At 39.7% G+C, this 981886-nt stretch overlaps 12 protein-coding genes across 40 annotated transcripts; 4 read left to right on the top strand and 8 right to left on the bottom strand.

The window, feature by feature from the left end:
* Positions 1-123280: 123280 nt before the first annotated feature.
* LOC141923446 (poly(rC)-binding protein 3-like) lies at positions 123281-671157 on the top strand. Of its 18 annotated transcripts, none has more exons than XM_074824648.1 (17): positions 123281-123818; positions 232304-232441; positions 333517-333573; positions 426758-426858; positions 474881-474981; positions 603138-603284; positions 617233-617256; positions 617354-617386; positions 620579-620695; positions 626842-626973; positions 630882-631010; positions 633183-633326; positions 638198-638254; positions 638744-638819; positions 640618-640670; positions 650454-650623; positions 656393-659359. In XM_074824648.1, the coding sequence occupies exons 6-17, from the start codon at positions 603207-603209 to the stop codon at positions 656739-656741; spliced, it is 1362 nt and encodes a 453-aa protein (XP_074680749.1). In that variant the 5' UTR covers positions 123281-123818; positions 232304-232441; positions 333517-333573; positions 426758-426858; positions 474881-474981; positions 603138-603206; the 3' UTR covers positions 656742-659359. The 18 variants fall into 18 exon arrangements, with proteins under 18 accessions (XP_074680749.1, XP_074680771.1, XP_074680779.1 ...); XM_074824670.1 differs by lacking the exon at positions 426758-426858 and adding an exon at positions 334013-334083; XM_074824678.1 differs by lacking the exon at positions 426758-426858 and having other exon boundaries at positions 333517-333569.
* Positions 666088-678040, bottom strand: ZNF830 (zinc finger protein 830). The gene is made up of 10 exons (XM_074824808.1): positions 677882-678040; positions 677616-677715; positions 676366-676486; positions 675791-675824; positions 674207-674424; positions 673773-673863; positions 673029-673092; positions 669849-669929; positions 668432-668508; positions 666088-666504 (listed from the first exon to the last, which is right to left on the bottom strand). Exons 1-10 carry the CDS (start codon positions 678001-678003, stop codon positions 666321-666323), a joined length of 1092 nt encoding a protein of 363 aa, XP_074680909.1. The 5' UTR covers positions 678004-678040; the 3' UTR covers positions 666088-666320.
* Positions 678041-678692: 652 nt separating this feature from the next.
* Positions 678693-701337, bottom strand: BAG1 (BAG cochaperone 1). 6 transcript variants are annotated; one of them, XR_012623295.1, is made up of 9 exons: positions 701126-701324; positions 697631-697759; positions 697398-697480; positions 696580-696693; positions 695965-696072; positions 695668-695805; positions 690487-690552; positions 683047-683109; positions 682012-682080 (listed from the first exon to the last, which is right to left on the bottom strand). XR_012623295.1 is itself a non-coding variant. In XM_074824593.1 (7 exons), the coding sequence occupies exons 1-7, from the start codon at positions 701166-701168 to the stop codon at positions 681991-681993; spliced, it is 630 nt and encodes a 209-aa protein (XP_074680694.1). In that variant the 5' UTR covers positions 701169-701325; the 3' UTR covers positions 678693-681990. The 6 variants fall into 6 exon arrangements, 3 of the variants coding, with proteins under 3 accessions (XP_074680694.1, XP_074680725.1, XP_074680703.1); XM_074824593.1 differs by lacking the exons at positions 690487-690552; positions 695668-695805 and having other exon boundaries at positions 678693-682080; positions 701126-701325; XR_012623297.1 differs by lacking the exons at positions 682012-682080; positions 690487-690552 and having other exon boundaries at positions 683082-683109.
* Positions 701338-701777: 440 nt separating this feature from the next.
* Positions 701778-709643, bottom strand: CHMP5 (charged multivesicular body protein 5). The gene is made up of 8 exons (XM_074824580.1): positions 709489-709643; positions 706680-706784; positions 705899-705945; positions 704712-704805; positions 704560-704631; positions 703393-703501; positions 702895-703007; positions 701778-702376 (listed from the first exon to the last, which is right to left on the bottom strand). The coding sequence occupies exons 1-8, from the start codon at positions 709555-709557 to the stop codon at positions 702326-702328; spliced, it is 660 nt and encodes a 219-aa protein (XP_074680681.1). The 5' UTR covers positions 709558-709643; the 3' UTR covers positions 701778-702325.
* A 310-nt stretch (positions 709644-709953) lies between these two features.
* FH (fumarate hydratase) lies at positions 709954-727189 on the bottom strand. Of its 2 annotated transcripts, XM_074824534.1 has the most exons (10): positions 727031-727189; positions 721595-721729; positions 720711-720821; positions 717981-718157; positions 716935-717117; positions 715776-715941; positions 713782-713985; positions 712479-712606; positions 710726-710879; positions 709954-710160 (listed from the first exon to the last, which is right to left on the bottom strand). In XM_074824534.1, exons 1-10 carry the CDS (start codon positions 727157-727159, stop codon positions 710018-710020), a joined length of 1530 nt encoding a protein of 509 aa, XP_074680635.1. In that variant the 5' UTR covers positions 727160-727189; the 3' UTR covers positions 709954-710017. The 2 variants fall into 2 exon arrangements, with proteins under 2 accessions (XP_074680635.1, XP_074680643.1); XM_074824542.1 differs by lacking the exon at positions 720711-720821.
* A 1150-nt stretch (positions 727190-728339) lies between these two features.
* On the bottom strand, positions 728340-743875 carry SDHA (succinate dehydrogenase complex flavoprotein subunit A). The gene is made up of 15 exons (XM_074824521.1): positions 743766-743875; positions 740454-740540; positions 739819-739980; positions 739259-739402; positions 738950-739114; positions 737831-737979; positions 736571-736695; positions 735141-735309; positions 734354-734549; positions 733378-733549; positions 731943-732061; positions 731465-731576; positions 730189-730319; positions 729560-729673; positions 728340-728681 (listed from the first exon to the last, which is right to left on the bottom strand). Exons 1-15 carry the CDS (start codon positions 743829-743831, stop codon positions 728595-728597), a joined length of 1998 nt encoding a protein of 665 aa, XP_074680622.1. The 5' UTR covers positions 743832-743875; the 3' UTR covers positions 728340-728594.
* A 37-nt stretch (positions 743876-743912) lies between these two features.
* Positions 743913-749023, top strand: CCDC127 (coiled-coil domain containing 127). 2 transcript variants are annotated; one of them, XM_074824565.1, is made up of 3 exons: positions 743913-743957; positions 744587-744714; positions 745381-749023. In XM_074824565.1, the coding sequence occupies exons 2-3, from the start codon at positions 744594-744596 to the stop codon at positions 746049-746051; spliced, it is 792 nt and encodes a 263-aa protein (XP_074680666.1). In that variant the 5' UTR covers positions 743913-743957; positions 744587-744593; the 3' UTR covers positions 746052-749023. The 2 variants fall into 2 exon arrangements, with proteins under 2 accessions (XP_074680666.1, XP_074680655.1); XM_074824554.1 differs by lacking the exon at positions 743913-743957 and adding an exon at positions 744115-744201.
* Positions 749024-761212: 12189 nt separating this feature from the next.
* SLC6A19 (solute carrier family 6 member 19) lies at positions 761213-784933 on the top strand. Its single transcript, XM_074824421.1, has 12 exons — positions 761213-761470; positions 769546-769686; positions 771238-771375; positions 772648-772829; positions 773626-773736; positions 774490-774602; positions 776883-777011; positions 778544-778700; positions 779399-779603; positions 780412-780571; positions 782844-783006; positions 784240-784933. The coding sequence occupies exons 1-12, from the start codon at positions 761269-761271 to the stop codon at positions 784447-784449; spliced, it is 1911 nt and encodes a 636-aa protein (XP_074680522.1). The 5' UTR covers positions 761213-761268; the 3' UTR covers positions 784450-784933.
* A 2112-nt stretch (positions 784934-787045) lies between these two features.
* LOC141923379 (sodium-dependent neutral amino acid transporter B(0)AT3-like) lies at positions 787046-818836 on the top strand. 2 transcript variants are annotated; one of them, XM_074824434.1, is made up of 12 exons: positions 787046-787204; positions 797149-797289; positions 798852-798989; positions 803470-803651; positions 804052-804162; positions 810180-810292; positions 810575-810703; positions 811161-811317; positions 812969-813173; positions 814796-814955; positions 816719-816881; positions 817996-818836. In XM_074824434.1, the coding sequence occupies exons 1-12, from the start codon at positions 787048-787050 to the stop codon at positions 818206-818208; spliced, it is 1869 nt and encodes a 622-aa protein (XP_074680535.1). In that variant the 5' UTR covers positions 787046-787047; the 3' UTR covers positions 818209-818836. The 2 variants fall into 2 exon arrangements, with proteins under 2 accessions (XP_074680535.1, XP_074680545.1); XM_074824444.1 differs by lacking the exon at positions 798852-798989.
* Positions 818837-824262: 5426 nt separating this feature from the next.
* On the bottom strand, positions 824263-860500 carry TERT (telomerase reverse transcriptase). The gene is made up of 16 exons (XM_074824409.1): positions 859848-860500; positions 856801-858706; positions 853941-854136; positions 849512-849701; positions 845954-846136; positions 844476-844637; positions 844001-844096; positions 841911-841996; positions 839068-839181; positions 836243-836314; positions 834194-834379; positions 832626-832752; positions 832256-832317; positions 830382-830506; positions 829882-830019; positions 824263-824760 (listed from the first exon to the last, which is right to left on the bottom strand). The coding sequence occupies exons 1-16, from the start codon at positions 860073-860075 to the stop codon at positions 824657-824659; spliced, it is 3975 nt and encodes a 1324-aa protein (XP_074680510.1). The 5' UTR covers positions 860076-860500; the 3' UTR covers positions 824263-824656.
* Positions 860501-871867: 11367 nt separating this feature from the next.
* CLPTM1L (CLPTM1 like) lies at positions 871868-904514 on the bottom strand. Its single transcript, XM_074824396.1, has 17 exons — positions 904252-904514; positions 903415-903515; positions 901288-901477; positions 899967-900109; positions 897866-897944; positions 891579-891696; positions 888762-888856; positions 887181-887265; positions 885396-885499; positions 882829-882894; positions 881651-881701; positions 880913-880995; positions 879056-879090; positions 878702-878757; positions 878576-878620; positions 875170-875285; positions 871868-874198 (listed from the first exon to the last, which is right to left on the bottom strand). The coding sequence occupies exons 1-17, from the start codon at positions 904423-904425 to the stop codon at positions 874114-874116; spliced, it is 1626 nt and encodes a 541-aa protein (XP_074680497.1). The 5' UTR covers positions 904426-904514; the 3' UTR covers positions 871868-874113.
* Positions 904515-906853: 2339 nt separating this feature from the next.
* LPCAT1 (lysophosphatidylcholine acyltransferase 1) lies at positions 906854-980549 on the bottom strand. 4 transcript variants are annotated; one of them, XM_074824351.1, is made up of 14 exons: positions 980277-980549; positions 973465-973607; positions 971712-971926; positions 961668-961780; positions 960101-960161; positions 957520-957578; positions 951793-951827; positions 949128-949182; positions 945356-945438; positions 933405-933530; positions 926351-926504; positions 925363-925461; positions 921952-922090; positions 906854-916088 (listed from the first exon to the last, which is right to left on the bottom strand). In XM_074824351.1, exons 1-14 carry the CDS (start codon positions 980391-980393, stop codon positions 915904-915906), a joined length of 1584 nt encoding a protein of 527 aa, XP_074680452.1. In that variant the 5' UTR covers positions 980394-980549; the 3' UTR covers positions 906854-915903. The 4 variants fall into 4 exon arrangements, with proteins under 4 accessions (XP_074680452.1, XP_074680461.1, XP_074680471.1 ...); XM_074824360.1 differs by lacking the exon at positions 980277-980549 and adding an exon at positions 976581-976849; XM_074824370.1 differs by lacking the exons at positions 945356-945438; positions 949128-949182.
* Between the last annotated feature and the right edge of the window lie 1337 nt (positions 980550-981886).

The following is a 981886-nucleotide window of genomic DNA, read 5'->3' as shown; positions in this document are numbered from 1 at the left end:
GGTCGTCCGAGAGGGGCCCCGGCCCTGGCACCGCTGCAACCGGCGGCCGCTCGGCAGCGGAGCCCTCCCCTGCCCACGCTCGCCCTCCGGACTCGGGCACGGGTGCAGGCAGATGCCCAGGCCCGCGCAGCCGGGTAGAGGCACCCCGACGGGAAGTTTCCTGAAGCACAGGGATGTGGCCTTTGGGGTCACAGTACCTCTGCTCACATCCCCTCCTCTGGAGGTACACTGTTTAAAATAAGGGTAGCTCATAGAAATCTTTTTTTCCCTAAAATCTGCAAAGGCGATGCACAAATTTTTGATGATGCCTCTTCCACTGCCGCTAATAGGTGGTGGAAGTCTCTTTCTCACACCTATTTGGTGTAGGATACTCACGCATCCCGCTTAACCAGCTCTATGGGCCACCGATGCCAAGTGGTCAGTGCGTAGGACCATGGCTGGCCAAAAGCCTAAGGAGTGAGTGGTACGGGCTGGGCGTCGGGTAGAAAGAACAGCAGCCATTCATGTAAAAGCTTTTGCTTTGTAGGCTAAACTATAGCCATACACATATACAAAAAATAATAGCCAAAGAAATGTTGGGGGGTGGAGGCTGGGGGTTGGGTTTTGTTTTGTTGTTTTTACTATTTGCAATGCATGTTTCTACTTACAGCTCTGCAATCTGCAGAGTGTTAAATGAGCCCCCTGGTCCAGTACTAAAATAAAACTGCACATGTTAGGATGGATCTGCATCCAAATCCTGGTAAATCAAACTCTTTCGTTAGATTGATTGAAGTACCATCAATTGGTCATCAGTGAAATGAGAAACTACCAAGAACAAACTTCAGGCCAAATTGAGCCTTACGAAGCAGTACTGAATAAAAGCTATATAAGAAATTAAAATATAAGTCTGACATGAAATACCATGCTAATATGCTCCCTACTTTATATATTAAGAATTTTTGCCCAGTTTAAACACATGGCCCTGGCTACAAGGTGTTGAGGAATATTTCTATAACTCTGTAAGAACACGTTTGTTCTTGACTCTGTGTTCATGATCATGGCAGGTATATAGTATTGCATCTCATTCCCAGATGTGGTAGTACATTTTTTGGCCTAGTTGATGATCTCACTGAAACTAATTACCAAATGAACTATACCTTATGCATTTTCTTCCAGATGAGCAAATCACCTCTGACAAAAAAGAACAGTTGCCATCAAGTGGAAGAATGTTTTCAGCTGATCTCCTCAAGTCACTTTTTTTAAAAAACAGAACCCTGCACAAAATACCTTTTTTTACTTTAATTTATGCATTGCAATTTAGAAGTACCTATACCATTTACTATGACTTTTTTTTTACTGCAAGTATATGTAGAAAATACATGGATTTTCCCTCATATTTCTAGCTTCCTGTTACCAATTTCCAGACCAGTTTATTTATATTGATTGTTATGCATAGTTCCCTCACCATTTTCATATATTATGTCAAATAGTTGTTTCCACTTCCTTATTGAGCCAAGACTAGTTTTCCCCACCAAAGCAGTCCTTTTCTTGATGACAGCATGCAGCTTTCTGATCTTACAATAAATTCATCTTAAGGATCTAATTTCCATTCAAATTTTCATATAAAAATTGTTCCTCACAATCGATTTCCATCTTTTTTTCCCCTCCTGATTTTGGAAGGTTAGCCCTTTGGAAGCAACACACGCATGGATATAGTATTAATTGGCAATGTGCTTTGTTTGCATGTAACCTGGTGATGATCACTGAGAAGCTACCAGTAGTTCATCTGTCATAAAGTCTGACCAGAATCTTCTAAACAACAAGAGATGTTAAGGTCACTCTGTGTCAGTATAGATGTTTTTGTGTTTGAGAATTAGCAGAACTTGTAAAAACTAACTAGCTTTTACTACTGACTATTTCTGAGGCAAAAGCTGGAGATTTCATGGAATTTCCACATGAAACCATAGTTTTTTATCTGCACATTGCAGATTCATAGTTATAGAGTAGCTTTTCCTCTTTGGTTTATGAGTAAAGTCAGGGGATCAATCCGTGTAAGCACATTAATTATATACATTGGCGGACAGGTATGCCTAGAGTGTCATGTTCACAAAACTGTAAAGTGATAAAATGCTGTTAGCAAAAGGATCACTGTGCATATGTATCAGGCAAACAAATTGCATGCATTAACCCCCCACCCATGCACACACACACAGAGTTTTGCAGGTTCTTTCCTTCATGGAGGCTCAGTAGCAGAAACAGAGCAATTTAACTTGCTCTTTCCAAGTTACAGCAGAGCGAAATAATGTTTCCAGGTGATCTAGTTAGTAGGTTTCTTGATTTGTAAATGTTGATGTGTAACGCTACTGTTCCTTGGAAGATGTTAAAGAACAGAGAAAGGGTTTTTTTTAATCCCTTCACTGCACTGTGACAACAGGTTTTTTTTTTTTTTTCTCTCTAGCAACTATTCAAAAGCACTGTAAGAAACAAGAAAAAACACTTTGCAAACAACTAAAAAACCGATATGCTTCTCTATAATGCAGTTGCGCTGTCCTCTTGCAGCTCTATAGAAGAGTGATGGGACTGCAGTATTGGTTCTTTATGGTCTATTTCAATGCAAATAATGAACAATCATAACACAACTATGCGATGGTAGGGTATAGAGAAGTTGGTACTTGGTGGAAGGACAACAGACAATGGACACAAGATAGAACAAGGGAAATTCTGACTAGATATTAGTTTAAAAAAAAAATTTTCCCACGACAGTGGTCAGACACCAAAGTACATTCCTCAGAGACGCTGTGGAGTCTCCTTAGTTTCAGAACCCACAAGGGACATGGCCCTGAGCTGCCTCCTCCAGCTGATCCTACTTTGAGAAGGACTTTGGACAGGAGACCTCCAGGGGTCCCTTCCAACCTCTGTGGTTCTATAATAATTAATTCCGATGATCAGCAAAATATTTCTAGGTAATTAGTGTTTGACTGTTAGCACCAGGTCTCAGATAGCTTGGCAAACAAGAAAAGGTTGTCCTGGGGCAGGAGCATGGATCACACAACCTTTCTCTGTCCGCTCCAGCATATTTGGTGACTGTCTTTATAAGACACCCTACCTGTATACAAACCAACTGAACAGACCTCTACCAGTTGCAAATGTGCAGTAAAGGTGATTCTGCTCAAAGAGAAAAAATAATATCCTGCCTGTTTGGCTTATTAGACCAAGCAATGGGTTATTCATATTGCCCAAATTATTTAAGAAACAGAGTTATAGAATAGTTGAGGTTGAAAGGGACCTCTGCAAGTCACCTGTTCCAACCACCCCAGTCCACTTATTTGTGGTTACTCTCTGTTATGCCACTGGTCTCCCATAACAATCATGTCTTTATAACGATGACAGCAACTGACACTACTATACAAAAACACTGCACATCACATTAAGTCCAGTCATCATGAATTTCCAGTTCTGAACCCTGTCACACCCAGCTTGCCTTACCATTGCATAACTATCCAAAGACACATCTTACAGTCGCCCCCTTTGACAAAGCTTCACTGACAAGGCTAGTATAAAATACATAGACTAGTGCTGTAGAAGGCCATGGCCTTGGGCACTGGCTCTGCTACTGGTCTACTGTATGACCAGGAGAGGTTATCCCTTTCTTGTAGTAGCCTTCGGTATAAATGAATGAAAACTATGAATCAGAGCTTGCAGACACGATTGGGTATGTATTAAAGGGTTAAGCAGTTTGGAATTATGTAACACAAAGCATGCAGAGTATTAAGAACCAACATAATGCGGTATATGTGAAAACTGCAAGAAAGGTCTTAGAAGGGAGAGGTTTTGCGCTCAGGCAGGATTTTTGCCAAAAGCCAGATTCTGCTCTGATCCTCCACTGACACTGAAAGCATTAGTGGAAATGAATGCCACAGCCATTAAGTGATTGCACAGAGGTCAGCACAGGCACAGCCTTGCCTATGTGGTTGTATGTTAGGAAAAGCACTACTAGCTCATTGCAGCCCAGACCACACTTGCTACACATTTAGGTGTGATGTAACCCTTCTCATTTGCTCATTATACACAAAATTAATTTTCACCCTGCTATATTCTTTTTCATGTTGTGTCATGAAACAATAAATAGTCTTTATTTTGCTCATTGCAGAGACATCCCGATGTGTGCACACACTGCTCCAATCTCCAATTATTTAACTGGTTGATCTGAAGAGATGTGCAGTATCAGGAACTCCAGTACAGTTGCATACTGACTCTAAACAGTTATTTATTGACTATAAGGAAAACTTTGTCTAATTCACCCTATGTTTACAATTAGTTACAAGAAATACACTTACATGGCCCTCTGAGCCTACCAGTTATAAAAAGCTGCTAGTGCATGTATGGCAAAAGTAAGATTACAACTTCTAGTTTATCCCTGTTCACATTCAAAAACAATCCATTATACACAAGAAAAAAACCCTGGTTATTTTTTCACTGACATCTGATATTGTTTTGCACATGGATTGTTGTCTTTAGTAATAAAAATGGCCATATTTCTCCTCAAAATTAGGGCTGATAATTGTGAACTGTTTAAACTGTTGGTCTGTGGCAATTTTCCACTTGGGGGAAAAAAAAACCCAAAACATCCTTTACATACACAAACCCTCAGCAATTATACTCCAGTTGTAGCAGAAGCAAGCATTAAAATACAGTTTTGCTGGCTTAAGTGGAAGGAGGCTATTGATTCAAATCACAGAAGATGCTTCAGCACTCAAAAGACTAACTCCAGCTCTGAAGCAGGTTGGCAAGAGCATTGCCATAGGCATCACTGGGACTTGGGATTTGTTTCTAAATAACTTATTAGCAGAAGAATCACTGAGACAGCTGTCCCTGCTTGCTGGCTCACTGCATATCCCCAGACGCTGTCAGGACTGTGACTAATGGCACCCATTAGGTGCTTAGTGCCACCTCAATAGCTGAGAAGCATTTTAGGAAGGGAACATGAGAGCAGACAGGGAAGCAACCCCTCACACAACTGCGGGGTGCAGTGGGAAAGATGCAACCCTGGCAGAGTCATAACCCTATAAACCTCTGCGTCTTCCAGCCCATTGTGGTCAGCTACTTTCAAGACAGTACAGCCACGTGGCGTACCACCATAGTGCTTAATCCTTCCCCGACGAGGGCCAACATTTCTAAACAAACCCAGATCAGCAGGTTGAGAACACTTCTGAACCAGCAGAGCAAGCAGCTTGAGCAGAAACACAGATACTGCGGTGATTTGGTAGGATCAGCCGTGCAGCCAGCAGGACAGGTCGCAAATCAGTTCCCTGCCCTTTTTACCCTCCCATTCCACTAATGCTTACCATTTCTTTGTAGCTTTGGTCTGTGTGTGCTATCCCCTTCCTCCTCCTCTCAATTTGCAGCACAACTTCTCTTCTAGTTGTCTTTAAATTTGGCTAAACTTGCCTGCCAACAGTGAATCCTGAGACAGAGACCTGTACCTTAAAAAAATAACAACTATCATGAGATGGGAAAGAAATCTCTTAATGGCATGGCTTGTGCATTCTGCCCCATTTCCACGCCCATTTTCAGACCTGTGTTTTAAACTGTAAACTCTGGGACAGAAACCCTTTTTTCTACTATTACCGAATGCATTTGTTCAGTGTTAGATGCAATCAGCCCCTGTTCCAAAGCAAACCCCAATCCCCACCTTAGGTTTAGGCCATAAGCTTCGATGCTCAATGAAAGTATTTAATTCCTGAAAGTGTTACTACTAAACTTTATGTTCAAAGGGTTTAACAGTTATTAAAATATGATGTATTGCAACAGCATGACAAAGCTTTGTGTTGCTAACAAGAATCTGGTTCAAAGGAAGACTTGATCACATAAACCTCTGCTTTTGAGAGGCTATGTTACAAATATGACATGTATGAGTTTGACAAACAGTAGCTAGGCCATCTCTCATTAAGTCATTCTGGCTAAAGCAGATTTCAGTGGCAAGTCAGTCACCCTGAGTTGGGCAGGGAGCATGGGATGGAGGTGTGGGGAAAACTGAAGGAAACAAAACCAAAAGTTATTTTAACAAGAGGGACCAAACCCAACATGTTTGAAGAACATCATACCCCATATGGAGACCAGAAGTGAGTATGGTTTGGGATTCAGGTTTTACTGCTTGTCCTCACCCATATCACCTGTGCAGACAGGACAGTTTTATCATGATATGCCTGTTACAAATCAATACTGCACATAAAAATCAACATGAGTGATAATGCAGGGCTGGGTTTAAAATGATAGGTTTCATGTCATAGCACATCCACTATGACTAGAATTTGTAAATTCATGCAGCATACTAACGCTTTTTACTTTTAATATAATGTATCCAGAAAATATAAACACTTTCGATCTCTGACAGGGCTACAACTGTCACAAAGATATTTCACACTGAATTATTAATGTGGATTGGAGAGTCATAATCTTGCTGGTTGAGGTTTAGTGGTACTGACTTTAAATGGCAAACAGCATTTTACAGTTACGAAATCTAAGATGTTTCGTATATCCACATGCAGAAATGCAGAGATTTCTGTACTGCATAATAGATGCAACACATCCACATATGTGTTGTTTATAACCATGAAATTTACAATTTATACCTGTTATCACAAGCTACCAAAAAACATTCCCAGCAGTTCAGCTTTAACATGCTGGCAACTTTGTCAAAAATTTAATTCTCTCTGTCTTTGAAATAGCTTTGCAGACTTAAATATGTACCTAAATATGCAATAATGTTTCTCATCCCACTTCCCCTTCCTAAAGGCTTTCCATTATCATTTGATAATGTTCAGCTTGAAAAATTCAGACTCCTTTGTGCAGAATAAAAAACAATATGAAACAAGTATACAGTGAGCTACTGTTACCAGTTGAGCTTCATTATTTTCAATATATTGCTCTGAATTATTTTTTATTTTTTAAGGTACTCACTATGTCTGTTAGATGATATATTTGACATCTTTCTTCAAACACAAAGCTAAAGTGTATTTGATGCTGACCAGTTTTGCCAGTTCTGGTAGCACACTGAGGTACTATGAGAAATTTTTGCTATACAAAATCTTCCACATAAAAATATTCATTTCCAAACACAAGAGCTTTCACTTTGAAGACACCTTTACCCTTAGTTTATGATGTCCAAATGGGTGGTGGGGTAAATGAAGACCACCTTTGTTAATTTAAAATAACCCTGTTCTTAGTGAGTTTTGACAGTCTTTTCTGTGATTGCAAGATGGGTTCCAAGCTATAACTGACAGTTCACTATGGTAAAAGTACTTACTATGTCTACACAGAGAATTTGACACAAGATCTAGATGTTAATTATTTTCTTGAAAACGCATTGTAAGAAGAGATTGCCTCCGGCTTGGGACTAGAACCTTTAATGAAGTGATTATTGGTGGTCTTTTTATTTTAGGCCTTTTCCAAAGTGTTTTCTACTAGCCTGCAATTAAATAAAAAATAAACATATTAGGCCTTCTCTTTGGTGCAGTCTCATCTACCTGAAATTCTTCTATATTAAATTCTGAAAGGCACTGCAGTCGTCATTCATGGCTTTAGAAATATGCTTAGGAGTCTTACTTTATGACAATAATATATGCCATCAGCAATGATCAGTAAGTTAGGTATGATACACTAACCAGTGGCCAGGGTTTCACACACTTGAAAGCAATCTATTAGGTAAAACTGAACTGGGAGAAAGAAAACACAGAATATTAGTATGTATCTGTAATTTTCCAGTACAGTGCAATAAATCGTACCCGAGAAGGCAGAGAGGTACCTGGGCTTGACAGAGTAATTATAAGAATGGAACAGGGAAGGTCCTGGGTTTCAAATATTTGAATACCCGTATTTCCCATGGATTACACATTTAACCCTTGAGCACCTCTGAAAATGCAGACCTCCATGATTCATGTTTTGTAAATGCATTGAGAAAAGCACATGGGAGTTTTGAGTTTCTAAATACATGGTAAGTCTTTCAGAGTAGACTTTTGCAGAAAACAGTCTCAGTTACCCTGCTGTTTTGTGCAGAGGAGGCGTTTGAAAGCTGATGAAGAAGAGCAGCCGTGCAAATGCCAGTCTCCACTCAGATTTTCCATTGACCATGACATTTAACTTCAGCTGACTAGATCAGCACAACAGTTTATAAAATTGCTAAGGAGAAGCAGTGGTCTAACTCACTAGTGAAGCTTCAGACAACTCATTTAGGCCTGGCACAAAGGCTCAGCTCCCACGGGCATTTCAACACGAGACAATGTGGCATCTCGGGCTTCTGCCACTTAGAGGCAGTGTCGTCTCCAGAGATGCCCACGGGCTCTTTCCTGTAACCCATGGGCAGAATTAAGGAAGGAGCCACAGAAATCAACTCCGTCTCCAGATTATCTGCTTGCTTCAAGTCTGGTTGGAAAGATACTGCTTTCTCCAGCTGGTGTTGTGAACAAGTACACTGGCAAGCGATAAACCCTGAAAGTTAGTGCTTATAGGGTTACAGTGCAGTGTCCAAATCCCTAATTCAAAACAGGGACTTGAAACCATACTGCACAGGGCTGCTGTAAACACCAAGTTCCCCTGGGTCTTCTGCAGTAGAGGTTCCCTTAGTATTTATAATCTGGTGGCAGATTACATACCACAGAAAAATATTTAATCTCAGTGGACTGAATTAAACCTGGCAAATTTGACTCCAGAGTATTGTGTTCTTGAACCTTCTTCCAGCTTTATATTCGCTATCAAACACATTTTTAACTTTGTACATTATCTATTTATGGATAGAAAAGGACTGTACCATTTATAACAAAAGAGCTGAGTCCCAAGATCACTGGCATCCGTGAGGGTCATTAGAAGCACTTTCTTGAACTCTGTCTAATGACTTCAGAATTTGATTCAAGTCTGTGGTTTGTAATAGTCAAGAGCTACACTGCCTAGACAAGGAGAGGAATAATCATCTCATGTTGAGTCTGAGAAGATATATGATGGAAATGAGATTAAATTACTGCACAATGAAACTCATACCAATTTTCAGGTTAGGGTTTAGAGTTAGATGTGCTGCAACAACACTCCAAACCTCCTTATATTTCAAGCTATACCCTTTAAAAGTTTTCATTTAAATTTTTTATGCTTCTCTTTATGAAAAATTAAAAGAAAGACAGTTTTCCTGCAATTAAGAAGCACTCGGTGTACTTTTAGAAGGGGCTGCATTTTTTAAAATGTTGGGAGGTAGCACTCTGTAATTGGAGTTGACACTTGGCAAAGTGAACATGCATACTTGACCCTGCCAGGATGTCTCTCATCTTGTCTCCGTGCATGTGGACACATCCTTCTACAGCATCTGACTGGCAGGCAGCAGCCCTCAGTCGGCTCTTCAGCTTGCTGAAATATCCGGGTAGAGCACTGGAAACAGTCAGACAATATTTATAGTACACAACAAAGAATCAGGGGATTTGTGAAAAGGAAATGAAAGAGGAGCAATTTCTGGCTTCCTTCAAATTCATAGAAAATAATAATAGCATAAGGAAATAAAAGAATTTGGCATAAAAGTGAAAGGCCAGAGAAAAACACAAAGCAAGCTCCCTTTTAAACAATAGAGACATCTACCTGCCAACTGTCACGTAAGCAAAAGGAGTTAACATCAGACCTTGACAGGCAAGTCTGAGAAATTTGTTATGCTGATAGTGCTCAGATTTTTTTTTTTTTTTTGGTCTTTACAAGGCCCTTTTAGACAATAGCAAATGAAGAAATAGAAGGAAAGGGAAGCCTTGTAAATAAGACAAAGAGGGGAAATCAAGTCAATCTCATAAAGGTTATGACATGAATATAATGAATATAAATGGAAACCTATTACCCACAGGAACAAGAAGTTACTTCTGGGATTTCTTTGAATAAAAGAAATCATACCTGAGACTATCTCAGCTTTTCCACAGCTAGCCAAAACTGTGCATAGATAAATATCTCTGTGCTGGCAATCTTGGCGTGTTTGCTGCATGGGTCTGGCAGCAGTGCTCACAGCCTTGTGCGGACAACATAAAAAGCCAACCGTTTCTAAGAATCAGACATTCTTGAATTTCTAATGAGAAGTTACTGTCACTTTGGAAAAATGGTTGCCATACAGCTTCACATCAAATTTTTCAGCAGCCAAGTCACTGAAAGTCGCTCTATATATATGATGTGAGTTCTTCAGTCAGCAATTTGTGGTCAGGCACTGACTAAGATGATCTACTTCACTTGATGAGATGCAACCAAGGCCTTTTGTGTTTGTACTCTAAAAAATTCTTGATAGCAGCAACTATGCGGTAGTTAATGTTAATAAAAGCATTGATACATCCCCCTGTACCTAATCAGAACTAACACCATGCAAATACTATAAATTATAACAGGCTACATTTTTGTTCATTAAAACTGTGTGTAAATAAAGAAAATGTCACTCATCCACATTACAATTTTTAGCATGGTTAATAGAGACATTAGCTTGCAGCAAGAGAGACAGCACCATGCCAATGTTTGCAAAACTGTTATTGGCAAAGAAAATAATTTATTTGCGATTACACATTCTGTACATTTTTGACTCTGGATGCATATCCAAAAGTTGAAGAAAAAAATGCAAAGTAATTCAATTTATTTATGAAATATGTATGATTAGAAGCTTGATTCTAATTAGGTCACACAATTACAATAACTCTCTTTGAATCAAGACCTTGCCTTTGAGAACAATGAACAAGCTTCCAAGCATAAAGCACAACAAAAAAATTATGAAAGCAACTACTGATTTTTTTTAACCATTTCTTGCTAAGAAAGGCAATCACTTCCAAACTACTGTGAACTGCATTGGTGTACACCACTTATGTATAGATCATAAAGACATAACAGCATCACTGGCCTTGTATGCAGGAATTCAAGGAATGATTCAGCCTTAGTAGATCCAGACCTCCAACCATCTGTCCTGGCCTGTTGTTTCTCATGCTATGCACCTACCATACAAGAGATTACTTTTCCTAAACCTAAGTCTCTTTCTTTGCAGGCCAGCAGAGATTAGGAGTACTACAAAAATATATGAGGGCTTTCAGGAATTTTAAAAAAGGGGTCGTGGAAGACAAAAAAAAAATCTCTTGGCAGTCTTAGCAAACTTAAGCAAGCTAAAAGGGAAGAATTAAAAGGGCTATTGCCTCTTTCATAAGAATGTGCAAATTTATAGGATTCAGAGGTGGGGAGGGAATCAAGATCAGGACCATGCCATTTCCACTAAGTCAACGGTAAAGTTGACATTCAAGAGCAGGACAGGCTGTATCACAGGAGGGATATGCATATTTTTGTGACTCTTAATAGCATATTGATGGGTTAGCAGATATATGCTTTGTTCTAATTTTACAAACTTCCATTTAGCTTATGAATAGTTAAAAACAAATAACCTTACACAAAGAGACAAAATTCTATGCAATGCAGAACCAGTATTTATCTGAGAATTTGAAATTCCTGCATCAGTTTACTCATTGGTAAGATCAGGTAGGACAATGTGACAAAATACAAGCTTAGGATCCTTATTGTTACACAAGACAGCAAGAAAAGGTTAAAAAAATATATTTCAAGGGTCAGAGACAGCTTCATGGTAGCAACAGATAAAGCCAACCTCTTTCTTCACATGCTGTGAGAGACGAGAAACCAGGCCTGTGAGAAACTAAGAAAAACAGCCTGAGAAAGCAAAAGTTGAGGCTGATCGAAGAAATGCCTCAAACACTCGCAAGACAAAACTATGAGTCACAGGGTGGATAGTGTGGAGGTCGAAGCTGATAAGGCTGCCCGAATAACACAAGATGGGAGTGGAGGAGGGAGCACTGTGAAGACAGGACGGCTCTGCTCTGGTGCACCTGGCCAAAACTTCAAGGGCCATATGTCGGGTGAATGACCTTTGCTTCATTATCCATGAAATGTATATTGAAGTTAACACCCCTCAATATGCTAACGAGGGCTAACATGATCATGCTAATTACATCATCCCATGAAACACCTCACCCCTCCCCGTACATGGGATACGTAGGTATGTGGGTCGACCTAGGGGATGGACCCAAGGAAAGTGGGTATAAATCAAGAAGGGGGGGGGGCGTGGCCCGGGAGAGAGAGAGTGCAGTGAAGCGAAGAAGACGGATGTCTCCTGTGCCTCCCAGAACCCTCGTCGGCAGGATCAGCGCAGAAACCCAGACCGGTGATCTGTATTTCCCCATTCCCTCTATCTCCCTCTTTTCCCTTTCCTATTAAGCAATGCAAGGCATATTATATCGCTTGCCACAACTTGCTATATACTTAGGCAACTATCGTGTGTTCAATTAGTACATTTGAGTAGTTAATAAATGTTTAGACTTGGAGACTTGTTGTCCGCTCCACTGGGGATTTGCGAATCTGAGTCGCTTGTCCCCCTCATCTGAGCGGGACGTGACACATGCTTTCTCCCTTTCTACTGGGGAGAAAGAGATAGTTGCACTTTTCTCAGGGATACAGAAGGAAATCTCTTTTATGCTGTAAGAACTTGAAAAGTGAAATTCTTGAAATGTATATTTCTGCAAACAACACTTGGAAAAATAAAAAAACCTCCAAGCCTGTCATTCCAGGTTGTGCAAACCCTGCTAGACCTATGGCTGCCAACCCTTTCCCCCCTCCCCCCCCCAGGTATTTATATTTCTCAACATCTATGAGTACTGTATAATAAAGCAATTAATAATAATAATACTTTGGCTTATATAGTGCTTCTCAACTGAAGTTATCAAAATACTGCACAAAGCTTAACATTCAGAAGGGATTTAAAGCCTCAGTACCCCATGGCATGAACCAGTCTTAATATGAGGCAAAAAGAACATCGGGGGAAATTTCAAATTCCTTCGCTTTAGAATTCTTGCTCCTTTCTCTGAAGCATATATTACTGATCTTTCTTAAGGACTAAACAGTGTTTTGGTCAATAAGATAGTGATTTTTGTTCCTACTCTGTTTTTTAGACAGGAAAGCCATGAGGTATGGCTGAGATACCATTGTATATAACCAAACTGCCTTTGAGTTGATCAGATAGAATGATTTAGACACCACCACACACACAGACCTACAGTATAAATATCCCTTTTCTCAGTCCTGTGCTTTGACCAGTAGATCACACTCATGCTCCCTAAAGCCTAATGCCATTCAGCAGTTTCACAGCTGTGGTGTAAAATATTGTAACTGGGGCTATTTGTAGCATAGAAAGAAATGAAGTGTTACTACTTATATACCTCAAAGATCTGTATATTATTCTTTTTTATGATAATCTTTTATAACGTAACTAGTGTGCTTCTTTCTATTGCTGTGTACTGAAACAGGTTCCATTCTTAAAGTAGAAAACCAAGCAAAAAGGTTGGGTTTATATTTCATATGACACTTTCTGGAATTCGAAAAATACCCATTTTTAAGTTACTGATGTTCATTTTTGCACTGCAAAAAAAATGAAGGATTAAGAAGGTTTGTCATTTTTATTAAGAACTAAATCTGTTCAAATAACAAAAGGGACCTAGTTGTCACAGTATTTGTCATAACTATCATGCTACTTTCTAACAGAATAATGAAAAACAATCATCCTTGGCTTGCACACATGCAATAATCATCACTGAAAGTTTTCCAAATCCTGGTGCAGGTTATGTCAATAGAAAGGATCAGAAAGTTATGGGTGATGCTAGGAGATGCAGAGAGACAGACAGAGGATGTTTTGAACAGAACTTTATCCCCACAAGGCTCTGTGTTAGGTTTCCAAACTACGTACTGCAGCCATGATAAGGCCACTGATTTAGGAAATGTTGCAGAAAATGCGAACGTTGTGGGAAAACTCCTTTTGTAGATCCACTATCCCTAGAGCCACAGCCAGGACTCTAAATCTTGGGTGAGTCTTGGCATTCATAAGCCAACAATATTAGTACACGTGCTATTACGTGTAGCTGCTATAATAAATATCATAATATCAATTTAGTGAATATGACTCCATTCCCCATTCATAGTTTAACAGCAAAGTTAGTGTCATAATACTAAGCAAGTGTCATAATACCTGCTGTTGAGTAAGCTACTTAATTTAGGTTTTTAAACAAGCTGGGGAAGCAACTCTCGTTGGCAGAATCTGTTTTTCTCTCTTTTTAATGTTTTTTGTTCTTATATTAAAGCACAACTCCAGCCACTCTGAACTGCTCTCATTCCTGACGCACAGCTCCCCTGACCTGCAAGCCATTGCTTTCCTTCAGGAGGTGCTTACCATCCACGTAGAACCTTGCAACAGATTTGGGGTTCCTTTCATTTACTAGGATGAGGAATGGACTAGGACAAGGATGCTGACATCACTTCCAATGAGATGTATGTAAAACAGAAGGCTTGATCCTTACTCAGCAAGGCCTCCATAGCCTGAAGCAGAAAGCAAAAATCAGGTCTGGAAGAACAAAATTCAAAACCAGAAAAGCCTCAATAACGTTTGTTTCATTATACACTAAATATTTATAAGATTGACAAAATCAGCAATCTACAGCATGCACTGCCTTGTGCTGGGAAAATTAATCGATAATACTAGAAGACAGAGAGAAATTAGCCAAGCAACAAAGGCTATGTCTGTAGTACATCCTCCGTGTCAGTCTGCTAGCAAAGCTGCCAATGCTGTCACACTGGAGAACATTGCCCACTGCATACTCTAACACATGTCCCCTCCTGTCAGAAGAGCTGGGTGACCTGGTGACAGAAAGCACCAATTGCTTGGCCTCCACAAGCAACACCTATGGGGGAAAGGGCTTCTATACTGAGTGATGTGTGTATATAACCTAGAAGAAAGCTTTTACTTTTTTAGTAGCCTGAGTTTCTCGTGCACAGCCTGAAGATGTCATTACCAGTTCTCCTGAACTCATCTGTACTGAATCGTAGAAAATGGTTCGACATTTTTGCATTTCTGTCTGACATTAATCGGGGTTAATTGATGATAATGGTAAGGGTAATTAGTTTTAACAGACACTAAGTCCCATACCCCAAGCCTCTTATGACTGAAATAGAACAGCAGTCAAAATGTGGCATGAAAAATAACATGGCAATATCCAGTTATTTGCAAATGTATGGGGGGTGGAGATTACATATTCATTTGTATGCAGTTGAATATGTCTGTGTGTATCAAACTGCTTTAGAAACAGTGAAGTCTTGTCCAGCGTGCAATTCATTACTTTCTTGTTATTCATGTTGGCTGAAATGCAGCAAGCTGAGACTTGCCAACAAACACTCCAGCATCAGGTTGGGAAGTTGCACCATTTCATCTAGGAAGAAGCAATTCCTTGAACTATCATTTAAAATTATACGAAACTGTGAGTTCCAAGTTTGTAAAGCTTAGTTAAATCTTGTAGAGTTGTTTGGGTTTTTTTCAAGTTGTGTGAAACATCCCGTTTGAGAATGGAAGAGATCATCAAGTCAAAAGCAGAAGTTACAGTTCATCTGGGTAGTGCAGTGGCTTGAAACCTGAGGCAGGAGCTGTCACACTAAGAACTGAGATGGCAACATGCAAAAATTAAAATACTCTGTGTTTCACTTGGTCTTCCCACACGCCCCTCCCATCTCCTTTCCCATCAAAGGTTTCCTCATTGCAAGCCTGGCAACCCTTGGGTTAGTATCAGGCTGTCTAGTCCTTGTCTCCCGAACAGTGCATTCAGGGGACTCACAGCAGCTGTACCAACCAACCATCACCCATGTTCCTGCTGATCAGCTGAGATCAGCTGAGACTGGCCTACACACTGTTCTGGGACCTAGGTTTCCACACATTATTAAAATTACTGTTTTATTGAAATATCAGACAAGAAATTACCAAGAATCAGTGTTAGCCCAGTTTTACCTGCAAGCACAGTAAAACACAAAAGATGGGTGAAACTATTGGTCTGTGAAGTTCAGCAGTACACAGAAAATCACATACCCTGTTTGGGCCTTACGAGCAATCACCTCATACTGACATTAATGCAATTCACGTTTATAAAGTCAGCTTGTCCCAGAAAGACTGGCAAACATTTGAGATAGAAACAAATATTTGGAGAAGACAGGAGATGGTCTTCTCAGGATGAAGGGAAGATGACCCTTCCCAGGACTACAGCATAACAGTAACTGTTGTGACTCCTGTGGCTGATGTGATCACAGTGTGACAAGGAAAGTTAATGGTTGGATGACATAAAAGCCTGATGCTAAATTTTCTTAAAGTCTTTAAAGCAGATATTAAAATAGTAATGCAGGCAGAAAGCACTTGTAATCCCACTGAGTTCAATTACTTCTGAATGTGCTCAGCACTTTTGAACACTAAGCTATTTATTTACTTGTCTATAAGTATGTACAGACATACATTTCCATATCTTGTTTTAGACAAGCAAACTTGACAACACAGGGTTTACTCTTTCCACTATCTTAACCTAAAATGCTATTACAGCTCCTTTAAAAGGAATAGTCTCCCTTCACTTCTGTTTTCATGGGAGTAATTTAGGTTTTAGACACCAATAGCAAGACAAACCAGAGAAGGCATTTTACAATTTCATTATCACCTACTTGAGCCTGGAGCATGAAAGCTGGGATGGCCACTTCACTCACAGTTGCATTACAGAGCCAACATGAGTGAAAGGTGATTATAATTCCAGTTTAGGTTTGCGAGTGAGAAATTAGGTGACTGTTAGCAAGGTGTCCTATCCCTCACCAGCTTTCTGTGCATTTTTTCCAAACAGCTTTCAGTCTACTGATAACTCCACATAACTAAGCTGTATCACTCACAACTAAATTATACCACTCCCCTATTTACAGGAACACACAATCCAACCCAAGGATTTTTATATGTTTTATGAATGCTGGCACTATGAACATCATCACAACTACCCTGTGAGAGGAATTGGACATTACTACTGTATAACACATTTCAGAGTCACCAGGAAACTTTTTGGGAGGTCTGGGCATACTGCCAATTGTATAGGTTTATCTAATACACTGTAAATTAATAGGTCATGAGACCAAAAGTAACTGGCTATGATCCCATAGCCAGACTGTCCAATGCAGGCCAGAGGAATCCCCTGAATTAATTCCTTTTCTGTCTAAAGAACACCTTTTTGGGGGAAAAAGAAAACCAAACACAATTTTGATATGGCAACTTCCAGTTATGGCAAATCTACAACAACCTTTGGGAAGTTGTTACAGTTTCCAATAATCTCATGCTTAAAAACTAAAGAAGAGATCAGCTCTAGCATAATAGAATATAGTCAAGTATTATCACTCTTTTCCAAAACACACAGAGTAATATTAGGATCCTAATTTAACAGACAAAATTTCTACGTCTGAAGAAGTCTCCTGATCTCTAAAACATCATTTTCTAATGAAGACATCCTAAACACAAAGCTCTGTTGAATACTGATGAGATACTCTCTACATAGCTTAGTGTCACTTAAACGCTGTAGACAAGATCTTTAGCCATATTGCTTGTGAAAAACCACACGTGAACAATCAGAATCCTTAGAAAATGTCATCTTTGATGCTGCCTCTGTTATCATCCCATCTAGCACAGCATTTGTCTTTCAGTTCGCTTTAGACAGTGCTTCATAACAAATATTTTCTAGAAGTTATGTGGATAGAAGATATTATAAAATATTGACTCCATTAATATTTATGATTCCAGTAAACCTGTATCAGAAGAGGTTTCCAAATTAAGCCCAATGTATCCTTGAACCAGGCATCAGGAACATCAGCAGAAATGTTAATATGAACCACTGCCAGTGAAGCACCTTCATGAACCCATAGGTCTGGTTTGAAGAGAGTGAGCTCTTTTAACATACCTAGGAATATATAATGTTCCAAGTTTAAAACCAATAGTCCTTTCTCCTTGATATAATAACAGACTCTTTCCTTTTGCTAATTATTTCTCAGTTTGAATCTGGGGAGGTACATCCCTCCAACCTCAGTGTTTTTCTGAGCCTTCAGGAGCTAGAAGACTTAATTTTTATCACAAGCTCCTAACACTGCTTGGCAGCACGCATCTGCAGTGATGAGCTCTCTAGCAGAACAGACCTACAGCACCCAAGTTCTTCTTTGGATCTCCATTCTTGAGGGCCAACTTTATGTTAAAGTAGAAAGTCATTTAAAAACTAAGTAGAAGAGACTTACTTCCTCTGGGAATAATTCAGGTCTACAAGTGTCCTTAAAAGGAATTATTGATGCATTTTTACTAAATACCTGCTCTTAGATAGTTTTATTCCAGAAGCCTTATATTTCCTCATGTCCTTTGAATTATTTGTGAGGGTAAAGCAGGATGCTAAGATGGGGTGGGTGGGGAAAGGCAAAGAGAACACCAATACTGATAAGAGATCAAGTTCTCTGATTTTGATGAGACAAGCACTCACTGTGCAGAGAAGGATGTAAAGAAACTGAAAACATTTATAGTACACTATTTCATCTGTGAGCTGATTAAACAACTTCCAGGGAAGTAGTTTTCTACTGAAAGATGCCAAGTCAATGAAATTTAGATGTGTATCATGTAGTAGTATTATAAAGTGCTGACAAAAAGTTATCACAGCATCTTGATACAGTTGGAATGGTTTGTTTTTAACCACACAGAGAAGTCAAGTGCACATTTACTTACAACAACACATTTTCACTATGGATAGCATTAAACTTCTCATCCTGATCTGGGAAGAAATTAAATTTTGATAAATCCTGCCATTTCCTAAAGAAGGGACATTCTGTTCTTTGACTAGCTCTGTTTAGTATATCTCCATAAATGCATTGCAGACTTGTTTGGTTTGAAAATAATCTCTCCTTGCTTTTTTCCTTATTTAATTCTTCATAATCCTGCTGGATTCTTTTTCAAGAATATTCATTAGTCATAAACGTTTTTTTGCCAAATCTCGTCCTGAGGTACTCCTGCATAGCCTCAAGGTTTCTGATTGTGCTTTCCATGACAGTTATCCTCTTTGCCTTTGATATGTTATGTGAATTGTTCTTAACAAACAATTCTGTTGATAAAGTACAAGAAAAAGAAATCAAAGCGTCTCTCAGCAGTGGTACCTCTGCAGGGCAAATAGGAATAAAGCACAGTAAAAGTGTATTTGTGTCACTCAAATTAGCAGATGGGAGTCTGAAAGTACTCTGCAAGAGATATGGTGAGAAAAGCCACAACTTTAATGTAGGTTCATTTCAGAAAAGCACCACACTTTAGGAGAAATAACTCTATCCCACTAGAAGTGTTTTTCAAGATCTAAATGACTATCTTTAGGCTTATGAAAGTTACTCTTACACTAACAGATTGCAATTTTTTTAAGGACAGGTAGAAGTACAGAAAAAATAGAAACATGGATACACGATTTCTCTGAACAGCGTTTGCGTTGATACTAAATACTGCAAATACAAGTATTTCTGGAGTTCATAGTTACCTTTTTTGAAAAGCATAGTCAATATGAGGAAAAATTCAGGGCCATTAGCTTTGAGACCTCTACGTGCTACTATAAAACAATGATGTTAAATGTGGCATCAGCATCCTACTTGGTATAAAAATTTGAACTCTGTCACAACAACATTAGGTTAAAGAGGGAGAAGTAGTCTAGTTCAACATTCTGGCAGAAGTGGAATGGAGGATAATCTGAGTTTGTTATCTCTGAAAGATCTTTTTGCTTGCTAACTCTCCTTGCCTCTTCATGTTATTTAAAATCAGGAAGAAATGCTTAAGTTCATTGCCAGCATCATCACAGCAGTCCTGGGAAACATCTGGACAGGTGTTTGAAAACAAGCATGCTAAAGAAACTTAACTAGAATAATTTTAATCAGTACTATTTCAGATATAAACTATCTTAATATAGGATTTAAAAAAATAGGAAAATAGAGGAATTGAATGACGTTCACCTGCACTCAAAACTACTCCAGTTAGTCTTCAGATTTGAATATTGTGTGATTTAACACATCTGATACCATTGATGTATCTGTTGTGCCTCAAAGACAATACACAAGCAGTATTTTAACTGACTCTGATGTCAACTCTAGATTGTAAATTGGCTGCACCACAAGTTTGAAGGAGGAAAAAAAAATATCAATAGTTTGATGCTGAGCTGATGGTTAAGAAGCAGAGTGTGCCACAGGTAAGTAGTAGGGCCCATTTTGTTCAGTATCTTCATCAGCAGATTTGATAGCAACAGAGCATACCCTCAGTAGATCCATAAGGAGGTTCAGTCTAGAACAACCTTGAGGAACTTGGGGACTGAGCCAACAGGAGCCTTAAGAAGCTCAGCAGAAAGCATGAAGTATTGCATTGGGGATGAAGTGACCCCCTGTGTCAGCACAGCTGGAAGACTACTGCCCAAGGACCAGCCCTGCTAAAAAGGACCTGGGGGTTGCAGTGAACACTAAGTCAAACATGAGCCAACTCTGTGCTGTCACTGTCAATGCAGAAAACTGGTGCTGGGCTACAGGAGGTGAAGCTTTGCTCTCATTGCTGTTGAGACTGCAGTTGGAATATTATGTCCTGATTTTGGCCTCCCAGTTCAGGGAAGATGCTGAGAAACTGGACAGGATCCAATAGGTTGCTATTAAGATGGCTGAGTCCTAGAGCTGCTCTTTGGAAGCTGTGTGCTAAGACAGCTTGACTTACTCTGATGAAGAGAAAACTAAGGGGTAACTTGCTAATAGCCTACAACTGCATGAAAGAAAGGCAATGGAACCACTCTCTTCTCAGCAATGGCAAGGAGTATAAAATAAGGGGAGGTGGCTAAAACCTGCAGCTCAAGAAGTTCCAACAACACAACAGGAAAAATTTCTTCACTAGGAGAGTAGCCCAGCACTAGAATAAGTTATTTTTGGAGATGACGGCAATTTTTGGAGGGTTTTCTTACTTGGCTGCATAAAACCACTGCTAAAATCTCCTCCAGTGTTGGAGACACATGCTTTTAAGTGATTGAAGTAGATGGTACTTTGGCAGTGGTTGACGTAGACAACCTCCAGAATCCCTAACAATCAACACTTCTACTGTGTCATCAGTTGCTGATGGTCTGTCTGCAGCTCTTATCAAGGACACAGAGGTGGCTTAACCCAGTTCTCCCTCTTTTCCAGTTGAAAGAACTGTCATAACAGACAAGTCTTCTTTCATCTCTCAAGACATCTAATTTTTCCCCACACTTAACACCAACCTACTTTGGAAGCATGTGAGGCAACAGTAATGGAGTGCGTTAAAGCAATCCCTGAAAAGCTCCCAGTCAGCAAAACAACAGCGCATCTATTTCTACCATCCTCATTAATATGCTCTAGATTTAGTAAATTCTTGCTGATTTTAACAGGACTGTTCATCATAGATCTAGGGTAATAGGGAGGCCTTAATATAGATGGCCTCTATTTCCACCTCCAGAAAAAGTACGTGAAGGTTTTTACATATATAGCATTTAAATGTCATAATAAAGACTGCTTTAGAACGCTCATGTTAGGATAGAATTTAAGAGCATCTTCAGTTCTGCGCAGCTTTAATTTTCACATGCCCTGGGCAATTCTTATTGGTCATGAAAAATATTTTGGAGAAAAACTTTGTTTCTTTAAAAGTTTCAAACTTCCCAAGTGTGCTTTTTGGACACTTGCCTAGGTAATAAATTTCCATACTAGGAAAGCAAAGGGGGATTAATACACACTAAAGAGAAATTTTCACTTCAAAATATAAAATAATTTATATTTTTGAAGAAGTTTTCCTTTATTTCTCATAGGGCTGACAACAAAAGAAAGGATTGAACTTAACATAGATGTTTCAGGTGATCCGTCCTGAAGTGTTCTCACTGGATGGAAATTTTAGACATTGACTTTTGCTTACCAATATGGGACAAGGATGTCTTTCAATTTGAAAGTTATCCTCACATGAGGAAATTATATCCTGCTTCATTCCACTTCAAGCTAATGCTGTATGTGCAACTAAATTTATGCACAGCAATACACAGTTCCCAATTATTAGGAAATATAAAGGCTTTACTATAATTATTTTTGGTTTTTCTAGAGTCATTTATATTCCATAGGTTTTTTTCATATATGTCTGATTAGGAGTGGAAACATACAGTGTAAGCAATGCCAATACTCCTTCTTCCTATTTTGACAGCTGACCTCACTCCTTGAGGTCAGAGAAACCTGACAGCCTTATGTCATATCCACCATGTGTGTGATGCAAAGCAGTCTGTCACCTGCCTTCTGCAAGTATTTACCATACAGTTCTACAAACCAGAAGGAAAAAAATAAATCCAGTTAGTCACTGTGCTTAATCTGAGAAATGGCTCATGAGGTAACAAATTTAAAATATGAATCAGCCTTAGTTTCATGAGGAATTTAGGGTACCTCACAAAAATATTTATGAAAAATTTTCAGATGTGGAACTAGACATCAGCTCATCTGGTAGAGGACATCAGTTACTGAAAGTTTGAGCAGTTACTGTGTTCTTTTTTTTCCACTCTTCTTCCACCCCATGCTTTTCTACTAAAAGTATCCTGAAAAGGGGAAGTGGGACCTCCAAGTGTGCTGATACAGTAATTTGCCCTTTTTTTTTTTTAATTATACTTGCTCACATGAAAGTAGAATTAGGTTTTCCCATAAAAATGTTTAACAGCTCGCCCTGTTTTCAGGGGATAAAAAGTCAAAAGAATTACATCCACAAAGTGTTCCTTTGCCCTCCAGAACATCTCTCAGTCTGCTGCAGCACATATCAAGTGGAGCCACAGTGTCTGCTGATGCTCAGTGTCTGCTCTGGGTGGGGAACTTCAGAGCCTGGCAGGGAGCTTATGCTGTTGCCATGCAGAAGCAGAGGGGAACATTTGATCAACTGTTATTTCAGTTCTGCAACTACCTTCTGCTAAGCCTGGTATGTGTATGATAAAGTTATTTTAATCTGTTGTTTATTCCTTTGTTTCTTGTTTTATTTTTAGCTATATAAAAGAAAAATGTTTGAAGTAATAAAGGCCAGCTGCTGTAGTATTACTTACTTGTTAGGACAGTATTTCAAATGCATGTTGTATTCCTTTATCTGCATTTACAATACCTTGCGGAGCCTCAGTTGCTGCAGCACAAACCTATAATTATGATCGTTCAGTCAATATTATAGATTTAAAAAATAAGTAGCTTTTCTTCTGTTCTTTATCTTGTAATCAGAGTAACATTAAAATTGTATATACAGACATGCTCTTGGCATCTGTGAGGTTTTTCTTCCTCCTTTCAATACTGCATGCCAGAATCATCACAGAATCATTCCAGTTTCATTCAAGGTGGGAAAATGCCTACCTCATTAGGAAAAAATAATCCAGAAAACCCAAACCAATTAACTGAGTCACCGGAAAAAGCAATCTATCAAAGCCCAGCTAGGAGCAGCACAAAACAGCTTTCAGCCCCCATGATACTGTGGGGGCAGTTGCCTTGAGCAGTGCAGGCTTCAGGCACCAAAGAGTAAAATGTATATATGCTCTTAGCAGTATTCATCCCACTTCTGTGGGAAAATACACCTTGTTCCCAAGCAGATTTATATCTCCTCCACATCAGCATAACACAGCCCCTTCACACCTCACAAAGCCATGGTTCTCCTTCCCTGTCACCCACAGGTCCCTTGTCTCACACTGAGACAAGAGCCCTCATAAGAGCCCTATACCAGGCAGTGAAAGTGTTGTCCAGTTCCTGAGGCTGCTTCCCCCTGTTTCTTAAACTAGAGATTGCATTTGCTATATCCAGCATAAGAGCAGGCTGTTGCTAATCAGAAGGGCCATCCCTGTAATCAGGAAGGAAAGGCAAAAGCTTCCACCATGACCCAAGTAGGACACAAAGTAATTCAGTGGGCAATGAAGGTGCCTAGTCTCATACATATCTGTTTCTCAGGATGAGAATCTTAAGCACCTAAAGGTGCAAGATTTAGCAGGAGTTTTTTTGCTGTGACTAGTGTCCTTCCCTTACGGAGCGGCACACACACACACATATCACAGCTGCAATAGAGAAGAGTTTATATTTCAATTTTTCCTTTCCGAGGGACTACAGTAGAGCCCTCAGTCCGGCCACCTCTTTTTTGAAGCTTGTTAATACTAAAACTTTAAGACAACTATCCTCCAATAAGTTTGATTGAAATAGGCCACTAAGCTTAATAGCTTATGTAGCTAGAGAACTATATAGTCTCTTTAGACAGATGAGGAATTGACTGGCAAAAGGAAAAGTCTCCACTATTGCTAGTTTATCATCACCTCCCTTGAAGACAGAGTTGCGAGCAGATGAAACAGTAATACAGCTTGACCAGCTTGCTTGTCCTGGCTGAAAGTAATTCACCACTATCCAAGCCTGCCTCCAATGACAATTGCACTATGCTTTCTACCTTCCCTGCCTCCATTTAAATGCAGTGCATTGCTGTGGTATCTCAACCACTGCATGTTTGAATGTCATTGGCACAAGTAGTCTCAGGGTGCATGTAAGTACTTTGCCTATGAACTTTGAGATTGTCTATGATCTGCTGTATAAGATATGCAAACTCCTGGTCAAGACTGTATGTCTACCAAGCTGGAAGCCAAAATGAAAGTTGAACCTCCCCTCTAACAGCTTGCTCTCCCTCCTCTGTAGCTTTCCTAAGGATTCCTCTCCTCTTGGTTGGTACCTCAGGAACTATAGAGCTTCTCCTCTCCTCCTTCACTGTGCTTTCATCACTGATAAGACCACTTGGGCAAGAAAGAAAAACCTGGGTGAAGACAACTGTCTTACGAAGTGCTGAGGTAGATTCTCTGCTGGGATAAACAGGCATAGCTCTGTGTGGTCTGTTAGAGCTACATTCATTTGCAACATCTACAGATACATCTGCAGCCTTCAGAGAGTGAAAAAGTTTGTCTCAAATGAAAAGAAGATAAAGGCCATGGCCAGTGGACTGAACCTCTCTCCCTTCTGCCCAGCTAGGTGACAGATTCCTTTTGTCTCCACACCTTAAGCTGTCCATTGTGAAATGTTATTTGAGATTCTAGTACAATACCTATTATTCTGTTATTGAATCATACTTAGCACATCAGAATTAGGACAACCAGGAAAGGGAGGTGATATCAAGAGGGAAGCAACTTGACAGGATGAGGGTCAGGAGCTGTGCACCAAAAACTAGAATCTGCCGAGAGTTTTTTAGCCCAGTCTGGCTGCAGATCAAGTTAAATCTGGCTTTGTGAAAAGTATTTTTCGTCAATTATGTAAGTGATCCTGTGTCATACAGATGTTTGTTTGGTAAGCAACATTTACTAGGGTGGTACTTATTTCTTTATCATCATTATCATCTGTGTACTCATAAACCCAGAATGGTACCATAAAAGGAGGATTTTAATGCTGATGGAAACACAGTTGGATGTCAAGATTATGTAGGGAAGTTCCAATATACATGGATTACACTTTCTCATTGAACAGAAGGTAGCTACTTTTGAAACTCTGAAACAAATAGGGACGCCCTACTGTAGCTTGAAATTATGAAGTAATGGGATAAATCTAAGATATCGCCCCTAACTAAAGGGTAATACAGTGCTCTTCGCATAAATGGGAATTTTGCGTAGGCAACTGAATGGATAAAATATTTAGGGATGGGAATAAAAAGAAACCTGGATAAGAGCCAAATTTAATTTAGAATCATGGATAAGTATGGTAAAAATGGATATAGGCAGATGGAACAGACTGAAACATCTCTCTAGGGAAAGGTTAATATTGTTAAGATGAATATCCTAAACTACTGTATATTTTTAGGTCCTTAGCAGTATATACATCATATCATTTCCAGTAAGGTGGTGCTGTTGGTTTACTCTCAAAGTTAAGTTTCTTTTAAAGACTTTACAAGATCTAGCATTACCAAGAGTGTGTTCCATCTCAGAAAATGAGTAGGGATTGCTTCATTTGTATCAAAATCATTCCTCACAATGTTTGCAATCCAGAGAGTACAGCACCATTAAAGGATAGAAATTATAGGTAAAGTAACTAGAAAACTAAGTGAAAGAAAAATAAGTGTGGGTTTGTTTTGTTTTGGTTTGGTTTTTTTTTTTTTTCCCATTCTCTTCACTGGGTGAGGCATCTAGCCATTAAAAAATAGTTAACAAGTACAAAAAGTAATCAGTAGCAGTGGTGCAAGGCAGTATTAGAATTTACTGATTTTGTTGTTTTGAGTAAGTTTTAGTAACACTGGTAAGAATGTCTGCATTTTGTATTCAGCCACTCTAGGCATTGTCTGTAACACAGCATAAAAGCCTTTCAAAAAGACAGTGTAAGAGACCTAACTGTTTGGGAGGTGAAGTGCAGCTCCTAACTGAAAGCTGGGGGAAAAGAGGTCTGCAGAAAAGCCTAAAGAATAGGCTGACTCCTGACAACAGTCTTGTCTTTGTTTCTCAAAGGCACCAAATTCTGCCACCATGCCATCATACTTAGTGTTTCTCCATCAGGGCTTTTAGCAAGTTCTCCAAATGTTGCATCTGGCTCTGCTGGGCATAACTAATGCAGGCAGAGCCTCTGGCATGACCTTTTCAGCACACTTTGTCTGTATTCTGAGTAAGCAGGTTTTCCTTCTTTTCCTGATGCTTTATGGTAGAATAGGCAAAGGATTTATTCCTTTGACTCAAGAAGCCTAAAATGTGTTTAGTGGAAACTCGACGGCTGATATCCCTGACATACCCAATGTGGCCTTACTCAAACCAGGGTTTTTTGGATCCTGCTCTAAAATTCCATAAATCTAAGGCTTCTCCTGCTGTGGTTCCAGTGACTAGGGCTTCTGTTCAGCAAAGCCACTCTGAAGGTAAATATGTGCCTAAAGGTAAATTTGTCCTTAAATGCTTTCTTGACTGGGGAAGGCAAATAGAAGCATGGAAATGCAAAGGCTTCTTTGATGAAGTGGAAGCTCACAGAAAACACCTGATTTTGATCTCTAATACTAGAATCCATGGATTCATCCAGCTGTATTTGTGAGAAATTATTCCTGATTTACACCCGTGCATAGTCTTAAAACAGATCCCAAACCAGGTATAGAAACTGTGGGCCCAGTTCACCCCTGTACTACTATATTTTGACATCTGTATCAGCCTACTGACAACAAGAGACTAAGGTGGGCACAATGGGCAAACACCCTAATTAAGCTCTTGGATGCTGACTTAGCTGTTCCTCCTCATTTGTGGTTGTCTTAGAGAAAAAACAGACTAATGAAGTTTGAGACTGTCCAGCTCCTTGAAGTCTGGAGGAGATTCTGTTTTCGTCTGCCTATATTTTAAGTTTCAGTTTTGCTTTCCTCATAATATGTGAGAATAAGTTCTTGAACAGGCAAATAAAGGTTTTGCCTCTACTTCCAGTGCTGTCCCCCATCCTCCCTATCCTGCCCACCGTTCGCAATCAAAGAAATAACCTGCAATCACTGATCTCCTTATACGGTTATAGATTATAGTCTGGTTTTATATAACACTACTTTTTACCTCTTGGTAATACAATTCTGCATTGAGTTGAGTGAACCAGACAGCAAATATCATCGTGACCACCCAAATGTGTTACTGCCTGTCTGGAGGAATAGTTATCAGTACCTACCAAAAGATCACACTTCATTAAGTACATGTATAATGCACTAAAAATTATATAAACATGCACCTATAGTAGGAGACTTCTAAATACTCAGAGAAAATGCACACATACCTAGAGAGACAACCAAAATTATCTTCTGCTTGCAATAAAATTGTGTTTAAAACTAACAGCAATACGCCAAAATCACCTGCTGCACCAAGTAAGAAGTGCACGAACTCTATATTGCTCAAATTACCACAGGATAAAATGTAGTCTTTTTCTAACCTGTCCTTTGCTAAACATCTTTCTCTCGCCCTCCAGGGTGGAACAACAGACTTTGCCAGTTGTCCTGACAGAGCTTTACCAGAGGATCGTTCTCACGTCTTAGATTTCATCGAGACAAGCTCAGAATGAACCTGCTGACCGCACACTTGTGCCCAAGGTAAAGAAAAGGCAGACAGACTTCACATTCACAAAGCCACTGTACAAGGGCGTTCGGATCTTTCTGACGCTCTTAATTTCCTGATGAAGAAATGCAGTCATTTCACTGAAGGCTAAGGAAAACACAAGGTGTATCTTATCTCAGGTATCACTGGGATAAATATGATAAAGTTAATTACTTGGCCACCTGAATTCAATGCATAAATCATAAAATAGCTTAGTTGACTTGTGATTGGTAATCTATTATAAACACATTTATTTATTCATATTTATGTCACTAAGAAGTGTGCATGTCTTTGGGAGAAAAAATTCATACTTGGGTTTAGTTACTCTTATTTATACTAATATATGCAGATTTAAACAGTTTATGTGGAATTTAAAGACAAATTGCACCAGGTTCTCCAGATGCTGGAAATAACTTACTTTTCCTGTCCTGCAGCATTACAGTTTGTTTATCATTTCAAAGTTCACAAGGTAATTGCCTCATTATCTGTTCATCTAATTTTGCAGAGAAATGACAATCCCTAGCTGCTGAGGTCATGGCCCATCAAAAATTATACTGTCTCTAATTTTATATCCGATCTCTGGTAGATCATAATTTGCTTATCTCAGTTCTCATATATCGACTAAATTGCTGAATTCTATTAAAATCTCCACCAGCTGCCCAAGATTTAAGACTGAACTACTGAATTGAGACTTATTGAATTAAGACATTATTGCCAATGTAAGCCAGTAAAACAATAATTAAAATATACAAGATTAATATTCCCTTTCATTTCCTGTATACCATTTGAGTTCAGTCTGAATGTAGCTCTGTACACACATGCATAAAATATCCTATCACATCAACATGACAAAAACACGTCTCTAGAGTTTTTTTGCTTTATACCGTTACACTGACCTCAGCTGCAAGAGCTTTGAGAAAAAAAGGTAATATTAAAACCATTGTGCAAGATTTCTTAGGTGGATAGCGTAAGATTTTTCAAGTTGTATTTTCCTATATAATTCTTCAAACTGAACCCTCTGAAATGTTATTCTGCTGTACATACCGAATTAGCTTCCTACTCTAATCTCCAAGTGTGTCCACATTATCTACACAAAGAGAATGGCAGATACTCTGGTGATGGTCACTCTTGGAGGCAGGGTTTCCATTTTTGGCATTGCTGCCATGTTTCTGTTGCTGGAAGAGGGCAGGAGTTTGCACAAGCAGACAAAACCAGTATTTAATAAATCCTTACTGACCCTTAAGAAATCCCACTTGAATATATATCTCCCCAAAAGTATTATCTTAGCACTGTGATACGGTAGCAGAGTAAGTGGTATACTTTTCTACTGCTTCTCTTTCCACAAATCTTTCTTCTGATAGCAGTTGCATCGCTGCCACCATTGGGATCCCAGCAGTTAAAAAGACTATCAGCATAAGTGAGAGGCACTAGTAGTTGCTGCATCTTCTTCACTACTCACAAATCTCCAAATTTTGAGACAAGTGTGTTGCAGCTAGATTTGTGGTCCCAGTGCCTATTGACCAGCACCTCTGCTTCATTACTTTGTCACAACAAAACTAAGCTAAAGCATATATCTGTAGAAGATAATTTCCTTTCTGAAGAGTAGGTTCCCAAGGTGACATGCAGCCTTATCATCTCCTACTAGAGCACAAAGGTAGTCTCTAAGTGAAAGATGTAATAGAGAAAACAGATCTAAATATGCCCAAAAAGACTGATTCTTCACTGGAAGAAAGATTTAACTTCTCATTACCATTCTTCTTACATGGTAGAAATACACTCAAAGTCAAAGAATTTTATAGCATTCATCACCAAAGGGGGAAAAAACAAAAGACAAGAGATGCTTACCAGCACCTCCCACAGTGCTGCTAACTGGGTGTGCATGGAAGTCAAGAGATGATTAATCACAGGGCTGAAAGATCAGGTTTTCATAAGCTGTTTTAGATATCCTTGGTACTTCATCATCAGCTTGTGCAATAGAAAGGAAAGTCAGACATCAGAATCAACACACCCTGAGGTCACTTGCCCCTCATGCCTTGCTGGAGGTGGAACTTTGATTGTTTTTATTTTTGTAAGTCATTTGGCAGTTTGTTCAAAATCTGACACTATCCCTTTGTCTGTGACTTCTCTTGTGCATCCCTCCAGTCATAGCCTCAGAAGTGCCCTGTTATGATGCTTCACATTCAGAGTTTTCTGAAGCTTGGCCTGTTTCAAGAAAGTGAGGAGATCTTGCTACATGCTGGCTTGAGGGGGCCAGGAGGGAAAAATATAACACTTTGCCTCAGCAGTATTTATATCGCGTGTTGGCGCTCTGGGTAAGGAACAGAAATACTGTCACTGGCTATAGAGTAGGAAGGAACACAAAAGGAAACAGTCCATCTGCAAAGGGTAGAAACTAATGTGGAAAGGCACATGGGAGGTTACTGAAATAGCACATGGTACAATCACATCAAGGATGCACTGAAACTGTGTGGTGAACTTGCTGGGGTTTTAGATAGGATATGCTGTATGCCAGGTTTTGTAGTGTTCTGCATATAAAAGCCTTAAGCATGACCCTAATAAGCTTTGTACAAGGTATAACAACTATATTCCCCCCTTTTCCTTGCTCCCGCAGTTTGGACCAGACCTAACATGAAGATAAACCAAGCATTTCAGGGAATCATGAGAGAAGTCTCAAATAAAATTTGCATCCCACAAAGCAGAATACATGTAGAGAGCTTATCCATAAATCATTTTAACCTTCAAGTTTTCCTCTTGGGTCTATTCTTCAGCTATGTAACATGGCTCATAATTAAAGCAAAGAAAAACAATTCCACCTGGCATTTGTACTTCACCCTTATAACAAGAAAAAGAGGTTCTTGGCCTCATGGAAGTCTCATTCATTTGTTCTTGAAGCTACACCATGCAGGGCAATGTGTTCAAATATAAAGCTGTTTTTATTTTAGTCACAGAATTATAGAATGGTTTGGGTTGGAAGGGTCCTCAAAGATCATCTAGGTCCAACCCCCATGCCATGTGCAGGGACACCTTCCACTAGACCAGGTTGCTCAAAGCCCCGTCCAACCTGGCCTTGAGCACTTCCAGGGAGGGGGCAGCCACAGCCTCTCTGGGCAACCTGTTCCAGTGTCTCACCATCCTCACAGTAAAGAATTTCTTCCTTCTATCTAATCTGAATCTGCCCTTACCCCTTATCCTATCCCTACACTCCCTGAGAAAGAGTCCCTCCCCATCTTTTCTGTAGGTCCCCTTTAAGTACACTATAAGGTCTCCCCAGAGCCTTCTCTTATCCAGGCTGAACAACCCCAACTGTCTCAGCCTGTCCTCATAGGGGAGGTGCTCCAATCCTCTGATCATCTTCTTGGCCCTCCTCTAGACTCACTCCAAGAGGTCTGTGTCCTTCTTGTGTTGGGGGCCCCAGAGCTGGACACAGTACTCCAGGTGGGGTCTCATGAGAGCAGAGGGGGAGAATCACCTCCCTTGATCTGCTGGTCACAGTTCTTTTGATGCGGCCAAGGATATGGTTGGCTTTCTGGGCTGTAAATGCACATTGCTGGGTCATATTAAGCTTCTTGTCAACCAACACCCCCAAGTCCTTCTCCACAGGGCTGCTCTCAATCCACTCATCATCCAGCCTGTATATGTGCATGGGATTGCCTCAACCCATGTGCAGGACCTTGCAGTTGGCCTTGTTGAACTTCATGAGGTTTGCATGGGCCCACCTCTCAAGCCTGTCCAGGTCCCTCTGGATGGCATCCCTTCCCTCCAGCACGTCAACCTCACCACACAGCTTCATGTCATTGGCAAACTGGCCGAGGGTACACTCGATCCCACTGTCTGTGTCACCAATAAAAATGTTAAACAGCGCTGGTCCCAACACTGACCCCTGAGGAATGCCACTCATCACTGGTCTCCACTTGGACATTAAGCCGTTGACTGCAACTTTGAGTGCGACCATCCAGCCAATTCCTTATCCACCAAGTGGTCCATCTGTCAAATCCTTATCTCTCCAATTTAGAGACAAGGATGTCATGTGGGACAGTATCAAATGCTTTGCAGGAGTCCAGGTAGATGACATCAGTTGCTCTTCCTTTATCCACCCGACTTACTTTTAAAAGCTTTTCTTGTCCTTGACATCCCTGGCCAGATTTAATTCTATCAGGGCTTTAGATTTCTTAACCTGATCCCTGGCTACTTGGACAATTTATCTGTGTTCCTCCCAGGCTATCTGTCCTTGCTTCCACCCTCTGTAGGCTTCTTTTTTGTGTCTGAGTTTGTCTAGGAGCAAATTGTTCATTCCCATGGGCCTCCTGGTGTTTTTGTCTGACTTCCTCTTTGTTGAGATGCACCACTGCTGAGATTGGAGGTGATCCTTGAATATTAACCAGCTTTCTTGGGCCCCTCTTGTCTCTAGGACTTTATCCAATGTTACTTTGCCAAGCAGATCTCGGAAAAGGCCAAAGTCTGCTCTCCTGAAGTCCAGAGTAGCAAGCTTGCTGCGCACCCTCCTTGCTGCCTTAAGGTCTTGAACTCCACCATTTTGTTGACACTGCAGCCAAGGCTTCCCTCGAGCTTCACATTCCCCACCAGTCCCTCCTTGTTGGTGAGAACAAGGTCCAGTGTAGCACCTCTCCTCGTTGGCTCCTCTATCACGTGGAGAAATAAGTTATCATCAACGCATTCCAGGAACCTCTTGGATTGCTTATACACTGCAGTGTTGTTTCTCTAACAGATATTGGGGTGTTTCAAGTGCCCCATGAGGACCAGGTTTTGTGAACATGAGGCTTGTCCTACCTGTTTACAGAGGGCCTCATCCTCTTGGTCTTCCTGGTCAGGTGGCCTGTAGCAGGCCTCCACTATAACATCACCCATCCCTGCCTTCCCTTTAATCCTGACCCATAAGCTCTCAGTCAGCTCCTCATCCATCCCCAGGCAGAGCTCCATGCACTCCAGCTGGTCATTGACATAGACAGTGACACCCCCTCCTCATCTCCCCTGTCTGTCCTTACTAAAGAGCCTGTATCCTTCCACTCCAACTCTCCAGTCATAGGAGCCATCCCACCACCTCTCTATGATACCAATAAGATCATAGCCCTGAAGGCATGCACACATGTCTAGCTCTTCTTGCTTATTCCCTGCGTTACATGCATTTGTTTTCACGAACACCATCTTCCAGGACATCTAACAAAAGAATCATTCCATAAGAGTACTTAAAACTACATGAATATATATTGACTGGGAATCAATTTCTTCTTTTGCTTCAAACTGTTTATGAGCAAGTACTCATTTCTGTTAACATATTCCTTAATGGAAGGTATTTGCCAACTAGTTTGGACATACTATTTTGGATGTCAGCAAACTGTTCCATTTGGTCTGCTTGCTCTTCAATGTTCATAACCAGTCCTAAGTTACCACACAATATTTGTGCTTCCTAATTAAATATATGAAACTTTTTAAACAAAAGACAACAAAGCAATAAATAGCAAATACTGAATTAATGAATAACAAAAGCCACACTTATAGTAAGAAGCTTTTGATGAAAAATCACCTACACCAAGGAATCATGAATCATTGAGAAGTCATGAACATTTTCAAGAATATCTGGCAGTTGTTACAAACAACAAATAATACAGCCACAGAATGAAGCAAGCCTATTTATTCAGAATTGTATTGATGAACCTACATTTCCTTCATCCAGTATTTATTGTCCCATAAGGATCTTCCTCCCCACTGCTACAAAAACTTTTGAAATATCTTCTTTCCTCTCACTGTGGCCTCAGACAATTACAAACATGATGTTAAGCCTAGCACAACACAATTATTCAGAATCTGCTTTTGTGTTACATGAATAATGTGGAACAGGTCTTCTCAGCAATGTGCACTTTCTTTACTGAGATGATGAGTCTGTCTGGCTGCTACCTCAGCAACCTGCTAGTTACAGTTTAAGTAGACTGCTGTTTGTATCAGGGGTCCTGGCTAGCAGGTTGATGAAACACCTTTGATTATATTGGGAACTTGAAGAAGCAGGCATGCAAGTCCAGGGCCTGTTGTCCTGTTGCCTCTTCCTTACTTCACCTTTACCTTCTATTTCACAATGTCTGGTTGCCCTTTTGCTCTCCCAGTTTAATAGACTGTGAGAAGACACAGAGACTGCATGTTATAGAGATTTGTTTGCTCTTTCTCGAAATTTTCCCTTCTTTTGACAACGTAACAGGATTTTCTGCCCTGAAATTCTGTTTTGGAAATCAGTGATCATAAGAATACATAAAAACGTAAGAAAACCCATACTGAGTTAGATAAAAGGTCTATGTAGCCATGCACTTGCCTCCAGTCTTATGCTAATAGCTTATGTTCAAGGAAGAATTAAGGGAGGCACATAGCAACACTGACCCAGCATCCTCTCCTAACTTCAGATGCTACCTGCTTTAAGGGCTTCCTGAAGCAGAGATGGTGCCTTAAATATTTAATAATCTTAATTAGTGTTTTGTCCAATAACATGCCCAATTCCTTTTTAAACTTTGAGAACTTTAGGGTCCATTGCACCCTATGGCCAGGCATTCCACAACTGAACCACAAGCTGTGACATGGGACAATTCTGTTTTGTTTGAACCTGGTCCATGCTAGTTTTATTTGATGCCCTGTAGCCCTCATATGCACAAACCTTTTATTCCTGTAAAAATAAATATTGGCTGACTTTATATAACAATATCAGATCACAATGCATGTTGTCAGTGAGATCATTGTCATCTCTGTATTATCAAAGGCAAACAGACAGTACAAGAATAGGCTGGGCGGAGGTGATAGCAGGGCTACAGCAGAGAACCTGCCCCATGCTCTAACGTGAGGACTGTGACTATCGCTTTTCAGTATTAGTCATGCTTACCGCCAAAGACAGTCTCCCTAACATTGCCTCTTCCCTCAAAGCATACAAATTCCAAACCTCATTAAAATAACAACATTCATTTATCTGCCCAGGAGGAGGCCAGGCTGTCTCGAGTCCTCTCAGGATTACTCTGGATGCCTTGCAGACTGAAAAGCACTGCAGAGGCACAGTGTGCTCCTTGCAGAGGAGACAGAGCAAAGACGCCCAAGCCCACTTACGTGTGGGCACAGATCCATCTGTCAAACCTGCTGGGCAGCAAAGCTGATGAAGACCAGATCCTGTGCTGCCATTACAGGTTAAAACATCAGCTATGAAGCAGTCCAGATCCTGAAAAGACTTCCCTAGGACTGTTCAACTAAGTGAAGGTAGTCTGTGCGCAGGGCTCTCATCTATCAGAGCCTGAATATGTGTGAAATCTTCAGGGCTGCATCAGCATACCCCTCCTTGTTTGAAGGCTGTCAGACAATGTCCTCTGACAATATAAAGTAGCAACTAAGGTTATTCAGCCTTAGATCTGACTGGAAAATTTCCAAGAATAAATTCTTCAAAATCTGCAAAGTGCCATTGTTTGAAATGAAACATCTCACAAAAACATAGAGCTGGTTGCAGCATATTCAGGATGCTGTCAATGGCCAGAGCAAAAGAGGTTAAGCAAAAAACCCCACCACAAAAGAGGCAGTAATCTTATGATCAGGCCACAGGAAAGACCTAGGCATTTGCCCCAGTCTGAATTGGGGAAGAGATTTTAACCAGCATTTCCTTAGTAGCCAGCATATTGCCTACTCTGTGAACCAAAGCTCTGTTGCTGGCAATTGCTTTTCATGAGATGCTGAGAAGATTTGCCTCAAAGGACAGCAAGTGGGCCAAGAGTGAGTGAGAAAATCCAGTAATAACTGGCACATGCATAAAGTCATTCAGGCTTAAATACTTTCCCTGTTCCTGCGAAAAAAATGAAGACTTTTCTGTGTAGGTTTTAACCAGTTAATTGTAAGTCAAAGGAAGATGTTCATAATTAAACACAAGTCATGCCAGTCTTAATGTGGTATATTAAATAAAACAGTTCCCACTGTGTAGTATTGCTGAAAGACTGTCAAGGGATGGAGATCCTACCAAATATTGTTATATGCCCTTGATGAGGTGTCTCCTATTTAATTTCTCTAGGATCCTGCTGCCGGAAATGTTATTGCTCTGATTAGGCCTGTTTACGTGTTAACCATTTTCTGCAGATCCAAAGAGGAACATGTTTTGGAAATCCGTGATTAAAGCTATTTGCTTTAACTTAGATGTTGATACTACTTGTGATGTAGTGCCTGCCATAATTCTAAGGTATTCCCTGCAGTGATAAATCTGGAGGAAATGAGTATTTTATCCAGAGCTTGCCATGGAAAATTACAAATGCATAAAAATCAATCTTTGTAGCTTAAACTATATGAACAGTGCAGCATCCTAATTCTATACAGTTGTGTGGAATTTGTTTTTATGTAGATTGCACTTCATCTCGTTAACTACCATCATATAAACAACATCATTAGTATTCTGAAAGATTGTCTTAATAAAACAAGTATATAATATTGTGTTGCTTTATCTGTGCTCAGAAATCACTATCATTTTAATTTTATATGGGAGTGCAACTATTGCTGCCTTATTATTATACTTGGACCAGATTCTGCTGCTGCCTTGCCCTTGAAAACAGTCCCACTAGCCTGGCTGCAAATCGCAAAGAAAGGATTTTGCACTTGGACAAATATCACTTTGGTCAGAAGGAAACAATAACTACATTTTTTACTACAGTCTCTGAAGCTAAAAGGCACTTTAGTGCCCAGGCAAGTGCTTCTGCTCTTTGGGGCAGGTGGAACCAGATAAATCAATTGCATAAATTCAGCAGCTCTTCTCAGCCAATTCACATGAGCAAGGTCCATCCCACTAACTGGAAGCTGAAAAATCCTGCCTATGTCTGCACAGAACTAATTGGTTTGCAGCAAGTTTCATGCATTTTTCATTTTAAACAAATCTCTGAAGTCTCATAAATCTAGGTTTACCATGTTTATAAAGCTACAGACCTCCCAATTTGTACTCTAATTATGTTTTGTTATTGTTATTATCAGCTTATTCTTGCTATGAATGTTTTTGTATCACTTGAAATTGATGCTAATACTCCCTGACATACAGCCTGACATATATTAAGAATGCAGAAAATGAAATGACAGAACTAATTAAAAATCCATCTGTTCAGTTAATTTAGAGGTGTGCCAAACAGTTCAAATGAGACTTGGTCAGCAGCAAATTGCATCCACCTGTACCATTTGCTTAGCAGTTACTGTCCTGAGTAATGTTATTTCCTTAGAAACACTCCTACTATTCAGTTCAGAGAGTGCACACTGAGCGGTGAGAGCATGAAAAACACAGCTATTACTCTTGAACAGAAATAGTACACGTAAAAATGTAGTATGAGCCTACTAAATGAAAAAAGACATACGACAAAATGCTGTATATCATGTTGACTCACTCCATTAATTGTAATGACTGTGCCTCCAAGACACGGAACAATCACATCAGTATTACCTATAGAGATATTGCAGCTCTCTATCCAGGAAAAATTTCCCCCTTAATGTCAATGGTCTGTGCTTTTCTCTCCTGTAAGCCCATCAAAGTTAATAGAGTTGTACCAAGAATACATTTGGTCCCATCTGATTATGGCACACTGAACATGTTATCTTATAGCCTGGCTGCTGTGTTATTGCTTTACATGCAAAAAACATAATAATTCAAAAAGCATTCAACTGGCAGGCTAGATCTTTTTTCTTTTAAAAAGAAAGGCAAATAAGCATGTCTCAGTCTGGTGAGCAGCAGTCTGTCATGTGGCAGACCTATATTATCACAGATTAGGTTTATTTCCTCTGTACCAAAGAAATTTTGCTAGAATAAGAAAAGCATCTATATGTAAAATAAGCTGCTCAGCATTTTCTTCCTGCTTGTTCTGCAGTCAGCTTCCATCCAGCAGGTACGATTTGATTTGTATTCCAGACTCCAGAGAAGGCAGAGCGTGCACACTGCCATGTACAGAGGGACTCCCTTAGTTGGTCACTTCGACTTTTGAAAGCTGCAACCAGTGGACAACTTTAAAGAGTTTAAAGCAGACAGCTTCAATGGGAGGCAAAGCAGACAACAGGCACCTGCTTTTAGCATGAAACTATCAAAACAGCCTTTAAGGAACAACAAAACAGCAGTTTCAATGACACGAGACAAGTATTTCTCACCAGCAAAAACTTTCACCGTTTCCTGTACTCAGCATGGTTTCAGGTCAGTATTTTTATTACTGTTCCTCAACTTCTAATCTTTGTTTACACAAAGTGTCATTCTGGTACGCTCAGGAATCTAACAAGGAATGAACAAAAGAATGAGCAAGTGCAATGACACTGCAAGCTGCAATAGAGCCAGAAAGGGGAAGCCCGCTAGAATCTCAGGGTACCAGCTTCCATGGACAGGGATAGACAACTTGCATATTTTCTCCGTAAACAGGGACATTAGGAAGGATGTCCATGGACGCACTCCCTTTGGCATGCTTTTCTACATTGCTACAATGAAAAGAATGAGCACCACATCAGAGAAGCAGTGGGGAAGGGGAAGGCAGAGAGCAGAGCTGGCTGAGGGCCACAGTGTCAGTGTGGGCAGACACAACCCAGAAGGCCTGGGAGAGGGATGGAAGAACACTTTTACTGAAAGAGAGATCTGGGGACTTTAAAACTCATGACTTAGCAATGGCAGGGAAGACATTAAGAGAAAAGTGAGCAAGAGAGATGAGCAAGAAGGGTTAGACAAGCTAAAGTAGGCAGAGTGATGAGAAGCAGGACCCTAGCAAGGCCCCTGAAGAACACATCTGCTGGCAGTCCTTCAGCTGCAGTGAGACTACTTCTCTCCTGTTTATTCCAAAAATCACCAAGGGGATCATATATCTCTAGCTATATTAAGCCTGCAAAACTGTGATGTCCTATTCTATAAAGGTGTGTATTAGAGAGTGTTCATTTCAGAAGCATTCACTGAGCAAGGAAGCTACGCGCAAGAAACCATATTTCACTAATTCACTGGGATACTGGTTATTGTATGTTCAACTGGTGTCTGGAATAGCAGGAAGCTGACTATGCACAGAGGTGTAAAAGACAGGCTAGTGAGAAATGCTGTATTGATCCCAGGATGTGGGATCTGATTAGCACTTCAGTTATCTTCTATTGTCAACAGAAATAATCATTTATCATCCTTTTCAGTGACAGAAACTCATTGAGACACAAAAAAAAAAAAAGTCTCACAACTGATTTATATCTCTCACTAGAATAAATCTAAACTCCAGCAATCATCGGGGGGGGGGGGGGGGGGGGCATCACTATTATTGACTAACAAAGGACAGGCTGCTAAAACTCTAGGTTCCAAAAAATGTAATGATCTGTCAGTCATCTGAAAAATAGCATCTCAGTTTGCCCTCTGTGTGTAGTGTGGCTCTTTGGATTGAAAGGGACAGATTTACTAGATTCTGCTGCCTTTGGGACCATTTTCTTAGACAGTCCTATGGGAATCTCATCTGAAGTTACAGCTACAGCTTGGTGTTTCTGGTCCAAGCCATAGCTCCTACTATATAGTCAAGTATCCTTAGGATTTCCATGGTAAAAGAGATAAGGTTGTGATACTGAATAATCTTTTCTGGGCTTTCTCTGCACAATTTTGTGGCAGAGCTGACCCCAGCCTGTTCTTACGCACCCACACCAAGTGCCACCTGTGAGAGCACATGGCTGGGCTGTGGGAGACTTCATTTTAGAGCAGGGTCTTCACCCTAAGCACTGAAAATCAGAGAACCATGAGGAAACAGGGAGAGCACTAAGTTTGCGCTCTGTCCCCAGTGTGGAAGACTTCCCTCTTCATATAGCAAGTCAATGAGCTTAAGTGGAAAAAAACCAGGCTGATTCTGTTTTAGCCAGTGGGGTAGATCCAGGCTCCCAGCATCTGACCCAGTAAGTATTTTGCTCAAAATGGAAGAGCTTCAGTAGAAGCGACCAAGTCCCTGGGATCTTGTTGGGGGAATCCAGCCAGATGATCAGGGTGTAAATAGATGGTTGTCTTAGATTCAGATCCCAGATGGAGATTAAAAAGAAGGACAACACAGGAGCTTGCTCTCCTACATTGTGGATGGACACTTCACCTGGGAGGCCCTGTTTTGTCCTCACTGGGCTTTGTGCAAGGTTCACACCAGTAACTGTGCTCCCACTCAGACCTCACAGGTGACACCAGCACAGCGCTGCCCTGTTTGAGGATCTCAATATAAATTTAACTGCCAAGCTGTTTGGTGCCAGCCGGGCTGATTATGTCCAGCAGCAAATGTGGAGAAATATGGGCACTTCAGGATTCAGGCTGACTCCAGGCTTTGGAGCTGGAAGTAGTGGTAGCTACCAGCCTATCTGACTCTAAAGCCTTGTCAAGGCACAGGACGGATGGGGAAAATAATTTTATATTTTAGAAGATAAAATAATTAGTAGAGGTGTAAGGGTAAAGTGAAAACTCCATTTATAGAAGAGAGGATGGGACAGCTCAGTCAAGATCTAGGTGATGATCACTGACCTTCATTAAGAAGTGTTCAGTTACATTTCTGTGATACCATCTTCCAAAAAAATTCTCCCCTCCCCCCAGCCAAAAATACAGTCAGTAAGCAATATGTCCTGCTTTCTGACAATATTATCACTTTTGTCATTTCTCATCAACTCTAGGAAAAGGTTTGCATGATGACAAATCTATAGTGTCTATGTCCCCTGGGGAAATTAGCATGCCATTATGATTTGTGTTACTATTTGGTTTATTTCTCAAACATTTGCTGGATTTTTTTTTTTAACATGTGGAGTAAATCAATCAAATCAATAATATGAGTGCTGAATTGTTTTGTTGCTTTCAGATATCTTCCTTGATAACTTCTGTAATCAAGAAATCCTGTGTTTGAAATACCAATATTACAAAGTTGTGAAGCTGAAGGGCTGTACTCATAACAGTCCCAGTTTCAAGATCCCTTGAGCTCAGTGTTATGCAGGGAATTGATGTCTGATGTAACTTGAATGTTTCCCTCATACAAAAGCAACATCTGTATTCACTGCTAGGAAAAGACTCCACTCAGTGAGCCAGTACTCCAGGAAAGTTATCAAAGATTTAGTTCTATCTTAGAGCATTCTCTGAGAATATTTCCTGCAATCACAGTTAGGTCAAGGCTATCCACACTCATTGGCTCATCTGATCTCAAATGCCATTTGCAAGGGTTTCCAGGTTTGCATGCCAACACCACTGAATTCTGACATCATCTGAAACCCACTTAGAGAAGCCCCAAGACTGAGGAAGATGCAACCATCACTATTTTAGCCCAGACAACATGGGTGGATTTATAGAGTGGTTGCAAACCCATGAAACATTCTGAAAAGACAGATTCATGCGAACTGAATGAAGAATTGAGCTTGGGGTTCATTTAGGATATTATTCCCTGCAAATTGTTTCAACATTTTTTAAATATCCAGGAAAAGTTACTTCCCCTAAATTGCTGGGAAGCACCTTGCGTTTTTGAAGCACAGGTGTACAGTATGCATATCTTTATCCTTGTACATTTTTGACATTGCTTCACATTTCTGCACCCTGCAATGGACTGAAATCCAAGTTCCTCATTTTGTGTCTCAATATATTTATACTGCACAGTCTAAAAAATCTTGACGTTACTGTTATTAAATGTTAGATCCAATTTAACATTTACTCTCTGAAACATATTTATAGCAGCAAATAGGTTTTTTTCTCTTCATTTATGCAACATTTTGCCTAATGAGCTAAAACTTACTGATTCATTCTATTTTACTGAATGAAGATATTCATATGCAATGAGAGTCATCTTGTTAAAAGGGTAATCTTGGTGACCAAGATTCACTGAGCCAAGAACTAAAGGCTATGTGCATAGCACTGTAATTTAGCATTCAATCAATGGATATATGGTCAAAGCAAGTTACCTATCACAGGCAGCAAAGAGTGGTGATGCAGGAAAAACAGTGCTGCATATGTTAACTTACACCTTCCTATGTTTCTTTGCTAGCACCTACATTCCTGTCTGTAGGACATAGTGTATATTGAATTGTAACCAGAAAGCTATCATTCCTTGTTTTAAAATTCTCTCTCCAATTCTAGTGTCCATTTGCTAAAAAGCATAATGAAAAATTTAGGACAGAGAAGCACAAAAAATACTGAAGGACCAGAGAAAATGCCCTTCAGTGAAAGAACTCCATCAATTAACACTATCAGAAAGAAACATAAAACATGGCTTCACAACACAATCTTATCTCCTTTGCAAGGAAAGTAAAGAGTTAAGGAGGTGGTTCTTAATCAGATAAGAAAAGGCCAATACCTGGAAGCTGATATTCAACAAATTTGTGTGTGAACTAAGATGTTCCTTGAAAACTGATCAACTATTGGAACAAATTTCAAGGGGAGGTGACTTGACTCTCACTTGTTATCACTGTCAAGAACATTATTGCTCAGAGGGATGCCTGGAGGCACCCCACAGTGCCCACCACCCTCCTGAGAGCATGCAGGCCAGCTCCACACTACATGCTGCTGCCCTAGAAGCACACCTCAGTATTCTGCTGCTGTGGGGCAGACTCACCTACAACAGTTTCAAAGCACATGTAAAGCAAACTCCAGCCTGCTGCTCAACAAAGCAACATATCTTTCATCAAACGCAAGTTACTCAGCTGAGTACAGCAAAAGGAAACTAGACAAAATATAACACTCCTATTCAAAGGTCAGGCAGCAGGGCTTCCCGTCAGCCTCAGTGCACAGCTAATACCTACCATATGCTAGCTCCTTCACAGAAGTGTGCCCTCTGGTACAGCAAAATATTTATGTCACCCACCACTTCCATGCTGGAGTATTGTCCAAGGTTTTCTGATGCTTCATAAACCATAGCTAAGCAACAGAAGGGTTATACAGATTTCACGGGCTGCAGAACAGTTGAGTAGGTTGCCCAAAGTCATAGATGTCTAAACAGAGAATTTATAAGAAAGCATCCTAATTCCAATGTGGAAAAGTCAACCCTAAAATTACAATGTCCTGATTATAATATAGAAACACTAAACATGCAGAGGGGAGGAGCAAGCCAATTTCCTTGGGGCTCATATGCTGAGGCTTTCCCCTCTGGGTGTTTCTGCCCAATTCTTTCTGCTCCATAGACTATTTAAGTGGAAGCTGGCATATTTCCAGGGAGAACCTGACTGCAAACAGATTTTATTTTTTTTAAAAAGTGATGGAAAATTAAGAGCTTGAGAACACTGTGCCAGATTCGTAAGGGGTGAAAGTCTGCTATAATTGCTGATTTGGAGAGCTAAATTGTAGACAAAGTGAAGTCTAATGTGGGGGCTTTTTCAATTTACTACAATTTGAAAAAGGCAATTTGTTTATTGGGCTAAGGAGACATTCAACTCTGTCTCTGATAGTTTGCTTCTTTGCAAAAACCCAGAATAAACTGGCCTAACCACAGCCAGGTGCAAACTCTGCACTATCCTGTAACATTTGAGTTCCAGGATTTGACACAATGGAAGGGGATGACTAACCAAACTTGGATCTTGCTTCCAGATGAAACAACATTGTGTTTAAGTTTGAGCAAGACACTTGAAACTTGAAAATGTTGGTCCTTGGTAGCTAAGCTAGACTTCTAATCGGTTTCCTGTGGTTTCAAAGTTAGACCTAAACCCAAACTAATACTGGTTTTTATTTTAAGTAACACATTATAGAGCTTAAAGATTTTGTGGATTGGAATCTCAGATAGTATTTACTTAAAGTATTCTGGAATCCTCAGTCAATTGGCACCAGGGAAGCATACCATATCACTCTTTACTCCCATCTTGGCAATATTTAAGCTTACATTCATTTTACGCTATTTAAAAATATATAACCACTGATGCTTTTATTGTTAAATATTCAGCCCAATTGAATATTCCTTAGACAGATAATTGATCATTTTACAGTACTGTGTTTAGATCAGCAAAATTAACAACATCAAATGGCACCCCGAAGTGATTTATACATTTGAATTCCTGACCATATTCAAGACTATTACAGGGACAGATTTGATCACCCTCCTGTTTCTCTTCTGTAAAAATACATATTTATTTTTTGTTTTACTGGAAGTTTTCACCAAGAAGCAACACTCTTCAACCGGGGTTTCCCAATCATTAGACCAATGGACATCTGTTTACCCTCACAATGCCCCATGGACCACAATGGAGCCTCATCATCTAAATTTTAGTTAAAAAAAAATTTTTTTTCAGTTCTGTGTGTTTCCATAAGCCATGTTACCACAGCCTGCTGACTCTGTTGGGGAGACAGCACTACGAGTAAGATCAGTAGCATTAGTGTTCATGACAGCTTTCAGGTTTTTGTTCCTAAAAAAGGGGGAGAGCAGGTTTTCACCATACAGGGTGGTTTTCCCTGTTCTGATGCTCCATTCTCATGCTGGTCCTTGTGCTCCTTTCCTTGTTCCTCTCCCTTATCTTTTTTCCAACAAATACAGCAAAAAGCTACACAGCAATGATACCCTACCAAAAATGTTGCCCATGCAAAAGTCTGGAGTTACACTGTAGATACCTCCCCCACCCTTTTTTCCTCTTGCCAATTATGATGTACTTAAGATTAAAGTGAGATTTTTTTTCTTTGAAGAAGAGATGAATGTGTTTTCCCACTTTACTAATTACAACATGATATATGAGGCAGAAAGCCTTGCAAGAGGTAGCACAGCATGCAAGTGCAGATGAATAATAATTAGGCTCACATGTTTTAGAAATTAAAATTTTTATTAGAAGGCTGTTATTTGAAAGTTTTAGTGCTGTGCACTAAGTGCAGTTAATATAAGTGGGCTTTTTGTTTTTTTAAATCCAATCAACCAAGTCCTGCTTATAATGTAGGGGCCTCAACTAACTCTCAGTAAATTCAAAGACTTCCACTGACTTCAAAGAGAGTTGACTCAAGCCCTAGAAAAAGGATTTGTAAAAGTGATTAGTGTCAGGGCTTTGTTTTAGAGCTAAATTGTAACTAGCCACAAAAAATAGTTTTATTATAAAGATTTAATGTGCATCTGGGTGGGAATAAGAATTTCTATTCTAGTTATTGTAAGATACCCAACACAAAGGGAGAAAGGAGAGTTTATCACTTTGTTACAACCCACTCTTTCTTCAGTGTTGTTAAGTTTGTGCTGTCTTTCAACAAAACAACATCATAACAGAACAGTGTTTGTGTTACCAAAATGTACATCTCCATGGACATACTGGGAGTGAAACCCTAGAAAGATGACTAACCTGATTATGCAAACCTGTCTTTTCCAGCAGGGCATAGGACAACATGAACCCTTAGCTTCACTCACCCAACCTTAAAAAAAATATTGCTATCTCCAGCTGAAGTCCCTATAATAAATCCCCTCTATTCCTACAGCCCAGTATTTACTTGAATTATGAAGCTATTCAGCATGGCAGAAGGTTGATTACACCAACTAGGAGCACTGGATACTCTTTGGCTGTACCAATCCAAATTGCCCTTTTGGCTTTAACCTGCCAATTGTAAAAGTTACTCCATCTGACCGGAGTTCCTCAGGTATGAACAGTATCCTCACCATACTCATTTCAGGCACTGCATCTCTTACCTCCCTATTCTCCTTCAGTCTTGTATAGATCCAGCTCAAGCCCCACTATTAATTTAATCCCTTTATCTTGCACCCAGATCTGTACCCACAGGGAACCATACAGGTGTCCATAAAGATTGCAAGGTCCACCAACACTGAGCAGATTCTAGGACTAGGGACTCCAATATTATTCATTGCTTTAAGCCATGCATACCTTTTAGCATTAAAGGAATGGTTACCTGTCAGTTTCTTAACAAGAAGACCTTGAGAAACATAGAAGATTTAAAAAAATGTTGTACAAAACAAGCAAGCAAGACAGCATTTGTGATTATGGAAAGTTCACAAGTTATGATTTATGGGTGTAACCAGTGAAAATTTAAATTGTCAGTATGGACATACTCAGTCTGCAACCCATGGAGGAAACTCCTTCAAGCCTTGTATACCAACCCAAGTGAACTTTAAACTAAGGAGGTCAGGCACTGATACTGGTGTAATAGTAGCAACACAGACTTCCCTCAGTGCTCTTCGCAGACCACAGAGAAGCCTGGGCTGAGACACGCAGTGTTACAAGCATCCACTCTAGTTTAAAAGTAGGTATGGGCACACAGCACCTTTCACAGTAGTACAGGTATGGCAGGTGGCAACATATGAAAAAGTGCAGCTCTAAGTGCTTTATGTATACTGTGAACATTTCCAAGTATTTAGGTCTTTAAGTGTAAAAAAAGACTGGAAGAAAAAAGAAACAGCAAAAATGATAGATATGTGCTTAAACTACTATGTTCAAGTCCAGGTTCAAGCCTTCTCAAAATCTCAACATCTCAGTCTGGGATTTGGGTTCAGTTTAAAGATGAGAAGTGACAGCATGGGGAGCTGCCCAGAGACCTGTAGCCACAGCATAGGAGCCACCATACGCCTTGTAATGCTGTGCAGCAGGCATGCTAAAACATCTGCACTTGAACCTGAAAATGCTGGTGATGCCCACAGCTTTGAGTACACTTTTGTTGTAAAATCAGATTAGCATAGTAGTCCTCAAATGCATTTCTTCCTAATAACATCTCCAGAATCAGCATGACACTGACAAGTATGCTGACATACAAGAGCTTTCTACCCACCACTCCTTCAAAAGGAGATATTTAACTCTGTTGGGAATCAAGGGCTTCTCCATAGCTGTTTGCAGTAAGTTAACTATTGATTTTAACTTCTTAAAGTTTAACAGAGCCTTAGTAAATTTCATATTGATCTATTAAACTTAATCATTATTGGGTTTATGGGTTCTGTTAAAACATATAGTGGCCAGGTGTCCCAGTCAATACCTATACTGTTTTCAATTAACTCACTTCAGGGGAAAAAAAGTCCATGGAACTTATCACTGGATATTTATTTTGTTAGTCCATGTCTTGACTGCTTATGCAACTGACCAAATCAATTTTTAAAACAATGTAACAGATGCAAACTAGCATTGAAATTCAGGAGGAGTCTTCTAGTATTAACTGCTTAAGGTTGCACTAAACATACAAAGCAATGCAAACACCAATAATCTGTTTCAGTTCATTCCCAGTTTCATTTTCTCAAAAGATTATGGTGTACACATATTTGTTTGCACTGCATTGTGGCTCCTTCATAAAAAGGGTTCTGAGCTTACCAGAAGGAATTAAAAAATGGTGTTATACATTGCAGCAGCTCTGCCAATAACAGGAAAGCAAAGATCAGTTCAGTGTATGAGATGTCTGCATGGCATGAGGGAAAGAAATCTTAATTTTAAAAGATTCAGTTCCAAAGTATTTTTTTTTTTTTAAGATACCACATTTCTTTGCTAGTTTTCATGGAAATTATTCTCCTTTGTTACAAAGATAGGAAAAAACATCCCTTTCTCTCATTCAGAACCACACTGGTATTGTCAAAGATCTTTCTTATGGTTTATTTCAGCCAATGAAAGTGTGGCCTGCCAGTTTCACATCAAGCTTATCACAACCAGTACAAATCATTCCTGTCCATCACAGCTGCAATATACCTCAGTCATCCCCTGAAATCTAGAGAGAATGCTTTAATCATTTTACTGACTTCTGCTGGTGTTCTGGCTCTGCAGAACTATTAAGAAAAGGAAAAGTTCTACAACTAGGTCAGATGCATTGTTGGCATAATAAATCAGTTTGTTTAAAACCTGGTTGTATTCTACTTTTCAGTTTTGGAAAGTGCTAATGGTACATACTTCAAACTTCAGTATTTAAAAAGTAACTCATTTTTCTCATTTCCTTTCCTTTTGCCAGATCATACGTGTTTTGAGTTCCATGATGCAAATCCCCGTAGGCTGCTTCATAATTGGATAACATAGCTATTCCAAAGAGTTATGTGGACAATTGTAGTGGACAAAATCTAACATAACCCTAACCTAGATTTTAAAATAACTAGTTTCCAGAACTATTGTATTCACAGGTAAAGTGGGCAATACGTTTAATTTAGTTTATGTCTTCTGTACTTGCCAACACTATTTATCTATTCAAGTTTTGCGAATGGCATTTTTAATCGCATGAATAAAAGAAATCCAATTTTGTACCTACAGTGCATTTTGCAAATGAAAGAAGTGCCAATTTGGTTTATAAACCTGGGGGTAAATGTTACCCCAATTAAAACACAGCTAGAAAATGTACTTGTGTAAGTTACATGGAAAGGTTTGTGTTGCCAGCATAAGAAAGAAACTATCACGGAATATCCATTTCTTCAGTAAGTCAAGGAAAGAAAGAAGTGAAGAAGTGAAGATCCACAGATCTGACAGTAAATCCTGTAAAGCAGGATTTAGCAAAGATCTCCCCCACACCTTTTTGGTTTTTTTAAGAGATGAGTTACTAGGATTTTGATGGCAAATACATCAGACACATATTCCAGTAAATCCATTTTGCCTAACTTCCATAGTAAGAAAATGGACAAAACAAGAGCTAGCTCAACTAAAAGTCCCCTTTAATTCTCTAAAGGTGTGATTTCTCTTTCTTATTATGTTTTGTGTACATTTTATAGTATCTGTTCTGCAGCTGGCTTTCTTAGCTGTTGTGTTACATTTTTATGTTCATTTAATGAGGGGCTAAAGTGAATGAAATTATAAAAGTCCCATTCCCCCATATTTTCTGTAGGAAGAAATTGACCATACTACACAGATCAGAAAGCCAAAGTAATAAAACAGCCATCATCATTCAAAGCTTGGTCAGTCAGGTTTTTTAATTGACTTTCATCTTGAACAAAAACTCAGTTCTCTTATTAGCTTCTGAGGAGATCAGAATGGATGTAGGTTTGTCTGTAGCTTGAAAACCACTCACAATGTCCTAAAAATGTGGAAGTTGCTTATCTGAAAAGGACTACAGATTTCCATGGCAGATCCAGGAAGCCATAAGATATCACTGCATTAACTCCTGTTAATTTAGGACACCAGTTATTAACACAGCACAGCCTACTGGTTTCATGATAATGAAACATTTGCAATGTTCTTTCAGTTTGATTTTCACAATTTTACAACTAAACCATTCATTTTGCTAAGTGTATGAAGCACAGCTTTAAATTAATATTCCTAAATAAACAAACAGGAGGGTTACCAGAGGAAAACAAAGCATAATAGAGTTGACTAATATGGAAAAAAGGACCAAATTCTTTATTTGGGAGGGTTCCACTTTGAAAGAAGCTGATTATATCTGAATTTAGAAAACCCCTATTGGAGCTGAATGTGAAGGATGTCAACTGTTTGTTGTGGTAAGAAACTTGAATTTACAACCATGACGGACTACTTATGTCTTTCTCAAAGAAAAAACTTCCAAACTTCATGATACTTGTGGGGTTTTTTATTTGTTTACAAAAAACCCACCCAAACATCAAACCCCTCATGATATACCTATCAACGTCATAGAAGTTATTGGAGGAAACATGTAACAGGCTAAAGAAGTTTGAGGAAAGACTCCTGAGAAATTTTTATGATGGGTTTCTTTGACAAAAAATCCAGTTCTACACACAAACCTTTTTAGGTAAAGACAATCACAGGGCTACAATAAATAGATGAGGTAGAGGATGCTTAACTGATGACATGTCAGAATTTTAAGCCAGGCTGAGACTCTAACTCCCCTTATAAAAGAAAACCAGACTGCAGGTACAAGAAAAATGACTGTCAGCAATGGAAAAGATGACTCATTGACAAGCTTTTACAAATAAACTATTGAATTAACAGGCTTTCTCTTTTCACTTATTCCTATGGCTAGTTAAATTTTGAATACACATCAACAGATGTACATTTTTAATTTTTTTTTTTTTTCAAAAAAAGCAGGACATGTAACAATAAGCTCCCCTTTCCCCCCCTTCCACCTGTTCTGATCCCATCATAAAAAAATATCACATACTCTTTTAATGGTGCAACCAATTCCAGGAATCAAAATGTTTGCTCAGAACTGAGACAAGATCATGCATATTTTCTCCGGCAGCCCAAGTTTTAAAGGGTTTTAAAGACAGCCAGATGGAAGATCAGGCATATAAATTAGATGATCTTTGGCCTATTTCAAAAAACAGTGACTCAATCTATCATAGAGCAACTCTCCAGATTATTTATTGCGATGCTTGTCTCCCAACACAAATGTCAGCAAACTTCTAATTGTGTTAGGTTCAGTTAAAAGGAAGTTCCAGGTTGGCTGGAGTGAAAGCAGCTGAAGCCTGCTGTGCATTTAGCAACCATGAACCACAAAAGAAAAATATGTGCTTACATCTCTCTCCCAAGAGAGGAGAAAATGCTTTAGCCACTATTAATGCATATTACCCCACTCTTTAAGGAGGCACTGCTTACAGCAAATTAAGTTGACGTGCTTATTACCTAAGGTGGGTTCCCTCCATGTCCCTGCTGCGGGGCAGTGCCATCTCTCCAAAAGAGGGCATGCCACCCTTCTTGTGCACTGATACAGACCTTCGTTTCAAGCTCCCTGGAAGCCAGGCCAGCCTCCCTCATCACAGCAGGTCACAGCAGCCTGGTAAATCTGGTGCATGAGTTGGGGGTGTGGGACAGGCACCTTGCTGCTGTGCACCTACTGGGGCTGCATCACCTACGTGGAGAGGCTGAACTCAAGGGAGCCTTGCTGCAAGGTACAGTCCACTCCTGCAACCTGGCATCACCCCTGATACCCATCCCGTGGTCTCCATCGTGCACTAATCAAAAAACAAATGCTATGAGACTGTTGAAGTATTGAGTTATGCATCAGATATGCTCATTAAGTAATCAGCAATAAGTGAAAGAAATACTTCGTCTGCAGAACACAAAAACCTCTCTCCAGCATTATCGACAACTGTTTAAATCCCACCCCTCTCCCCAAATAAACCAGGTGAATTTTTTCCAGTATGAAAATGTACAAGAGACAAGCATAAATATTGCCTTCAAGTCCCTAACATGCTGAGAGTAGCTCTTGGGACTATGAGCAGCTCGTATTGTGCTGCCCAAATAAACTGAGTCATCCTCTCTCTAGACACTGTTACCTAATTCAGCCTGCATGATTTGACCTTGGAGTTCATAAAAGTACATTGGAAAAGAAAAGATCTCAGAGAGTCCATAAACCTAACAGAAAGTTTCTGAGAGTTTTGAAGAGAAATTGCCTTTTTATCTCTGGAGAAGAAATAGATCAGTTTGTAGGAGTCCAGTGTTTGCACAACTGTCATCACACTAACTTTTCACTTTACTTATGGATGTACACTTGCATGTGTACAGTATGTTTTACTAGTGAACAGCACTATGTCTTAAGTATGCTGACCCTGCCTGCAGCACTAAACTCTTGACACAGCAGTAGGTACGAGGTGGTTTAAGACTGAAAGGGTGGGCAGATCACTGGAGGGGTGCCAAGGCTGAGCACATGGTGTACAACACCACAAGATTCAAAACATTTATTTGCAATCAAAAAATGCTTCCTTCAGCATGAAAGATTTATCCCTTAATTCAATTTATGAAATGGTTAATTCTCTGCATAACCTCTAGTAGCTTGTTTTTAAATCTCTCTACAGCTGAAATACCCAGCCATCTGATTAGGTAAATCCACATTCATTCCTACTCACCACAAACCTCATCACCTGTTTACCCCTGCTCCTCCTACCTTCAATTCAAAGGGCAATAGGGTTCAGTTGGAAGGGGGCCTATAACATCTTTAGGGCATTAACATTTTGTGACTCTCTTCTACCCTTAGAGAATTTATGTTCTGTCCTGTTGTAGCTGGTTGCAACTGCATAGCCCTAAAGCACCATATGTTATCTGACTCAAAGTTTCAAGCCTAAGTAAAACAAAAATCTAGACAGAGAGCTTGTTTTCCATAATGACATGAAAGGATGAGACAGGACAGTGTTATATACCATTCAGTATACATATAAGCCCTTTGTTTTAACTTGGCACAGACCAGACTTCTATGTTTTGAGAAATATGCAGAGATAAACCAGCAAGACTTTGTACTAACTAGCTAAGAGTTTGTAGCTGGTTTAAACAAGAGCACATCCCACCTGGTTTGGATTAGCTTTTTGGTAAACAAGCTTTCAATGCACAGGGAAAACATAAGGGATATCTAGAATCCTGTGAATAACTTACACAAAAGCTATTAAACAATTCCTCTGTTGGTGTGCTTCATAAGTTGCTATATATATTTAAATGTTAGCATCACATTTATACCTGTATTTTTTGCTTCTATAAGAGCACTTTTCTCTCTATACCTCTTTCAGAAGTTGTATCTGAACCTTAGAAGCGTGACAATAATATACAGCATGGATCACTTCACTTAAGCAGAATCAGAAAACTTGAAGTCATGTACAAAGACAGTATTACCCTTTTCCTGTAAGTCTATTGAAATCAGGTCATAATGAACAAGGGACAAAAATAATTGGGAGGAGGGTTATTACCTTCTGAAGGAGGATAGAATCCCAGCAGTAAACCAAACATTATCCAGATGGGTAGCTGCTGTACTGAGGAAATCTAGAGTAACACTTTCATCCAAGTAATGAAACTATCAAAATATAACACCAGACCCACAGAGCTAGGGAAGTAGAAGAGAACACCACCAGCATTTATAATGTTCTCTCAGGCATCTGCATTTTATTAAAGCTCAGAGGATGGTCAGGTGTGATCTATCAAGTAGGTTGCCTGTAGTTAAACCCCATTAAGCAACTTCAGGAATTGCTATTGGGCATGTCCATTAACTGCTGAGTGTTCTTTTTGAATGTTTATGGAGTTTCCTATTTATGTGAATTTCACTGGTCTCTACATATCCATAGAGAGAATATTCTAATTTCTTTAAACCTCACAAATCCAAACACTTAATCCTATGCTAAAAGAGCTTGTGGTTTACATTAAGACAAAAACTCAAGACGGGTTACTTGTGAGAATTATTGATGCGAACCTTTTGAAAAAGGACTGGGGTTTGGATGGTCCTCCTAAAGGGCAGGTATGATTTAGTTCTTAACTGACATTAAATAGATGAGGGTCTCTCGCCTGACCTTGAGCTTCTGGTATGATAGCAATTCTGCAGTCTTTCCTGACAGTTTGTTCTGTGTCAATTTTGCTTTGCATTGGAAAGTTTTCCTTAATATCAAAGTTACATTTTCCCTCTCAGTTTGAAGCCTTTGGCTTCTTATCTTCCTCTGTAGATTAATCATCCATGACTGTAACATGCTTAATGTAGAAATTATATCTCCCCTTGATCTTCTTATTTCTTGACTGGACATGCCCAACTCTGATTTTTTCCTTGTACATTCTTATTTTCCAGACCATTTACTAATGCTTTGCTATTTCTAAATGTTCTTCAATTTGTCTGCCTTTCAAAAAATGTGGCACCCATAATCAAGTGAGGAAGTCTGTGAGAGAAATGAGTTCTTACTTGTAAAATTGACAGTATGGCATAATATCACTCTTGCTTTTCATAGTATGCTGACACAGTATTCATGTGTTGTTTTGATCCATTATCATCCTCACTGCTCAAACATCTTTTCACTGTACATCTTATGTCTGACTGAAACTCAAAAGGTATCAAATGTGCACTGTAGGTAGAGCTGTCAGAGCAACTTGTTGTCAGGATTTGATTCTAGAGAGAGCATGCTGTCTCTATCTTATAAATGAACAGAAAGGGTGATGGAAAAAGTAAGGTAGTTCATCAAGAGCCATGAAGGTGTGGGAGACCTGCTAGCTATGAGATTATTTAGGAAGGAAGTAGAAAACTGAAGAAGGAAGGGAAAAAACAAATAGAAAGGGCAAAGTTTAAATAAATCTAAACCACATAAAAATTCACATTTAATCTAGGAGATAAGATACAAATTGTATGGGCTTATTAGGTTGATTAGTTACCTCTTCCACAGAACTTCTATCCAAATATGCCAACATCCCTGCTCACTCATGTTGTATTTACTTATGTTAAGTAGGTATGATTGTTCCTCTGGAGTTCAGAGTACAGGTGTTTGTAAAATAAACCTCAAACATGGCATGGGAGACATTCATGTTTATTTTATCTCATTTCCTATATTTTAGGTTCTCATATTATTGATATTAAATCCCAGTCTTGTAAATTCAACCAGCTTCTGAGTGTTCTAACCAAGGAACTTAAGGTTCTCTGGAATAAATTGAGATGCCTGCTATATCCACAGAGCCTCCATTGTCTTCAAGTTATGTTCTCAGTGACACTGAGCAAAATTTACAGCTGCAACTAAGTTAATAAGTCTTGTTGATGTGCAGTAGAGCCCAGCCCTACTAGAATATATGGAGAATAAAGCAAGCATTTTTATTTTTTTTTCTTAGTGAAGTTAGCAGACAGAGACTTCAGTGCAAAGATTTGCACTCAGATCAAGGGAAGAAGAGAGAGCATGTTAGGCTCCCATTTTTCCAAACAAAAATGCACTTGAAGATTTCATTTTACTAAATCTTACAATCTTTAAGTCTTTCTCCCAAAGCATGCTAAACTCCACCTTGATTTGCATTCTGTCTGAATTCAGTCCTCATTCTGTTCTCCAACTTTGTATTTCAGCAAGATGCTGCTGAAATTCAGACACCATGGGTTATTTTCGAAATATTTTCTCTTCCACTTCAGTATTGTTTAAACAGACAGGTATGCATGCCTGCTGCTGTTTAAAGAGATTCAGTGTCTTATTTTTATGGGATAGCTCAAAATCATGTGCACAAATCTTCAATGTTCTAAGAATTAGTTGCAGAAAGTTTTTGCATCTTCTTTCAAAAGTTATATTGGCACACGTAAGTGACTATAGTCATCATCTGCTCTAATGCAGGATCAAGTGTGACAGGTTTGCAGTCAGATTATACTACTTTTCTTCTGCCAGAGTGTTCTACACAGCACTCCTGGAGGCAAGGTCTTTTCTCTGATGAGCAACAGAAGCTTCAAGCTCTCAGGTGTCCCACGTGTCCCCAGGTGTCATTTCTTCCCTCAGAGGCAAACCACCACTGATCCGGGGACTGACAGTTGCTGATATCCATAAGACACAGTCTTGTTTAGGATCAATAACAGTCACTATTAATTTGTGTAGGGTTAATTGTTATCCCTCTGATGATGCTAAACAAAAAGAAGAGAGAGCTCATTTTCTGTTGTTTTTGCACTCTTTAGGCTGCTCAGTGGATGTGAGAGCATCTGGGCCCTCTGCTTGCTGCTCAGATGTGTTGACGTGGAGAATCACACCTCAGATCTTTTGGCCATCCCCTGCATACGTTTAGGTGATAGTGTTTCCTGCACGTAAAGTCACAGGTACAGACTGTTGGCATGTGAAGATTCACCATCTTGTACAGCATGGAGTTATCTGGGTCAGCAAGAAGAGAATTAGTAAAAGCAGCTCTTTTTTGAATTCAGGTTTATTGGAAATATCATCTCCATGAAATTCATGACAGCTTCAACACACGAGGGAGAGATTTAGACCTATGTTTTTATTTCAGTTTCTTGTTATGAATCATTTGTCATGACCAGCTAAAGGGAACTATTGTCTCATATAGTGCTTTACTGTGGCTAAAGGCTTTACTTCAACTGTCAAACATATCCCTGTTGAGCTTCTTTGCCAGCTTTTGGACATAATGTCAATGTTTTACTGATATTTACTAGACTTGCTCAGAGAAGAGACAGATTTTAAGGGACCACACTCAGCATCCCATTTCACCTTAGCAGGAATGATTCAAATGTCACTTGCTTGTGCCATTATATTTGAGACAACTGTTTTTGTTTGCTTCCTTTTGTCTTAAGGACTACCTTTCCCCAGGTACCTCTGTCTGGGCAGTACTTCACTAGGGTATTAATGCCCAGTTTGGGCTGTATTGTCACTCTGCGAACAGCACAATGAAAAGACACTGAAAGCAGTTTTCAGAAATGACTGAGACCACGAAAGAGCTGGAAGTGACAGGATTTTTGAGAAAGTTTCCATCCCTAGCCTGAGCAGATTCAGGCCTGTTATTGCTACCAATGCAGGTTGAATCAGTTGAAAAATTGTCAGTGGCTTTTTGGAAGAGGCATGTATTTCTGTGACTTTGTTAGAAATCTTGGAAACAGGCTCACAGCATGTTATTGCGTGTACCTGTTCTTTTCATGGTCTTGAGAGGAGAAGTTGGAAGTTACAAAAGAGGAAAGTTATTTTTGCCCCCCATTAGAACTTCTTTTTGGAAACAACTCAGCCTCTGATTAGGAAGGTTAGGAGCTCATTGCACCTGTGCTGTTCTCATTAAAAAACTTTTCACTGCCTCCAGTGGGCTAAAGATTGGGCCATAAATCAAAAATAGTGTTGAAACATGGGTAAGTGATGTGGACACTGTTGATAAACTGGTCACTGGGGCTTTGATGAAAACTTACTACAAATCTTTAACTCTATAACTGTCCTTTGCATCCTCCTGTTTTAGTTGTATCATCACATGCAAAGGAAATATCCTTTATAGGCTACTCAAACGATCATAGTAATTTAGCTGAAAATACACTGTGAGGTCTGTAAGCAGTTGGTAGTGAGGGTGAGTCATTTACTACACATTCCCCTCCCCACATGGATATAAAAATAAATGTTCTGCATTGGAGTACTTGGCATGTACAATTATGTTATTTACTCAAGTCTGCTCTGTCTTGCAGTAGCAACTGCTAGCCATTGTTCTCTTGATGGTTCCTTCAGTACATTCATCTTTCTCTAAAAACTGTTTTCAGGCTTGCAGTTGTGGACACTCTTTTCCTCCTTCAAATATTCTGGTCAAGATTTTTAAGAGCTGTTTAGGGATCAGGCCCCCGGTATAAGAAGTGAGGACAACTGCATACCTTACTTTCTTAAGCACAGTTGAAAATCCCACTCTTCACTTATGCAAGGTCAGGACTAAAGGTTAAAAATTATTTACTTTCAGGCCATAATCTTGCAAGTATTTGTGTACACAAGTTGATTTAGGCATGTGCAGAAGCATTTGCAGTATGTGGATTTAAATGGATATTTGATTAGAAAAAGACCTTTATATATTCAAGAAAATGCCATTTTGAAGGAACATTTTAATACACTACTGTGTCTGGGTTTCCTAGATATTTAGCAAAGGAAAAGGCCAAACTTTTTAGCTCTGGTATAGCTTTGGATTAGCAAGCAAGTCCTGCACACACATTGTATTTTATACACCGTGAACAGTTTCCTCTTTATTAATCCAACATGCAGGGCTTTCATTTCTTACTGAGGCCCATCTTTTTATTTCTTGCAGATTTTAAAATCTGTTGTGTTGGCACTTTACTTCTTGGAGACCACTGGTGTCATTTTCTTCAAATTGTTAGCGTAAACAGTCTGTAACTTGAGTAAGCCAAATGTGGGTGTATTAATCTTCCTAGTGCCAGCTAAGCAAGCCTGGCAAGGCACAGTTTAATTCTGATATCAAAAAAGTAGTAAATAATAATCTTTTTTCTTTTTTTCCCCTTTTTAGTGCTGAAAGACCCGGATCCTTGTAAGTATATTTGGCTCTTGTAAGTTAAAAGATGAATAGAAGATGAAGGAAATTCTTTTTATAATCATATACAGGAGCAAGGATGAGCAAGTTAGGAGAGGAAAAGAACAGTGTGGAATATTTTAAATAGTGGTCAAAAAGGAGACTGGCATATCCAGACAGCTGGCATCATCAGCGTGAGCTAAAGGCTGGCTCCATTACATCAGATAAAGCAACACATGACCTAATGAGTGTTCTGCAAGATTAGTAAGCTAAAATCTGACTACTGTTAGACATCATTCAAGATATCTGCCGCTCTCCTTAACGGAGAAGTCTGCCTCACAAGCCACTACATCAACTTCAGCATATGGTTGCATTGCAAGATGTCCTCCTGTACTGTGACCATGGGGTAGTCCAGGTCAGCTTCCTGTGGGATGCTCAAACCTGACTTTCAGGACTGAGAGTGTAATTCAAGTCTCAAAGCTTTCTCTGTATTAGCAGAAGGTGTGGTGGCAGATTTCCCACTCCTCGAGTTGAATGTCAGGAGCTGTTACTTCCACAGCAATGTTTCCCCTTCCCCTGCAGCCCACAGATAGAGCTCACTGGGTTTCTGGATCAGGGTAGATGGCACAGAGACACAGAGATGCAGGAGAGCAGGAGGCAGGGTAATGCCAAGGGAAGGATCCAAACTGTCCTGGCAGCTGTGTGCTTCAAACAAGAAAATATGAAGAGCCTCAGACAGTCAGTAATGCCGTATTTGCAAGGACATTGCTGGGTCTTCAGGAATGTAAATGAACAACTTGCTACCCCCAAAACATTTGAAACATCGAGGGAGATTATCAGCACTCTGGAGCTGATTTCATGCTTTCTTCTAGGAGGGTAAATATCTCTCTTTGCATTTATCACTGGGGAGCAGAGAGAAGATCCCTTCTCATGCCATTCCAGCAAAGCTCACATGTAATCTGAATCCCTGTGGAATTATTAAGGCAAGCCCTGTGTTTATGGGCTTTATGTTCATACTCCACACTGTGCTTAACTGCTTTGCTGGGAGGGGGCTGGAGCTCCCTGCCAACTGAGCATGGGTTACCAGGGAAAGGACAGCCTAACATAACACCAGCTTTAGCCTCATAAAAACGTCATGGATCAATTCACCTACAGGCTTCAGAATGACCTCAAATAAATCACTTGAGACCCCAAGCTTTTGAGATCCAAGCATGTTTAATTACTCTTCATGTGAACAGGGTGAAACGGGTTGCTCAGTGCCCTACCATCCCCAAAGTTTCAGTATTTACATCTATTGAAGGGGTTTGCAGACACACAGAGCCCTGGATTTCTGTAATATGTTCTCCTTGACAGGAGATGATAAAATTTCTCGAGAAAATAAGGTTGAGTAATCTGTCCCTGAAGCTTTACACATAATAATAATTTACTACTGTGCTTTCAGGCTTCTCAGACACACACAGTCTTCCACCCTGTGGAAGAGTACTGATGCACTCTGTCAGAGCTCTGGTGTCACCATACGAGGTCAACAGCACATTTCAGAAAGGCTCTGAAATCTTTGCTCTGCTTTGTTGTTTTATTCTGTGAGAGGGAAGATCCTCCCTGATCTGCAGTGGCTGTTCTCTTCGTAGCAGAACAAAATCCAGGTCCTTCCTTCCAAACCTAGACAGCCAGCTTAAACCTACTGCTTTCTGCTCCACACTAGCAGCAGAAAATGCCATAGCTGTTGCTTTTCTCTGGGCAACAGAGAGAAGAGTGTGAGGGATGCTGCTGAATCCTAGAAAAAGCATTTCTGGCTTTGTGCAGATAGGCAGACACACATTTTTAAATTTTTAAAGTAAAATTTACTATAGCTGCAAAGATGTTTGCTTTTAAAAGAAAGCATTGCCGCCTTCTGCTTGAAATCAATAATTAACATTGCATTTTCTCTGACATTCCTGAAATGAATGCAAATAATCATATATACACAAACAACAATGATCTGTCAATTGCAGTCCATCACTACTTGTTCTAGAAGTGGACAAGGCCAAAACATGGGACAAGAGCCAGTAAGAAAAATAATACTGCAGGAAGCTTTAATGCTTACTGTAACCACAGCCTGAAGCATCAGCATTACAGATATCAATAATTTACAGGAATAGATAATGACAATAGCTTGGTTCAATTTCTCATATGCCCCACAGGAAATAAATTGAGTCATGTAACTGGAGATACACTGCAGTGAGTTCTAAAATACCAAATTCTGTAAATTTGGGTCTAGTACTGTTTCTGACGCTGCTAACAGATGTGAGGGTTGGGCTCAAGTCTGTTGATGTAAGGGAGAGTCTTGACATTTATTTCAAGAGGCTTTTCAATGAGGCCCTTCATGGCAGTTCTCAAGAGGCTTAAAGTACTAAACCAAATCATGAGCTTAGTCTTCAAAGAGGAAATGCTTCACTTTGTCCATTCACAAAAATTTAGACACCTCTGGGATGTCAGGGAGCAAACATTAAAATCAGGAGACATTATTGTCCCACTGAAATAAATGGGCATTTCATCATTAGTTCTGAGACTAATTTCCTATGATGGCAACATACAGACGCAAAAACAAAAGGAGGAGGATCTGCAGGTGATTTAAGGAAAGTCTATACGCCCTGTTCTTAAGTGAAAAGTAAAACCTACTTTAAAATTGAGAAATTTTAACATTGAGACAGAAGTACAGCAGCAGGAAGCTAATGTAATTGCCTTTTCCTACAATGGCCATGTATTTTTAAATATCTTCAATTCTTTTTCTTTTAAATAAAATACGGTGAAATACTAGAACAAGAACAAAATGCTATCAAATTATAACGAAACCAGATACTTTAATCCACAGGTGACAGAACCAATACCACCTTCATACTTTATTGAAATGTGTTATAGATGGGCTCAATTTCCTTATTCCCTCTGCTTCAGCACAGTTCACTGTTTAAGACTGAGAAACAACAGCACAGTACAGGTTGGATTGGTACTAGGCAAAGGAAAATCATTAGAACAAGCAAGAAGCTGAATGATAAAGAATCTATATAACGTCTTTGTTTTCCATGTCTGATGTATGTGGCACTTTTTACTAATCTAATATCTATGTTCTCATCACTTTGAACCAAACTTATTTCTAACTCCCAGGTCTCTTTTCTATGGATTTGTGTGGCACCTTTTTCAGGCTCCAAGTGTGTGCATTCAAATGCCAAGAGATTCAAATCAGTCGGGAGATAATTTTTGAAATCAGGAGAATCTAAATCAAATCAGACAGTATATTTACTCTCAGTTTTTGTGACTTCTGAATGTTAGTTTTCAATATCTGTCTGGAGCTGTGACAGCTAGAAAGTCTTTCAGAATTGAAGCAGACATTTGTATGCACTCGTGTGAGTATTGATGCTTTATGAAACACAAGCAATATGATGAAACATGAGCAACATCACGAAGCACGTAACACAAGTTAATAAGACAAGGCCTGTTGTGAGAGAATTCCTGTCTAAACAAAACCACTCTGCCTGTTTGGGGGTTTTGAACTAGATCTTAACATTTTTCTGTCCAAAACTAATAGCTTTTCTGGTTCTTATTTAAGATATGTTCATATGTTTATTAATAAACAGGTATTTACAGTAAAAGATCAGAGAAAACCTTAAGAAGGCAGGATAGACTTTTTGACATTGTAAAATTTCACTAATTTTTGTTTCTGGACTGAAGCCATTGCCACTATGGTACTGCTGCCGGTACATAGCTGATGGAAGAAGAGGAGGGGACAAGGCAGCCCTTGAAAGCCTGAGTAAGGCCTTTCCCAACCACAGCCCTTGTGGTATGAAGGGGACTGATCTCATCATACTTCTTTGGAGTGGACTACCTATATACCCCAGCCTTCTCAAAGGTAGCTGTTATCCCACCAGGTTCCTGACACATGAGAGTCACACCAGGAGGGAATGTGTCTCCCAGACCCTCTTTGGGCTTTTTGCTTCTCACTCCTCTGCCCCATGGCTAAAGCACAGATGCTCAAAGGTGCCTGGATGCCCTTCCATGGCTTTGACTGCCATCAAGCTGAAAGTAACTCAAGAACAGCCACACGGACCAGCAACACACCTGACCCATTGGTCTAACTTGAATCACAGGCTGTATGTGCCCCTGTTACACACAGGGGACACGTACCCCATAGGCATGCCCACCCATTTGTGATAAATGCAGGTGGTCCACATGTACATGGGCAGCCTGAAATGGAGAGGGCTGTGCTCCTGACCAGTTTGGAGATCACTCTCTTTGAGTGATGTAGAAGTAATCATCAGTTGTTTTGGCTCCACTAGGGATGTAGGCTAAATTATTACAATCTACCATTTTTGCCAGATTTTCATTGTCTGTGGTCAGGTTGGGTAACTAAAAGCATCCAGCTGCAAATTAACCACTGCAGTTGTTACCGGGTGACAAATTCATTTGGAAAACAAGGAAAAAGAGGCAGGCTACAGAGCTCAATAAAGCAAAGATGTGCATCCTTAGGGCTAGTAAACACCTTCCTAACCATGCTTGTTCCCATCTCCATGTGTAGTCTGCCACCACAATTGAAAGCAATGAGATTGAAGCACCTGTGAAGGAGCAGCTCTCTCTTAGGCATTCAGATAAGCTTTGAAATACTTTGAAAATCTGTCTCTAAAAAAGAGTACAAGTCCTTTGAAAATCTGATGTAAAATAAATAAGGATCTCTGTCTCTCAGCCTCTCCATGGAAGAAGTCGAAAAAATGGGGTGGGGAACAGAGGTTTCACCCAGCCATTTATTATCAATCAAAAAGATATTTTCTAATAAATCATCAACTTAGTTCAAACATGCTGAATTTACATTTCACTTAATTTCCTTTAAAAATTGTTACAGGTAATATAACAACATGGTCATTGTTTTAACTCTACAGGAATGTTGTCAAGGCAGTATATTACACCATATGAAGTCAAAAAAGCCATGTTGCCAAATTTATATTATTATGTAATTTAGTTCCCAGTGCCATAAATTTCAGGTGGCAAGTTTAGTATTTTGAGCAATACATCTGAAAAAGTGACAGTATATTTATTTCTACCTTATTTCTCCTCTGAGTTCACATAATAGAAGTAACTGGAAAGCTATAGCGGACCTGCAATGTAATAAATACAGCCCTGCATAAGATATTTGGAAGTCTGTGACAAGGCAAAACCATAAATGTAGTCCTCAATAAATCTCAGGTTTGGTATAATACCTGTTGACCAATGCCATTTCCTCTGCTTAAACATTGTGCAAATGAGTTCTGGGGCAGATTTACTGGGGAAGGGAGAGAATTGAGAAAGGGTTTTTAGTCCCAACCATTAATCTCAGTGGTGCAATGCCCTCTCTCTTTTTCAGATGACTCAGGGTAAATCCAAAGCTACTTTACCAGTTACACTGGGGCTCTACCTGCCTCTGGCATGTAATGTGCATCATGGATTTATATATCATAGGCACATTATTCAATGGCAGCTCTTGTTTGTGATAAATGCAGGTGGTGCACTTATATATTCAGTACTTTTTGCTGATTGGCATAAGCTGACCCTCAGTAATTTTTTATTATGAAACTCCAGCTTCACAGCATTGACATTATGACACCCATAATATTTTCATAATCTGTGAAGGCTAATAAGTGTTATTATGGAGTAAGCACTTCTGTCTTTTCATGAAGTGCTTGATAGAATTGGGCCTTCTCTAGAGGTAGGATATGATTAATATAACCTCACCCCCAGATCTAAGAATACTTTGATTATTTGCCCAGATAATTAAAGCTGTTTACTTGTGCCATGAAAGGCCAATTTAAACAGATTGTGAACCTTAGTCTAGGGAGCATTCGAGATTTCTGCAGCTTGTTACTGGCAAAGGATGAATTTTAATACTAACATAATTATTTCATCATTATGAACATACTGAGGTTGGTACAGATGCTTCCTAAAAATGGGATTATGATCTAAGTGTGCTGCACATATACAGAAAGCTGTCAGCTATTTCATGAGCCTGCCTCAAGGCTAGAAGTAAATTATTCTTTAAGGAAATGTGGAACACTAACTATAACCTTTAAACAGCTAAGGGAATTATGTTAACAAATATAAATATGTACATGTATGCAGTTTAGCAGAATGATCAAGTTACTATAATGTGGGAAATCCAAACACACATTAAGCAATATGATTTCTTTCCCTACAGGTTCTGATATCAGTTTTCTTTCTTAATACTAAGTTCATCAGTATTCTCTTAGGCCTCATGGAAGAATGAATTATTAGAGGTAGGAATGATAGCCAAAAGGCATGGGGTGTAAAATCTTTGCAGAGGGCTGGCAGGAGAAGAAGAGTATGTGTTATAGGGCCATGTCTATGTTGGGAGGTTACACCTTTATCAGGTACAATGGAAATTTAGCTTGCATTATTTCTGTTGCTTTAACTCTCTCTGTGGGTGTTCATATTCAGAAGTAAGAGATCATTTTTTGGCTCAGGGATTAACCAGAAGGGCTGCTGGGGAGCAAGGAGTAGTGATATCAGCAGCCACTGCTTCTGAGAAGGATGCTATGAGTTGCAGGGATGACTTGCATTAACAGACTGAGTGGGCGCTCTTTATCCTCTTTAGTGCAATTGCCAAGATTAGATAAAGCAACTGGTAAGCAACCTCTCCTGTCTTCACTTGGGTCACAGATTCAAGGTTTTCTGCATGCATGTGGAAGTAGTGATTGTCTTAAAATAAATAAGTAAAAAAGTGAATAAATAAATATTGATGTGGGACTGTGGAGAGGTTCTCTCTGTGCACTCAAACCTCTGCATGCTTCTTGCACCCTTTCAGGAACCCTGTTTTTCACTGGCAGTGAAGGTCAATAGATTTTATATGGAAGGTTTTTCCTTCCAGTTTACATTTTGTTATAGAACTAGATGATACAGACAAACATCAAACTGATTTTGTTTTAAAGGCAAGAAAAGGGATGGAGGGAATCCAGACTAGTAGTCCACTTGCAGTTCCAATAAGAACTCTCATTTTCCCCCTCTAATTGTTGGCATAACCTTCAAAATGGAATGTCACTACTGCCCAGTGGCAGGGAAAGGTTTTCTGTGAAACAATATACTCCCATAGAGGGCAATTACATAGATAAAGAAAAAGGAAGATGGAAACAGTACTCAGTTAATGAGATATAAAATAGCGGAAAGGTAGCAAAAATACATTTGAAGGGGAATGTGTGAATTCATGTGGGGCCTATTTGGTCTGGTTTACACATCCACTGATATTTTAACAGGATGTACTGCTGGTCCACTCTTAAAATACCAAATTCCACCAATTATCACATAGATTTATTATTTTTCACACAAAAATACTTTGCAGGAAATACTTTTAAAATGTTCCTCAATTCAGGACACTAAATTTGGTCTTTGAAAATGTTATGAATGAACTTGCTAAGGTAGTATTTTGCCCCTCTTACTATGTCTGCCTCTATTTTGTTCAGCAGGGTACAGGTTCGATGAAGCAGAGTGGGCTACATTTTTTGTATTCTTGACAGCAGGAAACAAAACAGCAGGGAAAGAAACAAAACAAAAACCTGAGCTGTTAGGAAAATCAAGAAATCTCTGCTAAATGAGTCAGCAAGGTCTAGATCCTTGCTTTCACAATCATGTGCAGAAGTAACTCTGTCACAAGAAATCCTTTTAAAGAATTACATTTTTAGGCAGAAGCACGAAAATCAAAAATAGGGTTTTAACACCATTTGATCTCTTCTCCAGCATACTCTAATGCTTCGCTAGAAAGCACTGACATGCTGGGATGCAAGCCCCTTTGATTTTAAGGTAAATAGTAAATGAGAAAAACAACAAAAAGCATCCCTAACCTCTAATTGCAAAATCGACTTTTCCTTTTGTTCAGTTTAGTTAACAAAAATGTAAAAATCACAGTGAACTTCTGATACATGAAATGTATTAATTAGAGTAAGCTAAGGAGGTATCTGTCCTCAGAAGACCATATGGCTTAGAAGTAAGTAATTCCACATCACTGGTTTGCTGGCAATAATGGAGTGAGGCGGAAGAATGAATTAATTTTAAATCACATCCATAAGGGAATGGATTGTTCAGAATGTTCTTTGTGCCACACAATGACTGTAATTTTAAACTGCTAATACCTTACAATGAGACCCATAAATGGGTTATTTCTTGCCTTTCATGGGGCCAAATTCTGCTCTTTTGATGTTCTTGTGTAGCTGCTATTAAGATCAGTGGAAGTCGAGCCAACTTTTACAAGTGTGGGATTTTTTTAAAGTCTGTTTGGACATGGTCCAATAAAGCTGGGCTGCCCAGCTCATCTGTTCCTCCCCATGTGCCACAATGTGCATGTAGTATTGGGATGTGCAAACAGGATGCTCTTGTCTAACTATCCCTCTTCCCATCCATAAGCAGTCTATTGGGTCAGGGGTTTGTCTTCACTTTGTTATTTGCCATCCTGGTTAGCTCAATGGCTCTCTCTATCACAGGTTGCCAGTGCTGAGGCCAACATGGCTGATAAGCAACTTCTCTGGAAAATGTAAAGTGTGCGTCTTTGAAGCATAGGATGCATCTGACAAAGCTGAAAATACAATTATTAATTTAAATAGTTCAAAGATTGCACATCATTACCTGGAAAAGAAAGCCATTTTTGTTGTTGCATTTTATGCATTGTGCAGCCAAGGCAGAGGCCTTGATCTGTGGGATCAATAGGAGATTAAAATCCCCACTATGTCAGGAGTTATGTTATTCAACAGCAGCATCTCCCACGTTGGCTGATACTGGCTGATATAGGAGCACGGATCTGGGTACTTAATTAAATACAACTGAATTACAATGACCATACCTTTGAAAGACTGAAACTTAAATGATAGTTGTCACGTCTTCGGTATTTGCTTCCTAGTTTCAAGCCTCCCTGGCCAGAGAGGCACCACATTGCTTTCCCAAGGGCTGCTGAGCAGTGTGTGCGCTGTGACACAAGTAGGGTCAAGCTGCCCTGACATGATGACTGCCTACAACCTTGGTAAGGCATAGCCCACCCCTGGGACTACAGCCCAAATATGCAAAAGTAGTTACATGTCCTAAGCCTTGCTGGTGTCACCAATGGGCAAGCCTCTCAAGGTCTAGATGCTGTTTAATCCACAAAAGGGTCTGCCAAACTAGCAAAGGAGCACCTACAGCCATAACTGAAGCTCCACACACTCTGCTTAACTTGTCAGCTCACCCTGAAGACACCTGAAGCCCAGAGGTGCTCAAATTCTCATTGCCAGAGGTCCCACAAATCCACCAATTATGCCCTGAGCAGTTGTAGTCTGCAAGCCAGGTGCTGCCTTGCCAATCCTGCCTGATCAGCTAGGCTCAATACAAAATGAGAAGGGATGTGAAGCAGCCCTCAGTTTTCAGGAAACAGCTTTACGGCTAGAAAATGGGATGTAGGAGACCTGGGTTAAATTCAGTCCTCTTTCTAAAGGGATCTGAGTCCTCCTCTAGGCAACTGCTAGCCATTATAACATATAGTAGCCAGCCATGAAGCATTGGTCATCTTCCCTGGTGGGACTGCTCCCTTTTGTGTGACATATCTAAAATATCTAGACCATAATGCATGCTGTTTTAACTCTGAAAGCTACACTATTTCACTTAGTATTAAACTAAATAAAGCATTTACTGGTGTGGGTAATGGCATTCAGGTTTCCCTGATCCACATTACTAAATAACAGAGCCAGGCCCAAGCCTCTTTGTAAGATGAATATTTAACTTTTCCATGCTAGGCACAGGAGCTCCAACGAGAAGAACTCAGAGGAAATCACCTACTGTCAGAGGGCAGAGTAATTCCTTTTGCACCACTGCAGAAAAATCTTTCAGGGGGTGGTACTCTGGCTAAGCCCTGATAATGAATCAGCTGCACCTCTGTGGAGGTATGGCCTTGAGATCTCTACTCTCTTCTACAAAAGATAAATGTGAGATCAGGATTATTAACTGTATTAATGTAGAGAAGCGGACAGAGAAAGACAGTATGATCTAGAGGGGGTCCATAGGAAACTGGAAGGAATTATACTGATGTTTTCTCACATCATTAATTTTTGTATTCAGGTGTATTCTCCTCTGAAGGCATTCATCAGCAATCATATACCATGAAAATGTGAGGTTTTTTTCTTATATGGAATCAGAAAACATGCACCTGCACATTTATTCTCCCTGTATTGTTTTCCATGAAGTTCATTTGTAAAAGAGTAGAATTGACTCGAAGAGCTCCATGATGGTGTTAGTTCAGAGATAAGCACCCTACTCAATTCATTTCTGTAGCTAGAAGTGTCAAAATGATGGAAAGAGGCAGAAGAACAGTGGCAGAAATAGAAGTTTGATGGGGTAAAGAAACAGAACAGAAAAATTGGAAGAGGCTAAAAAAGTCTTTAATGATCTTTGCATATATGTAGGCAGCTTAGAAAACATTGTCCTAGTTGGAATATATCCACTGCAGTCTAATCAGCCCCTGAAATTCTATTAACAGCCCAGAACAACAGCAGATCATAAGAAATGAGATCAGCTCAATTTTTCAGGGTTCTCACTGAGGCTGAAAGTTCAGCTCATGTCTCACAAGCTGAAGAACATAAACTATAATGGGGAACTGCTCAAAAATGAGCAAGACTTCTCTGTGTACAAACAGTAAGCTTCACCAAGGATTTTAAACAAGTAGCTCTCCAGAAGAGGATCGCAAACACATTTACAGCATAGCTCAGTTGCAGGGGGAATGGGTGCCAGGGTAGATGAATGAGAGCCTGGTGTATTGGGAGCAAGTTCAACTCACAGAACAGCACTTACCTTCTGCTTAGGAATGACTGACCTCAATCCCACTGGTGTTGTGGGGTTACCCTCCTTTCTCTGTTTTCTGCTTTCACATCTCCTATGCAAAGCCAATGAGAGATAAAGCATTGAGGTCTGAAGCAGCTACTTTTTGGGTCAGTTGGTGTAAATTGCCAAAGGAGAAGGCAACTTCTGGATCCTCTGTTTCTCCCTCACCTATCTCTGCTTCACTGACTTCTTAGTTTTCCTTATAAATGTAAAAAGATTCCTCTTAGTGATCATGTCCAGCCATTTCACCAGCAGAGAACCCTTCAGTTGCCCGTTGCCTTTGTAAAGAAATTTCCTCAGCCGTACCAAAATATGTGGGCAAAATAAGAATAACTTGCTCTTTCTTTGTTCACAGTGAGATGACTACAGAGCCCTCTTTTCTTGGCATGGCATCCCTACTTCTTTTCCAGCGTCATTGAGGCACATGAAGGCTCTCCACAAAAAAGTGAGAGATGAAAAATGAGTCATGAAGGGACTGTTGTGGACAGAGGTGATGGCCCTAATTCTCATTTGCCCTGAGGTTGCTTTATGTTCTTCTGCACGTGTGAATGGACGTCAGAGTGTACCTGCAAAAATTAAATCTGTTCATACCTCTCTGGAACTGTTAGGATTATGCAGTGGGTCACAGTATGAACTGAAACAGACGGTCTGTCTTTCAGCTGGGACTTGCACTGTGTTTTGCTTTTAATGGGTACAGGCAGTCCTAATGGAAGAAAATTTTAACAAGATTGCACTAAGCATTTCACGGAGAAACACAGACACCCCCCCCCCCACCCCGGAAAGGGAGCAAAAAGTCTCAAGTCTGGCTCTCAGAGATGCATCCTGTATTCTCTGTCAGTGCTTACTTGATAGAAAAACTGCCAACCATAGCGGTCAAATGTGCAATATTTTGTCTTGCAGAATCTGTTGCTGCCACACTCTGCAAACACACTCTCCCCAGGCAGCAATTGCAATAGGTATTGTATCAACGTAGCAGCCAGCCTTAACAAACTTTTTTTTTTTTTCCCAGACACACTTATTCAGCTGTCTTTGTTTGCTCCACTGTAGTTTTACATAAGACCACCACAGAGAAGTCCAAATCCTCTGAAACTAGCCAGTGATAGAGTGATGTGATGGTAAATAAAAGTGATGTCTGTTGGGCAACCTTGATTCTGTCCCAGACCTTGACATATTTTGGGACTGTACACAAGTCATTTTATCACCTTGTGCATTTTCTGCATGCAGACTCTGCCTTTGGGCTGCTTAGATGCTCCTCTTTCCAAATGAGTCTGCATCTATGGATTCTTGTTAAAACCACACGATAACTAAACAAACAACAGTAATAAATGACATTTCTTAAAAAGTGTCTTAGAAACACAGAAGCAGATTGGATAAAACAAGAGCGCTCCTGTGCACTTTTACCAGGGGAGCAGTATGTATAAGCTAAGATGGATGTCATCCTCCCACTTGGTGAATCAGGATGGGTGCATCATGTAAGAAAGGACTAGCAATCTGTGCAGCTCTCTGACCACGCTGCAACACTAGCCAGCCCTGGAGATGATGGGGAGACTATTTAATAGCACTGTGCTTCAACAGGCTGAGAGAGGTAAACACTTCTAGGGTAAAGTGCTGCTGCCACATGGTCCACTCCTAGCTGATGAGAGTTGAAGAATGGACCATTATTGTTGCTCTAGGTAACACGGCTGCTCCGAGTTATTACTAATCTTTACATGGTACCAGGAGTGCTGACACAAATCCAAAAGAAATTTTTAAAAGGCAGCCACAAAGCAGAAGAAAAAGATAAGGGCTGGGAGCTAAGTCAGAAGCAATCAAGCCTCCAGCTTCATTGCTTACTGCAGAAAATATGGACTGTAATTGGAAAAGTTTTAAGCTGTATCTCACAGCAATTTGTGCAACTGAGAAGCCTGATAAACAAAATTAGCCTTGCTTCTTACAATTTCAGAGTCATTATTGATAGTTTTAATGCATTACACAGATAGAATAAGAAGAAAAATGATGGCAACAGCATTTGGTATATAAATATATATTTTTTTATCAACCCACAGAAGCTTTTATTTGCTGGGAAATACAACGTTGAAATGTTTTCTCATATTTCAGGTTTACATTTTCTCAGAGAGCAGACTCTAATTTCCCTTTGTTAGACATCTGAAAGGTTCTTACTTCATATTTAAGTTAAATATTTTACTCACAGAGCTCTTGCAATTTTGTCTTTATGCATGTATACATCTAATTGGAGAATAAAGGTCATAAGTGTTAGTCATTCATGGAGAATGATTAACAATTACGCAATAGATCCACATATCTATTCTTAATATTCCTGTAAATTTATTCATTTTATAGTAAATTTAAGAAGCATCTATATTGCATTACATTTTTTATAGATAAATGCTCTATAAACAGCTGAGACTATAAAGCTAGCTGAAGTCTGCACTGTTTGGTCTCAAAAATTCAATACACTGCAGTAAGCGGGAAAGATTAAGTGACTTGAGTTCAGTAGTTTAAAAATATTTTCCAAGTCTCCTCTGTGAGAGGCTCGAGATTGTTCACATGACTTTCTCCCACAGAATTATGATCATAGAAAGAAAGCAATTACTCTTTCATACTCAGTCCAGAAAAGAAAACTCGCATTGAAAGAAAACTGCTGAAGTTGTGTGGTTCAGCACTCCAGCAATTAGAGATATCACATTTGCCACCCATTAGCACCACTTTATCAGTATCACTGGTTTACAGATGGGAAATCCTAACACAGAGAGATTAAGGTAAAAAGTACCCACTAATTCTGGTTGCTCTGTTTGAAATAGCTTGGACCTACTTTTTTAAAGGATTTAGTGTATATAGTAGCTAGTGTGTCAAAAGACAGTTTCCATGGATTTCAACAGCATTTGAAACTTATCACTATTTCTGCAAATGAGACCCTGAGGTATCAAATCAGATATCCAGAAAATGAAGAAAATACGGTAAAAAGACCACCTGTGAAATACCTGCTTTATATGATTTTCTTTCCGCAGTGCTTTTTCCTGCATTTTCTTTCTGCAATGCCTTTTTTCATTACCTGCACCTCTTCCAAATCCTCCATGTCTCCCAAATTCTGTGTCTGGTATCCTACAGAAAAGCAAGCCTCATTCATAAAAAATTGCACACCACCAGTAAACTGAAAATTGAAACTAAAACTAGTTGATCCTTTCCTATATGAAAATTTTTGTCTTGTAAATTGGTGATGTACATAAAGCAAATAATTTTGAGGAATGTACTGGCTTGAGTGCTCTGAATTTATTTACTTTTTGTTTAACTATGAAATGTTAGATTATCATAGTTTCAGAATAATACAGTTATACATGTAATTCAAAATTACTTCTTTTTGATGTATTTTATTTTATGGTGTAACGATGTTTAAATGGATAAATGTCAAAACTATATCCTACTTTTTGAACATTATGAGTGAGAAACTTGTCACCTGGTGACTTTTTTTTCACAATTTAGTCTGAAAAGTGATTTTTTTTCCAATTCTTTGGTTTTCTTTGCCTTTTCAGTACATTCCCTCCAGCCCCAATCATGTAATTTCAGAATGTCCTACAAACTGGAAAGCCTTGTCTTGCAAATGTCACAAGGCAATTTAACACACATATACAAAGTCTATTTTTAAAATTGGGCAGTCTGGGTTCTTTTTCCTGCTTCTTTGCTCATCAATTTCCATTTTCCTCACTGTATCCTAAGACCTTGCTGTATTTATTGTCCAGCCTTCTTCACCTTCTTCATCCAGTTCTGCTGGTCCTTATTCTGTCTTTGTTCCCATCCTACCCATGACATCTTTTTTTTTTAAAATATTGCTTGCCAGCCTCCTCCCCTCTTTCTCTTTCCTAAGGAGCTCCTTGACAAAATTCCCTTTTCTCCACAGGCTGGGTTTCTTCTTCTCTTGCTTACAGATGAAGCAGATTTTTATTCTGATGTCCAACATAACAACATGGAAAGCTCAGAAACAGTCTTGTGACTCATAGTCCAGTTGGCCAAATGAAGCCAATATGCTGATGGTTACAGCTCTACTTGCTGGCAGATGTTGTACAGCATCAAATTGGATTGTGTTCACCACAGATAGGAAGTTTGGGGAATCTTACCTGTTAACGATGACCATATTTAAACAGCCATTTTTAATCAGCTTACTCCTTGTTCAAATACAATATGTACCTCCCTGTCACAATAGTCTCTCCCCACCAGAGTTCTTGACCTTACTTCAGGTAATGAGGAAAAGAAAATAAAAATTACTGGTGCTTAAAGAAAGACTGTCAAGTACCATTTTGTTTTTCACCTTTTGTCAAATAACTTTCTTGGGCATTATTCTTCAAAACAGCTGGAATGTATTGAAAATAAATACCTAAATAAACCCTACAAGAATAGTCAGAGGCAGGCTCCTTATCAGCATGAAAATTTTAAACATTAGTAGCTAAAAGCTTGATAAAGTTATAAGAAACTGAGGGGAGTTTCAAGGGCAACATCCACCAATTTTAATAATAGGCAGTGCTATCCGCTCCACTGATAATAAAATACAAAGTGAAATAACCCATGAGTAAAGCAATATGTTAGCAATGGTGTTAGCAGATATTAGTCTCCCTCTGGTCAAACCCTCTGGCCCAACATTAAATCTACGGGCTAGTAGAAAACAGTTGACAACATGCTTTGGGATTGAATTAGAGGCTTCTAGTTTCTAAAGTTACCTTGCCCTTTTTTTTCTCAAATCACAAAAGCATGTGCTTGAGTTTCCACTGGTAATAGGAACCCTGCTTGAACCTGAGCCAGCTAAAATGCCTAGGTATTTTTGTTACAATTTATAAAGAAAATCCAGATAAAACACCCACGGAGATGAAGGAACTGGCTATACCAACACTAGCAGTGAGCAGGACATACTACAAAATAATTTCTGTTACATGGCATTCCGGACAGTGTTCCTGAAGGATGCTTTAAAAGGTGCCAACATTGTCTCTCTCCTCATCAATTATTAAAAAAAAAAAAAAAAAAAAAAAAAAAGACGGAAAAGTTGTGGCTAGGTATATTTTGCATGAGGTTTGCTGAGAATATTCCCTCTCAACAGAATAACAGTGACTGATAATGACTGAAATCTCATTTCTTTAGTAGCAGCATTTGGCTTTATTTGCATCAATCATGAGAGTTCATTCAGTCTTTTTTATTAGGTTGGGATGTAACAAATACAGAATGGCTGGCAGAAAACTTGGTCTGCTCTGGAGGAACAAACTGTGTGGGCTGAGTCTCATCAAAGCCATTGTGCTGATCATGGTTATGCAGATAATGGTTAATATCTGTTCAGGAAAAAAAACTTTCTTTTGATTCCTTTTTGGTTTTTATTTTTAAGGAGGAGTGAATGTCTCCTGACTCTGCTTAATCCTCTATTCACTTGTTTAAAAAAAAGTCCTATTTTAAGGCTTAAGAGGGATATAATGGGGTTCACTGGATAAGATGAGGCTCTTGATCTCTACTCCTCACACTGAGCTAATTACAGATCTTGGACAACTTTTAACACACTATTTGACTGTGGACTAGTGCAGTCATTAGTGCCTGTGCTCTTAAGTCCAGTGAGGTGTGTGGTTTGGGATGTCAGTGAGTTTTGACAAAGTGGTCCATCCTCTCCGAAGCCAATTTGTGCGCTGTACACAAATCCGTGCATGAAGCAGCAGCAGTCCAGACTCTGGCCCCAGCTCCAGCCTCAGCTAATATTAGTTGCATGGTCTGACATTGACTGCTTACAGATTGCCACCAATAATTAGCTAACATGCTCAATGGAGGGAGAAAAGCATCATGAAACAAGACAAAAGGTGTCAAATTACAAAATGCAACACCATATTAACATGCTAATGCATCTAGAATTTGCCACAGATACAACAGACTCTTGGAAGTCATTCAGGCAAGAATTTGTTTTCTTCTAAAAGGAGATGAAACTATGGAAAGGCATAGTGAGATGAAGGTCTATATCTATCTTAATATGTTGGGCCAAACAAATTATATTTGCGGGATCCAGTGCACATGTTTCACTCAGCAGCTTAAAGCTTAGTGAAAGAGAACAAGCCATGACACATACAGAAAATACTCCACTCCTAGAAAGGATGACTTGTTTGCAAGATAATTGGCTTCATATGTGAAATCAAAAAGGGAGAAATTTTTGAAGCATTTATAGCAGACTTCAGTTCGGCAAGTCTGACATGCTGTTTGGAGGGTTTGTATAGTCTCTAATGTAAGATCAGACTGTAATGGGCCTCAGAGACATGGAACAGAGATAAAAAATACTTTTGAAAACAGGCTTAAAGATAACAGAATAAGCAACTGAAATTTGCCAGCCTGCAGAATATACTCAGATCAGATTACAAGTTTTGATTTCTCTTTTTTCTCCTCCTCAGTGCCACAGTGGACTAGGTTTAAAAGCAAAATAAAACAAAACCCAGGAATATGCAGAAGCTAAATAAAGGTGAATCTGCAAGAGAAAAGTGTTTTCCAGATTGGAACAAAGAATGTGAAGAGGACGAAGATAAGCACAGAACTGAGCACTAACCTGCATTTGGCAGAGTTGTTCTCTCTGCAAAGAAAAAAAGCCATTAGTGCCCACCCTCACTGACAGCACCTAAGGAGAAAAAAAGCTATACATATGTAAGGAAATAGATTAGTTAGCTGTAGGAATTGCTCAAAACAAAGTCACATTCACTGACTGGAATACTACCTGGAAGCTTCAACACTCAGAAGATCTCACAAGTGAGCATCATATCTGAAGTCTGAGTGAAAGGTTTGCGGAGAAAACATAGGCATAAGGAAAGATATAACAATGATACATTTCAGAAATTATTCCCAGAGTGGGTGGATGTGAACGGGGCATAAAGGTAAGATACAGTCTTGAAAACAGAAAGTTTGGAATTGTTTCAAAAATTCTAGAGCTGAATACATATCAGATACTGAATACCAATTACAGTTTATTTTATAGAAGAACACTCAGCCAAGAAGGTAGCGAACATGGAGATTCAATTAAAAAAAAGGAAAGAGTAGCCATGGTTTCAGCAAGTAGCCAAATAAGGGAAGAAATCTTTCTCAGTTTTTATAAAGCTTGGTAACAAAGTAAAATGTATAGAACTGTGTGAAAAGGAAAAGATATAAAAAGTATCATTTTAAGACTATTCATCTAAATAAAACCAAAAAAATATTGGTTGGTACCAGGTTGCTTTAGATCTCGCAACAGTTGTGAACCATTTCTCAATTCATAGTCCTATTACACAGAAATAGGCCTGACTTCCCATATGTTTTCTCATCTATATAACCAAGAATCATATTAGGGCTTTTTAGACACAGAATTTTTCAGGAACTTTTTATTGAATACTCATCCACTGGGACCATTACACCTTTTGCAAAGTTTCTGCTTTTAAATTCTCATGTGTTTTCGTTGGCCTTTCACCTTCCTCTAGACTAAGTGTGGGGACTGCATTTGGGAGACAAGATTTTTTGGAAACAGTCTGCCTTACTAAACAGTAAAAAATTTCTGTTGGGCTGGCACCACCTAATCGTTACTTTTCACTTCAAATACTTGTGCCACCTTAAAATGTCATCAGTGACATTTATATTAATTACTAGATCGCAGATGAGAAGGATTGTTTTGCCTCTAGACACAAAATGCCTGTTGGCCCCTACAAATCCTGAAAATGTTACATTATTTTATGAAAGAAAAGGAGGACACAAAGAAGACAGAAAAAAATAACACTTCTAATCTTCAATCAGCTACTCAAATTCATTAATGGACAAATGCAAGTGCATGGAATTTATCTCAATCTCAAGAGGGAGCATACTCCATACAAACAAAGCCTCTGGAAAAATCCTAGTATTCACTGAGAATGTATAACTGGCCTTTTTTAAATGCTTATAACTTGGTTAATATGAGCAGATTTTCACAGAAATGGCATAAGAAAAAGCTATAAGCAACAAATGTCAGGGATCTACTTGTGAGGAACACTGGGCAATTTCTGGTAAAGCAAGATACAGTACAACTAGTAACTGTTATTGAGGAAACAGATATTAAGCACAACTTTGAGGTGGATCTGCTTTCGTCTCAGATGAACTCTCCCTTCCTCCAAGACAAAAAGCTTTAAAGTCAGAGAAGCCAGGTTTTACTGTAGTATTAACTAAGATCCTTAACTTTTTCTGAAGAGAGAAAATCCAAAGTGATTATGCCAGCTGGAGTATAAATATCAACAATTAAATTAAAAGGTTCATAAATAACTCCTCCTTCCCACTGTGTCCTTGCAGGTGAGTCATTTCCTCAAACTTACTTTCAATGACAATTCAGAGACTCTCTGAATTGAAGCAAAATCTGCCTAGCAACTCCTGGTCCCCAGAATGTTTTTCAGGAGGACTTGTCTGTCTGCTGCCTGAACAACCTGCGGGCTCCCAGCTCTGTACTTGCATCTTCCTTTCTGGCACATAGAGCAGGCCCAAACATTTTGGCCCCAGAGGCATACTCAGTTCCTCACCACACTGGATCAATCTCCCCTCCTTCCTGGGAATTTCACTAAATCCAGACTTTCTAAAGAAACATAACACTATTGCAAATATATATATATATATAAAATTGATAATAGTGCATCACTGATGTAACTGGGATCATGAAACAAAGTTCATAGGAGCTTGATATAAACAAACCAGAGGAGGTAGCTCTTCACACAGAATGCAGCAGAGTCCTCAGACTCTTTCCCAAAAGATATTTTGGATGTCAAAAGTTTTACATGAGTACAAGGGGAGGCTGAACAAGTATTTGGAAAAAAAACTGCACTGAAGGTTACCAAGCTCAAGAAATCTTCAGAGCTGCAGATAGTTAGATGCTGGGAGAACATGAGGGTAAGTATCATGCACTTGCCCTGTTCTTTTCCCTAGGAGTCAATTTATGGCCACTGCTGGGACAGAATACTGGACTAGCACTTTGGTCTGAACCAGCACAGCTCTTCATATGTTTTTGCATAACAAAGAAAAACTCACAATGTATTCACATTCCAAACTAAAGATATGGATGCTTCCAAGCTCAGCACACAGTGTGTCTTGTGCTTCTCAGCACACATATCTCGGTAGGATTTTGTTGATACAGTACAAACCACGAACACATGACTACAGCAGATTCTTAGTTTTCCTCCAGTTAAAGGTTGCTTCACATAAAAGCAGACTGGAAACATATCATTTTTAGATGAGCCACCTGGATATTATCATTGCTGTTGTCATTTCCCACTTCAGTATCATTGCATTTCTTTCTTTACCAGATGTTTACAAAGTCTCTGTGGACCATATTTCTTACCATTTGCTGAGAGCTTGAGCACCAAACTCCAGTTTAATTATTTTTGGGCTGGTCACTTCTTTTTTCACTAGCACATTAGAAAATAGTCAACCCATAGGGATGGCTTCTCAATCTGGGAGACTGACCTTTCTCTCAGTGACTCAGCAATTACACATTACGGTTGGGCCCCAAAGAGGGAAGGAAACCTTGTGCATAATGAAATGAATGTTATTTTGAAAATTCTCTACATGTTTCATAAATATTATGATGGGGAAGTTTCACTGTAATGTCCAACAAAACATAGACTAATGAAATGTAATGTAAATGTAACGTAAAAAACATAGGCTAATGTAATGTACAACAAAACTTCTGCTATGTTTTTTGGGGGTTTTTTTGGTTTTGTTTCTTAAATCTACCTATCTCTCACTAGCCTGTGAAGTGTGTAGCTCAGAGTGACATGCCAAGATCCTGACAGCCTTGCGGAGACACCAGTCTGCGTGACAAGAAGAAGGAGTTGGTGGTGGCTGGACCATCAGCACCCACTACCAATACCAGGAACTACACGAAACCAGAAAGCAAGCCAAAGGAATGGCTAGTACTCAAATACCAGGAGATTAAATCAACACTGCAGGATCCAGGACAAGTGGCAAACACCAAATCAGGGGCAAATTTGCAATCTAAAGGTACAATGAGCATCAACTAGGCAGTTGGATCAGGTTTACCTACACTTAGTTGTTAGGGAATAAGACAGTGAAGGCTTGCTACTGCCAGCCCCAAAGAACTAGTGACCTAGGTGCATAAACTATTGATCTAAGACTCCTCTTGAGGTACCAACTACAGAAACTTCCAAATCCCAAACAGACCAGATAGTCCAAAAGCAGTACTGCTGTAATTGCTGTTTGTTGCAGATTTTTGAATAGAGCTCAAACCACATAGGCCTTGTAAGCTAGTATAATTAAGTTGTGCAAATAGTACAAATACTGAATTTCACCAAATTCTGTCTTTTGTTGCACTGAAGTAACTCATTATGATCAGCAGATTGAAGTATATAAGCAGTGGAGATATTTAGTGTCTCCTAACTACCTAACTGTGACAGAAGCCAAAGTCAGCCAAAGTTTTGCAATGGAACTGCCTAGACCTTTTCTTTATAATGAGATCCCCAAAGAAGACCGAAACTCAGAATGCAATGTTTTATTAGAGCTTGAACCAAAACAAAAAAAAATTGAATAGAAAAAGCTCAAAATGACCAATTCAAGCAGAATAGAAAGAAAAAGGTTTCCTAAACATGTCTTTCTCAGTTACAGGCTTGGTTTTGGTCAACTCAGTCACTTTCTAAGTTTGTCAGCAAACTTCACTAATCCCCCCTGATCCCTAAGAAGTCCTTTCCACCAGCCTCTGAAGTCTGTTTGTCTGCTTCTCCTGAGCTGCAGGCTCCCAGCTCTATGCTGTAACTCTTCTATGTGCTACACTCAGCTGTCTTGAAAAGTTTTTCTACCCACGTATGCCCAGCTGCTGGATAGACAGGAACCATCTGCTTTACTCTCCAAGGTGCTGCACCTGACCTAGCCTTCATAAAGGGACATCCTACAATTGTGAACAAAGGAGTAAAAAAAATTAATTCCCATCCACTATGCAAATCTTCAACAATGTAATGATAACCTGTTTATGGATTTTAGTATGAAGGGAAATGCTAACCCTAATAGATGCAGCACCACCCTAAAATTAGTTTTTCTGAAATATAACACTTTGACAAAACAGCACTGTTACTATCCATATCCATATATATTTGACAGTAAGAATGAATATGTTAACCATAGCCTTTGTAAACACCTGATAAAGGAGGAGGGGGTGTAGCACAACAGCAATTAGAATTTACATTGTGAAGCTGGTGCAACACAAAGTCAGATGTATTCTTTAAATATTAAAACACAGTAAACTCATAAATGTCTCAGCTGCCACCATTGTGGAACTGGAACAGAAAGGGATACCTGAATGAAATATCTTAGCACAAGACACTGATACATTGGGAGAGGAAAGCAGTGTAAAGTTTTGAATATGGGTATAAGGTGGCTATGTGGAAGGGTCAGAAAAGTGAGGTTGATGGCTGAATGTATGCTAACCATGGCAGTTTCTCTGGTTCAGCCAAGGTATGAAGGATGAGAGCTCTACAAAAGCATAGAAAAGCATGGACATGGGAGATAAAGAAGGGGAAAAGGACCTGGTTCTCATACAGAACCAGACCCAAGAAGCCTGCACGTGCCTTATGCAAAGGAGTTATTGGGCATATATTCAAGGTCAGTGCTGAAAATACACAGCATAAACCAGTCTGTCAGACTCTTCATGGGATTTTACAGATCTGATGTTAATAGGAAGGCTGGGTGCCTTCCCACTGCATGATGGCTTCTGTGATCAGGGTGGCTCAGGCCTGAAGAAAGCAGGGAGATGAGCTATGACCTGGTATGCTTCTACCTCTTGCATACCCTTTAGCTTTAGCTTGGGGGAAGCTAAAAGGAAAATGCAACATTATGCAACAGCCAACATTATATGAGCTAACAACACAACTGTCAGGAGTGGGAAATGAGTGGGCACAAATGGCAAGGATCCAAAGAAACAGCTAAAGGCCATTTATTTACCTGTCTTATACAAATTAAACCATTAAAATGATGTTTCAACTTAAATAGTATCAAGCTATTTTATTTCAGTTTCACTAAGTAAATTAAACAGTCAAAAATTTAAAATCATGCCACAGTATAAAAGAAATCAGTAGTTCCATAAGCTCAAATTTGAAATCACCAAACCAGTATAACATGTATTTATATTCACGACAACAGTTTCATTTTTATAAAGGAAAACTCTAACTTGGCACAGGCAGCACCCCTTAAAAGTGGGTACTTTTGCAATGTAATGTAAATGACAGTATCCCTACATGAGGTTGGAGTAGACTAGTAAGATGCAAACATTTGAAGATAGGGTTCTCCGTAGTCAGTAAAGATTTGGCAATAATATGGAATTAAACATGCCTTGCACTTGGCCTACTGAGAACATTTCATTTCAGCAGAATTGCAATGTTCACTAATGACTGAGACCTTACTATTTTTGTTAAAATTGTCTAGTATTTGGCTTTATTTGCTTCAGTCGTGGGAGTTCATTCAGTCTTTCTTTTTTATTAGTTTGGGATATAAGGGCTAGCAAAAGCTCTGTCAGCTCTGGAGGAACAAACTGTGTGGGCTGAATCTCATCAAATTCACTGATGTTATGCTGATCATGTTTAATATCTGTTCAGGGATGTAAAAACTTTTTTTCAGGAGTGAAATTGTACTGACTCTGCCCAGTACCCATGAAAGGAAGCTAATCTAAGGGCAACTGAGGGAATACTATTCACTTGTTAAAAATTCCTATTTTAAACAGATTCTAAAGTTGGCTCTAAGCAAAGACACTTTTTCCAGATTAATAACCCTCTCCTTTCTCAGAATCCTGAGCAGATTTACATAGAGCCCTAAAGTCAGTTCATAAAATGTGTTTAAACTGGCAAAAGAGAATTTTATGGTAGAAAAAAGTTCACTCTTTGAACATATACAAAAATGTACTCAATATTTCCATTATATAAGGGAGACCAAACCTATGGATGTGTTTATTATTTACTACCTCCTTTCTGTTATAATATATTTTTAAATGCAGCCCTCCCTTATTCTCAAATTATTCAATTTCATATCAAAGTGCTGAAAGAGATGCCTCTTTTTGAACTTCTCCTTTAAAGAAAATAAATCAAGAGGCTAGAAGAGCATCGTATAGCAATTTATTCACAGCTCTGACTTTCCAAAAGACGTAAAATCAAAATGAGCCTGAGACTCGCATGTGCAGGTCCCTGAAGAAGTGAGACAATCTTTAAACCTGCTTTCTCCTTTTCAGGTGCTTGCAGAGCTCCTCTGCTGTTCCTCTGCCTGATCTTCTCCCTCTGAGATTTCAAGATGGCAGTCCCCCTCCTTTCATTTCTTTGCCTCTCTGTGGTACATGTGTATCTCCACCGCTTCTCTGCCACGACTTTTCTTGCATCTGCCATGGATCTTTTTTGTTTTCAGGCATCCCCTCAGCTGCTGCAGAGCCCTCCCTTTTACACCTGCAGTAGCCCAACTACCCCGGCAAGCTCCTGGGAGTGGGGGACTGAGGGCTGCTGAGGGGCACTCAGCCATGCTAACTAGGTATGAGTCTTCCCAAGTTCCCACCGAGCCTCTTCTGTTCCCTGAGTGTCAATAAGAAAATGCCTTCTGGATACTTCAGGAGGAAGGCTGGACTGTCAGTGAGGCATGAGGGAGCAAAAGATCTGATTTCCAAGACCCCAAATGCTCCTCATGAGGCATAGGATGCCCTTGTTAAGCACTGCCTTCTATGGGACCTTGACTGTGTTCAGTAACTTTTTGGGTCAGATATATACTGCAGCTAAAATTTCTGGGCCTGTTGAGTTAACACACTTAGCAGAACTAGAATCCCAAGTGATAAGTTTTCTGAGGAAAATCTACTGAAATATTCTGTGTCACATTCCTCCTATCCTTTAATCTATAGGCAGTGCCTTGAAAACTTATATGGAGGTAATTTGAATTTAAAAGAGGAAATAAATCCACCCAAATCATCCCAACAGCAGCTGACTTCACCAATCAAGAAAGATTTTTACATAGCTGGGGATCTTTCATCAAAGACATCATGAAACCTTCAGTGGAGTCACTCAGGACTTTGCAGGATATTATAAACCATCTTTCATGCAAGCTCTGTCTAAAATTCATTATTAAACTAAGAGTGTCAGAAAATGAGGATGAGGTTGGGCAAATCTTGCATGAACGTAAGGGGGTGTGGTCTTGCACAGAGCCTCAAACAATTCCAGCACCCATACTGCACCTTGACATCCCCCATGGGCAACCCTGGAGGACAGAGCCTGCTGCCCTCAGCCATGTTCAGCCCTACTTACCTGCTACGTGGCACAAACGCTCTTGTGAGCACTGTGAGGTGTCATGTTTGTTCTTACCACCTGATTTTCATACCCATAATATTCAATTTATGAACTAAAAGGCTGTCTCAGTTGACATTTTCTGTTTGGTTTTGATTTTGGAATTTTTCTCTGTGACAGACCTGCCTCAATTCCTAGAGTAAAATCTCAGAGACATCTCACTGAGTGGGAGGATTTTAGCTTGATCTACTACTGAAATAAGGCTTGTTTCATTGCTCATTCTGCATGTGTAGGTACAAGCTGGTCTCTTGCTTTCTAATCCATTGCTAAATTTCAGTCAAATTTGACAAAGATTCTGTGAGTTGGTGAAAACAAGGCAACAAGCTAAAGGGCCATTAGTTCCCCACTGTGAAAAAGACAAATAAGATCGCAGTCTTATTCTTCTTAGGTAATCAGAGACTCAAACAGTTGAAAGAGAGAAGGAGAGTAACAGAGATATGTTGAAAGCCAGGCTTTTTGCTTCTTCTGCCCAAGGAACTAGCTCCATTGTTTCTTTCTATTCCTCAAGCCAGGATCCCCATCATTCCTGCCACACCAAGCATCACAATTACATGTGTTTTATAGGGAACACAGTGCCTTCTGGTTTCCAAAACTTTGTTTTGATTTATTTTTATTTCTTTATTTTTTTATAGTTGGAGAAAAATCTGTGGAGGAAGCAAGAGCTGAGAGAAAGAGAGCCTGTTACTGCTTATGAACTGAAATGATGGGATTTTGCTGAAGTTGTCCTGGTGATATCTTATGTCCGCGGTCACTACTGGGTGAATTATTGACAGTTACTGCTCTGCATTATTTTGTTGCCATCCATTGGCTCTGTAAATAGTGCGGCAGGTGACGAACTGCACAGTTCAATGCTCAGCTCTTACTGACCAAAGGGCTTCCAGGAAACACTGAGTTGCTCAGAGACCTAGCTGTGAGGCAAGCACGAATCATGTTTGACAAAAAAGAAAAACCTTGATTAAAAGAACAAATGTGAATCTTTTCTGCTTATGGTTTAGGGTAATCCTTTATGTCCTTGAATTAGGAAGGCCAATGTCATGCCAGCTGTATTGGCATGCTTGAAAATTCAGCCCTTAGCACAGAATAATGATGAAACTTGGCTTTATAGGAGAAAATCTGATTGAGTTCCAAAGATGAAAATATACCCCCCCAAAATAGAAATAATGTTAGTAATTAGCTAAAAAAGGGTGAGATTCAATGACTTAATAGTACCATTCAAAGAGTTTTAAGCTCTTTATAATTAAGAAAAAGTTTAGAAGAACAGAATATGAACTCTCCTGTTATGAATGGAGGTAGTTTGCTAGGGGTGTTTTGGCAGCAAAGTAATTCCCAAAATAGAGTACTGGATTCACTCCCAGCTAAAAGGAGCAAAACTTGCAGATGTTGCTAATGCAGACAAAAACCAGAACATATATATGTGACCAGATGCAGCAGTTCTAAGAATTGCATCTGGCACAGAACGTGTGGCTGTTTTAGCATCACACCAAGAAGTGTTACTCAGTACTTATGTACCATATCTTTCAGAAGGCCCTGATTCAGCAAACAATTTAAATACATGCTTAACTTAAATATGTAGTAGTCCCAGTGGGATTACTCATATGCAGAGGGACATGTTTAAGCAACTTGCTGAATCAAATAATAAAACGCCTAACAATCTGATCTGACTATGAGTCAACTAACAAGATTCACCATTTTTTTCCTGGAGACAAAAGCTCTTTTATTTTTCTGTACTTTATTTGCTGCACTCTATTTCCTTCAGATTTATTTATTCTCTTGAGTTTTGGTTTGCCTGCTTCCTATTGTTATTGTTCATCAAATATTTCATATACAAGTGCTTTCCAAAACAAGGCAATCAATCCATAGCAACATATTGCAGTAATATATAATTAACTGAGTATTTTTCTGTCATGCAATGGCTGTAGGATTTACAAAATTATTTTCTGCATGCATTTGTGCTGATAAGCTAGAAAAGTAAATAAAATTTCATGCAAAAACCTAAAGAGAGCAATAGATGATAGTTATTTGGTCTCTATGTATAACTACATTTTCGATTTTCAGTTATATTCACAACATGATGAGGATTCTTTAGGAAATTATCCACTTCACTACTTTCTTCTTTTTTCAGCTCTGGACTGTCCCATCTGTCTTGCATTCATGAATTTTCTGTCTGAGGACTACCAGTGATAGTGTAATGCAAAGGCTTGAGGGCACTGATTGATCATGGGAAATCAGCAGATATTAATGTTTCCTTAAATTAAAAAAAAGTACCACACATGACTTTCTGCTTCTAACAAAGGAGATAAGAGACCTGCTGGTCAGGTATTATAATAATCCTTTCCTTTTTTTGTTATTACTTTATTTCCCTTTTCTCCATGATTCTTTTCAACACTTAAGACCGCTCAACCCCATTAGTGTAAAGGAAGTGATACAAAAGCATCACTTGTTCCCATTGACACAAAGGAGAACTGACTGAGAGACACATTCAGAAGGGCCATCGTCTTCCTGTCCACCACTGGCCCTGCCTTCCTCACTCCCTGGCCTCTCTTCTGACTGCCCAGGTCTCCCTTGTGCCAGCTCTGGCACTCCTCACTTTTCCATGAGCCAGTTTAACATACAAACACAGCAGTTAGCTAGCCACAGTTGTCACTGCTTTTACTTTCTGCTGTCAGGGAGGTCCATGGCAGTTCACAGACCAGTCTAGCAATCACCAGAGCCAGCCCAAGACAAGTGGTGGGAATACGTAGCTGTGAGCAGGGTGGCCAGTGGGAGGGGAAGTGGGAAATCCTGCACTGAACAGCATGCAGCTCGTCAACTGATCCACAAAACCGTATACTTAAGATGATGCAGGTTTCCCAAAGAATTTGAAGAAGAGCCACTGGCAGTATCCAGTCTTGCTGGATAAAATTTCCATATATGGTCAAGGGATCAAATAGTGCTATGTCTCCTAAGGAAGAACACCAGAGCCCCCACTTCCACAGGTTCTGCAAATAGTACAGCTGATAGCTGGGGACTGGAGGAAACTAAAACATCACAGTGGGTTGGCAATACCTTACATGCAAAAAGGCGTTTAATTCTTTAAACTGTTGGTAGTGAGTTATTTACCTAGCTCTAATGCTTTACCTACAAGAACATTACAAGGATTAGCTGATGTTTGTGAAGTGCTTTATGGATGAAAGTACTAAGTGTCCAGGACAGAGGCTACTGACACCAATTGCTTTCTGGCATTCTGCATTATATATGCAAGGGAAGCAATGAATTTAAACAGGTTTACTAAAACCCATTTGAGTAGAAATCACTCGTGAAAATGCTCGAAGGCAAAGCTCTTCACAGGGAAAAAGGACAGTCCATTCCCTCATTCTGGTGCAGTAGGACACAGTATCCCTTGCCATCTAAATAACATGCCTTAAATCTGCTAGGTGTGTGAGAAAACTCATTCAGCAGACATAGAAATGCTGTGAAATTCTTCCCCTGAGAACTAAAAAGCAGCAGATTGCAGTTAAGGATTTCATGATGCATCCTGGAAGACAGCCCTTTCAAAGCTGAGCAGAGGGGTCACTAAGCCATATGCCCTGGGAGCAGGTCACCCAATTAATCTCCATTTAGGAGAGCAGAATAATTGGCCTCTGAAGTAAAAGGTGCTCATTCGGAGAAAATCTAGATGTTGTAAACTTTGAGATTTACCTATTACTAGTTATTAACCTTCATCAGATCTAATTAAGCCCTGTGGGTAAAGCGCAAGCAGTGAGAGATTTTATACCCATGTCATATTTTCTAAAGGGAGGCTAAAAGTACAATGTCCTCTACCCTTTTTGCTTTGCTGAGTGGGAATTCTGTCATCCAGTGTTTTCCTGTAAACAGTGGAGAACATCTAAGAGTACTCTATCTAGAGCAACTTACATTTCTGTGGTTCATATGGAACATTAAGCATCAATGCTTACTTCAGGAACCCTAGTTATTTAAAGTCTGTTTACATTAATTCTTCCGTATAATTCCTCATCAGCACTAAATATGTGACCAAGTGTGAGAAGCTCCCTACTTTAGAGAGGGAGCTTATTTTGTTCAGTGTCCTCAGCAAGCAGAGCACCTCTGTATATCGAAAGTTTATCTATCTGGATATCCACTATCCATTGATATATAGGATATATAGCACTGATTGATACCGAAGTTACTGGCATGATAGAGTCATACATGACCTAAACTTCAATAACACAGCATTTTGCAATCAATTAGATTATTTTATTGAAAAGATGTTTAAAAAAAGGACCTGACCCTTTAAGACTCACAACTGAGTCAGACATAGCTGAAGTGACGCTGATGTGAGAGGATCATATTCCGAGCTTCTTATTGGGAAGCTCAGCTCCAAGAAAAATCTATAAGGGCTGTAGATTGTTTGTCTATACAAAAATAGGGAAACATTTTTGAAGTAAGTTTATCAATTTGAGGAGCATTGTACCATGCCATAAAACCAGTAGAGAACGTAAAATGACAGAGTATGTGATTTTTTTATTGCTGCATTCCCTGCCTAGATTTCTCCAGTCCCTGGAGGTTTTACTGTTCTTCAGTGATTCATTTACAAGTCCCGTGCTTGCAAGTGGCAGGAATGCAGTATTAAAACCTACAGTGGTGATTTGCAAACTGTTGTCTTTTTCCTCTGCAGGGAGCCGAGCAGCTCCATGACACTGCTGGCAAGAATGCCTTAAAGCATGGAACTGGAACTGCCGCTGCTGAGACTGCTACATTAGAAAGAACCATCCTCAAACCCAGCAGGCAGAAGCATCACCAGGAATACAAGAAGATGGGAGTAGAAAGGGAACTACTGCTGCTGTAGAAATAGCCACTGAATAGGACTTGTCATCCTCACCATGAGAGTGGAAAAAAGATCGACCATTACTGTGGTCTAAGGCTACTCGTAATGAGATCTGCTACCCATTTCATGAGACTCCTGAAATGTTTGGGAGGGATGATTTTGAGAGGACTGTAGGAGGCTATGAGGGAGGGTAACAAGGTCTCTCTCTGCAGCTCACCTTTCCCTTTCCTGAGATGTCTATTTGTCCTATCACATGCAGTTACCCTATCTTCATCTCCTGCAAGGCACAGTGTGTGGTCCCTGAACAGCTACTATTTAACATGATGTGCCTCCCCAGCATTGCAAATGGGGGGGGAGGAAGGTGCAGACCAAAGAAAGAAAGGGGTTGTTGGACTTTTTGCCTGATACATCCCCTTCACAGACCCCAACAGGAGCACAATCAGTGCAAAATGGAGGTAGTTCTTTCAGCAGGAGCACTAACCTCTTATTGCATAAGCGAGGGAGTCATTCTGCCACTTAAGGCCAGAAGGCAGAGCTGCATGCAAGGATGAATGGGTGAAAGCTTCAAAACCTCTCTGAGATGGGAAGAAAACCACACGTTTTTGCTGAAAATGTCAGCCTTCCAGAGCTTCCTTCCCCTGAGGTTCAATGTAACCTCACTTAGTGCATGCCAAACAAAACAGGGAACTTTGTTCACTGAGTGGGAAGTTAGAAATGTTTCCAGGAGCACTGTCATCACTATCATCTTCACCCACAGGTTCAGAGATGACTCAGTGCATCTGAGGATGCCACTTTTGGAAACCAAGCTGAGCCTGCTGCTCCTGTCAGAGACAGGGCTGAGGTCAGGTTTGCTAAACAGGCATAGACTTAGCATCATCAGTCATATACTAGTTCTAGGTGTTGGGGTTATTTGACTTCATTAGCTGAAGAAAAAGGGGGCCCACGTGTCATAGTTCTGCTGATAAAGTCATTACAAGTTAGCCTAACTGGATCTGGCCATTAATAAATGGTCAGAAATTGTCTAGGTATATCATTCAAATTATGTGAATGCATCATGGGTCTGTGTTTGAATGATCATGTACTTTATTTTCAAAGACTGATATGTGAAATCTTTGCAGCTTCTTCAGACTTCAGTAAGGAACGCTAGCTACATCTTTTTCTTTGAATGCTGTACTGTTTCCATTGTCAAGCTGGCACTCTCTCAAGGAAGGAAAATTGTACTTCTTTGAGCTTATTTGACCTCATATGTTTTATACTGTTAAAGATATCTGCTATTTCTAATAATTGTTAATGACCATACTTAAAAATATCTGGAACTCAAGTCCATTTTTAAACAAAACCATTTTTTTTGTGATTGTATCTCAAATGCTAGTTCTGTGATAAAGACAGGAAAAAGCAGCATGAACTGCTCCCCTGAAGCAGCAGAAGAAAAGAAATCGCCTAGGCAAGATTTGCTAATACCAGATTGGGTGGCATGGTACGTTCCAAGTGTTTAAAAATAACAGTATGACATTAGTGTATCAATGGTGCAAAATCAGAGGACTGCTGTCCTGGTTGGTAGGTCAGAAGTCTGGCATACACTGCTATTTTAAGTGGTAGTAAAGTCTGTGCAGTGACAGTATAACCAAGAAAACACTACTAGAAAAATTGTTGCTCTCTTACACTAGTGACTGATAGAAAATTTTAGTCACAAGGCTGGCTGTGCATTGCAGGTTGAATCTGTCCTACTTGCCATGTATTTATTCCAGGAAAAAAATGCACATGTAACTGTTCACAAGCAACGTGGACATGATGAAGGATGTACAGGTACTTGAGTAAACTCCATTAGTCTGAGCAAGGTAGCATGCCTGCATCTAGTTATTATCACTTGGCTCTGGGGGCAAAGTGAGATGATCGTGGAATTGGCTGCCATAGTAATTATTCTATATTTGTCACTGCATTTGTGACTTCCATGCTAATACCAATGGAAAAAAAAATGCTTATAAAAGTAGGAGCTTGCTCTGTCAAGCATAGAGATATCTGAATGTGAAGTCCATGCAGTTTTATATTTTTTCTCACATATATATCAAATCACTCAGATTTTTCAAAGGTAAAGAAATCCATCACCCATCTTCAAAAGTCTTAACCTAAATTTTAAAAGTCTTATTTCCTTGATTCCCAGTAAAATGGACAAATTTCTCTCATTAAGAGACTTTGACATCAGAATTTTGTGAACAGTGTGAATTTTCTGTTAAAGTTTTGCCATTAGTTAAATATAGAAAAGGCAGAGTAACTCTCAGAGTGGATCATTTTAAGTCTTCTAAGAGGATTAAAATATCTGATTCAGAGACACAACCATTAGATGGATGACTTTTCAGAGTGAAGCAAAGCTCAGTCCTGCTCTGATGTTTATCCTGAAACTTCTATACTTATTAAAGTTTACTTTGAAGGTATGTTGCCAGTGTGTTGACTGTATTTCAGCAATACTGAATGTGATTGTTCATCCTTAAAGTGGCTTTTACTTTATTCAGTTAGACATATGAAGCTATAAATAAGGAATGGGATTTTTTTAGCTATGATCCCTATTGACTTAAGTTTACTGGGACCTGTGAAAGCCTTTGCTGATGCTCTGCTTCAGGATTAGACTGGGAAAATAACCAGACTTTTTCACATTCTAGACCTAAAATCCTAATGCCAAAAGGAAGAATGTATTACTGCTGCTGTTCATATGTCATTGCTACCTGCAGCTCAGACCTGACCCTTGTGCCCTACACATTGCAAAGCCTCAGTATAACATGTCTTTCACCTAACAACTCATCTTGTCTAGAAAAGAGATGATGTATCTAAGTAACATCTGTCATTTACATATCTTCCCCAGTGGTGATAGCCATCATTTTGCCCAAACTCTTCATTGATGATACATCAATTACCAAAAAAAAGAGGTAGAGAACCTTGAATTACTCCTAACTGGTAGCAAGCTAAATCAGCTGTTGAGCTTCCAGTGTTATTTCCACTTCAACAATAAACTGCAGCATATTGTCCTCCTGAACTGTATTATATGTCCTTTTGTAGAGAGAAAAATAGTCATAGAAAAATAGCTTCATGTGGTTATAAGCATCATTCCAGAATTTGTGCTGAGATACAACCAATGTATGTCAGCATGATTATGCTACGTCTGTCTGCTTCAATCTTTGCATAAATTAAAGCAAGTGAGTAAAACCTAAGTATGTGAGACAGAATTGGACATCCTTAGTCACCTGTGACTCAGCACTAAACTAGACTCTGATCCAAATCCAGGCAGAGCTCCAACAGTCATAACAAGCTCCTTGCTAAAGTTCCATTGAATCAGGATAGAAGTTTTTAGGTTCTGGCCTGAAGTACAGCCTAAATGAAAATCATGGCAAAATTTATGATTAAAAGAAACAAATGAGCAGTCACTCCTCTTGAACTGATTGGGCATGAATTATTGTCTTCTTGGAAGCGACAGCTGGAAAAAAGTCTTCAGGCTCTGCTCAGACCATAACATGCTCTCCATGGCTTTCTGTGGAGATGTGGCAACACAGTTCAGAGAATGAGTTGTTCACACTAACTGTACTGTGTTAACACAGGAGACTACTATTTATAGTGGACATCTGGAACTGGAAAGTACTTCATGGTGCTGCAACCACACTGATACCATTTGTCTCATTCTGGATCTGTATTTCTTTCTTTTTATTGCAGATCCTTTTATCTTAGAGAATCACAACCTCAAGAGTGCATGGGTCTTCAGCAGAAGATGCTTAATCCAACACTGTCTTGTCTTGTAATTTTCTCAAAAGCAGTCTAACAAGAAATAGAGTTGAAGTGCTGAGGTGAATTTACTAAGCTACGCTACCACTGCATTTATACTCATTCATTCATTCATTCATTCATCTCTTCAAGTTACTAAGTTATTTGCACAAGTCTCAGTAATTTAGTTTATAAGCATAGCATCAGACAAAGTTTACCAGCTACTCAGAAAAAAGGGTTTGATCTCTTAGAGTGTCTCATATTTTAAAATCTCTGCTGTCTGTTTTGTGCTTGAGACTGAAAAGCTATTTTCAAGCCTCAAACAGCAGAAATTACTTTTGTGCATTCCTTTCTTAGAGGACGTAGATGGAAATGAGATTTTTTTTTTTTTTTTTTTTGCTTAAGTATGTTTTCTAGCTGGCCAAGGGCCAAGCTATGTGTTGTAAAAGCTTTCACACCCTGGAAGCATATCTTGAAGAAGATGCTTAGGATCCAGTCCTTGAAGATGAAGTTTGGTTCTGTAAGACACGTGCATGTCTGTGAGCCCACCTGTCTCTCCTTGCTCTATTTCTTTTCAGGACTTTTCAAAAGGAGATTCATCGAGTATTGAAGGAAGAAAGGGAGAGTCCCTCCATCTTGTCACTAACTTCCTGAATTACTACTGCTTCCCCCACTCAAACCTGGCAATATGTGTTGGATGGACAATGAAACAGATCTTCAACTGCTAAAAACAGCCAGTGACGACATTTTACTGATAGACACGTTGAGAGTCTGTTCCACTCTGGTAGGTGTCTGGTGATGTATGTTGCAGAGTGATTGTATGTGAATCTGTCTGCAATTTACATGTAAAACATGTTGGTAAAGCTTGCTTTCTCGTCTCCATCTTTTTATAGCTTATGGCATGCATTAACCACTTTGTTCATATGAATCAGAAGCATTGAGAGTGACTGAGTTATTGAAAGCTTTTGTCTGAACATCACTGTATTAAACAGCCAGATGCATGTGATGCTCTGTTTTGTTTAACACATCCCTGTTTATTCCCATAGAAAAGTCAAGACACCTCTTCTAGAATTGTAACCTAATCTCCGACATAACACAGCCCCCACGATTTCCAAGGTATTAAAGTTGCACACTTTTCCCTGATACAATATTAAGTAGTTAGGTTCAAGTTAATTAGCATTAAAAATATAGACCCATATTAAAAGCAAGAAAATGAGAGCATTAAAAAAGAAATCGAAGTATATCGCCAATTCAGTATCGCCATCCTCAAACATTCCCCTTTGCACTGAAATTTATATATTGAAGTATGGGGTTCATGTTTACTGTTTTCTTGGAAAAACAGAAAAATTTTGACAAAAATAAGCAGAATTCCACAATGGTTAATTGTATTTCCATACCACATGTGACTACAAAGAGAGTGGTAGAGATAAGGGTATTCCCTTGACATGACTACATATTCCACCTCATACTCTTCAATAACCATTCTTTAAACAGTGGGATACTCACAGGGTTTAATTTCCCAAACTCAACCTATCTATTCACAGAATAGAAGTAGTGTTTAATTTTTCAAAAGTCTTTGTTAAAGGCTTCACTGTTGAAAAATTATGCAGTAGGAATGATAATGCAAAACATGATTGTTGCTGTTGTCTTTATAATGTTTTCTCTTCGAAGTATTAGATTTCACCAATGGATGTGTCTAAACACTAAGAAGAAATTGTCACCTGTTGAGCTGAACATCACATTTTTTTGAACTGAGAAACAAATATTGCCAGAATTGAAATTTTTGCCAACAATGACCTTGTAAGAATACAAGTTTTTATGTTGACAAGTCATCATATGCATAGCATTTTTTAATGCATTTTGTTATTGTTTTTGTAACATTGAATAACTAAAAGTTTGTGCAACAGAACAACAGATTGTAGCAAGGAAGAGGGCATACCACCCCTTCCAGAAAGCAGTGATCAGATGTCCCAGGCCACACCTGGGGATGGTCCTGGCATGACGGTATTTTGACCTGAATTTTAATGCACAACAGGAAACAGAGAAAATAGCAATCATGGCTGTAGCAAATTACTAAGCACCAGAGCCACAGACAGCGAGCAGAAGACAATTCCCCAGATGCTCTTCCCATCCAGTTTTCTGTGCCTTTGGCACTGTCTGTAACTACTTATGCTGAATCTCATGACCTAAATGCACAGGGGGTACCTTTTTTTTTTTATTGTCTAGCTGTAGAAGGAAGACTTGGTTTAAAACAGCACAACCCAGTGCCAGGAATAAGAAATTTTAGGAAACTATCTTGCCTCTTGGTGATGTCAATAACAAAACTAGTGTTCTGATCTTAAACCACTGAATACTGTAGCTATAAAAATATAAAATAAGGAGAGGGAGCAACCCAGGAAATTCTGTATTACAAAGCATTGCCAAGCTACATGGATTTAGTACGCAGGCATAAATACTCAGGGCAAGGCAGGGCAGGGCAAGCTACTTGCAGAAACCTTACTCAATTTTGCATTCAGCTTTCAGGCTGAAAGCAACTAAACAGATTTGAGCTGGTTAGCACAGGTCACACTAATGAAGATATGGGTTAGCAAGCAAAGTGCAAGTTTAATTTTCCCAGGGGATTTATATTTAGTTTGCCATCCCACAGAGCAAACCCTCCCAATATATTGTTACTACTATTACCTGCATTCCCTGGAACAGAGGTCATATGTGCATATATACTTGCCATGCAATCGCACCTTTATTTCCTATACTTAAGATGAATCTTGAAAGATAAATCACAAAGGAAAAGAAACAGATCAGATGTCTCTGTGGTTTCCTAACATTTTGTCCTTCCTCCCCTCTATATTTAAGGCCTTATTAAATAAATTCATTCACATATCTGCAGGACTGTGCCTCAAGTTATGCTTGTGCCACTCTTAGGATATCACTTATACTCACTGATATCCCACCTTTGGTAACAGTCTTTAATAATAAGCACTACCCTGGGCACCCTATGGTATTCTGTTATCCTTTAATGTCACACTGATGACCACACTTTATTCCTTTCTGTGCTAAGCCTCATGACAAATGTCTGTTGTATGTCTCCTTTTAGTGTGCATAAAAGCAGCAATGGTTTTGATTTGCCCTTTGATCCTTTGAGTTTTATTTTGCTTTAATCAAAGGCTCACAAAGCATTCTAACAAGACTGCATGAGAGTAGGTGTCCAGGAGAAACACCCGTGTACAGTGTGCCCTCTGTATTAAGCAGTATCAAAGTAGTGTCTCTCTCCAAAATGAAGATAAGTTTGAAGCAAAAAGATAAGAGATAGAGCCTTTTTCATGTAAAATGGGGACATCCATAATGTTTCTCTAAGCACAGAAAGGTAATATGGGTGCCTATAGCAACTAGCTATTCCCATTCTGCATTCTGCTCCAGGTAATCATTTAGAAAAATTAAAACTGTCTCGCATAAGTATGTGGAGATTACTAAAATGGTAGGCAACAGTGCAAGGATAGAAATAGAACTAAAATAAAATTATTTTAAAATACACCCTCTATGCAAGATGTCAAGCCCTAGTCAGATTATAAAAGGGATTAAATAACTTCAAAGGAAATTTAATACATAAAGTTGATTCTAATATCAGAACCTGGTCTGCCTGAGCACAAATGTTATAGTTCCTTCAGATCTCAAAAACGTTAATTTCATTTTGCCTACTACCAGCCCAAATTGCCTTGCTGGATGAAGGAGAAATGCCCATCAAGTAATTTGTCAGTTTTTGCCTAGTTAAATCTCTGTGTTTCTTTACAAGACGGAAAGTATAAGGAAGGTAGATGCTGACATATGATAACCTGTCATCATTTTACTAGAGATATTCAATAATTCTCCTGTGGCTATTTATAGTCATGCTGAATTTAGGAAGATTTACCAACCTGCTGATACTGCCTGCCCCGTGGAAAAAAAATAAACCTCTTTACATGTCTCAAATGTTTTTTAAAGCAGTGAATAAAAATGCAATAAGAAATGAATGTTCAGAATTTTTATAGCATCTTTTTATCCCTCCAATTATTTGGTTTTTATATTTTAATATCAGACATTTTATGTTGCAGTAGGTTTGTGTTTTCTGAATACAATTCTGAACTAAATTGCAGCTAGCCTTATTCTTTCCCAGACTTCATCCATTTTGGATCATCTATGGAACTTAACTGCCCCATGAAAACTGTGCGGTTTTTAGTTAAGTTTATTTTAGGAGCCCCAAACTAAGGACACAGTATAGTGCTAAAGAAATCTAAACATTAAATAGTGCAAATAAAAGCTAGAGCATTTTAGTGGCATTTTTGCTTTGAAACAAAATAGGATCAGAACGCCCAACTCTCTTAGCCTTGAAGGAAATCTTATCCTGAACTAATATAATTATAATTAAGTTAAAAACAAACTGATACTTTCCACAGTTCTTTAATTAGACCAGAATTAACTGAGAGTTATTTTTCCTATAGAATATTTTCCCCAGACTCTAGGACTTTTTCAGAGCATCCTGACTTCAGAGCAACTGAAACAACTATTCAGTATGCCACTACAGGATTTTTACCGTTAATTTCTAATGTAAGTCTCCTGTTAGCTTTTGTTGTTACTTACTATCACCCAGATATATCTTTTTAATCATGAGAATTGTAGCGACAGTTGTGTTCACCAGTTGGGACAGGATAACAAGGACTCTCGGCCAGATCTCTGGGATTAAGGGTGATAATAAATTGTGTTAGATGTAGACCTGTAGTACAGCATGAAGCAACATGGCGTTCCACAGATATTTTGTGTCAACAGAGGAATGGCAGGACTAGGAATCACTGGTTCCTTTCTGGGCTCTGAGGAGAACTGGTCTACGTTGGCCACAGCCTATTATTTCTGTCTTGCTCCCTGTTTCTTTTCCACCTCTGGTTCTTTGTTCACAGTTCTTTTCTTTCTTTGGGTTGCTTATCCACATCGTCATTGCATACAACCAGTATCCTCAACCTCATCTCAGTCTTTCTCTAGACTTCCAAGATCCGGCCCTCCATGTATTGTTGCCTCTATCCATGCACCTCCTTCTATTACTTAGCCTTGCCAGCACCTCACAGCAATATCCCTTTTAAGTCTCGTGAGAAGTCCTTGCCTCCCCAGACCTTATCTTGATGCCCAGTCCCAAACTAGGTGTCCTGTAGGATCTTACATCTTGTCTTCCCACAGGAACAGAGGGATGGGATCTTACTGCCCAGATGCCTTTCTTTTTTACCGTAGGAAACTACTTCCTAAACCAGATCAAACTCCAGACAAAAATTAAATATTGTCTGTTCCAGACCTTCTTTAACTTCCAGACCAAACTTCACCAGATTCATTTTATACCCTTTCCTTTGTGCCAATTTTGTCCACACACCATGTTAACTAATTTACTTACAGACAGCAAGCATGTTCTCTTTTTTATTTTTACTAAACTAAATAAACTATGCTCTTCTAATTTCCCTCCTCTAGGTAAAATTTTCCATTACCCTTTTATTTTAATCCTCCTGCTCTGCCCCTGTTCAAGTCTGGATTCATCTTCATTAAACATAACCATCCAGTATAGAATAAAATATTGCAGACACGGTCTTAGACATTAGCAATAATACTTTCCTTTCTGTACTGGAGATGCTACATCTTATGCTTTCACATATATTTTTGAGGCTATGTATGCCAGACTGATGTTTCATATATTCCCATAATAGACTAATACTCATGGTTTCTTTATCCTCATCAATTTTGAAGAGTTGACAAATTCCAAATTTATTGATGAAATTTGTGTTATTCATGCCTAATCCCACTTTCAGCTACTGTACTGAACCCTATTTGTGCCACTCCACTTGTCAGTGATATTCTGAAGTGTACCCTGAATGATATTCTAACTCTTCTTGAATATTGTCAGTGCCTCACAACTGCTTGTTATCAGCACATTTAGCACACTGCCATTTTTGGTGTCAAGGTCATTAATAAAAATATTTAATGAGTTCTGTCTCAAGACTGATCTTTGAGGAGTAATCACTCTACAGTCAGATGCTCTTTCAGCACAATCTGGAGCTCCCTCTCTAGTTTTTTCCTTACTAATCTTACAATTCTATAAAAACTGCATCTTCTACAGTTTAACTAATAGTTTCCTATGTGACATCAGGCTCAAGAAAAAGACAGACTAAGAAAATGCAGTATCTCTAATCTGTAAAATCAATTCCCTAACAAAGAAGGGTGTGAATTCAGTATACTGTGAGGCATCTTCAGCAGAATCAAGTTATATTTTATTCTATTTTTTACTTACTTTATTCTTTTAGTTATTCTTCCCACAAACATTTCTGTGAAGACATACCATACCTAGGAAGCCAAACACATGAACCTCGTTATAGCACCCATCCCCCTACCACACACTGGTCTCAAAGATTTTTATTGTGTTTGTTATTTTGTCATGCAGCCCAAGCCCACAACATAATAGCTCTGCTCAAAGTCCTTGCTACAAATCTTACAGACTCATGTGTCAATTCTTTCTGTATTCTGTCTGGTGCATCTGACCAGAGTGGCTCAAGTACACTGTGCTCTTTGTATGCTGCTTCTAGTTCAGATGAGCTTATTTCCAGTTCTGAACTCTCATGTCCTTTACACACCCTGCCTTCGACCCTGTACTAAACATCCCATCCTCCTTATAGAGGCCGGTATCTATTAGCTAGCTCTGCAGATGTTCAAAATCAACAATCACTGATTCAGTTGCAATAACAAATATTCAGCACATCTGCAAACCGGATCCCACAGGCTGAAGTAGGATCTGAAATGGGGAGTGACACCCAGCTGTCAAATATTTGCCTCACTTCACAGAGGAGGAGAGAGAACCCCACTCCCAAGGCCAGAGAATTCAATTATTCAATTTCTCCTTAACCCACAATTCTCAGTCCAAGTCTACGTGTGTGCCCAGATGGTCCTGTTCTTCTGCTAGCCTTGCCTGTTGTTATTCCCTCATGTGAACTGGCTCCAGGGCTTCCAACAGGTTAGCTACATCCAGCGTACCACTGATTTTCTGTGCAAAGGAAGGGCTTGCAGGGATGTTTTCAATGCAAGTGGCAGTCGGGCTAGCAGCAATGCAGCTGGGAAGGACATGGCTCACAGCTCTGGCTCTTAGGCTGGATCTCTAGCTCACACTCAGATGAAACTGAGGACAAGATCATGGTTCTGAAAAGTGAGTTTAAGGCAACATGATACATCTTCCTTCTGAAGCTGGGATTTAAGGACACACCAGTGCTACCATTTTAATCTGGGGCCAGAACACAAACTGGAGCGCCAACCTGCTGAGCACACACAGTGTTTACCTGCTGATGTGTAATCTAGCATGTGTCAGCTGGGTCTCCAAGCAAGGGAGTTTACATGCAGGGATGGGGGATGCCTCCAGTCTGAAAGCTGCACTGACAAGAAGTTGGCACTGGCCATGCTCAGAATGACTCATCACCCAGTCTTCAAAGGGTGTCCCAGCAGGCTTGGCCCCTGATTCCATACCATCCCACTCTTAGCATCTCACCACAAAAATGAGATCACTGTATTGGAATAAACTGAGCTAGTCAAGAATGCTATTGGGCCCTGTCACAGGAGAAGAAGGGTCTCAGAGACTTACGCTGCTTGGGACAGTGGTGTAGACAAGACTGGATAGGACCCCACCTGAACTAGACCAGACATCTTGCATGCCAGTTGCTCGAGCAACTGAAGAAACTCAAGCCCACCTTCCTGCACAGCCATCAAAGGTATATCACATAACCCTGGACTCCTTTAAAACCACAAAGTGTCAAAACAGTGGAGGAATCTTGGCCACTGTGAACAAGTACAGCAGGATCTATTAATGGTTTGTTCAAAGTCAAGTAGGAAACCTGTTGGCACAAAAAGGAAGAAAACTTAGTTTTTCCAAATTTCAGAGATAATTTCAGCCATATTTGTTCACACTTTAAAAGAAAAATTAAAGCTTACAGTTGAAGATGGATGAACTATTCATAGCAAATAATGTAGCCATCAAACATAGACTTTTAGTCACTTGACGTATTATCAATGAATAGCCTGATTTTTATGAATATGCTCATTAGTTGTAATTGTTTAACAAATGATCTATCTGAAAAAGTTTCATCCCCTGAGTTGTCTCTGATCTACTTGTTCTTTGATTATTCACTAGATGTGGTACATGATTACTTTGCTCCCTCATAGAATAAGTGAAATATTATCAGTATCTGTGAACACTTGCAGCATGAATATTCATTTGTGAATGTACATGTTATATGACTTGTCATTAAAGGCATCCATTATACTACTATGAAGAGTAGTTTGACTCTTTTTTAAAATAAATGTAATTTATTGTGGCATCTATTCATTAAAAAGGGTACTTTAAAAATATAACTAAATAATTACCTTTAAATGTTAATTCATCCCCTGCTGCAAATATTTTTCCTTTTAAATACACATCTAAAATGCTGCTATAAACACAGAAATGAGCTTCTTAACTCTTGCACAGCTGAACACACCTTTTAGCATGGGTTATCTTCAGAGAATGAGCACGTCTACACTGAAACCCAGTGGTACGATAACAGTTTGCATTCATATATACTATGTCTTCCTGAAGGAATTTATGCTGTAAGAGACTGAGAAAAGTGGTGCCCAGAAATTAAAGAGAAAAAAACAAAATCAGAGAGAAATTGTAGACAATCACAGGAAAAACTAAATTCCCTGGGAAACAGAAAAATCCCATAAAGAAAACAGGGTGAAGTTCTGTGGAACAGTTAAAAAACTTCACAGCAAAGAAAAGCTTGTAACATTAACTGACTAAAGAGAGAAGGACACTGAAGCTGGAAACTCTGCTTGTAATTCAGGAATATTAAAGGAAACTTCAGTTCTGTGTAAAAGGCTGGCATTAATTTGTTTGTTTACACTGGAAAATATTACACATGGTTTTGAAATTAATTTTTTCTTTATCCTGAAATAGCACTCTGAGCACCACTTCTGTGCTGTTTCAATTGCTTCTCACATGTAAAATCAATATCTGCTAATGTGGCATACCAAGTGAGGTAGTGACAAATAATGGACCACAATATGATTTGTTAAGAGTGTTTCTGATATTCTGCTAAAGGATATGGTTTTAAACACTCCAGTGTCTGGGAGTGAACTGCCCTCATAATAGCTGTGCTAAAATTTTTAAAAAACAAAATTTCAAATCCCATAGAAAGAAATTCAGATCCCTGCTTGGTGCCACAGAATTTCAGGGAGTGGTTATAATAATTCCATAAAATACTTTCATACAGTTCAGTAGGATGTTGAGAGTCTCTTATGTAGTCACTATTGCTAATGAGAGTATAGAAATTTTTTATTAACCATGAGAAAATGAAACAGATTCTGTGATAAAAGGTAACGTAAGTTAAAGCTTTTTCATCCGTAAAACAGTGAATATAAAAAGAATAGCAAAACATGGGTGCAAATGGCAAGTGCTTCTTTGGAAGATGTTACCTGCTCACTTACTGCAGCAATTAGTAAGTAGAGGTAGATCAGCAGGAGAAATAGAAGGCCTTCTCAGATAGGTCTCCAAAGGAAGGAAGAAAAAACACTGCACTCTAAGTCTACAAACAGCAAATCAGAATGGGCCAAAAAGGACCCGGTGGATCAGACACCATCAGGGAATGAACTGCATAAAACTGTCCAGAAACTAAAACCTGTGACCTATTGTGAAGGAATACAGTATGGAAGAGACTGACTCAGACTGCTGTGTTGCAAGTACTGCATATCTTCCATCAGGAAGATGGAGATATTTGTCAAAGCAGGCATTTAGAGCTTGGGCTTGGCATCCATGGGGAATCCTAACAGAAGTCTCACTCTTGCTCTTTGCTTTTTAGCTTTAGCTCTAAGATTATGGAGATATCTCATCCATGGGCTTCAACAGAAAATGTTCATTATCTGCCACTGGAGAACTACACTTGGCACCTGGAAACAGAAAAACAGAAGAAAAGGTGATACAAGAACAGCTGGAGCAACTAAGGAATCTGGAGTGTTTAGAGTACCCACAACTGCACGAGTAAACAGGGAAAGGTCCAAACAAGAATTTGATATCTAAGTGAAGCTGGGTAGAGCCACAGGAAAGAATGATGACAATTTTTAAATACACAGAGTGAAAAATAGAGCAGACACATAGTGTGGAAGCAAATGCGGACCAAAACAGTAACCAGCTTTTGGACAGAGTTGCTGTATTTGGCGGGGGGGGGGGGGGAAAAAAAAAAATCAAAATCATGTTCCAAAAGGATGTAAACAAGAATAAAATGGACTGATAAGAACAGAAGTGTATAAATTCTCCAGAAAGAAAAGGATTAAGCAACAATCAAGATCATTATAATAGCATCACTAAGGATTTTCTAGTGGAAGAATTAGGTCCAGCAACTTGAACAGTAGCTTGAGTATAAATGGAGCACGTGATAATTTTAAATTGGACAGTAGACATCAGGTCCAGTTGCACATCGAAAGTACAATTAAAAATAAAGCCTAGTCATGTGGAACACAGGTGGTAAATCTAACATTTTACATTGAAAAGCCTAATTCTAGTGTGAATATTTGTGAGTTGGTTATTAAGAAAAGCAAAATCCTGAAAGAGTATTTAAACTGGCTCTGGTCATCCTTCCCATGCTCCACTCTATGTAACTGAGCTTGATTTTAGGACTAATATCTTGAAAATTATGTTGCATATGAAGATTAGCATACCAAAGTTAAACCAAGGTATTTGAATGTCTCACTGTAAATTACTCCTGTCTGGTTCTTCTGTCCTAATATAGATGTTTGAAATTTTCAAAATATAACTGAAGCTATGCTGCCTATGCCCATCTTTTTATCAATATATTATTCATACAACACAGATTGAAGACAAATTGCCTCAATAAATTGTGTTATTTCATGCAACAGTGGGTATAACATTGTTGTTCTCATCGTGTTGGCATCATTGGAAAGATATTTGATTGTTGTAATGTCATAGAGATTTTTTTTTTCCAGTTAAGCACCATGCAGTTTATTGCTTTTAGCTGATGTTTTGGTTTTTGTTCCCCTGCCATCAGATATCCCATTTAAAAATCATAATCATATGACTTCCTTTATGGTGAATGAATACTACTTTGTAAAAATCCCTAATAGAATTTAATTGAATTCATTGGAGTTTTCAGCAGTTCATTCTATCCTGAAATAAGAATAGATACAAATTTCTCCTTCTCTAAAAAAGTGGTGAAAACATGTTCATTATAATATGAGACTTATGAATAGAAGATATTCTTAGATTCTCACTTGGAATACTGTACAATCAGTTACTGGAATCTTACTGGCTTAAAAAATTTTGAAGGCATGATGTAGTTGCTGAAGGTACAGGAGCCAGCAGGAAAACCCAAATCCCAGTACTTGCTCCTCAGGTTTAAGAAAATCTTAGCTGAAGCCTGACTGGTTTATTAATTGATTGGTTTTCGCCAAATTGGCAATGCAATTGAAGAATTGTATGAGGAAAATTGGGAATTTTCTGTATTTTTTATAAATATCTTCATAAATATTGTAACTCTAGCCAGGGTGTTGGGTATCTATTCACTGATACGATTATTCTGTGTGGATAGAGTTTAATGAACAGGATTCAAAAAGCAATAATATTTCAAGATTTGAAAGCACTGAGGCAACTTGTACTATTTTCTCCAAGTGTCAGGATACAACCCAAAATGGATGGCGACACCCTCTCTCTAAAATAATTTCTTGTCTTTCTTGTGAGTTTCCAAATATATGACAAAAGACAGTGAGAAAAAAAGAGACAAATATAGATGCTGATAATTATAGAAAAAGCCTTCTGGCACGTCCAGAAATAGAATGCAAACTTCTGACTCATAGGTCTGCATCCTGGCCGCCGCACCACACTGCATTTCCCAGAGACTTATTTTTATTGAGTAGATGCATATTTCATAAATATTAAGATTGAAATGTATTGTAAAATTGTCACCAAAATCTCATTTTGATTACTGTTAAGAGTTTACTGTGTTTATACACATTTTAAAATAATGCCCCACAAGAAAGCTCCCAGACTGCAAGATCTTACATAATTTCATTAATAATGCTTAATATTTTGTAAATCATCAATGTTAATCATAGCTAGGCTATGAAAATCTTTGAAGTATAAGTAATTGGAATTTTGAAAGGATCTTTATTTTATTAGGAAATACAAAAATGCCAAATGATTAAGGTGTTTTCATGAACAGAGACAGTTCATGCTATTGTGAATGAAATTAGTTTTGGCTTAGCATTTTGTCAACATAGAGGAAAGCTGTGTGTGTCCCTGATCTTCATTATCCACTCTTTCCAACTTCATTGCATTTAGGAACGCATTTTGTAAACGGTTTGAAGGAGCTTTTAATTAAATAAGCCTTAATAGAAAACATTCTGTTTTCTAAGAAAAATATGGGTTTGGTGTCCTAAATGTGTGCCCCATGTAGAAAATACCATTGAGTTCTAGATGCTCATTTGGCAATTTTTGCATACAGGTATCACCCTGTTCCTTGGATACATAAATTATAAGGAGAGAATACAAGTTTGGGAAGTACAAGAAATACAGATCTAGAGTCCCACATGTATGCAGGTTTGTAGAAAAAATATACATATATACAAACATTCTTTATATGTTATGGCTTATTTTGGGGAAAAAAACAGCATGGTCTTATATTTTAACTGATTTTAATATATGAGAAAGTAGAAGGTTTGGGATCTGTGGAACATTTGTTTTCCCTTCTGTGAGCACAGACAACCAAGCAGTCTGGACGATCTACTCGGCACAGAGGAAACTGATCTTCAGGAGAAGGCTATAGCCAGTGACAGTAAATGGGCAACAAAAGGAAACAGAAAAAATCTGCTCCTATTTAGTTCAAAATCTAAATGTTGGGAACAAAATGAATCAAAATACCAGAAGACAACTCTTTATATGCTGATGTATGGGCAACAGGTGAGAGATACTCAGACTGCTTACTTACAAGCACACATTTCACTTATTCACTGAAGCGGGAAGGGGTCATATTAATCAAATGTTTAAAAACTTGATATATTAGAAGGAGTGAAGCAGCAAAAGCCATGGAGGAAGAGTGTTCTTGCTCATTCACCACTCCCAAGTCATTGACTGCCTGGGACCAAAAGGTCTTAAATTGTCATGTACCACCATTCCAACAGAAAAATCACAATATGGGTACAATGGGCACGTTCTTCCTTCCATCAAATCCAGGCGCAGAGTAAGCTCCAAAAGTACTCTTTAATAACATGCCAGGGGGAAAATTAATTAGTGTGGGGCCTTTCTCTCCATCTGACACGTTTCAGCAAAAACTACGCTTCTGCCCTTGGAACTTGTAAAACTACAGATGAATATTTCCTGACCTGTAAGGTGTTTGACCTGGGGGCATTGTGTACCACAGAAAGTGCTTGATTATCAGACTAGTGGTACCTAATTCAATGGAAGTGATGCAGTCTGATTTACATTTCTTATGCGGAAACAATCAAATATATAACTGTGTAACCAGTATGTTCTAGACTCGGTGCTTTAATAGGGCCAACTTAGAAATGCTGAAAATAATTATGAATCAAATCAGTCAAGAGAAAAAGTATAAACAGAAGCATCTGAGAGATGACTGGAACTATTTCACGTTATATTCAAAATGCACAGTCCAAAAAAGTGGAAAAATATCCACACTGCCTAAAATGCAACTCGGTAAAGGAAAAAACCAGGTACAAGATTATATTCACTCTATGTAAGTATGTATATATATTTTTAAAATGGAACAGAAGGAATATATCCATAACTACTCAGAGTATTCTGACTGTGGTTCATTATTTTAAAATGTGTATAAACACGGGGTTAAACTCTCAACATAGTGCTCATAATAAGATTTTGATGAGAATACTGTTCATTCCTCTGTTTAATATTTATGAAATAAGCATTTACTTAGTGAAAGTAAGCCTTTAAGTGAAGCAGTGTGGTTCTATGACCAGAATGAAATGAATATAAATAATATAAGTTAAAAACTAAGAGCTCTAGAAAATATATAAAAGGAGAAAAAAGGAACACGATGGAAAATCTCTAGTCAGCAGAGTAAAAAACAACGCAGATGAGACTTTTAAGTAAACAAGGAACAAAAGAAATTCTGAAAACATTGTCAGTCCACTGCTTTTTAGATAGAAATTCTGTTCTCTATCTGGGCTCAAGTCAGAATTACACTGTGACAACGATGCAGTCTCAGTGCAGGGGCAAGGTGGTAAACTTACACTGCTTAATGCAGGAAAGGAAAAGTGGTCTGTCAGAAATGTACTTTTCCAGCAGCGGCATGATGCAGCTAAGCCCCGTAGTGATGAGGGTGCTGCGATAGTTCCCACACTACCAATACTCTGGTCACTGCTGCTTAACTGCTTCCTGAAGTCTGGTGTTTCTAAAAGGGCGTGTCCATGTAACTTGTATTTTAGACAGGAGCTGATTTTGTTGTCTTGAGCTTCCTACTGGGAGCTAGGTCTCAACCTTTTGTTTGTTTGTTTTCTCTGAAGACTTCCTGGCAGGCTGTGTGGAGAGGATCTCTGTAAGGTCTTGCATTCCCACTTCACCTATAGCACACCAACAAGACAGCTGGAAAAGAGCTGCCTTGTTAACCTTCCAGCAAAATGGTGGAGAGCCAGAAACCTAGAATTTCAAAGAGTACTGACCTGCAGACTAAGTGCCTGGCTCCTTAGCAATCCAAATTCTCATGTGATTATGGGGAAACAAGCCAGTACTAAGGAGCTAGGAACACCAAGGGCCACAGGGTCTTCAGTTATGGGTCAGAGAGTCACATGAATTTCCCCAGAGTCATTATTCTTGGCCTTTCCTTTTCCAAGAGGATTTCTTGATCTGGCAGGACTTGATTACATACTCAAAAGTGAATGCGTGGCAAATCCTGTGCAAAAAAACTGTCTACACAGGTTCTGACATCAGCTAGAGGAAGAGGTAGACTGGGAGACTGTTACTTTAATGGAGATGACTTAAGATCTAGCTTCTGTATTGAGGAGAATGGAAAAAAAAAAATCCCAGCACAGGGCACAAAGAAGTTTTAGGTAGTGTAAGGTAGAAGAAAACAGCACATCATCATCAGGAGTGTGTCACTGCAGATTGGAAAATACAGTGGGAATGGTATCACTAGTCCCACAGACACAGACACCTAAAGATGTTCATGCACTCATCCAGTGCCACTATGTCCCAGACAATGATTTGGTCAGGCTGGGGCTTGCAGGTCAACTGTTGGATCATCAGTATGGCAGTAGAAAGGGGAAGTCAGAGGAATCTCTGTAGGATTTGTAGCCAGAGGAAGGCATTGCCTGGAATTCCTGGATGGAGACTTAGGAGCAGGTCTCAGAGCCATCACAGTCTCTGTCATACCTTGTACCTATCAACATGGTCTTCAGACCTACCTTCAGTCCCACAATACCAAGGTCTAGAGATCTTGTTCCATTTTGACAGACACTACAAATACATAAAGGGTAGAAGAACTTGCCTGCCCAGAGTAGTTTGGTAGACACAAGAAAAATCATTTTTAAACAACCATCAAATAGAAGCAAATTATTTTTCATGTGCTTTCTGGTCCACAAAGAGTACAGGACTTTTTAAACAATTTGCATGTAAGCTGTCTGTTCCTTCTCCTAAACAGTCTATTGTTGACCCAGGTTACCTATAGTCTTGCTTAGTGCCATCTCAGAGTTTTAGTTCCTCAGCTAGTGTGATGTTCATCTACACGCATCTACAGGCAACCTTTCACCTGATTTGGGAATTCTCAGCACTTTTTCAAGTCAAGTCCATTCTTTTGTCAGGACTTCTTCTGATCACACAAAGTTGATTGTCACACTGCTGTGAGTCCCATGTCAGCAGTAAGTTTCCAGCTCAGTTCCTCACAAGATGCCTGAACTAAAACCCACAGTACAGTCTTCCAAAAATGGCACCATCCCAGCTTTACTTTGTGGCATACTTAATTCTCTTAAAGCCCAGGGCATTTCAGTAATGTCGGACTGGAAAATCAATGCAGTTTTACACTGCATTGAAGGTCATGTCTGAAGGTCTTTTATATTAAGCAATCATAGGCCTGTGTTTCCAAAACTGACATGATTTTGGAGGTTTCAGTTTTATGGGTGCTTAATCAAAAAGGCTGTAAAGAATTCATTTTCTCTGAAACTACTGAGGATCTGCTTTAGAAATAAACTCTTACAGAGAGAAGACAACGATTTAAAAAAGAAAAAAAAGATGCAAATGGAAAAAGGAAGGGGGAACCAAAACTCTGGGGTGCTATAATTTCTCTCCCTTTTTTTTTTTTTTCCCCATTTTTTAAAACAAATAATTTTTTGGCGAATTAATCAAATTTCTCTTTTCTCTGTCTCTCTTGGAATATGCTATTTGAACAGTTACTTCAGACACATGTATTTTAATCTATTTACTTTAAATTGTGATTTGCATACTGCCAAGTATTCAAATGTAGTTGTAATTATGGTGGTTGGGAGTGACAGACAGCAGGAGACCATCTATCAAGCTAATTTATCTCCCTATCTGTATCAGTATCAATCCACTCACTGTTCTTTTACAGTATGAGATATAATATGGTATTTACAGCATTATATATTTGCCAGATGCATGTTAATTAAGGGATAGGAGATTTAAATGTGTCTTTGGCTGGTTTCTTCATTCAGCTGTCTTGAGAAATACTCAAAAGTAATTTCCATTAACTGCTGTGCTATTTACTGGTGAGTATAGAAATGGTCATTAGTGACTCCCTGCTGCTGAATGCAGCCCTCCACTTGTTCATCATAATTTTCAGGGAAGGTTTGCTTTTAAAATAGGAAAAGAACGCTAAAAGGAACTTTATGGATCATTGTTCCAAACCTGCTGCCTTGTTGCAAATGCCAGTATAGACTGACATTTATTTTTAAGCTTAGGATGCGAGTTTTAACAGTTGAAGCAAAATCCATACAGGAGCAAAAGGAACACATTTTCTAACAGAAACTTCAGGAAAAAGGGAAAAGAGCAGTCAAGGGTCCAACTAATTTGGTATTCTCTTAAAAACCTAGGCCTGGATTTTCAACATCTTAAATCAGAAGAAGTTTCTGGAAGATTTCTTTTACACCTTTTCTGTTTCCTTCTTTGTGCCAGTATGATGTACAGAACCGTCTGGAATAGGCTAGGCGTGGTGTCCCCCAGTTAAACATGGGGAAAGGACTTGCTGCTTACTCATGCCCTATGCCATCCTATGCTGTTTTGAAAAGCTTAGGCAAAGAGATCTGATGTGCTCGTTAAAGTAGCTGTCAGCATCTTAGCCTCCCTAGGGCTGAATTTATTTAACGAATCATTTTAGGACGTACTGATCTTGCTTGGTAGGCCTTCCTGGGTCATATTTTCACATAGATGAACTACTCTTGAACAGTCTCTCCATTCTGTAGGACAAAAATAGGCTTTTCTTTAACAGCAGATGAGTACTGTACATGTTCTTGTCCCACCTAGCTATTCCACAACCAGTATATTTACTGCACAACCAGTATATTTATTGTGGAAGTTGGGAGAAAATATCACTTCGCATTATTTTTATAGTTCCCATATTTTTCTCTCACAGTATCTCAAGGTTGTAGTGGAATACAGAGTCTTGTTACCCACCAACATTGTGATAAAAAAGCAATAAGTTGCATTTATTCTTTTTCTATAGTATTTTTTACTTTCCCCACAGTATTCTGGCTGTTCAGGAATGTGACAAACCCTATCTTTCTGGGAAGTAACTAGAGTATGGTTTTTTTATGGGAGTTCAGCCCTACTTAAGACATACAATGTGAATACACACGAGACAGCAGTTTTCAAATATAGTTATTAATGGGCTCAAAATCATCAATAAATTGATCCATGGAAATGAGTGGTATGGTAAAAAAGCAATACAAGCCATTTCCACAAATCACTGCACTTTTGGCAAATTCATGTGCTTAATTACTAGTGAGAGCTAGTAATTTTTTAGGCAGACTGTCTTGCAAAGGTACCAAATGATCTTTTCTTCCATGCAAAATTCCCTGTTAGTCTTTTAAATAGACTCTCCTCTCCAAAAGAGCATATGAAATATTCCTTTAAATATACAGACATCTAAAATCTACCCATAAATTGATGCTAACATGCATATCAAAGTTTTTCTGCGGAACTATATAGTGCCAGAAGCACTTTTCTTTTTCATAAAAATCTTAATGAAGCTTAAAACAGCAGCTTCTAACATCTTTACTTAGAGATATAGCACCTTGTAAGTTTTTTTAATAAATATGCTCACTGATTTCTTTAATTACATGCAAAAAAGTGTATAGGTTTATATACACATCAAATGAATAAAGTGATGTTATCTAGGCAAATGACATTCTAATGCATGGGGAAGGCTATTAAAATAGGAATGGGGCCCCATGCTGACTCCATGAACTCTGACTGCTCTGAGAGGATCAATGAGATTTATGACTTACTAAGTGAGCTGTCCTCTCCACCAAGAAACCTCCTCACATTCCAAAAAGCATCTAGTCTCTTCAGGAGTTTTTTGTTTTCTTTCTAATTTGGGGAAATTTTCATAATTTTTCAGCATTTTAGGTTAGGAAGTACTGGCCAGGTATGGGTTACAACCAACAACAACTAGAGAAAAACTCCATTTTACAATTGTGACCAGTGGGAAGACTTGTGGTTTGCAATATTAAAGGAAACACATAGTCTTTGCAAGTATAGGGTCTTAGTTATTTCCTTTCTTCAAGAAATGATAATGCAGTAAATCATACACCTATGAAGTTTTATTAAATATTTATCATAAAGACTTACCAGCCTTATTAGTTTCACCTCTGCCAGCAGTGGAGCTTTCACAGAATGGAATGTGATTTCTATTTTCCACTTCTCAGCCTTTGACTACAATGCATTAAGACAATACAATGATTTATTTTTCCAGATGTGTTTTTCTTTCTTTGAGCATAATTTTCTTCCTGGTTTTGTTTAATTTTACACTTGACTGAGGTGTATAAACTGAAGGAGCTGAGGTAGTTTTGGGAAAATACATATGTGGGTTACAAAATGCTTGAATCATCATTTTGAAAAAAACATTTGCAGCTATAAGATAATTATCTGGAGTCTGAATACAATTTATTTTAAAAAAACCCCTATGATTCATAGCATTGAAACAGCAGTGGTGTAAGACACACTTCTCCCAGCTTAGATGAAGCGATGGACTCTGGAGATATGTGTTCCATTTGTAAATTGACTTCAGGCTTTCTGACTGATGTAAGACAGAAATGACCAGACAAGTGCACAGGGAGGAAACTAGGATGCAAACATTGTTTGGGTTAAAGCAGACTCTTTCTTTGGTTGTCTACTACCCTGGTTTCCTAAGTGTTGTCACTTTATATAATCACACTCTATTGTGGTTATCGCCTTCACAGGAACCTCCTGTGGTTCCTCTTACTAACTTCTGAATGCACCAACCAATAGCAATTAAATCTGACAGAAATGTATACAAGTTGGAAAAAAAGTTTGTGCAAGCTTCACGTACATAAACAGCTGTCTAGAAAAGAAAGCCCCAAGGGAAAAAAACCCAGAATCACAGAACAGTTCAGGTTGGAAGGGCCCTCTGGAGGTCACCGAGTCCAAGACCCCTGCTCAAGCAGGTCCACCTAGACCTGGTTGCCCAGGACTGTGTCCAGGTGGCTTTTGAGTATCTCCAAGGATGGAGACTCCACAGCTTCTTTGGACACCCTGTTCCAGTGTTCAACCACCCCCAAATGAAAAAAAGCGTTTTCTGATGTTCAGGAGGATTTTCATGTCTTTCAATTTGTGCCCATTGCCTTTTGTCCTGGAACAAGGCAATGGGACCCTAAGGACAGTGGGACTTCACCCTCCATTCAACAATGAGAATCCAAATGAGAAAAAGAGATCTTAAAAATGCCTCAAGTTGCAACTATGTTAAATATGAAGTGAGAGCAATGAGTCAGAACTGGAGTTTGTATTGCCTTCATTATGCAAATAGTCAGTTTGTTATTTTAGGTCAATATCCTAGCTATCTAGTACTCTATGCAATGGGAGACCTGCTTTGTGCCTTGATCTGTCTGTCTCCCTCAAGCAGCCTAAGATTTCAGGCTTTTTTCAAGGCAGCAGTGCAAGTTTGCTGGGCACTTCTGGCATTTTTTTGAATTAAATCAGCACAGAATTGTTAACTAAAGCCATTCTTGAGGTTAATAACCTAAAAGATGGTCCCAGCACTTGCAAGTAGTACTTCCCACAATATTACATCTGACTGCTTTTGTTTGCTACGAATAAGTGTTCAGCAGTGATGCCTCCCAGTTAAGCATGTGCTGCCTCTGGGCTCCTCAGGTCCACGACTGTGTCTTCCATTGACTTGCTATAACATTGACCACAGGACTAGCTCCCGTCTGAGCCCAGGCAGACAAACCTGCTGAGTTTCCACAGACCCATTTGTAACTGGAAGGCCTGTGGCCTGAATCCCTCCTGTGTACAGGTCACAGCCTGAGGAATGTCTGTTGTCTCCTGACCTGAGACTACTGTGTGTTCTCCAAACCAGTGTGGTACTCCCACATCTGCTTAGGTATCAACTCCATCCTGTGGCAGCAATACAGGATGGAAGATTTAGACTAATACTAGGTAGCTGATATCCATATACACCTTCACTCCCATCTTGCTATTGTCCTGGCACTGACTCCTTCTGGGGTGGCCATAGGTCTGAAGCTTGATTTCAGATTGCATGAAAAAAATATTTTGGACTGTTTTGAATTCTTCACAGATTTTGTTATCCCACTATTTATAAAATTCTCTTCCTGATTAATACATTTCTTTGTAAAACTCCTGGAAAACAGCTTTAAAAGGTGTAAAACCCGCTAATTCTGCAAAAGAAAACAACTCTCTGACTAAGAAGGCCTATCTTCACTAAGACCTTATGCCATTGCCTGTACACTGAAGTAGCTATAAATATCCCCTCTTTCTAGGTCCCCCATTCTTCTGAAAGTCTGAGGAAGGAAGGAGCATGGAATGGATGTTCAGGAGGGGAGAATCAGCCCTGGTTGTGTCCATAGCCCCAAGAGAGGCATCCAGGTAAAGCTACTGATGCAGAGGTGGCAGAAGCTGCGAAAGCTTCCCTTACAATGACCTTGCTCACCTCCTGGCCTTGATTTGTGCTTCCTACTGCCCAGCCCTGTGCCCTGCCTTGGGCCTCATACTTGCCAAAGCAGGAACACTCCCACCCCAACTTCAGTAATTATCCAGTGACTCCCAAGTCTATGCCAAAGACCATGAGCTAGTATCAACCCAACTCAGGGTCACAGACTTTGAGCTGCTTTATTGCTGAAAGGGAAAAAAAAAGGGGGAAAAAAAAAAAGCAGTTTGCTGCTGTACAAAGACATTACAGGGCATGTGGGATATCTTGCTCAGAACTAGCTCAGGTATTGGTTGAGGAATTGGCTCTTTTTAACACAGGAGGACATATTAAGTTTCCTTTCTACTATTAAAATCTGTAAATTAATGAATTCAGTTAACCACATGTTCAGAAAACAAATTCACTTAGTGGTGTAATTCTGCCTCCCTAAGCCTTGAATTTTGCTTCCTTACCTTCTACCACCTATAGCTTTTCCTTCAGTTGGGAAGTAAATGTTTCTGACAGCTCATTAATTGGTCTCCTGTATTGCAGTTAGGAATACGAAATGTCCCATTTGCTTTCAGCTTGTACTGCTCTTGTGGTATTTATTTGTGAACACTCTCTTTGAGCTTTTCATGCCTTTACCCCTAAACCCTCCATTCCTTTAATGTTTTGGATTTTCTGCCATGTCCAGACTGCACACCATCCACAAAACAAAGGCTTGTATTATATCTTTTGCTTAGTAAATGCTATTTGCTTTTATCAAGCTTAATTGCCTCCTCCTTTCAAGATCTGTTCTCTTATCCAAGATACAGGTACTCAAAAATTGCAAGCCTAGCTCTTCAGCCTTGTATCAGTCAAAAAGTCCTCTATGTTTTTCTCTCCTTTATGTAATCTCTGTCAAAATGTATCTCTCTATATATGTATTCATACATTTTCAGATGAAACACAGTACTTCTCAGATTTCTGTGATACAGTTTCATAGTCAGCCTCCTCTGTCTGGGATATCTGAAAACTATGAAAAAACTTTGCTGCTTCAGAATCTGCTATTATCAGAAATAGAGCTACCTCCACCTGCCTTCTTCCTTACAGCCCCTACTTACAGATCCGGAGTGAAGTGCTGTTCTCCAGAGTTTCACTACTGGAGGACATTTTTCTAAATCTCCTTTATCTCTGGCACCACATGCTGTCCATCAATCACTCTGAGCCAAGGATTTTAACAAAGAAATATTTCTTACCGCATCCAAGTTCTGACAGACCAGAACAGTATACTATGGGTTTCTGAATAAAACAATGATCTGTTAACCAATTCATACCAGAAACTTCCAAGGCTCCCTACAAGCTTTGTAATAGTAGAGCTGCAGCATTTTTACTACTTTTTTTTTTTTTCTCTGAAACTATTCTGAATTGAGCTCTATGCTGTTTAGTGGTGGAGGTGTTTTTAAAGTGGTAAAAGAGCTTCATGCCAAATACCACTCTTTCTACTGATACCATTAATACCTTTCCTATGGGAAATGAAAAGGCATGGAAACTTCACAGAAAAATTGTGTCTTAAGAAAACGTTCAAATCAATTTTTCACTATTGCTTCCTTACGACGTTTATTCCCTTCTCCCTGTAATAACTTTCATGCAAATATTCACAAACTCCACAAAGGGTTCTTCCAGATAAGAAATTGTCACTCTACTCAATCCAAGTCTGAGGTGTTATGCATTCTCAGGAGCTTCTGATGTTTTCCCACCACTGAATTTCCCAAAGAAGGGATTGCCAACATCTCTTGTTTATTACCCCACACAGAGAAAAGAGAAAAAAATACACCTACCATTTCCTGAGCAAGGACTGAAGGCGAGCTCAAATGACAAATTTTCAAAGTTTTACCAACCTCAGTAGATGAAATGGTAATTATGGTTTATCTTTTTCTGTGGTGATTTTGAAGCTGTGTTGAGCTTTCTGCTGGTTACCATCTCTGAATCTGGGTGTCAAAATCTCCCAGAACAGACTTGGGAGAGTCAGGAGCCCTAGTACAATCTAAAGTAAGAGGAGTAGGAACCATCCCATTCTATCTGGAAGCCTGCACAAGTGCACTGTGCAAATGTACATTCACTTCTTCACAAGCAGCCTTCATCTTTAGACCCGTCTTTGTCAGAGAAGGAGGAAACTGCCCCTTGCTAACCCCCATTGTGTAGCAATGCCTCCCTATCAGGGGTTGCTACAGCCAGTAATCTGTAGGTGGAAAAGTTCCCTCACATGAAGGAAAATGCATTTAAACTCTTTACACTAACCCAGCTGATTTTGCCTGAAGCAAACGAGGGAATGCTCACCACAGCTGCTGGTGGCTGCTGCTGCTCCCACCCTGTCCCTAGGCACACTGCGACTGGGACAGACCACCAGCTGAAGGCCGCAGTGGAAAAAGTTTGGGACATGGTTGGAAGCCTGTATTTGTGTGCATGAGACTCTTGGAAGTGCTTCTAAATGATCCAGTCCCTGTCTCAAAAGATGCTGGACTTTTGAGTCATCTGCCTGAAGCACATTTGGGCTGAGGAGTCACAGGTGAAAACAATTGGTATTGAGTGCTGGCAAAAGCCTTCTGGAGAAGGTCAAATTGACAGCTAAAGGTTCTTGTGGAATGGGGCTCAGGATGGAAAGGCTCTTGAACTATTGATGGAACTTGATATGTCAGGTGGAAAACAAAAATAATTTTCATTGTTGGTTGAAGCAAAAATATGAAAGACTCTAGTTATTCACAGAAAGAATCTGCTCCTTCTTTGTTGACATAATCAAGTAATACAAACAAATACATACACTAATTCAATCCATTTGGCAAATTCCCTGTATACTCAATATTTAACAATTTCAAATAATAAATTCTTGTTGTTAAAATCAAAGTAACTTGAGTATGTGCCTCGCATTTCCATACTAAAGGACTACATCCTGTCTGTTCTTGTTATCACATACCAGAAATAGTAACACACCTTCTATATGTCAGTTTAAAAATAAAAAGACATGTTTTTCCTGACAACCTTTACATGAGACTTGATTTAAAATTTTAGGTCAATTACAGAAATCTGATGCTTCATACATTATTTTCTGAAAGGAGGAACTCATTATGATAACTTAGATTATCGAATCGGTCAGATCATGCATGAATTTAAATATAGGAGTGGGAGTAAATTAGATTATGGGTCAGATTTATAAGCATAAGGGTAAACTAGACTTAATACAACAGAACTTGACTCTGATTAATTCACACATAGCTCTCTCTTTTCAAGTACAGTCAGAAGTGACTGTCCATGCAGTGGACATGACGTAAGTGTGCAACCATTAATATGCATGTTCCATTGAGATATTTTTATTATGTTTCATGTTTTCACTTCACTTGTCCCGCTAAGTAACATTTTTGTTCATGCTGTGGTTCAATTATTTTGAAAGCAGGATGTGAAATTCAGTGCCAAAAGAATTTGCGATCAGAGCTAGGAATAATTTGTTCTGTTGTAAAGGACTTGATAAGTTTCTATTTTTTCTTAATATTCTGTTTATTAATTTGATTTAGCTCATGAATTACTAAAAAGGTACAATGATGTAAAATATTAAGGCACTGTCAGATATTTTAACACAACGGAGTAATAAGAATTTACATTTATCTTAAAATATACTTCTGAATGTGGAAGCATAAAATGATATTGCAATTGATTCTCATTTTGTGAAATTGCTCATTGGTCCAAGGTTGTCAAGGACAATGAGAATTGTGCCTAAATCTGTGATTAGGAAGCAGGAGGGAAATGACAGAGATAAAATCTGAGTTGACAGAAAAACAGATGACAGAAGAACTGATGATGGAAGGGCTGAAGATGCATGAAATGGGAAGTGGCATCATTAAGCCGAAAGAAACATTTTAAATTGAGTACATGGGTTGAGAAATTACTAGAGATAATTAATGATGATCTGATCTAAGCTGTTCTGGTGTAAAACCACACTCACATCACTGCAAGTAAGTTCAAAGTCTGATCCACTATAAATCAGTAGTCCCTCCTTAATAGAGTAAACAGTGATTATATACATACCTAAGTAAAGAGAGCAATATGCAGTCAACACTGGACCTGATCCTAGTTTGGCCGCAGGAAATTCTTGTCACAGCCCAGGGCACAGAAGTTGGAAAATAGGAGGTAGAAACAAAAGGAAAAATAGCCTTCTTTATAGGAAACCCTACAGACATCCACGGAAAGTAGAGACCCTTGCACCACAGAGGAGAATAAGAAGTAAAAAATGAAGGCAACTTGAAGGAGAGAACAAAGAGATGGAATATAATGACATAGCAAAATCTTCTTTTCCCTTTTTAGCAGAGTCATAAGAGCAAAGCTCCAGCTGCCCCCAAAATAGGTGACATAAACACATATATACTCCAGCTTTTTCCCTTATTTCCATAGAAGCCTTAGTATTCTGTAACTATATTGTTCTTACAGGAACCCCATGAGAACCCCTGCTCTGTCATGATGGATGTGCCCAGCAATCACTGAACTTGATCTTGTCCCTGACTCGCAGGTTGATTTCACAGCAAACTTGCCTGATAATCTGGACCCTTGCTTGAACCTGACCATGATTTCTAGGCCTGTTTTGTTCACCTCACTTGGGTGTTGTGGGATGAGTGCTGCAATGTTAGAAAGGGTTATATCCCTTGGCTCCTTGTTCCCTGGCCTTGAGGGAGCTGCTGGTCGTTGCTCCTCCTTGACACCTGGTCTTTCTTTTCTGACTAGTATCTTTGGGATGCAAAAATTTTAGAAGCTCACCAGAAAAACAAAACAAAACAAAACAACAAATGCTTCCTTAAGAAAATCCTGCTGATAGTTTTTACATGCACAATGTCAGAACAGGGGAAACTTTATGTCCTTCTGTCACAAGCATCAGAGACAAAGAAAGTAAGATCAAAAAGCGAAAGCTTGAGTACCTGTGAGTGGAGCAGCAGTCTGCTACATTTTGCTGTTCTATTTTACTGGCTTGATTCTGCCAATGGTGTCCTGTAGCACTTGATATGAGCTACTGTACATGTCTTTCAAAGTCAAGCAATCCTATTCTTATTGTCCACAACATATTTGCTATAAGTACTTGAGATGAGTTGTAAGCTCTGACCCACTGTATATGATGGGAAAGACACCTGACAAATGAAGAACGAGCTTTGACTTTTTTTCTGACAAATGAAGAACATGGACTGACAGCCAAATGAGAAATCCATTCTAGTCTCCTTTTAAAATGGATGAACCTGTCAGTAGTCTTCTTGGTCAGGTAAGAATTACCAATAACTCTGAACAGATAGCCTACCAAAGTTTAATAAATAAATGGGGGAAGAGCTAGTGTCATTCTGATACATTGGAAAGAGCTTGTAGAGGTCAGCCTTGTATGTATGGTACTAGGTGCCAAAAGAAGCAGCATGCTCACTTTTTAAAATGCAATTGTAATTTCAAAAATTATTGAAGTGGAATGTCATTTTGATAACTTGTTGATTGTTTTCTGGAAGACGTACATTGGGTGGTGGGAGACAAGTCACTTTGTATAGCTTCTGGCAAGTTTGTGACATAGCTGTTGAAACATAGAAAGTGAGCTTTTGCAAAATTCCATCAATTCTGGCCTGTGTGATGTCTTTGGAAGGACACAGGAAACAGACTGATGCTGTTACTCAATAGTACAAAGCAATTAATTGGGAAAAAAAACAAGTGCTCATCACTGTCATCTAGACATACGTATTTACCAAGTTATCCCACAAGGACTGTTCACGACTTAAGTGGCTGTAGTATAAATGAATGTTGACAAAGTTAGGTATGACATCCCTCCACAAAACCCCTTACAAGCTAACGTATCACAAGTAATCCTTAACGCTTTGAGCAGTTTTGACAGGAAGCAGACACTTCAATACAGCTGTGACTCTAGACAAGTGATCACAATAGGAATTTCTTCTGATAGAGAGTAGAAACTTTCACATTAATAGGGAACTTAAGGCAACAGCTGCTTCTCTGCTGAAGAAGGGATTTCCCTGCATAACTCCATCATTTGTCTGCCCGGTTTTCGGCTCAGCTAGTCTGCCTCAGCCTGGAACAAAAGATTTGCTCAGAAGTGCACATTATTAGCCTGGTTTATGTTAATTCAAATTGGTATGTAAAATTGTATCCAGATCTATCACAATGCTAATAATTTTAGAGGAAAAATATGATAATGCATATCATATTTCTATTAATATGTAGTTAGATATTTAAAATTGCTGTCAGTTGCATCAAACTGCAATCAAATAGCAAACACAACTCATTCAACATCACAAAGTATTAGGAATGTTTAGCATTTAAAGATGTGGAGGCTAGTATAATACAAACATTTTAAAAGAAGCCTTTGGTAATAACTGGCAAAACACATAAAATATTAACAAAACTATTGATAATATATAAGATCATAAGACTGTTCAGGTTGGTTATCTAGTCTGAAGTGTTTCATTTCAGTGTTTGTTTTAATTTTCAGTTCAAAAGCCTGTTTTATCTTTTATTTCCCATTCACATTTTTGGAATTCTAACATCACACACTTGCGAAATGCCTTCTTTCACAAATGTAGTAAATCATACTGTTAAAACCCATGGAACATATGTTGCTATCATGTTATACAATTGAAAATAAAGCTGCAAGGCTACACCCCTTACACAGTAATAGGTAACCAGGAGATCATTTCTTAAAAGGCATAGTGTGAAGCAATTGACATATCTGTGACCTCTGGGAACTTCCCAACCATCTTGTAGTAATATTTATTGCTGGCACATCCATACTAAATTTGAGAGTGCATATTAAATGGATGTTTTGACATACTCTGGGAAAAGTTCCCAAGAATGTCCAGAACCTGGGAATTGGTGAGTGGACTCCTGTCACACCTGGGCATGACTTATGGACTTTACCATTCTCAGGTGAAGCAGACAAAAGCCTAGACAAGAGGGACAGTCAGAGGAACCCAAATGGATTGAAACAATGAATACATTTCAATTTATGTGAGATAATATTATTATAAAAATCTACTTATTGGCCTGAAATTAACTTTCTAACTTACAGTAATAAAACCAGTGTCTGCATGTATCACTAGCAAGGACAGAAAGACTGGCATCATGCCCCTTTCAGACATATTACTAACATGCACCATTCAATTGATGCTTTGTGATTTAAATAGAACTTCTTCATTACGTCCCCACCCAGGCAAAGGAAGGGGAGGGGAGGGGAGGGGAGGGGAGGGGAGAGGAAACAGAATATTGCAGTTGGAAGGGACCTACAGCAATCATCTGGTCCACCTGCCTGACCAATTCAGGGCTGACCAAAAGTTAAAGCATGTTATTAAGGGCATTGTCCAAATGCCTCTTAAACACTGACAGACTTGGGGCATCTCTAGGAAGCCTGTTACAGTGTTTGACCACTCTCTTGGTAAAGAAATGCTTCCTCATATCTAGTCTGAACCTTCCCTGATGCAGCTTTGAACCATTCCCATGTGTCCTACCACTGGGTACCAGGGAGAAGAGCTCAGCACCTCCCTCTCCACATCCCCTCCTCAGGAAGCTGTAGAGAGCGATGAGGTCGCCCCTCAGACTCCTTTTCTCCAAACTAGACAAGCCCAAAGTCCTCAGCCGCTCCTCACAGGACATTCCTTCCAGCCCTTTCATCAGCTTTGTTGCCCTCCTCTGGACGCATTCAAGGATCTTAACATCCTTCTTGAAGTGTGGGGCCCAGAACTGCACACAGTACTCAAGGTGAGGCTGCACCAAAGGTTCACCTCAATTTGGCTATAGCGTGTCTTCGGGGGAATGGTACTAAGCAGCAGTGGAGATCTGCAGACATCTCCGCCAGGTTAAGAGGGAAGCAAGTTGCTCTTCAGCTGGGTCTACCCTGCAGCAGAAATTTTAAAGAGATACTGCTGGCAGGCAAGGGCCCATGGTGACCTGGTTCATACCTCTCAGCAGTATAAGAACATCAAATGCATTACCCAAACTGAAGTTTTTATCTCTGTGCCTCAAAGATTACTTTGCTGCTCTGTCAGCATACATGATTTGTGTGTTTCATAATGAACCAAACACAAAGCATGTCTTCCTCTGTACTGCCTGAATGAAAACCAGCAGAAAGCTGCCCAGCATTAACTGTTTGCAGCAACAGTGACACCCTGAAGGAACATAATGATCTTTGAGGAGTGGTTTTGTTTATGTCAATTTAGGTGCCCTGTCTTGTTCTCTCAAAACCTTCCTGACTACCTTTGGTTTTTGAGCAATTTAGACAATTATTTACAATGTATGTATACTGTCTTCTAGAAAAAGGATTTCTACAGGAGCTCTTTGCATAACAAAAATTTCTGATTTTAACCCTTGTCATGATTTCCATCCATTTAAATGTATGTTCAAGCCGTAAAACTGTTTCCTGGCATGCAAATGACTTCAGTGCCAAGTTATGCTTGTAAATCAGACATCAAATATGCAGATCCTGTGACATGGCAACTGAAACGTACATTTTAAAAAGATATGCTGGCGTTTAAGCATTTGTGTTTAGGTCTTCCCAAATGCCACCAGTGTGTGTGCTTTTCATAATCCAACTATAAAGCCATTCATCAAAGGGCTCTTTTTTCTGGAGAAGTGGAATTAAAAGTAATAGGTTTGTGCAAATTTGGGAAACTCACAGAGTTATAATAGACAGTAAAACCTACCCTGATATTACCGGGAACCGGTAATGGTCAGAGCCTCGCACTGCATACTGGACGGACCTGTGTTTTACAGTAAATTGGCACTTCTGCAACTGTACAAAATGATTCATAAATATTAGAAGCCAATGAGAGTTCATGTAAATACATGCTAACTGAGATGCAGTTTCTTGAAAATGAACTGAAATTAAAGAAAATATTTAATAACATCATGTATAAAACATTACCCCCACTTTAATGTATAAAACATTTTCCCAACTTACCCCACTTTAATGTATAAAACATTTTCCCAACTTACTTATTGCAGAAATCAAGGCTCCAAGCAGCACAGAGTTTATTTCCAGTGTCTTTACTCCCCTTTGTGTGGCTGTGAATAATTTTGTATATATTTGATTTTTTAAAAAGAGAGACATGATCCAAATCCTGTAAACTCTTGAGTTCAGTCATTAGACTGCTAAACAATTTGGTTCACAGAAGGAACCGGAGAAGAAAAGGGCAGAAGCTGAGCCTGCACTGAGATAGAAGAGGATCTTCCTCTGAGTCTTGTGAGAAGCTCACTAAAGGAACTATGTCCTCTTATTTTATTTCTACTTCATATGAGAGATTTGTAAAGCTCATTATTCCTCCAGTTCCTGTGCTGTAAACCTGTATGAAGCACCTCTTCCTCTGGAGGAGGAAAAAAGAATTCAAATACAGGATAATTATAATTGTTGTCTAGTTCTGAGAATGTCTTTTTCTATTTAATGAATTTAGCAAATTTAGCAAAGATGTTCCGGTTCCAACCAACACTTGGGTTCAAAATATTTTACCCATTTCCCTATTCCAGCTGATAGTGACTGGAAAGCCAGAGCACAGAGATAAACTGGTTTGTTCTTGAGAGCCCCTGTGGGGGTGCTCCAAAGGTGCCTGAAAGACCAGAGCCACTCTCTAACTGGAGAATGAAACTGGGCACTCCACATTCCCTGCCCTATTACACCAAGGAAATGGTATCAGGCAGTTGGGCCGTCATGACATGTTCAGCCAGGCTGCCAGCACTCCCCGTGTCAACAGCTGGTTCATGCACCATCCTCCCTGTGAGCACCAAGACCAGTATTTAGGAGCAACCATTATATACCCCAGTACCTCCACAACTCTCATTCCAGATGGCTTCATCTACTGCCAGGTACCAGCAAGCTTTTGACTAGTTTGACCAAGTGTCTTTCTTAGGATCAGTCTACATACTGGAGCATATCCCTCTACTATTTACTATATGCACTCCTGCTTATCTCTGTGTAACAGTGGTGCTGAAGCACAGTTTGTATACCAGTTGCAAGTTGTGGACCCAAGGGCTTGGCATTTGCTCTCATCATGCATGGGACAATGCCAATTCAAAATCACAAGTCATAAACAGACATGTTTACCTACAATTGTTAATAGCACTGTAGACAGAAAAACTACTTTTTAAAAGCTCATTTATTTCTCTGCACTTAAATTCTCCACTTTTTTTTTTTTTTTTTTTTTTCAATCTGGACAATGAAAATTCAAAAAGGTCTCCAAAGTTTTTAGATTTACTTGCTTAAGAACAACTTTCACAGGATCTATTTTTAGTTGCGGAATATTTCTGGGAGTGGTAAATCGGCAAGAAGCTTGCTTCCCTAACACCTAAATGTTTGCTGGATTTTGCCAGCTGTTTAAGACAAATGTGACCCTCTGACAGTCCTCATCAGCAAAATGCTGCTCGTAGCTTCCCTCTGGATCACGAACGAACATCATCTGCTGGCGCCGCTCTCCGTGACCGCGCTGCCGTGTGAAAGGCAAGGCTGGATGCAGTTTTACTACTTTTAATGAAAATAAGTACAGTCCTCAGCCTCCCAGCTTGTTGCTGCTGCTCTCCTCGCCGGCCCTGAGCGAACTCTCTTCACCCCCCGGGGGCCGTGCGAGGGCTGCGCTCCGCGGCGGGGCTCCGCAGCCACAGGGCGAGCCCGGGTCCCGCGGGGACACGCCTGGCAGGGACACCCGGGGCCCTCGGACCCCGCAGCTGCGCTGGTCCCTCTCGGCGGCCGGCACCGCTCGCTTCGCAGACGACCGCCACCGGCGGGGCCGTCGCCGACAGCCCGTCCGTGTCCCGTCTGTGCGTGTGTGTCCCCCGCGCCCCCAGCCCCGCTCCGCCGCGGCACCCCAGCCCGAGGCGCTGCTCCCCCCGCTGCCGCCCCGCCCCGCCCCGGCCCCGGAGCGTGCCCCCGCCCCGGCCCGCAGCGGCGGGCGGCGGGGGGCGCCCGCGGGCGGCGGCGGCGGGAGCGCGGGCGCGGGGGTGGCCGAGGAGCGGCGGCGGCGGCGTGAACGCGGCTGCAGAGCCCCAGCGAGCCGCGGGAGCGGGAGCGCCGCGCCCGCCGCAGCCGCCGCCGGAGCCGGAGCCGGGCGAGGAGCGATCCCGGCCGCCCGGAGCCGCCGGGGAGAGGGTGGCGGCCGCGGCAGCCCCGCGGGGAGGCAGCTAGGGGCCCCTCGCCGCAAGCGCGACCCCCCCCCTCCCCCCCCCCCCCCGACGCCTCCGCCCGCCCCCAGCGAAGAGAAACAAAACAAAACCCCGGCACCGCCACGCTCTCCCTCCTTCTCCTCTTGGCATTTGGTGGTCTTTTTTTATTTTTTCCTTTTTTTTTTTTTTTTTTTCCTTGGGATTCTCCTTTCTCCTGCCAGACTGACTTGCACCTTCTTGATAATTTCTCTTCCCCTCGTTTTTTTATACTCTTTTCCCTGCTTCCAAACCCTGTGTCTGTGTGTTTCAATACTATCACAACCTCTGCTAAAAATAGATCTTTTTATATACCCTTCCTCCTCTCTGACCCCATCCAACACCCCTTGTTAAGGTGAGTTGTGTCTTTTCATCACTTTTTTCCTTGTGTGTTGTTTTTTTTTGTTTTTGTTTTTCCCCCCCCCCCCCCCCCCCCCCCCCCTTTAGGGCAGGTTTAGGGAGGAGGGGATGTGGAGGAGAGAATTTCGTGGGGAGTCAGGCATGTTTGCAAAGCCTTATTTTCCCTTTTGCAGCCTCAGCATCATTCCGGACTGCTCCCTTTTATCCCAAGGATGTAGCTAGCTGACGAAAGTGGGGAACTACTCTTCCTTAGCACTGCATGCTTGGGAGCCACAGCAACAGCAGGAAAAAAAAAACCTGCTCTTTTTTCATTCGCCCCGTCCCCGTCCCCCCCCCCCGTCCACCCCCTTCCCTCCTCCTTTCTGTGTTTTGGGGTGGTTTTTTGTGGGGTGTTTTTTGTTTCGTTGGGGTTTTTTTTGGTCGGGTGTGTTGTGGTTTGTTTTTTTTTTTTTTCCTTTGGGGTGTGTGTGCGCTTGTTGTTTTTTTTTTTTTAAGCAATACACAGGGGACTTGGAAAGAATTGCATGTGATGTCAGGGGGAGCGAGTGTGCGTGTGCACGTGTGTCTTGAGTGTGTGTGTGTATGCGTGTGCGTATGTATGTGTGAAGTGCATTTGTATTTTGTGTTTCTGGGATGATGAGTGATAAAGCTTCCAAAAAGCCACTGTCCATAGAACGAGGAGCACGGCAGAGACTGCTGATGGAGAAATCGGTCAGGGATGCAGGAAAGCTACGGAGCTCTCCACAGTTTGGTCCCTTGTGCTCCAGGACATCTTTCCATAGATCATTACTGGCACCTTCAAGGTGATGGCTCTCATTCCTCTCCTGGCTTCTCAGTAGAGGAGTGCTGAGAGGGAAAACTTTAGGGCTAATGTGAATTGATAGCGTTTCTCTTCCTCCAGCAGCCCGAGACAAGTGTTATTCCAGGGATAAGTGGGGAAAATAGCGTTGTGATCCAGAGCAAATGGATCATTTGCTGTCACATATTAGTGTTCAGTGAGAAAAAGAGAGATGAAACATAATTTGTTTGGCCAGTCAGCAGAAGCATTGCAGCCCAGTTTACTTCTCAATTCCAAAGTTGTTTTAGACTGTTTTTCTTTCTTCAGCTCTTCAGCTAACGTTCCTATTGATGACAGAAATGTGTTTCTACAGTAAAACAGGCTATTACAAATCTGCCGGGGAACAATTTATTATTCGGAGGCAATCAAGTAATGTATCTGTTTCATGGATTTTCCCCCAGTCTTCTAGTGTGCTTTCAACTATGTATTTTACCTATGTGTGTGAAGTGGGGTAATATAGATATTAGTTGCATTTTAACAGGGAGTTGAGGCATAACTTGCAGGGTGCCATTTGCAAAGTGTCACTTAATATAAAGGAAAATAACAGCCCCGAGCTCTTTTTCATGGATTTTTCATATTTCCCTTGTTTGTTTCAAAACAAGCAGGTGATTTTGCTTAAGAACTTGGAAGGAAAACTGGCTTCACAATGATACACAGTTTCAGATATTCAGAGCTGGAAATTATTACACTTGTCTGACTATGAAACTTGAATTTGTTTATGAAATCTAGTGGCTCCAAAGTACATGAAAGAGCACTTTGTATACATAGTTTTCTAACAGGTTGAATCATTTTTGCATCTAAAAGTTTACAAATGCACTGAAAAGGTTGCTATCATCTGTGTTTGGAGGCCTTCATGCTGTATGGGTACAGGAACATTAATGTTACCTGTCTAGTTAATGCAATTCCAAAATAACCTATCTTTCCACATGCTGCGTAGATGACATTCAACAAAAATGAGCAGTCATGGAAGTAGTCTTGTGCTGTCAAGAGTCATTTCATCATTTCTGTTTCTTGTTAGCCTAAATTAAAATATTTTACACAAGTTTGCCTTGCGATTTTTTTTTTTTTTTTTTTTTCTGCTGTGGCTGGCTGATGTTGTGAAAGCAGGAAGCATGCTTTGAGTGAGTTGTGCCATTCCTAATGCTTGATAGCAGTGAGGGGAGAAACACCTGATGTGCTTTGTACATCATCCCTTAAGGTATGCAGGAGTGAGAAGGAGGGATGGAAAACCAGCACAGTGCACTAGCAGCTTAAATCAATAAATAAGGGTGATGCATGTTAGCTTGTCAGCTGCTATTCTGCTGAACCCTGACTACTGGCTAAACACATTTTCTTGGTAAGCACTGCGATGTGATACAATTTTTCTGATTTGATAGAGTTTGCTGTTAAAATCACATGTGGCACAGGAGAGCTCTTGTTCTGTTGATAAAAATCATGCCTCCTCGTTTTAATCCAGAGAAGGCTGAAATATCCACAACTCCTACTGAAGTCACGAGGAGTTATTTGTGTTCAGCACCCGTCAGGATTTTTTACGTCAATGTGTCAGGATTTAAGATGTTTCTAAAGGGTACAATTGCCAACAGATCTGTAATGTCTCATTTTGTTTAGATTTTACATTGAGTGCATATAGTATGTTTACAAGTAAATGTTTTCTTTTTCCACAGCAACACTAAAATGTGTCAGGAAACACAAAACTTTTAACATTGTTTTTCTCTTGGGCTTTTAAAGAGAATTCTCTTGGTTTCCTTTAGCTGTTTGTGAAAATGCAGTATTCACAAATCTACCCACTAAGTTCCTTACGCTGGTTGATTAGCTGTTGACATTGGTGAAGGAAAATAAAAAAAAGGGTGGAATGTTTGTACAAAAAAAAATAGCAAGTCATGTGGGTTTTTTTATCGTAACAACTGAAAGAGCAGAGTGCTTTCAGCTGGATACGAAAATGCTGAAGCAAGGTTAACGTTGAGTTTGATCTGGTGGTTGTTCCCATTGATGTGAGTGGCAGCACACCAACACTTCGGTTATTTTATGGCGTACTAACCTAGATTAAACATTACTTTAATTTATGTTTGGGAGCTTGTATAAAACCTGAAACCTTAGATATATTCACCTCTAAAGCCTTTTTTTTTCTTTTTTTTTTTTTCCTCTTGAAACAAGCCTTATAAATCTGTGAACTGCTATAAACAAAGTAATGGAGGAAGAGTTCAAAAGTCACTCTGACTTTGTGGACCTTATTGCTATAAAGGCAAGGTGGGATTTCTCTCTACTGTTAGAAAACTGAAATGATTTTCTTGTAGTATTGCATTTTATTATTCTGCAATATTGGTCTAAAATACATAGTCCAAGGAGTTTTTATTTGGTGGAGGTGGTGCTTCCACAAATGAAGAACGTGTATATTTGTCTTGTCCTAAACTACAGCTACCCATCAGTTTCAGTAGCATTTTGTTGCAGGGCAAAATTGCTGTTTCATTTGGACATAGTTATTGAGGAAGCTATACTGATCCCAGATTTTCTTTTTAACAAAGGAAACAAAAACTATCACAGTGTTGCCTGGGATTTTTGGAGATGGGGTGCAGTGGTATTATCTATATCCATGCAGAATGCAATCACAATATACATTAAAAAGCAGTAGCATAATCCATCTGAAAACAAATGAATCCATTTTTGTCTGTAAATCCCTCTTTCTTTAATAGTTTTAAATGGTACTATGTGTGTGTTTCAATCTGAGTGTATATTTGTAATTTTAAAATGTTCAGATGAATGAGGTTACTTTATGCGTTTTTCCTGCTAGAAATATACTTTTTGTAATAAAATAGATTTTTTTCTGCTGTGCTTGCTTACACGTAGAAGAAAATTAGTATTTTCCTCCTGGGAACCATGTGTAACTGATGAGCCAGGCACTGAACAGAGCTACAAGCAGTTACCTCCCCAGTCTTGGTGAATGTGGATGAGTGTCAAGGGTAACAAGGGCTTGGGCATGGCAGGGAAAGGAAGAGAGTGGCTCTTGGGAAAGCAGACTATCTAACTACAGCATGCTGGAGTGGCTGGGTGATTCAGGGCTAAAAGAGCAAGTCACTTCCTCTCCCTTAACAGTATTAGACTCCTCTATCTTGCGGTTTGCAGTCAGTGATCTGCTTGGTTTTCCCTTTGTATTAGAGTAAGTATGGAAGACTTAATTACAGTCTGGTAGAGCTAGCACAGCTCTCTGATGACAACTGTTTGTAGGAGGTCAAATGGAAAATATTTGTGGAGAGGAGTCTCCAGCTACAGTGTTTCTTCTTTGTGGTATGTTTTCATTTATGCCAGTTTTCCGTGGATTTGCATCCAGCTCTTATAACCTACTTGCCTCCATAAGCTGGAGGCTGCTTTGTATGGAGAAAGTGTTTGCAAGAAAGGGAGAAAGAATATTATTGTTAACTTTGGACAACACAATGTAACAGCTCCACCAACTCCACCAAATTCAAGAATAGCTGTGGCGCTGTTGGTAAAATGTTCGGAATTTGCTTGATATGAATACAAGATTTCATACTTCATGAGAGGAGACACATTTTTAAACATAATTCAAAGGGAATGCTCTTTTCAGAATGAGACTCAATATTAGTAAGTCCCCATCACCACTCCTGTCCTGCAGGATCTGTTTGGAGCAGCCCAATTAATTCCTGGTGGGGTGGGACCAGTTTGTCCCATTCAATCCACTACTGTAACTCCATGCTTGTAACTGGGTACCTATTCCAGCGCTGCAGTGGTATCAGTAACAAAATTTAAGCTTTGTTTATAGGGCAAAATATATAACGCACTATTGATTTCTGCTAACGGACAATGCTTTTAACTGGCTCTATGAATCCAGTCATTTTGATTATGGATCTGTTTACCTTGAAACATCTGTGACTTTCTCATCTTTGCATTAGATGTATTTAAAGGCTGTGGACACTTAATAGTCTATAGGGAAGCAAAATGCTTATCTTCTGTAAACGATAAAGTCCTTAATTTGTTCTTTCATTTGTTTTTATGGGGTGTGGATGCTTCAGGACTATACCTTATTTGATTAAAATTTGTCTCCTAGTTTGCTTAAAAATAGTTACAAAAGGATTTATTATTATTAATTTTAGGCAGTATCTTCTGTCTGCATTTAAAAAAATGTTTAGTTTCATAATGAGATTTTAGGGTAGGCCACTGAGGTGTGATGAGAACTTAGCCCTCTTAATGACTGGTTGCTATCATACTTTCATTAATATAAATTACATGTATAGTGACAAGGTCTTTTTCAAACTTACTGGCACTTTGCATACAACAATATCTTTTATAATGAGTCGTCTGGAGCTCCCATAATTTTTTTTTTTTCTTGATCTGCAGTGAAAGTGCAAAAATTTTAAGCAAATCAAAATAGTAGAGTTATTCGAGCTCTGGTAGAATAAACCAGGCATGGTTGCCTTATCAGTCATACCATTGCCATTTTTTCACCTGAGTGAGTTCAGTATAACAACTACAAGCCAGCCTTAGCAGTTTGGGGCAATACCTTTAGGTTGTGATGACTGCTTCAGTAATCTGGGTAGAGATACACCAGTACTCAATGACAGTATGGTGAAAGACGGGGCATCAGCTGGGAAGTAAATAGGTCCCTGAGTTGGGCTTAGAAAACCCCTCAGGAAAAACAAAAAAGTCTGCCTTTCTAGAGGAGAAGTCAGCACATGGCCATGATGTACTTCTAAGCTTCCTTGGACTTAAGGGCTGTTTCTATACATGACAAAATCCCAGTGGTTTACCGGCAGTGCAGAATCCTAATGAAATGTGTATAATCCAGCAGAGGCTGTAACAGGAACAGAAAGGAGGAATTTTGCAAGTTTAATACTTATATTTAGATAAGAATGTGAATGGTTCCTTCTCCTGTTGTGATACCAATGGAGAAGTGTGTTCTGTTTCATCTGTGTACCTTTTGAAAAGGTTTATACATTTTGACTTATAATAATGAGTGGGGAATGATTTAGACTAGAAAAAATATAGAAATTAAAAGTTAAGGCTTATCTTGCACTTAACCATTACAGAGGCATGGTCTATGTCTTGGGAGTTCATGCAGCTGTGACAAACATCTCCTAAAGTGGCACTGAATGTGGGGTTTCTGTGATGCTTTTCCTACCTGTAAAATGGGATAGTATAGCTAAGGCTAAATTAATCAATTCCTATTCATGTTAAATATGACTTCAGTGGGATTGTTTACCTAAGCAAGAGACTCAGAAACAGGCTCATAGAACAGTGACAACAGGGAAGGTGTGAAGCATCATCATTATTATCTCAGAGAAGCTTCTGTATGAGATGGTCATGTTCCAGGCAGTCTTCATCACTAGACCAAAATTCCTTGGCACTTTCCCTTGAGTTCCACAATGTGGCACTGCTCGATTCTGTGGCAGGGTGAAATAAATTGAAAGTCCTTTCTAAAATCTGAGGTCTAAATAAAGAACATATTAAATATAGGAACATTTTAAGTACATTAATTGTATATGATAGTTCAAATTTAATGTTTTACCTGTATGTTTCTGGATGTCCATCTATGTGCAAGAAATTATTTTGTCTATATTTGGATTTTCACCTAATATAAAAATACGAATTCTAGAGTCAGATAAATATTTCATAGGTAATTCTTTACATGTCAGAGATGAGACATTGGAACAGGTTGCCCAGAGAAGTTGTGGCTGCCCCCTCCCTGGAGGTGTTCCAGGCCAGGTTGGATGGGGCTTTGAGCAACCTGGTCTAGTGGAAGGTGTCCTTGCACAGGAAGGTGTCCTTGCACATGGCAGGGGGGTTGGTACTAGATGATCTTTAAAGGTTCCTTCCAACCCAAACCATTCTATGATTCTGTTTTATAGACAACAACTAATTAGCCATCACAGCAACCCTGCCTTAGGTTTTGTAGTACATAGACAAAATTTTAAGCAGCACTAGTAGTAAAATGAGAGACCAGGAGAGGATAATTTATTTTCCTTCTCTTTTCTTTTTATAGTTAGCTTTCAGTGGTAATGTGGGGTAGAGAGTAGAAAAGAATTGTACTTTGTTCCTAGCCACTGGCTTAGTTTTAAGACTCCTTACACTTTTTGAGTGGGAATCAGTGCTTGTATTAGCATTTGGGATTGGCAAGATTCCCCTGCCTGGCAAGATGGAAGAATCCCGGAAGGGGAGGATTTTGTGATTCTTTCAAGTCTGAAGGTAAAATCTGCAGTGCCATATGGATAATATCAGATCATCCACTCCTCTGAGATCTTTCAGTGCATATTGCAAAGGCAAGCTCAGGCTAGATCTTCAAGGCCAAAATCTTAAAAGCAACTTCTAAATGTGCACTCTTACACAGATTTTGCTTGTGTGTGGCACCTATATGTGCAACTGAGAAATGTAAGTGATAGGAGGCAGAATCGGGGATAGTAAAGTAGCTGGAATCAAAGAAAGGATTTAGCATAAGGGTACCAAAGTACATTTATAAGCAAAAATGCAAAAAGGTAAGTGTTGGGGAGTGCTTAACAGAGAGGATGAAAGGGGGAAAAGTTTTGCACAGAGATGGAATTAATAAGATTTAACAGAATACAAGAGATAAAAAGCAGAGACAAATATCAGAGATGAAGGCTGGATTGGAAGAAAGCACAACTAACAGTAGAAGGCAAAAGACAGGCTGAAAGGGAGCTGTACACTATCAATTTTAAATATAGTTTCAAGATAAGCTTAAGTTGTTCTGAATTCCAGCTGCTTCTGCAAAGGGAGTTCTGATACTCCTCCTCCCTTTCTCCAAATGATGTGCTACAACTGGTAATATGAAAAAAGAAAAATTCATCCAGATCCGATCCTTGATCCAGCTGACTAACTGCTCATATTAACATTACAGCTGCCTCAAGGCAAAGAGGTGGGGGGGCAGACATAAGAAAGGGCAGCATAAAATTGACTTACGCTGATGAAGGAACTGTGCTCTTGGTCTGAAAGTCCTGGTGAGATTCTAAGTTAGAAATTATTTAGAAGACAGGCTGGCTAGGAAGACTTGGTGTGGTAACACAAAGAAAGGAAGAAGCCACCTGGGACAGTATTTATAGTGAGCGGTTTAGACAGCAGCATGCAAAGGAAGAAAGATGCTCAAAATGGGAGGCAAAATCAAGCATTTTAAAGTTACAAAAAGCCAGTATTTATGTTGCCTGTGTATTTAATTTATAGGCATGCCTGCTGATGCAGTCTTTAATTACATGATCAAGTGGGGCTTTTTCCCTCAGGACAGCTTGTAGAGAGGCAGGGTGGCAGAGGCTCCAGGACTACCATACCCCTCACAAGTGGCCACTCTACACCTCATGACCCCTGTTGAGTAGAGTAGTGCCTGTGACTTGGGGCTTACTTCATCTCATTGGATCATGAATGACAAAGTCCAGTGCTCAGCAGTCCCACTGGTAGCTCTACGCTTCCCTCTCACAACCTTCATGAGCATCTTCTTCATGGGCCCCAGCGTATTTCATACTGACTTGTACTTGTATGCTTTTTTATTAATCCAGTGTCTATGGCTCCCAAACAAAACATCTTTTTGCCTCTTTTTGCCTCTGTTTGCCTCGTAGCTGCACCTGCAATGTGCTATACATGTGCAGCATGTGTTAAGCTTACTTTTAAATGGTAAAGTATGTTTTCAAGTTTCTCTTGGAATAAGAAGATACAATATAGAAAAATAAAAAAATTCATAATAAAATTGCTCAGAGGCAAAGGTTAGAATATGTTTTGTAATAAATGAAATATCAGGCTCTTAGGTCTCATTGTCTATATTTTTAATTATTTTTTTTTAAATACTAAATAAGGAAATTAGGTTATGTACAAATACACACACACACAAAATCACATTATGGATTCCACTCCTTGAAGGAAAAGGTTGAAAAAGACCAGTTTACCCAGCCCTGTGAGAAATAAGATGCTGGCAGATGATGTCATGCTGTCTAGACTAGAATAAAAGATGTATTTTAAAAAATCTTAGCTAACTTATTTAAATAAAATATTTTAGAATTCTAAGAAATTACAAGTGCTAGCTGATGGTCTTTGATTTTGCTTTGATCGTGTTCTATGGGTTCTGGTGTCTTTTTATAACATATTTTTAAAATGCTTCTTTTTCTCCCTTTAAGCATACCTATAGAGAATTGCATACTCATAAGAAGATATGACTGACTCTTCTGGGTTATCCTGTTCAGTCCCTTGCTCTTGCAGCCAAGATATCATATAATTCCTTTCATGTACTGATCAAACTCCTTACAACTATTTAGGAATTTTTTTTACTTCCCATACTACCATTTGGAGGCTGTTTCAGTATTCTGGTTTCTTTTCCTCTTCAATATGTTCATGGCCTGCTTATGTTACTTTGTTCTTGGTTTAGTCTTGTACTTGAGCTTCAGTGGTCTTTTCTGCACAGGGTTTACTGTGCCAAAGTATGGAGCAGTCAGTCCTGCTCGCTGTCTTGCTGTCCTAGGCTTAAAAAGCAAAGTTCTTGCTTGACAGATTTCAGCTCTGGTGAAGACTCCTAAATTTTTGTGGAGGATAGACAATAGTGTAAAGTTAGACACAATAGGGTTCTGGTCATGCTCCTTAATCATATGATGACTAATCTTAAACCAGTCTTCAGTACTGACCTTCAGAGAGTGAGTGATATGTCAAGTGCCTTACCCACATTTCTCTTTGGGGATAGGTTTGGTCTTCCAGTGCATAGCGCTCTATGGGGTTTTTGCAGACTCATTTTCATTTGGCTTAGTACTAGTTTCTTACTATAAATAGTTGAAGTAGGACAGAAGGAACCTTTGTTTATAGTTTGAAAAAAAATCCTGTTTCTCTTTTGGATTAAATTTCAATTGGTGAGAGTTGATACTTTAACATTTAAACAGATACAATATTCTAAGCATTAATCTTTCAAATAGGAGGTAGCTGTTATGTTCTAAGGAATTATTTTCAAATCAGACTATCTAATAGTCCTGATCAAGAATGCATTGGATTTCATGTGGATTTACCACTTGTACTTCATTTGGGAAGCTGGAAATTAGTAAGTTTTGATTCTGTACTTATTTTCTAATTTTAAAATTACTGGGAAAGGAATGTGTAATATTTTATTTTTGTTCCTGGAAGTAGAATGTAAACAGAGGATAAGAAATAGAAATGGCTTATTTTGAAAAGTGAAGGGCATCAACATTGTTGTGGCCTCTACCTTAATACCGTGTGCAGTTCTGGGTCACACAGTTCAAGATTGAATGCGTCCAGAGGAGGGCAACAAAGCTGGTGAAAGGGCTGGAAGGAATGTCCTGTGAGGAGCGGCTGAGGACTTTGGGCTTGTCTAGTTTGGAAGAAAGGGAGTCTGAGGGGCGACCTCATTGCTCTCTACAGCTTCCTGAGGAGGGGATGTGGAGAGGGAGGTGCTGAGCTCTTCTTCCTGGTACCCAGTGGTAGGACACGTGGGAATGGTTCAAAGCTGCATCAGGGAAGGTTCAGACTAGATATGAGGAAGTATTTCTTTACCAAGAGAGTGGTCAAACACTGTAACAGGCTTCCTAGAGATGCCCCAAGTCTGTCAGTGTTTAAGAGGCGTTTGGACAATGCCCTTAATAACATGCTTTAACTTTTGGTCAGCCCTGAATTGGTCAGGCAGGTGGACTAGATGATTGCTGTAGGTCCCTTCCAACTGAAATTATTCTATTCTATTCTATTCTATTCTATTCTATTCTATTCTATTCTATTCTATTCTATTCTATTCATTCATGATATTTTCAGTTTGCTTTTTCTGTTCTTTCTCAAAAACCAAGGAGTAAAGTTATGATATTGAAGCTTTTTAATTGTTTGCAACTTTAAAGTCATTACCGCTACGTGTAAAATATTTTAACCAACATTTCACAAGGAAGGGTGAATACTTTATAGTTAGATTGATATGACTATCACTGTCTTTATCAAGTTCATGGGTATACAAACTATACCTTACTATGTTATACAGGTAGGTTAGTATTTACCTAATATGGAATTATTGCATTTGCCATTAAAAAACCCCCCTGACTTCCTATATTACTTGTCATTAATCTGTCAGAAGATTAATATGGATGGATAAGATACAGTTCTGTTATTTATTAGATATTTAAAAATACCACAATAAGTAGTATCTAATAAGACAATGCTAGAATAATACTACAATAATATTAGCAATATCTAAAACAGTAAAATCCCACAGTGAACAAAGCAGCTGAAACTGTAACTCATATCAGCTGCCCAACACCAGACACTCTTTTCTGTTTTCTCCTGGGCCTGTTGACATTTGCCTCGCCTGCAGAATGACTATGCATGGTATCTGCAAGGTGTTAGTCCATTAGTAATGAGCAATCCTGGAGTAGATGTCCTCTTCATGGAAAAGGGTGTGTGTCACAGCATCAAGATTTATGTATAACTACATGGGCAAATAACTTCACTTACTGAATTTGTCCCATTTAACCTAGCGGGACTGCAATTTCTCATTTGAGTGTTTGTAGGAGTAAGCTCTGAGTCATATTTGTCCTGCAGACCTGGGCGTGGAAGGGATTCAAGGTCTGTGTAGGGGAATAGACTGCCAGTGTGTGCATGCAAAAAGATTGGGGCTGGGAAGAAGCCTGGAGCCCTTTGTACTAACACTATTCAGAAAATCAGAATGTTTATGCTGGCTGAAAAGAATGCAGCAATGCACACGGAAGTGTTGTTTATGTTGCTGTTATTTAAAAAAAAAAACCAACATTTTTTTTTTTTTAATTTAAAAATGAACTATTGATCTGGCAAAAAAAAATGCTATAATAATGTCATGGTGGTGTGTGATCAGTTTTCCTAGGATGCTTTGGATGCTTTTTGATTTTCAAATTTTTTTTCGACATGCTGTTGCTATGGTAAGAATCAGCACATCAGGAAGAGGTATTATAACAAGTAATATCATAATAAATAACCTGTTAGAGCTTTGCATTTCCTGGGACACAGTTTGGAGTTCCCACTGAAGCCCTGTAAAAAGATTTTTCAAACTGTAGGTGGTATCTCTCTTGTTATTCGTGGACTACTTTTGCGTGGCCAAAACAAACCAAGAAAGTCAACCTTTTTATCAGTAAGGTTATATTAACTACAAATGAATTCTCACCTCCTTGAGAAAATTTTAGGTGTTGCATAAATCAGGAGGGAGAATATAAAGACAAAAAACCAAGGAAGTGTGATGGGGTAATGGAGATGAAGCTAAGAAAAGCAAAATTAGAGATTTCCAGCTTTTGCAGGAGAGCAGGAAGGGAGGATGTAGCCTAAGGTTTACTCAATTTGACTTTTAGGCATCAAGTCATGATAAAATTGGATGAGTACAAGGACTTAGAAATACCAGCTGTGGCCTATAATGGCATGCCAAGCTCCTACATGGTAAAGATCGATCAAAGTATTTGAGTATTGAAAAACAGGTGGCATCTTCAGATGGTTCCAGACCTAATTGCTGCACTCCATTACCAAGAGTACTTGTGTACCACAGCCTGCTAAACACAGATCCTGTTGAAGAGGGTTTTGAATTTACTGAACAGAAGTTACCTACATTTCAAAATGTGATGAACTAAGCTTATCACATGAGATGAAGCTCTACGTGGTACACTTTTTAAATAGTAAGTGTAGTTACAGATTGATTATATGTATGGGAAGAGGTGGAGAGGGGATCGGAGACTCCAAGTTTGTCTGAGTAGCTGAAGCCACAGGAGATGACAGGCAGTGGCTCTGGTGGAAGATCAGGAGATCAAAGAAAGTCCTTATTTGTTGTTAGAAGAGACTGGGTTTGCCATGCAACAAGGCTAACTCCCATTCCTGCTGTGGGACGCCGGGGGAAGAATTTTGAGAGGACTGCTGGTCCCCTCCTGAGTTACAGACTTTGAATATAGAAGAATCCAGTCTGACCTCTGTCCATTAGATAGCCAGAACTAGGGAGATTGACTAAGAGAATTTAGTCCAAATATAATGTTTCTCACCACAACCCTGAGGGATTTTGTTATAAATGGTCCTATCAGTCCAGATGTTCCTCTAAACTATCACTTAAGTGCCACATAGAAGAATAGCTCTATAATATTAAACCATTTAAAATGGAAAGTATAAAAAAATGTTTAGTTAGAGGTTAAGTTCATTCTTCAGGCTACAATGCCTTCAGTTATTTTTGAAGCAAGCACCTCCTCAGTCGCAGTCATCGGCCTCATGCCGAGCCCAGCATCCCTTCGGAATCATGCAGAGTTTGCACTGCAGTAGTGTTTCCAGTGAGTGTTTTTAGCAATGTGGCAGGCTTACCTTCAAATGTCCTGGCTGCAGTTTGCTCACAGTAACCTTGTTCAGACCCACCTACATATTTCAAAGATTACCTTTCTGCTGTTTAGCCTGCTTAATATTTTGATCCAACGTACCAGATCTCACTTGCAGGTTGTTTTGCAAACTTCCTGAGTAGCAAAGTCATGGCGAAGGTGCCTCATTGGCAGTGGAGGGACTATATTCCTCCTGAGGGATGCTGCTGAAAGCCAGCAATCCTGGCCATCCTGAGCTTGGATGGTCCTCCTGCCTGCTAGCATAAGTAATTTCACGTAGTGTGAAGAGAGTGAAGTTCAATAATAACTAGAGCGAAGAAGCAGGGGGATCAGCTGGCTGAAAACTTAGGCCTCTTGAAAAATCCCCCTCTAACATGTTTCAGTCTCTAACTTTTGTCAATATTAAAAAAGATTTTATGCCAAGGACCTCTCTGAAAATCCTGCTAACCTTCTGTCTTTGTTGGTATTAGATGTGGATATTTTAAATCAGTGTGCGGAATTACTGTTATTTTTAGACTTTTTCTGAAAGGATGATGGAAGTCTGCTTCTTGCCATCCTCTTCTTGTCTCCAGTAATTCTTGTGTCTGATTGCCAGTATCAGCCACATCTGCCATGGGGCTGAAAATACAATCCATTCCCTAGAAGTCTTTTCCAAATATGTGCCTGGACAGATGAGGAGGACACTGACCCGAATGAGGACACTGCAGATTGTCCGTGATGGGCCCCAGGCAGACCTTTGACATACTCCAACCATAGAAGTCTGTCAATGGTTGGACCTTCTTAGGCAGCTAAGACACTTGAAATCAACATAGGTTTGTAGACAGCTAGGCTTCTTTAATGCCCGCTCTGTAATCCTTTTGTTCATAACTTTGACATACGGTAACTGTCCACATCTTTCATGGCTACGCTTGGCATTTAGAGATGCTTGGCACTGCATAGACCCTTGTTTTCTTCTGCAACTTTTGTTAGAATTGTGTTAATTTTCACTGTTGTTACAGCTTCTGGTGAGTTTTGAATAGTCATATATTTCACTAAATAGTTTATTTAAAATGCTTCTTTGAGAAAGGTGTTATTGTGAGGTTTAAAATGTGGAAGGTCTGAATGAAAAGTAACATTCTTCTTTGTAGCCCTGTTTTGAGGGTGTCTTCTGACACACGATACTTTCATTATACTTTAATTATTGATAGGAAGCATTTTCTTACCAGCATAGCACTTACACACAGTGAAATCACTTTTCAGGAGAAATTACTGAAAGCAATTTTTGGATGAGTTTCAGTTTTGCAAATTGCCTAGGTTTTTTTCCTTTGTTTTTTCTTAGTACCCCATAAATTAAAGCACAAATGATAAGCAAGATCATTATGCTGTCATGAATCACTCAAGATCTAATGGCCTAATGCACTAAGCCTTAATTAGTAATATTGTATTTTTAAAAAGGCAATATTGTGAATGAAATCTGAACATGCACTGTTTTATAACTGGGCTTCCCAGAAGATTTTAAATGGATTCATCTTCTTAGTACATTTTTTAAATAATTGATACGGCTACTTGAAGCCCTTAGTAGACAAACAAATTATTGGCTACTAGTGACAAAATTTGGTTTGGGCATAATAACTTCACAGAGACATGGCACTGCATACATCTGCTGCTCTAATTAGAAAGTTTGCCTAGGGTGCTTGTATCAGAAAGAGTGGGAAAAAATAGTGCTGCACAATCTGTTGTAACAGAGTGATTCCTGCAAAATGTGATTTATACAAGATTTCTGGTTAACGCTTTCATGTCTGCTGGAACACTCAGATGCCATTTCAGCAGATTTTATAAGGCAGTACTATATCGCCTTACCTGAATGGGCTGCCTGTTTGGAAATGCCACTGTTGTGTGCTAGATTTAGGGCCTGCAAGTACATTTGTCCATGGTGCAAAAGACCATTGCTACTCTGTCCTACAGAAGTTTGCTAACAGGCTTTTGAGCCACTCCATCCATAGAAAATAAGCCAGCAACTGCGGTTCCCTGGTGTTGTCTCCCTTCATTCCAGCTGGGCTTTCAATTTATACTTTTTTATGTAGTCAGTGAAAATCAGGAGTAACAGCATAAAAGGGGTTTTGGTAGTCCAGTAGCAGCCACACGTTTTCTGGGGGAAACTTGTCAAGCTGGGGCCAAAAGCCAATTGCTGTGGGATGATGATCAAGAGCATCTCATCTAACCGGGGAGCACACAGCACTTGAAACCAAGCCCTTCTTACTAAAGCACTTGTATCTCATCCAGTCAAACAACATTTGGGTCAAAATAAATAGCTGTGGTTATGGGGAGAATTAATCAGAAGTGTACATGTAAGAGCAGCTTTTGCTTGCTTGCTGACTTTAATTTACCAATTCACCGAATATTTCCTGGGAAAGAATCAGTTTCAACAAATACCTGTTTTTAAACACACAGCAGGTGTTTGTTGTCATGGAACTACAATTTATTGCAGCTTTCTGCAGAAACCTGGTGGGCTTGGTGAAGAGTATAGACATCCAGGTCCTGTTCACCTTAGACCTCATTTAAGTTAATAAATAATTCCAGTACAAGGCACCTTAATGACACTGCAAGTAAAGAAAAGTGGAATTTGATTTAAAGAAAAGGAATTATCCCAAAAATGTTTATGCCTTGGAGAAAGTGAAATGTGATCAGCCACATGAAATTCCCTCTTATCAACTAATCCGAATTTTTCAGAGAGCAGATAAATGTCTTAAAGGCAAGTAAAGGTGTTACAGGAGATGCAACTCTATTTTACATGTGAAATTATCTGTTCATACTATGGTATTGTGGAACAGCAAAGAGGCAAAGCAGCTCTTCAGATATGCTAATGAAATGTTTATAAAAGCAAAATCAGATATCAGAAATCAGAGAAATGTAGTAGCCTGATATGAGGGTGTACTTCTGAGTATCTGTTGTTCTTCTGAATTTTCCTTATCAATATCTTTAGGTAAAGAGTCAGAAAGGATGAAGCAGTATGATGCTGAGGGATCTCATGCATTTATAGAATGTCCTGCCTGACATACAGCTGGATTTGAATTTTTTTCTTTTACAGTTTTAGACTTTAGCTAATCCAAGTACTTAAGTATGTTGTTAACTCTATGGTCGGTGTAACTATTAAAGTATTTATATTTTTTCAAGGCCACAAATGATGATGGTAGAATGGTGTCTAGAATGTGTACACATTAATAAATTTGTGGATAAATAGCCTAAAGTCTTTATCTTATTTCCATAAAATACCAGAAATTTTCTAAATAATGAAAAAATAGTGGATTTCTGCCAGGTTGAGGGGAGGAATTAGAAGGGAAAGGAGGAGAGGAAGCCACAAATTGTTGTCATTTATTTGTTCCCACAGCAGCAAACACCTAAGAATCAAAGAAATTATGAGAGACTTTAGATCACCTGATGCTGAAGTTAAGTTTATTTTCCCTGTAAGGCATGCTTAAAGTGTTCTATTTATGGGTATTTGAGGGTTTTTAAAAATTTAATTTCCACTGAATTGAAATATATGGTTCTAGGGAGCATCTCATAAGGGAGGACTATATAAAATTCCTTTCTTATCCTTCTAAATGATTCTGCTTTTCAGTGGGTCATTAGCTTTTATGCAGTATGCTATGTTCATTTGTGGACTAACTTTTGACATATGTATTATTCATGTTGTGACTGTTATTCAAGTTTCATCAATGATTTCACTGTCCAAAAGAACATTAGAAAGAATGAAGAACATCGTTTTGAATGCCCTGGTACTCTACATACTTATTCATGTTGGGCATACACCAAGGCTTTTTACATATACTTTATAAATCACTCTTGATACACAAGTGAAATTGAATTATCCATCTTCAGCAAAGATGTGTTCGATTCTCATTTGTCCTGCTTGCCTCACCAGCACAAAAGACCATATATACAGGCAATTTCTTTTCTGACCTTCTCAAGTCCCCAGACAATGGTACAAGATGAAAAGGATAACAGGAGCCAGTTTTTATGCTCAAGTTCCTTCCCCCATTTCAGCAATAATCACTCTTCAAAAATGAACTGAAAATCAGAAGCTGATGATCAAAAAGTGCAAATGTGTCTAAAACCTAAAATGTGGCAGCTTGGAGATGTTTCCACGGTACCTTGTTTCCATGGCCTGAAGTTCAGGGGACTTACGTTTTTCTATGAACTTGACTTCCTGACCAACCTGTATTCTCTGGTATAAGGAACAGCCTTATTTCTTTTTTAGTGGATCATGGGAATCTGATGGCCAACAGCATCATGGAAGATCTAGTCAAGCCTGAAAAAGAAATGGGAGTATATAACATTACAAACCACATGTGGGAAACAGTTACTTCCAAGCTTTGACTAACATTGGAAAAGCTTTTCTGTCAGCCTTTGTCATGGGAAGCGAGTTTTTCTGCCAGAGTGGGGTGAATAAGGCAGGTGGAGACAGGCAGGGAGTATTATCTCCAAAGTATTTTTCTGTTTAAATGAATTTCTGATACAAGGTGTTCAATCTAGCCCTTGTGCCATAGCACCACATGAGCAGGATGAGAAGGGTGAGCAGCTAAAACCCTAGCTACACATTTTTTTTTGGCACTTCTTAGCAGACACCAAAGGTTCCTTGGATCTTCTCTGTAGCTGCAACAGAGGGCTGAAGGAATTACAATACTTGAGAACAATAAGGAAAAAAAATCTCTAAATATTTTGAGTGTAATAGAACTATATGCCAGCAAGTAGCAGAGGTTCACAGAATGTGATCCCTCATTAAGCTATTATATATGTATTCACACAAGTGGATATATGAAAAATAGAATATAAGAGCTTAGAAATTATGTGATGTTCTTACCGGAAAAGAGGACAACACTTGTTAAAAAAACCCAGTTAATTATTTTTTATGTCACATGACCTAAAGGTTTGCTGAAGAAAAATTAAAAAGTACTGGTAGGTGACTCTGAAAGGATCCTACAATAGCTGATTTATAGGTACACTTTTTTATCCAGTACCAATTTTGAAGGTTCGATTTTTGGTAATCGTTTGAAGGTGCCAAAGGTACAGTTCTCTATTAAAACGCTGTCACTTTGTTGCAGTGCAACTTATTGCAGGCTAAAGAGCTGGACTACAAACTGGAATAAACACTAAGAAAATGGCTGAGATGTCATTCTTAATAAAGTAGCTCTCAAATAGTAGACGAAAATGCAGAAAACTAGGCATCACTCAAAAAATGTAGTTGCATATCATTATTTACACCTGCTGATGCAAATGATACTGACACTGGCATTGGGAAAACAGATAAGAAGACACCCTGATCTCAGATATTTGTTGTGTAATAAGCGTAACACATGTAACAGCATGTAACACATGCGGGACAACCAGATGATCAGGCCCAGTCAGCATGGGTTTATGAAAGGTAGGTTGTGCTTGACAAACCTGATCTTCTACGACAGGGTGACCTGCTTATTGGATGAGGGAAAGGCTGTGGATGTTGTCTACCTTGACTTCAGTAAGGCCTTTGACGCCATTTCCCACAGCATTCTCCTGGTGAAACTGGCTGCTCGAGGGTTAGATGGGCATACACTTTGCTGGGTAAAAAACTGGCTGGATGGCCGAGCCCAAAGAGTTGTGGTGAACGGAGTTAAATCCAGTTGGCGGCCAGTCACGAGTGGTGTCCCCCAGGGCTCGGTTTTGGGGCCACTCCTGTTCAACATCTTTATTGATGATCTAGATGAGGGGATCGAGTGCACCCTCAGTAAGTTTGCAGATGACACCAAGTTGGGTGGGAGTGTTGATCTGCTCGAGGGTAGGGAGGCTCTGCAGAGAGATCTGGACAGGCTGGAGCGATGGGCTAAGGCCAACTGTAGGAGTTTCAATAAGGCCAAAGGCCGGGTGCTGCACTTGGGCCACAACAACCCCCAGCAGCGCTACAGGCTTGGGGAGGAGTGGCTGGAGAGCTGCCAGTCAGAGAGGGACCTGGGGGTGTTGATTGACAGCCAGCTGAACAGGAGCCAGCAATGTGCCCAGGTGGCCAAGAAGGCCAATGGCATCCTGGCTTGCATCAGAAATAGCGTGGCCAGCAGGGACAGGGAAGTGATCTTACCCCTGTACTCGGCACTGGTGAGGCCGCACCTCGATTACTGTGTTCAGTTTTGGGCCCCTCACTACAAAAAGGACATTGAATGACTCGAGCGTGTCCAGAGAAGGGCAACGAAGCTGGTGAAGGGTCTGGAGCACATGTCGTACGAGGAGCGGCTGAGGGAACTGGGGTTGTTTAGTCTGGAGAAGAGGAGGCTGAGGGGAGACCTCATCGCCCTCTACAGCTACCTGAAAGGAGGTTGCAGAGAGCTGGGGATGAGTCTCTTTAAGCAAGTAATGAGCGATAAGACAAGAGGTAATGGCCTCAAGTTGCACCAGGGAAGGTTTAGACTGGATATTAGGAAGTATTTCTTTACAGAACGGGTTGTTAGGTGTTGGAATGGATTGCCCAGGGAGGTGGTGGAGTCCCCATCCCTGGAGGTGTTTAGGAGTAGGGTCGACATAGCGCTTAGGGATATGGTGTAGTTGGAAACTGTCAGTGCTAGGTTAACGGTTGGACTAGATGATCTTCAAGGTCCTTTCCAACCTAGATGATTCTGTGATTCTGTGAAGCTATGTTATCTGCACTGTCCCTCCTCTTTTGGTATAAGACTACAGTTGGGTATGGGAGAGTGTAGGAGTCATCTCAATATATTTTCGTCAGCATTTCTTTCAAGGAGGGCTGCCATTCTGCCCGAATTTCTAGACATTCTCTCTAATACTTGAAGCATATTTTCTGATGGCTGGAGAGTAGGCTGGGTAGTCAAATTCATATGAATTGGGAACTTAATGAATAAGAGTGCCTCACATAGATGCTTAATGAAAATTCCTCCTCCTGAGCTTGCTCTTGTGAGATTTATTATGAGAAAGAATAATCCAGGCCAGTATTTGGTAATTGCTCAGTTACAACTGAGATTTATTCAATCTGCTGTCTGCCTAGATATTCACAGTTTTTGCAAAATTCAAGCTTGAGAAATGTACATACATGTACAGGCATTGTATGCTTTATTTTTCTGCAATGATGTTGCATAGAAATACAGTTGTATATTATGTGTAGAGAATCAGGCTTCCGTTTCCTTATTCAAACCCCAATGTAGTTATAGTCTTCTGTGGTTTTGATTTTCATTGTAGAACTTCTCACAGACAGCTTTACTGGGGTTTTATTATGAGTCATGGTAGTCTGCTAGTCTCATCTGTTTCTGCCTAATCTTATCTGTAAACTTTAAAGTAATATTTGGTTTCCTTTTTACTGAAATTTTAACCAGTGGGATAAAATATAAAGCATTAGTAAGATATTGCCATTCAGTGTTATTTAGTTTAGCTGATATCCTTGCTTTCAGTCCACCCTAGTAGATAACATGCAGAAGCACTGAGGTTTCTGACTGTGTGGGTAAGCTCAGTGTTGAAATCCCTCTTATTTGTTTCATCATTTTGAACACTTTAACATATTCCACCATAAGGTCTCTTGCTGCACAGAAATACTTTAAATGGCTCTGTTAGAGCAAGTTGAAAGGATGATCTCTCTGACATGCATTCTTCAAAGCAAGACTACATTTCTCCACAACAAAAAAATGTCTTACCTCTCCCCCTTCCTACTGTGAGTTGTGCCAGAGCTGTCATTTTTTCAGTAGGGATTGTTTATAAAAAGGACCTATATTCTGCTGTTCAGCACACTAGAAACACTTTAGTTTTCAGTTTCAGTGTATAAATATTGATTTTATACCTCACTGGTTTTGTTAGTTAACTCAAAGGTGATAGCATTTTTGTTGAATAAATGTCTTTAAGGAAATAAAATGCTGTATCTTCCTAAAAACTATGTGCTTGTTTCATAAAGTGACCATTTAATCCCAGCAGCTAACTGCAGTCTGTCTGGGGTGTTCTGGCTTGGATGTGAAAGGTTTTGTTATTTAAGAAAGCCACCCTCAAAAATGACTGTGGATGTCTGTTTATGATCAAGCTATGCAAAATTTACATGCAGATTCAAGTTAAAGTCAACAAAGTACTTGATTCTGTTGTTAGATATGTATAGCTATTCTTGATGCATCTCCTATAGCAGTTTACTCAATTATTTTAATGTAACTTTAGATTAAACATAAATATTATTGTTCATTAGAAGGCACTGGATTTTGCAAGGCCCACTCAGCTTCAAGATTTCTGTTTTCAGTATTTCAAGAAATTAGGAACAGAGGATGAGTTAGAACCGAGAAGGGTCCCATGCTTTGATCTAGTGAAAGTGCTGTTCATAAAAAGGCCTTAAAACTGATTATCCACAGAGAAACTGCACTTTGAACCTCAGGCTCAAGCTGTGGGATTTGATTCCTAGAAGCCACATTTGTGGCTCAGTCACCAACCTTCATTCCTGTTCCTGTGAACCCAACTTCAGAACTCCAGCCAGTTGGAAAACACTTCTGTAACCAGAATGAGAACAGCCTCAGGCTTGCAAAGATTACAGATAGAGGATACTTGGCAATATGAAAAATCAGCCTCACTGGTGTATATTTCAACACTTCTCTGAAAGCTCAGTTTTGCAGGTTGCTGAGCATTGCTCAGCCACCATCAATTCCTCCTGAAACCAGTGGACCAAACCCTCAGCTTCATAAGTCAGGGGAACTGGTACTGTCCCAAATATTTGATCACTACAGAAAAAAAAAATCACATCAAAGGTGTAGATGGTCTGAATTTTCAGGTCTGCATATTTTAATTCTGCAGTTTTACCCAACGCTATTTGGTACTAGGAAAAATTTTTGATCAAATGGGGTTTTTCTGGCTCATAGATTAGGAAATTCCTTTTTTTTTTTTGAGAGGGAGAGAGAGGGAGAGTAATTTTTTTCCTTTTCCTTGTAAGCACTGTGTGTCTCACTCTTCCATTGATTAGTCAGGTGTGGGAAAACCACCTCAGACTTACCAGCAATTCTTCTCTTCTTTCAAGTACATTCAGATGAGAGTTTATGAGTACCACCAGTCATACAATATAACCAGGCAGCAATATTTCAGCTACCCTCGGCAGGTATTCTCTGCCTCGGACTTGATGAATTGCAGACTTGATGGTGTTCTCCAGCAAATACAAGGAACAGATCGTCTTCATTGCATTGAGTTTTCCTAAGGGGTTGTGGAAAGAAGGTCAGGAAGAGTGAACACAGCAAGTCACGTAACCCAATAATATCTCCTGCTTTTGTTACTAAAACCACAAGTTTGACAAACACAGAAAAGAGCAAGGGGGAATGGGAAATGAAAGGGAAACAAGTATTCTTGTGTCTGCCCTTGTCCTCCTCCTCCAGCCTTCCAGAGAGTCTCACAAAGTGCTCCATGCCAAGTAAGGTTTTTCACCCTGTGAGCCCTGGAAGCTCATCCGGAGGGTTCCCCAGTAACTCCCACGGGCCTGCTTACCTGTAGAAAGCCAGCTCAAGGGTGTCAGAAAGTTCCTCATGCATTAGTGAATCCCAGTATTTCAGACTTGCAAGAAGGCACTCAAGACACCCTGCTCAGAGCCGCTACTTTCTTCGTGTTGTTCCTTTCATATTTATTCTTGAAGCTGTGCAACAGGGCATCTGCTCCTAGCTCTTTCCTTCCTCTGCCAAGCTTTCATGCCTTCCTGTTTCATTGTCATCATGAAGAAGGCATTTCACACTCACCTGCAGTGCCTGTGTGACTCAACTGCAGGCTTTGGGGCAGCAATCCAACTCTAGTTGTGCAAGCATGCCTTCACAGGTTCAGTGGTGGCAATTTTATCTACATTTTAGTCCATAGCTAGGAGAGAATGCCCTTGCTATGCTATTTATTTAGTCAGAATCTGGGTCTTACATCTTTCCCTTTGGATTGTACCTGGACATAAAGAAGGCTCGACTTTTCACAGCTCTTTTATAGTTTAATGTACTGCAGTTTCTTTGGTCACTGAAAGTGTCAACTTTACTCTAGGGAAGCAAAACCTTGCTAGCCATCTCAATGAAGATGAAGATATTGTCTCTCCACATCTGTCTTCCTAATCCTTTAAGCCTTTTCCAGATCAAATTCCTGTCAAATGCATAGAAATGCAAGAAATCTAGGATAACAACTTACAACAATTACCAATCCAATGTCTGAATAATGCAACAGTTATATAAGTATTGAAGTTAGGAGTCTACATTTCTTTTTGCATTATTTCTGTCAACTAACCCTTCAAGAAGCCAAGGGGTTCATATGTGAGAAGTGCTGCTAGCTTACTAACTTGTTGTGCTACTTGTTTTCATTGCAAATACTTGTGTGGTATAGACAAAAAATAATTGCAGCTAAAGATTCCATCCACTATCTATCAATTATTTAACTTTTTAATTGTCTTTTATTTGTGGCAAAATAGCTAGCAAAGAAGCTGCATCAGCATGTATTATTTGAGATAACTTTCTATTTTTGAAGGTAGGGGCTGTGTAAAAATGTTTTGAATAATGACCTTTGGGGTATGGCAGTACTGCACAAATCTTGCTGTCAATAGAGCTAGCAGGAAAAAAAACAATTGAGAGAGCACATTATCACGCCAAAGCACGTACTTTTAGTTCCACAAGAAAATACTTACTGAGCTGACAATGGGCAAGGTTTGCCTTGCTACAGTATGAGTGCAGCTTCTCATTCTCATTCTGAAACAATGTTTGCAATTAAATATCTAACCAAAATATATATATATAAAGCAGACTTACTGATATCTATTGGTTCAAACCTTCTCAGCATGTGTGCACTCCAGTCTCCTCCTTTCCAGAGTCTTTGCTTTGTACTGTTCAGCATCCATGTCCTGCTATGTATTGGTGGTCAACATCTGAGGGAATTAGGGGGAGAAAACACTTAGAAAAAGAAAGTGTGTTGCTCCCTTTTTTAAAAACAAAACTAATATGCTTAAACAAATGTAAAAAACCCAAAGAACCCAAACTTAAGAACTTAACCATGAATAGTTTGAGGCATGGGCCACTGATGAGGCTATAGCCTCTCATATTCTTGCTCTTGCTCTGTGCTCTTCCCAGATAAAAGCAAAGTTCACAAAGGATATGCCATAAGCAGTCAAGCAACCAGTTCTATAAGAGACTGATGTTCAACCATTAATATTCTTGATTAATTTTGAACCTTCTGAGACAAAATAAACTGCTTGTTATAATTAACATGATGCCTATAGAAATCTATGTGGAAATCTGTGTTGAACAGAACCCATGAGAGAAATGCAGATCTTTGCCCATTTAAAGTGACATAAAAAGATGCGTACAGAACATAAGCTCTCAAAGGCACAAAACTCACACAAACTTTTCTGTGAGCCTTCACCTAAATACCTTTGAGGATCTCAGTCTTGCCCTTGTGATAACCCAACCCGAATTCATGTACCTAAACCTTGAAGCAACCACTGCACTGAAATACTATTTTGTGAACCAACATCTAACACAATCAGGCTTCTTTTAGCATCAATGAGATATGCAGCTTAGGATGGGAAGCCTCTTCAGCCAACCATTGATTATGAATATCATGCATTTCGCTTCTTTAAGCTTTTGAGCACCTGCCTTAAGCACATCCGTTAGTCAATGTAGAGAGCTGGGAACTTCCAGAGGGCCATTCAGTTATTAAATGGATTGACTTACCCTCAGTTTTAAGAGGATCATAGCCCCCTGGTAACTGAAGTGTTTTAATTTGTCCTGCAGAGACTTAAGTAACATTTCTGTGGGAACATAAATAATAATTGTTACATGGATCACAATAGTTTTCTGATATGATTTTACAGACCCCCAGGCATCTATGGATTACTCCTAAGGGATCTGTGAAAGGTAATTAACAATAGCGATGCACTGGTAGAAAATTTTATTTTGTTATCTAGGGATCTATGAATTCATCAGAAAATTATTGGGGAATATAAACAGGAAAACATTGAAAAACACAGATTTGATTTTGAAGAAACATGCTAAATTATGATGCAAACAAAGATATTCCTTAAATATCTCAAAATGATAAGGTGTTCTGTTGACGTGTCTAGAGATGATAATGATCTTACACCACTTCCTCCTGGGAGCTCTACTTCCTATGTGACTACATTTTCACAGGGGAAGCTGTGTTTCTCCTAAAATCAATTGTCCTGAAGTAGGTTGGTATTTCTGAGTCAGTTCTTCCAGTCTTATATTTATGAGAGAGAAATGGGACATTTGAACTGTGGTGCTGCATATGTCTGTCTGTAGCATCTGATTGCCCAATGATAGGAGTGAAACCTTTCAAGAGGTTGATTCTTTGAGCTCATACTGTTCACACTGATGGCAATGAATACTAGTAGAAAGCCATGTAAAAAGACAGAAGCAGCTCAACTCAGAAGACCACAACCAGTGAAAGCAACAGGAACATTTAAACAGCTGTTGCAGTAGGTTTTGTTTTGAGGGCATACAGTCAGAGAGGGGACCACTGATTTTCCTTTATTTACTGCCCAACAGCATTTGGAGACTATTCCCCTTTCTTCTACTTGAATTAATCCAGATTTGTGCATAATTACCCTGCCTGAGGTTCTCAGAACTAACCAAGAGGGATAATTTACATTAGCAACTTTATAGAGAACTGTGTAGGTAGAGCGATGCAGGCAGTCAATTTATTTTATTGGCTGCATGAATTGGAAGAATAAGAAAAAATCACACAAAAGGATTTTGTTCAGAAAATGAAAATCTACAAATGAAAATAAAGCACCCACCCCAATATTTAGGTTAACCTGAAGTGAAAATTGTGCTTATGCAGAATTTTGGCTTTTAAACTGCTCAATAGAAATACAGCTAGTTTTACAAATAAAAATATGGTTCAAATACAGCTAGTTTTACTTAGAAACAAACATGAAAATGGTTAATTTACAACTGCCTAGATTTTTTTTTTCCATATACAGACCAAAAAAGCCAAGCCTTTGTACTGAATTCAGGCTGAATTTTGCCAGGGCAGGCCCGTGGACCAGATCCAGCATCTCCAGTGTTTGGTATGGCAAGTGCTGTTTGAAAAGGTCTGTGATTTTTTTTCCTTTTTTTTTTTGTTTTTCTTTAGGAGCATGAAAACATTTCTGTTGCAATTGCAGTTGTCTTAAGAGGTAAAATGTCTAGTAACTGGAAAATGGGATACGTTTGATATTGTAGTCTGAGTCAGGCCTTGTGTATGCTTTGTAAATGGCTGTTTAGTTGTATAGAAATAAATGGAGACCTTCAAATTCATATCTTGTCTTATTAGCATGTGGATATGCCATTCAAATTATGCAAAAAGACCAGAGTGCCTTGGCTGTGAAATGCTCTTGGGGTATGGTGATCTGTTAATAACCTAACACCATAGAGTAGTCTTATCATTTTTTATAAAACCTTATTAATTATGTGAGCAAAAGTATGTGGAGGAAGATGAGATTGGTCATTTGGAATGACTCCTCTTCAAGTTGTTAATCTCTTCCCTTAAATGTTGTTCAGCTACTCTGACTTCCTCAATGAAATCACTTTTGGGAGTAAATCCGCACTATGGGTATGTGTGTTGCAGGGTTTAAGTGCACATGGTCAGTTTTTCAAAGGAACTCAAGACCTAAAACCTCTTCATATGTCACAGACTAAGATCAGGGTTCACTTTGGTGAGCTTTTATAAAAAGCTGGACATAAAAGTAAGCAGTCAAACTAGGGTCTCACCTGGTATGAAAGCATGCTCCGTAGATTGATTCTGCAGAAATACACCCAGGAAAACCCTTAGGAGGCAGATACTTCCCTCTAGGGTGGCAGTTTGGCAACCCAGTAGATTTTCATAGAAGTGGTTTCTGTAAGCTATTAAATCACCGAACTGTTCTTGGCCAATTTCCCTTCTCAGTTCTCAGAGACCTCTCTCTGAGCATCAATATGTAATGCTAGAATAAAAAGAGAACAGTAGTCAGAGTTCATGTGGCTGACCTCTTCTATATCTCTATGTCTACAGATTATAAAATGTGACCTCTCTGCAGTCATTTGTTGTTCCCCCCAAAAGTTTCTGAAATCTACCTACTTGTGAGATTATTATTTAGTTCTCTATCCTAAACCTACAAAAACCTTTGGATAGCTGTGCTGCTACACTGAAGTGCTGTCAGGAAAAAAAAGGAAGTCAATCTTTCTGCTGCATGATGATGCTTACATAGTCAAGGAGTTCCACATTCAGGTTCAAGACTAAATCAGGGCTACTGGTCTTCAGCACTTATGGCAGCAACTGCAAGCTTTCAGGGTGTGTTTGTATACAGGTATTAAAAAAGTCAATGGACATCCTAAATGCCAAGTTTTTTCTTTCCTCTTCCAAATTGGTTTAACTTAAAGGGAAGGCACGCTGTAGACTAAACAGCTAATATGTGTATTTCAGTCAAGTGAGGCACTTCAGTAAGCAGTTCCAGGATCCACTGAATGAAAGTCATTGACAATGCTAATTAACATTAACCATTCTGAGCACTGAATCTTCCCACTTGTAGTGAAGTCCTTTATGAATCCATTGTGTTACATGTTTCATCATTAGAAGTTTTTAGGAGTGAATTATGACAGTGACAGCGCTGCTGCTTCTTTAGTGGATGGAGGGTGAATCAGGGATGTCTCATAAATAACCAGAGACAGTTTTGTGGTTCAGACCCTAAATTTTGGCTGATGTGATTACTGGTCTGAGGCCTACTCTTGTCACAGGTTTTTTTTCGTATGAGCATCATGTCTTAGTTTTCTAACAATAAAATAGTAATTGGCATTTTCTTCCTGAAAGGGTTATCAAGCACTGGGGAACAGGCTGCCCAGAGAAGTGGTTGAGTCACCAAACCTGCAGGTATTTAAAAGATGTGTCGATGTGACACTTAGGGACATGGTTTAGTGGTGGAGTTGGCAGCATTAGATTTATGGTTGGACTTAATGATCTTAAGGGTCTTTTCCAAACTAAATGATTCCATGATTCTATGATTTATTTTTAGGGGGAGTGGCTTAGATTACATGATTACGAGTAGTGTATCAGAACCTAGATAACTAATAACAGTAAGTTTAAGAAACCAATGAAACAAAACTGAATGGGGAAATTAATGAAGAAAGGGAGCATTTCAGTCCTTAGTTCTACATTTACATTGTAGAGATTTGTCTCCAAACACATTCAACACAATGTTTTAAAATAGAAAATTGTCTTCAGAAAATTATTACTCAATCATCATTATTCAATCGAATTCATGTTGGTTCTCATTTGATGCTTTCACACTTAATTTTCATTGTAGGTCATGAGAACCATGAAATTATTCTACTATTCTATTTCTGGTAGAATAAGCATATGGGAATAAGAATAACACCTAGACTTGCATACTTATTTAACATGTGTGGTGGTTTAGCCCCTGCCGGGGTCTGAGACCACGCGGCCGCTACCCCTCCCTCACAAAGCGAGTGAAATACAAAGCCCCAAGACTGAAATAAGGAAAGGTTTAATACAACAGTACAATAGCAACACAACAAACAACAACAATAACAATAACAGTAATAGTGATAGCAATGAACAGAGCAAAATAGCTACCAAATACAGCAGTGAGAGGAGCAGATGTACAAAACCACGAGTGCACCGCGCTCCCGCGCCAGGAAAATGTGACCTGCCAGGATGTGACGTCGGCATGGTATCTGAATAACCCGGCTAGAGCTCCCCCCCACTGCTGGGGAAACTTAACCCTATCCTGGTTAAACCAGGACAACATGTTACCTATAAATGCTTTCTTTGTTCCTTCATAGAATTCTGAAAAAAAAAAAAGTTACTGTAAATTCAAGAAGAGTGAATATTTTTGCACCATGAGATAGTGCACATACCCAACTGTAAAGTTTTGAAACTTTGTTTGGAGGGAAGGGCTAAAGCTTTTGTCTTGAAGTCTTCAAAGGATAATATGGAAAAGAGCTGAGAAAACATCTGGTTAAATAAGTTTTGAGGTGACCTATAGATAGATGTTTTTTTGATGCTTTGTTTGTTGGGGTTGGTTTTGGGGGTTTTTTTTGCTTCACATCAGAACATTAATCTTTCACATGTTCAACCCTGTGTAATCGAGATAGCTATGTTTGTGACGCACTGAAGCTGCATGTCCAGTCCTAAACTGTCAGTCAAGCTGATAAGTATGTGTCCTATTTACTGTTTCTATCAGAACAAAGGTGGTGATGGGAATCGTAATATTTTTTTGGCTATAAACATTTAAAAATGATTCATTGGCTTGAATAACATTTTTTTTCTGTTCATACACTTCTCATTTGTAACATCTTGAGAAGAGTCTAATTTGAATGAATGTAAATTTAAGTTGTTATTTCCCTTCCCAAACTAACCCTTCTGCAATGCTACATCATGGGCTTTCTCTTCCATCTTCCATACTACTATTACTGCTCTTACTTTCTTAGTAATAGTGACTTTCTCCTTGTACACCTGACTAGGTATTATTCTGTTCTGAATTTATGTCCACCCTCTGTTCAAAGGAGAAATATTTTTTCTCCATATTCTTACACTATTCCAAATCTTTAGGCAGTGTAACAGTTACAGAGTATATTAGGACACCACTTTGGCTATGAATAATTCATGCCAGCGTGCTTTATTTCAGTGTACATTTGGCTCAGTAGTGCAATTCAGTGATAGTGATGCTGAGGCTGTAGATTTTACTGGCAGTTCAAGAAGAGCTGTTAGATATGGCTTTTAGGGTTCTTACTCTCATTCAGTTTTATTTAACTTCTGGTCAGGTACCTCATTTGAGGTTTCACAACCTGTCTCCCTACTGTCTTAGTCTTGTGCTACCAGATACCATTTCAGTGACTCCAAAGAAGTTTTGCAGTGTACAGCAGATTAATGTAACGACATCAGGTCCAACTAAGTATGATATTTGAGATAAAGGGTAAAGACCTAGAGTGTCTTTATATTAAAAGGCTTTTCTTAATTATTTTTATGTGTAATACTGCTTTTATTGTTTTATTTGGTGTAGTAACAGTATCAGTTACCTAGGGTGGGTTTGTTGGTTAAGAATCAGCTTTTGCTGCGGTGCAGAGTTATGATCCATCTGAGTACTATGAAGTGATACTTTAGGTTGAGTGATTCATCCTGGAAAACCATATTTTAGGTGAACCAGAGGCGAGAACAGTGTAATGATAAATGAGCTGATTCACTAACCTTGTTCATGTGGCTAGCTAATAATACCTCTGTGTTGGTCTGCATTGACTCCCCTGGTGAATGCAGCCAGATAGGGTTACTACTGTCAAGTTTTTTTGGTTTGATTTTCTTCTTCTTTTTTTCATCTTCTTGTGAGAAATACTGAAAATTATATACTGGAGGTAAGACTTGTAAGAGGAAGTTGGTATCCTGCTTGTCAAGAATATAAAAGTTAACTATTAAATAGTTGGTTGAACCTCTGACACAAGCTTTGTCAAACTCATTCTTCCTGCCCACTGTCCTCAAGTTATTACTAATTACATGCTTTAAATGGCATAGAAAGAATGGCCTTTTCTTGAAGGAAGCCTTGTGTGAGACGTATTGTTAGATAGAGTTGTTGACCAATTTAGGAATTTCATTTCCACCCTTTCTCTGAAACCTTATTAATCTACTGAAATGAATGAATGAATATTAACCATAGCCCCACTGTAATCCTTCAACACCTATCTCTTTGCTTGTTGATGCTTTTTGCTCTTATTTGGAGCACTTCTTCATCTGCTATTCTGGGGAAGTCTTAACTCATCAGTGACAGTTTTGAAACTCAGGAGCATCACAGTGCAGTATAGTTAATAACAACACCTTCCTATCTATCTCATGGATTTAGTACTTTTACTGTAACCAGTAGCAACTTAATTTGCTAGGTGTATAGCATAACATGAAATCTATCTGCCTTTTGATTTGCCCAGAAATTAACATTGCCAGCTGGATTGATCAGGAGCATGCCCCAGTCCTTGATGTCACATGTGAGATCCACACATGACTCTGTCTTTGGAGATCTGAAGAGTATCCTGGGAGAGGAAGAGGAACAACACTGAATTCCTTCTTTGCTCTTCCTCTAAATGTTCAGTGTATTTAACTAAAGCATATCTTGATTTTGTATGTATTTCCTATTGCTAGAACATGGAATTATAGTTGGGTACAGTTTGTGCTATGGCCAGAACATTACACTAGTCATGTTTCCACTGTCTGGTTGGACTAAGGCTGGCCCATCAATCAGGGCATTTGGGTAACAGGGGCAAGAAGTGAGTTTTGGTTTTGCAGCACTCACTGTCTCACAAGGAGCAGAGGGAAAGGGTCTCCTCTATAGCACTGCCCTGCTGAAGGCAGTACATTCTACCCCATCTTTCACCAAAAACTCATCTCTCCTGCAGTTTGCCCTAGAGCACAACCCTTACTGCTGGCTCCTCTTACTTTGGTGTGCTCTACCTCCTGCCTCTCCAGCTGCCTGCCTGTGGCCACAGTAGGGCACTAACCCCAGCCTGGCTCCTAAATTGATAAGCCATGCAGCTTATTAATGCCTGTTCTGTTTCATGTGCCCCTTGCTGGCAACCTGGCTGCCCAGAGACATGTCTGGAGGATGTATGATTTATATGTATTGCACAGAACATGAAACTATTTTCCATTCCCATAATGGCTTTTTTGCTTTTCTTTTTGAAAACAATACTGCTGGTATTTTCCATGAAAAAGCTTCTGAAACACTTTTCCTCACACTTTGGTTTGTTTCAGAAGTAGAATTTTCTACAAAGTGTGAACACCAGCAGAAATCAATGTTCTTTTACTCCTTTTTTGCTTGCCTTTTTTTTTTTTTTTTTTTTTAAATAATGTATCTCCCTTCCCCCACAAACAAATCCAAATCCAAAAGTCAGGAAAATATTTTCAAGGGTTATTTTGTCACCATCATTTTCATGGTTACCTGTAACAAAAGTTTATATGATGGAATGTGTGGACTTGTCATTGGCTAACTAAATTTGAATAGGAAAAAGGTCTGTGGGAGAACCATTATAAAAGTTGGCATGTGCAGTGATTCTTTGTTGTTAAAATACTTTGGAAAATAACTACATGTTACCAGTAAAGTAATGGAACAGGAAGTGGATAAATATTGCCCTTATATAGCCCCTGATGTTTGAGGTCAACCTCATTGTTACTAGTGGAAAATGGGACATCTTCACAGCACCACAATGATAATTTCACTTCTCACTGTGACAAAGAGGAAAGGAAAAATTTTAGGGAGGTAAGATAAACAGGAAATTTCACTGCAGCATTAAGCACCAAGAATAGTGAGGTACTATTTTGAAGAAAAATGTTGCAAATACTATGATAACTGGCATTATATTTGAGTTAGTATTCATGAAGTTTATAATTAATTAGGATATGTTGTTACTGTTGCAGCTGAATTTTAACTCTATGGCATTTTAGCATGCTATTTTTTTCTTTGACCTAAATCCGTCTAATTTTTTGTCTTTGTTAAAAGCACAGAACAAAAACACTATTGTGTCTTAGGCTGTGCTCAAGTAGATCAAGGAAGTCTGCATTGCTAAGCAAAGCCATATACATTTGAGTCATCCCAGAAATCTTTGAACTCTACACAATTAAGTGAGACAAGTGTCCACGTGATGGAAATGTTAACTGTTTTTGCTTAAACCTGTTTGTAAAACAGACAGTCCAATGGGGGAACAAAAGAGGGGGAAAAAAATCTGAAAATGTAATCAGGCATAATAACACTTGAGCTTAGAGAAGAGAAAAGCATTTCATTTGTAGATGTAAATGAAATGTCATTACAATTCAGTGTCTTCAGGAAAGTTCTTAATTTATGTTGGTTAACATTAGCATTTCTTAAGGATGATTTAATATATATTTTAAAGCGCTTTTTTTTTGAACTAGGAGATTATTCAGAAGAGCATGGCTGCAGTTTTGCAGATATCGTACAATCAGCACTTCCCAGTCCTGTGATTAAGATTTCTATTCTAACCAGAAGAAAATGGAATATGATTTAACATGCTGTGAAAAATAACAGAATATCCTATGTGCTAACACATTCAAGACAGTGGCTCATGATGTTATTAGGTTCTGTTTTGTTATTTGAAAGTTTGTTCTATTTACTCTTTTTAAAAGACATGCTTTTGATTAAAAACATGCTGGGTTTTTTTCCCCCTGAAAGCAGAGATCTTTGATCTATTGATAGGACAGGATCACCAGCTGCTTCACAAGCTTTCACCCAGACATGCCTTGCTGATGCCTGATGACCCTAACTAAAAGAAATTGTTCTTGCAGCCCAGTGGGTCTGTCACTGTCTGCTCACAAGGCTTGTCCTCTGAATAAGCCATAAGCCTAAAGGCCATGTAATACCAAACCAGGAGGAGACACCTGCCTGCTAGGAATTGGGGTGGCCACCAATTATTTTTCAATATGGCTAATAGAGGTGGAATTTTAAGAGAAAGACTGATGTGAAGATTTGAGTGTTTCTCATCAGCAGTGTGAACCAAACAGGAGGAAAAGAATTAAATAAAAGTAGTTCTGAAGGCTTCAGAACAGACCAGATCCTGCAAACTACAGTGCCCATTGCAATCTTTATTGGCTGCTGGGTGCTTGAAGATCCTCTAGTCTCCTAGCACATACATAGACCTCTGGCTCACATCTTCTTTTGCAACATGCAACACTTAACTTTTCATATTTACAGAAGAATCTATCAGTAACATGTTTTAAAGTTTTCTAATAAGCTCAATTTTTTTTCTATCTTCAAAACTCATTTATGTACCTTTTCATGAAATGTTTTTCTACACTGGATCTACAATTCACTGTCAAATGTACATCCACCAACTACCTATAGAGTTTTTCTAAGAGTATCTGTAGCCACCAGACAGCTTGCTTCTGGGTTTCAATTGCTTGCTACCCTCCTACAGATAAACCTATGGACAAATAAAACATCTCTGAAATGCAATGAACATCTGAATGGAGAATTGTGCATAAGAACAATTGCACATACACAATCTTGCTGCAAAGAGAAGACATGACAAGCTGGAAGTCCTGCTCATGGTATCTTTCCTTCTCCCATCTGGATCTGTTTCTGTGGATTGAGATATGGAAGTGGAGAGTTCCTTCTATTTCCAGGAGAAGTATTTTCCAGGCAGATGTAAGGAAGATGAAACTCCAGACTGAACTTTCTGGTATCCTGGTTGTATGCACCAAGTGCTGTTGTAGCCATACCAGAGTGAATTCCATGAGGTGGATTATTTCTGAAGGTAGGCGAAAAGAAAGGAAGGTCTGCTCACCCTATTTCAGGATTGTTTTATCACATCTTTATTCCACAGTGAGGAATGTGTTTATACTCATACAATTTTAAACTGGTGACCCAGATAAAAAGAGGTACGTATCACATTGCAATACCTAAGCCACCCAGTCTCTTTCTCATCACTTTTGTTATTTTCTTGGACATTTTCCACCTCCCTCCATGACATCTCCTGGTTTTAGATGTTTTAGAGGCATGTTGTTTTTAGCATGGCTGGATTTCAGGTGTGCTGATGATCAGGTAGCCTAATATTAAATGTTGGGAGTGCTGTTTCAAATGTAATTGTATGATGTTTATTATGAATGTATGTTATTATGATTTCTATATTTTGTCCTTTTTTTAACTCTGAATTGTCTGATGGTTTTGTCATCTGACTGATATTTTTTTTTTTTTTTGGCTGGTCCCTGGAGTTTTTCTAGAGTTAGCTAAGCACGGTCACAGCTGACATCATCTTGTGTTAGTGATAGTCCTTGCTTTGAGTGGGAGGTTAGACTAGATGACCTCCAGAGGTTTTTTGCAACCATCATTTCTATGATTCATCATGTATTAGTCATTCATTTTCTGTGTATCAAAGGTATCCTTAACTTTATATGCTTCCTGTGACTTCTTAACAAGCTTGTGACAGTGGGGGAAGTCATTTTCTGCTGCTCAACAGCAAGTTGAGATACCCAAGAGACACAAACTTCTGTTAGTGGCAGGGAATGCCACGTTCAGATGGCATGTGCTGTTAGTAAAAATCTGAGTCCTTCTGTAGTTGGTGCCTGATTTTTCCCCCAGGGAAGAATCCTTGCACACTCACAGTGATGGGGGAGACCTGAGAAATTGTGCCTTCAGATCAATTTCGGTGGTTGTCTGAAAAGCATCACATTTTGTGCACAGATCTGTGAGAGCAGAGTTTGATCAGATGGATAAATAGCAGACAGGAAGAAAAGAAATTACCTAACTGGAGAGCAGGAGGTAGCAGTGGACAGTACATGTGGAACTTAATTCACTGGGGTTTCTCCTATACTATGCCAGCTGCAATGTTGACAAAGCAGTGGAGTTATCTGAGACTGGTAGGTGACCTGGACGCTTGGTATTTGTTTATAAAGAAGTCTGCAGAACTGTAAACATGTATTGCTCTATTTATTGGGCCAAGGTGTGGTATCACACTGAAACCACCTCTGGGAGATCCTGTACCCGTGCACTTTCATATGGCAAGAGATAAATAGATTGGTGGTGGGTGAAGGAAAAATGCGAATCAGTTGGGGACTGACGAAGGTTGTTTAATGAGCTGAAGATAAAAAATGAATAAAATTTAAATGCATATCTTGGCTAAGTGAGAGACAGATGGAAGAAATCTACAAATTTTGGGGGTGTGAAAGCTCTCCTGGAAAATGCAGCTCTGTTGAAATCAAAATACTTCACAAAAGCAGGTCAACTGCAGTAGACTTTTGTTTCAAAAAAAAAAAATAAAAAAGACTGCCAGACAGAACACATTTTAATGTTTCAGAATACATCTTTTTTAATTCTTAGTTTTGAAGTGAGTCTTTCAGTTTTTATCTATTTTGATTTCTTTAGAAATAAGTGCAACCAATAAGCAAATAAACAAAAAAGCCATGGAATTTTCCTTCCAAGATTATTTGAAGTGTTTCAGATTTGCTGTAATTTGGAGCAAAGCCAGAGTATAAAATCCTTGGAAATTGCTATCATCCATTCAGTTCCCAGGGGTTCTGAGAAGGACTCCTGTTCTGACTCGCACTACATCTAGTATCTCTTGAGATGCAGAAGCACCACTAATTGCCAGTAGCTCCGGATTGCAAGGGACTGAATGTGCAAGTGGTTTCAACATCCTGCTACGCCTGATGTCCAGCTGTAGTGGTACCACTTCTGCTGTCACACTGCACTGAAAAGTAGAAGCCTTGTTCTTTTTTTCCTTGCATGCTGCACCTAATCTCTTTCAGGATCAAAACAATTGTAAGGGAAGATTTTTGTATTGACACTTTCTGGGTACTATATAAGAGATTTAGTAGAGCTTTTCTTTCTCTGCCTTCCTTTTTCTGTAAGATCTATTACCAGATGACTGGGATAAGTGATGACTGGTATGTCTTGCAAGAAACAGCTCAGTTCTGCTATTGGCTATTAACTAATTGTTTTATGCCACCGAGAGACTCTTCGTGTGTTTGTACATGAAGGGTTCTGTGATACAATCTGGTGTTTGAGTTTTTAAGGTGTCATTTAGTGCTGAAGAAGTTATTGTTCTTGTAGGAATTCACAGAAAAAGTGTCTTGGAAAAATGCTTGCTGTCACTGTATACTTAACAGGGTCTATGATAAATCTTTTGCATTACAGTAAGTTGGTTTGGTTTTTTAACAGACAAATTTCATTGTCTTTCATTATGTCTTGTATGTAGGATATTTAAAGAAACACATAGTTAGGACCACATTTAGAAGTCAAGTAATTGAATGAGCTTTTGAATTGAACATGAAAACTGGAGAAAAAAAGGACTTGTAATTTTCATCCTGGTTCTGGTCTTGCAAAGCAACCTTTGGACTCGTGTGATATGAGAAATTTAGCATGATCCATTCAGCACCTTTCAGTTCACTTTGCTGCAGTGTTGTCATTACTGTGAAATCTATGTTCAGGGACTTTTTTCCTTTCAGGCATGCACATTGCTTCCACTGTGGAAAATTGGTTATGTATGGGTAGCATGGGAAGAAGACTTTTCTTAAGTGCTTGCAAAGACAACTGCTTTGCAGAACTGCAGTAAATAGCTCCTTTAGCAGTGGTTTTTAAAACTAATTTATGAGTTTGTCTTTTCTAGACATAGTGACATTTAAATTACAAATACAAATTGCTGTATGGTTTAAAGGCATCATATGGCATTTTGATGTGCTACTCAAGAGCATTGTGAGCTTTCAAGATCAGTGGCCAATTTACTTTGGGGGATGGAGGAGCTAGGTCCTCTACCTAGCTATCTTTACAGCAGACTCCTTACTAGAAAGGAAAGTAAATTTGTTCCTGTTAAAATTTTAGCTCTTCTGTTTCATTCTCTGTAAAACTAACTTTGCTCTGCACAATAGGTAGTGGCACCCCGGTCTGCATGACAGCTGGGGAAGCATGCTCAGAAGACCTTTGGATTTCTTGTACTGTGTGAAATGGAGACTGATGAGTCTCCAGAAATGCTTTTTTAAGATACTATCTAGGAAAAAGTACAGTTGTGCTTTGTGCCACTTTAACTGGGATTCACCGTGTGGTGAGCAAAAAAAATGTTTTTTTATCATAAACCATAAAGAGAATATTCTATTGTATTAGTGGGGTTAAATGTTTTGAAATTATAAAGTGCTTTTAAAATTCAAATAAATTACTTGGGGGTGCAGAAGCAAAAGAGAGATTTAACATTTCTATACAAATGTTAGGAAGGTGCTTAAGGGCTATTGTGCCTTTAACAGATAATTACCATACATAACATGGCAATTTGCAAAAGTTACAGACTGCATTACAGTCAAAGTCACAATTAGAACTACAACTGTAAATAGCACAAAAACCATCTTCAAAATGAGACATTATGAAGTTTAGAATTTTGGGGGTTTTTTGTTTTGTTTTGTTTTGTTACTGAAAAGGACCAAGATCCAGCTGGATATGAAATAGAAAGCATGTACAGAAAGCATCTAATAGCTTTACATAATATTTCCTGAGTGGATTGCTTATGTGCATCATATAAGCTACATTTTTTCAAACTTTAGCTCTTTGTGCATGACTAAGAGATTTTTCTAATAATAAATGCAAAGGAGTAGCTGGAAATCTATGCCAATCTAATGGGAAAGCAGGTTATGAACTCAGATTCATTTAGGACTGAGACCAATGTAATACCAAAATGAGGGCCATTAAAGTTTATTGAATTTGTCTAACAATATCAGCCAGAATTAGTTTAAAAAATACATGGATTATTTATGAAATATGTACAATCTGGAGCTAGTTTGCTTTCAAATCTCTCCTGTGAAAAGTAGTCCTTTATGATGATTTCATAAAGTTGTCATTAAATGGCTAGACCAAATGTATTTTAAAGTGCTTAAGGAGATATGCCATACAGCAGCAGGAAGCAATGTGAGTTCCTGTTGTGATGCTTTTACATGCATGAGAGAAAAATGTTCTTTTTTAATATGTAAATATTGAATTTGTAAAATATGTGTAGAAAAGCTCTAAGGAGATCCAGGAGCTCCAGTTCAAGGCTTAGCTCATAGAAATGTCTATATGATATGCAGATGAGCCCCTCTAAAACAGATAAGGCAGACAATTGCGGTTTGTCAAGCATGGTCATGAAGGAGGCTCTTAAAAGCAATGGAGATGAATGCCCCAGCCTCAGCCACCTTCTGACCAGTATGGTGTTTAACAGACATTTAGTTGTTCTGAAGGTTGACATCTGTGGTGGGAAGGACTCTTTCTTGGCAAGTGTTGCTGGGAAGGCCTACTGCTAGCTTGTCCTGGTTTAACCAGGATAGAGTTAAGTTTCCCCAGCAGTGGGGGGGAGCTCTAGCCGGGTTATTCAGATACCATGCCGACGTCACATCCTGGCAGGTCACATTTTTCCTGGCGCGGAGCGCGGTGCACTCGTGGTTTTGTACATCGTGCTTCAAACTGCTGTATTTGGTAGCTATTTTGCTCTGTTCATTGCTATCACTATTACTGTTATTGTTATTGTTGTTGTTGGTTGTGTTGCTATTGCACTGTTGTATTAAACCTTTCCTTATTTCAGTCTTGGGGCTTTGTATTTCACTCCCTTTGTGGAGGAGGGGCAGCGGCCGCGTGGTCTCAGACCCCCGCAGGGGCTAAACCACCACACAGCTGCCTTTGTCTTGGCTGACCACAGACCTGGGAGGTGGCTGTACTGGTTTCTCAGGGGAGGAAGGTCCAGGGCTGCTGGGTAATATGCAAAAGTCATAGCTGTTGGTCTTCTAGTACTAATTGGTCCTGATCTAAAAATGCTTCTCTGAGCAGGCCCAGATTACTCAGAGTAACATGGTTCCTCAATGATCAGAGCTTTTCTCAAGATGTATTTTAGTAAATTCATCAAACATGAGCCTCAGTTAGGCAGAGGCCATGTCTTCTTTTTTGCAAGTGGGCTGCAAATGTGACACTCACGATTGCTCACGATGTGGCCTTCAGAGAGCAAAGTGCCATGCTTATTCAGGTGTAGTCTCACCATGTACAACCACAGGCACACAAACACGTACACTGGAAGGTACAATGTGAAGGTGGAGATAAGTACTTAATTTAGATCTTCTCAAACATTTAAAAAAGCAATTAGTTCATGGCATTTTGACCATGTAGGGGACATAGAAAAAGATGTGTTCTCTTAGTAATTAAGGATTTTCATTTTTGAACCTATGTTCTGTATCTTTTGCTGATCTTTTCCATGAGTCACTTAATTGCTGCCTCACACAAGCCTTTCTGGAGTAAGCTGAAGCTGTGCAGCAGTCCTGAAGCCCATGGATAAGCAGAGGGAGCATGCTGAGAGGTTATAATAATAGAGGTACTGACTGCTCTGCTAAAAACCTTGGCTTGCCCCTAAGTCTGTTAAAGATTTCTGCAGTATCTTGCCTCCTTTCAGTACCCCTAGACAAGCCAGAGCCGTTGCGCTCAGTAAGCATCATTGCTCCTCAGAGTCTTACTAGTCTTTCACTGGTATTTTTGTACTAGAGAAACCCTAAAAGGAGTGTTCAGAATGTATTGATTCTCTTTTTTTTCCCTTTTCTTCAAAACATCCAGAAAGGTTTTATTTATATTTCAATATATTTAGTTAGTTAATCATATGGACAGAAATGCACTTTTCTGTCAGGGACATTTCCGGCTCAGTGGCCCATCTTGGAGAGTAGGAAAGTATGAAAATTGATTTACTGGAATCTATGCAAGTTGCACAAGCATCTACTCCCAGGGAATATATCCCATAATGTCTTCTTTATGGCTGTTTGTAGGTAAGCTACAGACATACTTGAGGCCTCATGCATGATGAAGACAGCACCATGGGGTGGAGGGATAGATAGCTTGTGCTACTTAAAAAATTTAAATATCACAATAATAGTAATATACCTTGCCGATTTTTTAATAAGTTTGAATATAGTACTTTTAGCTTATGTTCAGTAGTGTCCATGAATCAATGCTAATCAGTTGATGGGTTGACAGGGCTACAGTTTTCTGAATTTAAAAAAATGAATCATTAGTTAGAGGTAGAGTCAGCATTCTTTATGGAAGGAGTAACCTTTTATTCAAATTCAATTAATAAAGACAATATTGATTTAATTAAAGGGGGAACTTGCCATCCCTTGGATAGGATGGAATTCAGATCCTATTTCACTTTTTTCTTGTTAATTATGACATAAAGAAAACCCTAGAAACGTTAAGTTATAGTTTTACCAGAAGTACATAAAGCAGTAGTGGATCAAATTATTTTTGTTGATAGCTGGATGAGACTCATATGTGTTCTGATTTACAGACTCTTTAGCTGTTAAACTACTAGTTCAGAACAATTTTTTTCTTAAAGGTTTAATTCTTTTGTAGATGAGAGCATTACTAATATAACTTGTTGATCCTAAAACAAATGGACACATAAAACAAGTGGGGCATTCAAACAACTGCTTTTAGCAATACACTCTTTCAAAAGAAATAAAGCATAACCAAGTTACAATTGTATTAACAAAAAATCATAAAATTAAAATTAAATTCATTCAAAGTCTGTGAAGAAAAGCCACTCCCTGATGTACCAAAACCACTCATAAAAGTTAATAACAGTTATATAAGATACTTGAGCTTGCTTTAGTTTTACGAAGAGGCAACTATTCTTCACAGGATAAGGAGAATTCTTGTATTTTTACATACAGAATTGTCAGTTTTGAAAACCATACATAAGTAAAAGAAGTGGATGTGTGTGCCACAAGTAGAGAACATGTTGCAGACAGATTCTGTTAAAATACAGTGGTTTACTCTTGTCTACAGCTATTCCTCATTTTATTATTATGTTTACTTACTTCAGCTTGTATCATTCACACAATCTACAAGCTAGCTGTATGTAAGGAGTATGGTAGAGTATTGGTGACCTTTTCCGTAGGCTGGATGAAGAGAAATACAGAATGACCAGATAATATGAGAACACAGTAATCCTGACATACCGTTTATCATGGGTGTGACAGGGTGTTGTTTTCTTTAATTAATGTCAGATAAGTTTGTTGTCCTAAAAACGTCTATTAAAGCTCATGAAGGATATGTGGGTTTTTTGACAGGAACTATTCAGTTGTTCTGTATTAGTGTAGATGGTTCCTTCTAGGTTTTCGAGACTGCTTTAGGCTTTAAAACCTGTTTGTCAGAAATGCTATAAAAATGATAAGATGTTTTTCCTTACGTAACTTTCATTTTTCATACCTTACTATCTTAAAAACAATAGGAGAAAAAAAAAACCCACCCTAAAACAAAACAAATTGCCATGCAGCAAGATATATCCTAACCTATCAGTTTAAAAAATGAAGGATATGACTTTTTCTTACAAACCAAGGGGCAGCATCACTCCTACCTTAATTTTTATCACTCTTTCTGCACATGTCTCTGTTGCTGTGGCAGTAAATCTTTGCCCTTGTGGTCTGTCATGCTAGAGGTTATCTCCCCTAGCTTCTGGGATTTTGAAGCTTGTTGTCTTCCTTCATGATTCAGAGGACAGTGGGGCTTGCAGCAGTGAACAGAGCTCTTTCATAACTGGCCATCTGTGCTGAGTCGCTGCGGAGGGCAATACACACAATTCACCATCATCATGGGTGGATGACTAGGAGTGAATAGGAGTGAATAAGGATTACACAATCAATTTTTTTTTTTTCAGTCCTGTATGGTAGGTTTTTTGTTATTGAAGAGTCCTCACAGAAAGACATTTCCCTGGCTGACATACCCTGTCCTTCATTTCCAGGCAGCTTCACAACCGTTTCCAAGCTGGAGAGTTCCCATAGAGCGTAGTCTCTTTGCTCCGCTGTTCCTTTGAAAGCAGCGACGCTAGATCTGTAGTGCCTAAACAAACATACACTTGTTTACAAGAAGCATTTTTAAATGGGATGATTCCCATTTAGTCCCCATGGGACCACTGCCCAGCTATAGCAGCAATGAGGTTTATGGTTTTCATTTCCTGACTCCAGCAGCTGAGTAACATAAATAGCATTTGCCCTTTTCACTTAAAAGCTTTTTGGAAATCTGAAATTATGTTCTTTTTAGACTGGCTCCTGAATCCTTCCCTTTTTAAAAAAGATGTATCTCTCGTTGAAGTAATTTTTTTGAGGCAAAAACCACTCTGAAGACCTCCCAGTGTGTCCTCTTGCCAAGGAAGTTTTTTCTTCCAGATTGTGCGATCCTCAGGTTCCTGTGGGTCAGTTGCATCTTTGCTTTGTGAATTCTGATGGAAAAAAACAAAATGAGGTAATATTTTAAAAGTTTTTCTTTCTTCTTAGCTGCACATATGGATATTGTTTGTCAACATGTTCTAATCACTGTGGTTAGTCAATGTATACCAGTTGCAGAAATGGAATGACTAGACCCATCTAAGGTCCATGCAAAGCTACCCAGGACATTGCTCATTACATTTGCAGCAGGCATCCTGTAATCGCTCTGAAGTTGCACGGAACAGTTATTTTGAATTCAAAGCGTAGTCATGGTGTGGTGCTCACTCACATGAAAAAGATGTTTTGATAACTCTGGTTCTAGTCAAAGGTAGAGTACATAATAAACATAGCTCCAGAGGCAGATCTGGGGTTCCCTGCAGGATATTATCCTCAGGTTGGATCATTATAGCAGTTCTTCTCCTACAGTGAAAATTTCGGTCCTATCTAAAAGTTTTGTAACTACTGATCACACTGGGATGATGCAGTAAGAACTTGGTTAAACACTGCTGTCCTGGCACCGAAGCTTATAATACACGTTTTTCTCCCCAGGAGTATAATTGGACTGTAGGCTTTTGTAGCAAACTACAAAGTGGTCCAAACTTCTTCTCAGTGAATTTCTACTAAGGTTTTCATTTCACACAATGCCAAGAATATAGAACGTAACTAATAAGGCTACATGGTGCTACCTTCCCATGGAAAACAGCTGACTGTTGCCATCCAGACAGAGTTTTACTTTAACTGCATGCCTTTGAACGTTAGAGGTGCTAAGCCTTAGCATAACAGAGCTTCTCCAAAAATCTGTGAGATCTTTTGTGTACAGTACTGAATACTGAAGTAGACTGCTGTAGTAGTAGTGCTGTTTTGTATAAATCTTAAAACTACATATGTTGCTAAATATAAAGTATTCATAGATTTATAAACATAGCCCTGTAGGAATGTGACAGTACTTCTGATGTCTCTGAACACAGCATTTTTTTATTTGAAGTTTCTTTTCAGTTGACAGATAAATCAACTCAAAAGTAGCCAGACGGTTCCCGGTTGAATATGAATTTGAGAGGGCTGATGCACATTGCTTAGTCTAAAAGTCTAAAATAAGTTACTCTAAAGCTATTTGCTCTGAAGTTGCCAGACTTTACAGAATATACATAAATAACTTTGTGCAAAACTTAAATCCCCTCTCCAAGTTAAGCCATATGCCAGTTTCAAGATCTCCAGCACAACAGCATTAGACATATGGACCATCCCCTAATATTGCAGTGGAGCACATGTTTGATAGGAGGCTGCAGCTCATGCCTCCTGGGGGCTGAGTCAATGGAGTGACTTCTGTTCACCTCCATAGACTTTTGCTTAGGCACCATCTGTCTGGATTGTTCCCCATCTTGGAGGTAGACATCTGATTATCTGAGAACAGGATCAGGTCTTACATAATATTGTAGTGTGTCAAAGGAGTCATTAAAATATGCAGAGTAGAAGTGATTGTTTGGATAACAGTCTGAATAAAACAAAGAACTAAAAATGTTGCATTAAATTATCAGTAATGAAGGAGAAATTGTGTTTGCAAGCTGATTTCTCAGAGATAAGCATTTCATAAACAGATAAATCTTTCAGAAGAATGTAGGACTTGCTCATAAGGAAAAAATACTGGAAAACTCAAGGAATCTAAGAAAGGGGAATGAGAAAAAAGAAAACCTGTTTCCTTCCCCATTTGTTTTGACCAGAGAGACACTGTGAATCATATGCCTCTTGACACTTTTAGGAATGATCTTACTGTCCAAATGGCTTACAGAGAGCTTCACTAGTAAAGAAAATGATCAATAGGATGAGATATTAAAATGGGAATTTTTCCCCTACTTACTCCAGTCAGCACTGTCAACTGTCTATTGAATTTATGATCTACAGGAAATTAAACACTGACAGCATCACCAGCAAAGATAAGCATATATTGCTTAGGGTTAATGACTTACTAGATTCTCTAAATCAAGCTATGTATACATTAGTACCTCAAATTTTTATCAAGTGACTGTTGACAAGTAACTGTGGATAATGATAGCAAATGAAAATTCCTTTTATAAATGACAGAGCTGTGCTGTTAGATTTTAAGCTCTGGATTTCCAAATGTGTGCCTACTGTCCTGGCAGAACTCATTTACATGTGTGCAGTATTTTGTTTGAATAACATAATCGTTATGTCACCCACTTTTGCACACACTTACGGAGTCCTAAAAAAGGAATTAGAAATGCTGAAGCAGTTTACAGTCCAGCACATTTGGAACCATGTGCCCATGGTAGACTCCAAATTCATAATTAAGCATCTAAATTAATGGCTCTATTTGCAGTGATGCTGGGCTCCCAGGAGTTCCTTTATTTGCTTGAGATATACTGATCTTAAAATTAGGCACCAGCTCATGGTTTCTGCAGCTCTAATCAGATGTTTTTCTTAACTTTCCAACTTCTCCAGAGCTGCAGGCTCCTTTGAGCTTGAGGCATATACAGATTGATTGAGCCTGGGACTTTTTAGTTTGCTTCTGTTTTAAATCATGTAGTAGGGGCAGGCTGGTGGCAGGTTGGTATCTTTTTCTTTTCAGTGATATCAAAGACCTGTGCCTTTCAGGAGTTGCCTTGTTGACATACTGGAGGGAAGCTCCTTGATCACCAGGGCATGATGTCTTTTGTGAAAGCTACCCCACAAGACTGGTGATGATCAGTGGGAATTGGTTGATAAAACGCTGTTGTGATTGATACATACGCAGACAGAAGAGCATTGCTACTGTCGACATTTACATTATCTCTTCAGTCACTGGAAAAAAAAAGAAGCTCCATGCAAAATGTTCTGAATCTTCTGGAGGAGCCTGTGTATTTCCACTGGCCACGGGGAGCCTCATCTATCAATCTAAACTAAATATCTGAGGCTTGTGCAGCAATTCTCCAGTGTGGCTGGGTCAGACTTACTGTAGATATATGTTAACTTACTGCTGTCTGTATGCTACCTATGTGATCTATCCATTTTTCACTAAAATTGAAAGAGGGAGTTGCAAAGCAGGTGTTTGTTTGTTTGTTTGTTTTTTAATGAGGAAACAGAGAGGCAAAGAAAAAGCAGTTTTGCCAAAACTGCAGAAGGAATCTGCAGAGCAGAGAACATCTCCTTTGGGATGCATAATAATGGTACATACAACTCCTTTCCTTTTCTTCCTTTGAGGGCCTCTATTGAGGCCCTGGTCAGACGCAACCTTCTTTTGCTTGTGTGAGCTGAAAAGATTAAAACCTAGACTGGTTTGGTATGCTTGGTTGGTACTGATTTTATTTTATTTTTTTTTAACTGTATTACTTGAAGCCTCTGGGGGTGACACAACAGAAGAAGGAATAAAATCCAGGTCAAGTACATAATGTTAGAAAGCACTGGCACTGGATTATCAGGAGGAAAAAAAAAACCATAAACACAGTGTAGGAGTAAATTTTTGTTAGAAACCATACAAGAAAATAAGAATTTTTGTAATAAACTTTTTTCCCTCTTGATTCTTCATATTTGAGGCATTTTGTGTCTTTATCAGTGTTTTACAAACAAATTTACAACCATCCAAATAACATGGCAGACCAAATATAGTCAATACAGACTAGTAAATGAGAACAAATAGACCCTCCCTTTGTATGCCTCTCCCCCTCTCACAACTGCCATCCTCTCAAATTCCTATCAGTCAGAGCCACAGCCAACAAAATAACTCAGAGATAGGATTAAATAGAAAAAACATTATTCATTTCTGTCTTGAAGGGTGATGAAGGCTTGTTATGAAAGACGAATTCCATGACTGTAATACAGACGCAAGCACCCTTGTAGTAACAGCTTTCCCTACCCAAGAGTTAAACGGGTCCAAACCATTTTGGTTTATCATCCAGATGAGAAACCAAAGGAATTCACTTTGCCAAAAAGAAGAGTAGCAGTATAGCCCCCTCATGTTACCTATCTGTTAGTGAGCCTTTAAAAAACTCTCCTGTAAACTCAACGTTGGCGTAATTCCAATAGTGCAATTTGTCAGCATCACTGATAAGTGCACTTTGGCACAAACAAAAAAGGCGAATAATACTATATGAAAATTCATTAAATTTCAAAAGTCTATTACATGGGTCTTTAAGTGAAGAACAGAAGATGACTGAAACTCTATGAATGAACTGTATGTGGCAGATTCAAAGCAGGTGAAAAGCCAGTACTTTATCACAGTTGCAGGTTTTGGCGGCAGCTTGGGCCTTAGCAGTCTTCACAGAAGTCTTGAACCTCTATGGAAATATGACCATCAGAGTAACAATGGTACTAACAAGAAAAATATTTATAGGAATGCAAGCTCTCCTATCTCAGTCTTTGTTTTCCGTGTGGGTTTTGGTTGGGTTAACTAAGTATATTTCCATTGAGGAGCAATTCAGGTAATTTCTTTCTTAATAAATCAAAAGTACATGTTTGCTGGGTAAAAAAATTAGTCATCTTTCACATTAAATCTAGAATCCATGTAGCAAGTCAAAGACTGATGTGGTATTCTGATGCCTAAAAGCAAGGGCACTCAATTTCTAGTCTCACAGAAAAATCTCGAGAACGTAGAGGGCGGAAGAGGGTTGTTCTTTCAGTTATGGAAGAGATGCTTTCTTTTCTGCTCTAGCCCTGTGGGGTCAGGGCTCCCCTTGCTTCTGAGTAGTGGCTGTCGTAGCCCCCCCCACCCCATTTGCATGATGCAATCTTCAATGAAAGGCTTTCCTTTCAGACCACATACATTGTTGGAGAGAGAACTAATTTTTGTATTTCTGGTTACTGCATGCAACAGGCTGATCACTTGAAAACTGCACCTAATAAGCCTTGGATGACCAGGTTATGAAACACACTAGTGACAGGGAAAATTGCTATAGTGTACTTGAATGCATTAAAAAAAAAAGGATTTCAGAAAATATTTAGACAATGAAGGTTTTCCAGATGTTCAGGATCAGATTTTTAGATAGATTGGTGTTCACTGAGTTTGTACAGTTTAGGTTTGTGGAAAACCAACCTTTAAAAATTTGTTTGTAGAGAAACTTCAAGTTGCAACCAGTCAGACTGTAAGGATGTGTTAAATACCTACAGAAACCGGTAGACCCATAATGAGAATCCAAAAGTACAACAGCCACAGAATTTTGTCCAAGTTAGGTATCTAAGTACTGCTAAAAATTCTAGCAAGCACCTACATACTTCTTTTGGCAGAAATAAATGCCTCTTAAAATCATGCCAGAAATGACTAGGGAATGTTCTAAATGTATATCCTACTGTATTTTTATTAGTGACCTTAGGGGGGGGGAAAAAAAAAAAAGCCAACAGAGGAAATATGTCCCGATACTCTAAATTTGCAGAGATTAACAACAAAGAGAAAGATCCCAATATAGGAGGAAAATGGGATCACCTTAAGGGGTGAAGTAATATCAGTGGAATGGAATTTTACAGTGAGAATTGCAAGGTTATGCATTTAGGGCCTCATAAAAAGATGTGAATTTGTCTGGAAGAGATATTAGGCTAAGTGGCAGGAAAAAAAAGCTATTTTCTGTGGAGAGATTTAAAGAGCCTGGCTTCTTAATCTAGAAAAACAAAGGCTGAGAGCAGACATTATTATTCCCTGTTATAACATCAAGAAGGTAAACATTTGGGATGAATGAATTAAAGGACTGCACTGGCATAAAGAAAAGTAAGTATGAACAGGAAACAAATTTAAAGATTATTAGCTATCAGAGGAATGGGTTTCTGCAAATGTCTTCCAATATGAGCAGAAAAAACCCAACTAGTTTTAACACAAAGGTTATGGTCTTTGTAAAAGACTTGATCTGGTGGTACTGGGTGGAGCTGATGTCCCAGGAGGGGAGAAATAGGAGGTCTTCAGAGTTTTTAATTCTTGAGGTCTTTTTAATACTTTGTAGATACCATAGGCTTTAAAGTGTATAAATAAAATGAGTTCTTAGTAAAATTCTCCTTAAACACTAACCCATCTTAATTTTCAAAAAATTATGGACTTGTTCTGTTTGTGATGGTTGCTATTATTATTATTATTATTATTAAGGCAACATGGACAATCATAATGTGTGACAAATTTCAACCAATGTATGTTTTGAAAAAACTTCTAAGTGACAAAAATTAAATTATAGTATGTTAGTTTTATCACATTTGCAATTATTAAAGAGTGAATTTTTCTGAATTTGGTGAATGTCTGGATACATACTAATCACTAGAATCTCTATTTATAAAATTGATTTAGGACTACTGATCTCAAGGTTTATGCTTGTCTGTTGCATGATCATCTTCTACCAATTTCCCAGAAAAATGATTGATGTAATTCAGGCTTCCCTATTGTGTTCTGCTGGTATGTCCCATCCATGGTCTGTAAGTATTTTAGTCACTGATCAATCCAGTCATTACTCAGTACTTTTGTGATGGTTTAGCCCCTGCCGGGGTCTGAGACCACGCGGCCGCTGCCCCTCCCTCACAAAGGGAGTGAAATACAAAGCCCCGATCTGAGATAAGGAGAGGTTTAATACAACAGTGCAATAGCAACACAACAAACAGCAACAATAAGAATAACAGTGATAACAATGAACAGAGCAAAGTATATCTACCAATACAGGAGTGAGAGGAGCAGATGTATAAAACCACGCGCCCCGCGCTCCCGCGCCAAGATGTGACGCGCCAGGATGTGACGTCCGCATGGTATCTGAATAACCCGGCTAGAGCTCCCCCCCCACTGCTGGGGAAACTTAACCCTATCCTGGTTAAACCAGGACAACTTTCTACTGAAGAAACAATTTGGTGTTGGGCATGCTTGAAGTACCACTGGTAGGAGCCCTGCTGTGTTAGGTGCAACACAAAGAAGTTAGTCTGTTCATCAGCTAAAAGATGTTATAAGATCCAGCAGATCATTTTATCTGGTTATTGCTATGTCAGGATTTGGATCTGCCTTGGTCCTTTGTCTTGTAGTTGTTTGTTGACTACAGTTTCTAGATTATTTTTGCCTCCCCCCAATAAAATGTCATGTGTTTTCTCATTCTTTACCCATGTTTTTTCTTGTCCATCTTCCTGGATGCCTTGTTATTTATTCTCTTTCATTTATATGTTGGAAGTAAATAAATACTTTCTCAGGAGCTATCTTAACCCAGTGGCATTCCACACTGTATACCCCAGTTTTTTGCTACCTTTTGAGAAGTAAAAGGGCTTTGTTGATATAAACCAGCTTTCAACTACCGTTTGTAGATCAGAAAGACCTTATATAGTCCAAGAAAATTATAGCAATTTCACTTAAAGCTATCTTGGAAGGGGAATGAAATATGTTATGGTCATGTTATCCTTTAGATACTGTGGTCCACAGCTGAGCAACGATTTCAGAAGGAGGACTCAAATTCTGAAACTGTTTTCTGTTAAAAACTCTAGTAATTAGGGTTAATCTCATTCTCTTGGGAGTTACAACCCCTGCAGGTGTGAACAAACTGTGACAGAGAGGTGATTATTTTACTAAAAAAGGGAAACATGATAATACAAAATGGAATTCACATACTGGATATAGGTAAAAATGCTGTCATGATGATAGAACCAGAATTCAAAATCACCTACATGAATACTGAGGAAAATATGGAAAAACAATAATGCTTTGCAGTACTAAAAATCATACTATTGCTAGTTTTTAAAAAGATGCATCTAAAGAAAAGACAGGTCAGTGCTGTATGTGTGAGTATGAATACTTGCCATTCTTATTTTTCTTGACACTTCATTATACAAGTCCTGGATGAAAAGAATGAGTGAGATTGCTTTGCATCACTAATATTTGAGTTAGCATCTATTAAGAGAATTTAGGACATTCAGACTTCAAAGCAATTGTTCCAAAATTTCTGCAAATTTGAACAGTCATCACTACACCAGCCTCAGGGGGTGTGATTTAAAACGTATTTAATATTGTGGTTTGTTTTGGGGGTTTGTTTTTGGTTTTGTTTTTTTCAAAATGATGGAGCAGAGATACCTATCTAAACTCCAGCTAGTCCTTTTTTCATGTGCCTCCATAATAGTCTAGAGTATATTTGCTTTCTGGAATAAGCTGAAAAAATCCTTGTCATAAACTGTGTGTTTCATTATGTGTTTAAAAAAGAAACTTGTTTTATACTCCCAAGAAAAGCTGTAAAATGGGTAGATAAAATGAAAAGCACATAAAAAAGTTACCAGAGATAGCCTAAGCCTCAGATGTATGTTCTGCTGGATTGATGCTGATTTAGGAAGCATTCTTACTTATTTTGTTATGTTTAGAAGAGATCTGCAGAATTCCTGAGAGACAGCAGCCTGATGTTGAATTAGGTACATCCAGTAAGATAACATCCTAATGTATCACAAACAATAATAGCTAATATTACTCTTTGTGACATATAGTGGAACAGATTCTCTTACTTGCTGAATCATTAGATTATCTTGTAAAAGAAACACTGAGAATAATGACATAAATTAAATTCTGTATCCTGAAGTAAAAAAACATCTTTTCTAACAGTGTAAGGGCTGAATACTGAACACTTACGTTGTCATGTGCATAGAAGAGCATAAGATAAGGGGAGGTGAGGAAATACAACGGGGTCAAGAGAAACTGCCTTTGGAGGTCTCGTTCATGGCCATTGACTAGAAAGCCATGATAAGAGAGATTTTCTTTTGATTTCTGTTTCCAACCAGAAAATTTCAAAGGCAAAACATCACCTCAGCTCAGCCAGAAATTGCTTTGTTTCTGTTCTTTTTTTAACCCACCACTGGCGTAATAGGGAGAAAAAAAAAAATTTATTTCAATTCAAAACATTGTGTTTAATTAAACTGAATCAAACTGTAATTTTAAATACATTTGGCCCATGCCAAACAGCTTATTTTATCTGTTATATTCTGATTTTTTTCCCTCATTCTTACTGTGTTACAATTTTCCTGTCTGCAGCTTCTGTGAAGGTACTGCATTCTGTTTGTCTCCCACCTTCCTGTTGACAACACTGGTGTTTAAGTCCTGTAAACCAACATACTATTGTCATGTTTCATGATTTTTTCCTCTAACACCCATTGTAACTTCACCTTTCTTTAGAAAAAGCACAGTTCTAGCCATCCCTGTTACAGAAAAAAGCTTGGAAACCTGATTCCACATATATTTTTTTAAATGACCACAAAAATATCTATTAGATATTTTTAATGTTATTTTATGAAGTCAAAAATGTCTTTTACAGCTCAAAACATTATCTCATTTTCTTTGTCTTTTTGCTACTTTGGAAGTGTTATGTAGTGTCAAGGTGAATAATGTGTGAATCACAGTAATATCACCGCTGTATCTAGAAAGACAAAGGTCCATGGCATTTCTGTCTTATTTTGTGGTTTACTTGTGCTATGTAGTTATAGCAGTAGTCTGGGGTGTCATATGGTCCAGGAAAATAACCAGAGGTCTTTTCAGAAGTTGGTTTCATAGTAATAAATTGCTTTTTCTTTTTTTTTTAGTCACTGTTTTCCATAGCGACTCTGTTGAAATAGAGCAGAGCTTCTGATGAAAGTGTGGAAGGCTATGTCACACTCTCTTCCCCTCTCTTTGGCAGAAAGAGAAATTAGGACAGGGTATTTTATACTGCTTAAATTACACTGCTCTGTGCAGATAACCACTGCTCTGGGTTGTCGTGTAGAGCAGAAACTTAACTGGGTGACCAGCACAGTCCTCTGGAGAAGTGTCTCTGTCTCCATTAACTGTGGATGCCAGCTGAGAGAGAAAAGCCACCTTAAGCTTGGGTGTGTTTGATACCATCCTCATCTTTTCCTTCCTTCCTTCCTTCCTTCCTTCCTTCCTTCCTTCCTTCCTTCCTTCCTTCCTTCCTTCCTTCCTTCCTTCCTTCCTTCCTTCCTTCCTTCCTTCCTTCCTTCCTTCCTTCCTTCCTTCCTTCCTATCTTGGAAGTCGATGCAGATCCAGGTGGTGAATTACAGACCTATGTAAGAGACTATATATTTTTTACTATAGCCACCTCATCTGTTCATGTATTTCCAGTTCATCTTCCTCAGCACTAATTTCAGTATTCAGGACTTTGGAATTACTTCAGACCACCCATTTTATTTTCAAAATAGCAAGCAATCCAGCACGGTGCTGTTTCTTTTTATTTAAACCACAGCTGCTGCATCTATACTCAACAGCTACCCCAGGACACCATGTGCAAGTGATCTTATGTCCAGAAGTGAGGAAGGTTAGGCTGCCAGCACACACTGCACAGCTGGAAGGCTGCTGCACCACTGCTCAGAAACAACTCGCTTCCCCAGACAGTCAGCATCTTCTCATTCTCCTTCGTCACTCCACCTCATTGATTTCAAATCGCCAGTACCTTTCCAGAAATAGTCCAAGAGGGGATTTGCTACTTAGATGGAAAACTCATTGTATTAAATATCTTTACCATGTCATATCACTGTTTTTTAAGCAGACCTCTCCACTGATCTCACCGGGGAGTCTGCTTTAAACCAATGGCATAATTTGCCTCTTTAGCGGTAAGGTTTGTTCAAATAAGAACAATCTCTGTTACAGTCACAGGAATGCTTCCACACTGACGGAATCAACGTGCTTTCTATTTTAAACCTGACTTTGAATTGCCATCCTGCCCATCTCAAAATAAAAGTTTCAACAACTCCATATTTCTTATTGCATGCCTAACACATTTGAGTGTAACTGGGACAAGATAGCATTGAAATGCAAAAGCTTGAGAAAAGGAGATGATATTTTCTTTCTCAGAGTAACTGCAGCGTTCATGCTGAGAAACAGCTCTGTGCCCCACCATTAATCTCAGGAGATGGTACTGCAGCTCCATGTCATGAAGTCCTACATACGTCAGATAATTTGTGATTTAGCTCAGTCTTTAGACCACTATAAATACATGTAACAAAATCAGTGCGTTCAGGAGATGGTCTTCATTGTTTGTTCTCTTTCAGCACCCTGGCACTGTTATCTGTCTGCACATACACCAGATATCCCAGAGGCATAGAAAACAAAGCTTTGCTATGGGCGTTTGTTCCCAGGCCAAACAAGAGGAATTAAGTGCTTTACTAGACATACATACTTTCAAAGGCAATAATCATAAAGGGATCACCTAATTTTACATAGATGATGGCATGAAGTACTTCCAGCAGGACAAGTAAGAGCCAGTGCCGTTCCTGAGAGAAGGGTACAACATACGGCAGCATATTGGTGGAGCAGCAAGCAATCTGTTTGCAGCCTTATCTCAGCCCCAGCTCCTTATCAGGCTATCTTTCATAGACATGCAGATCCTGCAGAGAAAGGCATCAGTAGTGGCTGTAATTGCTTCTTATGCTGGAGTACACCATTTAAAGAAATACTGTATAGAAAATATAAACATCAGAGCTGCATTTGATGAAGAATGGTGACAACCAGAGACATCCTTATCAGTGTCCAGAGTGTGATTTTATGTTTAGATTATGGAAAAATCAGTAATGTTTTAAAACACATCTTTTCATGTATTAAGCAGTACATATTAAAGTAACTATTAGACAAGACAGAAAGATTCAACAATGATTATTTGTGGTTTTAATCTGTAATTTTACTGGGAAGTCCTGCCCCACCCATGTTTGGTTTTGTTTGTTTGTTTGTTTAATTATGTCTTCCCCTTGCAGTGGACTTGAAGGTCTGTTTAAATATTACTTATTAAAATGATGGGGTATTGAAATTTTCTGTTCAACCAACTTCCTACCACCAGTTTTTATTTTTATTTTTTTTTCCAAAATTCTAAGTCTCTTGGCTAGGTTAGCAAACACTTTAAAATATTCAATTTGTTCAGTTGAGATGTGGTTTAAAAGTGAGCATCAGTATCCAAATTGTCTGTTGGATAAACTTTGTCATTCTGTTTTACACAGTTTTGCAGATTCTAATATTGTCTCACAGGTATGATTTAAGATATTCACCCAAACACAGTGATAATTATAATAAGCGAGTACTTCCTTTGGAGGTACAGAGATAATTTTCCTCTTTTCTGTCAGTTAGCAAAATGCTATACATGTGCTACAGAATAAAACAGTGTAACATCTAGTATGCCTTTGATGGAGATCTTCAAAAGCCCAGGATTAGTCCTGCGCAACCTGCTGTAGGTGGCCCTGCTTGAGCAGGGGATTGGATCAGATGACCTCCAGAGGTCACTGCCAATCTCAACCATGCTGTGAGTCTGTGATTCTGTAATGGTCTAATATCATTCCTTTTATTTGTTAGTGAGCATGTCACCAGTTTACATTTAAAATGCGCTGGCCTGCTAAACCATGTATTGCATACTGTTGAAACATAAGGGTGGTTTGTTCGTGGGTTTTGGGTTTTTTTTTTTTTTTAATATTAAAACTACTACATTCTCTTATTTTAAATAGAGAACATAGATGTCTTCACTTTATAAGCACCTGATGCTGAGCTCAATCACACCAACATAGCTCAAGAGTAACTCACTAGTTTCTAGCATTACAGTAGCGTATAAACTGAAGGATGATGGAAAATCTTGCCTGCTGTACATATTTTTACCTGTGTCATAATTAAAAAAAAAAAAAAAAAAAGCTGTTTATTGCTGGGTAAATCAGACAAGACCCTACCATGGGGATTTTTTTTTCAGGTTTTCTGGGCTGCAAGGAAGATTGGTGTCCCTTGTTTATTTCATTTGTGAGTCCTCCTGTATAAAACAAGCAGATTACGCCTATAGTCTAGGGTGGGTTTTTTAGTGATTTTAAATAGTTATTTACTCACAGGTGCAAAAAATTGGTTTCTGTTGAGTAGCTGTACCTGTAAGGAAGAGCTTGATCTCTGTGAAGACCTGAGTACACATCTGTGCTATAGATTTTAGTGTTGTGCAGAGATACCAGAGTGAATTTTAAGTAGCTAGCTTGAATAGTCAATGCAGTCTTGTCACAAAAGCACAGAGCTCAGTTCAGGGTCATAACTCCATTTTCAGCATGTGTGGAGTTTTGTGCTGCTTAGTACAAATTCTTCTGATACTCAAAAAGCTCATTTAAAACAAAAATGTAGCTGCACCAGATCTTGTTATAGAAGTCAGTGTCACAACTGCTGACACCATTCCCCAAAGGGGGAGCAGCTGACAGCCATCCAAGGAACCTCTCCAAATGCAGTGATTTGGGGAGAGAGTGTCCTTTCCTGCAGTTCTCTGTTGCCATAGAGTGGCTGAGTAGGCTACTCATAAATCTAGCCCATGTGGTGATGTTTTTAGTGTGATGGAGCAAATTTTTGCTTCTTTAACAGGCCATGGAGCTGTATCTAAGAAAAAGAAAAAACATTTTAAAGTGTGTTATGAAAATTAAAGAACAGAAATATTTATGTTCTGGTCTTGTGAGTCAGAGTTGGATTTTGGCAGGAGGTCTCAGAATATGGTGGGTACGATGGCAGTATAGTAAGTGTGATTTTCAGCTGAGGAAAATTTAACACTGTCTTTGTAGCTGAGAATCAGATGGAAGTGTCGGTTTTCACTTACCTTTTTATCACAAAAGCAAAGCAAGGACGCATTTTTTAGAATGTGCCAAACTGGACACTCACTAGAGGTCAAAAAGAGAAGGATTCAGCAGTAAATATACTGGGCAGGATGGGACAGGAGAACAGAGTGGTGAGCGTATTTATAGAAGCCATAGATTATCATCGCTGGTACATCTGAGTCCAGCCGTATCAGTGGAGGTAGCCATGCGCTTCTGTATGCAGGCTGGCGGTACAGCGTCAGGTCAGAAAGACAACACTGTGCATAACCTGCTGCTCTTTCTGCATAAGCCTTCCCACAAGAGCTTTCCCAAATCTCCAAAGTATTTAGAGATACCAGCTTTGTATCTGTTAGCCATCAGTCAGTACCAATATTGAATGGCATGACAAGTCCCTGATACTTCTGACATTTAGGTGTGCCATCACACTTGTTCTGTGATTTTCTCTAGCTATTGCTTGAAGTTTTGAATTCTTTATGCTTACTTTATAACTAGTGTTTGCATTTTACCATGTCAGTCATTGCAAAACTCTAATGCAAAGGCAGATTTCAGCCCAGCAAACTTGCCATCCCCTTGATACAAGACATTTCACATTGTTTCTTCAGTATGGGCAAATGTGAATCAAAATTCTGGCTCCAAATATTTTTAAGTTCTGGAATAATTGACATCCAGATATTTCCTTTTGGGCTTGTTTATCCACTTTCACTTTGTGGGTCTCTTATGTGAGCAACAAGGGCTTTTTCAGACATCCGTGGGGCTTAGCAGGACAAGCAGGCTCCTAGTCACATCATAGAATCATAGAACACCAGGTTGGAAGGGACCTCAAAGATCATCTGGTCCAACCTTTCTTGGCAAAAGCAGGGTTTAGACAAGATGGCCCAGCACCCTGTCCAGCTGAATCTTAAAAGTGTCCAATGTTGGGGAATCCACCTCTTCCCTAGGGAGATTATTCCAGTGGCTGATTGTTCTCATTGTGAAATATATCCCCTAGTCCTAGGGGAACAGAAGAACCATGGGGCTGTGTGCCACCGTTCTTTTTTCATAAGGTGCTCCCCCTGCCCAGGACTAAGACTCCTCTTTGTCCATTCCTATCTCAAGCCTTTAAGGGAAATGACCTATCAGGTTTTTTTGCAGCTGCATTAAAAAAGAAGACTTTACTGTCTATCTGTCAGGAGGGGGGATTAGTAAAGTGAGAGCAACAGGGAGCTCAGCAAAACCCCCTGGCTAAAAAGGGAGTTAGTTCTTCATAACTTGAGGTAGCAGTACTCCTCTTTGTCCTGGCAGAAGTGTCTCCCGTTCCTGTCTCCTCTGTTTCAATATTATATTTAATGCAACACTATAGGGAAAGGCATGCCCTTGTTCCTTTTAATGACATTAAGTCACTACCTTTAGAAATAGTACAAGATCATCTGTGGAATTTCGAGGTGATGTTGTGAAACTGTAGAGTTGTAAATGCTGTGCCTCTAGACTTTCCTAAGGTAGAGTAGTAGGATTTCAGATGATTCAAGGTCCTAATTGTTTCTGGGTGGCACTCAAATATTTTACTGGGCTGTGGAAGTAAAATATCAGGCACTTCCTGTCTTGAGTGCTGTTGTAAACAGTAGCTCTTTTGCTCACTGGGAATGCACCGCAAATGCACTTCTCCTTCCTTACATTTTGAAATCACTTTAGAAATTATCCTGGAAATTCCTTGCACTGCAACTCCATTCTGGCAGATCACAAGTTCTGAGAAAATGGGAAAATTAACTTTTTGACCAAGGAGGAGCCTGAACTGTCTCAGTCCTACCAATAATTCCACATTTACTAAACTTTTAAACTTAGTAGTAATCATGCTCATCCAGGCAGAGGACTTTTCCTGTTTAACATTAGGTATATTGGAAAGTATTGGAGAATCAAGCCTGAACGAGCACTTAAGTGACCACAGAAGTGCCATCGGGAAGGTTCTGTTAATCCTTCTTTTCACTTGGCAGCAGACTCCTTAGATGTGATGGTATCCTGAGCATTTGTTGTTGAAAGGAGGAATGGAAAGGAGAGATCAGCTTTTGGACCAAGGCCCCTGTCCATTGCCTTTTAGACAACATAAGAACTGAGCTGGATTTTGTACGCTAGGCACTAATAGAAACCCTTCCCTCAGTGGATGATTTTTTGGGTTTTTTGGGTAGTCACTTCTTTCTGGGAGCACGTTATGGAGGGTTAGGTAATATATTGTAAATATGCCAGATGCCAGTAATGAATCCAGTGCTACTCCCATCAAAACAAATCAGTCTACTTCATCTGAAGATGGATTGAGCTTTAAAATTGTTTGAGAGGTGATGACTGTTCCTTTTTATGATTTTTTTTTTCTTATTACTCCCTCTTTTCCCTTTTCAGTGCTATTACCATATGGATTTAATCCTGTTCCATGTCCATTAGCCACTAGTGCTGCATTAATGTGAGCTGGCTATATAAGATCCTCCCTGGTGTGTGATCCTAGCTCCCATGGCATGTATAACAAAAGCAGCTTGGTTCCCCATGGCTTCTCTCATTCACTCCTAATGTATTTACCCACGCTGCCCACTTCTATCACTGGCTATATTAATGCTGACCCTGAATAATGACTGGAGTTGGAGATATGAAGTATTGAAAATTGACTCTGAAAAGACAAGAAACTGGAAACAGATGGAAAAACCTTGCTGAGGGTGGTGTGTTCTTCTTAAGAACTGTAATCTAGCACTATTCAATGATTTTAAATTATCTGATTACCAAAAAGAAGAAATGGAACTAATAACTGTATGTTTAAATGATCTTAAGAATCCTTTTTTTTTTCTCCCCAAGCACTGTAATTCATTGCATCTGTTTTGATTACTTTTGCAACCTGCTCTTTTGATTTGGTAGTTTTGCTGTACTTTGTGATTATAACAGTAATACTTTAGCTTGAATACTTTTTTTTAATTTGATGAAAACGAAGTATATGGTTTTCATTTTATGTTGGTCTACAGAATGCAATATAATATTTCCTCAGTATTCATATTGAAATTGTCAGATGTGTATGTGCACTGTCAAAATTATTGTAGAATGTTAAATAAATTGTGACATCTGTGTGCAGCCTAGAATGACAAAGAAGGATGACTACAAGTTTGTGGAGAATAAATGTAATGGCATGACGAATAGCCAAGGAAATATGTGAAATAATTTTAAGACATGCCCATTTTTCCCCCGTTCTGCACCATACACTCTTGCCCTCCAAAATGAGTTTCTGCATTTCAAGTAAGTTGTGTGTATGTGTGAATTTGTAAAATACAGAGCTGATGACAGTTTTTACTCAGGAAGGAGCTATTCCTTTCAAAACTTTCAAATTTCCAGAGAAAGGACAAAAATTTAAGAAGACTTTGCTTATGTAAATATGCACACTTATCTCAGGATCACCAGAGCCAGAGATGCATGTGTGTAGCCAGTTTACATGTTCGCTTCAGAGGAGACTGTACTAGCCCCCTCTGCTGAAGACCATGAGGTCAGAGACTGACAGTGGGAGATAAGGACTGAATCTGCCCAATGTCTGATTGGTCTTGGGCAGGTCCTTCACAGGCTGTCGGCCATCCATCTCTCTGCTGGGTTTGCATTGCTGCCCAGTGCTGACTACCACAACAGGAGCTCGCTAGAGAGCAGCGCAGGCTCTCAGCAAAAGGTCGTTCCACCCAAGGGCCTTGAGACAAACGAGCAGCTGGTGCCATCCTCCAGCAGTTCTCCAATTGTGGAGTTTACTGTTACATGTTAATGGAAATTAACCCAGTTGAGATGAGACTCACATGCATACATACAGTACATGTCCATCAAGAAAATAAACAGGGAATTCTGCAAGTTGCATTCAACAGAAAGCTTTAATTCAGGACACGTTGTTGTCCAAATCCAATGAGGAAACTGTTTTATACAGTTTATCCTTTTAGTAGCATTATCCTTCTAGAGGAACCCAGGGGAAAGCTAATATTAAAGCAATTCTAACAGGTGTTTTGTATAAAGATGTTTACTACTAAACCAAACAAATTTGATATATATATAATATAGCAGTTACTGTATTAAAGTTGCTTAATCTATGAACCACATTCTTTTTTATTTTATTGCTGGACAGGATCCTTCTGTTACCAGAATATTTAGTGGAATTTGTAACCCGTTAGGTTCCCAAGTTGTAAAATTTACCACATACCTACAGTAGGGGATAATACTGATTATTCATATATATATTTGTTTAACCTTCCCATATTTGTATGTAGTGCATCCATTACTGCATCAGGGGCATGGTTCTCTGTTGTTAATTTTCCCAAAATAAATGTTGCAATACTGTAACAAGTAATGATATGGGTAAATTCCATTTTGTTCATGCAAGTGAAATGATCATTGCATCTTGGAAAATCTCCAACTCATATTCTTCCATGGAAACAAAATCTTACCAAGGGGTAGAGAGTTCCACTAGGAATTTTAATACCAAAGAAAGTTAATATTTTTTTGTTTTGTTGCATGGGGGGAATGGATACTCCTAACTGTAGTATACTCTACTTGCAAACAAAAGACAGGCAAAAGAGTGTGACACTGAAAAGATAAAAATAAAACAAATTTCTTGCAGTCTGAAGCCATGATCTTATATGCAGAGGTAGGAACTATTTTTTTTTTTTCAAATGTGCAGAGTGATTGACTGGAGGCTAATAATAATTATTAAATCAAATTCCATTGTATTCTAACCATTGCAATCATTACACTCTTACAGGTGATATCCCAGCCACTGAAAACAAGGAAAAAAACCCGAACACTAAATGTCTTGAATGGGGCAAAATTATTCCCTGGGACTAATTTGATCTTGAACACCATTTTGTTCTCTGATACAAGATCTGGATCAAGTTATTACCTATACTGTCTAGATAATGCTATGAAAACCTGGAAATTTTTAACAACACTAGGTGTTTTTAGTAGTTAACAATGTGACCTTGAGCACTTTTACATGAATGGTAGAAAGCTGATATTTTCAGGCAGGTATTGATCAGACAGAATTTGGGCATACTTGTAGGAGGCTGTGGAAGAATAGTCTCTGCCAGGCAATGCCTCATGCAGCAGCCTGTTTGTTAAGGTTATGCTAGGCTTATTTTTATTTTATTTTACAAAAAATGACTCCCACTGTCACAAGGTCAGTTCCTTTGCAGTGCCATCTGCAATATAGTCAGCATTCCTTGCAGTCACCAAAATGCCTTCTCTGCCTGTTGCGCCTGAAAAATTAAAAAAAAAAAGGCTTTTCAGAATTTAAGCATGGCTTGGGAACCTCTGAAATATTTACATTTGATTCACTCAGCTCACGAATTACAGTTCTTGTTCTATCTTTTGCCTGTAAGACTTCTCAGCTGCATAACAGAGCTCCAGCATTGTGGATAGGGAACTGAAGATAGATGACATATAGGAAAAAAGTATAATTTTATATATGCCAGAAGGCAACAGAAGATTTGATGGAAATGTTCTCAATCAGATCTGAAGAGCAAAGTAAATGTGGAGGTTCAGCAGTATAAAGAAGTAATGAATAGCAAATTACACGTAGTTGTCATAAAGCAATGTTTAAAGTCTTCTACTAGCTGAAATAGGATTGTGTAAAATTAGTAAATGAAAATGCAGAATAATATCATTAAATTATATACCACTTTGCAAATTTCTGACACGGTCATTGCTTTACATTGCTCAGTCTGTGCTTACAAGTATGCTCAAATTCAGCCACCTTACAGATGGGCAGTAGGTAACAGTTTCATAGCATACTGCAAAACAGTTGGAAGGAGGGGGAATTTTGCCAAAGATATTGACATAACCCTCTAAAGAAAAATGCTGCAGAGCAAGCAAGAAATGCAGTTTTAAATACATATGGATGCATTCACACATGGGCAGGCTATATGTAATCTGTTTCATCTGTAGTAAGCTGGTAGGATGAAAAGCTATGATTTTACTGATTCTAGGCATCTTAGACCTGACGCATCTTCCTTTGTGGTGAAGCAGAGGCTTTAGAGAAAACTACGTTTAGGGCAAAGAGATTTTTAAAGGTTATGAATATGTAGCCTGGAAGGCTTAAATTTATAGATGAAACTATTATAGCTGGATATGGAAGAATAACCTGCAGACAAAAATAGTGCTCACAGCCTGGCATTTCAAACATATCACATTGCTGGTCATTTTTTCAACATGTGGGGCTATAGCCAAGTGTCAAGTTTAATTGCAGTCACTGTATATTATCAGTATGGGACTAGATGATGCACTTTTCACTCATGGTTGTGAGCAGTTAATAAACTGGTAAGTTGCATTTTCAGTGCATTCTCATGTATTTGTTTTAAACTTGCAGACCCTTAAAATTCTTCACTTTTTCAATTAGAAATAATGATGATGGCTTTTGTTCACTTATTCCCTTTTACCATGTCTCTTCCTTTTATCAGAGAAGAACAAGGTAATAAAAGAAAGGAAAAATGAAGAAACTTCCACTGACTTTTCATATTTTCAGTCATTTTTCAGTCATTCAGCTGAAATATAATAATCCAAGGATATTGTCCAGACCTTTTAAAGTAAGTCCTTTCTACTGAATAAAGAATTTAAAATTACTGTTTTCCCAAGCCCTGTCCATTGGTCTTCAATTGGTCTCACTGGCTTCAGTGCCACAGTGACTCCAGAAATGCCTGTAAGTCCTTTCCTGTAGTAGGTCATCAAAGACTGAAACATTGAGATAGGAATTGTTGATCATGTTTTTCTTCCATCTGATTTGGGTGGGATGATAATACATGCGTTAGAGACTTAAGAGGCTGCCTTAATACATAGCTTGGCATTTTGCCATGGAAATGGCCACAGACCAAATCTGCTGAATATTTGTACTGGTTTGTGGTGGTGGCAGTGGGTGATGGTATTATTTTGAGTGAGCAAAGGCTGAATATCTAATTAATTTTGTCTGGTTTGCTTGATTCTCAGTTGAATCAACAATGACACAGTAGCTTCAGTGTAACAATTGGGAGTTATTTCAGCATGCACTTTGGATGTGAATCTGTATTCAGAGTTAAATAATCAAGCTTTATATGGATCCTCTATGCAACTGAGAAGTTGAATACAGTCCTGACCTTATTCAGGTCCATGCCAAAGCCTGCACCAATTTCCTGAGGGCTGGGAACTGTCATCACATTGTATATAATGATAATTCTAAGGAATTGCCACTAACTCTTCCAGAGGGCATTTTTTAAGATCAGTTGCCTCTTTAAATATGGCATAGATATGTAAAAGACTTCACTGGAAAACATCACAACCATGTGTGGAAAAATTGACACACTTTTCTAACATTATCAGAACAAATAAAGCCATAGGCACATGCTTTCCTTGGCCTGACATAAAGCATCATAAAGGAAACATTGCATTCATATTAGAGAGTGGTAGGTGCAAGAACTTAATTTGGTCACCACAGGCAAGAGCATCTTTTTGGACTTTTTGGAGATGGCTAAGGAGTACTGCTTATTGCTTGGGGATAACCTGGCAACATGGTTCTGTTATGTAGAGCAAAGGTAAGATGCACTGTTGTAATGCACAGTCAGCTTATATGGTCACTGCTGACACCACTGTCTAGGATAAACAGTGATAGAATGCAAGGTTTCAGATGTTTCATATGGACTGATGGACATCTCAATAACTTCAAGCAGTACTTTTCCCTATTTTCAAGTATTAGTTCATGTAACATTAGAAATGAATTATGAACAGGATAAATTGGGTCAGTTCTTATATTTCCCCTTTAAATATGACCTCTTTTAAAAGAACCTGCTGTAATTATTTTATTTCATAGAATATTCAGATATTGACAATTGCAACTTAGAGTCTAATTCTGCTGTAGTTATGTTACTCTAAGTACCAGAGGTCAGATGAAATTCAAGGTCTTCTGTACATATTCCTGGAAATCTATTTCCAGGATAACAGAAAAAAATGCATTTACTGTCTCTGTAAATGCTCACTCAATACAAGGTGATGGTCAGGTAATTTTTAACTATTTGAACTTTTCCCTCTCTTTGTTCTGTTGCAATGAATAAGACAGATTGGAAAGGTTCTTAGAAATGTTGATTTTTTTCCCCTGCTATTTAAAAATAAGAAATGTCAGAAACACCTGTTCTGAATCTTATTTTTTTAATACTTACTAGAAACCTTAAAGATGTATATTCCAAGTTCTCAAACTTTAAGCTGAGAGACAAAGTGTTAGCCAAAAAATCTCTTCTCCAAAATGTCAGTCATTTGAGTTGCAGAATTTTTTAAAGAAACAAAAATTTGTGTGTCTAACAACAACAACAAATTATTTTATTTACCTTTTGTTTCCTGGTTTTCATACTGTCCTTTTTTTCATGAGTTGCCTTGTCATTGTAGTTTACTAAGGTAAACAAACTGAAGTTTGTATTAAGTGGAAAAAGGTAGGAAAGTAGAGCTCATTCCTCAGGGGAAAAAAAAAAAAAAAAGATTTTTCATCCTCCTTGATTTTTTACATGAGGCAAAGAAACAGTTTCACAATTACAGTTTCATCTCTGTAAATAAAGCCAGCTGTAACAACACATTCTTCTGTTCTTTCCCTGATTATCCTGCAACCCCAATTTTATTGGATATCAACCAGTTTTGCCCACTTACTCTGATCTTGCAGTAGTTTATTCAGATTGTGTATGTCATGCTCATCTTTTTCCTGTATTGTTCGTGTTTCTACAGCTCATTCCTTGTGTTTTGCTTTTTAAATAGCATGATTCATCTGTAGCTGTCACACCAGTTTACTAAGAATGACATTTTATCTTTAGAGAAAATAAGGCTTAGAGAAGTTGCATGATGTGGGGGTTAAAGACAGCAAGAGATTTCAGGTCTTTTAATTTGCATACACTGCCTACCCAGCCATGCTATTTAGATATTATATGTTATCCTCACAGTAACAGTGAAAATCTAGGGGAGAGATGAAAGAAAATCATCTAGCGTGTGTGTGTGTGTGTGTTCAGTAATTAGGAAAAGAGATGTACCCTCCTTTAACCTTTAATAGTTTGCAAATGATTTAATGGAGATACAGAATCACGGCAAAAGGATGGGGTTAAATTAGTTTGGGATGGAAGCGGTGTCATCGTGCATAGAGTTTTTATTAAAATTGTGGATGGAAGACACTAGTTGTGGCTACTTGTAACACAGCCAGGAACTGAGTGGAGTGTTTTTTTCTCACAACAGAATGCTAGCGCACCTCAGGTAGAACTGACCATAGCCACTATGGTATCACATTGAATGGTGATTTAAGGAATGAGTAAGAGCCCTGTAGGACTTGTTTTCAGATCACCAGTTGCTATTCTCTTCTGGCTGATATTGGAACTGGGGGCCACCTCATAAAAAGCAATCGATTACTGTCTGAGTCTGAATACTCTTAATTATTTAGGTTTGTGTTGTATCAGAAGACTATCTGAGTCAGAATATGCTTATGGATATTTTCTATATCTTTAGGGGAGGAGTTAATATGCTCTTGCCTAAATCAGCTATGTCTTATCCTTATACATCAGTTCAGCATCTACCAGCATCTCCAGAATAATTCCTTGTAGAAGCTGAAGTAATCTATAGCTTGACTGCAAAACAAATTTGAAACTAAGTTGGGTTTTATGTTTCATGCTTGTAATACTGGAGTGATTTCTTTTGTGTGCTAAATTTATTTACACCTCCAAGCTAAAGTACAGTTTTGCCCTTTTGGGTCTTTTGATAGGACCACTCACTAAAAATTATGAGATAGCTAGAAATGGGATTTATGGTCCACATTCACTCTGTTGGCTAATACATTTTTTTTCAGACCTATTCAGCTTATGCAAGCTCCATGTAATGTGCCATTCTATTCCCTGGCAGACAGACATAGAGAAATACTATAATTTTAAGAGACTTAGGTAGCCTACATTTTTATGAGAAATTTTTGTTTGTTTATATTTTGTATGAAATGAATAATATTCACTGTTATACACTGCATATGTTCTTAATTCTACATGCTCTACTCGGCCAAAATTTCCCATAGAGGACATTTTTGACTCATCAAGACTTGCAAGTCTAAGTCCTATGGATCTTAACCAATAAGAATATACCGCAGAACTTCACAAAATCATTAGTCAACGCTTTGCAGAATGCAGAAAAATGTCTCTGTTCCACTCAAAGCCTAATTATTGTATTGCAGAATTTTGAGACACTAATAAGGACGTATTGAGCTTTTGCAAGCCTATTGCCAGTAGGCAATTTATTATTCAATAAATCCTCCACCCATGACCAGATAGCTAATGGAAAGTGCTCCAGACTTGAAGTAACAGCATGTTCTTTCTCTATTAGCACAATGTTTGCATTAAAAAGATCAATCAGAATATTTATTAGCACAGTATCTACAGAAGAATATTCTGACTGACTCTGGATTGTTGGAAAAATATATATTTTACATCAGGCTTCAAAATAGTCCCCTGGGGTTTGGCCGTAGGCTAGTTTTTCTCATAGTTTTATCTTCAGGTCAAGAATTTTCTTTGTTTTTTCTGCATCTATTGTTAATGTATATTGAACTTCAACAATAAAAATCTGAAGTTTGTCCTTTACGTATTTCTTCCAGACATACACTGCTTTGCACAGTATCTCTCTATAGCTTCTTTAAGCTTCATCTCTGCCAGCTACCTTAGCTGTGGGGACAACTCTCACATGGTATTTCAGCAAGCGTATTGCCAAGACAGAGCTGGAGTCTGGGGCTGCTCTACAAAGATGTGTGTGACTCCCTTGAGGAGACAAATGCACAAGGATATCGTGATGTTGTTGAAATCAGGGCATTGTACCCAGAGATTTAGCATTCAGTTTGAACAGAGAAATGAGTAGATATATTGTTTTGATTTTTTTTCCCACTAAGCTTGAGCCCGCCATTTTATTAACAGAAGTACCATACAGCTCCAATTAATTAAATGTTAAAGCTTGTATTTCATTAGTCCTCATTGCATTGGCAATTTTAGGCCACATAAAATTGAGAACACAAATAAAAACACCTATTTGTTGTCCAGTTCTTTTGTTAGACATGGTTACTTTTTGCATGAATCTGCTTACTGAGTTGTGTCTCATCTTGCAGCAGGTAGCCCAGAAACAGACAAACCGGAGTCTAAAATTGCATTCAACTATTAATAAATAGTTTATATCTTAGCCTACAGCTAAGATTGCTTCTGTATGAGAAGTGTTGGATCTGCACGTGCTGCTAAATTACTGTGGTTTTTCCTCATTTCCTGTAAAGAAGATGTATACCTGTGCTGCCTTCTGAAAGTTGCCCTGAGTCACCACACAGTATTGCCAAATTATTTGTCAATCTGGAGAAATGGTGATCTTTTAGACAAGGTCCTAGGTATTTCCTAAGGAGTAGTCCCTCCAGAGTGTGCAGGACCCAGAATTTAGACTGGCTTGGGCAGTCCAGCGTCTACAGCATTTCTTTAAGTGTGCTGCAGTCTGCCTGCAGGTGGATTTTGGAGAACAACTAAGCTCCTTGCTACTTCTGAGACATAATTTAAGACTGTAACTGCCAACTGAGACTATAATTCCACTGTCATGGAAGGATGGTGACTTCTGGTGACTGGGGACAGATACTGACAAGGAGGTCCTCTCATACCAGTATGTGAAAGTTTTGCAGACACAAGAAAGGTGTGCTCCCAGGTTGCCAAACACAAAGAAAAATGCATGTTATTTGCTTACCCACTACTGATAATTTCAGATGCTTAATATGACAGGTTTCTAACATTTTGAGCTCTCCCTTATTTGTACATATTCATTCTTAAGAGACCTCTTAATGAATTCTCAGGAATAAGACAGAGTGGAAAAGAAGTGCAATGCTGACAAGTTAGTCCACGGCTTCATCATGAATAAATGAAAAAGACTTAAATGTTTGGGACCTGTTGTATTGCCAGATCTATAGGAAGTGTGGGAGAGAGTTTTACAAGGCTTCTCGACACCTGAGCACAAATCATCTTGAAAGTTTAGAGATAATAGACCTTGTATAGGATATCATCTGGTTTCCATATATCCTGCCAGGCACTTGGTTTTAGGATGTTAGGCATCACTGAGGGACATAAGGGTTCAAGTACACCTTGGAAAGAAGAGTTATTCATGTCTGGATAATAGCAGTCTTTTATTTCATTAGGGTGCACCAAGTATCCTCTTTTCTATCATCTCATTCGCCAGTTTTCAACATACCATTAATGCCAGTGCTGGTAACAATGTGTCCAGATTGCCTTGGAGATAGGGATGAGAACAAAAAGGAAAAAAGAAAGCAAAGATGAAAGTATGCAAGAGGAAGTAAATCTTTATTCTCATTGTGTTGCAACTCAGTGAGTCACTGGGCTTGAAATGAGATCCCTGGATTTTGCACTTCTCTCTCATGTCTTGCTCAGCTGAGATGTGAAAGCATCCCCAGCCTGAGTTAATTAAAGAGCTTCCATTAATGCAAATTTGTTTGAAATTAAGCTTCCATGCTGCATGCACAGGGAAGAAAAAGTTAGCAGATTTTAGTGGCACAAAACTGCACATGCATCTATGTGCATCTTTAGGGTCCTAAATCACCTTCGGAGTCCAGTTCTTACGCACATGTGAAAATCATCACTGAGATATAATTCTCTCCTGGAGTGCTCATTGTGGTGAGGTCCTGGCCTGCACATCCATAAAAGCTGCTTCTTCTTGGACATAGCAATTAATGCCGACTGCAGGAGATGTAATAATTTGCATTAGTTTGCTGCTAGTTTAATTTGTCCCTTGTGCAAGAACTTCTAAAACCACCTTGGTACTCTCTAAGACTGTATGGGTTGATTTCCTGCCAGACATTTCTCACTCCTAATTTAATCCTTTCATGCTCTGTATTAGACTACCAGGACAGGATTCTCCTGCTGCCCCACAGTATGTATTCCTGTGAGGATTTTGATACACTCCACCTCCATGAGTAAGTGTGGTGACTTTACCAGATATCCAGTGTCTTCAGTCAGTCAGAGATTCATTTTACAAGATATGCCAAGCCATGTACCAAGATGAGGTTACTTCTTATGTCATCAGAGGATAAGGTGAGATCCATAACACTGGTAAGAGGACTCTCAGACCTCTGTTTGGAAGCCATACCCTTTTTCATTCTCAGACTTAAATGGAGGGAAAGAAAGTAAGTGTCACTCAGATGAGGATACATCTGCCATGCATCTTTAACGACTGCACTGCTTTTGCTTCTGCCCTCCACTGTGTTGCTTTCTAGGGTACCTCTCCTGAATATATTGTGAGAATTATTTATGTTCACTGGGGGATATAAATTGCAAGCATACAGCTAACTGTGATGACCCAGATTGTTTTTCTGTGCAAGCAAGCTTCCCATTTAGGATTATCTGAATGTAAACCTGTGTCCTCTGATCAGAATAATGAAGACTTTGAAACTTCATTTATCTATCAGGTGTTAATGGAAACCCTACACCAGCTAGCCACCATGGGCCTCTAGTTCTTAGAAATTGATAGAGATTTTTCATCATTTACATTTTAAAGTACTCTCAGAGAGATTATACTGCACCAAAGGACTTGCAGTTAAGACATCAGTTGAGTAGAGTAATGCTACACAAAATCTTTGATTTTAAATCAAATTAGAAAAGGAAGTCATATATTTTCTCTAAACAAAAGTGAAAGGTAACACTTTGTAGATAGCCTTGCAGATATCAAACTGCTGGTCATGTTGACAAAATGCTGGGGAGAGCATGCCTTTCTTGTTGAACATAGCTCAAGGGTTTGTAAAAATGTGAAGGTAAATGGTCTGGTAGCTGAAAATGTTAACATTTTCACTCCTGTTTCTGGGCTTGACATACACCGTCTGTGCTTCCTATTAGCATTGCCTTCTGTGGCATGCACCTTCTCATCACTAGATGCGGATTAGGTTTTCATTTCTTCAGTACAGCCCCTGATCAATGTCATGACTGCCCTCAACCCTCGAAAATGTATTCCGTACCTAAGGAAAGAGAATACTTTTGACATGAAACGTGAACAAGCGAGCTTTGTTCTCCCCGCAGACCAGAGGAGTAAGTTTCAGTGGGTGTACAGTGACTGTAATGGAAGCAGAGTGAGGCCCTTTGCTTAAATGAAAGTGTCCTTCACACACATGCTCAGAAGAATTGATCTTGCTTTGGACTCCAGGAGCACGAAACGCAAGGTGCTAAGCTCTTCTGAAAAGTGGGCTACAGGATCTGACATAGTTCTTCCTGTTTCTAACATAGAGATACCCAGGCCACAGAAAGGGGATTACGTCTAGCACTAATTAGTTCCCTTGCTAGCCTTCTTGCTAGAACCTGTGAGCATCCTGTATGCTACAGGGCCTGAATTCTCCATGGTGCTCAGAGATGGGAGCCTAATTCCTCTTTGCTTTGGTGTTACCTGATTCTCTGGTATCTGACTCAAGTGTTTACATCTGTGCTAACAAATGGCTATAAAAAGTATAATTGAAAAGAATTTATCATTATTTTGCATAGATAAATGGTACATTGTTTGGTAAATGATGCCAAAAGGCAAAAGGCATAATTGAAACAGATATAGTTCTTACTGGATTTTGAGAGGTCACAGCCGTAGAGCAATCTGTTGCTGTTATTGCCCTTGATGTGTCCAGCATGGATAAAAAGAGGATGTCACACTGAACATTGATACAAAACCCAAACAGTGAGTTTTATTTACTGGGGCTTTCATACCAGCTTAGTTCATGATCATTACATTCATAAGCAATAAAAATAAGAAAAGTAAATTAATGGATTAGAGCAAGCGAGTGGAATATAATGCTTGAAAGACTGAATTATTTAAAAGAAAGTAGAAGATGAACTATGAAGGTTTTATTTTCATTTTTGAATCAAACTTCAAGATATTCTCTGAGCCACTAAATTAGACAGGCAGATTTATGTTTTGTTTCTTGAGTTTTTATGAGTGGCACAGCTACATGGGCATTGAACCACTTTGGAGACAGACAGAAAAAAAAGTACTGAATGACAAATGCCTTTATTTCTGCTGACTTGCTGAAAAATCAGCCAAAAAGAAAATAATACTTAGAATGTAACGAAGAAAGGTTGCAGTGCTATTTAACCAATAGGGTGTGGTATCCCAAAGAGGGTAAATGTATGAGCTTTTGTTATCATCCTTTGACTCATTTTTTTCTTTTCAATATACTCAATTGTTCCATGAATTCTCAGTAGTGCAGTACCCAACAGTACTTTTCAATTAAAACAGATGGACGTACTACTGAGGTTTCTCTGCAGCATAGCTTAAAGATACTATTTTTGCAACACAGTGTTTTCTTCATGTTGCAAATAAAAAAAAAAAAAAAGTCTTTCTAATGTGACGTCCTCATGTGGGCCATTAGGACCAATCAAATCATATTAAAAAACCAATTTTTTTTTTCTTTTTTCCCTTTGCCTTCCCCTGTACACCAGTTAGCCATCACACAATGCTCATACATTGCATTGAAACTTTTATCTTGGAAAAATCACTGTAATGTTTTGAGGAATATCTTTTATTTTCTTCAGTGGGTTGGTCTTTCATTCTGTCTAATAATAAAATAGCATATTTATATGCACACAGCCTTCCTTGTGTTTATAGTATTTTGGTTTTTTTTTTTTTTTTCACTGAATGTGAATAGTCTTTAGTGTCACATAGATAAGAAACAAGTCAGGTCCAAATACCCCTTTAAAAATAAAATATAAGGTTGGATGACTGAAAAAAAAGAGGATGCTAAGAGCTTAAGACTATTTGGTCTTGGGGTTGTCAGTGGGTCAGTGTGTTTGGCAGAGATTGGGAGAAATTTCAGTCAGTGTGAATTTGATGTGTCCTGTCAGCTTAGTTCATCTTGTAATTCTTTTTTCTTTTCTGAGGAGTCATAATTTCATGCTGATCTGTGCCAGCAGCAAACTAGATGTTCAAGAAAACACAGCCCCTCAAGAAGTTGGTAGAGAGCAAAGCACAATCCATTTGTCAGTACTTGCTCAAGCCTTTGCCAACAGATTGTTTCTTCCTCAAGCTGGGAGGCTTTTCCTCTTTTTTGAGGTATCAGCACAAACTGCTAGATACGATTGGTCCAGCTGTAGGTTTTTATGCTTAAGATGACAGATCTAATAAGGTCACAAGTGGATCAAGCTCTGCTGAATCTTGCTCCAGTGGTGTAAAAGGTTATAGCATCCTGTTGTCTGTGCCATCCATCTTCCAGTGGACAAGGGTCCTGGAACAGAAATAACAGAAGGGAACATGTGTCAGCTTCTCAGCCCCTGCAAATCACAATCCAATGGATCTGCTTCAAATGCTGTTGCATTAATATAGCAGGTTGTCAGCTGAAGCCTCTAAAGAAACAGGCAGCTTTGCTATGGGAAGATTAACATCCAGAAGTGGGAAAACAGTGTGTTCAACCTGTTGATGGTTGCATCTTAAATCTCTGTTGTTCATCTCTTCCTGAGCCATTGGTAAAAGCCCAAGACTAGAGTAAGCATGGTGCTGAAATTTAGTTGCGTAATTGATGTCCTGTTTCCTTTTCTTTTTTCTTTTTCTTTTATTTTTTTTCCCATTTGTAGCTTTTTCTTGTTTCTGCATGGGAAAGGCTGACTAACAGTTTTTGGGCTATCATGACTTCTGCTTGTTTGGTGAGCAAATTTAGTCCTACAAGAATCTTTTGCATTCTTCATAAATAGCTAAAGGACTACCGTCTTCTTTAAGGTTGCAGAATACACTCACCAGGAATAACTGAAAAGATTGTAGTATTTATCCAGAACAATAATTACCAAAAATTTAAAAACTGTTTAATAAAGCAACTTTAACAGACCTTTTACAATAGATAATCTGTATGTCCATCATGCTTTAAATACAGGGGAATTTAAAGGATAAAGCTGAATAAGGTGTCAATTGACATTTCTTTTCTCCCACTATCTGTCAGTCCAAGCACTATATCCAGCTTATATTTTTTGCAAAACATCAGATGTTAATGATATGATATGGCTTTGCTTAAATATTTTCTTAAATTTCCATCTTACCTGTATGGTATTATTCAATAAGTGTATGAGCACTTGAAGATCAGTTCTGGAAGTCTTACATTAGCCTTCAGGTTCAATGAATAATAGCCTGCTTGAGCAAAATGATAATGTAATGATGTTTTCACTGTCAAATTCACCAAAGACAGGTTTCTTTTTTTTTTTTTTTTTTCCCATTTTGGAAATACCAGCATGCTGATCTTTGTTCATGGATATTGACATCATGACAAAGTTTGTGAAAATGGTGCTTCTGAAACACTGCCAAGTGTTGTGAGTGCAAAGGTTCAGGGCCATATTTTCTGCCTTGAGTGATCTCAGAAACCTCAATAGAAAAATTATTGAATCCCTCACTTGTAATCATGGAAAAATTCCTCCATAGGAATACATTCAGATGGGATTTTTCAAGGAGTCTAAAGGAATTAAGTGCCTTGTTTATATATCTGTGTAAAATTACATTGTCAATCAGTACTTTCATCCCACAGCTGTTAGAGAAGATAGCAAAGCTCCCCTTTGATGCATAGATGCCCTGTAACTTAAATCACAGTTTGGGGGAACACATATGTCAGTCAGGCATGGCCGATCAAATTACTGAACACACAGGCTCTGTATGCATATTGCCTTTTTAAAGTTGTTATTAGGCAAACAAAAACTACGGCCTCTCCTTTTTTTATTTGCAGAATGAGAGTGAAAGGTGAAGGCTGCAGGAGAGAACTTCACTTGGAACTCAGCAGCCCTTGGATTTGGCGTGGGATGCTTTTTCACTGTGCTAATATTTTTTTAATAGAATACAAGTCAGTAAAACCTTGCGTGTGCTGGATTAGTAAGGCAGCCATGCATAGCCCTGCCAAAACAATCTCTTCTATGCGATTCTCTTGTTTCAGTCCCTTCTCTGTTTGCTCTGATGTTGCCAAGACAGAAATGCTGACAATGATGGGGAGTAGGAAAGGAGAGGTGGAAAAGGAGATAGGGGATTACAAAAAAAACTAACAAAACAGTGATCCTGAGAAGCTGATATAGTACAGAAAGATATTTAGTCCTGAAATTATTTAAACCACCTTGTAAAGCTCCATTTAAAATGTCCTGTTCCCATTTACATGAATGGAGAATGATGTTTTGCTGGTGTTCCATATCTTTGCTGTCCTGTTACACTGTTTTTCTCCTTTCCCTACTCATTTCATTACTGACTGATTGTCTGGAGGTCTTGCAAGCTAGTAGGTGTGGATGAGATGAGCACTGACAAGCGCGTGTAACTGGCCTTTTCATTTTTGCTTCTGAGTGCATGTGGATTAGCTGTCACTCTTTCTGGTATTTATACCACTGGCACTGATGAAGATACTAGGCTTACTGCTTGAAAGCCTTTCCATTTAGGGAAGACTTTTTTTTTTTTTTAACACTGTAACAACAATGCTGGTTTCTAGTAATAAAACAAGAAGCAAACAAGAACCTCAGTATTTACAGTACAAACAATAATCCAAAGGTAATTTATATTACTGTGTCCTCCCACTTTTGTGCTGCTAGATGGGCAAATTATTTGACTCCTGTGGTAATCCATATGAGCCAGAAGGCATCTTCCACTAAGCTCTACAGCGAGTATTTTGTCATGTTTGGACAGCTCTGGGAAAGAGGCAGGATGCTGGGGCCCCTGCAAACTAGCCAAATTGCCTTTATTTACACAGACAGCTTCTTGAGTGAAACGAGTCTTGTTGCGCAACTACAGCTCAATATATGAGTTAGAGAATCCAGCCCGTTCTGTAAATATTTAGAAGGACTGCCTGACTGCAGTATGTTAATTTTGGGTTTATCTTACCCAACTTTCAGTGTTTAGTCTAAGCCATTTATGTTCTCTCCAAATGAATATTTTTTGCTTTCTGTTGATTGCAGTCACACAGTGCAGCATGACACAATATGTATATGTTTATAAGTAGGTGGTTATCTCAGCTTGTATCTATATATAGGCATTCATAGATTATTGGAAAATTTAAGCATAAAATTTTCTGTATTTAATGATCATGTTTAATGTGGAGCTAACAAGTTTTATTTTTGAAGGGGCTATTTTAGTTTGTGATTTTTCCATGCATCAGCAAAGTGAAGCAGGTTAAATCTCTCCACTGAAATGAGATATGAGGATATATCAAATTGTTTAATTGCTTGTCTAATTTTAAGTGCAAAAACAGACTTGTCTTTTGCTTATGTCATTAAAAAAAAAAGGGAGTACTGAAGGACTTACCTGGCTTACAGCAGTGAACATACATACTTTTATTTCACAGAAACATTGAGGCTGAAAGGAACCTCCTGGGATCATCCAGTTCACCCCTTCTGCTCAAGCAGGCTCAGCCAGAGCAGGTTGCTCAAGACTCTGTCTAGTTGGGTTTTTAATATTTTTGAGACCCCACAACCTCTCTAGGCAATTGGTTTCAGTGTTTTTAGCAATTGCCTTTGCTATCAATTGTTAAATAATGTAGTACAACATACAGTAAGAGTGAGGCTACGGTATAAGGGGTTTTTATCAAACTTAAAAAATAATGTCTTCAGATGCATGCAAGATCACTTGATGGAAACTAGACATAAAAAACTGCACATCTGAACCTCACCTTGCTCTCAAAAAAGGGATTATAAAGTATAATAGTAGTACAGATCATCGTTTTCTTTTGCTTTGCTACATTCCCTGTCATTTCAGAGCTGGGGTTTTACTCCTGGCTGATAGACATAGTAGCTGTAGACATTCCTTTGAAAATAAAATGTGGGATTTAGAATGGGAGAAGGTTCTGTTTAACCTGTGTGAAGGTTTGTTTTTTTCCCCTAGAATTTACATTGGTTTTTCACATATCATATTTCTTTCACTATGTGAATAAACAATTTACATGAATGTCCTTACTGAAGTGTGCAATATAAGGAGTTCTTTGATGGCAAGCAGTTTTACGTATCCTTCAATTCCTATAGATGTCTGGATGTTTGGGAATGTTGTGAGAACGTTGTATGGATTTTTAACATTCCCTAGAGGTTGTAGGCCCATGAACTGTATCCACAAATATTTTTCTATGATAGATACATAGGCTATATTATTCTCATAGCAAATAAGAAAATGTAATTTAAAACAATTTAATTGATAATTTTAAGTTATACTTTGTGTCCATGTGTGAACATGTCAAGGTGGAAACTGATAACAAAAATATACATGGAATTTTGCAGGGTACCAGGTGTTTTTTGTGAGATGAAAAATAAGCACATATATACTGAAGAGAAACATGCTAAAACCAAACAATGAAGTATTTGTTTGGGCAGTAAATATTATAAGTGCAGATGGTAAAAGCTTTGCTAAAATAAAATATTTAATGATGGAACTATGCCTATAAAACTGGATTGCAACAGTCAACTAGGTTATGCAACAAGAAGAAAGAACCATCAGAAAATGTGAGGAGTTGCTAAGATAAAACCAGAAGTGTCTTAGCAACCAGGGAAAGTTCTTTCTCTCTAGAGGGGACAAAGGTGAACAAGCATGTGTTTCAAAAGCAGGCATTTTATTTTGTTCAGACTAGGTCTTTCAGGATTACGCAGGTGATCCGAGAAGATGCACATAGCTACAGGGTAACTTTGAAGGGAATTCATGGCCATACGCCAGCTATTAGGCAGGCAGTTTCAGATCCAAGGGCACTTAGCGCACCTATGCACTAGTCTGAGGGTATACAACCCAATACTTTTCAGTGGAAGTGGGAATAAACAGCCTCTGCATGCAGCTAAACAGTACTAGTTGAAGGCTTGATCTGAGGCTTTGGGCAGAATGAAATGCTAGCGAGAAACTACCCAGACTGGGCTTGTGCTTGATAGCAGAAATGCCAGCTGCAGGCTATAGAAGAAACTGGTCTGGGAATCTGTGAGTGTGACCCTGAAAAGAAGGAACAGGGCTTGTTGTAATAGAAAACCTGATCAGAAGAAAACCCTGCTTGTTTTTCTTCTTTTCTTTTTGCTGCATTTAGGGAAAAAGGACTTGTTGCCTTTTTAAATTTTTTTTCCCTTTGTGTGTGTGTGTAAGCAGCATTATGCAACCAAAATGCTTATAATCTGTTTCTTACTTTAATAGAAGCAACATTATAAAGGCCCCAGTTTTGGGTAATGTTCAAGCCAAGAAACCCATAACGACAATAGCAATAGTTCTGTTGCCACTGCACATCTCTGAAAATCTCTTCTATGGTCAGATCTGAATAGCCTACATTGAATGACATTAGAGTTTTATTGAAGAAAATTAAACCAGTCCTTTCTTCTAGGAGTGAGTCTCTGAAGTGAGGAACAGGAAGGTCTATACAATAGCTAAAACACAGGGCCTGCATTTGGAAAAATTTACTCTGGCTGAAAAATGTTGTCTTATAATAACCTCACTGAATTTAGATGTGAAATACGCTGCTCAATGAGTATAAATTAGCTAGTCTCTGGTCCAAAGTAGAAAAATTTGAGGAGCCAATATTTATTTGTTTATATCTCTAAGTGTCTTGAAGATATTCTTTAATCTTGCTGAATAATTAGAGTATAGATCTGTGCAGTGCATTGTGCTCCACTTTGAAAGGAATACATAGATAATAACAGAGTGCATCAGAGGAAAAATCCAGAGCTCTGTGGCTGTTAAATAGCAGCTCATAGCCCTGCAGATTGGTGTTGCCCAGGAAGGCACATGTTTCCCACCCTAGGGACCTTGACATGAAATGGTGTGATAAGGTAAGATGGCAAAAGATCATTCTTAAATCCTGCCAGGGTAATTTACCAATTCGGGCGTTGTGACGGCTTGGGAAAATGCAAGCAGATTTTTTTTTTTCATTCAGAAAAAGGAGCCAAAACAGAGAAATGCCCACCAATAGATATGCTGATACAATAGGGCTGGGCCGAGGACAGTCTGAAAAGACAGCATGCATTTGTATTGAGTAGAACTGGTGCCTTGAAAGGCAGGTACAGAAAATGAATAGTTTGAGGACAGTGCTTGTAAACCAGGAGGACTTTTGTTGTGTTCCTCTGGGGTGTCTGAGGACTCAAATTCAGTGGTTTTGTTCCTGTCAGACCATTGTAACTGGGAACCAAATCAATTCTTCTTTGTTTAAGAACAGTTCTGGGAATGCTTGATCAATATTCACTTCCCCTTTTGCCTCTTTACATGGCTAAGTGATTTGTACCTTTGCTGTGATATACAGCATTTGTTACTCACAGACCTCATTGTGCAGTGTTTATCACCTGAGAAGTTCAGGACTTAGAACACTTTACTTGATCTACATGGGACTGTCAACTAAAGGATGTATTTTTCTTCAGAGCAAGATCTAAAGTCTCATTTTACAAAACCACCTTGTTGAATTACACAGAGAAGAGACGGCCAATTTACCATTAACAAGTTAATCACAATTGAAATTTTTTTTTCCTGGAATGCAAACAAGATGGAAAGGACCATTCCCCCTCTTACGGGTGACAGTACAGGAAGCCTGTCACCTGTATTCTTGTCCATTCTTGGGTCGTTTAGGTAGCCTTTAGTCCTCAGCAATGATATGCCACTGTCTGTAATCCCCTTGAGTGGAAATATAAATAACTGTTGAAAATAACAGGGAGTTGTGAAAGCCACTCTCTAGCTACCCAAGTGCCAAATGGCACAGAACAAAGAGGATTCACTCCAACTTTCTCCATTCAAAAGTACAGAACAATTTAAGCTTTCCAAACCCCACAGGGTTTAGCAAGGAAGAGGTCTTGTGAGTCAAGTGTGTGTCGGCTAACAAGTTCCTGCACAATCGACACAGAGCCAAGATCTCCTATTGTCTTACCTTTGATGCTTTGAACACTCTGATAACACCTCTCACCCTTTCTCTGAGAAGAATCTTGTATGTTACTGAGACTTTAGCCTTGTAAAGGGATAATAATTCTCTTGAGGTGGCTACCAGTACAGCAAACCTGTCATGGGGCTACATTTATTGCCTGAATATACCTTGCCTCGCATGCTTAGTGAAAGGGTGACCAGTCTTTTCTCCCTCTGAGATTTCTTGGTTATGTAACACTCAGTAATTCAGTCATGGTCTCATTCAATGAGTGAATTCAGTGAAAATACTTAGCTCTTTTTAGTAACGGCCATTATTTTTTCCACCACATGTCAAAAAAAAAGTAATCTTGAGCTCCTGCACCTTGTTGCACCTCCCTGAAAAAAAGAGACTCTTAAAAGGTAAAAGACTCCTCTGTGTATTTCCATCTGGAATATATAGTGTTTATGGTGTTTGTATTTGTATTTACTTGACTGAAAGGATACCTCTGATAAATGTACCTGCAAAATTTCTTCCATTGATTATACATTCTTCCAGCACATAATGTACCATACATATTTTAAGATTAACTCTAGAGAGAAGAGGATTGGTTTCCAGAAATCATTTTACCATATTCCTTTTTATATTCCTTTTTTTTTTTTTGCTTTGGCTTCTTTGAAATTCATTCATGAACTTTTGGAGTTGCTTCCTCAGAATAGCTGAGGTCCCCTGCTAGGAATTCCAAACAAGATAAGCCTAAGCAGAGGTCTTGATCCAGTCCATCTTCTTTCAAAGTAATCTTTTCTGCAGTGGGATGCTTTGGTTCAGAGAAGCTCTCTTATACTACCTGTGCTTCTCAAATAAATGACTTTTGAGGCAGGGGGCAGATCATACAGTGAAAACTGCCTTTGAAATTTCACAGTTCCCAAGATTTTGAGGGGTAGAGTTACTCACGCAGAACAGTCATTCTGTCCACCTAGATGGTAATTTAGGGATGTGAAACAATCTCTCTCTAAAAGTAAGCCAGTGTCAAGGATTCAGGTGTTCATATAATAACCTTAATCTGGAACACAGAGGCCACACTCTAAAATGGACATTGCTCTTCACAGTGTTTTGAACCAAAGCCTTCTCTGGTTTAGCTACTGTGTCAGACTAAGAAATTCTTATGACAGGAGCAATTCCCTGTTGAAATCCTTCACAGCAGACTTCTTTACCTATGTGACTTGGCTGTTGATGCTCTCAATATGATAGCTTCATACATTGCATTTCTTATAAATCGTTATTTTCTAAGACTGTATATCTGTCTAAAGTCAGTATCACTTCTTGAAGGGAGCGGTTTAGTTATGCACCAGAAGATAAACACCGAAAATCTTTGAAAGGTAAGTTCTTTGCTAAAACAGAATAATGCAGTTCTTTTCCATAATTCTTCACATGCCACTTAAAACCTGTTTTTTGAAGTGGCCCAGCTGCAGTTCTGTTCTTTAGCTAGTGTGACTACAGGCATTTTCACTTACAGTTTTCAGAAGGTGTTGTCATAGGCAGTTTTATTTTCTACAAGATTATAAGGCCAGACATTATTCTCATTGGTGTGATCTAAAATACTTCCTACAGAAAATTATTTACTGACAAAGTCCAGAGAATTATTTTCTTTCTCCCGAGCAGAATTGTTTCATTCAAGTAAGTAGTGAGTCTTCTGGACTTTCAGTTATTTTTTTGCATTATCATGGGAGGTTTTCAAAGACAGAAAGATGAATTAGGCCTCTGTCTCTCTCTGATTTTCACTGAGTTGATGTTTCCAATGAATAGGCTCCTGAGTATCCTCTAGGTCTTTGAAAATCTTCCACATGATTCTTTTCATTCTTTGTGCATCCATTTCTCTGGCAGTGCTGCTTTTCAAGCCTCTATAGAAACACTCATGTGAACCTGGAGGAAATACGTGCTCTATAGTCAACTCCTAATTGCCCTACTGGGCCCATCTCATTAAATGTAATGTCTTATTATCCATCTATATCTTAGCCTTCAAACATAAAATGTGACCTTGGGCTGTGAACCTGCTACTAACTGTACAAGCTCAGATTTCACTACAGCTTGCACAAGAGATCTTCAAGGGGAAACTAAGGTATCTAAAAAAGGGTTTTAATGATTGAGTAGGTGACCTCAGTGAGCCACAGGATCAAAGCACCTGACATATACTATCTCACCATTTTGTGAAACAAATAGCTGCATTTTATACCACTTGTGACCATTAAAAGCTTGATGCATTTTTTCCCAAGAATCAGCGAACAAAGAACCTAAGCTTCATCTTTGCACATCAAAGCACTCAGACTCGCATGCAATTAACCCAATTGTCATTCTGCCCCTTCAGGATAAGTAAAGCCAGTGACTGGGTCCCATAATTGCTATGGTCTTGGCAATCATAAATCAGCAAAAATTATGAAGCATTTTCTGCTGGAAAAAAGTTCTTCCACAGGATAAACAGTACCCCAAAAGCCTTTGCGGACAGCAGCAGAAACCATTTCACCTTGGGTTTGGCCATATAAAGTGCTCAATACATGTACTTGTACACATACCATACTTTCTTTAAATGGTATTCTAATGAGTCTATATTTGGCTTCTGGAGACTTCAAATATGTAAAATTATGATTTAGGAAAAAGTCTGACTGTTTTTATCAAATACCTACTAATAAATAGTAAACCCCTCCTCCAAGTGACATATTAAAGACAATACTGTCCCTTTACACAAGTGACAAGAGTAATAGAGCTAGAAAAATGCCACCATTGTGACTAAGATTTCTATTCAAGAACATAATTTTAAACATCTGAAATACTACCATATGAAAAATCATATATTGATAATATCTGGTAATCTAGGCTAACAACACAAGTATTAAGAACAATATTTTTTTATATATAAATGCATACAGACCATACACACACTTATATAAACACAAAAGCTGTCAAAATGAAAACAAAATGAAGCAGTCAAACAGAAAATTGATGAGTAGGCACAGGGAATTAAGGGAAAAAGAATCACAAACCCGACTCGTTATGGTTGAAGAATAATGATTCAAGATACAATATTAAAAACTGAAGCCTTTCCTTTTCCTCTTGAATCGATTAGCCAGAACATATTGTTAAACCACAAACACGCCATTCATTAAAAATAATGCTCCAGGAAAGAAATATGCCTCTCAGCATAGCATGTAATAACAACAGAGGACAAAAGGATGGTATATGAAGTCTTATGGTAGATGATTCATTAATTCCTCCTGTGGTACTTGCAAAGCTGGAGACATACAGGAGAGAAGCATGTAAAGCTGGACTAGATTAACTGGATTTGGCCATGCATTTTGCATGGACTACTTCTTCCTCTATGGTGTGTAGGTCATGCACTTGCAGAAATCCTCAACAGTTTATTACACACTGTTATCCTCATGGATGACACGGTACAATTGCTTTTTTCTGTGCCTCTTAGATTTTTCTTCACTTAGTTACCTGTAAAGGTAAGAACTGACTCTGTCAGAAGTCATGCATTATAGAGAGAATTGCAAAATGTGTTAGTGAAGGGGTGGTGGGAAGGATCTGCTTGAAAGGTGAATGAAGCATTCTCTACAGTGGATACTTTACAGTAGGCTTCTTGAACTCAGCAAAGTAGGGGATGTTCCCAGAATAGCATATAGAGCTTAACAGATTCAATTGGTCCAATTCAGATGTGACATAAATGGGAGCAGACCAGAGGGAGTAAGCAACACTCTCTTGTGTTCATGCTAGAGAGTCTAAGGTGGTATCACTTGTGTAGCAAAGCGATTGGAAAACAGAGCTGAAACGGGAAAGCTGACTTGCAAGAGGAGAAATACAGAGCATAGTGCAGGACTCCTACTGTTTTTGGAAGACAGGCAGATGGGAAAGAAAATACGCACTAAGCAGGACAGAGGCTGAGCCTCGAAATTTTAGCCTTTTCAGTGAGTATCTCCATAGGTTCTTCCAACTTCAGCCTTATATAAGCAGTGATCTTATTCAATGGCACTATCTCATGGACCAAGTTTGTCTTATGGGCTACCACATAAAGAAGCCTGGCACAAGGACATGAGAATGTGTCTGTGTGTTACCTATATGGAGGTGCTTGTGGTGCCAGCCAGTGCTGCAGATAGTTGCAACCTACTTGCTTTCCTACTAGCATCCTACTAGCCTTCCCATTTTTCTGAGGAAGAAAGCCATGTTCTCTGAAACTCTACAACTGCTTCCAAATTTATTTATGCACATCACAGGTCACAAGTTGTACCCCCTGCTAAGTTAGGAACTTATAAACTATCTAGATGTAAAAAGAAAAAAATCAAAATTCTTCTTCAAAGGTAAGAAAGAATTTGCTCAAGTATTAGTTTAATTAATGTTATGCAATTAATTCTATCTGGAAGAATAAAAACTAGTAAAAAGAATTAAAGCAAATGCTACAGGTGAGCATGCAAGCCTCGGAAAAGCATATCCCTTGTAAATGGGAGACTTACCATGGGGGAATAGATAAATCACGGGTTCAGGTGAAGTTCTGTAAATCTTTTTCCTCAATGTATTATTTACTTTCCCACATAGGCTTGAGTATGTCAATAGAAACATTCCCACTAGTAAATGTAAGTGAATTATTCATATTGCAAGTTAAGTCCTTAAAACCTTACAATTTCTTACAAAATTTAAAGAACTTGAAGAAGTGTTATGTAGAGTTTGTTCTTAATCTCAGCTGCATAGCATTCATTATCATGCTTCAAAAATGCATGGAGGGATCTTTCATTTGGTGCAGTATTGCTTCTGACAGTGCAAATTAAATCTACCTACAGTGGATGTTGCCTGTTACCAGACGGAAACATTTGTTAGGTCTGGTATGTGCTGCTCCAGCAGACAATGAAAAAGATAAACAATTGATTGCAATCAAAAGACAAAACAAAAACATTGCAATAATGTTACTTATTTGCATAGTTATCAGTAATCCATGGAGGATATAAAAAATCACTTTTAATTCATATAGAGCTGTACAAGTGTCTGTGTGCTTTGAAATTAATATAAATGCATGTGTATTTAATCAATAACACATCTCACATCAAAACTGTCCAACTACATTTCTCCCAATGTATTTGTAGCATCAGAAGTCACATTCCTAAATAGTATCATGTATTAATTTATTTAGAAATAACATTTATGGAATAGTTTGTGAAAAACATTTACTATATAGTTACTTATAAATCACTTCTGGCATTTAGATCAAAAGATCACTGCAGGATGTCCTTGACTAGCCCCAATGTCCTTGCCCTACAAATCAGAGGTATGGGCTGGGTTGAGCCACATGTTTTGTAGAATTCCAGATCAGTGTTTCTACTTGTTTGCAGTTATAGGATACTATGTGGCAAAATCTAGTTCTTTCTCCTGCATCTATGAAGAGCCTCAGAGAAGCAGCAGCCAGAGAAGTACTTGTCCTCTAGCTGTTGTGGTTCAGAAATGCTAGCAGTGCAGCTGATGAGCCCTTCTGGAGCTATTCAGCAAGCACATACTTGCACCAAAATATGAGGCAGAGAGTTTTGTTGCCCTTTATATATGATGAGTTAAAGACAATACATGAAGTAATGAGTCTCAAATGAGAAAATAAAATGGTAGCACTAGAGCTTAGAGAGATGAATTCCCAGGCCATGCTTTTTCAGCTGTCCTTGACATAGTGAATGAATTTAAGCAAGGGGCCTGGGGGGAGAGATACCAAACACTATTAGACTGCACGGTGTCTCTTGGCCTCTTTTGTACTGTATATGAAAGTCATCCAGAGCCTGACAAAAAAGAAAGAGGAATCTTGATTTCAAGCTTGATGTTGAAGGGCAACTAGACTGCCTGCTTCTGGGTAAAAATTTCTGTTTGTTTTCAGATGAAGGTTTTGGTGGGGTTTCTATATGAAATTCTGCCTCTCTGAGAAAGATAAGAGTCTCTTTCCCCAGCATAAGTGACTGGCATTAACAGTCCAAGACAAAACCTTCATGGCAGTTATTCCTCTCTAGAACTCATCAGAAATTGTAATTTCCATTTCACCAGAAATTGTGATTCCAGTATTTTCCTTTCCTAAAGCCAATACAACACCGTGACAATTTGTCACTCTGTCTCTGAAACAAAGCTGATGGGGGAAAAGAGTGTACAGAGATATTAATATAAATAGATATTTAACATTTTTCAGTTCATGATCAGTTCTGGTTTTAGTGTGTACATGTCGTTGTATGTTGCTGTCCAATGGAAGTGCTCTGAGGAGCTGACCTCTTTCTACATGTATTCCTTAGGAGTAAAGAATCTAAGTCTGGAAATCTGAACCTGTCCTATCTCAATAATATATAAGTAGTTTTTTCTTCTACTGGAGTCTTTATTGGAACTCCCAATGGCTTCAGTGGAAGCAGCACTGAGACCTAAATTCCTTAAAATGTTAAAATTAAATGACACTCCAAGACAAATAGCCTTCCTCCTCCTGTTCCCCAAATGACCTAATACATTGATTTTGAATACATGGTTTGGAGAATCAATCACAAATTAAGTGGTTTTTTGAGGCAGGAATTAGAAGTATAGCAGTGGGAGAATGCTATAAATGAATTGTTTTTATTGTCTGCCAACAATGACTTGTTTTTGTAATTCAGCATTACTGATGTTGATAAATTAGAATTCTATATTGTAAAATGGCATGGTATCTGTTCTGTGGGGGCAGAGGAATGCTGATGTGAAAGCCCCTCTTAATGAGGAGCAGTTGATGTATGTGTGAGCACTTTTATAGTTTTGTCAAACAACACATAAGTGTTATTCTGGATTTACTAGCAGGAAATAAAATCCAAATTGAAATAAGATTTTTAAATGGCACAAAATCCCAACATTTTCATGTCACCAATAAAAAAATCACACATCCCACCAAATACGAAGCCTTAAAGTTGCAGTGCTATCTTGTATGCAAAATCAAGAATATTATTTACTCAAGCAAAACTCCTGTCTATGCTACTGCCACTGGAAAATGAATAAGTATTATACTCTGTATTGTCTTTGTTATAATTTAATTGCAATTATTAATAGAAACACTGATTTCACCATATCCTTTTAAGTATGTCTGTATGGGCTTAATCCTGACATCTTGTCTTGCCATACTCCCATCTTGAAACCTCAGTGAGGTTTTAGCTCAGTAAAAATTCACATGCAGTTTGAGGCAGTTTCAGGACACTCACATCTTTAGGGTTCAGATTTTAGAAGCATACTCCTGAATATTCTGAGTCAAGTTATGGTTATTGTCTTTTGAAATAGAGATGGTAAGTGTTGTTCCATTCTTTGCATTTGGAATGGAATATTTATGGCCAAACTCTACTTCTCCTTCTTATTTGAGACATTTCATGAACTTTAACAGAAAGCAACAGACAGGGTTTGGCCAGTGGGCACATCATGTTGAAAAACAGACAATTCCACCTTTATCAAGTTTCACATTTTTGCATCAATATCTGCAGGGCACTCAGTTGTTTTCAGTCAATTTTTGAGGTTCACCATTGCTTTTAGTTTCATATAGACCATTTTTTGTTCCTTTTGAAGACTAATCCATCTCTCTCAGGGCTGACACTGGCTCTTGTTTTAGGACAGAGGAAGGCAGTAACCTTTTCAGAAGCAGGTCTCCTTGTTTGGTGTGTTGCTTGTTTCTCTGTCTGTGGAAAAGTAAATCTACTTACAAATGTCTTCAAAGGAATAAAAGCCGTCTCTTCGTTCTCCTCATTAATATAAAATAGAACCTCTTAGCAGAACGTGAGGTGCTTGGGACAAGATAAATGATGTTTTTATTAAAATTAGTCAACCAAACTGTTTTCTATAGATTGCGTTGTATTAAAACATATTTTTCTTTCTAAAAGGCAAGTGCGATGACTGCCTAATCTAGAATTAAAATAATTCTAAGTATTATTGATAAACTGCCTACAGACAAAGAGACCTTGCTAGCCAACCTGTGAACAGAATCTGCAAGTAAGAAGGTGGGACCTGGTGGTCTCTGTCTGGCAAGCAGGAGCTCACAGACTTTAGCATGTAAATCAGCATGGTATAGTTGTTAACACTGATGAGGATCACCTCTTCTCTAGGAAGAAGAGCTCAGAATTACTGCAAAATGGGGTTACAATACAGTATATAGAGTTATCTATCTAAATCACATTCATAGGTATTCTTCTGCCCTTGAGCAACAAAACATTTAGAGGGAAGAGAGCGAAAGCCGAAGGCTGTATTTAGCCTACCACTGCTCTGCTGTTATTTCCCATATCCTGGGAGGCCTGTATCACAGAATCACAGAATCACAGAATCATCTAGGTTGGAAAGGACCTTGAAGATCATCTAGTCCAACCGTTAACCTAACACTGACAGTTCCCAACTACACCATATCGCTAAGTGCTATGTCGACCCACCTCTTGAACACCTCCAGGGATGGGGACTCCACCATCTCCCTGGGCAGCCCATTCCAACACCTAACAACCCATTCCATGAAGAAATACTTCCTAATATCTAGTCTAAACCTTCCCTGGAGCAACTTGAGGCCATTACCTTTTGTCCTATCACGTGTTACTTGGTTAAAGAGACTCATCCCCAGCTCTCTGCAACCTCCTTTCAGGTAGCTGTAGAGGGCGATGAGGTCTCCCCTCAGCCTCCTCTTCTCCAGACTAAACAACCCCAGTTCCCTCAGCCGCTCCTCGTACAACATGTGCTCCAGACTCTTCACCAGCTTTCTTGCCCTTCTCTGGACACGCTCGAGTCATTCAATGTCCTTTTTGTAGTGAGGGGCCCAAAACTGAACACAGTAATCGAGGTGCGGCCTCACCAGTGCCGAGTACAGGGGTAAGATCACTTCCCTGTCCCTGCTGGCCACACTATTTCTGATGCAAGCCAGGATGCCATTGGCCTGCTTGGCCACCTGGGCACACTGCTGGCTCCTGTTCAGCCAGCTGTCAATCAACACCCCCAGGTCCCTCTCTGACTGGCAGCTCTCCAGCCACTCCTCCCCAAGCCTGTAGCGCTGCTGGGGGTTGTATCCTGCTCTCCTTTCTGTCCCTTAATGCAGGAAGGAAGAAAATGAACATTTCTCTGGTGTTTCTCTCCTTCAGCTCTAGGAAGAGGGAATAAGTTCAGCCCATGGAAGGGTAGAACTGAATTGAGGTAGAAGCCAGGCATTGGCTTAGAGAGCATGACATGATGTGATTTGGGGTGAGGAAAAGCAGGGGTTTACACTCCAGAGCATTGTGTTATCTGTTATAAGGACTGGTAACCAAAAATGTATTTGTATCTGGAATATAGCAATACTGTGTGATCTGAAAACACAGTAAGGGCTGGCAGGCAAGAAAATCTGACCAGAACAATTTATTAGTATCTCAGGCAGTAGTCTGAGCCCAATCATGATTTTTGATAGCTGTGACCAGGTTGGCCTGTTGTCTTACTTCAACCTCATATTGCCAGAGAAGAGAAGTGCTGAAGAAAAAGCACAGTCAAAGAGCTAATGGTTTCTGGCCTGGGAGGTCTGGGGAACTGGGATATTTTCTATTCTAGGTTTGGAGAAGTGTTGCACTCCTGGCTGGTGTGCCATCATTTTATTTCATATGGTCATTTCTTGCTGTGCAGCAAGACTGGATTAAATTGTGCTAGAAACTGCAAAGAACCAGCACAGGAATCGGGGAAGCTCAGAGTGCTCCCGCTCAGGATATTTACTTCATTTGTTCCTCTGATTTATGGATGTAGTGGAGGATTAACCTTATCATGTTTGAAAACCTAAAGTCCCATAAGAAACGTCAGGATACTGAGTTACAAACAGGCCAGTTTGAAGTCGAAGTTTAGATACTGTAGATTTCTGTCCATGTGCAGGTAGGACCTGTCCTGAAAAGAGATTAGTTCCTCCGGTTACATTGAATAAAGGAACAGACCTAATGTATGTTATACGGCTTTTAACTTACACTGATCAGAATTTTAACAATTTGATATTGCAATTATGAATATAGAAATCTTTCAAAATTCACAATATCATGTCTTAGGTGATTTGTGGAAATAAAATACCTAGCAATCTTGCACATTAACTGCGCATACATTTTTATATGCTTTCATTTCAGGTCTGATAAACTGATTTGTGTATGATCTGAATGCACCCGTTGTTTTAGAGTAATCAAGCCTGATTATAATTTTCCCTTTTTAGTCTCCTTAAAAACAACCCTAAACCCAAACAAAAATAACAATTTTCTCATCTTCTGGGGTAACATGCAAATGAACTGCTGACTCATAAGTGCTTGTGTTTTGCACAGATTGCCAGCCTGGGAGAAAATGATGAGAGACTGCAACATTCTGTAGCTTTTGAATTTTGTGGCTGCCACTTGCTAATACATATGTGGGGTTTATGTCATGAAGGAGTCAGCATCCTCTAGGCCTTCCATTTAAAAAATTAACTTATGATTAATTTCTGCATGCTTCCATTGGTGCAATGTAGATGGATTTTAAAAGCCTTTTGATAAAAAGATGCACCTTGGGGTATTATAAATGCAGTAACTGTAGAGCACTCTGTAGTTTTATTTTGTATTTTTTTATATTCATAGTGATGGAAAAATCAACTTCAGTGAGGGTCACAGGATAAGAACATCACTTCTGTTCTTCACCAAAGTTTGATTTTCTGTTTGTGTTTAAGAAGCTTGACAACCATATCTGAAACTCATTGATTATCTGCTTATAATGGCTCATCGTCTTGATGGAACGGATCAACAAACCTTTTCCTCTTTGTTGAATGTATTCCAAATAGCAAGAAAATGGGGCCAAATATATTTGAAATTCAATTAGAATAATGATAATCTAATTTATTTGTTCTGAAAAAAACAAGTATTTAAAGAGTAACTTGTGATCCATTTAAATGGATCCTGATTTTAGATGAAATGAACTGTTCTCTTCACTGGTCTAAAGAGTGTATTTATCTGGGTGTTCTATCATTGCCTCATAGTTTTATTTGCTTTTTCTCATAAATGAGAGGAACATCTTAAAACAGTGCATGCATTCAATTAATGTTATATAATCTACTGAGTCTAAGGTTTTCTCTCCTAGATTTTTTTTAAAAATCATCCATTGCCCCACACCAATATTTCAGAGTTATCCACATAACTTGACGATTGCTACTTCCTCATTAAATCTCAACAGATTAGCATCATTACTCAAGTGGATGGGGTTGGATGGTTTCTTTTTAATTTGTATTCCGAAAAATCCAAATAATCTGCTGGGTATTCTTGTTCCAAATCTTGGCCTTCTAGTCTGTCCAAACATACCAGAAAACAGAAATGTATCCTTTCTATGGTGAAACCAAGGCAACCCAGAGAATGTCTCTGCTAAAGAACACAATTGACTGTCACAAATGAAAACAAATTGATAAATTACAGTTTGCAAATCACTGAAATAGGAAATTAGTGTAGTGGCTTGGAATAAAGCAGATTTCAGCACTTTTGGACAATTGCTTACCACTATCTGCAAAAGAGAATTTTGTTTCTTTGTCATTGAATATACAAAGATTTTTGTATAAACAGAATTGAATCCTTTCAAGAATCTGAATTTGATCACAAAAGAATGAAACGATACTTCACAATGGATCTGATAAATGAGGTATTTATGTATGAACGGGCCCACTGATTTACCTCTGATTTCTGAAGAACTTTCAAAAAGCAAAATGGAAAGAAATTTAATGCTCTGTTGTTTATTTTGGGAAGTGAGTGTTTGAGCCATGTGCTGTAAGTGACTCAAATCTGGATGTTTGAATTTCTTATCAATATTTTGACAGAATGGATGTAAAACAAGCCTTAAATTCAGTTAAAATGGTGGGCCAGGATGCATGTGAATATAGCTCAAAGATGTGCATCATCCTAGGATACTGTCGTTTGGTTTTGGTACCTGATCACAGCAAAAAACAGCAGTGAAATTTGTCTCCATCAGAAAAAGATTTTGTTTGAAGAAGTAATAATTTTAGTGTTCAGTCTTCTAATATTAGTAATGTGTAAAACCTAGAGGAATTTTGATTTCAGTATGTCTACACTTTAGTCCATATAGACACTTGGAATAGTAAATTATGGCTGAAATGAAACCAGTCGGCATTCTGACATTGATCCCACTGGAGATATATGTTACAGCTATTCCTGTCCTGTGCCCCTTTTGGTGTGCCTGGGCAACTTAGCTACCCTTAGCTACCTCTGAGTTTGTGTGACAGGGAAAATGAACTAACCAGGCCTCAGCTGTGATGAGGCAGCATTGCAGCATTGTGCTCTGAGAATGCTACCAAGAAAATGCATGGGACGTCATCTTTCACTTTTAAATGAGTCAGGTTTCCCTTGGAGCCTTTCGTTTAGAAGGAAGAAGTAAATACTTACCAAAGGCTACTGATAAAATCTACACTTTTTCTTCTTCTTCTTCTTTTTTTTTTTTTTTTTAAATAGGAGAATGTACATCCTTCCTTCTGGCAAAAAGATGTAAATTGTGAATTTTAAGAAACAAATCCTGCTGCACAGCAGGTTTAGACAGGCTGCTACAGTTGGGGCCTTAAGGCGTTCTGTGGCTTCCCTGTGGTAAGCCATGGTTCTCATTTGTAAAGCCAGGAGAATTCCCACTGTTGCTATAATCGTATGCATGATCCTTCTTCCATCTCAGTGCTCCCAGCATCAGTTAAAAAAGAAAAATAGGCCAAATGTTGGTTGTTATGTAGTCAGCTATCCAAAAGCTTAGAAACTTGGTATATTTTGTAGGGATTAATTTTGTCCTTACGAAAAAAATCGAACTTTTTAGTGGAAATCTTAAAAAAAATAAAAGGCAAAAAGAAAAAAAAAAAAAAAAAAGAAGTGAAGAGCCACTGAGCTGGTGAATGTTTTCCTGATTCAGACATGGCAGTAAAGGCATCAGAATTTATTTTTGTTGAGATTTTTTTTTTTTAGGTAAAACATTCTCATTCTCCCATGAACTCTAGTTTTCTAATTATGGAAAATCCTTCCATAAAGGTGTGAGTACATATCATGAAACTTGCCGTGGTATACTCTCCCATTTTCAGTCAGGTTGGCACTTGGAGACTTCCTGTCCAAAGTTTGATTCTGCATCTCTTCTATTAACAGGCCTTGATGGACTCATTTCAGCATGTCCTTTTGATTCCCTTTATTCTTTTGATACCCAGAAAATATAAGTTAGTGAGTTTCACAGGTCAGTTATGTTCTGTTGGTAAAAGTACTTTGGTTTCTTTCAAGTCTTCCCTTTGAAAATTTCATTTTATATTCACTCCTTCCTGTATTGTGAAAAAGATTGAATATCTGTTCCATACTTACCTTCTCTGGGTCTTTCATGATGCTGTTAACCTATGTCTTTCCCGTTTCTGTCCTCTGTCATTTCTTTTTCATTGTTAGAGTGATAGTCTGCTGCTTCTTGCCCTCTGTGGAAGCTGCTTCAGAAATTTCATTGTGCCTGCTGCCCTCCCGTGTAGAAGCAGGGAAAAGCCTAGATTGGAAGGGACCTCAGGATCATCTGAGCCCACCTACAGTTGACAGCAGGGGATTGGATTAGGTTATCCATTGATCCAACAAGTCCAGTCCTGAATTACTTACAGCAAGGGAGATTACACCACTTGTTTGGATAACCTGTTCCAATATTTGTTTGTTCTCACAGTGAAGAACTTTTTCATATAGACTGATGAAATTTCCTTTTGAAGCAACTGATGCCCATTGCTTCTTGTCCTGTCACAGTGTCCTTGTGAAAAGAGTACCTCCATCTTCTGTGTAACTACCTTCTAGGTATTGAGAGAATGTGATTAGACTCCCCTCTGCCCCTTCTCTTCTTTACGTTGAGTAAACTGAATTTCTTCAACCTTTCAACATGCATCAAGGGGTCTCCAACCCTCTAATTAACTTGATAGCCCTTCACTGAACCATCTCCAATATTTCAAAGTCTCTTTTGAAGTGGGGGTCCAAAACCAGACACGTTATTCCAAGTGTGACCTACAAATGCCAGATGAAACAGTGACAATCTTTCATCTGTTGGTTTTACTTTGGCTGATGCAGTGAAGGTCCCAGGTTGGTTTCATTGCTGCAAGGATGCACACCTGATCCAGTCAGTCCCTGGCCTGCACTGCTGCTTGGGATTATTGCATCCCAGATGCAGGATGTTACAATTATCTTTGTCAAACATCATTCAAATCAATGTTGGCCCAGTCTTCCAGCCTGTTGAGATGTATGGCGTAGTGTATAATATATACCTTGTTGTGTGTTACTCCATTCTTTCTCACAGGGTGTGGAGAAAAACTGTGCATCAGTGAAGGTATGAACCCACGCTAGTTTTGCACAGTTGCATGATAATAACAAATAATAACAATAATAGTAATAATAATTATGATTAATTATATTAATATGAAATAGTATTATTATTACTTGTCATTGTTTGGTTATTATTATTTGTTATTATTTGTTTTCTGTTTTAGTGTCTGTTCCTTTACTGGTTATCAATAATATTTGCCTTTTCAACCACCATTGCAGCTGACTGGATGTTTTCACAAAATTGTCCATGGTGATTCTGAGATCCATTTCCTCAACAGTAATAGCTAATTCAGACTCAGCAGTGTATTTGAATAGTAAGAGGGCATTTTCTTCTCCATGCATATTCCTTTAATTTGTCAACACTGAATATCATCTATTATTTTATTGCCTAGTTTTCAGCTTCGAAAAGAGACAACTGAGATGGGATGTAGTTAAATATGAAATGGTAATGTTAAACAAAAACAAACGTTCAGTGTTTCTCACAATGCAAGAAACAAGTCATCAAGAAGTTGCAGAATTTTTAAAACATAAGGAAATACTTTCCTTTCTACACTATTTTAGATGCTGAAAGTATGTATTATTATGATATACATTTGAAAAGTATATTTTAAAGTGATCTCTCAAGACTGATTAAGGACAAAATGGTCCAGGCTCAGAAAGTCCCAAACACAATGATTGCTAAAATTTCTTTGCTTAACTGATTCTTAACATTCTTTTTTACCATGGGTATCTGTTGTTAGCTGTTGTCAAAGGTAGAGTACTGGACTATATGTTGTGATCTAGTACAGCCATTTTGTGTTACACTTCTGAAGAAAACCTTCATCAACAGCTGAGTCCATCTTAGATTGAAGTTTCCTGAATAATTCTTTAACGTTTACTTCCTTTTGTTTCTAAAGGCCCTCGGGGACCTAAGTGTTGTTCTTAACTGTAAAACATAGCCCTAGAAAACTGAGGAATAGGATTGTAATCTATTTTGATGGAAATCATGGTGAGAAAGTTCATTGTAAATAGCCAAATGAATGTCCACAGAGCTGTGTTGGAAAGACTCATAAGCAGCTGCTCCTATATAAGGGCTGTAAGTGTAGTAGTGATCAGGATATGCATAAGGAGCAAGCTTTTCCAAACTCACTGAAGTTTGAGATGAAGATTAGATATTGATGCCGTTTTTTAAATAAACACTGGGGAAAGTCCACAGACTGTATTTCTGAGCAGTATGTGGCTGAAATAACTAGTGATGCTTACATGAGTTTATGTTTTACTTTTGGGATGTTGCACCTAGCAAATTCACACCCTGCATCTCCCTTTTTTGTTTACACAGAGCACCACTCCATTTTTAAAATTCACTTGCTTTTCCCAGACACCATTCCGTTTATTTACTAAATATTTGTTACTCATCCTTTGGTATACTTCCCTATTAGGAAGGCATGAATTCTAAAATTTTTGTTGCTAGAACTTCTGTCAAGTTGTCATATTTTCTTCTTTCACTAGTAAGCAATGGAAGTACACCCTTCGTTGGATGTTGCATCTAGTTCTGGGATGTAGAGTGAAGAGTCCTTCTGGTTTGGGGGTTCAGATATTGTCTCCTTCCTGCTTCCTTTTCTGCTTTTAGGAAAGAGGATGGAGATGAGATCAAGCACTTTAAACTTCTGCTGTCACTGAAGGAAATGATTCTGTCTCTTTGCACGCCACTGCTTTATTCCCTTGCCTATGTTCTCTCTGATGTTGCCACAAGTGTTTCTGGAAAGAACCAGCCTGGGTTAAACGCACAAAGACAGCAACATTAACAGAGAGATCCAGGACTACATTTGGTAGCAGCATCTGTTCATGCCAGTTTAAAGTGTTAACACTATAGCTTTAACAGGCTTTATTTGCTAATATTTGCAACTTCAATGAGCAGCTTTTACACTTCCAAATGGCTGTATAACAGGGTAATCACATGTATCTACTTCAGAACTAGTCACTTGAATTGGTACTGAATATCTAAACCTGTTAATTTTTGGCTCTCTTTTCCAATTTTTTGATAGAGAAATTAAAAAAATGTGGCTTTAGCAGTAGAGCCTGTAAGACCTCAAAAAGTAGTATATAAGAGGTTAATTTCTGATTTTTCCCCCATGAAGTTCCTTGAATGTTCCCCACTGAGCTACTTGTTAGTGTAGAAGTCAGCTTCTTACTAAATAAAATGGTATCAGTAAGTGCTTGTTAGCTGAGGAGATGGCCTGTAACTGCACATTTAAGTTAATTTTAGCAACTATTCAGACAAATTCTCACCTCCTCCCCTTCACAGATATGTTCTAATTCCCCAGGAAAAAGGCAGAAAAAAAGCCTGAAAAGGACGTTTCCAATTAGTGTAGCTTTCACATATTTAAATTTTGTCTCTCTCTACCAGATAATTGAATAAAATGTGATAGATTCTTTTGATCTTTGTCGAGATGATGTAGGCTGTAGATATTGTTTTGTTATACAGTTCATGTTGACATAGATAGTATTATGCCACTTACAGCTTCTTTGGCACAGCTCTGGAATCAAGTGTTCAGCAGTGATTAATGACCAAGAATACACAGACCTACTGTTGGGTCTAGGATCTCTCTAATCTCTGCTCCTATTCTTTCTCTCAATTCCAGCATTAGTTATTGCAGTTTCTGTGAACACAGCATTTCTGGTGACTTGTCATACAGCTTGTACTGCCAGCAGTTAGCATAGTGGTAGCATAGAGCTAATGATCATTAAAATCTCAGTTGTCTTAATTCTTGCTTGTTGCTGTATCTTTGATGCCTTTTCTCTGCCTTGCAATTCTTTATTTAGTGTTTAATACAGAAAAGACTTTAAAACCTGTGCTAGACTTTTTTTCAGTCCTTACACACTGTACAATCAATTAATACCCTTTGATATGTTATGCCAATTAAGTGATATGTGTGTTAACATAAATATTTAATTGTTAAAGGAGAGATCACTTTGTCCTAAAGCTTTAATTAAATTAGATGCTTTTCAAATGATTGTGAAGATGAAACAGTCCATTATGAACATTTGCCACTGCAGGAGGTTTCTGCTTATTGAAAGACAAAAGGGTAATTTCATCTAGAATTGTTGCAAACTGTACGAGTCCTTCATACTGATAAGGGAAATCTCCCTCTTTTAACCTTGATATGTACTGTAGTAATGAATTTATGAATCTTAAATTCAGTCACATCATTAAAGCGCGGATATGATGTTAGTGCTGTCAAGTAAATGATAAGGATGAAAATTTATCTACATAACAGTTAAAGAGATCAGAGTCAATACCAATTTGTCAATAATTACCACTGCTTTAAAAGGCAAAACTAACATGATAAAAGTAGGCAGCTATGGGTCTTTATTGCATACCAACTGGAGTTTGAATATTTCCAATGACAGTCTTCACATGGCAAACTGGAGTTTTAGGAAAACTAAATATCCTTGACACTGGGCTGCTGAGGCTCCTAAACTACAACTCCCATGAGATACTTTCATGGTAATATGGAATCCAAGTGTTTCATTATCATTCCAAAATATTTCTGGTTTGGGGCAAAATGTTCCTGTATTGCAGTTTTGTCTAATTATATGAACATCTTCCACAGATGAGAATCCTGGTTTTTGATATGCTGTAGATTCTGTAGTCATGTGTGTATCTCCCACTAAAACACGTCACAGCAGTTTCCTTTAAAATATAGTACAGCTATGCATAATGTATGATAAGACTAGAGAGATGTGCTATGTGAATCAAAGTTTTAATGTCCTAGTTTTCCAGATATTATTAACTATTCACTGTGTTTTTAAAGGAGGTCTGATTAAGAATCGTGTCAGCTGTGACAAGCCATAAAGCCAAGCAAGACTTTCAGTGAGAACCTGAAAAAAACTCTCTCTGAACATATTTTAATATTAAAATCAGTATTGGGGAACCTGGTTCTTATTTTGCCAGGGGGAGGAGGGTTGCATCAATAGAATCCTACTTGCTGACAAGTGTTGTCACTGAAGATCTTAGGGCAAGGAAATTCAAAGCACAATAATTTTTCTCTTTGTGTTGGACACAGCAGTTCTTATTCAAATGGTTGGTCTGTATTTGCTTCTTTGTACTTGTTGACCACGTCTCCAAAAGAGACAATGTGAAAATTCAACCCTTCTCATCACCTTGGGACATACTGCTAAGTAGCTGAACGCCTGGCTTGACTTAAAGTCTTATCTGCCTCCTTGCTTTGCAGAGCATACACATGTCAGCAAGGCTGTTAAAATAGAAAATAAACAGCTCAGCTTCACATCCGAGTGCAACCCTGTTGCGGGACTGAACTGTCTCAGGTTACCTGAAATACTTCCCTTCTCCAATACCAGACTACTGGAGTCTACTTGAAATTTTAGGCAAAATGTGGTTCTTACATAGGCTGCAACCTTGTGAATATTTCAGCCATATCCTCAGTTGCTTACTGTCCAGGGTACACACCTTGAAATAATCAACAGGGTGCCTTATGCTAAGGTTACATCTACACAGTGAGGGAAGTCCTAGATTAAAATGGAAGTGAAAATCAAACATTTTGCTATTTCTGCAGGAATATTGGGGAAGGGTTCTCTGAATAATGTGAGATCGTCTTCTGTTTTGCTGTAGGGCAAGATGTGACTGCTTAAGCAGGGATGAGGGATTTCTGTTGTTCCTAGGGTTGTGTCCAAGGAGACAGTGAAGGAACAGATTTGTGGAAGTGCTTTTAGGGTCCTAGACATGGAAGAAGTCTGAAACGAGTTATTCTAGGTACTGGGATAATTTTGTAGTCATGTTGTGTTCTTTAATAAAAACTATTTACTGATCAGTATATTATGCAGTGTATTTACTGAGCAGTAAACAAAATTTATTTTATAATTTCTCTATTTTTATAGTTGATGGTAGCTGCAAAAAAAGAGAGCAGTGCAAAACTGGCTTACATACTTTGAATGATTGAGAATTGATTCTGGTTTATTTAAGAATTTTAAATATCATTACAATAGTAAGCTAGAGAAGGTGCTGTTTGGCTGACTATCCACTGGCAAGGCAGCTGATAAATCCCTACTGAAAAATCATCTGAAAACTTAATACATGGGAAGAGTGCTTCCGGGATTATGGATGATCATTGTTCACTTTTCTAGCTGTATTTTTTTGCTGTACTGGGGACAGTAAAAGGAAAAAAGGAATGGTGGGACTACAAAAGCATGAGGGTAAGCACGAGGGTCAGATTGAGAAAGTGGGAAGAAATCAGACCAGTGAGGGGAAATGGATAGGTTTTCTTATAGATGTGAGCAGAGAGTCAGCATGATGTCTGCATAAACAACAAAGGAAACATGCACATTTTAAATGCATTCAAGGCTGACTTTTCAGTCTGAAGTTATTGCAGCTTTGCATAAACTGGCTGAAGGGAAGGAAGTTAACAAGTCACAAGACAGGCTAAAATAACATGAGTGGGTTTTTTTTCTGGAAAATCATCCTGATTTTGAGTGGGATTGTCTTTATGCTTTTGGATCTACTGAAGTTGAGAGTACTGGGTATCTAAGTCCTTTGCCCAGCCCAGAAAGGATGAATGGACAGACCAGTTACTCCTGAGGCTGCACTGGATCTCAGTGGATGCCACAACCCAGCTGCAGCCTGGGCAGAAGGGGTTGGCGACCAGGGGGCTGGGGAGCCCCTCTCCCACAGGGAGCACTGCAGTGCAAAGACATGGACATGGAGGACACTGCAGTGGGAGGTGTCTACAAAACAAAGGAGCAGATCCATGCACTGGGGAAGGATACTTGCTGCCCCATCTATGCCCTTGCCAAGTGGCAGTCCTGGAGCTGAGGCAGAATTGACAATAGTAAGACAGACAGGAAAACCTGTTCATTGCCTGCCCTCACAAATGGGAGTCAGGCTGGAGGGCAAGGCATTTCCATTCACTTGAGGAAGTGAACCTCACGTATCAAAGCACTCTGCAGCTGGTTTTGTCAGGGAAATTGCATTCAGTGGGAACTGAGCTGGGCAAGAGCGACCTAGAGTAGTCTCTGAGTCTCAGCGTAGACAGGACCACATTTGATGGCCTGCAGAGAAGATTGTCCAAGACCAATAAAAGAGCCATTAGCTTAGACATCTGCTTGACAGGTGACTTCAGCTGTTAACTGAGATACCCAGCTTTGAAGAGCTTCCCTGCCCATAGCATGTGAAAGGCTTCATGGGACCTGCAGTGGGACTGCTTTTGATGCCTTCTGCCAATGAAGGGGAAGGCACAGTGCACTCTCTGTTGTGTGCCACCTTGCCTTCCCTCTGCCCATGTCCTCATTCCTCTCCTTGCTGATGATGCTCAGCAAAGTATCATCAGAGTTAGACAAAGTGAGCTATCCTCACTGCCTCCAGACTGACTGAAAATGCTGCTACCCAGGGAAAATTCTGCACAGGAATGGCTGATGCCCTTCTTCCTCATGTCCTGGGGTTGTACAAAACAGCACAACACTCATACACTGCATTTAGCCAGCTGCAGAATCTAATGCTAATCATCCTTCACTGTATAATCATGAAATGTGGGGAAACCATAGTGTTTGCTGTGTTTTAAGAAAAAAAACCCTTTAAATTAGAACTTGAGCCTGCTGAAACAGGTGTCTTTTGTGATCCTAAAGCAATCAAGCATATCTACAATAGTGAACTAGAGTAAGTCCAGTAAAATCAAGAATACAACTGTGGGGAGACAGGATATTTGGTTTGTATAAACATTATTCTTGCATGTGCAGACTGGTGCCAACTTACCACATTGATAGGGTTTTGTGAATGCAGTCCTTGCAAATAACTGCACATGCAAACTCTTTGTTTGGAAATTTGGAAGTCAGCTGAAAATTGAGCCTTAAGCAAATTTCTTCATAGCTATGTACTAAAAAATGTCTGATGCCCTATATAATGCAATGAAGAAGCTCAGGGAGAACATTGATCTGCACTGACAGCATTTGTATTTTCTTATAGTTACCTCTATGCTGTCCCTGTGATCCAGTATGATGTGGGTGAGATGTTTGTACTAGTACACAGGAAACCTTTGAACATGGAAAATAGTACTTACTAAAATAGATCATGTTCCCAAGGGGGAAACAGCAAAATGACACGAGATTTGTAGAATAAGGAATAACTAAAATTGCCCAATTATTTAAACTGAGGTATTTTTCTATCAATATAAGATCTTGCTGAGCTTCCGGAGCATAATTTAGAGTAGGCATTTTGCCTGCAGTTCACAATATAAATATTTTATATGATCTCCCACACTATTAGAATAATAGAGGTAGTGTTATTTAATCCACTCCTGGCAAAGCAGATGCTTGCCAGAATGCATAAGACACTCAAGGAACTTTTTTTGTACTTGAAACTAGTTGGTAGAATGATTTATTGCCCGAAGAGTTGTGGTGAACAGAGTTAAATCAAGTTGGCGGCCGGTCATGAGTGGTGTCCCCCAGGGCTCGGTTTTGGGGCCACTCCTGTTTAACATCTTTATTGATGATCTAGACGAGGGGATCAAGTCTGCCCTCAGTAAGTTTGCAGATGACACCAAGTTGGGTGGGAGTGCTGATCTGCTCGAGGGTAGGGAGGCTCTGCAGAGAGATCTGGACAGGCTGGAGCGATGGGCTAAGGCCAACTGTAGGAGCTTCAATAAGGCCAAATGCCGGGTGCTGCACTTGGGCCACAACAACCCCCAGCAGCGCTACAGGCTTGGGGAGGAGTGGCTGGAAAGCTGCCAGTCAGAGAGGGACCTGGGGGTGTTGATTGACAGCCGGATGAACAGGAGCCAGCAGTGTGCCCAGGTGGCCAAGAAGGCCAATGGCATCCTGGCTTGCATCAGAAATAGCGTGGCCAGCAGGGACAAGGAAGTGATCTTACCCCTGTACTCGGCACTAGTGAGGCCGCACCTCGATTACTGTGTTCAGTTTTGGGCCCCTCACTACAAAAAGGACATTGAATTACTCGAGCGTGTCCAGAGAAGGGCAAGAAAGCTGGTGAAGAGTCTGGAGCACATGTCTACGAGGAGCGGCTGAGGGAACTGGGGTGGTTTAGTTTGGAGAAGAGGAGGCTGAGGGGAGACCTCATCGCCCTCTACAGCTACCTGAAAGGAGGTTGCAGAGAGCTGGGGATGAGTCTCTTTAACAAAGTAATAAGTGATAGGACAAGAGGTAATGGCCTCAAGTTGCACCAGGGAAGGTTTAGACTGGATATTAGGAAGTATTTCTTTACAGAACGGGTTGTTAGGTGTTGGAATGGGCTGCCCAGGGAGGTGGTGGAGTCCCCATCCCTGGAGGTGTTCAAGAGGCAGGTTGACATAGCACTTAGCGATATGGTGTAGTTGGGATCTGTCAGTGCTAGGTTAACAGTTGGACTAGATGATCTTCAAGGTTCTTTCCAACCTAGATGACTCTGTGAAATTCTGTGAAATCTGAAGTTAGATTCCTCACTGTGGAAGTGGATTTGATGATGCTTGTGAGACACAATTTAAGGTTGTGTTGAAGGCTCATAAAGAAAATACGTAGTTGATGGAAATGTTGTTAACAACAGAAGGATGAAAAAAATCTCCCTAAAAGGTAAACAGGTAAAGCAAGAGTCTTGGCTGGGTAGGAGGGCAAGAAGGGGGCTGGAAGAGACTCCAGTCTGTATATGATCATGGATAAGTGGAGTTGAATACCCCTTTAGGAAATCGACTGCAAGCATAGTAACTACATGCCTTAGCAGAGAGCATGCAAGTGCTGTAATTTCTGCATAGCGGTTCAGAAAGTGTGTTGCAACCCAGCAGGGATGGAGAAGTTCAAAGTTTAATAAAGCTTTTCCTAAAATTACAATCTCTGGAGTATATGTTAATACCTCTCATGACAGTCATTTTCTCCCTTATTGTTTACCTGCAGCCCACGTTTCAATTGCCTATAGCTGATATAATCTGACTATAGTCCTTGGATCTGAGGTGGGTATTCAGGTATCACAGGAGTTAGGATATGTGGTCCAAATATTCCTTTCTCTAGTTTCCATTTGTACAAAGTGAAAAGGAGATGAATATTGATTGCCAAGCACCATTATTTTGCACACTTGAGTCAGAGGTTAATAATCAGAATGACTTGTTTCTAAAACCATATGGAAGACATTTGATGATATACCCTTTTCCTCTGAGGAGATTGTGCCTAAAGCTGTTATGCATAGGGAATGATAAAAAGATGACCAGTTGTTGTGTGCATTTGTTATGTAATATACTGTGTTATTCAGCACTCTTCTGTTTATTTACACTTTGTTTTTCATGCTTATTGTAGCTTTTATTAATGTGTTTGATAACATGGCAGCAGCTGCAAGGCAGAAATGTTTACTCTGTTGGGGTTTTGTTAAACTTTTCAGTATAGATTAAAAAACTTCAGCAGGCCCTGGATGGATAGGCTTGAGTTGGAAATTTACGTGTGAGTAACAAATATTATAATGCAGATGAGCCAGACAGGAGAAAGGGAAATTTATAATAAGGGACTGCTCTGGTAGTATTAATCTGCCTCATGTAGACTGCGTGATGAATCATCCCACATAGCCACAAGGACTACTGCTGCTGCTGAGTTCTGCCAGCAAGTGGGACAATAAAAAGTGTGCATGGAAGGGTGGAGGGGAGGGCACATGTGAGGGATTAGGAAAGAGACAAAGAAAGAACAGCTATTTAAAACTGGACATCTCAAGCCTGGCCAGTAGTTCGTGTTATATATAATTCAGCCCATTCGTTGGGTAAATCATTTCATATGCTCCATGAAATGCAATTTGCTTCCATGGTCAAGCATGACAAAGGTTTCACAGAATTGCAGTTAGCAAAGAGCTCTTCCAAGGTAGTTAATTCAGGGCCTGTGAGATTGCTGAGGCGTCTTGTCAGAACATTAAATAATCACACAATGTCATGAGGGAATATCTAATTAAGAGCCCAATTTCTCAAGGGTCTGAGTACCTGTTTCAATGTGCTGAGAACCCTTAATTCCCACTGACAAGAGCAGCACTGTAGGGTGTTCCCAGCAGGCATTTAATAGGATTGTGCCCTTACTTCATTTGGCTGGGGTAAGTCCAGGCCAGTCAGCTGAAGCGACAGTAATCAAACAAGACAAGATAATGACAAATAGGGTTACATCCCAGCAGGAATGTTATTACTTGCAGATGATGGAACATATCCCATTGTGAAGCCCCTGTAAAAATTAGGGCCAGATGTAAGGGTGCACATCAGGGGTTAAATTTGTGCCTTTGAAAAGATCCACCTGTACTCATCCTGTGCAAAAGATCTGTAAAAGGCAACATGAATCCTTTATCAGCCCAGATTGTCATCCTGTAGGAACAAGTGACAGAGTTCCCATCCACAGTTTGGTCCCAAGGACTTCAGTGATTTAGATGACATCATGAGGGCTGTCTGCCTTACAAAGGCAGATGGTATTTTACCCAGTGTTTGGGAAGCATAAAGCTTGAGTAGAGTAATTTCAGGTAAATTTGGGTGCTTAAGTTCCTTGAGCTGCATTCTTGGTGTGACTCAAGAGATAGAACAAAATTTGAGGTGGACAGATGGAGAGTTATCAGTAAGACTTTTTCCCTTCTTATATACCTACAGCTATATAAAGAAGAATATTAGATGCAATCAGAAGAGAACAGACATTGTATTTTGGCTTATGATACTTCTCTTAGGCAGAGATGAAGGTAGAAATGGTGTTCTTTTTTTGGTATGAAGAAGCGTTACAAAAGGAGTAAATGAGAAAGGAGCATGGCATTATGTTAAGCACTTTTGGGAGAGTGAAAAGTTAAAATCAATCTCTGTGTTGTCAGGCTCTTAAGTGAGGAATGATGCATTAGACTACCTGATTTTATTTGATTTGTTGGGAAACCAGAGCTGCTGTGCTGTTTCTTGAACAGAATTACAGGCTTCATTTAAAGAGAGATGCAAAGCGCACACATCATTCTGGAAGAGATCAGCATAAGCGTTTTCTATATCATGAGTAATGTTTACTGGAAGAAATCAAATTACTGTTACACAGACCATCTGTTTTCTTTGCATGCAATCATGTAAGTGTTTTAGGACAAGCCATCCTTTTTAATCAGTTGTAAATCTCTTATGGGAAGTCACTGTTTTCTGTAATAAAATCTATTTTTATGATAAATGTAAGAGTTTTAAATACTGGTTTCTTCTGCATAAATATAGTGTACATATTGTTCATAACATAAAGAGTAGGGGTGTACAGCATTAGTTATTATCTGTCAAGAACCTAATTTTAGGGCTTTTTGGGTAGCCATTTTTGGATATTTGTGGGATTTGCAACTTGTTGGTGTTCAGCTGTTATAGCAAATAACATAATGAGTAATATGGTCCATTTATAGACTGGGAAGTTGCTTCCTACCTACATTTAGTAAATGTAGTGTACAGGGTCTCTATTTTGTAGCATGCCTGCTGTGATAAAAGTGAATACTGGGGAAGATGAATGTCCATTGTCTAAATGCTTCCACTTGGAAATACTGAAGAAAAAAGGCATGGCTTGTTGGAAAATGACCCTATGGAATGACATTAGAGAAACTTGAATTTGTGGTGTAAGAAGTCAATGATGGAGTGTGAGAAATATTTCATGTATAAGGGTAACACATTAGCTGTATATGGTCCCATTCATTTTAGTGGATGCTTAATTGAGCCTGCCATTTTATTTGTTTATCAGTCTGTCAGACTCCCTGATTTGTATATTGTCTTTAGGTGCACATAGGTTGCTCTTGAATTTAGAGGAAGCTGAAGTTTTGCATTTTAAGCAAAGTCTCCCCTGATTTCAAAAGATGCTGTGTGCACGCAATACCAGAAGTTGCACTCTGTTGTATCAAATGCCCCTGAAATAAAAAAAAAAGGAACAAGAACTGTAAGTAACACAATTGGAAATTCCCTGAGAAGATTGGCTGTCCTTCTCAATGAGGTTGGCAAGCCTGAATTTCATTTGTTCAGACACTTGCAAATCAATAGTATTTTGTCTGAATAATTAAGCTGCTTACGCAGGCTTGAAAAGTGTATGGTGCTAAATTCTTGCTTTTTCTTGGGTAAACATGAAGAGGCAAAGAGGGAGAAACAGATAGAGCATGCACCTGGAAAAATGGTAGTGCTTACACTCTGGTGCCATCCCATGGTACAGTGGAAGCTTTCTGCCCAGGGAAACATCAGGTGAAATGAAAGGCCCCTGTAAGTCCTTTTGTAAAGGCTGGACTCAAGATCTCCATGTCCTATCTATTCCCACTTATTATAGTATCACTTGTAAACTGACAGTATGTGACACGGGGAAAGCTGCCTACCAAACTGTGATAATCAGTCCTAGCATCTACCTAGACTTGGAGCTTACCTAGAACAGTCAAGAATCTGATGAGAACTACATTGTCACTTAAACTTTTATCGGTCTGCATTAATTCAGTGAAAGGAAAACAGCAGAACAAGGTGACTGGCTTACAAAATCATATAGGTAATAGAGAGTGAAAGATAAAATAAAACATAAAAATGCAATTAGTAGTGTTCTAACAGGTTTACCCTGTTCACAGTATTTTCTTTTCAAATTCAGCATCTCTTCTTTCAGAAAACTATTAAATACAAGATAAATTGTTACCTTTTTCTTTTTTTTTCTATTTTTACTTCCACACTTCTTTTATTAGAGGGAAAAAACTGCAGGCAAATTAAGTATTTCATAGAATCACAAAATTGCGTTGGTTAGAACAGACCTCTGGAGAGCATCAACGATGTCCTAGTCCAGGCAAGGGAAACTTAGATAACGTCGCTCAAGGACTTGTTCAGTTGAGTTTGGAGTATCTACAGGGATGAAGACTCACCAGCCTCTCCTAACTACCTGTTGCTCACTCTTTCTTTTCCTGCTGATGTTCCCCTAGAAGCTCATCTGGTTGCTCCTCATGTCCCTCACCAGCACCTGAGGTCTGGCTTCCCCAATTTCACCCAAGCAGGCCAGAACAAGGAGGTTCTATACTATTCCCAAGTAACCCTCCCAGCCTCTTCATTTTCTGACTGTTCATGCTGCCCTTCTGCTGTGCCTACATGACTTTCCACATGGCGAGCTGGGAAGTCATGGGCACTGGGGAGGCTGTACTCAGCAAGCAGTTTGCTCTTCTCGGCCCCTTTGCTGTCTTGATTTTCAGGGGACACATTTCAGTTTGAGCTGTCAAAAAAATTGATGTAGATGTTGGGTTTAGATTTTTCAGGTCATCCTTCTTATTCCTCACCCTTCCATTTTCACATTCCCAAATCTTTTTTAGCAAGATATAGCAGTGTCATCTGAAGGATATCAAAATGTTATATTTCCATAAGGGTTTTTTTTAGCATGATTTTTCATTTGTATGTGAGTAAATGTACTACAGATTTTTTTTTTTTTTTAGTGTTTGTTTAGAAGTTGCCAAGTATTTTGACTTTTTTTTTTTTTTTTTTTTTTTTTAAGTCAGAGCTTTGGAACAGTCACCTACAGTTCTCTAACAGTCAACAGTTCTCTGACAGCTTCAGCAGAATAGTCACTATATTTTCCAGTTTTATGATCTGTTTTTATCCAACAAAGATATATTGATGTATTTACAATTGTCATAGAAGATATTGGACTAGTTCTAAGAACAGTAAATGCTAATGCTGCTGCCTGGAAATTATCATTTTTTTTATTATAAAGAAATAATTCAGCAAAATTACTTAATTTTCTTAGTAATAAAGAGAGTGGTAAACTATGAATTACTGTTGTCATAGTTACACTGTATTTTGATATAGTAGTTGTGTGCATCTAAACAGTAATAAAATAATTTGCTCAATGAGCAATTACAATGAATATCTTGAAATAAAAGTACAGAACTCCTGACTCCATTTTAAGTGCAGTAAGTAGAGAATATTGCTGTGTATTTTAAGAATTTCCTGTGTCTGCAGTGCTGATTACACTGAAGTGGGAATGAATGACAAGGTGCCATACAGCAGACTTTATTTATAGTAGCTTTATAATTGATCTAAAGAGAGATGATAGGTTTTGATACCCATGACCTTTAATAGAAAAATCTCTGAAGAAAAGTTTCCAATTTCACCTCCAGAGTTATTCCCAGTGAAAGTCCTTTGTATTTTAGGCTTTGTGAGGCAATTAAAATAATTATCCATTCTTGGTTGGTTTCTTTTTTTCTGAACTATTCCAGTCTCTTGGGTATTCAGCTGACAAATCAGAAAAATTATTCAGGGGATCTCTGAAATCCTCAAAGCTAGACATTTGCCTGTTTCTGCTTTTAACAATGTTCTTAAGTGCAGTGTGTTTGGGGGTTTGCATGTTTGCTTTTCTCCACTTGACCCATGGCAGCCCAGTTGTAGAGGATGTGATTTGCGTGTGTGTTCTGAATTCTCCTCTTCCACTTCTCTACCAGTTGCGCCATTTTTCTGAAGGAAATGGAGCAGAAAAGTGCCACAGAAGATGATTATCATGCTTGACTTTAAACTGGTCTCCCACAGCTCACTTTGTGGTACAGGGAGGAAAAGAGGGAAACAGAAATGCTTGGTCACCATTCTGAAATATATTTAGGTCTGACTAGCTCATCCTTAAAGATGAAAAATCTAGGTATTAAAAAAACACACAAAACCAATGAATAATCTTTAAGGAAGACATTCTGGAGTGAAAAACAAATAGAAAAAATAGTTTAGAGAAGGTACAGGAAAGAATATGCATAAAATGATGGGATCAATTGAATATTTCAGAAAATATCATGGTCACTGATATAGTACCTGAACAGTGGGATAGAAACTTTAAAAATAAATGCATTTAACACTGATGAAAGAAAAACTTATTTGAAATGTGCTCAGTTAACTAGTAGAATTGATTGCTATAAGACACTATTGAGTAAAACGCTGGAAACTCTCCTCACGCATATTATTTCTCTATAACTAAACAGGACTGTATAAAAGATTCTGGCACTTACTAAGCAATAATTTCCCTAGGCTGCTTATTTGGAAACCATCTCTTGGGGTTTTTATTCCTCAATATTGGCAACTGTTGAAGGCAGGAGGTAGGAACTACTTGCATTATAGTATGATTGGAAATGATTGTTCCAGTGCCTTCATATGCCACATTTGGTCTCTATATCCTTTCTGTCACAGGAAACCATCTCACACCCAGAGCAAGAAACGTAAATTCACTTGGCTGTCCCATATCTCTAAGGGAACTGATGCATGAGTGGACTAGAGAAAGGAAAGAGAGAAAAACTCCAAAGACCTACAGATCATCTTGCTGGCAGGGTGAGTAAATGTCCTGGCATCTCAGTCTTGCCTTGTCAGGTATACAAGTGATCCTGCTTTAAGCATTGCCTCAGGAATTTTCTCTCCAGTAATTTTTGAGAAAAAGATGACAAAAATGTCTCCTGTTTCCAGGTATATGACACTGAGGCCCCACATGTTTTCAGAAGTACTAAGCCAAACACCTCCTATATTTTCAGTTTAAGCCTTGAACATGGATTTAATAGAACAGGCAGTTCTGTGTCATGGGGGTTTTTATGCATGTTGTGCTGTTAATGTCCTTTTCAAACCGGGTGGATGAAACAGAAAAATCTAACTATTACTGAATCAGTCAAACATCCTCATGATTCAAAAAGAGATCCAAAAGAGGAAAGAAAGGAAGAAAACTCGTTTTCCCAGTGCTGACTGTACTTCGACAGCTACAGATCTGGACCCAGGCTCCCTGCTTTCCCCAGGCAATTTTTTCTTGCTTACAAAACACAATGGAAAAAAGTACTTAGCTGAGAAGCAAATGTGGAGTTGACTTATGTGATAGTCAGAAGCTAACAGTATGATCCCCTTTTCTTTCTGGGTTTCCTTGTTCCAAAAAGTGGTAGAGGCAGAGACCACAGCAGAGTCTGGAGCATTTCCTCCGGTTGAGGAAATGAGCAGTGAACCAGGAGGTCTGTCAAGTACCAAAAATCCAGTCCAACCGATTCAAGAGTGCTGTGTACAGAGCATGACTTATTTTTCAAAAAGATGATCCAAGTCAAAACAGATGACTAAGATAGCAGAAAATCCAAATAAAACCTGAAGATTACCTCAGAGTCCTCCATCTGGTGGTTTGTGTCTCTACAAAAGACATAATAAAAATGTTGCCCTCCTCTACTGGGATGACTGAAACTCCCTCTGAGTGCATGCTTCTCCAATGTATTTGGTCCTGCCCATTTCTTCACCCTAAACACTGGAAAGGCCCCTTCTCCTTCTGTCTTCTGTGCCAGGGCAAAAAACATGAGATGAACGAGTAGAGCAAACCCATCTTCCCTGCAACCCAGGCCCAGTGGACACTTTTTTTAAAAAAAAAAATGTAGAGCAGCTGAATTATGGTTTTAGCTGTGTGACAGCCCACCCCAGCTAGGAACCTTAGGGCAATTTGCCAGAGCCTGCAACATGATAGAACAAAACAAAGGGTACTCCGGAGGACAAGTACTTTCCTGCCAACAGCTCTCTGATATGCAATGGAATATCTAGCAGTATAATAGTGCTGTTACAATTGCTATTAGATAATGTGTTTAGTATGATATTAGGCTGTTTTTCTTAGCGTACAACCAATGTTTCGACTTTGATGAAAGTCTGCTTTTTCCTATTGCACGTTCTTTGAGGGGATCTGTGTAAACACTAAGGCTGTCTAGACTTTGCATTACTCTCCAGTTAGAAGAAGGGCAATTTTGCTACTTTTGATTTTTGTTTTGGTTTGGTTTTTTTAGTTTTCAGTAAGTACTGCTCTGAGTGTGCTGAAAGATTATGCTGGTGCACAGAATTTTTACAGAAATCAGGTTATGTACTTGGCCACTCTGAACCCAACAGCAACAGCAGCAACAGCCCTGATCTCTGTTGCGGGACTCTGGAACCCATAGCAAAAGGTGTTCAGGGGCTGAGGAGTCACTTTTCTGCTCCAGCAGCTGCTTCTTGCCTCCTTGTGGAAAAGGCAGTGGAGCAGATACAGCCTCTGGGCACAGGTTTGTCCATACTTCATAAATAACACAGTGTCTTCTTCAACAATGTAATTACACTCTCTTGCTTTAATACAGTAGTGTACTTTCTGAACCACCACTTATTTCGCCCTTAGTTCTACCTTGTTTTATATACTATCTGTGAAAGGGAGATGGGCTTGACATGCATTGACACAGTGATGCCATTAAGTGAGGGCCAGTATAACTGAGAACAATAAAGGTGTTCAGTAAAGGTGCCAACATAGTTGAAGATTAAAGTTAATATTATTTTTATTCTTAAAATCATTTCTATGTATAATGCTGTTGCAATTTACATGTAAAATAAAATCGTCCTCAAACTCAAATCTTATTGAAGCTTCATGAACATTACTACAGGGAAAATAAGAAGTTGGTAAATGATTAAATGTATAATTAAAGGTTTCACATTTAATCCTGTCACTGCAGTGATTTATGGTTTCCATTATTTTGTCTAAGTAATGCACTTCTTTTTTCTAGTGTTTCTTCTTTCCCTCATTGTCGTTAGTGTCTGTAATCTTATGGTAAGGAAATTTATCACAAGGACAACATTTTTGTTCTCAGCTGCAAGGTACAGAGGAGAATTAAATCAAAATATAGAAGATGCAATACACTTTCCACTGCAGTTGGTGGGAGAATTGTGAAGTGTTTATAATGTTGGGCCAGAAATGCTTTATGTGTAAGAACAAAGGGCGGGATGTACTCTCTGTGCTTCTCTGCTGTCATATTTAGGGCTGAAACAGGTGTCTTTGGTAGCCAGTCCCAGGAAGGCTCAATAAAGACATGGGGCTGGGACACACAATCTCCCTCTGTAGTGCATGCCAGAATTGGGTGGAAACGTGCAAACGCAGCAGAAACCGCCCTGAAATAGCCCATAGCAAAGGCTGAGCAGAGCCCAGTGCCTGGAGGCTGCAGAGTCCGGGCTCTTCTCTGGAGGTAGGTCCCCACAGCAGGGTTTTTTATAAGGACTTTTCAGGCTTCGTGGTTGACATTGCAGCCTGACAGATATATGGGATCTCACTGCTTGTGTGAAACCAAGGGCTCTTCCCTTCCTTACCAAACTGCTCAGCCACTGGGCGGTGCTATCCTCTCACAAGGCTTGCTGCCAGCTGCATGAAATTTGCAACTTTGCTCTGGCAGGGCTCTAGTGGGACTAGTGGACCACTCCCCACTCCTGTTTTTAGACCAGTTTATAGTTCTGCTGGAAAGGTGGTGTCCACACCACCTCAGGGTGGGGAGAGCTTGGAAACGAGATCCCTCACATTTCAGTGAGTGCTCCAGCTGTATGCTTGTGTACTATAGGAGACTACCTCTTCCACCTGCACCCTGGAAAACAAGGGCATTTTCTGAGGACTGCAAATCTGCCTGTGCCTGTTAGGTGTACAATGAGCAGATATGAGATTCTGGGGCTTAGTCATTGTTTCAGGGTTGCAGGGGCTCCTGAATTTGAGATGAGCACCTTGTTGCTGAGGTGGAGTTGTTTGTGGGACTTTAGAAAAATGAGCTTCAGCAGCCACTGCACAAGCATTTTCTGGTGACAGTTTTCATATTCAGATGCGTAAATTTGTATGTGGTCCAAACTTCCTCTTGACCAAGAGCCCACTTAAAGAAATAAGATTTCTTCTCCTACCAACATACGATACTAAGATTCTTCTCTTAGAGTCATTTCACACAAGAACTGTTGTTCTTTTCCAGACTATTTGCAGGATGGAATAGCATGGGGTTTATTTCTGGTTGGGAGTTTGGATTCACACCCATGTTAACTTCACCTAGAGCTGTTAACCTGAGCAGAAAAAAATAAGTTGTCTTCACTATTTTAACCTAAATATGGTTTCTAGGTGTACTTATTGACAGTTCATGGCAATGTTTAATACAGCTTAATTGTGTTCTGTTGAAGGTATTGTAATTTACATTCTCCATACTAAAGCATGATGTTATTGTGTCTCTTCTTATGCTTTCTCTCACTGAAAATATCAGGGCGGTTTTGTTTTAATCTTCTGCAACAATTACAGTAGAAACTTCTGAGAAGAGATCTTTACAGAATTGTAGCAGAATAAAAGACTATAAAAGTGAGCTTTCTTGAGAAATGATTATGTAGAAAAGGACTTCTGTTTCGTCTTTCTTTAGTACGTCTCTGCCTTTTGGGCAAGTTTTTCATTACCCTAATATTTTTCAACTATTGTTTCTTTTTTGTTGTTGTTTCTTTCTTTCTTTGTTTTTGTGTGGTTTGTTTTGTTTTGTTTTGTTTTTCTGGTACAGTGCTTTAAGTTAGGTAACCAACAAGAACATGCTGTTCCAGGAATTTATAAGAAGTCATAACTCCGGTACTCCTTTTTTTAATATTTTTTGAGGATGATATTGCTGCTTTTTGATCAAATGTGTGTTTGCTTTAGGGAAGGACTTGTTCACATGAAACTTGTGATTTGTCCTTGAGTCATAATAGCTAGTTTAAGATCTAGCTAGTTTCAGATCTAGCAATCCGCATGAGAAGTTCCTGTTATTCTACTGACGTTTATTTGGCAGCCTGGAATAATAATTAAATATGTGCAACAAATCCAGGCCTACAGCAGCATTGTATTGTACCCTATTATTCACCTCTTGCTATTGTTGAAAGTCTCTTGGTGTAACTCATTTCACAGATACAAAAAATAAGTGTAGTTTCAGCTACCCTTTAGGATGGTTGAGGTTTCTAGTCTTGCACTGGGAAGCGCAGGTGTAGGTCAGTTCACAGCAAGGTGGATGGTCCCAGTGATTTCAGTGGGCTTCCTTGAGTGAGTAGAGTCAGAGTTTAAAGATTGCAGCATTTGCCTTCCTCGTGAGAAGCTTCCCAAAGAGCATTGCTATACCCTGCCATCCATAATATTTAGCCTTGTATGTGCTTAGGAGTGAATAATTTGTATTTTGGAACTGTCATATACACACTTATTTTGACAATGCGCTGGTGGGGTTTTTTTCATTTATCAGACAAATGCCTTCTTTTCACAGTACACTGAACAAGCAGCTTTTACTTCTTCTGAGCCATAGAAACCTAGCATGTTAATTCATTTGAACTTGAGGATTACTGCCCTTTTCATGTTTATGATCAAAAGTGTTAGCAAGGCCCTTGGGACAAACTCTTTGCTGGAATGAAATGGCATGGGTTATTTGAAGTCAACTGGTTGAGCAGAGAGGAATTTGGCCTCTGGTCCATATGCCAATGGACTATACTGGAGTTTTTACTTACACTACTGGCATATAAAAGAGTACAAGTTTTCAGGTGGAGTATGTTTTCTGTCATCTGCCCAACTCACTATTGGTTGGACTTTCTAGATGCCATAGATGCTAGGTGTTACGTATGCCATATTTAAATTTAAATGATAGAACAGATATTTTCATGGACTGAGAAATCATGTGCAAAGTTTGAGGCCTGTAGTGTAGGATTCAAAAATTACAGTCAAGATCACTGAAAATGCAAGTTCAAGACAGAAACTTTGCTGCTCAGATGGGAGTCCTGTTGAGGTAGAAAAGGTCCTTTTTTAATATCTCATAATATATCTTTTTTGTCTTTTTAGCATGCAACTGTTATGTGACATTACAGCAGTTTCTTCAGAAAGCATGGGCAAAAACTGCTTTCTATAGATCACAAGGAAGAGTAGGAAATGGTGCTTGTTTCCTAAAATTCATATATTCCGTTACGCATTGCTGTATAGCAGGGGCAAGCAGCTAGGAAGAGTTGATTCAATGAGAAGTTTATGCAGAGAAGAGTTAGCATTGTGATGTGAATTTTTGTGTGAATTTTTATTGCTTACTTGCTTTCAGGCTAAACTTTTCCACCACAAGAAGCTCAAGCCACAAGAGGCCTCGGGACCTGCATGACGACAGTTTTTCTGAGAGCGGATTATCACTTTTTTGATCACTGAGTTCTTTAGGAACTTTTATAGGCATCACATAAAGCTTCTGGCTGAAGCAGTGCATCCACAATTTGACTTGGTAAGCAGAGACGTGCAGAGAGCTGGGCTGCTGCCCAACACCTCTGACATGGCATCAGGCAGGCCTCGTCCCCAGGTGAAATACCCACAGCTGGTTTCTGCCATTTCAAACACAACATTGCACAAAAACCAGACACTGAAGCTGTTCCTTTAATTCTCTCCTGTTCTGCTGTGCTGAACCCAGACAATATAATTCACCTGCTCCCCTCCTATGTTTGTTACAAAGGAATAAAGTGGCATTCCCAAGACCTGCCAGAGTCAGACCTGGAATTTGTGGCAGGGACCCTACTTTGTTGTAACACTGTAATGTAGCAGGATGAAGATTTGTAGCAGAATGGGATGCACTCAGAGAGAGAAATAAATGATGTTAAATTAAGATTGTGTGATATACTATAAATCCAATATAACAGAAATCCTATTAAAAATATTATAAACACTTCACAAATATTATTGGGTTAACCTGGACTGTTAGTATTCAGGAAAGCAACGCATGTGGTCTGGAACTTCCTAACCAGACCTTTTGATGTAACAAAAAGGCAACATTTCTCTTTCTAACCACCTAATCCATACAAGAAAAAAATGTCTGAGAAAAAGACTCAATTTATTTCCCACAAACCAGTAACAGCTACCTCTTCTTGCTTACCTCCCACTGCATCTGCTTTGATGAAATAATTGCACTCATTCTTGCTGAAATATTAGCATGAAATAATTAATATTTGCATTTAAAGCAATGTGTGTTTGAGCATCACAGTTAATACTATGTTAAGGTGGAAGATGTTGTTTTATTTACTGTTTCTGATAGCCCAGGGTTGTACTTAGAGCTGAAGTGTATTAAGCTGCACTTCCAAATGTAAGCAATAAAAATGTTTCTCTTTTGCAAGATATATAGTGAACTTAGGGTACCATTATTTAGCAGCTTTTAAGGATTGACAGCAAGATAGTAATTGCTCTGTGGTATTATCGGGTTTTGTAGGCTAGTCTAATACATAATCATGCTTTCTGATGGATACAAAATAAGACTGAAAAGTATAGCAGCTGTTTTAGCAATTTTTTTCCTTTTTTCTTGATATACAGTTTTGTGGAGGGGGGGAGAAGGTAGAGTGAACGGGAATCCCTGGGGAATTTTTGAGGCTGAATGGAAGAATAATTCTGATGAGTTTGATAGGAGAACGACTGGATTCCTCACTTGTGTGATTGCTTCTGGCTGTTGTATTTAAGAGGCAGTAAAACTTCATCGATGGGCAGGAAAGATGCTGTGGAGTAATAAAGATTGAAGGTTAATGAAAATGAAAGATATCTTAAGTAAACAAGGAAAGCTTGTGGGAAAGGCCAGAAGGTCTGGAGCAATATTCAAGTGAACAAAATAAATCTGGGAGATGAGGAGAAAAAGAATTGGTGTGATGAGATTGATAATATTTTTGTTCCCACAATCTTTGGGATTTATTCACTGTTTTGTCTTTAGGCATATGAACATACCTCCTGCCAACCTGGCTTTCAATGTATCTCACTCCACTTCCTACATTAAATTTTTCTTCGTGCTCACCAAAACTTTTTGACAAAAATAGTATAAATTACAACCCAAGGTAACTTAAATGGGTTTCTGTTAAAATGGAGAGATCCTTAAGTAAGCAAATTGAACATTAAATCCATATGCACACAGCTCTCTAGCCTTTTGGCTTTCTTTTTCCTCAGGCAACTCTGGACTAGCCTGGGAGATTTTACTGACTTCAAATGCATTAAATATATTGATCTGCAGAAAGCTTTGGCGTCAGACTGTCTGTAGCCTGTGTCATGCTGTTGGAAAGGAAATACTTTTGCCTCTGTCTACAGAAGAAACAAAATGAAAAACATTATCAGGGTTTCAAATCACTGTGGAAGCTGGAGAGGCTAGGGGAACTGGCTAATAGCAGCTGTATTGCAATTAGTGGGGAAGAGCTTTGCTAAGAGCAGCAATGATTCTTTTTACCATTTCAGAAAACTTTAAACAGTGTATTTTTGGAAAAATTATTTGTTCAGAAATAACCAATATAGTCAGTATATACCTTCTCACCAGGGTCAGCAGCATTTTGGGGAGGATACTTTACTTGTCCTTTCCCATTTATAACATCATGGTCTTTCTTTATAATGAGGTTTCCTTGGGTCATTGAGATCTAGACTAGCTTCAAGCTGTGAAGGATCATATAAAGCCACTTAAATTTGCCTCCTATTTTTCTTTACTCTTTCAATAAGTTGCTTAGGTTCAGTGATTTGCCCCCATGAATCTCTTAGTGCTTAATCAGGTGAAAGGTTAATTATGCAAATACTGCTCCCCTTGCAATAATAACTCATGCAAATTGTCATCCATCATCTTCTCATGAGAGCACTAAGTCCAAGCTCCAGCTACAAGAGGGATTGAATGGTTGTAGTTTTTCTGTCATAAAATTTAACTGAAAAAAAAAGTGAATTTGGTCACTGAAACCAATCTGGATTCACCAAAAATACTTAGAGGATATGACTGCTGTCCTGAGTCACTTCCTACTCCATTGAATAATGACTTCTGTCCCTCAGTAATGCCTGAAGAAACTCTTTCTTTAAGGACTTCCAAACACCTTTTGCTGCACTTCATGAACACATTCCCTTACAGTATCCACCATCTTAACACCACACACTACACAAAACTGTCTTGCCCCCACCAGCACCAACCCCAATATCCTTGGACACATCACACTCCTCTCTTCCCTGCCAGACAGCACTGAGCTACTTACTGCACTTTGCCATACAGGATGTCTTCTACCACTGTTACCAGCAACCCTTGCATGTGCATCTCCCTAACATGCAGGTTTCATGAAGTCACAGGTGCCTCAAGACCCTGCCTCTTCCCTCCTGAATGTAGTGTAAAGCAGTGCAACAGGGAGTGCCAAAAGGAGTGACAGTGGCATGTCACCCCTCTCCTCAGCTAGCCACACTGGATTTCAGAATTAAGAATGCTTCTGGGTGCTGTTCACTCTTCAGAGAAAGCAGTTGGTCCAAGTTTTGGTTTGGTTTTGTGTGGTTTTTTAAATGTGGCCACATGAATGTTCATCGTTTTTTTTTTTTTCCTCCTAAAACATTTCTGTATTTCCACTTTTATGGTAGTTCACACCTCAGTGCAGACATTGCAGCTGTTTTATATGCTTTTCATTTTACTTAGGTAATACGTACTCTCATAAAGTATACAAACTTCCCTAGAAAATTTCTTTAGGGATCCATTTTTCTGAGTATTAGTGCTACCTTTGCAGGTGCTGCTGCTTTGCTTTCTTAATTCTGATATTTGATTATCCTCCCAAAGAGGAGGAGAGCCTTCCTGTAAGGCCCAGGTGAAAGCTTTCTTCTCATCACAGCCAGGACTTAGCTGGTGCCTCCCAACTAGTATTAGACTTCATTTATGCTGTGGAGCTCTTCTGGTGAGATAAACCTGCCTTACAAATGCAAGTAGGATGTGTTTCCTAGATTATATCTTGTGGTTAGTTTTAAATACGTAAAATAATATCTCATTTTCTAAAGGTAGTGTTTTACTGGAGTGGTTTATTTGTGTTATCCTTCAGCTTTGAAATGCAATATCGTATGGTGTGTAAATAAGGATGCTGCTGGGGTGAATTCAAATTATATTCTGTTGTGTAACTGTATTGTATCCTCTCTGTGGTAATGAAGACAGAGGGATTGGAAGCTGTCTCCTTCTTTCTTCAGTATCAGGGTGGAGGTGATTTACTTAAAGAAAACCCTAGGGCTGTTTACTCAATCTGGGACTAGTGGCTTAGGATCAGATAAAGGCAGAGGGGGCTGAGATGTGTGTGAGGCTGGGGAAGAAGAGAAGCAATCGGAAATTGTATCTTGAACTACATGAATGCTAGTGCTATTTGTTCTTTGATCAGTGTGATCTCTGCTATTTAGTAGAAACTTAAGTTAGGAGTATAAGATTGGAAGGCACCTCCTGAGTCTGTCTTTCCTCTTGCTATCACAACTGCTATAGTATATAAATCCCTTTGAGAAGGCTGTTATAGTCCGTCTTCACTTTGGCAGGTCTCTTTACCCTGTTACAGGCTGGTTGTTCCCCAGCTGAGTTCCTGTGAATTTAGAAGCCTTCTAATTTTTGGCTAAGGCAAGTGTGAAGCCAGTTTATTAGTATTTATTTTACAGCCAGTATTCTCCTTTATCTTAAATGACTTTGCCTCTTTGTTGCATGTAAAACTTGCTCAGGTTTTATTTTTGTGAGAGCTAATAAATAAGGCTTTTAATATGTGTCTCTTCAGGTAAGTGTGGTGAGGAGTTGGGTTTTGTTGTTATTTTGCTATTTTGATTTGGTGTTCTGTCTATTGTCCATTTTAAATTTTTCTTGTTTTAGGATATGTAAAACTATGATTTTTTTTCACCAGTTTCTACAGGATTTATGCTTCCTAATATAAACACATTTCTTGATATATCTTGGGCTCTTCTACAGAGAGAGAACTTATTGGTAGCTTGTAGGCATCTTGAGCAAGATGAATCTCCCCTAGCTTTGTATAGCTGTGTCTGAACTAGTCACCTTGGGCTATCTGTATAGTCACTAGAGAGAAACAGGTAGAGCTAGGGTGAGATTAATCTGACCTATTTTAGGCATCTAATTTAGGATGAAAGGAATTACACCCTATATCTCTGAGAATCATGGAAGCCTAAGGTTGCTTGCATTGATGAAAATTTCTGCATTTAATCAGAATAATCCTACTTCTTCTGATTGGCAGATTAGCTCCTGGTTTATGATGGTAATTCTTGTTACTGTCTATGAGTACATGTACTTCTGTATATAATGGGAACACACTAGAATATAATAGTACTGCTTCTCAGTTCTATCACACGACAGTGTGATATACTATCAGTATATCACACGACAAAGACAAAAGCTAAGACCTGCTATAGACCTGCTATAGAACTGTTTGTACAAAAGTGAGCTATTTTCTACATGTTTCTGGAATAATAGACATGGAGGGCTGATTCTGCACTTAATCTTGCAAAAGTCATGGATTTTTTTGAATTCTCTCCAAGACTTGGTGGCAGAAGTTCATTGTTGATGAAGCAGGAGTCTCTCAGACAAAGGTGGCTTTTCCAGATACTTAAGGCTGTTAGATGTCAGATGGTGCAGTTGGACTCTGGCTGCTGCCAAGGAATAGGAAGGCACACAGAGGACCTCAGAGAGTGTAAACCTTTCTTGTTAATGGTTTCAGTAGAAAAACACTTATTGCCATCTGACCTACTAGTTAATATTCAAGTAATATCATCAAGGACCTAGAGAAGAAGAATTTTCAAGGTTGATTAGTCCTACACAGACGTTGAAGGAAGTACAAAAGTGTTCAAAACACTTGAAGGCCAATTTTCAGTCTCACGCTGAAGCCAAGGATCAGTTTGGGCTTGTATCGATTTAATGTTCTCAGTCAATCTCTTTTCTAAGGAGGCAACAATGTCTGTAAAGGCTTGCTGAATGACAGTTATTCAGAATTATTTGTAACAGCCTATTTGGAAATGCTTCACAGTTGTCTACGAGCCTTGTAAGCAGTATATTAGGAAATGTACTCAAAGCTAGTACAATGCTATCAAAAAGTAGCTTCTCCAACACACGTGCTGGCAGTCAGTGATGACTGTAAGAGTTAATGGGTCAACTTAAAAATGTGTGTATCCCACCACTGCCCCCCCAACACACAGAAAATGGAATTTCTCACCCAGAATGACTGGTCCTTAAACCAAGAAGTATTAGTCCTCCTGGACTGGAGGGCAGCGCAGGCTGGGGAAACACTTTCCACTTTGCTGGGGAAGGTGGTAACGTGTTCCTTCGTTTGCAGACAGTGTCTGTTCAGAGCTGCTCGGATACAGAGAGATGAGATGGATAAGAGGAGCAAATGCAGGTGAGGCAGTCTTTGGTGGTCTGCATGGAGCAGGGTGGGGTAAACAGTTGTGTTTTGTGGTAGGTGCATCCAAAATGAATGGAGGAGCTGTTCTTGCTGTGAAATGTAAAGGGAATGAATTTCCATTGAGGATATTGAAAGTGATTTGGATTAGATATTATGCCTTGCTCACACTATCCCATGTAAATGGAAGACCCACTGATAGGTTTGTCTGCCAAGGCAGAAAATGAAGTGTATAGCTTTTGTGTGTTGTCACTTTATAGGTTTTGAAATATTGATTTCTTTACTTTCATGGCAGAGTTGCACTTTCTGAAATGATGATAACATTCATCTAGTTTACATCTGCCAATATGATAGCTGTGCATCACCTTGATGGTTTATCTATCACTTTATATCACACTTTTCACTACCATTCCATTGCCAGCTTACTTGAAGACTTGTAAACCAGCTAAAAATGATGAGAGCTCATTTTTTTTGTCTCATTTGGCTGTACCTGCTGTCATGGAAGCTGTATGGATTGCCAGAGACTTTTACAGGGAAGCTGTATGGGTTGCCAGAGAGCAACTGTTTAGCCTGTTTCATTCATTTGTAACCTAGTCTTGTGGGATTCCAGTGCTATTGGATCTTTTACCTTGGGAACAATATCTGTTTTAATTATGAGTATTGTAAGGGTTGGAGTTTCACAGGATCATAATGCTGGTGCTATCCATCTCTTCTCCAGTATCATCTGCTGTTGCAGTCTAAGGTTCACCTTAGAAGATTTAGAAGATTACCTATGGGGTTTGTCCTTGGTAATAAGGGATTGACCTTGATGCCCTTTCCAGACCTAGAATATTGTGTTTGGAACATACTGGCTTTGTTCTACTGAATTTTAAAGCATTTAATTCTTGAAGGGAAGGAAGATTTATTAGTGAAGTTATGGGGTCTAGTCTGAGAGTTGTCCTACTCATTGTGAGTCCAATTTATAATCAGTGGTTTGTGTGACACTCTCTTAAATAGCAAAGGTGAAATACTTTCCTTGCTTTATGTAGACCAAGCTTCATCAATAACCCTTTCTCCTGTGGTGTGACAAAAGGAGCTTCCTCCCCACCCCTGTAAACAAGTACAACTGATAACTTGAGCTTCTTGCTGTATTGAAATTACCAAAAATCCTACTAATCAACTAAAACTAAAAAAAAAAAAAAATCCAGACAGTATGTATCTAGAAAAGGGAATTGGATACTCAAATTTGAACTACATACTTCAGAATGTACTTGTGTAGCTACTACAGTACTGCTTCATTTCAAACTGGTAGCATTTTTAAAATTTTAAATCTTCTCCACAGGTTATGTGTAAGCATTAGTTCAGAATCATGTGTCTGTATACACATATACAAAAATACAGGTTGGATATGCAGACTTACACATCTGTAGTTACTTAAAATTCTCTTAAGACATCCTAAGTCTGACTATGTGAGCAGCTTTCTTTGGTTCTCTAGCAGTTTCCCCCAAAACACATGCTCCACTTCTCTCTTGTGGACTGATTTTCTCAGTTCTTGGATTGCTGGAGAGGTGCTGATCCTCCTCAGGTGGGACAATAGAAGAACAAAGTGAAAACAATGCAGCTAAGGAAGAGAAAGAAGGCCAGTTCACACAGTTGTTCCTTTACAAAATACAGGTGGGAGTTTCTTACAGAAATAGATGAGGATAAGGACCAAAGATGCCTACTTCAGATGTAATGTGTTTTGACTCCTGAAGTTTTAAGTTATGAGTTTAAGGACATATAATAGTTAGAAAACTTACTTGCAATCAGGTCTCTTCAGACATTTTACAGAGGAGCAATGTGGGTGATTCTAGTTCAGCTTTATAAAATCTTCAGAGGTTTTGAAATTTGTCTTTTTGTGCTGGAAGAAAAACACACCTTTGGACAGTGCAAAATCAGTTCATGTCAGTTCAGTCCAGTTGATTAAATAGAGTTGTGAAGCCACAAAAGCTGTCAGACAAAATATTATCATATTACTGAAGGATTTCAATTTTGAGAAAATAGTATGTTTGACAGAATATTTATTCCAAAATTTCTACCCAGAACCTTTTGGTTATAAGACCAACTAATTGTCCAGTATTAGACAACTATTGAAGATAATAGTATAGTCTGATTAGACTATATGATGATAAAATTCTAACATCTAATCAGATATTTTTAAATTGGTTTACAAATGTAAACAAGTGTTAATCCCCCCCCTTTTTTTTTCTTTGGTTGTTCCCTAAGTATACTGGAAACAAATTTATAAACGAAATCACTCTTTTGCTCTTTGATATCCAGGCTGACCCTTTAAAGGTGATTTAACTTTTAAATTGAACTAGTAGTAGTAAATTGAACATCAGCTGAGAACAGTATGAGTCCCTTGTTAAAAAGGTTCATTAGATAATTTTTAGTAAGAAAAAAATCAAACTACTAAATTTAATGTTAAATTGGAATATATGTTTTAGTTTAATTGTAGTACATGGAACTACTATGTGTACTGACTTAAGTTTCTGAGGGATCACCACATGAAAGTCTGTTTATAAATTATGATATGACTATAGATAAACTTTAACACACATTTAGTAAAACTTGACAATATATAGGAAAATAATATCCTCAAGATGGATTGGAGTATGGGACCTATCTATGAAAACTTTCTAGCAAGAATAGTACTTGCTCATGAAAATACTTTGTTGGAATAAAAATAAAGATTTTTACTAGAATGTGTGTACTTTGAGGGAAAAGATTTGAATAAGATATATTAGGTGCTTCTGTCAGAGTGTGGCAGGTGTCATATAAAAGCCTCTAAAATGGGACTCTTCAACAGCAAATCAAAGGGCCACATTCATATTGCAGTATTGACCCATATGATCCATTGGACTTCCATCTTTTTTTCCATGCCCCAAAAAACTTGGCTCTGAGGTCCCAATGAGTTTAGTGGCAGAGAGCCATCAATCTAGGATGATCATAACTGGATTGGACTGGGGTAAAAAAAGCAGATGGAGAGTCATATACTTCTGCATTTCATTTCCTCTGATGGTTTCCTCCACAAATCCTATTGCCACCAGCACCTTGGATGTCCTGCAGTGCCTTGCTTGGCTTCCTCTGTGTGGCATCTGCAGTAGCTGATGCAAGACCCAGTATGGGAAGATACTTGGTGTAAGATTCCAGTATAGGAGGTTTTAGACCATGTGCCCACTCCCTTTCTTCCAGCTTTGCTGGGTTACAGGGGTGCTCTCATTGGCTGCTATAGGCAGTCTCTGACATGGCTAGCATGAGACCAGTATGGTAGGAGTAAGGGAAGCATGGAGAAAGCAAGAAAAATACTGAAGCAGAGCGCTCTGGCTTCTCGTCTCTTTTACTTGATAAGTGGACTGGGATACTTCATGTGGTGGGAGCAGGGATATAAAGGAAGCAGAGATCAAAGTGGCAAACATGGAGGCGTATTGAGCCAGGGCACTAGGAATGAATTTGTGAACTTCTCCACTATTGGACCAGCACATGTCTCATTTGCTTTGTTTGATCCTTCAGACTGTAATCTCTCTGGATCTGCATTTTTGGTAACTTTTCTACAATTCTATTTGGAGCTATTTTTCTTAAAGTCCTACGTACACTATTGTAGTATCCAAGTACAACAATTTTTTGCATTCTTTATTCAGAGATGAAATATTTTTTTTGTTCTATTTGAACCTTAAGTTGTATTTTGGATAGACTCAGGCAATCAGACTCAGTTTTTTGCTGATTAAAATAAAAAATTATTGTCTCAGTGCAGAGAAAAGCTAGTCACATGAGAAATTGTAAAAAACCTTGAAAAAAGTTTTGTTAGATGTGAGAACAAAATATTTTCCAGACTTCTCCTTCTGTTTCCCATTACCATGCAAGACTGTATTTTGCAGCTGTTCTGTAGCTTTTCGTGGAGAATTTGTCCAGTTCTGTGTGACACAGGACATAGCAGTCTGACCATTGCTGGAGTGCTCATATAAATTCAAAATATTCTTCAACTTTTAAGACAATGAAGTCTCACTTCAAACTTCTGAATGCCAATGCAGCATAATGTATATATGTGGATTTCTGAGCCATGGAAACCCTCAGATGGTACGTATGTTAGTGTTAGTACAGGTCAAATGTGTTTTCTGGAGGTTTGCAACCTGCATGGGTCCTCACCTACATCAGCCAAAACCATACTTCCACAAACAAAAACTGTAATGCTTCCCTGTTCCTTTGGAAGCTCTGTGACCATCACCACAGGTACCATAGTTCTCCTTTTTTTGTCAGTGCACTAGAAAAAGTGATATCTGGGGCAAGTATATGTACCAGACAGGGGAATGTTAGTACCAGGCTTCCACTGCATTAAACACAGCATGCTGTTCTTTGTAAAAGAAATCTTTTTTATCAATACCAGGTCTTGGTGACCTTAGTGACCTTGAGATTTTTTGTTCAGAAATGTTGTATGAAAGTCTATCTAAGTTGTATGGTCTGATTGCATATCAGTTTTTAATTTCAAAATCTGATTGTTAGGAATGTTGCTTAAATGTCAGTTGGTGCTGAACAGAAAGAGATTAGCGTTGCTTTGCTAGGAGAAAGACAATCATTGATACCTCCATTGCTCTGATGTAGCACCAAGAGCCACCTCTTAAAACTGAAAGTGTAAAACTCGTTCAGCTACAAATGATGAATCTGAAGTTTTGACATCTTCTTGTTTCATGTTTGTACAGCATCAAGTATGATAGGGTCTGGGCTGTGATTAGGACTTCTAAATGCTGTGGTGTATCAACAAAAATGGTTCTAAGTGGAAATTTCAAAACTGGATGTAACTTGGTCTCATTCCTAATGGCATGGCTTATTGAAAGTGTTTATCCACTGTTTCTGAAAGATATCCACATGATTATAATATTGCTTAGATCATAACTATTTATAACTGGCTCGGTGTCAACCAGCAGACGTAAAGCAAGGGAGACCTTGTATGAGAGCAGGCTTTCTGTTCATTTAGAGAAAAGGCCCTAGACTGTCTCTTTGGACAAACTAACTGCTGCCAGTTTCCCTCCACTGAGGGAATGAGAGTCATCAACATACTTTGTTTTATAATAAATAAGTATGAAATTATTTTTTTGAAGGTGTAAGTTGCATCCACACTGCCACAGTCTTTGCCATTTCAATGAGTAGCTTTGGAGATGAATGAAAACCTGTTAAAATTTACTACAGATTTCCCAAAACATCCTGGAAGAAGACATAAGGGGAAACAAGTACATCCATTACAGCCTTGGATAACAGAGCAATTCTCACAAAGTATATGGTCTGGTTTAATTTGGGGATGAGGGGGTGGGTGTTTTGGATTTTTTTTTTTTTGTTTTGAACTGATGCTATATAGTGTAATTCAGGGCCCCAGTAGACAGCTCACGTTTCTCTTTTTGTTCCCATTCTGAAGTACCAGGAAAACAATTGTAAGCTTTTCTCACTTCCCTTCTGGCATTATTATAATATATTTCCTGGACATCTTCTGAGATAAATGTAACAAGTGTTAGCACATAGCTATTAAATCTTCGAAGAGCGCAAAATAGCAGTTCCTGTCTGTCCATTTGCAGTCTTGTAATAAGATACCTTTTAACTACAAAATCTATTGAAGGTATATGAAAGTCATAGCATCCTGTGTTTTCCCATTCTACTCCCTGTTAAGCCTCAAATGTACTAAATAACATCGATGTCAGCTGTTACTCTAGATTCATGCATGCACAACTGAGAGTGTAATAGAATCCTTTTTTTTTATGGTTTCATCATGGGACTCAATTAATACAACCTTTGCTGTTCAATACTAATTTTGATACTTGTCCAGGATGATATCTAGAATCCAGATGCTCTTTCAATCAAATTTTATACTATCAAGTATAAAACATTACTGACTTTGATTTAAACTTATAATTTGTTCTACCCTGCACTGTTTAAAACGTATCCCCCCTGCAAGATCTGTTCTGCAGTTGCGCACAGTGCATCTTTGCTCTATCACATGCACACGGTAACTTATTATTTTTAGCCAATTAATCTGTATAATGCAATGCATGTGATACTTCTTGAGTGAAATTACCTTTCTATGAATTATGACATTTTGGGGAGAGGAAACATTCAACTGCTAGTTTGAGGCTTTTTTTACTGGGTTTTTTCCCTCTTTTACTAATTTTACTGCAGAGATGATGTGATTTTTAAGGCAGTTAAGGATGAGGAGTTTAGTCCTGCTATATATTCAAACACATGCATATCCTTCTTTCACTTAATTTAAACATCTTCCTAAAAAAACATGGTCAACTAAAAATAAGTCTTGAGTAGATGTGAAAGTGCCTGCTAGCTTTTTAAAATTGAAGATTAAAAGACTTTTTTTTCTTTCATCCTCCATCTTCACATCCACAGATGATGTTTTATTACAATCCTTTTTGTTCCCTTTAGTTGTCCTCTTTCCTGTTCTCTTCTGCCTTTATAATCAAGAAACAAGATACTGAAACCCTCAAAGGAGAATTTTTATTTTATTAATAATCCCCATTCCAGGAAGCTTTAAAGACATGTTCCCTTACTATATTGTAAGGGAATAATGTGAGTGCTACTGAAACCAAATACAAGGTTGACCTGAATTGAATTTCTCAAGTCAGTGTTCCCATAGTAAATAGAATAATTCCACAGTATATCTTTGCCTTTTTCCAACGCATTGTTTAATGTCAGATGCTGTGTGAAGTGCCACAACAACCCCCAGCAGCGCTACAGGCTTGGGGAGGAGTGGCTGGAGAGCTGCCAGTCAGAGAGGGACCTGGGGGTGTTGATTGACAGCCGGCTGAACAGGAGCCAGCAGTGTGCCCAGGTGGCCAAGAAGGCCAATGGCATCCTGGCTTGCATCAGAAATAGCGTGGCCAGCAGGGACAGGGAAGTGATCTTACCCCTGTACTGGGCACTGGTGAGGCCGCACCTCGATTACTGTGTTCAGTTTTGGGCCCCTCACTACAAAAAGGACATTGAATGACTCGAGTGCGTCCAGAGAAGGGCAAGAAAGCTGGTGAAGAGTTTGGAGCACATGTCGTAGGAGGAGTGGCTGAGGGAACTGGGGTTGTTTAGTCTGGAGGAGAGGAGGCTGAGGGGAGACCTCATCGCCCTCTACAGCTGCCTGAAAGGAGGTTGCAGAGAGCTGGGGATGAGTCTCTTTAACCAAGTAATAAACGATAGGACAAGAGGGAATGGCCTCAAGTTGCGCCAGGGAAGGTTTAGACTAGACATTAGGAAGTATTTCTTTACAGAACGGGTTGTTAGGCGTTGGAATGGGCTGCCCAGGGAGGTGGTGGAGTCCCCATCCCTGGAGGTGTTTAAGAGTAGAGTCGACATAGTGCTTAGGAACATGGTGTACTTGGGAACTGTCAGTGTTAGGTTAATGGTTGGACTAGATGATCTTCAAGGTCTTTTCCAACCTAGGTGATTCTGTGAGTGTGGTGCTGTTGTTCACAAATAAGTGGTTTTATTCATAACTTGCTTTATTTGGCAAATTTGTAGAGCCATACCACTACATGGACTCTTCTCTCCCTGGCAGTAGTTGTATCTGCTCTAGTCAGATGTGCAGCACTGCTGCACCTGCAGAGATCAGAGCTGTTTGTTCTATGTCAGTTAGACATACCATAATTTCTTAAAAAATTAACTGAGCTTAACAGCAATTTTAAGATACAGTATTTAACAGAGGCTGCAGGGAAAATAGGTTTCATACTGTGATTTCTGCATACATTTTTGACTCCTCTGTAACCATAGCAGTCAATTACTTCTCTAGTAAATTTGGTATAAACTGTCCAGTGAAAGAACAAGCGTGTGCTCTGCACACAAACAGAAAAGAAAGAAAAAGCCTGGCTTTTACCCGCTCCCTTTCCTTCCTCATTCTTCTTGAAAGGCTTAGCCCTAGAGTAACAGCCTGATATCTGCCTTCAGCTCTGAGCACAAGGCCTGGGTTGGGGTTCAGTAGGATTACAAGTCACAGTAGAGATGTATCTTCCTCTACTTATCTCCCCTCTAGCAGGTATGTGGTATCAGGTGTTTTATGGCCTCACAATAACATTCTCATTGATGAACAGAGTATTTGTTTCCATCTCAAACAGAGAGAAAAATATCAGTTTCTTAATACTGTGACATCACAATTTCCAGAAAAGTAATCTCATATCATTTTGGGGAGTATAAAAATGTATTGGTACAAACTTCTTGATGAATTGCAACGTGGGTGCTTGCAGAATATAAGACAAACCAGGATTAGATAATGAAGAAGAAAATGAGTAGTGCTGATGCTGCAGTATTTTACTGTTTGTTAGAAACAAATTATTTGGACATATTTCTGGAAAGGGTTATATTGGTCTTGATACTGGTCGTGTGGCTCCTGTGATTAAATGCTGAATATTCGCTTTTATTTATTCCAGAACTGAGCATTCAGTTAGCCTCAATGTGATCTGAACTGTGGCATTCATTAGAGGTAACTCCTGTAATTTGCTTCTAACTTTGATACATTTATTGTGGTTAATAAGTTGTTCATATAGTCCTTTTATTTGCCCAGTCTGGCCCTAATTCCTGAATGAAACTTCTAGTTCTTATGCTATTGTTTAAAGTAGTTTAACAAACTTATGCTGACACCAGTTAGACCTCCACTCACACAGAACCTCACAGAAAATTGAGGCTTAAAGGAACCTCTTGAGATTCTGGTTCAACTCTCTTGCTCGAGAAAAGTCAGCTAGAGCAGGTTGCCAAGGACCTGCTGACAGTGCTCTTAAAGAAGGCCAGGATGCTGCTAGAGTTCTTTGCCACAAGGGTACAATGCTGGTTCATGGTTAGCTTGTGGTTCACCAGGACCACCACGGTTTTCCTCTGCAAAGTTGCTTTCCAGCCACTTGGTCCCCAGCATGTGCTGGTGTTTGGGGTTATACCTCCCCTTGTTGAAGTTAATGAGATTCTTCTCTGTCCATTTCTTCAGCCTGTCCAGGTTCTGATGAATGGCAGCACTCTCATCTGGTGTATCAGTCACTCCTCCCAGTTCCAAATAATCTACAAACTTGCTGAGAGTGCTCTCAGTTTTGTCATCGAGGTTATCAGTGAATGTGTTAACAGTACTGGCCCCAGTATAAACCCCTGGGGTACACCACTAGTGACTTACCTCCTGCTGGACTTTGTGCTACTCATCATAACACTCTGGGCCTGGCAGCTCAGCCAGTTTCCAGTCTACCCCACTGCCTACTTATCTAACTTGTACTTTGTCAGCTTGTCTGAGGATGTTATAGGAGGAAGTGTCAAAAGCCTTACTAAGATCAAGGTAAACATCCACTGCTCTAATGAAATCCACTGAGCTGGTCATCTAACTGTAGAGGTGATGAGGTTGGTTAAGCATGATTTCCCCTTCATAAATCTACTCTGACCATTCCTGACCACCTTCTTGCCCTTCATGTGTTTGGAAATGTTTTCCAAGATAAGTTGCTCTATCACCTTCCCAAGGACTAAGATGAAGCTGACTAGTCTGAGTCCAAGTGCACTCCCAAGAGTGTTAAGTAATTCCTTCTGTATGCAAAGGACAGATCACACCAAGTCTTTTGATTTAAAATAATAGTAATAACTGTCAAGTTTTTAAGTGTAGTGACTGATGCTTTTCAGGCTGGATCATTCAGCTCTGGGATGCAGCACTGGGGGAGATCTAGTTTGGCAGCAGGGAGGCACTCCACTGAAGGGAATTTTGGTGGTAGCATTTGCAAGCATATATGAGAAGTAGGCAGACTTCATCTATGATAAAAGGCATTCCTGTCTTCATTATGGCATATTCTTCCTCCAAGAGAAAAAATAAAGCGACAGGTTGTTCTGACCCTCCTGTCCTATCTGTTGTTACCCCCTAAGTGTGCATGTTACCCCTGCTGCAGAGGTGACAATGGGTCAGTGAGATCTCCTAATTTCCTTTTTGTTCAGTCTCAGTCTTGAATGCTTTCTGCAACTGTAATTGGCAGGTTGATGCACCTGAAGGCAGCTACCCTTCAAGTGGAGCACTGTGCCTCATTATAATTCATTTCTAGCCCATTGTAGCTGTTCCTCATCTTAAAAATATGCAATTGAGGTCTTCTTCCAGTGAATTGTGCTCCTTATATGAAGGGGGGGGGGGGGGCGAGGCGAGGGCAGGGGGCATCACCGAGAGAAGCTTTTTAAGGCAGCTATTTTATTTGTGCTCACAGTTTTACCACAGCAGCATGCTGTAATATAAAATTTAAGAGGTCAGTAAACAACTCAGCAGTAACTGAGCAATTTAAACAAAAGCTTCTCCTCAATATTTGATGCTTGGGAGGGGGAGAGGAGGAGAGAGCCAGGGATCCATTGTTCAATGTGTTACCACAGTTGCCCCATTTTTAAAGAATCTTGTTTAATAAGGATAGTAACTATTGCAGGACAATGGCAGGCTTTCTTTCCAGATCATCTTTGAATTTGTTTTTTGAAATCGATTGTTGAAACATTGCCACTAATGAATCCTGTGTCCTACAGTGAATGCAAAAAATGTGTGTGTGCATTGAGGGATTTACAAGTCTGAGTCCCACAGTATGAGTCTTTTTGACAAATTGGATCAAAAAGTTTTATGATATGCAGCTAACGAAGGTACTGATTTGTGTTATTTTTTTCTTTAAGGTCTTTATGTGTTCTTTTCCTGACCTAAAAGTCTTTTAAAATATTCAGTCTATGATAAAACTTACTTTCATTAGGGGTACTGTAATAATCTAATGATGTGACTTATTTTATGCAAACCCCCCCCCCCACATGTTAGTTATTAAAATCTGACTGGTTTGTTTGTTTGTACTACCTGATCAAGCTTTGTTTTTATAGGCTATTGGATCATACTATAATTATCTAACATATGAATGGTAGATTAATGAAATACATGGATCTGAATTTTTCATCTATTTTCATCTCATCTTCTGTGGTGATGAATTTCCAGAGTTACTGTTTAAGCATTTGCAAGAAAAATTTAAAGATCACTTTCAGATTATGATTATAATTCTGTTAACTGGATAACATTTCTATAATAAGTGAATTTACACCAATAACAGACATGAATTTTGGCACAAAACATCATATTTGCTTTCATTACTTGGATGGAAAGACTAGAAAGCATCATGGAATAAAGTAAATATCACAGTTTTTGGAAACCGTCATACAAACTGTTCTCAATGAAATCGGAAATTCAGTAGTGTTTGACTCTAAGGATTTTGGTTTGACCCTTGCCTGCTGTTCCACAGACTTGTGGCGTGAGTTTAGTTAGCATCATTTGAATTAGTGCCCATGTGTAGGTGTGCACACATGGGGATGTTGGGCAGCATGTGCTGGAGCAGTGTTGAGCATGGAGGCGGAACCAGGACAGAAGTGATGAGGGGGCTGTGAGCCAGGGCAGGCACTGCAGCAGCACCAAACCCAGCTAGTGACTATGCAGAGCCCTCCTAATGTCCTACAGGCACACCAGGTTTTCATCTTCTCTACACTGGGAACACCATGGAGCCCATGTGCAGAAGGACCAGTCAATGACATGGGGGAAGTCCAGATCCGTTGCTTTTTAAATTGCTTTTTTCAGCTCTAGATTTTGAGGGAGCAAGTTTGGTGCAAAGCGCTGCTCAGGAAAGTAGTTAGTGCTGTTGCTTTATTCCATAAACCCTTGCACATGCACACACATAATACTTTTTAAAATTTCATACCCTGCTGTTGTCTATAATGATTTTTCTGATATGATTGGTAGAGACATAATGTTTTTCCAGGATGGGAGCAGTTTTTTTAAAAACATCTTTAGTGGTTGAACTTTTTGTTCCTTAACATGTACCCTTTACAGTCTTTGTGCTTCTAGTTTACATAGAGTGATATAGGTGTGGTAGGTTGACATTGGTCAACAGCCACCCAGCCACTTACTTGCTCACTCTCTGCTCCTGCAGAATGGGAAGAAAATAGAAGGAAGGCTAGAAGTTTAATAATAGGGAAAGCAAAAGCTGGGTATACAAGCAAAACAAGAGGAGGAATTTACAGAATCATCTAGGTTGGAAGAGACCTTGAAAATCATCTAGTCCAGCCATTAACCTAGCACTGACAGTTCCCATCTACACCATATCCCTAAGTGCTATGTCGACCCTACTCTTAAACACCTCCAGGGATGGGGACTCCACCACCTCCCTGGGCAGCCCATTCCAATGCCTAACTACCCGTTCTGTAAAGAAATACTTCCTAATATCTAGTCTAAACATTCCCTGGTGCAACTTGAGGCCATTCCCTCTTGTCCTATCGCTTGTTACTTGGTTAAAGAGACTCATCCCCAGCTCTCTGCAACCTCCTTTCAGGTAGTTGTAGAGGGCGATGAGGTCTCCCCTCAGCCTCCTCTTCTCCAGACTGAACAACCCCAGTTCCCTCAGCCGCTCCTCGTACGACATGTGCTCCAGACCCTTCACCAGCTTTGTTGCCCTTCTCTGGACATGCTCGAGTCATTCAATGTCCTTTTTGTAGTGAGGGGTCCAATTAATCTGCTACTTCCCATCACCAGGCAGATGTCCAGCCACTTCATGGGAAGTAGGGCCTCAGCATGTATAATGGCTGCTTGGGAGTACAATTACCATAACTATGAGTATGTACCCCCTTCCTCTTCCTTTCCATGAGCTTTTATTGCTAAGCATGATATCATACAGTACCATTTGCATCATGCTCCAATTATATGTTACCTGATACATCTAAGTATCCTCTGATTGTCCTATTCTTATGTGGTTTCATTTCTGTATCCTACTTGTGCTTTTCCACTTGCTTAACCCATGCTGCATTACAACATTTGATCCTTCTATCCCATACCTTTTTTTTCCTTTCTATTTATTTCTTATGCCTGAAGTTCCCTTTCACCAGCACTTCCAACTTATAGTACATGCTAAAACCATCTTTACATCCAACAGTCGGGCTTATATATCCTCATTAACCACTATCCTCTATTCCTTGATGTATATGCAGATATGATTTCCGCATTTCATAAGGCCCTGTCAAATGTTCATAAGAACAGTTAATGACTTGGGGTCCATCTGTCAAGGTGGTCACTTAAGGCAGGAGAGGCAGAGTGTTGGGTTGTTGGCTGCCAAGACTGGCTATGTCAACACCATGCTTGTCCTGTTCTTTGTGAGGCTCATCCACTGGTGTTTCAAGCTGTTCCTACTGTAGTACTTCCTATAACATTCAACTCAAATCATGGACTATTTTCCGTCAGGGTTAAATCTCCTTGAAGTACACACTAGCTTTCTCTATCTTTCTGTGTTTTCCACCAAGTGCACCTGGGTCATTGACAGAAGGCAATCCCAGGAGCGGGTTTGGCGCTTTTCCTGAGGGAGGAGCAACCCATGCTGCTTTTGCCAGCCACTTCCTTACATGCACTGTAGGATCTTTATCTGTTCCCACAGTATGTAAGCATTTGTTTGGGCAGCTGCCTAGGATGGATATTACCTCCAGTAGCCTGAGGTTTTACACTTGAACAACACTTAAACCTATGATTTGTTGAGTTGAAACTGGAGAGAGAAGGTGCACTGATTCCTGTTTCAGGCATCTGTCCCTGAAAGAAAGGTAGCAGTGGTCCAGAAAGGCAGCATCCAGTAGCACCACCTCTCGGTTGTCATTTGGCAAGGTTTGTGGGTTCCCAACCCACGCTAACTGTTAGGGGAACTTAGGTTCCCCCCAAAAGATGTTTCAGCATGGTCATAGTGTCTGAGACTGCCTCTTTTGTTTTTTGCTTGGAGCTGCAGTGCCATTTGGAACTGAATCCTCTCCTTGTTCCCACTTATACTGCTTACTGGTTTGGTTCACAAAGTGGTTTTGGTGTGTACAAACAAGATTACTTGAAGGAGAACTGTACAGGAAACTTCTTTCTAAGTGTGGTTCAGCCTTTAATAGGGACAGAATACATTGGTGATCCCTTTCAACAGCTTGGTACCATTTTTGCATTGGGAACACCTGTCCAAGAAACCCGGCAAAATGTAGTTTCAAGTAAAATACCCCAGCTACAGATAGATGTAGTGTCTTCAGTGCCAATTGCTTTGATGTACTACTATGTTCGAGTTGCACTAACTTCCCTGTTACTTTAAACAGAACTATTGTGTGCTGCAGAGATTGCTAGGAGACTTAGCTGCTGGGATGGTCTACAGGCTGTGGCTTTTGCATGAAACCTGTGGAAACAGCTTACTTGATGTAAATGAGCCCTTGGAGCTGCATTCAACTTTTTCCTGTGAAACACTCCAACCTGAGACCTGCAGAGAAGTGAAGGGGTTTTGCACTGACAATTCTTACCTGTTAATTTCTGTGTGCTGATAAGGCAATTGCTGCTGTGTGCCTTGGATGCCAATTGTATGGATGCTGGACCCACTTTAATCACAATAAATCCAAGACTAATGACGATCATACCATGGTTGGATCTGATACCTATTTACGTAGAGGTTTTTCATGTAAGGAAGGTGTGTTGAAATAGACCTGCAGATTTGCTCTATCCGATTTCTGAATGCAGGAGGCCAGAGAGGAGAGAAGATGTGTAAGCAATGCAAGAAGGGCTTTACTGGGCATGAAACTGAAGGGAAGTGGTACAGCTCTGAAGGTCTCCTGATGTGATGCAGTGGTTGAAGCTAACCCCTTTGAAAGGCAAAAATGTTTGTAGTCTGGAGGGCTGGCTGAGCATACAGGAGATGTGTGTAGGGCAGCTGTGACCTGCCACGGCACACAGAGCTGCTTACAGGAAAGGCATTTACCTGAAGGAAAACCTACTTAATGTTCTTTCACGTTAGTTTGAAGGCAGGGATGAGGGTATGTTGAGGAAATGTAACTCTGCAACCAGTGACAAATAAATCTGTACACTGCCTTTCTTCTGAAGGCTTTCTTTTGCCTGAGTGTGGGGCAGTGTGTGGGGTGGCTGTAACATGATCACTGCAGCTCTGTCCCAGTGGCTGACACACTGCTGCATGCCACGCTAACCACACCAAGCAGGAAAACCCTGCGGAGAAACTCAATACGGAGAGAATTACAATAGCTGGTCTTTGTGGCTGCAGGGGCATATGTTTTGCTGTTGTGAGGCTGTACAGGGATAAATAAGGGGACAACCTGTTTAAACTACACAGCTGCATGAAGTCTTTTCATGCTGCATCTGATGCCCTGCCTTTCGGTGGAACGGCCAAGGTCAGAAACATTGTAAGGGTTCCTAAAGTGCCATGTTGCTTTTGCACATCCAGAGCAGCAGGCACGCTGCTTCACATTGCATTTCCAGGGTTAAGGTGTCCCTCCACTGAGGATAGCTGCTTCGTGTTATGCAGATGTGTTTTGGCCAAACAACTCTGTGGAAGTGGATCCAAGTCAAACAGGTTGTTCAGAATAAGGAATATTCCATTTTTACACTGATATGCTGAAGATAATCTTAAAATGAGTGTATGCACAGGCCTTCTATGATACAAAGGTGTATGAAATACTGTTTCTAATGGGAGGTGGGTACGTCCTGCCAGTGCCATACATTCTCATTTTGTGGAAAGGAATTTCACAGACATCACTGAAACAATAATCTAGTGCTTCAAAAAAAGAGCTGTCATAACTGGGTTAACCAATTAGATTGCTTTTTTCCTTTAGATTTGAAATTGAAAAAAAAAAAATGGTTTGTGTGAAAAGAATCGATTTCATCTTGAAATTGTTACTGAAATGGAAGAAACACTGGGATTTTCCATTGGGTTTCTATTCAGTTCTGTCCAGCTCCATGTCTCCTCCCCGCCCAAGCAGGGTGTACACAGCACATCACAAGCAGGTAATTATTGCCAAGAGACCCAGATTGTTCATTTTCAGCTCATGAATAAAGCCCAAAAGGGTGGCTGGTGCTATAGAATTGCTCCCATTCACTGTTAGGCACAGTGTTATCATTAGTTTTGATTGACTTTGCTTTTTCTCACATTCAGTGGGATTTTTTCCACATGTCTGACTGCTGTTAAGCAAAGAGCTGAACATATTTTTCCTGATCACTGCCATGCTGAATCTGACCACTGACAGTGTAAGCCCCTTTTGCAGCTCATTAAGTCTTTTCATTTCTTTTTTTCCTCTCTCAATATTTTATATTTCATAAGTTATTTGTACGTCTGTGTTAGCCCTTGTCAGCACAGTCTCCCCTGTTCCAGTATTTCTCATGTATGCTGTGAAGGGGCAGGAGAAATTAAACAAGATCAGAATCTAGAACAGTATCATGAACAGTTCTGTTCATATTTCCAAAACTTGTCTTTTAGGTTTCATGATATTCTGTGATGATTAGGAGAGCCTGAGGCCCACACCCTCACCTCAAGTACATTAAAATTTTTCGCTGTTCAGAGAGCTTACTATTAGACCATGTCCCTTTTATTTCCATTATGGGTGGGATTTGAGGTGGGAGGGCTTACTAGTACAGTGCTCCAGAGAACAAATTGAGTGCATGAGGTCAAATATGGGAGTTTGAAGAGGAGAGAAATCATTTGATGCAGACACAATTTCCTATTTTTCTCCCATATACAGCACAATGCATACTCTAGCATTGCTAAATGATACAGAGCAGTTAATGTAGACTGTTTTTACACTTAGGTACCTTGTATCATCATTGATGCTTGTGGCTGTGATACATGGATGATTTACAACCTTTGTATAAAGATGAATTTTATAGCTTGCTTTCCTCTGTGATGATAGAAGCTCTTTGTATTGGTCATACTAATTATCCTTCAGTTCCTCAGGGCAGTTTGAAAGAACTAAAGGGCATAGATATCACAAGTGGTTTTAGTTTTAATTATGCAAAAACTGGTTCTCATTGAATGATATTGTAATACTTGAATAATTGTAGACTAGGGATTGAGTAGGAAAACATGGCTTGCTTTGTTGTATTGCAAGTGTAACTGGTTGTCTGGGACTGAGATTTTTTTTTTTCCAAATGAAGAGTAAAAGGTAGATATGTGGAAGTTTCAGCACTCCAGTAGTCATTTGCTGAGGACAGAATAGGAAGTGAACATAGAAAGAGTACTGTATCTCCATAAAGCAATTAAAGACTAACCTTTATTCTCTTCTGTGCCTTACCACTTGGTCTAACCACTGACAGATGGAAATTGGTTTGCTCAATTTTGCCTTTAAGTTACTTCTTTAGTACTTCTGCGGAGGGCCCAGTATCAAACATAGCATTCTCAATGTAAAAATCCATTTTCCTAGCCACTTGCTAATGCCTCTGGTCTTTCAAATTTCCTTCCAGTTTAATTTGCTTTCTGTGAATGAACATTAAAAATGCAATTATAGTGTTGTGGAGTTTGTAGATCTGTAATTTCCCATCTTCATCTTTGAACTTCAAGATATTTTAAAATTATACTGTCACAGTAAGTTGAAGTGGAATACTCTGCTGTCTGTTCTCCAACTGCTGGGACAAAAGGGGAAGAAAAGAGATATTGCTTATATTTGACTAGATAGATGCAAAATAAATTCAGGAGATTGAATATTTGGTGAATGACGTGTGTTACTTGTAAATTTGGACTGAACTGATCTAACATTTTTGTCTTAGATAAATTCCAGGGTAATTCTATTAGTGGAATTGTTTTGTTGTTGTGTTGTTTTGTTTTTTTTTTTTTTTTTTTCCACAAGCTATATTGGGATGATGAGCAAATTTCCTCTTCTGAGGTACAAAAGATATTAGCTGAAATGCTTCTTTTGCCTGAAAGGTCTGAATCTATGCCTGTCTTCTGACTTCTGCTACTGCAAGAATGGGATATTCTGAGCTGGGATTATCTTTACAGTTTTGCAGCTCTGTCACACTGAAAACTGAGATATTTATCAAGCAAGACAGCAAATGTTTATGTTGGCTGAGAGGATGAAGATTTTGATTCGCACATCTTCTCCAGTGCATATTAGGAACTCTGTCTTAAGTTTCATGCCACCCTAGAAAAGCTCATACACTAGCAGTGAGCTCTTCTCCTGGGATGTAATGGGCTTAACTTACCTTAGAGTAAGGAAATGCTTCATGCAATAGGATATTGGATAACAGGGAGCGACTGGTGATTTCTACTTATGTGCATCCTTCATTTTTTTCCTAAGTGCTCAAACCCATATATCTAATTTCAGATTTAGTAGAAACTCTCATTCAATCAGAATACGAACAAAAACATTGTGAGGTTTTTTGCATTCATATTTGCTTTTGTTCAATGGCCAAGGCAAAAATTATGTTATATATGTTATATTATGTTATATAAAAATGTGAGAGCTCTCTCACTGCGGTCTTTTACCACCAGCCAGTGGAGAGCTTAAGCTGCTGTAAAACATCTGTTGGTTTTTTTTCCAGAATGGATCCAACTGAGGTGTGGGACAGCTTCTGGGACAAAAAGGTGGCTTAGATCCATGTTATATTAAGCACAAGAGCATAAACTTTAGGGTAACAATGACTTCATTGCATCCTAAATAAGACCTCCTTGGACAGCTTGTATGCCTAAGACATACTTTACCTACAAGGACAGGAAAATTATTGCATGATAAACCTCTAATACTCATCTTCAATTTACATTTTGTTATAAGAAAAATGCCTAGAGTAACTATTTGTGAATGAAAACTTGCATTAGCCCTTAATTCTAAAGTGTAATTGTCAAATTGATGGTGAAATGTTTTGCTGTCAGGGCTGCTTGCATAGAATCTGTCAGTTTGCCAAAAAGCCTTTAATAGATCTCTTGTTTTTAGAGCACTTTGCTTCCAAACTGTGCATGCTCAGACAGAATGCGAAATAGGGACTTGTAAAGCAAAGTCATTTCTCAGTCAGAGGCATCCAGAACAAAAGGACCCTTTTGTTTTATTTTTCTGGCAAGATGCTGAATGGTGACTCTGAAGCAGTTTGGACTACTCTTTGGAAGCCTGAAGTATCTTCGAATTGGCTTCCATGCATTGGGAATATGAGAATAGACTTACAAAAGAGAATTCAGCAAAGCTGATGTGAATGTCAGAACAAAGAACTGCTTGAAGTTCATATTTATGCTCACTGAATGGTTCTCTCAATTTGAATGAAATATTTTTGTTTCATGGAGATGTTACAGAGCTTTCTTCAACCCCACCCCCCACTGCTTTGCAAATGCCACTTCATTTATGCAAGGGACTCCTGGTTATCTGTGTTGGTAAGAGGCAGAGCAGGACAATGACACTGGGTGGCTGTGAAAAACAAATACAGATAATATAAAACATATGCAAATCACACTATTAAAATGCACAGTAAAAGTGTAATGGAGACGAGATGTTGGTAAGCTAATTCTCACCTGAGCCAGTTGGACTCTTGCCATGTGAGCCTGGTTATTTGGGTACTGAGTCCAAGCTGGCTCTGCCTGGAGCCAGCACAGATGCCTCTGTGCCTGTAGCCTGCGTAGTCCAGCACCTGGGTACTCTGCCCATGGGTGGTGGTAAGTTGGCTGGGTTTGATGTAAATGTATTTTCCAAATCTTTACTGGGTTCTTTAGCAGTATAATTTTTGTCTCAGCTGAGCACTTTTAACCCACTCTTAAGGCTATAAACCCCTTCTTCTTTGGTAGGGGATTTCCTGTCTTCGGGATGAAATTTGTGTCTTTCCTAGCAATGCCATGCTACTGCATTCTACAGGGTGGGTGATATCCTAAGAATTCAGTTTTGAATAGACATGATTGCATATAAGTATCATTTGGAGGAAACTGAGAAAACAATCCCATGAACAATGTTTTCAGAGTGTGTAGGGAAGCAAGTAAAATGGAATAAATTGGAGGGGTGACAGGAGATTAAATGAGAACAATAAAATGTGGTTGTTTTCTTTTAAATTTCGGAATTTCCCATTTTAGTTGGATATGACCATGCTTGTTCATCAAATTTTCATTAATAATATGTAGATTCTCATAGTGGAGTTTTGTAGAATAGGACAAGTCTTATAACTTTACAAAATAAAAGCAAGTCTTTTAATGATAAACTAAGGCCAAACAAGAACTGGCTGTGAGCATGTCACATCTCTTTTTGTAGTGTGGGTGAAATGCTGAGCATAAATTTATGACCAGAGTGAACAGAAACATGGGATGGAGGGGATGCATCTGCTGCAGACAGCTGAGTTGCTGCCAAGCGTAGGCATCCTCTGACCACTTACAGCCGCCTTTCACTGTTTTTCATCCTAGTAAGCCGATTTCCACCACAGTTTCAGAGCGGATGGATAGTGGCTTGCACAAGGCTCTCTCGGTGACCTGTCCCCCATTTTTAGAAGTAGTGGTCTTTCCACAATTATATAAGCTGGGATAAGATTTTAACACAAGTAAGGCACAAGCTATGTCTTGTGCCTTTGAACTACAGCAAATGTCCATCTGTTGTTTGAATGCCATTTGGAACGCTTAACCCCTGCCAAATCCTGCTGCCTTTGAAGTCCATGGGAGTCTTGCCACTGACTCCAGTTGGAATAGGATTTAGCTGACAAAATTTCTGTTTTCCTTTGTTTCACATAATTTGTGTGTGGACTCTAACAGACAATAACAGCTACTTATGTTTAGGGCTGGGTGAGGGAAGAGGGGATTTGTAAGCAATATGTATCTCTGGCCTGGTGATGGAGAATTTTACAGTTCACTTGGTTTTTTTTGAGGTTATGATGCCAGTTAAGTTTTGATGTTAATGTCTGCCTTTTCTCATTCCCTTTTAGGAATCATTTACTGGCGGTATGCCTTGACAAAGGGAAATTTAATTACATGAACTTGGACATCATACCAATTGTTTAAAAAATCAATTATTCATACAGTGTTGCTTTTCCTGAACAGTGGAGAAATATTTACCCTTGTTAGGAAAGACAGATGAATGACTCCAGACACTCCTCGTAGTGAATGATTGTATGAAATATTTAATCAATCTTTCAGTAACATACAGTTCCACACTTGTGGAATGTATAGGCTTTTATTTTTGGATCACTTGCATGCTTGTGATGTGTAGCACACTTTTAAGCATCTGCTTAGGTATTGCCTGCACTTAGTATTTTCAGGATCTGTGATTACACCATATGCTGCCATGGAGAGGATTATGCTGTCAGTGTTGTGTCAGAGTAGCATGGAATTGCAGTCTGGTGCATAATTAGAAGGATATATTCAGGAACTTTTCTTAGGTGACTGAAGTTATATTGATTATTCAGAATAAGTGCAGATCAAATTACAGACTTTGCATGTATGTAAGAAGCATACATTCACTTAAAATGTCACAGGCTGATAGGGCACTGAAAAAAAATATGGAAGGATGAGCAGAAATAGTCTGTGGACCAGATCAAGTGCTCAGAACAGATTAGGGAGAGGTGTTTTGTGCAAAGTGATTTTGTGCTTAGTGGCTCCTCATCTTTCTTAGTGCCAGACTGTTCCTGTCACACAGATTAGAGATGGCTGGAGGGTGGATTTGGAGAGCTCTGAAGGGCCTTTGCAGCAGCCAGCACCTATGAGACAGAGCAGTGTGTCTCTTTGGTTGCTGGGTTAACAAGGAGAGGCTGGTTTCACATAGAATATTTCGTAGATGGGAAGAGACTATGCTTTTCTGGTACATGCTAGATTTATCTGTGGTGGGATAAATCAAAGCTGCCCTAGAGCTTCCAGAAAGCTGGCCCTATCAGCTGCTGCAGCTTTGGCACCAGACAAAGAAGAAGAAAGGGTCTAAATCACCCAAGATAAAGACTACTCTGCTTTCTGCTGGAAGAAAAAAATAATGGTTGAAGAAAGTTTCCTTTTAGCCTTTGCTTTTTCACAATTCAGAAATGCAGATCATAATAAATGATGTGGTTTTGATCCAGAATTTCAAGCTGTTGTTTTAAGGAGACCTTACATATATGGTCTTATATTGAAAATGTAATAGATCATATAAAATAGTGGTTCCAGATTGTGTGAAACTAGCTCGTTGTTTAGGGTGCTGCAGAATTTAACATGAGACTTAAGTCTACTTTTATATGCTGTACTTCAATGCCTTAGTGACTATCCCTCACTGATGAAACGCAAACCCATATAACTGAAGAGCTTGTTCTTATATTTCTTCTATCACGTGCTAGATGGGAGTTTCAGGGACTTATCAATGTACACTTTGACCTAAAAGGAATCATTGTAAATGTTGAAAGAATAACCATACCAACTGGGATTGGTTATACCAGATGTGTTGTCTGAATCTCACCTGATTCTTGTATCACTGTGAAGCAGTTGAACCCACTGAAGTTTCTGACTTCCATGAAAAGTGGAGAATTATGGCTTCTGTTTGTAAAGTCGTATGTAACACTGAACACAGCACTTGTCATGGTTGCCCTGTGCTGCTATTAAATATTTCATATGAAGTGCTTTTTTGAGTATCCAATTTATTATTTAAAGCTAAACATGGTTTCTCTTTATGACATATGACAGATTTGTGAGTGGCAAAGTCTAAATTATATAGAATATTGTTGCCAAAACCACTTCTTGTTTGCAGTAATCGGATAAAGCCTGAGCAGGGATGAAGGTAAGGTTAATCTCTTAGATAAAACTAGTCACTGTACCAGGGATTTATGAATGACTATTCAGACCAGCTTTGTGGTCTGTTAGGTTCAGTGTCCTGCCACTGCTACTAGTCACTCCCACTTTTAACTACTTTAAGACTGTAGTTAAAATTAATTCATCAGAGAAATCTCATTGGTTGTCCTTCATCTCTAAATATATCTTGCGGATTTATTTTCAGCTGTATTATACACTGTTGAAGTCATAAGTAAATAACACTGTTTCCATTTATTGAAAATGTACCCTTGATACTCTGCAACACAAACTATTTCTAGATATATAAACTATTGAAGCACCAATTATGAGACAACTATGTGAAAAAAACCCCTGATATTTTAAGGCTGAGAGATTTGGGATGGTTCAGCCTGAAGAAGAGAAGACTCCAGGGGGATGTTATTGCCACCTTTCAGGACTTAAAAGGGGCCTATAGGAAAGATGGGGACAAACTTTTTATCAGGGCCTGTTGTGATAGGACAGGAGGTAATGGTTTTAAACTAAAAGAGGGTAGATTTAGACTAGATATAAGGAAGAAATGTTTTACAATGAGGGTGGTGAGACACTGGAACAGGTTGCCTAGAGAGGTGGTAGATGCCCCATCCCTGGAAACATTGAAGGTCAGGTTGGATGGGACTCTGAGCAACCTGATCTAGTTGAAGATGTCCCTGCTCATTGCAGGGGGGTTGGACTAGATGACCTTTAAAGGTCCCTTCCAACCCAAATGATTCTATGTTTCAGGCCTATTACAGACTTTTTTAGTTGCCTTTTACTGACAGCCTTATTTATTGACAAAATCACATCACAGGTTACATTATATTGCTGCTTTTTGAGGTTTCTGGTAACAGGCTTTTCAGATGGGTACCCCACCTAATTTCTAACTGGTGTACTCGGAACACTTGCTTTATATATTTTTTTTTTCCATCATACAAGAAAATATCTAGATTTTTCACTCAGTTGATCATTATGCTTTGTAGTACATGCTTTGCTGTTCGAAGAGATGTGGGGATTTTCTTGACCAAAATAACCAAGAGAGTAGAAGAATACTTAATGATGTTTAGGATTCTGTTCAATTCCAGGAATTGAAGACATTTATAATCTGATCTAGAGTTCATGTAAAGAAATCAGATTTGGGATGCTGCAGTTAAATGCCTGCTGAAGACTTATGGGAGAGCATGGCCCTGATTTTTAATTTGTTATACTAAAGCTTCTAAAACTCATTCCTTACTGCCATAGTCAGTGATACTTGGATGTAAATTTAAACTGAAAACATTGTTGCATTCACACATTTCTATTCCATTAGTGGGAGCTTACGTTTATCTCCCTACTGTATCATAGATAATGATTATGGGTAGGTCTAGTCCCGCAGTGCTGTGTACCAGATTCTCATTAGATCTGTAGCCTTGCCATAATATATTGCAAGAAGGCACAGGGATGAAGCGGTGAATGACAGACCCATGTAAGGTCTTTCACCCTGCTTTTGAGTGGTGCTTAACAGCTTGTGAAAGTGGGTGACTAGCCTCCTGGGATCTCATCTTTCCCTGCCTCTCTTGGTGGCAGGCTCTCTCCATCCTTCAGCTCTGGGAGGCAGGCAGGCATGCTGGCAAAGAGAAGCACTGGTCCTTTTCTTACCCCATAAATAGAGTACCCTATATTTCTTTTGGAGTAGCCCATATCTTCAAATACTTTTCCAGGAAATTATATCTATGGGTTTCTATCCTTAAAACTAATCTCATGCACTTTAAATTTCTTGAGTCGTAACACAGGTTTTGCAGCTAAGCAGCAGTAGCTGAAAGACTGCGCAGAGTTTAACTGAAGCATGAGATATTTTTGACCTCCTCTTCATGAATGTTTCCTAAGCTTGAAGGTGAGCATGTGTTGACTCCAAAGATTCTTCTATGCATAATTTGTGCTATTACAGAAAAATAACTTGTAACATGTATTTGTTCATTAGTGTAAAAATATATTACTTTGGTTGTGTGTGCATCTCCTTTTTCTCTGGAAATATTTGGATACAGTTGAGATTTAATGGTTTATATTTGATATAATATGCTTAAGAGGGGTTTAGAAGAAAGAAGCTGACTTGGATTATAAAGTTTGATTTTTCTTATGGCTAAAGGAGCATGTGATTTATCTAAGTAGCGGTGGTGCATGCTGCTTCTCAGGGCTGCTGCTGGGTGATGGGGAGTTTCCTCTCTAATAGTTTGAGTGTGGTTATTAGTAGTATTTTGTAGAGAAGATGTTGAAATCTGTGAATATGCACTATTTAAAGCCTCAACAGCTTTACTTCTGTGCCACTTCTGAAGAGCGTGACAATCAGAGTCATGCTTGCATACTGTTCTTGGGATTGCATGGTAATGTCTTTCACTTGGCTTTTTTCTTCTGAAGGGTGGAAGTCCTTCTGTGAGCAAGGCATTCTTCATTGAGCTGTGCTTCATCTGAACATGTTCAATGACACTGAAGTGGTTTTGATTGTAGGCTGCGGGGGATGTGGGTGTGTGGGGGGTGTGTTTGAGAAGACAGGCTGCTGCCAGATCTATCGATGTTTTATCTGAAGACTTTCTGTGAGGGGAGGGTGTAAGTCTTCTGAAGCTTTCATATGTTGTAGAAACAACCATTGGTTGGCAATATTAAAGGAAAGTGAACTTTTTGCAAAAGTTGAGTTTCATATGTTAAAGTGAACATTATCTGAGGGCCTTTCAGGTTTAACCCTTATTTCATAGAGAAGTTGTCCATGTGGTGCTTGCAGGATCTGCACAGTCTGATTAAAAAAGAACCCAAAAGGATGTTTTCCACATCTTTATGCTCTCTGTCTTTTCTATATTTTTCTCTTTTTTCACTTTCCCTTCTAGCCTTTTTCTGCATTCTGCCTGTGATATTTTATTCCCTTCCTTTAAGCTGTATCATTTTTAAGCTGTATCAGCCTGCCAGCTGGCTATCTGCTTTTGAGGTTTAGGCATCTGTAGGTGAGACAGGTCAAGCTGATAGGTGTTCCCACTCTAAATTGAATGTCATGGGAGCAAAGAAGCAAAGCTTTTCTTATTTGTCTTGGCCTCATAAGTGGTCCCTTCAGGATCAGGGACATGAAAAGGTTTTGGCTCCTTCTGTTTTAAGCTGCAGGACAGGGTACATTGTAAAAGCATGTTCAGATTTGGGTTGGATATGATTTCTTGCCCACAAACTCCTTGCAGCAATCCCTGTCCCCAGGACCTGAAGTTCTTCTCACCTTGCCACCTTCTCACTGCTGGTCTTGCCCTGGGAGGACTTGGGTACAGCAACAGTTACCTGCGTGGGAGGTGATGCTGGCAGAAACCCAACATAGGAAGCAAGCAACTTGTGGAATAAAGAGGGGGTGTACAGTGGGGATGGAGTCTAACACAAGTCACCAACTTCTTCTTACCTCTGATGTTATGAGTTCATTAACCCTTTCCCCAGCAGCACCAGCAGCAGTGAGGTGTTGCTAGCTGTGGAACACAGCAAGCATCAAGTCTGATTTCCCTGGTTGCACTTAAGGCTTCCTCTGCTTTTTACAGATAGCTGCAAATGGATACTATCAAAAGTGAATGCATTAAATATGTCTTACACGTAATGTTATCTGTGTTTTGTGCTGTCAGTGTGAGTGCATTTTTTTTTTGGGGGGGGGGGGGGGCAGGATGGGACACGGACATGTTCGTTGTTTTGGGTTTTTTTCATAACCTGAGTTATCCTTTTCTGTTACTCAGATAATTGCATTTAAGTGCTGCCTTTTGTGGAGAACTGTGCCAGGACTCGCTAATGGCAGTAGGGCATTCTCTGCTGGGTGCTGTGTGTACATCAGCTTAGGCCTTGCACAAACACGTCTAAAGCATCAGTGATGCTAATAGGAGTTTTATCACTGATTTCTGCCAAGTTCAGGGTTTTTCCATGTGGCTCTAAAGAGAGATCTGGCTTTGCAGTTGTTGTTCTTTGTCTTTGTACTTAGCTTGTATATGACCCGTGTTTAACCTGAGTGCTCTTGGTATAAAGTTTTCTATATAAGCTCTCTGGTTTCCTATGTCTCAACTTGGCTGCTTAATCAGGAAGAGGATTTTTAAACAATTCTTTAGTAGGCATAGGAAACAAGTGTGCTTAACATAACTGCAAGTGTGAAATAAGCAACCTTCTGCTGAAAGTTCATATGCCAAACACAGCTAATCCACCATATGTGTGATCTAAAAAGTACAGACATATGGATATTCTTCCCTCCCCCAGTTTCTTAGCCTTTTCATGGATGCTGCAATTGTACGTAGCCCAGTAACACTATATGCTTGATCGATGTATGGGATCTGTGATGGTATTTTGCAGTTAGGGTTGCTGCGTTGCATAGCCTGCCTCTAAGTGAAATGAAAGGAATACCATAAGCTTTTCAGCTGTGACATGCAACCTCAGCAGTGGTACGCCTGCGGGAAAAACAGAAGAGTGTGACAACCTTTCAGTACCCCAGGAAGGATATTGCATACCAGCAAATATTTTGTTCTCAATTCTTATTTAAGCAGTTTGTACATTCCTGATGAGTTTTCCATACAAGGGACATGAATTTGTCCCTGGCCTCTGACCGCATCTGTTGCGGCCCCTGGAATTACCCTGGTTCCAGCATGAAGGAGAGAATGAGACTTGTGATGCCCTGGACTATAGGGAAAATAATAACACTTTTAGAAAAGGGTCCATTTCTTGGTCATAACATAGGGGATATATGACTGACACACTCCTAGGTTTTGTTTTCTTGCCTACAAAGACCAGTTAGGAAAGATTAAGCAGTGGCCAACCCTGCAACCTCTGAAGTCATTTGCGGTCTGATCCTGCACAGATGATATCACATAAATGTCAGAACTTTTACTCATTTGCAAATAGGTTGGTACCCATCATGGGTCCAGTTTTGTGACACATAATTTGTGTCACTTATTACGTTGCTGCAGGATGTAATATGTTACCCACTTATGTCAACATTGGAAAAACAAGCACTGTATGTCTTGTGTCACAGCCAAAGTGTAAGCATGTGCTCCACAACTCTTTTGTTGACGGAATACAGTTTGGCCAAAGTGAGTATAATCAGTTCATTTATATGCACAGCTAAAATTACTGGATAGTAGCTTCCAGATAAGGATTCATTTAGGGAACTGTGGTAACTGCCTAATTAGCTATAGGTATGACTTTAATTGCAGTCTGTAGCCAATAAAGTATATGTTTGGTCTATAGGAAGAGGCAAAGGAATAGAATATGTGCATGAGGCAGTTTAATGTTTAAAGTACTGTTTGCAAATACAAGCTATTAAAAAAGCGAATCATGCTGGAAAATGCTCCCAAGCCATAAAATATTAATTGATCATTAAGTCGTTGTAAGAGGCACTGATATATACCCTGTATCTAAATGTGTCCCTTTTAACTTCCATCTGCTGTTTGTGTACAGCTGTGAGAGAAAAAAAAATAAAATCTTAAGAATCAGAATGTAACAAAATGTTTGTGTTTTACAGAGGATGTGATGCACAAAGGCTGACCAATATTTCAACAGTAAGAAAGTTCACGTTAATAGAAAAATTGTATTAATGTAAGGTTTTTCAAAGTAAGAGAATATAGACAACCATGTCTCTTTTGGCGACATAGCAGGTATGGGATATGGTATTACTAATTCTGTATCAAGGGCCTAACTATTCTTGTAGTATAAGAGAATATATGTGCCATATGGATATGGAAGTTAGGAGAGGTCTTGAATGTTTGTCCACCTTTGGTCTGAATCTGGAAAACCTTTTAGCTTGCAGGCAGAGTCTGGGATTGACAATCATTGCAAGGTCTGGGTTGGGGAGAGCTCTTCAAGAGACAGCAGAATCCTGGGTGCTTTATGTTTCTGTACAGGGGAAGAGCCTCAACTGATGGAGTGTATCTGAAGGACATAGCAGCAGATAGAGGACCTCAGAATTATTTAGCAATGCCGTGATGATTCTTCACATGAAAATCAGATCTCTCAACTGCGAATGGCACTATGTCCTGTTGATCCAGCACCCCAGGGGGCAAATTAGGGGAAAAGGGAAGGAGTGGTCCTTAGCCGATGCACATAGCTGTGGGTCTGTAATATTTATTGACAGTATCAGCTGTATAGCAGGTAAATGGTTGTACCGATCTGCAATATGTACATGAGTCAGGAGAAACAGCAGAGCACATACTGAAGTCTGCTGGACGGTTTTTGTGCTTATTGTCGTTTTCTGTGTGTATACTTGACAAGTGTCTTCCGGGAGAATTTGAGTTCAATAACAAACAATCTGCTGTGAAAGCATACACAAAACAGGATGATACCTACATTACTTAAACATTCAACATGCTAGAGCGGCACTAAAATTCTACCTAACAGTACTATATATACACACTGTGTTACTGTATATTTTCCAAAACTGAAGTCTGATGGCCATATGTTAAAATAAAGGAACATGGGTTTCCCCAGAAGGTAATAATTTTTCTCTTCTTACCACAGGTGCATTTACTGCTCCTCTGCCAGTGAGAGGGAAACATCACACTTGGGAAAGAAATTGGAACTAGGACATATTTGCTCACTCAGAGGACTAGATTTCTCTCTAAATGTTTTAATTTGTGATTTCTAGTCTTTCTGAATATGGATTAATAATTTCTGATGCATTCTAGCTCTAGTGGGACTTTTTGGTAGTGTTAATCTTTCCATTAAAGAGTGAAATGACAAATTGTTCTAATGTAAGTAATTGACCCAAGAAATATGAAAGTATGTATTCCAAAATTAATACCTTAATTTTCTGAAGTGCAGGAATATGTACCCACTGTTTCAAAATATTCTCTCAGGGACAAATGAACAAATTCATTTTTTTTCTTCCTAATTTTTTTTAAGAAAGCCAGTCCACAAATTGAGGAATGGATGAAAATTAAGGAGAAAATATCTACTTGACTTAGAAGTGCTAGATGCTGCTTCTTTGCATTTAAATTTTGTGTGTGCTCTGACCTGGTGACTACCAGATAACTTGTATTTATATTCTGTTTGTGGATATTTTGTGTTTTTTCAAAGTATTCCCTCTTAGAAGGTGAATTTATAGCAAGTAAAAAGCATTGCTAAACAACAGTATTACAGAAGATGATGTCTGCCTATAAATGGTGCACTATGGCTACCAGTTTCATTGTGTATTTGGAATTTTTGTAAGATGTTTTGTAGACCTACTAAGAGAAATTTTTTACTTAAGAAAATAGTCATGTTTTATTCACTCTAGATTGTTACTGGGTAGTAGTAATGGAAGTGTACCTCTCAGTTTCCAGTGTTTTAAATGTTTCATTTTGCAAACTTCAGTTTTGTTCAGTTTCCCTCTACCAGCATGTCTTGGTCACTGCTTGTACCTTGGTGGAAAAGAGAATGCCTGGAAGGAAGGTTTTCTTTTTGTGTCTTTAGCAGGGCAAGTAAGTGTATCATACTTACTGTGTTGTATGATGCACACCTATGTCCATGTCAAAAATGGTACAGGGAATGGTGAGACCAGTACTTTTCCTCCTCAGACTCGGACCTCAAACACTGTATAGCAAAGCAGGTACAAGTGTACCCATGGTACTCCTGTGTAGGTCTCACTTGTCTTTCATAGGTAAATCAGCTATTGTCCATGTTCTCAACTGCTCTAGCTCTTCAGTATCAAACCCAACCAAGTCCTAATTAATCCTAACCACACGTGCATTACAAATTAAAAGTTGTAAAACACATGGATTCATTTATTTCTTTTGCTTGTTTACACCAATTGTTATATGAATGTAGGGATGAAAGAAACTGCCTGTCAGTCCCCATCCAGCCCTCTGCAATCATAGGCAATTGTGCAACTGCTGTGAAGCCCATAGTATCTATTGCATGTGGGCAACATACAAGGAACCGTAAAGCATTCTTCTGTGACAAATTTAATCTACTGTAAAGATAAACCACAACTGTAACTGTCTTCTGCCCCACAACGGAGTCCTTGCTCAGAGAAGCTGGGAGGAATAGAGCGTATTATGCACACCCAAAGTCCTGCTACAGCACATAACTCGGTTAAAGCAAAACCTCATTGTTTTGGACCCTACATGCACTTTGTGTTTATACACTGTGTTACATGGATCCCATTTAGAGCTCCTACTGAGTCCTAAAAGAAACTTGGAAGGGTCCTGAGGAAGTTTACAGGATGCTAAAATTAAGAGTTAGATGTTTGAGGATTTTATGTTATCGTCCAGTACCCTGGTTGGAAGGGGAGGGTAGGACTTTCTCTGGAAGTTGGAAATAGCCTGTAATTCTCTTTCAGGCTCAAGTGGGGATGGTTGTTAAATGTCTCAGACTGGCCTAGTAGCTGGAAGGATCTGATGCAGTGGGCACTGAAAGTCATCTGGAAATTGGAAGGTTGACTGTAGAGAATTAGCTCCTTTCTCCACTGACTCTCCTGTGTGAGAATTACTGGTGTTCTGGTATTCTTTCTGAGAGCAGAATATTAGAACCACAAAATGCATAATGACTGAGACTGTTATCAGTTTAGTGACATACAGAGAAAGAAGGATGATTTCTGCCATGAAAAACTGATAATTACAGGCTGAAGAGATTGATGTAGGTCAGCTTTGCAAATTTTTATGCATCTCCCCATCACTTCACTAAATTCCTCACCCGAAACAGGGTTAAAAAGTTGAAATCGCATTTTGAAATTAAGAACTCCTTTGGGTTTTTTTTTTTTGTTTGGGGGCAGGCACCCTAAACTTTTAAAATTCTTCATAATTTATTTTTGCTTTTAAAAATCAACAACAAAAAACCCTTATGAGAAGAAACAAACTCTAAAAAAATCAGTGATAGTTTCCAAGCTGACCAATTGTATTCTAGCTCTGTAACTTCAGAGATACCAGCCAGACACATATCACACTACTTGCTAATCAGAGAGATGTCATAATAAGGGACTATGGAAATTACCAAGGTAGTCTGGGGATTGGCATCGCTGTTGCCATATTAAAATGACGTTGCAACATGTTTAATTGGTGCACCTGTTACCTTTCAGTCAAGTAGCATTAGCTGTAGGTCAGGTAACTTTCTCTAACTTGACAAAATTCCTATATTCTGTTGAAGGAGAGTGCTTTTCTGCTCTCTGTTCTATGTTTAGGTTCTTGTTCTGAAACATGAAGGCATACAGGAGTCCCTGGCGTGAATTAATCTTCTGTGGTCTTCTTTCAAGTGAAACTAACTTCCATGCTAATCTGTTCTGTGCGGCTGTCAAGCTGTTTGGAAGACTTATTGATCCTCACCACAATAGAAAAGTGACATGAGCAACAGCAAACTGCTTTTGAATGTTTTCTGATGTATTGCTGGCATTAATGATATTCAGGTTAACACTTGGCCAGATATTTTGTTTCATTTCACTTGTTGTTGCTCTGCTGTTGTATATTGTCTTCAAATATGGGCATGATTACCATCTAATTTACACAGCACCTTAGAAACAGACCTCCATTTTTTAAAGTAGATTGCTGTGTGCTACTGCGATCTTTATCAACAGAGAAGCAAATAAACCCTAGCATTCCCATTTTTTCCGGTGTTGAAAGAGGAGAGGAAGAATTTCTGGAATCTGTATTATACATGAAGCCAAGACTGGGAAAGTCTATGGGTCGCTGAGGTGTCTAACATGACTGGGCATATGAAGGCAAGGCAAGTATGTGTGTACACATATCTTTTTGAGTGTATAGGTGACAAAAACCATATGGCTGCACTAGTTTTTGGGCATAAATGAGCTGAAAGGAAGATTTGTAATGACTGAGACCTGGGAGTATCTTACAACAATTTAGAGAAGCAGAACCTTGCAGAGCTTGTTTCACACTGCCTGGTCAGAGATGGCACCTGTTCAGAGATATTTTTATTGAACTGCACTGAAAGATGCATGAGAGATTTAGGGAGGCCTGATGGTAAAGGGGGAGGTGTGTATGGTAGGGGCAGCAAGAATGTGTGTGACAGAGGGAATAGTGGGATGGTTATCATGATTATTTGTTAGTGTCAATCCTTTCCAGAAAAAAATGTCAACTTTTTTTTTTTGTAAGCTGAATTATGATTTAGTTGTCAAACTATAGAAAGAAATGAATAAAAATGCAATGTGTAGAAATAGGATGCACCTTGAAAACACTTCAATTGGAGATAGTAAAACTTTATTATAGTATGTCCAATATACTGAAGTTTTTATGGACTGCAAGTTCTCTGGCATTTCAAGCCAAAATGTCATGCTTTTGGGTGGGATTGTTTGCTCAAGGGCATTTGGGACGATCTTGAAGTCACAAACAAACAGCTAGGTATAGGTAGTGTCTACTCTCAGGAACTTATGTGAGAGACTTAAAACTGTCTTTTTAGAAAAGAAAGCATTGATAAAATACTATTTAAAAAGCCATTTGCAAGAAGCACATCTCAGGATAGCAGTCACACAAGTCAGGTGCAGCTATTTTTAAATGACGTGGTAAATATACTGAGTTATACTCTTATTAACCAGTCCACTGTCCCTCTAGACGTACAAGAAATATGTCTTTTGTTTTATGCCCTGGGGCTGGGAACAGTCTCACAGATGCAATTTGGCAGACAGGAGATGAGTGAGACTCAGCGTCTTCTCCTTCAACCACTCAGAAATGCTGTCTGCTGTCTCCTCTGGCCACAGAGTAAAGGAAAGAGACAAGACTGGAAGCCCATATAAGTAGCAGCAGTTTGACAACAGGTTCTTCTCACAGGAAACAGTTGTGGGGAGAAGAGGTAAGGAAAGGGAAAGCTCTGATGCATTACAGGAGAGTGCAGGTTAGAGGGTAAACTGAACCCTTTTGTTGAGGCTGAGGTGAGGCATGTGTAAAGTGAGCAGGGAAGAGGACCAGGCATTGTCAAGGAGACCAGAAGCAGATGGAGACAAAGAAATAAAGAGTCTTTGTAGGGTGCTTAAGGTGGGTGGTCTGAAAAAGTTAAAGTTTGGAGGAAGAAGGAGATGGCCTATCTCTCTTGTCTTTTTTTTTTTTTTTTTTTTTTTGGGGTGTGTGTGTCTTTGTTAATATATGACCAAAAATAGGAACAGCATGGATATATCATTTCTGGGTTGTGACAAAGCAGATTACTTAATCTTCTGATGAAGATGTAATACAGGGTTATTTCCCTTTCTGTTGTGCTGAGAAACTCTGAAAAGTGAAAATCCTAGGTAACTGCTTGTGTCAAAGGTAAATTTCAGGTTTGCATTTTTCAGGCTACTGCAGTCAAGTGTGTATCCTGTACTGGTGTGCGACAGGGTGTGAGAGAATGAGTACTTTGTTAAGTACTAGTTAATTGTGACATTGGGAAAGGCTGTGGATGTGGTCTACCTAGACTTTAGTAAAGCCTTTGGCATCATTTCCCGCAGCATCCTCCTGGAGAAACTGGCTGTTCATGGCTTGGACAGGTATATTCTTTGCTGGGTAAAAAAACTGGCCAGATGACTGAGCCCAAAGACTGGTGGTGAATGGAGTTAAATCCAGTTGGTGGCCGGTCACAAGTGGTGTTCCCCATGGCTCAGCATTAGGGCCAGTTCTGTTTAATATCTTTATCAGTGATCTTGACGAGGGGATTGAGTGCACCCTCGGTGAGTTTGCAGATGACACCAGGTTAGGCAGGAGCATTCATCTGCTTGAGGGTAGGACGGCTCTATAGAGGAATCTGGACAGGCTGGATTGATGGTCTGAGGCCAACTGTATGAGGTTGAACAAGACTAAGTTCTGGGTCCTGCACTTGGATCACAACAACCCCATGCAATGTTACAGGCTTGGGGAAGCTGCCCAGCAGAAAAGGGCCTGGGGGTGTTGGTCAACAGCTGGCTGAATATGACCCAGCAGTCTGCCCAGGTGTCCAAGAAGGTCAATAGCATCCTGGCTTTTATCTGAAATAATGTGGCCAGAAGGACTAGGGAAGTGATTGTACCCCTGTACTCAGCACTGGTGAGGCCGCATCTTGAATATTGTGTTCAGGTTTGGGCCCCTCACTACAAGAAAGATGTTGAGGTGGTGGAATGTGTCCAGAGGAAGGCAAGGAATCTGGTGAAGGGTCTTGAGAACAAGTTTTATGAGGAGCATCCAAGGAAATTGGGGTTGTTTAGCCTGAAGAAAAGGAGGCTCAGGGGAGATCTTATCACTCTCTACATCTACCTGAAAGGAGGTTGTAACGAGGTGGGTGTCAGTCTCTTCTCCCAAGTAACAAGTGATAGGATGAGAGAAAACGGTCTCAAGTTACACCAGGGGAGGTTTAGATTGGCTATTAGGAAAAATTTCTTCACCAAAAGGGTTGTCAAACATTGGAACAGGCTGCCCAGGGAAGTGATTGAGTCACCATTCCTGGAGGTATTTAAAAGACGTGTAGATGTGGCCTTTAGGGACATGGTTTAGTAGTAGGGACTTAGCAGTGCTAGGTTAATATTTGAACTTGATCTTAAAGGTCTTTTCGAACATAAATAATTCCATGATCCTATGATCTGTTTGTAGTGATTAGTTTTTTGACAGATTTTTTTCCCCCCTTCAATTGGCACCTCAAGAATTAAGGGCTTCACATGGAACAATGAGCAAAAGCAGCAGCTGCTGGAATGCAAGGAAAAACCTAATCTTGGCAGGTTATTTGAACTATTTTAGATATAGTTTACATCCATGGGTGCAAGAATACATATGGTACGCTGTAAGTGAACTCCACATCTGAGTTGAGGAAGCGAATATCCCTCTTTCTAAACCTAAAGCAATCCTCCTCTGCTGCCTGCTTGAATCTTCTCTACTGGCTCCTCTACCAAAGGCTCTGCCCCTGACTCTGCTCTCCTGAGCAGCACTGTGCACTAAGTAGTGCAGTGCTCTCTGTCCCCACAGTATTGGCTGATGGAGTCTCCTACTACTGCTGCAAGAACTAAAGCTTGTTTGGCACTTTTCTAAGCAGCTTTCAAAATAAAGGGTTATTAATGGATTCAAATGTCTTTTCTGCAAACATATTTCTATACAATTCTATGATTTAAAGATAAAAATAAAAATTTTTCAAAGGTTCCAATAGACCTTTTATGGGATACTCAAATCTAAAACTTCTATCGATACCTAATCATTTACTTATTTGATTATTTATTTAAGGAAATTAAGTCTTGTACTAAAGAACCAGGAGCCCCTGGGTTTATGAAAACCCATAAATGTCTCTTCTCTTGGAAAATAAAGTTGTGCAAGCTGCCTAATTGTTGGGCTGAAGATGATTTCTTATATGTCCAGCAAAATGGCTGAGAGATCAGAAAGCTTTCAAGGTCTTTATACAGATAAGAGATTTATTAATTGAGTTTGCCAATTAAAAGTCTTAAGTCACTCATGTTAGTAATAAAGTGGAAAAGAGAAAATCTGAGTATGTAGGACTGTAATGCATGAGAGGTGACTATCATGTGTAGGTTTGGGGTGGCTGTCTGTCAGCCTCCATGTTCAGTTGTCCCGGTATGACTGCACCCACCAGGAGATGCTTGCAAGGAGAGGGCAGTGCAACTGTGGCCATCCAGGCCCAGAGGGGAGCCACATCTCTGATGTCCTAATGCTGGTGGGGAGCCAGCACAGCATGGTCCTTGGCCCCTTCCAGGAGCATGAGGGTTAGACCATGGTGAGGTGAGAGGCTCTCTGTCTCCCATAACCTGAATAAAGAATCGCCTTCATGCTTTTTACAACTTGAGTACTGTTTTCACTCTGCTAGGAAGTATCCTTGCAGGCACCAAGCACAGGGAAGGTCCTTAACAAATAATAAAGAATAGCAATAACAACTGATTAGGTCTGGGCCAGTAAGAAGAGGGGGGAATACTTTGCAAATATTTAAAATCTTGAATGTATTGCAAGCGGGTCCCTCCATGCAATATTGTTAATTACCTAGACAACAGAAGCTGTGCAATCACCTTCAATCACAGGCTTCTATTTAATAAGCTTATTGTAATGTAGTTCTATTAAAGCTCTTTTAACAGTTTGTGCAAATTCCCAGCTTTTTCTCCAGGGCAGCATTGCAAATCAGGCTATAAAATTCATTGGTAAAGCTACTTTCCCCCTATTAAAGTAAGCAGATGAAAATACCTAGTGGCAGAGCTGAGAGTGGCATCCTCTGGGCAGAGCGATGGGATTTCAGGCAGCACCGGACAGCCGCAGCTGTGCTGCCCAGCATGGCACATCTTAACCAACTAATTGCTAAAACTCTCGGGGAGATCTCACAAATCCAGCAGAAACATTTGAACATTCACACTATTAAAACTGTTTTCAGTGGCAGGAACTGAATCTTATTTGTTGCTCATCCATAGTTACCTCAACCACATTCCTGCTCTGTTGTATGAGCCCTGTTCAGAGTTAATACCGTTACGGGAAGGGATTGCTCCAATTGATATCAGAAAACTGAGAGCAAATTTTATCCTAATGAAGTTCCTTCTGAGATTAATTTGCACGTTTCTGTTGATTTGTCTGAACTTCTGCCTTAGATGTACCTGCAATACAACATACACTCGTGAGATTCTGCTGGCAGAGAGCTCTTGTGTGTGTGGTGTTAACAGTCACAAAAAATGAGAGGGAACACTTGAGACTGATTCTTTGAGGATTATATAATCAGAATACCAGATTGGAAGGGAGCACAAGGATCATCTGGTCCAACATTTCTTGGCAACACTACTACAGTCTGGAAAAGATGGCCCAGCACCCTGTCCAGCTGAATCTTAAAAGTGTCCAGTATTGGGGAATCCACCACTTCCCTGGGGAGATTATTCCAATGGCTGCTAATTCTCATTGTGAAATATTTTTCTCTTGTGTCCAATCAGAATCTCCTCAGGAGTAGCTTGTACCCATTACCCCTTGTCCTTTCTATGTGACTCCTTGTAAAAAGGGAGTCTCCATCTTCTTTGTAGCCACCCTTTAAATACTGAAACATGGTGATAAGGTTTTCTCGAGGCTGAAAAAAGCCCAGTTCTCTCAGCCTTTTCTCACATAGCAGGCTTCCCCATCCCTTGATCATCTTTGTATCTTTGGGGCCCCTCTCTGCACCCTCTCCAGCCTGTTCACATCTTTTTTGTACAGCGGGGACCAAAACTGAACACAGTATTCCAGGTGTGGCCTGACAAGGGCTGAGTAGAGCAGGATAATGACTTCATCTCTGCTGGTGATGCCCTTGCTGATGCAACCCATCATCCTGTTGACTTTCTTTGTCGCTGCAGCACACTGTTCACTCATATTGAGCTTGTTGTCCACCAGGACACCCAGGTCCTTTTCCACAGAGCTGCTCTCCAGCCAGGTAGATCCCAGCCTGTGCTGCACTGCCAAGGATGATACTGCCCAGGAACCAATTCTTTACAGACAGGGTAGTACTGTTTAGGATATTATTCCTTGGCTATTTATGACCATAGATTTCCTTTCTGATGTTGTTTTGTTGCAGGTTAGATTTAGACAGTGCACTAAAATGGTGAAATAAAAAAAAACAGTTCAGTATTGTCATGAACAGCAATAAGCATTAAATCCTGTGAGATGTTTCTTCTGTCCTACTACTATGGTTAGGCTATTTACAGGTTTGACAAAATATTTATGGAGGTGAAATATCTGCAATACAATTATCAATAATCAGGTGAGACATTTTACCATTTAAAAAGACCTTATGTGTGGTATCTGAAGATGCCACCCTGTGTAGAATCAGACAATATAAATAACATATGTGATGTTTGTGTTGTGTGACCCTTCAAGTTGGAGGCTGGGTAGAGGGAGAAAGGAAATTCTAAAAAGATAAAACACAGGCAAATAGAGGCAATTATCTCAGTTGCCTTTTCTTTCTTTTTTTTGGTGTTTTCCAAGCACTGAGCTATTCATTTTGCGGAAGACTGGATCTTTATGTGAAGATCTTATACAAGGTATGATATGTAAGCTGCCATCACTGGCTCCTGCAACAGGTCCTGGTGCCACACAGGCTGTCCTGTGGAAGGTCTGATGTTCAGTGTGGCCCCCAACCTCGTTGCCTGGCCACTTTGGGGGTCCTGCAGGGCTGAGGAGTTCTGCAGCTCCTTCTGGTGCCTCTGCCCAGGTCTCCTTCCTGGGGATGTGGGGATAAAGGAGGCTGGGGCATGTGTGGGAGGGAGGGAGGATGCAGGATCAGAGCTCAGGCCTGAGCTGGAGGGAAGGTGGTAAGAGGAGAGCAGACAGTTCCTGCAACATGTGGGCACTTGCCAGTCCCTTCTGGACACACAGCCAGAACACAGCCATGGGAGAAAAAATTTCCTCTTCCAGGAGAACTTTGAAAGCTTCCAAATCAAAACATTTCGTTTGGTTTTAATACCTTTCTTCACTTCCAATTAACCATGCTTTCAGATGAACTGTGTTGGTTTGATTGTTTGTTTCTTTGTAAGTTATTGGTCTCTCCCCTGTGAAAGTCCTGAGTCAGTTCTGTTCAGTTTCTTTTCTGTTTTGGAGATGGACAGGAGGCAGAAGCTTAAAGTTTTTACAGGGACCGGCTTCCTCTCTATTGAGTTTAACGTTCCCATTCCCTTTTTTTGTTTGTTTGTTTGGTTTTTTTTTTTAATATTCTTTCCTTCTGCACTTGTGCATTGGTGAGAAACAGGCATAGAATAGCTTCCCTAACACTCTAGGGAGTGCTTGCATCTGCAGTCAGAATGTGGGATGCTCAGAGGGAGTTACTCTGAGCTGGGTCCTGCTCCCCACTTGGTGATATTAGGGCTAGCAATGTTTTGGTGCAAGCAGTCGTGGCATCTGCAAAGCTGCTGCTGTTTGACCTGAACTATAAGTGCTTCTTTTCATAAAGTTGAGTTGGTACGCATCTACAAAATGTTAATTTTGCTGAGTTACAGGACATCTAATTCATCATTATCAAGTTCTCAGCTAGCACTAGCGATGCTGTGTTGCTGTTATGGATGTGTTGTCACTTTGATTAGTGGACTTAAGGGGCTCACCTGCATTCCACTTCCTCTAATGCATATTCCAATAACAAATGTTTTATCAGGTTTCCAGCATAAGCCAGAAATGTTTTTAACTGCACAGCTCAAGGGATGTGAGAACGTGGCAAGGTGTTCACAGGACTTACTGGACAATTTTCTTATTGTTCAGAAACAACTACAAGCTGTCTGTTAAAACCAAGCCCCCAACTGAGAGAGAAAAATAAATATTATACAGATTAATTTTCAGTCTTCATCCAAGGCAGATCTCTTCACTCCTAATGTCATCTGTTTGTCAAATTTAAAGGCAGAAATGAGCTAACTCAGGTATTACAAGTGTCCACTAAACGCAAGCATGAATAAACCCTGTATTCAGCTTTCCTAGAGGCAAGGAAAAAATGTTTCAAAATGTTAGGCTGTGTTTATTTTTTTAGTTAAACTTCTGGGAGAGAACAAATATCTAAGGGAAGAAATAACATCTGGGGAAACAAAAAGTCAGAGAAAAGATTGTTAGAAATAGTCACATTAAAACAAACTCCAACCAGAGAAATGTCTCCTGTAAGTCACAATCGTGGGGCTCATTTTTTTCATAATCTTTTTTCTGTGCTCATATCATGTTGTTTGATCATTGAGCTTTTTTAGTGTGCCCTTCATCATGCATGTAGTTTGAAGAATAGCTGGATAATTATTATAATTTTTTGTTTTGCTTAAAAGAAAAAAAAAGTTTTCCTACAAAAAAATGCATTAGTGCAAACAGCAACAGCGATGGAAGCTCAACCATTTCATCATTATATAAATGGGAAATAGGGTAGGATATAGATAAATTAGGAAGTCTTATTTCTGCTTCATGATAAGATTTGTTTAACATTTTGATTGCAGTGTGTCTGTTCCCCAACACAACCCCTGAGGAAGTTTAACACAACTTCATTCAGTGTTATTTGTTTAGAGGCTTGAAGGGAAACTTTAATTAAAGGAAGCTATCAAAGGTATCACTTTCAAGGCATCAGACTAATTTAATTCTTGAATGATTTTTGTTGGTGACCTCTGCATTATTTTATCTCAATGTCAGCAGTTCTTAATCATGACCTTTTCTATATTATATATACCAATCTTAAAGTCTAATTTCTATACTTTCAGGAGTGTGGGTGGTTGGGGGGGGGAGGGAGTTGTTGCTTGCTTGTTTGGTTGGGGTTTTTTCTGAGTTGGAACATGCTTTCAGCTATATTCAAAAGGGATTCAAGGAGCATTGGTGCCGAGTTATCACAGGTGCCTGCCTGACTGTCACAGGGGAACCCAGAACCTGTGCCAGTCACCCAGTTTCTCCCACTGAGCTGTGGGGCACCGCGCTACCCATAGGAAAGGCACAGATTCGGAGTACACCATGATACCCATGCACAACGCCAGGTGTTTTGTGTATACACAAACAAGCAATCACACAAAGTTTCAGGCTGCAGAGCGTCTGTCCAGAGAGTGTGCACATCTGTGCAGATGTGGTGACTAATTAGTGTCCTAAAATGGGGGGGGGAGAAGTTAACAAATCTTGTATGCTAGGGTTGGAAGTATAGGATTTGATTACTGGCAATATTTAAAAGACAAATGTTCAGCTTATGTATATATAGAGTCTCTGGCATCCTGATGCTGATGCACATAAATATAGAATGCTTTGCTACTTAATAGAAAAAAATAAAATCTAGCATTATGTAGGTTTTTAGGACATCTCTCTTGGTGCATAACAGATGTTCTGATTTCAGAGAAATGCTGAAATAGTTTTGATTGTGCATCCTTGCTAAAACCAAATAAATTTGCAGTTTCTTGACTGGGAAGTGTATGGAAATGTGTGTAGTGCCACTGTGTTTCTTTTTACAGTGCAGAACTGTTCTTGAAGTCAAACCATTCAGTGAAGGAATGGTGCCCACGCTGACTCCTTGGGTATTGTTCCTCGCAAGATTATCTGCAGCTAAAAGAGAGAAGGATATTGAGATACATATGGAACAGTGATGCTTGTGTGGCCTGTGGGATGTCATGATCCTTTATAAGTAATACTGAATAAAAGATCTTGCACAAGCAACTCTATGTGAAACATTGCTTTGATATTGGAATTATTTTGGAAACTGACTTTTAGCTTAAGCCTTAGTACCTACACAAAGGGGTTGTACTTGAGAACAAGCTTTGTATCATCAGGAAAAAGCAAGATCCAATGTCTGGAAGTTGAGGAAATTTCAGACTGGGAGTGCAGCACAGTTTCACAACAGTGAGGGTAGACAGCAATTAGAACACTGAAGTATGCAGGTAACTTAGCATTTCTAGACTTTTAGGTCAATATCAGATGTGTCTGGGAAAGATACTTTTTGTTCAAGCATATCTTCTTATGAGACAGCTACTCTTGTAAGTGTATTAAGATGGAACACAAGAATTAGGAAATTAAATTCTCTGAAGTGATATTAAGAAAGGCTGATAAGATAATTTCAGTGATACAATAAAGTTTTAGTTCCATCAAAAGGTCTTGGTAAGGGTGTGTGGTTTTTTTGTTTTACAGTTTTGTGGTAGTTTTCCATACTATATGATTGTGCATACATTAGATTATGTATTGTATTTCATACTTGCACATATGTATGCAAGTTGGAGGCATGGCTTTTTCACACAATTCTAGTGGTCCTGTTAACATCTTCACCTTTTGGATGCTAGCTGCTGTCTTATGAAGGCTTTGACAGAGATTCCAGGTTTACCTTCAGCCCTAAAGATGGCAGTTTGCTACCAAGGTTTATACCACACCAAAACCCAAATGTCCTCAATACATAACAGAGGCAAGTGTCAATGAGTTTCTGTACTTATGTTGCTTCTCAAAGTAGAACAACATTCATGAGAAAGCCTTTTCTGTATTATTATTTCTAAGGCAAAGGTATCCACTCCAGATATGGAAACCTCCTATACTTTTTCAGTGCGATTGGAGATAGTGGATGTTTTAATTTCAAGAAGTCCATTCAAGGTCCAACTCTTGAGGAAAGAGCCCAAATTGTAGATAGTGTGGTAGGGAGAATGGCTAGAAGTCCTTGTTGTCTCTTGGTTCTGACAAATATCCCCTTACTTTTCTGTCCTTTTGAGAAAGGAGATGGGCTAAATCTGCTCTCCTGGGTAAAGGTAGGGTCTTTTGGTTTTGAGAATTGTTGGGTTCCCCCCTGTCCCCTCCCCCCCCCATTCAATTCCCATGGTCTCCTCACTTTGGAACTCAGGTGACAAGAACTGAGTCAAGGTAAGACAATTTCTTGTAAAACTGATTACTACTTCTAAAGTCTTGTATGTGTTCTTGAAATATCTTGCTACAAAAGGGACAAAAATTATTGTGATGTTGTATGGACACTCATGCAGTCTAACAGACTGTGTGTATTCCCACCTATGTGAGTATATTTAAAAAAAAAAAAAAAACAACCCACAAACAAAACCAACCAGAAAACAATGCAAGTTTTTATATGCATGAAATAATGCTATAATGTATGTCAATGCTTCTACTATAATGTATAGTTTTAGTGTAGAGTAAACCTCATTTCAAATTTAATGTTGCCTGAAACTTCATCTAGAATGTATAAGTCAAACATGACTAAGCAGCACTGGAAATACAAGAGCAAAGCTTAATTTATGTTGCCAGGAATTAGCTGAATATGTTGGGGGACTTTGGAAAAAATAAATGGAAGAGAAATAGAAACTTTATATGTAAACCAAGCATCAAGTCTGAATTTTCCTAAGGTATGTATCTTGAATGTTATTGAAAATGCTTACTATCATTATATAATGAGGTTTCCACAGGTTTTGGGGTTTATTACACTTGAGAAAATATGCTGTATGGAATTAATTGTTGGCAATGTTGAAACACTAGAGTTTGGATTTCTAGGTGCTTCTAAGCAGACTGGCTCACCTCTGTGCTTGCTATAATAAGTTCAGCTTAAATTTTGTGAAAGGAAGATGCAGGTTGTCATAGGGAAGCTGAGAGAAGCAGTTATGGGTCTCAACAGAAACCAGTTTGTAGCAGTATCAGAGAGCCCAATAACTAAAGAATCCTCACTGTGGTGACAAGAGTGAGAGTGCAGAGATTCCTGTTAGAGCTTTTACTGAATGTGCCTGTTGACTTGTGTACATGTGCTTGCACAAGATCATTTAGCTGAAAGGAGACTTTTCCCTGACTCTGGACTGGCAGAAGGGGAAGGTTCAGATACTCAAGTTGTAGAACAGAACGAAATGTAAAATGGTTGTGTGTTTTCGTTGTTATCTCCAATACTTCATCCAAAATAAGCCATATCCTTATTTTAATATCTATTAAAAGAAAATTGGGGGGGGAGGCATGTGTGTTCTTATTGTGTCATCTTTTAGGAAAGATGCAAAACTGCTTAAAAATTGCATTTTCATTTAAACTAGTGGAATCTGGCGGGAGAAAAGAATAAATACCTAATTGTCTTTATGGGGGTTTTTAAGGTTTTTTTGTTTTTTGAATATATATAAAATAACATGTATCCAATATTGTAAATCTTTATGCCTTAGGGCCAATTTCAGGATCTTGTTTAGTTTTGTATCTAGCAGACTATTCATAGGCATCACAGAGGCAACAAGATTCTTGTAAAAAACTGAAAATGGAGATATTCATCTTCATCTGTCAAATTTGCACTTTTTCTGTTTCCAGAGATGTTTTTTAAAAATTGCATATGTATCTAGAAAACATCCTAAAGCCCACTTAAATATCATGAAATTATTCTAGATACCTTTGTTTTCATAAATGTATTTATTGCTATACACTGAACGCAGCTATAAATATCATACGACTCAAATAAAATGATTGCAGTGGAAAACTCATTTGCATTTTTTGGTAATGATTTATTTCAGATATTAGTTAATCTACTTTAAGTGCAAGGATGCATTTACACCATCCATATGCTAATGAATTATTCATTACTCCCTTTGTTTTAAATGTATCATAATAATTTTATTTTTTAAATTACCATATTTAAAAAAGATGTAACTGCTTCCAGTAATTAACAACAGCAACAGTGACTGTGTTATCTCAAATTCCTCTCCCAATCCCAAAACATTCTTGTTCTTGGGCTACAAAATATCTTTCTAGAGAACAGGCAGGTTGCAACCAAGACGTTCTCACTGTGTTGCAGGTTTGGAATGGGTTGGTGACTCCCCGCTGTCAGAGCTTCTTCAGGTGGTGCCTCTTTGTGTGAGGCTGGGGCCAGAAGAGATCCTGGAGCTCAAGTGGGGAGAAAAAAAAAAAAAAATATTTAGCAGAAGTTCCATTAAAAATGTTTGCTTTCCTAAGGATGTTGAATCTCACCTGTTGCTTACTATGGTCAATTTTAAGTATTTTAGAGCCTTGATCTCTTAAGCTCTTGTGCAATTTAGGTAAGTACTGACTTGCAGTAGTGAAAAGATCAGTCTTAGCCTCTTCAGGTGGTGCTGCAAGACATTTGCATAATGAAGTTCTACAAAGCCAGCAAAATTAAAAGCTTATCCTTCCCTGAACAGGACTTCTACACTTCTTACTGGCTTTGGATGTGATGGAGAAAAACAGAGTTTTGTTTGTGTCTGGTCAATTCTAAGTTTAAACTAGAATGGGCATGACTGAAAAATGGGACAATGGACTTTTAAAAAAAATCTGCAGACTATGATGCCCTCAATTTTAGTTAGAAGATTTACAGAGGATTTTTACCTTAGCTTGTTTATTTATCAAATGCATTCAAATTTATTTTTGTACTCCCCACCCACCTCCATTGTCATGGAAGCGTGCTTGGTGAGATCCTTGACCTTAAAAAATATTCACAAGATATTTCAATTAAGATTAACTATTCTGCTTTCTGGGGCAGAGCACAGCAGCTTGGATGCGTAACTGGGGAGGGGAGGAAATACCACTATTCTGACTTTATTATGGGTGCTTAGATTTGTGTGGTGGATTGGTTGGGGTGTGAGGGAGGGGAGGTGAGGCTTTTTTTAATTTAAGGTCAATGAATACACAAAGATGTTTGAGGTGCTTGTCTTTTAAAAGCAATAGTTGCCAACGTCAACATAACAGGGTCAATTGGAAATATGTAAATATGAGGAGGCAGCTCTACTGAAATGAATGGACAGCTTGTTCCAGCTGAGGATTTGCTCTAGTAGTTTGTTTTTAAAATTCTGTAAGCCTACATGAAAATATGCTTATTTTTACACCCCAAAATAAACCTTTTTGCAGATGCACTGCAGGCTCATAAACAGCTTAAAAGCAATTCTGAGAGCTGATGTTATTAGCAGCTGGAACTCTGTTTTGATTGACTGGTAGTATGAAATCAAGAGCCCTCCACTGAACCTCGTAGAGTTACATCAGTAACTGAGTTAAAATGAGATCGTGCCATCATGCTTCTGCAGTCTCAGCTTTGCATTGTACCCACTGCACATGAATTTTCTGGGTTGGTTAGTATTGTCATCACTTCACTTTCAGGGGAACTGACTTCATTGATAAATTTAATATACAGCAATGGTGCAGACTTTGTTTTCCATTGCATTATGGGGCTTTTTGCCACCTACACTATGCACTGCGAAGGTAAGACATTTATAGAGTGAAGAATGAACATGCTCCTGATTTTATTTATTTTAAAAAAGACCTAACACTCCTCTGATCCCTTCTTAGCACTCAGGTTTGTTAGGGGGAGAGTAGGATGATTCAGTAATCATGATACAACAGGCTGACTTAAAGTCAGGATTCATTTCCTACTTCTGCCATCAGTGTTATTTCGAGACTCGTAATCCTTATGCTCTCAGTTCCCTTACGTGTAAAATGTGGATAGCAAGACTTTCTTGTCTGAGGTGATTTTAGGATAAATTGATTTATTTCTGCAATGTTTTGTTTGCTGCATTAAGCTTCACAGTTGAGACTGTAACAAGAATTTAAAGAGAAGAGTATGTAACAGGCTATGAAGGGTGAAAGGTGACAAACAATCATGTAGTTGTCCCCTGTAAAAATAATACCCTTTACATTTTTTTTTTCTCTTTACATATTCTCAACATATCTCTCTCTCATGCACAGTCTCCTTCACTCCCTGGAGTTATTCTGTTGTAATGCCTGTCAACAAAAAGGTATTTTCCATAACCCATTTAGCAGAGACCATGCCCTTATACCTCTGGCGTGGTGATGTGTCTAAGTCTCCCACAGATACAACTACTTTCATATTTAGAGTATTTCACACCATAGCAGCTCTGAGCAGACAGTAAAGAAGTGTAAATAGAGCAAAAATCCTGGTATAATTACTTTTTGCCATTATTTCTACCTGTTGAGAAGAGGGTGTGTCATGTATTCAATGTTAGTATTTTAGGTTGGAAGTAGTTGAGATTTACATTCAGAATACTTGTGGTAGAGGAGAAATGGAGTGAAGTTACAGAGATCTTTATCTGGGGTTAGTTTTGACTTTCCCTGTAATTAGGACTGTTTGTGATCCTCTAAAGGATCCAGTTTTAGCACAAGCAGCAAATTTGATGGGTGATTATAATGTTGAAAAGGCATTTACTTTTGTTTACAAGTGAGCGAGGATCAGTGAAAACTGAGTTTGCAATTTATACAAAGCTTGACAAATAGACCTCCTATCTTTAAAATTATTTGTAGCCTGTGGTAATTTTTCCTGTGGCTTTCAAACAGGCTTTGGATCTTGAGGCTTTACACTGTGGGTTTTGGATAATTTTGAGAAAATATTTGACTTTTGAAAGAAAGCATTGTTTTCCAACTCCTTGCAGTTTTGAAATGGAAATGTTTCTGAGCATAAGACACATGTTTGGCCCTGAGAGACCTTGGGGAGGATTAGGTAGAAACTCAAAGGCTCTGTGTGAGCCAAAGGATGTGCCTAGAAAAAGCTGATTTGGGAGGTGGCCTTCTCTAGCAGCTCAGGAATGACATAAGCAGAGGAACCTAAGATCCAACAGATGGTTACGTGTCTGTGATTCACTGTCATGGTTCAGGTTAGAGCAGCCTGGAGGCTGGTTTAATTTTTGTTCACATGGTGTGATGACTAAGGGATTGTAAGTAGCAGGGAAGACAGCAGGAAAACAGTATGTTTGAATGATTTCCTGTTTTCACTTTCAATGGGACTTCAGAGGCAAATCCAAGAGACCTGTAAGAACGTGTGTATTTGTCACATGACTTTCATTGCTTCTTTCTTTTTAAGCTACAAAGCAGTATAAAAGGTTTTTACCTCAAAGTATTCATCTTTTTCATTGGTTTTCCGTATGTTCAGCCCTCAAGAAAATACATGTGACACCACAATTTCAGCTTACCAAAGAAAAAAAATGTCATCTTTGAAATAATACCTAAGGCTTCTAAGTGTCCTAGTAGTTTTTTTTCATTCCAAGTATATACTTTGGACTTTTGGTAAATGTGAATTTGGCATAGTAGAATGGGGTATGACCCAGCCTTTTCAAAGTCATAGTATTTAATTTTAAAGTTCTTGTCTGTTGTCTAATTGATTTTTTTTCCTAAGTTCACAACAAGGGAAAATAACAAAACATTTATACTGTAGTTTATAATTCTCTTCTGTGCAAGTGTCCTGTTCTTTTCTGAGTGTCTTAATTTTCTTCCCTCTTCTGAAATCTTACTGCTTTTTTTTATACAGATATAGAGCTTGCTGCTTCTGTCTTAGTCCTCAAGGTCTAAGGACAAGACCTAGACTTACAAGACTAGTGAGTGCTTCCTTTCTATGCCGAAAGATATCTGAAATTATTTCTCCTGACTGTTTGCAGTAGTAATGGTTAATCACTGGCCTCAGTACCAAGTCTGATGCTAATGGTATGAACTGAAACCAGGAAAGTTGCCATGTTTTGTAAGTTTGCCACACAGCATAAAAAAGATTTTTCACCATTGAGCCCCAGCACTTAATTCCTACTGTATTTTTGTTTCCTCAACAATTCCAGTAAACTCAATATTGGATTCCATCTGCTATGCAACAATAAAACATAATATACAGATAGATTTTTTTGCCCCCAAATAGCTGTATGTTTCTCAAACACTGTATTTGGGAGTACTCCATGATAGAGTCACCTTTTGTTGAATTTGTTCTGTTGCTGGTACACTGATTTTTTTATTTCTGCTTTTGCATAGTGTCTGTGGCCATTTTAAATAAAGTGGAAGGAGCTAGACACTTATTTCCACATTAGTGTTCATCAGGGATCATCTATCTTAATTGGAGATTCTTGGAGGAACTTTGCTACTAAACAGCATCTGAGGTTCAGGTAATTCATCTAGTGATGAATTGATTACTTTTATTTATCAACTGATATTACAGCCAGAGAAGTCTTAACTGCTCACAATGCCTTTTTTCTGGAGGTCATCTGATGCCAACTTTATGTGAGAGAGTTCAGTGGGGCTTACATTGCAGCACCTAGGAACTGGATGTATCACCCAGTGGTCTAGAGAAAACCCCTGCTGCTTTCAGTGTAAATAAGCATAATGTGATGACTGGTAGCTGTCCTGCTCAGCTATCTCTGCAGTGAGTAAGGTAGTCTTTCACAGAGGAGGGGCACAGACTGTGTAGTGTAGGTCAGTGACCTCTTTTGCTAGATTGGTTAGGAGGCACTGGTCAGCACCATTCAGGGTTTAATATTTTACTAAGTACAGTTAACTTTTGTGTCTTATACTCGTTAAGTGGAAGCAGTTGCCAGCATTGAGCAGTATGCAGGGTTGTCGCCCCACCATGGCTAGTCTGCATTGCTGCCTACGCTTTATTCCCTGTGCTCTAGGGTGTAGATTTTGTGATTGCATAGGAGTTCAAAGAAGCCTTTAGGAAAACTTTAGGGGGGTCTGCTGTGGCTGTGCTTCTCTCTTCCAGGGTTGGGAGCAAACAGCTGCTTCAGATTATTCCTTCAGTGAATGGGAGTGGAGAACAGGCCTGAGGAGATGCAGGGCTTCACTAGTTCCAGGAGGAACTGAAATTTGTGCGTAAAGCTGGAGAGCAGTTAATTGTTTTTAACACAAAGGAGTATTCATTAACATTATGCATTTGGTGACCCTCTTTGGAACAATCAGAGAAAATGGGCAACAGGGACATGCAAGAAGGGCTAGTTTTTCTCCATGGAAGCAGCAGCATTATGGTGCTGCTTTTTCTTTTTTTTTCCTTTTTTTAAACTACTTCCAAAATGTTCCCTATTCAAACTTTTGTCTTTTTCTCCTGTAACGCCACCATTTTTATTCTCAGGAGCTCTGATTAATTTGTTTTCTTCTTTCAGAGAGTAACATAAAAGTCTTTGGCCAAGAGAGGTTTTTTTCCTTCTTACATGCATGCAGTATACCATCTTTCTCAATAAAGCAGAGATTCCCAACTGGTGCCTGTAGCTGCTGTCCTAACAGAAGTATGAATATTGTCTAAATTTTATTTTGAGGTTTCAAACAGTGCTCTTACTCAAGAGTTCATTTCTCCCAACGATGAGTCTCTAATTAATGGTCAATCTCTCACCGAGATGCTGGTTTTGATTAGCATATTGTATCCACCAGCCTGGACAAGTTACCTGCTTGGTTAATGTCTATTAAGGAATCTTGTATTTTTAGAAAATTTTATTAATAAATTTATACTCCAGTAACACAGCTCATCACAATTATTTGTGTTCCTCTGTGTACAGTACCAGCTATTTGTCAAGTTGATCCCTTTGTCATCAAGTGGTGTAGGAATTCTGGATATGGAGTCAATCTAAGTATACTCCCTTACCCAAAAATAAGCAGCAGAAGCATTTGCTTATGCAGGGGTTCTGGCAAATGCCTGCTATCTTCCCCTGCAAAACAAACATATCATTTCCATAAATGCTCTAGGTATGTAGCTTCTACCCTGTTTGAAATGCATGGCATTTTTATATGAAGAGAAGAGGCATAAATCAATCTTCACTTTTAGGAGCATGGCTCTCTTCCGGATATATACTTTTTGGATGTGCTTAGTTTGACATGTAACAGGTTATATTCCACACTCCAAATATGAAAAATTTCTTACCAGAACATGGCATTAGACCAAAACTAATATCTTTTGAGTGCAAGCAGGAGACCCATTAGAATGACCTCTGAGAAAAGGAAGAAGAATGCCTGGATAGCATTTATAAACAAACAGAAGTTAACCATTTGTGTCAACGTTTCAAGCCTTATTCTTTTTTTAACCTGACCCTTTTTTATCAGAGCAAACTAGAGAAGAACAATGTGTCTTGGATATGAGAATCATCAGCAGAACAGTAGCTATTGTAATGTGCATAACTATAATTAACTTCAAAGGGAATAAAGTCTATGCATCAGCTGGCAGCAGGACAGGGACTTTGCCTCTTAGAATAGAATAACACTGAAGGTGGCCTTTCTAGTCACATTTCTGATGTGGTTAGACCCCCTTCCAATCCTCTGTGTTCCATAATCCTTGCTCATCTCCATATACTTTCCTTTTAATGCTATTAAGCACATCCTAGGAAGCTTTATTTTTCATAAAACTGCCACAGATACTTTCCTTTCTGTTTGCCCTCTTTATTTTCTAACCTCAGTGCTAGGAATTTTTACCACTTGCCTTTTGCCAGTTGATTGCTGAATTATTATGTAAGTGTAATGAGGCACAATAAAACTGGTAATTTCATTACTAGTAACCCCTTTCTTCCATTCTGAGATGCTTCTAAGTACTCAGACCTATTTATGCTAGTTCCTCACACGCTGATGGTATTGTAGGATATCTTGTAGGATTTCTAGAAGTGTGTGTGTATACATATATACACATATTTTTATTTAAAATAAAGTATGGTCACCCATATATTAAATTGATATATTGTAAGTTGTAGTTGCAAAGAATCTATAAAAAATAACTATAAAAATACAGTTGTTTTTCTACTTGTTACTTTAGTCAGTCTGGCTATTTCTTTTGTCTAGTGAAATCTAAAGATAATTTTTTTTTTCGTTATACTTGATTCAAAACTTGGGGTTAGCTGAAGGTTGCTCTCATACCTTATGTGACACAAATTTCCTCTTGAATGTTTTTCTTACATGAGAAGTACTGTGCTTTTTTTCCCTTCTTCATGCTGAGTTTAATCCCTTTGGTGACTATATAGACAATTTCTCAAATTTTAACATATGTCACTGTTCTGTTCAACTTTCTGAATACCAAAATGACTTCATTAATTTCCCTGTGTTTCCAACATATCTGTATTAGAGGCAGTAATGAAAATTCTGCATAGGGACTTCTACTGACTTCAGCAAGTATAGACTCATAGAATATCTCAAGTTGGAAGGGACCCATAAGGCTCATCAAATCCAACTGTCTGTGCAGAACTATCTAAAACTAAACCATATGACTAAGAGCATCATTCAGATGCTCCTTGAACTCTGACAGGCTTGATGCCATGACCACTTCCCTGGGGACCCAGTTCCAGTGACCAACCACCCTCTCAGTGAAGAACCTTTTCCTAATCTCTAACCTGAACTTCCAACCTGACACAGCTTCATTCCATTAGGATGTGCCTAGACAACTGAAGGACTATGCCATCAACTCTATACCTTCCTTCATTTTCCACTTGCCTTTTTATACTTTCTTTATGCATGGCCATGCTTTTCAGGCCTTTTTCCTGTAAATAAAAATCTCCATTTTAAAATTACTATTTCAATACAGTACTTCACCTTTTTCAATGAGTCCAAATTCTTAAAGATCTGAAATTGCTTATGTGCCTCATCCCTTTGAAAATTAATTGGATAGAAAAGCTCTCAGCTTGAGGGATGTGGTTTTCGATATATTTAGGTGTTTTGTGAGACAGCGTGAGCAGGCTTGACATCTCTCTTCTATTTATGTACAGGTGTACTCCATATGGATATAAGAATAAGCCTATTTTATACAGACTAGTAAAAAGGTGTACTTTATTATTTTTCCCATTTTGGTCTGTGTTGTATTGAAGTGTGCTTAATCTGAAATTAATTTTATGTCTCTAACTTAATCTATGTCCAGCTTTAAAGAGAAGGAAATCGTTCAAATTAAATATTATTTAAGAGGACTTTTTTTTTTTTTTGTATACATTTGACAAGAGGAAAGACAAATCAGCAGAATGTATGCTCCATAGAAGTGCACTGAGGGGACAAGAGCTCATTGTGTCTTTGCTTGTCCTGCAGAGGATAAACCATCATCCTGTTTTTTGGGTGACTTTTCAACAGTGATGTTCAGAAGAAGACCCTGCTGTTTGAAATAGCTTCTCATGTTGCAAAACCTTACTGACCTAATTCAACATCTGGCTGTTGCCTAAGCTGGTAATCCTGTTCCCCCTTCCAACCAAAACTGTGGCTATGTGGTCTTGCCTTCTTTGCTTTCACCCTGCTACTTATTGGTCAGCCAGCATGATGGCTTTTTTTTTCTTTTTTCTCCTCCTTTCCCCTTCCCACCGGTTTAATTTTCTGTTTTAGCAGACGGAGGTGGTTTATTCTGCTGTCAGTCAAGCACTTAGAGCTAATTCAAGGTGGAGAGGAGGGATGCTTGTGAAGAGGTGAGATGAGGAAAGGACACAGCAATGCCTTATCTGTCTGTGTCAAGGTTTGTCTTGTGCCACTTTGTCCTTGTGCTGCAAACCCACAGTTGTATGTATTGATCTATTTGCCGCGTGCTGTGGTACCATCGTTTCACAGGCATTGCAGACCTCTAAGGCAGCACAAGTCCAGAACAACCAAAAATTGTTTCTTACCAGTTTATTGAGGTAAAATGTTCAGGCACTGACTTGGACAAATGCCTATGCCAGTGCTGAGGAGGCAGGGCAACAGCTGGCAGGTGGGTCAGTCCCCTGGTATGGCAGCATCTCCTAGGACCTGAAGTCAGAAGATCCTGCCCTACTTAGAAAGGGCTGATCTATCCCAGAAGAGATCTTTAATGTTTGTGAATTCCTCTTTTACCTACTACTTGTTCTCCTGTTAGCTTGATCTACCTAACCTTACATTCTGATTTGCAACATATCATTTTGAGATGGATATTGGTAATACTTCTGAACCAGCTACCAAAATTCAAAAGAGTCTATCTCTAGCCAGATTTCTTCAGATGCAATTCCAAAGCCTCTTTCTTTGTGCCTTAATTATGTAGAATTCTCTGGGGCTTCAGCAGGAGTTTTGACTGTGCAAGTGATGCTGAATAAGGTCTCTAGTTTACAGGACTAATTATTACCCTGTACTTTGATTTGGCTCAAATACTCCTGAAAAATTTTGCTGTTGGATATATGTGTGTAATTACTGCTGGAGATGGTAGTACTGGAAGAAGCCCTCTCAAGGCAAAATTGGTTTTATTAATATCTTTATAAATTAAAGATAGGGATTCTTTACTCTGTTTCCTATTATGCTTTTACACTTTTCCAAGACATAATTTATATCCAAAATGGTGTGAAATAGATAATAAGTTAAGAAAAAATCTGTACTTTATACTGCAGCATTTGGCCCTCTTATTTTTGTTCCTAAATGCTATCTGTAGCTGCAAATGACTGTTGTCATGTGGCACTTTTTTTTTTTTTTCTATTACATGTTGGCTTTCCCAGTAGACTTTTACTCTTGGTTTTCCCAGAAGGTTTCAGTGTCTTTCCCAGTATCAGTAGCAATTAAAATATCTCCCAGAAGGACATATTTTACTTCCAGCTGTGTTCTACAAGTGACTTGAAAAGACTTAATAACTCATGCAGAAAGTGCCTTATATTCCAGGGGAATTACTTAAATGACTTCATTTCTTACTTCAACTCTGAGTTCAAAGGGGATTCATATGGCCCCCACACCACAAATTCTGTCTTTAATTCAGAGGCCAAAACGGCATCAAACAGGAATGAAAAGCCCCTCTGCTGTCCTTGCCAGCAGTGCAGTGAGCTTTCAGCTCAGGGGAACTGTGATACCCAAAAAACTTCTTAGAGGCCACTTGTTCAGCAGCTCTTCCAGCTTCCTGCAAGAGCAGCCCACAGACCAGTGCTGCTGGATGCTGGAGAAGTCCTGTTATGATAAATTATACATGATAACGGTACCTGCTTCTCCCGTTTCTGATGCTCTTTGAATTCAGCTAGAATATATTTGAGGGACTCGGTACATCTTGCAAATTCCCCTTTCATAAATTATTACTAATTGGAAATAGCTTAATGTTCAGTGGTGGTTAAAACAACAATTCCCATTGAAGTCAGTGAGTGTACTTACAGCATTAAGTAGGTCTCCCAGCAATGCTTGTGGGTCAGGTACCTGGTTCTGATTTAGTTCCTGTATTTTTTTGCCTTTGTGAGTAGCCATGTTAGTGTAAGAAAAATATTTTGTTTTCAAATCTTTTGCAACTTTGTCTTTTAAAAGTACTGCATGTACTGTCTTTTTATGTGGTTAGTGAATGTTCTTTCCTCCTTATTTCAAGTGAATGAAAGATGATCCAAGTAAATCCTGAAAGGGACTCATGTTGAAGTGACCATTGGAAAAGTGTCCCTATTGCACTTCTTCATCAGATAAATGTTGTAAACTGAAGAAACTAACAAAGCTAGTGATCTTTATGTTTAACGTTTTCAAGAATGCGATCTTTCCTAAATGCTTATTTTGCTCTTTTTCCTTCTTTAAAAAAAAAAAAAAAAAGGCAAGCTGTAAATTCCATTCCATTTCCTTGCCCTTGTGTATTGCTTCTTCCAGTTCTCCCCCCAGATGTCAACAGTAGAACTTAGCAGCTTTAAAAAATGCAAAATTGGTTTTGTCTTCGTTTTGGTCTTTTCCTCTCAAAGCTCAGGGAAGGGGGAGATTCTTTGTGGATCATGATTTCTTCATTTTTAGCTTGGCTAACTGGCCCTTCCTACTATGTTTGATACAGATCTCTTACAGCAGAAAAATTATTGTTTTGATACATGGATAGCTAGATACCTGATAAATTATAATGATTTTGCTGTTTTGAATTAGTTTAGATTTAAAAAAAAAAAATGTTCCCTAAAAAAAAAAAAAAAAAAGTGACGTGTTGCCTAGAGCAACTGACTGCTGCAGAATGGGGAGGGACAACCACCACAATTTGAATTTTCCCTTGTTTATTTTTTTCTTTCTCTCTCTGTCTGTCCAACCTGTTGGATAGTGGATGAACTAGAAGTGATGGCTGTGATGTGTCAGTGGTTGATGAAGTGAAGTGCTATTTTGCTATTCAAGGGCCATTCAACTCCACATTGTTTTTCTGGTCAGTTGTTCCTGTCATTCAAATTATTATCACAGTAAATGTTAAAACAATGCCACCCGATACTGCAGCTCACTTGGTATATTTAACTTGATTTATTGTGGTTCATTGCCAGGATGCTTTGAGGGACAGTTATACATAGCCTTAGCAATTTCAACAGTGTAAAAATTTATTAATTAGCATTAGTGAATTTATTCTTAACTCTACTTTCCAGATCAATTTTAGCTATTTATTGAGCAATACTTTGGAAATTAATTTTGAATGCTCTTTTCTCTTGAGCCTGATAAAAAGGTAGCAGAGCTTCACTGGCAGGACCAAATCCAAGGATTTGGCTTTTATTTTTCCTTTTCTTTTTTCCCCTCATGTCTGTATGTTTTGGCATAACATGGGACAAGCAAAGCATCAGGATGAAGGAGACAGTCTCTAAGCATCTGCTGTTGCCTACAATGCAAGGGCAGGCTCTATTTGGCTGGGGGATGCTGCTGCCATTTTACCTCATCCCCTAAGGCTTCTAAATTCTGTTTCTCTCAGGTACCATAAGGAAAATTAAACATTTCTAAGGTTTTTGCATTGATCTAGTGTCTGAATGTCAATGCATTTCCCTTTTCAAATAGAAAGAATGTGTCTTGATTCAGGAAGCAGTAGTTTGCTTTGTGGTGAGGGGCTGCTTGATAGGGTATGGGGTATCCCACCTCAGTTTCCTCTGCCCAGTTCAAAATAGTTTTACGTCAGGTATCACTGATTGAGACAGAGCTCAGGCACTTGAACCTGGGCTTTCAGTGTCCTAGCCTATGATATTTGCCTTTGCTTGCTTTTCTTGCTCCTAAAAAACATTTCACTGAAAACATTGTTGAAATGGAAGTGTCTGCATGAAACTTGTTAAGTTTTATGAGTTAGCACATATTTAACAGACTGTATGGCTCAAACTTAATGCATAAAGTTGGTGGGGGAGAGGAATTGCATAAAGTGGCAAACAGACTACAATGGAGTTAATGCTGAATCGGGATTTTTGCAGCGAGTGAAGGAGGTATTGTTTATTTTAAGTTAACTCATACTTTGTTAATTCAGTTACTTGTAACTGGTCTGGGATTTGAGTCTCTCCATTTTGACGCATGAAAACTTAATTTTGCATGACACAAATGCAGTGATGATTATGCGTTTCAAATTTTGAGAAAGCTGCTAAGGAGGACCCCATCCTGTGCTAATGGAAGTCCTGCTGCTACTCTTGTGTGGTGGGAAAAGCAAGACTTGAGGGACAGGGTGCATGGATAAGTGCTTCCATTACCATTACATAGGGGATAGCATTTCAGCTAATGTGCCAGCCTCATTTCCTGCCAATGCCTTCTCCTGTTCTTTGTTCTCCCCCTTCCCCTCTTGGTGTAAGAGGAAAGGCTGTCGAGACTGTTATTGCTCATTACAGTTGTTTACACCCACCTCTTAGCCTTTGTTGCACTTGGCTATCTTGGCTGGTGCTGGCATGCACAAACTAGAAAATAGTCTTATTCTATTAGCTCATTAAGACTACCAGAACTCCTGGAGTCCTTGCCCCCTCTCACTTAAGTGGCAACAGTGATATCACAGTATTCCTGTAATTTTAATATTTTTTATATATGAGTCTTACATCTGTTGCTGAACTGGTATGGTTTATCTTCTGGAATATACTCAAACAATGTTATGGAGTGATGTCTGTTTGATTACTTTTTCTAAGCTTAGTTCTGACTTTTTGGCTATTGGGCCAAATTCTATAAAATTGAGAGATTCAAAATCAGGTAATTAATAAGCAAATTGGAGAGCTCTGCCATGAAATGTGTCTCTGTTGTAAAGGGTGTACATGTAGAAGAAAGGGAAACCTTTTGCAATCTGGCCCTTATATGTTTTAGAGAAGCACAGTATGTGTTTATCTGAGTCCATAAGTTTTAAATTAATTTGAACTGCATGCAGAAAAATCCTGTAAAAATCCCAGCAACGAGAAGGTCGGATGATAAATTGTGGGAGGACAGCTTGAGGGATGCCACTCTCTGAGGGTCATTTTGCAATTTCCATTTTGAACGTCACTGTTTTGTTTTTAATTTTGGGACTCTGTGGAATCTCCGAGACTTTTGCCTCTTTATTTTCCAGCTACCGTCATTGTTCTCCCGTGTTTGTTTACCTTTTTGGTGGCATTGGCTAGCCTGCTCACTGCTACAAAGCAAATTGAACCAGGTCAAGCATTCTGCTCAGAAAACACTCTACCGTATTGCTTCCTTCAATGTGGATTTCCTCCTTTGTATTTGCTAGTGTGCTGTGGATTGCTATCAAGCAATTCCCTTCTGCAGCTGGTTCTGTGGTTATGCCCAGCTTGGGCTTCCTTCATCTTTTTTGCCACAAATGATGCTGCAATTTCTGTGAAATGGTTAGAAACTTGTCATAAGAATGTATGAAACAGAAAATCATTAATCTTGATGCTGCTCTCTGCTGGCTTCTGTTGCACTGGCTGTTCTGATTTCCCTGGCCATGACTGTTCCTATTTTACTTGCATAAATTCCAAGGTTTTGTTTTTTGTCCAGTTCCTAATTTTCTCAAATCCTTCTTAGAAATAATAACCCTGAACATATATACCATCCAAATGTGATCATGCATGTGTCCACTAATCCCTAGTGAATGCTACCTTAGTGAATCATTTCAGGTACTCTGTTATAATAAAAATATGTAATGCAACTATCTGCCCTTCAAGATCCTCAGCAAAAGACATACCCTGGTCTTATTTGTGTTAGTGTAAATCTAGAATACCTTTTTATCTATTAGTGGCTTTAATATAGGTTAACTCTATTTTTAAATGAAATCAGGATTGGACCAGTTGCATATTGGCTTTGCATCTTAAAAGGTTGTTGTGGTTTGACACCAGTCGGCACCTAAGCACCCCACAGCTGCTCACTCACTCCCCCCACTGATGAGATGGAGGAGAGAATTGGAAGGGTAAAAGTGAGAAAACTCGTGGGTTGAGATAAAGACAGTTTAATTGGGAAAACGAAAGCCACACACACAAGCAAATCCAAACAAGGGATTCATTCAGCACTTCCCATGGGCAGGCAGGTGCTCAGCCATCTCCAGGACAGCAGGGCTCCATCGTGTGTAACAGTGACTTGGGAAGACAAACGCCATCACTCCTAATGTCCCTCCCTTCCTCCTTCTTCTCCCAGCTGTATATGTTGGGTGTGACCCCATATGGTCTGGGATATCCCTTTGGTCAGTTGGGGTCAGCTGTCCTGGCTGTGTTCCCTCCCATCTTCTTGTGCACCCCCAGCCTACTCACTGGTGGGGTGGGGTGAGAAGCAGAAAAGGCCTTGACACTGTGTGAGCACTGCTCAGCAGTAACTAAAACATCCCTGTGTTATCAACACTGTTTTCAGCACAAATCCAAAACATAGCCCCATACAAGCTAATATGGAAAAAAAAAAAAAAAATTGCTCTCTCCCAGTCAAAGCCAGCACAATGGTTTTATTAGACTAATAGGGATTTCACAGACGATAAGTTTTCTCAGGTGGGAGTGCTCTGGCCATATTTGCCTCATGAAGTTCAAAACTGACAATGTGCAGCATTCCTTTAGGTTACAGCTGGCTGATTCTGCCTTTGGAAATATGATCCTGGCTTATGTACCTTGTGAATTTGCATTTTTAGCACATTAATTACATTTTGTTCCCAGTTATATTTGGATAGCATTGTAGAGGAGTAACTTGGAGCAGTATTTGTCTCCAATCTTGAGAGATGACAGTGGGAATAACTTGGAGCAGAATTTGATATGTACTCTCCTATTACTAAGACAGATAAATTTATTTTAATAATTGTCATTTGAAATATTTAACAGACTATCTGTGACCTCCTATTGGATGCCTCCTAACATATCACCATTTTTTTCATGTATAAACAATAAAATAACAATGATTGAAAACCTGTTCAGATTTGAAAGATTAAATATTAGCAATTAACAACAGAGTGGATTATTAAAATCTCACTTCTCAATGAGAGCGCACATCATATGAAGAAGCTAATGTTTCTGATGGCTCTCTTCCTATCTGGTGTTAGGGAATCAAATGTGAAAATAGGTGCTTATCTGGTTCTACTAGTGATATAAGGTCCCCTGAAGAACCAGTTTTGCTGCCGTAAAATCAGGATATATTAAAATGGAGACTTCGTTGGTAGTGCTTGGGTTTTTAGGGGGGTATCATTGTGATCTGTTTCCCCATGGCTTACAGGGAAGGGCCTGAGTCTAGGTGGGGACAAGGGAAGAAAGCAGTTCCTGGGAGATACGGTTGCTTCTATGAATAGATTAATAGGATGAGTCATTAAAATTACTGAGTGTTATGTAACTTAAACTTTTCAGTCAAGTACACATTATTCTGAATATACGCTTATGTGGCTTTGACCCTGTACAGTAATTTCTATTAAATAAAAACTACTGTGTTAGCTTTTGGTGTAAGGCTTGTGAAGCTTCTAGAGAGGGAGCTAGGGTGAGTGCATGAGACAGACAGTGTTCATCCCACAAAATGCAGGAACTATATACGTATTTTGGAGCTCCACCTACGGGCAAATTAATGCTATGACTAAGAATGGATAGGTTTACGTGGGCACCGTGCCCACAGCTAACATTGCTTGCATATTTTCACAGCATGGTTCTGTTAGAGTGGTGCTCTGGGGGCTGCTATTCCTCATCATAGCCTTGAGCATCGTGCTGATAACTTTATATTGCTGGCAGTGTTGCTGCTGGCAAGTTCAAGACTAGCTTGGGTATCTGTGTCTGACTTTCTGTTGCGCATAGATGTGCCCAGCCTTGACTGGTTTGCACTGAGAGCAGATGCAGTTTGAGAAGCTGCCTCGCAGAGTTCACTTAATTTTTTTCCCTTGCCTTTCTTGTGTGTGTATTGAAAATAATGCTTTTTAAATTGCTTTGAAAATTTAGGCACAAAGGGTGCTACATAAAAGCTTCAGCACATTTAAATTAAATAGCCTACATGGTGATGGGGATGCAGATAGAGATCTAATGTCCAGCTGGACTGCATCCAACTAGGGCAATGAGCCTCTAAATTTAGAGGAACTGCCTTTTGGGAGGGGTACTGCTGCTCTTTCTAAATTGTACAGTGGTTTGTAGACATAGTCTTAAAGGTTCAAAATGTGATCAGACTGTAACTCCAACTTTCTGTAAATTGTGTCCCCTCTACATCCTTTTGAACAAGTTTCCTTCCTTTTCATTTTCAGCATGTACATGTATGCATAGCAGTAGTCAGACAAGACAGGAAGGAAGGAAAAGTTCAACCTTTTACCACTGTCTTCATCTCAGGCTGGTATAAATAACCCCCAGGTCATATTTTATGCCTTCTGCTACTGAGTCCCCTACTGAGGAGGTTAGTAAGAGTGATCCCCCTTCAATGGGCACCCCCAGACCACTAGAGAAAGGATGAATTAACGATTCCTTCTTCTCAAAGTCACTAGAAGATGTTGCTCCTCAAGGTGATGGAGGAAGGGTAGGAGAAAAAAGGGGCTATCCCCAGGGTTGTGTGCTCACTAACTCTGTCAGCTGCTGTGCTATCATCTGCTTCCTCTGAGCAGGTGTTAAATTACTATTCTAGGACTTCTGAGGATTATAATCTTTCTTTTTCCTTCCCTCCCTTTCCCCCTCCTCCGGGATGGTACTTTACTACTTGCCCTTGTCTCTTATGCTGGTGCTTTAAGGATTAAGCTGAGTGACATAACTCCAGATCTGAGAATGAATTTGAAGGAAGATTCAACTTGCATTGTTGGGATTTTCTATTATAGATACTGGAAATACCACAGTTTTTACTTTTTTTTTTTCTTTATTGCCTCAAATTTGTTTAGTGGCCATAAAACATATGCTTAATATAGACTGCTATACCCAAGGTTTGTTCTCTGTTAATCAGCAGCAAACACAGTAAGCCAACGTGGACTGTGTGTGTAGAGAAAAATCAAATGGATGAAGACATAATCAGAGCTATTCTCCTGCTCAGAGTGAATATTAACAACAGTGTTTTATGATAAACTATAATTGAAGACATTAACTTACTGGGGAAAATCATCTTCCTTGACAAATAGGCACATGTTGCTGTTGCATCAGGTGCTGACAGAAGCAATATTAGCTAGCTTTCAGTAAGTCTGCCTGCATGCAAGTGTGTCTATAAAAGAGTATTTTATGATCCAAAATAGTATTTTTATGAAAGTGTTCTGGATTCCAATTTGATTTGCCCACTTGCTTTGTCTTCTTAAACAGGTTTCATCTCTATGTCTATTCACATTTTTGCAGCTACAAGGATAGCGTATATACATATTTATCTGTACCCATGTATATTTAGCTAAATGTACTTTGTCAATCACAATTATTATCAGAAGCTTTTATGCAAAGGTAAGCCTGATTTTTGGTCCAAATTTATATTTAGATTATTCTGTCTTTTGTGCTTGTATAACTGAATCTGTGTAATTCTGTTGGCATTGGTGGCAATGCATCTAAGTTTGACAGCTGAAATAGAGGGAAGCAGAGTATGATCTTAATCCATTTTATTGTTCTGTTGCATTTATAATAGTGCAAAGAACTTCAGTCCGGGCTATGGCAAGAAAAATAGAAATGTTAATTTTAAAAAAGAAGCACCAAACAAAAAAACTCATAACCCACCTTTCATTATCAGGAATGGAATTGAGGCAGCATAAGAAAACATTGGTTCCACTTAGGATTGTACAGAAGAAAAATTGCCTCTGTGATTTTTTTTTATTTATTATTTTATTTTCCAGTAGAATGTGTTCTGTGCATGGAAATGAAATTGTTTGATATAGCTGCAACAAAATCAGGAACTAACCACTGTGAATTCATGTAATATCAGAAGAAAAAAAAAAAAAAAAACCACAAACAGAAAAGCACGTGCAGTAGATGAAAGCAAAGATGGAAATGGGTGAGATCCTTGTTCTGGAAAAGAAATCCTAGTAATCTGCAATTTTATTTTGGCTGTGGTGATTCATGTCTCTTCAGAAGTTTCTCAACAACGACAACTGTTGTATGCTGTCTTTGAAACCCACATGCTCCTGCTGAAGCAGGGTTTGAATCAGCATGGAATTTGGCTTATCAGACTGTGTCTGGGAAGCCAGCAGTTTTTGTCATGCCAGATTGCATCTGGATTAAAAACTGAAGAAAAATGTAGTGACACATTGTGAAAAGAAAAAGACAAGCTTTATTGGCTTCAGTGAAATCTCATAAGCAGATAACTGTTTCATACTTTGGTTATTATAGTTATTTAAGTGGTAATTATATTCATTAAATGTGTGCTTTAAAGTTAATGTTGTTGGAGATATTCCAAGTATTAGAGATATGCACGTAAATCACTTTTCATATTGAGGTGTTTTCTGATCCTCATAAGAATTTATCATGCTTTTGATGTGTTTTTATGAAAATCAGAATGGAAGAACAGATTTTTTTTTTTTTTTTCCAGAAGCCACAAACACGAAACAGTTTTATTTGTGATGATGTCTTAGGGGAGGATATTGATGCAGTGTCCTAAACCAGTATGGTTATAAGCAGTGGCTTATTTATCTCACTCCTAAGAAAAACTGAAGGCTCTTTAAGCATATGTTAGTAGTCTGGACAGAAAATTAGTACATAAAAGTTCATATCTTTATTTACAGGAGGTTAAGTTGTCTGAAATTGATTCCCTTTCCTGAAAGGACTTTAACCAGCAGTTCTGCACCTCTTTCTGGATGATAGAGAGCACTTTGGTGGCTGCAAATTGAATACTAACCTAGGAGAAACTGGATGATTGCAAACATCCTCTCCTGAACATTTGTCAAAAGCATAGCTGTGGAAATTAACAATTTCTAGCTAATCATAGCTAGATTATAAAGAATGTCAGTTTGATGGGGATGAGGGAAGAAATGGGCAGGAATGGGACTGTCAGAGTTACTTCTGAGAATGACATCTGGCAAAAAAAGCAATTAGGGTTATTTGGACAGCTTGCCTCGAACAGCATATTTCTATCCTTTATCATTAATGGAAGGAGTACTGCCTGTACTAGATTTGGTTTTGTGTAAATTTACCAGGATTGTGCTACAAAAAATATAGACCATGTTTAAGCAGGTTGTTGTAAAGTTTAAAACTGTAATCCTAGTCTAATAAATAGGTGGGTTATTCATTACAGTACTAAAATATTTATTAAAAAACAAAAGGCAGCATGTCAATCTGTATTTTGTGTTAAATCACAGAGCAACACCAGTGAAATATAGCTTTATCACTGCTGGCACTATGTGCACTGGAGGGCTGAAGGCTGGGACATTCTCACTCTAAGAAAACAGTGTCAGTTTCAAGGGTCTTGCAGGCATGAGAAAAGACAGAGAAGGAAAAATAAAAACACACAGTGTTCTGAAATCTCGGAGGTTTGCCCAAGTTTGATGAAAAACCAAAGCAGAGTGAGATGGCTAAGTCCCAGAACATCCCACCACAGGAGTCAAGTTAATATGTCACTGGCTGATGACAGTGATGCTGATGTTAAAGAATGCTCATATAAGGCATCCCTTATTATTAATTTGAAGATGAAATTATGGAAATTCAGTTCTGCAAATAGTGCTGGGAAGACCAAATGAAATTATTGGCGTATGCAAGGACTTTTGAAAAGGACTGGCCAGTGTAGGTGAAATAGCTCATATAAGTGATCTGGGACACTGGAGGGTGCAGATCTCCCTCAGCTTCCTTGGCACAAACTAATTCTCGAGCACAGCTGGCCTGCCCATGTGCATGTAGGTTCCTCCCCAAGTGAAAGGATTTGCTCTGCTGCTTTCCTGTAGTTCTGGAGCTCTTCTGAGGCTTTCTATAAATGACAGCAGGGTTCATCAGACTCTTACTTGATTCTTCAGCAAAATGATGACTATTGGGATGCACGAGGATCTGGGCTCATCTCCCACTAACACAGCACTTTGCTGTAATGAGAGTCAAGGCAAACACAGATCACCATCTAACACCAGCACAGTTGTAGGGCTTGGGATTTTTGTTGTTCTTGGCTTTTTTCAGACTAGTTTAACATGCCCTATCCTTTTTCTCTTTGCAGTCAGGGTAGATTTTCCTGCTGCCTTCCTGGTAATCAGATGGTACTGCAGTCACAGAGCATGCAGGCTCACCTTGGGTTAAATGGTTTCCTCCGTTTCAGGTTTTGTGCAGACCAGATTTAAATTCAACAGTGTTTGTTTAGGATTCTGTGCTCAGCACTTTGTATTAGATGAGAAGAAGCCCTGCATTTAAATTATCCAGTCTTTAGGACTGATGAAAATTGTCAATCACCTTCTAGCATATTTAACTTATCCTAAAGGATGCTTACAGGTGCAAAAATCCACATCCAGTTGCATTTATAGATCGTTGGGTTTATTTTGTCACCGAATGACTGTCCTCCTTGCCTTCTGATGTATTTTTGTGTTGCCCTGCAGACAGTGGGCAGAAATCAGTTTTTGGTATTAAAATAATAAATTCTATTCTCTTCAAATTGGCCATACTGACAACAAAACAAATAGCATGGAAGCACACAATTTGTATTCCATGACATTAAAAAATAGTAGCTGGCACGTCCTGCCTAAAGCAGGAGAAATACCACCACAGCAGGTTATTCAGTTGGTGCTGAGAATTCTGTTAAGTAATATAATTATTTCTGCTCTTTACTTTCTGTCCAGACATAAGGAGTAGGGATGGCGTTAATTATGAAGTGACAACAGGGCTGAAGTGGGGGGCAGGAAGGGGGAAATCTTGCAAGGTGTGTGCAACAGACCTGAACCAGACACCTGCCTTTCCCATCCCACGATGTAAATATGCTTCCACCTCACATCAGGATAACAGCCAGAGCCTCCCAGTGTTTGATTAAAATAAATAAATAAATAAAACGTTGGCAGGATCCTTCCAGGACCAGCCTTTTCAGAAGCCACCCTGGGCTGCAAGGCCTGGATCTGCTTGGAGTGGGAGAGGGGGTGAGTGCAGCTGCCTGCTGCAGCGTGCCCCAGGTGTCCTGCCAGCATGGGAGCAGAGGCCAGCATGGGGATGGGGACAGTGGGGGTCAAGGCAGCACAAGGCCCCAGGTTGGCACCTCAAGGGTGCCCAGGGCACAAGGAGCAGTGTGGAAGGTGTAGACTGCCAGATGAAATGTCTCCTCATGCACTGGAGGCAGTGCTGCCCTGAAACAGGGGTTGGATGTGGGGGCTGGAGGCTGGAAGGTGCCATGTTTGCTGTCTTGGGGCTCAGCGGAGCAGGTAGGGCTGGCTGACGTGGATGTGGTTTCATTAGGAAACTTCCAGCCTGTTCTGCAGTTTGTGAGATGGGGGAGGGCAGATGAGTTTCTCCCTCCAAAGGGAAGCCCCACTGGGCACAACGAGCAAATAACAGGGGGAGAGGTTTGTGCTCTTGTGCTTGTTCTGGGTTTGCTGCTACTTCAGCCAAAAGAGACAGTCCCAGATAATTGGCTGGTAGACTAAAAGTCATGTTTATTCATTACACGTTTACCCTTCTGCAGGTGAAGATCATCAAACAAGAGAAAAAAGTTGTCTGTATGCCATGTCCTAGTCCTGAAACTAGATGGACAGAAGCCAATTGACAATCTCCATACAGTAACAGCCTTTAATAAAAAGATGCTTGGAAGCAGAGTGGTGGTTGAAGTATCACCACTGAGAAATGATTTATTGAGCCAACACTTTGAAGCTCTTTAACTGAAACCATCTAAGTGAAACTGCCACATCCCATGCCCCTCAGAGGAACAGTCATACAGCTTCATGCTGTAGTGCTTTTACCGAGCTGGTGGTTATTTTTTCCTTCCATGGTAATATGAAGTTCTGTAAGAACCTCTTTATGGACTTTGGAAAAAAAAAATAATAAAAAAAAGGAGGTAGAAATAGCAGCCTCTGACCAGACCTGCATGTGTAGACTTCCAAAAGGATAGTATAGAGAATACATTTTATTCCTTCACACCTAGTAGAAGCTCCCCTAGTGCTATCGAGCAAGGGACAGAAATTCCAGGCTATGCATTTTTTCTACAGCTTGCAAGTATCTGTTCTTTTTTCTTTTTTCCTTCTTGTGAGTCTGGATCATTTTGTTTTGAAACATCATTTCTGCCTGACTCAGCAGTTGTCTGTATGGTAAATCTGAGGTACAGGGGAGGAGACTGCTTTTTATCTGGTAAAAATTTAATGAGGTATACATTTCTCTCAGCTCTTAGTGGGAATAAAACTTTCTTTGTAAAAACCTCTGAGAAATTTATCCAACTGAGAGTTGTTGGATTTATGCAGAATTTTTGCTCATTTGCTGGCTTAAAAAAAAATTCAGGCCTAGCAGTCAGGTATACTGTGTAGATATGTGATATACGCTAGAGGACTATAAAGCCAATGAATAGTTATCTATATATAATGCCAAGTATCTCATCCATGATATGAAATAATCCTAATTTTTTAATGCTTTCAGAAAATCACATGTAAGGGAGCTCTTCAAAAATCAAAGTATCCATGTTAAAATTAAGCTACCAAGCACTTCGGTTAGATCTCTGTTTTTCTTGCTTTATAATAAATAGTTGGGAATAATTATTTCCTATTTTATACATTTATTTATGACATTTCTACATGAAGAAGGATTATAAGTACATAACTTGAATGTAAGATTGTGGCTTCCTCATCAAGGTCCAGTCCTAAAATATTTTTTGATGATTTCAAAGTTTATCAGGTAAAAATAAGGAAAGAAATATGGGATTGAACCTTTAAACCTAAATGTAGTGTGATGTCTTGGGGGGAATAGCTGACTAATGAAAATCATAATCATGTATTATAGCTACAGGTGGCCAGCTGTCAGATGGGTCTACACTGAATTACTTAACCATTTCTGAAGATATTTGGTTTTGTTGTTGTTTTACTCATTTGAGGTGAGGGGATCACACTGTCATTTTCATCACTGAAACCTGTACTTACATGTAAATTTGAAGAGTGCCTTGGAAATGTAATAGGAATAAATCCTTGCAGTTTGCCAAGAACCTGAAACAGTCATTTTGAGGGGTATTGTCCTGGGTTCATCTGGGATAGAGTTAATTTTCTTCCTAGTACCTGGTACAGTGCTGTGTTTTGAATTTAGTGTGAGAATAATGTTGATAACACACATGTTTTCGTTGTTGCTAAGTAGCACTTATCCTAAGGATTTTTCAGTTTTCTGCACCCTGCCACCAAGCAGATGCACAAGAAGCTGGGAGGGAGCACAGCCAGGACAGCTGACCTCAGCGAGCCAAAGGGATATTCCATACCATAGGACATCATGCTCGGTATATAAACTGGGGGGAAGTGGCCAGGAGGGGTGGATTGCTGCTCGGGAACTGACTGGGCATCAGTCAGTGGATGGTGAAAAATTGCATTGTACATCACTTAGGGTTTTTTCCTCCAGTTTTATTTCTTTTTTTATTATATCCCTTTTCATTACAATTATTATTTGTATTATTATATTCTAGTTTAGTTATTCAACTGTTCTTATCTCAACCCATGAGTTTTACTTTTTTTTTTTCTAATTCCACCCCATCTCACTGAGTGGGGAGGAGTGAGTGAGCAGCTGTGTGCTCATTAGTTGCTGGCTGAGGTTAAACCGCAACAGGTATGCCCTCACTTCTGATAATCTGCCTGTTGTTTGCAACTAGGAAGTCAATATGAAAGGCAATTATTTTTAAAGGGCTTGGGAAAGAGAATAAATTCCCATCTCTTGTCCAGATGTTGTTTGCAGGCACCAAATAATTTTGAAGATACATACATTGTTTAAAATCAGTTTATGACTTTTCTGTGTCCTCTGGAGGAGGGTTGTCCAAACCAAATAAATGGGTAAACTGTTAAGTAAGCCACCTTATCAACTATGTATTTCATAGTTAAATCTCACTGCCATCCCCATTCCTTACTGTGATACCACCATATCTAGGCCTTGGTACTTATATCCATTTACTTATTTTCATGGCCTTTCTTTCCAACACAAACACCTTTTATGCAGTGCAGTAATGCTAACACTGACTCTCAACAGTCAAAGGATGATATCTATCCTCTGGATTTGCAATTCAAAATACCATGTTTTAGGAATCTGATTTACCATCTCTTTAAATGTGTATTATCTGCCTACTTCTCTGCCAAGGTGTGGTGGTTTAGGTCCTGCCGGGGTCTGAGACCACGCGGCCACTGCCCCTCCCCCACAAAGGGAGTGAAATACAAAGCCCCGGGGCTGAGATAAGGAGAGGTTTAATACAACAGTGCAACAGCAACACAACAAACAACAACAATAACAGTAATACCAATGAACAGAGCAAGACATGTGCCGATACAGCAGTGAGAGCAGAGAGATCGCACACCACACGTGTTCACCGATTCTCCCGTGCTTGGGCGTCCGGAGGTGACGTCAGCATGGTATTGAATAACCCGGCTAGAGCTTCCCCCCACTGCTGGGGAAACTTAACCCTATCCTAGCTGAACCAGGACGCAAGGTATCATTGTGTTACCCACATTGGCTTTTGCATAAAGAACCAGATCTGTGAGGAAGCAATGCGCAGTTATAAGTTAAAGCCTAAGATGGAAACTGAAAAGTACTGCACTGTCTCCCATGAGACCTGAAGATACGGTGGTGTCTTCAGGAAGGTATGTGTATGTTTGCAAGCTGTTAAAGTGTTAGAGCTGATGTGTCAGTATAATGGGCTTTGTAACTAAAATGGTCCTAACACATGCTGATTTGGGATCCTTGCAGCAGACCACTGAGGTCGCTTCAGCAAGGGTAGAACTTTATCCCTCATTAGCCCTGATTTTTTGCTGAATATAGAGATGCAAATTTCTTCCCATCCCTGGATTTATCAGCTTCATCATCACCACAGGGCAGAAACGGGTCTCTTCATTTTTAAGAAGGTCCAAAACCAAATCTTCAGTTTCACTGATACATGGTCAAACTGCAGACCTGGATCAGAGTGAACAAACAGCTTTTGTATGTCCCTGATTGTCTTGCAGTCACTTTTTCTGGGAAATAGGAATGGGATGCTTGGTCTTCATGAGGACTAAGAAACTACATATATCTGCTGCGGGCGTTTGTCTCTCAGCACATACTTACCTTACTGCTCAGCTGCAGGGAAAAAAGGTCTTGGTGAAAAGGTGCATGTGCAAATTTATTCCAGCTGTGCCTACACAATCCAGCTCCGGGAGCACTAGCATGGAGCGGCATCAACTAGGGCAGACTGGGGCTGTAGCCTCGGGATGCCAACGTTGTTCCCTGTTAGGTAGCTGAGGTTTGCTGGCAGGGCTCTGCAGCTCACACTGAGTTCTGCTGCAGTGCCTGTGTGGTTACTGGTCCCTGAGTTAGTGTAGGTGTGTGCACAGAGGGCTTCAATCCCACTTTTGGGGTACAGTCAAACTGTTCAGACATTTGTGAAGGTCTGTGTCCTTCTATGTATGTGTGTGAGCAATTTGCTGCAGCTGAATTAGAGGTGGACTAATAATGAAAGTTATCAGCATCTCAGGATACAAACTTCTCTGAATTTCTGAGAGGTTTGTTCACCATCTCTGTTCAGTGGTTTATTAATGATGTTTAGGGATATTTACGGTGCCTTGATTCTCCATTGTTGCACATGGGAGTGAGTGATATTTTCAGGACTGAAGCATTAAGTTGTATCAAACATTATCATTTGCAAGAACGTTAATCTCCTGAAACTCAGTTGTGCTGTTATGATTCACATTTTATACTCTAGTTGTTGCTGCTTAGTTGACTGCAAAATGATACAGTAATACCATGTCATTAACTACTAATATGATAATTCAGAAAGTATGCAGCTAAAAAACAATTCTTACCATTTCCTGGGTTTTTTTACCTCAGAAGAATGGTATTTCACAATGCATTTAGGAACAATTTAAGCCCACTGTCCTACAGGGATTAGTTTTGGGTTTTTTGCTCAAAACCCCCAGTTTTTTCCTTGTAGGCAATTTTTTTTTTAACTAGGTTTAATTACAAATATATGCCTTATTTAAATCTTCTCTTGTTAAGTAATAAAACCTGTCACAAAAGATGTGGCTATTGTGGGAAATGTACTTAGTGTCATGTATGCATTTAAAGAGACTAGAAACATTTTGGGTTCTACAATACAGCTCTAGTAATGAAAACTTGAAACAACAAAATAATTGTCTATTTTTGTTTGCCTGAAGTATTCGTATTTCCACACTGAGAGCAAAAATATATGTAACTGAAGAGCAGCATAGTATAAAGTATATAAAAGCATCTTTTTCCTTCAGAAAAATTAGCCTGTTTACAATTTTGCATATCCTTGGATGTTTTGGAAGTTCATCAAAGAATTTATCATCTGCTTGAGGGAATTAACTAGGGCTACTTCAGGCTACATTTTGATGTTATTTTTCTCAGACAGTTGGGTTTTCAATGAATTCCCCCCTCCCTCCTACTCCCGAAAAAGCATGCTACTTCAGGATATTTTAGGAAAAACAAAATAAATCAGATGGCCAAAGGTATAATCCTCTTTTATTTTTATTTTTTTCCCTCAAGACACAAATTAAAATGCTTGTTTCACAGTGCTACTGCCTTGTGCCCTGTGAATTGCAGCTTGAGTGTTTCTGTTGGTTTCTATACTCCATTACAGACTCTGCTCTATAAGGGCCCTAACTCTCCCCAGACTATACTGTAGCAAAGTACACCTATGTTTTGCTTCTGTGCTGGTTTTGGCTGGGATAGAGTTAATTTTTTTCATAGTAGCTTGTAAGGGGCTTGTTTTGGATTTGTGCTGAAAACAGTGTTGATAACACAGGGATGTTTTGGTTACTGCTGAGCAGTGCTCACACAGCGTCAAGGCCTTTTCTGCTTCTCACCCCACCCCACCAGCGAGTAGGCTGGGGGTGCACAAGAAGATGGGAGGGAACACAGCCAGGACAGCTGACCCCAACTGACCAAAGGGATATCCCAGACCATATGGGGTCACACCCAACATATACAGCTGGGGGAAGAAGGAGGAAGGGAGGGACATTAGGAGTGATGGCGTTTGTCTTCCCAAGTCACTGTTACACATGATGGAGCCCTGCTGTCCTGGAGATGGCTGAGCACCTGCCTGCCCATGGGAAGTGCTGAATGAATCCCTTGTTTGGATTTGCTTGTGTGTGTGGCTTTTGTTTTCCCAATTAAACTGTCTTTATCTCAACCCACGAGTTTTCTCACTTTTACCCTTCCAATTCTCTCCTCCATCCCACCAGGGGAGAGTGAGGCTGTGTGGTGCTTAGCTGCCAGCTGGGGTTAAACCACAACAGCTTCCTTCCTGCCTTTACTCAGGACTACAGAGCAAGGCTGACAAAGACAACTGCACGTGTAAAACAGGTAAGCCAGCACATGATGTGTGGCAGGGTGATTTCTCTGGAAATGTTCTACTTTGGTTGGAGAAAAAAAAAAAATATTGCCCATTCCAACCTAGTGTTAGTGATGACTGTGACTGCAGTGCAGTGGCAAGCTCTTCCACCAGAATGCATAATTTTTCACTTTGTTGCTATGTTTAACTTTCAGTTCTATCACATGGAATAATCACTGGGACAACCTGACTCAGTACTGAAGTGTCCAAATGGTTTAAAAGGTTTGGGGGTCAAGGCATTTGGAATAATATCCTATATTTAACTTGCCATGTCTTGAAGAATTTTTTTAGTTGGCATAATGTGGGTTTTTTATGATTTAATAGGAATCACTGGGAAAGATAAACTAATCAGCACTTAAGCTTCTCAGAACAGTGTCTTGAATTCACATGAGATGAGAGAAGCCTTTGTGTATCTGTTTTTTTTGAAGTACAAAATATTTAAATCAAACTCATAAAAAATGAGCAGATTTCAGGTGATCTGGAAAACATGGGAAAATATTTTTTTCCTAAGACCAGTAAAGTTACATAATCAAAGGATGTTTATTGACTTGAGGTAAAACTATATAGATTCACAATGGTTATTTTTAAATGCCTAAACCAGAACACTCACAACAGACAGATTTACCTGTTTCAGATTTTATTGTGTATGTTTCACACAGCGTTCATTCTGATGACTACTGTTCCAATTAACATCTTAATTTTTTTTTGTTTAATTAATAATTTATTACTCTAGAGTTCTATTTAGTAAGACACAGAAACTAAGCCGTGGTTTGTTGAGTGATCCTTGCGAACTCAGTCCTTTCCCAGTAGTATCAACCGTGTTGTTTGGTTTACCTTCAGCTATGTTTGAGGTTTTAATGGAAACCTGCCAAAAACTGTTGACTCAGAAAAGAACTGCATTTCTTCAACATGTCTTATCTCCGTGCTTTATTTATAGTAAGATCTTCATGTTTGGGCTGAGAGAGGCTGTCTTGAGGTTTATGAAATGTGATTTGACAACAGAATAAAAACAAAACCAACTACTCAGTAACCCAAAGTGTACTATTGTGAGGTTAAATAAAATCTTGAAATCCCCCAGGGGTACTGTCAGAAAGCAGTTAAATGGCTTGGTGTTCCGAACTTGGGTGTTATTGTAGTGCCCTTGTTGTTCTGCAGCAATGGTGGGTTATGACCTTACTAGTAACTAATGTGGGATTTCTTCACCAGCAGAAACATACAAGTGTGACGTTCGTACAGGTTTTGAAAAGTGCTAATTAAAATCAAATAATTTTAACTTTGGAAAGTCTTCCTAATCTCCGTCAAGTAGCTGTTTAAAATTGCATCAAAAAGAATAGTATTTTTTGTCACTGAGACTGTTATAACTGAGGTTTTGACCTACAATTTTCAGAAGGAATAAGGATCAAAACTCACCTAACTTTCACAAACATGTTTGTGATACATGAAAATTGTGAAATTTCCTGTTCTAGGACATATTTTATTGGCTTTATAACTTGCTAGTGCAACTATGTAGTTCTTCTGAGAGACAATTTATAGAGTTGTCCTTAGGCTTGAAAAGCTTCCTGATTTTCTTTTGTTTTATAGTACTAACCAATGCAAATAGAGGATAGAGGATAGATAGGACAGCGGAAGGGACAGAACTCACCATAAATGAAGTTAACAGTATTTTTATGGCACCATAAGTGCTAACAGTAATCATTGTTACTAATGATCTCATAAATCAGATTAGGAAAAAAGTGAGTAAGAGCCTCTGGATATGAAGAACTTGGTTTTGTAAGCCGAGGAGGGAAGCATCCTTGGATTGTATCTAAAGTCCTCTTTCACTTAAAAAAGATGCCATATCTATAACATATTAGAGAATCTTTTAAAATCTTTGCATTGGTTTTGCCCTTGAAGTGTAAGGTAGAAAGATCTTTATTATGTATTATTAACATTTTGCAGGGAATTAATCTTCCCCATTGGATGTTGCAGGCTTTCTTTCAAGGAAAATTTGTTCTGAAGTATCTTGATAGATGTTTCTTTCCCTCTTGCTTTTTCAGAAGCACAGTGATGGTTTCGAAGCCATATGAAGTGAAAAGTAAGAATGCTTTAAGCCATCTTTGTGTTTTCCTGATGCAGAGATGCTGTGGATGCTAGGCTAAACTGTCCAGCTCTGGACACCTCTGTTAAATTGAGTTAGTCTGTCTAGAACCGTCCTTTACGGATTTGAGCAAGCTGTAGTCTTCATGGTGCTGAGTGCTGTGGCCTTCTACCAGTTCTTGTAGCAGCGTCTGTGGAGGGCAGCTTGTAAGGAGTCTTCCAAAGTTTCTGGGAAAGGGAAAGTTTTCCTCTTTAACCTAAGGCTTTGGGACTATCTTTACACCACTTGAGCTTGCATAATTATTGTCTGTTTTTATATGAACCTGATAAAGAACCTCTGTAGCAGTTATTTGGAAAACTCATTCATTAACAGAGCTGTATTTTCAGATGTGTTCAGCTCCCCTCAGTATACACGAAATGTCTTTTCTTATGGCAGAATTTTCTGCCCTTAGTTTCTCAGCTTTTGTTCTCTTTTGGACCAATCTCAGAATAAACAAAGATCAAAACCATAATGTTTGATGATGGTGTGTAGGGGGACTAGATTGTTTTGTGGATAGGGATAAGAAATACTTCTTAAAAGTTTCAATATTGATCCCATAAATTGTTTTATATTACACTGTCACTTGTGTTTAAAAAATAAAAATAAGTAAACTTTAGCATCTATTCAGTAAAGATTTGTTCTTTCTGAGGAACACTCATGTGACTGTTAGGCCAGCATACAGATTACAGCACCTTCATTTTTAGTCCAAGATAGAAGGTTTTATATTAAAAGTGCCAGATTTTCTTCATCTTTGTTTTGTACTTCATAGAATGCATTTCTTTTGGAAAGGACTGTAAGAAATTTCTGACTTTGTATAGGTCTTGTTTCCAAATTTTCTGTCTTGTGAAAGGTTCTTATCTTAATAATTATCTTCCTAAAGCAGGAGGTTTGGGAGCAACAGGAGTATTCCATCAAGAAACATCCAGATGTATAAACATTTGAGATACATAAAACCTTGTTTTCTCAGAATTTGTGTGTTAATCTAAATGTGATCAAATTATATATTTCAAAATAGAATTAATTAGGCTGTTATATGAAGTATAGCAAAATAGCATGTTTTTAGGGGATTCAGAATCCCCTTAAGACAAGCCACTAAAAAAATATAACCACACTTTTATTTAGAATTTCTAAGCATACCATAACTGTGCTACATTATCCTGCACCACCATTTCCCGTGCAGTAGTTTGTGTCAAGACACAAAAACCCTTTCCTATTTTGTAATAAATTAATGGAGTCTGTGACCTCATCAGACCACTGTATTTTATATTTTCCTTCAATGAATGTTCATAGAGAAAATATCTAAGAGTATGTATCAGATACCAAGGAATAAGCTTCCTTCCCCTTCTTCCTGTTTCTCTCCTGAAAATATGGGTCTTGGATCTGAAGCAGCACTGTGGGTGCAGTTACAGTTTGGGAATGGGAAAATGCTCTCCAGTTTCAGTTCCAGTGATTTTTGTGCTGTTATTTCACTGTTAAGGCTGAGAATAAGTGCACATCCCTGTTCTTTCTAATCTGTTAATGACATAGGATTATGCTCCCTCAAGGTGACAGTGCTTTGGTGCAGGGTAGGAGGCAGTGGTGCCCACGGGAGCTATTACCCATAGTGGGCAACAGGGAACCAGCGCTCTGCCAAGTCAGCTCCCATCTAACAGGTCATGTTCAAATATGTGTGGATGTCGACAGATTACTTCCAGGGCCAGCTCTGGGGTGGAAGTGGTATAGTCTCTGTCTTGCAGTGTGAAACCTGAGGAAATAAATCTGCCTGGGACCCAAGCTGGCTCCATGCACATCCATGGCAGGTGTGTCTGTGCTGTAGTTGTTTTCAGAAGTCAGTACAAGCATAATGAAGTGGCTTTGCATGGAGAGAGCAGTGGTCCTGAGCAGCCCGTGTTCCTCTAAGTTGCCTGATTGGACCAGCCTTATTCCTCAAGAGCTACATCAGTACATAGGCATCATGCTTTCTAGCTTTGTTGTTTCTTGATATTTTTTTCATTTGTGGAATGAATTATGCTGCAGGTACATGGGACATCTCCAGTTCAAAACCAGGCTGAATCCCTTAGTAGTTGTTAGTTCAGATGCAGTACAGTTTAAAAACAATAACAACAAAAAACCAAAACAAACAAACAAACAAACAAAAAACCAACCACAAAAAAGCTTATGACATATGGTTGCAACCAGAACCCCTAAGACTTCAGACGGGGACACATTGGTATGAGGGGGCAGAGCTAAAAACTGAATCAGTTCTATTAACATGAAAAAAAGCATCAGATGAATGGTTTTAGCAGACTGGTGAAGAATAAGTATGAGAATTTAAGAACTTCTGGAAAGTAACAAGCAGTTAAGGTAAATGCTTCTTTTTTCAGATTATTTTCTGCTTTTAGAGCTGTAAGCTTCCCTGGTTGACAGCCCAGAGGAATATTGATAGGTCCAGAAGGTAAACTGTCTGTCTTAACTGTGACAAAATCTTTGAAAGGAGACACAGGAATAATATCAGCATTTTCAGAAAGGAGAACAACACTCTAGAGTCCTGAAAATGTTTCAGAGAAGCTTCCCAGTGGGGATTTATGAGGAGTTTAAAGAGGCCATGTGAATTCACAGAAGAGAACTAGGTTGTCCTTTCTCCTTTCTGTAAGGTAGAGAGTTACCTGTGGGAAGCTGTTCTCCCAGTAAGCTGAGAAATTGCTTTAGGAGGTGAATAATTAATGTGAGGGGTGAGAGCATCATCCAGTGATGGGGCTCAGTTCCTGCAAGAAGCGATCACTTCCTCCGAAGAGCTGAAGACTCTTTTAGGGACAAGTGCTAGATGCATGGCTGTTGGTATTTGGGGCTCTTGTATAGCTGTTAGATAACACAAGATCTGATTGCATAGGTGAAAACTGAAATTAATCTTAAAATGTCCTACGAACAATCATTGCCCTGTGAAGTAATCCTCACTCAGGGCACAAGCAGAGAGCTCATAAAGCATGGCCAAAGAATGACACTTGTTAGTGTTTCGGAGGCAGGAGAGGTTGTTTTTTTTTTTTGTAATAGGTAATGAAAGTAAAATATGTCATTGTGGAACATGGAGATCCTGGAATACTAACTTTGACAAGCTTGGAGGCTTCTTGCAGATTAATCCCATGTGGAAAGCCAACTAATTCTCATATCAGTACCACACCCAGGAATTCAGGCTTTGGAATCAACCATGTATTTCACATGTGAAATGGAAAAGCCATTTTTCTGTTCACTTTCATGTTCTATAATATTTAAACCCATCCTTGCATGACATGCACAATCAAAATGTGTGTGACCAACGGCTGAAATATGTGGGTTTGTGTCTTACCGTATCTATGATATCATGAATGACTGCCTGATAACCTACAGCCTTAAAAATTATGCTAGTAATATTTTCACTGAGTAATGAAACCATTTTTTCAAGGAAAGAAAGGATTGTGGGGAGAAAGCAGGGAGAGAAGGACATTTTCAGCAGGTGCAAAAATAATTTTTACATCAGTCTGTGTACTTTATAAAAAGACACAAACACTCAACTTTTAAATTCCTGATGTGGACTTGTAGTGTTTGATCAAGGGATGTATATTGGTTACTTCCAATAATGTATTACCTGCCAGCTGTCAGCAAGGACATGGACAAAATCTAATATAGGGGAGTGACTCCTCTTCTGCCTTTAACTTTTCTTTATTCAGTTCTATTTCTTTCAAGAAATGCTTTAGCATGTTCTGTCAAAATGGATCTCATTGATGCTATTTTTTTCTTAATTTTTTTTTGCATATTCTATTATGAATTCAAATACATAGTGGCATCTACAGGTTCTTGACAAAATCAAATTAAGGCATACTGTGCTTGATGGACCTGTAAATAAAGAGTTTTACTTTCATCACTGTTTCAATCAATGAATATCCATCAAATAACAGGGGAAGAAAAAAGAATGCATTTTTCCTTCAGTTGTTCTGGGTTGTCTGAAGGATAGGGATGAAAATTTTTTTGTGGAAAAAATAAATTAAAACAATGTATTGTGCAGAGGTTTGGTGCAAGACTGTTCAAGGAAAGGAGAAGTGAAAACTTTACAGTCCCATGCAGTGACATGCTTTTTTTTAAAAAAAAATAGAGATAGATTTTGTGATAAGACTGTTGAAGCATGAATGTTTTACCTTCTTATAATACTTCAGTTTGTGAAGGAAGCTAAGATATGTAAAATTTGGTAACAGTTAAGCACTTTTTCAAAGATTGTTTGGGTTAGAGTAACTAACAGCTGTTTCTCAACAACACTGTTGCTGGGTGTGCAACCACACAGTTGAAGTCTTTCAGTTGTGCATTTTTTTTCCCCATATTCTAAGAAACCTGGTAGATTATGCAAGGCTTTTATTGCTCAGACTTCACTTGAGCTTTTGCAAATTCAGGTCTTAAAGTGCATACAATTCATTATGCTGAACACGTACATTTTCCTGGACTTTTGCAAATGGAAAAGGAAGATTTATTTCTTTCTGGGATAACTAGAAGAGCCAACCAGAACATTGCTGCACCTGGTAGCAGTGCCTCTGGAAGTAACAATTCATCCATGTATGCGTAGTAAGCTAACATCAGTTTGACGTGTTTGGTATGTCTAGCATCTACAGAGTAGCAGGATTTCTATTTCTCAGCAAAAATTCTAATATCTAATGCATATTCTTTATCTGCTGTGTTCTTACCTACTGTCAATTTATACCTTTGAGTGGTGGAAAATGGTCTTTATCAAGAAGACTCATTCTTTCCTCTTAAATTTTACATACTTGTGTGCCTGCTTTTTGTTTCTACCTTCTGTATTTTTATCCCATTTGGATTGAAACATACACTATTGTTTAATCATTCTTGCTTACAATTTTTTTTAAAGCCATGACTACTTCAGTTAATGATACCACTTCTTCAGAATGGATTTAAAAAAAAAAAAAAAAGAAAAAGAAAAAAATCTTCTGAAGCAGTTCCTCTATAGCAGACAATTTCTTGTATTATGTGGATATTCTGAAAGTGTAAAGCAACACAAATACAGTAATTTCTAGAGAAGTCCACATACAGGAGTCAGGATAACAACCCTTAAAGCACATGGCGAAAACCCAAATGACCACAACAGTTCTGACTTTATAGAAGTGTGAAGCAGAACCAAGTACAGATAGATCTACTGAAAAGCCTTTCAAATGTAATGTGGTACATGGGTGAAAGAAAACTGACCCAAAATTTCAGATAAGCTGCTTTGACTTTTTTTCTTTTTAACATTTTTTTTTTTTTCCTCAGCTGGTAACAAATTTTTACCTGGTCTGTTCTGCCTTTCCTGCCGGTTTTAAATTTGCTTCTGCCCTACCTTTCCACTGTCAACCAACAAGTGTTTCCTCTCTCCGTTGCTGGTATTTAATTTTCTGCTTGAAAACAAGCCACGTGGGAACACTTCAGATGCCTGTTTATGTAAAATGCTGAAACACATGGGGTGTCATCACTTCATGCATCAGGCAGCTGCTTATGTTCAGTGGGGTCTTATGGAGCTGTTCCCAGGAAATGTACGCAAGGTACCTGAACTCAGAATGGTTGTGTTTCTCTACTGCAGATCTCACAATGCTCACCCCTCCTTCCCCTGCAGCGAAATGGAAAAAGGATGAGGAGAACACTTGAAACCTTGGCATTTATTTGAAAAAGCCAAAATATATAGCTCTTATTTTTGCTGAGGAAAGCTTGTAAATCTGGGAAAGGAAATCCCAGAGACTTTGAAACAAGAAGGCAAATGAATTTTAGAAATATCTTGTTTAACAGCTTTAGCAATTTGAGGTGTATATACTCTCACAATTTAGCAGAAAGCATCTCTTCCATCAGCAGTATGATTTCTGTTGCTGTAATGAGCACTACTGTTCAAAGAAAGGTGCACAGACACCTTGGAAGAGGTTGAGCACCTGGGGAGGATGCTGTGAGAAACTCTGAGTGTTATTTTAGATAGGAAAGTACAGCAGTTGGAAATTGTGTCAGTACCTCTGAGTAGGTTTGGGGATCTGGAAGCTGTGGGAGTCTCTGTGCTGGGAATGAAAACGGTGCCATGTCCTGTGCTGACAGCACATTGCTAATTCCCTGTCAGCCCCAGGTTTCTTTGAAGTGACCAGGGGGACCCATGGTCGCATGAGACTCTGTGTGAACTGTCTATTCACTGCACCTTTTCTATCCTGCCCTTGGATGTTTCATTTAATTGTCTTCTGCTTGGATTTTGTTTAACAAGTCTGCCTGGCTATAGGAAATGATTTGCTAAATCTAAATACAAGTTAATATTGGTGTGTTTGTCATTTGTGTGGTATTTCTTGCTGTAACAACTAGTTTTTCAAAACTATGAGAGAGACAGTGACCATGTTTTTCACTATCTGATACTTTTCAACACGATATAAACATTTGTATTAAGGTCATAGTTTGAAGAATTTTTATAAGAGATGACATATAAAAGTGGATTTTTTGATAAATAATGGTGAAATATTCCTCAAGATCAAAGAAAGTGATACAGCTATTAATTTAAAATAACTTCATAATTATAATTACATGCTAATTTTTAATTTAGTCTTCAGTTCCAAAACAGCACCTAAACGTAAGAGAAGTTCAGGTACCTTGTTTTTCTACAGTCATTTGACTCTAGTTAAGGGACTATTTAGGAACAGTAGTGTACAGTAGTGAAGTTAATTGATCTGAAAAGGTGTTTGCGGTAATTTTATTGGTAACACTGAAAAAATTAATCATTTAAACCAACTTCTCCCAATTTGGGAAATTGTCCAAGTTGTTAAAATAGCGATAGCAGTAGATTTCAGAAGACAACAATTTGAGTCATCAAGCACAGGAAGAGGCATCCCCCTGTACACATGCCTCTGAAAGCTGGAGTTTTAAAGGTGTGTAAAAGCCGATGAGGGAAGTGGACAGGCTGGGGTAGTTCAGAGGATGTGAAGCCCTACACATGAAGCCCCCTTTAAAGGGCTCGACCATCAGCCATCTAAAGACAGTGAAAACCTTAAAAGCATTGTTGTTTCAGATTGTCAAAATTCAGTGCATTTTTTGGGGTAAGGCTAAGCTGCAGGCTTTAAAAGTCAGCACAGACCAACTCAAAGCCAATGCTTACAAGCAGCCAAGAGCAAAAAGAATACAAAGGTGAGTGTAGCAGGCAGTTTTGTGCTGCCTGCCGCTGATGGGGAGACTGATGGGAGCCCTTCTCACAGGGGGTTGCAGTACCAGAGCTTCACTGATTAAAAGGCCAGGTGTTGTGGGTGTGAGAACTTATATACTAAAGAGAAAAGAAGAAAATCCTGTGCAGAGAGTGTGCTTGAAAGGAAAGAAGGAGGGAGGCAGAGGGCTTTATGTCACATTTAAAACCAAGAATTTTATTACTTTGGAAAGTGTGCCCAACAAGTCATGTCAAAACAATGAAATGCTGTCTCTATTAAGTCATTATTTATGGATGACTTCGGGGCTTAAATTTCTGTGGCAGGAATTATTACAAGGATGTGATGAGTGCCAGTGTATTAAATTGCTGATTAAAAGTTGGGTTAGTTTTAAAATGATAGAACAGAGAGAAGAAATGTTGTTCTTTGGAGGTGGAGGAAGAAGAGAGGCTTGTGTAGGTTTTTAACAGCATAATGGCTTGTTTGCTAATAAGATTCTTGCTAATTTTAGTGCCATTACAGCAAATGCTGTGGTATCCATATAGGAGTAAGAACAATGCAACAAACAATAACTGCCAATTTTAGCTGCTTTGCACTCTTTCTCATGGGAATTTTGGATAGGCAATATATTCAGAAGCATCTGCCAACAAGAAACACCTTAAGAAACAGAATTCACAAACACCATGTATGATTTTGAACAAATTCTTTGGGTTTTTTTCTCCCTCACTTCCTCATGTAGACAGTACCTTTCCTTCCCCTTTCATCTTTGCAAGTTGACCAATTCCATTACTCTCTTTTTTTCTGCTGAGGTTGGTAAGCTGGTTTGATGCATTCAGCAGTCAAAAGTGCCGTTCTGTGTGCATTTGTGTTGGCTGAGTAAGCAAAATGAAAGAGGCTGACTGTGAAAGTGAAAAGGTGATTTACGCTGGTGTCATAGTGCTGCGCAGTAATAAAACACAGGGATTGTTGGACACACATTATATTGTACAATTATATAATTATAAACAATATAATTGGAGGCAGTTGAGCTTGAATGCAGCAGGCTGTTATTTAGCAATCATCTCTTTCAAGGCTCATTAAACGCAGATTTATACACAAAATAAAAGCTTTGCTCTATAAAGGCTAAATATGTAGTGGCATTTATTCCCCAAAACGTAATACATAGATCTAAAGCTGTCAACATCTATAATGGATTTAGTCAGTGGTTGTAAATGAAGTTGTTCAGTGGGTATGACAATACCGAGCCCTTTGCCTTTATTTAAGGCATTATTTCTGTGACTTCCTTTGTATGTCTGTTTTGGAAGGCCAAAGAGCCTGCATATACAGTTGTGAAGTTGCATTTTGAAATCTGACAGGCAGGGATGCTACAGATGGTTAAAGTGTTTTGAAAGGTAATGAAGTTCTCTTAAAAATCATTGGTATTTTGGGCCTATCTTAACCCTTTAAAATTGTATAAATCTGAAATAATGAATGAGCTTATGGGGAAGAAAAATAAGAAGCTGAAATATTTTGTTGCTGTTACCCCAAGTCATTTAGTTTTTTGGTGGGTTTTTTTACATATTTAATTTTACTACCTGAAGTAAAATAAGTTTTTATATTTAAAAAAAAAAAAAAAAGGAGAAGAATCATATGAGCTAAGAGGAAAAAAACCCACAGAAATAAGAACCTCCTAAGTTGCGAAGATCTACAACACATATCTACAACACGTACAGTCTGACTCAAACTTGTAATAGCTGACAGAAGTTTGGAACATAAATGTATACTTAAATGTATATAAGCTGAAATTTATGTGCTTAAATATCTTTTTTTAGGGTTTTTTTGAGTATCTAGGACTTCCTTTGACTTGTAAAGAGACTTGTGAAACAACAATATAAATAACTAAGAAAAGTTCTTGAAAGAGAGCCTGCAGGCCTCATACCTGAATATGGCTCTGCAAGAGTACTGCTTGGCACTACAAAGTATTTGACCTCTATGTGCTAGAGACACTTTCATATTTGTTTTCAATCTACATGTGAATTTTTAAATGCTCTGTTTTAATGCTCTTCCTGACATGTCATTAGCTGCAGTCTCATTTTGTAATTCTGTGCAGCGTGTTTTATTATCATTCCTTCTTTAAGTATTTTCCAGAGCCTGATAGATGCAAGTTTCAGCATACCTCTGGTTACGCATGATACAGCCACTGCATCACTGTTTCTACCATACAGTACCTGACCTTAGCAGTTTGCAGCTGTCAGCTTTTTAAGAAGTTTCTGCGTTTTACATCACTAGCTTTTACTTCACTACATACGGAATGTGTCTGCACAATAACTGCAGTTTACTTGAGTTCCCTTACGATGCTGGAAAATGTTGATTAGTATAGTATGAATTATTTCAGTTAGATGTTTTAAATGCATGTAAAGTAATGTGGTGTTGATGCCTTTAGCAACCGTGTCTTAGTTTTAGCCTTTGGTAACTGTGATGCAGAGCTGTATTTCAGAGCTGTTTTCCTTCCCCCACTTCTGCCTTGTTTGCTTATTTATCCAAATGTGTTAACTTGCAATGTTTCTCAGGGTCATGTTAGTGAGTTAACAAGGTCCAGCTTCTTGTAACACCATTCTAAAGCACTGCAGTCTTTTCAAAGTTTAGAGATAAAGCATTCTCAAATGCAAGGCATGAAATTCAAATGTTGCTTGGTAAGGCTGCTTTTGTTTGCTTTTTATTTGAAAAAAAAAAAAAACCAAAAAGTATTTTCTTAGTAATATAGGGACAGATGGTCTAGCATTCTTCACTGGCTCCATTGTAAATTGATCTTACAACATTACTACAATGGTTTGGTAGAGGGTTTTTTTGCTTTCTGTCTTTTATGCAAATGTAAATTCTTACACAACATACAAAGCATTGGAGATCAGATGCTTATTAAGTTAAAGAATTTCAGGTTTAAATCTTCAGTGGTGAACTATTGTTATCTGATAAGTTGCAGGAGTGCCTGAAGAAATCAGTTTAGTTGTGCAATTTCATTTTTTTGTGGACGTACACTTATATTTTGAAACTGTCAACTCATTTGTGTGTTCAGAATGACTGGAAACTACTTAAACAATCTAACTAGTTAGTCTCTTATTTTTGGGTAGTTGGTTTGGTTTGTGAGTTTGTTTTTGTTTTGTTTTGTTTTGTTTTCTTTTTCAGAAAACCATAGATAATGAACCTTAGCTGGAAACACCCTTGGAAAAGTTATATTGTTCATGTTCATTTTCTGTATTTCTGAGTGTATAAGCAGTGCATAACTCAGATCCCCAACCTTTCAACTTTTCAATATGTTAAACTCCATTTTAAAAGAAAATAATGAGTTATGTTAATCAACATTGCCTTTTTTTGTTTCTATCTAAAGTTCTCTCCTTTCAAATAAATTACAAGTGGTCTCCTGGTGTGCTGAAGAAAAGAAGTAACCCTTATCTAGTGCTTTATGGCATTTCATGGCTAGGAAACAGAGCAAAGAGAATGTTTATCTTGGTTGATCACTACAGTAGTGTGTGCTGGCTCATACGATGTGCAAAAAATTAAAGTTAGACCCCAAATCAAGAGCTCATCTTTCCATATGTGTTTTGGTTTTTTTTTGTTTTGGCTTCGAGTTACTGTCTCCTGATGCACCACTGCTACAACACAGGAGTTGCTGTATCACAGGGTTTTACCACTCTATGGTCTGTCTTATGCCAGAGAAGCAATGTCATGGGATTTCTCTTAAAATTCATGTTAGCAACCCCTCCCCAAAGTGCCTGGTCCCTTGGAAACCACAGACGGGGGATGTCCAACACAGGGATTCCACAGGGTCTTTCACTTTGCATGACTTTGGGTGTCTATCTGTCCTTTCTGTGACGGGGAGCAGTTTATCCTCCAGGACATCTAGTTTTGCTCTGCTTAGCCCATCATGACTGGCTTACTGTGAAGCTCTGAACAGGGGCAGAGCAGTGGCTGAACAAACCTGAGTCTTTAAGAGACAGTGTGATATCTGAACTGTTGCTGTTTCCCATACTTGAAACTTGAAATTAATGTCTTCTTTCAGACATTGTGGAGTAATAACCTAAGGTTGAGGGAATTACTACAAATTGTAACTTGAGGAAGTATAAAACAACACATATACTGTAAATGTAAAACAACCTTAAGGGGAAAATGCAATAATTCTGCATGCTGAATATTTCATATTACTCACTAAGTAAATTACTCTGTTTGCAAGTTTTAACTCTTTTAAGAAATCAGATGCTGGTTTGTGTGACATGCACATTTTTCTGATTGTATTCATATCAGCATTCATATAGTACATTTCTTACTCTTAAGGTCTAGTCCAAAGATAAAATGTCCCCTATTGTAAACAGCTGTACTGCAGACAGACAACACTGAGAGCACATCTAACTGGACTCATTCAAGGACCTTTTCCCTCATTAGTATTGCATAATTGCGTGCTGTGCACTGAAAGGTGGTGGTCTTTTGAAAGAAAGAACCAAAGAGAAGTTTGAATCATGAATTCCATCTTGATCTAAAAAGGAAATGTTATTTCAATTCTGTATGTGAGGAGACACAAGGCCTGAAATTAAAAGAAGAAAAATGTTGTGTATTAAACTTAGTGTGTGAATTTTCAAGGTATTTTTTTATCTAGATGCACATGTATCAATGATCAAATAGGTTGCTAATATATTTCCATTATACTCAGGTTGATTCATAAACCTTCCTCTAATCAAAAATGGAAATACAGAAAGGCACTATAGAATAAAAATGTAGTGAGCAATATTCCTAAAGATTTTTTTCCTTCAGTCTTTAGCAAATAGATGATAAAGATGTAGTATATGTGCCAGAGTTTATCCTGCCACTCACCTTTTAAAATGGTTTGAGATCTTCATAGGAAGAGGCTGTGAAAGCCCTTCTCAGTTATGGCTGTTACTAGGGCAGAGCCTGCTCAGACACCTGGACCATTCACTGAAGTCCACAAGATTTCACAGAATCACAGAATCATCTAGGTTGGAAAAGACCTTGAAGATCATCTAGTCCAACCATTAACCTAACACTGACAGTTCCCAAATACACCATATCCCTAAGTGCTATGTCAGCCCGACTCTTAAACACCTCCAGGGATGGGGACTCCACCACTGCCCTGGGCAGCCCGTTCCAACGCCTAACAACCCGTTCTGTAAAGAAATGCTTCCTAATATCCAGTCTAAACCTTCCCTGGCCATTACCTCTTGTTCTATTGCTTGTTACTTGGTTAAAGAGACTCATCCTCAGCTCTCTGCAACCTCCTTTCAGGCAGCTGTAGAGGGCGATGAGGTCTCCCCTCAGCCTCCTCTTCTCCAGACTAAACAACCCCAGTTCCCTCAGCCGCTCCTCGTACGACATGTGCTCCAGACTCTTCACCAGCTTCGTTGCCCTTCTCTGGACACGCTCGAGTCATTCAATGTCCTTTTTGCAGTGAGGGGCCCAAAACTGAACACACTAATCGAGGTGAGGCCTCACCAGTGCCCAGTACAGGGGTAATATCACTTCCCTGTCCCTGCTGGCCACGCTATTTCTGATGCAAGCCAGGATGCCATTGGCCCTCTTGGCCACCTGGGCACACTGCTGGCTCCTGTTCAGCCGGCTGTCAATCAAAACCCCCAGGTCCCTCTCTGACTGGCAGCTCTCCAGCCACTCTTCCCCAAGCCTGTAGCGCTGCTGGGGGTTGTTGTGGCCCAAGTGCAACACCCGGCCTTTGGCCTTATTGAAGCTCTTACAGTTGGCCTTAGCCCATCGCTCCAGCCTGTCCAGATCTCTCTGCAGAGCCTCCCTACCCTTGAGCAGATCAACGCTCCCACCCAACATGGTGTCATCTGCAAACTTACTGAGGGTGCACTTGATCCCCTCGTCTAGATCATCAATAAAGATGTTAAACAGGAGTGGCCCCAAAACCGAGCCCTGGGGGACACCACTTGTGACCGGCCGCCAACTGGATTTAACTCCGTTCATCACAACTCTTTGGGCTCGGCCATCCAGCCAGTTTTTTACCCAGCAAAACGTGTGCCCATCCAAGCCGTGAGCAGCCAGTTTTGCCAGGAGAATGCTGTGGGAAATGGTGTCAAAGGCCTTACTAAAGTCAAGGTAGACAACATCCACAGCCTTTCCCTCATCCAATAAGCAGGTCACCCTGTCATAGAAGGAGATCAGGTTTGTCAAGCAGGACCTGCCTTTCATAAACCCATGCTGACTGGGCCTGATCATCTGGTTGTCCCGCATGTGTTGTGTGATGGTACTCAGGGAAAAGCAGAGAGAGACCCTTCTGAGAATAGCAGGGGACTAAAGGAGCTGATTTCATTTCCTACTAATAATTAGAAAGACAGAGGTTTGACTGCTTCCAAGGACCTAGTGCAAACATTACTTCAAAGGTATTTAAGACATAGAATTAAGGAAATGTAAAACAAAGTGAAGTATAGCTCACAAATGGTGGATGGCCCAGTGAAATCAGCTTTGGATTATTTGTTTGAAAGCAGTGGATGCATTTAAGATGAGTTGGAAAGCATTGTCCAGCTGGCTTCAAGCTCATCTGTTTTAATGATTTAAATGTTCCCTAGAAAAAATGTTGCAATAGAAAACAAGTGATGCAAATCAGTAGAGAGGGCTAACTGTGTAACTTTGCTCTCATATGAAGGTGTAAGTGTGTGACCACGCAATTTGCTTGCAGGCAATATCAGAAACTTGATGGTCTTTAACAAGTCTATTAGAAATCTTCTCCTCCCCCTATCCTTTATTCAGCTCTTAACCTATTTCCTCTTTATATCATGTAACTATGCTGTGACAGTATTATTCCTGAGGAAATTTCCTGATGCATTATAAAACCAGGTTGTTGTTTTTTCCCTTGTGGCATGTAACACAGTATTAGTTTTTACTTTCTTGTTTGCACTTGGCTATGTGTCAACATGGCTTGCCACAAAACAAGCAAAACCATGGAAATAATCACCTCTCTCAACTTTGCTAAATAACTGCGCTTTTTTTTTCCCCCTCTTTTATATCCTAAAATATTGATGCCTATAATCCCTGCCCAAGGCAAGAAAAGGGTGCCTGCAGGATATCTTTTGCCATTCAGGCACTGCTGTAGCACCTTATCCAGTTAATGGAAGTTCTGCCACTCAATTAACTGTAATTGGGATTGAGCCTTTGCTTACTGACCTTGTTCTGATGTGGTGGAATTTCCTGCACCCCTACAACCAAGGGAAAAAAAGGAAGGCCAACGTTAATATAGATTGCATAAAAAAATCAATGTCAGGTGTTATAGGTTAAATGTTCCTGACTTGCATATCTTTTCCTAGCTTACCCTGAAATCAGATCTCTTGTGTTGCTTAAGTGGAGTCAGTGAAACAATTTAAGTCAGTAACGGTGGATTCATGTTTTGTGCTTCACTTCAGAGGCAATTAATATAGCATGCTACAATTTTGTACACCAAAAGATGTAGATTGTGTATTGTATTATCTCAAAGTCACAGTCAGATAATAAAAATTCATGCTATATTGCTGTCATGCTAGTAGAGTTGAAACTTGATCTGTTTTCTTTTCAAGAACAATATTAACATTAGCAATGTTTTACTACATTAATAAGGGTTGGAGACCTCTAACTTCTGCTTACTTTCTAGTGAATGCGGGCTGCTAGAGTTTTGTTTGCCTGGTTTTATAGCTCAAGAAATTTCACCAGAACTTCTAAATATTAGTGAATATAAGAAAACTATATACTTGACAGCTATGATTTTCAGAGAGCTGATTTTATAAAAATACAATTAATATAATGGTACTGTTGGCAGAAAACAGCCCCTTCATCTCCATGACAGTCCTTAATATTTCTTTCTATTTCTCCTCTTTTTAATTTACTCTCAGAAGGAAATAATATGTAGAAAGGAGCAAAGACAGAAAGTGGAAGGAAAGGAATAAGGGTGTGTTTTCCTTTCTGGTCTTTGCAGATTTCTTTAAGGGGCACCGTAAGAATTTGTATGTACAAATCTTTTACAATCAGTAACATTCATGGGTTTTTTGTAAAACTTTGAGATACTTCTTCCAACTAAATGCTGAACCTCAGTGAACACTCTGTATAAAGATTAAAATGAGATAGGCTACTGATTGGGAAATCTAAGTTATCCATAAGTATTTGAATTGTAACAAAAAGCAAAAAGAAAGTTGTGGGATGCTAGGCTCTCTGTGGTGACAAAGTGCTTTTGGTTCTTCCCCACAAAAATCTGTGGCTTGTTAGCCTGTTCTAAAGAGGGCAAGACTTCATCATGGATGAAAATGTATTGCTTCATATTCAACAGGTCAAGTTTTCTTCAGACTGAGGCAGAATTGTGGCTTGTGGACATCTGATGTGGTAGGTAAGTTGATTTTGACACGTTATAATAGTGCCATGTGACAAATATTAATCTTTATTCTGCTAGTGTAAGTACAAACTATAGATGTATTATCTTACTTATTTTGCATTTACAGTGGTGAAAGTGTAAATCCTTTCACTGTCTCCCAAATGACACTTCAAAAACAAGGTTTAAATTATTATTAATGACTTTTTTATTTGGAAATGATATACAGCAGGAGAAAAGTGAGCAAAGAAAAGTAACTTCAATATACTTTATTTCTTGAAATAAGGTGGCAAGATATTTTAGTGTGAAAAAGGATATTTCTGCTTGTGGGGAGACAGATCAGAAAATCTGGTACAATTGATGCATAGTCCATACGTTCATAGAGTAATAAATAACTATTTGGATATAGTAATAGTCAATGGCACTAAATTACTTAGTCGCACTCTTTTCTCTTCAGCTATTTAATCAGCTGGGCAGTGTTGTAAAGAAGGTATCCAAGTATGTCACTAATACATAAGAGAGGCTAAAGTAAGTAGAGTTTTATATTATACTGTTCACTGAATTTTATTATTCATGGCAGTTGTTTAATACTTAGGGCATAGATCTACAAGGCTGTTTGGTCTTACAGTCATGAAATAGTGGTGTTAACCGAGCAGGAGTTTTGCTTACCCTGGAGTATGTGAGGCTGCTCCAGTTCCAGAGAAACAGTGGAGAGAAATCTGAAAGGATTTTATGTAAGCTTGCATGAGGCTCTAGAAACCCTTTGTTGCAGGGACATCAACTGTGGAAATGATTACTGGAAGGGTTGTGGCAGTTAGGCAGTTGGGGGTGTCCTGCACTACTTCTGTCACTCAAGCAGATGCATTGTGGAGAAGTATATTTAATTGGATATTGTTGATCTGACAAACAAAGTTGAACTGAATCTTGCAGTAGAAATTTCTAAGTATGCAAAAAAAGAAATGGAAACGACAAATATTAGTTTGTCACCTCTGAAATCCAATTTAGGAGACTGCTTAATCATGTCATTTTTCAAGTCACAGGGTAAATTTTTCTGAAGTAATCTAGACAAGATATATATTCCTGGTAGGATTTTGAGTCCTATTTACAATACATGTTGTTGTCTACATTCAGTGTTTTATGGTTCGGATTTAAAAATGAGGGTAGGAAAAAGCGTCAGTGCTTTCTCTACTAGTCTGAACATGATAAATTTCTAGAACTCTGTTTGATATTTCTGAGTTTTCTTTTTATGAAGCTGTGTAGGAGGGAGTTTAACTCCATTCGGTCTGTTTTACTTCCATCACTTCTTTGCAAGATATCAAATATGTTTGGGGTTTTTTAACTTGAATTTTTTCATTCATTTTGGTACTGACCATCAAAGGCAACCAGTCCAACACTGGGATGATGACATGACAGTAAATTTTAATAATAGGAAATGTAAAGCATATAATAATATTTTTAACATCAGAACAGTTTGCCATCTAGACCTATGTATTGTACATGGATTGAATAGCTTGTAAAATGTCAGTATGTTTGGATTTATAGTTCAGAAAATCATTCCTACCTAGATAAAATGAAACCTTAGTTTAACTTTGTGTGTGTGTAATACCATGAGATAAATCATACAGGCAGATACTTAATGTGGTCTGATCATGAATTCCTCAAATGAGAGGTGCACTCGTATTGCGGGAGTGCATGAGAGAAACCAGTTGCGTGTATATGTTGTGTAGGTGTGATTGGTAACACTGGATCAAATTTATATATTTTTCTATTGCTATGGTGCCTTTTATTATGGATTGGATAAATCAGCTTTTACTTGCTTGTGGGAAGCAGAAAAAGTAAAAATGGTGCTGCAGAAATATGTGGATCATTCCTGTCTTGCAGAAATGGAAGGATTCATCTCAGCAGAGGACACTCCACGAGCTCATATTTTCAGAAGAGGTTTTCATCTTTGTGTGTGTGTATCTCCTCTGTATCATAATAGATCTAGGCATTTTATAGATAGATCTTTCCTTAAAAGAGGCTACAGTTACAGGGTCAATTTTTCCCTCACTGTGTCAGGAGCAAGTGTCCAATGTTTTGGAAGGTCTTGATCCTGAGAAAATGGAATATAAATTGTGCTGCAGGCTGAAACTGGAAACACGAGAGTGAGAGAATAACAGTCTGTGGCACACACACACAATGCTGTCAAGCCATGGAACACACTTAAAATTTTTCAAAGTAACATTTTTAATGTCCTAAAAAAAGAAGAAAAATCATGAAAATAGATGTCACCCAGTGGATTTGATGTGTATATAGCTTATTATGTGGGAGAGGGATGGAGAGACTTTTTTTCTTTGCTGAAAAAGGAAGGCAGGCACAGGCAGCTGGCTCAGGGAAGAAAATTCCAGCAAGTTGGAAATGTGGAGCTGAGAGGGAGATAAAGAGCCGAAGAGAGCTCAGTGTTACAGGTGGTAGTGGAGGAGCTACAATGAGAAGGTGGTGGGGATGGGAAAGTGAAGAAATACGATTAAAAACATCCTTCGTTATCCCTGTCTCAGTGCATTGAGCTTCTCTTGTTCCTACTGCTTCATTACCTGTTGTGATGGTAGCTCCCTCTCTTGATTCGTTTTGCTTTAATTACTGCTTGCATGGCTTGAACAGAGCAAAAGGACAAAGGGGATGAAGTCGGAGACATAGAGGCCAGGTTCAGACAGTTCCTCTAAAGATGTCAGAAGAGAATCTAATCTGCTGAAGGTAATTGTGAAAAGTTGCTTATATGTTAGGGGATAATGCCGGTAACTGGTGTGTTTAGAAAATGAAGGAGCACCATACACGTATAGTTCAAAAGTATAGGAGACACACTGAATAAGGAGATTCTACAGTGAACATGCATTATATGTAGAAGAAGTCAGAGAAAATTCACCTTTAAAAACTAGTCATCACAAGATGATCTTCATCTTTATACATTTTCATTTTAAAAAAAGGTTGCCATAAAGTGTATCCTGTTGAACCTTGATTTTGTTTTTCTTGGCTTGGTTTTTTTTGACACAGCGTCCTTAAAATGTTTAGCATGTGTTAACAAGAATAACTGAACTCATGAAGGGATTTAGACATATCTAGTTTTTATTTTTAATGGTACTGTTAAGTTTGTTTTTTCTTATATTATAATAGGAAATCTTGTAAATTACTGTGTTTCCTGCATTCATCACAGTGTGAGAGAAATACTCCTGAAGAGGGGAGATAACATAACTTTACCTTTTGTTAGTCCCCACCCTGCTACCTTGCTACTGTGGTTATTCTGAGGATTCTTTGAGTTTGGCTGACAAGTTGCTTGCTGACACCATGACTTAACAAATCACCAGGTTCAGAGTCTTGAGACATTAATGAGTTTTAAGCCTATGCTGAAACGCTCTTTGCTGAATAATCACATAAGTGTGAGCAAAAATAATAATGTGGCCTTAACTGTTATTGTAAAACTTAATTTTGTGTTAAATAGTCAGCATTTGAAAATTGAATACAGTTTAAAAGCTCTAGCTTTTACTTACACATATATGTCACATGTATACCTCAAAGGTTGAGTTTGGAAGCATTACTGCTAATAGCTCTGGGGAAATGTCATTGAACAGGTTGCAGGTTGCTACCAACACTAGGTCATTATCCTTTCTGTGCTCTTTCATTAGTTCACGGTAGGAAAAAAATGTCACATGCTATGACATTTTGGTGTAACTTGAGAAATCAGCATGTGCAAACAAATGTAATGTTTGTTGTCTGTAACTGTATTGAAATTTCCCTTCTGCAGCCAGACAAGGAGAGAGCACAACTGTGACACCATATGTGTTTGAAAGTGCGTAGTCTCACAGCGTGGCTGATGTGGCATGTGACAGGACAGTCTTTCCCAGGGTGGTTGTTTTTGTGGATAAGGCTTTCCTTGACCTGCTGCCTCTCTTTGATGCCAGATCTCTCTTGCTAACCTCAGAGGAAGGGATGGGAGAACTGGAAGCTCAAGTCCTTCTGAGCTTGTGGCATTTATTTTGTGAGACAGTTGAGATCAAGTTCATTTTGTTAAGCTGCTCACCCATAATGGATCTGTCACAGTGGCTTGACAACGTATTTGTATCCATTTTGGACAGCTTTTGTTGCTCAGCGCTCTCCCTGTGAAAGTTCCCAGCAGACTACTCAGATTTTATGTTGTCAAATGGTAACCTCTCCTCTCCCTCTCAGAATACATCTATCCTTTCCATAGATTTAATAGGCAGTGGTCTGTTCCAGCCATGCTTTACCTTTGAATTGGTATCAAGTAACTCAGAGCACCTCTTAATTTGACCCCAATTTTCTCTTGTTCAGCTGGCATGAAGATGGCACAGCCAAATAATGGAAGGTATTTTGTGTCAGAAACTCTGCTCTGTTTTTTTTCTAGAATTAAAAATCTGCTTGCGCTTCTGGTTTATTGGTAATTTACAAACCGTTGTTGGTTTGCTTCTGATGTAAAGACGTGGTGGGAGTGGTGGCAAGGAGAGTAATTGTATTTCACAAACTGAAAATCCAACCTTCCTGACAACTGTGTCTGGGAAACCAAGTTAGTTTTCAGAGACTGGAGCTGCTAATAACCCAAGAAATAAATGATTGCTTTTTCACGTCCAACCACTAATGCTGAAATTATGTAAGTGTATTTAAGTCTAAGTTCAGATTCAAAATTGTGTGTCTTTTATTCTGGTTTAGACTTAGTTGAATCTGAAATATAATTTCAGTCTTAGTGGAGCAGGAGGATGTTCTGTCCTCCCCCTTTCTCGTCCCCCAACAAGAGAATTTTTTCCATTTCAAATCACCTAATAAACCTGCAGGAAGGCATCCATTTTTAAATATAGTAAGCTGAGCTACAGTCTTTACCAAGGTCTGGAGAGCCAAGTGAAAATGAAACCACTGATTCTCTCTACTAATCCATCTCCTGGGTCTATCCTGTTCAGATTTCTTTTCTTTCTTTCCCCTCCTGTTCCACCTACCTCCCCTTCAGTGCTGCTTTTCCTTTAACAGTAGTTATATAATGCTGATTCTCCATCAGGATGGATCCTATATAGTGTAGCTTATATAGGTATTAGTAGATCTGTGCAAATCCTTAGGCTTTCAGTTAACCTTAGAGACTTGTCTCCAAGCTTGAGTTCAAAAGAGCAGTGGCTTCCCTGGAGAGTGCTGGCTGCCGCAGCAGTGCCCCGATTCCAGGTCGGCGCTGCACCATGCGTGAAGTTTAGGTTTAATAGGATGTCCTAGTATTTTCTTCGTTCATCCTACACAGCCCCATTTCTAATAACATAGCATCTGATCTGCTCTTTTTGTGTTTGCTGAGGCACATAGAAATAATAATACTGGTCAAAGGGTAAAGTTTTAAGGGGTATTTCTTTTAAAAACAGACAAAAGTTCAATGAATTCTGCCATCAAAGTGTGGCAGTTGAAAGTTAACTATGAAGAGAGAGTGAAGCTCACTTCATTCTCAGCCAGGTGCATTTAGCAAAGCTGTACTCTGGAGACTTTCTTTTTCACTCATGAAACTTATGGCAAGAAATAAAAAATTCTGTACCTGGTGCTTCTTTGTGGCATGTTTGTTTGTACCATTCTCTCCCAGAGCTGTCCATCTGTGGCTTTCTAATTTGCACAGTATCTGTATACTTGTTGTTGGTCTTCCATTACCTCCCCTTGTAAATACATGTGGGAGAGAGGGAGGGCATTTGACAAATCCACTGCTCTTCTGAGACCTTTGCAGCACTTCCAGTGTGTGTGTTAATTGTAAAAGCTGAAATGAAATATCTTGGGCTGCACTGACCTCATCATCTGGTTTTCAGATAGCGTATCCATCGCATAATTCCTCTTAGAGATAAATTAAAAATGCCTGTAGAAAAGATACAGTCTGGATGTAATAATTAAACAGGTGTTAAGCAGCAGCCCATTATTCATGTATCAGGCTTTTGTACGATAACTTTTTTTATCTTTTTATTACTGCTTAAAGAGAGACTTGAATGAATGCCATCTCCAGCTGTCAAAGGCAAGAGTTGAGTGATGGGAGACAAACCTTCTGAAAGGGACCCACCATCAGCAGGGCGGAAGCTTCCTCTAAAGCAAATCAGTTTTAGTAGTTGTTCCCTCCTTGATAGGCAGTGCTATTTACATTTTTTGGCTGAATGCCGAACGAACTCTGAAGGAGCAAAAACCTTCTGTGGGTGCAAGGTATGGATGGAAACAGTACTGCTTTTCTATCAGTGATGTTTAAAACCCATTTTAGTTATGTCTACAAGACAAAATTGGCAATTCTGTGGTGAAGCAGCGGTGTATCAGAGACTGCAGCTGACAGACCACTGAAACTAAAGATTATTGGGAGGTCTCAACCTTGCAGACAAGCATGTGTGCAAAAATTCCGATTTCATTTTTAAAAAGCAAGGTGAAGACAAAACCAGGGCATTTATTTAGTGTTGCAGTAAATTCAGGTACTCAACAAGCAATTTCTGTAGCAAGCTTACAATTTTCTACATAAGGACAGTGGCCAACCTTGTTGGGGTTTTTTTGGCTTGGTTTTTTTTTCCCTTTCTAAACTGCTTCTCATGAAATTATGATCACTTGCAATTTGGGAGCAAAATACTGCACAGGGAATGAAAAGCCTCAGCTGCTGTTGCCAAATGAAATAACTGTGTCTAAAAGGACTCTGCCTAGATGGCTGTGGAGCACGCTGGCTCTGTGTTTGCTGCGCAGGTGAAAGTAGAGCCTGGAGCCTGAGTAATATGTTGGTTTCCTGAGCAGTCAGTGGCTGGAGAGATTTCAAATGCTTGATTGTCTTCAGAATGAAACCTTTCTGCACAGGATTGATAAATATTACTTTAACTCTTTGTGTGAAATAATGGCAACGTTAGTGGAGAAGGGCCTGTTTCACAGCTGTGATTGTGCTATCGCTAGTCAGCTGTGTGTCATGGCCACTGGATTATAAGCAATTTGGGGTAGATAAAACGTCTGCCATTGTGTTTTGTATTGTGGCTGGCACAATGAGGCCCTGCTGCTGCCCGGCTCTGCTGGGAGCTATCAGTCTGGGAAAATTATAACAGCTAGAAAATTTTGTAAAATGCACTGACAAGATGTTCAGATATAAAGGGTACTAGATCAGTGTGAAGCTGAAAAAACTTCTGAGACATTTCCTGGTTAAACATTTTCTACTCATCTCCATTGTTTCATCCCCAACAAAAATTTGCTTTCTCATAAAAAACCATGCATTTCTTTCTTTCTGTAGAGAATAAGTATCACTGCAAAGTCAAAATCAGACCTTGTTCAAGATAGATATTTTTTCTGCTCCCACTTTCACATTGTTGAAAACATGATTTTAGTTCAATATTATGCAATGTGGAAACATCAACAAAAAAGAAAGAGGAGCATTTTGTGGTTTTCAGATTTTTTTTTTTTTCTGAAGCAACTTATGTTACTCCCCATTTTATGAATGGAGTCTCAAACACCCTAGAAATCTTTGTTCTTTGAAGATGTTTTCTTTTTTATGAAAATAAGAGATTCCAAGGTGGAAAATTGGTTAATTGATTCCAACATTTCTTTTGAATCTTGAAATATTTAGGATTGTCATCAGTACATTAATGAGCTTCTTCCTTTCAGAAATGTTTCCTGTATTTATAAAACAAGAACTCACAAACTTTTTTTATTGTTGGGATTATCTTTTGTAAAAAAAAAAAAAAAACAAACAAAAGACAAGAACAGTGTAATTGCTTCTTCGTTATCGGGAGTTTACAGTTTATCATTCTCTTGAATTTGCAATGTGGTTTTCTTCATTGATATCATAATGTAAAGCTGTGAGTCAGCAATCAGAAATATTTTCAATATTTTCCTTCTAAAACATCTAGATTCTGATATCTGTCTTTCCCATATACCACTCCAGATGACTGAGAATTTGAATAAGAGCTAAGTCCTTTTATCCCCTTGTAGTGTCACTTGTTGACTAGCTTGGGTGGGACCACAGCAGCAGTTTAAAAGAACCTCCTTTTTCCTGTGACCGGCAATGCACCAGTGTGGGGATTTGGAGGAGACTGAATGAACTGATAATTTTTTTTTCCATAAGAAAAAAATGTGAGTACAACTCAATAAAATGGAGTGGTTGACATCAGTTATGTGATTTCCTTAATAAAGTCTCTGACTTCTCTGGGCAAGGACAGTGCTGGAAGCACAAGTCAGGGTTAATTACTTGTAGCATCCACCCACGATTAATACAGTTGGGGAAGGAGAGGACCTGCGTAACTTTTTTCTTTTTTTCTTTTTTTTTTTTTTTTTTTGTCTTAATGAAATTAATTCAAGTAATCCAGGTCCCTCTCTTCTAGGACTAGAAGTCATCAGTACCAATGAACATCCATGTCTTTTGTTCTGACTTGGGTATCTGCAGGAGATCACTTGCAAAATCCCCACAGCTGGGAATGATTGGTGGTAGGGAAAACAACAGTTGCCTATCTGAAGAAGGGATATATTGCAGCCTAACTGTAGTTAAATATACACTGTCTTTACCAGGAACATTTCTCTTAGCTAACGTTGTCTCCCACATGTACTTCAAAGGCTGGAGATACTGCAGTTTGTGTTATGTTTCTTTTCCTCTGAAAGGTTTCAGAATATCTATAGCACGTTCTAAGAAAAAAAAAAAAAGTGACATTTAAATATATCCATGATTTCAGTATATTTCAAGTATTTTTAAAGCCTGCATTTTGCAGTCAGTGTGGCTTTGTTTACTACAATATTGTTAGCAGAGACTGAATTTGAGCATTTTGGTTTGAAGAGATGGAAAGGTTTAATACCCTCCTTTCTTTGCCTTCCAAAAGACTACACTGCTTTTAATTAGCTGTAGTCTCTTTGCTAAGTAGAATGAAATTGCCCAGCTGTGTAGAAGCCCTGGGCCAGCAGTAGGTATTGGAATCTGGAAGCACCGAGACCCTCTTTCCAACAAAAGCATTCATAAGCCAATCTCATGTTGAGAGTGTTAAATAAGTAAAGTGCTTAGATATGTTTGCAGATCTGGACCGTAACCACATGTCTTTTCCTGGCCAAAATGTGCTGGTTTCTGGCTTTTAAACTTAATTGTAGTAAGACAATATTATTGAGAGTTTTCACATTTCCCCGTGCAATTGCATACTGTGCTCTGAGCAGCAGTGCCATTCCTGTGTTTACCAAGAATACCAGCTAGTTTTAGCTTGATCCTTCCCTGGAATTTGCTTGATGGATTATTTTGGGGCTTTCTCTAGAATTATTCGTGGAAAATCTAATGGTAAAATCCATGGGGGCCCTTCTGCAAGCTGATGATCATTTACTGTGTGCTGCATACATTACTTTTTCTGCTGTGTTACATAGTCCTCCTAGAGCTGAATTCAGAGTGAGACCACACAGTCTCCTCATGCTTGCAGCTGATTTTCTTGTATGTTGTAACTTCTGCATAAGTGGACTGCATGTTTAACTCTTCAGGTTTTTTTATGCCATCTAGGACTTCATTTGGAAACACAAGATGGAAGAATGGGTGGAGAGTGATGTAGCTTCTAAATTTAACTCCTGAATTAAGATTAAACTGTTAAATTTTGTTTTCTTCTTTGTGTGTGTAGTTTGTTCACCCCCTTAAAATAGTCACACACCGTTATTTAGTACTTGTGCATAGAAAGTCTTTAGTACTGAAATCAAGTCACTTCTAACAACCACATTCTCTCAGATGTGCAACCCCATCGTGACAGAAACAAGATAAATGTGAAGTTTCAGGGTACCTTGTAGGAAAAGAGCATCAAAGAGCCAATTGTTTAATACACTTCTTAATCCATAAAGCACATCATTTGTACACTAATTTTTTAAGTATGTATGTATACATAATCCTCCAGTAAAAACAAGGTACTGTTGATTTAATATAACTTCATGAGCATTAAAAATAGTAGTATTATTTTTACTTATCTTCTGCTTATTTACTTATGCAGGATTAAATACTTATTTATTATAAATCCAAATTGTTTGAAAATGTTTTAATCATTTTTTTCTGGTTTATTTAGTTACAAAAACACTGTAGTCCTGACAGAATGCATAAAGAAGTTTTCTTACTCTACAGTATGATCAGCAGAAATCAGATGCTCTCTGTGTTGAAGACAAATCATTCTTCCATATATTTATTATCAAAATGTTTAGTTCACTAGTTCTTTGTTGTCTTCAAGACTGAATTCTGTTTTCACTAGGTTCAGCAAATTATAAAAATGAGCACTTTAAATGTAGATAACATAGAAGTGGCCAACTTGGGTGATGAAACCAAATTATTAAGGGCAATTACAAATAACACTTGTTACGAAAAGTTATAGGAAAACTGCATGTTATAGAGCGATTTTTCAGTAAAATAGCAGATTAAACTTCATATTCAAATAATAGAAGTAATTCATATTTGGAAACAGTATACATATTGCATTTATGGTTCTGAAATTAGGTATTAACATCTAGACAGTAGGTCTTGGAGCAATGCTGTATATAGCTCCTTAAGAATGTCTCCTCAAACACAGCAACAGTCAGATATAAGTTGTTATTAGCTAGGCAATATTTGTTATTGGCCTGCCAGTCTAGAGTCTGATTTTTCTCTATTATCAGCTTCACTATTCTTGTTTTACCTTTTGAGCACACAGGGACCCACAGTTCTAATTGAACAGGGCCAAATTGTAGGGAATACAGTAGGAGCTCATTCACGTTCAGGTTGTGCAAGACTGCGAGTGATATTCTAACTGTCTGTGAGAAACAATAACATTTTACAAGACTGATTTTTAATTGCATCTTTTACTTGGGTGCAGAGCAATCCCTGGAGGATGCCTTTTCACTTGTTAAAATGGAAAACAGAAGTGCGAAAAAATCACGTTCAAGTAGAAGCAGTGAATGTTTGGAACTTGCTGGCTTCTCTTCCTTGTTTATTTTGAATTGAAGGAATGTTATGTCTGAAACAACTCTGTAGTAAAATAGGTTTTTTGAAGGGAATTTTCAGTATTAGAGAGTGGGGTTTTTTATATTCTAATTCTACAAAGCAGATAATCATGATGATGATTTCCTAGCTTCAGGGTGAGGCAACTGAAGCTTTATTCTATTTTCGGAGCTTTTAGATAAAGAATTTGTGTGTATAATGTCATTATATTTGATTTCATTAGTAGTATGACTATAGTATGATTAGTATTAAAAAACAGAATGTATGTGACAGCGCTTGAAAGAAAAAAGCCTCCTAACTCACTGGGATTGGTTTTCAATATATGATTTGCACAGGCCTGGAGATCCATGAGCTACTACTAAAGCGTTACTAGGAAAAACAAGTTTATTGTCAAAGAGCTTGAATTTACAATGCTTCCACTGAGAAATTTGTAAGGGTCTGTTAATCTCAAAATGGTTAGAAAAAGTCATTGAATTCAGGCACCTTCTGTCTTCAACTGTTCTTTGCCAATAACTGGCAAAGTATATTATGTTAGACAAGAAGTAGCAAGCAAGCCACATAGGGCATCACTGATTCTTTGCTTTGAAATAGGTTGCTACTAATGATGGACATTCCCAGTGCATGATCTGCCTGGAAATGGAATAGCAAACACATGAAAGTTTGTGTGGTGTGGGTCAACATTACACCAGGGTGTTGGTCTGGATTGATGGCTGTTAGCAAAAGGTGATGCTGCATCTGAGAGGCAGCAGACCATGGACCTCTGTTATGGTTGCTGAGATCTGGTGAATTTTCTGGAGAGCTACCCAAAGAGCTTCACTGGTAACTGGGGTTTGCTTGCTTGCATTACTCTTGGGTATGTATACTATTCATATATTCATGACATCTCTTAACTTTCTTCCTTTTACTGACCACTTTCAGGGTGCAGGATTGTAGCTTGGTTATGTCTTTGGTTTCATCTGATCAGATTTCATCTACTTGGACTTATGTTCTTCTGCATAGTGCAACAGAAGGAAAAATATTTCCCTAGGTATCTGTATATAGCTTGTTGACCTGTGGGTGTTTACTTGGGAAGTTGTTGGATGGTATTTGAGTTGGAAGTCAGAGGTGGCTCCAGCATTTTTCTTCCTTTGCGCTGGTAAAAACCCTAAATATTTTCTTGTTTTGAGAGAAAAAAGGATGAAAACACATAATTTATGGTAGTGATTATTCTTCTCTGAGATTTCAGCTTATGGCTGGAATATTATTTAGTGGTTTATGTCAGTGGAATAGCTGCAGCAGAAGACAGAAAATCAAGTAGAATATTGATCAAATCAAGACAGTCTGAAAGGTACTGTTTTGTAAAAATTTCCCTGCTGAAAAAATGTTCAGGTATTTCCCCATGGAAGGCATTGAGGGACAGAGAGAAAAAAGGTTGTTTGTTAATTTATTTTCCTTTAGAAAACATTTTTTGTTGGGAATCTGAAACATATTTTGAAGGAAAAACACCCCAGCCAAGTTTGATAATTGATATGTGAGGATGATAGTTTAAATCTGTACCTCTCTCTGTCCAGGCTTTTGATACTTTCAATTTGATGCACTTAAGTCTGTTAGCTAAAGCAGAAGTACTTGAGGGTACTATATGTAATGTCCTTATAAAACTATAGTACCAAAAATGCAGATGCTCACAACGTTTCGAAGAATACCAACTCTGACTTTTACAGGAGAGAAACGCATCCTAAATAGATTTGTCAATACTCACATGTTTTTCTAGCTGTCATATTTCAGATACAGGCATATTTGTATGTCTGATAATGCTACAGCTTATATGGTGACATGAATTACTCCTTTAGTGTTCTGTAAACTTATGCAACATAGGATAAGCATGGATGTCTGATCCTATGTTTTTCAATCCAAGATGGTTCCCCTTAGTTATGTTTGCAAGGACTCCTATTTGCAGGTTATAAACTGCCTGTTTCTGTCTGTTGTGTGGTATGAAGAGGATGAAAGCACAGCAGTGTGTGGCTGCTAGGGAATACTGCAGTGCACGTTATTGATATTAAATAAGAGGTAAATGTGCAGCTAATATTTTCCCAGTTCTGACTTTTGATGTGGTATATGGATGAGATCAGCCCTGCCAGGTGAGGCAGGGCTCCTTGGAAAGTCAGTCAGAAAGTTTTTTTCTGAGTAAGGAAGAAAGAAGGGCAGCAGAATTCTGTTCCTGTTGTGCAGAGTGCTAGCAAGAAGAACATAATATGCCATCATGGAAGACTTTGTGATTGATGTTCAGAAAATCAAAGTTGGATGAAAACTACATGGATGTGGCTGACAGGTCCTGCTTTTTAAAAGCAGGGTCTTCCAAAAGTCTGTTGAGCGTACCAGTCTTAGAAAAGGGAGCAACAACAAAAACAAAAAACAGGTGATCATTATGGTTCTAATAAAGGCTACTTTTGAGATTTTACCTGTTATTTTAAGGAGAGAATAAATAAGTATACAGAAATTTAATTTATCTTGTAGTTGTAGTTCTCAACCTATCAGGTTCTGTGGCTGAATTTTGTAATCCATTAGTAACCTAAAAGTTGTAAGAGCTTATTAAAAACGTTAAGTCTTTAATAGTTGCCAGATAGTATAATATGCATTTATTTTGAATATTCCATTGTAATTAAAATCAAAGGCATTTTTTAAATACTTGAGGCAAATGTTAGTAAAAATACAAGTTCTGAAAGCTATTACTGTTTTTTCATGAAAATTGAGTAGCATCATTCTGTTAAAATTTTATCTAGCAGGAAGTACAATATGATTTAATGAAATTCCTCTGATATTTAAAATTGGAGGTTGAATGCTTCTTAGGTCTATAATTCCTGTATTACACTGTGGTATGTAGCATCTAACAAAGGATTTCTGCAAGCTCAGAAATAGTAGTAGCTTCCTTCTATAATTTGGTTTCCTTCATATTGCTCTTATGGAAATATCTGTACGTTTTCAAGGATTTAGTATGATGGAGGCAGCCCTCCTCCTCCCTCCAAACTTAATTAATCAGTCCTTTAGGTGACTAATTAGACGTGCTGAATTTTCAGTGAAGTGTAATGTTTCATCCTAGTTTTTCACGCCTATGTTACCCAGCTGGTATCTGTAAACTGAAAGAGGATGTTTCTACAGTGCATGGTTCCTAATAAAATTCAAATTAAATAATCACCTCAATTACAGATTAAAAACTCAGGTTCAACAATTATCCAAAGAGCTCTACTTCGCTGAAAACCCGCAGTCATATACCTACTCCTTTCCCTTCCTGCCTGAATTTATAGCTCTTTCACACAGACATAATTTAGATTTAGCTTAAATTGTGCCCTAAATTGTTTCCATTATCTCAACCTGGAGCAACCTGTGTCTATTCCTGGAATATGATATCATTATTCTTGAACTGCATTGCCTACAGTGTATGTTATCTTTTCTACATTGAACATTTTCAAGGAAAACCTTTTTCAGTTCCTGTTAGTGCTTAGACATTTGAGTCAGTTAAATGGAGAAGGAGGAGGACTGTGTCTGATGTATTCATTCCAGTTATGGTAATGGTCTTTGAAGAACATTCTTATGTATTCATAGGTTATACCAAGTTTTTTGATGTCCAATCTAATGTTTATAATAAAGAATTATATTATATTTTGTAGATAATGAGTAGCGGTGTTGGGTGGGAAAAGGAACAGCTGAAAGCTTTGCTTACTCCTGAGTCACTGTCTCCGTAAGAATCCTGGTTTACTGGGTTGACATTTCTGGTGAAAAGGTTCAGGTTTTCAGAGACTTGGTCAAAAGCCCATGGGAATTCCTTTCTCACAAAACCATTTCATTTTGCTTGTCAAGCACCCATGTGCCTTATACCATCTCCCCTTTAGTGATCCAAGTTCATTTTGATTTACTGCCATTCTCTGGCAAGCCAGATTTCCATAAAATAATGGAAATTCTTTCTCTATGCTTGCTCAAAAATACATCTTTTTAAAGGCTGTAAACCTGCAGAGACTCTGGACAGTCTTTGGAATCAAGAGCTAATCTGTGTACCAGAAGATGACAAGAGTAAACAACAAATCGATCACAGGTTATTCACATAATAACCACCTGAAACCAGGGAGTTCTTCACTTCTACTAAAACTTCTGAATTGTGGGTTTCCTTTGTATTCTTTGTGTGATAGTGTTTTGAGAATGAGTGGTTGTTGGCACTAAATTTGTGGATGCTGCCGAGGCATTACATATGTGCTATTGACAACATGCCTAATGTGCAAGGTGTTTAATGGTTTTGGGGCCCTTTCAGAAGAAAATCTTGCACTGGACTTCTGTGGAGGTACAATGTTATCAGTCCCATTAGACTGAAAAACTTACTGATCCACAGTGGAAACATGACCTCAGCCTCCAAGGGACTGCTAAAGCTCTGGCCCTACTGGTCAGAGGTGAAGTGCTAAGGCTGGAGCAGCTATCGGAGCTGAGACCAAGCTCAAGAGAAAACAAATGAGGAAAAAGCTGAAGGCCTAATTTGATTTTCTGTCTGGAGCTGGTGCCTCAAGACTCTGTAGGCACCGGCACTAGGAACAGGAGTAAGGAAGGAGGGGGCTAGTGCTAATTATCAGGGAGATAGTACAGTTAATTGGAATTTAATTTTCAGGCAGTGCTAGCAGTCTATCAGTGCTGCCATCTGCATAACTGACAGGACAAATCATTCAATCAGCTGGCCTGGGGCCTGGAAAAGGAGTGCAAATGTGACTCTGGTCCTTTCTCTTTCCTAAAAGGGCAATCCTAAACAAGCTATAGAATTTTGCCAAGTTGCCCTGGAATTTCAGGTCTGATCATATCCATACCCTGTCATTCCGGCTTCCTGTTCCACTTCAGAGAAAGCTGGGGGGAAGGAGCGTATGGCATCAGGAGGTGTCCAGAAGTGGCAGGGGCATGGCCTGGCACTGCAGAGTTGCTGCTGCAGGGCTGTTCCAATCACAAATTGCCCAGGGGAAGGAGGCTTTGGCCACGGAGACAGCCAGAAAGATTTAAGAGCTGGTAGAGTTCACTGTGCTAACACAGAACCTGGCATTTTGTTGTGTGATTTTTCAAAACCCCAAATGATGTGAAACCTCTTAAGTTACCCAGCATAATGTGGTGTTTGTAAAGATTTCTTAATTTTTCAAAGTTTCCATTCTTTTCCCTCCAGGTTTCCTTAATGATATGGAAGAGCAAAATTATTGCAGTCTGAAAGTGAGCAGGGAAACCTATTTGCCCTACCAGCAAAGAAACAGAAGTGGTAGTTGGCCTAAAATAATGGAATTTGGAATTCTGTCATCTTTGAAACTTTGAAACTGCCCTTTATGTTGTTCCCATCATCTTTCACAAGAACCTGGATAGATTTGCATTCGGCACCTTCTACTAAACTGTTTCCTATATATATTGCCCTGTGAGGCTAACCAATAAGAAATGCCCTGTTTATAGGAAGGCAGATAGAGCCATGTACCGTATCACATGTTGTATTTACTTTGCTGGCTGGTTTGAAACACCAGATAATAGCAGAGATCCAGTTTCAGTACATTGCTCAGGTATGTCCTTATAACCTAACGACTGCAAAGATGATATTGAATTAATACTAAGCATGCCCATATGTACTTTGCAAAATAAGACTAGTTGATTAAACATCCAGGGTGATCAGATCAGATCTATTGAAGTTGAATCACTTTTACTTCACTGTCAGGAGGCAGGTTTTTTGCTGTTCACTGAAAATTCTTACTGTGCTTTAACAAGACTTCTCTTGATTACACAGTTTTTTATTTTCTTTATTATTATTTTACTCAGCTTACTAAGGAGCAGAAGAGGTTGTTTTGGATTTTATACAGTTTTCAGAGAACAAAAATCATGACTTTAAATGCAGGAAAAGATTCTCTTTTCCTGATACATTCGAAATGTAATTTAGTCTGGCAATTAGAGCCTATGAGAGACTGACTGGCTGGTTATATCGGGTTATGCCCATAATCAAACAGAGTCCACTTTAATTAATTTGATTATTATACATTTTGTGGTACTCTAAAATTGTTTAGCTTCCCTGACATTTATTAAGAATAAACTTCTCTTTTACCTAGCAATGATTGCATAATGTGGAATTATTAATGCTTAGTCATAAGAAACTAATCAAGTTAGAGGCAACATGAAGTGAGAGAATGAGCACAGAACCAGGAGCTAAGTTCTTCCGTTAATTTGATACATGGTCTTGGAAAAAATCACTTACTGCTCACCACTGTCTCTTGATTTTCCTTCAGCTAAAGAAAGAATATTAATACTTATTTCCCTACTTTGCCAGAGTATTGGGAGAATTAGTTAATGCACATGTTTATGATTAAAATGTTAGTGTTTAAAAAAGGGTTTTTTTTAAATCAAATGTTTATGTGTATATCTGTGTGTTTACCTGTGTGTGCAGATAATTAATAAGGAAACTGGAGAACTGATTATGCTATTTATATCTTTGTCAATCCATTTGTTTGGAAGAAACACTCTCTATGTATTATCTACTTAAATTGCTCCTATCACCAGAAATACCCAAGTGAATTTATCCTCACAAAACCTGTGTGAGGAAGTGAAGTACAGACTAAGGCCAAAACAAACTATTATGATAATTTAGTCTGACTCCTGTAAAACAGAAGACAAAGAATCTTCTTCCAGTAGTTTCTGTGCAAAGGCCCCATCACACATCCTGCTTTATAATGGGAGTAATAAAGGTCAAGGAGAATCAACTCTGATTTTTCAGACCTTTAGATATACATGTAATTTAAATTAGAATAAGTAAAATTTTACTTGCTCTTAACTGCTCACTGACTTATTTGTAGTGAAAAAATTTCATGTGTATTGAAGTATCAGTGGTTCTTTTTAGTAGTTTGCCTAAACTGACCCAGTGTAGAAGGAGGCTAGGAGCAGAACTTGATTCTTCTGGAGTCCTCATTTATTCCATGTAATTGCAAGGCTTTATGGGTGATAAATAACTTGGGCTCACCTGTGGTGTAAGCTTTTTGAAATTAAAGGCTCAAGCTCTGAGATAAACCTTATGTATTTGAGTAAAAGCTCATTTGCTTTCATTCCAGTGAAGTGCTGTAATTTTTTAACCACTAGAATTCTTTCCTTCAGCATGTGAAACGCTGTTTGAAGAAAACACTGAGCTCTGAAACAAGAGAAGGCTTCATTGGCATTCTGTGCTCCTTATCAAGCAATTTTACATTCCTAGTAACAAGTATTAAAAATTATGGAGTCCTAGAATAATTTCAGGTAGAAGGGACCTCTGGAGACCATCTGGTCCAAGCCATTCTCCTCCTCAGCACCTGCCCAAAACAAGACTGACTTCAAAGTCAGAGATAATTTCAGAGTTAGATCATGTTACTTGGAGTCATTTATAAAATGTCTACTGTTTCCATCTTCTTAACAGTTCATTTTGGTGGGATTTCTTATCTGACATCATCTGGGGATTCTTAGGATTTAATCCTCTCCTACTAAACCCAGTAATAGCGTGATCTGCTGAGTCAGTCCTTGATCATCTTGTCTACATTTTCCTGGACACCAAGTTTTCTCAATATGCCTATGTTTTGGGATGTAAATTTTGGGCAGGCAACAAAACAATAAGGAAACACTTGCCTTGTACAATGCCTAGCTCATTTGAGTGAGTTACAAATAATAACCAGCAATATTGTTTTACTATAGTGCAATCAAAAGCAGAATTTAGTATCCTATGTTGAAATAATTCTCAATGCCTATGTTGTGTCCCTCAGAAAAAAAGATGTACAGGAGAAAAACAGAGTCCAGGACTATTTCATACCCTTTTTCTTACTTTTTTTTACTTTCTAAGCTGTGCCAGCCTACTGTGTATGCATGGGAAATACATTTTTATTACTCATGTAGGAATTCTGCAGGTTATACACATTCCCTTACCTTGGTTACCCTTGCTTCCCCTTCTGCATTATGTATTTTACACTTGTTTTGCATGAGCTCAAAATATAGAATTGGTGAAAATTACCACATTTGGCATCCATTTCTTAGCTCACAGTTTATCACTATACCAAACTTGAGCTTGAATCTTCTTTTACAGTCTCTTTAGTGCCTTGTAGTTTTATTTAGACAATAGTTTGATTATTAGGTGTAGAAATGGCATAAGGCTGTCTCATTAGAGCAGACTCATCCCAGCAGGAAGATGACGGGTCAGGAGAATCAGAAGAACATACAGAACAGCAGTCAGAGCAGCTTTCTGTAGGTATACTCAGGTCTTATTCCAGTGTCTGCCCTCGGACTGAACCCTCCTTAGCATTAGATGCACACCTGGAGCACGTATTTTGGTTTATAGCATTTATGTTGGAAAAGTTCCTTAAGATCATAGAGTCCAAATGTTAACCTAATAGTACCAAGTTCACCACCAAACCATGTCCCTAATCGTTATGTCTACATGTCTTTCAAGTACCTCCAGGGATGGTGACTCAACCACTTCCCTGAGCAGTCTGTTCCAATGCTTGACAAACATTTTGGTGAAGAAAGTTTTCCTAATATCCAGTCTGAACCTCCCCTCATGCAACTTACTGTCCTATCACTTGTTACTTTGGAAAAGAGACTCATACCCACCTCGATATGACTTCCTTTCAGGCAGTTATAGAGAGCAATAAGGTCTCCACTGAGCCTCCTTTTCTCCAGGCTAAACAACCCCAGTTCCCTCAGCCACTCCTTGTAAGACTTGTTCTCTAGACCCTTCTAAAGTGCAAAGTGAGGACATCTGGGAGATCTGCTTCAAAAGTGCACTCCTGATCCAGACTAAGACACTATTGTAGATACGCTCTTAGTCATTTAACAGATAGACTTGAAAGGTCCTAAATACTTGTCTATGAGGTAGTCTTAGGTCATGATGTCATTAGGTGAACTAAGGTGATGCTCAGAAGGAGTCATTCCCTAGAGTTACATTAGCATAAATGACATCAGAGTAGTTTGGGCTTACTGTTACAACAGATCAGAACTACTGGAAACCTGAGCTTTTGTGCTGAGTAAAGCAGATGAAACAAATAATTCTTCATAGTAATTGTGTCAAAGTTTTAGTTAGAATTAAAATGAAAGGAAGCTGTGCCAGAAATGCTCAATGAAACTGTGGTATAGAAAACCACCACAGAAGCTTTCAAACTTCTGCCAGATCAAGCCCACTGCAACCACGACACATTTTCTAAACTCACTCAGATAAGCTCACAAAACATTGACAGGAGATTTGTTCCAGCAGGCTTCATGCCTCATTGCATATCATCTGTTCTGCAGCCAGCATAAACACATCTACAGTGTACAGTGTACCTTGGTGAATTGCAGCATGGTGCCGCGGTGTGTCTGTGCCTGGTTTGGAACATGCTCCTACTGCTGAGTAAGCCAACAGTGCACAGATCCAGCCCTTAGGATTGTGGCACCATGACTGAAGGACGCTCACATAAACCTACTGCAGTTCTTCGGTAATGCTGTTTATTAAGCATACAGTTCTAATTTCTCATAATAACGTTTGTTAAAGTAATTCTTAATGACACGGGGTTGGGCTTTTCTTTCCAATTTTTCCTTCTGTGGCTTTTTCAAAATGACTTTTTAATGACTTCTAAGACGTGCAGCTATAATCAGTATTAGTAGTTCATACTCAGAAAATTCATTCTTGTGTGAACAGGAGGATATGCTGCTTTCCTCAGGTGTAAAAATGCAAGTGAATACTCTGCTTTCAAAGCATAAAATGGTCTCTGCTCTGAAACAGAGAGAAAATAGCAGGAGATAGGCATAATAAGCAGCTGAACATTGAATAGTTTATAAAGTGAATAAAATTAAAATTTAAATGCATACAGTTTTTCTGAGATGATTTTTTTTCTGAGGGTGTGGCTTTGGTCTGAATTGTTAGTGATAAAATATTGAGTATGTGTGTTAATCAGATTTCCATTCTTTCCACACACATACACTAACTGGCTTTACCTGGTTACATAGTTATACAAAACCATATTTTAGAATCACCTATTACTTATGTTGGAAATAAAAGATTTAATATTTTCTGAGGGCTCTCATGACACAATAATTCTGGTCCAGCTAATACAATGATATCTTTCAGTGATAATGTTATGACAAGTAACTTCCCTGAAATCAATGCAATGAGACACTTTTTCAAAAATATTAATATATCCATTGACTCTTTGGGAACTCACTTGTGAGCCCTCATAGTAATCCTATGCAATGGTATTAGGATTTTTCAGAGAATTCCATGAACCCTATTTACTCTTGCACTGAATTTGACATTACAGTTATATGTGGTGTAAGAAAATATGCCTGGTTTTTCAGTAATGAAAACATCGTGTGAATATTTAAAAAAAACCCCAAAACTAGAATATTTTTTTTTCTTATTAAGAACTTAAAAATCAAAGATTTTTTTTTTTTTTCCCTTCAGGAGCAGCAGGAGAAAAAATAAATCTGAGATTCAAATATGTTTCACCTCTGTTAAATGATACACATCGAAAGGAATGGAACATAAGCAAAAATAACTTTTTTTTTCCTCTATTATGTAAGTTTTATCTAGTATAATATTCCCTGAGGAGCTCTGTGTAAAAAGAAAAGAAGCAATCGTAATACTGCCAATTAGATGGTGAAACGACAGCTGAAAATGGAGACAGTGAGCAATGCTGTGCAGAATTAATAAGTTCAAGGGAAAGAGCATCCTTAAACTTTGTGCATATTTGAATCCCTTCAGAAATTAAAGACTTGTGGCTTCAAAAACGCTATTAGTGTGGGTATGTATTTCACTTGCTTCTGATTTACAGCAGTGTAGCCACTTCCTGACTGTCTGGCCATTGTGTATGGTTTTATACCTGTAGTGTCTGTACAGTTTATGATCCTTAATGTGAGTTTTATCATCCCAATATCCTTCTGAGTGTGGAAGTGCAATTTTTACACTAAGGGAGAACCAAGGCGTACATAACATGGGGTTATTCCCTCTGAATATAGAAAGAATATACAGTCAGGATTCAGAGTCAGAGACCTGGAAATCCTCTGTACTGTTTCAGTCTACCTATATCCCTCATCTTTTATCTTTTTTTTTCCTTTATTATTTTATTCTTTTCTCCCCACTGCCCCCCCAAATTTCCTAAGGAAACAAGATCCTCATGATCATTCTCTGGATGTATCTGAGAGTCCTCTTTATAACTTTTAAACCAACTTTGGCCAAACTTGACAGGAGTGTAGATTTCTGAAATTATCGAGTTACGGTGATTGTCATAAGAATAGGCAATGAGGCTGTGTTTGTGCTCTCTGAGTAAAAACCAACTGAAAAAGATCAGTCTGTATTGAACACTAGACAATGGACACAAACAGTTATATTGAGAAATTCGAGCTTCCTGGTTCTGATTTCCATGATATTTTATTTTATTATTATATGGCTTGCATTGGATATTTTCTTCTTGTTGCATACAAGCTATCAGTTGTACATCAGTGTCATGTGTGTTTTATACATACATGAACTTATACGTACATGCATACATGTATAGATATGTTTCCTGACCAAAGCAGAGTCAGAAAAGAAAAGAACCTATCCTATTTCCCCTGTTACTTCAGACATACTTAAATAACTTTTCTAATTTCCAGGCTAAGAGGAAGCTAATGAGCTTTCCATGAGTTCACTGGGTAACCCTATCCTAGGCCCAAATGCATTGTGCAGAAGCTGCCTATTTACATCCTACATGTTTAAGTATGGTTCCATGTGAAGACCGCTGGTTAGGGTATGGCAGATGTTATTACAGTGACTGAATTAACATGAAAGTTAGAAAAAGTTGGGGCTAATAGCATAGAAATGCTTACACAAAAAAACATGGGTGGTGGTGGGACAAATAGAACAAAACAAAAAACCTAAAATTTGGAGGGGTTGCTGTAACCTGCCCATTTGAATGCTGAAGTAAAGTACTGCCTAAACAGAGTTGCTTAGATGGCAATATTTATTGCACCTTCTTTCCTTTAAGCCATTGAAAAGTTGTTCTCACTTAGTGAAGACTTTACTGAACAGCAGAGCACTCTTGTAAGCCTTGCAGGTTGTTTGGCCTGAATAACTGTTGTGTTTCAACCTATATTGCCATTTTGGTAGAATTAACACCATACTGTGTGGGTGCTGGAGGTTGAAAGGTAATTAATAATCCCTAAGAATATGTCTGAGCTCTATTAAAACAGTCAGATGAAAACTCATCTCTTGCAGCCTGTCAAGAATAATGCATGTCCAATAGTTATTCATATCTATAACAATGCACTGGACTCACCGTTCTGGAAGAGGACCCTCTAGATCTGAAAAAGTGTCCCCAAGACCTTTGGTGCGGGAGTCTCTCTTGATGTCAAAGGGAAGGTTTGCATGTGCTAGCACACTAAGGTGCAGTCCTGCCTGTTAGATTTCCAACTCTGGATTGAATCCCACCCTCTGAGTTGGTAAACATTTGAAAACAGTCTGTTTCTGTTTTCTACTGGCTCACTGCTGAGCACAGCTCATCCTCTCACTGACATGTACCTATTCTAACTGCATGGTGTGTATAATCTCTGAAGCTGGTACGCTAACAGCACTCTTGAGAACTGCAGATGTATGTCCAGCTATGGACTGAAAAGGGTGAGAACTGTGCAACTAATTCAATGGCTGGATATTTATCAACTGTTGTGGTGTATATTAGGATGAAGAGAATTAGACATGGTTTGGGTTCTGTTCTTAACATTCCTGGCTAGTAGAAGGGAATGGGTGCCAGGATGCATATTGCAGTATAAAGGAGAGGCGCTTGAAATGGAATAGAGGCTGGCAGCCAGGCCAAGTGGAAAACCCTGTGCAAGATGCACAAATATAGACACACTGCCTAGAAATAATGAACAGGGAAGAATCACATGCACATCTTCTGGATCTAAGAGACCCTATGTTAGATTGAGGCTGGATGCATCACAGGTGTGGTACCTGCTCACTGTATGGTCTGCAAGCACAAGTCAGGACACAGAGTGGACAGACTTGAGCAGCTTGCATTTTGGCTGCAGCCCTGTGGCAGTAGTGCTATATCGGATAATGTTCTCCAATGTCTTTTCTAAAAGAACAGCTAAGGTTTTAATTTTCACCTGATTATAAACTGCCATAATTTCTTCACCTCAGACCTAGTTTATTAAAAGTAATGATACTGCCCAGAGGTAGTGTTCTCAGGACCAAGCAGTAAGGACTTGTTTGTGCGAACTGTCAGACTGGTGTGCCAAGCGTGGGAAGAAGAGAGTTCTGGAAGAAAAATAGGAGTTCAGATTTGCTCTTTTTTGTACTTGTTAATCAGTGACATGTATTGAGTCAGTAAGTCGTGTTTCTGTGGAAAAAATGAGAATTGACAGACCTTCAAACTATTTGGGTGGTGGGTGGGTCAAAGAGTTTAAGAGTTACTTTTTTTTTTTTAATGTATGTTTAACAAACCTTTTTATGTGTGCATGCACATAGACTATTTCTCGTTTTCATAGTAAAGTAAGGAAAGCAAAATATTAATGCTCTTGTTTGTGGAAAAATTGGAAGGTTGCAACACTGCAAATGGCTTTGAAAGTCTTTCTTTTGCCAGCATTGATGCATCCCTGGTTTATAACTGATTCAAGGCAGATGTTTTCCAAGCAAGGAAAGCAAGGATGAGATCATGCATGTATTAACCAATCTGTGTTTTGGATATTGGTTGGGTTTTATGAGCAAATGTAAAACTCTAGTGATTTCTGTGTTTCTGAAACATTCAAGACTTTGTCACCTTTTAACAGCTTGAATTAAAGTAAATGTAGTGCAGAAGATTGCATAAGAGGTATAAAGATGGGTAGAATTTGACCTGATTTAGACACTGAATTTAGTCCTCCCAACTTGCCTCATAGTTCTCCCATCTAAGTAATCAATGCAATTGACAGTTGCTTTAAATGGGGATTAAACCACTATCTAAAAGTATCCAAAAAATAAAAGATTATAAGTGAGGCAAAATTTTACAAGAGAGAACACCAAGCTTACTGGGGCAGGTCCGATTTCTGTCAAAACATGGAGCAGCTGGGATTATGTTACGCAGTTTGTTTCATTGAAAGGAATTAAAGGGCATGGCAACCTCTGTAACAGTAAACACAGTAGCTCTAGCATGTATCCCTCTAATTACTAATTAATTAACAATAGATGATTAGGTTGAGGTTTTTTTAAACTGCTCCTGAAGTTTCAGGCTGAACAAGAAGATGACATTTATAATGAAGGCAGTGCTTTTGCATTAATGAGTGGTGGAGTTGCGTTACAAGATTTCTGAATGTAGCTTCCATTAGCACTGCTCCCAGGTGGGAATGAAAGGGTTTGGCTGTACATGTTATATCTACTAAATTCACAGGCATTGCTTTTTTGGGATTGTATCCTTGCTCAGGATGAGCCAGTGTGTGTGGAGAGGTGGAGGGTATTATTTCACATAGCTTTGTCTGAATCCTGCTTGCAGAACCAGAAATTTCGAGGTCTTCAAAAAGCAATTGGTGGCTTTTAAACAAACTCATGTCCTAGTCTGATAAAGCAACCAGTCCACATCACCAAATGCAGCACAGATTCACAATCTCAGTGACACGATCTCAGTGCACTGATTCCATAGTTCAAATTAACATTAGACAATCACTGTTCCTCTGAACTTACTTTCATAAGAGGAGTTAGTCTTGATCTTCACCTATAAAACAGTTTGTTGTGCCTGAAACAAGCTCATCCTAATCCTCTCTCTCTGGACCATTTCCTTCTTTTCTGCATGCAGGAAGCAAGCGCCGTCATATTTGACGCTTGCACCTACAACTGGAAGAGCAGGTGAACAGAGCCCTGCAAAGCTGATGAAAATTGAGAGGAAAAATCAGTTGCTGAGGGAATGTTGAGCAACACAAAGGCGATGGCTCTATCCTCTCGATATATCTGCCACCTTCATTTACACAGGACAAAGGTTTGATGTTTGCTCCCCAATTAAAGTTTCCAACTTGTCGGGTAGTATGCAGCCTCTGTACCTTTGAGCCAGCTGCTGATAAACTGTACACATCAGGCTTGTGCAGATGCTCTGACAGGAGAGGAAGTAAATCAGTTCCTAAATATGCTAACCCATAGGTTCTGTAATTCTGGCACAGCCTGTAAACTGTACTTGAAATAATTCGTCAGCAGGGAAGATCAAAAGGCAACAAGGTTTTGAGCTACTATTGGAGGTACTCCTTTTTTGCATAAGAATAGAGAATAGCACCAATATATGTTTAAATAAGTTATCTCAGACAGTTTTAAACTGTCTGTTTTAAACTATTCCTTCTTGGGATATCCAGTTATATCATAGTCACCTGAAAACTGCCTTTCATTTCAAGATTCAAATTAGGAACTACAAAGAACATTTGGTAATTGTCCACTCTGTTTAAATTTTATGAAGTTCTCTCCTTTTTCTGTCATTATTGTGTTGTCTCTTTCTGTCACTTCTAGTTTCTCCCTATTTAGAGAGCAGTTGAAGTGTCACACCTCAGGTTAGCCTGAGAGCTGCCCTTTTTGATATGAGAGCAGCTGGGGAAATATCATGCCTCTAAAAGAAGCCAATGGTGGGTGATGATGTTCGCCAGCTGAGCTGGGTATGCTGGAAGATTTTTGGGCAACAGGAATTCCTCAGACTCTGAGGACCAGACCTGGGAATCTGGAAGACTGGATGGGCCTGGCTTCCTCAGAAGGATGCAGAGACAAATCTTTGGGTTGTAGAGAGGAAGGGCTGATGAAGCAGGACTGCAAGTCGTATCTCCTGTATTCTCAAGTTATGGAGCTGTGACCGTGGTCCTAGGACACTGCAGTGGTTTTTTGATATAGAGTTCCCCCACAAGCTTCCTTAGGATGAAGTAATTTCCAACAGACACTTTAGAAGTATGAGTTTGTGGACATATAGTATGTCTCCATCCTTAAACCTAATGCCTGGCTTACTGGCTTACTTTTGTTATTCACAGTTCTAGAAAATTTCTTAGCAAAACCATTTCCTGGGTTAAATGGTGATTACTTCTCTTTCTTGTTGTGAGGCTCCTTCCAGTGAATCTCTCATTGTAGGGATGTATTTGTTTGGATTTTTATTCCACTGAGAGTGCCCTCTCTTTTTCCTAGCTCTCTGCTACACAATGCCACACTTCTGCTGAAGGATCTAGCACTAGCCAGAGACATTATTCTGAGCTGAACGTGTTGCTCTGTCCAACTCGGTACTTCACTTCATGTGACACAGCAAATGTTCAGGTTGATGCTTTGAGAAAAGTAAATGCAGTACTTCCCCCACTGCCCCTGGTTAAAGGATGAGTCACTGTCTCTGCCCAATCTTCAGGCTGTTATATACAAAATTACCTACAGACAAATGGCTTTTATTTCAGTAGTAGCTACATGAGTAATTCTTACAGCCATTTTAAAGATTCTGTTCAAGTTTTTGAAACATCTGCAGTGGGTTCTTTCCAAGGTCCAAATAGATTTATTCAGCGTACCCCTTGTTTGTGGGCACAGCTTAAATGTGAAAACAAAGAATCACTGCTGAAATGAAGGATAAGTTTCTGTGCCTTTGAGCATGGTGTTATCTTTGTTGCTTGTCCTAGGCACCTCCCAGTTTTGACAGAAAAACAGGGTCATTTTCATAAGCAGGATGAAAATAAATAAAATGTGTACTAAACAAGTGCTAAAGATCCTATGATCTATATTTAGTTTTTATGGCAGCATGTTGGCTTCACTTTAAGATGACTGCAGTAGTAGCACTTCTTAATAAGGCCTGTACTGAAGTGGAAAAAAAGTTACTGTTGAGTTCCTAATTTTAATAAATCAAGTCTCACTAAGATGATGAGTTCCCTTTGCAAGTGTCTGTCTCTGAAAAACGACATGAGTGAGTGCTGTAGAGGAGTTGGAGGGTTTTGGTTTTATTTTGGAAAACATTTCCACTGTTCTGATGTGTTATTTTTTTTCTTTTCTATCTATTTTGCTCCCTCTCCTGCTATGATTTTCTTTGAAAAGCAATATTGTGTTTACCTAGTGACAGTTAAGGGTAAGTTGTTCTCAGCTGTCAAACAGGAAACTTCAATTTGGGTTTGACCTAGAAACGTTTAATGGCAATGTCTTTCTCAGTGTCGGATAGGAAGGTTGGGGAAGTTGGAAGCAACCTATGAGATATTAAAAAGCGGTCTGCTTCACAATGCATGACAAAATAAAATCATATGAGAGGTAAAATAGATCTTTCATTACTTGTTAGAAAGCAATAGGGAAAAATAAAAGAAACCTTTTTTTTTTTTTTTTTAGCTGGTAAAGAGATTGATAAAAGCAAAGTAACATGAAGTAGATTTTTATTTTAAGGTAACAGACATTACTTTTTCTCCCAAGTGGACTGTCTAGAAATTACTGTACAGAATGCAAAAATATTTACTGTCTGCAGAACATTCTCTGCTAACATTTCCATGAGATGGCTGAGGTTACCTCTGCCTTATAACTGTGAGTTCAGAGATGCCAAAGTCTATTAGGAAGATCTCTACCGTATTGAATGAGTCTGTCAGGCCTTTGCTCAGACAAACATTGCTGGACATTAACACCCTAGATAATTACCTATTACTATCTAGTTTTTGTTTTTGAGTAAATACGGGGAGAAAGTTATAGATGAGGCACTTTGTGCCATATGGCATGGTGACAGACTTGGTTTTGGCATGGTAATATATTTTAAACATTTTGTTAATTTTTTTCTTTCCACCATGAAGTACCATGACGTGTATTTTTAAAGATGTGCCTGAACATGAAGAAGATGTAGTAGTCTGCTTTTCTTGATTTGATTGTGAGAGCTGTTGTGGCATGCTGCACAGCAGAATTGCTAGGCCCCTTGATGGTAATAAAGGTGTGGATCTTGTGGAAATAATGTTGCCTGGACATCCTAGTTGTCTGCACTACCTTCTGCATATAAGCTTTTACAGTCTGCTGAGTGCTTATACTTCTTTAAACAGTAAGTCTTAGTAGGTGTTAGGTTCACTTTGTTGTATTTAACCTATTTTTATACTGATATCTAATTATACAGCATAAGGTGTTGGTTGTTGGGGTTTTTTGTTATTTTTTAATTTCATGGTCATATAAATATCAATGTGTCTGGTTGTGTGGATCCTGTACATTTGATTGTGAGAGTTCTAGGACTCATTACACCCTGATACCTTAAGGCATCCATATATTACTTTTCTTTCTCAAGGCTAGGCACTTCATACCCTTTTCATTATATATAATTGATGGCTTGTGCCTATAGACATGGACTTATGTTGCATAGATATAGATATCATTAAAGGTTTTTACTTTTTATATTCACTGAAAGGCTTTTGTCTTAAAGTGCAGTAGCTGTTCAACAGATATTCTCAAAAGAATAGTCAGTCTCTCAGAAAAGGAATCTGATTTTTTACAATGCCATTGACTGTCCATGAATAATTTATGATTATGTCAGTCCACCTCTAGTATTACATGCAGGCTGCAGAGCTTATAAAATGTATTTAATGACATTTTTAGCTAAGCAGCACTGAATGCCGTTCTGGATGAAGTAATGGTTCTTCTTAGCATTTTGAAAGTTACTGCTGTTAACTTATGTTTGTACAACTTCCAACCAGCCAGCATGTTTAATAGAGCTTGGTTATCTTACAGGTGGGACTTTTGGCAAACCACAACAATAACTAGGACAAGCAGGACTGCTAGATGTAGTGCAAGTAGGTTCTGATCCCACTGACACATGTTTAACTGAAATAACTCTAGATTTCATTAGAGTTGGTCTCCACGTACCATGTGACTGAGATCTGAGTCCACTTCCCCCTGGCACTTTAGTAAAATAAACAGCAATATTTGTAATGCAATTCAAGCTAGAATTTCACATCCACGTGGCACAAAGTCTGAAGAAAGGTGGATTATTTATGGATTTTACTAGAACTCTGTGAACAATAAATGATACATCTGTACCTTCAAAGCAGAGCTTATATTATGAAGGTGAAATAAATCATTTTTATTAGTTTTGAATAAAGCAAACATAAATAGAATATCTTTAAAATGTTAAAAATTAGAAAAGAATAGTGACATTCAAAATGGTAGTTGCTGACAAAGCTTATATTGACAGTAAAATAAATGCCAGAAGAGCTTTGCAGTGTCTAAAGCAGTGATAGGGACTATTATGTGAGCTTTCGAAAATAATTGAGAGATAAGTGATTATTAATGAAAATAAACTGATTTTTCGCTGCTGCTGAGGTTTTAGAGGTATTTATCAGGAACGGTACAAGTCATCAAAAAAGACGTCATACTTGCTGTTGACAAAGATCTGTTCTGGAGCTTGGCAGAGCATTCATGGGCATAAAGAGTTCTTCGGCAGGTAGCAGCAAAGAGGACAGTTTGTTTAATAAGACTGAGGGAGAAACAGGGGATTTGACAGTCTCCAATGTCCTGAATAAAGAATCTTCATTATGTTCATCATAACAGAGTCTTATCCCTTCACTCTAAATAGCTCTGCAACTTGCATGCATCTAATCACACAAGGAGACAGGAGGCTTCATCCTGCTCATTTCCTTCTTCACTCAAGTGCAATTTGGCCTGAGATTATGATGATTCACAATGCACTTTATTAGAAACATTAAACAGAAAAATGACAAATTCATGTCCCTCTCCACAAAAGCCATTAGCAACTGATTCCCCAGGAACCCATGAAAAGAAATAAACAGGAAAATAACAGAAAATTCAGGAAGGTCTCTGAAGTGAGAGAAGTCTGACACACAGAACAGTAAGGTGCAAACGCACTCACTTAATATATGCCATGTGCACTGAAGGTGAAAATATTTGGAATTCATTTGGCTTTGCTAAAAAATGAGATCTGAATAATGGTGACCTTCTTCTTGCAGAAGTTAATCTAATTCCGTGAGTGGAGGTAACCTGTGAATGGGCATGCTTTTAAGGGAGCGTGCAGAGGCCTGGGGAGAATGTGGAAGTCCCTGAAGAAATGTATGTGATCAAGTAGGTATTTTGAGTTCAGTAAGAGTAAGGAGAAACACATGAGAAATTGCCTGGTTGCTATGACCTTTAACAAGGACCTTTCAGATGAAAGCCCACTTTGATACCATCAACCCACTTTGGGTTTAGCTTAGCTTTAACCTAACAGAAATGGAATATGCAGCACTGGCTTTGTGAAGATCACTCAGCTGTTAGAAGTTCTAAAAGATCTAAGTAAGAATCTGTGCCTTACGATATGATAAAATCAATGTTGAACCCTCAAGATCTACAAAGTGTTCTTTACTACTAGCAGACAGGTATCTATGGTGATGGTCCAAACATGAAATCCTAAAACAAATATAAAATATCTAATCTTATGTAGTATTGCTTGTGACCAGCCTGAAGGTACAGATTCTTAAAATTACATTCCTATTAAAGATGACTTGAGGTAGGGAATCAGAGATGCCTGGGCCTCCGTTTCGTGATGTTAAGTTAAGCAGTCTGATTACTCTTCCTTCCTTAATGCCTCTTGTGTATATTTAGCGCTCACAACAACAACAACAACAACAGCAAAAAGCCAATAGATCCTAGTTTCAGCAGAATAATAAGCCTGGTAAACTGTGGCATGTTGAGTGAATGAGGGTTTTTTCCTTGCCCTGTTAGAACAGTTGAAATATTCAACTATTATTTCCTGTAAAGTCTTAGGAGTAATTGTCAGTAGAAACAGAACATCAATACTAAAGATTAAAAATTGCCTGAGGTGTAAGTAACTATTTGTCTTGATTTCCTCCTTTAGTTAGTGTAGTTAATTGTTCCTACAGTTGGATGAAGACATTATTTTATTTCTATTAGCATGCACTTCTTACACATCTTTTCCATCACAAATATGGATCAAATTAATCTATCATTTATGTCTTTTTTTGACCTGCCTGGGACTGAGTATGCTTTCATTGTTTAAGTACAGGATTTGAATGGCTATAGTAAAGATATGTGGATTAGTGTATTTAAGGTATTTCTGATCCTCTTTAGGAAATCTCGTTTTGCTACAGTGATGCCATTCTTGACACTGCTTTCAGGAGCACCAAACTCTTACAGACTGTATTCTTGGAAGAAATGATTAGCATCAAAAGAGCTAGAAGAGGACTAAGCACCAAACCTTTGTTGCAGAGGAAGCTGCTTGTGAGTCAGCAGTGTGCCCTGGAAGCAAGGGAGGCTGGCAATATACTGGGATACATTAACAGGACTGCAGTTAGATAAAACAAAGTGATTATTCCTCTTTATTTGGCCTTTCTATGCCACTTCTTGAATGTTTTGTCCAGTTTGGGGCTGCTAATAAAAGAAAAATTATAAACTGGAGCATGTTCAGTGAAGGGTCACCAAGATGGTTGGGGACCTGGTGAGGAGAGGCTGAGGGAATGGGGGTTGTTCAGCTTGGGGAAGAGTGGAAAGCTAACAGTGATCTGTCAACACCTACAGGGATGTCAGCAAGAAGACAGACCCAGGCTCTTCACTGAAGTGCATGGCAGAAGAATGGAAGGCAACAGTTGTAAACTGAAGAGGGAAGATTCAGACTGCTAGATATAGGGAGAAACTTTTTCACCTTGAGAACAGCTAAGCATGGGTACAGTGATGCTGGGCAGTCTTCATCATAGAAGGATTTCAAGACCTGCCTGCATAAAGCCCTGACCAACTTGGGCTGACCTCATGGCTGACCGTGCTTTTACCAGGAGGTTGGACCAGAGACCTCCTGAGGTCCCTTCTGACTTGACTGGTCCTATGATTCTGTAAAATGGAAGAGTTCTGCAGGCAGTTTTAAAATCTTCTGTGAGCCATTTCTTGGCAGTCTGAGTTCCCCAACAGTGTTCTATTATTGACATGTTTAAGATAGACTAAAAATATAGACAGCTAAACAGGTCTTTAAAATGTATGCCTGAACAAAACCTATCTCCAAGATGGTTTGTCAGACCTTGGTACTAGATGTGCTGGAGGAACCAGGCCCTGTATTTTCTGGCTGCTTCCTGAAGGCAATTTAGGCAGAAATAGACAAAGTTTGGGTCTGATTCATCTTCCTTGCTTGCTGTCCAGTTCTTTTGAGCCAGAAAGGGACTAGGCACAGTAATGTATATCAGTGATACATCAGGAAAGCACACTAATATGCTAGTCCTCACAGTGATCTGATTGCTTGAAATGTCACCAGACTGAGGACTTTCGAATGTGTTCAGTTTAGAAATATGAAGAGTGTGATTAAACAGACCGGGTGTCAATTTGGGGACCACACTTCTCCGGCTGGCTAGTAACAGAGAAATGTGTTGTAAGCCAAAATGAGAAACTTTGAGTTACACAATGAAGATAAATGTTTGTGAAGAAGCAATTAACTGATTTCCATCCCACCTCTAAAGAAAGGGCAATGCTACATCAGAAGACTGTTTGTTTCAGAGAATCTTGATGATGGCTAAAAGACTCCATACTCCAGGCATGCACTTTGGTAGTTCTCTGTAGTCTTGGCATCCTGCTGTGCCCATGCTTACAGCTCTGTCCTCTAATGTTTGCTGTCTTGCTGACTGCATCTTCACATTCACCTTTTTAAACTCTTTATTTTTTAGGACTGAAGTAATTTATCAGAAACAACTCACAGCATTTGCATCCTATTAAGAAACACTCTGAACTCATTCTTTATGACTGGTAACAATGGTGACAATCATTTTCATTTGCACAGAAATTCATTCCAAAACTTCTAAGAAATTGGTATGCAGTGACAGGTGAAGAACTGTAATTCCATTACTAAATTGCGGTCATTTGAAAGGGTCAAAATAAGCAGCTGTTTAATAACCTTGCTCTTGCAGAAAGTGATGTGAAAAGTTTGAACATGAGTGTTTCCTTTTTAATGCATCTTAATAGAGAAAAGTAATCTTCAACTGAATAACAGTTTTCAGCATCCTTAGGCAGTTATGATTCAGTCCTAGCAGGATATAAAAATGCAAGTGATGGGGAATCATACTGCAAAGGTATTTGCTGGAGGTATTAATGTGTCTGTCTTGCAGTACACTCGGACGAGAAGCCACTTGCCAACCTCAGATAGCATGGCTTTTGTGTGTAGAGCCTTCAGTCATGGGTGGGTGGATTCAGAAAATCTAAGTAGACTAACTGAGGAGACATGATGATGACCTATTTACTCATAATCTTCACTCAGAAAGGAATTAAAAGCAGATGGTAAATCAGAAGTTTTCTTTGTCTAGTCACTGGGAAATTATGCTCAGGAGTGATATTTTAAAGATGCACTTGTAATCAGAAAATGTTTCATTTCATCTGCTGAAAGGTTGATTACAAAATGAGTACAGGGATGGAAGGAAGAAGCAATCATCTTAAACCAGTGAGGAATACATCAGCTCTTCTCTGAGCCAGGTCAAAGCTTTGTGACAGTGTAGACAGAGCTTGCTACTCCCCATGCTGTCAGGGGTAAGGTGTCAACCGCAGTTGCCTAGGGGGACCATTTCTTCCCTGGAGTAGTTTCCATCTTCTCCAGCTCAGACCTGCCCTTCAGCAGGACTGAAGGGATGTTTAAGGGAGAGAACTTGCATGTGATACTGAGATTGCTGGATCCCTTCTCTAGCCATGGCCACCTCAGTAGTCTGCTGTCACAGGTATCTTTTACTTATACCTTCAGTAAGGTCCGTGTCTTCTGTCTGGCTGTTGTAAAACAAGTGTGGACTGTGCATCATGGTAAACTTAGAATAGATTATTCTCCCCTTGAGGATGTCTGTTTTTGATGACACTTCCTGTAAAACATTTGGGGGAAAATGAACTTTTTTTTTTTCTTTTTCTATTAGATTTCCCAGTTTTGATGCAGACTGGAAATGCCTCCAGGCAGTTCCTAAGCATGAAGCAGAACAAGTGACTCTTTAGAAAGGAAATCATGTTGCAGCAGTCCAGCTTTCAGACACAGAGAATCAGAGATTGTTAGTGAAGTTGGTGCTAAAGGAATGGAAATATTTCAGTGTAGAGGATGGTTTTCTTTACATGAAAGCTCCAGGAACCTAAATACAGTGCACAAAGTCTAAGAAAAACCCCTATCAAGCAGCAAGAAAGCCACAGAATTCTTAGAAGATGACTTGTCTCCTAATTAGTGTCATTTCACAGAGTTTTATTAATGCAGCTTGTACATTTAAAATTATAGATAAATAGGCAATTTACTTCCCTCCCTGTTGTATAGAAACCTGGGCATTTTTTTGCTTCTTGCATCAATAGACGTTGTTCCAGCAGAATCATAGATTGTTTAGTTTGATGCGAGTTCAATTTCCTAGAAAACTAGAGAAGTCCCTAGTTCTGGAGATTTAACCGTCTCTAGTTAGTCAAGGTTAGATTTGTTTTGTCACAATGCTAATGGTATACTAGCTACCTGATTTAGCAAGCATCCTTTGTCTTGGACAATAAAAGAAATCACTTGATATAATTTCAGGATAAGTAAGTTTCTGCACATAACATTACATGATATGGAATATTTCATTGGCTTATTTGGGTGCGGTGCTCTGACTATGCTCCCTCCCAGCTTCTTGTACTTCTGTGCGCAGGCAGGACATGGGGAGTTGAAGAGTCCTTGATCTCTTAGCAACAGCCAAAAATGCTGGTGTATTATCGGCATTCTTCTCATACCAAATCCCATACTGAATCCAAAACACAGCACTATTCCAGCTACTAAGAAGAAAATTTAACTCTATCCCAGCCAAAACCAGGACAATGTCTGTATGTGTGTGTGTTTGTACCTATTTAAATATGCATGCACAATTTTGATTTATATACTTGAAGAAGTCCTCAAGGTGATACAGCTACTTCTCCATTCCCTCTCTTACCCTCTCTATTTCCTCAGAGGAAAGACTACTACTCTTTCTTTCTCCCAGCTGAATTTCATATTAAGAGCTAGAATTGCGGTTCTCATGAGGCTCAGAAGCATTAGTTTGGCTTTAACTGCTTATAACATCTAGATTTTCAGATGCAGTGTTTTAGAACAATATAGTTTTGAACTAGAGCAAATCATAAGAAGTTGTATCTTAGGAGGAAGCAGTTGAGCAAATTCATCTGGTGCTTCTTACAGTTTTTAAAAGCAGAACACTTTACAGCTGCTTGTGAATGCATCATATTTTCTATTTCAGGGTACACCTCCTGGCTAGTAAAAGAGCTGCAGAACATGCCCAACACAGAGTGTTCAAGTGCTTTGAACTTTCCTAGGTCAGAAGTCTTTCAAAGGATGAGGAGAGCTAAGCAAGGGCCATGTGCATGGGCAAGGTACATCTCTTACATCTCACCTACTTTTGAAGTAGCTGTGTTGAAAGAGAGTAAAATGTGCAGTTTGGTGTTCTTCCGCTTTCATATAAAAACAGATGGTGGAATTTTTTTTAAAGTGTTTCCTGAAGGTGTGGGTTTTATAGCTCAAGCTGCATTAGACAGGCTCTCAGCTTAACAGAACAGTTTTTCTTTAATGTGTTCTTTTAAGGTGCATGCTGTACCTGACAGTGCATGAGGGTGGAGGGAGAAACTGCGGAGACACACTGTTAATCGTGTCACTCCACTGAACTGTGGAGTTGTTCTGATTTTACTGTGGAGAGAATGTGGCATGGTACTTTAGAAAGACATTTATTCTGCTCTTGCCAAATTTCAACTGCAAGGAGTAGTCATAGGCATTAGAGCCATGTTTCACTTCAGCAGGATGCAGCTCGGTCTCATTATATGTTTAGTCAATTCAGAAGGAAGAAACACAACCTTTCTTGTCTTTCATATATAGCTGATATCCACAGATGCTCTGGCACAAGATGCAGTTACTGCTCCTCATAAGAAACTGACAGACCAGTGATCAGGCCAAGAATGAAAACTTTTGCATCCTGTGTTCCATCTACAATTTTGCTAGTGCTATATTTACATGGATGCAGAATGTGATTGGAGAAATCAATGACAGAAGAACATCAAGGCTCGCCAAACACAAGATAGCATCTTTGGCTCAGGAAGTCCTTGACTTGCGAGAGTCTGAGAGAAGTATGTTTGGCCCTTTCTTACGATTTTCTAGGCATCTACTGCTGACAGTGGTAGCAGGCTCTTACGTCTTCATACAACTTTAGTAAGATTATTTGTAAAATTGCTAATAATGCCAAACATAGAAGAACTGAGTCTCTTTCAGGTCATAAGTGTATGCTATTCAGACATATATAACTGTGGATAACTCCAGCTGGAGCATTTGGAGAAAACAGTATGCTGGGATGAAGAAATTATGCCTTTATTGAAATACCTTGCAAGTTTTTTACTAAGATAAAACTAACAGGAGTAGCCAGAGAAGATTTCCCCCAAATGGTCCATGGTCAGACTGGGACATCCAGAGGACAATCAGGCACTGAGCTGTTGACATTTCTACAGGTGTAAGAATATCAGTTTGGAATAATGCTTGTAAGACAAGATAAAACCCATTCATATCCTCAAGTGAATCATAGAACACCAGGTTGGAAGGGACCTCGGCGATCATCTGGTCCAACCTTTCTTGGTAAAAGCACAGTCTAGACAAGATGACCCAGGACCCTGTCCAGCTGACTCTTAAAATGTCCAATGATGGGGAATCCACCATTTCCCTGGGGAGATTATTCCAATGGCTCATTGTTCTCATTGTGAAAAATGTTCCTCTTGTGTCCAATTGGACTCTCCCTAGAAGTAACTTTGCTACCTGTTGCTCTTGAAGGGATGCCAAATCTTAATGCAGTATTGCTGACAACACTAATACAATAATGCTTCAGTTGTAAGATTACCCCTTGTCGTTTCTATGTGACTCCTTGTAAAAAGGGAGTCTCCATCTTCATTGTAGCCACCCTTTAACTACTGGAAAATGGTGATAAGGTCTCCCCTAAGCCTTCTCTTCTCAAGGTTGGACAAACCCAATTCTCTCAGCCTTTCCTCACACGACAGGTTTCCCTGTCCCTTGATCATCTCTGTGGCCCTTCTCTGGACCCTCTCCAGCCTGCCCACATCTTTTTTGTATAGTGAGGATCAAAACTGAACAGAGTATTCTGGGTGTGGCCTGACAAGCACTGAGTAGAGCAGGATAATGACTTCTTCATCTCTGCTGATGATGCCTTTGTTGATGCAACCCAGAATTCTGTTGACTTTCTTTGTCACTGCAGCACACTGTTCACTCATATTGAGCTTGTTGTCCACCAGGACACCCAGGTCCTTTTCCACAGAGCTGCTCTCAAGCCAGGTACATCCTGGTCTTGCTGCACTCTTGGATTGTTTTCCCAGGTTCACGACCCTATACTTGTCCTTGTTGAACTTTATTCTTGTTAGCCCACTCTTCCAGCCTATCCAGGTTTTCCTGCAGGGTGGCTCTCCCTTCCAAAGTGTCCACTTCCCCACTCAGTTTGGTATCATCATCAAACTTCATCAGGGTACAGTAAATCCCATGATCCAGATCACTTATGAAGATATTATACAGCATTGGGCCCAATATTAATCCCTGGGGAACCTCATTTGTGACAGGTTGCCAGTAAGAAAAGGAGCAATTTAACACCCTCTGGGTGTGTGGCCTGTCAGCCAGTTCTCCACCCACCACACAGGCTACTTGCGTAGACCATAACACATCAGTTTCTCTAGGAGGAATCTGTGGGGAACTGTATCAAAACCCTTGGAGAAATCCAAGTACACAATAATTGGTTATCTTCTTTCCCAAATATGTAGGACATTAAAAACAAACGGAGTGTAATTTAAATAGACTGCCAAGAAGGGAACTAGAGTAGTGGTATGTGTACTTCTAAAGAAATTGTGTAAAACTAAAAGTTAAAATGGAACTGGAATTCATAACTAAATTAAGACATGGATGGAAAAGTGTATGTCAAGATCTTACTTTAACAAAGACAATCAGAGACACTAGTACCAAATATACAAGAAAGATAAGGTGCAATAATTCAAAGTTAAAGGAGATAAGATTCAAATCGCATTAGTCAACTCACCATTGTAGCTGGTAACATTAGAATCAGTATGGATTGAAATTCGAGGCATGAACAGGAAGAATATAATACTTGGGCCACACTACTGACTGCTTGACCAGAATGGCAGAAACAGTGTCATATTCTGAGAGAGGCAGAAAGCAGAGAAGTAATATAAAGTTTTCCCATGTGAATTGGGCAAATTTTATATCAGGACATGAAGCAGAGACATAATTCTTAGGCACTATCAATGATTGTTTCATGTAGAACAGCTGTTCAGAGTACTCACAGAGGAAAATTCAGCTCTTGAATCAGTATTTAGCAATGGTCTGGTGTGAAATCTTACAACTGAAGCATTATTGTATTAGTGTTGTCACCAATACTGCATTAAGATTTGGCATCCCTTCAAGAGCAACAGGTAGCAAAAAATTGCCTGCTTCCATTCAAAAGGTGAGCTGTGTAAAAATGAGAAAGCATCATTAATAGAACCTAAAAGAAGGAGCTGAGAGAGTTATCCTTCCCTGTAGCATAAAGATTAACAAGGAACACCGTCCTGGAAATAAAGCACTAGAACAAGGACTGGAAAAGGATAAAAGTATGGCTAATCATTAAAGTAATGGATGTTACTAGAAGAAAGCATCCTTCAGGGAACTGAAATGGAATACAAATTAAGAAAAGAGAAAGGATGTTAAATGCTGGCTAGTTGCACAAAGATACAGACAAAAGAAGAGTTTGAAGAGCAAGTATTTAAAGGAATAGGAACTAACTTTGATCTCTATCCACCCCCAGGAGCAAGAAGCCCTTCAGGGAGGGTTTAAAAGGCCAAGCATAAAGAAGAAGCACTGGAGGAAGGGGTAGAAGTATTAAAGAAGAAGAAATACGTTGCTGACAGGTGAAATTTGCTCTTTACATCAGCATTCACTGCTGAAGAGACCAAAGAGAGTCCCACAGCACAACGTTTTTTGGGAAGGGCACAACAGTGGCTTTGTGTGGAATTGAAATAAATGTCAAAGAGGTTGTAGTAGAAATAGAGGAAATAAACACTAACAGAATACAAGGACTGGACAGTATTCACAAAGGGTCACAAAATAACTTGGGGATAGAATAGTTTAATAGTATTAGAGCATGACATTCTGTTTTAAAACTCTTGGTATTCTAATACAGAAGAGTGGTGTGATGCCCATCTTCGAAAAAAGATTTAGGTGGAACCTGGAAACAACAGTCCTGTAACTGAGATCTGTGCTGAGAAACTAGCAGAAATTATAACTAAATATATACTTAGTGGACACCTGCATAAATGTGATCTATTTGGAAAGAAAGTGTGGCTACTGTAAAGGAATTTTTGTCTTCAAGTTTAGATGAGCGACTCAACCGATATAGTTTGCTTTAACTCTAAGTCCCTCAACAGAGGTCTTTGAGAGGATTAAACTGCCATGTGAGAAGGATGTGGAATGACTTCCATATAAGAAACAACTGAGTAGGCTGGGACTTCTTTTCCTTGAAAGGGGATGACTGAGGTGAGATCTGATAGAAATCTATGAAATTGCAAGTGTGATGGAAGGATGAATAATATTGATTGCTCACCACCTCTTTCAGTACAAGAACCAGGGATTGTGGTAGAAGCCAAGTTCAAAACAAATAAATGGAGGGTGACTTTCATGCACTGTGTTGTAGACATACAACTCCTTGGTGGAGGATGTTATGAATGCAAAAGGCAGGCTCAACAGGAAATTGGAAAAATACTTAGACAAGAGGACCTATTGCAGTTTGCTTTTATTGAAATTTTGGTCATTACACAGGCTCTGCTGTGTCTCAGCTAGGATTATCAGCATTTTGCAGAGTATATCTTACATTATTTATATACTTCCTCACAAGGTTGTTAATTTCACTTATGCTTTAGAAAATTGGAAGATGAACTCCAGCTAACATGATGTTGGAACTACTGATAATCAGAATGATGACTGATGTAAATGAAGACTGTTAGTAACAAGACTTTTTCCTGTGGGAAACAGAATTAAAGCTCTGATATTTATATTTTCATATTTTATATAATGAAGTAAAGCATAATTTGATTTATAGTGTGGTAGGTCTGATTCTGATTGTTAGTGCTCTTTCAGAAGATTTTATCTTATTTTCATTGCAGTATAAACTAGATCAAAATCTAATTTCCAAATTTTCATCATTTATACAATTGGAATGTGATGAAAAGTATTTATATAATTTCAGATCTGTGAAACAGTTGACTTTTTGGTTTTTAAGGGCATTTTTAAGCAGAACAGAGTTGCATGTGATGCAACTAGGAACACAAATTCATTGATTTTCAAAGTTTTACGTATTATTATGATTCAGGTTAGGCTACTCCTGCTAAGAGAGGACCAAATGGATTCTTTTAAAAGTGAGTAAAATCAGGAAAAGCAGTAACAGCTGTGGAAAAAAATTGTGAAGAGACAAAAAGAAAATATATAATATGAGCATTTGGATTTGGGAGTGTGGGGGGGTGTCAGGTGTCTTAGAAAAAAATTACTTTTTGACACTGAGTTAGGAAATTGTAAAGCTTTTTTATTATTATAAAAGTGGCTGAGAAAATTCTGATACCAGTAAATCATTGAGAAGAACTTTACGCTAAACCAGCCATGATGAGAGAGAAACTGTGACTGCTATATTATAAAGAAAAAAGTAATTTGTGAGTTACCATTTAGGTTTTGATTTGAGGGTTGGTTTCCTTTGTGAAAACAAAGCTGTGTCTTCGGAACACCTAGACGCTGTAGTATGCAAACAAATCCATTTAGGAAGAATGTAACTTTTATTTCTGCAAGTTCATCACACAAAGTCTTTCTTGGGGTTACAGAACAGCTTGCTTTCTTGTAGTTTTGTCTTGATTCTCCTCAGTTATTAATGTGTTGTTTCACAAGGTCCTTTTCTTTTTCACGGATCCAAATTTCCATTTACTCATATCCATATCTTAGGAGGACTGTATTTACCAGAAGGAGTTATTTTTACAATGTTTCTCTCTGTGCTGTTTTGTTAACATTTTTATGTCTAAGCAAAGTTTAGTAATGGAAATTAGGGGAACAGAGCACTGCAATGTGGGAGGACGAGAGAGAAAGACAGTGTCCTATTCTGAATAGGAAAAATTTATTTGCTGCTGTTAAAAGGGGGCAGGGGAAGGATTTTTTTTTTTTTTTAAAGCTGGTCTCTATTCATGTGTCCTTCTTTCCCTGGTATCCTAAACAAGGTGTCCAACTACAACCCTACCATGCCATGTGCCATTGTCAGTCAGTTGCTTCTTAACAGTAGTTTAGACTGTCATATGTAAATATAAACTTGCTTTTCTCTTTAGCCAAAGTTTCTGTAACCAAATGAAAAAAAAAAAAAAAAAAAAGAGGGGAGAGGAGAGGGAGGAAGAAAAAAGGAGTATGAAGAATCTGTGAGGATCCTGCTGGCAAGGAAGAGGTGATTGCTTAAAAGCAAAATTCAGCTTCCCCTAGGCATATTCTGGGTAAGACTTTCTCCGCTGGTGGTTTTCACCAGTGTCCTACAGCTTTGTTTCCCAGATTCCTATTGGTATGTAGTAATTTAGGTGATCTTGATCTATAGCCCTGGTGGTTGCATGGAGAAATTTTTTAAGCGATTATAGAAACTCAAAATCCAGATACAAGTAGAAAGAACTCTCTGTGCATTATTTAAAAGGGACGAGACACTTAAATTATTAGTTTTTAGGCATTAAAATACCTATTTAGAGCAAGACTCAGGTTTTGTCTTCCCAATGGTGCCAACACTGGAAACTAGTGAAACTAGTCTACAATCCCTCCTTCATGCCAAACACTTCAGCTGAAAACAAGAAACCAATGAAGCAAGTTACTTTTCCTGTTAAGTCTGTGTATGTAAACATTAAACTAATGAAAGGAGTTTGAATGATTTATTTGAAGCCTAATAGTTGTGAGTTGACAAATGTTTTAGTTGACGCAGGATTCATTCCATTGTATCAGATCCTTTTCTACTTCAAAATTTCAGCCGCAGTCTGATTGCCAAAAAACTCAATGTGATTAAGAGATTTTAAACAAATCTTTTCAGCTGTAGGGAACTGAATGCAAAAAGGACCCCAACCCAAACAAACAATAAAAAAACCCCTCATAATCTTTCTTTTACACTGGTAAGAGAATAAAGTTTTTAGTAAATAATAACTGAACAACTTGGAAACATCGGCTAATTAAGGGTCCCAAGAAACCCGTTGGTGGGGAAAATATGTAGTTTCCCTGACTCCCCCAGCAAGGTTCTGAAAGAGATGGGGAAAGAAGGGCATCCAATTTCTGCAGGCTTGCTGAAACAGGGACTACTGCTCAAAGTCAAATGTTCATTGAAGGTCCCTACATTTTTATCAGTGCTTTTTCTTTTTTTTTTTTTTAATAAATACTGCTTAGATGAGAGTTACCCTGAAATACATTGATTACATATCAGAAGCCAGGTTAATGGAGAAAGCACGATTGTGAATAATTTCCAAATTTTCATGAGTAAGTAGGTTCTCTAACAATTATTCATCTACTTTTCATTTGAACATGCAGGAGCAGTAATACTTTCTGGTTGTCAACATTTACACAAAGCCCATTTTTTCATGCTGAAATACTGACTTTGAATATTCAGGCTGATTCTGTTTTGCAAAATTTGATGACAGAACTGCTCTTGTCACCTGTAGTGGAAAGATTAGGATTCATAATCTAGTTGTCCGATAATGTAATGATGCAGGAGTTATGATTAGAGCTCTTTCATAACAACGGAGAGGGGGAGTTTATTCAGCCTTTTCTGAGATACTGAAACAACAAATACATCATTTATTTCAAAGTGTGACTACAAAGAATCACAACTGGCATTCTTCAAAAATACACAGCATCTCTTTGTCTTTCACATGGTTATCAATGTTTGCTATACTGTACTTCCTTTCTTGCAACATTACATGTTACTATGAACGTATTTTAGTTCATATTTTTAATAACAGGTAATCACTGGGTATTTGTTGCATTAAGCACCTGATTTACTGGATATGGATATTGTCTTCCAGTCCTTTCAGAACTCTAATCTCTGTACAGTACTCTGTTTCTATAACATTGCAAAAAGTAAACCAGAAATCAGATACTATAATACTATAATATGCTGTACTACCACCTCGTCAGTTTTCAGTTCTGTTGCTTAGCATAAGCCCAAATTAAATTTCCTGCACCAGAATGAATGAACACAGAAATGATCCTGGCACTCTAAATCTGAAAATATTGTATTAGCAGATTGAGGTCAAGGATTAGCAACATGAAGCACATTAACAGAATGCTAATAGAAGCAAACTTTTCCTCCCTTCCTATGACTTCAATATCTTGGTTCACTCTGCAGTCATTTAGTAGGCCTGGGTCATAACAGTGTTATACAATGGAGACACAAAAACCACTGGTTTATAATCAATATTGGATACAAGCTATGTATAAACTTTGGACTAAAAGCCGCTGGTTTATAATCAATATTGGATACAAGCTATATATAAACTTTGGACTTAAAAAGCTTTCGAGGGAGATGTGGCAATGGTCTCATGTAGTCTAGAAAATTTTATTAGTAAGAAAAAGTAACAGGAACAGTAATCAAAGGACGTCATAGTGTTAGGCATCATGCACAATGAATGAAAAAGACTGGTTTTAAGCCCAGAGGGCAACTGAGCACCACGAAGCCACTTGCTCGCTTCTTCTCTTTCAGGGATGGTGAGAATAAATACAACAACAAGGACAGGAAGGGATGAGTCACCCATTATGGTCATAGGCAAAAGACAAACTCGATTGGGGAAGAAAAAGAACATCAATTTAATCTGAACACCACCACCAACAACAACTCTAATTTACCAGTCAAAGAGTAAGTCAGTGAGAAATACAACCACATCTTAAAAACACCTTCCCCTCACCCCTCCCTTCTTCCCGGACTCAGCTTTGCTCCCGAATTCTCTCACTCCTCCCTGCCATTGGCACAGGGGGCAGGGGATTGGGGTTGAAGTCAGTCCCTCACCCATTGTCTCTGCCACTCCTTGCTTCTCAGAGGGAGGACTCCTCACTCTCTTCCTCTGTTCCAGCATGGGCTCCCTCTCACAGGAGACAGTCCTCTACGAACTTCTCAGACATGAGTCCTTCCCACGAGCTGCAGCTCTTCATGAACTGCTCCAGTGTGGGTCCCTTTCACGGGGTACAGCTCCTCCCAGCAACAGACTGCTCCAGCACAGGCTTCCCTCGGAGTCCCAGTCTTCTGTGGGTGCAGACACCTGTTCTGGCATGGGGTCCTCCATAGGCTGCAGGTGGGCATCTGCTCCACCGTGGACTTCCATGGGCTGCAGGGGCACAGCCTGTCCTCTCACTACAGGCTGCAGGTGGGTCTCTGCTCCAGCGCACCTCCCCCCCTCCCTCCTTTCTTCCACCGACTTGGTATTAGCATAGATATTTCCCTCACAACTCCTTTTTCTCTCCAGTTCCCCTTCTTAAATATGTTATCACAGAGGCACAGCCACCATCGTTAGTTGGCCCGGCCTTGACCAGAGGTGGATCCAACTTGGAGCTGGGGGATCTTTGAGAAGCTTCTCACAGGAGCCATCCCTCTAGCCCCTTCCCCTGCTACCAAAACCCCCGCCACATACACAAACCCAACCCAAAGACCTTGCCATTTTTCAAGACCCTGAGGGTTGGTTTATGGGTCTGCCTACTCAGGCAGCTGCTGTTTAGACTGTGCTTCAGGCTACTCTTCCAGTTGACACAAGGTTGCAGGAGCAGACGTGTATGCAGTGTAGTGTGAACCATGCAACTTCCATTCTCAATGATACGTGGAAACGTGGCTGGACCTTCAGCTCCTGACATCCACACAGTTCTCAGAGAGCGCCACGTTGATGGATAAGCGTTCAGGTGTTCAGCACTTCCTATTACCAGTGCTATTGGACTAGACGGAGAGGAGTTAGAGCCTGGATGAAGGCGAGCTTGGAACCTGGAATGAGGCAAGTGTTTTGGCATAATTTTCTGCCCTGCAGCTGGGTATGTGGATTGACACATGGAGAGAGTTTGGGCATGTCTGGACTTAGGTATGTAGTATAAACCCATAGTATATGGTTTCAAACCGTAGTATGAAGCCAATAGTATAAACTCTTAAATAGGCTATTCTCAAACAATAGCAGAAAAAGGAAAATGTTATGTTAGGCTTAGTCTGATGGTATAAAATTCTTTTGAAAGAATGCTATGGCTTATTATTTTTAAAAAATAATAATAATATTCCTGTTGTCCATTTTCCCACAGAGAAGAATCTCACCATGCCCTTCATCATCTTTTCCCAGAAACATCTCTTTTTGTTTTCTGTTTTTTAGTGTTCTTAGGGCAACTTTTGAAATTCTGTTCACTACATCTCTGCTTTCACTTCACTTTCCAAATATTCCCTCTGTTGCATCAGCCATGAATATAAAAAGAAATCTAATACTGTAGAGTTACATTTAAATCAAAGAAAAAAAGAGAGGGAATAAAAAAGAAAATAAGACATTTGGAACACCAAGACAAATGAGTGCTTAGCTGAACACTCCTACAGTCATATTTCTTGAATGCTCTGCTCCCCCTTCTCTACACATAAAAAAAAATGCACTTTTCTGCTTTGGATGACATTGAAGTGGTTTAAGCAGTGAGACCCTGTGAGGTGAGTTAATTTCTGACAAGCAAGCGTGCCTTGTTGATCGTCTGTGTTCCTAGGGCTGGGAGACACCCCAAGGAATGTCAGAAGGAAATGGCCCCTAAGTCTGTTCTCCAAAATACCAACAAACATCATTACAGCTAGGGTGCATTAGCTGCAAGGATGCAGCAGCAGCAGCAGCTGCTATGATCTTCTTGTTTCTGGGGAGTCATTGGGGAAATTTATTCATCCATTTCTCCCTGCTTCAGTTTTTTCATGATACAATTGTAAATTGCCTTCCTTTCAGTCCTGTCCCTAGATCTTTTGAAAGAAGTCTTTGATAGGCAATGTTCTGCAGGCAGTTTTGGTTTCAGAATAAATAGTAGGAGGTCTGCAGTGTATATGGAGGCTTTCAGAAAGAATTAAGGAATAAGTACAAAACATTTAAGAGATTCAAACAAATAAGATTTCATCCCCCTTTGGCTTGGGGAGGGATGCTTGCAAACCGTGGCCTGTGTATCCACCTAGAGGCTGGTGTCACTTGTTGCCGGTGTATGGAAAACAAATTCAATAGACTGAGCTAATCTGCTCTCCAAAAGTCAGTATATATCTCTTGACATATGGTAGGACATTAGCTGAATCTCTGGTTCTCACATAGGGTAGTTTGTATTAATCCATCAGAAAATGAAAATGTGGTGACTAGTAAGTTTGTATAAGTATGGGGAAGACAAGTAGAAGAATGGGACACATCTTGAGTTTTAAACATTGACTTGTTCTTAGAAGTTGTGCTGTTCTGTTTATGAATTTAATCTCTCACAGTTGGCCTCAACTACTTTTTTGTTTCTGAGTGATTTGGTGAATGGGGAAAAAAGTATTATGAGTTTTATATAAATTGGAAAAAAATGGATTTGTGCATAAGTAATATTGAACTTATATTTCAAGAAGGCTTCTTTTTGCCCTTTTTCAAAAGATGAAGGATTTTTATAGGAGACTTTCAGCCCCACTTCTAGATGAAGCCAATTCATAAACAAAGGTCAAGCAAAGCATCTAAATCTTCTGGCATTTCCCTACAGCTGTGATAATGTACTCTTTTCAATCTTTCCATGAGTCAGACTTAATGAACAAATCTAGTGGGTTCACTGGCATACATTCACCAGCAAAAATCCTTAGTGATAAAGGCTGGTTATTCTGCTTGTCAAACAGTTCAGTAAATACACTGTGGGAGAAAAGGTTTTCCTCTCTAGGGCTGCTAAGGAAGCTAAAATGTTTCTCTCTTCATCTTTGTTTAATTTTTCATCCAGCTAATGAAATAATTGAGAATCAGGCCTTAAAAGTATGATTGCTTTATTAATAATGGATGGGCACCATTAGAAAGGGCTAATCAACCTGTTAGACTATTCTTTAATAATGTGTGCAACATAATGTTAGCATCATAAAGCTCTCATTTGAAGGGATATTTTCCCCAATGGTTGCATTTTCATTATTACTGATTCATCTAATGCAAGTAGTAATTTAAATCCACTTCTCAACTTATCATTGCTATCAACTGAAATACATTGGGCTAGATTTTCAACAGGTATAAGGTAGTATAGCTTTATGTGAGCTTAAATACACTGATTTATATTACTCAGAATCTGCAGTTTAGGCCAGTTCTCAGCAGGACTTGGGACCACTTGCCTGTCCCTGGCTGTCTTCAGTGTCCTCATGTCCTCTGTGCCCATATCCTCTCCTCAGCTGCCTGTCATGCAGGGGTGCTGCCTTTTTGTTGTGCAAACCACCGGTATAGCTTTTCTGGTTTTATCTCTAGCCTTCATTTCAATTTGTGCAATTAAGCTAAGCATGGCACCAGCTGAAATTTAGTTATAATAGCAGCCTGAGACTGGCTTTTCAAAATAATTTTTCCTGTGTCTTCTTGTGTTTCAGCCTCTAGCATGCAGCAGTAGTTTCAAAATGCTGTATATATTGAACAGTTTGGAGATGGAGTATTAGTAAAATTAAATGGGACTTTATGATGTGTTTATTAACTATAGTGAAAGCTGGATGGCATTCCTGAGGTCTCCACACTCTTCTCCCCCTCCCACTGTTCTTTTCAGTCATGGAATCATAGAATGATTTGGGTTGGAAGGGACCTTAAAGATCATCTAGTTCCAAACCCCCTGCCATGGGCAGTGACACCTTCCACTAGACCAGGCTGCTCAAAGCCCCGTCCAACCTGGCCTGGAACACTTCCAGGGAGGGGGCATCCACAGCTTCTCTGGGCAACCTGTTCCAGTGTCTCACCACCCTCACAGTAAAGAATTTCTTCCTTATATCTAAACTAAATCTACCCTCTTTCAGTTTAAAACCGTTACCCCTCATCCTATCACTACATTCCCTGATAAAGAGTCCCTCCAGATCTTTCCTGTAGGCCCCCTTTAAGTACTGGAAGGTCACTACAAGGTCTCCTTGGAGCCTTCTCTTCTCTAGGCTGAACAACCCCAACCCTTTCAGCCTGTTCTTCTAATGAAGGTGTTCCAGACCCTTCATCATCTTTGTGGCCCCCTGATCATCTTTGTCGAAGAATGGGAAGCATCTTGAGTTTTAAACATTGAATTGTTCTTAGAAGTTAATGCGTGTTAGTTACACCCTGTGTAGCAACAGCATAAGCTGGGGCATGTCTTTAAGTGGAAATATGTAAAATGGAAGGAAGGATGAAAAACAGTGTGGGCTGAAAGGAGCTTTGGTAGTGGATGAGTGTTTTGTCAGTCTCAGCTTTTATTTGCAACAGTAGTTGAAATAGACCTTGTCAAGCTATATACTGCAAATGTGCTAGTAATCTAGAGATTTCCTGTCATTTGTGCTCTAAAACGCAGAATACAGCGATGGCAATATATCTCAGCAATAATAAAACCACATTTTACATAAATATGTATATAACATAGGTGTAATTAGACACGCACATATATTAATATGTGCAATACATATGCACATGTATACATTCATTGTATGTATGTTTATACAGATAAACATCTCTTTCCAATAAATACAGTAATTACAAGAAACGCTGCAAATCCGATATGTTGAGTTTGGCAAGATCTTCAGAACAATTTTCTTGGTATTTATGTTTCTTTGTGTTATTCTTTGGCCACTGGGAAGAAGCTGTTCCCTAGAGATGTCTTTGCCATTAGACTGGTCTGTTTTCAGCTCCTCTGAGCATCCTGAGAAAGAACTGCAGGATCACATGGCACTGTCCAGGAAAGGGAAGGAAGGACATCATAAGGCAATGAATATTTCTGCAGCTGGAGCTAAATCAGCAATGACATTAATATGTACGCCCTTGTGTGATGTCAGCCCTTACAGAGCCTGGGAGAATCCCAAGTGTTGGATCCTGTCTCTGTGTGCTGAGTGAACAGCAATGCAAAAATGCCAAGTGCCTCCTGTCAAGACATCTTTTGTGTTGACATCTGCAAGAAGGGATTCCTTGTGAGTTCTTCAGATTACACACTGAAATCATCCCTCCTTTAATCTTGGCCACATCACTTCTCTGTTCTGTCCTTGGTGTCAGCCTGAAAGTTTCTTTTCTCTTCAGATCAGAGATGAAGTGAAGACTGAATACTGGAAACCTCAGATTTCCAATACAAGGTGTATTACACAAAAATGTTACTCAGCTAACAACAGTGAAATAATAGACTGGGGGAGCTTGTAATCTATGTACACACTCTGATGTTAAATCCTGGGAAAAACACTTGACAGGCTGCAGAGGAAATCATGAATTCACATGAAAATGTGCTTTTTACAAAGTTCTTTTAGAATAAAACAATGAAGGAAAGCTTTTCACTTCTTTCACAAAAGAATATATTTCTGCCTTTATTAACATTCTACTTTTGCCCTTGTCTTGTGGTTTAACCTTTTCTTAGGCTGTATAAGACAGTCTTTTGTTGAAGCAGATAGTGGAAACCTTTACATCAAAAGGTAGTACCATAATAAGATATGGTGCTATATCTAGCCTTAATTTCTTTCTACTTACCCTTTCTTTCTCTTCTGTGTTTTCAGTTCTTTTTTTTACCTCTATTGCTGCTGCTTCTCCCATTTTTTATCATGAAAATGGCTGAATGTATAAATTGTATAGGATAAAAAAAATAGCTTTTTTACATCTCACCTTTATTTTCCACCCCTTAAAAAAAAAAAAAAAAAAAAAAAAAAAAAAGAGGAAATATACAAACAAAATGGCTTATTTGCTGCATATATAACACCACAAAATAAATCCAGTGGCAAATACTTTATTCTGGCTGCAAACTCCATTCTTCCCCCCCCCACCCCCGTTCTCTCCTGTTCTACAGAGATTCTGTACTCGCACATGCAAACAGTAGCAGTAGCATGAAAAAATGCTCTTTCCTCCCATTAACTGTTTTTAAGATATTGCTTGGATAGGTTTTCCCTGAAAGGTAGTGCAGAACATAATTATTGTTACTAATAACTTACGTCATTTTAGAAAAACTGAGAAGACATCGTCTGAGAGCATTTCCTGCATTTCTCTCCCATTGCAAAATCCTACCGCAGAGCAGTTCAAACACAGCAAGTGTTTACAGGTGCAAATCCTGCCTGGCCTTCCTTCAACACACTGTGAATCTGTATGCAGTGGGCTTTTTTCTTCTAGAGGTCTCTGCATATCCATCAGGTGGGGGCAGCTGCGCCCAGTGGAGGATAAAATGCCTCATGGATTGTTCCACTTCTTCATTTGTTCCTGTGTTTTCTGGGCAGAATATATTTCTGAGGCTTCAGTGTCGGACAGGGAGATAAGGATGGGTGGTTCGAGGGAGGTTTCCCAGGGCCTGGAGTGTGCCTGAGGCTGGAACCAGAGCACCAGCCAGAACCACCCATGCAACACCAGCTGGATGAGGTGGCCTGTTTCCTCCTGAGTATGTGATTAGGCCCCGTGACAAGCAAAGCTAGTTGAAGAACCCTTGTAATGCTGTAAGAGAGCTGAAATAACACCCATATTTCTAGTGAAAATTAATGGGTATAATGTGCATAAGGACATATTTGAATACTTCCTTGATTTTCTGTCTTCACTATGGTTTGAAAAGCAGTCCTCCAAAAAGGTTCATGTAATCTTACACTGCTTAGCTGCGCTTGACTGCTGCCCTCTCTAAGCAGACACATTTAAAATTTCGAAAATCAGCATATGGTTGTGTGTTCATTCATTCACCCTGCCATGGTGTCTCTGCCTTCAGCACATCTACAAAGAGTCAAACAGAGAAGAGCAGCAACAAAATATCACCTTCTTAGCTGTAGCCGAGTGGTAAATGATTCTCATCTTATTTCACACTTTTTCTTACATACCCATCCTGCACACGCACACACCTGGCGTACACCAGCAGCCACTGGGATCTGACCCTCCAGATGTCTCTGCAATGGTTTTCCCCCATTTGAAGCAATATTTGCTCTTCCTTTTCCAAATCTTGCTTGTCATTGATTAAGTCTCAACTTACCTGGTCATCACACACTTTTATATTGTACATAATTTTCCTCTCAACTTACAGTAAAATATCTATTAGCTGTAATTGGAAAACTGAACCTCTTCCAGCTGTGGGTAGCTTATGTAGCCAAGATATGTTTTGCATGTAAATGGAGCATATTACATGTCAATTGAATTGAAAAGTGACTCTTAAAACTCTGGTTACCATTTATTAATTTTCATAATGACTATGCCCTATGCCTAAATTAAGTTTAGAAGCATTTCATTTTCATTTTTGTTTATCTTGTTGTGTAGTCTTATTTGGCTAATTAATGTCTTTTTGGCTTATTTGTCATTCCCAACAATACTTTCTCAGGCAGAATGTAATTGAAAAATGAAAAAAAGAAAATTTAAATTAGAGATGATTAACCTTCTTCGCCTATTATTTACAACATTGAGCTAAACTTACATATTTTTGAGTAAAATAGACAATTTGTGACTAATCATTAACTGGGGATTTTTATCGTATTGGTTTAAATCAAGAATGATGTTATGTAAACTATTGATTTTATCTTTCTGGCTTTTATGCTGAAGTAGCTATATACAAAATTTGTAGAGCTTTGCAGATTATCACTTAAGGGTGTGAAAATCTCTGATGATTAGTACTTTATCACAGCTTCTATGGGACTTCAAACAGGAATTAAAGCAGTCTCAGTACTGGCCCTGTGTCTTTGTTGTAGTCAGTGACATCATAAATTGGTTAGAGTAATAAGCTCCTCTAACAGAGACTTGAGCTCAGTTTTGGTTGCAATAATGAGATGAACCTGAGACTGAATTGTGAGTACTTCCTGAGCCTGGTATCTGCATTTAGATTATGAAGGAAGAAGAGACAACTGTAATAAAGTGTAATTATTTTTGTATCTAAACATTTCTCTTGCAGTTTGTAGTTAAATAGATTCAGCACTAGTTACAGATCGAAACTTTGAAATTTTGGCCTGTTTCTCACCATGCAGTGTGCAGAGATACCACCTAGGGTGTTAGCGAAGTAAAGGGCCAGGGCCCAGAGAGGAGATGAAATGACATGTTGTTGTCATGAAAATTGCTTCCCATGGCTGAGATTTGTAATTGCTTTTATATCTAGACTTTACCTTCTAACTAGGTCTCTGTGTTTCCTCTCTTTGTCTTGATCTAGTCTTCTCTTTTTTGTCTGTAAGATTGTTTATGTTAGAAAATATAATGTTACTTTATTATTTATACTCTTCCCTATAAAAGTAATTCCACTTGATATGAATGATAGTTTGCACATGCATGTTTGCATACTCTTCCAGTCAAAATGAGAAAGAAGGAGAATATGCTGAGATGAAGAAAGGAGCCTAGGTCATTCTATATCTGATCTTTTAAGAGATCTATTTTGCTGTCTAAATGACTGTGAAGCTCTCAGATTTTTTTCTTTTTAGAAAAAGCAGCAATGTCTGAATATAGTCTAGCTTTATATTAAAACAGGATCAATTTTGCTCATTCTGAGAGTTTGATATTTTAAAAGACTTCAAGAGTTCATTTTGATATGTTTCTGCATTATTCTTGCTGTGACTTGATTTTTTTCTTTTGAAAATTTCAATTTGCCTATCTGATAAAAAAAATGGGACTGGTTCCATTTAGAAGTTGTGCAATTGGGTTTAGGATCTTAGATGAGCTGATGTGTTAAATAGCTGATGGAAAGATCTCACTAGGGACATGCTTTGAAGCCATATTGATTGAAACATTTAAATCAAGATTGAAGAAAATTGTGGTAAATATCCAGTGCAGAAGATTTCTAAATTAGTTAGTTTCTCCTTCAGAAGAAGGTGTCATTTTAACCTACTTAAGGTTATAATTCTTATATGGCTTTACTTTCTTCTAAATTAAAACTAAGTGCTTCAGGAGAACTTATGTTATTCTCCCTGAAGCTGGAATACATTTGCCAAAATTTAAAGCAGAGAGAAACACTTTTGTGATAGAAGAGGCATCCAATAAGTTATCACACTTATATTTTACATATTTCATAGAAACCACAGCTGTTAACTGAACATACCTGACATCAAAGAGGTTATCTAAAATCTTAGACTCCAAAAAGAAATCTATGAGCCATTTCTGTGGATGAAATTACTGTGGTTAGTCAAGGGGTGTACACTATATATATATGTATTTATAATTGAAAGAATTTAGTTGCAAATATTTCCATAAATCTTCCTTCTGGGTAGTGGCAGCAACACACATGCACGCTAGTCAGAGTGCTGCACAGTCACTTCAGTTTTGTCCCAGCTTGGGGTAATATCTGACCACCAAAATGATTCATCTGAAAATGGTGTAGCTGGTACCGTTGCTATACTTGACCCTAAGTGTCTGTTTACTTAAGGTGCTACAGCACTATAGTGATATTTTCGTCTTGCATCTTCAGCAAAGTCCTTTTCATCTTCCTAATGACTTTTAACATTGCCCATGCTCTTTTGGAGTAATTTTCTGTAGCCTTCACCATCTCCTTAAATGTTAATATTTTCATTTTTCCCTTGATAGCTGATCTTCAAATCTAGTAAAAGTTCACCTTTTGTATTTCCTTCTTTTTCTTCCAAAACTATTTTTAAACCATACTTTTACATCATCCTTTTGATTCCCTATTTCCTATTTTAGATTTTGTTTAATTCCCTAAAATGTCAGCTCAGTTCACCTGCCTCCTACAATACCTCTTGTTTTAATTTAAATCTTGATTCTCCAAGTGGCTATTGTCTCTCTAGCCTTTTTTTCCTTTTTTTAATCCTGAGTTCCTTCTCTCTTGCAGCTGTGCAGTTGGTCATATTCTCAGCTTTTCTAACAGCTGACCTCTACATGATCATTATTTTCATTGCGTTCTCTACATATTTTTCAGGTTTCTAATGTTTATGCTTATAAAACTAAAGCTACATCAAAGGAAGCATCTTTTATCCTGTATGTATGGACTGAGGCTGACATTCTTGTTACTTTATTACATTATTTCTTAGGCTTTGTATCAAAACATGTAGTCAGAGTAGCACGCACATACAAGAGCAACTAGAAAGCTGGGAAAAAAAAAAATTCTCAGAAATGAAAGTTCTCCAGAACCTGATAGTCAGAAGAAAAGCATATATATCTATGCCAGGTCTTGCATCTGGCAAGTTTGTGATCTCTGTGAATCTTTTATTTTGAATTTGACAGAGTATATGAACTGCTGTAGTAAATGACACACTTTATAATCTCTAGAAATACTTAATTTCAGGGATCACGGGTTTTAAAGGATCCATGAGGAAAGCAGCTGGGTTAGTATTTTACATGTCTCTCCTGCATCCATTACCACTGGGTCTTGTAATTTCTTTTTAAAAAAAGCTGTAACTCCTGAGGTCATTTGTTCATTGATCTTAATAGACACTGGTAAATTAAAGTTCTATTATAAAAACAGCTTTCCTGATACTTGCAATGTTTGTCAATTCCACCACTCTGTGCCGATAGCTTATGAGTTCTGGTGCAACAGTCACAGGCTGCATCTAACCATCATAGGCTGTCATGAAATCCAAACCAGAGTCTTTCAGAGCTCTTTCAAATTGTGCTGATCAGACCTTTTTTTATTTTTTTTTTTTTAAATCAGTGACACTGGTAGCTAATGTCCACTTCTACAAGTTCTGGTCGTACAACTGAGGCACACTGTAATCTCTGTGAGAGAAAGATCTGAAGTTCATGTGAGATAGCCAAACACTTTGATCTAGTAATCTGTTGTTCACTGTGAATATTTAAGGATGCTTCTGTGTGATGTTTCTGTGTGATGCTTATCAGTGTAACATTTGAGTGATACAGGTACATTAATATTTTTATTTTTATAGTTTATGGTAGAATAGGTAAGTGCTACTATATTCATTTCTGAATGAAGAAGTGAACTCTGTGGATGAAATGAGATGCTCCGGGGCTGACAGGAAACCCTTTGGTGGGGCTGAGAATCAAGCCTCACTCTTTCCAAGTTCTCCTCCTCATGGGACCCTGTTAAAACTATGTAAGCAGCACGCAGACATGCGCCCAAAGGCAGTCAGCTGTAGAAACTTAGCCCATGGAAGTAAGAAGAGACTGTGGCCATGGGCATGTTTTCTCTTTTAATACAGTAGAGAAATTCCTCTCTGAATTCTTCCTGACAGGTGTCAGCAACAGGAATCAGCTACCCTGCTTCAGATATTGTTTCTAAAAGAATGTAAATGCTTTGTCCAAACTCACTTACAAGTCTCTGTTCATTCCCAGGTTTTAAGAGCTTTAAAAATCTGTCAGTCACCTTGAAAGAGTTTTTTCTTCCTACTTGATAAAACTTGTTGCCTTGTTTTACTTCAATTGAAAAATAACACAAGCCAAGTGGTGCATTATGGGTGGCACAGCTGTTCCTATATCCCTGGTTTCAGCTGTGCAGCTCTTCTGCACAGGACAGTTCTCCCCCACTTGAGCATCCTCCCTCTGGTCCAGGCAGGCTCAGAAGTGGGCAAATTGTTCCTCCTCTGGACACCAACTTCAGATTAGCAGCCCTCATATCAAAGTCCATCTCCTGTGTAAAACCACCTGCTTCAGACCTGTTTCAGTTTCACAAAAGGAGATTTATCAGTGAAGCTAATGCCTCATATGGTCTACCCAGAATCTGTTGCTTCAGCGTTGATCACATTTGGAAGGACCAACCTTCAAAAAGAAATCAAGTCTCTGGAGGAAACTAGAGGCCCAGAGCAAAACACGATTGCTGACTAAATTTCTGCTTTTTCCAAGAGAGACCCTGGGTTTTGCCCTGCCCAATGTAGTTGACCACCTAATAGGGGATATTTGCCCATTTTTAATAGGTGTATCAATAATACAGCCATATTAAGAAATTATCTTTATTCATAGCATTATATCATATGATCCAAATAATGTATGACAGCATGTATTTCAGTAAAAAAAATCATAATTAAAGTAAATTAGTCCTGTCTAGAGAGGAACTTTTTCTTTGTTTCATGGAGGAAATAAGAGTCAGTTTTTCTGGGGCTTATGTTTCTCCTCTTGCATTCACAGAGGAAATCTGTTTGCATTTATCACATCTGTCTTCTTCCTTTGTATCCCTTAGGAAACATTTTTTTGAAGACTAAGAAAAAATAAAACTAAATATGGCACAATAATATCCCCCTTTAAGCTCAACACAGTAATTTTTATCTATTATCTAGCATATATTATTTTAAATACCAGAAAAATTATACCCTAGAATGAGCTGTGCTGCACATTGAGTTTTAATCTCTTTCACCCTAGCAACCATCAAAAGGAACAATAAGGGCAATAAATAGCCAAATAGGGCAGCAAAAATGAATAAAAACAGTGTCTCTGCTGGGGGAAACGGGTCTTTAATCACTTTTCCTCTGATGTCCCTAAAATTGAAGTTTAGAACAATAAACAGTTTGAAAGAGCCGTTTCAAAATAGGCTCAGAAATGGTCTTAATCTCCAGAACAATAGGTCTTTTCTAAAATAAACATGATAATACCTAGGGGATCCTGCTGACTTCAGGAAGTTCAAAAGACATCCATGCTCCAATGCACAGAGAAAAGAGAAGCAGCAGCCTTAGGCCATGTCTTCACTGAAAAAAAAAAAAGGATGTCTTTACACTGTGTTAAATACGTTGAGATGGCAGTGGTGTTGCTTTACTATGACAGTGGAGGCAAGAATAGTTTTGTCATAGGCAATTTGAGGTCACCCTTGAGCTGAGGTAAAAAGTCAGCATTGACAAGATTCAAGAATTGTTTAAAGTTGGAGTTTTAAACAGATTCAATGGCCAACCTGAGTTATTTATTTAAATGCAAAATGGCAATGATTCCCCCGTATCCATGGAAAGTCAAGCCTGAATATGTTCTAGCTACAACCCTATAGCCAGGAATTAAAACTGCAGCTGCTTTTTCAGTGTTTAACACAGGTTACATTAAAACAACATAAACAGTGGTCTCTCAGGGCAGGCTCAAAGGGTGAGGTTTGTATTTCCAAGGGTCAGTCTCCAGTTGAAAGGGCTGCTTGTAGTTGAAGATGTCTGAATTTGGGTAAATGAATGGTAATCTAGATAGTTCTCTGCTACATTGCTCTTTGCTCTCTATGCTCTGCAAGGGAGCTGAAGCATGTTTCAGATGTATACTTCAACACTACAGCTGTCTGTGGTTAGGGGAATTAAATCCCATCCCGAGCAGCCCCTTTAGGTTGAAGCAGCAGAGAACCAGGACTGTGCCTGAATATGTTGAATTTTAGAGTTAATTTTTCTGAATGTGAGAGCAATAAGAAGTAGCTAAGTGCTACATATCAGTCTTATTTAACTATGGAAGGAGCCTAGGAAAACTAGTTGTCTACATTCGTTAGCTAGCATCACATGGCCCAGGCATAGGCTGCTCACCAAGTGCAGTGCAGATTTACAGATGCCATTTTACCACTCTGAGTAACTGACCATGGTGCTGTGCCTCAGAACAGTTTAAGTGCTCAGTCCCTCAAACTGCTGACGTACTTTTTTCAAATAGCCTCATAATATTTCACAGAAACCAGTGAAAGTTTTGCTGTTGACTTACAACAGCAGCTTTTCAAAACCCCACTGCTAGGAGCTCTGACTTATACCTTGAAAGTGATCCCTTGCATCAGGAAGGGAAAGTCAAAGATATGAGGGTGCATTTTATTCTTCATTAATGATCCAAGGCTGTTGTCTGCTAAATGTGCTATTCATTGTGTGGGTTTTGTCCTGGTCTGTGGGTGGGAATTGATGCTGCAGTTAACAGTGCAGGTTATCCAGGACATCAGTCCAATCTGAATCCACTGTGTCATTGTGCTTCCACTTACACCGAGGATGAAGTTTTCACAAGAGTACAATGGGACCTGGGTACTAGTTGCAGCTTGAATAATTTTTTCCTTGTTTCAATAATTTTTATTCCCTGCTTGTTTTTCTACTTTCTTAAATTTTTTTCATTTAAAAATAAATAAATCTGTAGAGTAATTCAGTCAAAAATTAATGAGGATATCATGTTTATTAAGAAATACAGTGGACAGAAAATCACTGTGGTTGCTTTCAAAACAAATAATTCTGGTTTGAAAGATTCTGCAATTTGTAACAGATTTCTTACCCTTAAAATACTGTTGAACTAAAAATATTTTTCAAGGAGAAATATTTCACCAAAGGCAATTTTGTATTATTGTTGTATTCTGTCTTGGTTTTTTAAAGAGATTTGAAACTTTCTAGTAAGAGAAAAAGTATAGATAAAACCAAGAACTGTAATTTTTAGCTTGTATTTTTATAGAATCTGCTCTTGTTTGTTGTTCTGAACTCAAGACACTGTTTGTTTCTTAGTTTTTAATTTAGTCTTGCAAATTCACATGAGAAAGCTGGCACAGAGAGCTCTCTTCAGCTGTTCTTTTGCTCATGTGGGTAACTTGATGAGTTAGCATATGCATTTACATTAAGCGTGAGCCTCAACATTTTCTGAGGAAAACCTGTGCAGTGTAATAAAATGCAGTTGGAAGATGTTTCATTCTCTATTATTACCCCAAATCTGCCTTTTGTTACGATCATTCAACTATTACTAGTTTTTGTCCATTAAGTGAAAGCAATTTCTCCCCCATTTCATTGCTTATGACATTCCAGGACTTCAAGCTAAATTTATATGCCTTTTCACCATAACCTTAATTTAATCAGGCATTAATGTTTCAATCTTTACCCATAAATAACAATGTCCTGTTCTTTAATAATTTGTTCTTCTTTTCTTTAAATTCCCTGTATTTTTTGTGATACGGGGTTTTCAGAAATGGGAACACAATATTTTAGATATTGCCTCATTGGTATACTCAGCGGAATCTTTCTTCTATCTCATGTTGGAGATAATAATACCATGTTCCTTGTTTAGCCATAAAAAGTTATCTGTCCTATGTAGCTAAAATGCATATTGGGTTTCTTGGGGTTTTTTTAGCATCGAATGCTAGTGATATAAAATAGGTCCTGCTGATAGAATCCAGCATGGGCTTCAGCCGGAAACCATTGCGATAGGGGAACTTCTCTTAGCTCCAGCAGCCACTGTGGTGAAGCAGACACACTACACTTGCTCTTGGAAAGCGTGCTGTCCCCTGTGCATCATTTTGCCTCACTTCTATCTGTGCAAAAGAGGAAGACCAGAGCCTGTTTGTTAGCTGTATGTTTAGACAGCTGTATGTTTACATAGCTGTAGGCACTGTATCTTTAGATAGCTGTACATGGAAATAATCAATATCACCTATGTTTCAACTGAACATCATTACTGATCCAGAGACAAAATTTTGTTATGTTTTCCTTCAAATAAATTAATTAGAAACATATAAGACATGTACATGCATAATTTGTTTCACCAGTTGAAGACTGTTCTTAGGTAGTTTTTTGAAACAGTGAAATTACTATGCACAATGTTTGCAATCAAATCTTTACAGCTACCCTTACAAAGAGTAAGTTTGCTACAAAAGATGGGGAGAAGAGGTGCAAATTTTTACTCAAATTTAGCTTTTCTTCTCTTTTGTGAATCATTTGCAGGAAGAACTGATTCACTGTAAACTTGTCTGTTGCTAAAGATTGTGTCAGAAGCTACTTCTGTGTATGTACTATAGCTCTGTGGCAGCAATTTATGTTCAGAAAAAGTGAAATTTTAAAGATTTTAGTGTGACTACTTCACTGTGGGAATATATAAATGCTTCTAACTACATCAGTGACCAAGCTCTTTGATGCACACAGGGAACTTGTCACAAATGCCTTCGCTCTTGTTAGCCCTTCAGGCAATTCAAAATTCTATTTTTTTCACCAAGCACACACTTCTTTCAGAAGCTATGCTTTCTCTTGGAAATTATATTTCAGCAGTCATATCTTCTAGTCTTCACCTCTCTCTTCTCTTCCTCTTGTCTTTTCAAAAGTCAGCTTTACCTCTGAGGAAATAATGTCCGTCTGGCTAGCTAACCCCTGAAGCATTCACACTTTATTCTCCTTTCCTCCCTCATAAACATTACTAATATGTAGCACGTGACGTCTTTGCATATGGGTTTGGAGACATTTAAAAAGCTGGGAGGGAAGCGGATAATTATAGACAGGTATTGCTGAAGAAAAATTATTTGTCTATGTATGTTGCAGAAGAGCAGCCCCGATACCAGGCAGCAAAGTCGGAGATTTGCAGCACTGGAGGAGTTTCCTTTCCACTAATGGTTTCCTATAGTCCTGTTGAAATGGTCAGTACGATGGAGCAATCAGGGCTGACAGATGCCCAGTGACTCCCAGAGCAGTGATTTTGTTTCATCTAAAGAGATAAAAAGCAATACTGGCTGACACAGCAAGGTCTTTGGAGCCTTTCTTACCAGGATACATCTTTCTACACTTTGCTCCTAAGCGCTCAGTATCCCATGGCAACCTCTTTTCTTCAGGGAGCTTTAGATTTTGACATATCATTAATACATGAGTTCAGGAAGCAAAGCTGCAAAGCTACAGATTGGTTCATGGATTTAGCTGAGGTAAATAGCAAGGAAATTTAAAGGCAAGCCGAAACCAATTTTATGGCCCATCCTTTGGGATTAATGCCTAAATTTGTTTGCGTGGTAATGAAGAAAAGTTATCACTTGCATGAGGTAGCAGGTGTAGGTAGAAATTGCAGAGGAGAGGTGTTTGTAAAGAAGAAAGCTGCAAAATAACGAGACCAAACATTTTTTTTTAAAAAGTGTGTTTTACAGCATTAGCTGCTAATTGAAAAAGAGGACTAGTGAAATTCATTCAGTACAGAAGTATTGCACACTGACTGTAGAATAGATATTAATGAGAGGGCAGCAAGACTGTTGGGAAATAAAGAGGCTGAAGTATAAACTTCATATATTCATGTATACTTCAGTATATAACAGACTGAAACATTGTGAGAAAACTACAAACTGCCTGAGTTCATCCCTTTGGTGTGTTGAGTCTTCAGCCATTGAATGGTAGTTGTTCACTTTTTTGCCTCCCAGTTATTCTAGCAGAGGCATTTGCAAGATATGAGACTCATCCACAAACTGTGAAAAATGATATGGGTCTTTCACATCTGTGAAAGATGATATGGAGATGATAAGAAGCAAACACTACATATGCTGACTGTACTATTCAGGATCATATTATCATTCATTGACTAACCTCTATCTTTAATTTCTGTCAAGCTCAAAATATGATGATTGTGCACAAAATCCAAGCTCTCTTTCCTCTGCAGTGCACATGGTCTTGCTTAGCAAGAAAGATATAAGTGTTTTAGTGCTGCCAAGTGCTTATTGCCTTCCCATGATAGGCTTATATCAATATTTGGAGTGTACAGTGAGGAAGGATACATGGATGCAAGTATGGGACCAGATTCTTCCAGTTTTATTTATGAGATGCAGGATCTTATTTCCCCAGATCTTATTTGGCCAAGATGCTTGCTGGTTTAACGGAAGCTAATTTCTGAACTAAGGGCCAGATCCACAAAGGAATATAGGGAGATGAAATACATTCATGAATTTTGTCCTCGTCTGTCTCTTGGTGCAAATTTGGCAGAATGGGGCTTCAAATTTTAAAAATATTTGTTTATGGTTGTGGGTGGAAGGGACGCTGACAGGAAGGAACTCAGGGACTTCCAAAATTAATACCTTCTGGAATAATTTCCCATGGAATTGGTAGAAACTCATTTATTCCACAGTAGACATGAAAAGCAACATGTATACCTATCTGGAGGAAACAGATGACAGGTTGTGTAAATTCTCTACTCTTATATTTTATTTTACTAACACTGACACAAAGCAAGGTGTCTGAATGTATTTTGGAAAAACAAGTTTCTGCTCATACTTTATTGCAAATAGTCATCTGAAGTTGCTTGTCTAGTAATTCAAGCAGAAGGTCTTCATTATTTGTGATTAATAGTTTAAATGTAAAATTACAACAATTTGTATTGACATGGTAACTTCAGTTAGGAGATAGCATTAGCAAAGATCATTCTGTTTGAATGCAGTTTAGCTACAGCACATCTGAGACATAGTAAAATAACATTTTAGATACTGAACTTTCTAAATTAGATCTGACATTTTGCATTAGTTCTTCAGCCTTAGGTTTTGTAAATGCATCTAGAAGATTTTGGAAGATAAATGTTATACGTGTTCTGATCACTTGCCCACTGTAATTTTCCTTAGGAAAAAATAATGGTTTAGACAGTAGCACAGTTAATTTGTCCATGTCCAGCCTGAAATTTCAACTTTATGATATTAGGGAAAGATGACAGAGTGCTACTTGCTGGAGTGCTCAAGACACTTGTCAGCAAAAAAATAACAATAATAAAAAAGTCTACCAAGGAAAACCTGTATGGAAAGCCTTACCTAAAATGGCATATGGTTTTATTGAGCCTGAAAAAATTACATGCCCAGTCTTAGAGAAATGTTTCTGGTAGATATGAGATTCCCCTCTAGAGGCTGTGGAAGTGCTGAAGCATTTCAGAAAATGGCCATAGTACTTATACTGGGAAGTGCTGGCACTTACATAGATGAAGCTTTACTTCTATTTTTTCTTTAATTCACCATATCTGTTTAACCATAACTCTGAGACACCATTTAGAACATTGAACAAATTTTCTGCAGTCATCTATTTGTATGGGCTGTTAATTCTGGTAGTTTTATTGCAAAACATGTAGTCATACATTTTTCTTAAATCTATGTTTCTTGGGAAAAGCCAATAGAAGAAACTTGATAGTCTTCATGATTGCAGAAGAAATTGTGAAAATATGGTCTTGCTGCATTTTGGAGGTTCAAAATCACATTTAAAACTTCCAATTTCATGATTAGCCAGCTTGTGTTTGGCTAGTAGTTATTGTCCTGTTTGGACTTAATGATAGAAATGAGATCCTCAACGACAGGTTGGTGTTTCTAAATACAACTTTGAGATAAACAATAAGAGCTTACAGTAAGTTGTGACATGGTGTTCTCAGAACATTAAAAGTGAATTTCCTGTGGTGGTTATCATGGCCCAACACTTATCCTTCTTCCCATGTTTTTCAAGGGGTGACTTCTCACAAAGTGGATGGGAATATATACTCAGGAATCCTTCTGCTCTTTGGGGAATGGCAGCTTTTCTGCAAACAAACTGAACGCCTGAACCTGACCTAAAAAGGTGTGGGGCACAGAGACTATGCATTGCTGAACATATGTGGAAGATGTGGGGCTAAATGGGGAAGATTGACTTAGATCTTAAAAAAAATGTGCTCTGGTTATACTTTAATATGTCTTTAACATATGTTTCTCAGATATTTTATTCAGCAGGACTTCCTGCTATGGAAAGATATTTAAATGAAAAAAGGCCCAGAAAAATTGCAGCTGAACAAAATGAGAATAAGTATGCTAGTTTAGGTTGTCAACCCATCAATTTGAATTGCCTGTACATGAGATGCTTTTTATAAGGGTAGTAACAAGCAACATCCTATAGACCTTGATCGCATTAACATTAAACAATCCTACAGCTACTGGGGAAAAGGGGGCAGCTGTGAGTGAGTAGTGCATTTCATACCATGTCTTTTTAAGAGGCAGGTTCCATGTCAGAAACAGCAGAAACAACAACTAAAAAGGGCTTTCAGCTGTGACCAGGCTTAGGTGAACTGACTGGCTACAGATGGCCTCATAAATAATAAAACCAATAAGTTATAAAAGCAGCTTCAAATATCCTTTCTGTACTAAGAGACATACTTGAGTGGGTCTTGTTGTCTTTATGCATTTTGGTTTCCTAGCCACAATACATAGCTAAAACTCCCTTGTGTTATGACTGGGAATTTTTAATTTTAAATTAATTTTAAAGGTACTGAAACACAAACACATAAGAGGGGTAAGAATGCTGATGTGTAGCGCATCCTTTTCTTCATCTCTCACCACTCCCTACCACTGGAGATTCTTAAATAAATTTTGTACTTGAATATTTGTAACTGATGCCATTTTTTCATTTGAATGAAAATTGCTTACAGGTTCTGCAAGCTGAAAAATGAGCTGAAACTTGTTGCTCATGCAGAAGTTGCAGTTGGAAGACACTGTGTGCCTCTGTACATATATAGAAAGAGGGAAAGGCTGCCGATTCAGGTAGCTGTCTTGCCTTGGGCCTGCTTCACCCTACGCCTCAGAAGCTGATCCATTTGGAGCAGTTAAGCAAGCATTTAACTGTTAATACCTGTTTTGTACCCCTTCTCCACACCCGCAGTAACTCAAGCTCCCTTCCCATGTCCTTTCTGATACCCCTAAGAGGCAGAAGGGAGCATGAGCTGTGTGTGGTGTAGCACTTCATCAGCTGAGACTGAATGTCCAGTGAATGGATTCATGTTTTTGTAGCAGCCTGAGGCCTGATGTCTCTCAGGTTTTTTGCAGCAAAACACAACTAGATTAAAGCAAGATAGCAAAGCAGTGATAGGTGTAAAAGTTATCTGCATTGATTCTACAGGTTCTTCTGAGCTCTCCTCCAAACTGCTGAGCTGTTACAGGACTTCGTAATACTCCTTGTCACCTGGTGCTCCTCTCCTTGTACTGGCTGGGCAGTGACAGGTCATCAGAGATGTTTTCTGTCTCTGAACACAGGATGTGTGGGGGCTTTTTTCATGATCTCTATCTAATATTTTTTTTAATCTGCAAGTCTGAATTAGGCTCAGAAACTAGGCAACAAAATATTTAAAACCATTCAACATACCTGAATATTTATATTTGGCTGTTACGTTGGGTCTTTAATCATCTTGTGTTCTTTTCAAGCAAATGAGTGTACTTACAATGTGGCACAGATGGGTGACGCAAGGTGGCCAAGCAGGTTTAATATCTTTCACTAGATCAATAATAAAGTCAGAAAGATCGACAGGCTTTTGGTAACACGGTCCTTTATCTACATCATATATACAAAGGAGTGTGCAATAAGGAATGCAGGTAGTGAGATGTGTTATGCTTTAGTTTTAACTTTGTATCCATTGGTTTTAGTAGGCTGACATTTAAGTGAAGGCAGAATACAGTCCTGTTTCTGACTGACAGAACCATATAACTTCATTTTTTCAATACCTTCTTGCACTTATATGGCCCCTACCTGTTTTTACATGTAACAGCACCCCAGTGCAATTTTACAGAATTCTGATAGTTATGAAAACACACATACATTTTACGGCCTGTTGACAGGATAGATGTGCAGAACCAGAAGCCTAAAGAGGGTAAAGAAAGGAAGTCTATAACTATTTTCTTAAGCACACAAGGTTGAAAAATCAGACTTAGGCTGAAGTGCTGATTTGGATGAAATATGTAGCATCTTCAGAAAGGCCCTGGCATATCAGCCATTCGTATACTCTGATAGTCTTCAGTGGTCAGTGTCAACCCTATGACCCAGAGCAATACAAATAAGAACTAAGAGGTAAATACAGAAGGAAAATAACAAGTGTCCTTGTGTGTCTAGTTGTTCCTCTCTCTCAGAGGTGTCATTGAGCAGAATCATCTACATTAATCTTTATATTTTTGTAATATTGAAGCAATTGCCACAGAAAGATTTTTAAATTATACTCCATCTGATCCTGCATCTTTTTTTTTTGTTAAATGATGTTCACTGTCCAAAACCGTCTGTTAGTTTTGCAGCAGATATTTTTTATGCCTGATCTTTTCAACACCTTTCTCATTTACCTTCAACCTCCCACAAAGTTCTTTGGAGTGGTTGCAGTTAAACATGCTTACGATTTTTTAGAGTTCGGTAGAAAGAAGACAAGTAACAGAATTGAAACAGTGATGAGAAATCAATATCACAGTGCTGGACTTCCGAAGATCTATGGACCAGGAAATCAGGAATTCTCTGAGGTGCTGTGCAGACACTGCACTCCCTTGATGCACATGTTTTGCCCTGTAGCTTCCCCAAAGAGCTGGACGGGAAGCAAAGCCCGAAGGTCACGTTCTGTTGTTCTGCAGGCGGTGTGACATTCATCACTGCGCCAGGTCTTTAGCTGTGTTGTGTCAGCACTTCATTATGTTTTGTTTACTTTCCTGGTCTCTCCTACCTCTGTGTGTGGTGGGAAATATTTTGAAAAAAAGCTATCTTCTGCTTTCTTACTCTTGTCCTTAAGTATGGCAGATGGCAGCTCTGTTTCAGAGCATGCTCTAGCAGACTTTGATTAACGTTTAGTAAGCATGGGCTTTCAGCCTTTGCTTCTAGTTGTATGGCAGCTCCCCATCATTATTTATTATTGTTTTCATTAAAGTCCTTTTGCTGAATTGGTCAAAGTAAGTTCCATGGTGACAGACTTAAAAGCGGAGAATGTAGCTTTTCTTAAATAGAAAACAGTAGGATCTTAGTCATCTATCCTAATGACCTTTCATTAACCAAACATCTTATTTTTTGAGACAAATAATTGCATCATCATTGGAAATTAATATCTTTCACACACTTTACTCTTAGCCCAGTTCCAGTTACTTTAGAAGTGCCCCTAGACACCTCACATTGTTTATTTTCCAGATAGTTAAGAGATAGTGTTGGTAGCCTCCTGAGCGTCCTCCTTCAAGCTCTGCATGGTTGTAGGTGGTAACTTTATTAAAGTAAAATGGACAGTGTAGGACTGGAATAAAGTTAGGGAGCTTTAGAGGTTTCTCTGAGATTCACTGGACCTCTAGAATGAGCAAAGAAATGCCAGTAATATTACCTGGGAGGTCAGTTCACATACTTTCTGCCTTAAAGACTTAACTGTTATTGATACTTCATAACGCTACGTATCTCTCTGTGGAGTTTAATAGCCCTGGGTTTTACAGCTGAGTTTTAGAGAAAACATAAAGTAAATGTCATCTGCTTTCTCTCCCTTCCTCTCCACCAGTTGCTGTATTGCTCTCCAATGCTCTGTGCCACTGACTGCAAAGCTTAATGTTGATGGACACATGTACAGTCCAAGATGTGGTTTCCCACCTGTTTTTGCTAAAGCTATTCCCATTCAGAGGAGTGGGCTGACAGAAGTGTCCTGCTGGGGTTCCTTTGAGTTACATGGCAGCTACTGTGATGAGATCATCACACAGAGGAGATATTTGTAGACTATTGTAGGTCTGGCTGGGGGATCAGGACTGCAGGCTATACATGGGGCTCTTCATGCCAGGAGCGTGGTGAGCTTCGGCAGTGACGTCTTTGCTGCTGAGGATTTTGCAGACTGCTCCCAGCTTTCCCTTTGGGATCATTGCACAGGGATTGTGATGTGCAGTGGAAACCTCCAAAGTTTCTGTTTTTCCTACATGCAGAAGCAGACATTTCATGTTTCCTAGATGAGTGGAAGGTGTTAATGAGTGAGCTGATACTATGTCCCCTCTCCTGGTAGAGTTGTGGGAGAGTATAAGGATTCAGAACTAAAAACTCATTGCAACCCAGTGAAGAGCATGCAAAATGGAAGGAGAAAACATAGGGTGTATGTTTAAAGCAGTAAGACAAACCAGAGCCCTGGTGACTTCCAATACTGTATGGTAAATGAGACAAGTGCAAGGCACACCGTATCTCAGGGAGGATTACTCAGTGAATCTCCTTACCCATAACTTAATTGGAGGCAGAGCTTGAGCATTGAGCTCTGGGATGAGCCCACCACTGGCTAAGGCATTTGACAGGGCCAAGCGCAGGACTCACCCTGGCTCTGGTCTGGAAGCAGGACTGGTTCTCCAGGGCCTGGGGGCTTTGCACAGTTGCAGTGTGAGAATCCAAACATGGATCCATATAAAAGATCATAACACTTTGAACGTATTAAAACACAGCTGCTTGTGGAGGATTTTGCCATCATCAATACTGACAGTTATGTTGCCTTTTATAGAAGTAAAAACCAAAGATTTTTTTCACAGCCCTGCAGGACCTGCAACAAAGCTCTGCTTGTGAAATCCCTTTAAGAATCATGATTCTAAAGGAGCAACTTATATGAACAGGGCTATTGAGGAAACAGCACTTCTCACCTGACTCAAATGGTTTGGCCTAGACGGGTACAGGACTTCATAAGTATTTACTGATGTTTACATTTTTGAAGTATTTGAATAAATCTTAATATATATAATTTAAAGTGCCTAGTACTCAAGATATCACTGTTTTCCCTTATTCTTAGAAAAATTGTGTATATAATAACTCTGATAATGGATTGTGTCTTAATAAACATACCCATCCATCTCTTCTGGGAAAAGTCATAAAAGTAATGAAGTATCAAATTCTGCTTTTAGGAGGATTTGTATAAATAATTCTATCAAAGTCCAGAACTTAAGTCTGTTTTAGTCTCATGTAACTAGAAGAATTAAACTTAGAACAACTTGCCTTCTTTCTCAAACTGGTTTATTTTTTTTCCTACTCATAAACTATGCACTCATGTTTGCAAGCTGTAACAGCTTGTAAATGTATTATTGGGGAAAGATATAAGGTCAGACAGATTTCTTACTCAGTTCTGAAACTCAGGTTCCACTTAAGTTTATAGGGAATTTTAGCTGCATATTCAGAGAGTACTGATCTCCAGGTCTCAGTTTTCTATTAGGGATAGGTCAGCTAAAATGGTTTAGACTACACTGTCATGCCTATATTCATGAAACTTCATATGCATTTCAGATCAGAGAGCTTTGAAACTTGGAAGTGTTTTAATGGTATTACTTCCCTTGCTCATGGTGCTATTTGCACGTGTGCTTCCAGGTTCAGACAATGCCTTGCTGCTTCTGAACAAAGCCATTGCAGATCTTCATTCTGTTAAAAAGGTGTGGGGTTTGGCTTTTATCTCAAAACTGTGGGTTGTTGCTGAACAGAAGTTCTGCTTACTGGTCAGTTCAAATCAAAATACAGCCATTTGGGTATAGCTTCAGAGTATGTCTCTTCTTATTCTAGGCTTAAATATCTTAAGGTGGTTAGACTAGAGTGCCAGTCACTTGAATTAATACAGACTGTGAGATGTAATGAAACTATACCACAAGTAACTTCATATGTAAAGCAATGCTTGTAATGTTGTCCTTCTATTATATTTCCCATATAATAATAACAGAGGCTCACACTGAGAAAATGTTAGTTTGGATGAAACTGGATATTTCTAAACTGTCTCATAAAGATATTATATAAGTAATTAAGCAAAGCTAGATGTCAGGATGACAGATGCATTCACAGTGTGATCATTGTGTTGCCTTCCTGCTGAGAGCATTGTCACTGGTGACTTGTTGAATGTATGTATTAAAATGTAACATTTTCTCCTATTTCAGTCCACATATGTAGGTGTTCCAAAAAAAAAAAAAAAAAAAAATTCCATTAAAGAATGCAGATTGTTTATGCTGAAAACTGAGTTAAAACTGAGTTAAAACAGAGTAGGGCTTTTATAGTTTATCAGCATGTGTGTGTGTGTATTTTTCAAAGACATAGAAGTCATACATTCAGCTTGTTGCTTATTAATAATTCCTGTGCTGGACAGAAGTCTTCATGTCACTTTATCTCACAGGATTTTTCCCCTTTCATCTCAATTGAATCCATACTGTTTTTATTGCTTGTGTACGATGTAAAGTCAAGGCCTAAATGCTACAACAAAGTCCCCCAGGGCTCAGTTTGTGTACCCCAGGGCTCGGTTTTGGGGCCACTCCTGTTTAACATCTTTATTGATGATCTAGACGAGGGGATCAAGTGCACCCTCAGTAAGTTTGCAGATGACACCATGTTGGGTGGGAGTGTTGATCTGCTCAAGGGTAGGGAGGCTCTGCAGAGAGACCTGGACAGGCTGGAGCGATGGGCTAAGGCCAACTGTAGGAGTTTCAATAAGGCCAAATGCCGGGTGCTGCACTTGGGCCACAACAACCCCCAGCAGCGCTACAGGCTTGGGGAGGAGTGGCTGGAGAGCTGCCAGTCAGAGAGGGACCTGGGGGTGTTGATTGACAGCCGGCTGAACAGGAGCCAGCAGTGTGCCCAGGTGGCCAAGAAGGCCAATGGCATCCTGGCTTGCATCAGAAATAGTGTGGCCAGCAGGGACAGGGAAGTGATCTTACCCCTGTACTCGGCACTGGTGAGGCCTCACCTCGATTACTGTGTTCAGTTTTGGGCCCCTCACTACAAAAAGGACATTGAATGACTCGAGCGTGTCCAGAGAAGGGCAACGAAGCTGGTGAAGAGTCTGGAGCACATGTCGTACGAGGAGCGGCTGAGGGAACTGGGGTTGTTTAGTCTGGAGAAGAGGAGGCTGAGGGGAGACCTCATCATCCTCTACAACTACCTGAAAGGAGGTTGCAGAGAGGTGGGGGTGAGCCTCTTTAACCAAGTAATAAGCAACAGGACAAGAGGGAATGGCCTCAAGTTGCGCCAGGGAAGGTTTAGACTGTATATTAAGAAGTATTTCTTCACAGAACGGGTTGTTAGGTGTTGGAATGGGCTGCCCAGGGAGATGGTGGATTCCCCATCCCTGGAGGTGTTTAAGGGTAGGGTCAACATAGTGCTTAGGGATATGGTGTAGTTGGAACTGTCAGTGCTAGGTTAACAGTTGGACTAGATGATCTTCAAGGTTCTTTCCAACCTAGATGATTCTGTGATTCTGTGAAAGTCAATGAGAGTACTTCAGAGAACAAGAATTGTGGAACTGGATCAGTTTTGCTCAGGACAGTGATTTGTATGGCCTGATTGGCACAGTGTTCATGGACCTAGGAGAGATCTAGCCTTGGAAAGGACAATGAAAGCTCTTGCATACTGCAGCACCAGCAGTCTGGTGGTCGTGACTGAATGACTACATAAGTGTTCAGTCAGTTGACAGACAATTCTCACCACTAGAATAACCTAGTAAGGGCTTGCAGCTCCTCTCCTGCACTGGTCAAAGCCAGTTGTCCCTTTCTTCCCATTCAGTTCAAGCCCTGATAATAACTTCTCAGTTTCTAAACAATCCTACTAGCATGCCATTCATGGCAGGAGGCAGTGTTCCTTAAAAATGTGCTTTTGTCACTCTTCATGCTGCTGTGTTCAGGGAAACATCTCTACCAACAATCACAATAAGAGGTTGTAGAAGAATAGACTAAGCAATGAGAAGTTTACTGGGACCTTTTAATCAATAAAAGGTTGAGGATGCTGAATCAGGCAAATTGTGAATTGAGGGTGCTTAATTAGGTGCTGGACAAGCATGAGCTATATACAAATTCATTCATATCTGAAAATGACAATTTTAATTTTTGCTATCCATATATGTGTCACTTCAGCTTAGGAAAATGTACCTGCAGGGTAAATCTAATTAAGAAAACTCTCTTTAGGAGTTAGTTTCTCTTTTGTGTCATACCACAAAAAACCCCATGGTTTCTTCCTTGTTCTTTTCATTAAACATATATAGCTAGCAAGTAATTTGATTAGGTGGTATGCTCTTTTGTCTAGTTTGTAGCAATTCAATATGTAATAAAGTATTGTAATTCAGAATATCACAGAAATCTGATCCCTTGAAAATCAATAAATAGCATACAGTGCTTTAACATGATTCCTCAATGATACAAGCCATGCCAAGTGCAAATTAGAATTGTCTTTGCTTTTTACTAGACTTTGCAAAGTATTGGAAATCAAATTCAAAATTATAGCCCTTTTCCCTTGTAGTGATCCCTTGGAGGCATTTGGGATGTTCAATCCTAGGACAAGAGCACGTCTCAAAAGTAATGTCCTTTTTGCAATGCAATGTCTCACTCTTTTTAAATCAAAGTACATAACCTGCCCTTTCTCAAACAAATCCAAGGGCCACCCAGATGTTTTTGAAAACAACAGATGGACAGAGTATTAGTTGCCATATTTAATTTAATTTCCAAGCAAACAGAAAAAAGGGTTATTGAAATTCCTTTAATTATTTTTATTTCCTTGTTTCTGTTTGTTTACTTGTAATGAATGGGAATATGCATGCCATTTTTAAAAATATTTGGTTAAAACAAAAATGTTTTTTTGATTACTTCTTGGACTAGTTTCCAATGTCTTCTGACTAACATTGTTGTACAATATGGGTAAAGCATAACTGGATGAGACAGAACTTGGAAGAAAATGGTTCTCAGCTGAGCTTTCTTAGGAAGTGAGAATGATAACAATCTTATACTTGCCTCCAGATATGGGCACATGTCTTTGACACCACTTTTTCTAATGAATAAACAGTGAATTCTATTCCTATCATATTATCTTGTAAAGAGAAAAAAACTATTTCTAAACTGGACCCTCCTCTGCACCGTGAAGAAGTTGTTAATGAAAAACATGAGTCAGAAGTTAATCATGTTATTTAATGCACTGTTGGAAAGTGCTAGCAGCATATTTTATGAACTTTTTAAAAATTTCTTTTTGACTGAAGTTATTTTAAACTCTAAATATTTACTTAAATTTTTAAAAAAGCAAAGCAGCTTATAAATGATAATGACTAGTGCATCATACCTCAGTCAGTTCTTATTGTGAAGAGTCAAGAATCATAACCTAAAAGAAAGACTGAAAGTTTGTTCTCATTTCTCTTTTTATCCAAGTTTCCTTTTGGCCTGAAGTACCTATAGGAAACTGAGCTTCCAGTTTTCTCTTTCAATTCTGCATATAGGTGTAAGGATAAAGTAGCAATTTAAATAAAATATGTGCCTGTGAACCCTATTCTTTCTCTATGAAAAGCTGGTTGTTACAATTCACCAAAGAAATCAGAAATAAATGTGCTGACTGAACTCTGTTTAATATTTATGGTCACATACAAGAAAGCCTTTAACAGAGTTGCAAATGAGAAAAACAAAATAAGTAATTTAAAATTGTGTTTTAAACATTAACTTTTGGGAAGACTCCAGGAGAGTTCTCCGTATCAACCATGCTACCACCATTAAATTATTTGCCAAATTCAGCTGTGGCATAGGGATGGTGTCTAGTTGTTTACTATAGGAAATAATGAGTATATGAATCTGAAAATTATGCTCGTTTGCCTTGTGGTATTAAAATCTGGATGAGTGCACTTGCATGGCACTTTATACAAGACAAGCAATACTAGGTTGTACACACTGCTGAACAAAAGTGAGAACGTGTGTGAGACACATCCCTGAGAACTGCCAGAAAATCAGAATTCATCTGGGAGAAGGGGGGGAATTTTTAGAAGCTCCGTAGAACATGGATCCAGGAGGTTCATCCTTTAGGAAAATGGAAGTAATAGTGCTCTATTATAACATAAAGGCACTGAGTAGCCAGCCCTGCAGACCCGATGCTGACTGCTGTGGCTGTTCCAAAATTTTATATGATAGAATGGAAATTCTAGCACAGGAGTTGGTCCCTGATACATATCTGGAAATTTCCAGTAATGTGACACTGCCTCTGGCAGATGTTGTCGGAGCACAGGCCAGTGCTTTTAGTTGTGCAGGATGCCTGTGTGCAGTGGTAGTATGCTAATACAGGGATTGCATCTCACTTTCAGCTGAAGAAAAAGTGACAAAAACTACATTTCTTTGACAGCCCTTGGAATACAGGGAACTGAGGAGCGCTGCTTTGCACAGCAGGGACCACTGGCGGTGTGCAGAAAGGCTAAAGACATGCAGAGGCAGACAGATCCTTTGTCTAAAATCAGGTCCAAGGTAGTGACTGTTTTATGATTCTTTGTACATATATCAACAAAACTGAATTTCAGCTGCTTGTTTCTGATGTCATGCTAGTGATGGAAATCAAACATTTTTTCTAAATAAACTGGATTTAATTCTCTCTCTGCATCGAGCTAGGCATCAGGAGGTGGCTCTGCGATAGCTACAGTAGCATGTACCAAGTTGGCACTAGTCTTTCAAATATCACAGACCATCAAATGCAAGAAACTTCAGAGGTGTTTTTGAATGACCTATTGGTAAACTGGCCAAGGAAAGGGTGCAGGTTGGAAAGGTAGAGGTGAGTGGATGTGAAAGTAAATGTTTTGACTGCAAGCCTCAAAATACTGAGGAGATGAGCACATGAGTATAAATGAAACACCCAAATGGTAGTAAAACACCTGTAAAAAGAGGGTCTTTGAACCACACTGTCAGCTCATTCCAGTGTTTTCATGAACGTGCAGCTGCCACTGAAGTGAAACAATGTTGATGAATGTGTAAAATATGGATGGGGATAGCAAATGAAAGATGACACCACTGTAAATTATTAATGCCTTCAATGTTTCTTGATTTCAGATCTTAAGCAAGTCCTGCTGTGGATGGTTTTGTGATGGTAACTCTTGAAAGTGCTCAAGTCCAGAGGTTTTTCTTGTATTTTGCTGTTTTCTTTAACGCTGGATAAGAGTGAAGTGTGGACAAGTTTTGTTAGTGAATGGGCTATTGTTAAAGGAGGTGATAAAAACCCAGTTTGCTTTTGGTTTCTTCAGGAAGGCTTTGAACTTCTGCTCAACATAAATATTACTGTGATTGTAGGAGTCAGTGGACTAGTAGGTCCATAAAGAGTATTTTTATATATGCAGAAATGTGAGGTGCTTTCTCTTAGAACTTTCTTGCTTCAGAGGGACCACTGCTATATGTGATGGAATTGAAATGCATGCTGTCTCAGCCTCCCAATGCTCTGCTTTGATGTCATCGTGGGTCATGTCTTGTGCTTGTTTGTAGAAAATTATCTATCCAAAACTGGAATGAAACTTTGCACAGTCTGAAGAGAATGGCTGCTAGGTATGAACACTTGGCAAAGACCAATGTAAAAACAACCCTTACTATATATAAGTTCTGCTATTAACAATAGGACTAACACAGGCTTTTGAACCACTCGGAGAAAATAGATATGAAGTCCTGCTTATAAGGCACATATCAGTGTATTTTACAGTTACCCATTATTTATTGGACACACCAAACTTAAGATATAAGCCTGGCTACTCGCTTATTCCAGGTCAATGCAGGAGTGCCTCAGCAGAAAATGGCTGTAGTGTTTTGCCTGTGATAATGAAACTGCATTTTACTGTCTTTTACACAAGAAGCAGAGGGAAAGAACATTACCTGTTTTGCCACTGTCTTTCAAATTCTCCATAATAAGGGCAACTCTAACTCTGTAGGGTGTGGAGGGAGTTATTTGATGTGAGACTGAGGGAAACTACCAGCTTGACATCAAAGTTTTCATTTATATTATAGTGAAATTTTTGATATAGGTTATCCCCATCTCTGTTTAGGTATGCATGTGCACATACGCTTGCTTTTATATAGTCAGTAAAAAAAAAAAAAAAAGCAAAATAAACCCACAATATTTCTTTTTATTATATAAATAAACCCTACTACTCTGAAGTCATATTCATCCTAGAACTAACATGTCTTTTAGAAGTTACAGTTTTAAGTATTTTATAGTTTACATCTGGTCACTTCAAAGTCTTCAATGGATTTATGTTCACAATAGTCCCTAAAGATAATGAAGAACACATATTTCCACTTTACAAGTGGGAATTAACTAGACAAAGACTATCAGAGATTGTAGTTCTAGTCTTTTTCCAAGCCCCAGTCACTGTTCTTCTACCACAGACTCTCACCAGGCTAGCAGAAAAGAAGAAAAATCAGAAAGTCAGACTCAGTTTCTGCCCTGCAACACAACTGGCATTTTGGGGGTGCTGCTTTGAATCTCTAATACTCAGTATTTTATTTACAATACAGGAGCAGTAACACTTCCCAGACACTCAAGAATGTAAAAAAAGTAACTGAGAGATTGTCATGAAGAGCACAAGTAACTTTTACAATGGGACCCAAATAAACTTATAACTATGTTAAATTTGGTTCTTTCCCTGTATTTAAGTCCAGCAGCTACCTCCCCTGTGCCAGGTGATGGTAAAGAGAAGACAGACACAGTGTCTTCCATTATACTGTCCTGTACTGCTGCAGCTCAGAGGGATTAAGGAGGTTTATCCCCCTCTCTCCCTGTTGGAGCAGTCTGAGTCCTGAAGGGGAGGTGATAACGCCAGGTGATAAATCCAGCCATAGACAGGGATAGGGAAAGGATGGAGCTTCCTCAGCAAGAACAGAAGGTCCAAGCATTTTAGCTAGCTCTGAGAAACCTCCCAAAAGTGCGTAAGTGTTTTTCATAGCAGTAGTTCACATCTTCATCATTTAGCCAACTTTGGGAGGATTTGCATAAGAGTAAGGAGCATATTTCTGATGCTGAAACTTAACCCACCAATCTTCCTAATTTCAAGTTACTCTTCCAGTGCATGAAACGCTACAGTTTCTTAGGAAATGATCACATGAATTGTCTGAAATTCCAGACCAGTGGGGTTTTCTCTAACTTCATTCATGGAAATGTCTAAACAGTTGTGTCTAAAATTAGGTGGTGTGATAACGTATGGGAAATTCAGCTGCAGACTGTCAGAAAATGTCAGCCCAGTTGTTTATTTTCCCTTCTTTTCAGGGCTTCATAAGAAGGATTGGCAGGTAGCCCTAACAACTGGCAAAGCTACGAGTTTTGCCAGTGATAATGTTATTGATACAGCTATTAATGTTATTGGCTTTCTAACAATGCACTTTGGCTAAAAATGACTAGTGTTCTTCTTTCTGTGTTTTCAGGATTCAGTGTAGGTTTTTTTACCTGCTAATCAAAGACCAATCTTAATGATGCCCGACATAAAACATCGGGCACACAAATTTATCATTTACATGAGCAACAGTGCTGGAAGTTGAAGTTTCTCAACTGTTTACTCTTCGTGGGTATGTCAACATTTAATATGGTACACTGTCATGATATAGTTCACTCCTTTATACTGAGATGTACATAAGAGTTATTCTAGAAAAATACAGGAAACAAGAGTTTGGCAACTACTGTAAGTGGAAAATTTAAACACGATTCAGCTTTTAATTAAGAGAGTCATTCCCTTTCATCTCTCTGCTAGACATGTAATTCTAGCTGGTCCTTCATTAGTACAGCTTTCATCAGTGTGAAGATAAAAGCTGTATTTAAGAAATTACTTAAGATTTGAGTTCAATATGAATTTTGTTTGCTATCTAAAAATGTGTTGCATTTTTCACACTACAGAGTCTGATTGAACATGTCACAGACAATGTGTTTCTTCTGACTTTTAAAATTTTTTTTTATTTTCTTTTACGGGGATGTGATAGTGTTCTGGATGCCAGAGCCACTCTGAAACCCTTCAAATAGACATGATGTCTGTCATACACAGTTATGAATTAGTGAAGGAAAGGTTGAGAGTAAATTGTGTTAGCAGAGGTGAATGTACTATTGCATAATTTATTGCAAGCAGTGTTTTGTAAAATTAATATAAAATCTAATGTAGTCTTTAAAGGTTTAAAGGGAAAAGATGGATTGCATCAGATCCATTTTGTTCTGTTTCCTGGTTAGTGAATTCCAGCTGACAGCCTAGGAAACCCACATCTCATTACCATATTTTGAAACATCTGTTAAGGAAAATAGATCTGGTTGCCAGAATTCATCTTCCTTTCAGAAGTGTCAACTATGTGAACAGAACTATTATTGCTTAGGCAAGGAAGACCGTGTTCAGCTTTGCTGTCATCAGCCACATTAAGGCTTTATTTGGTTCAGAATGTATGTAATTAATTGCGGGACGCTATTCATACAATGTTATCATAATTACTGAAACATGAATATTTCTCCCTTGTATTTAGTCTGAGAAATAATCCTTGTGTATCAGCCATATTCATCTTAATTTCACATTTTAACAGCTTGTTACCTGTTAATGTTATAATTACAACATCAGAGCTGCAGCTCTGTAAATGAGCTTCCATCAGAAAACAGATGCTGAAGTTGTGTTTTATGTGAAGGGAGATAGTGTCCTTCAGTCCATGGTTCTGGGACAGTGGTTCACACAATTCTTGTAACAGCGTGTGCGCCGTAACTACCTGCCTCTCAAAATACCCCTTTCAGGAACAATACCTCCCTTAATTCTAGTCATTAAAGAATACAGTAAGTCTTTTAAAAGGTTCACAAAACTAGTGAAATGTTAGCCTTTTATATTTGCACAGTTTTTTCTTTATTTTTTCTCTAGACTTGCTTACTCCAAGTCTCTGTGGCCTTAACAGGGATTCAGTTATTGACATGTAGGTAAGTAGATGATCATGAGGTTCTAGAGGACATCAGTTTTCTCCTTATTTCCTAGGGTAGATATCTGTGTAAGCACATTGTGCCTATGTACCACCTTCCATTTAATTCTCTGGCTTCAGTTTCCTAGTTAGAACAGTGTGCTCCCAAGGAAAATGAAAAGCAAAGGATTTAATGCAACTTTCTCCTTGTCTGCTAATGAGACAACAGCAACTGGGAACAAGGGAGAGAGCCACTACTGCATAACTGGCCAGCTCTCCTGCAGTGGTACACCTGCCTTACATAGACCCAGGATGGATGGCACAGGCTTGTGCTGTGAGTGTGTTGCAGGGTTGTATTGGGCAGCAGGGTGATGGGTGCTTTGAAGTCATCTAAGTACAGACTCACTGCATTAATACCATTGCTGATCATGCAACTGTGTGGTCAGTTAGATTCCGGGAGGGATCCAGCTGAAAAGTAAAATGGGAATGGGCTTATTTTTCAACTGGATCAGTCATTGATCAGGCTCATCTCACTGCTGACATTAGCTGGTGCTGGCATGAGGAGAAGGGGAAGAAGGATAGGGCATCAGCTCCTGAAAGTTTTACCTTGGTGACAGAAGCTTCATGGTACATGAAGGGTAGATTTTCAGATGTTCTTTCGACATTCCTCCTTTGTACGTATATATGCTTTTGTAATGCTTTTCTCTTTGCTATTTCTCTTATACTTTCATCTCTTCCCTGAACTTCGTGATCAGTCAGATGTGCATCTGAGTGAATTTATCACATTAGCTCTGCACATATCTCTAGCCCCTTCTAGAGTTAGAGTACCTTTCTAACTGCATGTTAGATCCATGTCCAGATACAGGGATTACTAGCCCTCTCCTGCCTTTTTTCCACCTGCTTAAAACCCTGCCACCTGTGCTTGGGCATCACTTGCTCTGGAGCCCTCAAGCATTTCCAGCACAGCAAAACAAGTCACACCTTTACATTGTAATGGGAGTGTATTTGAAGGGGTGAAAGGAAATACCCCTTTAACTGATTCAACAGCTTCCCGCAGCCACCAAGAGGGGACGTTATTGAGCTTCTTTCCATCACCTTCCCTGGTTGTCCTGGTCACACAGTTCTGCTCAATACGTTGAGCCAGCTCTGGTGTCTCTCCTTGAAATGTTTCATTCCCCTGACCTGTTAGAAAACTCACTCAGCAAAGAGAAGGTAGATAGCAAAGAAGAAGAGTTACAGGGCTGGGTGTGGGATAGCGGGTGGGAGGAGCAGGAGAGGAGAGCTGGGAAGCGAGACCTTACACTTTCAGCAGTGGTTTGATTTGAGAATCCTTATTGTCAGGCTGACCTCACTGCTGGGGTCCCATTTGACAGATTAGCAGCTGATTACCGAAGCAATCAAGTGTGTGACATCTGTATAGATTGGTACTGATTTTTAGTGCAAAGCCACGATTAGCCTGCTCTGTAACTGTGCAAATATTTGTGAGATGTTGCCTATTGCTGTTAGGAGAGCTGGTGATACAAGGAGTTGTCAGTAGTCCTTGAAAAGGCATAATCCCAGTCTCCTGCCCAAGCTCTTAGTGTCCTCAGTAAAATAGTTGCATTGCTCTTCCCTTGCCATTCCACATTTTCCCACTGCTGGCTGAATATTTGCTGCTCCTTTTAACTCAGTCAGTGCTCTGTCAGGTGAAGCACCTAAAGCAGCAAGTGTAGCAATCACAAAGTGGCTTTGTAACAGCATGAGTGGCACTCATCAGTCACTCGTAAATTACTGTCCAAACATCTACTCTGTGTGTATGTGTACTCTGCCTTCGCTGTTTGGATCCAGAGGACCTGATACCACCACCACACTTTTAAGAGAAGGTGCCTGTACCCACAGACCAGGTGGGCTAAAGTCAAGGCCCCTGGCCTGATTTTGGCATGCCATGTCACCACATTCACCAACCTGCTTTTCAAATATCTATTATTTGAACTTCAGCATCTTTGATCTCTCTAACTAATCCAGGGGGAGGTTGCTGATCTCAGATTTGCTGTTTGTGTGCAAATGAAGCCATGTCTTCAGGTTCTGGTTTACAGTTGTTAAAAAAATTTATCCTTCATTTATGATCCTCTTCTGAAGGCTTTCTCCCCATGATGCAAAAAAGGACTGGTAATTCACTGCTGCTCCGGCTACATCCAACACCACAGGAGAATGGCTTCAGTCCACTGCCACAGCTGTTTGATCGCTTTACTTTTCTGGGTTCGGGGCTTCTTTTGAAATATTCTTACTATTTCTGTTTCACTAACATAAGTGAGTTGGATCACCTCTGGCAGCATGTTCAGCATTCAGAGATTAAAAGTAGCCAATGTTGTTAGATATTCCTTAGAGAAATGTGCCTTGATGGTATAACATGTGAAAAAAAGGGAGATGAGGAGAGAACGTGGCCTTTTTTCATACTTCTCACTGCTCAAATATAGGATGTAGGGAGCTGACTTGAGGGATAGAATAAGGTGGCAACTTCTAGGTGAGCATTTTTCTGGAAGAAAGTGTGGTTAAAATGGGCTTGCTTGCTTAAAAGAAGACATGCTTTGTTGGTTATGGAGCTGGAATGGGAAAAGCATAACTCACTAAGACCCATGTTTTTCCAAAACATTTTTTTCAGTGGCAGTCAAGTCTTTATCCCTCTGTGCCTGTGGGAGCAATTATTCTTCGTTTGTCTGCCTATTTGGGTTGAAAAGTCTTCTCTTAGTAACAGCTATCTGTTACTGAACATTTTTACAATTTACCCCAAAATGGGACTCCTGATTCAAGAGGGGCCTCTTAGTGAGACTGCTTTTTAAATAGCAAATAGGGCTAGTAAAAATCAGTCTTACGGAGGATGAATGTGAAGGCTGGTGGAATTTCAATAACCTGATCTCAGCTGTATCAAAAACATAGAGAATCTGAGTGCTCAGGCACACATCCAAAAAAATTAAGAGATCACTTCCCCATATCAGGGCAGTTCTGGGGACAGGGACTGATGGTAATTGCTGTTGCTGTCTTTTGGACATTTTTTTTGTTTTCTTGGAAGAAAATCCTGTTTCACATGATCTCTACCTCTGCATCCCAGTCTGCCTTTGAGAACTTTCTCTGCCTTCCCCTGAGCAACTCTCAGGAACATGTTGTATGAAGAACATACTTACCTGGCATGCTTAACATGCTCCCATTCTCCAGGAGTCAGGGAAAGAAGGGCTTATATGCAACACCCCAGCCTATGACATATACTTTTCACCTATAGGTAAGGTGGCAAATTTTGCCTAAGACGATGCTCCCCCTCCCTATCATGGCTGCCATTTGATTTTTTGGAGGCTGAACTTCCTGGGAAATTCCTCCTGATGCTCCCCTTCTTACTTGGATGTCAGACAGAAGTTTGGAAGTAAAGTGGTGTTACTACTTTTTATTTGTTCCCCATTTCACATTCACATTACCTCTCCCTCCCCTCTTTTTGCTTCTCTCTCTAAAGGTTGAGAGTGTCTAAAGTAATTTATGCTCCTGCATTTTGAATTTTTCCAAACTGTTTATAATGTGATTGCCAAATGCTTTTGTGACTGAAAGAAACTACAATGAACCCAAGGGTGTAATATAAAACACTCTGAGTGACTTGAAAACAGAAAAGTGTTGGGTTGAACTTACCATCAAGATTTGACCTTTCTGTAATTTTATGGGACTGTGAAGGTTTACTGGGACAGAAACTTTTTTTTTTTTTTTTTTAAATTCTGTTTGTAATAGTCAGCACACTAGGGTGCAAGTCCATTCCTGAGTATACTGCAGCTCAAATAATAATAACCTGTATTTCTATGTGTCTAACCTGCAGGTTACCTGCTTGAAAAATAGAATGTCATTCACCAGCAGAGTGGGTCATATATGTGTGTGAGTAATAAAAAGAAAAATTTTCCTGGGAGCCCCTCCACTGTCTGTTTCCTTTCCCTCAGTAACCCCTCCTTCACCTACCTTACCTCTTATTTTGCTTGAGTTATCCGAGGGTGTGATATGTGTTTTTAAGGAGCAGTGATTTTAGAGGTGTGTGAGGTTATCTGAGGGCAAGGGCTTTACATATGGAAATACAGTGCTACTAATAAAGTTGTCTGAGTTTGTGTTACTCAGCTACAATGAGTTATTAAATTCACTTTAAAAAAAATCTATTCCTTCCTCCCTCTCTTGGACTGATAACAGGAGGGGACTGAATTCTTAGCAGTGGCAAAGGAGAATTGCTCTGAGTTAATTTTCATTAACTGCTTAATTACTAATACTTTGTGAAATCCTATTTTAACAGCTAGTATTTGTCTGTCCTGTGTAATAAAAGCCACATGATTACAACAATACTGTAGGGCACCCTGTGGTAAACTACGTCAGTGAACATACCATAGCTATGTCTATTCATTTACTCCTGTAGAAGTAAAAGGGACTACTTTACTGTCTCCTTCGCTGTTTGTGGAGCCACAAAGAGTGGGCTTCTGTATGGTGGATCAAAGCAGTGGGCCAGACCATGTTCCTTGGATATAAGATTTGTCTTTAAATCAAAATATACACAGTTTCTGCTAATAGAGATGGATTAGAGAAAAATCCCAGTGGCCTGTGATAAAAGAAAAATTTGCCACTAGTTTCTTGGGAGCAAGATTTATTCCTTGGTAGAGAAAACAGAGCTGTACTAAGATTCCTTATCTAATGTCTGAAAAATGTTACTGTCCAAGGGACACTTCAGGGTGTCTAAGCTCCATGGACCCTCCTAAATTTGGAAACTCAAGCTTTTAGTATGTCTGAGACAATTAAAATTCAGCAGTGTGCACTGTGTGAGAAACATAGTATATTTCTCAACAAATGTGTTGTGAAGTAATCTTTATTCTTTCTCTGGGAAAAATTTCAGATAGCTTAGGGTTCAGAGGGATGGGCTGTGCTGAATTAAGCTACAGCAATAAGTACATTTACTGCTTCCAGGTGTCCATACACTGAGACATGAGAGACCAGCAGGTACGTGGTGGAGAGGCAAAAGAGAATATTGTTCTCTTCAGCATCCTGCTGGGGACTGGCTAAGCCCTGCAGCTAAATCCAACAGACTGAGGGTAGTTTAAACTAATGCACTGAACCTGTAAACCAGTGTCCAGGGAGCCATTGCTTTTTTGCAAGTTGTTTCTGCTATCCTTGCTGTGGAGACAATAACTGCTAAGAGGGTGGATGTCCGAGAATGTAATATCTTAAGCTTCAGTACTTTAGTCCCACAGAATAATTCTGTGGGAACACTGCAGGAGATCAGATCCACAGTTTAGAAACATTGGTAAACTTGTTTCTTCTGCTCATAAGATCATGGCTAAATGTTTGTGTCCCTTTTGGGTATGTTTGTTGTTTTAATTTTCACACTGGATATATAACTTAGTGTGCAACTCTTTATGATTGTTTCTCTTAAAACACATTCAGTGTATTTGCTATGAATATAAACGTACAATGCAGAAAATAAGTGTCATAGTAGTCAACAAAACCTATCTATCATTATTTATTCACTCAGCAAAGCTATAAAAACCGTTTACTACATAATAGACCAAAGTTATTCCTTTTGTTCCACCGTTTATTTTAACTGAGTTATACCAGGGATAAATGTGAACCAATAAATCTGTGTAATAGCTGCTCACCCGCTAAGATGTAACACAGTTCTAAAATTATTCAGATGTGTTTCTGTTGATGATACAGGACTTTTCTCTCTTTTACTATGATTCTTTCATAACTGTCAGATCACGCTTTGTTTAGTTTCATAGAGCCAAATGACAATGAGTTTTATGTTACTGGTACCATTGTGGTTATATATCTTTTTATAGTTACTGGCTTACTCGTTAATACAAGATAAAATAAACCATGAAGCTACAAGAAGAGCTATACTAAAAGTTCGATCAGACATGGAGAGGAGCCAGACCTTGAACTAAGACATCCTCCTCCACTCGAACGCATTTACAGCTGTGATCAGACTCAGAAAGGAAGCTGTACAGCACAGCTGTTGCCCAAAGAAACCTTATTTCAGCACTGTGTGTACTCCTGAAACATCCCATGTATCTGTCCCTGAGATGGGGTTAGTGCATGATGGCAAGAGTCTAGAGAGAAGGATCAAGGAGTATGCAAGCATTAACATAAGAGAGACTGTAGAAGAGCTTGTGGTGACACCTTATTTTGTCTCTGTTTAGTGGAAAAATCAGAAAGGGGATCTATGCTAATCTGCTTGCAAATCCTGGTTGCAGTACATCCTATTCTTTTAGACCCAGCTAGACACCAGCTGTGTGCATGCAAGGTGCTGTGATTGTTTTTCCTTCACTGCTTGCTGGGAAGTGGAGATCCCTAATTTTATCTTCACGCCACAGAGGAAATCAAGGTTATCTTCCTTTTTCCCCATTAGAAAATTCTGCCAGTGTTCCCGATCCTTACAGACACCATCCTTGGCACACTCTTTTTGTCTGAATTCTTGCCTAGGGTAATAGACATTCCATGAAGCTGGAGTGGCATGTGGCAATAAAAAAAACCCACACAAAACCAAAACAAAATCCAAAACACCACTCAAGAATGGAAGACAAACTTTTCCTGTGGGAAATTCTTCCCTTTCACAGGTTTTTCAGCATTTCTTTGGAAGACAAGAATGATTGGTAGTCTGTCAGGTATCAACTGAAATATCTAACCTAATTTTTGTAGACACCCACCAGTTAGTTCACTGAGGCTTACCTTATAATTTTGTTACTCTGTGTATGGTACTTAGCTTAATAAGTTTGGAAGGTGCATTTTTTTTCACAGAGTATTTTATTCAGAGACAAAGCCTCTTTCAGTGGTGTGTCTGCCCACTCAAATTTTGTGGAAGCTATACATGAATAAACTTAAGATGAACTGCCTGATCTAATACAGACTGTAGTGTTAACAGTGTTATGGGAACACCAAGCCAAACACTAAGATCCCTCCGACTTGATAGTCCCTGAGGCTACTTTAAACTTTCCAAGCCATTGGGCCTCAGGACCTATTAGGTAGTCCTTCTGAGTACATGAAATTACAATGGGTTATCCAATCAAAGCCCAGATAGTCTGAAAAGCAGAAGTCATCATAAATCTGGCATGCCCAAGCCTCCAAACTATACTTCAAGGTATAACCTTACTGTAGATAGTAAAATCTTACCAGGAATAAATGGGGCTCATTACTTCTTTTTTTCCCCATTGTCAGTATGAAATTCTAATGATAGTCACTTTATTGCTCTGCATGAAGCTGCATGTATTATTTAACTAGTATGAAAGATTTCCATCTATTCAGCTATGTGGGCAGCTTTCATATGATAAGTTTTATTCTGGCAGGGGAATATTGTCAAGCTTTACTTTGGTTAAGTACATTAAAATAAACTATAATCTATACGAGTCTGCATTGTAAAATTCTGCTTTGCTGCCTGGATATTATTTCCACTAAGACTATCAATGCAAGCAACCTTTTCAGTAATCTTTAGCACATGTTTGCTATGTAAATCAAATTATAAGTAGCAGATAAACTCTTGCTAGGGCTTCTGAAAGTGTAGGTGTGAAATGGATTTGAAATCAATACTAAGACTAACTTAGAGAGTGAAGAGCTTTGCTGTCTAACAAAATCCTGTATATACAGCTGTAAATCTCCAGTTCATGACACATTCTGTTTTGGTGTCCTTGTCACTAAAATAATTTCATCATGTACAGGAGCTACTATAAATACTCCTTTGGGTTACTAGCATACATATTATGCTGTTAAAACTAACACTGAGTATTAGTAAAAGATTGAAGTGAGATCAGTTTTCTTACAGAAGGATACCAGAGAGAAAGGACTTGTTAGTCATCCTACTGTCGATGTCATGGCACCTATTACTTTCAGGGTTTGGGTAGAGGAAGTGAACATAAAAGATTTTCAGCCCTGGCACTTACTTCAGGTGTGTTCTTGTCTCCTGGGAGAATCAGTAGCATACAATTTTCCGATCTTTATTACAGTAAGGTAACACTCTGAGACACTGTCACAGTGGAATTGATAAGCAGATAACACCATTTCAGGAAACCGAGAGCTCTGGCTACTTTCCCATAAGTTTCTAAGAGGCAGAACTGCTCATCCTTCTAAAATACTATACCACACTCTGGAAGAAAGACAAAGGAAGGACAGAATAACTCATTTTAGTTCTGTTTAGCTCAGGATTCAGATTTGCCTTAACTGCAATGAGTTAGTTCTTAGTATATTTCATCAAACAGTTTTTTTCTGAAAGATTGAGGAGTTCAGAGGCTTCTATTCCATTCTTTCATGTCATAGTAGATGCTTTGGAAGTCATGGTGGCACAACTCAATACTTCTCAAGTCTGTTAGAGCTATGGACAAAAAGGACATTGAATTACTCGAGCATGTCCAGAGAAGGGCAACGAAGCTGGTGAAGGGTCTGGAGCACATGTCGTACGAGGAGCGGCTGAGGGAACTGGGGTTGTTTAGTCTGGAGAAGAGAAGGCTGAGGGGAGACCTCATCATCCTCTACAACTACCTGAAAGGAGGTTACAGAGAGCTGGGGAAGAGTGTCTCTAACCAAGTAATAAGCAATAGGACAAGAGGTAACGGCCTCAAGTTGCACCAGGGAAGGTTTAGACTGGATATTAGGAAGCATTTCTTTACAGAACGGGTTGTTAGGCGTTGGAATGGGCTGCCCAGGGAGGTGGTACAGTCCCCATCCCTGGAGGTGTTTAAGAGTAGGGTAGACATAACACTTAGGGATATGGTGTAGTTGGGAACTGTCAGTGCTAGGTCCTTTCCAACCTAGATAACTCTGTGATTCTGTGATTTGGTATATCATGAGTCTTTTTTCATTCTTTCCCTCATTCTCTTCCAGAGTTACTGATAGATCAGATATCTCTTTTAAGGATAGTTCAGTTGTCACCAGGATCCTTGCATACTTTGAGATGGGCTCTGCTTACCTCCATCGGATTGTGATCCCTCTCAGCATTGACCACGCTGCACCTGTTTTTTCCATCATTCGCTTTTCTACTTCCTCAGATCAGTTATGTAGCTTCATGGCTGTTTCTGCTGTGCTGTTCTTGACCACTTTTTTTCTTGGTTTCCCTTCCCATCTTTGGCTTCTTCTCTTGGCCAAAAATGTTGTCTTCTGTTCCTGCAGCTACCCATCAGCCCTTGACCATGTCCTTGGACTTCTCTTTGTAGGTAGTTCTAATAGTGCCTGCCGCTTCTTTCTGCTGAGCCCTCACTGATCGTGTCTCTGAACTTCTGGTAACACAATATTCTCAGACACTCCAGTGCAGGTTTTTGTTTTCTCACATGTGATTAAAGGTTAAAATTTACTCTTTAAATGATTGCCAAGAAGTAGGAAGAGCAATGATGAGTCAGAAGCTCTATAAAACCAGCACCATAGTAAAATTTAACTGTTCAGTGAATTAGAATAATGAGAACAATCATAAACCCTTTAGTGCAAGAATGGTCTTTTTGTTTATAAACACGTACCACAGTGGGATCTCCCATTTCTTAACTCTTATTAAAAGATAATAATTTTGAAAATAACACAAGCACTCAAGTTGAAGACTGAGAGTCCATGGAGAAATTGTATTCAGAGAAAGAACCTTAGCTAGGTAACAGACTCCCATCTTGTTTTCTTCTTCTTGTTTGACATTCTCTTTTTGACTTTATTGGGATGAAATAAAAGAAGGTAAAGTTCATAAAGTTATTGCTGTGTTTCTGAAATAGATACTTAGGTATTGCTGTGGAATCTGTTTAAAGACCTGGATTGTATCAATCCGCAGCACTGGCAAATGAATTGAGGCTTGGCAGAGTCACCAATATTTCTGTAAATGTTGGCCACAGATCATAAAGTTAGCTTTCATACATATCCCACTATGTTATAGCAGAAAAAGAGCAATGGCAAAAATACTTCAAGCATGAGCTACACTACAGATCATATTGGTGACTTAACCACTTTGAACAGTGTTGAGGCTACACTGAGTGCACTCCATTTTTGTTTTCTTCCCTGTGCTTTTCTAGAATGGGAATTAAAACTGTTTTTAAAGAGCATAGCAGACATTTTAGTGTTTCCCAAGAGGTCCTAATTTTACTGAAAAAGTGGAAAGAAGAAAGTAAGGAAAAAAACCACTTCAGAATAGTAAAGGACATTTTAAAAAGTTTAATTTCATCTCAGAAGAAATATCACAGGCACCAATAATCAGAAACAGTTTGACTAAGACAGCATTAATCGATGTGAAGGAAGACAAAACGAAAACATCCAAAGAGATAAATAAACTTAAGATCAAATATATCATTAGTCTTCTCAGTTCTTGGAATAGTCTCAGAGGCAATGTTTTCTTCAAGAATTACTGTGAAAACATAATGGAGCATGCAGTCTTATTAACCTTACTTCAGGCTTTTTCTTTCTAATGTCAAAGTCTGATAGTGCTGTGTCAGAAACATCTATTACAGGCTTGTCCCATTCAGTTCATGACTCCTGGGCATCAAATTTTATGTAAATCTATTTATTATCAGTATCCGCAGTGGAGATACATTTCAAAGACAACATACTGTTGTAACTCTGCCTTCCCAAACTTCAGGCAAGCACTTAGTAAATCTTCTTGAGAACCATGCACGTGTTTTTTCTAGGGCCTGAATGAAGAATATTGTAAGGGGGTATTGCAGACAGTGAAGAAGCAAGTAAATATATATATACACACATATATATGTATGTATATATGAAATTCCTGAGATAGATCAATCTCTGAATTTTGCTTAATTTATTTCTGCTTTAATTTTTCTGTTCAGTGTCTTAGGAGTCTCTTTTATTTGTACATTTGTGGGTTATTACTAGCAAACAGCTATAGCTGGAAATCCATAATCATATGAATGCTCAGGAAGCAGCTAAAGACTGGAGCAGCTACAGGGTCTGGGAAATGTCCTTTACAACTACAAGGGAGGCAAAATGAACAAGCAGGAAAGAAAGCATCTCTCATCTGACCAACAAAATATAAACAGACAAACGAAGAAAAGCTCTTCTTTCTAGGTTGGAAACAGACTCAATAGCATCTAATGCAGATTAGGAAAAATTTCTATGAATTTAACTTAATTGTCCTATCTAATAAGATAATTTGAAAGACAAAAATAGATGGCACCTGTGAAGCAGAAGAGTGAAGTGACAGTAGTTATTGTCTCTGGAAGGGACAGACAGACAAGTGTTTGTCACTTACAGAACAGCATGCAACAACAAGATCTGGATATGGGAAAATTTGTACTGTGCTGTAACGCATAACATATTCTTTTTATAGAGGTATACTTGTTTGCAGGTATTTTGCAGACTGGAAACTATTTCCTAGGTCTTCCTAGAGGATCAGGACTTAAGTCAGAACTGGAGCTCTGTGGTGGTGGGGTGATGTTGCTGTCCTCTAATGGTTTGCCTTCATTCTTATATGTAGAGATAGTTTATTTTTGTGCATATTTTTCTCTGGAGGTAAATTAGATGGTGAATAATAAGTACATTATATTTGGGAACACTGATATAAGGTGAATGAGAGCACTGAGTCCTTTCCATCCCCATACTCTATGAAGTATTTGCAGCGATCAGTTTATATAACTTAAAACATCTTGAATTCATATACAATCTCCTTCAGAAGCTGTAGTCTGTACATCTTAATCCACATTAAATGGGTCACAAACTGCTTTACCTTTGTAAAACAGTGTCCATATGCTATTTGCATGAAGGGACTTCACATTTTTCATTGATTTTTTTCATAGTTTTCCTTGTTCTCCCATAGAGAAGATATTAATTTTGTAGCTGTGGACAGTTGTGTGAATCTATAATTTTAAAAATAATTCCTAAATTTAAAAGACTAGTAAATCAAACACACACACACACAAACACAAAAAACAGAGAGCACTGAATAGTTTTCACACTGACTCTAAGCTAACTGCAACTATGAAGCGTGTCTACTTGACAGACCCAAGTGTCTGCTGATGCTTCTAGCAGGCCCTCTAGGTTTTGCCCTGGTGTAAACTGGATTGTAATTAGTGTAAGGAGGCAAAAGCATACGCAGAGATCTGTTCTAAATTTGTTTGACCTTGACCCACAAAGTAGTCATGACTAATAGAGAAAATCCTCTCTACCATTGAGCACATATCACAAGTGAACAGTTAAGCAGAACACACATTTTTAGAAACCTTGTCTGTGTCGTCTTGGATTAGTATAGGTTTTTACATCTGCTTGGACAACTAAATCTCGGAAGGCCACACAGCAAAAGCACGTAACTTTTTGCACAAGGTTTTGTGGGAGAGGCAGCTTCACATTAAAGTGATATATTACCATTTTGTAGGAGAAGTTTTGTGATTACATTTCCCAGCCACTGTAACTCCTCAGTTTTTCTGAAAGGTGAGATACAGGAAAGAGAATGTCATCCTTTAGCATAAGCATGATTTGGTCAGACGGGATATGTCCACATTAGCTTTTTAGGTCAGATTAGGAGGGCACTTTTGATGCAAGTCTCCCAACTCTCCCTACACGCTGTGCTTTGGTTTACACTGTGAAGCTGTCTCAGAACATATGAGATGCTTTCCTTTGGAAGGAAACAAAGCTGGGAGATTTTCTCCAGAGGTGTTCATAATATGTTGCAGTTGTAAACAAGCATTTGGTCAGTAGAGTCAGACCAGGGCTAGTCTGAAGTGAAAAGCTGCAAAATGGGCATAATGCACATGTGAGATCTCCAGTTACAAGTGTTTTGCTCCATAGAGCTGCTCTTGCTGGTGTGCACAACTGACTAAGGTAGGGATAGCCCTTGCAATCTCAGGTGCACAGTATGTTCGTGTGGTCAGAGATTCCCTTGACGTCCATCTGAGTGATACAAAATAATTTACTCCAGTATATGCTGGGACAAAGGGTACAGCATTAAAAGATGTGTGTAACCTTAGGAAGAGCAAGGAGGATTTACAGTACGGTTAGTTCGAGGTAAAACACAAATATGTGCTGTAGGGAGCTGCCTGTCCTGGTTTGACATAGATGAACCATTCCAAGCACTGGAGGCATCTGCAGACACCTAAACCTGGATAGTCAGTTCAGCAGAATTAAGACCTAGTTATTAAGTTTAATCACCAGTGTTTATAGAGCAGATTACTGCTCTTGGGTACCACTGATGTAGATATCTGATATAGCACCAGTGACGTACCAAGTGAGATATTGAATTCTCAAGGCTTATTATGTGATTAGTTCGTATTTTTTACTGGGTGTATTTTACTCTAATGTCTTCGTATCAGCTGCAAAATCTGTAATGTAATTTTCACAGATAAATTATCAGAGTGCAGAAATTCTGCTGTGTTAATTAAGTGTAAGAAATGTACTCATTGCATTTGTGAATATGCATATCATTTCATATGAGGTTGCTTGCAAATTTGTTAAAGAAGTTTATATCAGTAAGTATGTAATCATGTTTTGGAAAACTTACACTTGTTTTTACTATGTTCTGGTGTTTCTTTTTCTGTAAATATGTGTGGATGCATTATACACATGTGGAAAAAAGTATTTATTCATATAAGGATAAATTCTACTACTCCCTCAAGCTTCCAACTAGGAGCATATCAGATGAATTACTCATGGATTTGATGCCCTGGTTTTTCTTTGGTCTGTTGACTTGCTCTGCCCCTCCTCCCACCCGTTCTGGAGGTGGCAGTGGGGAGGATACTGAGTCACCTCCTGGTCTCCTGCATAGCCTGCCGTGCAGACGCCTCAGCAAAGGAGAGTTTTGGGCATCTTCTCTACTCTTGCTCTTTTGGCATAGACCAGGCCAGGAGAGAAAACAAAGCTAGCTTCTTTTGGATAAAGAGACTTTATTCATCCTTGCAGGCAACTTTGTTTTTGTTAAACCATCCAGTCCAGTTATCTGAAAATGTCCAGAGTTACTGCTCCATGCTTGCGCTGCAATGCAGATGTACAGTATGTACACACATGGCCTGTGCCCATCTCTTTCTATGCTTTATTTGGAGAGGAGAAAGATTGTGGCAGAGCCTGTTATAAAGTGGTCTCTGACAAATCCCCTTGGGCTTGACCTCCAAGATGAATGTAATCATGTAACTTATTTATTCTGAGTTAATAGAGTCAGTGTTTAACATTCATTGTATTTGATTAATGAAGGTTTTGGTGTTCCTTTGCTGAAAGGACAGATGTGTTTGTGGTCCACTGCTTCCACTTAAACAAACACGAAATCAAGTTTCAAATCTTACTCAAGGACATACTGCATCAAGGGGACAATATATAGCCTTCAGTCTGAAATCAGCTGTCAGAAGCAGAAAGTACTATGTTTTTTTAATCATAGGTGAGAGAGCAGCTGTCCTTGGGCATCTAACTTTCCATACCATTGAACACTGCCCAGTGTTCACAGCTGGTGGGAAGAAGCAACAGCCCTGGAAACCCGAGGTTGGTTCAGCCTTTCTATTCTTCATGTTCACCAGTGTAGTATCACATGTTCCCTGCTTCACGTTCCCTTTCAGGTGCCCAGTGCCCACAGCGGATGCTGTCTAATCTGAATGATAGCTACCATCTCACATTTAGTTTGATGTGCAGTACTGACTCTCAGACACCGAATGTAATTTACTGCCATTTACAGCAGCTCAGGTCCTGTATACCAAACATGCAAACGTATTAGTCTGTTCCTCCTTTCATCTGCTTTATTTACTGATTTATTATTTTCCACTGACTCTTGCAAAGTGTCTATATGAACGATAGAGTAACCATTTAAGTCTTTAAAACTGAGACTGCTTTATATTGTATTAGCTGGTTTCAATTAGATGCCAATACCCTGTACACCTGCTTTTCACTCTCTGACTATCCACTGTTGCTGTTAGTACATTGTTGCTTTTGAATTAGAGACAGGAGACAGCTCAGTCACTGTCTGTAAATCTATTCACTTGCCATAAGTACGGAAGTGGTCTTTTGATACTCAGGCTCATTTGTCCATTCAGGGCAAAAATCAGAGCAAGAATAGCATAGTTGCTTATCATGAGATTGCCTTAAAGAAACTTGAATTGAAATAATAACACATGGTTTTGTTTGTGAAAGACCAACAGGATGATGAAGTATATTAGTAAACATGAAGCATATCTCAAAAGCAGAATCTCTTTTTTATCAGATGTCCCATGTGTAGAAGCTTAGTATTGTAGTGTAGAAGCTTAGTATTGTAATAAAATATATAAAAATATGTAGTGATTCATGTTGTTAGTAGCCAAATGTCCCCACTGGCCACAGTTTAAAAACATACACCAGGGCTCTCATATTTGTAGTTCATCTAGTAAATACAGAGATTGTTACTAAAGTAGCAGCTTCAACCCTTTTGTTTAATATGTTAGCTCTAATGCAAGCTCCTTGAACTGAAGAAGTTCTAAGAAAACAGGCAGTATCCATGATAGTGCCATGACTGCTGACTCTTCAGCTGATGGTGCACATAACAGAACATTTTTATGTAAATGTTTTCCAGGGCAGAGACTCTAGGGTTAGATGTGCTCTGCTGGGAAATGAGTGCATTACCACTGCTGAAAAGATTTAACTGGAAGTGAAATTGCTCAGCATTTTTCATGTATTGCTATTAAGAAAAACTTGAAAAATAGCAGAAGGATGACTTCGTGCAGACTTGTGGTGGATGGAGTGACTTACTTTTTCTGCATAGATAGCTTACTAGTTTGTTTGGATAGTCAAGGCCCTACAATGGTGTTCATTTCTCACGTGCATCTGCAGACTGACAGCTTATCCACATTCAGTATTTCCAGGTCAAGAAATTGGACAGTTGTTACCTGAACAGTTCCCATCAGTAGCAGCTTTTGTCACAGATTTTGACTGACACAGGGTCCTCCTATTGTTTGGTCTTATCTCAGCAGAATATTATGCATGTGGTCATGTAAGGCTTGTGTGGCTTCCTCCATGGAGATGAAACTATCACTGGGCTTCCTGTTGTCGTATTTGGCTGTTGAAAGGAAGAACAAGCTACAAGAACAAGAACAAGGAAGACAAAGCTTTGTCCTGTGATACAGAGGTTTTTTCCCTCCTGGAAAAAAAAAAAAAACAAAAACAAAAACAAAACCAAAAAAACCCACCCAACACCTATATAAAAGATTTTCCTAGAAAAAAAGTATGACCTACATTTTAGATGTGGCCAAGTGTTTTCACATCACTTTAAAGCAAATGTGCTTAAACAGTCTTAAATTTATTTCAGTACAGTTGGGAACATGGATAGACACATAACTGTACTCTACAAATCATTCTGGGTATAAATAACTGCCAGTTCAGGGTTCCACTAAACTTTTCAAATATTTTCAACAGTTGCTAAAGCGTGATAATGAATTGATTTAGGAAAAGTATCATATTTTTGCTTGATGTGTACTTACAAAGATCCTTGTCATAGGGGAACCAGGTAGAGGACTTTCTGATTCCATCTTTATTTTAAAATAAGTTGACTGTAACTAACATCCAAGAAATATCCTTGGTATATTACTGCATTTCATATCAAAAGTCATTCACCAGCAGAAGAATCAGCAAAAAATGCAAAACGTTATATGCAGCTTTATTTTAATCAAAAATTTGTATGTGGCAAAGCATACTTACTGCTGCATCTTCCCATACACCATCAGAATATCCTTTTAGGAAAACAGATTTTCAGCAAATTCAAACTACCATTTTCAGAGGTAGTCATACTGAGGTTATTCTTTCTGGTGTTAATTATGAAAATAAATAGAATAAATGCATCATTAAAAATACCAGCAAAGGAAGTGGACATACTGATACATAAATACTTTGGAATGTTCCAATGACCACAAACTGAATGAAATTGAAGATGTCTGAAAGAATGGGGAAAATTAAAGAACTGGCGGAAGTATTCATGGCAAGATGGGGGAAAAAAGTTCTCGCCCACTCTCTGAATACTGAAATTGCACGTGTGAGATGTCTGTGCTTGGTGCAGTTATTTTGCATCCTACTTATTCAAGACATGCAATTATGACTCTATATTATGCATAAACATTTGGAAGAACACAAAGAAACTGAAAATACTTTTAAAACTTTATTCAGAAATACTTTTAAAGATGCCTATTTTCCCCCTCTAAAGTACACGAAAAATAGTGAGGAGAAATTACATCCTATTAAGTGTCAACCAAAAATTGACAGAGCACTAAAATTGATTATTGAGAATCATTTTCTATTTATAGATTATTCAGAACAATATAAGTTTTGTACAGTTTTTTAGGATGATAATAGAGATTTTGAAGCAGAAACCTAACGCAAAACCAAAATCACCACTCTGTCTATGTGAATTTGTGTGCATTTCCTTATTTGTTTTAAAAGGCTGTATTTGCCAGGTATTGCATTGCTGAGGAACAGCCTGACCTGTAATTTCTATACATTGCCAAAGCAAAATCTTTACAGGAAATCCAGGAAATGCATAAACAACCATTTTCTGGGATGTGTAATAGTCCTGTCTAATATGTGGTATTCCTACTTCAGGCTACTTCTCTATTGACATCTTCATGGGATTTATCCAACTGTGATGGCTTCTTTGTTCAGTTCTGCTTTTTCTAATTTTTATAGGTAAATTTCAACAGACAGCAAGGTGTAGGGATATGAGAGACAGATAGCGTATGAAGTAATATGCTGACAAATCTGGTAAACCGCTTTCTGCACTAAATATAGTTAGGCTTGGATGTAAGCGATTAGCAAAAGTTCATTTTTAGGGATTCCTGCCAAATGTCAATATGCATGACAGCTGAGAATAGCCTGTTCTTGGATACAAATGCTACCACAGTCATTGTTTTCTGTTTCTGGCCGAAGATATTATGTCTGTTTCTGAATCTGCTGGCAATAATCTTACTTTACCAGAACGCCACATTCCAAAAGTTCATAACAGGGTTCCCGACTTGTTTTAGTGCTTAGAGAACTGCTGTACTTCTAAACCTGGCCTCCACCAAGCAGCCCTTATCACACCCTGTGGAATACCAATACAACCTGCACTGAAAGGTGGGTTCCTCTGAATTGCTAATCACATGCTGCATTGCCACAGCTGTACATGCTGTAGACGTCATGTATCTCTTGCTGGAACTGTGGAATAACCTGAGTGCAATTGTGAAGTCATGCTTGTCGTTAAGCAGTAAAACTCAGTAGCAGTGCTGAACCAGAGCCACTTATGTTATTCAAGTTCTGCATATCTTGTCTTAGGAAAAGAGGACCAGAATCAAGTTAATTTCCCTGGTATGGTAGACAAGATGTTTTATGATCTCTTCTCTGAGCATTGCCCTTGTCCCTAATGTGCCTAATATGCTGACTTTGTGCTTGCATTTGGGGGGAAGTCCTACTGCAGTAGAATTCTTTAAAGGTTTCTCAAGAATCTTTACTGATACATCAGTGCTCGATACACATTTTGTACTGTAAGTCCTGTATGCAGCACCTATCTCAACCTCACCAGAAGGAGGAAAGAACATAACTTTGCCAGCTACATAGAACATGTTGAATCTGGGAGTGTGATATAGCACAGGTATTTCTTCAGGTAATTTAAGTACAGGAAAATCCAGTGCAGGATGATCGATCTTCACATTTACATTTTCAATAGTGTACTGGGATTGTCCGGTGTTCCAGATGCTGGTATGCAAATCCATCCTGTGATGCAAAAATCCTAAAAGAAGCTTCTAAAGCAAATTTTTATTACGGTTAGTGTTTCTCTTGACAGCAGCTTGACTTTGAACCTAAGGGCATCCCATGTTAAAGCAGAGGTTTATTGTCAGCCTGCCACATCAGCATGTGCCACAGAAACCACTGCACAAACTGATTGAGTTGGGCACTGCATGGCTCCAGACCCAGAGTATGTTCACAAAGTGCCTGACAGATATATGTGCAGGGTGGAAAGAGGTCACATGTCTTTAAAGTGTTTTGATAGCTCTGTAGTCTGGAGAAGCTTGTTGATTCATCTGTGTCTTAGTCCCAGTTTATCTTTCTTTAACTGAATTGTGAGATATGAGAATATTCTGGGGTTTGAACTGTTTTTCAGTCTTAGGGAGGACAAAATATCCTAACAGGTATGACCAGTGTGACCTTAGTGCTTGGGCACGAAATGGGCAATTAGAGTAAGTAAACTATAAAATATTCATAGCACATGATACTGTTGTGATTTTCTGGCAGATTGATTGCTTCAGTCAGACTGAGGGGACTGACTGCCAAGAATTTATATTGGCTAGCGAAAAGCACTCATAATAATAGGTCCTTCTGGTAAAAATGACAAAACCTGGAGGTCAAAGCACATAAAACAAGTGAAATAAAAATGACTCTATTCTGGCCTAGGTGAGAGCAGCTAGTCCAGCATGCAAAATACCTGGAAGATGGTTGGATGGTTGGTTGCTTTGCCCTGTGCAACACACTACATTAAGAGTGGGAAAAAAGCTCTTCTTTTAAAATGAATTCCTGATAAGGAACTACTGACAGAAAGGTTATAAGGTTATGGTAAAAGCTACTTCACAGAACTTGTCCTTACTAAACAGTTAGTTTAAATTGCATACACTCAAGCTAATGCCCCTCAGGTTAATGTGCCCTGAATGAGGAAAACCACCTTGTGAATTAACACTATAGCAATACAGAGTAGATGTGTCAGTAGCTGATGTGGTGTGTTTCCTGAGCTGATTTCCATTGACGGGCCAGCTAACTTGTTAAAAGTATAACTGTTCTTGAATGAGAGTTGCTGGTTCTTTGGTGGGTATTTTTTTCAGGAATGGAACCTGAGTTAATCAACAGCACTTATGCTAACTGAAGCTAACTCTGCAGTGAAAAAGTCACACAAGTCTTAATGACCTGGTACTTTCAGATAGACTGGCGAATCTGAGGGTGAAAGACATGGAGTTGAAACAACTAATGAAGTCCTCTGATTTTGAAAAGCATTGAATATCCTGCCTCCCTGGAAGATCCTGGCTCTCGACTTTGTTGGAGAGCAGACCACTTATTTCATTCTCTAGAGTACAAGAAGACTGGCTTGAAGACCTGATGCCATTGTGTTGTCTGGCTGAGAAGAACAAAGAGCTCTGAAGAAGTCTCAGGCTCCCCTATGGCTCTTCTCAAGGGTCCTGTAAAGTGTCCATGCAGTCCCCAGTCCTCTTTGCAGGCTGGGAGAGGTACCCTCTCTGCCTGTGGCCAGAGTCAGATCTTGGGTAAGATGTCCCCACTGAAGTCTGCATGTTTCTTCCTTTTGCTGCGGGCTTTAACAGTGGAAATATTAGCAAACAGGACATAATCCTCTCACTGAAGTTCACAGGAGTTTTGCTCGAGTAAAAGCGAGAAGGCACAGCTTCAATTTTGCAGATAGGCTTGTGCTTATATTAGATACAAGGGAAAGATATGCTTAAATAACAGAATGGCTGTCAAGAAGTGACAAAAGACAGTCAGGTGTATGACACAAGGGAGGAACTAGCAAGTAAGCTATTAGCTACTGATGTAAAAATACAAAACAAGGGCACTGCTGAGGCATTGAAGGACAGAGTTTTACTTTGCATTTCTTTGACAATATTTGTTACAATCTTGGTGGCTGCTGAGGAGTAGTAGTTGAGGAATATTTAAATTCTCTTTAAAAATCATTTATGAAATTATATAAATTGAAAAATATTTTCCTGTGAAGGTGGAATACCTTATTTGAGTGCAGTCATGTCTCTAGAGTAAATACCCAGTTAGGTAGTTTTTTGAAATGTGTAGCATTTTGCTCCATAGCTACTCAAGTCTGACAGTTAAAAACAAGTTTATAAGCAGATTAAGGGCACTGCTTTATAAATTAGATTTAAAATGGATGCAAAAAGGACAGAAGGGAACCTCCCTTGTTGAATTTCCATGTTCAACTTAATCCAAGACAAGCCAAGTTTCCACATCAGTTCACATCTAAGAGAGGATCATAAGCTTCTTTTTGTAATGACTAGATACCCAGGTTATTTCATGTGCAAGGTCAGAAGGTAATTTCCTTCTTTCTGAAATACTGAGGAGCTGTGTCTGTGCTCAGGACAACATGGGGACCACAGCTTGCTTTAATCCAGCTAGTGATTTAGCCTTTCATTTCCTTGTTCTCTCTTTTCTTTTGTATGCCTTCAAAAATTAAGTAACCACAGTTGTACTTTATAACCTTTAAAAAACTGACACAGTTCTGTGTGAGGGTAGAAAATCTAGGAGGAAGAGAAATACAGACAAAGCTAGTCACTAAGGTCTGACAGTTTTTCCTGTTGTCACTATTTCCATTGAGCACAAGGGCTTCTTATTTGTTTGGGGGGGTTTATTTTCTTTTTGGATCAAAATATTTTTACTTGGAAAGCTCTAACATTATATTGATGTAAAAGTCCCTTATACCAACACAATGTGTTCCCCATCCCATTCAGGTACAATGCTGTTTAGGCAATTTCATATTTATATACTCTAGCCCACTGATCGAGCTACTTAAATAGGTACAACCATCAATTATGTGTATAAATACCTTACATGCTGATCTTAGATATTCAGAGCTGAGCTTTGGTCAGCTACGCATGTGCAGATCTGATGTAGCACCAGTAAACACAAGAGAAATGATTCCACTTACACCTTGCTTTGCTGTGAATAGAATTTGAGCTATGAAACGTTGCTCAACCTTTGGTGATGATGCATGAATATCTCACTTCCATTGTCTGTGGTTACCTTTCTACTCTGCATTACCTTTGATGTCCTTATTCACGAGAATAAAAATTGGAAAAATTACAATTTTCCTCCAGTTCTGTCTTACTATTTATGGCTATGGAGCTAGCACACTGGCAAAGGCTTTATTGTTGACCGCTTTGTGATTTAATTCTTCTAGTTAGTGCTTAGTTAGGTAGTGGAATGGTTTTCTCAGTGTTATAACCTTGTTTCAGAGGATAAAAAATGTATTTTGGTTGATGAGGTCTACAAAAACATCTGCTACCTTTTGGCAGTGATATGGTAAACAATTTCACAGATTTCTATCCCCAGTGCAGAGCAAATACTGTGCAAATTGCAGTTGAATGCCCAGATCGGATTGTATGACAACCTCAATACATTTTGAAGTTCTTCATGCACAGAGGGTAGAGCTGACAAACCCCCCTGTTGATGATTGTGCACTAAAACACACAAAATCGATACACTGTGTAGTAAGAAGCTGGTACTGCAACCATTGCCCACAAGTGCACTTGTTACATCTCTTACCTTGAATATCCTGATGCTGAGGGACCATAAATGTAGGTGGAACAGTCCTGGAGATGTCAGATCTCATCTCACTTGTACTTAATATCCTTTGGTATTACATATTGCTCCTCTGGAAGGCTCAAATTTCTCCCCAGTTTTCAGAATCTAGTTTTCTTTCTTTCCTTCTTTCTGTAGTTCAGGACACATGAAACTAGATGGCCTTAATCTGGCAACTGTAGACAAAGGAGTTAATTTTCACTACCTCCTTATCCTGTTGTCTGTTGTCCCTTTAAGAACTTCCCCTTCTCATGAGTTATTGTTCAGGAAGGAAGACAGCTCCTGCAATTTGGAGTAGTGGAAATTGAGAGCATGAAAATTCAGGCAAATAATTCTCCAGCGTTATTTTCTGGTTTGGAAGAAGGAAAGTCTCCAGTGCTCTGCTCTAAACCTCTGTTTTTTCAAATATGTTTACCAGTTGAAACACAAGATGGATTTCTGTGGTAGGTCTTTTAGACTATTTTTTTCTTCTCTTTGTGAGACAAGTACTTCTGTATCATATTTCACCTGTTCCATAAGAATTACCACTGTTGGTGGGAGAATCTCATTATCATTTCAGAGTGCTTTCACAAAGTTCTTTATGTTACTTATTGATCTGCTGTAGGTGACTGTTGTAATTTGGAAGCATGGCAAAGTAACAAAAGGTTCAGTTGCATTATATCTGTCCTTGCAGGGCTGCAACTTGTGGTTCATTTTGGAGACAGGAACTCTCAATGTTCTTTTTAGCATTTTTTGGAAATTTAGCAAGCCAGCAGAGTAAAAATCAATTAACGTGTAAACTTTTTTCTTTTACAAAACTGATTACAAGAGACTGGTATAATCAACAAATCAAATTTGCAGTTGGAGTCACATTGATTTTGCTTAGTTGATTAAATTGATCTTTTAATGAATTAGTATCTGTGTGAAATTAAATCAACAGCATCTAGTTGTAGATGGAAGGAAGATTTAAATTATGAAGTTGTGCAGCACAGCCACAGAAGTGCAAGAGATTTAACCAACTCTCCAGCCCTTCGAGACACAGCTGTGCCAATCAGATTTGCTTCATGAGTTACTTTTATTCTTTTCTGGTTTTTTTCCCTAATTGTTCTGCTGTATGGAAGATGGGATTCACAATGACAAAAATAAATGTTTACAGTGTAAATGTTGATGTAGCCAAGCTTCTCAGTACCTTTTTAGTTCACAGAGAGTAATAAGCACTTGTAGGATGTAAATAATTCCATTCTAAATTACGTGTTTAAAAACAGTCACATAAATCATACCTTACAACATCGACTCTAAAGAAAGTGCAGGATACTAGCTTGGCTGTAGACATCTGCATTGTAGATGTCTAATATTAGGTGGGAATTATCTTATCAGAATGGCTCAATTTCTTTTTTCCAGAAGATTAGTTTCACATAAACATACTCTTGCTGTCTCAAATGAAGCATGCTTATTGAAGCTAACATTTGCTAAAATGTATGTACTGAAGTGTTAGCACTTCTTATGCCCACAGATGTGCATTCACACCTTGTGAAGTGTTACAGCAAGATTAGTAATAACGAGGCAGAAAACTCCAGTGCAATAAAATATAGAAGAAAAGGAAATGGCATTTAGAGAAAAAATAAGCTAATCTGCTTGCATGGAATTGAGCTCTTCAGTAGTAATGCAGGTGGGGGGGACTCCAAGTATGTCTCTGGTTTGCAAATCAAGCTCAAAGTTTTCTTATTACATAGACCATAAAACTACCAAGGTACTGACCATTCGTGGTCAGGGAGGTCTAGAAGAAATGTACCATCTCTGGAGCATAGTTGGACATTTATAGTTGCAATCCCGAGTTTCCTCCTCAAAGAGGATCTAAGCAAATTGAGTATAAATGATATGATCTGGAAAAGTGACCCAGTTTGGAATAAGAGTTATGAATGTAGCTTTTAGTTAAAGAATTTATTTTACTTTTTTCTCTCTGCAAATTAGAGACCATATGCTGTTTTTAAAATTATATAAATGCATTCCAACAACCATAATAATAAAAGAAGTAAGAAAAGATAGTCTTATCGGTAGGAATTTGCAAGTCCTACTACATCCTGCATGGGGTAGGACAGTGGGAGTGTCAATGAGTTCAGTTTCTTTGTTTTCTCTGGTTTTGATGTAGCCAGCAACTTTTCCACCCTTTCAGTCATTTACACAGTTACATTTTTCATTTATGATTGTTTTGTAAATGGGAGGCTCTGATAGTTTCCTGATACCTTACCGAGCAACAGAGACTCCCCTCTGAGAGGGCAGCCTCATCAGTGCCGGCACCTTGGGAGGAGTTCCGTTGGGAACTTGCACCTCCTTAGTGAGTCTGTTCAGTGTCCCAGGTCCTCCAGAAACCACGCTGTCCTAGTTTCTTTGCTTGTGAAGCTAGGTGTTTAAGACATTTCTCCTTGTGCTGAGGCCTCACCTATGCGTCGGGGTTTTACTAGGATCATGCAGCAGGAACATGAGGTGCAGAAGGGGAGGCTCTGGTTGATACCTTTCCCATTGTGGCAGGAGCCCTGGTGTACAGCAGTGATTCCAGCAGAAAAGAATGTTTTGTTGATTTCTTTTACATGACTTGAGGTATTGACTGTCAGCTGTATTGGCAAAAATCTGTTTCACCAGTTCAGCTGTGCCTGAACAAGGGAAGGCTTACAAACTGTATCAGTACTTTGTCAAATCTTGAATTATTGGAATAAGTGTATGTAAATCTTCAGATACATTTAAAAGCTCAAGACTAAATATTCATCACTCCTAAGATTAAGGAATCTAACCATGTTTTATAAGAAATATACTCCTGAACTCCAGCTCTTTCTTATCTGGTACAATAACTTTGTAAATGACTCTGAATAGGAGGTTCTTATTCATTTTGTCAATGCACTCTCTCTGATACAACAATCCTTTGTGGAGGATGCTTCCATTTTCTTGACTGTCATTCAGCTGGTCAGCAGATAACCTTCTTATCCTAGCATTCTCCAAAATTTTCCAAATAGAACTTATCCTTATCTAAATTGGATGCTCCAAGTGCTGCTCTGAAAGCTTTTCTTCATGCAGCTGAGAGCTAGTGGCAACACCTTCTTGCTGAAACATTTTTTTCTCAGGAAAAATAAGTAATCTGGAGGAAAAAAATATGAAAAAATAATACAGCATCTGAATCCTTCAGAACTCAAGTATAATTTAATTCACAGAGACAAGCTTCATTAAAAGAATATTAATATTGTAACCTAAGGCAGTGAAAGCAGGGAAAAGTAAGAAAGGATTAAATACCAACGAGTATGCACAACAGGTAACGCTAAACAGGTTTTCCATCATTCCTAGCCATTAGAGATTTATCCATTAATAGTTTTAGGCTTAATGCTAAATCATATGATTTATGGTTTGTATGGGACTGCTTCAGATTTAATTTGTTTTACAAGTTTCACCTTAAACAGAAGACACTTGGGACCAAAACTGACTTCCAAAAAAGAAACTCGATCTGCCTGCTTCACTAGCACTGCAGCACTGCTTTGAGTTTACAGAATGTTCCCGTGTTGTGTTCCCTCTCCTCTTGTGAAGCAGAGATCCCATTATACCTCTGTTGAATCATGTCACGAGGAACTGAAGCAGCTTCTACTGTGAATTTAAGACTCAAATATAGTAAGAGTTCTGAGAATGACAGATCTTCTGAATTAAATGGAAACATCTTGTCATGTTTCTGATTTTTAAAATGAACTTTTTATGCCAAAAAGTAGGGCAAATAAACATTAATATATTGAAAGCTAATATATATGCATATACATACTCTACTTACTTTAATTAAAAAAATGTAAACTCATAAAAACAAAGCCCCAAAACCAACAAAAGTTTGTCAGCAAGAGAAGAAAGTATATTTTCTGAAAGAATATTTGCATGTCCTGTGTAAGACAGAGATTTTTTTTTTTACCCTGTTTATAGTTGTACATATACAGTGTTGCACAGTGTATCATGGGACTTTTGACATTTACACTATAGTATTGTAGGTGCAAACTTGCCATTATAGTAAGGTGACTGTGGTGATGCATGTTGAGGTCCTAGATGTTTAGCAGTTTTGGTTTATGGTATGCTTGCATACACACATAGAGCAGGTGTAGGACACAGGAAAGTCTTTAGCTCTGTCGGGGCCAATGCTGCCATCTGGCCTCCCCCTCCATGGTAGTATGTAGCATGCTCTTCTCCCACTTGTACCCACACCCTGGCAGAGCTCTGGGCATCATCCAGATCAGCAAGTATACACAGCCACACCATCGTAGCAGTCTGAAGATGGAGTGAGGTTTTTTATTATTACGCTTCTCATTTTATGAATTCTTTTTAACATTCTTTCACTTTGTTGTTGTTGATTTAAAACTAATGAACCAGAAGTTTCTTTCTGACTAAAATTTTTTAGATTAACTTTTCTATTCATAACATTAAAACACCATTGCTTTGAAAGTCTTGATAACTAAGACCATCACCAGTGTAAAACAGTAGCACCAAACTAAAATCACGAGCTGTGATTAATTTCTAGGGATCCAGGATAACCGTTAGCATTGTGTCGAAAGTAGAAGAATCTTCACCTTGAAAGTTCATATGAAGAATTAAGATGCTAAACTGAACATGTGTTAGACTGTAGATGTCTAGCCTTTGTATGCATTACTCTCTTTACAATCCTTTCTGCTTTGTATTCCTGTGTAAGGCCGAATGGAAACCTTACAGAGAAAATCTCCTAATGAAATGTTTGTTTCTTTCTACCAGTGTATCACTCTCTTCCCTTACGTTATAGCTCTACAACACAGTATCTCCAAGTGGGGTTTTTTCAGATTATTGAAGTTTTAGAAAACTTGAAACAGGTCTTTGCAGAATCCAAGAATTCCTTCAAAGAAAAAAAAAAACCCAAACCACAAATTGATGCTTTTTTTTCTGCCTTTCTAATAGCAAAAAAAAATATTTGAGGTTATTTCGAGTTGGTCAGGAAGATTGGAAATTATATTTATGGAACAAATAGCTTTAATAGAGGATGGTTATAATTTACTTTTCTGTGTTTACAAGCCAGCCTGCAGAGCGGGTTGTCACTTGGGAAATTCCTACCTGTTGTTCCATTAACAAACAAGGAAATAACAGATCATTGCAAGAAGAGGAAATATTCAGAAGGGTTGTTGGTAAGACTTGCAATTAACTCAGCTAGCACAGGTATTACTGAAATTTGGAACCTCTTGATAATCTTCCCTGTTATTAGATTTACACATAGAGTATCAATATTCAAGCTTCTTCACAGTGTATTGTCAAACACATTTTTTGCTAGCTAGTAGCTAGTTTACTCTCCATAATGAGGTTTCCTGTTAGCATAATATTCACAAGACCTTGGCTTTAACAAGTTTGTTGTGTGGTGTGCTTATATACATACATGGAGCTTGTCCTCTTGGCACAAGAACTTTTATGTGGGCTTTTTATTGACTATTATCTAGTAATCATAGTTTACAAAGCATTACTTTGACTAGTTGTAATATCTCCACTATAAATAATTAAAAAACAACAACTTGCTGTTAAATTTGCATATTTGTGTAACTTGGTGGCAAAAGAATATAAGACATATGTTCATGCTGCTTCTGAAGCAATTAGGAGGTATATGTCTATTTTCTGTGTAGTTTAACCAATGTATGTAATGTCACCCAATCACACATTTTCATCTCTACACCCAAATTCACACTTACCTCACATTTTTCCTTCTACAGAAAGATGTCTAGCTTCTGCATACATTACTGATGCTTGTTCTCAACAGGCTTTTCTGGTTTCTATTCCTGGGTAGGGCTGAACAGAAACCTCTAACAAAAAAAAAATCTCTTAATGAAATGCTAGTTTCTCTTTACCAGGCTAGCTATCTAAATTTTTATATTATGGCTCTGCCACATAGTATCTCTGAGATAAATGTATTCCCTTGCTGTGGCTCTGCTTTTCGTTGGACTCTTCCAGGTGGACTCCTCCATGATTCAGTTCACTTAAACAGCAGGAAAAAAGTCTTCTGGACAGAATTTCAGGGCACGGCTTGATCCAAAATGCTCAGATGCAGAGCTTCGACTCCTGCCCCTCAAAGCCTACCTCCTAACACCTTGCTGATATCACCTACCCTGTGCCAACTCGAGTGCCATCCACGGCAAGCCAGTTCAGTTCACAGAAATGGCACAAAACTATCTTGGTAAAATCTGCTTAGATAGACCTTGCAACTTCACCCTTTGCACAGTTCCCTGCATGCATCCTTCTGTGAATAACACATCAGAAAAGTGATTCTGACTTTTGGTGAGTTGCCTTTTCCACCCCTGCCATGATGCTGTGAGGCTATGCTGTGCATGCAATAATTAATGAAAAAAAATAGCAAAATATAGCAAAACAGGAAGATATAAGCATTTGTTCCAAGCCCATCTGGAAGAAAAAAAATCTGTGACAGTCCAACCATCTAATGTAAAAATATCCTGAATTTACCTTACACTTTCACAAATGTAGCTTAGAATAATATAAAGAACCTGTCTCAGCATTTGTTATTGTCCTCTGAACTTTTAAAAATAAGCTTGATCCTCAAGGCTTAGAATATTGCATCCCACTGATTTAAGCAGTTTAGAAATATACAAACATATACCTCCATAGCTGTAAAACATTAAACCTCTAAAGCTCTTAGTGCCACTGCCTAGAATCAGTGTTTCATTTCCTAAGCTCTGTAGTGACTGGTATATTTTTTGACTAACCTGGAGTGATGAAGATTGCTTATAAAACACCAGCTGTTTTAATGTCTCTCTTGATAAGGCTATCCTAATAGTATGTGGGAAAACAGTGATTTAGTAGTAAACTTAAAAAAAAAAAAAAAAAAAAAAAAAAAAAGGTTCAATTAATAAACAGCAATAGCAAAAAAGAAACACAATATGGTGAAAAGAAAAAAGGATTGTCCTTCAGTACATGGACAGATTTTAGATCTGCAGCTGTCTAAATGCTTTGTACAACATGCATTGCATGGGCTAGTGCTGTGCTTGTTTGCACTGCATGCAGTTATACCCATCTCTGAGAGTTTACCTGGGGTGTAGACCTGCACCATGAACCTCTTCTGAGCCCTGTAGCACCATGCAATTCCCTTTCCTTTTGGGAAGACTTCAGAGACTCAAATGGGGCGTCAGCCTGAGGCAGTGCTGGGTTGCGACACTACTGTCCTGCTACTCATGGCACCTTTCTGCTTGTTAATCCGGTCATCACGGCACACAGGAGAAAAGTCTTGCTCTCGCTGTTAACTTTAAGGGGATATTGAAACATTCTGTAAGCATTCAAGAACATATGCATGCCTAAATGAGAAATAATATATTTCTAACATACTTTTAGATTCTTTTCCCAGAGGAACAAATTGTGAAACTTAATCAAAACGTAAATGAAGAAAGTGCTAGTCTGTCTCTAATAAAATTCACGTTTTGTGTGTTAGGGCAATGGTATCAGACTGACTCCTGATTGACAATTATTTTTCCAAGTTTGACACACAAAAGGAATGGACATTTCTGCAATCTGAACATCAATACTTTCTGGATCTGATAAGCAGATAATAAAAGTTAATCTGAATAAGAAATAGGCAGATTTTGGCATATATCCAGGTTAGAGTAAGGACTGTCAGGTTGCTGTAATGTTTTCTTTGATCTGCCAAAAAGTTGGCTATCTTGTGCTAGCTAATAAGATTTAAAGAACACACGTTTTTCTTTGTGAAATTAGGGCCTGTGGGCTATTGCTGAACGTGAAGGCATATACAAAGGAGTTTTAGGTTAAGGGTTGAGACACTTATCAAAGTATTTATTCTATGTTTCTATTTTTTAATGAAAACCACCCAATAATATTCTTTCAAAATTCATGCTACCACTGTAAACTGCTTGTATGAATAAATGGAAGCTGTTGTTCACCAATAAGCCTGTTTTACCAGAACAAAGAAAAAATGTAAAAGTAATTTATGTTATGGCAAAATTGGTTTCTGACACAGCTGATTCATTTGTACTTTGAAAAAAAATTGACATTGCAAGTATCTTCTATTATTGTCAAAAGCAGGGGGCAGGAGGGAGCAATCCCTCTTCAATTTTTATATTGTATTTTCCCAGTAACACCAGACATGTTCAGAAGCTTATCTGTCAGACAGCTATGGAGAATCATTCAACTTTGAAGAGTTTATCCTTATCAGAGTCACATTCATCCACTTGGACATTGCAAATCAATAACTGGGAATGATTTGAGGAACATTGTGACAAAAGAGTCTCAGAACATAGCCCTTAATGAAGTGGATCTTGTGTATGTTTTTTGAAGTTGGCTAAATTCACGTGTTTAAATCTAGCTAAAATTTGCTGCTAGATATGTCCTTTCAGTGATTCAGATTTCAGTGGGCATCTTTTTAAATTAGGTTTCGGCAGAATTAGTTTGGAACTAAAGGCCTTGCTATATTTAGAAATGATGGCACTTCTTCTCAGTACAATATGGTGATGACTTTGTTTCTGTAAGTTCATTCTGTGTTATTTATATCTTTCAGTAAAGAGCACAGCCTGTATCCAATAGCCGTGCTTGAACTGCAGCACAGTTTTTTAGAAAAGCATCAATCTTGATTTGACATCTCTGGCAAAACGTATCACTTTTTTTTTCAGTAGTTAATTACCCTCCTTGGTTAAAATTAAATACATTAGTAAATAAACCTGCCTTCTGTCCTTTCTGAATTTATTTATATTCAGCTTTCAACCACTGGACCTTTGGTAATCAGGCAGGAGATAAACTCTCTTACTGTCAAACTTCCACTTCTCATATTAGATGTGAGACTATGATTAAGTCCCAACCCCTTAACCTTCTCTTTGATGAGCTAAGTAGATTAACCTTCTGGAGTCTTTCACTAGAAGGCATGTCTTCTAATTCTTTAATCATTCCCTAGGCTCAGTTATGAACCTTGTCCAATTTCTCAGCATCCTTCTTGAAATTTGGATGCTTAAAATAGGCGTAGTGTTCCAGCCAGTTACACAGGTGCCAAACATGGAGGTAATATATTGTACTTCTGTCCTCCTCAATCAAGTCTTATGAGTAAATTGGGAGTTGGCCTGCCTCATTTTATACAGATGAAACACAGAGACACTGTCTTACCCTTGAGACTTATTGTCATCCTTTTTGCCATGCTATGCCTGTGGTAGCATCCTGATTCTTATTCACAGTGCTGCTCTTCTTCAGACTTGCTGGAAAGGGGCTTGGTGGGTTTGGCAGGCTTCAATTTAGCTTTCACATAGAGTTCTCCACTCTGTACAACACATAAGATTTTATTTCTTTGATGACGCTCCATTCTAGAGCAGATGTGCAATCAGCTGTGGCAGTAAGCTGACATTTTAAATAGACACATTGAGCTTCCCTCTAGTAGCAGGATGTGTGTGAGCTCTGAAAAGGCAGCACCCTGAGCTGTTTGCAGCTTTGTTCATGCATCCTGATGTGTTCGTGGATCAGGACAGCAGGTAAACTGCATATTGCACCACTATCAGCTTCAGATCCCAAGATGGAGCAGTGGCTAAATCAACACCTGAGACAGCACACAAAACAAACCAAAGTTAATATTTTAGTCTTTCTAAGTTCTTAAAGAGCTGCAGGTGCTTCATGGTGCTCTGTTCCAATGTCGCCTCATATTTTTTAGTCTTTTCTGTTCCCGTAATATTCTTACCGCCCATAGATCTGTTAGCGTGGAGGATTATTTAAGAGTTACGGTTCAATTCATGTTCTTGCCACTTGACCTCATTATGTTTTGGGCCAAATTCCCAGGTCAGTTTAAAAGTGTGAGGGTGAAATCAAAGCTCTGACAAAGTCAGAAGTTGCTCTGCTGTCAGTATGGCCAGGCCTAGACTCTGCCCTCAGGCTTTTCCTGCAGCTCTTAAAAGAAAGCCATTTAAGTAACTAGCTTCCCATGGCTCTTTAATTTCTTCTCCTATGCATTTTTAAATTGAAGGTAATATTTCAAGTGTAGACTAGTTGTTTTGACCCTTACACTGCCCCCAGCTTTGAGGGGAGTGATGTCACTCAGTTTAGTGAAAAGACCAAGTGTACCAGAGAGTGCTTTACTATTTGTTGAGAAATAAGACCATGTGGTTTCACAGAGAGAACTCAAGGAAGGTCAATCCTTGGCTTCATTCACCAACAGAGGATTGACCCTATTGAAAGGGAAGGAGAGGGTAATTCATTGGGTTTGCATAAAACTAATGTATAGAATAACTTCTCCAAAGCTAAAATATATGCATGTAGGATGCAATTAACAATATCAGCACAAATTGAATAAATTATGACTAACTGAGGGGTATTACAAATAGTTTGGTTAGAAGATGCATTGTGGTAGGATTTATTTTAATGCAGGAAAGTGTTCATTGAGCTTCTAACATGTAATTCAGTTTTTCTACATACAGAGTTGCATAAATGACCTTTCAAAGTTTTGTGAAAACACATTCCTGTTTTAAGGTTGAATAGTATCCATGATGGAAACCTTAAACAATCACCAGAACCAGAAAGTTGAAAAATACAGTCGCAGACATAGGTACTCAAGTGTATTAATTTTGTCAAGCTTTCAGGTGATCCCTCACCCTCATGCTACCAGGCAGAAGGAGGGGACCTAGGAGATGAGGGAGACTGGAAACAGGTCCCTGCTCAGGGAGGCAAGAAAATTCTCTCCCAACCTCCCTCACCCTCCATGGTGCCCCTTCACAATAGATTCGGGGCCCTGGAACTTTTGAATGAAGACATGGAGGAAGAGAATGAGACAAACAATGAGGAAGACCAAGGACCACCAAGGCCAGGTCACTCTAGAAAAGGTATTAAAACCAGCTCTGAAAGGAACCCCAGAAGAGTCATTGTAGTGGGGGGCTCTATTCTGAGGGGTGTCGAAGGCCCCATATGCAGACCAGACCCGCATCATAGGGAAGTCTGCTGCCTCCCTGGGGCCCGCGTCAAGGACCTCGCAAGAAGACTCCCCTCTCTAGTCAAACCCAAGGACTATTACCCTCTTCTGGTTTTTCAGGTAGGTAGCGACGACATTAGCAGGAGAAGTATTAAATCAATGAAGAGAGATTTCAGGGCCTTGGGGAAACTGATCAAGGGGTCGGGGGCACAGGTTGTGTTCTCCTCCATCCCTCCAGTTGGGGGGATGGATGAGAATGAACACCAAAGAACACAGCAGATGAATTCGTGGCTTCAAGACTGGTGTCACCGTCAGGGCTTTGGTTTTTTCGACCATGGGTTGGTATACAGGGCACCAGACCTCTGGGCGTTAGATGGGATGCACTTGTCCCAGAAGGGGAAGAGGATCTTGGGGCAGGAGTTAGCTGGGCTCATTGACAGAGCTTTAAACTAAATTTGAAGGGGGAAGGGGGCAAAACACCAGCCCATCTGAAGTGCATGTATACCAATGCACACAGCATGGGTAACAAACAGGAGGAGCTTGAAGCCGTGATGAAACAGGAAAATTATGACGTTGTGGCTATCACAGAAACATGGTGGGATGCCTCCCATGACTGGAGTGCACCAGTTGATGGCTACAAGCTCTTTAGAAGGGATAGACAAGGTAGGAGAGGCGGTGGGGTAGCACTGTATGTTAGGGACTGTTATGATTACCTTGAATACAAGTGTAGTGAAGACAGGGTGGAGTGTCTTTGTGTTAGAATCAGGGGGAAGGCCAACAGGGCAGATGTTGTAGTAGGAGTCTACTATAGGCCACCCACCCAGGACAGAGAGGTGGATGAAATATTATATAGGCACTTGGGTGAACTCTCACGATCGCTTGCCCTTGTTCTTGTGGGGGACTTCAACTTCCCAGACATCTGCTGGAAATACAACACAGCAGAGCGGGACCAGTCCCGAAGATTCCTGGAATGTGTGGGGGACAACTTCCTAATACAGCTGGTGAGAGAACCAACCAGAGAAGGTGCCCTGCTGGATCTCCTCCTTGTGAACAGAGAAGGACTGGTGGATGATGTGGTGGTTGGAGGACGACTAGGGCACAGTGATCATGAAATAATAGAGTTCTCTATTCTTAGAGAGGCCAGGAGAGGGCTAAGCAGGACTGACATCCCGGACTTCCAAAGGGCTGACTTTGTCTTGTTTAGGCACCAGATTGACAGGATCCCTTGGGAGATGGTCCTGAAGGGTATAGGGGTCCAGGAAGGCTGGGCGCTCTTTAAGAAGGAAGTGTTAATGGCTCAGGAGCAGGCAGTCCCCAGGTGCTGTAAGAGAAGCAGGCGGCAGAGAAGACCACCCTGGCTGAACAGGGAGCTTTGGCTGCAACTCAAGGAGAAAAGGAGAGTTTACAGCCTTTGGAGGAAGGGGCTAGCCACTCACAGTGATTACAAAGAGGCCGTGAGGCTATGCAGGGCGGAAATCAGGAGGTCCAAAGCCCAGCTGGAAATTAATCTGGCTTCAGCAACCAAAGATAACAAGAAATCTTTCTATAAGTATGTCGATAGCAAAAGAAAGACCAGGGAGAGTCTCCATCCCCTGCTAGATGCTGAAGGAAACTTGGTAGCAAGTGATGACGGGAAGGCTGAGGTACTTAATGCCGCCTTTGCCTCAGTCTTTAATAACAAGACTAGTTGTATTGAGGGAATCCAGCCCCCTCAGCCAGAAGACAGAGACTGGGAGAACGACCCCCCCGCAATCCAGGAGAGAGTCAGTGACCTACTGCATCACATAGACACACAAGTCTATGGGACCGGATGGGATACACCCAAGAATGCTGAAGGAGCTGGCTGGGGTGCTCGCCAAGCCACTTTCCATCATTTACCAGCAGTCCTGGCTGACTTGGGAGATCCCGACAGATTGGAAATTGGCCAATGTGACGCCCATCTATAAGAAGGGTTGGAAGGATGATCCAGGAAATTACAGGCCTGTCAGCTTGACTTCGGTACCCGGGAAGCTGATGGAGCAGCTCATCCAGAGTACCATCTTACAACACATGCAGGACAACCAGGGGATCAGGCCCAGTCAGCATGGATTTATGAAAGGCAGGTCATGCTTGACAAACCTGATCTCCTTCTACGACAGGGTGACCTGCTTATTGGATGAGGGAAAGGCTGTGGATGTAGTTTACCTTGACTTTAGCAAGGCCTTTGACACTGTTTCCCACAGCATTCTCCTGGCGAAACTGGCTGCTCGAGGCTTAGATGATCGCACGCTTTGCTGGGTAAAAAACTGGCTGGATGGCCAGGCCCAAAGAGTTGTGGTGAACGGAGTTAAATCCAGTTGGCGGCCGGTCACAAGTGGTGTCCCCCAGGGCTCGGTTTTGGGGCCACTCCTGTTTAACATCTTTATTGATGATCTAGACGAGGGGATCGAGTGCACCCTCAGTAAGTTCGCAGACGACACCAAGCTGGGTGGGAGTGTTGATCTGCTCGAGGGTAGGGAGGCTCTGCAGAGAGATCTGGACAGGCTGGAGCGATGGGCTAAGGCCAACTGTATGAGGTTCAATAAGGCCAAAGGCCGGGTTCTGCGCTTGGGCCACAACAACCCCCAGCAGCGCTACAGGCTTGGGGAGCAGTGGCTGGAGAGCTGCCAGTCAGAGAGGGACCTGGGGGTGTTGATTGACAGCCAGCTGAACAGGAGCCAGCAGTGTGCCCAGGTGGCCAAGAAGGCCAATGGCATCCTGGCCTGTATCAGAGATAGCGTGGCCAGCAGGGACAGGGAAGTGATCTTACCCCTGTACTGGGCACTGGTGAGGCCGCACCTCGATTAGTGTGTTCAGTTTTGGGCCCCTCACTACAAAAAGGACATTGAATGACTCGAGCGTGTCCAGAGAAGGGCAACGAAGCTGGTGAAGGGTCTGGAGCACATGTCGTACGAGGAGCGGCTGAGGGAACTGGGGTTGTTTAGTCTGGAGAAGAGGAGGCTGAGGGGAGACCTCATCGCCCTCTACAGCTACCTGAAAGGAGGTTGCAGAGAGCTGGGGATGAGCCTCTTTAACCAAGTAACAAGCGATAGGACAAGAGGTAATGGCCTCAAGTTGCGCCAGGGAAGGTTTAGACTAGATGTCAGGAAGCATTTCTTTACAGAACGGGTTGTTAGGTGTTGGAATGGGCTGCCCAAGGAGGTGGTGGAGTCCCCATCCCTGGAGGTGTTTAAGAGTAGGGTTGACATAGCGCTGAGAGATATGGTGTAGTTGGGAACTGTCAGTGTTAGGTTAATGGTTGGACTAGATGATCTTCAAGGTCCTTTCCAACCTAGTTGATTCTGTGATTCTGTGACTTTGAGAATGAATGAATGAATCTATGACACACACAAAGAGAACAGACACCAGTTTTTCAGATGCATTTTTGAAAGATAGCAGGTAATGCTGTGGAAGTTTCAGAGGTAAGAGATATTGCTAAGTGTGCTATTTTTTTTCTTGTTCTCATTTCTATATATGGATCACGTTCGTGTTTACTGTACATCTTAGACATGTTATGTTTTTAGGAAAGCATCTGCTTGCCTCTGTTTCCTTGCCTTTCTTCATTAGCAGTGAAGTAGCAATATTTCTGGGAGTTCCGTTTTATGGTTTTCTTCTTTCAATAGTAAGCTCTTATGAGAAGGCAATCAGGGAAAAAGCTAACAGTGTTCATCAACTCTGTATGGATTGAAATTAGTCTTTGCAAATGGGAATGGTCAATAGTTTTACAGAAAAGAAGTCCACATGTGTGATAATGAACTGTTGATTAAGTGACTGATTATAAAATTACACAATCCTTATATTTTAACATTTTGTGATTCAGAAACTGTTACACATTTTAATTAGTGCTGCTATTAGAATTTACACTGTCACATTTGTAAGAAACTCCAGCAAGGGGCAGTGCAGGACACAGAAAGCGGTCTTTACAGTAAATCAGCTCCTCCCTAGCGAGGTTTGGATCCTGTTTATTTCAGTTATTCTTTGTGCTTGTTTATCATAGAAGTTTAAGGAAATGAAATTATCTTTAAGTTGAGCAAACACTCTTTTGTTATTGGTCTATATGCAATTTCCAAGATGGTGTTAAAAGGGCAAAAACCTTTCTTAAAGGCAATTAATGATTGTATATCAACCTTTAGCATTTGTAATATATATTAAGTGTGTCTAGGACAATGGAACACAAGATCGGGACTGCAGAATCAGACTTGTAGTTTACTTTTTACCTTCTAAAAAACAACTATATGAAAATTTTTTAATATTCTTGCAGATAGATGAATTAATAACATATCCTGTATATATATCCTGCTACAAGTAGAAGACAGGCAATGATTTGCAGCTTTATGCAAGTCAACAGAAAATGTCAATCAGATGAAAATTTCATTCAGAAACATTTATGGAACTAAACAAGATCTGCAAAGAATTTTTCATTGTGCAAAGCTATTTTCTATAATGAATTTTAAGCTTGTTCTTACTCCTTGCAACCTGGTTATGTCAGTGGGGCAAAACAGGGCATAAAAGAGTGCAAAAGTTGTTCCAGGGTGTTTTGCACCTTGGCTTACATTTATCTCCTGATTTTCTTAGAGCAATAATTAACCTGATGATCGATAGCGAGTTTTGAGACATAGGTGTCACAGAATCCAGACTGTGTTTCTCTGTTAAATTCTGAGCTTGGCAAAAGCATTTTTAAAAAGTAGCAACCTATTTGCTAATGGTGCAGCAGTCTGTGAAATGTCATCAGATTGAAGAGATGGAACAGAAAAATATAAGCATGTTCTGAGATAAATTGAACATCCTGTTTGTAAAAGCTTGGAAAAATTCACCTTGTCAGAACCAGTAATGTCACTGACCTGGAAATCTAATTCTAGTTGTCTCACATATATTTAGTTATACTTGTTTTACTTTATTTTACTGTATGAATTAAGTTTTGCAGGGATTCTGCATTTCTCCAGTTTGAGTAAGCCTTACCCTTTTTTTAACCCAGGAGCTTGTATTTTCCATGTGAGAAATGCAAGTGAATGGGCTGATGTGAGTCTAGCATAGTTCTAGGAGTGACAATCCCACATGACTAGTTTTTTTGAGGATGTGAAAGCTATATTAAAACATTTGGGTTTTGTACACCAACTGGAAATTTAAGATAAAAATAATTAGTCCATCAAGATTAGCTGTGTGTTAACCATGCCCAACCTCCTGTTCCTCATTATACTTCACTTGTTTGAATTAAATGCTTCACAACTTTTAGGTCTTAGTAAGAAGTGTGAATGTCCTCAATGGGCTGGGTTTTAGTCTTGGTACAATAACTTTATACCCTCTTCTGCAGTCAGTAATGGGTAGAGAGCCCTCTCTAGTAGCAGAGCACTAACACCGCTCAGTGCTTTTGACCCCAAAAAGGAAAAAATAACAAAAGTCAATTAAACTTATTCTCAGCATTGTGTCAGATCACTAACACTTCGTATTTAAATAGATCTTGAAGATCAGTTAATAATAAAGCTTTAATGGGTTTAGCTAGGCACGCTCCAGGTCTTCACTGTGCTTGTACAAAGAAGTTGTCTCACTCCCACAGATTTATTAAAATAAAACACGACCTGCAGTGAAGCTGACAGCTGAGCAGTTAGGTTACAAATCAGACTGCGATGGTAGGGCAGAGCGAATGAATATTGCCATTCGGCTTGTCAAAGGCAGGGTGAAAAACAAGGCTTGATGAATAGTGGAGTTTGGCCTACATAGAAGCAAGGATGCAAGAGCAGCACAAGGAGCCCCAGGACTGGCAGTACCTACAAAAACAGATGTCGTAGCATGTTAACTTTCACATGTCATGTGGGTGTGAGGCATTCATTAACAAAAATATTCCAGAAGTTGAATTATGGATATTCAGACTGAGAGGTGTTTAATTAATATCTGTAACAGTGACAAGCAGTCAGTCTAAACAGAGTTGAACCAAGACCGTGAGCTTTTTCTCCCAGTGTGTGAGTTTATGGGCCAATGACAGGCTGTCTGGACGACGTTAGTGTATGTTATAACCAGGATTATTTTAACCAACAGTCTTTTGCTGTGATTAGTTAATACTGATAAAATTGGTTCTCAGCACCTATTTGGATCAACTGATAGGTGATCCCTCTGAGTGATTTTTAGCATGCAGTTCTGGCTCTCTAGGGAATGCACTTGTCCACAGCCTTGCGTGGGAAATGTAATTGGCATGGTACTAATGGTGTCTTCTGATTTTGCTTTCTCTTCTTGATACATGCCCACAGAAGTTGCTCTGGAATAACATTTTGGACACTCAGAGCCTGAGAAATAATAAATATTTTTGAGAAGGCAGAGATTTTTTAATTTATTATCAGGGATAACCACAACTATATTTCAGATCAAGATGCTTCAGATACAGAACTGCATCTCTTCACAACAGTAGTAATGTTGTCAGTGAAAATAAGACTAGATCCAGGTTAAAATAAAGGTATCAGCACTGTGTAGTATGATTTGTTTTGTTTTGGTTTTTTTTTAATTAAGGTTACAGTAAAGTTACATAGTTATTACTTGCCTTTAGAAGAAAGTTCAATGTGTACTGTAGAGGAGTTCAAGAAAAGAATTTGTCTTAAGAAGCTATAAAGGGATACCAATTTAAAAAAAAAATGAACAGCAGTGGAGAACCGTAATTGAATTACAAAGAGAAGCAATGATGGGAGTCACTGCAGAAGACTGCAAGAGATAGTTTTAAATGCAGTTATACCCGTCTCTGCGAGTTTACCTGGGGTGTAGACCTGCACCATGAACCTCTTCTGAGCCCTGTAGCACCATGCAATTCCCTTTCTTTTTGGGAAGACTTCAGAGACTCAAATGGGGCGTCAGCCTGAGGCGGTGCTAGTGGCCTTGGTTTCTCTAAGTTTTAGCATTTACAGTGGCCGTGAGCAAATTAAAATGCACAGTTCTGCCTGACAAGAGGATGGTGAGTGCCAGTGTCGGCTCTGGGTTAGAGCTGCAATCCAGGGTACGTACCCAGCAGACCTACACTGCCAAGGGACCACCTTCATCACAGCCCACTCTGTAGTCCTGTGGACAAGACACCATCAAACCTCTTAGGCTTCAGATCAGATCAGCCAGCTTTTTCTTGGTTTGCAGCCAAGGCATGTACTGTCACCGCTGTTTTCACGTTTTACACTGCCCTTGTATATTAGCAAACATACTAGAAATTCCTAAAATCCTCTGTTCCTCAGACGAATTTGTTTAATATCAACACGTTAGGTACTTTTGTATCCCTCCATCTGGACTGCTCTCTTAGTAGAGGAGGGAGATGTTTTAATAATATTTTAACAGTAGGATATTTGAAACAGAGATCAACTTATAGAAACATCAACTGAGTAGTGTCCCTTTAGCTAGTACACTGTTACAACCTTTCTAGCATGTTCTTATTAAAAATCATTGTATTAAGAAGAATCTAGTTGAATAGGTTAGAGCTATTACTATATTGTCTCACACACATACATGTATATATATATCTAACCTCTAAACAAAGTAACTGTTGTATAATAATAATAATTTATTTGTGCCTAGGATACTGTAATGTAGGATGAATGGAATTTCCTTCTGGATGAGATTTCACTGAGTATTTTTGAATGAATTTCAACAATTCAGATATGGTACAATAATATTTTATTATAACACTGATCAGAAATAATGTATTTTTATTCCATTCGATCCATTTCTTTCCCTCAGGCCTGTAAGATACTAAACATGAGTAACTTATCCCCTTTAACAGGATCTACTCATAGAAAGCAAATTGCACGTGTTCATTGGTCTTTTTAGGATTAGGTGTAAGAGTGAAAAAGGAAGGTGCTGCAGTTGCTAGGTGACATTCGACTCAAACATATAGCGTACTGTAAATAAACACAGAAAGCCATGGCTCTGTCCAACTGCAGAGACTGTTAAATGAAATCTTCCTCATCTGTGGGAAGATATTTGGAAAAATTTAGTTTGAATGCTGAAATGAATTGAAAGTAAGGAACGAAGCATTTCAGACCTGTAGAGGTTGATACTTTGTGAAATATAGGTCAGTCAGATTACGCCATACAGTCTGAGCTGCTGTGTTTCGTCATCTGCCTGTAATAAGAAGAACCAAGGTAGGTAACAGTTATACTAGAGAAACGTGTTTTTCTTCTAAGGAGAAAAGATTGATTGATAGAAATGTGGCCGTGCTGGATTGGAGCCTGATGTTGATGCTGAGCTCTGAAAAATGAGGAATAGCTAGTGACACAGGGCAGTGAGGGAATGGACAGCACAGCACAGATTTTTTTTCTGAAAAATCCTGCATTCAGAAAACTAATCTTCTTTGACTGACTTAAAGAAAAATACACAAGGATCGGGAGATAAAAAAGTAAACTCACTAAACCCAGTAAAAACAAGCAAAAAACCCTTCCTCCCGCAACATAATCTCTGCTTCTGAATGTTCAGTCTCTCACATGCCATTAGAGCGCATTAGTCCTCTGACTCCGTCAGGCTCTGCGTCAATACCCACAAGCAGCATCTTCCTTCTCTCAGAGGTTCATTTGTAACTTTTCTCAATAAAGTGGGTGGACGCCATCACAGATAACACAGCAGCTGATAGGTGCTATTTTATATTTTGCTGTCTTAGCTGTAACGTTTCTCATCAGCAAAAGCATTTAAATCATAAATAAATTAGAATGGCTGTTACTAAAATGTTTCTGAAGTTATACCAGAATTCAATAATTTATGATTACAGTTGCTGAAGATGTAGTTCTCTTTTTCTTTACTGAATGCTGTCATTTTCCCTGAAACCTGGCAGTTATATATGTCAACCCTTAATGCATAGTTTATTTATGACTCTTCAGGGATTTTTTTTTTTTCAGGGAGTGGGGGCTTGTATGTGTACTTGCTAATAAAAGTCACTTCTTAAGAGCAAATGAGCACCAAGACACTCAAAATTTTTGTCATCTCACAAGATTCACTTAATTTTTCTCATGTAGCTTTCTACAAGTCACTTATATCTTTTGGTGATAATTATTCAGTAAGAATTCAGTAGCTGAATCTGTGTTTAAAAAGGTAAATGGCTTGCTATATTTCTCCAAACAGTGTGGGAAAGGCTGATGTTTATCTCTGGGAAAGAATTTGAATGGTATTCACATGGATTCACATGAGTCTAGAGAATTCTGAAGGAGGGAAATATTGGACATAATGAAATATGTGGTGCGGGTAAAAGGGAACATGTTGCCAGAGACGATGCTGAATTTTCTTACAGTATACTGATGGGTGAGGAAGAGCTCAAGAGGGACTGATTTTCAAGGGGAGAGAGCTTACCATGGTATGAGATGGTTTCTAAGACTCTGGCTGCGCATTCAGTGTTTTCAGGGCCATAGGCTTTCTCAGGCATAAAGAACAGTAAGTCTATGGCTTCACAGGCACCAGCATATACTTCACAGACCTTCTCTGGACCTTCACCTTCATGGGGTGTCTCATGCAGAGGCTTGTCTTCCTCTGTCTTCATTAATGACAGAAACTACTGTGTCATTGGCAAGCAGGCTGAGTTGATTAAAGGGTGTGTTTAAAACCTTCAGTTTTGCTATAGCCTTCCTGGGAATGGGAAACAGTGCACCTGCCTGTCATCTTCTCTGCTGACAAATTATTCTCCCCTCAGCAGCTTTTTTTCCCCTGCCTCTGTCCCCTTTGGGAAAGGAGCTAAGGGAGACAGCTTTGGCCCACATCTCTCTGTGGGTACAGTGTAACGCCCTTGTTGGCAGCTCACATGAGCTGGAGGCAAGAGGATGGGCTAGAGACAGGTTCCAGCTGTAAGACTCAAGGCCATGCTATAAGACATTTCTTACAGCTCCCTCTGTGTAGTCAGGCTGCAGGAGTCACCACTGTTGCTGCCAAATGTCTGAGCTGTGTGAGAGGCATGATATTTGGCAGTTCTCTCAGGTTAAACAAAAGAGGTTTTCCTGTTGCAAATAGACCCAAGTAAAGGTAAGCACATCGTGATGGTACTGATTCAAACCACAGGAAATTCATAGGCTTATCCTTGAAATGGGCACTTCTTCAGTAGAAAATTATGGTATCTAGTCTGTGTGTTACCTCCAGGGACTGAAACGAGTTATTCATTCATTACACATTTATGAGCTTGGTTATTCATCTGCTAATGTGTCTAGGAGTAAAAATGCCTGCTTATTTAGATGATATCTTGAGGTATTAAATCTCCTATAACAGCATATTTCAGTCACAGTGAACTTAATGGTCTTATAGGATCTACTGGTAACATAGAAACATCTGGTTCAACTTGTTCTTTCATTTACATATCATAGAATTCATTGGGGATGAAACTGAACAGAGATTTTCATTGGTTGTAAGGGTAAAAGTACTCAAATGATCAGGAAGTACATGTTTGTTACAGATTATTTGGTAACATTTCTAATAGACTACTCCACCATTCTGTATTTATCCACTTTAGACACTTCAGGACTAATCGTGTCAAATAAACATAGTTTTTTCCTTGACTTGCTACATTATGTTAGTCATAGTTAGTCAAAACAACCACAAGAAGGCATTGAGACAATTCCCTCATCCTGTAGCAGGCTCATCTTTTGAGCCTTTGAAAACTTTAAGCAACAGTTTAATCAGTGATAGAAATCCTGTCACGACAAATCTAGGCAGTCTGTCCAAGAGGTTCAGAATCTTTCCTTCAGAGAAAGTTTTTCCTTGTTTCTAACCTGAATCTTCCTTGCTGCGATCTGCAGTCATTTTCTGTTTGGACCTGTTTTGGACGTGAAGAACAGATTCAGTTTTAGGACCTCATCTGGATCTTTCAGTGTTTGGAGCAGCAGAAGGATCATTTCATTTCTGTTGCAGATCGTGCTTCTGTTAGGTATCACCACACAGAATTTGCCTTTCTTACAGCAGAGTAAAACTCACACAGTGATCCTTTCTGATTCTTAAATCCTTTTCCATAGTACTGTTGCACAGACACTTGTTTTTCATCCTGTTATTGCATAAACAGAGTGATAAAGAAAAAAATGTGAGGATCATAGCATAGGGTATACACACAGTGGGGTCAAATCTCCTGAGCAGAATGGTTAGTCTCTGTCTGGTGATGACAGGAGTCTCCACTGTAAGGGCAGATGCAGCAGCATCTTCAGCTGCATGGGGTAAGGCCTCTGAACCACTGCTCTGCCAATTGCTTATAATCCAGCTGGCCATGGTTCAGTCACCACCCAGCACTTGTGTGATTCATTGCTATTTTTATATCTTAACTACATACAAAATATCTCCTCAATAACTGTACATAAAAGACTCTCCTACATAACCATTTCTGCAGGAACAATTTGTATTTTATTTACAAATGTCTTACCTATGAAAAATTCTGTAGCAGGAACCACCAAAAGCAGTCTTTGGTACACTCCATATCCAGCTATCCAAATCAGACTAAATACAGTGTGACCTGGGAGGAGGGAGTAATTTCCAGAACTGTCCAAAATTCCCACCAGGAGGGCTCCTGTAACATCAGTCAAACACTTGCCTGTGGCATCACCTAGTTCCAGGCTAATTAACCAGCTAACTTTTTTCTTCTAAAAAGCATGTTATCATGTTGTAGAAGGAAATTAGATTGTTTTGACAATATTCTTGGCAAACCCAAACTGGCTGCTAATCATTGCTTAACCCACAACCATTATCTTTATAATTCCCTGAAATAATTACTAGAAGTTCATGGTTTTCTCATCTTTTAACAACTATAATCTTTTAAGTTTTTCATCATTTTGTTACCATAAATGTGTGTAAAGATACTACCAAATAAATCCTAATCTGAATTTTAGGCATACACAAAGCAAAAGATTGGTCACAAGCATTAGGTGTTTACTGCCTAAGTAAAAAATGAAGAAACAGGCAATAGGAGATAATAGGTGACAGTGAAACCTGTGTGAAGTAAATGGCCAGCACTGCTAATGGTCTAGTATTACAATGGTTTCACCAGTAGAGGAAGGAAATGGTGTTCTTCATTTCCACATTGGACTGTGAAAGATGAGAAGGGAATATTCAGAAAGTACTGGTATAGATTGCTTTGATCCAGGCAGACCTTCTGTTGCTGGGGAGACTGCATCTGTCTTCAGGAATAATCTGATCCTGGTTTAGGAAGATGGATAAATGACCTCCTATGGTACTTTCAATCTCCTTTTTTGTATTCTGTATTTATAGGCATCATAGAAAATAAGAATTTTGAGAAGGGATTTTTATAAGGATAATTGGGTAACTTCAAGTGCTTGTGTGAAGTTCATCAATAAGAAGCAAAGGGCTGGATAAAGCACAAAGATGTGTGGCTGAATATTCAACAAGTAGGTATATAAGAGGATTTCCATTCCTTTAAGTATTTCATTGTCTGCTCCATTCAAACTTTAGATGAATGCAGGTGCTCCTTCTTCAAATAAATTGTTTTAAGATATCTTTATGACTAATAGAATGTAAAATCTTTAAAATACTTTTCTTTGAAAAATTAAGATTTAGTATTTTGTGGTTCAAGTGATGCCATCTGAAAAAAAAAAAAAAGTTTCTTTTTAAACTGATATGTACTAATCATTTCTAACTTTGCAGCTGCATTACATAGATTAATTTATTTCTGTGTGAACAGAGGTATTTTTCAGCTTAACAACCACAGCTAATGATTCAAAAAGTGTTGCGTGCAGTAAGAGCTCCAGAAAATGCAGATGACTGAGTCTCTCCTTAGTAGTGATGGGGATACTCTTTCTCACTGGCATGATAGAATGATGTGTTTCAAATTCAGTTTTGTACTCATTATTCTGTTCCTTCTCTTAGTGGCTTCTATCACCTTAACACTGAATGTACTGTCTGTCCTATGAGGACATGTCATTTTCCCTTGACATGCCTTTGCAGAGGCTATAATTCCCTCCCTTGCTCCCCAAACCAACCCCTTACCCTATCTCTGAGCAGAAGGGAGGAGCAGGAGATATAATGGTGCAGTGGCATCATTTCTTAACACTTGAACCAAAAAGGGTCATTGGGATGCAAGCCTTGGTGCTCCTGAATTTGAATCTTGTCACAAGCAAATAAAGATTGTGACCAGAGTGAGAGTTTTGCATCTAGAAGGGTTCCCAGTTATAAAACAACTTTCCTTCTTATATTTATCTTGGAGTCCTGACACTCCAGGAACTGAGGTAGATTTAAGAATATCCTTAAGAGGTAGATAAACCTATGTGAATTAAGATCACAAATATCTGCTTTGAAATTGCCAACCTTATCTACTCTAATTACTTTCCTTAGTGCATATTATCCTCTATTTGTAGCCACACTACTTTTATTGTATTAATAATAATCATGTAATGTTGTGGATAAGTGATCTTGGTTTAGGTAGAATTATTCCTAATCTGTGGATATTGGCCTGAAACCATTAGTAGGATCATATTTCCTCCTGCAAAATGAGGTCTCCCTTCTGTTCTGCTGTGCTCTTGGCCAGGCTGGTTTGCTTTTTACCTTTGATTGAACCCTGCTCCTCAAAACACTTGTCACTCCTTCCTTAAAGCCTACTCCTCCCTTCCATCCTTTCTTTCTCTTCTTCTGCTTTACTTCATAAAGATCTTATTAATTTCTCAAATAGAAAGTAAAGAAGATTCAAATTCTCATGTTCTCTTCCTGTTGTTCTCATCCATGCAAGGACCTACAAACCACAAAATTTCCACTCAGGCCAAAATTTCAGTCAGCCTCCATCTTGTGCATCAAGAAAGAAAACCACAGAAAACAGGAGCCCTTCAGGAAAAATGTAGATCTTTCTGCTGCGCTCTACTTCCCTCATGGTTATTGTGCCAAGTATTATAAACACTAGCCACCTCTTCCCAGGTTTTTACTCTGGTCTGACCACAACCCTACCAGAAGCTTTTTATCTCTGTCCTCCTTCTCCACCACCATCTGTAAGTATGTCATGACAATATGAAAATACAAAACATGGAGCAAATTAAGGAAATTACTACATTGGTAAACAAGCCAAAAATGAGACCTGAGTTCAGTCTCAAAAGAAAGAAGACCTAGAAGGTCTTGCTGCTGCTCTTCCTTTTTTAAATTTATAATTATATAGCAACATGTGGGTTTAATGCCATCTTCAGCTGATGAGCAAATGTCAAAGTTCCAGAGAGTAGAGCATTGCTGCATTTCTCTTCCAATAAAATAAGGGACTTGGAAAAGCCAGAGAGTATGTAGGGCTGTGGATACAGGTTATAGGTTTTAATCCCTGATTTACCATAGTTTTTAACATATGTATTCAGCTTTGACTTGACCTTAGTGAGCAAGGCACATACTGAAGTACCTGGTAGAATCAAAGTTATGCAGAAATAGTTCACTGAAACTTTATTAGCTTTTTAATTTATTAAAGTATTTTTTTAAGGAATGGGAGCACGGGAACAGTGATATGCTTATACAATGAAATTAAGCGTGGCTTTGATATGGACTCAATACCTTAGAAACAAGGTACAGCAGAGAAAAAGTTAAATGTTTCAAATGTTCTGTGGAAAGAAGAGTGAATTCTGATTTTCTGGTTTGGTTTATCTTCCTGAAGGATTTACTCTGATGGCTGGAGATTTATTGATTGAATCTACATCATTCAAAGAAGCAAATTAGTGCTTTGCTGTCAGATTCTGTAATAAAGTTCCATGCTGTGATTTGGTCTGTTTCAGCAAGAAAGCATCTTTTTTTACTGTCTTGTCTTATTTGTTTTACTCCTGATGCACAGCAGTAGTATTCCCACCCTGTTTACAGCAGTGCCTCAACACATTCATTGCTCAAATCATAGAAAAAGATCAATGATAAGGGACGTGCTTGTCTCATTTGTGCTGTAGACAAATTACAAGTGTATAGAAAAGAACCTCTGTATTTTGATTTCTGTTAGCCAGATTTGATCATTAGTTGAAATCCCAGGAAATGTCAGTTAGTGTCTAGGAGTTGTGTGGGCAAGTGGATGACCATGGCTCTGGAGGTCAAAACACATGCACATCCTGATTCTGCACTCAGCTAGACTGGTATGGCACCACGCAATTATGGGCTTCGGTGACAAATCCTTGGTAGAAAATGTATTCCTCAGTGGAGAGGTAAGCCCAGCATTTATAGCTCTGTTGAAATAAATGGAGTTATGTTGGTATCAAATCACTATATTAGGCAACCAAAATGACCTTTATGAATTTTACTGTAAGGCACTGTGGTTTTATTTGCCAGCAGCAATGTTTATTTCCAAATCTAGCTTGGCATAGATGCATTTCTGATCATTCTCTCTTGATCTTGTAAATCTAGCAAAACTAAACAGATTAAACTCTTACTGTAATCAATAAATGTCTTGATCCAATGATCAGTCTCATTAATATTAATTTCTGTTTGTATTAAGCATCCTTAAAATCTCTGTCAGAACTTACACCTACAAAATGTTGAGGAAAACAGGGGTCATCATGGCTTCTTCAAATGTTTGTTATGAGAGAAAAAATATATTGGAGTGAATTGAATAAATTTACTACAGTAAAATAGAGCCCCATCTTACAGATGATGTCAAATTCACTTGGATTTGCTTCTCATTGATCCACTCAAGACTATGGTCTATTCTGTACATAAGCAAATTTATAGACAGTGAGAGATAGTCCTTATCATAGAACATGAACATTTTTAATCGACAAGGTTTAAAGGAAAGATCACTACAGCTGAAGAAGCATTTGAGAATGTAGTCTATACCTTGTCCTGGTTTCAGCTGGAATAAAGTTAATTTTCTTCCTAGTGGCTGGTATAGTGCTGTGTTTTGGATTTAGAATGAAAATAATGTTGATAACACACTGATGTTTTACTTGTTGCTAAGCAGTGTTTATACTGTCAAGGACTTTTCAGCTTTTCATACAGCCCTGCCAGTGGAGGCTGGGAGTGCACAAAAGGCTGGGAGGGGTCACAGCAAGGACAGCTGACCCAAACGAGCCAAAGGGATATTCCATACCACATGATATCATGCCCAGTATATAAACTGCGGGGGAGTTAGCTGGGGGGCACCGTGATTTGAGGATTGGCTGGGCATCGGTCAGCAGGTGGTGAGCAATTGTATTGTGCATCACTTGTTTTGTATATTCTATTATTATTATTATTATTATTATTTTCCCTTTGTTTTCTGTACTATTAAACTGTCTTTATATCAACGCACAAATTTTACTTTTTTTTTTTTTTCCCCAATTCTCTCCCTCATCCCACTGTGGAGGGAGAGTGAGCAAGCAGCTCTGTGGTGCTTAAATGCTGGTTGGAGTTAAATCACAGCAGCCTCAATATACCTACCAGGAAAATCAGTGCTCAAAACTGTTGAAAAAATATTCTTATTTTTCCCTGCATTTATTTTTAATGCTTTGAAATGTTTAGAAGATTTTATAATTTCCTCAGGGAAGAGTGTCCCTTGGTGTTCAGAAAGCTGCGTCAGTAAATACTGAGGAGGCTGAAGGCATCATTTGATCCACAGCGTATGTACAACTGGGGAGAGGCTGTGGAGGTTACCCCAGATTGTCCTGCCAGCACGCAGAGGTCACGCTGTGGAAAGGCAGAGCAGCTCCTAGGCTACACGCCAGTTGAGTTGCCCAGGTTCTCTAAGTGAACAGCTTGTAAAATGCTAGTAACACGTCATGGTTGTTTTCTCAACTTGTTTTATGAAATATGCAAACCACCAAAGCTTAGCAAGGTGGGAGCACAGCACTGGATTCTTTTTGACTTGTGCTATATCACTAGCAAGGGGAGAATCAGTGTAGCTCTGAGATTAATGGTCTTAAGGTTATTTATACCAGTTGAGGATGACCCAGTGTGTTCAGATGTGTCTTGACCATGCAGTTCAAAATCTCTTGTATTTAACTGCCCACTTTCTCTGGTTTTGACTCTCTCACTTCAGTACATCACTTCAATACTCTCTGCTTTAGGGTTCACTAGGAATTTTTTATGTTCGCAAAGAAGGAGGTTGGTTGCTGCCTCTGTCACAGGAGAGTAGTGCATAGAGGATATTCCTAATGCTCTATTATTAACATAAGAAGTACCAGTGCTTGAGCACCAGAAAAAGACAAGGTAGTACAACTGCAGTGCAGGAGGCTAAGAGTTTATACTGACTGTAGTGGTGTCTGCTATGCTAATACCAGAGAAAGAAGATATATTCTCTGATGCTGCTGTTTTGCTGGTTAGAAACTTCATTCCCAAGACAAAATAATAAAACATTTCCATTTCAAGTGAGACTGAAAAGTTGACAAAAGCAAAACCACTCTTCCTTGCTTGTGTTCATTTCTCAGTTTCAACTTGTTGGCAAGTGGCTAGGAGGAAAGCTAAGCTCCACTGTAAGCAGAATAAAGAATTGGTGGGGAGGAGTGGGGTGAGGGTGGTCAGTACCCAAAAATCATAGCAATCGCCTACTGCAGGTGGCCTGAGATAAGTTTGAAAGGTTGCATCTAGGAAATTCAAACAGTAGAGAAAATAATAATGTCTCCTTTCCGTTGAACATCCCACCAAGAGAGTAACTTGGGGAAACTCTATGATGCTTTCTCTAGCCCTTTATTTTTATCGTTCTTATGTTCTTAGCTTTGAATGTACAAAGGGCAAGCAAGAATATAAGAAAGAGACTTTTTCTAGGCATACTAGGAGGCTTCACTCATATGAAGGGAGACTGAAAGGTTTCAGCCTGATCCATGTTTTTTGTATCAAGAGCTAGGTTTCAGTTCAGGTAAGATTCTTCTTGCAGTTTGATTTTTGTTTTTAGTTCTGTTCATCCAGTTATAAAACTGCACTTCAGAATTGCCTTTATGCAACTAATATTGCAGCAATTATCTTTCATTTAATGCACGGTGTCTATAAAATGCTACTTCTTCAGATTAGTACCCAATACTCAAAATTGAGCATTGTGAACCTAGATGAATCCTAACTTATGTGTAAAGCTCTATGTGTGCAGTTGCACAAATAGATAAAATAAGCTCACTCAACAGGGGAAGTGTGAGTCAACAAAACAAACCAAAGCACTATGCTAAAACAAAAGAAAGTATGCCTTACCCATGCATTCCAAAGCCAGATTTCCCAAGTTCTCCAAGTAGCTGAGAATGACTGAACTCGTGGTGCCTTTCTGGTTTCTGTTTATTTTAAAAGACCAGAGAAGAATTACCTTTCTTTTCAAACAGGTAGAGAACACCTTAAAATAGACCATGACATCATACATCAAATGCCTGTATCTATCTTCAGATGGCTAAAAATGTTATTTATTACCCACTTACTGGAAAACTGAAACTCTTTGCTTATGTTCATGCTCCATAGATGTGGCTTATTCCATGTAGTTAAAATTAGATGTTTTCACCTCTTCAAAGCAGCATTTTTCTGTTTGTTCCCTATTTTCCTAATCAATGGCATGGTGGTCACAAAAACATTTCCACAGTAGGTATTTGCAATCTGTATTCTTTTCTTGGGTATGATCATGAACTCATACAAATAAAAAGGATGATAAATACTTTAAAAGAACTTAACATTTTATTGAAATTAATATCTTTTAACAATTTTTGTAATATTTGCTCAAGTATAGTACCATGTTCTATGTGCAGACACATATGCAGGTACCTGATCATTATCCCTGACCTTCAGTTTTCTCCTTTTATATCTCCGTTAAGCACCAATTTGTTACTAAAGTGTACTTTGCAATTAAAAATTTATTACTTAAAAAGAAAAGGCAGCTTCCTGCCTAGTTCTTAATTAATCTTTATTTAAGACACTTAAATATTTATAGTTACTTACATCTCTTTTCATTATAAATACTGTAGTGTTTCAAAGAACTTTTATGTTTCTGAAGCGTTTTCACTTTTACTGCAATGGGTGCTCATAAAAAAATTGAGCATCTGTCTCAATCCATAGCCTGTGATGCTATTGAAGCTGTAAATACAAAGATGTCAGGTTTAATGGTGGCATATTGGTGCAGAAAGGGTCAGATTTCCCTTAGGCCTCATTGTTCCTCCTTGAAAAGTGGAAAAAAGTGCAGGTAAACTATTACTGTGTCTGCTAGACATAAGCAAAGTCCTACTAAATTCAGTTTATGCAAACTACACAGCTAAGGGTATAAAGAAATATTTGATCTACGGGCTTAACCTTTTGCCGGCATCAGCATATGTTGTGCCAGAGTAGCACTCTGCTCTCCTGAAGTACAGAGGCAGTGAGCACCAGTGGGTTTATGCTGCACCAAGGCACAGTGTTTCCTGGCCTTGTGCCTTATGCAGGCTACTGTTCAGTATCTTCACTGAGGGTTGAGTTGTCCTTCACCTCTGACCCACCAATTGCCTGTACTGCACACCCCTTAGCTCAGCCCTCACGACATTTTTTAGACTTCCTCAACTCTGCTGAACCCCTGCTTATCTTCCAGATTTTCCCAGGAGTGCCTGGGCTTGAAATCATCAACTGAGCCCTTTCAGTATGCAACCTTTCAATTCCCCCAACTATTCAGTGTTTTTGGTAATGATCTGACTGATGGAATAGACTGTGCTTCCTTATCTTATAGACAGACTCACCCTGGAGCTGGAAAGCAGGAGCTGGCCAGCAGTAATTCCATAGTTCACTGTCTCTGACCTTCTTGCCTTCTGTAGAGCCATTTTTCTGCCTGTCACCTTTTCTTTTTTGTCTGTTTTCTCTTTAGAGGAGATAGAGAGAGACATGGAAAGCAAAGGAAGCATAATTTCTAAGAGGAATTCCATTTTCATACATTAACACCAACAGCTTCACTGTTGAAAGGTGGGATACCGGTGGGAAGGGAGTAGTTTGGGCTCATAGTCAGGGGTTTACAAACCATGTGCGATTCTGCATCACATAGTCTGTGGGAGATCACACTTAGTGATCAAAGAGGACTGCACTGATCTTTGCATAAGAAGGTCATAATCTGTAAGCAACAGAAACAACCTTGGCTTTCCTTTTGCCATAAGGAAGGGTAAGGTGGACTTCTGCATGCAAGTTAAATTATGGAAACCTCACTGCGCTTCTGCATGGCCGAATTGCCCACGACAATAGGATACACCACAGTGTTCTGGGAAACATAGCAGGTAAAATTACTAAGCCAATATGAGAAAATTGAGATCTAAATTGCAGTACAAGCAAATGACCTGCTGTTATAAACTGTACCCTTACAGATTTGCTTACTGATTGCAATATGCTATTTATTGCGTGTATAAGCTGCAGATTGATCAAAATTATTTGTTTCCATTTGTATCTTGTTGGAAAACTATGGGAGATCACTGTTTGAATAAAGTAGATTACTGCCAATCATTTTCATATGTGAAATGAGGAAATTGCATAAGAATTATTCTTGTAGTTTTCAGCTGAGTTATTTAACTAAAACCATAGCTGAAAAGGTGGTTTTTTTCACACTGTTTAAGTGAAAATACTTAATGTAGACAGAGATCAATACTGATACTTGAATGAAAGAAATGACATTTTAAGTATTGCAGCGCTGAGTAAGGATAACATAACAGTATAATTGGTTATGTGTGATATGCATCAGGGATGTCAGCTGACCATATTAAGTGAAATCTTGCTCATCTTAATCATGTCAATGGTTTCAAGGATGTCCCTGAATGAGATTCTTTTCTAATATAAGGCCATTGATTTCATATATAAGTGAAATGGGATTGTGGTCACAGACTCTTATATTATGTATCCATTCATTCTAGTCTTGGAATAAAAATAGTTGATTAAATTGATACTATGTTAACAATTTTTCTTCCTAGTATACTTATATCTCCTGTACAGTTAGTTCTCTGTACAAATTGTTCTGTTCATGTTATGATTGATCGGTTTCTCTTTGCTGGAGAGTGGTACTTTAATGGGTGTCATTTTTGTGATGTAAGCAATAACTTTCAGCAATTCACAGTGAGACTTCTTCTCAGTTGCCTTCTGATAGCATCACCATTTCATTAGCCTTAGCTAATTTCAGAGGTAGAGCAGTTTAGCAGGTAATGCAATACCATGAAGGTTAAGTAAGCCTCACTTAGGTGACATGGGGAAAGTTATGTCATTTCTCTGCCCTTACCTGTTAGAGATGTGTCATCTGTCTAAGCCTGTCTGCAGTGATGGAACTTGCATAGCATCTAGAATAGCTGACATGAATTTTATTTCTAGTTCTACCACTGTCATAGCAAGTCCTGAGGCAGGTGGCTCAGCCTCTTTGTACAGTCTGCTAATACCACTTCTCAACTAGTAAAGGATTTTGACACTTACTGCAGAAGAGAATGATAACCCTGTAAGCGCTTAATATTTCTACTGAGCAATATAGTAAAATAAAGATGCTAGTATTTTCTAAGTTGAGATGGAATATCAACTAGACACGGTCTCTGGTCTTAACCATTACTGATCAGTGTCTACTGCATAGAGAAGAGGTTATCTCCTACACAGTGTGCCAGTGAAACAACCCTAGTTCTTTGTTATCTGCACAGTTTTCCTTTGCTGTCAGTCCAAGCTTGGTGAACAAGAATACTGTGCTGACCACAACACTCTTGTGTCCATCCTCCCAAAGCAACACTTACTCAACTGTGTAATGTTCTTCACATATATCTTTGTACTGCATATGTCCTTATGAAACTAAGCTGAGGCAATTAGAAAAATTTAAGCATGAATCTTGCTTCCTGACATACCAGCATAACCTTCAATAAAATAACAGATTGTTTCTGGATGAGGAAGCACAGTGTCTGCTGTCTATGATTACTCATGTGCTTACTGATTTTGGAGTATTTCTCCAAGTAGAGGAACAGCACATCACAAGCAGACAGGAGATTTCTCTAGCACAGCAGCCATGAAAAATCTCAGTGTTTTATGGATGGTTGGGACCAACTGAACAATCAGTATCGAATTAAGGAGGAGACAACTGAGGGGACTTGAAATCTTTTCCTCTCTTGTCATAGATACTGTGGTATTGCCTGTCTCTCTAAATGAAATAACAATAGAGAAGCCTCAGGGCAGATTGTCCACTTCCCCTCTCTTGGGGAGTCTGCTTTTTTTCCTTCCCAGCATATTAGAGGGGGCTGATCCATTGTAATGCAATGTCAAAGGCCTTTGGGACTTAAAAAATGTTGTGTGTGGTATTGGAAGGACAAAGAAAAAGCATTGACCCTACCAGATGTGATCTTTTCAGGTGGCACAGAGGTTTTAAGGAAAATCAGAAAAAAGAATGCCCTTGGGTTGACCAAGCTTAAAACAAATGAAATCATTCCAGGTGGCTGTCCAAACTTCCAGCAAATATAATAATTCTAATTGGTTGTTCCCATAGCTCTTTCACTCAAAACTCCTTCAGTAATATGGCAACCTTTGCATTACAGATCACATGTTGGTCACAGCAAACTTGTTTTCTTATAGATTAAACTGATTCACTACCGCTATAACATTTGACAAAAACATCTGTTAGATCTAAATAGCTATTTGGTTTGATGACATTTCAATTCCTTTCATGAAGAATTGAGAAATATTTACTTACATGTGTGGGGAAGTGCTTTGCTTTGCTAAATATTTTGTACTCACACACAAACAATATCCAGGTGCAAACTAACATGGTAGCTATTTGCTGTTTGTTATTCAGTCATTCCTTACTCACCTGTGTCTTTTTGGAAAGTTGTTTTCATCTGTTCAATAAGCAGAAACATTATTGTTACTGTGAGGTGGCCATTCATGAACAATATTGTTCTTCCTGCATCATAAGGCACATAAGGCAGAAGTCAAAACAATTATTAACAATGCATAGCCAATAGCAAACAACTGACAAGCAACCCACCCGCTAAAAATGCTTTGTCTAAATAATTCAGTGCAAAATTAACAAATGCATTGGCAGAAATCTGCTCATTAACAATTTGCAAGCAGGAAATAGGGTTGGATAATGCATTTACAAACTAGCTACAATGGATGTAGTAGGAAAGTAGGGTTGCATCCTCATGCTCCCTCAGAACAGAGTCATTCCTTGCCTGTATAAGGATTGCTCAGAGCAGTTCAGATTAAGTTAACTGAAGGAATCTAGAATTCATGTATATAACTGAGGTGCAGCAAACCCAGTATGGACATTTTCACTGAAAGCAAAGTAACATAAACCTGTTGCCTGCTCCAAGGATGTGGTGCGTTGACCTTGGCCAGTGCCTAGGCACCCACCCAGCTTCTCTCTCAATCCCCCTCCTCAGAAGGACAGGGGGACAAAATAGGGTGAAAAAGCTCATGAGTCAAGATAAAGACAAGGAGATCGTTTGCCAGTTGCTGTCACAGGCAAAACAGACTCAACTTGGGGAAAATTAATTTAATTTACTGCCAATTAAAATAGATTCAGGCAGTGAGAAACACGAAAACAAATGTTAAAACAACACTTTTCCTCCTCCCTTTCCTAGGCTCAACTTCATTCTTTCACAGCCAGCTCCCAGCAGTGAAGGGGTGATGAGGGTTATGGTCAGTACAAAGCAGTTTTGCCCTGCTGCTCCTTCCCTCTTACTCTTCCCCCCTGCTCCAGCCTGGGCTGTCTCACGTGGGCCCTAGTCCTTCAGGAAATACCTGCCTGCTCCAACGTGGGGTCCTCCACAGTCCACAGAGGATATCTGCTCCAGTGCCTGGAGCACCTCCTCCTCCTATCACTTTGGTGCTTTCTCTGTTGTTTCTCACTCATCTTTTTTTCCCTCCTCCTCTGCCTGTGTCACATTTTCTGCCCTTTCTTAAATATGTTTCCCAGAGGTGCCACCAGCTTGGCTTCTCACAGAGGCCACACCTGCAGCCCCCCCACTGCCAACACTTTGACACCTACACCCAATGCAAAGAATTAAGCTATCAAAAATATTGGTTTTTTACCATTTAACTTGTTCCTATTAATTTCATTATTTCTTTGATTACTTCTGTTTTCCATTGAAAAATAAGGTCAGGACTATCTGAGGAGCTGTGGGCACACCAGTGTTATCTGAGGTATGTTTATTGCAGTGCTGCTGGTCTACTAGATTTAATGTCAATTCTTGTACCAGCAGCGGAAGTCCTGTAGGCATTGTAGTTCATATCACTTGTAGGCCTGGTACAAACTACAACAAAAAGCTACTTTTTTACCAAGGTTAATTGTAGGCAGGTGGGTGAGACTAACATGGGAGGGGACTAGCACGTCCAGTAGACTAAGCCATAGTTTGCAGTTGCCCTTTAGTTGCTTCATTGTCTCCACAGGGGTTCCAGTTGACTTGGGATCTTTTATACACTGCAAAGTTTAATTCTTCAGATGTGCTCCAGGATACAAAGTAGTAAAGTGCTATAAAAACAATTGAGACAGTGTGGTCTATTGTGGTCACACCAGCAGCTAGAGTGTTTTCTTAATCGACTCAGAAATATGGGTGTACTGTGCTCCACAAGCAAAGCATTCCTTGGTCTGCACTCCAGCCACACCAGCAGTCCTACCTACCTCATGCCATGGTAGTAAAATCTCCCTGGAAAAGTTTTTGTTATTTCCTGTCCCCAGAAAAAAAAACAGATTTTTACTGGGGAATTTGCCACCTAGTCAGGGACTTGGATATCTTTCCCTAGACCAGAACAACTCTGCTAGCTGAAATACCAGTGTAAATGCAGTAACATCCTGGGGCTTGTGGCAGTTTGCTTCTGTGCCAGTGGAACATGTTCTTCTGATTTGTGTGGTTACCCTGAACAGTAACCCTTATTGAGTGGAGAGGCATTGGGGTAAGCACATGCCTGCATAAGAAAGTCTTTTGGCTCAACCAGGATAATGATTTCATGTTAATTTAGGTAAATTGTTGAAGAAAGTTATGCAGACACACTTATTTTGACATAAACTTCATTTTTTCCCATCGGTTTTGAATGGCTGCCATTTCTCTGTGTAGAGTATGAATTTCAAGAGTAGTCACTGTTCCAATGTGGGTAGTTAGAAGTAGCTTTTTTTGCAATGTCTCTTCGTCCTAGTTTCCCTTTTTTGGGCAAGGCTCTTAAGAATTGGCTTAAATTTAGTCCAAATATGTGATTTCAGATTGATATAAACATATATGCAGAGGGACTTGCATATCATTTTAAGTTCAAATAGTGCAGCCTACTTAGGCAGGCTTTAAGCTAGGGTTTTCTAAGCAGCCTCAGGTTTGGCATCCAACTGCTACTAAAGATTAAAGGGATTGATAAACAAAACTCTCATTTTATGGAAATAAGTAATGATACTGTCTTTTCTCAGCTCAAAAAAGAAGAAAACAGTCTTTCTTATGTAGTTAGCGATCTTCATCTTAACTGTTTAATCTAACTCATGATGAAGGAATAGAGAGAGATTTTTCCAGACAAATGCATAGACATATAGGATATGTGGAATTGTCATTTTCCATTTATTGCAGTGATAAAATACAATTATTTTTAGTGAATAAACAAGGTTGCTTCAGCTCTGTATCATCTTGTGTTCATCTGATGCAGTTTCATAAAAGACTTTACGCTGCTCACTGTCATGCTAGAAGTGAATGGCTTGCCAGTTCCAGCATGAGATGACTGATTCCCCCCATGAGATAAAAGGTTATGTTCAGAAAATACTTTTAGAACACTACGATGAAAAAGTTCTGACTAGCTTTTGTTGACTAGATCTCTGGTTGTGCAGGCAGCAACTAAGCTGTGGAGCACGTGTGTCCAGAGTCTTGGTTGCCCAGATCACTAACCTTGGTTGCTATCACTATTCCCTCTTGCTACCTGCCCGTGTTATTTTTCAGTGAAAAACAGCATGTGTGAGGAGAGATGGGGCAGTTTGATGTGATCTCGGTTGCTGGGAAGTGAACCAGGACTTGGTCCTGAGGAGGATTTTCCTCCAGAACTCTTCCTTTCATAGTGCTTACTCAATATTCAGAACAAAATGGATTTCTAAAGTGTATAATATCCTGAAAGCTGAATATGTCATGCTAGCCAAAGATAACTTTGTATTTTGGCCACTGTTGTAGATGGGATACCGGCTTAGGTAGACAGATTAAACTGCAACAGGGGAGGTTCAGACTGGACATTAAGAAAAAATTTTTCAAAGAAAGAGTGGTCAGACAGTGGAATAGGCTGCCCAGGGAGGTGGTGGAGTCACCATCCCTGGATGTGTTTAAGGGTTGTTTAGATGAGATGCTGGGGGATATGGTGTAGGGGAGAACTTTGTAGAGTAGGGCTGATGGTTGGACTCGATGATCCCAAGGGTCTTTTCCAACCTGAATGATTCTGTGATTCTGTGATCTTCTGTCTGACCTAGTATAGCCATTCTTATTTACTCATTTATGTAAGGTACCAAAACACTAAAAGATTATCACAGGTCTGTACAGACTATTATTATAATTATCATTATATTCATTTTTTATTTCCAAAACTATGGATGGCCTTCTAAGATCTCCAAAAATAAACCCCTTCATTTATTCTAATTACCCTAGGATGTGAAGTTGGACAGGGGGATCAGGGAAAGTAGGAATTGCCTGCCCTCAAAAACTTCCTTGCACACTATCCGGAGACATAGTACAGTCTCTAACACCTGCATGTTGCAGGAGATCACCAAGAATGCAATAAAAGAGCAAAATGAATGAGGACATTGTGACAGCTGTATTCAAATCATGTCAAAGGATAACTTCTCTTGGTATCATCCCACAGAATTCCGTAATGCTTCTTAAACTGAAGGCTTATATTGTGCATCTTTATGTGAAATTCAGACTGGTCAATGTTCCTTTTACGACCACAGTGAATTGCGTTTTGAAGCCCACACACGTATGTGGCATCCACCATATCCTGTGGCAATGAGATCCACTATTTAATTATGACCTTTGTGGAAAGCATCCTTTCTTGGATTTCATGTTTTAAACTTGCTAACTGCTCATTTTATTGGGACTGCTTCCTGTGCTGTGAAATACAATGAAAAAGCATTCTTTATTCACTTTCTCAGTATTGTTCATGATTTTCTGGGGCTCTGTCGCAGTTCTTTCACTCATTTGTCTCTCTTCCAATATGAAAATCATAAAGCCATTTTTTTTTTCCTTTCCTAGTACAGAAGCCATTACACACCTTTGATCATCCTGTCACCCTTTTTTTTTATCCTTCTATTGCTATCCTGTCATTTTGGAGATGAGATGACTGGAACTCTATTCAATATTCAAAATGTTAGGAGGGCAATGGATTTTTATGGCAGCATTATCGTGTTTTCTTCTGCTGTTTTCTGTTCTTTTCCTAATATTTCCTTATATACCATTTTCTTTTTTTGACAGTTGATGAGGATTTAGGTGACATTTTCATAAAGCTGTTTCCAAGCTCTCTTTCCCAACTAACAGTTAATTTCACTGTGTGTTTATAGATTTCCCAGGGTACAGGCATAAGACCTTAGTTATTTAGCCATGAAAACACAGCTAAATTACAAGAGTGTTTTAGGCTGTAAACAGGAGATTGTTGGTAGAATTTAATATTCGTTCAGTTCTACTGGCAATTTATATTGTTATAGGTTTTGTTATACCAGAGATTTCTCACAACAAGTATATAAGGCAGTGTGAATGTTTCCCATGGAGTCCATTTTTTTAGTGGGTTGTTGATTATTTTAACAGAACATTAATTCTAACAAGAAACTCATTCAGGAAAGAGCTCATTCAGTGAGTTTTATCTGAGAGGGTTTTGCTAATTTTGCCACTGTAAGGCATATCCTGACCAAAACCAAGGGGACCCAAACAAATGCATAATCCTTTGCTGTACTAACTCAATGGAGATTTCATCCCATAGTCTTCAATATCAGATAGAGATGCATAGCCCTTCAATGGTTTTTGTAGCTGAAATGTGCTATCACTATCATAATGGTTGCTAAGATGGAGTTCTGGAGCTTAGTGAAATCTGGAATTAAATAAATCACCTCAGGATTGTTAAAACCTAGCTGCAAAAGAACTTTAAATAGTTGTTTCTAAAAGAAATGCTGACAGAATAAACATATTACTGCAAGTTGATCAGTCTCATCTCTGACTTTAAAACACTTGCTGTGTTATATTTCAATAATCACAGTCAAAAATTCCTTAATGGGCCAAAGCGACCTCAGTATCATATCACAAGCAAGTATCTTTTTTAAATAAAGTTTTCAGCACTCTTCTTTTATGGATTATGAGTCATTTGACTTTTTGCTCGTTAACATAAGCTCTTGTTTTCAAATTTGTGGCTACGCTACAGCACAGGAGCTAGGGGTGTATGAAGATTTCCTGTTAACACGGTTTTCTGTGAGAAGGAGCTCTGTTTCTTACTAATTCTGTTTATTCCTATGCATCATAGGCAGAGTTTTCTTTGTATGGCTTTTTTTTCCATTCCAGTCTTGGTCCTGCTTGTCTTGGAGACATCAGCGATGGAAACATTTTATAGCTGTGATGGGTTGACCTTGGCCAGCAGCCAGGCCCCCACCTGTCTGCTCTCTCACTTCCCCTTCTCAGCAGAACACAGGGAGAAAATATGATAGAAAATTTTACAGGTTGAGATAAAGACAAGGAGATAACTCACCAATTACAATCATGGGAAAAAAACCAGACTCGACTTGGAGAAAATTAATTTTATTTATTGCCAATTAAAAATAAATGAGGATAGTCAGAAACAAAGATAACACTAAAAACACCTTCCCTCTACCACTTCTTTTTCCCAGGCTCAACTTCACTCCTTCATTCCCAACTCCCCTACCTCCTCCCACCACAGTCTGCATAGATGGAAGCACTGCTCATCTCCCAGTCTTTCAGTTTAATTTCAATTTGGAGAGCTGAGATGGCTCATTGACTCAGTCAACTGTCTTGTCCGTTAAGGACAATTGGAAATTGCAAAGCTAGACTTGAAATACAGAATAACATTGTGAGTACAAAGGGACATCCTCAGCTATTAGATCACAAATAAGGATAAGGAGGCCAAATACATGAACTAGTCCAAAAGATAGTCAACAAACTCTAGTCAATTGTTTGAAAGACGTTTAGGGACATGATTCTATGTGCCTGTTTTGGAAAGTCATTTACTCCAGCATATTGTTTTATTAAACCAGAAAGGAGCCCGACCTCTTTCATTTTCACTGTTCTCTCACAACTGCAACAGCTTAGAAATGTAGGTATGCAAGAGAATAAATTAAATAATTACTCTTCTCGTTGTTCTGATTCCCTGTGCACACCAGGAAGCCTGATCTGAGCAGTTCAACTTGTAGAAGCCCATAAACTCTCTGCAGATTCAGTGGTGAAATAAAGAAATATTTTATGAATGAATAACCCCATAAAATGGGAAAGGAAGTTATTTTGGACAACTTATTTTTTAGTATTTGATAGGTGATATAATTACTAAGTCCTTGAATATTCTTCTTTTCAGAGAATACTCAACACCTTTAGATATCGTCCTTGAGACCGCAGAGTGACTGCAAAAACTGACCAATAACAGCAGTTTTCTAAATATCACTGGTCTTCTGACAAGTAAGTTCTTCATTCTAAGTTTTGTTTTCTTCTCTGTATTCCTGACTAGTATTTTATCCTTGTATTTATTATACAGACTACCATATTCATTTTCTGGGCCAAGAGAATATGAGTGCAAATTGAATAGTATGACAGTGATCTTAATCTTTCCCAGCTAGACTGAAACCTGTCAATATTACAGATATAACTGAGGTGAAGTACTGGCTCACTTGATTATTCCAAGTTCTAATGCTAGTGGGACTGTAGTCATATCTCTGGATGTTTTGGGGCTTTCTCCCCAAATGGGAGAGGTTAAATGGTTAAAACCTCTTTTCTGTCACTAGAATTGTGTGGCATCAGGGTCAGGAAATGCTTATCCATTTGCAGTTTGGCTCTTCTTTTGCTTCTTGGAACCCTCCAGAGGTTACTCATTGTAGTAAATGGGACCCTAAAATTTTCCAGGGTTCACATGGATATAAAACCCATCTTCATATGCCCCCTTTGCTCATTTAGTCTCCTGTGCATCCTTTGCCTGTCTTACTCTTTGAAATCTTGAACTGCTTAGTCTCAGACTTATATTACATCAGGAATTTGCTAACACTGCTTCTAAATCAGTACCTTATGCAGTGCAGTCCACCTAGTACAGCAGGATATACCAGAATAGCCCTTTAATACAGCCTGTTTCCGTAACTACACTTATTATCTATATGGCAGCAATACCTGTCTCACTTTCTCCCACTGACTCTGCATTGTTTTTCTCAAGTTCCCCTGCATTCCCCAAAATTTAGACCTCTGACTGCCATTAAACTTTTTCATGACTATTCAGGCTTGATACATACTACCCCAAAGGTAAACTGATGTAAAATGGGGGAACTCAAGTCTTGAAAAGGGTCTTTGGACTTTATTCTTCTTCCATAATTCTTAGATTTCCTGGAATCTGTTGTGGTTATACTGGAAATGGGAAGAGGAAGTTGTCTGATCCTTGGCTTCAATTCTAAAGGAACAAGAGAAAAACTTTTTTCAAAGTTTTTTAAGCTTTTAAAAGTAACCTACAAGTTGATACTCCTCCCAACCTGAGTGAAGCCCAAGGTGAAAACTCTGAGACAAATATAATGAGAGTATCTCTCAAAAATAGCAGAGATTTTATAAAAAATAAAAATAAAAGTATTTAACAATTTGAAAGTTCTTACTGGATTTAGGGAAAGGAAGCTGGAAGAATTTGGAAACTGCTGGAAATAAAAATGTCTGAGGATAGCGTCTACAGTTAGAGGCAAGAGTATTAGAAAGGCTGGTAGGATCGGGAAAAGTAGAGAGGAAAAAGAACAACTTGTTTTGGAAGGGGGAGGAAGAGGATCCTTGCTAAAAGAAACAGAAAAGAAAGCTCCTTTCTGTTCAAGCCTTGTTGATGGAGAACTTCAGAACTTCTTAAAGTTTTCCTGTTCATAAAGAATAATGTTTATAAGAAACTACATCTTAAAACACAAAATTATTTCTAAACAATGGTGTCCACTCATCCTAGCTTCTTAAGTGAGGGATCTTATACGTCCAGAGACTGCTCCACCAAAATATCAGTGAAGATTCTCATATTGCTACCATACTTCATCTTTCTTTGCAGTTTCATATAGCGACTTTAAATATTATGTTATTTGCTTCTTGCTGGAATATATTCCACTTCAGTGTACCCAATGGATTTTATGAAACTCAGTGCCTGGTTACAGGCTGGCTCAGCTTTGACAATCATATTTGATTATCCTGTGGACGATAGGTAATGAAATTTTAGGACATTATCACTTCTCGCCACAGCATATTTCTGAGACAAAGATGAAGAAAACACATTGAATTTAAGTCATACAGTATCTAATATTTCATGACCTTATATATCATAATTAAGCAAGTTTAGTTACCAGAAGTCTCCAAAATAAGACTCCTAATGTATTATTTCATATTAAAGAAGAAAAAATTCTATAAAGAATATGTAACATTTAATAACTGCTCACATAAATTAGCAAAAATACAGGAATAAAAATCTTTGGATTACATTATTTATATTACTTAAATGTAATTTTATTAGAAGCTACAGATGAACACCTGAAATTTCAGATTCTACACAAGCAGATGAAGTTGTAAGACTTTCCTGTTTCCATTGTTTTTACACGTGGAAAAGCAGCTTCCTTCCTTCTTATTGCTTGTTTGGTTGCTTTTCAGGTGTTTTGGCTATAAGCACATAGCAAAACTTTTGAGTCTTATATGGGGTCTGAAAGGAACACAGGGTCATGACTTGGATTTCTCCCTTCCCAGAAAGCAGATGTACTAAGTACATCACTTGTTACTAAGTGATCTCTCTTCTAATTATCTGCACTTCTGTGTGGTTCACTTTCTTATCTGGACCATAACATGTCAGAGATGTGTATAACAGTAGAAGCTTCCACATCTACTTAATTGACCATTCACTTGGATTTTACTAAGAGAAAAGACAGGCTAGAGTCAACAGCTTCAATCCTTCTTGGATTTGTCTCTAAGATGCAGTTTGGAAGCTCTGTCCTCTTTACCATAAAAAGCAGAACGTAAGGAAGCTGACACAATTTGACACAATGAATTCAAACCGAACAATTGAATTACTCAGTCTCTGTGGCATTAAGCGTATCAGAACTGTGCACACACCTGATTTATCACTTCATTAACCCAAGAAATAAATAATAAATAGGGAGTCAATCTGAATGGAGAAAAGGGAGGGTTTCATTGGGATTGAAGGGTGGGAAAGAGAGCCCATTTGTGTTTAGGTAGATTAATCAATTTTAAATAAGAACATTTTATTTCAAGGCAGATGTTACAAAAGCAAAGGAGAAGGATAGGCAGGTTCACAGCATAGACAGAAGTAGTGGGGTCATATCTCCTTTTATTTTGTAGTACAGAATTGTAATAGTCACAGACTCAATTCCCTCTTCTACTAAGTAGTATTGGAACCCAAATCCCTCACCTCTGCTTGCAGTACCTTTTAGCTACCTTGACTCTACAATATTCCCAGGCAAATTGTTAGAGTTTACTTCAATCTCTTCAGTGTTCTGATACAAAATTAACCCTACACAGCGTCAACACAGCACATAGTAAACTAGCACATCCACAGAAAATACTTGGCATAAGGACTCATAATTGAGGGAAGGTGTTTGTTGTGGGTTTCAACAAGGTTCACAATTAGACATATGTTTTCAGCATTTTTCAGACAACCTGGAAGCTGACGGAATATCACTGTCAATGAAATTTCCAAATGATACAGAGTCCAGGCCACTTGCTATAGCAAAGCAACCTGGGTTGCTTGGTAACCTCGGTCCATCTATATAAAGCAAATACTGAATTTAAGGCTGAAGAATACTAGCTTCATTGAGAGAAAGAAGAATTGTGTTGTAAGGAGTCCTAACCTTTGAGGGAAATATTTCAGGAGTCACATCAGATAAACAACTCCAGTGAGAAAATTGACTATGTAGAATGGGGGTTGTTACTTTGGTTGTGAGTCTAGCTTCGGTGAGACTGATGCTAGAAGGCTTCATTTTGGTGTCTGTGCTTTAAGAAAGGGTGTTGAAAAAAAACAGAGGGGGTCAGAAGAGGGCCACAGAAATCACTACTACACTGAAGAAAATGTCTGCAACAGATTCAAAGAGCTCAGTCTGCTTTAGCCTTTTTAAAAAAAAACGAGAGCCGATTTGATGGCCTTACCATGTGAAAAAGCAAGCAAGAAGCGCAATTTAAATCATCACTCTTTCTTTCATGTGTTTATTTTTTAATTAGTTTCCTGAAAAAGGGTTGGTTCTTCTCACTTGATATCATTAAAGTATGCAAAGGTTTTCTGCCACAGTGTAGCAGTAAATAATATGGTAGCTGACCTCACTTGTTTGATAATCTAGACTGGGAAGTTATTACCCAAACAAGAGTGGGTAATTTCCTTTTACAGCATATTTACTTACTTGCTTACGGGATTGTTGACTGGCACCATAATTCCCATGGTCAAGATGGTGATGGGAGAAAAGTCCCTGATCACTATAATCCGTTCTGTTCCACTGCTGTGATAATATCATGCACCAGGTTGACTGCTACTTTGTTTACATTTAATGCAAATCAAGTTATGGAATTTAAGAAGTTTAGCAGTACATTGATAAAATTTCATGTTTAATTCTAAATGATCCTATTTTAAAATAAAAATATATATTTAATCTGAAAAAAGTGCATCTAGTTTAAAAAAAAAAAATGAGCAAAATCCATTCTGGTATTAAAAAATAATGCATTAATTTCTATCCAGGCTGCCTGCAGGACAATGGAAAATGAAGCAAGCAGCTCTACTTTGCATGATTATTTGGAAGCCCTTGAGATGTTAGAGCTGTGACATAGTGGCTTGCCTAAGGCAACAAGTGTGTTACACTTAGATGTTGAATTTTGTATTTAATAAGCATAACAAAAAAGCAAAATACTATGCATGATCTTTGTGAAAATAAACAGAATTCTTATCATAAAGAAAACAAATGTTTTTTCTCAATTAGGGAATTTCAGAACCAGATTATACAGACACTGAAAAGGGAGACATATATTTTTTTGCTTCAGCTTTTAAAGACAAGGTAGCATCCAGGCAAGTATATTTGAGTTCTGTTTGGTAGTGTTAATAAAGTGCTAATTGAAAGCTAACCTTGAAATTGTATAGATCTTTATCTTCCGTATATATAATTCCATGTATACCATTAGCAGAATTCAATGTATTTTCCTAGAAATAGAAGTTACACAATATGAAGAGAAAAGAAGCTAAATATGTACGTGGTCTTTCTTATTTCCTGAAATGCACCTTGAATCTGAGGTGCCTCTCCAGCTCCTTAATGTAAAATTCTGTTCAATAGAGTGTAATGGATTTAGTTTCAGATATTTTTACTCAGATTTCTAGCAGACTTTCTGCATTACGAAGCCAAATGGTATTGCAGGCCTTGTTATGGGAGAAGGCGCAGGACAATTCAGATGAATGTGGAAAAACTATAAATAAAAACTGTTAGCCTCTGACCCAACAATTGTCCAGTAACAAGTGCAATTATGTAGACAAATGGTGCTGATCACAATCTTCTTTCTCCACAGCATGGCAGTTGCTCGGTGTAGAGCATTGCTGAATAGATAGATACGCTTTTGATGCTGGCAGGAAGGAATATGCTTGCCCACAGTGAGATAGAGCACTCATTGACTGTGCTGACAGGTATAACAAATAAAGATCTTGGTCATGAGAGATGCTGAACATCTGTGACACCGGTCTTTGCTAATTCAGAGGTCTGCAGGTGAATGCATGAGTGAAGATGAAGGGTCACAGCCACTTGGTTGGGGGGGATGGCAGAGGGGACAGCTGAATGAGCAATTCAGTTTTAGGGAGATGAAATGCCAGTGGCACAAAAAAGCAGAAATTCACCCCAGTACAGGTGAGTTAAAATTGATTGAGGGGTTACCTTTCCCCTCAGAGACTTTGTGCCAGAGCAGGTAATGCATGTCTTTGCCACTCACACTCAATGCTGAACCCATGGGCAGCACCTTTCCCCCTGCAGTGGTGGGAAGCTCTTCGCAGCTCTGCCTTCTTCCCCAGAAATGTGTCTGTGGCCCCTGGCCTGATCCAGGACAGCATTTCTGCTGTGGCCAGGTAGTAATGGGGTGCTGGGGGTCAAGCGCTATCTGTACCTGCTACTCGGGGCAAGTGAAACATCCTGAGTTGCAGTTACACAAGAGTCCCTGCAAAAGGGACCCTTTTGCAGGGGTGCTCAGGGCAATAGGAGGAGATGAATGGGCAGGTCCTGCTGGGGTGTCAGGTGCCATAATCACTGCTCTTATCCTCACAGTCTCTCTCGTCCCTCAAAGATCCCATGGACCCATGTCTGTCTAACTTCTGGGAGTTTAGAGGTACTGTCACCTCAGGCTGTTCCTGTTAACATAGAGAAGGAGTACTGAAAGGGCAACACCTTGATGGACCCTGGTCCATTTAATGTCTGAGTGGGCCTTCAGAGGTGTCTGTTTCTCTCCATTGTCAGCTGAAGGCAAATGTTCTCCCGAATTAGGAGCTTTGGTTAAGTGCCTAAAGGTAGGCAGGATCACTGTGAACTTCTGTCCTCATTCCTGCAACAAAGCCTGTGGTCTCTACTCCTGACAGTGCACAGACAAGCTGCTGCTCCTTCTGCTCCACTCCTGATCTCCAGCAGGCAGAGGGAGCTGAGCCTTCAAGATTTGGGTCCCTCCAGCCTCCTCCCACAGGCACAAATCGTGGATGCCTAGCATCAGCCTTCACAGTGACCATGGGAGCCTGGCCTGGAAGGGTCTGTATTAGGGTCAACATGACTGTCTCAGCCCTTTCGCTGCAGAACAGGCTAGCACTGCATCACCTACAACATTAAAAATAGAAGAAATTGATGTTGCTGCAGCTGGGATCCCTGGGGTTATGGAGTATGTCTGTGACACCCTGCCTCCAGCAGCTCCTTCTGGGGCTCTGGCAAAGGGCTGCAAATTCCTGACAGCCCAAAGAATTTGGGGCAGAGAGCGAGTGTTTAGTGTCTTTTTAAGGAGTGCCACTTCCAAACTATGATTCCCCCATTCTGATATGACAGGGCAGACCCAGTCCAGCTTAAGAGCAGGTTTGGCTAAACACAGTGCTGTGTAGCTCAACATGAGTATTATTTTTGTATTGTAGTACTAATAACCAGTTAAAAGATAACAATGCTTATTAGGCAGATACACATTCTTTGCTTCTTGTCAGGGTACAAATGAGCAAAGAGCCAGGAGTACAGTTCATTAGAAAGGAACCAAGCCATTTAATTATCCTAAGAATACTGTCTTCCTAATTTTTTTCTCTTTCTTTCTTTTTTTTTTGCTAATAGTTGTATTTTTCTTACTATTCACTGAGATTTATACATCGCAATAAAAATGCAGAGCATCTGTCTCCTGGCCTATCAACTTCTTCAAGCTTGGAGAATTGAGGGGAAAAAAGAAAAAGAAAATATGTGAAAATAATGACTATAATATTGAGTTATTTTATGCTGCCATATGGAGTTAAACTGGTTAAACAAAGAGAAGATTTCCATTTCAATGTTATTTGTTTTATAATAGAAACTTCTCTTTTCTTCACCCTTCTACTTCCAGAAGGGTCTTATTCAATGTATTCAGTCCTAGCCAAAAGGTCACTCTTATCCTACAAGAGAGTTCTCCCTCTCCTTCCTGGCACCTCTGGATGCTGTGAAAAGAGCTCTCTTTCTCTGAGGTTGAGATCTGTCAGTGGGAAGGTGCAACCCGGGACCAGCTGAGTATCACCATCCCCTCCTGGAGGTCAAGTGCATCATCCCTGGGTGCTGCAAAAATTGTACGAGGAGAGGCATGGGCAATCCCACCAGACGTCCTGGCTCAGGATGCTTACAGTGCTCGGCTTCCTGACTGCCTTTCCACTGCATTGTGCCATTAATTTAAATGAATTCAGTCTCTTTGACAGATAGCTCCCTAGATAGGTGACTTTTAGTTTTATATTAAATTACTCAGCCTAGTTATTTAATGTTTGTATTTGTATATGCGTTTTTCATTGTGGACTCTTAAATTTGACAAGGTGTTGATGAAGTAAAACATCCTGGAATATGAAGCAGTCAAATGGCTGTTAATTCCAACTGAATTCTGACACTCCTAAACACAGTAAATAATATGTTTAATCTTAGTTTTGTCTTATGGTATTCAGTGGGAGTTCTTATGGAGTGACATTCAAATCTGCGTGAGTAATGCTCTCCCCGGGCTTCTTTCTGTAATACTGGGAGAGGATGTGCAGGAAGGCTGTTGCTATTCCAGCTTGTGCTGTGAAGAAATAAGAGACAAAATAACCAGTGTGAAAAGCAGAGAAAGGACTCTATCGTAAGGCTACTCAGCTTGGTGATTTCACTGGTTTGGGATCTGAGACCTTCCCTTGCACTGGATGGATGAAGTCAGAGTAGAACGAAGAGCAGCAAACCCAACACTGGAGGAGGATTTGAGCTCTACAAGGAAAGGACAGTCTCAGACCCCATGGCAGATAGATTTATGGAGAGACCACCTGTACTGCAAGAACTGGCTATGAGGACATAAAGGGACCTTCTTCTGCCTTGTAGTGTATTTTCATACTTGCCAAATTAAACTGTGCCTGTGTGCCTTTACAAGCACCCCTTTCTCTTCACTTCCTTATAAGAACTTGGACCAAAGGCAAGCTCCAAGATCTTGCTATTCATAGGAAACAGTAAAGATATTTGAAGAAAAGAAACAAAAAAGACTCATTTGCTTGCAGGTAAAAGCTCAGAGGGAATAGATTATAAACAGCGCAGAAGAAATCTTTAGAGAATCTAGCTGCCAATGCTTGGCATACTTTTGCTCAGTGCATGCAAAGGGAGATTTGGGGCAAAGCTGGAAACACTCAAGAGACAAAGCAGAAGGTGCACGTGTAACATCACAGCAACTCCTGCCAAAACGCAGGTCTGTATTCCAAGTGAACAAGTAGTAGAGTTTCTGAGGAAAAAGGAATAATACCTAAATATCATGTTGCAAAACAGCTACATCAGTTTAATTGTAGCTTTTCAAAACATCTAGCCTCAAATAGACAAGCAGCCTCAGAGGTTTCAGACTGTGGATTTGAAAGTATGACAAGTTTGCAAATAATCTGTAAACATTGGTTTAACTTTAATGTTTGTTATCCTTAGTTATTGGTGATATTTTGTGTGTACTGCCATAGAAAAGGACAGACTAGAGACCCCTAAAACATGACTCTTGTAAGGCAGTAAGAGTGTACATATCAAAATGACCACAAAGGGACTAGGTCAGTCCCCAGCAAATTAAGAACGTGTGTTCATTATGCTTGTGATAATGATAGTATGTTTTATAACATTACACTCAAGCAATTGTAATTTCAGTTTTATGGAGCAAAAAGTGCAATCTCTGAGATTTAACTTTTAAGTAGGGGATTTAATTGACACTGCTTGAAAAATATTAATGGCTGTTCATTAGTAGGTATTGTCTCTCCCCTTATCCTACATGACTGGTTTAATTTAAACTAGCTCACTGCTTTGTATATAGAATTATTGACAAAAATATGTCTTTCTTCAGCAAATGATTAGCTAAATCATCCTTTTATTTACAAGCAGCACTGTGTCCCTGTGCCCTAAATCTTGCTAGTTGGAAGAGTGGGAGGGAAAGCAATTTAATTAAGTTAACTTTATTGACCCGCTGGAGCTGTTGTTTAATAGCATGGCTCCCTGGAGCGTAGTGCAGGTAAATTGAATGAATGCCACAGAATATCACTTCCCTTCATTGCATATTTCGAACCTCTGCCAGACAGTTTGGGATGAGCAGCCAATCAGGAAAAAGGTTTTTCCAGCCTTGCTGGCGTGGGTGGCATTTCCCATTATGCTCAGAACGAGGTGCAGAGTGTTACCCATGCGATCCTCTGAGCGCATCGAGAGGAATAACTCTGGGATTGTGCGTTGCGCTCAGCTGCTGCACTCGGAAGGCAACTTTGTGGATTGGCTCTTCAGCCATGTATCCAAAAATACCTTTTTATGAAGGAGGAAAACTAGCGTGTGAGTGAATGAAAGTGCTGTGAGTAAACTATTTAATATTAAAACCTCAATAAACTCATTCTGCATGAGAAATCAGAGTCCAGAAGGTTAAGAGATATCTTCTAGAGCTGTGCTTGACATTAAATACTTGGGAACAAAATGAAAAATTACAAAACTTCTTTGTTAAAGTGTTATTTAATAAAACAAAATCTACAAGGACTTCCACAATGTAGTCTCCTAGATAATAGTGCTTGCTACTGTTTCAGTTACTGCTTCTGTTGTTAAAATCTTTGTCCAAATGTCTTATTAGTCTATAAAATGAGTACAACAGCTCCTCCGCAGCTGACTGGAACACACCCCATTTTCTGCACTATTCTTCAATACTGACCACTGACTGCTAAAAGACAGTATCTCAGTCTGTTTGTTGCACCTGTACTTGCAATCACTTCTTTTAAAAGTCAAGCCAGATCAGTAGTTGTGTGATGTAACAGCAACTTCATACAGCTTTTAACCCTTGCAGAATTTAATGTTTCTCTCATTAAAGCTGAGACCCAAAGTTCCAGTCCTACAGCTTTGCTTAAAGAATTAAATACAGCCACTAAGCTAATTTATGTTTTGCCCTGGAAAATAAGAAGAGGTGGAACTTCTCATATTCACTCATAATCAATGTTTTGAATAAGTTTGTGTGTAATTTTTCCTTTTATATGCAAACAGATTTATCTTGGCTTCAAACTGCTGGTTTTAATTTTAAACGCATATGAAATAAGAGAAGTAGGTTTGTAGGGGAGGGGCATTGTCCTTTCTTGTGCTGCCCAGAATAGCTGGGAGAAGCAGGCAAGTTTCAAACATGTAAGTCCTTCTTTAGGTCAGACTTGGGTGTCTTAAACAATCACACTTACAGCATTGCAGCCATGATCACTACCCCTACGGTAGGCATTATGTTGAAGGTGAGACCAACCATCCTTTAGAACGTCATTTCTCACAACACTGCATCACCTTTGGGGGGGGCTGGCCCTTGGGGCAATCACTGAGTTCCTCTCCTGACCTTTCTGCCCTCATATGCCACATGCATCCTCAGAAGTGCTGCCATATAATTCTAATATACAAACCCAAGCTGTGGTGCAGCCCAGGAAACTCCAGGCATTCCTAATCTGATCATCTGCTCTGAGCTCTGGTGTAGCACTGAGAGGGGGAAGAGCCACCCTCAGCCCATGATGTGAAGTCCAGAAGTTAAAACTGCCTTAAATTCAGTATTAGATTAACGAGTCTTTTGACTGGTGCTGTGTGTTTGTGTATTTACACAAACGGATGATGTCTTGCATGAGTAATCCTGAGAAGTTTACTAGCTGATATTCTCCATCTCTCTGTTACTTTATCTTCATTAAATGTATGTTTTAGAAGCCATTGCTTGAAGTCCGTAGTCCATATCTGTAATATAAGGGCAGTTTCTGTGCTAATGGTTGTGTCTGGGGTCAGAGGCAGGCCTTAGAAAGTAGACTTCTGTGGTTTTCAGCTGGTTTTTTGCTCCCTATAGAGTTTTTGTTATGACATTTAAAAATATTCTGAAAGCTTTATTGTGTATCTAATAGAATGAGAAGAAAATACACATCCATGATGCCATCCCACAGTTCCTTCCAAATGCAACAGGCAAATCACACTGAATCATAAGTCACTGTTTTCCTACATAAGAATTCATACTATATTTTTAGCTGAAGATCTTTAAAGGTGTTAAAATACAAATACATTATATATACATGAATTTTAGTTTTACTTGATTACAGTTTTAAAGGACTATTAAATCAAGGTTTATAATATTATTTATTTAGTATTTTTAGTATTTAACCTAACATTATTTATGTGTATATTAATATTAATATTCATTAATAAATGCTAATTGATATGCATGGGGCATAGACCTCATACCTAACACCAATTTAGACTTCCATGGGTGGTTTTTTTGGCGGCAAAGTTGACCTTAAGCAGCTCCCACTCCTGTCCACAACCTTCCACCTATCTCTGTCTCTTTTCTTCCCGTTGTGCTGGCATAGTTTTTGTAGGAATGAACACTGAACTGGGTTAGCAGCCTTGGAAAATTACCCATCTCCTTTCTCTTTTTCTCAAGGTCTTTATAAAGTAGAGCAATGTGCTCATCTGGTTTGCAGTGTAGCCCCCAAATCATTGCTCCAGCGCAACTGAACATGCACCATAGGGAAGGGAGCTTCTTCAGTTCAGTCAGGCCAGAAAAAAGTGTCCATCAAACTACCATTGGATTTTAAGATATGCTATTTGCTTGATGCTTTGGCCTATAAACTCTACATAGACATGCTTAAAGTTAAGTACTACTAATGTTATTTTTTCTGAACTAAATCCTTGCTTTTACTGGTACAGGAGCAACATTTAGGTATAGATTTAGCTTTTGATATTTGAAGGTTTTGTGAGTTTGGAGTTTTTTGAATGCCAAAAGCTAGGAAAAAGTCTAAATTGGTGCACTTACACCACAGAAAAATGTGGTTTGTTTATTTGAGGACTGTGCATAAGAAATTTTTACTTTGTATACTTACAAGAGTTTGCTGATTTGATAGCTGGTTGGTTTAGGGTTGTTGGGTTTTTTTAAGTACAGCTTACATCAAGTGGATAGATATAACATATTGTAACTTTTTTTTCCAGATGCCAACAGAAACTTTCCCTGTCACATCTGTTTTCTTTTGGGGTTGGTCTTTCCCACACCTAAGGGACACTGAGGCCGAAGTTTTACAGCTGCAGAGGGATGGCATTTTCTAGGCTCCAGCTGTTCTGCTTAAATACATTCCTGCTTTCCACTGTCATTGCCACCCACCAGCTGGCAGTGCTGGCCCTGCGGGTTTGCTAGCAGAGTGGCTCATATGATTGCTCCTTAGCCTGAAACTTGCAAACGCAGCCTAGCCAGTCCAGATTCACAGTTCACACCACTCAAGCTGAACTGGCTCTTTTTCCCTCGAGCATTTTAGAGGGTGTTCACACGAACCCCTCTGCTGACACAAATATGGGGCAGTGTGGAAAACAGGGAGGAGTAATGTTGTCAAATCATCATAATACTGTGTGCAAAGTGAGTGTTTGCGGTTCCCCAAGTCTTAAGCACTTTAAGCACAAGAGAAGGCAGCAGAAGTGGCTGTAGCATGGTTGTGTCCATCAGACTTGCATTCTGGTGTGATGCCAAGCATGCAGCTATATGTAAACCCATATGCAAAGTTTTTTGTTCACACTGATATCTAAACATTCATTCACATTTCCCCCTCCTTTCTAAAGAGTAAAGCTGGCCTATGCTAGCATTTTGAGGTTGATTTTCTTTAACTTCATCTCAATTGGTTGTTAATTTATTTAAGTAAATAGAGATCAGTGAGGATGAGTCAAACATTTGCTACGCAGCAGACAGAAGTTTGGTTTAGAGTACAACATAGTCTCTAAGTCAACCAGTTAGAAACATAAGAATTGATTAGGAGGTGTTCTCAGCAGCTCATGGAGCTTAACCTGGCAGTAGATTACTAATGCTCCATAATCCCAGCTATGGAAAGGTTTAAGGAGTTTGAAGAGTTTAGTTTGGTCATTTACTAGGAAATCCCTGTTGATTCCTCCAAATGAAAAATGAAGTGTAGGGAGAAGATAACATGGCCTGGACACCTGGGGAGGAACCCAGATGCTGAACAGGATTGATTAGTCTCTTTTTGTCCTCTGGAGTCAGAAGCCTGTTACTGCAATATCCAAGCTAATTCTCTGCCCTACCACGTACATACGGTGAAAGGATGGCAGCACCATTGTCACAACAAGAAAGGAAGATCCATTCTTTGCTGCAAAGTGTATAGTCAACAAAATTACTGTTTAAATTCTCTACCAGTGGATGACAGTAACCTTTATTAGTAGAACTAACAAAAGAAGGAGGGGAAGAAATGTAGTCTCTCAGCTTGGAAGTCACGTATGAGAATTAATTAATCCCAGTGTTTGTTTTCTTAAATAAGGGAGCTTGAAAAAAATCACTGAGAGAAACCTTGTGCCCTTGCACACATGCATAGAGTAGCATTTCCAAACCTTGACCACAGGAGATAAGAAAACATTAGGAAAGAAAACTTGTTAATACAAAATCCAGAAACTCTGAAGGGAACTCCCTAGTACACGGGTATTGGAGATATGCTGATTCAAGAAACTACTTCAAGAGCACATCAGTAAAGTCAGAGGTGATATTTTAAAGACTTTTATTGAAGAATGAAAGGCCAGTAATAATCAACATCACAATTTCTGCCAGAGAATAGGAATTAAATAGTCATTTCAGTATTTTATTTTATGATCATAATTAAATGTCTTCTTCATCCATGATATTAGCTCTTCCTTAACTGTCTTCTGCATCCAGAATATTAGACATGAGGAGAGCTACAATTTAGGCCAGGAAACACCCCAAGCAGTTGTTATGTGTCTGGATTTTATGTTTTCTTTCCTTCATGATCACTGTACCTTTAGCAAAACCACTTCTATATGTTGTTATTCTTCTTTTGGGAAAGTGGTCAGATAGCATTATGAAATGCCAAGGTATACTACTGAAAAACCCACCCTGAATTAATGTTGTAAGAGTGCACCTCTATGTAATGTTTGTTTATATATATTTTGAACTGGGATATTTAGTAGGTGTTTCTGGAGCAAAGGATTCCAACGCAGTTGCTAGTATAGCCTGTGGCAGGAGATGAGGCTGGCTTTACCCTGCTATGCCCACATATGGCTCCACACAGATGCACTAGCCACTCTGTGGGGTGTTTCCATGCAGCTGTTTGTCAGCCACTGAATTCCCCGCTGAGGATGTCTCCTCCATAGAGATTTACAGACTCACACTCTACTTGGAGGAACCCAGTTCGCTACGCCAGAGAGTGAGTGTCCATACTGCTCAGCCCTGCCTGTGTGCTAGTGCTTAGGTCAGCATCACAGCAACCCATTTCAGGATTCACAGTACCCAGGGCTGGATTCCACAAATAGTAACCCCTAAATCTACAGTAAGCTGTGTCACCCTGTGAAGTGCTTCACATGGCTTTGTACATCAATAAGGGTGTCTGGCCCAAACCTCTTGTGCTGTGGACCTATGGACACAGTGAAATAGATCATCTCTGGTTCTCCATGCATGCTCACAAAATACGCATGCACATCAGGTAGAAAGTTCCTTCTGAATAGTCCAGAGAGTCTGATGAATTACGTAAATCTCGAACATGAGACACCAAGAAACACACGTGGGTGTTCTCAGGGGCCCAGTGCAAAGGCTGAGACACTGCATTGGGATACAGTCTAAGGTAGTCCACCAGCACTCTCACTAAGCTTTCAAAATCGTTCTCCTGTTCCTCTTCTATCCCACCCCCCCCCCCCCCCCCCATTCTAGGAGCTCAGGGGACCTGTTAGCAGAACCCTTATTGTGCGTGATGAACTCCCTTAAAATTCTGCCTCGGCTTTTATTGCATTGGATTGGTTGGCTTTACTTTCCATCTCTTTCCTCTTTGTTTTTCTCGAGATGGTTGTTTTCTCTTGGCTGTGGGTAGCACTGCAAGCAGAAGGATGTATGTGCATATATGCATTCAGCACCTGTTCTTCCTTCCTGTGTCAGGCAACAGGGGTGTGTATTTCTGCATCTTCTCAGCAAGTAGTTTTCCTTCTTCCTTTTACAGATCAATCCCTTGCCTTCATCTCCCTTCAGAGCCAGAGGGTGGTGATGCATGCAGCTTTGCTTTCTTGAAGGAGAAGGACTGTATTGTTTTCACCATCCAGACAATGGGTATCACCTGCTGTAGGCAGCATGGGCTTTGCATACATTTTTTAAAGTCAGACACAGGGTGATCTTTTCTTATGCTGTACACTGGTTTTATACATCAGTTCTGCCTTCCCAATTTCAGATGTTATCAGCCTGCATTGACTCCAAAACTTAGAGAAAACTGCTGTTCTTTTCATTCTCATAATTACTGTACCAAGCATATGTATGAGCCTTGAGGATTTACTTTTTCACTCCAAATGAGCAGTGCCAAGTAAAGTAACAATTCTAAATTATCTACCCTCCTTTCTGAGAGGAGGAAAAGTTACAGCTCACTATCAAGTACTAACTGAATGGAGCTATCTCAGATTCAAGTCAAAAAAGAAAGTGCAATCGAATTGGTTAATTGTTACATTAATCATAATAACATCATGTTTACAGGTATAATATACGCATATACAGTGTGTATGTATGTATCTATAGAAAAATGTATGTATATATATACACACACATATGTATAGTAAGCGATATAAATATGTTATAAATATGTTATCTTTATTATTTACCTGCACTTTCTTCTGGAACATTTGCCTTGGGTAAAGCAGTAGGACCCAGCCTTGAGTAGCTCAGGTTCAAAGAAGCTCTGAAAACCTTCACAGTTAGTTCTGTGATGGTCCAAAGCATCAGTACATATTTTAAAAGACTAATATTTCATGTTAAGAAGCTTATAATTGTTTATTGGACTTGTGCTGTTAACCAAAACAGAGATGTTTTTAAACTGAACACTATCCAGAGAACGTGACAAGACATAAAATAAATAAATAGATAAAAGAATAACTGAAAATGTATCTGGAAGAGAGACAAATAAAATTTGAGGTTATGCCATGGTGATAGTGGATAATTCTAGAGAACCTGCTTCTTGCTAACTCTAAAACATGGTTAAAATATGGCTTGCAGTAGCCTTACATCTAAAGTACAATTTCATTACAGGCTGTGCTGGGAAAAGTTACTCATATTATAATTGTTTGACATTTATTGATTTTTCAGTTGAAAAAAAAGTCCCATGAGTCAAATTCTACTCACAGTGACATTGGTGTATATTGCAATATTTTGTAGTTTCCTCACATTCCTGCTGTGAAAGAGGAGGCCACAACTGTGTGACATTCCTATCCTGATTGCCATAAGATTTCTAGAAAAGTCAGTGTTTCTCTAGCCCGTGCAATCTAATTCCTGGAAATTGCACTGATTGCCATAAGAAGGGGGAAAAAAAAAAAAAAAAAAAAAAAGAAAGAAAGAAAGAAAAAAGAAAAAACTCCTTAAGTTACCACAAAGTTTTCATGGAGTCAACAAAGTCTCCCTGTTGCCCAGATGACTTTAGGTGCTGAGAGGTCTGTCAGCACAGAGGCAGCAAGGGCAGAATTACATTCAGGTGTACCACGACCACATTTTATTTACATGACCAGTTCCCACTGAAGCCAGTGAAAAGTGTGACCTCGTGATACTTGTGAACTTGTATGGAGGCAAAATTGCACTAAGAAGCTAGTGCCTTTCATTAATTGCCAGAGTTTTAAATGTATTTTGTCACATTGCTATCAATCATGTTTCTGTTGCCCTACTTTTACTTAGTGAACAGAAATTGCTTCAGATTTATTATAACCCAGAGCCTAGCAAGACAAATTTGTTCCAAAATTGTAGAAAATTGACAGATTTGTTCTAAAAGTCCTTCTCTGTGCCTTTACCAAGGAAGTCGTTCTCACTGTTCTTTATGCACTGGACATAATTTTGGACATGCTTGGCAGCTGGGTTATACTTATAACCTGTGCTGTTGCTTGGCCTTGAGGAGAGGCTGAGAGAATGGGTTGAGGGCAGAAGGACATATTCAGATGGCCTAATTTCCATGTAAGTTCCTGTGTCAGATGTTACCTAAAGCTTTAGAGCCAACTAAGCGGAAAGAATTAGGCATAGAAATTAGTGTCTTTATATAGGCCCTGTGACAATGGCTTATAGTTGGTACATAAAGGATAATATCTAAACGTAAGTAAGCATCATCCAATCACCCTCCTCTTGGACTAGTTCATTTATGTAAGGCACAGTAAATGTAGGAATATCAATAGCAAATTCACAGCTTTATTTGTGCTCTCGATTATCAGTCACAGATTATCATGGTGCCCTGACTGGAAACACAAAGTAGCTTGTGAATTTGTGTGTGCTAATAGATTTTCTGTGTTGCAGAATACATATAATTTTGAATAATTTCACTCTCTTCATGTGTATGTTTTCCACTATAAGCAACTACTCAGTCTTTTAGCAATAATTGTTGATATTTTTAAAGATATGTGTTATAATCAATATCTGGGAGCTATAATTATTGATTGGAAAAAAACTCCATTGAACTAATTAGCCATTACTACTCGATATGTTTCCATGTGGAATGGTGCAATAGCCATAATTCTAGTTAAGTAAGAGGTTGCCTACATACTGGCCTATTTAATGGGTTTTACATCTAAGGAAGAAAAATCAAAGAGAAAAATCAAATGTTCTGTCTCTAAATTTTCTACTTTTTATTTTAGGTTCCATTCTATGGCTCCATTGTAGCAGAAAAGAAATGCTTTCATGCCTGTGATATCATTGTATTCAGAAGCCCCAGGCCTTGCCCAGTAGAACTAGCTCTGATGAGTAGGTTTAATAATTTAAAAGGCAAATCTAGCACTGAGAGAGGAGGGGAAGAAACACTTTTTGTGAAGTCTTACCCAGCGTAACTTGTTTTATGCATCCAGCAGCCTTCAGTTTCAGGGAAGAGCAAGACCTACTGTTTACCGTGGAGCCACTGTTTTGCATATTGCTTACAGGACCTGTTCTTGGCTAGTCTCTTGACTGCAGGACATTCAGAAGAATTGACGGCCCTTTGCTTCTGGGGCACCCGGTGAACGGGGCATTGCTGTAGTCTGGGTTTAGATCCTATGTAATGGAATGGATATTCCCAACATGAAGTACTGGAAAATGAGAAAGCTGCTGGTTTCCTGCCATGTATATATGCTTCATGAAAAGGAACAGCATAAATAGAAGGAGGCTGCATGTGAATAAAAGGAGAAGCTGGGAATGACTGGCAGTGTTATGTAGACATAGGATAGCAGAGAGTATGGGAAGAGTGAAGAGGAACAGGAAGAAGAGCAGATATAGGAATAGCAAGGAGGAGAAAAAAGATCAACACACTGGGAGAAGGGAAACATGCAATCATAGAAGGACCAGAAAACTGGGAATGGAAAAATGAAAACAGAAAGAAGAAAGGGAGATGGCACATTTTGTTACTTAATGAATGGCTTAATGTGCCGGATACTGAGAAGAATTTTTCACCTAAATAAGGCAACTGAGTCATCTTCTTAACCTGAATTCTCTAAGTGTTACCTTACAGCCAAATGAATGTATGCGTCATCTCATAATGTGATTGTGACAGAAGATGCAAGCAAAGCAGCTATGAACCCAATACCTCTAGTATACTGGGACAGCTCTTAGGAAAGCTGGGATCTGATGGAAAATCAGTGAATGAACACAACTGTTAAAGCACAATGATAGAGAAGGCTGCTTTTTTGTTTGAAATACTGCTTAAGGATCAGGACAGCCCCCACCTTCACTTTCACCACTTAAAGATGGAGAATCAAAAGCTTACTCCTTTGGTTTTAGCCACATCTCAGCTCAAGGAGCTAGGTGGATTTTGATCCCCTAAAAATTTTTAAGCCATGAAAGATAATTTGCCTACACACCTTATAGGCAGCTGTGTGCAATACAGACATTATTCAGTCAAGTTTTTGCAGAGAATAAATCATAAATTCCTGCCAATGAGCAAAAAGAACTCAAGGCAACACGCAGTTACCTCTGTATTGACTTAACATGATTTTATAAGACACTGTACAATATTGCAGCTTGGTGTTCCTCAGTAACATTGCATATCTCATGTACGCTGCAGGGGTGAATTTGATTTCTCCATCTGCTACCCCATCCCTGCCCCCATGTGTGATACTGAACTCCCACATTGCTTTGGCCAAAAGTGACCAAAGTAATTTCTGTCATACAGTCCACAATGGTACTCTCAGATTCAAGGTGAGATTGCTTATAAAAATACTTTTAGATAACTTGAAGGAAAAAATGTTATAGAAACTGAAATTTTTACTATATTTTGCATTACAGGTTTCGTTACTCTATGACATACATGTTGCATCGTTTTCTTTTCATGCAAGAAATACTATGTGAAGTAAAATACAGGCATGGATTAGATCAAATAATTTTATTCATCAACTATGTGTGGAAACACAGGATGCTAAGAGAGACATCAGTAGGCTAAGAGACTATTTAAAGTGATACTGCCAAATTCTCAAGTGCCACTTTAATATGTTAGTGGATTAGTGTTTAGTCATTATTTTAAAATGACTCCAAAGTGGTCTGCTTTGCAAGGGGATCATTTTGAAAAAAATTAAAAAGTGAAGGCTGGATAACAACACTGCCTAGATGCTGTACAGGTTGTAGGGCAGTTCAGAATCTGAAATCAGAGTTGGTTCTCTCCTTCCTGTGGCTAATAAGGTCTGTGAGCCTGTGTGATGTAACACTATGTAGTGAACTGTAAGGTCTGGGAAACAGAAGTAACAAACTAATGACTATTGTGATTTTGAAGCACATTGATCTTTCTCCCTGTCCAAGATGGGGATGGCAGTGTGTGTCAGGAAAAGCTATTATCATTGTAATATTTACTGGAAAATAGTAATGCTAGAAGTTAAAACAGGGCAAAGTCTTCAGTTTTTGCAATATTAAAACATAGATGATGAATTACAGTCAATGTAGATAAACCACTTACCTTCATAATGCTGATGTAGGATGAGATTCTGCAAACTCTCCCCATTCAAATATCCTGTTGGGTCCCTGTATACTGTTTGACAGGCAGTAATCAGGGCAAAGCACTGCTGAAATTAATTCCTATAATACTGGGGGTTTTAATGAAAATCCTGATGACAAATTATCTTTGTTGTTCTCTTCACCATTTTATCCCTTGTATCCTAAGTTAATTACATAGCATTTTAATGGAGGCTTTTTGAGCATACTATACATGTCAAAGAAAAAGCAAAATGCTGTCAGTTTCTGGAACTTGCCCAAATTCTCAGAAACGTATGTGAATTTAATTCCGATGGTGTTTTAATTTGGGGGTTCATCATTTATATTTTTACCTGTCAAACACTCATTCGGTTTCTCTTAGCATAGCAGGTGGGAGTGAAAAACAGTATTCTCTCTCTTGCTTGTCTTTTGTGAATAAAATGAAAGAAGAGGAAATTGGACATCTCACAGGGTCATGATTTAGAACTAAAAAACATTATTTCAGAATGTTTAAATTAGGCAGCACTGTAAGTTGCAAAGGAGGCAAGACTAGGTTGCTGAAATGTAAAACAGATGTTGACAGGTAGCAAGCAAAACTTGTTAGATGCTGAGTTGGGAAGGGTTTTTGGTAATCTTTTTTGATATTATTTTCCAGCCATATTGTCAGACATAGCCTTGGATCATTATTTATAAATTAATATTTAAAATTACAAATTATTTGCATTATTTATAGTCAATAATCATTAAGCGTCACTACTCCACTACTTATTATTTCAGCTTTGTGAGTGAACACAATTTAGTGACTATGTCTCCTTGGAAAAGTTCAGATGCATCTAAATTGACTTTGATAGAGAAAAAAGTTTCATGTTAATTTCTTTTTTTTTTTTAAACTTAAACTTCCTTTTTTCTAGATCTTTTGTCTGAAATGAACAAATACTTTGAGCAAAAATGGGAAGTTTTCAGAATGATAAGAGCAAATGAAAATAGATGGTTCAACAATTCATTCAGGGAACTATTTGTCAGGTTCCCGTGGGACACTGCCCTGAAGGGGAAGGGGACTCAGAATGGGTGCTGCTGTCTGAGGACAACCTCCCCAGACCCTGGCTCAGCCCACCCATGGCCCAGGCAGTCACACAGGCACAACAGATGGGCAGGGAGCTCCAGCCTGGTGTCCAGTGCCAAAAGAGAGGGCAGAGGAGGCCAAGGAGGGAGCAGTGCAGACCGTTTTCTCGCCATGTAGGCAAGAGAATTAGGGAAACCAGAGTTCAGCTGGATTTGAAATTGGTAAGGAGTGGGAATGGCAACAAGAGAGCTTCTAGAGGCAGAATCAAAAGGAAGCCTAAGGAAGATGTGGGGCTGTGAAACAAGGCAGCAGACTTGGTAACAGAGCACACAGAAAAGGCTGAGCAACTCAGCATCTTCTTCGCTTTGGTCTTCACTGGCAAGTTCTGTCCTCAGATCTCCCAGGCAGCATCTGGGAAGATTGAGTTAGTGACCAAATAAGCAAACTGGTCATACACAAGTCCATGGGACAAGAGAGAATGGATCCAAGGATGTGGAGAGAGCTGGCTGAGGTTACTGCAAGGACTGCTTTGTATCTTTTTTGAAAGGTCGCTAGGGATCAGGAGAGGTTCTTGAGGACTGGGAAAAGGCAAGTGTTATATACTCATGAGCAGGAAGGCAGATACGGGGAACTATCTTCTGATAAAGCTCCCTTCAGTGTCCACAAAGATTTTGGAGAAAACCCTCCTGAAAATCATGTCCAGGTACATGGAGTACAAAAAAGGCAATTGGGAACAGCCAGCATGGATTCACAAATGGCAAACTGTGCCTGATCAATCTAAGTGATGGCTAGTGTAGTGCATGAAGGAAAAGCAGTGGTTATTTACCTTAACTTCTGCAAGGCCTGTTACATGGTATTCCTGCAGCCAAATTGGTGAGACATGGACTTGAGAAGTGGACTACAACTTGAGTACACTGTTGGCCATACCATGAGGCTCCAAGAGTTGTGATCAGCTGTATAATGTCCAATTGATGAGTGGTTTCTAGTAACATCTATCAGGAGTCAAAACTGGCACTGACATTTGTTCATGTCTTCACCAGAAATGTAGCCAATAGGACAAAATGGACCCTCGGCAAGCTCATGGATGATACCTAATTAGGGGAGCAATTAATATGCCAGAGTGGAAGGCTGCCTTTCAGGGGACTCTCAACAAGCTGGAGAGGTAATCTGGCAGAAACATTTGGAAGTTCAGCACAGGCAAATGCAAATTCCTGAACCTGAGGCAGGACATGCCCATGTAGCAGGACAGTCTGGGCACCAACTGGCTACAAAGCAGCTTTTCATAAAAAGCCCTGGGTATCCCAGAAGACAACTCCAACATGAGTCAGCAGTGCATCCTGAAGGTCAACTGCATCCTGGGCTGTACTAGCTAGAGTGTAGCCAGCAGGTTGAGGGAAGCAATTCTTGCTTGCCCTCTGCTTGGCACTTGTGAGACCCTGCCTGAAGGACTGTGTCCTGTTTTGGATTCCCCTGTACAAGATGGACATTGATATCCTGGAATGAGTCCCTTGGAGCACCAGGTGACTGGAGCACAGGACATACAAGAAGAAGCTGACAGAATTGCATTTGTTCATCCTGAAGATGAGAATAAGGGGGGAATCTAATTGTTTCAAACTACCTACTGACAATGTACAGAGAAGATGAAGCCAGACTCTTCTAAGCAGTGCACCATAATAGGACAAGAAGCAACAGACACAAGCTGCAACATGGAAAATTTTGTCTAAGTATCAGAAAAATCTTTCCTGCCGTGAGGAGGGATCAAATACTGGCACAGGTACCCGGAGAGTCTGTGGCATCTCCATTTTTGGAGATATGACAAAGTTGACTGTGCAAGTCCCTGAGCAACCTTTGAATTCGGATGTAACTTCAAAGCCGATCTTGCTTGAGTGGGCCCAGATGAGCCCCACAGTTCCCTTCCAACCTGATAATTCCAACATAATTTGTTTTTACTTATTTAAATAGCTGCTTTAAGGATTTAAAAATATTCCTGGGGCACTTTGTATTTTGAAGAAAAAGAACAGTGAAAATGCAGTTCATTATTATTACCAAAATGCTGCTAGGAAATATTGTAGGAGTGGTCACGTATACCAGGCTGCCAGAATGGATTGCATTTTTTTGTTAAATAGAACAAAAAAGTCAGTGAAGCATGTTTAATCCACACAAGTGAAGTGTCCTGCAGACCTTGTAAACAAGTACAAGGTAAAAATAGGTCAATTTGGGTGATGTACTGGCCTGGACAAATCCAACTTAAATATATTTGAATATTTTTCTGTCTTGCTTATTTCTTCTGCTTAAAATGCAAACCACTTTCTTCACCAGTTTTCTCTATCTTTGTAAATATTCTTCTGCTTAGAGAATAAAACTGACAGTCTTTGGGGGTTGGGGAAATGAAGGTAAGAAAGTTTTGTGGACTTTGGTGGGATTTTTCGTTCCAGAATACAGGCAATGATTTCTCTTTCAAAATCTTTAACTAGCTGTGTATCAAGACCTCCCTAAAAATAAGGGACTCTACTGTTCAATGGATCTGTGAGCAGAAGGGATTTTTCTCAAGAGGACAAGACTTTATCATTCCTCTTATGGTCCCAGAACTCCTGAGAAAAACCTACATTACTGAGTGAGATAAATGCCTGGCTTTGGTGACAGCCAGAGTGGTGGTCAGAGCTTCTGACTGTATCAGGTGAATATCCAGGCTCAGACAGCCATTAGGCTTGGGTACAGATGCTGTAGAGCTCCCAGCACGAGATGAGAAAGCCTCTGGCCCCCTTTGGCTGTCCTGACACACATTGTTAGTGGTTGTTTGGGCAACCCTGTGCCTCCACGCTGAGCTGTGCTGGTCTTCTGCTCAGAGCACAGCTCTCCAAAGCATAATAACAGAAAAATGGCTCTGGTGGGCCTGGCATATTTTTCTGAACATATATGTTAACATATATTTCAAGAATGTAAGATGGCAGCTTTAGGGGGATACATTTTCCAGTACTTTTCTCAGCCTTTCCTGGTCTGAAGTTCAGGGACTTGTCTAGAAATTATACCTTCATTTCTAATAAATGTTGGGTGGGGGAGAGGGATGTCCCATGAATTTGTTTCATTGCTTTTTGATTTTATTCAACTTTTTAACATCTGCAGTATCTTCTAACGCTTTATTCCATAACTTAATTATTCCTGCTGTAAAAAAGTGTATTCCCTTTTTTAGGCTTTAATCTGACACTCCAACATTTCATTTGCTGCTCTTTCCTTCTTGTATTACTAGTAGGGGTGAATAGCCTCTCCTCTTTACCCTTCTCAATGTGGCACATGATGTTAGTGGTTTGGGCATGTTTTTGAGCTCCCTCTTTTCCAAATTGAGTTATCCCAACCTGCTTATTGTTCCTCACACAGATACTGTCCCTTACCATCAATTATCTTACTTAACATCTTTGTCTATATGTTTTCTGCTTCAGGTGAGTCCCTTGGAGCTTAGAAGATAAAGCACATTCTTTCTATGGCAGTAAGATTGCTCTCTTTCATTTCATTTTCCTAATTCATAATATTCCATTTGCTTTAGGCTGATATTTTCATAGTATGGTACATGGTTTCTCCAGTTGTAGTAGCCATATTTCAGAGTGGTAACAGCTAAGTTAAAGATCATACCCATCATCATCATCGGTATGTAATTACGACTCTTTGTTTTTATTCCAGATTCAGCATTTATCAGCATTACATTTCATCAACACTTTTATCACCAATCACACGGCATTGAGATATTTCTGCAAGTTTCCAGTCACCCTTGGGTTTTACTACTCTATATAATCTAGTGTGATTAACTGTCATCTCACTATTCAGCCTTATCCAAATTACCGATGACTGTGTTCCCTGCACTGATCCACTAGGAATCTCTCTGCATTGCGAGGAGTGGCAATTTACTTCTACTATGTGTTTCCTGTTGTCTAACCAGTTTTAAGGGGCTTGTTCCCTGTAAAGGAAGGTTTTGGCCAGGGAACCTCCAAAGTCTTTTCCGCAGTGAACACCTGTGTAAAGAATGTTTTTCACTTTGCTGGTGTACGGTCTGATTTTATTTGAGCTCCCCTTTCATACCCCAGTTACTTATCAGCCCTACAGAATTTCTGGCAGTCTTCCTGTTTCTGATGTGCTTAAAAAACATTTTATTATTGGTTTTATGCCTTTAGCAAATTGCTCTTCAAAATCTTTTTTGGCCGGGATTATTAAATTTAACTTGCCAGAGTTGATATTCTTTTCTATTTTTCTGGTTGGGAAATGACTTCCACTTTCAGAAGAGCTTCTAGCAATCTCCTTTACTGTGCTGTGTATTGAAATGGTCTAGAAAAAAACAACTCTGGGGAGTTTCTCTTTCTGTGTTCCCTGCCTCCCCCCAAAAATGACCTGACATTAGTTATGTAGTTAAGTTATAAAGTAATTATTGTTCTTTTTCTGAGTTGCTTTCTCTCTTTTGTGTCCCCTCAGAAAAGGCACTAAAACATGAAGGGAATGCTCATAAAATTCAAACCATGGGGAAAAACATCAAAGGGAAACCATTTGCAAAAATGAATAGAGAAAGAAAGAGTTGGTGTGAACATGCATAAATGGATAAAAGAGAAAGAGTAGAAGGAGGAAAGAACAGGTTGGGAAAATTTACACACACAAATGAAAAAAGTGATCATACCAAAATAATCACCTCTGAAATATTAAAGGTTTCAGTGCAGCTTGCACTACAGTTCAGTGGGATGAGTCCTAGGAATATTCTGAAATTATGAAATAGTGTGTTTTCTGAAGATTATATGCAGATATAGACAGAGGTTTTGATATAGATATACACGTGTGTGTGTCTGTATGTCCTGCCTCAAAAGTGAGGAAGTCTCAGACAGCAGAGCTTCCAGCTGCTTTGATGGGATTTGAATAGTGAGCAGATCCCCCAAAGTAAAGGCAAATTTCATCCATGGGCAGCTGCCCAGATTTCCCCCCTCACCAGCAGACTCCAAATGGCAGGTTCCTTCTCTTGTAAACATACAGGTGTATACAGATGTGATTCTTGGGTATGTCCTGGCAGTGGCTGAGCACTGCACCCTGAAGCAGCAAAGTATGGTACCAGATTATATCAGTGCCTAGGAAGATTGAGTCCTGCGAGCTTTTGTTCATGGGCAACTCCAGAAGGAGAGGTGCTGATTTCTCCCTGAGCCTGCTGCTCTGCACAAAAATAATGGGTCTGTTTGGAGCCCTAACAAGATAAGGCTTTCCAGTGATGTATTGCCAACTTTGACATTTCTCCAGATATGCAGGGAGGAGATATCTTACCTTTTGGAAATGAGAAATTATCAAACTTTAAAAATACACTTACCACCCCTGAAAGGGAAGTTAATATAAAAATTAATATCACTATACATATAAATAACATATCTATTCTTACTGTAGGAGTTCTGCTGAATTCTGGGTTCTTCTTTGAAAGGCCAAGTTGGAGTTGCAGTCATAACAATCGTTTTTTAACTAGGCTTAACAATGAGACTTTTAACTTCTTTTTCTGATAGATCTAGATGCTCCACTCCAAATGAGTAAAATCAAGGTAGATGAGAACAATGGTTGCTTCTGACTTGCACTTTTTGAAAGTCCACTGCACAGGACAAGGGCATAAGCAGGTGTGAAACATCAGCACCTGGGCTGTGATCAGCCCATAAACCACGTGTTTTGTAGCATGCAGCAGCTTTGATTTTGTTTCCCAACTGAATCCAAGATGTAAGATTTAACCTGTAAAGCCTCCTGTGGTTTGAGCTGTAGCAACTCTAAGGCCTCTGTAAGGTTAGCAGCTTTTTTGCACTGAGCCTTGGAGAAATGCTTGTTTCAGGCAGATACCATCCCTACCCCGAAGCACTCATTATCTCTTTCATTGACGTATTTTACACATAGCTAAAGACCTACATGTGTCCTGAATAAAAGCTCCCTGACCAGTCACACTTTCTAATTTCCCTACCTCCTCATCAATGAATGCTTGCTGGTGCAGGGCTCTCCTCTGCCCCTGTAAAGGGAGAAAATTCTTTCAGGAGGGGAAGCAGGATGGTATACAGACAGGGAAAGAAAGGCTCAGCAATAAGAAAGGAGATACAAATATGTAATAAATTTGGGAATAATTATCTATTCTCAATATAGAGAGCCTGCCAATATAGGAGAAATAAGAACAATGCAGTGGTGGAGAAAATGAGTACAGAGAGAAACCTCATCATAGTTATATGACACAGAAAAGTGACTGAAGGAAGAAGACTGTACCAGGATACACAACACAGTACAAAGCAAAACAAAGTGATGGAAGTCAGAAAAGAAAATGAAAAAACAAATATTCAAGAGGCAAATTTAGATTTTTTTTTTTTTAAAAAAAGCTCAGTAGAAAATGTACACACAACATGGTATGTAGATAAACCATTTTTCTCCCATAGCACTGCAACGCTCCAGAATCTAAATGGGCTGTGTTAATAGCAGCTCTGTGAGGTAGGATAAGGTTATTGTTTTATGTCTGTGGAGCTAACGTACTGAAAGACAAAGTGAATCTCAAGAGGTTGCAGTGGAAATCTGCAGGTGGAGAAGGGGTCTGAAGTTAATGAGCATCACTAAGTATTTGTCCCTCAGTAAAGATTCAGACATTTAAAAAAAATAATGGAATGAAGTAGGATATGAAGCTGGATATAAAATGTCATTATCGTATTGCAAGGTATGATTTTATGTTAAAGAAAATTATTGTTCTGTATTTTTTTCTGGTTGTTGCTATGATCGTGAACTTGGCCAACAATCGTATAATCTGACAGAAAATCTGTAACAAATATACCTGCATAAGGCTTTAATAACTCTAGCTTGAAACACTAATATTTACTGAAATTTGAGTGTTATCTGCCAATATCGATGCAACACATGTTCTGATGAAACTGTACAATGAGCAACCGCCAATACACACTTCAAAGCTGTTCCCGGTTTTAAATCTATTATTTACTCTACGGCTCTTCAGTAGTTTCCTGATCAAACTAGTCAAGCTCTACCCTGGCACACTCTTATGATGCACCAGCATATTGAAATATCTCACAGTAGCCTTTTATATTAAGAATTTCACTGCACTCAAACTCTTCTGTAAGGATCTTGAAGAGCGCAATACGGACAGCATATTAAAAAGTTCTTGATCATTAGAGATGAACTGTTTGCTTTTTTGAGAATGATTCTATACTGATGTCCCTGGAGATGGAATTAAGACTAACACAAGGTGGATTTCATACATTTAAGGTCAAGGCCCCTGTCTCTCAGAAGAATTATAAGATGACATTGGTGAACGTAGTCTTTGCTGACTCTTCTGAGAATGCAGAAGCAGCAAAGTTAAATTGAGTCCTTAGCTTCCAGCAGCAAACTGGACTTGCTGTGAGCACAGGCAAAGCAGAAATTGCCTAAGGTAGCAGGCTGCTGGGAAGACAAAGTGCATGTCCCTTAACATCCACACACACACCACACCACACCACACCACATCCCCCCTCCCCCCCCCCCCCCCCATTTTGTCCATATTAGGACAGGGAAAAACAGGTTGTCTGAAACTGCTGCTGTCCCTAAAGTAGGAGTGGAAACTATTGGTAGAATGCCCAGTGCCAGCAGCTGTGATAGCTGACTGGTATCAGTCCCTGGAGGCAGCCAGATTAGCAGCATGGATCCTCTAGATCTCTCCATTGCAATTCCCCACTTTTCTGCAGCAGGCAGGGGTGGCCCTGTCCCATCTGTTATTTTAGGAGGACTGACTGTCAATTTTGTCTGAGCTGTTGAAAAGTCTTGTGTTGGCTCTAGAATAAAAGGCATGCAAAATGTTTATAGTCTTAAATGAGGAATAATCATGGCATTACTTATATTTAGAAATTCAGGGAGCGTCCTTGGTCTCAATGTTGTATGTACCATGCTACTCGTTCCAAAATGCAGATGATATTATCAGCATTTCATTCTCCACTCCTGGCTATCTCAGTTTCTCCTTTTCCTACCCCAGGTTCTTTGTTGTGAATTCAACAGGTTTGTGTTAAAAACAATTTTCATTCATTCATTCAGGATGGATAGATGGATATTCTGCCATCACTGTCTACATTTGAGGTTTGAACCAGAAAGGTGGTTCAGTTTCGACTTTCCAACTTCCCTGTGTTTTGGAGATTTTTGGGTTGGTATTTCTACACCTTCTGCCACAGGCATTTCCAGAAATTACAAATTCAGTAGCCAAATTCAGTCTAGAAGTGGAACTTCCCAAGTCTGTTCCACAACTGTCTGACAAACTTTTGTGTTCTGGAGCTTTGTTCCTTCAAGCTGGCAAACCTCAGACCTTAAGTGATGGAATTGAACTATTTCTTTGGATCTGTGAATTGTTCTCTTGGTCCATCCTATGCTTGTGATATTCCCTCATGTTGCAGCCAGTGTTTTACAAAGTGACAGAATTTTACAACATAACTATGGGAGACATTGGCCTGTCAGCCTTGCACAGCCTCTGAGAAATAGCTAGGCTTTGATGAAAAACAGGCCTTGGAAGAAAGATAAGAAACTGCTGAGTTGTGCCAAGGTGGCAGGGAAAAACAACGGACAGCTGCAACACTGAACTGTGGAAAAGTACTGAACTGTGAGAAGTTACTGCCGCGAGAACAGTGTGTGAATAAGAAGGTGATTGATCTGCACAGCGCGTGTTAGAGTGGTCTTATGCTGATAGGAGAAAAGGTTGATAGCTGTCTAATTGCTGGTTTGTTAACTATGAAGTAAGAGCTTTACCGACAGCATCCGAGAGCATAAGTATGTACCATTGTAACAATAAACTCTCTTTTTCCTTCTGGACTCTCAAGGAGAGTCCGTGCCTCAATTGCCACACATAACTGCTTCTCTGTTTTTACAAATCAAGAAAGCTTTTTATTCTAATTGTTCAAAAGTGTCACAGTGAGCCATATTATAATCCCCCTTTTTGTCATCTGTATTAGGCCAAGAGTTCTATTGCGAGGCTTGTGAGGATCAGATTTCTGACTCCTTATTTCATATTCCTTACGGCTGGTTCCTCTTTGGTGTGCCACTGCACTAGGAGAAAGGAGGAAATTTCTCTGAGTTTTGCTCAGGCTCAGTCTTCAAGGACTGACCTCTAGCCAGTTCACATGCTTCCTTGATCCACCTGTTTCTGCCATATTTCTGTTTTTTCTCTGATACATCTTATTCCAACAGTAACCAAGCTCTGACGTTTGTATGCAGGCATCCTTGTCCTTCTCAATGAAAACCCTTTGGGCATCATGGCTGGATGCCTACTTCAGCTTTTGATTTGGACAGTGGCTCCCGTTATTTCAGTTGTCATTATTGTCAAGAAGCTTGTTTTTTATGTTAGTCCTCAGTGAAGACTGGATGTTTGCTTCTAGTCTTTGATGAACTATTAGGAAATGAAATAGGACACTCAAAAAAATCACTTCTATGAGTTTTGAAAGAAGAAAATGGTGGGTGATTTTAAATTATTTTTAGCTCTGTGATTAGTAGTGTATAAATGTTATTTACACTTCATACAAAAAACACAGTAATTTCTTCTTTGTACGGGTCAACTAGCAACTCCTCTTACACCCACTGGCATACTTAGTCACCTCTTTTGTAAATCATTGCAAGCAAACTTACCCAAGAGTAGCTTTGATAAAGTGGCATGCTCCCCATGGCAGTGAAAAATGACCTTCTACCTTCTCTGTAACAACCAAATATGGTGTTGGAGCCTGTTTGAAAATCCAGGGCTCACCCAGAACTGTGGAGTATTGCTTTGCCCTCTGCTTCTTGCAGGAGAGGAGTTACTTCATGCCTGTTAGGGCTAATCTTTTCCCTGCTAGTAAAGTCCTCCCTTCTCTTCCATCACCCAGCAACCCTTTGAAAATAGGAAGGAAATACTTGCCAGCTCTGGGCTTCTATGATCCTGCCAGCGGAGACACTTATGTCTCAAGACACCCTGTGCACCCTTCTTTGTTTTCTACTGAGGATCTACTGGTTTCACTGTGTTTCATCTTGTCTCTCCACTGCACCAGACTGGCTGTGTGGTGAAACACTACAATATGTTAAGCAAGACTTAAGGGCAAACATCCAAGTGCAAGTTTGAGAGTAAAAGGGTATAAATAAAACAATGACAAATTTGCTTCTGGTCTATATTTAACCATGACTCCTGTTTCAAATATCCTATGAGGGATTTCTTTTGCATAGCCCTGCAGTGAGAGCAAAGGATGGTGAATTCATAGGGTCAGCCTTCCTCCCGGGTGGCAAGCTCACTTCTGCATGAATTCCACTTCCAAATGCCCTGTCTTCCTCTGGGGCTGTGCTTTTGGATGCAAATGCAAATGCAGATCATGTCTTGTCTTGAGATGGACACCTCAGGTACTTAAATGGTCATTTCCATGTGAGCCTGGCAGGGACTATCAGATAGATACAGCTGATGTTGCCTCCCGAGATCAGAAGCGTTGTGCACCAAGAGTATATTCTCCCTTTGTCCTTCGGCAGTCTGCTGACAAGCTGCCCCTGCCCAAGGGATCCTTTTCAACTCCTCATGCTCCACTGAGGTTATTTATACAATTAAAATATCTCTATTATGAGATATCAGTTGTGCATGTGTTCCGCAAGGTTCATGATTGCTGGTATCTTAATGACTTTCTATAGACATCAGACTTTATTAACATGGATAACAGATGCTGTAAAATTCATATGGTGTGAGTGCTAATGCAACTTGTACATAATGTTTCAAATATAGTGTCTTTTTTGAAGATCAGCTCCTATTTGCTTTGCTGTGTACAAAGTGCATTTTCTTCTGATCTAACTGCACTGGAATTCCAGGCAAGGAATGTCACTTTTATACAGCTATACCATAATTCTATTTAAAAAAGAAAAAAAAAAAATCCTGTTTTTACCTTATCTTGGATGTACAGGGATCCTGGTTCCCTGCAGATACAGTCTCCCTTGATACAGAAGCCCAGATACTGATTTTCAGGATAGGGTTAATTTTGGACTTTATTGATGCAATAGACCTTGGTTTTGGCTGCCTTCAGAGAACAGAATTTCCGCCAAGCAGAGCTGATGTTGTAATCTTGGATGATGATGGCATTTGTGATTGTCCAGTGAGCCTTCCCAGGGATCAGCCTATATCTTTGGGTTTGGACACAGTTATTTTCATTCTGACAAAATTACTGATGGTGTGGAAGGAGAACATGGCTATAGCTGGCATGGATTTAAATCTTTCCCAGCCATAAGATGTTTTATTGTTTGCATCATGTTCAACTTTTAAAAAATTTTCAGTCAGTGGAGTAGAAGGTCTGATTGTTTTTCAGAATGGTGTATGAGATCAGCAGTGCAGAATTATTTATCTTTTTCTTCACAGTATTTTTAGGAAAAGAGGAAAAGATGTTGATTTTTAAACTTATGTTAAAACATCACAGTGAGATTTTAATTTTAGAAAAACACTGGCTATGAATGAAAGACTTCTCTTTTACCTCCACTAATTATTTTTATAAAAAAAAAAAAAAAAAGCTTGGTGCTTTGTCTTTCTTTTCTTTTCTTTTCTTTTCTTTTCTTTTCTTTTCTTTTCTTTTCTTTTCTTTTCTTTTCTTTTCTTTTCTTTTCTTTTCTTTTCTTTTCTTTTCTTTTCTTTTCTTTTCTTTTCTTTTCTTTTCTTTTCTTTTTCCTTTCTTTTCTTTTCTTTTTTCTTTCTTTTCTTTTTTCTTTTCCCTGTCTCTTTTCATCTGTAGAAGATAGCCATAACCTTGCCAAAATTATGCAATTCATTGAGCAATGTGATTCAAACGTGGTACATGTGGGGTTTTTTCCTCTTTCTACCTCCCACTAATGAGGGGAAGAGTTCTGTATTTGTGGGATTATACTGCAAGACTCATGATTTTGATGTGAAGCTCAAATAATTAGCATTGATGGTCTTATCAAACAAGAATAAATTTAGGATGGTAAAGTAAATGCAAAGTAGAGAAATGGGACAGAAGGCAGAAACTGAGGAGCAGTTTTTTCCACTACTAGTGGCTTTGCAGTTGGTGGCCACAAAAGCATCTTTCTGAACTGTATTGCTTGCTGTGGTGGACTGACCAAAGCAGAAGAGAGCTAGGATCAACAGCTTTCTCAGGCTTCCCAGCTACAGATACTTTCTGATGAATAGGGCTCCTAATCACTTGATACAGCTATATGCTTTATGCCTCAATTACCACAGCTTTCTGTTGCAATCTTTGGTTTATTCACATCCAGTGAACTTCATTGTGCTTTTATTTTTTGGAGAACGACATTTTTAGTGCTTATCTATCTTAAAGAAAGTTCCTTTAACTAATGGTATCGAGTCAACTGAACATGGGCTTTTAAAACAAAGTATTGACTATTCTTTCTTCAAAGATTAGACTTTATTTCCAAATTTTGGATATCTTTTTTTTTTCCTTTTTTTTTTTTAAATCTGGTGCGTGGTGCTACTGTATTTGCAGAGCTTGATCCAGAAGCATCGAAGCACATGCTTAAGGAGAAGAATGGCATTTGGTTCATGAACCCCATAATTAGTTCCCCTTCCTAGCTCTAAGCAGTAATTAAATCTGTCACTTCTGCTCTGCTGATTCATTTATTTAGCTATTTAATTGCTCAGCTGAATACGTCTTTATCTCCGGAACTGCAACATTTTATTCAGACAAAGAAATAGCATAATCCATTATTATTTTTTTTCCAAGGGTAGGGACATGTAAAAGAAAAGAACACTAATACTAGATGATTTGGTGGTGTTGTCAGTTTTCACTTATCAAACAAAACAGTGTTTAAGGGAAAACTGCAACCACTGCTTGAGGATAGGTTTCCATATATAGGCTTGCTTCTCCAGGAAATTATGTGAAACATGAGGAGCCAATGTATCTGATCCAGGTTTCCATTTCCATAATGAGTTAACTTAAAGCACTTCCAGGTAATAGTCATAATTTTCTATAAACCAAGAAGTCTTACCCTGTTCTGTTGGTAGAATATTTTATAAACAGTTTAAAATTGCAAATATATACTAAATTGTTTACAAACTAAACAGTACCTTTTCTTTATACATTTTATTTTTGGGACATCGCTCATGGAGATTTCTGTCATCTGTCTCTTAGATTTATCATCAAATACAGCATTTTGATCTGTAAAGCAAATGGCATTTTGAATACTTTCAAGCTTACAAAGGAGAGCCCTTCTGAGGCATATTTCCATACATGCAGTTTTTCTCATGTAACATTTTCAGCATCCTTAAGGGAGGTTGCAAGATTCTTCCACCATTTCTATACATAGGTTGGAAAAGCTGGTGTAAGAAACCAGCATGCAAAACAATGAGGACCAGGTCAAGACAGATCAAGTCTAACAGGGCCTCTTGGCAAAATGAGAAAATATTGTTTATTTTTATAACCTTTTTCTTCCTCTTTGAACTCTGTAATAATAGCTGATCCAGGAAGTGAAAGATACAAAACCCACACAAAATTCAGAGAGAAGGATACTTTTCTTTCACTTCTGGCATCCGTGGCTCAGTTCCACCAATTTATTCATCTGCCAGGCTGTCTAGATTTTTATACCATGCACACAATCTTGCATTTCACTCAGTAGTGACTTATTTTTGTGACTTATTTTTGCTGTCTTGTTACTCAGTTACAACTATGCAGCTGTCTAAGTCATAGGTCATGTTTTTCCCAGGTAAGCTCATTATTCTAAAAATCTTTTACTGCTTACCTGGAGGGGTTTTTGTTGTGAAGGATTATTTTTTTTTTCCTTCAGTGAAGGTTCTGTCCACTCCTTTGCAATGCAAATCATGTCTGTACTGCTGCTGCGGACACCCAGCTTGGCCTTGCTTGAAGTAAAATCAGGATCCTATGTGAAGATCAGCAGGTGGAACTGGCAGGGTTTATTAGCTATATTGCAATACCTTGCAAATACAACTGGACGTCCTGCGGTACCTCTGGCTTCTGGGCTGGGCTGCATGGACCTGCACCCTGCCTATGCCAGGACAGGGGTCTCTGCTTCGCTCTCCCGCATCCTCAGGAAGGGCTTTGTCAGCCTGTGGGCTCGCGGCTTTGGCCCCAACAATGCTTGGTCTGTATTGTTTGAGTTGGTGCTATTGTTCTGCATCTGTGCACTCTGGGTTACTGAAAGCTCTTTGTTGAAAAAAAGAATATTTCTATCCCTGCTAAAACTAGGAAGTCTGGAAATCTTGCGGGCGGTTTTGTTCTTGCAAGCCTGTGCACGTGATTTTTGGACTAGGGTTTTGCATAGGCTTCACTTAAGTATTCTCTCTTTTAAATACGTTTCTTCAAATGATCTTCCAAAAGTACACGCTTTGTTATGTAGGGCACATGCTTAAATTCAGGGAATTAATAAACCAGCAAAACCCATCTCTGGACATCCTTTGAGGATAAGAGTGCTTTCAGGATAAGCCTGTATGTGAATGGGTTTAGTATGAGAAAGCAGTGTTCACTGCAGCAGGACAAACAAGTATGATCAGAGGAGGGCATGGGAATGAAATGGAAAAAATAACATTTATTTGTGTGGAAGAGAAGTTTATTGTTGAGTTGGTGGAAACCGAACAGAGGAAACACAGGGATAATTTCAGGCGGCTTTTATCTCAGTTCAAAAAGATCATGAGGTTAGTCAATAGGATTAACTACTTTTACATAGATTTGTACATAAACATTGAGAGTTGGAGGGACATCAGCTGAGTGCCCTCCCTTTGCAATGATAACATTTGGGAATGTCTGTGGGGGGAATTAGGTGACTGTGACTATTGGCTTCCCCTCAGATGAACCTAGCTGTTGTCATCCTGCCATCAACAGACTGGAAATTACTATTTCAAAGGCATTGCAGAGTTTACAAGCAGTCAAACGGGACCGAAACCACTCCCGTCTTTCACCCAGTCCTCCTCATGCCAGAGCAGGCAGCGTCCAGCTACTTGCACGGTGCGAACTGGAGGTTTGCAAAGTGGTGCACAAGCTCTAGGGTCAGGCACTGCAGGTGGAGGCACTCTGCTTGATCAAGGGTGTTTTGCAGGTTTTTTGGTTAGTTTTCAGCTCTAACTCACTATATAGTTAAAAGCCTCAGGCTGGAGTTTCTCCTCACAGTTCTGGAGTATGCTGGTGTAAAATGTGCGTAAATCAAATTAGATTAAATCCCCCAGTTTTGATACAAATGCGCCCGAGTCTGTATTAATGTACTGATTTACTTATTGGCATATCAGGAACCTCTTGTTAATGTTTTAATGTAGAGAAGCCATTGCTTCTACTGTTTGTGTGATGCAAAGTATCTGGGGGGTTGGAGGCTACCTCTGACCAGCCCTGGTCACTGTACTTGGTTATATAAGATGCATAGACTTGGGTACCTATAAATATTAGCGCGCAGCTGTCACAAAGGGATTGTGAGCGAGCCACTCGGAACCTCGAAAACATTATAGCTTGGCACCCAGAAATATACATCTTTGATAACATATTACAAGGTTACGTATCGGGGGGAGAGGGTAGGAAGGCGGTGACTGCTTTTAATCTTTGTGTCTTTTTAAAAATTATTTTTCCTCCTTTGTACTTCTGGTATACATGGGATCTTTACAATTTTTATCACATTAGGATGTGACATTCCTGGCCTTGACAGTGCTTTTGTTTGGATATTTATAGCAGCTTCTGGTCATTGTTGAGCAAAGGAGATTGCCCTGCCCTCTGGCCCTTTCTTAAGCAGATTTTGGGCAGAAGCTCCTCTCATGTGGCACTAATTGAAATGATTGGTGGAGGGGGTGTTGCGAGTACACTCTGGCTGACTCGGGCTTATCTGCCAGGGGCTAAGCTAGGGGAGGAAGGGAGCAAAAACGGGGAGAAGGGAGGAAAGGGGGGGGGGAAAAAAAAAAAAAAAAAAAAAAAAAAAGCCGCCCAGCTTTGCTTCGCCGTGGTAGGGCTCGGGGCTCTGGGCCGCCGGTCCGCGGCTGGGCGGCGCGGAGGGAGCCGCGGTCGGCAGCCCCGCGCAGGGCGGCGCGGAGGGAGGCGGCTGCGCGCCCCACGGGAGAACGGGAGCGGCGTGGGGCTCCGGCCGGGCTGGGGGCCCGCTCGGCAGGTGGGTACCTCTGCCCCCCGCGGGGACGCGAGCAGATGGGGCGGGGGGGTGGGGGGTGTGCAGCAGGGAGGACCCTGGTCCCGCTCCCTGGGGTTGCGGCGCGGCCGAGGAGGGGGTGCTGCGCGCGGGGGGTTGGTGTGTGTGTGGGGGGGGGTGCTTTGTTTTGAGCTTTGCAAGAGCCGAGCACGCTGCTTTTGCGGGTGCTTCAGGGGCTGAGTTTCGCTCCTCTGCCTGCCCGGGACAGGCTGCGGTGGGCAAAGTCGTTAAAAGATTGAGACCAACAAGTTGCTGTGGAAGTGGTTTGCGTGGAGACGGGGCTGGTTTTATCACCCGCGCAAGCGAGCTGCGCTGAAATATGCGTCGGGGACAGTCTGCGGGGAAGTGTGGGCTTCCCGTGGGTGAGTGACCCCGCCTGAGCCGGCAGCTCCAGGGTTCAAACGCGATAATATCATCTGGAGGCTGGTGTGTGCCTCTGTTCCCGTTAATAGTTTCCTGCAAGTTTAACGTGAAATGGGGAGAGGCCAAGGAAAACCACAGGGGCTGCGGAGGGATTAGAAAGGCGGAGGCTAAGAAGTTTCTGGCGTACTGTAAACCAGCATCACTGTCAAAAGCAACCGAGTTGGAATATTGTCCCATATACTTGGGTGTATTGGCATTGAAAGTTACCTCCTTGCATTTATCTGTTAAGGTTTCTGGAGGCTTTTTTGGGGATTTTAAGTTGCTGATGTGAACAGCCTAAGTAAGCAATCGTAGCATAGTTCTGGGTGGTGTGCAATGGGGGAAAAAGTAAACTTTAAAGTCTGTGTTTCTGAAAGAAAAGTTAGAAAATACATGATAGCTTTATGATAACAGTAATAAGAGAGGACTCTGGACTGCGTGCCTCCTTTTTATAATTATTATTAATAATATTATTATTTTTAAAGACGCAAGAAGTTTTGTTACCACGCACCCAGAACTATGCTTTAATCTCTTTGATACATCTGCTAGAATGTCCTATTTCACTGCGCATGGTTATGTTTAGTGTACAACTTCTATTTGTGTTTCTGATAACCCTACTAGTACTACTGGAAAAATAAACACTCAGCACATATTACCTAATCATATTTTAACAGCTCTTGCGTAGATTATAGACGGCAAAATGTAGTCGTAGCTGGAAATTGCTGTGCATGTCTATCCTCAAATGTCAACAAAAAAAAAAAATGCTGTTAGAAGCGTGCGTACCATCTAGTCTAGCTGTAGGTCTTGTTTGTTTTTTTATATACGGTTTTAGAAGTAGAACAATAGTAAAAAATTGAGTTGAGCGGCTGGTAATCCATTTGTCAACCGCTTATCCCTACAAAGATGCCTGGCGTAAAGTTCATGAACTATCACTGAGCATGGTTCAAAATGGAATCCTGGAATTGGCCATACTAAAATCAGGCAAGAGTTTATAAAAATAAAATGGTTTATAATGAGGTGAGCAAAAATATTTTTACTTACAATCTGAAGTAGCTGGTTTCTTATAAAAGACCTTGCGCCCTTTCTTTCCATGCCATTCTTTCCAAATGTGTCCATACTGAAAAATAAGTCTTCAAGAATATAACTGGTTTAGTGTTTCCGTTCCTTATTGCTTTTGGTCTCCAGTTTATGCTAGTTTGAATATTTCTGTAATATTGAAGTCAGTTGCCATTACTTTCTTCGAGGACCATATTTAAATACATCTGTAGAGTGTGTGCAGTATGATAATGCATAGCGATATGGATAAATTCATTTTATTTTTACATGGCTTAATTTATTTTTCTTGTTACTTCAGAGAAGCTAGAAATATGATGAACGCTCCATTAGTGGTATTGGTAAGAAATGCATTACTGCAAATGCACACTCAGTAAGAAAGCACTTTTATTTGAAAGCCTTCTCGTAACGGACATTGTACTAATAACGTGTAAGCTGTGCTGCGTATCTTCAGTGTTAGATTAGATTTGCTTTTAGGTTCTTTGTAAATACAATTTTTATTCGGGATAACTGAATTTCTACCAGATGTCCAGGCTCCTTGTTTCTTTTCAGCCTCCGAATGCCATGGGAATTTGCCAGGCAGAGGGCTGGGTGTGCATGGGGTAGGTGTTTCAGGATGCAGCCCTTCTTCTCAGAAATTGGCCTCAGTATTGTAGGGCACCGAAGTCTGATATTAATATAAAGTGAAATGTGGTATTAAAAATATAAGTCAAATCCAAAGACTGCTGTGTTGGTTGGATACTCAAGAGCAAGCCAGAATAGCCTTCTCCGACAGATTACTGCAAATGTGGTTAGCGACTTTTGCAAGCCGTGAGGGGAGCGCTGTGTTTTCTGCCTATGAAGCTCTTTGCCACAGAGCCATCGCAGGGCAAGGGGCTGTCCTAGCCAAAGTGCAATGGTTCACACCCTTTATGGTGCTCTGTGCTGGGGGACGGTGGGTCAGGATGTGGGGGAGCAGGGGGTGAGCTGACCCTCCTTCTCGGGAGGGCTGGGAGGCCGGGGCTGAGCAGCTGGGCAGGAACAACTGCAAAGGGACCCTGCAATAGGGCAGGGGTGTATCACTGCGGCAGAAAGTTGTGGAGAAGCTTGCAAAACTAATGGGAGACGTGGCCACAGCCACAGGTGCATGTGGCAGGAGCGTGAGAGAGGTTTTTGCAGGAGGGAAGGGTTCTGGAGTGGCAGATGCTGTGGCAAAACACATGGTGGTCATGGCAGTGATGTTTTGAGGGGGGCAGAGAGGTCAGAGGTCTGCTAGAGCAAAGAGTAAAGGCAGGCTGGTGGCCTCAGGAGCAGTCAGGAGCCAAAGCCCTTAATGCTACCATAGGGAGACTTTGCAGCTGGATGGATAACCCAGTTTGGGTGCTTTGGGAATAAAGAGTCAAGAGTTGGGAAGTGACCATCAGGATTCCCGTTCCTCGTCACAGACCAAGGAGGAAGCGTTGAGCAGCTGAGTCGAGGTGAGATTAGGTACAGCAATTATAACTGGGGTGCAGCAGGAATGTTGGCAGCCAGGAGGCAAGGGGGTAGTGAATAATCCTTAGCCTTTTGTATTGTGTACATGAAATTGGGAAGACAAACCATTACAGTTTAGAGCAAAACATAAGGATAGGAACTCAGACTGAATCTGTAGCACTGAAACTGTTACTCTCGTTGTTAGGCTTTCCCAAAGATTTTTAGTTAGTGGGGTCTCCATCTTCTGATGTTTATAACATCATCATGACTGGAGATTGTAGAATGCACAAAAAATTATTCTCATAAACTTTGTAAGATATTTTTCTTTAAAAGAGACTTTGTTGCACTTTTAATAGCAGATGCGTTTTGTTGCATTCATTTGCTAAGCAACAGACTTGCTGGGTTGCCTGTGAAGCACAAAAGCACGGGAAGCTTTGACACACCGAGTAGAGCTTACATAAAGTTCATGAGCAGCGGCAGAAAGAGTGAGTGATGAATTCTCTGGGTTTTGATCCTTACATTAAAATATTTTAAGGTGGGGTATTTTTTTCTGCTGGCTGCCATCAGCAATAGAAGTATCAACAGGAGAAAAATGGGTCGCTTGGGTTTTAGCATTAAGCAGTAAATCCAGGACCAATAGGATTTAGCTGGGATGTTAAGGTTTATTCAGTGCATTTAGTTAATGAAGTTGCAGGGGCGGGGGGGGGGGGGAAGTCAGTGTCTGGGGTTGGGGGAGGGGACAAAATAGCCTCCTGCCACCGGGTGCATTCTGTGGTGACTCCTGATTGATAGATGTTCCACAAGACAAAAAAGAACTGAGTGAAGGAGGTTTTAATTAAAAAATGCCAGCTCAATGCCAGCTCTTCTGGATTAAAATCAAGCAGAAAATCTTTGTAATAGACATCCACCTAGTCTTAAGGGTGTGTGGTTTTTATGGAGTGTAGTGTCCATCAGCTAGGGGGAGGGAAGAGGGAGCTGATGATAGGTCCAAGCTCCTATAAAGTGGTTATAAAGCTATGAAAATATTCAGCAAGTGCATTTGTATGTTAACATTCATTAATCAGGCACAGAAATCAAGTTCAGGTTAACAAACTCCCATTTGAGCAGTATGCCAGATTTCTAGCAGACAGCCCCATCGTCCCTGACGCACACGGGTGGCCCTTCGCTGCGCTCACCCGTATTCGGAAGCCTTTGTGTCCACTGCCAAAGATGTCATCTTGTGTACATACGCGCTGTTCAGCATCTTACTTGCTTTCCAAGCCCTGAAAATCTTCAGCACAGAGACACAAAAACCAACTAGTACAGAAAGTCATTGTTATTTAAAATATAAGGGGTATCTATAGTTAAAAAAAAAAAAAAAGGCGAACTGACATGAATGGATCTTTTTTCCAAGAGGGTTAATGTATGCTTTTGTTTTAAATTCTGTTCCTCTATAGACCAGGCTCCCACTTGGATCAGACCTTGTTTATCCAAAGCTGTAATGGTCATTTAGAGTCTGGTGAACTTTCTCATTCCGCCTGCCCCCTCAGAGGTCTTTGCTTGACGTAGTAGCTAGACTAAACGCTGCTGGGAGTCATTGAGCAGTGATTAAGACTGTCAAGACTCAGCCCAGTGACCTCAACAGACTCTTCTTCTGAGAAGGACATGGGCACTGGTGGCAGGATTTGACTGTAACACAATGGAATAAATAACCAGTAGACTTTATAAAAGGAGTAAAAACAGTCCACGTACTGTTGTTCTCAGCATAATCTAGTTGCTCGGGCAGCCTCTGGCTTGATACAAGTGCTTGAGGAGGACGCTGCAGCATTTCTTAGTAGGATTTATTGCAGTACATCTGCAAACTTCTACAAAATGTTTCAGAGAAAAACCTGAGTGTGTAATTTTTTGGTTTTATTTCTTTTTGTCCTCACAAACATAAGTCAAACAATTTCAAATAATTTTTAAAAAGGCAATTAAAATGTTTAGAAAAACACTGTTTGCACTTCTCTGCCTTGTTCTGTACTGCTTTATTTCTGTTAGATTCACAGTATGTTTACTGAAAAAATTTTGGCTAAAATTATAGACTAGTTTAGGGACATGTCTGTAATAAGAAACAAAGAATATTTTCACTAAAATAAAAAAAATCCACACCACAAAAAACAACAAAACCAAACCAAAGTACTTGACTGATGCATAAAGCAAGGCTTTATGAAGGTTCAGCCAAGTATTAGAAAAAGGGGGTGGCTGTGTCAGAACCGCACTCCCAGGCACTCAGCAAAAGTCTGGCAACTGCCTACAGAGCAAGTGGAGCTCTAGAAAGGCTCATGTCATCTTTTATACACAGATAGGTATGTGTTTGTTGGTAAGCAAATACGGATAAGATATTAGTGCTAATCTGAGGATTTTGTGAAATTGAACAGTCTGGTTGTCCCAGTAGCAACAAGGGAAGCAGAATACCATCCCAGATGCAGAGCACTCTGCAGAACAGCAAAGAGGGGTACATCTCCCAGAAAAAGAATGCTTTTGGATGTAGCTACATGGCAATGAAGGGCTTGACGCAATGTCCACACCATCTAGTTCTGTATTTAGGATGGTCTATTACCTTTACCCCTGTTGGCTTGTATTTTCTCATTGGTGGGCAATAAAGCACCTGTTCAGCATTTGAGGCTGACTTAAATGAATAGAAGGACAGAATCTGACCTTTGAAGACCATAAAATGACTTTTCTGTGATTTCATTTAATTAATAAAACTGTGCATACCTCGAGGATCTCATTAGCATGATTATGGCTGTGTGCCAGCATCTAGTCAGAAGAGCTAATGGAAATTTTGCTAGCTGTTTTGTAACATTAAACATTCTATAGAATGACAGCAGAGATTTTAAATGAAAAGGCTTTGAAAACATTGGGGGCAGACACAACCTTTGTAAATGCTGTAAATCCGCTCAATAGTTACTATATAGTACTGGATTAAATACTGAAAGTCCCTAAGCTGCCTGGATCTGGGGGAGATTTGCTTACATATGATCAAAGTGATTAAGAAGGCTGTTTGCCTTTTTTATTAATGTATGTTATACCTATGAGAGTAAATTAAAATATTTTGTTCCTTCAAATAGGAAAATAGGAGAGATGTACTGTTGTTCCACTATGTAAGTTCAGAGTTTTCATTCACAGTGATGAGAATCAGGTTTGGAGTCTCAACTCCTTTCAGTTCAGAGATGTTTAAATTGCTGGATTTTGATCGAGTAGTAGGGAACATCAGAAGTTACAAGTTAGATTTCTCCAGGAAGAGCAAGGGCTGGGGGCAGACACTGAGAAAGAGATACACTTCATTTCCCCCTCCCTCCTTCCCGCATCAGTATTCACACTGCACAAACACAGATGCCTGGCAGGTAACAGAAAGACTGTCACTGTTAATTAAGTAGTGTGAGCATACCATGATGCCTCTGTGGAGTAGGGTGGGGTAGAGGAGGCTGAGTAACAATTTTAAGAGCTCTTAAACCTTGCTTGTAACTAAGTCAAATGTCCCTTCAGTGTCTGTAGTGTCAGATAAGATACTCTGAATCTGACCCTGTGTTTTAAAGTACTTCTGAAATTTTGGAGGCTTCTGTTGTTTGTGCAGGAATGATACATCTCTGACAAAAGGCTCCGATGTGAGCTGTGGTGGTGGAGCCTACTGAAGCTGAACTTTCCTGTGACTGACTAGACCAGCTCCCCAGACAGCCTCCAATGCTGACAGAAATACATCTGCACTTGGGGGTGTCTGTTGTGGCCACCACATGCTGGGTGTGACTCTTTCCCACACTTATAACCAGTGTTGCTGTTGGGCTCCCCTTTGCTTACAGGAACCATAATTGTCTGTGTATCTCTGGGAGCTTCAGCACCGATTAATCTGTTGGCATATCATGTCATAACTTAATATGTGACATCATAATATTCAACCTCTCATTGGTAGATATTAGTGTTTGTGAGTAATTTCACCTATGTCTTAAAAAGCATACTTTAAGAAGACACTGATCTTCAGCTGTGGCATGGTAACTTCAGGGGTACCTTTTCCTGGTACTGGCTGTGGAGCAGAATGCATTAGCTTAAACACTAGAAATGCAAATACTTTCCTTTTGCAGCCATTAAGACTGTCATGACTGAATGAAACAATAGTTCATTTGTTTTGCTGCACGTTGGGCCTGCGTAGGGACACATCCATAGCCAGATGCTGGGTGTCAGCTGATGAGTGGTACTTTATAGCCAGTGGGCAATACAATCTCTCTGCAGTTTTGTGAGCATACTTCACTGTGGTTGGATGATGCCTTCTGGTTTCTCAGAAACATCCTTCCTGCTCTCTTGGTTTTCAGTTTCAATGAAAAGGTTATAAAAGGTAGAGTTATGGCCATGTAGGCAACCTATCTTGATATTCTCATATTTTCTGATACTAGTTTTCTTCTGACAAAGGTAGACTTAACATTTGGATATGCTAAACTTTTAGAGGGCTTTGTTTACTTTGTAGTTTGGGCAAATGTATCAACACCACTTGTGGTGGATTACATGTATATGTGTGTGTATATATACATGTGCGCCAGTCTTCTTAACCCCAGACTTGCTGGGAGGAGATTGCTGACACATGATTTGGACCCTCAGCTTTGCCTTGTCATCCCTGGGTTTTGTTTTAGGGTAATCTGCTCACTGGGACATATTCACTTCTAATCCTGTTCATTGTCTGAAAGGAAATCTCACAGTGCTGTGACCTTTTCTTGCCTGTTGTACCTCCCATTAAGAAACAACCCTGATCTTACTTTGACTGGGTGTGTGAAGTTACTGTGGAGTTGGCAATAAAATGCAAGCGAGGCTTTAGAAAAAAAGTGTACAGAAACTATTCTTTTTACTGTGCTTTTATTACATTGGATTGTGCACAGATGGATGGGCTTTTAGTTGACTCAGGAGTAAAGGGCTCACCGATATATATCTAAACCTTTCGAAAGCAACTTGAATTCCCTTAGGAGCAATGCATTAAAATGCCTGTGAAAATGGAGTTTTCTTTTACCTTGTGACCTCTCTGCTTTCCCATCACTAGACAGGAAAGACCCAGTCTCCAGTGAATATTATTATTAGTCAATAAAGTTAAAAGCAGCAGATAATATATATATTGGGAGATAAATAATAACGAAAGTAGCCAGAACTAGGGTTGCCTATGGTGACTAATAAAATGTCACCTTCATTTCAGCTCTGTGTACCTCTGAGATCATACTTAAAAATATATCCAGATCTGATGCTCTCAATGAGAATATGGCTGAGTTGACAGATAAAGAAATGTATTTCTAAATAATATCCTTAAAATATACTGGACAAGTGTAAAAGATTGCAGATGCACCTAAAATGTTTTCATTTCTAGTTCCTATGCTGCTAATGAAATTCAGATTTTTTCAGATACTTATATTTTTGTATTGGGGATTATCTTATGTGGAGGTCAGTAGATGTTACAAAATCCTTTCTTGGCTAGGTTTGATTTCAAAGATACTAATTCATATTCACTTTAAACTCTTAACTGGGAACTTAACTAGCCACTTTAAACCATGGCTGGCAACTTTCTAAAGAAAATTTCCATGTTCATACTACACTACATTTCTTACATGCCTTTGTTTATAGAATCTGGACAAAAAAAGTAAAATTTGTGCACATATTTGCCCAAGTTTAAAGCAAAATTAATTTGCATTGTTATCTCTGCTTTCTGAGAAGATTCTGAGAAACAAGTCTGCTGCTGGGAATAGTCACAGAAACATCTCAGTAGAAATAGTTCTGGATTGGTACTTTTATTTTCTTGATAGTAATTGCTTTGGGGGAGGGGGGGGGTATGGATATCTACAGAATAAAACCACTTTGGACCTGCAAATATGTCTAAAACGGAAGGCAAAGTCATCTTAAAAAAAAAAAAAAAATAAATCACATCCTCACAAATTCAGACTAGTGATGACTTTGGCTCAGCACGTCTTCTGCTGCAAACCTTATTTCAAGAGATTATTAGTCAAAACTTGAAAACTGTGCAGACATCTCTTGCAGAAAGCTGATGATCTGTCTAATGAACCTCAATACTCTGGGGAAAGCCAGAGAAAATGGTGTGTACTTGCGTGCTTTTCATTGAGAACCATTTATTAGGGTAGATGTCAAATGGGTAGGCTATAGTAATAAACAAAAAAGGGTTTATAGCTCATGTTGTAAAACTAGCTTTCATGTCTGAAGCTTCGAATAACTGCTGGTTGTAACAGTCTCTCTTGCCTTCACGCTTCTCATTCATGAAAAGGACTTATTGAACTGTGTTTGTTCAAATAAATCTCTTTTTTTATTTCTGATGTGTAATCAACAAAGTATGGAGTTCATCTATATTTTAACTTAATAATGTTGCTCATTAATATTTTGTCAAAGTAGTTTTGTGCAAGCACTGGGCATCTAATTTATGTACATATCTGTAGCTTGTATATATGCACATAGTGACTTTGTGACAAAAATGGTATTAGAGGGGATTCTGAGCCATAAATATCTTCTATTTTACTTTTTCGTCAATCCGAAGTGCTGTTGATCTGCATTCTTAGCTAATGATGATCTTAGACTTGTAACTGTAGCCATGTTTTAATACAGTTTACCTGGTTAGTTTTTGCAAATTGAAACACCTGTTTTTACATATTCCACTCATTTGCTGCCTTAATTCTTTGAGACAGACTGTGAAGGTTATCCTCAATTTTAACATGTGTGCAGAAGATCAAATGGGATAAAAAGCTGAGCTGTAGGTAGCCCTGTTCTATGGTAACATTCAGGGAGGGCATTGAGGAGGAGGAGATGTCCACAGAGCTCCTGACAGATTTCTCCTCGGTTATTCTGTTGGAGCAGTAGGATGAGAACAGGTTTCTGTCTAATCCCCAAAGTCTCTTAGGATCCCCTGTGCTCCTACATCCCAGGAACATCCATCTTTGACACAAAGATGTTTCCAGGCGCTTTTGTTGACTTGAGCTGCAAGATGGCATCTCGTTGTGAAAGTGATGCGTGATACTGCTTCAGCTTGTATCTGAATCAGATACAAGCTTTTTCCCAAGTAACGAGCGATAGGACAAGAGGAAATGACTTCAAGTTGCTTCAGGGAAGGTTTAGATTGGATGTTGGGAAAAGTTTCTTCACTGGAAGCATTATCAAGCACTGGAACAGGCTGCCCAGGGAAGTGGTTGAGTCACCATCCCTGGAGGTATTTAAAAGACATGTAGACTTGGTGCTTAGGGATACAGTTTAGTGGTGGACTTGGCAGTGTTAGGTTAATGTTTGGACTTGATGATTTTAAGGGTCTTTTCCAACCTAAATGATTCTATGATTCTAAGATCCATGGAAACTGTTTTCACAGGCTCTGTCTTCTTCCCCCATCCATTTCTCCTGTCTTTCCTTCCCCTCTTCTGAAGGTCCTCTGAGTTTTAAACCTGGATGGCAACTTCTGTTAACATAAAAGAAGAAAGAGATGGGTTTGCAAAGATATCTTGTCTCAGTCATGGAACCAGTGGAAAGGGAGAGTGAGAGTGGTATGTTCATGAGACTAGAAAGGGAGAGTGAAAGTCTTTGCAATATGTTTGGGTAGAAAATGCTTACCTTTGTATGTGGATTTTTTTTTTCCCACATCTGTAGGAGAAGATATTATTTTTTAATGACATGGGAAAGGTCTAGTGATTGGTATAGGAACACTACACCATAATGCCTGTTGTATTGTGTCCGCCACCACTTCAGTAGGAGTATGGACTTTCCAAAACTTGTGTGTATTCATTTCAACCACTTGGAACATTCAGCAGTGAAATACCTAAAAGATCATATTCTAGGCAGACTTTTTTTTTTTCCTGTTCAAAACTGTCTCAGCCCCAATACTTCTGATACCAGCTGAAATAGGAATAAATGCCACAAGAAGGTGCTGCAGTGGCACCTGAGCAGACAGTCTGGGATAGCATCCAGAGCATCTGAAACCCCTGTGTGAAGCTGTGCATGTCGACATGTCTCTGTTAGCAAGGGACTCTTAATGGGATGGAACAAGTAGTCTTTGGTTGGTTTTGAGCAGTCCTCCCTAGAAAACACTGGTGTATTATCTGGTGTACTGTAATAGTACTGTAGACAGAAGTGCGTCATGTAAAAATGGAAAAACAAACAAATAAAACCTCAGTTGCAGCAAGGGGCAATCTGCAGCTCTAGTTATGCTATGTGTTGGTTCTCTTCTGAGTTGATTATGATCGTGCATCTTGGGTGTGTTTGTAGAAAAATACCATTGTACAAATGTTGGTCAGCAAATGGACTTCAGTCAATTACCTTTCTCGAACCTGTGACATTTCCATAGCAGAAAAAAGTCTCAAATGGCCATGTTTATGGGGTGAACAGGTGTATTCTTGTTTCACCACTCGTGAGCTTTCATGATAGTTGTCAATTGAGTAACAAAATCTTCCCAAGATGTGTGCAGCAGTGCTTTTAAGTATAAAAAAATTCTTGCTTGCCACTTCCTAAAAACCATTGTAAATCAGTTGGATTATCAGTCACACACTTAACAGTATTACAAGCGTGCAATCCAAGGTAAAATGCTGCTGTTTCAAGAATTTAGAGGGCAGAGTTGTATCTGGTTATAAGTATGGTATGTTTGATGCAAATGTTGTCCAAAGCTGCCTAATAAGGCCTCCCCCCACCCTTGGCTCAGTCTGTAGTCAGGGGGAGAGAGAAGCACCTCCAAGCAGAGCAGCTCTGAATTGCCAGTCTTGGAAGCCAGTCATTCTCCCCTTGACTATTGGGAAGCCTCGCTAGGCTGAAGTTAACCCCTGAACATAAGTCCACTTGGATACATCAGTATTTGGCTGCCTGCAGTGAGGACGAGTGCATCACTGCAGTCCTCCTGACATCTTTCAAAACTGCCTTTCAAAACTCACTTTCAAAGTGAGCTACTTGTGTAGTGATAGTGATGTAGCCACAGCAGCACAAAAGCGGGGAAGAGCCTGAGATTTTACCGGCATCCAAATGTGGTTTTGCAGGTTGTGCTTACATCTGCATGGTTCAGACTACACTGCCTGCACAGTGCCCAAGGAAATCATTAGTCTCAAGATAGCCCAGTCCATGCTGCTGTACAACAGCATGAGGGGTGCAGCAGCAGTCTTCTGGATCTCATATTAATCTTAAAGCCAGCTTCTTGTCATCTTTCGTAGACTCCTGCTGCTCTGAATCTATTTGCAAAGTGAAACTTCACCTTTTTTCAGTCTTTGAGGTAAATCTCTACTTACTCATTCCAGCTTATTTGCTATGAGCAGGTATTGCTTATGTTGACATTACTTGAAAATTTGCAAGTTGGATTAATTGAGAGCAAGTCTTTTCTTGCTGTTTGAGACACATCCTGGGCACTTGTTTTATGTCCATCTTTAAACGTTATGAGTTATTTGCCATATTAATGCCATTTTTCATGCCTGTGGTTAGTATTAACAACCCATCTCCCATAAGTTGCAGGGGAAAATAAAAATGCTTCTATTGGACAGCCTGTCTTTTAACTTTAAAACTATACTCATCTTTGATGTCTCTTGGAATTCATCTATGCCATTGGGTACCCAGGCAGCAAAACAAACCCTGGTCCATTCTGTTGGCAGGTGACCATAGGGTTGGGCTGTGTCCTGCTAGGTACAAAACTCACCTGGTTTGTTGGAACTGCCACATGCGTGAAATGGCTCCACCTTAGTTAAAATGCAGTCCCATGCATACTGCTGTGGGGTGTTAAGTTTTGCAAATGTTTGGCCCACATTCTTCTGTTCAGTTTTTCCTTCCTTAGCTAAAGGAAATTGCTTCTCATCTTATCCTCTACCAGGAGTCTAAATAATTCTCTTCTTTCATCTATACTATTACCTGTAAGTTATTTATAGACTGATCATACTCTGCTCAATCCTCTTTTCTGGATTATATAACTTTAGCTTCCTTAGTCTGTCTTCATATTCAGTATCTTATCCTCCAATTCCTATATCATTTAAGTTAGCCTTCTTTGTATATGCCTAGTGATTTTTATATTTTTTTTTTTTTTTGCAATCTGTTGAGGTAAGAGCTGCATGTGATATTCCGTTTGTGGTCATGTCATGGCTTTGTATGGTGGAATTATTACCTCCTTGGATTTATAGGAGATACACACACATCAAAGACCAGCAGTTGCTTCTCCTGCAAACATATCAAACTTGCAAAATAATCTTAAATCTCCAATCAAATATTGACCCTACTTTCAGATGGCATCATGCTCAATGCTTTTAGACAGCTACATTTTTTGTCAGTGCTGCTTATGTTCCAACCTAAAGCAGGAATAGCTTTATTTATTATGAGTAAATATTGCCTTGTTTTCTGCATCGGCACATTTGAAATGTTTGTGGATTGCTATCCTCTTTGGTTTTGTAGACAAAGGCAAATCAAATGGGAAAATGCAAAATATTTCCTCCAAAGTACATGAACTTAATGCTTATGGACTTCTAAAAAAAATGAAAAATCATTCATCTTTGCTTGATATGTATTCGGGGTTTGGTTAATTTTCATGTTTATTTGTAATTTCTGACTTCAAGAGAGCAACAAAGTAATGATTCTAAAATAGAGAGAAATCAACTGCATGTAAGATCAGCTGCTGGACATACCAGAAGTCTCACAAAACCAGCTTCAGTTTCTGTGTTTAGGAGGCCTCTAAATTTTTGCAGGCTTGGGTGGGTTTATTCTCCACTCCACCCCTGCAGTACATCAAACCTCTGAACTGTGTCTGATTTATCCATCTTGAATTCAAGATGTGTTTGGTTTCAGTGTGATCCAACAATGAATTACATTTATAAATCAAATTACACAGAAATATCATGGGGTTCTACTAATGACATCTGCAGTAACTTTTATAATTAAAAAAAAATCTTTATATTAACTTTCTGTAATTTTCTTGTAATGTGCATTTTTCAAGTCAGTAGTCTTTGTCTCCTAAATTTATCCTACGTGTCTAACTCTTTCTCTACTGCTGTTTCTCCTCCCTTAAGTAACATTTAGCACCTTTTGCTTCCTTCCAGAGTTGCTTATGTCTTGTGGAATAGCTCACACTACTGGCATCTTGTATTGTTCTTGCCTGAGTGAATGCTAGAATTCCAGAATTATTAAGAAAGCAGTTTTTTCCTTGATTATCAAATTCTTCTGCTCATCCAGATGTAAACACTTAAAGACTTTGTGCTGATTATATCACCACTGGTGGTTTCTTCCTCTTCCCGTCCAGATTTATCCTTGGCATCAGTGGCCACATTTCTTACTTGATTCCATACTCTTCTATGCTGGAGATTAATGTATTTCATTATCTTCATTGGAAAAAAATGTATTTTGATGCATGGTTCTGGATGATGCTTTATCATAATTCAGACGAAAGTTGAATAAGGCAAGCTGTCTTTAAAATGTGTCTGCTTTCTTCTGTGATAGAGGTCCTTGCTAATTGTTGGCAAATCCATTCTGACTGCTAGGTTATACTGGTTATTTAAGGAAAAAAAAAAAAAAGATTTAAATGCATTAAGTGCTTTAAGATGAGTGCCAAAATGAGTGTCATTAAGTAGTCTGATGAACCAAGTGTGTTCCCTTGTGAAATTAGCAGTCACCGAGATCTGGGAGAGCAGTGTTAGTCCTGAAAAGTTGAAATGCAGTCCTACCGTCCCAAGGGAAGTCCAAGGAAAGGGGACTTGCTGCAAAAATTGAACTGGAATTAGAAAATAAAGGGATTTAGGGGAGAAAATTTAAGCCATTTGAAGGCATCTTTCTAGCCCCGGAGCTGGAATCTTGTCTCATACCTCATTGCCACCAAATCTGCAGAGACATGGCTTTGATTACCATCTCCTCAGGAAATGACTAGTTCCTTCCTAATGTTCGTCTCGGGCTATTAGACATAGAGTTCATCTTGCCATAATGTGCTGGGAGCAGAGCAGTTCGGGATGGTTATTCCTGGTTTGCCTCCCCCACCCTCAGAGCAGGTCTCTTGAATGCCCTTGACATTACTGTTAACTGAGGGGTGGTGAGGGGCAGTTGGTGGGGTGTTCCATGAGTGCCTGAGTTTAGGATATTGGATTCATTATTTATTTATTTATTTTTACTTGGCATCATTTAAGGTTAGTAGCCTGTTGAGGGAGTTTGTGTTATAGTGCATAAATAGCATAAGAAAAATGTGCGGTGAAAGACAGATATGTACTGATAACAGGTTCTTGAGATTAGAAGAAACCATTTGGTTCCTACTTATGCAGCTGAAGCTTTCTGTATTGTTTTGTTTCCGAAACAAATGATGCTGCCATGTTACTCCAGTCGGCTACAAAAGCCCGAGAGTGCCCTTGCAGCCCTGCAGAACTGTCTGGCATCTGGTGACGAGGCCAGAGCACAGAAAGGCAGCGTGAGTGGGCTCTGCACCACAAGTGTGCATCCCGGTGGTATTTATAGGCTCTTACAGTGCTGTTGGTAGGCAAGGCAGAGGCAGGGAGCATGCGGTCATGCTGCTTGTGGTCATATTGTCAGCAAGAGAGAATAGACGCGTGTTTGGGGGTTTCTGTGGGTGGGTTGTTTGCTTGGTTGCTTCAGGGGGTTTTGGGGTTTTGTTGTCTTCTGGTTTTGGGGGAGTTTTTGTTGGGTTTTGTTTAGTTTTTAATCTAAGCCACCCAGGTTGATTAGTCTGTCTAGTGCAGACAGTTGGCCTGCACGGACTAGCTGCTGTCTGAGTGTCTGTGTACCTGCTGGGATGAGCAGAAATGCCTGTGAAACAGCTTCGACTTGCAGACACTGGAAATGGAACTACAGCTATTCCTGAGCCAACGGCTGTGTGTGTGTTAGGCGGGGGTATCCCTTTGCAAATGAACCAGATTTTCAAGGTCTGAGCAGTAACTTGTACTAAGTTCACTTGTGTTGTAACGAACTATCCTTGCAAGGTTAAATAGGAAAATGGACTCCTATTCATACAGTTTCTTGGTGTCTGGCCGGAAGAAGGGTTTCTAGCCATTGTGAGAGACAGAGATGAGGTGGTCACAAGGCATGAGTGACTGCTGGGTGTAATGCTCCCATTCCCTCAGCTGAGGCCATGCCTCCTGCATTTGCAGGCTGTGGCACGTGTCTCGGGCTGATCTGGGACCCAGCTGCATTTGGCACATGAAGTCACCAAACATTGCTGGCACTGGGCTGGAAGTCAGGCAGCTGGGACCTCCTGACAGTGCATTAATCCATCTTGACAGAGAATCAAAGACAAGTAAGGATGATTTTGTGGCAAGTTAGGACATAAGAAGTTGATGCCACAACACCACTACGGACTTACAGATATTGTCTCCTGACTGCTTTTTGGGCCTTGGTAGTGCTGCCACCTTAATTGCTGTGTTCTTTGATTTGTGATCAGCATGACCACCATGATGCTTGTCTTAAGGTCTTTCTTTAAATTGGAATGGCACAGGGGATGCTTATAGAGGCAGGAACTGTTCCGTTATCCCCTCTGTTCATGCTCAGTCTCTTTTTTTTTTAAATGTTTTTTTCCTTATCTGCCAGAGAAAATGCAACACAAAAATTAGGGTAGCAATCACTCCATGCACTCTTGACACACACCCATGTTTAGAGATCAGCTCAGGAGAGTTACGTTGCAAAGTGCTGTTAAACAATCACAGTTTAAGACCAGTGGAAAGTGTATTAGTTCATAATGCTGGGAGGGCTTGGGCCAGTATATAACAATATGAGGTAGGGTTAAGTCACTTGGGTTAACTCTCAATTTCTCCTCTGTGCCCACTGATCAGGCAGTTATCAGTGGTAAGGAAACCCTTTCTAGTGAGACCTGAGTTATCTTACTCTATGTTTGGCAGCATTCTTTGCAAAGACGAAGAACAAGCCTGTATATTTCAAATTCACTTTCATTTTTCATATCGTATGAACCAAAGATAATAACCTTCAGTGCAATTTTCAACAACATGGTTCTTTTATTTAGCCTTTTTAAAATAATTTTATTAACATTATTTTCAATTTTCTCTAAGTGCCCGGTTGTCATTGTGTGAAGTAATAAAGATATCATAAACTTTCATGGCCACATAAAGTCTTATGTTTTATTTAATCCAAAAATCTGAAGGATTTTTCTGAAGTACTTGTGGTTCAACCCCAGCCAGCAACTAAGCACCACACGGCTGCTCGCTCACTCCCCCCTGGTGGGGTAGGGGAGAGAATCAGAAGGGTAAAAGTGAGAAAATTTGTGCGTTGAGATAAAGACAGTTTAATAGGGAAAGCAAAAGCCCCGTGCACAAGCTAAGCAAAACAAGGAATTCATTCACCACTTCCCATGGGCGGGCGGGTAGGTGCTCAGCCATATCCAGGACAGCAGGGCTCCATCACATGTAACGGTGACTTAGGACACCAAACTCCATCACTCCAAACGTCCCCCCCTTCCTCCTCCTTCCCCCAACTTTATATGCTTAGCGTGACGTCATATGGTCTGGGATATCCCCTTGGTGAGTTGGGGTCAGCTGTCCTGGCTGTGTCCCCTCCCAACTTCTTGTGCACCCCCAGCCTACTCACTGGTGGGGTGGGGTAAGAAGCAGAAAAGGCCTTGACTCTGTGTAAGCACTGATCAGCAGTAACTAAAACATCCCTGTGTTATCAACACTGTTTTCAGCACAATCCAAAACATAGCCCCATACTAGCTACTGTGAAGAAAATTAACTCTGTCCCAGCCAAAACCAGCACAGTAATCCATTATTCTTTGAAGTCATTCTGGACCACTGGTTCCTAGCTCATCAAAATCAAGTTTTTATTGAATTGGAGTGTTTTGCAGATTTATAGTAATACAAGTATGAACATTAGATCTGTCAGGACATTATGTGTATCACTTGTTTGGGGGGGGGGGGGGGAAATGTACAAGTCCCTGTTCTGCATCTTTTTTCCACAGTGAAGATTTCTGGTGTTAACTGATCTTTGTTTATATTTCATGTACTTGATCTGGATCTCTCTGAAAGCACAGTTGCTCCCAATAGCAAATCAGCGGTGTTGGCTCGGCCTCAATGTTAATCAGTCATACAGAGACTAAAAGAAAACAGTTTTTTAAAAAATTTTTTTATCAAGTGCAAGAGTAGATGCATGCAAATTTTCTGGTTGATGTGTTCATGAATTCCCCTCCCCCTTTTTTGATCCATCTTTGATCCTACCAAAGAATCTTGAATTTGAGCCAGACTTCTCTGGGAAATTGTCCTGCTGATGATGATGTTTGCCAGGAAAGGGATTTCTGCAGTGTGTTAGCAGCGAAAAAGACTGTGAACACACTCTAGAAGTAACATCAAAACCACTGTGGAAAAAAATTGGATTATTTTGTCTGCACCATATAATTTCGTAATATTTTTTTTTCTGGTGATTCTATCAACATTTTGTCATGTTTTCTATCAACTTGCACAATCCCTACATACAAATTAGTCTGAGGATTTTTTTAACCATTATTTCCTGTATAAATTATGGAGAGGAGGGGATGCCATTATTGAAAAGAGCCTTGCATAATCATCTAGATTGGGCCTCAGTCAGTGCATGGTGACTGTATTGTTCTTTCCTTTCTGTTACGTGGTGTATCATCAGAAGCCATGATGTGCTGTTGCGAAACACTGGAGTTGGAGCTAATGCTTAGTGCTCAAACCTTTAGTCAAAATTTGGAAAGAGATTGGGGAAAAGAAAATATACAGCCAGGAAGAACCCTGTTCAAATCAATATTTCTTTTAAATGCCTATACTGAGAACACTCTATAAAGAGCAGAAGGTATGCATGTCTTCAGAACCAACATGTGTACGAAACATGGATTGAAAGAAGTGCTCCAGGGGTTTCAATGATCAGTGGGCACAAAGATGCTTTTGTTTCCAAGTTTGTGCCTGAGGGGATATCTGTCATGTAGAGAACTCTTCATATAGGCCACCTAATGCTGGGCTGGGTCCTTTGGGTGAATCATATCCGTTTCTAAACGGATGCAGGAGATGCTCCTGAAGGAAATGGAGAGGACTATACATAGCATGAACCTCCATCGGAGCAATGGGCTCTTCCCTGCAGGTAATTCTGCAGGCAACTAAAAGAAAGATCCTTTAAAACAAACAATGAAAAGTAAAAAGAAAAAAAAAAGGGGGGGCTTTTTTAGGCTTGTCCCATGTCTGGTGATTCTTGGGCAAATGGAGCTGACACAGGACTTCTCTGAAGTAGCAGGTATGAACCTCCCTGGGCCCCCAGATAGTATACTGGCATTTCACTTTGTGCTGTAAATTGAGTCTGTGGTTCTGGCCAAAAACATTCTGACTCTGAACCAGGACCAGGCACAGATTTTATGTGCTGAAGATCTGTCTTAGGTAGTTAGACATGGGTGTTTTCCTGTATAATTGAAGGCTCATAAACTACAGAAGGAAGGATTGCAATGTAATTTGTACCTAAACATATCTAGAATGAAGGGAACAGAAGACATAAGCATCTGTGATTTCAGTTCAGAGAAATCTTGGCCGCAGGACATGGGTAGTGTGTCTCCTCCCGCTTCCTTTTCGGGGAAGCTAGGATAGCGGTATCCTATGCAAAACCGCTGAATTGCGATAGAAAGATACCTTTTAAAAAATGTTTTTTTTAGTCTATGGTCTGTGAACCGTATCTCGGAAACCCATGGCAGGTAAAGATGAAAAACAAGCACTTTGCCTTGGGCTTGATTTTGCTATTCAAAGGTCTGCATCTCTGCTGGAAAATATTTAGGGATCTGTGAATTGAAAACAGTTGAAAATCACTGACCTGAAAATATATTCCCTTGTTTTCAGAAAACCAGCAAGACTGAGTTAGCAGAACATTTCTCTATGGTGATGTTGATGCCTTTCTCCCCTCCCATCCTACTAATGGATCACATGGTTTGTAGCTAGAATATAGCCTTTCATTTCTTACGGTCAAAACCTTCTCTAATGAGATCTTTTTGTGTTGAAACATCAGCACAGAGCTTTCCTAGACTGCTTGTACAATTATCTAATGTACTGCAAATTTAAATGCAAGTGAAAAGTTAGGTTAGTTTGAAAAAAATAATGGTTTTTGCTTAATTTTAAGTAGTTGGTCTTGCCAAAGAGATTTCCCCTTGTAATGAAGATGTCTTATAGTTCTCGATCAAGGCTTATTTCTAGTTGCGGTCAAAAAGAAAAAAAATAATTGACTACTGTAAAGTGTCTACACTAGATATTATAATTATCCATGACAGTGCAGCCTGCCTCTGGAATGCATGTATTAAGGGCACAGCATTCATACATTAGACCTCTGACCTTAAGCAGATGTCGTTATTTTAGTCATATGGGCAAGCCAGAAGGAAAGGTCAGAGCTCATTCATATATACTTATATTATAGTTTTTTTATTTTATGTATGCATGTGGTATTTTTGTTTGGAGGCTTGTAGGAAAAGGTTACCCCTAAAAGGTGTTTAGGTTGGAATTGGGCTTAATTTCTGACAGAAAGTGGTGGTTTAAAGGATGTGGCATTGGTTTTTTTTTTGGTGTTTGGGATTTCCTCCTCCCTGCTTTGCTGTTTTCTTTCAGCATGGAACGTGTAGGAGATTGTTGTTACCAAAATTATGCACTGAAATCACTAGGGTTGTCCCAGGTGGACATCAGCCCACACTTTGTTTCCCTCAAAGTAACTGCCATCTTCATGAAATATGCTGATGGCTGATCATAGCCTTTCGCATCAGTCTTGAGTAGGAAAACATTCTTCCAGTTCAGGCGACTGGAGCTTGTATTTGTTGCAGACCACTCTTAATGCAGGTAGGGAAGCTGCAGCTTACCGAGTTAATTGTACAGCATTTAACTGGAGCACTGTTGTGATATTTTTGACCTTCCTCCTTTCCTTTATCTGAGACCATGTTGTTTTAATTTGTGATGTTGCCTGAAGCCACCAGGTTACCCAAATAATTTACCAGCCTCAAAGCAAGACATCAAACTGTCCCATTTCCTAAAGATCCTTTTACCTTCCACCACTACCACCACCAAGCTACTTTTTTTTCGGGGGGGGAACCCAACCTTGAGTCATCTTGCAATTGCTAACACAACAAACAGGTCTAATTAATTTGTTACTCAGTTGTCCTTTTATTTTAAAGTCCACCCTGAAAGGAAATGGATAGATGAATTCCTGTGTGAAAACACACTTTTTTTCTTATGTTATGTATAAGGCAACTGCATTTTAGCTGAGTAATTGAACTCTTGAGATATATGCTTATGACACTGGGAGGGCAGCACGAACTATGCTGAGAATTCTCACGGTTAAATCACAGACCTATTAAAGCTTGAGCAGCAGCTCAGTAACACTTCAATGCCATCTTAAGGGTAAGATTAGCTGCAGCGATTCCTGACAATTTACACCCAATTTATTGAAACCAATGCTGCTTACAGCTCTTTAATGAAAGCACTTGTCTGGCCAAAAGATACCTATAGGTTGTGAGAGGCACTTCTTCAACTGTGTACCTTCCTGTCTACTACAAAAGCATATACAGGGTCGATATGACCCCCAAAACACACATAAAAAAGTTTTTTGTATGTATGACCTCGGTGTTGAAGAGCATTAGTGGAAGAGCATAGTTGCAGCAGTCGGTGTGTTGAAGTTAATTCTGTCCATCACCTTGTACAAAGTCTGGGACACTTGGTCCTCTGCAATATTGTCCTCTTGGGCTCAGTACTCAGGCAAAAACCTGGGCAAGAATTGCTGAGCTGTCACTGCCCTTTGGCTTTCCTCCAGTCTGTGTTTTTTGATGCTCTTCATAAAGATAGGGAAGAGAAACTTGGCTCATTTATAAAGGGTTCATTGCTTTGTTATATATAATTTTAGGGAGGAAAAAATCCTTAAAACTCTGAAGACTGTAGGACAGGGCAACCTGCTTATTGGATGAGGGAAAGGCTGTGGATGTTGTCTACTTTGACTTTAGTAAGGCCTTTGACACCATTTCTCACAGCATTTTCCTGGTGAAACTGGCTGCTCGTGGCTTGGATGGGCACACGCTTTGCTGGGTAAAAAACTGGCTGGATGGCCGGGCCCAAAGAGTTGTGGTGAACGGAGTTAAATCCAGTTGGTGGCCAGTCACGAGTGGTGTCCCCCAGGGCTCGGTTTTGGGGCCACTCCTGTTCAACATCTTTATTGATGATCTAGATGAGGGGATCGAGTGCACCCTCAGTAAGTTTGCAGACGACACCAAGTTGGGTGGGAGTGTTGATCTGCTCAAGGGTAGGGAGGCTCTGCAGAGAGATCTGGACAGGCTGGAGCGATGGGCTAAGGCCAACTGTATGAGGTTCAATAAGGCCAAATGCCGGGTTCTGCACTTGGGCCACAACAACCCCCAACAGTGCTACAGGCTTGGGGAGCAGTGGCTGGAGAGCTGCCAGTCAGAGAGGGACCTGGGGGTGTTGATTGACAGCCAGCTGAACAGGAGCCAGCAGTGTGCCCAGGTGGCCAAGAAGGCCAATGGCATCCTGGCTTGCATCAGAAATAGCGTGGCCAGCAGGGACAGGGAAGTGATCTTACCCCTGTACTCGGCACTGGTGAGGCTGCACCTCGATTACTGTGTTCAGTTTTGGGTCCCTCACTACAAAAAGGACATTGAATGACTCAAGCGTGTCCAGAGAAGGGCAACGAAGCTGGTGAAGGGTCTGGAGCACATGTCGTACGAGGAGCGGCTGAGGGAACTGGGGTTGTTTAGTCTGGAGAAGAGGAGGCTGAGGGGAGACCTCATCGCCCTCTACAACTACTTGAAAGGAGGTTGCAGAGAGATGGAGATGAGTCTCTTTAATGAAGTAACAAGCGATAGGACAAGAGGTAACGGCCTCAAGTTGCACCAGGGAAGGTTTAGACTAGATATTAGGAAGCATTTCTTTACAGAACAGGTTGTTAGGCGTTGGAATGGGCTGCCCAGGGAGGTGGTGGAGTCCCCATCCCTGGAGGAGTTTAAGAGTAGGGTTGACATAGCGCTTAGGGATATGGTGTAGTTGGGAACTGTCAGTGTTAGGTAAATGGTTGGACTAGATGATCTTGAAGGTCTTTTCCAACCTAGATGATTCTGTGATTTGGCAGCTCAATTCCTCCTTTTACCAAAACTCTCCTTTTTCTTGTTTTATCCACTCTCCAGTCGTGCAATGGGGCTGGAAAGTACCAAAGCAAGTTAAGAGCAAACACTTGTACTGTTTGGATCTGTCCAGACAGGAGCCAACCATACTGTTTTGGGTTAAGATTTTTCTTTTTCTTGTACTTTTTGGCATAGTCCTGTAGGGATGGATTCTGTAAGACTCAAAACTGAAGATTTAGACCCTGATTTTCATTCTGATTTAAAAAAAAAAAAAAAAAAAAAGATAACGAAGGGGGTAAGAAAAGAATGTAAAGCATAACAGTAAGTTGACAGGTGTTACAGGAAGATTGATCAAGCTGAGCAAACCTCACTGCAGGCACAAGAACAGCACTGAAGGAATCCAGACTTGGCAGCAGCAGAGGATAAAATTTAAAGAAAAATAGATGAATTATAGAGAAGAGATATAAGGCTTCACTTACAGTTGATAGTATCTGGCATCTGTTTCCATCCACAGGTGGAAGGCTGCATAATTTAACAAAAGCATGCACAGAAACAACCCCAGGCATTGTTTCTGTGTGGCACTAAACCACATCAAAATTACATGGGTCATGACAATATTTAGATCAGAGCTTTAAAGCTGAAAGGGCACCTTAAAAAATAAAAAATTAAGCAACCTTTTAAAAGCTTTGACACAGTATTCCTTTGGGAGGAGGGAGAGACAACTTTTGAAGAAACTGAGGTTTGAATTGATAGTGAAAATTTAGACTTGAAGGTTGTCAAAAGCCACTTCTAAAGAATGAAATTTCATTGCCTGTTCTTTTTTTATAGACTGATTATTAGTAAACTGATATGAAAATGTCTTTTAGTGTCTCAGTATGATATGTGAGTTGACAACTGTGTGCTATGAGTTAGCTGTGCAATGTTGAGCATTGTTAGTACTACTGGGTATAAGTTATTTTAGTTCCAGAACATTTGGGGACCAAAGTAAAATGTGTTTAAAAATCACTGATATTCTAAATGCTTATTTGCTTCCCAGCTCATGCAGCTCAAGTTCTTAATATGAAATGAGTAGAAGTTTAGGGCATAGTTTATGTTCTTTCATAAGTGTATTAAGCCATCACAGTTCCACTTAACAAACGAGATTCATGGGTGGAGGGGAGCTTTTGACCTCCCAAGCTCCTTGCTGATAACAAACTGTCCTTCTGTGTCCAAGGTCCTTATTAAGGAGAAGAAACTTGTAACAGAGGATTTGCTTAGGCATAGGAGTTTAGGAACTCTGTTAAGCTTTTCTTGTAGCTTGGCTTTTCAAGAGTATCCTGCTAGTTTGACCTAGTAGAGTAGCAAGTGATTTTTTGATGTAGGGGAAAAATAAACTTTCGGGGGCAAACCAGTAAGTTTAAATTGGATAGGTTCTTTTAACGTTTTCAACTTTCAATTTTTGTGTTATCCTACAAAGATATGTCTCTGTATCCTTACTGTAAACCTGGCAATCTTTAAGCAAAAATTTGTTTTCTGGGCCAAATCGGAAGAGTCCTGGATTTTGCTTTAAAATGAAATCCAGCCACAATCTGCAGGGACTGCAACACTCTTCTATAAAACAAATGTTGAAGTTGGAAGGATCAAAACAACGTAAGTGACTTAAGTTCCAATTTCTTGCTGGTGTCCAGACTATAGCTGACTTTGCACTGGCTTTGCAAAATAGGTATAAAATGTTGCTGTTATAAATTGGTAATGTTTTGCTCTCTTTTTGCATGTTACATGGCAAAAAAAGAACAAAGCCAATCAAGTTCTGTTATCTGTGCTGCCATTAAGGGAGATTTTCACCGACTGAAGTCAAATGCTGTAAAAGCTTTTGTGAACAGCATACACTGATCTGGTGGTAAGCCCATCACAGGACTGAAGGAAAACCGTTTCCATACACACTTTGTCACAGATGTCATTCTTTTCATGGAGAAGAGCACAAGGGATCTCTTGGCATATGAGTTTTGTGGATGCTGCACCTCTTAAGATTTCTCTCATTTCTATAAAGCTCACGGGACAAGTTTTTTTTTCTGAAAGGGATTTATCACTGCCATCTATTAACTGCCTGTATACACTGTGTACTTTAAATATTTTATAGCTACACGAAGGGATTGGCGCTCAGGGCACTATGGTTTTATGCAGCTTATCTGTCAAATGGCTATTATACTTCCAGTTTCATAATATGTTTTACCTAGAAATGTGATTATCAGGACACAGTTTTTTATAGATAAGCCCTTTACACCAGGAGGGAAAAGTGAATATATAAATTAATTCCTAGTGTATCTTTACATGTAGGTCCCTTGTTTGTTGTTTGGTTCATCAAAACCTTTAGCAGTGCATGAGAATAATCTGATTTAATGACAAGAACAAAAAAACAGCTCTCTGTTTTCCAAAGTAGCAGCAGATGTAGAGAATAAATTATAAACAATTTTCCAAACATAATGTATAAATTTATAGCAGTGACATCTTGATCTTCCATGAGAAATACAGCATATACATACTAAACAGAACAGTTCATGCTAACCAGATGCAGGGTCATCCATTAGCAGTACTTTATCTGATTAGTATTGTTAATGGAAGGGCTTATCCAGCCATTTTGTAAAAGCAGATCTGCTATAGATCATGATTTCTTGTCAATACAGTCATTAAGGCTATCATGGTTAAGACAGCCCAGCTATTAACCTACTAGAGAGAACTGGACAGAAAAATACACTGGGCAGTCAGCGAAACGGAGACCCTTCCATTTATTTTTCTTCCACGCATAGCATTGCCCTCTGTACTGCTAACTTTTCCATAATTTCACTTGCCAAGACAAATTATTTCAGCATCTTTCTTTACTCAACTTCTAATATATTCTGTGCCTTGATTGTGATAATTTATGTTAGTTTTGATTTTATATTCATCATGGTCTTGTCAAATGAAAAGGTAGTACTGAAAGGGCGTGTTTCTGGAGGAGATGGAAGTACCGTAGTTACACCACAGATTATTCTAAAATGTGTAGATTAGGAAGCAAACAAAAATTAATCTTCTTCCTGAGAAAAGAGTAATCTTGAGAATGGAATATCCTGTGTTAACTTTGAAGGTGACCTATCTAATATTTCGATTTTGTGCACTAAATTTGTTGTTTGCTTTAGTATTTCTGACAACAGTCACAGTATTTAATGATCTGTCTTCACTGTAAATAGTATGTTTAGATAGTTGCAATTCAGCATAATTTTAATCCAAATTTGTCTATTCAATAGGTAACATTTTATTTAGAGTAATCCATAATAGTTTTGAGTTTGTTGTTGAAGTCACTGTTCAGTTAAAATAAAGTAGATTTCTTGTTTATTTTGAATAACCTGGAAAAAAAAATCTTCTGTTCAGAGGTAAGATACATGTTTTTAAACAAACCAGGCTTTCCTAAGATGTTTGCCTAGCTCTGAGGTGAAAACATTTAATTTAAGATCCTGATATGTTTAAAAAGCTGCTATGAGTTTAAATTCATTGAAAAATAATCCAAAGAGGGGCAGTGAAGCTGGTGAAGGGTCTGGAGCACAGGTCTTATGAGGAACAGCTGAGGGAACTGGGGTTGTTTAGTCTGGAGAAGAGGAGGCTGAGGGGAGACCTCATCGCCCTCTACAACTACCTGAAAGGAGGTTGCAGAGAGGTGGGGATGAGCCTCTTTAACCAAGTAATAAGCAATAGGACAAGAGGGAATGGCCTCAAGTTGTGCCAGGGAAGGTTTAGACTGGATATTAGGAAGCATTTCTTTACAGAACGGGTTGTTAGGCGTTGGAATGGGCTGCCCAGGGAGGTGGTGGAGTCCCCATCCCTGGAGGTGTTCAAGAGTAGAGTTGACATAGCGCTGAGGGATATGGTGTAGTTGGGAACTGTCAGTGCTAGGTTAATGGTTGGACTGGATGATCTTGAAGGTCTCTTCCAACCTAGACGATTCTGTGATATAATCCTAAAACAAGTGAGGACCTACTATGACTTGTGGGCATGGTAACAAACACATGAAGTAGCTGTGCTGTCATAGAGCAGTGAAACCACAGCGCTTCTCTTGATATTGATCACAATCCCAGCGCTGTACTGTTTGCAGCTCCCATGTCAGACCCTAGCAGCAGGAAGTCAACTCTTTTTTTTGCCGTGGTTGTGGAGCTGCACCATTAATTGGGAATATCTTCTCAAACCAAACCTGTTCCTTTCCTCTTTTCAAGAATAAGAGATTAATGAAAACTTTAGAAATATTTTAGGTTTTATACACTTCCTGCTAAGACAAGGTGATTTGGTTGACATCTGATTATATGATGTGGTTGTATTTTTTTTTTCCTAAAATTATAACTGAGCTTACATACTTAAATTTCTTTTAAATATCCTTTTAAGTATCAAAGACTTCCCCCACTATTTTTTTTTATTTTCTCTTTCTCTGTTGCACACACTTTCATTCATTCTTGTCTTTCTAACTTTGCTTGCATTTCTTTGATTCTTTGTCCTTTTCTTTATTTCCACATATTCCTTATTTTTGCCTTTCTATTTTTCCCCTCCATGTTTCACTTCCCTATATTGGATACAGGACATTATGCTCTAGATGTGTATGAATCTGTCCCTCCCTGTTCACCTGCCTGGCTCTTTCACCCCTTAGGGTGGGATAGGGAAGAAAACCTGAAAGGTCAGAAAACCCTTGTTCAGATAGTAAATGCATTTCATGTTGTCTACCGTAACCACAAGAAGATCACCGTTCTTGAATTCCTGTGTGAACTGAGAAGCACTAAGAGCTGTAAAAACTAGCAAAAAGATGACAGCATGCAAGTTTTGGCATGAATTTGGATGAATACAAAAGGTCATATCTCAGGCCCATTTGCAAGACTAGGACATAGCTAAAGAACAAAAGTCACACTGAGGGTAGACTTGATGATGGTGTCCCATTCGAGGATATTGTGATTGGCAAGATGATAGAGCCAAGGAAGGAGGTAGCAGGAAGGTCCATTGTGTTTTATGCCTGTTCTTGAACTTGTTAATCATTACAGGAGATGTCAGAATGAAAGATCAAAATGCAGACTGGAGAAAAGGAGATGGCTATGCATGAGAGAGGTAAATCAATAATATCAGCATAGTAGTCCAATTTCTTGATGAGGTTACCTGGGGAATAAGATGCAGAAGGTAAAAGAACACAAGATATGTCTGCATCAGATCTTTTCTGAAAATCATGGAGGGGGGAGGTGAGGATTATTCTCTTAAGTAATATTTGGAGGGGTAGGGAAAAAAAGCATTAAGCTTCTTGGAGAAAAAGCTTCTGACTGACTTTGCAGAAGGCAGTTGGGTGGCCGTACTGATTAAAAAACCTGACCAAAAAGAAGACAGGAATTTGTATACAAGAAGTAGAAGCCAGACTGCAAAGCTTCAAAAATGGAAATGGAGAGTTTCAAAGAGTATTTGTGAAAACGCTTGTGGGAAGAGGGATATCCAGAGTTCTCATGCTTTGTAATGAGGCAGAACCAGCGAGTTGAGGATGAAAAAAGTGGGAAAGGGAGATGATCTGCAGCTTCATGCACAGGGGCAAAGAAAGCAAAAGAATGAAAGAGTAAATTGAGAATAGGCAAAAAGTAATCAGCATTCGTGACCTGGAAATCACTGTGACTTCTAGTAACAGGGATGAGGAGGAGGGGTTGATGCTCTGCTGTAGCTGAGACCAGAAGATAGAAAAGGTATTGTGGTAGCAAGAAGGAACATGTTGTTGCTTAGTTGGAACAAAGTAAAATGAAAGGTTAGTCTGGCAGGGTGGAAGACTTGAATCAATGCTTTTAGCTGAATGAAAATAGGAGGGATAAAGTGTCGAACTGAAGGAGTAGAAGAACCAGTCATCAAAAATTCAGTTGTGAAGAAGGGAAGGAAGGAGTTGGTGGATCATAGATGACAGTAACATGGAGGGGAGATGCAGGTAGAACTGAATGTGACACTAAATAAACCTAAAATAAAATAATTGAACAAAATTCCAGAGTAGAGAGCATTTGGAAAAGGTTTCTAGGGGAGTCCAATATCTTCATGACCATCTGAGCAGAGGTAGGGAGAGTGGTAGGGAAATCACTTGAAGTATAGTTAAGGAATAATTTCAGAAGAAATAATCTTGATCTCTGAAGGAACGGTGGAAAGAGGAATTGCAAGGAAGCTGTGGCTGGTTATGGTAATTTTAAATGCAGAGTTTCAGAGAAAATAAAAGCAGAGACAGAGGGAAAGAGATGAGTCGTGCAGATAGTAATGTTATTGAAGACCTGGAGGCATGCCAAAACAGGAGTGGGAAGCAGAAGGTGGACATGGCAGTGTCCTGGTTTAGCCAGGATAGGGTTAAGTTTCCCCAGCAGTGGAGGGGGAAGCTCTAGCCAGGTTATTCAGATACCATGGGGACGTCACATCCTGGCGCTGAAGAGGGACAAGGGGTTACCACGTGTACTGTGGGATTTGCTCTATTCTCACTGCTGTATTGGTAGATATTTTGCTCTCTTCATTGTTATTACTGTTTTTCTTATTGTTATTGTTGCTGTTTGTTGTGTTGCTGTTGCACTGTTGTATTAAACCTCTCCTTATCTCAGTCTTGGGGCTTTGTATTTCACTCCCTTTGTGGGGGAAGGGCAGCAGCTGCGTGGTCTCAGACCCCGGCAGGGGCTAAACCACCACAGGCAGGAAGATAATCCCTGAGGGAGAATGTCACCAGAGGTGGGATAGTGAGGATATGGGATCATAGAGTTGCTGTGAGGAGGAAATGAAGAGGGAATAAACAAAGACGGTCAAACGTAGCAGATAGGAACCAAAAAGAAGTTAAAATAACAGAAGAAAGCAAAGGGAAAAGAGCAACTGGAGCTAGTGTAAGGAGAGGATAAAGGAGATGGATGCTATGAGGCACTAAGGGATGTGGTGAGAGCCCTAGGAGACTAGCAGATGAACAGTTTTTTAAAAAACAAGCAACAACAAGAAAAACTGAAAACAAAAGCCAAACCCCAACAAAATAAAACAACAACAAAACCCATGAATGACATCCAATGAATTCATGGACTTAATCCACCTTCAAGAAAAATCTCAAACAGCTAGGAAACCATAGTCAAATGGCTAAAATGTTGTAAATAGTTGCAAACTGCATGTCTGGTCCCTCAGACGCTGTAAGCTAAGAGGTAGCTCTGCACTGAACTTTTAACTCAGCACAGCTCTTCCTGTGTTACCAGGGTGTGAGGGCCTTGCTAGAGCCTTAAAGCTGAAAAGCAGCAAACCCAAGTTTATATGCTGCACAGTAATGAACTTAAACTCCTGCCTTTTGTATCTAGTAGCTGTTGTGTCTTTTCTGCATTTAGTTTCATATCTGAACACTTGCAACAATAGGTCCCAAGTGGATTCTCTGAAAAACTATGTACATGGTGAGAATTTTACACACTTACGCAGTATCTCCTTGCATTTGGAGTTCTAATCAATAGGACACACTCAACTTTCAAGTCATCTGGTTATAATCAAATCAGTAGATATCAGCTCAGTCAGAACGGTGTAGAATTGCAGCAACTGGTGTGCTTTCAATGACTATACTCTGAATTTGCACTGATGTCCTTCAAAACGGAATCCACCCCCTTGGTCTGCATGAATATAGGCAGGAGAAGAGGTTTTTCCTCAGTAAACTGATTACTTATTCCTTGCTAGGAGCACTCAAATACGAGGTTTCTCCATGTCTGTGTTGTAAGTGTAAGGGACTGAAAGTGACACAGCAGTCATCAATGCTAAGTTATATACAGAGTACAGCACAATAGCAGTGACACCAATGTATACTCTAATGTCTGCTTAAACATGCTGGTGCCATGTTTGACTTAAAAGAGGTTGTTGTGTTGTTACTGGGAATGACAACTGTGCACTTCCACTCCCTGTGCAGCATCTTGGCTGAACAAGCTATTGAATGGAATTTGCTCTTAAGTGGCCATATTTTATATTAAAATTTGATTAAATTCATTCTGTAGGCCACTTCAATGTGAATCATAATTATATTATTCTGCCAGTAACTGAGGTAATATGATAAGAAGAATGTCACATTCTCTGGACTGCTTTTAATGGAGTATATATTACAGCTTGGTGCTTGCCGTATTCAACAGTCCTCACTTTAAGGAAGAAATTTAGAACTAAATGGCAGTTTAGAGCTGTAAAACTTCGTGGGTCACCCTCTTCCTGCTCATGCGTGAGCTTCACTGGGTATAATGGAAATCAGTGCAAGATGAAAGAAAGTCCAGTGCAGGATTTGAAAAGATGGTGATAAAACTTCCTCATATTATTAAACATTTTTTCATACACACTCTTTATTATTGCAAGGCACGTGGGGCACTGTACTATCTTGGTTGACCTCCTCTGTGACTTATTTTCAGCTCATCTCCTTCAATAGATGAGAATAGATGTGGCTCTCTGTGGCTGTTTGTTTTACTGCAGCAGAGCTAGCAATAACATTTCATGGCCTTCCCTTAGAGAATTCAGCTCCTCATGTGCTGGCATTGTTGTGTGGCTTTGTGTTTTCAGCCATCTAATGCAGTTTTGGTTTTAATGAGTGCAGTTAAAAGAACAAAAGAGGAAAAATCTTGGTGAGGCAACTAAACAGCACCAGTGTGTCAGGTTAAAGAATATAGTTTCCAAGTAGGTATTGTGTGTTGTGGCTTCCCCAGGCTGAAGGTTACAGCAATATATTTCAAAATAATGATTTGCGGTTGCTTATTTGATGCCAGATGACCTAAAAATCACATCTACGTACAGTTGTAAGAAAATGGAACATTAAAAAATAAACACCTTGGGAAAATGTATTGAATTCTAGTGAATCAACTGTTTCAAATAACCAGATCATTGCTGATGCCAGTTTTAGGTTCCCTTACTATGCTACTGTTTCTGTGAAGTCATTTTGCCTTAGTCCTCTCCACACCAATGTTCTCTTTTCCTTAAAACATTTCTGACAAGATACCCATTGTATGAGCATTCTCTGACAAACTTCTAAGAACAAAGGGTTTGTACTCACTATCTGAAGAGCTGCTCAAGTCCATTGTGATTAGGCTGTGATGGCTGAGGCACTGGAATTAACTAGGGATGCTGGTGGTGCACTTTCCAACTGAAGAAATTCATTTTCTATGTATTACCAGTCAATGTGCCTGGCTCCCCTTTGGGCTGGGAACCGTGCATGCAAGAATTAACAGCTATGCTCTGAGCTTTGATGCAAAAAGTAGAATGGTTTTGGTTTTTCTGGTTGTGTGTTTTTTATCTCTGCTAAGCACACTAAAAGTGTCAGAAAAAAAATTAGTGATCTTGCTCTGCTAAGCCTTGAAAGGGTGTTGGATCAGCAGCTGACTTTGGCCAAGTTCTCTTGTGAAAGCACCCTTTGGCAACATTGCAACATGTGAATAAACAATAAGTGTCATTCTAATAACAACGCAAAGGTCGAATATAAAAATAAATAAAAGCAAGGATAAAAATTGCTGACCTGAGGCCCAGTCCTCAATCACAGAAGTCAAGGGACTCTCCAGCATATTTCAAAGCAATCAGTATGTCAGGCTGACTGGGATTAGTGTTTTTCCTGGTCCCACTCATATTTACTCTCAATGCCGCATTCCAGTGATCATTGTTTACACTGTGATCAGACGTTAGTAGCTCTACTAGATGTGGGTCTTCTTTCACTGATACTGCAAGTGCAAATTTTTAGTTTTAGTGAGTTTTATTTTCACCTCAGTGCCAGATTCAACTTTTGTGATAATGAAATTGTCATGTAAGCCAGTGCCTCACGTGGCTGTGTCTCTTCTCGTTGGGCTAGTCTCTAAATTTGGGATGTCACTGAATTCATTAATACATGGAAATGATTCATTTAAGGGAGTTTCTTTCCCCTCTGTACATGCTTGCTAATTAGCAGATGAATTTTGATGTTCTAATTGATCTGCTGCAGAGAGACAGCTGTGCGCCCCAGCTGTCCTCCGCTCCGGTGGGCCTCCTCTGCAGAAGGGAGGAAGCAGCCCTGCTTCTGACAAATTGATTTAACTAGAGTGCGCTGCCTTGGGGGAGTCATACACCACGCTGTCGCTGCAGATGATTGCAGCCTTTGCGGACTGCAAACACTGGAGCGCTGTAATTGCCCAACAATGTCCTTTCCGTTGCCTCGCTGAAACTCAATTTTTCATGCCTCAGCAAGCTTTCCAGTCCCCCTTCTGCCCCTGGTGTGGAAATACTGTATTCTTCCTGACTACCATTTTAGGAAGAAATTCAGGCGCTTGAGAATGGGGCTTAAATTTTATTTAGTATGCTAATAGTAACTAAATGTGCTCACTCAGTCACGTATCAAAGTATTTGCATTTAATTCATAGGGAAGTATTCTCTAGTTGTATTTAGCAGGTAGTCATTGCTACGAACGATTTAACAGTAACGTTACTGCATCACCATTCTTCCATGCGGCGCACCGCATGTATGGAACAATGGCTGGGGTGTCCTTTAAACGTTTACTCTTTCAATTACAAGTATGAATTTTTAAGGCTTCGTGTCCAGTTATGCCCCATTCTGTCAAACCTCATAAATGCTTGCAAGTAACAGGTGCCTTTCCACAAAAATGACAACTGTGGGCCCAGAAAGTACAAATATCTAATTAATCTTTCATGTCACCCTCCCTCATGAATGGATTTCCAAGCTGTGCACTGCATCATCACCACTTTCTGGAGGCCATTGATTTGGCCTGAATATACCTCTGGGGAAAAAAAGCACTACAAAAAGTGCATTCATGAATCCTAATGTGTGCCACACCATTACCTTTCTGCATATCTGATAGATAACCAAGCACATCCAACACATTTATGGGTGTGCAGATTTATAGACTACTAACAAGTAGCAGCTGTTGTGGAGGTCCGCAAGTTTTGCATGCAGAGGACATAAAGGATTCCTGAGAAATGGTTACCCATTGCATTTGCAGAAATGTAATGTCACTTTTTATTATTATTATTTATTATTATTATTGTTGTTTGTCCCCTATATGCTCCTCTTTCTGTAAATGTATGTGAGAGATGGGCAGTCAGCAGAAAGGAAAAAAGGTGCAGGTTTATGCCATTGCTTGTTGAGGCAAAACCAAGGTACGTACGTATGCAAGTATTAAGCCATAAGGCTGCTAGAGATTTTGTCAAACTGACCAGATGTTCAAAGGTAAGTGACGGCCACTATAATTTTTCAGAAAACTGCCTTTCTGAAAACTGAGTTATAGTCCCAAAGAGCAGCAGAAAGGATATTATAGATGGGAAAATAAAAAAATCAGGATTCCGTCAATCTTGTATGACACCTGTTCTCCAACTCTGCCCACAGGAACAGAACAAGATGGGTTAAGCTTAAGCAAATAGTGTTTAGGTAAATGTGACTTCCTTGATGTAAGTCAGGCAATCTTCTTAATTGGAAAGGCTTTTCTCAAAACTCCTGATATAATTTACATGTCTTCAGAATGAATACCTCTCTAAGGGTCAGCCCCTGTACCACATGTTGCCATGATAGTTATTTTCATCCTTCAATAACCCGTCTTGTTTTCTTTGTTATATTTCCAGTGAGATATAGTGTAAACAATTAGACATTTTCCCCTCAGAGAATAACAGAAGCATATATTGCATAATGAGTAACATGTTTTGTGGTTAAAAATAGTACATATTGGTCATTTTATTTCATTTTATAGCAGCAGCTGAGGATATACTGAGTACTACTTGGTGATACTACATGAGATTCTGGGCTGATGAAGCAACCTGAACTCAATCTTTGGCAGCATGTAAGAAAGTGATGCCCAGTGAACCATCACCAGTAGGACTGGTTTATGATGAGTTCATTTGTAAGCCCCAAATGGGGTGAAGGGTATTCCTAGGGACTAGGTGTGCATCCCACCACTGTCTGTTGTAGCCCCAAGGGGCGTAGAAGAAGGTGTGGTCTCCTGACATGCCTGGGATGTCAAAAATGAGATTGTTCCGTGGGGGCTTCTGTGCCAATGGCTGTGCCTGCAGGTGGCTACAAGTCACATTTGCTGCTCCACTGGAGTGGGAACAGGATGGACACTGTACCTGCTCACCTTTGTCCAGTCCTCTTCTCCAGGGTATTATCTTGCCAACCTGCTCATAACTTCCTACCGGCTGTGTGGTTGTGGCTGGTAATAGAAAGCAACAGGCCACAACAGATGGAGAAATCAAAAGGTCATGTCTCTTCTCTGAATGTAAAACTGCATTGTGAGGCAAGTCCTTTTTGTCCCAGCAAGGTGTGAATGAGTAAGGCAGAGGTTCCCTTTGGCACACTGCTCAGGTTGACATTTCTCACACTCTGATAATGTCTGGCTGTACGGGTACCATGTCCTAGATGTGCCCATCAGTCACATTCACTGACTCAAAGTCTTTGCATTACAATATAAGATTTCTTGCAGAAGGTACTGCAGGTCTTGGGGCCTCCATGGAGGATCAGATGTTCATCTTGCTTGATGTGCAACTCTATCTTTTTTTCATTGCATTACCTCAGAGGGAAAAATATCCTGGTAATCCCCTTTTGTCATTAACACTGTGAGCATATGCCCTCTAGACTCTTCAGCCCATATTCTAGATTCTGTCACTGGGAAAACCCAGTCTTCCCTTCTCTCCCTTTCTCCTGTTGGGGTAAAAAACAACATTGGGGGTTTCTGACCACTTTAAGGATTAATTTGCTGGTATGGGATTTTTTCCCCCTAGCCAAGAGGTTTATATTGAACATTTTAAGCTGTTACCTCACCTATGAGGTGCTACTTTTCTAGCAGCTTCTAATGCAGAGTACCAAACATTGCCCATCTTCTGAAACGTCTACACCGTAACGTTTAGCTGTTGTGTGTGTTTTTTCCAACATATATTGCAAAGTACCATTTTGTACTGCCTTTATTTAGTTTTGTTTCATCAGAAGTGAATAGAATGCTAAGGGTACATCTGCAGTACAGCCTCCGCAGTATATTATCACAGCTAAGACATTAATGAACTGCTACTTCAAACTTGCAAATGAGTACGGACACCAAAGAGAATGCAGTGCTTAGCTCTTTTATTTTGACCACTGTAATGTAATTACTTATACTAATCTTTCATTATATTTTCATGACTAGCAAAGACAGAGACCTAATTGTATCTCTAGCTGTTGCTACTGCAAAGTACCTTTTAAATCATATTAACATCCATACTTGATCTTCCTACTGTTTTTGTCATGTAGATCACAAGATACTGTTAAATTACTCAGCAAGAACGACTGGCTCAGGTTGTATCCAGGCCATAGCATAGAAATGTATCTAGTGAGAGTGATTTGACAGAACTAGAAGAGGCACTGACCCCTTTTCTCTGGGAAGGCACTTGACCTTCATTTTTCAAAGCATTATGTGTTCTGTGCAGCATTCTACTCTAGCTGGTACTTCAATACCAAGATGCTAGAAATAGCCAGAAAATAATTATTCTACTTCTGGCTGTTCAAGAAGCTAGCCATGCTTCCTTTTCTTTGGCATGGATCTAGCAGTAGTGATGAACACGTTATGCACAACCAGGCTGGATTATTGTAACTCGCTGAAGCCGAAGATAAAAGCTCCATAGAAACTTCAGCTATTGCGGAGCGCAGCAGCCTACCTCATTAGTAGGGATAGCACTGCGAACACACAGCGCCTGTGCTGTGCATCATCAGCTGGCATCCCATTTGCTTTAGCAGCCAACTGTGGGCTCATTCAGTGTATAAGGTCATCAAAGTAATGGTATGGATGCTCTTCTGTCTACAGATTGCAACACTAGCTTCATGTCTCTGATACAGTGCCACTGATCATGTGCAGAATTATACTCACTGGAACTGGACATGGGCAATTTTGGCCAAAGACCTTTTCCTGAATCTCAGAGACAGCTACAAAAAAAGTCTCATCTCAATTTATAAGCTTCATGTTCTTTTGAAGGAATCCTTCTATGGTAACAGAAGAGACATTTAAAGATGTCTGTGTCAGAAAAGAAGGATGCTGAAACTTGGGATCAGAGAAGAGTCCACCCTGGAGAAGTGTGTGAACTTGCAATACTGGAATTGCCATTCTAATAACATAGCAAGAGATGTCACAGAAATGTCTTAGCTAGGGTTTTACTGATAAATACATCACAGTGTAGTGTGGGTAGATCTCAGCCTTGCTGTCAGGATAGGCATTGAGTGGTCATTCTTGATGTAGCCTGGTTCCTACAAGAGCAGCAGACTGTTACCCACAGTCCAAAGGGAGCTGTTGTCCATGCAAAGATTTGAGAAGGCTTAGAAGACCAGGGCAGAGGGTTGGGAGAAAGGCAGTGGGGAAGGCCAGAGGTAGCTACAGAAATAGAAGATGGCTCTAGGAAACTGCAGAGGGCTTTTGGATGATGTGCTAACAGAGGGACTTAAGAAGGTGTATTGTTTGACGACTCCTGCATGCAGGAAGATGGAAATTTTACCATTCACCCTGTTATGCAGTCCTGTTTTCTCAATCTCAGAAATGCAAGACTGGGGGACAGAGAAGCTGTAAGGGTGACTCTTCTGGGCCATTGGGTGGGTGGGAGTACTGGGCTTTGCCAGCCCTTCTTGTTCAGCTAACATGGGAAGCTGTGCTACAGGGGAAAGGGCGTCATCTCTTCCCCCCTGCTGTGTGCGCCACCACCATTCTTACACTGCTTCTGCTAGAAGGAGTCTGTAAAGCTTACCTAGTTCCACTAGGATAGAGAATTATAGTTACGTTATATCTTTATAGGATTTTTTCTTTAAAATCTGCAGTGAAAGGGATTGCATGAAGTAGTCCGCTTCTCTGCTTTGTGGTCCTTTGTGGTTGAAAATTAAACCAATAATTTTTTTTTGTCCAGACACATAGAAAAACAGCAGTGTCCTCATTTATAAGAACATTTTCCTCTCAGAAAACTCTCTTCTTTTACTAAGACTAAGAAACCCCACCTTTCAGTCTCTCCTTCCTGGTCAGAGCTTTAGGAACTCTCTTAAATATGTTGCTTTCTTCTAGATTTTCTCCATTTTCTTCACACTTCCCCCAAGTGCAATGCCCCAAACACCAGATGCAGCCGCCTCAGTGCTGAGCAGAGGACAATAATTGCCTCCTGTCTTTTGCATATAGCACTTCTGCTAGTATGTCACAGAATGAGATTTGTCTCCTGCCCTGCCCCAAGCAGCCTTACGGTATTGGTTCTTATGCAAGTCGTAATTTGTTGTGGGTTGCAGATGCCCAAGGAGTTTTTGTGGGTTTTAGGTTTTTTGGGGGATTCTTCTCGTTTTCTAGTTATACCCTATTGTGTACCTCTTGTATTTTGTACCAAAAAAGAAAGTGTCTGCACCTAAGGATGTCTGATTTCGTCATGAACTTTTTGTCCTAATGAAAGTAGTGCTCTGAATTTTCATGTACTATTAAGGTCAGAAGGGGATATCAATAATTCTTCATGAGGTACAGTGGTCTTAATGTGATGAATAACACAGTCGTTACATTGTCTGGCTTTAAAGTTGGTGAGAAGAAGGATTGATTCTACTGTTTTGTACAGATGTCCATGGTACATATTAGTAGAGTAGAAATAAATGAGGGTCAACTGTTGTTTCCATATGAAGCTAGCTATGACAATGAGTCAGCCTCACAGAGGCCAAAGCAAATTCTGTGTGTTTCCTACCAAAATCAGTGGCGTGCCCTGCAATGCATGACATGTCTTCCTCTGACCTAGGACACCTTGTTTTTAGCAGCATTCAGCTCCGCAATTTATACAGGCATTCATATTTCACTTTCTCCAGTTAATCCTAATAACCAGCTTTTAGAAGAACATGACAGCATAACATATGGGTGGTAAAACTGCTCATAAACCATAATAACATGGCCAAAAAAGATTAGATAGATAGATGCACTATGCTTATTGTGACATTCACTGATTAGGAGGTATAGGTACTTATTACAGCCATTATCTTGGTGACTTGGAAGCAGACTGAAGCTGTTATTTGAAAAACAGGTTATAAGTTCAAATTTAAAACAACTGTGTACTTACAACATGTAAGAGATATAATTATGTTTGCGATTCTGTTCTTCAGTGTGCAGATGGTAATTTTGTTCATTTATGGTTGCACACTGATAGTGTTTTCTGTACAACCAGCTTTGGCAGGATTAAGTGTGTGTTAACAGTAAGTAGACAGTCTGTAATACATGGTTATCATTTTGTTGATAGGTTTCTGGTGGGATGGAAACCAACCAGAAACATAAGTTCAAATGATTCCTTACTGTAGCACCAAGACAGGCTTCCTCTGTGTGTGTGTTTTCTTGCATCTTGTTATTTATTTTTATTGTGTGAAGAGTTTTTTCTTTTTTCTTTCTCTAGAAAATTTTATGTTAGCTTCATTTTCAGTGTAGGCAGTAGAGTTGGGCATCTGCAGGTTTGTGCCTTTAGGAATAAAATTATTTTCCACTCAAAGTAATTTAAAGTTTTCTATTGGTTTTTAGGTGTTGATATATTGGTGTAAGCTTATGAATGTGTATATGAAAGAGACATAAAGAAAAAACATGTATTAAAGATACCCTTTTGATTTCATATTTTCTCAGAGTTATTCAACAGATATCTGAGGGCAATTAACAGAAAATTTGCAACAGCTACTCCACTTTTCCAGATTGAAAGGAAAACAGATAAATATGCAGATCAAGTCTATAAAGTGCTTTTAAGATACTGAGGTTAGGTGTTAGAGAATCATGGTACAGTACAGCTATTGGTACAGTTCATTATTTGGGTTTTCCAATTTTAGAATTGTGCGGCACTCTCAATTTAATTAAATAGGTGTAAAAGGGAAAAAATGTAGTTATGTATCAAGCCCAAGATGCGTAATAAACATCCTGTATTGTTACTTGTTTAGGCAGTACAATGAGTTTTGCAATGCATTAAGGGAAAAGGGCATAGTACAGTATACTACATATAAACACATATATACATAAGACTTATTACATACTGTAGAAGTTATATACAAGTATACATATGAAAAAGTAGACTGCATATTACATCTATCTACGTATGTTTCTATGTTAAAAATTCTATATAATATGCACAGAATTTATGACAGAAAATACAGATGCCATGGATTGTATTGTCTTAGCATGGCCAAAATGGTTTAAATGCTCAGAAGAAATGAAAAAGCTCAGTCTCGGCTGTGAGATTATGCTTTAGCAACTCAAACAAGATTTTGCCATATAAAACAAATATGATTAAAAGAATGTCTTGTTTAGCATCGCGAAAAGCCCTGACTAGTTTCTGTTCTCTTATTGTCGTCTTTTTTTTTTTTTTCAGAGATAGAATCATAGAATCAGTTAAGTTGAAAAGACCTTTAAGATCATCGAGTCCAAATGTTAACCTAGCACTGCTAAGTCCATCACTAAACCATATCTCTAAGTGCCACATCTACACATCTTTTAAATACCTCCAGGGTTGGTGACTCAACCACTTCCCTGAGCAGCCTGTTCCAATGCTTGACAAACCTTCTGGTGAAGAAATTTTTCTTAATATCCAATCTGAACTTCCCCTGGTGCAACTTGAGACCGTTTTCTCTCATCCTATCACTTGTTACTTGGGAGAAGAGACTGACACCCACCTCGTTACAACCTCCTTTCAGGTAGATGTAGAGTGATAAGATCTCCCCTGAGCCTCCTTTTCTCCACACTAAACAACCCCAATTTCCTCAAATGCTCCTCGTAAAACTTATTCTCTAGACCCTTCACCAGATTCATTGCCCTCCTTTGTACATGCTCCAGCAGCTCAATGTCTTTCTTGTAGTGAGGGGCCCAAAACTGAACACAGTATTCAAGGTGCGGCCTCACCAGTGCTGAGTACAGGGGCACAATCACTTCCCTAGTCCTTCTGGCCACACTGTTTCAGATACAAGCCAGGATGCTGTTGGCCTTCTCAGCCACCTGGGCACACTGCTGGCTCATGTTCAGCCAGCTGTTGACCACCACCCCTAGATCCTTTTCTGCCAGACAGCTTTACAGCCACTCTTCCCCAGGCCTGTAGTGTTGCATGGGGTTGTTGTGATCTAAGCACAGGACCTGACACTTGGTCTTGTAGAACCTCGTACAGTTGGCCTCAGCCCATCAATCCAGCCTGTCCATATCCCTCTGTAGAGCCGTCCTACCCTCAAGCAGATCAACACCTCTGCCCAACTTGCAAACTTACTGAGGGTGCACTCAACCCCCTCGTCCAGATCATTGATAAAGGTATTAAATAGAACTGTCCCCAATACTGAGCCCTGGGGAACACCACTGGTGACCGGCCACCAACTAGATTTAACTCCATTCACCACCCCTCTTTGGGCCTGGCCATCGAGTCAGTTTTTCACCTAGAGAAGAGTATACCCGTCCAAGCCATGAGCAGCCAGTTTCTCCAGGAGAACGCTGTTGAAAATGGTGCCAAAGGCTTTACTAAAGTCTAAGTAGACAGCATCCACAGCCTTTCCCTCATCCACTAAGTGGGTCACCTTGTCATAGAAGGAGATCAGGTTAATCAAGCAGGACCTGCCTTCCATGAGCCTGTTCTGGCTGGGCCTGATCACCTTGTTGTCCTGGATGTGCCGCATGATGGCACTCAAGATGAGCTGCTCCATAAACTTCCCTGGCACCATGGTCAGACTGACAGGACTGTAGTTCCCCAGCTCCTCTTTCTGGCCCTTCTTGTAGATGCGCATCACATTTGTTAACTGCCAGTCACCTGGGACCTCCCTGGTTAGCCAGGACTGATGATAAATTATTAAAAATGGCTTGGTGAGCACTTCTGCCAGCTCCTTCAGTACCCTTGGGTGGATCCCATCCAGCCCCATAGACTTGTGTGTGTCTAAGTGGTGTAGCAGGTCACTAACCATTTCCCCTTGCATTATCGGGCCTTCACTCTGTTCCCTGTCCCTGTCTTCTAGCTCAGGGAGCTGGGTACCTGGAGAACAACTGGTCTTACTATTAAACACTGAAGCAAAGAAGGCATTAATTACCTCAACCTTTTCCTCATCCTTTGTCACTGTGTTTCTTTCCATATCAAATAAAGAATGGAGATTGTCCTTAGCCCTTCTTTTGTTACTAATGGATTTATAGAAACATTTTTTTATTGTCTTTTATGGCAGTAGCCAGATTAAGTTCTAGATGGGCTTTGACCCTTCTATTTTGTTCCCTGCATAACCTCATGACATCTTTGTAGCCCTCCTGAGTTGCCTTCCCCTTCTTCCAAAGGTCTTAAACTTTTTTTTTTTTTCCCTGAGTTACAGCCAAAGCTCTCAGTTCAGCCAGGCCATTGTCTTTCCTGCCCGCTTGTCTTTCAACACGTAGGGATGGCCTGCTCCTGTGCCATTAAGATTTTCCTCTTGAAGAATGTCCAGCCTTCCTGGACTCCTTTGCCCTTCAGGACAGCCTCCCAAGGGACTCTGTCAGCCAGGCTCCAAATTCTGACCTCTGGAAGCCCAAGGCAGCAGTTCTGCTGACCCCTCTCCTTACTTCTCTTCAGAATTGAACACTGTCATTTCATGATCGCTGTGCCCAAGACAGCCTCCAGCTGTCACATCAACCACAAGTCCTTCTCTGTTCACAAACAACAAGTCCAGCAGGGTGCCTTCCCTAGTTGGCTCACTCACCAGCTGTGTCAGAAAGTTATCTTCCACACAGTCCAGGAACTTCCTGCACTATTTCCTCTCTGCTGTATTGTATTTCCAGCAGACATCTGGTAAGTCGAAGTCCCCCACAAGAACAAGGGCTAGCGGTTGTGAGACTTCTCCCAGCTACTTATAGAATATTTTGTCTGCTTCTTCATCCTGGTTGGGTGGTTTATAAAGATTCCCATCATATCTGCCTTGTTGCCTTCTCCCTGATTCTTACCCATAAACACTCAACCTTATTGTCACGATCATTAACCTCTAGATGGTCAAAACACTCCCTAACATACAGGGCTACCCCATTGCCTCTCTTTCCTTGCTTACCCCTTCTGAAGAGTTTTTTAGCCATCCATTGCAGCACTCCAGTTGTGTGAGTTGTCCCACCATGTTTCTGTGATGTCAACTATGTCACAGTTTTCCTGCTGCATAATGGCTTCCAACTCCTGTTTGTTGCCCACGCTGCATGCATTGGTGTAGGTGCACTTCAGGTGGGTTATTGATCCTGCCACCTTTCTGGGCGGAGAAACCCTAATTCCTGTGTGATCATTCTCAGGCACTTCCATGGTTTCTAACACATCAGTAACCCTTGTGTCTTTGCTACCACATGGGTCTCCATCCCCTACCTTCACTGAGATGGCAGACCAAAGAACCTCGCTAGCATGCGGTCCATCAAACGTTGGTGTGCTGCCCCCAGTCTTACATCTAATGAGCCTGGTTTTATCTCTTTCCCCATTGAAATCTAGTTTAAAGCTCTTTCAATGATCCCTGCTAACTCCTGTGCAAAGATCTTTTTCCCTGTTTGAGACAGGTGTACCCTGCCTGTTACCAGCAGGTCTAGTGTCATGTAACCAACCCATGATCAAAAATCTCAAAATTCTGCCAGTGAAACCAGGCTCAGAGCCAGGTATTGATCTGCTGGCTCTTCCTGTTTCTTCCCTCATCATTCCCTGCAACTGAAAGGGTAGAGGAGAACATTGTTTGTGCTCCTGATCCCTTAACCAGTTGTCCCAAGGCCCTGAAGTCTCTCTTGATTGCCCTCGGACTTTGTTCCAACTTCATCACTGCCTATCTGAAAAATCTATAATGGATAGTAATCTGAGGGTTGTACCAGGGTAGGAAGCTTTCCTTTCACATCTTTAACCCGGGTGCCAGGGAGGCAGTGGACTTCCCAAAGAAGTGAGTCTGGTCTGCATGTTGGGCCTTCTGTTCCCTTCAGAAGGAAATCTCCTATGACAGTGACCCATCTTTTTTTCTTTATGGAAGCAGTTTTCATGCAGGGCATAGGCCCACTTAACCTCAGTGACACCTTCAAGTTAGGTGAACCACCATCTTCGTTATTGTTCAGTTCCATTTGCAGAGCTCATACCTGTCATGCAAGGGCCCCTGGGAAGGTGGGGCAATCACAGCAGAGATGTGCCTTCTGTGCTGGGCAGGAGCTTGTTGCCATTGCACCCTGTCCCTTAAGTCACTGTGCTCAGCCAGGTGGAGAGAGGATAGGGAATCCTCCATATCATGTGTCTTGTCTGCCTATTGGGCCTGTCTCAGGGAAGGCAGGGTGTGATTCCAGTAGTCTGTCTCTCTCTCACACTTCTGATCCTCCTCAAGCTATTTGCCTCCTCCCACAGCACTGTCACTAAGCAGAGGAGCTCCTCTCCCTGGGTGCACCTCCCACAGGTGCTCACCACTGCCATCCTGTACTGGTGTAACGTAAGAGCAGGGCACAGCCTGCAGCCTGGTACTTGGGTGGTAGCATGTTCCCATAGGAGCTCTGTCTGGGCAGCTGCATCAGTTATGGTGGGTGCAGAACTTAGAGAGACCATGGCTTTCTGCTAGGTGGATACCGTGCCCCCAGGTCAAGCTGGCAGGGCTTCAGCACCTTTTGTGCATGCTCTTCCGTGCCACATTTGCCCTCCCTGGTTGCGGCACTCCCTAAGAACTTCTTTTATAGCTGGGGGGGCTTGGCCATGGATGCTCCTGGCCCCACCCAGGTGCTGCCAGCCTCTCTGGCATGAGCTGTGGGCTCCTCATGGCTCTTTCAGCTCCCCCTGAGGTTCCCCCAGTTTGGGAAACCCCCCCTGTGCCCTGCACTGGAACACTCTGCTGTGGGTCATGCCTCTACTACATCAGTCAGTGTGTGAAAGCAGCATTATGGCTACATGAGTGTGTTTTATCTCAGCTTTCCATGGTTGTGGGAGGAGATAATTACTGACAGAGCTCTTTGTATGCTGTTAGGATCATCCCTAAAGGATCTTCCCTTTTTCCTTTAACTCATGGGATGTAGTACTGATGTGAACGGACCTTCCTATGTGTGAGGCTGTGTGTGGCGCTTCAAGAAAATACACTCTAATAATAGCATTGCACACAAATGTGTTTAGTAATGTATGCACAATGTTTAGTAACCTATAGCTTGAGAGACACAGACTAACCCATTTGTTTACTGCTGTCTTTCCACTCTCACTGTTCTCGTCTCTGAAGACTGTAAGCCTGCCAAGGCAAGAATTACATCTTTTGTTCTGTAAAGAGCCTACTACAGTTGTTGGCAATGTAAATGTAAGGAATATTAAAGATCACTCATATTAGCATGAGTGATGTATTCAGTACATAACCAAAACTAATTGTTTCAGAGATTGAAATGGTTACTGTGATTTCAAAAGAATATGTGGTTGTTGATGGGCCATTTGGCTCCTCCATTCCAGATGTGTTAATAAATCCTTTATCAGGTATTACTAACACCAATTTCTGACATTCTTCATAGATGTAACCATTTCACTTAGAATATATTCAGGTGCTTTACAGACAGATTTAAGTAATTCAGGAGCTTGGAGATATGAAAGGAGATCATCATGGCCATCATGAATTCTCTCAGAAGGCAGTGCTGTTTTAACATCTAGAAGAAAATTTTGGCTCTGATTTATTTATTATTTTTTATAAACCAGCATGAAGTGACATATCTGTGAGTCAAAAAATCCATGAAGTAACCTGAAATAACATTCTGAGGAAAACAGAAATATATTTTTAAAGCAAGACATATTTGTTAATTTTGTAACTGAGAGCAAATTATTTAAATACACTGTGGTTAAACATTTATGTATGATCAATAGCCCACAAACACACATGTATTTTCAGGTCTGTAAATAAACTTGCCTTTCACTGCCCTTTGGTGATCTAATTACTGATGAAAGGCTGTTTATACTTTCTTAAATTGTTACAGCTCTGGGCAAATACTCTAATACAATCCCTTTTCTTCCACAAAGCAGCAAGATATCTGTCTTGTATTTACCTCCTGAAGAATTACAGCTTTAAACATATCCTTAAATGTATAAGTTCCCTGTATCATTTCTTCTTCTCCTTCCATCCTAGAGTCTCCTAGAAGCCAAGACACCCACTTCCTGGCTTGCAGGATACTCTGCAAAGTAACATCTTTGGAAGGCATAAGCCACAATCCTCCTGGTTGATCATCATGTGGTTTTGCTCCTCCCTTTAGAGCCGTAAATAATGCTTTTCTTCCTGCCCTTTTGCTCCTCCCTCCTTGTTCCCTCTTTCTGCAAGAGCAGAGTTTTCTTCAGACTAGGTGTTCAAACATCTGGATGGATGGATCTTTGATTGCGGAGAAGGGTGTGGCCTGAAAAAAACAAATACTGGATGTGATAATTTGTTTTCAGACTGTCAAAAGAGATATGGCTGACTTCAAAACAGTCGGCAAAAGTGGCTTTGACGGCCTCTGGGGCCTGAAAATGTTCCCTGAGAAATACTGATGAGTGATTATGAAAAGAAAAGATTAATTTCATGAGACAGCTCCCCCTTCAAATACCTGTAGCAGATATCCTGTGAACACATTTTTGCCTGGATTTTTATGCAGAAAAAAATGTCATGTAAATCTGGAGTTTTCCGTAGCATGTTTATCTCTCATATAATTATTAGCAGCCATCTCTTGTAGAGTAGGTTGCTTTGTAAGGCAGCAAAATGGAAATGCTAGAAAGCAGTTTCTCAGACACTTCCTTAGTTATTAGCCACTCACTAACGTGTCCTTTTTTTGTGTGATTTATCAATGCTAAACCTGTGGATAAAATTTTAAATACCATTGGCAACTAATCTGAATTGCGTGTTAGTGACCAGATAGCATAGATAACCTTACATAGTAACAAATCAATTTAGCAAGCCAAAATACTGCATGTACCACCTAGGAACACAAGCTGTCACAAATTTGCCATAAATGCTGTCTAATAAATGGGGCTTTGCAAGGAGAGTCATAGGAAAGAGTGCTGGAAGGCACCTCAAAAGGTCATCTAGTGCAGACCCGCTGCCATAAGGATCAGCTTTCCTTAATCATACCGTGAAGGTCATTGTGTTCCAGTTTGTTTGAAAAACTCGCTCCCTGCTGTGGCCTGCAGTTTGTTGCCCTTATGAAGAGTATTGGAGTTGCAGTCCTGTTTTTTTGTACAACAGTGAGAATCCACTCTGCAGCTATGGCAAGACGGTGCTGGAAGAGGGACAGTCACTTGAATACATAAGACCAGGCTTGGATTTACTGGGAAAGGGAGAGGGATAATACCTTGGGGTTCACTGTGTCCTGTGGCAGGAGAATACTTTCTCCCCCATTTCCCAGAGCTGGACTGAGCAGTTGTCTGATGCCTGTTTACAGCTTCACACGTGATAACCAACACCTCAAACTCTACCTGCTGAGCAGTAGGCAGCTCAGTGCAGACCTCAAAGCACTAGATATGCTCCATTAGCATGTTGCTTGCTGCTGATTAATGGAAAGGTGAAGGCTTTCTGCCAAAGCCTCACTCTTATGGGAGGTGGTGAAGACACGGAGGATGGGTAGTAAGGCTGATGTCTCTGGATGGAAAAGATTCATCTCCTGTTCAGGTTCATGTGGTGTGAAGTTGTCTGGACTACTGATGTTATATAATCATCTATCAACAGGTGGGTGGGGAAGGAGGAAGAAAAGATATTGATCCAGCACACAGTGGCAGATGGGACATAACCTTCTTTCCCTCAGTTGGGAAGACTGATAGGGACTCTTATAGCAGAGGGCTTCTCTACAGTGGGGAGGAGAACAGAGTACTGACCACTGTGTTGCATGTGTGCAGTTCTTCAGGGTTTGTGGCTCTGCCTTGGAGAGGTAGCAACCCTCTTCCCTCTTAATGCGTGTTAGCCATCGGTGTTTATAGCTAAACCCACGCTAAACTCTCTTCATTGTGGTGGTGCCTAAGGATGCTCTGTGAATTAGGACTGTGTAGCGCTTTGATACTTATGGAAACTCCTTCAGCAGCTGCAGTCACATGCAGATGGTGCAAGAGACCACATTGCCTTCAGGAAACACTGCTCTTGAGCTTGCAGTGCGTTGGGAGAGCGGCTAGTCTCCCCTGTGACCTTCTTGATACTGGTTTTTCCTCACCACAAGACTCAACTGGGTTTGTGTCATGTGAATAGGCAGAAAGTTAATTCATGATCTCTGCAAATGCATTACTTGGTAAGGATAGACACACAGTGCACATGACCAATGGAGATACTGAGACCATCAAAAGGACCGTGATTTAGAGTCAGTCCTCTATTTCTCTTTGAGTCAGACTCCTAAAGGCAAATGCAGTGAATTTCTTGTCGGCAGTGCTGTACCACAGGCTAATTTCTGTTTGAATGAATGGTGTATGAGTAACTAACCACTGTCTTTCATGAAGAACTTGTTCATTCCAGTGAAAAGGCCAGAATCTGGAGCGTAGAGCTGAAGGAGGCTGCCTTCCTCCTTGATAAGGGTTAAGTGACCTCAGCAGGGAGAGAGGGCATTGTTCTCACCAGCTTTTAGAGTTTGTACACTACCAGATGCTCTAAGTAGCCTCATAGGTGTCCAGTCTCTGTCTCTCAGGTGGACAATGCCTGTCTAACTGAACAAGTAATACCGCAAGGAAACTATGAAAATCAACATATAGTAATTTAATCAGAGTGCAGCTCTTTAGTTATTAACTTTCCTCTTCTATTGGGTATTTGAACTGTTTCTTTTTCCTGGAAATAGAATTTTGCACAAGTAATCTCTAGCTCTTCATTTCTTACAAAAGACTTTTAGTTCAGCCTTCTCAGATGATTGCTTTTGCCCTTTCAGCCTTGGTGGTTGCCATACACTCGCTTATGAATTAGTATGTATTAAAAAAATTATATGGACTGTCTTTGGTACTTAAGAGGTCTTTATCCCCTCTGGAATCTAAGTGACCTGTAACAGTTAACACATTTCTTTCAAAGACTCCAGGGAGGAGCAATCAATCAGCTTGTAAAATAGATAAATGAATTCACTTGCCCAAGATCAAGCAAAAAGTCTTTGGGAGATGGACATGAAGCAAGATCTCTTATAGCCCAGTTTGGTAACATGTCCTAGACCAGGCACTGTCTCTGATAAAGGCAGTCAGAAGCATTCAAAGGGATGTTTCATTTGGTCACTTCTTGGAAGCTGGTATTGTCTGTGTGGATTATTTCTTCTTTACAATTTTATCGACCATTTGCTTTTGATCACAACTCTTTTTTTTTTCATTACACTTCACATGAAATGTCAGCACTTCATCCAAAGAAGGGCTAAATTCTGGTAGAAACATCCATAGTAATTTTCATAACTATAACAAAAGTAACATCATGTTCCCAGTTGATGTAAATCAAAGGGGAGCTTCAGTATTGCATTTGAATGAGGTTGCACCCTCATCCCAAACCTTTGTAGCATTTTCTCTGACATTGCAAAATATTTGTTTGTTTTTCAATACAAATGTGATGGGCTTGTAGCTGTCCAGACCTGTCAAATACTGACAGTTGTCCCAAAGGCGTCACCCAAGGACCTGCCAGCCCAGCAAGTACACACTTGGTAGCTTTTGCAGCGCTTCTGCTTGTCTCAGTCAATCCGAGGTAAATGGGGGTAGTCCTGAGGTTTCAGTGCATTGCCTGCGTATTGACTGCAGGACATCATGGTAGAGGAACAGTAAAAATAAAAAGGCCCCAGCAAGGGCTAACGTACTGTAATGACTGAAACAAGCACTGTTCAATAAATACTTTACATGATTTGTATAATACCTTCTTCTGTTAATGAGCTGAAACTGGGGTGGGGTGCAGCTTTTGGGGGGTGGGGGAGGATTGAGGCTGGATTTGAAGCTGCTTGACAGTGTACTCAGCCTCTAGTAATCTGTTAGGCAATTTTTAATTTACGATAGTTTTTCAGAATATTTGCTCTAGTCCTCTTTCCAGGCTTATTCAAAGCTCCTAATGTTTTAATTCCTACCCCAATGGGACATAAAGTGAATAAACAAGGAAATGAGTGGAGTTGTGTGAAATGATGATCTTCAACTTAACAAGCCAGTTTTTTCAAGCTGCTGAATAAATCCTCTGTGGTTTACGCTGCAGAGGTCAATGTTCTGCAGTAGGAAATGACTGGTTGCATGTCAGTATTCTCCAAGAGTTCATCTCAATTACTGGATTTGTCAAACATGACAAGCCTGAATGACTGTGTGGTGAAAATAGCGCACAGTTTGACTATTAAAGTAATTGGAGCATTGACATTTAACCGAACTGCAAGAGAATTGCAGTAATAAGTCCAAGGAGCACAACCACAAGCAAAGCAGGGAATAATATTTTTATAAAATCTCCAGTGAAACGGGTGCTTTCTTGTGTTTTGATTAATGTGAATTTCAGTCTATTTTTAATTTAAATTGTAAGATTAAAAGGAAAAGATAATTCCTTTTTGCTACTTTTTTGGAATAAGTACTAATATTTGTATAATTGGAAATTCCATTTAATATACAACCTGGTGCAATTTTAATATTGTTACACATAATCATTGTATGTATTTTTATTGCCCTTATAAACTATATACACTTTCCAGTTAAAAATTTATCTATTAATATACATGTATGTGGAGATCATCATGTGACGATAATCACAGAAGGATCTTATAAATGTGTCAGCTGCTTACTGGTTCTGCACTTGCTCCTCTACCTTGCTAAACAACTACTACTGGGCTTTCAAGCCCGAGATGTGGGACTTAAAATTCATTGTTTTGGTAAATGCAAAAGAACTTTTCTAAAATCATTTAAAGGTCATTTACTTGTATCCATCTGCAATTAGATTTTCATTTTTTAAAATAAGTTATTTCTGATTATAAATTATACATACATCAACTTTTCTGAGACATACTAAGACTTTGGAGAACAGTGTAACTATCAATCACTTTGGATAATTTGGATTTGTACTTGTGGATCTGACTAGATTCTACAGTCACCAAAATTGTATTTCAGACAATGGCTTAAGCCACAGCCTCTTCCAATGTCTCTATAGTAGAGACTGAAATAATGATAATTTATTGCATTAGTCTGAGAGGGCTCATTAATTTGGCATATTAATTTTACCTTATCTGAACTTGAAAATACATTATCTCCCAATGATGGGAGCGATTCTTCATGTGGAAATTGGGAATCTCCTATTCCTGGTGAAGTAAACCAGACAGATAGTAAAATAATCCCAAAAGAGAAGGGCAAGAGCATGGTACAACCAATGATACGTCTAGGATACCTTAATTACATTAATTTATAAGTATATTCTTTGCAAAGTAGGTTAGAGGTACAGAGTATGATTTGCCACTTCTACAGTCACATCTTAATTATTGTGATATCACAGGAGCACAGAGCAGTAGTTTTAAATTTCATCTGTTACTTGCCTTAACTTGCTTAAGTCCCATCCCCATAGAGCAGTTGAACATTATGCTTAAATCCATCTCTCTTGTGTAAATGTAAGTACATGTTTTAAATCCTTTTGGTTTCAGTGAGACTTATGCATACAGGTAATCCTTTAGCTCAGTAGAAATAAACCTAAGCATAAATTTTAACTGTTTTACTGAATCTGGGACTTGAGCAATCCAAAGCAAAGCTTAGTCATAGCCTAAGTACAGATTTTGGGCAGCCTCCATAAAGACAGACTTTCCAGTATTTTCTTATGGAGAAAATAAAGGAGAATTCAAGGAAGTACTGCAGATGTTTGGGTAACTGTTTGCTGACCTTAGTGTGAAAATGGAGTATTTGTTAGGACCAGAACACTATCTTGGAAAAACAAAAGGTGCAGGTGAGAGTCTTAGTTTCTTTGGTTTTTTTCCTGAATTACATCCTGTGAATCTGTATAGATTCAGGGTTGGGAGGAAGATGACGGGCCTACAGGCTGCTTCAACTTTTTGAAGTACATTCTATAAAAGCAGTTATCTTCTTCTCTATTGTTGTAAATCCAGTCAATGTCCTGAAGTTGTTCCTGATTTGCCCCTAGTGTAATAGAGGTCAGATACACATCCCCACAGAATGAGCTCCTGTTTCAGAGCTTAAATGGCAGTATCCCTACCTAATATAAGTCCATTTACTTCATGATGTCATGGTACATTGTGGTTGTCCGTCTTCCTACTGTTCTTGCCAACTTCTCTTAGAATTTAATTCTTAAGATCCAAACTTGTACTGAAATGTTCCTCACAAGAAGGTGCTCAAGTAAAATGAAGTAAATAAATAAAAAAAGCAGCAAGCTGTTCCCTTTTCTGGAGTTTGAGGGACTGAAAGAGGAAACCTCGGATTCATGCGTGCAAGAAGAAACTCCCTTATTAAGCATTAAACAGTTTAGACAATTTTAGCTGCCAAGGTTAGTGTAGTGTCCCAAATCAGTCATATGGAACATCAGGTAGGGAGGAAGGATTATTTGACTGTATGCTATTCAATGGAAATGGTGTCCTCCAAAGGAGAGATATACATCCATTTACAGGAAAAAAAGCATCATGAGTGTGATTGAACAGTAAAATAGCAAAATCGTTTGGAACAGTTTTTTTTCAGAGCCTCTCAAGTAGAAAGGGATCAGGTGAAAACTGAGAGCAACCTTACCTTTCAGTTCTTGGGCAGAGGATAAAGGCAGCATGCACTCTTGACAGTAGAAGAGCAGCATAGCCTGTGCTATCCATTCAGCCTGTAACCATGTTTTGAACTTGGAGATGATGGAAACTGATGCAGAAACACTAGGTACCAAATGCAGTAAATCAACATCCAGTAAAAGTTGCTGCCAGAGATCTTCAAAGCAGCAGGAGTACCTTGTCGCAGTTTTACATTGTAGATAGGCTTAAAGTCTGAATACAGTGAAGTAATGTGTTGTTCTTGAGAGTAAAAAAGAAAATGCTAGGGAGGTCTTGCAGATGACTACCAAGCAGTCGCTGTCACTAGAGACACTTGGACAGGCACCAGTTGTGTTAGAGCTTCTGAGATGATCTGAAAAAATCCCAGATGGGAGAGCACTGACTCCAAGATACCAAGTTTAACTTCTGGTTACTGGCCCTGCAAGGAGAAGATGTAAGCCTGCGAGGCCTGAAAATAGCTTTAAAATGCAAGAGTAAAATCAGTTAAAACACACGAGACTGTTTTGCTCAGATTTCATTCTGGTAAGTCTGCAAATTTGCCTAAGATTGAAAGCCACGCAGAACTGCCTGTCTAAGAAGAAATTTCATCTGCTTGGTGAAATGAGTTATAACAAGTTTCATTCCAGAGATTTGTCAGCGATTGGGGCAACAAAAGAAAGCCAATTGCAATATACTTTAGCAAATCCATTTGTGGGTAACTTATATGGAGCAGATGGGGAGCAGGGCTGGGTTTTGCTCTGTGGGCTGTGATTGAAGAGCTCTGTTGATTCAGGCTGAGGCAGTTTAAGAAGTTACTGCTGATTACTTTGCCCTGCCTCTGCTGGAATTCCTTATCCTTGAGGTAAAAATAGCAAAAAGCAGTGTGTCTGCTCCCCAACCGCTGCAGCTCCCAGCCCGAGGGCAGTGTAATCCACCTTCAGGTTTTATTTGGTGTTGAGGCAGCTTCTGAGCTGAGGTGTCTGGGGACTTCGAGTCACTAACTCATCAGACTTAACTGTGGCAATGGGGTGGTGTGGGAAGAGGATAGGAGAACCAGTAACCTCTTCAGTCACTGCTGTTAAATCCAGTAGGGATTGTTTTGCAGAGTGCTTACTGTCCAGGTTGCAGAAGTTGCAGTGAACCGTTTTTCTTTCCTGCAACATTGTTGAACCGTACTTTGCTATCTTCAGAGAGTGAGTGGGCCCTATATTAGCTAGTAACTGTAGTCATCTTCTAATTGACCATCTTTAATGAGTTTGCTTGGAGAAGGCTTGGTGGATAGGAAGTGAATATCAAATACAGGTAGTCAGTAAATAATGACTAGAATGGAGCACACTCATCTACCTACATTATTTTAGTGTTTTATAAAAGATAACATCTTAGTTTGTCTCCTCTAACTGTTTCAGGGCAAAAATAAATACTATCAAGTGACAAACGGCTAACCATACAGTCAGTAGGTGTAAAGCAGTTGTAAGATTTGAAGCAGCTTCTGGAGTCACTTCTAAGAAACTGTTAAACTCATTGAATGTGGTAAGCATAAAGGTGTGTTTATGTTGGTTACAGTTCTGTTATTCTTCTGTTACAGCAAATTTTAAACTAGAGATTAGACTGTTTTTTGTTGGGTGGGGAGAGTATCTTTTTCAGACATGGAGATGTCCAGAGGACCTTCTGCAGGGATCTAAAGTTTTGAATTTACACTAGAAAATATTTTGTGATGCATCATATTATTTTTACAGGAAAAGATGGACTGGACAAGTCCATGAATCTCATCTCTTTATTCATGCTTACGGACAGTAAAGCCTTTAAAGTAAACCATATCTACTTCTAAGGTGAATATAGGCCTGATATAGAAAGGCACTTTGGCATTAGTATAGTGCTTAAGCACATGCTTAACTTTGAGTATAGAAGCATGTGAGTAGCTTCTTGAAATGGAGAGGTAACCTGGGGTTGTATTCAACATAACTCAAAAACCTTCTCAAGTAGGAAAGGGTTTGATTCTCCCTTCTCCCTCTCTGTGTGAACTGAGCCTTCTTTTGTAAGAAGGATTTTTCACTGTGGCACTCGGGGAGAAGCAGGGAAGTAGAAAAGTCTTGAAGGAGACTTCCTAACATGTGCTAACACACTGCTACCATGAGACAGCATAATTTAATCATCATGATTTTCCACTAAAATTATGTGAAAATGGTTTATAGTGTGTAAAATTTTGAGACTTTCTGCTACGTTTTGCTTTTGGATTTGAAATCCCTTTCAACCCAACACTCAGGTCTGCAAGCTTATCAGCTTCTCTCATAGCCGAAGAAAGCATTCACTCGTATAAAACTGTACAGAGTCAGAGCTCTGTTTCATACTGACTTATTATTAGCTTCTTCTTAATAGCAGAACTCTCTGCTTTCTTTGTGGTGCTTTTTTTTTTTGGTTTGGTTTGGGTTTTTTTGTAAGGAAAAACACAAAAGTTGCTTTTATTTTTAGCTGGGTTGGGTTATTTAAACTGAATGTGGCACTCTAGCTTCAAAGAATCCAGTGCAGTACATTATTAATCTGTTGTTTTTAATGAATTCTAGTCACTAGGAAATACTGTTATCTAGGTCAGATTTTTTGAATATTGTTTTTCTGTGACTGCACATCCTGCTGTGCTTTCTCTAAATGAGCTCCCCAATGATGTTTTACTTTCTCACAGCTTCCTGGAATGACTTTTCTAACTGTAAATGTAGGTTTGGTTTTGTTTTTCAACACAAATGTATGAATGGCTGAACCAGCATCCACACATTTAAGATTCAGTCCTAAACTTTCTTGGGGGAGAAGGGAGAAGGATGTAAGATACCTCCTTGATTTGAAATTTTGCCTCTCTGGAAGGAATGGAGAAAAGATGATCAAACCAGAATTTATTACTGAATTTTGAAGGTTTTGACACAACTGCTTCTCAGCTACTCGCATCAAAATGACCTTATCCATACAACAGGACAAGACACCACCTGATGCTGTGGAGAGGCTCTTAGAGGTTTCTGAACATTGCAGTTCTTTCTGACCCTTTAATGAGACATCTCTAGCTATACCCTAACTGATCTCTTAGTATGTGTCCCCAAGAGATTTCTCAGTGCCTTGAACTGAAAAGCATCAAGACTGTTAGCCATGCTTACAGGAGGGTACACTGAGCAGTGATCACCCAAGATCATTCAGCAGATCTATGGCAGAGTAGGAAATTGCACCAGTTTCTCTTCAGCTGGCCATCCTGCCCCTTTCTGATACCACCCTTTCTTCAACATGTTACGTGGATTGGACACATACCTCCATGTTCATTGGTTGAATACCACTACTCAGCTATGTAGCTTCTTTATTTGATGAGTATCATTCTTTGCTCATGGTGGAATGATTGCTTGCATAAAGATATTTCCAGGATAGTGTGAACAGGTAGATGTTTATAACTTCTGTGCTTAGTGATAATTTTTTGTTTGTTTGCTATTGTGCAAAATAGAAATGATATAGCCTTACCTGGTAGCAGATACTACATGTGAGCTTATATGAAGTTCATGTAAGAGATTGTGGTTTAGAGGAGTTCAGTCAGAATCCAGGATGACAGATTGAATCCACACCATTGTCTCTATTTACTGTTATTTACACCAAATACTTGTGCCATCAGTGCCTCTAATGCTAAGCACAAATAGTACTGGAACAGTATGTTGTTAGGAGAGGGCACTTTTTCACCTAATAATGTGGGGTGGAAACATTCTTGTGAAGCATGAAGAGAACTCCTCAAGTCCTTCCAGTGAAGTCCCATGAACTGGGAGATTTCTACAGAAAACCTTACGTGGACTATACAATTGCAATAGCTGATTAAATTATTGCATGCATTTTCTGAAGCATATCTTGGTCAGGGAGATTCTTTTCAGCTCGCTGAATAAAAGAGGGTGTCAGAAAATTGCCCTTTGCACAGACACACCTGTAAATAGTAGTGTCAATTTTGTCTTTACAAAGTGGTTCTCTCATCTTTTTGTCAGTGTAGAAATATCAAAACTTATTAGTAATGTAATTGTGGCAATTTACTATGTGGGGTATTAATTTCTGACAGTGATGTAACAGATCAGCTTATAAGCGGTTGAAAGGAAAAGCCAGTTTTATGATCCATATGGATAAGAAGAGAAAAGCAGAGAAATTTTGTGGAGTTTATATCAGAATAAAGATATTGAAACCGAAGAGAAAGATGAGAACAAAGCCAGATGACAGCCTGCTAACAGCATTTCTAGAGCAGCTCACCCAGTTCTCCCTGTTCTGGTGCTCATGTGTTGGTGGTCTTGGACTTCCCGTCTCACTGAGGTTGATGGCAAACCTCACCAGTTTGAAAATGAGGGCTGTAGCAGAACATTTGAGGAGCAGTTGCTCTTCAAAGCTTGAGCTTGGGTTGATGAGGTGAAAATGTGGCTGGGGACTTTATCCAACCCTTTCTTTTGTCCAGCAAGAAGAGAGTCACTGGTGCCAAACCTAAATAAAACTGACTGGTCCCAAGGAGTTTTGTGCTCTGTGAATGCTAACTTGGATTATTTGTCAGTGTTAATTTTAATAAATAAATAAATACATAAATAAATTTAAAAATAATAAATAAATAAATACATAGAATACTGTAGCTTTACAAGAAGTTTGCAGATGGCACTGAGGTACAGCAAGAAAAGAGATGTGGACTTCAGCAAACAAGAAATTCAGCCTTTTAAACTGACCTGACCTGGTGCAACTTTATGTTCAACTCAAGGAGAACTTCAAATGCACTTGCATGGATGGTGGATAACTGACTCCTAGCAATGGATGATGAATATGGAGGTGCCTGTGCTGGTTTTTATTAGATGTATTGTCAGCCTTTGACACCACTGATTCGTGTTCCATATGCTCTACTTCACACCTAAGTTAAGCTAAGTTCAGGCAGGTGGTCAACATAATAACTATACCTCTCCTAAGTCTTATTTAAACCCTAGTTTGAAAGTTCAAGAGAGGCTTAAAGCTTGCTGGTCCTCTGCAAAAGGGAAATTACTCTTAAGTGAGTTTTACTGTCTGAAGGGGCAACTGGCTGTGGATTTGTATTTCAGTAAGCACCTGTCTCTGATTAGATCTCCTAGCACTCATTACTGAAAAGGTAATGCATTGGGAAGCATCTACGGAAATGGAGGCTTTTTTTAGTAGCAGTTTGAAGGGAGAATGGTCTTCTCAATCTTTTGCCAGTTCCATAAACACTCAATTCTGGTTTTGTTATTTAAATTAAGTGTCATTAAAGACCAGCTGTGGTGTTGGATTTGTTTTTATTTGTATACATTGTATTTGTGCTGAAGACATATATCCTTAGAAAGTACTTGTTACCTTTTCATTAAAGGTTACAATTCTTGCTGAAGCATATTTATTTGGACGTCTCTGACCAGTGATATTTCAAGATCAAGACCTTTGATGTTCAGTGTGTAGAACAAAATGCTATGATTCTTTTGTTTCTACCTTCAGATTCATTCATTGAGATGGCTGAAAATATGCCTGGTGAATCAACAGAGAGCTGTATCTTGCCTTCTTCAAAGCTGGTGGGCAGGGATGGGAGAGGCCAACAAGGTGACATTTAGAGAAAAATGTCTTTTTCTCCACAGTGTCAGTTGCCTTCCCCTATGTAAGCTTGGTGATGCCTATAATGGGAGTGGGAGTACTGTCATGTATTAATTGTTTTCTCAGCAAAGGAAGAGTTCAGTGATCATCTATTTTTAACATGTACAGTGTTTAAAAATGAATTAATTTTGATTAATGTTTGTCCATGATAAATGGCTTCATTTAACAATATGATTTCATTAGCAGTGCAATTTAGTTCTAACATAGTGCATTTTATACAACAGGCAAGGCATGAGAGATTGACAACTGTCTTTTTCACCTGCCTCCTATAATGCTAATGCCTAGGACAGCCCTTCTGCCATGTCCGCAAAGGACAAAGCCTGCTCTTTGCAGGGTGAGTATCGCTCCTCATTTCATTACAGAGAGAGGCAAAGGACACCTTTACTCTTACCTTTCACCCAGCCCAGCCAGGGCTAGCAGTCTATGTAAATATAGTGCAATACAAAGCTTCTTGTGGTGTACCAGGGAAGAGCTTAGTTCAAAGGTTTTCTTTATCTGAACAAAGAAGAGCCCAGTCAAGGAACTGACTCTTTTTATGCGGTGTCTTCTTGGAAAACTGGGCCCTGTCATTCATCTCAAACATTTTAACCACCTCTGCATCACTGCAGTACTGATAATGGGGACTGGTTTCCTAAGAGAAAACATGGGTGCTTTTTCTTTCTGCTCCTGTGTCTATTTAATCATGCATTGGGAACAGTCTGCCTGTCACTGTAGGTTAAGCAGTAGGAGTGGGATTCTTGAGGACAATAAATGAGCAAAGTCATCCAAAGAAGTTTTAGGGGCTTTCAGAACAACAGCAGTTCAGGGTTGCACTTTCCACTGGGCTGTCAGCATGCCCCATCTGAGCTGACTTCCCTGGGTGCAACCCCTTTGTGGAAACAAGACCAGACGTGCCTTGAGTTTTCAGCCTCTTCCTCTCAGATCGGCAGTGCGTGTGCCTTCAAGTGTAACAACATGGTTGTCTGCTGAGGAGCCTGGGCTTACGATTCACCTCTTTGAAGGTGTGTGGGAGTGGAAGCTGACAGGTATTCAGGCTTTCTGTAAGTTCCCAAAACCAACAGCCCCTTTTTTGCAGGTAGAGGAAACACCCAGATCTAGAAAATTTGCAAGTTCAAAATCTTCTCAAAGCTAAAGCAGCTTCTGTATTTCAAAAGATGCAAACGATAAAACTTTTAAACAAGATGCTGCATTGCTTAGAGCCCCTGCCTGAAGAAGGGGCTGAAAGAAAAAGCAAGACAAAAGACATTCACACACAACATTTAAGCAAAAATGCTCAATCCTGCTACTGAGTTCTTTAATACATCCTAAAGCAGGAGTAGGGACATAGTCTTTTTGCTTGGCAGTTCATCTTTACATGAAGAAAACAACGCGTTAAAGTGTATGTATTATTGAGCATCATTAAGACAGGCTCACGTACAGGAGCTGAATAGCAATAGCCTAAGGATAAATGCCTTTACATTTGTAAGAACACCAAAGAGACAATATTATCTTTAATACATGTTAATTGACGGTGATGGATTTACCTTAACTTTTCATTTCACTAATTGACTCTGTAACACCTAACATCTACATTGTGTCAAATTAATCTTATGCTTATGGGGTTTTTGTTAAATAAAGGTGTGCTTATAGACAATTAATTTATCTACCATTTCCACTGCGATTGATATGGCTGCCATTTATTCTCACAGCAGAGCTCTAGGTGGTTTCCACAAGAGGAGTCCTGGGCTTTTGCAAGGAAGTATGGATTTAGAGGAACTTTTTAAATTATTTCTTTTCTTTTAAATTAAGGTCCTATTTTTAAAACTCCTACAGCAACTCTATCTGACTATTTTTAGCACTGTAGGTTGGAGCCTAATCTGCCTTGCCCTTCCCTGTGCAGTAATACCAATAAACTAAATTAATTTACTCTAGACTTTTATTAGTCCCACTGAAAACAGCATCTAGTGAGATTGAGGTAGTAAAGGCTTTGTATATGTGATTGGCATATATAATTTCAGAAAAAGGATTTAAAACCAAAATTGTTAGCTTTGTCCAGATGTGTGTACAAATATGACTAGAAGACTAACAATGCATAATGTGCTCAGTGTGTGTGTGGACTTGTGAAGAGCCTTCAACTCTTGATCCATGACATTTTCAAATAGGGCTACACCTTCAAAAAGTAACATCTATATAAGGAAATGTGTTTGTCTATCAAATTTTATTTTTTTTTAAAAAAGGTATTAGCTGCACATTTCATTGAAAAAAGGCTCATCCTAATGCTCAGTTTCAAGCAACAAATTACTCTTTTCAAGATCTGGTTCAGAAAGTGCCATCTTGTTTGGGTGATGACTGGATATGTCTATGTTGATTTGTTATTTTGGAGAATCATGACTCATTGTAAATTGGTCTGGGGCTCTCTGGCTCCATTGTGTTCATTTCTCCATGCCCTGTTAACTTAACTCCTCATGCACTCCAGACATTCTCTTCATGCAGTGTCCTGGTTTTTGTCTTTTTCTTAATATTGTACAATCTCCCATCCCTTATACATGGTCAAAGATTGCATCGTCAATTTTATTCTAGTTACAACATTACCCTAGAATCTTCCAGGCCGATTATCATATGTTATCAATATAGCAGCTGCTTTCAAAATAGAGCAAGATCCCTGGGGCTTCTCTTCCTAGGCAGTTTCCTAATAATGTGTTCTCTGAGGCATCTCCTCTCTCTTTCCCTACCTAGCAGTGGACAACTATTTTGAAGAGCACTTCTTCCCAGACCCACAGGTCCAGTCCCCTGCTAATTTGTTTAGCAATACAATCAGCACTGCCATTCCTAGCAAGATGAAATTCACTGCTGCACAGATCAGAAATAGGAGCCATAGATGCTTAGTTCTATTGGAAAGTGAAACATTAATTCAACAGGAAACATCAAGTTTCCTTACTTTGGCTGAACACTTTAAATGTCCTTATAAAAAAATAAATCATCTCATTGAAGCAGTTTCCTACTGTTTTTGTGCTAAAGCTTGCCAATTTCCCAGCTGCCTGCTATTCAGTACAAAGACAGGTAGCATCCTCTGTTGCGGTTTTTTGACCCAGATTCTTTCTTCACATGCATCAGTGTTTGCAGTAAACAGGTATTTGCAGTAACCAAGTCCTGGATCCTGTTGTCTCGTGACTAAACTTTTCAGTCTTTGTTAGGAGTACCCAGGAACCGGATGAAAATAAAGCAGTAGAATAAAGCCTGAAATAATGACAATAGAAGTGAGGATCATAAAAAAATGAATATGCAATGTTTATAGGAAGCTACACTGAATGATTTGCATATGTTGCAATTTACAGTCACATCTGCTTTGCAGTCTGAAGTCGTTTCTCTGTCCCATTCCCATCATAGGCAGTGCAGAGTAGCCTGTGTGGAAAAAAACAGAGATGTCTGAAGAGTTTTTCTTCCCAGCCCCCTCCTATCTGCATTTCTGTGACACTGCTGTAAACCTGAGGGGGTTATGTGTTACTTTGTAAAGCATATCCGGGTATCAGAGTATCATTTTATCTGTTCTTGAGCTGGATTTGTGCAAGTTTGCAAAAATAAAACAAATTCTATTTTTTTTTCCGAATAGCTATAATATCTGTAATAAAAGGAAATCAACTCAGAAGCCTTTAACTAATGCAGAGTAAGCCCATACAGCTCCCTGGGAGGCAAAGCTGCGATTAGCATGTTTGAATGCCTTACTACAAGTGATACTTTGTGAAAATGCAGCACTTTTTGTGGGAATGAAAAGTGCAGTTGCGAAGCAGGTTGTTAATTAACAGAAGAGTTAGTGTAGTGTTTGCTGTGATTTCATCCTAGCTTAACAGAGCAGAACCAAACTGAGGAGCCAAAAAAACAGGCAAGCAAGAGCTCTGTTGTTGGTGGGTTTTTTACATCCTGAGAATTTGACTATACGTTATTCTAGTCACTGGACATTAGGGTAAGGGGCAGAAAATCATGAAGTGTTGATTTTAATTCAAGCTTCCATATGTTATAAGTAGGTACTTCTATTTTTCTGAGATCTTTTCTAAGCTTTGCAACAACTAGAAATAAACAAGGCAGTTTTATGTTGTTGAAATCTTAGCAACGTTTTAGTCAGAGTTAAGACTGACACTTGACAGCTAGATTTTCTTTGTAGAGGAAATCAGAGAGTCTCCCTAGGGTAAAGGCATCGTGTTAAGGCAACAACAGTGTTTTCTCTTGTCCTGCACTAATCCCACTGCCTAAGCAAACTCATCTGTGAATACTCACCTAATATCGTCTCCATGACATACTTGGAAATCTGCTTCAGGTTAAAGTGAGTGGATGCAATTTTGCCACTGAACCAACAAAGGTCATTGTGATATGCCTGGTTTAATGGTTTTGCAGAATTCTTGTGAACAAATTAGGTGCATTCTGACATCTTCTGATACGGAACATCACTAAATACATACACTCAGTGAAAATTAGTATTAGCAATGCCAGAAAAGCACTTCTAACTCATTTTATTAGAAAAGTCTTTAAGATAGGCAGTCTGCTCCCATTTTTTAACTGATACTGTGTTTTTTTTCATGTAAAATGCAATAATACTAGTTTCTCCTTGTCAGATGAGGGTAACTGATGAAGTTGCTTTCAGTGTAAGTCCATATTATAACTCAGCATGACAAAATCAAGTGAATTATAGATCAGTGACAGATGAAGAGTGCTGTCCAAAGTGTCATTGATATCATGCAGTGGCAAAAAGACTATCTCCTCATGTGCTGCTTTATGAAATTATTTGCATTGGTTGCTATTCCTGAGTTGCTAAGCCACTTGGCATCTCATATCATATATGCTCATGCTCCAGCAGGGAACAAGGCAATGCCTTCACATCCTGGCAGTCTTTAAGCAGAGTCTTAGCACAGCTCTTTCTTTGGGAAGGGGATTGAGGAAGTTTTCCTGCCTCTCCAGCCTCAAGTTCTCATCCTTGCCCTGCTTGCAGAGCCAAGAGTGATTCAGCTGTAACTGGCTAAGGGCAGTGATAGCCGATTTGCTCTGATGCTAGGGTTAGTGAAGATGCAGTTTGTTGCAGTCAAAGAAGAGAGAATATTGTTCCCAGGCTTTGAGTGTCTTACTGAAGACCCACTCAACAGGGGGTTTTTTGCCTCTACTCCGAAAGTCATTTCACATATCTGTGGCTCTGTTTCATTTATTCTTAAATGAAATATGCTTTGTAATCTAATTTTCCTTAGCTAAAGGCCCATACACAAGTGAGCACTTCAACCTACATGGCCGCAAATGAGAACACCCTGTTCTGTTGAAGTGCCCAGAGCTGTCCAGGTCTGGTCTGAGGCCAGAGAGCTCCTTTGGCTGCCTGTCTGTGCTCACAACTGCACAACACACCAGCAGCACACTGATAGCTTCCAGGGTTTGGGTAGTTCTTTTCTGCCTCCAACTTTATCACTCCTGGCACAAATCTGCCCTGAGAGGATTGTTTCTCTGGGGAAGCCTTGCCTTATGCTATGGAGAACCTCGTGGAATATCCAAAATGGAAAGCAAAAGGGCACAGGGGGCAGCGTGAGCAGGTCTGAGATCTGTCTCGCACCATGTGAACTGGCTATGAAGAGGCACAACTGGACTGACTGTAAGACATTACCCCTCACTGGTACCAGTCAGTGTCTGAAACACTAAGAAACACTGTGCAAAAACCAGGCTTCCCAGCCCCAAAACCCATAAAGACAGGTCTGTTGTGTTACAGTTGTGTATTAATTGTGCAGCACTGAACGTTAGCAAGAAAAGGTTGTTTCATTGTTAATACTGGTGAAAAATCAAGTGATGTCTTTGTGACCACTGTGAACAGGACTGCGTTTGTAAGCCAAAAAAAATGCAAACTACAAAGCTTTCTTGTTTCCTGTGATCAAGTTATATTCCCACATCAATGTGCATAGCAACAACTTCAGGGAACAAAAGAGTCTTTGTTTAAAATAAATGATTATTCAGTCCTTTTTAATTTAGCATAGAGTGACCCTTTATATTCAGAAGCTCAAACGTGTCTACAAATTGTTGGAGTGCCTAAAATTCTCAGCATATTAAAAATGCACTTTTTAGAAATGGAAACAGACTGAGCGTAGCAGGGAGAGGATTCTGGCTTGTAAGGAAGAGGAGGGCAGAACCAAAGGTAGTGCTGCTTTTCCTTGGTATTGGTTGCTTCATGCAGTACAGCTCCGACTCTCATTTAAAAAAATCATGGTGTGTTTTGACTTGCGCATTATGTGATGCTAATTGTAAAGCAAAAAAAAAGTGGACGTGATATTGATTAGAACAGTGAAGCTTAATGAAGTAGTTGTTAAGGCATAGCCTTCATATTGAGGTTGCACAAAGTGCAAGTTTTTTGCTGGAAGAAAAACCCAAAACCAACAGCTTATGAATGAAGGTTAGTTGGACACTGGGGCTTTAATATCTGTGCTGTAAATGCTGCCACATTGTAGACTGGTGACAATATAGACTTTGGTGGTGTTTAGTTTTATTTCCATCTGAAGGAATTCCCGTGTGTCCCCCAGTAGTGGTGCAGGGCTGCAATGCCTGTAGGTTTCACTTTGCTGGCAGTGGGAGGTGAAGATCATGAAGTTCTGTGAGGCCAAAGGGGTTCGGGCTCTTTTTGTTACACATCTTTTTTGCGTGAAAGGATATTCTTCAAGACAGAGACTCTCTTTATATCTGTTTCCACTGTGGCACTAACACCACTGTCAGTGCTTAACAAAGAGTACGTAGCATTGCACTGAAAAACAACATGAAAAGAACTTTAAAATGGCAGAAACAAGCTCTTGGAAGTTAGGAAAAGCCAGATGTGTGGTTTCTTCTGTGCCTTCAATTTGGCCTTATTATACTTACATATTGTGTTACAGTCATGAATGACATCATTGCAGCCGTTTTTCCAGAGGAGCAGCGTTCCCTTTGGGCATGAGATGAGCAGTGTTCAGGGCATGAATCAGTTTGGTGTAATGAATGAGAATGTTGTCGAAGAAGTTAATCTAGGAATTGACAATTGTGTGATGAAGAGGGAGTATGACTTCAGGAAAGGAAATGATGGTCTTGTGTTTAAATCAGATGAACTTGAGGCAGGAGACTTCACTGCTGGCACTGCCCCAGGGTGGCAGGGAGAAGGAAGGCACTGGGATTAGAACTGGCTCTGGGCAGTGTGGGAAGGCAGAAGTCCAGCCAGGCTTATCCTTTCTTCTTGGCTGCTGGTCACAGGCAAGCCAGGCTGATCTGCTCCCCAAGGTTCCCAACACAGTGTGTGCAGCTGAGACAGGAGCAGGGGGGCCAGCTGTGGGACAGCCTCAGCTTTGGACATGGTGTCATCCCAAGCCTGGAGGGTGCAAGCCAGTGGTGAGAAATGGCCATTCTCTGTGGTTTGTTATGCAGGGAGAGGAGGTGTCGGCCAGGTTTGAAGACGTAGAAAAATTCAGGTTGATCCAAAGATGGTGTTGGGAGGCGGTCACCAGGCTACCAGGCCTACAGATGACAGCAAAGGAAAGTTTGGAGCCGAGAGCCAGGCACAAATGTCAATGCAGGTTTTGTTTTAATGGTCAGGATGTGGGTCATGAGCTTGAACCAGTGAGTCACTGAGGACAGCAGAACCTCTGGGGAGATGTTAGGAGCGTGCAATCCTTAGCTGCTTAGATCTTTGTGATTTTGTGGTCACTGGCATGTGCTCTCCAGCTAACCAGAAGCAACAGTCCTTTCCTGATCTAGAGAGACTGCAGATATTTTGCAGAGCCTTGTTTTCATTGGGCAAGACACTGCAGATCATTAAAATATAATATAGGGAATTATATTTTTTAATGGAGGAGAAAAAAGAGAAAAGAAAGATAAGGCCCAGTTGTGAAGCTTATATCTGTCTGTTGGGGCTTGGTGGAAATACTCGTACTTGTGGGTTGACTTAGGAAGAAGTGCCACTTCAGAGTTTGGCATTCTCAGTTCAGGTCTTGGTTTCAACCCATCTCCAAAAATCACATTAGCAAAACTGTCAGAACAAGATGGTTATACAAAGACATGCCAAGACACTGGCACAGAAATGGGAGGTAGAGTTTGCTTCTGGGTCTTTGATGGGAAAAGCAAGAAACCTGCTGATACTAGTTGTTGTTCCTTGCCCCACACTTCAGTTTAAGCATCTTCTTTAATCATTCCAGCAGCTTCTAAACTAATCAGATTACTCTTGTGTGGTTCTTGCTGCAAGACAAAAATGAATTTAAATCCACTTCAGGTGAGCAGGGACAATTCAGTTAATAGCACTGAGCCATTTACACAGGAGTGCCAGCAGATCACTAAAATAAATTCAGCTTGCCTGGCATGCTTTTGACAGGACATCTGCTGTTGAATTTCACCTGATATCACCTGGGCCCAAGTACTTTTCTAAAATGGGGGAAAAAAGATAAATTGTCATGGAGAAATAGTGTCTGCATTTCTGCTGCATTAAAATTCACCATAAGCATTTCGTGTACTGTTTCTCTAAGGATGAGGAGGTGGTAATTTTAACAGTAAGGCTTACACAATATCTTCTCTCTGGGGATCTCAAAACATTTTGGAAATGTGAAAGAACATTTTCATTCAGTGATCAAAATGTGTTTACAACAAAGCTTTCATTTTCTTAAAAAGTTATAAATAATATATAAGAAAGCACAATAAATACTTTTTTTTTTTTTTTTACTTTTAGTCTATATTGAGCATTTAGTTGTCACAGCTAACTGGAAAACAATGTATTCTGCTCTTTTCAAAAGAAAAAGATCACACCCATGATTTGATGTGTAAAGTGTTGAAGAAAATTTGCAGGTTAATTTAGCCTCCTGATTTGACACATCTTTCCAGCGTGGTTAACTACCAACACTGCAGCTCTAAGACTGATGAAAGCACCTATAGAAAGAAATGACCACTCCTTTTGTTTTGCTAGCACAAAGGCAGTTAGACTGCACATTGAGGAGAAATTCAGCTCCATGAACCTGTCTCTTTCTGTAACTGAGACAGCATGACTGAGAAACAGTGAGGAATTACAGACGGATAACAAGTTGTCTTGTAGTCCCTGAGAAACAGCAGAAAATTTTAACCCTGGCCAACTAGAAATGGGTGAAACTGCTAGGGAAAAAAATGTAACATCTGATTCTTCCATACCCTCCATTTACTGTAGCCAGGTATGGTTACACAAACATTTTCTCAGTCAGCAAAGCCAGTTTAATAAGTCACCATTCCTTCACTGTTTTTCACCCACTTCCATGTAGTGCCAGATGATTATTTGCAGGGTTATGCTATAAACCAGATCCAGATTTGGGGTTAATTTCTTTGGTTTGGTTTGTTTTTCAAGTCAAATCACTTCAGTACAGTTTTGTTCAGTTTACGGTTGTGTCAGCATAACTGAGGGGATAGAGGACTGCAGGAAAGAAGCAAATATAAAGAAAAGAGGATGGAAACTTCTTAAACTGCATTTGTCATCACATAAAGGGTTTCTGTAACTCTGCTTTCATTTTTACAGGGTGAGGGTGTTCAGTGCCTCTGTTCTGATGTGGCAGCGCCTTCTTGGAAGTTTCTGAATGAAAGAAAGAGAAAGGAGAATTTTCCAAAATAGCATTATCTGCCACTACCCAAATATTTTATGGAAACAAAGCAGTTTTGACATCTTCTAATGAAATATTCCTCATTATCTGTCAGGTTACTTAGGGGGCTGCTAAGGATGTGGAAGTAATAACATGTAAACCAGAGATAAGGATGTGCAGTGTGCACATGGACTTGTCAGCTGTGATACCAGGAGGTTGGGAGTCTGAGCTGAAGTGGCTCAGGGTCACTTACAGTTCTTAAATACATATGTACATAGATAGAGGGAGAACGTTTAGTTAATTTGAAATATTTTTTTATTCCATGTCCATGGAAATTTTATTTCAGCTTCACGCACATATTTAAAGAGCTATCAGTGTTTAGAAAGGCTATTATGCATGAAACCAGAGTCAGAAACTAACAACCTCTAAACAAACTGTTCAATTAGAAACTGTTTTTATGTGGATCTGTCAATAACTTTTGAAGGTACTTATAAACTAGGTTGTATTAAATTGAGTAATGTTATTTTGTGATATTAATTTGAGCCAGGTTTCTCTATGATAGAATAAACCAAGTTTGTTGCACGCACAAGTGTCCTTGAAAGCCAAATGCTGTATGTTGTCCAGTCAATTTGTTACTCACTGTGAACAATTCAGGATAAACCTGTAGCCAGATCAATCAATCCCAGTACACCTGAGAATGGCAAACACACTTATAAAAACTTTATTTTCTTCACAGACAGTTTACCAACAGGATAAAAACATTGTATTTATCAAACTGTTCACAAGCAGTGGTTGAACGAGCTCCAGTGTTCATAGTGATCACTTAACTGCCAAAGTATTGCAAGCTTTTGGATTTAATTTCCTTCAGGTCCAGCATATGATAAATTGTAACGCTATCACAAAAAGTGAGCAGTCATAAAGCATCTTAAAACAGGGACATGTAGCAGAATAAGTGGATTAGTTTTTTACATACCAGGAACAAAAAGGACACAAAATCCTCCAAATTAAATTTGTTTGAAAAGCAAACTCAAATGAAGCCAACACTTTTAATCTACTGAGGATGTAAATGGCTGCTCACCTTTGCAGAGTTCAAGGTAATGTTACCAGCACAAGGATGAGGCCCAATCCTGTATACCTTCAATCACTTAAGCAGTCCCCGTGAAATTAAGGGCATATGCTCAGGTGGTGTAAACACTAGCATGGCTTTGTAAACCTGCAGTACTGTATCACCAGTGCACCCCTTGTGTGTTTACAGCTTGCACTAGCAAGTGAACACATTATAGCTTGTACACAATCTCCAAGCACGCTAACTACTTCTGGTAAGTACATGGTTTTGACCATATATTGGCCTAGAAGGTTGTATCGGCAGAGCTTTAGCACCAAAAAATTACATCTTCTTGTCTGTTGCTAGCTCATGCTGACAGAAACTTGTAGTATAGATCTAGTTAGCCCTTACTAGAAAGGCTGTTGTACAGACTAATGCTCTCACAGTTAAGCCTACATATGGAACTAGATGTTGTTTCCATTTTCTTTGGTCCTGCGTAGCTGTTGCAATTGTGAACTACCTGCAGTGAGTGGGGAGGGCTTTTCCCCTCTTGCTTTGAGCTAGGTAAGTCCATAGTTAGTCCATGGGATGTTACTGCTTAAATGTCTGCAGAATTTGCAGCGCCATTTCTGACAGTGAGAGCCGAACTGTAAGTTTGTGAGTCTTGAGGTTGCAATGATAGGATATATAGGTCTAAATAGTGAGGCCGTACTTGGCCAGAATTCCTGCAGGAACTGCGAGATGGCTGTAGTGTAGGAAATGGCATGGGTGGTTGGATTCAGATGGCTTCAACTGCACCCACCAGAGGCACCTACCTGGTAGGAAATACTGGGCACAGGGACTTTCACCCATCTGAACTTGGACTTCAGGGTAACTCTGTCATTTTCTGTAGTGCACGTGCTGTCAGTGTAGGGCTTCACACATATCTTTTGTCACTGCCAGCATTTTTGCTGCAGCCATCCCTCTATATTGTGTTTTGTTGCTCATGATGAGCTGCTCCTCTGTGGAGTGGTTGGACAGGGGACATCAGAGTGTCCCTCTTCCACACCAAGACAGAAGTCCTCATTCCTCGTCACAGTCTCGAGAAGTGCATTCACATTCGAGAAAGGGCAGATGGGATGAGGAAAATGAGTTTTCTCTCAAAGCTCAGACTGCAACTGCTTTGGGCAAGATCTGACAAGGGGAAGGTGAGAGAGCCTGGCCAGTGGGTTCACACGTCGGTATTCTAACAGTTACATGACTACTGCTGGCTTCCAGTTTGTCCAGAAAAGACCTCCCTGTGAAGTTCTCGCTGTTGTTCTAATACGTGCTGCAAATGTATTTTGTGATTAATGTTGGAAAGTGGAATTTGGAATGTCCTTCATACAAAAACTAAGACTCTTTGGTTAAAATTAAAAAAAAAAAAAAAAAAACCTGAAAAAAACCCAACAGAATAACTCAGTTTTCCATGAAAAAGCTATTTTCATGAAAGTTTTTTAAGTAGCCTCTCAGTTATTTATGCATTTGTGGGAGAGACCAACAAGATGCCTTTTGTAATAGGCTGTGTACAAATTTGCTTCCTGCCAAACCTACATGTCTCGCAGTTGCAAGCCTATATTTTGCTAAAATTTATGAGTCATTTTATCCTCCTCTCCATGGATTCTTAATTTAATTTTTTTTTTTGAAGTATGTCATCTGAAAGGAATTTCATGGCCACAAGTAACAAACTCTGGTCTGATGACTTTAGTGGCAAAATTAATAACTCTGTATCTCATTTTATGAAAGAGTGCAGCTGTTAGTATATTCAGTCTGCATATAAAGTCAAGCCAGGTTGTATTAATAGTCCATCGCTAAGGAGGAGGTAAGTAATACCCACTGAGTTTTGCATTATGTATTTCCAAAAGCTGGATGGCAAAACAGTCGTTTTCAGAAGTGCTAGGATGTCAGCAACTGGGGGAGGGGACTGGGGTTATGTGGGGGAAAAAAATATGTAGACGTAACTATTCCTCTACATCAGCTTCTGTGATTCATGGAATAGAAAGGGAATGACTTGAATTATGTATTTGCATGACATGAAAGGTACTGCTTAAGTATTTAGTCATCTTTGCATTTCATGCTTACAACTCTTTTGTTCTTTTGCTATTATTTTTGCTAGTTGTCTCAAGCGCTATTAGTACAGTAACATTTCAGTACTGTGGTTATCTCAGTTATCTGTACTCCCGGGAGAGCTGGCTTCCACTGTTTTTTAATAGCAAAAGTGTCTGGGAATGCATGATATTTGACAAATGTTTAGGTAACAGAAATAGGACTTTTAGACTGGTTTCTCATTTAGGAATTCTTAACAAAATAGCTTGCAGAAATTCAGACCATTTGGGTTTGAGTCTCTTGAACTAGCTGGCAGAGACCTGATGCAGGGAAGGAAGCAGGCAGCGTGGCTTGGAGGGAGGAGAGACATTGTTAGTTTGCCTAGGGCTTGGGGATATCTTCACGGATATCCCTCTATTAATGCCTACGCACCTCACATAGAACATGATGCCTTAGGCTTTATGTAGCATTTGAAACTTCATCTTTGAAGAAATACTCTGGGAGGCAATGATGTGTTGTTGGAGGGTTTTGGGTTTTTTATTCAGTTAGCCATAATAATAAATTGCCTGTGTAATTCTTCTCCAAGATCCTAATACTTCAACAGAATTTATGTTTCTCAGACCTTAACACAAAAAAAAACCCACCCCACAAAATGATTAGATTCAACATTTTCAGACTCTCTACATCTTTTTTCCTCAATTTTGCCATTAACCAAATCTGTCATGATGAGAAATTGTGAAGTAGAACCATTTAGAGACTATTGGTAAAGCCCAAGAAATCCTTCAGAGTGGTTCACCACCATTCCTATTTAGAGCGCCAGGAAGTCAAGGGAAACAGAAGGAAACATTTAACAGGCCATGTATGTCTGATATTTCCTTTCCCTAAAATGCCCTCTTCCTCACCCTCTTATCTTACAGACATCCACCAGCAGCCTTTTATAATCAGGTTTGCTGTAGAAACAGTAAAGGAGTGGTTATCTGTACCCACCCACTCGCCAAGCATTGTGCTGTTCTCCTTTCCATGGTTTTTAGATGCCTGACATCCCTCCTTAAAGGTCCAGTTTGTGCCCAGAATAGCCCCACGTGTGATATTCCACTCCCCATTCACCTATGCTCACAATTCAGAAAAGCTGGATCATTAATTTTACATATCCACAGAAGTAGTCATGCCCTGCTTTTGTTTGATGCTGCATTTTAGGGGTCAGAAGTGAATGGACTTAACATTTTATTTGGACCTCCTTCATGCCAGAAAGGCAGGACCGATGTACCCTTGCCTATCACTGCAGCAAAGGTTTTTCATCCTGCAAGGTACTGAGAATTCGTGTCTCAGCTCCACAGGGGACCCAGCATAACTTGGGGCATGTCTGTAGCCTATGAATGATCCAAACTGACATTTGCATTGTCAAGAACAATACATAAGCTGACATTTGTGTATAGAAAGGCTGTGTGATAAAACAGTGGTTGCTGCTACATTTTATGTGATCAGAATATTATCTGAGTACTGAGGGAGCATTGGGGCTAACACAGGCAGGTTTATGCATGTAGGACTCCATCAGAATGTGTATATATATAAATGTATATGTGTATTGTGTGGGTGATCTCTCAATTATCTTGATTTTATATTACAGTATAATTATATAATATAAATATATATATATTACAGGTTGGGAAGACTCTAGATAGCTTGACTGAATGCTGTTGCAAAGACAGAGCTTCATCTTTATGGGTAGCAATTGAAGACTTAGATCCTGAAGAAAAAGATCCTGCTCATGAACTCAGTATTAAACAGGCTCAGAACTGTTGCATTCTGGGAAAATCTTGACTTGTTTTATGAAACAATGCAGCCTAGTTCCTCTTGACAATGTTTTGGTATCATACCCCGGTTTATAGAAAATACATCAACTCTGTTACCAGTGTACTTTGGCTTTATATGTAAGTACATGTGTGAACATGAAGATGCACACTGCTATGTGTTCCACATATTGAACAGCGGTTAATTAGGCAGAGCACAGTGAAGCCTCCCACACAGATTATTTTCCTTCTGTATCTTATCACTTCCCCTATTGAGGTGGAAAATAGCTACAGACAGGAACTAGATCTGCCTGTTACAAACAGGGTCCATTTTTATTTCAGCTGCTCTTAATTGATTTCACTTCAAGGATGTATATATAAGTTGTAGATGAAAATCAATTACATAGTTGAGAAATGGAGCATCAGAAAGCAATTTATAAGTAGATTTCCTTAAATGCTACAAGAAAAATTGTTAATTTGTATGGACCATGTCAAGGGGAAAGGGAGGGGGAACAGTTAATAATGTGGTCCTCCTTCTGTGCTGACCTAAAAGCAGCTCTGTTGAGCATGTTAGCTCTTCAGATGAATCACTGAATGTAACTAGTTGACTCCAGGCAGTCCTGGACAGTCTCTGTGGGTAGCTGCTGGGGGATAACTGTCCTATACTTAGAATCCTTTTTTAAGATAGAATGACTGCAGACATCATTTGTTTCATGGTAGCAAGATGGCATGGCATGGTGGTTTGGCTGCAGCTGTGCCCACGCTGGGCAGGTTCTGGGATCCTCCATGTGCTTGGATTAAGGGGTCTAAATCACCCAGTTATATGGTCTGCTGCACCTAAATAACTAAGGACCTGCCAGCATCCAGACACTTAGGAGGCACCTCTGCTGTTTCTACTGACATACATTGATTCTGGAGGAACTACTCCCTGTTACCAGTGTAGTCTTTAAGGTTTCTTCAAAAAGTGTTTCTGTGCCCTGCCTAAGTCAGGGTGGTGGGTAAAAGGCAGGTTGTGCTTTTGCACTCCTTACTGCTGGAGTTCATAGGAAATGTCTTCAATGGAGCATGAACAGTTCTTCCTGCTGCTTCCTGAGATGGGTCTCACATGCTTGTGGGTGAGCCTGTGGTGACAAAAGGAGAACTTTGGTTTGGGTCTTGTCACATGGTCAGCAGTCCTCACTGGAGAAGGGAATTAATTTTTAATCTTTTTTGGAGGAGGTCCAAACCTGAAATACTACAGTAGAGTGGTCACCTCCTCTTACTTTTCATTCTCATCTTTTCTTAAATGAAGGCAAAAAATAGAGGTGCAAATGACCCACATTAACACTTTGATGATCACAGTCCAGCAATTCTGCTGAAAAAGATTCTCCATGGCCCAGTCTGATCCACAAGTTTTGCAGAAAGATAGGTAAAACCATTTTCATACAGTTGAAGCCATAACAGTGAATTTATCTCTTACAGACAGTTGAAAATAGACACAGAGTGGCTTTGTTCCCACCCTGGGGGAGCTTCTGTTTTAAATGCAGTCCTGTGCAAAGCAGTGGTGCTTATGGTGGCAGGAGACCTGTATTGCTGCTGTGAATGAATGCTGAAATTCCATGTTTGAACCTTAAATAGCTAGATTCCAAGCTGGTTATTCAAATTTACTCAAAACACTATTTTCACCTCTTAAAAAAATGATTTTAAGAGTACAGACACATTATCCTCACACTGCCTATCAGAAGTGTATATGAATCAAACGTGACCATACCTATACCCTGTCTCCAGGGCTCTGAATGCTGTGCCAGGAGCACCCACCCTGGTGCTTTTTCAACTTTTATGTCTAATTCATTGTTAACATTGATCGTGGCTGATGCAAGCTCAAATCTTAGCACCAGTTTGGCTGGTCTCTTCCCTCCTGTCAGTTACTCCATCTCCACTGACTCTTTCCCTGTCTCTTTCAATGCTACCTTGATCACCTCCTTGAAGAAAAAAAAATATATACCCAAGTTAGCTGGCTGCTGTCTCCTCTGCTTTTTGCAGCATCAGGCACCTTCTGTCATGCCTCAAGTGATGGCAAAAGTACTCTTCGCTTACTCAGTGCCACCTTTTCACCCTTTCTCCTTTAGTTTCTCCATTCACCTCTGGTAGGAAAAACAAGTCAGCTCCACATGACCCTCTGCTTCTTGGTGTCAGGGTGCAGCTCCTACTCTTTTTCCTCATTCAGCCTTTCCTCTCTGCATCCTGCTGGCAGGAGATTCCATCCAGCGCTGGTTCAGTTGCTTACCGAAGCACATATCCAACCTCTGAACATCTGAGCAGATGCTACCACCAGCATCCAAACTGCCATCAGCACAAGCAACAAGCTTACAACTGAGTTGCTCTCTTAAGTAACCTGAGTAAAGAGCCACTTACCCATGCTGCCCTGTCCTGACTTGACCCTGACCTTACAAACTGCTTTTATTATCAGTGCTTGAGGGGTGACATTGTCTTTTGTCTCTTCAGTTTCTACCAACAGTCTGAAAGCTTCATCCCAAGGTCATGTGACTAAGCAAAGGTAAACATCTGTATGTTCAAACACCCTGTCTTTAAGGACACTTCTTAAAACATCCTGGGGACAGAGGTGCTACTGAGCTACATCTGACCAGACATACAGCACAGACATCTACTCGTTGTTCAATGGTAGTCACTAGCTGGCAAACCTGTTTTCACCTTGGCTGTTGAGCAATAAATTCTTATAAATTCTTTAGGGAGTATTTCTAATTAAGCATGATGGCTTTTGTTCTTTGGTAATACTGGCAAGATGACAAAGCCTTGTCAAATTGTAATAATCCTCTGCATGTCTTATGGTGTGTACAGTTTACTTTGAAGCTCTAGAAAAGCAATGAGTAATTTCTTTGCATGGCCACTGACCCTGAGCAACTGCTGTGTTATGGCCCAAGCTTGTGAGGTGGAAAATGAGGGGAGGAAGTGAATTTATTTAAACTTACAAAAAAAGATGAAAGAAAGAAAAAAGGAAAATAATGATTAACAATATCTGTTAATAGGATTTTCATAGGCATGCCCTGCCACTGGAACATATCTCTCTTCAGGGCAGCTTCCCTGCCTGTTTTAGCTAAATAGAAACCTTCTATGAATAGGTGATATCTTCTACCAGATCTTCACCTCTTCTTCAGACATCAGAGAGATATCAGGAAGTTGGTTAAGAAGGAGGGGAGAGAACCTTGTTTTCCTGGGTTTCAGATAGTTCTTCAGCAAAATACACTGATTACTCTTTTCCTTTTTGTTAGCTGTGTATTTTTGTTTTGCTCTGTGTTTCCTTCCAAAAGTTTGAGGTGTTTGCTTTCAGGATTATGTCTTTTATGAAAATAACCAGGCTTCCAAATGCAGTCTGATGAGCTTGCCAAGTTACTAGACACACAGGTTGCCAGAGGAGTTTTGCTTCTCGTATTGCCTGTAAGTAGATCAGCAATGTGGAAGCTTTGAGCTTCACAATATCCTCGGCTCACCTGCTGTATTTTGCTGAGAAAAGGTGAGGTGGTGAAATACAGAAAAGGAGGAATTTCCATCTTTCCTTTTTGTGACATTCCCATAGGGACAGCAGCATAGTGCAAGGGCACCTCTTAAGAGCACATCTTTAGGAGTGCAGGGAGTTACATGCCCTGGATGGATGAAGTCCCAGAAGGAAGCTGGAAATGCTTTTGACTGAGGCAAGAGTCGGTCTGGCCACACAGGAAAGGAAAGCCCAAATGCTTGTGACAGTTAATTAAGGCTACACAACTATGGGAATCAGGCTATTACCACGTTGTTTCAGTCCAGCTATTGTGTGTTTGCATGATACTTATTACTTTTGGGGACAATGATTTTTCTTCATTATTATTCTGAGAACTGTATGGCCTCCTTTTGGATTGTTTTTAAGTAATTCCTAGCAAAATACATGTGTCCAAAACCAGCTGGATAATCTGTTCAGTGTGGCTGTTCCTGATGTGCTTGCTACAGCAATAGAGCCTGGAAGAATATAACACAGAAAAAGTCTCCAAAAGGAAGGGAACATCAAGGCAGGCAAGATTTTAAACTCTCAAAAGTAAGACCATGTTGGGGTTGTTTTGCTTGTTATTGTTGTGGTCTGCCCACTCTGGTGCTTTGAGTTTTGGTGGCGGTCCCTAAAGCCACATTGTATTGTTCAGTCATTAACTTCTGTTGGCGGAGGTGCCTTCCTGCAGCACTTCCTTATTGAGGCAGTGGATGCTTCTTGACAAATATCTGTTCATCCCCTGCAAAAAATAAACAAAAAGAATAAAGAACAAAGCAAAACCTGACCAACACCTGTGATCTGTTAGAGAGCACTTCTTTAAATGCTTATGATGGTTTGCAGGTTTGTGGGTTAACAAACCCACCCATAACACAAAGATAAATGGCAGTCGCCAGTGGTGATTTCCGTTGTGTTGAATACAAGCTGATACAGGCATGGGCATGTTACAGATGCCTTACACTTGCTCATCTGATACACAGGTGACCCAATTCACGTCTGCTAGTATGTGGGAAGTTATCCATCAAGGTGGCTGCTAAACTGTGTGCTCAGTGGTCCGTGCTATGGTACCCTGCAACAGGTGTTGGCTGCCGTTGCGTTTGGAAGGATGTCAGATCATGCTGGAGCCTGGCTTTAGCTCCTTTATTATAGGGACTTTTGTCAACTGCTACAGATCATTTCAGACTGCTTTGTGATTCTCAAGGGATGAGGTTGCAAATGTACTTAATGAAAATTCTATTAAACTGATCAAGCACAACATAAAGCTTTAGCTAGAATGTCTTATGTATTGCATCTATGAACTCCACCCAAACTTTAAAAGGAATTGTCTTAGTGACTCATCTTTTCATGTATCGTGTCATCCATCAGATAACAGCATTTTCAGAAGCACAGGAACAGGTCAGATTATTTTGTCTTCTGCAGCATGCAGCGTAGATTTGCTTTCTCTTTTTCCCCCGTCTCTTCCCTGCCTCCAACTCTCTCTCTGTGTCTCTCTCTTTTCCAATTTATCTGGATTAAACAAGTCTCTGATTATTCTTTATGCCACTGCAAATAAAGTCATTTTCAGAAACAGATGTCGAAAGAGCCCAGTGAAATAATCCTGGAGGCAGATGCAGTCTTCCATAAGCTGCCAAATGCATGGTGCAATCAAAGTGATGAAACAAAATGGAACAGGCTGCAGAAAAAGTAATTAAATTATAGTTCCATTGTAGAAGCACATTTTAAAATTACTGAGATTCAGAGCCCATAATGCTGGTATTATACTTGAAAGAATACTTGCCATGGGTCATGAGCATTTTTTTTAACAGTTATTAATCATGCTTGACTGGAAAGACATGTGTAACCTACAACAAGCAGTGGCTGTAGTTGTGCCAAAGGAAGCTTTTGTTCCCTGAAGAGAATTGTATCAAAGGCCAGTGTGTCCTATTATTACGTGTGCAATAGCAAAGTGCAGAATCTGAAATGGGGCTTTTCAGATTTCAATACAGAGCACTGGAGGGGAAAAAAGAAAACAAGTATTGTATCTTTTTGAATACTATATGACCTCCTTTTTCTCTTACCAAGTTAACTTACTTATTGACTAAATAATAGTAAAAAAATATCTAAAACATCCCTACTCTCCCCAGCTTCAATAAAGATAATGCCAGGGCTCTTGTAAAAATGGAAAAGAGACAGAAAATGTACAAAGTCTTGGAAACCGGAGATTTAAAAGACCTCATTAGTTCATTCAACTCTGTTTCCTTTCCATTACGAAGTGAGTCAATAGAAGAGCAGATAGAAATCTTTTTTTTTTTTAGCCAGTTGTCAATATCTAAATGTCCTGTGGGAATGTGTTGATTTCCTTATTAAAAAATTAGATTAAAGACTTTGATAATGACTGTCCATACTGCCTTTGCAAAATTGTAAAATTGTGCCATTTTGGTTTTACATTGCAAAGAGATACTTTTACTTTGAGATATGTTATACATAATAGAATATGAAACCACAAAGTTGAAGTCTGTACAAAAATTTAGTTGTAGAAAAATTGCTTCTTTGGATCAACAAGAAATATTAAAACATACATAAACACACACACTAAATTGTTTCAAAATTTGACATTTTGGTTCAATTAGGAATGAAAGCAAACTTTGCAAGGTGGAATTTCCTATAAAATATACACTCTGTGTCTAAATTCTGTTTAAGACCTGATCAAGCATTCCCAGCTCTGAGTGTATCTCTTATAAGGCTTCCAGGAAGCTTTATGCAACCTTTCTATATGGAAATGCCAGAGGCACTGCCACTTCTGGAGAATGTCATTCAACCTGAGAGATACCCCAAACAGGTTTTGGGGACAGAAATTTAGCTTTAGTTTCTTCCTTTTTGGGTAGTAAAGTCATCTCTGCATCAGTCAGCCACACTTGGAGCATCATAGTTTCTCTCCTTTTCTTTGGTTCCCTCCAATATTATTAGCCTTTTTTGAATACTGCCTCATTTGTTGCTGGCTAAGGTCCACCTCCATCTTTGTATAATTTTCTATCAGTAGTTTTTTCCACTCTCCTCTCAATGAACTCCCTCTTTTGTGGTCCCAGGCCAAAGGTGGGAAGGTAAGGGCAGCATCAAATCCTCCACATTAGCACAGGTCCTGTCTTGTTTTCATACAGAGCATTGGACCAGATGCCACATCCAGTTACATCTGTGAAACTGTTTAAGGCAGTGGGGTTGCATACGAGCAACAAAGCTACTGGAGCAGCTGGGAAAAAAAAAAAATCAAATGTGTATGCTATGTCTGCTTAAAGCACCTTTTGTAGGGATTTCCTCCAAACATGGGGCTTTTTTAGTGATTGTATTAGTTCACGTCCAGAGCCCCCTCCTCTCGCTTTGCTCTCTCGTGATGCTCACTGGCTGGCTGTGAGCTGCTGAGTGACTGGTGTGCATCTGGTGACCCTCCTGCTGCCAGCCCAACTGAGAATCGGTCACTGCTGGCTTCAAGGACAAAGCTTCTGCAGTGGATCCACGACCTTGCACCTTTAGTTAGGCTGTGGCTCCACGAAACTTGGGTGAACTCGAAACATCGAATGTCCCTGTATCTCTTCAAAATGTTGAAACTGGCCAGGAACAGATATTTCATGAAGTGCTGTTTCAGCTGAGCAAATGAGTTGTTTATGCAAAAATAGGCTCTTTTCTTTGTAAAGGTTGCCCAGAAGTAGCAAATGGATAACCTTAGCACTTTTTTTTCCCAGTGCTAGAGCAAGATATACTGATTCACTTTACAGCTGGCACTTTGAAGTTATTAATAAAGTATTTGATTTTTCTTCACTTTTGCATACTTCATCAATTAAACTTGCTTTTGAGTTTTAAAGATTCTTCTTCAGTGACAAAAATATTAAGTGGCTTAAATCCTGGTGTGTGTTTGTCTCTTTACTCTGAGTATTGACTCCCCATAAAAAGAGTCATTTATTGTCGGCTGGTTGTTGGGGGTTTTTTGTTAAATCTAGTTTCAAATGAGGCTCTGGGAACTTACTGGGGTTTTTTACCCACTGTACAGTCCCAAGTTTCACAGTAAAATTCTTATAATGCTCTATGTTTTAACTAACCGCCAGTGACTGAGAACTTAAATATTCATCTTGTGAGCATGACTTTTGAAGGCAGAAATTCCTGTGACCTGGTAGGACATTGCAATGCTGCTTTTTGTTTTCCCTTTTATCCCCATGAATGATGGAAGTCTTTGCAGCACTCAGCCATATTTGCAGCTGTTACAGCTGTGCTCCTGTTGGACCAGTTTCCCTTTCTCAGACAGTTCCCAGTCCATCCTTACCTCAAGTGAGCAGGAGTGTGGTGTCCCAGGAGGGAGCCTGTGACTCACATTCCAGAGGCTGGTACCAGTCCCCTTGCAGGAGGATGGGAGCTCATTCTTTTCCCTCCCTGAGATGCTGTATGAATTTCCTTTTTTTTTTTAATGGCTATTTATTTTATTCATCTAGGGAGCTTGAATGGATTTTCAAATCACAGTCTTGTAAATAACATAATTAAGGTGGTTATAAAAGTTATATTTTTGCTTGTTTGTGTCAGAGATTCAATTATATCAATATATAATATCTTTCTGTTTAATAAGGTGAAATGTATTATTATCATTAGCCTCTTTTCCCTAACCAACAACCATGTTTTATACTGGATTGAGTGGAACAACTGACTCATGTTTATCGAACCAGCTATGTTTACAAAACATTTAATTTACAAATAGGTTGGACAAATATATATATTCTAAGGCAGATGTCATTTCAGCATTGATGTAATTATAAAAATACTTACTCTGTGCCCAGCAGGAACATACTTGATGGGTGAATGTTTCCCATTAAAGAAGCTCCAGTATTTCTTGGACTATTGTACTGGGTGTGGGACATTTTAAAATTTTATCAGTAAGAAGCTATCTGTACTCTTGCGTGTACTGGCAAAGAAAATGATAATTCTTCTTTACATCTGTGAGACTGTTTTTACTAAAGATAAAAATAATTTTAAAAATTATGCTGTTCTTAATATTTGCTTATTAGATTATGCTCCAGCAATCTTTTAACGTTTGTCCACATCTGTCATGTAAAAAACTTTCTAACATATAATCATATTCTATGCATATATGCATACTATATTAAAATATATCTTTTTATATATGTATATAAATCTTGCTCACGTAAAATATCTTGGAAATGGACCATGTGAACAATTTATATATTTTCTCAGATTTTAAAAAATGAAAAAAAACCCATCTGTTTAGGCTTGACTCTCATGTGGTACAAGTGCGTTTATTTTTAAATCAACAAAGTTTGTATGCCCCAGAACATTTTTAGTTGTTTTATTTGCTTTGAATTAAATTAAGGTAAATTTACAATTGAAACTTTATTTGAAAATTATTTAATTGATGAAATGTTGAAGTCACACATTTGACTTTAGGGGGCAGAGATAATTTAACAAATGTAACACACATTCACAGTGTTCAGGTCTTCAGAATCCAGGGTTTTTTCAGGAATAGGTGTGGACTGAAAATCTGTTCTTATATGGTAGGCCATTCTTGTAAGCATCTCTGTGCTGGAGAGACCATTCTGCTACTGTTGGTGGTCTGTTCAGTTTTTTTACCTGCCTTCGTTGTGACTTACATGTACATTTCTTTACTAGATTTATTATCTCAGACCATGTGGAATGATTAATACAAGTTAGGTGGAGTGTCTGTTCCTTAGTTGAACATAAGCAAGTAAAGCAAAATATTTATTTAGAACTTGTGTTGCACAACATGAAAACAAACAAAGATTTGAGAAACACGATGCTTAACTTGAGGAGCCACGGGATAAAGTGGCAGGTAAAGCTGATTTTGTGTTCAAAGCTATGACTAGAAATAGTCTTTGGTAAATAGCTGGCCTACCATATGCATCTGTTGTCTTCCCTGATCTTGCAAACTGCCACGTCCATGATAAAGCTTACAGTTAATTGCATTGCATGCCATTAGGAAAGGAAAGAAAGCACCTTCTGGTCCATCCTGAACGCGTCATTGAATCCTCCTGGAGAATATTTGTAGAGAATAATTTACAGTGGGCTGGCACAACTTTCTTATTTGTGGAGGAGTTTATGTTTCATTAGTCTGACGTGGCAGCTTCCATTTACAAGAGCTTTTAGCTGCCTGGCTTTTTCACATATGCAGAAGAGCTAGTTGGCTAGTGGATCCATACAAAGTATTGACATGCACACTCTGGTGCATTTTTTTAGTTCACGGCAAACTGTAAAGATGCTCTCTGCATTCCTGCCAAGGTAATTCTTTCTGGAATAACTACAGAAAGGAGGAAAAAAAAAAATACTTAGAAAGATGGAAGATACCATTGGCTAAATAATCACTGCATCTTCCATAGCCTGGAAATTATTTACTTCCCTCAGGATCCCAAATCTGTGTGGCATTTGCTGAAGGCCATTATACAGCTTTTCTAGATTTCCTGAGATTTGATTTCCAGACATTTGATAGCATTTATTACCTGTTTGACATGTGATGTTTTCTGAAGGGATAACTTTCTATATTTTGGCAAAGTATGTGGCTGTCTATTCACACACAGCATAATATTTTGATATTAATTTATATTAGATAAGTGATTCATCACTGAATGTTGTTATTAGGAAATAGTTTTGTGAACAATAGTCTTTATTGTGCTGCTGTGAGTTTTCTTCCTGTAATAAATTCATGATGCTAATATTTTTTACTCAAAAGGTTTTACAGAAAATGTTGTTAAGTAGAAGAGTGAATAAATATGTTGCTGTTCATTTCCTTTAATAAATCAAAAAAGGAGCAGCCAATGCTATTGGCTGAGGCATATGCTTTTTGGCCAGCATGAGGAAGAGTGGTCCATTTAAAGAAAGGGGCTCATATATGTCAAGTTCAGCAGCTAAACATCCATCAGTTGAGAACAGAAAAAGTAAGTTTCTAATCTTTTGCTGTTCTCTTCAAAGATTATTTGACATCTAGTGATCTTCAGCAAATGAGACGTGAGTCATATAGGGTAAGGGCATTTCTCATTTTAGGGAGAATACAAAGACAGCTGCTTCTATAGATAGGATAGGTTCTTCCTCTGACAAAATAGTTAAACATATCCCTCAAGGAAAAACTAGTACCACACTTCATAAAATTACTTTGAAAAGGCAGCACTCCTGGAGTCTTGCCAGTTTTTATACTTGCTGTTGCCTTTAAAAGTTGTTCTGCTGTTTTTTCAATCTGTTATTTCCATATTGGTTTCACATCTTTAGCAAACCTGCTACTTCCAGATATCTGTAGTAACTACAGAGCTTAGGGTATCAGAGATACAGAGATTTTTACAACAATTAGTACAAGGACAACATGGCTTGCTAAGATGTGTAACTGTCTTTTGTTGGTGGCTGTTAACTGGTGGAATAATGTGCTGCTTTTTAATCCCCTTTGACTTTTAGATAGTATTTTACTGTTTTTTTTGTAAAATAGGTATTTTGTATATCTGTAGACTCAATGCTGCTCTTTCAGTGGCCCATATTCAGCTTGATTTCCTATAGTTGACAGTAGTTTATATCTCTTTGAGCATGTGATTTATTAATTTCCTAAAACCTTGTTCTCTCTAGTATTTGAGTTTCATTCTTGAGCTATTCCCTTATCTTTTTAGTGAAAACCCATTTTACCAACTCACACACACACACACACACACACACGCTTTGTTCTGCTAACACAAAGAATCAGTTTTCTCATTTCTGGATTTTTGGATCCATCCCAACTATCAGCTTACTTAAAATGGTCCATGATACGACGATTTAATGAAGCCATGTTCTGAAGATCTTGTTCCCTTCTTTAAAGAGTTAGAGATTAACATTAAATCTATTTTGGGATATAAATGATAAGGATGTGAATAAAATGTATAATCCCATTCCTTTGTGTACAGTTGTCTCTAGTAATTTGGGAGATGGAACTGGTAAAGTAGAAAGGTTAATACTGCACTCACTTCCTTAGCTATTGTTCATTAATCAAATTCTCCTGGTGAGGCTTCTGTATAAAACTGGAGTGCTTCAAAGAATGATTTCTCCTTTTCCAAACAGTTATTACTGGCAGAGAAATCCTTTGAAGAGTTGTCATTGTTATTACTGTTATGTTACTGTGGACATCCTGTGAGCTTTTTGTTCTTAGTAGCATCACAACAATATGGTTTAGTAACAGTAGATGGCTTCATCCTCCAGTTGACACAGAAGCTGAAGAAGTGTATGTTAAGCAAATGTCCAGTCATCTTCTTTTCTTTCAGCTGAGACCATAAATAGCTGCTGATCATTATCACTTTTCACCATTTCTGAAAAGAAGTTCCTTGAAACAAAATAATACATCTGGAGCTGTCTTTGCTTTTGATTTCACTTTGGGTTGGGGGGGGTTAACTTCTGCCAGTGTTTTTTTGTATAATTACACTGTTTAGTCCTTTGGCATCCAACAATGTTGCTTTCAAGTGAAAAGCCATAGATAATAACTGCTTAGCTTATCAAAGAACTTGAAAGCAAAGTAGTTATTTCTTCATTTGATAGCATGAACCTTTCTGTGGCAGACAGCTTATTTATCATTTTAAACTTTACACATATGGCTGAATGTGTCAATTTCTATTGATAACATCATCACTTCTTGTCCTGTAGTAATTTTCTTATGTTTCTTTCAGTCTCCTTCTCCTTTCCTATATTCCCTCCAGTTTAAATGAAAGACTAAAATCATGTAAGTAGCATAAATCTGTCCCCAAAGAACTCTGCTCTTCTGAAAGCACAGGTCCTTTCTTCTCATCATGATACCTGGCAGTGTGCTTCCTCCAATTCCTGGGAGGTTTTACTCCACGTAGAAGCTTCTAATCAAGAGGACTTAGCTACAGCCTTTTCATGGCTTCCCACGTTTCAGTTTTCTCCATTATTTTGTTCACTTTTGCTATCTTTTTTCTTTTGTTTGGTAATAACATTTTTTTAAGAGTTCTTGCTAAATAAACCAAACTCTGAACTATTTCTTCGTAACATCAGTGTGTTACTGTCCATCTTCCAGTTCTTCATAACTCATGATAATTCTCTTTGTTCACTGTCAGTTTACTCTGCTCATGCCTTAGTCTCCTTGTTCAGTCCCTGTCTTTTCCTTCCCCCATCCCTATAGCTTCATCATCTGCTTAGCTACCTCTCCTTTGCGATGTTTCCAGATATTATGGAAATGACAGATTTACTGTGAGAGACTAGATGTTCCTATGTTTCCCTTATCAGAGTTTTCTGTTTCTAAACCTACAGATACATGGGAACTAGATGATTAAGTCCTTTAGATGCTTATTTAAATTAGAGATGGTTTCTGCTGAATGTCACTATAATTTCCCCCACTCTTTTTTCTTTGTTATGAAATTTTTTTTCTTCCAGTGGAACAACTGGAATTTGTTCTTTTGAATTTCATCTGTAGATTCTTCCTTGCTTTCTTCATAATTACACCTTTCTGTTGATGGTGATGAAGCACCATAATTAGGTTCCAGAGTCCCCTTTGAGGCTCAAGCACAGGGAATGCTGTGCTGGGTGCTCTGACCAGTTTCATCTTTCCTGACAAGCTCAGATTTAAAAACCATACAATCAAGATTTCACATACCAGAACACGTTTTCAGGTGGTTCTTACTTGCACGTTGATTCTTCTCACATTATTCTCTATATCAGCCATATGAAGCTTCATCTCTCTCTTTCTCCCTGCGTTTCTCCTTCTCTCCTCTCTGCATCTCTTTCCTTTCCAGCACATCTCTGTGACTCTGCAGCTCCGTCCCATTTCACACCATGCACACTCTCCCTTTCTCTCCCTCCTCCCTCTCATTCCTCTGGATCTTCCAGAAGAGAAGCTTTCTTGGCAGATTCATGGATGTCAAATAATTCATTATAGCTTTAAACTCAGAGATCAATTGCCTGATGTCTACCTTGGTACTGTGTTGATTTTACTCCTCTTTGGCATCCCTGCCTGCTGTGGAGTCAAAGGCTTTCTTATCCTGCATGCCTGGAGTGGTCACCTTAGAGATTTAAAACATATATCTATATTTATATACCTATATTTTTCAGCACTGTACAGCCACATTCTCTGCAGTGGTCTGCTTATTTTCTTGGGAGAGATTTACTAGGCTTGAGGGGTAGGAAGAAAAGGGGTCATGAAGTTGACTTTCCATGTCTCAGGCTTCAGGCAGCCATCTCACACTACCCCCTCGGCCATGTGGATTCCTAACCTCTATGTGTGTTCGTGTGTGGGGGTTGTGGCATTGTCCTTCAGCTGTATAGTTCATCTTGCAGCTTTTATTAATTCAGTGAAATCCTTGAGGAACTGTGTTGTTCTTTGTGGTACTTTGATGAACACGTGGCTTAACTGCTTGTTGTTTCAGTCATTTAATCTACCTACAGTTACTGAAAAGCCATGTTAGAAAATTGATGGTTCTTATATGATGAATAGTGAGCATATATGACATGCCCTTTTATGCCTGTATATGCATGTATAGAAACACATAACTACAGATATAATGCATTTGCATAAGACTATATGTTCATTTTATTGGAGTTTTCAAAAGGCTGGGGGTTTTTTTAATGCATTTGGGTGCCTTTTTCTACCTAAAGAGAAATTTTCACTTTTTACATGATAAACAGCAGTGGAAATGTCCTCAAAAGTTCACACTCGGCCCCACAGGAGGCAAAGATCTGCTGTTTGCTGGGAACTATCTGTCTGATGTGATCTACTTTCCTTTGTTCCCTGGGCATGATTTTTTTGTTTGTTACCTGGAGCTGCAGAGCTGCAGAGCCCCGGATCTTGTGTTTTGTGCATTCTGGTCCAGAGTCACAACGTCAGAAGGAGGATGTTGTCCAGTTGTCCTCCTGTCACAGCCAGGTCTCTGCTGAAGGCAGGTTAAAATGCATAAACCCTCACTCTTAACATTCAGCCATGCAATTGACTGTGTCTGCCTGCAGGATACTCTCTGCTCACCTGTGGAGTCCCCTGAATTTCCACTGGCATCAGGAAAAGGGTGACACATTGATTTTTTTCGTAGTCTGAGACTCAACTCTCCCAGCCCCCAGAGAAGCCATGAGACCTCATCAGACAGAGCTTGAGAAGGGAAAGCCTTATGTGTTCAGCCTTCTGTTTGCACACACAGAGAGGCACGCAGAAGCCAGGAACATAGTAAATTGTTCAAAATGCCGATTTTGTAAAGGAGAGGGAAATTATTTTGCCGATTAAGTATTCATGATGTGCTCATATATTACAGCAGTAGGTTTATAAATACATGGATGTATTGCCGGCTGGTAGGAGGATTTGTAGAGGAAACCATTCTCTTCCTGTGTCATGATCTGACATCTCCATGCACACAGAGATCTAGACCAGCATGTGTTTACGATGATGCCTGCAGAAAAATTTGCTTTAATTAGTTAAAAATAATAAAGTATGACAATGCATTTTATTTTAATCTGTCTTTAAAACTGAAATACTCAGGTGATTAACAGTCCTGTAGGCTTACTTTATAAAGCTGTAAATGTTTTACCAGAATACTTCAACTCTCAGGACAACTGGGGCAGTTGTAAATGACCTGTCATAGTAAAAGCTCTTCTCTCTTCATGATGTATTGTACAGTTTTCACGTATTCTTCTTTAGCATGTGAGGTTGCTTCTTGAATTCATTCCCTTTGTATCTCACACAGCTGCCTAACTCCTTGCAGGCACACACGCTCTCAGCCCTCCCCCAGACATCTGTTCTGCTTCTCAGTACCAGGTGCCAGAGCTTGAGGTTGTTGGGAGGAGGGGCAAAGACAAAATCCTTCAAAAAAATTAGATGGCAGTGATATTTTTAACAATATTTGTGGTGAAATTTCATTTTTAACCTCTGTTTTTAAATAGAACCCAAAAGGCGTTAGCTAAAAATACAGATTTTTTTTCAGGTTTTATCTGGAAAAGGTCAGGCTTTGGTGGGGATTGGTTTGTTGTCTGAGAAAAGGCTTTCCTCCAAAATTCTTCCCAAAGTGAGCATACTGCCGTAGCATCACAGCAGTAAAAGGCCATGGCAACTGTAAACCTGTATCTAGTCTGGGTTTATTTTTCCCACATGGGCATACATTTCGTTAGAAACATAGCTGTACCTTCATCACTAGATTTTGGTCCACAGGTGGTCTTAAATACCTTGCTTCTACTTGGAACACATCCATTATGTGAAATCTTCCAAGCATGCCTTAAGCTACCATGCGTTTCTAGAGATCTCAGATGGCCTGTATTGCTCCCATAAAGTCCAGAATGCTAAGATGTATTCTACTGTTTATGTACCAGAGTGCTCCTGTTTGGCGTGGGGGGGGGTTTTGACAGAGCTGAACAGAAAATGCTTGGGCTGTCAGAGCCAGAGAATTTCCCTCAGCAAGCAGCAAGGAGCAGGTGAGCACCATGGCAGTATTCCCTTTCTTAGTCTGGGAACAACCACAGTCTCCTCCTCTGCTCCTCCCCCTGTGCCTGTCAGAAGGGACTGTTGTGGCCACCCACTTGCAGATTTTACTGTGAGTCCTGGTCCAACCTTAAAGAAGCAGAATAAAGCCCGATACCTTTCATCTCATTTCCTACCAGCTGCCCTGGGACATTTTCCTCTCACCCACTTGCACACCTGGTACGTCAGAGGCATGGCCAGGCTGCTTCTGTTTTCTGCTTTCTCACCCAGGCACCTTGTTCTCTACTGCTTTTCTCCATCTGGATAGGTGATATGTAATGTAAGTGATAAGTTTAGAAATGTGGAATAAACGAGATTTATTTCGGTGGCTGTGGTCTGGGTGGTAGAGCATATGGTATGAAATACACTGAGTCCATGCTGGGTTAGGGAAAATTAGCCCTGGCAACAGAGCAGGTAGGCAGGAACTGCTCTGTGTAGCGACTAATGAATTTGCTTGTAGGAAGAGGAGTTTAAGTTGCTCTTTCTCTTTCTTTCTTTTCACCTCTGTCCTGGTTTTGGCTGGGATAGAGCTAATTTTCCTTCTCAAGCATGTCTGCCTCTTATTCTTGCAGTCACTGAAGGCACAGAAGCTCTCTGTTGGTCCTAAGTACTCCTGCAGAGACTTGAGAGAAAACCCTGCATCTTCCAGTGTATTTCCCAGCAGCAAAAACATCAGGAGTGGCTTGACCACCCTCAGGCTCAGGCTGAAGTGAGAAGCCTCAGCCATCAGAGGAGTGACTTTCTGTGATGGTCTACAGATAATAGACAGAGGGCAAAATGTGTAACAAGGGGAAATGAGAGTCAGCAGATTTAAGCCAGATAAAGTGGAGCACTTCTTCCCACACTAATAATTAATCTGTGAGACCAGATGTATGGATTCAAGAAGGGATTAGACAAATTCATGGAGGAGTGGTCCGCCAATGGTTATTGAAAATGCTGGTCCGGATGCAGTCTCCCAGAAGACCCTGAATTGCTGATTGCTGGCAGCTCAGCAAGTCTATCAGGGATGACTCCATACATGTTTCTTGTGCTCTTTCTTTAAGCATTGCTGTTGACTTCTCTCACACCTAACATGCTCAATTAAGTTGGACTTTACTTTAGTCTAATATGTAAGTACTTAGTGGCTCTTTAGCTAGAGCTTAATCAGTTGATGAAACAGCTTGCATGATACTACCTCCAGCATTTTTAGAGGAATGATCTCGTAGGTCCCATGCCTGAGCAGTCTCCACAAAGGGACAATAGCCTGCCACCCCAGTGAGACACTGCTGTACGCTCTGAGCCACAAAATGGTTGTCCCTAGGGGTGCTCATTAACCAGTGCCCAAGCTAGCCAAATTTTTGGGAAGCTCCAAGATGCGAAGCCAATAGGGTTGTCATTAATAAGGATGGTTACTGAGAGGCGTCATGTATGTTTAAGGGTCTTATGCTCTGTAAGATACACCTGAAAAGGACAAAACTGAATAAGGAGTCTCTTAAGCCTTTTCTGCTGTGAAATTTGCCTGCTGTTGGTAATATTCCTTTTGCCCCCATTTTTGTTTGTACTGAAAAATGTCCTTGCACTAATAAACTCATAATGCATCTTGTTTATCCTTTCAAAGCCATCCATTGCAGCTTTTATTAGCATTTTAGGGTATTTATGACTTTGTAAATGACTGAAAATCTGCAGTTTGTCATTAGGAATTAAGAAAAATCTCCTCCTACTTAGGGCTGAAGCTCAGTTTTGGCCTTTGAGGGACTGAGCCACCTCTGGGCCTGGTAGACAAAAACGAAGTCAGACAGTGCCCAGATTTACAGCAGCAAGTGGCTCTTAGTTACTCAGATGTCTTTGATAATGTGTCATCCACTGTTGCTGGCAGGGATCAGTGTTTAGGCTCAGAATTAATTTCTCTCTAGCTGGAGAGAAAACAAAAACATCTCTTCTGCAAGAGCAAAAAGAAAAAGAGGTAGTAACAGGGAGAGAAATGAAAACAGCACCAGGCATGTGTAAAAGTGCATATATATATATATATATTGCACATACACACACAACGAAGGTTAACAGAGAGAAAGTGCTGTTCAGAAGAAGACATTGTATTTCACTCTGTTATGCTCTGTACTTTCAGTTTTGAAATACAGGAATTTAAAAGAATTTTTAAGGTTTCAAAAGGGAGTTTATCTTGTAATTGGTGAAGGGCTAAAGAGTTGATTGGGGAGGGATAATAATCAAAGGAGCCTTTTCAGCACTAAACTGTAGTTCATAAAATCAAAGGGAGGAATGTTAATTGGTTTGTACAACATGATATTCTCAGTTCAGAGTAGCTTCAACCACTCAATGGTACTTTTTCTTTTTCTCTCTCTCTTTGTAGGTTGATTAAGTGAATAGAAAAAAAAAGAAAAACGAAGCTGCTTTCAAATATTGAAGATACAAGGCCAGGATGAACACGAAGGACACAAAAGTGACTGAAGGAGGTCTCAATGTCACACTTACCATACGCCTTCTCATGCATGGCAAGGTGAAGCATTTACTGTTGCCACAGCAGTTGCCTGTGTATTGAGCAAGTGTATGAAGTTATCATCAGAGCCTGACAGTGGCATTGACAGAGGGTCTGTTCCTCCTCCTCCTGACTTGAGTGAAAAGCACCATTGCCATGACTGAAAAATCACCCCCTGCCTTTAAAGGCATCATACTTAAGTTTGCACTGCAGCCCAAGTTCATTGGAACAAACCCTGCCTATAACAAACCCGATTTCAGCAGTTCCAGCAGCAAAAAAAGTTCTTTCATTGATAGTTAGCCAAATTAGGCAGGCCCTTGCATAAGGCTGACCTGCATACAGCTTGCCTTTCTCATCATTTGCTGGATTTTGCAGGGTTTTTTTACGGTACCAGAATTTTGACTTGTGTGAAATAATTGCCACAGTATTACTGTCTATTTCTGTTGAACGCAAATGGATAGTTCTTCGTTATTCCGATGTAGCATCTTATTAGAGCGAACCCCCTGATAAACCAAACATTCATCCAGGTCCCCTGCGGGTTTGTTTTGGAAGGTTGACTGTCATTTCGTTTCTGTCCAGCGCAGCACTTAAGCATGCAGATAAATGTGAAATCTGTGCCATAGACAAAGTGCCAATTCAGTATTGTCAGACTTAACAGTCTGATAACCATTTGTTTCACGTTGCCAGATAACAAAATGGGCTTTTAATTAAAAAACACATTTCATAAGTTTGTTTGTGTTATTTCCGTCAGGCAACACCAGGCGTTTTTAGGCATAATGAATGAACATTGTATAAAGGAGGTGGTTTTGGCTCTTTCTTAACAAGAAGAGTGAATATATATATATATATCTCGTTCTGGAGATCAAATTTGTATATATAAATCTAAAAAGTATTTTTACTCCTAGAATTTAATTTAATAACTAAAAGTACATTTACATTTTGAAACAGTGCATGCTTTCAACCAATGGCATATGAAATACCCATAGCACAAATAGGAGACTAAACCATCTCCTTCTGTATTTCACTTGTGGAGCTGCTAAGAAGTATAAGGGGGTACAGTTTAAGTCTGCAAATTAAAAAACTCAGAAATTAGGTTATGTCAGATGAAATTATGTATTTTCTCAGAAATTATCTAACGATTTTCTTTGATTTTTTTTCCCATGAAATACTCAGCTTCAGGCAGGCATCTGGTGTGTAAAATCTGCATCTTAAATAAGGATCTGTCAAACAAATTTAATAACAGTCTCTTTTACCAAACCCACCTAAAATCTGTACACATGTCTGCACTCAGAATTAGGTCTTAGGGATTGATTTTACCGGGTTCTGGTCCAAATCCAGAAAAGCATTTGAACACATCCTTATCCTGGTGGGTATAAGTAGCCCTACTGGTTTCAGTCAAATTCCCACGTGCTTAGGCGTGCTTTTTTTTAACCACTGTCAGACAGCTCTGCTTCTTTCAGAATCATGCCTTTAAAGGAAAAATCAAGTATCTGTCATTTTCAGGACATTTTAGTTAAACTGTGGGCTAGGGATTTTTTTTAAAACAAAAATTTTTTTTTAAATCAGAAAAAGCTAATTTTCTGTGTTAAACATCAATGATTGTGTGTGCAACCACTTTTAACAATAATGGATGTTATGTGTCCAATCTTTCAACGCATATGTAGCCCCAAGGGTCCAAATTAAACCCATAAAAGCTACAGAGTTCAAATTTTAAGTGGGAGTATACCATCATCCTCAGTTAACAAGGCACGATGGGTATTCTGTTACCTCTGCTATGCTCTAATCATGTATCCTATTGTGCCTAAGTATTGCAAAGAGTACATTAAATCAGAATTTATTTTGGTGATAAAAGTCAGACCTTTATGGTTTCTTTGATGTCATTTCTGTGATTTAGAAATGATAATATAGAGGAATGAAGGATGTCTGAGTCAATATGAACTCAGTGTGAGAAGGTCACTCTGAAAGCTGTATATGCCTCTGAAAAAGAAGAAGAAACATGTTTCTAGGCTCTTCCTTAAGATTTATTGTGGTAATGACATCGGTGGTCTCTCATTAGTATTTCTAGACAAAACAATTAACTGACGCAGAGCTTGGGCTGTGAATAACTGGTCACAACTTGAAAGAGAAGAGGGGAATAAAAAGGTTGTTTTTAAAAATAACAGTAGCAAACTGGATTCAGTTAGATAACTTTAAAGTAAGATAATTTTGAAGTTATTTATTTATTAGTGTATTTCATGGAAATATGAGGGTCTGTCCCCACCTACCTTAACTCTGTCTCTAAGCTGTTATTACCAGTGTACCTTTGCATAGAGAAGGTCTATGTGCTTTGTGATATTTGCATTCATTTTGATTGAAAGTCCGTAACTTGTGCTACTGTGCTTAGTTATCTCGGCTGTAAGTCCTGCAGACTTAGGAAAACTTTTCATGTGATTTGTATAGGGGCTTTAAGTCAAGGATGGACATCTTAATTAGGCAATTAAGCTAAATTATGTACCTGCAGACAGAAAATTCAGGATTTATATGAATGGACAGACCTCTGAAAGAAGGTAGGGAGTAATAAAATCATCTTTAACAACAACAAACAAAACAAGTAGCGAAAATCAAAGACAATGTTAGTGTCTGATAAAAGGAAAACAGATGGGAACGGTCCTGAGCTCCAGGAGAACCCAGGGCCAGTGCCTTCACACAGGTAGGACACCTCTAATCAGTACCTTTACTTTATCTTGCTTTGAGGAAAGAAGCGGCTGTAGGTCCAGCTGAGCTCCTGCAGGGCTCTCATATGGCTAGTTGGAGAACCAGCTCGGCAGCTCTTCTGCAGCGTAGCAAGATTTGGGAGCAGTTGGCCGGCGACAAGGCAAGGCATGGCCTTCATTTTCTCAGGACAGAAAATGTGGTGTTAAGGGAGGGCAGCAATTTTTTTATTAGTGGAAGGAGCAGAAAGGCTTGTGTGGGCCCAGCAAAAAGCTAACCACTGCGAGGTATAAAAGGTTCACCTCAGGGTAAATGTTTCCAGGGCCTGATATGAAAGGTGTCCTCCTGAGCCAGGACTTCAGAGAGTGTGTGATGGTGTAAGATGAAAGGCCTAATTTTCATCTTGCTCCATGTTACATCAGTAAAAAAGTTTTGATAGTGTGACAGCCCTGAAGAGAAACCAGGAGCAACACAGAGCATTTGTCATACTTTCTTGGGATGAATTAGAGGGCAGGTGTTGGGGAGTACACTACAGGGGCAGTGCTCAGATGTTCTTCACATCCACAGAGAAGCAACTATCTCTGTTTGCAGGGAATTTTAAAAGCAAAATTATGAAAAACTTGTTATAGAATCATAGAATCATAGGCTGCTTTGGGTTGGAAGGGACCTTAAAGATCATCTGGTTCCAGCCCCCTTGTCATGGGTTCCCAAGGGACACCTTCCACTAGATCAGGTTGCTCAAAGCCCTGTCCAACCTGGCCTTCAAGAGAGGGGACAGTCACAGCCTCTCTGGGCAACCTGTTCCAGTGTCTCACCACCCTCACAGCAAAGAACTTCTTCCTTACATCTAATCTAAATCTGCCCTCTTTCTGTTTAAAGCCGTTACCCCTTGTCTTATCACTACATACCCTTGTAAAAAGTCCCTCTCTGGCTTTCTTCTGGATGTGTGAAGAGGGGAGAAGGCTGCTGTGGCATGCCGCACCATCCATCACTGGAGGTTTTTAAGGGCAAGTTGGACAAAAATGAATACATCCTATAAATCTGCAGCCTCTGCTGCTTGGGACCTTTTTGACCGAGTTACCTGAATGCTGCTCTGGAGAGGGCAGGAACAGAAGAGCCTTTTGAAGCATATGCATCGGTTGGATATATAGACTATATTAAATAACGCAGACATGCATTTTCATCTTTTATTAATAAGAAAGATGCACCACATTAAGGAAGAAAACTGTTTCATGTATTTCAGTAGAATAAAACAGGGAATATAGGCTGAGGTTGTTTACATTGCCCTATTTCTCTATTTTCCATCTAATTCCTGCTGTTTCCTGAAGTAAAATAAGTAGAATCACTGTGTAGGGCAGAGGCGTGAATGGGTATGGATATTTTCTTACCTTTGTCTACTTCTAAAGTATAATTTCTGGGCAGGATTAGAATATTGCAGGGATTGCAAGATTTCGCTTCCAGCAAAGGCAAAAGTGGCAGCATTTACCCAGATCAGATCAACACTTTTTGAAGGGTTTAAGGAATGCAAATTAAGTGTGTGTGCATTCATGGGTAAACAGCTCCCTAGCTATCAGAGCCCTCTGTAAGGAGAGGTAGGGTTCAGGCTCCAAAAGAAATGTGCCTTTCATCTTTTCTTCCTTTTTGTCAAAATCAAACTTCTTTTGGCTAATGTGCATGTTATAGGGTCTTTAGTGGAGCTCGAGGTTTCTCTCTTGTCATTCCTTGCTCAGCTTTTGCTGAATTTTTTATTCCCATGACTTGTGGCTGGTTTTTTTCCTTGCTTACTGCCACAGGTAATGAGGTTGGAAGATTGTGGAAAATCGTAGCCTTGCCCACAGGTGTCTGCCAAGATACCTTAGTACTTGACATCAGCAGTGCTCTTGTTCTAGTTTTGGTCAGTTCATGCCCAGAAAGAAGTAACTCCTGAAAAAGCATCTACTTTGACTGTACTGGATAATGATTACATGATTTTGGACTGGTTTGGATTTGTACACAGCTAGTGTTAACAGGCTGATTAAGACCCTAGAGACTCACCATTAAAGGTTAATTTTAGATGTGGATGGTAAGGAGACTGTGCCGGTAGAAAGATGTTAAATTTCAGGAAAGCAGCTTAATGGAGATTTAAAAGTCAGATGCATGAGGTGGAACGGGAGAAAGTGTTCAAATGTGCCAACATGAAAGGGGCAGCAGGGTCACGAATCCACTTTGGTCTCCATCTCATAGTGGTGGTGCAGGACTCTCTGCTTCGTCCCTCTGGTACAAACCTGCAGAAGAAAAAATGCATTGTTTCCAAAGGCGCTGTGTGAAGGTGTGCGTTGATGAAACCGTACTGGGTGCAGTGAAGTCTGCCAGAAACCAAAGTAGAATATATTAATATAGAGGGTCTGAGGAAACTTTTAGAGAAGGGGGGAGGAATTAAAAAATAGAAAACAAAATGAATTAATAAAGTCAGATGGTTAGGAAGAACAAGAAAATAATTTACACATAGGATGAAAGAGAAGGGAAGACTGACAGGGAAGTAGGACTCTTGCCAAATACTGAGTGGTGTAAATTGGAGAGTTGAGGCAATTAACTGGAGAAGGTAATTTAGAAGATACATGTTCAGTGAGAGAAGGAAATCTGGAAAGCTTAAAAGGCTGAAAGGCATCAGATGTGGCAGCGTCTAGAGAGTAGCACATTTGGGATATGCCGAGTTGGAGAGAAAGCTATTGCAGCAAAAACTTATGCAATTTTGGATGTATAGTGTTGCTGCATCGTGGGGCAAAGAGATTGTAATTACCTTACCATTCTTCTGGCAAAATCACACCTGCGGTTCTGTGCTCAACAGCAGGTGCCATGTGTGTGAATGATGTTGAAGACTGAGCAGAGGGGGAATTTGCAGAAAAATAACAAAGTTTTAGGAGGCTGAGAAGACTGTGTCTAGCTTTCTTCAGACATTCTCATAAATACCTGGAGAGAATAAATACGAGTGTAATGGAGTGTCATTATTTTGAATGATACAAGTGCTTGTGGCTGGAAATAATGGAATAAAATATATTTTTAAAATAAATCCTAATAAGGGAATCCCAAGAGAAATTCCTGATATTGAGATTTTTATGAGGTTCTGGAAGTCTCCTAAGTGGATTTTAAACATGTCTGGGGAAGAGCAGCTCATGTACTATGTATTGACAGAGGAAAGATGCAGTGACTGAGTAGAGCTTTTCCTTCCCTGATACCATTCACTCAGTGATATGTTTCTCATAGTTTCAGCAGTAGTGAATCAGAAAAATGTACCTGCAGTCAAATGTTCAGGTTTGGACAAAACCCTATCAGTGCCTTGATTTTTAAACTCTAGACTTCCAGTACTTACAGCTTAATTTTAGATGCCCTGAGGAGTCTATCTCCCAGTGGTTTCAGCAGAATGAGTGGCTCCCTTGTGGCACTGAAAGCACTGGTTACAGCAGACTTACATCCAGCTTCACTGGTGACTTTCAGACATGTTGGAACTATTTTATGATGCTATATATAGAATTCTTTACAAGAAAAAGAAAGAAAATTTAGACTCATTAAGGTGATTACTCACACTTAACAGCTCAAATATAGACAGAAGAAAATCATGGAGAAAATTGCCATTTTCATCAGTATAGATAATATAGTTTTAACATCAGGAATTTCTTTCAGTGGCCACTTTTTTGTGTCTGCTTAATTGCCCCCTGAAAGACTGTAAGGCAAGCACAAAAATAATTTTTCCCCATATTGAAGGTAATGGCCTTCTCCTTCCTCATTTTTTCTTTTATTTCTTACTTATTAAAATACAGAATACAGCAAAGTAGCTTTAAGAATTGCCTTGTCAGTAATTTAATCCAAGCCATAAAATGCCAACCAAGCCAATGTTTGTTCTGTTCTTTCTAGTTTCCACGAACTCTGTCAGGGTATTATGAGGATTGACTGTCCTGCCTATTGCTATTATAGTTCTTGTTTTGTTTATCTGCATTGCTCTGGTACCTGAGAACTCTAGTCATGGAACAAAACTCTGCGTGCAAACACACAACACAAGATGGATCTCCTCTTAGTGTGTTTGTAGTTACAGCTGAAAGTTTCTCACTAGCCTAAAAAATCAACAGAAAGGACAATGGTCTTTTTCCCCAGTGCCTGGGCACTGTATGTCCCCAAAAACAATCTCCATAGCTGAATTTTCCCACTTCCATCAAACAGGATCTCCTCGCTGGTCCACAGCTGTAGTGAACTGAGATTGCAGGAGGCAGACACCCTACTCAGTACTGCTGCTTCAGCATCACAGGCAGAGGGACAAGCAAAGGGACAGGAACAGTTTTTGGTTTGTTTTCTGGGGGGGAGCCTGGGAGATCTGGTGTGAAATTGAATGTAAATTTGTTACCCATCTGCTATCAAAAAGCAAATGAGAAATCCCCATTGGCACAGCTGCCCAAAAACTGGTAGATAGACCAGTGGAAGATTCATAACACTGGCATCTCCATCAGAAAGACCGTAATTTGAAGGTTTCCTCGTACACTACCAGATTTGTTAGCAGTGTCTCTGTCTCAGTAAGGGTTTGGACTGCAGTGCCTTACTAAATTAGGGCTGTTAGCATCAGCCAGTGACTACTGAAGCATCACCTAGGAACATAAAAACTTCCATGTCAGTGAGGCTAATCCCACATAATCCCAGAACACAAATCAGACTCTCAGTTTATTTGAGCCATTTGTTCCCTGAAGTAGACACGTTACATCATGTTTCCCAAAACTGACTTTTATTCTAGTCTTTGAAAAATGCTGATGCCCCACGTGCTCCATGCAGACACGTTGTTTAGAACGTCTTCATGGAACATGTTCCTGGGGTCTTCCATGCAAGCATATTCATGAGTTTATACAAGTATTGGCAACTCTATCCTCAGAACAAGGAAAAGAGAGAAAGTTGGGTTATGTTATGCCTCTTTATGGATGGGAGAAAGACAACTGCTGCTAGTCTGGAAAACTTTATCAGTGCAGATGTTGTTTGATGTTGCCAGGATCCCTCCTTGGCGGATGTGCTTCCCCACCGTGGAAGGCTGTGTTTCTTTCCTTTCAGTGGTTTTCTAGCAGGCTTTTTTGTTTGTAGAGTCCAGTCCTACTGGTTCTACCTTATCCTTGCTCATAGAAAGCAGGTAAGTCTGTGCAGACAAAGCATTGCCTGAATAAATTGCAGGCTTTAGGATGTGGCCTGTGCTTTGTCAGATTCTTTGGGGAGAAAGTATATATTCTTAGTATTTCTTAAATGTATTCCTAGATTTCTTAAATGTGTTTTCCTTCTAGACATGGCTTTATCTCAGTGTTTCTGTGAGGTTAGTGTTCCATAGTGCTGATAACAGAAGCTGCATACCCTGTGGTAATAGAACAATGTCTGTGCTTTTCTATGGTCCTGGAATAGCTACCTGTTTTGTTTTGATTTCCTGGGATGCAGTAATTACTAAACTAGCCTCACACTTAGGAAAATGATGGAATTTCACACATTATGTTTACAGATCAATGGTTACTCTTTAAACCAAGGTTTGTTACCGTTTGTTAAGGCTCTTGTTTTCTTAACATGACTAATTTCTTTCTTTTGTTATTCAAAAGGAACACTAGATAATTAATTAGGAAACAGCTTTCTCCTACAGCCTGTTTTATATCTTTGTTTAGTCATTCACCCATCAAGAGCCTTGTGAAAGCCTTGGCTCACAGACTTTGCTGCCACCTTTTGTTCTGCTGGTGCTGCCTTGCCTTCACCAAGGATGATGCAAAAGCTGCAGAAACAGCTTTCTGCTCTTTGATGGCTCCACCACTCCCCAAGTGTTCATTAAGAGCAAAACTCATCCCATTCATATGAGTAAGATGTGCAAATAACATTATATGCTGCATTTCAGCATGAAAACCATCCCCTGGTTCTACCATTGCTTTTCCTCATGTTATCTGTGATGAATTGGGTGGTTGGCTAGTAATATGCTTTATCAATACTGAGCAATCTTCCAGTGTTTGTTGGTGAGGTTCACCTCTTGTTGTTTTATCTATTTTATTAGAAAAGGCATACTAAAAAAACCATAGTCATAAATCAACTCACACACACACACACACACACACCCTGGCTTGAGAATTATTTTCAGGGTATCTGAAATCAGCATGTACATTTTAAATTTTCCTGGGGTTTTCCAAAGTGACGCTGTTGGAGCCCAAATGTGAGACTGTCCTGCCAGAGATGTTGTCACCTGGAGATTATGCCCTTTGGAAGGCATTACCTGGGCTGGGTACTCAGCATAATCTGAAACTTGGGCCCCTTTCATGAATCTCAGGATAGTCACCCCAAATTGCTGTCATTTCTTAAAGGAAAATTGTTATCTATCTATTTAGTGCCTGCATGCATATATTGACTTCACACACAAATATATAAATGTGTGTGTGTGTGTGTATACATACATATCAGTGGCTGTAGGCACACGCACACTTGCAGCTTTTCAGAGGCATCCTGCTCATCCAGCATGGTTGCTCTGGCATATCTGCTTCTGGCAGGTGGCTGTTCATATGTTGAGGCCAAGGAGCTTGGGTAGCACTTCTAGCTCTGCCATCAGTCTGCCGGGTTGCCTTGGACCTGTCTTCTCCCTCTGAGCTTTAGTTCCCTCATTTATAACTTCTTTTTTTCTGTGCACTGTTTTTCGATCAGCTACTGAAATGTGATTATATGAAACCCAGTAATTTTTATCATATAACTTATTTTCCCACTGTGTTTACGCATAGATGGTTAGTCAATGAATCAGTTTGAAATTGATCATAAATACGTACCTTTAGCTTATATTCCTGAGCACTGGAAAACAGCAAATAGTTTAACAGTTATTAGTATATTCTAGTAGGCAATTATTTGCTAGGACAGCTAAATCAAACTCCTGTCTGACCTGCACTGAGGCTGAATTTGACATCAACTGTAGGATTCCTCTCACCAAACTTCAGGTATCTTAGTGTCAGTCTGGGCTTCTACTGCAGATGGAGGAAGATGAAACCCTTGGGAGTACACTACTTCTCTCCTCTTTTGGGAACAAAACATCCTCTATTATCTCTCTCCCTGGACTGCAGAGGAGGCTATGTGCCTGGCTTACACTAGACTTCTAACTTTTAATGAACTCATGTAGGTGACAGAAATCCCATCCCTTCAGTCTTATGCAGTTAACTACAGCACAGTTTGGTGTCTGGCTGATTTAGAAACATTTTCTGAAGAAGATTAAGCCCTCAAAGTAACCTTGGCTAGAAATACTGATAAAACTTGAGTGTCATAAAAATGATGTTAGGAATCTCATTAAGCACTAAACATAATTTAGGGTGATATAAGAATCTATATGAAACAAATATTGGACTGTATAAAGAAATATTAAAGGTTTGATGGAGTAGCATTGGTAGTTTGGAGAACAAGGTGTTAAAGAGTCTTCTGATTTAATCTGTGGCTGAAGTAGGTTTCTCATCATAATTAAAGATATGACCTGTTGTCACCAGTACTTGTGGAAGCTTTCCTAGAAAAAGCTAAGGCCCCAAAAAAGTCTGAAGTCACCATTTAGAACCATTCTAGATTTTTTTTTTTTTTTTTTAGTGATTTGTATGGATCAAAAATTCTGGAAATATTAGGAATATTCATGTGAAGTTAATGTTTCTCTCTCCTCCTGTGTCCTTCCCTCACATTTCCAAGCAGAATCCCAGCTCCTAGTGCAGAGGGAGAGATGGCATTTGCTTGGATGTTTTGAAACTGCCTCCTTATAGAACAGGCTTTAAATTCATGCTTTGAGGAGGGGAAGGTTTGAAGTACTCCATAGCATTTACAGTGGCATTTGCTAGCATGTTCTAAGGAACTGGTCACCAGTCTCAGAATGTGTTTCCTCAGTGGGATTCACACTGTTCATTTGCTCAGTTCTTCAGCAGCTTGTATGCTTTGGTAATAACAAGGTGATGATCAGTCAGGTAGAATTCGTGTCCCCACTGAAATCAATACTAAAAGTCCCATAGACTTCAGTGGAACAAGCAGCTTAGGAATCCTAATATTTTATGCTCTACTCTGCTTTTTTAAATACTCCCAATTTCTTTGTTTGACCATCTTTTTTAGTAGGACTACAAACAGTACTTTTCTATTTTCAGAGAGAAAGTATCTTTTCCTATTTCCAAGGAAGATATCTTTGTACATATTAGCCATGACCCATCCATACATTTCTGAAAGAGCGGCATCTGTCATTAAGACCCACAATGATCAAATGGATTGGGGCATCAAATGGATTTTGTACTAAGTGTATACTGGAAGAGCCTTGCAGGTTTAAGACCAGGACTACAGCTTGTAATGAAACTTCAGGTGTACAAAAAATGCAATTATACCATGGACTGAAATACAATTGCTTGCCCATAGCAAATGAAACACAATACTCTCACCCATACCAAAAGGTCCTTCTACCTCCTAAGAATCTGTTTTATGAAAGAATTTACTTCTGAAAGCTGGGACTGAGAAGAATGGAAAAACTTTTCAAGGTAAAACTGCTGAATGTGCTGAGTGGGCAGATAGGAACTACTAGACATGAGGGGTTCCCAAGGCTTAACCATCATTGAGACTCTTACTCCCTGTATTGTTTAATCCCATTCAACAGTTACAGGCAGGTTGGCAGAGTTGCAGTGATAATATTAAAAAATAGTAAGATCTTAAAAATTTTGTGGAATGAGTGTCCCAAATTTGTGTCACTGCTAACAAAAAAGCTGAACCTTATTAGAGAGCCTACACAGCACGCTGGTACATATGTCTCAGCCACGGGAAGAGACATGACCTAAACCCACATATTAAGAGACATGGGATAATTTGGTCACAAGACACAAAACTGCAGTGAGTCTACTTCATTCACTCCTCTTTGCACAGAGCTTCTTCTTTGCATTGTATGTGCAGATTTACGGATGTCTCACAGTCCCAGATCGACACAGGAAGATTTACCAAGAACAGTCGCGCAGCTGTGTGATGTGTGAAGGTCTACTGCACATCAGCCAGCAGAACTATAGGTTTGCAAAGCAGAACTACTTCTGGAAGATTTGCAATGGCTATCTGGATAATACCTGTTCTCTGGTCAGTATGTACAAGAGAGCAGAATCCCATTTTGGAAGAGAAGTAGGAAGGGAAATAAAAAGGGGACATGAGGAACACAAAAAGTAAAGTTTGAAAATTAGCCTGAGAAGGGGCTTCACTGGGTTGAGGAACTTTGTAGATAGTTAGGCATTGACTTCAGTGAGTGTAAGACTGTGCTTGAAGAATCACAGACCCATGGAGGTTGGAAGGGACCCGCAAAGGTCTCCAGTCTGGTCTCCTGAATCAAGCAGATCCCATTGGAACAGGTTGCTCAGGGCCTTGCCCAGGCTGGGTTTGGACACCTTCAAGGATGGAGACTCCACAGCTTCTCTGGGTGCCTGTTCCAATGTCCAGCCATCCCCATGGTGAAAAGTTTTTTCCTCGTACTAAGTAGGAATTTGATGTTGCAACCTGCTTTCCTTATTGTACGCTACAATAAGATACCCCCAAGTCTTCTCTTCCTAAGGGTGAACAAACGCAGTTCTCTCAGCCTCTCCTCATGTGTCCTGTGCTCTGGTCCCCTGACCATCTTGGTGGCCCTGCACTGGTTTAATTTCAGTGTGTCCTTGTCTGTCTTGTACTGGGATCCCAAAACAGGACACAATCTTCCAGGCACGGTCTCACAAACACAAGGAGAAGGCCAGAATCATTTGCCCCAGCCTGCTGGCTACAGTCTTGCTAATACAGCCCAGCATTTGTGTGATCAGGGATGCACTGCTGATGCACTCATGTACTCAGAGTTGTACACTGGGACCCTCAGGACTTTTTCTGCAAAGCCAGTTTGTACGTAGCAAGTTTTTGCTCAACTTGTTCTGCTGCGTGGGCTTGTTCTGTCCCAGACATAGTACTTTTCATTTGACTTTGTTATGCTCCCTGAGGTTTCTTTCAGCCCATTTCTGCAGCCTGTTTAGGTGACTCCAAATAGCAGCCATGTCCAGCAGTGTATTGACTGTTCCTCTCAGTCTGGTGTTATGTGCAGACTTGCAGAAAGCGCAAAGGAACCGTATGGCAAAGTTCTTAATTGAGATAGGTCGTCTTCTGACTGAAAAGTCTTTACATCTTGTGAGCAGCTTGTGAAGAGTTGCAAGCACAAGCAGCTTCATATTATGATCTTATAAATAACCTTCTGGTGAGAAATAGCTCTTTCAAGGTCACTGCAGGTAGTTCTCTACTTCACTCAAAGTTACTACCACTTTATCATGAGTCCATCGTTGGACAGAGCAATGGAGGACAATTTTTAAATCTTACTCTTTGGACTGTGTTTCAGGATGGGTCAGACTTAAGTACATAGACTGGGTCGGGGGGAGGGGAATGGTATATCATGTATCTGGGGCAGATCAGCCATGTGAGACAGTCTTTAACTGTTGAAGTAGATTTCATAAGCCGAGTACAGGAAAGGAGTTTATTTTCCTTTAGCTGTTCTCCTCTCCATCAGATGACTACCAGTACGACATCACACCTGCATGATTTGTGTAACATGTCCAGACTATTCATTTTAGAGGTAGTAGCTTCATTTTTGCTACCTGTTGGTTTTATTCACCAAGCTTTTAACCTTTGGGATGTTGCCAGAACTGCCAAATTGTTCCCCTATTGTAAGTTCACAGGCACATTTCTCAGTATTTTCTGTCCCTTCATGGAAGATTGTGGGAGCTCAGTAGCAATTCCCAAATCCCTAAAAAGTGATTAGCAATTATTGTTCTGTAAGTGCTTAATAGGGAGATTAAGACAGGCCACCAGGTGTTTACACAATAACACTTGGTAGCATGGAAATTTAGCTCTAGCTATTACATGGTGTAAAGAGGGTAAATGCCTGCCCTCGGAGAAATCAGCAATTATTTTGATGCTTGTATTATATCCCATTTTCTCTAGCAGGTTGTGTGGTTCTATTATTTTTGAACTTTTCATTCCCTGATAGGGGTTTATCTGTGTTTTTAGTAGCAGGATTGATCTGTAACTACAAGATCAGTTTCTGTTAAAGGTATTTTTCCTGCACAATCAGTAAGCTGCAGAGCCACATTTTCAACCTACCCCTTTGTATCTAACATGGCATATTTGTATACAGCAACAATGGAAGGGGGCTATGCTTCACGTTGCAGGTTTGAAATAAGTGATGGTGAAATAGCTTAGGAACAGAGCAAATGCTCTTTTGTAGTGAATTGTTATCATTCACCATGTCTTTTTTTTTCTGTTTCAGGAGGTTGGAAGCATTATCGGAAAGGTCAGGAAATTACTTTCTCTCTTTATTTTCATGTCAAAATATTGTATATCAGTTCAATTCATCAGCCCAGGCTAACTTTCTTCTGTTTCTTTAACAGAAAGGTGAGACAGTTAAGAAGATGAGGGAGGAGGTAAGACAAGCCTTGATGTCTTTACTTGCCTTTCTTTCCAGCTCAGAAAACAGGGAAATTCAGCGTGTACAGACCGACACTGCCATCAAGTGGGCAGTTAATTTAATATCACCATTCTTTGCAACTGGTGGTGTGTAAATGTGCTGGCCTAAATTAAACATTGTTGTTAATGTAACCTCCTTATCGCCCCAGCAGTCTGGAGTCTTTCATTCCCATAGCAATATGTCTGCTGCTGTCTTATCTCAAGAACAGCTTAGCCAGCATGATTCTGTGCATCAAAACCACTGTATCTTCCTTATACCAGCATCAGTCCTGCATGTGGGTTGACCTCCTGGTAGAGAGTTTCCAAAATCTGAAACCAATCATTAGATTGACGTTGTGTAAAGTTTGAGGGTAGACACAAGCTTCAGCAGAGCTGGAGCCAGACTTGCATGAAGCAAAGTATCCCTCTGCCATGTCTTGACAAAGCCTTAACTTTTTATTGGTTTGCAGCTGTGAGTAAGATGTGGACAGGGCAGACCTGCACACCTGCCATTCACACCCTTTGAAAAGGTTGTAAACAGAAAAAGGCTAAATAAAACAGGGCACTGCGTGAACCTCAGTCTCCCCGGTGTTGGCAGGCTTCTTTCCCTGCCACAGAGCAAACTGCACTGTTTTCAGAGGATTGTGCCCAGGTGAAGGTTACAGACCCACACTTGTCCTGCAAGGCAGTTCATCTTACCTGGAGATCCATGTAATTTTCCTTCTTTGAAGCAAGTGCTAAAAGCATAAGTCAAAAGACAATCCTACTGTGTAAAACTTTAGGAGTGCAAAGTGTATAGAGGATGCCTCAAGAAAAGTCAGTTTGGTTCTGGTAAATCTGCAGTGCATTACTACATCAGCTGCTTTGTTGTTTTATACACTGATGGAAGGTCTGTAGCTGGGAAATCTCAAAGTATTTGTAGTAAATAAAATTGTTGAGATCCATCTTTAAGTATGCACAATAGGGTGTTCATTCTCAGGCTGACTGAGTTCAGAGCTCCTTTTTTGATGATAAGAGCTTTCACCCATGTTTTCACACATAAGTACATTTGCTAAGACTTCACAAAAAATACAAGAAAAAAATGTTTCAAATATACTAGGTAATCCTGCCAGTTGATTAAACACATTTTAGTTTAATTATTAATTATGATCCTGGGCAGATGTCTTTGGATATAAATTGCATGCACAAAAGGGAAGCCATCACTGGAGAATGCTCCTGACTTCTTAGTTAAACATCTTAGAGAAGAGTTATGATCCCTAGCTAGTTTTTCAAGATAAATATCAAATGTACTTCTTCCACTCCTGAAAACCTACTGTCATGTACGTGTGGTCACAAGAGGCTGTATTTGTTTAGTTGATTTTTTAAAATAAAGGAATTATATGCATAATATGCAGGAGAGGCAATGTCTCCACGTGATGATAACCTGGTTTTTCTTTAAGTAACTACCTTCTTCAGTACTTTTTTAAAAGCAAAATGTAACTATTTTTTTGCTTTCCTGACAGATGTGGCAAGTTGCATGCCACAGTTTCATGGAATGAAATGCAACTCTGTCTTTCTCTGTCATCGGGGAGATGTCAGAGACAACTTTGGGCCTAAAGAAAAGTACAAAAACCTCATTTTTGTGCCCTGTGATTGTTAACTTCCTACACAGATATGGAGGCTGCCTCATAACATTTTAATTGCCATAGCTCTGTTTTGACCAGTCATCTACTGGAAGAGTAACATCTGTGAATTTTGGCTGCCACCGATCCACAGTGGAGCGATCTTTCAGACAAGCTCCCATGGTTCTGGTTTCAAAGGACGAGCCATGCTTCACGTAAAGGCGTCCATGGGACGGGCAGGCCTGCCGGCTGCAGGCAGCTCTGCCCAGCATGGCACCTGGCATGCTCCCTGCCTGGCTGAGTTCCATGGCCCTGGGTTCGTGTGTGCTGGCAGCAGCCACCGGACATTGCCACCATCATGAACAAGCCCTTGACCCTGATCTTCCTGATCCAGTGCTGGTGTTTGATGAGGGCAAGTCCCACTCAGGTTGGCCTGTCAGAAGAAGTGCCTGCTGCCCTTTCTTACGTATAAACGCTGAGTATGTCTGGCAGCCAAGTCTGTGGCAGCAAGATTTTTCTATCCACAGTGTTGGGTTAATTTTTTTTGTTGTGTTTGGTTGCTGTCATATGGGGAAATACCTTGCTGTTGAGCGGGAAGCGTGCACATGAATAAGGGCTCAGACACACAGCATGTTGCCTGATTCATGGTAACCTTGAAGGCAAAGGGCCAAATTAACCCAGATTATCTCACATTTTCTACAGGCCCAGATCCTTGAAAAGGTCAGTGCCTGTGGATGAGTTGAGGCTCCAGTGGCTTGTTAGACTGCATTAACACATTTCCATGCTTGAAACCTCAGGGAAAGCATAGGGTGGGTCTTACCTGAACTGGCTTTGATCATTATCTTTACCAAGATCCTCTTAAATATATTTACATCCAGTTTAACATTTTTCTCTGCACTGGCACAGTGACATAAAGGGGACTAAGTATACCTCAGAGTCGTGCTGGCTTATCTCCAAGACTTAGGTTTTCCAGCTCCTCCCAGCAGGCTCCTTGCCTTAAGGAGATAACACCATTACTCTTGGCCTGTCCTATCACTAGTCTTTTAAAGGGTTGTTCAGTGCATATTAATTGACTGCCTTCACAGGAAACACATCTATAAGGAACCTTCTCCACAGTGCAAAGCAATGCCCCAGCTAGGGAGATCAAGCCCTGCCTTTGGGTCTCTGAACCAAAAAGGTGCATCTTTCCTGGGAGATGCTGATGCTCCCTGAAAACAACAACCTCATCTGAAATTCTTCAGCTCCCGTCCTACTTGAGGTTAACCCTGCAAGAGGGAAGGGAAGAGACCTGATTATGCAATTATTTGCAACTTTGAGTTGCAGAAGCGCTATTTGCATACTGTGATGAAGGCTGTATAAGTATTTACCTAGACAGAATCCGGCTTCCCGCAGTTAGATGAATTTTTGGAGTGTGATCAGTTTATGCTGAAATTGTATGATGTTGGGGCTGCAGTAGCAGGGCAGTGAACTAGATGCCTCAAGATATTCCTTCCCAAACTGTATCCCTAATCTTACATAGTTTGCTCCCCAGGAAGTATAAATTTGAAAAATATTTGTTCTTTTTGACAGAGTGGTGCTCGAATCAATATTTCAGAAGGCTCCTGTCCAGAGAGAATTGTGACAATAACAGGCCCAACAGACGCAATTTTTAAAGCTTTTTCTATGATTGCACTAAAATTTGAAGAGGTAAGCAAATAAAATACTTTTTTTCTCTCTTCAAGTTGAAATAAAAACATTGTTTGAATTTTCTCATGTTTGCTTTAATGTTAAACATGATTTGTTTAATGTTCTATTTAATAGCAATGAAAGTGGTTGTATTTTTATAAATGCTTTTGGCAGTAACGCTAAAGAAAAATAATGGGTCAATTTACAAGCTGTTTGATCATTTCTTTTGCTTTTTGGAGGCTTCAGGGAAAAGCAATTGCTGCTAGTAATGTGCACTAATGGTAGGAAAAATGTCTTGGAAAATTTCTGGTCCCATTGTGGGTTTGATTTGGTAAGAATAATTGCCTAACTTTTAGCTCTGTTTTTATATGATTCCATTTGGTATTGATGTAAATGTTATATATGTCAAAATGAATATATAATTCATTCAATTATATGATTGCCGATTACCATATTTAAAGCTTGGCTTTTAAAATTAATTAAAATAATGGCACTAAGAGTAAGTGAAGCAAGAGGGTGCTCAATTTACTATAGAATTACCGTTCTGTGCAGATATCATAGAATCATAGAATGGTTTGGGTTGGAAGGGACCTTAAAGATCATTTAGTTCCAATCCCCCTGCCATGGGCAGGGACACCTTCCACTAGACCAGGTTGCTCAAAGCCCCGTCCAACCTGGCCTGGAACACTTCCAGGGAAGGGGCAGCCACCACTTCTCTGGGCAACCTGTTCCAGTGTCTCACCACCCTCACAGGAAAGAGTTTCTTCCTTATATCTAATCTAAATCTGCCCTCTTCCAGTTTAAAACCCTTATCCCTCATACTATCACTGCACTCCTAAATTACTGGGATCTCCTCAAGTTTCATCAACCAGCTGTAATTAGTTGGATCAGTTAATGGGAAACCTCACAGAAAAGGCAGCAGGCTACAGAACATGAACCCTGGTCACTCAGGAGAGCATTTAACTCCTTTGACTCTTGAAAATCAGATGTCCACTCCAGGTATCTCTCCTGTCCTTTGTGGATAGACAGAGGCCCCAGCAGAAGGCAATTTACCTTCTGCTAAAGGAAGAGTCTGCAGATGGTTGGACTGAATCACCTGCATCAGGAGAAAGGGTCTATGTCCATCAGTGATTAAACTAGAGGGATTTGAATCCCTTTCTTAAGAGTACTTATTTCTCCAAGTCAGTGAGGTTAGTCTCCTCATCTCCCCATAGCACTGTGAGATGCCAGCATTGATGGGAAATATCAGCATGTGCCTTTATTTACCCAAGGTGATTGTTCACATTTAGAGTAACAAGACTAGAAGAGAGCTTGTGGGTCATCAGATGCAGTTATCTTCTAGCATAAGCAGTATGTCTTGGAATCTTCTTCATAGTAAGATCAAAAACAAGTTAAGATTTTTGTTTCTAGTTCCTGATACTGATTCCACAACCTCAGTTCTCTGATAATTAGACACCTTCTTTTCACTCCTCACCTAAATTTATTCATGAGCAGTTTATGCAACTTTGTTCCTGTGCCAGCACTGGCCTTTAGTTTAAACAATTCTCGCCTTCATCCCTGAGGATTCCCCTCTTAGACATATTTTTAGAAGGCAGTCTTATTCTCTCACACCCTTGCTTTTGCCAGAGTAAGTGAGGCAAGCTCAGTCTTTCAAAGGTTGCATTCCCCACCCTCCCATGACACTAGTACTCCCTTTCTACCTTTTCCCAATTACAGTTTGTATTAAATGTATGTGTTAATTGTGGACAGGTTGCAAATGAAGTTCCACAAGGGCTTATTTAATGGCACTAACAGTCCTCTGTCCTGGCAATCACGCCAACATATCCCTACCGCTGCTGGAAATGCCTCACCTCCTACTAGTGTAATGCTTTGCACGCAACCATGCTGTGCCTGGCGGGTATCCCCAGCTCCTGCTCAGGTGTTTTCAGTAGGAACTTCTTTGGTCTTGGCAGACATTCCTGTCAGCCCTCAGACAAAGGACCCTTTTTTTTTCTACTGCAAATATTAATCCCATTTATATTTCTCCAATCCTTCATGGGTTTTCAGATCTTCCTTTGTGATATTCCAATCTCTCAACATGTTGATAAAGTACCCTGGTTTTGTGACATGGTATATTTTATAAAAATGCTATTTTTTTTTCCTTACCAGTTATTAATAAGATAATAACGACATTGAGGTTGAATCCTGCAGAACCAAACAAATAATTGTCTCCAGCCCAATTTTAAAACCACCTGTTGTCATCTTCTTCTCAACTTTATCTCCTACCCATCTTGTACCAATCCCTGTTTCTTCTAGCTTAAGAGGCAGTTTCGTGTATGGTACCATACCCTCCAATCTATGGAGACCTGGAGCGAGCAGCCTCTACATGAAAAACATGTCCTGCTCAAGGTCTTATTCTGAAAAATGCTGAGGGAATCATTAACAAAGATAATCCCTGCTAGTTCCCACCAAAACAAGTACTCAGTGGAAATTATGCTGCATTTCTCATAAAAACATCAAACACTGCACAGCATCAGATTCCCCACCCTACCACCCAACACCACGTTGTCTTTGAAAGTGCTGTAGCTAGCAACAGGCAAAGAAATCCGAAATTCAGGCATCTGACTGGATTTTATGCATATTTGCCCTTGTAGATTTTAGAGGGTAGTCTGGACTCTTCATGTGCATATTAGCAAAGGGGTATTAGCGTTCCCTGCAGATAAGGTACTGCGGTTATATTCTGAAATATCTGTATTTAGTTTTAATATAATTGGCTTCTGGTATATTTAAAAAAACAGTGGTAAAGAAAAATGTCTCATATAATCAGTTAGGTTTCCTATAATTATTCCTGTCAATAAAATGAGATAACTGTAACACTTTGGAGGCAAAATAAAGTAATGTTTCAGAAATTACAAATGAGCTAGCTACCAAATGTTATTTTTTATGCATGTCTTTTTGTTGGAGATTTCTTCAGCCATTTAAAAAATTGAAAATCCAAGAGCAGACAGTGCCTGGCCCAGCTCTGGTTATTGCAGCTACCTTCAAACAGAACAAAAAAGATACATGTGTGAGACTGACAGTTTGAGGGATTTTTTGGTATTTGCTATGCACGCCCACACGAAGCATTTTGACATGAAGCCCTTGAACCCTTAATTTCAACCCTACAGCTGTATAGCTGGGGATAGGCAGGTCTAGGAAGACGTGGGAGCCCTGGAATGCTTTTCTAACATTAGCAAAAATCTCAAAATGAGTCAGAAAGAGGAAAAAAGGCAAGATCTGGAAGAGTGTTCTCTGTACGGATGCTCTTCAGCCTTATATTACTCTGCTTTGACAGCCTTCCTAATAAAAGTTGATTTGCTAGCAGCCTGATGATGAATTTGCCAGCTAGGTAGGTAATTACATAAACAACTAAAGTATTCACTGCAGAGGAAAAAGAGAGATGTTAAAAAATGGCAGTAAACCAGGCAGACCGCTGGAGTTGCAAGAGAGGACATTTTAGAGCAGTGATTTCCAGACTGGAGGCTGAGACCTAAGAAATGCAAATGTAAGTTCACTGGTGAGTGGGACAGCTCTAGTTTTGGGTATAAATATGCATAATCCAATAGAAGCATGTGGTAGTTAAGTGCTGGAAAAACCAGCAGGCAGACCTCAGTGGTCAGACCTTCTCCAAATAAATAAGAGAAAGTTTGGTGGAATCCTTGTTCATCCTCAAATATTTGTGAAGAAATTGCTCAGCTCTGGGAATAAGGAGGAGAGAAGGGCAAGGTGATTAAAGCAATTGAGATGATGCCTTTTTGACAAATGCTATCTCCTGCTGCTACAACTAAGGTAAATCCTGTGGTGGTCATTACAAAGTGAGGAGCCACCTCACAGACTCGTACTTGCTGTGGAAATTGGCAGGTTTAACATTTTAATTTGGAACCCAATAAAGAAGAATATTGCTACATTTTTCCCTGGAGGTTTGATAGATTTCCAAGCTGCCAGATTTGCTTACCTTGTGGGATGCCAGGAGCTGGAGATGCTGCAAGGCTTCAACACTGGGAGCTGGCTCCCCTACCATTTCTAGGCTCCCAGTTAGCCCATCCTGGCTGAGGAGCAGCCCAGGCAAGCAGGCAGAAAGCCATGCAAGGTCTGGCTCTAGTGTCTGCCAGAGCCCTGAGGAAATGGATGCAGTGCCACAGAAAGACAGAGGTTAAAGAAATAGGAATCTCCCAGTTTGAAAGATGACTGTTCTGTGAGGTCTCCAGCCAGTGGGAGCCTGCAGTTCTAGAGGGGAATTTTTCTGTTCATTTCTCTTTTGTTATGATTTTAAGCTGAACTAACTCCATTATGCACCCCACACTGCTGAGCCTGCATATTTAGATTTTGCTCTTTTTAAATGATGAGGAGAAAATAAAGAGAAAAGCGTCTTCGAATTTTTGTGAAGTGCATTTGAAGGCAGTAAGCGCAGTGAAGGCTTTGAGGCCAGGCCACATATGATATGGAAGTAGGAGATATTATGAGGGTCATGCTGGGTGGCTTAAGAGGGTTATTTACCTACATCTGGATGATGGTGTGCCTCCACTTGGCACAAACATGATATAGTGAGATGGCATCTTCCAGCTGAAAAATTGGCTTGGCTTGGACTTTATTTCAGATACATGGGTGCCTGCAAAATTCCGTTATCCCTCTTGCTTTATTTTGGATTATCTCTCACTGACACAGGCACTAAACAAAATGTGAGTTACTGGCTGGCAGAGGAATGATTTGATAGCTGTCTTGTGGCATGCAGCAATGCCTCATTCCGTTCAAGACTTTTTTTCTTCTCTTTTAAGCTAAGCAAGGTCACACTGATCCATTTCTCGGATGGAATAATGCTGCCATCACAAATGCAGAGTTACTGCAGGTATCAGTGCTGGTGTCACTGAGCTCCCCCACCAATTCAACAAGGCGTGCAGAGTTGTTTAAACTGCTTGTTTGTTGTTTTTTTTTTTAATTCAGGGTCCTGATCACACAGTATAGGCACTTTTTTTTGTTAACATGTGGTAGTCTTGATACGCGAAAATGTGGGGAAACACATCAGTTCTGTCTGCTGGAACTCTTGTTGCATCATAAATGAGTTAAATGAATATGAAATGCATGTTTTCTGTCATTTGTGTCCTTTCAGGTAGCATTTCTGTAAAGGGTGTAATAGCTGTGCCATGCCACCTCACAGATGGATGAGATGCTCATTTCAGCTCACAGATACTGTTAGCAAACCACATTGAGATTCTCATGAGTTGTTGGACAGGTGCTATGTAGCTTGAGGCTTTTTTGTTTTGTGATGCTCTCAACAGCATCCCATTGATCAGTGGGAAGATAAGCTTTATCTTTTCCTCTGTGATGTAAGACATTACGAGGGATTGTTTTGTCTTGCCTAGAAGATTTTGAACTATCAAAATGTGTTTAAAACAATGTAAACCTTGCAACAAGTAGTGTATTGAAATGTTGATGAAAACCTGCAGTGTAGTCTCATTGGATGAGATACACAGATATGGGTTACTTTACCTGGATACAGGTAATTGCTGTTCTGCTGAGCTCCTTGTACTCTGGTTACATAACTGTGATGCAAGAGATTTTTGAAATTATGTAACACTGCAAATATTTATGCATCTGCTACAGAAAAGAAATTAAAACGCAGGGGCAGCAAATTCTCAAAATAATCTGATTTTCTCTGCTTCAGATTATTCACAGATTCTTTGTCATTCCCATTTTTAACCTTTTTTCTTTGTATCAAAACTGACAAGAAATTGCGTGAAATGTAACTTATTGTTTAGTAGAAGTGTTCTCATTGAGATGGTGGAAAAGACACCAAATCAGGATTTGAGGGCCTGTGAACTCAAAAGCCTCTTTATCTTTTCCATCTGCTTTGGCGGGTCTAATGACAGACACCACCTCCTCCTGCTCCTCATCTTGCCTCAGAGACTGTCCTCTGGTCCTGCAGTGTGGACCTGCAACACCAGACAGCAAAAGGGTTCCTCTAGCACAAGCTGCTTGTGCTGTTCGTGCTCACAGCAGAGCCGGCGGCTTTACCTGCAACAGAAACAAACCACACCTGGTTGCACGCTCCCCAGGTCTTCACGAACAGCTTGGGCGTTTGCTCTGAGCCCTTCAGTCCTTACCAGGAATGACAAATCCTCCACTAATTCTTTCTGACGTTGTGATTACAGGACATAAACGCTTCAATGACAAACAGCACGGTGACAAGCAAACCACCTGTGACACTGCGGCTCGTCGTCCCGGCAAGTCAGTGTGGATCCCTCATAGGAAAAGGAGGTTCCAAAATCAAAGAAATCAGGGAGGTAAGTCTTGGGATGTCTGCCAGGAACACTGCCTAACTCAGCGTCCTACCACAGTGTGCTCTGCCACCATGGGCCACTTGCACTTTGCTCATCGCACAACTGTGAGCACGTGCTGAGTGAAAGGCCTGGAAAAGCCTGGCTCTGGGGGAAGCAGGGGCCCAGCACAACTGTACCTTTCTACCTTCCTCGAAGCTAAAGACCGTATGTGAAATAAAGAAACAGCTTTACATATTAGTCTCCGATGCACAATTTAGCAAAGCAACAGTTTAGCAACAGAAATAGCTCGTCCAGTTCTCTTCGTGCACAGCCCCTTCCCGGCAATACTCAGGCGATCCCAAGTTGGAGCGTTGCTTCTATTTCCAAATTAGTTACTGCCCTTGCAGCCAGAGAAGGGCCTGAGTATCGCTGGGGAGTCCAGGTTAGTAGATCAAATGCTTGATCTACTTTTTAGAAAAAATCCATTTTCATACTCCTTTCCTGTTTCTCCCTAATTTCACTGTGCCACAGGTGACCTGATTTCATGTATTCCAAACCCGTATTGACTTTTTTTTAATCCAGACTTTATCGAAAGGTATTCATGCAATATGCTGTGCTAGTGGTCACTTTTTCCTTTAACCAGAAAATGCAAAAATTACCATACAGTGACAGTTTTAATTCTTCTATACATGACTGTAACAACATAGCACATGCCACGCCAAGGATCCAATGTTTGTAATCAGTCAAACAAGAAAATTAGGTGCATGCTCAGTTATATAGACAAAATCTGAATAGGACCTTTCAGAAAAATGGATTTTTATTCTGGAGAAAGTGACAGTACTCCTTCTAAATTTGTATTCATTCCAACATAGAATGAGGTGTTGAATATCAAGATAACATGTTGAACAAATTTTTTATTTGATTGTGTCAAAACAAAAGCTTTTGACAGGCTTGACCAAAGTGAAACTTACTTTTGTATCTAAAATGTAGATTCAAGACAGTAGGTTTCAGTGAGATTTTATGTTTTCATTTGAAATGTGAAAAGAAGTTAACAGATATTTTTCTATCAAAGAAAATTTGATCAAATGTCAAAAAGGAGTGTAAAATACTTCAATCAAAATTTTATATCCAGCATTTGCTATGAAATGGTAGTTTATGGTAGCTTTGGAAGTAAAGGAGATGATAGAGGACAGTTAAGGGTCTCATCCTTTCAAGACTTTCAAGATCTTCCAAATTATTTCATTCAGATTCCAATTTGGTTGTCCCAGGAGGTTTTTTTTAACAAAGTTCCCTCTGAAGGCTTATCTTCGCCTTTCAGAATTTGGCCATCACTGAAAGGGTCTTTTCTCTCCTTGCATACAGGGAAGTAAAAGCAGTGTGTACTGCTTCCATTAGCTGACAGAGCTGCCAAAAGCTGTTTCAGAGTTTTTGTTGCCAAGCAAACAACATGTTGTCCCTCCATGTGCCTATTGCTTTGTAAACTGTGTTCATGGAAACACGCATAGTTTGTCTGCTGTAAACTCACAGAAAAACAGTTGAGAGCTCTGCAGTTTGAAGGGAGTCTCTGTGCTTACTGAGACCTGCAAATAAAAAGCAATTACAAATCAGATTTTTTTTTTTCTTGGAATCTGTTATTTTTTATCAGAGTCCGGGAGCTATGCCTCTCAGTAGTCCTTACAGTCAAACAAGCTTTAGAGGTGTGGAAGAAAGGAGTTGCTTGATGACACTGAGGGGAAGAAAACATTCTTTCTGTGCAGATGTTAGGGTCACAGGAAACCCTCTCTCTCAATTTCTTTAATCCCCAAAAAGCTTTGTCAGAGAACTTTGTATAGATGGTAGAAGATACTTGTGTGTTGAAGTGCGTTTTCTGGGTAGAAGGAAGGTGTTCAGTTTTCCTTATGCATGGGACATTTCTGGCTCAGATTCTGGACATCCACCAGACTGTTGGTGTTCGCAGCAGTTCGTGTCTGGCAGGCAGCAGGCGAAGCCAGGCTAAAGCCTTGCCACTGAAGGAGCCAGAGCTACTGTCAGAGCACACAGTCGGAGGTGACCTCAGCCACAAGACATGATTTCTCTTGGTTGTTACAGATCTCTTAGGTGTCCAGGAGAATTGTCAGGCAGCAGGAATCCAGCTGATTTCTTAGTTACATTAAAATAGGAGCAGGCGTGAGTGTGAATCGTGTGCTGGTGAGTACTTAGCTCTAGATTTTACAGCTGTCAGTACTTTGGATTTTATTTTAAATATTGGTAACCTTATCCAGAGCACTGAGTGAGTGCTTTTAGGACATAGATTTTTTAAAGGTGAGATTGGTCTGTTGGCCTGTGTACATTAAATAACTGAAGTGATTATTCTGGTGAGCATAGTTTCAGAAGCAATTGCCTATTAGTCTAGTACAAGGAAGTAAAAGGATAAAGTTTGACCAAATAGGTGTTTTGATAAGCCTAATGTAGCAAGAAGTCACACTGCACATTTTCTTAAGCATAAGAGTAATGGACAAAATATTACTCATATTTTGTTGCTGACATATGAGCAAAGTCAAAGAATAAACAAGATTGGCACTGGAAACAAATGCATGAATGACTGCAGTATTTGGCAGAATATTTTGTGCTAGATATACAGATACCCAGAACTGTACATTAAACAGCAAATACGATCAAACAGAAAAAAAAAGAAGCATCCAGCTCAAGGTGTGGTCCAATTTCATCATCACACAACACACTGAGCGGTAATTGCACAAGGATGATCTTTTGTGTTCAGTCATGTACCCAGGAACAACGTGTAGGGTTGTGGTACTATTTTCCAGATAAGATTATCAAAAAAAAGAAAAGAAAAACATGACTGATTGATCAGATTATGGCAAAATTCCAAAGGCTATTATACGGCAAGGAATTGATATTCTGGCCTTAAACAGCACTAGTGAACAGAAGATGCAATCGGTAATTTAATCAGTCTTTGGGAAAAAAGAATAATGCGTTGTATGTAACCAGCAGGAAAACAAATTAACTCCTTGCTGACTGACACAAAGTCAATGGGTTACTGAAAATACTTTTTTGAAAAACCCAGAATATTGCATTGTGATAACAGTCAGGAATAGATTTTGTTTGTAATATGTGAAAGTGCTAACTCAATATGAAATGCCTGGGTTTTTCTTTATTGACTTAAAAGGTCTTCCAGGATGTTTGTGAAATAATGCCAGGGATTGTTTAGGCCTCATGTATTTTTTTCTTTCTTTGGGTTGTTTGTTTTTTTTTTTTTTGTTAACTAAGAAACATTAGTGCCAAGATCAAATTTCTAAAAAAATAAAACAAAACTGGCTCATTACCTCCTTGGGTTCATTAATGAGCTAAAAGTTGATGATGTGCATATATTTAATCAACACTAATTATAATTTGGAAGTGCTTCTGTACCATCCTGGGATATTCCAGAGCATAAGGCAGCCCCAAATTTCATCCAAAGACACAAGTCAGCCATCAGTGGGTTAAAGAACCATTTATCTGCAAGTCATTTGATTAGCAGATCTTCTTCAATTACCAGCATTTTTTTCCTTTCTTTTTTTTTTTATTATTGAAAAGTACTTCATTTCACCTTTTTCATTTTTTAGTCAGTACTGAAACTGGCTGTCTTTGAGAGGGTTAAAAGACTTGTAATGGAATTCAGGTCACAGTTTGATTCATTAACAGCTACTGAGGACTAATCTTCCTAGGACAGGAGTGTTTGCAGATGGGCTTGAACAGGCAAATCCATGTCCAGCCAGACCCCAGTTATCCTGTGTGGGCATAAGTTTACATGGGTACTCTACCACCTATCTAGCACAGAAAAGACAAAAAATTTAGAGGTGCATCCCCTCCATCACATCAGTGAATCGCTGGCTTTTGAGAGGTGTCGTTGCCTGCCTGACCGTGACGCTCTCTTTGCTTTGTCTCTGCTCAAGTCCACAGGAGCCCAGGTGCAGGTAGCAGGGGACATGTTGCCAAACTCGACGGAGCGCGCAGTGACTATATCGGGCACTCCCGACGCCATTATCCAGTGCGTGAAACAAATATGCGTGGTTATGCTGGAGGTAAGTGAGTGCATGGCATATCACCTCTCACTCGGGAGATGCTCAAATGCATCATTAATTTTCAATTGCCCTGGGCTCGCCAGGGGTGCTGCCTGCCCTTCCCACGCCAGGGAATTCGACAGGACTTTGTTAGACTGTGCCCTTCCTGGTGTTTGAGAGCCTCTCACAGCAGGGTTTAGCAAAGACCAGGGCTGTCATGACACTGTCAAACAACAAACCGGCTCCAGCATGGAGCTGCAGCCCATTCTGAGAGAAAAGCATTTTATTCTGGTGCAGAATAGGGTAGAAAACATCTAGGTCTTTATTTAAATAGAAGTAATCCTGACTAGTGTGATTTAGATTTACCAGTAAGTTTTGGTCGAGTCATTGTATAAGGCCAGAATGTTTCATTTTGATGGCAGTTTTTTAGCTCTTAGATTAAATGATACAAAATTAATTTATATAAAAATCTGAGCATTTTAACCCTTTCTGAAAATGCCCATAATTTCATGCAAGTACCTTTCTTAAATGACTAAGTTGAATAGAAGTTTGAAAAAAAAAATATGTCAGCAAATAAAAATTAAATACTTTGACCTAGTAACCATAATTTTTGACAAGGAACATGAAACATCTCTGCTTTCATCACATTTTCTGCTCAAAAAATTTTCTGTGTTTTTTTGGTTTGGTTTATTTTTCTTCTTAAGTCTAGTCAAAGGCTGTCCCATGATGATCTTTGACACCCTACTGTTGTGTTATTCTTTAAAGAGTGGAGAAATTGGAGTGTTTGAGACAGCACTATGACTCTTGACTGTTCAGAAGTATGCAATGCATCAAAATGACATACAGCCTTTGCATTAAAATGTCATATGGCCTAATGCAAATAAAAGCATAAAAACTAATAAATCCCCAGTATTTTACTGGGGGAAAGTGACTCTTGCTTCAGTTTTTGCTGGACTACTGCGAGGAATGAATTTCTTCATAAAAATGCAAGAGAACAGAAAGTTAATATTAAATAATAATTTTTGTTTGTTAGAGATGGAGTACGTGATGTCAATAGTTATCAGCTTTGTGAATACAGAGTGTAGTCTATTGTCCAAGTGACATTCATGGAATAAATAGTTGTTTGCTAAAAGAAGATGAGAGAAGCCACTTCTCAAAACCAGAGAGACACAGTCCTATTTTCCCACAGGTAGAGCCACTTTTTAAATAACCAGTTTTGACATCAGTACATACTTTTAGCGTTAGGCAAATCACAAGCAGCACTATGAAGACACTGGCTTAACTACTGTTTGCTGCATCAAATGTTTAAGAAAATGAATGTTCTCTAATTTGCAGCATATATTTAATTTGGCAACAAACACTTTCATTTACATGAAATAGGTAACTATATGATATTAATTAATGGAAATGATATTGTTGTTACCTTCTTTAGTTGTAGTTAATGCACTGAAATCAAGGCACCATTCTGCTAGGGGTTGCACAGATGGCTTGAAGCCTTTTTTAGAGATGCATGCTCCTGCTTTATTTACAAGGAGAAAGTTAACCTCAGTCAGGGATTTTCCCTTTGGGTGCTTGGGTCCTTGCCTTCGGCTACAGGGAACAAACTCCCTTTCATGCATTACAAAGGCCATGGTCATGCTCCTGCTGAAGCCAGGAGGATTTTTCTCCAGTCTTCCAGCTCAGTCAGACAAAAGGCAGGATCAGGCTGGTCAATTCAGGCTGGTCATTTGCAGCTGAACAGCTGATTTAATTGAGTTGGTAAAACAAGAAACCTTGATGTGTAGCAGTGTAGGAAAGATCGATAAGCAGGAGATGTGCTCTGTGTTAACAAAGCAAGAGCACAGGCCAGACTCTTCCAGAACATGACAAATTTCAAAATTGTGCCCATATTTTCTGAAATGCCTTGACATGCTTAATGAAGGTTCATAGCTTCATCCCATGATGGCAGTAATGAAACCATGAGTGCCAACACTCCCTGTTTCGGCTGTGCAGTCGGGACCTCAGCTTTTCGCCTTGAAGCCTGGACAACCAGCCTCCAGCTTGCTTTTGGGCTGATGGCTTGGAGGACAGGGTGGGGTGGGCTAGGCTGGCTTAGCTGCATTTCTTGTCTGGGGTGACCAAGATAAGGAGTGATTTTTTGATACAAACTCTGCCTCATTCTGCATTTTGATTGCTTTGTGTTTTTGTCTGCAGTCCCCACCCAAAGGTGCCACCATCCCCTACCGTCCCAAACCTGCCTCTGCACCTATCATTTTTGCAGGTGGCCAGGTAAGAGCAGACACCATTTTGGCTTCAGCTGGAAACCACACCGTCTTGGCCCAACCTCAGCCAGCGCCTGTTAGTTTTCAACTTTTACTCTTTTTTGCCTGGTATAGTATTGATGTGCTTTGTCTATTCTGTGTGCTTACAGTTTGCAGGAAAGGAGAACACTGCACTGCAAACCTGGTGCAAAATTGTGATGCCTGGTATTTTACCAAGGTTTAAAATTAACTTCTGTAATTAAGAAAAGTTTGCCCTCTTGCGAATTGAGACCTGTCCAAATAAGATGCTCCCTGAGTGGGACAAAACTGCTTATTGTAGGGGTTGGTTTTTTCACTTTTACCTTGCAGCTCCACTAACAGTATAAGCAGTTTTGCCAGTTTTCAGAGGAGATCAAACAGCAGGATATCTCTGCTCATGAAAGGCATAATCTTTCTCTCATAGATTTCATATTTTTTAGGACAAAGTAGTATGTTTTGCAGTAAAAATATGCACACACATTATTTCTGCTGCTTATAGTCCCTCAGGACCAAGTAGCAATGGGGTTCTGAGGTTACAGGAACTACATACATAAAAGTGTAGACCTTCTCAACCATGGCGTGCAACAGCCTGATTGATAACCAAGAACAGCATTTCTGTTTCATTTTTATATAGTGAAGTTTTGACGATTTCCCCCTTCATCTTAAGCTATATCAATCAGGGTTCTCATCTGCCTTTAAAACCCCATGTGCAATGTGACTCTTCCTTGTCTTTTGATAATGCTCTGAAATGGTCCTGCAACGTGCCACTGAGACATGGCAGGAATTTGCTCTGCCATCACCTGCTACAGGGGCAATGTAGTTTTAGTAACTGATGAGCCATCAATGAACACAGCTGATATGTACCCTGAAAACACCGTAGGAGGCTCACAAGGGGACTTATGTAGCCAACAGGCTACACAGAGAGCAGCCTGCCCAGATATGCACAATGGTGGAGGAATGAGATGCTACAAGCCCTGCCCAACTCCATTGGAAATTGATCTCCTAAATCTGGCCTAGAGGAAGGTAGCCATCTCTCTACTCAGGATTCACTTATGTGAAGCTTCTCTGGCAGTAAGACACCCCCACCCAGCCAAATCTTTTCTGCAAGATGACATCAAGGTCTCTTTTTAAGTGGGAAGTAGTCACCTGCATGGTGGAACATCTGCAGGCAGGTCCCACCACCCATCCCATTTATCCCAACCCAGGTCATCACCCTGTCATGGGCTGTGGGGTGTGGACTGCTGTGCCTACAGCCCTAGGGACCATGTCTCACCCCAGTAGGCAATTTGGAGGTCATATGAGAAGCTGAACACGGGGTTCCTGGTGGGGCAGAGGGCACAAGGTGCTGCTGGTATTGTTGGTGGTATGACAGCCTGCACCACCACAATCTGCCCGTTCATAAGGAAGCTCCTGCACATCTCAAGCATACACCAAAGCACCATTGCTTCTGACAGGCCCTTGTAATGAGCTTTCTCTGAATTTTTGTCTCAGAGTTTTGCCTTCTGCTCTGTAATGATACACTGTGATGTATATCCCGTTTTTCATAATCTGGCTGTAGTAGCTTTCAATTCCTGGTGTTCAAGCCTACCACTCTTAGTTGTCTTCAGAATAAGAAATCTGCTTCCTTAGTGACCAAAGTTGAATTGAAATTTAAAGTAATTGCTAGAAATTGGTCTATGACTGAAAGTTCAGAATAATTTACTACATATATATGTTTACACTGCAGTGCTTTCCTTTAAGAAATACGTGTGTATATATGCAGCAGCCCATGTTACCAGTATTGTAATTACCACTACCTTCTAAGACTGTCTCTGTGTATGATTACTCAAAAGTATTGTAAGTGTTTGCAAAAGTGCTCTGAGCCGTTTGTATAAATAATTTAAACTATCCTATTTTAAGGGCTAATAGCTCTTGTCATCTTCAGTTTTATCAGTTAAAATAGTGTTCTCACTTTTCTAATGCAACCTTGTTGATGTGAGAAAGAATGTAAGACAAACACCTTCTGTGTGCTTTGAATTTCTGTGCTCTGACTAAGCAGACGTTTTAAGAAAATGCTTAAGGTGTGTTTGGGTGTCAGTATGGAAAGACACTTTAACCAAGTTTCATAAATAATACTGAAAATGAAATTTTGTTAGAGTATTAATTCCATCTAACCTTTTGGCTATGCTATCAGAAATTATTTTTCCATTCCAAATTACATCATGGCTATCTTGAAAGGTTTTGGTTTGTTTAATGCTTGCATATCAAGCAACACTAGCAAAATCAAATTTCTAGTTTTCCTTAACAAGTTGGGGTTCTTTTGCTTTTAATTCTCTTGTGCTTCTTCGATACTCTATTGCATGACAGAACTAAAAGGAAGCTGAACACTGTCCTGCCCTGCTCAGCCCCCTACCAAAGTATTGCATATGCAGTGGTTAAAAAGAAGTAAATCCAGCACTCCTACCTTACGGAAACAATTCAGAAATTCCTACCCACTGTGCTACATTGCTGTTTAGATGGGTACTCACAGGGTATGGCTTTGCTTTATATCTCCTAGCAGTTTTATGGTTTAAACTGAGGAAGATTTGTAGACCAGGTCATTCCTGCTGTTACTAATGTCAGTACATCAGTAGGCAAGTTGCCCTTGACTTTGATGGAAGCAGACCCGTAGCTCTGTCCTTAGTGAAACATTACAGTGCAGATGTCACAGTAGCCTCTACCAGGCTTGTACTTAGTACACCTCAGCCACAGAAGGGCACGGTTCCTCTGTCAAGGGATAAAGCAGTCAAAATCAGTTTTTTCTCAGCCTAAATTGATCAAATTACCTTTTGAGAGCCTAAGAAATTAAGAGCTTTTTTTTTTTTTAACTGGGAAAGAAAATTCAAGACCCATCTTGTCCATGCTGCTTTGATGGTTTTCACTGACAACCAAATAAAAGCTAGTCTGAGCTCTGAGTGTTCATTATTTTTGTTATTTCTCCAGTTTGTTTGCTTCTTCATATGTATACATGGAAGTATGAGGGAGCGGAGTGATGAGGGCTGGGATGACTTCTATTATGTTTGCTGGTGATTTTTTTGTGGTGGTTTCTTGATAGTTTGCAGACCACTGCTTGGGAAGCACCCATGTAAAAGGTGTTCTCTCAGATGGGTTTGAAGTAAAGCCAAGATTAGAAGGGACACTTGTGATCCAGCACAGAGGCTCAGAGACCAAAGCATGGCTTCCAAACCCACTATTTGCTCATGGACTGAAGTGCCCGCCCCGTGCCATTTCCAGCTATAACCTCCTTGAGACTGGTCCTGTGCTTGGCTATGCCCAGAGCCCCCACTCAGCAAAGCAGAGTAACATCTCCCTAAGACTGTCCTCATTTGGTAAAACACTGAAACGCATGCTTTGCTTACATGAATACATGCTTGCTTAAGACCCACTGATGTCAGTGATCACCTGTTTTGGTGGACTGGAACCTTTTCTTGTCATTTATAAACCATCAGTAACAACCATCCCCCATAGATGCACGTGATACGTTTGCCCATGAGCATCCCATTGAGCCCAGTCACACACACTTCTGCCTGAAGACTGCTCACGTGCATAACGTTTGCTGGATTGCAGCCTTGCTTTATAACTAATTTAAAAACTAAATGAAATATTTCTTCTCCAGAAGAGAAATTCTGCTGCAGAAATATGCATCAGGCAGTTGAGGCATTAAAGGTTTTAATATCCGAACTCCATTAAATGAATTGTTTTATCATTTGCAGAGGATTCATTACTTTCTAAAAGGCTTTTTGTCAAATAAGCATTTTGCAAACTAAGCTAATCAGCTCTGTTGCTGTTTATAATTCTCCCACTACAAATATTTATACATTATAATTTGTTGTTCTGCTTTCCCGCCTGACTAAGCGCAAGCACATTAAAATTTTTCTGACATGCCGTTCCTTTCAGAAAAGCCCTACAGGATATAATAGAAAATTATAAACTCTCTATAGTTTTTTTCTTTGTAGGCCATTACAGAGAGTTGAACAGAGCCAGCAGGAGAGACAAAGAGCTGTGCTAACTGGTGCCAGGCATGCCACTGTATCCCTCCTCGCTCACAGGGTTTTTTTGCCTCCCCCACCTCACTCCAGTACTGCCAGAAGTGATGCCAGAAACTATATCCCTTGCTCTGCTCTTGTGGTGCAGAGAGGCTGGATTTGGAGGGGGGATATTTGGCCCCTTGTGGGAAATAAGACCACCACGCTAGGGGTCTCCATCATGTTCTTATCTCCTAACTGGCACACTGGCCCCATGCCCAGGCACTGCAGGACAGTCTGCCATCCAGCGCGTGTGCTCATGTACCCGCTGGTATGTCAGCCCTGGGGCATGAGCTCCGTGGGGTGCACCGGGCACACGTTTGCTGGCACTTAGCGTCTGTGGCTGTCGGTAGCCAGACCAGGTGGCTCAGAGCCGGCTGGCATGTGTCCCTGCATGCAGCAGTCGGGAGCTGGATGGATGGCAGAGCAGGACATCCCCTGGGCAGGTCTGCCCCATCCTTGCTGCTTGCCTTGCTGCTTCAGCATCAGCATCTCCCTGCCTGCATTGGTGGCACTGGGCAGATGCGGCAGCGGGGAGGGCAAGTGGCCACCCCTGTGCTCCTGGACCCCCCTCAGCCCCCCTAGCTCTGCTCCCGGCAGATGGAGCTGGACTAAAGAGAGGTCCTGAGGACCAAGGTCATCAGAGCTCAGGCAGTGGAATTTAGCGTTCCTTGCTTTGCAAGGGGTGTGTGGGCAGCCCGCCAGAGACCTGTCCATACTGTGCCAAATGTTATCAAGCAGCACAAGACAATTAAGCTTCACTCAGCATTGAAGGTGGTGCGGGTGGCATTTGCCTGGGGAGCCAGGAGGAGCTTTTCTGATGAGAACAGGAACGTTGCTTGTCCCACCGGACTGACTGTGTCTTAACTGTGCTTGTTGTTTTCAGGCGTTCACGATTCAGGGGCAGTATGCCATCCCTCATCCAGACGTGAGTCCAGCGCATGTAAACTACTCCCCTTTTCTTCCTCTCCCTCTTATTTGTTCTGGGCAACATTTGCTTTCTACAGTTAGCAATAAAGACGTGGCCTAAGGACATCTTTCCTGAACAACACCATATAGCCAAGTGTTAGCTCAGCTACATCTCTTACCTTGTGTAATAATTGCTAGAAAGTACAATGGCCCAGGAACAAATGACAGTTATCTTGGTCTTTTTTTGCATGTGATATATTTGAGTTCTTTTAATATGTAATTCTACAGTAATTAGTTAATATTAACAATAGCCATTACATGTAATAACAGTGGAGATGTCATTTATAACCACTCTGGGTTTTTTTTTCCTCTACGGTAGATTAGAATGAATGATTAAACCTTTTTTTTTTTTTTGTTCAATATAATTTTAATTAATCCAGTTTTAGAACATGTAAGATGGTTTCTCTGCTCTGAAATAATTCCATTTGATTGGTTAGTTCTAATTTCCCATCCTGCCCTGCAGTTGACCAAGCTTCACCAGTTGGCTATGCAGCATCCCCCCTTTACTCCCCTTGGGCAGACCACCCCTGGTTTCCCTGGTACGTACCCATGACCCCCTGGGGATGTCCTTGTTCTTAACAGCTTTGTTTCCCGTGGTCATTACATCATTTTAATAATAAATGTGGTCAATGACCAGCGATCCTTCTGTTTTTACACATTAATCTCTGTTCTTCCCTCCCGTACCTCTGTTACAGTTCCTTTCATCATTACTAAAATGTGCTTTGTTTGTTACATTTATTAATCAAAACCGCTTCATTTGTGCCATTGGCCAAAAGCCCTGAGTTTCTTTTGTTCAGTCCTTGTAAAGTTATTACGGACCATACAGTATGTACCAGTCAGTCCTGAGTGACATACTTGGGCATGCATCTTGTCAAATTTCCAGTTTGGTGACCTGGTTCAGAAAGAAGCAAACATAGGAAAACAGTATGTAATCATGGTACAGAAATACTGATTAAAGAAATTGCGGCACGCTGAAACTCGAATTCCTTGTAGAGACAAATATCTTAAGAGCATCTGTAATCATCACTGCTGGGACAAGTGCCTCTCTTCCTACTAGATATGCACATATAGCTACAAAATACGATGGAAATTTAGTTAAATTAAGGATGGCAAATTTGGTCCATACTTGCTGAAGCTGAATTCTTGATTCAAGAGTGAGAAGTCAGTTAACCCTGCAATAAATAATTTTTACTGTACTCACTACATAACACTTGGCATCTAAAAACTTCACAAAACAGAAGTACGTGTGTACTGGTACATGCTTTGTATGCCAAATAACATTTTATCATGTACATCAAATTCTGTGAACAACTTGATTGTTTTCTGTTCAATGTGAAATAAGCGTATGCAAGCCTTAATTGAATGTAAACAAATAAAATGTAGGTGAGTCACTTTTTTGTATTTCTTTTCCAACTTTTCTAGTTGGAAATGACTTCTTTTGGCATGTCTTTACAGATAATAATAGTAATAATAAACACCAAAAGAAGAGAAAAGGAAAGAGACGTGACATCTAAAATATACTTTTGTTTCTTCATGATGTATCTGATAAAATATCTACAAGTAATACTAAATTGCCTTTCCTAGCTTTATATTTTCCTTATTCTTGTCATTAACATGCTGCTCCTTAATCTTTTCCTGGTTATACTTGTGAGATGTACGTTTCTGTAATGTTACTGTGTGTTAGAGCAGTAATTCCATTTTTCCTGAGCATTTTCCTTTTGTCCACCCAATTTACAAACAAATGTATGCAGCTTAGAGTATTTTGTACATTTCCCTTCCAAAATTACCCTTCCCAACATTTCTTCAGCAACTAATCCCACATATAATTTCCAAATTTTCCTAGGTTAATTTCTTCATCCTTATTTTAATTTATTAATTTTTCTTTGTCATATCTATGTATTTTGTTCTGCTAATTGTTCATTTGACTTCCACTGTCATTTTCCATATTTTAGAACTCCTGGTAGACAGGTCAAATTTCAGCCATCCGTTAATTTCTCAATCGATGTGTTTAGAACAAGCTTCAGAGACTATTTTTAGCAGAAACACTGCATTTTCTAGAAGCTTTTTATGACCCTGTGGAATCTCATGTGACATTTGTTGCTTTGGTGGGTTAAAGGTTAATTAAAATAAGACTCATTTAAAATTAGTTCAGCCCTCTGAGTTTTGCACCTCTTGCTTTCTTTTCTGTTTCACTAGCAGTTTTCTGTTTTTCTTTGCTCCTCTCTTTTTTTTTTTTTTTGTTCTTTCTGTATGCTTTCTTCTTTAAAATATCATTTGTTGTGTCATGCCCTTCTTGCAAACAACTGGCGTAACATTTTCCCTCTGTCCCCTGAATAGGACTGGATGCCACTACTCCAACCAGTTCCCATGAACTTACTATTCCCAATGATGTAAGTGGACCAATAGTCAGTATCACTTTCTCTTCTCTCGCTCCCCTGCCTCTACCGGAGGGGAAACCTCTCATCTTTGGCTGATTTGTAAACACTAGTCCCCTGAATAAACTGTATGGCATTCAGTCTGTTGGGGAGGGGGTATTAGGGGTTAGTGAAATGCTGGACAGAAGCAGCAGAAGTGACTGTCCTCTCTTGTGTCAGGTCTCCAGCGATGCTGGTTTGGTTGCACAACCGCGCCAGTGCCGTGGTGCTTCACCACCTTCGTTAAAGCCTGGGTGCCTGCTGCTTACAGTGGACTTAGATGAGTTATCAAAGTTCATCTCGCAGGTGGCACTAGCACAGGCGGTCTCAGCAGAAGGGCTAAAAGGGGTGGAAACACGTGCAGCCCCATGTGCGGTGTGTTGGGCTGAAGTCTTCCGTGCCAGGGAGTGGAGAGCTTGCACTGCAACCACTTGTGCCGTGCCGATCTCCACTGCACGCCGTGCTTACCCAAGTCGGCATTTCTCCTGAGTAAAAAAGCTACTTCAGTTATGTAAAGGTGCAATATAAGGGTTTATTTGAAAAACAAGGGCCAGAAACATTCCTGCTCCAGCAGCTCTGGACCAGCTGTGATCAACAGACCCAATCTCCATGAGCAATATGGTGCTGAATCTTAAAACAGCTACTCAAAATGCCCAACTGATAAACTGCATGTCATATAAAAACGCCTTCCCGTTTTATTCACTTTCATTGCAAACAGGTTTTTTTTTTTCAGTTTTCATTACAAATGAGTCACTTGGAAAATTGAAGATTTCCCCTCCAGAAAAAAAAGCTTTCAAGCGTGAGTGGGATCACAAATAGCAATTATATTACTTAAGAGATACTTACAATATTGTGTAAACCCTATTAAACTCAGTGGCAATGATTTACAGTAAGAAAAAAAAAAAAACAGAATAACAAAGAAGCAAAGGTGTGAGTGCTGTGATTTTGTAAGCTGTTACTTAAAAAATGCCCTGCTGATTTATTAGTACCTGCTTTACAACCCAATTTATTGTATGTTGAGAATTTTATGGGAGCACCCTAGTTATCCTTACAGTGCAAGTTTTTTAATCTCACTTTCAGGCAGATGTTCTTGCCATCAGTGATATAAATCCAAGGTCACTCTTCTGACTTCACTTCTCTCAGGGCTCATAACTGAGAAAGAGAGGGAGAAAGTTGGCCTTGTGTCCTGTAGTGCAGGAGAAAATTAAAAAACCCCATCAATTTCTCATCTAGAAGGTATGAAATGCCCCAGCTCAGCACTATCCTCTGAAAAGCAAACACTCATCCGTGAGTTGTTTCTAATAGAAGATTTTTCTGCCTATGCAGTGCATGTCTTCTTGTTGCAAAAGGAGCAAAACCAAGGCCAAAATGGGGTCAGGCTTAGAAACAGCCTGCAGGGGCTCTACAGGTGGTGAAAGGGAGTTCTGATGTTTGTATGGTGTCAAGGTGTGCATTAAAGGACTGAAAGGCATTAGGGCTGCCCACGGGCGCTGCATGTGTGCGTGTGCGTGTGCACAGTGCCGGCATGGAGGATAGGAAGGGCTCTCGTGTCTCATCGGGCATTGGGGGCTGCCTGGGAATTTTGCAAGGGGAAAAACAGTTTCCCCCTGTGTCTTCCCAAGGTGTTCACTCTGCCGGTGCTCTGGGCTGTCAGCAGTGCCCTACCAGCCTGGCCTTGGGCTGCAGCAGCAAGAGGGTACCCTCCCTAGGCTCTCCCAGCAAAACCGTGCATACTGGTGTCCCGTGGCCCTATCACTGCTGCAGCAAGGCTGCTCTCCAGGCAGCCCAGTGCCAAAAATGAGGAGATAAGGGAGACAGAGGGACATGGGGCCAAGAGGGAGCTGGGTAGGAGGCACCAGCACCCATGCTTCATGTGTGCCCGGTCAGTCAGATGCTGTGCACGGAGGGAAGTCAGGATGGGAGAGGCAACAGCAGTTGTTCAGCAAAGCCTCCATGGGTAATTCGACTTCGCTTTCCCAATAAGCATCTCCTAGTCCCGGTTTTGATAGACAGGCAGTCTGTGGCAGAGAGATTATTTATCTGGTTGAAGGTGAGGGAAGCTGCAGGCCCTGGCACAGGGCTGTGGTGCAGCCCCGAGGCTGCACATGGCCAGTCTCCTGCCTGCCCCGACTCCAGGGATCCCCTGTGCTGCATGAGTCCCCCAGCTTTCTTATCATAGGTGCTTATGTGTGCAAAAGTCCATCATGCACAAGAAGAGCATGAGACTTGCAAATATCTACATGCTCTGCAGCTACCAGAGAAGTCAGTGTATATCTACATGTGCTACACTTATTTTTTAAAACCAAAATAATGAGAAGCACATAAAGCCAAAGCCTCGGTAAGAATCTGATGGAGCAAAATCAGATGTAAAGGGAATAAGGAGCTAAGACTTTAGCCTAGTGTACCAAAATAAGATACTAATAGACATCTACAATTTGCGTAGTTTCATATTAAAATAAATTTTCTTCACTTCCTCTGGCATTAAGGCAGTAACAGAAATTTTTCTCCTGTTATTAATAGTTCCCGTAACAACATCATGCTGCTTTCTTCATACAGTATGCTGATAATTGCAACTAACCTGTTTCTCAATAACAAAGAGATACTGGAGAACAAAGAAATGCATTTTACAGAAAGTTATTTTCCACATGTTAAAAGCCAAGTGTTCCTCTCTAAATAATGTATTCAGAAGATTTGCCTTTCTAGGTTTTCTAATAACTTCTGGCTATCTCCAAAAAGAGAACAGAGATGACATTTCTCCAGGTCCTTCTCAGAAGTCACTTTGATCCTTATCTAGTATCTCCTTTCCCTCATCAAAACCTTTTACAGAGGCATTTGGTTGCCTTTCTTTCCTTGCTGTGATCTTGTTTGGCCTTCCGCTGCTGCCCAAGTTACACAATATAGGTTCACATAAATCCCAGAATAAAGTGACTTTAACAGTGGCAGGTCCTTAAGGGAATGGAAGGGATGGTATCCGTGGGTGTAGCTGATTAGGCACAGATAATAGATGTCTTGAGATTTCATGTTCCAATCCCGTAAAATGTCTATTGAGAGCAAATGAACGAACCAATAATTTTAAAAAATCTCATTAAAAATTGCGCATATTTTACGTGTATGTGGGAGAGACAGGCAGAGGCAAGTAACAGGAAAACAACCTCCCCCTCAGAAAGCACCAAGAACATTTTAAGAAATCTATAAAACTGATCAATACTCCATAGAAAAAGAAATGTCAATCCATCCAATTTGGAAATGGCATCTGAAGAACCGCTTTTATTTCCCCATGGAGCCAGAAGTACTTCCCTGCAAACGACGGAGGGGAACACACATGTGCAAAACGCTCTCGGAGCACCCAATCCAGCATCAGCTCCACGTGATGCTCCAAGGAGGTCCGCGTGGCACTGCCTCTTCCACCAGCGGTTGCTGGGGAGACTGAGCTCTCGTCTTTGCAGATCCCCAAGCCATTGCCTGCAGCTGGGAGAATCAGCACAAACCCTAAAGGAGAACATGAGGGCTGTGTCCAACCCTAGCTGTGACTTCCAGCAAGGTCACCCACCACCCACACGTTACAGGGAAAGTGCACCTCACCCTCCCTACAGCCCTCTCCCAGAAAAGTCCTGAGAACATGTGCCATCTTCTTATAAAACTAAGCTGCTGGCTAAGTCCATCCCTGGCTCAGAAACTTCCCAGTTGTATGAGATGGTTTAAAAGCAATGGTTAGTCCAAAACTTAATAATCCATGCAAGATGTGCTGGGAAAGGTCCTGCAGTAGTGTAAGTCAAAGGGACCTGTGTATTCAACTTCAATAAATTTATCTTACTGCTGAAAGTCTCTCATGTAATAGAGAAACAATGTCCAGAGCAAAAATACGGAATTAACCAGATTCTGTCAGTTAGCAGTGTTTAAAAGGATGCATTAGCAAGAAAAAAAATTTAATCATTTTTTATATGTTTGCACATTGTCTCCCCTTAATCTAAGAAAATGGCATTTGATTCCTCCAGTAGACCTATACAGATGAGCTCAAGAATCAGTAGAAAGATTTTGCAGACTTAATACCCATCCGAATTGAAGTGAGACCGTTTGTGGGACAAGGCACTATTTAGCATTAAAAGTAATCCCCCCAGAACCACCTACTGCTTACTTAAGGGAACAGGATAGGAACTGGTGTTGGGCCCTCAATAAACTGAAATGCACACAAATCTGCAGTCATTTGGGTTACAAAACAAGTAATAAGAAAGCTCCTTTCTGAACATGTTTTCTCAGTATTTTGTATGCCTTCTTGCAAAGCCTGTGAAATTATTATAGTCCAGATTTTGCATTAGCCTGGCAAGGAAAGTGAAGTTAATTACTATCATTATTGTTTTTAAGAGACACAGAGTATTTAAACATCTCTTTCCAGGCCCTGTAGTAAGTCTGTAAAGAACTGTAATCATCCCTCAGGAGATTGTTTCTCCCTATAGAGAATTTCTAACCTAGAATTTCTAACTAAAAAAAAAAAAAACCCAACCTAAACCTGAACTAAGAAAGCCTGTAACTTTATGAAAAGCGATTGAAGAGTCCCCTTCATGATGAGCACCTGCTCGCTCAACTAATGCAGAGGCTTTGCCAAAGCCAATGGACTTGCTCTGCAGCAGGGAACCAAGGGGAACCACGTGCACCTGTGGACAGGTATGGTCAACCCCTCTGCTCCGGGCAGCAGATATCAAGTTGCAGAGGCTACTTCCTTGGCCCTTTTTACCTGCACTACATTCATTATAAAAAAGTAATCTGATTTTTTTACCAGTATATAAAAAGAAAGTGAGCTCCATGCCACTTCCTGTGACAAGCAATTCTCTGCAGCATTCGACTTGGATAATAAATCAAAACCTAAAAGTCTGATTGCTCTCAGTGCTGCACAGAAGTGATGCAGCGTGGGGATGCAGAGAAACAAACCTGTAGGAAACACCCAGCAGAAAGCTGTTATTATTAGGCTCTGTCAGTGACTTTAGCATTATGGGAAAAAATATATGTATTTAGCATTATGGGCAAGAAAAAAAAAAAATGGAAGAAAGAGACCTGAACCAGAGATGGCATAGCGTATTGAGAGAAACTATCAGCATCAAGAGTTTGGGGCAGGAGTAATCACAGTAGACCTTCCAGTCCCACCCTTTAAGAGTCCAGACTCCTGATTCAGTTCTGTTTACATTGGTACCAGCAGAACTTTACTGAAGGACAGAGTAAAACTAGAAAAAGGCAAAAAGCAGGATCCCTGTTTTAGTGTTGGTTTGTTTGGGGGTTTTTTGGCATGAGGAGAAATGAACTATACTGATGTAGGGGAAGACAGATCAGAAGTGCTGTAGAGAAAGTGAAACAGTTCTTTCCCGGTGCTCAGAGTCTAAGAGGGAGGGAACATCAGCTGAAATTTTGCGGTGTACAGACAAATGGTGATGCTTATACACAACATATGAGCAAGCTCTGCAGGTCATTGCTATGGCCCTTCTTGGGTAGCAGAAGGAGAAAAAACAAATTGTCAGACACATGAACTATTGATCATAAAGGCAGAGATACCAGCTGCTGCTCAGGTAGTCTGTAAGCTTTAGGTGGGATTGGGATACCAATGGCAACTTTGTTTTATACCTCACACTGTTTTTATCCTTTTTTTTTTTGCAAGCATGTGCTACGGCCACAGTCAGGCTGCTGGGCTAGGTGCATATCTGATATGAGCTGTTCCGCTCAAGTCTTGAGAGAGTTAAAATATATATATATATACACACACACATACATACACATATTATGTGTGCGTGTGTTTTTATGTACATATGTGTATATTATACATATATATTTATAGCATATGTATTATACTATAGTGCATAGTAGGCTTGGTAGTCTATAGTAGGTTTGGCTGCTCTTTCACATGGGCCAGCTTTCTCACTTGTTTTCTGAAGAATTTCCTCTTGATTTATTCCATAAGTGGGAGTAAGGCTCACTATATGTTGAGCAAGCAGGTGAGCATCAAAAATAATGCAGCACCTGAAGTCCTTGAAAACAGCTATATGTTTACTGTCCTCCACATTCCCTAACTCCGTCTACTGAGCTTGGAAAAGCATCAAACCCGTGTCTGTGAAACACACATGCAAGGTAGCAGGTTTCCAAGTCTGGGGAAGCTTGCTTTTGTGGTGTGGGGCTTTTGTGGGACACATAGCCTGCCAAATCATGTGACAGGGCCAGCTACAGAACGACGGAGGGAGGCAGCTGACAGCATTAGGAAGGTCAGTCTTGAAAAGAGATACATGTTTGGATACAATTTGGCATGGCTTCATCTCAAAGCAAGGCAGGGGAGGTGTTTTTATGTAAAACAAAATGTCCATGGCCTGACTGATCAAAGCTTTGTAGATGAAAACCAGTCCCTTGAAGTTCTTCCAGAACCAGTCAGTCTTGAATATTCAGATACTGCACAAATTTCAGCATAAGTAATACATAATGGGAAAGGCACCCCAGAAGGAGCCCAAGTACCCCAGCACTACTGTCCTTCCTGTGTGGCAGATGGAGAAGTGTATTCTGCATGAACTGCAGGTCATGTCCTGGCTTGCAGGGCATGTTCAAGCAGCCCATTGTCACAGCAACAAAGGATGGCTTTGGAGAGCTTCAGACCGAAGGTTACTGAACCTCTCTTCCAGATGCTTGAATACCAATATCCTCAACTGGTCTGGACTGAATCCACACTACCTAACTCAAAGTCAGCTAGGAGATTCCAATTCTTTGTACCAACCCACCTGGGTTACAAGCCTCATTGGAGAACCCCCAGCACACAAGTGGCAGCCTCCTGAGTGACCCAGCAAGTGCCTTCCCAGAGCCAGTGAATCAGACATGTAAGACTACACTCACAATGGTGGTCCCAGACAGTTCCTCTTCTTTGAATGCCACAATGACAACTATGCCTGTAAACTGGGCTGCTTGGAATTCTTCTAAATAATATATCTTTATATACTTTTGCATGGTTTTTACACCAAGGAATTTTATCAGATTTCCACTCTTCTGCTTTGAAAAGACTGAGGGAATATGTGCAGTCTACATTTTCCTGTTGACACTTACAAGATAATTATTAAAGCAACCAGAAGCATATTCAGATCTGCACATCAGAGGAATCTGAAGACATGATGGGCACCATAACAGCTGCTTCACAGAGCCTAAATCCTGGTCACTGCTTCATAGGATTATCAGTAACAATAAATAGATTCTTCACCAGTTGCTTCAAGATCATCATCTCAAAAATGATTAGATGCTGGTTGTGGCAGAAGGAAATACTGACAGCCTCCACTCCTGTTGGCCATTTCAAGCCTCTCCAATATCTGGAGGAACAGCTCCACCTAACAGTCAAGTAAAGATGACCCAAGGCTTTTTCCCTGCCCTGTGTGTGCTCTGTTCTGCTTGTGCAGTAGTGAACACTTCTGACCAGATTTGGGTAAATTGTAGCTACAGTATGACATGCAAATGCTTCATGGGAACAAAATTATGGAAGTCTGACACCAGGTTTTAACAGATAAGAGTGGATCTAGTGCTGCCAGCTTTGCTGTAGAGTGATGCTCTAGTAGGACTGCCTTTATTTTCTTCACACTGATGGAATACTCTGATAAAACTCAAACCCCACCACTGGCTGGCACTGGTGCTACCACCTGCGCTATGGGCACTCTTCTCTCCTGCTTCACCTTCACTACCAGCAGACCGTGGAGGCCAGTGAGACTGAGGCATAGGAAGCGGACACTGAGGGATCCCTGTGCTGCTGGCAGCTAGCATATGAAGGCACGTTCCTGCGCACAAGAGACAGGCTCTTTCCAACCACCTTGCCACGGGCAGGGACACCTTCCACTAGACCAGGTTGCTCAAAGCCCCGTCCAACCTGGCCTTGAACACTTCCAGGGAGGGGGCAACCACAACTTCTCTGAGCAACCTGTTCCAATGTCTCACCACCCTCATAATTTCTTCCGTACATCTAATCTGAATCTACCCTCTTTCAGTTTAAAACCATTACCCCCGTCCTATCACTACACTCCCTGATAAAGAGTCCCTCCCAATCTTTCCTGCAGGTCCCCTTTAAGTACTGGAAGGCTGCTATAAGGTCTCTCCAGAGCCTTCTCTTCTCCAGGCTGAACAACCCCAACTCTCTCAGCCTGTCCTTACAGGGGAGGTGCTCCAGCCCCCCGATCATCTTCATGGCCTCCTCTGGACCCGCTCCAACAGGTCTGTGTCCTTCTTACATTGGGGGCCCCAGAGCTGAACACAGCACTGCAGGTGGGGTCTCACAAGAGTGGAGTAGAGGGGGAGAATCACCTCCCTTGACCTGCTGGCCACACTTCTCTTGATGCAGCCCAGGATATGGTTGGCTTTCTGGGCTGTGAAAGCCAACAGAGGACATAGTCCTCTGCACTGGCACATGCAGTCACACACTAAGACAGGTCCTCGGGATAAGGACAGGGATCTCAGCAAGGCCCTCCTGTTTGAATAGGACGGGAAATCCTGTGTGCGTTTCCTGAAATTCCATTCTTTCCCCTTCATGGGTGCTCATCTTGTGCTTGATCTCTGTTTTGGCTACCCGGGTACCTGCTTTGGCTTTCTTCTTGTCCTTGAGCATGAAGCAAAGATTATGTTGCAGGAGTTTTTTCTTCTTTTGATAAAATGTCTCGACAATGTGAATCTGTTTCTGGCAAGATACTCCCAAGTACTACAGTACCACAAAAGGTAACACGTCAGGGTCTGAAGCAGTGGGAAGAGTGGGAGGGGAAGGCAGTCTCTGCACTTTGGCACATCTTTCTGCCAAACTGGCAGCATCACCCCAGTGTCAGTAGACCCGAAGAGTGGAGTTTCCATTTTCTACCCATTCTGGCCATTGCTGAGCTTCTCAGCACCCATCCTTCCTTAACACAAAAGTCTCCCTTCTCGCCCTTACAGGAGCCAAAACTCTCAGCCTCAGCTGCTGGCTTGGTGCCCACTTGTTCTGGAGGGCTCCCTGTGCCAGAGGAGCAACAGCCTGGCACAGCTATCACACTCCCTTACCCCAGCGCAGCTGCTAAACACTTTCTTGAGGTCTTGCACACAGCTTCCAAAAGATTGTGACTCCACCACGAGCATTTAAACAACCTTTAAAACAATTAAAGATAACACCAATGGAATTTTACCAAAAACATGGAGAGGATCTAGAGATACACACACAAAACTCAGGCTCAGTTTTTATTCATGAAATACGAGTTTTGGTAAGTTTCTGTAAAGGAACACAGACAAATTTCAGTCTCATCCTACACCTGCTTCTGCCTGCAGTTACAGAGCTGTAAATCCCACTGACTTTAATAGCACAGGATCTGGCCAAGTGAGGACCACGTGTGCCCAGGGAGGTCTAGGACCAGCAGCATGCTGGAAGGGTGCAGAGCTGCACAGCAGCAGCTTTGGGTGGTCAGCCTGACTTCCAGCTGCTGTTCTTGGCTCACTGATGCCACTGACAGATCAGGCCGGGCTGTGTTTTGTATTTGTCATCACCACAGCATGCTGTCGTTTTCTGCCATGAAGACAGCTAAATAATCTGATACTGAGTTGATAACCACATAGCAGCAACACTTGACTTAGAGACCACAGAGCCAATAGACTGCTCTAGTTATTCCTTCCAAACAGCACAGCAAAAATCTTTTGTTTTGATATTGAACATTTCATAACCATATTTTAGCAATACTACAAATTGCAGTTAAGTGGTTTTTGCTTGTGTCTGTGGCACTAATCTCAATCTTTGTCCCGCTCCAGTTAATAGGCTGCATTATTGGCAGACAAGGCAGTAAGATAAATGAAATCAGGCAGATGTCAGGAGCGCAGATCAAGATTGCTAATGCCACAGAAGGCTCCGCAGAACGACAAGTTACAATCACAGGATCCCCTGCAAACATCAGCTTAGCACAGTACCTCATTAATGCAAGGTAAGTTTGCTTTGTAAGTGATAACGCTTCTGCGAGATTGCTCTGTCTGCTCTCCAGCAAATGTCTGTCCTGGATAGATCCAGAAAGTTGCTTCGCAGTGTCCATTTTGCATAATATTATTCAATTCCTAATGATTTGTAAAGTCTGTATCATTAGAACCTGTGTTTGCTGTTGGTTTATATGGAAAGGAGCTTAATCCGGTGCAATTCCAAGTACATGTCGAATGACAAAAGCTTAAAAATCTGAATACTCACATTAGCATCCACCTAAAATACAGGCGGATAAATTAAATGAAATGACAATCATAAATTCTTTAGAAGAAAATACTTTTCACAGACCCATTTTACTGTCCTAAATGGCAAATATAGTGAAACAGATTGCAAAACAGATTTAATTTGCTAACTGAAAATTGCCACTCAGAGTTGATATTAAAATGACATTTGGTTGCTAAAGAGGCACAGGATTTATTTTTTCAGAGAGAGCATCACAAATTTGTAAAAAGCATTTCCTAATGAGATGGGGTGAGACTATCTGCTTCTCCACTTCTCAGTGCCAGAATTAATGAAGGCACTGGCTCTTTAGCTAAGCATTGCGATGGCTTAAGTCTCTATCAGTTTTGATATGATTATTTAGAAAAATATTAAAATTGATACCACCTTTATTTGCAATTATCCTGAGAAGAAAGTGCAATGGATATAGTGCTGTCTCATCGATCTACTTGTAAATGGTGGTCTGAGGCAATATATTGTGGGGAGGGGGAGTATCTATGTATTTTATTGCTTTTTTTTTTTTCTTTGTCCCCTGAAAAATACTGTGATATGAATCAAGCTTTGTGTTTAACTGTGTTTGCTGTTAAGATAGTAGAAAGTATGTGATTTATTTGGGGGGACTGTAGTCTTAGCAGGTCTACAGCTTCCTATGGTCCAACCTCCTCTCCAGCCCGGTTCTGTAGTGCACCACTGCAAGCCACTGTAAATGTCTTAATGGAGGAAAAGGATGTTTGTGCAGCTCTGTGTTACAGCAAACAAAAAGTATTACTTTTTATAATTCAGTTTGAAAATATTTTCCTAGGGAAAGATATATTGAGGGGTGGCATCGTGAAGCCTAAGATAAGCCTACAACCTACAACCTACAGCTCTTTTGATTTATATTCTTTGTAGCAAATATAAGTCATTTCCGTAAGCCCTGTAACAAATAAAAATGTGTTCCCTCCTTTAACCCTTAAGGATATGTTCTTCTCTTGGTGTTCAGGGATTCCCCACACATCGAGACGAGAATAGACCCCTTCATTTTTAGTTGCACAAACACCATATGGCATGCATCTGGATCTCAGAAGATAACAATTTAAGATCTTCAAGACAGCTAAAGCATGCAAATAAAATAATGCACTTCTTATTAATGGAGTTGCAGTGAGCTGCTCACCAGAGACAGAAACTCTAGTGAACAAACCTCTGTTTGACTCACTTTAGAAAAGCCTGTGAACTCTCACACTTCTGTTTATTACTGTTTAATGATTCTTTTGATGGAATGGGATATATATGAGGTCTTTTAACATACTTTTGCAAAGAAGAAAACTTCTCAGCAGTCATATACCACGGATACTCTATCTATACCCTGTGAAACCAGAAACAAAATATTACTTCCTGTTGAATTTATAGATAGAAGTCATTTGTTATCATCATCTACAATAAACCATCATATATTATTATGTACCATGTGTTGAAACTGTATTTAGATGAAGTGAGTTCATTTGTAAATGAAGACTCTTAAAGTAATGTATAATAAATTAAGCTCTAAGGTAACATAGGACATTAAGGTGGCTTTTTCATTTTAAAATAAGACACTGTTCCAGATTTCTCCTTTCACAAGAGAAATTCTTGTCCAGTTAGGTGCCACCACAGCAGCAGTGCTAGTTTGCAGTTGCACTGGAGGAAGAACCAAGAAACTTTCAGGCAAGAGGGAGGTCTGCTCTAGCTGGGGTTTAGGTGCTTGGGCAGGTTTCTGCGAGGCAGATCTAGGCTGCTGCTGCCTGTGCACACTGGGAGCCAATTTCAGAGTTCATCAGTCCTAAACCTGCCACAAGTACTGCCGTCTCTTTTAAAGATGTTGGCATGAAATAAAGTGTTGGGGAAGAGCTGAGTACAGTACCTAGACTGCCCAAGGTATAGTCTGGTATGTCAAAATAATAATTATAATAACCAAAAGCCATATGAGCATTCAGGGTAAGGTGGACTTTTTTTTTTCCTCTCACCCACAAGATGTGTCATTCTTGTGGACTTGGTTTCCAGGGCCAGTATTTCTGCATAAATCAATGTCTTAAAGCAGCATAGGATGTAAAAAATAAATCTATCCACAGTATTCCTGAAACGTTCTGTGTGTATCTTTAAACTATCCTTCAACCAAAGTTGCATCTATAGAATAATTTATCAAACTGTTTTAAGACTTTTATTGCAACCTGGTGTCAAATATGTAAATAATATGCTCTAAATTATAGATATATAAATACATTGATACAATATCAAAACAGAGATTTAAATCTTTCTAAAGTATTGTTTTGGTTCTGTGTTGGTTATCCGAGTACTGACCTCTGTATGAGTAGAACGTGTCCTAGCTTGTTTGCAATAGAAGCGTCTTCTCCTGTAAAATCTCTCTCCACTGTAGTAACTGGATTTTCATTATCCAATTCCATCTTCTAGCTTTTATTAAGAAAGAACCACAGTCTAAGTTTCCTGTGCAATGTTTGACTTTGGATTATAAATGAATTGTAGCCAGCAGCACTTGCTCCTGTTGAAGAGCAGTTTCCTGAAGATGTTTTTTTACTGCCATTTTGACGAGAGGTTCATTCACAGAGCTAACAGGACCCACCAGAGCCACACTCAAGCTTTATTCCTTTCACCAGTTTTGTGTAATGCAGGATGTGGACATTGGTGTGTATGTTTATAAAGCGTAGGTCTTCAAAGGGACAGTGTAAAATTGGCACCATGAGATTTTGTATGAAGGCTGCCTCATCCGCTTTCACATTCAATTTTGTTGCATCTACAATTGGTTTGGGAAACTCCTGCTGTCACAGGACAGCTGATCGCTAACCTGACATACTTTACCTTACACATTACCACCAGTAATAAATGTGAAGCAGAGCAAATTATTGCTTTAATTGTACCTGTGCTAGTACAGCAGAAACAGGGAGTTTGAGTGGCTGCTACCAACACCAGCATTTAGCCTGTGGGACCTATTCTCCCTACTGGTGCATGACAAAGCTCAGGCTCAAATACCCCCCCCCATCAGTAAGGATTTCTTCGTTCTTGTTAAATGCAAGGTAGTCAAATTTGAAGCCACTGAAACACTGAGCTCTGCATTATCTTTCTGTATGCCCCCCCTCCCAGAATAATACTGAGTTAAAAATATAAAAAAATCCAACTGCATAAACTGAGTTTTTCAAAATCTACAAAGGTATCACCATGTAACTCCTACACCCCAAGTCGAGGGTGTACACTGGAGTTCAGATTCCCTGATTCAGTATTCTTAACATAAATCCTGCTGTGCGAGTAGATTGCAAGTAGCACGACTAGCAGCACAAGGATGCTCTTCTCTCAGCAAAGAGCAACTCTGCTGCAAGGGTTAGAAAAATTCTGAGCCACTCATCCATGGGGACAGATAAACACTGCAGGGTAGGAAACGCAAAGCATTGCACCCACTCGCCCTCCTCCCCTCCCAGCCCCTCAGAGCAAACGTGCGCCTTCCAACTTCCCAGCAAAAGCGGCCGAGCAGTTAATACTCCAAGAGCCCTCTTGAGGGGAAGAGAGGAGCTTGGTGCTCAAGTGTTTCCCTCTCTGACATTCCTCTCCCTAGCTCAGATCTGCTTCAGGTATCCTTTAGAGTCACCGTCAGCAGCAGTGCTTCGGGAAGCTTTAGTCCAACATCCCCCTCCCCTATATAGTGCTGGCTGATCACTTGCATCCTTGCCCTCATGCAAAGCAAGCAGGCCTTCTGGCCGTTGCCTTTCTCTGGCCATGACTAGACACGGGGCTGTTACTCTCAAAACTGCATGTAAGTCTAAGGTGAGGAAAAGCGAGGCTCTTCCAAGCCCAGAACAAGGTGACCACACTCACCTCCCACCCCAGAGCCTGGCTACAGCTGCTCTCTAAGCCCATACACCCAGCCCCTAGCTCCAGCCCGGACCAGCAAAACCCTGTGCTGGGAATATCCCCCGGGTCTGAGGGGATTTGATAAGAAAGCGGCAGGTCTTCCGCCACGCAGGTCCTCTGCACGGCCAGCCGGTCACTCGCTGGCACTTGGCTCTGGGAGGGAGAAGCTGCTGCAGCTCCTCAGCTCACCTCAGGAGAAAGCCGAGGAGCCTGACAACTTAGTAATTACTGAAAGAAACCCCAAACATGTAATTAACACATCTATAATTGTAACTAGCAAAGATTTTCTAACCCATAGTCCTCATTGTATGCTAGGCTATCATACCTCCCAGCTGGTAACATGCAAAATGCATCCTGAAGTTAGTATTGAGGTTGTTTGCCAACCCAAAAGCCAGTGCAAAGCTGCAACAAACAAACAGCAAAGGGAGAATTTATCTAGGTAAACATTTTGTCATCTGAAGGAAATGAGTCCTTGAAATTACTGTATTTTAATGTCTAAAAATGTACAGAAAAGCCTAAGTACATTGACCAAACTCATCTCACTTGCCGATGGGTGGAGTTAGACTAGAGTGAAGGTGGTTTGATACCTACATCCTCCAAAGAGCCCGTCACTGCCTTGGGCTCGGAGGTTGGGTCAGTCTGAACTTCCTCACACTGGTGGGGTCGTCTGATGATGTGTATGTTGTAGCCATGTAGTACCTTGTCTGTCAGCTGGTAAGCTCTTTTATGTTCACTGTAACCACTGCCACAAGCTCAGAAAGGATACCACTGCTGTGGAAGCCGGGTGTTTTTCTGCTTTCCTTTTTACGTTACCTTATATTTAGATTGCATAAGTATTTTGTTGTGATTTTAAACAAGTCTGGGGAAAGTACAAACTGAAGTGAACACACTGGCTAATCAGGTTTGTTTTATATGAAAAATGCACATTGACCTCACAGTGAATGAAATGAAAAACTAACTTTCAAAACAAAACAAAACAAAACAAAACTTTATGCTGTAGAAGGAAGCAGCAAATCATTGCTCAGTCTCCTCTCATCCTAGCAAAATGACAAAGGGTAATATTTATGTCACAAAATTGACAAATTGAAAAAATTACCAAAACCCCCCGCGTCCCCCTTTCAAAAATACCGTAATTTTTAAAAGCTAAATTCACCATATCAGTGCTGGGGAGTAAACTTCATAGTTATTTTAAGTTTTCTTTTAAGTTTCGTTTTTTCCATCTTTTTGCCATTACCTGCATTCCTTAGATTTCTTTTTTCATACGTAAAATGAACTAGCAAACCCCCCCCCCAACCTCTCTTTTTTTTTTTTTTTTTTTGGAAAGAACTTTACAGTCTCAGTAATGTTTTCACCATCAAATCATGAAAAACCCTTTTGTTATTTCTCTTCTTTAACACATAACATGTTCCTCCTTTGACCCTCATTTTCCCTTTTTTTCTCTCTCTCCCCCTCTCCCTCCCACTCGTCTGTCCCCCTCGTCCACCGATCTAATCCTGCCCTTTCGTGGTTGCTGTCCGTCCCACCCTCCCTCCCTCTGTCCCTTCCTCCTCCTCCTCCTCCCGGCCCCACCGCCCTGGCTGGACCCTCCCAACCTGTTTGTTCCTCTTCCTCTCTTCGTTTGCAGCTTAGAGATGGCTAAAGTCAGCACCCAGACCGCTTCCGTCACGACCCCTGTTGACCTCAACATGAACCTCTCTCAGTCTGCCACCCCTACCTCCACCCCCACCTCCATGGCCGTGCTGGCGGCCGCCTCCGCCGTTACCGTCAGTACCCCCCCTCCCCTACCAACTCTGCCAACCACCCACTATGCCGTTCCTGTCTCCAGTCTGCTTGGCATGAAAACTGTCCCACTCCTGGCACTAAATGCCGCGGCTGCCGCGGGGGCCACGGGGAGTTTGTCCGCTTACACTGCCAAAATTCCTTCGACGAGCGGGGTTAAGAAATCTGACCGCCAGAAGTTTGCTCCATATTGAAGGGATGAGACACAATGCAAGCTTTGCCAGCTCTACCAAGAGTCTATGGTAGATCCTAGTTATCAAGGAAACAATACGGCATCTTTTATTTTCTGTTAAATTGCTAGTGTTAACTGTTGCCGACTCAAGTCGTCTTCCGCTCTCCATAACGACTAACACCACCTACCAACTAGTTCCAACAGCGGGCGGGCGCCAGCGTGGGGGCTTTCCCCCCCACAGCGCTCTCCCCCCCCCACCGGGGCCACGGCCTGGGCTGGCTCTCCGGCAGCCCCGCAGCACGGCAGGGTTGCCCCACCCCAGCCAGGAGACACCTGGAGAGAAAGAAAAAACATAAATGAGGCAAAATTTTGACAAGGTGGGTCCTGCTCCGGCAATATTGCCTGGCATCTAAATACACTTACATCCGTTTGAAGGGATCCCTCCAACTGCAGAACAACTTTCTGTGGCAAATTGGCACCTCCGATGAATCTTTCTTTTGCTAGAGCCTGCAAATCTGGCACTTCTGATGATTGCTAGCGCCCCTGAAATCCCATGTGAAGTGCTGGCCCCCTTAGCCATTCTGCTGCTCTCGACAGGCCTGAAGACTCCCGTCTTCCCTGCCCTGACACTTGCCTGCGAGCAGGAGATGGGGGCCAGAAAGTACCAAACCTCAGGTATGCTGCGTACAACAAATTAGGCTTTCTGGTCTGAGAAAAACTGCTAAATTAAAATGATTGGGAGACAACAAGGAAAAAAAAAAGAAACAGGCACTTGTGCCTTTCCACTCTGTTCTTTTAAAGAGTGCAACAATTTTTCTCTGGTTTGGAAAAATGTAATTTTAAGAACTCCACTTTAGGGAGGAAGAGCAGGCTCCTCATTTTGCACTCATAACTCATTTACTCATATATACACCAACAAAGTACTTCTTTCTGCAAGTACTTAATCGCAGGTACAAATCAGACACACATAGTTGCTATTCTGGTACCCCCTCCTGCGTATATTTCGTTCAGCCAAAACGACCACTTTTTGTTAGGTCTTTGTACAAAATACACCTCTATTTAACTCATCTCTAATCATGTAATGGGGTTGTATTGTAATTACGAATAATATCTAGTGCTTATCAAACGACATTCAAAGGTTGCTGCCTGGACAGATAACATCTCTTTAACAAGAACTTAACAATGTTCAGATTAACTAAAACCAGACACCTAATTGCAGCCAAATTGAAGAGAGCTGGGTGATGTAATGGCTGGTTGCTAGCTGTTGGAACTAGTTTTTAACTGCATTTTCTGTTTGTCCATCCACCTTCTTTTTAATTTCTGTTGCATAACTCAGTAATGCAATATTGTTTTCCTCACCACTTCCGAATCCAGAATCCCATCAGCCCACCATGTTCATCCACTTTGCACTCCTTGGACACAAAGCTTTAACAATTGAACTGTATTCAGTGCATTTTAATATAAACTAAAAACACAATGCAAATGCAATACTTTTTAAAACATGGTATTTCAAAGTGTGTTATTATTATTGTATAGGGCTAAGTACTATCTCAGTATTTTGTGTCATTTCTGTATTCTGTGGGCTTTTCTTCACCTTAGTACCTTTGCACTAAGTTTTGTCACTGTAACCATTTGTAGAACTGCCATTGTTACAGTTTGCACTTATCCAAATGGGGTTTTTGGTTGGTTTTGTTGGTTGGTTTTTTTTGTTTGTTTTGGGCTTTTTTTTTTGTTTGTTTGTATATAATGAAGAAAAAACTGGAAATAATGTCAAGGTACCTCAGCTATTTAACAGCTCTAGAAAACTGCTGTAAAATTGTTCTGGACTATTGTAACTGTTTCAATAACTGACATTTAAAAAAAAAAAAAATCAAACCACCAACCTCTGTTTGAGAAAACTTGCCTGCATTGAAATGCTGTTCTATGCTGGTTGTACTCAAGTGTAATTTTTTTAATAGTGAGAAGATTTTTTTCTTTTTTTTTTGCCTTTTTTTTTTCTTTTCTTTTCCTCATTTTTGTTCCTACATTTTAGGCTGTCTTCAGAAGTTACTGGCCTGGGGGCTCTGTAATGTATCTCATCATGCCCTAGTGCATTAGCCACCAGACAGGACTTTTCCAAAGCCCCATGAGACAATGCTTTCTATGGACTAATCTACAGAGGAGTTTCTGCCATTTCTAACTTTCTTATTATTCTGAGACATCAAAAGAAAATACTTCCTTTACTCTTTAAGCAACTGTGCTTCCTAACTCTTGTGTTGCTTTCATTACTGTTCCAGTTTTAACACTGTTGTGGCTCATAACATAAAGCAAAGAAAAGTTATTTTCGGGGGTTAATTTTCGTTGATGTTCATGCTTTGGCTAATCTGTATAAAAGCATGGGCCGTTAGTGTTCTAAACCACTGTATTCAGCTAGAGACTCGACAGTAAATTGAGACGTTTTTATAAATAAATTTTTTTCCTGATTTAAAAAAAAAAAAGACGTGGAAGCTTTGTGCATACAACTGTTGTGTTGTTTAAACTTTGTTCTTTGTAACCAAGTTGCTAATTTGTCATTTGAGAAACACTATTTTATGGATTGTCAAACTAAGATCATAGACAAATTGCTTGTTTTCGTTAATGATTAAAGGTTTCATATCATCACGCTTAAGGTCCCAGTGCTCATTGGGAAAAAGTGTAACAACTGTGCAATCCTGGCAACGTTAGAAAGTACATTAGCCCATTGTCAGGGATGATGAGTCTTTTCAGGATTAGATGGAGCCAGATCATGTCATTAGTAGAATAAGCAGTATTTCTGCAAAACATTATTTGGTTTTTAACAAAGTTGCTTTTGGAGAACTTCTCACACTGCATAGAAAAGACAGCATTTGGCTTCTTGCCAGTGGTTTGTATCTCTCATGCTTTCCCATACTGATTTTAAGATCAGATACTGGGGAAAGAAAAACTGGAACAAAAGAATAAACTTGGGTACTGAGTACCTTATTGCTAAGACCCTTCATATTTTCCCATTCCCAGAAGCACTGTTCCGTGACAAGGCCTCTAGGCAGCACCTTTCACCCCACCAGGAAACTAGCCCAGCAGCTGGGAGGAACATGACAATTTGCATTAAAAAGGGGGAATGGAGAGCTGGCCCAGGGAAATGTCTCATCCTGCCCTGACACTCTGCTTGGGCCATTCAAACAGCCTCAAGCTATCTCTTCACAAGACCGTGAAAGAAAGGGGCTGGCCCTGAGTTGTTGCTGCATACAGCACTTCTGGCTGCGCTCTGGCCACCTCTCCTCTAGGGCATTGGCAATACTTTCACATTTACTGCTTTGTCCTCATGAGAAAGCAGAATTTTTGGCAGTGAAAGTGAGTAGCAGCCTTAATGACGTGAGACTAATTCTACAACCTCCATCCCTGCTCTGCTAAGGTCTGTACTTGTGTCTGGGTATTTAGCTTGGGGTCCCAATTCCACTCACCGCCCCGGCTGAGTACTCATGGGGCGTATCACTATTATTTTCCATGGATTCTAGGGTACAGAGAGCTCCTGCGTGTCTGGGTCCTAAGTCTGAGCTTGGAACTATGATATGATTAAGATGCGTGTACAGACTTGGAAACCTGTAGAAGTTAACCGCTTCTTCAATACAGATGCAGCCACAGAGCAACTCTTGACAATAAAGGCTGCCGAGGAAGATTACAGAATGCCTCATTGCATCCCAGCACCCAGGAAGCCTTACCCAGTGTTGAATTAGCTATTCCAGCCCTTAGGTTAGAAGAACTATTAGGCTGTCGTACTAACCTTGATAAAATTCTGTGCTATTATTACTTAAAATATATATTACTTAAAATATATTTAACTTACTTCTTACTCTTGAAAGGAGATCTGAAGCTGCTTTCACAGCAGAGACCGCCATACTTTTCCTTTCCTAAATGCATATTCTTCATTTTCTCAACAGCAAAAGCTATTTCTGTGGCTAGTCTGGCTAGTATAAATGGAAAAAAAAAAAAAAAAAGAGAACATTATTGCAGCCCAACACTAAGTAGGTCAAGGCTTTGCTCTCCCAGTAAAGCTGCTAGGCAAAGGGCAGCAGCAGCTCTGTGGTGTATAGCATCTTTCACATAATTCCCATGTGCGTTGCAGAGTCGGCTAGAAAAGACTGAGCTTTAAACCAGCTAGTGCAGGGGCACGTTTGTGTGTGGAATGAGAAAATAAAGACACATGGACAAAAGGAAGGAAAAAAATAAGTCTTTTGAGAGGGCTTTTGCAAATAATACAGGCAGAAATGTGATAAAATCTAGGCTAATTAAGGACTCATTTTAGTTGAAAAAGACTTCTGAATGGCAAGAAAAAGTTCATGGATATATACAAAATGGGCAAATAAAACACAAGAAGGTACATCTGGAAGGGGGAAAAAAAAGTAAAAAATAATATGATCCAAGATAGAAAACTAAACCCACTCATGCCCGAAGGTAGATAAGAGGAAGCATGTACCCAATATGAAAAGGTCATTGCCCACACAGCTGTGAGTTTCCAAATGAAAGATAGCACAAGTTCTGCAGCTTTCACATCATCAAATTGATATCAGAGTTCTGGCAAACATCTCGAATTCAAACAGCTCTGTTGTGTTTCTCAAGTGAAAAAAATACGAATGCTGACTGGAATAGTTAACCAGAAGGAAAACAAACAAGCCAACAAAGTTAGCAGTATTCAGCCACATAACGTAGTCCATTGCTAATATGCAGAGCGCTTTCTGTTCTCAAACATAGCCAGAAGGCGTTTACGGGTCCCAAGGTGCATACTTGTGCCAGTCAAGGTTCATAGGAAGCCAACAGCATAGATCTCACTGATGAGTGTAGGCACCTGGTAAGTGTCTCAGCCTCACCGGGCTGCATGGGCACTGTGTTTCTGTGAGGTTTCACAAGACAGTCTTAAAGCATGCGCTGAACCTTCCCCAGCTGAACTAGGCAGAAATGGAAGCATCCCTGTTTTTTTCATTTTTTAAGTACCCAACAGCATGAAAACAAAACTGCTCCTCTGGGATGGGGGACATCCAAATCCAGTTTCTTCCATAGCCTTTATCTCAGCTGAAACACATTTCAGCACTACTTATGTACTTGGGACAGGACCTTTCCCATCTCAGGCAAGTGTCATGATTATCAAACAAGAAGGTCACATATACTCGCTAATTCAGTCATTTTACAGTGGCACAGCTTCTACAGGAAAGACTGAAATTGTTAGGCTGTTCAACTAGATCACAGGAACTGTATGTTCAAAGGACAGCATAGAGAAAAGGGATTTGAAGAGAGATCTCTCATACCCTTCGTAACTGCTGTAACCACCAATTACACAAGGTATTAGTCCCTCCGCTGTATTTTTGGAAGAAAGACTTGGTTTAGATGTCTGCACAAGGAATTGCTTGCATTTCTTTTCCCAGCTAACAGGCCAGGATAGTTCTAAGTGAAGCAGTGAACAGAGATGAAATGAAGGCAGATACAGAAAAACTGCTTCACACCAGAAAATTTCAATCTCTGCCTGAGTGACACTTTCTAGAGATACAAGTACATACTGCCTTACTTGCCACTGAAGTGTACTTACTCCTTGGTTCCAGGAAGGAACGCAGTAATGTTGATTAAATCGGTTTTTGCATCAATGCATGTGTCCTGTCACTCTACAGACTGGCATATATCTCAAGACAGTAACTGAAAGAGAAATGTCAAATTCATCTGATGGTACCTAACAAAAGGGAATTTCTGAAACATTATATACTCACATTATGGTCTCTAATGACAGCTACAGCATAATTCCTATCAGTTGGATGTCTGATTTCTTAGTGCAAGCTTTCTTAAGAAAATAGTATTTTTAAGAAGTGCTGAAAATATTGGAGTAATATGACTTTTATCATTAGAGCTATTTCTAGCACAGTGTTTTTAAGATGATAAAATGCAGAGAATTTAATTATAGTGGCATGTAATAAGCAAAATTTGTATCTCCTCAAATTGCATTTATTACCAGGAGGCCTGACCAAAGCTAATGTTAATGTTCTTTTTGACCACTATTTGTAATCCTGAAGCAGATTTTTAAATTATATGCTTTAGTGGAGGAATGACAAACAATCATGTTAGCAAATGAGAACATTGTTCTGTTTGTTGTTGTTCCTTTGTTTTGGTGGTTTTTGTGCAATCACTTTTGGGCTCCTCTGTACCAAATACAGCCCTTTTTCCACATCCACTTCTTAAGTCATGACAGCAGCAGCTTATTTCTTCCATGGAGGGAGAGAAGTTAGCATACAGATTACCATTTGTGATTGCACTTGCCAGAGAACAGCTAACTACCAGCAACTGGCAGTTGCAGCTGTAGTTAGCTGCTCCCTCCAGAGCTGCTACTTGGAACTCCATTTCAAATATGCTTGTGCGCGCACACACGCACACACAATTTTGGCTCTGGAAGTCACCAGTTTCAAAACCACTGAGCTGGGGAACCGCAACTATTTTTTGGTGGCGTGAAATTACACAGTTCTTAAATTCGGGCAACACACTCTGTTATTATATCAATAAATAAGGATTATAAATGCTAAGTCTTCCCCCTTAATTCTGATTCTTCAGTTTTCTGGAAGTCCTAGAGATCAGAGAGTTAAAATATTCTCCTTAATTCCACTGTGCCAAAGATTAAACTTAATTTTTAATAGTGGCTATAGACAGAGCTAGTTACTAGGACTACTTTCATCTTCGTTTAAAAATAGAATTCAAAAAAGTTAAGTAGTTAGAAATTAAGGAAGCACATATTTTTTAAAACAATTATTTGCTCTGGTTAATCATCTAGCTGAATAGCTCATCAGAAGTTCATAAAATTGTTTTCTAAAACTGAGGACAGACTTAAAATAGAAAAATATGCATAATTAATTTATAAGAGAGAGGAGATCATTTACCTTGATAAATTAGCTTGACTATTCAGCAAGGTTGGAATAATACCTTCTTCTCCCTTACAGCCACACTACTCTCATTGCTAAAAAGGATGATTTCTTGCCTTCTTGACACAACAGCACATGTACAACAGTGGTCACATAGGATACAGATAGCAAAGTCAGTCCTATCTTCTTCACAAAGCTAAAACCTTTGTTTTAAATGTACAGTTGTATGCAATAAGCTGTATAAAACTTGTATAAAACTCTATTTGTGGATCTGTCAGATTCCTTCAAGGAAAAAAGCACCAACTCCTAAACAAGCAACAACCAAGAGGGACGAATGCTGTCAGTTATTTCCTCAGCAGTACACACACCCACTGGCTTGTCCACTGTCTTCACTCTTTCAACAGAAGTTAAGCAAGGATAATGAATAGAGTGATGAGTGATCGGGTGTTTACTCATGCCATCTATTCCTAATAATTAAAACAATGAGCTGCTCTGGTTTGGATTTGAATGTCCAAGCTCCCTGCACTGTAACTAAACTCACTGCCTTTAGCTTCTTACCAGTAAATATCTCTACAGAGGTGAGGGCAACTGAACTAAATCAGCTGAACTGTTTCAATGCTCAGTTCCTTCCCTATTTATCTGCAGTCGAAACCATGATTTGTAGATTCCTGTACAAAAGTAAAGTTACAGATGTATGTACAGAAAGGACAGTGTAAATTATAAACTCGGAGATAACATTTTTACACTGTAAAAACATAGAGGCCCATGGCGCTCAGTGTAACCTGGCTTTAGTCACATCTGTTTCTCTGACATTAAGATAAATGCAGAGTGGTTCTAAAGTTCACTGTTAACGAGCTAGTATGCTTTGGTGAGTGAGGTCAGTGAAAAACAAAGGTAAGCAGAGCAATCAGAAACTTCATTTAGATCTTCTCAGAGTGAAATCGGGGGATTGTCTTTTGGCTTGTTCTGAAAAAAACTGTCCATCTGTTAATATTATACCTCACTCTCAGCTGAAAGTTCTCTTTATACTGAAAAATGGATCTAGAGATCTTTCACTACAGCATAATAGGCACCTTATACATTGATATTCAAATGTTTCACACTATAGAAGGAAATTTTATTTCAGTTTTGGCCCAACTAAGTTTTCTCCAACTTGCCAAAACATTCATTATTTGTTTCAATACTCTCTGAACGTTCCTATCTCAACAACAGTACTAATTCATGTAAGACTGCAGGGTTTTATCAAAAATTTTAGTAGTAACAGCTACTTACACTTGTGGTTATTAAATCAACCAAAAAACAATGGCTGTAAACCAGCATATGTGAGCAGGAATAAATGGATGCACCAAACCGTTAAGGACCATTGCTTGTATTTTGAAATCTTTATAAAGAACTGAACTCCAGGATCATGGAAACCAGGAGTGGTAAAAAAAAGCATCTCACAATATGGAAAGGGCTCCCACCATATCAACTCTTTCTTCCAAAACAGGCAAATCAAACATCTAGCTTTAGTTTTTCCCTATATTACTTGGTAAATAACCATCTTTGAGGCAATTATCTAGAATGCTCTCATAAAAACAAAGCTTTTCTCCCTTTAAAACCTCACTAACTTGTTTTAAAACTAATCTTTTAAAAAAGGTAAATGTTAAGCTGTTCCTTCACAACTTTACTTTTTGACAAATATCAAACCACACATCTCCTATTTTTTTCAAAAGTCCTCAGCACATTTGAAATGTTTTAAGATTTGCAAAAGTTTAAAAAAATTGCTTAATGTAAAAAAAAACCCCAAACCTTACCAAAGCTCAAGGTAATTCTGGTTTCCATGTCCCAGTCTTGTCAAGTTTGTTGGTTCTTGATTTTACCTCATCTGTGTTTAGAAATCACTTTTAGATGCTCTTTGTGCTTAAGATGATATCTTAAGAAAATCTCCAGTATTTACAGCTAGATAAATGATTGTACCTCATCAGTTTCCAGTGCAGTACCTTCCTCTCTGGCATTCTGTCACACTTTCATTTAGTTCTGCAAATATGAAACCATTGTGTTTTCATTCCCCTGCTCAAGAAATGTGAGGTATGCTACACTATGGCTGCACTAAGCAAAACAAGATACCATAAAGAAAAATATGCAGCACTGCCTATGGCACATCACAGAGTATACACTGCCGAGAAGCTGTAGCTCAACATTTCTGAGCTTGGTCCTTACGTACACAGGGAAACTGTAGCAGATCCTGAAAAAAATGTACTTATTTTATTGAGAGCTGGCGCAATGGATTGAAGAGCACTTATAAATTTTAAGATAACATAAATGCATAATATTTTCCCTTCCCTAACCCCCCAATCTCAGAAAACTCCATACACTATCACTTTTGCAAGTCCTTCCATACACAATAACCCAAGTCTCAAAATGACCAGATATACCTAATGCTTCCAAAACCTTAAGAGATTCTTCAGCTACTTATTAATCCCATTAAAATACCTCTGGTAGGAAACCAATAATTTTAATAGGAAAGGTGCATTCAATATCGTACAACATTTGCAATATACAGTTTTTACAGCAAGTAACACACCACTGTAGATCTACAAAGATTTTTTTTTAATACACTTGGCTCTTTACCATCTTATGATCCTCTTTAAATAAGTATTTAACAAGCTTCTCACTTCGAACAATGGAAGTTTATCACAGATAAAGAGAATATCAACCATGTTGCAGAAATGCTACAACAAAGCCCCTTTCACCCGCCAGTCTTGAGAGAGCAAATCCTGCAATTCTTCTTCATCTTCACTACCAATAGCCTCATCCTCTTTTTCTTGTGTTGCACTTAGTCTCATGGCTTCCTTTAACTTCTCCTTCATCAGATCCTGGCGGTTACGCAAAAGCTCAACACGGCGGTAACATTCACTGTTGAAAAGTAAACCACCTATTAACATTTGTGGTCTTTCCACATTAACTGGAATTCCTACAGTGCTGGATTTTGCTTCTCCAACTTCAGATAAAAAAAGCTACGTAGCTTCCCATCAATTAAAAAATAAGCTTGCAATATGCTAGTGCATCTTCTCTGTGTTAATCAAGTGGTAACAGACCAAAGGAGAGGAGAAGTGTGGTCAATTCTCTAGCAATGAGATCTAATCCAAATATTTAACAACTGCAATACCACCACAGAACATTTTTCAAAAAGGCACAGAACCAATATTCACTTCCACACAAGAAGAGACGTCACTCTTTGCTCTGCTTATGGTTTTTATATATGGTAGAAAGGCGAGCTATCAATTGGCTATCAATTTTGGTAAGTTAGTGGTGAAATCTCTGAAAATAATAAAAAAGTAGCACAAGTGGTCAGATTCTCTATCTGCTTACTGTGTGCTGTAACAGAATATTTTACGTAAACACAATCCAACAAATTTCAGTTTTCCATTTACTTAAGAAGTTCTGTCCTTGAAATATGTTTTATAACAATTATTCTAGCCATTTTAACAGGGTATTTTGTTGAAAATGCCAAGTAGTATCAGCCTAATTTAAATACATCTTTGCTTCTTTCATTCCTATTTGCTAGGAAGAGTCCACAAGGAAAGCTCATTATCTGGATCCTGTTTCCCCTAGTGTATCTGCAATATGATTACTTACAGGCAGTCACAGCTGAAGATTTGAAGGCTAAGGAAAACATGAATGTCACTAGAATTGATTTGATTTTAATTTGAAATAGCCTGCATTTAAATACTCTCGGAAGACAAAGCTACAAAAACGGTCTTTAAAAATCTATTTGGAACTTTTATTTTGGAGAAAAGTAATTATGGTAACAAACTTGAAATTCTCGACAAATTTCTGAATTTGGTTCTATGTACTATAGCATCCTAAGCTACTGGGAAAAATGAATACTCAAAGACAGCCAGGTTTAGCTCAAGCCCTCTCCAAAATTCCATGAACATTGTTAAAAGACATTCTTGTACTACCAAAGCTCAGTTTGAACCCAGTGCTATTTGTTATTATATGATGATTACCTGTAGCATGTAAATCTGTCCAGATGGCTTAAGTGTTGCTTTAATTTTTAGTGCTTCTTTTTGTTGCAGGGTTCATTAAAATCAGAATTAATCTTTTTCTACTCAATTGCTACCATTGCCATAATCACTGTTAATTAACATGTTAAGCTACATGATAATGGCAACATCCTGTTCCACTAAGATGTAGTTCAGGTTACTTAAAAGTTTAACTATTATCCAACTGCTACACCTACCATTTAAGCAAAAACAGAACAAAACAAAAAAGCCACTTCATGTAATGAAGTGCATCATTCAACAAAACCTTTAAGTAAAATTTTATTCAAAATAAGGAGAATTAGTCACAGAACAGGACATTTTCGGTACAGCAAATGGATGGCCAAAGCACAAATCTCATTATCAAAATTTTAATTGCAGAATATCAGACCGTGTTTTTTTAAAAATGGTCACAAATTCTACATCGATCAGAACTCACAGAGAAATACAAATTAAGACATTTGACAGGGGAAAGGGGGACAGTTTGTTCAAAGAATTTGTCTTCTATTGCTTTATTTTGCCTGTGCCTGCCTGCTGTACTTTCGGTGACTCTAGTGCTTTCTCTCTTTGCAAACAATTATAGAACTTCACCATAATATACAACATAACTGCACCAAAAGTCATGTTTTTATTAGGTATGATTCTGCAATTGGAGGGAGTGTGTCTTTGTCCTTCAAGTATCTAGGTGATTAATGAAAGGTAGCATCACAGAAGATTAAAAATATTATCAGTCTAGTCAAATAGCGAACCATTAGTGCTGGAGAACAGAAAGTTTGAGGAAAAATTGATCTACTTACATCTGCTCATCAATTTCCACAATCTGACGATCTAGTCGTCCCTCCTCATCCTCTTCCGCCACTATTGCTTCTGAAATCTAAACCAGAAAAGTGCTAAGAAAATTTACCTTCATCCTGAATTTCACTGTTGTTCCTTTTTGATGTCTGTGTCTTCCCTTCCTCCCCTCTGCCTCAAGTCAGTGTTAATCTCCTATACGTATACCCCCACTTTCACAAAAGACTCTGGAGGCAAATACAGAAAAAAACTGATCTGGTTTAATTTGAAACAGAAATGTTTTTTCTTAAAACTAAAAGTAGTTTGGCTGCTTTGGGGTTAACCTTTCAAATTTTTCAATACACTACTATTTGAAACTGAGCATAACCAAACTATGCGCATCCAAAGTCTGAGGTTGAAATAGGAGCTATATCCCAGTGCTTGGGACTTAATTACACACGCTTATTGAAAGTATTGGTTAAATATTCCCACTAGATCTCGAAGTGTTTCTAACCTGTTATTTTTTTCAGCATATACTTTCTCAAATCTGAGTGTCTGGGAGATGCTATGCAATCAATGGTCCACGCATAACTGAGAAGATTCCTTCTAAGCTGAAGAATTATCTGAATGGCTAATGCTAGCAAAATGTATCCACCACTGCTTTTGTATGAACATCCGCTCTGTTTATAGTGCTGACCGCTTTAAAATGAGCAATGATAAATTTTTTTGCACCACGTTTCTTAGCAGTTGACATATCAGCAATTATTTACAGTTAAAACTAAAAAACTAGCAAATACTCTAGGAGAAGATTGAGAACACCAGGTATCTTTAGTGACAGTTTTATATTGTACAAAAGGGCAGATAAAAACCTGTTCTGCAAAGATTTTCCACGCAATGCTAAGCACTAAAAAATGGAAGTACAGAAAAATTGTGGCCAACTGATGCGTCTCATACACAAAATCTTTTATCACTTCTCCAAATTTTGGGGTTCCTTTCCAGTACATTTAAATTAACCATAAAACCCAGGTTACCTACACTTTATAGATCCTTTTTGAAAAAGACAAATGGGTGGTGTTTTGTTCTGTGTTTTTCAAGGTTAAAATAATGTATCTCATCTAAAGAAGAGCCCACAATTATGTCCTGTTTCGGTGCAGGATGCTGATCTGAGGTATATGCTATCTTATTTAAATACAATATAACAAATGTAACTAGGTATATACTGATGACCGGATCCTGATCATAAGTTTTTCCAACTTAACTTCCCTTAAGTGGAAAACAGAAGGAACCCTTTGCTCATTTATAAAGTGCATTTAACCACACACTGCATTGCAACAAACAGCTGACAAATGCAGATGTCAGTCATTCTGCAGAGCTGCATGAAACTGTTGTTTTCCTTATTGTGTATAGTATTTAGAATCAATAAAAATAGATTCCATTACTTACTGTGTTGACCTGTCGCATTGCCTTTTGAAATTCATCCCATTCTTTGTCCATCTGATCCTTTGGAGCATCCACTTTTCGCACCTAAGGAACATGAAAAAACAGGCTCATTAATGATTTATGTCTAGTGACTCTTTGGGGCACTGTAAAACACCTGGAGAAATAGGGCAAATTATGCTGTGTCCTCAGAAAAGCCTGGTCGACATACTTCTGTTTAAGTAATGCATATAAATGTCATGTCCCGCTCAGAAGAGGGAGACAAGTGACTTAGATTCGTAACAATGAATAAGAGAGTGCAGCTGCACAATGGTTTTGGAAGAAAAATCTGACTCTACTCCTGGATTAAAACAACATTCTTGACTGTAGCATTAAAGAATAATTGACTAAGAATGGATGGTGTGGAATGTTTGGAGTAAGAAAAGTGACTAAGTCTGTTAATTTGACAGTCTGTAATTTCACTATGTTAGGTGATAACTTTTAAATTCTTCTGTAAGCTGACTGTTCGATTGTACATAATAGCTCTCACAAGCCAAAAAGCAGAGAATTATTTGCTTTTGGCATAACATAAAATATCAGATGATTCAGTCACTAGTCTGACTGGTGATAGATAGTCTGACTGTATTTCAAATCTAGTCTCATTTTTTTGGCTAACAGAAGAAATAGTACAGCTACGTACCAATTTTAACGACATGCAAAGCTTTTTCTTCTGTGATAGATGACATTAATTACTAAGACAAGAAGACTGAAAAAGTAGTAGCTGTAAGAATGCATTTAAGATCTACAACTAAGGTAATCAAAACCAGATTGTGCTTTTAATACAAGCAAATAAACAAGATAATCTACCTGTGTAACCAAAACTTCCACAATTCAAGAGTGGAAGATGTGGCATAGAACATATGTTAGATGACAGATTTTGCCTGGCTCTGGACTGGGTGGAGATTATATAACTAGGAGAACTAAGCAGTTTGAACAGAATAATTCATGGCACCATCTTTTTGCATTAGTTTTATTTTTCCTTTTTTCATTCCTCTCTTTTGGTAACACCTCAGTCATCATCATGGTAAAGACAACAGTTTGGTACCTTGTGTTCCTGAACAATTATACAAAATCCAGTAGTATGAATTAAGTTTATAGAATAAATTAGAAGCTTCCAAGCAAACAACATACTGGGAAGTAATAGTTATCATTTCATTTTTCTGTTCTGTGATTATTTCTATCATATGTGTATGTACTGTGTTATTACGCATTGTGGTTGTCTTTTGTAATTCATAATTACTTGTATTTCTTACAATAAATTTAAACAGTAAAGGTATTATTTTTCCTTGAAATATTTATCTAATCCAGAGTTTATATGCTTTCTAAATTCCTGATGTAAAAACCAACATTCTTCAAGCCCACAATCTCCCTTCCGAACACTCACTGTTCATTCTGAAAATAATTGTTTTATGTATTATTCCAACACAGAATCACTTGCAGACATCTCAATGTAAGTGATGTCACAAATATTTTCCTTCCCCTGCACATTAGCTAAACTTAGAAAGGGCTGATTAAAAAAGAACATCACCTGCAAGCAATTCAAGGAAGAGCTTATTGGAACATGTATCCACTTGTATATTTTATCAGCTGAGGAGATAACCAGAACAAAGATCACTAATCAGTGTCCTCTCAGATATAAGCAGATTCTCCTTTGCTTGACAGGCATTTGTACAAGCTTCCCAACTGATGGTGAAACTAAGTATTTGAAAAATTGAACACTACAATTAGTCATATTAAAAAAAAAGAGTGTGGCTTTTTCAGCTATGTATTTCAATATTGAAAATGTCATTATTCAAAACTATTCACATATGCTAACATGTGGGCATAAGCAGTGCCAAAAGACTCTTGCCAGAGCAATTAAGAGACACCTGAGCTTGTAACTGGGACAGTGGGACTAACTGAACACAAAGAAGCATTATTTGGAAGGTCTCCAAATCAGAAGTCAGGGCTCAACCTCACAATCCAATTTAAATACACCAGCAGCCTTCCACACTGTGAACAACAGGGAAATATACTCCAGGAAAATAAAAAAGACTGAGCCTACAACACTATTATTTCAATAAAGCAAGCTGGAAAGCCATCAAATCTGTGGCAAATTTTACAAAACAAACAAACAAACAAAACAAACAAGCCAAAAAGGTTTATACTTAAAATGTCAGTTTTTATTTTGGTCATCGTTCGGTACAGTGCAAGTTGAAGGATGAATGAATGATTTAGATCACAATTTCAAGATTTCTAGTTGTGGGGGTTTTTTTGAGAAACATGTTGAATGCCCACATTTCTTTTCTGAGCATCAAAAAACCACATAATGGTAAAAGACAAAAGGGCTGGAGACCAAGTTCACTGTTGGAGTATGCCAGTACTAGAGATTACAGTGTATACCATAATCTAGCTATTTTAATTCTAACAAGATGTATAGTATCAGTCACAAAGTGCCTTTTAATATTTTTCAACAGGATCTCTCAAAGGACATTAGAGAACTATTTTTATATCCTCAATTCTGAAACAGAACTGGATGTACAAATTAGGTGAAATACTTTTCCTGAGATGACTCAAAGAAATAAAAGTAACAGGTGGATTGTCCAAATCTCAGTCTAGCATTTTAACCAACAAATAACACTCCTTTAGTTTTCTTTAAGAGCCACAAAGGAACCACAATCAAAAATACCTTCTGAGAGATGATTTAACAAGCTCTTCCTGCCTGCCTCCATCCCTTTTCATGTTTTCTAATTAATATAGAATCAACAGCTCAAAGCTGCGCCAGGGGAGGTTTAGACTGGGCATTAGGAAGCATTTCTTTACCATGAGGGTGGTCAAACACTGTAACAGGCTTCCTAGAGAGGTGGTCAATGCTCCAAGCTTGTCAGTGTTTAGGAGAGATTTGGACAGTGCCCTTAATAACATGCTTTAACTTTTGGTCAGGTAGTTGGACTAGATGATCATTATAGGTCCCTTCCAACTGAAATAGCCTATTCTATTCTATTCTATTCTATTCTATTCTATTCTATTCTATTCTATTCTATTCTATTCTATCATTTTCTTATATTCTGGTATGACTAATTACCTGGAAAAGCATCCTTACTACTCAGAAAATCACTACAACTGGCAGAAATAAATACAGCAGCATAAAAAGAGCAGATCACTTACTTTTGCATCCACTTCAGGATCATCAAAGAAACCTTCTGGCAAAGCTTCAGCAGTGTTTTCTTTCCTGAAATGTTTAATTACTATTATCCCAAGTTAACACTTTACAACCTGCTTTACGGTAGAGTTAAAATTAGTCAAGAATAAAATCCAGAATCTTCTATAAAAGGACCTAGAAATGGAGCAAGTTTTTTTTATGCCCCGAGTTTTACCTACAACCATCAAAACTTGCTTCTTCAGTTTGGTCTTACCTAACTTACAGGGAATTGCACAGACAGGTTTAAATCTCAGCCAAAAGAAGAGTTATAGCTTAGGCTTCTTAAACTATTCTTTCCAGTGTGCTGAGCACACAAACATTTTAACAGCACAGTCTCTACTTTTGAAAGCCTAAACCACTGTCTAAAAAAAGTGCTTGAGTGAGCTGAACCATTACTACAGAACCAGCAAATGGTTTTCTTTAAACAGTTAACAGCAGTGGTTAACATTAAGCTTCCAAAGTATCCTGCGTTAAAATTTGCAAACAGAGATGTCTGAACGACACTGTATGGCATTGCTCCCTCTCTTATCCTGCCCCTAGGGTGCGAAATACCTGTCTGAAATAATGCTAGAGGCTGACATACATACAAACTATTCCGAATACAAGTTAACAATATGACAGATTTCTAAGTGATCACAGTCTGTATTTCCTGTAAGAATAACGTTTATTTACAGTTCCCAAATCTATCAGTATTTGATTTGACTGCTTACCTTTCCACTATCTTCTCTTGTATCTCTGCTTTCTGTATGGATCCTGAATGGGAAACTATAGGAGCAGCTATAGTTTTGCTGTCAAAGAAGTCTATAAGAAAGGACAGAAGCCTATGAACGAAAAGAACAACTGTTCAAGCTTCTTTATAAAATTCTGACTAGACAGGAATTTCAATTAATACCTTACTGAATCAAGGGAAGAACAGCCAGACATTATTTCACTTGACATCCTCAAACAATTAGAACATAAAATCAGTAACATGCTGAGAAAACACAACACAATAACAAACTAGTAAAGAATCTCCTTTCTCTACTTCCAATATTACACACCCTAACCAGCTTACAGCAATAATCAGAAGAAATGAAAACCCTTCCATTATCAGTTAAACACAGCTTCTCCTTACTGAATCACTTACTATTTCAGTCAGCATTACCTGCAGGCAGAGAATTAGCTATTACTTCTTCAGTTGGAGGTGGAATTTCAGTTTTATGCGTAACAGAAGATTTTTTTGATTGATCTTGTTCTTCCTCTTCATCATCGTCGTCATCATCATCATCGTAATTTCCTGACAATAAACTGGGACCTGGACCCTTTGAAAGCTGTTCGTTTGTACTATCTTGCTCCACTTCATCAAAAAAATCTGCTGGTAGCCTAGTAAAGAACACACAACCTAACTATTTCAAACTTCACAAAAATCAGTTACAGTCTAGCATCCAAAGCCTATTCAATCTGTGAGCAATATGATCTTTGAGGTATTCTGCAATACCCTAAACTGCGCAGCTACCGATGTAACCACTGTCTGAAGGCAGCACATACTTGCTGCTTTCATTTGAAGTTCCCCAGAAATGATGAGGTTAATGCTGAAAACAGATTTCAGTTCCACTTTTGTATTTAAATGTTCTGTATCAGAAAGGTTAATAAAAATATCCCATAACAAAGTGTATTTGGAGGAATGGCAGGTTAGGTAATTCTATTTCCACATTCAAAGTTATTTGCACCAGCGTACTGGCTGTGAACACATTAAATACAAAACTCGTGGTTCAACGGTGGTACTGATGTCACATAATCCTTGATAACCTTCAGGTATAACACAACTACTTATTTTAGGTACCTACTGTTGCTCAGAACTGCCACACAGGCTCAGCAACGAGAAAACCCAGATTCGTTTTTATAATAGCTGCAGGCCTCCAAGCCAAACGTTTTTCCAGGTTATATTTTAAAATAATCAAACTGATCAGTATAATGCTGAGCAAACCTCTAAACTGTTCATTTGGCACACAAACTCAAAATGTCTACAAAGTGCCTTCTACTGTCAAGATAATAGCACATAATATCTATGCAAGATAATAAAAATTTATCCTGTGAAGAAGCATAGAGGAGAACTGCAGGCCTCGTGTGACATCTACCAACCCCACAAAGATGTCCAAATACCCTCAGAAATCTTTAGTTGCAGTAAGATGCTTAACCCAATCCCCTGAAGCCAAATACACTCCTGTACCTGTGAGAGTTCAACTGCATGACAGGCATTTACATGAATTTTAAGTGATAAAAACATCTTAATAAAGATCTGCTGATGACATTCCTTAGTAATTTTTGGAAATAAATATCATTTAAATATACCTTTAAACAGACATTAAAATCTGTCTTAATTTCAGACTACCATCTCTTCTGCAGTATGCTAGCATTAGAGTGCATGCCACAATCTGCTTATTTTCATTCTAGCAAACTGTGTAATACCACCACATATTAATCCTTAAAAGTCTGATAGGGACAGTAAAATAATTCCTTTTTTGTTCACAACTCTAGAGTTAATACCATGATTTTCTCATCTGCACTGAGGAAGATGATGCCGTGTTCAGGAATATGCACCCACATTAGAAAATGAGCAGAAGCAGGGATCTGCTGATTCTCTGAATCTTTACCCTTGGCTAGGAAGGAGATGAGGAAGAACAGGGTGAGAATGCAGCAGTTGGTACAGTTACAAAAACCCATATGTAATGAAATAACATCTACTTACCCAGATGTAGATGTGTGTGGCTTTTCATCTGTACCTGTATAACAGCCAAGAGTCACTTCTTACAATCCATGCTTTCAAAAGAAATATCCCTCAGACAGACTCCTACAGCAGCAAGTTCACAAATGCACACTTTCATCTATATATTCATATATAGCACCAAGGGAAAAAAATTAACTATCTTTCCTTTAGAATGAACTTTCATGCATGGATTGAGGTAAAACAGTGGATTGATCCCACTGAAAGGGAATAACACCATTTCTGGACAAGTGCTTCTACTGTTTAACTCATAGTACTGTTTCCGGTTCTATTTGGACCAAGCCCGCATCTCCATGATCTAATTTAACCAAATAACCAAGAAGGAAACTACCAAAAGCACAGTTTTCTCCTGATGAGTGAACTCACAGGGAAAGAGCAAGACAGATGTTTCCCCTTTGCAGCAGCACCAGGCTGACATTTAACTCAACAGTCTTGTGTATTCACACACATTTCCATAGGGAAAAAAACCAACCAAAAACATTCAGGATGTGAAATGGCTAGATTCTGGCAAGTGCTTATAAGTATTTTTCTCTCCTTACCTTTTACTCTCTTTAACTCTGTATTTTCCAAGTCAACAGTTTTTCTCTTGACAGGATGAGATGATGCGCTAGCAGCTGAACCAGTTGCTGTCTGCTTTGTGCCTTTTAATTCTGCAACTCTCTGTGAAGAAGTACAAAATTCAGGAAGCTTTCCTAGCAGGAACTTCTGGATTGCAGCTTAAAATACAACACTTTAATAAAGTGAGCTAATATCTTTCTAGTACAGTATCACTGAAACGGACATCACAGATACCAAAACCAAGACCAATGCTTCTGTCAGTCTCTTGCATGATGTGACATGGTAGCAAAGGAATTGTCACTTGTACAAGGGAGGTTGTACGAGTGAGAAAGGAATGACTAAGATCAGTGACATTTACAGCACTACGACTCTGGAGGAAAGAGCAAGAAGGCTGGACTCATCCTAATGTTCTTAAATATTAAGCGTTTTAAAATTAAAACACGGCAGCAGTATTAAAGACATGTCACTGTGCCTTGCCACGATGATCTACACAGAATGCAAGCAATGAACTAAGAACCCCTCAGCTCTTTTGGTCTTTTCCTCAGTAATTGTAAAATTAAATGCAATCTCTCAGTTTCTCCCAAGAAGCAGCAGCAGAATATAAAGGGATTAAAAAAATCAGATTTAAGGTTGCATCCAAGTTACAAGCTCCCTGAAATTGTTTTACAAATTCTTTACCTTTATTGCTAAATTATAAAGAAAAAAAAAAAGCCTATTTTCTTAACCACGTGTAAGCTGTTCCTTTATAACATACAGGAAACAAAGCAATCCCAAAGAGGGTTTCCAAGTCCGACCTGCAGACAAGTGACAGTTAAAAGCTGTCGCTAACGTGGGAACAGCTTCATCTTAAGAGCGCGCCCCTTGAAAGACACGGGACGGTTCTCTCAAGTGCCGGCTTTTCAACGGGTACATAGGTTTTACAAAAACAAAACAGCCAGGCTTGTTTTTACACCGCGCTCTCCTGGCAGATGCTCAGCTGTTACCTATTAGCGTACACCTCAAAACGCAGCAAACCCCCAGCCTCCGTTAACGCGGTGTAACCTCCCCTCTCCCCCTTCTCACGTGGTGCCCAGTTACTTACGCACAACAAACACCCAGCCAGCGCCGAGCGGAGCCGAGCTGAAGCCCAGACCCGCCCCACCAAGGGGCAGCCCGTACCCCCAGCGCACCGGCACCAAGGCCTAGCCCGCCCCCCGCCGCCACCCCCGGCGGGAAGCCAGCGGCCGCTCACCTCACGGTGCTGCTTGCCCAGGGCGTGGGTCTGCCACAGCAGCTCGCTCTTCACGGGCGCGTTGCAGAGCGTGCAGCTCAGGTGTCCCAGGCTGTTGTACGTGGCGGCCGCCGTTAAGGGAAGCAGAGCGCTGCGCCGCAGACCCCCACCTCTCACCGCCCCGCGACGGCCACCCCCTCCCTCCCTCCCTCCCTCCCTCCCACCGGGCCAGGCCGGGCCAGGCCAGCCGCCGAGGCGAGGGCTAGGGAGGCTGGTGCTGAGGATATTTGGCGAAGGGCGAGTCGATCCGCTTCTTTCCCGCGTTCTGCTGCTGCTTCTCCCGCATGAGGCGCCGCAGCTCCTCCTGCCGCACCTGCTTCCGCCCGGCGCCCGCCCCGGCCGCCGCCATCTTGTCCCGGTGAGCAGAGCGGAGGGGCGGGGCGGGCGCCCAGAGCGAGGCTACGGCTCCGCCCCTCGGCGTGACGCACGCCGGGTGGGCGGGGATGCAGACAAGCCCCGCCCCCAGCCTGGGTCGGGAGCGGGAAACGGGGCGGGGCTTAGAGCGGGAGGGCGGGGCGGAGTTAGGAGCCTCGCCCCGCCCCCAGCAGAGAGCCGGAGGAGAAACAAAATAATCTCAACATAGGAGCAGAATTAAATTCTCCGGCCTTATAAGGTTTTTCAGTAGTTAAGCCTTTAGAGCAACACTGTAACTAAAGAGGCACCACCATCTAGCTGTGGGCTGCATCTCTGAATAAATTCTCAGAAAGTCCCCCAAAGATGCAAAAAATAATTAAAAAACCACAGTATATCCCATACACCCAGATCCAGGAACCCTCAGAATGCAACACAACCGTGAAAAGGGCTTTTTAAAAAGAAAAAAACCCCAAAACCCGCATCTTTTCTTTAAGCTTCAGCTTGTTGCCAAGCAGGGTTACATTCCCTGCACCCCTTCGGGAGGCCTTGCACACCCAGCTGCTGTTCCCAAACGCTGCCGACTCGCCTGCACAGCGCACGCTACAACACAGCGGGCAGCCTGCATTGCCCCGCTAAAATACAGCCCATCTACAGCATTTAGTAACCACATCATGACCAAAGACAGCAGAGAACTTTCCATATTTTATTTTTATCTTTTCATTTATGATAGTACAGTAAAATAAGTTAGCTTAAAAAAAAAAAAATCTAGCCCCAAGTTCCATGGCGTCAAGTACTCCCCTCCAAACCACGTTAAAAGTCAAAAAAGCATTACACCAGGTTTACAGCGGTATTACCTTCAGGAGGACTTAGTCACAGAGGATGCCACTACAAGCAGCATATTTTAGGCTGTTCTCAGAGAGCAAGTCGCCCCACAGCTCCAGACTCTGCGGCTCCCTGAACGTTGGGTTTGGTTCGTCTCACACCAGCCTACAGGAGCTGGGGCAGAAAACGGAGCACGGAAGCATGTAATCTGATTTCCATTTTCATAGAAGACAAACTCTGTGGTAAGACATTTTGCCCGGATGGCACATCCGAGGTGTGTAAACACAGCCAGAGCAACACAGCAACTGGAAGACAATAGGGTAAGTGCAACTAAGGCAAAAAGGAGTAACTTCTCTTTTGACATGATCAGGGCAGATGGTTGGGGTAAGGAAGTGATTCAGTAGCAAAATAGGTATCATAGTACACCTAGATTACAGAATCAGTGAGAATATAGCTTAAGCTTGATTGAGATCTATGTTTACCTTTACAAATTCTGAAGAATATTTAAAAGCTCCTCTTCCTTCCCCCTCCTCCCACAATTGCCGTCTGCTGCACTTTTCAAAAGCACAGAAGTTTGCTTTCACTGAAATTTAAGGCTATTATGAAAAAAATGAAGTGTAGGACTCCTCTTTCAAAACTAAGTATAAAAGTCAATCCACTCTAGGTCTTAGATAATTCTAAATACAACCATCCATTTTCCAAAATGAATCAACTCATTTTTATATTTGGAAGACAAAAAATTGTATACTGCAGAAGTCTGTCTTCATACACATACTTCTGTCCTAGAAACCAAACACTCTGATACCAGGAGTTACCACTGTAAATTAACTTCAGCCCAGGACACCCACCCTTTGCTGAATCCAGATGTGCTGGTGGGAGAGGTTCATCATCACTCTTTTTGCCTCAAAGTACCAGATTATCGAAAGATCTACTACGGAACATCTTAAAGTTAATCTTCATGGCTTTGAGCCAGGCTTAGGACGTACTCACACAAGCACATCTCAAGCAGCAGCAGTTTCTGGGAAGGAGTGCTGGGAAGACAATGTCTGCCTATAGCCTTAGTGTTTTCACCCAAGAGAGAAAAATACAATGGAGCAGCAGAAACAGGCACAGTCCTAGCCATGATTGCAGCTCCCAGTTCTTTTCAAGGGCACAAGAGGATACTTTGCACTTTTATTATACATGCACCTGTGAAGGTTCAATGCATTAGAGGACTTAAAATTGAGAGGGTGAGGATCCTTTCCATTAAAGTGGATAATTTTGCATTCCCTGAATTAGGCAACAGTGTTGCTGGTGGCTTAAGAGTCAACTGAATCTGGTCCAGAAGCAGCACCAAGCTAGGTAGGGCCTTCACAGAAATGGCTACAACCAACTCTTACTCCTAACAAAGTGCTGGGAAAATGCAGCATGACCAGACCAGCAGCCTCGGAAAAAATATCCACAGTCCTACCAAACATACCATTTCCTAACATGATATACAAGCTTCCTAGGAGTTTAGACCTTAAAATCCTCCACAGATGCTGAGAAGAGAGTTACATATGGAAAAAATACAACCTTGAAGAAACTGTTTAACAGTAAAAAACATGGCAAGTCCAATCTTGGTATGGTCAAAAGGCATTTTTAGAAGAAAACTGACCCCTTCTAATGCAAGGTTATCACTTCATTTGTCCAATAGTGTTTTTCACTGAAGAAATGCTCCTCCAATCACAAACATCAAAGATAATACTTTAATAATAATACTTTAGGTATTATTTAAGGTTTGTAACTTATTAGAAGTTAACACCTTTTTACACACATTTCCTATTTTCATCTTGAAAGGACAGCTAATCTTAAAACAGACACATAAGGATAAAGGCTCACTACCTAAGGGCCATTTCTAAACATCCTCAGTCTGACTCATTTGAGATGAAAGAGCTTTTTTTCCCCCCACTGAAACAGGCTCCTTACCAGTTACTACTTCGCCAGCCATTGCATTTATGACTGACCTACCGACCAGAAGTCGAAAAAGTATCAGTGAAAAAGTAACTCCCACTATAGGTACGTTAGCTACAGGCTCTGACCAAAAACTCCAAAGCTGGCTGTACCTGCTGACAATTACTATCTCCTGCAGAAGTTTATTTTTCACCTAACAGAGAAGGCTAAGCATGGCACATATCTGACTGCAAGAATCAGTCATAACCCTCAGACACACGGCATTGCTAAAATAAAGTTCTATCACTTTGTAACATGTTATAAAAATTCACTGATAACCTTAACAGACTAGAAATAATCACTGCAATTTTCCATTAAATATAGCATCATGAATTCAGTGAAATCAGACAAAAAGTTTAAAAAAAACCTTTCAAATAGCTCCTTAGTTATACCTTGCTTGAACTGAACCCTTGGTATATGAGCAGCATGAGTAATTGCATTTCATTTTCCACCATAACTCAAGATGGAACACAAACAATAAGAATAATCTATAAAAACCACAGTACATCAGAAATCTATGTAAAAAACATACATCTGTATCAAGGAGCTCAGTAACAACTTAAAGCACCACCCAAAATTAAGTACCATACATGTTACAGTACATTCCATTTATTATGACAATTTAAGGCTAAAATAGGTACCACTCCCTTATAGTCAAGCTTTCTTATATTTATAAATGCATACAAACATTAAGTAGATACAAATGCGTAGGGTTTTTTTTTATTGCTCTGAACTGTCTACTAGAATGTTCGACTTTCCCAGATGTCATCTCAGTTTGCCTTTTTCAATCAAGCTGAAGTCCTACAATTGCAACTTATGGCACTTGTACGATTATAGACCTTCTTTGATTTGAGCTGTAAATAAATTCAAAGACATATCGGACAAAATTGCCCATCACTGCAAACTTTATAACTTAGTTAACTAAACATTCGTCCATAAGATACATAGCAATTCATCACAAAGATTATTTCTGCCATTCTTCAGGAAGGATTTTCTCTTCAAAATAATAGGTCTAACCAAGCGGCAAACAAGACAACCAGCAAGAAATGATTGACTAGTACCAGTCTAACAGACTGGGCTTTAAAAAAAAAAAAAAAAAAAAGCTGAATACGTGCTCCAAAACAAAGAGCAAACTTTTCTTCTTGCTCATAGAGCAATTAAGTTTCCTAATTATGTAGGGCAATGCCTCTCATTCTGCCAGTGCCAAATTCTTTGACTGTAGCTTGTCCATTTCTTGACCAATATTTCCTTCAATGGTATCACACTGGGCAAGAAAAACCTGAGAAGAAGAAACAAATAAATGTTATCGGGGACGCAATTATAGCAATGGCAGATGCTTAAGAACAGAAACTGGAGTTTCCATCATGAATTTGAGGAAGCCAACTCAACAACCACCTTCCAGTTCAGTTTTCATAATAGCTTATTCACAATTTTGTTTACCCAGAATCCAACAGAAACATGATACTTCGTAAGACAGTAACGTAGTTGCCCATTGTCACCAGTCCTGCCACTGAAGTACTCTGAGTTGATCCAAAGTTCATAAACAATAAGGATCATAAAGGTTCAGAAAAGTAGTGATTCAGTTTGGAACATGACTTTTAAACTCCTTTCTAAAACACATACTTCTGTAGCCAAGGGTGGGCATGACAAACTTAGTCAAATCTAAAACAAACCTCCAGTTCAAGGTCTCTAAGGAAATATTGCCTGGGAATTTGTAAGCATCACACAAAAGCAAAGCAATTAAAAACCTCACCCCCCAGCACAGTTGCTCTTCTGTACAGATTTTACTTTAGAGACTTACTCTCCATAGAAAGTTAGTACATTGCAATAGAAGCTAAATTTTCCAAAGAACACCTCTAGCAAGGTCCAGCAGAAGTTACAGCTGACTTGCATCCTTGTGCCCAGACCTCCTGCATTACTCCAACCCACCAAGACATAGAAAAGGAGGAATTATCCTCTTTTCTTTACAAGTTATCAGAATTACTTTACATCATCAGGTAGCCATAAGGTCAACCACTAATGCAAATTATAAACATTATCTGAAAACAGCATGAACTACGAAAACCTGCATTTCTATATGCTGTTTTATAAAGCTATTAAATACCTCTCAAAGGGAGGTCATAAAAAATATCAATGTAAGAACAAAGACTGAAAAAAATCTAAGCTCTAACCAGCTCTCATTTTCACAAACTCTTGGTATACAAGTGCCCAGCATTAATCGAAACCAAAACCCAAAAAACCTCACCTGAACTCTTTTCACCAACCCCTTCTTTTTCAGTTTGCAATCACTGAAATTCTCTGGCAGATTCTGCAGTAAAATAAACAAACAAGTTGATGCATCTTAATGTTAAATTAACATATTAAACTTACAGCAAAAACTGAATGTATCAAAGAATCCTCTGAACAGGCATCTTGAAAATGCCACGCCTGTTCAGTGAGGATAATTACACAAGAAGGAATTTAAAAGAAAAAGTCATAAACTCAAAGTCAGGGATGCATCCATCATGATGATTGCAAAGAACTGAGTTAGCAAATTTACTACCCATCTTTAGGTAACATACAGCAACAGACCACATATACTGCTTTTGTCTACTGTGGTGTATGTTAACTGTTCTGTTGAGCTTCAACTTCAGTTTTTTTCAGAGACTATAAAATGAATTAATTTCTTACGAACACATTAACTCCATCATTTGCCATCACTAGAATGTATCACCAGTAATGCAGGCTTCGCCAGTCTAAGCTGTACATCTGATCTTCTCTGCAATCTACTCATAGAAGGCAACAGATGTGAAGTGTTACATGCTGACAGCTTTTAATTTAATTCAAACTGCATCATTTTCTGTACTCCTACCACCCAACATATTCATGTATGTCATCTTAGCAAATGTTATATGCTTTGTCCTTTTGGAGCGATGAGAAATTGGGGTGTGGGTGGGGAATGGTGCTCAGGTTTACAATCTTTTTTTGAAACAGGTAAAACACCTGTACAGATGATTATCATTACATAAAGTTTACATGAACATCCTTAGAAACATGTTCTCACTGTTGAAGATGCATAAAAATCTTGGAGTTTCTCACTGGTATACCTTTTATTTTCCACCCTCACTTCATATCAAGAATAGAGGTTTCCCTATACTGCTCTGTGTTTCATTTCAGCTAAAATGCAAGCCCCACTGGGAGGTTTAGATACATAATCTTTTATAACACTCAAAAAAAAAAAAGGTGCTCTTTTCTTTTAGCCTCCAGCTAAACATACATAGTCTTAAATATAGGAGTCTTGCACATAACCTAATGTAGGAGTTAAAAATACACAAGACTCTACACCAAAAAAAACAGTCCATCATGGGAAGTGAAACTACAGACATCACTGAGATTCCAGGAAGTTCAGGGATCACACTGCTCCAGTATTTGTGCAATAATTAGCACACTAAGTGATATCAGACAAAGAAATAATAATCACCAGGCTTAGCATGCTTTCCCAGAACCATAGGCGAGGAGAAAACAGGCACACAACAGAGTGAGCTGGGACACATTCTTACATTTCCAAGGGCAATCAAAAGACTCTTCAGGGCCTTGGGATGGTTGGTAAGGAAATGTGGAGCACATGTAATTTTTTCCTCTATCCTTCCAGTTGCAGGCAGTGATATTGGAAGAAACAGACAGATTCTATCTATATATACATGGCTCCATGGCTGGTGTCACTGCCACAGTTTTGGATTTTTCAGTAATGGGACGGTCTACACGGCATCAGATGGGATTCACCTTTCCTCAAAGGGGGAAGAGGGTCTTTGTTCACAAGCTAGCGAGGCTCACTGACAGAGCTTTAAAGTAGACTTGAACAGGGAGGGGGATAATATCAGGCTCGGCCATGGCAAGTTGTGGGACAATACACCAAGGTTAGAGGAACAGGCTGCTAGCAAGGGCCCTCAGCCTGTTGCTCTGAGACGTGCTGGGCACACTGCAGCACACTTAAAGTCTTACAGAGATGAACCAGGGTCTCCTGAGGCAATAGAAGCCAACAGGGAAACACTGGTGAAATACCCCAAAGGAATTAAGGCCCAGCCAAAGTGCCTCTATACCAGTACATGCAGCATGGGCAACAAACAGGAGTTGGAAGCCACCATGCTGCAGAGTGAAGTCAGGATCCTGAATTTTTGGAAAGCAAACTTGCAGCTCTTCAAGGAGTTAGTCAATAGGGCTCCCTGGTAAACTGCCCTTAGGCACAAGGGAGCAGAACAGAGCTGGCAGATCTTTAAAGATGTTTCCCATAGAACGCAAGAGCTCTCAATCCCCAGCTGTAAGAAATCAGGAAAAGACAGCAAGAGACCAGCATGGTTGAGTTGAGACCTGCTGGACAGACTAAAGGGCAAAAAGGAAACACACAGGCAGTGGAAGCAGGGGCAGGTATCCTGGGAAGAGTAGAGGGATGCTGGCTGGGTGTGCAGGGATTGGGTCAGGAAGGCCAAGGCACAGCAGGAGCTGACCTTGGCAAGGGACATCAAGAACAATAAGGGCTTCTACAGGTATGTCGGCCAGAAGAGGAAACTCAGAGAAAGCGTACCCACCCTGATGAACACAACTTGCAAACTGGTAACAACATATGAAGGCAAGGCTGAGGTACTTAACTTTTTTGCCTCAGTCTTCACTGGCAACCTCTCTTCCCACACCTCTGCAGTGGATGGACCACAAGACTAGGACTGGGGGAGCAAAGCCCCTCTCACTGTAAAAGATCAGGTTTGTGACCACCTGAGGAACCTGAACCTATTTAAGTCTATGGGACCTGCTGAGATGCATCCCAGAGTCCTGAGGGAACTGGCTGATGTAGTTGCCAAACCGCTCTCCATGATATTTGAAAAGTCATGGCAGTCAGGTGAAGTCCCTGGCGACTGGAAAAAGGGAAACATTGCACCCATTTTCAAAAAGGGTAGAAAGGAGGACCCTGGGAACTACTGACCTGTCAGCCTCACCTCTGTGCCTGGGAAGATCATGGAACAGATCCTCCTAGAAGCTATGCTAAGGCACATGGAGGATGGAGGACAGGGAGGTGATTCGAATGTATTGTTGGTCAGGTTCTGCCTGACCAACCTAGTGGCCTTCTATGATGGAGTGACTACATCAGTGGACAAGGGAAGAGCTACATATGTCATCTATCTGGACTTCTGTAAGGACTTTGACACAGTCCCCCCACAACATCATTCTCTCTAAACTGGAGAGATATGGATTTGATGGAGTGACCTTTTGATAGATACGGAATTGGCTGGACGGTTACATCCACAAAGTAGTGGTCAACATCTCAATATCTGGATGGAGATCATTGACAAGTGGTGTCCCTCAGGGTCCGTATTGGGACCAGTACTGTTTAATATCTTCATCAGTGACATGGACAGTGGAATCAAATGCACGCTCTGCAAGTCTGCAGAAGACACCAAGCTGAGTGGTGCAGTTGACATGCCTGAGGGATAGGATGCCATCCAGAGGGACCTGGACAAGCTCAAGAAGTAGGCCCATGTGAACCTCATGAGATTCAATAAGCCCAAGTGCAGGGTCCTGTGCTGCAGCTGGGGCAGTCCCTGGTATCAATACAGGCTGTGAGATAAAGGGCTTGAAAGCAGCCCTGCCAAGAAGGACTTGTGGTTAATGCTGGATGAAAAGCTGGACATGAGCCGACAATGTGCATTCACAGCCCAGAAGGCCAACCATATCCTGGACTGCGTCAAAAGAAGTGTGGCCAGCAGGTTGAGGGAGGTGATTCTGCCCCTCTGCTCTGCTCTGGTGAGTCCCCTCCTGGAGTGCCATGTCCAGCTCTGGAGTCCTCAGCACAGGAAAGACATGGACCTGTTGGAGCAAGTCCAGAGGAGGACCACAAAGACGATCAGGGAGCGGGAACACCTCCACTATGAAGAAAGGCTGAGAGAGTTGGGGTTGTTCAGCCTAGAGAAGGCTCCAGGAAGACCTTATTGCAGCCTTTCAGTACTTAAAGGGAGCTTATAAGAATGATGGGGATAGACTTTTTAGCAAGGGCTGTTGCGATAGAACAAGGGGTAATGGTTTTAAACCAGAGGAGGGTAGATTTAGACTAGATAGAAGAAAGGAATTTTTTACAATGAGGGTGGTGAAACAATGGAACAGGTTGCCTAGAGAGCTGGTAGATGCCCCATCCCTGGAAACATTCAAGGTCAGGTAGGACAGGACTCTAAGCAACCTGATCTAGTTGAAGATGTCCGTGCTCATTGCAGGGGGATTGGACTAGACAACCTTTAAAGGTCCCTTCCAACCCAAACCATTCTATGATTCTATGATTTTACTTCTACATAAACTCCAGATTTAAAATCCCTCTCGCTCCTACACTCAGTTGGAAGAAGGAATACACAATGCTGCTTCTTGTCTCCTAGTTGGAAATATGGAAGTAAGGAGACATACTATGTCTCCTAGTATGGAGGTTGGAAGTGGGAGTAACTACTACTACATTAACCTCTTCTCAGGGTCAGTTTTTTTGGTTTAATTTGTTAGTTTGCTTTTGGAAGATGAGTAAGAGAAAGAATCTTCTGTTCCTGTTGTTCTAGCTTCCATTTCCGCTGCTCCAGAACTAGTTTTCCCACATAGCAGCATTAAGCTGGATAAAACTTGTATCAACTTTTAACACTTCCCTTTGAGATCAGAAAAGATATTTCCCTTGCAGATAACTTCTATGTCAAACTGCACCTCCTGAACCAGAAGCAGACCAGACATATTTCTTGCAGGTGGGAAAATGATTATCAGCATCAGAGGCAAAGAGAGGTCAGTATGCAGATTACGGGAGATAGCCTTCCAAATGCAAACTGGTGCAGGTTATCTTACAGACGGGGACAGAAATGTCTAAAAAACAAGTTATGGGTTTTGGCTTTTTTCTAATTGATGTTATTCCTCTTATTACCCAAAACACTCTTCAGTGTATCCTAAGATGCATTTCATCACCTGTCTATCCTTTCCAAACTCTCTTGTTTTGTGAGAAGAAGTAGTTTTGAAAATAAGTTACTAGGTTAATGCCAGAAAGCTGTCATGCACAATATAAATTCTCCTACAGGAGCCTGTTCTACGCTAGTCTCTTTGTTCATTTACGTAATGAATGGGAATGGCCTCAAGTTGTGCCAGGGAAGGTTTAGACTAGATATTAGGAAGTATTTCTTTATAGAACGGGTTGTTAGGCGTTGGAAAGGGCTGCCCAGGGAGGTGGTGGAGTCCCCATCCCTGGAGGTGTTTCCTATGTAGGGTCGACATAGAGCTGAGGGACATGGTGTAGTTGGAAACTGCCAATGCTAGGTTAATGGTTGGACTAGATGATCTTCAAGGTCCTTTCCAACCTAGATGATTCTGTGATTCTGTAATGTCACCTTACTTCCTTGGATTTACAGCACAGGATAGGTTCAGAAGCTGTTATTAGTTTTTCAACAATGGTCTGCCTACAATGAAAACTCCTTTTTACTAGGTGACATAAGTCTATTTTCCCAAGTACAGCTTTTTTAAATTGTTCATTTCGGAAGCTACTTTGCTCTTTACAAAGTGTATTTTCTAGTACTGTGTACTGCAATAAGCCCTTGCTCACTGTAGCATGCTAAACCTGCATGTCTCCTCCCAATAAGCAGAACACTCTGAAAAGGTTGTATTACATGCTTTTCCTTAAGAAAAGACATTACAAAACAATTGAGAAGTTAGTTTAAAGATGTGTGTGAATTCTCTTCAAACACTGGTTCTAGTTCACAAATTAAAAAAGCAGTCTTCAGAGTATTTATAGTTGTCACAGGGGAAAAAAAATTCAAAAAATATTATAGTTACATGAACTATTCTAAGGGATCTTAGACATAGGACCCTGTAACCAAGCGAGAAACATTCCTATTTTTCCCTTGGTTTTCAACAACACAATTCACTTTTTAAAATGAACAAAATATGACGAGAAACATTTCACATAGAGAGAGTATTTGATGCATACTATTTTGACTCCAGATACATAATAGCCTGAAAAAACAAAGATCGATTAGGCCTAATTATTAATGGCTGATTCTCACCAGAAAATGAAGATGCTATATCACTGTGGCAGAAATTCTTCTATGCCTTGAAGTTTTCCATGACTTGGAATTTCTTAATAACCAAATAAAAAAATGAAATTACGCACTAGCTCAGTTACACTGCCCATCTCCATTTGCTAAGTACTTATTTCAGACTGTATTTTCTGAAAGAGATTCTGGCCTATTGTGTTGGGTTTGTGTGTGACAGGTTTTTGGTAGCAGGGCAGGGGGCTACAGAGGTGGCTCCCATGAGAAGCTTCTCAAAGCTCTGCCGGCTCAAAGTCAGACCCACCTCTGGCCAAGGCCGGGCCAATTAGCGATGGTGGCTGTGCCTCTGTGATAACATATTTAAGAAGGGAACTTAAGTTGTGAGGAGAAGCTATAAGGGAGATACCTCTGCAAATACCAAGGTCAGTGGAAGAAAGGAGGAGGAGGAGGCGGTGCGCCAGAGCAGAGACCCCCCCCTGCAGCCCGTGGAGAGAGGACAGGCTGTGCCCCTGCAGCCCACGGAGGTCTATGTTGGAGCTAATGCCCACCTGCAGCCCGTGGAGGACTCCACACGGGAGCAGGTGGCTGTGCCTGAAGAAGGCCGGGACTCTGAGGGAAGCCTGTGCTGGAGCAGTCTGTTGCTGGGAGCACTGCAGCCCGCGGTGGGAACACACGCTGGAGCAGTTCATGAAGAGCTGCAACCCATGAGAGGGACTCATGTTGAAGAAGTTCACAGAGGACTGTCTCCCATGAGAGGGACCCCTCGCTGGAGCAGGGGAAGCGTGTGAGAAGTCCTCTCCAAGATGAGGAAAGAGCAGTAGAGACAACGGGTGATGAACTGACCGCAACCCCCCTCCACTGCACCTCTGGAGAGGAGGAAGTAGAGAAACTGGGAGCAAAGCTGAATCCAGGAAGAAGGGAGGTGTAAGGGGAAGGTGTTTTAAAGATGTGGTTGTATTTCTCGCTGTCCTACTCTGATTGGTAAATTAAGTGGTGGTGGTGTTCAAATTAAACTGATGTTCTTTTTTTCTTCCCCAATAGTCTGTCTTTTGCCTGTGTCCATAATGAGTGAGTTCATCCCTCCCTGTTCTTGTTCCAAGCCTTTTATTGTATTTTCTCCTCCCCAACTCTGAGGGGGAAGGAGTGAGGCAGTTGCTGCGTGGTGTTCAGTTGCCCTCTGGGCTCAAACCAGGACACCTATGCAAGTATTCCTACCAATCTGAAATAGCAAATTAACAAACAATTTTATATCATCAAAATAGGCCTAAGTTAACTGTCAATAGCAGACATGGAACTCCAGCTGGGCTTACCACACAAAGTCTGTTTCTAAAACAGATATTGGTAACTGGAGGAAACTTTGAAATCTGAGTGTAGAGAAGACATTTAGACTATTTCTACTTTTGACAACATTTTTCAAAATGGTTCTTTTTAACTATATCTGTGAGTGCAAACTCCTATGCTTGCTTGCACACCCTCATAGCTTTTTTGTTGGGGATTTTTTTAAATTACATCTTGTAATCCCCTTGGCAGAGACACAGAATTGGAAGGCCTAAATGTACTAACGTATCAAGCTGCTTAAAGGGTCTTTTGCAATCAAATTAGTAAACTTTACATATCTTAACATCAAATTAAATCTCACAGTCTCTCTGTTTTACCTTAGTCAGCTTATGTCTCCTCTCCAGGAATACGGTGTCCAACTATTCAGGGTTTAACAGGTGAAGCTGGCAATAAACCTTAAGTCACAATAACATTTCCATATTTAATTAAAATCAAATTTAGTTAAAGAAGGAGTAGCTTAAGCCTAGGCAGTGCTTATGCAAAACTCTTGCCAAATCTACATTTTGGTGCTAACATTGCTTGCAGAGCAGTCGTTTGGATTAGTATACGGCTTTCTACTGCACAGCATATTCTTACTTCTATAGCAGGTCTCCTCTTTGCATTGCACTTTCTCTGTGACAAAACCCTGCTCAAGTCTCACAGTCCTTGGTCTATGTGGTCTTAAACTTTCAAAAGTGACTGCAGTGCTGGCTTCACCCCAGCAACTTCTGTAGAAGTCCTGAACACAGGTTCTTTATCCTCCCCCCATCCACCCAGAAACAGAGCCCGAGTCCCCCTGTGACTGGTGACTATCTCCCACCCCACACCCCCGAAGTCAGAATTAACCACATCTCTTTGAGAGTTTTCACCCTGCACATACACTGACAAGATGCACTGCAGACACACACACATTATGTCCTCGAAGACTCATCTTCTGTACGCACAACACTCATGCTTACACAAGAGATCCTTAAAACCAATCACCGTTTACACAGTAATAAATACATGCACGTGCGTTTTCTTGCCTGTAAAGCCTCTCTATTCTTGAGTGTTCTTTTAACTATGAACCCATCATCCCCCTCTCCTGAGCACAGCTTCTTATGAAATACAGACTCTCTTGTCATTTCCTTCCCCTCTCCCAGCTGGTCTCCTAATAAAACCACCTCCCTTTGCTGCAGAACATCGCCTTCAGTTCTGCTCAAGTTCCATTTGTTTTGGAAGTGTTTCCAGTAACGATTTTTAAGCTTTGTGTTACCACCACATCTTTGCTCTCCTCTTTGGTTTTTTCTTGTTTCCCAAACCACAGACCCCAGTAGATAATATCTGATGCCTGAATCCACTTTATAGAAGTGTAGTCAGTTAATAAACAAAACAAATGCTAGTCAAATTTATTATTTATGACTATCTTACCAGAACCAAAGGGACACCATTCTTAAAACAGGCAAACTCCTACACTAGCAGTCACTAGCTCTAATAGCTAGAAACATTTTTGGTTTGTTATCGAATTGCTTAAAAAAATAAAAATTACTCTGCTGCACATGGCACCAATGTTAATCAGTTGCAAAAAAGGATTTTTTGCTGACACTCCATCCATCTAATAAGTGGTTCTTTTGTTAGTTTCTTTTAAAAACCCAAACCATAGTTACCTTCATGTGTAGTTTTTATTGACTACCAGCCTTTCACTTTCTTTTAAACTTATTGTTAAATAAATTGGTAAATTGGGTAAGCACATTATGTTGACACTGAATCTTTTTCACCTAAGTAGACATCCATGCAGCTTCTTTAAAAGCAGCTATTAAATGGCAGCATTTGTCAACAGGTTTTCTGAATGCAGTAGTGGCAACTAAGCGTTCTATCCTCACTGAGGGATAATAGTATTTTCATGCTCCCTGTGCTTTAGAAAAATTTTCCTCCGAAGCTTTGATTTTGTGTTTATGATTCATGCTAAGAGATTTCAGAATTATAATAAGAAATGCTTATCAAATGTTTATTAATCCAGATAAATTCAAAGGTTTAGTAGTAAGTTCTCATCTTACTATAAGTGGCAAAACTTCCCAGAAGCCTGGGAAATGTTTATTACAGGCATAATGATGTTCTTTTCAGAATACTTCTTTCTTTTAATCCTTGAAATGTTAATTTGGTATTGATTTACTTTGACAAGTATAGCAGGGACAAGCAGACAGTGAAAAATGCTTCATCAGAACAGTTACTTAAGTAAGTTTTACAGACGGATTATAACCAAAAACAATCCTCAGGAAAGGAGAAAGGGCCACCAGAACATAATTACAAGTTGGTAATGTTATCAATGTCCTCAATACTGATACATGCAATTTGACAGGTGATTTTGTCATGAGTTTATGTAAACAAAATCGGTGAGTGGTACTTCAGAGAGAAAGCTTTTTTTTCAGTTGTCAGAACAATCTGTTCTCTGCAATATTGTCTTTCTAGATTACAAATCTGCCATTTAATAAGAAATCATCACGAGAATAAAGTAACCTCTCAGATTGCAATACTGGTGACAGACCATGTGAATTAGAGCAGGCTCACAAGTAGTACATGGTATCATGACTGTGGATTTAAATTTTCCTACTGATCTCAGAAAAGCTCTTTTTTTCTTGAAAAAGCCTTTCAGTTATTTAAAAAACTATGCCAGCTGATCAAGTCAAGAATTCTGTGTTCTACTCAGTAAGATTTGTAGTAAGTAGTGTTCTTTAAATTTTACTCCTGGATCAAATTTTTTAACTGCTGAAATCAATGATACTTCTGGTGATGCACACACACAAATCTTCAACTGTTGAACACTATTCGATTTGTATTCCTCCCGAAGAAAACTTCAAAGATCTGGGGAATGGGAACATTTGACTGTGTTGCAACACTCAAAAATTTTTAAGATGCTCGTAAGATCCCTCCACCCTTTCTGTTGTGGAAGCAGTAGCTATTTAAACACACTGAATGTTAAAATATTTAAGTTACAGCTACTCTACCCAAAAGCATCCCTTCAAGACTTTCACTCCAAACCTCTGGCAGCGATAACACTGTATTTTTCCTCTACCACCCCAATACTGTATGACTGCTGACCTACTTCTCCACTCCTAAATCGCTTCTGAAAAATTCACAGTTGTTGAACACATGGAGTATAGTAAAAAGGAGTATTAGTTGCAAACTCCGCTCCTCTAACTAATGAGTTAGCCTGCTAACAGTAAGAGGGTGACACCCCTAGAATAAATAGAAAACAATATGCAGGTTTCCTCACCCTTAGCTCTCTATAATCATACAAATCTCATTCTGTATCAAGCTACGTGTTTGATTGATCCAAACAATGTATGACAGCCAAGATACTTTAAAGAGCCTTCACAAAAATTCTGCCAAAGAAACAAACTGGAACATTTATAGTGTGAGCTTGCTGGTATGTTTCACTTCTACAAAGCATCCATTCTTCTGTCTTAGCAGAAAACAGGTCACTCAGTCACTTTTTTTCCCTTATCTGTTTTTAACATGCTGTTGATTGAATCAATAACACAGATGTCATATAGATATATGGTCAATAACATTCAAGAAATTTGTCAGAACTTGATTCTACTTGGCTAACAAAAAGAATACTAAATACTGTATAAAACTATTCTGAGATACAGATAAAATACTTTCTAGAAGCTTTATGCTTTACCACTTTTTACCTCAGTGGAATCCATTTACTGTTCACATACATACCTCATTACTGTTCTGTGTTACTGCCTCTGTACATTGCACAACTACAGTACAGCTAAGTAATATCTCAGGAAGTTGATGGCCTGTTCATCTGATCTCACGTAATACCAGTACACTGAACAGCTACATTTCATGTAAAGATTCCACCCAACCACACACATCTCATCTGCAAGATTTCACAGTTCAGTTTTCATGACAAAAACCACAGCCACCCTTGTATATTAAAACAAATAAATATGGATTTTGGCATGTGTAACGTAGCATCGATCACTGGCAATAAAAACCCTCACTTATTTCTTGCTTTAAAAAAAAAAAAAATGAGGCTTGTCAATGTCATAGACTCTTATACAACAAAGTAACAAACAACTATTATAAATATTAAAAGATATGAATTATATTAGTTTTAGCTCTGGCTGCTCCACTTCCACAAGAGACAAGACTGAGGCACAGGGACTCTATTATCTCCTAAATCTAAACATGAAGTCACTAGGTTGTACACCTTCTAAAGACTTGTACTAAACCTGAAAGTCCCTCGTCCAGTACTATTTAGAGCATTTTGGATAAGGAGATAGGTAACAGCATGCTTTCCCTTTAAGCCATGCAAACAGTACCAGAACCAAAAGTAAACTTGGGAAATTCAGTTTGGATTAATTAGGAAGCAGTGAAAGGGTTTTTCAAGGCTGCTTGCTAAGTTCCAGAACTGTACACCAGCATACAGGTACTGACTTTTTTCTAAATAGGACTTAGCACCAGAAATTGAAGGGATCAGAAATAAGCTTTAATCCCATCCAATTGAAATAGTTGTCACCTTACTGCTATTTTCATGATAACACACAGTACATCTGTCACTTCAAACAGGGAATCAGTTATACAAAGTCTGTATGCCTAACAGCATTCAAGAACTGTCAAAGTATTTTCCTCTATGAGGCAGAAAAGGAAAGAGAAATTTTAAGACTTTAAAATATTTAGCATATTACAATTTTAAAATTAAAAAAAAAAATTAAGAACTGTTGGCTATAACAAACAGCAAAGGCTAGTTTACCATTAAAGGTTCACATTATGAAAGGAGGAAGTAAGTTAATGAGCTCCCCACCATTCCTAGGAACACATTCATATTGTATAGCATTTGATGATGGCCAGTTCACATTTTTACTCTTTTATTCTGCTGATGAGCCTTTTCAAGGTGTCCATCAATTAATCTACATTTGGTTCACCAATTATAGGCATTTGTATGGAATCTTTCTGAAACAATCCCATAAAGGGTCATTGTGCAAAGGAGTAGACCCAAAGACATCACTACCACAGAAAAGCAGCGTTTTTCCTTCAGAGGAGGATATTATGATCATGATATGCAACATAATTACATAATGAAGTTTACAGAGAATGACCAGCAAACAGAGAAACAGAATAAGGAAATACCCTAGCTGTCACAATCTTGTATTTATCTCTGTGCAAGTCCCCTATTCTCACCTAGCTCTCACCTACTACATGATACAGGAAGATATATATCATACTCTGGAAATATGCTGTAAGGTTATGATCCATTAATGACTGTGAAGCACTTGGATATACCCCAGTACATTCCAGAGAAAGAAGCCAGTCCTCAACATGCAGGCATCTCAAATAAAAGTACTGCCAGTCCACCTACGACTGACCAGAAAATTCTTCAGTCTTCCAAGACCTCGTTGTTCCTATGGGATATAGAATACAAAGTGTATCTGGCTTTTTTCCCCAGACCTTTATTGTTACCATGAAGTTTTAACGTGAAAGTTTGCCAAGACAAACTAAAAGGGTAAAACTCGAGTAAAGGATACCCATTTCATGTAGTCTTAACAGGCTGCTGCCCCAAATGAAGCTCTTCTGTAGAATGGGGATGCATACACAGGCATTAATGTCACCATTTAGAAAGAGATGCTGCCAAGTAGTCTTTTGGAGACATACAGGGGCAAAAGCTGGATATTAAAGAAAAAATGAGCAAACCAATTAACTAATTTTCAAAGCTAAAATAAATTTTTTAGTATTTTAAAATATGAAATAAGTTACAAGATAGATATATTCTTAACACTAAGTTTCTGTTGGGATTTGACCCTCTTCTGTGTTTATTTACTTACAACGGCATCAATCTGTTCCAGGGTCTTCATGAACTGCTCTGCAGTCCCTTTTATCCTCTTGTCCAGCTGTTTTAGTGCTTCTCCTTGGAGGTCCTTTGCTAAAAATCCCTGAGGAGGAAAAAGAGGGAAGGAAAGGTAAAATTATTCCATACCCTACAGAATGCTCATCTTAGAAAATCTGTCAATCCACCACAGAAGAAAACATCTTTTACTACTTCTGTAGTTTCAAGTATGAGAGGGACTCCAATCTCTATCTGTGTTCTATCAATCCTTGAAATGCTAAATGCAAGATCTGCTAGGTTTACTTAAAAGATTAAACAAGTAACATACATTCTCCTTTGGACTCTGAAGAGAACTCTATGTTTTTCCAGATCTAAAGAATAAAATTTATCCAATATGCAACAATATTTACCTTTTTCCAAACAGTGCCATGTCTCTATTTTAAAAATTCATAAACAGCATTTGAAATTCAGTAAGAATTTTACAGGACCCTTGGACAGTTAGGAGAGGCAGCCTATTACTGACTACTCAAAACCTTTAAACAGTATTTTTTTTAAATACATATACCTACAAAGTTGTTTTGCAAAGTTATAAAATGATACAAAACTGGCATACCTTCTGGATACTTGTGAACTCTTTATTAACTTCCTCTAACTTATTAGCTATTTGCTCCACTGACTTCTCCAAATCTTTTAACTTCTTTAATTCAGCCTCTTCTTCTGGACTATTCTGTGTATTCAAAAGTACAACATTCACAACTATGGAACAAATAGAGTCACTATGCAGCTAAAAAGCAGCAACAGTGGTGATACAGACATAAAGGTTTCTGTTGATTTAAAATACATGCTACGCTGTGGTTATTCTTTCCATATTTTAATACCCACCAAATAAGCTTCTTCCAAAGCTTAAGTATAAATACAGTCAAAGCAGCAATGTATATAAACACATTAAATGAGATGAATTTGAAGAGAAAAAGGAAAAGTGCAAACTTTTTTTTTGTTAGCTTAGCATCTTTAAAGTAGAGGTAACATTTATATCATGAGATATTACCTTGTCCACTACTTGGCAAAGCCAGTCACAAGTCATTTCACTAGCAATAACCAGCAGACTCATTAGCTACAGTTTTTTTTTTAAACCAGAAAAATAAGATGAGCAGATAAGGTCATCAGTGCACAGAAGGTTCATGAGCACTGACAAGCAACACATTAGGCAGAATTTTGTCAATAATGTAAGGCAGAAGTCAGTCAACGTAATTTCAGAAATGTACAAACTGCAGAGTTACTTGCAGTACAACGTGAGATTGAACTCAACTTTGTGGGTAGGTATACAATATAAAGTTTATGTTGAAACCTGTTTCTGTGTTCAGCAGCTGAATCACTGACAGAAATTACCATAATTTAAGAAAAAAAAAAGAGTCCAAAGGCAACACTTACCCTTTTCCCAATCAACATGACTTTGCAACCATTTTTAACACCAAGTGCCGACAATGGTTGTTCCAATTCTTTCAGAGACTTTCCTAAGTGGAAAATGAGAGAGGAAAAAACTGTTAAAATATAGTTAGTGACATAAGAATGTCTTTTTGAAGACATTCAAAACATGGGACACCTGAAAGTGACTAAGATGAAAGGTATCATCTGTAAGAAACATTGACAGATTTATAAGTTACCTTTGTATATCAGTTTCTGAAAATGAACTGGAACTCCAGTGACTTGTTCAATAAGCACAGCCATGTCTTGTAGCGTAGGTTCACCATCTTCTTGTTGAGAAGCAACCTGAATACTGTGTTTTTCATTACCTAACAAAAACAGAGTAACAGTAATACTTATTGTTACCTAGAAAATATTACAGGGAATCTGTTTCTAATATTCATTTTCATTAATGCAGAGAGTTCTCAAATCACCAATTCTCATGCATAATCGTAATTCTTAATCAAAGGATTCTACTGCATTTCCTTCCTCTTGGAATGACTTACCTCAGCTGAAAGTTTTGTTTTACATTCTAACAACCTGAAGAGTTCGATTAGGCATATTCTGCTGGCGTAATGATCCTGCTAAATATTATTCCCCACCTCTTTTAAGAGTGCACATGGTGTCCAGACATCCCACAAGCTAAAGCACGAAAGCCCACACCTTCCTGATGTATTCCATTTCCTACTTCTAGGAATTTTTAATGGCACGAGTCTTGGGGAATTTGACACAGTTTATTACTTCCTTTGCTCCCTACTCCTCATACATGAGAAGCAAGCGATCCATACCTATCCTGTCTCCTCTCTATCAGGCATCTGAGAGAATTCTCACAGTCCAAAAATTATTTTTCCCCATAATACTGCTGATATGCAGCCTTAACCACCTTGAGAAGTCTCAGCCTACATGTCACCTTCCACTTACAGAACATCCTATTCAGACTCCCTAAGATTACTTTCATGCAAACGGCAGGAAGTTCTTAGAAAAGATGACTATGTCTCTTGATCCCTGCTTTGCAACAGACCATTTCTATAACCCACTGCTCCCACACACTTAAGGCCTGTCAGTCTGAAAGCACCCACAGGAATCAGCCACCACTGGCTGCAAGGGAAATCAAGACAGGCATTTTTTACTTTGCAGGAAGAGACAACTCTAACAAATACCAGAAAGAAAACTATCTTCATGCCACTAATTTGAAATGCATTTATCTATTACAAAGAAAAGTGCTAGAAATATCAATTTTAAGATGTTCCAGTCTCCCAGAATCATGTGACAAGTGACACTGTGGCCTCAAAATCTCGCAAGCTTCCAACAATATTTCTGAATTCCAAAACGGTTTTAAGCTCAAAATCACATTATACAAACTGTTCCCAAGCATCTTCCGTAAATAGACCTTCTTCCCAATTTCTTTTAGGAAAAAAAAAAAAAAAACCAACCAAAAAATTTAGGTCCTAACCTCGGTTTATTTCAGAATGTTGTTTTGACATATACAGCTGCTTTGTGTAAGGGCTGTGTCTGTCAGCAGTTGAGAAAAAAAACAACTACACAAATAAACAGCAAATAGGGAAGAGAACACCTGAAGTTTGCCTAGCAATAGAAACAGTTTTAATTACAAATTATTTGTACCACTTTGGGCAGACTGTAACAAAAATTTTACTGTAAATTCACAGCAGAATGACATCACCATGAAAAATACCTCACGGGTTAGAATGGTATCATAGCTTATTTTTTGCTTCAGTAAGTGACAATACTAATTTAAAGTAACCACTAGTGCAAAATTCCAATATCTTTTTTTTTTAAAAAAAGCCTAAATACATTTTAAAACCAGGTCAAGTCAATTTCTTGCATATTGTCAAGTGATACGTGTGGGTCTACTACCATTCCCTTTCTTAAACCTTATTTCCATCCTTCCCCACTTTCACTCACACATGCAAAACTTTAACAAAAACATTTGTGCTAAGTAGTAAACAAGCATCTGAGAGCAACAGGTACAAATCAGACAGCCAAAGTCCAAGATGAACAATGCCTTCTATTTGCTATTGATTAATGGCAAAGTAATTACCAGATAAGAAAACAACTGGAAAAAGACTCACAGATAAGAAGACTGCTGGCAAACATCAAGATGTTGTAATTATATAAATAAATTAATCTAGTTAAGTTATTGTCATCTTTGCAAATGAAAACCCTCAGATCAAATGGAGCTCTCTGAAGGCATCAATGAGCACATGAATCATAAAAATTCAAACCAATTATTCCACAAAGTTCCTCACCAAAGACTCAAATAAAACTGTCAGGTGATAAAGGAAATATTTCCACCAAATAACATAAGTTTGAAAACACAAATGTGCAAGCAGAAATAAACAGTAAGCTCTAAAGGTGGAAAGAACATCACCAACACAGTGCAAAAGGAACAGGAATAGAATTTATTATTCACCAATTAAAAAATAATCCATAAAAAATTAACAAGTTTTGTTAACAAAAATCGGATGATTAATACCTTGCTGATTTAATACCTTACTATCCTTCTCATTCCTCCTACTGCCTCACCTAGATCCACTTCATCAAAATTTAACCACAGTATTTCCCATCTTATCTTTAGGAACTGGGGAGTCCAGGCTATTCTTACTTCTTTGCAGTAACTTTTTATACTTATTTGCAGACTTAACCGCATCTTCCCTTCCACCACCTTCTCCCTCCTCCTACTTCTCCTTCCCGATGAAAAAAAAGCTCAATCATGACAGCTGGCCTTTGAGTTTCATCAGATCAGCACCCAACTGTCCTATGGAAGAAACCAGCCCTTTCTGTTGCAATCCTGCATCTCACTAATGGCAATCGTTCGAGCTTATTCAACAAACAAAAAGAGAGCCAATCGGGTAGCACCTGCTTTTAACATACCATGCTGACTTCAGTGATATATTCCATCTAAATGAAGATTACTACCAAAAACGTGACCTCTGCCCTGTGCTCTCTGGCAAGGCCAGCCTCGTCACCTGCTCCCACCGTCGTCCTTACAGCAGATCTACCCCCGGGCAGCGAGTTAGACCATTTTATAGGTATGGAAAAAAATTTTTTTTTCTTGTCCTTCTGTTGGATCAGCTTACATGATCCAGTTTGAGGGAGGCAGTGGGAAGGTGCGGCTGATAGAGGAGAGAAACCTTACGGTAGCAGCCGGGATCGAGACCAGGCGAATCGGAGGGTGAGCCGTGTCCCCCTGAGGCCCGGGTAGACCCGGCGAGGCCGGGGAGGCTGCCGCCATCCAGCTGACAGCCGCAGCTCCGCGCAGGCGCCGCCGCCCGGCGGCAGCTCCGGCATTTTCTGTCTCCCGGAGGCTTTGCGGAACTCGGGCTCTCAGGCGCCAAAGGCAGCCACAAGCCACGCACAGCGTCCCCCCCCCCCCCCCCCTCGCCGCCCGCGCGTTTCCCGCCTGCCCCCGGCGCAGCCACGGGACCGCCCGCCCCGCAGCGCCGGGCTACCGCTACCGGCCGAGGCGAGGTGCACGGAGAGCGGGGGCGGCAGGGAAGGGCGGCGCCCCCCGAGGCCGGGGCCCGACCCGCACGGTCCCGCCGGGGGCCGAGGCACCGGAGCCAGCTCGGGGTACGTGCCGCCGGAGAAGGAGCCGCGGGCCGCGCTCGGCTCGGCAGCAGCTGAAGGCGACACCCCCCTGCCCGCCCTCCCTCCCTTCCTCGGGCGGCTCTTACTGTAAGTGACGGTGACGGTAACCGGGGCTCCGGGCGCCGCCATCTCGCCCCGCCACAAGGAAACCGTTCTGCGGGCGCATCCGGGGGCGCGCCGGTAGGGCGTCACTTCCGCCCTAGAGCCCACCCCCTCTCCAGCCGGGAGGGGTGGAGCAGCAGGGCCGTGACGTCAGCGGGCGCCCATGGCGAGCTCCCCCCGAGTTGCTCTTTACCGGCGTCATCGGCGGGGGGACGGCGGTAGCCGTCGGGTCGGTAATTAGCGAGAGGAAGCAATCAAGCGCCCTAGGGAGGAGGGGCGGCCGCCACCAACCGGCAGCGCCGCTCCACCACCCAACCGCGGCCTGACGGCTCCCGAGCCCAGCCTCAGACCTGCGGCGGGCGAATTAAAACCAGCAGCTTTTCTCGGAGCAGCTTTTCCCCAGGATGCTGGTTCTCCTGTTGGCTTTTATTGCTGCTCCGAGCAACTGACAGCAGTGGAGAGGCGGCCCCACCAGCCCTGGTGTCAGCGTGACGCTGCGAAAGGCAGCACGAGGGGCTGTTGGGATCGGAGCCGGGCTCCCCCCCTCCGGATAAGCCTGTGTTCCAGCAGCACACGACACTTAAGAACGGGGCAGGTTAAGACCACGTTAATTACCAGAAACGCCACACAAAAGGATCAGCTAATCTATGTGTTTATGTCGCCATAGAATACATGAAGTTAACGATAACCCTACTTACTACAGCTTTCAAGAAGGTTACAAGTATGGTAGCATAAAAGTCTCAAGACTGCAGTAGTTTAAAAATCGCTTTCAATTCCTTTATCAAATGAGCATAGTAATAAGGGAGCTATTTTACAGAGAGTAAGCGGCAACATACAGTCTTAGTTTCAAGAAAGAGAAACAATACGAAGTCAAAAACCTCAGCTATCAACAGCCACCACTACTCTTCACGTATTACTTTGTCCATAAGACATGAAAATCAAAACCTATTAGACTGACTTGCTTCCACTGAAGGGAATTATGCCGAATTTTCCATTAATAGAAAAGTCAGTAGTAAAACAACTTTCTTCAGAGAAAGAACACCACCAGCCATTCATACTGCATTCTAGGATGTAGTGATATTAAGGTTACACTGGAAGGACAAGTTCTCCAGGATTTAAAAAAAAAAAAAACAAACTTAATTTATAAAGTGTAGTTCATTATATCCATTGTGCTTTCAAAACATTTATGTTGCGGGGATCTTTGGCAATCCAAATTCATCCACCAATACACCATCCTGTAAGAAAGAAAAAGGAGCAACAGGTTAACAACTCTCCACCAACCAGAACATTTCACAAAAGTTTCCCTACAATTTTCTATGAAGTGATATACCTGTAACTGTCACTGTGTGCCAGCTGGGATCAAAATAAGAGCATCAGTGTTCCTCCTCACTATGAAGCTATATTAAAGCCCCAAAAGCTTTTTTTTTTACATTTGCTTTTTTACGTTTCTTATGTTTTTAAGACTAACTGCACTAGGAGCTGTAATAGTACACTGAAATTCTACTTGCAGTCTGACAATGTTAGGTAGGAGTTACAAAATGCCATTTTAGCTCTTTAAAATTTAATAAAGAGTATTAAGTACACTTTATTTATAAGATGTATTTATATGAAATATATCCAAAATACATAAACCATTAAGGACTTTTTTTTTTGTTCAAAATATTAAGGATTCCAAATATCAAGCAACCAACACAAATGAGGTTACTTTCTTTTTGTCTTGAATTATTTTGCTTTCAAAAAGGAAAGGACTCACTTTGTTTTTCGTGTCAGTGGGAGTGACCTCTGGGATTGCTGGAGCAGATGCAGCTTCATCCAAGTAGGAATTGTCTTCATCAGCTAAAAGCTCATCACCTAACGCATCCAGTTCTGAAATTTAATTATCTTGGTTGAAAAATTATACAAAGAAATTCTTTTGCAAACAGAAAAGTTGCTCTTACAGAGAAACAGGATTCATACTGAATGCTTACATTCATACTCATTTAGCATTACTTAGTCATCAGTCGAGAATAAACACACACGAAATAGAGAGAACCTTCTTTCCTTCACTGTAGCATTCCATTAGTGTGTATCTCATATGTCTGTCTCATGCTTTTGTTACTGTTCTTAAAGGAAATGCAGCTTTTGTGTTTAAAAAAGTGATTTAAACTTTTTTTTTTTTAAACACACAAAGTATTTGGCTAATGAAATTAAAAATCATTGTATGATGATTTTTACATCACTGAATGTAAAAATCATCCTCCACCTTCCTAACCTGCTTCCAAGTCATCTTCATCAATCTCTGGTGTTCCATAGCTACGACTCAGTGCTTCCTGGACTTCATTGGCTTCTTCCATCATATCCTCTAGCTGATCTTGTATGTCCTGGAGCAAGAAACAATTTCAGCTGGTCCACATTTAATAGTTTTAGTTAATCAGAGCTTAATGAAATTCAGCTTAATAATTCCAAAATACAAGGCACTCAATTTTATTTAATTTTTTGTAGCAGCATTAATGAAAGACACATGCATTCAGTACTAGAGTGTGGCCTTAACTACTATTAAAATTGTAATAAAAGTATCAGGTAGAAAAAGAGGAACCTTGAAACAACATCTCTGCAAAACCCTTTTAAGTATTCTTCAGGGTAAATTGAAAACCTCTAATAAATTACCCAGAGTCCAGCACTATCTGAAAAGCAGGAAATTATGAAATCTAGAGAAATTAAATATACCATCTAGAGAATAAACATTAACCTGAAATGTGTCACACCGTAATTTAGAAAATACTTTAGCATACCTATTGGCACTGTGCTTGAGTACAAGGAGATAATACTTGCCTAAAGGTTTACAATGCAGGCCATATATAGAAACAGCACAGGAAAGAGAACTTAAAGGAATTCAGCACTGGCATTTGATAAGTTGAGCATACTTCAAATTATATTTAGAGATCTTATGGGGTTTTTTTATACATTTTCTGAAGACAGGGCCAGGACTTGCAGACCTCTCAAAATTAAATTGTTTGTTTGTTTATTGATGAAGGTTTTTGGTTGGTTTTGTTTCTGGGTTTTGTTTTTTTAATCGGGCACTATCTTGAACTGGGGGAGCAAAGGACTGATCTGCATGCTGCTAGCATGGGGGGGGTGGGGGGGAAAAGACAAAAAAGCCATAGCAGGAAGTATTCACCAACATTTATGCTGACGTGCAGAGGAAAGGAAGGGAGAGATTAAAGATTAGCCCAGCAAGGAAACAACAATCAGTGCAATAAGGCCAACAACTGACTGCGTGGTACCAGAGAGATCATGAAGGAATTACGGTGGTCCCTTAAAAAGGAGGCAAACTCATGTGAACTAAAGCAGTCAGCTTACATTTAAATTACATAGTCCACTCGGCACTATTTCAGTACATTGTTTCTGTTCTTTAATAATTTCCACTATAGAAGCTCACCTCAATTTGATCAATTTTGACTTGCTTGTAAGCTTTCTTCATTTCTTTCACCCCCAGTTTCATTGCATCAACCTAGAATAGAGTCAAACAACATGCTTGTATCTGATATAGCACACACAAGTTAAACACATGCGAGATTAATATACTGGTACCGTTGTCTTTGTATCCTTCAGTGCCTGAATAGTGTAATTCGCTTGTTCCATATTAAAAGACTGTTGTGACAGATTATCCCGCTGTTGTTCATACCTGTTAAAAACAATGCAAAGAATGGCTTTAACACACCACTATTTATTGCCACAAAATTCTTAATTTTTTAAAAAAATTTTAAAACAGCAGTAGTCTGAAGATAGGAACAGTTTTGTTTATGATAATATTTTTTTAAAAAAATCATATCAGAATAAATAGTTTCATAAAAATCTGGCCATTATGCATTTCTATGTATTTAAAGTTGATAAAGCCACTCCTGAACTAAGCTTCTGTTTTAACTGATGGCAATACCATATTTGTATAGGTTTACACAGTAGGTGAGGATATAGCAAAATTTTAATCAGTATAAGCCAGAGATGCATGCAATTGCTCATTAATGCTGTAAGCAGCATGGAAGAGATGCAGGTTATCCAAACCACAGTGGCTGTGCACTGGAGCTCTGCAGGGCAGAGAAGACAGGGAAGATGAGGTAGCAAAAGGTAACTGAGCAGGTCTGTAGAGGTACACTTCATCTGAGGGATATGAAATACAAGACGACACAAGCTTTGGCTCAGACAGCATCTAAGAGATTTGCAGTTCAGGGACTGTAAAGCACCTCTGAACACTTACCATGTTCTGACATTCTTTCCTTTGTATTTGTTGCCGGGCACTTTTCAAGACAGTATTCTAGACTAGACCAAACCACAGGATCATCTACCCTGTCCATTCTGTTTTTTCTGCATAGACACAATTACGTGCACTACATGTGCTCAAGTCCTAAAGGGTGTCCACAGAGAACAGGTAAATTTCCAGTAAACCAGACCAAGATCACTGAGTACACAATTTATAGTAATCAATTAATAATATAAAATGAGGCACTCTCTCAGAAAGTTTAGGAGCCAAGCATAGCTGTAATAATGAGCAGATTTAGGTCAGCTTGTCCCAGTCCAAATTTACACACTCAAATACAAATAAAGCACAAATATGCTGACACAAAACCTGTAAGAAAATGCTTCTGAAAGGCTGGCTAGCTTGTTCAGCATTTTTCTTTAAAGAACGCTCAGAAGCACTGGAAAGAGAAATTAAAGTGTGCTACCCCCCTTAAGGAAAACAGGCTTTCGTTAATCCCAAACAGAGAAAGGTTTTAACTTACATTCGCTTCTGCTTTAACACTCTCAGTGCTTTCTGCTTTACTGTATTCTGAAAGACACAGTATTGTTACATTAGGAAAAATATTTGACTTTATTCTTGATTATACTGTTTAAACCTAATGTATTGCATTTAAGATTTCCAAGAGATTCCTCAGTTACTAGTGCAAAGAGTTTAACAATAGTCACGTTCAGCCTTTGTCCTGCATTAATGATTAACCAAATAGGCTTGTATATAAAGCTTCTAATAGAAGATACTTTCAAAAATGTCTGGCTTTTGAATTTTTTTTGATAAGCAGAACACAAACTTTGTCCATCAGAACCATCTTTCATCAACACATTTTAATGGTCAGCATCAAATAATACCACAGCCTTAATACTACTGTTTATATTATATATGTTTATTATTAGATAAATTTTATATTATATGTTCATCCCCTTTCAAAAATGGGCTTTGCTACTCCCTTTCTGCATAGTGAGACCTTTTTATTATGGCTGAAGAACAAAACAGCCTCACTATCAGCCTTAATTCAGGTAACAGAAGGAAGAAGGGAAGCGAGTTCCTTCTGATTGAGGAATGGAAGAAATAAAAACCAATGAAAACACTGTTCAAAAATGAATGTCTAAGAGATGCTTCAGGATAAAAATAATCCTGCAGGATCTTACACCTCATCAGTAGGGCAAGATGCAATTCTAAGAACCTGATGAACTGGCTACATCACCCGCTACATGACAAGAAGTGTGAGTCATATCCTTTCATGCTTAAATTGCACAGAAGATTCTTACCTTTGCAGGCCCCTCTCTCATCTTCTTCATTTGATCCTTATACTTCACTAGTTCTGCATCAAGCCTAGCAATTTTCTTGTCAATTGACTCAGCTCTGCTATCCACCTTTAATGCATGATGGGGAAAACAAACAAAAACCCCATTCATTAAGGTTTTATTCACATATGGACAATAAAAAGAACAGTCTCAGTTTTATTATGCTTCTAACTGAACTGTTCCTTCACTCAGTGGTTTTATGAACATTTCAAAGTTTGTAGAGAATCCAAAATCAGAATTGAGTGAAACACCTTCTACAAGGAGCACAAGAAACTTCTGGAGGTCACACGAAGCTCTGCCATTGTAACATGTTCTTGTCATTGAGATGCTCCCTTGCACACCCACTCAAGTCACGGTCTCTATTCAGGAATTCTGATAACATACAGTGCCAGGGACTAAACTGGAACGCAAAAAGAAAAACACAGTTGTACCATGCTGGCAGATAAGGGAGCAACGCAAAAGGGACAGAGATGTGTTCAGCAAGGCTAGAGGTTTATTTTTGGTGGGCAGAGAACATTAATCCTTCAAAATGATACCTGGATTACTGGTTATGTTTAAAAAGCCCAGACAACCATTTTTTCAAAGGTGCCTAACTTCTTTGTCAGATCAACACTTTCCCTATCACTTCCCACAAAAGGAGCCAGGACACAGCAGTTCCACCTGGTAGCTACTCCGAATTCTCACTGCACTTTTGCTCCAAATCCCAATAGTAGCTGCACAGCTCAGTAAGAGACCTCCAGCAGTCAACCGTAACAGCCCTGGTCCAAAGCATACCATGGAGCTGTCATTATGGGAATATTTTAACCCTTTTGCATAAGAAGGTTAAAGATGGTAATTACATAACCCAGCATGGGTATAGATCATTCTAACACAATGCACAAATTCATAAAAAAACCCAAAGAAAGCCTTCTTAACATGAACCAACTATCACAGCATTTCTCTGGAAACAACAAAATAAAGCTTATTAACTTCTCATTCCAAAGAACCTCTCTAGGGATTAGAATATAATGACATTCCAATTATAGCATGAGACCAATCAGTGCAAATTTACAATTCTGACTTGCTAATAGTGTAGATAAACATGTATAATTATGTGGATTTTCATTTTGGTGTCTCAATGATCCTTTTACATCTCTGCTCTATGACAGCAACATGCATTTGCCAGAGGCATCCTGAGCAGAACATCTGATACAAACACTCCACACAAGGCATTAAAGTGCGTGGGCACAGCTGGCTTTGAAAAAATTGTATTAAGCTTTCTATTATGCCAAATATTTTACTAACAGCAAGAAAAAGACATATTTATGATTTTAAAACTCTTGTAGGTTCAAAGTGTAGCACCTCCTCAAGATCTCCATCACCTAAATGCATCTTTAAGGTCAGCCTCCTTCACAGGGGAAAACCAGTTATTTGGTTTATTTATATAATGATTCTTTTAAGCAGTTCTAGCAGGAAACAGAGACAGATCCTCCTACATTCATTAACTATATAATTTGACACATGTTACACAAGACCTCAGCTTGAGAACAGACAGAAGAGAGGAGAACAGATGCAATTTATCCAAAGGAAGACTAAACTGTGTATTAGGACCTGAAGATCTGCTTTCTATTATTCACAAATAATGCATACCAAGGTATGTTTCATTGCTACAGAAGGGCCCCACTGTACACAAAGCAAGTGATCGTGATATCCCAAGTCCCTATTGAGCAAAATGGCACCTTATTTAAATAAAATCAAAAAGAACATCACATGTAAGACTGAATTTTAACATTATCACAACTATTAGCCCTTTGTTCCTATGTTTCCTACTTACTACTCTGAAAAAACATAAATTTGGAGTGTTTTTTCAAAGAAGAAAAAATAAAAATACCAGTACCACAGTTCCTGATGCATCCTTCCTCCTATCAGCCTCATGACAGCTTTGAGTCATCTGACTGCTCAGCCGGCAAGGATAACAAAAAATCTGCCATTTCGTGCAATGTCACGGCAAGCACAGCAGGCACAGCAAGAGAGCGAGCAGAAACTGCAAGGGAGAGTGGGAACATACGCGTGGGGAGCAAGTGGGGACACAGGAGAACATCATACTGCCAGCGTGTGGATATAAAGATACCGTGAGGATATAAAGAGATCGAGGCCTTACATGCATGTTGAGTGCATCCATTTATAGGATGTGCTCCTGCACATAGGAAACAAATATTGGCATGTGTGTATATACGTACAAACGTATGTACTGGTGTACAGGTACACTCCTCCTGCACACGCTGTGCTGATGCACAGGTGCGCCCTGAAATACGTGTGTGCATATGCATAAACACGCTGCGCCAAGGCAGAGGCGCCTATCTATGCACACTCAAGTACACACTCACAGTGCCCACACACCGCTGTGTTTCCATACCAGATCCACTGAGGCACACCTACGGGCAGGTGCATACTGCCACGCACATACACCCACACGCACGGGCTGTACCCCCAAACCAGTGCACCCCCGCCGCGCCTCCGGGCCGGTGCGGACACCCGCACACTTCCGCGTAGGGGCCGGCCCGCGGACACGCAGTACCTCAGGCACGAAGCCCTACACCCACACCTGTGCGGGCGGAGGCACGGCCCGAGGGGCGCGGGCGCGCCCTCAGCCCCGGGCCCAGGCCCTGGACCCACCGGGCCGCCCCCGCGGCCGCCCCCCTGCCCCCTCCCGAGGCGGCGGCCGGGCCGAGCAGCGCACCGGCCGGCGCCGGCGGCCCGGGTGCGGGCCAGCTCCCCCGGGGAGGGCACTCACCGTCCCGATGCAGTCGGTGAGGCTGGGCGGAGGCGCCTTCGGCTTCGCTTTACCGAAGAAGCGGTTCATAGCGGCGGCGTCTCGGCCTCCCTCTGGCTCCTGGTCCCGGTCCCGGTCCCGGCAGCGGCTCTCTCCGCCACCCGGAAGCGCAGCGGCGAAGGCGGAAGTGCCTGTACTGCGGCCCACCCCCGAACTTCCGCCCGGCTCGCAGTGGCGGCGATTGGCCGCTTGGGGCTCGCGGAGTGAGAGACGGCTGGGCCCGAGGCGGGGCCCGCGCCCCCCCCCCCAGCACAGGCACAGGAACGGCACCGCCCCGGCGGAGGGTGGGCCGCCTCCGAGGAACATTCCTTTTCAGTTACATCAGTGTTTACTTATTTTCCAATATAAAAAAAACTACAGCTGTGTAATCTTCCCCGTAAAATCAGTTCATCTCATCTCTTAAGAAAGTAATACCATGAAAACATGTGAAACAAAAGCATACCGTATCCGTTTTATTTATTTTTTATGTTAAGAACACTTTGTACAGAAGTTACTGAGGACCTAGCATATCTTTAGGCTTCACCCACTGATCAAACTGGTCTGACGTAAGGAAGCCCAGCTTTATAGCAGCTTCTTTTAATGTCGTCCCTTCTTTGTGCGCAGTTTTGGCAATCTTGGCTGCTTTATCATATCCTGGAACAAAACAAAACAAACCAGTTAGCCATTTGCAATATCCGAAGATTTGTTAGAGGCGAGAAAAAAGTGGGACACTTGGCCTTCAGAGAATTGATTTGCTAGATATTGCTATTACTGCTTAACTCCATTTGCAGTAAATGCGCACCAAATGTTTACACCAACTCCTTAAAGTGAAGGTAAATTCTGGTCTTAATGCATTTAGATCAAAGTTTTACGTGACTTCCTCTTTTTTTAAAAAAAAACCAAACTCATTATAATCTTTCACTTTTCATTACTGGTGGTCAAATCAGGATGATAGGCACACAAATTCTTGCAATCTCCTGATTTTTTTTTTACTCTAGTCAGAATTATTTTTATACTGCAGTGGTATGTCCACTGCAAGGAGAACACATCTTTTTCAACAGTAGTAGCAGCTAGTGATGTTAGAGTAAATTAACTTTTGGCCTGAGCCGTGACTTGGTCTCCTAAACATTGTGACAATAGAAATAACGTGTGCAAAATAATATTACCACAAAATATTTCAGTATAATGTTCTGAGAAGTTTCTGAGCCTTAAACCCTACCTATATGTGGGTTCAGTGCTGTTACCAACATCAAAGATTCACTCATTAGTTTGTTGATCCTGTCCATATTGGCTTGAATTCCAACTACACAGTTGTCAGTGAAAGAACTACAAACATCTCCAAGAAGTCTTGCAGAGTTTAAAACATTTTTAATCTAAGAAAAAAAAAAAAAGAAAAAATACCAACTATTACATTCATAGCTGCACAATCGAGCACTTATTCATAACCAGTGCTGCTTCGGCAATATCCACTTATTTAACGGGCCATTTGTAGAAAAGGAGTACAGTGAATAGTACACCCTCCTCCTTCTGCAGGGTAAGGTCAGCCACTCCTATTTAAAAGAACTTTGTGAGAAGCATTAAATAGAGAAGAATTCTTGCATGAAGACCACCACAGTATGTACAGACATTGTTAGAACAGTTTGCAAATAACCAAGTAAAAAATACATGAAGGCATCTAATTTGTTGTCATTTCCCCCTTCAGGTACTAATCAAGAGAGGACATCTAAAAATATAAAGTACAATAAGATCTGGCATTAGTTCTCTACTTTGACAATCTGTAACATGCCACTTTTTGGGGGGAGAGGTGTCTCTTTCTATCGAGATTTATCTTCTGCTAGGTACATCTCTTGGCTGTTCAATATTATTTTATTTTTTCCCCCGCTTCAAAATCAGGTGCTCTATGCTTAAAAGTAGTATGTTCAGATCTGTGGAAAAAAACCCACTACCCTAAGCAGACACAGTAAGGGAGTGACACTGATTTTATTATAAAATTCCCATTTTCTTTCAATCACTTCTAACTAGAATAATAAAAAAGCAGTATTAGTCAATATAGGCAGTGTAGAAAAGAAATATATGACATGCTGCTCCCTCTGTGCTTCTTATTTCTAAGACAACAAAAACTCAAAAACTTTCCTTTTATTTGTATTTAGTATTAGGATCTTTTCTGCAAGACACCTTAATTCTTTTTAAACTATCATCCCTACCCTAACCTCTATGCTATTCCTTCACCATCTTATAGACAGTTCTCCATAATCTTCTGATTTGATGCTTTTGTTTATATTCTTTTCTGCAATTTCTCCTGTTTAATTTTTCTTCTTGGTTTTAAGAAAGAAAAAAAAAAAAAAAAAAGAGATGACTCGAAGAAAATAAGAATTATGACTTGGTGTGAAAACATCCAAATTTCAGTACAAGGTGATTTGTAACTTGACTTCTTTTAATTAAATATACAGAAGCAGCAGTATGTATTCTTGGTGTATCCTGCTCACACTGTAAAAGGCAGACATTATTTTAAATACTAAAGTCTAAGTCTAATTATTTACAATTTTACATGACTCACTTGCCAAAAGCATGTAATCCTTTGGTATTCAGCAGTAACAGAAATTAGTAACAGATAGTTGCTAAAGAAAACAAAAATCCAAATTTTTTAGCTGAAATACCAAATTCTCTTGTTTTGGACAAAATTTAGTTTCAGATTGTGTTCCTCTCTCCCTGGTTCCTTAGACTGATGATAAGCATCTATTGTTAAGATAAAATCTTATCTGCGTAAGATAGTTTCATGTAAAAAAGATTGCCAGGTCCCTGTCAAAATAACAGAGACTTACAAAACAAGAGAATAAAATTTGTTCTCAGTATTTATCAGTTTCTCTGGTGCTTCTATTGACTAAATATTCACTGAGGTTTTTTTCCCCATGAGTTATCTGTACAAACGATGATTTAAAAAGACCTATGTATTTAAAACTTTATGAACTTACCATCATGGGCTTAAAAACATTCAGTTCAAAGTGTCCATTGCTACCTCCTACAGTGACAGCAACATGATTTCCCATAACTTGGGCTGCCACCATGGTTACAGCCTCACACTGGGTAGGGTTCACTTTTCCTGGTTGTGGAAGAGAGAGAAAAAGGTTGCTGAAGAAGAAGGAAGGAAAAAAAAAAAAACCCAACCCAAAACCAGTAGTTTCCTCATTTACCAAATCATACTCAACGAAAGATGTTTTCTATGAGGTAACTTGTCTTACTCATTTGTATCTGTGCACCACAGAAAAGTAGTAATTTCTGTAAATTATATTAAATTGACTGTACTATTCCAGTAATTCAGCTAGGATTTTTAAAGCAGACATGGCTGCTTTAGCCATCTACCAAGACTTTAAGAGATGGATCAGATGTGCATGAGCTAAGCAGCTGGTAATTACCACAGTTCTTAATAGTCAGGAGATGATAACCTCTCCTCCTGCAAGTAGGCATTTCTGGTAAATCACTACCAAATCTCAGTCAACTTAAGAAAAGTATTACCAATTTGTTAGCATTACTTTGTAATAGAATTAGTACAGTATGTTTCCTTTGTCAGGAAGAAAAACAAAACAAATCAGAAGTGGCCTCCTAACAAGGAATTTTTATGATTGATTTAATTTCTAGAAATAATCCTAATAAGAACATTAATTATCTGCTTTTTTGAAGCCAGATATGCTCACAACCTGTTTCTTTTATAATTTATCGTACAGGAACAACATGCTTAGAATAGTTTGGGATGTACAATATTCACACAGACATACTTTTTTAGGAGAAAGGCAAGGAATGATTACTAATATTACTCATACCTTTCTTATCCTCCCATACAGTGGGATCATTGCAGAAGGGAAAACCTGAGTATGTAACACTAATCATGCCAGGAAGTAAAGACAGAAGTCAATTTACATCACTGTATTGCTACACTTCATAGATTATGTAATTTAAATCTTGTTTCAGAAAAGCCTTTAGATAAAAATTGTAGAGATCTTGCAATTCTCAACCAAGGTTTTGAGAAGTATGTCTGTATTAATCAAGTCATATGTTTACAGATACCACTCTCCCCCACATACTTGTCAACACACAGCTGTGCAAACAAGTATTTTTATGAACACAAATTGTGGCAAAATATGGCAGAAGATAAAAACTGACAAGTGATGAATCATGGACTTACAGACATTTGTGGTGGTGTTTGGTAAATATCTGTTAAGAATCAGTGGTTCAAAACAAAAGAAAGAGGCAGTTTTTCTCTGTATGCTTTCTCTGTACCTGGCATGATGCTGCTTCCTGGTTCATTTTCAGGCAGGATGAGTTCTCCTAGTCCAGAGCGTGGTCCAGAACCCAGGAAACGGATATCATTAGCTATTTTCATCAGACTACATGCCACTGTGTTCATAGCTCCACTGAGTTCCACTAGGGCATCATGAGCTGCAAGAGCTTCAAACTTATTTGGAGCAGTGACAAAAGGCAAACCTACAGGGAGGTGGCGGAAATATTAAACCTGTGAGGCACTTCCTTGCAGACATAAACCTGATAATCAAACACATAATTAGCTTTAAAAAAAAAATTACTAACACTGTAAGATCATCTCTCTTTTCTAGACCTTTCCTCACATATTTCTTAAGCAGATCAATACAAAAGACATAATAAAAGTCACTAAAATACAGAATAATATGAAATTTGAGCATCTACCCCCAACAAAGGGACACATTTCAAGCTTTCATACCGTTGCATACTAAGCATTGCTTTGCACCACAATATTTTATGAATGTCAATAACCTCTTACAAGTTAGCCCAACCTTATGTATTTCTTCCATTAAATCAAGTTAGATTCTTTAGATTGTCAATTGCTGTGATGCTTCTCTCAGTTATGAAAATAGAGGTTTTTGCAGCACAGTGCAGACATTAGGAGAAGTAATCACAGTGGAATCACCTACTTAAAGAAAAAAGATGCATTCAAGTATCAGCACTGGAAAGGAACAAGAAACCAGACAGAACATGTGAAAGCTGATTCAGACTCAAGAGGATGCCTGAAACTGCTGCCAACAGCAAGAGCTCAGGAGCAATAGAAGCAACAGCTCTGTTTATGTTAAATTAAATGCCTGAGATTTAAGGCTAGGTTCCATAATGAAAAACATTTCTTCAGGGCTTTGCCTTGGAAGAAAAGACTCAGCAGAATTTTATTAGTGGTAATAGACATCGCTAAGGATGTGCGCAGGGATGCTGACTGTGGGCTGGAGTTACGCCCCACAAAACTACTTGTCTGAGCTTACACTGCCAGTTTAAACAAGAGTAGCCTAACACCCTTTGCTAGGGAAACAGCAGAATTTCTACTGTTTTGCAGTTCCTGCCAAACACCAAATCCCACCCAATTTGCATAGTCTTCTGAATTGCATAGCTGCCTTCTCAGTTGCAGAGATCATTCCAAACTTTCCATTCTCTCCTTGCCAATAATCTTCCCCTCTAAGAACATGTGGAACTTCAATGGTCTGCCCTACTTGTTTTAAACTCATACAACCTGCCCGTATGGTACATCTAAGAAGCATTAAGCTGAGAGAGCTCCCTAATACCACCAACAGCTTCTTCAAGTGCCAAAACTAGTCATGTAATGCTTCTTCTCAGCAGTTGTTGCTTATGACAAGTTACTACTTCCCTGTCAGGGTACGAGAAAATATTGACCCTCTATGAGACAGTGAATAATTGATCCATTAAAACAAAAATACTGCTGATAAGCAGTTTCAGGGGCATTTTTAAAACTAATATTGTGACACAGAAGAACTGGTTCACAGATCAAGAAACCGCAGTGGTTCTGTAAATTAAGCTTTAAGCTCTAATAAAGACAGCATCAAAAATCAGACAGCTCATTTTTACTTTCACGTGAAAAATGTAGTGGCTTTGGGATGTCTTTTTTTCCTTCTTTTGTGCCAAGTCCCTATAGATTAAGTAAGTCAGAGGAGCAGAGGTCAAGACAGAAGCTGAATTAATAGCAGAAGCTTGAAACTATATCCATCTCCAATAAGCTTTGCTATGAAAAACACGGTAATTTCAGTCACTTTCAATGCATTGGGTATAATTACAAAAATACATTCCATCAAAAATCCTAAGTATAAGGCATATGAAATACAGCATTAACAGAAAGTTTCATGTTAAAATATAAAGACAATTTGAGAAGCTTGTGAGAAGTATGGAAACTGATTTTGTTTGAATTTGACTGTATGTTACGTATACTGCTTTACTGATAACTCTGAAATATCATTCCTCACCTGTCAGTTCAGCCACTTTAGCAGCAACTTTCTCAGCAAAGCCAATTCTTGTGTTTAACCCTGTACCAACTGCAGTCCCGCCAGCTGCCAGCTGATACACTCTTGGCATGGTTGACTCAATCCTAGCCACACCGTATTTAATTTGTTGCACATAGCCACTAAATTCCTTTGAAAAACGGGGACAAAATAAAGGAACAAAGACAACAACCAAGAATAAACATCTAGAATTATTTAGATTTTTAACATGATAGACCTAATTCCTTTAAAAACTTGAAGGCACTGAACTTCACACAGATGCTAAATTTTAGCATGTTTCCATTAAGAGGGAGAATTTACAGATATTACAAGACTGTTCTCATAGCATGAACAATTACAGCTCCATAAATGTATTCACAATGCATCTTTCTCTTGCCTTTTATCTCAGTTGTGTACTTAGCAGGATCTGAATCCAAGGTAAATCAGATCTCAGATTAAATTAATTTTCTCAAGGTACAATTAGAGAAACAGATCCTGGGCTTTTTTCACTTAATTTAAGTTAGTAAAAAAACCCACCTGTGCATTCTTGGAAAAACCCCACAAATTTTACATGAATTTTTATCAGTCCAGTTTAAATTAATGAATTACCAGATTAATATAAGACATTCTTGACAATATGACAACAAAGATTTGCTGTCACATGTATATATATACACATGATCATATATCAAAGATTTTCATTCAAAATACTTAGTTCCTACACTTAGCTACTTAGTAACACACTAAGTATGTTTCCTTCAAAACACTAAGTATGTGTTGGCAAAACCTTGTTTATATAAACTCACATATTACAGACTAACTAACATTCTTCGTTCCAGTGTCAGTGTAACAGAAGTATCATGTCGTGTTATTTGGTAATGGAACATGATTAAAAATCATTGATATCTTACTACTGTTAGAAGTAAAACACACATGGAGAAAATTAAGAAAATTTATGATGCAGTAATTAGAATACGGCATCAAGCAAACTCCAGTAAAGATGAAAATACTCTGAGATTCAGCCAGTCTCCTCTTAATTCTCTTAAGCTATCAACTTAATTTAGGCCTCCTCAAGTTTGCCTCAGTTTCCTCCAACACATTTACAAGAATTTTCTGAACAAATGTGTAATTATTTTTTTTTTACCTGTCCAAGCGTAAGAGGAACAGCATCTTGTGTATGAGTGCGCCCTATTTTTATGATTTGGGAGAACTCTTTGGATTTCGCTTCAAGTGCATTCTGTAGCTTCTTTAGTCCAGGTAACAACACCTCGTTAACCTCCTGGGCAGCAGCAATATGCATTGCTGTTGGGAAAGTATCATTTGAACTCTGTGAAAGAAGTTCAAGAAATTTATTTACAAGCTTTTCTCACCATTGCTGCTGTAAGATGTACTTGTATGGCTTTATTCTCTATTTTATAAACAAGAAGAAACTAAACTAAAAATAAGCAACTAGCAGTGTTCCACAAGTCAATCTGCAGGAATAATCAAATCTTCTAAACTCCAATCCAGCACCATATTGATAAAGTCAACTTTTTATAACTATACCCACAGAAAATTAACTACATGAGTAGACTGTTCACAACAACATTGGGACCAAAAAAGAGAAAAAGACTTGCTAGTTATGAGACACAGGAAACAAATGGATGGATGATTTCAAAGCCACTGCAGGTGACTTTAACACACTTATGTGTTGCTTTTTAATGTTAAATCCATTCCCAGGATACTGAGTAAGCACAAAATATCAGGGAGTGATACAACCAAGTCAGTGGCTTACACTTCAGCTAATCTGAAGAAAATATTAAGAGTGAAGTATAATAAAAATGTCTACCACAATCAGTGGGGAATAAAAAATGAAATGGGTAAGTATCCAGCCTTTAGAAACTGGATCTCTATTTAACTTCTTTAAGACTGTCTGCAGTAGCAGTGGTTGTCACCAGCCCACCTCTGTATAAATTCATCTGTCATGAATGAGTTCAAAATTTTTAATCTAAAAAGCTCATACTGTCACTGACTAACATTTTAAAGTTCCTTTAAACTGAAAAACCTGGAAAATCATTGCCAAAGCTGTACACAAGTGTTTGGGGTTTTTTTAAATCTAAACAGTGGCTACAAGACAATTCAAATTTCACAATTAAAAAAAAACCAAAACAACTTTTGACATTAAAAGAAGTATAATGTGAGAATAACAACCTGGCTTTTGTTAACATGATCATTTGGATGTACTGGGTTTTTGCTCCCCAGTTTGCCCCCCATTATCTCAATGGCTCTATTGCTGATGACTTCATTGACATTCATATTGGTTTGAGTTCCAGAACCAGTCTGCCACACCACCAATGGAAAGTGATCATTTAATTTTCCTTCAGCTACCTATAATGGAAAAAGAGAGAAAAAAGTTGTTCTACTGGAACAAAAAAAAAGTTAAAAAGGATAAACTTAAGAATTTTATAGCTGTAATTCAAATAATGTTCTCCATTATGTTTGTAAATCCACTTAGAACAATTGTGAATTTATACCAGAATAATTGAGAATTTGATGTAATACCAGATATTAAAAGGGTAAAGAACTTCTGCTATGCTTTTTGAAGATGATGAATTCTGAAACACAGAGAAATATATAATTTGATTTCATGTTCTACACTCATAGAAAGTCAAGATTTTTAAAAGGTCTTTTAGGCTATATCTTCTGTTTCCCGAACAGTGCAGCTGATTATATAAGTCAAAAACCACCCCTCCCCAAACTTTAAAGCAATTTGTATTCTAATCCTCCTGGGTAGGACTAGAGGTAGTATGTGCTGGTTCTCCCTTCCACAGCTATTTGTTCAGGTTAGTAAGATCTCCTGGGGAAGGAAAATATCTTAAGTAGTTTCTCAATCAAAGCTTGTAGGGTGCATCAGGGTACTGATTCAGTGTTATGTGTCTCCTTGGGTCATGACCATCCTTTGGGTGTCAGAAACATCAGTTTTTTGGACAGAGCTTATCTGTTTACAAACTCCTAATCAGCAGGGGTGCACTGCTTTCTCCTAGGAAATCAAGCTCAACAGCTGCAGAGTTTCATCATGAACACTGATCACAACTATATAACAATTTGAACTAGAGGCATCCAGAAGTTCATTCCTTATGGGAAAGGGTCCACCGAAGGATGTGTTTTTGCCAAAGACCATCTGTCATGCACATGCAGTACATAATATGTGTATAACTGGACTCTGAAATTTCTCCAGAAATAAATTTCATACAGGGACATTCCAAACCTCTTACACCTGTAGACATTAGATTTTGCAACAGCAAGATGAGCTGCCAGACGGTTGCTGGTATCAAATACCTTCTTCCTGTAAGGCATGCTGTCCCTAATACTGCCCTGACCTACATGGCCTTAAATTGAGAGGTGCCTAAAAAGGACTTGTGACTGTTTTTACTGTGTCTCAACTGTAACCAAGTATGTGACACACATAAACAAGCAAGAGAATCACATGGACTTAAAAAGATTCATACGTATTGACTGGCTGATTACCCATGGGAACAAGGTCCTGATCAGCCAAAAATGGCTATACCAACTTACATCTTCTGTAGGCAGGCTATAACAACTGCTATCTTAAATCAAAACAGAACAAGGACAAATACTCTCCTGTTTGATCTACATTTTTTGGAGCCTGCTGAACCTTATGTGCACTTAAAGAGATTTTTCTAAATGTGTGTTTGTGATAGTATCAAAAATGGTGCTCAGAAGTATCACCCCCATGCACATTAGCCTCAGAAAAGTCAAGAATGCAAAGCAAAGGATCTGTTGTCACAACTCTGAGGCTAGATAACTATCTCCAGTTTATCACGATATAGCAGTCCTCCTGGAATCATGCTTTTCAGGAAAGGATCCTACCTATTTCCCATCTTACACAGGGGCAAAGTTCCCACCTCCAAGAGTAACCCGATTCCTTGCTGCATCTCTTTCAGTTATATTAGAAAACTATTTTGAAGGTAAGGGAAAAGATAGCATTGCAGAGGTGTTTTTAAAACACAACAAAAAAAGCCCCAAACAACTTTCAGAACCCAGGAATCCAAACTAAGTCGCATCTAGCCAGCAAAACTTCTGATCCACCTTTAACTAGGAGAACCCTAGAAACCACAAGAAGAGACTGAACATATTCTGGAGTTCTCCACAGCTCTTGGGTCTGCAGACCTATGGTGCTACAGCTGCAAATACTGAAACATTTGAAATTAGTCAGAAGAGAAAAGCTCTGTAAAACAATGCCTCTGGATAAATACACCTGTTGATTTACACAAAACCACACACCTGGTATTACCATACCTCAGATAATGGTCATTCACAACTCTGTGTACTTGGGTGGCATTTATCCTGAGAAAGAGGAGATGCCTCTGTGTGTCACATCATGTCCTCTTTAGCTATAAAAGTGATACTTAAAAAGCACAGATTTACTAGTAAGCTTAAGTCTGAAGAGGAAATGGACTAGTAACAGAGAAACTTTTCAGATTGCAGATGGTCTTCACAATACCAAGATGCAATTACTTAAGAGATTGAAGACTTCCAAACCAAAAAAGCTTTGCTTGGCATGTCAGACTTCATGTTAGCTGAATGAATTGAGATTCCATTTCCCTCCTAGTTTTTTTTTTTTTTATATTGTTCATCTGGTAAGAGTCAACACTATGCAAGTAATGAGTAAACTTAATAGAGGGGGAAAATTGCATTGTTTTTATAACTTAAGTATCAAAATGTATTTGACCATTCTACCATTTCTATAAATGTAAGAAGTAATAAAACATTAAGTAAATGATTTCTCAACCTGAAAAACAAAAATTACTAAGAATGCCTTCCTCTAAAAATGCAAGAGCTCTGCCTCCAAACTTCCTGTGAAAAGCTTAAAAAATAATCACAGTGACAATTCTAGTATTTTGAACAGTTTGCTCCTACCTCATTTGCCGCCTTTACAATAGCATTAGCAATCTTTGGGTCAAGACCATAATCTTGATTTACTTCAGCAGCTGCTCTCTTCAAGATGCCAAAAGCCCTTATAACTTGAACCTGAGACACAAGAATAAATTTAAATACGGGGTTTTTTTTCCCCTAGAGGACATTTTAGGACCCTATAGCACAGATCTAGTTCTAAATCAAACTCCTCCTGAACTTAAATCCAGCAGTAATTGATCAACCAAGCCAAAGAGCAATCAGGTCACATGACCTGCGGTCTCATTAACAGTAACATTTACCCAAGCAGTCCAGAAAGCAGCACACAGCTCATCTTTTCTTTGTAAATCCAGGTATGCTTTGTGTATCGAAACAGAGTACATGCATTAAAATGAACAGAAAAGGAGAACTGGTTCTATTTCTAAAATAGCCTTTTTGAGGGCAAACTGACATTTTTCAGACATGGAAACCCAGTGCATGACAAAGCGTGTGCACACTAATGCTTGATGCACAGCTACATGTGAAAAAGTAACTTCATAGCAACTTATGCTACACTTAACATCTTCAATAACAAACTACACAACACTATAGGAAACAAACTTCCATTGAGTTTTTTGCCTTCAGAAAAATTAAAGACAGATCTCTATGAATCCCAGCTATTAAAAAAATTAAGGAACACAGTAAAATATTATTCAAAAGCAACATTCAATTTATTTAAATGAAACAAAAAATATTTCGAACACAGAACAGTATCTTGCCATGGAATTTCTAACTTTAAATAAAATTCAAAGTTGCTCATATTCCCAACAAAACTCTAAGGAGGAGGTATTCACTCTCACATCCAAAACATAGTTAAAGAGAAGAAATGAACACAGCTTTGAATTACTTACTGGCATTCTTTCTGAAACGCCTCCAATCTTGAAGTTCATTGTAGATCTTACGGTCTGGGCACCATAATATTTGTCACTTGGGACCTTCAGTTCACCAAAGGTATCATATTCTATTCTAAAAGCCTCTTGAGTGGACTATGGAAAAAGAAAAAAAAAATGTATTTCAAAGATTGTCCTTTTTGAAAGCAGATACAGTTGAGAAAAAATGTGCAAAAAGAGGAAAAAACAGAACCAAGACACACAGCTAGTCATAGGTATTTTTCTAATTATATCTTCAAAGCTAAGCCATTTTTCTAGTTTGAGCACCTCTCTTACTAAAAGTCACAACTCCTAACATTGTGCAGCCTAGCAGACCCACTAGTGACAGCACTGCGAGCCTTAAGACCTCAGCTGCCCACTGTACGAAATGCATCATCCTGACAAAAGACTCTGTTTCTTTTGACGAATTAGTAACTTTTCTTACAGTTTACAGAATTGGTGCTTTGTTAAAACCAAACTGAAGAACTAGTGTGGAAAGAATTCAGGTGGTATCCACCCAGGCAACGGGCATGTAACAATCCCTATTTGAAATCCACACTGCACATAGGACAGAAGGAAAATACTGCAAGGGAACAACTGTTTAATTCAGTACCAAATTACTGACAATTAATTATCTTCTTAAGCCAAATAAACCAGGAACACAGTTGCCCCAGCTGTGGAACATGAAGAAACTGCACCTAGGTATATTTTGTGCAACATTTACGTAAGGCAGTATTTCTGTATCACATATACACCTAGCATGCATTATTATCTAACACAGCCAGAGATAAATTAATTTTAGCTGATGTACACCAACTAAAAAGTAATTTTTACTTTTTATGAAAACCCATTTATTTGTGATGATGTGATCACATTCACACGCAGCTTGACAAAGACGGTGGGACTGGACAGGAAGCAAGAGCAGGTTACTCTTCCTCTCCCCATGCCTTGGTCAAAGTCCCAATTTTCTGTGAGAAACGTCTTCATCCTTTCCCCAGAAGAGGAGATTACCTTCTTGCAGAGTCTTCAGGAAGGGGAAGAAGTCTTTTTTAATTCTTAATCATAGGTGAAGTAAAACAATCCCAGCTCCATTTGTAGGGTATATACATATATAATGCCAGGCTCTGACCTAACCATGACCCTCAGGGGTGAGTTCCTGGGATAGCTCTATCAGAGCATCAAGTCAGTGTTGCAGCACAGTAAAAGAACAGCAAATGTTCGAAACTATTAGGAAAAGTAGAAGATGCAAGAAGAAACATCACTGTGCCACCAAGGTTCATCTACACTCTGAAGTCTTTGTGCAGGTTTGGTTTTTACCTCAAAAGGCGTATTAATGGAAACAGTTCAAAGACAGACAATAAGGCTGATGCAAGGTAGGAAACAGCTTTTTTAAGACAACTGACTTTCATTCAGAAAGAGAGACAACTTCAGGTTTGAAGGAAAACTGAGGTCAATAAAAGCATCGGTAGAACGGTGATGGCTGTTAGCTGCTGTCTCTTCCAATACAAGAAACAGGAGCTGTAACAGTAGGCTAGTAGGAGTCAGGTTCAAAAGAAAGCAAAAGAAAGCAGCTCTTCACACAAGTAGCAAACTGATGAAACTCTCTGCCAGCTGATGTTGCAGATGCAAGAAGCCCGTATGAGTTTAGGGAAAGTGAGATAAGCACTCAGAAGAAAGATCTAAACTGGGTTATTATAAAGACAAACCACAGATTCAGGAAATCCTCTGATGCGAAAATGAAGAGCCTGGGTCAGAGTAAGAGGAAAGCATCACATACGTTGCGCACAGTTCTTACTCTTCCCTAGGTGTTCACTTCTGAAGTCAGACTGTTCCTCTCTCTGTCCGTTTTACTCGCTTCTCGCTTGGTGGGTCTCAGTCTTCTCGGACAGGAGCACAGCTGGGTACTTTCTGCAGCAGCCTGCCCAGGCCCGCATCACCACAGATGGCAAGCTGCAGGTGGGGGGGGTGTTCCAGCCTTTTACTGTCCTGAGCGGCGTTCCCAGCCAGACGGAGATGCTCTGCATCAGGTACTCCAGCAGTCGTGTAGCAGAGACACCAGCCTCGCTTGCTTAGGGCACTCTTGCCAAGTATGTGGTGCGTGTGACCCAAAAGAAACTGCAGCTCAGCCCACAAACAGCAAGAGTTAGCTCTGGCATTGCTGTCCTGCTCCCCGCACCTTGTGTTTTGGCTGATGCTCTCCCAGACACTGACCCCAGAAGAATACAAAGCTTACTGTGGACCAGTATGCTATCCCCATGTTCTTTAATCCTCCTTATCCTATTTTAATCACTTAGCATCCATTTACATGCTAACAAGAAACATAACATAGTCAACATTTACTTTGTATCTTACTACCAAAAATGTTTAACAGGGATGCTTGAGGGTCTTACTGTACTTATACACATACTAATACTCCCAACAGTAGAGATCACTGATGCATGGCCTCTGAAATCCCTACTTTTGATATTCAGACACCTTATGTAAGCAGACAATGTCAAGCTTTCCCCAGAGCTGCATAAAGCAGGACCAGTTCAGTTCCAAGCCCAGCACTTGTCGTTCAATCAGTAAAAGTATCCACACTCAATATAAAAAAAAGTTTACCTGTAACGTTTTAGACAAAAAAGACTAGCAGTTGCACAACTGATTCCTCACACTTATGTAATTCCAATGTCAACAATGGTGAAATAAGATAAATAAGACCAGTACCTCCTCAAACAAGTGAAAACCTGCTATTAAAAAAATTACTTCCCTAGCCAATTCCATGTTACACACATTCACAAACTCCAATGAAGTTAATGGGGTAAGGTGCTTTAAGCTGAATGTCATTTGCTCATTAACAGAGTAACAAGTGACATTAGGTAAAAAAGCAAAGTGGTATTTTTCATACATACTAAAGTAACTAAACTAAACTTTAGCACTACCTTCAGACTAATGTAGCAGCCTGCAGAAGTCACTTCTGAACTTTTATGTAAAAACATGCTCCTCCCACTCCTTAGACAGAAGTCACTCTCTTGAGTGGCTTTGAGCTGAAGCTCCTAGTTCCCCCCTCTAAAGCAGTTTCTGTGGTCACTCCATGACCCAGGGAACCTGCTGGGAAATGGTGCAACAGTAGCACACTTGGGTAGACCCTCTATGCCCCCACCAGTGGGTCACAGGAGAAACAAAATGAGACCTGGCAACTCTGACACAAGCCAAGGCAAACTCCAGCTCCGCTGAGTTTCCATCATAGCTACAGTAAGTCTCAGCTCAGAACTACTATTCATCACTTTTACAAACCAAATATATATATAAAAATTTTAAGAGGCCTGATAAGGTGTGCTTTGCCTCTGAAAATCCCAAGAAGCCATAGTCCAAAGCTTACACAGTTAGGCAAACATAACTGTACTTTTGCCTTGCTGCAGGGAACGGGTCAGCTAGAACTGATTGCACCACAACGCACTGGAGATATTCAAATGGCAGAACTGCTGCAATACTGTTTCCCATGGAAAATTACATTCTGATTTAAGGATGCAGCAACTTTTGGATGCATGTATTTCAATTCAAAAACTCATCATTTATAGTATGTCAAAACCAATCTTTAAAGGACAGCAGAAAACGGAATTTGTGCTCAACTGCGCTCCTTTAGCAGATAAAGGATGTTTCCATTTTTAAGTGTCATTTCTCCTTTATAATATCAGCTGAGTCACAAATTCTGAAATTTGCTCTTTAGAAACCAAAACCAAATATTTTACAACATTCAGCTGAAGAAGGACCATTATGACCACAATTCCATTTAAAACATCTTGTCCAATTTAGTTCTAAATTGGCAACACAATAGTCATACTGTAGAACAACGTGCATGTTTGGTTGTGTCTACATGAGGCATTCCAAAACACAACTCTCGCTGCTGAAAAATCTCTGCAAACAACAAAAAATAGTGGTGGGGTTTTCTTAATATAAAACTCCTTGGCACATTTTTGGTGGTCCTCTTGGAAATAAAAACGCACAAAGTTTTCCTGTAAGAATTCAAGGGCTGCTTGAGTTCCAAATTTGCTGAGGGACGTTTTGCTATAGCTTCTGCTGTTATTTAAACCCAAGCAATTAATAACGTCTCTTTACAGGACAGGTCATATTTCTGACCAGCAAAGATCAAAACACATCTATTTCATGTAAGACTGCAGCCTTTCACAAATACCAGGTCTTCAGCAAGTCAGTGAAGACCATGAGCTGTAATGGTCTTCTTGGATAATGCCAAACTGAAAAATAAAAAAGGGAACCACCTGACAGGGCAGTGGTTTATGAGTTACACAGTCTGCTCTGACACAGGTTTTCTTACACAGGTATGTTTCATTCACCCTACTGTTTATTCACTCATTTAGAAGCTTGGTTTTTAATGCTATTTTCTATATCATAATAAATATCACAGACTGGGAACTAATCTTCTAGTTAAATTTATGAACTATTTTAGCAAACCAAGTAATAAAACTATTAATCAAATCCTAAAACGTGCCGCTTTCTGCTGGAATTCTTCCAACACGTTCACGGTATCTGCTTGTTTTAAGGAGGGAACTCACAGAGAGGAACTCACTCACGTTTCCACGCCATGTCCTAGCTGTTAGCGCAGACATTCCGAGCTCCTTCTTCGAATAGCATTTTCATTTCTACATGGAGCCACGCGCAATACACAAGTCCCACTCACGTTTCAGCCTGTCAACTGACTGTACTTGAGCAATAACTGAGGATCTAACTAGAGGTCACAGGCAGTTTTCAGCTGAAGGCTCCCTAGTTTTCAGGCTGCCCCAAAGATTTTCCGGATACCCCTATTTCTGCGAGGATACAGCTTTTCGTTACTGGTACCCCAACAACTCTGAGAAAGGGCCTGAAATGTCGGCGGAGGAAGCTGCTGCACGCCAAGCTGTCACAGCAGGTCCTGCGGGAACACCTTTCCCGCCCACCTGGTCGGGCGCCATCCCTGCCCTGCCCTGCCTTCCCCTCCTCCCGGCTCAGGCAGCTAACGGCCGCACTCCCGACGCCAACCCCGTCCCCGGGGTAGCGCGCGCGGGCAGCTGCCCGCCGCAGACACCCCCAGCCCAGCCCTGGGAGCAACCACCGCCTCGGGGCTGCGAACCCGGGCGCTGCCGAGCGGGGGCCGAGCCGGGCCCCGGCGCTGCCCGGGCGCTCCGCCGCAGGCCGCACGGCGGGGACGAGCCTCGCAGCCTCCCCGGCAGAAGAGGGAAACGGCCGCGTAAGCTCAACCGGGGATGGCGGCAACGACCGAAACCGCCGTGCCCGCCGCGGCTCTCAGGCAGCGCGCGACCTCCCCCCGGTAAGAGGCAGGGCGGGGGGTCGCGAGCGGAGGCGCGCGCAGGGGGAGGAGTCACGGCGCAGCGGCTAGCGGTGGCAGTTAGAGGTCACCGCTCCCCCCGGCCCGGTGCTCACCATGGCGGCGCGCGGCGGCGGGCCCCGGCGGGCGGCGGGTGGCGGGTGCGCGAGGAGGGCGGCGCAGCTGCCCAGGCGGCGGCAGGCGCGGAGTGAGCAGTGCATGGCGGCGGCGGCGGGGGGGAGCATCGCCGGGGGCCGGCCACGGGGAGGGGAGAGGCGGCGGGACCGCCCCGGACGAGCGTCAAGGGGGTGGGGACGGCTATCGGCCCGGAGGTTCCGCCGCGCCAATCGGCTGCCGCGGGCGGGGCACGGGGAGGCGGGGGCGGGCTCCGGCGAGGGGCACCGGCCGCGGGGGAGCCGCCTCCGCGGCCGGGACCCGCCCGGCCCGAGGAAAACCCGCCTCCCCTGCGCGCAGGGCTGCGGGGAAGCCACGGGCCCAGCCCTTGCCAAACGGTGGAAAGGCAGCCTTAGCTTCTGCTGCGTTATCGTAACCTTTTTAAAGATAGATGGAGCATTACTGCCTCTCCCCTGAACAACAGGCGGGGCTCTGTCTATAAAGAAGCCAAGTTGTAGCCCCCTTTTCCCTTCCCGACCATGCAAGGGCAGCACTTGGACATGTTACATTACTCTGAGTCCCAGACTCAACTCCCCAGTCCAAGGTAAAGAAACACTACAAGAGTGCAAGAGGGTATATCCAATTTTTCCAACCATCACCAGCAAACATTCCAGCATTTCATTTTTTCCAACGCTAGTCAACATAAAAAGTTGTCAAAAATTAAGAAATGCTCCATTCAATTGCAATCTGCAGTTACACTTCAGTCCTCCACAAACTGGGAGTTATTCACAGAAATGCTGCTAGAAACTGCTCTGTTGATGCCTTACAAGTTACATCTTGGCACTGAAGCACACCAACTTCAAGACAGGTAAGCTTTAACATTAAATAAATCTTCTGCAAAACTGCCCCTTGGTTCCTCTGAGACAAAAGTCTACAACATACACAGGACACCACAAAAACAGCTTCAGAAGTCCAAGAGATAAATAATAGAGACTAGCTATTAAGATTATATTCTGTTCATGGTATATTTTGAAGGAAGGAAGTGAAGTATCTTCTTTCCTCTAATAATATGACAATTTTTACAATTTTAGCTTTAGAATAAAGTTGTAATTACTAGTGCGTCATTTTCTTTCATGTTACTTACAATCATCAATTATGATGCTTAATTTTAAGTCCCCATATCATAAAATTCAGCATCTGAATCTCATCTAGAACTATTGCAATGCATTTCTTGTTCTTAAAATAGGGAAATAACTATACAATGCTTTTATTTTGAATGTAATTATATACATAACAGCATATTCAAACAAATACAGGACTTTAATCACTTTATTTAGACACATTTTGTGTTTTCACGGTCAGCTTTGACAGATGGATGAAAGAACATAAGCTGCTCTGCATTCCATTTTCATAATTGTACAGTAAGCCACAGCAGAATAGAAGCTGAAGAAAAGTTTAGTCAGCATTTTCCATTAATTGATAGAACAATACTATTTTGATTTGCTTGTGCTATGCTTATGTACATTAACCCCCTCTGGGAGAGGACTGCAAGTTAAATGTAAGTTACTAGTATGAGCGAATAGCAGGCGGGACAGATGAGCAGTCTTCTTCATTCAAAGTTCTGTCAATCACAGGTCTGTATTTCAAGGTAACCTAAAGTAAAGAGAACAAAGGACTTTAAGACAAACCAACATCTTGTATCTAACAAGACCATCTAGCTAACAGGAATGACTGAATAACACAGGTAACAATGACTTCATTGATGTTAAGCTAGTGGCTCATTATTTTTTTTCTTCCATAGAAAAATGAAGAGTTAGCAACCTACAACAAATGTTTAAGTACCACCAAGTTACCACTGACTGAACCCTTAAAAGCAAAGCCTGACCAGAAGTGGTATCAGAAGACTATTACTTTAAAAAGGCCTTTTGGACAAAAGTAAAGTTTTGGCTAAGATTGCTGGTTCCTAGTTCTTTAAGCTACGGAAGTCTTGGAGATAGAGACCCCAGTGGATCAGTTAGGAGACAGAACTGTGTCACTCTATCTTTCCACCCTCAGCAGCTATTCAGGAAGTGAAGTGTTCTCACTTGTCCTCAAACTAGATTCAAGGAAGCTGGAACAGAGGGAGAAGAAATGAAGATGACTCAGAGAATGGGATATAAAGAACAACACTCAAGATTTTTATAGGGTCAGATTTCAGTTCTATCTTTGAAATACCATAAAGACTTTATTCCAAACACCGACAACAGGTTTTGCCACCATCAGAGGAAAAAAACCTTTTGAACTAGCCTGATACAAGGGAAAAAAACAATTCCAGCTCAAATCAAAGTCACTTCCCAAAGATCAACAGTAACTTTTCCCAGTTATGCCTACTGTTCAACAACGGAATAAATGTTCTTTTTTAATGTTCCTTTTTTTTTTTTTTTTTCCCCCCCTCTAAGTACACTAAACTCTATCAGGTACCTCATGCAGTGACAGCAGATCAGCTGTCTGTTGACAGTGAGGAAGACCTTCAAGCATCAGGGTCAACGTACCTTCCCAGATGGGACATCCACATATGAAAGGGTGTGCTTTCTCCAGTGCTCTTCAAATGGCTTTCGCTGTTGGCCTTGGAGTGGCTTAGAATAGTCAAACTCATCTATCCGTAACTAAGGAGAAAATAAGGTTAGTATAGACCAGAAATTATATCTGCAAATCACTACAACCACATGAGTAGTTGCATTCCAATTATAGCTGTAACACAATGTGTCTCCTAATATTCAGGAAGTTTTATCTTAACACTGCCCATGTCAAATTTTAAATACTGAGGCTTAATGAGGGCTTTAAGGTAATGTTCCTTGCACAGGACAATTATTCTGCTTAAAGTCCTGTTTATGCAGGACCTTATCATTACTATAGTCCTGCTTTAGACCTCTAATCATTCAGATGCACACATGGAACAACACTTCTCTCAAGATTGTTACCCACTGTTGCATGCATTGGTCATTTTATATATGACAAATAAGAATAGATAAAACAGAGCAGATGGGACCCCAAACAAATCCTACACTAATCTTAACTCAAGACTCTGTACTTTGAAGAAATTACAACTTTTAAATAATCCCATCTCTGGACACGTAACAAAAATTCAATCATACATCCAGGTCACAGAAAACATTTATACCTTATAGTCCTCTCTGGCATGAGCACCCCGGGACTCTTTGCGAGCCTCAGCACCATAAATGGTTTGTAGAGCACAAAGCATCAGGTTTTGCAGTTCGAGGGTCTCCACCAAGTCAGTGTTCCACACAATGCCTAGTAAAATATTAAGATACTAAGGAAGATGTTCTACAAACAAGTTATTCCTCAATTTACTTCTGCCTGGTTGCTGATTCCTAGAATCAAACTAGCCAGTGTTCTACCTACTACAGTCACAGTACTCTGCAATACTGAATTACTCACTATTGCCTGCAAGGCTCAGTAACAATTCCTACACCCTAAGAATTGTAATGAATCTTAGAAAAATTCAGTAGTTCTCTCAGGTGTCTGTTACATATGTACTACTGAGACAAAGATTACACCATAGATTCTTGCCTGCTTCATATCATTCCTACAACTCAGTCCCCACGCCTCAGTCTGGATCACAAGATCTGGCCAGATGGTAGCTCTTTAAGCAGATCCCTAGCAGATCCAGACAACAGGGCTTTCCCTTCCTTCCCACCCCCAGAGAGAGGAAAAAAAAAAACCTGCTAGTTATACAAGGTTGTTTTTCATTTATGTATACTCCAAGGTGGACCCAAGTTCACCTACATGAATGGATCTTCATTTTGATCACTACATTCTAAGCTATTGTAACACTCTTCCTGATGCTTGGTGAGAGCTGTCCAAGAACAGTTCTACTTTCAGTGTTTGAATACATGTCCACTAGCAGTAGTTGGAGAGAAATACACAACGTGAGTGGACAAAAGGTACATCACCAGTTGTACTTAACTAACCAAGTTCTCCCTAAGATACACTCCAAGACATGGCAGTATCTGCATGCAAAGCTATCTGCTCAGCTGAAGAATGAAAACTGAGTGTTCAACCTATGAATAGTCTTGCCACCTTTTTGCAAGTCCATGGCCTTCTCAGAAGATACTTACAAAGTTCATCTTAGTATTTGAACAGCTGCACATCATGTTGAGAGAACAGCAGTTAGTACATTATACAGTCAAATCTGATTTCAGTCACTGCTTCTTTGAAAGAGTATGCAACCAGAAAACAACCACCAAGATCAAGTACTTTACTGATTGCCATGTTTAGCAAGTAGGATTCTACAAAATATTTTGAAAGATTCAAAATGGTCAAAGTCTTTAGCCAAAGTTTCAAGAAACACATAAGAAAGTTTACAGAAGGAAAAAAAACAACCAATTTTCCCAGAGAGTACTCTGGCCAAGATGTATTCTTTGCTATCAAATTACCTCTGTCAAATGTCTTTAGATGAGCCAGATCACTATAAATCTGTTTAAGTTTTTCACAGCCTTCTTGGAGTACAGAACCAGTACGAAATACAGCGGCATGGTTTTGCATTGTCTGCAAGACGGTAAAACAAAATCAGTTTCATATGCTGCATCTGCATAATATCTCACATAACTTCATTAGTTCCAACAGAGCTTGATAGAGAGCTCTTTTGACTTCAAACATAACTGCAGCCTGAAGAAAAAACATTCTTCTGTTCACCCCAGAGGAAACCCCACTATTATACAGTGGGTAAACTACCCAAGAGGAGGGAAAAAGAAACTAGCAAACCCAATACAGCCTTTGCTGCACACAGACAATCTTCTTGCACTGCTTTTTACTTCTGCAAAGCAAATCCCGAAGTGTACTTCACAAAGTGACCAAACCCCCTGTTGCTTGCAGCTTCACCCACCTTATAATTGAGAGCTTCACCTGGCTTACCTTCTGCATATTAAGTCGCACTTCTGAAGTTCTTACAGTTCCGTCAGCAAATCTTAATTTGTCAAGATTAGCAACTGACTCTTCACCAGCATTTGGTTTAATGGAGGGAACTGGCTCTCCTAGTAAGAAAATTTCAGTAAGTTTAGTACATGACTCGTTTTGGTTTCTGGCAGTTTCATAGATCAACAACTACTAAGAGTCAGATTTGACTAAAACAGAATCTGTTTTCTTCCTTGGAGGTACAGGTAACTGGTTTTCCTGAACTCCCACCAGTGGTATCCCTACACTAAAAATAGAGATCTCTGTGAAATAAATTAATTGCATTCCTGTGAAAGTTAGTAGGGAATTTACAGGTTTGGCTAAATTCTGCTGTTAACTCCTTAAAAACAGCACTTAGTGCAAATTCTGAACTATGGAATAAGCTTGTGGCTCCTTACCACCTTCTCCTACACTTCCCTTGTCTCCTCACCCCTAACCCTCCCACCCTCTCTTGGGCCTGTTAAGGGAGCAGGGACCAGCCGATAAGCTTGGCAGTTATACGTGATCTCTGCATCTTGCCTCTAATACTGGAACCCATCTGTCCCTGGGTAACAAATCACACACAGCATCTTACCAGCACACTTCATCCCTCATGTAGCTGTGCATTCAGACTAATAAAAGCCTTCCTGCAACTTCAAAGGAGTCACAGAAAGACTGATCCAAATAAATGTCTGCACAAAGCCAGAGCCAATAGGCATTGCTAGATCCAAGTTGATTCCTTCAGGAACCATTACTCTGTGCACTTTGTGCAGAGTCAGACTGAAAAAACAATCAATCTTATTAATTTGGATATTAAGCAAACAGATGACTACTTCTGGACTTGAGCTGTTCTGGCAATATAAGTGCCTCTTACAGTATTTTGTTAGGTTTTTTTTCAGCTCAGTAACTGCTGCTGAACCAGATTATTTTAAAATAACATGCAGCAGTAATAACACATAATAGATGAGATGGTATGATTTTTGGTATCTTTCTCATTATCTGCACATGCAGTCTACCTTATAAATCAACAAGGTGGCAGCAAATTCCACTTTTTATTAAAGTGCCAAGTGTAAGACAGAGTACATTTTGATGTAGAAGATGCAGTGCAGGATGTAGAGAAGTCAGTCTTCAATATTGTTTTGCTACTTTGTGAAAAATCTTAACTGTTTTTGCTAACAGCATTAACCCAGTTCTAGTTTTAACAAGATAACTCACAAAACAAATGTTAGTGACAAGCATTTGCATTGCAAAGAACATGCCTATAAAGAGCATAAACACTGATTTCTGCCTTTTCTAACAAATAAGAATCTATGTCTAGCATTCTGAATTTGGATTAGGTAGCAACAACTCTTTGTTGGGCAGAAACGTAATCATAAAAGCAGATGTCTCTAAAAAAGTGAGAAACTGTGAGACTTACCAGGCTTGCACGTCTCTGCAATAGTAAGGGCACAAGCACGACCAAAGACCACCAAATCCAGAAGTGAGTTTGCTCCAAGTCGATTTGCACCATGGACGGATGCAGAAGCTGCTTCCCCACAAGCATATAAACCAGGGACCACTTTATCCTCACCATTCACATGTGTGATCACCTGTCATTTCAGACAGTCAATTAACACTCGTTTCTTAAATAGTTTAACAGTGCAAACCTCCTTATTTGCAAAGGCCATGTTCATGTTAGGATGAAACACAGCAATCTCAAGTTTTCTCCAACTCTAAAACCATAAATACCTTAGTTCTAAAGGGTAAGTAGTCATACTATGTAAATACAGATGGCACTAAAACCTAAGATTTCTTTATTATGCTTATGAAACAGAGCCATGTAGTTTTCATCACAATTCTGCAGCAAGTCAGAAAAGCACAGGAAGATCTGATCTGCACACACTTCTAAGGCAAAAATTTTTACATTAAAAAATTAACAAGTACAATACACTGAAATAGAAAAATTCAGCTGACACCATCACATTGACTTCTAACCAGTATGAGTTGAAGGAATCTGCTTTACTGCAGAGATTACATGAGGTACAGAGAATTAATATACATTAACTTCAGTTACAGATTGTAATAGAGCCCTACTTTGATCCCTGTTCAACTTTATATTACCATCAACTTGATAAACAAGAGAATTGTTGTCAGATATGACAGTAATGTCATTTTAGATGTTTTTTGGAACTCCCATCTCCAGATGGGCTGGAACATGGCTCTCAAGTTATTTATAAAAACAAACCAGATTGTGCGTTTTAAGTACTCTGACATCATAGTATTATTACTAAGCTAATGTTATTCAGCATCCTTACATTTATGAAAGACATTGTTAATGCTTTTCTATTTGGAAAATCATTTCCTACTATCATGCTGGGAAAAAAAAAATCCTAAGAGTGATGTACATTACTTACCTGTCCTTTGTAGTTAGTAGGAATACCTCCCATATTATAATGCACAGTAGGCAGAACAGGAATAGGCTCTTTAGTGACATCAACTCCAGCAAATATCATAGCTGTTTCTGAAATCCCTGGGAGACGGGTTGCTAGCTGCTGTGGTGGTAAGTGGTGCAACTGCAAGTACACGTGGTCTTTTTCAGGACCACAACCCCTACCAAAAAAACCCCGCAAAACCTAAGTCAACATTGGAACAGAACACATAACAGGAATTCTGCAAACACCAGTAATATTTCTAATCCAATTTGTTTCATTTGTGAAAAATTAACTTTTAATTTTTTTCAAAGGTTATCTGACAAAAATGAGTATCTAGCATATTTGAGAAGACTGTTGAACCTGACAGAATTTGTGTAGTTTTCACCTCCCAGAATAATTCACAGTATTTAAGACTTTAAACCACTGTATCACTGCAGAAATATGTAAGAATTGAAGATAATTAATCAAGAAAACAGACTACCAAATTATTTCCATTGTTTCCAGTAAAAGCATATACATTACACTTGTTTGAGCAACTGTGTCTAGATGCACCAAATTCAAACAGGATACTCCTAACATCTTGTGTTCAATTTTAGTATCATTAAGAATTAACAAGCAAAATTTTAGCCCTACATGCAGTGTTCAGCCAACAATTATTAAAGCTCACTCTCATGAATTACCAGGTGTTTATCAAGAAAATTATTGTACCACATATAGTCTAGCAAGATTAAATATTCATTCCACAGCTTCATCAGAATATTTAACTAACCTTCCTTCACGAATTTCTATGGTCATAGAACGTGATACTACATCTCTGGAAGCCAGATCCTTAGCAACAGGTGCGTATCTCTCCATGAATCTTTCACCTTGACTGTTTATTAGAATACCTCCCTCTCCACGACATCCTTCCGTTATAAGGCAGCCAGCCCCATAGATACCTGTCAAGAAAGAAAATAACCATCAAATAAGATATTCTCTCGACAGCTTCATAATCAGGATGACCAGAACTGAATAAACAAGGTTGTCTTAAAATAATGCAAACAAGTCACAGGGGGACTATTTTATTCCACCCTAATCATACCACTAGTAACTGTCCCCCAAGACTGCTCAGAAACAAGCACTGTTAAGCCTTTCAGATGCTCTCCCTCAAAGGTGAGCAAGTTGAATTGGAACACTCACGGTATATAAAATATTAGAACTAGAAGAGATCTGCACCCAGCAATATGTAAGGAGACTTTTACAAGGATTTTGTAGACCTTCAGCAATTACTTTGTTCGAGATTTTTAAGTAAACCAGAAGCTGATTATCTCAAGGCCAGTTTGTTCATCTTTGTTCCCTCTTCTCCCGTGCTAAGGCAGTACAGGATGGCTTCAAATTCTGTGGAATGTGAAAGCCTACTCAGTAAGTCATTGTCTTCTTTAGAGAAGGAAGGCCTACCTGTTAGCCTTCAGCACTGGTCATCATATAAAACAAAAATGCTCATCAACTCATGCACTTGATAATTATGTTAAAAGCTATGGAACTATCAGACAAGCAATGAAGCTTCTTTGACTAGAAAAGCCTTATCTAAGTCAAGTGAACATTGGCTCTCTATGATATAACAAGGGTAACATTGTAAAATTAAGTGAACAATTAAAAACATTCACCACTTACCACAAGTTAAAATTAAACATTAGTTACAAAAATGAAAAACGTCTTTTTAGTTTGTGACTATTGTCCACAGTTTAGATACTGATCCTGTGCTATAAAACCAGAGTCCTAAATAAATACCTTTATTTCAACTGCCCTACTTCCACAAAAGATTCTAGTATAATTCACTAACATTTGCATCTATCCCATTGCTCCTGTATCTAATATCAAACTCTTTCATATTTTAAAGGCAAAAGGAAATGTAAGTTTAAGAGGTGAAGTGGTTTCACCTTGGAATTCATAAAACCTGTAAGTATTGTAAAGACAGCACCTCAAAATACTTAACACTGGTCTTTAAATTAGAAGAGCTGAGATCTTTCTTATACTGTAAGTCTTGCTCTCAGATTTATATTCAATAGCAGTTGCAGACAAGTCTGAACACCCGTCACAAGCAACTAATGAAGTGCTGCAGAAAAATGCAAACTGACTTGAGCACATTTTAAAAACAAACAAAAAAAGCTGTTCAACTCATTAAAATTAACGTTGTAAGCATTATTTCATATTCTGTACCTGTAGGGTGAAACTGCACAAATTCTAAGTCCTGGCAAGGAAGACCGGCTCGTGTGACCATAGCAGTGCCATCACCCGTACTAGTATGAGCAGATGTACAACTGAAGTAAGTGCGGCCATACCCCCTACAGGACATAAAAGTTAACAGAATTAGCACTCAAAAAAAACCAACAAAATCACTCAGCTATGCTCTTTGCACAATAGTGAAAATAGAGCAGAGGGTTAATAAGCAAGATGCGTAAGTTTTCTCTGCAATAAGTTCAAACAAAAGAAAACAATTTGTATTGCCCTGTTATGCTCAACCATATTTGAAAAACAGCTGATGACAGAAAGTCCAAGAAAAAGAATGATTCCGAAGCAAGATAGTTAGATTAGTATCAGAAGCCTTTTTTGCCAGAAAAAAAGTTACTTCAGAAAGTTCTCTCAATCCAATACCATTAGACTTCATTTAAACCATTACTAGCACTTTTATCAAAACCAGCACATAACAATGGTTTATATCCTCAATATTACCCTGATTTTATATTCTTAGATTTCAAAACTTAATTGTCTAAAATTAGGTATTGAAAGTATGCAAGTATGAAGATAGTCTTGGCTTTAATAAAGTCAAATTATGTAGGCAACCAAACTAAATAGGTTTGACAGATATGTTTATAAATATTTTGCATACTGCAACAGATAAGAGACAGCCATAAGCAGCAAAAGTCTTATGCATGTAGTATTCTAACAAACATATACCAACTTTGCAACCAACTAATGCTGTTAGTCATCATCTGATAATTTCATCCTACAACAATGAGACTTACAATTCATCTTAATGTAATAGATTCTCCAGAATTTTGAAGAAAAACCCGTTTCCTACAGGAAACTCAGAACCGTACAGATACACACACATTGGTAGCACTGTAACAATGTCAGCTTTAAACCGCACGTTTTAAAAATCTTGGATTTGGACTACACATACCACTCTTACACATTACAACTTTATGTCATTGTTCTAGAATTCAGAGTTAGACCTCGTACTAAATTTATACTTGGTCACAAAATTAGTATGTGCCTTCTTTCAGAGGGAAACACTGAATTTGGCTATATTGCTTTTGATCAGGGCAGGGCGAGGCAGGGGGAGATGAACATATAAATTACATTTTTCAAGTCAACATGTTATCTCCACACTGGGGATTCAAATGCACGTATAAACACAAAGACTTCCAACTATTAGCACAGTCAAGTTTCTGTCCTTCATCATAAGCATTACATTACCCAGTGGCAATGACAGTGTTCTTTGCTCTAAAACGATGTATAGTGCCATCCTCTATGCAAAGGGCAATAACACCACGACATTCTCCATTTTCCATAAGTAGGTCCAAGGCAAAATATTCAACAAAGTAGCTTGTATCATATCTTAGAGACTGGAGGAAAATAAAACAAGGAGCTTTAAGAAAAATGCAGAAACCAAAGTAACTTCTCTTCAAAACTGTCAATGTGTATGGGCTGTATCAGGATAAAAACCACCCCCACCAACTCTAAGGGAAGCCAGTTTCCTCACAAATCTTTATAAAAATTTGCTAACAAATCTATTCTAGCTTAGAGACACAAGCAGTTACCAAACCACTTAATTCTGAGAAGTCATAGCTAGTCAGCAAGACTTGTTATTTCCCCTCTACATTTGGCAACACTTTAGTCATCCGCAGTGCTTGATACATGTACAAGCACGTTTTACTTAACCTCTCGCAGAGAAGTGGAATAGATCGCTGGGAGCCCAGTTTACCAGCACAAGCAGCAGACACTCAGTCAAATATTCTTTCATGCCCTCAAGGATCAAACTAGTGTTTGGCAGTGCTGAGCATTTGTATTGCAGCAGCATATATACTGTGAACCTCGAGGACAGCAATTAGCTAGCTACTAAGTAAATAAAAAAAAAACATTAGCTACTAGCTACTTAATGTCAGATTTCAAGTAGCTTACTACCATTTTAAAATTACCAAATCTTTCTTCAGTTATGGTTTGTAGAATTGGTAAGAACAGACGCTGGAACACCAGCCACTTACTTGCCATAGAACAAGCTCAGAAATGCACACAGTAGGCCTTCATGATGATCTTTCAATTTATTCTATTTCTGCATACTCCTGACAAAAAGTAAGCATCACCTAGTCTACATCCTTCCATGTTGCCTTTGGAAAGAAGGAAGTCAATCCAGAATGGTTGTTATCAGTCATTCCCCTAGATTCCTCATTTATATGTAAACAGCTACACATTGCTTGTTTGTCTGTTTTTGTTGGGATTGTTTGCTTTTTCAAACTCCAGGGTAGAAAAGAAAAAAAAAAAATCATTAATTCAAAATACAAAAACCCAGACCAAGTTTATTTCACAACTGCTTACCCTGCCATACAGAGTATGTAACAGTGAGTGTCCTGTCCTGTCTGCAACACAACAGCATCTGTGAGCCTGTCCTCCTTTTCCAAACTGAAGACTCTGTCCACCAAATGCACGCTGATAGATTTTTCCTTCTTCAGTCCTGCTGAACGGCATCCCATAATTTTCCAGCTGTTGAACCCAAATACAAGTATCAGAAACTCTTATGTATAACAATCCAACAAGTTATTTTACTATGTTCCCAGTAAGGAGATCTCTTTGGAAGCTACTGTGTTACACATACTTAGAGCTGACATCAATTCCAGTGAGTCTTACCTCTATCACAGCAGCTGGGGCTTGCTCGGTCATGTAGTGTATGGCATCCTGGTCACCCAGCCAATCAGACCCTTTCACTGTGTCATAGAAATGCCACCTCCAGTTATCGTCCTCCATGTTCCCCAGAGCAGCATTGATCCCTCCCTGAAAATGAAAATCCGTTTTCCCAGAATTATATTATTGAAGTACAGTTTTAGTAGGTTTTCCTCATTTCTGTTAAAAAAAGAAAAAAATCACATACCATTTATGCCTCTGGGTACAAGAAATATAGTAGTCAGATTTAATGTGGCTGTGAAAAACCTGTGCAATTACTCAGTTTCACAGTGGCTCTTACCTTGTTCTGTTTTGTGTAACACAATGAATTGCAAAGTTACATTGAATGCAGTGAAAAAGCACTGAATAGAATCTAAACATATATTGCCCTCCAAAATAGTTTCAACTAAATATGAAATATTTATAAAAGGAAGCATGGCCTTGAAAAGTGATGTTCATGTACACATCCAGATCAGCTTTCTGACAGCAGGCATTCTCTTAAACATTTGTTCTACTTCATTTCTCACCTGTGCAGCAACAGTATGAGATCTAGTGGGAAACAGCTTTGTAACACATGCTGTATTAAATCCAGCCTCTGACAAACCAAATGCAGCCCGCAGACCTGCTCCTCCTGCACCCACAACAACTGCATCGAATTCATGGTCCACTACTGGATACTGTGTAGAAATCTGGAAAAATAAATCAGTTTATGGTCACAAATATTTCAAGCTAGGTCAAACTTAAATTTCATGGGGACACAAGCAGTAGATGTTTAATGTTCTTAATAGACTCTTGCAGCAAATGCTACATCTGTTACATACTCTCATGGATGTAAACTATCATTTAAAAGAAGCAATGCATTTCAGCAACTCAATCTCACTACGTACTTGAACACAACACCCCACTGAAAGCCAAGTACCTGGTTGCTTCATGTCCCTCAAGCATTATGGTGAGGGTGGTGAGACACTGGATCAGGCTGCCCCCTCCCTGGAAGTGTTCCAGGCCAGGTTGGACGGGGCTTTCAGCAACCTGATCTAGTGGAAGGTGTCCCTGCCCATGGCAGTGGGGTTGGAACTAGATGATCTTTAAGGACCCTTCCAACCCAAACCAGCCTATGATTATCTAACCCTGTTACTTAAGATATAAAGAAGTACAAACATACCGAATCAGAAACCTTCGTAGAAGCATTTTTCTTTCCATAGACTGTGAAGTGTAAGTTGCGTGCAAGAGTCTGGCATGCCGCTGGCCACTATGGAAAGAAGTCAAGAACACTATTATAGAACAAACGTTTCCACAAAGAAGACTTTCAGCATCCTCAGCTACCCTACATTTATAACAAACTCCTACTTACCACTGATACCACATATGCAAGAATACTGTATCAATGTATTTATAGCTACATGCAATGAAGTTCTGCCTTTCCTATATTCATACCCAGAAAAAAATTTAAAAAAAAGTTTTGACTGGGTGAGATAACACCCTGCAAGTAACAGGGCGTCACAGACTATCTGTTATTTACATCACTAAAACTAACCAGTATCTCAGACCTATCTGATTCTGCACTGATAAAAGAATATGTTTGCAATTAATGCTGTAGTATTCTTACATTTTTTTTTTTCATAAGTAAACAAAGATGGAGACAGCTTCATGGGAACCACAAGAATTAAGGGAAAAAATACCTCTCATGTCAAGCAATCCTCAGAATTTGAATTATTTCAGGTGGTCAAGAGTAATGAAGATAAAAAAGTAAGTGGTAGGAAAAGCTGTTCCAGTTCACCATTATTTCAAAAGTCAGAGATATTTCTCTTCTTCTCGTTCTCTATTAATTGGAGGCCAATTTAGAATCATTTATTAATACCTAAATGAAGCAAAAGGGCAGTTTTCTCTCCTCTCCCCTGAGATGTTCAAAACCAAAACAAAAAATCCCACCACACAAACCTACCCAGTATCCAGTCTTTGCTTTAATGGGTTAAAACAATCAGAATTTTAGTCTCTACAGTAGAAATACCCTATTTCTTGGAACCTGGTTTTCCTTACTTACACTGTTCAGAAAAACACACATAACTGAGCATGTATGATTGATGAGAACAGCATCACAAAGCCATACCAGCAACCTGTGCAACAACATCAGCACTTCCCTATTAGATATATATGCTAAAATGCACTAGAGTGGTATTTGTCTTTTCCAGCAAATGTTACATTCACAATTCAATCACCCTATAGCATGCTAACAGGCAGGTCTTCCCTCCCCATCACTTCCAAATGCTCATCTCTTCCCCCATCCCTGAGCTACAGTACACTTTCCTCAACCCAGTTTAATCATTTCCCATACTAGCTTCCTCAAGTTATCTTCTCGCATAACAGTGAACCTAATGCGTCATCATATATGCTAACACACTTCTGATTTTTGCAGCCATCTTTAAATAAGATCAGTCTCAACACCTATTCATAAGGAGTTCTACTAGTACCCTCCCCTCCAGGCAGTTACTCCCCCTTCCACTCTGCTGCGTTATCATGGTTCGGTGCAATTCTATGCCCATCTTAATTCTTGTATTAAACATCTTCATTAGTATTTCACACACAGAATCAGATCAACTAGTTCACCAACAGCCAGATGAAATCTATGTATCAGATGTAATTTGTCTGCAAAACAGCTTTCCCAATAACCACAGCTCAAGCTAAAATGGGGTGTCCTCTCTGTAGCAAAACTGCTTTCACAGGCCTCAGTGCAACTGAAGTTAGACTAGAACTCCAATTGATATGGCAGGCTACACTGAACACTTTAAATGTCACAGCCGTGCATTCTCTAGCATATACTACTACTGCTTGTTTCCAAAATGTTGTTCCAGCAACAGTACAGCTCTTTTTACTGCAATAAGTTATTTCTCATAGGTGAGCAACAATACATTTGGTTATTGCATAAAGCAATTAAAAGTAAATCTTTACTATATGTAAAGACAGCACACAGGTTTGTACATGCTTACTATTGCTTGAAGTGCAAATGACTGAGGGGAAAAAACAACACCAAAACACACCCCCAAGAGCTATAAACTGTGGTTATGCCCTAAGGCCCCAAAAGAAACTGACCCATTTTTTTTCTCCCTTCAAACAGCCTGCTGCAATCTCAGTCAGAATTCTGTCACAATGCCTTGCAACTAATTTCCTTTTAAAAAACTTATTTTCTGAAGTGGCTATAAGCAGTGATCAAATACATTTTGCATCAGAGGACTCTGGAAATATAAGCTTTTCACATCTAAGCTTTGCAAAATAGATTTCAGAACTGCTACTGCCATCCACAAACGCTTTTTCATTAGAGCAATACATAAGAATTTCTGCTGCCACTAAGTTTTGTTCAGAATGAGTCTGAACAAAAGACCACAAAGCAGAAAAAGACATTACCATAAATTTGAAGGAAACACTGATAACACTAATCCTGAAATGTTATGCTATCACAAACATCATAGCCCTTATGAAATTAAAGGTCCAATCAGGGCCAGTTCACTGCCATCTAATAATGACAACATAATGACACTCTTTAAGCCCTTCTCCCTCCCAGTAGGTTGTCTTTTCTGCACTTGCTTTATAGGACGGGGACAACAACAGCTGCATTTACAGAGTCCTTTCCCCACACATTCATCTTCTGTAATTCCAAGCTCATTATGGACACACAGGATGAGAACAGCAGAAGACTTCCACTACCACAGAGAAAGACAAACCTTCACCAAGGACTACTTACAGATCAGCTAAAACAAAACTGTCAAACGTTTAAGAAGCACATCCTGGAAACAACTGCTAGCCAGATTTAAGCAACATGCAGATACACACTAGGCTTCCCACACAGGTCCAGAAGAAGCCAGCAGTAAACCTTCTACCCAGGTGCTGGGACTGGGAGGTGCTGCACCTGCCCGGCTCTTCCAGAGCCTCTCCCCTGCACAGCCCGTACCCGCAGCCTCTGGCCTTCAGGGAGCCTCCTCGCAGCCTAAGGCTACGGCTCTCGCCTCCCAAACAGGAGGTGCGGCCTGGCCATGCCCACAACCAGTTACCTCCCAGTAACCCGCCCCAGGAGCCAAGCAGCAAGGACGGCCACCTTCCGAAAAAAGAATCGGAGGGACTGAGCCTGCCGAGGGGGAGCTCGGCCCCGCAGGGCCCCGGCTGCCCCGCTCCCGCAGCCCAGCCGCAGCTCCCCGCCCCGGGGCGGGTGCTCCCCCGGCAAGGTCACGGGGGAGACAGGGGCTACGGGCCGCCGCCGGTCGGCGTGCACCAGGCGGTGGGGAAGAACGGTCCAGGACGGGGCCAGGCGTGCTGCCACGCCGCGGCTGAGGGGAGGGGCAGGAGGCGCGGGGTCCCCAGGCCCAGCTGACCCATCTCCCTCCTAAAGGGGCTTCTCCAGGCCAGGCCCGCAGCCTAACCTTCTCCCCTCCCCCGGGACGCTGGCGGGAAGGCAGGGCAGGACAGGCCGAGGACAGGCACTCACCGCCCGCGCCGCCGGCCGCAGCCAGCGCTTCGCCAAGCTCCGCGAAGCCGCTACGGTCGCCGCCATTTCACACGGACCCGGAGTCGCGAACAAGGGCGCACGCGCGAGGGGGGCCGCTAACGGCACCGCTGCCCGTGAGGCTCGGTGGGAGAGACCAATTGTGCCGGGAAGAGGGGGGGAATCACGAGCTGTGTGAGTGCGTGCTCGCGTGCGGGATGCCCCCCCAAACCTCCCCGTCTCTCCCAAACGTACCCCTCCATCTGAGCGGGCTGGACCGGGGCCGGGCGACCGGGAACGCTTAGGGATCGAGCGAGTCCGCTTGTTGTCCTCCTCGGCTTACCCCCTCTGTCTATAGGCTAATGGGCCGGCCCGGGAGGGGGCGGGGCCGACAGGTGACAGCGACAAGGCTCCGCCGCGGCCCGGTGCTCCCGGGCTGGTAGGTGGCTGGTTCGTTCCGGGGCGGCGGGGCCGGGGCCTGCAACGTGGAGGAACCTGGAGGTCTTCGGGACAGCAGCAGCAGCTAACGTGCCGCCGGGCCGGGGAAGGGGGTGGGCGGTAACAACGGCAGCGCCGAGGCCCAGGGGGCCGCTGCGGTGCGGTCCCGGCCGCGCCTAGGCTGCCGGTTACGGAGGGGCCGGGAAGCCTCTCACCGGCCGGCAGCGCGTCCGTGCAAAGTTCCCGAGTGGCGGGGCCGGCGGTTGAGGGTCTCGGGCAGAAATACCTGTCCCGCGGTTAGCGGGTCCGGGCGATGGGGTGGCGGGGGAGCGGCTTAAGCCCTCTGCCTGCCGCTTAGGCCGTTGTTTCTCTCCTGTAAATCTAAGGTGCCTCATGAATAATTTAAATGACCCTCCCAACTGGAACATCCTGCCAAACCAACGAGAGCCCGGGGATGAAGGCAGCAGATGGAACTACGCCTTGCTGGTCCCCATGCTGGGCTTGGCCGCCTTCCGTAAGTAGTGCCCAGGCCTCTCGGCGGGAGCTGGTGTGTGTGGGTGCCCAGGCGTCCCACCCCCCAGCCAGAGGGGACTCTCTGAAGCCGTACAGCAGTAAAGTAATGCCCCCCCTAGGGCTTCCCTCTGGTCTGCTCATGTATAATGTTATAAACAGTAAGCACTGTTTGTAGCATTAAGGCAATGGCCATTTTTTCATACATGGAACTGAATCCATATTTAATACACCAGTTTACAAAGCTCTTTCAGAAGAGTGGACATGTGATGTGCTAGAGAGCCTGAAGGTAACAACCCAAGGAGCTGCTGGTGTATATTTATTTACTGGACCTGAAAATTTCTCAGTGCGGTTCCTGCATTGGAAACCTCCAGTTTGTTTCCCCATAACTTTATTTCCCTTCTTTAATCCAAAAAGTGTATGTTTTAGCAATAAGAGTAGGGGAGCTTTCACTTCAAAGGAAACATGATCATTTAAAGTGTCTTACTGTGAAACACACCCACAGAAATACATTTGTGGGACATGTGAACAGAAGTGAATATCCCTGGGGAGGACAGGAAAGAAAGTTTTTTACCACTTAATAGCTTCTTTAGAGGCATAGTTAATTAATCATATCCATCAATGTTATATCTGTTGTACTTATGTCTGAAGTCTCATTTATATATGATAGGTTGGATCTGGACCAGAGAATGTCAAAAAGAAATAGAAAGAGAAAAGAAAGAATATTATAAAAAACATTCAACATTACAAAAAGACCTGGAAGCCAAATACCGGGATGTAATCACAGAAAATCGTCGCACAGTTGCTCATTTGGAGTTGGAGCTGGAAAAGGAACGGAACAGAACCCTGAGTTACCGTCAGGCCCTCGTGTCCCAGAGTCGCAAACTAGTAGAAGAAAGAAAGATCCTAGAACAGAAACAGGAGAAGTTAGAGCGAGAAAAACAAGTCCTTTTGCACTCAGGAGCAGCAGGTAACTTGTACCAGAGTTGTCTGGCAAAGGAAGAAGAGTGGCAAAAGAGAGCCAGTATTTTACTAAAAGAATTTGAAGAGGGACTTCAAGAAAGGCAGGACATCTACTGCAGTCTTGTGGTACCCAGAAGCCAGAGACTCGAAATAGAGAAGAATCTGCTAGTTAAAGCAGCAACTGATCCTGTTGCTATGGCTCTACAAATGGAAAGTGGCTTAAAAGATATTTTCAAACATGATAACTACTGTGGCAATCTGCTGAACAGGAACAAAAGTCAAAATGGAAGACTTATGTGGCTGTATCTGAGATATTGGGAACTAGCTATTGAACTACAGAAGTTCAAGAGGGCAGAAAAGGCCATGTTAGGAAAATGATAAGCAGGGGAAGTAATGGGATATCATGTGATCGACTGTGCATAGTAGGGACAATCACAGTTGTAGTCTGAAGCTGTTTAATGCTCCTACTGTGTTTCCATTTTTCCTCCTCGTTGCACTTGTATTTGCATGGGACGTGTGCAGTGTTGGTGCCTTTCCTTTCACTGTCTAACAACAGATGCTCCAGTGAGCTATGCATGCTCTTAAACTCTGTGAGTGTGTTTGTATTGCAGACTGCAGTGTAGTATAGAGGTATGCCAGCTTCCATAGGTATCAGAAGCAGCAAAACAGAACTCCGTTTAGAGAGATTTTATGTAGTTGATGGTCATACTCCCATTAACAGAGAAGTGTGATTTGTCTCCCCCAAGTGGGGTAGCACATTGTGCTCCTTATCCTGGATGTTTTACATGGTGTCTCAATGCTATCTTTTTGATTTGATTTGATCTTATTTTTAAGTTTGTTGAAGCAAGGCTGATTTTGAGGCAGATGTTTGGAGCAGACCATGTATGAGCAAGCCGCTTGCCACATCAATCCTACATGTATATACATTTATATATATGTATGTACACATGTATAATCCTATGTGTATGTACATTTATATAAATATATATACGTGTGAATGTGTGTGTGTATAAATGTATGAGTATTCTGAGGGGGGAGTAGTATTATCATGTTTCAAATTAATCAGTCTTGCATTGTCTTCCAGCTTAATATACAAATAATACTTTATGAATGAAACATCCAAAAGATGCTAATTGAAATAACACATAAAGAAACAGATTGGTGAAAGTCTCATTGGAGCTAGGGATCCATGCTTGAACACTAGAGAGTGTATAAACTCAGTTATATTCTCATCATACTGGATGTGTTAAGAATACTTATGTTTTTTTCTCAGTCAGGGTTTTGGTTGTAATCCAGCAGCGCGCCTCCATTATAGATGTCACCGTGCTGCTGCCTCGCATCCCAGCGCACAGGCTGATACCTGGTTAGCTTGTGGGAACCTCCGTGGATTACAGCCATTGCACCTGGCTCTGTTCCTTGGACAGATCCTGTTTGTTACTTGCAGATAGGAATTTAAATGCAACCTGTACTGGTAGCCACTACCTCTCTCTCTGACTGTCTCAGTTCTCCCAGAATGGAAATATACTTTTCCACAACTTAAATTTTGAGGTTATGGTTCACCACCTCACATACACCTGACCATGAAAGCCTACAGATATAAAAACTTTGCAAACTTTTAAGAAAGGGGGCTTTTTAATTTAACTAGTACAGTCAAATAGGCACGTTAGATTTTAAAAAAAAAAAAGAAAAAGAAAAAGAAAAACAAAACAAAAAACCAACAAACAACCAAAACCCCAGTGCATTTCCATGCTTGAAATCCCTTAAAACTGTGAGTATTATTTGGGTCCTTGTAGCAGTAGGAACCACCTTCTTTTTCAAATGTGCCATTTTGGAGAATAACTTTTTTTCTTCTTCCTTTCTAATCTAGCCTTAGACCTCAAAGGGGCAGTGGTTACCCTTTTGTTTTTAACATCTGGTCTTTGTTACTTAACTTTCATTAGTGTTGCTAGATTGTCAGTTCTTTAATTAGCAGCTCTTTATTTACTGAGGGCTAGGCTTGACAAACACGTTTGCTCTAGGCAATCAGCTACTGCTTGGCTCGGAAGCAATCCAGCTAAGTGAATGCCCATCCAAGTTTAACAGAGAACTCCAGCAGATGCGGGTTTTTCTCTTATTATTTCCTCCTGGTTTCATTTCAGTCTGGACGCTAAAGACAATGGATACATCTTTTGAAGTACTGTATGCAACCTAATCCAGTTATTCAGCAAAAATACCTAACATGAAACAAAATTCTTAAACAGAATACACATTTTCCAACTACTCAGTTTTCCAGTTGTTATTTTGCTTACCTTTGTGATGCTAATTACACTGTTGTATTGATTTATTAGTCTCTTATGTACTGATTTTTTTTTTTTTTTTTTTTTTTTAAATAAAGTTGTAGTCGATGACAGACCTGGGGGAAAAAAGCTACCATCACAAACACTGGCAAGGCCAAAGTTTGTCTGGATGCCAAGCACAGGCAGGTTGGGAGATGGGAATGCAATTGAGTTACTGCTCTTCTGTGACAGCCTGAGCCAAGCTGCTGTAGCTGGCCACATGCACATACCCTAATTGCCCAGTGGAACAAATTAGTCTGAATAATTTACCCTGCCTGTAATTCCTCTGGGATGTGGAAAGTGTCTGGCCACACACCTGTGGCACAGTTCATATGGTACAGGCAGTTAAGCAACTCAGCTGACAAATAGCAGCCACTGAATCAATGCCAATGTGTTTGAGATACATGCCTTGAATTTGTACATGTTCATTAGTTCTCAATATTAAAAGATCAAACATTTTATGCTTTTTCATTTTTTTTATAGTTTGTCACTGACATCACTCAAAATGTTTAAAGGAAATGTAAGAGGGTAAAATTATTTTTTCAGTATAAATATGTAAGTTGAAGCATCATATGCTCAATTGTACAGGGTTGGATGCAATGTAATGTTTGATACTTGATTTCACTTTTTTAGAAGTGTCAATTATTTGTACAACTATTGGTTGAACTATTGTTCATGGACACTTTGCAGATAAGTATATTAAGACTGAAGAGTTATTTGAGGAGGATTTTAAAAAGTGTGTTACTGGTTTAGAAACAGCGGGCCTGTTAGTTTCCTCCAAAACTCATGTTTGTTGGTGAGTTAGTATTTTTGAAACATTCCCCCTTTGTGGGTTGTTATGTTGAAAGTTCTGTTGTGAGTTTTATCTTGCCCGATAGCTATTCTTCTGGATTGGTTATTTGATCGGAAATGCCCATATATATGTAGAATGCAAGAATAATTTGTTTTCAAAATATTTAATGAACTTTTTTTTGTTATGAAGATGGTCACTCACCTGCTAAACAACCAAAAGCAATTAATAAAAACTCTTACATATTTCTGCACTGTTTTGTATCTTGGGCAAGGGGAGTGGGAGGAGTGGAATTTGCTATTTTATTCCAACTTTCTAAGAAAAATGCACAATTTTAAGGTTTTACAATTTGAACAATTTTTAAATTGGCACGTGAAAAGTTTTGGTCTTGGTGCTGAGAATATGTTGGAAAGTTTTTTTCATTCTTAGGAAAGAACAGCATTGTTAAACAGATAAGTGCACCAGCTTTAACTAAAGATAAATTATTAAAGATGACCATCCCACTGAAAGGCCGGGGTAATTCCTTCTGTCTGTTACGTAGGGTATTCTGCCTTCCTCCAGAATCCCTCAGATGTCTCATCCGGCACGTCAGCTCCTTTTTGTTTCCCTGTGTGGGTTTTCTCATCTTCCTGCTCTCTGTGAAGAGCTACAGTCCAGCTGCTCTAGGACAGTGTTCAGACACTCTGAAAGTCCTTGTTTCCTTTATAAAAGATCCTTAATCTCTTTGTATTTGACACAATCCTTCACATTTACCCATCCCTCATCATCACAGGTAAGTTGTCCCCAGTCTGCAGGGCGGTAGCTGTGTTCACAGAATCACAGAATCGTCTAGGTTGGAAAAGACCTTGAAGATCATCCAGTCCAACCATTAACCTAACATTGACAGTTCCCAACTACACCATGTCCCTCAGCACTATGTCGACTCTACTCTTAAACACCTCCAGGGATGGGGACTCCACCACCTCCCTGGGCAGCCCATTCCAACGCCTAACAACCCATTCTGTAAAGAAATGCTTCCTAATATCTAGTCTAAATCTTCCCTGGTGCAACTTGAGGCCATTCCCTCTTGTCCTATCGCTTGTTACTTGGTTAAAGAGACTCATCCTCAGCTCTCTGCAACCTCCTTTCAGGTAGCTGTAGAGGGCGATGAGGTCTCCCCTCAGCCTCCTCTTCTCCAGACTAAACAACCCCAGTTCCCTCAGCCGCTCCTCGTACGACATGTGCTCCAGATCCTTCACCAGCTTCGTTGCCCTTCTCTGGACACGCTCGAGTCATTCAATGTCCTTTTTGTAGTGAGGGGCCCAAAACTGAACACAGTGATCGAGGTGCAGCCTCACCAGTGCCGAGTACAGGGGTAAGATCACCTCCCTGTCCCTGCTGGCCACGCTATTTCTGATGCAAGCCAGGATGCCATTGGCCTTCCTGGCCACCTGGGCACACTGCTGGCTCATGTTCAGCTGGCTGTCAATCAACACCCCCAGCTCCCTCTCTGACTGGCAGCTTTCCAGCCACTCCTCCCCAAGCCTGTAGCGCTGCTGGGGGTTGTTGTGGCCCAAGTGCAGCACCCGGCCTTTGGCCTTATTGAAACTCCTACAGGTGGCCTTAGCCCATTGCTCCAGCCTGTCCAGGTCTCTCTGCAGAGCCTCCCTACCCTCGAGCAGATCAACACTCCCACCCAACTTGGTGTCATCTGCAAACTTACTGAGGGTGCACTCGATCCCCTCGTCTAGATCATCAATAAAGATGTTAAATAGGAGTGGCCCCAAAACGGAGCCCTGGGGGACACCACTCGTGACCGGCCGCCAACTAGATTTAACTCCATTCACCACAACTCTTTGGGCCCGGCCATCCAGCCAGTTTTTTGTCACCCTGTCATAGAATGAGATCAGGTTTGTCAAGCAGGACCTGCCTTTCACAAACCCATGCTGACTGGGCCTGATCCCCTGGTTGTCTCGCATGTGTTCTGTGATGGTACTCAGGATGAGCTGCTCCATCAGCTTCCTGGGCACCAAAGTCAAGCTGACAGGCCTGTAATTTCCCAGATCATCCTTCTGACCCTTCTTATATCTGGGCGTCACACTGGCCAGTTTCCAATCTGTTGGGACCTCCCCGGTCAGCCAGGACTGCTGGTAAATGATGGAAAGCAGCTTGGCGAGCACCCCAGCCAGCTCCTTCAGCACCCTCACGTGTATCCCATCCGGTCCATACACTTGTGTATGTCTATGTGATGCAGTAGGTCACTGACTGTCTCCTCCTGGCTTGTGGGGGGGGTCATTCTCCCAGTCTCTGTCTTCTGGCTGAGGAGGCTGGATTCCCTCAATACAACTAGTCTTGTTATTAAAGACTGAGGGAAAGGCGGCATTAAGTACCTCAGCCTTCTCCTCATCACTTGTTACCATGTTTCCTACTGCATCTAGCAGGGGATGGAGGCTCTCTCTGGTCTTTCTTTTGCTGCTCACATACTTACAGAAACATTTCTTGTTGTTCTTGGTTGCTGAAGCCAGATTAATTTCCAGCTGGGCTTTAGACCTCTTGATTTCCGCCCTGCATAGCCTCACAGCAGCTTTGTAATCACTGTGAGTGGCTAGCCCCTTCTTCCATAAGTCTGTAAACTCTCCTTTTCTCCCTGAGTTGCAGTCAAAGCTCCCTGTTTAGCCAGGGTGGTCTTCTCTGTCGCCGGCTTCTCTTACAGCACCTGGGGACTGCCTGCTCCTGAGCCATTAACACTTCCTTCTTAAAGAGTGCCCAGCCTTCCTGGACCCCTATACCCTTCAGGACCATCTCCCAAGGGATCCTGTCAAGCTGGTGCCTAAACAAGACAAAGTCAGCCCTTTGGAAGTCCAGGATGTCAGTCCTGCTTCCCCCTCTCCTGGCCTCTCTAAGAATAGAGAACTCTATTATTTCATGATCACTGTGCCCTAGTCGGCCTCCAACCGCCACATCATCCACCAGTCCTTCTCTGTTCACAAAGAAGAGATCCAACAGGGCACCTTCTCTGGTTGGTTCTCTCACCAGCTGCGCCAGGAAGTTATCTGCCACACATTCCAGGAATCTCCGGGACTGGTCCCGCTCTGCTGTGTTGTATTTCCAGCAGATGTCTGGGAAGTTAAAGTCTCCCACAAGAACAAGGGCAAGCGATCGTGAGATTTCTCCAAAATATTTCATCCACCTCTCTGTCCTGGGTGGGTGGCCTATAGTAGACTCCTACTAGACCATTTGCCCTGTTGTCCTTCCCCCTGATTCTAACGCAAAGACACTCCACCCTGTCTTCACTACACTTGTACTCAAAGCAATCATAACAGTCCCTAACATACAGCCCCACCCCACCACCTCTCCTTCCTGTCTATCCCTCCTAAAGAGCTTGTAGCCATCAACTGACGCACTCCAGTCATGGGAGACATCCCACCATGTTTCTGTGATAGCCACTACATCATAATTTTCCTGTTGCATCATGGCTTCAAGCTCCTCCTGTTTGTTACCCATACAGTTCATATGACTTTCTACATTTAGACACAGGTAAGGAAACACCCTGAGACATCTTTAACCAAGTCTCTTTAACCAAGTAACAAGTGATAGGACAAGAGGGAATGGCCTCAAGTTGCACCAGGGAAGGTTTAGACTGGATATTAGGAAGCATTTCTTTACAGAACGGGTTGTTAGGCGTTGGAATGGGCTGCCCAGGGAGGTGGTGGAGTCCCCATCCCTGGAGGTGTTTAAGAGTAGAGTCGACATAGTGCTTAGGAACATGGTATAGTTGGGAACTGTCAGTGTTAGGTTAATGGTTGGACTGGATGATCTTCAAGGTCTTTTCCAACCTAGATGATTCTGTGATTCTGTGATCCTGTGCTTTCGATAAAAGCAAAAAGCATGTTCTGTTTGGTCTGTCTGTTGTGCAATACAGCTGCTGTCCTGGGTGCATGCAGCACAAAGAGAAGCAAAAAACGCACTCTGGACTTCACAGAACTTGGACTGAGTGCTAGAAAAGGGAAATCTTCCTTAGAAAATGCTCCTGAAGGGGGACAGGTAAAGAGGAGCAGCCCAGAGGGTCTGGCCTTCTCTCACTGCTTTTGCCTAAAGAGCTGCCAGAAGACCGCTGACATGACAACATGTCTTACTCAGAGGGATGCTGTGCTCTGGAAGTGACAGCTCTGTTCAAGCCCCTCTGAAGGGAAGGGTCTTAGGAAGCCAGCCATTGCCTCTTGCTCTTTAAATCACACTTTTGATCAGCCCTATGTGAGGATGAGAAAATAGGGAGTGTTCCTTTGTGGAGGATACAAGGCAGAAACAGCGGTCAACGGCACAGGTATTGTGGCAAAACCAAAGGAATTTAAGTTATTGCTGTGATAAAAGGATGAAAGTCAAGTTTATAGTTACAGCCGTGGTGCAGCTGGGTATGAAGGCTTTGCCTGTGTGCATGCCAAGGCCACTTAGTCATTAATTGACTGTCTGGTCCAGGACCTCTCCAGCTAATCCCTACATAGCCGAGACAACAGATGGATCTGCAAAGAAGCAACTCACTGAAATTTAGGGTAGCTTGGCAATGAGATCAACTGATCTGCCAGCCACTTCACAACAAAACAACCGACTGATTGCTGCAGGAGTTCTCCCAGCAGCTGGGGCCACGCAGAAGTTTCCCCAGGGAGCTCCTGCTGATATGCAGGAGCTCTGCTCTGTAAGGTGATTAGACCCTGTCTGTATGTTTAGGTACACTGCTTAACCACATGGGGTGAGGGTTCTAGTGCACAGCCAGGGATTTCCCCAAGCAGTTCCTGTTGTCAATTGGGGAACTGACTAAACCCTGCATAATTTTATATGGTCAGTGGAAATTGTTCCTGCCTATGCAAGGATGGCCATGTGGGGCTGTCTTTTGTTCATAATTAAGTTGTGGTTTGTACGTACTTTAAGATAATCAACAAGAGCTGATCATGCATACACTGTAGTGATCACAGAGAATTCACTGGAACAACAGCTCAGGGAGTCTCAGTCCATCTAGCTGAAGACACCATTGAGGGATGTTTGCAACACCAGCATCCAGGCAGGCATCTTGGTCAAGAGATCTGATTGCCCCTGTGAGCATTACTCTATGCAAAATATCCCTATAAAAATAATAAATGTTCTGTCTGTGAATGTGTGCAGCAGTATATTCAGTCAGTGAAGTCCAGGTGGGAGAGTAAGAAAACATTTCTCAGCACAGAGAATTTTCAAAGTCTTGGAGAGTGGACAAATTGATCTTTTAAACTGCTAACAAACACCTAAGTACATTTTGAAGGAGATAAAAGAAACAAGTAAAACCTCAGCATTTGACCTAGGCCAAGTAAATTTAGAAGACCTCGTACAAACAGATCTCCAAGGGACTGGTATTGGCAGAGCTTTGACTTATGAATGGCAGTGTGTCTGCTGGGTAGTATCAAGGAACACAGAACTATTTTGATACTGAAATCAACTTATGTGGCAAAACTGAGAGACCTATCACAATCTGATCAACTATCTTAATACTTTTTCCATGGATTCTGACTAGGGGAACAAAAGCTTGGCCTATTAATGGCCAGCGGGTGACAAAGAGGCCTTATAGCTGAACCTGGGTTCTCTGAGAGTGTACAATCACTCCCAGTCATCATTCAATATGCTGGGAAAAACCACAACCCTTGTAGGCAGTAAGTAACCAGTGAAGACCTGCTACTCAGTGACACATGAAGATACCTTCTGCTCCTGAACTAAAAAGAACTATCTGAGCATGTGGTCAGATGAAACTTATCTAGAAGTGCCACCATTCATCTGTAATTGAAAAAGAATCATGCTGAGCCTATTACTATCAATGTCAGTGTCAAACAAGGGGATACAATGTCACCAAATCAATCCATTACTCTGCAACCTAGAAAAAGATGGCTATGGATTCCACCAGAGCAAATGCCATGATGTTGCAAAACCAGATTATCACCTTGGCCTTTGTTGTTGACTTGGTCCTGCCAAGCAACACATGGGACGGGATGCAAAACACTGTTTCCCTGTAGCAACCTTTCTGTGTCTGCCCTGATCTAAAAACCCAGGAGGGAGAAATGTCATGGCTTTTTCATCAACCCCATCCATGACTCTTACATGACCAATGACTGCAGCCACTGGAAGGTGTTCAATATAAGCCAAACACAATTGCTCCAGGAGACTCTGGAAAATGCCCTGAGTTGAAAATTTACCTCAGGATAGGGATATCTAAATCTGAATATTGAAACTTGATTGTTGGTTTTCTAACATGGGAAAAACTCTGTCAAAACCTTTACAGAAAGCTCACAACTTTGAAGACCTACACAGTGCCAAGACTCACGTACTTGGCGAACCATGAAGAGGTGAAGGGAGCAACCTGGACCTTAACATCAGAAGGGCTGTTAAAAAATGGTCACACCTCCCAGCTCATACACGTGATAGCCTACCGTAAAACAGCACTAAGGGAGGTGGCCAACAACTGACCTGTGTGGCAAGCTTTATTCCAAACAGACAAGCACAGCCATAGCATATAATCCTACTCACAAGGTACTACTGTTGGAGAAATTACTGTGGATGGAGTTGTGCAAAAAGACTGATTACAGACAGATTATAGATAGCCATAGGAGAAAATAAAAAGATTAAATATTACTGGTAAAATAGCCCCGAAAGTGTTAGCTACTGTGTATACTAATGGCAACAACCAAATAACTGAAAGTAAATGGGGCCTCTGGAAACGAGTCTGTGGAAGAGTTTGAAGAGTGCAGAGGGATTGTGAGTCCTTCCGTGACAGCCATTCGCTGTCGTGCACCCCCAACAGCCCTGTGCTCCAGGTTGATCCCAGCCCAAGCTGTCCAGATGCTGGGAAAATGCCTCTTCACTATTCTCTTTATAACTGCTCCTGCGGGTTTGTATTTCTGATACACCTCACTTCTAAACTTGACGTACACAATCAGAACGAAATCCTCAGCTGAAGTGACTGGTGCTTCGTATTATTAAATATTACCTCCCCCTTGTGGCTAATGGCTCTCGTAGCCAGCAGTCTCAGCGGCACCTTCTGCTCCCATGAGCTCCTCTGGAGCACATCTCCAATGCTACACGGTCAGAGGTCTCTGGTCCAGACACGATTGGAGCGTAATGATGAAGTAAGCATTATGCAAACTACCAGTATATAAAAAAATAAAGATTGTGCCTATTTCTGGAAGATAAAAGGAGAAAAGTGACACATGGGCATCAGTGTCACTCAGATCTGGATGAACTACAGCAGACATGATTTTCATAGCTTGTTCCCTTTAATTCTTCTCTGGCTAAGGACACTGCTACATCCACAGTAAACATGGACTGGCAATTTCTAAGCATGTCAGAAAGCTGAAGGAAAGTCCCTGATGCCATAAAAACACTCTAAAATGGGGTGCTTGCAGAAGTCATTGTATATGACATCCTACCTCTGTTACGTTCCCAATAGCCTTAGACAGTTTCAATGACAGCTCAGTCAGTGCTGTCCTGTTTCTCCTCTGCAGTGATACTTGCTGGCACAAAAGGACTTCTCTCCCATCTGGAAAAGTTTACAATCACATAGAAAGAGATTTAGCCTCCAAAGTTTATTGGACTTCTCCAAAGCCTTCAGGGTATCCCTGCTTGAACTGCTGCAGGCTGACGGCAACGACCTTGAAGCACACACATGGGAAATCAAATCCTGCCAGATGAGGAGCTGTGTCTTTTGGTTACTTATCGGGTAGAGTTTGAGAACAACAGAGCATAAAACTTAGATCAAGTTAAAGATCTACAGAACATTTCTTGGCAAGGTAAATTCCATAACCACCTGTCGTTGATTATTAGCCTTAAAACTAAGCAACTCTGAAACATTTTGCCTGCATATCTCCTGTTCTAATATGATCATTAGTGTCCTCTAGGCTGGGGATTTTGAGTGTCCTCTTGAACCTGGAGTTCAGTGCTCCCGCCGCATAGCTGTTCAAGGATTTTACCCATTAGCAGCTTGTAAAAGGATTTTGTGTTTTCTCTGTGTATTTTAAAAGATGGTCCAAGAAGATTTTGCCAGGGACAGGCTGTCAGAGAGAGAATTTCATTTAACCCCTGAGTTTTCTTCTTGTTCTTATTCACTTTTATTGTATCTTTACCACTTTACACTTCCAAATGAGAATCCTGTGCTTTAGTCATTTGGCTGTATAGTTACTACCATCTTTACATTTCCATCTTTTCCTGTTTTAGGCTTATCATACAACCAAGAGTAACTTCAATTGCTGTATATGTTGCTTTGACTACAAAGTAGAAGCTGACTGAAAAAGATATGATTAATGCTGGTGAGATATTACTATAGAACTTCTAGGGTAAGAGATTTCACACCAGTATCTGCTACAGTACTAAAAAGGGTGAGAACATAATGTAGTTAATCCTAATAGCATGGTAAGGCAAGATTAGAGAATAAACTTGGTATTTATGATTAATTGCTTTAAGGTGCAATGCTCTGTAAATATCACTGAAAATATTTGGAGAGTTACAGACTAGTCCTATGTCATACCAGGGATGATGGGATAAAAGGAAAGGACCATATTGTATTTATTTCCTGAAACTATGACTGGATGCAAACACACCTATTGCTGCTGCTCTCTCCTTTTCTCAATGGCTTTAAATGAAAGGAATTCAGTTTCTTAAAGAACAGTCCCCTGCTCTGTCTTTCTGGTTGCTCCTTGTCCTCCCCAGTCAGAAGAGGTTCCCCCAGTGCAGTCCCCTCCAGCCCATGGTGGAGGGTAAAGACAGGTGCTTCAGCTGGGTTCTTCAGTCAGTCAACTCAACTCGTTCACAGAAGAGAAGAACCTGTCCTTCTCCATACAGAATGGCTTCCTGCAGGGTGAGTGAGCTGTGCTGGCCCAGGAGTGCCCACGCCAGCATGAAGAGAGACACCCCCGCAAGGTCAGAAGAAGGGGTAGCTGATAGGTGGTCAGTTTGGGAGAGGGTGTCAGGCCCCACTTTCACTTCAGGGGAGGATGGCTTGTCTCCCAGCCAGGGACAGTCCCCATGGAGACCAGGCTACCACAGGCACATTGGCGGCTGCCCATAGACAGGAACCCCTCCACCCAGGTGGGTACCGCACCATGCCTGGACCTGGACCCTCAGAGGGAAGCGAGTGGCTCTGACCTTGCAGTTGTCTAGATTTACATCCTCAGTATCCTCACACTGCCATTTCTTTTCTTTACTGCTATCCTCTCTCATATTCTTTCGTAACATGTTCATCATCCTGCAAGATGAAAGACATTTTCATCTAAGAAAAGGAATATGTCCATATTCTTCCACAAATGTGTATGTGTGTATATTCCAGTAAAATATATGACATTTAGAAAGGGGATACTTCCTTTTTAATCAAGTTTTTTTTAAATTATGGGTTATTTATAGACAAGTTGACTTACTTTTTTGTATAACCTCTTTTAACTTTTGAAAATATAGTACATTAAAAATATGGGAGTAGTAGACAAAAAGACAAATGTGTCATTAGAAAAGTTTTAACAATCTAAGCCTTGTGTTACTTGAAGGAGTTTACCTTGGAGCAGAAGAAAGGGCTCTGTTGAATAAGCAAGTGACTGTGACTACAGCAGAGCAGCCACAACTTGTTTGCTCAAATCCACAGGGTGGCAATATAGACAACTGCTCCGTGCAGTTGTGGATCTGTTTCGAGCTGGTGTCATTGCTGCCACAGGTCCTTCAGAAAAAGGCGCTGTGCCTTTCAAGATCATTAGCTGTGCAATTACACTGATAAAGAAATTTGAGCTAGATGCTATACCAGCATATTTGCTTCTGCAAATATTTACCAACTGATAGATAACTAACAACCACTGGAACCTGGCATTACTGAAGTAAGATAAACTTCACCGGAAAGATATTTCAGCTTTATTCAGTAGAAAGCAATCTGGAATGTATTTTTGGATCCTGATGGAAACTGCTTGCACATGAAACTTAGCAGAGAGAAATTTTCAGATCATCCTAACACAAGTGTGAATTTATTTTATATCATATCAATTTGTCCTCATATAATTTGATTCCCAGAGGAAGCTACATTCATTCCTTCCATGTCAGCTTACACTGTGCTTAAAGAGAAACATGTTATTTTAGGTTCAATAAATTCTATACAGAATCTTGATTGTCAAAGATTTCTGATTGCATAGACTTATTAGATTGTAGCTGTAAGATATGTTGTGTGGACAGTATGTAATCATGAACTAATTCAATTATTGAAAGAGGTTCTACATGACTTTGCAAAGATTTAGAACTAAAGCCTACAAGTCAGGAAATGTAGTAGTATTATGGGGAGGATGTTGGGTTTTCTTATTTGTCTTCTGTCTGCTCTTTATTACTGCCTCATATTCCCTACAGCATGAATACTAGGATTATTTCCCTGTGATTTAGGAGGCAGATTAAAAATCCATATGAGTTGTGAGCTCCTGGACTGTGCTATTAACCAATAGGTCAATGTCTTTCTGCAAAATTGGAAGTTGAGGAGCTGCAATTTGAAAGTTCTCTATTGCCACTTATAAGTGAAAATTTAATTTTTTAGGCAAGGGAAGTACAGTAAATGCAATGGACTTTAGTAGACCAGCTGCCACTTGACCACAAGTGGATGTATTAGCTGAGCTAAATAGAAGATATAACATGAACAAAGAACTAAGTAAAGATCTGATGATGATGGTAAGCTGTGCTGAAAGCAGAAATGGTGGTCTAAGGGGAGGAGATTACCAATGCAGTTCCTCAAGGATCCATTTAGGAACAGACTTTTGTCATTCTTCCACTAATGACTAAGGACAAAAAATAGTAACATATTAGTGATATACTCGTGACACAATATCAGAGGTATTGCGAATGCTGAAAAAGTATCATTTGTGTAGAACTGAGTAGCTCAGTGTACTGGAGTAGCAGAAACTGTGTTAAATTTAAAATATGTTTTTGCTAACTTAAAAAAAGAAGTTCTGCTGCAAGCTAGGAAATCCTTAGCTGGAACCGCCAAAGGAGAAGAAAGGCGTTGATCCAGTGGTTAATCAGGAGACAGCTCATGCACAGAACTGACTGGGTCATGAAAAAGGCAAGTGCTATCACTAGGCAGACTGATAGAGGTATTTGAAGTCAAGTTAGGGAAATATTAATACCTCATTACAAGGCATAGGGAAAATCAATCTGGGCTAGCGTATATCCGTGTCAAGGATGAAGACTTTTTTTGTAACTTTTCCATTCAAGAGATAATAAATAGCCTTACTGGGACATAAGAGGACAGAAATTCTAGGCCATCCTTTTAGAAATAGGTAATGCAAAAAAAATCAATTTTGAATCAACATGATTCAAAGGGATGCTGTGGTGTGTTCACCTTCTTTGGCAGGGGCTGGACTTACAAGATCCATTGTAGTTCTTTATTTTGACCACCCTGTATCACTGTATGAAACTGAGCCTGTAGGACTTAGCTGACGAAATCCATTCTTACAACATATACTGTGTTAGATCTTATATATAGTTTTCAGTGGCAAGTATTTACCTTTTGATAACACTGAGGTACAAATGGAACAGATTGTACTGAAAGAATGAGGATATGAAGTAGTACCCGTGAAATTTGTTAACCAGTGTTTCTTTTTCATTTTTGACCAGTGTATCATAGGGTGATTGAAAATGTGAAGGGACCTTTGATTTCAAGCCCATTTACAAGAAAGATGCAAACATCTTCAGACCTTGTTCTATAATGATTAGAGGCATTAGGGTAAGCAGATTACACTTACAATTTTAAAGGTCAGATTTTATAATGTTTTTCATTCTTCATCCTTTTTGTCAGAGCATTTAGTAGAGTAAGAACTCTTACAGAGAAGGAAGAACATGTTTCGGTAATTATCAAGAATCATAGAATCATAGAATCATTCACGTTGGTAAAGACCCTTGGGATCCTCGAGTCCAACCATCAGCCCTACTCTACAAAGTTGTCCTGTAAAGTATTACAATAAAATATACAATTTTGTAAGCATACACTATGGGAAACTGAATGTGACAGTGAGTCACAAGCAGTTTCTCTGCCTGATAAAAAATAGTATGAAACCTCTATGTTCAGTCTGAGGCCAGTGGAATCTTTTTACTTCATATTTGTTAGGGCTATATATGTATTTAAGGGAGTTTAAACAGGGGAGTGGCAAGGGGTGTTTCATAACATTATAGGTGATTACAGTTTATAGCCAAATTATCTCCTGAATTACATTAGCTGAAATCAATGTCTTCTACTAGATGAACAGACTGTTCCATAAAACCTTGACAGATAAAGCATTAATAAGTGTCAGAGCTGACTTGGTCAATCGAATGATTTGCTGACGCTTCTTTTTACCACAAGCCTGCATTTTCAAGTTTAGTGCCAAAGGTTCACTATATATAGCTGAAGACAGCAAATAGATGTTCTCTTTTTGTGCAGATTTCTGAGTAGCTGCCTGTTTCATTATCTCCTCACTGGGGCAGCGTTTTCAGTCAGGAAATTTAAAATATGGTGAAGCTACAGTTGCCCAATCCTGGCCTGGAGGACAGAATACCTTCCCATTCAGAACTTGAAGTCCTTGAGACAGAAGAGGCAGACTCCAGACCAAAATGGGATAACAAGGCTCAGTATATGCTGACGTGCGTAGGGTTTTGTGTGGGCTTAGGAAATGTGTGGCGGTTTCCATATCTCTGTCAGAGCCATGGAGGAGGTATGTCTTTAATATATCTTAAATAACTTTGGCTGTAAACTAGGTTTAATGTCTCTTTTAGGAAACAATGGAATATGCTTAGACCTGGTCAGTTTCTAGAAGAATGGTGATGTTTATCTCCAGCAGACTGTCTAATGAATAAGGTTATTTCACAGGTTATGAAGTTATGTTAGTGATGGAAGAAAAGAAATTAACTGTTTTCATTTCAGGACAGGGGATTGATGGCATCAATCTTGCACTGTCAACATCTAAAACTAATCTAAAACTAATGTTACTTTACATACATACATATATATAATGTATGTTTAAAAATAAAAAGCTATTTGTGAGTATGATTCTGATCACAATCCGAAATGGTCTTTTCATAATAGGGTTTTCATTGGTTTTGGACTGATCTGTGTATCAGCTGTAGGGTCAGTGTGTGTGAAATGTATAACAGGAGTAACAGCATGAAAGTAGTTAACGTTAATAATATGTTTTTAGCAGTTGGTGTTATTAAGTAATTTAAAATCTAAATGTATGCTATTTACCATATAATTTACTGTGACTCTATAGGGTTCAGGTTAGGACTGAAGGACCATATTAAAATTTTGTTTCACTGCTTTGCTGTTTGTTTTTAAATATGATCTTGAGCTGAACCATTGCTTAAATTTTATATGACAGCATAAATGTCTCATTTTCTGACAGTCTTTTCTGCCTGCTATCTACTTGTTATCTGCTTTTCACTCTGGGATATGTGTAAAAAGTGTTTGTTCCTTTGTGATGTTTGATCTTGAAAGAATACTTCTGGCTTAAGGAACTGTATTTCAAAGTAATTTTCATTAGATGTACACAGTGAGATATTTAAAAATTGCTCTTCTTAGTTAGAGTAGGGACCAAGGAGGGCTCTGTGGGGAGCTGCTGGTACAAACTCAGGGACATTTAAAACAGATGACTCAGCTGCAAGAAAAGATGCTTTTAACATTGAGATTTTTTTTACCATGGACTGGTGTTTAGAGTTTGCAGTGCAACCTGAAGGTCAGTTGCAGCACAGCCAACTCTTGTAACAAAGTTACAAGACACACAGAAAAAATCTAACTCCCTTTCCATGTGTGACAATTTTAATTTGAAAATGTGAACGGATATCTCCAAAATTCACAGCACTCGTCGACTTACTGGGTTCTTCCACGTAGTCTTAGAAAGTGGACATGCCCTGTTTCTCAGAGTTATTTAATAGGCATTTTGCTGCTTTTCTATCTTTCCTTTCCCTTGTGTTCTAGCCATATAAAATGCAGCTGAAAAATGAACATCCAACAAATGCAATTTGTTATGGTATGGATCACGGTTTTCTGACTGATGTCAGTGAGGATTTATGAATTGCTTATGCATGTCTGTCACTACTGTGTTTTAATTTATCCTTTGGCAGGAAATATATTTTCTTTCTCATTATCCTGTGGCCTTGTTCTTGCTCAGGAACACTACAAGAGTTATCCCCTGCTTCTTGCTTCCCTGGGACTCTCTCACTCAAATTATAGGCAGAAGTTGAAAGGCAGCACATAGCAAAGAAATGACGTAGCTGACACTGGGCTAATCTGTACAGATATGTGTTCCTGTAGACAGACTTTCTACTTTCTCTATCAATTCTTCTGCATAACACCAAGTGCTGTGACTCATATCAATACATAAGAGCAAGCAGCAATGCCTTCCCATAGCTTCTTAGAAAGGACTTCTTAACTTCATCACACGTGAGGGTGGAGAGCTGTTGTGCAATCCCTCCTCCCTCCCCGCTGTGCAGTGCACCTTCTGCCAAGTTAACTAATACAAAGCATACACCACGCTTATGAGTGCACTGACAAAGCTCCATTTTCCCCTAGTCAGTCCAGTGCCTTTACCCTGGAAGGTGTATGTCTTCACACTTCGTGTCTTCAAGATATGTCTTCACTGACTCTTGGGTGCAGAGCAGCAGGGATCCCTGCTGCTGCTCTCTTTCACTGGAGATGGGGATTATGCTGCTCCTCAGTCTGTCCCTGACATGATTATTTTATAGAGTCCCAAAGCTCACTTTGGATATGATGGTGGATTATGACCATACATTAAGAGACAGAAAAAATACCACCATTTACCACACAATAAATATCTGCAGAGGATGAGAATTCCTATGTGATCACATAATTAGAGGTTGTCTCATAAGGTGCATGCAGAATCAAGGTTGCATAGACGGTTTCTGAGGGTTGGCTTCGCTATCTTCTTTCTTTTTGAAATGTGAGTTATATGGATGAATGTTTGGAGTCATTTAATACAGATGAGGTCTGGTAACAGGGGTGTAGAAAGCATTTCAGCAAGGACACTCCCAAATGAGGTTGGATGTCCACCTACTTTGTGAATCAGTGTTTACACATTTTATATCCCTCATGAAACATAAATGGACTATAGTGAAGTACAAAATTTACCCTTGTAGTACTTGGACTTCAAGGAAGGTGAATTTTTTTCTCTGCAAATTGACTATAGTGAAGGTAATTAAGAACACTGAGTTAATAGATAACTCTTCCTTTCAGATGGTTGAACCTAAATTTAGAATTATTTGAGGGCTGCTTCTTCCTAAACACGACACTATGATAGTGCTTTAACACTGTGATACCAAAATATGCAAAAAGAAATAGGTTATATAATTTATTTTCTTGTGTTGTCATAGATTATGAGTTTATGTTTTAAAAAATTGAGTATTTACCCCAGTAAAATTTAGTAAAGCACATTTTATCCTTTTCACATCTTAAAAGTTGTAAAGTACATCATTACCACAGGTGAACTAGATTTTAATATATACACAATGTAAAAGCTACAGTGTTTGCCTCAGTGCTTTCACCAGCTTAATGAGATTGAAATTTCCTTTCATTTTATAGCTATCTCTGACATTGCACATAGTTTTTGTTTAATCTTTATTGAGCAACATGTCATTTAATCAACTGTTAAACATTTTTGTTTCATCCTGATGAGTATTATAAAAAAGAGGATGTATATTTAATGTTTGAACCATTGATAAAAAAAAAAAAAGTCTTTAAGTCTACACCTCGCATATGGCTGCAGTAAACCTTGCCGCTGCATGAGGGACAACTTTTTCATCTCTGTGCATGCCACACTGAATGAAGTGACAGTAATGACATCAGCAGGTCCTCACTGGTACCGGTACCCTCACTACAATTGAAGTCTAAAAAATATGACAGTACAGAAAAACATCTTCATCTAAAGTCTGCCTGTCTTCCCTTTATGAGGAATTATGTGAAAGCAGTAATATTTTTTTTCGATTTCACATTAGAAACTCTTAGATTAAAGAGAAAGTCATATCTATACAGATGTTCAAACCAAATATTATGTCTTCTGAAATACAGTACTGAAACAGGATAGGAATCTAATATCTCAGCTGAAAGATTTTCAGACTGGAAGATTACTCATTGTTTATATACATCTATATAACATTTATTTTCAGATCATTGGTTTATTTGTTAGGTTCATAAAATTGGGACAGCTTAAAAAGCATTGATTTTTTTTTTATGTCCCATATAGCAGCTTTGCAGAGCATTATCACTTATTTTTCCATTATAGCTTCTATCAGAAAAGCTGGGGAGAAATTGAGAGAAATGGAAAACACAGCAGAGTTGGATTTCTGAGCTGGCTGTTAGAATTGAACCATGGAAAGAGAAGAACCCAAGAAAAAGAAAAAAGTGGCCTACATAATGAACTGCCATTTTATTCCTCTTGAAAATATACCAGTATTCCTACAGCTAATTAGAAGTAGTTTTACTTATTTGTCCAGTTCTGACATGGCACACCCTGCATTTTTAACTCAGCAGAGCTACCATGCTATACATGGCTAGCCCTTCAAGCTAGAAATGTTTTAGTTGTATCTGTTTGCACAGGGATATAGATTCTGCAATGCAGGTGTATACACACACCATGTACTTTGCGATAACAAAAGGGGTGGACAGAGACCCACCCTCTCCGTTTGTGTCCATCCCAGAACCTGAAATTTATTTCCTGGTGATTCCAAGGTAGTGAGGAAGCTGGGGAGCTGTGAGCACACAGCTGGACAACACATCTTCTCCATGTGGCTCCACGAAGGGCATCCTTTCCCCTTTTTGTGGCTGTGCAAGGAAAGTCATGGAGTCCCTCTATCTGACTGCTCTATCAAAGATGTGTCATACTTAAAGACTTCTTTTAGGACATCTTAATAAAGGTACCTCTGTAAGTATCTCGAGATCTCAGGAAATCCCATGAGGCTGATAGAGTGCTCATGGCATGTCCACCACAGAAGATGGTTCAATTCTGAGAGTCTTGCAGCAAATTTGATGCACTGTGCTGTCCACGGGGAGAGTTATGGTGTAGGGACAGTGCTGTTGCAGAATCTCACTGTCTTGGAGGATGAGGCATGATGTCTACTCAGACTGCTAGAGCTGTGTGAGTGGAGGTGCGCTTTGCATTTAAGGTTTACAAGAATGTCTCAAGCATGGAAAAAATGGAACCCAAATCAGAATATCCATCAGCCTGCTTTCTGCTGAAAGTGAGAAGTTGAGACTGCCTTTGAATGTCTTCTAAAGGAAATGCTTCTAATGTTTCATAGGAAACTGCCCGATCTTCCCTCCCTTCTGCTAATAGAGGTGGTAACTACAGAAAAAAATTTTTTCTTTTACAGGTATGATAAGAAACAAGTGGTCATAGATAGAAAGGACTATAAGGGCTGTGTATTTCCTTACGCAACAAGATCTTTGACCAGGTGGAAAATTTCTAATCAAGTCCTTAAGCGATCTTATTATGACCTGATGAAAAAAAAGTGATGAGTCTCCGTTAGGAGAAAAGATGGTTAAGCAATGCACCTTAGCAGAATTAAGTGCTAGTCCATTCTTAAGTTTCAAGAGACAATCTAAAATCACTGCAGGTTGAGTTTCAGAGGGTGACAAGGACTTACCCTGAGTGCAAATGAGGAGTATTTGAATCAGGTAGCTGTACAGATCCATCTTCTGGACTTAATTGCTACCAGTGCTGAGGAAGGACTTTACCAGAGGGAAGCGAGATTGTGGTATAGCAGAGACCTATCCTGCATCTGAAAGGGGAGATAAAAATAAAAGATCCAGATGGAGCAACCATACAAATTCTGTAGGGTCAGGTTTCAGACTCTTAGGAGGTATCTTGGGCTTAAAAGAGAGACTGCTTTGGAATGAAAAAATTGCTGGTATAAAAACAATTATCTTGTCCTTATCTCATCTTACCCTCATGAGAGCTCCTGGACAGAGTACAACAAGAGGGAGACTGTGTGCCAGCCTGACATGAGGTTGGAGCACGTGACATATTTCTGGCTGCTTACAGCTCCACATGTTGATAAGTAACTTTGTCCCTGTGGAAGGCCAGAGGCTCTGTGTGTGGAGGTTGTCCCACTGACTCTCCCATGTAGGAAGGAAGCCATTGGGATGTAGGGGGATGGAAATCAACAGTGAGAGGGCATTCATCATTTACAGTGCAAAAATCCTGTTTTCTATGAAAGCAAGAATAAAAGAGTTGAGAGAGGTGTTTTTCACAGAAATAGGGTGGGGTATCAGTAGAGAACAAACTCTCTGAAGGCAACGCTGCATGCACTGCACATCTAATCAGATGAATAGAGGCCCTTACATGCATGTTAGTGCACGTTCCAACACAGATAAACAAGTCCATACAGACAAATGAGACAAACCTTTAGAAATGCCAGAAACTGTCTGAAAGGAGAGAGGGAGTCAGTTCCTTGCAGTGACCGAGTCTGACACAGTTTCAATGAATCCCAGAACCTCTGCCAGAGTTAGGTAAGACTTTAGCATCATCAATGACTCCGGGGCACAGGCAGCTAAAGAGTATATCACCATTTGTGGCATAGTTGCCTTTCAGCAGCTAGTCAACAAGGCATGGAGAGAGGACTGCCCCATTACACCTGACATTAGAAGCTCCTGCTGCCCGTAGTTTTGTAGAAGTCCCTGAAGTGGGGGGAAGACAGAGGGGAAGAACCTTTTTTGGAATTGATCCTAGTCCCTCTAAAATTCAAATATGCCATATATGTTTCACCTGTTTGTGATATGAAAATACATATTCAGCAAGACATGAGTCAGAAAGTGATTGCTTTAGCACTGTTACCATTTGTAATGATATCTCAGCTAAGACCACAGTGCTAAACTTGAATTTGCGTCTGGAGGAGTTCAGTTTCCTCAAATCCAGGATAGACCACCCTTCATTCTTTTCTAGCATTACAAAATAACCACTTTCCTCCAAGGTAAGAGAGTACCAACTTGAGGCTCCTAGATCCAACAGGTAGCTGCTCCCCACTAAGGTAAGGCTTTTGTTCTTGAAAGGACTACATGGTCTCTGGAAAAGGGAGTGTGAGATGTGAGAAATGCGGAAGAAAACAAATGGAATACTGTGCTCCTTGATGAAGATGTCCATATTATCCATTTCCCAAGGTGATAGACTGACACAGAAGAAAGAGAGGAAGAGTCAGCAGAATTGGAAGTTTAGCAAACTTCTCTACAAATAACAATTTGTAATAAGTCCTTCAGTTTTTCACTAATAAAAAATATATCCAAAGTCAGTTATTCTTCTGTCTCTCCTTTGAAACCTCTTCAGTTTGTCAGTCTCTGCTTTTCAGTGATAACTTTTTTAATGTATACAAGATGACCTACACTATTTTTGAGAAGTGTTACATTTTTAGTAAGTTTTTGTGTTGCTAAATGACATGCTTTACTGAAGCCTTAGAATGTCATGTCTATACAGCTACCTTTGGCAACTGGCTTCAACAAAAAATATATTTGCTAGTGCATCAGTGATTAGTCATTCAACCTGATGTGTGGCATGCACATTTTCAAAGCGCTCAGCATTTTGAAGAGCATTTCACATATTCAAAACTACTGATTTTGATTAATAAATCTTAAAAAATGTCAACAAAAGACGAGTAAGTACCTAGAATTACTTGAATTCCATAGAAGTGGAAAGCAAAAATCATAGTTGGCTGATTTCATTATAATAGTGATCATTTGATAAAACACTATTGTTTTCAGCAGACTTTATTGAAGTGCACAGAAAATGAAGACTCTTCAGTAATGTTCATTTCTACATGTCTGGTGTAGACAATATCAAGAAGATACCCCATGGAGCAGAAAAGCATGCAGTTCAGCTCTTCAAAAAAACATTCAACTGCTTTGAATTCAAAACTATAATTTCCATTCTTCAAATTTCCTCTTTCACTGTTATCTGATTTTCATTGCATATGTGAGGAAGAAGTCAGTAAATATCCAAACCTGAACTGTTTACATACGGTTTTGCATTTTTTTTATGCAGTTAGATGATTTACTGTCTATGATTAGGAAGTTAAAGACTTTTTGTAATGATAGATAACCATATTTCTAGCATGTAACAATTTTCAAGCATTTGGTTCTGCACTTTGGTATTCCACTGTGGTGTTATATGTTATCTCCACGTCCGAGGTACACTTCATTCAGGAAAAAAATTATTTTAAAAAATTGTCCTATACTAACCAGCCTTGTCATAATTAACAAGGTTTGAACCCTGAACTTAGATCTCTTCTACTCAAATATAAAAGCTGTTGAATGCAGTTGCCAGAAAGTTATTGGTTATTTTATATAGACAGCCCCAGGCTCCTGCCTAATCTTTTGAGGCATATTGCTTAGTTCATTCAACTACTTCATATAATTTGCATGATTCACAATTATAAAACCATAATCTTTTGCAGAAAGAAAAGGAAGACATTCCAGGAAAGTAACTACCTTTCCTCCACTTGCAATCCAAATGTGGCTTCTTCAAAGTTTAACCTTGGGACTGTATAATTTGTGTTTATGTTTGTCACTTGGGAAGAATAAGAATTCCTACCTGAAATCACATATATAATGAAGTCCCCTGCTTGGGCAAACAGGCAAAACCATTGCTCAGAAACTGGAGAAGTGTTTCCACAAGTATGCTTACAAGTCACCTGATGTTTCAAAAACCCTCAGAACTGAAGTTTGTGCTTTATTGTAGTACTCCACTGATAAGAAACATTTTTTTTTTTTTTTTTTTCTTATCCATTTCAGGAGCCTTCATGATTCCTTTCCTGATTTTGCTAGTCCTGGAGGGTATCCCCCTGCTTCATCTTGAGTTTGCCATTGGTCAAAGGCTGAGGAAAGGCAGTGTGGGTGTCTGGAGCTCTATCCACCCTACCCTGAAAGGGGTTGGTAAGTCTGAAGAGGATGCAAAAAGCCACCTGAGAAAACACAAGTCTCTGAACTGATAATCTTAAGAGCAAAGCTTCATGATTTTATTCCGGTGTGCAGTAAGAGATTCTAGGATCTATTCCTTTTCCTTTCTCACTAACTCTCCATCGATAGGTCACACTAATCATGATAAGGCACTAGGACAATTGTGTGACCACGTTCCCAGGTACTATAGGTCCAGTCTTTCTCTAATTTGAGACCAATTTCAGTCTTCAGAGATATTTTCTATATTACTGATATTGGCTGGTTTTACTATCAGGATAAACATTAAGTGTGCCAAAAATTTGTTCTGGAACTGTTCTGTGGATAAATAATTGAATCTTTCTCTAGGCTGGTCTACCAGACTTTAGGTCCATGTAATGTTACTTTCTTACATCTGAAAGAGGTACCACGCTAAAAGCCATGGAGACGGTATTTTGCAGAAAATGCTTCTTCATATCTGTATTAGACTTCCGAGTATTCAAACACTCTATCTGACAATGTAGTAAAAGCAGCACGATGCACACAGCATTAAAAACTCCACAGATAGATACCTCAGTACATAGGAAACACAGGAAGTGCCATCTAAACATCAGAAAACACTGGGAGGGCGACCAAGTACTGGCACAAGTTGCCCAGAGAGGTTGTGGAGTCTCCATCCTTAGAGATATTCAAAATCTGCCTGGACATGGTCCTGGGGAACCAGCTGTAGGTGGCCCTGCTTGATCAGGGGCCTGGACAAGATGACTTCCAGAGGTCCCTTCCCACCTCAGCTATTCTGTGATTACCACACACTCGAAAGGGAAGAAACGCAACCAGTTATGACTGTGGTTGGCATCCACTGTATCTGTAAATCAGTTACAAAAGAGATTTGTTCATTGCATCTGGAATTTTTCAAACTTCTTCAGAAACTAAGAGCCCTCAGGAGCTAATCATTAGTGTTTACTCTCTGCCAGAGAAGTCACCAGAGATTGATTACTTGAGAGCAAGTGGAGAAGGAGAGATACCAGCTTGAATCCTGTACCCTTTCACAGACTGTGCCTCCTGGCAGCTATCCATCCTACACACAAAGATTAGCCAAACACATCTGCTGACCTCTGCAGTGATGTTGTGGAAGAGGAAGACAATCTGGGTCTCATTTAGGCAAAATCCTAGGTCAGCTGAGCTTTACATGTACCCAGCATCCCAAACTCCCTAGGTATCAGCGGGCAAGACTGTGAACAGAATTGTGTAGTGTCTGTAGGGAGTTAGTCCACCCATAACACTGGTTCCTAGGGGGGTGTCAGCTTCAGTCCCAGCGTAGTTTTAGGCTGTACATCTATGTAGGACTCACCTGACTAACCTTTAGGTAACAAATTCACAGTGATTAAACCTACATCCAAAACAAAGAGAGGGGAGGGTAAAGGCTATAATCCATGGCATTAAGGTGGGGAGAAGAGTAGGAAAAGGTTGAGGTTCTTACCATATATTTGGATATGCCCTGAAGACAAGAGTATTGAAATTTACATTGTATTCTGATTTTATTTTTTTCAGGCATAGCAGCAATGTTTGTATCCTTCCTGGTGGGTTTATATTATAATACTATTATTGCCTGGGTAATGTGGTATTTTTTCAACTCCTTCCAAGAGCCCCTGCCTTGGAGTAGCTGTCCTCTCAATGACAACAGAACAGGTATATTTTATGAAATATTGTATTTTGTTGCACAGTACATTTTTCTGTTTCTAGCAATTAGCCTAACTGAACCTCTTTCTATAAAGCAACAGTAAGGCATAGCAAGCCTGTCAGGAACATTGTGCTATTTTAATACTTGTGTTTGTAAAAAGTCACGTTATATAAAATGTGATCAACGCTTAAACTTTGAGAAAAACTTTTACTTTTTATATGTAACTTCAGGGTTGATTTTGACAGATGTGTTCATATACAGATTATTCACAAAGTGCAAGTCTAGCATAAACATTAACATTTTCCAGATTTAGACAATGTGTTTCATCCATCTCTTTACCAATAGCCCTCCGTTAGCATATTGAAAAGTTAAAAAAAAAGAAAAGAAGAGATACATAATACATATGAAACATCTGTACTCTCAATATGACAACAGTCTATAGCTCCTTAGAGGCTGCTTAGTGACAGCAGCTTTGTTTTCCATAGTCGACCCTGCATGAAACAGATTTTTCTGGTGGGTCAGTGAACAGCTCTTGAGAGCTTTGCTCCGCTCCTCCCCTCCCAGAAAAAGTCTAAAAAGCCTCATTAAGGGCAGGCCAGGGCAGAATACTGCACAGGTCAGCGCATTGCAGGGGGCTGAGAATCCAACCTGTGCTGACAGGACCTTGAATGATGCCCTTCAAAACAGAAAGACAAAGTATTGTTGATCTGAAGGAGATGTGGGAGGGAAAGAGCTGCCTGGCTGCAGGAAGGTGTGGGCAGGTGCCCACACTCCATCAGGCAAGAAAGAGCAGAATGCATGTGGAAAGCCCAAAGTTGTGTGGGTTTTTTTTTAAGATGAGGTAGGAAGTGTACAATCATTGAAAAGCTTCTGCCTAACTGATTTTCTTCTGCTAAAAAAGACTATTCTATACAATATACATGCATTTATGCTTGGGAATCCTCTCCATACTTTCTTTGGCACAAGATGCTTCTAACCTCACATTTTTGTAAGAAAAAAGAAAATTCATAAATATAGAAGAGTCTTTGAGCAAACTTCAAAGATTTTATCTGCAAAGTTGAATAAATAGAAATAACAATAAAATCTGTATTAAAATCCCTGTTAAAAAATCCTCTTTTAAATCTCTCATTTTTCCATGGAACCAGCCTCTAAGAATCTGAAATTTGCCAACAACAAATTCTTGGCGTTAGGTGGTATAATTTAGAATACTGTTGTTTATTATTTTTCTTTATTTCAATTTAAAAAAAGCATGCAGAATGACAACCATTTTGTGGTTACAGATTACATAGAAGAGTGTGCCAAGAGCTCTCCTGTAGATTTTTTCTGGTACAGAGAAACGTTAAACATCTCCACTTCCATTGACAATTCAGGCACTATACAGTGGTGGCTTTTGCTATGTTTAACATGTGCATGGGGTGTACTGTACGTGTGCACAATCAGAGGCATCGAAACAACAGGAAAGGTACTCTGTTTTGGTTTTGTGTGAGTGATATTCATTATGGTGTGATTTCTTATTCATACAGACTTAATCATACTGTAGAAACTGCCTGTTTCTTGAGTAAAACCATGTCTAAAATTTCATGTGTCATCACTAGGGCTGCTTTTTGAAGAAAGAAACTGAATGAAATGGAATTTGATTTGATTGATTTGATTTGATTTGATTTGATTTGATTTGATTTATGTGGAGATTTTTGTGAGCAATTTGGTTTCCTTGTCCTTATAGGTCCAAGTAAAACATTCTTTAGGTATTACCCCCTTAACATTAATATCAACCTTAAGCTTTAATACAGGATCAAGGGACTCTGTATTTTTGCTATGGCCATTCTCTTCAAAATATACGTGTACAAATTTATTTGGGTTTGTGCTAGTCCTTAATATTATCTCTCTAAAAGAATGTCCAATATTCTGCTGCCTAGAGAAGCCCTAAGAGCCCGTCCTTGCATCAGCAGCCTCAACCTGATCTCAGGGTGTAGATTATTTTTTATGATGCTTTTGAATGATTTGAGTTGAATTTCAACAATGACAATTTGTCTTAAATAAAGCACTATAACTGTAAAAATGTTTATTATCAAAATGTACTGCACATACTATTTTTCTTGAACAGTTTTCTGTAGTACATTAATTGTGAGTCAGTTGAAACGTGCCATTATTGTTAGTCACAGTACCTTGTTTATTCCCCTCTTTTCTACCCTGCAGTGCTATTTTTATTCAAGTGTTCTGTTTTATTTAAGTGTTTTATTTACATGCTTCTTGTGCAGGCTGTGTATGTAACATCAACTCTTCCATACCTTGTGCTTACCATTTTTCTAATCCGTGGCTTGACACTGAAAGGATCAACCAATGGAATTGTGTATCTCTTCACCCCAAATGTAAGTCACTGCATGGTTATTCCCTTAGTGAAACACCATGTAGTTCTCTCTGTAATTAAAAATTGATTGAAAATTAGTCCCCTCCATTGGTGCTTTTCTAACTATACCTCAGACACCTTTAAAATGTTGATTCTGGGAGGTCAATCGTTTGCACTGGATATAAAAAGTATACATATACACAGGCATTGTCCCTGTCTTTCTCTATCCCCACCCCTCCATTAGATCTGTTATAAAAAATGGGAGGATGGTCACAGAGCAATGCAATGGGGTTGCCATAAGGGGGCTTGCTTTCTTTTCCTGTATTCTAGTTAACTTTAAAACACAGTTGGGAGTAGAACCCATCTAATCAGTATGACTATATGGACAAAAGGCCTAAGAGAATGGTTTAACTATACAACAGTTTTTAAGAAAAATTAAAAAGGGTTTCATTTTCCATGAAAAGACCACTGAATGGTCATTATTAATGCTAAACAATAAACACCTTTTCTGGAAACAGGCATGGCAGCTGTCAGCTATGGGAAGTAATTTGTTTATCAATTTTCAAAATACTTGTAGAAAACCTACACATAGATATTCTTTCTGGGAAAAAAAAAAAAAAGTTTGACAAAAGTATTGACCTATTTGTTAACATTCTTCAAAAATGGTGAGTTCTGCATGATTAATGTTCTTGTTTTAATTATTGTTTTAAATCCCTCATATTCAGTCTAAATAACAATGCTGCATATGCTTAAAGCTGTATGTCTGATGTCTCAGGTTAACGAGCTGGCTAACCCAGTGACATGGCTGGATGCGGGTGCTCAAGTGTTTTATTCTTTCTCCCTGGCTTTTGGCGGCCTCATTTCATTCTCCAGTTACAATTCAGTTCAGTAAGTAGCCAAGCGAAAGCCAAATTTTATATATATCATTCTTGCAATGAAGCATGTTCACTTCTGCCCTATCATTACACAATAATTACTTGGGACTGGGGCACCATCCCCTCAACCATGTAAAGTACATCTCTGATCCTAGCTATCCTGAGCCAAGATTTCAGGTCCCGGTATTGGCTGATTTCCTGCAGAGAGACGTGGTGATGCTGGCTAGAAAGAAGGGAACTGTCTACCCACCACCAGCTGATGATCAGGAGCTTCCTTTGCAGGAGTGCTCAATGCATGGTGTTGCCCTTGGTCTCCACACTGTTGGGGCTGGGTGATGGTACACACATTTCAAAGCAATTTACAGACCACAGTTTAAATCTTTAGCTTAGAGATTAGAAGATATATCTAGGAGTTTTGAAATTCAAATTCAGTTTCTTTCTTTATATATCTGATGGGGCCAGGAAAAAGATGGAGTACAAACTCCCATTACCCAGGGAATGACCCAGTCAGCAAATTACGACATGGTGCTATATTCTACACTCACCCTCCCAAAATATTGGAGCAACCACCAGTGTTTCTTGGTGCCTTCCATTCCTTCAGCATTGTCCTCTTGAAAGACAAACTGTGAAGCATTCTCTGAACATAATATTTTTTGATAAAAGTCTCCAAATCAAGTTTGGATTATCTGGTTTGGTCATGCATTCAGAAATCTGTGTTTCAGGTTTGTCTTAGGTTTGACCACACCAGTATTTCAGTCACTGCTGTAATTCCCTGCCACCACTCTTGATTCCAGATATTTTTCAAAAGTTTGTCTGGAACTTTTGGTGCCTAAGAGTCTTAGTGCAAGGTGACAAGCCCCACTTCAGGTCCAAGTCAGTGTTCCCAAAACCATGAGGAGCAGGCTTGAGAATGTTCTACATCTTTCCAAAAGACCCAGAGAAAAGGAGCAGTGTCCTTCTGGTTTTCCAACACACAGGGCTGTGGCACCAGGCCACATTCTTTCAGTTCTCAATGATTCATGATTTAAGGAGGAAAGTGCAGAAAGTAATGAAATTCACATGGAGATATAAGAAAAAAACATGCAAATACCATAGCGTTATACTGTGGTGTTGGGCCACCTGCAGTCCAGCACTAGCTGGACCAGCTGTGAGTAACTCTGCTCCCAGATGGTTTAGGAGTATAAACATCTCAGGAAATACTGTGAGGTTTCAATGTCATCAGACATTCATTCATTCGCAACCAGGAGGAGCTTGAGCATCTTACTTTCTCTGAAGGAAAGAAATATTTTTATCAAGCCTCATGTTACAGTGAAAAAACTGACATGAGAGTACAGCAAGGAATTTCAGTTCAATACCTTCTGCCCATAAAGACCTGTTAGCAACACTATAAATAAGGAAAGCTCACAGTGTCACAGGTCTTGGTTGGACAGGCTTGTCTTTCCTTTACTTTTGAAGGTGATCAGAAAATTAAATATGATAACATCAAGTTAATCTCAATAGTGCTCTCTTGCCCAAGAGAAATACAATAGCTAGAGCTTTACAGCCTTCACATAAAACCATTAACTAATTTAATATTGATTCTTTATCTTCTCTCTCAAATGAAAGTCTCTTTCTGGCTCTGCAATTTTTTCATCTTACACAGATATGTTGGCAAGTGCCTGCAGCAGAGAAATCTCTACAAAGCAGTTTAACTTTCACAATGTAATAGCTTCTCTGTCCAACCCTATCAGCATAACATTCCATTGTATTTCCAAAACTCGAGAACATTTTGAACCACATTTGGTCCAATAATCAAACAAAACTCTTCCTGCAACTGTACTATACCAAACTGCTGTGGAAACTTTTGGTTGCTTTTCCCTCCTGACTGTCTGAATTCAGATGCAAATCTTTCACCTTGCAGCAGAATATCCCAGCAAGTAAGATACAGCTTATGCCAATGTGTGTCTGCACACATGCGTGTCAGGCATGAAAAGGAGAAAACATACTTTTTTGCCCTTCATGTTTCACTTTCCATGAGCCAGACATGGAAACAACTCAGGCAGTTATTCCTTATGAATAGGATTATTTGAGGGGGGGAAAAAAAAAAAAAGCATAGGTATTAAACTGCTTAAGTCATCAACTTTTATTTCACTATGTCTATCTTTAACATCTGTACTTGTAGATTCTTAGAGAACATACTGGTGTACCTATGCGTCTGAAGACTACTTTTTTGTTAGTCTTGGTAGCCAGTTTTTAATATTTATTTTGGGAATGTGTTTGAATTTCATTCTTTTTTTTTCTCTTTGAATTGCAGCAATAACTGTGAGAAAGATGCCCTGATTATCTCAGTGATCAATGGTTTCACATCCATCTATGCAGCAACTGTTATATATTCCATCATTGGATTCAGAGCCACAGAGAGATATGATGACTGTTTTGACAAGTAAGTTATTAAAAAAAACCCCAGAATATACAGGTATTTGTTTGGCTGGGGCAGCAATGTTAGCCTGATGATAGTAGTTTTATTATTTCTGGACAGTTGCAACTCCTGACCCACATGGTATCAGACCACTCATGACTTCAAAAAATTTAAATCATGTGGCAACAGCCCCATAGGGAGTGATAAGTATTTGAACATCCTAGATAGATGTTGCATAAGCAACCATATTTCACATTATTTCCTGATGCTTCCTAAAAGTAACAAGGGAGGAAGAGGTTATTCCATATTTTAATGTGGTTTTTTGAAACAGTTCTTTCAAATATAACTTCAGTTTATGTAACAATTTCTATTTACATAAAGTTAGATTCAGTTTGTGATACATTATTTCACCAAAACATGCTAGAATATCTATAATTTTAGAGGTAAATGTGAAAAATTAATCATTTGCAACAATGGATATGAAATGTTCAAAGGAATGTATTTACTTAACTGGATAAAGCAAGTTTCAATAAAACTGGTTCTGTGAAATACTGGATTTTACATTACTTACTTCAAAAACAAACAAAAAAGGATACTAGGCTGCTGCTGCCACTATTTCTACTATGACTGATGTCAAATCCTCAAAGGCCTCCTGACATAGTGGCCAAACTATGCAGTTCTGCCTTGGAGATCACTTGCAATGAGCCTCTGAAAACACTGATCATTTTAAGAAAGCTCCTCGTGACCAGGCAGTTCTGGCAGTCCTGCAGAGTCCTGGTCACAGCTGGACCCCAGCATAGGCACCTCAGGTACTGCTAGTTACTCTGTGTGCTACATTGGGAAATTACCCAAATTAATTAATGAAATTCTTCCCATTTTAATTTATTAGATGAAGCTCTACCAACGACTGAAAAATTGTCTAGAAACTCTGCCAAAAAAAAAAACCTATACAGAATTCACAGTGATCGATGCCTGCTGAGCTGACATATGGCATGAATGTAATATACTCAGGTCCCTGTGTCAGTTCTGTATTTAGGTTGCCTCCTGGAGAATTTAAATACTTAGGTCTCTTCAGATGTACTTAACTTTACCAGAGCAATTCAGACTTCCTTTTAAATGGGGCTGCCAGACCCTGCGGGTTCCAGTCAAGTTCCTCCACACCAGCTGTAAAAGTGCATGATACTTAACTGCAGACACCTTACACATTCCCAGAAGCTGCCCAGTCTAGGAACTGGTGCCCATTCTGCAGTGCAAAGATGGGCACCTAACTTCTGCACAGGTCCCTAGACTGCCCGTCCATTTAGCTGTCAGCTGTGCTGTGAAAGACAGTGTCAGACTCACCTTGGAAGGAGAAAGAAAGGATTGCACATGCACAAAACCACGGGACTTCCCAATCTCAAAGTCTGATCTTGAGCAACAGAAATATTGCTTCCTTTGTATCTTTGTAAAAGACACCGTGCTCTTAATAACTTCCTTGATGATGAAAATTAATCCTGAGGATCCTAAGGATGCTTACAAGTAAATAATTTCAAATTTCTTGTATTTAACTTTTTCAGAAATATTCTTACTCTGATGAATGCATTTGATTTGCCAGAAGGTAATGTAACTCAAGATAACTTTGAACAAATGCAGCAGCTATGTAACATGACTGATCCGATGACTTTTGCAAGCCTGAAGTTTGAGACCTGTAACCTGGAAAGTTTCCTGAATGATGTAAGTTTAATACCCTGACTCATAGTGATACCATAAATATGGTAGGAATGCATAGTAATTTTTTAATTGCCTAATGCTTTTTCTTATGAGGTTGTTGGGTTTTTTTATATTTTCACTGGTTGATTGCAATTGGGTTGGACTGAAGAATTACTTTTGTTTACCCCATTTTTCTTTTGAAGAGACAAACTGTTTAATTCCACTGAAAAGTACTGGCAATATGTCAGATTAGTAGCTAAACCCACAAGTGTTCTAGGCTGGCCTTATGCGCAAAATAGCAGTGGGTATTTCTCTGGAACTAGCTGGTTGCAGCCATGGTGGGGCAAGATGACTAGGAAAGAGACTTCCAGCACAAGGAAGCAGCTGGAGCAAGCCCTGTCCTCATCAGTACCATGTGTCACAACACAGAAAGACTGGACCTTGACACCAGGGTGAAAAAGTTACAACAATTTTTGGCTAAATATGTGTACCTTTTTTTTGGTTAAAAAGATGGTGAATTACAAATGAAAATAGATGTCCATAAAATTCCATGAAATAGAATTTGTATTATAATTACAGTAAATATATTGCTGCATTAGGAGGTCTTTGTGAAACAAAAAGCATACTTACTGTGATATAGTGTAACATACACAAATTCTAGTGAATATCAATGTAAATTTAAGTGCTACATCATGTTAGTGAGCCTCTGAAATCTTCCACAGGGAGTTGAAGGAACTGGCTTAGCCTTTATTGTCTTCACTGAAGCTATCACCAAAATGCCTGTCTCACCTTTGTGGTCCATCCTATTCTTCATCATGCTCTTCTGCTTGGGTTTGTCATCTATGTTTGGAAATATGGAAGGTGTACTTGTACCTTTACAAGATCTTAAGATTATACCCCCCAAAGTTCCTAAGGAACTTGTTACTGGTAAGTGCTTTTTTAGTGACAAGTGACCTTCCCCCTCCCCAGGGAATAGCTTGTATGCTGAAAAATCAACCCATCTACTTTCTGATCTGGCATGGTGCTAAGACTCCTTGATAATCTACTGAAGGTTTTCTCATGTCCCCCAAAGGGGCTGCTCCTGTGAGGTCCCTTTTGAGCCTGCAGAGAGCTGCTCAACCTGTGGCTTGTCCATCAGCTTGCTCATGATGATTATCATCTTCTCTGTTGGGAAGCTGGAGGACCCGAGTCCTTCCTCGGGCACATTTCCTCTCAGTGCAACATTGTCCCACGGACTAGGAGGAAGACGACCTGTTTTCTCTCTTCAGTCTTCTCTTTAAAGACTATCTTCTTTTTAGACTAGATATTAGGAAGCATTTCTTTACAGAACGGGTTGTTAGGCATTGGAATGGGCTGCCCAGGGAGGTGGTGGAGTCCCCATCCCTGGAGGTGTTCAAGAGTCAGGTCGACATAGCACTGAGGGATATGGTGTGGTTGGGAACTGTCAGTGCTAGGTTAACGGTTGGACTGGATGATCTTCAAGGTCCTTTCCAACCTAGATGATTCTGTGATTCTCCCATTTCATTTGCAGCATCTCCCACCTGTGCAACATCAGGAGAGTTCTGCCGTAGAGTTCTTACCTGCATAAAAACAGGTCTTCTTAGAGTACTGTTACCTTCAGGCTGCAGCTGAACTAAAAGTTACTTATAAAGCTTTCTAGCTACTGGGAAACTAACTACTTTTTTTTCTTTTGCTTTCTTTGCCTAAGTGTGCTGTTGTTTTGTTTTTTTCACAGGTCTCATTTGTGTGGGGTCTTACTTGATCGCTTTTATTTTTGTGCTGAATTCTGGTAATTACTGGCTGGCTCTATTTGACAGTTTTGCTGGCTCTATTCCCCTGCTAATAATTGCATTTTTTGAGATGTTTTCAGTCGTCTACATTTACGGAATAGACAGGTATGAAATACTAGTTAAACATTACTAGAAACTAGTGCATAAATTGATTAGTTGTATAGCTGCAATCTTGTTACACCTCAGTGCATATCATTTCTGTTATAGAAACCACTGAAATGATGCAAAATTAGTTTAGGGTTGCTTATTGACTTGGGTTTTTAAATAGTTCTCAACAAAAAGAAAAGATGCTTTGTCAAGAGTATGGTGCGGATTTTTATTTGTGCATGAAAGATTTCCACTTTTTTATTAATACATTATAATAGATATTGCTCTATAACAATCAGCTAAAATAAACACATGCCTAAGACTTTGCAAGAAAATATTAAGTATTAGCAAGTGCCCTAAAGTATATTAATATGAAAGCAAATAATTTATTTTTAAAGCAGGCATCAGAATGTATGTATTTGCACCAATTATAAAATGCTACTATAGCAGATTTACATTTTAAATATGGTGGCATTTGCAATAAGTCCTCTTCAGGATAATTGCATCAAATATTTAATTAGCAGAAGCAAAGTACAAGCCAATTGGCACTGAGCTGAAAGTTCAAAATAGAGGTATATCCCAGGAGTGTTTAAAGTGAATGCTGAATGACATTGTCCAAAGCAGGGAATTCCAGGCAGGCTGCAGATACTGTTTTACAACAGGATGCAAATCCAAGGTTACTGAGCTATATTTTTAGCTGATAGATTCAGGACTTTATCACTTTATCACAGTGAGTAATTAACCTATCAACTTTCTAGAGAAGTAATAAATAGAGTTTCACCATCTTTCTGTTCATAATTAATATGTAAGAAATATGAAAAAGCATGGGGACTTCAATCACCCATAGGTTTTGCTTGAACCTGTGCCAGACCCTCCCGCTGTGGTGGTCCTGGTGATGGGGTGAATGCCCTTGTGGCCTGCCTTCCCATACTTAGAGTTTTATATTACCTGAGGAGGCATGAGTCAATTTAGGTAAATTAGACAAGCAGAGGGAGTACTCTAGAGAAAGAAGACTTATTTTAATTTGTTAAGGACAGAAAAGTCTGTGTTGATCACTTTTCACCTTTAAAATCACAGAACACTTTACAAAACTATTCCCAGGACACAAACATGGGCTGAGGCCATAGAGGGGTGAGGATTGATTCAGAAAAGAGCTTCACACTAAACTTTCATGTTCCTGGCCAGTACACATCACTGTGGTTGTCTTTGAGTACAGAGCTTATCAGGGCTGCCCAAAAGTAGTGTTATCTGCTCCAGATGAGTTTCTGTGACCTTTTTCTGAGAAAGGGTCATGGATAAAAAGATGGCTCTCTTGCTTGAAGGAGAACCTGCATGTTATCCATGACACTCACTACACCTGGACGTGTTCTGCAATCAGGACATAGGGCTCCATATAATTTTAGGAATGATACCTAGATCTTAGAAGTTAGGGATGAAAAGACAAAATAAATTTACATAGTAATTGAGACTCAGCTGAATTCTGTGTGTTGTTCATAGCTGTAGGACCAACTGCATAGTCCCCTCAGACTTATCCCCATAGAATATGCAGGAAAGACAGACAAGAGGACTAACAACAGAAGCCCCAAACTTCCAAAATAGTTATTTTTTTAAGAAGTGTGTTCACATGGTGCTGCATCATATATAGAGGTCACAAATTTTTTCAGGACTGATGCAGACAGTATCACTCTTAATACAGGGACTGTTTCTTCTTGTGGAGACACTTTTGCCCCATTGTCCACTGCATGCTTTATGAATAACGAAAATGACACATTTTTAGGTGCTTTTAATGTTATTCTTAATAATATGTAAAGTTAAATATTGTTTCAGTACTCAACCTGGGAAAACTGGTAGAAATCCAGATTAAGCAAACATTACACATAGAATCTAATTTTTAAAATTGCTCCAATTTGCTTTTGCTTTTTTTTACTATTGTGTCATTCCTTTTAATTTATGCAGCTCTGAGATGCTTATCAAACAAATCATGAAACAATCCTGCAATATGTTATAGTGAAAGTCCATCTGCATTGACTCTCATGTTGCATGTGCTTCATAGACTTCTTGAAGAAAGTACATTTCTAAAAATAATTCTCCTGACTTGCAATGATATATGCTTTAATTTGAACTACTTAGGTCTAACTCCTGATGTTGTTATCAATCCTTGTTTCACACTGACATTAGCAAAGTCCTGGGAAGAACAGCTAGGGGTAGTTTGGACTTCCTTGTTTATGAGCAGGCATCCTTTGATCCTGACCAGTTTTTAATGTCCTGAACTTCCTGGTTTTGTTTCTAGGTTTAACAAGGATATTGAGTTCATGATTGGACACAAGCCCAATATTTTCTGGCAGGTCACCTGGAGAGTCATCAGTCCTCTCATTATGTTAGTTATCTTCTTCTTTTATTTCGTGGTGAAAGTCAATGAAGAACTGCTCTACAGCGTTTGGGACCCTAGTTATGTAAGTATATAAAACCAGAATATTTATTTAGAATTATTTTATGTATTCTTCTTTAATGTAAGAGACACAGTCAGTAATATTCATCTCCCATCTGAAACAGTTTTCTGGTAAAATTCTTATTACAAGACATAAAGTAATAATAAAAATTAACACATTTAGAATAGTAAGTCCTAAATTCAGGTGTGATGCCTGCAACTAGCATATAGTGACACCTGAGTAACTTTTCCAAAGTGAGCAAAACCAAAATATTAGTCCAGTTGTCAGGCAAGACTGAAACAGATGTCAGTTTCTCAGTAGGGATTATAGAAGAGCTGGAAATGTCACAACCTCTCTATGTTGACAGAGGACCAAATCTGTGAAGTCATTTTGATCTTGCACTGGTTTCTGTGTAGATTCAAAATCACAGAACTGCAGTAGTGCTGGTTACTCATTACTGACAGAAGAAATTAATATTAATATACAAATTTCTTCTTTCCTCTTCCAATGTATTAGTATAATTTAAATTATAATTGCAGTAATGTCACCTACTTTTCCTTTCCTCCCCTTGCAGAATAAAAAGCTGTATGTGGTACAGAGGTGGTCATATTAGAAAAAATGTGGGTCCCATCGTCCCATCATTGTCTCTGTCACCCCATCTCTTCCCTGCCAGCTCAGCAGGGAAGCTCGGCTTTTTGTTCTCTGGCCTTATACCAGTCACCATCCTTAAGGCAAAAACAGTCATGCAGCACACTTAATTTGTAAAGGTGAATTTTTATCTTCATAAGACAGAGACAGAAAGGGTGAGAAAGGAAGATGGGGAAATGGGACTGCTTTCTTCTCTCCTCCTTGGCAACCTCACTTCCTTCTTAATAAAGTTTCAGCCCTCCTGCACTCTTTGATTTTAGGCTTCCAAAGGCTGTTTGGCCACCAAGCCCTGGTGGCCTGTGAGCTTCCCAGGCCCACACTCCTTTGTGCCCAGGAAGCATGCCAGGAGCAGTCCCACCAGTCTCCCTTCCTGGCTTTTGCTTTCTTCATACCATCTTCTTTCCATCGCTTTTAAGTAAAAATAAGTTCAAAACAGATGAGGCTGGAAACCTTGAGCTGTAAACTGCTGTGGAATTGGCAAATTATTGTGCCATTGTGGCTAGCTATTGTTCTGATTATGTTCTGGGTCTGTTGAATTACTGAATGTGTACATGGGCTCAGGTATTTGCTCCTCATGACTTTCTACAACTCGACTGTTTGCTCTTTCAGGAGGAGTTCCCCAAAACACAGAAGGTTGAATATCCCGGCTGGGTGTATGCTATTATTGTAATCCTTGCTGGAGTGCCTAGTTTGGCCATCCCTGTCTTTGCCATCTACAAAGCCATCAGAAATTGTTGTCAGAAAAAAAATGATCGTGAGGGCCTTATGATCTCCACATCTGAGACTTCTGTTAATGGAAACTTAAAGTATTCAGTATAAAACTATTTTTTAAAGTGTGGAAGAATGCTTTGTCAGTGAGAAAAGTAAAAATATTTTTTTTTAAAGAATCCAGAGTTAATTTTATTTTCATAAAAGGATAACTATGTGTTGTTTCCAAGTAAACAATTGTTTGCTTAACAAAACAATGCACTGTGAAGAGTTAATGGCTTGGATCCTGGATGCAAAACAGCCACATTTGCAAGTGACTGGGGCACCAGACCAAGTCATTTGTCCTCCTTCTGGTTTTGAAGCCAGCTTGTAGTTCTCTGCTTGGGGATCCACTGCGCTTGACATACCGTAAGTGACTCTTCCACGTCCAATCATTCCCACTGGGTGGCCAATATGGAGGATAACTGAATACTGACTTCTCTTGCACATTAAATTGTTTTACTTTACATGCCACTGTGTTGCACAAAGCCACCAATATTATTTGTCTCATCCAGAAGTTTAAAATATTTAATAAAAACTTTTCTAAGTATGAGAATGGCATTTTGATTCATTTGTAATTCTGGATATTTTACTAATTACCTATTACTTCCAAGTTCCCAGCAGATAGCGGTGCTTTTGCTGATGACAGAAGAGGTAATCTTGCAATGGGGCTGCAGCTGTTCAAGAAATGGCAAAATCTGCCTTCTCTGGCACCGATGAGCAAGCGGTGCACCACTTGCTGGGGAAGTCCATGCTGGTGGGGGATCCAAGGCACCCAAGCGGTGCAAAGCTTCTTGCCCTCATCTGTCACAATCAAGGTGGGTAGCTCTGGTTCATGTACTACATGCACACATGCGCACACACACCTACCTTACAACTATTTTAGGGTTCTAATTTCCATGTGTCCCAAAGGAGCTAAGTCCCGTTCCTTATGTGGTCACTGGAGAGAGGACAGGGCACCATTAGAGCACCTTGGCTGAATGCCAGAAGCAGACACTGTAAATGTCCTCTCTGAATAAGTGGTCACTTACATCCAACTGTCCCTGTACATAGGCAACACATTTGTATCACTTTGCACCTCTTTCTATATGCATCTTTTAAGACAAGAATTGATCCAATTGACAACCTCACAGTCCCTTATAACGAAAATACTTTCTTACAAGAAATAGGGATATTTAGGGTATATCTACACTAGAGTGTATCTTTACAGAGTATATCTGCTCTAAATAGAGAGTAAAGTACCAGGCATTGTATGTTTCTTGAAAGATCAAATTCATTTGCATTCCAATTTTAATTTTTTTTTAAAGTATTTGAATGTGAGTAATTATTTAAACTATTTAAAGATTCTGTAATGGGAAAAGCAATTTTTGTCAGCTTTTCCTGCCGAGAAAAAGCTCAGCCACTGAGAATGAGTACAACCAAGTTGGAAGCAGTTGGCTGTGAGTGGAAGTTATGAAAATGAGTGTGTTGCTAGAACAGCCTCTGCACAGAACAGGGCACCTCCTGATCCGAAGCGCAGCAGCAGCGGGGCAATGGTGGAGCGTGCCTTGGCAGCAGTGATGCTCTGTAAGTGCTGCCAAACCACACCGTGTGCGCCGACTCATGTGTGCCCTGGGAGATATCCTGATAAGGGACTGGGAAGTTGGGTTGCTCCACCTATGGATGTGGATGTTTGCAGAGCTGCAAGCACAGGAACTGTGCTTATCAGGGGACACTTGTGTAGCCTAGATGTGAAATTGTTTTCTGGTTGGATGATCTTCTACTTGACCATATTTGTATGCTTAGCTGCAGAGCAGGGCTTCTTTTTCTAAGCGTCTTGGTGAAAAAAATCCACCCTCAGTTAGAAACTCTTTCCATTTCAAAAAAGGGTAATCCAGGCATAAAGTGTTGATTTAGTGAAGCTGTCTGGCTGATATCTTTAGTGTGGACTGAACTGATTTGGCGTGCAAAATAGCAAAGCCCTGCTACAGCTGGAAGACAACAGAAAAATGTTCTCACGCACTTTCAGTTGAAGGAAAGCACTCAGCTCTTGCATTCATCAGTAACTATTTAAAAAACAGTAAAAACAGTCACTTGGGATTCATTGACAGGTGGGAAGTGATTAACCTCTATGGTGGATGCTATGATGAAAAGGGACCAGATTCTAATGTCTGAACATACACAGTCTAATTTTTCTTGCTTTTTTTTAATTTACTTTTTGCACTTGCAAAAGATGTCTTCAATCATTTAACTCTTAACAAACTAAAAGAGGAAATGTCAACACTTACTTTATTCACAGATTTTTGCAAGTATTCTACAGTTTTAATAAGTCTGCTGTAAAGGTTTCTTTTTAATTATATTCAGTGTCACACTTCTCTGAAAGTATCTGAGAACAGAAGGAGAACAGAAAATAAATCCCTCTTTGATCCCAAGTTACCTATTAACAACATATTCCCACATTCTCTAACTATAGAAGGAACTGCAAAAAAGTCAAGAGTGGTAACTCTGTGTATATAATAATAATTCCTGGTTTTGTTTTTAAACTGCAATGACACGTTCCTTTGCACTACATAAAAAGAAAGCTCCACCTCCCTTTCCAGGATCCTTCAGTCACCCCTGCATAAAACCCGTAGGAGAGACAGGTTTTGAAGGATCTTCCCATTTATAGGGACCTAAGACTATTCCATTAAAATGTCAAAAGATTTATCAGTGCCACCTGAAATCCCTAAGGAAGATGGCAGACCTAAGTGGGACAATAAGTTCCAGTATATTTTAAGCTGTATCGGATTTGCTGTCGGTCTGGGGAACGTGTGGCGATTTCCATACTTGTGCCAGATACATGGAGGCGGTAAGATTGAAATGGGACTTTGCCAAAATGTTAAACTACAATTCTAATATAACTATACTAACTTATGATGGGCATGGAAGTTATATATTTACATATCTTTTATTTCTTTTAACTATCTAATTCTCGTAAATGTTTTTCACTAGCTAGATTAGCTTTTTCTATAGAAGTATATTTAATTTTAAAATCAGGTGTTCGTTTAGGAAGTAAGACCAGACTGATGCTAACTTGCAGCAAAACTGATTAGTTCTTACATTGCTGGTACAGTCCCCATGGGAGGAGGAAATGGAACCTGCAGCTTGTTACCTTAAGGAGAAGCGAGAAATCCTGGGGAGGTCCCCCAGACAAATGGTGTCTGTGTTTTCCTTTGGGAAGGTGAGCAAGTTGTTCCTTTCCCTTCTCTGATGTTCTTAGGAGCTACCTCATCATCTGGAACTGCCCCTGCAGAAAACTAAATTGCACTTTTTGATGTCTGTGAGGCTGTTTAAAATGCTCAGCTGATAGACCACCAACAGGAGCCTGCCAGTTGGCACGGACAGCTGGCCAAGCCTGTCCATGGGCACCATTCCCACAAAGAATTGCTTTAGAAGCAGCCAATTTAGTAAATATAAATGTATCATAAAAGAGTACTTGATAAATAAGCTCAGGAAGTGGGCCCTTGTGAACCTCATGAGGTTCAAGAAGGCCAAGTGCAGGGTCCTGCACCTGGGTTGGAGCAACCCCCAGTATCAACACAGGCTGGGGGATGAAGGGCTTGAGAGCAGCCCTGCCAAGAAGGACTTGGGGGTACTGGTGGACAAAAAGTTGGAAATGACCCGGCAATGTGCCCTCACAGCCCAGAAAGCCAACCATGTCCTGGACCACATCAAAAGAAGTGTGGCCAGCAGGTTGAGGGAGGTGAATCTGCTACTCTGCTCTGCTCTGGTGAGATCCCTCCTGGATGCTGTGTCCAGCTCTGGAGTCCTCAGCACAGGAAAGACATGGACCTGTTGGAGCGAGTCCAGAGGAGGACCACAAAGACGATCAGGGAGTGGGAACACCTCCTCTATGAAGAAAGGCTGAGGGAGCTGGGGTTATTCAGCCTAGAGAAGAGAAGGCTTCAGGAAGACCTTCTTGCAGCCTTTCAGTACTTAAAGGGAGCTTATAAGAAAGATGGGGACAGACTTTTTAGCAAGGGATGTTGCAATAGGACAAGGGGTAATGGTTTTAAACCAGAAGAGGGTAGATTTAGACTAGATAGAAGAAAGGAATTTTTTACAATGAGGGTGGTGAAACACTGGAACAGGTTGCCTAGAGAGCTGGTAGATGCCCCATCCCTGGAAACATTCAAGGTCAGGTAAGACAGGGCTCTAAGCAACCTGATCTAGTTGAAGATGTCCGTGCTCATTGCAGGGGGATTGGACTAGATGACCTTTAAAGGTCCCTTCAAACCCAGACGATTCTATGATTCTGTGATTCTATGATTCTAACTCACCATTCACAGAAGATTTTGAGATCTGCCATGGTAAGCTGTCTAAAGCAGTGATAAACCAAATTGTTTCAGCCCAGTACTATTCATTATTTTTCAATTAACTGGAGAAACAGAAAATTCAAACCTGGAGAAACTGAAATGACAGAAAAAATTATTAAATCTAAGCTTGTTCTACTAAGGTATCTGTATTATTTATGAACTACATATATTTGAATCAAGCAAGGAACCAAGAATGGATGTTGCCTTTAATGGAAGGAGGTGTTTTAGAAAGAAGTAGCCACTTAGGGACTCTGGTAAGTAGCTGAATGAATGAGACATAGTAGGTTGTATCAGTAAAAATAATCTTGACATATATAAGCAGAGCACTAGGAAGTAGGTGGAGATATTGTTACCAATACTAAGAAAACTTCTGAACTTCTGACCTCTTCTGAAAGTCCACCTTTCAAAGTCAAGTTAAAAAATCAGACAAAATGCAGAAAAGTCCCAACATTTACTCAAGGTCTGGGAAACTTATCTGACAAGGAATGACTTAAGAATCTTATCTGTTCTGCTCATGAAATTGAAAATGAAAAGGTACATTTATCATAGTCTATAAACAAGCAAATGGAAATTATTTTGGTGGCAAGCATCTCTTTAACTGTAAACATGTAACAGCTGCAAGTTGTGATTACACAAATTCAAATAAGAAAAGAGAAGAAGCAGTAGGTTAGATTCCTCCCAGGAGACTTAACATTTTCCATTATTTATTTGCAAGATGTGAAACTCAGTGAAACTCTCTCAGAGGAGTCCCAAAACTGGGTGTTTAGAAAGCCATAGGTGCAAACACACTGTTTCTCTACATTTGCCCATGGGAATTGCTGGAAAAAGCCTGTCACTTTAGTTAATGACACATGCTTTAATGAAACATGATAAACACCTTTAGAGAGACACCCCCATAGCATATATGGCATGGGGTTTGCAAGGAAGATGTTATTCTTTCGGGCAAATACCCTACAGCATCTCAGGTGGCCTTTCTATCCTGGAGCAAGGGAACAAATATTCATTATTGATAGACAACAAAATAAAACTAAGATGATGTCATATTTTTGTATTGTAATGAACATTTAACACAAAGTGCTCAGTGGAAGGTTTGAAATTAACAGATAGGACCATAGCAGGATGCATGTCCTCCGCACATCTCATTACACAGAGCTGCTTCTGGGGCCACCAATGGCATGAGGCTGCATGAAATTCGTGCTTCAGGGTTTTGTGCAAATCTCTATTATGGATTAAGATGAAATATTATTTTACTGACCATAAAAAGGTTCTCACACCTTCCCATGAAGCAACAAGGGTCACTTCTCAGTGCTGGACGTGGGGAACTAGCTGTGGCCAGCTGTTTGCAACCTCTTCAGATCCTGGCCTCACTTCAGAAGATCAGCAACACTCGCCTCCTACAGAAGGATGATCTCTCTCCTCCATCCCCCACCTCCAGAGTCCCCTGCATTCCTATCCTACAGACCTTTATCACCCCAGGAAAGGTGTGAGTGCAAGTGCAGGAGACCCATGACAACATTTCTTATGGACCACACAATTCTCGGAAAGTCTGTGTGCCTGTGTATCCAGCTTCTGAGCACTGATACCTCCCACATGAGCTGCTAGGGACAAAAAAGACCAGTTTTAGAGCAGGTTTAAAGATAATAAAAATAGGAAAATGCTGACAGGACAAAGTTTGAGTCATTCTTTTGCACCACGAGCAGTAATTTTGTCAGTGAAAAATTGGTATAAAATAGCTAGTAGACTCAGTAATGGTATATAGCTACTTTGCATCACTACAGTGGCACAAGACAGTGGTGAATAAAGCTCAATGTATGGATGTATGGCCAATGTTTGGTCACTGGATTTTAACAAAGGGCTCAGAGAGCTCAACAGCATGATGGACTCTGTAACAAAGTGCTATGGGGTTTGTGAATAATTTATCCCAGAAAGCTGGTGTTGGAAGAGTTTGACTGAGTCATGAAGACCACCAAGACAGAGCTGCTGGGTTTACACCAGTGTATAATGTAGTTGTGTTTTTCTTCTGCTAACTTAAAGCAGTGATGTGATTTGGGATTTTTGAAAGCAAACAACTCATGCAAAACTTGACAGATTTTCAGGGGTACTGGAACATAAATCCTGCTTGTGTGCATCTGAAAATGTGAACATGGGAGAGACCAGTAGCATAGGGGTTAACTAGGAGCCCTGAGAGGTGCAGGGGCTCCGTGCCTGCAGCCACAGCGCCAAATGCAGCGAAACCTCATATGGATATGGCATAGATGTGCTCTAAAGCTGAATGGCTTCTGGGGTGCAGATCACAGTTTCACAGCTGGTTCAGGTGATATCCAAGTGTTTAAGAGTTAGGCAATGTACTTTTCCTCATTTCTAAATCTTTTCAAAAACAAGAGATAAAAATAAGTGCTTGTATATTTGTCTCATGTCAGCTGTTCTCATCAGACCTCTGGACCTTATTCATTGCACATTAGTGTTACTCAGTAACTTGGATCTAATATAATATCAGTTTTGCTGACATTTATCGCCTGCTGTCGTTACTGATTATTTGGATTTATTGCCTGGGTTAAGTTAGCTATTTACTTTTCATGACTAATGGATATGAAGGCTGTTTGCCACAGTAAGTGGAGACAAATACAAAGGTTCCCAGGCAACTGGGATTGAAAAGAAGTCTCTAAATGGCCCAGTATATAGTTTGTCACTTAAAACTGAGACTCAAACAAGTCATATAGCTATATATGTACACATACAGTCATCTGAGTATACTTAAAAAAAATAAAGCAACTCAGTTCTAGCTGGAACTTACTGCAGTGTTTTACTTTTGATTATAGCTAGTACATATGCTTGCCTAACCCATGGGTATTAAAAATGTGCATAGTGCCCAAGCCTACAGGATGACTGAAAAGTATCTTTAATGTAAAATACAAATGAACACTAAAGTCCTGCTAAAAATGGAGAACTGTTTACTTCTGGGACAATGATTTACAGACTTTCATAACCCATAGCCTGCCTCACCTTTTGCTAGAATTTGAACTACAACTTGCTGCAAAATGCAGTTGCCTGGCTCACTGTGTCCTCAGAAGGAAAATAAAATCTGAGAGGAGCAACAGGTATACCTGGAAGATACTGTTTGTTAGGGGGAAAAAAGAAGTATATTGGGAAGAGCGGAATGATTCACTCCCTAGTAGAAAAATTAATTATGTTACAAGTAAAAAGTTTCATTTTCTGGATTGTTACCATGTCCTGCTTAAATCTTTAGTGAAAAGGCATTTGGGGTCGATCCTTTCATAACTTGTTGTACTTGGTTGCCCTTTACAGCTCAGGTTTGCACGTGGGTGCTGCTCACTTGTATCCTTCAGGCATGAGTATTTCATAGGGAAGCTCAACAAGGTTATTTTATAAATTGATCTACATGTGTTACCCACCTTTGTCTGAAATGGCTATTGCCCCCTTGGTTTTCTGGACATGGCTTTAGCTCCTTCATTGTTGCTCAAGGAGATATAGTCATTTACATGGGAAACTCAACCCTGCAAAGTTTCAGAGTCTGTAAGACATGCAATGTGGCCTGTAAATTGAAATATGCTGCACAAATATGACATTTATAGTAGCTCATACTTTTCATCTGGATTAAGGCATGTGCAGAAGATGTAACAAAGATCATGAAGTATTGTTTTCCAGAGAGAGAGGTGAATAAGATTGAGTTGCTGATTTTTTTCCTACCTGATGTCTTGAAGTGATTAGTTGCTGTGTTAGTTACTACACTGCTTAACTGAACTCCCATGGAGAAAGGGAGACAGGTCTAATAATTCCCTTTCAATAGCTAATGGCTTTTTCTCGGTATCTGAACTAGTTACCACCTATTGCAATTTCTTGTAGGTAAAACAAATTATCCCAGGTATCTTGCCATTAAGTTCTCAGTCTTTTGGAAAAATGCATCCATCACCATTTCTCCTAGGTATCAGCAGAACTGGTGAAGTGGATCTCTGAACGCTCATTGCATTGTATTGTACTGAGATGTTCTTTCTGGATTTTTCAGGCTGTACAGATGTGTTTCCTTTGGAATTATTATTTTGCCACTTTCCAGGTCATTTCCGTCTTCATTATAATTATTTTTTTCCATTACTAAATCTCTGATCTGAAGGAAATTTATTATTCATGTTCCAGCCTTCCAAATATTGTTGTGTCTTTAGATCACCATTTCAAGTTACTTGCCTTACTTCTGCTAGCTGATCTGCAGGCACTTGGGAAGATGCAATACTGAGCATGTGCATCAGTTCTTCTAAGTTTTTTCTACCATTAAGCAAATCCTCACTGGCACTCCGACATCAAGGAAAGGTATTGGGTTTTCTTCTCTGCTTCTCAATGAGGATCATCAATTTCTGCTGGTCGTGTTACATGTTGATTAGGAGGTCACCTGGCTGATACTTCAAACTGCTTTACATTTCCAGTAGTGAGGTGTATTGCTCTCTCTTTCTAAGATGTGACAAAACCAATTTGGCCACTTCATTCTGCTTTGCCAGCTGCCATGATTCAGCTTTAGACTGTGCTCCTTCGTAGCCTCCTGGTCATTCTGCCCTCCGGTGCATCAGCGATTCTCAACAGGCAGCGTAGTAGTTCATGCACTTTTCCAGATTATCATATATAGATGATACAACAAAAACTGTGCCCTTCAAGTGTCATTTTGCAGGTAGAGGGTTGAATATGGTTGAGCAGTTGCTTTTCTGACCTGATTTGCTTGTACATTGCAGTTGAGGGGTCAGGTTTTAAAAACCTTCAGTGTATCTAGAGTGCACCAGGTATTTTCTTTTCTACTGCCATGACTATAGAGCTGTCTCTACTCTAATGGTTCTTCTGAGTTAGCAATGATACCGATCGTGCTACACGCTGGTGCTCCTTGACACTTGGGACACTGTTGTTAATGAAACCAACTTACCGATATGTGCAGCATTTGTAGCTGATGACAGCCTGATTTGAAAAAGCTCTTGTAGGCTTTCTGTGCCTTCTCCTGTGCACAGGCATTGTTCCTCGACTTTGCAGGATCCTTGTGCAGGATCTCCTTCCAAAATAAGTTTTAACTCTGGTAGAGTGTGGACAGTTTAGGGCTTTTTTTCCTTGAACTTATTTTAGTAGTGCATGTCTCTACTTGCATCTTGAGTGTCCTTCTGACAGAATGAATGGTGTAGACTAAAATTTTCCTAGTTCACACCTCAGGAATATAAATAAATTGTGCCCTGGTTATACTTCTGATTTTTATGGGCATTTCTCCAGGCTTTTAAGGTACTTACAAATGCTTATCACGATCATTTTTCTTATTCATTTTTTGATAGGAAAAAAGTTACTGAAGCCAGAATTTTGTTTATAGAGGTTCCCCCTGGGCTTGTTTCTTATGTATGTATTTTATTTTCCATTCACTATGGAGCATATAGATCCAGAATATCTAGATAAAAATATACCTAGAATATCCAGATATAGAATAATTTGCTTACTGGCACTTTATGATTGTTTCCGCTAAAGTTTCTTTTTCCCATGCCTCATGGAAGCCAAACCTACTGAGTTTCTGCTGTGCTACACACCATATGGGTGCTGATAGGGTTTTGCTGTGCCTGTGTCTGAATGCTCTGTTTTGTGATACATGCTCTGTGTTAAGTACCAGCTTGCTGCTTCATTCTGCATCTTGGATTTTCTTCTTGTCTTTTTCATGGTTAGATTTCTCATGGCATTAAAAAAAAAAAAAAAAAGGTATTTAAATTCTGACTTCTGGCACATCCTCCCTTACCTGTTAAACAGAAGCCTTGACTATATAGTGCCAGAGGGTTCCTACCCACTATTAGGTACCTGATACCTTTCTGGTATTCTTTTTCTTTCTATGGGTGGGGGATTTTATTGCAGAAAAGAGTAAGCTTCAAGTGCTTGAGCAGACTGTCTGTGCTTTTCCTGACTATCTCCTTTTTGCCTAAAAATACTGTAAAGCAAAGGAATGAATATCTGAAAATATGTATTTACACTACAAACCATTTATGTGAATTAGGTTTGAGAAAGACTAGCTCCATTAAATATTTCTTCTTAGCCCAATCTTCTGCCATATTTTCATATTTGCAGATAGCATGCTTTTTATATTGCTTTCATGGAAAACCAGTATTTTCTTTCCACGTGTGACATTATGTTTTGCCATGCTGTAAATATGACTAGAGTTACGTACAAGCCAGCACAAAGTAAACAGGCTTTTATCAGCAGAATATCTAAACATGCTCTGCTGTCAGTGGTTCAACTAGCAAACAGAAAAGGGGAGAGAGATAACAGAGGGCAGTTTGCACTAATTATTACACGGTTATTTCCAGGGAGATATGATATGGGAGACAAGTTGATCCCTTACAGGGCACTCTGCTAGCAAGGGCTCGGCATTGCACAGATTGCAGCAATGGATGGTGTGTGGCCAGGCAGCCAGGAGAAGAAGCAGAGTTCCGGTACTCCAGTCACTTGTGTGAATATTTTGCTCTTCCCAGGAGACAGCCCAAGGCATCGGGCTGTCAGGAGGGCTAGGTGGGTGCCCTCAGGTGTGATGTGTAAGGGGATATTGCAGCAGATTTGAAGGAGAGTGCAGGACTGAGCATGGCAAGAGGTTACTGAGTTCTTGCAGAAGGGACGTACAAATTCCTTAGTATTTACATGGAAGCTTCAGTAGGTAGTTCCAGGTGAGATTTCATCAGGTGGTAAAACAGTTAATAAACAAACTATTGTGGTCCTTAACTCCTTCTGTAAATCTCTCTCTTGGGAGAGGGGTTATAACAGCCACTTTAGAGCTTCCTCCAAGCAAGGGGACTACTGAGCATGGCTACTGAGGATCCAGATTGAGGATTTAACATACTGGGAATTAACTGTGAGACTCCTATTTCAAATCTGCTTCTCAGCGGTTAAAAACATCTTAAGAAATCAGATCATAAGGAGAGACGTTTATTTCCACCTTTGGCCAATTAAGAACAGTCCATCATTGAGAAGAGCTTTGCCAATTTTTGTTCCTCTGTATTTCTTGATAAAGGGCTAAACCATTAAACAACAAACCTTCTCTGGATATTGTATGTAGCTATTGCAGCACCTAGCAATAGGTAGCAAAGTTATTGCAATACCTAGCCCAAGTGACTCGATTTATATGCCCAGTCTTTCTAAACAGTCAGTGATTGCAAAACACAGGAGCCATTCCAGGAAGAGACCAGAAATCCTTGTACATTCCTCCAGCTCCCTCTCGGGGCTGAAGACTGAGAGGAGAGCCAAGCTGTTCTGCTCTGCTCTCTCAGATGGTGATGGTGGTGCTGTTCACCCTGCCAGCCTGGAGGGAGGGAGGGAGGGAGGGAGGGAGGAAGGGAGGGAGGAAGGTTTCCAGAGCTGGAAGAGCAGAGCTGGGCACACTCAGATATGAATTTGGAGGCAAAGCTGGAATAGTAGGCACAGGTTTATTGACAAAGTGATGAGGAGCACAGTCAGTGTGAGTTGGTAGGAGGATTGGGAGGGGGCTGAGGCAGGACTTCTGTCTTTGTTTCCCCAGAGAAAAGAGGCTTTGTGGTCACAGTGGTTGTTGGTCATGGCAATAACCCTCAATCTATTACACTATTTCAATCTAATTGGATGTTTGGGCAGGTGGTTTAAACATACTGTTGAAACTTCTCCTGGTCTCATGAAAATGAGTATCTGTGCAAAGGAGGGAGACCCAAACCCATGTCCCTTCTGAGGCAAGGCAGGGAGATGAAGCATTGCACACCATTTTGCAGGAATCAGCCAGGCTGCTGACAGGATTGATACCTGTCTGCAGGCACCCAACAGCATGTGCTGCCTCTGGCTCAAGGGAGCTGCTGTGAGGAAAACAGGGAAGATGTAGGGGATACAAAACAGGAGGAAATCAGGTTTCATTCTTCCCACATCTCACAGAACAACTTCAGTCTTGCTTTCAGTTTTTCATTAGCCAGAGGCTCTGTGCTCTGAGCACAACTTCATGCAATAATCTGTCCTCTTGGGGGTCTCTGGCACAAAATCCTGTTTACCAGGGGAGGATGGAGGAGCACACACCTGAGAGCTTTAGGGAGGGAACAATGCACTGAAGGAGAAACAGACGGTATAGGGGAGAGGCAAACCCTTGTGCTTTATGAGCAGGAGGAGAAAAGAAGATGCTTAAAAAAAGGGAAATGGAGGAAATAGGGAGGCTATTTATAATGGGCTGTAGCACTGCCAGAGGGAAAGTGTCCTGCAGCACTAAGCATCCCAGTCCTTCCTCCTACATCTTCACCAACAAAATTACCAGTAACAGATGTTACTTGGCAGGTATCCCTAGTAATGATCTCTTTCTCAACACATCCCACAAGGACTTTGTTAGGGTCATAAAGCAGACAAATTACAAAACAGTAATTTCAGTGAGATGTAGATAATCATGTGGCTCAATTGCACTTAATTGTGTTTTCAGGGGCTTTCCTGATCCCATACTTCATCGCTCTTCTCTTTGAAGGAATCCCACTGTTGCATCTCGAACTGGCCCTAGGACAGTGCCTGAGGAAAGGCAGCATTGGTGCCTGGAACACCATCTCGCCTTACCTCGGAGGAGTCGGTACGTCTCTCGGTGTCCCAGGTCAAGGAACCGCAGCTGACCTCCCACCCAGCACTCACTTCCTACAGATCTGTGCCAGGTGCTTGTTAGGATATAAAATTTTTATAATGAAGGTGGTAAGACACTGGAACAGGTTGCCCAGTGAGGTGGTAGATGCCCCCTCCCTGGAAACATTCAAGGTCAGACTGGACAGGGCTCTGAGCAACCCAATCTAGTCAAATATGTCCCTGCTCATTGCAGGGGAGTTGGACTAAATGATCTTTAATGGTCCCTTCCAACCCAAACCATTCTATGATTCTATATCGCTCCCATCAGGTGTTACCCCAAGCACATGGCAGCCTCATAACCTTTGCTGTGGGAAGCATAATGATCTAGAGTTCTGCTAGCCAACTCTGCCCCATTCCTACCATACCTTGGAACTTACACAAAGCTGCCTGCCCACAGTTCTTCTCGCTCCTCCCTCAGAGTCCTTCCAGGAGCCAGTCTTCTCCTTCCAGGGACAGTCGGACTGGAGGGGGAACAGAAAGATACAAAATCATGATGGGAGACTAGCACCTGCTAAAGATCCTAAAGCATGTGGGAAAGTTTCCCTTTGGGACAGGGGGGCACAGTGGGGTTACTGAAAGGAGATTAACAACATGGCTGGGCACAAGGGACAATCCACACGCCAGCGTGCATCAGACCAGTGTGCAGTCCTGTACCAGCAATTTTTTTTTATTTATTCAGTTTAATATACACTGAAAAAACGTATCTTATGTCCTGCATACATTATTAGGCTGCAAAAAATGAATGGGAGCAGCCACTGTTAAAGGGCTGAACCATCGGTTCTACCAGTTTTGAGATAGCAGCCTCCTGCCTGCAGGGGCAAGGAGAAACCCTCTGATGCTCCAGCCAGCACTGCTGGATCATGCCCTGCTTTAAACAGATGCCTGAAAATGGGATTGGCAGCAACAGCCATGCTTGTGGGGGTGTGTGGGAGGAGAAGGGGTAAGAGGACTTATCTAAGGGCCAGAGGGCAACCAGGAAGAAATACCAAGCAGCAGGGTGGTGCCTTCAGCTAAACTCATCTCCTACAATTAGGCATGTCCATCCTCCCTTTGCAAAAATGCAAGCAAGCAGAAATCATGGTGGTGTTATTCTTCCTTCCTTATCGTAGGAGCAAAACAATTACCATTTTAGGGCATAGGTCCATGATTTGAGACAAAAGAGTGCCCTCATGCAGCTATAGCATGCTATGAAACTTCAGTCTCTTTTGTTTTCCGTTATTAAAGTTGTCCTGTGTTGTAGAAAACAATGTATTACATACTAGAGCAAAGATTTCAACCCTAATCTTAGATTTAAGTAAGGAGTGTCAGCCTTCCTGGAGCAGGGCTGGTGAGCTGGGGGACTGTGCACCACTGTTTGGCTACTAAGGACACAAATGGCCGTCTTTCATGTGAAACGTCTCTCAGGGGAAACAGAAAATCTTGAAAAATTAGGAAATGTGAGCTTCTAAGAGCAAGTGCTGTAACTGATAATTTTTTCCAAAGCTTTTCTAAGCTGAGATGTTGTGCTTTCTGCAGGGGTTGGTTCATGGATGGTGTCGGTTCTGGTGAGCTTATACTACAACACTGTTTTAACCTGGGTGATGTGGTATTTCATAAACTCCTTCCAAGAACCTCTTCCTTGGAGTGTTTGTCCTCTAAATGAAAACAGAACAGGTAACTACCACTTCGAGCATCACTGCTAGCAAAAGGAGGATCACAAATGTCAGAGTCTGGGGGCTAACAAGTGGAAAAGGGAAGCCTTGTTAATTTTTGATGCTTGTGCTATGATACAAATACCAGCCTGAAAGAGTGTCCTCTGGTTTCTGACTACGGAGAAATAGTTCTTTATCAAGACATACGTGTCTGTTATCATAAACTACATATCAAGACACGTGAGATTATTAGCATGATTAAGAACCAAATTTATGACTACATCTTTCAGTAACTGCTTTAAATGAGACTTTCAAGTTTTCATTAGATGGTGATGCATTGGTTATGACTCATAAGCTCTTACAGAAACCTTTCAGCTCATTTGCCATGATGTGCTGAGAAAGATCAGCTGAGTTACCAGAGCAGGAAACACAACCCTACTGAAGAACTTTAGTTTCTGCCTGTAGATTGCCAGCTAACTGAGAAGCACCTGAGAGCAGAAGCCACACGTGATTTGGCCCTGTGTTGTGCACAAGACCTGGTCTGTTTTCTTGTCAAAAAACTACGAGAGTGATGATAGCCTACTCAAATTCATCACCCTCTCAGGAACAACAAAATCCAGAAAGTCCATGGCCCCTTCTGCTTGATTTCAAAATGGGAAATGAAATAACAGTGTTAAAAAAAAAAAAAGAACCAACTAAAGAAGCAAAACATTTTTGAGGTAGCAGAGAAACTACTTAAAGAGAGAATCTTAGAGGCTCAGACTAAATTCATACTACCCGCTACAAAACCTGGTGTAAGACCAGAGACAGACAGTGTACTTAAGCAGGATAAAGACTGCTCACAGTTCTTTAAAATTATCTTTCAGCTTTCTTTTTTGTTCAGAGCATGAGACACACAAGTTCCAGGGCAGAGCAAGAAATGTAATCTGAGTAAGAGGTTGTGCTGGGTGTGTCTGTGGAGGGGGGTTTTGGTAGCAGGGGAGGGGGCTACAGCAGTGGCCCCTGTGAGAAGCTTCTCAAAGCTCCCCCGGCTCCAAGTCAGCCCCACCTCTGGCCAAGGCCGAGCCAGTTAGTGATGGTGGCTGTGCCTCTGTGATAAGTATTTAAGAAGGGGAACCTGGGAGTAAGAGTGGTTGTGAGGAGGACACCTATGAGAACACTGAGGTTAGTGGAGGAAAGGAGCTAAGAAAAAACATTGCAGAAGTCAACTTTCTTTTGGAGACCTTAGGACTATTCTAGAGTAGGAAGACAGTTAGACATCTCCCATCTTTGTTACAGAAGTAGAGAAATAGGATTCTCTCATTTCTCAGGATACAGATGTTGCAACTAGTAATTTACTAGTAACTAGTAAATGTGTTCCAAACCTGCTTTGGAGATCAACTTTTTAATCAACTAGTTCAATATACAAAATCCTGCATTTTTTAGTTACACGTCTTTTAGAAAATATTGAAGAAGTCCTTTAAGGGCAGAGTTTTCAGTACCAGTGCCACGATGGGAAGAACCTGCACTTCTCCATCATTACTGCAATGATGAGATCCAGAGAGCTGCTTCCAAAGTGAGTCAAGTAGCAGCTCTTCCCCTCCACCAGCTGAACATAGACTAAGCCAGCATTATTTCAGGCTCACATACTTAAGCTGGGACTAAAGTGGCAAGAGCAGCAAAGCTTTCCACTACATAGCTCATTACTCATACACCCTGCTACACTCCACAGACTTTCATTCAACAGCCAGAGACTGTGTATTCAGAGGTAACTGGGATTGCACTGGTCAGTGTGTGTCTGGGTGCACATCCAATTCTTTTAATTCAGAGCAGAGGAAAGGACACCAGCCAGTCTGAGTATACGACTGTCCTCACACACTGAAAGAGAATTACCAGCTTCAGATATAATGACATTTCAGTGGCAACCACACTTTCAAGTGTAAATTTGTAACTGGAAAGTCACTTGACTAAATCAGTACATCACATCCCTGCAAGTTACTTCACTCTTCACCTTGCAATCTCACCAAAGCAAGTTTTGTTTGAAAAGTTTCATAAAGCCACAATGACCACAATCATGACTACTCCTCTCCATCAACCTTTTGCCAGCTACACCAGCCTTCCCAGAATTTAGCCCAGAGCTGAGGTCAAGATTTTGCCACAATTTATTCAGGTCACTTTTCTTGCTTTTCAAAGGTAGGCACCCTAACTCTTTGTCTGCTAGAATTTCTGTAGTGTTTCAAGACATACAAACCAGGAATCACCTCTGCTGTCTCTGCTGGGATTAGCTGCACCCATTCAATTAAAAATTTATCATTTGCAGATTATTTCTCACATAATCTGCATTTTCCAGTCCATCTTTATTACGTGGAAGTCCTGTGATGGCTCTGTTTTAGAGAAGAATAAAAGCAAAATGTTGATTTATCAATATTACCTTTTTTACTTTAGAAATATAAATTCTGTGATGTCTTCTGTCAGGGTTTCTTTTGCTCTTTTAAAAGATCTTTTTGTTTTCTTTAACCCAGCTAGTGCTGATGGCTCTGCACCCTAGGGTCAGGTGTCAGGGTTCCGCTTCACAAAGCTCTCCAAGAGTCAGGCTTCTCAGTCAGTCCTTTCTCCTGAACCACAGCAGAAGGACCTGCACCCATCATCTCTCCCAGAGACTGGAGGGCTGTGAGGCGAGGATGGAAGAACGACACACTCTGCCTCCCCCGCTCTAGCTGGAAATACTTGAAACTAACATCTCCTGCATAACAAGAGTCTCCCTAAAAGAAAAGGCATTTATCATCAGGGCAAAAAGGGAACCAAATTCAATTCACCATCAAGATCATGGAGCTGGCCACCCAAGAGCACCACAGCGTGCTTCCCCAGTTCAGTCACAGGGCAAGGAACTTGGTGGATCCCTAAGCTCTGCTAAGTGGCTTAATTGCCACGTTGTTGATTCATTTGTTTTCAGAGTTTTACTGTGAATGGTGGCTGTTTCAGAAATGAGTGAAAGGTCACAAGAAAATGAAGAAATGGGCCCATTTGAGAGCTTGATTGAACAGGCTGGCATTTCATACAACAGGAAAAAATTAAAAATGGAGAGAGGAGTTGTTTCTTATACTCTCAGGATTATCTTCCTAAAATATATCATCATGCCCAGCTATAGAGTTTAAACAGGAGAACAAAGGAGGTTTCCTGTAGCCACTTACTTTATTCAGCCACCTCAAACTTACTACCAGTAAATGCAGCATCTGGATGTTGCTGAAATGCAGTTTTATCATTCTCCTGCCCACAGACATGCTTGTTCCCTTTGTAGAGTCATGACAAGATGATTGACTTACCCTTCCATGCAAGCGGAATGAGCTGTCCTTACTCCAGCCTGGGCTATCAGCCGCTCATGGCAGGAGAGTGGCAAACTGCCCTGTGTGAGCTACTCTGCTCAGTGCATTAGGTAATCCCAGCAAGAGCCAACAGCCAAAGCTAATGGGACCTGAAAACAGGAAGGAGGGGGAAAAAAGTTGTGCTAAACTTGAGCGGGATTGTATGCAAAGCAGCAGCTTCAGCAGGAGCCACCGCAAGAAAATGAGCGTGCTCTTCCAGACAGAGGAAGAGATACATTCAGGTTTTACTAGGCAGGGAAAGGAGAAAGCTCTCCCAGCCTCGGTGTGTGATGGACCCCTTGGTTACAGGCATTGCTATCAGTGCTGCCTCTGTTGACTCCACGTTGCATAACCCCAGGTCCTGGAAATGCACAGGGCTGCCTTGATTTCTCAGGACACACCTGATTCTGGCTAGGAGCAAATGCAGAAGCTGCAGCACCCAGGGAATTCGGGTTCCCAGCTAAAGACAGCAGGTCAGTGGGTTTTCTGAAGATCCTCTGTCAATCTCCCCTTCAGGCATTTAGGTTGTGCGTAGGCAGAAGGGTGAGCACAGGTCGTGGCGTACCTCGTGTTCCCGGTTCCCTCTTGTCCAGCACAGAGCCTGGCTGGAGAGTGCCCCCTCCCCCAGGCGCAGGTGCCTGAGGTTCCTGCTCACAGAAGTCCTGGAAAGGTGAACGTGAACTGAAGAGGCTGATGCCTGGGTTTTGCCCCACTACAGGGAACAACATAGCCAGGGGATCCCAGGCTTAGATCTATCCTCAGGTGCCTGAATCTTGTTATGGCTCCACCAACCTGTAGACATACAGCTAAAAAATTTCATAGTCTCCACTAAAATTACAGTTTAGATTTTATCTTGCACTGAGTATGATGCCTTTTCTACTTAGAAAGCTATCTCTTGCAGAAATGCTGGTGATGTTCTGGTGAAGGTGTCATCTAAGTCTTGCAGTATCAGCCTGCCGCGACAAGAGTTTGTCTTGCTGCACATTACAGACAGTGCAGAAAGGCCAGCTCAGTCCCTCTCTGTATTGGATCTCGCAGCCCACAAGGGACCATCCTGCCCCTCTCCATTAGTATAAAGTATTGCTTCCTAACAATACAGTGAGTGGGAAAAATATTACCAATTTTAAAATTTATTCTTACACTTGCCACATTTTTTTCCAGGGCTCAACGAAGAATGCTACGAAAGTACTGCAGTAAATTATTTTTGGTACAGGAAAACTTTGAACATAACACCCGATGTCACTGAGAGTGGCACGTTACAGTGGTGGCTCATTCTGTGCTTAGCAACTTGCTGGGCAATTGTCTATCTCTGCACCATCCGAGGAATTGAAACCACAGGAAAGGTACGGAAAAGGTAGAGAAGTGCATTATCCCACACTTTGGATCTTGCTCTCCAGATACTGAGTTCCACCACCAAGGAAAGCCTTCCCCATTTACCACACCAGCACCACGCCAGTGTGCTCCTTGTCCAGTGAAGCGCTAACAGTGCTACAGGTGCCTCAGGATGACACTTCTCTCCTTTTCCATTGCAAATGCTTCTGCCCTAGCAGTCTCTCCTCGCACAGTTTTAAAAGCCACTTTTTTTACAAATATGTTCTGCAAAAGTGCATTCTGATTCTTTTAAAGATGGCAATGTTCACCTGCAGCTGTCTTATCTAATATTATTAGGATTGTGTGTTGCAATAACAAATAGGATTTATCAATGTTATTGTCAGTAACTGTCTGTCTGTCTTCTTACTTTAGGCAATTTATGTAACAGCAATATTTCCTTACCTTGTCCTAACTGTATTCCTTATTCATGGACTCACTCTACCAGGAGCCACTGATGGTCTGGCTTACCTCTTCACCCCAAATGTAAGTATTGCTGCTATAGTCAGAAATATTATTTTTCCTTTTTCTCCCCCTCATACCTCAGATTATATATTAATTTTCCAGCAGCTCCTGAGCAAGCTCTCTATCCAAGAGCTCAGCTAAGCTCTTTTTTATGAGATGAAGTGATTTAGTATTTTCATATACTTTAGCAAGACAAGAAGCAGCAAAGTATTTAACAGTTCAGTAATAAGTATATCTGAAAATTCTGGAAAATTGAGTATGTTATGGGTGCCTTGGTCTTGAATGTGTAAGTGAAGCTAATGCACTTCACGAACAGAATTATCTTTCTGTTCTGATAAGGATGGGATTTCCCTGTCAATGCTACAGAATTTACACAACTTTAATCTTTTAAGAATTCACATGGAAAATGACTGAAGATTTACACTGCAAAGTGGGTTTTTTTAAGGTTGAAAGCAATTTTCTCCTACTCCTGTTTCTCCATAGCTGAAGTTTCCCCCCTCCCCGTAGCTGTCCCTAAAAGACAGACCTTCTGGAGAATATCCCTCTCCCATTTTTTCTCATATTCTCAAAGGGACAGGAGTCCCAGATCCCTCTATATGCTGGCCATTTCAGAAGGACCCCTTTACACTGTTCTTAGTGGCCTTCTCAAATGCAAAGTCAAATTGTCCCACCAAGTGGTTGCTATCAACCATAGGCTCCTGACAGCTCTGTCTTTGTGCTAAAAAGCTCCATAAAGTGGTGAGTGTAGAGGAGAGTGTAGAGCAGAAGCCACTGACAGATGGTCTTGGAGCATCCTCTGCTTCTGCAGCCACAGCAGGGCTTCCCACCACAGGAACACTGGGTACTTCCCTTTCCCATCCTACACCAGGAACACAGTTATTAAAGAAAACACAATCCAAGAAGCCCAGAGATATTACATGCCAGCCTAGAAAGGAACAAGAGCAAGAGAAAGCTCAGATAAGACACCTCTTTTATCCCTCGCCCTGCAAGCCCAGTGGCACAGGCATGCAGCTGAATGCTGTCAGAGCTCACAAAGGACAACCTGGGTCTTTACAGGAGACCAGGACGTGCACTTGCAATTTTGTAGGGCTCAGACAGGACAATAAATGCTTGATGCAATGTCTTAAGGAAGAAAGCAGATTAGACAACACAACCAGAACAGGGCTTGGTCTGTTGTCATTTGGTCTCAGCCCTGCTGTCAGATTTCTCCGGAAGAGCTCAGCCATCTTCAGGACTTACAATCATTTCACAGTGAACTTAGTACAAAAACTAGATTTGTGTGTATTCACAAAGCCTGGAGGTATCACAGTGCTGAGGGGGACCAGATCATCATAAAAGAAGAGCTGGATGGTTTGCAGACTGGCGCCAGAAGTCACAATGAAAATCCGGCTGCAATCAACCTGCAGTTAATGATCAGTCGGTTTGAGGAAACAGATCCTCAGGACATCCTTGAAGAGTCATCTGAAGATGGTTTTGGTGATGAAATTGTATGTTCTTATCTACAAACATGGAAGAGCTGATGCAACAGCCTGGTAAGTGATATCTGCTATGGGTGTTGCTATTGCATGGGAAGTTATAGTGTAAGACAGAAAGATGGCTTTATTAAACTTATATGCCAACTGCTGTGGAGAATTTTGGCACTTGAAGGACTTCAAAAAGACAGTAAGCATACAACTGCAACATTTCCTTTCTCTCTTCTTCCCCTTAGCCCACAACTGCAGTACCAGTATTGCCTTTTCTGTTAGCCTGTTTGTTGAGGAACTATTCCCATCACTGCTGTCAGTAAATACATGCATTTTTCTTGTTACACTTCTCCACATGGGATGTCCCAAAGTGAGTTGTACAGGGGGGCTATCGGTTTGTGGGGTTTTTTTTGGCAAAGATTTACCTGGCCCACCCAGACCACATAAGCTGACAAAACTGCAAAGTATATTTCTTAAGTGTGTTCTGTTTTCTTCTTATTTCCTGTCTTTTTGCAGGAAGCTTGTAAAGTTTAGGCAAAATAAAGTAAGAGTTAGCTCACCTACTGTCTGTTTCAGCTTGCTTTAAAAGAAAAAATAATAATAAATTTTAAAAATCAACCTTCTTGACATTCTCTACTCATTGGAGGCAATCTTTTTCAGCTTTTTTCCAACTTTGTAGTGCAGCAGAAATTGTAGTTTCTCTGTAATAGCTGCCACATCCACTCTCTGGTAACTTACACCTCACTGTTGTATTTGAAAATCTGTGAAAGAATGTAATACCTAGTGCTAAAAGTCACATCTTACCAAGTTTCAACACCATAATCATCTAACTGAATTTAATTTTTTTTTCCCAAACCACCATTGTTTAAGTTTATTCACTTTCCAAGTTCGTATTTTAGTTCTCATTAATAAATATCACAAATAATAACTGCATGCGTGTGGATTTTAAACATGCAAGGCTGTGGTTTTATTTTCATGCAGAAATACATCATTGGCTTTTTGCCATCTGACACACTTTCACACCTTAAATTCTAGAACAAGTAATGAATACGTCTTTTCATTGACTTTCAGACATGGAGAAGTCTGATGATTTACTCACCCTCTCTAAATCCTTGGCTACCTGGAAAGTGAAGCTGCCAAGAAAACAAAAAAGATACTGAAGTTATGCTCACAGGCACTTGAGGGGAAAGCAGAAGTTGTACAAAGATGAAGCAACACAGAAGCTGGAACAGAGACTTCTGGAAAGGTTCTCGGAGAAAAAAAATAATCAGAGGCAGCAGAAAAGGGATCCTGTCAAGCATCAGCAATGGTCTCTACACGGTTCAGCTTCTGCGGACATCTGTGTTAGCTCAGGAGCACAAATGCCTCCTTCTTCAGTCTCCTTCACATCTGCAAGAGCTTCAGAGACTGTAAATATTTGGGGGTTCTCTGGCAATGAACAATTCCAGGGACTTGGTTGGGCAACTGATGGCTGTGCCCAGAGCTCTGCAGCTTTTTAACGAGCAGTGAGAATAGTCAAGAAAAAGGCAGCACAGACACCAGATCCTCTATCACAGAGGCAATTTGTAATTTTTAACTCTACTTTGCAGTTTAGTTTTACATCTGATATATTACTGTGAATGGACACTTAAAAATCTTTTCAAGGTACCTGGTCTGTCCATATTGTTTCTGGTATTATTAAGGAGAACAAAAGCATTACCTTAATGAACTGCTGTCTTTAAGTGAAGTATTATTTGGTGGTCACTTGCTTATGACAAAAGCAATAGCTGTTTTTACACCAAAATTACATATCACAGGGATCCCAGTACTTTTTAATTCTGTTTTAAGAAAGTTTCTCTCTGTGTTTCACATGTTCAAGCATCCAAACATCTCACTGACCAGAGGGGCAATTATGCTTCCCTTCCTCACTCCCATGTTCGTTCGTTAACACTCTGGTTGTATACCTTCATCTACATGTTTCTAGGTTCAGCACATTTTTTCTTCTGAAGATACACTTATGAAATCCATATACCATATTAATGAAAATATAAAATAACATTTAGATTCATAATTTGCTTAAGACCAGATAATGACATTACCATGGCACGCTTGCCAGTCCACTATTTCTTCAAGTCTGGGGGTTGATTAGTATGTTTTAGAGTCAATAAATGCATTGGATCTAGCACCAAACTAAACTATCTCCAGACTCATTTGCCAAAGTCTCCAGTCAGAAAGCCAGACTTGTAACAGTACATCTATCAGCACTGACAATTGACTTGGCAGCACTTAATCAAACTGTGAAGGCCATGTTGAATGCAAATGCTGAATTTCAGTACTGCAATAGCAATCTAGTTCCGCACCTGCACAAGGTCCTACCAGTGACCACTCTGGCACTGGAGGTTTGGATATGATCTTTCAAAATAAACCTCTAGAAAGGTTTGTCTAAGCAAAAGCATTTCAGCCAGTAATGGTTACACGCACCTGCTTGCTCTGGTCTGTAGTACAAAAGTTATACCAGCTCTGCTGTGGTCAGGGCACTGGCGTACTTGTGGAGAAATCATCTGCAGTAATGGCATTCACTGCATCCATCCACACTGAGATGAACCCATTATTTTCACTCTTCAAGCTCAGGCCAGCTTCAGAGAAATCCAAAATGCTATTAAGGATCTTCTAGCATACTTGCCTCTCACTCATAGAACCATGGAATCATAGAATCTCCTTCAGGAAAGGACCTCAAGGATCATCTGGTCCAACCTTTCTGGCAAAAGAATGGTCTAGGCAAGATGGCCCAGCACCCTGTCCAGCTGAATCTTAAAAGTGTCCGATGTTGTGGAATCCACCACTTCCCTGGGGAGATTATTCCAATGGCTGGTTTGTTCTCATCATGAAAAATTTTCCTCTTGTGTCCAGTCAGAATCTCCTCAGGAGTAACTTGTACCCATTACCCCTCGTCCTTTCCACGTGACTCCTTGTAAAAAGGGAGTCTCCATCTTCTTTGTAGCCACCCTTTAAATATGGGAACATAGTGATAAGGTCTCCCCTAAGCCTTCTCTTCTCAAGGCTGAACAAACCCAGTCCTCTCAGCCTTTTCTCACATAGCAGGCTTCCCCATCCCTTGATCATCTTTGTATCTCTGGGGCCCCTCTCTGCACCCTCTCCAGCCTGTTCACATCTTATTTGTATAGCGGGGACCAAAACTGAACACAGTATTCCAGTATTCCGGCCTGACAAGGGCTGAGTAGAGCGGAATAATGACTTCTTCATCTCTGCTGGTGAACATCTTGTTGATGCAAACCAACATCCTTTTGGCTTTCTTTGCCGCAGCAGCACAATGTTCACTCATATTGAGCTTGTTGTCCACCAGGTTCCCCAGGTCCCTTTCCAAGAGCTGCTCTCCAGCCAGGTAGATCCCAGCCTGTGCTGCACTCCTGGATTGTTTTCCCAGGTGCAAGACCTTACACTTGTTCTTGTCCTTCCTACAAATGCTCCTAGCAGGATCATTCCTACAAACGTTCCTAATCATGTACTAGGATCAATAGCACACGCACATAGACACAACACAGAAAACACACAATTCGCTGTGCATGACCAGGCCGCAGATTTGACTCAGACTGATGTAAAACAAAGTGAAATACTCTACAGCCCTGGTATTACATTTGGGCCAGCTGGTTTTTAAAACACTCATTCTTAACTAATACTGGTTTCTATTCCCCTTACTTGATAACAGATCAAAAAGTAATACGACTGGTAGGGTATGAATATAACACACCACCACTTAGTTTCTACAAGAAACAAATATTTATTAAGTGCATTTACATTTTGCACATTACTTATATTTTATCTTTTTCTTTTAGACTGATTTTAATGATAAGATTCCTTCTTAGTGCAGTTATTTAAAATTGCATATTATTCTCTGTAATCTAACAATCACTGACTTTTTAATTCCTCTAACAAGTCACCCTTACATCAAAACTCAGATTTCACTCTGCCAACTTCTCCTTTTTCCTTATTTTTCCTATGTTGCCCTTCTATCTTTTATTGCTGTTTTTACAGTACTTTGAATCTAAGATGCTCTTTTTAATTAATATCCTCTTCTTGTCTGCTTGGGCTTTTAGTTTTTGTTTTGTTGGGTTTTTTTTTAAGCAAAGTTGGAAAGCTATGGAATCACTTTGTGTCTTAAATCAATGAAGGTTTAGCATTTATTTATACAGTTTTAGGAAGATAACATCCTTAAACTGTGTTACCCAATATGTGGATTAACAAAAAGAAATAAATTGAGGAAAAATGTAATGTACTGTCCCTATTGTGTGCCTAACGCCTATCATTTAGAAACACTTTTTTATCATCAGACAGAAGAGGTATACAACGAAACAGATTCTATAATTACTACATACATTTAAATAGACCAAATTATGTATTCAGAAATGCCTGCTTTACTGGTTTACTTGTTTTGCACTAATTTGCATTTTCAGTGTATTTAGATGACAACACAACTCACAATTTCAGAAGCGATATAAGCGATGAGTTATGAGAACTGGGAGAGAAAAATAAATTTTAATTTAAGCCTAATACATGCATTTATTCCAATTATTTCAGCTGAACACTTTGAAAAATCCCCGCGTATGGCTTGATGCAGCTACCCAGATTTTCTTCTCTCTCTCTTTGGCTTTTGGAGGGCTTATTGCTTTCTCGAGCTACAATCCACCAAAGTAAGTGGAACTACAACCTTTATAAATTGACTAAATTCTTGCTGTATTTTGTGCAATTTTCTAAAATTTTCAAAACTCTTTCCTTAGGATATTTACAAAGGATTCTCATTTTTCTAAAGGATCTTAACAGCTTCTGTCTTTCTGAAAAGCCAGATAGATTTTCTAACAGGAAGGGGAAAAAAAAGTCTAAAAAAATAAAATGTTTGCAGAAACACCTGAGAGAATCACAAATGAAATACTGCCTTTTTTCAGTCACTTCACTTGTTTGAATGTTATTTCTAGAAATGACTGTGAAAAGGATGCTGTGACAGTAGCAGTTGTGAACAGCATGACATCCCTCTACGCTTCCATCCCAGTCTTCTCTGTTTTGGGGTTTAAAGCAACCACAGGCTACTGGGACTGCTTGGACAGGTGAGAAACTTGTATTTCCAGTGTTATATTGTGGTGTCAACGCCTAAATAGATAACGCGTTACTTGAAAAACATGCATTTGGTGAATTTATTTTCACTAAAAAGAAAAAGCATCTGTATGAAGAAGTCTAATACAAAAATAAAAAGTATTATAATATTACAGCACTGAGGCAAGAATGATCAGGAGTAACATTTGTAAGAAGCAAGTCTAATTATAAAACAATCCACTGCAAGAGGTGCATCAAGGATCACATCTCAATCTCAGACTAGCATGAGAAGTTAAAAAATCAACACCTTTTCCTATTCCACCAGATTCACTAAATTGTTAAACACAAGTGGTGGAAATGGTCTGGAGAGCTGATAAAATAAAAATAGAAATGTTTTAGAGACTGCATCTGCATTTCCAACCACATCATCTGCAAACATTTAAACTAAAGATATTTTGGCTTCTCTGGCAGGAATATTATCAATATCATCAATGAATTTGATCTTCCAGAAGAAAGCATCATGCGACAGAACTATACGGCCTGGATTAATTTCCTAAATTCATCATATCCAGAAAAAATTGCTGGACTCAAACTGAAAAGCTGTGACTTTCAAGAATTTCTTGATCAGGTACCATAATTGCTTTCAGCAAAGTAACCCTTAAACAAAATAAGTAGACGGACTGGTATCTTCCTTTTTCTTACAAGTACTTGTACGTTACTCTACTTGTGATGAATATATCATACTTAATCATGAAATAAAACAATTTTTTTTCAAAATTTGAAATAACAACACTGCTGTAGGACAGTCTGAACTCAAAGCTGCCTGGTGCAGCATGCAAAATTACACATTATTATCACAAAACTAATCTTCAAAAGTGCGCCTACCTGGAGCCTACCATGGACACTAGATTCAGTCCTACTTTGGTTTACAGGAATAAGCACAACAGAGAAAACACATCTAGCTGAAAGATTATAGAAAAAGGATGCTGAATGGGAGTTTCTTAAATCCATATTGAGAAAAGAATCAAAAATCTATTAAAATGTTCACTGTTTGCCTTCAATCACATATATGACCATCAGGAAGGTATCTTATCACCGTTTTCTCTTTTATCTTCCTTTCCACATCTTTCTATTCCTTCTTGTCCTCTCCCTTTTAAATTTCCTCCTCGCTGTACAGGATCTCACCAATATTTTAATTTTTTTTTCCCCTAACCTCCCTCCTCCCCAAGCAAAATACATTATGATCCTCTATCTTTCCTTCTTTTCCAACCCTCCTAAAACATTTCCCCTATCACTAAACACAGATGTATCTTCTGTGTTTACTTCTCCAACCTCATTCCACTTGCTCCAGTGAACCCACCCAGTCCGGTAACTCTCATTTACTACTCACCCATTTGTACTCCCTTGTTACAAGTCCTTACCACCTCATGAGAAAAGAATAGGGCCATGGTTGGAGGAGAGAATAAGAAAGAAAGGAGCTTAAGAAAAAAATAAAATAAAATCTTAGGGAAAAAGGGTAGACACATTTGCTAGAGACAGAATGTGCTAATCCACAATAGCCTTAACACACAATGATGGTGAAATAGGCTATTTTAGTCACATGATGTAAAAGTCCAAGGACAACATTCCAGCCCTGACATGAGTCAGTTTCTGTTTTGCCTGGCTTCCTCTGATGGCACCTATTTCTGATTTATGGTTTGTTTGACATATTTTACTTCCAAATTAGAGCAACATTAGCATTTTTCAGTGCTTAGATTTAAATACCCTTGTCCTTGGGAGACTGAATTCAAAGAAATTTGGCTGAAATTGGGCTTTTTAGCCTTTTCTGCCCCAGCAATTTTGGATTTTTTTGTGATCAACAATTCACCAAATCTCTTGCAGCTAGAGTGCCACTCATATCCTTACTTACATCTTTTTCTTTCCAGCAGCTATTATATCATAGATTTTTTTAAAAAATGTATTTAAGATGGTATTGGCAAACCAATTGCTATTTCAATTACAACTCTCAGATCTGCTTTACTCCGGACCCATCCCTCTGTGCAAGATAAAATTCTGGTCTATGATTGTCTACACATCTCTGATAGACCATTTAATATTAAAATTCCCACAAACACTCCCTATTAACCATTTTCTCAATTGCTGGCTGCCACAGAGCCCCACAAGTTGACCAGCAGCCTTGACTCCAAGGAAGGACAGAAGTGGGTTATAATTCTAGATGCATGAGAAACTACATTTACACCATTATAATGTGTATTTTTATCTGTTTGTGAATTCTGCAGAGTGTATCAGGAACTGGCTTGGCCTTCATCACTTTCACCCAAGCCATCATTCTCATGCCAGGATCCCAGGCCTGGGCCATTCTGTTCTTCATAATGTTGTTCAGCTTGGGCCTTTCTTCTATGTTTGGGAACATCGAGGGAGTCTTCACTCCTCTTCTAGAGCTTCAAAGTATATCTAAATCAATACCCAAAGAGCTATTATCTGGTAAGGTATTTGCTTTGCTTTGTTCACAGAAGGTGGCTTCTTTATAGATGCGCAAACTACCAACCGCTTAACAAATATCATAGAGGGATTAAGAACTTGTAATATTAACTTAGCTATCTCATAGGGTTAGTAAGGGCAGTGGATTGTGTTTGCAGAAGATAAGCACATAGATGAGGTAGCAGTTTTGGCAGAAGCTGTCAGATGACAGCATTATATTGCCCTTGCCAGTTTTTTTCTTAGCTTGCAAGAGCTGCTTCAGTCTGAAAAAGCTTGATAAATTGCTTTTCCTGGAGTCAAGTTCAGTCTGAGCTGTTGTAGACATTAGGAAGAGCCTTGTCTTCACTTAAGCCTTTGGCAGCTAAACAAGTCGCTTTAAAGCAACCAGTGACATCAGCTGATTTGCCATAACCACTTGCGCACGAACTTAACCACATTCTCACAGCTGTAAGACAGGTCATTCACCCCTGTTTCATTCAGGTTTGTGTTGCTACAGATTATTTCACACTTACTGTGAACATGCCAGAGTAGAAAATTAGCACTTGGAAACTGAGGAATGAGTGCGTGAGATCCTGTTCTTGCACCAAAACTGGATTTTTTTCAAACAGAGACAGTTACTGAACCCAGCCTCCTCCTCAAGAACCAGACTCAGTGAGAGTCTGAGAGATCCTACTGTGAAACTGGTCTAGAAAAATTTCTGGCAGTTTGAAGTAATAGATTAACACTTCTGCAACGTGCCCTTTTAAATTCTTATGGGCAATATTGCTCTCATGCCTTTTTTAGAGTCTTCCTGTGGCATCTAAGTTATATCCTTCTCATTTTACAACTTTTTATGTAGAAACAAATTTATTTACAACTTGATGAGGTAACCATATTATTTTGAAATTGATTTTCCAATTGTGAGCTCTTTTTTTTAAAAGAAAAAAAAATGTCTGGAGCCAATTTTACACAGTATTGAACCAAAGGCCATCTCAGAGTCAGAAGCAATTAGCAACACAGCACAAGGACATACAAATTGATTTGCAGCCCATCTCTGCATCCAGCAACACTTTCCCTCCTTCCCACTTTTTCTCTCAATTACCCCAAATCTGTATCTTGGCTAAAAGGGGAACTGACTGTACAAAAGTGTGGTGAAACCTAAACCATACACGCCAGGACACAAGGAACATACACATTTGTAGCTCTGGGCCCTTTGAGGAAATGGGGGACAGAAATCCAGGGAGCCCTTACACTTCTCCAATGCCAGCTGCCTGTGCTTTGAGTCTGTGACTGCATGGAAGTGAGGGCACTTGAAACTCACTACATCAGTCAAAAATGAACATAGGGCAACAGCATAGCACAGCCCAGGCTGTCTGCTGGAAGTACTAACAACTGAAGGATGCACTGAGTCACACGACTGCATTCCTCCTGTAATAATAGAGTGGTGCCTCTTGGCCAACACACAGGGGAAAACTGAGTTTGAGAAATGGTATTAGCTCCCCTGAGACAAAAACAGTTTGTTGTAGCTCCATAGAGGGAGAGAGAATAAAAATCACTGGAACAAGAGCAAAAATAACTTAGAACAAAAATATACTTACCAAGTTCAGTTCAGTACGCCAATAACAAAGATATGTCTTTTTCTTCAGGTATAATATGTCTAATTTGCTTCCTCATTGCTCTGTGTTTTACGCTGGGTTCGGGGAGTTACTGGATTGACATATTTGACAGCTATGCAGGCTCGTTGCCTCTTCTAGTCATCGCTTTCTTTGAAGTGATTGGGGTTGCATATGTCTATAAAATTAAAAGGTACGTTGGAAACAGGTGGAATATTTTTCTCGTAAGAGACAAATGCATTTTCCTCTCAATCCATGTATGTTACATACAGGTATACAATATTAACATATTTCTGTAGCATTTACCAGTTCTGTGAATGTAGATAATCATTCTTTTCTTCAAGTCTCCTATATTTGTAAAACAGGAAGGACAATCTCTGCATAGCACTTATGGAAGGGGGGATCCTAGGTTTAGAGCTAGAAAGTCAACAGCCGTTGCAGTTCTTTGCCCAGGAGGAGTTACACCATCTTTCAAATAGCCTCCTGTTACTGCCCTTTTTTTTGGTATACTCTTCTATTTTTTGTTTATCATTTTTTCCCCTCAAACTTCACAGTAAGCAACAAGCAGTAACTCCCCCATGTTAAAAGGCTCAACCTATGTGCTGAGAATCTCTGTAGTCACAGACATCAATTAAATTCACTCTTTAGTTTAAAAGCTTTCCTACATCCTTTGTAATTGTAAATGTCAGAATCCTTACCTCATTTTGAGTAAAACTTCCCTCTCTATTCAGGGCCCTTCCAGTCCAGAAATTTCCTCAATTCTCAATAAAGATTAATCTCTTCCCCTATATAACTTACTTAGTTACATGTTGGGACTTCACCTTTCTAATTCTTACTCTGGCACTGGGATCATGAAGGTCCTGATTTTTTGTGGATCAGTTTGTATACTGTATAGGTAATAAACTCATGTTTGGCCAGTGCTGTTGCATATCAAGGTGTATCAGTAGCATCTCAACTTAAATCTTACCATAGGCTATGATTTTAAAAATAAGAAACTGAAGAAAAAAAAAATCTTCCTGAATTACAGCTAAAGTCCCTGCATTAGATTTTTTAGATTCACTGTTAAGATCATCATCATAAACAATTTCACACATCCCTCTTGCTGCCCATACAGTTAGCCTCAATCTGTCATGATGCAGAAGTAGCAATAAAATCTGGTTTCACACACTACAACAGACTCTGGATTCCATAGCACCTGCATCTTCTCTGTTGTGCTAGTATACATATACTTTTTCCTCTTCATTACTATGGGATATGAGCACAGTCAAATCACTTTTTCCTAGTTCTCAAGAGAATTTCTAGTATCTTCAGTTAGATTAACTGAATTGAAGACAAAGCTGGTGTTTGAAAACACACACACAAAAATTGCAATTCCTATTCCAGATTACAAAACTCTTTCCAACTTGATAGACAGAGATTATCATGTAACTATCAAACCCAGAACCATATATCTACTGTTCATTCAACGTACAAAACTGTATGATGTACCTGTAAAAGATCAGCTCTGTGTCCGAATGACTGCCACTAGTGACTGCATAGGCTGCAACAATTTGATCTGATTCGTTTGGTGGTGGTTAATTCAGATTTCTTCCTAACAAGCTATATTTGTTCCCTTGGCAATTTTGTCTTTTTTAAAATGTTTGAATAGTTCTACAGAACTGCTGTAATATTTTCATCACTTATTTGTGCTTAGAAACCTTAGATTAGTTGCTCTAAACTGAGTTGCAGTAAGCTGACAATGTAAACTCATCATTCATCCCTGGTAGGGATCAATAAACACCTAGTTTATTGATATTATTATTTACTTAAGTCTATAGTAAGTTATTAAAGAAGGATTCGGAATAGAAAAGATATAGAGAGCTGTACCATGTGTTTAAAACTTATAGAAAAATATGAAAAAGTGAAACTGTTACTACTTAGATTTGACATTATCATAAACATGCCTCCTCTTAAAAGGTTCAGTAAAGATGTGAAATGCATGACTGGACGAAAACCCAATCTCTACTGGCAGATCACATGGAGGTTTATTAGCCCTCTGCTCCTGCTGATTGTCTTCGTGGCCTTTGTTACTCTTCAGATACAGAAGCCGCCGAGCTATACAGCCTGGAATCCTAAATATGTATGTTCCCAAATATTTTCAAAACTTCTAATAAAAGCAAGAGTTGTATATTTTTCTCCCCTACCAGATCCTTTAAAATCATTGATATCTACTGCTTACCTACATAATGCAGCCTGAAGTGATGCAATGCTCAGAATGAGAAGGCTCCAGTATGCATAAAGGTTACACATACTAAAATGTGTTTCTGTTAAGAGCCTCTTCTTGAGGAGTCCCACATACTCCATGCTCCATATTTTTTATGGGTATGTGTAACGCAAAGAACTGTTGAAGTGAAATGTCTCACGGACACCCCATACCTACAGGGGTTCAGAGGTGGAACAAATGCATGAACAGAGTTTTAGAGCTGCATAACAGATGCCAGGGATGAAAACATTTCTCAGTGAGAATTACCAATGTCACTGGGGCCCTGATGAATATATAAATGTGTACTTTTGACAGACGGACAGGGAGGGAGGCAGTGGTCCAAGAACAGTATTAGTTAATTCAGCACCAGAGACATGTCAAAGCTGAGAACATTTGATCTGGGTGTCACTGTCTCATGTCAGTTGCAGTTTCTTGGATCCCTTTCAGATACACCCTATGTAGGGATTTGAAGATCAATTCTGGTCTTCAACTGCACGAGCATTACACAGCAGCTGTGTCTCCTCCAAACACCATTAAGTATCTATCATCCCAAAATAAAACTCATAGCCACAGACTTGCAGAAATTGCATTATCATCATTCCCTCAAAATCTCTCATATAAATTTTCCCTATTCGGCAAAGAGCACGTTTGGCAATTGCTGAAACCAGGCAAGCTTTGAGTACTAACAAGAATAATCAGAGCTTAACCAAGAGAGGGTGAAAGTTTGATAACTCTTTAGGCAACTCCTGCACCCCTAGGAATGTGTCACACTTCCAGCTATAAATCTTTGAAACTGTAAAACATTTACAGCCCTCTTTAGACCCACGAGAAGGGGATACAGAGGACACAGCCACTGAATGCTACTGCAGAAGCAAGAGTAAAACTTCTGCTATCCTTAATGTAACAGCATAAGAAAGCGCAAAGGGAAATCATAGCAAAATGTAAGTGTACCTACGAATTATTTATTTTGCTTGTCTTTTTATCTCCATAGGAAGGCTTCCCTATGAAAGAGGAGAAAGTTTATCCACCTTGGGTGCTGGCCATCTGTGTGCTGTTAGTTGTCCTTCCTTGTGTGTTTGTACCTCTGGTAGCACTCTTCCATCTGATCAAACGAATGCGCAGAAGCAAGGACTCAAGCCTTGTACCACCAGAAGTTTTTTCATGTCAGGGGGCTAGTAGCAACTTTTCTCATCCAAAAGAATAAATACCCATTGTATCTGCCTGTAAGTACAAATAAGACAGCCTTTGTTAGACACGATCAGCTGTAGTATGGTATCGTCCAACCAACCTGGTTTATGCAGTTCATATGCTTTCAGTCAATCACTAGCACTCCATAAAGAGTGCTGCCATGTTTCCTTTATTTTCAACCAATTTCACAACAGTTACATTAATCTTGTCCCTCGTACATCCTGTTGAATCCTACATACTGACCAAGTACCAGCCCCATTGCTTTAAACCTTTTCACGCATTACCAACTTCATGTCTCTCTTCAGACAGACTTTAAACTTGGAAAACTTGCTAGTTATTGCAAGCGCCTGCTGTCTTCCCTCACTTTTCAAAAAAAATTGTCTAAAAGAACTGTCTGTTCCTAAGGATCAGCAACATACAAATTGGAACACAATCACCTACAGTTTCATTCACTGACTCCCCTCTGAGCGATGTAGAATGAAAGCTTTTGAACAGTAAGGACTCCTCTTGTCCGTTACGCTCTACTTTTTGTAAATCCCAACACACATTTAAATAGCAGTTATTTTGTGATTATTTCATGTTCTCAAGCATTGCAAAGAGCACAAATAAAGCATCAGCAGTAAAAAGAATGTACATTAAGTAAATCCAAGTAATTAATTTTGCACAAATCTCTTACCTTAGCAGATACCAGAATTTATTGCAGTGGAAAATACTGTGAAAACATATGTCCCCAGTGTTTTCCCCTTATTTCTCATACTGAACACAGTAACTGAATACTGTAATAAAAGTGCAAATGTATGGAAGCCTCTCAGTGAGCTGCAACCTTACATGGCAATGAAGTTAATCTTTACTTAAAAACAGGTTCCCCTGTACTTGCCTGCAGATCCCAGCCACTCTGCAGTGAGAGAAGACAAGAATTCCTTTTGCAGAGGTACTTGAGCAACCAGCAGCCTCTGAAAAAATACAGGGAAAGTATGTGAGGATAAGCCTTTAGACTGAGTAATTAGGAGAGTCAAGGAAAGGAGAGGAAGATTAAGGAAAATGTAGGTTATTTCAGTATTTAGCCTTGTGATAGGTTACACACTAGTAGGGCTTCATAATGGGTAACAGGGATTTAGCCACACAGTGAAGAGGAATGAGACCAACTCAAACTCTGCAGAGCAAAGGCAGTTACCTGACATCTTGAAAGGGGCACAAGGGGACTGAAAGCCTGGGAGAGAAGAGGGGATGATTTTTATCTTGCTGCTTAACAAAAGAACAGGGTAAAGAAAGAGAGATTTATTTTTTTCTTTAGATTATGTATCCCCCTCACACAGCTGCTGCTGCAACCTCCTGTCCTGCCCTAGCGTGGATGGTAAGACTCTCCTGGAGCAGTGATGGTACTAGAAACAGCAGCATCCAGTCTGTCACACCAGGCCACCAGAGGATCAAAAGCACACCATGCCTCTGCCTGCTAGAAGGAAATGCACGGGTAAACTGTCTGGGTGCACAGCAGTTGCCAGGGCAGAACCTCTTGGCCCTTTCATTATGTGGGATGAGTAGTACCTCCTGCAAAACAGCTAAATGTCTGTCTCCAAAAGTTTTTATTTCCAAAAGCTGCAGACTTGGCCAGTGGTCTGCATGATGATGTCCAGCAATTCCCTATGGTAGCCTGCCAACAGTCCCAGTCCTTCAAGTCAGTTCCCAGAATGGAAACACAGCTTCTGTTAGCAGAAACCTCACAAGTCACAAAGGTCCAAGCAAACTTCTTGATGTTCTGCAGCAGTGCACTGCAAAGGCTCTTTATAATGATACAGAAGATTTCAATTGCCACTCTGCCTGTTGCAAATTAAATTTGAAAGGTTATGAGTAAAAAAAGGCTTCCATAAAGAAAGAATAATCAAAAAAACCCCAGTATAATTGCAATTTTGAGCGTATATTCATATAAGAGTTGTAAATACATAAATAAGATTTTTTAATTACCTAAAGTGTACACTCTATATTCATGTCTCTGACTACAGATAGCTAGATGTTCATTAAAAACATATATGCAGAGTATATGCAGCAGGTTTAAGTATTTGGTCAGAGATCTGTTCTGAAAGAAAAATACATCCAACTAATATAGACACAAGCTGAGAAAGGAATTAAACTACAAATATAAGACATTCAAGTCTATAAATGTATCCCAAGTCACTGTCATGGCACTCACAGACTTCTTGACTTTTGAGCTGCCCCTTCCCATTCACCAGAAGGGAGACTTCGTGGGTCACTGGACACGCAATTCAGCCTGGGACGGAATGCAAGGGAAGACAATTTTCAGCTCCAGTAACTACAACTCACGGCAGAGAAATGTATTAGCTGAAGTTACTGTTTAGCCGAAGTAGGCATGTAGAAAACATGCTGAGCAACTCTTGCAGGAACATTGCTTTTCTGTTCTCAGTGCACTTCTGATGTGACCTCTACTAAAATGCCTGTGCCAAAACTGTAGCCTTATTCCAGTAAAATTAGTGCTACAATCTTTCCCTTCCTATTCATATGAAGCATAACATCTTATATGTACTTTTTTCTCTTCAATAGTATGACTGACTTTGTTAACTTACTCAAGTAAGCACGTGCATGCAAACACGAAACTGAATCTGCATCAAAGTCTTACATACTAAGAACCTTCTACTTCTGCTCACTCTCCTCACAATCTTTCATCTGCATATCTGATCAGATCTTCTTTGCTATAATACTCTGCTGTGAACTCATACCGTTCTGACAAACAAGACTTTTCTAGAATTGTCTAGGCTATAAGGACAGCCTGGATTCTTTGGAGGTAAATCTGTAAAGGACACAGACACAGGCATGGTGATATTCAGCCTTAAGCAGAATCCATAGCCCTAAGACAAGGAGCTCAAGTACCTGTTAAAGGAAAAAGCCTCAGAAGGAGCACTGCAACAGCATTATACATAAGGAAGCATCCAAATGATCATAAAACGATAGAGAACAGCTGCAGAGAGAAAAGCATATTCCTTCTGGAACAGTTCCCTACATTGCAAAATTTGATACCTACCTCAAATTGAGAGTCCCAGTCCATAAACACCTCCCAAAAAGAAGCAGTGAGAAGGATGCATTTGACGGACGCATCCAGATGCTACAATTTCCTCTAGAGGAGCTTCTGTCAAATTCCTCCCTTCCAGTCCTACAGAGAGATACTAGAAAGCAACTTTCAGCCCTACCACTCTTCATCGCCATACAAAGCCTCCAGCAAGCTGACTCGAACAGTGGTTTGCAACGCTTGCAACATCAGTTGCACAGTGAGTGCAGTTACCTTCAGTGGCTTAGCTGTCAATCTCTCTACTTCTCCTAAATACTGAGACAATCTCAGCCTTCACCCCAACCTTCAAATCTTTTGCAATTTTCCCAGTTTTCCAATGATTGTTGAAAATCCACATTACGGGTTCAGAATGTTCCTATTTTTTTTTAATATTTCCAGATTCAAGTTATTCAATCCACTGAAACATTTCCTGTCAGCAGTTGCTGTTTAATGTACTACCTTGCTACCAATTAAGTAGAAAATATTTTACCACCATAATACATCGCACTATTTCTTTTAGAACAGTTCCGTACAGAAGTAGCTTTATGGAATATTTCTACCTTCCCAACAGTATAAACATCTAGTTTTAGAGCATTAAATCTATGCCACTGCTATGGCTAGTCTATTCCTTACACATATGCTCACAGCATTTTTTTTCCAACTATCATAAGCCGCAGCAGCAAGTACAAGTTTCTAGCACAGACTGTCAGCTCTTCTTTAAACTTCCAGAGTTTCCGTTTGCTAAAACACACAGTAGTTTCAGCATTATTTTCAGTTGCCTTCTTAAATGGAAGATATTTTAAATTGAAATAGTCTTCTCTTGTGGTTTCTGAATTGTATTTGTATCTGTTTACAAACAGCCTTCAGAAACCGCAGTTACTGTTTAAAACTGATGACTCAGCAAGTAGTTACAGGGAAAGGCAAACATCGGCTCAGAGAATTGCAAGCATTACACTGTATGCATTTTTATAAAATTACGCCTTCCTCTGAGACCACATCAGCAGTTTATATTATGACAGTATCCATTGTGATACAGAGCAAAAATGGGCTAATCTAAGCCATTGGTGAAGTTTACATTCCCTCCATTCCCCATGTCAGAGCGTCCTGTGGAAGCCACATAAAGAGGCAATGACGCTGGAAACAGGACACATTGTTCTGAGCCAGAAGGTGGAAACAGCCCCATCCTCTTCTAGAAGGGAGCATGCTGAATGACATTAAAAACTTCTGTCTTTAACATTAACATTTAGAAAATGAAACATGTTTTTGGCTCACATGGAAAAATCCAAGTTCAAAGGCTTAGAAGCAAATCTATCCATAACTATCTTGGACGGGAGCACAGAGGTTTTCTTGTAGTCCTCCCAAGCCCACCTATCTGCAATGCCTTCTGAAACACCAACCAGTTCAGCACAGCTCTTGCTACAGCTACCCACCCCACTAATCCAGGACACTCTTGATCACGCTGAAAGTTTGCCTTGGGACAGCTGTTCACTGCAGAAAGGCTCCCTGCTCTTCCCAGGGGTCCATCCTCCCCCATACGGATTTGTGCTGTGGTATCCTGGCTCATGAGGTATCCTTTCATGCTGCCCAACCCCTATTCCAGGCCGTTCTTTGAAAATAGGTGTGCTCGTTGGCTCTCGCGAAACGATTGCACTCCTCTGCCTCAACCTCCCCTGAAGGTTCATGCAGAACACAACGACCAGGACAGAGTAGGCATGCCCTTCATCCCCGCTGCTGCCCACCAGCAGAGCCTTCTTCAACGTGACACACAAAATGCACAGCGCCTGTGTAGTAAGAGTCAAGTGTCAAAATTTGTATCACCCACAGCTACTACAGCAGGAAAGGGGAAAAGAGGCAGGCAGGAAGGAATGCACTGCAAAGAAAGTCCAGGCAAAGGGTGAATGGCCACAGGTAGGAGCAGCTCCAGCCAAAGTGTAGGAAGTTCTCCAAGTGCTCAAGTCTCATCCCCGGCAAGGCCCTCGTTGGAGCATCTTGCTGCCTCTTCCTGCCACATGACATAAACCAAAGCCTCCCGCACCACCAGGCCTCCCTTATGCGACGCTGTCCATGACAGTGTTCCCTCACACCGGTATCACTGCAGAACAATGGGGGGGTGGGGGGTTTAAATGTTTGAGATGCTGGCTGGGGAGCAACCCTTCATCTCCTCTAGTACCCACAGTTGTTCTATGGCTTTTTTTTTTTTTTTTAATTTTTAACAATGCCACTTCATAGAAAGAAAAAAACAAAACAAAACAACTGTATGACTGACTGTACATTTTGAGAATTTGAACTGAGTTATGATGTTAATGGACAGGTTGCAATACTGCAAATCAGCTTCTAGGAGCTGTGTTACCAGTCCCCGCGTGGTGGTGGTCTGTCCATCCTTTGAAAACACCTGCTGAGTAACACCACCTACACTGTGTTTCACTCCAGCAAGATATCCTCCATCTGCTTTGAGAAAACCTCCCAGTAGCTGCTGTTTAGCCTAATACAGAGACAGAAAAATCCTAACAGGACATCAGAGTAATGCAAATTCAACACAAGAGAAAAAAACATATGGGCAGGTTTATCAGAGCACCCACAGGCCAAAATTCAGCTGTGCACAACACAACACCACCAGGGCTAGACTGTACTTCAGTAACACTATAGAGCCAAAGATAAACCTAAATAAAGAACAGGAAATGCAAACAGAAGAGTAATCTACTCAGTATATTATCTAACCAAGAACTTCTGTTTTGTAGGTATAAATGCACCACCATCATTCTGTGTATCACTGCATTAAAAGTATCACCAACTATTCAAACTACATAAAACTTACACTAAACATAACCAGCTTTGATGCTGAAATTTTGGCATAGTTGTGTTCTCCAAAGCATAAAATTTCTAACCTGTACATCTTGCTAGGTAGTGCCATGAAATGCACTTGCCCTGTGCAGGTAACTGTCCTTCAGGACATAACCCAGCTGGGCAGGTTATTAAAGATTACTATAAAATAAAGGTATTGGAGACATGTACTTGTTATTGAAATTATCAAGACAATTTATTATAAAAGTCTGCAATACAGAGAATCAAAGAACAGTTCTTCAGAAACACCACACTGAAACAAGGAAGTAGATCTGTTTGTACAGAACAAAGCTTAATGATGCCTTCATCAAGAAGATGGGAATTACTGAACGAAACCAAATCAATTGCTTCAAGTAGCCTGTGAATTTACAGGCAAACACAAACAAGGTATTAACAAAATTGTCTGCTCTTTTTAAGTCCTTATGTGGTATCTGAGAAACAAACATGGAAAACTTCTGAGTGAACATGCTTTCGGTCCTATCAAAATAAACTACAGAGAAAAGTCATCTAGAGATACAACATTTATTTTCAAGCCTGGAAAAATTATGAAATAAACTTCAATCAGTTAATCCAGGATAGCTTTGAAATCTTGACAAAGAGATGGTTCTGTCACTGCCTTCAGTAGTGCCATAGTATCCTTTGGGATCTTCCTGAATAGCTGCATCTTACCTACCAAAATACCAGAAACAATTCATTACCACTGCAAGTTACCAATTCTGTTTTACGGAAAATGCTAATAAAGTAATGAAATCAATACTAGCTGAATCCAATTAAAAAGCTGGAACACCTGGAATATGGACATTAAAAAAAGCTATAATAAAATACACTGCTATTCCTCCACCCTTGAATCAGGCTAACAAAAAAAAGGTTAAAAAAATCATATGTTAAAATATTAACAAATTCAGAAAATCAAGGAGCAAATTCCTCCTGCTATGTCCTTGTAACACTTCTTTGTTTGGATTTAAGAATTTTACAGATTTTTTGAAAAGTGTAAGACCATTTATTCAATAACTATATCCACCAAAAAAGGCCTTCTGTCAAACCACAGTTACTTTGAAACACCCTATTTTAAACAACATGAAGGACAAGGGACAGGTCCTTATGTGGTTGCTAATGTTTACCTACAGCAGGAAGGTATTCCCAAACTGTTTCTTTACCCCTCTACTTTCAGATATGACATCAAAGTAGCCTATTCTTAGAACTGACATATTCAAAAAGATTAAAAACAATAAAATCACATGGAAAATGCACCTTTTGCTATAACACTGGCCACAGCAATCTTCCCTGCTGTGCTTCCTTGTAAGAGAAGAAAGGCTAACTGGAAAGCCACCCTTAAGGTGGAAAATTCTGGAGACTAAATGAGGCTCTTAAATCAGAAATGAAATTTTTGTAAGAGGACATAATAGTTTTAAAACATAGAAGGTCATTGAGTCTATTGACAACAGAATTATTGACAATAAAAAGGACTTTTTAAAGATTAGGAAGAACATGTAAAATCCTAGCAACAGTTTAAGCCCATTACCTAAACAGAGTTGGCAAGATTGTCAATGGTGCAGAAAGGCAGAACTGCTCAATAAACATTTGTTCTGTATTTGGAAAGGAGACAGATGATGTATTTATATCTTATCATGATAAGGAAAGACTTGCTCCTTTCCCCATTGATAATAATAGGAGGGATGTTAAAGAGTAACTATGCTTTAAATACTTAACTCTGAAGAATGACGACAACTCATACTGACAAGCCCCTGATGTTGATATTTAACAGGTTTTGGAATAGTGGGAAGAACCTCCTCCCCAAAACCTAGGAGCTTGATATTGATTCCAATGGAGAGTAATGGAAAGGCATGTGCAGGGACACAAGAAAAAAAAAATTCAGTTTATATCAATTCCTGTCAACAGCATGATCTTACAGGGGTAATAGATTTTATACAGCCAATACAAACTCCAAAATGACAACACAAAGTGTACTTGTTAAGTCAACAGAGGCGCTATTACCAGCCTTGGTTATCTCTGTGCTACAAACTGCTGTGCCGTACAGAGATACTGAGCTAACTTTACAGGAACACACCTAAGAATCAGTGACTTCCCTGCCACAGCTACTCTGACATCCATACGCGCTACCTGATTTCCAGAAGTAAGAAAAACTTAAAATAGTGCTTAAAATTAGCTCCAGTGTCTCTACATAATGCTCAGCTCCGTAGTCTCTACAGCATCTCTATAGCACGATGGTCTGATCACAACAGCATCACCCAGGAATATGTCTGATGCAGACCAGACAAAACTAACTTACAAGACTGAATAGAAAACTATCTATCAATGTCTCTTTAAATGGGTTTTAGTGCACTCCTGCAGGACTGGGAGACTTAGTATCTTACTAAATTGGAAGAAAATACAAATACAAACACCCCATACAATCAGGTGACTGCAAAATAGCCTTCATCTATGATCAGAGATCTAGGAGACATGGAAATAATGTTCACACCAAGGGCATGCATATGACTTACCACTAGAGATCCAAGATGGCTTTGTACAGCTTTACAGTACCAGCAACCAATGCCCCACCTTCCCTCCTGCTCAGCCCCTGGGTGGGGCATCTGCTGCCTTCCCAGTTCCTTCTCAAAAACGGTTTGAAATGATTTTTAAAACCTCAACCAACTCTTAAAGGAAGGAGAAAGGTGGGTGGGAAGTAAATATACACGCAGTCAAAGCACCTCTCAAAATTACAGTCACCAGTAAGTATTCGAGTTGGATGATGAGCTGACCCCAAACAGCTACTCTCCTGCCAAATTACCTAGTAGATGTTTTAGGTGCTTTTCATAAAAACAGCAACTATAGAAGTGCTCCACCAAGTATTGTATCAACCCTTGCAGCACAGGTGGAACGGGGCTACTGGAAGTACAGGTAAGGTTTCAGGGGGCTATAAGCAAATGGAGATCTCAGAGATGGCATTCGAGTTACTTGGGCCCCAGTGATCTGTTGAACAATCACAGCAAAAACTTCCACCTTAAAGTTTTACAGTAAAAACAAGTCACAGCCTGTTAATTGTTTAGGCAGCCATTAATCACCCATTAATCTCTGAACCCTTGATCTTTCAGCAGTGTACTTGAAGTCACAGGTATTTCCAAAACAGACTGCGCCTTGTAGATAAAAAAGAGTTGTCTTGACATTATGGACTTGAAGAATGGATTCTGCCTCAGAGAAGGTAAGATTTATGAAAGAATAGCTGGAAATTACTTTTTTCAAGAGAACGTCACCACTAATTTTCTATCTGGCTTTGGACTTTTCCTGTTCCACCCCCACAATACCCAGCAAGTACCCCATTAATAGTTCTCCCCAGGAATTTAAGAAGCAAGGTTATTCCATTTCTGCAAGGGCAATTCTCACTGTCAGAGAAGACAACTGGTAGATGGTCAGCTTTGCTTTCTTGGGTTAGAAACTGTGCATACAGAGTTAGGCCTGGACCACACACAAGTTTCGGGTCAGTACTGTGGTTAGGCAAGGGACTGCATGGGTACAGCAGAAAGAACCTAACGACAATCAATATTCAGACTGGGAAAATTCCACCTCTACTTCCCAGCCCGTTTTCCCTGGTATCTGTGGTGGTGTGATTTTGTGGACAGCGGATATCACTTTTATAGCAGATGCACAGAATCACAGAATCGTCTAGGTTGGAAAAGACCTTGAAGATCATCCAGTCCAACCATTAACCTAACATTGACAGTTCCCAACTACACCATGTCCCTAAGCACTATGTCGACCCTACTCTTAAACACCTCCAGGGATGGGGACTCCACCACCTCCCTGGGCAGCCCATTCCAACGCCTAACAACCCGTTCTGTAAAGAAATGCTTCCTAATATCCAGTCTAAACCTTCCCTGGAGCAACTTGAGGCCGTTACCTCTTGTCCTATCACTTATTACTTGGTTAAAGAGACTCATCCCCAGCTCTCTGCAACCTCCTTTCAGGTAGTTGTAGAGGGCGATGAGGTCTCCCCTCAGCCTCCTCTTCTCCAGACTAAACAACCCCAGTTCCCTCAGCCGCTCCTCGTACGACATGTGCTCCAGACCCTTCACCAGCTTCGTTGCCCTTCTCTGGACATGCTCGAGTAATTCAATGTCCTTTTTGTAGTGAGGGGCCCAAAACTGAACACAGTGATCGAGGTGCAGCCCTACAGGGGTAAGATCACCTCCCTGTCCCTGCTGGTCACGCTATTTCTGATGCAAGCCAGGATGCCATTGGCCTTCTTGGCCACCTGGGCACACTGCTGGCTCATGTTTAGCTGGCTGTCAATCAACACCTCCACAGAAGATGAGATTCTGCTGAAAATAAAGCCACCTGGGCTGCACCTCCACCCTGAATGTACTGTGAGATTCAACAGCAAAGCATGCACAGAGAAGGATGGGGGAGCTGTGGCTTGGATTGTGGTCTGCCAGTCAAAGATCCTAAGAGCAAAACCTTCAGCATTAGATGACAACTCAGGTGTGCTCTATATGGATCTTAGAGAAGTGACACAGCTGCCAGAGAAGCTGTTATCCTACTGGGTGTGACTACTGCATTCTCTGCTCAGTTCTTCAGTTTCTGTCTTCTCCAAGTGAAGCAAGCAGCCATCTCTTCCCTTCCCAGAGACAGGCCTGCTTCCCCTGGTACTCCCAGAAGGGCTGAACAGAACTGGCTTCTCAGCAGCAGTGATCAGACATGGTGCCTCTGAGTTTGGTGTCAGGGAGTAACTCCTAGAGAAGGAGCTTCTCTGGGAGAGGCTGTTGGAGTTCTGCTCCATACAAAGTCCACGGCTGTCGGGAATGCAGCTGGTGCAATCTCAACCATGAGTTTGTTTCCTGTAAATGTGCAAGTGTCTTCTTTGATACACTCAGATTGCACCACCAAAGATCAGACTGTTTGCACTCAGGCATTGCTGCAAGCCTTTGACAGGGGAAGGAACTGCTCTCTTTTTGGCCTCAGCACAGGTATCAAGGAAAGCCTGTGATACATTTCAAACCAAATAGGCGTTATTCTGGAACCAGACTGAAGAATGTCTCGGTGTTGTATAATAAAACCGCCCGAGTAATGTCTCATTCAGAGTGCAGATTACAGTGTCAGTGTTCAGAGTCTGGCCTTCACTGAAGACAAATTCAACAACAGTACTCACCACTTCAGAAAAACCTACTGCTGTTCACTTTTAGCATCTTAGAACTGAATATTCTACTATTTCTGTGGCTGGCCTGGGGACAGACCACACAACTGGTCAAAGAGAACTCCCCAGAGGACAGCCACACAGCTTCCTTCACCAAATAGAAGAGTCAGAGATTTGCCAACGCCACTCAACTCCATTTCAATATAGCACATGCAGCACAGCAAGTGCTTCTATTTCAAAGTGACCCTGGTGACACTTTTTTTGATAAGAGTTTACATTGCTGAAGGAACTCATTTAGTTGCCAGTTAATCTACATTTTTAAAAATAGAAAACTGAGCATTCATATTTCATTTAGTTAAACCTGCTGAGAATGCTTATATGATTAACCCAAATGTAAGTTTTCTGAACTGTACAAACTAACTGAATGCCAAGTATCAACAACTGTCCCACAGAACAAGACTCTAGAACATGCAGTGCTGAAAAACATACCACTTTAATTTGCCTACTTACACTTAGTAAATTTGATTAAAATCAGAAAGCTCATTAATGTGCATTTTAGAACACCACTTTATGACAAGAGAACTTAAAAAAACCCAGTAGATTCCAAATTTTATTACAATTAACCGTATTTCAAACCGTAAAAATAGTTGAATACTTACAGATTTTTAGGGGTTTAAGCAGGCATTTGTAAACAACTTTGTGGTTTGCCAGTTTCACCGTGAAGGCATGGTAGCAGAGCCATTCTGCTGCCTCAGAAGGGAACATGCCAGATGCACCTTTGTTACCTAAAACAACCCCTAGAGACAGAACAGGAAAATAATGTCATTGAAAATGGTGAGCATGAAGTATGTCTCACCTCTCCTCTCCTTCTATAAAATCACTCCAAGATATTTTACTAAAAATGTATGTAGTCAATGAAGTCTCCTATGTCAGCAGAGAACTAAAAACTAAAACTTGAAACATTTTAGTATCTTCGGAAAATTGAGTTTAAGGAAAAAAATGCATTGTGATTCCTATCATGTGCTCTGTATTTTTCATTCTTGATCTTTCTCTCAAAATTACATGATCTGACTGCACATTCAACATGCTTTATTTGTCTTAAAAAAAAAAAAAAAGCCAAACCCAAACACACTACTTCACTGCTATTAACATACCATACCTGCGTTTTTTGCTTTTAGGATAGAATAGCAGCATGACGCAGTCTCAGAGATGATCCTTAGGAAGAAATAAGGATTGTTTCTAACTTGCTGGTTGAATGGAAGTTGGAGAACACAGGCATGGAACCTGTTCACAAAAACAGCCTATTTAATTACAAGTCATTTGCAATTTCAAGTGAAACTACAGTTAGGTACCTTAGGCACTATACAACATTTAAAAGCACCCAAGAGTCTTTAGCTATATCAACACTGTTAGCATATGACACCTCTGCTATATATACACAGCCCCGGAGTGTCAGATACATATGATGTTTGTTTGTAGATTCTGTCCTGGAAGATCTTGAAGCCATCTGCCTCAGTAACAGAAATCTCTTCTGAGGACAACGCCTGCCGTATATGCAGGGAAAGTTAAACTGCACATCCTCACCAATTCCGTATCACAGACCATGCAGCCAGAGAACACCCACGCAAGACAGGGCGAGAGGAAGAAACAACAAAACAAAATCCCACAACAAATTCTCTTCAGGAATTCAGGAAAACAGACCCCCAAATGACATAGCATTCCACAGACCAGGATCCCTGGTTTTTTGTCTATTTGGAAGCCAATTCTATGGAAATTACTTGTGTTGTATGCTCCCCTACACCTCTGTGATGGGACATATTTTAAAACTGCTGTGGTTTTTTTTCCTTTTTTTTTCTTCTTTGGACTCTGGCATTATCATCCTGCTTATGCTGAACATAGTCAACAATTACAATGCTGATTTTTAATTACTCAACAATGCGTGTACTTGTTTATTAAATTAACCCAGCATAAGCGTAATCACTTCAAGAAATTCTGAAATTTTAAAATATTTAAAGGATAAACATAATTTCCACATTGCATCACAGAGCTCTGGATGAATTAACCTGACATGCTGTTAGCACGGTGGACAGTTTTTTAAAGTTACTCTAACATAAAAACCTCTGTTAAGAGTGTTACCATAGAAGCAAACAGAAGTAACTAAGTATGTGCAACATCAGAGGAAAAACAAGACGCCCACAACACAAAATTTAAGAGTTTGACACCTCAGTGCTGTACTAGACAAGTCCAACTACACTTCTTGGACACAAGAATGATATAGGGTGAATGTGGACCAAGCTGAATTTAAGAACAAAACTAAAATTTACTTCCTAACAAGTATGAGCCTAGCAAAAGAGCAATACCTGATTTTCACAAAGAGAGAAGCACCTCTTGTACCTTCTTTGCATTAAAACAATGAGCAAACTATTACATGGTATTGCCAATCATTCAGTTTTCAACACACAGAGATTACTATTTTCTCCCAACTTGCTTATCAGTTTTAATTTCTTTCCCTTATCTTGTTTAAAACATTCACATCCTCTGCTGGTCAAGAACAGCTCATAAAACCCGAGATATTACCAGCTAAGGAGCAATTAAGACATTCTCAGCAGCTAAGAAACTGCAATTAACTTGGCAGAATGAAACCTCACTTCAGGTAAAGTTATACAGGTCAAAGTTCTATATGAATTTAATAGACACAAAGTTCTAAATATAAACTGGTTAATGAGTGATAAGGCTTCTCGTCACCCTCCTGAAGCAAAACAGGCTGCTTTTCTTGAGGTCGGCTGTCAATACCAAGAGACACTGAAAATCTGTTTAGTGAAGTGTCACTTAAACACACACATCAATATAATCCTGCATCATGAATCTAATAATATTATGTAAGAACAGTGTTGAAACAAGAATAACATGACTTACTACTGACATTTACCACTGCACATTTACACAGCACACTTCTTCCTAATCCGTAGCTCCTCCATGTGTCAAGAAAGAGTAATGAAATATTCAGAGTTACTGCAGAAGACGGTGACCTACCTGTAAGCCTGAAGTAAAAATATCTTGTAGATGTTAATGAAAACCGTTCTAAGGCTGTTGATCTAGAACAGAACAGAAACAGAGCTATAGGAATACTTTAGTGACATGACAGGATTTGTTCAAGTTCAACAGCATAAGATGATTTAGAGATCTAGAGAAAAAAGCATTTTATCTTAAACGTCAGCTATTTCTTTTATGTGTTTAAATTAACAATGTTGTGAAAGCTCAATTCTGGAAGGTGCTGAGACCCTACATTTTAGTTATGTGGATTACCTCTCAAAATCAACTCTTTATGTTCAAAGTCAAAGCAGTTTTAATGCTCTTTATCACTAAACACAGTATTTCCAAACATTCATTTCCATATTCCCACCTGCAAATCAAGAAATAAACAATGGCATTTCAGTTTGAGGACTGTAATCAATTTGTATTTCATGTTTTTCCCCGCTGTTCTACTCGAATTGAAGGAAAGACTTGATCTGATAGAAGTACAGGTATAACTAGAAAAAAAAGAAAAAAAGTAGTTAAACTCCATGACCTAATAGACTAAATTAAGTTCTGTAAAGTAAGCCTCATTTAACTTCACGTTTCAGAGACTGCCTGCTAATCAATGAGCCTGTAGCTAAAAGATGACTATAACTAAATTCAATTTAGAAAGAGACTAGACATTGTGGCATTAAGACTATTAGCTGAGGAACTATTTCAATACCTCAGGGCTCAATAATTCACTCTGCTAAAAAAAACAAGTCAATAACCTTAAACACAAACTAGATGTGTTTCTAAAACACATGATCTAGCCAGACCATTATTAATGACTCCAGTGACAACCAGGTTATACTCTGTGACCCAAGCAATGCAGGAACTTGGGTTGGAAGCCACATCAGTTCACCCTGGTGTTCCAGTTACTTAAGTCTGGCTTATCAAAAGCATGGTGGCCCTTGTCACAAACACCCTCAGGAGTCCGATTAGTGTCTCCCAGACCAGTAGCACCAATGCCCTCCTCAATGTAAACTGTTTCTTTTAGAAACACAGCTAGTGAATGAATCTCTTTGGGTGTTGATTTTAGTTCTCTGTTGTTACAGGAAATAATGTGAACTCCTTTTCTAAACTGACCAAGCTTTTCTGTTTTGGAAGACTACTGAAGAACTTCACCACTCTGGTGATGCAAAACCTCCTCCTAATTTCCCACTTAAATGCATGCATGGGCTGTTTATACTAAATAAGGTCAATAACACAGCAATATTATCCTTCAGTTTAAATAGTTCTGTCTTGTTAATCTTTAGCAAACGTCTAATGTCATCTCTAGTAGCCCATGTAAACGGTCTACAGAGCTTTTAAGTAGGATACATTGTCCTGTCCTGAGTTCTATGCAATTGCTTTGTGTATACAGTCAAGGTTGCTAGTTTAAAGAGAGGTTACTTCTCCCCTGCACTACCATCTCAAGTGAACCAGAAGGAACACCTCAGATTTTGAAAGGATTACTAGTCCCTCTAGTCTATACAGAATCAATCCCAATCTGTAGTTCATGTAATACTCCTTCTTTTAGGAAGGTACAAAAAAAACCCAAACAATTTCAGAACAATAAATGTAGTTATATGATATCAGGTACAATAGAGTGCAAATGGCGAAAGAAGCTGAACTGAGGTGATTGAACAAACTCTTTCAGAACCATGTAGCCACCATATGGTACATGACTTCTGGTCACTAGTGACCTGTGCCACATTCGATGGTGTTAATGGTATGTACATTCCACCAGGATGAAATGAAGAAAATAGCAGGCTGCACAGCAGAATAAAATGTTTAGATTACTGTGTAAGAAACAGAAGCGTAAAATCTATTTTGCCATTAATTCAACTACACCATTCACCGGACACCCTGGTGCTTCTCAGACTATGTACAATCTACCGTAAAACTGACACTGGAGAATACAAGTCTATTTACCTGGAGTAATCGCAGTAAACCTCAAGTGTCTGTATATCTAATAATAAACCACACCACGGGATCAAACGACAATTCGGCAGCTGTTTAAATTTGGAACATCCTGGGATATCATCAACAGGAAAATTCACGACTGTCTTATTGGGGTTTATTAAAAAGCCATATTCGGGAATACCTGTTGCTAGAGTCCTAAAACAGATATAAACAGTTAGCCTAACTCCCTCCACAACAGCAAACAAAAAAATCCCACCATGCTGCAAGACACATATGATCCTGCATAAAAGGACAGAAACCAAAGAATAAAGAGAACCACAGCCAACTCTTTAGGTTAAGGAACATAGCTAGAAATAAACAAAACTGAAGATATTAGAGGTTAACAAATACATAAAATAAATAAGCTTAAGGATACGAGGATAACGGAGAAAAACTTTTAAAGTTAATGCAAATTAAAAACTTAAGCCATGAAACATTTGAGACAAGCTGCATAAACCACACCCACAGAAACTACTGACATCAAAATCACTGGAAAAAGATAGATGAAGAGTTACTGGTTTTGAAAGTTAACAAAACCAAGGAGAATCCACATAACAGGAACCTCATTTATCTGATTAAATGTTTTCAACTTTCACCACAAAGTTTTCCCTAAGGACGTTTTCATTGCCAGAATGCCTGCTGATCACCTACTACACACTGGATCAGCAGTGTCATCTCATGGACAAGCAGCAGTTTGTCTTACCTGGCACTGTACTCATGGGCAGGCTTCATCTTTTAAAAAGTGAGAGGAAGGTGTAGGCTCTTGTTGGGGAGTAATAGTCATACTGCTGTCTCCTCAAAAATAATTTTTCGAGTCCCCCAGTTCTCATACTACATTAGAAAAAACTTACTACTCCATTTGTGGCAGAGAGTTCATAGGATCTGTAAGCAGTTCTGGAAAACTTGCACAGAAGTGGCCTGTCTACAGAAAATCAACACAGCTGATGCAGGAGTTCACATAGAACAAAGATGCAGATAACTTCAAAGGGCAAGTAGGACAATATCTGCAATGCTACTGCAAGTGACACTATACTGAAAAGATGTTATAGAGATTAACAGCTTGAGGCATCCCTGGCCTCTTAGTTTTACTTATCATTTCCAGAACTGTAAATCCACACATCCCTAGAAATTTTGTTCTGTTCTGATAAGGAAATGAGGACAAATGAAGTCTTCAAAGTACACTATCCACCACTTAGTACAATTTATACTTCAAACTGTACTTAATTGATCTTCCCATCACCTTTCAGGCTCACAACAGAGATGCATCTTTCCAACTATTGAAAAGCATGATGCAACTGACTGCATTGCAGATGCTAAGCTTTTCTTCAAGACCTCTTCTTTGGATCCTTAAAACTGCCTTTGGCATCAGCAGAACTCTTCTTGGACACTGACTGTATATTCACTCCACAGTAACCAGGAACCTCTTTTGAGGCCTAATTTTAAAAAAAGATAGTTCTGAAGAACTCTAAAGCATTACCGTTTGAAAACTGTGTGAGCTGCATGCTGCCATGCTATCAGTATCTTCAAATACTCACCCCAGAATATTAGTGACCAGAAAATTCTTAGCAATATTGAATCAGAGAAAAGTTGCATTCTTTCCCTGGGAACAGAAGGTAGCAGCATGCCTGCCCAATAAAAGCATTTTAAGAATGTAACTAAGAGTCTTAACAATTTAAGGGAAAATGGTCTTAAAATGTAACTGTCAGCTGCTGTGGTTAGTCTGGCACTAGGAATTGTTGCTAGATGCTCTATCAAGGTCAAAAGCTAAGTCACTCATTGACACTTCAGCAGGAATCCCCCACCATCTGAGCTGCAACAGATTGTTAGTTGGCCATCAAGAATGTAGCTATTAGGATTCTTCCCAGGCACAGGCTACCAGTAAGGACTCCAAAACAGCCCTTGATTATTAACCCATGAAACAAATATACCCGTATACACAAGCATGTATAAAGATGAAAAAGATCAACCTAAAAGGTGTTAATGCTTATTACTTCAAAGACTATGTCTTTAACAGCATACCTTAGGAAAGTTCTTGCCTGCATTAAATGTGGTGTAACCAGCAAAAAGTCATCTATGAGACGTATTAGGACTCTGTAATCAAGAAGAAACTCATGTTAGATTTTTTTATATGTAATCCTTTCAAATTTTTGTCATACTCTTCATAGCAACAATGTGCCCATTTTAATTCACAAGTAGGTAGAGGCCAATATGATCTCCAGAGTCTCATGAAGAAATTCTCAGTTCTGCTTCTTTCCTAAAAACAAATGGGAAAAAAAAAACCAAAGGAAGAAAGCAAAGGAGCTGGCTACATGAAACATGACAGACTCCATAGTAGCTTCTTGGATGCAGGGTTTTACACTTTTCCAAGGGAGAATTTGCAGTATCTTTATCCACAGGACAAGAAAAGGAGGTGTAATACCAGGTACACAAGCAGATACAAGATTCTTGAGGTGCTCTAACTCTGTATCTTTGTTTACCATGTAATAACTTCGTTTGTGAAGCTATAACTTAAATGTAAAACAGACTACTGTCTACCACTGTAAAGGCTGGAATTTTCTTTTTCAACAGAATTCAGGTCCCAAGCATGCCCATATTTTTCTGATAAATCCTGCCTAGCAGATCATAGAGAGGAAACTCTGGAGATGATCTAGTCTCCTCTTCAAAACAGGAGTACTGCCATCACTATAATCAGATCAGCTGCACCTTTGCCTAGCCAAGCCAATAGCCAGGCTATTTTTTTGACTTAAAGGCCAAACGAAACTATCCAAATCACTCAAACAGACACCTAAGTAACATTGTAAAATCTGCTCTATATAAAAACAGCTGCTACATTAAAGAGTGCATTCTTCTCAATCAGTTTAATTATTTCAGTACATATAAACAACATCCTTTGAAAGCAAAACAGCTGTTTAGACTTGTGTCATGGTTTGAGCCCAGAGGGCAAGTGAGCACCACAGTCACTCACTCACTCACTCACCCCTTCCCCCCCTCAGGAACGGGAAGGAGAAAATGTAACAAAAGGCTCGGGAATCGAGGTAAGCACTGGGAGGGATCACTCACACATGACAGACATGGGCAAAAGACAGACTCAACTGGGGAAGAAAAAGAACATCAATGTAATTCAGACACTAACAACACTTAACAGAGTAGGACAGTGAGAATCATTACCACATCTTAAAAACAGCTTTCCTCCCACCCCTCCCTTCTTCCCAGGCTCAGCTTTGCTCTTGATTTCTCTACCTCCTCCCCGTCAGTGGCGCAGGGGACGTGAAATGGGGGATGCAGTCAGTCCAGCTGCTCCTTCCTCTTCAGGAGGACTCCTCGCATTCTTCCCCTGCTCCAGCGTGGGGTCCTTCTCATGGGAGACAGTTCACAAACTTCTCCAACGTGAGTCCTACCCACGGGCTGCAGATCTTCACAAACTTCTCCAATGTGGGTCCCTCCCATGGGCTGCAGTTCTCCCAGCAACAGACTGCTCCAGTGCGGGCTTCCCTCAGAGTCCTGGCCTTCAGCCACAGCCACCTGCTGGGGTCCTCCACAGGCTGCAGGTGGGCATCTGCTCCACTGGTGACCTCCATGGGCTGCAGGGGGACAGCCTTACCTCTCACCACGGGCTGCAGGGGAGTGTCTGCTCTGGCACACCTCCCCCCCGCCCCCTCCTCCTCCTCCCTTATTCCACTGACCTTGGTGTTTGCAGAGGTGTCCTCCTTACAACTCCAACTCCTATTCCCATGTTGCCCTTCTTAAATATGTTATCACAGAGGCGCAGCCACCATCACTAATTGGCCCAGCCTTGGTGCAAAGACTGATGCAACTTGGGAGCCGGAGGAACTTCGAGAAGCTTCTCTCAGGGACCACCGCTTTAGCCCCCTCCCCTGCTGCCAAAAGCCGCCGTCACACACACAAGCCCAGCACAACTTGTATCATCACAGCATCCTGAAGCCTATGAGAACTCTACTACTTTTGTAGGGAAATGTTTAAAATTCTGAGGCTTTCCATTACCCAGTGAGGCTCCCAAGAAGAGACACCAGGCAGATGTACTTATCTGGAGTACCCCTACACACTTCTCAGTTTCTTTTTTCTTTTTTATGACAGAATTCACGGCAATGGAGGAAGATGTGTGAACACAGAGAAGCTTCGGGGTCCAGCTCATGCCTAAAGACCCTAATCTGGGATTCCTATGGAGGTAAAAGGGACCCCAAAGTTTTTACAGCTAATAAAGAGGTAGAGCTTTTATCAGGCTAGCTTTCTGTCAAGCTCCTAAGAAGCAAGTATGAACAGGACACAAAGACTTAGAAGATGCATGAAGAGCCACACACGGCTTCAAACAAGAACCAACATGTCTTGTAAAAAAAATGCAATAAAGCTGTGACCTTGATAAAATGTTAAGATTTACAGACAGTGGATTGGAAAGTCTTCAGGCAGAAGCCTGAAGTATCAGAAAGCCTGTAACAAGCATCCCATCTTGCTGAGGACAAAAGACTACAGACATTGTGGGAATGAGTGTGGGAGAACCATAAACTTCTTAGATGCACAAGAGCAGCTTCTCAGACTCTTTATAGCAACCCTAAATACTATGCTCTTTGTAAGAACAAGTTTCCTACCCACAGATTTGGGAAAGCTTCTTTTCAGCACTTTTCTTCCCAATCTTATGACAAACAGGGAAATTCCCCTACAAAACAACCACAGTGACACCGAAGCTGCCGAGATGTTTGTGTGCACCACACTCCTAATGCAGAGTTGGAAATCCTTGAAATTAAAAATTAAACTTCAGAGAAAATGTCTAACATATATACTATATATGATGCATTACTATAACAGAGCACAGAACAGGGTACCCCTACCCATCCTGCTGTACTCCGCAGAGCAATTTGTTTTCCATGTCTCCATAGCATAAGCTGCAAAGTAGGGTTGACAAAATGGAGCCTTGTGGAATTCCACAGCACTGTAAGTAGTACCTAGTAAAGAATAAAAGAAAAAAAAAAAATCTAAACATGCAACAATGTTCCAATAGCCATTATACATTTACTTATTTTTTCAAGTACAACATTTATGTTTCAATAAGAAATATGCTACATGCTTGCTAGTTAGCCTTACTTAAAATTCTTTGTTCTTTCCTCTAAGAATCTAAATGTTTCCAGAAGTTTTAAGTTAAACAGTGGAAAAAAAAAAAAACCTAATACGCATATTCCTCTCTTCTTAACAAACTCCAGTAGACAACTGTCATTAAATGAAAGAAATTTTATAACTGATCTCAAACCACAATGCCTCCCTCCTCCTTCAGCTGCAGAGCCATGCTTCATTTAAGTTTTGTAATTCTTTGTTACACCTTACACAGCGTCAAAAGAAGTGTTCTTGTAAGAGAAACAAAGTGTACCGGACAAATCTTCCAAACTATAATTTACCTATTTATTTATTTATAATTATTATCCAAACAGGCCCTAGCAGGAGCCCACTAAAATCTGACAAACTGAAGCTCATACTGTACATCTACATCAGGAATTAAATTCAGCTGGATTTTGAGATGGAACACTTCCAACTTTTCTCGGAAAAGCAGACATCCACATTAAATTCAAATATAATGTTCACCACTATCAAATCTTGCTAAGTTTTCTGGAAAAAAGCTCTTTCAGCAGCACAAGTCATAATAAAAATATTTAACTAAGAAATAATTTAAATAAATAATTTAAATTGAGGTGTTTATTCTTTGTTTGTACTTGCATGTCATGATCTGGCCAAGGAAAAATATTTTCTTGGGGTTTTGTTTTTGGTTTGTTTTGTTTTCCACAAATATATATCACTTTAAGGCAATTTCTGATGGCTTAGTCCAATAGAGCATGTGATTTGGTTTTACACATCCCAGTTATATACTGTAAATCACATTTATTTCCTCATTTAACTACTCAGGCATAAAGCTATTTTACTTCTAATTAGGAGAAACCACTACATCGTGTGAAATGCTAACCCTTACTATTTATAATTATACTCAACCTCCCCGCCCCGGCTTGAAAAGTTCACTGAAGTTGTCAGCTGTCATTTTGCAAAAGAGTAAAATCTTGATTTGTTTCTCATGGCTTCAAAGAACTCATATATGCATAGCCAGGGGGAAGTTCATTAATACTTCCTGTATCTCATTACTTGCATAAAGCCAGTAAGACCACACATAGTAACAGTAACGTATCACATCTAGATATGATATCGAAGACAGAGTTCCCCGTTACCTTGTGGTTTTTTCTATGCTGTCAGCAACAGAATGAGTATGCCTCACAAAACCCAAGGGAATTATTTTCACAACACTTCTCTGAAGAAGTAGTGAGATATATCATAATGTCCATTTTCCTATTACTACATGAATGGCTTAGTGAAACCGAAGAGAATGAAATTACGCAGCTGGACACCAGAGCCACACACTACATTCTAGCAGTGATCTTTACCTGTGTTTTGAGTCATCTGCAAATTTTTCTAGCAGTAATTTTACATTTTTCCAGACTTTTGATAAATATATCAAATGTTATTAAAATATTCTTTCTAGATCCCCAGCTCAACAACCAGCATTTTTCTCAAAACATCAAGTGAATGGTGACTAACTGTGATGGCTTTTTGAGAACCATCAGTTAAAGAGTGTATTCATTTACTAAACTTATGTGCAGTTTGGGGATTTTTTTTTGAACAAATGAGAATGAGCTACTTAAAAGGGGCACACTCATTCCAAGACAAACAGTATTGGCTGAAAAAAAGCTGTGACTGAATTTAAGTGTAAAGTTGGCTTTGTCAGGGTGTGCTTTCTTTAAATCCAATAAGCTTTCATTAAACATACTGATGTTGGTTAGCCCTTATTAACATCATGCCACGTCACATTCTCATGTTCCTGCCAAAGGGAGTGTAAGCATCAATGCTAGAAAAACCTATAAATGCTCTTCTATTTGCTTCCTTGAAAGCTTTCCTCCCCCTCACTCAATCCTGTGAGATTAAGTATTTTAAAATAAAAGTATTTTTTCAAGAGCAAGAAGCTATTAATTATAATATACCTCATTCTGAATTTACAAATAAAGATCATGTAAGTACTTGCTTTCTAGACATGATAAACATTTGCCACCTAGAGGCAAAATATAAATACTAGATAAGTATCTAGCAACACAAGAAGAAATGTGCATTACTGCCCTCTATAACATCTGATTCCTAATTCTGGAGTTGCCAATAATTTTAATTTCTATTGTTATTACCTTTTATTTTTATTGTAACTTGCCAAATAGCATGGTCATGCAGAAAAGGTTTAATTTTGCACTACAGGGAAATGACTAAGACTTTTGCATGATTGTTTGGGTGTTACCTTGCTTTTGTTCACCACTATGGATCCCAACATTTGAAAATATTTTTCTTTTGAACTACCATCTGCAGTTTTAAATGAAGGAGGTTACATATTTATAGAAGAATGCATTCTGTGTATAGTTAACATCATCCAGGTGGGAAAGAGACATTTTATTCAATATAAATCTGATTCCAACTCTTCATGCTTTTATGAAGCTTAAACTGATACACAGATTTCAAATTAACATGAAATAAAAAACTTTAAAAGACAGCTAGCAAAAATCCTGAGCCAATTAAAAGTATCCTGCTTAACAGAAAAAAAAACACCAACCAAAAAAACCAAACACACTACTGAAAGAAAAACTAACTTCTTTTTTACCTGTTCCCAATCTCCAGGATGTTGTTATGTATCATTTGAAGAAAAAAAGTAAACAGGCTGGAACTTGTCTCATTAAAAGTTAAGCTCTAGAAATGGGGCAAAAGAAAACAAGATTTGTACTTTAGAAATGTACTGAAACTAAAAATACAGTATAAACTTAAAAGATACACAGAAACCTTTACGAAAAGTGATACTGTAGTAGGTCAAAACTCTAAGGTAAGAAAAAACCCATCTAAACCCAAGATCTGAATATACACAGTAAAAAGGTGCTCACATCCAACAAGTGAATGGTGCAGTTCTTTTTTTATTTTGCTTTAGGAGAAAAGCAGTTTTGATTGGTGTTACATGGGAAAATAGTCAAATAGAACATTTAAAATGACTTAAGTGCCGGTATATTATATTGGATCATTACGATGTATGAGACCTCGCTCTTTTGACCACTTTTTATCCCACAGGACAATTTCTTTAGCTGTCATGTTCTTTACGATTCCCCAAGTATAGATACACTCACTTGCCAGTTCTGCTGCAAAACACATTCTTTGTCACACTTTACCAATGATTCCATGTGTGACTGTCCACCCAATATTTATGAAGCTTTTTATGTTAAAAACTGTGTAGTAAAAAATTCATTTAGAGCAGTTTAAATGACTTTGACAATGACTTCATGAGAATTAAAGCAAAATTACTTCCTATTTGCATAGATTAGACATGAGACAAATGCACCCAGCTTTTGATAGAGCCATGCGAGATCATGGTTATTTGTACTGAAAAGCTAACGTGATGTACCTGTGGTACAGACACCCAGGCTGCCATGATACTTTTCTCAGAATACTTTTCTTTTTAAAGTAATGACACACACACACACAAAGTGTTTTCAAATGTAAAATATTTTGAAATAGAATGCTGCTGTTCATGTAATATCTAGCATAGTTATCTAAATCAGATGCCCACTGGAAAAAAGAACAAAACAAAACCTACATACACATCATCAGACACCCAGCTAGTTTTCATTTTCATCCATGTACTAATTAGGCTCGCTGCACTTTGTAGGATCCTGGAATTGCGCACCACCCACACTGTATATGCTACTCCTATGTCCATAGATGTACAAGATCATTTTACTTGTATATTAGAAGCATAAATTACTCTGTGAGAAAGTCTTCCACTGGCAAGTTTAGGGGAAGAAAAAAAAAATCTAACGAGGAAGTAGGCCATGACAAAATACCTGTCTGGTCATCTGATGCTCTGGAATCTTGTAGGTTGTTATCATGGAACACCATGATGTCAAGCAATAAAGTATTAAGAAATTGAGCATATCACCTACTTCTATGACTTTCTCTGTCATGCTCCTTGCACAGAAGGAAGTCTTGGGAACAAACATTTGGAATTAGTACAGTTCTCTGCAGCACAAGAATTAAAACAACAGAAGGATGCTTGCTTCTTGTAACAAACCATCAGTTAGAGTAAATTTAAAATACATATAATTTCTAACCATACTTTAATTCACTGAAAGTGAGAAATCTCTTCAAAACAAAAAATCCAAAGAGTTGATCTTCTTTGTGTTGCATTTTAACTCATCTACAGAAGAGTTCATTCTTATCAACCTTGGCAGGTAATCATTAAAATAAGCAAACTGTGTAGTCTGCTATTCAAGATGCCACATCTATTTCCTTAGCTACTTAGCTTAGAGTACATTTCGCTCATTCTTACTTCTGTACATTTTGGAGATAGCAAGTGTTGAAGCCCTTCTTTACTAGGTAGTTAATTTCTCACTTGAGAACTGCTGCAAACAATGAAATTAAGACAGGAAAAAGAAACACTGGTTAAAATGTAAGTTTGAGACAACAATGAGAAAATCTGGGAAAAGTCTAGGACATTTTGTCAGATTTCTTGCCTGGTGCACTCCTTCCACTGAACACTGAGAGCCTGTTACAAAAAAAATCAAAGAAAACATGACAAAAATCTTTCTACAGGAGGTGCTGGGTAACTAGAAGAGAGGTGGTGTCATCAAATAATATGTACATTCAGTTAAAAAACCCCAATCTTTCTCCAATTCTTCTGTAGCTTTCTTTTTCAGTCCCAATATTTACCTGTTCAACTACTATTGCATTTTGCAATGAGGCATTCTCCTGAAGCTGGGACACAAACTGCTTCATGTCTGGCATGAAATCCTTGAAAGTAGAAACCTGTATATTGAGTGTAAAGAAATAAATGACAAAAGCAATAGAAAATTCAGTACCAGACTCTTTTATTCAGTGAAGGACAAAGGGCCAGCCTTACCGCATTATTTTAATCCAACAATTCTGCTATTGTTAAAATGAAATATCTCCCTCACGTATCTCTACTTCCACAATACGTTTATCTTTATTCTTACTAATGCTGAGTAAAAAGTACAAAGTAAAAAAAAAAAAGCTTTGCTACCTCTGGAAAATATCCAACACTATTAAAAAAGGTTTTATAAGTAACTGCCTAATTCAAATTGTGACTAAAAAAAGCTATAAAAAAAATATTCCTCGGACCAAAATACATCTACAGCAACAAATAGAAGAAAACAGCAATTCATACATGTCTCCTATAGAACCTCCTGGCTTTTCCACTTGTGGTAATCATAATCACGGCATAGCGCCGTATGCAGTAGACAGTTCTTTTCTCAGGGTTTAAGATCCGTGAAATCACTTCCACAAGTTTATTGTGAGGAATGGTATCATAAGCCCTGGACACATCAGCCTGAAATAGAAGAAATATTTTCCATTATGTATTCATCAGTATCACTGTAAACACTGTGGTAGTATGAAGAAAGTATTGTTGTAGTATGTAAATGAGGCTGAAGAATAAATCACATAGGAGTGAAATTATTGCATCATTCAGTCCAAATTTGTGACAAAACAAAAACTCATTGCCTATCTGCAAAACTCTTCCTCACTCATCAATGAGTTTTCCCTTACGAGGTATAACCAAACCATCAGTTTTAGCACAATTCTTGCTATTAACAGATGATATCATATGCAACCTTAAATCTAACACTGAACCTTTGAATCACTTAACTATAGTTCATTGCTGATATTTTCATATGTTTAAATGTTTTAAGAAACCTTCCTCTCCATATGATAATGGAGGTGACACCTTAAGACTTTTGGAAAGCAGCAAACCCAGATGTTTTAGCTTTCCTAAACCTCATATTGCAATCTTAACTCTGCTTTTATAAATTGTCACAGTCAAAATTCAAAACCTTCTGAAGAAGCAACCATCTTAGGAGAACTACGTCAATGATGTGATTCTTTGGCTTGAAAGATAACCAATCACTGAAAGTAATTTCAGGACAGGATGACAACTGACATATGAGACCACAGGAAAGGAATCCCACTGTAATATATATAAATCTGTGTAATTTGCATACACCTGTATAAATCTCCTCAATTCAAAGCTATGAATTGAGCTCAAACACAAAAGGTTGCCTGCTAGACATAACTGAAAAACACAAGTGTTCAGAAGAAACTCCTTCAAATAGTGGGATATGACAAGCACTGATTTTTTTCAAGTGGGAGAAGAAACTTGTTGGAGAGACACTAGAGTTCAAGTGTTCATTTTCAATAGAAATTAATGACACTGAGATAGAAGAGACCTATTTTTTAAAAGATGTTGAATTTATCCAAATGCACATAGCAAGATTTTTCTGGTTTTCCTTTGGGAAGACAGCCCTAAAAGCACATCTGAGTTTATATCTTTGTCCCATTTTTATACCCTAGAAAATGTAACTGCAAAAATGTACTGTATATGCAGAAGCAAGAGCTGCTACCTGAGAGAAAGATGGACAGAAAAATATTCAAGTAAAGGAAGTGCTACTGCAGGGACATCTTTCCCCTCAAAAAAACAACCAACCCACTACCCCAAAAAAACAACTGGAGTCTGTGTTAGGTATGCACAAAAGTTTATTCTGAAGAATAAATAATTATGCAGTCAGATCACAGCTATTACAGCTATGAAAGTATCTGCACAAGTTGACTCTGAAAAGTTAGTTTGGATATGTAATTAAAAAGACATACCTTTACATAGTAGAAATGAGGAATTTCACCATCTGATTCAAGAACCTTTGTAACAAACTTCTTCCACATCTTGTAGATATCATCTTTCCCAAACACTGAAGAGCCAATAAAACTGGTGTTTATAGTCCGTTCATAATTTAACACACTAAATAGATTTTTCAGTCGAGTGTTGTAGTGATGCATCTAAAGAGACCAAAGAAAATCATCTTAAAGTACGTCGGAACAGATTAAATTCTGTGCAATACAGAGATTTCACACTGAGATTAACTACGAGATTAAATTTATACATTTACTATGTTATTTTGGTCAACTGCAGTTTTCAAAAAGCCTGAATATAGCTGTAGTAACTACTTGGAAGCAATAAAACAGCCTCAGGGATTTATTGGGGGTTTTTGTACATTTAAATCCCATAGAAAACGTTTTTTTTCTGTACTTGACTCCTGGAAATCAAGGTGTAATAGTTAAGGAGATAAATAGGTGGACTCCAGAAAATAAAACAGTCACCAATTGGAAGGTAACTTCTTAAATATCATTCATTCTCTCTCCTGGAGGTTATCCCCACAACAAGAACAGCAAAAAGAACATGTGCCTGGAGACTTAAGGTAAACTCCAAGTGCACCATCAGTTGAGCCTCTGGAGGTACTTTATGCAAGTACGTTAGCAAAGATTTAACTCTCAGCTATGGGAATAGTAAAGTACACCAGAGTGGCAGTGAAGTCATGCACGCTGATTAGCTCAGTAAACACCTTAAGGAAAAAAAAAGTATTGACAGACCTGGCAACAAAGAATGTTGAGAGGCACACTACCGAAGAAAATACACAAACTGCACATGTAGAGTAGTTATGAATCAGTTTAGAACTTCAGAGAAATCCTCCAAAAGGTACACACAGAATATAAAAGCGCTCTTACTCTCAATGCTAGTATTGTGATCATGATACGGATACACTGAAACTACTAATTATGGAAGCATTCCAATTAATCTGAAAACATTCCTTTTTGCATGGAAAAATCAATTACAGTGAAAAGCTGGCAAAATTAAAGCACACCAAAAATGTTTAGTGTACTACTGCCACTGCCTCCAAAACAACTTGATCTAACTTCACTGTTTTACATAAGCAATTATGTTCACTCATTGGCTGATCTTGCAAAATGTTTTTGACCAGTTTATAAAACAAAGATTTCCAAAAATTAAGATGCTTTCCTGAATTATTGTAGTGGTATCTTTTCTGTTACAGGCCAAGCTCCTAAGAAAAACAGTCAAAAGGGTAGAGATGTAGCTCAAAGTTAAATAGAAGCAGAAAGATCAAAGTAATCATCAGTAGAAAAGTTCCTCCTTTCCTTCCTAATGAGCGTATCCCAGGATGATTCACCTTTTCACAGGCTTTCACCTTTTCACAAAGCTGATGGCCATATGGATGTTAGCAGGTGAGTCAATAAAAGAAAATTGAGACTGGCTTCAAACCCAGTTTGAACGAGACCTGAGAAACCTGGAGTCGCAGTAATCACAGTAGCTCCTCATTCTCATGTTAGAAGGAATTCCCTTGAGCCTCTTAATTCCTCAGAACAGGTGTAATCCACAGAGTTGTTAACATTTTTGCAAAACCTAAAGATCTGCTGGAATCTCTGCAGAATGCAGTAAAAGACTGTAAGCTCTCAGACAAATCAGATCTTTTAGAACCCTGCTGCCTCCCAGTGCTTTGAGTTGCCCATCAAAAATAAATAATAATAAAAAAATACCGGTTCAAATGAAAAAGGAAGAAGGATGTAAAGCAAATTTGTAAAACCTTTGAAACAAAACAAAACCTACACTGATTTGAGGATAAATTCACAGAACTGGTCTCATTTCACCATGTCTTTTGCAGCAAAATTTGAGAGCTGCCCAAGAAGATGGTTTGCTGGATATTTGGGAGATTAGCTCTGGCAATGCATCTGGATACATTCCAGCACTGAGCTACAGAAGCTGGCCAAGACCACCCCTATAATTCCAAACTGGCTTCCAAATTCCAAAACCTGGAATATTGTCAGACAGAAAGAACTGCAGGATCATCTTCATTCTACAATTTAAATGCTAGGAGGAAAGTGGAGAGCAGAGACAAGCTGGATATGGTACAGGATAAAAAACTGGAACAGAGTGCAGGATAAAAGGCCATGACGCAAACAAACTGAGTAGCCATGCAGGTTTTGGAAAAAAAACAAAACAAAACATCACTTCCATTTGGTTGGAAGCCCTAAACTGATAAGATGATTGTTTTGCAGTGGATACTTTTCTCTGTCTCAGTCTACTACCACCTTTTCTTTCATGGATACAGGAAAATCATTAGCTATGCTTTGTGACTGGTTTACACAGATGAGGTCTGTCTAACAGCTGAAGACATTAGTGCCCTCAGGCATCTGTCAGCACTCTCCAACAGAAGTCTATCACTCCCACTTTTCAGTAGATACAGATATTCCCTCTCAGCTCCAGGGCAGACAGATTAGCTCAAATCACTTGACCAGCTACCTTGCTTGACTTCAAACCTTCCTCTTTTTCAATATATTCATGTCATCCTTTATGCCAGATCTGTTACAGGAGCAATAGCACCTTTAAAGCACTGCAGCTATTTCCAAATTAACTGTGTGCATACTCCCAAATCTGACAGTCTGATTGTCACAAAAACTATGAAGAAGTAACACTTCAGAACAGCTTTTAGTTGATGCCCTGTAAATCTGGCCTGGGATCACATACTGAACAGTAAGTACTAAGAAGCCACTGACCTCTCACCCATTTGGGGAACATTCAATCTTGTGCACTAAATGGGACTCAGCCTTAAGGAAAAACAATTAATGCAGTCATGTAAGATAGTGAAACTGAGTTCCCACTATGTCTTGTGGTTAGCTGACCTGTTTATTCTGTGCACTGCATGGTCTGTCTCCGTTCCCACATCGCAGTAATTCTCAACTTCCTTCCTATCTCCCTTCTATGCTTGATCCAGCTTCCTCCCCCTTCTCAGACCTTCTTCTGTAACATGCCCAATTCACCACTGTTTGCCCCCCCGGGGCTGACCTGGCACCACAGCCAACTAACTGATCAACATGCACAACCAGTATTCAGGAAAATCCCAGCAGGCCAGACCCATCCATTCCTCACCTTCTGGTGTGCCAAACAAATATGACATGTTAGTTCAGAATACTGAATATCTTTGAGATTTCCATCCTTCTGCTCCCACAGATGGGCAATGCCTACCACAACCACACACAGTTCACAAGCCTGAAGGAGAGGGATGGAAAGAGATGAGAGAGGAAATGTGATTACCTGACAGGCCATGCCATTCTGTTAAGACTTATTTCCTTAAGACATTTCTTTAAAACAGAAGTATGTGATTCTGGAATGGGAGGCTAATGGTAATTAAGCACAGGGAAGGGAGAAGCTAAGTTGCAACAGGTAGACCCATTCAGTAATTCTGATTTGAACGTTCCAGTTCACCGTGTTAGAACTAGTTTTATATAACATAAAAAACCTCATTCACTTTATTAGCTGCCTACGCCAAACACACATAAAACAATAAAGAAAATAAAAACCTTCTTTTCTCTGCTTTCCCTGCTGAATGCTTGTGCTTCAACAACACCGCTCACTTTTACTATGGGTCTTAACCCATTCGCTTTGGGAATGAACCGGAGCTTTGATGCCATAGGAACATATTTTTTTTGACGGACAGCTTCAATCTCCTCTGAAGATAAAGCACGTAGATGTACTTTGGCAAAATGGTTTCTAAAATACAAACACACATTTAGTGGTAGAACATTAAAACATTTGATCTCTTTATAACTGAAGCAAAATATTTTTCTAAGAAGACAATTACAAATCCTAACCTCTGCAGAAAGTGACATGGAAATCTGAATTTCAGAACAACTTCACAGTATCTTAATGACAACGTAATGCAGTAATAAGAGAGTACACATTTCTGCTTGATGCAAATTAAAATAATTTAAAAAAAAAATCTTAATACAAATGAAAATTTAAGCACAGATTAGCCGAGTATATTTGAACATTATGAACTATTTTTTATGCAAGACAACAGGAAGTTGGATATTTCTCATGGTTTCAGAAGCTTGAAAGACATTAACAAAGTTGAATAGAACCTCCTGAAAACTATAAGAAAGATCCAGGGAAGGACTTACACTCTTTAATGGGCTGTTCTACTCCCAACATTTAGGGGACCTACTACTTGTTAAAAGTTAGAGTGAACTGAGATACTAGGGTACATATACAACACAAGGGCATTCAGGAATCCAGTAACACAAAGAACTGATACGATGGGCAGGTGTCAGCTAAAGTGAACAGCAGAAAATAATGAAGGCTCCTAAATCACAGGTTCTGAGCTCCCTAAGTTCACCTTACCAAAAAATGTGTTTCCCCCCCAGGCACCCCCTTAGGATTTACAGTTCAGCACACCTCAGCCCAAATCAATACTTTCCCATGCAAAGAGGCAGGAAAAGGAGGTGGAGCAAAAGCCCTTGCTTTTACTTAAGATGTATCATTAAAAGTGCCCTACCTGCAAGGTAAAAGACCTGGATTAATGTCTTGCACTGCTCGTACTGTTCAGAAGGACAAAATGTGCCATTCCAAAAAGCCCTACAGCCTACTGGTTAGGATACTCCCCTGGGAAGCGACAATTCAAATCCCCACAAAAGAAGGGACACAAATCTAAACTTGCATGCCGATTTTACACACCCCACACGAACCAATAGTCTGGTTTAGCAAAAAGAGGCCACACTATCATAAAAGGTAGTGGATGGATGGTGGAAACCTGGTAAATATGCCCTGGAAGACACCTGAGAAGCCAAGCATGCAGGTAAGAGAGGCACATGAATACTTCTGTTCTGTATGCCAACACAACTCCCATAACCAGCTAATGAACCAGCTGCTTGGGACTGTCAGGGCCGAGTGACACAGTGTATGACACCCAGAAGGTACAGAGGCATCCAGGGCCGGCAGGCTGAGCTATTACTGAGTGCTTTGAGGATTTATATTCATTTGGAATTAAATTCCTGGTACAGATGCTGCCCAAAGTAAAGCAGAAAGGACAGGAGATTCCTTTTCCACAGCTAGAGATTGCTATTATTTATTATGGCTTAAATTCTTTCCTGAAACCATAAAAGTTCATCGTATACTATAGTATTAGGTAGATCACCAAGACCAAGAAGTCCAGTTCAACAGAAACAACTGAATGATCAAATCTTCATCCCTTTACAGTTCACATTTAAGAGTGGAGGAAACAGAAAACCTCAACCACTCTATAAAAAAATATTACTTCCTTTGAAAGTGAAGACAAAGGCCAATTATTGGCAGCTGTAGAACTGGATGTCATTTTGCCTGCAGCAACATTCATTACGTATTTCATGGGATTTACAGCAGTGCCGATGATTTTGCATAGGCACTAAACCAGTGGCCACTGAACCACCCTGCTCTCCTTTGCACACTCACAATGCTGTTATGCACCAGAACTTGGAGGAAGTTGAGTGGATGGTCCTGCTGTCTTTTGACATTTCAAAACAATCTGGTGGGGGAGATTCGGAACTTCTGCAGCCTTTTCAATCCTCAGCAGCCACTGTGTGTGGCAAGGGTGAGGAGGATGCAGTCCTTAGGAGAACAGGTGCTGTCACCACAACATTGGGTACATTATTTGTAAAACATAACTTTGCATTCTGTGGGCCATGTAACTCGAAGCAACTGTATCATGAAACACTGAATTTTCCTTAGTAAGTACTGGTTCTAATTTGGGGTATGAACTCTGGCATAGTTTCAAAAATGAATAGGAAGTTGCCTGTGTGCAACGACCAGCGCACTCTCACCTCCACCCACACAGCAAGACAAACATACAGATTCAGGTCCCCTCTCAGAACCGTAGTTTGTACCCTAGAGTGGGATTCTGCACAGGAAGATCGACTCATACGGACAGTCCTTCAGGATGGGGATTTACTCCCTAATGGCAATGCAGTGCAATGGCAAGCTCATGAGTAAAGTCCAAGTTCACTCAGTCCAGCCTGTTCTAGCCATTCTCTTCCTCCCAAAGGAGGATGCAAAAGAACTGGAAAGGCATCAGTGGCTACACTTGGCTGTGAACACCTTCCTGCAAGCCAGCTCAGAGCAATCGCCCTGAGCAGCTCCAGCTGAGGAGGAGAACCAGGACAACCACAGAACAGTCATCAGGGCAACAAGTGAAGCCACCAGATACTCTTCCTCCAGGGAAGATGGAAGCAGCTTAACAGCCTTTGGCATTGATTCACCAACAGTGCCTGAAAACCTGGCTGGTTAAGAGAAGATGGTGCCTGGAGAGCCTTAAAAGGGCTGAGGCAGCCCTAAACAGCTGTTTCCCAATATCTCTAACCCCCCATTTCTCTCCTCCTGTGTGAAGTAGGCAGCTTGCCACCTGTATGAACGTAGTAAACTGGATTAGTAGGAAACCTCATGTTACACTGCACACCCAAAAACGCAGTGCTGAAAGCCCCAGACTTGTGAGTGAAGCTCAAGTGCAGCTGCTGGGATCAGATTAAAAGTCCATATAGCTGTGTATCTTGTAGTCAACAGCAAACACTCTGTCCTTCCAGCACGCCCTTGGCAAGCACGCAGCATACTTCCTTGGGATGCTTCCCCAGCTCCCAGTAATCTGCAGCTCAGGGACTTCCTGCACAGAGGGAAAATATGTGGGGAGGAAATCAAAAGAAATGGGATCAGCCCAGATTAGGGTTTTATGAGTTCAGAGCACCCAGTCCTTATACGTTGGGTTTTTCTAGGAAACTGGGGATAGGAATAAAAGGGCTAAAACCAAAAATATTTGTCTTCTTTTAATCACATACCCCACTAAAACCAACGTTATATCTAATATGTAAAAATTAGCACTTGATGATACTTTATGCCAAAAGTAGCCTTTGAAGTACATTAAAACTACATAAAACACTAATTGCAACACTAAGCCTGTTAGTTTGAAGACAAGACAAACAGAATATGTGGGACTGAAAATTATATTCTACTACTACTATTTAAATTGCATATTCTGTGCTACAACTGCAAACAGGATTGAGGCCCCATTAAGCACAAACACATATGCAGAAGAGCTGCATATGGAGATACCAATGTTAAAATGGGGGAGCAGCAGGGCAGGAGGGGAAAAAAATCACACACATAACACTGCAGACCAACAGACCACTGGCAATGCAAGAGGTTCACCATATAAAACGGCTATTAAAACACAAGACATCAAGTATGCTCATTTTGCACAGTTCCAAAGCACTCTCAGATACCAACAATTTATAATGAATACCCAAAAGATGTGGACTGTGGTGATGTGTGCACAATACTATTAATTAAAATCACCTTCATGTCTTTTCTATTTTCTCACTTAATTGCTTAAAATTTGATCTTAAATAATTCCCTAACTTGAATACATGCATGCATTTTTTAAGACCAGAAAAGCAGAACGGAATTCCATAGCCGCACTAAAAAAGAAGCTGCAGCTTTTAAATTCCTCAACCTTCAAAAAAAACCCCAAACCAAACCAACCAACAAACCGCAAGGCTACTGTGCGAATAGAGTATTACAACATTTCAGTAGAGAGGTTTTTTTTCTTAAATGAAAGCAGCTAAAGCAAATTGAGTATTTTTTAAATTAACTTTGCCAAGGCTACTCTGGGATTCTGTCACTACACGTTACTCATCGTTAAAAGGTGACTTACCAAAACAAAATCCTCTTCAAAATGGATTTTATTATTGCCAAGGTTTCTCTTCTCCTACCATACAATTCTAAATTCGCACAAGTTTACTCACACAAAATACTTCTGAATATATAAGCTGCACATACTACAATCACAGGTTGAATTTTCTTTTGGGAAATTAAGCAAATAAAAGGAGGATAAATGGGAAATAAATTAAAGCAGACTTATAACTTTACACTACAAAACATGAGATTTCCACATATTCCATTAATGTTTGATTAGTCTTCTAATGTTACCTAATTCCAATGTTCTGTAACTTGCCCCAGATAAGCTTTCGGTAGTAGAAAAGCATGTTTTTCTGGAACATGGTCTCGGTGATATAGAAAAATGATCTGAGCAGCTCAACAACATAGGTATCCATCAGCCAGTATAGGAATTTAGCCAAAAGTTCTTCACGGAAACAATGTTCATAGGCAGGAACAAAGTGATCACCTTCAATAAACAATTCAAAGGTAGTTATAATAAATATCAACTATTTATATTAGTAAAGAAACAGAACATACAAACAAAAAACACATAACAGTCTTTTCTTAGCTTGAGGTTAATGGAAAGAAAAAAGCAAATATAAGCAATTGCACAGATGCCGCTCCAAATTTTCACAGGCATTAAATAACGTGACCCAAGCTTGAAGTACAAACATAGAAACTATTGCAGTGACAAACTGACATACAGGATACCAATACATGCCACTAGTAGCCCAAAGACTTACTTTCTTCCCCAACACTGATTGTGCAAGATCTTTAACGCACAAAGGTGTTATTGTGAGGGGAAAGGTAAAATGGAAATAAGTCTACTACAATATAAAACTTAAAAAAAAAATGCAGAAGAATGAAAATACTTAGGTATACTGTAAAAATAACAGGGGAAAACTGGGCTGACTTGGGAATGAGAATGTTCTTCAGATTTCCCAATTTCACAAACATTATTTTCAGGGTTAGGCTTTATTTCAGACATCCTATCTAAAACTTACTGCTATGGTAAAAAAAACCAAAAAAACAAAAAACCAAAAAAAACCCCAAGCACCCTAAGTCCATCAGCACTTATAATACTTAAATGGCACAAAAATTATGAACCCAGAACATTCCTAGCTACTGCCAAATTTAAGGCCACATAGATTTGTAGTGATGTCTAAATACAGGTAAGCGGGTAAAGAATAAAACCCTGTGCTACAATACTGTATTTTTGCCAACTTCTAATAATACTCCCTGGAATTAAATTTAAGAGTAGAAGTTAGCAAAATACAACACGATAATCTGAAGAAGATATACAGAAATATTAGTTTAGTTGCATAGCACAAATCATGATTACGGCACAAATGTGTTAAAAACAGCTTAATTTTGACAAAACAGAGCTGAGGCTTAAAACCGAAACTTATAAAATGGAAGTAAGTCTCCAGTTCTCTACCCTGTTTGTTTTTTGTGTGCTTCAGGGCGGTGACATTTTCATGTATTTACAGCACCTAAGAAAAGACTACCATAAAGAGATAAAACAGTGTTCACTTCAACTGAAGCCAGGTAACATCAATGAAAAAAGCCCATGACTGTTAGAAAACTCTGTAACTGAAGAGTTGCAATACACAAATTAAATCAGGACGCTGTTAAGTGCCTGTCCTGGAACTAGATCATTTGTTTTCTAAGTTCTTGACAACAGATGCAAATGACTACAATTCAGGGAACTGACAAAAAACCACTACTACTACTTTTGGAGAAAAAAAACAAACCACCTACAGTGCGGCAAAGCAATTAAATGTGTATTTAAACTTCAAGCACAAGGGAGTAGTGACATGAAAATCAAAATCAAGCCTAAGTGTTGCTTTTCCTGGAATAAGGTCAGAGAATGAGAGGGTATTACATTTTTCTAAGATAGTATGTTCCAAATGACTATGAACCAAATGTATATTTTACAATAAAAACCCTTTAAAATATTTAACTTGTCAGCATTTTGAAAAGCATGCTTTTGAGCCATAGTTTCTGAATAAAAAAATCAATCTATTTTGCTAGAATTAACAGTTTCTCACGGAAAGTGTAACCTCCCCTATTTTTGACATCAGTTCTCAAACATCAGAATTTTTATTTTCCTGCTACATTACAAAGGACCTGTAGTAATTTCAGAATCTTACTGCACCTTTTAAAAATGAATACCATTTTCAGCTCACCTTACTAGGTAAGAATGAATACTGCAAACATAGCGGTTAAGGAAGCGCAATCCATTGTATAGATGGAGAATGGAAGCACAGAAAAATGACAACATGCACTAGATCCTACAGCAATCAGCCACAGAACCACAGCTTCAGCCTAGATTGGAGTCCCAGGATAGTGTCTGAAGAAAGACTTCTTCAGGGAAGCAAGATCTACATATCATCCTCTGGAAAGAGGACCCAACGGAAGGGATTTGTATAGAATTTGGAGAAATCAGCTGCTGCCATCACAACAACTTTCAGCCAGGGACCACTCGGTCTGGTGACCTCTGCACCACCAACTACCCAGCGCCAAGCAGTGCTCAGGAAGGGTCTCTTGTTCCTACAGAAGGGCTCTAGAAACGTGACAGATGGTAGGCAACCCCCGTATCACAGGGGTCCCATACTCGTGCCTTTCTCACAGGGTTGATGTGAGGAGGGGAAAAAGACCACACTGTGGGATGAAGGTTCACTCCCACAGGAGAAGAACACATGCCACTACAAGCGTCTTGATTTGCCTTTAGTTCTTTCTGAAGGCTTATGGTAACCCACCGGCAGGCTGCAGCTGCTCCTTTACGTGCTTAGGTCATACTTCAATGAATTTTCAGAGTTATTGCAATTTGGAGGGTAGGGGTAGAAGGGAAGGAGTTTTGCTGAAAGGCCCAGGTTCTGAATTCATGTTTATGAAAATGTCATCCTATTAAACAGAAAAAGCCTGAATGAAAACGATGAAAACTTAAGTTTTGGAAGGAAGACAGGCTTAAGTGTTCTTCCACCATCAAACACTAGGTCTGCTCTCTCAGCTATGAGTCTTACCAAAGAACTCTGAAAGCACATTCAATACCCTCCCCTTCCCACCTTAAACGTGAACAGCACTCATCTGACACCCCCACCACTTAGTTCTTTAGTGTAAGAAGTACCTTTGACTAGACGAAGCCACATGCAGTCATTCACTCTCATCTTCCACATCAACTCCTGCAACGAAAGCTTAGCAAACTTCCCCAAGGAAATGAATGCTTTCACATTTTTTAAGAACCGGCACTTGTTATGGTTTGAACCCCAAAGCTCAGCGGGGATGACCCGCTCCAGGCACTCCCTCACAAAGATGTACACCTGCCAGTGGCTGCTGTGCTGCTTGAGGAGATCCCCGAGGGATGAATCACACACCTCTCCCGAGTTTTGCTCCTCACTCTGCGACTCCCCACGCACAGATTTTGCAAGAGGAGCACACAAGTTGTCTGGCCCATCAGTGTGACCAGATTTGCATCTGCTGCTTGTCACACACTTAGTAGGCTCTTTCCCAAACTGTTCTGCTTGCTTGTGAAACTCTGCTTCCCCAGGCAAAGCTGCCTGATGAGGCAGCTCAGTTTTTCTCACACTGCTTTCAGATATCCAAACAGGGCAATTTTTTTTCAAAAGAACTAAGTAAGGGCACTTTCCATGGTTCTTTAACAGTTTCTGAAATGTGTGTCTCATTTGCCAGTAGCGTTTGGGCAACCTCTTCTTTCTCCAGCTGCGATGTGGCAGACTCTGGTTGTGCTTTTGCTCCAACAGATTTTGGCTTAAGAATATAGTTTCTATAAGCCGTCTTCCACCTCCCTGACAGCCCTGCAAGCGATTCAATAAAAATGATTTAGGAAAACATTCTTGGAAACTCCTGTGAGAATACAGAAGCAGCTTTCTGTCAATGTACACTGCAGAACGCAGGAGCGTATTTGGTAGCTTCTTTGCCAAATGAGCTAGGGGACTTTCCCGCCTTCTGCATTTTGAAGAAATACCCTCCATGGGTTTGATTTGTACAGAATCCAACTGAGATTCATAAATATGCATCTTTATTCCTTTCCTATGGGATTCTGCTTGCATTTCAATGCTGGACTTTAAAGGTTCATTACTCTGAACTCCTCGCAGAAAAGCGCTTTCACCTGCCACAAACTTCTTGCCATCACGAGATGTGTGAACTAAAGAAGGACCAGACATATCACTGTTACTTCTTTCAGAAATGTGCTTTTTTTTAATGAGACTTACAGAATGTGATGCCACATACCCAGTTTCGTATCTCTTGGAACTACTTTGGTTTACATCAGGACTGAGATTACAAGCCTTTTCCTCTCTTGCTCTCTCCTCTACTTTTGATCTCTTAGCTGGAACTTCAAGTTGTTCCCTATCCAGCTTCCTTTTTAAAGATGGTGCCATAGCTGACAAACATAAACTGGAGCTACTCTGTTTTTCCAGATGTTCAGTACCCATTCTGATCTGTTTGCTTGCTTTAGAAACAGCTTTTGCAGAATACTGGTAACGGGACACTAAGCTTTGTGTCTTGTTAGTTTTTTTATTTCCCATCCTGGAGACATTAGCTTCAAGTCTTTGCCTGCATTTCCACCAATGCGACTTAGAAAGATACTGTCTATGAAACATAAGCCTTTTCTGCATATAGTCAAGCAAGCTACTACGTTTATGCTTTGAAAACCTTTGTTTAACAAACACCGGGGATGAGTCTACATTATGTGAAATAAGTTCATAAACTGGTTGCCCACAAACCTGGTAACAATTACTAGGGGGAACCAGCATAAAGATTGCACAGTGTTCCAATAAATACATCATCACATCATCCCCTATCCTGCTCAGCAGTGTTTCCCAGAGGCTGCTGATGCGAATCGTTTCTGTTGCAGTATTGGGTAGGTAGCTGTATATATTTGAAGACGGCATGATTTGGAAATGAGAACTGTTTTCATCCAGTAAGGAGTATCCATATGCGAGGACATTCTTCTTTCTTTTTTCACACAATCTCTGAACAACTCTTGTGATGACTTCACTCTGACTAGATAACTGAAGAAAGAAAAAAGAAAATTAGCTTTTATCACCAACTCTTCCATAAACCACACTTTTTTAATAAACAGATATGCATTATGCACAGTCCTAGACATCAGCTTTCAAAGCAATATTAATAATTCACAAGTGTCATACGCAAAAAAAAAGACTTTCAACTATATCACAAGATGTTTACATGCAGCAACACAGGCCTACAACTTCAAGGAAGTCTTTTTAACGTCTGCCCTTTTGATCCTGGTTTTCAGGCCCAGGAAACACCATACACTACTTCCCTCGGCTCCCTCAGCAACCGGGACTCCAAGGCCTTCAGGTCACTCTGCCCGTAGATACGTGCTCCTCGTAAGATACGTGCTCACACAGGCTCTAACCTCCAGGGAACTAACACTGATTTTCTTGAGGCCTCCATTTCCTTTTACGTAAAAAGCCAAGTTCAACTAAACGACTCGGTTCACAATTCTAAAGCCCACTCAACAAGCTCGCAAAGTTTGTTTCCTACCGTAGCAGTTTTGCTCACGCATGCAGTAGCTCCGAGAGAAAAACAGGCTTTCCCCTCTGAAAATTTTCTTCTGCTTAAACACCGACCTGCAAGCGGGTTTCCCCCCTCTATCCGCTCAAGGGTGGGAAGTGGCTTTTCTCATTTCCAGTTGCTCCCCGGCCACATTTGGGTTTGCTCACTCCCACCCCACAGGGCAAGCAGGGGGCCCGGGAACCTTTTGTGTGATCTGACCCCCCACCCGCTGGCACCGGGACTGTGCGCGCCCACCTCCCAGGAGAGGCTGGGGGTGGGAAGACGATCCCCCCTCGCTCCCCGCCGGCTAGACCCGACAGCCGAGGAGGCCGGAGGGGGCTGGCGGGGCCCGGCGGGGCGGCCCGGCCGGCGGCAGCCACGAGGGGCGAAGGGCCGCCGTCCCCACATGGAGGACGGAAGCGCGCTGCCACCCGCCCGGTGGTTCCCTGCGCCGCCTCCGCGGCCCCCCAGGGCCGGCAGCGGCCCTTCGCCGTTCCCGCCGGCCAACGGGGAAGCCCCGGGGGGGGAAAGGGGGGCTCGCCCGGGCCCCCCGGCAGGGAGCTGCGGCCGCCCCGGGCCCGGCGCAGGTGCGAGCCGGCGGCCACCCACTGGCGCCCGGCCTCCTCCTACCTGCTGGAAGGTGAAGGGCCGGGGGATGGCGCGGGCCCCGCGGGGGACGCACACCACGCACTGCCCCACGAAGGACCGGTAGCAGGGGGCGTCGTCGCCCCGCAGCACCTCGGCCTCCCCGGCGCCGCTCTCCCGCAGCCGCCGGATGAAGGTCTCCAGCGGGGCGGCCTCGGCGTAGCAGCCACGCAGGGCGGCCAACACCGCGGCGAAGGGCTCCGCGCCCGCCATGTTGTGGAGATGGAGCACGCCGCCACCTGGAGCGGCCCCGCGATGCGCTCCGCTCCGCTCCCCTCCCCTCCCCTCCCCTCCCGCACCGCTACGCGCCCCCGCCGCCGGGCAACAGGGAGCTGCTGTTTAAAATAAATAAATAAATAAATGAAATTTAAAAAAAAAAAAAAAAAAGAAAGAAAGAAAACGCCCTCGCAAAATTGTGCCCCGGCCGCAGTGTTCGGGCGCCGCCGGGCCCCAACGTGGCCGCGGTGAGGCGAGGCGGGGCGGGGCGGGGCGGGGCGGAGGCCGCTGTCCAGCTCCGGGGCTCCTTCCCGCCGCCGGCGCCCTGGGGTGAGGCCGCGGGCCCGGGCCCGGGCTGGGGCTGGGGCGGGCGGCGAAGGGTCGGCTGCGGCGCCTGCGAGGCGGGGAACTGGCAGTGGCTCCCGCAGGTGTGTGTCACGGCTTCTGAGCAGACATGTAGGCTTTTATTTGCAGACGGCTTTGTAGCATCTTTTCGGTGGGTGATGCGTGCTGTGTGTTTTCAGGATGCCTGGGATGGCGTGAACTGCAGACAAGAAAGATGTTGCAGAGGTTTTTAAGTGAGTCTTACTAGTTTATTAAAGTCGATTTCCTCTGGAAGAAACTGGGAAGATTCCCTTCCAAGGAACCACTTTTTGGATCAGCACTCCACAGAGGATCTGTCTGAAATGTAGAAGAGGTTATGGTGGAGATGAACAGAGCAAACCCTAAAATTAACCAACTGGCTGGTCCTGGGTTTCTCATCAAACTCGTGAATGAGAAAAACAAATTGCTTATGGTAGTGTGTAACCTCCTACTCAAAAATTTTCTTGGTATCTTGGGCTGGAGCACCTCCCCTGTGAAGACAGGCTGAGAGAGTTGGGGTTGTTCAGCCTGGAGAAGAGAAGGCTCTGGGGAGACCTTATAGCAGCCTTCCAGTACTTAAAGGGGACCTGCAGGAAAGATGGGGAGGGACTCTTTATCAGGGAGTGTAGTGATAGGACGGGGATAACGGTTTTAAACTGAAAGAGGGTAGATTTAGATCAGATGGAAGAAATTCTTTCCTGTGAGGGTGGTGAGACACTGGAACAGGTTGCCCAGAGAGGCTGTGGCTGCCCCCTCCCTGGAAGTGTTCCAGGCCAGGTTGGACGGGGCTTTGAGCAACCTGGTCTAGTGGAAGGTGCCCCTGTCCATGGCAGGGGGCTTGGAACTAGATGATCTTTAAGGTCCCTCCCAACCCAAACCATTCAATGATTCCATCTGAAGACTTCATGGTAGCAAACTTGATGACAGACTGTAAAAGGGATTACAATGGAATTCTGGAGAACTGTAGGTCTCTAAACCTGATGTTTATTACAGGCAAATTAGTGGAAATAGCAGAAGGTAGGATTAGGAAATGCTAGGAGAAATACAAGTTGCTTAGTCAACATTACACCCATAAAAGGGAGTCCTGCCTTAGATAACTCTTTCAGTTCTATGAAGAGTTGGAAAGACATGAAAATCATGGTGATCTCTTTGATATATTCTACTTGAATTTCCAAAAATCTTTGCAAGGAAGTGTTATCAATTAAAAGAAAAATAAAATGGAAAGTGCTGATAAAGATATATTATTGTTAAAAGATGAGAGGTAGAGGTAGGGATAAATGGTCAGTTCTTTCAACGGAGGAAGGTCCCCACCAGAGTTCCACATTAGTTGGCACTGTGTAACTTTCATAAATGACCCAGAAGTACTGTGGATAAGCAGTAAGTGGCAAGATTTGCTGATGGGATGAAGTTATTCAAAGCAGCAAAGACACAAGCAGACTAGAAAATTGCAGAACTTTACAAGACTGAGTGTTTGAGCAATTACATGGCAAATGAAATTTAATGCCGATAAATCAAGTATGGCACAGAGGTGAAACACATTCCTAGCTTCATATATAAAATGATGGGTTCTAAGCCGATTAGTACCACTCAGGAGTGAGACCCCAAAGTTATATGAAGCAAATAGGCATTGTGCTCAGCAAGAGTCAAAATCATATGTTAAGAATTATTGGTGAATTAATAAAGAGGACATCATTATGCCATTGCATAAATTCATGGTTTGCCTACACCTTGAGTGCAGTTCTGGTCCCTGCATCTCAAAAAGGATGTACTAGAATTAGAAAAGGTTCAGAGAGGGACAATCAAATGTATGGGACGTTCCTGTATGAGCAATGACATGGTAGGCTGGAACTGGAAATGAGATAACATGGTGGGGAAGGGGAAATGCTGCATGCCATGATCCATCTCCTGATGCAGTTGGATGTGTGCCCTGAGGCCTGGCAGTCTTACAGGTCACTCAAAACGTGCTCCAAAGGTGTGGATCACCAAGTTCCCTCCAAATCCAACTCTCCTGCTCCAGCTGCTCTGTCCTGCTGATCTCTCACATGCAGTCACAGCAAAAGACTGGGGGTTTGACTACCAAGATGTGTCTGCTGGTAAGGCTGGACTCCTGGCCCAGAGGGCTGTAGGTGTTAAAGATTAAGAAGAGAGGAGGATGTGGCATGCCACATGGCATAAATTCAACAAATCCAGGACCTTGAAGTAAAGGTCCAGGCAAGATGGAGTCAGCACTCTACCAGGGATGTTGGTGAGGTGACTGTCTTCTAGCTAGGCTTCCCAGTTGTATTTCTGTGAGTCTCCTGCAGGAACATTGTCATTCTCTCCTTCTCAAAGATTAGAGAGTACCTCATCTTTGTGAGGAATCATCCAACAGCTCCCATCGTGGAGGTGGTTTTTTTTAGGTGTGTCTCTAGGTGAAGGGAGACGTTAGTGGCCCTGTGGCCAGGGACAGTCCTGTCCCTGGTAGTGGTGATGCCATGCAGCAAGTAGTTCTCACAAGTGGCAGGGACAGAGGTATAGAAGTTGTGGGCCTGCTGAGACGGAGCAATGTGTGCCTTCCCTTCCTCGTGTAAAGCCTTTACGGACTAGGGAGTGAGGTCAGCATCCCATCACTCAGTGAGGACTGGCCTACTTTCCTTCTAAAACAATGAGTCTCTTCCAGGGAGCAAAGCAGCTCCTCTGACATCAGCATGGCTGAGGAGTCAACTCCTTGGCACCTTATGGCCTTCAAGTTGAGGCATTCCTACATCACTCCCAGTTCAGATTGTCTGCTTGCTAGACTCCTTTATCCCTTGGCACAGATAGGCACCAGCTGGCACTCCCAAAGAGGGAGAGTGGTAAGACCAGAACCTCAGCCATGCCATAAAAGAAATATTGCACTGTCACTGCATACAGAAGGGCAGGGGATTTGGAGATGGGGCTGGACTCATCAGCATCTGCAGCTAGGGGAGACATAAGGTTGATGCCCTTGGTCTGACCACTGGTGGGTCTATTTTGCATGTATTTCTCCCCTCTCCCCATTGCTCCAAAGGTGACAGCACCCTCAAGGGAGAATCCAATGGCGATGTCTAATGCAGCTAGGCATGTGGCAAACACAAGGTTCACCATTTCCTGTGAGGAATGTGTTCAGGAAGAAAGGAAGAGGAGGAGGAGGCGAAGGAGGCAGAGAAAGGGGTTAATTAATCTTGAAAATGACAACCGGACCCCTGACTGCACCCCTGACTGCAACAGTGGAGTCCTCCTCAGCAGCCAGTGGGTTGACACTGGAGAAAGCAAGGGCATGAGGGTGAGGAGGACCATCTGAGTCTTAATATTTAGGGTCTTCTTGAAGAGGTGGACATTGGTCTATGCCTTTCTATCAGTGGGTCTTCCTTGGGAGGTGAAGCCCCAGGACCAGTGTACAAGGAAGCAGTTAGATTGTGGTGGTAGTGAAGGTCATGCCCATAGCTGAGAACATGCCAGTTGCAGGTGAGGTTGCAACTACTTGTCCCTAGCTCTGGTGGTGACAGATACATATTCTCAAAGCTGACTGACGGGCTCATTGCAGATGGTTGGGTTGTAGGTGTTGCTGCAGGCTGAATTTCTGAAGAGGTCTCTTGACCCTTTCTACCAACTGTTGGTAAGTCCCTACCTGTGCCTCTTGCCGATGCCTTCTTGGTGGCAATGACCACAGCAATGGTGGAATGGGAGAGGGGGGTTGCTGTGGCCAGGCTAACAGGGGTCTCTTTCCTCCTGTTTCTTTTCACAGGTACCACATGGTTTTCTGTATGTCTACTATAGGGCTGCGAAGAGAATTCAGGAGGAAGAAGGGGAGTGAAGTGACATGGAAAAGGAGTAAAATTATTCTTTTAGAAGAATTCCTTTCTTTAGGGAAAAGAACAGAATCACAGAGTCATAGAATAGCTGAGGCTGGAAAAGATCTATGGAGGTGTGTAGTCCTCAAAGCAGGGTCACTTAGAGCAGATTGCTCCATACCATGTCTAATCAGGTTTTTAATATTCCCAAGGATGGAGACTTTACAACCTTTCCGGGCAACCTGGTCTAGTGCCAATTTTACATTGACTCCCTAAAATTTTTATTTACTCAATACTTTACACCTTACTGGGTTATTTTTTTACTATGTGATTGCAGAGTCTGTAGTAATAAAAGGTTAATCAAAGTTTTTTCATGTTTAAGTGGAATTTCCTGTATTTTAATTTGTGCCCATTGCCTCTTGTCCTGTCACTGGATACTACTGAGAAGAGTTTGGATCTATCTTGTTTACATCAGCTATATATCCCCACTGAGCCTTTACTTCTTGGGGCTAAACAATCCCAGCTGCCTCAGCATCTCCTCCTCATATGTCAGATACTCCAGCTCCTTAACTGTTTTAGTGGCCCTTAGTGACAAGTTCACTGGGCTCACTACACTATATCCATGTCATTCTTGTACTGGGAACCCAGATCTGGATGAATAATGAAGTCACTGTTCTCAGCAAAATTTATGCTTCAAGGCAGACTTAATCTTATCCACATCCTGCTTTACAACCAGTTTCTGTAAAAAGGAGTTACCCTGGGAATGGATGATGATAGTGCAGTGGTAAAAAAAGTGCCATTTTTATGATCCAACAGTGAAGTGAAAGGAAATAAGATGTTATGTTTAGGTCTAGCTTCAGTAATGACTATTTAAAGATGGAAGCTTACTGAAAATGTATCTCTCTTTTTAAAGCTCCCTTTGAAAAGACTGAAAGGAAACTTATGAGCAGTGTCACAAGAAGAAGAAAGTATGGTGTCTTTCAAAAACCTGAAGCTGCGTTCAAACAGAAAAGTAAAAAACTAATAAAACAATATCAGAATAGTTTGATGAATAACTTTCCAAAGCAGACATCAGAAGTCTGTAATGTAGAGAAGGAACACTTAGGGCAATTATGGCAATACTGAGAAAATTACATAAGGAATTTGAGGGGGATCCTGTGTCAAATCTTTGCACACAGCATGATCTGTCTCAAGCTCAAGTACTACAGATTATGTTGTTCAATAAAGAGAGAAGAAAAAAATGTTAAAAAAATCAGTGAGTGTCTGAGATCAGATGGTATTTACCAGTGAGGTTAAAGGAACTCAGTGACTGAACAACTACTTATATCATGCCAGAACAGTTCAATAACACAACCCATGAGAATATGTAACATGACACCAAGGATCCCAAAGGAGATCATGGGGGCTACCCAGCAGTAAGTCTGAGGACTCTGCTGCAGAAGTTGACTAACTCCATAGCAGATAATGGATTTAGTGGACACATCGCTAACTATGACGTATTGGAGGAGTCAACATTACATTTGCTGAGGATGAAGTTATATGGTCTGGGATATCCCTTTGGTCAGTTCAGGTCAGCTGTCCCAGCTGTGTCCCTTCCCAACTTCTTGCCCACCCCAGTCTACTCACTGTGGGGGAAGAGCAGGAAAAAAAGCTTAGCAGTAGCCAAAACATTGGTGTGTTGTCAACACTGTTAGTCACAGATCCAAAGCACAGCACCATAAAGGCTGCTATGATAAAAGGTAACTCTGTCCTGGCAGACCCAGTACAGTTTATCAGAGTAAGACCCCTTAATGATCCATCACATCCATCAGTCTGAATCATCACGGACTAGGGGATCTTCAACCCAAGACTGGCTGATCTTAGTCCCAGTCTCACCCTGAGGCTGCTGCTTGAGCTACATCCATACAGTCATATGCTGTTAATCAAGGATGTCCCTCCAGTTTAACCAGCCACTCAGTGTAATCCCTTGTTAGGGCATCCATCACCTGTCAAGGCTTTTATCTGCTGTGGAATGAAGCCTCTTGTGACAGTGACTTGCTTTCTTCTCCGCTGGGCTGCATCTGCATCCTTGATTTTCTTTACAGTGGTCTTTGAAACTGGAGGTGCTATTGGTTTCTCTGGCTGGCTTCCTAAGTTACAGAGCTCATTTTGCAGCGGGGCATGTGCTGTGGGGGAACAAGCCCTTTCTAGCACTATTATTATTACAGTTACCAGACTTACATGGGTTTGTCTCTTCCCATGTGCGTCCAACTCAATCCTCTGGATCGGGACTCTCCCTGAGAGTTGCAGTGGTCCCTTCTCCACCTTTTAACTGCTTTTTCTAGGCCACTGTGTGTCTCACACTGTGTGTGATGGTCCCTGAATGGCATGTCTCTCTTCTCACACCAGCCTTTCTATTTGCTTCAACTTCTCTCTACTTGCCTGTTGCTCCTTAAAACAGATTTTTAGCCCTTCCTTCTCCTCCTCCATTTGCCTCCTCAAACTCATGGTCTTCAGTGCATCAGACACACCCTGTGCCGGTCAAACTTTGAACTTTCCTCTTTAGTTCTGTTTAATCAATGTTCAGTGCTGCTTTTCACCCCTCAGTCCCAATATTTCCTCCACAAACTCTTTGATCCTTTTCTCAGTCTCTTGGCTGACAGCCAGCCATGCCCAAGTGCATCATACTTTGCTCTTCCTCACATTTCACACTGCCTTTCAGTATTAGAGACTTCGAGGGGAAATTAATTTTCTGTGTGTGCTGGTTTTGGCTGGATTAGAGTTATATTTCTTCATAGTAGTTGGTATGAGACTATGTTTTGGATTTGTGCTGAAAATAGTATTGGTAACACACTAATCTTCTAGTTACTGTGGAGCAGTGCTTACACAGCCTTTTCTGCTCCTCAGGCTGCCCCACCAGCAAGTAGGCTGGGGGTGCACAAGGAGTTGGGAGGGGACACAGCCAGGACAGCTGACCCCAACTCACCAAAGGGATATTCCAAACTGTATGATGACATGATCAGCAATAAAACTGGGGGGGAGGTTGGGGGGGGGGGGGGGGGGGGAGCGGGCAGGGGGGCGGCGCTGCTTGGGGACTGCCAGGGCATCAGTCAGTTGGTGGTGAGCAATTGTTTTAATTTGCATCACTTGTCTTTCTTGGGTTTTACTCTCCTCTCCCCTTTTCATTAATGTTTTTCTTACAATTTTATTTTTTAAATTATTATTTCATTTTAATTAGTAAACTGTTTTTATCTCAACCCACGAGTTTCTTACTCACTTTGACCCTCCCAAATCTCTCCCAGTCCCACGAGGGAGGGGGAGTGACTGAGCGGCTGTGTGGTGCTTAGTTGCTAGTCAAGGTTAAACTACGACACCATGGGTTCAGTCCCTACTGAATTACTACTTTCTGGAAGCTCACAGGGTGCTGACATGCAGATAAGACTCATAAATTTTGAGACCACCACACAAACTTACTCGGTCTGGCACAGATCTCTTCATAGCCCAGGTGTGGTTTGTCTAGTTGCTCTCAGACTTTGACTGCTACTTTAGTGCTGAAGATGCTTTCATTATCCACCAGTGTGCATCTAAATTTACTCTGCTGAAGTGCAGCGTCCGTGACCTTGTTACACGGGAAAGGTAGAGCAGAAAATATGTGCACAGTTGGCTCCCTAAAATTTTTATTTACTTAATACTTTACACCTCATGGGTTATTTTTTTACAGAGTCTGCAGTAGTAAAAGGTTAATCCAAAAGCAGTGCTCTTCCTGTACTGAAAGGGGTGGGGAATCTGCTGGCAATGTAGAGGTGGTGTTGCTCAGGAGTGTAGGCTGCTCAACTGCCCAATGTTAAGCAAGTCCTGCCCCTGTGGCAGTGGGATGAGAGTCCACGTGCCCTAAACCTTAGTAGTGTCCAGAAATGGTCCAGTGGTAGAAAAGCTCTGCATACTGAAGAATTTAATTCTGCTCCTATAAACAAAGCACTTTTCTTAGCATTTACCCTTGGCATTGGCGAACCTAGGTGTTACTATCTCACTTTGAAGATGGTCCATTTGGATAAGAAATTTTCAGCTTGACCCTTTTAAAAAGAGGTGGGAGTTGGCAAGAGAAGGGAATATCCTTTCAACTCTCTGCCGAGTCCTTTGTAGCTCTGCCTCAGTACTGCAATGTCAGGATACATTCCCAAGAATGAACTATGGAACTACATTTAACCTGGGAAAAAGATGCTGGGGAAGAGTAATCTGAAAGAAGCAAAATATATGATCTTGCTGGTAGCTGAATGTAAGAACAGTTCCTTCAGTTGGTCAAATCTTCAGCAGAATGAAATACCTGTTTTGTGTATGAACTAAATTAGCCTTTGTCACTGAGAGACTTTCAGTCAAAGACTCTGCTTCCTTTAGAAATGCAGAGATCAGCAGAAAAGAGCAGCTTTTTAAAAAACATTACTGCGGACTGAGAATGGCTGTAGTTGATTAGTAGGAGAAGACCCCAGACCTTTTGGAATTCCTAGGATAGAAAACCAGAAAGTCTAAGGTACTTCTTTGGCACTCCAGCTAGAGGTATTTATAACCAAACATTTAAAACCACAGCATAACCAAAGAATGCTTTCTTCTTTTTCCCCTCTCCCATCACCAAAAGGGGTGAAGGTCCTTCTGTTCCCCTTTTTGTAAGCTACTTCTTGAAATTCTAATTCTGTGAAGTGACAGATTGAAAAAAGCAGTAGTGAAGGACATGGATGCTCACAGAGCCTTGTATCTTCAAGTCTGCATTTTGAACTGCTGTTCAGTGGAGGTTTTTGACAACAAACCAACAGATTCATAATGTACTGCAATCCTTGCACATCTGGCATAGCTAAAGAGGATCAGAGGTAGCCTGTATGAGGCTGCAGAGAATGCTTACTGTGTTCCAAGGATAACGGAGTCAAGGTCTGTGACTGGGATTTTTTCAGATTGCACAGTCCTTTGGCACCAATCTTCTGAAATCCCCAAGTTTACGAAAATCTGAGCCAGCAGCTTCTTGGTTCAAGGCTTTTTGTTTTGGTGTTTTTTTTTTTTTGTTTTTTTGTTTTTCTCCTATGTATCTTTGTAACAACTTCTGGGATGGCAGAGAGGGTGAGGCTAACCAGCTTTTTCTCAAGCAAGATGATGAAGGGTTTGTTGGCTTTACCAAATGAAACACTACTTATTCCCTTCTGTTCTCATGGTCAGCACTGGGCAAATGAAACACCTGCTTATGATATTGACAGAAGAGCACATGTAGCAAGAGCTGAGAATTTCAGTATAGGAAATGTAAATTGCTAAATCCAGTTGGAAAAGTATACTCCAGTAGATCCTGGTGAAGTCAGGCTATACTCCAGTAGATCCTGTGGAAGTCAGTCCAAGCGAGGTATCTATGACAACTCTTTGAGATGAAGCTTGCAGGTGATGCAGATGGGAGGTTGCAGGGCAGCAAGGAGGCAAAATGTGCTGGATAGCTGCTGCTGGCTGGCCGTCAGCCAGGCATGGAGTGTGGCGCGGCACTAAGTCGGAGCTGTGCCAGGCCTGGTGTTCTGAATGGAGTGAAGAGCGTAGCTGCGATGCCTAAATATATGCTCAAAGGCTCTTGCTTCAGTGGCCAGCCAGTTAGCTGGACCAGAGCATGCAGATGAACCATGGCAATGAAGCATCTACCTAGCTTCAGGCTGCTCAACACAGACTAACCTGCTAGAGACTGCTAGAGGCAATTAATGCTTAAGAAAAATGTTCAGTGACCTCTTCAAAGTCCAAAATAAGAGTAAGATAGCCCAGGTGTGCAAGACTAGAAGGAGGACCAATCATCGAAAAGGCAACCATCAAAGAGCTCTGTCTTAAGATAATAAGGATTGTGGAGCTGTGAATGACTAAGGAGAATATTAGGGGCCAGAAACTGAGAGGCTGGTACATACTATACCCAAAACAGCTTGCAAGAAGATTTATGGGTACCATATGGTATGGATTAAAAGAACAGAGTACTGCTAAACAGGAAGTTGGGGCGAGAAGCTATCCTGTTCTTTTAACCAAACATGGGCATAAAATATGAGCCAGAATTCCCCAGTGTTAGCGTGTTTCTTTTTTCAGCCTAAAGATTTTTTGTTCCTTTTGGTGCAGGTATACTCATCAGGGTGGTGGTGGGGGTAAGATGAAAAATAAGAAAGACAAGACAGGATCTTTGGGGACCCAATATTAAAAAGACCAGCAAGAAATAGAATTGCATAAAGGAAAAGCTGGAGCAAACCGATTAGCTCCAGATATTCTTAAGGAGGAGCAGTGGTATTTAACACGGATGAAAACATGGGAGACATCAGTTCCCCCTCTGTACTAAGAGGAAATGATTAAATGTGTCTGTAACCACTGGAAAGGTGCATTGCTCCTCAGATACAGAACAAAACCTCTCCTAGTGTAAGAGCGGAAGCAGTCAGAGACTGTAACTGGGCATCTGGGAAAGCTGGGCTCTTTCTGGCTTTATTTCTCAACCTCTAGAGCTAGATTTATTCACTCTGAGAGTTCCACACAGGACTATCAGGAAAGCCCGGTTAGTCTGTAAGGGAGGGAAGATGCTGCGCTGGTACTGTATAGCCTCCTGAGGTCCCTTCCTACCTGCATTGGTTTAGATCTTATGATATTGAAAAACTGTAAGCTGTGATGTAAAGACCAGCATTACTGTTAAATTAGCACGTTTCACTTCTTCAACATGAGATTTATCCTCTGACAGAAAAACTGGAAAATGTAATGTTTGCAGACAAACTACAGAATTATCTGTCTTAATGCTTCTGACGTCAAGCTGTAGATGCTGCAGCTGACAGTTACTGGAGTGTAATGCCGTGTTAAAAGGGAACATATAATGGTGCTGAGTCTACACGTCAGCAATGTGCAGTGACAGAAGCAGAGCAGAGCAAACTTCTTGAGCTCCGCTGGTAAGAGAAAAACTGTCTGTGTTGCCGCCCATTCTGTAGTTCAGTTATAGCCCTGTGGCTCAGGGAGAAGAGCCATTAAGGGCAGGAGGTCACCTCTTGGAGAACTGAGGCAGCAGCAGGTGAGGAGGAACAGGGAATAGCAGGGTGTGGAACTGGAACTGTGTGGCAGTGCAGCACGGCCTCCCTGACACAGCCAAGAGGTGCTGAGCCACTGGCCACGTATGCCCCCAGAAAGAGTCAAGTCAGCTGCCCTTCTTCACTTCTGCCCTCAGAGAATCATGACTGCTATGCTATTATGCACCAGTAAGTGCTGCGCAAGCGTCTTCCAGAAACATATGATGATTTTCCAAATTAACTCTAAAACAGCTCCACCCCCAAATCACTGTAATCTTTTAACTTCCAGACCTATTACAAGCTTAATGAAGATGAGAATGTGAGATGATCACCTAGTGTTTACCACAGTTAACCTTATTAGAAGTGGGCAAGTTAAGTTACTCTCGCCCTCTTAAATAGATCACAGATACTGACAGTCTAGCAGAAGGTGCAATACATTCAATGAAATTTTATGTTTTTCTTCTGCATTAACTGCATGCAGAACCACATTTTTGTTTTAAGCTGATGTCATTTCCACAACTAGAAAGTTAAAACATTTCATTTAATATCTCCAAAGTTACACTACTTACATAGTTTTTCACCGCTCTTCTTTCCAACAACAAAAAGTAACTCTCTATCCCATATGCCAAGTCTTTTATTTGGAAATGGAATGCATAAAACAATGACTTGACTAGGAAAGTCTCGCTCATTTTAAAGACTTAAAATGTTCTAATTTTATATTCTTTGTGACTACTGTATAGGATATTATGAGGTCATTGTCATCAGAAATGCAAGACAGAAGATCAATAAACTCACAGTATGTAAAGGTGCAAGAGTGATTTTTCAACAGCTACACACAAAAATGAGTGACGAAACATTAGAAATACCTGAATATGGTGTTCTGGACTTTCAGAAGTTATTTTAGAAGAACCAATAACTTGATTGTTTTGAAATGGCACAAAAAGGCAATCCGCTACATGCATTATTTATATCAGGAAAAATTTTCACACACTTAGATTTAACTATTATTATGAAACAGGAGTCCCAAATTAGTTTGCCTAACAGCAAAGAGCTCCTTCCAAACAAATCCAAACCAGGTACAAGATACAGCAAATGCAAACCCAGTTTAGCAGAGACTTACTTATGTATGTTTAATGTTAAAGTCAATGGTCCTCCTTAGTTCCCCTTAACAGTGTACAGAGACCTTAACATGAACATGAGTTAAATATTCACTTCAAGACTCCTTTCTATTGCCAGTAGCATGTAAGGAGGACTTCAGTATAAGACAGACTACAGTTTGTGACAAAAGAAGTTAGGCACATTTCTGTATCTTTTTGGGACTCAAGTATTTATACATTCAGACTTTTGCAGTATCAGAACTGGTTAAAATGTACTTCATAAATAAGTTACAGACTATAGGAGTAGATCTGTGCTCTTTAAGGTTATTCAATTAATATTTTCAATCAATGACAAATTGAAGTTAAATAGCCTTTCACAAACAACATGCAATTTAATAAAGAAACTTCAGAATCATTAGGGTTAATTTGTAAACTTACTGACCAAAGCAAAACTAAAATTGGAAACTAGGATTCCATCTTTTGGATTTTTCTTTTAATTGCATTTTATTTGCTGCTGAAAGGAATGCACTCTGTATTTCACTCACTGTTACTAAGAAACTTGCTTTTAAAAATCTAGACCCAGATTTTAGATATAGCTGTGAAGTTTGAATTTTGGTATAATAATTCAACATGATTATTTTTACTAATTTGAAAGAAACAGATCAAAATACTTCCCTTAATGAATTATTCCCATGGAATATGGATTTTAAATTGTGTAAAAGGAAGATACCTGTTCTTTACCAGGATATTTTTTTTTTTTCCTCTGTATCCAGGTAGTTTGTTGAACCGGTATTATATTTGAGCAAAATCTTTCCACTTGTGTGTTTCAGCTTATAAATAGAACTGGGCAGGGAGAAAAGGGGAAAGACCAAGGAATTATTCCCTTTAAAACATGAGAGAATTGGCCTAGTAGGTCACTGGGGTACCACATGATTAAGAATTTAAGATGGGTTAAGAGACTTTCCTAGCACATAACAATGATTTGCATTATATGAACACCTGCTATGCCAAGAAATCAGAAGGTTTGTCAACGATGCTGAAGGATTTATATAAACTTGGATACATATTAAAAGAAGTCATGTTACCTTTTTTTCACCCCTTCATTCAGTTTAAGACAACTGAAACCCTCTGCCATGTTGTGGGCTAAGAACGTGACAGAATTCGAAATGTTTTAACAACCCATCTGTCTCATCCTATATTTCCAACATATTTTTTTTAAGCTATGAACTTAAATACCCACATAAAACTTGCAACTTTAATCACAATTTCTAGAATTTCCATTATCTCCATTATCAAACAAGAATGATTTGTAATCAGCATATAATCCAATATTACACATTTTCTTTTTGACAGCCTCCAGTCTGGCAATAATGTTCAATTCTGCTGTAACACATTGGCTTGTTTTTTCATATTTCATAGCCCAGTGGCACAGGCACCACACTTTCAGTTAGCGAGTTGTCTTAAAAACACAGATTTGGATATTAATTACAATGGTCAGGACACTTAGGTTTTCACTGAAGAGAAGTTTAAATGTAGGATGTTTATTTAATGACATCTGGCAGACTGTGGACCTTGTGAGGACGAAAGAGGATCTTGAAATAGGAGGATATCAAAACTAGATTTTGGCAATATAGAAGATGTAGTTCATGTAGTTCTGTCATAAGCTTTAAAAATACTCTTATTAAATAAGTTTTTCCTTCCTTAAGACCAGATAATACATGAAGCCAGTAAGAGTCCAGGGGTCAGAATCTTCTTCAATTCTTAGTTATTCTCTATGAGCTTTTTTTTTTGGCTTTTCTTCATAAGATTCTCCATACTCATTCACTCTGCTCTTATCCACAGGATAAAGCCTGGCAGGAAAAAAAAAAAAAAAAAAAGTAGTTACAATACTTTCTGCTATCTGAAGGAATTAAGCAGCTCTATGCTAATTAATTTGAAAAGCGAGTTTCTTTCTCATCATATTCTGTATTCTCATTGGTGGCAAAACCCACAACACTTAAGATTAACTACAGACATATCAGCTTCTTCACGTTAAGACTTAACCAGTTGTCTCATAACAGGGCCTCTTAAGAGATGTATTAGCTCTCTTCAAGCTTGGCTGGAATATTTCTCAAGCAATCCAGTATACCTCTCAAACTTGAAACCAGTGCCCAGCCCCTATCAGAAGTTGTTGAGCTCTTAACTTCTCAAAAAATACCTTTGAAGGGGACCTATTTTACTGCACTTATGTGCAATTATATAACCCCAAAACTGAAGTGTGAATTTAGTATTAATGATTAGTTAGATGTACACATTCATATATTCTGGTATAATGTGCACTTGGGTTAAATTTCTTGTTCGCTCCACATATAAATATTTTTATTGGGAACAAGAATACACTTTCTGTAGCTTCACTTACGAACGTATTTCAATGATTACTGCATATAACCACCTTCTCCATCTGATTTTAGTTACTTAAAGAATCTGAAACTTGCCAGATACTCAACTTACAAGAGAATTTGATAACTTGTGTTTGAAAACTAGATAAAGGAGAAAGCAGAGCAGGGCAATCAGAAAACATCCTTCACTAGTGTCTTGAAGAGTTATGGGAAAGTGCTTTTGCTCTTCTTATTTGTACTGAGATGTCCTTTTCAGGATCCCCTGCTCACCATTCCCTTCACTAGGCATATACGCAACTACCACTATCCAGACCATACTATATAACACTATGGTATAAAAATTCTGCTTGAAGTCTATTCCAAACTATTTTATAGTTCTTCATAGCACTGCAACCATCTACAGTGTTGTAAAAACTCTGATGAATATTAAAGAAAGGCAATACCATCTTTGGTAAAGATAGACCAGGAACACGACATCATCTCTAAAGCACGCCAGCCTATGAGATGTTGGCATAGTGATGATAAAAGCAAATATATCATCAATAAAGGTGTTGAATGCCTACAAATAAAAGAAAAGTATACTTCAGTTGGCTGTGAAGAAAGGAAGTCATCTGTCATACAAAGCTGCAGGAAACAGGCTTCCTAGAACTGTATTTTTCAATAGGAACACAGACTACTTCCACATTTATAACAATACTTAAGGGTTATGCTGAAAAACTAATTAATGCAAACTTTAAAGTGCTTTCTTTTAATGAAGACCATACTGTCTACTACAAACCACACTATTACAGTTACAAGTAAAAAGGAAGTAGGACCACTTCAGGTAAGTGAGAGTATTGTTGTGTGAGCAGAAAAACATGGATTCAACTTCAGTGAAATCTTTAAAAGAAACTGGAAAAAAACTCTCATTCATTCATTACTCAAATGATTTAAGATTTACAAAATGTCAGTTCACTTTCGTTTTCTGTGGTATTTGAAATTTGTGTAAAAACTTATTCATTTACTGCTTTTAAGACATTTTCAGTGCTCTCCTGAAAGTAATCATCCATCCCTTATTCAAGGCATAATTTTCTACACCATTTCCACTCAACTAGGCACACTACAAGTTCTGTTTCTGAAGCAATAATGAAGTATTTTCTCACTACTTTCTCCTGAGTGAGAAAGTTTAAATTCCCAGACATCTGCTGGGAAAGCAATGCAAACAGACTCCAAGCATGCAAACGCAACAATATTTTGTCAGAGAAGGTAAAGAAAGTAAACAGAACAGCAACTCCTCTGGATCTGGCTTTAGCCTACAGGGAAGGCTAGATATCAGCTCTTACAGTGCACTAAGCTCTAGTACTCATACTGTGCAATGAACTATTTCAACTCATTAAAACCAGCAGGAAACAAATGCAGCAAATAATATTCACTGTTGGGTTAACAAATGGGGTCAGTAACATGGCTTCTCCTTTCAATATTAGCAAGTCGTACATTAATCCATACCGTAAGAAGGGGGAAAACAATGTATTCTCTAACCAGAGAAGGACTCACTCTTCAAAATGAACCAATGTTTATATGATGAAACAAAGCATCAGCAGAAGATGGGGGTGTTGGACAGGAGTGAGTTCTGATTAATTACAACAGGAAGCTCTTTCTGGCAAGTCAAAACAAATCCATCAATCTGAAGTGATCAAAGAGTATGGACGGCAATTCTCAAGCCTGTGCAAAGAAGGTTTGTCATGGAACAAAAAAAAACAAACACCTTGGCAAGTTGGAGAAGGCAGCCTTTCCAAGTCAACACCCAAGGGAGTGATCCTACAGTGATGAAAGGAAGAAAAAGCTAAATGCTCCATCCTTCAGGCACTTAGGCAGTCCTTGTAAGCCACTGAAGCCGAATGCATCAAGGCAGCCCATCTAATAGTATTTAGTCTAGCTAGTGTTCTCTTGAGATTACCTTATTTGAAGGTGCTCCTCATAAAAGTATAAAGGGCATAAACATAAAGACTACAGAAACTGGAAAGTTAGAGTAATCTTCATTTTTGCCAAGGTCTTCCAAAACAGGAAAGAGTTCAAATTAAGGAAAAACAAAGCTCTCTAAAACAACAATTGCAGATGAGACCTCACGCTATTCTTTCCACTCTTCACAGTGCAGAAGAGAGCAAGCAATTTTAAATATCCACCAGGAAGAAGTAAATTATCCACTCCAAAGCCCAATAAGTTAAACATAATTAAAAACATCATATACTTCCTTCCACAAACACAAGCCTTTGCTGTGGGTAACCTCTGGCATCTTAACAGGAACCATAAATGCTCTGTAAGAAAAGGCTATTCAGCAAGAGAATTCTACTGCTTTAAAGGTTACTTGCTTGAATACTCTCCCTTTGTTGTCTATTTAACTGCTGATGTCTCTGCTCACTTACTTTGCTGCTGAAGTAAAATTATGAAATTACTTCACTAATATACTTTTTACTCCCCTCTATTAAGAAACTTGCTGATTTACCTAGTATGTCTGAAACACTAGATGATTATTTTTGACTGTATTTCCATATTGAACACTTAGTTGCTATTCTATCTGCTATATTTCAATCCGTTGTCTTAGATGCCCCCTGATTCCTTAAAAATATTAAGGCAGCAGAAAGTTGGGCTATTGCTGTAGGCTCACAAAAATGGAAAAGCTATAAAAGGCACTTCAAATTTTAAGATTTTAGTTCTTTGGTCCCAGGTCATCTGTTCAGAATTGGACACCACGTTTTGAGCAGTTTTTAACACAGTTTCTTTTAAAGTACTGACGTTCTGGAGAATTTTAATACATCAACACAAAGGAAGAATAAATGAAAGCATTTATGAGTGGAAGCAGAAGAAAAAAAGGGCACGTGTTGATGGCATCAAGGTCTTGATGATCCCAGCACATACATTCAGGATTTCTCAGGACACAGTGATCAAGAAAACAAAGGACAGTGCAAAAATCCTAATGACTCGGAGAGGTGGGAAAGGATGGAGTCAAAACACTATCAGCTCTTTAGGGGTGCAAGAACAAAACTAGCATGTAGTTGCCAATTGAGAAAGAATGTAGGAAACACAGGAACTCAGCAGTGGGTGTCCATTGTCCTCTGTATCAGAGCAAGGAAACCTGACTGGGATACTTGGTACATCCACCTCGGTGCCTGAATACTATACAAACCACCTGGACACCCAAGTGGATGCTTGTGCGTGTGCAGGTATCAAAGGGTTTGTTTTGAGATAAACTCACCTTCCCCTCCTCCAAGGTCTGGTGTTAAACTCTGCTACAGCATCGCATGACTTCCACAAGGGCAGCCTAGGCAGTGGGGACACCACAGTGCAGCCCCTCTTCTACCATTAACAACCCACCACACATTTGTCACTACACTGCCCAGAAGCTCAGAATTACCACCCCAGCACAGAACAGTGTGTACATTACTTCAGTCTCTGGTAGCTCTTGGAAGCTGCCAAAGTAAGGTCTCTTAGTGGTCCTATCTGTTTCTTGGGAACTATCCTTTGTTGATATAATCTCTCTCTTCCTAGAAGAATTCATTAAATTGAGACCAATTAATTTATTTGTAGGACCAACATTTGCACCCACGCAAGACAGCTGACAGTACAAAAAGCAGTATTATCACCAAAACTACAATGCAAGTATGCTCATTATATGGAAATCATTATGAAAAATGGAAATGAATGTTTGGTTGTTTGGGGTTTTTTTTAAAGGACAATTGCAAACAAGTTTAGCTCTTAAACAAAAAAAAGCACTGTTAGTCTTAAGCTACATATTACTAAGCTTCTTACAGTTTCTTACAAAAATTAATTCCAAAATGACTGCATCAATCTTTAAATTAGAGCTTTACTTACTTTGTATGTGAAAGCCTTCCATGGTAAGTGTGCCACAGATTTCATCTAGGAATAAAAATATCAATTTGTAATAGAGTCTGGAAGAAGAGACTAAAAAAGTAGTCTTCTGTCCCTTCTTAACCTTACCTTATAGTTTACAAACAGCTGGGGCAGCATAAACAGGAATCCAAAAGCATATACTCCTGAAGAGAAAATACGGAAAACTTGCAGACAAATGCAAATAGGAGTACGTCACACAAGTACACCTTCACAATTAGAGATTTACACTCATTTTCCTAAAGAGAAAAGATACATCTAATCCTTTTGTTCATTTTGGATTGATTCTTCTCCCTTTCTCAATCACTGTGATAATTTTGGAACCTACACTCAAGTTATTGCTCTATATTACACTGATCCCGCTGACAGTTGATTTTCTACTTTTGAGTCTTGGCCTCCATTTGAAGAAATATGAATAGGAAAAAAGCATAAGAAGGGACTTACCATTAACAAAACTGTTAATCAACCAGGAGTACCAGCTACAAACAAAGAAGACAGTCCAGTTATGTTTTCACCTCAGCCAAAAATATATACCTGTAATACATCCTCTACATGATTGTATTTCGACTGCTCTAAGAAGTGACTATGTTGCAAATTACTTTACACAAGAACTAAATACTTCACATCTTCCTTTGATTAGGAAAGGCTCCAGAGAAGGTAGTTTAAGCAAAGGATGCTTATCAGTCCATACAACAAGTTTGGAGAGCTTTATCAACTGCTTCTATACTTTTTCAGAACATTCTAAGACTTCTGCACCCAAACTGACATCAGATAATACTGTGCACTGAACCCTGACTGTATTAAGGCTTGCAAAGGTATTCCAAATACTAAAGAGACACTTAATATGGAACTGTAAGGACCTACCAAATGTCAAACAACAAATACTGTTCAGCGCAAACCACTACAGGAGGCACTTAACAAAAAAGTAAATACAAGAAATCTACATTTTTCCCCTCCTTACATCTAACAACCCTTCCCAGATGCTCAGTGGAGCATAATCTTGGCAAAGTAACAGTAGTGCTACAGATAGTGGTCAAATTCCATACTTCTGCTTGCGATAGTAGGAACAGCTAATAACTGTGATGCTCTGGCTATATCAGTTAAAATTAAAGACTTGTACTACTGTGTTAGTGACATGTTAATAGCAACATTACAGCTGTAGCAGCACTTCACTAATCCACAAGCATCTAAAAAATGCATCAGAAAATGCCTGCAAGATTAAAGCATAATCCACCGTTAAGATTACTTGTTCCGTCACATTTCCTTACAAAGAGATTTAACAATGATAAAAATTCTATGATAGGAGTTGTTTTCACTTTCTTAAGCTACAAGCTCACAGAACACCTGGCATACAGTATTTTGCAGTACTGAATGAATTCAAGAATTCTGTGAGAAAAGCAGAATTTTCAAATGCTACATATCTGTTAGCTCCTTACTAAGACAAGGACCTTCTGAAAAAACTATTTTTCTACTAGACCAGAAATTGCCCCGGTTTCTAGTTCAAGTGCTACAGCTCACGTATGCAGCAACAGTAGTTCTTTCTGATGTTATTTCAAGCTACTGCTTCCTCTCCCTCCCATCCCTTCTGGGCTTAAAGACTATAAAAAAAATCTTGTGTACATGGCTGTCACCATGCTTGCATCTGCAGATTTTTTCTACAACAAAGTCTCATGGCTGCATACTTGCTTTCATCTCTCCAACACAAAATGAACTAGCTGTATTATTTGAGTGAAAGTGGACAAGAGTTTCACCTTTTCAGCTCTTGCTGAAGTATCAATATGTTGCAGTAAGTCCATGGCTCTAAGTGAATACAGAGTCCTTTCTTCAAAATGCTTTTGCTTGCTTGCCATCCTAGTTACCATATTTAGGAACAGAGGTACCTCTTGGTCTGAGCAAATAATTTTGGGACAGTTTTTGTTTCTCTCTGTTATTGGACAGGTTCAAGCACTGAATTCCTCTCATCTCTCCTGTCACCTTATCAGTTCTCTGAACATCAACAGCAGCTTTCTTTCTCCTCTTCTGATTGACTGCTTAATCATGTATGCAAGCTATTGAATTCTGTACCACAGTAACATCAGGTTACTTGTGAAATACAACAGCCTGTAGCTTATGAGATACTAAAAAAACAGCTAGACTCTTCAGCTTTAGATCCTGTAGAACGATGATGTTTCTGGTTCCTGGCTTACGAATCAAACAAACTAAAATAACTGATACCCATAACCCATCATCTCTAATTAATTAATATAGAAAAAATGGGGTATGTTTCAATTCTGTATAAGATCATTTATAGATTTACGGTACCTTTTGTATTTGACATTCAGCAAGGAGTAACCTGCACCTCCAATACACAGTGGATAGAGCAAATATGACAAGTATTTCATAGCCTAATTGACAAGGAAAATAGTTTGTTAGTTCACATTTTATATACAGCCAATTTTTCACAGCATTAACTAGAAGACAGCCAGATATTTTTTTTCCTGAATATCTTTTCCTATTCCCAAATGTCTGCTATTATTTCCAGTATGATTCCAGTTCTAGAGAAGGTGGTGAAAATTCCAATGTCCAGTTCAGACAACCAAGCACCTTAGAGCATAGGCACCAAGAGGCAGCACAAAGAGCAGAGTGTAAGAGTAGCTTTCTACTTAACACCAATGCTGCCACCTATGTCCACCTCCTTTCAGAAATCAGGAAGCACATAAACATTCCTCCAGTATAAATAACAAGTACAAATATAAATTTTAAAATTTGTGAACAGTAACCCTTTAAGATACTTTTCTTCAGATAAGTCACTTGCAATTCTGCTTCTCAGAGAAATGTTTCAACCAGATTCAGCTAACAAAACAATTCTTTGACTGTTTCTTTTCATAAATTATCAAAATGAATCTTCACTATCTGATCATCCACATGATGATGATGATCCACTTGACAACTATGAGAACATGGAAAAGACACTTGTAGCAATAGAAAGAGCAAAACAGGTCAGTCAGCAGGTCACATATATAGACTTTATAGATCAGAAGTCACAGGATTCCCTCTTACCTGGGTATCATACTCTTCAGTTTTCTTTTCAGAGTCATTGTATGTACCAAACTGCAATACAGATAAAAAGTATAATCAAGTCAGAACTGGAGGGAAAAGCACTTGCTATCTGACTCCCTACACAGAAATCTAAACTGCAAACTAAACTGCTTAGACATTAAGCTAGGAAACAGTTCAAAGTTCCTATAAGCTTCTATAGAAGAGAGTCATACAAACGTCCTGTGCAACCTGCTAAATACAAGGTAGGCAAAAAGTTCAATTTTTCCCTTCATATTTTACACCAAACATCCAGAACTTCTTTGCTTAGGAAACTGCTGTTGAGACAGCAGAGTTCACAAAGCTAAAGCAAAGTCAAGTGGCTAAGAATCTGGCAGATACAGGAAGTCATTATTAAAAACCATAACCATTTTCACGCATGAAGAGGTCAGTTATGGATTATCTCCACATCTCCAGAAATTGTGACTGCTTAAACACAGTTCCTTGAATACTGACAAAGAAACAACCAGAGCTATCAGCCACTCCAGATGCATAGACTTCAAGCAGCACAACCCCCCCAGTGCTTCTTGTGAAGTAAACACTGAAGATTAGACAACTGTTCCTCCTACCAACCAGAGAAACTTTCAGTGGAGATTGTATTTTAAAAAGATTACACTCATGTAAAAAAAAAAAGTTAATTTGAATCCGTGCTGCCACTGCATGTCCCGCAAACAGTCTCAGGACTTAATTTTTACCCAGAGGATTTGTCAAACACTGTCCTGTTCCCAGAACATGTCATATCATCTACTAGTTCCACAATGGAGAAGTTATACCTACAGCTTCATGAAAAATTCAGTTTGTTATTTCAAATCACGATGTCAGTTAAGACTGCCTTTCCAACACCGTGGCAGGAGCACAGTCCCACCTGTTCGGATTTAGCAGGACTGACAGAGGAGTCTGAAGTTTCTCGCACCATACATACATACAAATACTCGCTTCTTCTACAGAACTCAAAGAAATTCCTAAGTTTGAAAATGCTTATCCAGCTTCTGGATTAAGCCATCTATAAAGAAAAGATGTACATAGGAAATTTCTATAGTTCTTTTTAATCTTCGTTTCACTAAAAGCCAAGTTGCATAGTAACCTGGAAACAGAAGGACAATTCAAGAGTGTAATCATTAACAGGCCGGCGTCTACTGTACCTGAATTTTGGGTCTCAAGCCTTGCCACTTGATTGTCATTTTCAAAGCTTTCTTCACCTTCCAGAGCTGAGATTAGCAAAAACAGAATGTGCACATGAAAGATTATCCAAAGGAATGTCTTATGCAGGATTCAGATAATCAGAATCAAGACCCCAAAATATCTATTTTAAGCATGCATTGCATAAAGTGGCAAGAGCCTGATTGCAGCACACTGCCTGCATCTCTATGCAAACAAAATGCCATGTCACCAGACAAGTACACACTGGGAACCTGCACTATTAAGCCTCCGTATCAGATTATGTACTTTCAACAAAATAATGTTGTCCTTTCAGGATATCTGGGTTGCAGAGCAGTGGTGGGAGTTAGCTGCTCTCTTCACCAGCATGCATCTCAGGTCAGGCATTTAGAGTAAATAAACCAGTAACTACCTGCCAAGCAAGTTTTTATGTGCCTTCGAAGTCAACTGGGGTCTGCAAGATGAAGGTGCCTCAGAACTCCTAACAGTGATTAAGTGGGCACTTAAGCTGTAACAGCTTGACCTAGTGTAACCAAAGGTTCAGTTCACCTGAAAATTTACTCATGTACCCACCCTGGTATACAGATTCAACAACTTAGGCAATGCAGCAAGCTCACCAGGAGAGCTATGTACCATGAAACTTTTTGTGGACAAGGTTTATTGGTTTAACTTTAGATACACCAATATTCTCACCCATTGTATCTCCCAACAAAAAAGGGCAGTAAGGTAAAGGCAATCTTTTACTGCCATCTTTGATGCAAGTGAGAAAATTACTTATTACAGAAGCAGTATCACATTAGTGCTGCATGAGAAACAGGTGTTAAGAAGAAGTTGTGAAAAAGCTCTTCCCAGCAGACTAAATTCCTTTGAGATGTATTGTCTGTATATTCATTCTCACCTTGAGACAACCATGTTATTGCACCATCACTTGAGAAGAGAGATACGTTACTTCAACAGAACCTACAGAACATTTCCTCTCAATTTAAGTGTCCCACACAGTGTTCCTATATAATCCTTTCAACCCAGTTTCCCCAGTCTGCAACCCAAAACAAACATACTGGAAAATAAGGCACATGAGAAAGACTATAGGAGACAGTCATGGAAACTACCGATCTCAGAGAGATCTATTTAACAGATCTTTGGGCAGCTCAAAGAAGAATCTCAGACACAATGACCAAATGAGATCTGAATCTGCCTGTTCTTAGGCAGTGGCAACCAAGAAATCCATCTTCATTATAAAAGAGGAATGCAAAATCTTAACAGTTTTAATCCCACTTAAATCCTGCAGCATGGCTGATCATTCCTGTTACTCTACCACCATACGTGTCTGATCTCGTTTCCACTAATACTTCTGAAAAAAAGTGAATTAGAGACCAGGGCTATTTCTTCTTCCCCACTACAAACAAAAACTTCACTTTTCTTGACCTGATTCACTTTTAAATCATTTCACACTTTTGAATTTCTGAAGTCTTTAGATTTTTAAAAATTTAGTTACTTAGATTTCAAGGATCAAAATAAAAGATATTCTACAAAAGAACTAGCATATTTATAGGGATATATATTTATCCCTGAAACTCAGTTAAGATTTCAGACAGCTAAAGAAAGTTTGAAATTTAAGATTAAATTGCTATTTACAGGAACAAAACCACTAGGAAATCTGATACAGAAGACCTGACACACAGAAATACATCAGATTTAAAAATCCCATCTTACTGAAAAATAATGTTACAGTCAATGAAATGGCACTACTTAGGACACCACTGTTAATAGTTTTCACAAGAGCTTAATCTATTTTATACAATAAGCTGGAATTTAAGGATCGCTTTGTGACTTTGCATTCAACAACTTAATCACTAACTAAAAATTCTGAACTGCTTTGTTTCCACAGGGATTATCTGCAACTATAACAGATGTGTAGTCAAAAATTCCATGTGCGAGTCCTGAACTGATTTTCAAATACTGAGAAGTAAATAGATCTGCAAGCAACGCTAGGCAGAGAGATCTCCCCTTCTCACTACTGCTGACTTTGTGCTTTACTACACATAGAGCAGGCTTCTAAGCAGTACCTGCAACCCACTGACTGGACAAGGTTTTCTGGAATAATGAACACAGCCAGCAGTCTCCTCCTTTTCCTCCTTCCCCAAGCACCTCCGTCACAGCCAGGGAGAAAGCTGCAGACCTGCGGCGCTGTCTGACAGCACACAGCCTGCTCTGACAAATGTTTCTGTGAAGGCTTGTTGACATGGTTATACATGCCTGGTCAGGAGTAATGCCTATCAGATGATGCGACAGGAAGGAACCTCAGCATAGCTCTATGTTTGGTTTCCACAACACCAACCACCCCATCCCAGAAAAAACTGATACTTCCAGATCAGTTATTTGATAAAGGGACGCACTCTCCTCTACCACTGAAAGCCAGTTAAGCAATGCTGCTCAGACAGTATACTACAGCAGTATTTTTCCAGTAACTAGTTTAGCATTCTTTTTCTACAATAAACTATGAATGTTGCTGTGAATATCGGTATTTGGTTCTAGAGCTTTAAGAACTCACCTCAATCACTGCACCAATGCCTGCTGGGATCAGTACCAATACACTTGTTTGTTCATCCAAAAGGAAGAGAAATATTACCACAGTACTGAAGCACCGCCAAAGCACTAGATAGAAAAAATGAAAACAAAAGGCTTATTAATATTTAAATGAACAGCTGAGATGACAGAAGACCGTGGCCTATTTACTATAATTCTGTCTTGCGCAGTTTAAGCATCAGCTTCTCCTATATACATCTTGATATATCAAGTAGTCCTAGAAACAGTCAGTGATCTATACACCCCCAGGCAAATATGGAACAAAAATATTTTATGAAATCCTTATCACAAAAGATGAAAGGAAATCAGAATATTTCAGGAAGACTTCTGTATTGCAGCAACTCAGCAATGGATCAGTACTATTATGAACTACATTTGTGATTCTTGTCTCAAGAAAGCTGAAAGGCTGTGAAGGAGTGTAATGTCAGTCTTTGAAAGTCATGCTACTAATCTAATGTTTGTAAATGTTAAAAAGTATATTTTAGTATTGTTTTTCAGGTTTTGCAAAACCTTGGATGCTTATAAGCATCTACCAACTAATTCTTAGATTCGAATATCCATCCCCTTAAGCAGAACAGAAAGAGAAAAGAGGTACAACACACTCAGACATCAACAATTACACTGTACCATTCCAGAACAACTGCCCGTTGCACTTCTCCCTCAGGGCAAGAAGATGATACAGGCAGAAATCTGACTAAGGCTTACTAAACACATGATGGACTGAAGACTGATACTTTTACAGTAAGGTTAAAAAAACCTTGGTCACTCAGTCTTTCCAATTTGACTTTACTCACCTTTTAAACTAACAACACTCAATTCTGAAATTCCATGAAGTATTCTGAATTTTTACTTTTTTGGCATATATATGCCAACAGCAGTACAAATGTCTTACAAAAACAAATGCACTCTGATAAACAGATTCTCCACATGAGAAAAACATGTTGCTGTTCAGCGTAATTTAGAAAATTTAATTTTTTTCCTGGTATTGATATTCCTCACATGTTTTAATCAATCTGTAAATATAACAGAATCAGGGATAGTCTCTGAGGTCAAGTGACTCCAGGTTTATAATTTTGGTTTATAATCAGAATGGAAAAATCTATTAGACAAACAAGCAGCAACTATTAGCACAGTAAACAAGGCTGGGGAGTGGTACATTAAACCCCAATCGTCCAGGGCTGGCTACTACCTTCATCTGTCTCTAAGAAGTCTTGACAAGATAGATGCCAGACCATTATGTTTCTCTCACCTTTTCTACATCCAAGTCAACAGAACTCTCCCATGTTCTTCCCCCACCCCCTGCCCCAGGAGCTTCTACTGCTCCTGTTTACATCAAAGCCCAAATCAAACAACAGCACTACACTACAGCATTTTCTCCTCCAAATATTTTGGAACCTGTAGCTATCTGCAAGGAATGCAGGGGGCTTGCAGGACAGCATTACCCATGATAGCACATTCTCTCCACCCATGGGATTTTTTCTGTTCCTCCAGCAAAGGAAATATGGTAACTGACTTAATATTAAACTAATTGTCAATTGCAAGAGTCAAACCTCAGAAGTGACATGATTGCTTAAAAGCAAGTGATACTTGAGCACAATGCTAACAAAGTTAGAACCAGCCTGTTAGCCATCTTCTTTTCATACACAAAACCATCTCATTCTGCCACCTTGGTGAATCTACAAAGTGTCAACTTAAGAGTAAGACCGAAAACACGCAGCACACACAGAACACTTCGCACTCTGGCCCGTACCTGCTTTTGTAGACATCCCAATCATGCTTCTCTTTTTCTTCCAAAAACTAATGTCATTTTTGAATGCAAGGAAATCAAAGAGAAGCTGCAAATAGCAAGAAACAAACGCATTTGTTTGACGTGCACTAATTAGAGACTGCCAGCTGAACTGTCAAAAATGCATTTAACATGGAATTCAAGAAAAACCTGGTTTAGAAGCTTCAGAAATAAAAATTCAGTATTACAAATAAAAGCTAAAAAGAAAAACTGTTTCAGAAGCCCAAGCTCTAAAAGCAGTGCAAAATGACAGGATAAATTCCGAAAACTGCTAGTGATACAATGCTGCACAATGCAGTGTCCTGTAAAGAAAGTTAGTGACCCAATACAGGGTAACACATGGTAGAGGATGAAGAATGAGGACCCTGAGAAATTGCTCCCTTCTTGACAGACCAGGGAAAAATCACACTAAATTAAAGTGTTCTGCATTGGATTGATAGTCAATTTAGGCTTGGACAGTACCAAAACTTTTTAATAAAATCCTATAACACAGCAAGTCAGCTTTCCTCTCTATTTCACCACTAAGAAGTTGACCTATACTTCAGGGACATTTTAGCATTAAATTCATTTGTAGTAAGTATTTTTTACAGTATTTTCATTCAGCATATTTTTCAGTATTTCCTTTAAGCAATCACTGTCTTAAAAAAAAGCAGCACAGATTCAAGAAATTCTTGGCTCAGAGAATTTTAATGAAAAAGTATTTTTCCTAAAATTTGAGCAAATGATACACAAAAGAAAAAAGTATCAAAAGAGCTAGTCCCACTCTACAGATACCTTACAACCTGCAAACAGAATGGAAAAAATAAACGAATATGGTTGAGAAGTCTAAGGCTTTCCAATCAAATTAATTGTATGCAGTGTAAGTATAAAGAAACATAACATGCCCAGCAAGTTCTTATCTTTCCCCAAATATGGGAATTGTATTAAGTGTAACTGTAGATAACAAAAATGTTCACAGTAGAACAATGAAGTCTAAAAAAATTGTTCAGTAAAATAAAGATTCATGTTTAAAACAAGGCACACACAATGCTAAGACACAGACACAACAACAAATAACCATGACTGGAACCCTAAGCTCTGAACTGTACAGCAACAATTTTTGAAGCAATTTAGATCAGCTGATCTAAATTTCTCCAGGGATTAGAAATCAGAGACTCAAACCCTAGCATTGGAGCCCCAGCTATGCCAGTGCAGTGGTAGATCTTGTGACAACTGAACAAAATTTGAACCAATGTTGACAGGCATATTAATTCTAAGGGCTTTGGTTCAACTGCAACTAAAAAAAAATTGATAATCAAGTTAAATGTTTTATATTTCAGTCAATACTGTTAGTTCCTATCTAGTTATCTCAAATTTCCATCTTGATATTTACATATTAACTCTGTGTTGCAAATACAGCTGACTTGTACCAGAAAACACTTCAATTGCTCTACTGAAATCACTATTTCCAAGAACTGATTTTAATAAATAAGTTGAAATTCAGCCCCCCTGCCTTTTTTTAGTTCATAAGCTGTAATTCCTAAAAAACAAAGTTTCTCCACTTACATGGAATGCTGCTACGAAGAATGTCAGAGCCAGAAAGTACAGGTTAGTATCCACAAAAATTCCTTTTACTTCATCTGCATCCTTTTCTGAAAACCCTAAGAGAAAGAACAAGTAATTATGCAAGTACCACCAGACAGTTCATTGCTGTTATGCTAGAGTCCGGTATGAAAGGAATCTTATGTCACCTGCACATGTTTTGTTAAGGAATCATAAATCTGAAACATGATGGCAGCTTTATTGGTAAAACACAAGTTTACCTATAATTTGGTGAGTTATTTGGCTTGCCTTAAACTAAAGTCATCAGTTACAAGCAGACTGATGTGCCTAACCTGCTGTGTAACTACAACCTAAGCTGAACACCTGACAGACAAATGCCAAGACAGAGGAAGTCATTCTGGCCTGAGTGGGAAGAAAAAGGATTACTCAACTTGGCCTCTGAACTTTTATTTGATACATAAGAAAAATGAGCTTCATATTAAAAAATTAAAAACGAGAAAAGGACTACAATGTAGAGGACAACAAAGGTCAGTGAGAAACATGGCCATATATGCAACAGTATAGACCATTATAGATAATGGATTAGGCATCAACTCTTTTGATGGTCATTGCAGAATTAACTTGGAAGCTTCTCTTTGACAAATGGAAGAAGGCAAAGCACATTCCAGAAAGCACAATCCTTAAGCTGAATACATATCCTCTACTGTATTATCAGATCTCCTAAAGGAGGAATGTTGCTACCTTGTTATATTAATTCAAAAAAATTCAATCATTAATTCAAAAAAAGTTAGAGCCTGTCCATGATAAATATGGTTGCCAGCATCAAGGAGTGTGTTTTCCAGAAGATACACCATCCCTTTGAACTTCTTCAGCCAGTGTTAAGATGCTTTCTTCATAAAGTAGAGAGTTTTGGCCACTGTGATTGAAGCCTCCTGTTCTCAGGAAACACACAATGCTGCATTTATGGCAATGATGCCAGTTATGACACCGGAGAGTTCAGTACCAACTCACTTTGTCATATTAGCTGTCCTGCACCACAGCAAGAAGACTGTGAACTTACCCATTTTCAAGGGGTTTTGGAGTTTTGCTATTGATCTAAGGTGACCTTTTCATAAGTTACTCCAAAACGAAAATTTTAAACCTTTTGTTTCACTATCTACGTACTTATAGAGAACAAGCAGCACCTTAGGCAAGCCTTTTTTCCAGGCAGAGGGAGGTACTCCTAGGATGATAGGTCTTTATATATGTGCCCATCACAAGACAGCCAAGACATGGAACATGAAAATTTCAATTAAGCCATCCTGAGGAGACTTACAGAAATTTATGGAGAAATGTTGGTGGTCAAATGCTCCACACAAACTCTGAGCAAATGGTTACTTGATTCTTTCAAGACACTTAGTTCAAGCAGACACACCTGTAGCTTCAATATACATTAGCCTGAGCTAAGGAGAAGCAGCTGGATTCTACTGAGGATGACCTTATTCCTTACTCGCCTTCCCTCCCCCAACAAAACATGAGAAAAGCTTAGGCTGCAAAAGAAATGGAGAAAGTCTAGACTCTCAGATAAGTTACACTGTATACAGGTACTGTGTCTTATAATACTGCACTCTGAAACTAGTGCTGAACCAGAACAGATTTTTTTCCCCAGAGGAATCAATGCCTTAAATATTAAGTGGTCCATCACAACATATTAATTCAGTGAATAACCAAATCCTCTCCCTCTTACTGACTAAATTTTGGTGAACAAAGAACACTGAGTAGTATGGAAGCAGCATTACCCCTGCATATGTCTTTTGGGAAACTAGTAGAATACTGCATCTATCTGCATTAAGAAGAAAGATAAACTGAGAAGGAATTAAGAATCATTAAAATAATACAGCACAGAAGATTTTAAGGTCTCTTGGCCTGAAAAAAGTTCAAATTGCTATCTGAAGAGCTTAAAAACAGAGGATCAGAATTCATATACATCAATACCATTTCAGATACAATGTAGTTCCTTCATCTAGCATAAAGAAGCCAACTACACTCTACTGAGAGAAAACTAAGTTGGCAAAGACAACCCTGAAAATAAGATGCCAATTTTTATGAGTGATGATTAGACTCACAAAGGTATGCATCAGTGGAACAGACATTTAAACACAGTAAAAGCTTGGCTATACCATCACCAACACAGAACGTATGAACTTCAGAGTGAAAGTGTATGCTTGCTCCATTACATTTAAACGAAACACAGAATTTAATAGTTTCATACATGTAGAGCCTCCATTTTATCTGAATTACCTTATAAATTTCTAGCTGAGCCAAAGTGAGAGGCCAGCCAGTTCTGAAGCGTCAGAAGCAGTATGATGAGAACCCAGATTCCTTCTTCATGCTAAGCTTGAGCCCAAAGACTTTGCTGTGCCTGCCCTGTACCTACATTCACTGTAGATATATGGCTACAGTGACCACCTCTATATAGCTTATATCAAAGCTTATGTAATACCGATCCAGCTTTTCTATTCCATGGATGACAGGGTAAACTTGTGGCAAAAATTCTTTCCTCTATTTTGGCCTCTTATGCTTTTACAGTAGTACTATCAAATAAACTTTATTTTAAAAATGGTTAATTCACCTTTGTATTCTTGTTTCCTACCACATGTCAACATTTTATTTCCATCATTACCTTAAAGTAAAACAAGCATGGTTTGTGGCATTAAACCTTTTCACCAGCTAACCAGAAAACAGAGAGTGTTAAGTGTTATCTATGTACTTACAAGAAAAAAAACCTGAGGGGTTGGTTGGGTTTTTCTGGCCTATAGTCATTAAAGACAAAAAACATACCAAATTGTTGGAGGGAGTACACAGCATCCTGCATGTGGATCCAAAATCGGAGTTTTCCAAGAGATATTTTGTCATATGACACTGTAAGAGGTAGCTCTGTTGTTGAACGATTTATAACCTGTATTTCAAAAAGATAGAGTTACATTTTTAATAGCAGAAAAATTGCAACAATTATTTATTTTCATTTTTTTAAAATAAAGTGATTACATCACACTACAATTTAATCACACAATTTTAGGAGGTCAGTTTGTTTTTTGAAAGGGAATAAGATCTTAGACTTCTATACTATGCTTGAAGTCTTTGGGTTTTTTTCAAAGAAATGCTAAATTAGGTGTTTGTTCTGCTGAAGTTCTTACAGCAACCTCACTGTTACTGTATACAAATGCCTCTGAGACATTTACAAAAGTTCCCTCTGCTGGTCTCAGCTCAAGGGGGAAAAGTGTACTTAAAGTTATTCTTTCTTGACAGTTCTTCTTTGACTGTGTATGCTAAGATTACCTAAACTAGAAGAATAAAAAAAAAAAAAGAAAAAAATCATATCCCAAAGGCCACAGTCAGAACTTTACTAAAATGAGGCTGGTTTTGAGAGAAATTGAAGTTACAAATCATACCAAAACCAAAAGGTAGGGAAGCAAAATAATGCTACTTGCTCGGACCACAGCTAAGCAAGCCACCCTGTCTGCAAACTTTGGGATATGGGGTATCACAGGAATCTTCTTCCTCCTCCAAGAAAAATAAATTTCAGCTAATCCTACTGTATTGTCTACACTTCAATTATGATGAGAACTACCTGGGGCCCCTTAAGCTGGGGGCGGGGGGGAAGTATTAAATTGCCTCAGCTTCTTCTGCATGACAGTTGACTGTCAAACAGGCTTAAAACCAAAGAAAAACAAATTGTCCTCACAAATGTTAGAATTCTCTGCAGCTACCTAGGTACAAGTTCAGGAAGTATGTTTTAAGCTTGCAAGGACAGCTCAAGACTACAGAGGCAGGCACTCTGCAACAGTTCCAAGATATATTGCTCCTGGCTCCTAATTACTACCCAATCATAATTCCCATCTCAGAACTGCTACTCTACACTGTACCTGTAGAGTAATTAGTTAGCTGACACCTATCTGAGATGAATGGGCTTCTGATTCTTATGTTACAAAACATGGTTTTAGCCTCCCCAAGTACCAGTCAGGTGTGAACTGGGGATTACATTCACCCTTCCCATTCACTCTTTCCTCCACTTGAGTACAAACAAGTCTCAGTCTCACCACCCTCCCCATAAGCTTTTCAGACAGTGGCAGAACATGCATGTAAGGGAGAAAAAGGGAAGCTGAGAAAGTTCTATAAATACAGCAGGGAGAAAAGCTTGAGAAACTAGAACAGTGTCAGGGATCTCTGAACTATCTGGAAAAAAGATATAAAAAAACCCAACAGGGTGAAACCAACGTGGTTAGAGCTGACGGTAGAGAATGCTGACAAGATTCTACAGCTGTTTACTAAAAGCTACATTAACATCTTCCAGGCTTCTCCTTTCTAAAGGATGCCTCTAATTCATCTATTCTCATTCCAATTTCTCAGTATATCAAAGAAAGCATCAACATTTCTGGGAGGAAAAGAAAAGAAATGTTACCTGTGCAGGACAGACACGCAACACAAATTTTATAAATGCATGGGTAAGTAACATGCAGCAAGTGCACTCTACACTGACAAAAGGCTACTAATGAGTTAGGGGTAGTGTAGGGAGAAAATCGGATTGCAACACAAGACAGATAGGAATTCTTCAACACCAAAAGCAAAGTAAATGAAGATATAAAGATCAGAAGAATGAACCCTTTCTCAATGAACAATTAGAAGTCCACAAATGCTGCCTCATAACCTAGTTGAGTGTGATAGTTGCTAAGACTTTTGAAAACTAGGAAGTTACCAAACCTCTGCAATAAAACCTACTCTTGTGGTACGGCCTCAGAACATCACATATTACTTCTAGCACTCTACTTTATCAGTACTGCAAACCAGTGAGTAAACAAAGCAAATAAGTTCAGCTGTGTGAATTTTAAAGTTTTCTCTTTATTAAATATGTTAAATGTTCACAAGCCCTGGTCCTCATGGGGGACTTCAACCACCCCGATATCTGTTGGAGGGACAAAACAGCAGTGCATAAGCCATCCGTGAGGTTCTTGGAATGCGCTGATGATAACTTCCCTCTCCAAGTGATTGAGGAGTCAATGAGGAGAGGTGCTATGCTGGACCTTGTTCTCGCCAACAAGGAGGGGCTGGTAGAGAGCGTAAAGATCAAGGGCAGCCTTGGCTGCAGTGACCATGAAATGGAGTTCAAGATCCTTAAGGCAGCGAGGAGGACACACAGCAAGATCGCTACCCTGGACTTCAGCAAAACAGACTTTGGCCAGTTCAGGGATCTGCTTAGCAGAGTAGCATGGGATAAAGCCCCAGAGGTAAGAGGGGCCCAAGAAAGCTGCTTAATATTCAAGGACTGCCTCCTCCAAGCTCAGGAGCGATACATCCCGACAAAGAGGGTAAGAGGTAAGATAAGGATAAAGAGGTAAGAGTGACACAAGGCTTGCATGGATGAACAAGGAGCTCCTGGACAATCTCAAACACAAAAAAGAAGCCTATGGATGGTAGAAGCAAGGACAGATAGCCTGGGAGGAACACAGAGAAACTGTCCGAGTATCCAGGGATCAGGTTAGGAAGGCAAAAGCCATGTTATAATTAAATCTGGCCAGGGACGTCAAGGGCAACAAGAAAAGCTTCTACAGGTACGTCGGTGATAAAAGGAAGACTGGAGAAAACGTGGGCCCTCTCCGGAAGGAAACAGGAGACCTGGTTACCTGGGACATGGAGAAGGCTGAGGTACCCAATGACTTTTTTGCCTTAGTCTTCACCAACAAGTGCTCCAGCCACACCGCCCAAGATGTGGAAGGTAAAGGCAGGGACTGGGAGAATGAAGAACCACCCACTGTAGGAGAAGGTCAGGTTCAAGACCATCTAAGGAACCTGAAGGTGCACAAGTCCGTGGGACCTGATGAGGTGCATCTGCAGGTCCTGAAGGAACTGGCAGATGAGTGGCTAAGCCACTATCTGTCATATTTGAGAAGTCATGGCAGCCCGGTGAAGTTCCTGCTGACTGGAAAAAGGGAAACATAGCCTCCATTTTTAAAAAAGGAAAAAAAGATGACCCAGGGAAAAGGCAGCCAGTCTCACCTCGGTGCCTGGCCAGATCATGGAGCAGATCCTCCTCCTGGAAACTATGCTAGGGCACATCAAAAATCAGGAAGTGATTTGTGACAGCCAACATGGCTTCACTAAGAGCAAATTGTGCCCGACAAGTTTGGCAGCCTTCTCTGATGGGATTACAGTGTTGGTGGACAAGGGAAAAGCAATTGACATCATCTACCTGGACTTATGCAAACCATCTGACACTGTCCCACATGACATCCATACCTCTAAATTGGAGAGACATGGATTTGACAGATGGACCACTCGGTGTATAAGGAATTGGCTGGATGGTCGCACTCAAAAAGTTGAGGAAAATGGCTTGACGTCCAAGCGGAGAGCAGTGACGAGTGGCGTTCCTCAGGTTGGTGTTGGGACCAGTGCTGTTTAACATCTTTGCTGATGACATGGACAGTGGGATAGAGTGCACCCTCAGCAAGTTTGCCAATGACACCAAGCTGTGTGGTGAGGTTGATGCGCTGCAGGGAAGGGATGCCACCCAGAGACCTTGACAGACTTGAGAGGTGGGCCCGTGCAAACCTCATGAAGTTCTACAAGGCCAAGTGCAAGGGCCTGCACATGGGTTGAGGCAATCCCAAGCACAAATCAGCTGGACGAAGAGTGGGTTGACAGCAGCTCTGAAGAGAAGGACTTGGGGGTATTGGTGGATGAAAAACTGAGTATGAGCCAGCAATGTGTGCTTGCAGCCCAGAAAGCCAACTGTATCCTGAGCTGCATCAAGAGAAGTGTGGCCAGCAGGTCGAGGGAGGTGATTCTCCCCCTCTACTCTGTTTTCGTGAGACCCCATCTGCAGTACTGTGCTCAGTTCTGGGGCCCTGAACATAAGAAGGATGTGGACCTACTTGAGTGGGTCCAGAGGAGGCCACAAAGATGATCAGGGGGCTGGAGCACCTCCCCTGTGAAGACAGGCTGAGAGAGTTTGGGTTGTTCAGCCTGGAGAAGAGAAGGCTCTGGGGAGACCTTATAGCAGCCTTCCAGTACTTAAAGGGGACCTGCAGGAAAGATGTGGAGGGACTCTTTATCAGGGAGTGTAGTGATAGGACAGGGGGTAATGGTTTTAAACTGAAAGAGGGTAGATTCAGATCAGATATGAAGAAGAAATGATTTCCTGTGAGGGTAGTAAGGCACTGGAACAGGTTGCCCAGAGAGGCTGTGGCTGCCCCCTCCCTGGAAGTGTTCAAGGCCAGGCTGGACGGGGCTTTGAGCAACCTGGTCTAGTGGAAGGTGCCCCCGTCCATGGCAGGGGGCTTGGAACTAGATGATCTTTAAGGTCCCTTCCAACCCAAACCAGTCTATGATTCTATAAATCAGAATCCTGTGCAATCCCCAAACCCCCAGCATTGGCAAGAACAGTGCTTACCATAGAAGACCTGCATCTGAGTCAAAATAATAGTCAGTTCAAAATCTACACAGCCTAGCACAAGCAGGGGAAATGAATCTTCACCTCCATGACTTTAGGCCGGACATATCAAACGGACAGCGTCTATGCCCCTATTTACAGTCAAATACTGACCTTGCTCCACAAAAGCTGTATCAAGGTCTTCCCTTACTCTTTTCTGCTCTTCACTTACCCCCCATTATCTCACAGTATGCACACTATTAGACCACTCTTTCTGCAGGGCTTGAGAGCAGTTTGGCGAGTCACTACTGAGAAGTCATGTAAGCCAGTGCTGAAGGGGAAGTATGTTAGTTTTGCTGGAGTAGTCTTTGCAACACTTCTCAGGATCTTTAACAACTAAGACAGTGAGTTACAATAGCTCTGTGACATGCATGACAACTGCAGGAATGTTATTAATAACTTGAGAATGCTGAGCTTATTTGTAAACAGGGTACGTGACTTGACATGACTTAGAGGCTCATATGAATGTACTGAACTGAAAGAGCTGTGGTAAGAAACTTAAAACAAAGGACAATGACCACTGATAAAGACATCACAAAAGTATATCTAAAGAAATACTGGAGAAAACTATCTGCTACCAAGATCTGTAACAAATGCTCAGGACTTTACTCTGACGAACAAGCTTGGGGTGGAGGGGATACAAGTTCTTAAAGAAGATTCTCCCCAACACTAAGTAACAAAATTCTTTGTCTCAGCTAAAGTTAATGAATTGGAAAGACAATTTAGAAGGTCTATGGAGAGTTTACACCTACCAAGACTTCCATCTAGAAGATGCTGAATCCAGACATACTCATTTAACAGTTTTGAGACATTCCCAAAACCTGGTTGGGTTGGTTGTTTTTTTTGTTTTGTTTTGGTTTTTTTTAACTGCAGGGGTGACTAAACACTAGAACATGTTGCCCAAAGATGCTATGGCATCTCCACCTTTGGATATATCCAAAACCCAACTGGAGAAGGGCCTGAGAAACCCACTCTAGGTGACCCTACTCTGAGCAGGGGCGGTGGACTAGCAACCTCCAGAAATCTCATCCAACCTCATCCTTCTGTAATCCCATTATTGAAGTTCCTAAGTACTGATTTGAGTGAACAAAATCATTGGATGTACTGCAACACCAGTCTTTCAGATGCTCAAGTTATTCTAACATGATAGAGAGTACCACCAGAAAATGTAACCATGAGTGAATTTTTTGGAGGTAACTGACTTATCTCAGTGTAGCTCCAGTATCAGCTGTGTTCTGTATGCTCTTTTCCCTAGAAGATATCAGAAGCCACTCTGGGATGCTAACACAAGTTCCTCAGATTAGGGAGTCAATTGCTCATGAGACTGCTCCCAGCACAGCTGCTGCTGCAGTGATGTCCTCCATATCCACTGCCAAAAGGCAGAAGCAACGGAACCCAAATATCTTTTGGCGGGATAGAAGGGAGTGCTTGGCAGATATTTCTGCCAGAGGGGAGTCTCAAAACCCAGATCCGGCCTCTGCAGTTACCACAGCTGACCACATTTAAACAGTCATTCATAGAGACCTTCTGTGAATTTATACTTTTTCATTACAGAAAACAACCTATGACAAACTTAATTAAAACAGCATTGAAGATTACTGTTAAAACTGTTAAATGTAATGAAAGGTATTCTATTACTCACCATCAAATCTTTCACTCTGTTGCTTAGCTGATCAATAAATAATATTGGAAGGTAATGCACTGTCTTCCCCAACTGAACCCTAGGATGTTTAAACATGGATTTTATGACTGTAGTGATCTAAAAAGAAAACTACTTTTATTCAAATTATCACTCATTCATCACTTTCAGATCTACCCATGTAGATATTTCCCACCATCTTTTCAGGCACATTTTCTTTTAACACACAGCAAGAAGCAAGCCACTAGCTTAGTCTTTCATTGAGAGATGTCTGTATAAAAAATTAGGCATCTCATATTTCGCCTTTTAATTTGCTTTTATTTTTCTGTAGAAAAACAGAATAACCAAAAAAATCCCAACCCAAATTAAATTGGCTGTGATGATGCTGAAGCTGTTGCGTGACCAAGGGTAGAGGAAATTTAAAAGTTTGTTGAAGACAAATGTGCTAAAGTTTACTACCATATATTTGTATCTTTTGTCTCAAGTATCCCTCTCCTACTGCAACAATGGCAATTCTCCACCATCTCCCCCACTCTTCTGCACCCCCAATGACATCTATCAGGTCAACAACAGCACATGCTCTAGCTAGCGTGGGACTATGCACACGATGGCTGGTACGCACACAGGAAGGCTAGATACTACAGGAGAGAGTTCACAAGGAGCAGAAATCTTCACTGCCTTCTCAACGTAAGTTGGACTGGATGATCTTCAAGGTCTTTTCCAACCTAGACAACTCTGTGAAGCTCTCATTTGGATTGCTCCACCACCTCACCAACCTGCACGTAACCAATAGAAACTTCCCAGCCTTAGATCCCCCTAAAAAACTGACCACTGAAAAGATATTTAACAAATTATGACCTACATGCAATTGCTCTGTCAGTATCTTAGAAAAGTATTTAGCCTAATGCCCCAAAAGAGACAAATTCTTGAAGTTCTTCACTAGAAAGGCAGTTATCTACACCGTAATGTTCTTTGTAAAAGTCTGTGGAACTAGCATAACAGAGCTTTTTAGAGCCTGAAAGTTGAATTTCAGTTGTTGACAAAAGAAAGAAGTCTCTACGCATGCAAAGAAAGACTGCATACTAAATATACAACAGATAACAATAATGTAGAAAAGTACTAAATCAAGGTTCAGACATACTGCTTGGTTACTTAACTGAAGAGGTTTAGATTTCTATATAATAACTACAGTTAAAGCTACTGCTAGTGGAATTGCAGCAAGCTACTTCATATCCAAACTATTTCCTGTATAATGCAAACAGCACTGATGCGTATCTAAACATGACCAGAAAAAATATCCTCGTTCATCAACCCCAGTTCAACCCCTTCTTGTTATGGGCCCATCTTATGAGTTACTAAGTTTAACTCTTCTGGCTGGGAAGCCATCCCAGAATCCTGGGGTCTGCTAATTAAGTAACTACTTTTGGATTTAACAGGATACTTGTAGAGAAAGGCATCAGCATAGAGCAGCACAAGCCAATACAGCACTATTTATATGGTTAACACTGGAAGTAATTCAAGCAAGCTGTGAACAGAAGCTACTGTCTGCATTTAGTGGCCTAAAAAACTATCCTTGTTTTTCAGTATTTTCTTGAGAAAATGACATAATGTAGGAACACACGTTGTCAAAGTAAAATAAAGCCCATCATAAAGGAAGAAAACAGATGTCACAGGAAGTCAGCTGTGCCTCTTCAGCACCTGCAGTTTGTACAGATAATTTGCAAATGAAGGATAACTGTAAAGGTCAAAGGACAGTAATTGCTTTAAAGGCCAGAAGTATGATTTCAGAACAAGGACGTATGAAGTCTGCTGCAGCATTTTACTTGTGTCTTTGTAGTTCTGCTTTGTCGTACTATGATAACTCCCTACAAAAACGTATTCTGAACTCTGAGCTGACCAGGAACAAGGTATCTCCAATCAGGTTTTCTATTACGTAGAATCTTACTAATTGTCACTACCGAAATGCAGGCATTAAGAGCATCTATTCTTGTCTCCTAAGCACCAATTTAAACATAAAATACTAAAGGAGGCCAGGGAGGATTTTTGAAGCAATATGCAGTAAATTCATAATAACAGATCTAGCAAGATTAAGTCTCCGACTTACATCTTCATATAACGGTGAACATCAGCAGGGAGGGATGATCCATCAAACACAAAATCTTCCACCATGATGTTTAAGGTTAATCGTGACCTCCAGTGAGAGACAGGTTCATCTAGAGCATTGGTCTGTTTTTCTGCTTCAATTTGCTTTAAAAATACAATAAACATACATACTGCTAAGCAATACAGAATTTTGAATAGGGTAATATTCTAACTCACACAGAAGCCCACTAAGAAACACCTTACCTTAATTTTCACCAGGTAAATATTTTGCTCAAATAAGACAGAATGGTTGTAAAGGCCCATCGTAACCCGACACTGAAAAACTTTAGTGCCCATTCACAGCCTTGTTCTTCAAGAATGAATATTCAGCTAATTATCTTAATACCTTAGGAATGTGGATACTAGTCAGAAAAAGTCACTTTGAAATAAGGACTGTAGAGTAATCAGATGTTACTTCAAAACAGTCAGAAGGATGTGGATGATCGACCACATTAATTTTGGGGAGTAAAAAGATCAGAGCATTTGTTTTGGACTTCCGAGCTTCCAAATGCTGTGTAAAGTAGTACTAAAACCAAGTACAACCTTAGCTTTCAGTAAATCCTTATTCCCAGGGCATTCTGCTTGCTTGTCTTTAGATGAACACCACCTCTTCTGACTTTTAGTGTTGGACTCTAGCCTCAACTCATTTTCAACTTTATTCTGATGGGATTTAGACACAGCAATGCTGGCTACAAGTATGTTTCAGATTCCAAAGAAGAGTGAAATTCTCAACCTCCACTTAATATGAGGCACAACAGCCATTCACAAGTATTTCATTAAATAACAGTAAATTTTTTCCCACCCTGCTAAGTAATCATGGCATTTGCCAAAGAATATTGTTTTATTCTTTTGAATTGACACGGAAAGCAAGAACATCCTAAAGAAGCAATTTGACATTGGTCACTCACCAATGTCAAAATCAAGTTCATAACTCTGTTTTATGAAAGCAAGGCATATTATTTCACATGAATCCAATTCACTATAGAAAGCAGCATCATGCTGTTACAGAACTGTACAGTATTTCTACCAAAAGCAATGAATCCTTAAAGAATTAATTAACATTAATTAATAGCAGGCAGCATTATAGAGGGCTCTACCTCTGCTGGGGTAAGTGGTCTACTATTAGTGTAAAAGCTGATAATCAGGAAGAGGGGTTTTGATCTTATTTTTTTCTAGCATCATCATCAGTGTAAAGATGCCAGCACAGCAGATGTAACACTAGGTGTCTATAAAATAATTTTTTTTTTGCAGTTGTTCTATCTATAGATGGAAAAACCACCTACCTGTGTGGCTGATTCTCCCGTGAGCAAATTAATCTCTTCTGGTTTAGGGACCATGTACGTGGTCAGAGGGCTTACTATATGCACCTGCTTACCATCATGCCAAGGCAAAATGCCAGCATGATGAAGAAATATATATGCATATAATGTGCCATTATTTCGGGTTTTCTTTGGTACAGAGACATTCACTGTCCTAAAATACAAAATAAATACATTATGAGATGGCATAACACATTGAAATATTTAGCTGTTACAGATAAGGATCACTGAAAATGTTCTGGAAGGAAGCAAGAAAAGTTTGGGGACATTAAAAAAAAAAAAAAAAAAAGACATTTGGGTTGCCTGGCACACAACAATTAGTTCTGGCTAATATGTCCTAATGAGTCATGGCTGGATGGGAACAACTTACATACCCCAGTATATGTCATAATATTTCTATTTCCAAAGTTTTACTATTATATTAAGATACTTTAGTCTTTGTCCAATTCATCCTTTATTACCTTAGATAACCCAGGACTGCATCATCAGTTCTTTTGTTGTTTTCCCCTGCCGATAGGTCATAGGGCCAAAATTATCACAGCACTTATAGAAAACAGCCTTCTGTGTGCTGAATATGTATCACAGATTGTCTACACGATAACACATTTAAAAAGCAAAGCACCAAGTTTTGCCAAGCACTTTGCATTAATAAAATATCTTCTCAGCTATGGCATGCCAAGCACAGAACTCTACATTGGGAGCCCCAAACCACGAAGTCAGTCCCCTTGTGTTAGCCAAGAAATCATCCTACTTGCAACCTTGCATAACACCTCCTTTATTCCTGTCAATTTGCTTAGGTTATTTTTCTCTGAATATTTCCTGTGGCTTAGCAGACTGTGTCGGTAAAACAACTCTTATATTTTCAAGTCTGTCAGAGATTAAGTTTAATATGACTTAAATAGCAGACCAACACATTCTTCATTACAGAAAACAGAGAAAAAGGTGAAATAACCTGGGAGACATTGTGACAATAGAGTCAAGAATAAGGCAACTACTTAAAAAAAAAAAAGTGAGGCAACAAATATGAAGCACAAAACAAGTAGTTCTAATAATTTTAACTGTAGAGAGACTGCAGAGTGCAGGGTTATACTCAGAAATTTGTCTAAGGGCACAATTTTATTCCATCTTAGCATCAACATCCCTTCAGAAGATCTCAAAACCCTACAGTAACAGAAAAAGGGGGTTTACTTTTACAACGATTAGCACTGAAATAGTTACAGAAAAGCATAAAACACAAGAGAACAGAACACAGTTTGACTTCCAAGTTCTATTCCAGGTCTAAAGCCATGGCTGTTAGGAACATCACATAGCTAGTAGACTGGCAACACATGTTATTACAGTCTCAAGCATTTCCATGCACTTTGACTTAGATTTTCACAATGGAATGTAATTTTTACTATTATAAGCAGAGCATGCTTTTGTAAAACATTTGCCTATATGGCTGAAAACAGTACGCTGATCCAAACTAAGCAATATTTAAGTTTAGCACATCAGACATACATTACTGATCTAGCACAGGTAGTGAGATGAATGCTTAGAGTGGAATCTGAATAATATGACAACATAGGACAACATTCAAGATTTGTAGAATCTACATGAGAGAAACAAGCATTCTGTATTTACTAGTATAGCCTTGTTTTACAACCTTTGTTTTTTGCAACTATGAGATGATTTTCAGTGTAAGAAAAGTTTGTCTAAGAGCCTGTTCCTCAGCACCACATGAACTTAGCACACCCCTTCTATCAGGGCAAGCACTTCACCAATGTTTAAGTCATGAAATGCTCTAGGAAATTTTAAGACTGGTTTTATTAACAGCAGCACTTTGTCCTCAACTCTAAGGCTGAAATCCAACTAACGTTCTTCCTGCCTTAACATGGCAAATATAGTTATGACTTCACGAAAACAAAGCCTGTACAGCATGCAAAAATAGCTTTAACCCCAAAACAAAGAATGCAAGAACAGCAGCTCCACTCTTTCAACACAACTATCATGAACAGTCTACCTTGCTGCATGCATACTTCCGTATGTGTAACTAACTACTCGTTAGGATACGTACTTCAGAATTAAAGAACTCGCAGTTCAGATACCTACCTTTCAAATTTGGACTCAATATCAAAGTCCTCCACATTCAAAACCAGATCTACATTACTCTCAGCACCAATGTTTGACCGTGTGGTAGTATATACACTTAACTGAAATCAAAACACAGCACAGAGAAATCAGAGTACAGAAATATTGAACTCATGCATCAGTACACTTTACAGAGCTGTATTCTAGCTCCACTAATTTCCCCAGTCATTGGGAAAGAATACAAAGTATTCAGAAAAAAGCCTAACGTAGCTTTCAGCTATCCCTTCCCTCCTTCCGGGGACAGAAAACACTGCGACGCAGACACCAGATACATTTTAACAGGATGACCTATACTTGAAATCAAAGACTTTTAAGTAAGCGGAGCCGTTTCTCCAGCAAGGTTGCTCTGTTCAGCGTACGTGCCAACAGGTACGCGAAGCCAAAAAATGAAATACACTCTCATCCCACCCGCGCTTGGGACAGGCGGGGGAAGCCCGCACACAGCACCGCGGCGCGCTCCCCGCCGTCTGCTCCCCCGCGACAACCGCAGCAGCCCCACACGGGGAGAGGGAGCCGCGCCCCGGGGCAGTGGGCAGGCCACGCGTGACGCCGGCCGTCAGCTCCCCGCACCCCCGAGGGGAGCGCCGGGCCGGGAGGAGACAGGCCCGGGCGGGCACCGCCGCTCCTGCTCCAGGCCGGCAGTGGAGCCCCGGCGGTACCGGGGAACCCGTTCCGCGGGCAGTTTGCTGAGGGGTCGGGGGCCGGCCGGCCGGCCGCTCCTCGGGGCCGTTCCCGGCGCCACCGCCCCCCGGGGGCTCGCAGCCGCCCACCCCTTTCCACTGGCTGCGCCACGCTCACCTGCAGCTTGGGCCTCCGCGCCAGGTAGGGCCAGACGCACCCCGCCGCTCCGCCGCCGCCCGCCGCCGGGCAGGGCCGTGTGTAGACGATGCCGTACATCACCCAGCACGTGTGCGCCACGTACACGGCGAACACCCCCACCACCAGGCTGGTGAACGAGCTGCGGCTCAGCATGGCGGCAGCCGCCCCCCGCAACCCCGCTCGGGATCAGCCGGGCCGCCCCGCCACCGCCGCGGCTCGCGCATCCCCCACGCACCAACAGCCCCGCCCCCACTGCCTCATGCGTCACTTCCGGCGGGCGGAGGAAGCACCGCGCCTCACCGCCTAGCAACCGGCGGCGGGCAGGGGCGTCACGGCGTGACGTCAGCGGGGCCGCGCCCGCCGCCGCTAGCGGGCGCTGAGGGCCCCAGCCCGGCGCGCTCCCTTCCCGCCGGGCGCCCGCGGCTCCGCAGGGCCCCTCGCATCGACTGGGGTCCAGGGAGGGCCCAGTCCGTGAGGGGAGAGGCAGCCCCGGGGGGGATAAAGGGAGAGGAAGAGGGAGAGGAGGCTCCGGTGTGGCGCTGTGCCCTCACCCGGAGCCAGCGCCGAGAGGGGCACAGCACAGCCTGCTTAGGACTTGTTACAAAATAATTAAAAAAAAAAATTCCTCACCTGTCTAACCCCAAACTACTTTTGGTAGAGACTGAAAAGTAGTGTAATATGAAGAAAAAAAAGTAGAGAAAGGAAAGGAGCAACAGGAGCAAACACCTACAGGCGGTGGTAGTAGGAGATAAGGGACCCGTGTCCATCCATCAGCAACGAGGGAAGCGGCCCCCGGGCAGCACAGGGGCCAAGCCCCACCACGCTCTGCGCCCAAAGGCCTGAGCTACCAAACGCTGCCCCTCAAGGGACCTGAGAACGCTCCTCCAGGCCCTGCGCTAGGAGCAAGAAAGGAGCGGTTCTTGTGGCCCTCACATCAGCTCGCCTGCTGTCAACAGAAAAAAGTGGTGACTTGGGTACATACCTCAAGTACACCTCGGCTGAGGGCATTGGGCAGAAGGTAGGTGGAGGCAGAAAAGGCACAAGCATGGGTTAGAGATGACTGCCCCAGCAGCTCAGCTTGGAAATACCACAGGGGAAGGTGAAAATGGATACCTTCATTAAGAGAAGAAGGTAGTGGAGAGTAGCAGGAGAAAGGTGGGAAGATGAGGGTGGGGAAGAAGAGGGCATGATGTGAGAGTTTCACCTGAAAAGATGCCGAAACAAGGCAGCAGCAAGGAAGGGCTGGCTTCAGACCCCACCAGCTCCCTGTTGAACAAAGCAGCACAGGGGCAGGAGCAGTAAAGGAGGGCTCTGCCGACAGGGCAGAGCAAAGCCAGGGCTATACCCTGTCACTTCTGGTAGGACTCGCTACCCTGGCAAGCAACAGGAAAAAGCAGGGTTAAAACCAGATGGTATCAGGTAGGCATTTTGTGCATTTACACATCCATAATATTTCATTAGTAATGTAAATCACTTCCATTCTGTAATGAGTAAGAATTTGTGAAAGTGTACTGCATTCTGATAGCATCCTCTGGCATTAGTTAAAACATTTTCTAGCATAATCTACTTTCATAACTATAGAGAAAATAAGTTATTTGCATTTTAGAGCAGAAGAAAAAGGATAAATATATTTAGGCAAAAAAAGGTTCAAGTTTTAAAGCTTTTCTTCATAATAAAGCATGTCACATTGCTGCATGACTAGTAGGACTTCACTGAAAGAAGAAGCAACTAGATTAAATTCTGTTTTGGACAAATAGTGTATTCAATCTCTCTTCTTACACAGAATGAAGTTACATGCATTTGCTATCACCTACAGATGTCTGTTCTTTCACACAAACCACTGCATGACTAATGTGACTTGGGCCAAAGAACATACTCAAAATCTGCATCCACCTGATAGCTTGAAATTAGAGACTGACATTAAGAAAAACATTAACAAGTCTTTCCTTCAAATCTTCGTATCATGATGAATGTATGTTATTTCTCTGGTAAACTTCCCCAGTGTTTCACTTGTATTCTTTAAAATGTTCATATTAATGGTTCAGCTTATATCCACTGCATCTTGTTATGACTTTTTCCATCCTCTGTTACGATTTTCTTATGTATGTAGATATCTGGAGTATTGGATCACTTCTTGTCTGTTTCCAGGATAGAAAGCAGCCATCTAATTCAGACAGACTTGTTCTCCAGACTTCTGGAGCCCCTTTTCTGAATCTTTTTTGATCTTCTTTAGGTACAGAAAATAGAACTGGAGTCAATATCCCTGTCATCAGTAGGGGAAACAAAACAAACCCACTAATAACGAAAACAAAAACCACACCCCCTCACAAAAAAAACCTCAAACACCCCAAACCCAAACAAAAACCCCTTAAAACCCTGTATTTTATACTCCAGGTTGTCAGGTAAACAAACGTTGTTTTCCTACACACGCTGCTACAGAGAATGTACATCAACAATGCATGCCTACACATATATGGACACAGTCTTATTCACAATTACGATTTGTATCCTGTCCCTTATTGTAAACCTTGTTGTTTATAAAAAACTGAAATCTAAAAAAAAAAATTCAGAGGAAACCCAAACATTTTTTGTTTCATTTTTAATTTGGCTTCACGCTGAAAATTCAATTTACAAGCCATTCATAAGGAAAATGTCCAGTTGGGCAGATTGAGCCGTGATTGTATACTACACATCAACACTTGTAGTGTATCATTTAGTTCCCTTTTGTAAATCATCATACAACTTACATAGCATAGTTTAAGCATCTACATCATTTGGCTCAGTTTATCACACGCTATAGTCCATTTCAACCTATCAGACAACTAACAAGAAAAGAACGCTCAGATTGAGGTATTTCCTTTAAGAATTGACTGATCACTGGTATTCAGAGGTAATGTTAAATCATATAGTTTTAAACATTGAAAAATGTACAAAAGCAAGTTTATTTTTAAAAAATATTATCCTCAGTCTTCCATGCATGTTAATAAAAAATATAAAAATCAAATTTGTAGCACTGAAGCTATACTCTTCATTCAGCAAAAGTACTTCCACAATTGGAACCACAAGCTACAGTCATCTTTAGTACACTACTTGCTTTTGCTTTTCAGTTATGAAGTATAGCCAGTTCAGTGCAAAGGTAATAGTCTATGTACACATACCACAGGAGCCATAGGAGGAAAATTTACAGCAGAAAGTACGCATTCAGATTATTATTGTCCAGTAGCACTATATATTGTTACAGATTTACACTGCATATCCAAGGGCTATTATAATAAAGAGCTTGCAGCCACTATGCGTCTTTAAACACACCAGGTCTGCTTGAGCAGCCTTGAAGTCAACAGAAGTTGTACCACTGATGGAATAAGCACGTAATACCTTGCAAGTGAGTTCCTACAGAACAGCTTCCTGCGCTGGCAGCACAGGTTTGCAACTAAAAGCATCCTCTTCATGGCAGGGCCTAACTTGGATTCAGTAGCGGTAAGAGAAAATTCCAATATTTGATCATTTAAAAGGTTAACTTTTTTGCTTCTGCATTTAAATTCTCAAGTGTGTTCAAAAACATAACAATATTTTTTTCCAAAATACATAAATTATATCATCAATGCAAGTTTAACAATAATTCAAGAAAACAAAAAAACTTTTTTTTCCTGGATTATTTCTCAGCTTGTTGGTAACTTGATTTTATTCATCCAAAACCATGAACTAGTACCTATGATCAAATTAGAAATGTCTTGCACACCTGGAGAGATGCTGGGAATTACAAAAAAGGTTAGAAAGTGGTCCCATTGAACAGATGCCAAATGCTTTCAGCACAATGCTGCAACATTGAAGTTGTATAGTACATAATACAAGGTTAGCAGATGTTCAGTATTGGTCCTCCTCCAGGAAACAAAAATCTACCACTTCTCAAGAAATTTACTTCTATTTCTAACGTTACTGATTTACATAAAGCTCTTATTACCCTTAGAGCAATTTAAGAAAGCAATATAAACAAATCACCAAACACAACCATATAGACAAGCAGCTGCAAAGGTTTCGCTTTTTGTCTAAGTATATACAATTGCTAAGGAGACATGTTTAACTTAAAGAATTCTAATCCACATATTTAAAAATACAATTTCATTTTTAGTTGTTTACTTAAAAACTGGTTTTGTAGTCTGGAAAGCACAGCACTGGCTAACCTAAACATCCCTTCTGAAATATAAGAAATATTTTGCTTGAACTTCATTATAAAAGAAAACATAGGACAAAAATATATACTTAGGGCATACAAGATCTTTACAAGGTTTTTTTTAGCATTTAAAATACAAAATTGTCTTCATGCTGGATAGTGAATAAAAGACATGTATTTGGGTTTTCCCCATATACATTCATAGACTTAGAAATAACCTATCGTCAGATGAATTTCATTTCCAGTACCATGGTAGGATGAAAAGTGTCTGAGATTCAGCTTTCTTCAGTATCCATGAGGAGACTTTGTTTGCTATCACATTTATAGATGCTGCATTCAGAACTTGAAAGCAAACAGTCACGCACTGAAAGTGACATAGCGAGTCAGAAGTCAATCCAATTTAAGGCTTCATTGTACTAGATTTCTAAATTTAATTTCTTACTGACCATAGGAACAAGGAGAATCTCATAAGCTCCTTCAGACCTGCTGTTACCTGGACACACCTGCAATGGTTTAAGTGTGGGAAAAGAAAAAGCAAGCCCTTACCTAACGGCAGGCACAAGCTAAAGCAGCACACGGGCCCTTAGTTTTGGGTGGCATTACCAGAACAGGACTTTAATATTCACCTGCTGTGTATGGCTCAGGGAGGAAAGTCCATGAATGTCACTTCAGAGGCAGCGAGGTCTCCCTCAGGCTGCAACATGTCTACAAAGAATAGACAGCATGAGCAAGAGCTAGGGATACAGAAGACTGAATTCATCAGCCCAAGAGGCAGAAAAGGTCCTGCTTTACTATGGGAAAAGGCCTGCTGCACGGTGAAAGCTTTGCCTTGTGAAAGCTAGCCTTGATGGGCTTTTCTGCTTGCTGGTTCAGGACCAGAAGTTCAGCCTGATTTTTCTCCAGCTGGCCCTTTGCCTCAGAACTGGCACTCTCAAATAACACCCCATTCATGATATCAAAATAGAATATTGCAAAAGTCATTATGACTTTTCTCTTCCGTCATTTTTGGTCACAGTGAAAAAACTGAAACTTAACACTATACTGACAGATTATCATGCAGCACCTTTTCCAAGATCCTCAAGCTAACCTCAAATGAGCTCTGATGTTCATACGGCCCTGTGTAATTTAGCTCAGAATAAAAAAGCATGACAATTATGTTGTTAAAAAACCCCAACCCCCACATAAGTTAATTAACAGGATTAATTTACTCAGGTGCAATCTGTGCTAAGGTGATTTTACTGTTTCCATTCCTGGAGACTGATCATTTGAAACTGCAAATACGTCTTTACTGGTTACAGATGGCCTCCCCAAGTTAGCCTGCACAGGAGTACTCTGCTCTGCCATTTTGCTAAAGAAAATGGAATAACCAGCCACTGCCATCACACAACTAGTAAAATTATTTTTCCTAACAAACTTGAAAGTCAATCTAGGCAGGGTGTGAACTGCTGCAAAAAGGTCTCAGCCTATTTCACAGAAACATAAACCCTCCATTTTGTAAGCCTCTTAAATACTCTGCTCTCTTGGTATCACCCACTTCAGTTTAATCCCATTACACATGATAAAGCACATCGTACCATCTGGGGAAAAAGCGGCTGTTTTCTACAAAACAGATCACTCCTCCACTTGTAAAAGTCAAAGTAATTACGATCTTGAAACAAACCTGAAAGGTTTCCTAGGGAAAGAAACTGGTTTAACTCGATCACTATGAGATGCAGGAAATACTCACAGACAGAACTCCAGGCACATTTAATGGCTGACCTGTTTGCTGCTGCATTCTCTCAGTAGTTTTACCTCAATATTATATAATTCATGCAGGTTTTGATCACAGTGTGTTGGTGACTAACATGTATACCCAGTTCACTGCCTTAGCTGTAGCACAGAACAATTGTGTTTGTTCCTCTGAAGTGGAGCTGAAGGAGGTCTTACGAGGTTCCTGTCACGGTTTGAATACTTTTTTCCAGTTTTCAAAGGAAAAAGGCAGGGAGAACAGATGAAACGTCACTGGCTGCGCTGCCAGGGACCTAGACATTACTTGGATACATGATGCTGCAGTACTTTCAAGAAATCATCCTCTGACTGAAGAACAGCTGGCTTAATTTCTACCTACCCAGGACTGCAAAATTACCTGAATGACAGTGTCAGTCATCCTGCTCATCTGTGAAACAGATCTCAGAGTTTTGCTGGACTGATTAATTAATAATTTAATTAATAACTAATTATCAGTGGCACTGATGACAAATTCTTACTTTCCATTTGAACTGTTGGACCTACACTCCCTTCTTTTTTGTAAAGGATCTAGCCATATTAATTAGATAATTTAAGTTTTCCAAATTAGCTAAAGTTCAGATACCTAAAAAGTAACAAACCATGTGAAGTTCACAGGGAAACTCGGTGATTCAATATGAGTTTAGGAGACGAACTTAAGTTTTGCTAATGTAAAACTCTTGGCCAACATATTTGTAATCTCTTAATTCTAGCTGCTAGAAAGAAAAAGAGGCTTCACGTTAAGCAGAATGCAACATTTCATAAGGTCTTATGACCCACACTCACTCTAACCTAAAGGAAAATTAATCTGTCTTGGCCTGAGTTTTTAACCAGATTTTTTTTCTCTCCATTCTAGTTCAGTCTCATAATATATGCAAAGCTGTCCTTACAGTGCTTTTCTGAGATCATGGGATCTACAGCATGTGCTGCAACTTTTATTCTTTAAGTATTTATTTTTTTTAAATACTATTTTTGAAGGAGCAGAGAGCAGAATGTGACTAAAATAGTTAATATGAAAAGCTGTACTTACCACATGGTAATATAAAAACAGGAAGAATAATTTAATGGCAATACCAAAGATGGCCTTGTAAGGGAGCTCATAAATACAAACACACCTGCTTTAAAAAATTTATCAAACTATCCAGATGTTGAAGTGCAACAATCCTTTTTCCAGAAAAACGTGTACTACATTTTATGAATAAAAATATTCCAACCAGCCCAGTGCTTAAACTAGCTAACAAACCTATTTAGTTTGCATGAAAATATTAAGAAACCGCCAAGTACAAAACTTAGCTGTTTACTTGCAGCAGCTTTGCCTCTAAAGCGGTTGCATTGCTTCCCTACTGCACACGTGTCTCCTTTTCAACTTTTGTGACCTAAGGATTTATACCTTCAAAGTAGGATTAGCAAACACACGCACATGCCCGGCTGCTTTTTAATCATAGTAAGATTATTCTAGCTACAATAAATGCATTGAAACATACAGTGTAATTCACTGGTATAAAATTAAGTGTACAACCTAATTTCTCTGTAAGGCTTACCAATTGCTGATAATGCCTTTTAAGTGTATCTGTACTTGCCTTACTGTGGTAGAGACAATGGTTTAAACATGCTTTGCACCTCCTAAACATTCGTTTGGTTTTAGTGGGGTTTTATTATGTTTGAAGAAATACAAATGAAGCAAAAAAAAAAAAAAGACACTTTTTAGGTGTCTTGGATTTTGTGGGTTTCTGTGTTAAATACATTTGAAATAGAGGCATACTGTTCAAGCATATCAGAATAGCAAAGCTTTGGCTGGGGATCTCAGACAATATGTAAAAATTCAGTCTGGTGCAAGAGCTCTACTGGCAAGGCATGGCAGCATTACATAAAAGTAGCAAAATGCTCATCAGAAGTGTCATGCCTTCACACCCCTGCATTTTTTTGTGTAAGATTAATTTGTTGCAAAGAACTGAAATAATTTCTTCATACGTCTCCCTGTAAATTTAGGGTCTGTTGATATCACCAGTTAAAATAAAACAATGTGTTTGTAAAAATCTGTGATATTTTAATTGAAAGCATTTACATGTCAACATTTGGTGGAGGGGAAAACAAGCTTTCACTTCTATCCTGACATTGCAGCAAGCCACTGAAACTTGATTGTCACAACCCAGCTATTCCACAGTCAGGTGCCTTTTAAAAAGGCTACTTATGTGGAACTACTAAAACATTTCAGCAGTTGGAGTTTGATAGATAAGTTGTAATGAACATTGCTGCAGTAGTGCAGTATGTTACAGGTCTCAGCCTCAGTAAAGTCTGTTTACCACCCTACGGTAACGTGGCTTTTCTGTCACTGCAAGGCAGTCTAATATTATAGCCTTATATTCTACAGATGCTAAAATCACCTGAATTATATTCATTAATCTCAGTTTTTGTGAAATTATGCATGATCTAACAATGTTTCCATGCAGGCTGGTCAGGGCTTCACCCTATCATTCATCCTATTATGTCTCTACCTTGTTCAACAATCTCACAAAAGAAGGAGCATCGCAATTCATTACAGAATCTAAGTGTTGTTTTGTGGTTTGGTGGGGTTTGTTTGTTTTTTTAAGTGGTTGCTTCCACCAAGAGTACTTGCTCACCAAGGAAACAATGTGCTGGTCACCAGCCTTCTTCAGCAGCAGCAGCAGCAGCTCTGGACTGAACTCACCGACGCACACGGCTTCCAGCGCCTCTTCACCAGGCAGTTGGCATGTAAGGGCCTGTCTGCTGTAGGCTGCAGCACCCTTCAGCCCAAACACTCTGCACAGCTTAGGTGCACGCAAGCGCAGCTATTACACTCACCACGATTGTGAACACATCTCCCTCACCAAAACAAATATGAAACCAAATGAACCCTTTGGTTTTCAGAAGGCAGATCCCCATGTTACACACACCATCGTGCGAGTTCGGCACGCTCATATTCAGTCAGTTTGCTTCGCTCTTTCACAGGTGTGGAACATCTCTTCTTCTGGAGCAGCTCTCACCTCAAAGTTGTCCATGGGATACTACGCTTACCTCTTCCTTCTTTTCAGACATGTGTCTCAGGGAAATCTATCTCATCCCCTGCACTCTGAGATTCTCACATTCCCAAGGTCACATACAAACAAGAGATAGCTTAGCCAGCTTAAGTCACATGCCATAAAGAGTCTTGTAGAGGAGATGTGATAGGCCCAGACTACAGCTCATGTGCCTTCCCTCACATACCAACTAAAATACATATTGTATCATCACAGAAAGTAGACCTCAGGACGTATCCCTATGACCCTGGGGCATGATCAACAAAATCTCAACAATGTCTCCACCTTAGCTGTCTGCCTGTTCTGTTTTCAAAACCTCCAGTGAAGAAAGGCTCCTCAACCCACCTGGAATAACCCATTCTCTTACCTTAACTAGGTGTATTGTAAAGAAATTCTCCTAACACTTAACTTGCCTTTGAAGTGAATAGACTGTATCTACCATCAACATGGAGAAAAGACTGTTCCTATCTTCTCTTTAGCAACTTTTTTCATATCTGAAGACTGTTTTCACATCTTCCTTCAGTCTCCTCCTTCTTTGGATTAAAGAATACTTTTGATCTCTGAGCACTTTCTGTCCTCCAGACCCTATCCAGCTACTCCCCATCTTTCTCAGGTGCTCCAACATGGACAGGTAGTTCAGGTAAGGCCTTACCACACCTTGGTAACACAGAAATACCACCATGCTTCTCAAAGGCTACACTGTTGATGCATCCCACTACAACGAGTATCTTTTCTGCAGCAATGAGTTAACAGTGCTTAGTTTGTCATATTCTATACCATCGTTGCCCCATGTTTTATGCAGCAATACTTACTCCCTCCTCTTTATGCAGCTATTTCTACCTAAGTGTAGTTCCTCACATGACTTAATTTTCCAAACCATTTCTCCTATTTTTTGTGATCAGTTTTAATTCAAATCTTGTCTGCCAGTCTGCTGCAGCCCTGTCAGCCCGGCATGCATTACCTAGATAAATCAAAAATTTAATTATTACCTCCAAAGGAGGACTTACCTCCACATACCCCACAGGAAGCATAATTTCTTACATTTTTTTCCCCCCATATCCTTTCTATTAAAGCCAGTTTTGGTTTGGAGACTTGCCACATACAGTCAGGGATTTCTAAGGACACATTCCAACATCCTCATGAGCTTTAAAACACCTGCTATTTAAAAAACAGTAATAAAAGCATTTGGTAATAAGATTTTCTTTTGCTAAAATTCCTTCCTTTCAAATCACTCTAACATGTCGAAGATTCAAATCTCAACAGTTTTCCAATCACAAAACCATCATATTTTAGCACAGCCATACAAAATTAGTAAGAGAAATGATTTGAAAGTATTTTTGTTTGTTTGGAAGTAGAGTTGCCATCAGAGTTCTTTTGGAACAGAGTCCTCCCTCCTACTCCTTGAGGCTTTTGTCACATTTACTAATCAGTGAAGCTCTGTGGTTTTATAATAATATATATTTTTCTCTGAGACCTCCACTTTAATTAAGGCATCTGGCTTTGCAAAAGGAAAGATAAGAAACATTACTAATACAAGTGTTTTCGGTTGTTTTGTTGGTTTTTTTTTTTAACAACAAAAGTGGTTTAGGTTGTTTTGTTGTTTTTTAAACACTTCTAACCTATTTTAAGCTCCATATACGTTATATGCAGTATATGTAATGTTGCTATAGAGATTTAACTAGCATTTCTTCAGGATGTTCTGCAACTTGTTGCTGGCTTGGTCTTGAAGTAACTGCAACCTTTTCAAATTTGTGCTGATACAACAAAGTTTTCATAATACGTTCCATGCTAAATTATCTGTGTATACAAGCTTGCTACAAAAGAAACCTGTGATTCCCGATAAACCTAGATTAAATACAATTGTGTAAACATCTCTCATTTAAATGCTAGGTGGACACGATTTGAATCGATTGTAAGAGAAAAGCACAAACAGTTTTGTCATGTATTTGCAAACAGTATGTGGCATGTCAGTTTGGAAAAAAATCACGTTTAATTGCATCTGGAAGATTACAGTAGAAAAGTGTTGGGGTGAGGGATAAGGACCCTTTTCATTCTACCATGGAATAGACTGAAAGAGAAACAATTTTGTCATTTGACAATAAAAAGTAATCCTTAGCAAGTTTTTGCATTATTGTTTCCAAACTGTTCACTGAAACCAAAACAAAGGGCCAAAATATGCTTGCCTTGCTCAAGAGAATAATCCCACTGAAATCAACAAGACTGACTATGCAAATATGGACAGCAAAGTTTGGCCCCAAATAAACATCCCCATAACTAGGGAAAACACTAATCACCAAAGTGCACTTAACACCATAGTAGCTACAGTTTCTTTATACATGCACAGTTTGTGCGACACTTTGTACATGAAACTAGCCAATGGAATATAAATAACTGTGCCGCTTCCTTTTAAATATGAACATTAATAATGAAACACATTCACATTTTCGCCTTTCAAAGACCTTTTTGAAAAAAATAAAAACACCTTCCCCAAAGTAATCTGGAACATGTTGTTAAATATAGCACATATGATTCAAAGAACAGTATTAAGGTAGAACTTTCACACACAAAACTGGTATTTGCTGTATAGTTGGAGTGACTTATGAAAATCCCAAGAAAAGACAATCCTCTCACCAGGAGAGGAAGGTAACAGTTGTAGTGTTAATTCAGTTTCTTCTGCATGGGCTTGTTTTTATCTTCAGCGTTTTCAGGGCTGAAGTCAGTACAGATACCATTAGGAGCAGAAAGAGATGAAGTCTCCAAGCCACTCTCAGCTCCCATCTGATCAGCATAGAGATAGTCTTCTGCAAAGTGTGGGTGCAATTCAGCAAATCTGTAGAAGTCATCTAAAAAAAAAATTGTTGTTACACAGAATCAGCTCTTTGAAACAGAAGGATGCTAAATTTGAATACTTACACATATATAATCACATGATCACTTTGGAGAAAAATAGCAGCAGTTAGCATAATGCTATCCCCATAGCTTGTTTTAGCTTCTCAGCAGAAGTTTACCACATCTCCAGAGCTGAGATGCCGCAAAGTTATCTAAGCCCTCTTAAAACACTTCAGACCAGAACTTAGCTCCTATGGTGAAGGGATAAACAGACTCAGATTTGCACTAAAATGCATGAGGAGCACCACATGCCCTGACATAGCATTTCACTGTTCGCTGAGGGAAGGGCAGAAGCCCTCCAGCTGAGGAACAATGAATGAACACCAAGAGTAGTCATTTCTTAAAATCTGGGAAGTCTTTTGCAAACATGCCCTTTAATGCTCTGCACTCATAATTCTCTTCAACCTAACAGCAGCTGTCAATGCTGCCTTCCACTTTCAAGATTTCAGCGTTTCAAAACTCCTAATATTTTAGAGAATAATATTGTGAGAAGATAATGAATTTGTAACATATTATGAAAAAAACTGATTTTAATGTTGGATACTAATAAGACAATAAAAAGAGCAAGATTAGTTCTTGAGGGAGTGGGGAACCCTTAACATCAAAAAGTAACATTCTGTGTCAAAAATCAGACATTGAAGCCTTGTCGCAATTTGCCCATATGACTGTTTATTCAGACATGATTTGAACACAAGATACTGTACAGGATCCAAGTCATAAGAAGCTATTCTTATAATGTAAACTGACACTGGAAGAAGCTGGATGTGAACATTATCACCAAGTCAGTCACCTACAGTGTATCTATCACACATGGCCCACTCAAATTCACCGCGTTATCCCAGAAGAGCTCATGATCAGACGATGCTGTGAGCTCCCTGGTGTGCAGCGCAGATGACAGCTGAAGGAACCAGAGGAGTGACACCCAGTTCCTTCTGGCACAACTGGGCTGGTGTGGAAGATGGGAACTACCACAGCCACCTCTCTGCTACCCTTCTCTGAGACAACACATTTCTCTCAATATTGCAAAGGGCCAGGGAATGTCATTTGGCTCACAAGGGCACTGAAGTTGTAGGTCAACCCTGCCTCCGAACTGCTGCAGAGGGATAGGTAGGAAGAATGCAATAAACAACTTCATCCCTCTGCATACAAAAATTTGGTATCCTTTATCCACAGTTTCTATGGACCTAAAGTATTTTGCACCCTGTAGCTTCAACAAAACCTGATGGCGCTCAGGCCATGAAAACCAGTACTACTATCTATGTTGAAAAACCTGTATGTACAACAGGATGATTGATCACGTAAATGATAAAGTCTGGGGGGGGGGGAGGGTGGAGGGGTGGGGAAGAACAGCTTAAATGCTTGAAAATGCATACAGGAAAAGTTTGTCTTTCAATAATATTTAATGCAAGTTCAACTTTAAAAAAAAAAAATCTCATACCAAGGGATGTGATGCATCTGACCTTTTTCAAGAAGGAAATGTAGAACTTTCTTTTATATTGAAAATATTTAACAGGGGTAGTAGTTGCAATAATATATTAGAAACGCTTGAGTGCAAACTGATCCATCAGAATCAGTTAAGCACATTCAGTGAATCCAATGGAGTATATTTTTCTGCAGCTAAAAAGGAAAGAGCAATCAGCTATCAACCTTAACTGGGTCTGGCCTGCAGCAGAACCATGAAAGCATTTCCTTTTTTCACATGGACGCTTTAAACCCATCCCAAGGATCTATTCCTTTTTGTAACAACACATATAATGTGTGTGTCATATTAATGACTGAAAAAATAGTCTTTTTTGGGAAAGGTCATGTCATTCTAATAGTTAGCCCAAATAATGTAAGATAACTATAAAAATTTCAACCAACAGTACAAAAGATGCTTTTACAAGTCACATTAAGCGTAGTCCTTTTTGCATGGGAAAGACTATAATATTTACTGTAGATGCCATTCTAAGTAATTCTTCAAAAAGCTACTGTGTCCTTTCAGAAAATAAATTCAGAAAATCCCTTGAAGGAGTTGTTCAGAGAAGTACGATAGTCTACCTCCAAAATTGGCATCCTGACAACTCTGTCAGGATCCATCCCCCAATGTTTTATCAGTACTGGATCCAAATGAAAAACCTCAGATTCCAGGGAGGACTGAATTGAACAGGATAATGTTTCTGATAGATCACAGCAAATAGACGTTTTGGGTCTCGCTGAAACAAGTCCTGAAGATATCAAGGACTATTTATCAAAGTTGTACAAAGCAGAGCCTAAAGAAAAGTGCTTGGGATCCCATTTGCCTCATTCATCAGAAATGTGAGACAAGGTGATGTAGGAAGAATGAGCTATTCCAGCATTATTTCTAATCACAGATCTCATCTGGAGCTCAAACTTAAAGCAACTGTGAAGCATTTGTCTGGAGGAAAAGATCGCCTTAGTCATTTACTTGGGGGAAAAAAGTAATTTTACTTCCTGTCCCTACTTAGAGGAAAGAGACAAAAAGGAAAGAATCCAAAGTGGAGTTCTTTAAGACTGCTGTCTATACTTTTGCATTAAATATGCATATGTACTGCAAGAACTTCAAGAGGTTTTTCTCCTGCCTTTGCAATACCCTCCCACTACTTGATGCTCCTGACTGAAGCTGTATGTTCATGCATCTCCTCTAGTTTTTGTTCCCCCTCAGCTATAAATTACTTCAGTGTACAGGAACTTAACAGGATAATCCTGTAGTTAATATAAGGATACTACGTTTTAAAGAACAAATAATTCTTCCTTCTCTGAATGTTCATCCATATGGATATTCACAATTTTGCCAATCCCCCCTTTTTTCTTGTTACCGGCAAGCAAGGCAGAGTCTTCAGAACACTTTCACAGTCATCATTTGTCTATCAAAAGCAGGTGGACAGCTTCTTAGAATTTGCGATACCCTCCTACAGAACCTATTCAAATTCTCCAGAATCATGTCTTAAGATGAAGAAATCTTGCCTCTCTCTAGATTACAGTGAAGGGATGAGCTTTGGAATCAAGGTGCATCTAAACAGTTAAGCCAACAGCACACTGCTTAAGAGAACTGAAACTATACACAGATCTTTGTGTATTTTTAAACATGTGACAAAAATCTGGACTTCTAACAATTCAGATCCAACATTATCAATGTAGTTATAAAAATCTCAATTTTGCTATTGGCTATTCTGTTTACCTGCAACCTGAGCTCTACCTTTGGGATGAGATCTCTGGCTTCAAGGACTCTGCTATATGTGCAGCAATGTAGGTTTTATAGTTTGGATATTTTATTTTTTGTTTTTACAAGTAAGACTGAAGACTTAAGATTCCTGCTTCACATTCTAAACACTCTAGAAAGGAGGAGCTTGTGGGCAGACGCTCTGCTGTGTGTATCCAAAGTAATGTCAGTACTCTTCCACTGGATACAAAGTTTTGATTTCTCAGAACTTGTCTGACAATGACTTCAGAAAAGGTGCAGTTTGCAAATTTTCCACCTCTCCTTTGTCAGTATTTAAGTGCAATAAATTGAGCATGTGGAAAGTTGCACATATTCTCATGAAAGGCAAGAGATTGCATACTTACAGAAAGAACTTTCAAGATAGAAATGCATACTAAAAGTTCATCTTCTAATTCTCTACCACAATAAACTGGACATTTATTCTTACTATTAGGCTTTCAGATACATTAAAAATCTCAGTGCAATGTTTACATTATAAAATGAGCACTTCTCTCAGAAAAAGATCCAAGCAAAGTTTCAAAGAAATGATGTAAACACCATTCTACTTTGTGTAGCCTCACAAAAGACTACTCTTGACTGCAGGAAATAAAATAGCAAAAATGAGAGCTAAGCACTTCAGTGGCCACTGCTGTGGCTCAGTGGCCTAGATTTTCATGTGGTGGGAACATACCATGACCACTTGGGGTAAAGTGCAGGTTTAAATGCAACTAAGTACTGTTAAAGATGGATATTAAAATATTAATTCTTTGGTAGCTCACATGAACTGGTCTGAGTTTACTTGTACACTATTTCAAACGTAGGTATTCTCAAACAATGAAGTGTGCCAAAATTAGAGTTCTGCTAGGCTTACCAGCTTTGACTCTGTGCTGGTATTTTTGAAGCTGGTGATTGGGGGGGGGTGGGGGGTTGTGGTGCAGAGAAGAATTGAGTCACCACCCAAATGAGTTGGGAAACAAGAGATACGCAGGAAAAAGACAATAACGTAGGATGGACATGGAAATGCTGGGGACATTACTGACAGAGGGGTACAGAAAGGAAAGGGGTAGCACAGCAGGAATCAAGGAGGCAAGATGTAGCAGTCAGGAAAAAAGGGGAGGGTGGTGGCAATGATTCTCATTCCATAACTCTAAAATAGTTCTACAGTTGAAGCTTTAGCACATATTGCATGATTGAAACATAGGTATTACTAGTTGTCCTGGTTTCAGCTGGCATAGAGTTAATTTTCTTCCTAGTAGCTGGTACAGTGCTGTGTTTTGGATTCAGTGTGAGAATAATGTTGATAACACACTGATGTTTTAGTTGTTGCTAAGTAGCACTTATCTTAAGACAAAAACTTTTCAGTTTCCCATGTTCTGCCAGCAAGCAAGTGCACAGGAAGATGGGAGGGAGCACGGCCAGGACAGCTGACCTCTGCGAGCCAAAGGGATATTCCATACCACAGGACATCATGTTCAGTATATAAACTGGGGGAAGACAGACAGGGGGTGCCAATCACTGCTCAGGATTGGCTGGGCATCAGTCAGCATGTGGTGAGCAACTGCACTGTGCATCACTTGTCCGTCTTGGGTTTTATTGCTCTTTTTGTTATATTCCTTTTCATTACAATTATTAATATCATTATATATTACTTTATTTCAATTATTAAACTGTTCTTATCTCAACCCATGAGTTTTACTCCCCCCTCCCGCCAATTCTCCTCCTCATCCCACCAGGGAAGGGGAGGAGTGAGCAAATGGCTGCATGGCGCTTAGTTGCCGGCCGGGATTAAATCATGCCACTACTGTAGAAATTGTGAACACTGATGTCTTAATTTGTAAGATTTTTACAAATTAAATACATACTGATTATCCTGAAGGAAAAGCACTAAAACAGGGCATGTCATAAGCACTTCTACTGGAGATATGATACGCTGGCTATCAACAACTCAGTTCATACTTAAATGATACAACTATATTTAGAACCTTACTGCATAAAAGATGAAGAATCTGAAGTAACACACAAGTACATTGATTCCCAGCATAATCTATTCACCCGTATCTCACAATTTTTCAAATGCAACTTTCTTGCCTCTGTATCACCTGCATTACAGACTACATATTGAGCAGCCTGGTTAATACCCTCTCATTTCCTACCCCCCACACTCGTGACTTATTTTCCAACAGGCTGAGAAATTATTATGGGAGTAGAAAGTCTTACATCCCCCTATACTCCAGGAGGGCAGAAATAGTGAGGAACAGATACAATAGACAAAACAACAGGACAGAGCTAAGATAACTGTCTTGAAAATACATATTCACATACATGGAAGTCACAGAACAGAATATGCTGAAAGAGCTAATCCAGGTATTGCCTGACTTAACGTGGAAGGGAAAACCTCTAAAAACATGTAGACATGACATATGACATTTGATATTAAAGGTGAAACAAACATTTTTTTTTTAAAATGTAAATTTACTTTGTCTGCAGTGCTTTCATCACTACTGAAGTCAACAAAAAAGGTAAAGTTTAATAAAAATATACCTGGTTTGTATATCAACATGAGTTCAGACAACTTTGACATTTTGCAACAGTTCAGATCCACTTAAAATACTTACCATACGTAATCTCTCCTTTTTCTTCTTCATCTACAGCTCTAAAAAGATGTGTAACATTAATCTGTGACACGCCCATGGCCGTCTTCAGAATATGAGCTAAATCCTCTTCTGTTATAGTGCCATTTTCTGACTGGTACAGCTATGAATCAAGACAGCAAGATAAATCATTGCAAAGCTGAATGCTAACTCCTATAAACAGCACCATACTAAGAAGTTATGCAAAATTAAAATTTGGTATTGGAAATTCTAATCATTCTCAGATTGATGTGATCTATTAAGGATTTCTGATTAGGCAGGGTAAGAGATAGCATTGATTATTAGTTCACCTGTGTACACTTAGAAAGTAAAGCTTGCTATATTCAGAAAAAACTCCCTATGTTTACATGCATAAACACTGGAATTTCAGTGATATTCAGAGACAAGACTGTTTAACACTAACATGTTTTGCAGATATGTAACTGAGAATAATTTTTAGTCCATTGAGCTACCTGTCCAAACTCCAAGAGTCTGTGGAATCAGGAGATATATTTAGGTCAGCCTAAAGCAGATACTGTTTCCACTTGGTCAGATGTAAAACTCAAGATTCTTTGACCAAAGTCCAACCAATTTTGACAGCCAGTTTGCATAAAATGCCTACATCTAAATGACGTTATATTAATCGGGAGAATCCTACCCTGTATAGTAATGGGCCTATCATTTTCTACAAACACTTATTCTAGAAAATAATAATTCGGATATTCTTAAGTCCTGAAGCAATGAGTTTCCTCACAGAAAGAGTTAGCTTTACTACTGACAGGATATTGATAACTAAAAATAATTGTTCATAGTCTCATTCTATCTTTGTATATGTACAGTGTTTTCCCCTGGAAAAAGGACCTGAATATTTCAAAACATCTGTAATAAATACAGCTTCATTCAACTTTCTAAAATAACTCAATTTGCTTGTGCGGTAGAAATTGAGACAGAAGAGTTTTTGAAACATCCTTCACTCATTTTCAAGCATGACAACACTGCAAATATTCAACCATGTAAAAAATGCTATTTTGGAAACTTCCTTTTAGTTTCTCTATGTCATTGAGAAGGTGGGAACTGATGAGATTGAACAAAACAGGTATAAGGATGCATTTTTCACACAAAACCAGAAGTTGCTGTCATAAGACAGCACACCTCAATGGAATAAAAAAATTTGAAGTTCTGTAGAAGACAACATTCATGCTCACATCAGGAATCTTGCCTTTTCCTCCCTAGCACCTAACCTACACACAGTTTCACAAGGAGCAGGGCCAAGGACAAGACACTTGTGTAACAAAACCTCCGCTATCTTCACAGATCAAGTAGTCAGAAGGTGATACTTGATGGTAAGGCTCACAAGTATCATATCGGCAAGATTTAAAACACCCTTTAGTTAACTTAGCAGTTAGGAAGGGAGCATGCGTAGCACTTACACTGGAGTGCTGCTCTTACACTTGATTGCCATAATCCCCCCTTCTCTTTAAATTGCCCACCACTTTAGAAATCTGGTGGCTCAGTAACTCCTCTATATTTTCAAGTTCTTCAAGCCATATACTAAACACTTCCACTTTGAAAACTTGTTCAGCTACATGAAATGTTGCACTTGATCCCTGAAAACAAATGACAAAGTGCCTTCCAAAAGGTAGCACATGGCAGAGGACAGCACCTGTTCAAAGTCACACATTCATGAACTGGCTAGATCCTTCAATGGCTCTGAATAAGTTGTGTAAATATCTTACTGTACATGAACCCATGACAGAAGGGAAGAAAGGATTAAAAAAAACCACACACCTAAAGGTTCTCTTTCCCTTTTTTCTAGAATACTGTAAGCAAAATTTCCTCAGCTCAAGACTTTTTTTAACCCTTCCAATCATCACTAGTGGGATAAAATGAGCCATACCTGCTTCCCCTTGCTGACTGCTTCCCCTTCTTAATACATGCATAGAACTTCTTTGCAGCTTTATATTTTGCAATTAACCGGGGAACTCGGAATTATGTATTATGAGTTGAAGAACAGAGCAGATAGTGAAGAACAGAAATTTTCTAAGAAACAGTTCTATTAACTTAAATTTAGGAGCTTCTAAAGAAAATAATCACCCAATCTGAGCCTTTCTTCTTCTAAAATGGTAAAAGTATATTTCACATTATGCATCATGAGAGCTAAATTTCACTGAAAACTGCCCAAAAGCCAAGATTCAAATTTACTTCAAGCTTGTTCATTTTAGTATGAAGGCACAGAGCTCACCAAACAGCACCTGATGATTTCTCTGTGCCATTATATAGATCAAATGGAGTAAGAAAGAGCAGAGACCTTTCTGCTCTTCCCCTAGAAGTAGCAGTAACAGCAGCTATTAGAGGCAGATTTCCCCCAATATTTGTAGGAACTAAGTATTTTTGGTCCTTCCTCCTTTGTCAAATTTGTTTGATACTGGCCAAAGGGTAAGAATGATAGCTGTGAACACTAAACATTCACAGAAGTCTCATTTCTTTAGCAAAACGTAGTTAAGAGAATAATACAGGTATGTTGAAGAACCAGAAAACAACTACTCAAAATAAGGCTGCCATGTAGTACCATGCAACTGAATGTTCTCAACTCCGTGCATTCAATAGTAAAGACAGCATCAAGAGTTAGCACTTTTCAGTTTCAGTAACACTAAAGACCATGTGAGTTCATAGCAAGGGGAAAAGATGATGCAGAATGCAGCAGGGTTTGTGTGCTGAAATAGCAATATTAAAGAAATTAATTAAAAAGTAATAAAACAAGGTGTCAGACAAACCCACTGGAATGGCAAACATTAAGTATTGCTGCTGTCACTTCCCCAAAAAACCTGCATTAACTATCTGTGCTGATGCTACAACAAACCCCTGAGGCTAGAACAAGATCAGGAGCACTTCTGGGAAGCATAAAGTCTGAGCAGAGACTGCAGGACCAAGACAGAAACATGGTAAAACTGAGGGAATAAAATCTTACCATGAAAATAAGAGGGGGTAAAAAAAGTTAATATCTACTAACATGTAGGAAAAGTTTTAAGATGTTTTATTAACTTGAAAAATAAGATTTGATTGAAACATTATAAAAGGAGTAAGCACAACTCATTAGCCTTTAGTTTACATGAATCAATACAAAGGACTTCAGGTTTGAGACTTAGTGTGCTGAAAAGGATTCTACCAGAATTCCACAGAGAACAATTTCAAACTGCAAACTTCCATAATTTCACACAACTTAAACTTGCCATGTGTTCCCTCTGAACATGACCTCTTAATCCAACTTTCCATTACTGTTACTTTAAAATGTAATTAAGTATTAAAAGGGCATGTGAAACAAGCTTCTGTTAAGTCTAATGGCAGTATTAATGTTTTCTAAAAATAAGTGAACTACATAGAGAAAATACTGCTTACCTGAAATGCCAGCTGAATTGTTTCCAGAGTTTTGGATGGCTTACAGACAACTGACAGAGCAATGACAAATTCCCGAATGTCAATTATGCCATCTTCATTCTGTGAAGGAAAACCTCACCTCAAAATACTGCAATTTGTCTGAGAACTTCCATAAATAACTAACAGTTGCTAGAGATGCAGACTATTCAGAAAGATCATTAGAGATGCCACTACAAAAAAAGTGTCAGTAGAATAGAATTACAGCAGGGCAAGAACCTGAGTCATCAAAGCTCTACAGGACCTTTCAGAGTCTCAGTCAGAAGTCGTAATTCAAATGTTCTTGGAACACACTTCTGCTACTGTTACCCTTCAATTGTGTATTTAAGGTTTTTATATTAAACCATCTGAATTACTAGATTAAAATTAAAACTGGAGAACCAGAAGCAAGGTAGCCTAATTTAACCCCTGAATACATGACATCTACTCTTTGGTCTACAAGAGAACACCATGAACATATCCACTTCCTGGTCCAAACAGCACCTCATCCAAAGATTATTATCTTTTCATTTCCCCTTTCTGACTGATTGCCAGAGGATTGAAAAACTGGCTCATTTGCCAAGTTCCTAGGCCCTTCAGGTTTCGGGCATCCTAGAAGAACAAGTGATTTATTTACAAGGCAAGTGAAATATCAGCTAATAGGCATTGCATTCAGTTGCAACATACAGCATCAGAGGTTTAGCCTGAACTCATCTTTCTTCCTCTTCATATTTTGCATCTAGAAAGAAAATTAGTTTTGTCTAACTGATACTCCTTTTAACTTCTACCTGAATAAATGCTTTATTTAGTTGATGACAGGTGCTCATACCTTGCTCAAAGGGAAATGCAGTAGGCAAATACTGTGGTGAAGTGCTCAAAAGCCCTTAGCGCTGGCCCAAAAGAGACCTCAGTGAATTCAACTGGAACAGAACTAGACTAAAGTGGAGTTGACCAAAGTAGTACAATTTCTTACCTCATCAAAAAGTGCAAACATACTTTCTAAGATGTGAGAAACTGGAAATTCCAAGTATGCTGAAAATTCTTTAAGATCAACCTTTTCTTTCTTCATTTTCATGGCACTTGCAGCATATTTATCAAGATCATCTTCAAGTGTTTCTGGCTTCAGCCTAGAAAGCACGTTATTTTTGCACATTTCAAAAGTAAACCCAGTTTTAACAACACAAATTTCAATATACCAAATGAAGCAATGGATGATAATGGTGTAAAACATTACACAATCTGGAATTACTAAGCAATTTTATTATAAAATAACATATTCCTATAATTTTAAGGCTTCTAATACAGTTCTTGAACTGTATTAGAAATTACTGCACAGGCTTAGGAACCCTGGTCATAAACTTGTATCCTTTGTTCTACTTATGATCAAAGCTGTATGGGTAAGCAGTTCAACATGAACTAGTCCAGAACAAGCTAATAAATACCAGGCATGGAGAACAGGTGGGATTTAGGTCACCTGAATATGGCTGTAGTATAGGACAGTAATATAAACCAATTACATTTCCAAATTTACTAATGTCACTGAACATGATGCATCTTTCCTAAAAGAAATCAGGGATTACATAATAATGATTATACAGTTAACCCTGTTTGTCAGTCCTCATTTTTTACATTCAGTCCGGAGTTGGACACTATGAGGTGACCCAAACAAAGTTATAGCAGTTAATACAGCTACAGAAATTCCCTCAGTCCCTCCAATTGCAAAACCAGACTTTGACTGATGAACAAACAGCTTTATATTTATGCAAGTATCTAGTGCATGGTGTTGTTAGTTTGTTGGGGTTTTGGGGGGTTTTTTTGTTGGTGTGTTTTGGGTTTTTTTTTTTTGCTAAGTCAAGCTTCCTGTTTTCACTTTTTGAAAAAAGTCTTACTATGAATACAATAAATGGTGCTGCAAGTATGTGGGGAAACGTAAATTCCCTCCCTAATACAAGATCAGCCAAATCTCGATCAGCAGGTTTCCTCTGAACTGATTTAGGGTAATGTGCACATCCAAACTTTCTAGCCCGAAGACAAAAGTAGCCAATAAAGTCTTCTACAATATTCTTCTGCAGCTGTCTGTTTTGCTGTTTGCTGCTGCAGACAAGAAAAAGTTATTTACAGAACTCACAAGCTCACACCAGAATTGTTCCCAGACTGCAGCTGGGACTCTTCAGCAGCTTCCTCTCAGTGACAAGAATGAATAAAATACTTAATATCAGCATTCTCAGGAGCTTCTGAAAAAAGATAAGAGCATTTCTGATAGGAAGATTATCTGATACGTCAGCTCCAGACCTTGATCACTTGCTGAAATGACCCTTCCTAAAAATCACTGCTTGTAAGTAAAAACACAACTACTATGCTGCCTGTGATTACCTAAACTGACTTTCCAAAAATGTACTAACTAAACAACACCAAGCCCTGTATTTCTGAATTATAAGACCTGAACATGAAAGAATTCTTCTAGAGACCCATGGCCCCTACAGAACATTTGTATGTTCTCCATTCTGGCATTAAAGCACCTATCTTAAGTTTTGGTCCTAGACAGTATAAAAAGAGTAGCAAAAAAACTCCTCTGCAAACATTCATTTTTCATGATCAAGTAGAAAAGTAGCAGTAACAATCACAAAGGAATCCATGGAGGATTTGAGATGCACGCAGAACTCAACTTCTCATATGCAGGATTACATATAAGAAGTGTCCACAGATAATACATCCTCCATTGTAGTAGTTGAAATGGATTTTAACTGTAGGATGAGGACAGCTGGCATCCAAATCCTCCCTTGAGATAAGCCACCACTGACACAGAACACGCAGTCTAACATCTGTCTCTAAATCAGAGAGATTTGATTTGCAATGAATTGATTCAAAATTCACCTTCTACAACAGAGGGAGTACTTGTTCGGTGAGTAGTATTTGAGATTAGTGAGATCTCCTCTTCACCAGTCACTGAAGTGCAAAAAGCTAAAAAGTTTGAAGCCAAAACCTTGTACGGAAAGTAGCATGGATTACCATGAATCTTACAAACATCTTGTGGTTTGGGTTTTGTATAGAAAGAGGTGTGAGCCGATCTCAAAAAGAGCTTGTGGATCTGTGAGGCAAACATTGCTTCAGCTTGAGTATGAGTGCACTGTACTTCTGGTAATCCAAGGTGGGCTCACTTCCCTCTAGCCATTTCACAATGAGAAAGTAATTGATGGTGGATGACCATGACTTACTATGCTGAAAGTCTTTTGAAGCCAAGTGTTCCAAATCCCACAATAGATTCTGAACTTATGTGGAATGGTTTGAATGTCTTAATTCCTTTAAAATTGTTATTTTTATCCCACTGGAGGCTATAAAAGCTAGAAAGCCAACAGTGGATATCTCTGGTCATGAAATCATGCTTGTTTGCCTAATGGCTTCCATGCAGGATCTAGGCTTTAGGATACATAACGTTATTTGCTGTTGTGGTGTTTTGCTTCAGTTTTTAAGCCAGTGAGCACTAAAGAGAACAAAAAGTCATTTCCAAGTCCCTGAAGATGGAAAGGACATTTTCCAAGATTAACAGCTCTGAAAATTAAACCCTTCACAGCAGACTTCGCAGGGAAAACCAGATCCCTAAAGGTAGGGTATTTTTCAGCAGAATTACCACTATTAGCAAGGTAGATGTCTTACCTCCTTAAAGCTAATTTTAGCTGCATTTGACTATTTGAGAACAAACTCCTTTCTTGCATGCTGGCACCCTGCCAAAAACCTTCTAGTGTCTCACAGAGCTGGAAGTTGCGTAAGAACAGCTGGATCTTGTAGCTAGCTACTGTAAACTGCAAGCTCAGAGAAACATGCCTTATGCCAGAAAAGCATACTACATTCAGTTTTATGTCTGCAGATGTACTTCTGTGCAACTTCTTGTCATAATGGAGAAAGGATACAGAACAGCTGCAAAGCTGACCTTCTGAATACTCTGTCACACCCTGCCTTGATCCACATGGCAGAGGCTATCATGGTTGGTATTTGCTACATTAAGCCTGATCTGTGATCACCTTTAATGGACAGTATTGCTTTTAATCATGAATACAGATGGACATCCTCCACAAGGTTTTTTTCTTGCTATAGATGATCTCTGAACACTCTGAAGTCATGAAACTGTTAGTTATCTGCCAGGGTTATTACTTTGGAGATGCAAAGCTCTTCCTATAGTCTGGACCACCATTTCAGGCACACATGGACAGCAGAAGCTTGCAGTGTAGTCTGGATGGTAAAGGCTGTTGACCAAGAATAAACAGGCACCAGACCTATGAGGTAATTATCTCCTCCTTGCAGATCTCATGATCTGCCCTACAGGGGCATTGCCTAGTAGGATCCTCGTGGTCAACAGGTTGAGATAATATTGGAGAGTAGTGGCCAAAATGGAACTGCTGTTTAATTCAGGTCATTCTTACCAAAATACTTTTGGTAAGAGACAGCAGAATTGATTCAACACAAGTAGGTTTACTAATTTTGAATTTTGCCAGGGAGTGTGTAAGGAGGTAAATCCTGCAGGCTTGCTGAGGTTGTAGAACATTTTTCCAGGGCAGACATCACTAGTACCCACCACATGGGTACAAGACACCAATAATACTCAGGCTCAGGAAAACAAAAGAGATAGTTAAGGATCCTAAAAGAATTCCAACATAAATTGCTGCCCATTGTTAAAGATAAAAATTACTACGAGTAACCCTACTGAGAAAGTCAAGAAGTGTAGAAGGCAAGAACAGGGGATTTTTCTGAAATCTGGCCTGAAAAAGATGATTTGGTGCAAACCATACCTTTTAAAAGTAGAAGACATAATCTGCAAAGCTATACTGTCTTCAGTGAAAGGTACCAAGAACCTCAGTCTGTATACTAAATGCATACACCAGATCAAGAACCTGCCAGATGAAAGGGTCTTGTGTTACGTGGATACCAATAATAAAATGCACATTCACTAGGATACCATATTATGTTCTTGCTGTACTTTCTATACTTATTGCTTTTTGGTGCACAAAGTGGAAGCCAACTACCATACTGGAAGAGAAAATGTGCCATCTTGTACAAGTACCAGTGCTGCCTAGCCTTCAAAAAAACATTAGAAAAAAAATAGATGAAAGATATTAATTTTTAAATAATATTTGCCAAAAAGACTTCAAGTAAATAAGAAAAATCAACAAGTAGAAAACAGTGACTAAACCAGAAGGATGTGACACACATCCACAGACTTGCTAAACATTCCAAATCATACCTGGGGTTTTAAGAGTGAAGGATTTGGGAGGAAAAAAACAGGAAGCAATTAAGTAAATAATGCAGTAGCAGAGGACTGAATGTTAAAAAATTGAAAGGTAGACAGAAAGCAAGAGAAAAGAGAAGAAAGAGATCAGTAAAAAAAAAATCAAGTACAAAATAAACAAACAGATGATCCTTAATCTGGCTAGAAGTGTGATGAGGTTATCAATACTTTCCCCCCAAAAAGATGCAAAAGGCCTGGAGCACTAGGATTACTTGAGCAAAATTTCAGGTTACATCAAGACCTGATTTTATAAACCTAATCCAACAGCAAACAGAACACAGTCTCTAAAAAATTTCTACTTTGGATTGCACGATGTGCTATGTTTGGTCCTCCCTCCCAATTTTCAGAAAATAAAACAATTAAAATTGAGAATAATCACAACTAAAAAAAAATAGGAAATCATCTGATGGCCTAAAAGCCACAGTTCCATACGAAAGCGGAACAACAGTTAAGGCTAGAAGGTCCTTCTAGTTCACGGGCAAAGTGAATGCAGGAATTAGAATGAACAGAAGTTAGAGACAATAGGAACAAATCAATTTAAATTAGAACTTAATGATCTCCTTGCAGGTAACTGCCCTAAAGCAGCTCATAAAAAGTATCTCATAAAAAGATGGAGATGAGACTTAATTATACAGTATTAACACTTTCTGGAGGAGAAAAATATCTGAAGAGGTCTCTAATAAGGCACAAAATCCAAACAAGCTTCAATGTCTAGAACGTGGTAATAGATCCAGTCCAAGTACAAATACCAAATCACTTTAAACAGTAGGGTAATTAAGTGTGGAATAAATCATCAAATGAAGCAGAGGATTTACAATGTATGAAAGCTACGATAAAGATATAGCGTATCACTTAGTCATTAGCTCATTGGTCAGACATAGATTATCAGGCTCAAGAGAAGCATAACTGCTTGAGGACTAATGAATGCAGAATTTGAGAAGATGGGACTCTGATCAATTGATCTCATTGATACAGCAGTCAATTTATCACAGAGTTCAATATGAGGCAGCCAAGTTTCAGACAGCTGTGACCTGGCAGCAGTAGCTGCATGGCTTCAGGATTGGATCCCATCCAGCTGAGCACAGACTAAGCAAATTTTACATACAATGTTAATAAATCCTGTAGATAGATAACGTGAACAGAAATAACTCTCCAGTACAGCAAACTGAGGTATAACTTGATTTCAATGAATCTAAACCAAAAAACATGTCTGGATTTGCCTTACTATAAAAAATCTTGCATTTAAAACTAGATGTTACCTTGAAGGTATGTTATTGCTCAAAAACAAGTATTAAGACTGGATGCAAAATCCATTGGATGAAATTTACTGTTCCAGTTATTTAGGGATGTGACTGGATGATCTTAATGCCTTCCTGGCCTCAAAACCTTTGAATAAACAGCAAAATAACTGCATCGCCGAACGTGCATTAGAGATGAAGCCATATTTCCAATCTTCATCCAATTGTGCCAGAAAAATACCATCGTAATAGCCTTCTTACTGGCACATATCCAAATCAAGACAGAATAATATTTCACCAACGTACAATTGCTCAAACCAGACAGAGAGATTTTGGGTTGTGGGGAGCCTCACTCAGAAATGCACATAATTGTTTTAGAGGCAAAACCAAAAACCCAGAAAAGCATAATTTGAAAGAAAAGCTTTAAATTGAGCAGGCAGAAGTCAGACAATTTAACAAGAGGATTAAACTGAATCCCGGGATTATGAGCTGCATAATAAAGAGACATGGGCGGTTTTTTGGGTTGTTTTTGTTTGCTTTTTTTTTTTCTTCTTATTTCTGTGAATTCAGAGCCTTTGGAACAAAGCAAGAATCTGCTTCCCCTAAGAAGTCTCTCCTATTCTACTGGAAGTCTTTCCAGGTGGAGGTCCCAACAATTAACATACACTTGTCATCTGAATGCATAATGTATGCTGTCCTACATTCCTTATTCTCCAATAGATCTTTTTCTTCTTTTTTTTCATTTATGTACACAAGCTGGAAGAAGGAAAAATTAGTGAAAGGAAATAAAGTATGGAATGGAAACATGAAACTATGGTCTATACTTTCAGGTGAGGAGACAAAAAATGGAAAAGGGTGTTTCATATTAAAGCAGTTAATAGGATGAGGCTGTAAACTCAGTTTGTGGTTGTTAAATAGGATGAGAGCAGAAACAGGAGAAAAACTGGAAAACAGCAGCAACAAGAAGAGAGGAGCCACACTGCATATACTAAGCTACAGTTCCATTAAAAAGTCCATTTAGCAGTAACCTACTCAAAAGATAAACCACTGCTTTCTGCTTCTTGGGAAAGGGTGACCCCTCTGCCCTCACTATTATAACGCTAATCCAGTCACAAGACTGCTATAGCAGTGCTGTTCTCCCTTCACAGATGTCACAGGAAAGGGCAATTGACTCTTAACTGTATCAAATATTAGGAACCCCACAGTATTCCTGACCATCTTCAGGAGATGTCTTCTAGTTTTGTTCAGGAATGAACACTTCAGAAACACTGCTCACTTGTCAGACTGTGAAAATATGAATTTTATAACCTACTCTACTCATTAGGATCTAGGGGTGCTGCAAGTGGAGGACAGTATTGGTTTAATTTTCTACTACTGTTTCCCCAATTGTAATATGGCAACATTCCATATATATTCATAAATGCAATATCGTTATATGAAGGGAAAACTATATAAACATAGATATATAATAAAGAGGGACCTTACATATAAATATTGTATATGCTCACCCAAGGCTTCTCACAAGCTTTGCAAATTCTAAGAGACATGTGTCTGAAGGCAGACGAAGTTGTCCTTCAGCCAAAGCTAGCTGACAGTCTTCAAATGTATAGTCTGTCACTGAAACTCCCAACGCCCTTGAATAAACCAAAGAAACACAATAAGCGAGATAATCTAAGAAAACTGAGCAGAATCACCTTTTTTTAATATCAAGAAATCCTGTACAATTATACTCTCTATTCTGAAGAACTATAAGAGCCCGTAAAAGAAAGTTCACATACAAAGGATGAAATATGGTACTCTACCCATTGCAGAACATTATTTTGACTTTATGAGTACATGAAAATGTTAAAGAGCACAAGAGAAAAAGTAGGCAGTGCATAGACTTTCAAATTCCTTAATATTTTCATAGAAGTGAATAACAAAGGTTTCAAAATTATTAATCTAGAGCAAATACAACTATTTATTAATAATTCTATTAAATATTTAGATTATTATTACACAAAAATATTAATAAATCAATAATCACCTGAGCAGGACAACTATTACCTTCAGGTAATATTAAAATTATACAACAGGCAACATTTCTCTACAAAGAATGGCTAGAACATAAAGTATAAAAGCAAGCAGAGTTAAAACTCCAAGCAAACACAATTTATTAAGTGTATGACATAAGAAAGGTAGAAGAAAAAATACTCCCAAGTTTCTATATGCCAAACAATTAAGTCCTCATTTTTTATTTACTTCTAACCTGATGCTCTCTAGCAGCACCAAAAGATACTTCAAAGAAATCCTGATATTGTAGTTGCACTGCATTTGCTGTGTCAAAGTTGAGACACTTTGGTTTGGAAGAAGCCTTTGAGAACTCAGTGTATAAACAAAAGACGCAATTTAGAAAGCAAACACTGCTCCATGAGTTAACACATGTGCCATGTTTTCCATTATACTTGATTTTACTTGTATTAGTACAGAACACTATCTTCTTTGTGCAGCCTTTTCTAGTTTGATGAAGAGTCTTCACAAAAACTTTTTCTTGACTTACCTTCATTCTTTTCATCTACAGGTTCTTCTACCTTACTACTAACCACCTTTTTCATCTGTGAAGTTAATATACAGTAATGGCAAGACTGATACAAAACCCCAAGGCATGCTACAGTCACTTTGGCTTTGATGAAAACTCTACACTTTACTACAGACAGTTTGATCCGTAATGGCAGTTACCTCTTGTACAATAACCACTTAATTTCTGTTAAGTAGCCTCTTCCCCAGAATCTCATTACAAGGCCTTTGAATGTCAATGTAAATAACGTAAGCCAGTTCTATTATCCACCAATTAATTGTCAAACTTCAGGAATTCTAATACACTAGGAACACATACACTTAACATTAAGGCTACTGACCAGGGTTTCTCTGTTCTTTCTAAGGCTAAGAAAGTCAAATACTCAGGAAGAACACCTCAGTAATAGATATTAAAGGTCAGAAGTACCAAAAATGTTAAAAATTCAGATATTTTTTATAAGCTACTTATGAATAAAACAAGGACATACAGGGCAGTGATTCTGCATGAAGAGCCCCCCCCCCCAAAAAAAAAAAAAAAAAAGAAAAAAACAACAAACAGGAAGGAACAAAAGGAAAAAGTCAACTAAACCAAAAAGATACAGGTACATAGAAAAGGTATCTTAAAATCCTGCAGACTGGTGAAAGCTAGATTGCCTCATACAGGTGATCCTAAGCAATTAAATTCAGTTTCTCCCAATTTTTCATTTCTTGATCTGTTCCTATTTCATCACTCTACTCCTCCTATGAAGAGTGTCCTCGTAGTATCTGCAAATCAGTAAACCACTTCAATGGAATGGACAAGAGGTTCTTGTGATACCGTATTTCATCCCATAGGCTTATGGTTAACATAGTAATGAATGTTGCGTAAAATCCAGATGAAGAAATCCCCCATGCTGTGGGGATTTAAATCAGTTTCCAAGTTCCACCTGACTTAGAGATCGGGTATTGCGGGTCTTGTCACTACTCATATGGTATTCAATATAGCATTGTATTATACTATATTAAATCATTAGTATTATACAATACAAAATACATTTTCCTTGGAAGATGAAAAAGGGGTGAATGAAAGAAGAAGAGTCTATCCTGTCAGTTTAGATTACTTCCTATTCCCTTCTTTTGTTCTGTGTGCACAGTAGATCATCCTTGGAAACTTCCCTGTCAACTGTCAGTGAAATAGCTGAACCCTTAGGCCAGCAAGGATACACTATAAGCAGTACTATCCAGAGTGACTTACTGAAAAGAATATAGTAATAACCAAAGCTCTTATCCATCCAGGCACATTACACCACATTTCATCAGATCTTAAGGCAACAGTAGGTATAACACACAACAGAAATACAGGAACTTGTGGGCAATCAGCTGAAACATACGGCAACTACACAGAAAAGGGGAAACTGGTTAAAAATAAGGTAAAAGAAGAAACTGAAAGGGTAGTGTTCATTTGTGGTACAAAACAACACACCATATTAGGGATCAGAAGTGGCAAGACAGTTATCAAAAAAAGATTCTGAAAGGACAAAAAGATATCCAGTATGACTCAGCAAATGATTAAAGGTAGCAATTAGAATGTAAATCTTTTTTTTTTTTTAAAAAAAACCAAACCCCACATGTTCTCTCAATGAAAACTGAGAAGACAAACAAGTTAAAACATAACCATAAGGTGGCAAGCCACAGCAAGAAACAATAGCTTGTTAAAACTAAAAGGTAGAAGCTTTTCAAGCACATCAAAAGAAAGATGACTAAGAAAGATCAGGCCGCTCAACCTGGCAGGAGGGTAGAAGCCTGACTGACTACCACCCCAGAACCAATGCCAGATTTAAATAACTTCTAAATAATGGTCTCCAAACATGTTGAAGAAGCCTAACCAAAGAGAAATTAAAACCAAACCAAAACAAAAAGTAACAACCAACCAACGGCAAACTTATGATACAGAACAAGTTCCAAACAAAAGCAGGGATCATCACAGACTCAGTAAAACCATAAGGGGAAAATACAACCTGCATCTTTTTATAGCTGTGTGCACCCCTTACAGAAAGAGCAGTATGTGGGCCAGACTTAGTGTTATCAGTACAGGAAAATACCCATTACAGTTAATGCCTGCATGTATGCCCAGTGTCAACACATACACAAAACAGGATTGAGACAGATAAAAGCATCTTCTCTTGCATACCTGTTGGCAATTTTCCAGCCTTTGGACTTCCAAAAAAAAAAAAAAAAGGCAAAATGAACCAAAACAGCATGCTTATATATATATCCAGACTTGGAGAATTACAAAGATCAGAAGAAGGGGAAGAAACAACTTTTGCTCACAGTAAAGTTCAGGGCCAGAGAAATTAGAGTTCAAGGGACTCTTGAGTTCAGAAGATAAATCACAAGCTGCATAGGGCTAGCAGTTTAATACAAAAGGACCATGATTTCAGCTCGGAATGTTGAAGAAATTGAATCTGGGGAACATATAAAGTTCATTATTTGTGTTGAGACTTGTGAATATTTCAATTTCTTACAACAAAGACTGGCATACTAGAGTTCACTGTAAAGCCTGGGTGCAACTGCAACTCCCAGGATTTTCTACAGAACCAGTTAGCAAACTATTCCAATTTATCTCCAGGGCAATCTTTCTCTACTTCAATTCAAGTGCTAGGAAAAAAAAAATCAATTCAAGATGCAAATTGCAAGTGCAGCCCATTTTTTTTTAGTAAACTAGGAATATAAGATATTTCCCCAGATCTTCATTTGGAAGCTTCAACCCCCACCCCCCCACCTCCCCCCCACCTCTTTTCTTCATACTACCTCTGCTTTCACAGTCAGTTAATCTGAGCCTGGCCTTTTTAATGTTCAGCAACTTTACACGGCCAGGCATGCATGTCTGGCTTGACATACCTTGAGACTTTTTCCCTCCCTACGTTCCTGAAATGCTGGCTATTTACCTTTTATGATATCACACTACATGAAATTCCAAAGTCAGCAAGTCACTACAAAAAAATAAAACCAAACCACAGCCAAACAAAAACCCAAAAGCCCTCCTGCAAACCCAATCTGTTACACACAACACTTGTACTTGTTATACCCTGACTTCTCACACCAAACAGCTCCCTATGTCTAACACTTGTGCAGTCATAAAAATAAATTATCAAATTTCTCATTTTCTGCATACCAATCCACTACGCATGCAAAATTCTGAACATAAAACAGAATGTGACTGCTGTAATATTATGGAAAGTGAGAGAAAATAGCACAGGCAATATTGTGACATTCTGAATCGATGCTTCAACAAAAACATTTTCAAAGTGTTTTACATTGTTAATAAGAGGATCTGTGAACTAATCTAGAAAATATCCCACAGGCTGCTCAAAAAACCCCCTTTAAATCAGCTATAATTTTTATAGGGTGTTGAAAACATTAAAAAGATATTAAATTTGGTATTTTACTCCACTATCAGATGTTTAGGAAAAAGACATACAAAACATGGTGGACAAATAACCCCAGCTTCTAGTAGTCATCTGTGTAAGAACTTCCCGAATCAGACTATTTGTGCCACTGTGTTTTAGAATCATATACTGTAAAAAATTTGGTACATCTATTCAGCTCTGATAAATTCATTTTATGCATCTGGTAGTGAATGCCACAATTTTGTACATGTTTTAAAGAGTATTTCCATTTACTTTCAGCTGATCTGCTGTTGAGTGCTTCCTATCTCTTTGCTGTGGAAAGTAACAGACTTACCTTGCTATGCATTTCCAGAACACTCATGATTTTATCGATCTTCAAAACAGACCTCCACTTTTTTCTTTTTCCTTCTTTCTTTCCCAAGCTGAAGAGCTTTCACCTATTTAGTTTTGGAAGGCCAGGGTAGATAGCCCCTTTCTCTCCTTGGTCTACTACTACTTTGTGACATTCTCCAAGTAAATGAAGGTCCAGTCATAAGAGTCTAGAGTTCACATCAGGAATATAGTATCACATGATGGTTTAATTTTTAGACAGAAAAAGAAGCTGTTAACAGCTGAATTTATCCCTTGTGTTTAGAAAATGGGTCCTGTAATTGTTGGTCTTGTAGACTTATATATCACAATTCTTCAAGGGGTGAAAAATGAAGCAGGTTCTCTGTGTTGTCAGCATTCAAAAATCTAGTTGAAACCAGACTGTTGCAAAGTATTACTCAACTTCAAAAAATTTATTTCTTCCTCAAGAAAAACTTAGCAAGAAGCTGCATAGAGTTAACCCTGTTCACTAACTACACTTGCCTAATTGCCACACTTACAGGACTCACAGAAATAAACAGAGTCCACAGTGTGGGTCTCACTTTTGTATAGGGCCTGCACCTAAGCAAATGGATGCTTGTTAACTCCAGCACTTCAATAATTCCACTTATACCGATCCTCAGGTCTTTGATCATATAAAAATGACAAAAAGTGTTGAATTTTAAAGTTGAGTGCTGAGCATCCAACCAGTGTTTCTGCAGAATCACATATAAAGCTTCAGACAGCATAGGCACAGAACACAGCAGTTTTTCCAAAGTTAGATTTAATTGGCCACTGAACATACAACAAATAACCATGAGATCGACCAGTAAGCTATGTAAACCCACATCCTCAAGGCTATTCTTCAGCAGCTAGCATTACCATATCACATACAGTGGCAGAGATCACATTCTGATACTGTAAAAGCCCGCAAGAAAAAAAAATATCTGATTTTGACTACGTAGATGACAAAAGGTGAAATGGACATAGCAGACTATCTGTACTATCTTTTGCCTTCACCAGCATGCTGGAAAAAACAATTCATTTCTCAAAAGCAAAAACGTAATCCTCATGTGTCAAGCTGATAAGAGTTACTGCTTTAACAGTATGACATGCTCCAACAAGGAGAAAGCAATCCTAGCAAGGATTTGACAGAGAAAACATAAGGAAGGCAGATGTTTCCAAGTTCCATGCCTAACACTCTACACTTTAATTGATTTGAGCAACTACTGTAAATATAAAAATATGTCTTTAAATATTTGTGCAAGTGGAGAAGAAAAACAGTTACTGAAAAAATACAAACCAGACTATGACATTTTGGTATTTCTACAGGAAGTCTGAATTTCCGGGCTCACCACAAAAGAAACTTCAAAACTCCTGGCTAGCATCATGTATGTAGTTATAATGCTGAGTTCTAACACCAGAAAAATTAAATGCTCAAATCAGGAATGCTGACAAAACTTCAGTTCTGAGGTGCTTGTAGTTTTGAAAAACAAAGGGGCAAAGGTGTCCAGTTTCGATTAGGTTTCAGTCTAAACATCTGCCATAGGCATAAAAAAATTAACAAAGTTGCAATATTTTAAATATTACAATAATATTTTAACTTGCATTTTTTCCAAATTGTACCATCTAAACCATATTCTTCTCTATTTTGAAGACAGTTTCTGTAAGAGAAACTAACCAATTAAAGCAACACAAATTTTGTTTATATGTTAATAAGTGATCAACAGGTCTGTGTATAGTTATCTAAGCAGTTTATGTCTGTAATTATGGGTGAGGGTGAAGTTACTTTAGAATTACACAAAAATCCTGCAGTGTAGATTTTCACAATTAGCTGCCTGAACTACCATTAGCTTATTTGTGTACAAAATGAATAGTGCTAAGTACATGCAGTAACTAGAAGCTGAGCTACTGATATACTCCTCTTAAACATATCTGAGCCCTAATGGATGGTAGGTAACAAATTAACAAATTTGTCTTGCAAAGTAGGAGTGGAAGAGTTACCTACTTCTTCTTTAAAGCGGTATCTATACCCTAAACAGTATTTTGATTACTTTACAACTATCAGATGTCTTCCAGAATAAAAGTATTAATGAAAATTAGGTGTTCAAGAATCTATGCAACAGGCAAAAGGCTACAATCCCACAATGAAGAGACAACTAATACTTTTTTTTAGGAAAAAACCCCAAACAAACCACAAAACAGATGAACTTTAAATGGGTAGCAGTAAATTAGAAACTATATTCATAAAAACAATATGGAAAGGTAAAGACAAGGTTGCAAGTGATGCAGCTAAGAAGCGTAAGACTATTTTTAAAGCATAAGAAAAAATATAAACAGTGACATTACTAGCTGAGAATAGTAAAGTTGCCAAGAGGAAAAAAAAGCTGTCATATGCAATACTTTACATTAGGAAACAATTAAGATGACATATCTTATGAATAAAATTAAGTACTTTCCAATGCTTTAGCAGTGGTAGATATGTCTCCTTTACCACTGAGAAATTTTTAGAAATAAATTCTTATCATGGCAAGGTCAGATGATTTGTTCCTAATAATTCTGGAAGAGCTGGGAGTGAAGCCTCAGGTCTACACACTGACAATTTTACAACACTGCTGTAGTTCCAGTAAATCAAGAGTTAATACTTTGAAGATATTTTAAAAAAAAAGTAACAACATAGGCCAGAAAACTTAACACTCAACTAGAAAAACATATAGAAGAAAAAGTATGTACTGAAATTTATAAATTAACATATCAAAATAATCCACACTGACTGCCATCAATATAAGGTGATAATAGCTCACGCACACGAAGACCAAAATGACAATTTTACAATCGTAATATTTACAAAAATGAGCTAATATAATAGGTACCTACACGGCATGACTTACTAGCATGGTGCCTTCAGAACTGTATTAGAGCAATAAAGAACATATGAAATGAATTAAAACGCAAGATGTCACCGAATTTTATTTACTTATTTTAAATAGAGAACCTGCATGGACTGTTGCCATATTTAAAAGCACTCACATTTTCAGTGATTTGAAAGTGACACTACACACACTTCCTGATAGCATGTTGTACATGAGAAGAACGTCCACTAAACAGAGTAGCAGTCAGAACAAGGCCAGAAAGACCAAAAAAGACAGACTCACTCAAACAGAGTAGGTTGTATGAGAAAAATCAAATGCAAAGCATACTGAGGGAATAAGTAGGGGGCCATTCTCTAAACAGCGGATTAATCTAATCAGCACATACCTTTTGTGCAGAATAAGAAAATGATCCAAAGGAAGACAAGCATGGAGTAACTAAGACAGCAGCACTGGCTATCCTGAATGAGTAATTCCAGTTCTGATTACACAGATAACAGAACAAACAGCGAGCTGAGTGGCTGTAACAAGACTGCACATTATTCTAGTTTTTGGCCCAATGCTATTGAATAAATATCTGTCAAGGAGAAAAAGGTTGAAGATCACAGACATTAAAATACTGGTAATTGCACAGGTGAGATTAAGAAACCCTTTTAGAAAGAAACTTTGGATTTTTAAAGATGCTGTAAAGTGATCAGCCACTACTGTCTTGGATCTTGCTCATCCTCCCGATGAGGACTGCAGTGAAGATACCACTACAGGTTAGCACTGCAGTAAGCAGCCACAGGTGCAACTGAAATGTCTGCAGAAGTTGTAACGGTTAAACTCATTTTCTACCATGACAGTGTCCTTTTAAAAATGGAAATGTATCACATGGATTCTTGTGGAATTTAGTGACAGGTCAGTGTACAAATACTGAAACACCTTTCATCAAGAGATCAGCTCATATTACATTTCAATTAATTAAAACATAAACTAGGTTTAAAGTTTGTGAAATGAGGTCCTGAGAAGCAACAGGAAAGGGTGCTTGCATAATAGTAATCCAGACTGAGTAACTTCTGGTCACAATGTTCACATCAGTGAGATGATCATCCCCAACATGGTTGTTGTGGTTTAACCCCAGTCAGCAACTAAGCACCACAGAGCTGCTCACTCACTCCCCTCACAGCAGGATGGGGGAGAAAAATCAGAAGATTAAAAGTGAGAAAACTCATGGGTTGAAATAAAGACAGTTTAATAGGGAAAGCAAAAGCCCTGTGCACAAGCTAAGCAAAACAAGGGATTCATTCACCACTCCCCATGGGCAGGCAGGTGCTCAGCCATCTCCAAGACAGCAGGGCTCCATCACATGTAACGGTGACTTGGGAAGACAAACGCCATCACTCCAAACATCCCCCCTTCCTCCTTCTTTCCCCAGGTTTATATGCTGAGTGTGACATCATATGGTCTGGGATATCCCTTTGGTCAGTTGGGGTCAGCTGTCCTGGCTGTGTCCTCTCCCAACTTCCTGTGCACCCCCAGCCTACTCACTGGTGGGGTGAGAAGCAGAAAAAGCCTTGACACTGTGTAAGCACTGCTCAGCAGTAACTGAAAGATCCCTGTGTTATCAACACCGTTTTCAACAGAAATCCAAAACATAGCCCCATACTAGCTACTATGAAGAAAATTACCTCTGTCCCAACCAAAACCAGCACAATGGCCCAGGAAAAACAAACCAGTGTGTTCATACTCAAATGGCTGGTATATGGCAGCAGAGAAGGTGAATGATACAAATGGTGGGTTAACACTTGAACGCATGTTCAAGAGTATACAATGCTTGTCATCCCAGATGAGAAAGAATACAATAAAGACCCGTAGAGTGCTACAGCAGTTAAAAAGTGGCATTTCCTTTGTTACTGGTATGGCTGCCTGCTCCTGAAGCACAGAACAGTTATGCTTGAAGTTCCTGGCCTGAAAGAGAGCCAAAAGGCCAGGCTCACTTTGGATTTCACTTTTTGGGCAAGTAAATTTATCTGTCCTGCAAGAACCTAACGTCCTGAGGAAGCAAGCCTCTATGAATGACAGCATCTCCTTTGTCAAATATTCAATTTATATATAAGTAAACAGGAACTATCTAGAGACCTCCATCACTCGCATCTGCGGCTGCCCACAGAGAAGCTAAACAAATTAGGCTAAACCAAAAATTCTCGAGAGTCAACAAGCAGAAGCAGCATAAGAATCAGACATCCTGTCAAGTGCTTTGTTCAACACTTAATAGAACCTGTTCATGAGACAAGATTACAATGAAGGCAAAGAGATTTCAGGAGTGGAAATCATATCTATTGTTGCACTCTACAAGGTCTCTCAATGCCCCTTGAAATCAGGGGCAAGACACAAGGTTTTGCCGTGACACTGGTTCTGACTCACAAATACATTATTATCTGGAACTGCCACTGCTTCTGCTGTAAAATATCCAGCAGGATTACTCTTCTTCCAGAAAAATATGATGGGGAGGAAGGGGAAAGAAGATATCTAAACAGATTCTGCAGTGACCTCTCGACATCAAAATGGTACACCACACCACCACCGATTCCATCTTCAAGAAAAGGAAACAAATCTAGGTAAAGCAGTAATACTGTCCTTTACTCAGCTATGCAGAGTGCAACGCTAGCACCAAATAGCACCTGAGGGGCTAGAGTTGCAACCATTACAGCTCCAGAACAGACTGACAGCATCTGAGCTGGTACCTCCTGTACCAAAAGCCACATGAATGAACTGGAAGAGTCTGGAGAACTGCCACTAAAAATAAGCATCTGGAAGTAGTCAGAAGTAAATAAATTTTGGCTATGTTGATGTTATTTTACCTGGTCTACAGCAGTCCGCAGTATCCAGACATCAGCATTCTGTCTCATTCCTGTCTGCATTTTAACTTCCGAACTTTGATAACCAATCACATTTACTTTCCTTTTACATCAACACAGCATCTACAGCCTCTTCTTCATCTCAAAACAAGCTGTATTTGCTGTTCCCCATTCTGACAGTCTTCCCTTTAGACCTGCATCCCACTTCTGTTACCCCAAATGCCTAATTCTTCAGAGGTGGGAAGGAGAAACAAAAGGACGAGGAAGATAACATCTCTCCTATGCACACATAGAAGGGAAGGCTTTCAACATGCCCATCGTTGTACACTTCTGTAGGCTGTCAAAATTTCTGTCATCTGATTGGAATAGAGTTCAGAATAAAGGTTTAGTAACATGGTCTTCTACCCAAAGTCTGAGGAAAACACTTTTATGTAGTGCCAGCTGACTGTCTTAAGTGAACTATAAAAGTCTTTGAGGTCACTGCAACTCTGAGACAGGTTGATTCACACGGATCCTTTTGTTTTTTCTTTTGTGAGAAATGTCCTTTTGTACAATGGATTGAGTATTGATCTACTGTTATATTATAGGCCAAACATCCTTAAGGAAACTCACAGAGCTGAGTTCTGCTTACAAACCAGAGAAGAATTACCTGTTTCTATCTACAAACTTGCCTTTGGCTGAAATTGGTAACTTAGAAGAGAAGTTACACAAGGAAATTAAGATTTCATAAATTCTTTCAAAATTAGGATTAGTAAAATTCATAAATTCTTCAAGAGTTATTAGCGATCATAGACCTGAGGGTCCTCTGTAAATACTGAGAACATCTGACTGAAAGATTTACTGAAAGAACAAAAAATGAAGAGAGGTTAATCAAAAATACAACAGAAGAGAATGAAGGTCTGTGTATTCAATGTTGACTTTATCATACACTAGACAAGTGTTGTGTCATCACATTAATGTTCAACTTCAATTAGTTCACAGTGTATTAGTGCTCTATTTCCAACAGAACCAGCTTTCCTGTGCTTTACTATTTAAAATAACCAGAGGTTAACAATGAATACACAAAACTATTCTCAACTTCCTTAAAAAAGTCACAGCTTAAAATACAACCTCAATAGCACAAAATTCATATACATTAACTTTCATAAAATTCAACTATAGCTTTCTCCCCAGAAGACTAAATACCCACAGCAGCGAGTAGAACTGGCTTGTTGTATGAAGACATGTTAAAAAAAAAACAAACAAAACCAAAGTCCTACAGTTCTTGCTGTGTTTGTGGTTCCTTGGCCTCCTCAGAGAGGAAGGCAACTGCTATATGAGAAGTTTTGTACACACTACTGCAGACTACAAGCTTCTTTGCAAGCAGGCAACTACATTGACTTGATTTCATGAAATTTTCTTGATCCTAAGAGTAAAGCCACAGATCTATTTTTATTCCACATTACAACATACTTACTCTGCCATTACACGTCTGACGTTATTGGCATATAACACTGGATTTTTTCTTTCTTCTTCTGAAGGAATATACACGGGTAGAAACTGCATACAGAGAACTGAATTATACCAAGAATATTTAACATTTTAAACAATCTCTATTATAGCACTATGGTGAAAAAAGTATACAGTTTGCTACCTACAAAATTATATTAACAAAAGGACTACAAAAAATTAAAAATTGAACTCTTAAATGCTTAAGAATGCATCATACTTCTAGAAATTCATGTAACAGTGACTCTGCTCATTTCTTACCTCATGGAACCCGAGTTTTATCCTCCTTTCATAAGTGGGACCAGGAATTTTTAAAGCATTTAAAAGTACTAGCAGTTTCTTGCACAAAGTTTTCTCTTACATCCTGTATTGTTTAGCTCTTTCCAGATAACCAAGAAAAGCACCTGCTACATGAACATTGTTCTATAGCTTAAATATTAAGAATTCAAATTCTCAGGACATCAGGTATTTATTGTTCCCCCTGCACATTTTGAAAACATATATGACTGCTTAATGTACACATCAGAAGTCTTTTTAACTTCTGTTGCTGGACGTTTTGAAAAATTTCTCCTTCAAATTGACACTACTTGTTAATACTCAACTGAAAGAGAAATTTTAAATAAAAGCAGATGGCCACAGAATCACAGAACAGTTGAGGTTGGAAAGGGAGAATTAAACCTGAACTGCTAGAGATCTACAACAGAAAAGGCAGCTTTCAAAATGGGATGGTCTATATTAAAAGACCTTCCAGCTTTTGGTGGTGTTTTTAAGTGTTTGTTAAAACATGATGTAAGCCCCAAGATCATGGCCAGTCTCATCTATAAAAACCCTCAAAATGTCTCATTTCTGCCAAGTAACTATCTTCTCAGATAGAAGGAACAAGAAGGGATCACTCTGATTCCCATCCCTGCTCAGTACCAGACAGACAATTCCCTTAGTAGTGCAATGCAATGAGATAATTTATGCACTAAGTGAACAAAATGTTCATAATTCTGTGCAAAGCTTCTGAAGCAGAAACCAAAGTTGTAATAAGCTTAGTTATATTCCATATAATTACTTATGGGTAGTATAAAATAGGAATTGTGATCCAGAAATTTCACACTGGTCTTTAAAAAAGAAAAGAACAACTGGGAAATGAATACAAAGTTTATCATTTAAGCAAAAACTTCAATAACTACAAAGTTAGCTGTATTTTCAGACTCACGTAATGGTATGATCAGCAGTACCCAAAATGCTGCCAGTAGATGTTTGTCTAACTGTTTCTTAGAGGTAACTCAGTGATGGACAAATCTTAAATTTATTTTGGGTTTTGCTACAGTTCTCCCTATATGCGCCACTGCAACTGAAAACATGACTCCTGTCTTCTAGATTTACAAGCAGGTGTGCCAGCCTGATGTGATGCAGTATACAAAAGGACAAAGACTGTGAAGCTAACAGACAGAAAAATTGTTCCTTGAAGTTCCAAGCCCAATTCTATTTCTTTGACTTTGGGTTGCAAATTGCTATTAAGTCATTCAAATACAGGACAAGTTTGAATACGAGGCGATTTCAAAAGTGTTCTACGTGTCTGTGCCTAAATGGACACAACTAGCACAATCATTTCAGCACCACTAACACTAAGAACTCTCAGCTGCTGCAGATTGTGATAGATGTATGAACACTGAAGCTGACAGGCCAGCAAAACAAACTGACATGAGCCAAACCAAACTCAATGCGCAGGTGATCACATACGCTTTCTTCTTCACAAGATTGCTTGCACATCAGTTCCAAGTACAGGATAAATGGATGGGCCAATATTTATAGTAACCTATCATAAAACCTACATAGATGCTTGCTTCTCAATATACATGACACGTATGTTCTGGCATACCATACATTATATGCAGAGAAGCCCAGACTAACAAATTTCAGATCCTGACTGCTGGCTGTTAGACCTTACAAGCTATCATTTAACCAAAACCAGCTGAAGTTCTGTTGCTTTGCTGTACGCCTCCCTGAGTTATTGGATCTTCAGCAATATTTCTTGTATCAAGGCTGGTTGGTACTTGCCAGTATCCCTGTGCTGATGGAACAAAGCAGGAATAAAAGCCAATAAGCTTTGGAGACCGGGGGAAAAACATGACTTTGAACACAGAACTCCTCACGTTTTCCTCTACATTCCTAAATCTGCAGCACTTCCTTACAAAACCAGATTCAACAAGTAGTTCTCAAGTACTCTGCCTCATACTTGCAAGCAGCTTTGCAGACAGTTCTTCTCTTCTACCTGCCAGCTCCTGCTTTAGTACAGCGTATTTCAGAAAGTCACTAGCTTTTGTTTTTTCATTTTTTTTTAAAAAGAAGGCCAAAGATCATAACTTGTCCTTGGGCAAGTTCTGTATGTGCTACAGAAACTCAGCATCTGCTAGCAGCTGCTGTCTCAAAAATCAAGAAAGCTCAGCAGTGTTCGCTTCTGTGTGAAAGAACCCATTTTACTTGCCTAGGGCAGAAAACCATGTTCCTGAGATAGATTAAAAATCCTGCCAATCAGTTGGTTTGCCTTGTTCCTGCATGATGCAGTTGCTCCCTGGCCCTTCTACCAAAAACATGCCACTGTTTTGGAAATGAGATATATGATTTTTTTTTTTTTAATATATATACTATTAATAGCTGAAAACATGCCACTAAAGCGATAACAGTAACCACAAATTTCTACAAGATACGATTGTTCGGTGGCTGGTATTTTATGCATTCATCATTTCTGAGAAAAATTTATAGCATAAACAAACACAGAGCATAGCAATGATAACTACTGTGATTGGTATATGTTACTATTGTATATATATACACAATATGTATATGTACATATGTATATATGTAATAGTTCTTCCTACTAATTTACCCTGCTATCAGTAAGAGATAAGTAGCTACTTCATTATTAAGAAATGTGAGCAAAAGAACTGCAGAACATCTGTCAAATATCCTATATAACACCTTTAAAACATGATCTAGTGGAAGGTGTCCCAGCCCATGGTTGGAACTAGATGATCTTTAAGGTCCCTTCAATCTCAAACCATTCTATGATTCTATGAAAACACCATACTTCTCCACAAAAATGTAATTACTCTCTGTAAAATGCATAAGGACAACAATTTAAAAGGAAAGGTTTTAGTTGTTCTTGCATTTTCACTACAATAGTCTTCAGCCTTAGGATCACGTAGTGTTTTCCTCAAAACAAAGTTAAGACTATACATAAACTTAAATTTTCTTTGTGTTTCCCAATTTCACATTCTGAACAGTGCCTAATAAAAAAATTAGCCAGACATTAAATAACCTATCTGGCCTATAAGAAACCACTTAGAACGATTTTTCTCTAGAAGATAGTCCTTAGTTTCTACATCAGCATTCACACACTTGGATATCTAACACACACAGTTGGTATACTAGTTGGAATAGCAATCAGGCAATTAAAAGTGAGAAATTTGTTCACAAAAGACTCTTTAAACAGTCAGAAATCTATCTACTTAAATGAATAAGAAATTAAAGTCTTAAGCCAAATGGAAGTCTATATTTTGTTATTCCATTTTTAGGCTACATTTTCAGATATAGAAGCAATTTGTCTAAAATGTAAGTGGTATTTTAACCTGGTTTTGCAGACTGTTAACATATAGTTTGAATACAAACTTTTACTGCAGAATTAAGCACAATATTATGTATTCTGATACTGCTCAGAATACACTGTTGTGGGTTTTTTTTTTACTGACCTCAATTTCCACAGAATTGTGAAACTGACACAAAGTAAGCCACAGAATTTCTAACCTAAAGGGGGGAAAAAAAAGGAAAAGTATGGAGGAAAAAAAATGTACATGTAGTAAAGCAGTAGTACATTAGATTTCAAAGTCTTCAAGTAACATTCCGACTTGTATGTATGACCATATTCAGATACAAAAATAACAGAAGAGGTCTCAGAGTACTTCTATACATTATATTCTGTAAGGTGGAACAAAGGCAATTTACACTGAAGTTGCATCTTAAAAGATACCCAAAAGCAGGAAGACAAGCAGTAATATGATATACAGGTACTAATACATACAGTAAGATCTGATCTATGCATAGTGTGTAAAGAAAGAGTAAGTCTGTTTCAGGAAAATGCTGTATGTGGCATAGAGTTGTCAAGATTAATTATAGCTACTAAGATTTTATCATTACCTTGGTTTGGAATGAAAGCTCATTATACTTCAGAAGTCTGTTAATGAAATGCAGTACATGTGTTTTAGTAGCCTAAGACACAAGATACTGGAATAAACTTGACCTTAGAAAGCAGTAAGATTCAAATCCAGGAAAGGATTTAGTAAATTTAAATTAGGGATCAGAGTCAGTAGCCACATTTTGTACAGTATCTAGGTAGTTTCAGCAGTCAATCACTGTGAGGGGAGGGTTGGTCAAAATCCTCTTAGACAGATAAAGTGCAGGTCCTAGAAGCAACACCCTACTCATTTCGCAACACACTCATTCAGGGCTGCAACAAGGGTTTTTTTCCCCTTCTTTCCTACTGAACTTCCAACACATTGAAGCAAAGAAAAGGAGCAAGAACAACAGTGAAACTTGTGATTTGAAGTTTACATCACTGACAGGAAACATGTCTGGTTTCTAGGTCCTTGTCCAAGATCATTAAAAAACCCCAGTAAACTACAAGTAAACTTTTCTCTCTGCCAACTCCCTGTAATCCTCAAAGATTAAACCTTAAATTATGAATATCAATTTAAAACATGGGTAGAACCTGTATCTAACTCAAGTCCGATGTACAGAAAATTTGAATTGTATGCTATAGTCAATTTTTGTTTTCAAGGTAAGGTCAGTTGATCTGCTTTCAGTACTGTCAAACTAGTAAAAACATCACTTTCCCTAAGTGGAAGAAAGCATATAGCCTCCATTTGAGAAACTTTCAATCCATTTTAGAGGCTACAGCAACTCTGAGCAAACAGAATACTCCTGGATACATCAACATTTCCAGATTACGTTTTGGCTACGACAGAAGAGACACGTTTGCTGATGAAGACTGTATCAGTCTTAATAGTATTTTCTTCTAAGATATCAGACATACATTTTAGGTCACTCAGGAGAATTAATCCTAAGTAAAGCTGTAATTTAAACTGACCCAGTGAATTTGCATAACATCACATGCTGCCTCAGATTCTGATTCATTTTTAATTTAATTTAACTTTATTAGCAGAGGTCAGCACTTCTGAATAAGGGTTCTGTACACATTAAAGTGATCTGAGGCAACACACCTACAAGTTCCTTCTCTTCCTTCTCCTATGTGTTCTTGACTCCTCCTCAGGTAGGACACTAAGCTACAAGTAAGCTACTCAACCTTTCTCCCCTCTGTCCAAGTTAATTTGCTAGATGAACTGCAGTGCAAATGCAAGGGAAGAGGAAGGAGCTCACAAGGAGAGAAGATAAATCCCTACATGGTAAATGCTGCAGTACCTACTTTAGACATTATCATGGATTAATCTACTTCCAATGTGATGATTTAACTGAAAGCTGAACCTTTAGAAGTGATCAATATTTCCTCAAGTCTCCAAATTAGACATGTCCTTAATTAGACCTGGTTCTCAGTCCATTTGAAGGTGCAAAATTAAATCAACAAAATTCTAAATTACTTGAATCTTGACTAATCCCAATGGTGTCTGCATTACTACTAAAATACAGGATCTCAGGTGGGACATTTAACAAGAATAGTTCACAAGGAGGAAGTTAATGGCAAGCCATTAACCATAGAATCCAACTCCCCTTTACATAGGGTTCAAAATTTCTTGGTTTGATCTTCATTTAAACATTTTAGAACTTCTACTCCAACATGAAAATAATGCTAAAAAAATATTTTTTTTAAAACAAGCAAGAATTGCTTCATTTAGTATTTTACATTACATGAATTTGCTAAAGGAACCTCTAGAATAATTTTTTTTAAAAATAAATATCAAAGTTACATTCATAATGGAATATGGAAACAGTATCTCCAAATTCCCTGAGTGGGCTGTTTCTGTGGGACTAAACGAATTTCAAACAGCAGCCATGCCGATTTCATACAGAAACACACCAAATCGATTTGCATACATAGAGTAGAAGCAAGTTGTTTTACTTCAGACACTTAGCTAAAAAAAAAATATTAAAAAAATTAGAAATAAAAACCTAAAACCAAAAGCCACCAAAATGATATCAGCAGAATTATACTGTTTATATCTGCATTCCTCTAGCTGAATATTATCATAATTAAGGGAACAATAGATAAAAGACACAAATTATTCCCAAAGAGTAATCCAATAACTAGCAATTACTACTTGCGTATATACACCTGTAAGACACAAATAAAAACTAACAAAGGAAAGCAATAATAATATAAGCAATAAAACACAGAACACTTACGCTCCTGGCCCTTGCCATGTCCATGTGATTGTATCCTAAGAAAAGAAGCATGACAGTTGCAATTAATTGCTGTACTTCAAACTTTTGTTACATTATACATAGTATAACTGATGACGTATGACTACAAGGTTTTCATGGAAACTTCCGTGCCCTTTGCAAAAGTTCTTAGTCTCAACAGGAATCAGCCTACCTTTTATGTAGCTAGGAAATACCCAGTAACCCAACTCTTCAACACAGAGTATCTATATTCATAAAACATTTAAAGATCCAGGGGTTCTTCAAAAGCCTTGGAAAAGAAAGTTATTTACTGTAAACTGAAGTTCCTCAATATGCATAGTCCATGCGTGTTTTCCTAACCCATCCTGCTTGACAGGGTGTCCCTCAAGTGTCCCTACACTTTATTTGGACCTCCCAGCAACAGATATGAACACTCTGTAACACTTCTGAAGCGTTTGGGACCTGTGGAGGTGACTGAAGTCTGCTCAACTGACATGAAGTAATGGGACAAGTAAGACCTTATGTCTTACCTCAAAACAGTATTTTTCCAGTTGCCTTTACTCACAGACCTGCCTGATCCAACAACCAAAAGGTACATTATAAGACATCTGAACTCACCAATTTACTCGAGCAAGACCAGCATCACTTTAAGATGGCTGAGATGAACAGTGTGTAAAATACTAAGAGAGGACAAATAGCAGTGAAAGAAGTGAACAAAATGCAAATAGCAAAAAGGGAACAGAGACCTGGAAAGGAGTATATAACAGTTGAGAAGGAGGAACATGACAGTAAAGGTCATCAAGTTTTTAAGTGTAAGACTAAGAAACAGTGTAGGAAAAAACTGCAATACTTGGAGACAATATTTAAGTGTAGAAGCAATAATCAAAAAAACCTGAAAATGAGTTCCAAGCTACTGTTCAGATGAACTGGGAAGAAAATGTACAAGTCATTAATGGAAAGACAAGAGGACTCACTAAATTCAGGTTTCTAAAAGACCAGATCAGAAAGATATTTCTATCAACCTACTGGAAGTGTTCCAGTTCAGTTCTATACTATCATCCAAAACCATTGTAGATGGTTTAGGTGATCACATATGCCATGATCTTGAAAAATCAAGTCAAACTCATGCTTTCATTACCATTTAGAGCAAAAGGCTGTCACAAGTAAAAATGAAAGCAAGCAACACATCCATAAAAGGTGAAAAATGTGATGAATGCAATAGATAAACAGCTTCGAGTAAGGTCAGTATATCATGAAGGACTACTAAGAATTTAGATCTTGACTTTCAATAATTATTTTTAAATCAAACAAAATATGATAAAGAACGATTCTATCTCTAGCAATCAACATATGTGCATGAAAATAGACTTCTCCATGTAGTGATCTTGTAGAGCTAACATCTAAAGTTTTATTGTTAAACTGTTTCTGGCAACTTTGATGTCTCTGATAATACTGCAAGTAAACATGTTACGTTTGGGCTTTTTTTCCACAAGGAACTTTCATTGAAAGACCCTGACCATTGCCATGTAGGTAGCTGATAATTTCTCTAATCAGAGACTAGATCTGCCACTACACATCCAATGCAGCTCTGTAAATTGCAACAGTGCAGAGGGAGACAAAAAAAAAAAGTGAGCTCTATAAAGGTACCTTGCCTGGGCAATGGATCACTGAACAGCAAATAGGTATTTTCAGAATCCAGCCATTGTGCTGGCTAGTTGGCACGACAAACTCAAATAAGCCAGATATCCATCAACAATCCTGTGAGAAATTCCCAATGTGAATGTCACAGCAGACATGCATACTTTTTTTCATCTAGAACACCATGATGCAGCAGGGATGACAATAAATGCCAGGTAGTAGAAAAGCAGGATTCTGGTCTGCAAGAGGCAGACCTATTTTGTATGAGACTCCTGCCAGCACATACAATATTTTAATGATAAAAACAGCAAGCAGAAAACAGGAAGTAGTATCTTCCATACCTAGTTTAGATACCTTTTATACTTATCACAGCTAGCAGCTTATGCGTATGGACAGCATTTACTTTGATGGCATTCTGAGTACACTTTGAAACTTTTGTGTCTAGATAATGAATCCTTTGAACTGTGTGGAAGTACATCTTCCATATAACTTGTATTTGACACAAGAGGATACTGAGAATCATGCCAAACTTCAAACAGGAGATTGGCTGTGTTTACATGCTCAGTCAACCCTGATACACCAAAGCTGGACAAGCGATGCTGCCAAACCTCTTGTTAAATAGCACAGTCACCTGTGGAAGACACTTGAAACATAAAAATCTATTTACAGTGATGATATTTAATCTATTTACAGTGATGATATTTAATCTATTTACAGTGATATTTAAAGAGGTATATTGCCTTTCATAATTACCAGTACTCTGATAGAAAACTCAAATGAAGAAAAAGCAGTATACACAAAGACATTTAGTGTAAGAACGAATTGCAAAAAGGATTGCTGTAGAACCTATGGATGGAGACATTAGAGCATTTATTTTAATTAGAATATACATAACAGCTGTCAAGCATCCAATAGGCAAAATACTATCAAACTAGATAAACAGAAGCAAATTTTGAATTTCAGGTCTAGACAACATTCTAAGCCTTACAACTTCATTCTGCTCATGCATCAAGAGGAGTAACATACTAACATACTGCTAAAGAAACACTGATACAGGACCAGAGACATCATCTACTGCAATCACAAGCCCAAAGAAGAAAGGTATTCAGGGGGCAACCCTGACTAGAAGAGTTCTCAATGGCAACCACAACTAGATTTATTTGCTAGAAAAGAACTGAATTTACATCATCTCTTTTGCTACATATTTCAGTCCACTGCAGAACCTAGTTCTTGAATAGAGTACGAGGAAAGAAACATGTAAGAGTACACACACCTACTACATTCACCCCAGGCTCTGATCTCGAAAAGCCTCCCAAAACAGTCAGCTGCACTCAAGTCCAAGACTGTTCTCATGTGTACTGTGGATCTAGGAGCTCTGAAGGTAGATCACAGCAGGGAGTTCAAGCTAAAAGCAGTGTGGTGACTGCACAGAACGCATATCTGGAGTTCACTGGCTAAGCAAAGATCTTAAGAAATTCCTTCCTGAACCTAAAATTATAATATGCAGCTGTCAAACAAGACAACAAACAGGAAGCCCGAGACAATTAAAGTCTGCTAGAAATGCTGCCTTAGTGTATAAAAACCAATGTTCTCTCCCTACTCTCTTGTTCTTACTTGCTACCTAACTCTTAACTGCATCCTAGCCAAAATAAATCTGACCTTCATGTATTACATCATACTCCTCCTTCCTCTTCTCATTCTAACTTTGCTGAAACTCTTTTGCAGCAATTTTGATCTAAAAATCAAATAGGAATAGCAATTATCACCTCCCCATTAGTGCGTAGTGGAAATAGACTGCAGGAGGTTCAGTGACTTGGCAAGGCACTGAAAACTGTTTTACAGCAACTAAAAGTAGTAGGAAAAAGGACAGTTTCATACACAGATTCAGGCCAACTCCAATACATATCTATATAAATATTAAGAGTCTCTTTTATGACATTTTGCAGTAATATAAAAAGTTATGAAATTTTTCATTAGAATTTATATTGATTTAAAGTAAAAATCTCACAATTTTTGTTAATAGAGCATAAGGAACATTTAATATTGGTTCACAGATATTCCCTATTATGTACTACAGGCAATAAGGACATTTCAGTATGCAACTGGATTTTTGAAGATATCTGCAAATTAATGTTTGATAGCTTTATATTGTTATAAGTTTAATATTAACCAAAAGTAACAAGGTATATTTAGTATGACATAAGGCACGTGCATATTTGCAATTTAAACTGGCAGTGCAAGAAAGGCTTAAAAATATTTTTTAGAAAAGCATCTTTCTTCCTGAAAACAAAACAATTATGTAATGAGAAGTCACAGGCAACCTGCTACAATGCACTTAATACTATGCAAGCATAACAGGCTGTTATACTTGTCACAGCATCCACAAAGATAATTTCTGTGTTTCTTACTGCAAACTAGTTGATTGCCATCACATCTTGTCTCGCTCAAGAGAAAATGGTGGTCTATGTAAATTAACATTGCTTAGGTTCTTTTCTTTTTAAATCAAGCATATGTTTTATATCAACCTGTAAATTGACAGAAAGAACAATGGATGGAAACATTTTAAAACATAAGTGCTCGGGTACCAAGAGGAAATGAAATTCTTAGATCAAGGAGTTGTTAATAGGCTACTCGAAGAGAGATGACATGAGATCTTCTGATGTAACATGCATCAGCAAGGAGGCAAGTTAGTCCTTATTTTATTTTACTTTACCGTCCCCTAAATAATTTCTATTTTAGAAGGGGACAGACTGGGCCTGAAAATAGCCCCCGAGTACTCAGAAAGAAACTTTTGAGTATAAAAGCTAGCAAAGTTCACTAGGAAGTATCTTCTAATTAACTGAGGAATGTAGACAGCTGAAGTAGGACACAAAAGTATCTACATCAGGTAAAATGAATAATATATAAAAAAATCCCTCTTCTGCGCTTTCCTGAAGGCTTGATCTTGAAGTACATCAAGTGAGCTCAGTTCTGGGGCCCCGAACATAAGAAGGACGTGGACCTACTTGAGTGGGTCCAGAGGAGGCCACAAAGATGATCAGGGGGCTGGAGCACCTCCCCTGTGAAGACAGGCTGAGAGAGTTGGGGTTGTTCAGCCTGGAGAAGAGAAGGCTCTGGGGAGACCTTATAGCAGCCTTCCAGTACTTAAAGGGGACCTGCAGGAAAGATGGGGAGGGACTCTTTATCAGGGAGTGTAGTGATAGGACGGGGGTAACGGTTTTAAACTGAAAGAGGGTAGATTCAGATCAGATGGAAGAAATTCTTTCCTGTGAGGGTGGTGAGACACTGGAACAGGTTGCCCAGAGAGGCTGTGGCTGCCCCCTCCCTGGAAGTGTTCCAGGCCAGGCTGGACAGGGCTTTGAGTAACCTGGTCTAGTGGAAGGTGTCCCTGCACATGGCAGGGGGATTGGAACTAGATGATCTTTAAGGTCCCTTCCAACTCAAACCAGTCTATGATTCTGATCTTCACAAGTATTTGTAACAATTGTTTAATTTAGATATTGTAAACAAACACTATAATTTGCACATATAATTTATGTGAGTGATTTATATTGAAGCACTACTCCAAATTAGCTTGTGTCTAGCGTTCCTTAGACAGGCGTACAGTGAATGCAAAACATGGACAAGACACCTTATGAAGGTGCCGAGGTCCCCAACACATTACTCTATTATCATTTAGCTAGTAGAACTCATTTGTGACAAACACCCCCACAGGCAGGAGGTACAGAAACATCTTCCAGCAACAAATGAGAGTCAGAAAACTCCAGCATACACTGCAGTAACAGGGAGCACACAGGAACACAGATCCTTGACAGAAATTGACATTTGTCTTGTCATTTGTACAGTACTTGTAACAACCTGGATAACTTTCAGAGCACTGTTTTAAAGGAGTAACCTAATACAAGCAGAAACATTTAAACTGTCTCAATTAAGACTATTTATATTGCTAGAGGCTTAAGGAATACATACTCAGCCAATAACCATTTATTAACGCTTTCCAAATTTCTAAACCTAATTATCCAATCTAAAAGATTACAGAAGTGCAATGTATTTAAAAGAAAATGCCCCATATTTACTGCAAGCTGAACTTACCAGTTTGTTTGGATAACGTAAAACCACCGGCTGTACAGGAACTCCAGGAATAAATGCTCCTAGAAGGCACATATGACACATCATTACTTTATAGTGCATTTTGGTACAAAAGAAATTTATTGCAGTAAAGAAAAAAAATTACACAATTACTGGGCTGGTATTTTTTTTACTATCAACTAATTCCTATGCATAAAACCCAAAAGTAGCCTCAAAAGCAATCAAAAAAGCAAGGACTGAAGAATGACAATGTATTCCCCCATTTTCAGAAGATAAATAAAGAATGCTTGCTTGCATTCTCTAAATTATCCTCTACTACTTGCAATAATTGTCACGTACACAATTCAAAGCTCAGTACCAAATTCAGCTTGATAAATGATTAAAAGAACACGAGTATGTGCAAGATAGGTAAGTCAATATATTAAGTCAACAGTATTTTTTGGTGAAGAGTCTAAGCTTTCTTATGCAAAAGAAGCTTTCCATTTTTAGCTGATCAACACTGATTTACAGGAAATTTATCATCTCTGAAGTAACAGAATTAATTTAACTTCTTTTCTCCCACCTTAATTCCCCTCAGAAGGGCTTACTTGTTTATTCTGCAGCTATGGAAAATCTAACAGAAGGTATTAAACTAGAGCTACTGTACAGAAGTATCCATTTCATATGAAAATTATAGTTCTGATAAGTAGCACAAGATCATTAAGTGTCATTTACTAACAATTTTCTTGGGTTTCTAGCACAAAGATTAAATAAGCGTAACTTTCTTGCTCAAGATTTTTCTAAACATCTTTTTCTCATGAAAACAATTAATAAAGACAGTCTTCACTCAAACTATGTTTTTTACAGCAATTTGCTAAGTTCTGCCCAATATTTTAATTAAAATTAAGAACTGAACAATGGAAGTATACTGTATTCTTAGCATTACATTTGCTTTACAGAATACTTGCACAGATGTAAAAGTAATTGTTAATGGAGTATAAACATCTTTAAATGAAGGTTGTCTGAATGGGATCCTGCAGAGATTTGGTTCTTGGCCCAGTGGTACCTTCTATTCAGTCTCCAAAAACAACAGCCTAATCAACTTCTGAAAGAATCTGAAGATGACAAAATCTGAGTGGTAGATGGCAAGACCGCTGTTTAACTGAAACTAGACTAGTGTGTTTGTATGACTAGCTTGCACAAACACAAACCCAAAAAACTGTGTAGTAAGAGCAAGGAGTGTAGGTCACATGAGTAGAATGGGGAAAGGCATCCTGAAAGCAGTTATTTGAATAGAGACCTGAAGTACTTTTATGTAAGTGAGGAATTCTGAGGCAAAGGATTTCTGGAAGGCTGGATGGGTACAGAAGCAGGTTCCAGTAGGAAAAGTGAGACAGTCAAGAGGCAGACAACAGCATGTACTAGACCAGTGGATAGGAAGATAGAGTGGGGATTTGAGGCAGAAAGTGTATGGTGCCTGGAATGTCTATGGCACAGAGGGAGGGCAGGAAATTACAGCTTTAATGAAGGATTCAGGCTGTTTTTCAAAGCATGGCCAAGATTCAGGCGGAGAGAGAAAGAGAGAGAGATGGAGAACAGAGAGCGAAAGAAGTGGATGTTCTCCTAACCACCACTCATCTAAGAAGGTAAAGAGCTGAGAGGGGAGGAAAAAAAAGCTTTTTGCATGTTTGTTTGGGAAACAATACTGAGATTCCTTCAGCCAAATGAATCAGTACGAGAAATCACAGTGCTCATTGTGTCATATTCTAACAGCAATTTGTAAGTTGTAAGCAACACAGAATAGAAGACACACAGACCAGAACACAATGAGCTAGGCAAAAAAATAGAAAGTCAAAAACACACATTCACAACTGCCTCATTCACTGCAACCTCCTCATTCACCATCTCCTTACCTACATCATAAAGGCAAGTTTTACATTAAAAATTGGTGGTTCACTGCAGTATTAGCATTTCTCCCTACTGTAACTGCAGTTTACAGCTGCAACAATGTTCAGTGTTATACCCTCTACTAATTTGATAAGCCAAAAGGCCGATACTAATGGAAAGGAGCTTAGAATGTGGATTTTAAATAAACTAATATTGTAAAAAATGACAGGGTCTGTTACAGTGCTATACCAGCAAGATTCTTTTGCCATCTTCACCAGAATGCAACTCAACAGAAGAGCTGGAGAGGAATCAACCACATACAACACAGCAACAAATGTTGCAGCAGCCTGAAATAGATACACGCTGATATCTTAAGCTAAGTATCTAAATGCTGCAGGACAGACCCAAAATAGGATATGGAGGGGGCAAGAAAAAAAAGACCACAACCTCAAACCCAGTAAGAAACATTAGTCCTCCATCTCATATGCATCTCAGTAGCCAAGAAAAAAAAAAATCTGAATTATCTAAAATGTTTTGCTCAACAGTGGAATCACAATCCTTTTGTAGCATAAGAAAATTTCTATTTCAGTTCCACTTTACTGCAAGATTTTTAACTCAACTTCTGCAACAGCAAGCAAATTACAATGCAAGTGGTATTTCAGGAAATGAAGATACAAGAACATTCTGTAGAGAACAGAGAAATGAGCATCATACCTACCAGGCTTGAATGTAATTAGACAGGATCGGTTTGTGCAAGTGCCCTCTGGGAATATCATTATCTTGAAGTAAAAAAAAAGTTGACTTTTAAGAACTATTTCAATGTGGATTTATTTATAAACACATCTTTTCAAAGCTAACATTAACTGATTACAGTAAAAAAGTTTTCAGGGAAAAACAGTTCAGAGTAAAAAAAAAAAAGAGTGTTCAATACAGAAGTCAAGTAAAGTTCTGTCTCAGTAATACTTTTCTTTATCTGTGAATTTGCCTCCTGACCTGCAGTAATAGTTCTATTCAATTGGAACACTGACAGCAGCCGGAAACACTTGTGAATACAAGAGAATTTTCCCAAAATGTTTTGGTGCTGGTGAAAACATGTTCTGTTCTGCACCAAAACAAAATTCCTGCTCCCAAGCTACCTGCTTACAGGCTAAGAAAAGGAAGATTTTTATTTTCTTTCTGCATTTATTACTTGGCACGTGCACAGATGTCAGAATGATCAAGGCTGAAAATATCTAAACAGAATTCTAACACAGCAAAAAATGCTCAAGTTGAACCAAATTCAGAGGAAGAGGTTTGATTGTAAAAAAAGTTTCAGACAGCAAAAAGCCAAGAACTGCTGAAATTTTTTTGAGTTACAGAACAAGACATTTAAAGGAACTAAAGGAAATAAATACATATAGGGGACAGACTAGAATCAACATTACTAGTTTTATTGCCCACTCTGGTACTAGCTTGCTAGATATTCTGAAAATCACTTCAGCTCTGCAACTCAGTTTCTTCATCTGCAAGAATATTTACTTTTTCAAGTGCTTTGAAACCTATTGATGAAAGTCATGATGTGAAAGCTGTGTATCACCTTTCTGTCGCATTGTTTATAATGTTGCTGTAGTCCAGTATGTGGACGTAACCACTGTAGTAGTAACAATGCCATGAAAGGCATACTATATCTTAATCTGAAAAATTCACAAGAATGCTTCAAATTTTCAAAATAATCACATGCTTCTAGAAAATGGAGGTGTTCGATAGTCATCCCTTCCTTTCCATTACTCTCTTCTGAGGCACATTATAAATAGTCACATTTCAGGTGCAGAAAAAACCCTGAGCCACTTATTTTAGCAATGTTTTCATCATGTGGACCAATAGAGGTGTACTCTGGTTATTGGAACGTCTAAATTCCTTGGGCTGTCTTGGCCAGTATCACATCTCCAACAATGACTGTATGCCAAAATCTTGAGCAGGGCAAGAACACATAATACTCCAAGATACTCTGCTGAGCACCTGATGATTTTTCTTCTTTGAGGACTTTCTAAAGCTGCTGTGGTCTATCTATTTAGTGTAGAGTTGTCTTCCCATGTACTTATTCAGTGTCCTCTTGAAAGACACTTCAATGAAAAAAACAGTGTTTTGTTCAGGTAAGAGTCTTACACCATGTTTTCTAGAAAGAGAGGGGGGAAATCCCACCCCCACAAGCCATCTAAAGCATCCCACAAGGAAAAAAGAAAACTGCATATCCAAAGCCTGGAAATGCCAAATACCATCTGTCACACAGTAGTGGCATACAGTACCTGTGGCCATTTACCATCAGACTGAGCACGCCTCTTTATCTCTTCGACAGTTCTCCTGCGAGAATCCTGGTCTGACCGAGATACAAATACTGGTCGGATGTATTTAATTAGAGCTGAAGAGGAGGGAAAACAAAAACAAGCAAACCATCCTTTATTTCCCCTTTGTTTGAAAAAGATTTCCTCCCCGGCCCGCACCCCCAGTAGACCTCTGGACAAAAGTTTTGGTACAAGTACATAATTACTTTACTACATTACATTGCAAACTTAAATACTCAGCTGAATTATTACAGTTTCATTGAAATATTTTCATGAATTCCTGTGAAGAAAACCATTTTCACAATTTTCACGCTTTGTACTTGTTCAATTTTTAATAGACCATTACACATACATCACAGAATTTAACACATGATTGTACGTATTATGCGTATTTTTCTGCAACAAATCAGCTGTGGCTGACTATAAGCCATTTCCTCCTACTACAAAAATCACAAAATCTATAGCCATCCCCAACCCAGCAAAGTATCAGGAATCTCCCTAAGCATGTGCTTCCAAAGGACATCCTGTGGGTCAAACTGCCACTGTCTTTAGAACTTTTGTCTTCTATGACAGCTCAGCTTCACTGAAAGTACACCATCAAAGATATTCCATACACAGATTATGTTATCTTTTCTGGGGAAATCAGCATCATCAAAAGTAAAAGCATGCTTATTTTCTGAGCTGTCATCTGTTTGCTTGTTCCTCATACTACACAAATCAGATCTCAGGCATACTCTTCCTGACTCAGTGGGAAACATCTTATACATAGCCAGACACAAAATGAGAGTGAGCAAGAATCAGAAATCAGTCCACAATATCCTCTCCATGCATGTCTGTCACAAGGACACTGAGGCCCACTTACAAAATAAGTAGCATATACAACTCTTTTGCAGTGTCAGAAAGCATTACAAGAGAAGCATCTTCAAATACACTACTTTATGCTTTTACTTAAGCAGACTGCCTTCAAATACCTTTTTATCACTTTTGTACCTTCTAATCTGATTTGAAAGTTTAAGAGTCACTAAATCATTAGATATTCTACTCGCCTCAAATACAAATATAAAATACAGTTTTAATCTTTCCAACCACTGTGAGATGAGTTCACTGACACTAGTTGTATAATCAATCTTCTTTTGTCAAGGACAGACCTACTGCATTAATGGATCAGCCAGCGCTTAAAGTGTGAAGAAAAAAAAACACTGTAAGGAATTACAGTCCTGTAGCCAGCAAAAGCTGCTGGTTCTGCTGCTACCCCACTGGCAGTTTAGCCAGCAACTCACCAAAATCCTTCTATGGTTCTGTGAAGCTAATCCATCACACCTTACAGCAATTTGTCAAACATTCAGCCAGCCTCAGAAATACTGCTTCTATCCCACAAATTGTTGAAGTTTAGGAGACAGTATATCAGAGAAAAATTACCATACTCTTGCACTTTTTCCCTACTCTTAGACAATATCCATAGAACAATGCTTGCCAGGAGAGCAAAGATCATCATGGGCTAGCTGGGGTTACTGCTGTGGAAAGGTTAAAAAAACAAACAGAAACCCCAAAACAAACCACAAAACAACTATACACAAAAAATGTAAAACAAACAAAAACCCAGAACAAGCAATAAAAAATGTGAAGGAAGCCATCCTTGGTTTCAAGACTTCGTTTTGTTTCTTAGTGATGCTAGTCCTGAGTTTCCCCTACTGCTGCAAATTACTATTCTGTAGAAAAAAACCAACATTATGAAGTAAAAGAAGACAAAAGAGACCCAAACATCCTCAGTCTTCACCCTGAAGTTTCTTTTACATTAGGCCCAAATGATGGAATTGAGGTTATTTCAGGCCAAGGAGTGAACAAGATAATTCCAGAGCTCGGAGGCTCTTATCTGAGGATGTGCCACAAGCAGGATCTTCTTTATAACACACAAAAGTAGGCAAGCAGATAGATTCTACTCAGGGCAGTATGACAGAAACATAAGACTGTAGACAACTTACCAATTTTGAGTCTCTAATCACTCATGTAATCTCTGTCCAAGAACTGGACAGGCAAGCAGTATTAACCTGGGAGATTTACTGTTACAACCTTCCCAACTCCAAGCTACTGCAATGTTACCAAGCTCCAAAATAACACAGTGCAAGTTATCTTACAAATGGACACCACCACAAACAGCAACACACTCACGTGCAAAGAAGAACTATGATGGTATGCTGAAAAAGAACAGGGACAACTGAAAGCTTGGTTTCCTATGGGTTTGTCCTGCCTGTTGAATTATATGATACAAAATAGGCTGCAAGACAAGTTTATTTCTTTTCTCACGGTTCGGACGCTATTTTTATGCAGCTTGCAGAACTTAATATGTTTTAAACCATCAGATTTCTTTCAAATATGTGTGAAGCCATCATTATTTCAACTCATCACATCAATCTTAGCTTAATAGGGTGACTGTATTAAGTCTTACTTCCTTAGGGATGAGACCAAAAAGCTGACAGAATTCTTGTTTTAACATTAACTTAAGATCCTACAAGACACCAACTACCGGGCTCTTATTGGCCAAGTCCAACAATTTAAGTGAGAGTGAAATTCTCAGTTATCAGTAAGAAGCTGAAGGTACATACCAAGGGAAGGCTAGCTCCGTACTTGTCTTTCCTTGTAAACTCTTTTCATAACCACTTTTGAAAACAGAGCACAAGGCTACACAGACCTTTACTCTCACCATGTATTTTCATGTTCAGTAAATAGACAGGAATCTGAAAATTCAAAGGCTGTACCAAATCAATCTGTGCAATAAATAGTCAGGAGCAGGGCCAAAGGTCTGTAAAGAGAAGCTAAGAAACATACTAAATAGGTGGACAAGATGAGACTGTGATGAGAAGACAAGACGAAACATAGGGAAGCCTGGAGATATAGTATATGAGTATATGAGGCAAGGAATAGCAGGACTAGAGCAAAGTCAGGGCAGGAACAAAAAGCAGCATGCACGAAAATGCTTCAGACAGCTGGCATACTGAGCAACTAAAGGAAACAAGCAGAACTGTGCAATATGCTTAATAAATAGAACATAAACTTAGCCTTTTCTGCTCATCAATTGAACTGTCCAAGACCGATTGTTACCAGGTAGCAAAGACAAGATGCTGAAAGATTAAAACCACCCTTAAATTATAAATTCTAATGTGCAACGGCAGATAATCCCTCAATTCACAAAACTGACGTTGCCAGTGTCATTATTCTCGCTTTTTCTTTAGCAGTGTCAGTTGTACTCAATGTAGTCACTCTCATCCCCAACTCCAGCTCATTACAAGTCATTCTGGAGACAGGTGACGCATGCTGTACTCCACCTTCTTGAGCGGGTGCTTGCAATTCAAACAGTACTGCCAGTAATTCATCAAAACCTCTGCCTTGCAGGGCAGCCAGAATGCCACAATTACGCTAACCAACGGAAAGTTGCTCTAGCACAAAACAGCCTTTTTTAAGACAGCCTGTAAAAATTCAGTACTGCTTTAATTAATGGCAGGGTGGCAGCTCCAACTGATTTCAGAACCATCACTCCTATGCAATCATTTCAAGCACCCGCTGATGCATAAGCGGAAAAAGGTTTCTTTCTGATGAGCTGAACACATACAATTGGTGTCAGTGAACTTCTCAGGATAACGGGAAAAAAAAAGGGTATTTCACCTCTTTATTTCTAAGCAAATTTGGGTGAGGAAACCTTGTTTCAAATCAAGACATGGAGTGCTATTTAACATACAATAGAAGAAAGTATTTTAACAAACCATTTAAATGATGCTTGACAGTTACAACCATACAGTAGATAAAGCTATGCTGGCAGCATCACTACTGGTCTACAAGGTGTCAGAGAACACAAAAAGCAACAGAATGGCAATGTGGCACTAAATACTGTTCTAAAATGTATCCATACACACATTTTTGAGTAGGCAGCTACATTTTCATCACTGAAAAAACAGCAGAGTGACATATCTGTGGCAAGAGTAGCCAATGCCAAACCTGAGGCTTTCACTTGGCCTCTCCCTCAACCAACACAAAATCCCATCACATACATTCCTCTGACACACTGAGATGGCAGCCTATAGAGCCAGTACAACTGGCTGTTTGCATTTACATGGAGGTGGGCTGTGTAATACAGGTTGACTTGCAGTGGGATAACCATTTACATCATTTTTTCCTACTATGGCAAAAAATACAGATTCTTTTTCTAATAGCAGTTGCTCTCTTGTGCATTCTGTATTTAGGGCTTACCATGAAGGTTAAAGGTTGAAAAGTGCTATCTTGGGCTTAGTTTTCAGGAGCTGCCTTACTCAAATGAACATGCTCACAAAGTTCTGAACTCACACCTTTTCTAATGAAGTAATATCTAACATGAAAACTGCTCTTTTCTGAAAAGACAAAGTCTGCAAGGGGCTCTGAAGTCTTCTGAAGGTTATGGGGAAAAAAACCCATTAAGGTTCCAGAATAAAATAGCTTCCTGTGTATATGGACACAGAGACCTTAAAAATGAAAAAAAACTCAAGCCCACATAGAACAAATACACAAAGTTGTATCAATGAACAAAACTAAAGTCAACCAAAATTAGGATCTTTTCCACTTGGAGTTTTATTGTACTTACAGAAATAGTGTTATTGTAGTCATGGTACTTACTCTTCTTGATATTTGTAAAGTTAGTAGTAGTTTCTTATTTAGAGCAATCATACACAGAAATATACACTTTTTTGACCCAAGCCTGAACCAACCACTAAAGCTAAATAGGTGTTGAGAACAACATCTCTGCATTTGACTAAATGCTTAGCAGATGGAGCACCTGACAGAACAGATACAAAGTATTCCTGGTATACAGGAAGCCTTAATGGGAAAGTTCTTCTCCCTATTTCCAAAGAGAAAGGCAGGAAACATGCAGTCTGTAGGACAAGGAGAGGTCAGTGGCCAGAGGTAAATAGTAAAGAGATTCTCTTTAGCTTTAACAGAAGTAAATTCCATGGTATTTGGGCTGTTCTTTCAAAATGTGATCTATTTCCTTTAAGGACTTCTTGACAGACAAAGACGCTTTTCGTATCACAAAGATTGCTGTTTGCTCTCACACCTGCAATACCTGTATGATGGCATGGCTGTATGTTTTAGCTTTCTGTTGCCAGTCTAAAAAGTAATTTATGAAGGCAGTTGTGTTGGTTTGCAGGTTTCCTATATACTGTAGTTTACAGTTTTCATAAATTATATTTAGGCATTCCAGCAACAATTTAAATGAGAAGTAACTGTTACTGAATTTATGGTGAAATAAAAATAACCCAATGAGTCCAGGATTCCAACCCAAATAATAACGGCATACCTATAATACACAGGTGACAGTGCAACTATTTCAAGTCTCTCCAAGAGAGCTCCTGTGAGGACTGAAATATTACAGGATCATCTGGGTGCCCACAGCCTGAAGGAAACTCTGAATTTTGAAACAAAAGTTTTTAAAGGAAAAGATAAAATGGATAAGCTTGGCAATAACTTCAAGATGCCCCTCAGAATTTGGGAGCTCATTTGTGTACACAAAGCAGGCTACAACGATAACATAGCATAGGATGCTGGCATTCAAGCTGGTGACCTTCACAGTGTTTAAGTTGTGGATTTACAGCATATAAAGAGAAGAAATCTGTGACGCCTTCACCTTACAGCAGGTTTTTCCAAAAGGGGTTTAAGGACTGTTTTGATGAATCTCAGAAGTATCTAAATGCGAGGTCCTCACTGAAGAGCTATGGGTCTACCGCAGTTCTCTTCCTTGTGTGCTCTGGAAGGTATGGGGCAGGGAGGGGAAGCAAATGGGGTGGAGGACTGAGTTGCATAACAGCTGATGAGTAAGTAATTTGGCACCTTTTGAGTTCCTAGATGAAAACATATCCAGCTACCACAGCATAAATGTTTCCCACTGAATTACCTATTTCTTGCTGTTTAGTCATGATGCTCAAGAAAGTTTACTAGATGTGGAAAAAAATGCCCACAACAGAATTGAGTTTTTACAGCACGGTATATTCTCCCTTCCTCTATAGTTCTTCTGTATTCTGCCAAGTACAAATGACCTCCTTCCCCTTTATAAACTTAAGCTAACATACCATCCATTCATTTCACAGGTATGAACTTCCTCTTTTTCAGAGGTTGAGGTTACAGATATTGAGAAGTTGCTTAAAGTTTAAATTAGCTCATCACCTTAAATTTAGTTTTTAAAAGTTCAGACCACAGAAGATGTTTGAATCACACAAGTTAACCAACAAAATCCCCACCAAATCATATTTACTGACAAATCCCTTTTCCTTCTTACTGAAGTATTTCTGCAGTAGCACTGACCACTTCAGCAATGAAAAATAACTTTTTACCCAGGCTGCTTTACCAGCCAAAAAATAAGTCAGTGAAGTCTAACTATCCAGAATTTATGCAAAGAGCTTATCCTGACTTGAGGTGGGGTCCAGCAGAAAAAACAGGAAAGTTTAAGGACGTGTGTTGATGAACGAACTGATCTAACTTCTTCAGTCAATATAAGGTGCAACAGATTTGTAGATGTCACCTTCCCTGGGCTGCACACTTTACAATAAAGTGGTCCGTCAAACTTCACATCTCCAACCTACCAAAACTCTGAAAAGCCACTGTGCAGAAATACATGTCCTTCTTCAGCATCGTGGTGGTGTGCTCCATCTGTTCTGGCATTCTCTACTTACCTGATACTGATTTCTTTTGATGACCACTGAAATCTCATTTATACCTGGGCAAGCAGTTCCTCCCCAGAATTTGTTAACCTAGTGTGTGTGTCACGTAGGTCATTTCCTTCACTACTGACCCCTAACTGAAGAGGTCACAACTCTTCTGTCAGAGCAAAAGAGCTTCCCCCCCCTCTTTGTTTTCCCAAAAAGAAGGAAGGAAGTTGTCTGAAAAAGTCACAAGACTTAAGTCTGCTTCTGAAATTGGACTCTGTGGTCCAGGAGAACTGCCTTCAAGACAGCAATGGAACACCCATACACAAACACACTTGTGGAATACTTCCAATCCTATATCAACAGGCTTTTAATCATCTGGACTCAAAAGTGGATCAAAATTTTAATATTCCATGACTGGCAAACTAAGGGTACAGCAATACAGGCAGGTTCTCCAGAAACTTATAAAAATATTTTTGGAACCAATCTTGGTAACCAGTTGCAATCAGATCTTTTTATGCCTGATAAAGCACCTGATCCCTCTGGTACACAACATACAATGTCCTGACAAACACTGTCATTACATCAGAAAGCCAAACTTACTTATATCATATTTGGATATTCTCAATGAAGATCTACTCTTCACCCAAAGTCCTCATCCTTGGAAACTAACGTCAAATTTCCTCTGCTGCTTAATTTTTTACATGTTGAAGTCTGTTCAGAGTTAAATGAATGTACTTTATTCAAAACTTCCCAGAAGATTCTGAATGACCATTAACAAGACTCAATTAAGAGATAGTAAGGTTAGGATTATCAATGGCTGGCTCCAAAACTTCACTGGACATGGTACAAGTTTGTAAGATTTAAAAAACTGAAAAACATAAAAAACAATTCTGACCTCTCTGGGATAAATTCTAGATGAATGTCTAGTGTTGACAATTCACCAAGCAATCCAAGAAAAACATGAACAGCTTTTCACAGACAGCATAAGAGAAATACCAGTGGTCCAATAATATGAAATACATTTTTGTGTGTATATAGAGAAATGTAAATAACATTGGAATTAAAACACTAGATGAAAGAAGGAGAGGATAGTCAGTACCATCTGCTTCACAGGAAACCTCTTTCAAGCAGGGAAAAAAAAAATAAAAAAAAAAAATCACAACTTCACTCCACTGGAAAGTTTTTACTAAATTTTAAGCCAAACTAATTATTACAGTGATTACTCACCTCTCTGTTAAGGTTTATTTACTTTAATAACACAAACTACTGTAATTAATGTTGCTCATATAAAAGTGTTCCTCTAAAAACAAAAAAGGTTTTTGAACTCTGAATCCCACTTACGACCTTTGCCATGCCTCATTTCCGTGGCATTTTTCTGAATGCTTCATAAGGAACTACATATTTTTTGTGGCTGCATGACATAAAGCAAATGCAGCTATACAGGACAAAATACTCATTTACTTGACTGCACTGTACATTCCAGTAATATTCCATCAAATCACAGTATGTAGTTTTCTGGGTTTTCTGTTTTTCCTGTAACTGGTTTTGCTCACACACATGAACAAAATCAAGTGAATAATTTTTTAAGTTTATTGTAGTAAGTCTAGAGTTTCAATTGAATCCTTTAAAAGCTTAAAATTAAATTAGGTATATAGGAAATAGTTTGAACTATTTGATATGCTTTATCTGTGCTACATTCAGGGTAACTACAACCTCCACATCCCTCCTCCACATCCCTACAGGTTCTCCTCAGGTTTTCCCACTAGTCCCCACTAAATCTATTACATGGGATAGTTAAGCAGCTATTATAGCATTCTGTCAAATGCCATTCTGTTGTTTCATCACATTCCAGTAATACATCATGGCCTGAAGTTACCTCATCTAGTTTGGGTCCTCCAAACAATCCAGCTGCAAGGAAAGGAGAGCACCACATTGACTATTTTATTTTGCTGACCTAGCAATTATTAAACAGTCAACTGAGTCAGCTGAGAAAGACGATAAATCTGCCCCTGCTTCTATGGCTGGATGGCTCCTAAAGCCCAAGTTGGCCTGGATACACCTATACTATACAGGAGTGTCAGTATACTGTCTCACAGCAGTATCTTCTTTCAGTATTGGACAATGGAGTTCAATTTCTTTTTGTTTTCACATTATGCTTGTTCGTATACATTTGTTTTTAAAAACGCATGCCTTCACCCTTTTTGTTCAAAGCATCTATTAATTTTTACACCGATTTTTTTTTTACTGCCACAAATATTTACTAAACTCTACGAGTCAGATATTCAATGAAATTGAGATACAGCTACAGCTCTAGCCTGAGCTTTACCTGAGACAAAGAGACCTTTATATCAAGAGTTTCCCCTACACAAAGCTTCCAGATGTAACCACTCACCATTTGTAGCCATGTCTCAGTTTCTGGTTTTGAACATCTCCTTAAAACCACATTGCTAATGAAATTTTAGAGTATGTCAACACCAACAGCCTGATTCTGCAGAGTTGCAAAGGAACTCAAAGCTTTTGTTTAGACTTTTAAATTAGAGTCCCTACTCAAGGACAAAGTAAAATCTTCTCTCCTTTTTATACTACCCTTAAAATCTACACAATGAGACACAGGAAGAGTCTTTGAACTTCACTGGTCCCTAGACACAACATGGTGGGTTTCTTCAAATTGCTTCCACATATGCACTTTGAAGTCTACAAGCGTAAAAGCTTACAAATTTTTTTGTCACAACTGCACCAAAAATCACAGGTGTCTCTCAAGCTTTTGTGAGAAGCTACATTGATAGCTCCAAAGACAGTATTCAAACACTACTGACTTGGGCATCTGCACTTCTTAATCTGACTGCACAACAATCTGCTCTTGCTCATCTCTCACACCCTGCCTGAAACAAACTTACTGACGCATGAAGGATTAGCAGCACTCCCTCAAGGAGGGCAGACAACATTCCTGAAACATATTTCTGGGATGGCACCCCAACTTGCACCAAGAAAGAAGATTTGGAGGACTTCCCCTATAGCCTCACCCTTCGCTTTCGTAGGCCCATCCTAACTTTTCTATTTGTCAGGTCTTAAAATGTTGCAATTTCACTGCAAATTTAACCATGAGTTCTGTAGGATTGTTTTGACTTCGTACAATGATTCAACTTTAGAGAAAGGGGAAAACCACCCAATATCCACCCAGTTTTTTCTATTGACATTCGAAGTCCAGTAAAAAAATAAATCTCACCGTATATTATAGCATAATTTTCTTTGTGTTTCAGGCCTTCTCATACACAACCAGTGAACTTCCTAAGTAATAATTTTTAATTGTTCTTGAAAAATTACGTATCTGTCAACTTACTTCCCCAAACAGGAATATCTTTGCTTTCTGCTTTCATCACAATGGAGGCAAAGGTCATAGTCACTGGAATGGCGTCAAAGTAGGAAGAATGGGGAGCCACAGTTAATATTGCTGCTTCCGCCGGCAATGCCCGTCTGCCTTTTACACTTATCCAGTGGAATCCACCAGCAAGCCACATCATTCTCATGATTGCTTTCAGCAAAATATCCACTATCCTGTAAAGAGTTGAGAAAACTGTTACGCTGCCACAAGAATACCTTAAAATAACAAGAAGAAAAATGTTACATAAAAACTTTGTAAGCATGACAAAAGTACAGATAGGATATGCTGCTTAAACAGAGCAGGATTTTTGTTTTCTCTTTCTCAGCAGATTTAAGACCACTTTCAAGGTAAGATGCTATTCAATTTCATTTCATGCCTGAATATTAAACAGCAAGTTTAGCATTTAGTTTATCATTAAATTAACTTTGATTCAGACTATGACCGTTGAGTTTTTTCTATACAATGTCTAATAATGCTTTCTACTAACACCAAAAAAGCTCTAATAAACCGAGTCTTGAAAAATGCTCTTAGGATACTGCTAAAATGCAACAACTCTGACTCTTGGTTTGGAGTTTACCCAAACAAAGCAGTGGAGAAATGTAGGGCAGGTATTCTCAAACATGGGGATGCCTACAGAACACATCTGGGAGCTCTGTAAATATTTTACTCTCTTCCCTTTTTCCCATCTTCTCCTAAAGTGTTGGGTTTTTTGTTTTTGGTTTTTTTTTGGTTTGTGGGGTTTTTTTTTTTTGGGGGGTGGGGGGTGTGTGTGATGGGGTTTTCCCTGCTTGTTTTTTTAAACTGTCTAACAGTCACGAAAAAAGAAACATTTAATTTGAACCAACAGAGTGCAAAAAACAAACACCACTATTTGTTATACTCACAGGGATTGGAGGCTGGAGAGCAGGGTGACACTGAAAACTGGATGAAATGGGGGACAGAAAATCTAAAAAGCTTCCAAATAACTGTATGCAAGATTGAAGGCAGTGCATTATTCCTTCAGTTATTATACTGATATAATTCCAAATTAAACATAAAGTGGTATGCCTCTGTGGTTCTCAACCTCCTTCCCTCCTGTGATGCGAATACAATCAACTTCCCTCATGCTAGTGCCAGCTCAAAATTTTAAAGTTCTCTACAGAAGAGGTGATACACTCCTCCTTCCTTGCTCCTCAAACAGCAGTTTTCATGGATGGGTGAACAGTGTCTTACATTCTACCTTAATTAGCATTCCAATATGAATGCAAGCACAGCCTTATTAATAAGCACCAAAGCATGGGGCAAGTCCTCAGAGAATCAACAGAAGTTTTGTCAATTCATCACAGGGTGAAGCAGTTGAAAACAACAATTGAGAATATGAAATTTGGGCACATTCCATAGTGTCAATCTTCATAACAAGAAGTTGACATTACAGGAATAATTGAAATTGAAGGATGTCACAATGAAGCTTCACACTACATCCTCAATAGAGATAAGAGGCCAAAGAATGTCAATTTTTCTCCCTGTAATTCTTGGGTCATCTGGTAAATCAAACAGTTGAGGTATTTTTAGTTTCCCGTCTGAGGAAAGTGTTTAAATATTAATTTTTATATTTTTCTTTTGAAGAGAAAAGCAGGTCTGTGGGACAGGTATCAGGTATTTCCAATCTTCTCTATTTCCAACTGCTGAACTAAATAATGATTCTCAATATTTCACCACATCAGTGACTCACTTTCGCCACCAGGAGAGGGGCTTCTCAAGCTCTTGCTCGTCAGATCCCATTGAAGCAATGAATGCAAAAGGCCAGGCCAGCAACATCATAAAAGCAGCAAAAAAGAGTCGGATAGGAAACAGAGTCAAGGTCATGAAGGCAATCTGCAAAATCCAAAACAAATGTATTATTCTAACACAGTCTCAGACTGAAAAAGTCAGTGATTCCTAGAAACTGATCTGAAGTCTTAACTTTAAAATATCTAATGTTAAAAACATCAGAACACACTTCAATTCCAAACAAATAATTGTGGTGTACGAGTTACAATTTTGTATTCACCAATCTTGATGACAGCTGAAACACTGCACACTCTTTAAAGCTAATGCAGACTTGGCTTTCCACTATTCTTCACACATAGGCTTGTCAGTGAACACATCCGCACGTTCTTTTCCCTTTCTGCAGCCTCACATTAAGTAAATATTTAGCATGGGTGCGTTGTAAATCTTACTGCACTACAGAGAAGTCAGTCCGTCTCAGCAGCTCCCAGTCAGTGATGTGCACTTCAGCAGGGTGCATTCACATGCAATACAGGACCCAACCTGGAAAGCTCTTCCAGGGCTGGGCTGGGCAGGCACCAGTTCCTCTGTTTCATGTTCTTGGAACCAGAAGCTGTGAGGAACATTGTGCAGAGACCTCTGGACAAACATCCAGACACGCATATAGCTTAAGTTCCAGGTCTGTGCTAACAGGCACAACCCCCTGGCAAGCAGAGGTTTTCAAGAAGTTATCCTCCCCAGGGAAGCCACAGTGAACCTAGCTGCTTCTGCGCCTCCTCTCAGCACTCCAGTTCTTGGTGAGCCCATTCCCAGTGGGTCAGCCCTCTGCCTTCAACTTTGCTGAAAAACATGTCATGTTGGAACTACTCCCACAGTCTTTTGAAGAATTCTCCCAAAAGTAGGGAGGGCCTTTCCTGAGCTATTTGGAGTTGCTCCCAATAGTCCTCCAGAAAACACAACTTTGGAACTATCTGTGCAATGATCTGCTTGCTCCAGGAAACAGTTCCAGGAGTCAAGAGTCCCATCTTCCTCAATCAAAGGACAGGAAGAAAGAAAAAAAGCTCTTAAAGTGGAGGAGGGTACAGCTTCAGATGACTGGCTGAGGGAGAGAGGGGGAACCGAAAACTGTTTGAAGCTGACTGGGGTAGCACCAAAGCTCCTCAAAGCTCTGCAGTGGAGGCTAACAGAAGATCAAGAAGACACTATGAAATAGAAGGCCCATGTAAAGAAAGAGAATTCAAAAGGAAATATGCTACATATTCACAGATGCACCAGATGAGGTAAAAAAGTACTTTTCAGCATCACAATGGCTGGGCAAGGATGAGTAATGAGGCATAAGGTGCTGTCTCATGCTGTGCTTAATCTGATGCATCTCCAGGCTGCTGTGGAAAGCGTTATTCATATTCTTCTTCTCTTCCCTGATGTAGATCTAGTCATCATGCAGCTCAGTTTTCCATTGATCAGTTCCTGCTTCCTCTCACTTCCCAAAACAGCTCAATAACCAACTCACCCTGTAGCTGCACAAAGCTGTAGATCTAGGGTAGGGGCAGGGAACACACAGCAGGAGAAAAGCCTAAGCTAGCAGTTTCAAGCCCTAAGCTACCAGCCCACTGCAATGTCAGATTTTACACTGATGGTTCAGACTGGCACCTTCATCTCATAACAACCATGGTCTCATTCCCCAAAACAGGATTCTAGTCCCTGAGCAGACTGCTTCAGCTTGCAGAATTGAAAGAAAAAGGAATTTTTTTCTTAGATAGGCTAGTTTCTCAGAGGATCCAGTACAACTTCCCAAACTGCAGTGGTCAGATGAGTACTGAAGTCAAACCAACTCATGCAACTCTGCACTCATAGACAAGACCACCATGCCTGGCAGCAAACAGGGGAGCATTCATCTGCAAACTGGAGAAGAGAGAACAGCTGCCTTCTAAGCTCATAAAATGACAGGGAAGGACCAGCTGTCAAGAAAAAAGGGAAACAAAATGCAGGTGAGGACACAGTCCTCTGGGATTCACACCTGCTCCCTCCCACTCCTCAAAGTCTCCTCCTGTACCAGAGCAAAGCTAAATGACAGGTGAGTGGCGGTGAGCTACTCAGTCCTTTGCATCTCTGTAGCAATCCTTTTTATCAAGATCACGTCAGAGCAACATCACAGAATGGAAGAAGTAGTTGCATCCATAAGGTCATAAAAGATCCAAAAATGCACAGAAAAGGCCTCTTGGTCTTCTGTGTCCAGAGGCTGTAGTGGTGGAAATGGCCAGCAAGAAGCAGCTCCATGTACACAGGTGTACAGGATCTGGCCATGACACCAGCCTCTTTTTTAGCAGGTGATAGTACAGTACCTCTCCACACAAGAAATTTGGTAGTAGAGGGAAATAGTATGTTTGGCCCCTGAAGCAGGTTAGGAATCAACAAAGACACTACTAACATTTGAAAAGTAGTTCAGTCTATGTCTACATTCAGACACCTTCCTGGGTAAGAAAGCTTCTATCCTGTAAAGCCTACATACAGTAGTAGTGCAGTGTCAGGCAGAAGATGGGAGAAGATCCTGTCCCACCGGCTGCTGTCAGAGATCAGAATGCCAGAGACACACTCCTAGTCTGACCTTGTACAGACATCTTATTTCAGTGACTGTATTTCTACATATTTAGCACATTCACCCAGACTTGTTTTCTATTAAAATTACAAATTCTATCTGGTAATAAGTCATATGAAAACACCTGTGTTTTGAGATACATTTAAAAAACCCTAAAGGTCCATCTGGAGTTATACCTTGGGAGGTTCAGCTCGTGACTGATTTTCTCAAGAGCAGTTTGACTACAGCCCTTTTAACATTTGCTGGTCTACAGGATCCTATTTAGTTTTTCAGAAGTTGCAGCGCATGCTGTGGAAAACCAATGGACAGCAGGAAGGGAGAGGATGGTCTTACAGCTTGTAACAGAAGACTGCCCTGGGAAACCATACACCACTCTTCCATCACAAGGGCTTCAATCTGATGTAAGGCAAGTCACTTGAACTAAATAGGTATCATATGTTCTCCTCGTTTAGAGACTCTGCATTCAGATTTGAGTATGAACTTACCATTAAGGTATAAAATATGAACTTAAGCCCTTTTTAAGTTCTCCAAAACATCAGCACTGAACAAGAGAATCACAGAGTACCCTTGTTTCTCCTTCTGTATGTTTCCATTTCCTGTCTTGAAAGTCAGTATCATACCTCCCATGCACAGAGAAGCTGAAAAAAACGCATCTTTGAAATTAGCAATACAGTGAGAAACATCATTAAAAACCAGATAATTTCCATGACTTATTACAAACTAATAGTCACATATTGAACAAAGAAAATAAGAATAACGAACCACACATTTAACATGGTGGAGGTTTTGATTTTTCTTTTAAACAGAGAGAATACACCTTGTCCCACACTTTCACTTCTTCACTATTATCATCTCTATAGCCTCAATTCACCAAAGGTGGCACCGAAGGAGCTAGGAATTCATCCCTCAGCAATTCTCTTACTACCTACTTTCCCACTCTGTGAGTTCCCCGATTGACACAATCATGGAGATAAATATAGGAGTAGAAATTTTCATGTGCAACTAAGCCAATCTAACAGATTATTGCTGATGAAGAGGGTGGGTCCTGTTCACTCTCCCCTCAGTCCTCCCTGTTGAGTCAGCTCTAGCACTTATCTGAGCTTGCAATGAGCCAATACAGCTCATCAGAGTGAAGAAAAGCAATCCCAGCAAAAGAAAACAATCAGAATACAGAAAAACACAATAATATGCTGGTTTAATGAGCCAAATCAGCTCACCAAGGCTGCAAAGGAACACCAGCACTGGTGCAATAAATGGCCAGAAACACTAGAAGAAAGGAAAATGGCATCATTTTGTGTTTTTAAGTGGCAGGGAAACAAAGCTGCAAACACTTTGTGAGAGCTCCAGTAATGCTTCTGCCTGTTCTGCAGAGGTAACTAGAATCAAGAGCTTTGCCTTATGTGATAGGTGCCCAGAAGATGTTAGAATGAACAAAATTCATGGTTAATGAAATCATGTCTGTCTTTCTTCCAGAAAGGACCTTTTTATTATAGTACTGAAATAAAACAGGTAGCTTCAAGAATGACCTGCACTGTCACCCTCAGATCAGAGTAAAATAACTACAGGAAGCATGGGACTGTTCTCAAATAGCCTTACTGCTTTTACACTCCTGTTATCTCCCGGTTTTTATAAAGCAAATAAAAGATGATGTGAACAATTCTTTGGCACTCAAATGGATTTCTTTTTGCTGTTGTTCTTCCTCTTTGCAGTTGTTTTGTTGTCTTAATTTCTACCTTTTTTCACTCTCAGTCTCAGCCTGAAAGGTTCTAAAATGCATTTACTTTGAGTTGTATTAATGCGCAAAAAAGCTAATCTAACCTCTTGCAGAGTGCAGGATGAGGGAGGGATGAGGTGGCGGTGAAGATAACGGGGCTGTCTGGCAGACCATCAGACAGAGAAGTTTTGTCTCCCAGTCCCCTGTGCTCACCAACTTCTTCACATACCTCTAGTCCCCACACGTTCCTAATATCTTCCTCAATAGGCTTTGCAAGCCCAGAACTCACCCTGTTAAGATTCCCAGGGCAGAGAGAAGAACCTGTGTGACACAGTATGTGCCTACAGCTGAACAGGAAGTGAGTTCAGCTGTAATACTTCAGACCCAACCCTCAGTAACAGGCCAGGACTGTATGGAAGAGAAGGCACACTGCTGGAATTCACGGTAAGGCAGCCTCCCCATTCAAGAGGTCTCTCTTTCTAGGAGAGCGGTATTTCTCATAAATGGAACAGTTCCACATCTGCTCTTTAACAGCCTCTATGTCGAGCACAACTTTTAATCAGCAAAGAGGTTAGGAGAGCATGGTTAAGGCAAAGAAGAAAATCTATCACAGTTCTGTGTGTCAGCTTGTGTACTTTTTCCTCACCTAAAACTGCAAAATCAGACTGCAAGAAAGGCTGGGTGGAAGAACTCTGTGCCGCTGTACACCAATAAAAGACTGCTCACTTAAAAAGCAAGACCGAGCCACACTCTTTAGCGAGGCTATTCCTTTGGTCTGCACACTGCAAAAAAACTAGAGAGCTTTAAACACTGTTGTCACTGAAAATAAGAAATCCTTGAAATCCAGTGGCAAAGCTCATGTCTCATACAGATGTACAGGGCAACCCACTGAGAAGGCAGGTATGTTCCATGACCAGTCACCTCGCTGGTGAAGTGCCTGAAGGTCTGTGAGGACTAACAGCAGATCAGCAATGCTAGTAGCTCCCATGCGACTCAATACTTCAAAAACTGTGAAACTGGTACTCTGCCCTTCCAACAGTATCTTTAAAATTCCTTATAAATAATCAAGTAGAAAGAGACATTAAAAAGATACATTAACCTGCAAAATAAAACATTGGTATAATTAGATACAGTCCTAGTCCACACGAGCACATGCTATCTTTGCTTCTTTCTGCTCCCTGAAAGACTTCTACCTCATTAATTGCACTGAAAACATGACTTAAGGAGCAAAGTAAGGTTACATGGAAAATAAATCATTACAACTATGTGATTTATTGAGGAAGCTCTGCGTATAAACTAAATGAGGCAAATGACAAATCTTTTCTCCCTCCTCCCATTCAAACAATTTATCAGTAACCACTGAATACATACTGGGAAACTTGGATAAAAAAAAGTAAAAACCTCTTCCACTGGAGTCTGCTATGAATTCCTTGGCTGCCAGATACTTAACATGAGGCACATTCCGATGTTTTGTTAAGTCAGGCCATACATGTCTTGTGTTAATATCTGGACAGCAACAGGGCAATGCAACAATGAACTTCACTCAGAATGTAAATTAAAGTTGGACCTAAAGCACCTTGATCCGAGAGGTTCAATATTAACAGATCTTAATTTCCATGTTGATAGGTACAGTAGGCTGTCAGGCCCCCAAAACAACAGCTTTAAGGAACTGAAGTATTACAGTAAAGAAAGTAATAGAAACAGCCAACCCCTTATTAGGTGAGCCTTTGACGGTAATTCTTCATCCAGCAAGTGACCCAGATCTTACCGAAAGCCTAAGCCAAGGGCCATGCACTCTGAATATCCTCACCGTGTGAGGTGAGCGAGGCAGACACACAGAAGAAAGAAAAACAAAACCACGAAACAAAAAGCCATGCAACTACAAATTCGCATTTTCGTACTGATTCCTGTCATTTCACACTACCTGTACAATGTGTAAATTATGCCGCAAGGATTATTTATCCAGGGGCCAAACTTCAGATGCACGGGATGCCTTGGCTACATCCCTTAACTTGACGCTAGAAAGCTGCCTCCACAGGACTGTTCCCCTGCCCCCCATTTAAAAAAATGAAAAACCACAAAGCCATTAAAAAAACCCATAAGCAACCCCCCCCCAACAGTATTTTTTTAAAGAAAGCAGCGGTGAAGAAGTTCGGGAACACGCCCTCCGAGCGGCGGGCGCTACCGCGGCCGTTGGCCCCGCCAGCCCCCACGCCTCACGGCCGCCCCCAGCCCCGGGCACGGCGCCACCCCCGCCCGCCGCAGCCCTCCCAAGCCCGGCTTGCGCGCACCCACACACGCACCGGTTTTCCCCGGTCCCGCCGCCCCCAGCGGCTCACAAAGCGCCGGCGGCAGGGTGTCCCCGCCCGCCGCAGGACGCGGCCCGCCAGCCGGTACGCCGCGGGGGACGCGCGGAAGGAGGCGCCGGCGGGAAGGGCGGGGGGGGCCGGGCCCTGCACGCCCCTACCTTGGCTTTCTCCAGGGGGCTGAGGCGCAGCTGGTGCACGAAGGGGCTCCGCGGCGGCGGCCCGCGCTCCCGGCTGCCGGCCACGCAGCATCCCCGACCGCGGCTGCTCAACTTCATGGCGGGGCAGGACTACGCGCGGCCCAGCACGGGAGAGGGGCGCGGACGCTGCGCAGCGACCGCTAGTCCCCGAGTAGCGGCGGCGGGCGGATACCGGCAGCCAGCTCGCTCGCCACTAGACGCCGGCCCCCGCCCTCCTGTGGGCCCGCGCATGCGCCCTGCGCGCCGGCTACAGCGGCTCTGCTGGGCGCCGGTTTCCGCGTCGGGGCGGGGGGGGGGGGGGGGGGGGGGCGCGCGCGCGCGCGCCCTCCCTCCCTCCCGCCCTTCCCCGCGTGCCGCCGCACGGGCGCGTCCACCCACCCCCCCCGCCATCCGACCGTTCCCCTCGGGGCATGCTGGGAGAGCGGCCCCGCGCGACGCCCCCTGCCCGGCCGCGCGCAGGGGGGGACGCGCGAGCACCGTGGGACGAGCAGGGCCCGGGAGGGTGTCGCGGGGAGCGGCTGAGGGGACCCGGCACCGGCACCGCACAGGTGCGCCCCGGGTCCGGGGCTGGCGCCTCCCTCGGGCCCCAGAGTGGGGGGTACTGCTGGGCGTGGGGCGGCTGAGGGGATTTGAAAACAAATGGAGAAATGAAAAGGGGTAAGGAGAATCTGTCTGAGGTGGCGATGGCTCTTAGATGGTGTAGCAGTGACCGGCGCGGGCGGTCGATAGTGTTGAATGAACATCTCTGCCGTACCTGAAGAAGCAAGATGTTGTACTCGCATCTCGTGGCGAGGTCTTTGTCAGGTCTGTGGGGAATCTTCTGTTGCGAGCAAACCTAGACGTTTCTTAATGAAGTCTAGCTAATTCGCCCCCTGAGATCTTGACAGTGTTGGCTAAGGAAGTATCCAAGTTTGGTGTTTAATAAATCATTGTAAAAGAAGTTCTTGAGAAATAGAAAGGCACTCGTCTTCTGCCCATTTTCAAAACACCAAGCAGAATGACCTGTCCAGTTCTTTACAGTTTAACATCAACCACAGGCAAAGCAGTAGAAAAGATACATAAACCGTTTGATAAATGCGTAAGATATCCTTAGTATCAATCATCTCACAGGTCTTATAAAACAGTTCTGATAGCCTTATTCAGTGAGGTTTAAAGGTAAATTGATGAAAGTAACTGCAAAAACATCATGACTACACTTTCTAATCGTTAGTCTTAGAACTGCAGAACGGTGTTTGCTGAGTCCCATGGTTAATACCATATATACTTCTAATGGCTAATGCTATTAAATAGTTAATGTGTTAAACAGATAAACAGTTTTTGACTTTTGAAAGATCAGAAGATTTGTCAGAGGTTACTATTCATGATACTGGGGTTTGCAAGGTTCCGCAGCCTCGGTGTCTTTCAAGATTTTTAACAAAGGTCCAAAATAAACTCACTGTTAATAAAATCTGGGGATGTGCTAAACGGTAACTTGGTAAACTACTGTGAGAGCAACTGCAATGTCATCTGGGCTGCTTAGTAAAATTAACACTTTCAAACAGGCTTTTACAGCCAAATGAGTGTATATTTTC

The sequence above is a fragment of the Strix aluco genome, chromosome 1, assembly GCF_031877795.1.
Source record: "Strix aluco isolate bStrAlu1 chromosome 1, bStrAlu1.hap1, whole genome shotgun sequence".
NCBI classification, from domain to species: Eukaryota; Metazoa; Chordata; class Aves; order Strigiformes; family Strigidae; genus Strix; species Strix aluco.
Note: the sequence above shows the minus strand (reverse complement) of the source record. Positions and strands in the feature narration are given on the sequence as shown.

Coding starts and splice junctions, on each gene's coding strand:
- LOC141923379 (XM_074824434.1), top strand. CDS start 787,048: ATGTCAAAAGATTTATCAGTGCCACCTGAAATCCCTAAGGAAGATGGC. Junction 810,293..810,574: donor TCGAGCTACAATCCACCAAA/GTAAGTGGAACT, acceptor TGTTATTTCTAG/AAATGACTGTGAAAAGGATG. Junction 814,956..816,718: donor TATGTCTATAAAATTAAAAG/GTACGTTGGAAA, acceptor TCCTCTTAAAAG/GTTCAGTAAAGATGTGAAAT.
- TERT (XM_074824409.1), bottom strand. CDS start 860,075: ATGGCGGGCGCGGAGCCCTTCGCCGCGGTGTTGGCCGCCCTGCGTGGC. Junction 841,997..844,000: donor ATGCAATAGTAGTTGAACAG/GTAAATATTGGG, acceptor CCCCATTTCTAG/AGCTTAACTTTTAATGAGAC. Junction 832,318..832,625: donor GTTTATTTCTTGATTTGCAG/GTGGGAATATGG, acceptor GTTCTGTTCTAG/ATCAACAGCCTTAGAACGGT.
- CHMP5 (XM_074824580.1), bottom strand. CDS start 709,557: ATGAACCGCTTCTTCGGTAAAGCGAAGCCGAAGGCGCCTCCGCCCAGC. Junction 704,806..705,898: donor GTGTTAAAGCAGAAGCGAAT/GTAAGTTAAAAC, acceptor TGTTTTTAACAG/GTATGAACAACAGCGGGATA. Junction 703,502..704,559: donor TCAAAATTGATCAAATTGAG/GTGAGCTTCTAT, acceptor TTCTTGCTCCAG/GACATACAAGATCAGCTAGA.
- FH (XM_074824534.1), bottom strand. CDS start 727,159: ATGCTCCCCCCCGCCGCCGCCGCCATGCACTGCTCACTCCGCGCCTGC. Junction 718,158..720,710: donor TTGTAAAGGCGGCAAATGAG/GTAGGAGCAAAC, acceptor TTTCCATTATAG/GTAGCTGAAGGAAAATTAAA. Junction 712,607..713,781: donor AGGAAGCAGCATCATGCCAG/GTACAGAGAAAG, acceptor TTCCACAACCAG/GAAAAGTGAACCCTACCCAG.
- LPCAT1 (XM_074824351.1), bottom strand. CDS start 980,393: ATGAAGTTGAGCAGCCGCGGTCGGGGATGCTGCGTGGCCGGCAGCCGG. Junction 973,608..980,276: donor GCCCCCTGGAGAAAGCCAAG/GTAGGGGCGTGC, acceptor TGGATTTTGCAG/ATTGCCTTCATGACCTTGAC. Junction 926,505..933,404: donor AAGCTTGTGAGAAGCCTTGG/GTGAGCATATAC, acceptor CGTGCTTTCTAG/GCTGAAGCCAGAAACACTTG.
- SDHA (XM_074824521.1), bottom strand. CDS start 743,831: ATGGCGGCGACCGTAGCGGCTTCGCGGAGCTTGGCGAAGCGCTGGCTG. Junction 739,981..740,453: donor CTACGAAGGTTTCTGATTCG/GTATGTTTGTAC, acceptor TTATTTTTCCAG/ATTTCTACACAGTATCCAGT. Junction 730,320..731,464: donor TCTAAAGACATTTGACAGAG/GTAATTTGATAG, acceptor ATATTTTACTAG/GCATTGTGTGGAACACTGAC.
- CLPTM1L (XM_074824396.1), bottom strand. CDS start 904,425: ATGCTGAGCCGCAGCTCGTTCACCAGCCTGGTGGTGGGGGTGTTCGCC. Junction 903,516..904,251: donor CGCGGAGGCCCAAGCTGCAG/GTGAGCGTGGCG, acceptor TTTTGATTTCAG/TTAAGTGTATATACTACCAC. Junction 885,500..887,180: donor TGGGATGTCTACAAAAGCAG/GTACGGGCCAGA, acceptor TTTTCTATCTAG/TGCTTTGGCGGTGCTTCAGT.
- CCDC127 (XM_074824554.1), top strand. CDS start 744,125: ATGGGCCGGCCCGGGAGGGGGCGGGGCCGACAGGTGACAGCGACAAGG. Junction 744,202..744,586: donor GGCCCGGTGCTCCCGGGCTG/GTAGGTGGCTGG, acceptor TGTAAATCTAAG/GTGCCTCATGAATAATTTAA. Junction 744,715..745,380: donor GCTGGGCTTGGCCGCCTTCC/GTAAGTAGTGCC, acceptor TATATATGATAG/GTTGGATCTGGACCAGAGAA.
- SLC6A19 (XM_074824421.1), top strand. CDS start 761,269: ATGGTGAAGCTACAGTTGCCCAATCCTGGCCTGGAGGACAGAATACCT. Junction 773,737..774,489: donor TGTATCTCTTCACCCCAAAT/GTAAGTCACTGC, acceptor CTGATGTCTCAG/GTTAACGAGCTGGCTAACCC. Junction 777,012..778,543: donor TATGATGACTGTTTTGACAA/GTAAGTTATTAA, acceptor TAACTTTTTCAG/AAATATTCTTACTCTGATGA.
- ZNF830 (XM_074824808.1), bottom strand. CDS start 678,003: ATGGCGGCGGCCGGGGCGGGCGCCGGGCGGAAGCAGGTGCGGCAGGAG. Junction 676,487..677,615: donor TGGGCAAGCAGCACCGTGAG/GTGAGCGGCCGC, acceptor ACTTCTTCACAG/AGAGTTGCAGAATTAAAAGG. Junction 674,425..675,790: donor CCACACACATCTACATCTGG/GTAAGTAGATGT, acceptor GTTCTTTACTAG/GCTACCAGCAGATTTTTTTG.
- BAG1 (XM_074824593.1), bottom strand. CDS start 701,168: ATGGCGGCGCCCGGAGCCCCGGTTACCGTCACCGTCACTTACA. Junction 697,481..697,630: donor TCAGAAACTGATATACAAAG/GTAACTTATAAA, acceptor TTTTCCACTTAG/GAAAGTCTCTGAAAGAATTG. Junction 696,073..696,579: donor AGTTCACAAGTATCCAGAAG/GTATGCCAGTTT, acceptor TTTCCTCCTCAG/GGATTTTTAGCAAAGGACCT.
- LOC141923446 (XM_074824659.1), top strand. CDS start 603,207: ATGAACACGAAGGACACAAAAGTGACTGAAGGAGGTCTCAATGTCACA. Junction 620,696..626,841: donor TTGCACTAAAATTTGAAGAG/GTAAGCAAATAA, acceptor TTGTGATTACAG/GACATAAACGCTTCAATGAC. Junction 640,671..650,453: donor AACTTACTATTCCCAATGAT/GTAAGTGGACCA, acceptor GTCCCGCTCCAG/TTAATAGGCTGCATTATTGG.